Source organism: Sebastes fasciatus, chromosome 9 (genome assembly GCF_043250625.1).
Source record: "Sebastes fasciatus isolate fSebFas1 chromosome 9, fSebFas1.pri, whole genome shotgun sequence".
NCBI classification, from domain to species: Eukaryota; Metazoa; Chordata; class Actinopteri; order Perciformes; family Sebastidae; genus Sebastes; species Sebastes fasciatus.
Window position 1 is genome coordinate 32,119,633 of NC_133803.1, and position 1,075,052 is coordinate 33,194,684.

General features: G+C 41.0%; 14 protein-coding genes and 2 long non-coding RNA genes across 41 annotated transcripts in view; 10 read left to right on the forward strand and 6 right to left on the reverse strand.

The window, feature by feature from the left end:
• Positions 1-173,593: 173,593 nt before the first annotated feature.
• On the reverse strand, positions 173,594-758,625 carry cbr1 (carbonyl reductase 1). 2 transcript variants are annotated; one of them, XR_012595377.1, is made up of 8 exons: positions 758,491-758,625; positions 756,608-756,722; positions 756,077-756,246; positions 755,489-755,596; positions 754,424-754,632; positions 754,233-754,286; positions 753,475-753,706; positions 173,594-173,615 (listed from the first exon to the last, which is right to left on the reverse strand). XR_012595377.1 is itself a non-coding variant. In XM_074647330.1 (7 exons), exons 2-7 carry the CDS (start codon positions 756,718-756,720, stop codon positions 753,533-753,535), a joined length of 828 nt encoding a protein of 275 aa, XP_074503431.1. In that variant the 5' UTR covers positions 756,721-756,722; positions 758,491-758,625; the 3' UTR covers positions 752,964-753,532. The 2 variants fall into 2 exon arrangements, 1 of the variants encoding a protein (XP_074503431.1); XM_074647330.1 differs by lacking the exon at positions 173,594-173,615 and having other exon boundaries at positions 752,964-753,706.
• LOC141773600 (C-type isolectin Sp-CL4-like) lies at positions 215,155-216,975 on the forward strand. The gene is made up of 5 exons (XM_074645443.1): positions 215,155-215,229; positions 215,548-215,666; positions 215,752-215,876; positions 215,957-216,094; positions 216,886-216,975. Exons 2-5 carry the CDS (start codon positions 215,594-215,596, stop codon positions 216,973-216,975), a joined length of 426 nt encoding a protein of 141 aa, XP_074501544.1. The 5' UTR covers positions 215,155-215,229; positions 215,548-215,593.
• nrg3a (neuregulin 3a) lies at positions 276,717-685,986 on the forward strand. The gene is made up of 9 exons (XM_074647325.1): positions 276,717-279,153; positions 524,087-524,216; positions 606,279-606,352; positions 642,639-642,662; positions 655,646-655,748; positions 661,338-661,464; positions 673,879-673,994; positions 677,663-677,848; positions 684,031-685,986. Exons 1-9 carry the CDS (start codon positions 278,427-278,429, stop codon positions 684,704-684,706), a joined length of 2,163 nt encoding a protein of 720 aa, XP_074503426.1. The 5' UTR covers positions 276,717-278,426; the 3' UTR covers positions 684,707-685,986.
• On the forward strand, positions 758,603-766,571 carry setd4 (SET domain containing 4). Its single transcript, XM_074647326.1, has 13 exons — positions 758,603-758,739; positions 760,275-760,364; positions 760,466-760,561; positions 761,215-761,252; positions 761,380-761,468; positions 761,672-761,908; positions 762,666-762,725; positions 762,997-763,126; positions 763,224-763,398; positions 763,560-763,638; positions 764,625-764,705; positions 764,904-765,027; positions 765,124-766,571. The coding sequence occupies exons 2-13, from the start codon at positions 760,289-760,291 to the stop codon at positions 765,301-765,303; spliced, it is 1,365 nt and encodes a 454-aa protein (XP_074503427.1). The 5' UTR covers positions 758,603-758,739; positions 760,275-760,288; the 3' UTR covers positions 765,304-766,571.
• Positions 766,114-771,275, reverse strand: cryzl1 (crystallin, zeta (quinone reductase)-like 1). Of its 2 annotated transcripts, XM_074647327.1 has the most exons (13): positions 771,037-771,275; positions 770,522-770,599; positions 770,092-770,164; positions 769,942-769,986; positions 769,485-769,553; positions 768,555-768,688; positions 768,304-768,415; positions 768,058-768,078; positions 767,820-767,918; positions 767,602-767,714; positions 767,324-767,429; positions 767,178-767,223; positions 766,114-766,569 (listed from the first exon to the last, which is right to left on the reverse strand). In XM_074647327.1, exons 1-13 carry the CDS (start codon positions 771,100-771,102, stop codon positions 766,473-766,475), a joined length of 1,059 nt encoding a protein of 352 aa, XP_074503428.1. In that variant the 5' UTR covers positions 771,103-771,275; the 3' UTR covers positions 766,114-766,472. The 2 variants fall into 2 exon arrangements, with proteins under 2 accessions (XP_074503428.1, XP_074503430.1); XM_074647329.1 differs by lacking the exon at positions 768,058-768,078 and having other exon boundaries at positions 771,037-771,274.
• A 1,031-nt stretch (positions 771,276-772,306) lies between these two features.
• On the forward strand, positions 772,307-823,904 carry itsn1 (intersectin 1 (SH3 domain protein)). 9 transcript variants are annotated; one of them, XM_074647332.1, is made up of 47 exons: positions 772,329-772,513; positions 782,564-782,622; positions 784,453-784,545; positions 785,978-786,041; positions 786,172-786,332; positions 786,671-786,856; positions 787,771-787,849; positions 787,997-788,097; positions 788,360-788,423; positions 788,506-788,643; positions 789,330-789,415; positions 790,253-790,392; positions 790,640-790,762; positions 791,051-791,200; positions 792,439-792,579; positions 792,760-792,847; positions 793,259-793,398; positions 796,661-796,744; positions 800,961-801,097; positions 801,185-801,498; positions 802,470-802,630; positions 802,891-802,905; positions 804,719-804,960; positions 805,135-805,309; positions 805,512-805,598; positions 806,691-806,839; positions 807,113-807,192; positions 807,280-807,464; positions 807,574-807,619; positions 807,826-807,947; positions 808,240-808,363; positions 808,635-808,829; positions 817,193-817,314; positions 817,631-817,737; positions 817,969-818,070; positions 818,535-818,616; positions 818,809-818,907; positions 818,998-819,081; positions 819,238-819,321; positions 819,565-819,696; positions 819,884-819,964; positions 820,420-820,541; positions 820,757-820,839; positions 821,677-821,760; positions 822,289-822,353; positions 822,832-822,940; positions 823,052-823,904. In XM_074647332.1, the coding sequence occupies exons 2-47, from the start codon at positions 782,595-782,597 to the stop codon at positions 823,198-823,200; spliced, it is 5,403 nt and encodes a 1,800-aa protein (XP_074503433.1). In that variant the 5' UTR covers positions 772,329-772,513; positions 782,564-782,594; the 3' UTR covers positions 823,201-823,904. The 9 variants fall into 9 exon arrangements, with proteins under 9 accessions (XP_074503440.1, XP_074503436.1, XP_074503441.1 ...); XM_074647331.1 differs by having other exon boundaries at positions 807,574-807,618; positions 807,813-807,947; positions 823,052-823,348; XM_074647339.1 differs by lacking the exon at positions 796,661-796,744 and having other exon boundaries at positions 772,307-772,513.
• A 4,601-nt stretch (positions 823,905-828,505) lies between these two features.
• Positions 828,506-837,995, forward strand: LOC141774574 (uncharacterized). 2 transcript variants are annotated; one of them, XM_074647341.1, is made up of 8 exons: positions 828,506-828,948; positions 829,348-829,447; positions 829,734-829,829; positions 830,558-832,936; positions 835,548-835,706; positions 835,810-835,870; positions 836,244-836,368; positions 837,722-837,995. In XM_074647341.1, the coding sequence occupies exons 1-8, from the start codon at positions 828,907-828,909 to the stop codon at positions 837,748-837,750; spliced, it is 2,991 nt and encodes a 996-aa protein (XP_074503442.1). In that variant the 5' UTR covers positions 828,506-828,906; the 3' UTR covers positions 837,751-837,995. The 2 variants fall into 2 exon arrangements, with proteins under 2 accessions (XP_074503442.1, XP_074503443.1); XM_074647342.1 differs by having other exon boundaries at positions 830,558-832,903.
• A 1,867-nt stretch (positions 837,996-839,862) lies between these two features.
• Positions 839,863-870,990, forward strand: LOC141774580 (pyridoxal kinase-like). Of its 2 annotated transcripts, none has more exons than XM_074647357.1 (11): positions 839,863-840,140; positions 850,019-850,073; positions 856,126-856,230; positions 857,469-857,552; positions 859,702-859,736; positions 860,143-860,228; positions 860,964-861,009; positions 861,277-861,388; positions 861,491-861,627; positions 861,758-861,824; positions 862,316-862,794. In XM_074647357.1, the coding sequence occupies exons 1-11, from the start codon at positions 840,060-840,062 to the stop codon at positions 862,381-862,383; spliced, it is 876 nt and encodes a 291-aa protein (XP_074503458.1). In that variant the 5' UTR covers positions 839,863-840,059; the 3' UTR covers positions 862,384-862,794. The 2 variants fall into 2 exon arrangements, with proteins under 2 accessions (XP_074503458.1, XP_074503457.1); XM_074647356.1 differs by lacking the exon at positions 862,316-862,794 and adding an exon at positions 862,804-870,990 and having other exon boundaries at positions 839,864-840,140.
• A 147-nt stretch (positions 870,991-871,137) lies between these two features.
• Positions 871,138-874,198, reverse strand: LOC141774579 (kelch-like protein 10). Its single transcript, XM_074647355.1, has 5 exons — positions 874,064-874,198; positions 872,829-873,321; positions 872,031-872,624; positions 871,676-871,825; positions 871,138-871,503 (listed from the first exon to the last, which is right to left on the reverse strand). Exons 1-5 carry the CDS (start codon positions 874,195-874,197, stop codon positions 871,204-871,206), a joined length of 1,671 nt encoding a protein of 556 aa, XP_074503456.1. The 5' UTR covers position 874,198; the 3' UTR covers positions 871,138-871,203.
• On the forward strand, positions 874,080-883,720 carry plekha3 (pleckstrin homology domain containing, family A (phosphoinositide binding specific) member 3). 2 transcript variants are annotated; one of them, XM_074647358.1, is made up of 9 exons: positions 874,080-874,218; positions 875,863-875,981; positions 878,378-878,494; positions 878,619-878,768; positions 879,322-879,443; positions 880,477-880,581; positions 881,082-881,125; positions 882,342-882,436; positions 883,022-883,720. In XM_074647358.1, exons 2-9 carry the CDS (start codon positions 875,942-875,944, stop codon positions 883,129-883,131), a joined length of 783 nt encoding a protein of 260 aa, XP_074503459.1. In that variant the 5' UTR covers positions 874,080-874,218; positions 875,863-875,941; the 3' UTR covers positions 883,132-883,720. The 2 variants fall into 2 exon arrangements, with proteins under 2 accessions (XP_074503459.1, XP_074503460.1); XM_074647359.1 differs by lacking the exon at positions 874,080-874,218 and having other exon boundaries at positions 875,646-875,981.
• On the reverse strand, positions 882,963-918,189 carry LOC141774583 (uncharacterized). 2 transcript variants are annotated; one of them, XR_012595380.1, is made up of 6 exons: positions 918,112-918,189; positions 897,369-897,626; positions 895,573-895,675; positions 893,002-893,072; positions 885,940-886,225; positions 882,963-883,841 (listed from the first exon to the last, which is right to left on the reverse strand). It is a non-coding gene; the product is annotated as an uncharacterized LOC141774583 (long non-coding RNA). The 2 variants fall into 2 exon arrangements; XR_012595381.1 differs by lacking the exon at positions 893,002-893,072.
• LOC141774582 (protein phosphatase 1 regulatory subunit 1C-like) lies at positions 901,949-920,705 on the forward strand. Of its 4 annotated transcripts, none has more exons than XM_074647362.1 (6): positions 901,950-902,241; positions 905,292-905,349; positions 908,072-908,109; positions 909,137-909,191; positions 914,615-914,821; positions 915,382-915,703. In XM_074647362.1, exons 1-6 carry the CDS (start codon positions 901,957-901,959, stop codon positions 915,435-915,437), a joined length of 699 nt encoding a protein of 232 aa, XP_074503463.1. In that variant the 5' UTR covers positions 901,950-901,956; the 3' UTR covers positions 915,438-915,703. The 4 variants fall into 4 exon arrangements, 3 of the variants coding, with proteins under 3 accessions (XP_074503462.1, XP_074503463.1, XP_074503464.1); XR_012595379.1 differs by lacking the exons at positions 914,615-914,821; positions 915,382-915,703 and adding exons at positions 918,260-919,718; positions 919,863-920,705 and having other exon boundaries at positions 902,035-902,241; XM_074647361.1 differs by having other exon boundaries at positions 901,949-902,241; positions 914,615-915,703.
• Positions 920,706-923,555: 2,850 nt separating this feature from the next.
• nckap1 (NCK-associated protein 1) lies at positions 923,556-960,188 on the reverse strand. 8 transcript variants are annotated; one of them, XM_074647347.1, is made up of 33 exons: positions 959,898-960,188; positions 954,107-954,124; positions 947,891-947,938; positions 946,257-946,367; positions 941,861-941,947; positions 941,717-941,773; positions 941,488-941,630; positions 941,268-941,358; positions 940,219-940,356; positions 939,379-939,427; positions 939,123-939,279; positions 938,856-938,912; positions 938,307-938,403; positions 937,163-937,269; positions 936,914-937,046; positions 936,498-936,579; positions 936,328-936,386; positions 936,029-936,174; positions 935,806-935,938; positions 934,887-935,006; positions 934,201-934,340; positions 932,791-932,922; positions 932,224-932,442; positions 930,764-930,894; positions 930,539-930,636; positions 929,689-929,782; positions 928,830-928,912; positions 927,422-927,502; positions 927,236-927,329; positions 926,998-927,114; positions 925,972-926,081; positions 925,316-925,405; positions 923,556-924,748 (listed from the first exon to the last, which is right to left on the reverse strand). In XM_074647347.1, exons 1-33 carry the CDS (start codon positions 960,003-960,005, stop codon positions 924,632-924,634), a joined length of 3,447 nt encoding a protein of 1,148 aa, XP_074503448.1. In that variant the 5' UTR covers positions 960,006-960,188; the 3' UTR covers positions 923,556-924,631. The 8 variants fall into 8 exon arrangements, with proteins under 8 accessions (XP_074503448.1, XP_074503447.1, XP_074503450.1 ...); XM_074647346.1 differs by having other exon boundaries at positions 941,861-941,953; XM_074647349.1 differs by lacking the exon at positions 954,107-954,124.
• A 1,650-nt stretch (positions 960,189-961,838) lies between these two features.
• Positions 961,839-974,897, forward strand: LOC141774575 (dual specificity protein phosphatase 19-like). 2 transcript variants are annotated; one of them, XM_074647344.1, is made up of 5 exons: positions 961,839-962,169; positions 962,391-962,645; positions 968,181-968,227; positions 970,345-970,497; positions 974,319-974,897. In XM_074647344.1, the coding sequence occupies exons 2-5, from the start codon at positions 962,417-962,419 to the stop codon at positions 974,499-974,501; spliced, it is 612 nt and encodes a 203-aa protein (XP_074503445.1). In that variant the 5' UTR covers positions 961,839-962,169; positions 962,391-962,416; the 3' UTR covers positions 974,502-974,897. The 2 variants fall into 2 exon arrangements, with proteins under 2 accessions (XP_074503445.1, XP_074503444.1); XM_074647343.1 differs by having other exon boundaries at positions 961,847-962,132.
• Positions 974,898-983,979: 9,082 nt separating this feature from the next.
• Positions 983,980-1,054,091, forward strand: LOC141774576 (uncharacterized). Its single transcript, XM_074647345.1, has 5 exons — positions 983,980-984,796; positions 1,037,188-1,037,292; positions 1,042,019-1,042,155; positions 1,045,425-1,045,549; positions 1,049,251-1,054,091. Exons 1-5 carry the CDS (start codon positions 984,686-984,688, stop codon positions 1,053,057-1,053,059), a joined length of 4,287 nt encoding a protein of 1,428 aa, XP_074503446.1. The 5' UTR covers positions 983,980-984,685; the 3' UTR covers positions 1,053,060-1,054,091.
• LOC141774584 (uncharacterized) overlaps positions 984,721-1,075,052 on the reverse strand; it is a 142,665-nt gene continuing 52,333 nt past the window's right edge. Inside the window, exons 2-3 of the long non-coding RNA XR_012595382.1 lie at positions 1,058,738-1,058,862; positions 984,721-984,828 (exon numbers count right to left, since the gene is read on the reverse strand). This is a non-coding gene — a long non-coding RNA (uncharacterized LOC141774584). The remainder of the gene's footprint in view (positions 984,829-1,058,737; positions 1,058,863-1,075,052) is intronic.

Sequence of the window (1,075,052 nt, forward strand, 5' to 3'; positions counted from 1 at the left end):
ACACGCTCTCACTCCTCAACTTGTCAAATACCGATGCACGGGGCTCCTAAAGGGCTTAGCGTAGATGTTGCATTGGCATCAGTTCTATCAGAACGGGAGAGAATTTCTTCATTGAAAGAAGAGCAGAGAACGGCACTGAAGGCTTTTCTATATGTGGTAAAGATGTGTTCCGCTCTTCTCCCGACTGACTTCTGCAAGAGTTTGATTGACAGATGGTTCATCCAGTCATTTACAAAGTATTTTTTGAAGGTGCCTGCCCTTTTCCAGTTTCCAATGCCGGCTTCTCGGATGGTTCTCAGTAACAAACCATCTGACAGGTCAGGTTAACCACCAACCCTCCATCCAGTTAGGTTCAACTTTACTATCAACAGTCTCTTGTGCATGTTCTATGTTTCTCCTTTGGAGTAGTAGTAGGTAAATGTTCATGTTACTAATGGTGAGTAAAAGTTAATTCAGAATTTAGTCCCACCGTATTACAGAATGAATCTCCACCGTCCTCCTAATACATGCGATATGATATCAAATTTCACACCTAATTATTTCTTAGGCAGGATGAAATGTAATTTCATGAATAAGACACTTTAGAAACAAAATACTGCAAATGAGCCAATTTAAAGGTGCACGTTGGATGAAATCCTGTGAAATATCCCAGAGATCCCTCTGAGATCGGGCCGTACGCTCAGGTACAGTAAATGGGATTTGTGTTGTCTGGGAGTTGCTGTGTCTCGATGGTGAACTCTTTACTCTGTTACATTTCCCCCAAGCTTCTTCGTTACTCGTTACTATTGCAAGCCAGCAGGTTGGGTGAATAGGTGGTTCCAGCTTGCACGTTACATCATTCACATGATGGTAAACTAAGTGCTCTCAAAGCCGTCGTTAAGTTTCGATGTCCGCTCCAGTTCAAGTCCAGGCAGGCTGCATGTCAGATCATGCTACATGCGACTACAAGGGAAGGAAAAACTGGACCTCAACTCAACAACGCTATCTCATGACAAGTAACCGCGGCAGTGCTACTGCAGGGCTGAGTTTTCTCTTCCATTCTCCAGGAAACGTGCGGCAGCGACGCGCTTTGAGTTCAGGCTGGTGCACGGCGAGGGTAGAGTACGAGCAGGGAGGCAGGGAGGCATCTGATTGGTTCTTTCCAAGCGGACCTTGAGGCAGCGATTGGTAGACGTTTTTACAGGATTACAGCAGCTACAGATGACGGCTCTCTTCCGGTCCTTTTTCAGAGCTCATCAGTAACGGATCGCTGTTGGGGTGTAAAGACCATTTCAACCAATATAACAGATAGTGTAGACTGGAGAACATTGTCAACCCTGCCTTTAGTTACATTTAATATCAGATACTTTAAGACTTTTACTTAAGTAATATTTTAATAGGTGACTTTAACTTCCACTAAAGGCATTTTCTGGTTAGATATCTGTAAAGTGTGGCTTTCAGGTACTTCATCCACCACTGTCCAGACGGCAAAATGTCTTCGTCTGCTCAGGTTGGTGCATCACATTATCTCGTCTGGCTGTTTTTTTACTTTTTTCTTAGAAGTAGGCTGGGTCCAGTTAGAAAAAGGTGATTTCACACAAAGTACCTGATCAGGATTTAACAATATTTAAATCACAATCTGATGACATTTGTGGGGTTGTTTGCATATATTATCTGCCATATAGGACACTGTCCCCCTCACAGTCCTTAGTTTTTGATCTTTAAACTCAAAGTCTGCTTTGTCCTCACGTTTCTTGAAGGGTATACAGCATTAATTTATTTCACTGTCTCTCTTCCATCTTGTGTTTTTATCTCTTTTCGGTACGGTACCGACCATTTATCTTTATTTGAGCTGCTAAATTCTGCTGTTAAACATAACTCAAGCCTCTGTAATGGCGAGGACGACCCAGTTCCCCGCTGATTGGCAGACTACCAGTAACTTCAGCTCATCACATCTTCCCACCAACTGGCTTCGCTGTCCCTCGCCTGTCTCCCGGCTAATTTTATTGATGGCGCCATCTTATACAAGTCAGGGGAAGTGAGTCAGTCCTATTTTCTGCAGCAATCTTGTGTAATTTGTACACCTTTTCTCTCCTCTCAGGGGCAGTCAAAGTTAGCAGTTAGTATATCATAATTAAAGGAGAATTGGCGATAGAAAGAAAAAGGAAATTAAAATCTGTTGTCAGAGCCTGAACCTGGCTCAATCAAAGAGACTTTATTGTGAGGAGAAGCTCTGGATGAACAGTGCTATCAAAAGAGGACAATACTTTCATAACAGGCTCTCCTTTCTGAATGTAGGTGGTGGCCTGGATGAGTAATATCTGCTAAAAGATACAAGGGCACAAGGAAAGAAATGCACTGGTGGAGGTGAGAGGGAGCTGGAAGACAGTTTCTGTAAAATGAAGGTACTTAAAGACTATTTTTATAGTCCAACTTTCCATCCTACCTGCACTTACAGGTGTCTTGGTCGCCTCTGCTTAGCTTCACATTCACAGCAATAACAGGCCAATCAAAACCCACGTTTTAGTTTAAGTAGGAGTCCAATGTGGTTATTCTCAAACTCCTGCCTGTCACTCCCTCGTCTGGAGGCGTTTTAGAGTTATCTTAACCTAACTTGGTGTGTTCCCTGACAAAAAAGTAGTATACTTCACTTATATTCCCAAGTATACTTTATATAATAAGTATACTAATATCAATGTACTAGTAATATACTTGTAAGTGTACTACTTCAATACTTGAAGGACCTTTTGATTTATAAAAGTAATTTTAAATATACTTTAAATGTAAGATGTTGAGTACACAACTAGTTTACATCCAAGTTGTATTTTGTACTGCAATTATAATATGAACTATACAACAATACAAATGAACTTATAGGTATACTGTTAGTTTACTAGTTATATACTTGTAGCCCACTTTTTAGTTTATGAAAGTACACTTTAAAGTATACTCTGAGTAAACTAAAGTTTAATAGTTTTTAATGCAAGTGTAAAGTTTTCTTTAAATAAACTAAATTGGTGATCCTCTGACTTTCTTGTCCAGTACTTTCGTTTATGACGTTCTCATCAACTTCAGTTGTACTTTGTGTTTTGTGCTAATCAGCAAATGTTAGCATGATAACGCGGTATACTAAAGGCCGTTAAACTCCAGCAGTTTTTTGTTTTTGCGATTAATTTTCACGTCTTTTTTTCCCCACAAGGTTGATTTTTTTAGAGCTTTCGCACCGCAAATAACGGCATCAACCGACCACGTTGTGTGGAACAGGTTCAGTTGCGCCTCTATTTATGAAACAACAACACAGAGGCTCCCAGATGGAAAACTTTATTACTCCTTTCAACCTTGACAAAAGCAGCGCAGACCAGATCCACTCCTTCTGTTCTTTCCTTTCACAATAAAAGACTTAGACATATAATACTCACAGGAATGTATTTTTCCCATTGTTTCGACAACCCAATAGTCCGAAGAATGCACCACTGGACCTAAAGCTCATTAGATGACAGCCCGTTATTCCAAAAAACAAACACCTATTGTCCCAAATATACACACTGTCCCTGCTCCGCCGTCTTAATGCACAGGCTTACCTCACTCCCCCGAGCCCGACCACGTAAAAAGGCCCACGATGCTCCGGGGGGAAAAAGATGATTGTGTGATGGTGAACATGGTGAACATTATACCTGCTGAACATCAGCAGGTCATTGTGAGCATGTTAGCATGCTGACGCAAGCTTTTAGCTCAAAGCACCACTATGTACAGCCTCACAGAGCTGCTAGCTGTGGACTCGTCTAAAGTCTTATTAGAAGGCTGTAAAAGTAAAAGATTCAGGGTTTGGTTTTAATGACGGGGTTGGAAAGCATGAGTGTTTCAAACGTGATATTGTTGAATGTGAAATTGTAGCAACATCTTAACTGTAATCCATTCATTAAAAACCTGAGAAAAAAGTTCTGACCTTCTCCCACAAAGGCCGATTATATATTTTGGCCATTCCATTCATTAAAACAGTATATAAAGTTTTGTGAATAAATACGGTTGTTTAGTTTGTCTAACTAAGCTTCTAGGCTGTGATATTTATTGTCATTATACAGCACATATTTAAAGTAACATCTCAATCACTTTGAATTTAAATGTACAGCTACAAGCAGTAGGTAATTTGTTAATCTTTAACAGAGGGGATGGACCCGGTTCAGTCCGTCTGCTACTTCAGCACCATGGACATCACCGTGGATTCATCAACACGTCTGCTGTCTGCTGGAATCACAAGCATCGTCTAGAGAGGTCGCGATCGGCTCCAGCGGCCGGTGTAGGCTAACTAACCTCGGTCAGATAAAGGATCAGTGAGTCAGGCAGACTAGATCAACATATTCTGTTCCTGCACTCTCTCTGCTACTAGGGGATGGAGAGTGGGTGGCAGGTTAACAAGGGGGAATGTGTTCTGGTCATTTTGCTAACAAGGGGGATGGCATCAAATCGCCTACGAGCTATTTTTTCTTTTAGTTGGCAGTGTACTGTAGGCTCTATTGACTGAAACACACAGCCCATAATACCTCTTCCTCTCTTCTTGCAGCCTCTCTTCAGCTGTCTCTTGTCCTGCCAATCCAATCCAGATTTTTCCTTCAAACAAACCATGATTGTGAATGCACAACAGGTCTGGCAAATCATGAGACAACATGCAGCATTAATTCACTTCATAATATATAATTATAAGCAATCACAGACGCACCACAGATTGGGTTCCTTAGCTGCCTTGATTGAAAAACTACATCACTAGAAAAATCTAAATGATGGCTCAAACTTCAGGCCACATACTGGGATCTCAAATGACCCACGACACCTTTTCAGTCACTTTTTTTGCGTGAATGAGGAAACATACCACATCTGTGAACTGCTGAACTATTACCTGTGGACTGATGTCCCCAGAAGGTCAAGACTCTAACAAGTTGAACTTGCTAAAAAGCCCTGAAATCTACAATATGGTACGCTCATGATGGCTCAAACACATGAAATATGAATGTAATTTTGTTTATGTGCATGTACTGTCATTCTGAACAGAAGTGAGAAGCTTTATTCATTTATTCAAATGATATTCCCGCTTTTGGAATAACTTGAGGTTTGATATAAACACGGTTTAAAAGTCATTGTCCAGTGTGTGTGTGTGTGTGTGTCCTGGATGTGGAGCAGACGCAGGACGTCACTCACTGAGGTGTAGTGTGTCTTTGTGGACATGTTTTACACCAGAACAGAATAGTGTTATTTCAGAGGAAACATGCTGGCAGCATTAGATGTGAACTGTCGGGTCACAGCAGGTATTCATTTGTGTCAGCGTGTCCTTGAGTACAGAGCTGAACTTTGACCTCATGTATGTCGTGGAGGGATATTCAAAAGGCATAAATCCTACACAATATATATAAAAAAGAGGTTTGTTGTTGTTGTTATATCTTGAATAGATTTGACCTATGTTTTACCTGATAAGCAGCCATGCAAATAATGACTGTTGTGTCCAGAAAAATGACAACAGTAGTTTAAACAAAACCAAAAGTCCACAGCCGCGCTAGCAGCTCTGTGAGTACTTAGGCTCAGTGGTGCTTTGAGCTAAATGCTAACATCAGCATGATAACATGCTCACTAAGACAGTGCAAACACGCCAATGTTTAGCAGGTAGCAGGTATAGAGTTCTCCAGGGATGACATATTTTTGTAGGTTAACCTGGAAGTTAGCATCTCCCTGAATATAAATCAATTTAAAAAGCTATACAAGAAAGATATTTTTGGGAGGTATATGGTTGAAGAAGAGTTGTGTTAAAGGTTGGTTATATACTTTTTAACTCCGGATGTATTTGTGGGTTGTAAATAAACTTGGGATGCTGTTCATATATTCAACTTGGGATGTAAATAAATCTGAGATAGTTTTTATATTATATTATATTATCATTCTATGATATATGAGTTAATAGAGGAGAAGTGAGAAAGGGGTAGGGTAATATAAGTTTTTCTTCTACCTACTCCTTTTCGGACACTATAACTCTTGTTTTGTTTGTTATTATTTTGTATCTGTTTTTATTTATTATATGTTCGAAATAAAGTCTTTCATTCATTCATTCATTCCCTCCACTAAAACCCAAAGGGATTGATCCATTGGGTTTGGGATTATTGCAGAAAATAAGCTAACGTTTATGATACTTACACGTTTTGTTCAGCAAGATAATCTCCACATATGAACACCACTTTATGATTTTTGAAGTGTGAATGCAATCGCCAGAAGTAAAAAGCTAATGTTAGGCTATAAAGGAACTACATCACGGTCACATGAGCGCACGTATACACAACGAGGCTGTTAAGGTGGACGAGTCGGCATGAAGACGTTTAGTAGTCTCATTTAGACACCTAAATCCCGAGTGGAATATTTACTGACGTATTTTATACCGTAGAACAAAATCTCGTCAGCTTGTGTTCACCACCGACCTTATTCCAGACATGAAACTAAAAACCCGTTGACTTCTAGATGAGGGAACAGGAAGTGGAAGTGATAAAATGCTAACTGATTTTCTGGGTTTTAGGACTCATTCCTTCAGCACTCTATAATATTTACCATGTTCACCATCTTTGTTTAGCGTGTTAGCATGATAGCATCTGCTAATTAGTAGCCTACTAAAGACAAACTACAGCTGGGGCTGATGGGAATGTAATTAGTTTTGCAGGTATTTAAACCAAAGTGTTGCACAAATTGAGATTTTGACCGGATGAAGGTGCTGAGGAGATCACCAAAGTGATTACAATTCATCCCGAGGGAGACATGAATGTCTGGTCCAAATTACAAGGAAATTAGTGTTGAGATACTTCACTCAAGTTGACAGACCGTCATTGCCCTCCCTTAAGCTAGTGTGGCTAAAAAGGAAGTAGCATGATGTTCTAAAGGGGAAGGTAAGGACAGATGATTAGGTCAGTTCAGACGATCAATGTTGGTTTCTAGTCCTCATATTGAAATCATTTCTTTCAAAATGACCCATAAAATTGCACCAAAAAATGACTCATATTTCTGATGAGGTTACTGTATAGTTAAGTTTAGGAGACAAAGACTAGATGGTTACGGTTGGACAAAGATGGAAAGATGAAACAAACACAAGACTTTCAACCAGGAGATCAGTGTTTGTGTCCCGTGTGAAACTAAAAAGTAATGTTGACTTATTTTGTCACGTCAGTTTTGAGTCACGTGAATTCGTGACGAGTTGGGAGTGAAATGTGTTGAAACTTACGACGCAGTATTTCCAATACTGCTGACGACTATCCCTGTTGGTGTCAGGAACTTATTGCAGTTGGTCTATAGGCTACAACCTGACAGACTGGATTAGATGCAGGACATTGAGATGGCTTTTCGGACTGCAAGCATACACATTAAACATTTTAATCAAGTTTTCAATTACCGTTCCTTTGGCTGCAGCACCTCCCGCAGCATTCCTTCCTCCTGAGCCTCGCTGTCAGCCAAATGATTGTGTGGCGAGCTGGACAGCAGAGCAAGAAGCTGCAGGATATGAGGCTAAATCCCCATTCTCTCCCTCCCTCTCTCTCTCTCTCGCTCTTTATTCACAGTAATCCCCGAGAGCCCCGGATGATAATGGGTAATGGATACCCAGCCCCTTCCCTTCGGGAAACACACACACACACTGAGCGGTGATGCTGAGGGTGCAGGTTCCTGTGTCTAACATCCTGCGTCCCTGGACCTTGTATCCACGGCGATTAGCTGGCTAACAGGATTACCCCGTCCCCCATTTCTCCATCCATACGTTCCATCATTTGTTATCCTTTCCTCTTGTGGTGCAGGGTTTTACCTCCCTTGCCACAGGTAGCTATCGGGGGGAAATGAGACCGTATATACTGAGGTGTTTCAAAAGGAAAAAAGTTCATGAACAACTTTCATTGCAAAAAAAAGTCAAGAGTGACTTGGTGAGTCAGTTATATTTGACTCTGGCTGCGGTGTTATCAACACTTCTGTTCCTGCTCCAGTGGAGAGAGAAGTGTGGCAGCGTTACTGTGCCCCAAGTTCTACAGTATGTCTATATATATTTTATAGTAAACTATTTTCTTTTCAGTTAGTTGTACAAGAAGTGTTTGGGTGTTCTCCAAACTCTGACCGGAGCAGAGCTGGTTTGGTTTCCACTGCATTTCGGCTCGGCACACCATGAGGGCATAATGATGCCGACTTGACGGCTTGTGTGGCAAGTTGACAAAACAACACTCGTACCAACAGCGTTGTGAACAATATGGACTAATAAACACTTATTTCACGTGACCTTGTTTTGGCTAAATCCAACTGGAATACTGTACTGACTCTCCCAACACTTCAAAGCTGTGAAAAGATAAAATTAAACTTTACCAAAACGTTCCTGTAATGTGCTGATCTGAAGAGACGGTAGGAGATTATTGGCTGTCAAACTATTTGAGAAATCACACAGTTGTCGAGCGTTACTGCTACTTGATCAAACTGGTTCAGTTTAGGAACAGGAAATTATGTGACATCACAGCAGAAAAGAAAGCCTCTAATTTGATAATTTGGGGATGATTATTCGCCTTTTTAGAGCTGAGTAGCATCAGCAGGAGAGGAAATTAATTCCATTGATTTGGCCAAGACGTGAAATATGAACAGAGAAAAGCAGAGGGCTAAGAACAGAGCCCTGTGGTACTCCATGTACAACCAGATCTCATGGGAAGTTGTATAAATAGCACAACATTACAAGGACATTTTGCATGTCACGAGGACACATTTTAGCCTTTTTGTGTGTAATCTTTACGCCACACAACAAAACCACAGTAACAGACACAGTTAGGTTTAGGCAACAAAACCACTATAGTTAGGTTTAGGAAAAACATCATGGTTGGGCTTAAAATAAGTATGTGAATGTAGCAGGACCGCTGCCACTGTGGGTTCTCTCAGCACAATCAAAAAACAGGACAAGTTTTTATTTACAACTGGTCACACTCGTTTAACACAAATTTACAACTTGGATGATCCCCGCCGCCCGAAGTCCAGCTGCTTCCAACTTGCACCTCAAACAAAACTCTTTTTCTACTCTGCACGCTACTGCATTTAAAGGAAGAGTATGTTCAGACAATGCTCACCAGCTGTGTCAATCACCTCACCTGGCACTGCTCTCATGTGCCTCCCCCACACCTCTCTCTCTACTGCAGATGAATACCAACCACGCCCACCTCCACAGTAAACTAAGTAAAATACTTACTTAAACAGGTCACAAATGTCACTAGCCTTATTTCAAAATAACTCAACACTTTGGGACACGAAGGCCGATCTCCTGGTTAAAGTCCTGTGTTTGTTGGACCCATCCACCTCCCACCATCAGCAGTCGCTCTCACTTTTTATTCTACGTCACTAGCTCTGAGCATAGCAGATTCACGCGGATGCGTTTACATTGAGGTCAGTACAGACTAGGTATTTGACGAGTTGGGAGTGAGACCGGGTTGCAACAAACACAAGGCTTTCATCCAGGAGACCGTTGTTCGTGTCCCATGCGTTAAGTTTCACTTTCACTTCAGCTGATCATTCGTGTCCCGTGTTTAAAACATTAATTTTCACTGTACAAATGTAGTAATTTTGAACCCAACCATTTCGTTTTTTCCTAAACAAAACTAAGTGGTTTTGTTGCCTGAACCTAAGCAAATGTTTCTGTTAAATTCATGACATTAAGTGTGTTTACTATGACCGAAAAGTGATGCCGAGGGGTCTGATGAAGCGTCGGTACGTGAGGAGTTGGGATGGACAGAACAGATGAGTGAAGAGAAAGATTAAACAGTGAATCGAGGAGCGAGTAAAGTAGACTGTAGTTGTCAACCTCACGTAAATCACCGCGTGCTGCCAGCTGTAATCAGCTGCTAGTGGAACAGTGTTGCTCTCCACACAAACAGATTTATTCATTTTTTTTTCTTCTTGTTACATTTGTGCGGCGGAGGAGTGGGGGGGGGCCAGAGGAATGTCGGGTGATGGATGAAAGGCAGCACTGTGTTGCTGCGTTGACCCAACCCGGTGGTCGATATCCTAACCGAGACAAATCAAACGCCCCCCGATGTCCAGTAGCCCGGGGCCGTTCGACGCATTTCAAAGGGCTTGGATCTCGAACCTTTGCAGAGGCTCGAGCAGCTCCTTTTAACCGATGCCCGGCAGCAACAACCCGCAGAGCCGCGGAATATTTCTCCTCGTCCACAGTGGGTGCCCGTACTCAAATTGCTTTCCATCAGGTAGCACGTTCACGGGTTCATAACCTGTTGAAATGCACATTTCCCAGGTCTCTGCTGCCTTTGTTCTTCTCTTCAGAGACAGCTGGCAGAATCCTACCAGCTGTGGAGAGTGGAGAATGGCCTACCTTTCACACTGTTGGATCAGCACACCCATTGGGCTCTAGCCTGCCATCACAGCTGACTACACCTGGCAGCTAATTTATTTTTGAATGTCAGTGTGATTAAACACAATTGTATGACTAAAAATATTAAAGGCTTAAAACTAGGTTATAACACAAAGCCTCTCTACCAGGGTACGTGCTCTTTATTTATTTATTTTTTTAATTGATTGCCCGGGAAATCAGTGCTGAAGAGCAGAATTATTAATGGAAGAAGCCACCAAATTCACAACTTCCATGTTTCCCAGCCCAGTCGTCAGGAAAACATGGTGGCATCGGCACACAAACACGGAATATGTTGAATGTCAACGTTTTTGCATTCGGTCAGAGCAAGTGAAGAAGAGAGAGAAGAGTGAAAAAAGACACACCGGGCAGGCGGAAGTGGATGTGTATGGGTCCAACAAACACAGGACTTTTAACCAGGAGACCAGCGTTAGAGACTGTTGTGACCAGTATTTTGTTTTGTAAGTTACGTTAGTGACGTCTGTCACATGATGATTGTCATGTGTTTTTTTACTGACGTTTGTGTCGTTTGTTCTGTAGCTGTTTATTGTTATTTTTTTAATATTCTGGGTGTTCCATATTTTCTTCTGAATGCTGTTTGACAGCCTACACTTACATTTTGGATGTTGGAGCGGGATCACATGAACAAACCTTACACAGTACGCCATATAAACGAACAAATGTTAACAAGTTGTGTCCTCCAGTTACTCTGAAGACGTTAACCCTTAGCTCGGATGTTTCTACTCTGTGGTCACTGTTTCGTTCATAAATGCAAGTGTGAGATAATGTTGAGATAAACCTGGACTCTCTCAGGGCAAGGCTTAGTTCAAGGCTAAGATAATGAAGTGTAAACGTCTTTAATGGAGACAAATTAACTTGAGACACATGCTGCACTTAGACTCCACTCTGAGGACTAAAAGCATCCTCTGGATAGTGATTCTGTGCACAGACGCCACTTAGAGCTGAGAAGGACTGAGAGAGAAGTGATGGACACGCGGTTGTTCAGAGACAGAAAAATCACTGAGCCTAAAGGTGTCATTCATAACTGCCCCGTACCTCCCACATGGCTGCGTAGGAGAGAACAGCTCAGATATATCTATGGATCATACGATGACAAATCCACCAGCAGCCCACGCTGCTGTAGCAGTATCGACACCGTCGGCAGCGCGTTCGCTCTGAGATTGATGAGTTCAAGATAAAGTGATCTATAGGACTGACATAACGCGGAGAGTTCTTTCACACCAACCGGCTCACTTAGTGTGAAATAACAGCACGCCGTCTGATCTTTACTGGGACAAATCATGTAGAGACAATCTCTGCTCCGCAGATAACCAGCGTCGTAGATAATAAGCATGGCATTTTCCTGACAGCAATTAGCGCTTCCCTCATGTCATGTTGTAGAGCAGAGATTAAGCTCACCATTGTTTCTGCTATCAACAAATACATGTCTATTATAATCCAAATAATCACATTTTTACTGGAAATATTTTAATTTCACAGGTGTTCTGCTGACTGTAAAGGCTGATATTTCTGTAAAATAACACAGTCTCGCCAAGACTGCTGTGACCAGCCCTGCAAAAATGATGTTCCCATACAACTGAAATGCATTCTCAATTACATTTCGAGGGAAACATATTTTCTTCTGGATTAGAGTCGCAGCTTTTAACAATTTGAAACAGTTTTAAACACGTGGTTACAGTTGTAAATTGAAACAAAACAAAAGCAATAAAACTACTTGGCTAGGTTTAGTTAAAACCATCATGTTTTGGCTTAAAATTACTACGTTTGTTACGTTATTAAGCAACGGACGTAAATTAAAATAAGCGAACATTAACTTTTAGTTTCACATGGGACATGAAGAGCGGTCTTCCGGGTGAAAGTCCTGTGTTTGTTTGACCCATCCACCACCTCAACCTTGACCCAATGCGGCGGACTATCATTACAGACCTATTTGTGATAGGTCAAAAACGAACGTAATCCACAACAAAATATGTTTCCCTCGAAAGAGAGAGGACTGGAGACAAACATGTCTTTTTGAGTCCAAATAATCACATTTCTGCTCTAAATATTTCAATTTCACAGGTGTTTGTTCTGCTGAATGTAAAGGCTCATATTTCTACCGATGTTTCTGACCAACTTGGTGCCCGAGGCAAGATTTTAGCTGGTTCTGAGCAGGAGGAGATTTCAGAAATGAACCCTTAGAATAATCAAAGCAAAAGATGAGAGGAAAAGACGGACAGTTAATAGGATTATGTCCTGGGTGCGAAGACAGTAACGTCCCGTACTTTTTAGAAGGAAGTAGATCTGTAGGTAAGATGGAAGCAGACCAAGAATAGCCTTATAAATAAGAATACGCCAGTGGTTCATTCTGTGGGTGGACCAGGCAGACCATCCTACCCGAGCAAACAAAGAGCAATGGTGTGTAAGGCAAGCCCCCAGGAAGTGTGCCGGTTGTCGATCCCAACTTTCGTAGTGGCCAAACGGCGGTACTACAACATCCGTGTCCGTCACGTGATGCCGTTGGGCCCAAAAAGACTTTTCCCCATAGACTTACATTGGGAAAGAGACGTCTATAACTCAGTGGATAATTGTGGGAAAAGGTGAATCACCTTCCCAGTACGAACACTCTAATAGCCCTTATTTAAATCGTTAAGTTTTTAAAGTTGTAAAATGAACTAATAGCTGAATCCAGAGTTATTTCCCTTCCTCCGTACATGTGAATGAGACCCAGACCGAGGCTGGAGCGCCAAGCCGTGATGACGGCGTGACGTTGGGACCTCGTGTCCGAGTCATGTGACCAAGTGGTCGCTACTGCGCATGTTCATGTGCCCAAGATCCAAAGATCTTTTCCAGACGGAAGTCGAGCCATTTTGTCTTCATGCGCCACTCAGCAACTTTCATAGGAATGAACGGGGCACCGCCTCCAACGCTGTATCCAGTTCTCTTTATACATCCATGGTGAAAGGGCTTTAAAACTTAAAAACTGACCAAATGATGAAGCAGAGTGTATACTGTACTTCCTTTATAAAGCAGCTGCTGGTTGTTGTGCACAGCGTGTACTGGTCAGCATGTGTCCGTGGTCTGAACGTGCTGAGTGCACACTAACACTGTTTCACAGCACACTACTCTGCCATCTCTGGGGGCTGTATTGTCTCAGTCAAGCTCACTTTAAACCATTCTTTCTTAAACATATGTTCAAATCTAGTTCCTACTTTTAATTCAGACTTAATGATCCCTTAACTTCTGCACATTTAAAAGGTTGTAACTGTAACCAGAGGAGCCGTGCTCAGTGGAGTGGCTGGTTAAGGCACATTTACTCTGTATGTTTAAGAGTTGAAGTCCAGATCTAGATGTGTGTCTCACAGTCCAGAGTGCATCTCTACAGCTACATCAGAGTAAAAATGTAGAACGAGGACAAAGACAGTCAGATTTTCAGAGTTTTCTCCTGATCCACAGCCGTCTAATTTATCACAGTAGCAGAAATAACAAGCAAACAAAAAGCCTCTAAATCCTTCGGTGGAAAAACACTCTCTCTGCAATTAGGACTGATTTCTAAGACAGACACACTTGGTTGTCCTGCACTTAACCTGTATCATCCTCATTAATGCTCCGACACATACTGTAACATGTCGAAGTTAAACAAAGCACAAGGCATGAAATCAAGTCAAAAGTCTGTATTCTTTGCTAATTTTTAGTTGTTAATTTCTATTAAACTACTGCTTCAGTGGAACAGGAATCCCTTTTGGCCATAATTTTCTTTAAAAGGGTGGGCCCATTAATATTATTATTATTTTTTAAGTTTTAATATCATGCTGTAGCTTCTCAGTGGTTTTCCTTATGTATTAAAATCCCAACATTCGCATTTTGGTCAAAGTATGTTTTATGCTATTTTCCTGGTCTCAGTGGAAGGTGTATAAATACCACGACATTGGTCATTTGTACGCAGTGTAAACATCTGCAGTTCGGTTTAGGCAAAAAAAACACTTAGTTAGGGAACACGTCATGGTTGGGCTTAAAAAAAGTAAACTAAGTAAAACACGTACGGAAACAATGTAACACAGACAATCGTCTCGTGACAAACGTCACCAATGTAATTTGATTTAATTTACAAAACAAAACAAAAGTCTCGAACATGTGTCTTCTGGTTAAAAGTTCAGTGTTTGTTGGACCCATCCACCTCAACATCCGCCCAACGCAAGGATGAGTTTACATTGCAGTCAGTGCAGGATACATGGCGTACAAATTACGTGAAGAAATCAAGAAAGCCATACTTATTGCATGTGAAACGACTTGCGCATTATCGTGGCATTTATACGCCTTTTCGTGCGAAAAGGCTGGATATAGCAGCTTCAGTTCCCCATCAGAAAGAGCTGTCTGATGGGTAGGTAAAGCGGTGGAAATATTGTAAATATAGCGTACACTTAAACTGATATGGATTTTTTAGGTGTCTAAAATCTGTTTGTCTGCTGCTCCTGTCCACAGCTGCTTTACCTCGCCGTCAGACAGCCCTTTCTGACGGGGAACTGAAGCCGTTATATTGCTCTCGTCAAAGCCACCAGACTCCATTCACAAAAACAGTAATTTTACCTCTCAGAACACGGGAGTATACATACAACCCCACTTCAAAATATCTGAACTAACCCTTTCAGTTATTTCAAAATGTTGACTCAGCTAATGCTAGCGTTCACATTATTCATAACCTTATTGATTAGCTTACTGTGGTAACCTACTTCACTGCTTTCTACTAGCTGCTGAGTGGACGTTTCCATTTATAAATAACGCAGATGGACCCTCAAGGTACATCTGCCATCATCTTAATGTAAAACATTCAAGAGCTAATGTTTGTGATCCTTGAATATGAAGTTAAAACACTGCAGCTTCCCTCCAACATGCATTCATTTTTGATCGTGGCGCTGATACAGCTGACATCACTGATGCAGCCAAAGGTGTGTGTGTGTGTGTGTGTGTGTGTGTGTGTGTGTGTGGGAGAGATTAAAGAGAGTGGTTAATGATTTAAGAAGGCTGCGGAGTCGAAGCCAGACGTCTTTGATGTGCTGAAGGTTGCTTTCAGAGTGGATCCGCAGGTGTTGCTAGACCTCTATTTGTCTTTCAGTCAAGCAAACATCAACTCAGGGTAGAAAAACAAAGTCTGGACAGTTACGCAGACGGTAACTGAAAAATTCAAGTACCACACATGCTTGCACATAAACTCCTGCACACACACACACACACACACTTTTGTGTGCGACCTGTGTGACTCATTGGAATGAGACGACTGCTTCGGTTTGACCCTGGATTCAGCAGAGTAGCTACTGTTGTGGCTACCGCAGTGTGTGTGTGTGCGTGCGGTGTCAAGGCTAATGTGGCGTACGGTGACATTCTGATAAATCTCCAGGCGGCCGGCGCTCTGCCCTTTCACAGCTGCTGACTATGTTAATGGAGAGTGCAGATCCAGGGTCTGCTGGCTCTCTCTCCTGTCCCTCCCCCACTCTGCAGTTACTTACAGTAGAGATGGATTCGATATGGGAGTTGATAACAGCGTGCATCAGCGCTACCGGTAGGACGCAGCCTTGAAAACAAAACCCCAAGACCTAGTAAAAAATGATCCATCTGGTCACGGATGCAAAACCAAATTCATAAGTCAGCTTCAAGGTTGGCCCACACGGAAATATTTTTCAAATCTTACCAGATGTGTAAAATGTGAGAGAGCCCACACATAACGACATGTCTTGTTGAATTTAACAGTTTTGATCCTATAATGTCTGGAGAGCAACGATTTGGCCAAAACAGCCACCACACACTAACAGATTCATTCATGAACAACAAGAGTCACCACTAACAAGAACTGGAAATCTCGCAAAATATCTCGCAATCAAACGTGACTTTAGTGTAAACAAACATGGCGGACGACAGGCAGGAAGAAGTCACGCCAAATAACGTGTATTGCCAAGAAGTGAAAGTCAATTGTTCGTTCCATTGCGACATCAGTGCCCAGCAGCAGAGCGACGCTTCCGCAAATTAGGACTGGAAGCGACTATCGGACGCCAATAAAATGTCCGCCTACAAAGTGACGAACAAAAGTAAAACTAAATTAATCATATTCTATTGTCTATTCTGCCAAAATGGCCTAAGTTGAAAAAAATAATAATTCAAATATAATAAGCGTTTTCAGTCCAAAATGGCGACAGCGGCTGTTGTCAAAAATACACTGGAGCTTCGTTTCTTTGCTTCTATACTGTTTATTAGTGATGTTATTTTTTGCTCTATTTTATACTGAAAACTCACGAAGGATGGATGAAGTCATGGAGACACGTTAAATAAACACTAATCAACAAGTTGGTCCTTCATTTCTGAGCTCCATCTCACTACTACTTTATGTTTCGAGTTTAGCATTAGCTCATGCATTAGCCGGCGGTGGTTCTTCCGTCAGCTTGGTTACTAATTGGCCATAGTTATTACCAACACAGCTGTTCGTGAAATAGTTATAAAACTTAATCTATTTGATTCGTGAACACAGACACAAATTTCCCTTTTTTTTTGTGACGCTCAGCACGACTTTCAACAACATATTTGTTTTAAATAACTCCGGATAGTGGTGTAACTTAAGTGCGGAACTTACGTGACTTAGTTAGGTTCAGGAAAAGATAGTGGTTTGGGTTAAAATAACACCAGAAGTGCCATAACTTACGTGATGCACGTGTCAATTTCCACTCCAGTCTTTTCAAAATAAAACTACTTAGTTAGGTTTGGGAAAAGGTTGCGGTTTGCGTAAAATAACCACTTGGACTTGTGGGCGAATGTCCTGTGTTTTTTGCCCCACCCATTCAACCCAACCTCCTCCCTACGAGGCGTTTGTCGCTTTCTATACTTCCCAGTTCACTATCACATGGATTACATACAAATTGAATTCATCGGCTGTCTTCGGGGGTTCCCAACACACAACAGGATATCCCATCGTAAATATGGAACACGTTTAATATTTACATTTTTAAATTGGTGCAGCCAGGATGGGCTAAAAAAACACTCTTAACATACTTCACATGAACATCTGGAAAGATCATCTTTAGAACCATCAAACAATCAGGACTTTGCTGACGATCGTCCGGAGGAATCAGACCTAAAACCGGCTTGATTCTCGTGTAGTGTGTACCCGACATTAGCTCATTTAAAGAAGAGCTAAAAATATTGAAAATGAGAAAAGCCTCTTGTGAATGTGTCGAGTGGTTCACAGACATCAAAGCCAGCACTCCTTTCATCATCATTTACACCTCTCCAAATGTCAAACGTCTCTTCTGTTCTTCCATTCTCTTTATTGTTAGCCCTCTTTTTCTTCTTTGTTTTCTGCAAAGAGAAAATGTTTTCTTTTGATTCCACCGTGCTCACATAGGCTACTATATGTGTAGTTGATGAGATACCATAATAAGTTCCATCAGCCATTAACTGAATTATATTGTGAGAGTGAAAATCTGTTGTCAACTAACCGGCGGACGGGACGCGGCTGGTTGCAGCCGTCAGATGCCAGACAGTAATGTGGTATTAATAGCTACAAACTAACTTGGCATCCAGATGATTCTGTAGTCAATCAAACCACCGGAGCGAGAAATACTGCAGTTTAAATGAACAACAAACGCATCGCCCCAACACTCTCGTGTGTTATCATCGTTAGATTCAAGTCACATAGCTCAGCATCTGTTCTCCTGAAAGATAAACAACCTCTAAACTGCAGGACTTTCAACTTTTAACACCAGCGCAGGTTTGATGGTGTTCGGAGCATCAGAGACTCTCCTGTCCATCTGGATCCAGAATATTCTGTCCAATACATGAGAAAAAACATAAATCCACTTATCCATACAACAATTATTGTATATCTCCATACTCTATTTGTAATGTGAAAAAATAGTATCAATAATTGTATTTATTTATTATGTATTATTTATTTTAAAATAATCGTTTCAACATTTATTTTATTATTATTATTATTATTATTATTATTATTATTATTATTATTATTATTATTATTATTATTATTATTTATTGTTTGTCACGTACCACCTTTTATAACCAAGAAATAGAGGGACAACTTTGGATAATATATATTTTTTATAATTATATGATGAGAGTTGTTAAATTACCTTCTTGGTTCTTTAAATATTGTTTGGTTTTAAAATATATATATATTGATATTTATGTTCAACATTTTGCTATAACATGAAAGACGATTTCATATTACAAACACTCCCTCATCCACCCATCCTACCCAACCTATATCTCCATGACTAAATATACGATACAAACAATAAAGATACTAAGCAGCAGTACAGTACATAGAGGTAGGTTTGTCAGGAAAAAATAAATAAATAAATGAATGAATGAATGAATGAATAAATAAATAAATAAAAAAGACAATGGGCTGTTTCAGTTGACATTTGCTGTGCGTGATGTGAGATCAGTTCTTGGATATTGTCTGTTGTTGATGTGTCTTTAAAGATTTATCTTTCAGAAAAAACAGATACTTCTCTGTGACACGGATATAGTGATAAATGCTTGAGAGGCACAAACTGGTGCTACGATAACAACTGATGCAACAAAACCTGCAGCGAATGACTTTATTCATGACAAACAGTTGTTGAGACTCAGAGTCGTCACTATTTATTTTGAACAATGCCAACATTTTATTTCTGGCGACTCGGTTGAGCAAATGACCCCAAAACACACCAGAAAATGCATCGTGCATATAGGTTTAATGTATATATCTGACCCTTCCCAGCAAATGGAGGAGGAGAGGATTGTAGCCAGAGGCACCAAAAGGCTGATGCGTCAATAATGGAAAGTTATGTGTTGACAAGGGTGATTAGTCACCGCTGAGAGAAAAGGTAAAGGACAGAAGGAAAGAGGAGGTAAAGAAATGAAGCGGGTAGATGAGAGGAGAGAAAAGGTGAAAAGTAAGGCTGAGAACATGGCAGAGAGGTAGATGAGAGAGAGGGAGCATGATGGGAAAGACAAAGAAGGAGAGAAGATGAAGATGGAAAAGTGAGTGAAGAGGATGGAGAAGGGTGGAAGGAGAAGTATGAAATAGTTAAAGGTGCTGAGGAGAGGTGGAGTCTGAATCCTTGAGATTCATTCAACATGTTCCATCTTCTGACCCACACTCAGCCTTGAAATAGACTTCTTTTCATAAGTCATTGTACCCTGTGAAAAAACTGCTATTTCTTGCTCCTGTACGTGTCAGCATGTGTGCAGCAATACAAGAGCTCACATCACGCTGTGTGCAGACTATTCCTGGAATAATAAAGTAGATTATAAAGGATCAAAGTCACTTGTAATGTTCTTCATTTTAATGCATTGTGCACTTAAAAGTATTCAGCATTGCAGTTGCTATGTTAAGATATGTAGTGCACTCCGAGTGAAGTGCTGAGTAGATTATAAAAGGAACAAATTGCTTTGTAATTGTCATCATTTTAATGCGTTTAATGCTATTTCAACACGTTCTCATCCAAACTCTTCACTTACTTTTCTTTCTAAAGTGCGTCAAACGATGGCGCTCCACCACGCTCAAACACGTGGTTAACGTTGTAAATTCAAACCAAAACACTTGCTTAGGTTTCGGCAACAAAACCACTTAGCTAGGTTTAGGAAAAAGATATCATGATTTGGCCTAAAATTACTACGTTTGTAAAGTGAAGGCATCGTTTATAACCGTCGCGTACGTCACTTCCCACGCAAAAGTTGTGCTCTATAAAAACCCCAAACTTGGCGGGAGAATGTGCACACCAATACGGAAACTCTGACCCATACGTACGAACATTACGGCGACGCAGATGGTGAGGTGGTGAATTGAAGCCAGATTGTTTAACGGTGCCTCTCACACATTTAATTTAATTTAATATCAGACATTAATTTCAGATCCACGTTATCATAAACATGCAAAAGCAGCTTGTAGTGAGCCAACTATTCCATAAGCACCTTTCAATTGTAAAAGATAGGAGACAGACAACTCAAATCTCAAAGCAAAGTCCGCTCAATGTTTCATCAGTCTCACCATCACATTCTCACCCCACCCGGAGCGCAGATGAGAAACTGTACGGTAACCAACTGATGAAATCATTATAATCATCGGTTGTAGAAATCCAAGATTATATCAAATAGCATTAAACATTACTAAAAAAAACAAACGTAGAAGGGCCGATGCATGTACAGTAATGTCTGAACATTCAAAGAGAGAAAGGTAAAGAAGTATCGGACTTTATTCTCCTGCTATTTTCACACCTTTTATTTTGACACACAGGAAGTTGCAGAACAGCTGTCCTCCAGGAGGTGTGTTTATCTGTAAGATGTGTGAATCTGCATCTGCCTGATATCTATTCACTGTTGACTGTCAGCGTGGGTGTTTATCTGTTGCATACATACTGTACATGCATATCATAAACACCTTGCACACCTTATCGAATAAGGTGTGTCTGTTTATTCATGTGCTTGTTTGATGAAAATGTAAGACAGGAACTTCTCTTTACTTTTTGTTACTGGACTTAACGTTGTGATCCCTTACAACACGCGTTACTGAATACATTACTGTAACACGTTATAACTGCCCAACACTGGTGATTACATTTGATCCCATCTTCACTCTCTTTTTGGAAGGTTAGCCACACTTTGAACGCTGACTGTAGTCCACCACACAGCAGCACATGTACATTGATGCATGTGCATGTACAACCCAGTCACACAGCAGTTTGTGAAATGGTCACGAAATTGTATGTATTGATTTGTGTGCATAGTCACAAAGTTCCCTTTTTTTTCCATGCTGGTCTGCATGAAATCAATTATTATGTAATCCACGTAATCGTGAACCAGGAAGTATAAAGAGTGGTGAACGCCACGTAGGGAGGAGGTCGGGGTGGACTTTATTTTCCGTACTTAAATCACGCCACTTCCGGAGTTTTTTTAACCCAAAATGCGACCTTTTCCTAAACCTAACTGAGTAGTTTTATTTTGAAAAGACTGGAGTGGAAATTGAAATTGGTGACCAACACGTTTTCATTCCATCTCGCCACATACTGACGCTTTGTCCCGACCGGCAGCGTCACTTTTTTGGGTCGCAGTACACACATGCTTAATGTTGTGAATTACACAAAAACACTTGCTTAGGATTAGGTAACAAAACCACTTAGTTAGGTTTAGGAAAAAACAACATAGTTGGGCTAAAAACAGGTTTTTACTGTGAAAATGACACTGAATGTTGTGAACACGGGACACGAATCAACAGCTGTTTGTAACGTGACGCACGGGTCTCTTTCGCTCTTTAAACTACGTCACCACTTTCTCTGAGCGTTTACTGTTGCTGTGGATGGCTTGACATTGCAGTTAGTGTGTCTCATACTGACACTAAAGGATGCCTTGTGAGGGGGTATCGTAAGCCGTGACAAAGCCTCGGTATTTGACGCCCTGGGAATAGGAACAAGCTGATAGGCTAACTGGTAACGTAGACTGACGCGCAGCAGGTCATAAGTTTGTTTCGGGAATCGATAAGCGGCAATGAAAAGCATGTTTTCTAATCCAAGGTTCTTGTACTGAAAGCTTGGAACCCCTTGGTGAGATATGTATGCAAGGACAGATTAATAAAGATTGAATAGTTTTAACAGAGTTTTGTGGTTGTCGTGTCTTTAGCCTGCTAGAGGATCCATAAATTTAAGAAGGCACTCTTCTTCAAAGGTCTTTGCTTTAAGTGTTCAAAACACAAACAACGGAGTAAAATCCGTTGGATTTGAAGTGATTCCAACCTGCTGTAGATGTGAAACAGAGCCAGATGTGGGTGAGTCTTTTTGAAGTGGACAAGCTCAGTCTCATATCTCCAAGTGCTCAGATCCTGATAAAAAAAAAAAAGCTTAATAAAAATGTGAGAGATTTTGAAGTCTTCACAGAATTCAAGTTTGGCACAACTTTTTCAGAACTTTAGTACTTGTTCATGCTCAAAACTTGCCATCTAAACCAGATGTATGCAAACACTCCAGACAGTGGGAACCACGGCATTGTGAAACATTTATGGGGTGTGTTTCCACCTGTTCAGAGCTAAAGGTGTGAGTGTATCTGTGCCTCTTCATCTCTCACCTTGGTCTCACCTTCACATCCACTCAATAGATACTGTCGAATGTGTTTTCCGCATCTGTTTTTGTGAACACACTTTTGATTGTGTAACACATAGGAACACGTGTGCCTTTGTGAAGGAGTGTGGCTCCACTGTGAGTAGGCGGTTTAATTAACACTTTAACCAAGTTCAATCAACAACAGAAAATGACCAGTCTGACACTTCTTTGAGCTTCACCTTTTCCTCCTCTATAGGCTATGGGAAACAGGAGTACTTTAAGCTTTAGATAAAGGTTTAGAAAAGGGGCAGATATGTAGTTTTATTCAGTAAACACAACACTAACGTTTAAAGACTAAAATTGCCTATTTACACATCCAGCACATCTGGAGCAACATTTCTGGTCATCTGGCAGAAGTAATAAGTCCAATATCTCCTATTTTTGGTCTCTTACTAACTCCTGAGAGAAATATCTTGCTCATTAGCTGCTAAATGCTCCACTTTCTGTCTGCTGTTTGATGCTGGACATGTAGCGTGGTGGGTTCTCGGAGCTGCCTACTGCTGCTGGAAACACTGATAAGAACCGAAACAGAAAACCAAAACAGTGACCTGAAAGTGTAGCTGAAACCAGGAGGTTAGATTGAGGGGGGAGCCCTCGTCTAATGAGTTTGGGGGTTGGGTATAGGTGGGCTGGTATATACAGATTATAACACTGTCCACAGTTTTCATTTCTTCAGTAGAAGTCGTTCCAATGAAAACTACGGAGCGTTTGTTCTGTGGATTGTCCAGAGCAATATTGGCACTGTTTCTGGAAAGCACCTGACTTGATTGTTATCAGTCATTATAAGCCTCATAGATGTGGGTTAGTAGGGGCCTGCTACACCTACTACATTGTAAAAGTGAAAGTGAAACTTAAAAGCAACACGTTCTCACATGTGTTTTGAACACATACAAAAAGGCTTCTTTAGGTTTATGCAACAAAACAACTTAGTTAAGTTTAAGAAAAGTGAACGTGTTTTGGCTTAAAATAACTACGTTTTGTAAATTGAAAGTGAAGCTTAACGCTTGTGAACACAAAGACGACTACACGTTGTTGGTCTACTGGGTGAAACTCCTGTGGTCTCCCATCCATCGGCCCAACCTCCAACCCAGATGGAGTTTCACGCCGTCTATACTACAGCCAAAGAACTTACTATATATTGATAAGAAGTGAAAGTAAATTGTTCGTTCCAGCAGCAGAGCTATGCTTTTGCCATTTTGGACTGAAAGCGACTACTGGACGCCAGTAAAATGTCCGCCTACAAAGTATTTTAACCTACTTTTTCAACCCCTTTAAATTACAATTAATTAACACAACAGTATATTTTATTGTGATTCTTCGGAGGAAACTATATTTAGACTTGTGCTGTAAAGAAAAATTACAGTTTTGATGGTGCTGGACTCATCCTGAGCGCAGCGGCTAGAAAAGCAATCAGGTTAATAAGGCTACATACGGCTACATACTACAAACAGGAAGAATCTCATTTAGTCTGGCAAGATAGTCTTAAAACATATAGGAAGGCTCTCTGTGATGCCAGAGCAGCCCATTACTCATCATTAATAGAGAAAAATAACAACCCTAGGTTTCTATTCAGCACTGTAGCCAGGCTGACAGAAAGTCACAGCTCTATTGAGCCATGTATTCCTACAACCCTCAGTAGTAGTGACTTCATGAGTTTCTTTAATGATAAAATCATAACTATTAGAGACAAAATTAATCACCTCCTACCGTCAACTGGTACCAATTTATCCTCAAACTTAGGAACCTTAGAAACAGCTGTACAACCTGATATATATTTAGACTGCTTTTCTCCTATCGATCTCCACAAATTAACCTCACTGATCTCATCTAAATCATCTACCTGTCTCCTAGACCCCATCCCAACTAAACTGCTTAAAGAAGTTTTACCTCTAGTTAGCACCTCTTTACTGGATATGATCAATGTGTCTTTACTAACAGGCTATGTACCACAGTCCTTTAAAGTAGCTGTAATTAAACCTCTTCTTAAAAAGCCCACTCTTGATCCAGAGGTCCTAGCCAACTATAGACCTATATCTAACCTTCCCTTTACCTCCAAAATCCTCGAGAAAGTAGTTGCCAGTCAGCTGTGTGACTTTCTACAGAACAATCATTTATTCGAAGATTATCAGTCAGGATTTAGAGTGCACCATAGCACAGAGACAGCACTAGTGAAAATTACAAATGACCTTCTAATGGCATCGGACAAAGGACTTGTCTCTGTACTTGTCTTGCTAGATCTCAGTGCTGCTTTCGACACCATTGACCATGACATCCTATTACAAAGACTGGAACATTTAATTGGCATTAAAGGAACTGCACTAAGTTGGTTTAAGTCCTATTTATCAGATCGATCTCAGTTTGTACATGTCAACGATGAGTCCTCCATGTACGCCAAAGTTAGTCACGGAGTTCCACAGGGTTCTGTACTTGGACCAATTCTATTTACCTTATATATGCTTCCCTTAGGCAATGTTATTAGAAAACACTCCATAAACTTTCATTGTTATGCAGATGATACTCAATTATATCTATCAATCAAGCCAGACGAAACAAACCAGTTAACTAAACTTCAAGCATGCCTTAAGGACATAAAAACCTGGATGACCTGCAATTTCCTGATGTTAAACTCAGACAAAACTGAAGTTATTGTACTAGGCCCTGAGCACCTCCGAAACAAATTATCTAATGATATAGTTACTTTAGATGGCATTGCCCTGGCCTCCAGCACCACCGTAAGGAACCTGGGAGTTGTCTTCGACCAGGATATGTCCTTTAACTCTCACATAAAACAAACCTCACGGACTGCCTTCTTTCATCTACGTAACATTGCGAAGATCAGGCACATCCTGTGTCAAAATGATGCAGAAAAATTAGTCCATGCATTTGTTACCTCTAGACTCGATTACTGCAATTCCTTATTATCAGGCTGCTCCAATAAGTCTCTTAAGACTCTCCAGTTGATCCAGAATGCTGCAGCACGTGTACTGACTAGAACTAGAAAAAGAGATCATATTACGCCTGTATTAGCTTCTCTGCACTGGCTGCCTGTAAAATCTAGAATAGATTTTAAAATCGTCCTCCTCACCTACAAAGCGCTAAACGGTCAGGCCCCATCATATCTTAAAGAGCTCATAGTACCCTACTACCCCACAAGCTGCTATAGGCATAGACTGCCGGGGGACTTCCTATGACACACTGTCATAAGGAACTTCCTATGACACACTGAGCTCCCCTCTCCTTCTGTATATACTCATGTCCCATGTCCATGTTGTTACTAACTTCATTCCTTCCCGGGAGTCCTTGTGCCTCCTTGTCTCGCAGCTAACCGTGGAGCGGGGTCACACCTGGAGTGAGGTCATACCTGGAGCGGGATCACACCAGGGAGCGAGGTTATACCTGGAGCATGGGTACACTTGGAGCAGGGTTTCACCTGGATCTTGGTGGTCTCCGGTATTGTGGCTGCATCTGCTGCCGCGTCGGTGCCTGCTTGACACCAACTGCTACCATCCCTAATTAACTACGTCTGTACGAGGGTCTACCAATGCTAACGAGGGATTTCCAACACCTAATGACAATGTGGCAGCCTGGAGAATAACACTTCTCAATCACTGCCAAAGACATCAAGAGCTCCCAGCAAGCATGCTGATGCTGCAGGAACCAATGCACGGGCATCGATCGCAGGGACGTCCCACACCAATACACATGGACGTACTGAGGAGAGATGCTGGACAGTGCTGGCTTTCCGATAGTTGTATTATCACTCTTTCCATCCACCACTATTGGTTTTGTGTTATCAGCCCTACTTGTATTAGTTATTACAGCTGCTAGACTGCTATTGTGGCTGCTTCTCTATCTCTCTCTCTCTCTATCTCTCTCTCTCTCTCTCTCTCTCTCTCTCTCTATCTCTCTCTCTCTCTCTCTCTCTCCCTCACTCTCACTCTATCTATCTATCCCCCCAGCCGGTCTCGGCAGATGGCCGCCCGCCCTGCGCCCGGTTCTGCTCCAGGTTTCTTCCCAGTAATCGGGGAGTTTTTCCTGGCCACAGTGCGCTTGGTGGATCCTGTTGGGTCTCTAAACTATGGTGTACGGTCATAGACCTGCTCTACATATAAAGCGTCTTGAGATAACTTCTGTTGTGATTTGACGCTATACAAAAATAAATTGATTTGATTTGATTTGATTTGATACGTAAGATCACAATGCCACATCGGGAGATTAATAATGAAGTTACCGCCGCTTTAAGTTTTTGCTTGCTTCAGTTTGATTCAAACATACTGTTTGTGTTACATTTAGACGGTCTGGGGTATCTGTATTTGTTTAGTTTTGTTGACACCAAATAAAAGCAAACCAAGTTAATGTGTTTTACACACGATCAACTTATATTGTAATTGGATTCTAAACACTTAACTTGCATCACATGGATAACTAAAGAACACTACAACTATTTAGTATTGTACTTCCATAAAGTTGGAGATTTAAAACTAATTCTGTTAACTTCCCTCCCTGGTAACTCCAAGCTTCCAGTTTGTAGAGTTAAATGGTAAATGAGCTGCATTTATACAGCACTTTTAAAGATCTTAGTCTCTAATCAGCATTTATTTAGTTATTTTTGTGTATTAAACCCATATTTACCATGAGCACGCTGCAGTGAGAGCTGGAATGGATTCCAGTGGAAAAGAAAAAACTATAAAATTGGAGTGAAAGACTGAAGCAGTGGGAGATTGCTTGCTGTTTATTATGGAGCTAAATGAAAGTAGGTGGCAGACGGGTGAGAGGCTCCACTGCTCTGAGATCCAGCACCATTCATCTGCATTAGGACCACTTATTATAAAGGCAGCCATTTATTTTCTCTGGCACTTTTTTTCCTATTGAATAAGTGAAAGAGAAGTGAGAGGAAAAAGGGGGGAGAAAGGAGGGGAAGGAGAGAATTGATTTTGCAGGATGAATGGAGCTAATGCTGTATAATATTTATCGCCACTAGATTAACGAACCACCGGGAGCCCGCAAAAAAAAAAGAAGAAAAAGGGGGAAGCTTAATTGAACATCTCCAGCATCGCTCTCTTTCTGGCTGTCGCCGGCTCACTGCGTGCCCTTTCCTCTCTTTTCATCCCTCCCTCCTGCCAGGACTCCGACAGAACAGATGAAGCGGCTCGCAGTCATTCATCGATGGGAGAGAGAAATAAAGAGAAGATGAATAACGGCGGTTAAAAATGTTGGCGTTTTTATTACGATTGGCGCCGTTTCTACGCAGATTTGCATTTGGAGCGTTTTTCAACTCCAATGAAGATGCACAAGAACACACACACACACACCACGACAGACCCTCACACACACACTCTCAACATTCACACTGTGTGTTGCTCTAATGAGACAGGCAGCAGCCTGTCAGCAGTGTGTGAAGAGCTCCACTGCTGTTAATAAACTACACACACACACACACACACACCTGCTCTCACACTACCTACTATTATGCATTCAACAGGCTCGCTGAATACTAATTGTTCCTGGGTTATTTTAAGCACAAGTGCGACTTGACACACACAAACTCACATACACTTGGAGTTAAGCTTCAAGGTCTCTATGCAACCATGTACTGTACATGTTCATCATTACATGGAATGAAAAATATGAGTTTCAGTGACTTTGTTTCCTGCATTCTGGTGACTTTAAAAGAGTGAAAATAACAAAATAATAAGTACACTGAAACAGCATTTTTATGTTAAACTTTTGATTTTATCTTAAACTCCCAGGAAATAACACTGAATAATTCGTCCCTCTGGTGTGAAGTTGGCGTGTGAATCTCTGGTATAAACTAATATTCATCAGTTTTTATTTCCTCCGCCAAAGCCAAAGGCCTTGAGCCAAGGAGGTTATGTTTTCACTGCTGTTGGTTTGTCTGTTTGTCTGTCTGTTAGCAGGATTAGTCAAAAAGTTTGCGATGGATTTGAATGAAATCTTTTGGAGGGGTGGGGTCTGGCACAGTGAACAATTCATTCGATTTTGGTGGCAATCCGGATTCAGGAATTTTTTGAATGATTCCGATCAGTCTGAGCATTAAGACCACAGGGTATAATACATGCGCAGTGTAACTGATGACGCGTTGATGACACGTAGTTCTTATAATGGTTCGGACAACACGGGCAGCCTTCGCTCCCCACGTGCATCAATGAGCCACAGGTCTGACCCTGTCGCCGGTTCGTCGGTTTTCCTTCCTTGGACCACTTTTGGTAGGTCCTGACCACTGCAGACCGGGAACATCCCACAATAGCTGCAGTTCAGGAGATGCTCTGACCCGGTCGTCTAGCCAGCACTATCTGGCCCTTGTCAAAGTCGCTCACATCCTTACGCTGGCCCATTTTTTCTGCTTCCAACACAAAGTTCAAAGTTCAAAATGTTCACTTGCTGTCTAATATACCCCCCCTCCACTGCCAGGTGCCAACGAGATAATCCATGGTATTCACTTCACCTGTCAGTGGTCTTAATGTTATGGCTGATCAGTGTAGATCAATCATAGACAATGATTCCCCTAGAGCCCTTTTTCGACCGCAGGAACTTTCCCCCGTGACTAGGAACCTTTTGAGGAACTCGTGTTTTGACGACTGGGACCAGGTTCTAAATTAAGTTCTCGGGACATTTTACCCCCCAAAAAGGCCCTGGTCGGGGTAGTATTTAATGAAATGACAGGAAGTTTCGAGGTGGAGATTACAAGGATGATTGTCACTGATTGGTCAAACACACACAGGCCGGAAAATACCTTCAGACAATCAGTAAACAGATGCATGGACATGTTGACCTGCGTTACAAAGACTTCTTTGAAACACACACTAACACGCCTCCCGGCCACTGACTGATATAATTATTGTGGCGAGCCGCACTTCGCTGCAGCCTGGTGTGAATTTGGCGTAATGGAGTGAGAGAAGTAAATGGATGTCGAATATGTCAAGAGTTTTTGTGAATGTGTCTAGTTTGTGGGAAAGATTAATTATCGCTGTTATTGAAGTGTTTGATAAAAGGTTGCCAGATCTGTCTTCACTCTCTCTCAATGAGAGTTTTCCAAATGCAGGTTCTGCATGACGTCTTTCATGAGGGCAAAGAGCCTGTGCTTCCTTCTAGTCGTAGAAGTGTATTTCTTTTACAACCCCCCAAAAAAGACATGTAGAATTATGTATTTGCTAAGAACCAAAATAACCAATTACTGTTGGTGTTAAAAACACCTTTGAAAGTTCGGCTTCAGAGACCGAACTCGACTATAATGCCAGTGATGCTGCGGGCTGTCGGATTTATCTCACAGCAACACTCGTGTTTCTGCTCTATCTGACTTTGCCTTCTTCACAGATGACTCGGTGTAAACTGAATGCAAACTTTTTCCTGTGGTAGACTCTCTTTTCTTCCACTGTGTTTTCTCTCTGTCTCGCTCACACTGTGATGATGATGACATTAGGACAGGGCGTCGGGGCTGCGGGGTGCGTTTCTCTTTGCTGTTGTCCCTTAAGCAAATGAAAGGCAGCGCTTGCATCACTCTTTCGTCTCTCCTCCCACTCTCTGCCCCGCTGGATATACTTTGATCTGCCGTAATGAATGTTTCACTTACGAGCAAAATGTACACACTTGGCTACATTCCCTTTAAGAGCTCTTTGTTCTTACTCCTGTATAAACACAATTATGTTGTTGTAATTACTTCATTTCATGCTGCTCAGGACCTTTTGAAGTGGAAGGCCTTGTAGCCGGGTCCCAATAGGCTTAACACATAAAAGGTGGATTTCAGAGGCGGTGATCTTCGAACACATAAAGTTAATGTTGCATCTTTTAATAGGACAGTTTTAAGTTTTTGGACGCGGAGGACTCGAGGGTTGGGGATTAACTTGCAGAGTGCAGTCAGTGCTGGAGGGAGGAGATGATGGACTCACTGGCTGGTGGTCACATAGGGTACGACTTATGGCAAGCCGATTCAACATTTAATAGCTAGACAGGATATTCATTAGAGATATCTGCAACATCATTTTGACTAGTCAAAACTCTAATTCAAGATATCGGAACGGGAGGAGTGGGCGAGGCTTTTATCTATAGGAAATGCGGGAAGTGGCACGGGTTGAGGCGTGGTCCTGCTCCCGAAATTCTGCTGTTAGCTTCAATCAAGGCTCTGAGGAAGTTTTACTGCTATATTACATCTTCATGGTTTAAAAAGCAATAATTGACAGACATATTAAGTAAAATGGCGGCGTATGGGGAAAACGCTTTTTGGGCCACACAGAATGTTTTTGTTGCAGTATCGTAGTCGGTCACTTTTACACACCAACTTTTTTGCCAACAACTGCCACACTGCATCCAGTCCTATTAATAAATGCATTGATAATAGCCAGGAGCGTCCCCGAGGGACATCTGGGCACATACACCCAAAACTTACAAACATACATATGGTATATGTATTTCAGCTGACCTGAGAATTTGTTTCTAGACGATGTTCCAAGAGGAGTTGGAGGATGTTGCTGTGGAAAAGGACATGTTGGGGACTGTAAGTGGCCTCATATGGATGGATGGATGGATAAGAACTGAGAAGAGTGGATCCATGCATGCTCAACGTGATCTCATCCCTACTCGTCATATTGTATCTTGATTCTGAAGGTTCACGCGTGGTTAACGTAAAACGGTGGCGGTTACATTTAGGCAACAAAACCACTTGGTCAGGGTTAGAAAAAACATCATGAATTGGCTTAAAATAAGTCGCTTGTAATGCAACGTAAGCTACGGACGTAACGCAACCACCCCTCCCTCCCGCCCTTAGAGGACTTCTCGTTCTTAATACTACATCACTTGCTAGAGTATGCTTCACAGGCGCTAAAGTATGCTTTGTGCTTCGGTGTTGAACCTTGTGTCCTGCAAAATTACATTCCCATACGACTAAACTGCATTCTCAATTACTTGTCAAGGGAAGTGTATTTTCAGGGCTGCCACATCAAGACACCGCGAGCTGCTACCCAACCGCTGGTATTTGGCGCCCTGGAAGTGAGTCCAGGCCGGTGATGCTTTAACGCTTTTTCCTCGACTTCAATCACAGCTTCGGCTTCTCTCAACTCTGAGCTTTACCTTAAAGAAAAGAGCTTTTAACCTCAGAGTGATGTTGTCACCTTGCTTTCCTTCACAGGAGAGAAGGCAGAATCTATTTACTTTTTACTTTTCTTTCCTTTTGGAACTATAGATAAGTGAGAAGTGAAAACCAAAGTCACCATGAAATATGGAGTTGAGTTTAAAAGGGCGAGGAGGTCGGCATTAATATGTGTCTTCCTGAGCTTTGTTGTGAGGCTTAGCGGTACAGGTGGAAGAACTGCTGAGAGACTACCGTAATTTCCGGACTATAAGCCGCGACTTTTGTCACACGCTTTCAACCCTGCGGCTTATGCAATGATGCGGCCAATTTATACATTTTTCTAACGGCCGCCAGGGGCGCTCGAGCAGAAAAGGTAAGAGTGAGACAGGTGGAATATATGTGTCGAGGAAGACGCTAGTTTGGACTATTAATGTGGATCCTGTCAGCGTGGAGCAGTGTGAAAAAATCCACCATCACCAACGGGTTTCGAAAAGCCGGTCTGCTGCGTGACGGAGAGGACAGCACAAGCTCAGGAGTGAATTTGCCTCAGGATGAGAGTGACACTGAAAGCGACAACGAAAGAGAGACTGAGAAAGTGTGTGGCGAAGTATATCTGAGGCTATTCAAATCCGACACTGAGGAGGAAGACTTCCATGGTTTCAGTGCACAGGAGGAAGATGAAGACGGCTAACAGTGACTTTTATGTTTTTTTAACCAGCCCTGTTAGTGCTGTGTTACTGCCGTGTTGCTGCTGTGTTGCTGCTGTGTTACTGCCGCGTTACAGGCACTGTTTGGAAAGAAAAGTTAAGGTATGTTATTAAAACTTTGAAAACTCTTTCTGTGTACCGTCTTTCTTTGTAAATATCTCATGTTACAATGTGGGCACCTGCGGCTTATAGACAGGTGCGGCTTATGTATGTACAAAATGTTTTTTCCTTTAAAAATGTACTGGGTGAGGCTTATAATCAGGTGCGCTCTATAGTCCGGAAATAACGGTACTTCCCAAAAATAGAAGTGTAATGGAAGGTCCTAGAAGGCCACTCCAAAGCAAACAAGTTTTTCTGTCTTCGTGCAGTGTGAACATTTGTACACCGCTAATGCAACAATTTAGAATGAAGCACTTTTAATAAAACATGACGCAGTCTAAAATAATAAATGGAGGTTATGTCAAAATGAGCTCCACAGAGCACCGTGTTATTTAATTAGGACAATAATGATGTGTTCTCTTTACCACTGGTAGGAACTGAATTTATTTTGATGTTATGAACTTTTCTAACATCTAACTAACATCCATTATAGAGTTTATCACATCTCTTACCAATGACCACAAAAGTTTTTATTACTTTTTTCCCACGTGAAATCTTGTAAGATACCGCTCATCGTTCACACTTAAGTGCAGGTATATACAGAATAGACATTACAGTCATTATGACAAGACAAGCACAGGTATAAATAATCAACGTATCCTCATACAACGGTTCGTGTGAAATCTTACAAAAGTTATTCTTCATTTTTTTTTGCATTTTCTTACGAATGTCCAACAACACGTGTCAATTTCTGCTTGTTACATGCATACAGTATTTTCAAAATAAACTTCTGTCTTCACAGGAAACAAGTTTAAGCAACAAAAGTAATTAGTTAGGTTTAGGAAAATCGTGGTTTGGGTTAAAATAACTACAGAAGTGGCTTTACTTAAGTACGGAAGTTACGTTACGACAATGTAATTTTTGTGCTTTTTCCTACGAATGTCAATTTGTCAATTTCCACTCCAGTCTTTTTAAAATAAAACTACTTAGTTAGGTTTAGGAAAATATCGACTTGGTTAAGCTTAGGCAACAGTTTGGATAAAAACACCATGTAGATGGTGCGGCTTGGACACATCATCGGTGATTAAATAACACTGAAAGATAGCGTTGCTTAAGTACGGAAGTTACGACACAACTTAATCACCGTTGACATCTAGTTTCACACAGGACACGAAGCCGGCCTACTTGGCAAAAGTCTGGTGTTTTTTGACCCACCCATCAACCCCGACCCCGCGTTTGCCGCTCTTTTTACTTCCTGGTTCATGATTTCATTGATCTCCAACACAGTCTCACGGCAGTGTGTGAAAGAGTCACAAAACTGAATCTATTCGCTTCGTGTACATAGACACTAATTATTTTTAGTACGTCTTCCTATGAATATCCAGCAACATGTCAATTTCCGCTCCAGTCTTTTAAAAATAAAACTAGTCTGGTTTAGGAAAAGATCGCAGTTTGGGTTTACATAACACCAGAAGTGGCGTTACTTAAGTATTGAAGTTACGTAACAAATAAATCAACTCTGACTTGTGGTTTCACACAGGATATGAACACCGGTCTCCTGGGTGAAAGTCTGTTTTTTGACCCTAAAATTAAAGAGTAAATTTGACTGGTAGCATTATTTATTTAGTTTTCAGATTTTCTATAGATGTTGCGATATTATTGATCTATTTCGACCTCACTCTGACCGTCACCACGGTCTTCACCTTAAATGAAGCCATTCTTCTTCCTATCTGCGAGACCATAATATCAACAAAGTCATGTGACTGACCTTAAGAGGCTGGCCGTAGGTTATAAAGCATCCGGAAAACCATGCCTCTTCCTCTTTGCCTTTCTCGCCTCATCGGAGACCGGTTAGATAAGTGATATCACCTGCGGCTGATTGCCTGTTTGCGTTTTGCATAAATTGGCGTTTGGGTGAGTAGCTTTGCAGTATTATTCTCCTCTTGGAAGCAGTTGCATAGTTACTTCTTTCGGCTGTTCTGCAAGTTAAGTTTTCTGTTTCACCCTTCGTACACGAGTGGTGCTATTTATTTATATAGTGGGGCGCCAAAAAAGGCCCACTGAGTGTAATAGCTCACCCGGTAGAGCAGGCGCTCTTACCGCGTTAGGCCGGGGTTCGAATTTACATTTTGGCACTTTTTATTTAGCCAAGGTTTTTGCCTTGTATTCCCCCTTGTGTTTAAAAGGGCCTTTTCATTTTCTTTTTTCATAAATTACTGTTTTTCCCTTAAACCTCTGTGCGCAGTAGGTGGGATTGGTTATTTGTTCCCCCTTGTACGTCCGCGTACAGGAAAGGGGTGATTTTAGTTCTTATGAGCAGTATTTTTGTTTATACCTTTGAGCCAGTGAGTGCATATAGCCCCATTGACTACTGTTCGCAGCAGGAGGGGTTAATTTGTACCTTTAGTACAGCTGAGTTTACCACTGACAGCTGCCTGGTACTATTATGGCTCCCCAGACGTGTCGGTTCTGTAAGCCTCTTAAGGTCAGTCACATGACTTTATTGATATTATGGTTTCGCAGATAGGAAGAAGAATGGCTTCATTCAAGGTGAAGACCGTGGTGACGGTCATCCTTCGGTCTCATAGATCCATAGTTATGGACATAACTTACGTTGTCGTGAATTATTTTGGCCGTGATAAAATACAGAGATTGTTTGTGAACAAGTCTAGACACTTTTCTCACGAGAAGACATCAGAATATTTTAATATTCAAAGAAGGTATTTGGACAAAAACTCAAAGCTGTTATTTAGCATCGTGCTGAAGGGACTGTTAAGGTTGCCACTACTATTTCTGTGGGTTAATTGCTCTGCATGCACTTTATCTCTCCGGTTAAACCTCAGGATTTTCAGACTTGTCTGCAAACTTCTCCCCCAAACAGTGTGAATATCTAAACACAGCAGAACCTAAACATCTGAATGGCCCTCAGAGCTTTATATTGTTTTTCTAAGTGTCAAAGCCCTCTGGCTATGAAAGACAAAAGTTTGATGTTGGCAGAACAAAGCGTGCTGCTGACAAGAGGAGTAACTTTACTTCTCTTTGAATTCAATATTTCAGTATTCTTTGCAGCTCTAAAATGTGCTGAATGTTGAGCGTTTTCCTGTAGTAGAGTCAATACGAGTGCCTCCTCTCAGTACATGAAACCCTCAGTAAGTGTGAGTAAACAGGTTTGATACTGCGTTAGTGTTTTTCTCCGGGTGCGTTGGCTCAAAGACACCAGATCAACAGCTCCGTCAAAAGGAAAAGCAGCCTGGCAGAAAATCACAAGGAAGGCTTTATGAGGAATATGAAGTACAAATAAAGGATTCTTTTAATTTAACATGGAAAGAAAATCAAACAGCTAAAGGAGCACATCGGTGTGTTTTCAAGTATCTCCTTAATTACAAGTCATCTAAGCCTAACCTTTATTTACTATTTTGCAGATTAAGGTGTTTTAGTTTTTTTCTATGTATTTACGGTTCAATGTTTTTTGCAGCAATTAATGTCCTCATGGTATTAAATCAATGTAGACGCTTTAATCTTAATCTTTAATCTTGCTCATGTTGCATACTTCATCACTGTGTCGTCACCTGCAGTTTAATTGCAGTAGGTCTAGTGAAACACATATATCTCCAAATAAGGTATTTTTTTTGTGCTTCATACAAGTTGGATTCTACTCATGCTAATAAAATAGAAATACTTGTCACAGCTGGTGTGTGTGTGTGTGTTTGTGTGTGCGTGTGTGTGTAAAGCAACAGGGGAAGGACCCAAATGCAGATTCAAGTGGAAATGAACCAGTATATGTACAACTGGGCTGATTAGGGAGAATGGGAAGCAGGTGAGCAGGTGGGTGGGAAGGTCAGGTGACTGCAGGACTGATGAGGGGAAAGTGGGAACAGGTGAGGAGGGGGGAGGGGGGGAAGGAACAGGTGAGGAGGTGGGAGGGGAGGAAGGAACAGGTGAGGAGGTGGGAGGGGGGAAGGAACAGGTGAGGAGGTGGGAGGGGAGGAAGGAACAGGTGAGGAGGTGGGAGGGGGGAAGGAACAGGGGAGGAGATGGGAGGGTTAGGAGGGAGTAGCTGGAGTCAGAGGAGTCAGTGATATGAGTGGACCCAGTGGAAACGTTAGAGGGTATTTGATGGACAAAATGGCCATGAACAGGTTTGGAGAAGTGGGAATGTGGCTGTAGGGAGGGACAGAGAAGCAGATTGAGACAATGATAAATAAAACATAAAATAAAATCTTTTAAGAAGCAGTTGGATGCATTTGCACAAAGCCTAACCCCTTGTGATATCTCAGAAACACCTTAAGCTAATTTCTTCAAATTTGGCAATGAAAAGAAGAAGAAGAAGAAGAAGGTCTGCACACTCTAGCTCCCTTTCAGTGCAATTTTCAAATTTGGCACAAACATCCACTTTGACCTGAGGATGAACTGATTAGAATGTGATGGTCAAAGGTCACCGTGGCCATAACTCAAGAATTCATGTGCTAATTATGACAATTTCACATAAATGTCTAACAGGATGACATTTTGGACACGCTGGACGATGGATTTAAACTGCAGCTTGACTGGTTGGCGGAGGCATACAACCGAATTACCAACTAATTCTAGTTATGGCAGCATTATTTCTTCAAATGGAAGTATTCTCGATGCATTGTTTTACACACATTTCTCCCCCTGAGATATCATCTGATATGTCATCTTTGGAGATTTTGTGATCAGTGAGTTTAAGGGGTTAAATGGTTGTTTATTGCAGTACATACAACGTTAACAGTTTGCTTTTAGGACAGCAATGAACTGCAAAGTCTGCTCTGGATTATCTCAAAAATATGCAAACTTGACGAACTTCATATTGCACAGACAAAAAACAGAACCAGAAACGGATTTGGTTTGCAGAATGGTAAGTTGTGGTGCATAACGTATACAATAAGTGGTTTATAGTTAATGAAGTGAAGCATTTAAAGCCACTGGTATGGTCCCTTTAACCCATCGGACCAGTAGTTTCTCCTGTTTTTTAGTGTCTAGATAGTACAGATGGCTCAGGTGCAGACTTCTTCTCCTATTTGTTTGTGTATTTTGGGGCAATTTAGTATCTCCCCTCATGCTGTTCACACATGTGATACTGAAGCAACTGTATCTATCTGTTGTTGCCTTGAAGGCTGTTGACCTCGGCCTTTTCTCTCTCTCCATCTCCGTCCATCTCTACCCCCTCCTCCTTCCCTCCACCTGTTTGTATGCCCCCCCCCACCGCTGCCTCTTCGCTCCACCTCTCTCCATCTATTCATCACTCCGGGCTGCCGGAGGTATAAACATTTCATGCAGTGTGTGTCCGCGGGGCTACAACATCTCCCTTACCGGAGTCCCATCGCTGCTCCAGCCTTGACCTCCCACCTCTCAGCCCTGCAGCGGTCAATTTGCACCACCACCACCACAAAACTACCATCACCATCAGACCAGGCAGCAACTAGCCGGAAGGCAGTTAGCGGACGGGGCTAACCGGACTGCGATACCTTTGACAGAGCAACAGCTTTAGGAAAGAGAAGAGCTGTTGGATGACTCTACTCTCTGCTCTGACAGCTTTTTGTTAAACCTCTCGCTGTTTTTTTTTTTTTTATTCAATGCTGTTCTTAAAAAGTACAATAATACAGCTTAATAATACAGCTTAATAATACAGGACAATTTGAGTTTTAAAGCCTGAAAATGATAAAAACAACAACAGAGAACGTTTTCAACAGTAAAGACCAGACAAGACAAATAATCTCAAAAGCAAAATCCCATCACTATAATATTAGTTTCGATAAAATGCTGAAGAGATGCTCAGATCCTTTACTGAAAGGACCATTGTGTAGCATTTAGGGGGCTCTATTAGCAGATATGGAATATAATATTAATAAGTTTGCTTCCTTTGATGTATAATCACCTGAAAATACATCACAGTCTCACAGCAGTTCATGAAATAGTCATGAAATTTAATCTATTTGACACAAATGTCCCCTTTTTTTCGTGACGCTCAGCATGACTTTCAACAACATATTTTTTGTGCCTTTTCTTACGAATGTCCAGCAACATGTGACGCACATGTCAATTTCTGCTCCAGTCTTTTCACAATAAAACTACTTAGTTAGGTTTAGGAAAAGATGGTGGTTGTTTGAGTTAAAATAACTGGATGCGGCGTAACTTAAGTACGGAAGTTACATGACAAATAAATCAACTTTGACTTCTGGTTTCACACGGGACATGATCAGCACACGGGACATGATCACTGGTCTCCTGGGTGAAAGTCTGGTGTTTTTATGACCCACCCATCCACCCCGACGATTGAAAATCGTGTCTCTGTACATGAATCAATACTTTAAATTTAGTTAATCTCGTTGGAAAATAAGAATCGTTGTGTTTTCGTGAGCCGTTTATATCTACATAAGAAGCGGGTCCTCTTCACGGAGCCAGCCGTGTTTCTACCTAGAATGGACGAGCCAAACACTGTTCATTTGTCCTGCTTTGACTGGAGTCGATAACGTTACTCGCTGCTGTCGCCGCCTCTCCCTCTCTGCTCCAAATGAACTGGCTCTAGAGAGGAACATTCACGTTTTTGCATCGACCGCCGTAGTTCATCTACACGCTTTGGCACACAGGAGAAGTTTCAGTTAGTTACAATCTGCAACCCCACAGCTAGATCCTACAGACTGCAGCTTTAAGTAAATTCATCTATACTAGAATGGAAAAAAATCTCCATTTCAAGTACATGTCCTGCTTCCAAATTCCATTAAAGGACCAGTGTGAAGCAGTCAGTACTCAGTCAGTGACACAGTCAGCCCATTACACATCTAACGGCATAAAGAAGACGTCAAAACCAAAAAGCAGTTGAACTGACTGGATCAGCTGGAGATTTTCCTTCTTAATCAACCCATTTAAAATCAAACGTGACATTAAGCTAGTAACCATATCACTAGCTTGGAAATGCATTTGAAAACAAAACTACTCTTAATGGGTCCCACCAGCTTCACAGTCAATTTCAGTTTAGCTCCCTCCTTTAAATGAGGCTCGTGGCCTCGCTTCCTCCCTCCAGCTTTTTGGTTCGCTGCCACGACTGGTATCACACCATCACTCGCAGTGTGCTTAGTCTTTGTGTAGTAGATTAACTGGTGCATTTTTTAAACTCATGTGTTAAATGTCTTTTAGTAGGGCGCGGGCTAATTTAAACCACATCATTGAGCTGCATTTCCCACGAAGTGAGGAGCTCTCTGACAGCTGGAAGCTCAGCGTGAATGATTAACTGCTCTAATAAAACAAGTTGCAAAACCGTCTCTTTAAAATCAGGTTTCAATCATGAAACTGCACCACTGTCTGTAAGTGAGGACAAAAGCTTTGTGTTGATGTCCATGCTACTGGTATGTGAGGTTATCTGCAGGAATCTATCTACTGACAAACATTTGAAATAAAAAAATCACCTAAAAAAGGAATCTGAAAAGTCCTAAATTGTATAAATATCCGGTTGGAATAGTTTCAAATCAGAGGGCTACCTCCGGGTCTGAAAAGTGAAGCCGATGCTGAAGTGCCTAAAACCTGCATTCTTTCTAACAGCCAGCAGGGGGCGACTCCTCTGGTTGTTTAGAAGTCTATGAGAAAATGAGCCTACTTCTCACTTGATTTATTACCTCAGTCAACATTGTGAACATGAGTTTATGGTTTCAATCTCTAGTTTCAAGTCTTCTTCAATACAGCATGATGTTCATTTAGTAAATGATGGTCCCATTTAGAGTCAAATAGAACATAAAGCAGGGGATGCTTTAGGGCGGGGCTACCTTGTGATTGACAGGTCGCTACCACGGCGTTGTCCGGTCTGGGAGTTGTCCGTGTTTTCGTCTTAGAACTTTAACCCTTTCACAGTGTGTTTACACTTCATCAAAGTTACTTATAACAGTTCTGGTTGCCTGAAAATGTTTTATTCAGCGTTCAGCTCCAGTCATGAAAATTATTTGATTTGTGTACATAGATGAATTTCACTTTTCTTTTTACACGAGGTACAAACAGTCTCCTGGGCGAAAGTCTGGTGTTTTTTGACCCACCCAACTTCCTCCCTACGCAGCGTTTGCCACTCTTTATACTTCCCGGTTCACAATTACGTGGATTACATACAAATTGATTTTGTGCTGACAATCACGTGTCTATGTACACGAATCAATACATTCAATTTTGTGACTATTTCACGAACTGCTGTGAGACTGTGTTGTTAGTTTAGAAAGGACAGAGATGAACACAAATGTATCTGAGCTGCAACGATCGGTGGTGCAATTTTCTTTGCCGGCTGCAAATTACACATATAAGCAACCTGATTTCCACCTCAGCCGGCGGATGAATTGTAGACATGTTACAAAACTCTCTTTTTTAAATCCGTACTAAACTTTTTTTTCAGTCCGTGCAGCACTCACTTTGGGAAGATTAACTTCTATGGACGGACGTGTGAGAAGACAGATGGCTTTGCCTTGAGACTTTTAATGTCAATTAACTATGAACTAATATTAGCAGTCATGAGGAGTTCCCCAGACTAGCCCCATTAATAATACTCATTTTGCCGGACCAGTTCTTGTTACTGCCTTTGTCTTGTTTCCTGATTAGTTCTTTTTAATTATGAGGCTTTTTCCAATCTTGGTTTTGCTATGAAATAATTGACTTATTATGAATTAATCTTTTTAAAATGACATCTTAAATACCATTTTCCAGACAGACTTCTTAGAATTATACATCTTGTTTGGGTCAATGCTTACTTATATCTTGCAAGGCGTAGCCATGTAAAGACACCATATCCCTTAAATACAGCCGGATGACACTATCGGAGCATGTACGGTTCAGTAGCATCAGATGATCAGACATTCTGCTTCCCTGCTACATTTCCTCGGCGTAGTACCCACAAGCAGGAGACCGCTGGAGAAGAAGAGCCACGCCAAGCATGAAATTAGTTCATGACAGCTGTAAAGACAAAGTCAATATGGACTAAGGAGAATCCTGCAAGTCTATGGGGCTCAGCCAGTGAAACAGTCCACCATCACTTACTGCGCCTGTGATGGCGGGGGGGGGGGGGGGGGGGTGGTGAGCTGAACATTATCAGGGTGTAATGCAGACAAGGTAATATCAGGTGGAGGACATGAACCGCTGCTCTTCCACCCAATTACATTTCACAGGAGGAGGAGGAGACGTAACAGATTCTGGGCTGTTATCTCGTGTTTTAAGGTGACTGCATACTTGTGCTGCCATGGGCCCGTTCTGTGTTATCATGAACGCAGTGAGTGTACAGGTAGGCTGTCTGGGTTTCTATTAGACAGATCAAGAGACAGAGAGACAGTCGGGTAAAGAGGCAAAGAAAATTGCACCACCAGTCGTTGCAGCTCAGACACATTTGTGCTCATCTTTGTCCCTTCTAAACTATCAGCCCAGTCGCACAGCAATTTGTGAAATAGTCTCAAAATTTAATGTATTGATTCGTGTACATAGATTTTTTTTTTTGTGATGTCAGCATGGGAACCGGGATGTATAGAGTGGCGAACGCCGTGTAGGGAGGAGGTCGGGGTGGATGGGTGGGTCAAAAAACACCAGACTTTCACCAAGGAGACTGTTGGTGTCCCGCATGAAAAAACAACCTACGTTCACTTATTTAAATTAGCATCTTTAGCATAAATATCGTCAAACAAACAAAGTAATTTGAAGACAAACCATAATATTTTTTACTGAACGTAACCAAGTAGTTTTGTTGCATGTTTTGTTTTGGTCTGTTTCAATTTACAACGTTAACCACGTGTTTAACCTTCCCGTTGTCCTCGGGTTAAATCTGACCCATTTTTAAACTTCACTATGTCATAAATATGGATTTCTTTCATCTAATTGCCCTAAAATAACAATGGATGGTTGGTGTTTTATTCAAATTTATAGCATGTGGTCTTCCCGGGTCAATTTTATGCTGCAAACATCACATAACAACGTGTCATTTTCTAGAACAAAACAAGTGTTGACATGTTAATACCTTTTTTTCTTTCAGCTGCTGAAATGCAGTTACAAGAACATTTTCAGCATCAGAGAACAAATTCAACATGACGTTTTCTCACAAAGAAATGCCTCCTAATATTTTAGGCAATTTCACTCGGGGACAGTGATCTATGATGGAGAAGAACTGAACTCATCTTCTGTTTTGTTCACTGTCTGAAAAGTGAATTTGATGAAACTTTACTGATGCTACAAGAGCCGGAGAAACTTTGAATGTAGTTTTTCAAGATCATGCATTACAAGCTTTCGTTTAAAAGTTGATCTTAGCAAAAGATATCTTTGTTCTTAACAGCTACATGTTTTGGATCCTAAAATGTTAATTGGAAATATTGAGCCGTTGTCAGTCCTACAGAAGAAGAAATGAAGCATTTTAGGACACTGCAGCAATGTTCCCTCCATCATACAGACAGAAATCTATAGGCTCATTTAGAGCAAACCTGTGTCCATGTAAACGTGTTTAAAGTGGCTTTTTTTGTGGGATTGTCTTTAGAGTTGTCTTTCTGCTGTTACAGTTGTTATAATGAGGCTGCATGTTTTCTGTTGCTGGATGTAGGTTTTCATCATTTTGATAACATAGTCCTTCGGTTTGTTGCTGAATGTTGTGCAGTGACTCACTCTGTCATTGCACAGCAGGAAGATCACGCCTCCAGCTTTTCTCCCACAGTTCAAAGACGTGCAAGTCAGGTGGTGTGGATATTCAAAACGGTGCACACACTCCTTTCCTCTCTGTGATAGCCCTGATAGAGACGGGGGATTTGTCCATGCAGATTCTTTCGCTTAGTGCATGATGGGAAAGATGAAGAGAAATGAACGGACTCACAACAGATGAGTTGGGATGTCCACATGTATTCATGCTGCATGTTCAGTTGTGTTCTAAACTCCTGAACTTCCAGTCAGGCCTCAGTCTTTATACTTCTAAACACTTAAAATTAAGTTTCCTTTCCATCTTTCCAAATATAACTTGTGCTGGAAGAATTGAATTGAAAGAAAAATAACTTAATGGACAATGATTTTGATAAGTGATTGATCAATAGTTAAGGAAATATGCAAAATATTTGCTTGTTCCAGGTCCTAATAAAGCCCCGTCTCATTCAACTAAACTGCTTTCTCAACTACGTTTCGAAGTATTTTTTCCTGGATTACAGTCGCAGTTTTAAACACGTGGTAACGTTGTAAATTGAAACAAAGCTACTTGGTTGGGTTTAGTAAAAAACATGGTTTGGACGAACGGAAATTAAAATAAGGGAACGTTAACTTATGGTTTTACACAAACAGCAGTCTCCTGGGTGAAAGTCCTGTGTTTGTTTGACCCATCGACACATTCTCACTCCAACTTGTCACATACTGACACTTTTGCCAGACCCCTTGGAGTTACTTTCGGGCGCAGTAAACGCGTAATTAATGTTCTGAATTAAACAAAAACATTTGTTTAGGATTAGGCAACAAAACCACATAGTTGGGTTTAGGAAAAAACTACATGGTTGGTCTTAAAACTGCTACGTTTACTTTTAATAAGGAGACCCGTGTTTGAGACCATTGTTGACCAGTGTTTTGTTTTCTAAGTTATGTTAGTGACTTTGTCACGTGTTTTCCGTAGTTGGGTTATGTTGTTTCCATATGTGTTTTACTTAGTTTACTTACTTATGTTAAGCCCAACCAGGGCGATTTCCTTTACCCTAAGTAGCTGGTTTTCTTGCCTAAACCTAACAGCGGACGTTTGCGTCAAACATCAAATGACACGCGAAAAGGCTAAAATGCGTACTCATGACAATGTCCGAGTAATATTTTGGTATTTACACGCCTTGCCGTGAGAGCAGGATGGATTTGTAGTGTTTGCTAGACAAAAAAAAGAACCAGACGTCACCTTGGGCTCTTAGGAAACGTGATTGACAATTGTCATATTTTGGAACATTTATGTACTACACGATTTACAAACTCTTCACTAATTCTGTCCTTCGCCCACAGCCAATAATCTTGTGACTTGAACTGAAAATAAGAAAACAACATTTTCCCACTCCAGTTATATTTTTTCCTTTGTAGCATGTTGTCCAGAAGTGGAATTGAAAGGAGAGTTTTATCTGTATGATTGTGTCCATAATGTCTCTAAAGCAACACTGAATCTTTCATTACTGCACATCTCCCATTTCCACCACCAACATTGGTTTTGTTGCCTCATGTGTGAAGGCCCGCCGCAGGGTCACTCATTGATCTGAGACTTCATTCATATTCAAATTAGCAGCCTGATCCATACTACTTTGTCTTCCACTCAGTGATCAATGGTTCATTTTGTAAAGCCTCTGTGCGGTTATTGGGGAAATAAGCAATGTGTAAAAGCCGCGGGGAAATGTTTCCAGGCGGCTCGCTTGACGACGGCCGCGAGAGCACGCAGGTGGCAGAAAACAAAAGATATGAGATGAATAATTATCCCTTCATTTTTAATTGCTGTAATCCAAATGTGCACCGCATTCACCTACACAGCCCTTTCCAAGTGACATAAATATTTGATTTCCACTCGCGCTAATGCGCTAATGATAGATTTTCTTACTCTACAAGTGGTAATTCAAGTCACCAGACATAAAGGCGAGTGAATGTGCTCGTCAGCTCCGCAATGAAGTGTTCATCTGACTCCCAAGAATATTCAATTTCATACCAGCTATTGAATTTGGAGAGGATGCAATAAGCCGCTGCTTTGGTTGAGTGTTTTTCTGTTTGCCAAGAAAATTGCTGATATGGGTTACAAATGGCTGCAGAGTGATAGAGACAATTGTGCTGGTATCCCTGATCACATTTGCTGTGCCATCTGTGTGAGGAAATTAGTTGAAGGGCTTTTAAACGTAGAATAAATGACAAACAGAACTCCAGTGTTGTGTTATGTTCTATTGAACTGCATATTTAACGTTGACAAGGATGGAGGAACATGCAAATACTAAGTGGCACAGTGTTCATTCATTTAGACATTTAACAAGACAGCAGAAATAATTCCCATTTTGTCCTGCTAATTCCTTTTGGTTTCTGACTCCATGTCCATTGCTTATTTTAACTTGCCAATACCAGAGCATCACATTCCTCTTTAAAGGAATAGTTCACCCCAATTCTTTTGAGGGTTATGAAGTGATCCCCATGAATAGTGGCTCTAAAAGTTTGGATGTGGCTTCGTGGAGGTACAGCAGTTACAGTGGATTACAATTGAAGCACAGTCACAGTAAAAAAATTGTGTTGAAACATCAAGCGAATTTTCTCAAACCACTCCTGCAGCATAATCCTCCTTTCTGCTGTTGATCCAGATGTTTACTTGCACCTATGTTGTTAGCCATATCGTCGCTAAATGCACTCTTTGTAACTCTTTATGTCCACTAGAAGTAGTGGATATATGATTTATTAGCTTGTTGACTTTTGGTTGGAAACAGGAAATAAGTTGAAGTCCAATGTTTTCTGTTGGTCTATAATAACGTCTCTCAACCTCTTGCTTCCTCCCGTCATAATTCCTACAGTCGCTCCGGCTTTATCACTTGAACATCAACACGTCGTTTTGTGCCACCTGCTGAAACGGTCGCTCTTCTTCGGAGGAAAAGGCTTCAAAGATGAGGACTGAATGATCAGACAACATCAAGTAAACTTTCCCAACACTCAACAACACTTTCAAACGGGACGCACCTGGGACAAAAAACAAATGGCACCAATTTAGCATCCTTCACGTCGCCCTGCACCAATTTGCCCCTATTTGCCTCTTTGCATTGACTTTATATGTGATCACGTTGTGTGAAAAATTCGCTTCAAATTTGGTGTGAACGCAGCATAACTGCGCTACTTCTACAGCATCAGAGAGAGAAGGCCATGATGCAACTACTTTACATCACTGTTCATGTACAGTATATCACTATTATTTGGGAATGGAGTTGATGAGGTTGGCCAAAATAAGGCTAAAGTTCTGGTATTTTGGAGAATACTGAACACAGGTGGATTCTTTTCCAGTCGTGCTTTGAGAAGTTTCTTTGGAAGTTGACACACTTCTTTCACACTGTTGGAATCCACTGTAACTTGTACCTGCTGACTAGCTGCTGTCCTCCATGAAGGAGGATGCTACAAACTTTTCAGAGCCACCTGTCAAGCCTTCAGGGAATGATACTTCTTTAACCATCTGTGCTGAGCCTTTCATGTCTTTGTGTTTGGACATTAGCAGTGAAGAGTTATGTTTACTGCAGCACTTGTCTTGTCTAATCCTCAGAGGCCGTGTCAAAAAAACATCTGTGTTGCTGTACAATCTTGAACCCAGACACGTTTAGCTCAGGGTTGATACCTGCAGTCTGGTACAATGCTTCACAAGATAGGCTCTCAGGGCTATCTGTGTAAATAAGGGGGGTTCACCTGACAATCTATTCCACGCTTGATCCTTCTCGCTCTTCCTCTGATCCCTCCATAGCTCTCTCGTTGTCTGCCGTCCCTCAGGTGATCAGGCTGCCGACCGAACTCACTATTTCTCACCCATTCTCCACACTTTCCATCCATCCGGTAGCTTTTAAGGCTCACTGCGCATAATGGAGGTTGACATTAAAATACTCCCTTATCCATCCTGTCCTCTGCTTTAAAGACTTTTCTGCAGGAATATACACTACTGTATACCTTCTATTGCAGATGGACATTTTATTACCATTTGATTGATGGCTACATTTATGCTTGCTCACCAAAAATCCAATAATAATGTGATGCAAATAAGGTTGAACCTGTGTGCATGACATACTCTGAGTATGTTCATGTGATTATGCACAGACGAAGCAAAAAAAATATGCAGTACAGTATGTTTTTAGTCACGTTATTGATGAGCATTTCAGCCACTTTCATCGAGCTATGACACCCACACTGAAATATGTGTCTGAAAACTCGTCCCAAACATTTCTTTCATTGCTTTTCAAGCGTTTAAGGCTGCAAACAAACGCACTGTGCTTCATCAGTGTTGATGGATTTCTTTCTCTGTGAAAACATCTTTGCTCAAATATGTTGAAGCTACCTTACAAAGAGCAGCACAGAGAAGCTTTATTGCAATATTTGCCAAAATGGTATGACGTCTTCATTTCTCCTTGGGGTTTTTATTAATGCTCTTGCTTATTTTTACGTCATTTATTCATTCAAAGATCTTCTATTTTCGTAGGTATCCTCTCCTATTTTTTACTTCCTGTGAAGCTCTTGTTACCCAGGTTTTGAAAAGTGCTAAATTAACCCTCAGAGCGGGATCCCGACCGACCTTACAGTCTTTAAGAGGCTGTAGCGGGCTCAGTCTTAAAGCGAGAGGGAAAATACCGGTATCATATGAAAAACCTAGAGAATCCTTCAGTTTAGCTTGTTGGGAAGGAGGCTAAATAACGCTCAAAGTTTGGCAACATTTTGGCGAGGAAAAACTGGCATTGGCCATTTTCAAAGGGGTCCTTTGACCTCTGACCTCAAGATATGTGAATGAAAATGGGTTCTATGGGTACCCACGAGTCTCCCCTTTACAGACATGCCCACTTTATGATAATCACGTGCATTAGGGCAAAAACCATGCAGTTATTTGAATGCCCTGTAAATTTGTTATTTTTGCCTATTCTAAAATGGTGTGTTTGAATATTTCTGCATACTGGGGTCCCTAAACAGTCTTGAATTACATAAATTGGGTATCACTGTGAAGCTGAGACTCTTGTAGATCTAATGAGCTCAACTGTATTCATGTGTGATGATGTTAGTTCCCATAGGAGCCATTTCATTGTAGTGAGACCATTTTTTTTTTAAACGTGACCTCCCTGTATAAAATGACCTGTGGTGACCTCTAGGATAATCACAGCCTCATGAAACTTAACAGTCACAAACTAGAGACCTAGAGCATTCAGAGGATGGATTTCCTAGCTAGATTGACAATAATGGGGTTTCTGAGCAGTTTACACAACAAATGTGCTCGCCATCCAATCGCCGAAAAATGCAATTCTAGCAGAAATCTCCAAATGTCAAAAGTTTTTGAAACCAAATCACAACATGGCTTTTTCTATGGTGTTCCGCCGGGTCTTGGTGTCTTAATGTGGTATTTTGGAGGGATTATTGATCATTTTTATCAATTCTCCAGAGGTAAAAAATAGTTAAATTTAGCACCAAATCTGTGTAACAAATGGTATCAACCCAAAAATTACTTATGAGACATAATAGAGAATGGGAATGACTGAATTTATCAATTCATTTGTATTTCTTATTAACGACTAGAATAACTTGACACACAGTGCTGAGCTGCACCTCAAATTAATCTTCATATTCCCAGCTTTCAAATGATGTACACCACTTCCATTTGACATCTACTGTTGACCTGCTATCTCCCCCTAAACACCCCCTGTACCCCCCTAAAAAAAGACAAAAACTGGTCTAAGTGGGTCTCTTCGGGTTAATAACGTTTTACTTATTTTAATCACTACATTGTGGAAGTAATTGAAAATTTCCACATTATTGTCTGCCACAAGAGCTCAACGCCCTGTTTAATTGTTTGGGTTCATATAATTTGGTGTTTCATAAAACCTCTTCACACTGGAAAGCCATCAGCAGAAGATCAGTGTAATTGCTATGCTGAGGCGAGTTTTCATGTGAGACTATTTGCATATTGGAACAGCTAGATTTCCCTCTGGCATGATTAGTTGGTAGGCTGTCAGCGTGGCGCTTCAACAAAAATGGAAGATAAGCATTAGTCCTATCCAGGTACTGACACCTGCAACATGAGCCTGTCCCGCTCTCTGAAACTGAATCAAAGTAGTGTAGAGTTAAAGATTAATGTGGCAGGCGGCCTTAATTTGAATGCATCAGTAAAGTTATAGTTAATCTCATAAACCTCCTCAGTGTGTGCAGGAGAGAAGAGACAGCATTTGACAACATGACACTGCTTAACAATAGTGCAGTTTCCCGCTTCCACATGTGTGATTTCAGTTGAATAAATCATTAGACTTGTTGTCAGTGAGCCTGGGAAATCCCAAACTGGCTCATTAGTGGAGAAACAACATTAGTCAATCAATACAGGACAGACTTAAAGCAGACTGGAGTGGACCCTTAACAAGATACAGATTGTTCTCCAGTTTTAAACACGTGGTTAATGTTGTAAATTGAAACAAAACAACAAATTCAACTAAACTACTTGTTAAAAACGTCATGATTTGTCTTAAAATGACCACGTTGGTTAGGTTATTAAACTATGGACGTAAATTGATATCAGTGAACATTGACTTTTAGTTTCACACGGGACATGAGCAGCGGCCTCCTGGTGGTAGTCCTGTGTTTGTTTGACCCATCCACCCCCCGACCTCCTCCCTACGTGGACTTCCTCGAACTATCATAACGCTCAGGCCACACTGGGCACGTCAGCAGTGCGTGACGACTGCCTCGCTGAACTACTTCGTGTCTCACGTGTGTGGCGTCCACACCAGCAGCATTTCTTTCTTTCTACATAGAGTTAGCCTTTCATAATGGCCATTTCATTTTTATTATAAATGTCATTTATATTTATTTTAAACAGAAAAAGGTTAAGAAAGATGTGCTAATTTGTAAATAATAGTAATAATCCGCAATTAAAACGCTTGAGGGCTTTTATTTTGAAATGAAAGCAGGACGTGTTGATTTAAAAAAAAAAATAATCTTTACTTTTTTTCATGTCCGTTACATATTCTACAGATATAGACATTGAAAGTGTATTAATGTAGCTGGTATGATGTCAATATACTGTCAAAAGATCATTTTCACTGTCTGTTATTGCCGTGAACCGCTCGTGGTAAAAATAGGCGAGACCTCGAATCTCTAGAAGACACGCAGCTAACAAGCAGCTGAGCCGCGCTAACTAACCGCGCTGCTCATGCGGGCTGTGTGGCTGCTCTAACCTGTCAATATGGTCGCCAAAATAAAAAACAACAGGTTTCCGCAGCCGCCACGCGCTGCTGACGTTTCCTGTGTGACCCCGGGGCTTAGAAACGTGTTTGTGATATGTCAAAAACCAAAACCAAAGATATGTTTCCCTTGAACCATAAACTGCAATGCAGTTTAGTTGTATATGGGAACATAATTTTTAGGAGACAGGGCTGGTCATATCTGTCCACTGGAACCAGCAGCCAATGAAAAAAGTCTACTTTTATAAACTAAAAAGAGGGCCAATTCAGTCACAAGAAGTATTAAAGCAGTACACTTATAAGTATACTACAGTACTAGTACAGTATACTTACTACATAAAGTATACTTGGGAAATATATACTTGAACTTTGAAGTATACTGCTTTTTGTAAGGGCTGGTTAACAGCATCTTTATTTGGCTCTTTCTATTAACTTAAGCTTGATTTATTCATCGTCAATTGTGCCTCCAAAGGATGTTCAACAAAAACTCCTGATTGTTTCTACAGAGGTTTGGGGGAGTCTGCATTATGCAGTGGACCCAGACACATATTTAGTTTCTGCGGTCTTTGATGATATTTTAGTCCTGCCATTCATTTCTTCTTTTCAGTCCAGACACAAAAGGCTCAGTTAACGAATTTCAGAGTGTGTAATAGGTCCTTTGAAATGAACCGCTGCAAAGCTGGGATTTGGATAGTATTTCAAGTTGGGGTGCCATGATACACCAGGCTTTTTACATAACCCATGATTTGATCAAAGTAGCCATATGATGATGATGCCATTATGCATGAATTTGTAAATGCTAGCATAATTTGTGCCCCTTTATCTCGTTATGTTTTGAACACAAAATGTGAGCTTGGCCGCAGCTGCAAGAGCAGCAGAGCATGTGCGATCAGACATAGTGAGGCTGTCTCGTGTTATTACACGATGTTTCCTTCTGTCTCTGCCTGCTTTCATTTGTATGACACCAGTTTAACTTACATTTTGTAATCTTTGGAGCATGTAAATAGTTATTTGTGTAACCATTCAGACCAAGGTGATGGTGTGAGAGAGCAGCTTATTCCTGCTGCATCTCATCTCGCCTCCAAAAAAGCTCTGATTTACATGCAAATGAGGCTCAAAATGGCGTGTGTGTTGTTTTTTTGGCGAAGCTCAGTGTGTGTGTGTGTGCACTTCTGAGTGCCTCTGTCTGCCTGCAGCTCATTAAGGGCTGTGCGTCTATTGATTACAGTCATGTAGTGAAACGGCCCCTCTTTTCTTCCCCTTTGATTAAAGACGCTGCATGGAGAAAGTCTTGATTTTTCGTTTTATTGATGCTTGTCGGCATGGAGAAAAAATGGAAAGGGAAAAAAAGAAGAGAAACCTCCTCTTCATTGAGAAACCTCCTCTTCATCTAGTCTAAATCAGATCTACACAAACACACACACACTTGCAGCGTCTACATTTTCTCCACTGCTGTCTATCAGTTGGGATGTTCGATGGAAAGTCCGTGACGATGCATCTCTACAGCCTGGGAGATAATCAAATTCAATAATAGCCTTGACTCTGCACTCTTTGGTGCTCTAGGAGTTTATTTCTATACTATCTCTCTCTATGATGCCTCCGTCTCTCTCTCTCTCTCTATATGATGCCTCCATCTCTCTCTCTCTCCCTCTTGTTGTTGCCAACTTGGCAACTGCTAAGTGAACTGATGCACCCTATACTGTTTGTTTCAAAGTCTGTGATGAATAATTCAAAAGGCGAATGTGACCCATGAGGACCTCCTGACACACACACACACACTTAGGGGACCACAATGTGTTGAGCTATAGGCCTTCACTTTGTGCTTTTTTTGCAAGTCTATCAAACATGTTGTATATAATGCTGTCAAAGTTAACGTGATAATAACATGTTAATGCAAATTCATGTTAACGCCACTAATTTCTTTAATGCATTAACGCAACTTGTGATTTTTAGGTTGCAGCAGGCTCAGTTATGAAGTTAGAGTGAAGATACTGGTATCATGTGAAACTAGAAAACCTGATGAATCCATTGGTCCAACCATGTCATACTATTTTGTCATAAAGGAGGCTAAATAACGCTCCAAAATTACGCTAAATTTTGGCGAGGTAAAACGGTCACGGCCATTTCCAAAGGGGTCCACTTGACCTCTGACCTCAGATATGTGAATGAACTTTTATGTTCATCGCTGAGCAAAAAGTTCTTTTGATTTGCTGTGTGTGATTTTGATCGAATTTGCATTCATGTCATTTAGACTGTTTTATTCTCCAGTTTTCAGCTCTCTGTTAGGAACCAAACATGCAGACCGACAAAAAGGTGAGCCAGAAGCATCTAAAGCCCTTTTTCCATACGTGTGCTGGCTTGACTCGGTTTGACTCAGCACGGCAGGGATTTGCATTTCCATTACAACAGGGCTACCCACTTGAAGGTGTGTGTAACCACGGCTGTGAGTAGTGGTCAAATAGCGTCTGTAAAATGCTGGATAAACACATTTATTTTCCTATATTCTTCACAGTAAAAGTCCCTCGTTATTTTGCTGCTTGTTCTCTTCCTCCCTGCAGTATTAGTGAATTTGTTTTTATTGAAGAATGTCTGCTAACAAAGGTCCGCTAATTTGGTTATAAACACATTTCCTGTCCTATAAATTCTTCACAGTAAAAGTCCGTCATTATTTTGTTATTCACAAGCTTTTATTATGAAGCAGCAAATTCAGGAAATGTTGGGTTTTCATCTGCAGCAACTTAACAGATTCGGTTAGAAGCTACAAAAGTACTGAGAGCTGAACACACAGAGACTTTTAAAAATCTCTCTCTGGTCTCCTGCACAGACATGAGGGGAGTCTCGCAACACACGCTTGTTTGAGGGGGAGAAGAGGGGTCATCACAGGTTGGCTGCTGTCGGCGAGATGTCACCGCAACCCGCTTGGAGACGGGTCGGGCGCACACTCTGGGGATGGTACAACTCGATGCGCTAAAACTGGTAATGGAAACGCAAATCAGCGTGGCATGGTTTGACTCGGCGGGGCAAAAGTGCCAATGGAAAAGCTCTACAAGTGTTGATTCTCAGTGGGATGGGGGCCATGCTGATTTGGTTTTACTTGCCATGAATGTCTGTACCAAAAGTATACCTTCCGGTAGTTTTTGAGTTGCTATTAAATGTATTTTTTTTAAAGCTTCGAGCACCACAAACAAAACCCAATTCACCAGCAGCATTGGAGTGGTGGAAGAAATGATTTTTCTCCAACCTCAGCACATGAAAACAAAATGATCTGCATACCTAGATACCACAAGGTGTGACCTGATCCTTTACGTGACTCATTTGACTCAATGTTTATATAATATATACTGTTTATTGGGGCTTTAATCCTTGAGTGGTCCTGTTCGCCTCGGAGCACTCACAGTAAATCAGTCTCAGCTGCCAGTTTGAAGAGCAGTCAACCACCTGAATGATGGCTGCTTGCTTATATTCTCATTATCCACGTTATCACCAGGATCTACAGCGATGCATCAGGTTGACAGATGTCATCTCATGTAAATGCATCACCGCGGTAGATGAGGATGGACTCCTGGAAATTGCCTCGGGCACCGTACAAAGGTGTGGGAGCTGCTTCACTTACTTCTACATGCTTCTACTTCTCATGGCACACTAGAGCTGAAATGATGTGTCGAGCGCCGCAGCAGCATCCCATCAGCCAGGCAGTGCCAGGCTAACGCCGGCTCCCCTGCCGGCAACATCCACGATCATCCTGTTAAATAATGCAGAGCCGGGTCTGCTCCTTCTCTCTCGCTCTTGTCATTCCATCTGTGCACGCGCAGCAGCGGCGGCGGCACCGCGATGCCATCGACATGCTAATTGCATGCAGATAGGTCTTCCCGTGGCAGACGGCATGAAGATAGGCCATCCAGCAGCCACCGACTCATTCATCATAAGCGGGTTACGGAGCTTAAGGGATCAATATTAATGCCATGTGAGCGTTCCATCAACGTCGCCGTCGGCACGTTAATGGCAAAGAACATTTACAAAGGTCCCCTGACACACACACACACACACACACACACACACACACACACAAGTATGTATACACACATGAATGCTCACACACACCTTCCTTCCTGAAGCCTCGTTTGCACACACACACACACAAACACAAGTATGTATACACACATGAATGCTCACACACAACTTGCTTCCTGAAGCCTCGTTTGCACAGCTTGAGAGATGGTGGTGTCGGTAAATATCCCATCTAATGTAGAAAAACACACACATTGATTATTGATAATAAAGATCTGACGTGTGGATTAATTGGAGGAGAGGAAAAAATATTATTGATGTTGCTATTAGGGCCATATCTTAAAGGAATACACCAACTAGAACCTATAGATGGGTGACAAATTAGAGCTTTGGGAATTTTTTTTGGAAAGAGACACACAGGGCGGGTGGATGGTCCAACAACAACATTTTCACTGTAAAAATGTATTGATTTTAAGCCCAACCATGTTGTTTTTTCCTAAACCTAACTAAGTAGTTTTGTTGCTTGAACCAAAGCAAGTGTTTTTGTTTAATTCACAACATTAACTACATGTTAACAGCGAGTGAAAAGTGATGCTGAAGGGTCTGACAAAGCATCAGTATGTGAAGAGTTGGGATGAGAATGCTTTATTAGTCCTACTTCTATTATTATTATAGCCTTTGCGCTATTATTGTTGTCTCTCTCTCTCTCTCTCTCTCTCTCTCTCTCTCTCTCTCTCTCTCTCTCTCTCTCTCTCTCTCTCTCTCTCTCTCTCTCTCTCTCTCTCTCTCTCTCTCTCTCTCTCTCTCTCTCTCTCTCTCCTGTCACCTGGCAGACAGGAGGATGTTTTCTAAACCAAGCTTTTATGTAGCACTCCAGGGCCTGAGCCAGAAAAAAAAATCAAAAAAAAAAATCACCTTTCATGAAAGTGGAAATTTTACAGAGGGAATAAGCGTGACAAGCAAACAGAAATAGAATATTGAGCTTTTTTGCTGCATTACCTGACACACGAAGCTGCAGATGGAACAGCGTGAGCTCTTGTAAAATATAATACAAGCCATTGCAACAGGCAGGCAGTAAACACTACCTTTACAGAGATAGTAATGCTCGGTTTTCAAGGGGCCATTTTACAACACAGTATTTGTTGTTGTTGTAGGCTATTATTATATTGTGAGCAGTCTGACTCGCCATATGTAGACTGTGGGTATGTATAAGCCTGCCATTGGCCGCCTTTTTCAGCCGGCATTCTCCTCCCTTTCTGCTATCTGCACTATATATTGGAAGCATCCTGTGCTTAGCGCCGCCCAAGACGATTGTGATTGGTTTAAAGAAATTCAAACATGCCAGAGTGTTTTTTTCCCCTATAGCAGAATGATGATATGTGGAGCCAGACTTTTTTTTGGCAGTGGTCTGGCCATGTGAAACTGTATTGTAAGCAACAGTACATCTTCAGTATGTGTTAACAAGTACAGTTGATACAATATAATGTGGAAGGGATCACTTGTGACAAAGTGACAAAGAATGATCAGCCAGCTGTGCACGGCTTTTTAGCCTGTTTTATCCCATTGTTTTGGTGTTTACATTTACTGGATGTTTCAGTCTCAGCACACACATCAACCTCATTATCAGCAACAGGCAGCTGTTTTCAGCAAACAAGCTCCACTGAAAACTCACGGTATGATCACCAACTATTACGTGATATCCAAAGGGCCAATTAGCTGTATGTAAAACTATCCTGTCTCTGTTCAAGGAGTAAACATAGATTTCTGGTCCATTAAAAATGTACTCCACCAATTTAGCATTGCACTTCTTTAATATTGTCATGATGGACAGTAAAAAAAAACACTACACCACAGATGAACATTTAATATCCAGGAAATCACTTTATAGACACCGCCGCTGATTGTCTCTATAACAATTTGGCCACAATTAAGCACATTGACCAAACACAATCCAGCCATATATTCGTTTTTCACACAGTCATGTTGTTATTATATGCAATCTTCTTCCGTGTCAAAATGCGCCCACATTACCCACACAATTTATCAGACTTTTCACAGCTTCCTCTGAAGAAGGCTTTATTCAACTTTTTTTATTTCAAATATACAGAAGAAGATCTGTAAACAGACTTTGATGTGAAAAATAGGTGGAGTTCACCTTTAAGCATAAAGAAATCTCACCCTAATGTCAGGAACCTTATCGACATTATAGTAGAAAACCTTAAATCAAAGAAGGAAACAGCCTCAGGTACTCTAATGGATATCCACCGTATTATTTTGTGTTGTAATTTCCTTTTTGTTCTTCCCATTTTCCTCCAACCTGCCTTGTGTTCACTTTCCTTTCATGATAAAAGCATATATATAAAACAAGAGTTTTTTCTTTTATTAATTCATTTTAGATTGACTTCAAAAGACTCTTAGAGATGTGAATGTGTTTCTTTCAATTAACTATGGCAAACGTTGGCATGTGAATTTAATATATATATTTATATTAACCTGTGTAACTAGGCAACAAGTCCATGAAGACTTAGCCCCTAACCTAATGTGCCTGTGGCTGCTTTCATCACGTTCCATTGAAATGGCTGTTTTCTATTCCTCTTTTGTGATGACTTCCTCTTTGGATCATTGGTAAACACAGTGTTCCTGATTCTTGATAATGTTTATGCTGTCAAACTCCTTTGTTATTGTGACTGAAAACCAGCCCGTCACCATTTGGAAGTTATTTGCAGGAATAACAAAAACACTCCATCGGACAGCAAAACAGCTGCTTTTGTTGCTTGGATGTTTCAAACCCGATCTCATGGGAAGGTGTTTAAATAGTACAACATTACAAGGACATTCCGCGTGACATGAGATCACATTTTAGCCTTTTCGTGTGTCATTTGTACGCCACGCAACAAAACAGTAACAGTAACGTCCGCAGTTATGTTTAGGCAACCAAACCACCTATTTAGGTTTAGGAAAAACATCTTGGTTGGCCTTAAAATATGTACGTAAAAGAAGTCAAATACTTTAACACATCACTAACATCACTAACATAACTTCAAAATAACTCAACAACACTTTGGGACACGGACACTGGCCTCCTGGTGGATACTCCTGTGGTGTAGCATATTTACGAAGATTGGTTTACATTGCAGTCAGTACAGACTACATGGTGCACAAATGACACGCCAAATAAAAAAAGAATGGCATTCTTATTGCACGTGAAATGACATGTGAATTTCCGTGTCATTTATACACCATTTAGTAGCTAAATGCTAATGTTAGCATGCTTACATGCTCACAATGACAATAATAAGATCGTAGTTTAGCATGTAAGCATGTTAATATATGCAAGTTAGTTTAGCACAAAAAATATAGCTGAGGCTGGTGAGATTGTTGTTCATTTTGCAAGTATTTATGCTGAGTTCCATTTACCTCGGAAATCGGAGTTGGGAATGACGTCACACAGTACAACAAGTCGGAAAACTCGGCTCCAGCCAAGTTAGTCATTGTTAGCAATAATAACAACGCATAACGCTGGTATTTTGCGCCTACAAACACCATAGTAATATGCCCAAGATAGATGTTGGACAGTACTGTGTGTACAACTGTTTTAATGTCACACAAATAAGACAGAAGTGCTAATAAACAGTATTTACTACAGTTTTTTTTTGTACAATTAATGCTCAGGGTTGGTGAGGTTCGTCTGACTTTCTGAGTCAGAAATTCTGACTTCCCAGTTCATATAGAATACAGCATATACCAAAGTATTTGACAAATTGAAATGTTGACCTGATGATGGTGCTAGATTATAAAAAATATCACACAATAAGTGAAAACTTTGGCTTGCTGGTGTTGCTCGTGGGAAAGTCAGGGGATCACCAAAGACATTGGGATTCATCCTCTGGGAAGCACGAATGTCTGTACCAAGATACATGGCAATCCATCCAACAGTTGATGAGATATTTCAGTCTGGATCAATTTGGTGGACCAACCAGACAGGCTGACATCGCCACCCTTAGAGCAATGCTGCTAGCAAGGTGAAAAACTCCTAAATACAGTTTCTAGAGAGACATTTTAGAGACGATTTCATCCAGTCAGGCAGAAACCTTTTAATGCCTACAAAAAGAAAACAGAAAAAGGATGTTTAGAGTTAAAGTGTCGAGCTGGAAGGTTTCTGACGGCCACAGCTTGCCGGTCAAACCATGTATTATCCTTTAATTCACATCTTTGACAAAGAGTATATTGCTTTTCAGTGCAGCAGGCTGCCATCTTCCTCGACTCAGAGTACTCATTGATCATCCCGGTGAAACCCGCGGCTGCAGGATCTTCACCAGGCGGCCGGGGATCACGACACTACAAAGAGAGAGTGTTGGCTGATGTGTGCTCTGCAGGAGCTGATACTGTACATCAGCGGGGAGTTCTCTGGATGCTTCCTATCACACAGATTCATTTCTTTCTGTCATTGCAGATTAGACTAAATGCAACTTTTATTCTTCCTCATTTATTAATTGTTTGTTTGTTAAAGGGGAAGTTGAGCTACTGCTGAATATTTTAATCGAAATATTACCTCAATCTAATTATTGAGTGTTTGAGTTATTACCATGCACCTTTAGAAATACAATATAGGGACAAATACATTAATTTAGCAGCAGATTCGATTTTCCTTCCTACATCCATTTTACTTCACTTTTCTTTCCCCATCCTTCCTTACCTTTGGGATTTGTTGAAAAATGAACCAATATCACCAGCAGCTCTGTGATCAAGGTTGATGGATGGAAGGGAGGAAATTATCATCCACACCGTGAGGCAGAGGCTTCTGTATCATCAAACTCCTCCTCATTTCCCTGCTAATGCATAGTTACAGTGTGAAATTTGCTTTTTTAGGTTTTGTAACTTCTGGCAGTGATGTAGCATGCTGTCATCCAACATGAAGATTTGGGTAATTATCTGGCCAAAATTATATACTTGAGGTTATTTTCTCTGGGGCTGGATTACATTGTTGTTTGGGGCCTTTGAGTTTCAATTCAGGAACTTTTTAATTCTATAGTGTGCTTCCAACTTTGTGCCAATTACAGACTTTATATAAAAAATGGACATAGTCATTGTGTCGTCACCATTTGAGGACATGAGAGGGTGGAGCTAAGTACAACTAACCGCTGTTTAACGGTGTGTTCACAACAAGCGCGAAAAATGGAAAAATACTTTTTGTTCCGCACGTTGTCATACAAAATCAATGCAAAGAGACGAATAGGCGCAAATTCGCACCGGGCGACGCGAATGGCCGGACACAACTCTGTGTATAAATGTATGTGTATAAACCACAGACTGTCTATGGAATCAACCAGTGAATGGGAGCAACTTCCTAAAGCCAGAATTTCCAAAATGTTGTCAAGAGCCTTCCCATCAACCCTATCGCCAGACATCTTGAGTTTTCACTTCCTACAATACATGGCACCTGCATTATGGTCAACGTTCAGCAAAAATTGTTGTTATGGCAAATAAACTATTGTTAAGGTACTGTATGGTTAGGGTTTGGCAACTAATACTTAGGGTGAATTAAGATTATAGGCAACTGAAACCGAAAAGGGCACACCACTTCATGTATTGGATGTAAATCATGAGTTGTAGAATCATCCTATATCAATGAGTTAATCCTATATGGATGCATTTTCTACGTCAGCTGTTCAAAGGAGAATGGAGGTTGTTATAGCAGAGACATTTTAAACTACATTATTTTATAAGCATTAAAGATTTTAAAAACAGGAATAAGGATTATTTGAGCACTGAATGAAAATGTTCCAGCTGATGTAACTTGCTGTTTGTTTTAAGTCTGTTGTCTTTTTTTATATGAGCTGTTGTTTGATATTTGTGTTTTTATATGATGTGGTTTATGAAACTTTGAATCTGTCATCTCAACCAGGACCCCCCCTGTAAAAGAGATTCAAAATCTCAGAGGGATTATCCTGGTAAATTAAGGTTAAATAAAATAAAAAATTAAACAGCATATTAAAGCGTATGGTTTTGCAATAATCACATAGTTGTGATTTTGTCCACATACTTTGTTGTCCATGTAAATTTGTCCATTTCTAGCTCAAAACCAGTTGTTTTGAATCTGACCTTGTTTTCTCTTCTACCTGCAGAGAGGCCATGTAAATACAGACTGTCGCTGCACAGATTAATAAAATCTAATTATGAAAAACTTGTTGCTTTGAGGCAATTTGTTAGCTTGTCCTGCCACCTCCTGCACGTTTGGGCGAGCTCTCTCCCCATTACGCCGTCAGTCACGTTGATGAGCTCCCTCCTTCACCGCGGCGTCCAGCCTGAGGCTGATGGCGTAGAGAAAGCAGATGGCGAACGCGGACTGTGTGCAATAAACTAAAATCCACGCTCATGTCCTTGTGTGTTTCTTGTCCACTGCATATTTAGCGGCACTGCATTTCTTAAACCCTGCTCATGCATACAACACTCGCCTGCAGCCAAACATCGCAGACCTCACTGAAGAGCCCATTTCTGGCAAATGGGACAAAGATGAATAATGTAATAATGTGCAATGAATTCATATTCCTGTTCATTTAGCTATTTATCTCAAAGTTGGATATTGCTGGTTAAGATAAGGGATGCACGCAGTACGAATACATACAGCTGCTCTTTTGTCTTTCCAGTCATGTTGGTATTTTTAATGATCTTGAGGATACAAACGAAACAAATTGCTCATCATTTATGGAGTTTTTTCTGTATTGGCCAAAGGGCCGAGGTCTGTTGACAGAGTCCTGGGTGCTGTTGGAGCAGCTAAATTCTGTTTTGTTCTTGCAGGTTATGAACTTAAAGTCATTAAAAGTTAACTACCAGCAGGTGTAATGTTGCAACACTACCAGCAATTTGGAAGCCTCCTGATATTGAATAACAGCAATACTGACACATCATATTATAAGAATATTATTAACATATCCTGCAATCTAATCATAATGATTAGATAATGAAAACCTTATTAAGTTGGCAACCTGATTTCCACAAAGGAAGATGAGAGTAAATCTTAAATATTACTAACATCATAAGGAGCAAATTGTCACTGTTGCTTGTTTAAATACAGGACTTTTTTTTAAATTGAAGCATCGAAAAGCATTTCCTCCTTCTCGATGTAAACAACGACAACAAACACATTTTGATGTATGGATCAAAATAAATACTGTGTTGTAGTTCAATTGTATTAATCTGTTATTCAAGCCCACCTTGTAGAGTCTTTGCAAATATGGTTAGTAAGTAAATGCAAGTAAATGTTCAGTTATCATATGCCACAAGTGTGTAATAACTAGTTTAGGTAGATTAATATTGCAGGATAGTTTAAACTGATATAATCACACAATATCTCCCCTTATGCCCAGATGGTTATTCTGCCTCTATTTAAGGTGGCAACCCGATATCACGCCAGAGCGTGTAATAGACCCGCCTGTCCACCAGAGGATAGCGTGTCAGTGTCATGTTTTGCCTCGCAGAGACGTGAATATTACACACCTGTATGAACGTGCAGTACCTGCAGGGTGCGACGAAGCCACGGATTTAGGATCAGGCAAGAATGGTTGGGATTAAAATAAGTACGTAAACTAAGTTATACACGTATGGAAACAGCGTAACTTCAGTACGGAAAAAGCCCTGACCCATACACCGACTTTGAGGCGTGGTTCCGCAAAGTCCGTGAGGATTTAGGGCCGTCCTACTGTCAAATCATCAAGTCCTTGAGGGCTCTCTCGTAGACATTTAGAGCCCTTTATGAATACCTTCCTTAAGTCCGCATTATACTATATACTTTGTCTGAGGGAATTTGTCCACCATTCATCGCATTGTGATGTTAAACACATGGTTACCAGGGGAAGCCTGGAGGCGTAAAACGGTAAACTAAGGGGACGGAACATGGGTGTTCAGCCTGGCATATTTAAATTTACACAGAAGCATTAACATTAATGTTAATTAGGTGGTACATAAAAAAACACATGTAATCAGAGGAATGCAAGCGTTAGACTATATTTTGCACCTGGTTTATTCATCAACCAGTTCTTCTAATTATGCTAAATGAAGTTTGACAAAAACAAGTAAATAGATTTTTTCACAGTTACCTCTAGTCTCATAAGGCAAGAGCCTGGAACACGTTCAAATAGGCAGTAAAAAAAGTCAAATAAAAACCCACAATTGGCGTGTTAATGTGATATGTCGCTGCAAAGTCCTGCCCCATTCATATTTATATATTTATAGAGTCCAGGGCTTAAGGCCTTAGGGGTGATTTTGGGATTGGGCCATACGATGCAACTAGCTCTGAAGTTAGACTTCCATCACTACAAAACACTGCACCTTCATGCAGGCGTGTAATATTCACGTCTCGGCGACACAAAACGTGCCACTGACACGCTTTCTTCCGGTGGACTGGCGGGTTTATTTCACGCTTTGCTGTGAGAACTGGGCTGAAGGAGGACGTATTAGCTGTGGTGTACAGGAGCTGCTGGTTTCCTCTCTGAATCACAGGTGGGATGGGTGAGGGACTAATCTTCATCCACCGGGTTCCTCCTCGGGTCTGTGCTCAGCGAAAAGAAATGAACTTTGTGTGAATGTCTAATGAGTCTTTCGGTACCGCTGCCGATTCGCTTGAGGTGGTGGATGAGGAATGATGAGGTTCCTTTATGAGGGCAGTAGGGTTAAACAGGCTCATCATGACTGGTCGAGTACATACGAGCTGCTTTACCTGCTGGACTACGTATTCTTCAGTACCGGCCCTTTGCCAAATCAGCGTTGTGGAGTTTCGGTTCCTGCATAATTAATCCTACGTTAATTGCAATCATGGTTTTGCCTTTCGGAATCAATTAAGCTTGATCAAGTTAGAGACTGACATTTTTGCATTTGGCATGTCTATTCCAGAGCATCAAATGAAGCGCTCCCTGTGCACGGTGAACTGCCTCACCAATCACAGGTGATTAACTGGTCTCCTGCCTCCCAAACACGGCCGTGGCTTCAGGCAAGAACATTTTCACTACAAAGGGAACCTGCATGTGTAATGGAACTGCATTTGCTATGCTGGGTGAAATCCTTTTTTATTTGTTTGCATGCTGTGGCGGCACTGCATTTATTGGAATTTTGCAGTTTGTAATTGATTTCACACAATCAACATGTGAAGTATGTTCCCAAGCATCCTCCAAAAAGACCAAAACAGTGGCATCAAGCATGAATAAATACATAACAGACATGCAATAACTTCATTCAGATAGACACAAACGAAAAAATAAATGAAGTAATTCAATATTTTAATTAAAAATCAACAAAAAACAAACAACAAAAGAAGAAAAAAAAGGTTTTCACTCATCAAAATATTCAGTTTTTTGTCCTTATTCTGAAAAAGACAATATTCCTAATTCAGAATATCCAAATGGAATAAGCTGTTCACATGATTTATATCAAATTCACAATATTGTCATATTAGGAATAATAGTGGAATATTAGTGTGCATGTAAACTTAGTCAGTGTTGCTCCAAACCGAGAAGGAGTTAACTCTCCCAGTCTGTTATTTCAACCCGGTCTCACAGGAATACGTATAAATACCATGACATTACAAGGACATTCCTCGTGTCATGAGTTTTTAGCGTTTTCACGTGTCATTTGTACGCCACACAAACGTCCGCAGTTCAGGCAAGAAAACCACTTAGTTAGGGTAAGGGAAAACGTCATGGTTGGGCTTAAGATAAGTAAGTAAACTAAGTAAAACATGTACGGAAACAACGACGGAAAACACGTGGCAATCGTAACGTAACTTACAAAAAAAAACACCGATCTCACAACACCTTGTTAAAAAAACTGTTTTTTTATACTACGTCACTAACTTTTATTGTAGCATTTATACGCAGATGTGTTTACATTGCAGTCAGTACAGGATACATGGCGTATAAATGACACGCAGAAATCAAGGAAGGCGTACTTATTGCACGCTTAACGCCTTGCGCATTATCGTGGCATTTATATGCCTTTTTGTGCAGTTAGGTTGTCATAGCAAGCAAGAAAAGGCCTCCAGACTCTTTAAATTGTCAATCAAAATTGAGGAGGATGGTTCCGTCGAGCTAACAGAGTAGGAAAGGCAACCTCATTACACGTTTCGGCCGGCCATACTGCGTCCCCCTCGTCTCAATAAAATCAATATAAGGGGTATGAAGGGGTTCCATTGTCATATTATCCACGTCGCTAAGGGATTCAAAGACCTTCAAAAAGACTGAAGGCTTCAGGTCAGGGTTTTGAATCTATCCATGCCAGTTTCTACATAGTGACATGAAGACGGTGAACTATGTTGAGTTGTATTGGATCATGTATTAGATGTAGCACACGGAGAGGAGGAGAGTATTGAGTGAAGGATTAAAGCCCACTGGTCCTCCGCAAAAGACAGGCCTAGATCTTGTTGCCAAACTGTCCTTAGGAAGAATTTCAGATTTGCAAATCCTGAAACAGAGACTTTTTGCACAATATCGTTTTTTTATCCAAAACTTCTTTTTTTTTGTTCTTCCTGTTCTTAATGAACGTCTTTCTTTGTGAATAGAGTATAGCAAGACTTGACAACCAGCTTTCATGGACCACCAGAAAGCTTCAGTGAACCACGCTGACTGAAAAAAAGGCCAAATGTCTCACAGTCTCTGAGGCTTATATAGCAATACAGACAGTCCAACGTTTTGTGAATATACCCATTTACACTTTCAGTGACTTTTAAGAGGACTATAAGAACACAGCCTCAGGGAGGTTATAGATCAAGTGAATCCCAAAACTCTTACCAAGAAAATTGGTATTTTAAGTCGGTGCATGAGAAAACATTCACAGTGCAAAACTATTTATTTTTGTCAGCTTTAAAATGTAATCAAAGTACCTCTAAAATGTACATTTTATGATCGTATATGCACAGACGCAAGTGCGTGTATAATTGTATATGCTGTAAGATAGACATTCTTTGAAACCAAGGCTACTAGCTGCACAGATGCACTCTGGAGGACCATATTTCACAGCTAAAGCTCTGATACTCATGACTAGACTTAGATTTTAAACTGCTCAGCCCCAAAGCTTTTTTTTTTGAAGAGCTGTATTTCTTCATATGTGAGAGGACGTCGGGCTCACCTCACTATACACCATCCACTGCTCTCATCCCTTGGGTAGAGCAATGCATAACAAAGAGAGAGTGTGTGTGTGTGTGTGTGTGTGGTAAATTTATGAGGCAGCCAGCCTGGCTTGTGCCTGCGGGCCTGGTGCAGATGACTTTCCCGGGCTCCTCCTGGGATTTGCTCTGACAGGGGCAGCAGAGGGATGCTGAATGGTGCACAAACAACCGTCTGGATGAAGAGAAACTGCGAGGAGGAGCAGTACAGAAGAACTGCACTGTGGTGGCATTAAAATGACCTAATTTATGATTGACAGTTCACTTTCTCAGAGCCGAGAAAACTATCACTCATTTCAGCTGTTTCCTTCTTATTTTTTTTAGTGTTGTCACTCTCGGCAACATTTTATTATGGAATGAACCAGTTTTTATCAATTATTGAGGTTTTGGCTGCTTCTTTGTGAGATGTGCATTTTTGGTCTTTTCCAACATTTCTAGACTTTAAAGCTGCTTTTATGTATCACAAAAACCTTTGTAAGTCTAAGCATATCAAGCGACTGTGAATGAATGTACGTTGAATAACGTTATTAAACAATAAGGGATATAAAAAGTGAGGAAGTCCACTACTGGTGAGAGGGAGGGGAGGTGGATGGGTCCAACAAACACTGGCCTTCCCCCCAGGAGACCAGTGTTTGTGTCCCACGTGAAACAGTCATTTGTTGTCGTTTTGTTTTTAAGTGATTTTAAGCCAAACCATGATGTGTTATACTAAATCTAACCCAGAAGTTTTGTTGCGTTTTCATTTTGTTTCCATTTACAACGTTAACCACGTGTTTAAACTGTTTCAAACTGCGACTGTAATCCAGGATAAAATACGTTTCCCTCAAAATGTATTTTGGTTATGCAGTTTAGTTGTATGTGAACGTAATTTTGTGGGCGACAGGATTGTGAAATGCTACATAATGATGTTGTTGCGGTGCAGGAAGCAGCAAAGGCAGGAAGGACTCAAATGCAGACTCAGCGGAGGGCTGATACAAAGAAAATAATTGAATAAAAAAGCTAAGAAGGCGAGAGTCCAGAAAGCAGGCAGATACAGTGAAGAAGACAAAGACAAAGGGAGCACAGACTAAATACACAAGGAGAGGAGGGAGTTAATGAGGGACAGATGAGGAGACAGGTGAAACTCATCAGGGCGGCGCAGACAATTACACAGGCCGGAAACAAACAAAGACAGGAAGTAAAACAAAGACACAAGAGGAGAGGACTTTCAAACTAAAAGTGTACATCTTTTGTAGTCAGTAGCAACATCATGCAATGACTCTTTATTGCAGGTCCTTATATCACAATGCATCTGCAATTAAAAACACAAAACACATAAAGAACTAAAATAGCACTGTTACAATTTCACTGCAGATTCTCCAGCATCTTGCTTCACCTTCCTATGACCTGTCAAGGTGCTGAATTAGAGCGTGTTGACCTTTGTTCTGACACCAACTGGGAGAGAAGTGACAGGCGAGGCAGAGGAGGAAGAGGTGGAGAGCAAGAAATGCGTGTTCAGATGACACATTCGCACAAACACACACACACGCAGACTATAAGGTAAGGATGATGACAAATATCAGCTGTCAGATTTGACAGGGATTGCCTACATATCTACTCGTATAACCTTTTGGCTGATGAGTCAAGGTTACTGTCAGTTTACTGTCAGTTGAATGCTTATTGATGATGCATTTCTTATGTTACTCACTTTAGTTTTCTATTTCTTTTACTTATTTCTTCAGCACAGGTTACTCTTCTCTCATTACCACATGATTAGCAGTCTTAGAGTAGTATTAGATTATAAATTAATTTGTAAATCAGAATCATATATAGTTTAGATGTCAGAAAACACCGGACTCTCACCCAGTAGACTGGTGTTCATGTCCCGTGTGAAACCAGAAGTCAACGTTGATTTATTTACAACATAACGTCCGTAATTGTTTTAAACAAAACCACAATCTTTTCCTAAACCTAACCAAGTAGTTTCCTGTAAAGACGGGAGTTTATTTTGAAAAGACAGTATGCATGTAACGAGAGGAAATTGATTCGTGTTGCTGGACATTTGTAGGAGAACGCACAAAAAATTAGGGATAACTTTTTGTAAGATATCATAAGAACCGTTATATGAGAATACGTTAATCTAACAGATGACACCGAGTCTTGATGGTGACTCAGACTGTTTAAATCTACAACACCCATTTTGCAAGTACACTAAGTGGTGTTACATTTAGATGACTTTCCTTTAATAGTAGATAATAGAATAGAAGTCAGCATGTTCTGGTCTAGTAAGGTGTGAATGTGTCTATTTTCCATTTAAAACCTGCACAGCACATCATCTCTGAGAGGAACATTAGACAGCTGCTGCTTTAAACACATCCTATTGGAGCCTGTGGACTCATGCATCTGTTGAGCATAGTGTACTGTAGGTGTCGTGCTGACTTCAATCAAAATGTGATTTGCAATTTCTGAACAATTCAAAGAGATCCAGTTCAGAGACATGTGATCCTGACATTCAACCAGCGGGCAACTCCGGGGTCTGAAATGTGAAGCCAATGCTGAATTGCCTTAAACCTGCATTCTTTCTAACAGCCAGCAGGGGGCGACTCCTCTGGTTGCTAAAAGAAGTCTGGTTGTATAGAAGTCTATGAGAAAATGAGCCTACTTCTCACTTGATTTATTACCTCAGTAAACATTGTAAACATGAGTTTATGGTCTCAATCTCTAGTTTCAAGTCTTCTTCAATACAGCATGATGTTCATTTAGTAAATTATGGTCCCATTTAGAGTCAAATAGACCATAAAGCAGGGGATGCTTTAGGGCGGGGCTATCTTGTGATTGACAGGTCGCTACCACGGCGTTGTCCGGTCTGGGAGTTGTCCGTGTTTTCGTCGTAGAACTTTAACCCTTTCACAGTGTGTTTTCACTTCATCAAAGTTAATATTAACATTTTTGTTCTCCTGAAAACGTCTTATTCAGCGTTCGGTTGTACTTACAGTAGCTCCACCCTCTCATGTCACTTCTGGTTCCACAAAAAAAAGATGGTAACGACTAAAATGCTGAACTTGAGGCTTCAAAACCGTAGTCCAGAAACCAATGGGTGGCGGCGCTGTGGCTACGTTTGTTCCCATACAACTAAATTGGATTCTCAATTACGTTTCGAAGGAAATATATTTTTTTGCAAATGACGTTCATCTTTTACGTATAACAAATACTTTTGTGACGTAGTACATCGAGTGACATGCAGAGCAGGTGATGTAATATATCGAGCGACCGTGAATGAAAATACTTTGAATAGAAACGTTATGTAATAATAATGGGTATAAGCGAGAAAGTCTGCTACCGGCGGGAGGGAGGGGAGGTGGATGGGTCCAACAAACACAGGACTTTCCCCAAGAGACCGCTGTTCATGTCCCATGTGAAACATTTGTGGCTTTTTGTTTTTAAGTCATTTTAAATCAAACTGTGATGTTTTTTTGCTAAAACTAACCCAGTAGTTTTGTTGCATTTTCGTGTTTTCAGTTCATCAAAGTTAATATTAACATTTTTGGTCGCCTGGAAACGTCTTATTCAGCGTTCGGTTGTACTTAGCTCCACCCTCTTGTGTCACTTCTGGTTGCAAATAACCAAGATGGCGACGGCCAAAATGCCAAACTCGAGACTTCAAAACCGTAGTCCACAAACGTAACGTAAACGTTGCCTCATATACCTGTAATTCATATATATTTTGCATCGAAATCCTATGTGCCAGCCGTCATGCCATCGAAGCTTTAGCTAACGTTAGCTAATATTTGAACTTTATTCAGGTGTATGGGAGAAATCATCACAGTGACGTCTTTTGCTTTGGTCCCTCTCATTTATCTTCCCACCTTTGTTTGCTAACCAGTTAGCGTCAAATGGCTGTAACTTACAGTCACATGGGATACCATACAATGTTTTTGCGAACTGTTGCAAAAAAAGTTTTTAATTTAATGCAAGTAAGTTTTGCTCTACTTTAGTTAATGACAGGGTTGATAAAACCCTGTTACCAAACCACGCTGCACGAGGACGTTTCATGTGTCTCATTAGACTTTTTATTTTCGACTCAAAAGCCGACAGGACTGTTTACATCTAAAGTTCCTGCGGGAATCAGCATGCCTTTAGAAGCCAAAATAATTTAAATTAGCTTTCAGGTTTCAGATTTTTAACAAGGATTTGCTCTGAAACCATCAAACAAGCTCTCACTTCTTTGTTCATCATCCCTCCATCTGTCTCTCCGTTTGCAGGTTTGGGTCCGCAGTCACAGCTGGGTAAGCAGAACATCCCAGATGTCCGTTCCCCTGCTGCTTCCTCCAGATGCAGGACCAAGGAAGGTGCTCCCAGAACCAGCTGGGAGATGTACAGCAGTCCCCTCCAGCTCACCCAGACTTCTGGGTCTGCCTGAGGTTTTCTCCCTTTCGTTCATGTCTGGTATCCTGAAGGGAGGCTCCCTGGTGGGATCCTCACTGGCTGTCTCATCCACTATTTAACTATTTAGCGTACAGAGAAACATGCGGTTGAACGGTAGTGACACTCTAATTGTTTGCCTAAAAATATATACAAAAGTATTATAAACTTTTAATATAATTTTTTGTTTTACAGGCAGAATTTTTTTTAATTTCTTTTGACACCATTTCTCTCACGTAAGTGAAACCGTTTTTTTCACTAAACTATATTGGTTGTCAATCGATTAAAGTATTTATATTTGTTCAAATGTAACTTAAAGGGAGATTTGTCAAGTATTTAATACTCTTATCAACATGGGAGTGGGCAAATATGCTGCTTTATGCAAATGCATGTATATATTTATTATTGGAAATCAATTAACAACACAAAGCAATGACAGATATTGTCCAGAAACCCTCACAGGTACTGCATTTAGCATAAAACAATATGCTCAAATCATAACATGGCAAACTGCAGCCCAACAGGCAACAACAGCTGTTAGTGTGTCAGTGTGCTGACTTGACTATGACTTGCCCCAAACTGCATGTGATTATCATAAAGTGGGCATGTCTGTAAAGGGGAGACTCGTGGGTACCCATAGAACCCATTTACATTCACTGATCTGGAGGTCAGAGGTCAAGGGACCCCTTTGAAAATGTCCATGCCAGTTTTTCCTCGCTAAAATTTTGCGTAAGTTTGTAGTGTTATTTAACCTCCTTTATGAAAAGCTAGTATGACATGGTTGGTACCGATGGATTCATCAGATTTTTTTCTAGTTTCATATGATACCAGTATCTTCACTCTAGCTTTAAAAGCTGAGCCGCTACAACCTAAAAGTTTCAAGTTGCTTTATTGCGTTAAAGAAATTAGTGCCGTTAAAACAAATTTACTTTAACACGTTATTATCGTGTTAACTTTGACAGCCCTAGTGTGTGTGTATACATACAGTATATAGTATATATACTGTATGTAGACACAGTACAGAAGGGAGGGGGATGTTTTGCTCCTCCTCAGCATGGTGGGGAGTCCTGTGTAATCTCCAGCTGCCTTGTTTAACAAGGATGTGGTGAATCTCTTCCTAAAGACAGACATGACCCTTAGAGGGGCTGTTATCCATTCTGTGAGTCTGTGTACATTAATGCGTGTGAGTGTGTGTGTGTGTGTGTGTGTGTGTGTGTGTGTGTGTGTGTGTGTGTGTGCGTGCACGCTCACACACACACACACACACACCCCAGAGCACAGAGGTGTGTTTTTTCCAATCCCCTTCCATTGACTCTGTGCCAATGTTGCCGCTTGGCTGAACATTAAATCTAGTGAAGGGCTGACTTTATTTCCTTTTGCTTTGAAAGGCCATATTTATCGTTTTCAATTATCTCAGATCCATAAAAGCCGACCCCTGCTCTCTGCTGCGCCGTCTGAACCTCCGGAAAGGGGAAGGAGACCAAATGGAAGTCCAAACTGTGCTCTCCACGGTCAAAAATGTTCAGATCCGTGCTTTTATCCTCACTCATCCATGTGTACAAACATGCATTTGCACCCTTAAACGAACTGTTATCGAATGCCTCTTAAGACCTTGAAATCCAAACACACTCTCCTTTCATTTTTATTTATTCCGCTCATGGTAGTGCACATAAAAAAGAAAAGAAAAAGAGATTCACAATCAACACATGCAATGACCAAAAAGGAGCGAGGAGAAGAAAAATGTTTACTTTGCCTGCCCCTAACTCAAAACCGAAATAAACATTAGAAATAGCTGATCTGTCAATTACAGCTATTTAAAAGGGCTTTATGTAAGAATCAGAAATGTCTTGTTAACAGCGACACCTGAAGTCAACCAAAGTCAGCGTCCTTTTGCTCGCGCTTGTGCTCGCTCTACATAGACATGAACGAGCATCGCTCAAAACAGTGAGGCGACACACGTCAGCTAAAAGCACAATATCACTCTATATTTCAGCTGCTTGGCAGTAATGTTAACTGACCAGACGAAGGTCTCTCCATGAATCAATGCTGATCCTAGTGTTGGCTTTTCCTGCTTCAGCCCCCCGGCCGCGGTCGGAGGGAACAGGGGAGACACCGGAGTTTTGGTCGGAGACGATAACGTTTCTCGCTCCGGAGCCCCGTCACTTCACAAGACACGGGAAACCTCTGTTGGTCTGGAGGAGCTGCAGCAGTTATTTCTGCACAAACGTCCACTGAACATTCACTAGATATTCTCAGAGCTAAACTAACTCTTCTGCAGTGTGGAGTGTGCGCGCATGCACGTGAGAGGTGGAGCAAGAGAGCGAGTGAGAACGAGCGCGGTGTGTGAGTGAAGGCAAGCAGGCAGAGGAGCAGAGACTCTGGCCCTGGAGACCAAATATACGGTCTCCCCCGCGTCCTCCGACCGCGGCCAACACTGTTTTACAAGACGGGCTTCACAAGATATAACTTTGCGGTTTTGGTGCTTCCGTTTAGTTTGTGTTGGAGTCTGAGTCTGAACAGCGTAGCCACACGCGGGAGCGCATTGGACACTGACCCGCAATGATAAATAGGCCTACGTGTTGGGACTTACAAACAGTACCTTTAAGAATGAATACAGTAACATGAGAAGAAGAATCAAGCCTGTCACACTAATTAAAACAGCTAATGAGACAGATCAACTGACACTTCATATAGTCTAATTATTCTATACATTCTCTTGAACTGAAACATATTCATACAACCCTTTAATTCAGTCTGCACGGACGTAGTAGTGATAGTAGCAACACCACACTTGTGATGTTAATAGTAAATTAATAACAGCCTTGATGTTAAACTCTCATTATCCTGTCATGAGATGTGCTGCTGGCCCGGGGGGCACGCAGCCGACGCCGGCTCCCTTTGAACACAGACTGTCTCAGCCTACAACCCCCCCCAACCCTCCCCTCCTCTCTGTTAGCCATTTCAAAGCAACTGCTGCAATGGACAGAAAATGATGCCTATCTGCATGAGAGTGTGACTCCCACCCACTCTCAGCGCTCAACATAATCTCCTTTTTATGTTGATTGTCTACACTTGTGATTATGAAGTTGAACAGTGTGTGTGTGTGTGTGTGTGTGCACACCTGTGTCCATGTGGGTATGGTAGTGGGAGCATGTGGATAAAACTAGCAGCTTGTTTGGCGGAGCACGACAGAGTACACATTTGGAAAAATGCATCGTAGTCCATTTAACACAATCACAGGGTGGAAGGCCGGCCATTACACACCTAGCACTTATTGTGAGGTTGTTAGTGAAGCTAGCTGCGGCGGAGCTCAACGAGTACCTGGGTCATATTATCCCTCCTAATGGCTACGTGGTTTGGACACCCACTGAATCCACCGATAACACATATGGTCAAATTATCGCTAGCTTTAAGAGGTTTATTATAACTACAAATGACACCCACTACAGAAGTTAACCCTTTCACCTCAAGGCTTGTTTCTCCACTCTCTTTATTTACAGGCTTATAGCACAGTTACATAACTAGGAAGACCCAACACACTCTCACACATTCTCACTCCCAACTCATCAAATACCACCGCTTGGTCAGTGACCCTCGGCATCGGGGACCGACGCACGGGGAACCTCTCTTACGTTTCTTTTAGATGAACCAGGGACGTAATTTTCCGTTTTCACAGGAATTTAGGTTTAGGTTTAGGTTTAGGAAACACAACCACTTAGGTAGAGTTAGGAAACGGTCGTGGTTGACGTTAACTTCACTGACTGGTGACTCACGGGGCTGACGATACCGATGCGTCACACGACTGATGTGACTAAATAAGTCAATGTTACTTTTAGTTTTACACGGGACACAAACAGTTGTCTCCTGGTTGAAAGTCTTGTGTTTGTTTGACCCATCCACCACCCCTCCCTCCCTGAAAGGACTCTCATGCTATTAATACTACGTCACTTGCTCCAACTGTTGAAGGAAGCCGTGGGTGGGTTGACACTGAAGTTAATTGAAAACACGATACTTTTGCTGAAGGGTGCCTCTGTGCGTTGGTGTCGGATGCCGAGGGTCGCTGACCAAGCGGTGGTTTTTGATGAGTTGGGAGTGAGAACAGGTTGGACCATATATACATTATAGCAGCAGTGTGCAAAATACCCTGACAACCAGGGGGGCCCCGGTGCCGTGGGAGGTAAAATAGAATACGCATACATCAGCCACTAGATCCAAGCAGCCAAAACATCACACCATGGGGTGCCATGATGATCAAGGAGGGATGGATTAGGGTCTGGAAGGAGGATGAGGGATGAAGGGATGGGGGGAGGAATCAGGGTCGTGGACGGATGGATGAAGGAGAACGATGTTGGACCGGTGGAGTCCGGATTTTTTGCAGAGCCCCCAATGGTTCCTGTATTTAAACGAGAGACAGAGAAAAGAAAAAAGGGGTTTGGGAGGAGGGATGTGAAAACTGAGTCAAAGGTGAAGTGAATGGATCAGGTTTTAGACATGGTCTTTGTTCCTGAACCTAGTTATTGAGACTGAAGGTTAAATCAAGGACTTTATTTAGACATTGCACAAATTTGAACAATTAATGTTTGCTATATTTTTACCAGGCCTATTCATAACATAGTAAATTATATCATGCACCTTTGGCATGTTAATGTTTCTGCACAAATTATCATCCTGTCCCAACCTGCTGTCGCTGACGGTGTCTTCGACAGTGGAGAAACTCTGTTCACATTCAGCTGATGTTGGGAGATACAGTAAGCGTGCACTGCTATACAGAGTATTTCCATCATTCTGCCCGTCGAGGCACCTTGCCAGCACATGAACCGTTCTACAGCCTCACAGGTGGGCACACGTAGTCATTTGGCGAGGCTTCCTCCCCCCATACAGAATCAAGGCCCCTCTGTGTCCCGGCCAAAAGCGCCGGTCCAGCGGTTTTAGCATCTGGATTAAGCCACCCTCAGGCAAGCGTTGGGTGAAGTTGGCCATGGCTGAATCATAAAACTTTGCCGTGTCTATCTTCCCTCTGGCACCGGTGAGCAGTGCTACTTCAAAACAGCCGGGATGACAACTCATCAGCCAGTAGAAGCAGAGGATGGAGACAGAAACGGGACGTAAACATCAGCGTTTCATTTGTTTCCAGCTGAACCAGAGGAGCAGTTTACTTTTCCGCCTGGCACTGCCGTTATATTCCTGCTCATTACAGCAAAGTTGGCTCAATGTGAATGAGGGAGTTGAGTAAATGAATATACTATGGGATCATATACCATTTGGACAATGTTATTCAGGTTGTTTAGGGGTAAACAAGGGCTTTTTTGACTTAGAGTAGCAACATCGGGGATCAGAGCGCCAAAACTTGTTGGTATCGTGAGTCATGTGAGTCGCTAGTCAGTGAAGTTAACGTAGCATAAACCTAACTTTCAGGGAAAACGGAAGTTTATTTTGAAAGGACACTATGCATGTAACAAGCGTATATATATATTGACACGCCGTCCCTGGAAAAGAAACGCAAGAGGGGTACCCGGATGCCAAGCGGTGGTATTTGACGAGTTGCAAGTGAGAACGTGTTGGCCAAAAGCAAGAGTGGCGTTCTTATTCACATGCCTTTTCGTGCGACCGTGCTGCAGTGAGACTCCCCTCTTGTTAAAATGGATTTGTGCCGGGCAGTGACTCACTGCTTGTGTTACACTCCTGCTGTGCTGCTCTGTAGCTGATCCTGAATTAAACTGGGAGGCAGCGACCACAGGAGATCCTACTGGGATCAATAACATATCAAAATATCATTAGTCAGACGAGACCTGTTAAATGGACTCCAGAGTTAATACAGTATCAACCCAGGGATTATTCTGGCAAATCTCCATTCTTGATTCAAAGAGTGGGAGCATGTTATGAACTAAAAAGGCAGCAGATAGACGTGCATGTACGACTTTTTCTTTTTTTTTTTATCTCTGACCTACAGTGACACTCGTCCCCTTCCTGTAGAGGAGCTTTGGAAAGCAATCCTTCCTCCTCAGTCTGTCAGAGCGCAGCGTCTTCCCGTCCCCGTCGGGGTCTGTCCCCACAGCAATCTACTGTCCAGTTAAGCTATTATGGGAGAGAAGCTATTTTCTCCTCACAGTATTTAGCGCTATTTATTGTAGATGTCCCTCCCTTTGTTGTTGTTTTCACCCTGCAGCCAGAGGGGATTGTGTGCAGGGTATAATGAGTGTGTGCTGTGCTGTGATGGCAGTGCTGTGAACCTTCTGTAGGGCTACTGTAACCTCTGTCTTCTGATAATCTGCCAATTACCAAGTTGTGCTCCTCGGAGTCAGGAGGACCCCCTCCCTCCCTCTCTCCTCTCTCTGCTGTCTCCATGGTAACCTCTTCAGGGGCTGACAGAGTGACTGTGGAGGCAGAGTGAACTCAGGGATTACCATTTGACAATAACTGCAGGTCCTTCTTTTAACAGGATTTCTCTTCTCAATAAACTAACATGTTTAATGCAGCGATATTTTTTCTTTTGCCTAAAGATAACACAGCTGTTTTTAAAGTGTTGGGCATTCTTTTGGGAAAATGTAAATATAAAGAACATATTTAAAAGAGGATTATTCATAGCAGGGATGCTACTTAAATGCAGAACAGCTGTGACCTGTGGGGGATTCAGAGCGTGTTTGTGAATTGCTGGCAAGTCATGTCAAGTCACAACATAGTCTCACGGCAGTTTGTGAAATAGGCACGAAATTTCATGAATATCCACATCTGACGCATGTGTCAATTTCCGTCTTTTCAAAATAAAAGTTAGGATTAGGGAAAGATCAATTTGGTCTTTGACTTGTGTTTTCACGCGGGACACGAATACGGGTCTCCTGGGTAAAGTTTCCATTCACTGTGCACTGTAAGAACAGCACGAAAAGCAAAATCTCACCCCAGCAGACCTCTGGACTTTAAGGGAATAGGTTGTGGAACAAAATGCAAAATTGATTGAAAAACCAAAACAAAACATGAGGAGTTATTGACAAACCACAGCAGGGTTTGGTGTGACATTAACGTCTGACAGCCGGGGGCATCGACTCAGTAAACTAAACCTAAAGTCCTTCTGTTTAATTCCCCTTCAGGACTCCTAGACCTGTTTATCAACAGTATTTGTGATAACGAATCATCAAAAAGAACAGAAATGGTATCGTCCCTTCGATTGTTTTCATACCATCATATCTGGCCAGTTCTCCTTCACCTGGCCCGGCACATTACCTCGCCGTCCCCCAGAGACTCTGTCTGGGTAGTGTATCAAATGCCATCAGGACAGGAAGGTCACATGTTACCCGGAGTAAAACGGAGAGAGATGTCAGCTGGCAATCAAGCTCCACAAATCACCATTCGGCCCACAGCTCCATGTTCAAGGTCCCTTCTTGTCACTTTCCTCTTCACCATGGCAGCACTATCTTCTTTGTTGAACCCTAAAAAAATATTAAAATGACAGAACATAACCTGATAGTTCATACATGCAGAAGCATAACGATTGCCTGCAATTTGACGTATTTTGGAAAATCCTCTCATGCTGAGCCAATGGGAGCTCTGTCGTAGGTGACTGAGGGGAGGGAAAAATGTACTTAAAGACTTAAGCTACAGCCGAAGCCAGAGCTGTTACACCCACAAGGTGGATGCATCTTGATTTACATATTCATCACGTCATGTAAATCTCACAGGAAGCCACTTATGTGCCGCATGTGTCAGTGGCACATGCATGTTAAAGCTTGACTTTATCCTACAGCACTGTGGAGTTTATAATGATGTGTTGCTCAGTCAGTACAGGTTTAGGCAGCAGTAAGACACGTTGGTAGTAGCGTGAAATACATGCTTTAAACTTTGGTAAAAGATTTGGTTATATAGAGCTAGTTTGTGGAGACTTTAGGTCCATTCTGTCTGTGCTCTGTGTGGCTCATTTGCTGAGGGAAAACAAAGTCTGTTTTACATTCAAATTTACTGACCAACTCACAGGGATTATCTCCTGAAAATACTGGAAACACAACAAATGCAACCTGCACATCATTATCTCTCAAGCTTTAGCTAATGCAATGTCCCAGTGACACGATATTTAAGCATCCTCAGTGTTGGTTAATGTGATGTATTTAAGTGAAATGAAATGTGAGTAAATCATTTTGGGATTTGACCTGAACGCAAAAAAGGTGGGCATGGCTTAGCATACACCAGTCTCTGCCAAATCCCACTGATACAGAGCTTTAGATCCCCTCACCAAAGCTGTTAGATCAGGAGGCATAGGGCGAGGGAGAAGTGAATAAATAAGACCTTAATCACACCCTTGCAATGTTTTCTTCTGCCAAATAATGACAAACACACACCACCGCACCGTGCAGCCCAGTCTCACGGCAAAGCGTGTAATAGACGTGAATATTATACGCCTGCATGAAGGTGCAGTGTTTTGTAGTGACGGAAGTCTAACTTCAGAGCTAGTTACATAGTTTATAAAGTGAGACCACTCATGGTGGGTCCAACAAACACAGGACTTTCAAGCAGGAGACCGGAGTTCGAGACTGGTGTTTTGTTTTGCAAGTTACGTTAGTCATGCGTTTTCCGTTCTGAGGCTATTTTGTTTCCATATGTATTTTACTTTGTTTACGTAGTTTACAAACCCGGTACCGTAAAAACACTGCCTTTATAAACTTCATAAAATGCTGTGGTGGATCTAAAGACGAGGCCTTCACGCTACTAAAACAACACTCCAAGTGTATTTTGTTCAAACAATGTTTGTTTGGCAATGATTTCAATATTTTAGTTACAAAATCAACACATGGGAAATTCTATTTTTACTTTATAATATTTTTGACCGTTTTTTATTAGATGTACATACTTGACTTTGTTATTGATCTTATTTGTTATTATCTAAGTTTTACTTGATCATATTTCATTATTATAATAAAACTACTCCATTTGGAGTCAAAATTATACAATTTATTTGTTTTTATTGATTTTATACTGAGCACAATGGTAGAATGTGATGATGCACAGGGTAAATGTCATGACCAAAGGCTCCATTGTGTGCACATCGCCTCCTGTAGTGGATATCAGGAGTATTTCAGAGCCAGATTCCCTTTCAAGAGATGGAAAACTCATTTGGTACACTTTGGGTATCCAAGTGTGCCAAATGGAGAGTCCGCCTGGTCCTATCCTGACTAAAACCTTTGTAGAATCTACGTGCTTTGTGTTATTTATATCTGCTTTGACACAGTTGTAGTCGAGGAGATGCTGAATGAATTCAGTGGCATCTCTGTGCATGGCGTCATTGCTATAATGATGTTATCCACTGTTTAATCCAGACAACATTTTGCGCAAGGATAAAAAATGACAATTTACTCAGGAATAGTAACAGCCTTATGTTAACATTCTTTGTGATATCCGTGGTACCTTTGGTGAACTCCATACAGGGCCTATAAAGACTCAATCTGTAGATATTATACCACGGTCTCTTTCTTGTCTTTCTACCTAACTGGCCTTATCAATAATCATATGAACAATGCAAAAGTTTGTCTGACTATTGTGTGTGTTTGTGTTTCTGTGTGTGTGTGTGTGCGCGTGCTGCTGGCCTGGCAGTGGCAGCAGTCAAGCATGGGTGGTGAATAACACATCACTGTTACAAACAAGTTCATTAGCAAGGGCCATTACCCCCATCTCTCCCTCTGCTGTGAGCACACACACACACATCCATGCAGACACGGGAGATATAATGGACCGCGTTCTGCTGAGCTGTGATGGTAATAAATGTGAGTAGGAATGTGAGAATAGTGAAAACTTGGCAGCCAAGCTCAGCAGAGTGTGAGGAATAGGAGTACATTGTGCAGCTGTGAGCTGGTTGAAGGATGCCAATGAAGGCTAACGGCCCTCATCTGGTTCATTATGTCGTTTTGACCACGATGTTCAGCACTGCTTTTAGAACTGACACTCTAGCCTAATCGCAGGTTCCACTGCTCAACATCTGATTTTAATTTCTACATTGTATTGTGTTAAGTAGGCCTAAAACATTTCTATACGTCAATGAAGAAAAGGTCTTTCTTTGTGCCATAATTGGGGGATGTACAATTGCACAATTTTATGAATGATTAATTTCCATAATCTTGTAGCCAAGCAAGTTTTTATCATGTAATTATAACACTTTCTTTGGAGCGGCTTTACTGCAGGGTATTAATCTCTGAACTCTTTTGGATCCACCATCTTTTTTTTTTCACGCTGTGCAGTTAAGCATTGTTTGAAGTTTTGTTTTTTTTCTTGCATTATTGTGCAAACTCATCATGGCTCTGTTTTCAGGCTTTAAAAACAATCTAGCCCGTGACGGAAGATTTTGGCCAATCACAGGTCATTTCAGAGAGAGAGAGCGTTCCTATTGGCTGTTCTAGAAATACAGATAAGATAGAAAAGGCAGTGAGCACGTTCCTTCAGATGGCTTGTGGCTATTTCAGCATTGGCAACAGCAGCCTATACTGCAAAGCAACCAAAGAAAGGAAGTCAGACTTGTCACAAAGAGTCTAAAAGAAAGCCTGACATTAAGCACAGTAAAACATGCGTTTTAGAGATGGACAGAGTATGTTGGTAATAGTTTAGCCTCCTGCTAAACATAGCCTAAGGCTCACAGCTGTGTTTAGTTCAAGTTCATGGTTATGCATCTCGCTAGAACCTTGAATCAAATAGTAGGTCATCTCAAAGGGCTTTACAGGCCCAAAAGTCTGCAAAGAAAGCAGGACAGTAATTCTCATAGATATATAACGGTATCAGAATCACAATCAGGATCGGACAATGTTTGAAATGAATGTCTAGTACTCATACAGGTTACTGTATGAAGCATATGCATATGCCCATGCTCATCTTGTTCAAATTCTGGCGTTTTTTCCCTTTTTCAGAAAACTGCCCACCCCAGCTTTAAACATCTTTTTATATTAGATAAAATACCAGATTAAATCTGAGCTACAGGAAGATGATGCACACGATTTAAGCATCAAAAAGCTGCCTATTTTTTTGTCAGTTTTGCCTTTTTAGACAGATGACAGCATAAAGACAGACTTGAAATGGGGAGGATGAGGGGTATGACTTGCAACAAAGGTTCCAAAGCCGGGATATTACGGTTATCTGGCATGCGCTGTAACCATTCGGCTACCAAGGTGCTCCGAGAAGGTAATGTTAAACGTTTGAACTAATGATCCATATTGCCATGGTGAGGACTGTCACTTAAAGCTTTTCAGGGCATCTTAGCTTCAGTTTGGGCATTCACAGCTTGCAGCTGCTCTGTACATCTTGTATCTTGTAAGCACCGAGCAGCAGACAGCCTGATCGCACTAAATGGCGTATGATTGACGCGGTAATCGCAAGTCATTTTGCATGCAATAAGAACGCCGTTCTTGCTTCTGGTGTGTCATTTGTACACCAGGTAGTCTGTACTGACTGCAATGTAAACGCATCTGTGTGAATATGCTACGCTCAGAGCTGGTGACGTAGAATAAAAAGTGAGAGTGACTGCTGATGGAGGGAGGTGATGGGTCCAAAGTTTTGTTATTTTGAAGTTACATTAGTGACGTGTTTCTGTACTTAGTTTACTTATTTTAAGCGCAACCATGATGTTTTTTTCCCAACCTAACCAAGTGTTCTTTTTTGCCTAAACCTAACTCAGCTATTACCGTAGTTTTATTGGCCTAAAAATGACATGCGAAAAGGCAAAAATGCGTTCTCATGACACGTGGACCTTCCCATGAAATGGGGTTGGGACATTCACACCTTGCAGCTGCTCTGTACATCTTGTATCTTGTAAGCACTGAGCAGCTCCGTTGCAGCAGTTGATGTTAACACTTTTTCTTGGCGATAGCTTCTAAAAGCAGAGGAGATCATTACTCAGTCACTCTCACCCTGAGTTCTCCAGCAGCGGCTGAGGATTACAAGTGGTGACCTTTTTAGTTACAAGCCCGTTGGACCCTTAAATGAAAATGAAAGCCGCCCTCAGCCAATTGGCTACGAAATCAATTTTGACGGGAGATATTTTACCGGTCCTACCTGGCCTACCACTCCAGCCGAGTGGAAACGCTAATTGGACTTCATGATGAGAAATCTGGAGACTTTGCACAGTCCTCCAGTCTACTCTCCCCCCAGAGCGGCCCACACTTTAGAGTCACATCCAATCTCTCTGCCTGCTCACCGTCTGGGTGTATCATCGGCTCCGAAGCTTTCCACCTCACTTCTCTCAACTATTCTCCCATCAGTATGTCACCCCGCTCTCTTCTCTGTATTGTCATATCAAACGCAGCCCAGTGGGCGGATTTCTGCACAACCTTGAAGTGTAATCAAGGGCTGACTTTGGTCTGCTGCATCACAGCTAAAGACATTACATAAGCTTACCTCACGTCATGTTTTATTCAGCCTTGTAACTTCCAGCAGTTGAATAATAATTTCTAACTGGTTGAATAACGGTTTGTGTGTGTGTGCGTGTATACAGTCAGGAGACAGGTGCGTAAACCACACTGATACAAATGAGTTGTGTACTATCAAGGGTCATTAACCTCATCTCGCATTTGCCCACATATATGAACACACACTCACACACACACAGACAGACACACAGACACACACACAGGCCCAGGGTGTAATGGGCTCTGTGGTGTGCAGCCCTGATAGTGATGAATGAGAGTATTAACGGTGTCTAATTAGCGGCTAGCCACAATAATATGCCGTGTTCACGGGAGTGAAACAAAGATGGTGTGCTCATGGGGGCCAAACGCCGCGGCTGCCGTTTGTACTTACTTCTGCTTATTTATGTTGTTTATGTTTTCCACTCTGCTAATGGGGGCAACGTCTCTCATTAGGTCTTAATAAGGTTACTATAAATGGCTTTACGCCGGTTCCAAAACATCAATAGATTCTATTGGAGGTTTTAATATTAGACTTGATGTGCATTGGTGTTTAGACCTTCAGATGGAGTCAAAGTTACAGCTTTTGACAGACATTTATAATTTTTTTTCTTGTGGGATCACAGGAAATAACATAAAATAGTGGCTCCTTTTGGTGACTTTCGATTTCACATTAGACACGACCAGCGGTCTCCTGGGCAAAAGTCCTGTGTTCCTTCAACATATTGTCATACAACGGTTTGCATGATATCTTACAAAAAGTAGTTACCTCCGTCAAGGCCAAAGGCCAAGGAAGGAGGTAATGCTTTCACTGGCGTTGGTTTGTTTGTTAGCAGGATTACTCCAAAAGTCAAAAAGTGATGACGCGTTGATGACGCATGATCCCGCCTCTCTCTAGAGTTGAGTTTGACCAAAGCACACTTAGTGATTGTTGGAAAGAGTAACGACGACGGTTTAGGTGAGTTTTATTTTTATTTCTGTCCACGTGTCAATTTCCTCTCCTTACATGCATACAGTCTTTTCAAAATAAACTTCCGTCTTCAAAGGAAAAAAACTTCCTTATGTTAAGGCAACAAAACTACTTCGTTGGGTTTAGGAAAAGATCATGGTTTTGGGTTCAAATAACACAGGAATTGTCGTTACTTAAGTACAAATATTACATGACAAATAAATCAACGTTGACTTCTGGTTTCACGCGGGACACGAACAGCGGTCTCCTGGTGAAAGTCTGGTATCTTTAGTCCCACACATCCACCCCGACCTCCTCCCTACTTGGTGTTAACCACTCTTTATACTTCCTGGTTTCTCACAATCTTCATCCATCATCAGAATCAGAAATACTTTATTGATCCGCGGGGGGAAATTGGGATGTTATAGTTGCCCTTTTACATGTAGGCATAAAGAAATATAAGAAAAAACAGAAATAAAGGAGTATAATAAATGTAAAATGTAAATAATTCTACAATAAAAAACAAAAAACAGTGTCACATTGAGGCTCAATAATAGTCCTAAATAGCCCATGAGGAACGGATTTTCGATGTAGCTCCTACTTCTTTATTGGCCTTTCAATTTTACTCCAGTTCTTGATTTGTATTCACTTTCCAGCACTTGCAAGTAAAAGAGTTGCAAAGATACAGCTATGCTCCAGTGAACAGTGAAGATTTTAGGCACAAAATGGAATCCAGAGAGCTGTCAAAGGTGATCTAGAGGATCAAGACTGTTATTTTAATGGAAGACTGCAAGCACTCAGAAACACACCAACGCAGTACAACCCCTCTAGTTATATTTGAATGGAAATATACAATTTCCATTCAACTGAGTGCATCCGTGTGTCACTGTAACTATAGTCATAACCGCAGGCAACCATATCAGTGACACTAGACGACACCAAATTCAAAACAAGAGAGCAGAGATAACAACTAAAAAGAGAGAAAGAATGAAGGAGAGAGTCCCAGAGAGAGAGAGAGGAAGCCACAGGACGTCACCCACAAGGATTTTGGTGGTGCGATAAGACCTTGGCTTAATGGTGTCCAACAGCAAGCGTCTCACTGATCACACCTCGCCGTCTTATCTACAGCTCCAGAAGAGAGGAGACATTTATGACTGTCTGTGAGAGAGAGAGAGAGAGAGAGAGAGAGAGAGAGAGAGAGGAAAAGGTGAAGAGAGAACAGGCAGACAGAAAACATTTTAGTTTGTAAAGTCTATATGTGTACCGTCAGCAAAGCGGCTTTACCTCCAATACATTTTGTACATTTGCTCGAATATTAACAATATCAACACAATACGCTCATGTCGCAGGCAAAAAAGAAAAGCTCATTTTAGGCCATGAGTAAAAGCTTGGCCTGCAGAGCAGAGCAGAGAGAGATATCCACTCCTACAGCAGCAAAGAGGAGCGGTGGGATTGTGGAGCAGCTTGGCCCAAAGTGAACCAGACTCTTACCAATATAAAGCTTTTATATGGGAACAGGGAACCCAGAGAATGAGCCACTCAAACAGACCCATTTTTTTACCAGCCACGGCCACAAAAATCCAAAGAAATATCGGCAATAAAACAGCCTTCTACAAAATGAAACTGAAACAAACAACGAATGATGTCGCTGTCCTGAAGAAAGGTCCAAAATTGGTTGTGACACTGATGAACTCAGACATGATGCCACACACTGCACCTTTACTGGACCCCTGCTGATTGTTATTGTACTCATATCGCTTATATTTCTGTGGTTATATTGCTCAGATTCTGCACTTTTGATGATATTTATCACTAATTCGTCTTATTTATTCCTTGTATATGTGTGGAGTCTTTTAATATAATGCACCTATGAGGTTGAAACAGCTACAGTTTTGTTACGCTTGCATAATGACAATACAGTTCTTGAAACTTGGAAAAAATGGCTCTTACAGCACCTCAATGACACTGATCACTTTAACAAAAGGAAACCCTGACTTGCTGCACTGAGAACAGACGGTCTGACTGAGAACATTACTGCTGGTAATCGATTAAATGTTCATGGGAGCATTATCTACGTTGCAGACATTTTTCCGTCTTTTGCATGTTTTTCTGTCCAGCACCTAGGATTTATCATCTGGATTTCTGTGCGTTTGTAAATACTTTTCTGCACTGAGAACAGAGACAATGGGGGAGAAAATGGTAGGTCACACAAAAGCACTTAAGTTAGAGAGAGATTATGGTTTCAGTTCAATTTTGATAAACACGACCAACATGACCGCTATCTTTCCCGAACCATAAAGTGCTGCCAGTGCCTATAAACATAATCGTAAAAATGTTGAATACGAGCAGTGCTTGTAATGCGAGATCAGATATTTTGGAGAAAAACCAATGAAATTTGATGTCAGTGAACATTTTTACAGATATGTTCAGTAGCAACATTTTTGGCACTTGCCGTTATGTTTCCTTCAAAACGTATTTGCCGTTAGCAAATGACAAAATATAAACCTTCCTTTTAGGCCGCTATTTATATTGCCACGATTACGTGAATTACACACAAATTGATTCGGTGGGTAAAACATGAATTACGGTGCTACTTTTGTAGTTATAGCTACGAACAGTGTATGAGACCAGCCTGAATAATGATGCGGATGTGTGTATACTGGAGTTAGTAGAAAGTGGTGCGTCTCGTACAGACACTAAAGGGTGCATTGTGTGTTGGTGTCATAACGCCGAGGGGCAATAACCAAGCGTTGGTATTTTGACGCCCTGGGGTTGTAAATAAGGCAGTGAAGAGCATGCTGTGTCAAAGGCTGCCATCAGCTCAGGGAGAAAACTGCTGTTGACAGCACATAAAATATAGATAATGGACTAAATGTTTAAACTCTCATACTGTATGCAGTTCATGCATTTATGTTGTTCCACATTTTATTCAGGAAACGGGGACACAAATACTTTGAATATGGAGTTGTAATGTCCTTGGGTCCATGTAGCCCCGAGCATCACTTATCACAGAGCTGTTCAGCTTCACAGGAGGTCACCATCACACACAAGGTGATTCTTCTTAAAAGTATTTAAAAGACTACATCATGCTCCTGACCGCAAACTGATTCAGAAATGAACTCCTTTTTGACAGATTGAGGGTTTGGGTCAGGATGGTGTGATGACCAACATAATACATGCATATGCAAGCAGGACAGTGATTCAGGAGACAGAATGTGCCACCAACCAGCCCGAGTTAGTCTCCGTATAACACCATTTGTTTGTGTGCTGTGACATTTAAGGCCCCTGACAACACACACATTGTTTATCCCAGTCTACTGCTTGCTCCATCATAGACAGAAAAACAGACATCTCAAGGTTGCTCTTGCCAAGAAGATTATGACAATAGCTGTTACCTTGGGATAAACTGTTGTATCCTAAAAATCTAAATTTAAGCTCGGTGAAGGCTGCAGACCGCTCCGTTTCTGTGAGTCATTTTATGTGGACATTTATCTTATGTCTAGGAATAATCACAGATGGATTAACAGCACTTGGCAACGGCAACGGCAATCTGCAGAAATGTACCAGTGGAGGAGAGGGCAGGAATGTTGTGTTATACAGGCGGTACAGTAATACTATTGTTCAAATGGAAGATTGGCTCTCTTTTAACAACAAATAAAACAGTAACATGTTGGAGAGACTTGCTGAAATCTGCATTATTTGAATGTCACTTTGCATAAAATGACCATAATTTATGAGCAGGGGTATAATACAAATATTACATGACAAATAAATCAACGTTGACTTCTGGTTTCACACAGGACAAGAACAGCAGTCTCCTGGACGAAAGTCTGGTGTTTTTTGACGCACCTATCCACCCCGACCTCCTCCCTATGTGGCGTTTGTCGTGCATTACATATTGTTTTTGTGGGATATATATGAATTGCAGTACATTACTTTTCGTCTGTCTTTTACGTATAATGAATACTTTTGTGACGTAGTACAACGAGTGACATGCAGAACAGGTGGTGTAATATATCGAGCGACCGTGAATGAAAATACTTTTAATAAAAAAGTTCTTTAATAATAATGGGTATAAGCGAGAAAGTCCACTACTGGCGGGAGGGAGGGGAGGTAGATGGGTCCAACAAACACAGGACTTCCCCCAAAAGACCACTGTTCGTGTTCCATGTGTAACATAGTAATTTGTGGCATTTTGATTTTGTTTGCAAGTCATGTTAAACCAAACTGATGTTTTTTTACTAAAACTAACCCAGTAGTTTTGTTGCATTTTCGTTTTTGTTTTATTACAATGTTAATCACGTGTTTAAAACAGTTTAAAACTGCGACCGTTATCTTGGAGATAATACGCATAAGCATATAGTAGCATCGCCCGGCAAGTGTTTTTTTAAGGAATGAAATTCATAGATGAAAATTTAAGAAGTAAAGCATGAATCCCCCCCAAAACCTTAACAGAAACACAGAAGAATCCCTGGCAGGCAATGTGAAATTGGTTCATGGGTACCAGACTACATTAAAATATATAATTTTTTTTGTCATGTAACTTCAGCTGAAGGACAGCCTTGTTAGAAATGCTGTCACCCTCAGGCTTTGGCCAACCTTTCAAAACCCACTGGATAAAACACAAAAAAAATACATTCAGTTCAACACAAGCCTTTCTGTCGGTGTTTACATATTGCAGGCAAGTTTGCAATGATAAGCAGAGTCATCCTCAATGAGTAAATGCAGACTGCAGGCTGTTGCTTGCTGGACAGAAGCAAATACAGCAGGCAGGGCAGGTGAGGTCAAAACAGTCTTTACTCATGAGTCCTTCAGGGCTTCATAAAGCAACAGAATCTGGCAGAAAATCAGCAGGCAGACTGGATGTCAGTAAAAGCACGGAGGCAAGAAACAGAGCCTGCAGAGAAGCATCACCTGTATGTACTAGAACACTAATGAGCTGATGAACAGACACACAAGTGCTCAGGCAGGTAGTGATCACTGCAGCAGCAGCCAGGGGACCTGCAGTGCCGGGAAACAGTTAAATATGAGGCTCCTATTTGATATAATACAAAGTTTTTGTTTCTATATCATATTTAGGGCCCGAGCCTTGACAACGTCGGGCAGTGAAGGCCCTATTTAAAATAGGAATTCTACTTTTTCTTAAAATGAATCCGCATTTTTGAGGGTATTAACATTCTCGAAAAGCTGTTAAACTTTGCACACTTCAGAAAATTGTTATTTTAAGGGTCTAGAGCTTTGGTTGCAAAATGGCTCGCTAGCGTCCCCTACAAAATTGGAAAAATTGAGCCCCTCGTTCAGGTTTCACTTATACGTATGAAAATTGGTAGACAGATGTAACATATGGAGATGCACAAAAAAAGCCTCTTGGAGGTATACCCAAAACCCAACAGGAAGTCAGCCATTTTGAATTCAATGTGCCATTTTCGCCCATTTTTAGTGTTTTATAGGCCGTGTACTTTAACCAACGCCTCCTACAGATTTAATCAGATTGACTTTAAATTTGGTCAGGACCATCTAATGATGAAAAGCTATTCAAATCCTGAGTTTTCATAAAACAACCTTCCCGTGGCGTGGCAGGCCATTCGCCATGAAACAGGAAGTTGTTGTAACTCCAATGTACATAGTCCAATCTGCCCCAAATTTCTCAGCCATGATGACGGTACAGGCCTGAGGTCATTTGCATGCAACTATAGACTAATGACCCCGCCCCCTTTATAAGTCATGAACTGTTTTTCTTAGACTCTTGTGGGAGGTGTCATTGTACTCAGCAGAAAGTTGCTGTTTCATTGGTATGGGTTGTCCCCACCCCCTACACATTAGCCACGCCCCTTTTGTAACTCAAACCGTCTTTCGTAGACTCCTGTGGGAGGTGTCTTTGCATTCAAAAGAGATTTCTGGTTTCATTGGTGAAGGTTATCCCCGCCCTATAGCCACACCCCCTATCATAACTCATGAACCGTTTGCTGTAGACTCTTGTGGGAGGCATCATTGGACTCATCACAGGTAGCCTGTTTCATTGGTGAAGGTTATCCTCGTCCTATAGCCACACCCCCTTTCATAACGCATGAACTGATTGTTGTAGACTCTTGTGGGAGGCATCATTTTTGTTCTTTTTTTTCAGAGTTCTATTTTTCCTTGACTACAATTGACTGACATTGTTTTAACATACGGACCCCTCAGTAATTCCCATAACAGACTTTATGCAAGAGGGGCACAAAGTCTGCTTATCCTCAAGCATGTGCAAGATTTCGCAGCGGGACAGCTCGCAGCCCTCACGGACATGTTGGGAATCTGTGCCAAAGTCTGTGAAACATTATGGGCGGACACCGGAACTGGGCCAGCGACAGCCAGAAAAAAGATTGAGGCAAGAGGGGCGAAGGAAAGATGGAGATGTCACACTGTGAAGCTGCTGGTGCTCAACTTCTGCAGGCTGCTGATTGTGGAGCTGTGGGTTGTCTTTAAGTCTTGTAAAGGACAGCAACAGTAAAAGCAGGCTGGTGGTGGGAAGTAAAAGAGGGGCAGGTAGAAGAACCACACGCTCATTTAGCTTCGCTGCTCTTAGAGTTCAGGGTTTTTGGGCTCCACTGTGGTGACCCGCTGTCTTTCTTATCAACAGCACCTGTTCACTGACTGCATACGCTGTTGTGTTTGATTTGAACCCTGTCTGTTGAACGAATGCCACTGAATTGAACATTCTTATTATTTTTTTCTCTATTTAGTGAATCAAGGGAACCGTGAGGTGCTGTTGAGTATAACAACAAACTCTTCAATAAACAAGAGTACAAGCACGTTTAGTTAGAGCAAAGATGAAAAGTATTTTCCTTTTTCTTTTTTAAATCCATCTCTCCAAGTCTTATACGCAATCTTCACTCCTCCCAGACAGAACTATGTCAATCAGTAAGTGTTTCACACACAAATAAAACATTAAACAATGACAGAAACCACAGAATAATTACAATAGGAAACAGAAACAATGAGAGGCAGACCAACATAAAACAAACTAAAACATACGTGGATGAGGCCTATAAAAAGGCTTGCTATAATAGACATTACATCACTAACTGCGTCCGTAGCATTCATGCGCGGATACGTTAAAATTGCAGTCAGTACAGGATACCTGGCATACAAATGATACGCGGAAATCAAGAAAGTCATACTTATTGCACGCTAAACGCCTCGCGCATTATCGTGACTTTTGTGCAAACGGGCTGTATAATCTAGATTTTTTTGTTCTGATGCCGTATTTTGGTCAAATCTGTCATTCAGATGTTTTTTTGAGCGTACAACATTCACAAGGACTCTTTAGACATTTAATTTGAAGTTCTTCCTGACCCCTGGTGTTGTTAGTCTTTTAGTCTGACTGCATGTCAATAAGCAGCATGCAGTCGTCGGTGTGGTGTTGAGCCACATCTCCACTGCCATCTCTTGTGTTTGCCGGTAGGACACCAGCGGTCAATATAACGTGTCCCAGCGATCAATGGACTACCAGGGCCATAGCAGTGAGCAATTATGCCAGCAGTTTATTTATAGAAGTGTGATATTAGCCTGTCAGACGCCTCTTAGCCTTGACAGTTGTCTCGGGTCTGTTCTCTGCTTTCACAGTTCATCAACCAGACTCTGACAGTTATTTAAAAACACTCGGAGGTTTAAACAAATACATGCAGTCTGTGGAACAAATTTGTGCAACACCTTTTTCTCCTCCCTCTCTCACATTTCACTTAATTGGATTTCCTTCTTCTTCTCCTTCTTTGCTCCTTAAGCAATTTGTCAGCGTGAAGGCTTTCAACAGTATTGTGGAGACGAAAAGCAGCTCGGGCTCCGCAGCTCATAGAGGAGGATTGATATCCGTGTGAGTCATTTTTCTATTTACTGTCAGGTTGTGGGCTGAGAAGTCGAGGGAGTTAGTGTGGATGTCTACGGTATGTGTGCGGTGACAGGCGGGAGGGAAAGAAGAAGAAGAGGAAAAACTTGGGAGTCAAGATGGTGGTGGGATGACAAAGGGGAGTGAAAGCAGTGGAGATAAAAATAAAGAACAGAGGAGTGGAAAAAGATCAACTAGAATCAGAAAATCAGATGCAGGCGACAGAATAGGGAGGACAGATGAGACGGACACTGTGTCCCAATTCAGGGGCTCCGAAGTCTGTATTTCTTGGCTGAGTGCACCATAACAAGCTGATGGGGCTTGTCCCATTTCAAATGCAGCTCAGAATTGCAGCCTGAAGTTTAAGATGAGACCGGTCTGTTCTTTGCAGCCCTCGGTATCCCTCAACGCTCAGTGCACTAATCAACTGTTAGATGGAGCGTTCAGGTGATCCTTGTCAACTCAGAGTTGGTTAATATCGTCATGGCCTTAAATAAGGTGGACCAAATGCTCTACGGATGATTAACCACTTTTATTAAAGTAATTAAACATTACCCAAACCTTTAAATTGAGTATGACCCATCAGTAAGATTAGTGCATAAGGGAGCAAAGAGAAAATTCATAAAGTAATCAAAATTAGCCACAGCAAAACCACAGAAAGGGACAATGCTGAGAGATGCAAGAGGGCCATGTGTGCAGGAGGTCTGTCAGCCAGTTAGAGAGAGAAAACCTGGAGGTGTTTTTATGCTCTTACAGACATTTTGGCTACATTCACACTGCAAGCTGACCAGCATGCACCAAAGAACAATAACATGCAATGACTATTAGTTTAAAAGATGAAAAAGCTTCTCAAGTGTTAATATTTATTGGTTTCCTTCTATGGTTTGGAGTGTTGATCAGAAAAAAAGACAATTGTATTTGTCATAAGCAGTTTTTTACTATTTTATGATATCTTATCGACCAAACATTTAATAATAATAAATAAATAATGTATAATAGATAATAATAATACATCACATTTACATAGCACTTTTCAAAGTTCTCAAAGCTGCTTTACATACTGTAGAATAAAATAAAGAATAAAAAAACAAGCAGTAAACTCTTTGATACAGACAGAAAAAGATAATAATAATACAATTAAAGAAAATATTAGAATAAAATGGTGTCGACTATAGGAAATAAAAACAAATCGATCATATGGGAAAATAAATCAATCATGAAAATAATCAGTAGTTGCAGCCTTAAAGCTTGTTATATTTATGTATCTCACTCTGGAAATGGATGAAATCCACTTGAATACATCATTAATTATGTTAAGTGTGTGTTTAGGACGCTATAGACCAACATGTGAGGTGGAGGAGGAACCAGATCTGTGAAGGACCGACCTTTGTGGGTTTGCATCCACTGGGACACACCCAAGAATTTGTCATCTCTGCCTAAATGCCTGTTGGGTCCCAGGTGTACTGTACCTCAACGGTCCAGTCTGGCTTTGGCTGATATTTACTTAGTTAATGAGGCTTGATTGGATCAGGCTCCTGTTCTGTGATTCATCTGGACGAATAAACGGCTCAGCCAGCGGAGGTGAGAAACTGCCTACTCGCAGGCTGCTGATGCTGTCAGTTACAGAAAGCAGCTTAAGGTTTATTAAACTGGATGCAATTAAAACATGCCTTTATATCTTCAAATTAGCAGCTATTTTGTTTGCGTTTTTATTTCAGTTCAGACTTACAGGACATCTCATAGCTTCAGTTCATCACTGATACTTGGCTTTTAAATGATACTCAGGCTGGACCAGTACGGGGTCTCAGACTGGTTGTTGAATTCTGGGACCTGATCAAATCTCTGTGATGGAGAAAGTGAGTAGAAGTGTGTGTGTGTGTTTTTAGCACTGAGATTGAGCTACACATGTTATGAGTGATACAAAGCCAAAACTGTAGGTACTTTCTCACTTCTGTGGCATCATGTTTCATTACTTTCTCTGTAGGTTGTTGGAAGACATCTGCTGCTCTGCATCTCTGCCTTCTCTCCTACTCAACCTACTAAAGACACACCCACACAGACGAGGACTGAGCTGCAGAGAGAAAGGAGGAGAGCGAGAGTGACTGGAGGAAGATCTTAATTAAGATTAGGCCAGAGTCACTGCTGTGTGTCACCAGCTGGCTCTGTGTATCCTCTACATGACTTCATCTCATCCCCTCTTCCTCCTCCTTCTGCTTCTTCTATCACTCCTTCCTTCCTTCAGTCCATCCTCCCTCCCACTTCCTGAAGGTTGCATAGACATGACATTGTTATTGCACGCAAAAATCCATCCATTTAAAGGTGCAGTGTGTAGGATTTGGCGGCATCTAGCAGTGAGGTTGCAGATTGCAACCAACTGAAACTTTTCCTGTGTGCCCAAAGTAACACAAATGGAGAACTACGGTGGCCAACGTGGAAATGTTAATGTCTCTCTCTAGAGAGTTTGGTTTGTCCGTTCTGGGCTTCTGTAGTAAACAACAAGAGGTCCTGCTCCCTGTGTAGATATAAACTGCTCATTCTAAGGTAACAAAAACACAACAAATCTTATTTTCAGGTGATTATACACTAAAGAAAAGACAAGTATTAACATCTTAAGCCCTAGGGGTGCTGGAAGATCTGGTTCCCTAGACAGACGTTCCCAAAATAAATCAAGAATAACTCCACAACTACCAGGTCTATATGCATGATCTTGGTCTCTATGGATAGATAAGACCTCAAAGAATTCATCCCCAGTATCAGTAACATTATGGCTGTTGCTATGTCTGAGTAAATTGTGATGAACCAAAGGCAAAATTTACATTTGTATCCTCGCTTAAAATGTAAATTAGACATAGACTAAATTAGACAGTGGATAACACCATTATAGCAATGATGCCATGCACAGAGATGCCACTGAATTCATTCAGCAACACCTCAAGTACAACTATGCCAAAGCAGATTTAAATAACACAAAGCACATAGATTCTACAAAGGTTTTAGTCAGGATAGGACCAGGCGGACTCTCCATTTGGCCACTTGGATACGTGTGCCAAATGGGTTTTCTACCTCTTGAAAGGGAATCTGGCTCTAAACTACTACTGATATCCACTACAGGAGGCTATGTGCACACAATGGAGCCTTTGGTCATGACATGTACCCTGTACATCATCACGTTCTACCATTGTGCACATTATAAAATCAATAAAAAATAACTAAATTGTATAATTTTGACTCCAAATGGAGTAATTTTATTAAAAAAATTAAATATGATAGAGTAAAACTTAGATAATAACAAATAAGATCAATAGAAATCTTGTAAAAATACAATTTCTTGTGCGCTGATTTTGTAACTAAAATATTGAAATCATTGCCAAACAAATACTGTTTCAACAAAATACACTTGGAGTGTTGTTTTAGTAGCGTTAAGGCCTCGTCTTTTAGAAACTATTTGGGAAAAAAGACCACCACATAATTTTATGACGTTTTTAAAGGCAGTGTTTTAACACACAGCTCAGCCGAACCACTTAGTACCAGGTTTGGCAGGTAAAAGAGGTTAATATTATATTCCATTTCTGCCAATACACCCCCCTAAATGTTACACACTGGTCCTTTAGATCATCAGAGACTGACCAGAGAGTGTTTATTTATTCATCAAATATCTTAACTGTCACCTTAATAATAGACCTGACCCTTATCTTTAAGTCTAGCCCTAAACCAAACCCCAAACTCAAAGATAAGTCGGTCAAAGTAAAGAGCATCCAAACATCCTCACTCTGGAAGTTTTCCCCTCATGTTAGTATTGTTCTAAAGTACAACCGTATAGACACACAGAGTGAGTAATGTGTTCACATCCCTCTGATGCACCTGAGAGAACATCACACTGGCTTCACGCTGGTAAAAACCAGCCCCCCCACCACCTTCACTGTTTTGACATGTAACGAGGGACACTGTGTAGGAGGAACACACACACACACACACACACATGCACGACGCACACATCCAGTACACATTGTGTTATTGCTTTCTGCAGGGCAACAAAGACAGAATGAGCGAGAGGGTGAGTGACAGACAAAGTGAGAACAAACGAAGGATCGGGTCATTTCTTCTTTTGTTCTGTCTCTTTGTAAAATAACATTTAAAAGAAGTGTTCATGGTTTATTGGAAGAGGGCTGCTGGTAAATCATGACACGCTGACAGGCTTGTTTTTATATTAATTCCACTGAAGTAAAAAAATCTGGGTGTTACTGGTGACTTTTTATTATTTGTTTTGAACTAAAGAGAAGCCACAACAGGAGCAAAATAACACAAATGATGGTTCTCAGGTAAGAGTCCAAACTCAAGAGCCAAAAATGCAAAGGAATTAATACCAATACTTAAAGCTGGGGTTGGTAATGTTGAAAAACCAGAAACCAAAGATGATCAAACTGAAAAACCCAGCCCAGTGTTGCCAACTCTTTTCCACTGAACGCAGCTGGCAGCTCCAAAAGTAACAAGAAAGATAAAGAAATCTCAGTCAGTCGACCATATTTACAGGCCTTCTTCATGGAAGAAATGTCATATTTTATAATCATAAATGCAGTCATGTATACGGGCCACTGCCAGTGCCTTGGTATTCTGCATACTCGCTCATTAGCGCAGCTTATTGGCTTCATTAACGTCATTAGTCACACCTGTGCTTTTACTGCTACCTCAAGTCAAAATGTCCGCTGGATAAAAGGTCTATTTAGTTTGGAAAGAGATTTCATTTTGCCGGTCATAGAACATTAGTTTTACTAAAGATTCGCTAAAAGCAAGTAGCCAGCCGTGTGTCTCTATGAAACCAGTCCCCATGCAGGTTCATCTTTTAATAATCTGCAAGGTGTATCAGTAATGTTTGTTTTTCCAGTCTTTTGTAGATGTGTTTCCTGACAGGTTGAACTCCCACAGATCTACCATATGTCCCCAAATCCCCAGTATGTTGTTGAATTTGTTAAATTAAAGCAGTAGAAATGTACATTATGCATAGCTGGCATGCACATTACAAGTTTATCAACACTTGTTTTTTCCCAGGTCTTAGTTGTGGGGCTGGCCTTTATGTTTCTGTGTTGACCTCGTATTTGAGGAATTACAGAGATAAACACTATTGAGATCTACTTATCTCTTGAACTGTATAGTCCAACCAAACCAGCGGTGCTTTATTTTTTTATTAACAATTTAACAACAACTTCTCCAACACCAGCTTTTTAAAAGCAGCACATGCAGAGTAGACTTGTTTTGAATAACTTCTATGTAACATCAGTGCTTGATAATGCAAAAACCTACTGATTCATTGAAATGAAAATGACAGGGATTATTGCTTACATGAAACCAATTATATATGTCTGTACTCTTACCACAGTAGTGGTTTAAGTGCTGTTTTATTGTCCTTGAAACAATTTTCTGCTGCTGTGATCAAACATCCGACACGGAAAACCTCCGTTTCCTGCAACAGTACGCTCTCGTTTCTCATTACCGTCTCTCTTTCTCTGCGTGTCACTTCAATTGAATCCCTCCTCACTGGTTCCTTTTTTGAAATATTCGACACAGTAAAAATACGCACTTCCCGTTCCTTCTCTCGACCCGCTACCAATCCTCATTACCACACCACCGTACATATATTTTACAGGTGCTGAGTGACAATTATAAACACTTTATATCTGCAAAAAGAAAATGGAGAAGAAAAGCAGTTTTCTTTGAATGTCAACCCATTCCTTCGTCCTCACACTTCCCCTGTCTGCCCCTCTTCCACACATCTCTCTGTACTCGATCTTTGACTTTTGCCGCCCCTAATCTCCTTCTGGGCCGGCCTGTTCTTACTCAACACCTTCACGCCGGTCTCACACAATGTGCTCTGACTGAACAAGCCCCTGGTTTCCTACCGTATGAGAAAATGTCTGCTTATATAGAAAGAGTCTGGATAATGACCTTGCTCTCTTCCCCTCTCCTCAAAGCTGCTAGAACAGCCTCTTAGAAAGCCAATCTGCTGTTTCTCACCCAAGAACATTACAGGACATTACTTTTTCTCTACTGTCCTTGGTTCCGGAAACTTCTATAAAGTAGAAAACTTGTCTCTATACTGTAAATGAAGTGTTCATAGATGTCAAGACGCAGAAAAGATCTGAGATTCATTTTTGACATGTCAGTTCTTCTTCTTCTTCTTTTGATTTTCCTTATGTATTGCATATTAATACACACACAATACACAAAAGTTTAGATATGAGAGAGGTGTGATAGGCTCCTCAGAGAACTTTTGAGTCATCGGAGGTGTCAGCAGATGGCAAGTCAAAGGTCACATATGCACTAAGTCAAGCAGAGGTGCTTCCCCTCCTGGATTTTCTGGCCAAACGTTTTAGCAGCTAAAAATTCACTTTAGTCTTTCCCCTCTTTTCGATTTTTTTTTGCAAGTGTCAAGTCAAGCAAGGACAGCAGCACACCTCCGGGGTTTAAAATGTCCCTGTCAGGGTGGCTGTATACGTAAAAGATGAATCCAAAAACACTTGAACGCTCTCTCGGGGCCCGTATCCTCATTCGCCCTGCGTTGTTTGTGTATTTCTTTTCCCACCGGTCAATGAGACAATGTAGAGATTTCACGGTTGATAAATGGGTGTCATAGTCCATTTTCAATTTCATACTTTGGACTAGACAAAAACGCCTCTTAACTGACTTCCTCTCACTGTTTCCCATCATTCAGGACCTCAGACGGAGATGTGAGCGCCTCAGTGTTTATCCCCCCCAAAAAAATCCATACAAAACTCGCTGAAGGAGGATGGTGATGCAATTTGCGTTCTCATGCAAAGGCTTCATACTGTTCGAGCACCAAATATGAGGGTATGAAATAAATGGACCTCATTAAGGAGTTTTGAAACATTTCAGCTCACCACCCCTCATTGATTCTTTACAAATCTGCACATCAGGGGAGTCGTTTCCCAAAATTTGTTCTGTCATACGAGCAACATTCCTCAACTCAATAGCCTCCAGTGTTCCATCTATTTTACTAGATAATATACTGTAGGAAAGGACAAGTCTAATATACTGTATTAGGATTTTAAATGTTACCTGAAACTCTTCCAATCAGGCCAGTTTTAGATTTGAACTGGAAATTAAACCAACTACTGTTCAAGAGGTTTAAAATTAATAACGTGAGCCTTTGATCATTATATCGTAGAACAGTGTCGTCGGGATACAAACACATGTAATTAATGGATGAATTCAGTATTTGTTGACACATCAATGTGGAAACAAAGCTGCTAAGCTACCTTTAAGAGCAGCTAACAACCTCGTTCCTCAGAGACGTCCGGCGGAGGGAGATTGTAACGGCCTCCCACCTGCCAGGTGACAAAACTAGCTTAAAGGTTTGGAACAGTCTAGAACTCTGTTTCCACTGAGGACACAAGTTTGAAGTGTAAATGTACCCAGAGGAGGAGTAGCGTGAACTACATGGCCGGTGTGAGTCCCGTATCCATGGCGACTGGGCGGCGATAATTGTTGCTCAATCTGTAGGCGCTTTTGGGAGCTTAGTGAGCACCTCTGACAGCTCAGTGTGGTGGGTCAAATGAACCGATTTAGAGTAACTTCACCCTCCAATTCTGCTAGAACCGTCCATCCCAGCATATCATTTATAAAAAAAAATGTTACAGCGACACCACTCACCCCCCTGTTGTGGGGGTGTCAACATACGTTATAGACCTCAGAGTCTTGCCAGAGAATTCAGCTGAACCAAACGTTCACTTCAAATCCAAGCAGACACATACAGGCTAATACGGAGCAGCAAAAGCTGTTTCTTTTTTACACATAATATGAATATTTTTGGAAAAAATCAATTGTCAACAAGAATCAGTGATTATGTATACAGTGAAAACAAAATTATCATGTAGTTCCTCTTTTCCTCTTTTATATAGTCATAGATGTCCTGAAGTCAAATACATCATCATTGTCAGGAATTATTTATTAAATTTGTTCCCTCACAAATTAGAGGTATTTTCTTTTTAATTTATAAGGGACATGTAATGTTTTACACTTCTGGTGAATATAATCCAATCAATCTTATTTCCGTATATGTATTTTGTATATACAGTTCCCTTTGTTAACGCCTTATTTTGAAAACCGGACGTAGTCCCACGTGTCTACTTCCTCTAACTTCTCCAAGGTGGTCTCTAGCTCTGCCGTCAGCTCCGTTCTCTTTATCCATCCATGGTCAGCTCCATCGGGGCCGTTTGAATGTGTTTAACATAAATGTCAGTATGTGGAGATGAGAGCGACGGCCGGCTCGACCGCCACGTTACCGCGATACGATAACGTTTCCTCTCTGTGACAGAGTTAGCATGCAGCTTTAGCTCTGCTCTTGCTAGCTCTGCTTTTCCTGCAATGAGTGAAACCCAAAGTGTTTCCATCCTTTACTGGATGTGTAGTGTTTACCACGCTGGATTTAACATGTGAGGGTGCAGGTCGTATCCACGCAGAACCTCCGACGTTTAATACTTTCACGTCTCAGCTCGCTGCGGTTTGTTTTGGTTGACAGATACGGAACAGATGTCACGTTACTGAGACTACAACAATAAAAGTGGTGACTTCCTTCTACCTCCACAGACTCAAATGAAGCAAATATATCGATTCTGACCAAATTCCAAATTGTAAAAAAAAAAGAATAGCAATACATAATTGAATTGATTTTTTCTTCCACCCCTAACATCCACCTGTTTCATTCCTCAGCTGGTCTACCATCACCTGCCCTCTGTGTAACTGCTTCTCTCATTCTATCACTGAAGTTATGGTCTATTTTTCTCCACCTCTGATGTCTGCACGTATTCATAAAAAGTTTCAACTGTCACAAAAGCTGCGCCGCACCGCCTCCATCGTGTAAGACTTCACTCAAGTTACATCAGGCACGCAACAGCAACTTTACAAGTGTTATCCGTCCCGGGGTTCCTCAAGGACGCATTATGAAATCTTCATGCAAGTCTAATGAATTGTTACTCAAAAGAAACCAAAAAATTAAACCGAGAGGTGGACTTTGTTTTTACTGATTGACACCAGAATACTGTGTAGAGAAGGGAAGAAGCAGAGACGGAGGAGAGGACATAAAGGAAGAAAGGGGACAGGAAAGGTAAGGATACATTTACAAAAGATACATAAATTTGCCAGTTTCTTTTTTCCGCTGGTGGTCAGCGGGGAATGAATGAATAAATCCATCCACAGAATAGATAATGAAGCGTTAATATTATTTATTTTCATTATAATGATATTAAAAGACACAGCTCCAGCAAAAACCTGTGACTGTAAATATTGGATATAAATGAATGCTAATGCTGCTTCCATTTGCCATAACAACTTTTCAAGTTCATAACATGTCAGTATTGTGTTTTCAGCATGTTCCGCTCTCCACAGGTGGCCAAAGATAAAATAAAATAGTGGATACAACTTTAGAGGTTGGTGTATTTTTAAAGGCCAATATAATAACAATAGTTTGTAGCAGGAAAAAGCCGATGGACGATTAATCAGCCGATATCTTATTTACTTCTGCAGCAGCCTAGTCGGCTACTTTTACATACGCTGTTTTTAACCTCTTAAGCCCTAGGGTGCTGGAAGGTGGGGTTCGCCATAGACAGACATACCCAAAATAAATCAAGAATAGCTCCACAACTACCAGGTCTGTATGCATGATCTTGGTCTCTATGGATAGGTAGGACCTCAGAGAATTCATCCGGAACATTATGACTGTTACTATGTCTGAGTAAACTGTGACGAACCAAAGGAAAGATTTACATTGTTATCCTCGCCTAAAATGTTTTCTAGGTTAGACAGTGGATAACACCATTAAAGCAATAATGCACAGAGATGCCACTGAATTCATTCAGCAACTCCTCGACTACAACTGTGCCAAAGCAGATATAAATAACACAAAGCACATAGATTCTGTAAAGGTTTTAGTGAGGATAGGACCAGGCGGACTCTCCATTTGGCACACTTGGATACCCAAAGTGTGCCAAATGGGTTTTCTACCTCTTGAAAGGGAATCTGGCTCTAAAATACTCCTGATATCCACTACAGGAGGCGATGTACACACAATGGAGCCTTTGGTCATGACATTTACCCTGTGCATCATCACATTCTACCATAGTGCTCAGTATAAAATCAATAAAAAACAACTAAATTGTATAATTTTGAAAAGTCAATTATGTACATTCAATAAAAAAAATGGTTAAAAAATATTGGAACGTAAAAATACAATTTGTCATGTGTTTATTTTGTAACTAGAATATTGAAATCATTGCCAAACAAACATCGTTTGGACAAAATACACTTTGAGTGTCGTTTTAGTAGCAGTAAGGCCTTGTCTTTTAGAAACTATTTGATAAAAAGACCACCAAAGCATTTTATGAAGTCTTTAAAGGCACCGGTACCGGGTTCGTCGGGTAAAAGAAGTTAATAAATCAGTTTTTTTGTCTAATTAGTAAGAGAATATCTTGAAGTGTGATTTGGTGGATTACATTGTTGGAATATGTTCTATATATTTACATTGGGCGATGAACTGGTCTGTGGTTTACAGTATGACTAGCCAGGATTACTTCTGTTGTGCGTTTCATACTGTACATTGTTAAATGCCACTCTTACTTCTAGAAGATACCTTACTTACTCATTTGATACCTGAACAAATAAACTGTCTACTGTGTTCAGTAATTCAGTTCAGTTATAAATCCATTCCACGTGAGCTAGCTGAGTAAAATGTACAAATGTCAATATTAGTTTGTCTGTATTGACTGATGTGCCAAGCAAGAAGAGAGGCAGAACAAAGGAATAAAGGAGTGGATAGTGAAAGAGAATACTGTTTTTCTCCTTCGTGTCAGTCGACTGCCTCGCCGAGTCGATTCATAATGTGATCAATCAAATGTTGTTTAGCTCGGTGGAGGTGTTTAAAAAACTGCAGAGGATGATTATCAGTGCGAGGAGCGTCTTAAACCAATTGTTTATTCATTTACTGAGGGTGAAAAAAAGGAGAGAAAAACAACAGAGGACAGATGAGCATCTCTTGTGCACACACAGATTGGAAAGCAAAGCACAGCAGATGCAGTAAACAGTCACAGACAATGAAGAGGCTGCACTCGAAGCAACATTTAGCTCTTATTATTCGGGATATTATGTCAATCCTCAACGACTCCTTCAGTAAAAAGTATTTTCCTCTCAAGTTGTGACAAGTTTCAACCAATCAAATCATCCACTTTTCTAAAAGCAGAATGGCTGTTTCATGCCCAGAATATAAAGTTTCATGGTCAAATGAACATGATCAAAAAACACTTTACAAATACAAGTTGAAGGAGCTGTATGCTGCTCACAAAGTGAGAAATGGCACAGTGGGTTTAACACTTTGACCTCAGCTTATAAGGTCAACAATTTGTGTCTCCACTATTTATCTGCACATAGTCTTATGGTTTTGATTTGTCCAGAACTGCCACTTGTGTCACAGCGAGGCAGTTATAAAAGCTATAAAGCATAAAAAATGTCCTCTATTCGTTCAGAGGAAGCTGTCGGCGGCTGATGTTTAAATGCTGTATACACAAAAAAAGCATGTGGCACTTAAAAAGAAAGAAAAGAAAGAACAAAAAAAAAGGAATTTATAACGAAAAAAGTGCTTTGACTGAGAATGTGAATATATTTTGGATGATTTATATCATGCAAACACAAGATTAAAATGTGTTTAATAAAGCAGCGGGGCATCTAGAACAAAAATGCTAAAGAGGGAGTTTGGGCAACTTTTTATTAAAACTAGAGCTTAATGGATTATAGCCAGTGATTAGCTTCGTGTTAAAAGGTGCCTGGTGTGAAATAAGAAACATTTGCCACCTTTGAAGGACCAATGTGTAACATTTTGGGGGAATCTATTAGCAGAAATGAAATATAATATTCATAACTATGTTTTCATTAGTGTATAATCACCTGAAAGAATTGTTGTGTTGCAGCGTCTATGTATAGATGTCTATGTTTGGAAGGAGCACTTTGTTGGCAATGTGTCTGCCATTTTCATAGCTTACCCTTGGATGCGTGCTTGTGATCTGGCGCCTGGTCCATACATTTTATAGAAGATGACGCCCAGAAAGGACAGCATCTCTGCAGATACAGACACACCATACACTTCTAGTGGGTCAGAAGTGATGATTGAGAGGGATTATTTTTGTATCAGTCTATACATAGTGTAGAATACTACAGATGAGGCATCAGTCTGGTGAAACGTATGGACAGTTGCTAAATATAGGGGGGGGGGTTGCTTAAGCATCCAATCTGCACGAGCCACCAACGAAGCCTGGTGTCAGCAGAATGTTCTCTGAGAGAGAAACGCCTGCAGTGAGGCTGTCAGTGTTAATCTCAGCACCCGAAGGTGGGAGTTCTTTGCCTTTAAACTGTCAAGGTGCTCAGAGTAAGAGGGGCTGCCGCTGACGCGGAAAAGGTTTGAGACAGAGAAGGTGGGCATTTCTGATTTGAATGTCAAAACAAAAACTTCATAGTCATCTTTTCTGGTTTCTCCGTTTGGTAACATTTTATTTCAAAGTACTTTTTGTCTGTGTATTCATTATGACAGAATACATTTGGAAACACACAACTCTCTCTGGTCTTAAACTGGAAAAGGAAACAATAAATAGTTCAGGTTTATATAAGTCCTCCGGGTTTGTCTCACTGTGCAGTGTCCCGCATCACACCCACATGTGGTGTAATGTCGCCTTTTTTGGTCTCCAGCTGGTACATGCCCATGCACCATAAACAGGCCACAGCTGTGAGACACATTCATCTGGTACAAAGAGAAAACAAGTTAGACGTTCCTTCATTTTAAGGGTTCAGAAGCCTAAATCATTCGGCACCTACTGGCTCAGTGTTGGCTTGTTTACAACCCGTCTAATTGTCAGACTCCTCATGTCGCTGTGCTCTTAGGGCGCTTTCACAAACCAACATTTAGTCAAACTCTGGTGCTGTTCGTTTGGACAGTTGTGAACGCAGTAATCGTACTCCGGTGCAGAGCAAACCGGTCTGAGAGCTTGCGAGAGGTGGTGTCGGACATCTCCAAGCGAGCCAAAAATACAGGCTGCGTGCGTGGGCATTTGTTGAGATGGGCCAACACAGTCATGAGATGATGCCACCAAATCCTTCACACTGGACCTTTAAATTTAGCATCAATTACTACTGGATCTATCTGTACTAGATTCTGTGAAAAAGTTTAAGTTTTAAATTTTTCATTTGATATTTGTAACCAGAAACTCTTCAACGGATATTGCATGAAATTGATTTGTTAATGGCGTGCAAGAAAGGGTTGGTTCTTCCAGTGTAACTGGACATTAAACTGCTGTTTTTCTCAACAATTATTACAAAGTTATTATTTTCACGGTGTCCTTTCAAGAGGCTGTGTCTAACTATATGCTATCTCATACTTTTTTTCTTGCAAAGTAATTACATTTGAGTTTGTTTTTTTATTTTCCAGCCTTGCATAATTTCTGCTGACCAAAAACAAGCAATTACAAACTCTTAAGTACTAATGCAACAAATATAATAAAGAAGATGTATATTTTGCCTAATGAGAAACACTTCCTCAAGCTTCAATTAACAAAAACAAATTATAGTAAATGTACAAAACAAACTGGAGAAAAATGTTGCCAAAATGCTGCGTTATTTAGCAAAAAGTAGGTTACAACAGAGTAGAATAATGTCAGATTCACGGGAACATTTCAGGAACCCCCCGGGATAAAAACAGATGATTATGAAAGATTATTACATCAGTTTGCCATAATCCACCATCACATTCATTACCCGCTAAAGAGTCATGCATATTGGTACTTGGCCAATCCTCCTTGGATTTCATCTTCAGCGTGATCATAAGGTTTTTTTTTTTTTCCTCTGTTATGCATAATTCAAAGAATGAACTGTGGCTGATGTAAGTTCCACACCTCTGTCATGAATTAAAAACCATCCTCAATATGAGCGTGCATAAACAGCTTCAAGACTCGCACAGAAGAGTTTTGATTCATCATTCATGTTGTCGCTCAGTAAATACATTATGGTCAGAGAAGAGCGCAATCAGAAATGAGAAACGCTGCTCATCTGTGAACTTCAGCTGATCAGTTTTACATGTTCAAATTACTGTAATAATAATTAAAGTAGCTTCCACGGCGAGGCAGGAAGGATTCTCTAAAATCTGAGCTATTGAGTTGATTTAAAGGGACCGCATGTACGTTTTTGACACCTTCCGTGACTTTCTGGGGGGCTTCTATCAGCCTCTAGACTGCTTTTAATGTGAAGAATGCGGGACGTTTTTATCTGGGAAAATCCAACGGATGTGACGTCATGCGCACTGGCGAGTGCCTTTACTATCTTCAGGACTAACAGTGTGTAACCATAGCTAGCGTTTGGTTAGAAATGGAGTCCGCTAACGCCAACAAGGCGACCAGCCGCCACCACAACTCAGACTCCAACACAAACTCCACGGAAGCACAAAAATAAAACAAATTCATATCTAGTGAAGTCCGTCTTGCAAAACCAGAATGTGACCCATGTCGGGGAGAAAACTAGGATCAACATTGGCCGGGTCTTCGATTCATGGAGAGACTTGTGTTTGGTTTTGAGTATCAAAACAGACCCCGAACTGGCAAACTTCCTATTAGACAGGTAAGCCAACTTTACTGCCAAGCATGTGAAATATTTAGTGATAATGTGGTTTTAAGCTGCCAATAACATTCAGTCTCGTGTGTGTCGCCTCACTGTTTTGACCGATGCTTGCTCGCGTCTACGTAGCGCGAGCACCAGCAACGGGAAGGTGACTTTCGTTGACTTAACGGCCACATGTGTAACTGTTAACAAGCTATTTCTGATTCTTACATAGAGCCCCTTTAACATTTATGTTGATGATCTACTGATCTAATGTTTTTTTTAATAATTTATATGACTTGAACCTGTTTTTAGTCTACTCACTTAACTTTTATCAACCCTTTCACCAACAAAATTACATTCTTGTACAACTAAACTGCATTCTTCATTACGTTTCAAAGGAAACACAACACATTCAAACAGTTTTAAACACGTGGGTTAATGTTGTAAATTGAAACAAAACAAAACAAATGTAACAAAGCTACTTGGTTAGGTTTAGTAAAATACATCATGGTTTGGCTTTAAATGACTGTGCTTTTTATGTTGTTAAGTTACAGACGTAAATTAAAATCCGTGAATATTAACTTTTAATTTCTCATTGGACACGAAGTGCGGTCTCCCGGGTGAAAGCCCTGTGTTTGTTTGACCCCTCCTTCTCCGTACAAGGACTTCCGTTGATCATTACAAACGTATTTGTGATACGTTAAAGACAAACGTAATCTGCAACAAAATACATTTCCCTGGAAATGTTATTCACATGCAGTTTCGTTGTATGGGACCGTCATTTTTTTCTATTCCCTTCTGTCATATCAAAAATATGAATCTCTCGAATACCATCGGAGTCAATATTTCAGCTCCCTCCTTGCATCATCGTATGGCTTCTCTAACCTACTCAGTTTGTTTCTCCAGCCAACGGACCACAGTGAATTTGCCTCTGTTCTGGTTCAGAATTAATTTTCGACTAACGCATTAATGCCCAAAAGCATACTGCAACTACAAAGCTACACAACTCAGCAGGAGCTCGCTGCCCTTTTCAACTCGTCTGTGATGGTGAACGTTGAGTTATAAGCGCTGCTTGATTTAAACTCAGCATTTGACACAACAGATCATGTGCTGTTTGGTTTCTGGCAGAACGCTCCACTGACTGGACGCTCAGGTTTCTCCTGCTGAACTCCTACAACACAGAAATATGCCTTCGACGTCAACATATCCAGTGTCTTGCTCAGTCAACACTTTGATTTTTCAGCTCTCAAAGTGGCTTGTAAGCTCTCATTTCAGCTAAAGAATATCAAGAAAATTCCCCCACTGTTTGACATGAAAACACTTATTCTTGTTTATCATCACCGTGCTGTATTTAAAATGACACAGCTCACATACAGAGCTGGAAATTGGACCTACGACAGTTTTCACTAAAACAGCTCGCTGGTTAACAGCGTCTCTGCACCAGGAGCCCATTAAACACAGGCTGATTTTAAGATTTCTCTTTTAACTCATAAGGCTCTGCATGCCGAGACGATTACACCATGAGAGAGACGTCTTAAATCCTCTGATGAATAGTTTCTCGCAGTCCCAAGGACCAAATTATAGTCGAGGTGGGTCTGTGACTTTGTCTCCCCTGACCCTTAAAATCTGGAAACTTCATATTCTTATTAGAGCTGCACCAACTTTTGTCTGTATTCTGTGAATGGGGCTTCAAATAAGGATAGTTTTTTTATCATTTCATTATATTATGTATTCATATTTTAAATAATCAATTAATGATTCATTCTACAAACAACAAAGAAAGCCTCTCTCAAGTTGTCGTAGGCCAAGATAGAACATTTTAGAAGCTGCAAGTGGCAAATGTTTTGTGTTTTGCTTTCCTGAAACAATTTTCAAAAATGTTGTCAACTAATTTTCTCTCAAAAAACTTCTTCCAGTCAACTTTTCAACTCAGCACTTGATCTGCATTTTATTTATTTTTGTCCCATATATTTTTTTTTTATTGAATTTTAACATAATACAAATAAATATGCAGTCTTTAACCAAGTACTAATAACTCATACTTAAATAAATGTAAAAAATAATACTAATAAGACAAACATAATAATAATAATAATAATAATAATAATATTAATAATAATATAAATAAATAATAATAATAATAATAATGAAAATAAATATATAAAAAAATATTGGCTCACAAACCTTGTTAGAAGTAGGAACCAGACGTCAGATATCTTCCACAGATATGAACAAAACATTAATTTTGGACCCACCAAAATGTTTCAAATGATTTTATTACAATCATAATATTTTTTTTTTTCAGGAAAAGACATACTTTTATTCGTCGCCTTTCAAAAGGGTTCCGTGGATGTATTATTATTTTTTTATATTCGTCTACATAAAAATGTTTTTAAATTTTTAATTTAAATGCATTTCACAATGTATTTGACACTGAATAAGGTGCACCGTTGCACGTGTTTTGCTCTTATCATGTTTTAACCGTTTCATAGACATGTACGTATATGTATTATTTTGAATAACTTGGCACACTTTGTAGGCGTGCTATGCAAAACACAGCCGTGCAGTTAATACATGCGGCGATTGACAGATAATAATCTTGTTAGATGGACTAAAACCAACCCACTCAAGGCAGCGCATTAACATCTGGAACATCTGGTATGTGTTTTCACTCTTTTCACCACATCCACGTTGTGATGACAGTGTGCCCCGTTTCCACATATAGCTTGTATTAATAGGTATTATTTTATTAGATTAAATAATCATATTTCAAACCAGGTGTAAATCTGTATTATTATTATTATACGGTACATCTGTTGGGAACCTTTTATGACTTCAGACCCGAAAGGGAGACATTGCTTCCCAATTTACTAAAAGACACCAATGTGTTTTAACAAGCCCAAGGTGAGAATAAATTGAGTGGAAGAGAGTCTTGGAGAGAACAGATTTAACAACCTCTCTGAAGCCACCTGCTATTTCAACTTGTGCTTATTAAAAACAGTCATAAAAACAATATCTTATGTCTAAAAGATTTATCCCAACACAGAGGAGAAAACCTTTGCTGCTGTGCATTCTGTGGAAGAGTCAACAGTGTCTGCAGGCTCGGGGAGATGGCACACACATGGCGGAGGTGACATCTTAAGATCTCAGGTGATTTGTGGGGAGCCGAGTCAGGTCGGTGTGATGGTGTTTGCTTACAGTATTCCTCCAAGACTTTGTGAGGCTCATACACACCTGCACTCTTTGTTTGAGGCTTCGAAATGCGGGTTTGTAGGCAGGTAGTGTGTTCTGCAGTACTGTAAAAGAGAGCCTGAGTAACAACAAAACACACCTTTCCATTTCTTTAAGAAACTAAGTAATGCAACACCCGTATCACCCAAATCAAAATGCACCTATAGCATCTGCACCCAAGCACTTCCTGTGATGTCACCAGTCTTTCCATCTGTTTTTGATGAAAAATAGATAAAATGGAGCAGGAGATGGACAGGCGGTTCGGTGAGGCGTCTTCAGTTATGCGAGCGCGTAGGGAGGATGTCGGGGTGGATGGGCCAGTCAAAAAACACCGGATTTTTCCCTGCTTTTCTGAGTGTTCTCCTTTTGCAGACATTGGAGACCCAAAACCATAGAAACGGCTTCACAGGCTTTTACAGACATATTTCAATACTGATATTCATCTGTTCTGTATTTTATCATTATTTTTAGATCATGGTAATGATGGTGGTCACTCTTTCATTAAAGTTTAATATGAATGAGGTTTAAATTCATCAGGTCTGGCTGCAATCAGACCTGCCTGAGTTCAACCAGCTGAGTCTAATTATCACATTTGGCTGAAACTAATGGGGTAAATACTTTTGACATGGGTGATTTAATAACTTTCCATCTAAAATAAATAAAAAAAAGCAAAAAAAAAATACATTTATTGCGACACGTGAAGAAAGAAGACCTGAAGAAAGTTACGTCTAGATCTGACGTGACTTGCTGTGATGTCTGCATGACAAGACATTCTATAAAATATATTAATGATCCTCAAGATGGATGGTTCGTCAGCGGAAAGCAAGCAGTCGAAATACTCACACAACTAACATCTCCGAGTGCTTCAGCTCATTATCCATATTTGTCACTCGGTCGCACACAAACACACTCAGAGGCAAGTCTTCTCTCTGTCAGCCGTTTGACACGTTCTCCACCACCAGCGGGACCGGCGCTCTTTATTCCCATGGTGACAATGAACCTAACAACATGTTCTCTGTCTTTCCCTGTGTATGAAAAGAGCTGATATACACACACCATCACTCTAACAACACACGCATCCGTGTGCTCGCACAGTTTGTGGTTGCATGAGGTTGTCTCTCTTACCCCCACACACAAGCTCCAACCCACACACATGCACAACAACACACGGTTGTAATTGCCTCCGATAGCCAGCGTGTACATGCTTCCCTTGTTAGCTGCTGCCTGCGTGGTGAGGGAGCTGCTTAATGATCATTACAAATGGAGGAGGAACACTGAGGTGAACAGGGAGCCAAGCAGAGAGAGCTGAGACTTGCTCACACTGCATTATGGGAGTATGTTGCCTCTGAGTGTATGTGTGTGTGTGTGTGTGTGTGTGTGTGTGTGTGTGTGTGTGTGTGTGGCAGGAGGTAGGCGTTAGACAAAAAATAAAGAATGCACATGTTTTAGTATTTCTTTGTTTGAGCATTCACATTAAAACAGCAGTGTGTGTAATGAAGCAACAGGAACATGCGAGCGTGTAGGAAGAAAACAAATGCGTGACCTTGTACTCTGTCTTGTTAGCCTCTCAACATCCCAATCCCACTATAAGCCCCGCTAATGATGTACAACTGTGCAACAATTTGTCTGTTTTGAATAAATCTCCCTGAATAAACATGGAATGATAATGTTTAACCTCGACGGGAGCTTCACACACACCATGCACCACCCAGTGAGCTGCTTCCTGTCTGTGACTCACAAAGGCCCGTTGCTTCTGGAAACGGTGCAGTGAGACAAAACATTCTAGTTTATAAGTGAAATGACAGACAATGAAAGCTGTTTATTTATTTATTATAAGCAATTACTCAAGAGTTCATTGACAGGCTAGTTGGTAACTCATCAAGAGCAATTATTCCTTAAGGTGCCCAAACACAATAACTATGTTTACATGAACAACATATTCCAGTTTTTACCGGCAAACTTATTTGACTACCCATCTGCATTTCTTTAGATTGTTTTCCTTTTTAGAAAAATGACTGCTTGTTCTTGATGGTTGTTTTGTATTGTACTCTGTATCATTACTTGTACAATTTTGCGTGTCTACTTGTTTTTGTGAAATATGAAGGTTACAAAGTTGAGCAAATCTCTATTGGTACTGTACGTTAGCCTTGAATAACTACAATTTGATTGATCCAGTGGTGACACTCCTGAACTGCTTTCATTTTGTGGAATCATTTGAGACCCAAAGCAGAAACTAAACTCCAAAAAAAGACAGTATTCTTACTAAGTTGTTGACATGGCTAATGAAAATAAATATATCACTAATATTCACATTTACATGCAGCCATGCTGCCCTCTGTGGTAGTCTGTATTCTGTACTGACTGCAATGTAATGACGTAAGGGGACAGAGACTGTTTATGATGGAAGGGGAGGTGGATGGGTCCAACAAACACAGGCCTTTCAACCAGGAGACCGCTGTTCGTGTCCCAAAGTGTTGTTGAGTTACTTAGAAGTTATGTTAGTGACGTTTTGTGACGTGTTTTCCGTACTTCTGTTCTGTTGTTTCCGTACATATTTTATTTAGTTTACGTATTTATTTGAAGCCCAACCATGATGGTTTTCCTAAACATAAGTAACCAGTTGTGTTGTCTAAACCGAACTGTGGCCGTCACCGTAGTTTTGTTGCATGGTGTAAAAATGACACGCGAAAAGGCTAAAATGCGTTCTCATGAAACACAAAATGTCCTTGTAATGTACTATTTATATTTCTTCCTGAGATGGGGTTGTTGGACACGATTCCTGTGAATGACCTCGTTGACACCATAGACTGTATTTAACAAGTGGAAGTAGTCACTGTGACGTCACCCATTGGTTTGTGGACTGCCGTTTTGAAGCCTTGAGTTTGGCATTTTGGCCGAGAGGGTGGAGCTAAGTACAACCGAACACTGAATAAGACATTTTTAGGCGACCGAAATAATAGTTAACTATGATGAAGTGAAAACACACTGTGACGACAAAAACATGAACAACGCTGTGGTAGCGATCACAAGGTAGCCCCGCCCTAAAGCATCCCCTGCTTTATGGTCCATCTGACTCTAAATGGGACCATAATTTACTAAATGAACATCATGCTGTATTGAAGAAGACTTGAAACTAGAGATTGAGACCATAAACTCATGTTTACAATTTTTACCGAGGTAATAAATCAAGTGAGAAGTAGGATCATTTTCTCATAGACTTCTATACAATCAGACTTCTTTTAGCAACCAGAGAAGTCGCCCCCTTCTGGCTGTTAGAGAGAATGCAGGTTTAAGACACTTCAGCATTGGCTTCACATCTCAAACCCCAGAGTCGCCCACTGGTTGACACTAAAAAAGACGACTGCCGTGTTTGCAGGTATGAATAACCTGTATTTGTCGATGTGTAAGCCCTGCTATGTGGTCCATCTGTTTATAGATAACCCAAAAATGTTGAATCCAAACATTTACTTAATTGAGAAAGATTGCCTTCAGTTTCATACTCAATAAGACCAACTAAAAAATGAAGTTGAAATATAACAATATCCCTCTAAACATAGATATGCAGCAGTTCTCTTCTTTTGCCTAATGCATTCTGGGACGGGCTCCAGCTCCGGTCCAGTCCAGTGACCCTGGCTCAATCACAATGTCCACCCTTTGTCCTAAGCACTGAACCCTCACAAATATTCATTGACAACACCTGCAAGCTTAATGTGAATGCAAGAGGGGAGTTCATTCGGGTGAAATGGCTCAAAGTGCTGCATGAGGAATGGGACAGCAGGTTACATCACATCAGGTGTTGGCACAGAGGCATTCCTTTAGCCAGTAAAGTAATGAGGCTTAGATTGTATACATAATTAAAACGAGTGTTTGTTATTCAGTCCAAGTTTACGGGATGATTTGTGGATACACAGCTACACACAATGCTGCTTACTGAGCTTTTTACAAGTACATTTCCTATGTCATCTTTATTTTTTAGCATATTAAGCTAGTGCAGTTATGGGCCTCATTTAAAGGCTGCAGGATTGCAACACTTCAGGAAGTGAGAATAAGTGATTTCAGGATAGCCCTCAAACTCCTGCAGGATTTCCAGGATGGCCCTAATTCCTCTCAGACCTGTTGGAAATGGGCTGCAAAGTCTGGGAGTCAGGGTCGACATGGATGGATGTTTGAGTAAAAAGAATTCAATATGATGCCCCAGAGGCTCATTTGTCTACAATGCCCACACTAAACACTCGATTTCAAGTGTATTTTGGTGTGTCTGACCTGCTTTTACATGCTCTCCATATGCTCTATCCTCACCGTGTCTACATTTATTTGACCTCTTTAAGAAAAATGTGTTTTTCATTTTCATTTGATCCCATTTTTATCCCGTGCCATGAACTGACGCACGGTTCAGACAAAAACAGGAGGAAGAGCACACAAATAGCTGGATGTCAAATTAAACAATTTGTTAAGTTATTTACAAAATGAATCAGTAACATCAGAGATGCATGAGAGTGCCACATTGAGTGGAACATAATGTGAGAAGATGTCGCCTGCTAGAAGAAGAGGCAAAGCAAACAAACCAGGAGAGCATGGAGGAGCTGAGAGAGAGAGTGAACTAACTTGCCGGCTTTATAGACTTCCCTGCAGCTCATCAGCCAGGTGAGCCGGATCACTAACGACCTGAACTCATCCAGCCCTCTTCCTGCAAAAGGAGGAGAAAACACAAGCAGGCTACAGTAGGCAGAGCAGAGACACAGCAGGGACACAGCAGGGACCGTCACTCCCATTCCAATCAACATTATAATGTTGTGGTTTGTAGTCAGAGTTCAGGCGTTACTCTTTTCATCAGTCCTTTTTCTAAAAACCTAACACTGTGATGTGCGTATAACTACGTTCTTTGAAACAGCCTCATCACATTAGACTGTTGAATGTATTACTGTGGTCGGGCAGAAAGGAACTTGGCTTTAAATACAGGTGTTTTCACAGATCATGTATAGTTTGTATTTTCAACAGCTACTATAAAATAAATTTTTTGGCTGGACCACTGAAAAGTCTGTCACTAACTGAGTGATGAAGTTACATGATTGGACAGCCGATTGGAGTTTCCTCATTGGCCGTTGTTCTTTCAAAATGAAAAGGTGGGGAACAGTCTGTTATGCAAATGAGCCCGGTGTGATTGGTGATCTAGTTCTTAAGCGAAACAAGATTTAGCAGTGGCATCGCCTATTTCTCGCTTAAAATGTTTACAGAAGTATACTTCGGTGGATTGTTAAGACAGAAAGTTTACGAGCAGGCCACAATGTTTTTTCCCTTTTTGAAAAGGTGTGCAGAAAACCAGGAACCAATCAGGTGGATTCAACGATATGGTAAGTGAGCAGCGCGTCCCCTAGTGTCCTCGCCGGACCTGGTGGACATGTACCGCTGGATTTAACATTATAGACCTGACCACTGATTATTAGTGGAACAATTTAGCCACAAATTCACAGACTGACCGAACACGATCCAGACATACTCGGTTTCCTTCCCTTCCAAGAAGCAATGAAAAAGGCAGACTTGATGTTCACCGTGATGGATTACACAAAGCATTCAAGTTTTAACAACATGGGTTGCAGTTATTCAAAACCATGTATGGCATATTAAAAGGTTTCAATCAATACTTATACATTTGTTTTACCGTTCAGTTAATCTAAAATTAAATCATGATCTTCACCAAATGTAAAGCTATCACGTCTCCAGTATAATATTTTATTACATATTTAGGGTTTCATATATCTTAGTCAGACAACCTCAAAGCTATACCCTTCGACTGCATTTGTAATGAAAATCAAAACACAAATCTCAACTAATCCATTTTTAAGTCTTCCCCAGGTGATAGATGCGTACATTCAGCTCAGTTAGGTATATTAGAGGGAGAACTAAAGGCATCAAGTTGTTTTTCTTTCTAGATTAGCCTCCGCAGCAACTTCACGCCAAAGTGATGTATAACGGGAGCTTTGAGCACTTGGAAAAGCGAGAATATAATCCATTATGGTCACCAGTGACATCTCATTATCAGCTGTTCAGCTCATTGGATGTAGCATAACGCCAACACCTTCAGCTGCCACACTACTCAAGTCCATTTCCGCCGGGCCGACCCCCCCGACTCCAAGATCTATTGCTTTCTCGGTGCTGTGATTCACTCTGGTTAATAGCGTGTGCCAGATAGCTTTAGGTTAATGTAAGTAAACAGCTTTAAATAAGAGAACAAAAACAAGTTTACTGCTCCTCTAAATGACCACGACTCTCTCCTCTCAGAGCAGAGGAGGAAATCACGTTGAGGCAGTCGACCGGTCAGACATCGATTCATTAATTGTTTCTGACTGTAGAGAGCAAAGATGAGGAGTTAGACAGAAATGTACTCCCCCAAAAAACGCTTGAATCTCTGTCTGGGAGATCTCAGCCAGACTCATCTGCCCACCCTGAAATCCCATAAACACTGCAAAACCCAGAAGAGCTCACACTAGGCCAGACAACAAGCTCGCATGTGCAGTATCTGTGTTTGTGTGTTATGTTATGTGCATGTATAGGAACCTCTACGACAACACTTGCTTTTGTGTGCACACCCAAAAGTCTGAAGAGGATAAATGGAACCAATTAATAGTGCTTCATCGTAGCTCTCTCTGCAGCCATATGGCACTTTGACAACAGTTACAAACTGACACTTCACACTTCCACAGATCTGGAATTAGCTCCCTGAGAACCATCTTACAGTGAGGATCATCTTCCTCCATTGGCTAACAAAGATGCTTGAAGCTATTCTGTGCTAATTGAAAACTTGTGTTTTTATTCTACATGTAGAGAGAAATTTTTTTTTATCACACTTCATGTTGGTTACATCAACCGGATCTCATGGGAAGGCGTATAAATAGCAAGACATTTGTGTCATGATAAAGCCCGTTTTCATTCCCAGGGCGTCAAATACACTTTGTCACGGCAGTTGGCGTTCCAAAACACTGCACAAGGCACCCTTTCGCGGCGGTATGAGACGCACCAGGCTTTCCTTTAACTACAATGTAAACCCATCTGCGGCAACAGTAAACGCTCACGCTTTGGCCGGACTGCCCACATGAGCATCGCGTGGAAGGGGCCTCACTGAACTCCACACTGGCAGCGTTTCTGCTGCAGCATGGTAGAAGTTTTTTGGAAGTTTTTTACAGACTACCGCCGCCTGCTGGTGTGGAGAGTTATTTCCTCTCACGTAGGCGCAGAACGTACGTACTAACTGGCCGTCGGCTGTAGTCTTTGCGGTGTGTTTCAAGTGCAACTTTTTGGCCAAGACAAAGGCGGCGTGAGGCAACACAATGGGTGGCCTTCGTTGCCACTAGTTTTGTGAAAAGCAGAAGAATTAAAAGAAGCACATACAAGTAGAAAATAACTAACCCAGACAATAAGAGTCTAATGAGTGGCAGTAGAGCAAATGTGTCTGATGAGATATGAGTTGATCATATTTGTGAATAACTCAGAATAAATGCAGCATTGCAGGATTTGTAGAGGTTATAAAAAGATTCACAAGGAGATTTGTGAATGGCTTTTTTTGACTAAGAATGAGTGGAAAACTTTTCTCCTCTCAATGAGCACACAGAAAGGAGTACGAGAGTGAGATAGAGAGCATATAAAAGAGAGATTGCCAGTCAATTACAGACCTGCCCTGCCCCGCAGCCGCTTCCGATTATCAGCCGCCCATCTCCGCTCTATCTAAATGATTTCACAAGCTGAGTAAATAAAGACATGTCTCACCAAGAGGAGAGTCCTGGGCCTGCAGTGCTGGCTGTGACCACCGGGGGTTGCTGTGTCAGTGAGATATACATAGAAAGGCTCCTCAGACCCTGATAACACAGTGGATCTACATTTCTCTGGATTATCTGCATGGCTTTCCTCTTTGGGTGTGACATCTAGAGCATCTCTTAGCTTTCATGGTAACATTAACATAAATACTCTGTGTTTCAGGGGGATTTAAATGCACCACATATTTGACCACGGCACAAAGAATAAAGAGTGCATTCTGCAAGACTATTTGCAAACAAAGAAGCATTTGATGTGAATTTTCAATGGATAATACATATTTATACAATTGCAAAATGCCTTCATTAGAATCATGAGTGTCACATATGACAGCTCATTACAAAATAGCTATCTAAATAATCAGAGCGATATGTGAGGATGTTACTAACAACAAATAGAAGTGCAACAACAAACCCTCAGTGAAAGGAAGGGACTGTCCACATAGAAAGCAGGTCAGGGTGGACGGATGGGTCAACGAAACATCGGCCTTAAACACAGGAGACTGCTGTTTCCCATTTCAATCAACGTTTAAAGTATGACCATGATCGTTTCCTAACCTCAAACACCTGTTTATTACTGCAACCATGAGATGGCGAAGCTCCCCTAACCTTAAAGTAGTAATTTAACCCAAGCCACGATGTTTCCCTAAACCTCACATAGTGAGTTGCCATAATGTGAGACACCTGAGCTCCAGTGGGAGTAGGTCTTCCTCAAACAAATAAAAGTCAATAAAACTACTGATTAACATAAGCTGTGGTGTCAAGTGATCGAAACCACATGACATCTTCGAATGTCCAATCACAGATTAGGGTGTAGCAATCGTCAAACAGGAAGCACCCTGTGTGAAGAGCACACAAAGGTCAGTGACTTATGGTGCCTTTCAATGAAACTCATGAGCTCGTGTTTACAACACGGGAAGTCATGTACACGATATGCTTGGCGTTCAAGTGGTTGAGATCACCTCATCGCAAATATTGCAACGGCAATATTAACGTTACTGTTGGTGTCTAGAAGCCACAGTGGCTAATAATTTAGCAAGCTAGCAAGTGGGTAACATAATGTAGTAAATGCAGAGGTATAAATAATGACAGAAGAGAAAGATGAGGCCGTTGGAAATATCAACATTTTCCTCAGACCTATTCTAAAATTATGAAGAAAAACGATATACGACTAAAATTACAATATATTAACTTACCGAAAAATTAACTCCCGCCATGTCTGTCAACATGAAAAAACACGTCACAAGTCGTGAACTAGAAATTCGAGAAACTTTCCACTTCCGAGGTCGTGAATACGACATGAGGGGGCGTTCATATGGGCCCAACTCGTAAACACGGTAAACACGACCCCATTTGAAGGCACCAATAGTGTTTGGACAAACTTAATTTTAAGGTTAGAAATTTCTTATAAATAAAACAATGTTATGAATGTTTATGAAATGTTTGTGAATCAAAAAATAGTATTATATGGTGTAAATATCATTTTTCATTGTCCCACTTTAGGCAAATCATCATGTCCCACTTTTCAAAACGATATTTCCTAACGTGGGACAGCATGGATTGTGCAATAACAATGATTATATATATAGGGTTTTAGTCCTCTAATACATTGAGTACATACATATGAGTTTGTTTTGTAATTTCTGCAGGTTGTTGTTTGTATGCCTATGCATTACACGTTATTCAAACATTATCCATAATGCAGTCATATCGCAATATATTCCGAAAATCTGAAATGCAAAAAAATGTCCCATATTAGGCTAATTCACACCAATTGTTTTTGTGCCTAAACCTAACCCCAAATTAAAGCTAGGGGTCAGTAATAGAATAGAAAAGAAAATATTTTATTTTCTGTTTTTTCACCTACAAAAGACAGACATTTGTCTTTGGTTCGCATGTGCAAAAACTGCTATTAAAAGGGTTAATTAAAACAACATATTACATCCAGACAGGACACATTAAAACACAGTAAAACACATTCACACCAATAGAAGCTACATTAAAAAGGAGCAGCAGGTACCAGGACTGAGTCAAGGTTAAATAAATAGATATGAAGTGCTGTGTGCTGAGGAGGCAGGCTGGCTTCAGAGAGTGGCTGTCCTTACGTAAGATACTTTATGGTGACAGGGACAAACACTTTTTTTATAGATGTTTTTCTTCGCACAGGGGACTCTGTACCTTTTGCCCTGAGGGCAGTAGCTGAAAGTGGTGATTTAAGGGATGGCCGTGGTTACCTAAGATTTTGGCACTTAAGCGTTGGACTGCTTTGCCATGGTGATAGGACAGTGGGGTCTGTTTGCAGCCTGTAATGGTGCTGCCCAGTTTGACAACTCTGGAAAGCTTTGTCTTGTTTTAGACACTCTAGCTCTCACTCGGTCCCTCTTGTACACTGCACGACAAACGACACCCGGCGAAGCTGAATTTCGGTCCGAGTCGTGGGGCTCAAAATGCGGGCCAGAAACGGGCTGAAATTGTGCAGTGTATGCCCAACCCCCATAAAAGGTTGAACCACAGTTCTAAAGGGAGCAATTCTGCATAACTTGCTGACAACCAATTTGCCTGAGTGCCGTGTTGAATGCAGGATGTGTAATATAATGCATTTCTACATCGTCGTGTTGTTATTGTTACTTAAGTAGAGGACGTACTTCTTCCACCGCCGACAGTATGCATTTAATATGAGTAAAACAAGAGGAAGCATCTCTCTGAATGACTGCACCTGTCTATGAATAAATGCGATGCTGTTAGGGAGCATTTCTTTGGTGTCTGCTATATACTGTATACCTCAAAAGCAAAACAAAATGTCGTGGAATGGAGAGTGAATTACAAAGTAAAGAGTGACAGGGAGAAAGGGAAGAGAGTGAGAGAGGCAGATGGGGATGGAAAAAACGGTAATGGAACAGGGAAGAGAGCAGAAAGCACGACTGACAACAGAGCTTTGGTGAGCTGGAGGAAATTGAAATGCAGATGGCTAGGTATCCTGTTAAGCCTTCATACCTCTCTCCCTTTTCTCAAAGACGCATCTCTAATTTTGCTCTCTTCATACTTCTCTTTAACGTTTCTTTTCCAGCCATTCCTCTCTCTTTATCTTTCACTTCAATTCCCTTTTATACTCTATATCTCGTACAACATTCTGTGCACCCCCATCTTTATCAGCACCACTCTCTCTCGCCCCTGTTGTTGTCTATCTCTCCGATCCAAACTACATGTGGCAATGAATTCTCTCCCTGAGCTGTGTACCCTCAGGTGCAGCAGCAATCCTTGGCCAGAGGAAGGCAGATCTCTTTACTTAGATCTTATTACATCTCCTGCCTCTGGTTATGACACTCTGGAGCGAGATTCTCACGACTGTACACTTGTGAAAAAAAATTCATAATGTAACATGTCAAACACACACTGCCCTATAAATAAATAAAAAACTTCCTGACACAGCTCCAGTGTATTCCACCGCAGGCATTTTTGTACATAAATATTCACTCTTTATGTGCCACATTATGAAAAGTAAATGCTACTGTTTTAAGATAGAAATGTAAGTGTAGTGCTGACGTAAACCACTCAGCTTTCCCCAACAGGTTTAAAGCTGGGTGAGGTGACAGACTGGAGCACTCTGCCCTTCAGTTTGGGCTTAAAACCACCCTTTTTCACTGTTATCAGCTGAATGAATGGGCGCTATCAGCGGTTATCACTGTGCTTCAGACAGACCAAACTGATCCTAACACGTTGTGAATTGAAACAAAACAACTTAAGGTAACAAAATGTCTTGCTTAGGTTTAGGGAAAGATCATGGATCGGATTAAAATAAGTAGATTTGTTACGTACCGTACACAATCATTGGGAAAACACTTTTATTCGAAATGCAAGACATACCTGAAATTAGCAAAATCCACCCAAACACAAATGAAAACACTTAGACACTAATTGAATACCAATCAGTCTGAGCCTTAGCACTGGGATAATGTTGGTTTCCACCGGGCTGATTTGATTAGGGAATCACAATAACTTCACAGTTGTATACTTGCCCCCTTACTCCCCATTTCTCAATCCAATTGAGGATTTCTTGGCATGACCGCCAACCACATGTCCTCCTGACTCCTCTGCAAGCAATGGAAGAGGCATGCGGAGACATTGAGGCGGGGTCAGTCCAGGGTCGGATACGACATGTGAAGTGATATTTTCCCCCGCTGACTAGCCAGGGATGAAATTGCTTGTGATGTGGATGAGGTAATGCGGCCAGACGGGGCACCTGGTGCCGGGATGCCAGTGCCCCCTCGCCACCCACCTCCAGCAAGCACAGCAATTGACGTTGGTCGAGGCCTGGGATGTCAGCGCCCCCTGCTGCCGACTTCCAGCAAGCACAGCAGCTTGCTCTAGTCGGGGATCCCGGCACCGAGATGCCAGGTTGTTCCATCTCCGAGCTCCACCGGTCCCTGCGTCTCATGTCAGCCGGAGCCATCAGCACTGGGATGCCAGCACCAAGCTTTCCAGAACAGCCCTTGCAGCAGCGAGTCCCTCCCATACTTAGCTCATCAACTTCACCCCTGTCTACAGATCATCCTCCCATTCGTCATCCTAACTCTTTCATCTCCCGTCCTTATCCGGTTCCCACCAGTCTACGCAAACATCACGATCATCGACGGTAATTACATAGATCTTGCACTCTTTATCACGCCAGCCCTTCATCAACCACCTGCCGACAGATTGCTAGAAGGACAGTAGAGATGAATGAGCCACTTATGGCGGGGTGGACGTGGGTCAATGGCTCTGCGGATGGAACAGTTTTTACTTTTGAATTTGACAGTAGATTCAATGGTAATATAATTTAAACAGTGTCTATTTAAATTTGTTTGTGATGTTAATTGTTTCTTCATTCTTAAACTTCAGACCAATTAGACTTCTTCTAGTTATTGAATTAATAATAAATTGGCACCAGTATTTGACTCATGTAATGTTGGCATTGGATGTAGGAAGCTTTCTGTTGTAGTCATTAGTCAGCCCACTTTTAATGACACCTAACAATGTCAATTGTAATAGCAGCCCCCCCAAAACAATAACTCTGCTGCAGTATACGGTCACAACGACCTGCTGCAGTCAATTTCTCCTCGACGTTTCAGTGGAATACAACTCGATTCATTGTCCTCCCGCTATTTCATGAACAACGCAGCCATTATCCTGCAGGTGAAGAGACCATCTGATTAGCTAGTCCTTTGAGGACTTGACCGAGCGCTGCACTCGGTGATGTTGATAATCCTGTACAATATAAAGCCGTGTTTCTCTCTGCAAAAAGGTCCAGTGGCTCATAATACAACACAATGTATTTTTCTCAGTTGGATAATTAGGTTCACAATAGAACCAGTAAAAATCAGCCTCTTTATCCGAATCATGGGAGACTACTAGGGAATCAGCTAGAGACTAAGCTCAAGAGACAAAGTTACATTAATCTTGCAGTATTTATTATGACACTGCAAATTGGCCCTTGTGGTGTTTTCTAATGGTGACTCGTCTCTGGCAACTTCATTTGCATTTCAGAGTATCACCGTCTTGCCGTTTCACTACTTGTCAATAATCCTGACTATGATTCGGAGTGCCTGTAGTTCCTCTGATTATTTCTCCATTTGTGCACTGCTTCTTTGTCTTCACAGAGACAGACAGAGAGGAATCCCCTATTCCCTCCTCATGCATGAAGGCCAGCTCTTTATCAGTCACCCCTGTAGAGAGAGGAAGAGAAAGACAGAGAGGAGGATGGAAAGTTTCATAGTGTGTAATGGTAAACAGGCGAAAAGAAGGAGGGTTACAAATCTGTAAGCGATACACGATTGTAACATCTGAAAAGATAATGAGATGGAAGACATGCATGGCAGCATCTTTTATCGGGCTCAAAACAAACTTCCTTTTATTGTGATATTGCATTTCAGTGGAATCGGGAGATAAACGTTTGGATCTGGACAGTAGATTTAAGCCAAACAAAGACTTTTAATCCTGTGAGAACGTGCAACGCGAAACACAGACTCTGGCAGGGTGAGTTCCTAAATCGGCTGAGGTCTCCAGGTAGTTCTTGTCCCCTGGGAATGGAGCTTTAGAAGATCCTTTCGCTAAGTAAGCGTTACACTCCAAGTAATCACAAGTAGTCGCAGATTGCAACACTTCAGCTTCTCGAGATACTCTTTCATCACTTCCCTCCCACACTCCTGCCAGTCTGTCTGCCCGCTGCAGCTCGGTTTGACTTTATTAATCGTGGTACCGGTGGAGCAGCGACCTCATACCTCCAGGTCAGGATTCAGCTCTGCAGCCGGTGATCTGCATCCTGACAGCAGTGGGGGTTTTAAGCTGTCTTTGCCTTGTGATGACTTGGTCCCCACGCTACACAACTTGACACTCGCTGCTCCCAAATGCTTGAACCTTAAGTTGCTCATATCTACTGTAAAGTAAAATGAAAAGCTGCCCCTGGGTATGAAATGTGCCACAGAAATAAAACTTGTGTTGCTTTCCTTTCAACAGATCCTGAGAACAACCAGTATTTAAGAAACACTGAAGTCATTGGTCCAAATACCCTTTAAGGAACCCCATTCCACAAACTTTTAAACATTGATTTTATTTTGTAGACTTTAAACAGACCTCTTGACATCTTTTGACAAATTGCCAAAACCACTCTTATTGGGACACCTTTAGTGCTAAATCGTATCAGAATTACAAAGAATGAAGGAATGAGTGAAGTTTTTGACAGATAAGAAGTGACTGACTGGCTCGTACTGTACTGCTGTCTGTGTGGGAGGTGCTGCATGTTCCCAGCCAACACCACATGGAAACAGAATAGTTAAAATAATCCTCTTGTGTTCATGAATCTTAATCAAATTATTTTTCCTGATCAAGTAAGAGCAATGATTTGATCATTTTGCACATTCATTGTCTGGAAAGACTGAGCCACTTGGATGGTTTTTAAATGATGCAGTTTTGTTCATGTTCCAAAATGAATTAGCTGCTGGGAGCTGTCTGTCCTTCACACAATTCTCCCCCTCTCTTTGTCTCACAGGAGCTTTTAGTGCGCTTTTTTAGAGTTTGTGAATATTCAAAACACAGCTCCTGGTTGGCTGGCTAAGTGTGTGTGATTTTTGTTGAAGAGCATGTATTGGGAACACTTGAGAGAAACACAGAGAGACTGTGAGAGAGAGAGAGAGAGAGAGAGAAAAAAATGGTTGATGGAGGGAATGAGAACGGAGGGGCGAGCTGGCGTTTGGCTGAGCAGTGAAGAGATATTCTCTGCAGTGTGTTCCCTTTCCATCCATAGAGGCCAGCTCTTTATCTGCTGCCTCTGTGGGCAGCCACAGACAGAGACAGAGATGGTGCTATGAGGGAGAAGGAAGGCAGGCAGAGTCGCCTGGAACGACCGGGAAACGGAGGCGAAACGTAGAGAGAGAGAGAGAGAGAGAGAGTGGGAGAATAACATCAAAACTTCTACAAACTTTTCTGACAACAAAAGAGCATAGGTTTATTGATATGTGTGCAGTATATTATGAGGAGAAGTCACTGCCTTAAAGCACGTCTGAAAGAAAAAATAGCACATTCTTCCTTTTTACAAAAGGAAAAGTTGAATTTATAAGCAATAAAACGTGTTTGATTTACTCCAGGGTTTTTAAAGAGTTTGGATTCCAGACTTCACGGTTCCAAGTTGGACTTCCTGAGGACACCAGTTTAAACACGCCTGACCATTTTACTCACTCTTGGTCATGATAATGTCTTTAAAGTATCTGACACAAGAGCAAAATTTGAGGGAAATCTAATCCAGTAATCCCAGTAAACCATGTCATTGTTGTGGCCACGGGCTTTTCAGAGAACGTTGAATACAAGTTTTTCTCTTGTTTTGCTCTTTGAACTTTATGTAACATATGATGAATGCCATATTTTGCTGTTTATATGGTGTCTGAATTACGACAGAGTCGGGAGTGAGAATGGCTGTATCCGAAACCGCAAACTAGCATTAAGTACTGATTGGCCGAAATGTAGTATGCGAACAAAAGCAAAATCTACAGTTTGCCAAAAATACCCGGATGTCGTGCTGATTTGGAAAAAAATCTCCAGCATGCATCGGATCAGTCTACCTCGCCTACTGTATCCCACAATGCAAAGCGCTGGAACGGTACAGGTCTATGGTTACAACAACAACAGCAGCCAAAAATGGCTCATTTTTTTCCATTTTTTTCGTAGCTATTTCATCACTAAATTCACTTCTGAACATTTTTGAGGCGAGAAATCAACCGTGTAGATTTTGAATATTGACAGTTTTACGATATTAGATGGCGAATCGAACATTTGCTCCAACATTTTTGGAGTTTAGAAACTCCACAAACTGCGGTGACAGCTAGCTAGCGCCTGGAGCTGGAGCTCTCTAGAGACCGGTCTGTAGACTACAGGCTTTTATTTCCCTCTTTAAATATCACAACACAAATGTCCATTATAAATTAACGGGACCTTGTGTTTATCTGCCTTTTTGGAGTTGAAAAGTAGCTCGCTCGCCAGCCGGCCAGTGACGCTCACAGACCGGCTACAGAGTAGCAGAGTGGCGAGGGAAAGAGAGATGCCTGCTGAGACAACACGACCCTTTTTAACATGACTCTAACATCTGGAGGGAGATCAGTCCACTGTTTGGTTGCTGTAACTGAAAAAGCAGTTTGAGTGAATGTTGTGGAGCAATGTGTTATACTTACCGTCTTACTTCGCCATGAGCAGTTAGAATAAATAGTTTAAGTGCTGATGCATCTAAACCTGCAGTATCTTATAAAGGAAACAAACATTGGTCACATTAAAATAAGTTCTATTGTTCGATAATACGTCAAACGTTTTTTTGTCCAGTGCTTTAAGAGCTGGTTTAAAGGCTAAATCCTGGTCTAGCATGCTAGTGAATACATCGCTTTAACCGTTTCATACTGCATACTACTGAGGACAAAGTAGTATGTAGTAGGTGGTTTCCAGTACAGCCAATTTGTTGGTAAAGTACCTCAAATTTGTACTTACGTACCATACTTCAGTAACTGTACTTAATTACTTTCTACCACTGTTCTTCGCCCCCTCTCTCTCTCATCCTCACTCACTCACTCACTCACTCACTCACTCACTCACACACTCACTCAGACTGTGTGACGGGAACTATTTTGTACTTGGGACTCTGTTTGGGAGATAATTACCTCGGCATCTGTAGTCTGCTCCCTGAGCCTGTCTGAAGACGATATAGTCACACACACACACACACACACACACACACACACACACACACACACACACACACACACACAGAGAGGTAGTGATGTCATAACGATGGCTGATCTGTCGGCGTGCTGCGGTTGTGTGTGTGTGTGTGTGTGATGTGAATGTGGCAGTGTCCTGGCGTCTTGTAGACTGTGACAGAATCTATTCGCCCACCTGCTCCTCTTCATTATCCGGGATGCAGAGCTGTAGATGTAAGGCAGAATATCTGGCTGCTTAGGTTCCTCTCCTGTCTCTCTCTCTCTCTCTCTCTCCTCTTTTTCTTCTGCTTCTCTTTGTTCCATCTCTCCCTTTTGTTTTATGTCTCCATCTGTTTCCCCTCCTGTTCCTCCTCTCACTTCCACACTCGCAACCACGTTTATTCCTTCTCCTTTATACAAGGCCTTTTCATTTCCTTGTTTCCTCACTTCTCTCTCCTCTCCTCTTGTCTCGTTTCCTCTCCTCTCTTATCTCGTTTCAACGCCTCTCCTTGTTTTATCTCCTTTTCTCTTGTCTCCTCTCCTTGTTTCCTTGCCTCTCGTCTTTTCTCTCTTCCTCTCGTCTCCTCTCCTTTGTTTTCCTCTCCTTGTTTCTCATTTTCTCTCATCTCTTCTTTTCTCCAGTCTCCTTTGCTCCTTTGTTTCCTCTTCTTCTCTTTATTTTCATTCCTCTCCTTTCGTCCTAGTTATTTTCTACTTGTCTCCTCACCTCTCCTTGTTTCCTCTCCTCCTCTTCTCTCCTTGTTTCCTTTCATCTCCTCATCCCCCTGTCTCTCCTCCTCATTTCTTCCATTCTCCTCTGCTTGTTTCCTCTTCTCTCTTTTCCTCCTCTCTTCATCTTATTTCCTTTCTCCTTTTCTCATCTACTTGTCTCCTCTCCTTTCCTTGTTTCATTTCCTCTCCTCTCTCTCATTTTCTCTCATCTCTCCTTTCTTCCAGTCTCCTCTGCTTGTTTCCTCTTATCTCCTCTCCTGTTTATTTTCTCCTCTCTCCATCTTATTTCCTTTCTCCTTTTCTCATCTAGTCGTCTCCTCTCCTTTCCTTGTTTCCTTTCCTCTCCTCTCTCTCATTTTCTCTCATCTCTCCTTTCTTCCAGTCTCCTCTGCTTGTTTCCTCTTCTCCTCCTTTTCCCTTCCTCTCTTTTTCTCCTAGTTATCTACTTGTCCCCTCTTCTCTCCTCTCCTCCTTTCTCCCAGTCTCCTCTGCTTGTTTCCTCTTATTTCCTCTCCTGTTTATTTTCTCCTCTCTCCATCTTATTTCCTTACTCTTTTCTAATCTATTTGTCTCCTCTCTTCTCCTCATTCCCTCTATCTCTCCTTTCTTCCAGCCTCATCTGCTTGTTTCCTCTTATCTCCACTCTTGTTTCTTCTGTCCTCTCCATCTCATTTCCTTTCTCCTTTTCTACTCATCTCCTCTCCTCTCCTTCACACCTCGGCATGCTCGCCACGTATTCAATTACTCCGGACTTGATTACATGCTTAAAATGCGACATTGAAGGGCGAGCGGCGACTCACTCTCCAAAGGAAATCTATCGGCGTCCTGCTTGCGATGCTGCGAGGTTTCTCCTGGCGTCGGTTTTGTTTATTTGCTTTCAAAAGCTGCCGTCCTGCTTTGGTGTGTGTCGTGAGGAGCAGGAGGGGAAGGAGATGAATTTCTCTGATGCGGTAGTCTCTGTGACTTTCCCTCTCTCTCTCTCTACACACACAAAGGTCTCTTAATACCTGCTCATTACAGATAACACCTTAGTCCTCAGTCGGTTAAACTGCGCTATTCAAGTTGAATAATACAAATCACTGAACATGTTATCAGCTGATTGATGCTGAACCTCCCAAGTGACCTCTTCTGATTGTTGTCACTTGCCCTTTTTCTCACATGTGCACACACAGAATCACAGAAAATATTCTCTCTATATTTGGATTATTGTTTAACAAATAAAGATGAATTGGAGCGTGCAGAGTGCAAACTTTCAAACCATTTATCAGGCATGGCTGGAGACCTTAAATGGAACCGATAAAGCAGAATTAGAGCTGGATTTCTGCACATAAAAATAAACCTCCGGGTGTGAGTTAAGTTCCAAAAAAAAGGTGCAAAAGGAGAGTCGGGGTACGTCAATCAAGCACAGTCTTACACGCTCACACAGTCCTAGAGAGCAGACGTCTAATCAGCCGGTTAAGTGAAAACACCTGTGTGGGTGTACCATATTTACGTAAAACCTTTAATCTTCTATATAAGAGCACACTAGCGATAGTCAGGGTTTCACTTTGGTCTTTTAAGAATGAAATGAGATTATTTCACCACGGAAAGTCTTTATTCCTTAATTCTGTAAATAGTTTAAAGAGGCAGTTCGACAAAACTACAGATATGTACGTTTTCCATGTATGCGTTGTAGCTAGACATGTAGATAGTAATGGTTATATTTGCCCAGGTTCTGACTATTCCTTTACTTTGCACGGCAGCTGGATACCTGCGATGTCACAAGATCTCAATGAATCGTAGGATCACGTATCACACGAAAATCTATCTTGTCAGGCTTCAAGTAATGCCTAGTTCACATACACGATTTTAGCCCTGATTTTCCACTCCCAAACAGGTTTTGGAGCATGCTAGATATCTGGACCTGTCGGAGACTCCGGCCACAAGCTACGGCCAATGAGAGCGAGAGGCACGGGTTGAGGGAGGAGACATCGCCTGTAACAACAGGAACTAACTGTATGTGCTGCATTTGCAACACGGACCATTGTTGCACCTAAAGGAATAAATAGCAAAAGAAAGAGTGTGGAAACCGGTGGAACACCAACATCAGCAATGTGTCTCACATATGGTATCACGTCATTTACCGTGTATCGCATGTGTTTTGCAGACAAAAAACCTAGTTTGGAGACCTCATCTGGGATTCTTCCTGGTGAAAGATCTTGTAGTGTGTGACCTCCTGTCTCTGGTCAGTCATGTAGTGTGAAAACCACAATGACTAAAGACTCCCAATTACAAGACAGCAAGTCGTGTAGTGTGAACAGTACAGAGATCTGATTATTTTGAAGGTCATGTAGTGTGAACTTCGATTAATGCGTTTGTGGCTGGCAAGCTGGACCAAGGGCCAGTCAGTGACACAATGGAGGCATCTGTTCGTTCTTAACAACAATGGCTTCTCCTGAGGCCTGTACTACGAAGCGAGTTCAACATACCCAGGGTATCTTCTCGTTATCTGGCTTCACTTACCCTAACAACCGAGATCTCGCTAAACTGTACTACGAAGCTGGTTATCAACTCGGTAAGTCAACCCAGGGTTTCTCAGTCTGGATATGAGCGCGTTCACATGAACGAGGAGGTGTTTGCAGCATCTGACCAATCACAGACATGGACAAGTCCACTGACAGACAGACAGAGCGGCAGACAGGCAGAGAGACACATTTAACAAAGGAAGAGTAAACTATATTAGACAAATACAGCTGGAAAAAGAAAAAACTCCAGATGTGTGAATGCGTAAATTAACAGGCTTATTAATTTTACGGAATACTCAAAAGTCAGATATAGTCGTCTAAATATAAATAGCTTTAAAGAGTGTAATAGAAGACTGGATTACACCTATTTAAACCCTGCGTGTAAAATGTTGCGTCTATGAGAATTTAAACATCCTTTCACCTGCTTCCTCCTCTCTGACAGTGTGAAACGGACTCAAGAGGAAGTAAAAATAAATAAATATAAAAATATAATTCAAAGCGGTAAACACCCACAACATAAATCCAACTGTCCTTCCTGCATTTGTCAGTTTAAACTGTGTTGTTTTTAGTCTGGATTATGACTAACTTCTTCATATGTGTGTAATATTATCATACGATCTGCTCACTGAGCTCTGATTGGTCAGTAGGAGGTGCTTTCATAGGAGTTGATCTCTTATCTGGAACATAACCTGCTCTGGAGCAGGTTAGCCGTTCAGCATCAGTTACCATGGTGATCTACCTCGATAAGAAGTGAACCAGTTTCGTAGTACGGAAAACCCAGAGTTAACCCTGAAGTTACCTCGATAACCGCAAATCCTGATTCGTAGTACAGGCGTCTGAAGAGGTTAGCATAGCTGCTGCAATAGCATCAGTTTGATCAGAACCGGAGATCATTTCTTCATTGAAAGAAGAGCAAAGAACGACACTGAAGGCTTTTCTAGATGGAAAAAAGATTTTCCTGACTGGCTTCAGCAATAGTTTGATTGACAGATGGTTCCTCCAATTACCTGCCAAGTATTTTTTTGAAAGTTCCTGCCCTTTTCCAAACAGTTTACAATGACGGCTTCTCAGATGGTTCTGTGTAACAATGAACTGACAGGGTCAGGTTAAGAATTCCTCCCACATGTTTTCCCTGTAATTTTTCAACATTTTGAGCACCTATACGAAATGTGACCAGTTGAATTGTATAGTGTTCTGTATTTACCCATTTGAGTGACCAAATTATTTGTGTGAAGTGTATTCACTCTCGAGTGCTCTCAAAAATTCACCACAATAGAGCAAAAAATGTAGCGTCCATGAGATGCACATGACTTGCTGCTAACACTCCCACAAACAATTTGCCAAATTTTTTCGATGCAAAAGTTACTGTAATTCCACACGACTGACTGAATGGATCTCGACTTACTGCTCACTATACAACACCACAGTCTCATAGCAGTTGATGAAAAAGTCACAAAATTTAATTGATTTGATTTGTGTACATACACAAATTTTCCTTTTTTTGTGTTGCTCAGGATGACTATCAACAACGAATTTTTCGTGCATTTTGCTACGAATGTCCAGCAACACAATTGTCAATTTTCGCTTCAGTCTTTTCAAAATAAAACTACTTAGTTAGGATTAGGAATAAATTGACTTGGTTAGGCTTAGGCAACAAAACTACTTAGGTTTAGGAAAAGATCGTGGTTTGGGTTAATAAAACTCTGGAAGTGCTGTAACTTAACTAAGTACGGAAGTTATGTGACAAATCAACTTTGACTTCTGGTTTCTCACGGGACATGAACACCGGTCTCCTGGGCGAAAGTCCTGTATTTTATGTTTTGTGTTCGCCGTTCTTTATACATCCAGGTTCACAATTACATGGATACATTGATTTCGTGCTGACCATCATGAAAAAAAAATTAAATCAATACATTAAATTTTGTGACTACATCACAAACTGATGTGCAATTGGGCTGCACTATAGAGTGTCTGCTATGTAGTGAGTGAACCAGGGAGTGATTTTGGACACAGCCTATCTGCATGACAAGACACTATGGTTGAGTGATAAAATTAGTTTTGTAATTTGGGTGAATGCCTGTTTACTGGAAACATTCACGTAGTCTATGTGTGTGCAAACCATTACTCAGTATTTGGGGTGCAGGTCAGACACGAAATGTTCTAATGTGTCATGTGTTAGTGATAATGTACTCACATGTAATGGCTATGAGACACAGAGGGACAGATGGGGGAGGGAGTGACTGTGTAACCCTGTTAAAGTTATTAGTTATCAGCTTAAAACAGGACGAGACACCGTCAGCGGCTCAAACAGTCTGAGGACTCGTCCTTGGCTGTAGGTGAGTTAAGCTCAGTGTGCTGGTTTATTCATCCCTCCCCACTGGTGTGATGGAGAGCCTTGGCATGAATTATTCTCATTTTCATTTCTTGACATTGAGACCGTCCCTCGTGGACCTTCAGCTGGGACTTTCAGTGAAGCTGCTGTAGCGACGGAAATGACACCGTATCATCAATAATGTTGGCAATTATTCAAAGTCAAAGTCAAGTACATCCTGAATGAAACTTACAAATTTGTCTGAAAATGTCTCCATGTCGCTTCTTCAGGATTTGGTAAAGTTTTCTTGAAATAGATCCTGCGATGCTGTGTGGAGGCAGGTGTTGCTGGAAATAAACACTCATGATAATGAGTTTGTTATAAAACGTGTGTGTTGTCTTTTTCTCTTAATTACTTGTCCTCAACGAGCCAGTTATTTTTAGCCCAACTAATTATCCATCTTGTTTACAAAGTAAATCTCCCATTTGAATGCTAATTGAAAAATGCTTGATAGTGTCACTAAATGCTATTTTCAACAGGATAAAATAAAAGCTTTTGGGAACATTTTAGCATATACTGTATGAACAGGACTTTACATCCTTCTATAAGTAAGCCCACTGTGCCAATTATGAAACGTATGTATTGCCAACATGTCAGTGAGTCCAATGATATAATACCCACAAAGGGATCAGTGTAATATAAAGCTAAAGCGGGTTTTCAACAACATAAGGGAATGCTTACATATGTATTGCTATTGCTATGTGAATGTTCGTTGGATAAAAGAAGAAATAGAAGCATTTTGTAAAGTATTATTGCTGAAAACAAACAAGAATCAGAAGTTGAAGTCAACTAGAATTCACGGGGCGAATAAAATGGTTTAGAGTTGATAATAAAGGATTCCAGATCCGGAGAACATGTCCGCAGAAGCACTGTCACGTCCTTGCACCAGCCGTCGTTAATGTAGAAACATATTCCCCCTCCCTTTGACTTGTGTGATAGCTCCGGGTCGCGGTCGGCTCGGAACAGCTGGAAGCCGGGCAGCTGCAGCGCAGAGTCCGGTATAGTTCCACACAACCACGACTCAGTAAAACACAAGACTGAAGAGAGGGAAAAGTCTCTGTTGGTACTGACCATCAGCAGCAACTCGTCCACTTTGTTGCACAGTGAGCGCACGTTGGAGAGGAATATCGCGGGCAGCGGAGTTTTCAGTCCTCTCTGTCTGAAGCAATTCAGCGCTCCGGAGCGCTTTCCTCTCCGGCGCTTAATGGCTCGGCCGAGGGCCACAGCTCCCAGTAAAATGTGCATTAAATCCGCTGAAGGAGCCAGAAATGTGGGAAAAAGATCTGATGGGGTGGATTCCCTGAGGTTCAGGATGTCTTCTCTAGAGAAAACAATCCGTAAACTTTCACAAAAAACTAAAGAAACACAAAAAAACAAGAAAAACAGAGCGCACCAACTCGCCGAGGCAGCCGTAGTTAGCGCCATCTTGTACCTCATGCATACTACATGTTGTACATGTAGCATAGTGAGCTATTTGCTTCCACAGCTGGCCTACACACTTCACAGCTGCCAGCAGGCTCACTTGCCTGAGCCTGAGTCACTGTGCAATGAGCCTCAGGCCCACTCAAACATACAGCTCATCATCACACCTCAGCGCACACACACACACTTGTACAAGAGAGGCCCAGGTAAAGGCGGTGCAGCCCATCTGACCTGGCTTGGAATGCACTAGACTTGCCGTGGTAGTCAGTAGCAGGAGTCAGATTTCACACCCTTATCACAAGACGAGAAAGAGTTGCCAGACAAGATGATGGCGGATGATTTGGTGTCAAAGCAAAAAGCAAATTGGCAATATTTGGGATTCAAACCAATGCTAATAGGAAACCATAATGTTAATGAGGCAATCTGTAAACGTTTGGTATGAAGCCATGCGGAGGACGGAGCGGTCACAGTCGGTGTGCACGGCGCAGCAAAGAATCCTGCGGCCCCACAGCGACAGCTTTACCAGAAAGGCTAGCCCAGCCTGTCATTTTTTAGGGCTTCAAATACCAAGGCTTTGTCACGGCCGTGGGTTGCGTGATACTGCGTGATACTGCGTGATACTGCTGCACTTTAGCACCAGCATGAACGCACCGAACTTTCCATCGACTACAATGTAAACCCATCTGTTGCAACAGTAAATGCTCAGAGAAAGTGCGCCGGGGGTGTGGTGACGTAGTTTAAAGAGCGAAAGAGACACACTGGGTGCGGGAGGGGAGGGGAGATGAATGGGTCCAACAAACACAGGGCTTTCATCCAGGAGACAGCTGTTGGTGTCCCGTGTGTTACGTTTCACTTTCACGTTACAATCAGCTGATCGTTCGTTTCCCGTGTTCACAACTTTCAATTTCATTTTCACTGGACAAAAGTAGTAGCTTTAAGCCCAACCTTGTAGTTCTTTCCTAAACCTAACTATAGTGGTTTTGATGCCAAGTGACACCAAGGTGAGTGACAAAGCGCCCGTATGTGACAAGTTGGGATGAGAATGTGTTGGCCAGACTAACAGCCATCCAACGTTAATGATCAGTAAGCTTTACATATATTGAGCAGCATCTTTTCTTCCTAAATGGTCATGTTTCCATATTTGATTGCATCTCCGTATTTGGTCGTGCTTCCATATTTGGTCATGTTTCTGTAATTCATTGTGTTTTATTATATTTGGTTACGTTTCTGAATTTGGTAGCGTTTCTGTATTCGGTCACATCTTCATATTTGGTTGTGTTTCTGTATTTGGTTGTACTTCCATATTTGGTCGCGTCTACAAATGGCAAATTGTTATGTTCTGGATTAGACAACAGCGTGGACTCAAATGCAGCACACAACGAGAGTTTTAAAGTATGAACAAAAAGAATATTTATTTTAAACTACAGGGTTCCAGGTTGAGGGAGAGCCGAGTGCAGGAGTGAGCAGGCAGGTTTGGAAGCTGCCACAGCTGGCAGGAGAACAGACCTGCACATAGAGCAACAAAAACGAGGTTTAGTCCAAACAATCAAAAAAACATAAGAGCAACCGCAAAGACTAGCAAAATTCCAGGGAGCCTGATTTAGTATCTACCACTGTGGGTGACGGAACGATCTGGCGATGAGTGGCAGGAAGACCGGGGTAGATATACTGCAGGTTTGAGTGATGATTGGTTACAGCTGCTTCCAGCAATGCCCGCCCAGAGGAGGAGGAAGGCCACACCTCCCAACACACTTACAGACTAGACAAACAGGGAAAACCACACAGGAGACAAAAGGGCAGGGAAACAGAGGAAACACAAGGTTGCCAAGATGATAACATGACACAAATAAAAAAACTTTAAATATTCTAACATGTTGTTGTAAATTGGTAGAATATAAATATGATTTCTGAGAGACAGAGATGAGTCTTGTCTTGTCTTGTCAACCAAAAGATGGCGAAATAACCTGATAATATAAGGTACACAAAACACCAATGTTACTGTAATTATTAAGAGTAAGTGAAGCTCTTAATGTTCTCAGAGCTCTTAGAGTCTGTTAGAGTTGGGATCCGTGCTTTTTAAATGGTTGTTAATCTCACGTGTGAGTATTTAAAAGAGTTGTTCATATAATCTGATTCCTCCAATATATAACCAACTTTAACTGAATAAATTGTGTGTTTTCTGCAGGAGGTGTTGTCTGCATGGCGAGAGGTGAACACAGCTCAAAATCAGGAGCTGGATACAAGGAGGATCTGGAGAGAGAGCTGCAGCTGGTGGAGGAGGAGGGTCTGTGGAGTCCAGTAGGACTCAAACAGACAGACAGATACATGGAAGACCCACAACTGAGCGCTGATAGAGCCAATGAACTTCAGAAGGAGGAGCGATACATCGCCAGGAGAGTTTATCTGTACAAGAAATCCATCCATTGAAATCAATTATTAATCATACTTCCATTACAGACGTGATGGCAACATTCAACAGAAAATGTAGGAAATTTAGTTACAAAAAATGTGGGTTATACATAATGCAATGCAATCCAATGTAACTTAGGTCAATATTAAACATGTCTCAACAGGCCAGAGAAATGACTCGTATAAAGCCACATCAATGCCATCTTGTCCATCCTTTGTGTACTGACCAAACCCCTGGTCACTATTCCTTTTCCGTAATTTCTCTCGCTGCAGATCAGTTCGCTGAAGCCCATCAAAGAAATGCCATCACAACCTCTATTTCTTCTGCTGCTGAGATTCTTTCAAGCCAAGATAAATTAATTTCCTGATTCCATTCCTCCAGCTCAGCTATCCTGGACTCTGAAACCCCCCCTCAAATTTAGACATCACAAACTTAAATCCCATCAGTGGCTGAAAGATTCAACTTGTTCTCCTTGGCCGGCCTGTTGGAAAGCTGGGAAAAAAGATCACCTCTCAGTTTCATTTGAAATATTTAAAAACTGTCTGGCTAATTTCCAAACAGCAGCCAAAAAAGGCCATGGCTCACTAAACATGTTCACAGAAATGTTTTACTTTACATTTTAATGTTCTGTATTTTTTTGTACAGTACTTTGGTCAGCTCAAGCTGTGTTTAAATGTGCTCTAGAAATAAACTTTACACACAGCAGATGTCTCTCAGAAGTGTTATGATGGCTCAGCAGGCTAAAGCAGATAGCAGGTACTCACAATATCAGCGGATGATGGGATGAATCTGGCTCACGACCCTTCTTGCGTGTCATCCCTGCACTCTCTCTCTCATGCGCTTTCTGTCACTCCTCACTGTATGCTATCCAACAAATCTGAAATAGCATTAAAAAGATAATTCAAAAATCCTTCATTCTCACACATGAGGAGGCTTAGATTAGAAAATATTCACCGCTCTGAGGTGAGATTTTTTTTCTCCTTTTGTGGAGGAATATGACACAAAACCAAATTGAGTGGCTGGTATCTCTGTGTTTGCACTGATAGTTTGTATATCTACCTTAGTATTTTACGTTACAGTTTGAATAAGTATTGGAGCCATGTTCTGTTCTGCTTGAGGGGATGCATCCCCGGATAAAGACACTTAGTCAAAGAGGGCACCACTTGTTCTCATGCATCCTCTCATCCTTACACTTATTTTTTTAAGAGCTATTTGTCTTATCACAGGCTTGCAAACAGTGTATATGTTGTGCATGTGTGTGTGTGTGCCTGTATGCTTAATGGGGCAATAACTGCCTGCTGACTGGCTTTAACCAAGGCTTCCTCACAGCATGGTGAACATCTGCAGACCCTCACACCTCCAGCAGAGTGATTGATTGGGTGTCAAGGGTGTGAGTGAATTCACATCTTTATACTCTGTACAATGTGTGTGTGTGTGTGTGTGTGTGTGTGTGTGTGTGTGCGCGTAACAGAGTCGTAATGGTTTATAGTCATTCATTACTTTTTTTTTTTCACTTTATATCCTCTACACCCCTCATGCCCCTCCAAAAAAATGAGGTTGTTTCTTTTGAAAATCAGTGAAATAAGCTAAATGTTATATATGCATATATAAGGACTGCATTGTGGGAACGTTGCACTGTTGAATCCTATAGCTTGTCATGAAGTAGTGTCATGTGTGTGCTGCCAATATACCATCACATACAAAGGAAGCCATTTGACAAAGAACTGAAATAAACACCAACCCGTTCTCATTCCCAGGGTGTCAAATACCAAGGTTTTGTCACAGCCGTCGGCGTTCGCCGGTATGAAACGCACTGGGCGTTCCTTTAACTATATTGTTAACCTAACCACGACAAAAAATGTTTGAGAAAGTGCGCCGGGAGTGTGGTAAGTTTAAACCTAACCATGTAGTTCTCTCCTAAACCTAACTATAGTGGTTTTGTTGCCTTGTTACATTATTATGTGAACACAAACCATTTTCCTTTTGCTAACCTTAACCGAGTAGTTTTGTTGCCTAAACCTAACCAATCGTTTCATAACGTAAACCACGTGGCATTGTGCGTCTCTGCAAGCATGATACAAGGCTGAAACACATTTTTGGTTCAGAAACGTCACCTTTCAACGCCATTCCGTGGTTTGCAGAAACGTCCAATGCCAACATTTTTTCTGGTGACTGGGTTGGATGTCTGTGTGTGTGTGTGTGTGTGTGTGTGTGTGTTGCAAGTGCATGTATGGACACACATGCAGAGGGCTGTTCACATGCTGTATCCTTGGCTATGCTGTATAAGACATTTTCGTCATGAAAGCAGAGGGAAAACGCCCCAGGGAGGAGATAAACACTGATGACCACACTACTGAGGGAATGTGTGAATATACAGTACGATAGAGGCTCTCGGGAAATGACATGTTTATACGGAGGCATTTATTGAAGGGCACCATAAGATGATACCTTTAAGTTTCAGGGATACTTATCTTAATGGTTTGTGTGTGTGTGAACACACACAAAGACACACTGCGACAGTCCTGTTGCAGCGTCAGTTACTAGCCATTATACTGAAAATACACACACAAGAACACACAGTTTACACAAGATGTTGGCCGTCTTTGCAAACACAGAAACATGAAAGGTAAGTAGAAGGGAACCGCAGCTCCTGAAGGAAACCCACAGGGAATACATGTAACCACCACACAGAAACAACATCACATATTTAAATACCATATACCCTGCTAGAAAACACAACCAGCATAGTGTTGTGAGAATGTTGAAACTAGAGCTCCAGGAGGAAACCCACAGAGAATACATGCAACCACCACACAGAAACAACTTTAAATACTGTATGCCCTGTAAGAAAACATAATGAGAAATGAGCATATTGTGGTGTGTTGTTGTTTCATTAGACATATAAAAAAGCATAAAAAAGAAAAGCACCGCTCAGTTTCAATTAATCAAAACGCACATTTGAAACAAATTTCAAACAGCCACTCTACTTTTTATAATCCATATGCATTATTTACAGTTGCACATATTCACAAGCTGCCTTTTTAAGGGAAAAGTCGCAGATTTTCAACCATATCTCTATCTGAGTTAGGGATATAGTGTGAAAAAAGCCTGCAGATGTTCGCTGTGTTTCTGCAGGTGCAGCTGCAAAGTCTGTTGTTCCTCCTGCATCCAGTGACGTCGTTGGAGTCAAGGAATAACTAACTAAGAAGTGCTACTTCAGCTTTGGCATCCCAAAATATGAGTGCAGAGGATGTTATGGACGAGGATTTTTGCAGTGTAAATTTTGTGTTTTGGTTGACTGATATTCGGCCGGAGAGAGGCTGCCTCGAGGCTGCTGCTGCTGCAGCAGCGGGGAGGATAGGGCCAGCGGGGAGCCTCCAGAACCGTAGCTAACCAGAGCAAACGCAAACTGGTGGAGCCTTCACTCAAATTTCCTCGGATGATGACAGAAACAGAATCATTCTGCTGTAATAAATGTCAGCAATGTCAGTTTTTGTTGGATGCTGTCGCCGACGACAACCCAGAGAGAGAGAGCCGTGTGTGTGTTACTATGCATGAAAGTTTTCCTCCTCACTGGGACAGATACCAGTGAGGCGATTTCGGGGTGATTTCTGTCAGTGGATTTGACTAATTTAATGGTCTTCCTGCGAAGGAGGAGAAATAGCTGCCATACAACATACATTAGGGATTTATTTACACTAAACCAAAGTTGGTGATTCAGTGGAATCAGCAGTGGAACGACTAACCAAGATGGGTTTTTGTTTCTGTCCAGTTTAAATGAGTGTTTTACAATGACCCCATAGTTCGGTGTGAGAGAGAAACTTGAATTCAGACGGTGTATTTTTCTGTTTAGATGTAAGAATATTTCCTACATTGACATTTTGTGAGTTTATTTTGTTAATTTTTCAGACGTAGCAAAATGCTCGCACGCAATTCACCCTGGTACATATAGGCACAGCCGGCACGGCCCCACAGCAGGAGAAATCAGCTTTATCGGTCAATATAGCAGCACTGGGGAATTTATTTCTCCAGTGGACTACATTTACCATCAGTACTGATTGGACATCCACATAAAACATGGCTAATTTTCCCTTTAACAGCTACCGTGTGCTCTCAGTCCTATACTTGTCTTAACTAAGCAGCCCCTTTGGCGGCTTGCATTTCATATACCACTACTTTATAAACCATCATGTTTCTGTTGTCCCCGAATGGCCGTTTTGACATCAAACCTATGTAAGCGCAGTATCTTGCTTGTGTTGGACCAGAAGCAGTCATTTCAATTAAACCGGTGAGCTGCAAGTTTGTTCCTGATCTCTGAGTTTGTGAAGGGCCGGAGCGATGACAGACACTGAGAGGTGTGAGTGTGTTAGTATATCTATCAGAGGGCGAGAGTGATGGTGTGAGAAGACAACTCAGAACAGAGACTAGTGTTCTGTCACTCTTACAGTACACGACTCCGACAGAAACCACGGGGCCGCTGTCATTTTGCCAAATGATATGTCTATGTGTGAGTAAGAGAGAGAGAGAGAGTTCTGGTGTGTGTCAGTCAGCAGGATAGCCAGAGCAGTAAAACAGGATTTCTAACTCAACTGCTTAGAATGTCCCTGAAATAAAGGGTTAAACCTTAAAGGTTTGGACGAAGCCAGCATGATCAAGTAAAACATAGATAATAACAAATAAGATCAATAACAATGTAAATGAGAAAATGAAAAAGAATCCAAAGTCAAGTATGTAAAAAAATATTTTAATGTAAAAATACACGTTGATTTTGTAACTAAAATATTGAAATCATTGCCAAACAAACATTGTTTGGACAAAATAGACTTGGAGTGTTGTTTTAGTTGCGTTAAGGCCTCGTCTTTTAGAAACTATTCAGAAAAATGACCACCACAGCATTTTATGAAGTTTTTAAAGGCAGTGTTTTAACTCACAGCTCAGTCGAACCCGGAACCGGGTCCGTCGGGTAAAAGAAGTTAAGAAACAGAAGAAGAAAAAGAGAGATAAACTCATCACATCTGTCTATCTTTTGTTGGTCAGGTCAGCCGGCTCCTTCCATCGAAACCTCAGCTAATATCTGATTTCCAACATTTACTCTGTTTTAATTTATTCTTTTTAGATTCAGCTTGCAAAAAGATACGAGATCAAAGACGGTCATGAATCAGATGTTTTCTTTCATATTTTTTTTTAAATATGTCTCTGTCCTTCATGGTGTTATATCTGCTTCAGACAATCTTATCATCATTGTCCCATTATTACCTCCTCACCTCTTCCTCCACACAGTGACCCGGTGTCGCGTCTTCTGTAACCTCAAGCAACTTTTCTTCTACAACCTTTCACACGTCTTTGTACATCACTCAAAGTCGGGTCCCCGATTGGTTCGTTGTGCTACTTTCCTTTGCGGGCACACATCCAAGTGCAAATCCTTCCTTTTGACGCCGACCATAACGTTCAGCCCTTTAACCTTACGACTTTGCCAAGTGGCGTGATTTCAGCTCTGAGACAAGAGGACATTTATCCTGTCTGTTTGGTGTGAAGGTCAAACATTTCCTATCTTTCTAGTGTCACGGCGGTTTGGAGCCTTTTTCACTGAGAAAGACTCTTAAAACACTTAAAGTAATTGAAGAGTTGCCAAAGGTCCCTTTTCAGTGAAATAGATGGCAATCATTTGCAGAAGATGAGAGTGACAGTAAATATACTTTTAGCACGGCTCGGGGACAGGAAGTTCAGTTTCTTTGTGGCTCTTGTCAATAGATCTCTCTGAATGAGATATATCATACTGTACCATATGGAATAAATAGAGCTTATATTTTCTTCTTCATGGAATTATAAGCTCTGAACAGCTTATTGCAGATAATTAAATTGCCGGGGAATATTTCACAGTGACACTGTAATTAGACACCACCAGTGTAATTAGACAGTGATTTCATACAACTACTTAAGCTGCCATTTGAACTCACCTGAACCATATTGGTCTTGTATAATTGTAGTCATTTGGTGATATGGAGGTCATTAATGTCTTGCTTAAAGCTGGACTAGATTTAGATGAAATGGCTAGATTACATATAATATAACTGTCATTTCATCTGCATTTCAGTGACTACATTTCAACACTATTATCATCATTAGCAGATTCTTCTAATAGAAACAGTCATTTCAAATCTGTCGAAAATACGGTTTGAAAACGTTTCACTTTTCAGTCAAAGATTACATGAATTTAGAGCGACTTCGCCTATTTCTATATCAATTAATCACCATGTGGCCTCCATGGTGAACAGAGAATCCGAAAACTCACGCTTTTTGATCCATAAAAGCGGTTGATCACTGTAGCAGTGATCACTATAAGCGGTTTACACTGTATATCAAACAGCAACATTTACAATATCTCACAAAACTACTGTCTCATGCTCGCTGAGGCGCACTGCGAGTCCGTCCGAATGAGTAGTACGCATGAGGAGTGAGAACAGGTTGTCACAATAAGGATTAAAGTGAAATATGGAGCAGAAATTTGACAGAAAGTCTTGCTGGTTCACATCTCTGGCTCCCTCAGGGCTCCAGCTATAGCATTAATACGTGTGTAAAAATGTCAAACTGACCAGTGGTATGTGCAGAAAGGCCAGTTCACTGTTGAGGAACGATATAGAAAACATGGGAGCAGTTACATAAAGACATTACTGAAAAAGCTAGTTGTGTGAAAGTCCCAATTGTTATTTTATTGTAAATCCCAATGAGCCACAAAAAGTTTGTTTTTGGGACCATTTGAAAATGAGATCAGTAATCTGTATTTTAGAACTGCAGGTATGTTTAGTTAAAGCTTAGTCCCTGTTGTCTCAGTACAAATATGAAATAAATGGCAATAGCAAACTAGAACAAATCTGTAATACAACAAATGGGCAATACAATGTTGTTTTTAATTGTTCATTTTCAGCAATAAAGTAGCAGTGAGTAAGAAATTGAAAAGCTATTCTTCAGCAAATTAGCAATTAGCTAAGACTGTACATATATATATGCAGTGTGTGTATATCATCCTGTAAACTCACTGAATCAGTGTTTAAGTGCATCATTTAAAGCAATAAGAAGATGAAGAACAATGCCTGAAACTGCAGCCGTAACAATAACACAAACCACCAAAAAGAGAGGAGGAGGAAGCGATGCACATCTCCATCGTTCATTGAGCAGCCAGATCTGCTTTATGCCTGTTCATTTTGTTTATTGTTTCAACATTAGCCCAAGTAGTGACACACACATAAGGTATTCTGTTTTTCTCTCCAGCACTGCGGCCTTGTGAGGTTCACCGGTCCACTCCATCAAGGTAATGTGATTAGTTTACTAGGCCCGGGACCTGGACAGGCTTCCTCTGCCTGCAAGCAGTGTGTGTGTGTGTGTGTGTGCGCGCGCGCATGCAAGTGTGTGTTTTTAAGTGTGTGTTTGAGCCCTGTGTGGACACCGTGATGGATGATGAAGATGAACAAATCAATACAAACGGCCTGTCATTGCGGCTACATCCCAATTTACCTCGGCATGTCTGCGCTGTCAGTCAGCAGGCGGAGACAGAGGAAGGCAAGAGAAAGAGGGGAAGTAATGATAATGGGGGAGGTTGAGAGGAGTGGATGGGGAATAGGGAAGTGAGGGAGCAAATGAAGAGAAGAAGAGGAGGAGAGAGACTGATGGGCAGCAGGAGATCGATAGGGAGAGGATACGCTCGCTGGGATTAGGGGGAAAAAGTAAAATGGATGATAAAGATACAGTGACTGACTTGGGTATTTTTTCAGCTGTGATATCAATCAGATTTGGACCTATGCGTGAAAAGGTCACACACTACAGTTGGATACCTCGAGTAATTCAGTCATGCACATGCACGCGGAAACAAGGCATGTATAAAAATGTGTGCACAACACACTGCGGCAACAGGGGACACTCGTGCATCCGTCCAATCCCAGGAGGGTTGCTCTCGTCTCTCGTAGGAGATAAGAAAGCTAACCCTCGACGGTTCAAAATGGATTAGGAGCGTCTTGATTGTGAGTCAATTTTCTCTGAGCTGTAAGCCTTAATGTCTGTTTTCAGCACCAGTGCTTTGCTTTTAATGGTCCCTGCCTGCTTTTTGAATTTAAGGATGGAATTAAGCTATCTAAAGGGAAATAACTCAATGGAAACATCGCCGCGCGGTTGGCTGTTGCAGAACTGTGTGTATACATGTGCATGTATGCGTGTCTATGTGTCCACTAAGCCTCGGTGCAGAGTGAACAAAAACACATTAAAAGCATCAGTAATGTAGGTATTTTCCACAATCCAGGCACTTCACAGCTCTCGCTTCTGTCTATTCAACTGTCACGGCTGACAAGCCGACAAATGACTTTTTTATATTTCTCTCCAGTTCAAACTTTACGTAAATGTCTCAAGGCTGTGGTTATGAAAGATTATGACTGTCTGGCAGCAACGCTTTGTCAGATTTGATTAGTGAAGGCTTGTATTTAAGTCAGTTTCTTTTCTAACAATGTCTGCACTTCAGACTTTTTAATGTGGTACAGCGGGATACAGGTATCACCAAGATCACCTTCTTTCACCTACGTAACATAGCTAGATTCAGGTCTTTTTTTATCTGAGGCAGAGATGCTAATTCACACCTTTGTATCATCCAGACTGGATAATTGTTCTGTTCTGCTGTCAGGCCTGCTGCGTGCTATTACTAGAAGTCTTCAAATGGTTCAGAACGCTAGAATATTAACTAAAACTAGAAAATTTGACTATATGATTATTTGGCCAGTTCGATGTAGAAATCACGCTTTGAACAGACTGGATATAAAAAGTTATAAAAAGTTAACAGTGAACAGCAGCTTCCTTTAAAATGTATTTGGCAAAACCATTTAGTAGCATATAACCATCATTTCTGAGCATTTTGTCGATGTGAAAAAAATGTTGCAAGAAATACGCCTTTCTTGATTTCGACGTGTCATTTGTATGCCATGTATCCTGTACTTACTGCGATGTAAATGCATCGGTGTATGAATGCTACGTAAGAGTTAGTGATGAAGAATACAAATTAGGGCTGTCAAGTTATTAAAATATTTAATCGTGAGAAATCACAAATTAATCTTAAATTTTTTATCTGTTTAAAATGTAAGATTTGTCAAGTATTTAATACTCTTATCAACATGGGATTAGACAAATATGCTGCCTTATGCAAATGTATATATTTATTGTTGGAAATCAATTAACAACACAAAACAATGACAGATATTGTCCAGAAACCCTCACAGGTACTGCATTTACCATAAAAATATGCTCAAATCATAACATGGCAAACTGCAGCCCAACAGGCAACAACAGCTGTCAGTGTGTCAGTGTGCTGACTTGACTATGACTTGCCCCAAACTGCATGTGATTATCATAAAGTGGGCATGTCTGTAAAGGGGAGACTCGTGGGTACCCATAGAACCCATTATCATTCACATATCTGGAGGTCAGAGGTCAAGGGACCCCTTTCAAAATGGCCATGACAGTTTTTCCTCGCCAGAATTTAGCGCAAGTTTGGAGCGTTATTTAGCCTCCTTCACTACAAGCTAGTATGACATGATTGAGCCCGCTACAACCTAAAAATCGTAAGTTGCGTTAATGTGTTAAAGATATGAGTGGTGTTAAAATGAATTGAACTTTGACAGTCCTAATAAAGAGCGAGAAAGAACACATACGGTGGGCGGGTAGGGAGGTGGATGGGCCCAACAAACACCGGACTTGTAATCAGGAGACAGTTGTTGACCGGTGTTTTATTTTGTTAGCTCCATTAGTGCCGTTTGTCACATGTTTTTGTTGACATTTCTGAAGTTTTTTTCCGTTGTTTCTGTACGTGTTTTACTTCGTTTACGTACTTATTTTAAGCCCAACCATGACGCTTTCCCTTACCCGAACTAAGTGTTTTTCTTCCCCAAACCTAACTGCGGATGTTTGTGTGGCATACAAATGACACGTGACACGCAGAATGTCTGTGTAATGTCGTGGTATTTATACGACTTCCCGTGAGACCGGGTTGTTGCACCAAAACGTATTTGGCAAAACCAGGCGTACATAAACGGTGGACATTTTTAGGGGACAGGGTTGCTCCTTAATCACAAATTGAAGTCTTGTATAATCACTCAACTGCTTCAGTATTAATCAGCAGACTGCTTTGTATTTGCTCTGTTATTCTCTTCATTGTCTTTTACTAAATAATGGTAAAATGAGACAGTAAGACTGTAACCTGCTAATGATGATGAAGTTTAAAGGACTTTCTCCAAAAGCAGTAAAAAGTGAACCTTGATTCTTCCATATGCAGTATATGCTTCTAGGGAGGCTCTATCTTTATAATCAGCCACCAAAGGAGGCTGGAGGAGCCCAAGGCCACAGTGGAATAATGCAGACTCATTCTCACATCTATTGTGTTATACCCAATGCTAAATCTAACAGAACCTATAAATATCCTCTCGTGTGTTGTTGGGCCTCATGCAGGACATGCAGGTTTGCTTTGTTTAAGTTTATTTAACGGTACCTCGATTTCACTACAGCTGTTCTAGAATTTCCCAATTTGGGATCAATCAATCAATAAATCAGTCAAGTTCATCTTCTGACAGCCTTTCTTTGATGGCATCTCTCACATCCGTTTGCCGTTACCTATGCTAACGCCTTCCCTCATATAGTATTTAGGGGGCGTTACCTACACCGACATCTGCCCTCATTGTGTTTAAGGGTGTTACCTACACCGACATCCGACCTCATAGTGTTCAAGGGTGTTACCTACACCGACATCTGCCCTCATAGTGTTCAAGGGTGTTACCTACACCGACATCTGCCCTCATTGTGTTTAAGGGTGTTACCTACACCGACATCCGACCTCATAGTGTTTAAGGGAGTTACCTACACCGATATCTGACCTCATTGTGTTTAAGGGAGTTACCTACACCGACATCTGCCCTCATAGTGTTTAGGGGTGTTAGTTACACCGACATCTGCCCTCATTGTGTTTAGGGGGCGCTATCTATGCTAACACCTGCCCTCATAGTATTTATGGGGTTTTACCTATGCAACACCTGCCCTTATAGTATTTATGGGGTGTTACCTGCCCTTATAGTATTTACCTTGCCTGTGCTAACAATAAATAATCAGCCACACGCCTCCAATTTCTGATCAAGTGATTCATCATTCAGCACAATGGGGTAAGAGCAGATATGGATGGTTAAGAACATCTAGAGTTGGCATCTATTATGTGTTTCTCTTAACAGAAAATTAAGAGATAATACAAGAGATATTTAAGAGTATGAGTCAGTGTTGCTGCATGAGGCCCATTACGTTATACACCACACTCTTTCTTACAGTGACCGATTTAGCAGCTGCCGCTCCACGCCGTCCTACCTGCACGTATAATGAACATCATTATTGGCTTATTTTCCACGTGAAGCACGGTTCAAACTGCAGTCAGACAAGCTGTTCACAGGCTGCCATGATTGCAAATCACCCAAGTAGAAGTCCATTTAATGAGAGATTACACACCACCTATATATAAGAGCAGCATTACTCATGCGCGACACATTCCACCTGGCAGGTTGTGTGTCGGTTGTGATGGCACATTATAGCACATATTAGTCATATAAGTTTCAGAGCATATTGCTTAGAGGACATGCCAAAGCTATGTTGAACAATGGTGGTGCGTTTACCTCGTTTTGCACCACACTCCAGCTGTTGGATCTAATTAAGAGGCCATTTGGAGCCTGTTATAAACCTTATTCAAACTTACATACAGCCACAAATCTCAAATCTCAAACAACATGCACGTCCTTGTCTGTCCCGCCATGCATCACAACTCTCGTCTTTTGTTTTTGTTTTGAGGACAAACTCATTTTTCCTTCATGCTGCTCTGCTCCCCCTGCCTCCCTCCAACCCACCGTCACTGCCGCTTAATTGCAGGACATTCACCTTTAATTGGTGTTATGGCTTTCACTCCATGTTGCCACAGTAATGAGACCATTTCTCACTCTCCCATTAGTATGTGATGTCACTTCTCCACTCGTCGGCCAGAAGTGAAAAATCTGGGCAAACTAGGACAAAATGTGTCGGAGCAGAGAGGACTAAAAGACGTATGTCCTACACAGATGGGTGATGCGTGGGCATGTATACATTCCACTGGTGTTTCCACTGTGTGCCCATATATGTAAATGTGTGCTCGTGACTGTGAGCGGGACACTCTGGGGATCCGGCTGCCCTGTCTGTGTGAGGGAATTATTACTCCTGTATTTCTCAGGCCAGTCAAAGACAGCACTAATAACTCTGCCAGCTGTCCCAGCTGAGGGTATTTTAAGACATTCAACTTCTCATCCATTATTGACGAGACAGATTTGGATGTCGCAGAAATCTTCACCTCACTGTACCAGTTCTTTACCTGAATCGCTCAACATGACACATGCACAGATGCGCACATGCATGGTCAAGTAGTCTCCTCTCAGATATATTCATATGCTGCTACTATACATTATTACAGTAAGCTGTCTCCAGATCAGAGGGTTGTATGTTCTTTTGTTTACCAGCCCTGCCTCCTAAAAATGACGTTCCCATACAATGAAACTGTATTGTGTATTACGTTTTGAGGGAATCGTATTGTTGCCTACATGCTGACCCCCACCCTCGTAGCGTTTAGGGGGCGTTGCCTCTATGCCGACCCCCCCCCCTCGTAGCATTTACTTTATTAAATTACTTTTGCATTCTTATTTTTTGCCAGGTTTGAGCTAGATGGTAACATTGCTTAAAGCTAAATCAACCTTTTCAACATGCAGCTTCTGGAGGAATAGGTGACTTCAAGGACTGGCCTATATACTGTAAAGTTCTCACATGCTCACAAGCTGCTGATGTGAAGTACCACTGTAGCTGAGTAAATGATCTGGCACAGAGGGAGTGGAGAACCCAGGTTGATATACTGCAGCGTTGATGAGTAGATGGGTTGCAGGTGTGCAGCTTGGAACAGGTGAATCAGTTTAGCAGCAATCAGAGAGCCAGGAGAGAGAGTGGAGGAGCCACGCCCACAGCAACACACAGACAGAGGCTGTATTCTAAACCACCTACTACATACTACTGACAAACGCAGTATACAGTATACAGTATAGAGTACATACTGCATTTGGTAGTAGTATGCAGTATGAAACGGTTAAAGCAATGTATTTATCAGTATTCTAGACGAGGCTTTAACCTTTAAATCAGCTCTTAAAGCACTGGACAAAAAAAAATAACTTGTACCACTATTGCAATATTATCAAAAAATACAACTTTGATTTTGTTGTTTATGTGTTGTTTGTTTACTTTATAAGATACTACAGGTTTAAACTATTTATTCTAACAGCTCATAGTGAAGTTAGACAAACAGGATCATCAACGAGGGGAGACAGAGGCTGCTCTTTCCCTCGCTTCCTCCCTCGCCACTCTGCTGCTCTGTAGCCGCTCTGTGAGCGTCACTGGTCGGCTCTCCAACAATTTTCATGAGACCTCATTTACAAAATAGCCTTTAACAATATATACAGTATGGATACAGTCTGGCATGTGACACAGACAGGTACGGACACATGTGCATGTATTTCTGTTTTAACGTGATTATAATTATAGCTGTCCAGTGCTCTGAGTTTGATTACATTAACAGCCAACAGTTAAGGACGTGTACACAGGTAAAAGGTTAATGGTGTCATCCTTATCAAGACCTGACATTCACAGCTGCTCGTAGAATATATTTAAGGCTTTACCTAAAGCCCTGTATCCATCTGCAGACAGGAGGACCAGGCATAAACGGTACACCAGTATGAGCACTCCCTTTGCTGCATTTAATTTGATGTATGTAGAGGGTTGTCTAAGAGCAACTATGCACACCTCATACAAAGTGGGAAGCTTGATTAAATCTTGTGAAAGCAGCACCAAGCCTCTCGCTAGATAAGTATAGAAACCTGTGTGCTTTACGAGCACAGCAAACTCAGCTTCTATGTACAAAATGTTGCTCCTAAAGCCTTGGATTTTGTCCCTGGTCTACGACATGTCCTTAATAACTTTTGCCCAATTTCTAAACTTCCCACTCTGGCAAAAGGAAATCGGTAGCAGACAAGATAATTGCTTTCATAACTGGTAATGGTTTCTGTGATCATTTCCAGTCTGGATTTAGAGCAGGTCATAGTACAGAGACCGTTCTTCTCCAAGTCGATTCTATGTACAGCAACTTTGAGGTCCGATTCCATGCTGGGTGAAGTCCCAGTGAGTGATGAATGCATTCACCTGTTAAAGGTATGGTATGTTACATTTGTTGGTTGCTGTTTTTAAACACACAGTATTCAACGATGGCCCCTTCCCAGAGAGAGAGCGAGAGCGAGAGCGAGAGCGAGAGCGAGAGAGAGAGAGAGAGAGAGAGCATCAGCATCAGCATCAGCATCATAGTTGACCGAGCTATAGAGTGAATGAAGAGAGGGAGCAGCGTTCGTGAGAACAAAGCAGTGAATCAAAGAAATTAAACGTTTGTTTTTGATTGTTTCACGGCGGCTTTTTTGTTCTAAAGCACAAATAAACACGACCACTACTCCACACAACCCTGCAGAAAGGTGCCGAGTTTTGAATGAATGCAGCCGAAGGCCACGCTTCTGTCTGCTGTGTGTGTGGCTCAGTACTGCTCTCAGACGTTTCTGAACCAAAACTACGTTTCATAAATACGTTTCATATCAGCCTTGTATCAGGTTTGTGGAAACACCCAGTGTCACATGGTTAATGTGAAATGATTGGTTATGTTTGAAAAACTACTTTGTTAAGGTTAGAAAAACATCATGGTTTGTGTTCAAATAATAATCTAACAACATAACAACGCAACAAAACCACTATAGTTACGTTTAGGGAAGAACAACATGGTTGGGCTTCAAACTACTACGTTTGTACAGAGAAAATTAAACTGGACGTTGTGAACACGGGACATGAATGAACAGCTGATTGTAACCTGACGCATGGGACACGAACAGCGGTCTACTGGATGAAAGCCTTGTGTTTGTTAGACCCACCCGCTCTGTGTGTCTCTTTTCGCTATTTAAACTACATCACTTGCTCTGACCGAATGCAAAAACGTAGACATTCAACGTATCCCTGGTTTGAAGAAACGTCAATGCCAGCATTTTTTCCTGGTGACTGGCGTGCAGCAGCACTCTGCACACAGCAGAGGAGAGACGAAGGTGCGGGGGGACACTGGAGCACATGCACATACAAACACACAACCCGTTCTCATCCGTCAAATATGGCCGCTTTGTATATGACAGAGCTAGAGGGGGACTTGTGCCTCGGTATCAGACGTTAAGGGGCGTGACAAAGCAGCGGTAATTGATGACCTGAACGAGCTGCACAGCCTGCGCCGTTGGGGTTACACCTCCACGTGGGGCCAGAAGCTGTTTGCAGACGCCAAGAAACGTCCAGAACACCGCCAAGTAAGAAGAAAAGAGAACATCCAGGCAGAAGGCTGCAGAGACTCTGCAGATACAGACACCACCACACACTTCTAGTGAGTCAGAAGTGATGATTGAGAGGGATTATTTTTCTTTTTTATCAATCTATACATTGTTTTCTAGAAAATTCCTACACATAATACCTTTAACTTACCTTACAGTCGTACACACTGATGTATGCCGGACGGCCGAAAATGTTCTGTGTATATTTTTGAGCGTGACCCTGTCTTCTTTTTATGGACTTGTCAATTCATGTAATCATGCAAGTGCTTTAATGAGACTGTCAACTTAATCACAGTATTGGCAACCTGTCCTCAGTCAGAGGCTTCATTAACAGACCAAAACATACTCAAAAGTCGGGAAATTAAGACAATAAATTATGCAAAGCACCAACACTCACTGAAACACACACATGCAGATGAATATGACCACCTGCATGGACACTCACACACTGACAGTCTCTATAGTTGGAATAAATGTGTTTGATAGAATGATCACAATCACAGCTGCAGGGAGAAGGCAACAGATGAACTGAGAACTAATTAATTTCTCGTTTTTCTCCCTGGCTGTGTCCCCGTCCCCCCTCCTTCCTCTCTATCTCCTATCTCTCTTCAGGAAGCCCTCCTCATTCCTTTCATTACTTTCAGCTGCTCATATTCTCTCATTCTGCCACCTCTCTTGCCCAAAGGCCTTTCCTACACTACTCAACTCCAAGCTCATAACGGCCTTAATTGAAACCGTCATTGCCTTAATTGCTTTAATTAATCACCTTTCCTGTGGTAAAGCCTTTGTGGGGATTTGTAATAGGTGCTGACATTGGCTGTTCGTGGAGGGCGGCAGCAGAGTGAGGGAATAAATATCTTTAGCGAGGAAATGAAAGATTGGAAGGACGGGTTAAAGGACACGGAGCAATATTGAGTTTGATGGAGGAAATATCTAGACACAAGGATCTGATTGACTCCTGAAACACAGCTGTGACTCCTCTGAGCAGAGTATGTTGTAAAGTTAAGCAATAAGCCACGAGAGGCTGTGATTAACAGAGATTTTACAACAGCCGCAGAGTGCCTAAACCCCCTCAGCTGTTGTAAAATCACTGTAAATCACAGCCTCAATTACTTAGTTACGTATACCTGGCTACATATACCGGCTTCTTTTCTCGACTTTTCCAACTTTTCAATTTCTCTCTTCTCTCTTCCCGTCCATTTCTTCCAACCACTAATCCACAAATCACAACAAAATCTGACATTTAGAAACAACAGGTGACTACTATTTTAATGCGATCACAGCTGTGTGTTAATAGAGTATTTTACAGCAGGTTTGAACGCGGCTCAGCCAATCATAATCAAGGACCGGAACTATCTGTTTTATAAACATTCTCTTTGCACATATTAATCTCTGTGTTAGGAGAATTGATTGGATGCTGTAATTTAATTTTGCAATGTCACGTTTGCAGTTTCTCCAGCTTTTGATGGTTGTTTTGCTTAACTTTGACTAAAACACAGTGACTGGATTTAATTTTAATTAAAGTGGCATATGGGAAGAGATAACAGTTAAAGGGAAACTTTCCCGATTTTCAACCAGCTTTGTATCATTACAGTGTGGGTACAATATGCAAATGAACAATGTTTAACTTCCCTTCCATGTTGCCAGCACCGAGATCCAGCAAAATTAAGACCGATGACGCGTTGGACTTTGCTGGCTCCAGGGTTGTTGTTCGAACTGCAGATTGTACTTCCACATTTTTGCCCGCCTCCACGGAGAGAGGTGCGACTTCTCACCGCTCCATGTTGTCTACTCACTCACACTAAAACCACCACTGAAAGACGATGGCAGAAGGCAATGTTCCTGCAGACTGAAGAAAACAATTAGTGTAATGCTAGAATCAGACTTTAGACACGAGGCTACTTATATGAACCAGAATACAGTGCGGAGGAATTACGGCCTACGGAGGAGGAAGAGGCCGCCACAGCCGAGAGTCAAGCACCGTCAGCCGGTGAGGATAGCAGCACAGAGCTGCCAAAGCAGGTACTTAGTTGATTTTAGGTACAAATGTGAATTGAACTGAAAGTGCTGTAAATCATTTGAAGTATCAGGTAAAGTGTAAGAGGTAAACCCCGAAAGGAGTTGAAGTGTATAAGTGCTGAAAGATGTGCATCAGTTGTAAAACACTGACTGATGTGTGGGAAACAAATGTGAAATCTGACCAGGACCAAATATTGGTTAACAAAAACAAAAGAATAAGGCAAGAGACAAAGACAAACTGTAAAGACAGGTGGTATTTATAAATTAACTATAGCCCCAGTCTATTTAGTGTGTCGCAGACATGCCATAGAGCCAACATGCACAATACCAGGACCCTGACACACCTAAATGGACCAGGACCATAATTAATATTATTAATTACACCTGTATTTACCCTGCAATGACGAGCACTGTCAACATGTCTGCTGTGAAACAAGGCCTTTGAGAAATTACTGCCACTTGGCTTGGAACCATAGACTGAATATAAGAAGTGGACGTAGTCACCATGCCATCGACTACGGTTTTGAAGTCTCAGTTCAGCATTTCAGCCGTCGCTATCTTGATTTTTTTGGAACCAGAAGTGACACGAGAGGGTTGGGATAAGTACAACCGAACGTTGAATAATCATTTTTAGGCAACTAAAAAACAACTGGACCGGAAAATGCTGTGGTAGCGACCTGTCAATCACAAGGTAGCCCTGCCCTAAAGCATCCCCTGCTTTATGGTCTATCTGACTCTAAATGGGACCATCATTTACTAAATGAACATCATGTTGTATTGAAGAAGACTTGAAACTAGCGATTGAGACCATAAACTCATGTTCACAATGTTGACTGAGGTAGTAAATCAAGAGAGAAGTAGACTCATTTCTCATAGACTTCTATACAACCAGACTTCTTTTAGCACCCAGAGGAGTCGCCCCCTGCTGGCTGTTAGAAATAATGCAAGTTTAAGGCACTTCAGCATTGGCTTCACTTTTCAGATCCGGAGGTAGCCGCCTGATTGAGATTTAGTTGTTTTCCTCTTCTTTCATTAATCATTTGTTGTTTTGTCTCCTCTCTGTAGGTGATATGCCTCCTGTATGTGATGTGTACGACTTCCTACCCCCGGAGTATTGATCTCTCTCTGAGAAACAACAGAAAAAAACACATTGAGCAGCTTGTTTTCAAACTCCTTTGTACTGTTGACAGAAAGATCTGTGGATTGAGCAACCAGGATGTTTTCTCCAGAAAGTAAAGTGCAACTTTTCATTGTCCAGCTCTCTGCGACAGAGTAGCTATGCAGGAATGTAGACATGCTATAGAAGGATCAGATTAGAGCTACATTCACCTTGACATCCCAGGGAGCCTTGCACTTGATTGCATTACTCCTTTCACACATTTGTGGCGACACCTTTGGATCGATTCCTCTGTTTTTATGTCCCCTTCTATTTAGTTTGCTGCTGTTCTTCTACATCTAGGAGGCTTATAGATCTCCATGAAGCTGAAAAAGCCCTTATTTAGAGCAAAGCTCAAAGTTGTAAAAGAGGAAATAGCTCAGCTAGGCAGAAAGAAAGACAAAACAAGCATGAAATTGCACTCTATCACAACCCATTTATGTAGGATGTAGTGATCTGGCAGAAGTTCAGCATTGTTTAAACTTCTTTAGCCGCCTGGCACCTCTAGATATAATCTTTATCACAGATTTTCCCCTGTTTTTTAATGACTCGCTTGTGATCATAATGTTGATTCATTTGTGGTGAACTGTCTCGAGCATGGCTCCTTCGAAATGAGCTTTTGGTGTGAACACCGAGGAGATTAATGGTCATTAAGAGATTCAGCTAACGGGTATCCAAAAAAGAAATGAAGGCAGAAATGCCAGCGAGTGGGCTGCAAATACATAATGGAGATGTTATCAAGTGAAGATGAAATGCATGACTGGCCATAACTGTAACTCTAAACTTAATACAGGTGTGATGATGTGTGTGTAAGGGTCTTCTAATTAACATGTGGGTTATAACTATGATGTGTTAAATGTGCTAATTTGACATAAATTTAGGGCCAGCGGCATCATCCAGTGGGTGCCAGACAGACAGAATAGCAGATATTAGCCCTGGTATTAGACCTGGTATTAGAGGAGGCCTCGGGCAGAAAGGTCTGGACTACAGGAATGAAGTCGGTCCTGCAGGAGCAAAGCTAATATGGCGGGGGCAGGATATATTTACTGTAATGCAGGAGGGAGTAAGTGGTCTGCATCAGTGTAGGATGAAATTTCATGTATGGAAATATGAGAGGCTGTTATTATTAGTGGGCTTAACCATGCATGTAAAGTTTATTTTTTTGCTCATGGCGTATAAATACCACAACATTACACATTCTGCGTGACATGAGTACACATTTTAGCCTTTCCGTGTGTCATTTGAAATATCTGGAGTTAGGTTTAGACAAGTTAAGGTCAGGGAAAACGTTGTGGTTGGTCTAATAAATAAGTACACAAACTTCACACAAAGTCACTAACGTAACTTACAAAACAAAACACCGGTCAACAACGGTCTCCTGGATAAAAGTCCAGTGTTTGTTGAACCCCAAGTTGCTCCCCGGGTGCTTCACAGCAGCCAACTGCTCCTAAATGCTTAGGATAGGTTAAATGCAGAGGTCATGCACATGATGCATAATAAAGTTTAAGTTTTAAAGTATTATTTATATGACCGGGGAGGTGATCTAAAAGGGTTTAAAAAGGTATTTTTTTAATCTCTTCTCGACTTTAACGCTGCTGAACTGCAGAAACAAGATGTTATTGTCTCTTCCTCTTGAAGAGAGTGACTGTCAGTCATTATGACAGTCATTATCTGGGAGATTATTAGACTGTCTGCTCTGATCAGTCCGTTTACAAAGAGCACTGTGTTGATGAAACAGGATAAGGGATCTTTTTACCGTGTGGCTCACTTTTGAATTTCGTTCTTCAAAGCCAGTCAGCAGTACAAACACTCAGTATCAGAACTGTTCCAAACTTTTAGGCTTTGTCTGTATTTTAATTACATTCTGAAAAAAAAAAAAAAAAGTTACATAACAGTGTTATTTAAGCACCATTTAAACTGGCAGGTCACCTTGGAACTGAAGCTAATAGACACACAATGCAGCAAAACAATGGAGGACACAAAGACAACTTTGAACCATAAATATTGGGCACATACTAAACACTAAAGAGTAACGTATAATAAGACGGAGTTCTATACGCTCAAATGGAAATAGATGGCATAATGGAATAGTACATTTGGCCCTAATTAATGACCAAAACAACAAAGCAGCTTTGCAACTGAGGTGACTGTAAATGAAGCAGGTAAATGCTGCAGTCAGACGTGATTTAGTTCTGCTAATGAAACCTAATTTAAACAAAAATGGGGACTTTTCAAACAAGTTTGCTCATGATTTAGACAAACCTGTTTTTGTGAAGGCTCAGAGAATGACAGAACCCAGAAGCTATTAACGGATAGTGACCCTCCTAAGACATGTTGGTTAGGTAAAAGTTTGCGTAAACTTACTCGTAGTCAAAAACAGGCAAAGGTCAAAACTTGTCCAGGGGAATCATGGAGGTAAAGTCAGGCAGGAGAACAAAAGGCTGGAAAGCTATGGAGACAATTTGGCAGTGAATTAGTGGAAATAGGCCGGTATGTAGTGACTTTTAACAACAAAATAATCTATATTAATAATAATCTATTAGCCACTGAGGGGCGAACGGGAGAACTTGTTCGGACGCGTATAACGTATAACGTTGGATCAGTTCTATTAATTCACAGTTTCACATCTCACCATACTCATGCAGATATCTGCGTATTGTTATTCCCCTCTTTTCATTCAGCAGAATCCAAGCCAATAAGTTATGCACGGTTACACACAGCACCGCATGGCACAGCACGGCACAGTACGGCATGGTCAAAAACTCTTTGGCTTCCCGTCTCACACACACCTGATCCTCATCACCTGAAGGCTTACCTATACCTTTCATATCAATGCTCCACCCCGTGGTCAACGCAATAACTCACTCTGTGTTATCCAGAGATAAAAAAATAAAACAAACAAAAACTCCAACACACCGGCCCCTAATTGTTAATGGCATAAACAATTCAATACATATTTATTGAATGGAGCTAAATGTGAAAATGAATCAACAAAACAAAACAAACAGCCACAAAACCCTCTATATACATAGTTCTCTAAAAGGTGCGATACTCATACATTTCTATTTTTGTCTGGCAAACACCATTTCCAAACAGTTATGATTTTGTCAAAATATCAAATTGTCAATGAAAGTCTTCCCGCACATATGCAAACAAAATTCTCTTCCTGATTTGCTTTCGTCATCACAAACAAAAACACTGTAGATTATTTGTCTCTTGGGCTGAATACACAGCTTCTAGCAGAGCTTTATGGAAGATAGAGCAACATAATAGGATGGACAGTGACACAGTGCATTTTAATAATTTAGGAGTGGTTGCATAGATTATTATTTGATGCTTTTTTCACTGTGTTAGTCCCTATTAAACGGATGAAACTCTGATATTCTGTACTCATCTTTCATGTCTACATGGGCGAGTGTCTGATACTCAAAAGAGACATTTCTGGAGTATCCTCTTAAGAATGCCAGAAGTGATTATTATTTATCACAGATCACAGACAGCCTAAATGACCCAAGGAGATTTTGGCAAACCGTAAAATCTCTCTCTGCCAACTCCCGCTCTTCAGAGCTGCCTCCTAATATTCTTGTTGACTCCATCCAGGTGTCAAATAAATCTCAGATGCTTAATTGTTTCAACAAACATTTTATAGCCTCCAGTTCTTTGTTTGGCACATTATCTGCCGGCAAATCACCCGAGAACTTTTGCACTGCCCTTTTTATTGATTTGTCCGAGGCATTTTTATACTGTTGATGATGGCATCTTATGCCAGAGATTTTCATATATAGGCCTGTTAGACCAATGTGTAGGTTGTCCCTCAAATTACCTCTCCAACTGTTAGCAGTGTGTGCAGTTCAGTGGCCTCTCTTCTAGCCTTCACAATCCAGTCGCACCTGTTCCACCTCAGACTGGTGTTAAATGCAGACAAAAACCAAGGTCATGTTGTTTTCTAACAGAAAGAAGGTGCCAGCTGTTCCTCCTCTGCATCGTGTCTTCACACGGCTCCCCTATTGAGATTGTGACCACCTACAAATATTTAGGCGTCACAATCGATGAAAGCATTTCTTTCAAAAGTCATATTGATCATCTTCTAAGGAGATTTAAATCAAAATTGGGCTTCTTTTTTGGCTGTTTCTCGTTTAATGCCAGGAAACGGTTTTGTTGCTGCCACATTCTTGCCTCTTCTTGACTATAGGTTGTTCTGTACATGAACGCTTCAGCTCACGCTCTTCATCTGTTGGATGCTGTCCATCACAAAGCTCTGAGATTCATAACCGGTTGTAAAACCCTCACAAAGTGCAGTACTGGCACTTCTACATTTTACTCCTTGGCATACCGTGACTTTTTCTTGTGTGCTTGTACTCTGCTCTGCCTCTCCATATCAGGTTCTCTGGGAGATTCATAACGGAGATTCATAACGGCGATTCATAACGGCGATTCATAACGGCGCTGCGCCAGCGTATTTGCGCCACGCCTTGTAAGCCGTACAAACATAAAAACTATGTGGAGAACATCTGGACAAGCCGACGAACGGCACTGGTACAATACACAAGTATGTAAGTTCAATAGATGAGTTCATGTCCTTTTTGTAAACTAATTAGTGAACTGCTCATCGTAACTTTTTTTAAACTAATTATTTAAAAGTTTTCTGAATCTGGTCTTTTAGGCAAAACATTTCCATAAGGATTAAATGTTCAGACGAAGGCTGTGATATGTGATAAATAATAAAATAACCATTAAACTATTAACAATAATGGTCCAAAATTATGTCAAATTGCAGTTTTAAGTCAAAAACCTTAAAATTGTCTTGGGGGAGGAACCCCAAACCCAATATCTCCTAGAGTCTTTTATTCACTGTATAAATTCACTATATAAATTCAGAATGTTTCTCTGTATAATATGTAAGAGCATCCTGAATGATACTATACTATACTATAGGCTACAAATAACACAGGAAAGCACTTTACTATTAACACTGAACACACCACCTTAACCCTATAATGTTACAGAGTGAATATTATTGTAGTATTTAAGGCCTACTATAGAAGATGCATAGCCCAAGTATAATAATATAGCAATAAAACCACAGCTGGTTATGACTGACACAGTATAACGTGCTTAAAGAAACACATAGGAATAAGTCACAAGAGATTGCTGATTGGGGCCGATACACACACACCAACATGTGAATAAGAGGAGTTCTGGCACTTATATTTTTCCACTTCAAGCACTGATTGTATTCTGTATTCTTTAGTCAACCGGCCATTATTATCCATGTGCAGAACATTGCACTGGTATAACTTTATTCATAAATTCAACCTTGGAGTGCTGCCCACTTACGTATCAGGTAAACAGTGTTGCTGTAGCCTTCACTCCCAGAGCTTCATCACTTTCTCCATCACCTCAGTCCGTACAGACTCTGTCTGGTAAAAAGCCGCCTTCTCCTACTCAACCTGGAACACACTACAGCAGGAACTGAAGCAGTCCAGAAGGATTCCCCCTCAGGATTTTAAACTACATTTAAGAAATCTGGAGAGAGTGTCTGTGAATGAGACCCCTGTGTCTCAATGAGATTACCCCTCTAAATAAAGGTTCACCCTCTGAGACCCACAATAGACCCGTTTTGTCTTTTTTAGGAGGGTACAGGGGGTCTTTAGAGGGAGATAGCAGGTCAACAGTAGATGTCACATAGAAGTGGTGTACATCATCTGAAAGCTGGAACCTGAAGATTAATTTGAGATGCAGCTCAGTGTGTCTAGTTGTTCTAGTCATAAATCAGAAATAAACAAACATTATGATTGAAGTATATGATGTCCATTCCCATGCTCTATTATGTCTCATAAGTTGTTGAAGCAACTTTTGAGTTGATACCATTTGTTACACGGATGTAGTTCTAAATTTAACCATTTTTTTAGCACTGGAGAATTGATAAAACTGATCAATAATCCCTCCAAAATACCACATTAAGACACCAAGACCTTGAGGAACACCATAGAAAAAGCCAAGTTGTGATTTGGTTTCAAAAACTTTTGACATTTGGAGATTTCTGCTAGAATTGATTTTTCTGCGATTGGATGGCGAGCACTTTTGTTGTGTAAACTGCTCAGAAATCCCCTTATTGTCAATCTAGCTAGGAAATCCATCCTCTGAATGCTCTAGGTCTCTAGTTTGTGGCTTTGAAGTTTCATGAGGCTGTGATTATCCTAGAGGTCACCACAGGTCATTTTATACAGTGAGGTCAAGTTTCAAAAAATGGTCTCACTACAATGAAATGTCTCCTATGGGGACTAACATCATCACACATGAATACAGTTGGGCTCATTGGATCCACAAGAGTCTCAGCTTTACAGTGAAACCCAAGTTATGTAATTCAAGACTGTTTAGGGACCCCAGTATGCAGAAATATTCAACTACACCATTTCAGAATAGGAGAAAATAACACATTTATACTGCATAAAACGGTAAGCTTTGGAGCGTTCTTTAGCCTCTTTCCCGACAAACTGGTATCAATGGATTCCTAGGTTCTTTTCCTGCTAGAGCCTCTGAAAGACAGTAAAGTCAGTCGGGATCGCGGGTCTCAGACGGTTTTTAAATAAAAACAAAATGAACAAGAATGCCTTCCCAATGTCTGTTGACTTTAATGTGGAGGTAGAATACCTGAATCCTAAACCTCATTAAATGTAACCTCAGTTAAACAAAACATAACATATCTCAAGCAATCACCAGATTCAGTCAAACATGCTGCAGTTATCTGACCAGAGTCTCTTTGACACACGACATCTTCACCTTTGCTCAGCTGGTCTGATCTGGGGGAGTTTCCTCTGGCTTTTCAGGGCAGGGCGGTGAGATAAACGACACGCGTATTTCACCGTTTTCACCCGCCACGTCAAGACGGGCGCCGTCCATCACTTCACCACAATGACACTTTAAATTGGTTACGTCAAATTAACCTGATGTATCATGGCACCATGCTGGGGGCTCCAAATTGGTTTTGTGGCCTGCTATGAGCGATGGGTAGGCATTCATCAAGAGTGGCTTTTACTTGTCCCCTGGCAGGTTCTGGTGCACTATCTTCTTCTCCCCCAGACCAGTAAGGAGTCACAGCTAAACCATCATGACTATGTCCTGTGAACTAAGATGCATGCACACAGGTTGACTGGTTGTGACGTCACAAGAATGTCCACTTGAGAAGATTTATTGACAGGTTTCAGTCAAGCATTTAAAGGCTTTAAAATAGCCTGAATAGTCAGACATTTGGCAACCAAGTAGGTTGAAGTGAACAGTTTATTTGGCCTTCAGTACTGTAAATGCATTGCAAGTACTATGGCTATGGGCCTTTTCTACAACGCTGACAAATTCCTAAAGCCTATCTTCCAAATGAAAAGACATTAATGGCAACAACACTACACAAATATTTTATTTGTTAAGTTCTGGTTTTGGGGGAAAAAATTAACAAAACTACCTTTGCCTGCCTATGTGAAGCCATCATAGGAACATACTATTATGGAAATGGGACGCAGTTGCAAGTCGTTTCAATGGCGACTTGCCAACAATGTAGCTGGCCACGCTGGCCGTTTTGATGCTTTTGTCGCTTGTATTGTGAGCAAAGTTTCACACCAAGTTAAGGGGAGACACTACGGGAAAAAACATTGTTTTTCATGCACTGATCAATTTTGAGATTTTGGGCTATTTTGCTTCTTATTATATAGTCTTATTTCAGCCTAGTAGAATGAAAACATCCAAAATACACATGTAGGTGTTTATTTTACTACTTTGTCTATTTGCATTTGTAGATTTCTCCTAAATTCACCCACAAGTTAGAATTAGATAATGCCTCATTTGCATATTTAAACATAACATTTCAGAAAACTTGTAATACACAAAAAATTATTGTCATAATGTAAGTATTCAACTGGGGACGTTTCATGGTGATATCTATTAGTGATTTTCTTTTTTTACCCTATTCACCTGTAGTGTCTCGTTTGTGTCTTTGAATTTTACAATCCATATCTGTAAAGGCCGTTTATTCAAAATCATATTTTTTCTCCTAATCTGAGCCAGAAAGTAGCACTCATTTTATCCTTACTATATTATGAAGGTTTTTACAGAGGGGTTTGTTCATATTTCATTCATAAGCTGATTTATGCAATATTTGTATTCCTAAAAACATGACGAAAATAGATTTTTACAGTATTTACTGATTTGTGAAGTGATTAAAAGAGCTATCAAAAATTCCCTCTGTTAAAAAAATTAGACTCTAATATGACAACAAAATGAAACAATAATTTTGAACCTGGCTTCATCCAATCTTCACATTTCTGTTCTGGAGATTTACAGTTGTAGATCATATAGTCAATAAACACAAATCCATGAATCCTAATAGACAGCATGTAGAGTTTACATAGCATCAATGCGTCATTGTATATGTTATGAATATATTGGTGCATCTATTCATTAAGCAGAGTGTTGACTTTCCCCACATCCCCAACACGCCGTACTGAGCCAACACCTGTTGCACACACACACACACACACACACTGTAACATGAGCTAATACTAGAAGCATGCACGCTCAGGCTGTATGAATGCTGATCAGAAGTGACACAGCTCAGTGATCCCCATCCACACCTCTGCTCGTGTGGAAACTGCAGCCACGGGCTGTATGGCACTTTTCTTGGCACTCGGTGCAGATGTTTTTTTTCTGTGACAGTAGAACTCAGGAATAGCGAGAGGAACATGGCGACAGGACTGCTCAGCTGGAGAAAGTTGTCAGACTCTATTAAACAGCAGTCCAGTTATTCCGACCAATCAACACCATGTCAGCATCTAGTTTCTTTCTTCACAGAGCTCCACGTTTTTTGACTGAAAGGCATCGGTGCTTCTAATGCAAAGGATCAGTGTGAAACATTTAGGGGGATCTATTGGCAGAAATGGAATATAATATTAATAAGTATGTTTTCTTTAGTGTATAATCACCTGAAACTAAGATTTGTTGTATTTTCGTTATCTTAGAATGAGCCGTTTATATCTACATAGGGAGCGGGTACTCTCCCCCGAGTCCTCCTCTTTCTACAGTAGCCCAGAACAGACAAACCAAACTCTGTTAACTTTTCCTGCTTGTGGGCCGGAGTCGATAACGTTACTCCCTCCTGTCGCCGCTGCTCTCTCTCTCTTGCTTCACCACTTACTTCCCTCGTACACACACGCTCTACACTCTGGCTCTAGAGAGGGACATTCACATTTTCACGTTGGTCACCGTAGTTCTACTACACGCTTGGCACACGGGAGAGGCTTCAGTTGGTTGCAATCTGCAACCTCACTGCTAGATGCCGCCAGATCCTACACACTGTTCCTTTAAAGTGGAATACACCGGTGTATCCTTTGCGGAAGTCTTTTTGGCACCCGTGACATATAAAAGAGGCGTGAAGATGGACAGCTTATGCCTGTTGCCTCGACTCCTCCCTCCTTGCGTCTCTTCCTCGTCTCCTCCGCTTGCATCTCCCGTGGGAGGTACTAGGACGTGAGGAAAGGAATCGAGGATGTACAAAATGGAAAATGAGAAAGACCCCGAGGCAGGCTGAGGCCCTGTCTACACGTATACAGATATTTTTAAAATGGATATGTTCCCTTCCGTTTAAAAAATAAATAAATCTGTCGACACGACCTTCGTTTTACAAAATATCTCCAAACCCCAAAACAACTCCAAAAGCTTTCCCTTCGCCTCCTCTGACTAGAACATTTTTCAAAGGTAAAGTAGTAATTAGTCCAAGCAGTGCTAACAAAACGTAAAGAAAGCCAGTAGTCCGCCATCTTTGTTATTGTTTCTGGTGCACGCTCATTTCACAAAGCAACAATGGGCATGAGCGAAATGAGGAGAGGATGTCATCGTTTCCCAAGGCGTATATTGTTTGACACATTTTTCTAGCTACAGAAAGCACCCAGCTTCGTTCAGTGCAATTACAGAGTGGACTGGTTTGATGTGTTTTTGATTAACATAATGTCACATTCTCTGCTGCGGAGCGTGTTTATTTCTCCTCTCATTCTTTTAGTCAGAGCTTAAAACTGTGAATAGCCACTGCTGCATGGCTGGTGATGCCCCTCTGGGTAAAAAGAGCCTGTTGACAGCAAGGTGACTCCAACCATTCGGTCCCAGTGTGTATGAGTTGATAATGACATGATAATATCTGCAAATGTTACTATTGCAAATGTATTCATGCTTACAGCTATTGTGTCCAAAGTCTGCAAGTCCTGGTGACAAACAAGCCCAGTGGTGGAAAAAAAAACACATAAAGCTGTCAACTTCCATCAGTGTTTAAGAGCTGTGGAAAACACCATCATCATCATTATGGCAACGATTGTGTCGATTGCCTTGCACAGTTTCCTTTCCCAATGCTCTTAAAGATGCAGCATACTTGTCGGAAAATTTAGTTTCAAGGTTGGTCCATATTACGTCCCTCACTTTTTTTTTTATTAGTCCAATTGTAAAGAAATTACTCAGAAAAAAAAAAATTGTCTGCTACTAATAATGTTATCCAAGTTAGACACCATGTTCTCTCTTTCAGGCTACAATGCAATTAAGTTAAACCAGAAAAGGCACATGACTCACCAATATGGATTCATTAAGGTCAAAAGATATTTTTACAGTCAGACTCGTCTAAAATGTGATACCTTGGAAGCACTCAGCTAAAGTGTCCTTCATTTTTGAAGATGGTTCCTTATTCTCAGCCTGCTCGTTATACTAATGGTCTTAAAGTCACCAGTGACTGCATCTTCTTTTAGAGGCAAAAACACAAGGGCCTGTTAACCTTCTTGAGTTTTCAGGGATCACTTCAGTCAGAGCGCTTTGCCCCCAGGAGAAATTAACTAGAGGAAAGGTATTAGTAGCAAACTCCATGTCGAAGAAATAATTGCTTTTTTTTGTTGAGCCGTTTTAATTTTGCAATGTGAATCATTTATTACTCCTATCATGTCCGTAAAGCAAAGGGAGATGGTCTTTTGCTCACTGTCAAATCAGATGTTTTAAATATTTGTATTGTCCAGGGTCTACCATGCAGCCTTTTGCCCCAACTCATGCTGAGATAAACTCCCCTGATTGTGATCAAGATATTACGAAACCTTGCTGATCTAATTATATCCCTAAAAATGTCCCTCCATGTGTGTTTGCACCCTGGACACCCACCACAGGCAAGAAGAAATTACCATCCATTTTTATAAACGGACATTTCACCAGTGAGAGCCAACTGGTAACATCAACATAAGTCCTGTTGCTATGGTTACCTTCAATTTAATATACCCTGTACTCATGTAGAACAGTGGTTTAACTGTTGACCAGGAGCATATCGGTGACCTGTAATACAATTTTAATAGATATTTGCTTGACATTATACTCATTCAAGACTTCATATTCGACAACTGACTCAAAAATGAAAAAACAAATTCCGGACTCATTGTTCTCTGTATCAGACGGTTGGATGGACCTCCTTTCAGTGACGAAGAAATCTCATGTTATTCGTTTATAAAGTTCTGCTGTTGAAGCTTCCAAACTGCATCTCTTCTCTCATTTAAATCCAGTAAATACAGCACATGATCCAGTGACTACTTAATCTTAGATAGCTATATACACACTAATGTTGGTAGAACTGGTTTCAGATACTATACACCTTTTAAATAGAATGAACTGCAAACTCTCCTAGAACTTGTTGTAATGGTCCTTTAATGGAATTTCAGCAGGTAAAAAGGACTGGGCTATAATCTGTCAGATATAATCCTCATGAATGATATCAAACCATTCTGAGACAGAAAAAACCTTCCAGTTACCAAGTAGGAGCTGTAATCCGTCCTTTTTACCTGCTGAAATTCCTTTAAAAGGACCATTACAACCGATAAAATACAGTTTTCACCTGCCAAAAACTGATTGGTCTATAATCGGTTAGATATAATCCTCATGAACGAAATCAAACCATTCTGAGACAGAAAAAACCTTCCAGTCACAATGTAGGAGCTGAAATCAGTTTTTGGCAGGTGAGAACTGTATTATATGGGTTGTAATGGTCCTTTAAAGGAATTTCAGCAGGTAAAAAGGACTGAGTGGGCTATAAACTGTCAGATATAATCCTCATGAATGAAATCAAACCTTTCTGAGACAGAAAAAACCTTCCAGTCACCAGGTAGGAGCTGCAATCAGTTTTTGGCAGGTGAAAACTGTATTTAGGGTTCAAGCCCCGACAGGGCCATAATTCATTGACGATTAATCCAATCATCATAAATCTTGGTAGATATCTTCAGTACGTATTTGGGAATAGGTGTACGAAAGCATTTTACACACGACCCGTAGGGGCGCCAAAAATATCAAAAACTTGTACCTCAATATCTTGTGGACAGAATTTCATCAAATTTGGTGCACATGCTCCGGAGGCAAGTATTAAGCAAGATCGGAAATGTCATATTACTCATGTGGGCGTGGCCTATGTAGCATTTAATGCTATATAATGCCTTTGCTCAATTTGCTTTGAGCTGTAACAACCCGGCCCCTCAATCCTAAAGTCTGATTGACTTAAAATTTGACACACTTGTCCAGCTGAATGTGCTCTACAAAAAAGCCTCTTGGACCGCTAATGTCTGCCAACTACATTTTCCACCATTTAGAATTTTTTGAATAAAACATTTTTGACATCTCCTCCTAAATCACGAATCCGATTTCTACCAAATTTTCTGTGGATCATTATTGGACCAAGCTTTTTTAAAATTTGCAGAAAGGTTGTTGCAAGCTTGAATCCGTGAACTGCTGCTGGCGGCTGTAATTTTATTATTATTTTTATTTATTTTTTAGATTATTGCATTTCGCCGTTTTCTAAAGTTGCTTTCATGCCACAGCACTTAATGGATATCAACTGTGTGGATGTTTAGAACAATGTAAAAAAAACTACATATCTCTGACACTTTACTTAATACTATTTATAATATAATACATTTATATACATTTACAAGGTTATACATGCTTTTAGTTGCTTTGGCCTGTAATACTGTAATGCACTTCATCAGCCAAAGCTCCCTTCACTGATTCCAACTAGTGCAGAGCGCTGCTGCCTGAATTTTAACAGGCACTAAGAGATATGAACACATTAGACCCGTACTGGCCAACTCACACTGGCTGCCAGTTATTTACCGTATTGATTTAAAAATTTTACTGATCACTTTTAAAGCATTAAATGGCCTCGCTCCAAAGTATATCAATGATTTATTGACTCCTTATGTCCCCTTAGATCGGTGGATGCAGCTCTGCTGGTTGTTCCTAGACTGTGGACCGCTCTGCCTGTTGAAACCAGACACACCACATTATTAACATCTTTTAAATCCCTTCTTAAAACTTTCTTTTATAGGAAAACATTTATGAATATTTAATACGTTGCTGGGCTTTATCATCCCTCCCTGGCCGTTCTATATATTTTTTTAACTTTATTTTATCCTTTGGTATTTTTTGTTTTTATGATTCCTCTGTTGTTTGTATTTTATTGTATTGTTGTTGTTGCTGTTTCTGGTTTTTATCTGATGTTTTTGTTTCTGTAAAGCACTTTGTAACCTTGTTAAGAAAAGTCTTTTAAAAGTTGATTACAATTATACATAATTTAATGTTATGTAAAAACAGAACTTTCAAGATTTAGCCGACATTTGATGCACTTTTTTTCCTTCGGCTACGACTGCACCAGGCAGATTCAATATGCTCCATGTTGTTGGTAGTGCTGGTTGCCAAATTGCAGCTTGTCATGCCTGATTTGCACCATAAAGATAATTCATGGTCTAAATCAGGCATTACAAGCTTTGACAAGGTGCGGTAAAAAGGAAAATCAATGCTAAAAGATTTCATGCCGAAATATCAAGTTTAAAAGGATGTGAAAGGTCACCATGTAAAAGCTGCTGTGTGTTGTGAGGAGTAAAGCATTACATCCTGGAAGAGTTTTATTTTGGAAACTGTGGATTCTCGATTGAAAATAGTATTTAAGTTTTATTTTAAATATCTGTATGTTATGTTATACCTATTTGACAGTGGGTGTTCTCTTCTATTTCAGGATTATATCCTTGTAATGAATAATATCATAACAATGAAACACCCCCCAATCCAATCTCATGACTTCAGTTTTGCAAACAGCTATATCGATGTCTTTTCAACAGAGACTGCTGCTTTTATTATTATACAGATAGAGACATCACACGTCAAATCCAAAAATGCACACCTATTCTTATATTAATAAGATCTGTCAAGAGCAATAGCACTATACTCCAGTGGTGTGAAGGAAGTCAATATGGAAATAAATGTGTCATCAGGAAGTTATGTGTTCAATAGAGGGAGGTGAAAGAGCATAATGCAGACAATGAAGAGGGAGGGAGAGATTTGATAGTATATAGCTGCCGTTTATTGGTGTGTGACAAATGCATTTTCACATCTTCTTCTTGCATCTTTTCACATCTTCTTCTTGCCGTCAAACAGCCGTTTCCTTCTCCTCTCCGAAGGGAAACTGAAATGAAAGTAAAACTTGTTTATGCTCTCTCGAAAGCCAGCAGGCTCAGATGACAAAAACAGTGTAGATACATTTCATTCATAAAATGTTCTATATATTTAGAATAATCTTCCTACGGACATGAGACAGTCTGATTCTGTGGAGGCCTTTAAATCTAAACTCACCTTCTTGCCTTAACTTTCAATTATTTGCCTATTGTTTCATTATCCAGCTGGCGGGTCTCAGTCTCGAGCCTTGTAGTCCTGCCGAGGAGAATAATATTAACTTTCTGAGATACTGCTTCTCAATAACCCTCTGTTGTTTGTGTCCCACTGTTGTGTGCCTCTCTGTCTCATATCCAAAGGGGCTTTATTGGCATGAAAGTTTCAAGAACAATATCGCCAAAATATCAAAATACAATTTGCTTGACATCCTCCTGGATCCATCTTTTTTCATATACTGTATGTTCACATTCTATGTAGCATTTTGTCATATGGATTGTCAATATTGTAAATGTATTATGTTGGTCTATTCTGTACAAATTATATTTATTGCATGTCTGTCCGTCCTGGAAGAGGGATCCCTCCTTGGTTGCTATTCCTGAGATTTCTTCCATTTTTTCCCGTTAAACTAGTTTTTTGGGGGGAGTTTTTCCTCGAGGAGCAATAAGGACAGAGGGTGCTGTGTGTCGTACACATCGTAAAGCCCCGCGAAGCAAATTTGTGATTTGTGATAATGGGTTATTTAAATAAAACTGATATAATCTGACAAATAGAAAGGAGGCAGAGTTCTAGCCACCAACCCGTTCAATAAATGACCACCTAAATAAACACATCTCCTGCAACTGTAGGGCCAGATCGTTTCCTTTTATTTCTATAAAAGTTTGTTCAAGTTACCCATGGTAATTTAAATGCTATCACCAAATGATCAATGATATATGAAAGTTAGGAGAGAATGATTTTGTCCAAAACAGAGAACAAAAAAAACTAATAACGTCCTTGTTTTCTTTCTTAGCATTGTGTTCTACACAAAGACAACATCTTTTCTTAAGGTCTTTATTGGAGGCATTTTTTTTGTTTTTTTCTCAATATATTTTTTTAAACTGAAAACTGAAACTCATGAATGACACAGAACGCAAATATTACGCAGAGAAAAAGCGACAATTTTTTTTCGGAACGGGGTTAATTTAACTGAGCTTTCTCATCGCAACTAAAGGCAACAACCAATCATGTTGTGCAGAACAGGTTGAGACGTGCCTATATCAATAAAACAACAACAGCAAAAACATTATTACTCTTTTCAACCTTGACAAAGGCCATCCATTCTTACCTTTCACAATAAAAGCCCTAGATATATACACTTATATTCGCAGGTAAGTATTTAACATTTTTGTGTCGTTTATTCATCACGCCCTCGGTGTGAAAAGGCCTTTAAAGTCTCCCTCAAGGCGTTGAGGCAAATTGGATGCACAATAATTTAAAATGTAGTGAACATTTTAAATTATTGTTATTAGAACATTTGGTTATTTGCAGGTCAAATGATATCTCGATAAAACGAGGCTAGTGTGGCCAAAAAGACATCTATGGTACATTGTTTAAACATTTCATTTACACTTTCTGAAAATGTGATTTGGACCTGTATCACATTTAAATATATATTCAGTGGAATGCTTTTGAAGGAATGAATATATTAAACTAGAAATTTCACTTTTTAACCAAGAAGTCTTTTGACCTACAAATCACCAAATCAGTGCTCGCTGCAGAATGCATAAAAAGGGTCTCCCTCTATTGTAAACGGTTTAAACCTTTTCTGTTGCATTGATGTTTAAAATCTTTTTTGTTAGCTTGACCCAGTTACTGTTAGCTTTCCAATTATGTGACCATGTATCAAAACCACCACCAGTGGGTCTTTGTCCCACATTACCATACCGTCATCTAAAGATATTCTAACACCATATCTACTGTATCCTTTAAGGAATTAAAAGTCTGGCTGCAGGCCGCTGACAAGCCCCGGGAAGCGTGAAGCGGCGAAGAAATTCCAACAAAAACTCTCAGAGAAACTTTCCAGGCAGAGTCTCATTAACGGAGGCTTAAAGAAGGAAGATAAACTTTGACTGCTTCAACTGTCAATCTGTGTTTTGCATGTAAAAGAGGAAGGGAGAGGGACAAAGAAACGCAAAGACAGAGACGGAATGAGGTTCAAAAACACCAGCCCCCTATCCATCACACGCGAGGGAACTACGGGGGAATAGTCTTGAGTTATCAAAATGCTAATGCATTATAATGGACAACACTGGCTGTGTTTTTTAATACACACGCTACCTCAGTTAGGGTGCGTCTCTTTGTCCAAGGCTGGAGGCATTGAGGTTGAGAGGGAGGAGAGGACGGGGGAATTGAGTGATAATGCACTCCATGTCAGCTGACCTTTCTCTCTCTCTATGGCTGACGATCAGCAGCAGTCTGTCAGGAGGAATCTCAGCCCATTCGAGTCAAAAGACTCGGTGTTATGAAGACATTACTCCGTTGAAAAGTCGAGCAGAGAAGAAGAGCGTGTGCTGAGGACCGTGCACGTCGACAGATTGGGAAATTGTGATGGAACGCGCTGATCTGTGAGTTTGACGCAATCGCCTGTGCATGGTGCACACGTTATCATCCGCCTCCAGCCCAGACCGGTCTTCCTCCATCATGTGAAGCACCGGCTGGAGCCCTTTAAGGTGGCACATGGCGTCTGTCATGCTTTGTATCTCGGCCACAAGAGAAAAGCCCCCTAGCTGACGCTGCCTTCATGTCTGTTCATCGGTGTGTTTATCAGTATTTGAATGCAGAATCTTCAATTCCTCTGACAACAAAGAAAGAAATAAACAATGCAACAAACCATCTTCTTTCCTCTCAAACTGTCAGTTAATGGAAAAATTATGTTTTGTGGGATTTTTCCTGTAATTTGTTATTTGATTTGCGGTGGTTGTCTCCAAACCTGTTTAAAATGTTACAGCTGTATTGACTTTTTTTTTTATTTCCTTTGTCTGCTTTGTGTTTGAGAAAAATAATGACACCTCAAACTCACAGGTTTGTTTGCCTCTTTGGGTAAATGTAAGAGCCATGTATTAATATTTAACGTGTTTTTTCGTATTAAATCCTCATTGCAAAGGTGCATTGTGTCTATTGGACTATTTGGGTGTGTCCCTTTAAGTGTGTTTAGTGCGAGATAAGCTTCAATGGAGCAGGATGGGGAGCAACAATTTTTCGGCGGAATTGGTCAGTTTTTGAAAGTCCGTCATTGCATATGGATTTATTTTTGTTTATTTTTATTTTCGTGGAATAAACTACTTTTCACTCACAATACGAGCCTCATCATAGAAGCTGACCACGGAGAGAGAGTGTCTGCAGAAGTGGAAGTTGGACTTGCAGTCTACATGAGTCAGAACCCTTTACATCCTGCAAGAAGTGGCGAATAAGGTTCAAAACAAGCTGCCATTACAGTAAATGTTTTTTTAAAGAGTCACACTCATGGCGTTAAATCAAAGATGTTCCTTTTTCTCAGGCTATGAGAAGTTGCCATGGCAGCCATGTGTGGTGTTTTTTGTTTTTTTTCTATCAGAGCACGAGGTGATGACAAATCTGATAAATCCTTCGCTCCAAAAATACTGGCACAAACAACGCCCACCGACACATAAAGCACATATAGGCATGTACATGCACAGTGTGAATGTATCGTGTAAGGTTCACTCCGAGAACAAGCTACGTGTTAATAATCCATCTGTGGCTGAAATGCAATGAAATTAAAAAAAAGTATGAGTGCGATATATGTATTGTTTGGCCCTCTGGCTGATTTGGTTGTGCCTTGTTTTCTCTTCTCTTGCAGGAATGACTGGGACCACCTGGGTCACCTTAGTCCTCTTTCTCAGAGAGACTCTCTGCTTTGTTTGGGTTTGTTATCATTTATCCCACCAACACCTACAAACCATATTCACCACACACCCACTAGCAAAAACTGTGGATAGTCAACGTATCCTGATACAACGGTTTGCATGATACCTAAGTTATTCCTCATTTTGTGTACGTTTTCCTACGAATGTGCAACAAAACACATGTCATTACATGCATACAGCTTTTTGAAAACAAGCTTTCGTCTTCACAAACAACTTGGTTAGGTTTAGGCAACTAAACTACTTAGTTAGCTTTTTATCTTATGAAAAAGTTGATATGTGTCAATTGCTGCTAGTTACATGCATACAGTCTTTTCAAAATAAACTTCCATCTTGACACGAAACAACTTCCTTTGGATTAGGCAAGAAAACTACTTAGTTAGGTCTGCTTAAAATAACTACAGAAGTATTGTAACTTAAATACAGAAGTTACGTGATGAATAAATCAACGATGACTTCTGGTTTCAGATTGGGACATGAACAGCGGCCTCCTGGGTGAAAGTCCAGTATCTTTTGACCCACCCATATGAATTTTGTGGGATATATACAAATTACAGTGCATTACTTTCCGTAGGTATAGCTACGAACGGTTTACGAGACCAGACTGGGATAGTACCTGGTACTGTTTTTGGTACCAGCTCGGTCGAAGTTTCAAGCGAGCTGAGCCGACACTAGAAGGTGGAGTTCAAACACTGCAGACCACTGATTGGTCAGAGATCATTGTCTCTAGAATCGTCACTTGCACGACACGGGACATCCTGCCAAGCTACTGTCAGTAGCGTCCGCAATTTTGTTATCCACCTGACCCAGATTTTTTTTTAAATGGCAGCAAAACTACAACTAGTATACACTACATATACTACATCCTACAATTGAGGAAATGCAGACATTTCAGCGAGTGCTTTGAAGACGATGTCACGGCAGTTTCACGTGGCGTCGCTATGGCGATCAGCTGTGAATCCCGCAGACACTGAGGGGGTACTATCCACAGTGGACAGTCATGTGGAAAGTGTATTCTTGTATTCTTTAAGCTGTAGGAGAGATATTTTTCGTCTCACTCCTTCAATCAGCTTTCATGCTCCAATGGATTGGATTTCTCAAGTGAGTACTCCTGAACATCTAAAAAGGTATGCAATACACACACACACACACACACACACACACACACACACAGTAGGACTACCATTCAAACAACATGCTCCCTAACATACACATAAATATGCAAAGGTGCTTTCTTGTTCAGACATCCACATTGCTGCTGAATGCAAAGACCAGTGACTCTCATTTCCCAGCCCACAAGCCACATTTGACCCTTCATTGACAGTTGAGCTGCCTGCAGCCATTCAACTCATTCTTCAGTTCACTTGTCTTATTAACATAAAAGTGCATTCAGCGTTATCGCTCCACTGGTGCGGAAAGAGAAAATTAAAAAGGGCTACATGCAAAATTTTCAGCGATTTTCACCCACGCTTCGAGCCATTCAGGAAGACAGAGAAGAACTTCTAGATAAAACGGGTCCTGTTTTAATTGAAATTGTGCAAGTTGATAAATATTTTTTTTTGTTTATTCTAAAATCTATTTATTTTTCGAACCTTGAAGGCACAGCATGGTGTATACAAAGCATTCAATCAACAGCTTGTGCTTCAGTAGTGAAGCGTTGGCTCTGATCATTGGCAGCCGCCCACTGCTGACATTGAACACTTGCCAGATAATATTTAGAATATAATGTTGTGTGGTTAATGTATTAAATGCGCATATTGGCCTGCAGTTAGCTTACAGTTTGTCTCCCTTAGTAGCAGCTTCACTCAGACATAAAGTGGCTGGTCATGACCTGAGCTTTACGTTCTGTCTACAGTTTCAATGGAGCTTAAAAGCAGCTTGGAGGACTTTGTTTTGGCAAAGTTGCTCCTTGCTTTCCGGCCCCCCTATTGCCTACAAATCAATTAATGCAGCTTTAAGGCTTTACAAACAAGTGTTTTACTGTCATAAAAAATGAATGTCCCGAAACCTTAGCTTCCTCTCAGCGGCATTCATGGCACCAACTGGTAAGGCAAATGGACAGTGCCAGTTTGGATGTATTGGGCACCCTCATGCTGTGCCAGCTGTATTGTAACAGATGAGACTATAACGGTAACCCGCTTATCTAAATATTGCTCAAAACTACTAAAAACAGAAACTGTGCATTACAAAGGACTGTACAGGTGGCAGTGGTCGCAGTTAACGTTGTAAATTGAAACAAAAACAAAAACGCAACAAAACTACTTGGTTAGGTTTAGTAAAAAACATCATGGTTTGGCTTAAAATGACTTAGTTTTTTACGTTATTAAACTATGGACATTAATATAAGTGAACGTTGACTTTCAGTTTCACACGGGTCACGAACAGCGGCCTCCTGGGTGAAAGTCCTGTGTTTGTTTGACCCATCCACCACCCCGATGTGTTTCGATGTATGCCACTTCACATCCTGGATGACCAGCACACCAATGACATTCAAAAATGGAGCCGCCAAAGACTATCAGTCATCCGCAGACTTAACATGTTATCTGTCACTAACCGGACAAAACTCACGCATAACCAACACTGCTGCCGGGATAATTGGTCTCCCCAACCTCACAGAACTAAACAACAAAGCCATTGCACGCATTGCAATCTCAATAGCACAGGACATCACACACCCACTCAATCACCACCTCACCATAATGCCCCGCTCCGGGCACTGGTACAGAACACTGAGGTGCAATAGAGCTCGCTTTGGGAAAAGCTTGATACCTGCAGTCATAGTTAAACAACAGGCGTCGCTAAATAGGCCTGAGTGTGCACTGCTGTCCGTCATGTTCTGTTGTTAATGCTGTTGTATTGCTGTTACTGTGTGCTGTTGTATGCATCGGTGTCTGACAAGTACAGTGCTGTGGAAAATAATTTACACTTGTGGGATAATAAAGTCTAAAATCTAAGTCTGATTATACAACCCGATCTCATGGGAAGGCGTATAAATAGTACGATATTACAAGGACATTCCACGTGTGATGGCGATGTATTTTAGCCTTTTCACCTGTCATTTGACGCCTTTTTTTGCGTGTCATTTTTACGCCACAGAACAAAACTAAGGTAACAGCTGCAGTTATGTTTTGGCAACAAAACAAGTTTGTTAAGTTTAGTAAAAACGTCATGTTTTCGTTTTATATAAGTAAACTAAGTAAAATACATAAACAATGTAACAGAAGTACAGAAAACACACTAACGTAGCTTCAAAATAACTCAACAACACTTTGGGACACGAACAGCAGTCTCCTGGTCTAAAGTCCTGTGTTTGTTGGACTCATCCACCTCTCCTCCCATCATCAGTAGTCTCCTGTTATTCGACGTCAGTACCGCTGAGTTTAGCATATTCACACAGATGCGTTTACATTACAGTCAGTACAGACTACATGATGTATAAATGACACACCGATAGAAAGAACGGCGTTCTTATAGCGAGCAAAATTACTTGTGAATTACCGTGTCATTCATACTCCATTTAGTGTGACCGAGATTATATGAGACAAAATGTCATAACTTTCATGATGTCTATATAAGCAATTTCTTACAAAGAAATATAGTCTGTGAGAGAAAGACACAGATTACATGTGAAGGTGTGATAAATGTTGCTCAAGTGGGAAAAGTGTATATGTGGTTCAGTCTTCACCTAAACCCATAAGATGTACATCTGTGTGTATGCATTAGCATTATCAAATCAGAAGCACACACAGACCCACAGAAAGATACCATAGAGGCACGTATCCTGTTGGCCCTACAGGTCTCATTCACGCCGACGCATGCTCAAATTTGTGCAGAGGTGTGAAATGTTATCACACTGCAGGATACACACTTCGATGCATTCAATGAGCAGAGATCGCATGGGCCCCTGAGAGGTTTCTTGTTGATTGAACCAATTTCCTGAAAGGATGGTCAATCAGTCAGAGTTAAGTTGCTTACCAGCACTTGTGTTGTCCTAGCAACTGCACATAAAGTGTCTCGAGAAAACATTCAAAGCCAGCTGGAATTTTCCATATCATTCGCTGTTACGACCTACAGAGCGCCCAATTTGACTGTTATCAGGCCATTAAAAATGCATTATCAGTCGCTATAAGCACCATAGATTGGGGTCATTAGGGGGCTACTACACCTACTACATTGTAAAAGTGAAAGTGAAACTTAAAAGCAACACGTTTTAACATGTAAAACTGAATGAAACGTCACATTTTTAACAGAAACAAAAATACTTAGGCAACAAAACTACAACTTATTTAGGTTAAGGCAAAAACATACAGTTAGATTTAGGCAATAAAACTACAACTTCTTTAGGTTTAGGAAACAAAACTACAACTTCCTTAGGTTTAGGCAAAAAAAAGAAAATACTTGGTTAAGTTTAGGGAAAAACATTGTGTTTTGGGTTAAAATAACTACGAATACAAGTTTCATACTGTCTATACTACAGCGTCTGACTTCCGCTTCTGCTCCTGTCATTATTACAACGGTTGCTAGAGGTCGCTTTCATGTTCTTTTACACCTTCTATCTGTGATCTACCATGTGAATAGATGATAAAACATACTAGTGGGTGTAGTGGGCCCCTATTGACCCACATCTATGGGGCTTATAGAGACTGATAACGCCTATTTAATAGCCTGACAGCAGTCTAATCGGCTGTACAGAGGATTCAGATTGGATCCTGATACCACTGGGCTCACCTTGACTGTCAAAGTTCAGGAGTTATCCACATTTGAATTTTTAATGTCTTTGATAAGTGGCATGTGCCTCGACTTGTGGCCAATGCAATTAGCATGATTTATAACTACATAGTGTAAAGCCCACGCAAAGGATATTTCATGTCAGAGTGGAAACTGCTCGAAGAAATTTATTAAACTGCCACAGGAGTCAGAAAGCACAGAGGGAGAGTGAAGTAGTTCTGAGTGTTTGGGCAATGGGGAAACAAATCCCTCATCCAACAACCACCCCCGCTGTTACACATGGTGATGGCAGCATTATACCGTTTTCAGCAGCAGGAGGGAATGGGACATTTATAAAAGGTAGAGGCAAGTTATTGCCGCTGAGGAGAACCTGCTTCTGTGTGCCACAAGAACAAGTCAAGTGATTTGAGTTGGACAGTAGCCTGAAGCTCACAGCCAAATCAACAGATGGCTTCAACAGGAATCTGAAAGTCAACTGACAAATCTGTGCAATTGCTGTTGAGACACTCCTAGAACAATCTGAGCAACACTGAACAAAGTCAGTAAGTACTCTGAAGTGTAATGTTTAGACTATTGCACCAACATATGGATGCTGGTGCATTTATAAAGATGCATTTTTAAACAACAACAAAAACATATTCCTTGAGCAGGGTTCAATCATTGGCTTCATCCGAAATCGCATACTATGCACAACATACTCAACAAGTGTACTATCCTTCAACATACTGTACTAGTGTGTGAATAAAAGGTACGTCGTCACTTCCTGAGAGCCTCCTTGGAGACGTGTAACCATGGTAACCCGTGCCAATCTCATGTGACCAAAACGACGGTTGGTTAGAATCAAAGTCTGAACTTATTTAAGATATATATAACGGCCAGCAAAGTGACATCTCTCTACAGTTAAATTGCATTATTAATGTTACAGAGCTGTCCGTCAACGTTCGTTATAAAAGTTCACCACCACCGTGTTGCATTGTGGGTTATTTATGCTGCCATAGTGTCCAGCGTTGCATACGGCAATATTTCACCGGAAATAGTATGCAATTCGCATACTATTGGTTTCAGACATACTAAAAAATCTCACATACTCTTTTAGCGTACTAAATAGCATGTTAGTATAGAATTTCAGATGCAACCAGTGTGTTCTGTACATTAGGCATATGGCCACGAGCATGAGGTGTCACACTTGGCGTTGCGCCTTACTCGTACTCATACGTATTGAATTGACGGTCGTGCAAAAGCATCGGTATTTGACGCCCTGGGAGTGAGAATGGGCTGGCATGTTGGGGGTACTGGCGGGATGCCGGTTGACGCAGCTGTGCATTTCCGTGTCCATCAGACAGTGCATTCATGAGTTAGATGTGGCTTTTAGTTCATTTCATTCTAACTGTGTTTTGAAAGGTGCTATATAAATAAAGTTTAGTATTATTATATTTTTGTCTCTTGTTTTACATCATTGTAAATGTAATGTTTTAGAGTTGCGGACTGTTCTGGAAAAACAACAAAAACAACAAGCAGTTTGAAGATTGTTTAATAGTTATATAATAATACATCTGAGCTGCTCTTGCGATTTGGTCACGTGGATGAGTGAACTACCATCATGATGCAATTCGCTTCACATCACTGGAAGAAAAAAAGCTTAAACATTAAGTAAATTTAAAATGACTATTGAAGTACTAGATATAGTGATAGCACAATAAGGTACCAGACTGCATAATTTGTCAGTCCAACTAATCACTGATTAGTTTCTCCTCCCCGGAAAAATGTGTGCTAATCAATAAACTCATCTTATTCGAGAATTTGGTTGGTAAAAGAACTCTTGAGTCTTGACGGCACACGTTTGAGAATATGGCTCAGAGAAAGTGCTCATCGCTGCCTGCAGCTTTAATTGAAATTATATTTTTGAAGAAATTATATTTTGAAGGAAGCAAAGATCATCATTTATGTGCATTTTATACAGCGACTGACAGTGAGAGTCGTCCTTACTGATATACCACACTGAAATGAAGCAGAATAGACAGTCTGAATAGAAAGGTTATGTTTCATGCCGAGTATGAATAGGGCACCCAACAGGAAAATGTTGAATCAAGAGAATCACCTTGTTTCTGAATAGCAGGGGGAATCTTATTAAGGAGGGTTACATGAAGGTGAGGCGACTGTAGGGAGGGAAGCAGAGAAGAGGGAGGACAAAAGAGCAGGTTTAGGAGAGATGGATGGAGAGAGAGTCAGCAGCCTAATACCCTATCGCTCTTTTAACATCTGTCTGCTTGCTCCTAAAACCAGGGAAGCAGCTGTGACTCATCTGCTGATTAGAGCTGTAATCAATCACTCATCACATTGTGTGTGTGTGTGTGTGTGTGTGTGGAAGCAGTGGATGCATGTGAGCAGTTTAGAGCAGTGATAGGGTTTTTCCACAGTGGGGGGGTTAGTTGCTCCACGCTAGTATGGTCAATCCGTTCTCACTCCCAACTCGTCAAATACCACCGTTTGGTCAGCGTCCCTCTGCATTGGAAACCTAATTTTGTCACGTCAGTCATTAGTAATGTGATTCGTCGGTATCGTTAGTCACATGAATTGCTAGTCAGCAACATTACGTCAACCACGAGAGTTTCCTAACCCTACGTAAATTGTTGTGTTGCCTAAACCTAACTTTCTGTAAAGAACAGAGGTTTATTTTAAAAAGACACTATGCATGTAACGAGCGTATATTGACCAAGCGGCGGTATTTGATGAGTTGAGAGAGAGAATGTTTTGGTATGGTGCGAGTGTTTTTCCACTGAACCACACAGCAAGGTAAAGTTGGTACCTGGTCTGCTGCCCTTTTGGATTAGATTCAACTTCGTTGTCATGGCACATTGTACAAGTACAAATACAAGGAAATGCAGTTTTGCATCTAACCAGAGTGCAAGAGTGATGATTGAGACAATATATACAAATGACTATGTATGTGGTGTATATACATATACAGTATACAGATTGCAGTTAAGGTGCAAAGGATAGACGTATGTTAGGTATAAGTTCCATACTGATGAAATATTGTTTAAAAAATAATGTGTAAGAGTATTATAAAGGATAAATTACATATACAGGTGGAGTTATATTTATATCTATACGCAGAGAGTTAATGTACATAGAACTATATGCATATGAGAATATTTGAGTGAGAGTGTGAGATTTTCAGCTCACTGTGGATGTTTCTGTTTGTACTAGTCCTCCCTGCAATATTTAAAACTGATCTGCTGACCAAATATCCCAGAATATGCCCCTATTTAATTTGTAACACCTGTTGTATTGAGGAATGGCACAGCTACTGTAATGAAGCTCTGCTAATTTGGTGACAAACGCATTGCATTTCCCATAACTTCTTCACAATAAAAGCATCCCGTCGGTTTCACCAGTGGAAAGCTTTTATTGTGAAGCAGCAGCAGCAGGAAAGGTTCAGTTTGCATCAGCAGTAAGGAAGGATCGTCCCACAAGTATGGAAACATTGTGAAACCATGCTAGGGTAGCTCCTCTACTCAGAAATGAAAAAAATGCAGGCAACTAGTAGAATTCTTCCCCTTTCACTGTCAGTCTCAATGTCACTTTTCTTCACTGAAGAAAAAAATAAAATGCTGCAAGCATGTTCACAGCACCACTCCCATCTGCTCTCACGGCAGTGCATACATCTCATTATGAGCAAGAAGCTGCTCCACAACATGACTGACAGTTTGTTCTCCTCACATTGCACAGCTTCAGTTGATGGAAAACTGCATCCGTCATTATTTATTCTTTAATGACACCACACCTTTTCTCTTATTTCATTAGGAATGCACAACTGCTTGGAGTCTAATCTTACATTCACTCTGCGATGTCTTCCTCATTTCATTCTCATCACAGTAATGTGGGGGTACTCGCTTCCCTGCCATGGTTAGAAAAATATCAAAACAACATGCTATTACAACCAATGGTGCTGTTTCAAGAGCTACTTCTTCATGCATTAAATCATATGTTTTAAGATTAAGCGGCGCAGTCACATCCCTGCACTTGACATTGCATTATCTCCCCTTCAAATAAACTGAAATGGAAATCAGGTGTGTCCTGCTCTGAATGCATGAACAGTTTTTATATTGGTATTTAATGCTTGGTTTACATTGATTCAAAACATGCACAGCTTAATGTGTTTACAGTCCCGGTAATGCTAATGCATGCATGATAGGTTTGTGTGTTTTTTGTTATTTAATTTGAGACTGATGTTTAAAGGTTAATATGTAGCAGTTGTTGGTTGTAAATATTCAAAGTTGGCTGCTCCTTCTCTGCTCAACGAGCTAGCGAGCGAGGGAGAGAGAGAGAGCAGCGATGGTGGAGCGAGCTATAGAGTGAATGAAAAGAGGGAGCTGCGTTAGTGATAACAAAGCAGTGGATCAGAGAAATAAAACATTATTGTTGAAGCTCAGAAACGTCCCGAACACAGCAAAATCAGATGAAAAGAGAACATCATAAATTACGGCTTATTATACCTTTAATGAATTTGCCCTTCATCAGTCATCTCTAAACACAAAGAATACAAATAAACAACCCATGTTGGGTCATGTTGGAAAATATTGAAATAAGTGATTTGAGTGTTAATTTATAATCAAATATTAAGTAGAATTTGCTTTGAGGATAAATTACAACGAGTTTGATGACAGGTCAGATGTGTGGGAAGTAAAAACACTCCTTTGAAATCACCTTGTGAATCCTTCCACAGACTCGCTCATACATGGTGCCTACATCGGGCACAAACAAATCTACACAACACGACCTGAGCACTTCATAACATTTTACACAAGATTTCAACATAACCTTGCTTCCTTGTGTCACCAAAACAACAACTCACCTTGGGTTTCCACTTGTTTGCAAAGCATTTTTGAATATATCCTGTTGCTTTTGAAAATGGTTTCATAAGAGAAAGATCAGAAAATCTTCTCAACCAGCAGCTGCGAGGTATGGAAGAGAATAACAAATTCAAGTCGTATCAATTCAGTAAATTCTTGAAATATATGTTCTGCATTTCGGAACAGATAACAGCAGGTTTGATGGGTGTTGCATTGTCAGCTTAAATGCCCCATTTAACTGCTCGTTCACACTATGGAGTCAGGCATTTAAGTATGTTTTCTGAAAGTGTAGTTAGTGTTTCGTTGCACAGTGTACATGCTGAGCTTCGTATCTCAAAGTAAACCTGCGTATTCTCCACAGCAGAACATAAACATGATGAACAAGTTCACACTTACTGTATTTATCAAAGTTAGGCCATTAGCTGTGCAACGGTATGTAAACCTTTTTGCATTTGCACACACGTGTAATTGTACCTGGATATCTACTGAGGTTGGTACAACAGACAGCTGTGTGTGTGTGCACATTGTGTGTAAGGCTGCCAGCAGTTTTTCTCACTTTCTATTCTCTTCTAAACCTGAGATTTTCATATCAATCATCTCTCTAGGCGTCTTTAACACCAACACACTTTCATCACCGTATGCGTGCGCCCAAATATGTGTTTATGCACATGTGCTCGCGGACGTGTGCGCGAGCGTATGCACGCTGCTTTGCAAGCGCCTGCCGAAGGAGACAAACAAACACATCTCACACTGTGCCCACATGGTAACCAGGGAACAGAATAAAATTTAAAAAAAGATAGGAGAGACAGGAAGCCTGGGAGAGAGGGGATGCAAACAGATGCTCAGGGATGAAGAGAGAAAGGGAGTGAGGAAACAAGGCCACAATACGCTTGTCTAGTTGGATTTCAACACATCCAGTGAATGGCTGCGAGCTCTCTTGTTCAACCCTATAATGTCCTCTCACACATCTGCAACACAAACCGCAACCATGTGATGTGGCTTAAGATTTTACTTAGTATGAACCTAGTGGAAAAAGAAAAAAATAGGGATACCTATATCCTGTATTTTCATGAAATAAAAACACAAAGGGAAATGTTTTTCAAAACAAATTGCTTCAAGATCTGCTATGTGAAAATCTATACTGACCTAAATGTGAAGATATAAGCTCCATTTACAGATGCTATAATCCACAGAAAATAATCACCCAACACTGCAGCTGAATGGAGCGTGGTGCTTTCAAATGGAGTCTGAATGACCCACTCATAACATGTTTTATTCACAAGTGGAAATTCTCTGAAAGTTCTGACTTCTATAGCTGTAACAGATTCTCATGTTTTTATTTTCTAAACATTAGAACCCATGGAAGTTACTTTATTTCGTTATTTACCATATCTTTGTTATTGGCATGACATTGAAAAAAAATCATTGACCATTTTAGTAAAATGTGACAGTAATCTTTAATGTCTTAACGTATTATCATACAATTGCATCTCATGAAAAAGTTATTCCTCCTTTTTTGTTCATTTTCCTACGAATGTCCAGCAACACGTGTCAATTTCTGCTCGTTACCTACATACAGTCTTTTCAAGATAATCTTCCGTCTTGACAGGAAACAACGTCCTTTTAGGTTTAGGCAAGAAAGCTACTTAGTTAGGTTTAGGAAAAGATCATGGTTTACTTGCGCGACAAATACATCAACGTTGACTTCTGTTTTCACAGAGGACATAAACATCGGTCTACTGGGCGAAAGACAGGTATTTTTTTGACCCATCGATCCAACCCGACCTCTGCTCTATGTGGCGTTCGCTGCTCTTTATGCTTCACACATATTGGTTTTGTGGGATATAAACGAAGTACAGTGCATTACTTTTCGTAGGTATAGCTATGAACAGTGTATGAGACCAGCCTGGTGATGTTAACACTAGAAGCATATCTTGTACGTCCCTTGACTTATATAACCTCACAAGTTCCCTTTGAAAGCAGCATATATGGCCTTTCTTAAGTTCATAGTTTCTTTCGTTTTTGGGGGGGCTGGAAAATTCACTGTAAGTTACAGTCTAGCTGGTCTAGTTTTCAGCAAACAAGCTCTGATAAACCCATTGGTGCACGCCACTGTTAAATGTGGTAGGCCATACACACACATGTACTGGCTGGTGAAGATAGTTGAAGATCTAGCAGCTAAAAAAAATGGACATTTTTCTCAGGAGTGGGTGGAGAAGGGGATGTTGCTCTGTGTATTTAAGGTGTGTGTGTCTTAAAGGTGTGTGTGTGTGTGTGTCTTTAAGGTGTGTGCGTCCGCTCCCCGGTGGCCAAAAATGGATTAATGCTGCTTAAGTCAAAGGTGCCATTAATACTAGACAAGGAGATTAACACTCGCCAGGTTCAATATGCATGTGTACTATACAGTAGTAGAGCCTGAGGAGTGAGTTCCGTCTCCCTGTTAGTGAGATGAATTAATATTACATCATTGATTTTGGGGGAGTGTGTACTCCTGACAGCCATCTGTCCTCTGTTTCTCTGACTCTGAACTGCAGCTGTGCGGTTCACTCCTGAGGCCTTGCATGTGTCTCTGTGTCTGTCTGTCTGTGTGTGTGTGTGTGTGTGTGTGTGTGTGTGTGTGTGTGTGTGTGTTTGTGAGTGTGTGTGTGTGTATTTGGAAAGTTGTGTTCCAACATCCATGCATGATGTTTAATTTGTTGTCATAAAAGGCCTTTAATCCCTTTCACACTACAGTTTAATCCTTTTGATTCTGGTGCCTAAGTGGCACCATTTGGAAGAAAAATCGGCTTTGTCTCCTACAAACACTCTTAACCGAACCATTGGTTTGTGTCCACTTCTCTGTGAAAGCCACCATTATTGACTATCTAGCACACACACGGTGTCTTTCTGTTCTTGTGAGGACTGTCCATTGAGTTAATACAACCCAATAACAAAGAACCACAATGCCATGCTCAGACCAACTTCAGCACTGCAAGAAATAAATCATCTTGCATCCCCCGCAGCCATTTCAACAACATCACTGTGTTGGCCAACAGGGATGCTGATGCAGAGGGTGATGGCTAAAAAGGAAAACCTGACTCAACTTTTGTTGCAACGAAACGTGATATCATGCAGCAGCCCGCTGTGGTGCACATGAACATCATACTTCTTCTGTTTACATTACAATTGTCAAGGCGGTGAAATTATTGTCACTGTGATAACGTTCCCAAGATGTAAAATCCTTTCTCCTAACATGAGGAACTATTTTGACATCAGCACCTGGAACAACACCAGTGCAGCTCCTTTTGCTGTTTTTAGTCTAAGAGCAGGCATTTACAGGAATGCAATGAAAAAGAAAGTAGAAGCATCAACCACCGTTGACTAACCTTGGAAATAATAACAAAAAAAAAACCTCAGCTGCTTTGACTTCCATTTCTTATTGCTGCTGAAAAAATAGAGAGGTGCATTGAATGTTGCCTTGCTGTGATGTAGATCCTAAAACCAAACTGGGTGACATTGAAAGTCAAGTACAATTTCTTTGACAGTTGAATGCCTTAACTTGCATCTCATGGTGCGGTTCAGCCACAAAATGTCTGCAAACACCTTATTACTGCAGGGTAGCAGACATTATCCTTACATGGAAGCACATTACATTCACTAAAGGGAATTATTAGTGTTACTATAGCATCTCGTAATAATGAGCTATGGCTCATATCAAAATTTATGAGTGGTGACAAGGTCCAAGTTTGTGTAGTGCGTAAGAGGTTGGTTTGGACCCAAGAATGCCCTTCCAGCAGGATGTTCTCATCCACCGCTCGTGGCTATACCTACGAGAAGTGATGCATTGCAATTCCTATACATCCCACAAAATCAATTTGTATGTAATCCACGTAATTGTGAACCAGGAAGTATAAACACCACGTAGGGAGGAGGTCAGGGTGGATAGGTGGGACCAAAAACACTAGACTTTCACCCACGAGGCTGTTCATGTCCTGTGTGAAACCAGAAGTCAACGTTGATTTATTTGTCACGTAACTTCCGTAGTTATTTTAACCCAAACCACAGTCTTTTCCTAAACCTAACCAAGAAGTTCCCTCTGGAGACTGAAGTTTATTTCCTGTGAAGTTCATTTTTAAAAGACAGTATGCATGTAACGATCGGAAATAGACACGTGTTGCTGGCTATTCGTAAGAGATGGCATGAAAAAATGAGGGATAACTTTTCATAAGATGTCAAACAAACTGTTGTATGAGAATATGTTGATTAATGTTGTTTCCAGAGGTTAAAACTGGATTTACATATCTAACAATAGTGTTGAAATGAACTGCAAAGGTGACTCAACTAAAATTAAAATATAATGACATTATATTTTTGTGCTGTGAATATCCACTCACTCTCTCATCCAATACCAGCAGGACAAACAGATAGGAGCATGTGTTTCCTGTTTGTTTTGTCTCCAGCTTGCTCCGCTGGACTCGCAGGTCATCCTGGTGACGTGCCATCTTTGTACAATATGATACCAGCAGACTGCAAAGTGCTCCGTCTCTCTTTTGCGTAGTTATTTTAACCCAAACAACCATCTTTTCCTAAACCTAAGCAAATTGTTTCCTGTGAAGATGGAAGTTTATTTTGAAAATACTGTATGTATGTAGCAAGCAGAAACTGTCACGAGAAAAAGAGGAATCACTTAAAGTTAACAATCAGAAAAATATCCCATTATAATTATGAGATTTAAAGTGTAATTTGACATATAGAAGAAAAACATTTCTAAACGTTATTAATGCCACAAGCGTCTGTAACAAAACTATACCTTAGCTGATGCATAATGCATTGAAACCAAACTCGACATATCAATTACGTGCACAAGTAGCCTCGCTGTCCCTCTCCAGCTGGTTTGAATCCAAAACCTGTCCCCAAATGTACCGAAGTTCAGACACACACACACACTCTCTCTCTCTCTCACACACACACACACACACACACACACACACACACACACACACACACACACACACACACAACCACACAGACAATCAGCAGGGACATGGGCACTGGCAGCCCTATCAAAAACCGTGGCACTGCTCCGGTTAGCACAGAGGTGGCTGCTTCAGAATGCCAATAAAGAAGTAAAGAATAGGTCCAGGGTGACTCAGACTTTGGTATACCCCTATACACACACACACAAAAACGCCCAATCCAGGCTCCAGCTCACGTCTGCGGCTGACAAAATGTCCCACTCAATCATGTTCTCTTTTTCTCCCCTTCATTGTCACTCTGCTCTGCTACACCGTTACTGCAGACACAAAACACACACCCACCTTTCACTCTCTCCTCCCCCTCCACTCTAATTCCCCTCTTATCAAAACGCAAACAATCCATAAATCCAAAAATGACCATTTTGTCCATACACCACATCTCATAACTCATGTCTTCGACGGAGCTGTAAGAAACTGCGGAAAATGCTTTTTAAGTGTGTGTGTGTGTGTGCCTTTAGGGAAATTGCAGGAGTTGTAATTGTTTGCCTCTTATCACCACTGTAGTTGTGCAAAGTGTCAACAGTGTTTAGAAATAGAGGTGGAATGTACGTCGCAAATCAGTCGCTAACGCACAAAAAGCTCTTTCTTTTGATGTTATTTGACGATAAGAGCGAGTCTGTTGTTTTCCTTCTTCATTTAGGTGAAAAATGCCTTTTGATTTAATGAAATTCTCCTCTCATTACCTCCCGCTATCTCGCTTTTATCAAGTCACTCACACATTTTTGTATTCACTCTTTTGGCATACTTGCACTCACACACAGAGTCAGACCTGGAGGGGAGGCTGGCTTTACATGCGTATTAAAGAGCCAGCATATAAAAAAAGACCATTTATTACTGCTGTCATTGGACTGCAGATTGTTAAAAAATAGATTATAGAAGCTGACAGGAAATTTTAGAATCTTTTTGGTTCATTCGGAGGTAGACGCCGCAGTTGCTTTTATTCATAATGGGATTCAATTGTATGAGGTGAAAGCTTAAAATGTCTCGCAGATGTTCTCAGAGTTGTTTGTTGTGTGGGAGGAAGGGCGCCGTGCGGCCCCATGCTGTGCTAAGCCTCGGATTGGAAGTTATGTGTATTTGCTGTAATCATGGAGAAAGTAGGTTCAGCCTTGAACTCGCATTCTCATATTTTATCATTGCTTAAATACCTCGTATGTGAGCAAGCAACTATTACAATATGTAAAAGAGCAAACGATGAGACACTAGAGCAGCATGCTAAGTCCTCTGACAGCTAGTGACATGTAAGCCTCAAGCTATTAGTACATCTGGGAAGGTTCAGTTTTCTATTCCACTAATAGCAAGCTAATTGACCCTTTTGCAGTTTCTAAACAATGATGCCATATGTAAGTTTGAGCACGCAGTTTGGCAACGGAAGAACAGCAAAGTGCATTAGCTTGTCAAGCTATGTAAGGACACTAACCACCAAAGATCGCGAATGCAACCCAAACAAATTGGCTTTGATGAATGGTGACCAACATCCGGATCTGTGCGCTATCATCGAGTGGGTAGAATGCATTAGCAAGTGGAACAATATTCAGTGGCCAGATATAGACATGTATTTGATGGAGAAACCTAGTGTGTAACGTTACAGCAGTGAGAAATCACGAGCATACATGTCACTAGATGCTTACAACTATGTTATCTGTGGTCATTGTTAGGGCCTGGGGGCAGGGCAGAGGCGGAGCAGGGAAACTCCGGAACGGGCTTGAAGTCGGCCGGGATCCCTAACTCAGGAATTCCGCCTTCACTGCCAGCCACCGATGCAATGCTGCCGACCACCACTGAGATCCTGCATTCGCCGCCTACAACCGCTGAGGTCATGCCTTTGCCAATGCCTTCGCCAATGCCGTCCTGACCAGTTTCTCCTGCCTGTCCTGCCCCAGGGAGTCTGTCTCCCGGGTCCTGCTCATCGGCTCTGCCCTGTCCCCCGGGATGTCCACCTGAGATTCCCTGCTACGCCTCTGCTGAACTGAAACTGAAACACTGGTTGCCGGTTGGTTGTCCTAAAATGTCCAAGTTTTCCTTTAAATTTGGGTGAAATGTAATTGAAGAGTTTATTGTAAGACTGACTTGGAGGAATAGTGCATTGATATTATCATACTAATTTACTCATTTCACTAAATCCATTTCTTGGAATTATTTTGTTAGGCGTTTTATATTCATTGAACTGCATTATTTCAGACCTATTATAATGTTTTTGTTGAATTGTTGAACTACAATCCCATCTTTGTGCTTTGTTTTTCTGCAAAACCAAATCTACTGTTAGATCTAACTGCCATTTTCCCAAATACGGAGCCCCAGCAGAGAGAGAGAACACTCTTTGAATTTTGTCTCCTGAGCTTTCTTCCATTTTATCCCGAGTACTAAGGTTTTGGGGAGAGTTCACCTTGTTTTCTCAGAGATTGGAAACCACTGCTGTTGAGGGCCACTGAGACATCGCATGTGATCCTGATCCTGTTTACAGTAAAACTGATTCCTCTAGAATTGTTTGAGGTCAAGGATCAACACTTCTCCTGCTCACAAGTTAGAATCCAGAGGGATTTTCTGTCTCTGGCCGTGACTGCTGTGGGACCATAAAAAATGTGATTTCTTACTGTTCTGATTTCAGAGTTTTCAGCCCTCCCTCGGAGGCAAGACCGCAAAGATTATGGGAATACGGGCCGTAGTTAATGTCAGATCCCTGCTGCTTGTGAAATGATGCATTTAATGTCATCTGGTGGATGTCAAAAAAGGGAACAAGCTCTTGAGTCACAGAACAGCGTGAATAGGTCACATTTTCTTAACATTCCTGATGTAACAATACAACTTTGACAACTGACAAAAGTATCTGACAAAACCACCAGCAAATACATCTTGTAACATACTCCGATTTAATTCATCTTGAGTCCTAAGGTTACATCAGAGGTGCTTGTGTTTTTTTGTCAGGTTGGTTCAGCTATAAATAATTCACATCCTGCTGCATTGTTGTTATCGTGTCCAGATTGTAAATTGAATCAGTACTGTGAGGAATGTAAAGACACGTCTAGTATTAGATGTTACATTGAGCAAATGGCATTACAGTGCTGACATTTAGTGGACTCGGCTGTAAATTAAACAACAGAAATAACGGGTGTGGCTGTCTGTTATTGCTGTAACTCTAATTCTTTAATACGTCTTCTTTTGTCCTCTCGGGGAGTCTGAATGCTTTGTTCCTGGACTTGAATAGCCCCATTCTTCACTTTGATTAGTTTCCAATGGTCCAATAAGTGCACTCCTAAAGCTGATTAGTTAGTTTCCATTCAACAAACACATCAAGTCTCATCTTCTTAGCTGCCACTCGCAATTCTGTTTTGGTTGCATGCCGCCCAACATGATGTGTCAGATGCACATGCTCACTGAGGTGTGCAGCACGCATCGAATATGCAAAGACCTAGGTGTAGTCACAAAATTAAATTAATTTGATTTGTGTTCATAGACACGAATTTCCTTTTTTTTGTCGTGACACTCAGCACGACTTTCAACAACGTATTTTTTGTGCGTGTCCAGCAACGCGTGATGCACGCCTCAAATTCAGCTCCTGCCTTTAAAAAAAAATAAAAATAGTTAGGTTGAGGAAAAGATCGACTTGGTTAGAATTAGGCAACAAAACTACTTAGTTAGGTTTAGGAAAATATGGTGGTTTGGCTTAAAATAACTCCAGAAGTGGCGTAACTTAGGTACATAAGTTACGTGATGAATAAATCAACGTTGACTTCTGGTTTCACACGGGACATTAATAGTGATCTCCTGGCGAAAGTCCTGTATTTTTTAACCCACCCATCCACCCCGACCTCCTCCCTACGCGGCGTTCGCCGGTATTTACATTTCCTCGTTCACGATTACGTGGATTACACACAAATTTATTTTGTGGGAAAAACGAATACTTCCTGCCCGTCGTCTGCCATCTTTGTTTTCACTAAAGTCGCGTTTGATCGCAAGAGATTTGTGAGATTTCTGTTTTTGTTTTGTTTTAGCGGGGACTCTTGTTGTTCCTGAATGAATCTGTTAGTGTGTGGTGTGCTGTTTTGACCAAATCGTTGCTCTCCACACACACTATAAGAACAAAACTGTTAAATTGACTATAACGTCATTATATGTGGGCTCTCTCACATTTTACACATCTGGTAAGATCTACAAAATGTTTGTTTGGGCCAACAAATGCATCCTCATGACACGCGGAAACGCCTTCCCATGAAATGAGGTTGCAATTAAAATTTAGGTTTATTTTTATTCTTAATTGATTTACACTGTACTTTATTCTTGATGTACAGTGTAATCATTCTTTGTTTTAAATTTTTTTTCCTTATGCCATGACAGAACTCAGGCAACCAGCGGGGAAATGACCCACAAACAAGACTTTACTTGGCAAAAACCACAGTAGATGACAGGAAACTGTCCGGGACAGACAGGCAAGAGCATAAAAAAACACTAGGCTGAGATGTAGTCAAGAAACACAGAAGTGAGGTGCTTAAAACAAGGAATCAACTGTGAGGAAATATTACTGGAACGCTCACTGAAACTCTAAAGACAATTGGGTACAGACAAAGAGGAGCACACAGACCTAAATACACAAGGGAGGAAGTGTGATTGGGGACAGGTGGATCTCATCAGGGCGGGGCAGGTAATCACACAGGCGGGAAACACACCAGGGCAGGAAGTGAAGTATTTGAAACCAGAGACAAGGGTGAGTATACCAAAATAAAACAGGAAATAACAACTGAAACAAAGAAAACACAATTTAGACACACGGACCGGGATGTAGCATGTGCCTGCCTGGTTATTCAAACATTATCGTGTTTTTATTGTGTTTTATGTGTTTGTTGTTAAGGACTTTGTAATGCTGGCTTTGATAAGTGCTATACTTACATGCAATACACAGCTGCAAGTGTGTGCATTGTGGGTCTAGGCTAGGGAGGGCAGTCGAGAGGCTAATCTGTCCAGTTAACAGCATATCTGGACGTCATGACAACTGAGAGGTAGTCCCCTGATCTTGATCTTGGTCTGGACTGATGGCCTGCACAGATTATCTAGTAATGTCAAGTGTTTCTTAATGCAATCTAACCACAGTGATGGACTCTCTGAAAGATAAAAGCCACTCTGATCATATCAAACGTCGTGGTGTTTACGACTCCATGTCTGGCTGCTTCCTGTGGTGCGTGAGGATCACAGATGTAGTCAAAGAGCGAGGACCACCGACAGGCAGAGATGTTTACGGAGAAGTGAAGCAGAATTTATAAGTAATGTTGTCTTACTTGTAGGGGAATACTGTGTCATACAAGTACAATCACCTCAGCTTCAGTTCTTCAGCGTGCACTGCGTTGACCAACAAATGATGCTGTTCTGGAGTGTTTTTTCTTATTGCTGTGACTGTAGGTGGAAATTTAAGGGAAAGGATGGGGAGGGGAGTCCTTTTCTCTCTTTCCTCCCTCTTAGGCCAATATATTCGGCCTCTCCAGTCTATTAAATGACTCAACTTTAATGGAAGCTATCTCGGTACCTGATGGTCGATTTCACAGTTCCTTTGCGGACTCTGGTTGTTCATTCACGCTGGCGATCAGGCGTTTTTCTTCTCAAGAGTTTCCTGCGGGCCTGCAGGTGACTGATGGCCTTCTCCGTCTGCTTTGTATCAGCCTCTCTGCTCCACATCTCTGGCTGCCTCTGCTGGGTTTGAATATGTTGTATATGTTCCGACTTTCACCCTTGCGGGTGCGAGGATGTGTGTCTGGATTTTTTTACAATTAAAATAAAAACGTCCATCCTTATACAGCGCTTCTGTCTCATCACATGCTGCTTTGAGTGCTCATTTCTTTGTGTCCATATTCAAGTAAGCCACAATATTACAGTAGGTCATCTGGAGTTTGTTTTTTTCCTCGTGTGTGCAATGTTCTCGTGTTATATTGAGCTCACCTGGCACTTACAGAGTTTCGTCAATTAGCTTCTGGAGGAAGGCTGTCATGTTACTGCCTTCACCTTTTTCCTCAACGTTATGAATACAGAGATTATTCTGCCTGAGTTTTTTTGCTGTATGTTCTCAGCGTCATCAAGCTGACTCACATACCTCTCCAGGTGATCCACGAGCTTCGCTGTTTTCCCCATGTTCTTCTGTAAGTCCGCTGTTTGTTGCATGATTGTCTTTAGGTCCTGTTACGCATCTTGTCGAAAGTTCTCTGAGTTCTTTGATTTCTTTAGTAAATCCTTTACATCCGCAAACAATTGTTGCATCTCACTTTTCTCTACCGCGATGGACTCCACCTTTACACTTTGTTCTTTCTGTTTTGATTTTAGTATATCAGACTTTGTTGTTGTTGCTCCTGAACGTAGATTCCTTTTTTTTTTCCTTCTTCTTCTTATTATTATTAAGTTTTAACCTTTATTTTCGGGGATGGTTGAGAGAGCCAACATGTTGCGGCCGTCATCCTCCCCCCGTGTCAGCCATTTTTCCATTCAGTAAATTTAAATTTAAGATGTTTATTGGTCAACCCTGTTTCCTAAAAAATTACATTCCAGTACAACTAAACTGCATCCTCAATAACATTTCGAGGGAAATTTATTTTTCTCCCGGACTACGGTTGCAGTTTTAAACACATGATTAATGTTGTAAATTGAAACAAAACAAAACGAAAATGCAATAAATCTACTTGGTTAAGTTTAGTATAAAAATCATAGTTTGGCTTAAAATGACTGCGTTTGTTACGTTATTAAGTTACGGACGTAAATTAAGTGAATGTTAACTTTTGGTTTCTCACGGGACACAAACAGCGTTCTCAATCGGCGACAAAATCCCTCAAAATGTATTTCACAATGCAGTTTTGTTGTATGTGAACGTAATTTTTAGGAGGCAGGGCTGTTATACAGTATGTGCTCCTGCATGACTGTCTAATAGTAAAAGTAACAAGGACAAGGTGATGATCTCACGTCTGTTATATAATATCCTCTTCAGTTTTAAAGTTAGAGCTATATGATCACACAAAATGGGCATTAATATGCATCAACAGCCACATGCATTCATGCACACACACAACAAACAACTTTAAAGCTTGTGTCCTATAATCCACCAAATCTATTTTATGTCCCCCTTTATCTCTCCGTGTACTTTTTGACGACCACTCATCTGTCCGTTTTATGTGATTCTGTCTTATCAATAACTCACCCTCATTACATCCCAAACGCTCCGGGCTCGCTTCTCACCTGTGAGATTTAAAGTCATCAGTGAGCGACGTATGAAAGACTCGTAGGATGATTCAACAACATCACAGGCCCGTCAATGAGAATGGGGAGGGGGGTGGGGGGGACATCTCTGAAAAATAACGAGCCTCATTCAGATGGAAAATGCTGCCAGGAAAGGAGCCGGCAGGATCCTTGATTCTGGACACATCTTGGGTTTTATAGGCGGTGTGAAGATGAGGGAGAGGGACTCAGCGCAGAGATAGTGTCATTACTAGCTGGTTCACCTTGAGGTTATGCGCATTCCACTATAAATCCAGAGCCCGCTCTCACCTTGGCCAGGTGCTACAAACTGCTCCTCTAAAGCGGTGCAAGGGAATCGTTCATCTAATGAAATGTTTGGGGGAGCGGAGTTGGAAGAGCTGGACGGGCCGTTCGGCGGCTCGCCTTGAGTTATTCTGCAACACAACAGCTGTATTTGTCAGTTGTATTTGTTCAAGTGTTACTTATGTATCCGGTGTCTCAGTGGTTGTTTAGAAAAGACAAACAGGATTACACAGAGGCACCAGGAAAATAAAACCTGGTACTGAGGAGAGCAGTACTCTAAATACTGCCTTGGTGAAACTTAAGATTCTTATTTCTTATTGACAGAAAGTTAAAGAGGTGTTCATTCCATTTCCACATATCAGGTTTGAGGCTATAGATTGACGTCTTGTATCAGATTGCATTTGATTGCATGCAATGTATTAGCTGCTGTTATATTAATTTAACAGTTTTTCAGCACTAGTAGCTCTATTGAGTTGATATTTTTACCAGTAGGTGTCCGTTATGTTTGTATCTCATGCACAAACACAAATATGTGCATGCTCACATGCATACACATTACTGCTGAAGGTTTTACACTATTCTACTAATTTGACAACTAGCAGAAACAAAACAACTCGCCAGCAAAAGTGGAGGAATTAGGAGGAATTAAAAAAACAAAATCAGCTTTCCAAAGGTTTTATAAGGAAGAAAATGCATCGAAGACATTTGTTAGGCATCAAGGACAAACACAAAGCATTTGGGTTGAAACCCCAAATAGAAGGAAACTCCACAGGCCACATTTCTTACAGTAAAATATTAACTTTTAATGTTAAGCCGTGTTGTAGTTGACTGCTACACGATGTGACAAAGTATTTAGTTCAACTTGACCCCGATGCTTCCTTATTGTCTGACGTCATAAAAAGTGCACAGGCTGCAGTTGTAGTTATGACCTTCAACATTGGATAGTCTTCAACATTGACGTGACATGATCCCCACAGTCTCTGATGTTAAGATCACATCCATCCATCCATCCCAAACTGCAGACGTTACACTATTTCCTACTGCTTTGGCACTGAAGACAAACCTGTTGTTTTTAGCTGTTTCGAACAAACAACCAACGCTGTTGAGAGGAGCATGTGTTAACAGCAGGACGTAAAGCAACACAGGGAAGTGTCATTCTCAAAAAAGTTCCCAAAATAAGTGTTTTGTTTTAGAAGCATTGCAGATTCACGGTCATGTCAGGTAGAGTCAGAAGTGTATCAGGTATCAAGGTGTTAATTAGACTCTCAGGAACACATGCACTGCTCTGCTGCACAGAGGTGTAATATGTTCAAATAGAGGCGTGCACACACATGGGATACCATCCACAGACAGCAGGTTGCGATGAGGAAAGCCACCAGCTCTCAGTTTTTTTGGCAGCGGTCTGTTGGTGATTATCCTGCTGCCAGGTATTGATTTTTGAATAGCGGGCAAAGCACTGCTACTCTGGACTGAGAGGTCCCGTCAATACAAATCTCATCGCTACATTGACAAAGTGAAATAATTTCATCAGTTCCACTGTGAAAAAGTAGGAGAAGGGAAGTGTTATGTGGTCTGGCCCCACTTTGTGCAGTCATAATGGGATCTGCTTGTACTCAGGACATTGTGTGAAGAAAAATAAGAGAAACAGAAACACGATAAAGCTGAGGTTAGTTAAAGCTTCAGTAGGCAGACATTTTTTGGTATCATAGGGCAAAACTCCCATAATAACCTTTCAGCATATTGTAATTCAAGTGTTCTGAGAGAAAACTAGACTTCTGCTCCTCCTCATGGCTCTGTTTTCAGGCTCTAGAAAAATCGAACCCGTGATGGGAGACTTTGACCAATCACAGGTCATTTCAGAGAGAGAGCGTTCCTATTGGCTGAGCTCCGGCTGGTGGGCGGTGTTTAGTATTTCCTCAACTGATCTCAACATGCCTGCCGGGTCACAAACTTTCTCATTTTACAGCTAAACTGAACTAAACAAGATGTTTTTGAAAACATTTGAGGAGAGAAATAGGCATTAACGTAACAGAATATTGATTCATATTTGATCAGCGCTGCCTAGTTTGACCGTTTAATCAGAGCTTTAAGTGATTGACAGCCGACTCTCATAAACGGCAGCTGGACGGCAGATCAGCGCTGACTGCTTGTTTTCCTCCGGTCTGTGAAATCCTGCAGATGCCGTTAGGAGCACCAGAGGACACAGGTGAACATGATTTCTTTCAGATTACCTGTATCATGCACTACTGTCAGGATAAAGTGACCGTTTCATAAAAATAACTTTTTTTTAATTATATTTGCTCCAATCTCGCCCACTGCTGCTTTAATGTAAATGGTTTTTTTTAAAGAACAAAGAAGAGACAAGCAATAAATATGAAAATCACCATATTAAAGATTCTGGTTGTCATAGTAACACAACACACTTTCCAGCTCTGGAGTTTCTCAGGAGCTCAGCAGTCAGAAAATAATGACCATCAGAGCGAGCGATGGGAAGATATGACACAGTACACAGCTCAAAGAAATGCTGATACAACAACAATACTAAAGTGACACTGAACACTACTCGGCTAACAGCCTAACAGACTGGATTTGGCCACTTGTGGAAGATGGATATCCATCATTGTCCGATTGCACATTCACTGTGGTATTGCATGTTCCCAATATCACATGTGACTTGTTCACAAAAATGTACATTGCCTTGTTTACATTTAAAAAATGATTCCAAACTCATTAGGAGTTTAGGAACAAGAAGGAAACTGACAAACGTGGGGCTGAGGGGACGAAAGTTAGCATCAGACATGACAACCAACACTGCACCTATAGGACGCTGGCATAGAAATAGCCTAAAATCAAGATTAGCCCAACACTCACTCTTTTAATTGGTATGGTTGTGTGGTCTTGCTTTAACAAGTCTGCTTTAATTAAAGTGTTCTGGGACTGAAGAGATGACATTGAATGGAATTTCCACAACATCCTTGAAGAACTATCAAGTTAGCGTGGGCCAAGACCCCGAAGGAACAACCCAAGTATGCTGTTTACTTAAAGCTTTGAAGAAATTAAAGGTTTCTAACCGGTCGAGGCAGATGGCCGCCCACCCAGAGCCCGGTTCTGCTTGAGGTTTCTACCCGCTAAAGGGGAGTTTTTCCTGGCCACAGGGGATTTCCATAACAATGCAATGCTCATGGGGGATCTCTTGTTGGGTCTCTGAACTATAAAGTACGGTCTAGACCTGTTTTATATGAAAAGCGTCTCGAGATAACTTCTGTTATGATTTGATGCTGTATAAAACTATATTGAATTGAATTGAATATGATATTTTGAACATTAATATAGCAACAAACACCTATTTGCTATGTAAAGATATAGTGGAGTGATGGTGTCCTGAGCAGAGAGTGAAGTCACACTGCCTGTGTGTGTGTGTGTTGTAATCAGAGCTTCTCTATTCTTTGTTTTGGTAGTCGGGCCGGCCGTGCGTGCAGTTTAGTGCATGTGAGTCCCTCCTCTTTGGAACAGTTGGCCCTCCTTGAGTTTATAAAAGGATTATGACCCGTGTGAAGTGGACGTAGTCACAGAAACGACGAGTGCTGTTTTGAAGCCTCAAGTTCGGCATTTTTGTTGCTATCTTGGTTTTTTTAAACCAGAAGTGACACGAGAGGGTGGAGCTGAGTACAACCGAACACTGAATAAGACATTTTTAGGCGACCACAATTAACTTTCATCAACTGAAAACACACTGTGAAAGGGTTAAAGTTCACATCACAACGTAGCCATGCCCTAAAGCATCCCCTGCTTTATGGTCTTTCTGACTCTAAATGGGACCATAATTTACTAAATGAACATCATGCTGTATTGAAGAAGACTTGAAACTAGCGATTGAGACCATAAACTCATATTTACAATGTTTACTGAGGTAATAAATCAAGTGAGAAGTAGGCTCAGTTTCTCATAGACTTCTATACAACCAGAGGAGTCGCCCCCTGCTGGATATTAGAAAGAATGCAAGTTTAAGGTACTTCAGTTTTGGCTTCACTTCACAGACCCGGCGGTAGCCGCCTGACTTTACTTGATGGTTAAGTTAGCAGGATAGCTAGCTAACTAATAGTGACATTACATGGGTTTAGGTCACTTGGCAGATCGAAGAAATAGCTCCTTGCCAAGCTGAATGTTACTAATGTTATTAATAACTCTACACTGTAAAAATCTATATCACTGTGTTCTTTGATTTCCACTTGACATTGTCTACAAATATTATTCCATTATTTATCTCGCTGTTTGTTCAGGGGCCGCTGTGTAATTGCAAACAATTATGTGTAAGCAGCAGCTAAAACATCTGTTAATATTCATGTGTGCAAAACGGCAGAGATCAACTTCTGTAGTTTGTTAAATTATGCATGTTCCGATTCAATCCCTGGCTCGGACAAAGCAGTGTGATTATTGCCAGACAGAATAATCTTATGAAGTATATAATAATCAGGCAAAATAAATAAATAAGCTCTACTATACCGACGTCACACTGTTGCACCCGGCAGCTCTCCGGGTGGTAAAACTGGGTTATTTGGTCTCATCACTGGAGTAATGGGCATGATGCATCGCAGAGACATCTGTCTTGGCATGCTCTTCAAAAAGCTGTGAGGTCAGAACTGTCCGTCGTCGTGACAACCCACACACTCTGATACACTTATAGTAGCTGCCCCCCCCCTCCTTTCGCCGCCTTCCTCTGCATCTCTGTGTCACTCACCTATTCACCAGCCCGCCTGGGCGAAGAGCCGCATCGGCTGCTGAGTGAAATGATAATGAAGACGGGCTAAGAGTCCCCTCTCGCTTCCCTCTATACACTCCTCTTACACTCATTCACTCTGTCTCCTACTAACCCCCCCCCCCCCAGCACTCCCACCTTGTCTCAGTAAATCTGTCCAAATGCTCCAGCTGTAACCTTCGGACGCTCAAGAACACTGACTCAATCTGTATACATGAATCCCTTATTGTTACCAAAAAATCAAATCATTCTACTGGCTGCTGACAGGAAAATTGCCCCCCCTTGAATGCCACACACACACACACACACACACACACACACACACACACACACACACACACACACACACACACACATTTGTGCAAACACACACACGGTGCATTTCCATCTGCACCTCCTCCGCAATCCTTTCACTCCCTCGATTCTTCTTCTTTGCCTCTCACCAGCTATTTAGGTAAGACTTTTTAATAAAGGCGTATCAAGGAGCAGCCAGCGTCTACTGTAATGCAGCCCACTCGCCTGCTTGTGTCTCACATTAATATCTTTGAATTCTTTCCAAGGTCAAATGACTCAAACTGACAAACACACCGGCATACTGAAAGGCAACCATGACAACCAAATACCTATCATTATGTCTCATGATACTAAATGGAATCTTGTTTATTTTCCACAAAGAAAATGATCCCAGTCCGGCTAACAGATGTAAAACCATCAAGCTTTTTCTACCTGATTGCATTTAGAATAAAACAGCTGTAGAGTTCGGCATTCGGCTAGATGAGAAGCTTTCATTTAAAACACACATGTACTTGAGCTCGCAAAGAAGGTGAGAATTAAACTGGAAGCATTGTGCAGGATTCAATCACGTCTCTCTTTAGAAAACAGATTATTGTTCAATCAACCATAATGTCAGTCAATGACAGACAGGAAAGACACTGCCTCCTTTTTGTTTATAAGCCGTTGTTAGACAAGTTACCCTTCTACCTCACTTCTCTTTTAAAATTCAAATCTATTTGTCATCACACACGTTCACAGGAATTTTCCATCCATCCATTTTCTTCCGCTTACCTGGGGCCGGGTCGCGGGGGCAGCATGCTAAGCAGGGAATTCCAGCATAATTCCCTCTCCTCAGCAACATCTTCCAGCTCTTCCTGGGGGATCCCAAGGCGTTCCCAGGCCAGACGAGATATGTAATCTCTCCAGCGTGTTCTGGGTCTACCCCGGGGCCTCTTACTACACGAAGGAGCAGCGGCTCTACTCCGAGCTCCCTCCAGATATCTGAGCTCCTCACCCTATCTCTAAGGCTGAGCCCAGCCACCATGCTAAGGAAACTCATTTTGGCAGCTTGTATCCGCAATCTCATTCTTTCGGTCACTACCCAAACCTCATGACCATAGGTAAGGGTTGGAACATAGATGGACCGGTAAATTGAGAGTTTTTTGCCTTCCGGCTCAGCTCCCTCTTCACCACAACGGTCTGGTACAGCGCCTGCATAACTGCTGACGCCGCACAGCCTGTCCATCTCCCGCTCCATTTTTTCCCTCACACGCGAACGAGACCCCGAGATACTTAAGCTCCGTCGCTTGGGGCAAAGACTCACTCCCCATCCACAGGGTACAATCCACTGGTTTCCGGAATAGCACCACGGCCTCAGACTTGGAGGTGCTGACTCTCATCCCGACCGCTTCACACTCCGTCCCAGTGCACGCTGAAGGTCACGTTCCGATGAAGCCAACAGAACCACATCATCTGCAAAGAGCAGAGACGCAATTCTGAGGTCCCCAAACCGGACACTCTCCTCCCCCCGGATCCTGTCCATGAAAATCACAAACAGGATCCGTGACAAGGGACAACTCTGGCGGAGGCAAACGCCCGCTGGAAACGTGTTTCACTTTGTGCCGAGTATACGGACAGGAATTTTTATCCCTTGAAATTCCTCGGATCAATACTGAGCTTGGCAAATTGGCTTTTAGTTTTTTTTTGCACCAAATAACTGGAACAAATCACAAAAGGTTTTTAAATTAGAAATGTACAGGTATGTACCAGTACATCAATGTAAATGTTTGCTAGATGATTTGGTTGTTTCTGCTCCTGTTTCTTTGGTTAACTCGCAGACATGGTTGCTATTTCTGTTGTTGTTGTATATCTTCTTATATATTGTATATCCTTGTAGCCCATATGAATGTGGTTTCAGGGCATTGCTGTAAAAGAGCTTAATGCTCAGTCAAATTTCCCTGAATAAACAATGGTTGATGATGATGAGAGTTGGGCGATACACCAAAACACAGTAGAAGTTTAGTATTCTTTTGAATGAGGATAAATACAAAGGGATTTAGGGGAAGATATGGGCAGCTCAACATACAGCAAATATGCTGGTCATTTTACACGTTGGTCTCATATCCAATAAGCGTCTGACTCGGGCTAGTGACATTTGAGTAGACCTTTATAGATGGTAAATGGACGACACTATATAGAGCCTTTCTACCTTAACAGACAAAGCACTTTACAATTGGCCTTTCATTCACCCCTTCACACACACACTCTAACACACTAATGGCCAGAGCTGCCATGCAAGACGCCGGTCTGCCCGTCGGGAGCCAACCCTGTGATAAGTGGACGACCCGCTCTACCTCCTGAGCCACAACCGTCCCAGATGAATACCAGTAGATGCTTATCCCATCAACCCAGCCCTTTCTCCTAAAAAGTACGTTCCCATACAGCAAAAACTGCATTGTGAAATATGTTTCAAGGGTTTAAGGGTGTCTTTTGTCGAGTTTGTTTTTTGATGGATCACAAATACGTTGTAATGATAGTCCACGGACGTCCACATAAGGAGTAGGTCAGGGTGATGGATGGGTCAAACAAACACTTTCAGACTTACAGATCAAACGCCAATGGTCATGACAAAGCGTCCGTAGTTGATGCCCTGGGAATGAGAACAGGCTGGCGATACCCTCATATGACCCTATCTCTGCATTGGTGTTTGCAGTAGTGGCTTGACTCCTTCAAAAAGCATTTTTCATGTCATGTTTATGTCGCAAGCCAGAGTTTATAGTTCCTGAGGCATTGTCGTGCCCTGTACAGTTCACAGAAAAATGGTCTCAGCTGAGACATCATCCTCCTTACATCTTACCCAGCATGTCACGCCCTGCACGACATAAGGAAGATCAAATGTCACATGTAAAAGTCACAACAAATGCCTGAGCTGCTGATTGTGCTTCTCTGCTGCCATCGCGGTCGCAGCTGCGGCGTTCCTCCGGGGCCGAGCCGGGGTCAGGCGCAGACGGCTCCGTGTCACGTCATGTGATCTGTGTTCGTGTAGAGCTGCTCTGACAGATGATCGCCGTCCGTGGTCCTGAAGGGGTGTCCGCGCTGTCGCCTCGCAAAGTTCAGGAGCAGCACACATACAGATGCTTCAATTACACTTCTAATAGAAGAAGATTTTGTGTTACTGTAGAATAATGAGTGCACAAGCAAGTTGAATCGCTAAATGGTTTATAAAAATAATGTGTTGAGGTTGTTTTGTTTTTCAAATAAAAGATTTAACGAGCTGCATATATTTCCTCAGGCATGTTGTTCAGGGTTCTGATTGCAAAAGCTGAATTTGTCTTTTGTCTATACTTAGATCTGTAAAAATAGATTTGTGTGTAGATCTGAAAATAGTTTTGATGTTGGAGGTTCAAAAATATTAGAACTTTAAAATCCAACTTGGATCAACACAGATTGCAATCACATGAATAACCAGTAAATTTCAAGTAAAGTAAGACAATACAGTACGGGTTAATGGTAGAAAGACAGTGTAGGTAAAGAGGAATAATTACAGAGCCGGTGTAATATTCTGAGAAAAATCGCAGAATTTCTGAGATTAATGTCGTAAATTTACAAGAAACAAACGTGAATATGCTGTGAGATTTAAGAGGCAAATTTACAAGGAAAAAATTGTGAGATTATAAATTTACGAGACAAAAAACAAAAAAAAATAGTGGAGTGCAAAACTGTGGTAATGAAAACGTTTTTTATTTTCGTTAAGGAGTCACATCGCTTTACTTTACAATGTTGGATCAACCTCATCACCACATACAGTATGCCACCGCGTTTAATCTGGGAAGAGTTTTTTTATTTATTTATTTTTTACCAACAGTGGCTGTAATATGCCGTCGTAAATGCCTGGATATATGAATGTGAATTCCTACCTTTAACTGAGTAGCAGAGCTCGATAGTGCTGCAGTCAGTGGGCTACCTCCGGGTGTGGAAAGTGAGGCCAAGTGATTACTTGTATTTATATACAGTGTAATTAGCTCAGCCATCATACTGATGCAACATTATTAGTGCATACATGTTCCTAAGCACCTTGCTGTCTCCTGAGTAATTAGGTGGCTTTTGCACACAGCCTCAAGGCCAGTTTTACTGTTGCTATAGCTTCAATTATTCATTTTTGGTGGTCAAACGACGAGCATTAGGCCCATTAGCAGACGGAGCGTGTTTTAGCAGCCAGCCTGAGGTGGATTTTTTAACTGTTTTCAATGAGAGTGAAACGTTTTGCGTACTGCTTTTGCGTTGCTGAGTGCTTCGCGTTTTGCCGCTCTATGCTCCTCGCGTTTTTTCCTGACGTCATTAGCATTTTTTTTCATTGTGGTGACTTTTGCTGGTTAACATGATCTGAACCAGTAGGCAACCTCCGGATCTGAAAAGTGAAGCCGATGCTGAAGTGCCTTAAACCTGCATTCTTTCTAACAGCCAGCAGGGGGCGACTCCTCTGGTTGCTAAAAGAAGTCTGATTGTATAGAAGTCTATGAGAAAATGAGCCTACTTCTCTCTTGATTTATTACCTCAGTAAACATTGTAAACATGAATTTATGGTCTCAATCGATAGTTTCAAGTCTTCTTCAATACAGCATGATGTTCATTTAGTAAATTATGGTCCCATTTAGAGTCAAATAGACCATAAAGCAGGGGATGCTTTAGGGCGGGGCTACCTTGTGATTGACAGGTCGCTACCACGGCGTTGTCAGGTCTGGGAGTTGTCCGTGTGTTCTTCTTAGAGCTTTAACCCTTTCACAGTGTGTTTTCACTTCATCAGAGTTAATTATAACATATTGGTCTCTGAACAATGTCTTATTCAGCATTTGATTGTACTAAGCGCCACCCTCTCGTTTCACTTCTGGTTGCGACAGCCCAAATACTGATGTTGAGGCTTCAAATCGGAGTCCACAAACTAAGGGGTGACGTCACGGTGACAGTAGGAGACAAAATAATGTATGAAAAATAAAATATAAAAAAAGGATCACAGAGAGTTTAAGGAAGGGATTTAATAAAAAAATTAAAAAAAAGATTGGAGGGATGGTTTGCGCAGTTGTGAAGTGACTTGCAGTGTACAGGTGGCACATCTGTCTAATGGCTGGAACTGTGACTCTGTGTAAATGGCTGGATGTGTCTGTCAGTTGATTTAGAGGCCGGGCCGTAGCAAATGAAGCGCGGCACTAATGGTCCTTCCTGCCAGCTTTAATGGACATACCTGCAGAGCAGCAGGCGCAGAGCACGAGCCTGCCAATATGCTGGGGGTAGGAGGTAGTGAGGTAGAAGGGGATAGAGGACAAAATCAAATAGTATAGAGGAAGAGGTGATTGAGAAGAGGCGATGTGGAGAAGAGAGAAGTGGTGGTGAGTCAGCGGTGGCCATCGTCTCTTTGTGCTGAGACGATGGCCACCGCCAGATGCCAGCACATGGAGGGAAGTCCATCTCCTCAGGAGAATAATGTCAAAGATTAGTTTTACTCAACTCAGCATTTATCTAGTTACTCTCCTCCTCTCCCCCTGATCACCAGTGACCTCTAGGAAAACATTTTCAGCACCCAGGAGGATTTTCCTTTGACAGAAACCATTAATCCTCACTCAGAATTTAATTCAAGTCAACTCTCCGAATCTTACCTTCAGCGGTAGGTGGCTTTCCCACATGGATTTAATTAATGATTACTAATTAAGGTTTGATTGCTGCTGATTGCACAATGTGCTCTAGTTTCTCTTGCAAACACTGAAGGCTTCTCTTGTGGTAGTTTAGTTTGAAAATATCTACTTATATAATATTATCTGCATACATAACATCTACAAAAATGTGAGAGGAAAATCATCTTTTGTAATTCAGCAGTGCTTGCTCATGGAAAGTCAAGGTTTATTATGGACCTTGGCCATACCAGTTAGAAAATAATACTGTTTTATGATTATTTGATATTGTTATCAAACATTTTATTTATTATATTTTTTGTCTTTGATCTAATTTTCTACCAGACTTCTTTTTAAACCTGTTTTGTGGAGCTCTTGCAGTCTGAGAGGGCAAAGAAAAACAAGAAATATTCACTCGGAAAGTGATAATTCCCATCACGTTGTGACAGGTCTGAGCTGCAGGCTAGCTGGCTACAGCTCCATTTCCATCCTTTGTAACACATGTGTAGAAGTTGCTAATGATGCCCAGTGTTTGTTTTGTCTCTGGCTTTGTTTTGTAGCCCAAAGTCCAACATTCAAAGGATTCTGTGGACGTTCTGCTTCTGCTTTAATGCCTCGGAGGCCTGTTGGACTGTTTAGACGGTTTGTGCTAATTACAATTCAAATGCTGTCTCCCTGCCTGTCGGCTTGGGTTGGGCTCAGCCGCGTTCACATATGAGTTTGTTTGTGTGCATGTGGGTGTGTGTGTGTATGTGTGTGCATGTCATCGTGTCCTCAGAGGACCCTGACCCAGCTCAGACCCTGACCCCATAATTCATGTTCACTGTGCAGGCAGCAGCCGGTGAATTCACGAGATGTGTGACATGGAGCGCCGTCACTGCACTCTTCCTACAATGAAATAACTTTCAATGAAGTCCCCCTGAAGGTAATTTACTCCAACGATGTCAAGCTCACAGTTATTAAAATGAACACAAAAGGGCAACAATATCCCCATATTCCATCTGTGCCGCCAAACTAGTTTGGAAAATACTACAGAAAGGGGATGACCGTCATATCAATTCAACTTTACAGAGATTCAAGTCTCCAGGTAGACACAACAGAGTTCCTTAGTTTGACAGTTAACTTCAACAACCATTGGACAGATCACCATGACATTTGGTGCATATATGATGTCAGCGTGATGAACCTGAATTAATTTGGTTTAGGATAAAAACCTACAATTAATGGGATTCCTATCAGCTTCAGCTGTACTTTGCAAATGCTTGCATGCTAACACCCTGCGATTAGATGTTGAACATGATCAAAATTATACCTACTTAACATTAGCCTCACAGAGAATCTAGTGTTACATGTTTAAAACGATGTATTCCAACAATATCTCCACATGGTGACTGAAGTGACTCCACATGGTGACTGAAGTGACTCCACATGTTGAAGTGACTCCACATGTTGGTGAAGGTTTGGTAATTGGAGACACTTGAATAAGGGGATCGAGCTTTTGCTGTTGGGGCACCTCAACTCTGGAATGCGCTGCCTGGCAAACTGAGACTTGGAAAATCAGTATGTATGTATTGTTATTAAAAGTATTTTAATAACATTTTCCAAATTGGGTCTGCATGCGTGCATATTTCTGTGTGTATGCAGGTGGGTTTATATATGTATAACATACATATGTGACATGTTACTTTTTCGCCTTTGCTCCTTGCAAATTCTTTTGCAATCTTTGATTTTCTATGAATAAACTTCATGGAAAAGATAATGATTATAAAAAAAAAAGCTACACATCGATCCACCAGCCCACCATTACTTTTCACCCCATTAAAAGTAAACAAACTTAAAACAGCAGTACTGAATGTTGACACTGGATTTAAATCATGTGCTGCAGACCGGTCCAACATGTGTGTTGTGTTTACTTACTTGAGTCAGATGAATTTGTTTTCAGCAGAGCAAAGTAACAAGGCTCAGTTAAGTGTCAGCAACAGGACATATGGATGCACATCGATATAAAAGGATTCAAGAAAGGCACACACACACACACACACTCATTTATATTTCTAATACCCACAGACAAATGTTATTACTAAACTCTCATTTTTACTTTTTCCCATCTTCTACAGAGCGAAACGATTAAAGGAGCAGGAACTTATTTAAACTAGCAATATTAATTTTCAAATTTAGATTAATGAGAAAGGAGAATCTAAATCTGCAGTGTTATTTAAATATCCATTTTACCTCGCCGAGACGTATTAAAGTCTTTGAAAAGCTTTGCTCCGCGTGGTGTCAGACTGCTCGCTCATGTGTGAACACATGGGTGTGTGCAATGTGTAGTTTCTTTCTGTGACAGTATGGTTGCTTATATTTAGCATCCATCAATTATGCATTCAGCCATCTTGACTAATTAATGTGTAAAATGCTCCTCTCCTTGCTTGTATGTTAACACAGTAGAGATTCTGCTGAGAAGTTATGGTTTTATCTCTAAAAGCCTTTTTTAACCACGGACTCAAGGTAAAAAAAACATCAGCATGTCAAGATGACGGCTGCTGGCAGCTCAGCAGGCAAGAAAAGAAAGAAGTATTATTTCTGTAGGGTACTCAGAGCACATCGTTGGCCTTGTTATGTTCAGTTAAGAAGAGGATCTGGCTCATGTATTCTACCATACACAAGTGGTGACCTGCACTTGTTGAATCTATTTATTCAGTTACTCTTTTATATTTATTTTCACCTTCACAACACTTAATCCCCTCATTCAGCCAGAGGATAAATTTACAGAGGAGGGGGGGAAGACTTTCAAAATGTCAGAATTACTGAACTGCTCACACCTTAATATATGTTTGTCATGTGCACATGCAGCCCATTTCTCCTACGAAATTAGGTTTATATAATACTAGATTGTTTTACCCATTATGCTCTGGTTATGGTCATATTATCAAGAAACTCAATATTTGATAAAAATCTTTATGCCGATGATACACAAGTATATCTTTCCTTTAACACCAATGATGCCATCAATTAAACAACATCCACATGTGCATATTAATATCTGTATGGCATCAAATTTTCTAAAGATAAACTCGATAAAATCCAAGATTATTATCACTGGTACAGACTCATCATATTTCTTCTCACCCTCATCTAACATTACTAACTTCTGCAGAAACCTCTGTATTATATTTGATAACCACCTCAACTTCAACCAGCATATTAACTCTCTTGTCCAATCATGCTTTTTCCAATTAAGAATATTTTCATTTCTATCTTCCAAGAAACAGTAATTCATGTATTAATTTCTTCCCAATTAGATTACTGCAATGCACTCTTCTCTTCTCACGTCTCACACAACAAAGCCTCAATAAACTTGAGCTGATTCAAAAGACTGCAGCCAGACTCACAACCAGTTTCAACAGGAGAGAACACATCACACTGGTTTTAACATGGTAATGACCACTTTTAGGGCTATTAGGGCGTTAGCTGCAAAATATATAGCTGACCTCCTGACCTCCTACGAGCCTGAATGCTACCTGAGTTGTTCTGGTAGGTCATTCCTGACCTTCCTCGATCAAACCTTAAAACTAATGGTTTACTGTTCGGGCCCCTCAGTTGTTGAATGATCTGCCGGAGAAGATCAGAGAAGCTGAACACATTGTCTTCTTTTAAAAACTCACTATTTCAGATTTGCTTTACTTTTATTGATTTATTATTATTATAACAATGTTTCATAATGCTGTTATGTTGTATTGCAAGAGCGTATATTTTGGTACACATAGACATTCCATTTGTACGACGGTGTATTAGGGTCATTGTAGCTAAAAAAACATATTTGAAAAGGGGATTGTGAGTCGCTGTTGGAAGTCAGGAGAAAAAAGGAAAATGGATGTTATAAAAATAGACAGATGTTGGTTGGATTCAACCAACAGCTGCTGCTTAGAAAATAACTGTCAGGTGATTGTTGAGAGGCCATGGCAACTGAAAATAGCCTTTCTTACCTTTTAACACTTTACAAGCCTGTCCTTTTCTACCCTTAACGCCACTGTTATTTTGCAGGTGGATATTGAGGTGCATATAGTGGACCCTTGTGATGCTGACAGAGCTGTACTCGTGGCCTCATAGCTGAGATCAGTACGGTTCACACTGATCCTGAGAAAGAATGACATAAGAAAAGACTACAGAAAATTATATAATTCTTTATGTTTTACACATAATAATACAAAACGTTAATGCTACGACATGTAAACTTTGATTAAAAGGGTTATTGCATACAACATTACCGTGAAATTAGCCAGCCAACTCATGTGGAATAGATTAATATATGAATATACAGTAGATTATACACTGACCTCATCACTCCCCACAAGGAAACACGGAGCGCAGCGCAGCAGCGACTGGGAAGTGATGATAATAACTCCTCCCCAGAGTCCTGACCTCCGCCCCGTCCAACGCCTACTGTAAGCTGAACTGGACTGGAGCGCCAACAGCGAGCCAGGACTTATTGCCTATCGGTGTCCAACCTCACTAATGATGATGGTTTGAAAAAAAGCTGTGTATCGTTGTTGCAGAAACAAACAAACAAAAAATGGCAATGACCTCAACGTATAATAATGTTATTACCTTTTCCACCACTCAGAGAGTTCTTCTTTGCGCTCTCTTCCAGTGGATATCTGCATCGTCTGCTGTCAAGGCCACGTACTTGATAACCTGCGACTGCCTCTCTCCAGAGTGAAGGCATATGTTCAAGCTTGACAGCTATCATTAGGCCTTTGTGTGTGTTTTTTTTCTAAATAACAACAGAAGAGTGAGAACTGTGAGGATAGTCCGTTCTCAAACAAACTGCCATTCATGATGGAAGAATTGAAGGTTAGAGGAACATAAATGTTCTGAAATGACTGTAATAGGGATTCAGAATGCAGAGAGCACTTGGAGCAGTTTATCCCCGGCCAAACAGATCGTTAGTCCACCCGGGGGGACGCCAGAAAATTCAGAGCAGCGATGGACCATATTTATCGATGCCAGTTGGAGCGTCCCATTAAAATATGAAGCCAGGGGAACTTGGAACACTCAACAGTTGTCTTTAATATAATGCTGAAAACCTTCATGTGTTCCAGTTAAAATAGTGTTGCGGAAATATATTATATATGCTTTAATCACTGTTATTGGGAGAACACTTTTACAATTGTTACACAAGATAACAAAAGGAAAAATTTGGAGTAATTAAATCAGACTTTTTAATGTGCTTCACTGGAAAAAAAAAAGGCCACTTCAAAAATAAGTAAAACTAGAATGGCACTCGGAGAGCGCAGACCTCCGCCTCATGATCCGGATCGCCACCAAAATCTAATGGATTGTTAATTGTGCCACACCCCACCCCTCCAAAAATGTTATTCAAATCCATCGCAAATTTTGGGAGTGATCCTGCTAACAGAAGGACAGACAGGCATACAGACAGGGCTTTGGAAGGAGGTGACAATGAATACATGGTGTATTTGCTTGTAATACGTAAAACAAATCTGTCAATGGAACAAGTGAAAATTTCACTTGATGAGATTTCTTGCAATAAGATGTTATATGTAAAGATACAAATAGATCTTTAAATTAGCTGACAAAACTCATTTTGAGCTATATTTCACTAGTAATAGGAAGTGCTGTGTGTCATAATGAGCCTGTCATGCTCTAAAGTCATATTTTTGCACTTAAGATATTCAAGATGCAAGTCCCTACACACCGTATATCTCACAGAAATGTTACTTGTTAGGTGATTTTTTCTTATATTAAGTGTTATGAGATATAATGACTAGTATTTAGACTAATATACTTGGTAAGATGTTGTAGTTTTCCAGTGATTTAAAAAAATTAAGGAAGAAAGTGTATCAATTTACAATAAAATGTAACTTCAAAAAATGAATAAATAAATAAAGACCACTTAAGTAACACTTAAATAAATTAAGCATAGCATATTTAATTGTATAATTGTATTCACTGTTTATTCTCTTTAATGTTTCTTCAAAATTAGCTCATATTTTAGGTGCACAAACAAACAAAACAGAACTAATAAAGGTTGCAGGTATTTTAATGGGACATGTGAGCCTGCTGTTGTTCATCCTCTGATCTGATCCTTGCAGGCAGGTCCTTGTCTTTTTTTATGTATACCAGAAATGAACGAGCACACCACTTGCATGCTATCCATATCAAAAATACAACCTCATGAGTTCCATTTAAAGGCAGCATGTCAATAAAAACATACAACAATATTTCTTTGTTGATACAGAAAAGACTGAAAACCATTAAATTACAGTTCTAACTAAGTGTAAGTACTTGACTGTTTGTAACTCAGCACAGACAACACTGTTGTGTGAATGCTGGAGCAACAATGCATCATTATAGTTTTCTAGTTGTCCGGCATTGTTCTGGATGTGAATAGGCCTTTAGAGCCTGATCCATTTAACCATGCAGGGTCCTATTATTAGCCCATCAGAACAACATTTTCTACTACACCGTCCAGGGTGATAAATGTCTGGTCAGAGTAAAGCCAGCAAAAGATGAAGAATGGCCATTCATTGACGGTAGAGTTACAGCAGTTTGAAAAGGTTTTCCTGTCTCCTCTCCCCCAGGTCTTTTCAGGTCCTCTTTTGTGGATTGCATAGGTCGCCTTTATTATAAATTTGAATATCAATGGTCTCTATTGTTGGCACCTCTTATAAAATCCCTTTAGCCTCTCAGAGCTGGCAACCGTTTTCTCATTTCATTATCCCTCCCCCCCCCCTCCATTTGTGGCTGGGGATGATAATTGGGTGTTAAAAACACACAACACACCAGCCCACACTTATCAAAGGACATCATCAACCATTTTAGCAATGTTGAAATTGTTCTATTTTGTTGTCTGTTTAATTACTTGCCTTTTCACTCCTACAACAACAGTTTGAAATTAAATGCACCGATGTCGATGGCAGCGGCGAGGAGATGGAGGGCAATCTGCCACTCTCGTGAACGCACACAGCAATTTGCCACTGCAAGTTTTAGGGACACTTGCCAAACGGCGGTATTTGACGAGTTGGGAGTGAGAACAGGTTGAAATATTGATAAAGAGAAATTATATTGAACCAGAACCAACTTTGTAGTCAAGTTGCCGTACCATGCTGTTATGTTAAATGATAAGATGCTCTCAACCGGGCTTCTGTATGCCATTTCAAGTATGTGTTGGCTAACACCAAAGCTCCTCAGCTTCCTGATTAAAAACAAGCGCTGATTGGCTCTCTTAAAAATGCCCTGTGTCTCATTACAAGTTTGGGTCTGATCAATAATTGTGCCCAAGTACTTCAACTTTCTCTACAGGCTGGTTATTGAGTATGACAGGGAGGATGCTACTGGTTCCACTTGCTTTTGTTTGTGTTATAAGTTCTTTTGTTTTGGCCACATTTATTTCCAGTTGACTTGCCTGACACCAGTCCCGAAGTACAGTGACATGGCTAAAGTTAGCCTCCTCATGTATGGCATTGTCATTCAGGAGAAGACCAACAAGGGTCATATCATCAGCATTATATCCTTAAGTAAAACTATTATATAAATATTATCAACAAAATGTACAGAAAGAACTTAAAGTAAAAATATGTATTGTGCAGTAAAATGTTCCCGGCCAGTGTTTTACTATTATTTATGATGTTAACACTGTATCAACATTTAGGTCAATATAAGTAAGTATTCCACAACCCTGACACTTAAGAATGATATGTGCAACTCTTCTGCATGCATCGGTGAGCTGGGTTCACTTCTATTTCATACAAGTTGAATTTATTTCTATTTAAAAACCAAGAGTCTCTACTTGTGACCAAAGATGACACAACTTTTCAGCCAAATGGCCTACGTAGAATATGTCTTCATATCTGTGCTCAAGTAAAACCAGAGACTACATGAACCAAAGGGCCATTTAAAAGTGTATTAAGGGATTTGCATGGAATCCGTTGAATACTATTTGCCAACCCCACCCTTCAACTTTAAATATTCAGTGTTGTCAAAACAAACTATCTTTGTTGGTTCTCATCAACATGAGCTGCTTCCTAGCTCTGAATGTCCTCCTTACATATCAAATGAGGGATTAAAATGCTCAATAAACATTAACAGTTAAACAACAGTTTCTAGGCCAGAGGCGATGAAACTCACCCGACCTGACCTCGGTACAGTTTATCACTTTATCGTCTTACACAGAGAGAGAGAGATAATCTGTTTAGGACAATCGTAAAGGAAACGAGGGTCACTTCTGCTGTCTTTGTGGAGCCACACCTGGGTCAGGGAGCTGGAAAAGACCCAAACTGGGCTGAACTGAGTTTAGGCTGAATCATGTCTCACATACATATAAACAAACAAGTTTGAAGTTATTGTACTTGGCCCTGAACGCCTCCGAAATAAATTATCTAATGATATAGTTACTCTAGTTGGCATTGCCCTGGCCTCCAGCACCACCGTAAGGAATCTGGGAGTTATCTTCGATCAGGATATGTCCTTTAATTCCCACATAAAACAAACCTCAAGGACTGCCTTCTTTCAATTACGTAACGTTGCGAAGATCAGACACATCCTGTCTCAAAATGATACAGAAAAATTAGTCCATGCATTTGTTACCTCTAGACTCGATTACTGTAACTCCTTATTATCAGGCTGCTCCAATAAGTCTCTTAAGACTCTCCAGTTGATCCAGAATGCTGCAGCACGTGTTCTGACAAGAACTAGAAAAAGAGATCATATTACGCCTGTATTAGCTTCTCTGCACTGGCTCCCTGTAAAATCAAGAATATAATTTAAAATCATCCTCCTCGCCTACAAAGCGCTAAACGGTCAGGCCCCATTATATCTTAAAGAGCTCATAGTACCCTATTACCCCACTAGAGCACTGCGCTCCCAGAATGCAGCAGGGTTACTTGAGGTTCCTAGAGTCTCCAAAAGTAGAATGGGAGACAGAGCCTTCAGCTATCAAGCTCCTCTTCTGTGGAACCAGCTCCCAGTTTTGCTCCAGGTTTCTTCCCACTAATCGGGGAGTTTTTCCTGGCCACAGCGCGCTTGGTGGATCCTGTTGGGTCTCTAAACTATGGTGTACGGTCTAAGACCTGCTCTATATATAAAGCATCTTGAGATAACTTCTGTTGTGATTTGACGCTATACAAAAATAAATTGAATTGAATTGAAGTTTGTACCACTCTAAAGGGAGGCGTCCAATCCTGATCAGATACCAGAACCACTTCAGCTGGCCCCCTTAGACGCGAAGGAGACGCAAGAGGAGGGCTCTACTCTGAACTCCCTCCAGATGTCTGAGCTCCTCATCCTATTCCTAAGGCTGAGCCCAGACCCCCTATATGGAGGAAGCTCATTCTGGCCCGCTTGTATCTCATTCTTTCGGTCACTAGGCCTACCCAAAGCTCTGGATATCTTGTAGAAATACATTTTGTCACACATCCAAGAGGTTTCATCAATTTGGAGCTGATTGTCTGTTTGATGAAAATGTCCTCTCGACCAAAGTCCAGTTGCTTTAAATTAAGAACTCCATGTGTGTCATGTAAAACTAGAAGGACTCCCATGCTTTAAGAGGACAAGGAGTGCTCTTTTCTTAAATTATTACATGAGCTGAATTTATTATATAATGTAATAACGTATTATGCACAAAACCATTATTACATTATGAGTTGCTATAAAGTTTGTTGCTGCAAACACAGTTAAAGTGACAGTTTGACATCAGTCACTGGGGGATAAAACTGGACGCTAACTCAGCTGAAGTTGGCTGATTTCTTTCTCTCACACATCTTAAACAAGATTCTGTCTCTCAGTTGCAGGGCAGTACTTCCTTCCTGTGTTTGTTCTGTATAAGTAATCATAATTAAATAATAATAAATTCATTTGGTGACGTTGGCAGAACATTGACATGTCCATGGGGCATGAGTGGCGGGTTTAAAAGTGAGAGCAAGAGCCACCAGACAATCAGACGGAGGAGCAGCAAGAAACCAGAACACATCTGTGGTGGAGCTTCCTTTTCTCTCTCTCTGTGTTTCAGGATATCAGATCGGGGCAACAATCCGATGTCTTTTGGGGTAGATAAGTGAATTACAGAAGGACGCTGGAGCTGATGTAGAAATCTGTCCTGTATTTTCACCTCATTTCACAGGTGGTTCACATGTTAATTAACTTGTAGGCAGAACTTTCTTCACCTTTAAACGGAGCCAGACCAGCTGTTAACCAGCTGCTGGCCGTAGCTTCATGTTCCCAGTACCGTATGATGGAGTGATTATGTTATCTTGACCACCTTCATACATGCATCCTCAACTGTCACCTGTCCAGGTCTTATTCTATCTGTGTAGCAGTACGAGTTATTGAGGCCTGAGCCATGCGTCTAACTGTGGTAACCGCTGTCCTGCTGTTGGTGGGCGCCCTGAACACCGTGACTGCCGACATTGACTGTAAGTACCAAAACCATCATCAGCAACACATTATTGAACTAAAACCCGAGAAACTTTGTTTTTTAAAGCACTTGTGTTCCCACAGGTCCTTCCATTTGGGACGTGTGTCAAGAAGTTCCACACATGCCATGTGGTGACGGATGGACCCGCTTTGATGAGAATCGCTGTGTCAAATACGTCAAGACTGCAAAAACTTTCCAGGATGCACAGGTGAAAAAAAAACATTAAATCCATCCTCATTTATTATATGTTATGATAAAGTGCTGCTAACACTTTTCTGTTGATTTCAGGACGAGTGCCGCAGCTCCGACGGTGATCTGATATCCATACACAGCCTTCAACAGGTGGTGCACCTGCTTTGTTTGACAAGTTATAACACCGCTCGTTCTGAACCCCAAGCTGCTTGGATTGGAGCCAAAAGATCAGGGGTTAGCCGTGAATGTCTCAGAGACCCTGAGTCCCGCCTCTTCTGGTGGACCGCCACAGGGCCTTATTTCTGAAAAAAATATGAACGGTAGTCAAAGGAGAGAGATAAATATTATGAATCACACATGTGATGTTTGTCAATTTAAAAAATGATTTTGCAAGTCCAGAAATTCTCAGTTTGTCGTGGTATTATTTAGTTTTGTGTGAAATCGCTCAGTGAACTACATCTCTCGTCTCGCACAACATACGTCACCAACACTAGCTAGCTAGCTAATTTATACGTTCCACGCACAGATGAAAAGTTATCTGACCAGATGTGTTTTATCCAGCGACTCCTGGTCTTTTTATCAGCCGGGAAAAGAAAGAAGGATCAGACCGGTTGCTGGTGGGAGTTCATCCCAGTGGGAAACACACAGGAATCATAGTTTCAGAGAGAGAGATAGATGTTACTTATGCCACTTGTGGGTGTGTCGTATTCCTAATAACGAATTTTCAGTCTGATAGTTTTACAACAAACCTTCTTGACTTGCAAAATTATCTTTTAAATTGACAAACATCATATGTGTGATTCATGGCGCAATCCAAACAGGATCAAAAAAATATTTATCTCTCTCCGTTGACTGCTGTACATATTTTTTTCTGAAATAAGGTCCCATGGTGGTCCACCTGAAGGGGCGGGATTTAGGCTCTCTTATTGTGATCAGAGAGCAGACTGATTGGCTGGTTATTAAACTCATAAAGACCCTGATGGAGGAGTATGTGTGTCACATGTCATCAACTTTGTGTTTTTCAGGAAAACTTTGCATTCACTGATGGATCTGAATTCAACTACAAAGGATTGCATTTTGGTGAGCCGGACAACGTTGGTGGAGAAGATAATTAAAAAAGGTAATTAAAAAAATAAGAGTAGAAAGAAAGGTTAAAGTTTTAAGAACGGGTGGAAGCGAACAATTAGCTTTTGAATAATTCAAAAGTGCACATGAAGAACACGAGGCTTCATGAACCAGTCACACAAACAGATTCTTTCTTAAATAGCACGTACGATAGATCCAGGAGAACTTGTCATATTGATTCACAGAAGTAAAAACACATTATGACTTAATGGGCATTGATTACACTAATGATCAAGAACGTGCACCCGCTCCTGAACAGGTGACCATCATCTGTACGTAGTGTAGACAAAAATCCATGCAAAAATGTTCCTGCATGATTCCTCCATTATCCGGCTGCTCAAAGCAGGAAATGTGACCACCTCTGTGAAGTAACGAGATTATTCCGTTTGAACGCTGATGTTGTGTTTTATGAACCAGTGAAAGGATGTTTTCCTCTGTAACTCCTGACGCCACTGAATGGTATGTTTTCTGTTGTGTGTTTTCCAGTGATGGGAAGGTGGAATGATGTACCCTGCTCCAAGAAGAACTACTTTGTGTGCTCAAAGAAAAGCAAAGGAGCATTTTCTGACATGGAAACACAAACTACACAAACCAAAGCTTTCTTCCACACTATGATGCAATTTCACCATCATGAAGCTCAACATTAAGTTGCTCAAAAAGTTGCTAAAGTTCAATAACTTCAACAACTACTCTTCTAAGATCATCACCAGCTGATGTTTGCTTTCACAATTTCAATCAGTGTCAACGTCGACGGCTGATCAGCTGTGCTGCAGGTGGACCAGTCTGTTTCATGATAACCACTGTAAACACAAGCTTTTAAATTTACTGCAATAAACGCTTCAGCATTCACGTTCCAGCGTCTTGTTTCATTTCTGTTCAGCAATATGACTGTAGAAATCTTGTTCAAGTTCTTCCAGATGCATTTCTTTTAAACAGAACTGTGGAAAAACAACTGTTCTGCACCAGATTGCATGAGGACAGCATTATGTATGCACTAACCTCTTTAAAGGATGAGTCTAATCATATTATGAAAACTCTAATCTATAAGAATGGGGGAGGAGTTCTTTCTCAGAGCTTGTTCATATACATTTGGGTATCTTGAGTGTCTACCAACCCAGTCAATTTTATGTGGGCTGTCTACATCAGAAAACATGGGATTCAACAAGCCATTCAGATTTGGCTCATTAGAATATATACCAGCCACAGCTTGAGAACTACCTTTGCAAACGTGCACCATTTTCAAGAATTGTTGAAAGAGGCTCGGAGCTATGGGGTATGACACATGCACAGTGGAACTGGAGCTGCGGTTGGCGTTGCTATTTGCTAAATTTTGGCAAGAGCAGACCAGATTTTACTGCGCATGTGTTGCACCCCAAAGATATGACGCGATGATGACGCTTCTCTTTTCATCCTTCTTGCCATATTTTTCTAAAAGGTATATTCAGAAGGACAGTATATAAGAAAAATAATGTGTTTTTTGAACATTAAAGGGGCTCTTTGTAAGAATCAGAAATTGCTTTTCAACAGTGACACCAGTTGCCGTTAAGTCAAAGACTGTCAGTGTCCTGTTGCTCGAGCTAGAGCTCGCACCACCGACACACACGAGACTGACAGGCATCATGTTGATTAACGTTAGCGACTTTAGCCAGCTAAAAGTACACTGTCACTATATATTTCACCTGCTTGGCAGTAAAGTTAGCTTACCAAACGAAGATCCCTCCATGAATCAATGTTGATCCTATTGTTAACTTTTCCTGCTTCAGCCTCCGTGGTCAGAAGGAACAGTGGAGACGCTGTAGTTTTGGTCTCCTGGGACGGAGTCGATAAGTTAACGGAGTCCAGACTCCTATCCGACCGGGACTGAAATTCAGCCTGGGACTTTGAGATGGAGAGGCTCTTTATGCGAGCACCCGGATGGTACGAGCAGAATTTGCTTCGGTAGTTTTAACACTAATACAGCCACCCCAGCTGCCACCGCTTTCTACCGGCCTCAGGAGCTTTCTGTGCAGCCTGTCCTCCTCATTACTTTTTTTCCTACTAAATGTGTGTGTAGGGTTGCCAACTTATACTAGTAGAAATGTCGAACGGCTGCAGATGGATAGTGGCGGGTTATTTTGTTTCCTAATAGTTAGTAAGGCTGTAATTTAAAATGCATTCTGCTACTGATGTTTGGGTGTGCCAGCTGCCTCTTTGGGTGGCACAGCTCATCCTGGAGAGCAACGACAAGCAACATATTTAGTTGAGATGCCATTGTTTATGAATGTAAGAATTCAGATTTTTGTCTTTTTAAATATGTTTTGAAGCAGGAAGGTTGACGTCCCCGGTGTTCACAGGATAATTAGTAATTAAGATGGAGGATGATGATGGATTTAACCTCACAAACTTTTTCCAACTCCCTGCAGAGTTTATAGGTCTTGTTGCCAAATTCTCTCCATTCACCGTTCCACCTTAATTAAACTTTTTTTTGCCTTTTTTTGTGCAGCAAAAAATGAACAATGGTTGTTTACTGTTGGAAGTCCATTTCTGTTTGGGTACAGGCAGAAGAGACTTTGTGTTCTCACAGGGTCTGAACTCAGTACTGGCAGGACGCCGGCCATTGTTGTACCTTGACTATAAAGGATTTAATTAGCACCAACTTGTTTTAACACAGCATGCGGCGGTGGGACTGGATGCAGTAGCAGTAGGCCAAGATGGGACTCATCTGGGAGATTTACATTGAGAGAGATCACATTTGCACATTTGACAGGAGCACAAATTACAATGATTACAACAGACACAGGTTAAGCACACTTCAGGGCACAGACAATCCCTTAACACCCATATCTGACCGGGGCAGGATCTGTCTGTTGTCAGACTAAACACAAACACTGGAGCAAAGCCACATAAACTACACATACCAAACATGTCGCGTTAAAACCAAAACAGAGTGGGAGAGAATGAGAAATGGGCTTATGAAAAATGTCAGGATGAGTTTAAAGCCACCGCCTCTGGTTTCTGCAAGACCTGAATACACATGAAAACAACGTGTTTTTTATTTATGACAAGTTTTTGTTAAGTTTGACTGCATTAGAGGTTTTTCTTTTGGTTGCTCCACATCAGTAGTAAAACATTGTCCGATAAACCATGAATAAATAATAACTTAAGTTACTTTGAAGATGCAGATTATGAATATAAAATATAATAAACTAATAAATAATGATGTATTATTATAGATTAAACTACCCAGCAGTATATAAAGTAATTCAAATGAGCTCCACCTTTACCAGCTGCAACATTAAAGTGATGAACTATGGGGGACGAAACCTAAAGCCAAAATAAAGGGACAGGTGTTGCAAATTAGCATTCGCTATAAGTACTATGATACTTGCATCAGATAGCTGTTTTTGAGTTGTCTATGTACATTGTATTGGTCCCTATTAAATAAACCATGAAAAAAAAAATAAAAAAAAAAATAAATGCATAAATACATCAATAAAAACATACATTTAAAAATAAATATAAAATACATACAAATGCAAAAAGAAATGAATACATACAATTAAATAAACAGAAGAGTAAATACATAAAGGAATAAATAAAGACACAAATTAAAGTGGAAATATCAATTTATGTCACATTTATCAATTATTTAATGGCTACATTTATTTTTGCTATATTTAATTACATATTTATGTATTTATTTATTTATTTATCAAGACATTTATTCATTTATTTTTAATTTTGACAGGTTCCGTCCTCCATAATGAACACATTAATGCATCAATAACACTGTTCACCTCCCACCAAGAGGTTTGTAAAACAAAAAAAAAGTATTTTAGAGTATTGATCGGATCAGCGCATCACTAGTTTGTAAACTGCTGGAGCAACTGCAGTCCATAAAGTTGTAGATCAAACTGTGTTTTATCGAACATTTTACTGTCATTAACCTCTGTCACCATCCTTTATCTCACTGCAGCCAAACTTCATCCTTCCCTGCGGCTTGTATTAATCCACTGAGCAGGTACAAAACAAGAATATTGGATTGGAGTCTCGCAATTTTGCGTGTCAACGTTCAGATTGAAGTCTTCGTGAAGCGAAGGACGCGGGTCGAGTCGCAACTGGAAGTGAATGTGTCTCGCTCCAAGACATGGATGGGAAGCAAAGTCAGGTCTGACCAGGTGTAGGAAATATTAAAAGATATAAAGAGATAAAGCATTCAACATGTGTGCACAGTGGACCCTGGGAAAAACTCAAATCAGCTTTTTAACCGGCTCATAACAGCATCTATAGAACCTAATTAAGTGGGTAGTTTTAAAGTATTATAATTCCTCTATTATTAATAAGAAACTGTGTTCAACGGTAATAATTGGGCAGCCTACTTCTCTCCCTGACGTAAGACTTCCTGGATTTGTTCGCATAGTGGAGTGTTAAAGTCACGTAGAGGCTCAGCGGGAGTTGCAGGTAGCAGATTACCCGTTGAGTCATCCCTCAGATGCACCGCCAACGGAGACACAGAAACTCTCTGAACGTTGTCTTATTTCGGAGTCAAATATGCAGAGCAGGGCCAGATATGGATATGAGAAGCATTTTGCACGTCAGTCAAAAAATGATCAGATGATCATAGGTGTCAGACAGATGGATAAAAGGTGCAATTTAGATGTTTTTAGTAAAGATATAAATCTTATGGTTGCACTCTGATGGATTCCTGTGATGCCCGTTTGGCTAGTTCACACAACAGGGACAAAAGTTTCACAATTTCACCAGAAAGATATGTAAATAATGTCTTAATACATAATTTTTCCCTAGATTTGAACTGAAAACGCAAGGGGCTTCGATGGAGCGGGTATGTTGCTGCATGAGTTTGAAGGTTTAGTAAACACCTAAACATTACACCACGTTTAAAATACTTTGAGACAAGATTGTAAATGATCACGAGGGCAATCCTTTTATCTTTCCTTGCAATGATTGCGAGGTCAACAGTGCAGATATGACATTCATGTTACAGATTAATCTAATAATAGGGATGTCTTTATTATTGAGACTGGTTCAATATTTTTGCTGGACAACCCTGCAACTTTTTCTGCCGGAGCCCTAAAACAGGGCTGAAGTCCATCTGAATATGGACTTATACATGATGGGATAAATTGTTAAACCTTTATCACAGCAGACATTTTGACTTGAAACCACAGCTGTAATGATTCATTCATTTAGGTGTTTTCCTTCCATGGCTCTGGTGTCCCTTTGTCATGGTTTACTGTGACACACTATTACACTACTGTGCTTTGCCTGTGATGTCAAAGTCAAATTTTGCTCTGAAAAATGTCTGTTGTTAATGGTCCTATACTTGGAAGTGTTGATGACAAAGTATCACCTGCTCTGAAACACCCTTCATTTGGGTATAGTGTTGAGAGTGGCGGATGCCGAAATGTGTCAACTAATTATTAATGAAATTAAATTATTTTGTCTCGGTTTTCTCAAGTGTACTTATTTCACCAATTCATTTTTTGCATTATGAGTTTCCTATCAAAATGCATTTATCTAATGCAAAATACTAGGGCTGTCAATGGATTACAATATTGAATCGCAATTAATCGCATGATTGTCCATGACTGATATTTTTAATGCCTCCTCACACATTTTTTATCTGTTCAAAATGTACCTTAAAAGGGAGATTTGTCAAGTATTTAATACTCTTATCAATATGGGAGTGGGCAAATATGCTTGCTTCATGCAAATGTATGTATATATTTATCATTCTAAATCAATTTACTTCACAAAACAATGACACATATTGTCCAGAAACCCTCACAAGTACTGCATTTAAAACAAATTTGCGTTAACGCGTTTACGTCATGTTAACTTTGACAGCCCTACAAAATGTTAAATGTAATTCTAGGAAAAAGTGCTGGCTGAATTATATATAGGCTAAATAAGTAAATGCTTATATAGAAGGCAATAGAAAACAGACCAATGATTAGCCAAACAATTAAAAACATACTGTGTGGTCCTTTGTTGTAATAGCAGATGAAGATATGAAGCCACCACTGTAACAGTATGAGCCCCTTACAGAGAAACACAGTAATAAGTCCTATTAAGATTCCTGCAGCCTCTTTTCCTCCAATCGATTCACAGTCATTATGCAGAGTAATGGCGTTTAGGGGAGCATGTGCGTATGCAGAGCCACATTTAAAAAATGTGTTTGTGCATGTGCAAGTGCCCCCATGTGCACATTTTATATTGCTTGTAATGGTAGAGATATTTTTAATGCCTCCTCTCCGCGGGGCCGGCTGGATGTTTCAGAGTCAGCGGGATTGGAGGAGGCGGAAATATTAGCATGTGCGGAGGGAGGACTGAGCAGACCTTTGCTGAGCGCCGTCTGTACAATCCTTATCTTCTCGTTGCAGGGTCTGCTCCGTGGAACCGAGCCCTCCCAACTATGCTAATGCTAATGCCACCGAGCCGGGTGGGGACGCTAATGATCTCATCCCAGACAGGCCGAGCTTAATGTATATTATTACCGCCTGTGTGTTCTGGGACTCAGCACAGACTTAATTGATGATAAGTCAGTTCAACTGTTGGTAGGTCTCTGTGTAAATGAGGCCACTATGCTGTACAGTACAGAAAACACATCTTTATCTCTCTCCATCCCTCACTCAAATTCAAAACTGCTTCATTAGCAAGAGTGTAACATGCTGAAGCAGGTTGTGCAAAGTTTACAAAGTATAATAATACAGCATGTTTGGAAAAAAAAATCTTTTTAAAAAATAGAAAAAACATCTCTTTCTCTAGTCCCATAGTATGACTGTCACCGGATTTGTGTCAGCAGGTCTGTACATATATATCATCTTTGAGGTGAGATGGGTTCGTCCGACAAACACTCGGCTTTCATCCCAGCCCGTTCGCACAGAAAGGCCCATAAATGCCACAATAATGTGCAAGGAGTTTAGCGTGCAATAAGAACGCCATTCATGATTTCCGCGTCTTTTGTACGCCATGTATCCTGTACTGACTGCAATGTTAACGCATCTGCGTATAAATACTACGGTAAGAGTTAGTGACGTAGTATAAAAAGTGAGAAAGACCCCTCATGGTGGGAAGGTGGACCGCCAGACTTTTAATCAGGAGACCCGTGTTCCAGACTGTTGTTGACCTGTGTTTTGTTTTGTAAGTTACGTTAGTGACGATTGTCAGGTGTTTTTTATTGACGTTTGTGACATATTGTCTGTAGTTGGGTTACTTTGTTTCTGTACGTATTTTACCGACCATCCCTTACACTAACTAAGTGGTTTTCAAGCGAGCACAAGTGCGAGCGCCAGCAACAGGACGCTGACTTTCGTTGACTTCAACGGCCACAGGTGTCGCTGTTAACAAGCAATTTCTGATTCTTACATAGAGTCCCTTTAATTAAAATTTGGGTAAGAAGCACAATAGCAAAGGCTACCGAGGCAATCGCTGACCTTTCAACCATCACACTTGTCAAATGTTTGGAAAAAGTTGGATGGTTTGAGAGACTTGACGTCACTCTGAACAGAGAGAAGTTGTATTGCTGCAAATCTACCTAGCCAAAGGCAGCTTCGCAAAGTCTTTTGAAGGTGTATACCACATAATGAATAATTAGGAAATCAACGGTTGCACCTGCAACATCCAACATCACACTGCTTCCATCACACCTGTCGGCCCCACCTGTGCCGTGTCCTCTGCCATCCATTAATGGCGTTACATACTGTTCGGGGTCACGTCTAATCCCATTATATCCTGTGTATCGTGCCGTCAGAGAGGGGTGGTGGTACATGGGATCTGGCAAACTCACTTAAACATGGGACATGTGCAAAGGCAGATTACGGCACTGACTCAAACGTTCCCGCTGATCAAGTGGCAATTAGTGATTCACAAGCTGTTTCTCTGATTTGTCATGAAGCACTTTGTTGTGGGAGAGCATAGCTCGGAGATAGCCTCGTGTAGCTGCTGTGTTTCAACAAACCAAAGCACTCTCTAGATAGTGTGACTTGCTTTTTGCATTTTTTATGTGTGTTTATACAAGTTAATATGTGGTTTTGAATCAGAATCACCTTTGTTGGCCAAGTACGTGTGCACATACAAGGATTTTGCATTTCTCTATGTACTTAAGCAGAAATAGAAAGAACTGCTAGGAACAAGGAGAACAAAGCTGGACAAATAAAGATAAAGATTAGACAGGACTGTACAGCAAGTAGTGAAAAGTAGAAAAGACACACGAAAATCCTACAATGCGTCCTCATGACACACAGTATATATGTGTAATGTCGTGGTATTTATACGCCTCCCCGTGAGACTGGGTTGGGAAAAAACACTAGTCCGATTTTCATTTTTTGGTCGGCGGTTGTAGCAACCCATTACATTTTGGAGTGTATCTGAATCACGGGACAAATTATGTTCCACTTTCATTAACACTGTGAGAGAGGGCATGGCCTTCCCCTTCTCGTTTTCTGTAGGACTTTGAAGCAGTGCTGCACAATATGAGACAGACATGGATGTGTGAAGTGATTCGGGCAGTGATGACAGCAGGTGAGAAGAGTAAAGAGAGACTCTTCACCCTGCAGGATAGATGCTTTCTTTGTCTTTGGCTAATGACAACAGGGACTGGGAGCTGCCGGGGGAGTTTAGGCTGTCTATAGTGTATATAATGCAGGTGAACAGCATCTATGAAGACTTTCAGAAAGTAAGCATGTTACATCCATAGAAGCTGCCAAATACATTTCTCTCATTTTGATTTGCACATCTGCTGGTTTTTGTTAAATTGATTTGTGTTTCACCCAACACTAGCTTGCTGCTGATTTAAACTCGTCCTGACATTTAGAACCAGAGTTTGAATGTTTTGCAGCACTGAGAGAGAGAGCCCTTCTCCTCCAAGCTAATCATGTAAACTGCTGTAATGGAGCAGATTTGACAGTGGCCATGAGGGGGAGAAAGCTATAGGACCCACATAGAATCAACTCTGATATGTTAAACATGAGATGGTTATGAGATGAAGGCAGTTACAATGACTTTCACCCAGGAGACGTCGTCGAGTCCCGTGTCAACCGTTGACTTATTTATGTTGACTACTTAACTTATAAGAAAAATCCTTATTTTCACCCAATCATAATCTTTTCCTAAACCTAAACATAACCAAGTAATTTTGTTTGAATTCACAACATTAACCACATATTCAACTGCGACAGTGTATCCCGGCAAGGGGGTCAAATACCAACGCTTTGACACGGCCGTTGGCCTTAGATACCAATGCTTAATGCACCTTTTAGGGTCGGTAAGAGATGCACCGAGCTTTCCATTAACTACAATGTAAACTCATCTGCGTCAATAAAAATGCTCAGGGAAAGTGCCCCGTAACTATCGTGGTTTTGTTGCCTGAACTTAAGCAACTATTTTTGTTTACTTCACAACACTAAGCATGTGTTTACTGCGACTGAAAAAAGGGAGCCGAAGTCCAGACTCTTCCGTGGGATCTTATTTCGGAAAAACGGACACGGGAAAAGCTTAAAATGTGTGACATGACACGCAACGTGTCCTTCAAAGTGGCGTGCTGCATGTTGAGCACCTCAACACATCATGCACCGATATCACTCGAAGACTTGAAAAGTGATGAAAGTGTGAAACCAGTGGAAACATTGTGGAGAACAATGTTGAACTAAATGACACCAGTAACAATGCAGGAACACACATACAATGAGATTAGGAATTAATCTATTGCCCTAGTGGATGCTTGGATGGATCTCAACACCTCACGCAACCACAATCACATGATCAGCATTCTGCTCATGGTTCAAACTCTCCACTAATTTTGCCTTTATTTCAAAAAAAGAGTGCACTTCTGCCCAAGATAACTTCATCCAAGATCTACAAATCAATCCTCAAACTGTTTTCAGAACCTAAGAACCAAACTAGCTGGATGAGGATGAATGAAGCTACATTTGAAGAACAGGGAGCAGGAATTGGGCTGGTTTATTAAACACTGAGGCTTGATGTGGAACAGGTGTGGCTAGTTGAGGGGATCAGTAACAGGTGTGCATGTAGGAAGGGCCAGGTGAGGCAAGGTGGGAAACTGGCTGAGGACAACTGGTGGAAAGGTGGAGAATGACAGTGCTCTTCTACAAAGATTACATGTCTGTTGGAGGAGGAACATCTGAGGCTGAAGAGACAGGGCAGTGACACAAAACATCCATATGAGTCATTTTTTTGGAACATTTTTGTTGTTAATGTTCTTGTTGGCAGCTGCAATAACTCCTTCCAAAAACAATACAAATGCTTAAATTATACCGCCATTTAAAAAACACTGCAACACGTCCAGATTAATGTGTAAATAATTAAAGTAACACGGATAGCAGGCATGAAAGTGAAAGAGTGTACACATATACTAATAAGGCAGGAAAATATGAAAGTGAAATGAGTAAACTCATATTTTCAAAGTCTCGCTGTGAAAATGTGCTTTAAGAAGTGATTTAAAAGATTAAAGTGATTTTACTGTCCTATGCTCTTCAGGCAGGGGATTGCAAAAAACTCTGGGCTAAGGCTGCAAATGAGAAAATTGGATTTTCAAAATACACTTCAAGAGCAATGTGGAGATTTAAAAAATAAAAAGCCTTGTTGCATCAGCCAGACTGTCCCCAATAAAGGACAGAAACATTAAAAAAATAATAACCAAACTATGAGGCATTGTGTCATCACCCATATGAGTAAGAGTATATTCAAATACTGTATTTCAATAAGTATATACAGAAAGAAATGTGTCTGCAGACAGAAATAGAGAAAGGGAGTGAGATAAAGAGCAAACAGACAAAAGATGTGCCAAAAAGAATTTGAGAGTATTAATCTTCTCCTGCTCCGGAGCTCTATTTCACATAAGCTCCTGTTTTATTCCACTACACAAACATAATGAAGTACACAAGTCACTGGTGACAGAGTACTGACAAAATGTATCCAAGCACAAAGTACAAATGTTCCAGAAACATAAAGCACCCTCGTGCACACATGCCACTGCACAATGATGAAGCTCTTCTTTCCAACCTATGAAGTGTGAACTGCTTTAAAATGCAGCAGCTCGTTTCCACGGTAGCACCGGTAGCACGGCACTGCATTGTCTGAACACCTGAATAACCAGACTGCATAACGAGTTCATGCATTATGGATACTTCATGGACAATAAGTAAGCCGGCTCAATAGGTTGAGTACATCTGTAAGTGAGTGGTAGAAAATGTGTTTTTTTCTTAAGTATCCTTCTAGAACTACTGTATGTCATGTCAATGAAACTGTGGCGATGTGTCTGTGTCAACCATAAATTAACATTTATAGTTATAAAGGTTGATTAATGGTTGTGTGAAGGGGTAGGTATGTGCGTCGGCTCTCTAGCTTTACACCATAACTGATGTGCCCCTCCTCAAAAATTTAACTACACGTTGGGACAATGGAGACACCCAACACGCTCTCATCCCAACTCATCACATACCGACGCTTTGTCACGCATCACTTTATTTTTTGTGTCAAAAAACTAACGTTAGGTCTAGGAAATAACTAAATGGTCGGGGTTAAAACTACTACATTTGTACAGTGAAGATGAAACTAAACGTTGTGATCTAGGGACACGAACAGCGGTCTCCTAAATGAAAGCCTGGTGTGTCTCTTTTCGCTCTTTAAACTAAGTCACGACAGTCACTCATGGGACAACGAGCTTTGATTGATCAGCGCTGTGTTTTCTCCTACAAGTTTCTGGTGGAGTTTGATGAAAGTGAAGATAAAGACATACTTGGTAGTCTTCTCCTTTTCAGTAGCATCGACTAACAAAGACATCTCCATTGCAAACTTAATGCTTGCTGCGATCACCACAAATTAAATTGTCAATTGTTGTGGCTCCTATTCAGTAAGATAGGTGGACGACGATAGCTCACTGTCGCTCTGTATCACAAAGTGGAAGACAGAATTAATGTGGGAAATAAAGCCTATAAGCAAAGCACCATAAAGCCAACATCAGCCTATAACGCTGCAGTGGTGTTTTTAACAGGTGAAATCTGGCACTGAACTATAAATCAAAATATGCCAAAGTTATCTGTGGCTGGATCGCTGTTATCCCCTCGCATCAAATATAATTCAAGCTCAAGTCTTGTTAATGATACTATGTGAAGCAATTTCCATATAGTAATCACTTTGTCCTTCCCCGACTTTCTTGGTTGCCTATAACAGGCTGTGGACGGATTTATGTAAAGTACTCGGGATGGTTTTGCCAAGAAAATCCAAAGGAAGGGATGTTTGTGCGCGCTCCCGAGTGCCTTGCACAGTGTTTCCGTGGGTTGAATTGTGTGTCCGCTGGTTGGGTAGACCTATTTACATGCAAATGACATGAATAATACCCCCCCCCCAAAAAAAAACAAAAAACAAAAAACAAATCCTACCAAACTGACTCCAGATCAGCACATAGCCTATATGGACATATATGGGAAGAAATATACAAAAAAGACAGGAAAAGCGAAAATGGAATTAAAGACTACAGTAAATCCATATGAAGTAAAAGCAGGAAGGAGGAAGAGGGAAAAGAGAAGAGGAAGAGAAAGCACCAGGTTAGTTTGTGTGTCAGAGAATTGGTCTACTCGTTCACAGAGCTATGTGTTATTTATGATGATATACTGCATCTAATTACACAAGGCCATTTTAGGAGCTTGGTTAAAGAGCTGTTTAGGGAAAACTGTGTTTAATACTGGCAGAGTTAACATTTATGGTGTTACTTTAAAGATATAACAATACATTTGGCAATGATAGCAATGATGTTGGACTTTATGCTTCGTTACAGTCAACTCAGAAGTAACTTGAATGGTAAATCATCAACTAAAAAGAATAGTAGATTTGTATATTTGCCTTTCTTAATTAAAATAATACAGAAAACCTGTTCTGCAAACAATCTCTGAAAGATATCTATCTTATCCAACAAACACAAGGCTTTCATCAAGGATACCGCTGTTTGTGTCCTATGTGTTAAGTTTCATTTCCATGTCACAATCAGCTGTTTGTTCGTGTCCCGCGTTCACAACGTCCAGTGTCATTTTCACTTTACAAACGTAGTAGTTTTGTTTCATTAACAACGTTGCCTCTTGACCTTGCCTCTCTTCAGCTCCCCTACACTGCCAACAGTGTGTGGAAGTGCAAGATTACACCGTGTACGGATGCCGTGTCTCAAGCTCCTCCTCACTTACTTTTGTTCATATTTATTTTAACTGCACTATTTTATGCCTCAGATTATCATTTTACTTTTACTTGTGTGATTTCACCTTTGATATATTTTATGAGCATAGTTGAAGGAACCTGACACCAAAGACTTTCATTGCCAAAGACTGCTATGCTGACAAATAGAGCACCTTGAATCTTGTAGCTAACAAAGCAAAATGCCAAGCATACAGATATTACTCAGAAAGATTTAAAAACAAGCATTTCATTTCAAGCAAGAATCAAAATCAAAGAACATGACCGTGACTTTTGCACCATCAGACACAGATGAGTTCTTCCACTTGGAAAAAAAAAAAAATCTTGTTTCCATCTCGCCAACTTTTCCTAGTCGTACCAGAAGTGCACACACCTAGTCATCCTTTCTACATGCATTTCCATTTCAAACGCTTCATAACTTGCTTTTCATTACCATAAAGCAGGATTTGCTCACTCATAATTGCTCAGAGAAAAAGAGAAAAGCACAAAAACAGCAACAAAAAAAGACCAAACTTTCCAAGTTTCCTCCGAGTACAGACGGCTTTTACTTTTTCCTTTTAGTGTTTGACAAGACGATTGAGGTCATCACTGATTCATGGGTTAAGAACAGGTGATATATCCATCTATCTACACAGTGCTGCACTCTGTGGGCGGTCATTTTGGATGCCGCAATAGTAGTGTCAATCTTTTACTGCTGTGTGGCTTAGGTAGAAATGTCTGCTCAAGTGCACTGACACAAGTCGTGTGCGTAGTAAAGCTAGTGCAGCAGAAGCTGCTGGGACGGACCTGTCCTGAAAGGTCCTGAGGGAGGTGTGGGGTTTTTAGTGTGTGTCTTTCTTTTGTGTCTGTCTCTCTTTAATGATGATGGCTGTATGGTTTTTTTTGTGGTGTGTCTCATTGAATGTGTCGCTGAATATGCTGCTGCTGCTGTGTGTGTGTGTGTGTGTGTGTGAGAGAGAGAGAGAGAGAGAGAGTGTGTAGTGTAGTGTAGTGTAGTGTAGTGTAGTGTGTTCCACCAGTGTGCTTGATCAGCAGTCCTGCTGCTATCCCATTAACTCTGCTGCCGCAGGGCATGCCGGTGCGACCCAGAGGACCCTCGGTAACAGCAGGGCCCAGTGAGGTCATTTTTTCCATTCAATCGCCTCACTCCAACTGGCCTGCTGCTACTGCTACACCTTTCTGTGTGTGTGAGTAAGTGCAGGAGAGAGAGAGACAGAGAGAGAGAGAGAGAGAGAGAGAGAGAGAGAGAGATTGGATGGACATAATAAAACTGTTTAATGACAGGCACTGGCTGAAGAAAAATAAATAAATTGCAGTGTAACAGCAATCTGAATAAAAATACAGAATCAGGCCGTATACCTCATTGATTGATTGATTTAGGAAAAGAAAAGCATAAACCTATACAGAACACAAACAGAGCCTGCCTCAGGAAGCAACCCGGTCTCACAGGAAGGCGTATGAATACCAAGACATAACACGGATATTCCGCGTGTCATGAGTATGCATTTTATCCTTTTCATATGTCATTTGTACGCCATTCAAACGTCCACAGTTTTTTCTTAGGTTTAGGCAAGAAAACCACTTAGTTAAATTAAGGAAAAACATCACGATTGGGCTTAAAATAAGTATGTAAACTAAGTAAAACACATACGGAAATCAACGTGTCACAACTACGGAAAACACGTCATAAACGTCACTAATGTAACTTACAAAACAAAACAGCGGTCTCGAACTCTGTTCTCCTGGTTAAAGGTCTGGTGTTTGTTGGGCCCATCCACCTCCTGCCTACCATAAGTGTTCTTTCTGGCTTTTTATATTACATCACTAACTCTTACTGTAGCATTTATACGCCAATGCGTTTACATTGCAGTCAGTACAGAATACAAGGCATACAAATGACATGCGGAAATCAAGAAAGGTGTACTTACTGCGCGCTAAATGCATTGTGCATTATCGTGTCCCATCTCCCCTCGTTGATGATCTTTAAAGGAATGATATTCCAGGTAGAAATGGTGAACACAACTGAGTTTTGGTCATGCCTTAGCCAATACAAACCACAGCTGTGATGCATTTGGGAAATAAGGTGCAATCAGGAGGAACATACCAACTGAAGTCCTCATTGGGGGTCACACAGTTTTTAACACTATTGCTATTCCTACACTATTTTTTATACATATCTCAGTACTCAGAATAATTACTCTAAAATAAGCAGATATAAGTATTATGTTTTCAAGATTACTAATGCAGTATTGATCTAATCTTAATTACTGATACATTAGTCTAATAGGCCTCAGCTGTCCCGTTTTCATTTCGCATTTCTTGCATTTGAACTCTTAGTTTTCTGAGCTGCTACATCTCACAAGAGTTTACTGATTCATTCAATGTACTTCTGAAGAGGAATATTCTTTCAGTTTTTTGTTTTTTTACTTATTGAACATTGATGTGTGATGCCGTCAGCGTCTGTTCCACAAGACAGACAGTATAGGTCTGATAGACCTTTCTTTCAGTCCCAATGCATCCCAGTATCCAGATTGCCTTCTGATAGTGTAAGCCACAGCGCTCAGAGGTAATTTAAGTTTTGTTGGCAACATCTCTGAAACAGTCTTTCATGCCTCAAAGTAATATCAGCTCGCCTTTTGTCTGTCATGAGCTGACATTTCACATTTTGTACACTGATATCAAGTTCCGCATCTAACTATGAAGCAAGCAATCTCTGTCTGTCTCTGTCTGTCTGTGTGTCTTTCGCATATCTCGAGAACCGTTCATCCGATCTACTTAACACTTCGCAGGTGTATTGCTGCGGACCTATGTTGGACATACTAAAGTTACAACCAAACTATTCTTCACTTTGCTGGAGGAGCGGTGAGTGGTTCTCAACAATGGTCGTGTATCGAAGGTAACCCACAAATTATGAAAACTTGCAAAAAATCGTGCGAGACTCGTTGCCGGACAACCTATCCTAACCTTAACCATCTTGCAAGAGTTTGTGGGTTACCTTCTAGATACGACCCTCGACAATGCTGTCAATCTCCATCCTGCAGTCTGACTGAAACGTAGACAGACAGCAGACTTGAACATTCACACAAACAAGAGCACATGCCGTTCTGCAACACCCGTCCAAGCATGTGAGGAGCAGGTAGCCTCACACTCACTGGTTTTTAAAAGCATGTTGCAGATATTAACATTGTGAAAACGCTTTTGTATGTCATTTAGCACTACGTTGGTTATGTCTAGGCAACAAAACCACTTAGTTAGGTTTAGGAAAAACATCAGGGTTGGGCTTAAAATAAGTACGTAAACTTAGTAAAATATGTAAGTAAGTAAACAACATAACATAAGTGCGGAAAACACGACACTAACAGAACTTCAAAATAACTCAATAACACTTCGGGACATGACCACCGGTCTCCTGCTTCAATGTTTGTTGGACCATCCACCTCCCTCCCCTCACACCATAAACTGCCTTTCCCACTTTTTATTCTACGTCACTAGCTCTAAGCATAGCATATTTACACGGATGCATTTACATTGCAGTCAATACTGACTACATGGCGTGAAATTACAAGAACGGAGTCGTTATTGCACGCAAAATGACTTACAAATTGGCGTGTCATTCATATACCGGGCTGTATTATACCTTACCAACATATTGTAGCCAAAGGTTTTATTTTCATGACATGAAAACAAATTAAACATTACATTTTGAAATAAAAAAGGTATGTAACTGCTTCCTAAATGAAATGAGATGTGGTCTTTACTAATAATACTTTTGAAGATGACTTAATTTAATTTCCTAATGTGATATGAAGCTAATGGTCTAACTGATAATATAATAATAATATGATTCACTCATCACCGTGGTACAGTAAGTAATAATTTACTGATGGCGCAGGTTGTCCAGCAGCAGGTCGAGCTTTATATCATCTTAATCTCTTATTACAGCTCCATCATTTATCTCTCTTATTCACAACAGTTTGGTGTAATTGGGTCAGACCTAATTGCTCTACTGTCCTTTGGCTCAGGTTGATATGGATGTAATTAGCCCTAGGTCACTTTCAGAATGGCTCTTTTATTAGTTTATGTACATCAGATGTGGGTAGCGGCGGCACGGATCCAGTTCAGAGCGGTCCGAGACCTTTATTTAGAGACGGCGAATATATTACAACCTTGCGACATAATCATGGCATCAAATTAGAGGACAGTTCTCTCAAGCACTACATACAGTATGTGTAGACATGGGGGTCAGATGACGTGGATGATTATAGGACAGCCTGTGATTTGGCTGCACACGGCTTTGACACACTGATCATTTTGATTCCAGAGAGTAAACATGTTCGATTGTATGTTAGAGATGTGATGTTTGTGTGACAGGAAAGGCCTTGCCAGTTCCTGGAATGATGCCTCTCAGACACCAGTTTGACATATTGCCGGCTAGAGAGCTAGTCTCCTTCCTCAGAAAACCACAATTCACATAAACTCCTGTTACAATGAGCCCCTTTTCTTAAGTGACAAATTGAGATGTCAGTGATTTCCAAAACAACTGAAAAAATGACTGGTGAGAAAATGACGCATTAGCGTAGTATTCGTTTTCATGCATTCTCCTACGAACGTCCAGCAACACGTGACAATTTCCGCTCATTACATGCATACGTCTTTTCAAAATACACTTCCATCTTCAGAGGAAACAACTTGGTTAGGTTTAGGCTACAAAACGTATTGGTTAAGTTTAGGAAAAGATAGTGGTTTGGGTCAAAATAACTACGGAAGTGGCTTAAAAGGTCTTATTGATAACATTTTTATGTAGACGAATATAAAAAAAATTGTAAAAATAATAAATCCATAAAGCTTTTAGAAAGGCGCCGAAAAATATTCTGACTGGGAATTAATAATTTAAAAAATGTTGGCGGGTCCAAAATTAATGTTTTGTTTATATCTGTGGAAGATATCGGACGTCTAGTTCCCATTTCTAACAAGGCTTGTGAGACAATCTTGGTATCACGTGATATTTCTGTGTCGTCAGTTGGTGTGAAAAAATGTATGAATTGTTGAGATTGATGTTAAGTACCTGGCACCGACTTGTTGTGAAGTGAATGCAACATAATGGGGGAGGGAGAATGTGACATCTAGTGGCTTAATGTTATCAATAGCACCTTTAAGTACAGAAGTTATGTAAATAAATCAACTTTGACTTCTTTTTTCACACAGAACAAGAACACCGGTCTCCTGAGCGAAAGTCCGGTATTTTTTTCACCCATCCAGGCCGACCTCCTCCCTCTGCTGCGTTTGTCGAGCGCCATAACATCACAGTACTTACACCTATGCTATTCACAGAGGACTGTTAACACCATGATATTTAATCTACATTTGAACTGAATTGTATTTTTAAGATTGAGCACCCACTTGCGATAAACATTTTTTATTTCATTTATACATTACCTGTCTGGGGGGAAACCAGAGGAGTGTTTCAAAAGGCCTGCTCTCTCTCTCTGCCTCTCTAGCGCTCACACTGACGTCAACAGTTCTTTTGGGTCAGGGCCACGCTTTGAATCCATTCTCACATAAGCTTGTGATTGAAAAAAAATGAAATGTGTGAGGCGTGTGAGTGTAGCTGCAGGCCAGATAAAGCATGTCCCCATTTCTTCAACGGCGGTATCAGTGCATGTGGAAGTCTTCGGGGTAAAGGTTATCAGCAAATCCTCCCACAGCACAGGAAGATGACAGTCTACCTGTCCTTTAAGAACCGCTAATACCTGATAATATCCCCCCCCTTTTAAAAGAGGGCTAGCAGTGGATGTACTTCAGGACTTTATATTGAAACACAAAGGAGGATGAGAAGAATGCTCAGTGGAGGAGGCAAAGCAAACGCAAAATACTGATGACATTTTAACATATTCTAAAGTGGAGTTGAGTTGAGTTGAGTTGTGTAAATACACACACATATATATATATATATATATAATATATATATAATATATATATATATATATATATTATATATATATTAGGGCTGTCAAAGTTAACAAAATATGAATGCAATAACGCAGATATGTTTTAACGCCACTAATTTCTTTAATGCATTAATACAACTTGCGATTTTTAAATGGCAAGTTGTAAAGCTAGAATGAAGATAATGGCATCATATGAAACTAGAAAAATCAATGAATCTATTGGTACCAACCGTGTCATACAAGCTTATCAAGAAGGAGGTTAAATAACGTTCCAAACTTACCCTAAATTTTGGCGAGGAAAAACTTTCATGGCCATTTTCAAAGGGGTCCCTTGACCTCTGACCTCCAGATGTGTGAATGTAAATGGGTTCTATGGGTACCCACGAGTCTCCTCTTTACAGACATGCCCACTTTATGATAATCACATGCAGTTTGGGGGCAAGTCATAGTCAAGTCAGCACACTGACACACTGACAGCTGTTGTTGCCTGTTGGGCTGCAGTTTGCCATGTTGCTAAATGCAGTGCCTGTGAGGGTTTCTGGACAATATCTGTCATTGATTTGTGTTGTTAATTGATTTCCAATAATAAATATATAAATACATTTGCATAAAGCAAGCATATCTGTCTTTATTATCTTTTTTTTTTTTTAAATTTAAGAGGTTGTGTGTAGGTCCAGATGACGAATGACCTCTTGAAAAGACCAAATGATGGGGATTGACTGTAAAATTATTCTCTGGTCTACAATGTTGTTCCTCAAAGTGTTTTCACTTTTCCTCTGACAGCAGGGGAGGAAAAAGGTCAGGGAGAAGCAAAAGCAGATCGGAAACAAACCCTTTCAGGGAAGACAGGAAACATTTATGACAGGATGACAAAAGAAACTCATAAATGCTTTGAAGGCTTTGACAGCTATGTGTTTGCACTGAAATGATAATGGGAAAAAGATACCATACTTTACCCATAGTTTATTTGCCATAATCACATCAGTCAATCTTATTTATATAGCCCACAATTACAAATTTGCCTGAAGGGGCTTTACTATCTGTGTACAGTATAAAACACCATATGTCCTTAGACCCTTGATTCAGATAAGGAACCCAACCAAAAAAACGTTAACAGGGAAAAAAATGGTCAAACCCTTGATGTATATGACGCCTGTTAGCTGAGCAAGCTGGGAGATGATGACAATGTTACAGGGCCAAACCCTCTGAAACGGCAAAAACAGGGGTTAAAACACACACGTACACAAGCTCCCATTACTTATAGGGCTTTTCGACATGTCAGCTCCAAAGACCAGAGGCCAATCTCATCCCTGAAGAATTAAGTCATGTTGGATGGCAGAGCAGTCAAAGGTCACAAGTTTACAGGCAGCTGGTGCCATAAAATGACACAAGGCACCATGACTGATTTTAAAAAAGGTCAATCCATTGTTACAGCCTGTTTGTAACATCTCTGTTCTGTCAAACCGTCAATGTGTATTTCAATTCAGTGACCGCTGCAGCAAGTGAACTGAGAGACAAGTCAAATTAACCTTAAGTATATTCTTTGCATATGGTTCAAGCAGCCCTGTTTCCTAAAAATTATGTTCCCATGCAAAAAACACTGGATAGTGAATTAGGTTTATTTTGTCTTTGTTTTCCGGTGTGATTTTAACCAAGGCCGCGATCTTATCCTCAACCTAACTAAGTCGTTTTCTTGCATAAACCTAACAAAGTTGTTTTCCGTGAAGACGGATGTTTATTTTGAAAGACTGGAGCGGAAATTGGTGCTGGTCATTGGTAGGAAAATGTACGAAAAATTAGGAATAACTTTTCGTAAGATATCATACGAACCATTGTGTGAGGATAAATTGCACAAATACGTTTGTAATGATAGTCCACGGACGTCCACACAGGGGGGAGGTCGTGGTGATGGATGGGTTCAAACAAACACAGGACTTTCACCCAGGAGACCGCTGTTTGTGTACCGTGTGAAACCAGAAGTCAACGTCCCCCCGTTTCAATGTCCGTAGATTAATAACATAATGTAAAGTTGAAACTCCACCAAATCCTGATAAATATATTGTAAACAATTGTTTGGTTATGGTTGATGAGTATTTTGTAGCCTGTTCCAACTGAAGTGTGAATACCTGTACGGTCACTTTAAGAAGTCGCAGTTTTGTGACGTCAATGCAGCGCTACTTTCAGTCTGCGCTAGGCTTTCTGAGAGGAGGTGTGTATTATTTTCCCGGTCAGAGTTTAACATGTATTTTGTCTTGTAGGCAATGCGAATGTAGTAGTATGCAGTCATAAATGTTAGACCTAAAATTGCGAACATGCAGCCATGAGTCATTTGAATATAAACTTTGTAAATCACATTTTTGCAAGCTTTATAGTAGACACATTTTTACATGCGCTACGGGGTTTCCTGTGTGTTTATCTGCTGACAGGGGAGTGATAACGCGTGCATGTGGAAGAGACTGCATGTTACAGAGCTTTCTATGTGGTTTTGTTGACTTGTACAGGCACAACTATCACCCAGACTTCATTAAAGGAGAACAACCAGTAGCTGGTGTGGTCTGGGTCCTTCCTTCAGACAGCGCAGTCATATAGAACACAATGCAGATAACACCCGTTAACACAATAACAAACGTTGTCATTTTAAGACTGAGTAAGATTAAGTAATTGAGAATGCAGTTTAGTTGTCTGGTAATGTTATTTTGTAGGAGACAGAGTTGGATGAAAGTATAAACATGGAAGAAGGTGTGCAAGGACTGAGGCCAATGACAGTTTAAATGCTTTCTCTTTGCTTCTTTGGATATTTGGTTCTCAGCACTGACACCAGACCGGTCTGGTAGCCGAGTACGTGACAGCGGAAGATATTGCCCAATGATGCTCTGATATTACAAAATCACCTCTCATATCAGTTGATGTTCTGAAACTTTAAAACCTGTGTGTATAACGCATATCATATTACACACACATATTGAAAAATGAAAGACAGCGTAGTAGTTTAAATAGGAAGTCAGCATGTGCCAAGAAGTGACGTCTCTGGACACATCTATAAAATGATACGATATTAAAAAGGGGGTGTTTTGTTTATCCTGCTGACTCATATCTGCAGATGAAGCCTCCTCTGTTATTACATTCATCTCTCTGTATACCTCTCCACTGACAGTAATGGATAATATATTGGCTTGTCTGTGTGGTGACATTGTTTCATGCATTTGTATGTGTATTTTCATCTGCTTGTTTTGTGTTAAAATCTCAAGTGTGGATTTAGATTTCAACTGTGTCTTTGCATCTGTGTATCTGGGTGTGAACGTGCATGCATGAGTGTGTGTTTGCGTGTGGGGTTGTTGCATCTCCATGTGTTACAGCATGTTGGCTAAATTGGTAACTCCAGGAAGAGGTTGTGGACTGTCAGTCAGCCGTCAGTCACAGGTAGAACATGAGCTGAATGCTGAGCGGAGCAACACGCTGCAGAACAAGACAAGTACTGTGGAGATAGAGCTGGAAATGGAGGGTGGTGGAGAGAACTAGACCTGACTACAGGGTCAGGTTGGTAAGAAAAGATGAATAGAAAGAAATGATTTGATTGTATCTGTCCTCTATCAGGAGAGTAAAGCATCTAAAACACAAAGTCATATATTTAATTAATATAAAGCATATATTTTTTTTATTATCTGCACAATAAATGTATGGGTGAATAGCCAGGAAAGGGAAGGAAGACAGACAGGAGGATCGGTCATAGGGGTCTGAATAAATAATTCAAGTTTTACACCATTATGTGAAGGTGGATCTAGGAGGATGTCAAGCAGCTTCCCGGCGTCACCAAACAGATAGAGCCAGAGCAACACTACCTCCTCTCTAAGCCAGATAGATAGAGCCAGAGCAACACAACCAACTCTCCACGCCGAATAGATAGAGCCAGAGCAACACAACCAACTCTCCACGCCGAATAGATAGAGCCAGAGCAACACAACCTCCTCTACATGCCAGATAGATAGAGCCAGAGCAACACAATCTCCTCTCCACGCCGAATAGATAGAGCCAGAGCAACACAACCTCCTCTCCACCGTGGAACCTAGAGAGAGGACCATAAGTAAGAGGCTAAGAGACCATAACCTTTGTCAAGGTTGAAAGGATTGATAAAGTTTGCCATCTTGGTTCGGACGATGGAGCCTCTGTGTTGTTTTGAATATGTCCATAACAGCACAATGTGATTGGTTGATGCCTTTATATACGTAGCTTTTTTGCCGTGTAATATTAGCGTTCTGTGTGAAACTATTCATGACAAAAACAACAGTTCGAAAAAATGCATTACTTCCGGCGCCCTTGCCTCACTATATTGGTAGAAACACAACTATTCTTGTTCTAACTTGAAAAGTTCAGTTTTGTTTATGTCTCAGTGTGCTTGCTAATCTGCAATGGGAGAGTGAGTGGGTAGAAGAAGGCTTGTGTAGTTGTTTGTGTCAGTGTGTGCGTGCGTACTGTATGTGGCGGATGATGTGTGCGACTTCTCTGGCTGTGACTACGTGCCTCTCTGCTGTTTTCCAGTGTCCTCAACAAATTGGTGCGCCTGGCTGTTTGTGGTGCTGAACGTCCTCTTTCTCCCCCGAGGAGAGCAGCAGTGTTCACTGACTGATTCGCTCATTCTCCGTCTCCATCACTCGTACTCCTGCCGTCAGGTCTCCCAGAGGACAAACACAAAGAGAGATAAAATTGTGGATATGCACGAGTCAATATTGGCATCGTGACTTTTTCTCCTCCATTGCACCCATCATATGAACTGAATATAGACAAGGATGACTCAGAATGAACTCATACAATCAGCAGATTACATGGAAACCTCCTCCACCTCCATCAGTTCCACCTTCTTTTATGTTAACCTTGAACACGACTGTCTCTTAAGTCACCCCTGATAAAATGTTCTATTATTCCTAGATGGATGAAACTGAGCTTTTTGAAAACTTTAAACCACTTTGTTGTTGTGTACTGAACAAATGAGATATAATGTGTTGGGGAATTAGCTTTAGGGGTGCTGCAAGGCAGATTTTTTTTTTTTATCCTTGGACAGAGCCATGCTAGCTGTTTCCAGTCATTATGCTAAGCACCGTCAGTTAATTGCCTGCTGGCTCTAGCTTCAAATTTAGTAATCTTATCCTCTAAGTCTTAGCACAAAAAGCAAAAAGTGTATTTCCCAAAATGCTGAATAACTCCTTTAAGCCCCGACACGGAACACTTTAAAATCTTTGCTCACATTTACTGCTGTCATGGTTGACTTGTTGTCTCAAACCTATTACCCCGTTCTCCCACGTTGGTTGTCATTAACAACTGTAAACCAGGTCATTCAGTCATACTCAACAACACATTCTCACTCCCAACACGTCAAATACCGCTGCTTGGTCAGTGCCCATCAGCATCGGAGACCGATGCATGGACCAGGGAGGGCGTGTCAATATTTGCTTGCTAAATGCAAAGTGTCGGGGAGGATGGGTGGGCCAAAAAACACCAGACTTTCATGTTCATGTCCCGTGTGAAACCAGAAGTCAACATTGATTTATTTCTTACGTACTTATATAACGCCACTTCCAGTGTTATTTTAAGCCAAATCACAATCTTTCCTAAACCTGACTAAGGAGTTTTGTTGCCTATTCCTAAGGAAGTTGTTTCCTGTGCACAACACATGTTGTTGGACACAAAAAGGAGATATTATATGAACCGTTGTATGAGAATACGTTGTTGTGTTTTATGCAAAAATAAAAAATAGTTTAAGCACAATACAGCAAAGCTGGCAGTCATGCATCTATTCTGGCTTTCCACCCCAGTCCCCTCTGCCAATCTACTGCATTAGTTTCATTAGAATGGGTCCTCACATCCTCCGTGTCGGTTGTTCTGAATGGCTCATGAAAGAAAAAACACCTTTTTTTTTCCTGATGTCTCTGGCACTGTTTAGATTTAATGACGCCACCCTTAAAGGTCACCTATTATGCAAAATGCACTTTTCCATGTCTTTTAAACATCAATATCTGTCCCCAGTGTGTCTACAGGCCACCATAGTATCATAAAAGACCATCCTCTCTCTTTTTCTCCTCCTCCGTTTGTCCGGAAATGGGTGCAGAAAAAAAAATCGCTTTTTTTCCTTCTCTTCTGACGTCATTAGAGAAATGCAAGCCATGTAAGGGTTTCCTGGTCGAACCAGAGAGAACCTTCAGTAGCTGACCCCGCCCCACAGCGCGTCACTGTCTCTCCTCCTCAACCGAACTTGAGCAAAGTCTGCAAGAACCAGCAGAACCGGCTTCATGTACTCCCATCATCTAAATATAACATGTTCTTTCACAAAGGCTTTATGTAATTACACTGTTTAAACAGATGATATTTATATATTATATATATTTGATGTCATGCATGTAGCAGAGTACAGGTAGTAAATAGTGACTTGTAAGCAACACAACACATTTCTGTTTCACAGTCAAACTTTATTTGAGTTGACAGATGACAATATTAATTATTCACAGCATTTGTAATCATCTCACCTGTTAGTTAGTTATGTTAACATGGTACAGGAGAAAGTCTTCAGCTCTGGTAAACTATGGTAAGCTAAGCTCCGGTGGTCTGTAGTCATGGTAACACAGAGACAGCTACTACTGTAACTAATATACCATTACTCTGATCTTCCATACATTTATCTTTTAGCAGAAATAATGAACTGACTACTGTTTCACATCTTCTATTTTCCACCCTGATGGTCGCTGTGTTTACACACCGTGTCATAGCGGTAGCATGTAGCTAATCCGTTAGCATGTAGCTACATGCTAACGGATTAGCTCTGTATCTCCCATCTGCTTTCAGCTGTCTGCTCTCCTCTGGGATGATTCTGTCGGTCATTTCTCACAGATGGATCTGTAAAGACAGACGTAAAACAGAGTGTATGTTTACGGTTTACAGAGTTGATGCATGAGGTAAACACTGAGTTAACTAACAGAGCTATAAACAGTATTATTTACCTGAGAGAAACCGTCAGGAAAACCTGGAATCTGGACCGCAGATGTTCATCATGTGTCGCCGATTTCTGATCAGATTCCTCCGGTAACGTGCGCTGGGTGAAGTTTCTGGTTTATAAACTTTAAAGTGGTTTATAAGCTCTATTCTAGCTGCTATCTCTCCACTCGTCTCTCTCTCCAGAGCTTCTCCGGGAGGGAGGGGGAGGGTGACGCTGTTGTTGTTGAGGAAGTTTGATTGACAGAAAACGCTGACCAATCAGAGCAGAGTGGGAGGAGACAGGCTGTGAATCAGTGGTTTTCAGACAGAGGCTGAATTAGGCTCTGAGGCAGGCAGACTCAGGCTGCAGTATGAGAAGAATAAAGGGTTTTTTGAACATTGCAGCATGTAAACATGTTCTAGTGCAACATTAAAATACATCTATGAACCTGGAAATGAGCATAATATGTGACCTTTAAATCACTTATTAAAATGTAAAATGACTAAAACAAGTCTGCCTTATCTCGTGACAGCCTCGGAGATAGTGATGACATTTCCATGCAAGCTGCTTTTTGTATTATCCACCCCGTTACAGTGGAAAAGCAGAGAGACTGTACTGGATTGGATTAACCATTGTTATGTGTGCAAGTAAATTGCTCTTACTTTGAAGTTTCGCTGAGATTGTGTGCAGCGTTCTCGTCAGGGTGAAATATTGATGTGGGGGTCACTCAAGTGATAGTAAATTATTCTTGTTAAGATATTATTTAACTCCATGTTAACACAGACTTGTGTTTGATCAAAATCTGAATTTTGACATTAAGAAATTGGTTTAGTGTTGATTTTTGCAACTCAGAGATTTATCACCAGAATCAGTTCAGCTTTGCCTGAGAGCATCGGAGAGCAAATCATCAAGCTTTTATCTCTTCCCACCTGGTTTACTGTAACTCCTTATTTTCTTGTTTAAGCGAGTCGGCGTTTGCTTGACACCAACGAAGACAGCATATTACCCCCATTGTGGCCCACTGGCTTCCTGTACGCTTCAGAATTCAATTCAAGATCCTCCTGATCATATTCAAAGTCCTCCGTGGCACGACACCCCAATACGACAACCCCAATACAACAACCCCATTACTCTGCACCGAGATTACTAAGACCTTCTGACCAATTGCTTTTAATGTCCCATGGTTCAGGCTCTAAACAGAGGGGGGATGTGCTTTTGTTATCTCCAACACAATGGATCCCTCCTCACTGTCAGGTCAGCGGAGTCTTTACCTCATTTTAAAAACCCACTTCCGTTTTTATAAGTCTTTTGGTTTCATTTGTCTTTTACATCTCTGTTGTTGGTTATATTGCTTTTATTGTTGAGTATCTATATATATGCGTTGTCATGCTGTGCACTATTATGTATTTATATTATTAACTGTGTGTGAAGCAGTGGAACTGCTGTTTTTGCTACACAGATAAAGTTTACTTACTTCCACTTCCTCTGGAGGAGATTTATTCTTTCAGTCAGTGCTTTTACCTGACCCCATCTGACTGCTTGTCCCGCTCACTGTACAATAGGAAGAGGGATTTCACTGTGTCTCTTGTCATGTCTAGTGTTGAATAACTCATTGTGAAATGTCCTTTTAACTGTTGCACAAACAGAGGATCCTCCTGCACCTGCTCCAGTTTTCACCAACGCTGACTCAGCCTTTGCTATACAGTAGATTTCTGTCTCTTTCGATATCTGACTCCTGCCTTCTCATCAATAGCACAATCACATCAAAAACACATACATGTCCCCTCTGTGTCTGTTGCCGTACATTGACCGCTGTTTTACTCAGTTGTCTCCACTTCCTACTGTGAAGACATCCATTAATCCATCAATCCATTTTCTTCCTCTTATCCAGGGCCGGGTCGTGGGGGCAGCATGCTAAGCAGATAATTCCAGACACCCCTCTCCCCAGCAAGGTTTTCCAGCTCTTCCTGGGGGACCCTGAGCAGTCCCAGGCCAGACAAGATATATAATCTCTCCAGCATGTTCTGGGTCTACCCCGGGGCCTCTTACCACTTGGACGTGGCACCAAAGGGAGGCGTCCAGTAGGCATCCTGATCAGATACCCGAACCACCTCAGCTGGCCCCTTTCGACACGAAGGAGCAGCGGCTCTACTCCTCCGAGCTCCCTCCGGATGTCTGAGCTCCTCGTCCTATATCTAAGGCTTAGCCCAGCCACCCTACAAAGGAAACTCATTTTGGCCACTTGCATCCGTGATCTCATTCTTTCCATCACTACCCAAAGCTCATGACCATAGGTGAGGGTTGGAACGTAGATGGACCGGTAAATCGAGAGCTTTGCCTTCCGGCTCAGCTCCCTCTTCACCACAACGGTCCGGTACAGTGCCCGCAAAACTGCTGACGCTCTCTCGCTCCATTTTACCCTCACTAGTGAACAAAACCAAGAGATACTTGAACTCCCTGGCTTGGGGTGGTGACTCTTTCCCAAGCCGGAGGGCACAGTCCACCGGTTTCCAGCAGAGCACCATGGCCTCAGACTTGGAGGTACCGACTCTCATCCCGACCGCTTCACACTCGGCTGCAACCCGGCCCAGTGCGTGCTGAAGGTCGCTCTCTGATGAAGCCAACAGGACCACATCATCTGCAAGAGGAGAGACGCAATTCTGAGGTCCCCAAACCGGACACTCTCCTCCTGTAAAGACATCATGGTATCAATTATAGTCCTCTCTTTCATATCTGAATTTCTGAACCAGATTCAGTGCAATCTATTGTGAAAATAAAACCGACAGCATGCTTCCTTGCTGTATCACTAAGCTCAAGTTGTATCAAAGTTGGTTGTGGCGTGGCAGTTCATCAGCCTCAAATCTTTTAGAAATAGGGCAGCAGTAGAAATAACAAGTTTCCCATTGGGAACCACTGAGAGGAAGTGCTGGTGCTTCAATCCCTTTACTAGTAGAAACTCATTATTGAGTCAGGTGCAGAAAAAGCACTTGCCTTCAGGGCTTTCTGCCAGAAAAGGTTTATTTCAACCCAAAACACGATATTTTCCGAGACTTAGCCATGTAGTTATGTTGCTTAAACCTAAGGAGATTTGTTATAGAAAGCCCTGAAGCCAAACTTCTCCCATGTGAAGAAAAAGGCCATCAGCAACAGCAGCAGCAGCAGTATTGACCTCAGAAACCACTTTGACGCTCTCATGGCATTTGACATTGTCAACTAGCTAAGCCACATCCCTCCAGTGAGCAATCTACAGCATCTTTAATCCCACGGCACTGTGTGAACTGTTCAAAATCCTGCACTCCCTCTCTGTCTCATTTGTGCCAGCTGGCTACTAACCAGATTACAACATGACATGTGGGATAAGAAAAAGTAACGAGAGAAAGAAAGAAAGTAAGAATAAGATCAGTTTTTATGTGGGCAAAAAAAAGCCAAGAAGCTTGTTGGAGTCAGTAGCGATGAGCAACTGGTGCAGGCAGGTTTAGTTTATAAGAAAGAGAGTTAGAAAGAACTACGTTTAGTCATGAAAACACATGCGAGAAATACACGGTAAATGACGTGATACCATATGAGACACATTGCTGATGTTGTTGTTGGCACAAAATAGCCCGTTTCCACACATCTATTTTACTATTTATTCCTCTTGGTGCAACAACAACTTTGGTTTGTTTGGCAAATGCAACACATCCAGTCAGTTCCTCTTGTTACAGGCGACCCCCAGATCTCCCCTCAACCTGTGTCTCGCACTCTCATTGGCTGTAGCTTGTCCCCGACAGATCCAGATATTTAGCATGCTAGATATCTGGAATGTGTCTGCTCGCATTTTTTAGCGGTTCACACAAGACGCTCGAGCGGTTTTGTCAGGAAGCTGAAAATCAGGGCTGAAGTCGTGTAGTGAGAACTAGCTATGACATGCTTCTTGTGACCTCTAACCCCAGGTTTTCCCTGGAAGAGACTTTTACTTGTTGTCAAATTGTTTGATGGTTGCTAGTATGACAACCTACTGTATTATTAACCTACTGTACTATCTGTTATTCAATGTACTTCCAGTGTGCAGCCATCGGCTGTATTATATAACATCAACACAGGTAATGCCAAAGCAGTCCTTCCTTTTTTCTCTCTTTTGTGCCTGTCAGAAAACACACAGAACATCTCTCGTGTTCGACTGCAAGCAGGTGTGGGAATTACAGCTGAATTTCAAATGAAGTTTGGAACAGTTAATTCTTGAACTATAAAGATACCACACAGCCATATAATGTTAGTCAAGTGCGTCATTATATTAATCCACTTGACATATGTTTAGTTTGAACTGTGCATACATAAAAATCCACTTGGGGAAGAATGAGCATGCTAGGGCTTCCTCCCACTGGGTGACAGCCAAGTGAATTATCTTCCTACAAAGAAAATCCTCAACACAACCTTCCCTCACGTACACCTAGGCTGGCTTCTTCCGGAAATGACTGTAATGCTTTAAACTCGCCAAAGTCAAGGTAGGTGGAGTGAAAAATGTCAAGTTTTCTTTTAAGGTTGTGTTTACTCTTGAGCTGTTTTTCCTCCAGATCTGAAGGTGTTGGCCCTTTAAGTTCATGTGAATGCTGGTGTCGTTTCCCTTCAAACTGCGGTGCACTCCGCTGGAGTCCACACCGAGTGCAAAAGCCATCTCCACTTGTTACGTTAACGTGTGTCATTACAGATATGAATCATGGAAGTTGGAGAGGAGATGTGGTCCGGAAGCATCTGACAGAAGACTCAGGATAGGGACAGCTGCACACTTGAGATGAATCGGTATATGTCCTGCAGGACTAATAAGGGAAATGGGGAGCAGGTGAGTAAGTGGGTGTTGAAGTTCACGTGAGGTGAATGGAGGGAAAGAGGTTACTGCAGGAGGGAGTGGCTGGATCTGTAACGAATGAATGAATGTTGATGCCCTTATTCGCGGTGCTAAAGCTCAGACTACCGACCTCGCTCCGAAAAAAAAGTGCACCGCTTTTTTGACGTGTAATATTCATGTTTTGTGTGAAAGTATTCATGACAAAAACAACACTTCAAAAAATATATATAGACATGCGAATGGCATGAAACAAACGCTGCCGGTGTGTAAAGGCCTTACCTTCATGCAACAATGTGTCACACACTTTACGGCCCCACTGACATGTGTTATCACCATGACATGAACATTCTTTTGACCCTCTCAAATGACCACGGCAAATAGTTCAATCTATTTCTATGGTCCAACACTTTTAGCATGTTCGCATTGTCATTGCGAACATGCTAGCACTCTGGCATTAGCATTTAGCTCAAACATCGAAAGTACAGCCTGACAGAGCTGATATTGTTGTCACTTGTTGTCATAACTAAAAGCGTTGGTGCAAAGTCAAAGGCATTTGATACTTTTGTTTTTTACTCTTTCAATTTATCTTGATTAGGAGGATATTAGGTCATTCGGACTACTTTAGATTGATGCAAACAATGTCGGTAAATCCTGTTTGCTCCCGACGCTAAGTAAGCTTGTACATTCATTTTCATATATTGAACTGACATTAACAAAATAGCCCTGGGGAAACCTTTTCCATTCATCGCTCCCACTAAATAGGCTGCAGATTAGATCACTTCAATGTAGGTGTCAAAAAACAACAGTTATTTTCTTGTTATCTCAAAGTTACATACACAACCTCCATGAAGCGGTGACACGTCAACCGATTCCTGGGGAATGGATCCATCTGTCTGCCATCTGCCACTGATCAGGTAATCTGTCCACTCACACTGGTTGGCAATGCTAATGTAAAAATGTGCTGCAGTGGAAATTAATGTCAAATAATGCCTCAGAAACATGCTGTAATACAGAGAATGAGTTGGAGATGAAGACAGAATGACAGTGGGAGACTTCTGAATCGGAGCGATCTGTATCTGGAGAGTCAAACATGACTATACTACTGGAAATGTGTTATCCAAGTTTATACAATGGCCACAGAAAAATGGTGACTGTTATCCGTTAAAATCATCATGCACACATGCACCTACATTTGAACACAGCATATCTTTTTTTTGTCCATTTGGAGCACTAAAGTGAGTGGAAAGGAGCAGAGATACAGTGGGCTGTTGGTTTCGCTTCATACTAACAGAATTATGCTGTGGAGAAATACTTTGTTCCAACCCAGACCTAATCAGAGATGCTATTTCTGATCTCAGAGCCAGCCCATTGAATGGTTGTTGCAGGATTTTTTTCTTGCACCTTTGAACTCTTTATTTTCGATGCATCAGATGCTCTCAAATTAGGATGATTTGCATTCCATCCACACCGACAGTTACGTACAATCCAGCTGATAATGTGACATTGTTGTGATGCCACGAGTTTAACAGGGTTCAAACCTCTTTCATTAACATGAAACAAAAGATATGAATATGTTAATTTCTAACGTCCTCACACAACAACCAACGCTTAACACAAAACACACATTTGAGAGGAGCCAAATGAAAAATCCACTGTGAAAAGAGAGCTCACAGAACGTAAACTGGTGTGATCATAAAGGGTGCTTTTGGTCATTTTAGCAGCTGGTAAAAGGACGTTGTGATGATGCTGGTTTGAAGAAGAAAATTATGAGAAATCATCAGGGATCCACTTATGCAAAACGGAGCACAGTAGAAAATACCAAAGCCATTTGTAAGACTCGGCATGCAAATCAACACAGATGTGCATAATCCGTTAGAATTGCTAACCCAAAAACGTTATGAGGGAGAAAATCATATAGCGCTTAGCTGCATATAGAGTTTAATTGTTTCAGCCCTCCAGAGAGCCTTTCTGGCAAAACAAGAGCAAAGTTGAGAGCTGGAGGTGTTGCACAAAAAAAACAAATGAGGTACAAGTCGTGTAGATAATGTTTGGAAAACACACTGTTTCTTTCTCCTCAATAATAGTCAAATAGTTCAAGGCTATTTGTGATTTTGTTTAACACAGACAAAAGTACCATTTCTAGTCCGGATTGTTGTTTGTTTGTCTGTTAATTTATTTCTCTCCCTAAAATAAAATACTGTCTGTTGTCTTTCTTTGCAATGCATCATCTAAGTGACTTCTGAAGCGATGCTTTCCCCAAGTGCAACCATACTCGGCATTGAAATTCTGGAGAAATACTGTGTAGAATTTATATGGCCATACTCATAACCAATTCAGCTGTACAAAGCTTTTAAGAGCTTCCAATGAACATCTAATGGGCTTCGAGGAAAACACTGCTACACTGCAATTTACAAGAAAGCTAAACAGAAGTAGTCATATATCACGGTACTGTGGGACAGCTTAGAGAAACAGTTCTTCCCAAATGACACATTTTGAGTTTTAATTATGGTGAGTGAAGGAGAAATACAGCAATAACTCAAAAATGTGCCTGTATCCTCTTTCATAAAGGAAGTAAGATATCCCACAAAGTTTAAAGTCCACTGAATACACCGGTGCATCTCCTAGAAATGAGAAACTACTTATAGATAAAATAACCACGTGGGATTGTCTGTTTATTGTGGAAGTGCACAAGAGGAAAATAAATTGATTTTTTTTTTAATTATGACTCAGTCTCATATAATAATTTTAACACTGAACACTGAGACATAGCTATTAGCTTTTGGCTAAAACCCTTCTTCTTCTTAACCAAGCTGACTACCACTCAACCTCAGTTCCTGCGGCTACTTTAATAATTACAAATCCGTATTCTATAATTATGAGATAAAGATCTTGTACTTATGAGATACTAAGTCATAATTATGACATACAGATAGAGATAAGGTCTTTTTTTTGGTCTTCTTCTTCTTTGGTGAATTCAATGTGCTTCTGGGGTTGTTGGCTTATCCGGTGAATTAAATATTTGAAGGTTATTTATCACATTACAACAATCCTATAAATCTAATAAAGCCACAAAACAGTTCCACTTCTTGTTTTTTTTTAGGTGAAATATGGGGGAGGGGGGCAGTGGTGGACTACAGGTTACAGACGGGACTGTCTCCAGTTGGATCCCTGGACCTGCAGAATAAATCTGGGTGCATAAAGGTAAAGAGTGATGTTTGAGTTTGAGCAAGGACCGTTCCATCACCCGATTCGACTGTTATCAGGCCATTAAAAAGGCGTTATGAGTCACTACAAGCACCATAGATGTGGTTCATTAGTGGCCTACTACACCTACTACGTTGTAAAAGTGAAACTTAAAAGCAAAACGTTCTAACATGTTGTAAAAATGAATGAAACGCCACGTTTTGAACACACAAGTCTTCTTTATGTTTAGGCAACAAAACTACATCTTTACATATAGGCAAAACAAAACTAGAACTTCTTTAGGTTTAAGCAATAAAACTACAACTTCTTTAGGTTTAAGCAACAAAACTACATATTTAGATGTAGGCAACAAAACTACAACTTCTTTAGTTTTAGGCAACGAAACTACAACTTCTGTATGTTTAGGCAATCAAAACACTTGGTTAAGTTTAGGGAAAAACATTGTGTTTTGGGTTAAAATAGCTACGAACACAAAGACAACTACACTTTGGTTGGTTTCACACGGGGTGTGAACTCCAGTCTCCTGAGTGAAAACCCTGTGTTATACTACAGCACCTGACTTCTGTTTTTGCAATAATTACTACGGTTGCTAGAGATCACTGTTGTGTTCTTTTATACCTTCTTTCTGTGATCAACCACATGAATAGATGATAAAACCTACTAGTGGGTGTAATAGGCCCCTATTGACCCACATCTATGGTGCCTTTTAGCAACTGATAACGCCTATTTAATAGCCTGACAACAGTCTAATCAGCTGGTTTAGAAATTTCTGTGATCTTAGGTTATTGTCATATTGTACAGCTTATAGTAAAGATGAATAATGGCGAGACATCCTGTATGTCTATATGGAGAACACTAGCAGTAAATAGACATACATCAAATCTCCCAATAATGTGTTTGTGGATCTGCAGTGTGAACTTGCATGCTGTGCACGATCTCTTGTGCAGTGTGTCGTGTGTTTGCTGCAAAAAAACTGCTGTTGTTTTCATGTTTTTGTATTGAAAGGGAGGATTGGCAGAACGGATGAAAAGCATCTGAGCTTTTCAAACACTCTGAAGATAAATGGGCTGAAGGTGGGGGCACTTAGCCACACATTAATATATGAAAGAACTCTGAACTCAAGCATCTTCATTTTACAGCAAACAACCAGAAAGGGAAGGCAGGCAGGAGACACATACAGGCTTTATTGTCCAGTAAAGCACAGACAGCGTCGAGCTAAAATAACATGCGCTTGTAATGCACTGCTAATTTGAATTGGAAGTATCTTTTACAAAGCAGTAAGCGGGGGTGCATTCTCAGTTCTGTTGTGCTTCAAAAGAGATTTTCGGTGTGGCTGTCCTGAACAGCTCTCAGACTAAGCTTCACCTGAGCAGGAAGTAAACAAAACACAAGATCAGTGCAGGTAAGAGGGAGAACGGATTGAAAAGAAATGACAACAGAGTCACCGAATAGAAGCTATTCAGTTATTAGTTCAAAAACACAAAGCAGTGAGATAAATGTGACTGCAGGGCAGAGAAAAGAGGAGGCAGCAAGTGGGAATAATAATGACCTTCAAACATCCACTTAACCAGCCTGAGTGGCCACTTGGTGTAAGGGAGATATTTCTGACAGAGGCCAAGGATTGTCAGCACAGAAACAGCCTTTTAAGTGTACACAGATTACCGGTAAGGTAACTGGTAAACAATATAAAGAGGCTTTTGTCCCTGTGCTAGAGCTACCTTGTTGCTGTGCCAACTTGCTTTTATATTGCTCTAATTTGTCTTTGGGGTATTTGATCTTGGCCTGCTTTAATTAAGCAATGTGGGGTACATTTTTAGATCAATACATCATTAGCATATTAAAGATTTTAATGAGCACGGTGATGAAATGTGCTCAAATGTTAAAACATTGAAAAGGTTTGTTCTGATTTGCAGCACAAAGTGAGATTGACACAGCCTCACAGCAGTTCATGACTTAGTCATGCAATTTAATCTATTTGATTCATGCACATAGACATGAATTTCCATTTTTTTGTGACACGACTTTCAACCACGTATTTTTCTTGCATTTTCCTACAAATGTGCAGCAACACGTGACGCACGTGTCAATTTCCGCTCCAGTCTTTTCAAACTAAAACTACTTAGTTAGGTTAAGGAGGTTAAGGACTACTTATAGAGCATTAGGAAAAGATCGCTTTTTTGGGTTAAAAAATAACTGCGGAAGTAGCGTAAGTTCCCGACCTCCTCCCTACACGGCATTTGCCGCTCTTTATACCTCCCGGTTCACAATTATATTGATTACATATTACATTTCCGTGCTAACCATCATGAAAAAAATGTGAAATTCATGTCTATGTACAGAAATCAATGAATTTCGTGACTATTTCATGAATTGCTGTGCGACTGGGCTGATATATACACTCCTCATTATGCATATACATTTACTAAATTCCTCTTTACATTCAGCACATTCATTGGCAATTACTGTCCACAAATTTATGTTACTTTATATTTATTTATGTTTTGTGTTATCTCTTTATTTTAACTTGTACTATTTATTTCTGGGATTCTCATTTTGTTTTTGTTTGTTTACTTGTGTGATTTTCTTTTATTGATATTTAATTAACATTGTTGGAGGAAGCCTGGCTGACCCCAGATTTTCATTGACAACGACTGCTTCCGTAATTGTTTTGCATTTGATAATAAATAACTTGAAACTTGAAAACAGGACAATGGAGGAACGCAGCAACATTTTTTTTTTGCAGAAGCCTGATTATTTGGCCGTGTTTATGTCAAACTCGATTTCAAATGGTCCTTACCGTGTGCCTTGTAAACAAACAGTGGCAGGCGCGTGTCTGTGTGTTGTTATATTCAAAATTATTTAATACACACTTAACCCCAACGGAGCTGTATTGACCTGAAAAGTTTGATTTGATTTGAACACACGCACACTAAAACTGTATGAAACACTAAATGTCATCTTTCGGTACAGAGATCATATCCCATTTGAATTCCTACTGTATAATAGTTGTTATAGGTATATATATATATATATACACACTGTTTATATACACCATGGATTCCCATGGATATAATGTCTTTAGCCAAACAAAAATCCTACCTGCGGCTTTCAAACTTTGCACCTTAGGAGCGACAAGCCTGGTGGCTTTATCCCACATTACCACAGACTGTGCAGGTGTATGTGGCCTTTCAGTTCTGTGGCTGCCTTAAACATAATGTTCCCACTGTGTCCCCTGAAGGGCCCGAGGTGAGGACAGGCTATTTTCAGCACCCATATTGCAGTGCTGCCCTGTTCCCATTTGACTGACAGCTCAGTTTGAGGGTGGAAGAAAGGCTTTATGTCGCCTCTGGATGATCTGCCAATCACAAGTGGACCAACTGCCGTTGTTAAGCATTGTGTGAGTGTGTGTGAGGGTGTGTGTGTTTGTGTTACATGTGTGCAGACTTCTGAAGCTACATGTGGTATGAGTCAGGATTGTGGTGGGTAGTGAAGTTTAGAGGACGGTTGGGAAGCTTGTCTGTATTGTGTTGTTTTCAATAAGCTGCCCGTCAGTTTGTGAAGTGCAGTTGTTCAGCCCTGTCTCCTAAAAATTACGTTCCCATACAATGAAACTGCACAGTTACGTTTGTTCTTGACATATCACGAATACATTTCTAGTGATAGTCTGCAGAACTTTTCATAGGGGAGGAGGTTGGGGTGGTCAGCCCATTTGCACAAAAAGGCGGATAAATGCCACGATAATGCGCAAGGCGTTTAGCGTGCAGTAAGAACGCCTTTCTTGATTTCCACGTCTTTTCCATGCCGTTTATCCTGTAATGACTGCAATGTAAACGCATCAGCATATAAATGCTACGGTAAGAGTTAGTGACGTAGAATAAAAGCGAGAAAGAGCACCTATGGCGGGCAGGCGGTGAGGTGGATGGGCCCAACAAACACTGGTTTCACATACTGTTATTTCGCTTTGCCAAAACAGTTTGGGAAGAAACATAATTGCCTCAACTAGATTAACTAGCAATGTTTTTTGTTCTTTTTTCAGTGTAATGAGTCCGATGCCCTTATAGTGTATAGAAGGCGTAGGGAGGTTGGGCAGAAGTGCTTGTGCCCTTAGCCCGTACCTGATGTTGGGATTAGACTACTAAAACACTTGGTTAAGGTCAGAGACGTCTGTGGGCTTCTCGGTGATAACACAAGTAATTAGACTTTTCGTTTTTTGACTTTTAAAAAGCTAGTAAGTTGATCTTGACTTTTATTTTGTCCTGTTATTGTGTCCATGGTGTATTGTATCATCATTTTTGTTCCTTAGGCAACTGAACAAGTAACTCATTTTTTTTCTCTGCTGGCTGTCGCCCTGGTGCGTGCTCAGGGGGGATCTCATGCTGGGTCTCTGTAAATTATAGACTACGGTCTGGACCTGCTCTGAAAATGTGTCTTGAGATAACTTCTGTTATGATTTGACGCTATAAATACATTGAATTGATTTTACAGTCTGTCAAAGAGTTTCAATCTGTTACATGTACAGTCATGTACAGTACATTGAGAAAACACCAGCTGGCTCCCATGTGCACTGACTATATTTCCTTCTTTACAGAGTCTTGCATAAAACCCACAGAGAAGATCCAAGAAAAGAAAAACGTTGCTGGTTTGGTTATATTACTATGATTTTTAAACATGGCAAGTATTTAAAGCCTTTACTGTTTATCAGACCACTAATGAGACAAGAATTAGTGCAACACACCGACTCTCTTTCACTCGCTCTCTTCTTCACTGTCTCCTCCTGACGAGGCGGCCGTCTGGCTGAGGACGAATAGACATGTCACCATGGTCCGCCGTTTGAAATGCAGTTTTGGGCCGTTTTTGGAGGTGCACCGTCCACCAGCACCGGCCGCTCTCCCCTCAGCTCCAGCACCGACACCACACTGTACTGAGATTCCTTTATTTCTTCAATGGGACTTTTCTCTTGTTTTCTTTCGGGCTGAAAGTTGTGTGCTCCCCGTCGTTCGGACCAGTTCGAGGCCCGCAAACCTCCAAAACGACATTGGTTGCTTTCCGTTGTTGAAGAATGAGTTCTCACAACCTCATATAACAATGTCAAGGTGACCCAGGCACGACTGATTTTATAATACGTAAGGGTTCTGATCTTTTTGGTCAAGACATTTCCAAGGGATGTGTCTGGGGGAAGCTTAACGGTTCCCATGGAAATGGCGATGGGAAATGTATAATGAAACCATGCCAGGAAAATTAAGCAAGATATGAAACCACGTCCCAAAGATACAAGCGTGAAAAGATAAGCATTGTGACAAGTATTGTGACAGAGTGGCTGTGGAAACAATTAACTAAAACCATGCTAGGAACATTAGGAGTAAGAATACAAAAACATTTCTTGGAAATACCAAATGACCTGCCAAAAATGTCAACCTGACCCAGACAGCAGGAAAGGGCATGGGATAATGAAAAGAGAAGTGACTAATGTCATGACCAGAAAGTGTCCTGTTTTCGGTTCGATTTGCTCGACGTGATTGGTGGAGAAGTGACGTGAGAGAGGTATAAAAGTCAGACGTAGGGGCTCTGACTGTTTTGGATCTTTTGTGAACTTGTCATTTTGAGTGCAAGAATAAACGGTTCCCCGCTGGTTGCCAAAAATCCATACTGCTCTCTCCTCTTCATTTTGCTACAACACCGTTAATTTATCTCCAGCAGGAGGAGACGGTAAAGAAGAGAGGGAGTGAGAGAGATAGTCAGTGTTAGTTTTATATCAAACAGGGTTGATTTGAAACCTCCAGACTTTTGGAGTATTGACAGAAAATTGTCTTTCCAATGCATACTGGTGTAAGTGGGCACATTAATGCATGCTCTCTGAGAAGGATATCCCTGATCTCTCTGTCTATATTACAGATATATCTCCAGTTGACAGAAGTGATTTCGTTGAGACGTGAGGGATGAGTCATCGACGTACACACTGCTGACTATGTAAGCTTACTGACACTGTTCCAATATTCTCATTTTTTCTCTATATCAAAAATTAAATCCAGTATGTTATTTTGGGAAAACAGTAAAATATGTTGAGATAATGTATTCATGAATAGATAGAAAATGATGTTGAGTCATTCTGTGAGATTTCCATCACTCCCTGGGGCTGTGGGAGACTAACGGGACCTTCTAACGTCCACTATTTATGTCTGAGATTCTCATTTTGTTTTTGTTTACTTGTGTGATTTTCTTTTATACATATTTAATTAACATTGTTGGAGGAAGCTTGAGACTCCAGATTTTCATAGACAACCATTGCTTCTATAATTGTTTTGCATTTGATAATAACTTAACACTTAAAAACAGGACAACCGAGGAACGCAGCAACTTGTTTTGCAAGAAAAAGATTATTTTAATTTTATTTTTTTAAAAGGTTCCTTTAACTAACATTATACATCATAATACATCTGTTAAACAGCACATGCATGGCAGTATTTCTTCTAACATGAGTGTATTATGAAGCTCATTTTGACTGATCTGAGTCCTCAGATTCAGTTCTGTTTATTTGAACTACTCTGGATACAAATGCAGATTGAATAACTGTAATGTTATGAAGTAATGATGTTTAAAATGATGGATTACACTCATCAATTAAGCCCCAATGCATTATGATTTCTGGCAGACTTAGTTTTGAAAACAATAGGAGATTATGACTCTATAAGTGAACCATAAGTAGCTGATTGTTCTATACAGGATTTAGAGAAACTCATTAATGCATTTGTCTCGAGTATTGTGAGCAGATGGGAAGAAAACTGCAGAATATTAGAGATGCTGCTGAAGTACGATTGATATGGCAAAGATCACCACTTTACATTATCGCTGATTGATTTTTTTTTTTAATGAATAGACGAAAAATATTCTTTGGAGATATGTCAGAAATAGTACGGGGCGGTTGGCTGAACATAAGACACCTAAGACTCTTTGAACCGTGTTGAGTTGGTAACTGCAGCTCACAAGCGACGTTTGTCAGCAGTGATGTTGAAGAAAAGGTTCTCACCATTTGTTGTATACTCAAACTGCTGCAGCTGACAAGCTAACTAGTTATGCAAAATTATGTAAGCAAGTTTGCTTTTACCGGGTGGATTCTTGGTGACTATAGCTGCACTAGTTCAGCAGGCCAAGATGCAACACCAGCTATGACTGTGTCCATGCTTGTAGATGAGGAGACACACACAGCTAATGTTAATGATTGCTCTGTTTGATTAATCCACGTCCTTATTGTCCATGTGGCTGGAAGGAGTATCTGTTACTGCTTATGCAAATACAGCTACTGCATACACAAAGAGCTTCTCCATCTTAGTGCACAGATAATTAAAGGAATGTTATCATGGAAACTCCAGAAGGTAAAGACCCAAAAGCACGACACTCAGGAACAAAGACAAGCAACAGTCTTTACTTTACAAAAAACAGTATAGACTGAGACGTAGTCAAAAAACAAACACTAGGAATCAACTGGGAATAATATCACTGGGCTGAACTGGCACAGACAAAGAGGAGCACAGAATAAATAACACAAGGGAGGAAGGATGACTAGGGACAGGTGAAACTCATCAGGGCGGGGCAGGTAATCACACAGGCGGGAAACACACCAGGGCAGGAAGTGAAGTAGACAAAGGTGAGTATAGTAAAATAAAATACAAGGAAATAACAAATGAAATACTGGGAACAAAAATTAAAAAAAAAACACAACTTCAACTACTACTTTAATATTCTTACACTTAAAGTACACTTAAAAGTATACTTTTTTAAACTAAAAAGCGGGCCAATTTAGTCCCAAGAAGTATTGAAGTAGTACACTTACAAGTACACTACTAGTACACTGATATTAGTACACTTAATACATAAAGTATACTTGGGAAATATACTTGAACCTCACAAGATCGAGGCTCCCGAGATCGAGACTTACTTCTGTGGTTCCTTGTAGATAACATATTTGAATTCCTAATTCAGGCGGTGTTCCCCTTTAAATAAATATGTTTTTTTCCTCTAAAGCAGGCACACTGCATTTAATTTATAGACCACATCTGTATGCTGTAGCAGGAAAAACATGGAATTTAATTTGGATGGACTTTAAATCTTCTCGCTGGCTCCCAGGTATAAAAGAGATGTTAAAGCGCTGCCACTGCTTTATAAATCACTTAGTGGCAGAGGGCCAAAATACATTTTTGATATGCTTGAAGAATATAAACCCAGAAGGCCCGTTAGATCTTCACCACCAGCGGCTAGCTGTTACCTGCAGACTAAAAAACAAACACAGCTGCATTCAGATGCTCTGCTGCACACAGATGGAACCGACGTCCTCATGATACTAAATATTTCTTAACCTATGCAAAATTAAAACTTCTTGGTGCTGAACTTTTTTATTACTTCATCATTACTTCACAGATGAGAACATCTGTACTTTCATCTTGTTTTAGTTAAATTGTCTCTGTTGTTACTCTCATTTACTTTGTGTTGTTCTATTGTCATGCCCTACAGTACATTAGACTCTTTGAGTTACCTTTGTGTGTAAACAATGTCACATTAGCCTTGGTTTGGTGCTGTATGCTTTACGTCTGCTAATGCATGGTAGTGTGTGCTTGCCATGCCACTTTGGCAACAGAACAAAAAGTGTATCCAGAACACACAAAGACACTTAAAGTTTATGTAATGCTGCATAGTTGCTAGAGTATATTGACAGTTGTATGTGACCATCACAGTGATGAAAGCACAAGGACAGATTCATAAAGACATGAAAAGTCAACGTTATGTGACCGTCTAATTGGTATATGCATACACAAATGGGCATACTGTATGAGTTTAGTAATTCAAATAAAAGGGGTCAGGGTTTATTGTGGATAATTCAGTGAGGACTGTAGTCACTGACACGTCTACTCACTTCCAGCTGATACTCACATTGTACAAGTCCGCCAAAATACCACTCAATACTTTTTTCAGTTTCGTAGATCAAAGTTTTCCATGGATTTATGGCCAAAAATGCACTAGCCTGTTAGTATATTGTAATGTAGGCAAACTGCGTTGCAGTTCCTCCTCAAAAAAACTCTTAAAATAAGAGAATTATTTATGATGTATTATTTCAACCACCCACATTAGTGTGCTCTGAGGCACAGAGGCATGTATGGGCACAGCCCAAAATTGCCTCAGCTTTTTGGTGCCCGTTGGGTCCCAATGGGCTTCTGGCTCAGGACGACTCTCACCCCCCACAACCGACCCATCGTCCTCGAGTGCATTTATATGTTACCACATGGATAATTGCAATCAGATGCAAAAAAAGGGGCAAATTGCACTCAGCTGCAACAATTTATGGGCAGGTAGTGGTTGAAAATGATCAGTGGCCGCAATCTATTCTTTGTGAATTCACCCCTGAATTGTCCAAATTGTTTAAGAAGAGCTCAAATGTGCAGATTTCAATCTGCACAAGAGCTGCATCATTTTACACAATCTGAACATGGGGCCAAAAATTATAGGTTAGAGAAAAACAGGACCATAAGAAGAGTCTAAAAATAGGAATGTTGCAAACAAAACGAGCACAGATTATTGTCTATCAACTTAATATTATATGATCCAAACTCAGGAACGTCTCACATCGTCTTCTTTCAGTTAGTCCCTCCTTAAAGGAGTATCACTGGAGAGGTTTATTCTACTGCTGTCAGATTGTAATATACAGTTCCAGTTGTGTGGAAATTGCTCCATTATACAGACAAGAGTTGGTCCATCGTAGCTTGTCCATAAAATGAGCACAATCCCTGTCTGGGCAGGATGGTGAAATTGTTGAATCACTTCATTTTTGAATTGTGTCTGAAAGCCAATTATCTATTGAAGCCACGCTCCCTCAAATGGAGGCATAATGTGGACCAATACAACTCCTGTCACCTCTGAATGCAGTTCATGTGACACAGAAAAAAAGCTGGCTCCGGTAGCTGCAGATCATTCACTGACATGCTAGTGTTCAAATTAGTCGTATCTTTGCATTAATCGTGCTCTGTTACCTTGTGTCTGATACAATTCAAGTTTTATGAAGGTGTTTAGCCTCACTGCTTCAGCTCTTACCGCAAGAGCCTTGATATGCATTGGTTGGTGTAAACGGAGCCCCCCTAGACTACCAGGAGAAAATGTTATTAACTTGTTCCCTCAAGTTAGTAAGTTGTTCCCTAAGGTTAGTAAGTCGTTCCCTCAAGTTAGTAATTTGTTTCCTCGAGATAGTAAGTCATTCTATCAAGTAAATAAGTTGTTCCCTCAAGTTAGTAAGTCGTTTCCTCGAGTTAGTAAGTCGTTTCCTCGAGTTAGTAAGTCGTTCCCTCAAGTTAGCAAGTCGTTCCCTCAAGTTAGTAAGTCTTTCCCTCAAGGTAACAAGTCGTTCCTCAAGTTTGTAAGTCGTTCCCTCAAGTTAGCAAGTCGTTCCCTCAAGTTAGTAACTCAAGGGCACGAGTTACTTCATAGTTTACTTCCCAAATCATTCCCGATTTACTAACTTGAGGGAACAAGTTACTAACTTGAGGGAACGACTTAGGGGTCTAGGAGGGCTCCGTAAATGTAAACTTTGGTAGTTGGGGCATTTATTGTCAGACAACCAATATGCACAGTTTTGTATGTGTGCATATAGAAGAGAAAAAGAGATAAAGAGCAAGTGCACACAAGCAAATAGTCTTAACAAAACGTCTACTTCCTTCAATAGATATTATCTTATATAACTTACCTAAAACATCATCAAGAACATTAATCTTTGAATCATCTCAAACATTTCACCTTGTATTTATTTTTCAATCAACTCATGAACTTGCAGCTAGACAGCTCACCTGTCTGTGTGTCTCAAGCAGCTGCTGCTGGGATTTTCCTGATAAAATGATGCATGACAAACTAATCAGGTGGACATTCTGTGGCTAATGTGTCCAATATACTGTATAATGTCCATGAAGTTATTAAACACCTTTTGCAAAATATCACATCTGTTAATCTGTCATTAGGAGGCAGGCTGGATTAGTGTGACAGATAAACGCAGAAATAAAAAAAAGTTCAACTTTAATTTAAAAGTAAGTCATACACTGTAATTTCCATTTGCAGAGTATTTGATCTTCATCACTGTCTGTTTTTCTGAGACTCTTGCAGTAAAGTGGGATATCTCATCTAAAATCCAGGTCAAGTGCCTAATCAGTCCTCTTCTAAATCAAACACAAATCTCATCACAGACCTTTACACTAGCAGTTGTTTTTTTTACATTGAGGCATTGACTTTAAGATAAAAAAACTTTCTTTTTGGGTTATCTTGTCTTGTCTAACGTCAAGCTCAATCTATTGACCTCTGTCTACAGGTGAAACAGACAAGACGCTCTCAACCAGAGAGGGCAGTGACGCTCTGCTTCTCAGCCTCCTGTGGTGTTTCTCACTAAGCTCGCCTTTTTCCCACTAGGATGAAATGCGTGGTATCAGTTACTGACCTCAAATTGGCCTCAATGAAAAAGTCATGCGTAGATGTTTTACCAAGTAGTCATTGGTAAATATATGTAGGTTGACAGAATGGATGGTATATGCACATACATAAGTAAACACCTGTATGTGCTTCCTCCCAGGACAGGAGTCAGTATCATTCTCTATGAGCTCTGCAGCCTGCACACCTCACATTTTTGGCCCATCTCGACTGTCCCTTCCTGTTACTGCCAACACTTTCTACAGAGGGCGCCTCATTAAAGATTTACACCGCTCACCGCTTAATGAACCAGAGGGAGACAGGAGGGAGAGGAAGATGAAGGAGGGACAGAGATGCATGAGAGAGAAGAGGATGAAGGAAGGCCAGCTGGAGGGGAGACAGTGAGATGTGGACAAGTGTCCAGATGCCTGTACTACGAAGCAGGATTTGGGATAACTTCGAGGTAACTTCTGGATTTAACCCGTTAGGGTTTTCAGTCCTACTGGGGTAGATCGCCATGGTAACTGATGCTGAAAACCTAACCTGCTCCGTAACAGGTTATGTTCCAGATAAGAGATCAACTCGTATAAAATCACCGCCTACTGACCAATCAGAGCCTGGTGGTGATCGTATGATAATATTACACAAAGACGAAGAAGTTACAGTCATAATCCAGGCGGTGCTAATCACTTGGCATTATGTTTATGTATTTATTTTTTTACTTGTTTGTAAGTCTGTTTCACACCGCCAGGACGCTGCTGAAAGAAGGCTGAAATAGTCATACACGCCACATTCTTACTAAAGTGCAAAGTGAAATGTAATTTATTCATCTAATTTATTTTTGAAAGCTATTCATAGATCACTACCCGATCTACGACTATATCTGACTTTTGAGTATTCCGTTAAATTAATACATCTGTTAATTTCCGCATTCACACATCAGAGTTTTTTTCTTTTGTTAGCTGTTCTTCCTGCATTTGGAAGCTTCAATTGTGTTGCTGTTAGTCTGGATTATGTGTTTAACTTCTTTGTATTCGTCTAATATTATAGTCCGCTCTTGGTTTATAAAATGTGCCGCTCTGCTGACAGTAGACTTGACCATGTCTATGATTGGTAATATGCTGCCAACAACGCCCCTTTCATGTGAACGTGCTCATCGCCAGACTGAAAAACCCTAGGTTGATTTACTGAGTTGATAAGCAGCTTCGCAGGACCGTTTAGCGTGATGTTGTTTGTTAGTGTTAGTTAAACCAGATAACGAGAAGATACCCTGGGTATGTTGAGCTTCGTAGGACAGGCCTCTGTAAAAAGTAAAAAAATGCATATACATCAATATCTATATCTATTTTTAAATGTAATTTTCGACGAAGTTGCACAGGGAACGGCTCCGTTGTTGATCATCTCTGAACACTACCCGCCATCTTGGTTTTTCACAGACGAGACACCCACACACACACACACACACACACACACGCACACACACACACACGCACACACACACACTCCAGACACACAGTCCCACTATCTCTTACTCTGCTGCCAAAAGCTGTCAGGAAGATCAAAGTGGGTAAATGTGTTTGATGGAATACTCCACTTTCTTCATTTACCACATAGACTGGCTTTGACTTGAAAGAGTTTTCATTGAAATGAACTTGATTCTGGAGTGCGTTTGGAAACAGGAGTGGATATTGGTGGGGGGGGTAGCAGATAGCTGTGTGGGTGTTCTGAGCTTGTGTGCTAGGCCTCCTCCTCATGACGGTCCTTCTATTATAATTTGTGGAATGAGCTTTCAGTAGAAAGCAGGGCTCAGAATGAGGCTGAAAGGTAACGTAAGCTTTATATCGTTAAAAAAAAATGCCTATTCATCTCAAATATGAAGAGGCAACACACTCATATTCATGTGATATGAATCAGGGCTAGTGAAAAATGTCAGCATCAGGTTGCTTTTTCTTAAGTTGCCTTTTTTTCTCTGATGAATCAGGGCTGGAGAGGAGATTGTGTTGCTCGGGCTCTATCTGGTTGGCGTGGAGAGGAGGTTATATTGCTCTGGCTCTACCTATCTGGCGTGGAGAGGAGGTCATGCTGCTCTGGCTCTACCTATCTTGCGTAGAGAGGAGGTCGTGTTGCTCTGGCTCTACCTATCTTGCGTAGAGAGGAGGTCGTGTTGCTCTGGCTCTACCTATCTGGCTTGGAGAGGAGGTTGTGTTGCTCTGGCTCTACCTATCTGGCTTGGAGAGGAGGTCGTGTTGCTCTGGCTCTACCTATCTTGCGTGGAGAGGAGGTTGTGTTGCTCTGGCTCTACCTATCTTGCGTGGAGAAGAGGTCGTGTTGCTCTGGCTCTACCTGTTTGGCGACACCGGGAAGCTGCTTGACATCCTCCTGGATCCACCTTCTCACATATGTTTACATTATATGTGTTAATTTTTGTCATATAAGCTATATGACATAAAGGTGTACGTATTGCATGCTTAACGCCTTGCGCATTATCGTGGCATTTATACGCCTCTTAGTGCGAACGGGCTGCTCATTCTGTCTCCCTTTCATTCACTCCTCTTCAAGCCTTGCCATTTATCTTCTTCACCACCTCCACTAACATCCCATCCTCTCCTTTTTTCCCCTTCATGCCTCAGACGCATCTCCACCTCCTTCCCCCATTCAATAACCAGGATCTCCTTGTGTAACCTTTTAAGAAAGCCCTTTTGGTCATCCCTGCGGGTAATTAAGTAGGCGGGCTACCCATGTCAATGAACAGACCCCAACTGTTTTCTTCCCTTCATTAGTAAAACAGTGACATGAGAAGAAACCATGGCAACCACCGCAGAACAGCCGCAGCGGCTGTGTGACATGAGCATGAAGAGAGAAGGATCCCCAGTGTATACATCTGTATGTGTTGTATGTGTGTGAGTGGGCGGTTATCTCCTGTTAATTAGCCCACACTTCTTCTTTTGTCCTATTGATCACCAGCTTTGATGGCTGTTAACGGGGAGTCGGGAGTATCAGTGCTTTACTTTGAGTTAACTAAGAAAAGAGGACACATTGTAGACGTGTATCTAATTTCAGGGTGATAGGCTGCAGCGCTGGTTTTAAGAGTACCATCTCAAACTCTGACACATTGCAAGTTGTTCTCAAACAACATTCGTAGCTATACTTACGAAAAGTTAATGCACTGTAATTCGTATAATATCCACAAAATGAATTTGTATGTAATCCACATAATTGTGAACCAGGAAGTATAAAGAGCAACAAACATGGCGTAGGCAGGAGGTCGGGGAGATGAAGGGTTGCCTTGGAGAATCAACTCTGGGCAAACAAACAAAGAACTATCTCCTGGGCCTCCTCCCCACGGCGGTGAACCTCGTTAGCAGGGCGAGAGCTGTCAGCAGTCACAGACATATTAAAGTTTTGTATCACATTTTCCTGCAGAATCCATTCACAGGGATCTGATACCATGCATGGATCAATGAACACATGAATGATGAGGTGCACCCTTTGGTCAATTACTGTAATTGTGAGAATACACATCGACTGTGTGAAATTACACATTGATACACTTGTAAAATGTTAAGTACATTTCCTCTGTTCCTAATGTGGAGCTTCATTACACAGTTTCGGCTGAGGTCAGGGGATCTCTAGCTCACAAATTGGCTGATTTGGTTGATGGTGGGTCTTCAGGATGCGAACGTTAGCAGGGTCATGATTGACTCGTCTCCCCTGTGTTGTGCTAAAGTCGGCACACCCTGCTTTAATTGCCATCCAGTGGTCCCAGCCTCGTCTGTGAGTTCCTGATCATTATCAAACATGTTCGATAGTTTCCCTGGCAGTCTTATAGTGTGAGCGATCGATGGAGCCAAACTGTCACTGTGGCCAACCCAAAAGACAAATGTCTCAGGACATCTCACCTAACTGACAAGTCAACAAAGTCGTCAGATGAAGCAAAATGTGGGCTGGTTTAAATGAATCTGATCTGCATGTCATGTTGTTTTCAGGATAGAAGGGCTTACCAAACGTCTTAAGCACATGATCACACTGCTAGGATTTATTCCAGAGACAAACAGCTTAATTCACTAAACAAATAAAATAACTAATTTGTAATTCTCTTCTTCACTTGGCTTCTTTACAGATTTCTAACAGCTTGCAGTCAGGACAGTCTGACTGTGTGAGGAAAGTTGAGTGGATTGAGAGGGGTTGAAACATGATCACATCTTCTCTGAAACATCTCCAACAACTCTAACTCCCTACTAGAGAAACAGGTTTTTATCCCCCAGTTGTCATTAACCATCATTTAGAGCTGAAAACATCTTCCTGCTAATTATTGACAGCAGTGAAACTGAACCTAATAGTGTGGTTGGGGGTTCCAAAACCAACTAATGAGCTAAACGACGCTCCAAATAGGCTGGGACCACATGCAATATTAGAAGTACCATATATCGAGCACAACTGTTACATACCACCAACACCACCCTTAGGTTTGGTTTTCCAAAAGACTAAAGATACACAAGAAAACTCATTCAGTGTTAACGTATATTTTATTTATCGCATGCACATGAATAATTACAATTCCCCCATCTCTGGGTAAAAATCAGCCTGGTCACTCTAAATGATGTATGAATTAATTCATAAGTCATTTTTCATGCAATAAGAATGACCCTAATGCTTTTGGTGTCCCTTGTAGTCTGTATTGACTGAATTGTAAATGCATCTGTGTGAATATGCTACGCTCAGAGCTAGTGACGTAGAATAAAAAGAGAGAGGGACTGCTGATGGTGAGTGGGAGGGAGGGGAGGTGGATGGGTCCAACAAACACAGGACTTTCAACCAGAAGACCAGTTTTCGTGACCCAAAGTGTTGTTGAGTTATTTTGAAGTGACGTTAATGCCGTGTTTTCCGTACTTCTGTCACGTTGTTTCCGAACATATTTTACTCAGCGTACTTATTTTAGGGCCCACTATGATGTTTTTTCCTAAACCCAAGTGAGTGGTTTTGTTCCCTAAACATAACTGCGGCCGTTACCGTAGTTTTGTTGCGTGGCGTACAAATGACACAGGGGCACTGACCCCCAGATGCCCTTCTTTGTAACGGGTGTGGTATGGACCCAAATGCAGCACAATCACTGGCAGGTAACGTTGATAATGTCTTTTATTCACAGCGTACACAGTAACCAGGACAATCAGGTAATTAAACTCATGGTACTGTTTAAGATGAAGGCTGGAAGCCTCAAGAGTCTTTCGGGGGATACGGGAGCTCGACCCGGTTGTGCCGAACTGGAGTACCAGTGAGTCCGGAGCTAGCGTGAGCCAAGTGTTTCCACCAAACAATTCAGCAAGCGTCAGCAGGGAATCGACACACACAATGGCGAGTGCGGCAGCACAAACAAAGTCAATAGTCCACCGGGTAACAGGCAGGGAAACTCACACTGCGATACAGTCGTCGGAAAAGCATCAAACAGCCCGGAGGAGCAGAAAGAAACCAGGAATGCTGAGGCAGAAGTCGTGGTAGGGGGATGAGGTTATTTCCAGGATTATGACGAGGCAGGTATGTCAGAGACAAGCGAGGTCGGCAACGGGAGATCAGACCAAGAATGAGTGCTGGAGAGTCTTGAATGGGGGCGAAGAACAATCTGGCAAAGAGTGAGTGGAACAGGGATGCTTAAATACTGGCTTGATTACTGATGAACTGCAGCTGTGAGCTTAGGTGACCTGATGAGGGGGGACTGGCTGACCCGTGGGGTGAGGTGAGGGCGGTGTCATAGAAAAACACTGTTTGGTAACACATGAAGAGGAGCAAACTGTGACATCCTTAGAACCGCCATTGTCGTTGATGATGAGAATTGGTCATTCTTATGGTGTTTTGCATGCAATGAAGGTGGTGAAAACATTTAATGAGACTGTGGCTAGCACATTTTGGAGAAACAATTTTTTACTGGTGATGAAACACATCTGCTTTGCTCCTTTAGATGTTTTTTTTTATTTTTGAAAGTGTTCAGTCTACCTGCAACTCAAAGACTGTCTGTTCACGTGAGATGGTTTAGTCTGGCATCTATTCTGCATATGTGACTCTGAATTCTAAACGGGGCGACGCACATCCTGAAACCTGGCTTATTGTTGATTATGCAAACAAATCAACCTCAGAATGAATTTCCCTTGCCCTCATTTTATTTGTTTGTTTTCGCCCTCCATCTCTAGTCACTTCCTCTCCACTGAAAATTGGTGTTGTTTGTGCATAGATTCTCTGTTATCTCATTAAGCCCTCCAAACACTCAAGCTGCCTGAAGCCTCCATTATTCTTTTTATCTCTGATTAGGGATTCTATTAAAAAAGTAAATGAGGTCTGTGGGGTCCTTGTTTTAGCTGTCCTTTTTTTTCCCCAAACAAAATTTGTCGTAACCACATGTTTAGACTTTGTAAATGTACATTGATTTAGCGTGCTTCACTTAACTGAATGAAACCATTTGCATCTAAAGGGCTATTCATATCAGTTGTCTTCTCAGGGTTGGGCTGGTGAGTCATCACAGGCGATGATGGCATCAAACAATTTGGGGCTGATTTTCCATAGCCCTTTATCATGCAGTGAGCAGCTATATCCAAAGCTGCAATACAGAACTGGACTATGAATGGGAATATATTGTGTGAATCCAGTATATTATTTGAAACCAATCTCACCTATGTCATGTCTAAAAAAAAAGCATCAAAAGAGCATATGGTTGCATGGAGGCAAAGACAAAGAGCTGCAGTGTGTGAGTGATGCGGGGGCTAAAATAAAAGGAAAAAGGGACATGTAGAGTTTGCAGCAGATGTAGCACTTGCAGGGAAATGACAGGCATTAAAACAGTCATTGAGCTATAGTATGGCTGATTAAACCCACAATACGCTACAGGGAGTGTATGGAAGTGTATTGAATATCATCACAATGCAGCCCACGCTGGCTTGACTATGAATTGCTAGTTTCTTTAATGATGGGAAGGAGGATATCAACAACGCTGTAATTTCTATGACTTACTACATTTGACTCTTAAATAAAATACACATTCATCGGCATAAAAGTGAATATATGCGAAGCTAAGGAAATGAGGGCTGGTGTTGGTTTCCTCCAATTCAACGGACATCAACTGAGGCATTATTTACATTTTCGTGGTTATGTTTAGACAACCCGTTCTCACTCTCAGCTCGTCAAATACCGCCGTTTGATCAGTGCCACTCGGCATCAGAAACCGACGAACGGAGGCACCCTTTAGCAACAGCATGTGACAAGCCGGGCTTTCAACTAATGCCAATGTAAACCCACCCACGGTGTTATTCAGCAGTCGGAGCAAGTGATGTAGTAAGTCACTTGTCAGTGAAACTAACATCAACCTAGACCATTTATTGTCCCTAGCTAAGTGGTTTGTTGCCACCTAACAGCCTGTGAAGACAGACGATTATTTTGAAAAGACATTACGCATGTAACGAGCATATATTAACACGCCATCCCTGACATGTCCAAAACTGACTCTAGAGGGGTATGTAGGGTGCCTAGTCCGAAGCTTATGGGCCAAGACCGAGCGTCAGTATTTGATGAGTTGGAAGTGAGAATATATTTTCTTTTCATATTCCACCATCATTTATTGTATTGACAGTGACACACCCTAACACCATCCATGGCCCTAATAGCTTGGAAGTTAATTCTACTATAGACAACAAATACAGGACAAAGACACAAAGAAGATTAAACCTTTTTAATTCATTTAGACGGAGCACAAAACACAAAGACGCCTCTTAACGGCTGAGTGAGATATGCACTGACCTCTGACCCTATTGTTTTCCATCATGGAGTTAATATGTGTAAGCTGCCCTCAGGAGCTTATCATTAGGTCTCTAGGGTGTGAGCTCAGACGAAACCGCTGGGCCGCATTTGCATCGATTCAGCAGAAATTCCCATTCAACACCAGAGTGGTAATGGAGGAAACTGCTGTCTCCAGTAGTATAAGCAGAAATGGCAAAGAAAAAGTGAGTTTTAAGCCATTGCTTTTGTAATTATAAAACTGTCATAGCACCAGTGACCATTTACAGTTGCTTGCAGACATTATTTACAAGATACGCCACATTGGTTTGGTGGAGGAAGATGTGTCAATCATAGCTGATTGTTCTAATTGGAAAGAAGTTACCTGGCTCTTTGATTTTGTGGAAAAATAAGAGTGAGAAGACTTGTTTCAGCACACCAACCGTAAACAGTGGGCTTCTGCATAATGGGACAGAGACAGTCTGCTCTAGGGGGGAGCACTGACAGTCATTTTTTTCTTTCTGCCTCCATAAATCTTGCGCGTAAATCCTATGCACTGCTGTCAGCAGCCATGCAGGACCTCAACAGTGAGAAATCTCTGTGTACATGTTCAGGTGTGTGTATGTGACCAATAGGTCTTGACCCTGCCTGACCCAGCAGACACCACGCCATTTTAATGGAAAATGGATGACGTTCAGGCCAAGATAAAACACTGCTGCTTGATCCTCAGGCCTCCACGCCTAAAACACGTTAGGCACTATTTATACTAGTCGGTGTCCTCTGTCACCGAGGTCTCTTATAGACCTTTAGCCTAGAGGCACACATTGCACATAACATCTCGAAATGGAGATAATCGTGAACACATACAGACAGTAAAGCCATTTGCAGAGGCTTAACTCCCCATAATGTCATAACCACAGAATGTTATTGTTCATAGGATCGCGTTAGCTTCAATAGTGGTAGAATAATATGTGCAATAATTCATCCGTGCAATACTCTGGCATTAATAGCCCACTAGATTTATACTATACATTTCAAGAAATGTTCTTTTTTATATTTATACTAGTCTTGCATTTATATCTAACACATTGAATAGATCCCACCTCTAAGTATTTTTTATTTATTTATACTTAATATATATTCATGTGTCAAAATATTTCTTATATTCCTCATTTCTTATTTTTATTATCTATTTATATTGTTCTACATATGTTGTGTTATATATTGTAGCTTTATGTACATAATACATTTTTTACATACTCCTTTATTTCTATTTTTCTTCTATTTCTTTATGCTTATATATATGAGCAACTGTAACATCCAAATATCCCCCCGGGATCAATAAAGTATTTCTGATTCTGATTCTGACAGTTGCTAGTCTTTCTGCAGCCAATGAATAAATACAAATAACACGATCTGAACATTAATTGTTACAAAGGAAACATAAAATAAACATATGGAATATAAAATGCAGTTTTGTTTGGTTTATTAAAATGCAGAACAATACAGTGAAAAAGGATTCTACCAATTTAACCAGTTTTGACAGGGCTTGATTGAATTTTTCATTTTTTGTTTTTGCAATTGAAAATTCCTGGCGGGACTGATTAAGCCCAGATCTCACTCTCATGCACACATCATTGCTCTAGACAAATGACTACAACTTTAACCTTTGGGAATACGGCTGATTTGCTGTTTGCTGTCTTCTTGTGATTGTAAGGAAAACACATTTGTTTGCCCTTTAATTAAAAAAAGCAGGTTGCAGTCTGGGAGGCCTGATAATGGGGACAAGCAATATTGTCAAAACAAAGATCAGCAAAAGCCATGCAGACATCAGCAGACTTTGTCTCGCTCTTTGCATATGCACGGACATTTTTTGTGCAGGTTAATGGACAAAAACGCATCCTTCCCCAAAATAAGTCTGTGAGTGAATTACTGCTGAGTAGCATCTTAAATCTGACGCATACAAATATGCATGCTTCTCTAAAAAAATAATAATAAGTGACATTAGTCCTCATCCCATGGCTGCTGAACCAGCAGATGATGACAGGGCTTCCCAAAACTGTTAATGGAACAGGAAGTGGACTGTAATAACAAATATGCTTTCTTAGTGATGGCTGGATAGCAGTGCTCACATGTAATGGGATTTCTCTGTGCCACTTAACGTGATGACAGTATTCTGATGTGTATGTCTGAGCCAGGTTTGAATCTGTGATGCTCATGCAATACGCTAAACAAACACATCACTATAATCTAACACTCCGCCTGTATTTTATGGTATATAATAGGATTATATTGCTTGATGGTAAACAACAGATGGTATGGGGATGTAGAGAACAGCAGAAGTGACAGTGAATATTTACAACTATAGATGAGTGACAGGCACAAGTTTAAAAATAAAACAAAGGAGAAATATATATAAATATGAGCCTCGCATTGTGACAGACAGTTCGAGCTGACAGCAGGATTGTCAAAGTAACAGAAACATAATACTTAACATAATCATACATGCTTACAATGTAACAAAGGACACAAAAGCTTTACTGGTGAATGTTCTCTGGTTCCATCTTCAGATTTTCTCTCTGTTATATTCTGAAGGCGATTTGAAGGGAAGTGTTAGCAAAATGACCAAATTGCATTCCCCTTGTTAACCTGCCATCCCCCCTCTCCATCCCCTAGTAGCAGAGAGAGTGCAGCGGCAGTTAGTCTAGTTTGCCTGATCCATTGACCCTTTATCTGACGAAGGTTTGTGGCAGTTAGAATCTATGGCCCCGACCACGGCTCTGAAATATCATTAAAATAGAATCTATGGCCCCGACCACGGCTCTGAAATATCATTAAAATAGAATCTATGGCCCCGACCATGGCTCTGAAATATCAGTAAGTTAGAATCTATGGCCCCGACCATGGCTCTGAAATATCAGTAAGTTAGAATCTATGGCCCCGACCATGGCTCTGAAATATCAGTAAGTTAGAATCTATGGCCCCGACCACGGCTCTGAAATATCAGTATCCTAACTGTGCTGTGTATTATTAAATCCATGGAGCTGTCCATGGTGCTGAAGTAGCAGACTGATTTGTAAAATTAAAATTAAATTAAAAATGAACAAATTGCCTTCTGGTTATATTATTGTTAATGGAATATCTTTGGATTTTTGATTGTCGTTTGTACAACAGAAGCCATTGATAGTGTCACTTTGGTGTTTTTGATTTTTATTGGCATAATTCACAATTTTGAGGAGTTTTCTAGATTAAAAACATTAAAGGGACTGTTTGTAACTTCTTACACGTATAAATCAATCCAGGTCGGTGTCCCATGCGTGCTCGCATATGCGCGCTCGCGTGTGGCTACGCTGTTCAGACAAGACTCCAACACAAACTACACGGAAGCACCAAAACCGCAAAGTTATATGTAGTGAAGCCCGTCTGTTAAACAGTGTTGGCCGCAGTCGGAGGACGCGGGGGAGACCGTAGCTTTGGTCTCCAGGGCCGGAGTCTCTGCTGTACTCTGCTCCTCTGCTTGCCTTCACTCACACACCGCGCTCGTTCTCGCTCTTTCGCTCCACTATCACATGCAGAAGAGTTAGTTTAGCTCTGAGAATATCTAGTGAATGTTCAGTGGACGTTTGTGCAGAAATAACTGCTGCAGCTCCTCCAGACCAACAGAGGTTTCCCGTGTCTTGTGAAGTGACGGGGCTCCGCAGAAAGAAATGTTATCGTCTCCGACCGGGTGCCGGTGTCTCCCCTGTTCTCTCCGGCCGCGGTCGGGAGGCTGAGGCAGGAAAAGCCAACACTAGGATCAGCATTGATTCATGGAGAGACCTTTGTCTGGTCAGCTAACATTACTGCCAAGCAGCTGAAATATAGAGTGTTATTATGGTTTTAGCTGACGTGTGTAGCCTCAGTTTTGATCGATGCTCATTCATGTCTATGTAGAGCGAGCACAAGCGCTGACTTTCGTTGACTTAACGGCCACAGGTTTTGCTGTTAACAAGCATTTCTGATTCTTACAAACAGTCCCTTTAAATGTAATTAATTAGAAATTAGATGCAGTCATTTGTGTGCAACAATTCCTCAGATTTGAGTTCAAACATACTAACATCAGTTTCTTCTATGCATCAATTGGAGTTCAAAACTGCCCCACACTGAAAGACGTACTGCTCTTGCTCACCACTGGACTCCACTGTGCAGACACTTCTCTCACTGTAGGTAAGAACAAGTAATTAATCCATAATCCAGCACAGGCCATGATATACTCTAATTAAGCACAGTTAAGGTTTGTCTTGTCAGCAGATTTTTTCCTGCAGTCAATTACAACCTGTTCTACTTCCCAGATAAAGCAGTTTATTTTGCAACTGTGGGTTTCTGAGAAAGCGTTTTTGCATACATTGGTCCACTACTTATTCATGTATACATAATAATACACACAATCCATATTTGAGTTTTGGATATGTGATTTAAAAGATGTAGAGAGGGTTCTGTAACAGTGGCTACCATTGGTTTTACAGTTACCGATGCGTTTTCATGTTATCAGAAGTGATCTTCTTCATTAAGCGGAGGTGCAGATAGGTTGGCATTTAATTTGTGTCGCTGCGGCTGTTTGCCAGAGCGATTATTGACGATTCTTTCAAACCACCACAGTGTCACGACGGGCTGCTTAAACAGACTTGTGCTGCCATATATTTGAATGTCAGAGGACAGAAAGAGGCGTGAAAACACACAACGACATGACTCAAATTTCCCCCACGGGACCAGTTGAAGGATTCTCCGGCACGCCGATGGCTATCTGCATGACTTTATGATGCTATCACGTCCTCGTAGACACACTTTCAAACGTGAAGATAGAGTCACAGTTACAAGAGAGGAAACCGTGCACGGTTTTACAACAACCATCTTAAAGGTTGTTTTACACACTCCTGTTCACTGTTAAAATTGATTTGAGCTGAGGTTCAACCAATCAAACTGGCTGTTTGACATAATAGTCAAAGTAAGCAGCGATGCGTATCCTCAAAATATTATTAGTCTTTCGTCTTCTGTCTGTTTTACCTCCACACTATTTCCTCTTGACTTATGGGTCTATTAATTATTTAATATTTGTTCCAACTTTCTCTCACTTCTCTTCTGTCCTTTATTCCATAAATCTGTCTTTTTTTAAAAGATAAATATACAATAAAGATGGAATAGAAAAAAAATATTTATCAGATAGCCAGCGTAGAGTTTAAAAAGAAAAGGATATTGAAAAAATGCACCTGTTCATATACATACAAGTATGCATACATATACACAGATACAAATTTAGTTTCAGGGTATCCAGGCAAATTACTAAACATCACACTGAATAAATTAACAAGTGGAATTGTCGCACACCAAGAACTTAGCTCTTGACCAACTTTAAACCTCCTGATATTTATTTAAATTAATTTTGTGCGAACAACGTGTTTCACTCTCTTGTCAGTTTGGAAAACAAATCACAGGTGTGATAAAAAAAAGAATAAAACCATGTGATTACACATCAACAACAACATGTTGCAGTGCAAATGAATTAGAATCACGTTATACATACATAGTCTGGCATGTTAAAAATGGAAATATAAAGAACAGACAAAAAATAGATGGAATTCAGATGATATAAAATAATATAAAAAATATTATTTCAAATCTGCAATTTCACAAAAAAAGATTTATGTAATACAAAATAGACCTCAAGACAGAAAGGATGCAGGAGTTATCCCAAAAATCCAACATGTATCTCATAAAAGACAGTAGAACCAAAAGCCACAGATTGCAGCTATTCCATACAACGAGGGCCTCAAGGAACAGAATCAATGAGGAGGCTATAATTAGAAAACGAAACGTATTCATAAATTAGAGCCATCTTTTTTAAAGACTACAGGATTGCACTTAACTAAAAGACAGTTTTTCACATATATATACAGTTTTATTCAATTCTGAACCAATTCCAGTATATCCACATGCATACTAAACATGGCTTTAAATACACTGAAGTCTGCTCTGATAATCCATCTCTCTCCTTCCTTAGTTTTTTTTCAGTCCCCTCTGTGATGCCGTGCCGTGGGCGGGGCCCAGTGAGTGACGGTTCCTGCATTGTGCCTCAGCTTTGATCCGTCTGGGACTTCTCGCTGGTAACTGCCTCATCTGCCGCTGCAGAGCTTTCTCTCCATCCCCCCCACCCCCCCTCCTCCTACTCTCATTATCTTTATCTGTACACACACCTCCACTCCCCTTTTTCCTAGTTTTCTGTATGCATTCTGCATCTTTACTCACTCCCCTCCCTGCTAACGGAGGTGGGCAAGCTTCCCAGTGCTGGTGCATCTAGCAGGTGCAGCCTCTTTCTCTTCTCCCTCCCACCCTCCCTCCCTCCATCTCTCTGTCTCTCTCTTCCCTAGCTCTACCAGTGTGCACACTCCACTCTGCCTGCGTTTTTTCCCCCCATCTCATTCGTTCTCTGTCTCTCAGCGGCGGCAGCTCAGGGAGGCAGCTGTATGTGCGTCTGCAAGACAATTGCCACAGGTAAAGACAGCTGCATCGTCGGATGTTGCCAACCCCACAGGGGGTGAGGGAGCCTTTGCCGCTGCGGTAGCAAGTTCCCATCCCTGCGCGGGGCGCACATTTCTAATCATCTCCAAGAAAGCATCCTGGAGGGAAGGACGATCAGAGGATCCCAGCAACCCGACCAACAAATCACAAGCTGACTTGAAAGAGCACAGGCTTTCAGGGACTGAGGGGAAAAAAACAGCACTCCGAGAGCGAGAAGAGAGAATCTGTGGGATATTTTTAAACGTTGTAGCCTCCTGTTTGTGTTTTTGCTCTTATCTCTTGATTCAGCTCTTTCTGTTTCAATCATTCGCATCCGTTCCCTGCCTCTCGTCCTCTTTCATTCTATCCCTCTGTGGTGGAATGTTCCCTGCAAATAGATGAGAAGAGGCTTTCTGAGTGCTTGCTGCAGTATTAACGGACGGTATACTGAGACAGCAGGGTGCTGAGCGGACAGCTTGGGGAAATCTGATCCACAGCCGGCTGGAGAAGGAGCTGGATCACGCGTCGCTGTTGCAGATTTATCCGCCCTGTGATACCACTGCGCGACAACACCCCTAATTCTTTTTTTTTCCCCCTCTCCCTCTCTCATTCCTCATCTCTGAAGTGTTGTTGTTTGACTGGATCGGGAACATTAATTGGATTCTACTGCTTTATTTTCAGCCTCACCGGAATTTAGAGCAAAAGGAAGCAAAGTGGGTTTGGATCCAAACTATCCGCAAATAAGGAGAGGCTGATTGAAAAGCAACGGGCGACGACAAAAGACCTGATAATCCAAGGAGAGTGTTCGACAGACGCATGAACGACAGATCTCTCGCTCTCTTTCAGTTACGAAAGAGACGGATTTTGGGAGCTGAGGGACGCTGACTCGGCTAAAGCCGTTGGAACAGGCTGCATTGGAAAACATCTTTCATTTTTTCTGTCCTGCACAGGGTGGGGAGGCAACAAGACCCACCCTGCAAGTTTCCCTCCCCTCATTAGACAATACTGTCCCATCGTGGATCGTGCTTGGAGGGGACATAAATGCATGTTAAGTAGAATTAGTCGTGGATGTTTTTGCTGCAGTGACATCTGAACACTGATGCCATAGATTCCTCACATGCACAGATGTAAAGCTGTTCCTACGCACCCATCTCTCCCTCCTGTCCTTCCTTCTCCCTGCTAGAAGCATCACTTCGTATTCTTCTCCTCTGGCTTATCCTGCTGTGAACGTTCTTGAAGTTCACCGTCACTTCACTTGGACATCGGGAGTTGGGCCGGACTAAACGCGGACTAATCGGGCGATTATCCGTCTGCGCCAGCTCTCCCATTTCTCACTGGTGTCTCTGAGTGCTTGTGTGTGTGCTTGTGTGTTTGTGATAGCGTGTCTGCATGTATCTCCTGCACCCCTCCCCTCCTCGTTATCCTTGGATTACATATATTTGTACGTGTTATTGAGCGTCCGATACCCGTGAGGTTCTTTTTTGTATCCATTTGTTCACCTTTTGTCTCTCCTCATTGTCCGGCATTGTTGGGAACCTTTCTGCCATGTGCTACCGATGCTTAGCACAGGGTTAACCCTCAATGAGCCTTAAAGGACGGCAGGGAAGGATGAGCGAGTGTTCTGGGGCAGCTGTTTCCGGGGCGGTGATCCTGGAGGAACCTGAGGCTTCAGGCGCTTCAGGGGGCCGTGGTGAGGGCCAGGCCCAGGATCAGGGTCCCATTCGCTGTGCGGTTTGGCCTCGCCAGCAGACATGGCTGTGTGTGGTCCCCTTACTTATCGGTTTCATTGGCCTTGGATTGAGCCTGATGCTGCTGAAGTGGATTGTTGTCGGTACGGTGCGGGATTACGTGCCGACAGACCTGGTGGATGCTAACCGAATAGGCCAGGATCCTATCTTCCTCTCCAAGCCAAGCGGGATCCCCAAAAGTCCTGACACTACCACTACGACAACTACTCCTACAGTTGAAGGTGGGAACCCCACACCTAGGACTGTAACTATTGGGAAAGGTAGAAGTCGTTCCACTGCTACTACCACGACTATAAACCCTAGAGGGGGTGGAGCCTCGGGTAGCCAAGTAACCCCACGGAATCCTGTACATCGTAACGGACGCGGACCTTCGGGTTTTACTACGACCACCGCGGCGCCACGGACCACCTTCATAATTGGATCAGCAACGTCTAGCCCCTCGCCGTCCAATCCAACCGTGCTCCACGACTCTACGCAGATGTGGACCCTGGAGCATACTACTACTACTGAGACGGTCTCCACCACGCTGGTCACGCGTACGCACGGCCACCGCAAAACACGTAAGTCGCTTGCATCGGTAAAGGCTTGCTACATGTTTCTCGCACATTCAGAATGTAAAGAGCGATCTTGTTTTCTGGATCGAGGCATCAACGGAGAACATCTTTGTTCTTTGAGAACTTTGAATTGAGTTGTCGTGAGTTAGTTTGGTTGAACAGATCAATGGGCGTTCCAGGCTGAAGTGTGTCACATGATTGTCCATTGGGTTCTTTATCTTGAAAAATTATGCTTCATCTTTAATTTATTTCTGACAACGTTGAGTTTTTTTCTTCGAGACCATTTGGCTTGCAATTAGCATGCACATGGAAATTGTATATTTGACACTCCAGAGTGATCAATACCATTGATGTGTACGGTAAGGCTGTCGGAACTATTGCAGGATTCAATAATCAATCTTTCTGCTGTGGATGTGTTCAGCTGTTTCTTCCATGCATCACATGCTGACGTCCTCTTCAGCAACACAGTTTAAAATGGTGGCACATACAGTACAGGCCACAACTTTGGCTCCAAACAGAAGATGTTTGCATGGTATTTGGTGATATATTGAGTAAGTCATGTTAGCATCACATGAAGCATCAGTCATGATATTGTTTTACAGATGTATTGATCAGTGCAATGTGATTACCGAGGGGATATTTCTGTGATGAAGGAAGTTAAAACAACAACATGAGAGTGTGGAGATGCACTCGTATGTACACTAAGTGGTTTGGTGTACCTGCTGTAACCTCTGAGCTTCAAAGTTGGACTATCGATGTGTTGTTTCATTTGTCTTGTGACACTAAAAAGCTAACCGAGGCCCAGATGAATGGATTATTTGTTGCATCTGGAACAACTTGAAAAGAAAAGCGTTCTAACCCATCTGTTAATGGATGCCGACTCTTCTCCTTCTGTTTTCACCGTCTTCGTCCTTGACTCTCAAGTCATGCTATGCACACATGCTATTGATTGGTGCTCTAGGGATTTTTTCCCGTAGCAATCAATGACACACAGACACACACATCACACACACACGTACTGTATACACACAGCTTCCTCCATGATAAATCTCTCTGCTCTCAAAATGGTGTCACATTATGTGCTGGACTTCCCTCTGCTTGTGATGTCGGTGTCTCTGATCCTGGCCATGCAGACGGTTGCAGAATGACAGGAGAGGGTTATATTTTTAACTACGTGACCTCATGCTCTTTCCCATGTCTGGGGGAAAAAAAGCAAAGTCAGCAAGCGTTTGGTGAAAACAGGTGGTACATGCATCCCACATGCTGTCAATCTTTTCTTTAACTTTAATTATATGCACATTGCCATGATATTACACCACTTAATGTCAAGGTCTGGACTAATTATATATAATATATTCATTTGCTGAATGTTATGAATTCATTGCGCTGACCTAAATGGCTCTGTAATGGCATTTAAACCTGAGTATTGATGCTATTTCTTTCATCATATAGCCTGTTGCAATGTGTGATATACATGATGGTGGCCATTTATCAAATTATGTGTAATTACATGTTGGCAGCCATATATTAAATCACTGATAGACTAAATCACTCCATTCCAGCTGCTGTGGCTCGTCTGCTTGACTGCAAAGGTGCGGCTGCTTCCTTTTGTGTCCATGATAATGAAAACGTCCCCCGATTACACCAGAGACCGGGGAATGTTCCCGCTGATAATTAGAAACATAGAGGGAAAATTGTGTATCATTTCATTACTGGGAGGAAAAATGGGGCCCATTCATCATCATCCTTTCATTTATTAATTAACCATTAAAAAGAAGAATGTAATATCTCCAGCAAATGCTCATGAAAACCATTAAGCTGATAAATATCCAAGGGAAAAATGTCACTCCTTCTACAGCTCGCATGAGAAAGTTCTGCCGTCGCAGAATAGCCGAGTCGCTCGATAAGCCTAAACACCCTTCACCCTCCCACCCCTCTATTCTACCTCCCACATGCTGCTTTGATTCGAGAAGGCCATCATTTTCACAATAACTATCCATTATGAGTGAATGTGTTATGCAGTATTACTGAATTGCCTGCGTTGGCTTGTGCTCAGCAACGGAGAAAATTCTATTAATTTAAGTGTAGTGGGCCATCTGTGTGCTCTTATTGATGCCGTCCCTGTCTTTGTGGATCACAAAATAGAAATGGACATAGATTTTATCCCACACTGGTGTTCTCAGCGGTCTATAGAGCTGACAAGTGGTTCCATTACTATTGTAAAAAAATTATAAATATTTCTAGGGGTGAGAAATTCTTAGTCGATTAACACTCATACGATTCCATCGACTACTTGATTAGTTGGTTTAATTGACAGATGTGTAAAACTCAGTTTCTCCGCAAAGAATCACAGAAAAGCACCACTTTAAATCTGGTGTTTACCCAACATGTTCTCATCCCAACTCTTCACATACCGTTTCTTGGCGTCACTTTAGGTTTAGGCAACAAAACCACTTAGTTAGGTTTAGGAAAGAGCTACATGGTCGGGCTTAAACCTACTACGTTTGCACGGTGGACAGCTGATTGTAACGTGATGCACGGGACACGAACGGCGGTCTCCTGGATGAAAGCCTTGTGTTTGTTGGACCCATCAGCCTGCCCTCCCACCTGCCCATCGTGTGTCTTTTCGGTCTTTAAACTACCTCACCACACTCAAAGCGCACTTTCTCGGAGCATTTGCTGTTACCGTGGATGGGTTTACATTGTAGTTAATGGAACGCCTGGTGCGGTTCATACCAGTGCTTAAGGGTTCCTTGTGTGGCGGTTTCAAACGCAGATGGACATGACAAAGCCTCGGTGTTGGACGCGCTGGGAACAAGAACGTGCTGGATCACCAGAGAAGTGCTCATAAGTTTCTTGGAAATAAGTTGTTCAACATAAAAACAGATCATCCACTAAAGAAATGGTAGTCGACTTAGACCGAATCGACCGATTCGTCGACTAATCGACGAAGAGGGCACGAGCCTCTTCCAAGCCATCCAAACCTTGCTCTACTGCAAGTCCGCTCTAATTTCTATGCAGAAAACGAATGTCACTGTTACCTCCAGAACTCCCGGTGTAGTGTGGTGACATTCTAACTCTGTCAAAAAGTCAAGATCTGACAACTACGGGAAGATATCAAAGTAGAGACGTCTCACTCCTCGCAAATGCCACTTTGAAAACATGATTGACGTATCTAAATCTGTTGGACCTTACAAAATCTGAAGCTATCCCCCAACGCTATTGTATAAGCTGCAGAATGAAGCAGAGATCTGGGAGAGATGATACCATTACAGGGAGCCAAGTGACCTCTGCACTGCAGGGCGAAATGTCAGACGATGACTCAGCGATAATGTCAGTTGGATCAAACAAGGAACAGGAAATCGGATCTGAACCCTTATTCGTCACCCCTCTTAAGATTACAAGTTATGGGCAGTAATGCATGGAATTAAAAAAATAAATGAGAAATTGGGTAAGAGGACCGGCAATATTTCTGTCTCAAGGTTCATAAGTGTTTATAGCATTCATGACTCCTTTGTAAAATGCTGCATAGGATTGGTTACACACCAGAGATGACGCATTATATGGATGACATGCCATTTTTATGTTCCTAGAAATTAAGACCAGATGAGTAAATCCCTACAAAGGTTCGATGAGAAGGCACTGGGACTGTATTTGTTGTTTATGTCCCCAATAAAAAACGATAGGAGCTGAGATTGTCAACTGATTCTGGGTAGTAATTGTAGATTATTATCATGATTTTCGGGGCCGTGCTCCGGAAGATGTTCTGGTGCAGTCCGAGGTCTTTGTCTCTGCGCTGAGCCACTCAGCGGGATTAGGTTTCAGTCAGACAGTGGCCCTGAAACCTAAATCCAGATTAACAGCCCATCACCATGACGGTGGAAGCAACAGAATTACATTAGCCCACCTATCAGTCACACACGCTCTACATGGGCTTACAAGCAGCCCGACTGCTGAAGGGTTGTTCTGATAGATGGTCTGTGGCGGGATGTTTTTCATTAAATGATGCTAAGGTGACATGTTTAAGGGAACGTTTTCTCTTAGGATCCCCCGAGGGTGTTGAAGAGGAAAGGCTTCACACATACTGTGTATTAACACAATAAAGTGGTGCTTCCAGTGGTTTCTGTGACAACAGTAGAGTTTAGAGAAGGCATATCTTTTCTTAGTATTTATGGTGCATTAGTCACATGAGTCATGCACTTTCACCAGACTTCACCGTGAATCACTTGTGGCTTTAAAAATACCAAGTAAGAAACGCACCAGATGATGCATACAGTATATTATTACACTGACTGCGTATTGTCTAAACACGTAGTTTTGAGCAAAACAAGTTTTGGATGATATGAATAAATGTTTCTCAACTCTTTGGGCAAAAATGTGTTCTTTGCTTCAGCCAAAACTCTTTATGAGGACATTATTCTTTATGATCAGCCGGGGTGATTTGGGGCTGATATCAGCAAAATGCCCTGATCCAACAGAAGCAAAAAAAAGTGTTGGGTACAGCAATTCATGAGCCTTATGAATCCCTTATATACATTGTGAAACTGGCCTTCTCTCTCTCATGGTTTGATAACATGTATGATCCGCTCTGTGACACTTTGGATGCCGTAATCGGTGACATTCCCGATACCCTCGGCCCCCTTCCCTGCAATCAGGAAGAATCCAAGCTATGTTTGGATGGGTTTCAACGCGTTGTTGGACATGTCTCTCAGCTATAAATTATGGCCATGATCTCTGTTAGGCAACAAGGAAACAGGAGTTGTGAAAAAGAGGTTAAAGCAACATAACTATACTTATTACCACAACTAAACAAGGTGTTGACTGAACAAAACTGACCTCCACAGTGACACATGAGGGTACAAATAGCACAAGCTACATTCACATTTCAGTTCATCTACCGCACCACAGGAAATACCCCCAAATTAACCAAAGTTCATTTTGGCTTCCATCAGCGCTGGCCGACGCTGAGAGCATCAGTGTGCATGATGCACTAATCATCTCACAGGGACAGATTTTAGGTTTTAAACCAGGTTTTAGGTTGTAAACCAGATTGTAGAGTTCGCAATCTTTGCACTTGGATTAGTTCTCTGTGAGCTGCTTAGTAACAAGTTCCCTATGGGGGTTTGCTATGTATGTGTGTGTGACAGTGCACGCTGCTCATGCACATTCGTACACAAAAGTACACACTGGTGTGTCCACTGCAGCGTGTGTCTAAGGGTGTCAATACGTATCCAATGTGTGTGACCCAGCTGTGACCTCTTGAGTAAATGAGAAGTGAAATCAGCTCCATCCTTGAAGGCTGATTGCTTCCTTGCAGCTGATGGAGCTTTTTAGGACAAAATTACAGCTTTTGAGGGAAAAGCAATATGTCAAAGGAATCCATAAGATAGCCATAGTGCGAATATAGTGTTGTGCTGCATAAAAATGTGTCATATTCTACATACACCTGGGATTGTATCTCTCTAAAGTGGCTGTTAGAGAGGGGTGAGTCTGTATATATATATATATGATTCCATGATTATTTAATTCACATTAATGCAGGATCTTTAAAATTTAATGAATGAGTGATTGATCACAGTCTCTTAAAAAGGACCACCTTACAAGTCATTTAGTCCTAAATGTAGCCTTTAAATCACATAAAACATGTTGAAGAATTGTGGAAATGGAAAAAAAATGTGACAGGTTGTTAGTTTGTGTAATCAGCGGAGGGGCCCCAGATCCCCAGGGGCCCCAAAAAGTCACAGCCATCTGTTGTGGTGTATCATGTATTATTATCCAATTTTAAAGCCCTGTTTTATAGGATTGTGTTAAAATCGAGTTTATCTTTAATTGGACTTTATTCTGTGCTTGCATGGAGTGCTTTCCTAAATAAATTATGTTAAATAGGGACTAGGGATGTGGCAATGAGGACATTTCCCCACCAGTTAATAAACTTGTGACAACAACGGTGTTACATTCATTTTACAAGAAAAGATGACAGTCAATATGTGTAGCACACTTACCACCGTTGGATGGCTGTGTGTCTGGCCTCTACGGTTCAGCTGTCGCTGCAGAGCCGCGGGTTACCACCCGCCGCCGCTCCGCCACGCACACCGGCTGTGACTGCTCCGTCCTCCGCACGGCGATTGCCTCATTAACGTTAAGGTTCCCTTATAGCATTGGGTTTAGATTCGCGTAATGTAATCGGTGTGTGCCCGACCACCGTGTAACACGGAAACACAGACTACCGGGGCGAGCCTAATAGGGACCCCCTAACAGGTTAATCACTCCATGATTTTAGAGCTAAATGTTAAATGACTAATTGCAATTGACTTTTTTTTTTCTTCTCTTCCAATTCCCAACCAGTTCTGACATCCTGTGCTATAACGAGTATATAATAATAATATGATATATAAATAATCAGAACGATCCTAGTGTTTACTTTCCCATTCATCTAAATGATAAATGCCCATGTTTCCACATGTTCCACTCCATTTGACTGCCAGGATAACTCATAACCAACCGCATGAGTTGTTCCTCAAAGATCAAGGCGTTTTCTCTTATTTGCAATACACTTGAGTCAGTTTATTTCTCCTGCAGTTGTTGAGACCGCTGTGCCTGACCACTAACCGAACAAGTCAAACCCCGTCACGCCGTCCTGATTAGAGTTTTAATTCGGCGAAGACGCTGTGAGTCTAAAAGCTCCACGTCACTTTGATTCATTCTGATGAAATGTGTTGCAGAGGGGAAGAGTGGTGAAATATTAATGATGCGAAAGAGAAACATGTTCAATATGTAGCGGAGAGTGTAAATAATTGAAGATGGCCCTTTGACGAATTATCCCACGCTGAGCAATTCCCCCGTACATGCATACTGTACTTGTTCAGTGAGTGAAGGTGTTCGGGGTGACTTCATTCCCCCACGCTGGAGAAGATTGTTTTTGGTGGTGGAAAAGAATATTTTGAGATTTTTCAGAAAACTGCTTCATGACTGCCAAGGTAGAAATTCTCCCATCTGCCTCTCTTCTCTCATTTACTGTGCTGTTCTCCCTCCCCCTCCAGAGCACATCTATCATCCCGGTCCAGATGATGATGAAGTACAAAGTGGTTAAATGCTGCTGCTAACTTCAGAGGGGCTTTTAATAATGAATTCAGGTTTCAGCTGCCTTGATTAGATGAGGCTTGCTCTGTTTCATTGGAGCCAGTGGCGGTGGAAGGATGTAAGCCGAGTTAATTCCTTTTGCTGGGATTCACCTGCCCTGCGTCGGCTCTCCGGAGGAGGCTGCCACCTGCTAGCTAACTGCTCCCCATGTCCCCGTCCTCTGAGGTGTTTGTTTCTGACTGCTCAAGGGAAACGAGGTTATCGTTGCTTTGGCTTATAGAAACAGCATGGGACAAAACAGTTAATACAACAGCAGTAGTTACCTAGAACTACCCCCCCCCCACCCCCCCCTGCCCAACTCATGATGTAATCGACAGGTTATATACCAAACCCTTTATGTCTGCTCTGTCTTAAGGTCCATAGGGGGCATTTTTGGACACAAGAAGTCACGTTGCTTATCAGCATTGGATGCTTGATGGAATGCCACCAGACACTAGACACCTGTTTGGACGAACGTTTGAATGGACGAGCTCTGGACGAAGCCAACATGCCAACTTTCTCTTACATTACAATGATTATTATATTATTAGATTACTAATGAGTAGATGACGGTCCGTCTCCCGAAACACAACGCTGCGCTACCACAATGCATTTGGATGGCTGCTTACATAGACAGCTGTGGACACGCACCATTAACCCTTGGTTATACTCCCAAACAGTTGCGTACGAGGACAGTTGAAGACACCACGGACGTGTGTTTATACCGTCTACTTGGAGGACGCGTTCCACACATGCGCAGTAGATCACTACCGCTTGTAGCATAGTGGCTGCGTGGAAACACAGGTCTGGACAGGTTTGCATGGGCACAACAAATTGCTGGTATGCGGACGTCCGTGAAAGAGCCTATGCACACACCCTCTGATGACGAAATGTACGTCACTTGGAGTATAACTTCGGCTTTTACCTTTTCGAAGATTCATTTCTTAACCGACTTGGCATTTAACAGACAGATGTCAGGCATACTTTTTATTATGAATAAAAAGACATTGCTATCGCTCGGTTAATTTGCTATGAAGGTTTTCTTTAAACACCTGTTTTTAGAGGCAACTAATCCATAAATGTCTCATCTTCACTCAGAAAGATTCCATAACACAGCATGTAAATTGAGCCTTAAACCTAATATTTTGTTTTCCAAATTACATGATACATCAGGGAGCATATAAGAAACACATATTGATTTATTTTGTTGTGGGTTATTAAATAAGAGAGGCTTCCAAAGAGGCAATAATCTACAGCCCTTTTCTCCCACAGCTCACCTTTGGTTCAGTCTCTTATTGAATCTGTCAGCTGGCCTACAGCAGCAAACCGTTTAACACAAGTAAGCAAATAAATATCAGCCTGTTATGAGTTCAACCGTAGCCAACAGCTAGTGCTGCATGCTTGTTTCTCTCTAGTTATTTCAGAGGAGGAAGCGTGGGCCATAACAAACAACCCCGCTGACCTGTGGATGCACCAGGAAAAAGAAAAAAAGGTCATTTGTTCAAGTGCTTGAATTGATATTTGTTTAAATTTTCCTGACAAGCAACTTGTTTGATGTCGTGCAATTTACGACACTGTCGGAAGAAAAGGACAGAAGTAGTGTAACGTTGTTATAGCATCATAAAAAACATCTCAGGGGAGGGAGGTCAAGCTGGTTTACAAAGTGTTTGACTTTGACACCGGAGGTTCACGTCTCCTTGAAACAGTTAACACAGGTTAATTGTAACATTATCCTCTCCTACCTGAACCAAGAGAGGTGGCAGATCAGAAAACAGTCATATGGAATAGTTCGGGTCAACTCTTGTAGGATAGCCTGCATCTTTAGAGGCAATACCTAGACATATTTCAAATGCCCAATAGTAATACTACTGTAAAGGACGAAGACAAGATGTAAAAAAAAAACTGCATTGCCAAAGCAGAAAAAGGTGCGCCTTGTAACACTCCATGACCATGCATTAGTAGTCTATGTAGGAACAACGTACGTGTGCAAAATGTTTAAATGCACAATTGACCATACTCTGTTGTGTGATTGTTTGAATCTCATTTATTTGTCAATTCAATTTGATCCTCTAGAAATCCTTTAGAAAGTCATTATAATCGACCACGCAGGGTTTGTTGACTGACATATGTAGACATCAGCTGTAGGTTACATGAGCCAAGTGACACAGTTTGACCTCTCCTGGTTTTACGCTTCAAGCTCAACATATTCAGCGGTGATGCATCGGTGTGAAGAAAAGCCTCTCCCCCCTGCCTCCTGCTTATTATGCTGCTGGCACCTGGCAGTAAACAATGCTATTAGCCAAGATAAAATGCTTAGACAGTGATTATTTAACCTCAGTGTACACAGAGCTAGCAGGGAGCCCAGCGATTCAGGCCCAAACCAGTTCTAGTCCGGTATGATTTCTTTCAATGGCTGAGCCGCATGATTGAATTTTTTTCATCCTCTATCCTGTCACCTCTCTCTCTCTCTCTCTCTCTCCATCCTCTCTCTCTCTCTTTCTCTTCTCATGTCTCTCACTGCCTGTCTCTCAAGGTCAGCTTGTCTGATTCATATTACCGGTCCTCCTGCTGCTGATGTTGACTGGACTCGATGGAGTAGGGCTGTCCTCCACCAAAGACATTCTTAGTCGACTAACCGATTAGTTGATTTAATTAACAGATCTGTAAAACTGAGTTTCTCCACAAAGGATCACCACTTTAAATCTGGTCATAAGTTTCTTGGAAATAAGTCATCAAGTTATTCAAAATGACCTTTGTGTCGACCACCGGGGGCGGCATACACAACTTGAATGGCGACTTTGAGAATTACAACAGAAGAAGAGCAACTTAAAAAGGACTAAAGAACGCCAACGATGCCGTCTTTATGCAGAATGCACACATGCACTGGCTTCTTCCTCAACACTATGAATCCAAACCGATCTCATGGGAAGGCGTAAAATAGCACGACATTACAAGGACACTCTGCGTGTCATGAGAACGTCATTTGTACGCCACACTACAAAACTACAGTAACGGCCACAGTTAAGTTTAGGCATCAAAACAACTTAGTTAGGTTTAGGAAAAACATCATGGTTGGGGCTTAAAAGAAGTACGGAAACAACGTAACAGAAGTACGGAAAACATGTCACAAACATCACTAACGAATGTGTAATGTCTGGCAATTAAATAAATTCACTGTATTTTTCATGCACATTCTATGAGCCACCTCATCCGTCCTCTGCCCCGTTCGAGATGTAAGAGATCCCGATGTGATTGTATCCTGGTCTTTCACCACTCAGCAGTTTACAGCAGGCGGCCCCTGCTAGCGAGCCGGCCTGCATTTGGGGCGTGGGTTCTGATTATCCCGAGCTCGCTGCATTTTGCTGCGGTTATTTTTAGCTTCAAAGATTGTTGCCAGCTTCTCTCTGGGAGGCTGCGTGGAGCTGGCTTTTTTTTTCTGGTGGAGGCCTTTGAGCTGACAGAGCTGGAGGAAACAAAGAAGCACTGAGGAGACAGTCGAGACGCAGACTTTAGTGTCAGTGGAAGACGGTTTTATTTTTGGAAATATTACAGTTAGGGAGGATTTAGGATGTTAAGCTCAGTGAAGAAATGACTTCCTGTGTTGTGTTTGTTTTGGGGATGCTGCCATTGTACGGTATCTTATTATGCTAAGTAGCAGCAATTGGAGGCCTCGATAATGCGAGTCTAAAGATGTAGGAGGCTATTTCTTTCCAGGAAATCAGAGCTGTTAAACCGCACATTGCTTATTATGTTACCACACGGGAGGTTTCCAGAGGAAACAGGATGCTTTCCAGAAGGTCACTTTAACCTTGATGGAAACACACCTCAATCACACACACACAAACATGCTGGTCCTCTCAGCTCTGTCCTTGGGGCAGATGGTTACATCATTTCTCTTTCAGAGGCTGACATGGAGCATGTGTTTGTCTAGACAGTATCAGTAGAGAGCTCAGAATTCATTATTCTGTCAACATGTTTCACCATATATCCCTGTCTTTACCACTATCCTCCATGTCTTCTTTGGGCTGTAAATAAAAACTACCAACTATCTGTCAGTATGGATTAAGCCATTCATCTTTTGATCTAGAAAATGATGGACGCCCATCACAAGTTCCAGAGCCCGTGATGACAAATTGTTTGTTTTGTCCAACAAATAATTCACAATTGACAAATATATTCACCATACAAGGACATAAAACAAAGACAAGCAGCAACAAGCTGGAACCGAAACATTTGGCGTCTTCCTGTGAGAAATGACTTCAACATTTATCAAAACCGTCGTCGATTAGTTTTCTGTCAATCACGTAGTTGTTTTAGCTCCTAATGTTCCTCATCTCTTTTTACCTGATCTCTCTTGCTTTCTTCTCTCTGACCCTGGGACTCTCCTGACAGCCGTCTCAGAGAGACTTTCTGTGACAAGCCTGGTGAACTGGTGGGTTGTCTGTCTGTATATCTGAGAGAGACACAGATCTACTGATGACAGGTGGACTCCCTTTGCTTTCTCTCTCCGGGCTATGTGACTCAGGATTTGAAGGGACGAAGGCAGAAAGAGGAAAAAATAATAAAAAATATATCTAGTACGAACCTTCCTATGAGCACAAGAAGCAGACAGAACAACACGTTCTCACTCCCATCTCGTCAAATAGCGATGCTTGGTCAGACGCTCTAGGTTCCCCTCTAGCGTCAGTTTTGGACGCGTCAGGGACGGCGTGTCAGTTTCTGCTCGTTACATTCATAGTGTCTTTTCAAAAATAAACTCACATGCTCATATGAAATGTACAGTTTTGGCTCGTTACACGCACTCTCTTTTCAAAATAAACTTCAAATGCGACAAGATTACTTGGTTAGGTTTAGGGAACGATTGTGGTTTAGGTTAAAATAAGTATGTTTGTCACGCAACTGGCATTAGTAAAGTATGCAAGTTGCGTAACAAAACTAAGGTAAAATAAGTCAACGTTGACTTGGTTTCACATGGGACTCTAACGGCAGTGACAGTCCTGTGTTTGCTTGACCTATCCTCCCCTCCACATCTGTCCTATGTGGACTTTCTCGCTCTTTATACTACGTCAGTTGCTCTGACCATCTAATAATGACGCCGATGGGTTTACATTTGAGTTTGTTGAAAGCCTGGTGTGTCTCATACAGATGCTAAAGGGTGCCTCGGTGCGTCGGTATCAGACGCCGAGGGGCACCGACCAAGCGAAGATATTTGAGGAGTTGGGAGTGAGAATGTGTCGGACAGAGAGAGGGAGATGGAACTGTGAGGTTTTAGTAAAGTGCAAAAGGCGAGGAAGGAATGAGCGGAGCCAAAAATAGAGGAGAGGCGAAGTAAAAATGGAATAATGGAGAGGAAGACATGCATTAGAGGGAACAAGAGGAGAAGTGGCTGGAGGAAACCTTTCCATCGGGCAAGATGAAGGCAAAAAGGAAACGCAGCCTCTCTCATCCATCTAGCGACGCTGAGCTCTCCCTCCATCTTCTCCTCTCTGCCCACTCAGTTCATTTACATTTACATTACACCCAGCTGGAGTTGATTTGGTGGCGAGTGATGGATGGCGAGGTTCTAATGCTGTTTATAGAATTGGGCTCAGGGGGTTAGCAGTGTCAGCTGTTTGCGCAGTCTGATACAATATGCTCTGCTTGTTAGCAACTAAACTGCTAGCTGCAGCGGTGGCACATCCATGTAAAGGATAGTTTAATGTCTGCTGCTTGTCATAGTAACTAGCTGGTTAGCACATCCAACATAAGTCTGACAATGGAACAGAAGGAACGCTTTCAAAACGCTATTTGACCTGTGTTAGTTTTACAGAGAGGAGTCACTATTACTTTATTCAGACAGGATTAGTTCCTTAAACAATATCTGATTCTCCACATCTCATATTCATACGATAAACTACATTAACATATATTTGTATATATATATAATAATTAAAATATATTATCTACTATCAACCATGAATTCCATTAAAGTCATTAAATTCACATATTATTATTATAAACAGTACTCATTCTGTAATTCACTCAGAGGCGGTGTGTGAGAGCCAGACACGGCTGATCCAGGCAGGATTAAAATCACCGGGTGCATCTGTGACACACAAACATGACCCAACCTAGCCTGTCGAAAGCAATGCTGTCAGAACAGGGCTTTTTGTGTGTCATACCAGATGGCCGTTCATGCTAAAAAAAAAAAAAAATCTCTGTGATCTCCCTCAGATCACTGCTCAGACCCCGGACAACCCACCAGCCGCCAAAATGCAACACGTTGGGCCTCATGCAACATCCACTCGTACTGACTGATTTACTTTTACGTGCCGTGTACGAGTGATTTAGCAGAAATTGATGCAGTTTTCTCATATTTTTTAAATTGAAAGTGGTCCAGACCTGTCGTAGGATTCATGTTCAGTTAGTCTGCTGTTATCCAAAGTTTTTCACTCATGGATTGACGTGTATGAAGCAATTTTAAGTTTGAAATCCGTATATAAATTACACTTCATAATTATGTTGAAATTATCCTGTTTGCTTCTGCATTCAAATTATAATATAATTCTAAAAGTATTCATATACTGATGGCATCATTACCTTAAACTGGCCATGGATGCTATTGTAGAACACTACAATATCAATATGAACATCTCAAACTGCTTAACAACTTGAATTATGTACTAATCAAAGGTTCATTTGTCTCTGTATATAATAAGGTCAACAGGGAGTGTATCCAGGTGCATCATGGCTGACTCACTTCTTTAGGATGTGCGTCAGGCTCTTTGAAGAGAGCGTGTCTTTAGACAGTGTGCTGATACATGCAGAGGCAGATGAATGGGGCAGGATGCGGAGCCTTATATGGTATAACCGGGGAGTTAATTATGCTAATTTACAATTCTCAATGACCTGTTCATCATGTTTATGCAGGTCATATACACGGTTATCTGAAGTTAGGAGCATTTGCTGAATCTGACATGGCACACTCACACGACACGAAAATAGTGAGAGAAAGTAAAGACTAGAATACGACAATGTTCTTGCATGAGGCCAAATGTTACTGGACGGTATGGTTCACTTTTTATTATGACTAAATCACAGTTTTTTATCCCTTATAATTTTTTTTTGTGGTTTCCCACTCACAGATACAGTTGTGGTCGGTCTCATTGTCAAGTCAATTTGTATAGCCTCAAATCACAAATCACAAATTTGCCTCTCCACGCCAACCAGATAGAGCCCCGAGCAACACAACTTCCTCTCCACGGCAGATAGATAGAGCCAGAGCAACACGACCTCCTCTCCGCGCCAGATAGATAAAGCTAGAGCAACACGACCTCCTCTCCGCGCCAGATAGATAGAGTCAGAGCACCACGACCTCCTCTCTACGCCAGACAGATAGAGCCAGAGCAACGCGACCACCTCTCCACGCCAGATAGATAGAGCCAGAGCAACACGACCTCCTCTCCACGCCAGATAGGTATAGCCAGAGCAACACAACCTCCTCTCCACGTCGAATAGATAAAACCAGAGCAACACGACCTCCTCTCCACCATGGAACCTAGAGGGAGGACCAGATTTTCGTTTTTAATTCAGCCTTTATTGAGCAGTCAGCTTGTAAAGTGGTTAGATATTGCTGTCCAAGTGAAACTCCTCCCAGCCTGTGTGCAGCATACACTCTGTGCACAAGCATCAAAAACACACACACCTGCACAAGGTGTTGCTGAAACAAGTTCTGTATGCGTCAAGTAAATGAAGACGGAGGACTGTGGAAGATGCGTTGTGACGGCGCTGTGGAGAGAGTCCAAGAATGTGTTAATAAAAGGAAACAGCAGGAACAGGGAGGACCTAAAAAGTCCATCAATCCATCCTTTTTCTAACATCAACTTTTCTAGCAGTGGGTTGCAGGGGGTTGATGCGTATCCCAGCATGCACTCAGTGAGAGGCAGGGCTGCTCACCAGGCAGCTCACCAGGCTATCACATGGGGAACAACACAGTCAGACTTTTCAGCAAATTATAACTTCCAGTTCAGCTAATGTGCATCTTTGGACTGGGAGGAAAGTAGAGCACCCGTAACAGGAAAACTCACGAATATGCAAAATCCACACAGACAGGACCTACAGTAGACAGGCTGGGTTGATTCATGTAAAGCAGCAGAAAATGGACTTCAGTCAGACACAATAATATCAATACCAACTCTATCACCAAACAGAATGGAGACAGTGCCAAAAAAACAACTGTTCACTGTCACTGGATTGCGTTCAGTGACATTTCTTATGTTAAATGCTCATGTTTTTGCCACACAAGTTGCACGACTCCACCATCTTCACCCAGACTGACGTATCTCAACAACTGTTGGATGAATTGCTGTGGCATGTGACATTTCATCGAGCACCACCAGCAGGTCAAAGTTTTCACTCATCCACTGAAATAACTCAACATCTATGATATGAAATGACACTTAACTTTGTACAGACATTGTTTCCAGACAATGAATCTTAGTGACTCTGGTAGTCCCCTGACTTTTCCTCTACCATCACCATTTAGTTGACATTTATGGTTTTGGGTAAAATGTCTGAGTAACTATTGGATGGACACCATACAAATGCAGTACTGACATTCATGTTCCCCCCTCAGGATGATCAGTAATAACTGTGGCGATCCCTTAACTTTTCATCAGGTTGGTTAACGACCAAATACGTGCAAAACTAACGACATTCCCACCAGCCTCAGCTGTACTGATAAGCATATCTTAGCATGCTAACATGCTTATCTAAGATGGTGACTAGTAGCCTTTAGTCTTGTTTTAACTGTTTCATTTTGACATCATGTGTGCCTGACAACTATAGTACTGATCTGGGGTCTCATTTATAACCGTTGCGTACGTCACTTCACACGCAAAAGTTGTGATCTATAGAAACAAACTTGACGGGAGAACGTGCGCAGCTGTACGGAAACTCTGACCCAAGAGGTAGCAGTAGATAGCGATCAGTCTGATTGCTTGTAGACATATAAACACTACGGTGACACTCGTAACATGCTGCAAGGTGGATGCTCCGGCACAGCGAGGACTACGTGAATGGTAGAATGAGGAGGGAACGAGTGTTCAGGGACCACCTCACCCACAAGCTCCTCCATTTCTGTGTCAGAAATTAACCTTTTCTTGGTCTTCCTCCTCTCGGTAGTCGCCGTGATTCACCTTAAAGAACCACTGATCTGCAGGCTCATTTCTACGCAAAAACATTCATGAGGTGCTTTGCATCGACCAATTATGGTTGAATGTGGGCTTGTCGAGGGCGGAATATGAGGCCGATCTACGTGCGGAAAATTACAAGTGGATTTGTGATTTATTAAAAGGAAATTGCGCTCTGACAGGCACGGTTTTATAAATCAATATATTTTTTGGCGTACGAACATTTCCTCGTTTCCACGTACGCCAACATTTAGTGTGAATCCTATACACTGTTTTATAAATGAGACCCCTGGGATGGTAAAGTGCAGGGAGGGATTGTGGTTATGGTATAAAAACATCATTAGTTATCTGTGGCAGGAAAGGAACTCCGGTTTAATGTATACACCACCCTGACCCCCACAACCTCCCATCCTGCCTCCTGCTTCTATTGGCACTTAACATTGTGCAGTTATAAATCTGCTCTGTACACCTGTATGAATATGATGGGATGTTACTAGTCTGGTATGTATGAGCCACCGATAGCCACGCATGAACGACAGAGGTAATGACTTCAGCGCTCCAGTGGTTAGATGCAAAATTGTGTCATTGTTTTCATCATCATCATCATCATCATTATTATTATCATTGATGTTTTGTTATACAAAAATATTACTGCTTTTATAAAGCCAATTGAGGCATCTGGTTCAGATGTGCTTCATTCCTGCGGAGATGAACACGTCAGAGTCATGAGCTGTCAACACTCCATCCGCCACTTGTCAGCAATGACTGATGTCCAACGCCCGCTCTCGCTCTCTCTCTCTTCTCTCTGTTTCACACATCACAAACACACACTCGCTGCAACACATGCAAACCGCTAGTATGCACACGCACACACACGCACACGTACACACCCCTCCCACACACAGACAGCTGGGGCGTCACTCTCCTGGCTCGGCGCCCTCAGAGGAACACTGAGGAAGATGGACAGGCAGGAGCTGTCAGCGAGGACGCAGGGACACGGAGTCGGCTTCCCACTTCAAATAATGAACCGCATGTGAAGCGTCAACTCGGCTGCAATTAGATCGGATGATAATTATCTCAGCACAAGTCACTCATCCTAATCAGGCTGTGATTTGCTGGTTGGGCTGGAGGGGATGTTGAGTAAAAGTAAAAGGCAGAGATTGATTGTTTGAAGCCACTGGAGTTTAGTTAATGTCTACTTTCCTACTTCTTTTTCCACATAAAGAAATCTTGTATTGACGTGACTGGATGAAACTGGTTGATCTTTTCTTGGTAAACCATGAAGAGCTACAACGGTCATACTGTAATATCTGTAATAGAACATCCACAATCTGGGATATTTCTATTTTAATATCTTTGTGTTTTGTTATTGTATTTCCACTTGATGTTACTAACCATGAAAGCTTCCACTGAAAAACTTCTAAATATTCGTGGAATCAGCAAAAGAAGTTGTCGTTATCTTGAGCAGTGGCCTGGAAAAGACGAATAAAAGAATTTTCCAGCTGATTTTCCAAAAGTGAGATAAGAGAACTGGGTTCAATAACAATATTGTATGTATAACACAGTAGTGCATTTTCTTATGTGTCACTCCTCTGTGCTACTTTGTGGAAAGCTACTGTCACTTTTTTAGCATACATTTTTAATCTGACTCTAATATGTACAAGGAAACAAAACTGTTATGTCAGCTTCAAAGGAAACAGTTTTTGGTGAGTGGAATAGATTTAGACTTGCTCAAAAATGCAGTTGCAAACTTATTTTTTTCTAAAAAAATAAGACGAGTACAACTAGTCATTTTGTTTTAAGCACTTGTTTAAAGCTAGCTGTCCACTTAAAGAACTGTCTTCATGTCTTCATGTCACAAAACCAGAACCTAAACCTACATGACATCACTTACACCCTGTTCAGACCTGGTTGCGTTCTGGGTGATCAGATCTCAAGTGGACAGCTCTAAGTACAGGTGTGAACGCACTCAAGACACATTGAGATCCGATCCTAAGACCACATTCAGAGCTGGTCTGGGTCACGTATGACCACCTTCTTTTAACAGTGTGTAGTGAATGTGTCCTGGGCCACACTAAGGACCGCCTACTCAACTGACGTCCCGCTGGGATCCGCGTGGTCTCACTGCACTCTTCATGTGAATAGACAGACGTGAGCACTTGTCTGCCTCGCGGCATGGAAACGGCTTCTGTGCTCTACTATATTATGTTGGTATTGTATTAAAGTATATCTTATCTATAGGTTACATATCTATAGACTATCAGACTAGGCCTGGCAAAGTCGGCGGCAACAATAACCTTATATTTTTATGTACCCGAATCCATGAATATGTAGGATATTAATACTGACATTCATGTAATTTTACGTTGCAATATCTGCTGTGTTTACTACGTGTTTATTTGCACACAGAGCAGGGAAGTGAGATCGGATCACAAGTGGTCACTCATGCCGCATGTGGAGATGCATAGTAATGCAAGGTGAGAACTGACGTACTTAGAGCTGTCCAGGTTTGTACAGATGACTCAAGACGCATGTTAAAGCCAGTTCTGAACCTTTTATGTGTATTAGACGAGGCCAGTGTACCTAATAGTGCTGTGGACTACAACTGGAGAGATTATTTATGATGCTCGAGTTTAGCATCTCTCATATTGACCATCTACAAATTACAAACAGTATTACTATGACTATAAAAATGTCACTGGCTGATTCCCCAAACAACATTAAATGGAAAGAAACTAAATACACTAAATGGGATATTCAGGAAATACTTCCCAATACTCTTTGTAGAAGTCAGACTCTGTTAGTTTTTACTACGCCAACCATACAGGATGGTAGAATATGCAAGGCCTCGATTATATAACAATGAAATGATAACAAAATCAGCATGAATAACCTCATTGCTTCAGATTGCATCCATCACTTTATCAGCCTTTTTCTAAATTATCATCGTGTGTGTGCGTTTCCACCGCCGTGTGTCTCTGTCAGTCTCTGAAACGTGTAAGCGAGGGCGCGTCAACTGAACCGTGAATGACCTACATGAACGACGGCTCTGTCTTGTGTCTGTCTCGGTCCCATTAGCGCTCCCTTTGACATTTGGCAGCTCTATATACTGTTGTACTACCACACGTGTATGTTCTCCTATATATTATATATTATCTATTTGAGAATAAACCTACTCATAGGCCTTTTATATTCTACATCGACACCACAACATTAATAATAGATGTCCTGTAACATGTGACACAATAGGCCTGTTAGTGGATGTCAAGGCCCTGTAAGAGGAGCTACACATGAGCATGTTACATGTGGTTGTATTTGAGTAGAGGACATACGGTGCATGATAACCATTTTGTCAAGACGTTCATTCTGTATGCAGAATTTTGAATTCAGAGTTTTGACCTGTGGTCTAGATTGTTAGAATACTACTCTCTCCCTCACGAAAAAGCAGTATACTATAATTTTATGAAGTATACTTAAGTAAAGTTCAAGTATATTTTCCCGAAGTATGCTTTATGTAGTGAATAGTATATTAATATCAATGTAGTTACTCTGATGTTCTGTCAAAGTTAAACGTAATAATAACACGTTAACGCAAATTTGTTTTAACGCCACTCATTTATTTAACGCATTAAAGCAACTTGTGATTATTAGGTTGTAGCGGGATCAGTTTTAAAGCGAGAGAAGATACTGGTATCATATGGAACAAAAATAAATCTAAGGAGTCCATTGGTACCAATCATGTCATACTAGCTTGTCGTGAAGGAGGTTAAATAACACTCCAAACTTGCGCTAAATTTTGGTGAGGAAAAACTGGAATGGACATTTGACCTATGACCTCCACATATGTGAATGTAGATGGGTTCTATGGGTACCCACGAGTCTCCCCTTTACAGACATGCCCACTTTATGATAATCACATGCAGTTTGGGGCAAGTCATAGTCAAGTCAGCACACTGACACACTGACAGCTGTTGTTGCCTGTTGGGCTGCAGTTTGCCATGTTATGATTTAAGCATATTGTTTTATGCTAAATGCAGTACCTGTGAGGGTTTCTGGACAATATCTGTTATTGATTTGTGTTGTTAATTGATTTCCAATAATAAATATATACATACATTTGCATAAAGCAGCATGTTTTCCCACTCACATGTTGATAAGAGTATTAAATACTTGACAAATCTCCCTTTAAGGTACATTTTGGACAGATAAAAAAATGTGTGATTAATCACGATTAAATATTTTAATCGATTGACAGCCCTAATTTAAATCACTCGTTTTTCAACTGTAATATATCATTAAAAGGTGTTTATGCTTGGTGGAAAAGTTGGCATGTTGAAAAAGAGAAGATGGCTGATGGACAGATGTTTCTGATTCACCTTGACGTTGTGGTCTCTGTGTCTCTGTGTCCTTGGGTCAGACTGAACCCTAAAATGGCTTCTAATGGTTTCGGTAGGTTGCTGCCATCGATATGTGTGCGTGTGCGTGTGTGTGTGTGTGAACGGGAGACTGAGAGGTAAATTGTACATGCAGCCATTTGCCATTTACCTCCCTCTGTATCACCATAGTAGCTGATAAAACACCACACGCTGCATCAGAGGAGGCAAATCCTTTCATTAAAGAGAAACACACACACACACACACCTTTTATATCTTAGATGAGAAGCATCAGTGAAATGTCAGCTCACTTAATCATGTAATCTAGTCACATCCTCTTGAGATGTAAAATTGCACATTTGAATAGAAACATATAATTGCTGCGTGTTCTCTGTGTCCCCGTCTTCGTATCTCATACAGTAATCAGAATTCAACGGCACCAGTTGATGTCATGATGCTTTGGATAGTACGTGCGTGTTTGAGGGATTGCATGTATGGCTATCTGAGCCAGCAATATTACATCTCATCCCAAATAAGCTGTAGTATGTAAAGCAAACCAAACGTCATCCGGGTTGAGCGTGAGAGCGCTCAGGTTTGGTCCGGTAGTATTATGATCTTAAAACGCCTACCGGCTCACTTATGCAGACGTCACGCTGCACAGAGAGACCATTAACCTCCTGAACAGGGCTTCAATGGGATTAATGTGACTTCACTACTGACCCTGTTCTCTCTCTCTCTCTCTCTCTCTCTCTCTCTCTCTCTCTCTCTCTCTCTCTCTCTCTCTCTCTCTCTCTCTCTCTCTCTCTCTCTCTCTCTCTCTCTCTCTCTCTCTCTCTCTGCTCCTAAAACCTGAATAATAATATCAGCATATCACACATGTCTTAATCTGGAAACGTTCCCTTCAGAATATATTATTATTGTCATATTCTGAATAATGGTGGAATATTAGTGTGCATGTAATCGTAATCAGTGAAATGTCAAAGGTACAGTGTAATTGTTGTCCTTGTTACCCCGCACAGATGGATTGGTGTCATTTCATCACAGCTTTGTATGTGTGCAATGTGAAACAGCAGGATTATTGGTGTGGCTGTGAGACTCAGAGTCACATAAACCGGATTGTTACTGTTTGTGGTAACGACCTTAATTTGCCACCATCCTGACACAAACGGGCAAACTGAATGCAGCAGTGCTGCGATTAGAAAAATGTGGAGGAACATTCACATCTCATGATGTGTTGTCTTTATAATCCCTAAACAGCCATTTAAGATCGAAGCATGAAACCTAATTTGTAAATGTTCAGAACCATAAGACTAAACGTCAATAGGTCTGAGCTTTAATGTAACTGTTTGCTACAAATGGTCAATATTGATGTCTCTGATTTAAAGAACAGTGCCCAAGTGTATTACCTGTATTGCATTCAGTATTCCAACATAGCGCTCCATAAATTCAACTGAATGTGAATATGACAAACCTAGTGAAGGAAGACTAACTTCGACTGCGAAAATGAAATTCATATTTATACTTATGCTAGAACTTTCACAACATAATATGTCTGCAGCAGAGAAAAAGAGATGGATGGGCAAACAACAAAGCCAGTGTCTGTGTCCACTGTTACGGATATAATATGTCAACACGTTCTCAAAGCAACTCGTCACATACTGACGCTTTGTCAGACCCCTCCGTGTCACTTTTCGCTCGCAGTAAACACATTCTTAATGTTGTGAATTAAACAAAAACACTTTCTTAGGCTTAGGCAACAAAAACAACTTCATTAGGTTTAGGAAAAAACAACATGTTTGGGTTTAAAATTACTACGTTTATACAGTGAAAATGTGACACACCGCTCTTTAAACTACATCACCACAGTACTTTCTCTGAGTGTTAACTATTGACGCAGATGGGTTTACATTGTAGTTAATGGAAAACCTGGTGTGGTGGCGCTAAAGGATGCCTTGTGCGGCGGTATCGGACGCCGACGGCTGTGACAAAGCCTCGGTATTCGACGCCCTGGGAATGGGGATGGGCTGGGTATCTTGTGCACAGACAGTTCAGGCAAACCTCTCGTCTGTAATGACAGCTGTGTGAAAATCTATCCTTTCATTCCTTTGTTCTGTCCAGCCATCAGTCATTCCTTCACTTCCAGCCTGCCTCCTTCTCTCCTCTGGCATTAGAAATAAGGGCAAATGCCATCTTGCTTCTGGAACTTTCTCTCACTCTCATTAGTGCCAGATACCCTCCGGCAACCAACATCCAAACACACATTAACCTTTACAGAAATGCTTCTTTTTTTTTCTCCTCCTGCTCTCTTCTCGCTTTCTCTCTCTCTTGCTGAGACTTTAATTTGCTGGATCGCACCTCCCTCCTCTACCGACCCCCCCTCCCAATCAATCCTCCACATCCTATTTGGCACCAGATAGGATCATTTGGGGGATTTTGGGCAGCAGCTGTGTTGATGTATGGCCTGCAAGCGAGGCCTAGTCCCGCTGCGGCAGTCGCTGCTCCTTTGTGACAAAGCAGGAAAGAGAAGTGCATCGTATTGAGACCTTTGTGGCTCTGCATTAATAAACAATGAGGTCACTGTGATTGATGGAGATATGCAGGTCTGTGTGAGAGACAGTTTTGAAGAAAGTAAGAAATTAAAGAGAAAGGTGTCGATCTGTGCAGTGCATCCCACTTCAGGGCATGTTCTAACTGAGCTAATATTTGCACTCCTTCCTCCAGTTTTTGGGCCACAGATTGTGGAGCCTGTGGAGAGGCCTTCTCTGAGCGAGCTAATATTTGTCTTTCATCCCTGCCGGATGTGTTGGCACCTTATTGGTTGTATGTTTTAGCTCTGACCAAAACCACTTCAGCTCAGTCCAACTTCATAGACTGCATTTACTGCACAGCATTAAAAGACACGCCTCTCATTTACGGATGTCCAATGCATAAAAAATACTAAAAACAAGACATCCCTGTTCATTTATTGTTTTGAAAGCCTTAGATTCACATGCAAAAAGAGACAATCCTCAGTTAGATATCTACTGTTTTTAAGCCCCACCCTTACGAAGAAGTTTATTTTATGAAGTAAACTTAAGTAAGTATATTTCCCAAGTATACTTTATGTAGTAAGTATACTAATATCGATGCACTACTTGTAAGTGTACTACTTCAATACTTCTTCGGACTAAATTGCCCCACTTTTTAGTTTATAAACGTATACTTTTAGGTGTACTTTAAGAGTAAGAATATTAATCTTTGAATACACAACTAGTTTACATCTAAGTTTCATTTTGTAAAGAGAGTGAACTATACTAAAAGTTAACTTAGAAGTATACTCTTAGTTTACTAGTTAGATACTTGTAGCCTACTTTTTAGTTAATGAAAGTACATTTTAAAGTATAAACTACTAGTGCAATAGTTCTCACTGCCACTATACAGTACTTGTAATTTTTCTTTAACTTATAGTACTTAGCCAATGATTTATGCATTACATAAGGAGACTTGCTTCTTTTGCTATTTGACTTGATGTTTTTATTTTGTTGTGGGGAGGAGGTCGGGGTGGATGGGTGGGTAAGAAAACACCAGACTTTCCTCATTTGTGTGAAGTCAACGTCGATTTATTTGTCACGTAATTTTCCGTATTTAAGTAACGCCACATCCGGAGTTATTTGAAGCCAAAACATGATCTTTTCCTAAACCTAACCAAGTAGTTTTGTGGCCTAATACTAACCAAGTCGCCTAACTAAGCAGTTGTGCTGCCTAAACCTAAGGCAGTTGTTGGAAGTTTATTTTGAAAAGACTGTATGCATGAACGAGCAGAAATTGACACATATCGCTGAACGAACGAAAAAGAAGGAATACTTTTTTTGTTAGATATCATACGAACCGAACGTATGAGAATACTTTGACACGGGACATGAACAGCGGTCTCCTGGGTGACAGTCCTGTTTTTGTTTGACCTGTCCGGCAGACTTTCTCATTTGAATTACATCAGTTGCTCTAACCTTCTAATGATGACATGGATGGGTTTACATTGAAGTTAGTTGAAAGGCCGGTGTGTCGGTATCAAACGCAGAGAGGCACTTGACTCATGCACAAGCATGAGAGTCATTCTTTGCCTTTGCACCGTTAAAGGTCCGTTATAATATCTTGTGCCAGTCATAATGAGAGCCCAGCTCCACCCCCGGAGGAGATGAATGCTCCACATCTCCGAATTCATTGTTGAATCGTGTCGTGTTTCACGGAGGCTATGATTGAGCGAGGCCAATTAACAACCTGCCTCGACAAACCCCTTCAAGATATGTCGGAAGCAATTTAGTAAAGGACTCACGCTGTCTAAAATACTACAGTATATGTACAACCTATTTACAAGAGTAAATTGTCAACTTGCCTGAAGGAAGTGGGATTTAATTACAACAACAGGTTGCGTGCATGCTAGCTGACTTTAAATCTGAGAGTGAAGAATGTGAAGGGTGTTTGTGGAGTACTTTGGAGGTGATTTTCCTGCAGCATAACTCACTAATGCACCGCTGTGTGTTCCTGTCACCATCAACAGCTCCGCGTCTTCAGGTGCTGTCACTGCTGGCTGTTTGGCAAATATCATACTCAGTCTTTGTAGCTTATTTAACCTCAGTCTCACTGTCTGTCTCTCACCTTATTTAATCCTTTTGAATCCCATTTGCTTGTTTTTCACTCCCTTTACTTCCAGGTTTCTGTCTTACCTGAGCACATAACTACATTTATTTTGAGGTAAAGATCTTTTTTCCCTGTTGGCTTAAAGGTTGAGTTTATTCTTCTTCTCAGAAACAGCAGTTAACAAAATGAATGTGGTCTGTAGCTGTTGATCATTGGGGAAGTGGGAGCAGGTGAGCAGGAGGTCTGGTGGGTGCACGGCTAACGAGGGACCGGTGATACTAATCATGACGGGGAAGACAAATCAACACTGGTGGGAAAACACACAAAGGCAGGAAGTAAAGTGATCTGAAATGAGAGGAGAGGCGAGTAACAAAATAAAATAGGAAACATGAATGAATACCTGTACCGCCACACAAGTATTTACGACTTTGAATCTAAATGCATCCCAGTGCATCTGCTCGGAAAACATGAACGCCTGCAACAAACTGATGTTTGTATGTGTGTAAGTATGTATGTATGTATGTATGTATGTATGTATGTATGTATTTATGTATGTATTTATGTATGTATGTATGTATGTATGTATGTATGTATGTAAGTGTCTGAGCTTCACAAGCATCTACAGAGGAGAATTACCACATTTTTTTTACAGTAGACTGGTACCGCATGCTCGCAAAAACCAACTGAATGGAAATGGAAATAGCAGCTACAACGTTGTTACAGCACATTACATGACATAAACACTGTATAAAACACTACATAGAGTGAAAAAAAGATAATGAAAAGTGATGTGTGGGCCGCAATGTTGTACAATGGATTGCAGCAAAACTTCCTTGAACATTGTCACTCTACATTTTTTTTCTTATTTCTTATTTGAGATATAATTTTTTTAAAGTTTTGCCACTACAGTTCCCATCATGCTTTGAGAGATGTAAACAAGAATGTCGCCCTGGGCTCGCTGAATGAGCTGCAGACTTTGATTTAATGGCTAACATTACATTTTAGCAAATTATGTCATCACTACGTCATGCTGCATTAGCTTGTTACAGTTCCTGATTGTGTTGTAACCATGCATGTACAACAATCATGGCTGATGTTACGTTAAGGGTTATTTAATAAGGGCATTTTGGATTTGAGTTTGTGACACTGGGAACACCAGGCACTAGGGCTCATGCTCTCGTTGTCTAGTTATCTGTTTGTCTTGTCCTTTATTCTTTTATTTGACATTCTGGCATCGCTCTCTCCTCCTCTTTTGTCTGCCTCCTCCACCAACACCATCCCACATCCCAAATTCATTTTTCTCTCTGCCTGTTGCTGGGGGAGATGGAGCTGTCACACCAGGCTCTAATGACATGAAATCCACTACTCTCTCCCTCTCTTCCTCTTCTCATCTCTCCATTCCTGTTTTTTTTTTTTTCCTCTCCTCTGTCTGGCTGCTCTGGACCCCCACCTGGGCGTGGCAGCCTTCTGTCTCCATCCCAGCCTCATTGGTGAGTGTTTCAGTGGAGTGGCAGTGAGAGGACCAGGGGGCCAGAGAGTGATGGATGGCCGATCCGCTGGCCCTCTCCTTTCCATTCCGTGACCGCTCTCCTCTCATTGCCTTCCCGGGGCTCGGCTTTGCTGGTAATGGCTTGAAACATGATATGAGTCTAACCCGGTGTTTGCCGAGGGAGAGGGAAGGAGTCCCCTAGCCAGCCAGAGTAAAGCCTCAATCTGACAGGCTCAAGCAGAGAGGGCTTCTGCAGCAAGCTGATTTACAATGTGGAGGGCCGGGACGGGCGGGGAGGGGGAGACAGTGCACCAAGAATCAGTCTGAAGAAGAAGAAAGGGACGATACTAGGGAGGAAAGATGAATAAAACATACATGAAATATGTGCAGTCACTGTCTCCCCCATCTTTATTTATTTATATTAGGTTATTACATCCTACAATAAATGGGGACAAAATATTTATACACTATAATCCTACAAGTACATGCTGTTTTGTACTTCTACATCCATAAAAAAATAGCATTTGAAATCATCCCAGTTGATTACAACATCCATAATATCTGGCTATGAACTGTGAGTTAATCTGTTGGGACCTTTATTTGTTTAGTTGTCAAACCATTGTCCATTATATTTGTATTACAAGCATTGACTACATTTACAAGCACAACATATTCATTTTTGTGCCCTTTTTCTGAAAAAGACAATATTCCTACTAAGCTGTTTACATTGCTAATGAGAATGAATATTCCACTAATATTCCCGTTTACATGCAGCCGTTCATACTCGATTACGATTAACGTCACCGGTGATGAACACAGTCTCCCTCTTTCACTCATTCAACCACCTTCTTGAAAAGGTCGGCGTTGTGATATTTGTTCATATCCAAAAACCTGTTGATATCCAAGTCTTTCATAATGTTTTAACAGTAGGTGAGTTTCTCCTTCTTTTCTTTTGGGCATTTCTGCATCTTTCTTGCATCTCTGCAAACTGTCCAAAGAATGCTCCTAAAATCGGAAAAAATATCAGCATATCACACGTCTTGATTGGAAAACGCCCTATCCGGAATATCCAAACAGAATATGCTGCTTACATGACCCGTATCAAATTTACAACATTTTCATATTGGGAATAATAGTGTTTATGTAAACATAGTCACTGACTACATAGTGCAAGCCATAGTTTAGAGGTAAGATGCAACAATGATCCTCATAGTATATAATCCTATGTCTCTGGGAGGTTAAAATAAGACAAACTTGTGTGGAAAATAAAACATCTCAGTGAGTTACCAGCCTGTAGAGGCAGTAGACCACAGCCAAGTAAAACTGGTTTCTTTGTAACACTCGTGTATTAATTAAAAGCAGCTACATGCCCTCAGGAAGCCAGACTGCATGTCTCAATCTAGGATTTTGCCAGGTGGAGCAAATAAGCATCTATACTGTGAACATCGATGGCACACTGACACAGGTGTTTCCACTTGTGTCGGCTGTTTGGACCTCTTCTAGGGGTTGTTTGGGGGGCGTATCTTCCTCACTCTCCTGTTAGCTGCACTGCACCTGTTCGAGTTGGACACCTTGATATTAATCTTATTTGTACACTGTGCATTAAGATAAAGAATGCCTTATTTAAATGTGTAACTGTCCTGAACAATTATTTATATCAGGTGTTGTAGATACATTATAGAACACAAGTTTGCAATTGCCTGGCCTATTATTTATTTATTTATGTAATGTATTCAGAAACTGATTTTGCTGGTGCAGTTAGCAGCAATTAATTTTCAGATCAACTGTCATTGTCTACTTTGCAAAATCAGAAGAGAAACCCAAACCACTGGCAGCCCAGTGTGTGTTTGTCCAGTCAGGTGTACGAAGGATTCATGAGGATGTTTTAGTGAAGGAGACAACTGTCTATTTTCTGCATGTATAATGTCTCCTACTTCAAATGCTTCTTTCAAGCACTCGCCAAACAGAATGAGCGCTGCCAGTTTACAATAACAGCAGCCAAAATTGTAGTCTCACTATTTTTTGATGTGTTTATTTGGAAGGAGAGAGCGCCGCGTGAGGCTGTAGAATCCAGACATGAGATGAATTCACACTGAACAATGTTATTTTTGTTGTTTCTGAAATAGTGAACAGTTTCACTGCTTTTCCTGACTTGCCCAGTGTTATTAAATAAGTTTGACAATCAATTGTTTGAGTCCATTCTCACTGAATCCAGCTTTGGAGTGTTGGTCGACCAAAACAAACAATTGGGAGACATTCACTTGGGCTTTTTGAAATGTGATTGACACTATTTTCTTTGTGTATTCATAGACTATTCATAGAATTCATTGAAATAATCAAACTGAATTGATAATAATCAATAATTTCTGTCTTTGATCGGCATGTTGTAGGTGGCGTTACACTGGCATACCTGTGAGATCCTTCAAACATCTCTTATAATGAAAATGTGTCGTCCCTGTTTCCTTCGCCGTGACACATGTTGCTTGTTATCCGTCCCCTCGCTCCGTCAGGTTAGAGGGGGCTCAACAGCGGCTTGCTGCCGACGACCACAAGCAGCAGAAGACAGGAATAAATAAATGAGTGAACGGTTTGTTAAGAAGGGCGAGACGAGCGGGCAGACGAGTGGAGCTGAAGGGGGCTCAGCTGGAGTGTCTGTCTGAACAATAGAAAGCTGACAAAGAGAAGTAAATTGGCGACTGAACAGCCTCAAATAAATACACCAACGCCTCTCTCTCACACAGATAGTCATGCTGTAGCTGTGTGTTTGCTCGCCTGAGTGTGAGCGCAGTCACGTGTGCGCCGATGATATTGTGTAATTGACTTGAGTGTATGTTGGCGTCGGAGGTCTATAATTCTGAGTAGGTATTCCCAACTTCCTCCCGGTGCATCCGCTCGGGTAAACGTGGACGCCTGCAGCAAACTGATGTTTAGTCTCTGAGCTTCACGAGCATCTACAGAGGACCTACACATTTACCACAGCGCCATTAGCAAAGAGAATTAAACATATGACTTTTTAAGAAGTTTTTATATGACCTTAAATTCTGACTATCTAATCTAAGACATTTTAAGGATCCGTGGGAACCCTGTTAAAAGAGACAGGAGGAGTAGACTAGTACTGCATGCTCGCAAAGACTTCTATCAAGCACAAATTGCAGTATTAATATATGAGTGTTTTACATCACAGGTGTTGCTATGATGTGTGAGTTGTTTACGATAAAGAAATAAAAGAATACAGAGATGTGGAATTTAAAGAATTAAAGTTGTGGCAGGTGATTTTTTAGAACAACTTGGAATCGGGGACGGTTGCAAAACAAAGGATAAAGGAAAGATTAGACAGTAGTGATTGAGCTCTAAGCAGCTAAACAATAGCTTCTTGCAAATGTCATTCATTTATTAGCCTTGTTTGGGACTAGCACTATCCATTGCACCCCCCATAATTAATTCAGTATTGTCATGTATTGCGAATTTTCGCAACGAAAAGAATAATAAAACACATCGGTTTCTGTGTTTAAATGAATTTCATCTGATGACGGATTAAAAAAATTTAATATGAAAAATGATTGGTCAATAAATATGTATGTTTTATATATATTTCTCCATTCTATGGGGAGCTAATACACAGACCATTCATGCTGCTTCCATATTGATTCCTAAAGCAGTTTGAATGGCCTTGCACTCACATCACTTGAATTATACATGACTTATATAACTATCTCATCGCTTCCCATCTCTGTCTAAATCCACATACTGAAAGCTGCATCTCCAGTACCTCTCCGGCTACTAATCCATAGCAAACCATAGCAAACCATCAATGGCTGATCCATCTTACCTGATCACAAACATCTGTCTCCAGCATATTAGGCTGATATAGCAGGATGTACAGTCATGCCTGGTAATGCTCTCTGCCGTACTTCTGCTAATGCCTGTGTATGGCTAGGAATGCACAAATATAAAGATGACTAAAAATGTGCTTGCACTTTACATGAACCTGTGCTCATGCATTTTTAGTCTTTCCTTTTTTTAGCATTTCATTGCTTTGCATTTGCAGGCATGCATGTACAGCTAAGCAGATGCTGCACACACACACACACACACACACACACACACACAAGCACATCTTTGTGTGACACGGGGCAGAGGCTCTTGCCCAGTGTCATTTGAATCGGCACTAAGAGGCTTAACATGAGCGGCCACTTGCCTCAGCAGAGCCGGTCCGATCGGACTGAACGGAGGCCTTCACTGCAGCACATCTGTTCCTCCCCTCCCCCCCGCACATCTGCACAGTGCTCCTTCGGGGGCACACACACACACACACATACATTCGTGTCCCGTTGGCAAACCGTATGCACTGGGAAGAAAAAAAAACTTAGAGCAGAGCAAATCTCGTTGGGCCAGATATTGATTTTGTGTTCTGAAATTGTCGGTAGTGGATGGCTGTTAAATCTACTGCTGGTAAAGCTCCACCCAAAGGCCTTTTGCACCACAACTTGTCCACAAATAGCTTGAGTCTGTACACTTGTACAACATGTGGAACAAAACAAACATAAATGAAGCATCACCTTGCCTACAGCCACTATGAGTTCTGACTGGATATATTTTCTCAGTGAAAACTGGGTCGGATCTTTGAGGTGTAGGAGTGTCCCAGTGACATTGTGTTGATATCAATAGCAGTCGCCAAAATCAGAAATTTTTAATTTTTTTTTTTTTTTTAAACACGTACGTAATGTTGTGAATTAAACAAAAACACTTGCTTAGGATTAGGTAACAAAACCTCTATAGTTAGGTTTAGGAAAAAACTACATGGTTGGGATTAAAATGTTTGCACAGTGAAAACGTGACTTAACGAAGTGAACACGGGACACCAGCAATCAGCTGATTATAAAGTGAAAGTGAAACTTAACGCACCGTGAGCTAACCCTAACTGCTGGATAAAAGCCCTGTGTTTGTTGGACCCAGGTAGCTCCCCTCCTCCCCGCCCGATGTGTCTCTTTCGCTCTTTAAACTGCGTCACCACAGAACTTTCCCTGAGCGTTGACTGTTACTGCGGATGAGCTTAAATTGTAATTAATGGAAAGCCCGGTGCGTTGCATACCGATGCTTAAGTGCCTCGTGCGGCGATATTGAACGCAGACAGCCGTGACAAAGCGTCGGTATTTGACGCCCTGGGAATGAGAATGGGCTTCTCTAGGAGGATGGTGTAGTCCAGATTAATAAGTGACTTTCAGGTTTCAATTTCTTGTTTTGATCATCGTCTCAACTTTAAGCAGCATCTTCCAGAGACGTTCTATTGATTTCACACTTTACAGGTTAAAGTTACATCGTGCTGGTCCACATTAACTACTGATCCTGGTTCTCCCTAGAGGTGTCGACCTCTTCACAGCTGGCAACATGACGCTACACACACACACACAGCGTATAGCTACCGATAAGATGTAGTGATTGCATGGGCCGGAGAGCAGCAATTTTGTGAATGTACAATATATAGACATCAGAGAGGTGTGGGATGGAACGATGAACAATCCCACATGACACACTTTGACGGACAGATGTACAGCTCAACCACTGGATGATTCCTCTTATCTTCTCTCGCCTCCTCTGCTAACCTTCTCTCCTATATTATTATTTATTATTCTGTGTCTCTCAATGTAGCTCATAGAACGACAAAATGATCAATGAGCTTCTCCATAAAAGCACTGAAATAGTCATGAACATTACGATTATGTTTCCTTTTTAAACAATCTATTTCTCCTCCCCATCACCCCCTTTCTTTTTTCCTTCATTTATTTCCTGAGTTAACTGGTCACGGATTGTCTTTGCCACTCTGTGGATCTTCAGCCACTTCAGCCAAATGTAAATGATCTGAAAGGGTCAGGGAGGAGGTTAATGGAACTCTTTCAGCTAAGATACAAATCAAAATGATTCTACATTTTTTTAGCAACCATGTGTCCAACAAAATGATGTTCCCATACAACTAAACTGTATTCTCAATTACGCTTTGATGGAAACGTATTTTCTTACGGTCGGTCGGTTGTTTTGCTGTTTGATTTGCAGATGCAGACAATCAAATGAATTAAAGTTTGAATTAGAAGTAACATTACTGTCATGAAATAGAGTGGACCTGGGATGAGAGATGAAATGAAAGGGAATATGAGAGTGTGTTTATTTATATGTATATGGAGCCCAAAGGGCAACAAACTCTGCAGAAAATGCTAATTATTTGGTGTCTCATTTATAACGAGTGAAATCAGCTGATGGAAAAGTAAACTTTGCATGGCAACGGAAATGTATGTGAATATACGGTTGATGTATTCATCAGGATCATCAATTGATCATCATAATGCATTTTAAAGCTGCACCAGAAGTCACTGACATCACTATCAGTAAAATGCACATGTGTATCAGCCCGGCTGCTCTGTGATTAAGAAGACCTGAGAGATGAGATTGCTTGCTGCTTGGGACACAGTTTGTATTTTTCCCTGAAGTGTTAGTTTGTCACTTGCAAATAGGACAGATCTCAATGAGCGGGGACAGAATGTACAGTATTTAAAGTCCCATACTGCGTTTCTGGATGAGAAAACGGGTGTATTTTTAGCTTCTTAACAACAGGGTGCTGTATATTCATTAATTAGTTAATGCTCACCATCTTTTCCCATCACAGCAGGGGAAGTGTGGTATATATATATATTCTTTTTCAATTAAATAATGATGACAACTTCGGGGCTTTTAAGCCTCTTTACAACACACAAAACCACAAGAGCCTTGTGTATGAAAGAATAGCAGAAAGAAGACACACTGTGTTTCAACGTAAACACACAGGCAGCATAGAGGAAACATCTGCAGACTGCTGTGCTAGACTACCGGTGTTTCCTAACTGAAAGTCAGTAACAGTGAATTACAGATTTTACTTTTGGGATTATTTTAACCAGTTATTTATCAGGTTGCGATTACATTACATTTCCGTTACCTTTGCCAATACCTGCCTTTATAGTGTTTAGGGGGCGTTACCTGTGCTATATACTTTTTAAGGGGTGTTACCTGTGCTAACACTTACCCTTAGTGTTTAGGGGGTGTTACCTTTACTCAAAACTTCCCTTATTTTGTGTTTCGGGGGCGTTACCTATTGCTATATACTTTTTAGGGGGCGTTACCTATGCTAACGCCTGCCTTAATCTAGTGTTTAAGGGGAGTTACCTTTTCGAATACCTGCCTTTATAGTGTTTAGGGGGCGTTACCTTTCCTCATACCTTCTCTTATATTGTTTAGGGGTGTAACCTGTGCAGTACAGTATAGTGTTTTGGGGGTGTTTCCTATGCTAACACCTTCCCTTATAGTGTTTAGGGGGCGTTACCTGTGCCACCACCTGCCCTAATATAGTGTATAGGGGGCGTTGCCTATGATAATACCTGCCCTAATAGTGTGAAGGGGGCGTTACCTGTGCTATATACTTTTTAGGGGGCGTTACCTATGCTAACACCTTCCCTTATAGTGTTTAGGGGGCGTTACCTGTGCAATACAGTATGGTGTTTTGGGGGCATTTCCTATGCTAACACCTGCCCTAATCTAGTGTTTAAGGGGCGGCACCTTTTCGAATACCTGCCTTTATAGTGTTTAGGGGGCGTTACCTTTACTCATACATTCCCTTATAGTGTTAAGGGGGCATTACCTATGCTACCACCTGCCGTCATATAGTTTTGAGGGCGTTACAAGTGGGATTCATCATTCAGCACACCTTGGTGAGAGCAGATCTGGATGGTTAAGAAAGTTTGGTGCATCTTCTTTTATTTTTTCTCTTAACAGAAAAGAGAAAATTAAGAGAATGCTGCAGCATGAGGCCCAATATCACCAAAAAGTTTGCATTTTTCGATTTTGTTCAGTGATTCTCCACTGTATAACAGCACTGTGGTACTACGACACTGCGGTGTTAACAGATGGCACATTCAAAGTCGGCATCACTCCGGTCGTGCAAACAACCCACGCCGATCCCTCTGCATGTGAGCACCTATCAGTTCTACATGAATCCTTTCCTCGTTAACAAGTGCAGAAGCTTGTCATTTGCATACATGCATGTGAATGTTTATACCGTTTAAACACGAACACAGTATACAGAATGTGTCTTGTAATTTGGGTGTACTGACCCTTTAACATGAACTAAATGTTTTCTTCAGTTAATTTCCAGTGAAGCCACAGTCCAGCAGCTGACATCTTAACAATTGTCTGCTATTGAGATTGATCGTAATCCGGATGAGTGAGCAGCAGTGAAGCGTGCCAGGTGTGGCTTCATCAATCAAATCAAAGAGTGTTCAGAGACATGTCTCATGAACCAAATGGCTGGTTTTGTTGATGATGCCAGAAGAGCGTTTTAAAGTTTCATCAGTCACACCAGAGCATGTCAATCATATCATCAGCTCTTCTATTCACAGCCAGAGGGCGTGACTGCATGCCTGCTTGTTTCTCTGGTGTGTATAGAATCCTACAAACTGTAGCTGACTGTGTTTTGAGTCTGCGTGCACATGATAGTGAGTCTTTTGATGTATTTGGACTCAGTTTGTTCTTGCGGGACAATTTATCACATCTTCGTGGCTCCCAGGGTGAGGAAACACAACACACAAATCTCCCCACCTCCCTGCAGGATGCAGCAGTGGGCTAACTGTCCAAATATATAGGATTTATGGGATGTAGAAAACATCTCGCGGGCTCCACAGCACATCACTTCTGCCACATTTGGCTCGAGAAGTCAGAGGAACTGCAATGGTGTCATTTTCTTGTGTGTTTTCTGCGGTGCTGGAAGGATTTGAACCTGAGAAACTATTCATTAAGTGTGACTACATGGAGACTGCTAGAGCATCAATACTCTTATGTATACAATGCAGGTTTCAAAAAATGGGTGCACTCCAAAACTCGACTGGCACAGTGTCAATCGGGTTTCTGCTCACGCCAAGATGAATTTCGGTCTTTGTGCAGCACATAACCAAAATGCGCCAGCAGCATCAGCATTGTAAACAACACAGACTAATAAACACATATTCCATATATCTTGTCATGGCTGAATCCAAATGGGAAAAAAAAGTCCTGTATAATCTCAACCAACACTTAAAAGCTGTGAAACAAGGAAATGAAAATGTCCCATAGGATCTCCACTACCTGCTGCTGATTGATTATCAGCTGATATAGATTCAACCTTGTCGCTGCTTACAAACAGTTTTCCGTTTGTCGTTGCTGTGAAGTAACAAGCATCATCTCAACATGGCCGAATGGAGACACTTTTGAGATACACTGAATGTAAACATAACTGTGTTAAAGTATACCAGTCGAGTTGTATTTATTTATTTGGTGAGTGGGGTTTGATGAAAAAACTGAAAGTGTCAGTTGTCCCACTTTAACAACAGAAGCAGGTCAGAAGGCTAATCAGCCAAAAGTGGAAACACCTGTGTAGGTTTACCACAGGTGTGTGTCGGGTCTTTAATCAAGCACTGCATGGTGAATATCAGGGAAACTCTGTTTTGTGTAAACTGCTGATATGACCACAAAACATCTGGATATAACCGGGTCTAGTCTTTCATCATATTGCACCGTTGACTAAGTTTCATTCACCTTCCTTTTTTAATATACTGCACACACATCCTTGCAGGTGTGAGCACACACACTTAACACACCTCCTCAATGACAATAACACCTTGTAATGACCATAATTATCTTTCTTGTGCTTTCACAGAAGGGGAAAGCACGCTCTGCCACCGCAAAAAAGCCAAATGATACGGTTCAGTCTTTCTGAAAGCACTCTGATTGGGCTCCTTTTCGACAGGTTTTTCCTTTCCTTGTGGTTAGTTGTCAAACAACAGGCTAACCCCATAGAATTACCAACATCTCCAAAGAGCACCTATTGAGTTTTAAATGCTTTATAAAATTCAATTTTCAAGAGCTGAATCAATATTTTGTGCCCGTGTTTCGTCCATAAAATAACATTATGTTATGGTCAAAATATTGCTGTTATATTTCCAAAGCCTATAAAGGATCATACATAATACAGACACACTTCACAGACCACTTGTGTCTGAAGTGGTGGAAACAAATTCCAGGTATCTCTTTACCTTGACTACGGACTTCATAAAAATCTAGAAAATGTGAAAAATACGAAGAGATGAATTCAAGGATATAGAAAAACTGAAACCTTATTGAACCTCCCAGTCAGCCCACTGTGGGGAGTGGAGTGACAGTGTTAACCACAGAGACACTCAATTAGCCGAAGCAGGCGTGACAACAGAACACGGCATCCTTTAACGTCGAGCTGCAGTCCTCCTCGGTGCTGCAGGACACGTCAACACTCATCACTGCTCAGAGAGGTCGGAGAAGGCGACGGAGACAGAAAGACGGGCCGGAAGTGAAAAGCTGGATCACCGGAATACCTGAATGGGCCGGTATTGGTAGTGAACCGGCCGAGATCGGAAATCAATATGCACTCAGTCTGTTACAGGATGGGCTGCGTGATGCACAGAAGCTTTTCCAAAAAGGTCTTCTCTGCTGGATTCTCATCCACTGTCTGTCTTTCCTGCTTCTCCTCCCTCTGATTGTTGGACTGGACATACAGTAAATTATAATATTTCTATCTCTACCCAACCCGGACCCACAGGAAGGTGTATAAATTACACAGAGATTCCCCATGTCATGAGTACGCATTTTAGCCTTTTCATGTCATTTGTACGTCACACAAACGTCCATATTAGGTTCAGGCAAGAAAACCATTTAGTTATGGTAAGGGAAAATGTCATCGTTGGGCTTAAAATACGTAAGTAAACTAAGTAAAACACGTACGGAAAATACGTCACAAACATCACTAACAAAACAAAACACCGGTCAACAACGGTCTTGATCGCTCCTTTCATCCATTCATCCATCTATCAATGTTTTACATCCTCTATCACCTCAAAGATAGCAGCATTAACCGTGTCATGTTCAGCATAAGCAAAAGAACACAAGCTTTTAAAACAAACAAAAAAAAATGAAATAAAATACTACCCTCGTTCGCTTCCACTCAATATTTTGAGAGCTATTCTTTTGCTCACGGGCGTCAATTCCAAAGTGTGTGAGTGCAACATGTGTGTGACTAATACATCCTCATCGTTGTGCAAGGCCTCGCCAAGAGCACAGCAACCCACAGAGATTTTAGAGAAAGACATAAAAAGAACTCTCCACACTCCCAACTGGTGGAGCTCCTTCTGAGGGTGTGAGACGCCGCCAGGAGGTACCGAGCACAGTCAATAGTCGGAGTGTTTACCCGGAGCGCTAAGCAGGCAGGAAGAAGGCTTCTGTTTGCCGCCGGTGTGTGAGCGCTGACGAACAGCGAGGGCACTTTTTTTGTTGTTTTCTGGTTGTTGCTTTTTATTTAAGAAGATTTTTACAGAAACATTTTGCAGTTATGATGCAATGCAACGACACCACAGACTAAAGTTTGAGTCAAACTGTGTCAGTATAAACACATACTGTATACTATCACACCTGTAATCTACTAATTGATGAGTGAGCCTGATGAGGCACACATGAGACAAGTTGTTCACTCTTCTAGTTCTTGAAATTAAGACTGTTTAATAAGTGTTTGCACATTACATTATGGCTCAAGACATTTCATTTGACAGAGACATAGGCAACCTTTGACCCCACCAGGTATTCTTCTTATTATTTTCTGACGTGTTTGCCTTTATTGGACAGTTGATGGTAAAGGAGAGGAGAGAGAGAGAGAGAGGGGGGGTGTGATATGCAAAAGAAGTTCCTCAGCTGTCTCCGCATGAGAACCACTTAAAAGTTAACTTTGTTTTTTGGTAGTTTTAACTTTTAATAAGCTCTACAGAGTTATTTCTTTAGATTATTATGCTATTTAATAAGGTTTCATGCTGCCTCCAAACGGCGTTATGTTTACCATGAAGAGTCCATATGAACCTCTTGTGGTATTCACAAACTCGTAAGTGGAAATTTTCTGAAATGTTCACAAGTTGTGACGTGTTTGTTGACGTTGTCAGAAATCGCGGAGGCCACGGAAGTAAATTTTTGGTGGATGAAGTTAATATATTGTCATTTTGGATTGGGTTTTGTTTTTTACGGAAAACATTTTTCCTCTGTTATCATTATAACTTTGCATTTCCTGCATTACGTGCCACTAAATTCTATGAAATATTGCCGTCGCCAAGCAGCGGTCTTCTCATGACTTGCATTTCCACTTGAGCGCCAAGCATATTGTGTATACGACTTACCATACCGTAATCATGAGCACAGCTGTTCAAATTAATTCGTCCAACTCCCCTGCACGCGAGCCAGTAGCCGAGTGTAACTGAGGTGACGTGTGGAAATGATGATGCGCCGCATGCTTTCACGGCTGAGCATGTTTTGACAGCGTATTACCGTCCAAACCCTGTTCTCATCTCCTAGTCTCGGCAGGCTGAAGCAAACCTTCAAAGGAGTTGGAAGACTTCACTGACTAACTGGCCTCGAGGTGGAAAACAGCAGAGAAGAACTGAACAGACGTACTCAGACATGCCAGCAGAATATTTTCCTCTCAGTCTGAGACATTTTGAGTTATCTGTAGGATTCGCTTGTTGCTTTACAATATACAGCATAACGTACTGAAAGCTTGTGCCAGAGTAGCACTAGTTTGTGAGTACTGCCTGCCATTGATTTCATTAAGTCACATTAGTGGCTCAGCTCTGCATTGAAACCTTTAAAACACCAGAGATGAATTGAAATGTTTGGCTGGCTCCACATCAGTTCCTGTCTGACAGTCTGTAACTCTGTCTTGGCTTCATCGCTGTGCAAACACAAGTGTGTCGGATTTGTACAGAAGCTTGTGCTTAATCTACACGAGGGAGGCTCAGCCAATAAGAAGTGGTTTATTTACGTATAGCTTCCATTGAGAATATCTGCTTTTATACATTATTAATTGCTGCAGAAACACAGATTTGATGGATAAGAGATGAAGATATTCTCTTTTCCCCCCATGCTCTACTTTATTGTGTTTATTGTAGACCCACAATTGTGATTTACTTTGTTCACATTGTTTTCAGAGTATATCTCAGCTCTGTCATGCGGCTATATTGCTGTGTTGAATTATTTACATTTATTCATTTACACTAATGCAGCCGTCTCCGAAAAAATATGTTTTCAAGGGGAAAATATATTATGAGCCAAACCATGATGTTTTTTAATAAACCTAACCAAGTAGTTTTGTTGCCTTTTTTGTTCTGTTTTGTTTCAATTCACAACATTAACCCAAGTTTAAAACTGTTTAAAATTACGACCATCATCTGGGAGAAAATCAGTTTCCTGGAAACATAATTGAGAATGCAGTTTAGTTGTGTAGGAACATAATTTTGTAGGAGACGGAGTAAGATTTCTGATATTTCACTAGAAAGTATCTGGATACTTGATAGGCGTTTCATCGACTTGTTCATTTGGAATATATCTAACAATAGAAATAGGAAGTTGTGGGTCAGGTGGTATAGTAATGATTAATAAAACCTAGACTGAGTTCCCATCTCCCAACTGTTGCATGAAATCTAAATCACTTCATTCATTTATTATTTATGAAAGCGAAAAAAAAACACATTCAGGTAAGCAACCAAATATATCATAGTAGAAAATAGCAGCAAAACACTAAGAAAGAGCCTTTATCTGTGAGTGGTGGTGATTTGTTTCTTAAAACCAATGTATCATACCAGTAACCCTGTATGTGTTCAAGTTGCTTTATTTAGTTTGAACTTACGTACGTGGAGCACTATGACAACAGAGATATTTTGTTCAGGAACTTTATCTGTGGAAGGGCTGCCGGGGGAATCTGAGAATAAGAGAGAAAACCAGAGTAAAACAGAGAGACTGAGTGGTTGTCTTAGTGATGGATGAAATGAACGACCGATGCAGAGAGACGGACAGAGTGCGATAGTCTGACAAAAACGCAGGAAGAAACAGTCTGTTTCAGAACAAACACAAACCATTTGGGGAAAAGGCTGAAAGCTTGGAAATTAAACTCAAAGGTCGGAGGAAAGCAATTTGAGGGCATGTTGATGGATACCATGTCAGAGGAACTTTTCCAGGATTGATAGGTAGCTAGTTCTTCATTCTTTCCAAATGTCCATTCCTGACCATTCACTAAAGACAATAAGATCCCTTTTCCCATCAGAATTAGTGCGTATTTATAGACTCCTTTCTCATCGCGAGTATGCCGTGACGTTGCACTGGCCTTTCTGGAAGCACGGTTAGTAAACAGTGTAAATGTTACGGTGGTTAGATCTTTATCTTCTACTTGTTCAGTCTCTCTTTCAAACTCGCAAACCAGAGTTGGTGATTGTTGGAACAAAGGAAACACTAACAAAAACGTTTTTTATGAGTTTTATTTTGTTTCTGCCGAGTTTAGATAAAGTGTGTTTTGATGATCAGCGAGGTAAAATGACTGTTTCTGTCAATGGAGTTTGGTGGCTTTGAGGAGAGCAGTATGTTTTGTACGTTGAGAAATTATAGTAGTTCTATTTATCATATATTCACTTCAATGTGCGTCACATAGCGTCACACTGGAAAAATTGGTGAAAATTAGTGTGTCCACCTGGCTGTCATGTTTCCATCTCTGCTGATCGGAGCTGGAGCCGATAAATACCCGTGACTACTGCAGTTATTTTTCCCGAGAGTGAATGCTGATTGTAAACTTTCCCACTGAAGGTAAAAAACAGATGTTAGTGAGTGTGTTGTCCAGTGGGAAAGGCACATAAAAGAAAGCACTGTACACTGAAAATTAAGAGTCAAAACAAGATAAAATCCTCATTCAGACCAAAGTAAATGACCAGCATGTTTCATCCATTAACAATCTCAAACCTCATGTATCTGAGTGTGTTCGTAGGCGTCCACACGAGCACGCATCCATTTCACTGTATGTTCCAACGAGAGAGAGTGTTTTCCCCACTTTCTAATTGAAAGAAAAGTGTTAATGGAAGCACTTAGGAGGACTGAGAGTGGAGCAGGTCAGTCTACAAAGAATGACTGCAGTGTGAGCGCGGTGGCACGGAGTGGTAAATGTCATGTTGTCTGCAGCAGAGAGAAGTGGAGGAGAGGGAGGGTGGTGTCTCATTCTCTGCTTATCTCACACTGAACTCGGGGGTGAAATCTTTCAAAGTTTCTTACCTTGTTACGGTGTTGGAACACGGCATGTTCTGACAGCCACAGTTTAACTCTGCATATATTTAAAAATTTACACCCGGGTTTAGAGAAGTCCTGCAGGCTATGTGAACAAAATCGTTGCTGGTATGACAGTTTCTTTAAGCTTCTCTTGAGGATCTTATTAAATTAACTTCAGAGAATACTGAAATTAAAACTCACGAATATACCATGAACTACACAGTTACAAGCATAATGTTTATGGCTTCACGCAGTTGAACACTACAGAGCCAAGTGTGGCAGGGGGAGGTTAATCCAGTGCTTATATAATTTCTCATATCGTTTACTCAGTGGGGTATAATTATACAATGCTGCTGTGCGTGTGTGTCTTATCAGTGTATACTCTTTACATGAGTGATACCGTTCAGTAGGAAGGCTCACGTTCTGGTGGAATGACAAAATGATGACCACCTGTGCTTTCTTAACCTTCATCAATCTGAGCAGTTCAAAACAAATATTATATATTCTAGGGGTGCAAAGATTAAATGATGCATGATCGTGGATAACCTCTGAAAGAATCAGAAATTGGTGCATCAACTGTATGTACTGTATGTCACTGTGCAAACCCAGCCTTCTCATTCTAGCATGTTCTAAGCTACATATTAACCATCCACTTCTCTACAATGTATGTTGCCTAAAATCGTTCGTATTTGTCCACCAAATACTCACCACGAAATACGCCAGCAGCACCACAAACATCGTCATTTCAGAATAAAGTTACAATCAATGAACACAGCAAACACACACAACAATTAATCAACAGTCAGCCCAAAACAATAGCAGCTAGTGCTGTTTCCAAATTTCAGTGCACAAGTACGCTTACTCCTCCCGGTTGGAAGCAATAACCAAAAGCTTTTTTAATTACAACAACACATAATGTTGCATTTCAGAGATATATTCCTCCTCCTCGGGGAGAAGGCCACATATCGTTGGTGTTTCATTTCTAGCTCAGTACTTGAAACAAAATTGGAAAAAATATTGATGTTTCTTTTTGCAAATTGGTTATATCTAATTCATTGTCTGCTGTGAATAGTCAGTTATATCCAGTCTGTGTTGCATACTGTTACGAATGTATCTGTAGAGTTTTTGCATCAAATGTAGATCATTTATCTAAATAAGCACTGGAAGAAGCACATCCCCAGTTAATAATATGTCAAATTATATGTACATGTTGCTAATATCCGACCCAAATAGAGGAGTAAGATTCTCATATTGCTTTAGAGTCCCTACAAGTGTGAATTGTTTCACTCTCAGGGATTTATACTCACCTATTACTTGTGAGAGTGCATGCTTAACATGTGGTCAATTATAATGTTATAATGTCTTTGACTAGTTTCGCTCACCCTCACAAAACAAAAACTAAGAAAAAGTGCGTATGTTCTTTTATAGCTGCAGTATGTGCTCAGGCTATCACTTTATTCCTGTTCCCAGAACTAAGAGTACTGGAACTGTAAGTGGTGCTGGAACACGTCCAACCTTACTCAGGCCAGATAAAGAGAGATGAGGAGGGAGATATAAACGTCTAAATACTCAGAGTGAGATTGCCCGGAGCTGCTGGGTGTTTGGATAAGCTGTCCCGCAGGTGCTTAGCGAGCCGGGGGAGGCCCGGGGCAGCGTTGTCAAGAGGGTGAAGCGGGCCTTCTTTCAATGGACGATTAAACAGCTCTCCCGGCTCGTCCTCTGCCCCCTCTCCAGCCTTCCGCACCACCTGACAGTTCCTCAAGGTCAAGTCCTTTCCCCACACACACGCCTCTCCACCGCCGCCCAAGTCTCCTCTGACTTCCCACCTTCCTCTGATGGTAAAGCTCTTCATTGCTCTCCACCCATTCTGCCATTTTTGTTCTTCTTCAGTTGTAAAATTTGGTCTTTTATCGCTCCCTGCACATTTCTTTAGCTTTTTCTCCACAGTTTTCTCAGTTACGATGTCAGCACACCCATCCCATACAGTGTTTTTTGACATCCAAGCCAAGTGTTAACGTATATGACCTGCAAGTGTCAAGATCAGAGGATGGTGGATATTAGTTGTCTGGTCTTTCTCTCAGTTTGCTGTGCAATTTGGCTGGCTGGCAGTGTTGCCCAACTGTAAGATCAACATTTTTCCAATTACAAACAAGAGAGATGCGATTGTGATTGAGCAGATTGCCATGAAAATGACTGAGCACACTGGTGCTCCCCGGAGAACGAATACCTCATTTCAGATAATCCACGACCATTTCTCTTGCACCACCTCTAAGGTAAATTCAAATATAATTTAATCCATGGCATATTGCCGTGAAGTTTGCTCAGGCTAGCCTCTCGCTCCCAAGAGGATAAACCCTTTTGATTTAAGGTAATGAACCTATCGTTTTTTGTTTTTTTTCCTTCCTGATCCCCCATTGGCACGGCTCTAATAATAGGTAGTGTTTGCTCCATCATTTATGACCTCCTAAGGGCGCTGGGGGGCTTCAGACTTTTACTCCTGTTTAAAACTGACTGAGATTCTATACTTTAGCGTGCTTTTGTGTTGCTTGTTGTTACTGTTTGCATGTCTCATGGTTGGTTCTTTAAGGGCAAACTCTAGTTAAGTGTCTTGCCTGTGCTTTTGCTTTGTTGCGTCAGCAAAATATTGCTGTTTCAGTCCCCTGTAATTAGTGACGGGACAGCTGTGGTGTTCTGCAACATTTAGGGAGCTGTCCGCTCTGCGTGGTGCTGAAGTGATGATTCCAAACCGAGGCAGCGCTCCTTGTTGGCTGTTCTCCGTCTCCCTCTGTGTTTCAGCTGAAATAAAGAGTTGTGATGTGAGGGAGCTGTCCACCCGATGTGGTGCTGAACTCTAGCTCTTCCACATAACAGTGGGTCAGAACAGGGCAGTACGAAAGCACCAAATAAGGGAACAAAAAAATGTCTTTGAAGCAATTAAACCAAATCTTATCATCTAATAGAGGCATCAAATATGATAGAAATCTGTTCAGTTGCATACTTTTTTATAATAGCCTTCTTGTATGGGTATGTTGATATTGATTTTGCTGTTGTTCTTTTTAACATAGCTGTCTGGCTTCCAAGCCTGTCTTTTGAAGTGATATCATACTTGGAACATGATTTTTGCTGTCGGGGATGTGGAGTGAAGTCTGGTTCTTCTCGTGAATTATACAGTGTTTCTCTGTTTTCATCAATATCTCTAAAAAAAATCCATCCTTGGGTTATTTTTCGTATCTTATTCTTATGAGGAATGTGTTAAAACTACATGCATAATCAGACAGATGAGATACCAGACAGACCTAAAAAGGCTGAGACACATGGATGTGGTTAAGGGTGTTTTTTTATCTATTTGGGCTTGATAAATAACTAATAATTGCAACAGACCACCTGATGCTTCCTTTTAAATTGCAGTACTTACCTGTTCCTATACTAATCATGACCCCATGACTCTGCTGACATGAGTTTGTATAGTTAAATAGTATTGCCCTTTACATGCAGGTCATGAAACTCTTGAAATGTAATCAGCTACAAGATTAATGACCTTTTATTTATAACACAGTGTTTAAAATCAATATTTTGTATTGTAACACTAGTTTAGCTAAATTAATTTGTGAATGAACGGAAATTAAGGATATTATTATTATTATTATTATTATTATAATGCATTGGCTTCTTTCTGTCATGACATAATACAGTGTTTCCTATTAATTGCCCCAACAAATGTACAATGTGTGATTTTTAATTTCATAACAGAGCACATATATTTAGTTGCATGGTGTCCACTCCCTTGCAAACTACTCTTTTAAATTATTTCCAGAATACAGTGAAAAAAAGAAAAACAGAAATACCATATAAGTAAAATACAAGTCCCTCCATGATTGGTTGAAAACCATTAAGAGTCCAATCCTACCATTAACCTCTACCCATAATGCCTGCTGGTCTTAATTAGTAACAAATCTGACAGGTCAAAAAGGTAGATATTTTAAGTCTTAGTTGTATTAGTTGCTAGATTGTGATGTCTTGCGCAGGCTTGCATCTAATTTAATTTCTTTTTACATCCCAAATGTTCGTAATCTTAACATTTTGATTATGAATATTCTATTATATTTCCCCTCAGCGTTTTTGGGGATTTAACAGCGTAATCCATATCAAAATCTACAAGGAGCCAAAATGGTAATTTGTGATTAATTAAAGTGGTTAGACTGCCCGCTGACTATCTACTACTCTTTTAAACCTACGTATGTGTTTAATCATCCATCATGTGAGATTTCATGAATATTTTATCTTCTTTGTTTTATGTCTAACCGTACAACGTTTGACTATTGTACAGTTAATTATTTAACTAGTGGAAGTCAATTATTTAATTTCAATAAGACAATTTCATTTTGACATCGGTGTTGCGTCACTCGCTTTTTTTTTATAATCGCTGTTCAAACATTTAAGACAAATGGACTAGCTGAATAAGCACACAGTCTTCAGTCTTTGATGCACTTGACTGGCTGGTGGATGTACTTCTAATATAATGTGTTTCCTATATGTTTGTACAGCTGTGTAAGTAAGAGGATGTGTACTGTGTGTGTGCAAGCTCACACACATTTGATTGAGTGCATGTGCGTTCATTTCCTCCCCATCAAAAGCCACAATCCCCCCCACCCCCCCTCCCCTCACTGACACTCTGATTGAGCTCAGTCCATTCAATAATTTGACTTGATGAAAGGCCTCTTGCCTATTCAATAAGACCTGCCACGTCCCTCTCAGCAAAGGTGTGACCAATTAGAGAGGATTGACGCTTTTATCCCCAATCCCTACGAGACAAGCCATCGTAAATACGGCTAAGGCCTACCAATGGAGGGTGCTTATCTGTCCTCTGAGGGGGAGAGAGAGACAGAGATGGGGAGGGGAGGCTTGTATCCTGGGCTAACCAGAAAATTTGGATTTGCTGCTTGGTTGCTGTACTGAGCCTGGCTTCAGCTCAGAGCAAATGACTGTTTAATTTGTTCAGTGTTGCAGGTAATTTCTCTCATTCACTCGGGGCAGCCCCCGTCCCAAAGAGGGCTGCAGGAAAATCGATGAGGATTAAAGAATATAAGAGACCCCTTAAAACAAGTAAGGCTGAGATTGTGCAGCGTAGAGCCAGGGCACTTCAACAAAGTCTGAAGATTTGGGTGAGTGGCAGTGAAAGAGATTACAGTAAGAGGAGTGAGGAACAGAGAGGATTCAGTTTTGTTTACAACATGAAGGTGCACAGTTTGGGAGAGGGCACATGGAGCACAGCGGACCGGTCAGGGGTGAATCATGGGTGGTTGTCCTGAGGCAAAACAATGCTAAGGGAGTGCTCAGCAAAGGGGATTTCTTGTGTGTTTATGTGTGCAGAGAAAGCCTCGCATACACGTTAGAAATACAGATTGAACCAAGCGTCCGACTCTTGACAGCGTTCGGCTGTTAACCCTCATGGTTAGATCTTACTCTTCGTACCCCCTCCGGTGAAAGCGAAGGCGGGAGGAAGAAGAGTTGTTCGAGAGAGGGAGAGAGGGAGGGAGGTTGATGCTGAGTCTTTGACATGCTGCTGAAATATTGATGAAGTTGCAAAGTGCTATTTCCCTAATAGCCATCCTTTAGCATTCACTGTCAGGCCATTATAAGGCATTTTTCTCTCTTTCTCATTGGCTGTTTTTTTCTTTTTTTCTCCCCTCCCTCATTCATTTTCCTTCTGTTTCACTCTCCACAACAGTACAGTAATTATCAACAACAGCTGCTACGCTCATTTCTGAAGACGGGGCAGTTTTAGGTCAGAAACAAGTCAGCATTATTGTGATTAGTAAAGTGAAGGAAAGGGGAAGTGGAAGGACATGAAATGAAGATATGAAAAAACATGTATACGCTGTTAATGTAATTTGCCAAATAGATTTTGGATGAAACATGATGGCTGCCTGGAGAATGTTTAGGGGCAACACTTTTCCCAGTCCAGGAAGTGGGAGTCCTTATACTGCACAGCAGGGTAGTGTCTAGAAGGGAGCCCAAGGGAAACTTTCGCAAGATGAGATGGTTAAGGTAAGGCATTGATCTCGAAAGGTTAAAGTCTCGAATAGTTAAGGTTAGGCATTGAGGGCGTCAGGCAGCGAGTCTCGCAATAGTTTTTGCTTTGTTTGAGGTGCTCAGATTAGATTTCGTAGTTTGCGGGTTACCTTCTAGACACAGCCGCACAGAAGTCATATCACTTGCTGCGTCCCACACAGTGTTAGCTTTAGCTCAACCATTGAAAACACTAATGTCCATGGTACTTTTTAGCAACCTAGAGTTCACATTTTACAGTGAAAAAGTATGGGTGGTTAATTTATTGAGTTATTGAACATTTATTACTTTTAGGTCAACCAACCAACCAACCAAACAAACAACCAACCAAACAAACAACCAACCAACCAACCAAACAACCAACCAAACAACTAACCAACCAACCAACCAAACAACCAAACAACCAACCAACCAAACAACCAAACAACCAACCAACCGATAAATCAATAATTCAATCAGGGCTTCAGTATTTCATAGTTTTTACTCATGGCAGTTTGGACAAGGCGTTGAAAGAGCATTCAGACTAAATCCAAATTTGCATATTGATTAGATTAATTATGAAGAATCCAAACAATTAAGACATCTTTCAGACTTTCTGCCTGGTCACAATTAGGGCTGACTTGGACAAGATCAATTATGACCTCAGAAATCCTGGCTACAGTCCTGGTTTAGGCTACTAAAACACTTGGTTGTCAGGGGATGATCCATTTGTTTTGGTTTAATATTGAAAAAGTCAGTGCTAATAACTAATAACCAAGACAACAATCTCCCCCGCCCCCCAACCTTAGCCAGAAAAAGGTCAACTAAAACTAAATACATATATAGGCAGTGAACTGTTATCAGATATGTTTGTTATAACTCCTTTCTGATTATGTTGCTGTTATGTGTGCTACTGCAAATTAGTTTTCTTTTTAGGAGGCAGGGTTGCTGCATATTGTAGTGCCAGGCAGTTGGATATCCCCTAATATAATGGAAATCAATACAGCATATCATGATTTCATTCAACACAACACCACACAGTGCAGCACACAAAATATAACATCATAACAATAATTCAAAACAGAGGACCAGGCTCAATGTGCTACCGCTGTATAGCCGGTACGGTCAGCCCTAGTTTGAACAGAAACAATTACTTTATAGGGGAATGAGTGTGATTACAAGCTGCCCTGTGAGACTCAACAAGCAATTACAAATCAGTAAATAATAATTACTATGGCGGCTCGGCCGAGAAGCTGTCTGCAGTAGAGACAAGGAGCTCACAGGAAACGGATACCGGCGGCGTTAAACTACACACTAACAATGCCAAAACATTTTCATTAACGGTGTGAAGAACTGTGCTTTTATTATTCTCTCCCTCTCCGCCTCTCTGAGACATGCACACACAAATATACAGGAATGCATGCACACTTAAAAACTGCTAGTAGTTTTGTGTATATAAGTATTATTATTCAGTGACTTCCAAGCCTGCCTGAACCAACACAAGGGTCCAGTAGTGTTATAAAGTTTGCATACGGATACAACAGGCATTTCATATCAATTTATGTGTTTCTGGGCAGCATATGTTTTCAGTTAGATCCCATTACATGTATACTGTTGTGGGATCATCATGCCCACTTTATACTTATCAGCGCACTAATTTCCTGGAGTACCTCTTCCAGACTGTCAAACATTACTCGGCTGTGGATGATGATGATGGATGAGGTGTTATGTTTCATTCTGTAACCATGTTAGTCATAGAAATCAAATCTTTGTCTCAGGTTAAATGTGCTCACTTTTTAGACTTAAACTTTATTAGAAATGGCATATACAGTACATACAGGTACATACATGACATTTGACCTCTGCATTAAGCCCATCCTAAGCATTTAGGAGCAGTGAGCTGCACCTTGCACCTTGTATTGCATTTGTTTTGTACCGTATTGTTGTTCTAATATCTTCCCAGGGACAAAGATGTAAATTAGCTGTATAGCTAACTCTGGCTCAACGGATGTGTTGTGCATGGCGCCTCTTAAACAAACTAATAAACTAAACCCACAACATTGACAATTACAAAAACAAGTCAAACTAATAGGATTTAGGTCAGAGGTTTGCACTCAATCCAAGGGACAGGCTATAGATTACATGGGCCACAATCTGTTAGCAAATGAACTGGAAAAACCCAGTAAATCACACACATTGTAATCATTAATGTCAAAGATCAGAGCCTGCAACCCTCCAGGGGTTAATTTAAGACACCGATGCAGATAGTGTCAGAGCTGTTTGATCTGCTATCCACAAACTGAAGATTCTTATTTTCATGCTTGTTGCATTCCTTATTCAACTGAAAATAAGCAGAGCATGCTTTCCCCCTATGCGTCACTCTATGTCACAGTTGGTTAACAACAATCGCACATGAGAAAGCAAGATGTTTAATTCATCTTTGTTCTACTTCTGTTCTGATGTGGTAGTAACCAAGACCACAACTGGCCATTTGGCAATAACACTGAGACCCATTCTAGTGGTATGCTTTTTCTCAAAGCCAAACTGTAGTTTGTTGTTGATGAAGGGTTTAGGATTTAGATCAGTGCGACCTTATTGTGAACCAGATCTTGATCCGCGGGGCATCTGAGGGATTTATAATGAGAAAAGGTCAGGAAACTATCCGGCTCACTTTACACTGTCAGTTCTTGAATCTTTCCTGATGAAGGTTTATCAAAGATTCAGTTCTTGAATCGTACACGTTGAAGGTCTACTAAAGATTCAGTTTGGGAATCTTATCAGTCGAAGATTTATAAAAGATTTAGTTGCTGAATCTTTCCTGATGAAGGTCTACCATAGATTCAGTTCTTGATTTATACCCATTGAAGGTCTACCATAGATTCAGTTCTTGGTTTATACCCATTGAAGGTCTATAAAGATTCAGTCCTTGAATCGTACCTGATAAAAGGTCTACCTTAAGACTCAGTACATAAAACATACCTGAAGAAGGGCAATCAATCATCCAGTTCTTGAATATGGTAACATTTCAGCATTTAGTGGTTAGGAAGCAACCATCATTTCATCTTCATCACCGTACAGTCCGTATTAACATGTGTGTAAATATGTATGATCTACTCCACATCCCTAGAATAGTGAAGCATCAAGGAAAATATTGCTCACACCAATGCATCCATCTATGCCTACATAAAAAAATGCATTTCAGGACATTAGTTGTGGTTAGTCATGGTGGTAAAAGGGCAAGCAGAGTAGCCTACATGTCCTATTCCTATGCAACGTTCTCCAGCTCTTCCTGAGGGATCCCCAAACACCCCCAGATCAGCTCAGAGATATCACTCCTACAGCAGACTCCTCCAATTTATTCATGCAACCTTAAAAGAGAGATGACCAGAAGCCACTTGTTCAAGGTGCCCAAATTGGCCCAATTGGCTTACTGATTCTTGTCAGTGGGAAAAGACTATCATGTAAAGCTGAGTGACATTGCTTTGATCCACTGCTCATAAACCTTCACTACCGTAGCTTTATAGGTTCCAATAAATGACCGTAGGATGATACAGTATATCGAGCTTATGGATGAGGTAATGACCTGCCGCCACCACCATGAGGAAACATGGTGACATGCTAGCAGATGGCTCACATATTGTCATATGTGTTGAGCTGAAAGGAAAAAGCTTAAGCCTAAGCTACAGTAAGTCACATATGTGCTGATTGCTATCATAGGAGGCTATGGCCTTTTGACCTTCACGGTGGTACTTTCTGAGTATTCAACATACATCTGAGCAGATTAAAAAAAAAAGTATCAGAGAAAGAAAGTGGTTGCTATACAACCTTTCATTAGAAAAGGGCAACATTTTGAATGGAACTGAATAGTAGAAGCGAAAAGGTCAATTTAAAGGGAATATCATTGTAAATTGATGGGCTGTAAAAAAGCGTATGTCAGAAAAAGCCCAAAAGAAGCAGAAGGTTGGAGGGTAAAAAAGCTAAACTGAGCTTAGATTTAAAATTCTGACACAATCCATTATTATTACATGAAGAAAGAAGTAGGAAGAGGAAGTAGAAACTTTGGATAGGCCCGTAATGATAATTCAGCTTAACGTGTGGGGTGTATGTGTGTGTGTGTGTGTCCATGTGCATATCTTTATAAGTAATGACAGGGAGAGTCCTAATACTGCATCGGTATTAAGTCAGGCTGAAATTGCGTGTGAGTCGAGGTGCGCACTGCCTAAAGTAGGCACAATGCAAAGCCACAATAAAGCACACACATATACACACACCTCCTATACTGCACTGTAATCGTACACACACACACCTTTCACCGTGAATCACAAGTTATTCTATCCAGATGATCTTAACATCTAGCTCCTACCTCCATCCCTCTCACTCCATCCCTCCACTTTTTCTTTTTTCCTTGCCATTGTTCCAGCCTGTAGCACAAGCAGGCAGGTACAGCAAAGCTGATATTCTATTCTATTCTGTGAGACCACGCGGTGTTCACTCTTTACTCATCCAGAGGAGGAGGAGGAGGAGGAGGTGGAGGAAGTGGGAAAGGTAGCAGAGGAGTATAGCAATGATGACAATGAGGAGGAGGAGGTGAGGCAACATGACGAAAATCACGAGGATGTACAGAAAGAGGAGGCGGAGGAGGAGAGAAAATGTCGTGCAAGACGCGTTTATCTAGGTCATCTATATCTTCATCCTCGCCGGCCTCCTCCTCCTCCTCTTGCTTGCCTCTCCCTTGCTGCCTCTCTCTCAATCCCCCATCTCCCCATATTGTTCATCCACTAGCCAGTGCAGCATGCTGCCTTTTCCAGTCTACTTCTGCTGGCTTGAATGCTAATGGCTGGCCATGAAACTTTAAATACCCTGAATGGCTCAATAATTTAATAATTACCTCTTAGCAGATGGACAGCAAGAGCCTCCTCTGCCCAACCTCTTGGGTTTCTCTTATCGGTAGCAAAACGAATTTGGAAAGATGGTGGGAGTTTATTAAAAATCTAAATTTGAGCAAAGCAAATACACATGTGAAATGCCAGCCTATGCGTATTAGAGTCTATTTACAGTGTCTTGACTGTGCACCATCTGCATGACGCCATCCAGGCCCAACTGTCCTTTGGGAGAAGAATTAGGAAGTGCATGAATTTGTGTGCACTTCTTGTTTTCACACAGATTACAGTTTATGAGTGCTCTCTCTCCACTCTTTCCTGCTTTTAAATGCAATTTGCTTTTCTACAATCCCTGTTCACATTTAAGAACGATGTACTTAAGCAGCTATATATAACAAAAAAATAAGTGCATATTATAACTGTAATGCAGTCCCCACAGCAGGTGTGAGCTTTAGGAGAATCATACGCTATGGGAACGCTCTGCGCTATACAGCAGCAACCTGGTGTGAATTGTGCACATCACGTCCTCGCTCTGCTTCCCTCCGCTAGCTCTATTTTTCATCATGTACACTTATGTTTCACTTGGGGACCGAAATAACAAAGCAAGCAGAACTGGGCAGGCAGGAGGAAGGAAGAAAAAGCAAGAAAAGCACGGTTTTATACAACATCTGCTCCGGAGAAGAGTGTTTCGAGTGAAAAGCTTGCATGTGTGTTGCCTAAGAATACACCTCAAACACCGAAGCAGCTTCCAGCGTTGACGCACACTTGTGTCATTCTCAAAGACAGCCATGAAAATCACATTAAATGCCACAACTAATGGTTTTAAAAGTCCAGTTGTTCCACCAGCATTTAAAAGAAATCCGTGGTAATGGAGCAGTGACAATTGAGTCTCTACGTGCGAGTAAATAGGTGATAGAATATAGCCCAAACTGAATCTGACTTTCAGGAACGTCACTGTTATGCATTCCAGGTTGTGGGGGAGAGCTCCAGAGAGCAGCGAGTGACTATGCATTTCAGAGATAAGTATAAATGGGACAAGGGGATCGTGTGAGTCACGCTTCACAAATCTCTGAGCTGAGCAAGAGCAGACCCAGGTCTGCACTCCCTCTCTCTCCCTCTCCATCTTTTCCTCTATGGGGTGCGAAGAGCCCGAGGGTTCCAGTCTTAATTACTGATGAGAGATGCAGAGCCTGAACACCTGGCCTTACCTCTCAGCGTGATTCACTCTGGGATCATTTCTCACCCCGATGGTATTGCATGACTAGCACTCAGCCCTCAGATAAATCTGGTGCGTGTAGTGTAGTGTGCGTGTGTGTGTGTGTGCGTGTGTGTGCGTGTGCGCGCTGTAAGCCCCATGGTTGTCAGGTGTTGATGGGCCTTGTGATGTAAGTCCTGTCCCTGCTTCAGCAACAACATTCCCACAGCCTGGCTAGAGGGCCACGTCAGCAACACAAACACAAACAGCAACAACTAGATGTCACATGGCAGAGGCACATTAACCCCCTGCAACTGTGACGGTACTGCATGTACACTCTGCCTCGTGTCTGCCACAATCATGTCACCACATATCCAGACAATAACACGTCACAGCGTGTAGGATTGCAACCAGCTGAAACGTCTCTTCTGTGCCAAGCCTGTAGAGATACGGTGGCCGGCTCAAAAACTTGTAAACGTGAATGTCCCTCTCTAGAGCCAGTGTTTGGTTTGTCCGTTCTGGGCTACTGTAGAAACATGGCGGACTCCGTGAAGACAACTCGCTCCATATGTAGATATAAACGGCTCACTCTAAGGTAACAAAAACACAACTATTCTTATTTTCCTAAATCCCATGTCATTTGATTGGGACCAATAATCAAGTGTTTGTCTCACAGGGGGCTGGCTGTTCTAATGCACAGTTTGTACCTATATACCTACGGAAAGTAATGCACTGTAATTTGTACATATCCCACAAAATGAATGTGTATTTAATCCACGTACCAGGACGTATAAAGAGGGTCAAACATCGGAACACGCCCAGGAGACCGCTGTTTGTGTCCCACGTGAAAAAAGAAGTCCACGTTGATTTATTTGTCACGTAAATTCCGTACTTAAGTAACGTTGTTTTAACCCAAACTACGATGTTTTCTGAAACCTAACCAAGGGGTTTTGTTGCCTAAAGCTAACCAAGTTATTTCCTGTGAAGATGGAAGTTTATTTTGAAGAGACTGCATGCATGTAGCGTGCAGAAAGTGACATTCGTGGGAGAATGCACAAACAAAGAGTAATAACTTTTAGTAAGATGTCATACGAACCGTTGTAGGAGGATATGTTGCTGGGGGTGACAATGCACAAGCATCCGTCGCCTATTAAAAGAAGAGTTACAGTAAGCAACTCTCGCACAGCGTACACATATAAAAGATAGGAAAGGTTTGGTAGCCAGGACACGGCAATTGGGAAGCTGATTGTATAAGATTGTTGTTCAGACGCACGTTACTGTGAGTAAATAGGACAGTGGTGAATCATGCCATGATGATGCCTGTCGACCACCGAAGACGTGTGTCTAGTCCTGATTTATGTGTCCAGAAATGGCTGTTGATTTAGCTAATTTCATGTCAATAAGCAGCAACATCAACAACCGCCTCACGTTGCGTGTATAAAACCCTGTCTTTGAATCTGATGGCGATAGTGTTTGGCTGAGAGAAATCAAAGCTAAACTTTGAAATGTGCTCCAGTTACGCTGCTGAAGAGTTTGCTAATAAGATCCCAGAAGGAGCCAGTCAAAGAACGTTGATTTTGTCTGGACACATTTTCGCTCCTGTGATGTCTGCTTAGCTTGCACTTTCATGTCTGAACCCCCCTCCCTCCTCCTACCCATCTTCCCTCTCCATCTTCCTCTCTCCCTCTCAACACAATGCCAAACTGCAGATGCACAACATTTTAAACGTCTGCCTCGTGTCGAACTCCTCTCCAATTAGTGTTGTTTTTTTGACAACTTCAGCTCTATCCATCTCAACGTGTTTAGCTCTCTCCCCCAGCCTCCTGCCTTGTTCTCTCAGTCTATCTTTCCTCTATTCCGTTTTGCTCCTCTGCCGGAATTTTTCCTCTCCCTCCGTCGCCTCGTCTCTCTCATCTTTCTCCTTTCATCTTGCTCTTCCCTACTGTACCTTCTCCTCTTTCTCTTATCTCTCTTCTTCCGATAACCCTCTTCTCCTTTCCTCCCTGCTCTCACTTCTAATTCTCCCTCTCGATCTGTGTATCGAGTTCCATCTCAGATCATGCTAGTCTGGCTTATGGTGCGGCGTGGCGCCTATTGAATAGTTATCAGAGTGTGTCTCCTCAGCAGCCGGTGTGAATGCTGAACACAGAGTTATGCAGGCGGTGAGGGCTCGGAAAGAGTGGGGAGTTGGAGGGGGGACAGCGCTGCCAACTCTGGGAGATGGATGGAGGGGATCAGGGGCTTGACTGACATGGCAAATGGTAATAAATGACTCCCATGCCAGCTGACGAATGAACGCACAGGGCTAGGAATAGAACCAATCACAGCTGATAAACACTGACATGACGCAGTTTGTGTGTTCTCCTCTAATGTGACCCACTTTTGTTCTTCTAGTGCGGAAATACCCAAAACTCGCTCTTTTATGCATTATGCAGTTGCCTTCTGGCGAGGTCACGATTGCATATATAGCTTACATGCATGGGTGTGAGATGTGTGTGAATCTGTGTGTGCATGTAGCTGTTTGTGTAACGTTCACAGCTGCATAGCTGTGATGGATGGACCCGTGTGCTGCTCCACTGGGGGCCATTAGTCAGCCAGAGAGCAGGGGCTGGCCACCTGGGTATGGTGCTCCACGCTGGAGGTTGAAGGCCAGGACAGGCACTTACCACCGTATGTGTCGGTGTGTTTACCGTGCTTTATGGGTTCCTGCATATGCTGGTGTCCTAATATGTAACCTTGTGTTGGTTTAAAGGATCTTAAGCATGCGGCAATGCATGTGTATGATGTGGCCTGACACTCGTCCTCCCTCTGTGACCATGCACATCCATCATCCATGCTTCAGTTGGGATGAAAGGTGCATCACACACAACAGGACAGTGATCAGAGGTGCACATGTTTGGATGTTTCTAAATGTACTAATCCTAAAAGTTAAATACTGGCCAGTGCAAAATGACACAAAAAAATGGTGGCAGAAACAAGAGAGAGCTGCAGAGTCGTGCCTCCGCTCGCCTCGGTTCCACTAGCTTCTGTAACTCATTCATTGGGTTTTCTGATACAGAGCTGCTTTCATCAGCGTTTCTGAAAACATGATTATGGGGTTTCGTGTCTGTATCTAAGCTAAATGGATATCTACCACTGTGCTGGATGTGATTATTTTGTCAGCATCTAACAACCGCAGCTTCCATTAGGCTTTGACAGAACGCCGATGGCTACGACTCGTGTGAAATGTTGTTAAACAGCAGCAAAAATATTAGTTGTTTTATCTTGATTTGAAGCTTGTACACAGATTGCCGAAGGCCACAGAGAAGACAAACATAAAGTGATACTCTCCGAGGGGATGTGTCATGTTACATGGAATAAAATAAGATGTTCTTATTTTATAAGCAACAGATGTTCATACAGGACAATAGTATCTTTATAAGGCCTTGTGATTTTAATCTGGCTGACAAATCCTAAAAGAGGACAAGCCATCTATATGCCTTCAGGCTTTGTTTAGAGAACTACCTTTTGCAGAGGTGCACCATATGTTCCTCACAAGCAAGTATGAGATAACAAAGTGTTTTTTGAACATTAAAGCATGTAAACATGTTCTAATAGAAACCCTAAATACAAGTATGAACCTGGAAATGTGTCACTTCCCTGATGTAGAACTACAAACACAGTATGTGTCAAGACAACTCAATTAAACAGGTCTGTTTTGCAGTGATGGATAGGGCAGATGGGGAACAGCAAAGTAAAGCGAGCATTTTAAATAGTTTCAAACATTGCATCTTCTTGTCCAGGCTGATTTAATGCGCTATGGCCACAGCTGCTGTAGAAGCACCGCCGTTATCAGCAAAGCAAACATCCCACCCTTTAACCTGACTGCATGCATGTCTTCATCCCTCAAATCCAAGCTCACTTCTCACACCGAGGCCTGTTAGCTGAACCAGCCAGCAGCCTTTACCTCAGAACCCCACTAGCTGCACACGCAGCCATGCCGAGACCAGTCGCACCCGCTCAACATCAGCCGGCCAGAGTTTTCTGCACGGCTCTGCTCACATTCTCACACACATGTGCACTACGTGGATGGAAATATAAACATACGACCACAAACAGCCAATCACATGGACAAACGCAGCTTTTCTGGCGGGAAAACACACCCTACAAAGACATGCACTGTCGGTTCGGTTGTCCTGCTTGAGCGATCGCCCTCCGTTGATGGCGGACATCGCACTAACAAGCTTCTGGACTGAAACAGCATCTCTACTGTGTCACTCCAGGCACTGCACTAGGGCTCTTTCACTCCATCAAAGCACCAGACCCACAGCTGCTGACATGTGGACGGACTGGCAGAGACGAGAAACTCAAAGAAGTTTGTCTTTAGTTGAGAAAATGTGAGAATGTAATTGGACCATTTAGAAGTTTGGATCACTGTTGTGGCAACCTTGATATAAAAAACAATACACATTTAGTTTAATCTAACAGTATTAACACTTTCCAAAGGGCATTGATAGCAGCTGCTGTCTACTTGTCATTACATAATTACACAAACAGTACAATTAACCTTTATGTGTGTAATTGTACTGTCATATATTAATATATTAAATTGCCATGTTTATATCCAGAAGACTCAGTAAAACATATTTTTGTCATCTCTCTGGTTGTATAATCATTATACTAATGTTCCATTTTAAATAAGACTTAAATAGGACACTAGTTGCGGCATTAATCTGGACTGTTAGACATCCACCGCTTCAAATACTGATCGATTTTTTTCCTCCGAACAAAGTCACACAGGGGCCGAGTGATAATGATGTGTTCTTTATATGATAATAGCAGTTCTTTCAAGTCTCTGTACATAGTTCTCCCAGGCTATCGTCCCCCCCCCATCCACACAAATAAATCATTCATAATAAATGGTGTCTCACAATCTGTATCCTTCAACTGCTTTCACTCATTTTAATCAGAAACATGGTTGTAGTCAGATGCTTTTACTGATTACAGATAACATATATCAAACCAGCCTTCCACTTCTCAGCATTTTGTATTTACTTATTCGCACTGTGGTTATATACTCTGTCTTAATGCAAATATTTCTATATATTTCCTATATTCTCATTTCTTATTCTTATTTTTATTATTTACTTATATTTCTCTACATATGTTGTGTTATATAGTGTAGCATTATGTTCATAATTTACATGTTACATAGCCCTTTATTTCTATTTACTTACATTTCTTTAAGAGCAACTGTAATGTCCTCCGAGGATCAATAAAGTATTGTGATGTCATGAGAGGTTGTGTAGCAGAGGGGAGATACATTCCCTCCTGGTGGCTGCAGCAAGGACTACAACCCATCATGGCGTCCGCTCAAAGACTACAGAACCCACAGTCAGCAGGGCAGTCAGGACAAAGGTTGCTGCCCAGCGGAACTGTGTGAGCTGATTGCCCCAGTGGGAGACGGGAACAGTGTAGATGAAGGAGAGAAGGTTTGAGGTGCACAAAGAGAGAAGCCGCTCTTTTGTTGTGTTGCAAAGAAGACCGTAAATGAGAGTTTAGTTTTGAATACGCGTTTTATTGACATTTACCGGCTGACTCTAAGAATTAAGTTGACCTGTTATGAGAGGACTGAATATACTGAATCTAAGTTGGAAAGCAAAGCCTGTCTATCTTCATTTCCTGCACCCACACCTCTAAAGCTCCAAGAGAAAAACTCCCGACCTCTCAAGACATCACAGTATTTATGAAGCAGTTGTGTTTGAAAAGCAACCTTACAAAAACAAATGTTAATTTAGCCTTTAAGATCCATGTGCTGGAGTATCAGCCGGGCATTTTTTATATAGTTTTGCTGTTTTTTTAAGAAATAATTTAAGTCACCCTTGAGCTTATGTTAGCTACCTTACCCGCCTATAGCTTGTGGTTTGCCCAGCTTTATGAGTTTGCATCCCTACTAAGCTGCAAATCAGATTACTGCATGTCCCAAATCTTAAAGCCTTAAATATGTATGACCCGTCTTAATGAGGTAGTATAGCTCGGAGCGATTTTCTTCTAAAACCAATATCTCTCCTCTTACACGTCCTTACAAATTGTAAAACATAAATTACCTCTCACACACACACAGATGCATGAACACAAGTCTGTAGAATGGATAGACTGACATGCAAACTGTTTCTCCAAACACACACACACATATACAGCCTTCAACTCCTCAGGATGTAGGATCTCTCCCAACTCTCTCCGGGCCGCGCTGGTGAGAAACGGTCATGCAACAATGAGCCAGTGAAAGACACCGACAGAAGCAGAGGAAGAGACGGGGAGAGAGAGTGAGAAATAGAAAAACAGGGCGATCCGGTGCTAAGCAGCTTTAAGACAATGTGGAGGGGGCTGCTGCTGCTGCTGCCCCGTATCGCTGCTCCACTTACTGTAAACACACCCCCGCATACACAGATTACACACACAAACATATGCATGTAAAAAAACACACACTTGACACCCATCCGCCTACACGTACGCTCCTATCGCCGCCACACATGAGTAACCAAGATGTGCTTCCCACGTATATATCTCCTCTCTACACCCCTCCATCAGTGGAACAAAGCTGGACGAGGAAGCAGAGCAGAGCACACTGCAGGAAACAGGAGGGAGGAAGTGAAGAGAGGGGTTGCACTTTACTGAGAAAGCAGGAGAGAGAGAGAGTGGTAGGAGCCAGCAGTGATGTCCCAATCAGTGCAAAGGAGGGAGAAAACAGAAGAGGAAGAATGACTCAGACTATCAGATGAGAGAGGGCACAGGCAGAGGAGCTCAATAATACATGTTTGGGAATCCCCTTAATGCTTAGTGGGGCTGACTCCACCACGTCTGAGCCTCAGAGGTGGATACATAAAAGCAAAGTAATTGTGACGAGGGACCAGAATGTGAAGAATTCTTGTGTGTTTTGCAAAATGTTGGGCATTTAGTAAGGTGTTACAGTGAGGTGAATCTTTAAATATTGAAAAGTGTGGATTGTAATTTAAAACATGTTAATAGGTTATGTCAGTATGGCAGTTTAAGCCCACGAGCCACTGAGCATTCATGAGGTTATATTGTACAGTTTGTAAGCATATATTTAATTTACTAAAGTCTTCCCTCAATATAAAATGTAGATCATTAATGTGTTATGGTTGAGTGTGTCTCCATTCATCAATTTTTATGATGTGGCTCTTGTCATATTTTTCCAGTCTTGGGCTTTCTAGATATTTTGTATTGTATTGCTAGTTGTTTCTGACCGTTGTGGTCACGCCTCCTTTGTTTTGAGAGGCTGCGTCCTGGCAGTGCGTTTACAGATGAATCCTATTATGTAATCATGTAGTCTCTTTCCTGATTGGTGTCTGTGCCTCACCTGAATGTATAAATCTGGCATTACTGCTTGAGTGATCACGCTGATGATGGCTTATAGTTGAACATTTTTTGTCCTTTTACCCAGAATAAACTAAGAAAGACCCTTTATAATGAATATAAAGACAATAGATCTATTGGAGTAGAGGGAGAGCAGAGACATTGGAACATCATTTCCCCCATTTTTGGTTCCTATACTTTGCCCTTATTGGTGGATAATATCAACGTCATACTTTTGTTCAGTGGAAAGACAACCCAGTCGCCAGAAAAAAATTGTATTGGCATTGTTAGTTTCTATAAACTACGGGACATTGAATGTCAACGTTTCTGAACAAAAACAACTTTGAGTTTACATTTCATATCAGCCTCGTATCAGGTTAACATTGCAAAGAATTATTAGGTTTAGGTTACAAAACTACTTGGTTAAGGTTAGAAAAAAGATCATGGTTTGTGTTCAAATAACAACATAACGTAACAACCTTAACTACCGTAAAGAAACAACAACCACACTTAGCCGACTGTCTTACGTAGCGTTACAAGCAATGTTACGTCAAGAAACCTTACGTAAAGCAACATTACATAAAGAGCGTAAAGTCAACGTTTACTATTAGTTTCACACGGGACACGATCAGCGGTCTCCTGGGTGAACGTCCTGTGTTTGTTTGATCCGTCCAGAAACAGAAACATACAATAACAACATGTTTTTGTGGCGACAGGGCTGGGTGAAGAACATGTTACCTTGGCACTGGTGTTTGAGATGGGGAAGGTAGCTATCCTCTGTCTAAAGAGGATGAGTATGCTTTGAGGAACCGCCAAACTATGCTTATTCTTAGCTCGCAACCTGGCCATCTGCATATGGGAATCACATGGGCTTTGTTCAGAGTTGGCAGGTTGTCTAAAGCCTTCACTATTTGACTAATACTACTAATACTAATGTGAGATGTCAAATCGTTTTGGAATACCTTTATCTTTTAGTTATAAGAAGCATGCTCACTGTTTTTCAGCAACACCCCACCAGAATCAATGTAACATCAATAAAATACAAAGAGACAAAGAATCAATTAGAAAACTCTGAGAAATGCACTATGACAGTCGAGCATAACAGCATATTCTGATTCAAAGAAAAGGGTGAAAAAGCCCATCTTTGTTATCCACATTCACCACTTAATTGCCAATTACTGCTGTGTGACATCACATAATTGTGTCACAGGTTTTATGCTCGTGTTGAGATACATTACTGCATGTTCTGTACCAGTGTTTTAATTGCAGTGTCAGGAAACACAAAGGGTTTTCATGTAAGGTGGCTCATGAAATGACATTGTTATGAAGAAACCAGGTTTCGTTCAAAAAACTATAATTAAGTCAGAAGAAAACTGATGAAATATGATTTTGATGAAAATGTATCAGATAGTATGCCAACTTTACTGCTTCCATGAGAAATAAATAGAAGCAGAGCACAAGTCACAATCTAGCCGTGGGCGTTGTATGCTTGCTTGCGTATTGTGCAGCAGGTGTTGGGTATCTGAGCCTCTGGTTCTGTTCTGAGTTCTGCAGCTCCGTGTTCAGGGAACTCCTCAGCTGTGGAGGCGCTGATGGACAGCCCGAGGCAGGCAGCCAGATGCTCCCCCTGCAGGTGATTCTTCAGCTCAGTTTTCATCTCCAATTAAGGAGATCATTCTCAACTGCAACTGATGGGAGAACTGAGGTGAATTTGAGGAGACGATGTTGAAGCACATTCTCTGTGGTGTGCAACAGCGGCTTGTGTGCACTGTTGGGACGTGTCTGCCTTGTTTTCCTACGAGGCCATTTAGTCAGCGGTTGAAGACGTATCGAGATCTTTTACTTAAGTGATGTATCAACACCTTGATGAAAACCTACTCGTCCATTTGAGGCAGGAGAACATGACAACATGCTGCCAAACCCACAACACTGACATTTCATCACACAAGCATTTGTTTTGGTTATCATTAGCAAACAGTTTCCTATTTTCTCATCCAGCAAACGTGGAGAAACATCATAGTTCATTTGGGGTTGTGTTTCTGTCCAATTAGTTCACTTTGTTTAACTCTGTTTTAGTCTCTAACTACTGAGAAAAGCTGTAGAATACCTGCTACATGTTCAACTTCCTTCACCAGTTCGTTTCTAATCGTGTCTGTTTGCTGCTTGATGCTGGGCAGGTAGTACAGCAGATTTATGGGATCTTGTTTGCTGTAAACAGCTGCCTGCTGGTGCTGGAAATGGCACTGATCATGCTGTTCTCATACACAGTTTGTAGCTATACCTATGAAAAGTAATGCACTGTAATTCGTGTATATCCCACAAAATCAATGTGTGTAATTCCCGTAATCACGAGCCAGGAAATATAAAGACCGACAAACACTGTGTAGGGAGGAGGTCTGGGTAGATGAGTGAGCCAACAAATACCAGACTTTTGCATAGCAGACCAGCGTTTGTGTCCCGTGTGAAACCAGAAGTCAACGTTTATTTATTTGTCATGTAACTTACTTAACACCATTTCCGGAGTTATCTTAAGCCAAACCACAATATTTTCCTAAACCTAACTAAGTATTGTATTGCTTAAACCTTAGTATGTTGTTTCCTTTGAAGACGGAAGTTTATTTTGAAAAATAATTGATGTGTTAGTGGATATTCGTAGAAAAATAAATGAAAAAGGAGTAATAACTTTTCCGTAAAATATCATACAAACTGTTGTATGAGGATACATTGCACTGATGAGAGCCATGGGACTGAACCATGCAGTAAATGTACTGTAAAACCAAAAGAGTAAAGCACAGTAAGGTGATGTTCAATTTGTCATTTGATTAATAATATAACAGCAACAAATAGATCAGTGGAACTTTGAATGAAAGCATATTGTTATCAACAAAATAAACCTTAAGTTAGGGTTGGTAATCTGGAGAAACCAGCAGAGTACGCTACATTTTAAAGATGATCAAACCTAAAAACACAGCCCAGTGTTGCCAATACTTCCAATAAAAGTAGCTCCAAAAGTCCATAAATCTAGGGAGAAATTCACCAAGTCGGCAACACTGACAGTTCGTCCCTTCAGGCCTCCCTCCAAAGCCACTCCCCCCAAATGATCATTACAAACATAAATAACAAACATGGCTGTTGTTAGTGCTCGCAGTTGTCAAGCTAGCAGCTGATAGAAGATTTCAACAAATATAACAAAAAATATTTCTCAAGAAATAACCAACCTTAGTTTTAATGTATCTACAGATAACCATCCATCATATTTTATAAAGTGATATCATGATTTGTGTGTACATTTGCACATTAATAAGTAACTATAGCTTTCATTACTTACCTCTAAGATGTAGAAGTATAAAGTAGCATAAAATGCTACTGGAATACTCAGATATACTCAGATTACTGTAACATTTTAGCTTTATATTATAATTGGTAGCATCACGGTAGCTATCATTTAAAACACTTTATAAAACCCTAAAGTCCCCTGTCATATCGCTGCTAACTTTGACACCATCTTTCAGCGTTATCTGCTGGGGAGTTTTGCATCTGTGGCTCTGCTTCACGCTCGGCTGACACATCTGTGCTGCGCTCGGCTGTGTGGCTGCAAAAAAACACCACACAGTGGGCAGCTAACGCGACTCACTGAATCGTGTTCATCTCCAGTACACAGAGCGTACTGTGTACACAGTGTGTGTGTGTTGTCTGTATACAGTATTTGCGTGTGTTTAGGTGCATGTGTCTGTGCTGTGTACCACATTAATATTGCATACGTATCCTGCTCCAAAAGAAAAATGAAAAAATAAGAAACTCTAGTGTGCGTGGAGGCTTCGCTTGAGAGCGCCACTCTCAAAACAGATTCACTTTTAATTCATTTAATTTAGGCCCGCGCCATGTGTTATGCAGAGACCGCCATTTGATATGCAGCCTGTGCTTGGATGGGTTTAATTACTTAGACGTCAAACAAAGTTATGCAGCATATGCATTTTCTGAAATATTGGTTTGGTTCTTACATGGGATGCTTATCAATGTGGAAAAGGGTTTGTGTGTGTGTGTGTGTGTGTGTGTGTGTGTGTGTGTGAGTCTGCCTGCGTATAACTGATGATCATGCTGGATTTGATTCAGACATGTCTGCAATGCAAATTCAGCATGATATCATAGATAAGCTGCCAGAGCCTGATTGAAAAATATTCTTAATGGAGCGTACCAGTGGTTTTGCAGGTCCTATGTTTTGGTACAGCCACTCTGATGTCTATCTTTCTTTTTTTATTTCATGTATCAGAAAGCAGTATTTTCATATTTTCAAACAGCGGCTGCCTTGATGGAAAAATTCCATCCAAAACTGAATGCACGCATTTGAAAATGGTCGGCTATAAATATGCCTGTTTTTTTTTTTTATCTAAATAGCAAAAGTTTGCCAAGCGAGGAAGCAAAGGTAAATAAAGCATAAATGTAATGCATGGAAACAGTTGGATTATGATAAATAGAGAAAAATAAACCGCACCCACACACTTGCACAGACACACACACACACACACTGACAAACCTATTTCGATAAGAGATATGTGCGACTGCAGGCCATTACTCCCGCAGAGGCAAGAGGCAGCTTGACTGGGAGCTAATGGATAGAACCATTACAGCCGAGAAGAGCCAATGTTTCACCATTAGATAAGGAATCAATTATATGTTGATATGTTGCGTTTCTGCCTCGGCCTCCCTTATCCTTGGCCTCTAGCTCTCACCTCCAGCTCTTATTGGAAATACTGCTGAAAGGTGAAGTCCAGCCGTCATGCTTGAATAGACCAGAAACGTCCCTCCTATTCAAATACACACCTCCTGTGCTTTGAGATTTAATACATCAATAACGTTGGAATATTGGAGTATGAAGTAGGTTAACAAATCCAACATGACATCCTGTGCTGTGGTGATTCGTGAGACTGTTTTGTTTTTGAATAAATTTAACAGGGCCTCAAAATCCAGAGTGCCAGATGGTGAATTCCCTCTGAGACAGGATGCACCTATGACATGAATGGAAATGAAGAGTAAAGAGAGAGAGGGGGAGAGAGAAAGAGAGAAAGAGACACTCATCTGTGTCTCTTCTCTCTGCTGCTCCCAGAGATCCCCCTCCACGGGGAACAAAGCAACAACAAAGCGACAACTGAGGACATAAATAAATATATCAATTTTAAAAAGGAGTGTGTGTATGACTCATGATGGTCTGATATTTTAAAGGTCCAGTGTGCAAAATGTAGTGGCATCAAGTGATGAGTTGGCAGATTGCAACCAACTGAATGCCCCTCCTTTCACCCCTCCCTTTCCAAGTGTGTCGGAGACCTTCAGGTAATGCAATAAAACGTTAGCCTGCGTTTGGTTTGTCCGTTCTGGGCTACTGTAGAAACATAGTGGAGTAACATGTTGGACTGAATCTCTATGTAGATATGAAGGACTCATTCTAAGGTAACGAAAACACAACAATGCTTTTTTTTCCAACCTGTTCTCACTCCCAACTCGTCAGATACCGTTGTTGGCTAAGTGCCCCTCCGCATCAGAAACCGACGCACGGAGGCAGTTTAGCAATAGTATGTGACAAACCGGGCTTTCAACTAACTCCAATGTAAACCCCCCCGCGGCGTTATTCAACGGTCAGAGCAAGTGACGTAGTATTAATAGTGTAAAAGTCTGATCAGGGTGGGTGGGAGGCGGGGTTGTAATCGTCAACCACGACCGTTTCCAAACCCTACCGAAGTGGTTGTGTTGCCTAAACCTGACTTCCTGTGAAAACAGAAGTTTATTTTGAAAGGACACTATGCATGTAACGAGCGTATATTGACATGCCATCCCTGGTCCGTCCAAAAGTAATGCAAGAGGGGTACCCCGTGCGTCGGCCTCCGATGCCGAGAGGCACTGACCTAGCGGCGGTATTTGATTAGTTAGGAGTGAGAATATGTTGTTATTATCAGGTGATTATACACTAATGAAAAGATAGTTATGAATATTATATTCCATTTCTGCCAATAAATCGCTCTAAATCCTACACACTGGACCTTTAACTGCAGACATATCAACCTCTTTTCCGACTGCAGAGGAGATGCTTGCAAATGGCAATGATGCTTTAGCCAACGAGAGCAAATGCCCCAAAAAGTGTTGCCCCGTTGGTCAATGTGAGGACTTTTGTTGAGGAAATTAGGATGGAGGGGGATTTATGCTTTGCCACAGCACTAGCACTGGCTTGGTTGTTATTGACATTGCCGACATGTTAAAAGTTTTGTTTTTCAATCAAAGAAAGCAGAAATTATAAGTAAAGCTGTAAAGTCTCAAATAAAAGTTGGCTTTTGAACAATGGCCAAATCTCCAATAACAGCCATTCTACTTTGCCCTTCTTTCTCTTTCAAAGCTTCCTGCAGCTGTTTCACTCTTAAACTTACAGGACATGGAGGCATAATGCCCTTTCAGCCACTGGAAGGCTTTTAATGTGAAATATCTATGCAGTTTCATTGACGGTAGATTAACACTGAACAAAAGAACAGCAGCTGACTGCAGTTAATTAGTGGCTGAGAACAGTGTTTCTATTTTAAAGGTAAAGACAGCGAGTAAATATGGTTATTTAGTTTGCATTAATAGCAAACAGACTAAACAGTAAATTAAAATGTGAGCGGATAACAAACAAGAAAGCCTCTGTCTAAAATATGATAAAATATACTGTCTCTGCTCTAAGCCTGTTTCTAAATAAAGCATTTGAGAATGTATGGTATGTTAATATATGTTGTGTAATGTAGTTAATATTAATATTTATGCCTTAATGTTTCGGCATTATATCTTTGTGCACGCTCACGAACATGCTGACGATATTTCATGAGCTGTAACGGCACAAGGTCGCTTCAAGCTAGTGCAAGGAAGTGGAATTGATTGCCACAGGGTCATGGAGTGTATGGGGTTACCTGGACACGTGCAAACATTTGCATGCATGCACACACACACACACACAGAAACATAAAACCCTTTGTGCGGTTCACTCGGCTCGCCGTATTTTCTCATGTAGCTGTTCCCTGCACACAGATGCAATAAAAGCTGAATGTTATTAAAGTTTGCAGGTTGCTGAAAGGACACAGGCAACAGTGTTTTCTCTGATAAATGTCTTATTTAACAATCTCCCCGGACATCCTAATTGTGGTGTTGGCTCGTGTTTCAGTGCACTGAACTGGAAAAACTTGGCATCTGTGCTGCTCCCTTTTCTCTTCTTCTCTCTCCTCCACTCCCTTTTTTCTCTTGTTTCCAAATTCCCTCCATCCATATCCCACCACAATATCCTTTTTTTTCCTACCACTTAGCGTACAAATAATTATCCCAATTATGACTTAGTAAAAATATCCTTTTAACTGGAACCCTGAGCATTAAACAGTTCGGAAAAGCTGAGCATCTGCTGCGTGAATCAATTGCGGCGCTGGTTTGACGCCAGGTTTATTCATAAAATATAGCTGATTTCAAATGGAGATATAAATCTACGGAATACAGCATTTTTGGGAGAAAAATCACTGTCGGAGCAGTTTCTTGACGTCAGCAGTTATATTTAATTATTTACACGTTTTAGGAAGCACTTACATTCGTCTATTTTCGGTCCCGCCAAGCAAAGGAGCCCAGACTTGTGCCAGCAGCCAAAAGCCATTTTTATGAGCACTAAATGGCGTCCAGTGCATTCACCCCTGTGAATAAAAGAGGCACTAGTCTTGTCTCTGTGAAACACACCATTACTCCTCCATTGTTTGCCAAAGCACTTTGTCGAGAAATAATTTACACTGAGTCTTTCCGCTGCTTCCAGCCTGCTCAACACAAGGTCATGTCCAACAGAAAATGGCCCTGTAGTGTCACTATATATACCAACCAGCATGCATGTTCCTCCTCCACTACTAACCTATGAAATGTGTTTGTGGGGGGCAATATCGGATTGATTAATCTGCCTTATTATAGTAGGACACATTGTTTTTTGCTATGCCAGTGGACCAAGAAATTAGAAGAAGCCTAATTAGCTTTTTCTTGTTGCAACCACGGGATACTTTTCATTCTGTAACTAATAATAGTAGGACAACACCATGCAGTGAACAGAGTAGATATAGTTTTATGAGCATGTTGTGTAAATTATTACACGTTCTTTTCTGCATACTCAAGTGCCTTAAATGCAAAGTGTAAGTATGCTCTGCACTAAAATGTGCAGAACGCTAATGTTCATAAATGCACATTGTGGAATGCTTTGCATCATTTAATTTTATGTTTAGGTTCAAGCAACAAACGTACATTTAGATATGACCAAGGTTTGTTTTGCAGTTGTTCACCAATTTCAAAAAATCCCATTCAAATATACGTCTTTTACAATATAGTAAAATGAGATTCCGAGTGGGAATCTCTTGGAGGCCTGGTTGTGGAGAGGACTTGACCTGTCCCTTATCCTGAAGAGCGGCTCTGCAGAAAGAGGCTACTCTCAGGGCAATTATTTCCTGACCAGCACAATGTTTTGGTGATACACATAACAAGGGCTCTCCAAAATGTAGCTATTTTTTGCCCAATAATGTTGATTGTGTTGTTGCTGCTGCTGCCTCTGACACCAGATGCTGATTCTGACACAAAAACAGGATGCTAATTTGGGGATTTTTGTGGTGCAGCCTGTCTCAGAAAATAAGACAGAAACCAGATCCATGTTCCACACTCATGGGTCTCAAATCTAGGGTCTTTCTGCTCTACATTTTAACTGATGGTCTGAGGTTTATACCCACAGACACACACATGCAAACACGTGCCCACACGCAGAGTTCTGGCTGCAGCAGTGAGAATAAAGGTTATATTTGATTGCCCTCAGCATGGCGCTCTCTGCAGACACATGCCACCTCCTTTGCAGAGCCACTCGAATGACACACTGTGGAGAAATTAAACTGTATATTGGAAAATATATATATATATATATATATATGAAACATGTGGCTTATTTGCAATGCAAATTCCAGAAGCCAGTGGTCTCCAGGGGTCCATCATACACAGCAGGCACAACCACATGAACATGCGAGTGAGTGTTCGTGCTTTCATTATGGTATGCTCGGTCTCTCTCTTTCTCTCTCTCTCTCGCTCTCTCTCATTAAAGGGGCTCTATTTCTAAAGACGTTTATGCATCTCATGTATACTGATTCAGTGTGGAGTCACCGAGTTGGGAGGTAAACAGACCCTTCAGGACTGTTGGCTGCGTCCTGTTCTCCACCAACCAGTAAAAACAGTCGAAACGACCAACTAAGAAGCTCATTATGGAGCATAGGATCACTTTAAATGGGCCTTTGTAACACTCCAGCGATCACTTAGGCCTTTGTAAAAACTCTGTGGTGGAACTTGAGAGGTTGATAGAGTTTTACAATAGTGCATACAATATGCATAAGCGGACACAAATGTGCACTACACAGATGGTCAGATAAGGATGAGGGGAGATAAGTGCTTGTGGTTGGATATCATGTCAGTAAAGGATGAATTGATAACATAGTGCTTGATATATCAATGGAATATGAGACCAGAACAGCTCCCATACACAGTGCACTGCTAGTAAATGTTTACCCTTTAATACTAACAGCCACATGCAATATGTAAAATAAATATATGTAAATGATGTGTATATGGAAATATGTCCTGATTTCTGTGTACATTTATATGATTTCCATCCAGTGAACAAACTCAGTAATATATATATATATATACTGCCATCAGCATGTGGTCCTGCCGCTATAGGGTTAAGGCACCCTTTAGCATCGGTATGAGATGCACCGGGCTTGCCATGAACTACAATCTTTAAACCATCCGCGTCAATATTAAATGCTCAGGGAAAGTGCACCGGGAGTGTGGTGACGTAGCTCTAAGAACAAAAAGACACACCCCCCGTGGGCGGGAGGGGAGCTGGATGGGTCCAACAAACACAGGGCTTTCATCCAGGAGACCGCTGTTCATTTGTGTCCCCTTTTCACATTGTACAGTGTCATTTTCACTGTACAAATGTCAAAGCCTTAAGCCCAAAAATGTAATTTCTTTCTTAAAAAACTAGGTGTTTTCTTCCTTAATTTAACTATCTGTGCTTGTTGCGACCGAAAAGAGTGATGCCGAGGGGTCTGACAAAGCGTCAGTATACGATGAGTTGGGATGAGATTGCGTTGTGTGTGTGTAAATATATATATATACTGTATATACACTTCTGTCTAACAGAGAACGTTCAGCTTTATACAACCACACTCCATTCTGGTTTTGTCCTGTAATAATCTTGCGCATGTGGAATTTGCACATTTGTTTACTACCTCATTTATGTTTATTTTAAAGAAAATTGTAACTTGCACACTTTTAATATTTAGCATGTCATTGCACACTTTGCTATTGTAGATAGTATGTTATTGTTATTATATGTTCATATTTTTGTATGTTCTACGCTGGTTGTAGTAGTCTGGTATATTTATAGTGTACTTTATATTCTTTATATTGTGTATACTATAGATATAGCTATAGATATAGCTGTAACAAGAATTTTCCAATTAAGGATCAATAAAGTACATCTATATATCTATCTATCTATCTATTTATCTATCTATTTATCTATATATCTATTTATCTATCTATCTATCTATTAAACGGAAAACATGAAATGAAGAAGTAATATGCTTTTGCCGCTCATGTCAGTTTCCATCTTAAACCCTTTTAGTGTTTGCTGCTGACTGACTTCGATATGCTGGTGCTCCGCCTGTTGCATTTATCTTCACTGAGCGACTAAAAATGTGAGCAGGTGTTATGTTCACGTTCCAGTTGGCAGCAGGAAGTTTTGTTGACCGTTAAGAGAATTCCAGCCAAACAGCGAGCTTTGAAATCCAGACATCTCAACACCTGGTAAAGAATTTATTTTAGACTCGACTATAGATGTCAGCAGCTCTTTGCAGATGTATGGTCAGTTTGTTTTTTATCAGATACGGTACAATCTCCGTTGTTTTCCACCTCTTCAGTGCAAATGTAGATTTATTTTGGGAACATGAATTCCCCCGTGCGGCCCCTCCTTGACCCCTCCGTCTGCTAAAATCACCCCTCACCTGTGTTTCTGTTGGTTTACGGAGAACTGTAAACAGCCGGGTGAACTTCTCACTTTCAAATACAAGTCAGGCTGCAGCTAAGCAGTGGTATTCAACCCAAATTACCATCAGACAAAGACACGTTTACGAGAGCCAAGTGGACATGTTCAGCCAGGAGCCCCCTGTCAAAGCTGCTCTGCATCGTATCGATATCGATTCTAAAGTCCGCTGGAGGTGTTACTGAGCATATCAATGAAATACAAGCTATTGATTTCCATCAGCTTCAGTGACCTGTTTTAATACGACAAAATAGATATGACAAAAAACGACGACCTTCTGAAATTGTATATTTTGTTCTCTGCCCATCTACTATTCCAAATCTTGTTATAATAACGTATCACACGCTTTGTCTTTGCCATAGGCACACAACATTCATCTTGCACACTCATATCAGATCAAGCTTTTCATTCAGTGCAATTTACTGTGATTTCAGAAAGGACCAATCCCAGAGGTGAACGGCTGTGCAAAGATGCCATTTTCTCTGCATAAATCAATTATATTTTCATTTCCTTGGATTTCAGTCTGTGGCAACTCCAGATAATGTCTAACTCATCTCGGCCACAGGCAATCACATGGATCATGTCAAGCAGAATATAAAAACCTCTGTGCATTTGCTACAGTGCCAATTATGTTTCGCTATTTTTCCCAGGGAGGACTGATCAAGTGTAGTCACTCTTTTTCATAAGCCCTCCAATTCATAATCAATTAGTTACACACACATTTGGGACTAAAGATCGTCACTGGAGAGATGGCAATTATGCACCATGTTAATATCACGTAGTGTAATTGTTAAGAGAGTATGCCTTGTTTATTTGTCTGGGTTGGATTCACTACGCACAAGGTATTAAGTCTGTTTCTGTGATCTTGCCTGACTTTGACTGCAGCGTATAAATCCAATGTTCTAAAGCGAAGCAAATAATGTGCATTAATTTTGCATTAGCCAGAGTAGCTGTTGGTGAGGCGTGAGCTGGGCTTTCATTGAGTAGCTGTCCAAAGAGCTGCTGCTGCTGCTGTGTGTGATCCCTGTGTCCGCTCTCTGCACAGCTCCACGCTGAGATCTGGATGGTTCAAAGGGATGCCAAAAACGTATGTTTTAAGCATCAAACACTCACCGCCTGATGACTCTGACACCGATGGTGGCAGGCCAGTCGCACGGAGAGCAAGAGACATAGTTTAAATAGTGAGATGAGACACACCGGGCAAGCTGGAGGGAAGGTGGTTAGGTCCAACAAACACTAGAAGTTCATTCAGAAGACTGCTGTTCATTTTTTGTGTCATTAAAATCAGCTGTCCTAAACCTAAGTATAGTGGTTTTATTGCGTTGTTACCGTTGTCACGGTTGTTATGTAACGTTGTTATGTTACGTTGTTATATTACGTAGTTATGTAATGTTGTTATGTTACGTTGTTATATTACGTTGTTATGTAACATTGTTGTGTTACGTTGTTATGTTACGTTGTTACGTTACGTTGTTACGTTATGTTGTTACGTTATGTTGTTACGTTACGTTGTTATGTTATGTTGTTATGTTATGTTGTTATGTTATGTTGTTATGTTATGTTGTTATGTTACCTTGTTATATAACGTTGTTACATTACGTTGCTACATTACGTTGTTACGTTACATTGTTCCATTACGTTGTTTCATTCGGTTGTTATGTTAAGTTGTTACGTTATGTTGATACCTTATGTTGTTACGTTATATTGTTTTGGTATGTAGTTACGGAACATTGTTACATTACATTGTTACCTTACGTTGTTGTGCCATTGCGTTGTTATGTTATGTTGATACTTTATGTTGTTCGGTTACATTATTTGGTTATGTTATTTGGTTACATTGTTCTGTTACATTGTTCTGTTACGCTGTCACGCTACGCTGTCACGCTACGCTGTCACGTTACGCTGTCACGTTACGTTGTTACGTTACATTGTTGGCCGGTATTGGAGACCAGTCTTTTGTTTTGTAAGTTAAGTTAATTAGGTTTTTCACGTGTTTTGCAGTGACATTTTTTTTCCACACTGACGTTAAGTTGAATTTGTACGTGCTTTACTTAGTTACGTACTTATTTTAAGCCCAAACATGACGTTTTTCCTTAACCTAACTAAGTGGTTTTCTTTCTTGATCCTAAGTCCCTGGCTTTGCTGGTACTGCACGTCAATGCAGTCGTGTAATATTCACGACCCTGCGAGGCAATACGTGATGCTGACACGCTATCCTCTGTTGGACAGACAGTTCTGTTACATGCTTTGGTGTGATATCGGGTTGATAAGTCTGTTGTTGTGGTCATTGGCTGCTGTTTTCCCCTGTTAGAGAAACATTCGACCAATCCTACAGCTAGTGGCAGTATTAACTTTGTGTCAGTCTGATTATCAGGCTAAGTCATAATCAACATCTATTGTTACTGTTACTGCAGATGTTCTGTTTTCCTTTAAAATAGCATATGAAATGCATGCACACACTCACAAATACACACAGCCCCTGAGCCCAGTACATAGTACATACAGTATAGCATTCAGATACTAATACAAGCTTAACTGAATTAAAGACCCGGCCGTGGAGCTCCATAGGTTTCCTTTACTTCCTGGATGAGATTAACCATGACATAAACAGAAACCGCCGTTATGTAATCCCAAAGGAACTGTACAGCAATTTAATGCACTTTTCCAACTGGTAGCAGCTTCTGTTCACTGTGTTTAAGAAATCCCAAACTCCCATATTCATTCTGTGAACATAGATTACGATTCAAACTGAAAAGTAGATAAAAAGGCCGTCTTATGGGCGCCTGGGTTAGCTCAGTTGGTAGAGCGGGCGTCCATGTATTAAGGCTTGGTCCTGACCGCGGCGGCCCGGGTTCGAATCCGGCCTGTGGCCCTTTCCGCATCCACTCTCTCTCTCCCCCCTTTCAAGACTCTATCCACTGTCCTGTCATAAAAATGGAAAAATGCCCCCAAAAAAATAACTTAAAAAAAAAAAAAAAAAGGCCGTCTTATTCATGTATGCTTCAGACTTCTGGGGGTTGAGCCTCTTGATAGCGGCTGAAGGTAAAGTCCTAAGCATCGCTAAAATGTTGGTTTTACAGCCACTCATGCAAATATATTTCTCACCACTCTTGTCCCTCTTCTCTCCTGAGACAAGCCCACAGAATAATGAAATGCAATTATCACAAGGAAATTGTTTTTCTTTACTTTCTTTTTTTTTTTTTTTTTGCCCGCCAATATTGGTGTTCACGGCTCCGCCGCGCCGACTAAAATGAACATCTCTGTGAATAAATCAAAAGTGAACAATGTTGGCGATGTTTGCTCGCTCTCGTGGAAGTAAGTGAGCATTTGGTGAAAAGTGCCGGGCTGTCAGTTCAATTATTCAAATGCAACGGCAAAGTCAAACCCGTTTCCCAGAGGATGGGAATGCTTATTTGTGATTTCTATTTTTATTTTCTATGAAGGCAAACTGATGAAAATGATAGATTATCCTGGTGCTGGCTCAGTAATTACTGCCTGATGGAGAGCTGGATTTGTTGACTCTTACCAGATCACAACTCTCGGTTTTGTTTCCTGAATCACTTTTTAAAATTTTTCTCCCTCCTCAGTTCTGCTTCTTTTCCCCTCTCTCCATCTTTCCTTCATCATTCCCCCTTACATAAGGCCTGGCAGTGCAGTTACTGAGTACAGATGTAGATGCCAGATGGATAGGTGGGGGTTGCCTTGATTTTCAGCCAAAATCCAAATTCTAGCTTTTTTCTTTTTCTCTTCTCAAACAGGCCGTCACCCAGACACACATAATAAAACAAACACATATTACAACTGGGATTGTATATCTCAAATTACTTTAAATGACGTTGAAGTAACTCATTTAAAGGTTATTTTGCTGCACGACATCTCTGCATGCGTTACCATCTGCAAGAATCCAACTGCAGCAAAAGCTCATGTGCACATTATGTTGTTAGATTTGCTGGGATGTACTGTACCGCAACACTAATGCCTCCACTCTATGAGGTGAGCCAGAGTTGAGAGCAGCCGTATCAGTGTCAGGGTCAGCATAAAGAGTGTAATCCTGAACCCGTGTGTAGAGAGAAAAAGCTGATTATGAGTCATAGCCACCTCGATGTCGCCCCGCTTCTCTGAATACCAGCTCAACACACATTCATAGCTTGTGCATTATGTTAAGACAATATAACTCCCATACCATGCACAAAAGTCTAAATATTGTTGTACCCTTTTTTAAGATGACATTTAAAACAAAGTGGTTATTATTTCATAATTTACTTCCCTATTATTATTTTATATTTAATCATCATTTTATGTGGTCAGATTTGAAGTTCCTTATCTCACCTAACTCCTTGATGGAAAGCAGCACAGCTTCACAGTAGTTTATTTCGTGTAGCAGCTCACTTTTGGACCACAAAACATTTTTCCAGCACTTTTTTTCAAGAGAGAAATCCACAGGTGGGATTTGGAAGTCAACTCATCTGCTTTCTTTTTACGTGATACTCTGAAGAACAACATCATATACTTCTACATCCCCAAAATGTCCATAATCGTGCAACAAAATGGAACATTTTTAAGATGCTTTTGTTCCCATCCCTCAGCGCTGAGTTATGCATCTCTCAGAGGATCCGCAACTATAAAGACAGAAGATAACAGGGAAAATACTGAGCAAATAGTTTGCACAAGAGAGTTGGGATCTTTCGAGTGCTATATTGCTGTTCTTACAATTCATCTAAACATGACTAGTTTTGGACACAGAAATAAACAAGTAACATAACTGAAATTACAATATACACTTTACATAAGTAGCTATAGTAGTAGAAAGTCTTTGTTTCCAATCACTTTTTTCTTTGTGATGAATTGTCATGTATTTTGGTCACTATACCTATTTAGCTTTTTTTCTCGCCAGCTCTATTTTGTGCAGTATAACTTCACTTCTCATTAAGATTTGTGTTTGATGATTGTACATTGAGTTGAGTGACTAACAATAAACAAACATTTTTTGTTTCTACAGGGATAAAAACAAGAGTATAAAAACCCATATAAATATGAAAGCATTAACTCATAGGTGCTTTTAATAGAAATGTCTGCTTTGCATAATTACACATCAGTTTCACATTGGGGCATTGCCAATTTATTGGACAGTACAGAAAGCAGAGCAACAGGAAACTGAGGAGAAAGACGGTGTACGTGCTTCGAACGCCCCGTGAATGAAATATTGGACTAGTGACATTTTTCACAGTGATACAATATAGCATGCTACAGTGTGCTTGTTGTAATGGATTGCTGTTGTGTGTGTGTGTGTGTGCAGTCGGTGGGGTGGTAGTATTACCGAGAGAGAGAGCCTTGCCGCTGCGCTGCTCGACTGACTGTTGCTGTCACAGAGGCTTGTCCCTGTCAGCGAGATAAATGACATTCTAGCTACCCCGCTATCTACTTGATACCTGGGAGACAGAGACACTGGTGATGCCCTTCAAACGCTATACACCATCAACCTGGTGTGTGTCTGTCTATTGTCAGGAGAACAGTGGGTGGGTGGGTGGTGCAGGTATGTGTGTCTGCACATGTCAGGGCTATTGTAGAATGCAGATTTGCTAGCAGGGGTATGTGTACTCTTGCACGTATGCATTCAGTTCATAAATATTACCTCCCTTTTTAATTTACAGAATAGAAGGAAATTATTCGTGACATTTAATCATGGCAGAGCAGCTATTGCTGTTCTAGATGAGTATGTAAACACACTACATGCACATCTTCATTGTTAAATAAGAATGTACCATGTGGAGCATGTAAGTAAAAGATGGTATTTTAGCCTAAATGCCCACAGCATAAACAGATTTATACCGATCCTTAATACCCACCACTTTCCTGAATTAATACTCATTAGGTGAAAGCCTGCTGCTAGTTTACCACTTTTGCTAGCAACACGTTCTCATCCTAACTCATCATATACTGACCCTTTGTCAGACCCCTCGGCGTCACTCTTTCCGGTCGCAGTAATTATGTGCTTAATGTTGTGAAATGAACAATAACACTTGCTTAGGTCCAGGCAATAAACCTACTATAGTTAGGTTTAGGAAAAAACAACATGGTTGGACTTAAAACTACTACGTTTGTACAGAGAAAATGACGCTGAACGTTGTGAACATGGCACACAAACAAACCGCTGATTGTAACGTGACACGAACAGCGCTCTCCTATAAATGCGCTTTTCTAGTCTTCCGATCCGGGATCGAACCACCGACCTTCCGATTGGTGGACGACCTGCTCTACCTCTGAGCCACAGCCGCTCCCCACGTCCTGTGTTCGTTCAATCAGTGTGCCGTGTGTCTAGTGGCAGCCCATCAAGCGTCCAATGGGACGGAAACAAGGTGATCCCTCTCAATAAAAAAAAACCCTGTGGACAAGTACAATGAGTCCTGGTGAGTCGGTTTACTACATTCTTTACAAGGCCAACAGTACACATAAAAAATGACGGCACTCTGACCAATCCTGCTACGTAAATGGAAATGTCCGTTCTACTCCTATTCTATTCTGTGGTTTTATCATGTGTTGATGGCTAAGCGTGTCTGCAATTTATAATCTGACGGATGAAAAATAACATATTGAATTTCATATTGATTTAAAGCAATAGAGTTACCTCAAACTTTAAACATTGTTTTGTGAAAGATTGTATTTCGGATGTTTTTTTCCTTCTTCTTCTACATGTCAAAAATCATTGTGAGCTTTAATGGGGATACAAAACGTTTGAGGTCCTTGCTCCGGCGCCACACAGTCCATCAAATCCTGGTTAAAAGCAGCAGCAGCAGCAATTACAAGACAAACATTTGCTTCAATGTCAATCTGGATGCCAAACACCACCTTTTCTCTTTTGGCACTCAGTGAGCGCAGAGCTGCCAACGGCCTCACTTTGAGACCATAACACGGCTTCCTGAGCACCCAACGCTCAGAGTTCATAATGCACTGGTAGATGACTGTTGAGGCTGCCAAATCTCAGTGGTGACCACAGCTACTCTACCATCTCCCTCTGCTTTTTGCCTTCAGGTGGGGGAGCCTGACCTTTTGTGAGCGGCCAGCTGGAAAATGTCAGTGCGGCGTAAACTGTTAGCGATCTCAATTTGCGATGGCATTTTCTGAAGCCAAATCCTCAGGCGGTCACTGAGGGTCGTGCCATTGTAGCTTGTGCATGTGTGTGTGTGTTCATAAGTATTTATTTACACGTGTATGTGTTAGTATGTGGTTGTCAATTCCGACTTAAATACAGCTTGACTGATTTGATGCCAACCCTCTAATTCTCTCCCTTAAATCTGTCCTTGTTGTCATTTACCCTTCTGATACATTTTCTTCTTCTACTCTTATTACTCTCCAGTGTACATTTGTAACATATCTCACCATCAGTGGCTGCTATTACATAAACTCTATCTGGGTGCAGTTTATGTCTCACAGATTAAAAGTCCAAACACAGGCCCAGTCTATCTTACAAATAGACAAAATAAACAGCAGATAAAAAGATTACCAGTCGTCTCAATTAGAATATGTATGAATCCTTTGAAAGACTTAAGTATGAATCAGACAGTCTCAGCCACACAGCCTAAAAATTGAAGGTTTTCTGGGTACAGTACGATCAGCTAAATCCCCCCGGCTGTTTGGTCCTATTACTGAAAGAATGTCTGGCTTTGACTGCAGAATAATGAAGGCAGACTTCAGGGAGCCGGGCGAGGCGGCCGATACAATCTTAATGTTGTCAAATCCACCAAACAAAAGGAGGGATATCAGCGGTGAGGATGAATGTGGCCGTTATAGGAAGGGACGGCCTTAAAGATAGCACCGCTGCAGATGGACTACACTGTTAGGGATTGAAGTGAACAGGTTTTCCTTCGACGGGTTGGGCTCAAGCGAGCTAGCGGTGCGTGGTGAAGATGTTCCCGCACTCAGGGGCAAACTCAGACGACTGGAAACCAGCCAGCCCAGAAGAATCACTCTTGTGAGGTTGCGGACAAGCATTGGAGCTGCTTCGATGTCTATTTTTACACTTCACTCACATCTTTGAACATGGTATGGTTCAGACGCAGTGATGTAAAAGGCTTTGCATCTTCCACTACAAAACCAAATTTCCCAGCTCTACGTCCCTGCTTTACTTCTTAAACTCTCTCACCTACTAACTAAGCACTCATTTTGCTCTTTAGCCATTTTCCTCCAGGGTTCACCTTGTCCAACTTCTTGCCAGTACATGCCCTGGCACCGGCTTCCTGAATAAAGATTTAATTAAGAAGAAAGCACAGAGGGCGATCTTACTGTCGACCACAAAGTGCTGCTGTCTCCATTTCAGGGCTTTCCTCTTGGAGTTGGTGTGTCGAAAATCTTGGGACTAGAGAGACGGCACGAGGCAGAGATGGAGGGGGACTTCAATTAAAACTTCCACCTGAATAAGTTATGTCTTTCTAATAGCCTTCAGGAAATAGTCATGAATATATAAAGAGGAAATATGCATTCATCAAATCGTCCTTTCTTCCCGGTCCCACAGTGAAGGCGAAGAAGTGACAAGGAGAATGAGAGAAATAGGCGGGGGGGGGGTCGCAGAGGCTTTCAGGCTCGCTCGTGTATACTGTAGGGATGTGGCATACAAACACAGAGAGAACAACATGCAATTGAATTGCAAATGTCTTCCACAGAGCAAATGAGTAACCATTCAAACATTGCAGATAATGTCCAAATGAGAATGGTGCAAGGGAGCCTCTTTCAAGCAAAGAGATATAATGGCAAGAATTCATCATGACTGTGCACAACATACTCTAGACTGCATATAAGCCATGAAACACTCAAAGAGACACAACTTTACACTCTTGCTGGTAAACCCATCACCAGAGAGCAAGAGAGATGGGAGGACAAGACAGAGATGGGGTCAGAAATGTGACTGTGAAAGAGATGGTTGTGTGCAGGAATGAAGGGCAGCGGGCTGAAAGCTTTTAGGGATGTGACCTTTAACTGACAAGTGTTGGAGGTAGTGTGGCTAAATGCCATACTTTAAGGAAATCTATTTGCAGGGCCGATGCGGGTTGGACAGGGAACACCATTTGGAAAAAGTAAAAAAAATAAAAGTAGCAGCTTGCTCTCGTATTGATTGAAGCATTGACTGTTTTTACCTCATGCGCGTGCGGATATTGTGGAAATGGACTATTATTATTACTACTATTTTCTGATACAAATTTGGAGATTGAGACCAAAACATAACAGGGGACTAATAATATATATTATATTAGATTATTGAGGTTGTTTTTTTTTAAGTCTGTCAAACTTAAATGTGTGTGTGTGACTGAAGATAATCAACACCTCCATTTTCCATCGCACATTTTAATAGTACTTTATTGGCAAGCCCATAATTGAGAACAGCATTACCAAAGCTGGGTTAACAATGTAAGTATGATCATTTTGAATGAAAGAAAGAGAGATTTTGTTTTAAAGATTTGGAAGGACCTAAGTGTGTGTTGCTGGTCAAATAAATAGTGTTTTGCAAGCATATCAAACTGGAGTTTTATTTTGGTAAGGACTGTATTCTTCTATCTTTATATAGGCTACAGTGTAGCAGGATGTGTGGTTCTGTCTCTTGTTTTTGGCAATCTCACTGCTGTTCTGTTCGACTGGCTGATTGAGTGATTTGTTAGAGTCTGGTGCTGGCTTGTCCGGGTCTGCATGAATATTCCTGGCGTGAAGCAGGTCCCTTGGAGCCTGGATGCTGTCACGGGGTCACTGTGACAACTGATGGGATTTACTGCTGACAGATGACTTTGTGAGAGAGAGAGAGAGAGACAGAGAGAGGGGAAGGGATGGACAGAGAGAACGAGGGCCACCAGTGTAATTTGACATCTACAGTATATCTTCATTTTCATCCTCAAACTGTCGTGTACCAGTGGAGCAGCTCACACAATCCCACAGTACAGACACTCTTATATGCACACATACACTGATAGTGTTCTGTGTGTGACATTAGGTGAAGTATGTGGAAATATTCAACGCGTTTGCATCCCAACTCGTCAAATACTGACGCTTTGTCAGCATGGATGTATGAAGAGAACTGGATACAGCGTTGGAGGCGGGGCCCCGTGCATTCCTATGAAAGTTGCTCAGTGGCGCATGAAGCCAAAATGGCTCGACTTCCGATTGGAAAAGTACCCAGATTTTCCGCGGATCTTCCGCATCCATTGGGCCCATGGAGCAGGCGCAGTAGCGTCCGCTCGGTCACATGGAATCATCATGCTGTCGTCACAGCTTGCTAACTCCGCCTCCCAGCCGTCGCTCAAGCCTCGATCTGAGTCTCATTCACATGAATATAGGAAAGAAAATAACTCTGGATTCAGCTGTTAGTTGTGACGGCCCCAGGGCCTCTTCCAGGGCTAGTATGCTGTTTGGTGCTGTAGGTGAAGGTGCTGATCAAGTGATTGGAGACAGCTGGCCACTGTTTCTCTGGTCTATAAGACCCGCCCCATCCTCATAGACTTCATTCCCCTGGCACCACTAGGTGCTATGTCAGCCTTTGCTTTGTTGTACATTTCATTTACCATTTCTTAAGTTAGTCTGACAGCATGTTTTCTGTCGGCTTAATTTGTCACGATTCATATTTTGTGTTGTCTTTGTTAACTTAATTCAACTTTTGTTAAATAAATCTCTTTATGTAGTTACTCCCTCGCGGTTTGCTTCCTTATTTGTCATGGTCCCAGAGCCAGGACATAACAAAGTCTATGGGGAAAAGTCTTTTTGGGGCCCAATGGCATCACGTGACGGACACAGAAGCTGCAGTAACGCCGTTTGGCCACTACGAAAATTGGCATCAACGACCGGTGCTCTTCCTCTGGGCTTGTTCTTCATGTTGTGAATTAAATAAAAACACTTGTTTAGGTTTAGGCAACAAAACCACGATAGTTAGGTTTAGGAAAAAAAAAAAGTTTTTTGGCTGTAAAATTACTACTCTTTTACAGCGCAAATGTGACTGGACGTTGTGAACACGGGACACAAACAATTAGTTGATTGTAACGTTAAAGTGAAACTCGAACAGCGGTCTCCTGGATGAAAGCCTTGTGTTTGTAGTAACAAACAGGTAACACAGACGTGACTAAGCGTGTCTGTAATTGACGCCCTGATAATGAGATATTAGGCTCCCCCCATATTGGGATGTTGCAAAAAGATCCTACAAAGAGATACTGAGCGCAAAAAAAAACTGAAACACCTCTTTGTCTGGTTTCTGTGTGCACTTTATTCAGATGGCGGTTTCGGAGGGAGGGCTGCCCTCTGTGATAGATTACTTTTTACCATCATGGAAGACAAGATGGAGTGCACCAATTAAACATGGCTTTTGACAAATGAACTTCAAGATGAGTTCACTAAGGAACCAAACTACTGGGATTTATAATATGCGATGTTTATCATGATAGATGATGGTCTCAAAATCTTGCAGAGAAAGGAATGAACCAATAGTTAATTATGGGATTTAGTCACGGTTCAGTCTGTTAGAGGATTTAGCCTCTTCTCTTTAATGTTTAATGCAACGGTGACTAAAGGGAAAGAACTGAGTGAGCAAGTCATGTAGTGTCTACATGTGCTAATTCTAGTCTAAAACACTTGGGCACCCATTCAGTTTCTGTAAAATAAAACCAAGCTTAGCCAGCCAGCCAGCCAGCCAGGAAAATATTACTTGGATGGTGGTTTATATGCTCGTCTCTGACTCACATCATCCATGGATGAAAACATTGTTTATTGGCAGTGAAAGCTAAATGTATTCGAGGAGAATTCTAGTTGAACAAATCAGAATTCAGCCCGGTTCACTGAATCCAAGAGCAACTGACAAAAAAGGAAAGACAAAAAGGGAGAAAAATACCCATTTTTTTCCCCTCTTTGAAGGATGACAAAGACAGTGCAGCAACACTCACAACAAGCTCCGCTGCTCTTTCCCTAGAGCGGTAGCTTGGCTGCTTGGACAGAGCCGAAATGGGCAGGACCAAAGAGACTGAAAAAGTACAGCCAACAACATCCTCTATGGGCTGCCTCTCCGTGACATTTCAGCTGTGGCTCGAGGCTGTGTGCTGGAGACATTTAACGTGTGTGTGTGTGCATGTGCGTGTCTGTTTATGTGTACTTGTTCTGGCACTTTCAGAATTTTAAATCTGACAGTGTGATAAGACTTAAATTTATACTTTGCTATCAGGACAGAGAGTCTTTAGGGACGGAGGCGTGAGCTGGACTGGCACAACACATTTACGACATCATGATGAAAAGACACAACATACCTTAGCACAAAGTAGACAGCCGACGGCCAGACTTTGTCCTGAAATGACACAGGCCATCGTGCAGTGAATGGGAAGTTGACATAGAGGTGGGAAACTCAGGAGCTGTGGTTACAGCTATAGGTGCCGGACACCAGCACAAAACTCAGCATCAAGATGCTACGGATATCATTTAACACCACATTTCACTTTGAGTTCCATTCATGATGAATCTGTTCTGCTACCTCTGTTTGATTTGCAGCTGGACATCAGGTTGATGGTACTAAATTAAGACTTAAGCATCATGTGGAAAAAAATAAAATTAGGATGAAGTTACCTCAAGCCTATTCTGTTAAACTTATTTGTGCCTGCAGCTGAAATTCTTAATTTCCTTTGGTGGAAGTGTTCTCTGAACTGGCCTGAGCACAAATATGAAGACATTTTCAAAATTGGTTTGGCTTAAAAGTGAGTTTGTCTTATCAGACTATAACTAGTTATTGGGCACATGATGGGACTACTGTTTTTGCAAGAAACTCCATTATATTTTTGGAAAAAGGAGTCGTCCCGTGTGCCCAGATACTAGTATGATAAGTAAATGGCTGTATCCTCGAAACTACAAGGAGTACAATCAAGTAGTTGGCATCTATGAACTTATTCAACAAGTTGAATATCAAAGATATGCACGCAATGTAAAATATATATATATATATATTTAATACGGAAAACATTTAATAAACATTATGTTAGCATTGTATGTTTTCTCATTTTTCAAAAATCATGACTTTGACTAATAGAGTAAATTTTCATGTGATCTAAACATTTCAAAGTTGTACTGTTAGATACTCGTGCAAAGTATGTCAGCACCAAATGTCAAGACTTCTGACCAATTAGAACAGATGTTGTGGCATTATTTCCTTATCATACTAAATATAGGCTTTGGGCACAAATGGGTTAATCACAAGGTGGCATGTTCTTTTAAATAACATGACTTTGCTGCATAATAGATAACACTTGAATAAATGTGGGGTGAAAAATGTACATGGTGAATATTTCGGTTGCAATGCCCTCCTTAGAACCCCCCTCATGTATTTTAGTCATTCGTTTTGCAAATATTAGGTTGTAAATTAAAGTATTGGGCAGTCTGAAAAGGTTTCCGTTCTCCTTTTTCATTACGCCCTATTCTGCAAAATCAAGTGTTTTTGTGTCTTCTTAATTATTAATTTCAGATTAATTTAAAATGGTTTTATGGGTTCGTAGGATTTTTACTCAGCCTGGCTCAGCAGCTCAATCAAGGAAAGTGCAAACAGGTTTTCCTCGTTATGTCCTCTTAACAGGGAGCGGCTGGCCACCGTTAAGATGTAAGAACAGAGGTAAGACATTCTCTAATATTTGGTTTGCTTTTTGGTATAGATAGGTGCTCATAGCTAGATTGAGATGTTTGAGCAGTAACTTAGAGGTCTTGTATCAATAGTCTGTTCAATATTCTGTGTTACTTTGAATGCCTTTTTCACATACAGTACATACCTGGGCAGGTGGTAGGTTCCAATTAGGTGAAGCTGAGAAGTAAAATCCCATTCACTGGAGTAAGAGGAGGGGTTGGCAGCTTGCTGTGAGGCTGAAGTTTTCTTTTATTTGGTGTTCTTTTGATTCAGTTTAAATGTAGTTTTACTGAATGTCCAGGAATTATTTTTTTTGCCCCTCGTTTCAGTAAACGTTTTGTTAATAAATTATACTTTTCCTTCCTTCCTTTTTTAACAATTTCCAATGCCGCTACCACCTCATCTGCCCTTTATATGTGATGGGTGCTACAGTGAAATGAGTCGCTGCTGGTGGCACTAGAGTCGCGGGATCACCAAAGTTGGTAGACTTTGTCCTCTGGGCACCACGAGTGTCTGCATAACATGTATGGGAATCTATCCAATAACTTTTGAGATATTTCAGTCTAGACCACCGACCGACAGACGTTGTCAGCCTGCTGAAAAGTCAACGTTTGCAAAAACTGTCCTCAGTCTCGTTTTGTGATTCTTAAATCGTCATTGCTGTGTACAAATACCTGACATCACCTATTGTTAACAATTCCAAACCACCAAGAAGGGCACGGACAAAACGCAAATACCAAAATATCTCATGTGAAATAACCAGTATTTTTTTACCTTGGCAAATAATAGTAGCGATAATTGATATTCTTTGTGTAGGAAAGTAAAAGGAACTGTATCCTTAACTTCAGTGCCTTTTAATGTAGCTGTGCAACTAACTTGCTGGAGGCTTTTGCGCATGTGCACTCAAACATAAAAGCATGCATATGTTCACACGCATTAACACACAGCTTTGATGGCACCAGAACGTTTCCAGTTTAATGGTCAATTCTTGAGATGCAATTAGACAACATGTCAGTGAAGCCTGAAGTCACCGTGTGTGCGTGTGTGTGTGTGTGTGTGTGTGTGTGTGTCCCTCTCCTGAGGTGTAATTACCAGTGGTGCTGCCACAGAAGCCTCCGGCTGTATGGCTGAAGCCAGAGACAGGCCAGCCAGGACAGGAGCAGTGGCAGTAATTGGCCAGAGTGGACCAGCAGAGAAACATACTGTATGTAATCAGAGAAGAGACAAAAAAAAAACACAGAGCACGAGAGACAGAGGGAACATGTCCTCCCTGCACAAAACAGAGAGAGAAGACAGAAACATAGACAACCGTCTACATGGAGGAAGTTAACTCTTTAAAAGTTGTATATGTCTGTATGGTCTATCTGCAGGACTTGTCGGAATAAATCCAGTGTTATAATGGGTGTAAGGTGTGTGTGTGTGCATGTCGCAGTAAGCCTGTTTGTGTGTTGTTAAAGCATGCTCAAACATCTCTTCATGTTCATGTATTTATCAGCAAGCTGTTGGGCTCGATTCCCTACCTCAGCACTTCTGGGCAGCCAGGGCCACCCCTTAATCCATACTGTCCCTGTCAGCCAAATGCTAATGTTGCCGGAGCCCAGTCCGTCATAAAGTCCCCCCCCCCACCCAACCACCCTCCGCTTGCATCCCCTCCATTTGTCACCGATCCACCCCGCCATTTACATTACCAATAATCTGGAATTTTTCACAACAAGCTATCAAAACGAATAAATGGTTTACGAGGCAAAACATGGAGGGATCCCTCCAAGAGAAACCGGCCCCAGCTGGACCTCCACGCGACGCACCTGCACTTCATTTCACTTGATTATGTACCATTTCCAGAAAATCACAGACTCGTGTGTGGAGGTTGGGGATGTCTTCAGTGGAAGGGTGACACTGGGGTAGTGTAGAGAAAGGGTCACACTCCCCTACTAGTCAGAAATAATAATAGTTATTTTATACTAGCATTTCAAGAAGGTCTGTTAGAATCCCTCAATTTACAACAGGTAAAGTTGTTGGATCTCTGTTTTCCCTAATCAGACTAATCAATGATTGGCCTTAACTGTGCTAAGCTCACTGAGACTCTTGTGTAAGTGTATTGCCAGGGGCAACTATTTTATAAATATTTTACATAAGTAATTACCTGCCATATTAACAATTCAGTTTCTGCTGTTTTCCAGCATTAACATTTAACTTGTTAGCAAGATTGTTTGTTGTCAGTGAATCAGATTGGCCATTAGAAATAAACGTATTTCTTTTTTATTATTTTATTTTGATTTGACTGATTGAGCTCAGTCAGGTTTATGAGGTTTGAAGCTGCTACATACAGTTCCTTCTGTAGCTCAGTCTGTGGCATCAGCATCTGTAGCACATCCAGATCATGAACCCACAAGTGAAAGGATATCCAATTATTGTCATGGTGAGAACGAAAATATGCGAAAGGCCAACCATTGAGTTATTCATTTCAATTTCATACACAGAACATATTTCAACCCCCGCATATTACATGCAATTAAAGCTTTACCATCACCAAACTGCACCTTACGCAATCAAAATGCATTAGTTAATTTTTTTCATATGGTTTGGGGGTGTCCAAGGGTTACAGAGTTCTGGAAGAGGTTTGCAGAGATGCGATTAAACATATTGTCTAAAACAATTCCTTATTTAGCAGAAGTCCTGTTACTTAATGACAGCTCCAACCTGGAACTCTGTGTTAAGCAGAGACGTCTCTGGTTAGCTGGTCTTACAGCTGCAAAGCGACTAATAGCTTACAGATGGAAAGCTCCACATTCTGTCAATACACAAATATGGCTTCTTGACTTCATAGATATAGCAGGTATGGAACACTGGGCTGCCAACATGCACTGGGCAAAGAGAGAAAATATATCACATTGGAAACAAGCAATCACTATAATTAAATCCTTCACATAATTGTTCCCCGTGTCTCCAAGGTCTAGGGTGGGTGGGATGGGAGGGACCCAAAGGGAGGGATTTGGGGGTGTTGTTTGTTTTTTCTTCTTCCTGTTTTTTTTTTTTTTTCTTTTTCTGTAGCTGCTTGCCAATTTTGTATTGATTAATACATGGACATTTGTGATTATATTTGTTTACTCTATTGCTGATCTATCAAATTGTAACCCCACCCTATATAATTATGCTTCAATACCAATAAAAAATTTATTTCGCAAAAAACAAATATGCAAAATGAATCTCAAACACAAACATATACAGTATTCCCAGAACAGGCAGCGAGAGAGAAGCACAAATGGAGAAAGAGGAGACTGATGCTCATAAGTTTGACAAATGGAGGGATTCTGGGGAGAAGCGCTCAAGGCGAGATAGACACCGATATAAACAGATGGATGAGTACAGTGAGAGAAGAAGAAATATTTTCAAATGAGGACACGAAGCACACACACGCATGCATTTATATGAAAAAAATGAAAAACCTTCCCTGACTTGTCAGTGTTTGGAGAAGAGACACTTATCATTGTTATCATTCTGTATTTTAATATATCCACAGGTAGCTGGCAGGCAGAGGTAAATACAATATATGCTGCTGACAGAGAGCTGCACAGAGGAAATGATACCTGCCTTTTACAGGTGGTTGTTAACATATATAGTACTTTGATATTTACATGCTGGTGTGTCCAGTTGTATCAGTCACTATTTGAGCTTATACATCTTCTTCAGCAGCTATTGGAATGTTTTCAGGGATCTGACGGTTAAAGAATGACTTATTGACGTATTTTAGTCAATATAATTGTATTTCAATCAGAAGAAAATAATGGAAAGCACGCATGTAAACTGCTCAACTGAGTCACAGGAGAAATTAGAATTCCCCGTTTGTGATATAGACCACATCATGTAAGTTTGTTACTGTTTTAAAAGGGTGATGACCTGCATGCAGGATGATGATTAATTCCTTGTGTCAATGCTTTGCTTGACCCTCCATTGAATGCACATGTTGTGGGAAGCCAATGAGGGATCTTGTCTGGTTGGGGGCTCTTGTGGAAAGATATGTCATGCTCTCCTGGTAAAGCTCCTTGCAAGCAGGTCACAAGAAGCACCAACGGTAGCCAACCCGGTCTCACAGGAAGGCGTATAAATACCACGGCATTACACGGACATTCTGCGTGTCTAGAGTACGCATTTTAGCCTTTTCACGTGTCAATTGTACACAACGCAAATGTCTGCAGTTTAGGCAAGAAAACCATTTAGTTAGGTTAAAAACAAATGTCACGGTTGGGCTTAAAATAAGTGTGTAAACTAAGTAATACATAAAACGCATGACTGTCAGAAATGTAACTTACAAAACAAAACATTGGTCAACAACTGTCTCGAACACGGTCAGTCCTGTGTTTGTTGGACCCATCGACCTCTCCACCCGCCCACCATAAGCGGTCTTTCTTGCTTTTTATTCTACATCACTAACTCTTACCGTAGATTTTATGTGCGGATGCGTTTACATTGCAGTCAGTACGGGATACATGGTGTACAAGTGACGTGCGGAAATCATTAGAGGTGTATTTATTGCAACGCCTTATGCATTATCGTGGCATTTATATGCTTTTTGGTGCAAACGGGCTGGATCATGTCTGTTTGGGGGCTCTTGGGTCATCCTTTCCTGGTAAAGCTCCTTGCGAGCAGGACAAAAGAAGCACTAACAGTAGCACATGGCTCGTCCAAAACTGACGCTAGAGGGCTACCTAGAGCATCATAGTTTGAAGCGTACAGTAGGGCCACTGACCAAGTGTCGGTATTTGACGACTTGGGAGTGAGAATGTGTTGACAGTTGATTAAGCATTGAAAATATCTGAGGTACAAACCAAACATTCCTAACTGGAAGAAAAGGGGGGAGAAGACAGTCAGAAGCTCGATAAACATATTCATAGGATATTCACAGGACGAGTTCTAAATCTGGCATCACTGTGATAACTGGTTCCCAAGAACATGTGGAGCGATCTGACAAGTTAAATTTAGTGTAATCCAAAAGAAAGCAGGAAATAACACAGTGAGACAAAAAGAAAATACAGTGAAAAGAGTGACAGCGTGGGATAATCCATGTCTCTAAAACTAAAGAGACAGTTTACATAAGAAAAGTGCAGCCTGATTGAACTTTTGTCAAACCTTCATTGTGTTACAGTTCTGCACGATTGAATACCTGCTGCATGGGCAAATATCACCTGCTGCTTTTAATGGAAGGAGAGAGATTATGTGATCAGGGGATAATTAAAATCACTGTTTTAACCACAATGTCTATAGGAGCAATCGCCCAAGGACCAAAATCTCTCAGCAGGCTGTTCTTATACACTGTTCGTAGCTATAGCAACGAAAAGCAATGCAGTGTATGTTGTATATGTCTTAAAAATCAATCTGTTTGTAATCCACTTAATTATCAACCAGGAAGTATGAAGAGCGAAAAACGCAGCATAGGGAGAAGGTCGGGGTGGATCCAAAAACACCATACTTTCACCCAGGAGATGTTCGTGTCCCATGTGATACCAGAAGTCAAATATTTATTTGTCACATAACTTCCGTACTTAAATAACGCCATTTCCGTATTTATTTTAACCCAAACCACAATCTTTTCCTAACCCTAACCAAGTTATTTCCTGTGAAGATGGAAGTTTATTTTGAAAAGACTGTATGCATATAAGGAGCGGAAATTGACACGTGATGCTGAACATTCGTAGGAGAAAGCACAAAAAATTAGGAATAACTTACCAAAAATAAGTTTATTCAAGTGTGCTACTAAATTAAAGGGGATCACCTGAGCCGTTGTGTAGGACAGTTGCTCTCAGCAGAGAGGCAGATGGAGCACAAGAAGAAGAGGTCGGTCTGTCTGTTTGTCTGTTAGCTTCACACAGTTTTGGATGTGATCAGCCGGTTCTTGCATAATTAAACTTTCTAACAGACACCTGGTCAAAATGAAAGCCTGAGATGTTGCAGCTTTTAAGCCGTGCCCTGGAATGCAAGCAAGGTCACTTTTACAAACGCACACGCACGCACACTCACACACATGCACACTGTGCATAAAGAGACCAGATGGACGCTCCACACCAGCTCGACTGCATACGGCACTCATGTGACCCTGGCCACCTGGGCTCCGGAAGGTGACAGCGTGTCTCTGTAGTAATATACACACACACACACATACACACACCTGGACACATAATATGCAGAAACCCAGCAGTGGCTTAGTACCAGCCACCTGGTGGCCAGTGGACCAGTAATTGGAGTTTCAGGTAAATGTAGGAGTGTTATGCTTTCCTTAAACAGGCCACAGGATGAATAGCGGGCCAACAAAGGCGCTGGTGCATGCAAAGCATATATATATAACGTGCACTCTAATCACAGTTTGAGGGAAACAGAAGCAAGCAAGCGAGCCGGTGTGTTACTAGAACAAACTATTTTTGATTATGCAAAACGTTATTTGATTTTAGGAAAATATTTGTTTAAACTATCACGGCGTAATGAAGCAGTCGGTGCGACAGTATATTCTCGTCAATATACTGCTGTGAAATTAAATGTGAGGACACATTTTAATGATAGAAAATGAGTGCGAGCGCCACTGTTGCCGCACAGCAGCCGCAGTGGTTTCAACGGGTCCAATTTGCTATAGTTGGTGAAAAGATGCCTGATGGTAGCCTCCAGGAAACACACTGCAGCAGATGTGTTGGCTTATTAAAAAGATACAGACACTAACAGGAAATGATTCAAGTGCCAAAGAATATAGCATATATACATATTGATAATTAATGACTTAATATTGATTTATTTATAAAGAAAGCAGAATAATTATATAAGATTTCACTCCATTTACTAAGTAAACTCTCTCCCATGACACACACTTCACTGAAATTCATTTTACACATATTGTGCTACATTGCATTAATGTCACACTTAAATAAAACTCATATATAATTCAAATCATTATGTATAATGAATACATATTCCAAAGCGTGTGATCCATTGTTGATGAGGTACAGTATAAGTTGTGCATGAGCTTATAGAACCCACGGAGGACCCACGGTTACTGCTGCAATATGAATATTCATGCTGTTGTACTAATCAGATCTGCGCTGTGTTAGAAAACATTAGTGACACTTTTTTGTTGTATTTCTGGTTTAATTACAGCGTGCGGTTGCTTCATTGACTGCAGTCTCATCATTACAGGGTTTTTTACCTGTTTCGTTAACATCACCAGTGGCGGTAAAAAAAAAAGCTTATAAACTCCAATTAAAACAAAGATAAGGTCACGCTTTACTCATTAACCTCAGATTAAATCTCTTAACTTCCTCTCAAGGTGCCACCAGAAACAACAATCCATAAAGTCACTAATAAATAAGGTGAGCACTCACTAATTTTCTTCCTGGATTTTTTCTTTTAAACGCTCATTAGTAAACCCTGACATTAATTATAATGCGCTAAAAGACCATTTCATAGACGTACAAAATGTCAATGCACTTGTATGAGGAGACGTGAGGTTGTAAAATAACTAGTACTAGAAATTAAAATTTTGCATTTACTTAAGTACAGTAGGTAAACACAATTCTGGGTACAAGTATTCACATTTTATACTACTTTAGAGGAAAATGGTGTACTTTTTTACTCCACTGCATTTATTGCAGTTATATTGCAGATTAGGATTTCACATCTTGCAAAACATGACAAAATGTTGGAAATGAAATGACGCAAAAGAATATATGACTAAATTACTGCTTAAGTGTTAATGTAGAAGTAAAATAATTGCACATATTTTACTGAAAATACACTGGTACATTTACCTGCAAATGTTTTATGACATTTTCAACTTTTGTAATGAAGAACTTTCACATTGTGGTATTACTACTTCAAGGAAAGTAAACTCAATAAGTCAACAAGAGTTGCTTTAATGCACCCTATAGCACATTTTGTTTTTCATCCGAACAGATTGCAGCAGACATTTGCAGCGGTCTCGTTACAGCTTCACATCCCATCACTCTGACTAAATTTGACAGTTTTGTATTCTCTTTTTTTGTCGTACCAGGCAGCAAACACCTTCAGTGTGAATGTGTCTATACAGTATGTCACCCACAGTCTCATTCTCTAAACTTACAGTCAAAAAAGGCCATCTGTGTCTGTGTGTGCATCCACAGGGATGATGAGTGGAAGCAGAGAGAGGGAGGCAGAGAGAGGTAGGGAGGGAGGGAGGGAACTCTAGTGAGCAGCAGGCGTCACTGAGAGCTTCTGTCCTAGCTTTCAGGGAGGATAATGATGGCGCGGAGAGCACGAGTCTTTCAGCGTTGTCTATTTCGCAGACACTGCAGGAAAATAAAGACAAATTGGTCCCTTCCTCGTATGTCCAATCTGGCGTATACTTTCATCTTGAAGCTTCCTGAGATGCTCTACCTCAGCATCTCTGTATATTTCTATATGCAGCTAGTGAAGGTGTCACTTGATCTGAGTGTTAAAACACAGAACAATAATGCCAAGGAACAGCTACTGTTATAGATGTGCTGGCAACTTTATCTCAGGTATTTATGCTGGAATCACATTCAACTTCTGAGCCAAAAGATAGCCATTGCAACATTGTGGCACTAAACTTACCAATATGACCATTGACTTTAAACCCTTACTAATTAAATCACCTCAGTCCCAAATGATTTTCGGCTTTAACAAGTCATTATGTACTACCACCTCCAAGGAAAGAATACTCAAGCACGATATGTTAATGTTAAGTGGCCTCTTAGCAGTAACACTGGATATTTGGGGTTCAATGGTACATACTTGCCAACCTTGAGACCTTAAAATAAAGGAGGTCTTCAAATTTATTTCTCTTAGCTCTCTCCATTTCTCTCTCCTTCTTTCACTCACTGAAGGTCCTTTCAGACACGCGACAACGCCACCAATGAGCTCTGAAACCCGTTATTTCCAACGGCTTGCGCCACGCCATGACAGCTTTTTGCTGCAGCACCCAAAGCCCAACTTAAGCGCAGCTTAAATATGAGCTCAAACTGCACTGTGTTGCGAGAATAGACTGCTCTCTTCCGCCGGGAAACGACAGTCGGTGAAGCTCTATCGTCGTCCGGGTGGAAACAGTAGAGATCATACACACTCTTCAGTTCCAGAAACAGGCTAAGATAACAAAAAGGAAAAATAAAAAGTGTCAAAATTTGCCATAAATCGGGAGAAATACGGGAGAATTGTGACCCCGGGAGGAAACCGGGAGAGGGCGATGAAAAATCTCCCGGGAAAATTGGGAGGGTTGGCAAGTATGCAAAGGTATCTCAAAAGAAATTAGGTATTCATGCTGGCTGCATTTGGACTGAAATTGATTAAATCTTGGCGCTAAAATGCTTTTTTTGGAAATGCAAGTCTGTATAGATTTACAGTAAAATGAAGGATGGTAACAGCAACCTTAATGTCATGCCATAAATTAAATGTAGTGGCATGTAAACAGCACAGAAGCTTTTATCAATGGCCAGTTTATCTGCTATCGATGGTTGACTTATATCAATAATACAGCAAAACAATCTGTCAGAAAATGGACAAAAATATTTTTTTCAAGTAGGCAATGTGAGAAAAATACAAGAGGATTTGTTTCCTCTGTCAATATGCCCGATGACACAACTGAAAAACCTACACAAATTCATATGTAAGTGATTTGAATGTCTGCCGATGGGGGATTACGCTTCAGTTAGCTTACAGAAGATAAGACTGATACATTTGTAGAAACAGGAGCAAATTCAGAGACGTCAAATGCTGATCGAAAATGCTGCCAGTGTGGATTGCGATTTGCTCCATGCCACTAAAGACTAACAGTGAAGGGAGCATTCCCGATAATGTATTTCCTGTATCTTTACTTTTCTTACTCTAAGCAGAATTTAGAGAATCTCTTAGGCTGAACACTGAATATCTGATGAGAGGGAGGATAACAAACTGCACATGCAGCAGGGAAGTGAATGCAAATAGATAAACAGGTCTACTTTGAACTCATTTATCGGAAATGCGTGGAGTCCTTTGGGTTCCACCTGCTGTTCGCTGCAAATGTCGGGAGACTGCCTTCCAAAGAAGGGAGGAGGGAGGAGGCCGTCCGTAAGAGGAGACTGGAAGTCCTTTTCTTACGTGATAACCATTTCTGCCTTTTTGCTTGTCACGTTGAACATTTGGCATCCCTTTTTTTCTGACAGAGAAAATGGCATAAACAAATCAAGAAGAACGGACAAAATCATGATCCAAGGATGGTACATTTTTGCATACAAACTAACTGCACTCCTGCTGGCACTCAGTGCTATTTAATCAGGGCTTTGCATTGTTTACATCCATGGTTAATTGGGGATTGTTGATTGGTTGGTACATTTGTTGCAGCCTTGCTGTGGCTGGCGAGGAAGTTTTGATGTTAGCAAACAAAATGACCCCTACTGAGCTGAAAGTACAGGAACAGTCTGTGTGTTTGCCTTTGTTTGTTTGTGTGTGTTTGTAAGAGGTACATTTGAGATTGAAAGCAAAGCACAAATAGGAGGGTTTGGTTCCAGAACAAAGACAAGTTGTGTATTAGTCTGTGTGGGAAAACAAGGACAGGGCCACAATGACTGCATCCCAGACCACTTTATTCTCCTAAATGGGGGCCCATCGATGCTGGAAGCATTGGATTGTCTCCGTTGCTGCTGTCCACAGGAGAATCTGGTCCAGATTCACCAAGATTGAACTGTAAGACCACACTTCTGCTTCTTTATTGGGCCTGCTGGGAAATCTGGCTGCATTTGTGGCGTAAAACATAAAGGCAGACATTTCATAATAGACAATCAAAATCTGTGTATTGTTTTGCCAAGTTGGTACTCATTTTTGTCTTATTCAAAAATTCATGTGCATGTTTATAATAATGCAGTTTACACAGAGTTTACATATGCTTGACCATGAACAGCCCTTTATCGTTTGACTGGCACTATTAGGTGTTTGGTTTTCTTTCATTTTGACGACATGGCACATTGCTGTAGTGAATCTTTGTTTTTTAGGAACGTATATAATGAACATACACACATTTCTGTGTGTGTGTGTGTGTGTGTGTGTGTGTGTGTGTGTGTGTGTGGTTGATGCTTTGCTGGGAGGCTATACGACCACTGAGTCGTATTCAATTACCATTACAGTGATTGTACGTTAACGTTCCAAGCCGCAGCTTTCAAGGGCAGACAGTGTGTCGACATTAGATGCCTTTATGCCATCAGCTGAGGTAAACCGCATGAACTTACAGAATAATGTATAAGATAATAACCCGCACAATCACATGGCAGCTCAGTCATGCTGAGTCATGAATATATAGGAGATGAGCTCGGACAACGAAAACACTTTATTTCCTTTGACGATTCCTCGTGATTTTTAAAAACGGTGTATTTTTTTGGTTGATAATTTACAAATGACTCACACATCTGGGCTTTTCATTTAGCATCCAGCTCTTGTGTTAAAGTTAAGTTCAGATGAATGTAAGACGGTCATTTTTCAATGACAAAGCAAAGCAATGGCTTTAATTATTAAGGACGTACAGCTCATGAATGTGTCACAATGAGTGTGCAAGTGCTGTCTCTCCTCACCCACCTTTACTTTCTTCTAAGACGTGTTGTGACAAATCTGGAACGTATCCAGGGAAGGAAGAGCCAAAGGGATGTCAGGCTCTCAATGACGATGACATTAATGTAAGGCAAAAGTCTCAGGACAAGTCAGTCGAATGTTTCCTTTACATTTTTATGATAAATAAAAAAAAAAAAGTGCAAGTAGAGGTGGATGAAATTGTAGATGGGACATTAAAGGACCAGTGTGTAACATTTAGGGGATCTACTGGCAGAAATGGAATATATTATTAATAAGAATGTTTTCTTTAGTGTTCTTCAGTGAGAGGCTTCTGTCTACATAGGGAGTGGTTTCTCTTCATGGAGTCTGCCATGTTTCTGTCCAGAACGAAACAAACCAAACACTGACTCTAGATTCACTTTTTCACAGTTTTGCGTCGACCACCATGGTTCTCCAACATGCTTGGCACACGGGAGAAGTTTCCGTTGATAATCGATGCCGCCAGATCCTAGACATTGCACCTTTTAAGGTTGCAACAAATTATTATTTCCATTAATAATTAAATTGACTAATTTATTTTTCTCATTTATGGATTAATCCTGTGGTCCGTAAAATAACATAAAGTAGTGAGCAATGTCCGTCAAAAGTTTCCAGAGCCTCATCCCAACTCGTCACATACTGACGCTTTGTCACTTTTTGGTACCAATTAACACGTCCATAATGTTGCGAATTAAACAGAAACACTTGTTTAGGATTAGGCAACAAAAACACTTAGTCAGGTTTAGGAACATTTTTGAAATTCAAGGTTGTGCCTTTTTTGTGTGCTTTTTTTAAAAACACTGAATTTTCATCCATAAAGTCTCTTTCATTTTAACGAAATACTCCTTCATAGAACTCCTCGTGCTTTCAGCACTGCTGCTCTTAACTGCAGCATATAGAAGTGTCCTGGACAAACGTAGTGTGGGATTAGCCTGTGATCATGAGCATCACCGCACCCACGGCTGTCACAGTGTGACTAGCCTACCCCGGCAGCCAGATTTGCGCAGGATTTAAAGCACTGACAACTTCAACAACCCTTACAAATTACTGAACGTTGCCAGGTACTTGTCCTGACAAGGCTTTGACGCCGAATGGCTGCCATGTGATTTACTTTTTAGCAGTTTAGCCTCTATTTTTGTCTTCTCATAGCTGGAGTCTAACTCAGCAGCCGGCGGTGAGACTGATGCTGTAAAATAGCAACTTTGAGGCAGCACAAAGCAAACTGTGATTTGACCTGGATGTTATTAAACCCTGATGAAAATGTGACACAGTTGCAAAAGGGCTCTCAGATTTGACGCTGGGAAGGAAATTAGACAAGAGAGTCTCGCATTGTAACTGTGTGGATGATGTGTGTGTGTTATTTATCTTGCCTACTGGCAAGTGGTATGACTTATATTTTGAATATTTGTGGTGTTATTCATAGAGGTGTCACTATTAATACATCTTAAGATCATTTTTAAGATGCCAAACACGTTGAAAACTACAACAAATATATCAGTGAGAGCTTTGAAAAGAGAGACATGTTTGGGCTTTCTTCAGAGAGGGACGGGTCAGGAGTTTAAGAGGTGTCTTATTTTGATCAAATGTTCTTATCACTTGAGTATTGTGTGTTTTTGGAATCAGAACCAACTAACAGCTGGCTATAGATGCTCATTCAAGGCAGACTGTAAAACCAATGATAAGGGAGGAATAACTTTTAGATAAGATATCATACGAACTGTTACGAGATTGTCGTCAGGCTATTAAAAAGGCTTTATCAATCGCTATAAGCCCCATAGATGTGGGTCAATAGGGGCCTTCTACACCCACTAGCAGATTTTATCATCTATTCACATGATAGATCACTGAAAGAAGGTATAAAAGAACACAACAGCGACCTCTAGCGACCGTAGTATTTATTTATCAGGCACTTTAGTATAGACAGTGTGAAACTCCACATGGGCCTTGCATCCAGGAGACCGGAGTCTGCATCCCGTGTGAAACCAACAATGAGTAGTCTTTGTGTTTGTAGATATTTTAACCCAAAATATGATGCTTTTCCCTAAACCTAAAGAGGTTGTAGTTTTGTTGCCTAAACCTAAAGAAGTTGTAGTTTTGTTGCCTAAACCTAAATAAGTTGTAGTTTTGTTGCCTACCTGAAAAACCCTTTTTGTTTGTGTTCAAAACGTAACGTTTCATTCAGTTTTACAACATGTTAGAACGTGTTGCTTTTAAGTTTCACTTTCACTTTTACAACATAGTAGGTGTAGTAGACTGATAACAGTTGAATTGTGTGCCAGAAGACAAGACTGTTTCTCAATATCCTGTCAATCAGTTCTATTTTCATTGTATTAATAGTAAAAATAAGTGACAGCCTTATAGCCATCTGAGAGTTTCTTCACAGGTTCTAACGCTGCTAACATGTTTATTCTGACAGTCATGAGTTGGATTTCAGAAAGTTTCATTTTTGTTTCCTGTTGTTTAGCAATGTTTCCTATGATAAGCATATCATGGTGGTTTCTACTTGTCAATGAAACAGGTTAGTACTATGATGTTTTACTTGTTTCTGTCCTCATCACTTTTCAGTGGGCACTTCAGTGGGTCTGTTCAGCCATGGTGGTTATCACTGCCAATGTAAAGCACCCAGCCCTTCCTTTCATTTAAAAGCTTCCATTGATTTTTTTTCAGCTTGATTGTCATTTTACAATCAGCAGAAAATGCATTTATATAGGGTGTGTGTGTGTGCATTTGCAGTCCCCCTGGGTTCAAAGTGCATTACATAAAATAAGGTCTGCTGCTAACAGCACGTGGACATATGCACGGACCCGTAGGGGCCAGACCTCAGGACTCGAACCTGCAGCCAGCTGTCTGCCGCTGGGCCGCTGGCCGCGCTCCACCTCTGAGCTCATCGCTCACCTCATCCACGCGCACATCTACACAGACAGAAACTAAAGTACACGAGCACGTGAACACACACACTCGCAGCGTCAGCCCGCTGTCTTCGGTGCCTGTGGTGCTGTATTTGGATTGGACCATCTGTTCGAGAGTCACCTGACAGGTGTAGGTGCAGCTCTCTCCGTCTCTCCTCTTTGTCCTCTACTCTTTCTGGGGTTGTGGCGAGGTGTCACATGCATCAACATTTACATATATAGTCACCTGTTTAGGCTTAATCACTGGCATGTCCTTATTTATAAAGCAATTTCTTAACTTTCTTCCCTCATATGTAAATTTATCCTTCTGAAAAATGCTGGAAGCTGCCGTCTCCGCTCTGTAACATATTCTGTCCCCAATATCCATCTTGAAATGGGAAAAAAGGGCTTTAAGGAGACTGCTCCTGCAGCCTGGACTTTGTTGCAGATTGATTTGGGTCTAGGGGAGCCGGTCTCTTTACGTGTTTTCAAAATTAGACTGAAGTAGTCGGAGAAAGGTCCAGATGCCTCTATGTGATCCAGGAGTCTTATTTTGTCTGTGATCTGACATGGTGTTGTGCTTAGCTGTAGTAAGTTTTGTCTTGGCCGATCAAGTAAAGGAGATTTATTTTATTTTTTTCTCTGTCAGCCCTGGAAGCCCAACGCTGCTCCAGTGAAGTGAACTGAGGCAGTCACAGTAGTATTCCAGTGTATGGTAATGCAGGATGTGTGAATACACAATTTAACAAACCAGTGAAGTCTACGGCTCACCGAACCAGCTGGCCCGCTAAACTATGGCTGCTGAAACATCAATACATGTGCACTATACAACCGAGGCTTGTTTTCAGATTTCATCATTTATTAACAAAAAATGGCAATTATTTATGAATTACACTAGTTTTCAACCTGTATTTTATGGACCCATGCATCCAAAAGTCATCATATTTCTTGCTGCAAGAGAGCATTTTTTTCAGTTTACAGTATGTAATGTCCTTGACTGATGCAGACCTTGAACCACGGTTCCGGTAATAAAAAAAAAAATGAGGACAGGAATGGGGAAATGCAAAGTGTGCTGACTGTCCCTCCAATTTAAACATGTAGTTAAATATTTTAATATTTAAATTTAAACAAAAAAGCAAAGAATAATAAATAAATAAATAAATAAATAAATAATGATGATCCCAGAGTATCAAATTTGGGGTGGTACAGGACACAGTCCCTCCGTTAGCTCTCTTGAGCACTGACTCCTTATCAGATCTAAATCTACGTTCCTCTGTAGTTGCAACCCTGTCTCCAACATACAACTAAACTGCATTCTCAATTACTTGCTTTGAACTTCCTGTGGCAATAATCAAGCAATCTCGGATTATAAGGTTGTCCAAAAATATCTTTTTTTTCTTTCTTGTCCATGTTGTATTTCTGTCCCTACTAAAAGAAAAAGACAGGAATAGTTGTAAAGCAAGAGAATGAATTCATGAGGGAAACAAAGAGGACAGGAAGGAGGGTAAATGCTAGGAAGGATGCTAAAGTCAACAGATGGAGGGAAAAAAGAGAGGGAGATGGGAGAGGATTTCATCTATTATCCCTGAAAGCCCAAATTCTGTTGAGCTGCATTCATGCAAAGAAGATTAGAAATGTGTAAGATGAAAAAACAAAAGCAGAGCATTGTGAAACACTCATGCACATAAATGAATATGAAAGTGTGATTTCTTCTGACTAAATTAAGACACACTAATTGCATGAGCTCTACAGTAATTCAACTTTAAAGGTCACCTATTATGCAAAATGCACTTTTCCATGTCTTTTAAACATCAATATCTGTCCCCAGTGTGTCTACAGGCCACCATAGTATCATAAAAGACCATCCTCTCTCTTTTTCTCCTCCTCCGTTTGTCCGGAAATGGGTGCAGAAAAAAAAATCGCTTTTTTTCCTTCTCTTCTGACGTCATTAGAGAAATGCAAGCCATGTAAGGGTTTCCTGGTCGAACCAGAGAGAACCTTCAGTAGCTGACCCCGCCCCACAGCGCGTCACTGTCTCTCCTCCTCAACCGAACTTGAGCAAAGTCTGCAAGAACCAGCAGAACAGGCTTCATGTACTCCCATCATCTAAATATAACATGTTCTTTCACAAAGGCTTTATGTAATTACACTGTTTAAACAGATGATATTTATATATTATATATATTTCATGTCATGCATGTAGCAGATTACAGGTAGTAAATAGTGACTTGTAAGCAACACAACACATTTCTGTTTCACAGTCAAACTTTATTTGAGTTGACAGATGACAATATTAATTATTCACAGCATTTGTAATCATCTCACCTGTTAGTTAGTTATGTTAACATGGTACAGGAGAAAGTCTTCAGCTCTGGTAAACTATGGTAAGCTAAGCTCCGGTGGTCTGTAGTCATGGTAACACAGAGACAGCTACTACTGTAAATAATATACCATTACTCTGATCTTCCATACATTTATCTTTTAGCAGAAATAATGAACTGACTACTGTTTCACATCTTCTATTTTCCACCCTGATGGTCGCTGTGTTTACACACCGTGTCATAGCGGTAGCATGTAGCTAACCCGTTAGCATTTAGCTACATGCTAACGGGTTAGCTTTGTATCTCCATGTAAACAGAGCCATCTGCCCACAGCTGTCTGCTCTCCTCTGGGATGATTCTGTCGGTCATTTCTCACAGATGGATCTGTAAAGACAGACGTAAAACAGAGTGTATGTTTACGGTTTACAGAGTTGATGCATGAGGTAAACACTGAGTTAACTAACAGAGCTATAAATAGTATTATTTACCTGAGAGAAACCGTCAGGAAAACCTGGAATCTGGACCGCAGATGTTCATCATGTGTCGCCGATTTCTGATCAGATTCCTCCGGTAACGTGCGCTGGGTGAAGTTTCTGGTTTATAAACTTTAAAGTGGTTTATAAGCTCTATTCTAGCTGCTATCTCTCCAGAGCTTCTCCGGGAGGGAGGGGGAGGGTGACGCTGTTGTTGTTGAGGAAGTTTGATTGACAGAAAACGCTGACCAATCAGAGCAGAGTGGGAGGAGACAGGCTGTGAATCAGTGGTTTTCAGACAGAGGCTGAATTAGTCTCTGAGGCAGGCAGACTCAGGCTGCAGTATGAGAAGAATAAAGGGTTTTTTGAACATTGCAGCATGTAAACATGTTCTAGTGCAACATTAAAATACATCTATGAACCTGGAAATGAGCATAATATGTGACCTTTAAGTGTTGTGTGTGCCTCCTCCGTCTTCTCCTTCAAGCAGAGAGAAAGCCACGGATGCTGTTGATTGGTGTCATCACTTGATTTTGAAGACAACAGAGCAGATAAAAGGTGCTTTGAAGACCTTTAGAAAGGCGCCTGAGATAGTAAACAGAGTATAGAGGATGGAGGAGATAAGGTAGCGTGGGCTCAAGTTATACACTGCTGAGCTCTCTGCACATTTGGACGAGTCACCTGTGCTATGGATTGGGGAAGAGATGCATGGGCAGCTTTGCATTCATTTAGTAATCCCTGCTGCTGGCACATGACTATTATCACACGCTGATTCTTCACAGACTGGTTCAAAGAGAGATAGAGAGAGAAGGAGATGTGTTTGTAATGCTTGATTTCCTGTTTGCATCTATTCAAGAGTTATCTTGATGATGTCCACATACTGTACACCGTTCATGGGCTAAAACATACCAAGCAAGAATTTGAGTTTTTGTGTGATATGAATAAGTTTTGTATCCTTTTGGTCTTCCAACAGAACGTAAAAAAAATAACTTGACGAGCACAAAGCCCTGTAGAAAGTAGCAGCAAGCACGGCTCCAAATCTCGAACAGAATGAATGGGAGCAACTCTCTCCAGTGCAAAGCCTTCCCAGAGTGGTCAAGGCTGTCATGGCAGCATTTTAGGTGTACCTTGTGTCACTTTGTGTGGGCTCAGTTAAGGCCATTATGTTAGTTGACACGTACATTTGTATATAAAATTCTTCTCTCAAGGTGGGAACATTACTAGTTACAAATATATGACTTGCACTTGTCCATCTTGGGAGCTTGAGCAAGATTCTGAATGCATCATTAAACGCCACCTGAAGCTTTTTCACTTTTGCTTTGCTGTAACTGCACCACAAGTGGGCTGTGTAGAGTGGAGTACAGTAGGGCTCTAAAAAGGGCTGCTTTAACATCATCTGTACACATGAGAAATTTGCGTGCCAGCATATTTGCTTGTGCGTCCAGTTTGCAAAACTGGCGCTGCACATCATCGTCATCACGTAGATCATTCCTGATGATGTGAAAATATCATGTCAAATATTTTACCTTGTTCACCACATTTAGCGCCATAAAGAATGAAGGAAAATCTGGCTTTTGATCCTCCTTGGTTTTAGCAATCATGACAAAGCTCTTTTAGAGTTAAATTTAATGTCATACTGCACACCATAACTTGAGCAGACTGTTCATATGACCACATACTTTTGACCATGCAAAGTATGCTGAACGTACACATAAAGGTCCCAATGTGCTCTGTTTGATTTTTGCCGTATAGTGTGATGTATGAAGATGGAAGTAGCCTGATTTCATTTCAATACCTTGTGTTTTGTCATTTCTCAAAGGTGTATGTGTGTGTTGAACGGATTGTTTTCACTCGGGGCAGATGGTGTTGATCCATTATTTCCTGTTGATGAGGTCATGTGACAGCACACCTGTGGCTACTTAAGCAGGTCTTTGTGTGAAGTTAATCAGTCAGATGAAGAGCAGTGTGCTCATGCAGTCATTTGTGGTGGTAGGAAGTTGTTTTTGCTGAGGCTGCCTTCGAACCAAAGAAATTCTTAGTTGATAAACGCTGGATTTTGTCGATAGATCTGTGAAACTGAGTTCCTCCACAAAGAATCACACAAAAGCACCGCTTTAAATCTGGTGTTTACCAGTGTCTCTCTGTTGTGCCCCACTGGCTAGCTAAAGGCTGCTGCTCCGCAATGCCGTTCCGACCCACAGTGTTGTCGCAGAAGCGTAGCGCCCACCTTCCAGTTCCCCTGTTGCCATGTTTGCATTGTCCGCACGGTTAGCACCGTTAGCACCGTTAGCACCGTTAGTACTGTTAGCACCGTTAGCTGCTAGCTGATGGCTGAGCCGTCGCCATGTTGAGAGCCATGTGGAGGCAATAGATATGCTCTGAATTCTGTATTGTGCTCCTTTAAAAAGCAACAAAGGAATAAATGTTATAAATAGGATTTAACAGTTTGCCTCCGGGAAAATGAAAGTGAGCGGATGACATCATCAGAGACAGCAAACATAGTGTCAGAATACATTTCAACTTCTGCATCATGCATTTAAAAATACTGCAAGTTGCAACACATTCTCACTCCCAGCTCATCATATACCGGCCTTTGGTCAGTGACGCTTTACGGAGAAAAAAAGTAGTGCCGGTGTCTGGGCACAAAAAAAGAAAAACCACTTAAGGAGAGAATCTGTAAGAGAAAGAGACTTAAAGAAGAGAGAAGGAAGAAAGCAGCAGTCTGAGTCACCCTGCCTTCCCCCAGCAGACGCACACTCGCACACTCATAAACTCTATCGATCCTTCAAAGAACGAACAATACATCTTATGAAATACAACTCAGTCAAATAAACCAGGAGAGAAAGTGGAGCAGAATGAAGGAGAGAATTGATGTATAAAAAGGACGAAGGGGAGCGGAGGGAGATAAAAAAGTGCACTGATGACATAACCAGCTTAATATTTAAATGGACAGAAGTCCGTCTGGCTGTTCCTGCAACCATTTCACATGAAACATTTACAAGTTTGACTGTGTTATTTTGACAGCGTTGGAACTGACATTTTTCAAAATTTCATACTCAGTACCTCCTTCACTGGTTACTTGAGGTGAGTGCATCTGGTCAATCAGAGAGAACATGTTTAATTCAACAGCCGATAAAAGAATATGGAGCACGTCTGAAGGCACCGAGGCACGCGTGTGTGCACTCTACTTCATATTCATAGACACGCTCTCAAGCACACTTGGCCACAAAACAGCTGCCACCAGACACACACACACACACACACTAGCACGGGATCAGGCTGACTCAGCAAAACAGAAGACTGTCAGTAATTTAGGGCAGCGCTGTTTTCTGCTTTCAGCTCCTCTGGAGAGCAAAGTTTTAAGGCTAAACTTACGTTTTTTTTAATAGAAGTGACAGCTGCTAAAGAGACAGCTGTGATTAACACCTTATAAAAACCGACATAATGACTGAATCAGTTGTTCGCCATGAAGCTGCCACGTACAGTAGCTGCAGTCCAAGCTGGATGGATGTAAACAAGAGTAAATGCTTCACTGGCAGAAAAACACAGGAAACAAAAAAGAAAAAAGTTCAAAGACATTATGTGAAAAACGAGGACGGAAGTTTGGTGAATAAAAGCGAGGCAGAAAATGGCAAGGGACGGAGAAAAGAGCACCGGACTGGTGATATAATCAAGTTAATATTCAAAGGGCAAATGTCAATCAAGCTGTTTGTGCAGCAAAGTAGAAATTTCTTGCCGTGTCTTATTAAGGCTACAGTGCACGGAGCTGAACTGTCTAGTCTGAGCTGAAGTGCACTCAGTAACACAACTGCTTGCTGCCATTTTTCTTCATGATCAGATCTTCCTGTCTGGACACAGATGGACGACCAAAGGATGACACAGAGTGCTGGTGAGGACACTCTGAGGCATCATAAAAAAAAAGGTTAAGACTTTGGTTATTCCTACGTGTTGACTTTGAATGGATCGCTGGACTCCGGCAGATTAACACACAGACACATTGAAGGCCCGCTTTCATCAAATTGTGTCTGGTGACCGCTGAATGAACAGAGGACCTTGATTTCAACTTCAAAGCCTGAATGAGAGAGAAACAGTCAAAGAGAGTTGAGAGGATTGCACCGGCTTTCGTGAGCATTTTAGCTAATCTTCACTCTATAACTGCCTCTTTACATTATGGAGTCTTTTTTTTATCAGACACATCACCCAGTTTCCCTCTCTGGAACTTCTTTTATCCATTTTTAGTCTGTTGAGTTATCGGCCGCTCTTGATTCAGGTGCAGTGAATCTAAAACCATCATCAGACGCTTCAGGTTTCAGTTAGTCAACATGTTTAATCCATCTTATCCTAATATCAATTTAGTTGTCTGTGGTGCTACACAACTACAGTAGGTATCTAGAGACTAATCTTATATTTGCTCTCAAAACATTTGGTTAGGATAGATTTAATCCTAAATTCCTCAACATTTTATTTCTTGTATGTAAGTTGAATCTTAATGTTTAATTGTTGACTCAAGTTCAGTGTGTTAAAGTATTTTCTATTAATCCAATTTCTATAAATAAATAGTATTTTTTTTATTTCCTCACTTGTGGTGCACCAATCTAATAAAATGTCCTTTATTTTAAGACAAATCTTGAAACAAGCTGACCTCTGTTGGAACAACGTGATCTCATCCCTACTCTTCAAACCGGATCTCATGAGAAGGCGTATAAATAGCACGACATTACAAAAATGTGTAATCACGTATCGTTTTTAAGACACACAACAAAACTACAGTAACCATTTAGTTAGGTTTAGGAAAAAAGCGTCATGGTTGGGCTTAACATGAGTACGTAAGGTACAACATAAGTATGGAAAACACGTCACAAAAGTCACTAACGTAATTTCAAAGTAACTCAACAACACTCTGAGGCACGAACACTGGTCTCCTGATTGGGAAATCCTGTGTTTGTTTGACCCATCCATCCTCCCTTCCCTACCGACAATTTCTCACGATCAATACTACATCCATTGCTCTGAGCATCTCATAATGATGCAGATGGGTTTACAATGGAGTTAGTTGAAAGCCCGGTGCGTGTCATTAATCCGGTTTCATGGAAAGGCAAATAAATACCACCATGTTGTGTGTCATGAGTATGCATTTTAGCCTTTTTAAGTGTCATTTGCACACCATGCAAACGTTTGATTTTCTGAAGAAAGCCACTCAGTTAGAGTAAGGGAAATTGTCATGGTTAAAATAAGTATTTACACTAAGTAAAACATGTATGGAAACAACTACAGAAAATATGTCACAAATGTCAGTAAAAATAAATGACAAACATCACTAACAAAACAAAACAACGGTCACGAACACGGGTCTCCTGGTTAAAAGTCCTGTGTTTGTTGAACCCATCCACCTGAACACCCGCCCACCATAAGAACTCTTTCTCGCTTTTTATTTTACATCACTAGCTCTTACCGTAGCATTCATACGCGGATGCATATACATTGCAGTCAGTACAGGATACATGGCGTACAAATGACACGCCGAAATCAAGAAAGTCGTACTTATTGCAGGCTAAACGCCTTGCGCATTACCGTAGCATTTATATGCCTTTTCTTGTAGACAGAAATTACTAATAAGATGTAATTTTTTGCAGTGTAGTCGCCAAGGAAGATGGCAAAAAGATTCAGTGACTCTCCATTCCATATCCAAATAGTCGGCGATAACGAGCCTTTCACTCTGAGCGGCAATCAGTGACATAATCAGGGTGTGACTGGCTAATTAGCTACTGTGCTGGGACTACATAATGTAATATACAAGCACATAAACGCTGCTGCTGCAGTTTCCTTTGAAAGGACTATCTTAGGGATTTTTGCACAATAGGGTGGCCTAAAAAAGACAAGAAGCCAGCTGAGAAATTAAAAGGAAGGAACATTTGTTTCTTTTATCATTCATGGTTTAGTGGAATCAGGTTATGTTGCTTTTTTTTTCCTAAAAGGAAACAAACAGATTCACACATCCAAACCCTGAAAAGAGTATGTCAAGGTAAAAAGTGATGTTTTCCAACTCTAAAGACTTTTGAGGATAAGAGAGGATTAGTTTTGGAGTAAGAAAGTTTCGGTGCTGTCAGACCTTTGGAAGACGAAGGAGAAGGGAGAGAGGAGAGGAGAGACAAAGTGTGTGTTAGAGTCTTTAAATGTTTAAATATACCACCTCTTTCTCTCTCCATCTCTCTCCTTCACATTCTCTGTCTTTTCCTCAGAGGAATTAGGCGACTCAGAAAGCAATTAAAACTGAATTGCTGCTGCTAGACAGAGAGGAAGAGGAGGGGAGCGGGGAGGTAAGAAGAAAGGGGTTTAGAAGGAGAGAGGGAGGTAGAGAGGGAGGTGAGGAATTGGAGATTGGTACAGACGAGAAGCGGAATTTCAAAAAAACAGCCGCCTACATTATCCTGCTCATTAAAGCCTCAGATGCCTTCGTATTAGAGAGCTGTTTCTGGAGCGTTTGTGTGCATAATATGTGGTTGCATTCATGCCTATTTGTGTGAGTGTATGTGCTCAGAATTCGGTAGCCTTAATGTGCATGTGCATGTACAGTATGTCTTTGTCCATGCCTGTTTGTTGATATTCAGGAGAGTGTTTGCTTATGCAAATCAGATATGAATAAAATCCTTTGAATATGTGCATGTTGTAGTTACAGCGAGTTCCTCTCCTCAAAGCTGTGTGTGGGAGAGCTCGGCAGCTGCGGCATGAGCTCGCCGCCATAAGCCTCTGATGGAAAATAAGCTGAATGCCTCCATGGCATATATAGGGTTCATCCTTTTCATAATGTATTGATTTTCACTGAAAAATCTTTTGAAAAGGAAGAGATTTTGTATTAAAAACAAACAAAATGCACCTCATCTTATAGACAAAACGCTACAGATGTCACTCACATAGGTGGCATTTACTCTCCCCAGTGAGAGCAGTTTGTCTGATATGTGAATATGAACATCCATAAATCTGTTTAGAAATCATAATAAAGCATTCCTTATAGCTTGAGTCGTAATCAAGTTAGAATCTAGTTCATTGGTGTTTGTTTGTCATTGGGAACGGTGCCCAGAGGAACTGCTAATTGCTAATGAATTATGGTTTTTCATGGTCAAATCACCAAGATATATACAATTTTAGGCAGTGGTGAAAGTAGGCCGGTACGGTACCACTAACGGATTAAGTGCCGGTATGCCGTACCGGGAAGAGGGAACAGCAGCTACCTGCCAAAACCCACGTATAACTCACGATCACATTTACAAAAGGAAAACACATCTGCAAACATCTGGTCAACATCCAGTTAGTTACCTCCACCAAGGAGGTTCTGTTCTTTGTTCGGTTTGTCTGTTTGTTTGTACACACATTAAGGTCTTTTCAGACAGGGAGCAACCATGGAAACAGCATCTGTGCACTACTGTAGACTATGTATCCCTGCTACTACAACTGTATGTTATATCAAATATCCCTAATCACAGCTCCATTTGTTGACACATGCTGTTTCTCTTTCATTAACATTGCCAGATAGGGCATTTGTGCTGCATTCATGTGGTGTTGGAATAATCGGGAAATACGAGACCCCGACTGGTAAAATTCACGTGAACGCCCCCGTTATTCTGCAGCATTTTCACGATTTAAATAATATAATTTGCTATACATGATGTCAAGTGTTTCTTATTTCTTTCTAAATCATTCAGGCATTGAATGGTGTGTTCAGTGATGATGAAGATGGGGGTGGGAGCGATGAAGGTTGGGGTAGCCTAGTAGTACGGGCAAGAACTCCAATCTATTTTCACCCCTCATTTTAGGCTAAATAAACTGGAAACTATCTTGGTCCTAAGATAACTCACTCTGTGGCATCACTCAAACTATAAAGGGAACTGTAGGTTTGCGAATTTCCATTTCACATTCTTTCAAAAAGGAAAAAGAAAAACCTGTAACCACACCCAACAGTGATGTCATGCTGGGTACACTTCTGCATCACCGCAGCAGGTAAAGCTCTGCAAGAACAGAATTTCCAGTCAGTGTTCAAAGTCACGCTTTAAACCCATTCTTTATTTTTTTTTTAAATAATAAACATAAACTCAGATAGTAAAATAGAATAAAACTGGAGAAATATCCAAAGCCGTAAACGACGAGCAGCATGTCCCCAGTGTGACTGGAGGACTCGTTCTTCACTCCGAGCCAAATTGCAGTGTCTTTCTCTCCCTCTCTCCCTCCTCGCATGTTCTCAATCCATCTGTTCTCCCATCTCTCGTTGACACTCATCTGCTCTTTACTCCTCTCTCACTCGTTCCCAGGGACGACCTGTTCTGCACAAGAATCCTCACACTCACGCTGCCGTGCCTGAGTGTTTCTGTACATGTACGTCTGTGTGTGCGCGTGAGTTCATGCATGTGTGTCGTATCCCAGGTTGTTATCTGTTTGATGTGTGATCAAAGGCCCTCTCAATTGGGATGAGCAGCCAAATAGACCAATCTGGTCCTGTGTGTGCGTGTGTGCGTGTGTGTGTAAGTGTGTGTGTGTGTGTGTGTGTGTGTGTGTGTATTTCGTCAGAGCGCATGTCTGTTTTCTGCACAGTTTGTATGTTTTTATAGTTTGCATAAATGTGAGCTCCCCATGCCGTGACAAGGTCTTGTCAGAGCACTTAGGATCCCTATCTGTATCTGTGTACGGTTCACTGGCTGCAATACACAGTCACACAAATACGCACACAGAAAAACACAACAAATCAATAATGGATGCACTTAGTGTATCAGTCTCACAGATTCTGGGGACATTTATTTGTACATAAGCAACCGGATAGACGAGCATGTGTGTGTTCAAAATGTGTTCTTGCAACTCCCAGTCACGCAAACCATCTAGCAACATACTGAATTAACTCGTGTGCTGTGTGGATACTGAGGTTTATGAAGCAATATACCATCAAGTATCATCATCATCATAATTTTTCAATGACAGAAATCCTTGTTTCATATCATCTTTGATTATTGAACTGATAACTGAACGTTTCTCTTATGTGGAAAAAAAATGTCTTATAGTTTTAGACACATTAATGATTTGCAGTGATCTCCAGAAAATGTTTAGACCCTTTAGTATGTATGTATGTATGTATGTGTGTAGTTCATGCTAAAACTGGTATGAATTTCCACTTTTTTATGAATCCGAAGTACCTTGATAAAATAGATATTTTCACACTCCAGAATTGCAATGATTACTACATGACAATGCAGATTATCAGTCATTTATTTTTTCTGATGTGTGGCCATTGTTGGTCTGATCACGGCCTTAGTCTTGAATGCCTTTTCCGGACCACTTGGTGTCACTTTCTAAATCACTGGTTAGCCCAGCGTGTCAAACTATGATGCTTAGGATTAGGCAACAAAACCACTTACTTAGGTTTAGGAAAGCCGATCATGGTTGGGCTTAAAATTACTACGTTTGTAAAGTGAAAGTGAAACTTAACATTGTGAACACAAAGACAACATGTTGAACAGCGGTCTCCTGGATGAAAGCCCTGTGTTTGTTGGACCCATCCACCTCCCCTCCCATACACTCTGTGTTATTTTAGCTCCTTAAACTACGTCACCACACTCCCAGACCACTTTCTCTGAGATTTTGATATTGATGTGGATGGATTTACATTGTAGTCACTTGAAAGCCCGGCACAGGGTGCCTTGTGCTGCCTCGGTATCACACGCTGAGGGCCGTGACAAAGCGTCTGTATTTGACACCGTTGGTATGGGAACGGGCTGGTATGCTTGAATACTTTTCTTCTCAGTTTTGATCTGGCATCTCAACAGGAGTTGAATGAAACGATCATCTTGATTGGCGTGCAGGTCTACATTACGTGTTGAGATATGGGAGGTGGGTGCGAAAGCTTGTCTGTGAGCTTCTGTAACCTATCATTACCCATGACACCCTTCTCTAGGGTCTGCTGTGATATGTATGTGTATCTTTGCAGAGGCATAATTCCAGCCTTTGTCCTACTGTACGTGATACGATTACTACCTTTGTGCCGCTTCACCAGCATGCGAGCAAAGTGGTGCTGAGTAAATGTGGGCGCGTATATGTTTTGTATTTACATAAACATACCTGGCGTAAATTATGTATGCATCATGAAACTGCAACAGAGTCAAATTTACAACAGAGTGGCGCACGCTGTGACATGAATCACCGTCCCCCGCCCCCCTGCTGTTTGTATTGAGGTGCAGATCCGGATAGATTTGTTGTTGTGCTTTCTGAGGCAGACTGATCTAAATGTGGCCGAGACACTGGAATTATTACCCTGAATACCGCCGAGCAGATATGAGAGTAGTAAAAAATAATAATGCGTTGTGTTGAACCGTGACTGTGGGGTAGAAATAAGTGTTGCAGTGTGTGTAGTTTTATGTGAACAACCACCTTGATTTTGTAGCTGAAAGCGGTGCAGTGGCTATTAACGCTGTCCTTTAGGAAAGCTTAGGTACACACACACACACATCCCTGTACTTCTACCTTTGTGAGGACCCTCATTGACATAATGCATTCCTTAGCCCCTTACTGTAACATTAACCGTCACAACTAAACCCTAAACCTTACTCTAACCTGAACCTTAAAACAAAGTCTTAACCCTCAAACAGACCGGCCAAAATGTCCTCACTTTCCATAAATGTCCTCACTCTGTTGGTTAAAAACTTGTTTCGGTCCTCACTACGTACCAAATACAAGAACACACACAGACAAACAAACATGTAAATCCCGAACCACAGCTGGGTCAGTGCACACGTCTACAACAGGAGAGTAAATAAAGTTGTGCTCATTTTTTCCCCAGTGTCTCAGGTGTGTGTGTTTACATGTGTGTATACAGCTGAAAGAACATTGTAATTTGTGTATGTATATTTATCTGCATGCGTGCACATGTTAGTGTGCGTGTGTGTGTGTGTGTGTGTGTGTAGCGTCTGAGGAATAAACCTGCTTACGTCTGCATTCCCTCCCTTGTTCCCACCACTGCTGATCTCTGCACATGATTAAAGATGAAGACGGAGGCTCAGAGAGAGAGAGAGAGAGAGAGAGAGAGAGAGAGAGAGAGAGAGAGAGAGAGAGAGAGAGAGAGAGAGAGAGAGAGAGAGAGAGAGAGAGAGAGAGAGAGAGAGAGAGAGAGAGAGAGAGAGAGAGAGAGAGAGAGAGAGAGAGAGAGAGAGAGAGAGAGAGAGAGAGAGAGAGAGAGAGAGAGAGAGAGAGAGAGAGAGAGAGAGAGAGAGAGAGAGAGAGAGAGGAACATTAGAAAGGTTGAATCATACACAGAAGGGACCACACAGTTCAGTAACCTTCACACTCCCCCCATGTGGGACGGGTGTGCTGTGTAAACACACGTCACACATTGAAATAACCATTATGACCAGTTGGAGTGACATATGAGGCAAAATCAAATACTGGGAAATTCAATCTCAATGACACCGGTGTATGAAATTATACCTGAATTTACGAGTGCATGCCTACTTTTGTCTGTGTTCTCATACTTATGTGAACCGGTTGTCTGGTTGCCAGAGACGGTGTTATGCCCCTCATAAATCTGGCCACGGCATAAAATGCTCCCATCTTTGCTCAAGGACCACTTAGCTATCGGGGACAATAGTAGCTCAGCAGTCTATTGTTTATTTTCATTCTGTTGGAACAATAAATCACATCCAGTGAGTTCGGTCAAAAATAATAAAACAGAAATAAGTAGTTCCCCAAACAAAACTAACTTACCTACAGGGAAAACAAAGGAGATACAGAACAAGAAAAAGAAAACGGAACTTCCTGACCCCAAAAAACTGGATAAAAGGGAAATGGCTCCTCCACAATGCAAACTGGAAAAGTTAACAAAAACTATTCAGAATAGAACAACAAACAAATATTGGTATTCATGGCTGGTGCATTGGGAGCTGGAAAAGGAAAGTCTCTGGCCCAGTCAGCATTGGGCTTTAAATAGTCAAGGCAATCTGCTCTGGACCAATTAGCTACCCGGATACACCCACTCAATCGGCCAATCATATTATACCACACACCACCGCACGGGTAGAACAGGAAACAGGCCTCACAGGATTATTGGATTTCAATGAGCAATGCATTTTTGGACTATATCTAGTATTATTAAAATATTAGATGGAAGATTGATATTAGGGTAGCGTTTGAGATTGGGCATTGAGTTTGAGTTGAGTTGAGCTTGAAAACAAGGTGGAGACTCTTTAGAAAACACTGATAATGAAGGTTCTAACAGTATAGTAAATTGTACATGTAACATGTATGTGTGTCTGGACTGTATGTCTTTGTTTGGGAGAAAGAGACCTTCCAAAAGAGGAAAGTTTGAACATTGCCTCTTCGAGAGTTTGATGAGGGCTTCAGCTGTGTTTTGGGATAGACTTAAGTTTGAGGTTAAGTTTCGGTATGCAGTTGCAGTGGTTAAGGTCATGGTCACTATAAGTGGATGATTATTATAACAACAGTTTTGTTGTTGTGAATCATTTCTAATGCAGATTACCATCTGATTGACATTTGTATGTTAATTACATGAATACAACATAATGAAACGGACAATTCGCTATTTACTGGCTCGCTGTCAATTCTTCTGCCTCTTCCCACACCGAGGGTGAAACGTTGCCGTTTTTGGCCGGCTCTACAGCGCGAGCGTGCATTATCGAACGCCTCCCCCTTTGCCGGGGCTCCTCGCTCTCTCATCGTGGAGGGAGACGGGCGTAGGTGTGCATGCGTGGGCAGAGCTGGTTGAAGAAACGGCAAAGTTTCACTTTGAGGGCGTTACGTGACGAGGCATTATCAATCCACCTGACGGGGGTGCCTTCCACATACGCATTTGTTTTTTTTATTCAGAGAAAATTACTTTCTTTTTCCCGTTATTATATCAACGTGCACGCAGCATCAGCCTCAGGTATCCAGCCGGAGAGCAGACGGTCCACGAGGTCGAAGTATAACGTAGTTTTAAAATGTTGTTCCATATGTTGTCATGCATGAAAAGACCCAAAATGAACAGTGTAAGCCGACTACTTGATTACTATAAGCAAATTATTTAAGCATCATTTGTAAAGGAATGATTCTGTCCCAAGCTTTTTGATCCATATAAGTGGTTGATCAATGTAACCACGATCATTATAAGCAGTTTCCGCTGTAATACAAACACGCGTGTTGCTATGTTCGAGCACTCGTGATCGTGGTGTCTGTCAGATAACCGGGCAGAGCAGTGTGTCGCCCTCTGAACGGAAACTAGGATACGCTCCCTGCACACCAACGAGCCAATGATATCACTCCATTCCCCCCTTTTTTCGGTTGATTTCAAAGGATTGCAGCATCCGCTCTGCCTCGGGGCCCTTTGGGCTGCAGAACAAGACATCCGAATTATAGAGCAGCGAGCGAGCTGAACTCCAGAAACAAGGCCAGGACTTAATCTGCATCACAAGCTATCTGTTAAACACTGCAACAGCTCAAGTTAATTTCAAATATCACTCAATTTGCCTCTCCTCCTTTCACTCAGTCCATCTGAAGTCAATCACAATTAATGAGCCTTCCACTTAGCGACAAATTAGTGACACAGTGTGCACGCATTAATTGTCCTTGTCCATCATGTTCCGTCCAGTTATTTCTGTCTTTGGACTCCCTCTCGGTGACTGGTGGGTTGATCCCAGATGGTCAGCGGTGCTCTGCGGTAAAAATCCATCAAACGTTGAATTTCTCCCTTCATGTTTATCCCGGCTCATACTGATGGGCAGATAAGAGCTCTTGTACTGACAGCAGCCGTTTGAAGATGGTAAAATGATTTTTGATCCTTGCATCTGACCGCAAAAAAAATACTTTGGCCGAATCTTTTAAAAAGTTATCATGATTCCTTTATGCCGGCTTCCCAATAAATTTATAATCCAGTTCAAGATCCGCGTGATTTTAAGATCTCTGCAGGCACCCACCTGATGCAGTACAGCTGTTTTCACCAGCAAGTCACTGAGGCCCTCTGATGAGGGCTTGTTGGTGGAACCATCAAATAAAACTAAAGGAGCCGATCCCGTTGCCTTTAAGTATCCATCTGGTAGACATAGAAGCCTTACAATATTTTGCCCAAAGCCCCAAAAACCAAACTATATGTAGGAATGTGCACCATGTTAGTATCACTTCTCACAATGAGGTAAAATGCAAACATGTGCTTCAGCGCTTTACCAAACAAATTTGCACCATTTTATTTCACCTGCCGGCAATGAATACATTTATTTAATTGAATTGAAATTAATTGACTTACCACAACTAGACGGGAAACCTGGTGCCTTCAGGGGCCCCTGGGGGAAGCTGCACATGTTGGTTAATCCAGCCTTGTTTGAACAAAAGTTTATGCCCTACACAAAATGATTTCACCAAAAGCCCACCTCCCATCATTTTGTGACAACTGATGGCTGTCAATTAATATATGCACAGCAGCGTTTCCTCTGTCGATATCTCTCGTCCCCAAAGGAAACATCAGTGTGATTGATGGCAATTTTAGACCCACACATATAGCACATGAGGTCGGTTTAGCAGGTAGATTCAAGGGCGAGTGAAAGAAGAGCTTCCTGTTCGATAAATCTAAATTACAGTGGCTGGGAGATAAGAGTAGATGATATTCAGGGCAGGGGTAAAATTGTCAGTCTGCTATTTTTCTTTCATTTACATCTGTGAGTAAATCAAATGCAGGACGTTTGACGCCCACACGAGTTGAATAAGATCGAGCGTGCAGCTGAGCGAAGCAGCACCGAGAGCCACGGTATCGCTCGCATTTACACATATAGGGGTTTGGCTCAACACTGTGTTGGTAGATGATAGCTTTTCTCTATCTTATTATTCCACCGCTAGACTCTTTGCAAAGAAGAGATTATGCAAATACACACTTTCTAAAGTTTCTCACTCCCTGATTCTCTCTCTCTTTGTTTTCTTCTTGCTATATCTGGGTCTGTGTAACTGGGCCTCTCTTTCTGTCTGTCTGTGTGTGTGCAGTGCATGTTTGCCATGGTATCCCGATAGATATACGCCTGCTACAGTGTTTAAATCGGTAATGATGAAAGTTGTATTCATGGATTTGTGCAGAAACAGGCAAATATACAATCCTTGTTTAATCCTACCATCATCCTAATTCCTGATGTTTTCCTGCCTTGCTGTGAGGCTGTACAGTATGTGAACATACGATACGATACGATACGATACGATACAACTTTATTGTCAGTTTGCACTGAAATTCATTTTGCATCCATAGGCAGCTCAGTTTGAGAAAAAGTACATATACAATAGACATACTGTTAGCATAGACAAACAGACAAGTAGGACATGCACAAGTCTTATCCAATTAAATGAACAACATGATTAGAAAACACCAACCCGTCTTTGTGTGCATCAATTAAGTTCAAATCCACCTCAGTATTTGATAATGACAACATTACTCTGACATTTTCCTCGTTTGGTATCACACACTGCTCCTTTCTTCTCAAGCAACAGGGTTGTGTGCTGCAAACAATTTTTAGGCATTTCCTCCTTCAATGCAGCTTCACAAGCTTCCTTAAATCAGTGGAGACGTGCTGTCACGTCCCTGTTGTGGAAGGTCTATTAAATCTCATGAGGTAGGAGGACAGGATTGTAGCCAAGCTTTTCCCTCACACAGTGAAGTCAGCCAAAAGGAGCTCATCCCTGACAGAGTTGTTTGAAAGGTTATGTCCCATGATTCAACGCTTTAAATCACTCCTCGGTGTCCCTACGGCACAATATTTCAGAAACCTACTTGATCATGTATTTTAGTTTTGGAAACTCTTGAATAATCTAAACCCGTTTTTGACCAACAATATGAGGAACTAAATGGAACCACCCTACATTTGCCATATATATATATATATATATATATATATAGTATGATGCTGAAGGAACTTGGTACATTCTGATTTGCCACTTAATAAGAATCAGGTGTGTGGCAGCAGGTGTGGCATTGCAGCTCAGCCTTACTTATGATAGAACTGTTATTTAATGTTTTTCTAATGTTGTCTTTTCTTTTTTTTCTTTTGCTTTCCGGTCCTGCATCCATCTCATTGTCAACCAAGCAGGTAAGTGATGATTTATCTTTGCTATGTATGTGTGATATCTATCTATCTCTCCATTTCTCTATTGCAACTTTACATGGTCATTGCCCATGGACACACTTCCCTCCTCTGACTGAGCATAAATCTGTGCTCAGTCTTGCAGCGCTGTGTTCAGCCAGTGTAATAATCCATGGATGGTGTTTCTACTCTAGCGTGCGGGGACCCAGCGATATGCCAAGGCCTGTGTGTTTTATGCCCCACGCTGTCTAAATGGCCGGCAGCCGCCGCCTCAGAGGAAGAGGCCTCGCCTTGCCCTTGCTCCACTTTACCCTGAATACAATCACAACTTCTCAAGCGAGAGGCGGAGAGGGGAATTGATGGAAAGAGGCGGTGAGGGAAGATGAAGGGAAAGTGATTTTTTTTGTTTTTTGTCTTTGGAGAGACAGAGCAAGCAGCAGGCCATCAGACGCTGCACCGGAAATTAATTATTTTACATATCCGCTCAGAGACGTTCACAAACATCCCTACTCTCAAAAATGTCACCGCAGAGGCTCGAGCATGCGACCGGCAGAGCCGAGGCTGCGCGGCAAAAGGTTATACGAGTCACCCTCAAGGAGAATGTCAGTAGTCGGTAATTTAGTATTTCTAACCTTGGTGACTTGACAGCGAATGAGTGCAAAGAGGGAAGGAGAGAGCGACAGGCAGAGCCAGACAGGAGGGGCAGATGTGTGAAAATGGAGGGGGAAGAAAGACAGAGAACGGGAACAGTGGAGGGCATGTGAGGAGAGAAAGAGAAGTGAGAAACAGAGACAGAAGGAGAGAGAACGGACCAAAAATAGTTCTGCAGAGGAGGAACAGATGCAAAAATGGAGAGAGTAAAAGAGAGAAGATCCTGGGCCTTAAAGGAATACTTTAACACTTTTGTGGAGGTATGCTTCTTCACTTATGCGATGAAAATGTGAGCACAGTACGATGTTTAACCTGCACACACAAACAGGGACTTGCAGGAACTATATCTCTGTGAACAAGTCTTGTTGTCACAGTGGGATATCCTGGTTTAGAACATCGTGCCCAACACGTTGTTCTCATCCCAACTTACAACATACCGCTGCTTTGTCACGCCCCTTGTGTCACTTTACCGAACACCTGGGAATGAGAACGGGCTGTCATTTTCTCTACACAGACCAGAACCTCTCAGCGACCGTATCTGAGATGCTGCACAGATGAACCGGGCAAACGACCAACTAATTGTTGTTTTTTGATACATATTTCCAACACGTAAACCGCTGAGGAATAACTGGCTAACCCCGCCTCGTACCCTTCACATTCCTCTTTTTTTCTCCTTCTCTTCCTCATCTTGTCTTTGTGTTCTTCTGGCAGGCTGTGGGCTTTGACACATGAAAGGGCCTCTGTGCATCGTTGCAGGGTTTTTTTTTCATCCATAATTGATTTGTGTCACATAATGAGGGAGTTATAAGTCAGAAATGAGTCAGTGGCCGAGCCAGCTGGTCCGATACGGTTTCAAAATAGCTACGGGGGCAAATTTCTAGAGGATCTTGCCCCGGAGGATCCCTCACTGGAACCATAGAGGGAGCCAGGGGGAGAGCAGAGAGAGAGAGAGAGAGAGAGAGAGAGAGAGAGAAATAGGCATAGCAGACTTTATGTTCGTAACTAGCCTTGAAAGAGATCTGTCCTTTTCGGGGACAGAGGGCCCGTGTTGGGTCGCGTTGTCCTTCGGGGGACAGCCTTGCAGGGGTCGCACAGCGAGGGGGCCGATCTCATTTTCCGGAGAAAGTTTCAGCTGTGCAAACTGGGCCACTGAGCCGCTTGATTGACGTCATACTCGCTTTTGGGCTGTTATGACACACAGTGTCAATAATGTCACTGTAACCCAACCTCTTAAAATCCCACGCATGAATGAAAAAAGGGATCAACTCCTTCACTTAGCATATTATCAATTTGTCAAATGAAGCGAGCAGTTAGACGAAAACAACCTCACAAAAAAATACCAACACTATAAAATAGTACAGTACCATCCTGCTACGGACCAAAATATCATGCCACTGTGTTTCCGTGATATTGTATCACAATAAAATACCATTTTACATTAAGAGTTATCTCATTTTAACAGAGAAATATTATTTTTTAATCTCTTACAAGAATACCTCAGCACTTCAAATCAGATTTTGGACTGTAACTGATTTGGTCCTCATTGCTGTCAGCGTGCACACAAACACATTTTTAATTTGTTTAGCTTGGAAACAAAAGAAGTATAAAGTTCTAATAGCGATAGAGTTTAAACATAAGATAAGCTACTGCACCAAATATGCAACTAGAAACTATACAAGAATGAGCTATACAAGAGTAATTAAAGGCAAAATTAGACTACCATGCATGTGAACTGTATGCTCAAGACTCATTACTAGTGGCATAACATCATTATATAGCATATAGCTTCTTCCCTGGTAGGATTGAAATAGACATGAAGTACAGCAGAAGCTCGGCTGATTAAAGAAGCAGTGGTTGCTGCTTCCTTGTGTCTTGAGGAATGAATATATGATGTCTTCTAGTCAGATCACAATAGAAATGCAGCCTTGACTCAGCAGAGACAAAACAAATCAGCAGCATCTTCAATCTGCACAATCCCCATCAGATAATTCGAAGCAGAGACGGGAGGCAGACAGATAGAGAACATGCATGAAAATTCAGTGAGATTGCGTCACAGACAGGGATTTGTCTTGCTGACACATATAGCAGTGCTGTTGCTGCTGCTGCTCTCTGACTGCATTGTTCATTTGTTTGTTTATCCTTATGAAAGGCAAATGTGTCGAGAGCAGCGGCTTCCCCCTGCAGCCTTGAGATGCTTAATTTGGTTCGTTACCGTCTTTACCTCTTCCTGACCCCTTCTTCTTCATCTTTTTCTCTCCGTGTGTGTACGGTAACACAAAGTGTTCTGTATTTAGGAGTGGCACTCACAGGTCAACTTGATTCCTGGTAACCAAGACCTGATCTGGGACCCAAGTTGCACCAAATTATATTCAGTTTAATCATGTCCGGTTAGGCATCAGGACTCTGTTTCACAAAAGCACCTCATCCCATAGATTTACAAAGTGACTAAGATCATTTCAAGCCACGGTTATTGTCCTTTATAAACGCGTTCACAGACACCTGAGGACACCACGGACGCATAGTAGTTCTGTTTATACTGTCCGCACAGGAACTAAGGTTTAGGCAAAACAATCGCTTAGGTAGGGTTAGGAAATGGGACCGACGATACTATACTACTACTATACTACCGTGACAAAATGAGTCAACGTTACTTTTAGTTTCACACGGGACACGAACAGCGGTCTCCTGGTTAAAAGTCTCGTGTTTGTTTGACCCGTCCACCACCCATCCTCTACCGACTCTCACGCTGTTAATAATACGTCACTTGCTCCAACCGTTGAATAACACCGTGGATGGGTTTACATCGGAGTTAGTCGAAAGCCCGGTTCATCACATACTGTTGCAAAAAGGGTGCGTCGGTTTGCGATGCCGAGGGGCGCTGACCAAACGGCGGTATGTGACGAGTTGGGAGTGAGAACGGGTTGCCTAAAACGCGGCATACACCCTCTCACACCAAGCTCACATACACACCTAAAAACAGACGCACACAAAAACACTCCCTGCCTGTCTCTGCCCTCTCCCCATGTGGTACATAGGTCTCGCGCTTTCCCACCCAGCATCCCTTATCGCTGCAGGCGCTGCAATCTTACCCTGCTTTATTTATGAGCCCTCTCAGCAGAGGGGTGAGAGAGAGAGAGAGAGAGAGAGAGAGAGAGAGAGAGATTACTATTTCTGTGTGTATATATTCAATTTTGTTTTGTTTGTTGTTGTGCATAGTGGAGAGGTTAATGAGCTCTGGTTGGTTACAGTACACATCTCTCTGTCTCACACACACACACACACACTTACACACACACACACTTTTACATCCCACAGCTGCCAGTCTGCTATTCTGCCTTTGCTTGTTTTATGAAAAATTCACGATCAGCTGCAGATAAAGCGCTGGACGAGTCCACGTTGAATTCTGTATTTCCGATGTTGTTTTGTGCCCGTGGCCACGTTTTCTATTATGTGCAGCTCTCCTGCATCTGCAGCAGCGCTACGGGGCACTTAGGAGACGCAACGTCGCCTACATGCGTTACATAACAAACGGCATTAACATCACCCACCTCGCAGGAAATAAACTCTGGATGTTGTGACCTCGATTTTCTTTATTTTTTTTGTTAGTGCAAGGCTGTGCGGGAAATTTGAAGATCAAGGCTAGCTTTCTCTTCTGAGAGTGTACTTCAGCACGGCGCTCTTACATCCTGTCTTCATTTGCTTCCCTTAGTTTGCAGCAGAGGCAGACCATAATATCCAGAGCATGTTTACCCTGGAGATGTAGCAACGCAGAGCCGTAGAGCTGTGGAATTGTCTTGACAGCACTTGTGGGGCGGCTTTATGTTTGTCTTCCTGTGTCACTGGGAACACAAATGCTTGCATCTAGTTTCCGCCAGTGAGAGCCAATCCCTTTTACATAAGTGTGAACGGTGCACTTTGGGGGGAACAGATTGTTATTCTCATATTGATTCGTGGAGCTTTTAATCCGTTTTTTGACAGTTTTGCGACATCTAAATATGAATAGTTTTTAAATGCTGCGCCGCACTCTGTCTGAAATCCTCCTGACGTTCCTCATTTCTTATGTATTTTATTCATCTGATTTCACATGCTGGCTTCAACACTTGCATGAATTCAGCGCTGATCTGTTCTATCCGGTATCAGTGGGAGACAATAGTGAGAACCTACAGTACACCGCTATGCTTTTCACGTGTGACCTAACGCTGATTCAGAATCCATTGATTAAGCCAGCGGCTTCTGTTGCAGATAGTAAAATGTTTGCGTCACTCAGCGGTCCATCTTGGACTGAAAATACAAGCAGGAAGTAGTAGAGATTTTAGACTTTTTTTAAGGGTGCCCAAGCACTCCTAAATTTCATTTCAGCACCCCTAGAAAACCTAAGGAATGTGTTGGTACCAACCATGTTATGCTAGCTTGTCGGGAAGCTCAGATTAATTTTCAGGTTCCAGCTTTCAGATGATGTACACCACTTCTATGTGACATCTACTGTTGACCTGCTATCTCCCCCTACAGACCCCCTGTATCCCCCTAAAAAAGATTTTGCGAACTTGTCTGTTAGTGACAGAGGACAAACAATTACAGGTTCAAAGGGCTTTATTTAAACAGGTTAAATATCCATTTTTCTCTATAAAGTCATGATGTTACCTCCTCACTACTACTACTTACAGTAGGTGGCGGCATGCAGCTTTAACGTTGGTCCGCTAGTAAAACCAATCGATGGCGCAGATTAAGACAGATATGGGTGCATAGAAATTCACCAGAATGCAGGAAATGAAGTGTTTGACGCTCAAAAGACGACCCCAGGAACCCTCACTTTGGTTTTGAAATCCTCCCTATTTTTAAGGTCTCGATGTTGGCAAGTATGGACTGAACCCCCCTAAAGGTCTGATCCTAGAATCGCCCCTGGTAGGAAGTAGGTTGTTCTGGCACATGCAGTTTGTTGTGAAAAATGCTCTGTACCTGCTCGCATATGGGAGAAGTTTGCCTTCAGGGCTTTCTGCCAGAAAGGGTTTATTTTAACCGGCACCACAATCTTTTCCTAAACCTACCAGGTTTGTTGCCTAAACCTAAGGAGACACTGATAAAACAATGCATTCGTGTCTTAGGTAGAATGACTCGTTGGGCTCTTAAACAGCGACTCAAAGCCAGTCTTGCCAGTGTCAGCATTTTAATATGAATGAACACAAACGACAATACAGACAAATCCAGTCAGAAAAAATCAGACAGTTTCTTCTTTCACCTCACATTCACCCTCTTGACACCGAATCCATTTTACATGCAAACACAACAAAGGCTGTCTCGATACTTTTATCTGCGCTGACTGAGCCGACGCAGAGAGAGAGAGCCATGTGACTCGGAGAGGAGACTTGAAAAAGGCGTGTCTGTGTGTGAGAGAGAGCGATAGTGTGCGTCTGAAAGTTGCCTACACTGTGATTAATTTAGCTCTTCTCTCTTTCTCCTCCTCCCAGATGTCACTCACGCTACCACCCACACACAAACATTCATGTATACAATAGTGTTGTCGCCCTCTCCCTTGGTAGTATTGATAAAAAAAAACATAAGTTGCCTAAGTATAAACATAAAGAAAAGTAAATAATTAATCATAACACAAGTGGATTTTTGCTGAATTAATGCATGTTTGTATGAGTTAACCATCAGCTCGTCTGCTGATGAACTCACTTTAACTGTTTAGCATGTTCATAGCATCACGCCTCTCCACACGGACACATCTACACGGTGCAAATTCAGCGCTAACGAGGCCGCCGTGCATCAGTAACTCTTACACGTTCCTTCTCGTGCTTCACTTTTTCTTTCTTTTCCCAGTTTGTCTCCTCTTTATCTTCTCACCTTTCCCCATCTCACCTCGCAAAAAAAAAAAAAAATGTGATGACACAGTGTTGATGCTTTACAGGCACACTGAACTGTGGAAGAGATTAACAGACACACACATCATATCAGTTCTGTCGCACTAAAAGCTCACCCCCCTCGGTATCACAGAGCTTCCTGTTAGTGTGTTTCTGCCTCCCTCTTATACGTCTACTGTATGTTGTGGCATGCATAATGTTATAATGAAAACACCAAGCTAAGACCAAGATGGCAGTATACAACGCCTGCGTCGTCAGTGCACTGCTGTACGACAGCGAGACACGAGACAGAGATGACTCAACTCCTTCTATCTGAGAAGCCTCCGCCACATCCTGGGCATATCCTTGGGAGACAAAGCAAGCAACACAAAGGTTCTGACCCGCGCTGGGCTCACTGGCATGTACACTCAGCTCAGGCTGCGCTGGCTGGGCCACGTCTGTCGCATCCCTAAAGACCTCCTCTATGGAGAACTGGCAACTGGGAGTAGAACAACAGGCCGCGAGACATGAAGGCCCAGACATAGACACCAAGTCCTGGGAGGCTCTTGCGGTTGACCGCACAAGGTGGAGATGCACCTTGTAGCACCAACACCTCAGGGGAGCAAAAACTGAAGGACGCAGCGGCAGACTAGAGGGAAGAACGCAGCAACGCAGGCAGACCAGAAAGCACACACAGATGCAACCTCTGTGATCGAGACCGCCACCCTCTAGCGTACGGCTTTTCAGTCACAAGAGATGCTATACCAGACAGCCCAGACCCGTAGGATGCGCCAACCATGGTCAAACCCTGACTGACGGAGGCCTATTAGCATAATGTAAAGCTCGGCTTGCTGTTTGATGTAATTAAACATCAGCGGCAGGATGTGCCGCATTTCTGCTGAGAAGTAAACAAATGATAATAAGGATTCATTTCTTCATTAGCATAGTTTGTAATTGTGTCGACTCCTCCCCTCTGCTTTACAAATGCAAAGTGCTTCACTCACAAATGGGAACATCACTCCTCTCCTCCAGAGCTGATTGCATATATATGATGTGTGTGTAGCTTTTTATGTGTGCCTGCCTGTATTAGTGAGAAAACACACCGATTCCTTTCATAAAAAACACGTTATAATCAAAGACAGGTGTTCAAAAAGAACAAAGAATGGGAATGCTGGTGGTCTGCGGAGTTAAATTAAGCCTTTATTTCAAATATGAGCCCCCCCTCCCTCACCACACCTCCCTCATTATCGCTCCCTTGGGACAGCCCGCTCTCGGTGCATGCATAAATCTGCCACTTAATTGCTGTTATTGTGATTTCAAAATGGCTTTCTGGTGAAAAAGAGCCCTAATTTCAAAACAGAATGATGTTGCAGTAAATTGACATTCTCAAAATAAGTCACTGCGATAGACTTCTACTGAATTAGATAGTCCATTACAACCACCTTGCTTATAGCTGCTATTTGGAAACAAAAAGAAAATACGGGTGTTGAATAGTGAATACAGCAACATTTATATATCTGTGCCTTGCAATATTAACAAAACACATATTTTGTTTGTTGCCGCTGGGGAGCTCTGGACTAACGTGCATTTTATGATCCTCAAGTGTATTCATGAATATTTGATAGTTTCATTTCACACTGTGAATGTGAACGTGCAGCCGGGCGACGGGCCGGCGACCTGTCTGGGCCGTCTCCGTACCTCTTGCCCGCGGCGTGCGGGGATGAGCTCCATCCCCTGTGACCCCCCTAAATATGAATAAGTGGTTACTGAAAATAGATACAAGGGTTTCATTCTAGTCAGTTTTGGTAAAAATCTACAAAACTTAAAAAATATACAGTTGTACAACACAATTATACCATTATATTATTGAAGATAGAGTGGAACAGCCTGCATCAAATATTGATGGATAATGTTTTGCATTTACAAAAAAGGGACAAGAGGTAAAAGCCTGATTATAGCAGTTGCTGTAGTACAGGCTGCTGTCATACGCTTGGTCAGCGCCCCTCATCATCTTATACCGACGCACTGAAGCGCTCTTTAGCATCTGTAAGAGACACACCGGGCTTTCAACTAACTCCAAATCAAACCATTGCGTCATTATTTGCCGGTCAGATCAACTGGCGTAACGAGCGAAAAGTCTGTGTAGTGAGGAGGTTGGGGTTGATGGACGGGAGACCGCTGTTCGTGTCCCAGGTGAAACCAAGTCAACATTCACTCATTTTACCGTAGTTTTGTTACATAACTTCTGGAGTTTACTAACACCAGTTACATAACTGTTCGTTTTCTGTGAACACGGAAGTTTATTTTGAAAAGACACAATACATGTAACAAGCAGAAATTGACACACCGTCCCTGACACGTCCAAAACTGACACTAGAGGTGTACCTAGAGCGTCGTAGTTTGAAGCGTAGGGCCACTGAGCAAGTGTCAATATAGAATATTGTTGATACTGTTTGAGGCTATACCTACGAAAAGTAATGCACTGTAATTCCTGCAGTTCATATGTAATCCCCGTAATCGTGAAACAGGAAGGATAAAGAGCAAGAAAGTCAGTGAAGGGAGGAGGTTTCGCCCCCGTGTGAAACCAGAAGTCAACGTTTAGTCATCACATAACTTCTGTACTTAAGTTACAGCACATCTGTAGTTATTTTAACCCAAACCACAATCTTAACCTAAACCTAACCAAGTAGTTTCCTGTGAAGACAGAAGTTTATCTTGAAAAGACTGTATGCATGTAATAAATGGAAATTGACACGTGTTGCTTGATATTTGTAGGAGAACACACGAAAAATGAGGAATAACTTTTCGAAAGACATCATATGTTGTATGAGGATACGTTGGGTAGTGACTAAAACCAGTGATTACAGTGAGGATGGAGTCTGCTAATTGATCAGTAAATGTCTGTCTAGAAGTGTGTTTGAGTTTGTCACAGCAATAGTCACAGTTGATACACAATACTTCAATGAAACAATATAAACTTAATCAGTAAGAATATTTGTTCTTATAGATTTTTGCAGATCCTAATCTCCATAAACCTAAACAAAAGACATAAAAATGCAGGAGTAAGAATGTTCTCAAAAGCTAATTTGGTGAGACGATAATGAGTTCCTTAGTTCCTAATATCAAGTTTGTCAGTTCTATTTCATAATGCAAAGTGATATTTAGAGGCGGCATTAAAATCCAGACAAAGTCAATAGGAAGATGTGAACAAAGACGGATCCATATTGGCTCTAGGTGCAACACATTCAGTGGAATTCCAGTTCTATTGAGTGTTTATGCACAGACACTGGAGAAGAAAGGACAGAGTCTGTAGAAAAAAAGAGAATTGGACTTTGTGAAGTCTGTCTTCACAGCGTTCTGCTGCTGCTCTGCAGCGCTCAAAGCCAACTGATAACATTTAGTTGATATTGCAATCCATTTTTCAGCTCCAGATGCATATCATCACATTTTTGAATCACAAAAAAATATATTTTACAGCCTAAGTCACAAAACATCATTTAAAAAAAAAAAACACCCCTGGAGTAGATCGCACTGTTCATACGCTGTGAATCATCCCTTTCATGCCGCATCATGCCTGTCAGGACAAGGACCCCGTGCCATCACACTAACCCCTTCAACCGGCTCTGGTGACTGGTTGTCCTGGAGCTGATGAGGGCGTCGTGACAACAGAGCGAGAACGACGAAGACAGAGAGGAAGAGCTAGAGGCTCACAGGAGAGCCCATCAGCAACGAGAGGTCAGCGTCAGAAATGTTCTATCGATCTGACCACGTCCACAAAAGACTTGCTTTTCGCGTCAGCTGCACATGCTCACACTGAAGCACACCAACACAGTCTGGAGGGTGACATGAGAGAGTGATATGACATGAGGAGAATAAAGCCAGAGGCAAACAGAGGCACAGACTTGTGTAAGTGATACGAGAAGACTGACGAGCAGAAAACAAGATGGTGTTTTATCAATCAGCAGAATGTCCTGCGACCCCCCCAGAAAGCCGTAAAAGAAGTAGCCACAAAGCTTTCCAGCAATTCCACAGTTTCTCAGTAGTTCTCCTTTTATTGCTCTGTCTATTTGTTGTAGTTTAAGAGAAAAGCCATGAGGTTTTAACAGCCCTATTTATTATTTTTTTCATGAACCCTGGGTCTGGGCTGGCTGATAAAAATGGATTGTGTCTCTGGAGTACTGCCTGTGTGCTCTGTCTCAGGGGCTGCAGCTCCTCTGGGAGGATTTGGCTCTCTCAGGTTATATGAATGCATCGGAGAATCAGCCGGAACCTTGGTTAGGTTCAGGAAAAGATCGTGGTTTGTTACACATCTTACTTAGGTGGCGTTACTTAAGTATGTAAGTTAGGTAACAAAAGTAAGGTAAAATTAGTCAATGCTGACTTCCCATAGGACACTAATAGCGGTGTCCATCCACCCCGACCTCCTCCCTACACTGACTTTGTCACTCTTCATACTACGTCACCTGACTTCCTGCATGTCCTGGGTCACGATGGGTTACATACGAGTTACAGTGCACTACTTTTCGTAGGTATATGTACAACCTATGGATGAGAAAAAGCCTGTCCTGTGCTGTGGTGAAGAAAAGTCACAAAGTAAAAATGTTGAAATGTTCCTTCCAGGCGGACACTTCAGGGGGCTGACCTGCTACTGTCGCTCTAATTCCATGACCAGAAACTCCTTGGAAAGTCTGCTTCACTGCAATGGCTGCTTTCTCTGCTGATTTGTGGATTTCACGCCAGACCTACACTGTGGTGCCGAGTGCCGACACAATAGCTCCTCCAGCATAGGCTGTCAATCTTATTTCCTGATATGCTCTACCTGAGTATTAAATCGTATTTAACTGAAGCCAAGCTCAGCCTTGCTTGCTCTTTTCTTAACCACCACCAAGTACGCACATTGCACTTTAGTGTTAATCAAAGCACCGGCTTGTCTTGTGGAGATAACAGGGCTTTAAATGATCTAATTTCAGCAGCGACTTAGAAACCGCTCAAGTGTTGAAATCTTTTAAGAAGTAATAATGAAATACCTATGCATTTGTGCGGCAAAGATTTTCTGCACACTGATTGCAGCAGCACACAGACCGAACTTCATTAAGAGTGTATTGTAGATTGGTAGTTGGTGTTTTTCAAGCAATTCTGTCTGTTCTCCCGACCTGGTCTCATGGGAAGCCGTGGTTCGGAGAGGCGGTAAGAAAGAAACACTTTTCAGATAAACGTCATTTTAAAAGATAACGTAACAACTCGTGTGTGTTCTATCAATACCAGGTGTTATTTTGTACACATATGGAACAACTTTGGTATAATTTGACTTTGCACATTTTTATTTTTGACCCTCCTGAATGGTATAAACTTGAATTATTCTTGTTTTTATTAAAGATGTCTGACAGTATCTCATGTTAATATGTGATTGCAAACACATTGTGTCCTTTATCGTAAAGTAAAAATATAAAAATTAATTTTCAACTTAAATTTTTCAATTTCATCAAACGTTTTACAAGAACAGTATAACTTAGTTGGGCTTAATATAAGTAAACTAAGTGAAAACTAACGTAACTTCAAAATAACTCAACAACACTTTGGGACAGGAACACGGCCTCCTTGTTAAAGTCCTGTGTTTGTTGGACCCATCTCCCTCCCTCCCATCATCAGCAGTCTTTATTCTATGTCACTTCTGAGTGTGGCATATTCACAGGGATGCGTTTGCATTACAGTAAGTACAGACTATATGGCTGTGGCTCAGAGGATAGAGCAGGTTGTCCACCAATCGGAAGGTCGGTGGTTCGCTGCTCCGGGTCACAGGTCGATGTGTCCTTGAGCAAGACACTTAACCCCAAATTGCTCCCGAAGGCATAGCCATCGGTGTGTGAATGAGTATTTAGATTAAATCCTGATGGGCAAAGTTGGCACCTTAGTAGCATCTGCCATCAGTGTATGAATGTGTGTGTGAATGGGTGAATACTGACATGTAGTGTAAAGCGCTTTGAGTGGTCGGAAGACTAGAAAAGCGCTATATAAGTCCAAGTCCAAGTCCATATATGGCGTACACATGACACACCTAAAGCAACTAAGGTGTTGTTATTGCACATAAAATGAAGTATGAATTACCGTGTCATACCGGGCTGGCATTTTTTCTGTATTACAGTAAAGACTTTTCACCACGTGTCCTTGAGGCCTTGTCAGTGCTCCTAACTGGTGAGGAGTTTGAAGGAAAGCATCCAGACATTGACTTAGTAGAATTAAAGCCTTTTGGATAATTGTGCGAAACATCTTAAAAGAATGCCTTTCACAAAGTGTTTCTAGATTTCTCTTCAAAAAAGCGCCGTACAGTTAAAGATCATATGACAACATAAAGCAAAGAGACGGAGCCTTAAGACATCTTAGGCGACGTGTTCCCTGCTAAGACAAAAAAGCTAATCTGCACTTGAACCTGAAGTGATCACCACATAAAAAAGAATGCACAAAATATGCTTCTTAAAGGATTACACTGGTATTTTGGCGAATACCATTGTACAAAAAGAAGATTAGCAGCACTCTCCGTCCTGTAGGAACACCAATACCTTTGTTTCCTTGTATCTCAAGAATTATATAATCTGTACTGTGGGGGTATCCAGCGTTTAATACACAACGCTGGCAGAGGACTGAGTCTTTTGTAATTATATTTTACAGGATTTCTACAAGACAGAGCCAGTAGACGATGTAGTGCAGAGACTTAAAGGAGTGGAATTAATTAACGTGATTAAAAAAATCACTTCATTTTTATGAAAAAAAGTCGTCTTTTGTGCATATCGGAATTTTGGTTATGATGTAGAAAGACAGATCAAGCTATAGCTTTAATTAATTTGACGCATTAAAACTTGAAATGTCACTCTTGTCCTTCTCGCTGAAGGTCTTTGGAAGCACGCAGCCTGTGACAAAGCTGCTGTATCTCTCAGCCCTCACAACCCGGATTTAGACGAGATCCACACACACCATCAGTGACTGGCTGCATCATGGAGTACTTGGTGATGAAATCAGCTCCTATCCAGCCTGATGGTGTGAATCCAGTTGACTCCTCCGGCTTCTTCTGGGTGATTGGACTCAGTAGCAAACTAACGGAACCAATTTACCCGGTGACTCTGCCCGGGTCCTGGGCCTCGATGGGTGTGTGCATGTCTGACAGACATAAAGAGCGTGAAAGTACTTTCGACAACGGTTGCAACAGGACTACACACACACACACACACACATATTCACACACACACACACACACTGATGCAGGGCAGGGTGAAGTGCCTGGCCTGCTCCCCCTGTCCAGCAGTAATGGGCCTTCTCAGCCCAGCCGAAACACTCAGTCACACTCTCAGCTGGGAAATTGATTCTCCCGAGGTTCCCATTCCGGTGTGTGAGAGAGAGAGAGAGAGAGAGAGAGAGAGAGACACAGTGAGACAGTCTGTCTCTCTGTCTGTCCATCTACCATGAAAATGTTTTTTCGATTGGCTGGCAGGCACACTGTTTAAACAGCACTCCAGTTGGTCAGTTTGACAGTTGAATCATCTTAAAGACAGGAGAGTGCTGTTTGCTTCCCGTTTCCTACCGACAGTCAACAATGCTTTCTTTTGACATTGACCACCAAGAAGCAATTTGATGCCATCCCCCCTGTTAGCAAAATGACCAAATTGCATGCCCCCTTGTTAACCTGCCATCACCCTCTTCTCCATCCACTAGTAGCAGAGAGAGTGCAGAACATGTTAGTCTAGTCTGCCTGACTCATTGAAGCTTTATCTGACTGAGGTTTGTGCAAGTTAGAATCTATGGCCCCGACCATGGCTCTGAAATATCAGTGAGTTTGAATCTATGGCCCCGACCATGACTCTGAAATATCAGTAAGTTAGAATCTATGGCCCCGACCACGGCTCTGAGATATCAGTTGCCTAGCTGTGCCGTGTATTGATGAATCCATGGCGCTGTCCATGGTGCTGAAGTAGCAGACTGATTTGTTATTGCAACTTTTTCTCCGTGTCAAAGCGTCCGTGACTCGCACGTCTCACAGAAGAGATGAAAACTAAAGCCGCCATGAAAACTATTTCGATGGCGTCAGTGTGGATTAGATGACAAAACGCTTACGTGCCACTCCAGTGGGGATTCCCAGTTAGTTTGCTTTCACTCCTATGCGACACGTGGATTCACCAAACAGCAGAACTGCCAAAAGCATCGAGGATAAACTCCTCTTCAACTCCACACAGAACGTACGTACACGTCCTCTCGTCTTACAACTGCAGGGGATAAGTTGCCGCCGCCCTCTGTGATTTTGAATTCCTCTATACACGTAACACATTGACTGTAATGTGCTCGAGGCGGCGTAATACCACTTTGGCGAAACATTGTTCACCACACTAGCCGATGTGGAGCACCTGGTGATGGAGAGAGTGGGTCGCCACTATAAATACAGAGCTGTCTGATTCACGTAGCCTACGTGGCTCCTCTCATTCATCATCTATTGTTCTTCAACACCCACAAGAGAGGCAACTGAAAGAGGAGAGGAGGAGTATGTGAATAAAGGGAGAAAGGCAGGCTCAGAGAGAATGAAACCAGTGAACATGAGTGGTTTAGTTTGTGTGTGTGTGTGTGTGTGTGTGTGTGTGTGTGTGTGTGTGTGTGTGTGCGTGTAATGTGGCCAGATGAGTGTGTGTAGTAGCAGGACGGCTGTCAGTGGTGTTTGAGGTTGTAGAATACACACATATACTCATTTTCTCTCAATTGTGATTCTCAGCTTTCCTTTGATTAACAGCAAGGTTTTTTATCTTAAGCGTTTCAAAATGGAAATGGTTATGGTGATGTGGACCGTGAATGTGTGGGCGTCAAGTGTGCTATTAGTATACTCCTATTAAATTTAAAATAAGAGAGCATTCTTTGAGTTGACTTTTTATGTACTTATCAGAGATATACTTAACAAAAGTATACTTAAGTTTAGCTAAAGTATACAGACAAGTCTAACTTGGCTTATACTTGTACTTAATCTTTTGATCGAGATATATTTTATAAAAATAATTTAGTATCCTTGCCTTATAGGCCGACAGAAAAGAACACTTGGCTTGTAGTTGTGCTTACTTTTTGATAGAGTAGCCTGTTAGAGTGTGTGCGAGTTTGTAAAGGGATGTTTTGATATGAATTTACTTCAATTCATCAAGAACGTTTTTTAATTCTCCGTTCACCATGGAGGCATGCAAGATTTTTTTTTTATCATCACAAAACGTCCAGTCAAATAGCAAAAGGAGCAAGTCTCTTTATGTAATACGTAAATCATTGGCTAAGTACTATCAGTATACCTGTAGTATAGTTTAGTACAAAATAAAACTTAGATGTAATCTAGGAGTGTACTCAAAGTTTAATATTTTTATACTTAAAGTACACGTAAAAGTATACTTTTATAAACTAAAAAGTGGGCCAATTTAGTCCCATGAAGTATTGACAATTATACTGATAGTACATTGATATCAGTGTGCTTACTACATAAAGTATACTTGGGGGAAATATTCTTGAACTTAACTTAAGTATACTTCATAAAATAATCTTGAAGTGTGCTACTGTTTTGAACGGCTGTGTGTGTGTTTGGAAGACCAGAACACTGTGAGAAAACTGTATGGGTGTTCCTGATGCACGAAACACAATGAGGCTTTCCTCCCAGAATGCACCACGTATAGGTCACACTTCTCTCATTCTGTCACAGTGACGGTTTATTTCTGTCCCTCGCTCACACATATCTTCTTCTTCTTTTTTTTTGCAAGTGCATGTGTCTTCCTGAGCTGTGCGTGTTGTGTGAAAGAGAGGGAGTACACAGGATAAGTCAATGAGAAACAGACCACAGAACTAGCGAGGCACGTTCCACCCCATGCTGAGGTGACAGACGGTAACCATGGCAACCTCGCCCCACTCGAAATATCTGCCTAATGAATTGAACGCTTCTAGGTCTGTCTTTGTGTAGGATTATCAACACATCTCACTGGCTGCTGACGTGTCCGTTTCCTGGACTCGTGCTGAGCTTTGAGGAGATCATCATACTGTAACTCTGAAAAACAAAGATTCAGTTCAGCAGGATGATCTCATCCAAACGGGGAAAGTGCACCAGTAGACAAGGCTACGAAGGTTTGCTCTGTGTTCAGGAAAAAAAACAATAAAGCACACCATTAGGGACCAGGGGGACGGGTGTTGGAAAGCTACTACATTTGTTTTCTGAGCTGTACTGCATCGAGTGGTGCACCAGCTCTGGCCGGAGGCCACACACACACAAACACACACACACACACCTCCAAGGTGCTTCACACTTCTAGCTGTTACTGCTCTCTTTAGTCCGTCTGGATGTTGTTCAGGTGAAACCTTGGAAATACAGAATTATCTGGCTGTGATCTGCTTAGCGCTCCAGTGAGCACATACCCCTTGTGTGTGTGTGTGGGTCGATATAATGTCTAAGATACTCCACTGGGTCAACCCAAGAACAGAGGCAGACATGATGTTAGCTAAACCTGAGGTTTGGCAAAAAAGGGAAACATTTTATTTACTTTGCCCCGGTGCAAATGTAATATTTTTTTTAAAAAGTAAAGTTCCCAGGCCTGAACTACGAATTCTCGTGGTAGCAGTAGTAGCAGTCTGATTGTATAGAAGTCTATGAGAAAATGAGCCTACTTCTCACATGGTTTATTACCTCAGTAAACATTGTAAACATGAGTTTATGGTCTCAATCTCTAGTTTCAAGTCTTCTTCAATACAGCATGATGTTCATTTAGTAAATTATGGTCCCATTTAGAGTCAGATAGACCATAAAGCAGGGGATGCTTTAGGGCGGGGCTACCTTGTGATTGACAGGTCGCTACCACGGCGTTGTCCGCTCTGGGAGTTGTTTGTATTTTTGTTTTAGAACTTTAACCCTTTCACAGTGTGTTTTCACTTCATCAAAGTTAATATTAACATTTTGGTCACCTACAGTGTATTATTCAGCATGTACTGAGCGCCACCCTCTCAGTTTTCTAGTGTCAAACCATCTCATCAGATCTTTATATGATGTGGCAGCGCTACAGGGTTATCAGAACCATAGTGCACAAACCAGCTGGTGACGTCACGGTGACTACACCCACCTCTTATATACAGTCTGTGGTCAGGGCACATGCACAGTGGAGGTTGGATCTATGGGGTGAAGCTGCTTGCTATGCCTCTCTGCAGACCTCCACAAGACAACACTAAATCCCCCTAAAAATAAAAAATAAATCCATAAAGAAATCACTTCCCTACTAATCTCCAATGGTGAATTATCATTGCTTCAAGGGAGGTCAGAGTGCAGCACAGGCTACAGAATCACCCCTCAGGAGCTTATTGAGGTTCAGTGCCAATGTCATGACCCGTCTCCCAACCCTGTCAGCAGGGTTACTGCATCCATCCCGGGGCCGTGAACCCTGGCCTCCCTCTGCACACTGCGGCCCAGAGATACAGTACATGTCATACAGCATCCAAATTCCAATGCCTTATAGACTTCATATGGCAGTGTAGCCCAAACATATTTTTTCAAGTTTGATTCCATCCCAACAATATTGCTCCTTTAAACCTATAAATATAAAATGTGTAGAGCAGAGGTCTTCAAAGTGTGATGCGGGCCTCCTCGGAGGGGCTCCAAACAGTTTCCGGGGAGGCTCAGTGAATAGAAGTGAAAAATATTACATTAGTTATCAAAAGAAGATCACATAGAATAGGCTAAACGTGTGTGATATGGTTAAAGAGATAGTTCAGAGTAGCAGTAGGTTTGGGGAATTGTCTCGCTTTCCCAGAGTCAGAAACTAAAAAATGCCCCAGGACAGACATCTTTTATTTATTTGGTGTAATCTGAAGTTATGTCAAACAGCAATATTAAGCTATCTTTGCTCAATTGTTAAGTGTCTATGGGATCCAATAACATAATCATGATCCCATAAACATCCAGGAATTTTATTTTTGTACTTATAAGTTAATATTTACATAAAAAAGCATTTGATTGTTTGTAATTAGAAGGGTTTTATTTACATGTATGTTGGAAAACTCATGCTGCCAACGGAATGGTGATTGTTTATTCTGTTTTCGTTACAGTGTTCACTCTGTCTGTGTAAGATGGTGTAAAGAGCCACCGTAAAGAGCAAGTAAAGCTTACTACGACTCAAGTCATCATTTTACAAGCAAGAGTTTAGCTAGTTGGATAGCTGCAGCTTCTACACTGTAGTCAGGACAACATAACTATTAATAACTAACCATTTTTAGACCGTTTCGGGCACAAATGTTTTGAGTCAGACTGGATTTCAGCTTCGAAGGGCGTCGTTTGCCGTGCAGTGTACAGGGGGGGACCGAGGACCGATCAACTCCTCCCGACCGGCCGCCGGACAGTTGGATGAATTTCCAGAACGTCCATGGCACGCTTTAGGTCTCCATATATGCCTGAGTGTGTATGTGTGTGCAGTGTCACTCATGCCTGTACTGTAGGTGAGAGTTACATGTCCTGTATTTGTCCTAAGTGTTGTGTTTTGCCCAGGATAAACACTTGAGTACACCTCACAGTGAAACAGACAGTTCCATCATTAGCACGATTATTAATGTGCCCTTTTCATTCTAGTGAGGTTTGTATCAATCATGTTAATTGAACATCTCTGCGTGATTTGCATCAAAACAATGTACCCCTTTTTATTAAACAAAAGAAACCTAAAGAAATAAAAACAAGGAATATACTAACAATCCCTACACTAATTAATCCATAGCTAAATTAAAGTAAAAGGCAATATGTGTGAGGCTTTAGTAAGTAACGTGAGTGCAACCACTGATCCAGAAAGGATAGAACTGAATATTATAGCCTTAAATGTCTCAATCTGGAGGTCCTAAATATGGTATGAAACACTTTCCTTGTCACAATGGAAACATCTCATAACTCATGAAAAAGTTTGTTGAAACATTAATGAAGCATAAAGCCCCGCAGCGAGCCATTAAGCCTCTCCGTCTCACACTGTAATTGATCCGGTGGTGCCTCCGTGACCTCGGTAATAGCAGGTGTTCTGGACACCGTCTCCCAAAGTGAATGCCTGTGGAATGGGTGGAATGGTGCTTGCTCCTTAATTCCTTCTTGGTCCCCAGTTAGAGCAAGACATAAAACAAGGATCAGTCTGCTCTCCTGACTGTCTTTTCAAGAAACTGAAAAAGGAAAAAAAAAAGATTTTCATAGACGTAAATGCTAATTTAAAACATTTTAAAAAGACACCCATTTAACACTGTTTGTTTATTTGGTGTGTTACTACTTTAGTTTTGTAGTTTGGGGCTATCCAGTTCATGTTTAGAAGAAACGACCTCTGCTCTTTCTAAAGGAGTATTTGAATAGGAGCATTTAAGAAGCTCAAGGCTATATTTTCATGTGTACTTGCCCAAACATAATGTGTGTATGTTGAGGGGGCGTCTAAGTGCTCTATAGCTTCTGGGCTCACAAGCATAAGAGGCTATCGCTCGAGTACAGCTGTGCACACATATCGCCTCTCCTCAAAGTGATGGGCGACACTTGTTCAGCAGAGTCAAACAGTTGTGCGCCGAGTGCACGTACATGCTCAATCAACATTACACAAGCCTCTCTATATGGCTCATTATCGGTGTGTTGACTCCTTACGCGTGTTCAACAGGACAACCTGCCTTCTGTTGAACGTCTGTATTTACATATTTCATTAGTTAAATCTCTCTTTTTTAATTATTATTTTTGGTTGTAGTTTGTTTCCTGTTTTATAATTATCTCACCTCTTGTGTCATGTCTGGTTTTACTTCCTGTCTTTGTGTTTTCCCCGTCTTAGTGATTGTCCGCCCCGCCCTGATTTGTTCCACCTGTTCCCTCTGATCTCCAGGTGGATTTAGTGCATGTGCTTCACTCATTCAGTGTCAGGTCGTCTGTGTTGTTACATCCTGCCTGTGTTCCCCGTTTCTTACCGGTTTGTTCTCACTTTAGCTTTTGGTGTTTTTCCTTTGTGCTTTGTTGTATCTCGTCCTGCGTCCTCTGTTTCTGGTTTCCTGTCAGCTTTGTTTTTTAGACACCAGCTTTGCATTAAAGCTCGCCTTTTGTTGAATTTGTGCATTCAGACGGTTCAGAAAAGATTGGGGTTTTGGTAAAAAGAAACAAAACAGTGGAGGTCCCCAGTGTCAAAATACCACACATTGTAGACACAAGCTGTTTCAAGTGTTTGTTTGAATACCAACCCGGTCTCACAGGAAGGCGTTTAAATACCACGACATTACATGAACATTCCAACTTCCTCAGTCAGGTTCAGGCAAGATAACTACTCATTTAAAGATAGGATCGACGATGTTGGAAAGCTAGCATAATTTGAAAGTAGCATGGCCTCAGGAGCTCCGTCTAAATCCCCCTCCCCTCTCCTCTCGGGGCTCCTTCCAAGGCAACGCCCCCCCACACACATGCACGAGCACCGCCGCATCGTAACTACTTCACAGACGCAGAGCGGAGAGAGAACCTCAACTCAACAACGCTACCTCATGTCAAGTAACCGCTGCAGTGCTACTGCAGGGCTGAGTTTTCTCTTCCATTCTGCAGGAAACGTGCGGCGACACGCTTTGAGTTCAGGCTGGTGCACGCCAAGGGTAGAGTACGAGCAGGGAGGCAGGGAGGCATCTGATTGGTTCTTTCCAAGCAGACCGCGAGGCAGTGATTGGTAGACGTTTTTACAGGATTACAGCAGCTACAGATGACGGCTCTTTTCCGGTCCTTTTTCAGAGCTCATCAGTAATGGATCGCTGTCGGGGTGTAAAGACCATTTCAACCAATAGAACAGATAGTGAATACTGGAGAACATCGTCAACCCTGCCTTTAACTTAAGGGAAAACAAGTGGGTTTAAAATAAGTAAATAAACTAAGTAAAACACGTACTGAAACAATGTAACACAACTACAGAAAACACGTCACAGACATCACTAAAGTAACTTACAAATCAACACCGGTCAATAACGGTCTCGAACACGGGTCTCCTGGTTAAAAGTCTGGTGTTTGTTGGACCAACCCACCACTAGTGATCTCACTTTTTATTCTAAATCACTAACTCTTACCGTAGCATTTATACCCCCGATACGTTGACATTGCAGTCAGCACAGGATACATGGCGTAAAAAAGAAAGAAATCAAGAATGGCGTACTTATTGCACATTATTGTGGCATTTATTCAACTTTTCGTGCGAACAGGGCGGTCAATACGATTGCTTTCTTTTCCTAGCGAGGGCAGTCTCAGCGTTAGCAATGAGGATCGCTGTATTTCGTGTACGTTCATACGCTGTATGTGTGTATATGTGCAAGTGAGAGTGTGTAATAAAAAGATTGTGTAAGGAGCTGTGTAATAGGATTGTGGGCCATCTGTGCTGCCCACAGACTGTCTACTGTCCCTAAAGGCTCCCAGCAGCATTGGCAGAGAGCGAGCCACAGAGCCAACTTTGTTTCCTTGGAAAAAGTTGGGAGAAAGTAGGGTGGCATTTAGTTAATTTATTCAAATGTAACTGTATTTTGCTGCATAATGCCTTTCTATGTCTCGAGACTGAGCACAGATTCTAATCTAACTGTTTGAGTCATACAAGTCAATCTGAGGGCACACGCCTGGAAATGAAGCTCTCAGAATGAGGCCTGAAAGTGACCCACTGACCTCATTGATCTACACGCACTTTGTGTAAAAGGGTTCCCAGTGGACTCCAATGGCTGTGAGCTGTACGGGAGAATCGTGATGCACATCCTTATGAAACCCCGTCTTTATGCTGATATTTCTTACAGAAGAAAGACTCCCCGCTGCCAAGCAGCGCGGCAATTAAGTCTATCTCATCTTAATCCGATGGTAAAGTCCACCTGAGAAAAGATAATTTCACTCCAGGTTTCCAAGACTAAAGAAGTGTATCATCCTCATTAGCAAGCTCTCCCGACAGTGGGTTATACATTTACCAGACATTTTATTTTATAAAAAGTCTCAGCTGGGGTCATCTTCAGTGCTGCCTGGAGCTGAGTGATTCCTCTTTTGCACACTGGAGGGAGTGGGCTTAGAAATACTGCCTGTCTACTTCACGTCCTACAAGGTGATAAGAACCAAGAGTCCAGATGTTACTGATTGTTTGTGTAAGTGCATCTGTTTGCCTGCAGAACAAAGCCCCATGGGAGCTGGTAGAGATTCAGTGTTATGCTTAAGGGCACATCGGATACACCGTTATAAAGGCTCCCTTACTTTCACTTTGAATAAAACCTACATCTGGAGACTTGTTTAAGGCAGCTCTGAATACATAAACAAACTAATATACTCTGATTTGCACCATAGGAGATATTACATGGACTTTTCTTAAACTATTGGTGTTTCGCAACGAGCATGTTTCCTTATTAATGTTGAAGGCATCTCTAATTGTCCTTTCCCCGGCACTGAGCTTTGCAACGGGGAGTCTGCCAGTACTGGATAATTTAATAACACCGCAGGACCAAATGGGAACTGAATTGTAGAGTTGTATGATTGCATTTAAGAAAAACTTGCGGGTCAGCACAAATTTAAGCAATACGTGACTTGAAAATTTAGCACAAATTTGTGCAAAGACTTTATGACACTTCCTCATAAGTGTGCAAAGTAAAAAAAAAAAAAAAAAGGAGATAGACTGAATGAAAGAACTGGAGTTCCTGGTTCCTTCTGAGAGCAGTTGGAGGCTAAGCTATTAAACAAACACACACAGGCATTCTCCGCTTACACTCAGTGGTGGTGAGTATTTTGCAAGCGGGCGACAGCTGTCTGTACAGTCAGTATGTTGACTGTTTGTGGTATAATACAAAGGCCTGCAAAAATAGTCCAGCAGTCAAAATCATATAAATGGCACAAGACAAAAAAATAGCTTGACGTTCTGTAGGTCACATCTAGAGGTCACTTTTTTTTGCCGGTCAGTTTGCAACAGTGAATAGAGAACATTTCTATGGAGAAAAAGCTGAAGCAATGTTGGCTTCAACAAATTCATATTGCTTTGTCTTTGCAATTGACAACAAAACACAGCACAATACTGAATTCATACACTAACACAGAACACAGAACAGGCGGAGCTCCTGAGGCAATGCTACTTTCAGATTGTGCTAACTTCCCAACATCGTCGACCTTATCTTATAGTGACGCCACTTCTGGAATTATTTCAAGCCAAACCACAATCTTTTCCGAAACCTAACTAAGTAGTTCTGTTGCCTAAACCTAAGGAAGTTGTTTGCTGTGAAGACGGAAGTTTATTTTGAAAAGACTCTATGCATGTAACGTGTGGATATTGACACGTGTTTCTGGACATTTGTAGGAAAACAAACAAAAAAAGGAGGAATAACTTTTTCGTAAGATCTCATACGAACCGTTGCATGAGACGGAATCATGTAATTGTTAACTTCAGCTCGCCATTAGCAGCTCTTGGAAGTCATATTGTACTTCTGAGTTTGAATGTACACTTGGCTTGGACCTTTGTCTTTGCATCAAAGAACCAGATACAGTATGTGTTAATGGTCCACTTCTTGCCATGCACCTACCACTGTTTTTATGAAGAAAACAAACGGGACTCCGACTCCTGGAACCCGAGGTGCCTGATAGAACTTCTCCTCCCACTTAGTCGCTCTATAGTCAGCATTCAGAGACCTTGAAGACTTTTCTTTTATGAAGACTTGTAACTTGACTTAGACTTGCCCTCAAGCAGTCTCGACCTGAATTTAACCGCATACAACAACAACAAGGGAGAGAAGGAAGAAAATAATGTAAAGAAATCATTAAGAGTTCAGTGAGTCCATTTGAAGCTGTGATGCATTTGCATTCGAAGTGGGAGCGTTGCATTTGAACTAAACTGGAACTGGATTGATATATAACATTTAGGCTCTTTTTTAGCTGTACAGAATCATAACTTCTCAAACTGAGCAGAGCTATTCGGCACCCCGAAATAGTCCTGCAGTGCCGTGAATGCATAATGAGGACCTCACAGAAAGGCGGCTGGGTGAGCGGGCGGGTCGGTGGGTGGCCACTGAACTAAAATCATCACAACACCATTTCCCTCCGGATCCATAATAGATGACAGTCACAACGGAGCCATCTCTCATCACCAGTTCATAGAGGGTCAAAACCCTCGCTCTCATACTACCAGGCTGAGCTAAGTGGAGCTGAATGGATATAATCTGTCACATCCAATCAATTGGAGCACTCCAGAATGAAAGGAGAGCGGGGTGGGGTTAAAGAACAGAGTGAAGGTAATAGGGAGGACAGAGATCAGACCTGCTGAAAAAAGAAGAGATCAGACCCACTGAAAAAAAGATAGAAAAAAGGGGGAGGAGTATTTGGAAAATGAAAGATGGAAAGTCAACCGCCGAGACAGCGCGAACTTCAATCAAAACCCCCACTTGAATAAGTCATGTCTTTCTAATAGACTCCAGGAAATAGTCATGAATATATAAAGAGGGAATGTGCATTAATCAGATCCTCTTACCTCCTCCTCTTTGTGGGCACACTGCAAATTGTACCTTTTCAGGCACTAATCTGGCACAGCGACGGAGTCAAAGAGAAATAGAGAGAGATGAAGAGATATGGGAGCAGAGACGGGAGAGGAGTGGGTACTCCCAAAAAATCTCTGCAGGCGGCTGGGGATGTGGAATAAAAATATATTGTATTAATAATCCAAGCACACAATCCCTTTTATTTTTTTCCCCTTTACTTCAACGCATTACCCAAAGGGCATCAGGGCATGTCATAAATCCATATAGGCAAACAACACTGAGCAGTGAATAAGATAAGTCTGAAAGGAAATGAAGCGTGATGGCTGCTCTTGAGTCCTATAGGCACCTGTGACCTTTTTTTCAGAGTAGAGGAGAGAGAAAAAAAGTGAGATGGCCGGCAGGGTGGGGTAGAGTGGCAGATTAAAGTGCCTTTTCATTTTGCTCCAGAAACAGCTGGGATGCTTTCTTTTCACTCGACTGGTGGCTAGACTGTTTGAGGGAGTGAGTGAGTGAGTTGCTGCTGGCTACGGGTTGTCACCTGCATTGCAGCGGGAGCTAAATTTAGAGTTGACTGTTACAGAAGTATGAGTGCTTCACTTTCATTGTGCCACATAGATAGATAGATAGATAGATAGATAGATAAACGGTGAATGAAAGTCTAAAAGTGCGGGGGCATTGGAGGGTGGAAATTAGGCTGTGCAAAGGCCAAGATAAAGCGAGAAGAGAGAAAGAAATCAGACAGCAGGAGGTTGGTGGGAAGCACCAGCTGCCGTCCCCACTTCTCTTTTCATTTTTTCATTCGCCTCTTTCCTCTCTCTCTCTATCTTTCTTTTTGCTCCTTCCATCTCTCTGCATCTCAGTCACGATCAAGACACTGTGCTTTGTGGCTCTGCTGCTACTATAGCATGTGTGTGAGTCCGTGCACACACGTGTGTGTGCGTGTGGGCATGTGTGGCCGTGCGTGGGATGGTAATCAGTTTACTAATGCATCGCGCTGCCTGTTGGGCGAGCGTCTGCCCTTTTGTTCCAGCTCTGCCCAGATGTAAAGCGAACTAGAGTCAGGCAGCAAAGGCTGAGCCGTGTACATCCAGCCAACTCACGCACATAAAAAAAAGAGTTTCACAAACAAACACACTGACTTCATTTACTATTGGCGTCTAACTGATTCCTCTCCATCACAGCTGCAGGAGGATGTGCATTTGTTTTAGCCTAATCAGCTCTGTAGCGTTCTCCAGGATGTCACCAGAGGCTCGAGTCGGGCAAAGCCGCGGCGCAGCTACTGTATATTTTATGTAGCATTATTTCCTTAATGTACATCCCAGATGGCAGTACTGTGACACAGATGAGTGCATCCAATTGCCACGATGTAATAAATGCCAGGAATTTAGGATAAAAAATACTTGTTCAGCAAACCCCACCCATATGGTCAGAATTACCTCTAGCAGTACACCAAATGCAGTAATACACCAAATGCTACAAATCATCGTACTCTACTGCTGCATTCATGTCATGTTGGGTTTACTGTAAAGTGCTGCTAGGTGGTAATTACATGTAGGACATATGGGAGTTTTTGTAGACTCCCATTAGGTGTCATGAATACAAGCAGTAACCATGTGAATCCAGTCAAAGGCAATATTTATCAGAAATATTAGATCCTTTTCCATTCTAATAGCCAACCCAACTTACAAATTCATTCATGATTAATTCATAAGTTCATACTGCACATTTTGGATGTGGATTGAAATAATTTCCGAAACATCATCTTGTTTCGCTGCCGCTTCTCGTGTCACATGAGCGTGGAATAACAAGTAGGGCTGGAATTAGAAGTTGTACGAGCACTCTCTGCAAATTCATCACGGTTTATTAATAAAGCTCGGCGGCGGCAGCAGCAGCGGCACAAGACGAATCTCAGCCATCACCGGCGTCGTCGGTTTATCACTCCTCTAATTGTGAAGTTTATTGAACCCTATACGCTTCACCTGAGAGACTTGTGCTCCTTTCAAGGTCGGGTTCAGTTCCGATGCCGGAAGCCCTTTTTATTATACATGTATTATTGATTAGATGTATTATATATTACTCTAAACCAACCTTCATGTAGTATTATCAATCAATATACTGATTGCATTTCCAATTCCACTGATCAAATGTAGAAAGAAACAGGGAGAGGTCGGTAAACCAACACTTTGTCAAGGCCGTTGGTATGAGAGGAGAGGTGGATGTGTCCAACAAACACAAGGCTTTCATCCAGGAGACCGGAGTTTAGTTTCATTTTCACTGTACAGTACACACGTAGTAGTTTTAAGCCAAACCATGTTGTTCTTTCCTAAACCTAACTATAGTGGATTTATTGCATGAACCTAAGCAAGTGTTTTGGTAACTTCATAACATTAAGCAGGTGCTTACTGTGACCGAAAAGTGACGCCGTGGGGTCTGACAAAGCGTCAGTTTAGATGAGAATACGTTGATAGTATATAGATAGATGGATAGATAGATAGATAGATAGATAGATAGATAGATAGATAGATAGATAGATAGATAGATAGATAGATAGATATTGAAACAAAAGTGTCGACGTACTTTTCAACCATACGGTGCAGACAATACAAATAGGAGCTCAAACTATCTCAGAGGACAAACAGCCACCATCAAATGTGGTTTTGAATTCACCTGAAGCGTCAGCAGCGCTGGTGCAGAGGTCTCCGATTCACAATTGATATCAGATTGTATTAGATTTCTCTGTTTCTCTATTTCTTGTTTTATCTCTGTGTGTGTCTTTGTGCTCTGTAATTGCTAAGGGAGGAGAAGGATTATATTACATTGGCAATAGGGGCCTCACTCGTGCCCTGAGGGGCTGCAGGCAAGGCGAGAGGAGAGAGATGCATTTTCAAACTATTTTGAATTGCACAACAGAATGGTGTGCAGTCATGTCGGTGTCCTTGAGCTGGACTCTGAACCTCTACCTGCCCCCTCAAAGAGCGCCTGGGCCCGTTGACCTCTGTGGCGAAAAGCAAAAATGCATATATGCGTCTCAGGAGGGTAGATGAAGAGAAACATACTCCTAATGAAGCTGGAGGTAATGTGGAGGAGGTGCAGGAGGAGAAGGGAAAACATGCATAGGTAGGTTGACCATGAGGTCAGCACGGCTCATTAAGATTGTCGAAAATACAGGTGAATTGTTCATGAGAACACATTTCACTGGATTCATAACAGAGTCAGAGCAGACCCACACCTGTGAGTGAGTGTGGCTGGTAGAGAGAAAAAGAGGAAGAGTGCCGAATGTGTCACAGATTGCTATTCGTCTAATTATCATTTTCTCTGTCGCCTCCATCAGAGTGTTTCTCCAGGAACCCTACTGGAAAAAATAATTATAAATTGCTCTCTCAGAGCAACACATCTCTCATATCTTTGCTATCACAAAGACAAACTGCCAAATGATGCAGGCATAAATTCTCTCCTCAGATAGTGCACGCTCATCGGGTGAATAGGTAGCAGAGATCGACACACCGGGGAGGTGGGGGGGCGGAAACAATTTCAAATCATTGGAATGCAAAATTGAAGTAAAAAAAAGACATCTTCACTGTTGTGGTGTTTCATTACCCCCTCCTCTTTTTTTACATTGCTTCATCCATCAAATGCCAGAGAAGAGCCTAACTGAAGCTGCGTCCCAATGCACCAATGCAAGCTTTGCATGGAAGCTAAATCTGCTCAACATGACGGAATGAGATTATTTGGCACAAGTTTGGTGTTGGTGATTTGGTGATGGGTCTTTATATACAGTTTGAAGTTCATTTTAAATGCTGTTGTGGTGAAGAGTATTGTGCATTAATCACGGCAGCACAAGAACAGGCCCTAAGCACAAGGGCCATAGAGGCCAGGATCTACCATAGTAGATCAGACCCAACGTGCAGGCTGTGCAAAGATGCCCCTGAAATGGTCCAGCACATAGTAGCAGGGTGGAAGATGCAAGCTGGAACAGCGTACATGGAGAGGCACAACCAAGTGGGTGGGATAGTGTACAGGAGTGTACCCAGTATGGACTAGAAGTACCCAAATCCCAATGGGACATACCACCGGAGGTGGTTGAGAAACAACAGGGCTATGGTCCTGTGGGACTTCAGATTCCAGACTGACAAGCTGCTGCTGGCTAACCAACCGGACATAGCGGTGGTTGACAGACAGCAGAAGAGGGCAGTGGTGATAGATGTGGTGATACCAGCTGACAGCAACATCAGGGAGAAGGAACATGAAAAGGTTGAGCAGTATCAAGGGTTGAAAGAACAGCTGGAACAAATGTGGAAGGTCAAAGCCGACGTGGTCCCCGTGGTAGTAGGAGCTCTCGGGGGCTGTGACCCCCAAACTGGGAGAGTGGCTCCAGCAGATTCCAGGAACAAACATCTGAAGCCTCAGTCAAGAAAAGTGCAGTCCTAGCAACAGCTAAGATATTGCGCAGAACCCTCAAACTCCCAGGCCTCTGGTAGAGGACCCAAGCTTGAGGAAGACACAGATACCACCCCACGAGGGAGATCGTGATACACTTTAAAATGAGTTGTATCAAATTTTTCAGCCTCAATTCTGACAGCCTTCAGGATGGAGAAACATGCATGAACATAGTAGACATAAGTAGTAACGGTAGACAATGTACATTTGTGCTTAAATGAACATTCCTGGCTAGTTTTTGCCAACATTTCCACATCACCTCATATTATCTTGAATAGGTAAACCAGCCATTTTGAAAAGATATATGTTTGATAAATCACAACTTGGTTTTATGCACGTTATTGAAAACATATAAACATGTTAAATATGTTACAAATGAGACCAAATAAACACATTTAGGTGGAGAACATGATGAAGTGCTCTCTAGGGTGGCCTTACAATGGAGAAAATTTGATGCAGTTACATATATGCTGCCTTACATGCTACTTGACCACTTTTCATTGAACATGAACACGTTTCTTTTTGTTTCCACTTCCTTTGTGGTTTCATCATCAGATTTTCTCTTGCATGTTGTCTGCTTTCTGGCTTTTGTTACACCTGTTATCAGAGCCTATGCTTCTCCACATGCTTCATATTGAGGTTGTCGGTCACTGGCGCGCAAGGTGGTAAACCTAACATGAATGGACCAATAGAATAAATGAGCAAATAGTGTTTGCAGCAAGTGCTCATGGGAGTTGTAGGATCGTAGTGTCACATTGCAATTAGTTTATTTCAGATGCATTTTGAGGGCGTTAATAATCTAGATCAATAAAGAAGTCATCAGGCACCTTCCGGGTGTTTTCACGAGCTGTTACAGCCTTGAGATCACGGAACCAGCATCGTACATGGAGAGAAGATAAAACTCCACAGATGCATCTACACAGAGGCAAACTGCAGCCCGCCATTCACACAGAGAAAAGACAAAGACCAAAGTTGAGAGAGTGGGATCTGTGGTTAGTCATAGAAAACACATTGTGCTAAAGCAGTTATGAACAAAGACTCAGCAAACCGATAACAGTAGACAGGATGAGACACATGTACAGGAACCATGGACCAAAGCCGGCAGACAGTCCTGCAAAAAAAAAAAAAAATAGGAGATTTGTAAATGACTAAATTTGCTTTTTTACACAAATGTTGATAAACCCTCTGCACCTGTCCTGGCTGACGATACCCACAAAGTCTGTTTAAAACAGCTGCTCTTCTAGAAACAACAAGTTACTCGCCATATTTGTACTTTCACACATAAAAGAAATCGACAGCACAAGTCCTGTAGAATCACACTTTGTTAGCTGGTTCGAGTTTTGCAATATTGGATTCAAATAAACAGCAGACGTCCGTAACAACTCTGCCATGTTTGCTGTAGTTTAAAAAAAACATGTCAACCTGTCTCTACTGTAAACGGTAAAAACATGCTATGAAGACTTTGTCAGAGGTAGCTCAACAAAAGGCTGTTTTCTGATGTTATAAACTATTTATTTACCAGTTATCAGTAATGCATGCAACAGGCACTTAAGAAATGTAAATGCAAATTGCTTAATTTGTTCCTCCATTTCTTAAGCTCTTTATTTATAATGATAATAACCAATTATTTTATTAAGATTAAGGCATTTGTATCATAACAATATTGATTTAGTCTTACTCACTTACTTTAAGACAAAATAATAATATTCATAAATTCCCCTCGCTGTGACTTTATCCTTGTTTTGGTGGCTCAGTATAAGTAGACATAAGCTGAGAAGAAAAGCATTACCCATACAATGAAATAGCTTACACTATAAGCTTAATCATACATGACATGGATTACAACGTAAAAAATGTTTAAGAATAAGAATTTACGTTTAAGAGTTCTCACAGAAGCTTTTCAAAGTCACAACCCCTGAGATCACAACACGGGTGCAGGTTTATACTTGCGTATTTAAGTTCCTTCATGTGCACTTATGCATGAGAAAGTCCTCTTGGAAAGTTTCACTGTCTTAGCAGAAGCTACAGCTGAATGAAAGAAAAGATCATTAGAACTGAAACTGAAATAAATAAATAAGTCTTAATAATTTGAGTTCCACAGCTGAACCGTTTGCTGTTCATACAGTCTTACACATAAACACACAGTGTGGAACAGCTGTGCTCATCTGCAGTGTCCATGTGATCTCATTACACCCCAGATGCATGTAAACACAAGTTGTTGCAATGAAGGTAAACATGTTCCACTTCCTGCCTTAACTTGATTTTCCCAATAGAGCTTGGTTTCTCGTGTGCATGACTTCATCCATCAAAAGCCAACAGCTCTTATAGCAGGAGTTCTCAACCTTCTGTAAGGTTGTATAAGGCTCATACGACCTCAGCTCGGGGGACAAGGAAATCAAGAAAAATGATGTGTGGCTTCAAATGAGATGAGATGCCATTAACGGATCAGCAGGAGCACCTCTCACAACCCCAGCATAAAGAGGACGAAAATATTTATCATTTAAGTCTAATGGGTCGAGTATTTTATCGTTCTTCTACATCCACATAAACAATGTAAGGTTAACTTGGTTAACTTCCTGCGCCCAGGCCTATTCCTTGGTAAAAACGCCAAAAATAACTACCAAAATGAATCAGGACTAGCTCCTCAACCATAAGGCTTATATTCATATATATGGTCTCTTTTGAAAGGTAAGAAACTAAGGAATTAGAATTATTTGTAAGTAAACTAAACAATTTTACCATGGTGATTACAATGGAGATGCAAAAAAAGGAAAAATATTTTCATCTTCGCCTAGTATAAAATGTTAATTTCAAAGGCAATATCACCATTAAAACCAAGATCCCACAGACAATGATGCAACTGAATGTAATCTATTACTCTTTGACTACAATTGTAATTATAAATTTGATGAAAATACACTAAAATATAAAATTTATGATACAATTTATAAAGAATATACTCAGGCGCTCTCCGTGTTTTGGTCATGTTTATTGTTTATATATTAAATGTTTACTGGGAGTTTTACATCAAAAGAACTATTTATTTCCATATAGCCATGTTACAATTAACATATATATCCCCAAAAATAGTAATTAACACAGTGAATACTGATCAATATTCATATATGACCAAAGATATCCATGTAATACAGGATACCATTGCACATGACAATTTAAAGATGAATGTTAAATTTGAGTTTTATAGGATGATGTACATTTAGTACACAAAGGTCAAGATCAAATACCTATGCTCAAATAAAAAACAAATTGACAGTTTAAAGATTGAAAAAATGAAAAAGATAAATGCAACTTAATTTGTATAGCATGTTTAAGCAGTTCCACGGAGTATTTCAAAGTGTTTTACACAAGATAGTCAAGAAATATAAAAGTAAAAAGTGAAAAATCCAATGTATTGTGCAGATGTTAAAATTGCCTAAGGATTATCTAACAGCAAAGGAAACAGATTTGTTTAAATTGTTGCCTTGCTTTGATTCAATAACCAACACAGCTACATCTTAAGCTAATATGACAGTACTCTCTGGTGTAGTACCACTAATGGACACTAGATGGTGGCTCCAGGAATACTGTTTGTATTGAAGTAAATAGCAAAACCCCAAATAGCTCTCCTAAAATACAAAGTCAGAAGTTATTTTTTGCAATAACATACGGTCTCAACAGCAGATTAGTTTGCTTATTATTAAAGTTCACTTTATGTATTTTTGTGTGTGTTTAAAGTCCACTCTAGTAAGAAACAGGGATTCGAGTATATTCAGAAACTGTGTGTTGCATCAGTCGGGTTGCTCTCCACATCAGTGTCCACAGTCGCTGCCCCAGGTGGCCGTTGGTGGGTGTGTTTCTCTTGCTGTGGTCTGAGCTCAGCAGTGGGTCTCTGTGGTGGGCTGAAGCAAGCAGATAATTCCCCGCGGGTCGCCACTGAAGGCTCCCTCATCTCGCCGAGCCCGTCGCAGATTAATGGCCTGGTGGCTGAATTCAGACACTCTGTCTTCTCTGATAATCAAAGGCAGAGCACACTACCATTGGGAGAGAGTTTCTTTAAACACAAAGAGAAAAAACACAATAGCAGAAAGAGTAAGTGGAGAGAAGTGATGTTTGCAGAGGGACTAAAAGTATACCCACTAATCAAATTCATGTTTTAAATCAGGCTGTTCTCATTCACTGTTCGTGCTTTTACCCACGAAAATAAATGCACTATAATTCGTATATAAAATTTTTTAGGTTAGGTTACAACCTGTTCACACCTTGGCGAGAAAAAATGATTATACCTGTAAAAACTCACATACAGTACAGTCCCTTTAAGCACGTAAGTTACAAATATACCTATTTTAACCCAAACCACAATCTTTGCTAGCCCGTTCTCATTCCCAAGACGTCAAACACCAAGGCCGTCACGGCTGTCGGCGTTCGGTACCGGCGTACAAGGCACTCTTTAGCACTGGTATGAAATGCACCTGGCGTTCCATTAACTACGATGTAAACCCACGGCAACAGTTGTCAGCGGTATGTGACGAGTTGGGATGACGATGTCTTTTTCTACAGCTAACCAAGAGGTTTTGTTGCCAAAACAGGTTCTGCACGGCGGGGGCTTGCACACATTACATTTAGATTCACAGTTGTGTGAATTCAAAGTAGGTGAGCAGATCGGTCTCGGCAGTAAAAAAATATGAATGGCCAGCATACTCTTGGAACATGTACATGTGTGTATGAAAGCATACACACACTCTCTGGTAATAATGAGCATTTATTTATAATTAGCTATTGATTTCAGCAGAAATATGTGAGCAAAAGTTGCTTAGCAACTGCCAACAATGTCATCTTTATTGTCAGCTGTCTCTCTGTGTCTACTAGTTGGATGTCTCCGTTTGTTACATTAACATAAAAAAATCCTTTCCTTTCATCTGTGTTAAGACACGATGAGTTGAAAGTACGAGGTTGACATTTACTTTAATGGCCAAGGACTGTCAATTTTAAGCCAAGAGTGAAGTTATCAGCCATTAGAATATATTTATGTCTCAGTACTGGCATAAATAACTGACAGCCAACTGGTCGGTGCACTTCTGATTTCATCCAGTCTACTTTTACTGTTTACTTGCTCCTTTATAGGCTGGAAAACTCTCCGCTATGTTCACAGAGAACAACTGAAACAACTGAAATCTTTATCATGTCTTGACATCCTTCAGGTGTCCGTGAACAACGCCGGCACACGTTGGACTAATCAGCAACGAGATGCTCCATCTGTCCGAGCTTAATTAATGCTGGACCAGCGCTGCAGACATCATGGTCTTTGAGATTTTTCTTTTTTCACTTTTGACCTTTAATTAAAGTTTCCCCATTCGGCAATCCCAATCAGTGTATTCTTTAAATGTCAGAACACTGTCACAAGAACAGCTTCATCAAAATTGGACCAGTGCTGTTTGGGGACATACATTTTGAAGACCAATCCTTTGTATCTTTTTAATTATTGCGACCTTATAGGTCAATATTTGTAGGGTGTTTTTACACTCAAACAGTCAGACTACAGTCAAACAATGCATCTTACACAATGTCTGAATAAAGAATCAGTCTTTATCTGTTTAAGTCAGGGGAAACCCCCCCACATTTAGAGATTTATGAGACCCGTTTGTACTTCAGTAGAGACTGATTGATGGGTTTGGCACACTAAGTAGTACTCTACATCATTGATGTGAAATAGTACAGTGTGTGTCTTCCTGTGCAGATAAACACACATGTATATAACCCTCAGACCTGCTCCCATGCTGAGAGCACATCCCACTTTCGATGGCTTTATCTCATCACACACTGATTTCAACCTCTCCATCCGTAGTTTCCGGGCTTCCATAAATTTCCCTTCCTTCCTCAGTAACGAGCCAGCCCCTTTACTGTTCATTCAGCTTCTTCATTTAGATCAAAAAGTGGTCTTTTCCTTCAGCCTGGAATCAAAAAACGCAGCAGGGAGCTGAGGCCCCGGAGACAGCGAGCGACTGATGAGGGGAGAGAGGCTGAGCTGACACCCTTTGAGTTTCCCCCCATGGTGACTAATTAACCTTCCAGGTTCTTCAAGTCCCCCATCATCGCTGCAGTACCCAGAGTGTGGGAATCTGTGCATGTGTGTAGGATCGTACTGAGACCATACGTATGCCTCCACGGGGGCTGGTGACATTTCCTCTGGACTTCTATCTTCCATTAGAACATTTCTCTGCCCTTTCCCACCACCTGGAAGCGACTGGGATCATTCCTTCAGGTGTAAGGCCACATCAGAGTTGACTTAAACATTACTTTCCTAACTTTGTAAAACAAAATGTACAAAGACATTTAATTTAAGACCAATAATAATGAAATAGCCGAAGAAGTTGTGGGTGTCGCAAGCGTGAAATACCTCCAAACATGTTTGATGTGAGCTCCCTCAGCTTTGCGGTCTACTGGTGTGCTGCTGACGCATGACCTAGTACATGCACGTGTAATCAGATGTAAAAATAGAATTGATTTGAATAGATTGGCCCCATTGTCACGATACCCAGATAATCCAGCTATCTGAGTCAGCATTGGCCCGATATCCGACATAAGGGTCAGATTGTTGCATCCCTACATTATGCCCAATACCAATATAAATCCAGCAAACATACAGTGCCACCAGCCATTTCTCTTCTGCAGGGCATCACATACCGACGCTTTGTCATAGCTGTTGGCGTTCGACACCGCTGCACCCTTTAGCAGAGACGCACCGGGTTTTCCATTAACTAAAATATAAACCCATTCACGGCAACAATAAATGCTCAGAGAAAGTGCGCCGAGAGTGTGGTGGTGTAGTTTAAAGATCGAAAGAGACACACCGGACGGGTGGCAGAGGAGGTGGATGGGTCCAACAAACACAGGGCTTTCATCCAGGAGGCCGCTGTTAATGTAAAGTTTCACTTTCACTTTACAATCAGCAGAGTACTTACAACAAAGAGCAAGGGTGTGGAGACTACTATGGTGGATGTGCATTTAACACATTCAGCCTTGATGCTGGAGAGACTACAGTCCCATCTCAGCTAATGTTGGCTTTTTCCATTTCAATATTTATCCATGGCAATTATCTTCTCCACTTTAAACCAGCGTTTTATTTTGATTTCACTGTCAATGTTCTATAGAATTTGTTACCTCTAAATCAGCCTGCTCATATAGCATGTCATACTGTATGCCCTGCATCCACTCCAAGTTTAAGTTCCCCCATGAAGGAAGTTTATTATTGTCACTCCCGTATCTCTGTACTCTTTGTCTTTGACGAGGTCAGAGCCCGAAAGGAAGATATCAATCTTCATATCCTGTGTTCATATTATAATTTGTTCCATGAGATGGATCAATGTGATGTGATGGTGTTCAATTAGTTGCCTGTACTGTTGACTTGCTTACTAACTAACACTTCACTGCAAAAAGTCTTGAAAAGAAGTGTTGCCCGGAGACTCCATGCATAACTCCCTTTCAAACTGTATGCTGCTACCAACAAGCTCCTCCAATGTTTTTAGTAAAGACCGCTATGGTCGGGGTTGTGGCCGTGGTTCGGGATCCGGTCCGCCAGCTCACAGGAGAAGCCTGGGAGACAGAAATAATGTAGTTTGATCCAAGCAAAACAAACATGGACTGTGCAGCCATAAAATTTAATTAAGTATTAATAAATATATTTTTTAAATATATATTTATAATTTCTTTGGTCAAACAAATCATTTAATGATGTCCTGTGGGGTGTAATCAAAACATTTAACCCAATGATTCACCATAAAACAAACACTGTCTAGTGGGCTTAGTACTGGCACCACTGAATGTGTGGTCCTTTGTTGCAAAGCCTCAAATGTTTTCTGTGAACACAGTTGGACACTTTACATTCTCTGGCCCGAAACAAAGAATCTGAAGCAAAGATATGATCAGTGGGCGGCAGTGTACCTGCGTAGTGTCTGTCTGTCCTCCCTCGCTGGCTTTCAATTCATCAAGTCATCCCTCCAGACATATTCGTCTCTCCGCCGTAGTCTGTCTCTTCACACCCTCTGCGTTTCCTCCAGCCACTCTGATGATTTTTATCTCATGTCCCTCGCAGAAATATAAAGAGAGGGAGGGAGCGAGGGACAAAGGGAGCATTAAGAGGAGGAGAAGAAATAGTGTTTTTGTGAGAGAGAGAGAGAGAGAGAGAGAGAGAGAGAGAGAGAGAGAGAGAGAGAGAGAGAGAGAGAGAGAGAGAGAGAGAGAGAGAGAGAGAGAGAGAGCACTCCAGAGACAGATATACCCGGTAGAGATCTCCTCGAGTGTCTTAGATCTGGTGGTAAAAATGAATTGCTGGTGCAGCAGCGGTGCCTCACTGGAAGATCAGTGCCTTCTCTTCCGAGTGTTCGAAACTCTGAGAGAATAAGAATCACCTGTGTCGGTCAAACATGTGATCATCAAGGGGTTTACACCGGGGACACTTGAGGTCAGTTCTTGGTAAGTAGGAGTTTACACCTAGTATAGTGTAGTCACAGAATATCAGTTAATTGGTTATAAGTATCACACTTGATGTGAGAAGTTGCCCTTGCAGAGCTGTGTGATGTAGACCTGTGAGTTTTTACAGGCATTAGGCTCTTCATGGGCCTTCTGGGGAGACATTACTGCTCTCAAGGTTTACTTCCTCCTCAGTAATGTAAGGAATGTAAAACTTTTAATGACCTCTAAATGGATCGTAAAGTCGTCTTTTCCACTTGCTAGAAAAATGCTGTACACACACTACATAATCAAAGCAGATTACATTTTTTTTAAAAAACATGTTTTTTTAAGTTGAAATTACAATAACAAAGCTTAAAATTATGAGTTAACTGAACTAGCATTGAATAGTTTGTTCCTTAGCTGGACTGATGTTAATTTTACAGTATTGAAGGACCAGTGTGTAACATTTAGGGTGGTCTTTTTGCAGAAATGGAATATAATATAATAACTATGTTTTCTTTAGTGTATAATCAACCTGAAAATAAGAATTGTTGTGTTCGTTAGTTTAGGGAGCGGGTCCTCTTCATGGAGACCGCCATGTTTCTACAGTAGCCCAGAACGGACAAACCAAACTCTGGCTCTAGAGAGAGCCTCTCACATTTTTACGTTACCTGTAGGCCAACGTAGTTTTCTGACACGCTTCTGAAACTTCGGTAACGTGAGCCGCAAAGTGCAAAACCGTGGTACCGCCGGCCGCCGTCTGACTTCCGTTGCTCCATCCCGTTCTCATTCCCTGTTATATCCATACCAGGATTTTCAAAAATGTATGCCTCAGAATAGCTTGAAAGGTGCTTTAATCACAAATAGATGAATTTTCTTAGCATTTATATTTGCTCTTTCAGTTAGCGAAGAGCTTCAGATCCGGTGTTAGGGATTGATGGTCTATATTTCATCAGGAAAAAGACTGTGTGACTCATCTGAAATACAGTACATGACTAAAAGATACATAACAAGCCTCCATCAGATAACTTCTTCATTTAACTAGAAGACAGAGGAGTTTCTAGAGCTTTAACCTGGATACTGTACAGTCTGAAATTGTTCCTCTGAATGATGTTCATTTGATGAGTTTAGTGAATGCTCAGTAGGACAGTTGGTTCATTCAACTCTTCATCTTAAACTTGAACTCATGAAGATTTTGTGAATCTACAGAATCCATGCCAGATATCCATATCCAATATCCATACCAAAATGACAAAATACAACAATAGAGGAGTGAAATCGTTGTGAATGTGGTCGGGAGAAACATTGACTTCCCATGAAACTGACATATTGTTTTTTTAAGTTAAGGATAGGAGGGGTTGATTTCACAAAGCTGAATTCTCAATATGTCGAGGAATAAGAACATAACAACACACACCTGGCTGACTTCACTGCTTTGTTGTTATTGTCTGTTTCAGCCTTCAATCCAAATATCATCCAACTCACAAACACAGACGGGCGCACAAAGGCGCTTAGACACACACAAACACACACACAAACACACACACACAAACACAGCGACACACAATCTCATATGTGCACAGCGGGTGCTTTACAAGAGAGAGTGGGAAAGCTCTATTACTCTTCCTCCTTTCACAATTTCTCAGGGGGTCTTAAAAAGTAATGTGTTTTCAAATGCAGGGCTCTGGCTTGTCGCAGGACCTGGCTGGCTGGCTGGCTGTGATATACGAGCTGAGAAACAAGCGAAAGGGCAGCCGCAGCCATATAGAGCACCGACTGAACATAGTCTAGTCCGGGCTTTACAAGGGGTGTGTTATTGGAATGTGCTGTACACAGGTTACACAAGAGAAAGAGAGAAAAGAAACTATAACAGGCTAAATTAACACCGAGAGAGAGAGAGAGAGAGGTGGGAAACGGTGGTGGAAAAAGCTACTGAAGTAGAAAGGCTCTACATTTTTGCCGGGAGTATGTGTTTTAGAGAGAGGCAGGACAGCAGAAGCACATATACAGGTTGGATATAACCTGCTATGTTCTTATCTAGACTCCTCTTCTGTTATTGCACTTTATTTTCTTGCCCAGTGTAATCTACTTTATTCCCCATCACTCTTCCCCCTCTTTTATATAACCGAGGTAGGTCAACCCGGCTGCCTGTTTGACCCAGTGGTTCACCGTGGTGTTGCAGATAATAAAAATCTACTGCGATACAAAACATTTTCCCCATAAATCACCATCATAAAAGAGACTTCCGTAATTCTATCTCATGTGTGATATCATTTCTGTGTAAAGTCTATGATACCGGGGCTCAGGGGTCAGGGAAAGAGACACTTTAGGTAGTGAAGTGAATGCAACTCAATACATCAGCTCACAAATTTGACATTTAAAGCCCCCCTCCAGTGTATTTTGGCATTTCTATGATACTTCATTGTTGTTTGTGAGAATCAAACTATGAATTAATTTAAAATATATAGTACACCTAGCAAAGTGAAATCTTATACTGACTGTTAAATTGAAGCGTTATTGACGTTACAGAGCTGTCCGACAACGTCTGTTGTGAACGTTATTGTTTCTACCTCATTGCATTGTGGGATATTTATGCCGCCGTATTGTCCAACGTTGCATACTGTAATATTTCATACTAAGGTTTCGGACATAATAAAACATCTCACATACTGTTTAAGCGTACTAAATAGCTGGAATTTAGGATGCAACCTAAGTCTTGTATTGGACTCAATAGGTGCTGTCTTGAGTCGGGTCCAGCAGCCACTTCTCAAAGCGTACTTCAGCAGTCACCACATTTCACAGCCACACCTCCTGCTACCATCACACTCTCTAGTACACAATATACACATAATCACTCTTTCCTCCTAACTCCACAGAGATAGACATGCATTATATTGTACTTATATTACAATAAAATAAATAGACATTAATACATGTTTGCTAAACATACTTCAGCATATAGAACATGTGAAGGTGAATGTACACATGAAGACACTTGAAGTACTCAAGCAGTGTAATAAAGTAAGACTCAAAGTCAGGTAAACATGTAAATCTACTTCTTAAGAAGTGCAGAGATTACTTGCAGTCGGTCTAAAACTGTACTTTGACTCATGAAAAAATATACAAACCCATTCATTGCCATTCTCCTCCAGTCCACCAGATGTCCTCTGACTTTTTCTTCTGTCTCAGTCACGTCACTCATCCATCCACTTCCTCCTGCCCGGCAATATCCCCTCTACCTCCCCCGCCGACCTGCTCACCTGCTCACCTGTTCCCACTCCCCTTATCAGCCCTGCAGACATTTAACCAGCTCATTTCCACACACTCCTTGCTGGTATACATAGTTGCTCATGCCTTGTTTTAAAAGCTTTTCAAGTCAGCTGTTAACCTGTATCCTGTGACCTGGAATCAGGGCTGTAGCTCGGGTTTAGAAATTAGTGACGTCCAGGATCTTCTCTTTTAATGGATACTATTTAGCAGAAGGTCTGGGGGACAATTCTGGTGAATTTTTATGCACCAATTCATGGTGGAAATGTCACCAAATTCAAGAGACAAATGAGAAAATATAAAAATATAACAGGCTACAGTAAGGCTCTTAGTCATTCTGTATTCTCAAATATTTCCTCTGCTGTGTCAACACAAATGCAGGCATGATTTACTATTCCCTCCTTCTCTGTGTTTACTGTTTGGAGAAGTAACATCTTACAATATGCATGTGGCACCTAGCCTACAATAATTCATTTTAATTTAATTATAAACTCCAGGATTTTATTATCAGTGTTCTCTGAGAAGGAGACAATAAAGTCGTAATATTAAGAGAATAAAGCCTGAAATCAGTCGCTTGTGTGTGGACTTGCTACCGTAGCCAGTAAGCCTACATATAGTTCAATGTTTGCAGTAAAGTGAACTGTTGCTGTCGGTCTGCATTGTCTGCATCCCTCGCTGCCTCGCACTCAGCCCTGTGACACCTCGGGCTGTCCAGCCTGAGACTCCCATTTTATCAGTTATCTGCAGCCAGACAGACTCCTTCTGCAGTAATCAACTCTGCATCCTGAGGGCTATATCAATATCCTTCAAAAATAGTTTTCATTTATTTATTTATTTAGCCTCTCTCGTGTCAACCCCATCTTGTGGGAAGGCAAATAAATAGCACGACATTTTAAGGACATTCCGCGTGTCATGCTACGGCGTTTCGGGCTTTACACATGTCATTTAACGTCACGTTGTTACCGTGAAGCGCAAACATTAAAACAGCGTCGTTATTGCACGCAAAATGATTTACAAATTGCTGTGTCATTCATGGGCTGCACGTTGGTGCAGTGGTTAGCACTGCCGACTCACCAGAGGGTCTCAGGTCCAAACCCGGCTTGGGGCCCTTCTGTGTGGAGTTTGCATGTTCTCCCTGTGTTAGCGTGGGTTTTCTCCGGGTTCTCCGGCTTCCTTCGGAAGACATGCAGGTTAGGTTCATTGTTGACTCTAAATTTCCCGTAGGTGTGAATGTGAGTGGCAGTGGCCAGGAGGGGAACTAGCACCTCTCCAGCTACCACTGCACACTTCATACTTGGTCCATACGGGGACTTGATCCGGCCTCCCTCTGGTTCCCAAGTCCCCAACGGACTGAACTACTGCCGCCCCATTTGACCCATCCACCTCCACTCCCACCCGCCCTTAGGTGACTCTCATGCTGTTAATACTGTCACTTGCTCTGACCGACGACTTTTGCAGCGGGTGGGTTTCACACTGGAGTTAGTTCTAAGCGTGGTTCATCACATTCATCGCTGAAGGATGCCTCCGTGTGTCGTATCCGATGCCGAGGTCATTTAACAAGTGGTGGTACCTGACAAGCTGGGAGTGAGACCAGGTTGCTTACGTGTGTGACCATGAAAGCCTTCATCCATGTGTTTGATTCCGTGTTAGCACCACTGATTTGGCGCATGTTGTGTTGATGTGTACCGTCGGCTACTTGTTTTGCATCTGTCGGAGGATGACACGCTAATTCATCGATGCTGCAGCACAAGGAGTAAATGTTTTATTTTGGCATTTAAGGTGTTTAAGTTTAGTCTATAGAGAGAGCAAAGAAAACCCAATTCAAAATCCAATTACACCGATAATCACTGAGAATCTTGAACTTGTGTAGTGAGCTCATGGTGGAGGAACAAATGGCTTGGTTATGTCAGTTATTATCACATGGGTGTTCTTCATCAGAGAGGTCTGAATTTAGCTCCACTTCTCACATCTAATTATTGTGTTTGCAACAAAAGTGCACGAGACAGCCACACTATAGCTCCAAAAATAAAAAGGACACACGAGAATGAGAACCATCTACAGTATAAATCCATAAATAACTGGAATTAGTTTTGCAGTGTTTGCATTCCTCACTGTAAAGTGTGTGCGTGTGTGTGTGTGGCGCTCTACAGTAAGGGGAGCTCTAATTAGCTCTCCCTGTTTGTGCTCTACATGTGAGAAACCTTTCTCTCCCTCTTCTTCTCTCTGAAGGCATGAGCCGAAGTGCTTTCAGCCCTGCTCTTCACTAAACATTAAGCTTTGAAGTCTAGTTTCAGAGCGAAGCCTAACAATCCAAAATCCCTGCAGCGGCGCTATCTTCCGTCTCGCATCAACAGCAACTCAGGTGTCCTGATCGACCCTTTAACGTGAGCCATGTTGCTCCTCGTCAAACAGGCTGAAAGGAAACATCACAATAAGAATGACATTAAATGTTGCTTTGATTGCACTTTTCCATTAAGCCTTCAGAAGCACGTGTCTCAGTGGGATTACTATTCTTTTGTTTTTCAAGCGTTAAGACAGTTATTTGAATAAATTACATTTGATTTGAGAATAGCAACAACCTATGCATAGCAAGATCTCGTCTTAGTTTTGATGAGAGGAATCCATCGTTTGGAAAGTCTGAGGACGCACACGTCTCGTCGGCCTGTTTGATTTTACTGTCCAACTAATCTGTTACCCCCTCCCTCCCTCCCTCCTCAGTGTCTAGCTAACAGCCATATTGCTGGAATAATGAAATTAATGTTTTATGGGCCATTACTGGGCTATGATAAGATGACTGAGAAAGAAGAGAGGAGAGGAAAAGAGGAGAAGGAAGTCTAGCCAGATGGAGGCTAAAAAAAAAAACAGCAAACCATCTAATTTTCAGTGTTCTTTCTTGTTTTTCCTCAGAAAACTCAACTCAATCCATTATTAGAGCGGCGGTTGGGAGCCGGGATGTAGCGAGGATTTAACAAATATTGAGGTCATGAGTCCTGATTGTGTGCAATACATGCTATTGCTTGGTTTGTTGAGCCGTTATGATGATTTCCATACTCAAAACCTGTGTGTCAAAGTTACAAATAACATGTGCTTAGAAGGAAGAAAGCAGCTGCCTCCTTTAACCATACACGAACACACAAATACCACTGGGTAATGGTGGTTATATAGGCCACTTAGACCACAAGATGTGACACACGGTACTGAAAATAAACATCAAACTTTAAAGCTGCATTAAATGCATTATGTTTCAGAATTGAAGGGGAAGCAAAGCAAACAGAAAACACAATAACTTTCATATTTGCACCTATAAAGATGTTAAGTTGCCTGTTTACACATCCAGCAGACACATCAATCTTTATTTGGAGTCGTGTTTGTTTAAACCTGATGATTATTATTGATTAGCTTTGGTCTCGTTCCCACCCACTCTTGAGAACAATATATGGCTCTGTAGAGAGCTGCCAGATTTTCCACATCCATCACCAGTTAATCTTACTTTGTGTGTGCAGTTCGGTGCTGGGCGTGTAGCATACAGTCAGGTACATCAAGGCTTTTTGCTCTGCTGGAAATGGGGTTGAGTGTGTTGCCAAAACAACTGACTAAAATAGGCTAAAAAGCCCTGCAGAGTGTTGAGGTGGTGATAAATTTCTTAGGGTTTGTCACTATGACCAGCACACAATATAATAAAATATGAAATAAAAAGTATTGATCAGCTAAAGCTTCAGTAGGCAACACATTTTTGGCATCAAAGGGCAAAAATCTCATAATAACCTTTCAGCATATTGTAATTCAAGTGTTCTGAGAGAAAACTAGACTTCTGCTCCTCCTCATGGCTCTGTTTTCAGGCTTTAAAGCCCCTGACGGGAGACTTTGACCAATCACAGGTCATTTCAGAGAGAGAGCGTTCCTATTGGCTGTTCATTCAACAGAGGCAGCTGTCAATCACTCACCAACTCCATCAAACAGTTAAACTACACACAGAAAATAATGGTTCTTAACCGGTTCTTTAAATGGCTGTGTGGTTCCATCACCTACGAAAGAACCATTTTATGTAGAGGATGGTTCTATTTGTTTGTCATAGGTTCTTGATTCTGGAGTTATTGGATGTTGGGGAATGATATGAATATGCAAAGTAACCATGCCTCTCCATGGTCTGGGGGTGGTTAGTTAGCTGCTAGCTGATATACAGTATATACAGTATATTGTACAATTGCAAATGAGCCTATATAATTAGAAATTAATAATTTCCTCCCTATAGGGAGCGCTGATCAAATATAGATAAATATTATGTTACTGCAATAACTATTTATTGCGTAAAATGTAGCTGTAAAACGAGAAAGTTTGCTCCGGCTGGTGGGCAGTGCTTGGTATTTCCTCAACTGATCTCAACATGACTGCAGAGTCACAAACTTTCTCATTCTACAGCTAAACAGTACACTACAAGATGTTTCTGAAAACATGTGAGGCTTGAAATAAGCATTACAGTAACAGAATATTGATTCATATTTGATCAGCGCTGCCTAGTTTGACCGTTTGGTCGGAGTTCGTGAGTGATTGACAGCTGCTCAGAGACGGCAAGGCTCCAGCTCGGCTCTGATTGGTTGTTTTCCTCCGGTCTGTGAAATCTTGCAGATGCCGTCATGAACACCAGAGGACACAGAGGAATAGGATTTTTTCAGGTTACCTGTCTCATGCACTACTTTTTACGTTTTATAAAGATAACTTTTTTGAATCATATTTGCTCCATTTCTACCCACTGCAGCTTTAAGTTGATGCAGTCACTGATCATTATTACCAAAATTGAAAGTTACACATTGCAGGTTGCTATAAAAAAACAACATCCACTAAGATATTGAGTGCATGACCTCGGGATCCTCCATGCTAAGAATGAGCTTCTCTATCTTCCCCCTCTGTTATTCCGTTTCATCCACCACTGTTTAGGATTCAGCTACATTGCGACAGCCATTAGGGACACAGCTTGAAGTTTGTACATCTCACCGGGCAAGAATAAACAAGACAGATTGAGTGTATGACTGGCAGAAATAGCATGTAGCTGACAGACTGACTCATTGACTGATTTGCAGGGACAGCGTCTAACTGGCTGGCTGGTCGATTGAATGGTTGATTGACAGGCCGGTTGACTGAGTGGCTGACTAAAAAGCCCGACAGGCTAAAAAGATGGGACGTCGTGGTGGCAAAAAATGTTCTGTTTGTTGTATTTACTTGGGGTGTGATGTGTATTCACCCGCATGAGTATCGTGATTGGATATTCTCCGTGCCAATTGACCCCATCTGTACGCGACGGTCTCACAAAGTCTGCTCCAAATGCTGGCAAACGAGCTGGGAGCGCAGATGAGGGGAAACGATTTTAAAGAGGCAATCAGTGTGGGAGGGACAGAAGTGATGAAATGGAGTAAACAAGTCCCCTTCTCTTTTTTTTTTACACACTGGCACATAGACACACGCTCACAGAACCAGCCGCCATCACTCTCAAGAGCAGCAAAGCAGCGAGTGACACGAGAAAATCCATTCTCCAACAGTTCATGAATTTATGAATTTTTTCAAAGCTCACTTTTGACGGGCTGCTGAGAATAGGATTTGACTTTTTTTATTATTCTTTTTCTCCAAACACTTGGCTTTAAAGTAGAGCTGCCATATTACAGTTTAATTTGTTCAGAATGAATGCATTGGTCATCCTTGTTGTTGTCACTCCTAATTCATTCAGGGTTATAGATAGGCAGCCTGGTCAATAAAACGGCATTGTCAATTTAGTTTGAGGGAAACATATTTTCTCCCGCTTTACGTTTATTTTTTAAGCATCACAAATACATTTCTAATAGTCCGCAGAAATCTGTGTAGGAAGTCAGCGTGGATGGGTCAAACAAACACAGGACTTCCACCAAGGAGTGTGAAACTAAAAGTCAACGTGCACTTATTTGAATTTACGTCTGTATCTTAAAGAATATAACAAACATAAGCCAAACCATGAAGTTGTAATAAACCTAACCAAGTAATTTTGTTTCAATTTACAACATTAGCCACGTGTTTAAAACTGTTTAAAACTGTGACCATAATCCGGGAGAAAATACATTTGGCCTTGGAACGTAATTGTCAATGGAGTTTAGTTGTCTCGGAACTAGCCCTGTCAATCGATTACAATATTTTATTGTCCATAGTTAATTGTGATTAATCCCACATTTTTTATCTGTTCTAAATGAAACTTAAAGGGAGATTTGTCAAGTATTTAACTCTTATCAACATGGGAGTGGACAAATATGCTGCTTTATGTAAATGTATGTATATATTTATTATTGTAAATCAATTAACAACACAAAACAATGACAGATATTGTCCAGAAACCCTCACAGGTACTGCATTTAGCATAAAACAATATGCTCCAATCATAACATGGCAAACTGCAGCCCAACAGGCAACAACAGCTGTCAGTGTGTCAGTGTGCTGACTTGACTATGACTTGCCCCAAACTGCATGTGATTATCATAAAGTGGGCATGTCTGTAAAGGGGAGACTCGTGGGTACCCATAGAACCCATTTACATTCACTGATCTGGAGGTCAGAGGTCAAGGGACCCCTTTGAAAATGGCCATGCCAGTTTTTCCTCTCCAAAATTTACTTCGGAGCGTTATTTAGCCTCCTTCACTACAAGCTAGTATGACATGGTTGGTACCAATGGATTTTTATAGTTTCATATGATATCAGTATCTTCACTCTAAAAAAAAACTGAGCCCACTACAACCTACAAATCACAAGTTGTGTTAAATAAATTAGTGGCGTTAAAAGGAATCTGAGTTGTCGCAGCCCTACTGGGAACGTCATTTAGTTGGAAACCAGAGTTGTGGATAGGAGTAGTAAATGAACACGGGAACAAATGAAACTGTGCAAATATATAACAGGAGACTGCTAATGGAGTGCAAACAAAAGTGCAAAATAAAAACCGAATGTCTTGAATCTTCTTATTTCCTGTGTAGTTACAATCTCACTTTCTTTCCAGGATGGCAGGACAGTGGTATGAGGTATTAAAAGGCAACAGCTTCAAGTCATGCCATGATACTGAGACAGTCAAGACAAAACAAGTAGTAGCAGTCCATTTAGTGATGATGTCCATTTTGAGAAAACATATATTCAGTATATTTAGCCCTCCAGATGCACCAGATGTTTTTTAATCTTTTTAAAAAAAATATTGTGACTACCAAGGTTGATGAGTCCAGGACAGACGAGACTTCATTGCCTTTCAGGGATGCAAACCAAACTCATCGCCCTCTGTGCCTTGTGGGCAGATCTGACACGTAGAGATTTTGCAAATGTGATGTGTATTTCTAACTGATTTCTAGCAATTCAATAAAAGAGCAGATGCACAGATTACTTGTTTTAATTAAGCACAGCTAACTAATGCCTGGGACTTCATGCTGAGTGAATGACAATAATTAAAACGTCAATGTGTTGGCTTTTTAATTTGCAGTTGAAAGTAATCAACTGAGCTGACGGAACATACATTATCTCGCATTATTATCGATTCCCCTGCATGTAGCGGGTGTAGTTTCAATAATAGGCTGGATTCATTTTTCAATTTGGAAATATTTATATGACACCCAACAGAGTCGTTTCACCAAATGAGAAGTATTCATAATGTTGTTTTTATTGTAGTAAGAATAAACAACAGATCATTTTGCATCTTAAAGTGAAAGAGCTCCATAAAGAGTCTGCTCCATGGCCCTCTATCAAATGTTATTTTTGTCCTTCCAACTAAAAAACTTTGGCCACCTTGATACAGACATAACATCAGATAAGTTACAGAGACGTACGCTGTGTTCTGATTATCTGGCTGGCCATGTGCCGCCGGGCTTTTATAAATTATAGTTGCTGAGAGAGTAAGGCGCTGATATCTATCACCAGCGCTGATTTAACTCTCCTAAAAAGCATCCCTGGACATACTTTCATTGATCAGTGTGCCTGGAGCGCTGCCGAGCGAGGCGCCCGCGCAGAAGCGGGATGTGTTTTTGTTTTTTTTCAGCTGAGGTCGTGCTGGGTGGATGTAATGTTGTATAGTCTGTCTTTGCACGGACAGACTGTACCGAGGCTGTTCTGTATAGATGTATTGTGTGTCTTGTCTTGTATTGGGAGCTGGTCAGATGGAGAGGCCTGGCTCCACTTCACTTTGAACAAGTTAGACTTTGTTTTTGCTGTATTTCTTTGGGGCCTCTAAAATATGAGATAAATGTTCTATAATAGCAAAGTCAGATGTTGGATTTCAATTCAAACACCGAATGAACTGCTTAGAAGTTTAACTGACTCACTCCATGTGATCATAAACCATATTATTACACGGCTGTGTTGAATACTCGATTCTGATTGGTAAATCACGGCGTTCTGCGGTCTGTTATTTGACACCCTGGAAAAGACAACGGGCTGTTACAAATCACAGCAAGGATTTTGCAAAATTTGCTACCATTTTGTTATTTTTACATATATTGTTCCTGCCAGTCCAGCAGCCATCGGTTTCCTTTCATTTCTGTAGATGTTTGAGTTGTTTCATCAATCAGTGAATAGTATAGCGGCATTAAATTTTGTCAAAATCTTATGATCACTGTGTGGTGAAACACTTTGAGTGCTGTAACACTGTACACAAACATATAGAAACCATTAGAGTCTTGGAAAAAGCTTAATTTAAAAACTTTAAATATCTAATATAGAAGCCACAACTTGCAAAAAAACACTTGAATGGCCCTTTAATTTAAATGTTTAGTTTCTGTAAAGAATATACAGTAGATTAGTACACAGTACAATAACATTGTTAGGTGCTTCTAGAGGGTGCTGCCAGCATCCACCACATGGGGTCCAACATAAAAAAAAGACTACCTGGAAACAAGAAAGCTCATTTGTGCTTACTTACCAGTAACTGCAGAGCATGTATTAATATGTGTGTGTATTGCTAACATGCAGCTTGTGACCGGATGTGGTCCAGTTTAGTTGCTGTATCTCATCTGACAGTCCAACACTTCGCCCAATGTTCACTGTCAGCAAAGTTGGGCGTCGGGGGGTCCATACGGGATAAAAAGGAGCACCGTGGGATCGGTAAAATGAAATATGATTAAGTTTAGTTAATGGAAGAGTAAATGGCATCAAACCAAGCCACCACTTTTTATGCAACTGGCCTGATCCCTGTTTCTCCTTTGCGCAGTCTGAGAGCCCAGAATATAAAGGTAATCCCAGCTCTCCAGGAAGCAGCATACATAATGAATGGCTGGTTAACTTGATGTATGCCACTGTAGCGAGCTGCTTTGCATGCAGCCCGTTCCTACCTACCGGTCTTGCGCGGGGGGTCATAATGAAGCGATATTTTTCGACATATTTTGCATGTGTTTGAGCATTGAAGCATCTGAACTCCTCACTGCTTCTAACGCCGTGACAGCCAATCCCTGCTTGGCAATTCTGCCTGGGTGAGGAAGGATAGCCCCGGCTCGCCTCTTGCCCTCACCGCCGCCGAGACAATCACACACTCCTTCAATAATTCATACCGGGAGGTGTTTCTTTCATTTCAATATTCCCGGTATTTTAAGAGCCATCTTTGTTGAGCCCAAACGTAAAAAAGAATGTCTTCAATTATTTATTTGCAAAGGTTTTAGCTCTGCCTGACTGTGTTTTCCTCTTTTCTCTCTCCTCCCTCTGCTCCACTGGGCCTTTGGTTGGACGGTGTGTGTCTCTGTCTAAACACTGTATTTCTCCTGGCTACCCAACAGGTAAGTTTGTTTGATCACATCATATTTATAGACTCATGCGATGGGCTCGCCTCGCACAGTGTTATTTAGTGCTGAGCTGCCTGGCGTTACCCGACTGAAGGGATAGGTTATGGATCTCTTGTACGTCCTGCTGAACAGGAGCTGTGGTCACTGATGTGGAGCAGAAAATCTTTGGTTTCACAGTGTTTATTTTCACAGCTTTTGCTAAAGTGGCTTTAGGGACGCCGAGTTGTCGCGACCTTATTTTGGCTGACGCGCCTCTCATCCGTAAGGAGAGACGCATCTGGAGTATTTTAGCATGGTTATAGTTACAGACTTAAACACTTAATCCTTTACTCTAAGCTTTAAAGTGAGCAAAGCTTTTCCATACAAATCTGAGTTGTTTTGCAAAGAACCAAGTTGGGAGAAAAAGATTGTGGATGTTGCAAGTGAGGCTGAGAGCGTTACCTTAAACGAGGAGGGGTGATGTCTGTCGTAATCTGAAGAGTAGAAAAAAAGGTATGACTAATGAGAAATCAAAGAGAGATGTGACACAGCAGGCTGATGTGAGGCCTTCAGGGGAGTACAACAACATCACATCTGAGGTATTAGGAAAAAGAGATGAAGCAGGTGAGAGATAAAGTTTGAATCAGTCATATTCTTTTCATATTTTCCCATAGATCATTAGAATGCGGGACGCGTGCGAGATGTATTATCATCACTGGATTCCTGGGATGATGACAGAAATAGTGATTCAGTGATCTTCGAATCTGTGCACATGAATCACAGCCTACTGATGCATCTTATGAATTTCAATCTGCTCATATTTTCTCATGCCTTTGAGTTAGGAAACAAGCAACAAAAATCTTGTGTGATTTAGCAGGGAGGAAATATGAGCTGAGTGCAAATCAATGTAGTGTGTGGAGAGGAGAGTTGCAATTTTAAGTTCTATAACAACCAACAAAATTAATATAATATGATAGATAATTATGATGCAGGGTCACGACGGCATGCAGAGCAGAAAACTGCCGATTTCAGGGCAGTGAAAAGGTGAAGGTAGAAGGTGAAGATGAAAATCAATCTGTAATTGTATCATGGGATCTCTTGTTTAAACTGCTGCTAACTCAAGACAACCTTCAAACTTACTGTCTTTTTCTACTCCACTGAACTTTTTTAAAGGAACCCTGTGCAACATTTAGGGGGATTGATTGTCAGAAATGGGATATCATATTAATAGCTATGTTTTCTTTAGTGTATAATCATCTAGAGCGGTTCCTCTTCACAGAGTCTGCTAGCCAGAACGGACAAACCAAACACTTGCTCTAGAGAGGGACATCCACGTTTCCGCGTCGGCCACTGTAGCTCTCCTACACGCTTGGCACACGGGAGAAGTTTCAGTTGGTTGCAATCTGCAACCTTTAAGAACTCACAAACTTGTTCTTTGTGTCTACCAAAGGAACCAGGGTTTAAACTTTAGTTTCTTGCCTCTCTCAAACTCTTCCTGCTCCGAGGCGTGTACTGCCTGATGCCCCAGGACATCAGGATAAAGTTTGCTGAAGTGTCAATGATTGGTCGAGCACAAGCCTCAAGGTTGCTTCAACTTGTGTACAGCGTTCAATAAGCTAGCACTGGTCTCTTGAAATGTTTATTGACGTCAAAACAAGAATATGTAGAAGACATGGTACACAAGAAAAGTTACTTTTATTTCGGTGTTTCAATGCAGATATATTGTTAGTAAAGAACACATCTATTCAGCAAAGAACCACATGATATCTGTGTTGTTGTTTCATTGTGAGCAAACATTGCTTGGTAATTGCTTCTTGGTCTAATCTACCGTAATCCTCATGGTTCATTCCATGCGGAGGAAAATTAATGTGCAAAAGGGACTTTAAGGTTATTTCATGGGGCCCCTTAGTTCCTGGGAATCTATTTGATTGAAAACGGCCATTTGAAAGCAGAACCAGCCATGTGTGAAAGCTGAGCAGGCAGCCAGGGAAAGTTTGAGGGGAATCAGACTTTAGTCTAGAGTGATGTTCTGTGACACTCCCGAGTGTTTATTTTCCATGTACAAGCCAGGATCTTAGTTGTAAATATACCTAAAACATGTTGTCATGCATACCCCTAGACTGGGGATTTAAGACGGTCTCTGACATTTTAGCAGAAAGGGAAACAGATCAAACAGTTGGAAAAGAGAGAGAGAGTATCTGTGCTTTTGTCTGGATGAAGGATGACAATGTCAGAGAACGCAGAAGTGACAGAGCGCAAAAAGAAGTTTTGGGGGTATACAGATGTATCAAGGGAAGATTTCTGAACATTGTAAGATTTCTGTGACAACAGTGTAGCATCATATTTTTAAAGGGATGAAGCAACAGAAGTTACAAGTTTATTATACAGGATGACGTTGTTATTTTGTTGAAGGCAAAACAAATGTAGGACAGTTAACACTCGGCTACAATTTGGATTGATATGAAGTGCAACTTGACTTTTTGTGGAGTCTCTCTCTACATTATATGAGCGTGTGTCACTGGAGTTATATCAAACTGCATTATTTGAGGAAAACAGTACCTCACATTGAAAGCATAGGAACGGTGCAAAATATTTTATATTTTATGCATACTGTCAGTTTGCAGTAGAGTAGTTGTTTATTCAGAGACCGAGCAACGAATATGAATGAGAGTTTGAGGGCTGCAAGGTATGGATATAAAACGCACTCTAGAATGAAGTTAATGATGAAGACACAAACAACAATTAGGAGACATTTTCACTTTGGGAGAAAAACAGCCATTTATGATTGTTATTTCTCCCATTTGAATGTTTACTTGGTTGCACAGCGGCCCACCCAAACAGAATTTTCTAACACATCAACATCCTTTCAATCTCTGGCTGAGATGTAGCTCAGAGAGATGCTGCATCATTTAAGAGCTGCTGTGACTGTATTCTGATACGTTGCTTTCAGGAGTTGAAGATATTTTCTGACAATGGAAAGCCAGAAGGACTAGCAGCCAAAAACACAAGCCGACTCGTTGGGCATCACTGTTGAAAGGTGTTGAGAAAGCAGCCAGGTAAACACAGAGACGAGCTAGCGGAATAGCAGCGAAAGGTTTCACTCTGTTGTTCCCCGAGAAAAAGGCATCATTGAGCTCCGATGAGCTGGAAATTGCACCCTTCTACGGTAATGCATCTGTTTTTGTGCTGTGTTTTTGTCAACATCTCAACCGATTCGAATGACTGAATCAGATACGAGCATGACACAAAGTGCCAGCGTGCACATGTGCACACACACCACAAACACACAGACTTAACATTCACACAATGTTTCAAGTATTTGAAGATATAAAGGTTGCATACCAAATCCAAACTCGCTTCCACTGTCACACTGTCAGATTATACTTTTAGAGAATAAACTCAGTCCCACCCGAAGATTTTCTTTGATTTTTCTTTACATTTCTTAATCCCCCAGGGGACTCTTGAATCTCAAGCACTAAGTTGCCTCTCATATTCAACTTAAACTGACTCCGGAGATGCTTCAAACAGTGCGAGCACGACTCCACGTATCCGTGGAAGCTGCTGTGTGTTGCCCTGAGAGCATGTGTTGCGTGCAGCCCAAGCCAACTGCCCGCAGAGCCGCAGCTTTGCAAGTCCACCGCGTTGGGAGGACTGAAAGCAGCCTAATGGCATTTTTCATTCCCTCGCTGTGGGAGACATCTTTATGGATGGGGTGTGCGTCGACTTCTACTCCTCCTCGCTCGCCGAGGAGGAGTAGAAGAGTGATGGCCGTGAAGGGAGGATGGAGGGGGAGGAAGAAGATGGGCAAGAAGAAGAGGATTTAAAGAGCACGGATACAAAAAACAAGCGAGAGTGTGAGTCCAGGTCAACTAAGGAGATAAAAGAGTTAGGTAGATACTAACTGAAAAAAAGAGTGTGAATGATTAAGAATCAGAGCTGGATAAAAATCAAGAGAAATTGATCACAAGGGATGCTTAGATTCTCTCCTATTATCCAGCCCTCTTTAGTTCTTCCTTCGTAGATAAACACTCCTCCCTGTCTGTCATTTCACCCTCTTTCCTCTTCAGCCACCAGACCTCTCTCTCCGTGCCGGTGATGTTCGCACCACCAGAGGATTCTTTTCTGTCCACTGGGGGAAGTGATGAAAATCTCATTAATTAAATAGGGACAATGGCATGCCAGCATGACGGGCAAACGGGAGGCTTCTCTGCTGACTTAAAGCTATACATTATATGCAGCTTTGATAAATAGACAGCATTTTAATCAGCCTATGTGTGTCTTCAACAGAGAAAAGCATCATTATATTGCATGGAAAGTAGGAAAAAGGGTAAAGGGCCTTTATGGCCACCGAGGTGTGTCAGTTATTCTGGCTAATTAGAACTCAGGTTGAGGTTGGGTGGAGCTGCGCATGTAATTACATGAAGATGTTGAAAATTAACTAGTGAAAATAATACAAGTTGTCCCACCTTTGGTAGTTATGTAAGTGTCTTTGTTAAATTACCAACACAAATAATTAGAAAACTATAATGAGAACATCTGGATAGCATTTTCTATATAGTAACAGGCAACGCGTACTACAGTACAATGGAACTCAATCATAGACTGTATATAAGGAGTGGACGTAGTCAACGTTCAACCCGGTCTCACAGGAAGGCGTATAAATACCTCGACATTACACAGACTTTCTGAGTGTCATGAGTACACCACGCATGTCTGAAGTTAGGTTTGGGCAAGAAAACCACATAAAAAAACAGTCAGGGTTAGAAAAAACGTCATGGTTGTACTTAAACTAAGTATGTAAACTAAGTAAAATAGACAACAAAACTACAGAAAAAACATGAACAACAGTCACAAACACGGGTTTCCTGGTTAAAAATCCGGTGTTTGTTGGACCTGTCCACCTCAACCCCGCCCACCTTAAGTGGTCTTTCTCGCTTGTACTACATGGATGTATTTATATTGCAGTCAATACAGGATACATGGCATAAAAATGACAAGCAGAAATCAAGAAATGTGTACTTATTGCACGCTAAACGCATTACACTGGCAATGCATTTTGGCCATCGCCATCTTGTTTTTTGGCCTTCGCTAAACCAGAAGTGACTCAAGAGGGTGGAGCTAAGTACAACCAAAGTAGTCAAGTACGCCTGCACTCAACCCCAAAGTTCAGTTATCCTGGAAAGTCCTGGGATTCTGTGTTGGTTGGTGGGAACTCTGTGTGGAGGAAGTGAAGAAGAAATAGTGAAATACAAAATCTTCTGAACATTAGCAACAACCAAATAAAAACTGACTGCAGATTGCTGGCCTTACCAACAATAGCTGAAACTTGACAACAAGTGTACAGTATGTCCATCTTCTACTAAACTACTGATCAGTTTAGCAACATTTCATTACGTCTGGCTACTGAAATCCACTAAATTGAAATATTTCCTGTTCCTGTCATGTTAAATTGTCAAATAAAGTTTGATGTGATAACGACAGGCTTTGACATGGCCCCTTTACCAAGATTGAATGACTACTTTTCAACTCGCAGAGGACTCATTAACCAGTAAAAACTGAAATCAATCAAATACAAATAACTCACACGGAGGGAGCGGAGTGGCCTTTGATTGCCTGGATGTAAACAAGGATTCCTTTTTATGATTTCATTTGACAAGATGCACTTGAAAATACTTTGAACATCAGACGGATTGAGAGACCTTGTGCGTGCGTGTGTGTGTGTGTCTGCAGGCGCAAATACACTTTTATGAAATCACACAGGAAGCAAATGTTGAAAGGAGGATGTGGCATGTGGCCATTTTTCCTGACTTCATTGGTGGAAAAAAAGTGTTTGCAATAAAGATCTTTTTTTTTGCCTGGATGTTAAGAGCATTAAACATTGCAGCACTGACATACCGTATCTCACAGTGCTTTCAGTGAAGTCCTTAAAATACTACATGATGTGCTTGTGTTTGTGTGTCATTAGATCTTTGACTTACAGGAATGTAGAACATTTGTTTGGCCAACTAAATCCATGTTATTCAACCTACACGACTCCCACACGCCAGACTGGCACTCTGCAGACGGCCTTATGCTTCTCATCTTTTGCACAGAATTTCTTTAAACGTTTAAATGTTGAATGCGTTGGCAGCGACAGAAAGCAACGACGGTTGAATTATTATACAAGTGATGTGAACCTCAGGCTCGTGCCATGGCCATAGGAAGTACTTGCTTCTCAATGGTTGGCAGGTGTCTGTGTACATTCTGTGACACGACATCAGTGAACAGTTTCAACACCGTTTAAAAAAAGTATAAACTGCAGCTCGATACACTCGTACCTTCAGATAAATTTTTTAGTGACAATGCACCTTAACAAGAGCACAAGAAGGAGGAGCCACTTGTGCTGCAACAACAACGTGATATATTATTTATAGTATGCATTTTTGGTCACTATAGTAACTGTGCTAAGCTCATTGTGCTCTCAGATAAAAGGTAGAAAAAATGTCCCCTTTTGGAAAACAATCACTCACCCCAGGGGCCATCTGTGTGTCATTGTTTGTCTGCATCTCTTAACATTAGATTCATTCTCTCTCTCTCTCTCTCTCTCTCTCTCTATCTCTCTATGAGTATGCAAAAACAAATCACCATTCAGATTGACACGTTAACAAGGCTGTCAGGGGATTTCTTGGTGACCACACACCAAATCCTATGAATATTAAATGAGAGGAGAGAAAGAGAGAGAGAGAGAGAGAGAGAGAGAGACGGAGGACAAGAAAGCAAGAAAATGATTATGAGCTGGAAAAGGTTGGATAGGCTGAAAATGGAAGGAGAGTAAAAAGGATGGGAGGAAGAGTGTCCGGACTCACAGAGTGAACGAAAGATGTCGTTTCATTCCAACACAGTCTCACGGCAGTTTGTGAAATAGTCACGAAATGTAATCTATTTGATTTGTGTACATAGACACGAATTTCAATATTTTTTCGTGACGCTCTGCACGACTTTGAACTAGGTATTTTTCGTGCATTTTCCTACGAACGTCCAGCAACATGTGACGCACGTGTCAATTTCCGCTGCAGTCTTTTCGGAAAAGTTCATGGTTTGGGTTTAAATAACACCGGAAGTGCTGTAACTTAAGTAGGGAAGTTACGTGACAAAAACTACTTAGTTAGCTTTATGAAGAGATTGTGGTTTGGCTTAAAATAACTCCAGAGGTGCCATAATTTAAAGGCAGGGTTGACAATGTTCTCCAGTCTACACTATCTGTTCTATTGGTTGAAATGGTCTTTACACCCCGACAGCGATCCATTACCGATGAGCTCTGAAAAAGGTCCGGAAAAGAGCCGTCATCTGTAGCTGCTGTAATCCTGGAAAAACGCTACCAATCACTGCCTCGAGGTCCGCTTGGAAAGAACCAATCAGATGCCTCCCTGCCTCCCTGTTCGTACTCTACCCTTGGAGTGCACCAGCCTGAACTCAAAGCGCGTCACCGCCGCACATTTCCTGGAGAATGGAAGAGAAAACTCAGCACTGCAGTAGCACTGCCGCGGTTACTTGTCATGAGGTAGCGTTGTTGAGTTGAGGTCCTCTCTCCGCTCTGTGTCTGTGAAGTAGTTACGATGCGGCGGTGCTCGTGCATGTGTGTGTGTGTGTGGGGGGGGCGTTGTTTTAGAAGAAACAAACAGCGGTCTCCTGGGTGAAAGTCCTGTGTTTTTTGACCCACCCATCCACCCCGACCTCTTCTGTACGTGGCGTTCGCCGCTCTCTATACTTCCTGGTTCACAATTACATGGATAACATACAAATTGATTTTGTGTTGACCATCACGAAAAGTGTCTATGTACACGAATCAATACATTAAATGTCGTGACTATTTCACAAACTGCTGTGCGACTGGGCTGTTCATTCTCAAGGACGGCTATAGAAGTGGTGTGGCCCACTGGATCCATAATTTAGGTGCACATCAGATATCACACTACGCATCTCACAGCATCCCTCTTTTATCTCTGCTGTTTTTTCTGTTTACCTCCACCGCTGAAACACTGTTGCTCTGTCCAGATGAAATTCTGTGAGTGGGGGGATCACAGGCAGGAAATCTACCTGGAAGCTTTCTATTTCCGTTTCAGCGTGTCTCCCTCAGTGGGGAGGGCATCAGGGCCAAACAGAGCAGTCGCAGCGGAGATGGATGGAAGCGCATTGCCACCCATCCCTGACAACAAGATTAATCTTCACTTTTCAACCCTGATGAAAGTCCCTCGTCTCTACCACCTCTTCCTTCTCTTTCATCTCTCTCTCTCGCTCTCTCTCTCTCCCCACCCACCCTCTCTTTCTGTGGAGGATACCCAAAATGAAAATTAAAAGAGATTGTGAATACTTTACTGAGCTTTAAAGGGGCATTCCACCAATTTCACACATGAAGATGAGTTTACTCCCCATGAGGGAAGCTGTGAAATCAGTTGAATAATGTCCTCTGTGGTTCTGAACAGAGCTTTCTAAAGTCTGAGCTATCTCATATTGGACTTGGACTAGATTTCACATAATTTACTGTCTTTTCACAGTAAGATTTTGGTCATAAAACACCTACTGTGAGTTAGTTTAGCTCCGGAGCCTGAAGCCCGATCATTGAACAGACTGCAGGGACTCATTTAGACGAGTCTCTGCATTTTGAACAAAACCACTTCAGCTAAACTCCGCAGATGTAAAATAAAGTATTAGAAGGTGACTGCGTGGCCTATTTCCCACCTCAAATCTAATCAGGAACTCATTTACTGAACACCTGTCATATTTTTTTCCAGTTTTTAAAATCCGCCGACAGCTCGCAGGATATTACATTTGTTCAGAAGTGGGACGGGTTCATGTGAGGAGAGCACTTGTCAGAGCCCACTTAAAATAATACCCGCTCTAAGTGAATCCATATTGTTCCTTGTCAGACCACAGAGAGTAAAGTGACAACTGTGGGCTGCCGTTGAAAGACTACATTGACCCGACGATTTCTACTGCTGTTACTGCAGACGGGGAGACTCCAGCCTTAACCTGAAAAAGTTTTAAATCTGAGCTTTAACAAATTCTGACAGTGATGTTATTTTTCAGATATCTCTCTCGTGTTATCTTCCATCTCCACCTCTGAATTATACAGCAGCTCTGCAGCTCATTGACAGGATGTGTACAACAGTCTGTGTTTGTTTGCAGCGTGATGGTTTAAGCATGCATGGTTTGCACATATTCTTAGAGGACAGGGTCTGTGCTCTGAGGGTGTGGTGATGATGAGAGACCCTGAAAGCGTTACTCAAGAGGCAAACACACAAATTCCTCTTTGGGACTGCCGGCATTAAGAGAGTGGCAGATGAAATAGAAGCACACATCCCAGAGCTGGTGGAGGATTGAGAAGTGAATAAGTCTCCTGAAATCTCAGGCTCAGTTACTTGTTTGCTTAACATTTTAAAAAGTACCAGTGCACTCGGCTGTTTTTGCCCCTTTGGCTTAAATCAGTCCCTGCTCTCGTATTGTCTCAAATCGGAGCCCCTTCAGGGACAGCTCATGTCTAAACCCATATCTGAATGTCATGCTTGACATCACATCGAGGGGCAGTCAAGGCGTCGCCGGGATGCAGCAAATCAAAATCAATCCTGACATGTACTCTCGCACGCAACAGATGTGTTTCCAATCCAGGAAAATATAAAAATACTTAAACACAGAGGGGTTAGGGTGTTAATTAAAGAACTAAAACCTTTACAAGTTTATATCCAAAGTGTATTTATTAATACAGATATTCTGCACTTGTAAAGTGCTGGACGAGGGGTTTGTCAACAAATGGTAAACGGTGAAATACTGGATGAAGATGTACACATGGCATGACTAATGATATGTGATGTGACCCACTGAGAGTTTGATAGTTGGATTAATGGGCAACTTGAGGATGCAAAAAGGCAGCACTCCCTCCATCAAACAAACAACTCTCAAATCTTTGCTTTTATGAGCTTTATTTGGTTTTGTTAGATTCAATGAAGTAGTCGCAGCCATGCTTATGACTTCTCAGCTGTCAAATAGAAGGCATCATTTGACTTGTCATTTGTGCTCTGCAATACACTGTTCACTTTTTATTCTCTCAGTCAATGTAGTACAATCCCCACACAGCATGAGGCTGCTGGGGGGTCTTTATGATGTTAACCTGGTAAGAAACACTGAGCTTTCCTGCACACACAGGAAATTTGAGTCCCTCGACTATCTCTCTGAATCCTGTTGGACAACATGTTTCCTCTGTAACTTTCGATTTCATTATCTTTGTGATTTAATATTGTCCTCACCCATTTCTTCTTGTTCTTTGTTCAAGAAGTAAGTAGATTTTAATTCCTTTCCTCCAGTGTGTTGACTTCTTCTTCCTCTTTGCGGCGGTAAAAGACTCAGAGATCGATCGGTTCATAAAAGAGTTCCCCTCCCGCCATGTTGTTATTGATGCTCTTCTGTTTGGTTGGCTAGGGCTTTGGGATGCTCTCGTATCACCTTTGTTATGAGCTGTTTGTGCAGAAGTGTGTGCAGCAGTCAGACTGTATCAATAAACACCGTATTCATCTTGAAAATCCACTTCATTTCAGAAAACTGCTGCCTCTGCAGTTCAATACATCCAAAGGAAATCCAAACTTTTCATTTGCAATTCAAAATGCAATTCACCGCGGCCGTATCAACTAATCGTTTTCATGAGTCAAAGATCGAACCGCTTACAAGTAAAACATGACTGTACTTCTTCTCTAATATGCATTGTTTGTTTTATGGTTCTGTCTTCCTACACAATGAAAAGCATTAAGCTGTGTATGCTGACCACAACTTCCACCTCAATTACTGAGTAGTTTCCTGTCTACTTAATGGATTGTGAAGAGTGCTTCCTTGTCTCTGGTTGATTTAAGACATAAAAAGGCTAAAACAGACTCAGGTATTCAGCAACTTAAGTGTTTTGTTGTTTGGCTGTATTTAATATTTTTCATATTGTGAACAACTCCAGTGAAATAAGTTATAACTAAAACCACGTTAGCTCAACTCTCGATACTTTCCAACTTCCCTACGCTGTTTATAACTCTCAGACCCATCCTCCTTGGTTCCTATAAGTCTTTTAAAAATGTTCATTGGCACTGTAGTTTCTACCGAACGTTACTCAAACAGGAAGGTATAGTGAATTTGTTGTAGATTATTACATATTTTCAGTGCCCTTGTTCCTGGTAATGAAGAAAACATGCCATCCAGCGCAACAGTGCAGCACATTGATATGTTTTTAACAGTTTCTGGACAACAGTGGAGCTCTATGGTTCAGAGGAATAAGATACGTGAGGCCAACCCGATCGCACTAAATGGCATATGAATGACACAATAATTCACATGTCATTTTGCGTACAATAACAAAGCCGTTCTTGTTTTTTGGCGTGTCATGTGTACACAGTGTTTTCTGTGTTGACTGCAATGTAAATGCATAAATATGCTACGTGCAGAGCGAGTGACGTAGAATAAAAAGTGCGAGAGACTGCTGATGGCAGCCGGGAAGGGGAGGTGGACGGGTCCAACAAACACAGGACTTTTAACCAGGAGACCGCAGTTCATGTCCCAAAGTGTTTATAAGTTATTTTCAAGTTACCTTAGTGATGTGATGTGACGTGTTTTCCGTGTTTTGTGACTTCTGTTGTTGATTCCATTTGCATTTTACTTAGTTTATGTACTTATTTTAAGCATGATGTTTTTCCTAAACCTAGCTAAATGGTTTTGTTGCCTGTTGTTGTTCGTTACCGTAGTGTTGTTGTGCGGCATAAAAATTTACAACCCGGTCTCAAGGAAAGGTGTAAATACCACGACGTTACACGGACATTCTGTGTGTCATGAGTACACATTTAAGCCTTTTTTGCGTGTCATTGTAGACCAGGCAAACGTCCGCAGTTAGATTTATGCAGGAAAACCACTGACTTAGGTTCAGGCAACAAAAACACTTAGTTAGGGTAAGGAAAAACATCATGGTTGGGCTTAAAATAAGTATGTAAACTAAGTACGGAAACAACTTAATAAAACTACGGAAAAGACGTCACAAACGTCACTAAAAAACACGTGAGAATCGTCACGTAACACATGTCACTTATGTAACATACAAAACAAAACACCAACATCAACAACGGTCTCCAACACCTGGTGGTCTCCTGGTAAGAAGTTCGGTGTTTGGTGCCTTTATTTACATTTGGGAAAGAACACGAACAAGAACACTTTGTAACTAGTCGGTTCAACATCGTGCAACAGCTCGATAAAGGCAAGCATGAAGAATAAAAACAGTAACTGAGCTCATATTGATCCGAAGCATCAATGTATTAATCAAGAACAGCACCGTACAACATGTACAAGTTAGATTAGTCATGACCTTAATGAGTTCTGAAAGTACTAAGAGACACAAGATGAAGATGTGCTGAAGGTGATTCCATGCAGCGGAGCTGAAAGCACACTTCCAGAGCTTTAATGCTATCGGCTGTGGGCTGGGCCCGGCCTACAAGCTTGTGTAAACATGTTGACTCGTACTTGACTTCTAGAGTCTTTAATTTGCTCTATTGCTTCTAGTCATTCTTGTTGCTGCTATTATCTTGATTGATGTAAGGAAGTGGTTAATTATTGCCTTTCACTCTGTAGCTGAGTCAGTTTTTCAGAGAACTGTGCCCAGATTTAGGAGACTTCTTGTGCAGAAGGTGGTATTTAAATGTGAGCTCAAAGTCGTCCTTCAAATGACCTCATCACGGTTGAATATGAATTCAATTTGACATTTCCACAGCTTTGGAAGTTAACTTTCAATCATGGCCTCTGCTAGCAGCTGATTCTGTACGTATTGCTGTGTAAATACAGGTTTCCAAATATTGGTTTGTCTGAAAATAATACAATCACTTTAAACTAAAACTTACTAATGTAAAGACTCAGTTGGGTATAGAGTTGGGTCTGATTTGCCCTTCCAAAGACTGAACCCAACTGGAAGTAACACAGCCGTATTTTCTGCTTTAAATGGACTGCTTAGTGCCGTTTTAGCTCAGATTACACTTCAAAGAAATGGATAAGCAGATAATATGCTCCATTTACAGAAGAAGAAGAAGCTGTCTGATTACAGTCTACCACTCAGATGCTCTTATCCTTCTCTAGTTGAGGATGGTGGCATAAAATTACCACCTTCAACTGTTTTTACTCCTTCCCTTCATTTCTCTAACCTGATGCGCCAGATGGTTTGTTACACAGAACCGTCTGAGAAGAGGTCATTGGAAGCTGCTTGGAAAAGGGCAGGCACTTTCAAAAAATACTTTACAGACAATACAGATGATTGGATGAACCATCTGTCAATCAAAGTCTTGCCAAAGCCAGTCAGGAGAAAAGCAAAAACATTTTTTCCATCGAGAAAAGCCTTCAGTGCCGTTCTTTGCTCTTCTTTCAATGAAGAAATACTCTCCAGTTCTGATAGAACTGATGCTAATGCAGCATCTACGCTAACCTCTTCAGGAGCCACCATTGTTGTTAAGAACGAACAGTCGCCTCTCCATGTCGTCACACACCTGTAGCTGCCAGTAGCTCCTCACAGGACGCGGATTGGTCCTAAACCGCTGACGCATTACTTAAAGCCTGACAAGATGGACTTGTGATGTGATCTTGTGATACCTGCGAGAATCCAGCTCCTGTGCAATCAGAGAGCGAGACAGAGAGCAATCGATCATGACTGAAGCACATTTCTCTTTTGTTCCTGACATCCTCTGCTGCAGCAAAACATCCTCAGCGACTGGAAATATCATGATAATATCATATAATCCCAACACGTTCCTGTATTCTGTGACGGACCTGAATAATATTTGGTTTAACAAGAAATACCTCAAAAACAAAAATAAGAGAAGAATAGAAGATTTGATCATGACAATTAGCTTAGTTCACATCCGACAGCTGGTGCATAACATTTAAAGCTGCACCTTAAAACTCACGTGAAAGCACCATTAGGAAGTGGACAGTGGTTTAGAAACCAGCGTTGATGCGTAGGCCGCAGCCTAAACCTGCTGCAGCAAATTTAACTGTGCACTCAAGGAGAACTGATGGAAAAACTGTGACTGCATCCAGAGTGAATGAATTTTCTGGAGATAAGGCTGCATTTTCTGGTTCACATCTAATGGCACTTGCGGGGCCAATAATAGTCTGGTCCCGAGCATGTGAATGCTGGAGTGTCGGTATTTTCTCTTCAAAGCGCTGAGGGATTTACTTACAGGCAGTGTCAGTATTTACATATCTCTCCCTATCTCTGTGTCTTCCTCTCATAGCAGGTTACTGCAGTTTAAAATGGTTTAAAGGGTACTGAAAAAGACTGTTAAGACTGTTAAGACAAAACAATGGCGGACTAATACACAACAAAGTTAAAAACAAAAAGACAAAACCAGCCCTATCTCTGTGAAACATTCAAGCAAAAGGGTGACAGTAGGTTTATGTTTAAAGCTTCAGGTACTCTCAGATCTGTTGTAGCATATCTGATATTCTCTCATTCAAAGCACGCGGCACCATTACACACATTGAAGCATCAGCTTTAATGTGGCATTTAGGCCCCGTGTTAATACAATGTGTCTCGAGGACAATGCTTCACAGACAGACAAGCAGAATATCCACGCATGGACACACACCTGTCTACTACTGTGCAAGATACCGTCTCATCTAAACCTCACCCTGTCATACCTTCCACATTCATCTTCTCTCTGAATGAATTGACGGTGTTCTTAAATAGTAAATAGGTGACATTTGCTCCATTCTCTTTGGAGAGTTTCTTCACACGTCAGCCAACACTTCCCTGGAAGCGTTCCATATATTTTTTCCAGTGTGCAGGAAAAACAAAATGGTATTTAAAACATATAAATTTGTACTTGAGCGACGCCGCACTGTATCATTCAGACGTGACAGGAAGCAGAACGACGTGACAGGGATGAGAAGGTCACGCTGACGTTTAGAAAATGAAGTCAGAAATTATGGCTCTCCAAATGTGCGGTGAATATGTTAGCCGTGCCCGTTGGGTATAAACCTGCAGCTCTGCCTGCATTTTTGCTCATACCCAGAATTTGAATTTAAAAAATGAAAACTCAAAAATCTAAATGAATGATAGAAGACGAGTAGTAACGCGATATTTAGCTAACTTATAACATTGGGGAAATCATTTTACTGGAAAGCACATAAACACTTTGAGTGAATTAAACCAATATGTGGTTTGTCACAGTCATCAGTTTGAAGTGAATCTAGCTGCACTGAGTGAACTCTCGTTGCTTCGCAGTACCAGCCCTGCTGAAATGTGTCATGATGCCGGCTGACGGTAGATAACTGCTCAGTTCGTCTGTCCTCCATTCAACCCTCACAGCGGAACGTCAGCCAGTAGTTGGCTCCGGACCCCATCAGGTGGTGTGACTCATCCATTTCATCATCAAATTAGATGTCTGCATGGCTGTGAGCTGGTGCCTCTCATCATGACGGGGCATGGTTTAATGGCTGGTAGTAGATAGCCTTGCTTTTTTTTTTTTTCTTCTCACCGTCTTTCACTCCTACTCTCCCTCTCTGACAGCAATTAGTTCTCTCTCTGTGGAATGGCTTTGCTAAGAATCAAAGTTTGGTCCTGGCAAAGTTGTATATTACTTTACATTGTTACAGCACTAAGAATACTACTGGAACTACTACTAATACTACTAGTCAGGTCAAGTCAAGTTTATCTGTGTAGCCCAAAATCACAAATTTGCCTCGGGGGGGGGGGGCTTTACAATCTGTATAGGATACGACACCCTCTGTCCTTTACAGTACGACTCTCTCATCAGATAAGGAAAAACTTAACCAAAAAAAACCTTTTAACAGGGAATTTTTTTTTTATAAACCTTAGGAAGAGCAACAGAGGAGGGATCTCCCTTCCAGGATGGACAGACATTCAATAGATGTTGTGTGTACAGAGTAACAGCATAATGAAAATACAACATAGACAATCCATATGACAAAAAATAATAATGTGAACATATGTGAGAAGGTGGATCCAGGAGGATGTCAAGCAGCTTCCAGGCGTCGTGAAACAGATAGAGCCAGAACAACACGACCTCCTCTCCACGCCAAACAGATAGAGCCAGAGCAGCACAACCTCCTCTCCACGCCAAACAGATAGAGCCAGAGTAACACAGCCTCCTCTCCACGCCAGATAGGTATAGCCAGAGCAACACAACCTCCTCTCCACACCAAACAGGTAGAGCCAGAGCAACACAACCTCCTCTCCACGCCAAACAAATAGAGCCAGAGCAACACAACCTCCTCTCCACACCAAACAGGTAGAGCCAGAGCAACACAACCTCCTCTCCACGCCAAACAAATAGAGCCAGAGCAACACAACCTCCTCTCAACGCCAAACAGATAGAGTCAGAGCAACACAACCTCTTCGCCATGCCAGATAGGTAGAGCCAGAACAACACAACCTCCTCTCCACGCCAGATAGGTAGAGCCAGAGCAACACAACCTCCTCTCCACGCCAGATAGGTAGAGCCAGGGCAACACAACCTCCTCTCCACGCCAGATAGGTAGAGACAGAGCAACATGACCTCTTCTCCATGCCAGATAGGTAGAGCCAGAGCAACATGACCTCTTCTCCATGCCAGATAGGTAGAGCCAGGGCAACACAACCTCCTCTCCACGCCAAACAGATAGAGCCAGAGCAACACGACCTCGACATAATGTACAGTGATATTCTTTTTTTTTTTTTTTAGCTCACAAGGACTACTGTACTGTACATGTCCCTTTTACATGTTTTCTTGGCAAATCATCCATTCAGCTTTTGGGAATCTGCAGCAATTGAGGCTGAAACATATGTGGAAGGAAAAGAAAATTGCTCAGTGTACCAGAAAACTGGTGGAAGCAGGACTGTCGAACCGTTAAGAAAACAGGCTGTGATTGTTTAGTGAACCTGAAAATGGGCCTGGATGGAATTCATCCAAAACGGAACAAGGGACTGGAAGTGAAATTTTGTAAACAGCCGCAGGACGTCACCGTTCAGCCCATATCTATAGCCTTCTGGCAGTATATACAGTATAACAGGAAGGGGCTGAAGGAATCAGTAATTCATAACATCAGCCTTACATACTGTAATATGATATTGGTCATTTTAGTTAAATTACCACCTATGTGTGATTTGAAAACATATGCAATTCATTTGCTGTGTTATTTCAACGTTCACTTTATGGTTTATATACCACATACTTTCTCATAGCTTCTTTTTTTAAACAGAAATGAAGACATTGGGACTGATTCCATTTGCTATTTTGTTTAACACAGATATTAACAGCTCATGAGTTGAGTATTTCTTATGGGAAATAACTAGTGTACTGTGTGACTGTCTGTAAAACTGGGCAGATGGTATGAATATTAATAATATATATGAAAATATTAAATGTGAAAAACACTGAAAAAGTCATAGCATAAACATCTGTCCATACATACTGTCAGGTGATGAATATAAAAATGGATAAAATTGAATTAAAGGAGCATTCTGATGGATTCAGTGTTTGAATTGCTGAACATTATATTAACATTTATTTACTAATATTTACTATTCAACTGGATGTATGAAATAATCTTTGTAAGTAAACCGATCAACTGGATCTCATGGGAAGGTGCATGAATATCGTAACATTTTAATAACAATCGGCGTGTCATTGTAACACATTTTAGGCTTTTCGCCATCATTTAATGCCACGTTGTTACCGTGAAATGGTCGTGGTTGTGTTTAAGAAACAAAACCACTAAGTTAAGTTTAAGAAAAACATCATGGTTGGGCTTGAATTAAGTAAGTAAATGAAGTAAAATACGTACAGAAACATCGAACATAAGAACGGAAAACACGCCATAAACGTCACTATGACACTTTAAAATGACTCAACAAGACTTTGGGACACAAACAGCGTACTCCGGGTTGAAAGTCCTGTGTTTGTTGGACCCATCCACCTCCCCTCCCTCCATCAGAGTCTCTTTCACTTTGTATTCGATGTCTGAGCTTTATTCTAGCTTTGAGCGTGGCTTTATATTGCAGTCAGTACAGACTACATGGCGTACAAATGACACGCCAAAAGTAAGAACGGTGTTCTTATTGCATGCAAAATGGCTTACAAATTGCCCTATCATTCATAAAACATATACAGAGAACACACTGAATATGTCAGTTACACGTTATACATATAAACAGCACAGTGTAATATAACGATGACGTCCATGTTTCCAGATTTAATTCAGAATTAATAGTGATGTATGAGCATTTTGAATGAGAGCCACTGATTGTCTATGTCAGGATATTAGAGGAGATACCATTAGGCATGGAAGCATTTCTGACATTAAACAGACATGATATTAGCAGTGTCATTATCCGCAGTCACATTGGATCAGCTATCATTGGATTTAGCATTGTTAGCATGCCCATTTAGATTAGCTGATAACGGTCCATTAGCATTTCCCCCAACCGCTTCCGATGGATGTGCAATCAGAGTATTGGCATCCTCTCACTCAGTGTATATGGTCTCTAATCTCAGCTCGCGATGCCACACTTTCCTATGCATGCACACACTCAACCCATTCCACTGATGACTGTTCTCAGTTGCCTTTTATTTGTTTTTGTTTTTTTTAAATCCAGCAATTATAAAAATGCAAAAGCCAGCCAGAGATTTTTATATGCAACGCACCACCTACACACCGAGAGAGAGCAAGGACATTTGGATTCGAACAAACTTTGCAGTCTCAAATGTCAACTGCCAGGCAACAAAGATAACTTAACTTTAAGTACTCCGACTGTATTAATTAATAAACAAACGGTTCCGAATGATAGACTCATGGCTAAATTTGTTCTACCCAAGAGGCTAAGACATTTTTAATGAGAATAAACATCTGTCTCCTCTGTCTCCCACTGGGAAGCACATGACAAGTGTGAAAATAAAAATAGTTTATTCGTGAATCCCACACCAAGCAGTCGGTAACATAACACCATGTACGGTACCGTATATTTCTATAAAGACACACCAAAGTTACCATTTATTTACAATGTATTATGCAGCATGAATACTGCAGGCAGGTTTTTATCATTTATTTATGTATGATTTAAAGTAATAAGAAACCATATAACAGCATGAATATATGTGCTCGCCTGTGTTTGTACAGCACCGAGGCGACTGCTGATTTATGGCTGCATTCCTAGGAGTTGACCGTAACTAAAGAGATTGACAGAGTCTCTGGGGAGCTGCATAGGGTGCAGTGGTTGTTGTGGTCAAAGAGCATGCAGTAATTACAGCCAGAGAGAAAGGCAACCAAAGCCCGGGGATGTACAGTATATGGCACTGTGAAATTCCTTCTCCGAGTTAGCGCTTAACATGAAGGCCCTCTTTGTCTTCGAAAAGAAGCAGCAAACATTCAAGTCATTGAAAGAGATCACAGCTCCTGTTTGAAATTCCATCCCACCAAGAGGGAGGGATAAGGGGAGGAGGAGGAGGAGGGGGGTGAAGAAAAACAGAGACAGGGTAAGAGGGAGATGGAGGGAGAAGGAAGAGTGGCTTTAAAATGGAGAAGCGAGGTCAGAGCTACCTTTACGGTCTTCCAGCTGGATGTGAAGGATGTGTTTTGACGTGTTCGCATTGAGCCACCTATTTTTAAACTCCCCATCACATGTGTGTTTGCTTATGTGCCCCTGTAACTAATTCATGGACAGGTGTGTGTTCATGGATGATGTATGAAGTAACCGAAAGCCTAACTTGAGTAAAAGTACATAATATCCAAACAGAAAATGACTTTAGTAAAAGTTAAAGTCACCTATTAGAATATGCTGTAAGGGGAAGGAAGGCATCTCCGTACCCACTCCCATTTGAGAGTTTTGGGAGCAGGTGTGAGGGGAAGCCACACACCTGGAGCTGATCTCCTCTTCAGGGACAATCAGCAGAGCTCATTTGGTGTGGCACATGCTGTGAGTGAGGAGCTCTCAGTCTCTTCTACACTAGATCTCCAGGGTGAATCTTAGTTATATGTTGAGCGGGTGAGCCGGCTAGCGGCCCGGCTAAGATAGCTTTTGGTTTGCCGGTTACGGGGTTAGGGCTCCTGAGGAAGCTAGATTTTCTGTTGTGTTTGTGAGATTATGAGTTTGGGTAAATAAAAACCCTGTTGACCGTTAAGCTGACTCCGTCATTGATTGCTGTTCTTCCACTACTATCCACTGTACTTCTACTACTTTTCCCTGTCCTCCGTCCATTCCTGTTACAATTACTTCAGTAAAAGTATCTGGTGTTTTCTGTACTGAAATATCAAGTCATTTTCTGATATTAAATGTACTTAAGTATTGAAAGTAAAAGTGAAAGCAAAAATAAAAGTCCATCCTCTTAACACGTACACCACCTTAAAAATGGAGGCTACATTACACTTGAAGAAAAACAAAGTCTTCACAACTTAAAGGATTTAAAGAACAAAATCCAGTTTTTCCTTCCCTTGTAGCATGTAGCATGATCTGACTTGCAGCCTGCCTGGACTTGAGCAGGAATTGAAACTTAACTACGGCTTTGAGAGCTCTTTGTTTACCATCATGCGAATGATGTAACGTGCAAGCTGGAACCACTGAATCACCAAACCTGCTTGCTTGCAATAGTGACGAGTAACGAAGATGCTTAGAAGAAATGTATCAGAGTAAAAGTACACATTTTATTTAGGAGATGTAGTGGCGTAAAAGTGAAAGTTGACAGAAAAAAATTAAAGTACAGATACTCCCAAAAAGTACTGTAAAAAAGTACTATTACTTTGTTACATTGCACTACTGTGAATGTATGTGCGTCCACATGTGGACTGCATGTTACGTCTCTGTTCGACTCGACTCACTTTCTGGTACCAGGTCCTTTTCTCTATCTCGTTTTCTACTGCTTCCCCTGATAGTACCGCCTCATTGTAGGCGAAATTCTCAGCTGATCACCGTAGCAACGGCACATGAAACTATCGTGATATAATTTTCAACGAGACACTCGCTGAACCATTTCATCGGCAACCACACAGAGGAAGTCTGCACTTTTTTTGCGAGCTGCCATTTCGTTTCTCTTTTTTTTTAAATCTGGGTCAAGTGAATTAAAAAAAATGCAGTCGCTATTGAAGGTTGGCTATTTAAAAAACGGCGTGTTGGTGGCAGGATGTCCCGTGTCCTCGCTTTAGTGAAGATTCTCTCTGATCAATCAGTCGTCTGCACTGTTTTAATTCCACCTTCTAGAATCGGATCCTTGACTGAGGTGGTACTAAAAAAAGTACTAGCTACCTTTTCTAATGTTTAACGAACTGAACTGAATTTAACTGGACTGCTTGGAGATAGTTCACATGCAGATTTGTTAAATCGTTAGTTCACCCCAAATTGCTGCATTCTCTCACCCACCCTGAACAGTATCAAGCCCATTAATAAGGCAGAAGTGTCAAAGACAAATGTCTTAAAACCAAAACGATCCGGATGGCTAGATACCACTAGAGTTAAGCGAGAAAAGGCTTTTTAAATCAGGTGAACTGATCCTTTAGGCGCCGCATTCATGAGGTAGGGGCCTCCGTGATGAGAACTGTAGACAAAAGAGAAGCTGGCAACTTCAAAATAGTTTCTATTCAACCAGTACCTCTTTATTCCAGAAGCTGACCTCTGTATTCTCACACTTTTCAAACTATTTCTCTTCTACAGCCACATTACAGCTTATATCTATTTATTTTTTTTAAATTAAATAAATACATCCACAAAGAGATGTACCACCTGATTTCAGTTGACCAATGCCGCTGTAATTCCTCCCTAATCTCTACAGTAAAACCTGAATGCGTTTTAATGACTCACTGCGAGCGCTGTCCTTGGTGCTGAAATGTTTCGGCGCCTCGGTGAGCTCGTCGTCTCCGGTGCTGAATAGAAGCTTTTGCTGTTTTCGTTTTTGATGTGCCATGTTGCTTTCATTGCCTTGAATACATGTGTGTCCTTCTTTACCCCTTTTTTTCTGAACTAAGCAGCTTGCAATGGAGCTCAAGTGCACTTTTGGGTGTGAATGTGAAAAGCAATGACAGAGTATCTGTGCAGAAGGTTGCACACTGAAAAGAGCTTACAAAATATGGTAGGCTGGGCTGGATGAACACACAAATATGGGAAGGCTCTACAGAAATGTGAATAGACAAGAGTGTGTACGTGACAGAGAGAGCAAGAGGAAGCGTTTGTTTGTGTTGGGTGGGGGTTAGGGATGGGGTGGGGGGGCATTCGGACCATTAGTGGTAGACACCGGTGCCTTATGGAGCTCAATCATTGGGGAAATATGTTGTGGAGCCATACTGGAACTCCCAGTGGACTCAATTAAACACAAAAACATACAGTATACAGTGAACACATAGTTGCCCACTAAGGTTATCACAACACTAAGATTGTTAATCTATCACTAATTAGCTGTATCGGCATCTTTATTGAGCTTCAGCAGCTTTGCATAATTACACACTTCTCAATCTATATGAGATCAAATGAAGAATAAAGGAGACCTGTAATTATGGCAGACATATGTGAGATGTTTCACCGTGTGGACCAATAATAATAACAGAGGCTCTGTTGTTGCTTTATTTGCCCGCACAAGAGCTGGTTTTTAAAAATGTCCATGACCATTTTACAGCTATTTTTGGCCTCTGGCTACATCTGGAGTCTATTAACCCCGTCCTGACCTTTCCCGGCCGTTACGTGGATTAAAGGTTGCACGTGTCCAATATGTCAGCAAGAAAAATTACATTTCATCGTCGATTCAGATGAAAAAAAATCGATTCAGATTCTGATTCATGTTCAGACTTTAACCTTTGGATCGTTTCTGTAGGTTATTAGAATTACTGAACTCACTGCTGAGCTTCATGCATACGTGTGTGTGTGTGTGTGTGTGTACAGTACGATACGTGCGTTAGGAGTGTGTACGACAAGGTGCTGCTCCACCATGCTGTCAGACCTGCTCGTACCCTTCTAGTCAAAGTGTGCTGATGTACCATTAAGGCTTTTATTTGGACAGCAGCATGGTGTGTAATAGACTCACAGCTCAGCGTGTCTCTGCTGCCTCACTGTGTCTTTTCCACTTTCTTCCCCTTTTAACTCTCATCCACACTCACTCAGTATGTGCTGAGGTTTGTGTCTGTGTTCAGTTGTGCCGCCGTCGCGTCTGTCTCAACCATAACTAAAATGTTCAGAGATAACAAGAAGGAGATGAGGAGGCAGAGGGACAGAGGGGATGTTCTTGACAAGCTGCTAACTAGTGGCCCTTTTTCACCGCAGGAACTTTTTTCCAGGAACCTCTGAGGGCGCTTTTTTGGTTCGTCGGAATCTGTGTTAAATTTATATTTTTGGTTAGTTTTCTATTTAGTCTGGTTCGGTTTCACAGTGCACAAATCAAAACAGAACACATCAAATAATTAATTAGCTGAGGGGGGTGTACAAAGGAGCAAATTCATCTTTTTTCACTTCGATTTAGTACTGATCGACTGCACGCAACTCCCTTCTCCAGTTTGTGACTTTATAAATGTTTGCCGACGTTATTAATCATATTCTGTGTGTTCTCTTCGGCCCAAACATCAAGCAAACATCGGACCTCTGCAGAAGTCCAGGTCCGTCCTCTCCCACTCATGTTAACCTGTCGTCTGCCATCTCAACAAATGCTGCGCAGGCAGCCTGCGTTTTGGTTCACCTCTCACAAGCAGTCTTGGTTCGGTTGTTTTACTGTGTTCACAACTGCCCAAACAAACCGTACCGGAGTTTGCTCAAAGAGGACTTAATGTTGGCTTGTTAAAGCGGCGTCGAAGGACTCAGGAATGTTATCTGAACGTCAAACGCAAGTCTAGTTTTAGTTTTCATTCCATAATTACCAAAAATCATGCAACATGTCTTCGTGATATGTTACGAAAAGTTATTCCTCATTTATCAATCGTTCTCCTACGAATGCCCAGCAACATGTGTCGATTTCAGTCCGTTACATCCATGCAGTCTTTTCAAAATAAACTTCCTGACGTCTTCCGTCAGGAAACAACTTGGTTAGGTTTAGGAGAAGATGATGGTTTTGGGTTAAAATAACTCCAGAAGTGTCATAACTTAAGTACAGAAGTTACGTGACAAATAAATCAACGTTGAGACTTTTGGTTTCACACGGGACACAGACAGCGGTCTCCTGGGTGAAAATCCAGTGTTTTCTTGGTTCACTGATACGTAGATTAAATACAGATTGATTTCGTGAGATGTATACGAATTACAGTGCATTACTTTCCACAGGTATAGCTACAAACGGTGGGATAGCCTGAATCATGACATATATAGTGTTCTTGAGGAAAACACTCAACGGATCATCGGTACGCTGGTCGAAAATCCCCCTTTCCACCTCTGCATGTCGTCTTTTCAACACCCATTCACACAACACGGTGCAACAGTAAATTACAAAGAACAGTTGCATTGCTTCTCATAGCTTTTTATAATCATTTATCCTTCTAATCTCCACAAATCTTCAGATGTGGTCAAAAGAAATACGCGTAAAACATCCCTTTATCTCTGATTTAGTCCCACTGTTCAGTTCCTGGGACTATTTGTTCATAACAAGCCGTGTTCCGACAGTTTGGAAAGCCCGGGAGCAGGAGTTTCTACTACAAACCCTCGGCGATCAATAACGACTTAGAAACGTATACGTGGCCCAGATGTGCTGTTGCATTATAGCACAGAGATAACACCCAGATCAATCGACAGCTGTTTGGAATTAGGCCAGTCGCACAACTAATGGGAAAAGCAGTTGGGGTAAAGAGACTGCATTGACCAGCAGCACCTTGTTTAACAGCAGACCTGTGAGCAGCAAAGACAAAAGAGAGAAGCCGATCTATCAATAGCATTAATAAATGAAACCGGGCTTCATAGCAAACTACAAATCTTGCCCCCCCTCCCCTCCTCACGCATTGATTTTTTTTCCCTTCTCACTGTAGAATTGCCAGCTAAGCTTTTTAAACGCTCAGGTGTAATTGTTGCATTTAGGACAGAGCGATATCGATCAGCGTTACCGAGGCAAAAGAGCCACTTCGTATGGAACATAATGTCAGAAAGCAAGCACAATGTAATGAGGGGCCATTTGGACGGCGTCTCGTCTTTCCTAATGGTCCTAGTCATTTCTGTTTCCAAAGGAAGCCCACCTCTCTCTCTCTCTCTCTCTCTCTTTTGCTCTTTGATCCGTCGAGCAGCTGCATTTAATCCGTGCTTATTTCTATTTGGGTCAGAATGATTAGGACTGATGACACGCAGAAGAGCGTGCGTGTTAGATGGTACAGTACGTGTCTGAGTATACACCTGAGTGTGTGAGTGCCAGAGGTAGAACAAGTGGCACTACAGTGGCAGAAGAAGAGAGATTGCCATCAGCGGATGTGTAGGGCGCAGCTCGCTCGCTTCACTCATGTCAATAATTTTAGCCCGGATGTGCTGGTTGGAATATCTTCACCCGGCGAGGTGATTGAAAGCAGATTGGTTTTAGGAGTGTTAGGCGGAAATACGGTCGAAAGAAGGGACACGGAACAAATGGAGGAAGCAGGTAACGCTCAAGTGGAAATTAATTGGAAAGAGGAGGGGATGAGGAAGGGTGGGTGGAGGGCACGAGGTTGTGAAGAAAGAGAAACTTGTTGAGGAGACAAAGAACAGAGAGACATTAAATGTGATGTTTAGAAATCAATATAACCAAATTAATACAAATGGTTTTAGTGATACTGATACACAGATGGGTGACACATTATGTAAAATGAAAAAAAGTGTTTCATGAAGGTGTTGGGCCGGCGTGAGCCTCCAGGACAGATTCAGCTCTCGTCAGAGATAATCCAATCTTTCCTTTTTTTCAATCAGTATTTTGGACAACAGAAAAAAAAAGATTGCACTGAAATGTGATAAATGATTATATCCCAGTCCTGTTAGGTAAACTGTGGATGCTTTGATGAGTGGGTCCCCATTCTGTTTGTATCTTGTGATGCAATCCACATCTCCCTGACTGCAGAGGCATCATGCTAATGTGGCTTTTAGATTGTAGCAGTAGATTAAAGTTTGATCATGGAACCAGTTAGCTCTATTCCTCTATGCTGATGTTATTCTATTACATGTTTCATCCTAAAACATTTAGCTAATTGTATTTATATTTAATTATGAACTAATATCTAATTTAGCTCTTACATTTAAAGCCACTATGTTTGGAATTTTAAAAGTTCATATCAAAACCACTGTGACAGACAGCGATGTATGCTGAAGTGTGTCTACACAAAATGTCCCCTGGCAAAATCTTAACAATTCAGAGTTTCAAAACATTCACAAAGTTAGCTTTGCAAATATTTGATGAGGTACAGTAGCATTCAATGTGTCTGTTGTGCATTAAATTATACACACGATATACGCTTGGGTGAGGAACATTCAGGGGCCAATTCACAAAAGGATTGTGCTGCTTTTGCATCCACTAAACCGGCACAAATAAGACAAAAATAAATTCTCAAAGCACCCGTAAAGGGTGGGTGCTAACAGCGCTAACAGCGCTAACAGCCACTTGCAGTTACAGTGAAATTATTAGTGTCTTCAAAAAGTTGTTGGGAACTGAAGAACGTTTATAAAGGGTGTCTGCTCAACCTCTTATTTTGGGATGACAGGATGCAATGACCATAGTGTCATGAAAAATAAATGAATAAATGAATTTACGCTGCTGAGCCTCCTGCATAAATGTGCGTTATTGTTCCTACTGCGGTGGGATCGCTGTAGGTATTTAACAAACTCAAGAAATGTCTCAAATGTTATGATGTGTTCTCTGAGGTGCAGATGAGCACAATGAAAGGAAAGAAGCTAAATGGGCCCAAGTCCGACCTGAGCCCGGTCTATGAGGCCCCAATCGACTCAGTGATGAGTCTCCTCGAGCGCATGTATACGTTGCCACATGGATAATTGCAATCAGCTGCAAAACATTCAGGGCGTGGTTGCGCTGTAATATCGTTAGCACAATACCTTTTGTGAATCAGGCTTTGAGACGCGGTTGAAAATGATGCACGATTCATGGTTTCATCAGCGACCCAAATCCATTCTTTATGAACTCAACCCTGACTGTAGACAAAAGCATGTCTGTTTAAAAGACTACTCCACAGTGTACCTTTCATGAATACCATTTTTAGATTCACAGTTTATCACGCACAGTTTATATGCAAACTCCTATTCATCAGGAACCAGCTCATTGTTCAGTGCATCTGCTGACGGTTGCTGAGCAGCTCGCCGGGAGGGTCGGGGGGGCGTCAGCAATAATTATTGAGAAAGAGAAGAAGCGTATGGTATGATGGAGAGACGGAGGCAGATAAACTGATAAATACAGTAGAATTGCTTTCATTGCTCGCCATGAAACGCTCTAAGTCTCTTGCCAACTATTTTGGTCTCTGTGTGTGATTCCCTCGTCTCCTCTCCTCTCACTCCCCGCTTCCACTGATGTCAGACTCATTTATTAAGCAGCAGCAGCAGACGAGATGCACCCCTGGCTGCCAAGGCCTGGCTCCCCACCTCTCAGACTGTGTTTGAGGGTGTGTGTCGTACCCCCTGCAGAGGACCACACTCAATAATGCATAGCTGCAGGCCCTAACTAGAGCAAGCCGAGGCTCCCACTGCTCTGCAGGCGCAGCCTCCATTTTGTCCCAAAAACAAAAGTGCGTAGCTTGCATCACATTCTTTTCCTTTGCACACGCTCAGACTATATTACAAAGAGACATGACATCTATAAAACATGGATCCTAATTACGGAGAGACACAAGGAAACACGAGGGGCCACAACTTCACAATGAATTACTTACAGTTGCAAAGCAGAGCACATGCACCTCTATTTCTCCTTCTCCAAATGCAACGGTGCATTATGGGAGCCGTTTTACCCTGTCAGCTCAACTTTTAGATGACAAATTAGCTGCAGTATCACACCGAGAATGACCTAACCCACGCAGACAGTGCCGCCTCTGCAGGAGTCACTTCAGGTAGAGTAAAGCTAAAAGTAAAGTGGAAAGAATGAGCATAATATTCAGATTAAGTTGGGATGCTACTTTGTTTAGAAGACAGGCTAGAAAGCACCTTCAACAATGCAGTTTTTTTTCACACTGATCTGTAGTTGGTCCATTCTCCATCAATCCACTTCCCACTCTTTATCTGGGTCGCGGTCGCAGCAGGTTGAACAAAGTGGTCCTGATGTTTTTCTCTTCCTGGGGGATCCTGAGGCATTAACAGGCCAGTTTGTTCTGAGTCCGCCTCTCCTCTCAGTTGGACATGTCCAAAATACATAGGGGGTTGAGGGGTTGGGGGTATTTTCACCCGGGGTTCAGTTTCCTGTTGGATGTTGCATGTTGCTTACATGTCCCCAAATCTGGTGTACGTGCACACTTATTACAGTTAATCAAGCAAGCAAGAAATCAGTTTGTTATAAGTTTGTTTTTTCCCGGATCACAAATGATGCAGTTGCAAATGTCAGCAAGTATAACGTAAAAAATAGATTTCTCTTTTTCTATAGAAAACATAGAAATGGAACGAAGATATTCTGACATGGAAAAAAAAGTAATGCCAGCGTGAGCTATAGGATGAAGTTGAAAATAACTGCATTTGTCCTGTGGGTGGAAATAAATAACACATGGATGCTTGTCCTGCCAGCACAGTTTTACTTGTGCAAGATCTGTACAATATAAAAAGTAATGTAAAAAAACACTTTGCACATATGATAAGTTTTATATATGGATTCCAAGCCCCAAACTATAAGCTGTAAATTGTGTTGTAGGTTGTCAGTGGTCACCGGTCGGCACTCAATCATCACTTGTCCTTGTCCGGTCTATTCAAACTCTCTACTCCGCAACACCAGGTGACCATGAAAGCTAAACACACACATCTCATCTAAACAGCCCCTTGAGGACGACCTCAGATGCCGTCTCAGGACAATGTCCCTCTCTACACACCGGCCCCCCTCAGGGCCACAGGGCAGTAAATATCTAATCCTTCTGCACAACTTTTGCTGTATGTTTGCTTCTTTAAAGGGGAACTCTGGTGACTTTACGTGTTACAGTCAATGTACGAGTCATGTGAGCCGGTGTTTTTGACGCTTGACCCATGCTAGGGACTACAAGTCAGGATATCGCAGCTTCTTTATTTAAAGTCTCTTGTAAGTCCCCAATATTTTGGAAGCGTAACCCTAAAAAGCTGTCAGAAATGTAGCATGTTATCAGTGCTTGTAATCTTATTTTCTGTATTTCAAAAAGGCTTAAACAACTGAAAAGTAGCATATTTCCAACAGTAAGTCCACTAGCAGACTGGTGGCAAGAGCAACACACTCTCACTCCCAAGTCATCAAATACCAATTGAAAGCCCAGTTCGTCCAATACTGTTGCTAAAAGGTGACTCTGTGCGACGGTCTCCGATGCCGAGAGGCGCTTACCAACAGCGGTATTTGACGAGTTGGGAGGGAGAGAAAAAAGTAGTCCTGAGGGTTAAATATAAGACTACATGTTTAGGTAACACGTGTTTGTTTGTTTTTTACATTCTAAATTTCAGATGCAACAGGTTGGTTGAACGGACATCTACACACTTAAGCCTCTGCCATGTTCACAACAGGCATTATGTCATCAGTTTGTCACTGACATCACTGCTTACACGGGCCAATCATTGCATGTTTGCAGTCTAAGAGAAGCAAAGAAAAACAACTGCCGTAATGCATTCTGATCACATACGAATAGCAGCTCCACACTAACTGGGATTGTGGAGAAGTCAGATATAGGGAAAAGGAAACAGCCCTTCATTCATCCTGCTGAGAGAGTTTTCCTCCTAAAAGATAATCTTGCACGTTACAATAAGAACAAATGGAACAATGTCGTAAAGAAAAGCATTTGGCCTGCTGAGGTATCTGGATGAGAGGACACACATTGCTTGCAGCTGTGAATCTGCATGTTCGGCCGTTTATCTGTGTGTTTTTTTTTTTACTGAAATCTGAACACAAAAACTGAAATCAAAAAGCTGTTATGCAGCACTTGATGATGCTGCTGCCGCTGCTGGTTATCGCTATGGGAACAGCGCTAGCTGGTCAACACCAGACGAGAGGGGATGAATATGCTTCAGCAGCCGGGGTCAAAGACTAAATTCTTCACTTTGCTTCCACACTGAAAAAAGAAAGCAAAATGGCCGTAAGTTGAATGCTCCCTGCTGGCCGACCCGAGCATGAAGAACGCAATTAATGGTCTTGGTAGGAAGTGTCTGTTCCCTGACCTCTCATCTCACCTTCTCTCATCTGTATTCTGCAGCTCTCAGCTGGCCTACTGTCCTCTGCAGACGGAGGCAGCATTAGAGTCTGAATAGAAGTGAATAAAACATAGTGGGGGAAAAAGAAAGAAACATGTATGTCCTTTATACTGTAGAAAAGAAGAGAATAGAAACATTACACTTAATGCAGTTAAAGCTGAAGTAGGCGAGATTGGAGCAAATATGATTAAAAAAAGTTATTTTTATAAAACGGTCACTATATCGTGACAGTAGTACATGGAACAGGTAACATGAAAAAAATCATTTTCATCTGTATCCTCCGGTGCTCCTAACGTGGCATATGAAGGATTTCACAGACCTGAGGAAAACAAGCAGTCAGAGCTGATCTGAGGTCTGCTGTCCATCTGCCGTCTATGACAGCCGGCTGTCAATCACTCGCCAACTCCGACCAAACGGTCAAACTAGGCAGCGCTGATCAAACATGAATCAATATTCTGTTACGTTAATGCCTATTTCTCTCCTTATATGTTTTCAGAATCATCTTGTAGTGCACGGTTTAGCTTTCAAAAGAGAAAATTTGTGACGCCGCCACCTTTGTGAAATCTGGTGAAGGAACATCAAGTTCCGGTCACATGACCGGAGCACAGCCAATAAGAACGCTCTCTCAATGAAATGACCTGTGATTGGTCAAAGTCTCCCGTCACGGGCTAGATGTTCTAAAGCCTGAAAACAGATTCATGATGAGGAGCAGAAGTCTAGTTTTCTCTCAGAACACTTGAATCACAACATGCTGAAAGGTTATTATGGAATTTTTGCCCAATGATGCCAAAAAATATACTGACTACTTTAGCTTCAATCTGTGCCTTTTAGTCGGTTAGAAAATGGGAGAAGAAAAAGGTGTCACAGGAAAAAAAAAGGTCTGCAAGAAAGGGAGAAGAAATTGTGAAGTTGTTGGAGGAAAACAAAGAAGAGAGATGAGATGAGACAAGGATGGAAATGGGGATAAAAGAGGAGGAAATGAGAGGAAATGAGGAAAGTGGAGTGGATTCAAGGAAAGAAGAGAAGGAGAGGAGAGGGGAGGAAACTAAACATGAAGAGATCAAGGGAAATAATTGAGAAACAAGAGGATAGAAAACCAAGAGAGGCCAAAAGAAGTGAACTTGAGGCGGGATTGGAAGATTGGGTGGGGGGATGATCACGCCAAGGTGGCATGCCTGGGAGGAAGGGGAGACGGCGGTGCCATCAGGTTTCTGGTTTTGCTGAGGGTGGACTTGGAGTCGATGAGGAGGAGTTTAGTTTTGTCTTGTCTTGTTGCATCAAGACTTTTATTGCAGACAAGCAGGAGTCAGGCAGTTCTTCTTCTTTTGCTTCTTCTTCTTCATCTAAGATACCCGTCGTAACCGATTAAAACGCTTGCCTCTTGAAGAATGTAGTGTACAGTTAACATAGATCAGACTCAGTATTCCTACAGTTTAAATTCACAATGACAGCAGTCATTATGCTCCTCCAGGTCGCTGTGCACGGGTGTGTTTGAGTTCAGGCTGGTCTCATACACCGTTAGTAGCTTTACCTACAAAAAGAAATGCCCTGTAATTCGTATATATATATCCCACAAAATCAATTCATGTGTAATCCACATAACTGTGAAAGTATAAAGAGGGTCAAACGCCGTGTAGGGAGGAGGTCGGGTTGGAGAGGTTGGTCAATGTTGATTTATTTGTCATGTCAGTAACGTCACTTCTGTAGTTATTTTAACCCACACAACGATCTTTTCCAACACCTAACCAAAGTACTTTTGTTGCCTAAACCTAAGGAAGTTGTTTCCTGTGAAGACGGAAGTTTATTTTGAAAAGACTGTATGCATGTAACGAGCGGAAATGTACACGTGTTGCTGGATATTCGTAGGAAGATTTCATATAGCAACCGTTTTATGCAAATACGTTCATTTGAATGTATTCTGCAGCTCTAGAAGAGTCGTCTAATCTTTTCCTGTCAGAGATATTTGAGAAGTAGTGGGTCTGTCTGGTGTTGTGGGTCTAAGCAGCTGCAGCAGACATTCACCTCCCGCCTTCTGTGTCTAAATTAATGCTTTTGACAAGCTATTAATTTGGCAGAAATATGCAAACATGCTCACACACATTCATGCACCGCACATACAGATACACTCACACATCTCAACCATGGCTGCTATCAAAAACTATCACATGCTACACTCCACCAGTTGTCCTCAACTGAATTCAAGTCCATTTTCTTCCAGCGCTGTGCTGTCAGACACCAGAATACATATTCTGCTGTTTAAACATCGAGTAATTGTGGAGAAACCAAAGGGATGCAATTTAAAGTAGATCGATTACAAAGTAAATTGGACCGCAAATCTTGTGTGGGTAAAAAAATAATGAAAAAGATAAATGTGAAGAAGAGTAAAATGGAGGGAAAAAAAGGCAGCAATGAGGGAGAGACAGTGAAGTAGAGGGGAGGGGTCGAGAGCACAGCCACGATGGAGATGTGGATAGAATTACAAAGATAGGAAGGAAGTGCCATATACATGAAAAAGACAGACAAAGACAACGTTATGGGGAGAGAAGGGAGGATGACACACTCAGACGCTGAATGGGAAGAGGAGCTGAATGGCAGTGAAGTGTGTCAGAATTACTCATGAGCATTTAGACTGCAGGATTATAGCACATAAATAGACTCAAACAGTGGAGGGAAAAAAAGCTGGCCTTCATTCAGTACAGGGTGTAGTCAGCGGGGGAGAGAGAGAGAATAAAGGAGTGACGAGGCCGGGGGAGTGCGTAAAAGCTACTACGTGAACTTTCATTTCATGTTGATGTCGACGGTCCCTGTGGACAAAAGCAGTAGTGTTCCCGAGCACCGGAGTCCCTTTAGAAAACCCTTCATTTGAATGCTGCCGGGGCGCGGAGCTCTCCGCCTCCCGCCGGAGCTCGGACTGCAGGTCGAAGGCGACCACGAATCCGGATATGGGTCTGACACTGAGGCCCCGCTAGAGTCCGAGCTAAAGGAGTTTCTGGTGAACTTGCACAATGTCGTCTGATTTTGTGTGGAATCTGATCCTGTGGCATCGATGACTTTATAGAAATAGCCAATCTTCTCTCTGATGGTCTCGTTTGCTTATGTAGGTCATATAGAGGCAGCAGGATTACAGAGAGACTCATAACTTGGGTGAGGAAAAAGTGACGTAGCAAGTGAGTGACTAAGGGCATGAGTGAAGGTGGTAGTGAGCATACTTGCTTAGTCCTTGTGTCCTACTTACTTAGTCCTAGTGCAAGGACTAAGATCTCCACTCATGTCTGTTGTTTGCTTTCTTCTCAATGCTGTTCCAGCTGTATCCTCTCGTCTTCATTTCTCCATCGATGGTTCGCCTCCAGATTGTTTTGGGCCTCCCTCTTTTGCGTTTTCCCCTCTGGTGTCCAACGCAATGCCACTTTTGTCATGTTATCAGATGGTTACTTTAATACATGTCCTAGCTATCTCCATATTCTTCTTCTTCTCAATATAGTTTTCCAACGTCCAAGCACTCTGTCGTTTTGTGTAGTTCATGGTTTGTAATCTTCCTATAGGCCAGAATATCCTCATGATCTTCCTGAGGTGGGTATTGTGAAAGCTGAAAAGCTCTCCTATGTCTCTTTCAGTCATTCTCCAGCACTCAGCACCATATAGAAGGACAGATAGTACACAGCTGTTGTATAACTTTACCTTGGTGTTTCTAGTTATATGTGTGTCGACTTCCAGATGTTTCCAAGTCTTAGAAATGCTGTCCTTGCTTTTCCTAATCTGGCCATAATGTCTCGGTCAGCTCCACCATCTGACGTTACCCGGCTTCCGAGGTATACGAAGGATGACGTCAGTTGTTGCCCATTTAGCTCTGTGACAGCTGGTTCTTTTATGCTGAGGGGCATGACTTCTGTTTTCTCGATGTTAATCTTAACTCCCAGCATGTTTGCATTCTTCTGTAGTCCAGATGTTTTGTCTTGCATGTGACTTGGTAGATGTGATAGGAGAGCGAGGTCGTCAGCATAGTCTAAGTCCTCTTAAATTGGAAAAGAGGGTCCATCTGATGTCAGTGTTTGAATTGTTTAGGGTTGTTCGCATTATGTGTGTAAGGGAGTGAATGAAGGAGCAAGTGAGTAAGGTAGGGAGGGACGTAGTGAATGAGTGAATACGGGTGTGAGTGAGGAAGTGAGGAAGGGCAATAGTGATCTATTGAAAAAGGACATAAGGGAGGGAGCGAAGGAGGGAGGATGGTAGTGAATATGAGTGAATGAGGCAATGAGTGGGTGGGGTACTGTACTTCTTCATATCACATGCTGTCTTCTGACTGATACATGAATCTCTAAATAAATAAAAACAATAACCAACATTGTACTTCTCCAAATATGTCAAGCTGAGTCATTTTCATGAGTGAGCAATAAAATAGAAGAACTAAATATAACTACACTTGTTATGGACCTCTTGATATGAAATGAAAGCTGAATTGAAAGCTAATTTTGCACAGATTTGTTTTCTTCCTGAGGCTTTAACTGTTTCAGAGTGAAAAACCAAACAGGTAGAAAGATTTCCTTGACCTTTTTTTCTTTTCAAAATCACTTCAACAAGTATTTGGGTGATTTGTATATTGATATGTGGATGCTAGTCCAAATTCAAATTGACTATTTGCAGGTAGCAGCTGAGGATTAGCATCCGTTTTTGGAGTCAAAAGAATACTTAACAACACTAGATGTATTGTCGTCCCAGCTAAAGGTTAGCTTTCACATGCCGACACTGTGATGAAGCATAAATTCATTCATGCTTTCATGTGTAACACGGGAGATTGGAGTGAGGCAGCAAAAAGTTGCAATGCTGCAGAACACCTACACGTACACATAATACACAAATCCATCAATGCAGCCATCCATCCTGCAACCTGACATGACATTCCTCTCACCTCCAGTGGATCGGGTATGCATGGCAGCAGAAGCCCCAGTGGCACCTCAGCATATTAAACCCAAACAACCTGAACCACCAGATACCTCTAGCTGTAACAGCTTTACTTTTTTGGGGGGTGAAACTACACTTTATGCATGAGTTTACAGCTACCACATGGAGAGTTATGGGCATCGAATATGCGTTTTTCACTGTGGAAAAGATGCTTTGACAACACTTCATATTGCTGGCTGAAAAAAAAAAAGACAAAACTGTACAATTTGACATCCATAATGCCAAAATCATATAATTGTCAACACAGTTTAAACTCCAGCTCTTTGTAAATTGAAACACAGTTTGTTTTTTCAAGCCGTGATTTGAGATTTTGAAATAAAATAATCACCAGAATTTTATTTGGGGAAAAGCGATACGTGTTAGCGGAGGGGTGGATGCTGCTCACTGTTGCAGCACGCTGTAATTAAGGATGATAAGTTTGTTTTTAGTACATAGAAATCACTTCAGAGCCGTTTGGGAGGGGAAACATGAACTAAAATGACGCTGCATGAACTGAAATTGACAGATATGTATGTCTTTTTAACAGACGGAAGGGAAAGCAGAAAGTTTGAATGGATGGATGAGTGGAAAGGAGAAAAAAGTTGGAAGGCAGTTTCAAGAGATGAAGAAGAAAATGAGGACACCGTAGGGATATAGTGACTAATAAAAGCAGACAGCATAAGGAGAGGGGAGATAGATAAGAAGAGAGAATAGCCTGTTCTGAACAAGTTGGGAGAAAAGAAGGGAAGAAGATGGATGAGAGCGCCGACGGTTTGATGGTTGCCGGAGAAAAGAATGATGTCTATTTTAAGCGTAAATAAGAATTAATGGAGACAAGGATAGATGAAGAAAACATGGTGGACAAATAAATTGTCATTTGCACAGAGCCGGAGACAAGCGGGAGACGAGGAGCTTGTAGACATGAAATATGAACACAGAACAAAAGGAATGAAGAAATAGACGAAGACAACACGACTGATAACAGATTGATGTCACACCAAAAAAAAAAAAGCTTAGGTGTTGTTCTCTGACTTTTCTTGTCTGTTGCTTTCACAACATTTAGTCTCTTCCATTGCATAAAGATGTGCTGTTTGTATAACTCCTTTATAATCTGTTGGAATAGATAATGTTTTATCAGTCTGTGTGATGCAGCGCGGGTCAAGGCAGCACATTACAGTCATTGCTCTCATTGATTCACGGCTTCTCGCATACTTCCAAGACTAAATTAATAGACATTACCCAGGTAATAACATTAATTTAGTCTCGAGAAGACTTTCATTAAGACTCAAACAAACTGAAGGAAAGGAAAGAAGAGAAATTCTGCAGATACCAACCTTTCCTTTTGATATCTTCAAGACGGGAGCAGAGCTGGAGACGGAATTACCCAAATAAATGAAAAGGTCCGACTCACAACTGTGGCACGCCCATAAACATCATCTACAGCAGTGAAATAGTTCAAGTTTTAAGGATACAATAAGACAACCCACTGATGAAATTGAAAATTAAAGCCGTTTTGACCAAAAATAACAGCATAAAAAAACAGACATGCAGATGTTGCCGGGGAATTTCATGCACTTTATTTAGTAAAGACAATTGAGAATTCATAATTACAAACCAAAAAGACTGCTGTGTGTGTCATGTGGAGGAGTGTTGCTACAGCAGCAGAGTTGCTGCTGAGAGCTCCTGTGAAGCAGTAAATATTTAATTGGGAGTTCAATTTAGATCGGGGGTTCACGAATGACTAAATAGTTTGCTTCGCTGCAGAAGACGCAGGGTGACATTGTGAGTGTGTTCGTGTTTTGGGAGGCGGTGCATGCATTTGTCTGTTTGTATGTTTGTTGTCATGAGTTCATCTGTTTGGGCCAATCATCACCTCCATTACTAGCTGTAAAATGCTGCTGGAATCCACATGAATGAGGTGCTGAGGGTGCTGAGGGTGCTGCAGACCCACCCTGTTTTCACTGAAATGGAAATTAAAAGTATATATTATTAAAAACATCGTTTATACTGTCTCATATGAACCTCAGCGGGGTGAGTGCACATCGGTAGGTCCTCGGTCGTCTTCTCAATCTCCTACATTATTAGAAACTATAGTAACCTGGTACAGTAAGGGTTCATCTATACATTGCCTCACTCCTCTTCCTCTCCTCAGTTCTCATGCATTAGCTCCATGTTGTTGACTGTGTTGCTGTGGCTGCATTTGACCCGTTTCAAGTTCAAATATTTCACAAATATTATCCTTTTTTTATCGGAACAAGGCTTCAAAACAGCTTTATAAACACCACGAAACCAATGTTTATCATTTTATTAGATTTTTAATGTCTCTAAAAACAAGAGAATATGACTGGACCATGTATGGTTAGCGTGTGAATTTGTGGCTAAATCGTTACACAAATGTCTATAATGTTAAATCCAGGAAATGGTACGAGTCCGCAACCTCCGTCCTTTCCACGCTTCCCATTCATTGTCAATGTAATTAGCCATGCAATGCATTCTGGTAGCGTGGCACCGCGTTTCGAGAAACGGAGCGTCACATCGGCCACTGCTCATTTGCATAAAGTTGAGGTCTAGGCTGCTTTATGCAAATCATGGGCGTCCGACGCAACTCACCACCTCTGGAATCTCCCTAGAAACTTTGAAACTAACCGTCGTCGATCCAAAATAAAGACAGATTCAGCAACAGCATGGTATATTTCGCAAATAAAATGTTTTCAGAAACTATTTTCATAATATAAGAAAAGTTTCTAAACGAGCCGCCATGTTGGTTTGAAAGCTGGGAGCAGCAGCCCATGAGCCAAGAACATATATTGATATTCCTTGCCATGAGTGAAAGCGTTGGTCCAATCAGGTACCTAGTGCTTTGTTTCTAGTGGCAGAAGTAGAGTGAAACCCCCCAAAAAAACATAAACAAAGGACTGTTACCGCCTTTTTATTTTGAAAGAGCGACGGCCAGTGAGGAAACTCCAACACTCGGCCGACCAATCATGAAACTTCATCACTTTGTCAGTCACTTGGCCGGCCCTCTGCAGCCCAAAGTTGCTTCCACTGAAATGATCAGAAGTCTCTCTCTACATCCCATCATCCAGTTCTCCAGCCAACTCTCTTTACCTCTTCACCACCACCACCACCAGTGTTTAGACTCCATCTGGGGGACTCTTCCTGTACTAACCATGACATCACTACTTCCCTAAATATGACTACGTCATGTTTCTGCATTTGTTCACTCTAATAAGTCTCTCCTGATTAAACTGTAGCCAACAATCCACAATCCCAGACTGTCAACTCCTTATCCAACATATGTTTGGGTGACAGTAAGAATGTGAAAACATTTCCTTCTGTTTCTGAAAGCTGAAATGAGGTAATTGAGGAACAGTGGCTGTCTTGTTTATGGCTCCCTCAGCAGCAGTATTATAGGAACACAATAAATAAACTCTTTCTCTCCCTGGGAGTGTTGTTCCTTTTTCTGGGTTAAACTTAATCTAAATGCCCACATTACAAATTAAACTTTTAGTTATTTTTCATATGTTTGGGGGATTTCAGGAATCAAAGCTTTATACTCTCAAACCAAACATCACTCGTATCTGCAGATGCTTTCATGGTCTTCCCCTGTGGGCTCAGCTGTCATTTGATGCTGCGCTGGAAGCAGAGCATCCTCGTCGTTTGCAGGGGGTTCATATCCTGCCTCACGCTGTGATGTGTGGTTTTCCCCGCTCGGTTCCTGTCTCGCTTTTAGAGTACAGCGTACTGTCGAATATCCTTACGGCTGTTCGATGGCCTGCTCTCCTTTTCAAAAAGAAGTGCTTTCATGAAGTGCATTTTCTCATTCTGAAAATTCAAAGTTTTCATATTTAAACATCTGAAAAGGAGTTTCATTTCCATGCCAACTGAAGCACACGTCATGCTGAATCAACATGACACCAGATGATGAATGGCAGGAACTTGCAAATGGAAATCCAAAATCCAGTTGGACGTAAAGCTGCTTATTGACTGTTGTCCATCGACTGCAGGTTCATTTGTCAATTACTTTGATTTTCTTGGCAGTTAATTGCATTTTCCAGTACTACCTTGGGTTGATATTATATGATAAAATAGATCAGCCCTGTCTCCTAAAAAATAAGTTCCCATAAAACGAAACTGCATTGTGAATTACGTTTCGAAGGAAACATATTTTGTTGCAGATTATGTTTTTGACATTTCAGAAATACGTTTCCAATGATTGTCGACGGAAGTTCCCGTAAAGAGGAGACCGATGTTCATGTCCCGTGTGGAAATAAAATTCAACGTTCGCTTATTTTAATTTACATTCGTAGCTTAAATAACGTAACAAACGTTATTTACTAAACCTAAAAAAGTAGTTTTGTTGAATTTTTTGTTTTGTTTTGTTTCAATTTACAAAGTTAACCATGTGTTTAAAACTGTTTAAAACCGTGACCGTAATCCGGGAGAAAATATGTTTCCCTCGAAACGTAATTGAGAATGCCGTTTAGTTGTATGGGAACGTCATTTTGTCGGAGACATGGGTTGAAACAAGATAAAAGCCCACAAGGAGCCACCACAGAGTGCCTACCCAGCATGGAAACTGTAAACATTTAATACAACAGAAGAATGTGGATCACTACATCAAACACAGCATATTAAATTGTATCCTATATAGAATATTCTTGTGTTGGTTTTCTTGTGCTGGAGCAACATGCTTTGTGCTCTTGAGATCCCTCCGTTGTATGAGGACGACATGGATGAATAATGTATCGGTGCTTTCTCTCTATCTCCGGAGGCTTTGGAGCTTTAAAGATCGACTTTTTCAATATACAGAACAAGAGTCGACTGCAAACACCCAAAGCCTCTACCCCTATGTGTGCGGCTTATGAGTACGCCCAACATCTTTTATTACATGCTGTATGTTACCCTGGAGTCATGTGGTTGGACATGTTGCTTTTTTTTTTTGTGGACATTTTTTTAGGAAACAGTAGGTCCTGTAGTAACATGTCTCAAGTATGTCCCAACGGACACTCACACAGGCCAGCCCGGTTGCATGAAAAGGCGTATGAATGACACGGTGATCGCAAGTCATTTCACGTGCAATGAGAACTCCATTCTTGCTTTTGGCGTGTCATTTGTACGCCATGTAGTCTGTGTTGAATGCAATGTAAACACATCCATGTGATTATGCTACGCACGGACACAGGACTTTCACCCAGGAGACCAGTGTTGTTGAGTTATTTTGACGTAACGTTAGTGACGTGTTTTTTTATTGAAATTTGTGACGTGTTTTTCATACTTCTGTTATGTTGATTTCCATACATATTTTACTAAGTTTACATACTTATTTCAAGCCCAACCATGATGTTTTTCCTTAACTCAACTAAGTGGTTTTGTTAAACCAAACTGCGTCCGTTTCCGTAGTTTTGTTGCAAAAAGAGGTGCACGATGACACACAAAAAAAAGGCTAAAATTCTCATGACATGCAGAATGACCTGTAATGTCGTGCTATTTATACGCCTTCCAATGAGATCAGGTCAGACAAGCCATGCATCTTTAATATTTGTCATGCATATACTCTTAATATAGCTTTGATATGAAAATTAACATTTTCATTTCCAGCATTCAGGGACCTGAAAGACTTGCAACTGACTTATCATTTGCTCACTAAGTCGTGTTACAGACTTGAACTTGCTGTCAAGGACTTTCCACAGAAGACTCAACAAATTAATATTCAGGATGACGAGATATCCTGAATTTTAGTCTCTAATATGGGTCAAATTCCATAATGCAACCTGATAGCCTCTAACGTTGCTCTCATACTCCCTGTCTGGTAAAAGCCATGTCTCAAATTCCACACACCCAGTATGTAACACTGTGTCCATGCTGACGATATTACCAGGATGACTCTCTTCATTACGAGTAAACTGAGTTTGTGTCGGAGTGTCCCTTTAAAAACAGCTGTGAGAGCCGTGATTGACATGCGTGTCTCTGAAAGAGGACTCATGTTCACCTGGAGGCTTACAGCTAATCATGAGCTGCAGAAGCTGCGGGTCACTTGTAACGGATATTTAGGAATCCCATGTTTGTCACGTCATCATCAGAAGGAATCCAGCGAAGGTGGTTGAAAGGAGGGACTTGATGGTGATGAGACACTGCAGGAGTTCCTCAAGCTTTGCTGGATGTTTTGTTCTAGTTCCTTTGGCTTTGTTCTAATTTCTTTTTGTTGCACTCTTCTCTTCTCTTCTTCAGCAAAATACTGAGGAACCTGCTTTTGCTTCAGGCTCACTTGGGGAGAAATGAAGGCCGTTATCGGCTGAGAGGGAAATCATTCAGAGTGGAATGGTGCTGACTCCAGCAAGCTAAAAATCTTGCACCTGTCAACTCAGTCGCAACCTAGAAGGTTTTCCCTGAAACATCCATAAACCCCCCCTCCCATTACAATTAGGCTAATGGTGGGTCACAAATGCAAGATTTACTGCTCCTACGCAGGCATGTGAAATGGACTTTCAATGATTGACTGGTTTATCAAATCAGAGGCTGAGTTGAAACGGCAAAATACGTCGCAGCGCATTGATCACTGATCTTGACAACTGACACACTTTCATGTGCAGCTTTCCAGAGTCGGAGCAGATATTTCGAGAAAGCCTCAGACAGAGATAATTAATTTTAGATCCATTTCCCTACGCTGCCAAAGACCATTGACTGCCTCTTCCAGCCTGCTCAGGGGCCTTTGACTTCTGAGAATAGCACAACATGATTCACTCCCACGCCTCCGTCAACCCCCCTCGATCCTTTTTTCTTTCTTCCGCTCTCCTGCACATGTCAGCTTCATCAGACACGTATGTGGCTTTCAGGGTCTGTCGGAGAGAGGCCACTTTTATTTCACATGTCGGCCATGGGTGAACGCTTCCTCTATCTCTTTATTGTGTTGCTGTTGCTCTCTTGTGCTCTTCCTCTATCGTTCCAAGTCAAATTAATGTCTGTCACAGCCAGGAGGAGAGCAGATAGAGGAAATCAATCATGGCCGTTTAGGAAAAAAAAAAAACAGCACTCTGTACTGTGTTGAATCAGCTGGTAACCTTTGATTAGGATAAGTGAAACTGAATAAATAAAAACATCAAATGAGCTCTTCTGCTCTAAATACAACGGGGGCACTTGTCCAAATGTGGCAGGCTTTTGAATAGCTTTGGAGATGAATGGTGGGGATCATTTTTCTGTGTGTGTGTGTGTGTGTGTGTGTGTGTGTGTGTGTGTGTGTGTGTGTGTGTGTGTTTTATTCATAGACCGTATATAAAAAGTGCACACAGTCACTGTGACCTTTCACATCTGTGATAGGTCACACTGTGAAAGGACATATCTATCAGTAAGTTAGAATCTATGGCCCCGACCACGGATCTGAAATATCCTAAGTGTGCTGTGTATTGATAAATCCACAGCGCTGTCCGTGGTCCTGAAGTTGCAGACGGATTTGTAATTGAGTGTCGCCCTTCTGTCAGTTTCGTCTTGGATCTATAATACTCTCTGAACATTATACAGCTGAATACAGAACCAAAAGAGTTGTTCATGGGGCGGTTCGCTAGTCGCGGGTCCGTCCACAAACTGGTATCAAGATTAGTCATAATTAGTTCCGAAACAATGACTTAATCAATTAGTCGATTGACTGGAAATACTTGTAGTTTTGATAAACAACATTCACTTTTTCTAGCTTCTCAAAACGTAAAGATTTAAAAAGTGTCTCTGTATAACCACAGGCCATTTTAAATGTCTATTTCTTCTGTCACTACTTTTTGACATTTGATTGACTAAGCTAGGTTAAGGATTCGGTTTGAGGCTAGGGAATGACTTCTATCAATCAATGAGGGTCCTCACAAGAACAGAGGAACACAGCTACATGTGTGTGTTGTGGCACCACTAGAGAGGAAGATGAGAACTGTGAGATACCAGACACAGAGCTTCTCGTGTTCTGCACAAGACAGCATCGTGGAGAATATTCAATTACATCTTATCAGATTACTTTCCTGTGTGTGTGTGTGTGTGTGTGTGTGTGTGTGTGTGTGTGTGTGTGTGTGTGTGTGTGTGTGTGTGTGTGCATAGCATTGTGTCTCCCTGCATGTGTGTGTACGGTATGTGTTAGGGTTTGCAAATGTGAATATCTGACCCGAGCCTTTGTTCCATAAGAGACACTTATTGATAATGTCTCATCATAATGTGCCTTTCAGACGGCTCATTAAAAAGCTATTATTATTATCAGCTTGTGATGTAGCAGCTCCGGTAGATGGCACCACCTGGAACAGTGTGTGTGTGTGTGTGTGTGCACGCTGCACAGTAATGCACGGGGACAGTCACTTCTGTTAGCTAAAGCTGTGCTACTGTGTCATTCCTCAGTTCCTCAGTGAATGAATCCAAATTTCTTTTCTTCTTTCCTTTCAATCATAGATAGCATAATAATACAACTCAGTTAATATCGTCTGTACGCTGTTTGGCCTATTTGGTCTGCTTCCAAGCAAATTCAGTGCAGCGAGATTGTGATTTACTCTGCAAATCACGGGAGCTGTCAAGGAATACATCTGTAAATATGCAAGATAATTTGGTAACCATGGCAGCATGCGTGTCAGCATGCGAGTGCAGATTCCTGTTACATCAGCAAGCGAAAGGCGGGTTGAAACAGGTGTGTTGTGCTTTTCGCCGCGCCGTTACTGACAGTTCCTTATTAAAAAGTTGGTGAGATGTAATTTTATGGTACGAGACACCTCAGTTTCGTCCTGTTTCTGTCATCATTAGTGACACCCGAGGTCCAGCTGGAGTCTTGAATAATAATGATCATAACATCATGTATTTCTTCATGATTAGGGTGTAGAGAGAGTGCAGGATGACTTGCTGTCAGTTGCCAGAATAAACTTTTAATTCCCCCACATGGGTCCGTGATGTAGCGCTGGTGATGCAGGATGACAGTCAACAAAATAAGAGTGTCCAAGAATAGAATTAAAGGAGCAGTGTCTATAATATTAATAAGTATGTTTTCCTTAGTGTATAATCACCTGATAATAAGAATGGTTGTGTTTTCATTAGCTTACAATGAGCCGTTTATATCTACATAGGGAGCGGGTCCTCTTCACGGAGCCGGCCACTATGTTTCTACAGTAGCCCAGAACGGACGAACCAAACACTGACTCTAGAGAGGGACATTTACGTTTTAATGTCGGCCACCGTAGTTCTTGATCTGGATCAGTTGAATAATGGCTTGAGAGTGACCTAAACCTCTCTATGATAACATGGCATAATAGCACCACCCTTTAGAGAAGGTCAGACCTTGCATTTCTGATGACGTTACACAATAAACAAGCGTGTTCTGCCTGCAGATCACGATGGATTGACAAACACAGAATGTAAACATCATTATTTCTCTTATCACAACACAGTGTTTGCTTTTTAGAAAATATGAAAGTCTTTTTCATTCATCTCCTAAAGAAGTGCATCTTTGTGTGAGAGACGGAAACAGACATGAAATCCGGAGGACGCGACCTCGGTCTCCTCAATATCATTTTTCTAAACCTTGTTGAATCTTTTAATCAGTGTTTGAAGGATTTGTCCTCAGAAAACACCCACACACCAAACAGAATACTTTGTACTTGGATACTTTTTTGTCTGCCTTTATCAAGTTAGTGCTTCATTCATCTATATCCCCCCCCCCCCCCCCCCCTCTACAAATAATAGCAATCATGGTTTCCATCTTTTATTCATTTGGGAAGATAGAAGACGGAGATCCCGAGAGACGCAGACAGACAGTGAAATCCTCTCCAGAAATCGAATATGTTCCAAAGGCATGATATGCTGGAAAAAAAAATATGAGGCGTTCGCTCATGAAAAATGATACCTCCATTTCACCACTGAGAGAGAGAGAGAGGGAGAGAGAGAGAGAGAGAGAGAGAGAGAGAGAGAGAGAGAGAGAGAGAGAGAGAGAGAGAGAGAGAGAGAGAGAGAGAGAGAGAGAGAGAGAGAGAGGGGAAAAAATCCACCAAAGGAAAAGTAATGGATTGATGCCTGCGTGTTTGTTTTGCCTCTCGATGCGGAATTTCTAATAGTGATTTTCCACACCGGCAAGCAGTGGCCTGCGAAATGATCCCCTCCTCGCCGTCAGCAAATACATAATCTTCAGACAGAGAAGTTGCTTCCATGGCATGCAAATTAAACACACCTGAATAGATTTCATTATGGATGTCTCCTGCAGAACCAATCATCAGGGATGCACATATGTACAGTTTAAATAGAGACATTTGACATCGGCGTGGGATCATTTGTTTTCTTGAACAGTCCAGAGACCCCATGTGTCCTTTTAAATCCTCATCCACCCACCTGGTGTTCATTCCTCTGTGAGAGACTCTTGTCACGACGGGTGTAAGCTTTTGCTCTTATGCACTTGCATGACTCTGGTTTCTGTTATCTGTTCTCGTGTCACTCAAGAAAGAAATCCCTCTGCATATTTACAGGATAAAAGTGAAGTTATCAATGAGGTTTGGAGATTATTTATCCAGATAATGCCTCACAGCTCACAACTTCAAAATTCATGAATAAAGTATAGAGTCGCTGGACTTCAAACAGGGTAGAGAAAAAGGACTCATTGGTCCTCTTCCCTTCATCTGTCCCTCTTCTCTGCTTCGTGGCCTGGCTGTCTCCATCCTCGTGTGGACAGATTCATTCCCTGGGCTCTACCGGGTTTTCCAGAGGAGGCTCCTTGAGGAGGCTTCCACTGATTGTGTGTGATTTTAGTGTGTTTGTGACGGTGGGAGAGAGAGAGAGAGAGGTCGAGGTCACCTCAGCTGATGACAGGGGGGAAAGGAACAGATAGGAAAAGAGGTGGAATCGGTCAATAGCTGGGTGGAGGCCCAGTGGATGGGCTGAAATGTTCTGTGGCAAAAATCAAATGCAGCATGAATCTAATCGGTCCTCTACGTTCCCGTCACCGAGCAGATAAGTGTATTCTTCACGCCATCTGTGAGAATGACAAATCTGTCGGACATCCATCGCCTCAGGTCGGGATAAGGGAAGTCTCTCAGCCCGCTCGGTGGTGTTGATGTGCCCCGGCGCCGAAGCTGCTGACGTGCCTGTCTGCATGTTGAATTACCTCATTAACCTTTTCAGAGCCGGAGCAGGTCAATTATTTACAGGTAATCTAATCTAAAACACTCCACTGGCTGAAGGGAGAACAGTGTCTTACCATCCAAGATAACATTTCTAAGAAGATGTTGAAGCAATAACTAATATCTTTTAAAGCTACTATATGTAACAATTTAAGCGTTTTCATTGCTTTATATTGCCAACGTGTGTACGGATTGTTACGTATCTTAAAAACGGAGACCTTCCCCGACTTTCTCGGTTGCCTTTAACAGCCTGTGGACTGATTTCTAAGTAAAGGACTCGGGGCTGTTTTGCCAGGAAAATCCAAAGAATATGACGTTTATGGGCGCTCCCGAGTGCCTTGCCTCTCTTCAGCTCCCCTAAAGCACCAACAGTGTGCAGCTAATACAGCAAAATACTGTCTTCAGTGCTTAAACTATGGCTGGACAGCTTGCTACAGTATAACTTACAGTATCTATGCAGCATGGATCTGCTTGGTTCCATCTGGTTGCTTCATAACAGTAGCTGATAAAGTCATTTGCGAGTTAGTATCATGGAGCCAATGTTTCAAATAAAATATAAAAACATTACAGAACAGTATGTAAGGGATAATGCCCGATGAGCTGTCCATTATCAGGAATTAATGGACGACGTGGAGGGATGTCAGGATGCTGACTGCAGTTCACTAAGCGGCCACAGGTGTCATTGATAACAAGGATCTTCTGAAAGTTACATAGAGTACCTGTTGAAATCTTAATCTGAGCTTGAACCCAATATATTTATGATTCAAACAAATAGTAAAAAATCAGTGAATGATATCTGATGCAGTGCCTATTTCAGGACAGACAACTTAATTCTAATTTACTTCTTCATGTTTTTATTTAGCAAAGTCTTGTTTGTTTTTTTTTCTCATAAAGATTCAATCAGTGGCCATATTATGCAAGCACAGCATACTGTAGCATGCACCTCGCATGCAATACATGCACTGTGGTCTCACAGCAGGGGATAACCAAGCCAGGCCTCACCGTTGTGGGACCAACCTGGGCTGGTCTTCTCCCTCAAACCAAGTGTCTGGCGCTAAACTGACTGGCTGAACACTTGTGGAAGACAACTACAGAGAGTGTCAGCTCTTAGTCATTTTGTAGTTTATAACCATAGGCTATAAGAAGTGGACATAGTCACCGTGACATCACCCACTGGTATGTGGACTAGGATTTCAAAGCCTTGAGTTTGGCATTTTGGCCGTTGTCATCTTATTTTTTCGCAACCAGAAGTGACACGAGAGGGTGAAGCTGAGTACAACTGGACGCTGAAAAAAGGCGACCAAATCAACTCTCATGAACTGAATAAAAACTCACTGTGAAAGGGTTAAAGTTCTAAGTGATAGCGACCTGTCAATCTCAAGGTAGCCCCGCCCTAAAGCATCCCCTGCTTTATGGTCTATCTGACTCTAAATGGGACCATAATTTACTAAATGAACATCATGCTGTATTGAAGAAGACTTGAAACTAGCGACTGAGACCATAAACTCATGTTTACAATGTTTACTGAGGTAATAAATCAAGAGAGGAGTAGGCTCATTTTCTCATAGACTTCTATACAATCAGACTTCTTTATGCAACCAGAGGAGTTGCCCCCTGCTGGCTGGTAGAACGTTGTGGTTTGGAGTTGAGTTGCACACCTAACAGTTCCTTGTGTAACAACAGCAAAATGCACTTTACCTTCCTCTTTTCTGCGGCGGATTAATAATCAATGTGCTCTGTGTGATCACCATATGTTAATAGTGTCAGTATAAAATGACTGACTGACTGACAAGGTCGTCTCCAAAGGCAGAGATAGACGCACACGTGGCTGTTCTGCTGGCTGCAGCACTCCGCCTCTGTCACTGTGATGGATCTCCTCCACCTGGCACCTCCCTTTGCTGGCGAGGAGCAAAGGCAAAGTGTGTGTGTGTGTGTAGTATGTGTTTGTGTACTTGGTGCAGGAGTATAAAGAAAAAGGGACTAGGGAGGTGGAGGTGGAGGTGGAGGGGGGAGTATAGGGTGGATATTTTTGTAGTTCTGCATAGATCATTAATTTAATCATGTTGTGTGTATGTGTGTTGTGTGCATGCGTGACAGCAGTTGGGGCGATAAAGAGGAAGTTATGGCTTCTGGAGAGGTCCATGTGGATTCTCTGACATTTATTGCGTTTGCAGGCATGACTGGAAAAAGGGTGGAGGCAGGGAAGGAAAAGAGAGACATCGAATGCAGAGCTTTTGCCAAGAACAACTGGTGAAAGAGAAGACATATTGATAAACTGACAAAGAGAGTGAGACAGAGGCATCAGGAGACTGACGGAGAAACTGAGAGGTACAAAGAGAGACAGGGAGCCGTTTGATAGCTTCTCACATGACACAAGATGTCATCAAGACTTTAATGCCTCGTCAGCCGCCGCTAGCTTAGAAGAGAATGTGACTCAGCATCTCCCCAAACTCCCAAACCTCATTAGTAACTATCTGAAATCGCTGTAGACATAAAACCAACCTGTACTTCCTGTACGGCGTACTTAAAATGACATCTGTCAGTCGTCTGACCGCAGTGAGTGATCGTGAGTTATAGCTTCATTGAATTTTATAGAGCATATAAGATAATGCATCTGTGCCCCATTCGGAGCGATGCTAGTGCATTTAGAAAATGGAAACACATCCTGGAAGTGAAATAGGTTTCCCCGAGTTGATGTATTTAAATCTACTCTGAGCTGCAGCTGAGTCATTCTCCGATCCTTCAGCTGCCTGTTACACCACAGCATACTTTATTTATTATACATCAAACTGACATTATGTTCACTTTATGGTCACTGCCTGCATCTTGTTTCAACATATATATATATATATATATATATATATATATATATATATATATATATATATATATATATATATATATATATATATATATATATATATATATATATATATATATATATATATATATATATATATATATATATATATATATATATATATATATATATATATATATATATATATATATATATATATATATATATATTTACCTGAAATATTATAAGGGGCTGCACGGTGGTGCAGTGGTTAGCACTGGCGCCTCACAGCTAGAGGGTTGCAGGTTCGAATCCGGCTTGGGACCCTTCTGTGTGGAGTTTGCATGTTCTCCCCGTGTTAGCGTGGGTTTTCTCCGGGTACTCCGGTTTCCTCCCACAGTCCAAAGACATGCAGGTTAGGTTAATTGTGGACTCTAAAATTGCCCGTAGGTGTGAATGTGAGCGTGAATGGTTGTCTGTCTCTATGTGTCAGCCCTGCGATGGACTGGCGACCTGTCCAGGGTGTACCCTGCCTTCACCCAATGTCGGCTGGGATCGGCTCCAGCCCCCCCGCGACCCATAACGGGATAAGCGGTTGCAGATGGATGGATGGATGGATGAAATATTATAAGTTCAATAAAACTATAGAGTACGAATCGGAATAAAAAGATGGATTTAAATATGCAGTAATTAAAATGAGTTCATTAGTTGCTGCAGGTTGATTTGTTCTACTGTCTGGGCAAAACAAAGACATTAAATCACTTCTCCACCTGGAAACAAAAACAACTAAACCGTTTGTCTGCAGCCGGTTTAACTATGATCTTTTTTTGACAATGGCCACTGTTGCAGCATAATGGGAAATGCTAAACTGTAGTTAGTTAGTTTATTTATTTGACGGGGACAATACATAGGCATTGTTACACTTAAAGTGCAACCGTATATAGGACTTCTAGCCATAGCTAATTTGCAGACCTTGTTCCTGGTTAGGCTTTTAAGAAAAAGAAAATAAATAAAAGATACAGAATAGCACATCATATGTAAAATCACATAATACAACATTGTACATTACAATCAATTTACATATGTATGTTCCCAATCAATAATCAGTGATCACAGGTTTGGTTTGGTTTCAGCCAGTGTTTCACCTTTTCATTAAACATTTTCAGGTCAGGTTGTATTTTTATTTCCGTTGGTAGGGCGTTCCAGAAATGTGTTCCTTTTACTGAAAAAGAGGACTGAAGGTTGTTTCGCACTGTGCCATTCATTTTTGTGACAAATGGACAAAGTACAGCTGGGGCAAGATTGTTCACACATTTAAAAATCAATTTGATCAAAGAGAATTTGATCAAAACTGAGCAGCTTATACTTTTTCAGAAGTATACAGTGTAACAGCAGTGTAAGGTTTAGAAGTTAATTCATATCATTGAAAGTAAAGTTAATTCATATATTTGAAAGTAAAGTTGATTTATATATTTGAGTTAAGTTACTAAAAATATATGTGCAATGTTTACACAGTTAATTATTTACATATTTATGTTTACAAGATTATTGTATACATATTTACATGTTCAAATATTTACGGCAGTATCTTTGAAATAGTTGTAATGATATGGTGAATCTACCTGTAAGTATCTTCCTGAGATTTATCTTAGTCTAGGTTCGTCCGGCCTCTGATTGGTTAGTTCTATGATATGTGAGTAAGGAACCCTTACCCCAAGACCCAGCCCGCCCGTGACCCAACCTTCTTCCATAGGCCTTGTTATGAACAAGGAAGTGTTGTTGTTGTTGTGAGACAGATGAAGTGAAAACAGTAAAATGGCTGCTTAGAAAGTTATCCGTCTCCATCCTGCTGTTTATTCTATAAGACTGATCCACTACCACACAACGAACCCTCACATTACAGTAGCACAAGTAGCGACAAGTCATAAAGTCAGCATGGTATGAGTGGTAAGAGATGAAAATTCAGAGTTAAGATGATTTTTTTTATTAATGATACAACTTTTTCACAACAGTTTAAAATGAATCGCATGTAGCCCAATACTAAACAGTTTGTCAGTTGCTATTATCACTATTATCACTGCACTGGGAGACTTTTTGCACCCAATTACAAGTGAAATGTTTTCTCAGCTCTTATTTAAGAAGCAAATTCTTGAGAGTGAGAAAAGAGATTTGATGTGTTAACTTATAAATAATATTTTCATAATGTACTTACTTGTTAGCTAGCTATGCTTCACACTTGCAGTCTGCACAGATGCTCGTTGCAGCTCTCTTAATGCTGGATTTGAAACATTTGATAATCTCTCTCTCTCTCTCTCTCCCAAAGGAAGCAAATATTTCCCCTTCATTATCTCCTCCTCAGACAAAGAGACACGTCTGGGCTTGCTAAAGATAACGGTTGTTCAAATTTAAAGTGCATTTGGTTTTGTCGCTGCTCTCTGTCTTTCTCACTTCCTCTCAACTGTGCTGCTTCTGTCCTGATCTGTAAACAGCTCAAACAAAAGCAGCCAAACCTTCCTAACATAGAAGGCCACAAAGACCCAACCCAGATGTTTGGTCCAGTTGTTCTCTTATCATGAGCTGAGCGTCAACGCAGCTACAGAAAGACGACAAAATATGTGTCTGTTTCTTTTGGATGTACAACTTTGTGCTTGTGTATCACACTGCTCCTTCACTGGCAATGAAGTTGTTTGTATTGATTGTGAGAGTGTGTGAGAGTGTGTGAGAGTGTGTGCTCTGGGCACCTCTCCTTTTTGATTTATAATTCTGTTCTTTGAGAGACAGAAACACAGGATGAAGAGGAACTATAACGAGCAAATGAATGATAGATGGACAGAGAGAGAGAGAGAGAGAGAAAGAGTTAGATAAAGAAACAAGACGAGGACAAGCAACAAGAAGAAAGAAAAGCAAAGGAATATGAGATCAAGGTTGTTTCTTTTTTTCTGAGATATGATGCAGCTCCTGCAGGTGGAGGCTGTGAGAGAGGAGATAATGGCGGGCTGTAGATGTTTATTTCACTGTACTTGACTATCTTTTTATTTGGCCCTCAGGCTGCAGCATTATGCCGCTATGTTTGAGACTTGATGTGATGCGTTTTATAGAATTTGGACTCCACGGTTAACAGATTTACTCGCTGTCATGTTTGTTTTTACACTTGCCTCGCGTTGTGCTGAGGCCACCCCGAGAGGAAACTATTAACAGATGTTACAAATATTGTTTATTTACTGTCAATTGACTCCAAGTCAAAGCGTTAATATCCAAACAATCCAGCCTTGTGTGTCTCCACGGGATGCTGAATAAACGGGGTTGTAGCTTGTTATCAGCCACAATCACAGTGTAAAAGTACAATGTTGCAGTCCGCTGATAACTTCCCCTTTCCTCTAACACTTTATAATCCTTTGTAACTCATAGTGGCCTCTCCGTGACCCCAGCCTGCACCGAGCGTAACACAACCGACTGAGCCGCTGTGTCCTATGGGAGCCTCAGTGTCGGAGGCTACTAAACAGCTGTGCAGGGGAGAGTGCTGGTCATATTTCTAGTTGTTGCTAAGTGACAATTGAAAAACCTGTTTGACGTGTAAAGCCTTTTTGATGAAAGCGGAGCTGTTTTGATCTTAGCGTTGGCCACTCTGACTGCTGAGAGCAATCAAAGGTGTGACGTGCAAACTTTAGAACCAAACCAATTACATTAGACGTGTGCCTTACCATGTTCTGAGTCACAGTTATTATTATTGCCTTGGCTAGTATTTTGAGTTTCATGGCTCAATGCTCAAGTGACGTTTGTTTCCCATATTCAAAATATATTTTTGATAGATTAAAATATGTCTGTGAGAGTAAATTAATGCAAGATATATCCTTTACTTTAAGGAACTTTGATTTTGTGTTGATTTTGGCGGTCCATATAGACAAAAGCGGTAGTGTTTCTGAGCACCAGAGTCCCTTTAGAAAACCTCTCATTTTACTGCAGCAGGGTCTGACAGTCTGCCCTGCTCAGTCCTGGTTCTGGTTCTCCCGTGCCACCCTTTCTCTCCAGCGGGCCCAACAATGTGGCCCGGGCCTCCAGCAGCCTGGTGTCGGTGTTGGCTCCCAAATGGGACCGGCTCAGCAGCAAAGTGAAGCTCTGCTACTGGCCGGAGGAGGAGCCGCTGCAGGGTCTGGGTCTGTACACGGCGGGCTGGTTGCTGGAGGAGTCTCTGGTGAACCTGCATGATGTCGTCTGATTTTATCGGACCCGGTGGCACCGATGGCATCATTAAGATTAACTATATAGAAATAGCCAATCTTCTCACTGATGGTATCATTTACTTATGTAGGTCATATAGAGGCATCAGTATTACACTGAGACTGTTTCTCAAGTCTCTCACAGTAGTGAAAGTAGTAATGCCACAGTGCAAAAGTACTGCCTTCCTTATGTTAATGAAGTAAAACTAGTAAAATGCACGTAGAACCATGTATCATAGCAGTATTCTCAAACTGATCATATGTTTTTTATGTGAAATTTTAATCAAAAAAGTGTAAAGTAATGGTGATCGTCAAATAAATGTAAAACAACAAAAGGTTCCGTTTGAAATATTCTGGAGTAACAGGATACTGTAGCATAAAATGGAAGTTGAGTGCATGTACATAAAGAGGGTACTTGAGTTAATGTATTTCATTACTTTCCAGCTCTGTCCACACCTGGAAATGTCAAGTGTGTTTGCAGCTCTGGCTAAAGTTCAGTCAGTGATAGTAAAGCAAATGTTTGCCATCAGGTCAGCGCTACCCAGAAACTTTCTATCCAAAGCTGGACTGGATCAATGCACACTCACTCAGGTGTTTTCACTTACTCTGATTACTGCTCAGGTTAAAGCGGGGAATAACACGACTCCATGTGGCAGCAGCAGGCAGCTGTTTTTCACCAACAGTAAACAGACAAAGTTAGAGACTAGCTGGTAAAGGAAGACATCTTACTGCCTTATATAGAGACATATATCCCTCTCAGGAGACCAGAACAGAGCTAAAAAGGAGAATTAACACTGGACCTACATTCATGAGATGAATAGAAACACGGCTTCAAATGAATGGTGCTGCTCGATGTGTAAGTAACGATGTTTGTTAGCTTGTTGTGGAGTTTTTCCGCCCAAAAAGTGGTAAAAGAAACTTGCTGTTACATAATTAAGGAGCTAAAAGTACTGCACACTCTGTAATGGTTTAAACCCATGAAGAAAAATATCCTTAAAAAATGTAAACAAAACTTCTGTTAGTAATAGTTTTACAGGGTGGGGTGAATAAAGTGATTATCACAAAGCCCCGCCTACGACTAGTGTTGTGCATATGTGCCCTTCATACTGTATGTGCTCTGCAGTGCAACTCGAACCACTAATGTAATTGCATGAGCCAATTACAGGACATATTAAAGACTCTCCACACACTGAAATTAAGTGAGAAACCCCCCCTCCTCAAAGACCACGCTCACTGTAGGAAGTCTTAGAGAGAGCTGGGTTAATTGTTGTCAGGCAGCCAGTCAAGCTTCCTCTCTCTCTTTTGTATGATGTGATTAGAAGCCCAGAGCCATCGGTGCCACAGAGCGAGGACGATCGAGTCTGTCCCAAAAGTAATAGCTTCTCGACTTAATTAAGGAACTCACTCTGCATTCCATGTAAGCGCGGCGGCGGCGGTGGTGGAGGGGCGCTGACAAACTGATCACGCTGTGTGTGTGTGTGTGTGTGTGGGGTGGAGGGGGTACAGTACACATGTGGCAGAGCGCCCACAGATCTGTGTCTTGCTGTTTTGTGGATTTAAAACATCTGAAGGATAAATATGCTTTTTGTACTCTTTGAATATCCTGGCATGTTGAGCTGCAATATGAATTGCAGATGTGTGATGGTGTGGGAATAGTTAAAGGTGCAGTGTGTTGGATTTGGCGGCATCTAGTGGTGAGGTTTCAGACTGCAACCGATTGAAACCTCTCATGTGTGCCAAGTGTGTAGGAGAACTACGGTGGCCGACATGAAAGTGCGAATGGACCTATATGGAGCCAGTGTTTGGTTCAACGTATACTCACAACGGTTTGTATGATATCTTACAAAAATGATTCCTCATTTTGCTGTTTGGAAACCATTTGAATCGGGAAGGTCCGGAGATGAACTGGTGGCTGTGTTTACCCCTTGATCTTCAATACTTGACTCTGTGTAAACTACTACCTTGCTGGTATTAGTGATTAGAACATAGAAGCATTTGTAACCTGTTTGGGACGGGGCTAGGGATTAGTTTATTTGTTAGAACACATATTGCTATGCATTTTTGGTTAGTTATTTTCTGTTTAACAACACTAGGTAATTGGGCGGCTGCCATTAGTGTATCTTGTTTTATTTTTCTGAGAGTAGTTAGAATAGGGTTTTATTTTCTTGTTCATGTCAAATTGTTTGCGACTTTAGCTGTGATTTGAAGTTCTAGTTTGTAGCCCTTTTGTTTTATTTGTTTATTGATTCCGGCGCCATCTAGAGCCCGTTCCTAAGTTGTTTTTCATATCAACACACTTTGAGCTCGCTTTTGTTTGCTTCCCCTTGTTTGTTGATTGCCTGCAGCCTGTTTTGCTTTAATTGATTGTTCACTTAACAATAAACGGCTTCGTTACGCCCGACTACATCGGCTTATGTTGCTTCCCTTACCCCTAGACTTCAACTGGGGACGTAACAACTTATCTCACGAATGTCCGGCATCATTTTCCAATTCAGTCTTTTCAAAATAAGCTTCCGTCTTCACAGGAAACAACTTCATTAGATTTAAGAAAACTACTTAGTTACTAAGTTGCGTCACACCAGTAGTGGCATAAGTTAAGTACAGAAGTTCCGTGACAAAAATTACTTAGTTAGGTTTAGGAAAAGATGGTGGTTTTGGTTAAAATAACACCGTAAGTTATGTGACAAATAAATGACTTAAATTTACTTCTGGTTCCACACAGGACACAAACAGCGGTCTACTGGGTGAAACTGTGGTGTTTTTTGACCCGCCCATCCACCCCGACCTCGTCGCTCTTTACACTTCCTGGTTCACAATTACGTGGCTTATATACAACTTGATTTCATGGGATATATATGAACTACAGTGCATTACTTTGTGTCGGTATAGCTACGAACGGTGTATGAGAACAGCCAGTTTGGTTTGTCCGTTCTTGACTACTGTAGAAACATGGCAGCCGGCTCTGTGAAGAGGACCCGCGCCCTATGTAGATATATACAGCTCGTTCTAAGCTAACAAAAACACAATGATTCTTATTTCCAGGTGATTATACACTATAGAAAACGTACATGTCGACGTTATATTCCATTTCTGCCAATAGATCCCCCTAAATGCTCCACACTGTGCCTTTTAAGAGCCGCATTTGGTAATTTGACATGCCGCTGACATAACTTTGTCTGGAGGTCTGCGTAATGAGCTCGAGAAAAACTTGATAAATAGAATGATTATCAGAAGAAAAATGGGATTCTCAAAATGATGCTTACTCTTGCACTAAACAGAGAAAGTGAAAGCCTTGTTTGGAGAGCGGAAACACCCATGTCTGCATCCCCGAAGACACGACTATCTGAAGTTAAACACAAGGAAGCTGTGCATCCTAGAAAGAAACCGGGGTGTGAAGGGCAGATAAGAAGTTTGTATAAACAGTAAAAAGCTAGTTGTTTGAAAGAGGAGAATCGTGACGACTTTTAATAGAAAATGTTTGCTGAGCAAAGCTGCTCCTTTTCAGCATCAGCAGACTCTCACCATCCAGCTGCCCGGTGTCACCTCGGCTCTCAGTTGTTGGCTCGACTGCAGCTCCACTGCAACAATTACAGGTTAAGTGGTTTACTCACAGGGATCATAGTTGCTGATGCAGTGGTAAACATTAACTTACAGTATTCTTTCTCCTTTCTTTACACCCGTAGCCCACGAGCTGCACATATGCACAGGCTTCATCAGAAGATCAATTATTGGATTTTCTGTAAATCCTCACAGAGACTCCTTCGGGAGCAATAACCTATTCATTTTTGCCAACTTGGTTAGAATGTCCCATGAAATCAAATAAGAAGTTCCAATACTGTTGGTTCTAAAATACAACTTGATTGAGGATCCTATTAAATCCCCCTGCAAGAGTCAAGTAAAAAACCCAACCAGGTTTCAGACTGTAAGAATATTGAAGGTCTCTGTAGGATTTTCCTAAAACTCCAACTATCTTATTGGCTTTTACAGTACAGTATATAGTATGGTAATTCTTGATCCTAAATAATCCTCTAGGAGTTTGATTAATGAAGGAATTTAAAAGTGGGACAGAAAATATATCTTGCAGTGGAAGCAAAGTGAGGTCACATTTATGTAGAGGGCACTTTTAACATTAGGAGGATTCTAAGTCCCCCAATACCGCCGTTCAGTCAGCGCCCCTCAGCATCGGAAACCGACGCACGGAGGCACCCTTTAGCGACAGTATGGGACAAACTGGGATTTCAGCTAACTCCGATATGAACCCACCCACGCCGTTAGTCGGCTGTCGGAGCAAGTGACATAGTATTAATAGCGGGAGAGTCCATTGAAGGCGAGCAGGAGGGGTGGTGGATGGGTCAAACAACACAGGACTTTCAACCAGGAGACCGCTATTTGTGTCCCCTGTGAACGTCAGTCCAGTGAGTCAAGTGAGTCACCAGTTAGTGAAGTTAGGTTCAGGCAACACAACCACTAACTTCCTGTGAAAACAGAAGTTTATTTTGAAAGGACTCTATGCATGTAACAAGCGTACATTGACACGCCGTCCCTGGTCCGTCCAAAAGTAACACTCAAGGGTTACCCGGTGTGTCGGTCTTCGATGCCGAGGGGCACTGACCAAGCGGTGGTATTTGACGAGTTGGGCGTGGGAATGTGATGGATTCTGAGCTGTGCGGCAGCTCTGATCTCAAACGCACCGTGCAATAGAGAGCTACAGGGATGACGTATTTTTGTTGTCCAACAGGAACTTTGCGTCCCCCGGTTCCCTCCACTAACAGCCAATGGGATTGTTCCATTGGGTTTTGGATTATTGCAGAAAATAAACTCTGTGGCAAACACACCTTTATGATACTGACACGTTTTGTTCAGCAAGATAATCTCTACAAATGAACTCCACTTTATGATGTTTGAACTGTGAATGCATTCGCCAGAAGTCAGAAGCTAACGTTAGGCTATAAACGGACTACCTCACGGTCACGAGCGTGAGTATAAACAACGAGGCTGTAAAGGCGGACGAGTCGGTGTGACGAAGTTTAGTAGTCTGATTTAGCTACTTGTTAGAAACCGCCTTTTTTAAGACACATTAAGGCTTCAAAATTCACAAGTTGGATATTTACTGACGTATTTTATATCGTAGAACAAAACGTTAAAATCTCTTCAGCTTGTGTTAACCACCGACCTTATTTCAGGCATCAAAAAACATTGACCATTGACTTCCAGACGAGGGAACAGGAAGTGCTAAAATGCTAACTCCTTTCTGGGTTTTAGGACTCATTCCTCTAGCGCTCTATAGAATATCATGAGATTAAAAAATGACCAACGGTTTTATTTCAGCTTCTTGGCTTCAGACAACATCAAAAACACATTTAGGAGAAGTCATGGGCTGAAAGGTTTGTAGTTGTTATTCAAACCGAGTTATTTACATTATAAAAACCCAGACAGACCGTCTCGGGGTCCTTGTGTTAATAAACAGAAAATCCCTTTCTGATCAGTTACCTGTAGACCTAGAAAAATACTGTTTGATCTGTACATTATTCATACTGTAGGTCTATTGAGAGACATTTATACGGTTATATGTGCAGGAAGAGACATCAAATATATGAATATAATTTTAACTATCACGGCATTTAAACTGACAAATAGAGAAAACAACAGATGCATAAGTGACATCGGTGGTTGTTTCCGACGTCGGCAAGTGAACGAAGTATTTTACCACCTGGCGCCGTGGCCACAGACTGTGAAATGTGACTATGTTGCTGTAAAGAGTTCACTAAATAAATGTAAACATTATTGAGATTAAGCTGCCAGATACACAGAGGTGGGGACCGTGCCAGCATATATATAGTCTTATTATAGGTACATGCACAACATCTCATGCTGCTGCCGGGTGACATGATGGAGAGATATTGCTATAATGTGACTGAGCCGGTAGAAAGTATAGTGATTGAGTGCTGGAATTATACATCGCTACTGGTTTTTGGGATTAAATTCTGTCATAGTTTTAGCTTTGCATCCCAAGAGAATGTTGTGTGTGGCTTGTACTTGGCTTTGCCAGGTCAAGTAGGTACTGTAAGAGATCCGTGACAGACTGGAACAATTAAGAGCTTTGTTGACATGGGAGGAGATGACCACGGGAGAGAAGCAAGAACAAACAGGGATAATTACAGCGCCAGCCATTAAGTCCCCACATTATTACTGCAGGTGATTATATCTTGAATGTTATATGGACGAGCCAAATTAGCAAAATGCACGACACATAGCTCAGCGTCACGCAGACAGTCACAGACCTTTTGGTGTAGAGAGATGCCAACCTTTCCACGTTGGTTTCTGGGGATGGAGCCTGTAAAATTCTACATCTAAGAAATAAACTAGAGAGTCTGAGGATGGTAGGTAGACATGCACAGGAGAGCAAGAGTGGAAAAAAGCAATCCAGAGTGATGCACAACACCAGGCTGTGTGATTTTAGAAGTGGCTTCATCCGCGGAATCAAGTAACGGTGAGAGCCACTTGACCTGAATACAATCCCAATGATCCAATCCTGTGTGCAGCTTCTCTGTCTCCCATACTGACTAGACCATCACAGTGTATCATTACAGTGAGCAAATAATCCTTATTTATATACAGGAACACAAAGAGCAGTAGTTATTAGGTCAGAAATGAATAACAATAGGCGGACAAGACAATCTACAAAAATCCAAAGAAAACCATTTTTTCTTTTGTTATTGGATGCTTTGCTTTGTTGAATACTTGATTCTGATTGGTCAATCACGGCGTTCAACGGTCCGTTATTTCTTTATAACAGACTGTTGCTATGGGCGCAGTTCTGATGTCTGACTCTCAGTCCTTTTTTGTGTCAAATGATTGATTTCTTAAGTAAGTAGCCGTGTAATAAGCGGGATAATGTACAGCTAGCGGGTCATTGTCGTGGTTTATTTAACAACAATGACCGGCTCGCTGCACATTATCCCTTACCTGTCAACAACTTCAGACTGTTGAAAGATAGAACTAAAAAAAGATTTGAGAGGCGATTCAGATCTGATAAGCCAACACATTCTCAACTCATCAAATACCGCCGTTTGGTCAGTGCCCCTCGGCATCGGAGACCGACACACGGAGAACCCCTCTTGCATTCTTTTGGATGGACAAGTGACGGCGTGTCAATATACGCTTGTTACATGCATAGTGTCCTTTCAAAATAAACTTCCGTTTTCACAGGAAGTTAGGTTTAGGCAACACAACTATTTAGTTAGGGTTCAGGAAATGGTCGTTGGTTGATGTTAACTTCACTGAATAAAGACTCAAGGGACTGACAATACCAACGAGTCACGTGACTACTGACTGACGGGACAAGTTTTTCTAGCTAACTTTTCTTTTACTTTTAGTTTCACATGGGACACAAACAGCGGCCTCCTGGTTATTGTTTGGCCTGTCCTCCACCCCTCCCGCCTACCTTGAACAGACTTTCACGCTATTAATACCACATCCAACTGTTGAATAACGCCACGGTTGGTTTACATTGGAGTTAGTTGAAAGCCCGGTTCGTAACAAGCTGTCGCTAAAGGGTGCTGCCGTGCGTCGGTTTCCGATGCGAAGGGGAGCTGCCCAATCGCTGGTGTTTGACGAGTTGGGAGTGAGACCGACGTAATCCTATCAAAACAGTTGGTATTTGTACAGTAGTAGCAGTAGAACGTTGTTGCATTAGTTGTAGTGCTAATACCAGCAGGACATATTAGTATGAGCAGCAGCAGCGTTAGCAGCATTCACATTCACATTAGCAGCCGGTTTGTGATTCTAATCTCCAGTGTCAGAATGGAGCCTGCAGGGATGCAAAGCCAATCCAGAGAGAGCGTGCTGGAGCTATCACCTGGAGAGTAATGAATTTCTCCACTACAGAGCCAGATGGCCAGGGGACGGGACGAGGCCTGATACTTAGCGCTATTTATTTGGCGAACCCTGGAGGTGCCCCGCCAATACGATCTGAGCAGAGAACAGGAAGGAGCGGGTGGACTTTATGGGCCAGGCCGGGCTGACTGACACACAGACAGATTAGTCCATGGTAGCGGGCCTATCTGCACCGAGCAGGTGTGCTTAAAACGAGCCACTGGAGTGTGTTTCGGTGTGTTCACGTCTGTGTTTGCGAGGAGAGAGAGAGGAGGAGAAAACGGGTAGTATCAGATTTCCATGATTAGCCCGTTGTTGACAGCGGAGCTATCTCGACACACTGACATTTAGTTTTTGTTTGGCTGTACAGTCGGAGCACGGAGGCCTGTTCACACACATCTATCTGTGCCACGCCACGACGGGCCAAGTATCTGCAATGCAGTGGCTGCCATTGCTTAACTCTGCTGCCTCTGTGCAACACCCCTGAGTCCACACAGACAGAATGAAATGCACACACATACAGATGTCCACAGGCACACACACATACAAATGCCAGCCCTGTCTCCTGAAAATGAATTAATGGTAATTGAATTTAAATTAATTTAATTGTAATTGTGAATTACAAGGAAAGCATATTTTGATGCAGATTATGTTTGTTATTTGATGTATCAGAAATATGTTTGTAATGATAGTCGGTAGGAGGAGGATGGGTCAAACAAACACAGGACTTTCACCCAGCCATGTAGTCTTTACTGACTGCAATGTAAACGCGTCCTCATAAATATGCTACGCACAGAGCTAGTGACGTAGAATAAAAAGCGGTGAGGTGGAAAACTCCAACAAACACAGGCCTTTCAACCTGGAAACCGGTGTTTTGTAAGTTCCGTTAGTGGCATTTGTTATGTGTTTATCATACGTATTTTACTTAGTTTACTTACTTGTGTTTTTCATAAACCTAACTAAGTGGTTTTGTTGCCTAAACAAAACCGCGGCCGTTACTATACTTAGTAGTTTTGTTGCGTGGTGTACAAATGACACGCGAAAAGGCTAAAATGCGTTCTCATCACACATGAAATGTCCTTGTAATGTCGGGCTATTCAAACACCTTCCGATGGGATCAGGTTGTTTAATTTACGCCCGTAGCTTAAATAACGTAACAAAGTAGTCATTTTACCAGTAGGTGTGTGTTGGCTCGCTGGTCTCTTTTCTGATTCTTGCAGGCTCTGGTCGAGGCGGGGTCATCATCAGATGATGAGCTACACCTGTGCCCGGTGTAGCACTCATTATAAACCCTCTTCTCCATTCAGATCTCTCTTTCCATCCTCTCAACCCATCCACTCACACACTCCATCTGTGCGGACACCGCGGCACGGCTGTTCCTTTTGTTTTGTTCCATGCACTCACACACATGCCTCCATGCACGCCTACACCACCGATTACTGATACTGATCTTTGCATTTATTTGTTACTGGTGCGTTTTCGTAAATAAAGTTAATGTTATTTTGCATCGACCCCGTCTCCACTCCCATTTTTGTTGCAGCCTAAGAGCCGGGTTGTATTGCATTGCATTGGATTGGATTGGACAGCTGCTGCACCTTTATTCAACAGAGGGGATCATTCTTGATCGCTCTCATCTTCTTCCCCTAACCCTCCCAACCCCACCGCCCTCTTTGCTTTTCTTTTCTCGCCTTTATCATCCCTCATTCTATTGACCAGCGCTGTCTGTCTCCCATTGATCTGAATATGGAGTTAGATGAGAGAGACACATCTGCCGGGCAAGGCGTAAGAACCAAGACTTGTTTCTAAAAGTGGACAGACAACAGCGTAAAAACACAAAGTATATTTGTCTAATTACTAGTTAAAACATTTCATAATACTTAACATAAGACAATATCACCTAACAAGTGACAGTCATGCATCTTGAATATCTTATGTTAAAAAAACATGAGCATTACAGGCTCATTATGACACACAACACTTCCTAATACTAGAGAAATATAGCTCAAAATGAGTTTTCCCAGCTAATTAAAATAGCTCTTTTTATCTTGAAAGGCTTAAATATTAAATCTTATTTTAAGAAATCTCACCAAGCAAATGTTCACCGGTTCCATTGGCAGGTTTTTTACTTATCACAAGCAAGCTTTTTACTTTGAAGTGGCCTTTACTTTGTGACAGAACATTTTTGATAAAATGTTCACGGCCAAAACCTTTCACTTACAGCCAACAGACAATTCCCCGAATTCCTAAATGCTTGAGCTTTTTAATCGGTTTTATGTTTGGCCGCCACGCAAAAACATCTTAAATTCAATCAAAACCCTCTGCAGTAGAGGTATTCAAAGTGATTTTAAAAAAAAGATAGCACACCACAGACTGGTGCTCTTATCTCAAAAGAGCCTTATAGTATCTATGAAGGTGATTTGGTGGATATTTATTGGACAGCTGTATATAAGAGTGGAGATGAGGGAGAGAGAGAGAGAGAGAGAGAGAGAGAGGTGCTGTTATCTTTATTGGATCGTGCTGTGAAATAATGATACCCCTCACCGTAGCCACCATGTGTCTGACGTTGCAGCTACAACACTGCTTCAAAAAAACTGCAATAGCTTCTCTGAGGGAGGGAACAGTAACGAGACATTTAATTTGTGAAATAGCATGAATTCACAGTCAGTCCTAGGCGTGTGTGTGTGTGTGTGTGTGTGTGTGTGTGTGTGTGTGTGTGTGTTGTTGAGATATTTTCAAGTGACGTTTGTGACGTGTTTTCCGTAATTATCTTACATTGTTTCCCTACGTATTTGACTTGGTTAACGTACTTATTTCAAGCCCCACTATGATGTTTTTCCTAAACCTAACTGCGGCCGTTACCATAGTTTTGTTACGTGGTGTCCTCATGACATAATACCAGTACAGGGATCTGAGGCAGACTACTTTATGTGACTTTTATTGACTGTTAGAGAACAATGGTCAATGTTAAAACATAAAACAGGAGCACAGACAGACAGGGGAGTCATAGAGTTCATGAACTGGATGCAGTTTATTCAGCAATCTCTCTCTAATGTTGCCACAATACACTACTGCCAAAAGCAGACAAAGTAAGACTAAAGGAACCGAAATTAAAGTGTTAATGTGAGCAAAGGTGGGTTTTATTGCTTATGAATTCAACCTTTAATTTGTAAGAGGAAGAATGTGTTATTTCTTCCTTCAAATGTCACATACTTATGGCACATAAGTACCAGATATTATTTCCAGTGAAAGGAGTCTAACATTTCAAATTTGACTAAATTAAAAGAAACATATTTACGGTGTAAAACAAGTTAATAATCGTGCAAATGGTCCTTGACAAGATTCCATTTTGGATAACAAAATATAAGACCTAATCACCCTGTAATAAAACGTTACGACTGTGCAGTGATAAGCCTGTCAACCTGTTTTATAGACACTGAGCAAAACAGCACTTAACATACAGTATGTTGTGCTCCTGGGAGGATTTGATGATTCATTGTCTCAGCTGCAGTAGTATTCTGTGCAGTCTTGTGCTTTTTTTTCCCTACTCACGCACACAGATGTTATTTCCTTTAGATGTATACGATAGATGCCGAAGCTATAGCGGGGTATGCATGTGTTGCACCTATAGATATTTGTGTGTTCTTTGTTCTGTTGAGAATGAATGAAGAGGCGCCCTTGCTTTCAAAAAAAGGAAATTGCTTGTGACCCTGCTGTTGCAATGGTGGGCTGCAGACGAGGCGGAGACATAAAAAGATAGTGGAGCAGTAAGTGTGTGGGGGGCGGAGGGGGGGACGTGCAGAATGGGATGGAAAACAGATGGACCAGCACAGAAGGAATGTGTGTTTTTGACCTTTTATTTACTGAGGGATTGTTTGCTGAGCATGCCTGGGGTGCGTTCGAAAAAGTCTTTTTTGATTAGGGAGGCTCCAAACTGAGTGAACTGACCCAGAAGTATCTAACTGGCAGCCATGATGAAAGCTCGTAGGATTCTTTAAATGCTATGAAAAGGCGCTCCAGGGTTTGCTTTTTCCTATCTGTGTTCGCTGTGGAAACACAGCATCATCCTTCATCAAAGGACAGGAGATAGAACTGTACTAGAATTGTTTGGCAACTCGGATGTTCCCCAACCAAGTGCTTCCCTCCCATGAGTTTTATGTTTGATTACAGTACAAGTGGGGTTTATTCATAGTCAACAGAAAATCATGAGTCTGCATTCTTTCATAACTTGTTAGACAACTGGATGCTGAGACAGGTGTGAGATAATGCCCTTTTTTATGTCACGAGATTTACTTTAAACGGTAACATACACCGGCCACTTTACATAGCATTACGTCATATGATGCTCTTAACGCAGGAATAAGCCTTACAGACAGCAGAAGTACTCAAGTCGCAGTAGCCAGGGTACAGTCTGTGCACGGTACCAATCCAAGCAGTAAATGTGATAAAAGTTCTGCCTCTCTGGAGAGTTGAAGAAGGTAAATAGGTCAGTAGCATTGTAAAGCGGTAATGAGCATCTTGAGTATAGAAAACAATCGGCGCTGATGTTTTTGACGTGTCCTACACTTCAGGAATGAAGCAGCTTCTCTTGCATCGTACCTATTGCTTATTTTCAAGTCTAAAACATGCTATAAATGTGCAAATTGTCATCTCGTCACTTGGTCCAGTCTGTTTTCTCATACACCGTTCGTAACTATACCTACAAAAAGTAATGCACTGTAATTTGTACATATATATCCCACAAAATCAATTTGTGAGTAATTCATGTTAACTGTGATCCAGGAAGTATAAAGAGCGACAAACGTCGTGTAGGGAGACAGTCGGGGTGGGTCAGAAAATACCAGACTTTCACCAGTAGACTGGTGTCTGTGCCCCGTGTGAAACCAGATGTCAACGTTGATTTATTTGTCACATAACTTCTGTGCTGAAGTAATGCCAAATCATGATCTTTTCTAAGCGTAACTACTGTAAGTAGTTTTGTTGCCTAAATCTAAGGAAGTTGTTGCCTGTGAAGAAGGAATTTTATTTTGAAAAGAATGAACATAAATTGACACCATTCGTCGGAAAACATACGCAAAAGGAGGAATAACTTTTTCGTAAGATATCATACAAACCGTTGTATGAGAACACGTTGCTTCGTCATAACCCGGGGCAGGTGTACTGGATTCCAACCACGAACAGGAATAAGCAGATGTATAATTCTTGAGCATGACCAGCAGCACTCTTTTGATGCCACAGCAGCAGTCAAGTCAACGTCGAGCTTCCAAATTCAGATTGCTTCCCCCTGCAGTGCTGTACAGAAACAGCACTGCAGGGAGAAGATCCCCTAAGAGGTCAACTTCAGGTCAGTTGATCTGTCTATGAGAGATGTTTCCATGTGCTGTACCTGTGCACCAAATTGCATTACAATTTAAGCAATTGTGTTTGTCTATCATAGAGGAAGTTAATGAAGAGGAAATGTTGAACTTAGACATTCCTGTTTGTTCTCAGAAAGAGCTAAAGTAGGAGCTGTATTAGCGATATAGTATATAGTATATAGTCCTGCACAGTGCAAGCTATGTCTAGTAAAATATTTATGATGTCTGGAGAGAAAGATTCGAAGGGTTCCTTGGGTAAAACCATCTGAAGCTTCATGCATATGTTTTCTATTTGTTTCTGACACATCTCGGATGGTTTGTTCATAAATGGCTCCAGTATGCACCATCAGACGGCTTACGCTGTGTGCTACCAATTAAACCACAGCCCATGCATTAAATTAATAAATTATCTCATAGGTTTTTTAAATGTGAAGCACGAGCATAATCTAAATATCAGCTTCACAGTTTTCAATTATCACACCACAGGCGCAGACTGCAACCACTGCTAGAACCAGCTCCATAAAAAGGATTTTGTTTCACATTTTCATAAATACACTTGAAAATTCTGTATTGTGAAATGCTAATATAATATATCATATAATGGGCAATTTAAATCAGTACAGTACTCAAAGACCCAGGCCACTGGGTTCCACGTTTTGGTCCATTAAAGGCCCATCCAGTAGCAGTGCAGGTGACACAGGGAGACACATGTCACCTCCAGTAATTTCATATAAATCATTGGTCTCCCTCAATTAACTCCGTCAAGTGTCCATGACAGTCTGAGAGAGAGAGAGAGAGAGAGCAGCCACACAGCAGACCAGTGAGTTAATCAGGGAGAACATTTGACTCCATTCAGCCTCCAGTTGATTGCTAGCTAACGTTCTTTAACTACATTTGCTGTCAGGTGAGGTCAGCTGTTACCTGAGACTAAGATGGATAATGTTAGCAATGTAGGAACTTTAAATGGACAAACACACAACAAAGTCTGGAGAAGGCCCCACACGACAAAGTGAGGTCAATAAAGGAATATGTTGTACAGATTGTAAAGCCCCCTGAAACAAATATCTGATTTGTACGGAGCCCTCCTAGCACCCTAGGAGAAAATTGTATTTACTCGTTCCCCCAAGTTAGTAAGTCGTTCCCTCGAGTTAGTAAGTCGTTCCCTCAAGTTACTTCATAGTGCACTTCCTCCAAACATTCCCGATTTACTAACTTGAGGGAACGACTGCGACCCAGCCCGGTCGCTCTTAATGCCGTACGAATGACACGGTAATCGTAAGTCATTTAAAATACAACAAGAACACCGTTCTTGCTTTTGGCGTGTCATTTGTACACCATGTAGTCTTACATCAGTGGTGGAGATTTTAATTTTTGGGATGAAAACTCAAAGTATTGTGTAGGTCTCTGAGGTTATAAATAAACACAACAGAACCTGCTTTTCCTGAGGTACACCCTCCAATATGTTCTCGCGTATCATATGCATTTACTGTACATGTGTTACATGTATGTATTACAGCACAGTTGTCCCAGTTTAGCTTAATCTTCCTCGGGTGGTTCCTCCACTAGAAATGGGAAATCACCAACAGAACTCTTGACTGTTGACTGATCAATGTTGGCTGTTCGAGTCAGTTCTGCCACCTCCATCCGGGTTAAATGGCTCTGTTCTCTGTTTGTGAACTGCTGCCTCTCTGCACCACTACTTACATCTCAAACACCTGCCACCTGATACAGCTAATACAACTCCTCTCTGCACCAGAAAACACCTTGTACCCTTTCTTCTCTTAGTCCCTGTGCCTCTGGTGTTTAGTCCTGCTCTCAAGGCCAATCGATAAGAGGACAGGCCAGGACTAGCCTGCCTGAGACCTTCGCTATCAGTTAGCATGGCTGCCTGGCTGGCTAGCAGACCGGCTGTGCTGTCGATCTGCCACTCCGGGGAATGTCATCCGTGAAGGACGCCATAACAGACCTGTCCACGGGACTGTCACGCTTTAACCCCTTCGAACACATCTGTGTATTGGTACACATGCATGTAGGGAGGAAGGAGAGGAGGGAGGAAAGTAAGCAAAGATGAAGGAGTGAATGACAGACAGAGGACATGAATATCTAATAATCATAATACAAATATTACCATTTAGGCAATACAACTTCTGTCTTCCGTATCAACGCCACATGTTCACCACATTACCGATTATTGCCTAATCATTTTTTTGCTCTTAATTGTTAGCTCTTGATAAAATATGACTTGAATTGTGCTTCCTGAAGGTTATTAATTTAGAAAAGATTGCAATGCCATCAAAGAGAAGCTGCATTTTTTCATGCAGAACAATTTGCAGATGTTCTGTTCCAGCTACGACTGGAAAATGCTTAACATTTTAGAAGACCAGCTGCACTAGTTTCTACACTAAGCATATTTAAACATTCATTTATTAAAATTCTCTGAGACAAAGGGATGGAGAGAGGTTAGTTTTAGAAAGCCGTTTACTCTGGTTTGTAGCTCAAAGCAATGGAAATAATACAAAGAAAGTTAGAACCACACTAGAGCACTGTCCAAAATGACAACAATAATGGGAAATGGAGCTGGAAATAGAAATCGGCAAAGAAATTTGTGAAATATATTTTCTCAGAAGCCCATTAAGTTACTTATGCAAACCTCAGTAATGCAAAAAGTTTTGAAAACTGAAAATAATTTGACATTCACATGGTTTCCAAAAATGGATCTGAAGCAAACGACTGCATGTTGAAGGAGTTGTGGAGGCCTAAACTGCAAATCACACACTAAATATTCCAGAAGTGTCTTCTCCGACTCCTAGATCATTTTGAAGGGAAATATTTGACTTGCTTGATAAAGTATTTGCATGACCAGATGTTTAATTGTTTGCCAAACTCAGAGCTCTCTGTAAAAAGACAGGAGAAAGATGTATTTATGTCTATCAACCTCTCAGTGAGGTGTCTTCAGAAGGAGTCTCCCACCTATGACACGCCGCAATCATATAGATAAATAATTAATATGTTTGAAAGTAGCAGAGAGAGATTGGTACTTTTATTTTATCAAATATTTGTGGTGGACTTTTTTCTCCTTTTACAGTTTACTGTAATGGGTATTTTAGTCGTCTTTATTGTATAGCGTGTGGGCTTTTAATTCCCAGAGAGAAGCTTCAGAGCTACTGTCATCAAAACCCTCCAATATAAAAGAAACCGCTTGCTCTGCAGTAAACCCGACACCCCGGCACTGCGCCTTTAACTGCTATCACTTGATCTAGCATGCTGCAATACTCTAACTGTACATGTGCCTCGGGTCTCCAAACGTTTTAGAGAAAAACAATGCTTTTCTTGTTTTTGACACCAGAGCATTGCTTAAACACAAATGGTTTGAGAAATATCGAGGAGTTGAGTGCCTAAGTGAATTACATGAAGGCATCCAAGGTATGCATTTAGAGGATTAGATACAGGAAAACGTCTATGTGTCATAGTAGCACACATTTCCCGTGTTTTTTAAACCTAACAAACATTGGATGCAAAACCCCGGTCTTTAGTATCACTGTCCTAGTTTCCTCCGAAACATATTTGTTAACAAAATACTGTAGTAGTATGAAAACATATTGGTTTCCACTGGGGCTGTCAGTTGATTAAAATATTTAATCACGATTAATCGCAAATTAATCACACATATTTTATCTGTTCAAAATGTACCTTAAAGAGAGATTTGTCAAGTATTTAATACTCTTATCAACATGGGAGTGGACAAATATGCTGCTTTATGCAAATGTATGTATATATTTAATATTAGAAATCAATTAACAACACAAAACAATGACAAATAATGGCCAGAAACCCTCACAGGTACTGCATTTAGTATAAAACAATATGCTCAAATCGTAACAGCAGGCAACAACAGCTGTCAGTGTGTCAGTGTGCTGACTTGACTATGACTTGCCCCTAAAACTGCATGTGATTATCATAAAGAGGGCATGTCTGTAAAGGGGAGACTCATGGGTACCCATAGAACCCATTTACATTCACATATCTGGAGGTCAGAGGTCAAGGGACCCTTTTGAAAATGGCCATGCCAGTTTTTCCACTCCAAAATTTTGCGTAAGTTTGGAGCGTTATTTAACTTCATTAGGTTTTTTGTTTCATATGATACCAGTATCTTCACTCTAGCTTAATAAGTTAGAGTGCTACGTCATCGAGGGTGGATCACATAGCAGCCATGGGACCGAGCAGGGACCCCACGGTGATCAGCCGCGGGTCAGTCTGGGACCTGTCACGGCCCAGCCGGTCATTTTCGATGGCTATACTGTAGGAGACACCGTTACACTGTCAGATCCCCAGATTTGAATTTGTAAATGCTCAAATTCCTCCTGTATATTCCCCCTGCTGATCTGGATTTACAGAATGGAAGAACAATAATTAAATCATGAATACTGCATCACCTGCCCCCACTAGTGATTGGATTCATCTCAGTGTTGATCTCCTTAGCATATTCAGCACATTGAAAGTCTTCTAGTGTTACTGTTAGAAGTTCAGAAAGGGATCTCTGATTGATCTTTTTTTTTTATCATTAAATTATTAAGTATTACATAAATGGCCGTTTCCTTTTCTCCACTATAGCCAAGCAGGCGCCTCGATGCAAAGGTGAAAATCAGCAGATTCCTTATTCCTTCCTCATTTTCTCTGTGTAAGCAGAGATGAAAGAAAGAAAAGAGAGATTGAAGTGGAGGGTTGTGTTAACCAGCGCCCGATGGTTTATTGATCCTCGCTGTGCCTCTCCCTCTTTCTCTCCTCACAGTAGGGCGGAGTAAATTGGACTGTTTTCTTCTTCCAGTGATTGACGTCTGCCTTCTGTGAGCAATGTTTTCAAACCTCGCAGTGATATTTTCAGCCACACTGAAAAGATTTTTCTCCGGCCTTCCCTTTTTTAAAATGACACAATTCTTTGAGTGCGAACCGCGTCTGAGCTGACAGGTGACGAGTGTTAAGCTAAACAACCTACAGTGCATTGTGACAACTCCGTCAACAAAAAACAAAGGGAGAGGACGACAAACGGCGCTTCTGTCACTTATTACCAGGACTAACAAAACAGCACAGCCCTGTCCAAGCATGAAATCATGTCTGGAGGGAAATCCTTTATGTTTGAAAAAATAAATAAAAAACTAGTAGTGTTGCAGAGCAAGTGCTAAGAAAGACACAGCAGTGCTTTGTAATTCTGGCCTTTTGTTTGAGTGTCTCTGTGTGCAGAATGTGTGGCACTGCAAGCCAAATGTATCATGTCAGGCCATACCACATGGCATTGTTACATTATGAGTTCCTCTTACTCTATTATAAGTTTTCTCTCTTTCTCTTTGGAGTTGGCAGCTGTTCTTAGGAAGACAATGCGTTCTTCAAATTGACTCTAATCTCATTATGTCCTTGTGAATCCATGTTAACAGCAAGTAAAGCTTTAAAAGAGGTCGAGTTGAGGTGCCAGTTGATGGTTTCATTGTTACGTGAATCGATGTTCATGCTTTAGTTTTTTTCATGTTAAGCTGATGTCACAAATCTGGTTTTATGCCATTAAAGATATGTGAATATTAACTACTGACAACTGAGGGCGGCGAACATTATTGAAGTTGAAACTACTGTAAATCTGAGAAATATACAGTGCAAACTAAAGAAACCTAAACACAGAAACATGATTCTTCAGTGTACTTCAGTTTATGTGTTTTTGTGAAGGAAGAGTTACCTCACGGTGACACCCTGATTGAATGAATGGGCGTGTTTACAGTGGATCTAGACACACTCAAAGAGGAGGATGATGGGAAACTCCCAGCAGATGGAAGTTGGCTGGCAAACGGCTGGGAGGGGAGATTTTTTGGTGGCTGCATCTGTGTGTACTTCTCAAGCCTGTTCTCATTCCCAGGGCGTCACATCACAGCCGTTGTCGGCAGTCAGCTGTTTGTTCGCGTCACATGTTCACAACGTGAAGCCCAACCATGTTTTTTTTTCCTAAACCTAACTAAATGGTTTTGTTGCCTAAATTCACAACCTTAAAGGCAGGGTTGACGATGTTCTCCAGTAGATGGAGACGGTTTAGATGGAGCTCCTGAGGCCATTCTACTTTCAAATTATGCTAGCTTTCCAACATCGTCGACCCTACCTTTAAGTATGTGTTTACTGTGAGTGAAAAGTGACGCCGAGGGGTCTGACAAAGTGTCAGTAGAGTTAGGATGAGAACGTGTTGATTTATCGTAGTCAAATTTAATCAAATAACATTTGGTGAGTCGTCAAATTCCAACCCTATACAGCTAGAAAATTGTTGATGTCGGATCGCAGTTATGGTTAAAAATAACAACATTAACTGTTGGTCTGTGACAGGAGGCGAACACACAGTTCTCCGATTCTGATACCAGAATGAATGTGGGAATGTCTGGTGCGAGCACATGACGCACAGACCACACAGCCTGCCCCGTCACTCACCCGCTCCGCTGCACAGAAAAACATGGTGAAAGCAAAAGATGGATAGTAACCGTTAACTTATTTCATTTTGTATCAAACCTGCAATTTATCCTGCACCTCCATCAAGCTTCTCTAAGATTTACATTGTTGTCTTTTCAGAGCAGGTTCGGGCTTCGCCGTCAAGCTCAAGGTCACCTTAATTAAGGCCCTCTTGTCATCATGTTGACACCCTCATCTAAGAACACCATCCTGACCTAACTCTCCCTCTCACATGGAAACTAGTCCCCCAACAGCCAATTACCAAGGGTTGTTTAAGATCCCCGGAGCCCTATCACCACCTAGCCTCTTATGATCCAACCCACCACCCTACACACACACACACACACACTCATACTGATGATTAAGGGATCTGAGGACATACTCGAATAACTCGCCTCTCTTCACCCATCCATCCCCCTCCCCCCAAAAACACTGCTCATTATTAATCTCTCATTATCTCTTGATTGAGATATCTTCAGTTCATTTGGATGTTTCGTCCACACACCATTAAAGGACGACCTAATACAGTAATCAGTATACTAGTGGTACTACCAGCATCCTTGTGAGCACAACTGATTTTTAATCACTGAAGCGTAAAGTTCTAGATCATCACTGTTCATCCCGCTACTTTAAAAAAAAACATAGCCGAGGATGGGCTAATGAGAGCTCTTAGCACACTCATTTTTCATTTGTAAGCACAAAGGGAGCCGTCAGCGGTCTGCCGTGGTATTAATAAGAACATCATCAGTGGCGCACATCTGATTTCTCCACACGTCTGAAAGCCATGCCCCGACCAACTGCATCTCAGGCTTTCAAAACATCGCTGATGGATGACTGCCCATGAACTCTCTGTAATCTCTACATTTTCATTCCTCTTTCTTGTTTTATAAATTATCCTCGACAAGCGCGAAAAAATGCCCAGAACGCCATTGATCGCTCCGTGATTTTACTGCTTTTTAACATCAGATCACTTTATCATTTCCATATTTTCTCTTAAGCAACTGGCGCTTCACTTATTAATTTCAATAATAAGATCATCCATTAAGGTACGCGGAGCAGATTCCGTCAGAAGTATGTACTGTCCAAGAGCAGTCATGCATGTTGTGATAAATCGCTGGGTGAAGTCGAGCTCTCCAACAGCACCACTGTGACCAACAGAGTATTAATCACAGCAGAACAGATTATTACCCGTCCTCCATCCATCTTTTGCTGGTGACATCGCTGGTCTAAACAAACAATAGTGTGTTGGTATTATCCACAATGTGCAGTATGTTACAGTATGAGGCAGCGGATCCTTGGGAGGAGAGTAAGTAGCCTCTGCTGGGAAACTGACTTGCTGTTTTTTGGGGCTGGACCACAGAGGGCAAAAGGTCTTGTCACTGAGGGACTGACTGAGTGATGAAGTTAAACGACTAAGCTTGATTGTTGGGAGAGGGGGGGGGGGGACCAATGCATTCATGAATAAAAATATAAATATTCACTTTATGTGTTTGATTATGACTAACAAGAGTTTCTTTGTCTGTCCCGCAGCGTCTCCAACTGTCCCTCCGCTGCACTCGGAGCATTTCAAGCCCTGTCATGAGAAGGACCTGGCCTACTGCCTGAACGGCGGCGAATGCTTCGTCATCGAGACGCTCAGCGGGCCTCACAAGCACTGCAAGTAAGTGACTGACCTGCTGTCTTTGAGCGTATCATGTAAATGCCTCCTTCCTACATTTCATGTTTTAATGTTTCTTGCTGCTCTTGATCGTCTTCTTTGTAAGAAGATCCAACAGTAACATTGAGGGTTTGTGATGTGGCTGCTTTGTGTGTTGTTGAGATGAGACTTTGGATGGGATGCATGTTTAAATACGATTATTCGGTTTGAGAAAATGTTTAAAGATAAGCTGGACGATATGAACTTTATTATTTATCTGATGCTGTTGTGTGTGTTTGTGCTGTGTGCTCACAGTAGGTTGTTGTTTTTTATGTAGTCTTCTTATTTTTTGGTCTTGGGATATGTTTGTTAAGTTATGTATATTCAATGAGACAACTTGTGTTGAAAGTACGTGCTAAAGTTAGTGAAATAAGTGGTGAATGGATCAAGGAGTAACTCTTAAGTTTAAAGGGGTTTTCCACCTGTCTTTGAGTATCAATCACTCATTTCATGTATTGTGGGTTTGAAAGGCTTTTTCCATCTTTTGCTATTGCCAGGCTATGCTGAAGCTGTGCTGGAAGTAGAGTATTTAGCGACGTATCAGTAAATGAATGTTTGTTTGGAACATACGGATCAACAGCTGAGAGGTGGATTAAACTGAAACATAGAAATGTTTTGTTTTTATGGCACGATTTAGCATCATTGTTCGAGTAACTGCTGTGAATCCAAGCTGACTGCAGCTGACAAACGTATCAGAGCCATGTCTGAGTCTGCATTCAGACTTTTGAGTGTTTGATATGTGAAGTATTCCTTTAATTCTCTATTAGCTGTTGGTTGATATCTATAGGACATGTCCCCTTCTGAAAATACCCCATGGTATACTGCATGGAAAGATTGTCTGCAGCTCAGTGTGTGTGTGTGTGTGATTATTGCCATCTTAAATGCATGTGTGCCGTAGTTGTCCCAGATTTGAGAGAAGAGCTCATGGGCACTTGGCCTGTTCAAATGTGGGGCCTTTTTACTAATTAAGTCCCTGAACAACTTCTTCCCAAAATCTAACCGCAGGACTTCCACCCGACCTGTTTTTCAAAGAGCCTGTTTTTGCCTCCCCCGATGGGGTACGAGTATACATCCGTACGCATGCACAAGCGTGGACAGTGTGTGTATGTGTGTGTGTGTGTGTGGATGATGATGATGATGCTGAGGGGGGGTGTTTTGGCTCTGCAGTGTGAGTGAGACTCTAAAACTGAAGTTGAACACAAGTAAACACACATTAAATTATAATGTATACACATGCACACAAACAATGTGTTTACGTGAACACAACCACTTGCAGAGGAAATGTGTTTATGCGTTTACCTGAACAGTAAACTCGTTGATAAGAATGTGCACGCTGCAGGGCCAGTAATCAGATTTCTCTCCGATCCACAACTTTTTATTGGACCTGTACTTGTTTTGGATGTATCACGTCCCTGAAATGCTCTCAAACAGACACAGGTTTGGTATCTGCATACAAGTTGGAGCAGTTGTAGGTGTAGTCCACCCAGTCAAACAGTTTGGATAGCACGCCCTCGTCGACATTACCAAATGCCAACACGGATGCAAAAAGTGTAAATAGGACTTTAGTGAGACAAGATGCTGCTGCCAGAGGAGTATTATGTTTTGTTATGTTGGAGAACGAGGACTACTGTCTGGTCAAATAATTAGGTTCCTGCAGCAGAGATCTACCTGTGCTAAACAGAGTTTCTCTAATCCCCTCTTATGAAAACTATGCCTTTTGTTTACATGACATTTAAGGAGTCATATTTCTGTTGAAAAAACTGGCTGGTTTCTTAAGCGAATGCACTGAAAGACACTTCAGTTTGTCTTCTTCAGGTGTCTGTATATTGTTTTGTGTGTAATCCAGTCAAAAGTCAACCAAAGCCCACGACACAGACTTCTGTTTCTTGGAGCTTTTTATTTCAGAAAGCGACGGCAGTTGAAAGAGAGGAGGGGAGGAAGGATAAGAGAGAGCAGGAGACAAAGACCGACAAGACGTAGGCACTCGAGGAGCCGGAGCTTTCTTCCGTTGCTATGACAACGTAATATGTGGACAAGCATAGAGCTGTTGAAGTGCGAAGGGGTTTGCGATGTACACCGGAACGGCCTTGAACACACTGTCTGTGCATGTTAATGTGTGCGTCGAAGTGCAGAGGAGAGAGAAATGTGACGATGATCTCGACTTGCTTAATCGTGTGGCAGTGAGCTCTCAAAAGGAAAGATATGGACCATCAAACAATATGGCATACGCTCTTAATTTCAATAACAGCTGGTGTGACCATGCAGTAAAACTATAAAGTGTGTTTGCTTTAAAAATAACATAGAAGGGTTTATAGTTTGGGAATTAAACGATGACTCAGTCATTTTGGAATCAAACCATTTACATAAATATTTAATGAATGGATGAACTCTCTGTGTAAAGCTCTAAAGACTTTCTATAGAAAGTAAATGCTGTATTACTAAAAATCCACCCTAAAAGGAAAAAGGCGGATACATTGTGCTTCAGTTGACATGCTGTTAGACATCAATTTATCCTCATTAACAAAAGAATGACAAATTTCACCCCGAGCACAGGATCAATGCATAATCTGATTCAATTTGTGTTTACACTAAATTGAGACAAATCAGGTAGTGAAAGTGTGATCAATCCAGACGTTTAATGGGGACGAATTGAGCCGGTTTGTGGCATTATCTGTCACTGCATTAATCATTTTTTATTTGCGAGATGAAACTTGATCCTTTTTTTTTTTTTGCTGCGATTTGCTCCAGAGAGTCATGACAAGTGCCATTCCCGTCCAGTTGTAAAACAAGCGGCGATTGTCCCCCAGAGCGCTGTTTAGCGCTGTCGGTGTGCGCCGGTCGTGTTTGTCAACCCACGGGGACGGGATGCAGAGATGGAAGGGACTCGACGTGAGTCATAAGGCCTGCTCGCTCGCTCTCTCTCACACACACACCAGTGCTCACTGCTTTGGGCAACATAGTCAGGCATTCAATCATTAGTGCTCAGCTAACCAGTAAATTAGTCAGCGTGCTAAGATAATATTTTCAGAAAATGGCAAGGGGCCCAGGCTTTCACTTATAAAAGTATGTGATGCTGAATTTGATTAATTACTTTCTCAGTTTAGCAGGATTTCCCCCCCAAAAAAGAACAAAAACTCTAATCACTGTTTTAGTGTAATTACTGGTTCAAATAATGTCTATTTAAATATATTCCCTTCACTATTTGCCTCCCGTTTCTCTCTTTACTTTCATATTCTCGGTCTCTGAGTAACAAATCCACACTTTCATAATTGTCTCAGTCCCTCTGTTGAAGGACCCGGGGATTTAGCTCCAAGTCTTGGCCACTCTTCATTTATTCTGTCTTCAGATGGATTTGATTTCTGGCCCCGTTTATTATGTATTCCCTCCTGCTGGTGTGACTGGGCAGAGAGGGTCTCTCCTCAGTCTAGTTAGTGACAGGCTAGCTTAGCTAAGCCCGTCTCATCACCCTCATGTCGAGAGGCTATTCCAGAGCGATACAAAGGCAATCTCACCTGGCAGGTTGGGGTAGCGGGGGGTTTGGAGGAGATCCCCGCAAAGCCCTGGCCGATGAGACCTGGTCTGATACGGACACTCTCTAGAGGGCAGAGAGACAGATATATGACACACACCTGGTACAGTTTGTGTGTTGGAAGCTAAGATGTTGGCCCAGACTATGTTGCAGGTCGTAGAGCTGACCCCCTCACCAGCTGAGGGGCTTTTTCAGGAAGAAAATCCTCCCGCAGGTCCAGGGCTAACGCTTTTTAAAGCCTGTGAAGGAACGACGGCTGCTGTGAAGCTTCATGTGAGTAATGTGGGTAAAATACACAACCTCTCATTGCACACAGATCTAGAACTGGATTAGCAGCATCTGACTCGAGGATATTTGCGATAGACGTGCTAAATGGCAACATCAGAAAAATGCATTATTTCCCTCTTTCTTTTTGCCTAACAATTTTGCTTCATGATTGACAGCACATCATCCATTCCACTGGAGTTATAGGAACGTCTGCCTACGAGCATCACAATTTAAGAAGGGGGGTTAAGGTTGTGCAGCAGACAAAGCACTTCTTTCTAAAGTGTAATCCTCCTCATCCTCCCTCCTGTCTCTCTGGACGCCAGCCTCTTCTTTCCTGAGTGACCGCAGGCTTCTCCAAAGCGTTCATCCACGGACCAGCGCCACCAGATTGACTCGGGCCTCACAGGCGCAAACAGTGGAACACATAACATTACCTTCCTCGCTCGTACACACGTACACACAACTGGCAAGCCAATTAACAAGAAGCATGCATGAAATTGAAAACATCGCAGCAATAACACACATCTAAGCTGCCAGTAAACAAGGAGATTAAAACGCATATGCAAAAAGAGCAGGCACCTGAAGGGATCTGTGAATGAATGGCTGCATCCCACTACCATGCTAAATATTCCATAGTATGTCAGTTTTACAACTGACACAAAATGAAAAAGGAAATGATACTACATGTGCATCATACATAACATAAGTACGGAAAGCTCGTCACACACAATAGCAGTCTCCTGTGTTCCCTCCCACCATAAGACACAACCACTCATTTTTCACTTACCAGCTCTGAGCGTAGCATATTCACACAGATGCGTTTACATTTCAGTAAATACAGACTACACGGTGTACAAATGACACACCAAAAGCAAGAACAGTGTTCTTATTGCACGTGAAATGACTTGTGATTACTGTGTCATTCATACACCGTTTAGTGCCACCGGGCTGTCTTCCCAGAGCTTCTACTTTTCAACCAAATTTCACCCAGCTTTAACTTAGAAATTAGACATCTTTTGACAGGCAAATCAGAGCATAGAGGGTTGAGAACAAACTACATACTAGGGCTGGGACGATTCAACTATCTCCCGATTCGATACTGTCACGATACTTGGGTGCCGATTCCATAAGTATTGCGATTCCATATTGCTATTTTTAACTGTTTTAACACTAGACCATGGGAAAAAGTTGAATCATACACTTCTAGGGACTTTTACTTTGGAAAACCTCTAAATTAATACAGTAAAAAATGTTTGTTTTTCAGTATGTATGTAGTCAGAGATATCCTGAAGTCAAATAGATCAGTCATTGTCAGGAATTATTTATAAAAAATGTTTCGAGCATCCCAAAAATCAAAGAATAAAAACATTTCCCTCATGAATTAGTGGTATTTTCTTTTTAATTTATAAGGGACATGTAATGTTTAATACTTCTGGTGAATATAATCCAATCAATCTTATTTCCATATATGTATTTTGTATATACAGTTCCCTTTCTTAAAGCCTTATTTTGAAAACCGGACGTAGTCCCACGTGTCTACTTCCTCTAACTTCTCCAAGGTGGTCTCTAGCTCTCCCGTCAGCTCCGTTCTCTTTATCCGTCCATGGTCAGCTCCATCGGGGCCGTTTGAATGCAGACAACATAAATGTCAGTATCTGGGTGCTCTACAGTTGTAGCGTCGGCCCATTTGACCACGGAGATGAGAGCGACGGCCGGCTCGACCGCCACGTTACCGCGATACGATATCGTTTCCTGTCCGTGACAGAGTTAGCATGCAGCTTTAGCCGTGATGTCTAGCTCTGCTTTTCCTGTCAATGTGTGAAACCCAAAGTGTTTCCATCCTTTACTGGATGTGTAGTGTTTACCACGCTGGATTTAACATGTGAGGGTGCAGGTCGTATCCACGCAGACCCTCCACCGTTTTGTACTTACTGAGGTTTGTTTTGGTTGACGGATACAGAACGGATATGACGTCATGTTACTCAGACTACAACAATAAAAGCGGTAACTTCCTTCAACCTCCACATAGACTCAAATGAAGCAAATATATTGATTATGGCATTCAAATAATCTATTTCAAAATCGTAAAAAAAAAAATTGTGATACATAGGTAAATACATTTTCTTTCCCCACCCCTACTACATACTGAAAAGTTATACCTCTCCAAGGTCCTGAAGTCCTCTGGGCTTTTTGAAGGACATACAGTATGCATCCACTCACAGGAAAACACCCACATGTTGTTGACATGTCTGTCATCCCAAGAGACCCACGACATCCCAACAGAGAGCAGACCAAGAGTCAAGGAATACACGGAGGGGTCATTGCATTCTGTGCATTATTGTTTCTGACAGCAGGACTGTACCTTGACAGGTAAAAAGCCTCTGAGATGGGTGTGTCCAATGCTCACTGTATAGAGTGCACATTTGTGTTTCTGTCTTCCTGTAAACAGCAGTGTGCCTACATTCACAAAACCATCTGGTTGCGGTTAAAATGGAAAACACCTATTTTTTTCAGCCGTTCTGTCGCTTTCTTCCTGTTTTTCTTCCCCCGCTCACCCTGCCCTCCCTCTCTCGGTTTCCTCTCTCTCTCTATCTCGGCTGCTTCGTCTATCTCTCTCAACCCTCGTCGCCATCTGTGCGATAATAATGGCACACCAGTGGGAGTTCGACTGGTGTCTCTCTGACAGTAATAAACAAGGCTGATGCCGTGGCATGTTTTCGAGGTGGGAGAAAATTAAACAGATAAGAGACCGCATATTGTGGCTAGAAAGGCGTCGCTTTTCAGCAAGTGAATCCTCCAAGACGCCGAGAGGAGCACTCAGCGTGCCTGGGATTGGAAAAAAAAAAGCAGAAGAGCTGGGAGGGAGCCAAGGAGGGAGGAAGACGAATATAAACCAGGAAACAGGCGATGAGAAGGCTTGACACGGTGACTGAGAGGAGCTGAGAGCGTGAGCGATGGCGGCCAAACGTCAGTATGTCACTGCGTGCCGATTTAATTAGTACACAATGAAGGCTTAATGATCTCTTAGCAGTTCAGTCAGGGTGTTTATATAAAGGGAAGTCAATGCAGTACAGAGGAATCAGCCATCATCTTTCTGTTTTTTTATTCTTAGTTATCTCAGATACATCCTGTGGCTTGTTTTCTTGCTTTAAAGCTTCAGATATTGACATACATTTTTGCATTAATAATAAAGTGAATGAACCTACAAAGAATTATCATGCAGCTCAGCAGAGCTCTCTTTTAGCCCATTGTTTTGGTTTTACAGCACCCTTAAAGGTCCCATATGTAACAAGTGAGATTTTCATGTCTTTTATATCATAAAGCAGGTTTAAGTGATAAATAAATACTGTGAAAGTATCGAGACGCTCAATCCACGGAGAAACACACACAGCCCGTATTCAGAAACTGTGCTTTTGAAACAAGCTGTCAGGATTTCTGTCATTTTGTGATGTCACAAATATACAATATATATATATAGACTATTTCACAGTTTTAAACATTTTGAATGTATGTGTCCCAGTTTATTTCAGGTTGCAGTGTTTGTGAATGACATCAGCTGACAGGAAGTAGACATGGACCCCAAGCTGTTGCCTAGCAACGCAATTCCATTGCAGTTCCGTTGAAATGCGCTAAAAACGGAGCGTTTTAGACAGAGGGTGAATACAGGCATATTCAGGCAGACATTATGAGGAAAATAAAACAAAAATAATTAACATTACAGCATGTAAACATCTTCTAGTAAAACAGTATGAACCTGAAAATGAGCACGATATGGGACCTTTAATGTTGCGGTTCATCACTAAATGACAGAGACCAAGTTAGCGACTAGCAGGTGAAGTAGGCCAAAGACAGACCCGGATATATTTAATTCAAGTGTTGATGGAAACCTAAACCAGAGCTGAAGGGGAGAAACACAACTCTCCAACGCTGATCTTTTCTAAACTTGTGTTAATATCTAATTAGTGAGTGATTTCCTGTAATTGTGAGTTTTCTCAAGCCGGCCTCTCAATGCCACTTCCTAAGCCTCTCCAACTTCTCCACTCACGCAATTGATTCGTATTGATGTCTTTGTTAGTTTTAATTAGCAAGATTTAACAAGTTTAATTGTGCGATTGCATTAGCTCACTCAGTTTGGTAAACAGCAGAGTATCCAATTAAAGCTCTTTGGCAAACATGCACATATACAGTGTGTGTGTGTGTGTGTGTGTGTGGAAGAATGCTCATCTCCTCATGACAAACATAACCATCTAAATATGCTCATTTGGTGTCTGAATCTGTCAAAGCCGTCATGAGATTATATAGTAAACGACTAGAAGCTGTTGTTGGGAGTGTGTGGTGTGTTAATGTACTGCAGGCGTAACCACACACATGGCGTGATTCTGACAGAAAGTGACAGGAAGTAGAGAACTGAGATGAGCACTGCAGGTGATAATCCTTGAAAGCTTTAAATAATTGTTAAATTCACCGTTATGAATAATAGTACTTAGACTAATTACCGTCATTAATCACAGTGACGTTCTGCTGTGAATAACCCTCTCAGCCTGTGTGGCAACTGGACCCCGACGATGACGTCTGCAGGTTTTTAAAGACTGTTTGATGAAGAATATCCTAAAGCAATCAGATAGAAATACTGAATTTAACTATTTTTTAAATTCTTGGTCTTATTACTTTTTCAATTTTCATGATGCCACAGCAGAAATTTCATTAACGCTCAGCAGTAAAATTATCTTTTGCACCTCATCAATAGTGGCCATCAGAGAATAAAAACACACTTTTTGCATTAAAATGATAAAGTAGGATGCAGCTACAGAACAAACAGTGTTATGCAAGCCAATGTTTGTTGTATTGAGAGAAGCTTTACTAAAACTATGAGGAAAAGGCCAGCCGTGCTGCTTTATTCTTTTTATCCAAGGTGCTTGGGAGGGTTTGTGCTCCTGTCACACTTGCCGTTACTAAGCAACCAAAATGATGCAATGATGATGATGATGATGATGAATTTAGCAGTAAGCCTCACTGACTAAACTAAACAACGTCAACGTCAAACTCTCTCTGTGAGAAACGTGCTCTCCAGAAGGACAGAAGTATTTTTAATCAGGACCACATCCTGTCCAGTGAGTTTACACTAATGCCTTCAGGACGGCGCTATCTGCCGCCTCCCAGAAAGACAAACCGCTTCTCCAAGTCGTTCATTCCTGCTGCCATTGATCTGCTGAGCGAAGAGTAGCTATCTTGAATGAACGAAAGTTTTTATTTATTTGAATGTAAAGTTATTTTGCACGAACCATATGATGGTTGTCCGTGTTTGCAATTAGGTACATTTGTGTAATTTGTCATGTGCAATACTTCATTCGATTTATTCTATTGTTTTTATTTCAAATATTTTTATTCTGATACTTTTATTGATCTTTCACCTCCCAATATGCCATATGCAGTATGAATGTGTATATGCCTCGGTGGACTGTAGAAACCGAATTGCCCTTCGGGGATAAATAAAGCTATCTGTATCTGTCTCTGTATCAAAACAAAGAAAGGAATTTCCAGCAGTGTACATCCAAAAAGTAGCTTTACTGCTTGGTTTGTCTGTGGAACAAGTCTTCAGTTTGGCGGACCTTTCAACCGGATGTTGTGACGTCATTGGACGGAAAGGGCGATGCAAGTCCTGTGGAGCTGATTCTTATCACATGACCTGGGGTACACTTGCTGCGTTTGAAAAAGTGAGATTTTTCTATCTCAAGGGAAATTCAAAATGAAACATTTTACATTTACATTTTTCATAACATGTTGCATTTCAAAATAAAGTTGTCTTATTAATTTTTCACTAGATACAGTTCGCTGTACCGCCATTTTTCATCTGTTGTGGTTTAAACTGGCGCATGAGTACGTCTAAAACTGTGGGTCTCCAGGTCGATGAATGTCGCCGATGTGCCCAGAAAAACATGCACGTCGCACCGAATGCATGTTGCGACGGCTTCACTCGCACTTTTGAGCGCGCCTTCCACACATCTACATCAACAATAATGGATTTGAGAACGTAAAAAAACGCGGCATGTGTCCCGGACCTGAAAGTTTTTTTTCTTTTTCGATGTTAACTCTTCCTGTACATGTGAGTACATGTTGTAAAGGAAACATCGTTGCTGTAAATTTCCTGATGAAGGCCCTGTGATTAAATACCGATGTAGCGACAGCACCAAAGTGGACCCATTATACTCATGAGCACTTTATAATTACCTTAGGAATATATTAATTAACACCTTTAACATACACTTTCGCCCACACAGTCTGCCGTATTACTTCTACTGTCAAAAAAAAGCTGAAAAATTAGTCAGAGTGAAATATTTAAACCCAAGACTGTATGTTTTCATGGTTGCACCATTCCATCAAATGGCAATATTCTAGATGTCTGTTATGTTGGTTTGCAAAATGCTTAGCTGCTCAGCATGAACTGTCAGTGGGGGTTTCTTATGGTGCCAAGAGAAAAGAACAAATCCAAATATTTATCTTAAAATGTTTTTTTTAAGATTTCCATGATGCTCTTTTCCAAAATGTGGAATGAATTGTAGCCTGTCCTCGATGGTTTCCCCCACCCAGCTGGCAGAGTTCACCACACACTGTCAGTAAACGTTTATTTCACTTCCTGCTCTGCTTTAGAAGTGACTGACAGCCGGGATGTCGCCTATTTCATTACATAAATCAGCGATATTGCAAATCAGTGAACTGCGATTATGGGAGCACATTTATATTCCAACACCCACACGGTCAGCTCATCTTTAGGAGGCTCATAATACATTTGGTCATGTGTGTCTGTAGGTGTGCTTGGAGACGTAATACACATGCGCACATCGATTTTAAAATGTTTGACAGCGCTTCACAAACCTGTCAGTGAAGCCCCGAGGAAACAGAGAGGGAGAGTCATGACGAGGACGGGGTTATGGAGGACGTTTTTGGCACATCAACGGTTGAAGGATATCCCAGCATATTCTCTATAATGATGCACAAACACACACACAGGAGGTGACCTGTGCAGTAAAAATAGTTCAGTTCACAATCAGTGAAGCTGAGGAGAGTAAGCTAAGGAGATAGTGAGGGAACAAGGAGAAGAGAGGAGCGAGGAAGCAGACATACAGTAATTTGGTGGTGTTCCTAATCAAGGCATCCCTTTCAAGTCAGCAGGTTTGATGTGTTAATAGGATGCAAATATATGCAAATGAACCCTCCTTTTTCCCTCCAAAACTCTGACTGAGTTTGCTTTGCCCCTTCCTGCAGGATGGAGGAGTTCTGAATAAATACTAAAAGAGAGCACAGAGAAAGTACTATTGATTTTTTTATAAGAACAAAATCGAGGGAAAGTTTTTAAGCTGGCCACAAAGAAATTTTCCACGCCTACCTTGGGGAATCTTTCCCCAGCGACCGCACTCTGGCACAGCGGCGGAATTTCAGCATGCATGAGGAGGGAAAAGGAATGTGACAGTAAAAAAGAGGAAGAGTAAAATATATATTTACATAAAGGATTGCTGAGAAAAGAAGAAGGTGAGAGAGAGAGGGACAGAGATTGAAGGAGACAGAGAGGGGGGATAGAAAAGAGAATAACTGAAGACGAGCTGCGTCTGCAATATTAAGCAGGTGTGGAGTTGCAGTGCTACCTGGGAGCTATAGCAGCCCACTGATGTATGTTTTCACTGTAGTGCACTTCACTGTGACTAACAAGAAGCAGCTACCTGTCAGTGTGTTTGATTACACACACATAACACGTGTATCCCATAGCGACGCACCCACTCACGGATGTTTCACAGACGTAACGAGAGCTCGCACACACAATCTCTCTCTCTCACGCACCATCTCCTCCCTTAAATGGTCATGAATATTTCATGCTTTTCCTGATTCAAAATGTAGTCAAGGTCACTGTCACACTGCGCTAATGGCCATTTTGACATCTTCAACTAGAGGCTCTGTAATTGTTCTATTAAGCTGCTTTTTTCCAATTACTGACAATTAAATCTCACCTGAAAGCCAGAAATTGCCAGTTTGAAATGCTTTTGTTCCGTGAGTGTGTTTCCATTTATGGCGGCAGCATAGTTGTCTCTAAATAAGCCTTTCAATCCCATTTGTTGTGACTGCAATTTAGTCTTTTTTTTTATACGTAAAGCTCTAAAAATAGTTGTTATGAGCAACCTCTATTCACTGTTGGGGATGCTGACGTATGGTCGAAAGCACCAGGAAAAACCCCACTATTCCAAATGTCAATAGTGAACATCCAAGCACAAAGTAAATCAAATTACAAGCTGTCCATTTCAGTTTAAAGGTCCATCTTTGTTTTGTTATGTTTTTTTCAAATGTTAACGCCCACTCAGCCGTTAGCAAAAAAGCAGTGACATAGGTTACCACAATAAGCTAATCAATAAGGTTAGGAATAATGTGAACGTCAGCACTAGTTGAGTCAACATTAGCTGGGTTAGTTTGGATTTTTTGGAGTAGGGTTGTATGTATACTCCTGTGTTCTGAAAGGTAAAATTACTGTTTTTGTGGATGGAGTCTGGTGGCTGTGAAGAGAGCGCTATAACGGCTTCAGCATCTGTGGACGGGAGCAGCAGAAAAACGGATTTTAAACACCTAAAAAATCAATATCAGTTTAATTGTACGCTTTATTTAGAATCACCTCTTTACCTAACCATCAGACAGCCCTTTCTGATGGGGAACTGAATCTGTTATATCCCTCTCTTCAAAGCCACCAGACACCATTCACAAAAACAGTCATTTAACCTTGCAGAACACAGGAGTTGCTGGTCTACCGCTTCTGATCTGAACTAACGTGGCGTCCACAGCAGTACATTAGCTACATTAGCTTCCTGCCGGTACTCCTGTCTGCTTCTCCAAACTGGGAGCACGGCGGTCGCCATCTAAGTTACTGTATCAATACACTGACTATAAGGATGTATATATACTGTACATGATGATGATCTTTTCCTGAACCTGACCAAGTAGTTTTGTTTGAATTCACAAAGGTAACAACGTGTTGAAGTCTATCGGACTACCCTGCACGTTGAAAAGTGACGCTAAAGGGGTCCTGACCAAGCGTCCATACGTGTCGAGTTGGGAGTGAGAACATGTTGACTTGCCATTGTATACAGTATAGCATCATAATTTCAAAAGCATAATTTGTTTTTATTAAAACAGTTTTAACTCTTCTGGTCACAGTTGCAACCAAGAAATAAACACACATGTTCACAAAGTACTCCAAAAATAATCTCAGTAAATGCATGCGATGTGGGCGACGTGATGACTCAAGGAGTAAAATCCCTGCAGCCTACTCCCAATGCAACGTTCCAACACGTATTAATAGCAGCAATACTTTTAGAAAATCAATCATACAACATTTTATTATTTCTTTTGTAGAATCAGCAGGAACAAATAGAAATTAAATGAATCATGCCGCTTCGTCATTATTACTTGTTTTGTGCTGCGTTTGAGTCACTCAAAGTGACTCAGAAGTGAAACCATCATATATTAATATTACCAGCTGAAAATGATGAAAAACGCCAAAGGAATCTGTTTCAATTTAATCGATTAATTAAACAGACATTCCATATGACTTCCAATCAGGGCTCCCTAATCTGCATATAATGGTTTATTAGAACGTGTGTGTGTCTGGGTGAGAGTGTAAGTGTGAGCGTGGGTGGTTGTGTTTATGTGTGTACATAAACACTGCTGGCTATAAAAAGATAATCATGTGCTGTAGAAACATAGCCAATAATGGAGCCATTATTTTCCTTTTTTTTGGTTTACTGCGAGGCTGTTTGAGCCTCTGGCCAAGAGAGGAGAAAGTATGTCAAGGGTTGCAGCCCCACAATGCTTTGCTTCGGGCTGAGCATATAAGAGTCCTTCCATCTTCCGGCTACGGTCATGTGGGTCGTACTGGTTGAATCCAGCATCTGTCAGGAGATGTCAGGATGTAGTGTAGGTCTGCCTGACATCCATTTGTCTGTTGTCAGCTTGTTACTGGGAGAAAAGAGGAGCACGTGGATGAGTGATGGAGTGAGTGAAGGAGGACGGGAGGGAGGGAGAGAGGGAGGGAGGGAAGTGTGTGTGTTTGCACACCTTTGCACATCTCTCAAATCTGAGTGGAAGAGACGGTATCTCCAGAGTTCAACTGCCATATCGAGAGGAGAGGAGAGGAGAGGAGAGGAGAGGAGAGGAGAGGAGAGGAGAGGAGAGGAGAGGAGAGGAGAGGAGAGGAGAGGAGATGGAGGGGTGGTGGAGAGGAGATGGAGGGGTGGTGGTGGGGAGGGGGCTGTGAGCAGATGATGGCAGTGATCCTGATTGATGCCGACAAGCTCCCGTGTCAAAGTCTAGTCACTGGAGCTCAACCTGCCACACGCACAAACACACACATATGAAGGCACAAACATACCAGCACACGTACTGTCAACATTCACCTTTAGGAAAGTAGGAACAAGCGTGCACAGAGGCGCCGAAGTACACATGAAGGAATGGACACATACACTCTGTCTTTTTTTAATACTGTTTACTGTTGCAGTGATTTACGAAGGGCGTATTCACACCTGCCTTATTTAGTTTGTTTGTAGATTTATTTCGTTTTTAGGTTTACTTACGCAACAAAACTACTTGGTTAGGTTTAGGAAAGGATCATGCTTTGGGTTCAAATAAGTATGTTTGTTATGTAAAATAACTCTGCTTGGTTTTACACGTCAGTAGTACTACCGTCTAATAATGACGCTGATGGGTTTACATTGGAGTTAGCTGAAAGCATCGGTATTCGACGAGATGGGAGTGCAAACAGGTTGGTATATTATCTCTCAGTTGGTGGTGTTTACCCACAATGACATCACTGTACTAACTCTTAATGCCACACTACTACTAATCACCAATCTTCATTCTAGCCATCAAAATACAGTAAATGAAAGTTCAGTCGACCGACTCTGGAACACGCTTCCGGTGAAAAATCTGCAAAAATGTTTTTTTCATCTATTATTCTTTTGTCACCCATCATCCATAATTGCTTTTAATTTTAGCTCCCCCATTTCTGTTGCTCATTGAATTATGAGACAATAGTCTCATAACTCTTTTCAAAAATCAAGCAAATGTAGTCTGCATGCTGACGTCTTTGAGTTTCTTACTTTTTGTCAGTTTCCCAGTGTGAATGCACCGAGAACTGGAAACCCAGATAAAATTAATATGTAGTGTGGAATGGGGACACAGCTGCTGAAAACACCCTGCTGGGACCATTTAACAAGTCTGTGTTCCTTTCTGTGTCACTCTGTGTGCCGTTCGCAGCCAAAAACCAGAGGACTATTAGGTTTTGCTGCACCCTGGGTTTTCTTCACATGTACAGTGTTTCTCTTGTGCTGCAGTGACTTCATTGACTATCACACCGGTCCGCATTCAAAAGTACTCTCCTGTTGATGCTTTAAATCATTCATTGCCTCACAGACTGTACCTTTATCGCTCACTCCGTGAGACGCTTCAAACATTTGGAAATATTTTCCGCTGGTTTCCCTGTGATGGTTCCTACTTGACCAACTACTGTATAGCTATAGTGTGAAGTGTATAGCTACGTTGACAACCCATATTTGTGACCACAGGATCCGTCCTTTCCACGCTTCCCATTCATTGTCTAAGTAAGCGGACGTGCAATGCATTTTAGTAGCGTGGCGGCGCAATTCGAGAGACGGGGCGTCACATTGGCCGGTCCTGATTTGCATAAAATTGAGGTCTACGCTACTTTATGCAAATCAGGGGCGTCCAGCACAACTTGCCCCCTCTGGACACTCCCTAGAAACTTTTAAACAAACTGTGATCGATCTAAAAAAAAAAGACAGAATCAGCAAATGCATGGCTTAATCATTATAAAATGTTTACAAAATGTAATTACCTGCTGTCCGTCCGCGTTGAGAAAGAAAAAAGCGGTAGATGACGGGATGAGAGACAACGTAGTGTAACATTATACAGACATAACAAGGCTGCTGAATGAGAGAGGCATCCGCCGATACGTTACACGGAAACACACCGTGTTAATAATAAGCCGACCACCTCACGGTACCGCCAGCTGTGAGCTGTGATCTGTTTTTAAAGTCGCGCACCTAGGCGGAGGTCTGCGCTCTCCGAGTGCCGTTCTAGTTTTATTTATAGAATGTTTTCAAAAACACATTTCGGTGAACTACTTTTGAGAAAAAAGTTTCCTCTTTGAAAGGTGGGAACAGCAGCAGACCCACGAGTGAGAGTGTTCGTCCAATCAGGTGCCTTGTGTCTAGCGTCCAATGCCGGGAAGCGAGGCGATCCCTCCACATCCAAAAACGCTTCCATGGACACGTTCCATTAGTCCTTTTAGCTGCAGCTGACAGGACCTTTTGCACTACCGATTAACATTAAAACTTCTCTCAAACTAGAGACCTCTGTCCATCTCCCTGCCCTTAACTGAACCGTGGGAGAGAGTAGAATAGGAGAACATGTGATGTTGAAGCAACATGAGGTGGTCGAATCCAACAAAAGGGCTGTTAATATGGTGTTTTTTTCGCTTTTATCTCCGGCGCTGCACTCACAAATAGATTCATGTAAAAACCAATTCTGAGCTCAAAATCCCAAATTGACTGATTAGTTTTTCTACAGTCCAGGTCCCAGAACTATTAATATATATACATATATTTTTAAATATATTACAAATGGAAAAGCAAACACATGCTTCAATGTTTCCCATGTTAACCTGGCAGAAATGTGTTTGCATGAAAGTCCTCACTTTCGGCGTTATCGTGTTGCTAAACAAACGTCCAGCTTGTTCCCACCGAGCACACACGGGATCCACGCCGCCGCCGCCGCTGTGACTCTATTAGCTGCGCTGACATGCCCCATCCTGATTGTGTGTATTACTGTATTTCTGCATTGGGACTGCACTGAATAATTTGTCAAACTTTAATTCTCAAGTGGAGCAGCAGCAGTGCTGGCTTTGCATTGTGAAACAGCGAGAACAAAGCCCCCCCCCCTATTGAAAAGTCAGCTGTGAATACAACCTAAACGCTTTGTTGTGCTTTGGGAATGAACGAAGTACCAAAGAAATAAGTTTTGCTATTAATGCTTTGTTGAGGGGGACCCAGTGGTGGGACTTGCTAATTACAAAAATGTTCAAAAAGTGTTAATATTAAGACTTTGCAACATTTCAGTGAGTTTTTTTTCAAGACTAGACGGTTCCCTGCGGTGCGTCGTGCTGAAAAACTCTATTGTTGAAACAACATGACCTTTGGCTTCGGCCCTTTTTTGGCAACCTTTTCAGCACGGTAAATGAAAAAAAAAATGCTCAAACTGAATCCTTTATTGTAGTTCCAGTGTGACCTCTCAACCTTACCTCACTTTTTTATTTTTACATATTAATAATTCTCCATCACTTGTGTAGTTTCTCCCTGTCACACTCCTAGAGATGGAGGAGGGAAGTCTGGCATTTTTTTATGTGACAACTTGTGTCGCAGCATCATGCAGAGAGCAAACAGCAGGAAGGATAGAAGGAGAGGATCTGGGTAGTTGAGCAGATTTACAGTGTCTAGGTTGGGATGTTTGAGCCGCTGAGCCGCTTGATTCAGGAGGCGGCGGCGAGCTAAAGAACAAAGTGAAGGTTTTATTAAGGTCACAAAGTAACTTTACACCTCCTCTATTAGTGCTCGGCAGGCTGGCTTATGGAGATACAAAGGGCAGATCGATCAGCATTGCAGATGGTGAAGCGCGGGGCGGAAGTCGGTGGAATTAGCTTTGATTCGTGTTATAAATCAGCTGATGGCGACTGGCGAGCTCACAGGGGTGGCTGCTAACGTCTGCCAGGGTGATCATATAAAATAATGTTATAATGGCACACATGCTCACACACTTCTAAGATGTTGTTTAGCGTAGAAGAAATACTGAGCTCATTATATTTTTACTACATGCCTTAAATTTGATAATTATGCACACATATATATATATATATGCATACATAGTATGCATAGTATGCATAGTATAGCACATTTTCAAGCTTTCTAACTTACTGAGATATAATTACACAACATCAAAGCTTGGGAAGTTGTGCTGTGGCCAGCCACTTATAGGGATGGAAACAGAACCAAATGATATGCAGAGTGGTGGTTTCTTTACTGTACCTTGATAAATCCACAGAGGAATGTGTTCCTACATTTTAATTGTACTGCTGGAGGTAGCTCTTTGTTTTTAATTATGTTGTACTGAAAGAACAATGGAAGAGCTGCATAGTGCGATGGCACTATCCGTCTTTTTTTTCTACTTTTGTGGTATGGTTTGTAGGTAAAGGCCGTGTGTAATATGGGTGGATTTACGATCTGGCCAGGGACAAGAGATTTGAAGCCCTACAGTACGTTAACTCTATCAGTGAGCAGGCCATCCCACAAAATGTATCATAGGATTTGGTTCACTTGGTCCGGACCAAATAAACATCTATTGTTCTCAGTAGTCATTTGATGGTGTTGCAAATACACACATGCACACGTGTCCAGCAACTAGTCCAGGCCTGGGAATCATAAATATGTATTTGTATGGGTAAATATGTGAGGCGAAAGGTGTGAGGTGAGTCTGACATTGAGGTCATGTTAGTTTTCAATACAGCGGAGAGCAGCCGAGACCGTGAGTCCGAATTTGTATCCGTGGGAGAAATGGAGGGTATAAAACCTACATGAGGTCGGCCGGTCACTCCTAGAGAGCTAATTAAAGAATAAAGAGCTCGGCCAAGTTCGGCGCTCGGGGGAGGAACAGGACGATTGTTGAAGGATACTGTGTTGTATCACTGCATATAGGGGAGGATATTTAACGGTACACAGGGGTTGCCATGTTTTTTTTTACACACGGGGGATGAAACAAACTGTTCCAGCTGGTCTCAACCAGTGTGTAGTCTATTAGTGTATACAGAGCAGATGTATTTTAAGACATCGTACTGTATATTTCCATGAGAGCATGTTGTGATTTTGCCACCATCTGAGGTTCACATCAAACATGAGATACAGGGATAGCTATTTGCAACCATTGCAGATAACTAGATCTATCTGTGGTTAGTCTGTAAAGGGCACTTTGGTTGTAGCACCATCAATTATTAGTGTGCTTAGTAACTGCTAGTTGAAGGAGCCGTTTGCAAAATTTGGCAAAACATGCAGGAAAGCAAGTTTACACGACTTGAAGCAAAACGCCTGAAGCGAGATCAGAGGCACAGCTGACTCCTCAGCATGCAGATAAAATAAATAAAAAATAAATAACCACCGGCAGTGTAATTGATTAAGTCTAAAGAAAAAAACAGTTTGAACAGTCACATTGTGGGTACCCATTATCTATTTATTTTATGTTCTATTTGGTTAAAGTTCGTATATAAGGTTTGGGTTTATTTGGCATGTTGGAGTTTTAGTGTTGTAGTGTACGGCCACACACACACCCGTTGTTTTACCCAAACACCTGTGGTGCAACGTGATGCATGTCATTACTGGTGGCTTTCCCAGCATCGATGAGCATCAACCCGCACCGTTTTCATGTTTACTCCCCAGATCAGCCCGTTCTTGAGTATTTCTCACGTCTAAAGGCACATCATGTGAGAGCTACAGGTGTCAACTGACGAGCATAAATTGACACGATGCTACATGATGCAGCTGGTGTGTGTTGAAAGGCAATGCAATGTCCTCACAAGTGACAGTAGAGTGCATGTATATTCTGTATAGATGTACTGAACCATGTTTGGCTGTGCAGTGATATTGACATGCAGCACATTGGTCGATGACGAGGTCAGAATAACGCACCTCTTTGCTGCCATGCCTACATGCATTAAAATGTCTGTGAGAATGTGACTAATGAGGAAAAACTCTTTTTTTCAGATGTTTAATGTGTTGTATCCAGTTAAACTTTGAAGACAATTAGTGACAAGTGGGAGAAATGTTTAAGCATTAGGGGTCATTTACCACTATTTCCAATAATTATAGAGAGATAAAAAGTCATCCGATGTCCAAGAGATTGTATTATATAAGCATTACAGTTGAAAAGAGAAAACTATATATTTCCTTGAAACATTTCCTCCATGCTTTGTTGTAGCTGTTTACTGTGTGTTTTACTAATTTAGTAAAACACTCCAATTTATTCCCCTTTCATGACGATCATTAAAGCCAAACACCAAGAAGAAAAGGTGTCTTCTTTTCTACAACTAATCACCCATTTGCCAAGCTCTCTACTCTACATTTAATTTGACATGGAAAAGAAGATTAAGGGGAGCAGGAGGCATGACTGCAGTGACAGCGCTGTTTGAATTCTATCACACATTATCCTCCATCACGTTCGGAACAGAGAAGCTGGAGACGTACAGCAACAGAATGAAGTGCCTGGTCTCCTTTAAAAAAGAAAAAACGATGAGCCTCTTATACAGCCTGAGACCATGAAAGACTTGAATTACTATAAGAGCATCTATATCTGTGGTATGAAATTGAAGGAAATTAAGTTAAAGCCTATATGGTGAAGCTGGGTGAGCAGAGATAGCTTTACTAGACCCGTGGAATGAAATCAGTTCATGCCTTTGTGCGTCCTTTTTTTGTGCAATTGTGCGGGCAAAAGGTGTAAACATGTTCTCACAATGTCCACGCTTCACACGTCTGAGCAGGTGTTTGTATGTTGTGGAATAGAGGAGAGAGAGAGAGCGAGACTGGCTGTTCAGGAGGAATGAGAGAGAGAGAGAGAGAGAGAGAGAGAGACTGGAAATGAGAGAGAGAGAGAGAGAGAGTCAAGGTCAAAGAGTAATTAGGCTTTTTTTCTGTCAGACCAGGGAAACTGTCAAGCCTTGGGGATGAAAAGTGATTATATGGGAGTATGAGAGTAATTGAATTCTGTTGCAAGAGCCAAGAGAAAGGATGAGAAAGAAGAAAAAAAAAGCATGGACATGATATCAGCAGTAGCTTCCAGTTGTCTTTCCGTTATTTCAAATCGAGTGGTGAAGGAATGAGTCCTAAAACCCGGAAATGAGTTAGCATTTTAGCACTTCCTGTTCCCTCGTCTGGAGGTCAACGGGGTTTTAGTTAGATGCCTGAAATAAGGTCGCTGGTTAACACAAGCTGAAGAGATACTAACGTTTTGTTCTACGACATAAAATACATCAGTAAATATCCCACTGGTGAATTTTGAAGCCTTTATGTGTCTTAAAAAAGGCGGTTGCTAACAAGTGGCTAAATGAAACGACTAAACGTCATCACACCTCTGACTCGTCCTCCTTTACAGCCTCGTTGTGTATACTCGCGCTCATGTGACCGTTGTGTCAACGAGTATCTGTCTGGACCGTGTACGGTCAGTCAGTGAATTTGTGGTTAAATTGTTACACAAATAGTCAATGGTCATGTCTATAATGTTAAATCCAGTAATGGTACATGTCCACCAGGTCCGGTTAGGACACTAGGGGACACGCTGCTCCACTCAACTGGTCCTTCAAGCGGTGACGTACCCTATCGTGGATCGCATCTGATTGGTCCCTGGTTTTCTGCTCGCCATTTCAAACAGGAAACAACATGGCAGCCTGCTCGTAAAGGCGGCCTGCTCGTTTCTATTATTCCGTCGAAACAAAAGTGGTGTTCAATTGTGAAGATTATCTTACTGAACAAAATGTGTAAGTATCATAAATGTTTGTTTGCCACAGAGCTTATTTTCTACAATAATCCAAAACCCAGTGGAAGAATCCCGTTGGCTTTCTGTGGAGGGAACCAGGGCGATGCTGACTTCCTGGTTGGCCTACAAAAATACGTCACCCTGCAGCTCTTCAAACTGACTCTTGCTCAGTTGTCTGCAGAAATGATGCTTTCATCTTCTTCTGTTATATGAGCTGCATACAGACAGTTGGATGGATGTTTATGCCAGAACATGTGCAGTTTAACTTATGTCATATGTTTTTCGTATGACTCAATTAATGGATGTAAAAAACGGTATAATGTAAAAGTGACACCGAATCACAGCGTATTAACACTAATCAGTCACGGCAGAGAGAAGCTGCAAGAGCTGCTCACATAAATCGAGGGTGTCTCCAGGTAAAATGTCCTGCGAGGTCTGAGTTGTGAGTAACTGCACTCTGGAAATTGCATTTTTAAACAAGATTAAATTTTTAAACAGATTATTGTATAAACCCTTTATTAATGAATTGTATAAATGCAAACAGCTTATTAGAAATTGAGTAAGCCGTGACCAAATACAAAGGATAAACCAGCCAAAGGGAATTGCACAACTTGGCAACCCCAAATTAACTCTTAACAATGAACTGATCTAGAAAAGCATGTATTAACCACTAATAAAGCCATTAGTTATAATGTATAAATCATTGATATGCAGAGTGTTACTCCACCTTCTTGTCCTTCAAACATCATGACACACTTGAAGGTTATTCTCTTGACTTTGCACTAAGAATTTATATTACATGGCAAAAAATGATTTAAAATGAGCCCTACTCAGCCACATATTTCCTTATATAAATCCAATATTCGTCCTAACGTTGCCAGTTCTAAATAGAAAATGTTACAATGCTGGATAAGTGCCTCATAAAATGCACCCTCGTTGCATATATTGGACCCACAATTCAGTTTTGTCTTTGTTTGTTTTCATTGAGATGCACATTATCAGGAAGCAAATGTCCCCGGTGGCAGATTTAAGGCGGTATTGGTAGAGGTTTAATAGGCCAGTTAATCGCAGCTCAGTCCATAGACTGTCTAAATGTGTAAATAAGACATTGATCCCCCCCCTCCCCCCCAACCCTCAGAGTGAGCCCCTTCAATAAATATGACTAATGAATTAGTAATGAGAGGAAATAGGCTTAGAAAGGAGGAATACGGGGAGGGGAAGTGAAGGGATGAATGCTGAGCACAGCGGGAAGGGATGGAGAGCAAGCGGGGGGGAGGATGGTAAAGGAAAGGACACGAATAGGAGGAAGAAACAGAGAATCATGAGGATGGGAGCTTCTATTGTTTCGTAATTCTCTTTGAAACCGATAAATATTTTTCATTTTCATGATTTATAAGTAGCAATATTGCATACAGTCTATGCAAATAATTCCCTCCCTTCTTCTTCTTCTACACCTCCCCTCCCCTCCTCTCCCCTCGCCCTTTCCTCGCGTCCGACTCGCGCTCCGTTAGGAATTGAAGCTGATTATATGAGTATAATTGAATCTCTCTGATATGCACCGCATCCATTCGTGCTGCAGTGCAGCGATCGATAGAGCTAAGGCTAATTTAATATGCACTTTATCACCCTGCTCATGAAACACTTTGTCTTTGTCTGCAATTATGCACTCACTCTCACTGTCACTCTCTTCTTGTTTAGTCATATAATCTGTGCACGTGTGTCTTTGTATCACATGTGCAATGATTCCTTGCTTTGTGTACTTTGTTTCCTCCTCTGTGGTATTTATTCCTGCAGAGCTTCCTGGAATGCAAAAAATTGTTTATGTCATAATAGCTCGCAAAAGAAAAGGTAGCGTTCTCAGTATGCGACACCACTCTCCTCCCCTCCTTCCTCTCCTGCTTTGAAATTCAAATAATCTTTATTGGCAAGATGGGAGCAAGACATTTACTGCATCTTATCAGTGCAGTATTTCCTCTCTCTCTCTCTCTCTCTCTCTGTGTCTCGCTCAACCTACTCAAACCCACTATATTAGTTTCATCTCCACGTCGCGAGCAAATCTGACAAATGTTTTCATAATATTTTTATTTCCCATTCTGTTTCAGATATTCTCCCTCTTCCACTTCACTGTGTGCATACTTATCTTTGGCCATTTAAATTCTCATTATCCTGCCTGTGAAAGATATTTTTTGGGCAGCGTGGTGTGCTCTGAAAACAGAAACCGTTTAATATTCGTAAAATGTCGGGTTCTTGGGCGAGGATTTGTCTCTTTTGAGGAGCAACCCCTCATTTCCATTCCTATCTTGCTTTGTATTAAGTGAAATTATTTCTCCACAAAACCTTGAAATGAATGAATTCCCTTCAGAACGGGGAGTTTGTGGGGTATGATTCCTCTTTCCTGCGTCTTATCTTAGTATTGCATGTCACAGCTGAGCCGCTACCACGGGGTACTGGGCCTGATGTGTGTGTGTCACCAGCCACGAGATGTTATTTTAATCATCACAAGTGGCGGCTGTTTTGCATTCACAGCTCCAACTGGAGTGTAAAGATCAGGCACTGGAGGGATTCGTTTTTTACATACAGTATTTCTGCCTTTTATTGGCTATTATACAACGGAGAGTAACATGAAAGAGAAAGCTGGCAGCGGACAAAGCTCATAAGGATTATTCAGAACAAAATGTACCTATGAGATTCCCTGATAGGAGAAGTCTGGGCCTTATTCAACGCAGGCTGTTTTATGTAAAGTATCTGGCGGGCTTGTGATAGTTTCAGACACTCATTGATTAAATCCCTGTTTACCAACAGTTGTTGCCGAGTATTCCCCCAGCTGCTCCGTTACAACCTGCAACCTAACAGGCGACACACCGGAGAGCAGGAACAACTGCACCAACCAACTCCCCTCTGACTAAACATGACAAGGCTCTGAAAGGGAGCATTTAGCCGTGCTGGCACTTGTTGTATGACAAAGAAAGTCCACGCAAAAGCATGTGTGGAAAAATAAGCACTGTACAAGGAAATGTAGGGTGGTGGCTTTAGAGAAGAAAATTAAGAATTTCATCTTTTAAACCCACATCATGCATTAAAAGCTCTCTATAGAGAGGCGAAGTCCCGCCCGCAGGTTAACACTGTTAGCTCTGTCAGCACTGTTGCACTGTTAGCACTATTAGCTACGAGCCGCTGGCTCAGCCGTCGCCATGTTGAGAGCCGTTTGGAGGCAACTTTGACTTCTGGTTTCACACGGGACATGAACACCGGGTACGAAACCTCCTGGGTGAAACTCCTGTGTTTTTTGACCATACGACCATACGAATTGATTTTGTGCTGACCATCACGAAAAATATGTGAAATTTGTGTCTATGTACACAAAAAAATGTATTTCCGATGTGCTTGAGAGGTTTGCGCGGTTGTCGTGCCTACCGTTACTAAGCAACCAAAACCTACGAGCTGCGACGACGATGATGACAAAGTTACGTTAACTTAGCGGGAAACCTTACTGACTAAACTAAACACAATCAAAACAAAGATAAATGAATCTCCATTACCGTAAATCCCTCACAGTAACATTACTGCTCCATTTCTCCGTGTCAGTCTGTCTGACCTTTCAACAGGGTGTTGGGACGTCTTCAGTCAGAAAGGCTGAAGCCAGTAAAACCGTCCGTGGGACGGATGGTAAAGCTCTGGGTAGCCCTGCACTAAAATGAATACCTTCTCCTCCGTATATTTACCGTAGGATGATGTTTACGGAAGAAAGAAAAGATCTCTGCCAGCTGTGATTGGTTGTTCCCCGTCATATGACATGTGATGCGCGCTGCAGAGTTCCAAGAGTTGAACTATTTTTATCTCGGGACGCAGCCGTCGCAAACAGAAAAATAGGTGCTTTGTGAACGCTTGTGCGTCACAACGGCGTTTGAGCATGCCTGCCATGCGTCTACTTTGACAACGATCAATTTGAGCGTGCAAAAGACGTGGCATGTGTACGGCCCCATATACGTTAACAGGCTGCTTGATCAAAGACTTCTAAAGCAGAGCTTAATTTAAAAAAAAAAAAAGAAACATGGTTATTCTTTGAAGCAGACATTGTCCTCCAGATTCCCTCTTAAAGCTATTAAAAGCGGTGGAGGCCCCGAGGACCGCAGTAAAAGCCCAGAGAGCAGCACACAGCCCAGAGAGGGGAAAAATGGAGCTCGTGCTAACCATTTTTATGAGATTGAGAGCTGTAGGCAGTGCAGCTTTTTACAAAACCACAGGCTTTCATACCAGTTGTAGGAATCCAAGGTGATCAGCATAGCCCTGATTGTCCACCGCCATGCACGACCCACAGATGGATTTACTATTTCAATCAGAGCATCCAAGGTTGTTTGCAAAATAATGCCCCCCAATAAATTCCTCAGAAATCAATCCAAGCAGTTGTGCATCACTCTTATCTGTCCCAACATTTGGCCGTCATTGAGCTGTTTTATTTGACTGGTACTTGCGTGCATGTTCTTCATGCTAAGAGCAATCAAGTTGGTCATATTGCAGTGATGGCCTGTAGCAATTCATATGAGCTATATTTTCTATCTCAAACCCCTCGATAGCAGATAGCCTCGCAGCATCATCATCTGTGTGAGTCGCCCAGTGTGACCCCATCGTAACCGTTAGCCTCTCCGATAAGCCCAATCTCCCCAGCCGGCCGATTGAGTTGACCCCGAGCTCCAACGCCGATACAGAAAACATTTGACAGCTTCTGAGAGGTCAATGAATCAAATCTCAGCTGACTGACCCACTGACTCCTGAGGGCCCTCATGGGGAGGATGGAGGGGGTCATGGTTCACGGACAACCCTTTAGCCACAGGCAGCAAAGAGAAATATAGAGGGCATGAGAAAAAGGTTGTGCATGTGTGTGTAAGGGGGGGGCATGTGCGTCACACCAGTACAGCCAATTATTGGTATGTAATTGCCGTCATAATCTGTCAGCCCACTTGTGAAGGTCCGAGCTGTCTCTGCTGAGAAATACCATGATGCGTCATACCTGATGAGTATTGACTTTCATGGCCAATGATCTCAGGCCAATCTCTGACAGATCAGCTTGAGCAGCCGTAGGGCGGCTGTGTTTGACAGGTTTAAGATCAAGGTCATATTTCTTACTGCAAAACTTGACTCGACTACCTGCTCTCATAGTGTGCCTTTCATGTTTGAGGTGTCCATAATACAGGAAAAACAGTCCGTGGAGGCAATCATCTTTGTTTTCAGGACACCTCAACATATTTTCTTTTTTTTAATATGCATATCATTCAGTCGGTTCGACTGTTATCAGGTCATTATATGGGCGTTATCGGTGGTTAGAAGCCTCATAGATTCACATGGGCAATCAACAAAAGAAGGAATAAAAGAAGATGACAGCGACCTCTAGGGACCTTAGTTTTTACAACAATGTAGTACAGTAGGTGTAGCAGGCTCCTACCATCCCACAGCTATGAGGCTTATAAGTAAGTTATAATGTACAGCTAGCGGGTCATTGTTGTGAAAGAATCCCCGACAGAAGGGGATTCTTTCACAACAATGACCCGCTAGCTGTACATTATCCCGCTTATTACACGACTGCTTACTGAAGAAATCAATATTTTGACACAAAAACAGTCTGCCAGAGTCCGACATCAGAGCCGGCCCATAGAAAGGGTCTGTTATACATAGCAACGGTATGTTATACATAGCAATGGTCTGTTATACATAGCAACGGTCTGTTATACATAGCAACGGTCTGCTATACATAGCAGCGGTCTGTTATACATAGCAACTGTCTGTTATACATAGTAACGGTCTGTTATACATAGCAACGGTCTGTTATACATAGCAACGGTCTGTTATACATAGCAACTATCTGTTGTATATAGCAGCAGTCTGTTATACATAGCAACAGTCTATTATACATAGTAACTTTCTGTTATACATAGCTACGGTCTGTTATACTTAGCAACGGTCTGTTATACACAGCAACGGTCTGTTATACATATTTTTGAAGTCTCTAGAAAAACATCTTTAGCAGCTAAATGTTCAACTCTTTTCACCGGCTACTTTGCCTGCCATTTTGGTTCTGATCAGGTGGCGTTCAGCGGATTCATCAGAGCTGTTTTTAACTAGAAACCTGGTTGATGAGAGATTAAGATTGAACCAAATCAATAAGCTAAAACACAGTAAAAAGAATTGAACAGTTATATTGATTGTTAATGCAAAAGAAGTATTGATTGGTCTGCTAACTGTAGTCTGACTAACACAGCCTCAGCGTTGACTAATATTTGTCAAAGCAGCCTATCAATCAGAAGCGTCAGGTTCGAGGCAAAATCAAATCGTCCCCCCCCCACAGAAAATAGCAACCAAGAAGGCGATGTCAGGCTGAGTGATGGCTGCAGTCTGAGTATCTCACTGCAAGACAAGAGATGCACAACAGATCTATAGAATTATCTCTACGTTTGGCTCATATGCTGTCTGAAATAAACAAGTTGTTAGAGCCGTTGCCGCAGGCCAACGGTTTGATCTATCTGTGTGAAAATATAAACACTGACAAAAACCATGACTCAGACATAATAGTCTCGTCTATATGATGGCATTTACTAGCTTTGATTTTAAATTCTACTCCTTTTTTCTCTTCTCCCTGCAAGCCGTGCAGTCATTTATAATTCACTATGTGAAGTGAGCTCGGACTGATTTATGCAAAAGTGAATGGGGGGATAGGTTGTGATTGAGTTTTTATGCAACTGTGTAAAAGCTATTAGATAGACGCATATAAACACATAAAGAGAATGAAGCGAAAGGCCATGTAATAGGACTCCTGCTGCGGAGGAGATTGGTCTAGCTCAGCTCTACTCGGCTGCCTCTCGTCCAAACCTCCCCGAGGCTTTCGCCCCAGCGTGAGCACACTGCACCACCTCGCTGATTGACATGCGGTGGTATTTTTTTTCCAAGCATAATGAATGCAACAATCACAAATCAATTTTATTCGGATTGACATCAAGCCATGGATGAGGGTTGCTGTCTCCTGGGGAGCAAACCGTTTGATGGCATCAGTGAGATAGATGTTTAGGGTGGAAACACTTCATAACTGGTTACAGAGTCCAAGGAGTGTTTTAAAGAGGCTCTGGGAGGAGAGCTGCTGAGATGGATTTATGCAAAGAGATGCAAAGTGCCGCTGAATATTCATATCAGATAATTGATTATGACTGCAGCTGATGTCTGCAAAATTTCATCTCAGTAATGTTTGAGCTCTGACCGCGTCTGCCCCGACAGCCCGATGAAACAGAAACAAGGAGATGGTGGAGTGCCTCTCAAGAGTGTTGCTGGGAATTCTGGGGCATCTGATGTAGACTAATCTCCTAAAAATAATGTTCCCATACAACTAAATTGCATTCTCAATTAGGTTTGAAAGGAACGTTTGACATTTATGTATCACAAAAACCTTTGTGAGTCTACGGATGGCCGCAGCGAGTAACGTAGGACAACGAGCGACGCGAAAGTCAAAAAGTTGGTAGAAGGAAATAAATGTCTCAACAGTCAAGAGTTGTCTAAGAATTTCTAAATTCTGATGTCTGAAATTATTATTATTTTTTCAAAAAGGCAAGTCTACTCCATTGTGCTACATATCGGTTATAGAAAAAGATTCATGAGCATAGCAGACAGGTTGAAGAAAAAGATCTTCAATGTTTTGAGACCTTGAGAATCCAGTGTGCATATGAAGAAGAATTCCTTTATGAGAAGACTGTTTTCAATACAGGTCCCTTCTCCGAATGGTTTGAACTCAGTTTCACTGTCAGAGGGACGTCTAGTAACGCCGCGATGAATTATGTCCAAATGCTGCTGTTTTACATGGCCGATACGATACAATACCAGTACCTTACAATTTGGGGGAAACATATCAGGCTGCCTACATTTCATTTTTCTTCAATGCACTGAACAAAACATTCTTATTGTAAATATCTGCAAACTGGCCAATATTTGTCACACCAGTTCACACAACGGTGGTTATTTTCTACAAAATCCGTGTGCAAATATGAGTTTAACCCATGAACACATACCACGTGATTTCCCATTGGATTGAATTTAAAAATGTGTCTCAGTGATGCAGAATAGTTGCATATAGAAATAACATGTAGAGGACTGGAAAAGAAATGCTGTAAATGCATCGCCACGTTGCTTCTGTATCCACCGTATCCTGTTCTGAAATAACAGATTTAGTATGAAAGGCTGGTGAGGGAGCAGCTCGCCTGTTTAAACCAGTTATATGCACTTTCCTGTAATAATCTTGCACATTTGTCATTTTCACTGTAGTAGTTTAAATCCCAACCATGTAGTTCTTCCCTAAACCGAACTGTAGTGGTTTCGTTGACAAGGGACGTGAGAAAGCGGCAGTATTTTTCTTCTCTTTTTTTAAGGTAGTTGTAGTAGTCGGGTATATTTATTGTGGATTCCAATCTTCTTTATATTTTGTATTCTATGGATATATTTCTCTAGTGTTGATATGTACATTTTATTTACTGTTCCATGCATTGCCTAGATAACTTGCTGATGTAACACAATAATTTCCCAATTTGGGATCAATAAAGTACATCTATTTATCTTTCTATGTTTCTATCCATCCATCCATCCATCCATCCATCCATCCATCCATCCATCTATCTATCAGTGGCGGCTGGTGACTCAGAACATTGGGGAGGACAGGAGGAAAACCAACCCACGACATCATGTTATATTACACTAGTTGGCTACTTATCTCTTCTTTCTTTATGAAACTAAAGAATATAATTCACATTCAGTATAACAATAACAAGAACCGGGGGTATTTCACACAACCTGCATACATTGAGTGTCTGAATAGCCTTTTTTTCTTAGTCAAATTAGAAAGTGGTTATCACATATTGCTCAACATCCTTCAAGATAACAACAAAATAAGATATTTATTGTTAAATTTATATTTATGAATAAAAGATTAGAAGAAAACCCATCAAATTTATTTTAAGAAAAATATTGTTTGAGGGTTTTTTGAAGAAACCAAACACCACATTATCCCATAATAATGTCTTTAAAGATATGATCAATGACAAATCTGCAAACATTTTTTTTTTATTATTATTTCTGCAAGTAGTGATTGACAGGGTGATATTTATGAATAATTTCTAAGGTATTTATGAGGAAGAATCCAGACCTTCTTTCATTCTCTTGCCTCTCAAAAATAGAGGAGGAGGCTTCTGCCTCTAAGGACCAGCCTCCACTGCTATCTATCTATCTATCTATCTATCTATCTATCTATCTATCTATCTATCTATCTATCTATCTATCTATCTATCCATCTATCTATCAATCTATCCATCTATCCATCTATCCATCTATCCATCAATCCTATCTATCTATCTATCTATTTATCTATCCATCTATCTATCAATCTATCAATCTATCAATCTATCCATCTATCCATCAATCTATCTATCCATCTATCCATCTATCCATCTATCCATCTATCCATCTATCCATCCATCTATCCATCTATCCATCTATCCATCAATCTATCTATCCATCTATCTATCTATCCATCTATCCATCTATCCATCTATCCATCTATCCATCTATCCATCTATCAATCTATCAATCTATCCATCTATCCATCTATCCATCTATCCATCTATCCATCTATCCATCTATCCATCCATCTATCCATCTATCCATCTATCCATCAATCTATCTATCCATCTATCTATCTATCCATCTATCCATCTATCCATCTATCCATCTATCCATCTATCAATCTATCCATCTATCCATCTATCCATCTATCCATCTATCCATCTATCCATCAATCTATCAATCTATCTATCTAAAGGTTCAAAGGAACATGCTGACATTGTGAATTTGGGTGTGCTACTTTTAATCCCAGATTAAAAAACATCAGTTCCGCCTAAATATGGCGGTACATTTTTTTAATGATGTAGTGAACTTATGGACTTATGGGTTTCGCCTTTGTTGCCATGAAAACAGGATTTGAGTTGGACTTTGTTAGAGTTTGCTCAGTAGATCACAGCCTTCAAAGGCCTCTGCTTGGTGTTTTGAATGTGTCAAGCTAATGGGACAGACCGTGTTAACAATGCATTTGTTTAAAAAAAATAAAATAAAAATACTGCTGCTCTTATTTCCGTCATGATACGACTCACTTTGGCAAAAATTGACAAAAACAATTCAAGGCACACAGTTTAAGAAATGTCCCTTTCCCCTGCTTTAAGTATTCATTACCTCCTCAAAAAACAATCTTTTTTTTTTTGCTTCTTTCCTTTTGTCTGATCAGAGCTTGCTCTCTGTCTTGAATTATGCAGCCGGGCATGTCTGAAAGGAGAGAAGCATAGTTGAGGGGGGAAAAAAAGCTGGTGAGAGGAAGCGAGAGACAGAGACGAGGCAGATAGAGGTTAGAGACAGAAGTCAGCCAGGGAAACGTGACAAGCATGACCTCAGCGCTCACATCTCCCATCCGCTCTCTGGAACCTTGAAACACTGGAAGACTGCAGGACTACAGGAAGCACCTGGGCCTGCTGTCGCCGCCTCGGCAGGCCAACGGGCCCGGTGGAGGGGGGGGAGGATGACCAGCTATGCATGACAATTATCCTCACAGGAACCTGCTGTCATCCTGCAGCTCGTCCTGACAAACAGAAACAGGCTTAAGAAGTGTGTTTACTGTACCTGTGATGTTGGTGATTTAAGAGTTTAACCTCATTCTGCTGTTATGAGTCAGCCGGGATAATAAGAGCACTGGCTGTGTGACTGTGATGCGGTGACATTCACGAGGCGGGAAACACAGCTTTGAGGGACAAAATGCTAATGTCTCCAACGGACGGAGAGGACAGATGGTTTGAGACGGGTGTAAAAGTGTGTTAAGAATGAACGTGAAGCAAATTAGAAGGCAGCGTGATGCATACAAAGTCAATGGAAAGATGAGGCTACATGCAAACAGACAATAATTCCCTTAATTGAGATAAAGTCTGCATCATTTTAAAATATCTTAACTTGTGCTGATCTCAAAGCTAGATGATTCCACTTCATGAACGCACAGAGATAAATGCATAACGGACGCTTCTGGGCTCAGAATGGATGTGACTTTGTCACCGTAAATCTCAGCTCACGTCGTATCGCCCATAAACTCATTTTTATGAGCATTTTCATGGCATTAAAAAAAGCTGTGAGCTGCACGGTGGTGCAGTGGTTAGCACTGGCGCCTCACAGCTAGAGGGTTGCAGGTTCGAATCCGGCTTGGGACCCTTCTGTGTGGAGTTTGCATGTTCTCCCCGTGTTGGCGTGGGTTTTCTCCGGGTACTCCGGTTTCCTCCCACAGTCCAAAGACATGCAGGTTAATTGTGGACTCTAAATTGCCCGTAGGTGTGAGTGTGAGCGTGAATGGTTGTCTGTCTCTATGTCAGCCCTGCGATGGACTGGCGACCTGTCCAGGGTGTACCCTGCCTTCGCCCAATGTCGGCTGGGATCGGCTCCAGCCCCCCCGCGACCCCTAACGGGATAAGCGGTTGCAGATGGATGGATGGATGGATAAAAAAAGCTGTATGGAAACGGCAAAATTCGATAAAACTTTCTCAATTGAGGAAAAAAGTTGTTATGCTCACTTGGTGGTTTTTTTTTTATCTTTGTTGTAAAAGAGTTGATGCACTAGATGGATTTATGGAAACACCTTTGCCGATTAAATTCTGATGAAGCGAACGTTAAACTCACATGACTGATCAGCTGTTTCTGCTGCCTGTCTTTGTCTCCGGACGCCATGAAACTTAATGCACATACAGAACCTTGATTGTGCCCTAGATGCCCTGTTATTAAGAACATTTTGGATTTTCTTACAGTTAGCACTTCAAGATTTGTAATTTTAGTCTGTTATGGTGCCCTCTGCTGGTCAGAGACTTTGAAACTGCAGAAAATTCCTGCTTCCACCACGGAGAGAAAACCTTCTTTAAGCCCACCCAAAGACCTCAGACCCCACACATGCAGAGCCACACTCCCACAAATCCACAAAGTCAAATACACATACGCACACAGTTAAGCCTGTGTGTTTCCCCTCAGTATTAAATGGGACTTAGTACACAGAATAATGGCGTCCTGGCTTCTTAGACAAGACTAATCCACTTTCATGCCGTGGCACTCTGACGTGTCAAGCCTTGTTCGTCGTCCCCGCCTCATTAATGAATGGAAACATCAATTAATCTTCTTATTAATGATTCATGGACTCTATATGCTAATTCCTCTCTCTCTTGTGTCAGAATATCCTCGCGGCCAACGTTAACACGTTGAGATTACAAACTGTACGAAGGTATGTACTCTTAAGCGGCGCATTTTATCATCAAGCACCTTTCACCTCCAGTATAAGTGCTCCACTGTACTAATGTATGCAGTTTGCTGTATGATTTGTCACCACCTTGTCATGTGAACATGTTCCTACCGCATATAGTTTTGTAGGGATTTCATGGGATGTTTTATAGATTCACTCGTGTAGTCAGCGTGGCTCTCAAGCGTATAATATGGAGATCATGTTCACTGCGTGAGCATCCCGTGATGTACTCATGTACTCATGTCCTCAATGATGGGTTTCCATAACAGGTTCCAAAGATAATAGATTCAGAAATGCACATCTCCCATGAGATAACCCCCAGCATTCACCAGGAAACGGCAGGTTGACTTGCAACATACGTTATATTTATCTTTAATAATACAGCTAAAAATGTGCAAGAAAAAGTTTGTTTGTTTACTGTAGCCCATAAAGGCATATTTTATTAACATACCACAAACCTAGCTTAGAGAGCATGTACGTTCATGCATTGGTTAATTAAAATTAAAAAAAACATTAATATTATAGTAATAAATACAGGACCAACATCATCAATTCTTTCTATGTATGAGAAAAATAAATATTGAATATATTAATATACATAAATAAGAAATACAATTTTCAGTATCTCACCTAACTATCTGTGTTTCAGATGATAATGTATTTAATATATGGCTGTCAGTCGATTAAAATATTTAATCTTGATTAATTGCAAATTTTATATCTGTTCAAAATTTACCTGAAAAGCAGATTTGTCAAGTATTTAATCCTCTTATCAACATGGGAGTGGGCAAATATGCTGCTTTATGCAGATGTATGTATATATTTATTATTGTAAATCAATTAACAACACAAATCAATGACAGATATTGTCCAGAAACCCTCACAGGTACTGCATTTAGCATAAAACAATATGCTCCAATCATAACATGGCAAACTGCAGCCCAACAGGCAACAACAGCTGTCAGTCTGTCAGTGTGCTGACTTGACTATGACTTGCCCCAAACTGCATGTGATTATCATAAAGTGGGCATGTCTGTAAAGGGGAGACTCGTGGGTACCCATAGAACCCATTTACATTCACACATCTGGAGGTCAGAGGTCAAGGGGAACCCTTTGAAAATGGCCATGACAGTTTTTCCTCGCCAAAATTTAGTGCAAGTTTGGAGCGTTATATAATGTCCTTCACGACAAGCTAGTATGACATGGTTGGTACCAATAGATTCCTTTGATTTTTTAGTTTCATATGATACCAGTATCTTCACTCTAGCTTTACAATTGAGCCCACTACATCCTCCAAAAGATCTATTGCATTAATGTGTTAGAGAATTTGCGTTCACACATTATTATCGCGTGCATTCCAGTCGTACTTTTACAATCACTCTGATTCCTTTCAGTATTTTACTCTACACATTAAACAGCAGCATCGTGGTCGAAAAATGAAGTTGAAATACATGAAAGAAGATTCATCAATGCAATAAAACCAAAGTCCCTCCACTTCCCCTCTCTCTTATTTTGTTATGCTAATCAGATTCCTGCAGGCTACCTCCCATCTTTCTGCACACTAACTAGATTATCACACACATCATGTAAAATTTGGGAAATCAGGTTAGTGGGAACCATGTAAACACTTTAATCAAACAATTACCTAATCTCGTTATTCACAGTAATCGCTGGTGTATACAGTGTGTACAGTATGTAAATGTGCTGCTTATCTTCTAAAAAGAAAAAGCGTTCATCACACATGTGTGCATCACACACATATTGACAGATTAGAATGATTCTTTTGTCTCTTTAACATGAATGTATGCACACTGCCAGAGCAGGCCATGATATCATGATATAACTGGGATTATCCTGCTGACTCCTGATGTGTTGGATTAGTGTGAGACTGCAGGTCCTGGCATCACTTACTTGAGCCAATACAGTGTGTATTAATTTACACATTAATGAGATATCCGTTGATATGCACTGCACATGTATTAGAGGGGACATATCATGCTCATTTTCAGGTGTATTTTAGGTTTCTACTAGAACATATTTACATGCTTTAATGTTCAAAAAGACAGTATTGTTTCTCATCCTGTCTGTCTGAATATACCTGAATTCACCCTCTGTCAGAAACGCTACATTTTAGTACCTACAGCATTGGAGGCGGGGCCACGTTCATTCCTATGAAAGTTGCTGAGTGGCGCATGAAGCCTAAATGGCTCGACTTCCATCTGGAAAAGTACCCGTATCTTGGGCACATGGAACATGCGCAGTAGCGTCCGCTCAGTCACATGACTCGGTCACGGGGTCCTAACGTCACGCAGTCGGCACGGCTTGGCGTCCCAGCCTCGGTCTGGGTCTCATTCACATGAAGGGAGGAAGGGAAATAACTCTGGATTCAGCTATTAGTGCGTTTTACAACTTTAAAAACGTAATTTTTTAAATAAGAACTATTAGAGTTGATTCACCTCAAAATAAATTATCCGCTGAGTTACAGACGTCTCTTTCCCAATGTAAGTCTATGGGAAAAAGTATTTTTGGGCCCAATGGCATCACGTGACGGACACAGAAGTTGCAGTACCGCCATTTGGCCACTACGAAAGTTGGTATCAACGACCGGCGCTCTTCCTGAGGGCTTGTTGCCAAGGTGGTTCTCAAGCTGTGGGCGATATGTTCTGCATGTGACATAGGAAGGGGAGACAAATCTGAACGGCTTGTTGAATCACATGTTTTCTGATCCAAACAGCCCACAAATAACCAAATGGGTTGTCTTATTACCCAGTGTGTGGGTTGGTAGGCACTCCAGATACCCAAATGTATGTGCACAAGCACTGAAAAAGTGTCATGATATGTCCTCTTTAAAGCTTTTATTCATTATAGAGTCTTCATAAAGTCCAACTGCTGCATGTCAATCAGTCATGCCAATATCAAATGTGATTCATACATCAGATCAGTGTGCAACAGCGTAGTTGTGACGACACTGTACTTGAAGCCATCAGAAACCAGTGTGGTATGTGGTCGGTACAACAAACGGGTGTCAGATGGTGTTATAATCATCACACGTCCCTCAGACCTCAGACATGTTCTGGGATTGAATGTGTGGAGCGACGGATCAGGTTTGTATGGGCTTGATCTGTGAGTCGCTGTCCGTGGTGATGAATTCAGCAGAACAGAGTTGGCTGCTGTTGATGTTACGCTGAGCTACAAGCACAAAGAAATTAAGCACTAGCAGGGTCATGTGTCTTTTGTCCCCAACGTCACCGCATTTTAAACTCAAATATCAATGACTAGTTTGGCAGTGTGAGCTAACCAAATTGCATTTAGTCAGACTGTCTTCACCAGAACAGAAAAGCATTTTTTTCCAAACATTTCAAATCTCATATGTTACTTTGTTCCCAACAAGCCTCTATGTATAAATAATAACTGTCCTCTCATTGTTTAACCAGCACAAAACCTCCTTGGGAGTCCAGGATGGACTGTTGAGTGTACACAGCATGAAACTTTGGCATCAGAGACTATGACTCTCACCCTGTTTCCTCCCAGCAGTCGACACTGGTTTATGAATTATTCCTTCACATCACTCTATCTTAAAGGAACAGTGTGTAACATTTCTGGGGATCTATTAGCAGAAATGGAATATAATATTCGTAACTATAACTTTTTCATTGGTGTATAATCAACTGAAACTAAGAACCGTTGTGTTTTTGTTAGCTTAGAATGAGCCCTTCATATCTACATAGGGAGCAGCTCCTCTTCACCGAGTCCGCCATGTTTCTACAGTAGCCATTCACATGTCTACGTTACCTGAAGGCCACCGTACTTTTCTGACACGCTTGTGAAACTGCAGTACCGTGAGCCGGAGAGTGCAAAACCGTCGTATAGCCGCTGTCTGACTGAGCATTATCACGGTTTTGCACTCAGTGGCTCACGTTATCGCAGTCTTGGAAAGGGAGCCGTGAGCGGAGGGGTACTCAGTTGGTTGCAATCTGCAACCACACCACTGACTGAGTGTCCTGTGCCATCGGTGTGTGAGTGTGCATGTGAGTGTTTATCGCTCCTGTTGAGTAGGTGTCACCTTGTACGGCAGCCTCTGCCACCAGTGTGTGAATATGTGTGTGAATGGGTGAATGCTGGCTTGTGTTGTAAAGCACGTTGAGTGGTCACTACATCTAGAAAAGTGCAATATAAATGCAGTCCATTTACCATGAGCCATTTTTGGAACAGTCATAAGGGTCATAAATGGAAGCCACTGACATACAATGTGTTTTGTCATGATGGTGAACCAAACAGCTTGAATCATTTCCAACATAGATTATTATTTATGTATGTTATTATTCCAACCCGTCCTACGCTGTAGATTAATTATGAATCAAACTTTCAAAGACTTGGCCAGCCTTGTAGGTCGCATCATTTAAAAGACATTTCAAAGAAACTATGAAAGTATAGCATGCATGCGTCCTCATCAGCAGACACATTGTTGTTTCGGTGCAGCAGAGAAACGCGTTGGATTTGAGCTCTGAGCGGGAGGAATGGGAGCCCCCTTTCATTTGCCAAGTAGGATACAGCAGATGCACAAGGAATTTGACCTGGTTAATTGGGGCTGGCACATTCGAGATAGTTACATAATACAGGATTGACACACTAACTGAGGGGGGAGAAAAAATAGGAGCTGTGTACAGTGCAGATGAATCATAATCATATCATATTACTGAAGCCTGTAAGTAAACACAAGACTCAGGTACAAATGTGTCGAATCTCCGAGAGATGCAACCCTGCACGTTTTTAGGAGATTATCAAGCACACACGCAAACATCCGTGCATTCAAACAGTCTTTCTTGCCTCGTGGTTGTGGCAGTTCACGATCAGAGGACACAGTTTGCAGCTCCATGGCCTGTCTCTCTCTCTCTCTTCTATTCTCTCTCTCTGCCATTTGCATGCAAATAACCACCTGACACTTGTGCATAACCCCTCTGGTTGTTGTATCGTATAATCCCCTTCTACCGAGAGGATTTAAAAACACACACATCATGCACACACATGAACACTTACACACAGAGAAAAAGGATTGTCATGATCTACAACATGATCTCTCTTCGCGGGGGTCACGTGACGCCTCCACGACGATCCCATTGGCTGGCCGTGTTTGGCCTCCCGAGGCCCAGGCAGGGAAGTCCTTTAATGTTCCTCATCTGGGTGACAGGATAAGGGGGATGAAGCTACTGGCAAACATGCCCCTCTGTGTCAGTGATGTGGGTTTGATCCAATAACATGTGCATGTGTGATTTATGCTTGTGGTATGAACCCATGTGCGATATGATAATGGCATAAAGCGGATGATATTTAGCTTAGGCGATATAGGCATTGCTGCTTGATATGATAAGGCATATGATAGTACACTGATGCTTACACAGTATGCATTGCGCAATTTGGGTGTCTGTAAATAAGTGCATGTGTGGCTTGCATATAATATAATAAATATTATACTACAAATTACAAAAAAAAGCATGAATAACTTAAACTTAGAATAACCAAATGCAGTTAGTATTAGTAAGTTATTTATTTGGAAACTATTGTCCACAGTGTGAGGAAAAAAAACATTTCTTTAGCTTCATCGCAGTGCATAAATTAACAACCAAACAACAAAGCAAAACAGTAGAATTAATTCAGGACAAACATCAAGAGCAGAACATCAACAAACAACCTTTAAAAGACACACCGTTTAAAAGATGGGTGCAAAAACGTAGGAATATTCTAATAAAATTCCACTTGAATTATATACTCTACACATTTTTGATGCCTTTTTACTTTGTTATAGCGACTTCATTTGGGTGAAAGGTTGGGTGCAAAGGTGGAATAGAGCCCTTACAATCAGCTATCTCTGGTCTGTCTCAGTCTGTATCCTGCAAGCTAATTCAGCACCACATGGACCACAATCTAGCTGTGTGAGATCCAGAAAGAGAAAGAGATGCCAAATTAAGCTCAAGGCACTATTGGGGAGATCTACAAAAAAATATCTAGAACAAGGAGGTCGTTTGCTTCATAAATGGGTCTTTCACCTGCAGGGCAAAAGGCCTTAAATCCTCTCTTAGATTTGCAGCCCTAAACTCAATCTGCTAGGCAGCCCTAAGCCCGATAGCTAAAGAGCACAATTTCAGCATAATACCCAGAGAGCTTCTCCTTGAACATTTGTCCATATAAATAATATAGTATGTCTCCTTTCTGCCCAAAAGCATTTAGCTTTAGGGATCAGCACAGTTCATCAATGGAGATGGGAAGATTTAAGGAATATGGGGCTTGTGGGAAAACAAGCTTTGAGCCCCTTAGAACATTTTCTTGGTGAATATAATGCGGTGCCATATGCCCACTGTTTCTCACTCCTAATGTATTCTCAACCCTTCAAAGAAAATTCATCTTAACAGAATCAGAATGAGAAATACTTTATTAATCCCCGGGGTGTTACAGTTGCTTGTGTATAAAGAAATAAAGGAGTATGTAAATCATAAAAATAATGCTACAATATATATAAATATATATGTTAAGAAATAAAAGTACTACAATTTAAAGACAATGAGAATATAAGAAATATGAAATGTGTACAAATATTTGCATTAACATGTGTAATATATAACAAATAACCACAGTGCAAATAAGTAAATACAAAATGCTGAGAATTGGCATCTATTAAGTGTGTTAAAGGTCTCATATCGTGCTCATTCTCAGGTTCATACGTGTATTTTATGTTTCTACTAGAACATGTTTACATGCTGTAACGTTAATGTTAACTTTATTTTCCTCATACAGTCTGCCTGGATATACCTGTATTCACCCTCTGTCTGAAACGCTCTGTTCAATTGCGTTGCTAGGCAACAGTTTGGGTCCATGTTTACTTCCTGTCAGCTGATTTCGTTCACATTCACTGCAACAGGAAATAAACTGGGACACATTTAGTATGTTTAGGTTTTAAATCTGTGTAATGGTCTAACTATTGTAGATTTGTGACATCACAAATGGACAGAAATCCTAACGGCTTGTTTCAAACGCACAATTTTTGAATACGGGCTGTGTGTGTTTCTCCGTATACTGAGCGTTTTGATAGTTTAACAGTATTTATAAGGCACTTAAAACCTGCTTTATAATATAAAAGACATCCAAAATCTCACTTTTTACAATATGGGACCTTTAATATTATAAATAAGAAATGAATATGAATATTTCTTGAATGAACAGTATAAATGCAGTATTAATGACAGTATTGTACAGTTGAATTATTGCACAAATTATTTTAGGGTTAAGTAAAGTCAGCGTTGTGTATATACTGTAGCAGCTGACGGGTGAAAAACTAGCAAAATGTTCTTCATTCTAGCTCCAACCTTGAGGCCATAAACACCTTTCTTTCATCTATTGTCGTCCAGAAACAATTAGCCAATGAATGGATTAGTAAATCAACAAGAAATTAATCAACAACAATTTTGAAATGATTAGATCAGATAATAAATTCACTTTCATTCGGCCAGGTGTTGCTTGCAGGGGAGCGTACATATTACATGTTTAAAGCATCAGCAGCTGATAAAAAGCAAGAAGATGTGTTTCTTTTAATTTGCTAAATTACGTCATTTGTTCCTCCCTTGTTGCACAAACAATTACAATCAAATTACACGTTTTCTTCTTGTTCTACACTCTCTCTCTCTCTCTCTGGTAGATTTCCCTTTTACGATGTGCCTTTTTACATTACAGACACGGTGCTGTGATCAGACTTTAGGCTACATCTGAATTAAATGTCAGTGCATTTATGGTTCCTGCTTTTTTTATGCAAAACACACCGCACAGATCAGAAAAGACGTGTGACGGTCTCTCAGTGCCGAGGTGGATATCTCTGAATGTAAATAGTATATGGGTTTGAATAATTCATGACTTGCCTTTGTGTCGTTACTTCTAAAACCTTCCAATTTCAATATATTATTTCAAGTGGCATCACATACAATACACATATTACAGTTCTGTATGTGTGTTTCAGTGATGGTAATGATGCCAGTGAGTAGTCTGACAGTAGTGATAAAGACATAAGGGAGTTGCTGCTTGGTGACATTTAAAATGATACTGCAGACAAACCACACCCATCACCAGTCTGTGGTTTACTGGCAACCAGTGTTTGAAATGCATTCAAATAGCAGAGGTGAAAGTCAGCCTCGGGAGCATTGAACGCCTCACCTGTGCAGGATTGAATCCCAGCAGAACGTCGTCTCCTGTGTATCCCCGAGTCAAGGTTTTGTTTTTCATGTGTCTTATGAAAAGGTAGAAGTGGATTTTCCTTTTTGCCCTGCAAGAAGAAATATGCAGATTTTACATAAAGAAAGCATTTTACTGTAATAGGAAAATATACACAAGAGGCCGTGCTTGACAAATATTTTCTCCGTCGTGTCCAAAGCCATTTACACAGAGAGGAGGAAGAACCATTTTTCAATGTCAAACCTATTCAGTATTAGACAAAAAACATTTCTGGGACTTATTTGTCAAATTATCCAAACATATTTTTGCATAAAATGTTTGCTTGACATTTCCATTTAGGTCTACTAAATGCTTCATTTGCATGAACATAGAATTTGAGGCTTTAACAAAATGGATAAAGATACATTTGACGTCAAAAATCAATAATCAAACCCAGCTGACTCGATTACATATAGAGCCTTGTTCTTTACTGTTGTGGTGCAGCTCCCTGGCGTCGTCTCTTTTACTTCTAAAACCAAAGAAAACTCAGCAGTACGCAGTATGAAACCGTTAAAGCGATGTATTTAGCAGTATGTTAGACCAGGCTGGACAAAAAAACAAACTCGTACCACTATTACAATATTATCGAACAATACAACTTAGATTTTTTGTTTATGACCAATGTTTGTTTACTTTATAAGATACTGCAGGTTTAGCTCCACCAGCCCTTAAACTATTTATTCTAACAGCTCATAGTGAAGTGAGACAAACAGGATCATCAACGAGGGGAGACGGGAAATATAGAACATCGATCCACAACATTTACTCAAACTGCTTTTTCAGTTACAACAATAAAAGGTGGACTGATCTCCCTCCAGATATTAGAGTAATGTTAAAAAGGTTGATGTTGTCTCAGCAGGGATCTGTCTTTCCCTCGCCTCTTCCCTCGCCACTCTGTAGCCGGTTTGTGAGCGTCACTGGCCGGCTCTCCAGCGAGCTACGCCCGCGGGTGATTGTGGAGCTTTTCAACTCCAAAAAGGCAGATAAACAGGTTCCTGTTAATTTATAATGGACATCTGTGTTGTGATATTTAAACAAACTATCCGTCAACAAGGGACTAAAAGCCCCTCGTCTACAGACCGGTCTCTAGAGAGCTCCAGCCAGCTCATAGCGGTCTGTGAGCGTGACCGCCCGGCTGGCGAGGTAGCGACCTCGGCAGGTGCTAGCTAGCTGTCACAGCAATTTGTGGAGCTACTAAACTATGAAAATATCGGAGCAAATGTTCAAATCGCCATCTAATATTGTAAAACTGCCGATATTCTAAATCTACACAGTTAATTTCTCACCTCAAAAGTGAATTTTGTGATGAAATAGCTACGAAAAATGTAAAAAAACAAGCCATTTTTTGGCTGCTGTTGTTAGCCTGTACGTTCCAGCGCTTTGCATTCAGTACGTAATGTTTGTATAGTATGAGTTTTTGGACTCCCACAGTCTTAAGAACATAGGAAGTCTCTTGAGTGTGTCCGTGTGTGTGCACATGTGTGTGTTGTGTAGCACAGACAGCCTCTGATGAGGGAAAGGCCTCGAGGTGGTAAGACAGGCGACCAGCAGACATGTTTTCACGTCTCTAAACACACACACACACTATTACTCTCACACACACACCCATGCACACACGGACACATCCACACACGTACACACACAAACACACGTTCAAAGTGAGGGTGGGTAGGCGGTTACCGTGGCAACCGTGTGAAGGTGGCTGGGGAGTTTTACTGCGCTGTGGAGACAGGCAGAGACAGAGAGGGGGAAGAATATGAGAGAATATGAAAGAAGAAATATATATATAGTTCCCCAAAGACCTTGTATTTCTCAACTCACTGTAGGTTCCAAACAGCCACATAGAAACCGAGAAAGCAAAACAAAAGATAAAGCGGAAGGCAAGAATGAAGCACAAAAGCACCAATAAATCAGACCAATCTACATTGCTGATGTGGGAGAAAAACCACTGTATTATAAGGGAAGTGATTTATTTTAAGGCCCACTGCCTGATGGTGGAAATGGGTGAATTGAAAAGCCATTAGAGATGAAAACACCAAGGAGAGGTTGAATGGACCAATTACTGTGGGGGTTTACTGCTGGCTGCTGTCGAACATAACCTTGATGGATGATTAGTTTGAATCCAGTTCAATGAAAATGTACATAGTGTCCGGCTTTTGGTGCTGTGTCAGGTGTTTGTGCGTACGGGACGGCCGAGGACTGATGTCGCCTTTAGAGTGAGGACTGAAAATGAGCCACCATGAGACACGCGTGCATTCACACCTGTGTTGAAGTGAGTAGTGTTTGTACTACACTACTCTAGGATCCAATCATTTTATTGTGTCACCAATGTTTGGACCACTCCAATACTGTGAGGAACTATTAAAACAACGAAATCATGCAGGTTCACCGGAAACTCCAGTTGAGACTCAAGTGGGCCCTCCGGCAGCGACCAGTCCACCGCGTACAGACCCAGATCCGGCTTTGCTGCCGCCTTTCTACCTGCGGTCGGAGCTCCGGCGGGAGGTGGAGAGCTTCGCACCCGGCAGCAGCAGCAGCTCCTCCTCCTCCTCCTCCGGCCGTGAGCAGAGCTTCGCCACGCTGCTCTGCCGGTGCCCGCTGGGAGCCAACACCAACACCAGAACCAGGACTGAGTGAGGAAGACTGTAAAACCCTGCTGCCGTAAAATGAGAGGTTTTCTAAAGGGATTTTGGTGCTTGGAAAAAGTAGCGCTTTTGTCCACTGGAACCGCCAAAATCAACAGAAAATTAAAGTTCCTCGTAGTAACTTTGAGTAACAAAATGTTTTAGATTTCAAAATACGTTTTTCCTACATTTCATACAACTAGTACTTTAGTTTAAACACATTGTCATCCCAACTTATTAAATACCACCGCTTTGTCACGCCCCTTGGCTTGGCTTGGCATCACGCCCCTTGGCATGTTGTCACTTTAGGATTAGGCAACAAAACCACTTAGTTAGGTTTAAGGAAAAAACTACATGGTTGGGCTTAAAACTCCTACGTTTGTACAGTGAAAATGACACTGAACGATCAGTTGATTGTAACGTGACACACGGCACACAAACAACGGTCTCCTGGATGAAAGCCTTGTGTTTGTTGGACCCATCCACCTCCCCTCCTTCCCGCCTGCCCAGTGTGTCTTTTCGCTCTTTAAACTACGTCACCACACTCCCAGCGCACTTTTTATAAGCGTTATCTGGTGTGTTTCACACCGGCGCTAAAGGCCGTCTAGCGTGGCGGAAACACACGCCGACGGCCGTGACAAAGCCTCGGTGTTTTGACGCCCTGGGAATGAGAACAGGCTGGTGGTTTTCACTGCACTTCATATAAAAAATGACTGTTTAAACCTGGTAACGCACACGGCTTGTTTTTATTGTCATCAGAGTTATTAGTTCCTGTTGGCTTTATTTTTAAACGAAATATGATAAAATAAATAGTCAACAGTGTGTTCAAATTTTAGTGAGAAGCTTTAACGACCATGATTCACTAGCTCGGGGAAAACATGACAACCAACAATATCCTTGTCATGTTTGATTATTGTTTTCTCCCTAACTTGTAAACACTGTGGAAGCTTTGGATAACGGTCAGCAGTAATAATAACTTATGAAGAGTAAAGACGAGCCTCATATCCTCCTAATGCCTCAACGCCTCAAATTATAATTTAGTTTTTGTATTAAGAAGCTTCATTGTAATTAGCCACTTCTCTAAGTAGCTTTATTGTTGTCTAAGTTGTAGCTTTGCTAGCTTATAGTGTTCACAAGTGCCCCTCTGTGTGTGTGTGTGTGTGTGTTAATGTCTGTGTCTGTATGGGGACTCAGTGTCGATGCTGTCACACCCCATGGCAAGCCTCGCTCTGTCATATCAACGCCAAACCTCCCAGCAGCTGGCGGCTCGTCCTCACCGTCCAAATCACACGGCCACACACACACACACTCACACTCCTCCTCTCTGTCTCTGTTTCATGATCTCTCTCCTCTCTCTCTTTCTCTCTATCGAACCTCTCCTCTCTCTCATTCTGTGTGCCTGGACGCCTGTGATATCTTTGGTTTCCCAGTTGCTTAATTCAGTTATAGGGCGTACTGTGTGTGTCCGTGCATGCATGTGTGATCATGCATGTGTGGAAGTGTGCAGGAGGATGGCGGAGGGCCTAAAAGCCCCAGTCTGCCCATTAAGTTGATCAGGGAGTGGAAGCATGGTTATGGGGCTGTAATGTGAGGAGCTCTGAACAGCTCTGATAAAACAGCTTCCTCCCCACAAGTCCCTGCGTCCAAGTGCTGCTCTGGCCTCACTCATTCTCTCTCTCTCTCTCTCTCTCATACTAATCTCCATATTCAAAAAACCTCCACACCATCTCCGGTGTTGCTCCGACCTTGATGCTAAGCCAGATTGCTCTTTGTGGGAATTCTTTGCTCCTCGGTTGCCAAAGTTAATAACACAGCTTCCATCTTACTTACTGAGAAATGTATGTAAATGAAGTTGCGGCGCTAACACGCCCACCGAGGACCACCGTGCACCCAAATAGCCCTTCTCAATCACCCGTCTTTATTTGCACTCTTCAGACTCTTCAGACTATTTCACGACGGGGTTGGCCAGCTTTTGTTTTCACGCATCAATCCTATGATTTATTTAAATAACAATATTTCCTGTATCATCATCAAGTGATTCCAGTTGGAGGATATTATTTGGGAGTGAGTAACGTCTCCATTCTTGCCTGACATTCAAAGAGGGCTGCTTTTGGCAGTTGATGATATTATCATCTCTTTGCCAACTGGATCGCACTCCACAGACATTTCACTTATTACGACTTGTTACCAGGGGTTTGGCATTTTAGAAAATTGTGGAAGGAAGCGATGGATTATTAATACTGCTTTTGTTTGGTGCATGTTACTGAAGCATAAAGGCAGCAATATGATAATGGAGAAGAAGCACTTTAAACCTCCATTAACTTTTTTTGACCACCAGGGGAGGCAGAAGAAGAACTCCTCAACAAGCTGACAGACCCATGAGAGGTCTTCATTGGTAGTTCTAAGTATCTGAGAGGGTCGGGAAGAGTTTGTGTCAATATATGTCACACCCGAGGGGATGCAAGCAGACTCTAGCAGCCATCAGCTCTGATCATGTAGTGGGTCATAATTATCAGGAGATAAGAGTTTTTTGACACAAAATGGAGAGTTACTGCTCATTAGTTGGTGAAGCATCACACAACCGCCAGTATTGGGGTTATATCTCTATTAGGGTCTTTTTGGACCGACCACATTTTGGTTTGGGTCTATTATCCTTGTATGTATTTGGGTCTAGTGTTTTTGAGTTATTTTTGTTTGTTAGTAACGTGTTTTTCGTACCTCTGTTACATTGTTTACGCACGTATTAACTTAAGTTTACGTATTTATTTTAAGCCCAATGATGATGTTTTTTTTGTAAAACTAACTAAGTGGTTTTGTTACCTAAATCAAACTGAGGCCGTTACCGTGGTTTTGTTGCTTGGTGTAAAAATGACAAGCAAAAAGGTTAAAATAACATTCTCATGACGTGCAGAATGTCCTTGTAATGTCGTGCTATTTATACACCTTCCCACGAGATCAGGTTGACACAATCCGTTCTCACTCCCAACTCATCGAATACCACTTTTTGCTCAGCGCCCCTCAGCATCGGAAACCAACACACGGAGGGATGTAGCGACAGTACGTGACGAACCGGGTTTCAATTAACTCCAATGTGAACCCACCCGCGGTGTGACTCGACGGTCGCAGCAAGTGACGTAGTATTAATAGCGTGAGAGTCCGCTAAGGGCAGGCAGACGGGGATGTTGATTGGTCAAACAAACAAAAGGCTTTCAACCAGGAGACCGCTGTTCGTGTCCCGCGTGGAACTAAAAGTAACGTTGATTATCACGTCAGTCGTAAGTCACGTGACTCATTAGTATCATCAACACCGTGGACACCGTGTATGTAACAAGCATATATTGACACACCGTCCCTGGTCTGTCCAAAAGTAACATAAGAGGGACACTGACCAAGCGGCAGTGTTTGACGAGTTGGGAGTGAGAATGTGTTGGTTGAAGACATACATACCTTATATATTATTGCCTTATGAAGTTGTTATAGCTAACATGTTATCACTCACCTGTTTACACAGCTAGCAGCACCATTAGCATTCTTTTAGAGTTGTGTTTTTGTCCACCTGATGATTGTAAGATCTGGTTTGGTCTACATCAACTCTTGAGAACAATATCTTGCTCTTCAGCTGCTGGATGTCCCACTTCCTTCCCCAACTAGTTGCTACCTAACTGTACCAAACCGTTTGTTGCTATAGGCAGGTAGCATACATCAGAGCTTGTATATTTGGAAATGGGGATAATTAGTGCAGAATTTCTGATCATACAACTAAAACACAGAGCTAAATTAGCCAGTAAAAGCTCCATTGAGTTGCAGAGTTCAGCGATAATTCTCTGTAGCCCCGTTATTGTGAACAGCCTCTTCCACATTAAACATAACCTTTTGATTTATTAGAAATATTGATTGGTGGAGCTTTAAAGTCATTACAGTTTAGGAGCAACATATTTTGTTAGTCCACATATATACGTGAAGCACATATGCAGTATGTAAATCGAATTCTACACCGAGTCAGTATTTTGTTCTTAATGTTTGACCTTGGGAGTTTGTATTGTGTGTGTTTGTGTGAGTGTCTGCGTTCTTCAGTCTGCTGGAGATGAGCCCGGGATAAGATCTGCTCATTTATTATTCAATTAAAGATCGCTGAGGTCACAGCAGATCATTAGCCATGGAGGTTATTTCAAAGGAGGGAGACACACAAACACAAGCAGGGAGACAGACAGACGGACGGAGGGAGGTAAACACAAGAAAAGACATAAAAAAGGATGAAAAAGACAGAGAAAAAATGTATCGATTGAGTGATTGATTTCTTGTTTCATCATTTTGTCTGCTCTTATTTTGAAAGCACGTTCTTCCCTAATTACAGTATCATGTTGTTCTCCTACGGCTGAAACATCCTGACTGGCTTTGTTGATGGCTTTTTACTCATTAAAGTGAAGACGCTGCACTTCTATTGGGAACGTATCAGAGGGTTTGCAGAGCAATTTCTGAGTCGGGCTCAAGTGATCTGTGCTCTGTGAACAGATTGGGGAGACAGAAATAACCTCAGCTCAGCAATAACAACAGCTCAAGCACAAATATTTCTTGTTGCACATCCAGCACAATAAAATCAAAAAGCCTTTGGGTGGCGGCAACAATAGAAACTTTAATAGACCTCGTGTGCTATTGATTTTCTCAAATGTTGAGATAAATAATGAACGCACGTAAGCAGAGCCGTCGACACCTGAAGTCACTGTAGACGTGCTTTTATGAAGACGAACAGGGTGAGAGCTCACTTTAGTTTCCATGGAAACGATTATGAAATTGTACATTAAAGTGAATGGTTTGTCGTTTCATGTAAGATCTTTAGGGGGCACAAACCATAAGAGGAACTTATACAAAAATGATCTTATAATGTTCTTTCCAATAAAAATGGCATTGCTGTAAATTGTAAAAGTGTTTTTTACTTCTTTCTCTACCATTGGAATTCAATCAAAATAAATTAAACATAAATTTAAACAAACAGTTAAAGCATGACATGTATATTCCTTTGGATATATGGTGGGAGGGCATGCCATAGTATAAATAGTATTTTAGTAAGTTAATCTGGGGGATCCAGTTTGAATGGACCTGATGCAGCTGATAAAATGAATAATAGCATTGTTATCTATAATTTGCAGGTGCTATGCAGCCGTAGCCTATATAGCATTATGTTTACATTGTATAGCCAAAGCTAATTGTATAATATTGTGCGGACTGGACTAATTAAAAGCCAGCAGAGCCACAGCTCAGTGTTATATTTTATTATTTACTGATCTTAAGATCGAATGGAAAATATTCTATTCATTAAAAAAATAAAAACGTGGGCAGCTGGCCACCTGACCTGTAATAATGTTGGACTTAATTGTACGTAGCCTCCATCACTGAGTAAGTCTCTCTCAGTATACAGTAGGAGAAAGAGAGGCCCACTCACTGGAACTACTCCGGGGCCCAGCCATCTCTGTGGGCGGTCCGGTACATACATACTGTTCATAGAGCAGAATTAAAACTGTGAAAGTAGCTCACATTTATTGCATCATAAGGCTCTGATCAGACAGAGAGTGTTCTGCAGTTGTTGTTTTTTTAATTGTTGCTTGGCAACCACTGGATGAGTACTAATGTTAGCTTAAAATAAACCATGAAGTGTACGCTACCTAATACTTAATAATACAGTTTAAATTGATGAAAAAAACCTTGCATGAAATTTTGATTACCGCACTAATTTGCCTCCAGGCCTGCTGTCTTCTGTTCAGTTCCTAGGCTGTATATAAGAAGTGGACTTATGGTGCCTTCAAATAAAACTTGTGAACTTGTGTTTACGACATGGGAAGTCGTGTACACGATATGTTTGGTGTTCAAGTGGTTAAGTCGTGAGAACACCGCTGCTAAGCAATATTAACCTTACTGTCGGCGTCTAGAAGCCACAGAGGTTAACAGTTTAGCAAGCTAGCCAGTGGGTAACATAATGCCGTAAATGCAAAGGCATGAGGCATGAGGCAGTGGGAATGTCAACATTCTCCTCAGACATATTATAAAATTAGGAAGTAAAAACAATATACGACTAAAATTACAATATATTCCTTTATTATGCACCGGAAAATGGCATTTCTCACATTTTTGTAACCAGAAGAGACACGAGAGGGTGGAGCTAAGTACAACCAAATACAAATAAGACATTTTTTAGGCGACCAAAAAGGTTATAATTAACTTTGATGAACTGAAAGGGTTAAAGTTGTAAGACCAAAACATGGACAACTCCCAGACCGGACAACGTCAATCACAAAAGCATCCCTGCTTTATGGTCTATCTGACTCTAAATGGGACCATAATTTACTAAATGAACATCTTGCTGTATTGAAGAAGACTTGAAACTAGCGATTGAGACCATAAACTATAAAACAAAACTCCACCTCTGGCTCGCTGCTAAAATACTCTCTGTCTGATCGGGGCCTAATGTCATTTAACCACCAAAATGAATAATGAAAGCGAAGACAGTAAACAGTAAAAGTGGCCTTGAGGCTGTGTGCAAATGCCACCTAATTACTCTGGAGACAACAAGGTGCTTAGGAACATGTACATACTGTATGCACTAATAATGTTGCATCAGTATGATGGCTGAGCTAATTATACTGTATGTTAGTACAGTAATCCCATGTTGTATCAGCAACCGGAGCAGAGAGGGCACAATTTGAACATGAGGTTTGATTCATTGAAAGCTTTTTAGAAACTGATTTAGGCAGAATATGCAGAGAAAAACAATACATGTTAGATTGCATAAACGTGTGAATTAGGATATTTGTTTCATAAGATAGGACAGACTTTGGCAACCCTGCCCAGGTGGTACATATATAAAAGCTGTGTCGGCGGTGGCCTTGGTGTGTGGCTGCAAAGACGGCGATGAATCAAAAACAACACCCATGTTTTGAGCGGAGGAGTCTTGTGTGTAATTGTGCGTCCATTGAGGTTAGGAGTCAAGAAAGAAGCAACAGAAAGAGAAAGTGGCTGTGTTTGAGAAAGTGGGAGGTGTACGTGGATCGGTTGTTATCTGGGTAACTAACTGTCACGCCGCTCTCACCTTCAAGAGCAGGGCGGCAGGGAAAGATTGGTGTGAACGTTTTTAATGAAGCTTTTGATTGCGGTCAACGTGCCACTTATCACTGCGATGTGTCTCCGTCGGCTCCCCTGAATGCTAATCACCACTTTCTATTTGGCATGATGATGATACTGTTATACTTTGTGTAGGAAACTCATTTCATTATACTGTATATTAGGGATGTGACGGTGAGGACATTGTGAGTGAGGAACACCGGTGTTACCGATTACACCGGACATTTTACAAAAAAAGATGAGTCAATATGAGTAGCACGCTTACTTACTCTCCGGTAGACCTCATACCTCATTAACGTTATGGTTCCCTTATACAGGGTATCTCCAGGTTTCAACAAGTCAAATTTAAGACTTTTTAAGACCATTATGAATGCAATTTGACAGCGCCTTTCCTTGTGCACTGTGCTGGTTATGATACAGCGCCAACACAACGGCGTATTGCCGCAATTGCAGTTACAAATGACAGAAATCCATCAAGTGCAATGGATATTTAGAAAATTGTGTTTTCCTTGAAGACACCCATCAGTTTTATCAAAAGCTGGAAGCGGGGAGAAATTTGATGAAGGCAGCCTCGTAATTCTCTATGCAAGAAAAACCTGCACTCCCCTTGACTGCAATGTGAAATGGGTGTGCTCCGATAAATTCTATCCGGGGAGCGCAGTGTGGTGGCAGTTTCTGTTAAAACAAGACACAAACCAAGGTAACAACTTGTCTTTCAAGTAGAATTAATAAAAAAGCATATATTAATGAACTTTTGGTTCCGTGTTACTGTTTTGTTGTGGCGTGCTCAAAAAACGAAACATTCAAAAGCAAGATAATGCATTTATTTTATTAAAGGAAAGTAATGTTAATGAAATGTTAAGACTTGCCTAAATTGTATTTAAGACATTTCATGGGATTTTAAGGGCTTAAATTCAGATTATTGGATTTTAGACTTTTTAAGACCCCGCGGGAACCCTGCTTAAAGCATTGGGTTTATATCTGAAATATTGCCAAATAGGCATTTTTGCTTTCCGCTCCAACACCAAATCCTTTGCCATCATCACCAAAAATCCTCACCAAAGTTAACTACAGGGGTTTTATTTAGCAGAACGAGTACGTCACGTAATCGCTATGTGCCCGACCACCGTGTAACACCGGTAACACCAATTACCATGACAAGCCTACTGTGTTCAGTATATTGTTCATAATATAGGAAAAAGCAGATTTTCCAGTAGAACTCAGAGTATCAAGTCCTCCGCAGCCTCAGAACGAACTTTGTCAGCCTTGAACTCTATTTCACTTTACAGCACAGAGGCATTAGTTCAAATCATCCACAATTCAAGTCACATTTGTTTTAATACTTCAAAATGACTGACTGCTAATTACCACATTTCTCTCCCTCTCCACCCTGTTTGCAATTAAAAATGATTATTTTCACAGTTAGAAACCTTTTTGAGCTTTGGAAGCACCTTGACATGACATCGGCTTTGATAAGCAGCCCAATTACCAGCAGACTAGGTCACAAGTTGATTCGAGCGTCAAGAATTTTAGAAGAGAAAATCCTCCCTAAGTCTGTGTTGGCATCCACAACAATAATGACTGCCGTGTTCCTGCCAAAGGGATAATTAAACCTGAAGACAATGCGAAACCAAAACTCTCTCTCTCACTCTCTTTTCTGTTGGAGTTGAAACTGTGACACTGAGGGACAAGACACTCAGCCTGGGAATGGGTTATCGACACGGAGTACACTGTGTCACGCAGGTCCCGAGGCCTGGATGGAGGCTGATGAGGACCGGTCTTATTGGCACCACTAGGGAACGCCACTTAGTGCCAATCACTCAGGAAAAGCCGGGCCCGCCAATATTGGTCTTGTTCCATCTTTCTCTCTTTCATTTCTTCCTCTCATTCATCTGTCTTTGTCCAATTCACACACACATGTAGACACACCAATCCATCTAGCTGCTCCAGTGCAATGTGTGTGTCTGTGTGTGTGTTCATAACAACAACAACAACAAACAGGCCTTTTCAAACACAACCTGCCCGGCTGCTGTGTGACAGAGAAGCTAATTTGCTCCGCTAGAATACTTTACACAGCCGTCATGCAACTCTGGCAGCCTTCCACCAACCAACCTATTATATTAGAATATCTCTCCGTGCGTGCCACAATAACACATTTACAACCAATGAGTGGGGGGCGTTCTGCCCTAAATTAGCCGTGACTTGCTTTTCAAAAGGGTCATAAATGGCTGTGAATGTTTCATAAACAGCAACACAGAAAGCTGCATAACAATAGGAGGATGGTGTTTAACTGGATGTGTTGTCATGGCACCACAGCCATGTGCACTTTCAGAAACTATCAGATTGAATTAGCGATGCATGCATGTGTATTGTGCACATGCATGTGTGTGGTCATGCGTGCATATTGTGTTGGCGCGTGGGCGGGACGCTCCGTGTGATGACAGATGTGTCATTCCTCTCCACTTTGTACTCGCTGTCACTGAAATGAGTGAAAACGACGAGCAGGAATCACACATCACACTGTCACTCTGACAGTCTGTTTCCCCAGCAGCTCAGAGAAAATTGTCATTGAATAACTGAAACTAAAGACTAGGTAGGAATTTTCATGTGTCCCAGTTGTCATTTTACTGCGCAATATAAGTCAGACACACAGTGTTTAGAGAGTAGTTATTAGCTGCTAAGGGGAACATGGCAGTAAGGCGGAGGACTGAGGTGAGAGAACGTAGCGCTGCTGCCTGCCGCCTCAGTTCTAAAAAAAAAAGAATTATGCAAAACAAGTTTTTTTAAAGATCAGATTATTCAAGGAGACATCAGAGTTGTTTTTTGCACACATTCTCCTAATAATTTGTCTACCCTTCATATCAGTTTCAGAATGATAGTATCATCGCTGCCCTAGGAGAACCATGTACTTCCAAAACTTTTTTTCTTTTGTTCATTCCTGGCTTTGTGACGACGCATTTTTCAAGCAGTCCACTGGGGTTTAAATAGTTTATTCAGCTTAAGAAGAAGAAGATGTTCTCATCCCAGAAAGGAACATTTAGTCCTTCAGATCCCAAATATGGAGATGCTGTACGTGGTTGTCATCGGACAGCAATGTTATGCAGTCCATGTGGATTATGGGCTTAATGAAATGAAAATTTCAAACAAATTGACATTTTTGTCAAATACATGTTGAATCAAACACAAGCACCCAAAATTTGAAACACATTCTCACCCAAACTCGTCACAGACTGTACTGACGCTTTGTCAGACCCCTCAGCATCACTTTTCGGTTGCAGTATACACGTTTCTAAAGTGAAAATGTGACTTGACGTTGTGAACACAGGACGCGGACGAACAGCTGACTAAAGCACGGGACACGAACTGCGGTCTCCTGGATGAAAGCCTGGTGTTTGTTGGACCCATCCACCAGGCAGTATCAAACGCTGATGGCCGTGACAAAGCATCAATATTTGACGCCCCTGGGATTGAGAAAGTATTTGGTACAGTAAAGTGACAAAATGGAAAGTTTATGTGTCGTCTTCATATGCAATGGGTCAAGGGGAGGAAAAAGATACTAGGGTCCCAAATATTGTGCAAGTATATGGTCGGGTGATATGTCTTTCACCACGTCCAAAAAGAAAAGTTGACATAGTTTTGTGGAGCGACTTTGACGGGAAGCTTGTCCGTATCGTCAGAGAGAAAACTGTCAAGTGGAAGTAGCAGTTGGTACAAGATATCAATAAAAAGGCTACAGGAACTAAACTATTGCACTACAGGTAGCCGCTTGTCTTGAATAGCAGCTGGCTCCACTCTGATTGAGAAACTTGAAGTCAGGGGTAGAGAGAATCTGTCTACTGGTGTAGATTTGTTTGACGGTGATCCAGAGTCTGGTCCAGCTCCTCCTATGTGTTCGAGTGCAGCCCGCCTCCATCGCTGCCAACACAACGGTGACTGGTGCAGTCCAGCCGTGAAGACGGATGCTGCCAGAAATAAGACTGTGAGAAATGTAGAGGGTGGAATTTTTACATCTTTGAATACCTGCTATTTGCTGCAGAAAGAGGAACGTGGCTGTCAGTTGTCTTTTCAGAAACATATCTAAAGCTATGCTCTTTCTGACCATTAGACAGGAGCTTTATACCACTGTCAGACTTCTCAAACAGCACTTGAAAGAGTATATATTGGCCTTTACTACACATGGACTACATGCAGGGGCGGACTGGCCATCGGGAAGTTCAGGAAGACTCACAAACGACCGATCCGTTAAAGGCCGAACCAGAGTTTTTATTTTTCAATTTCTGAGCAGTTACTGTTGGCTGTGCCACGGGGCCAGCCTGCATGGCCCTCGCAGCTGCAGACAGCACTAAGCAGAATGCTGCCTTTCAGACTGGCCCAATGGAAGGGTGCCTTCACACCTGACCCATTTGGTTCAGTTAAAATAAACTTTAAAGTGAGTGACAGCGATCCCACAGTAATACACCTCATGTGCATGTCCGTGCGTTCCCCAACGTTCACACTATGTGCTGCATCAACTTCTGTCAGTTCCTCACATGGGTCCTGATGATGCCGGATAAAAGTCGCCAAAACTGTCCAATCAGTGAGTTACCTGCAGTCTGTATAACTTCATGTTTACTCCCCTGGTTTGTTTGTAAAAAGTCAATGTGATCAGGAACTGGATCAGACCTAAAATGCAATAATATATCATTGCATTGGACCCCTGTACCACTACAGGTGTGAAAGCACCTTATTACTACTCAATAAATAGGTGTCACGTCTGGCACTGTACAAAAGGTTATTGGACTTTTTCCCTTTTGATTAAGATCTTGTGTTCATCCTTTTAGTCTATTAGTAGTTGTGTAATAGTGGTTTTGGTTCCTTGGATTTGGGTTTTCTGTTATATTGTCTGCATTCTAGTGTTTCCTGTTTTATTTTGAAATTCACCTGTTGTTTTTACTTCCTGCCTTTTGTTTGTTTTCCCGCCTTATTGTGATTGTCTGCCCCGCCCTGATTTGTTCCACCTGTGTCCAATCACCCTGATCCACCGGTGTATTTAGTCTCTGTGTTTTTTTGCCAGTTTGTCGTTGCTTCTCATGTGATGTGTTCCCTCCTGTGATGAGTTTTTCCGGTATTTTGTTCCTTTTGACTTTACTATTGTGGATTGTATTTTGTGAACCTGCCTGCAGGACCAACTGCTTATTTAGTTTCCCAGTAAGTTTGCTTTGCTCGTTGCATTAAATCATTGAACTTTGACTGCTGCCTCCTCATCGTTATCTGCATTTGGGTCCAACCTGTTATCCCTGAGAGAACTCTGACAATAGGTGGGTTATAATTTGTACTGATCCTTATTTTTGTTGAAATCTGATTGGCTCATTGACTCCTAATCTCATTTTCATGGTGAACGTGACGAACTGTGACTCGTGTTCCGGCTCACCTCAGCTCGCCTGGCCGGTCTTGTTTTGATTCAGCGGTGACGTGCTGATCCAAACTGACTGTCTTGGGGGTCTTCAGTACATCAGATTCTCTTTATACCACAAAAACTGTATTAGCGTTAAAATTACTGCCAAAAACCTTCAGCTTGTGCCCTCTTGGCGCCGAACATAAAAGGCCTCTCCGTCTCAAAGTGCCGGGGCTGAATTTCAGTCCCAGTACGCGGTTCTACCATGTTTGAATTCCTACTGGCCCTACAGCGCTTTCTGCCCTGCCTGCCCGTATATCTGTCTATCTTTATGTCTTTCCAGGGGTGGAGAAATATTTCTGTTGTGGACAGGAGCTTTAGCAAAAGGTCAGTTGTATGTGGCGTCAGACTTTTGCCTTATCTGTCTGAGACAAAAGGAAGCAGCCAGCAGAGGACACGTCTGGTTATGGATTCCACTCACAGCCAGGCGCTAGTAGTCCTCTGTGGGCAGAGGCTCACATCTGGCAGGTGCTTGTTTATGAGAGCAGTTAACACTGGATCAGGGAGGCTTTATAGCAAAACACATACGCACGCGCACATGCACGGGCTCAGGCAAACAAAACACACACACACACACACACACACACACACACTTCAGCAAGCTCCCTGTTTGAAGTTATCTGTCCCTTTTTAGGTTTTTATAGACCTGCCATCTGCAGGCAGCTAATACAGTCTCTCCAGGATCTTGTGATTATCAGCCCAAAAAAAAGTTTGTTATTCTGGGATACACTTCAGTCAGCAGTAAAACATTGCGATTATTTATGAATTGACGAATAATCATAATATATAATATGTTCCAGTGGGAATAAAATGAGTTGAGAAACCTCACAGGATCATAAGAATGAACTGTTAGCAGCTGTCTGCCTGTGCAGTTAGAGCCAGGAAGTTACTTATTTTTCTCCTGACTTGATTCAGTTTGGAGTTGAAAATGGTCAGTTGGACTGGTTTGTTGGGCGCGATCATAATTTAACATTTTGCGGAAACAGAACATTTGTCAGTCAGCTCGTTCTCATTCCCAAGGAGTCAAATACCCACACTTTGTCATGGCCGCACCATTTAGTGCCAGTATGAGATGCACCAGGTTTTCCATTAACTCAGAGAAAGTGCACCAGGAGTGTGGGGACGTAGTTTAAAGAGCAAAAAGACACACTAAGGGCGGGTGGGTCCAACAAACACAGGGCTTTCATCCAGGAGACCTATCGGTGCCCAGTGTGTTACGTTTAGCTTTCACTTTACAATCAGCTGTTCGTTCGTGTGCCCTGTTCACAACGTTCAGTTTCATTTTCACTTTACAAACGTAGTAGATTTAAGCTCAACCATGTAGTTTCTTTTCCTAAACCTAACTATAGTGATTTCGATGCCTAAACCTAAAGTGATGCCAAGCGGCCATATGTGACGAATTGTGATGAGAATGTGCTGCTTAAATTCCTAAGAGTGTTTTTTGTATGTATAAAAATACAGTAAGTCTGTTTCCATTCAATTGTCAAGCAAATTTTTTAAATGCTGCAAAAACAAAAATGTGAATTAGGCGCGTTTACATCAACTGGTTTGAAGCGAATTAACGAGGCTGCATAGTTTGGTAAGAAGTTGGCGGTACAGGCGTCACTTTGAGCTATTTTTTTTGCACAATTGAGGAAGTTATATTGAATTTTGCCATTTCAATACAGCATTTCTAATGAAATTAGATTATATTAGATGAGATGAGATTAGACTCAACTTTATTGTCATTGCACATACTGTAGTACAAGTACAGAGGAATGCAGTTTTGCCTCTAACCAGAGCACAAACTAGTAGAGTGCTGATTAAGACAATATATACAAATGAGGATATACAGGTGGAGTTATATTTATATCTATACGCAGAGAGGTTATGTACATAGAGCTATATGCATATGGTGAATATATATATATAAGATGAATATTAGAGAATAGATTTTATATATACAGGTTGAGTCATAAGTTATATAAATACTTCAAAATGTGCATAAAAGTATGTCAATATAAACACAACTACTGGTAAAATTGGGATGATTTCTTCCAGTGGCCATTTGTTTTGTTGCTGTTGTTAGACAAAGAGCACTTATAGCAGTAATGTGCATCTGTATAGATCACGAGGTCAAAATCATAATTAAGATCTGCACAGCTGAGTGTTTGTATGAAAGGATTTGGATCCTGATAAAAGTCACTTGAGCAGCCCGTTGCTGAGATAAAAAAGCACTTCAGTCCACTCTTCACCAGCAGACATGACAACAGGTTTGCTGGGGATGCTAACAAAAAAAATCTGACCATAAACAATTCACACACACACACACACACACACACACACACACACACACACAAAGAGAGAGAGAAAGAGCTACTCATCCTTGACTGTGAAACTAGGTTGATGTGGGGCAGCCTATCTCCTATGGCTCACACCGTGCTGACAGGCTCATTATAGTGGAGTTAGAGTGGAGACCTTGGTGTGACAGAGCCAAAGTCATCCCGGCCAGCTTCCCTCCAGCTCTTTGTCCCACTCACTGTACTGCCTGGCCATCTCAGACACCACAGCACAACCTTGTTCATCCCACACCACGGATCCGCCCCCCCCCAGGGGACCGGAGCTCGTCCAAAACCCGGCAACACATTTTAGAGTGACTCGGATACGTCTGAATGCTTGACAAAAAGCTCATTCTGTGTCCACCGTTTGGTTTTCCCACTGGTATGTCCACTGTGGCTGAGTTTTCTGCTCCCTTTAAATTATTTGACACAAAAATTGGATTTCAAAACAAAAATACCACGAGGTCTAAGACGAGGTCTGTTTCAGGAACGCATCAGGCGGTTCGTTGAGTTGTACACATCAACGGGCGTTATCCTCCGTATACCATGACCACTAGTCTAAATAACTTCCATATATCACATCACATTTTAAATAACAGTCATTCCTTTGATCATGTTGATCATAGTTAGTCGGCCATTTGCCAATTTGGGACCGTTGGTGATCGTCTGTTGGCCCAGTTTTTTCGGTGTGTCCCTCACCATCGGCTCTAGTCTGCCCGTGTTGGAGCTTTTTTTGGCAGATTCAACATGTTGAATCGGTGACGGATCCCGTCGCTGAGAGAAATCACTCTGATTGGCTGTTCAGCTTAAACGAACCAGTGCACGAGAAGAGAAACTGAGGTGAGGAAAGCAAGCAAACGAGTAAAGTCGAGACGGCAAACACATCCGTCTTCATCTTCATCTGATCATTCCAACACACAGATGTTTTCACAACGACATGAACATCTGGAATGAAGCTAAGTGGTGATTGAGGTAGTGTGAAAATAGATAGACCAGAAACCAATTATGAACCATTGACAAAGCGTTAACTATCTATCTAAATAATGTTTTACAAACCAATTATATTTATATAATATATAAAATATGATAATGCGTGCAACAATAAACTGTGAACATCCATTATAGCATTACTAATATTTAGTAAAACATTATCAAATATAATTTAATTGTTTTGGTAACAGTCAAACTACAACTACTACAAGATAGCGCCGGTAGGGGTGGCTGCCGTCGTACCTGCTCCGGTCATTTGTCTTCTGTTAATTGTTATATTTAATCTATTAGCACAGCCTGCACTTTGTTTTATCACATATGACAAACAGACACTTACAGGTATCGGAAAAAGTGCTGCCTATCCATAGGGGACGCCAGTACCAACTGGCCCAGCGTGATACTGCAGAGAGCCGACGACAACGGGGGACACGCTAACCCCGGGCCGCAGAGGAGGCCCAGAGGGAAACGAGCCGGGGTGAGGAATAGGCTGAGGAATCTGGCACACTGTCCACTTTTACCTAACATCCTACTAGCCAACGTCCAATCCCTGGAGAACAAGCTGGACGACCTCAGAGCCTGGATCAAATACCAGCGGGACATTCGGGACTGTAACATCATATTTCTCACCGTGACATGGCTGACTCCCGCTCAACCAGCGGAGTTCTTTTCTGTTCATCGAATGGATAGAACAAAAGAGTCTGGCAAGTCGAGGCCGGATAGGTACATAAGCATTTCACTGCACATTATACTTGTATAATTGTGTATGTGATGAATAAACTTGAAATACTATTAACTAAGTTGAATTAACTATCGATTCACCATTTCTAAATGATGATTGGGTCCATGATCTATTGTGTATCTATTTAAAGGTGCTCGACATGAAACAAAGTTGAGAACCGCTGGTTTAAATCATGTTTAAAACATTGAAATCTACCATGTTATTATATTTATATAGTTGTTCTTGTTCTTCTTATAGATTAATGCTGAGCACACATTTATCATGCAGTTTGTGTTGGACGAGCTGAAGAGAGTTGCCCTACTTTCTGGAGCGTTCTTGGTCTTATTTCTTCCTCCTCAAAGCTGAAGTTTGAGGGAATTCTCAGTCTTGTGTCTTTCATAGAGTTTCATAGTGTTTGTGTGTGTTTGTGCACACCGGAGGGACAAAGAGTGAGATGTGGTGTTGCATTCGAAGGCATCTGCTCATTTCTATAAGTCATCCATCACACCGACTGTAAGACGACATCAATGCTGCACCGAAACGAGAGAAACATCCAGGAAATGTGTGACATCGGCTGCATTCTATTAACATATCACATTGTTGTGTGATTGACCGGCACGGCGCTGGAGATCATGGAAGCTGACTATCACCGGAGGGATTAGCGATAAATCCTTTTCACGACTCGTGACTGTACACCTCATCTCTCTCTCTCTCCCTCTGTTTCCCAACTATCCCTCTCTCTGTCAGAGCCAGGGGCATGATAGGCAAATAGACTGCACTCTAATTGCCAATGTAATGATGCTGCAGTCCACTCATCTCACCTGGCTAATTAATACTACAGCTGCCACCCCTGCTCTCTTCTATCTCATACACATCCACAACATGCGCGCACACATACACACACACATACACACATGCATGCAATCACAGGAGGCGACACAAGCTTGTGAGTTCATCTCACGTACGCTCTCCCTGCCTCTTCCTTCCTCTCCACTGTAAAACATGGCCCTGTCAAGTTGACACGATACACCAAGCTGCACTCCCAGAGCAGTGAGACAACTGGTTCAGACTCTATATGGTAGAGAAATATGTCCTCAAAACTCTGTGTTTCATGATTAAACTAATACAAATATGATTTAAAAAATGTATGCAATAAATTGTCAAAGAATTTTACGAATACATACAACCTAACTTGAAAAATTGTTATTAATTATTATCGTAGTTCCTTCATTAATCAAATACGATTTGCATTTGAAATGCTTTCTGTGAATGTAAAGGGGGAATGGAGCCAGTTAGTTTTGTTCACCCGCAACTAGCGAACCGCCTCATGAAGGACTAGTTTAACGAATTTCAATAGATCCAAGATGAAAGTGACAGAAGGGCGGGACTCAGAGAAAAAGTTACAATTATAAATCCGTCTGCTACTTCAGCACCACGGACAGCGCCGTGGATTTATCAATACACAGCACAGTTAGACTGATATTTCAGGTTTGCGTTGTATAACTAAACTAGAATGGCACTCGGAGAGCGCAGACCTCCGCCAAGGTGCCCGAGTACGATACCCCCCCCCCCTCTCCATTGAGCTTGTGCCAGCATCCACGTGTATTCTTGTTTATGTTGAGATCAACTGTACGTAGCGGAGCATCGTAAAACACTTCATTCAAACTGGACAGAAACAAAATAAAACTCACCTTAACCGTCGTCGTTACTCTTTCCAACAATCACAAAGTGTGCTTTGTTCCAACTCAACTGTAATTTCACCGAGTTTAATGTGAAAAAACACTGAATCACACACACACACACACACAGCCCGCTCTCTCTCTGTCTCTCTCTCTCTGAAGGAAAGAGGCGGGGTCATGTGTCATCAACTCCTCATCAGTTCACTGCGCATGTGTTATACCCAGAGGTCTTCATTTTTTGGCTGATCGGAATCCTTGAAAAAATTCTTGAATCCGGATCATGATCTGGATCGCCGCCAAAATGTAATGGATTGTTCATTGTTCATTGGAAAAACATCATGGTTGTGCTTAAAATAAGTACGTAAACTAAGTGAAATATGTACGGAAACAACGTAATAGAAGAACGGAAAATACAAACGTCACTAAAAAATTAATCACCAACATTTTGGCGGTCTCCTGGGTGAAAGTCCTGTCTTTTTATTCTACTCAGAGCGTAGCATATTCATACAGATGCGTTTACAGTGCAGTCAGTACAGACTACATGACGTAAAAATGACACGCCAAAAGCAAGAACGATGTTCTTATTGCACGTGAAACAACTTGTGAATTATTCATACACCATTTGGTGCAACCGGGCTGTGGTTTCAGACGACCAGATGACTGTTTACCAACCAGTGAGTGCTGATCAGGGAGGTATTGAAATCCTTTTCCCCTGAAAGCTGGAATGTCATCATTTATTTACAATCCATCACATACGTTTTACATTTTTGTATCACATTTGTCACTTGTTTTTTGCTTCATTTCTCTACTCGATCTCGCTCTAAAGTTTGTCTGAAAGAAAGCAGACTCTTTGTTAACTCCGGGGCGAGGTTGAACAAAACAGATTTGGTGGCAGCCTCGCTCTCATTTCTTTCCTCTTCCCAAAAATGATGAATCTGTAGGCAGGGTGCGTTTCTCGGGTCTTTTTTGGTCACATAAGCCGCTCCATGTTGCCAGTCCTGCGGCACGACGGAAGTCTTGTGTAAACGGCTTCTCCTGTAGTGTAGTAATTATTTACTCCTGCCTCTTTCTTGTCCTCATAACAAAGCTTCTTTCCTCTTTTTTTTTTATCCCTCCCCTCCTCTAAAAAACGCTGTTGACAACTGGTTCACTTTTGTTTTCGTCGTTGCAGCTATTTTCTTCCACTTACTGTCCTCTTTACTGTCTGCAATCCTTTGTGAAGCATAATGTATTGTTGCTCAAGTCATTATTTCTTTATTCATTGTAAGAGCGGAGGTTGATTGCTTCAAATAAAAAGCTTACACAATGCCGACCTCATTGAAGACCTGAACCGACCTGGCGTTCCCCTCCGTTCACCGTTCTCTTGTTCTTTGACACTAGTTGACATTAGTCACCGTATTAGCATAATTGAAAATCAGTCTGTAACGCAGATAGTGTCTGAAGGGCAGAATTAGTCCAGATGGAAGTTCTCATGTCGTGTGCTCAAGAGTCTCGCCTGCATGAGAGCTTTTGTGTAGAGCATGGATTTCAATTATTCTCTATTCAAAACCATTAATATGATGGACTGAAGGACTGTGAGACATCTTCCAATTGCTTCTTAAGATTTCTCCAATAAGCACGTTTGTGAGCTTCTAATGCCCCGTATGAATTCACTGTTTAAGCTGTGGAAAACGTGGCAAAGTAAAAGTAGAGTCTATGGCCAGCCTGATCTCATGGGAAGGCGTATAAATAGCACGCCATTTTTAATGACATTTCAGTGTTTAAGTGTGTCACGATAACACATTTTAAATGTCATTTAACGCGACACGGTTACCATGAAACGGTAGCAGTTATGTTTAGGCAACAAAGCCACTTAGTTAGGTTTAGGAAACACATTATGGTTGGGCTTCAAATAAATACGTAAACTAAGAAAACAACGTAACAGAAGTACGGAAAACACGTGATAAACATCAGTGACGTCACTTCAAAATAACTCTTTGGGACACTAACAGCGGCCTCCTGGTTGAAATTCCTGTGTGGTTTTGTTCGTATGACATCTAAAAGTAATTCCTAATTTTTTCGTTCCGTTTTCCTACGAATGTCCAGCAACGCGTGTCAATTTCCGCTCGTTACGTGCATACAGTCTTTTCAAAATAAACTCACAGGACACTACTTGGTTAGGTTTAGGAAAAGATTGTGGCTTGGGTTAATTTAACTACAGAAGTTACGAGACAAATAAATCAACGGTGACTACTGGTTTCACACGGGACACGGACGCCGCTCTCCGGGGTGAAAAATCTGAGGGTTTTTTTCATCCACCCTGACCTCCTCCCTACGTGGCGTTCGTCGCTCTTTGTACTTCCTGGTTCACAATTACGTGGATTAAATACGCATTGATTTTGTGGGATATATATGAATTATAATGCATTACTTTCCGTAGGTATAGCTACGAAACTGTGTATGAGAACAGCCTGGTTTGTTGGTCACTGGCTCTGAGTGTAGCATTTATATGTCGATGCATTTACACTGCAGTCAATACAGACTACATGGCGTTAAATGACACGCCCAAAGGCAAACGCGATGTATGATTGCACGCAAAATGATTTGTCAAATTGTTGATTCATTCATACGACATTTGGTGAGACCGGGCTGTCGTGGCATGCACCGCTTTTTTGCTGAAAATCCCAGAATGCAATGCTTTTCCTTTAGTAGTCACATCAATGCATGACATCACAGTTATGCAACACAGCACCTGTCAGTGATTTTTTTAAAAAGACGACGATTCATTTTATCCCAAACCTCATTTCACTTCTCCAAATAGAGTAAACTGTTACGTAAGAGACGTGGACGCCGTCATTGTCTAAATTGAACACAAAATGCAAAAATGTGAGGAGAATCTACTCTCTGCCTTTTATCAGTACCTGATCCAACAGTATGTTTTAGCTCCATAAAGCAAAGCCTGCCTTTGAAAAGGGGGACATGGAGCACAGCAACTCAACTGAAGAATGACAGATGGTATTCTTTGAAGAGAAACGACGGTCCTTTCACTACAGGAGACCGTTTCAGTGCTTCAGTGATATGTAGACTCATTCATTAAATACATTGGATTCTATTTCCATGTATTTCTTTCTCTCCCAGCATCAGTCTCAGTATGTCAGGTCAAAGACTGGGTCATGTGTTAAACTTTACAAAAAATGTTAGAACTGCTCAAAATTGAATTTTTCTTCAGTTGTCTGCAGCACAATGGAGCCATCAGGCTTCATTTCAGACAGGATCCCTCACTCCAACTCAGTCGGTCTTTTCTGTTAAATACCTTTTGATTCTCTTCTTCCTGCTGAGGATATACTTTGACACTTTTATCAGACACGTGAAGGTAATCCTGCTTCGTCTCCGAGTTCACTCGGAGGGCGGCAACAGAGAACACCAAAGGTCATCACTTTAGGTGTGAATGGATGCAAATCTCATTCTCCCTCTCTCCTGTCGTGCCTGGCAAGTTTCCCTTTGTGATCATCTGTTATCTAATAGAGAGCTAAAGGAAGGAGTCCCTAAAACCCTGAAATGAGTTTTAGCACTTCCTGTTCCCTCGTCTGGAAGTCAATGGGTTTTTAGTTAGATGCCTGAAATAAGGTCTGTTGTTAAAGGGACTGTTTGTAACTTCTTACACGTATAAATCATTGCAGGTCGGTGTCCCACGCGCGCTCGCGTGTGGCTACGCTGTTCAGACTCAGACTCCAACACAAACTACACGGAAGCACCAAAACCACAAAGTTCTATCTAGTGAAGCCCGTCTGTTAAACAGTTTTAACTCTTCCTGCTTCAGCCCCCCGACCGCGGTCAGAGGACGCGGTGGAGACCGTAGCTTTGGTCTCCAGGGCCGGAGTCTCTGCTGTACTCTGCTCCTCTGCCTGCCTGCCTTCACTCACACACCGCGCTCGTTCTCGCTCTCTCGCTCCACCTCTCATGTGCATGCTGCTCACTCCACACTGCAGAAGAGTTAGTTTATCTCTGAGAATATCTAGTGAATGTACAGTGGACGTTTGTGCAGAAATAACTGCTGCAGCTCCTCCAGACCAACAGAGGTTTCCCGTGTCTTGTGAAGTGACGGGGCTCCGCAGAGAGAAACGTTATCGTCTCCGACCAAAACTCTCGTGTCTCCCCTGTTCCCTCTGACCGCGGCTGGTAGGCTGAAATTGGAAAACACAGAATCAGCATCGATTCATGGAGAGACCTTCGTCTGGTCAGCTAACATTACCTCCAAGCAGGTGAAATATAGAGTGATATTGTGGTTTTAGCTGACGTGTGTCGCCTCACTGTTTTGACCGATGCTCGTTCATGTCTATGTAGAGCGAGCACGAGCAACAGGATGCTGACTAACAAGGTGTCGCTGTTAACAAGCAATTTCTGATTCTTATATAGAGTCCCTTTAACACAAGCTGAAGAGATTTTAAAGTTTTGTTCTACGATATAAAATACATCAATAAATACCCCACTTGTGAATTGTTGAGCTTTATGTGTCTTTAAACAGGCGGTTGCATACAGGTGGCTCAATGAGACTACTAAACGTCGTCACGCCGACTCGTCCTCCTTTACAGCCTCGCTGTGTTTATACTCACGCTCATGTGACCGTGGTGTAGTGAACGTTAGCTCTTTACCTCTTGTGACTGCATTCACGCTTCAAAAATCAGAAAAGTTGTGTTAATTTCTGAAGATTATTTTACTGAACAAAACGTGTCAGTATCATAAATGTGTGTTTTCCACAGATCTTATTTTCAGCAATAATCTAAAACCCGATGGAACAATCCCATTGGCCTCTGAATTGACATGTTTGCTTTCACATTGTGAGAGTGATTTTTTTTCTTAAGTGGCTATAATTGATATTTTCATAATTACAATGTATTAAAGGACAAAAGTTTTAGCTCTCTGAGAGAGATTTTTGCATTCCTGTATTTCAGCTGTGGAGTTTAACTAAAGCCAACAGCTGAAATGAGCACCTGTTAAGTGTGATATCTCAGGAACTGGGTGGACTTTTTTTTCTGGGATAATAATTGTTTTTATCATGATTTTGACATCTATCTCTCAGGCTTAGGGAACAGTTGTATGCCAGAGTCCTTAATCATCACTGTGGGGTAATAATCCTCAGAAAATTGGTAATACCCTGTCATATAATCCCTCTCCGTAGCCTCAGGTTGTGTTTTGATTAAACTGATTTTTTTTCCATATAACCTGGAGGTAATGGTGCTTCATATGGGCAAATCATATATGGATAAAACATTTTCAGATATTTTTATGATTGATTATATGCATCACAACAATCTTTCCTAAGGCTATAGGCTGCATAATACAATAGTTAAAAGAAATAACACAAACCATCAGGATAGGCATTTCAGGAGATAAACAGATATTGAGCCGTTTCCAGAAGACAGATTACGGCTCCATTGTTAACATGAGGTCTGATATTATCCACAAGGTAGAGTGCAGTTTTACTGGATATTCATCAACGTGTTTAACAGCGCACATCAAAAACATTTCTATTATCCATTTTATTTAAGTTGTCTTACACCATGGATGTCTGACGAGAACTGGATACAGCGTTGGAGGCGGGGCCCCGTTCATTCCTATGAGAGTTGCTCAGTGATGAAGAAGAAATGGCTCGACTTCCGCCTGGAAAAGTACCCGGATCCTGGGCTACATGGAACATGCGCAATAGCGTCAGCTCAGTCACATGACTCGGTCATGGGGTCCCGACGTCACGGCTTGCGCTCCAGCCTCGGTCTGGGTCTCACTCACATGAAGGGAGGAAGTGAAATAACTCTGGATTCGGCTATTAGTGAGTTTTACAACTTTAAAACCTAATGATTTAAATAAGAGTTATTAGAGTGTTCGTACTGGGAAGTTGATTCACCTCAAAAAAAATTATCCACTGAGTTACAGACGTCTCTTTCCCAATGTATGTCTATGGGAAAAAGTATTTTTGGGCCCAATGGCGTCACGTGACGAACACGGAAGTTGTCGTACCGCCGTTTGGCCACTATGAAAGTTGGGATCAATGACATGTGCTCGTCCTGGAGGCTTGTCCTACACCTCTTAAAATCAAGAAGGCCTAGCGACCCCCCTGTTAAGCTTTAGCGACCCCTAGTGGGGGTCGGGACCCCCAGGTTAGGAACCACTAGTTTAGAGGTTTGGAATTTCACCGCAATGAAAATTTCACTGTAAATTCCAAATAGCTTCATAACTTGCTACAAAGGGAATTTATTAATTTTCTACATATAAAATACCTCTCAAGTTGAGAGTTGGTCTCGTCAGTGTCGTTCTATATGTTCAGTTTAAAATGATCAGCCACCTTCAGACACAAACTCCTCAGACTATCTGCTGGATTTATTTCTAATCTAATATCAACTGTCTTTGCAGCAGTTCCCAGTAACATTGCTGATGTTTCCTGTGGTAGTAGTAATATTGTTCCAGCGGTGAAATTACATTTTACATGCATAAGAATTTAAATCCCAGCATCAACATTTGGGGGAGATGAAGTGGCTGCCAGTTTCCAGAAGGTTTATAACTTAAAATTCCTTTGTGAAGTATTATCCTTGCCAAATGCCTTCTTAGCGGTGCCCTCTAACGGGATCAGCAGCATGCAAGTGACACTTTCACAGTGAGAAAAATATTTCCGAAGGGACACCGCATAATCCGAAACAGAAGCCAAATGGGGCGAGTTTAATTATCTGATTACCCTGACGGACTTTCCTGCGGCTTAATTTCATCCAAAGGTCAAAGCTTTCATGAGAATATTGTTTTTAAACATAAACTGCACGCTCTCCTGCGTAAATCCTCCTCTGGCATTTGGCAGATTTTGGTATATTTTCTGAAATTATGATGCGATAAAGCTGCCACCCCTGTGGTTTTTTATGCACCAATTTATGGTGGAAATGTTTTTTTTGTGTGTTAAAGGGCCAATGTGTAACAATTAGGGGGATCTATTGGCAGAAATGGAATAAAATATTAATAAGTATGTTTTCTTTAGTCTTTAGTCACCTGGAAATAAGAATTGTTGTGTTTCCGTTAGCTTAGAAAGAGCCGTTTATATCTACATAGAGTCCTCTTTCATTCTTGGGCCGGAGTCGATAACGTTACTCGCTCCCGTCGCCGCCGCTCTCTCGCTCTCTCTCTCTCTCTCTCTCTCTCTCTCTTCACCACTCACTTTCCTTGCACGCACACACTCTGCTCCAAATAACCTACGCTACAACAAATGGTCTAGAGAGGGCATTCACGTTTTCACGTCGGCCACCATAATTCTTCCAACATGCTTGGCGCACGGGAGAGGCATCAGTTGGTTGCAACATCAACCTCGCCGCTGTGATGGAATCTTCTATCTATTCCTCTCTCCTTGGTCGGGAGGTCAGAGTGTCTCTCAGAGTGTCTCTCAGAGTGTCTCTCAGAGTGTCCCTCATGTTGACATCATTGGGTTGGATTCCTGCCACCGTGATCTGTACAGCTGTGTCTGTAATAGGGGCCATAGAGCCAGTCGCTGGGGCAACCAGGGTCAGAGATGCCAGTAAGTGAAAACATGATGTAGATAAAACACTGAGCACCACGAGGGAGGAAGGGCAGAGTTGTGAGGCCTTCACGCAGAGAGCACACCAATGTGGAGGCCTGACAATTGCTACTTGATCAAGCTTCAATAAACTCTCTGTGTAAGACATCAACAGCTCCGGGGCCTCTTCCTTTCTGTTGACTGAGTTAACCTGAGTGTCAGACATTTCACAACAACCGCTAGATGCCGCCAGATCTTACACACTGCTCCTTTAAGGAAAACACAAAATCTTCTGTCACACACTCGGAGACTTCCCCCCGCACATTTTTTTTTCAAACTAAATATGTCATGATGAGTCCACCGGGTGTTCAAAGTTTGCGAGCCATCTCCCCCTAAATGGCGTCATTTTGAGGCTGATGTCTCCGCGTATTACCTCTCTGGCAGGGCGTGGCTGCAAGCCTGTGCGTAATACAAACTCCAGATTCAGCACCCCCCGTCAATGGACAGTGACAAATAGTAAACAGATTTCCCTCCTTATCAGTAAACAGAATATGAAACTCATCAATAAAAGACATTTCTAGAGCTGTACTGAATAGCTGAACGCTTAAAAGCTTCATTCATAACGTTGACATTATGTGTAGATATATAGATATAGATTTTCATGTCGGTATTTTGGCACAGTTGCAGATAGAAGTCAGGCTACAATAACATTATTAGTATTATACTATTTTTAGAATTAGATTCCAGTGGTGGCTGCGTGGGATTGTTTCCGACTCGAACGCTGGGCATTAATCTGCTGCCATAACAGCCTCCACTCATCTGGTTTCAGGCCTTCCACCAGATTTTGTATCCCGGCTGCAGGATTTGGTCCCTTTCAGCCACAAAATCATTAGTGAGGTCGGTCATTGATGTTTGGCAACAACACCTGGCTTGTAAACGGTGTTCCAATTCATCCCGAAGGTGTGGGACGAGGTTGTGGGTCAGAGCTCTGTGCAGGCCGGTCAAGTTCTTCCACAACGGACTTTTTGATTATGGACCAGGCTCTGTGTTCATGGACAAGTTTTGAAACAACATTGATTACAGCATTATTTAGTGTTTGACTGAAACCGTCCAGAAGAAGGAGCCGTAATCACTCAGATTGCACTGAACATTTTCCCTCGGTGTATTTTTTAAGGAACATTCTGGCTCTGAACAATTAACTTTGGAAAGACATGAAAACACCCCCATTATCCTCCTCCTGGATGGGAGAGGGAAAACTTGTTGCTCGTCTCCGGCAACAGCTAATTTAATCGATCTAAGTACCTCGGTGCCTCTTTTAACATTCAGATGCAATGAAGATATGTTTCCTGGATCCCACTGTTGATGGAATGAACAAAAGGGAATTATCAAGCACAGCACGGAGATAAGTGGTCCAAGTGATAAAGTGTTAATATTCATAAGGAGAGAAAGTCAAAGACGGGGACAAACACGGAGAGAGAGAGGTGGGGTGGGGGGGGCAGAGTGAAGAAGAGATAAGGGTTTGGATTTAAGTGTTATCTCACCGTTAATGGTATTTCCAGTCCTTATCAAGATGGCTGCATAAGACAGAGGAATGTATTTATGGAGTGTGACATGATCGTCTTCTACAGTATAAAAGGCACTTAGGTGACTTCTACTGAGCTGAGAGAAGAGCTGCAGTTTGCAGGCAGGACTTCACTAATCTACAATCTTCTCTTTTGTTTTCTGTTTGCTGTGGTCTCTCTCTCTCTCTCTCTCTGTCTCTCTGTGTCACTGCTACGGTCACGGTCATGGTTAGATAAAGGACGGGTCCATCTGCGTTCTTTCAGCGCACTTTCTTTCTCTCAGTTTCAGCTCTAATTAGATCAATCTTTGAGTCCTTCAGGTTCCTTGTAAAACCCACTGTGATACAAGACAAATGTTGTTTTATTGACTGTAGGTAAACAAACCACCGAAATGTGAGCCAAAGTATTAAACATTGAATATCATCATAGAAAACCAGGATGCAGCTTTACAATAAAAAATAAACTTAAAGGGACTCTATGTAAGAATCAGAAATGCTTGTTAACAGAGACACCTGTGGCCGGTAAGTCAACGAAAGTCAGCGTCCTGTTGCTCGCGCAGATGCAGATGGATGGATTTCAGCTGCTTGGCAGTAATGTTAGCTGACCAGACGAAGGTCTCTCCATGAATCAATGCTGATCCTAGTGTTGGCTTTTCCTGCCTCAGCCTCCCGACCGCGGCCGGAGGGAACAGGGGAGACACCGGAGTTTTGGTCGGAGACGATAACGTTTCTCGCTGCGGAGCCCCGTCACTTCACAAGACACGGGAAACCTCTGTTGGTCTGGAGGAGCTGCAGCAGTTATTTCTGCACAAACATTGCACAAAATATTTTCAGAACTACTAACTCTTCTGCAGGGTGTAGTGTGCGCGAATGCACGTGAGAGTGGAGCGAAAGAGCGAGTGAGAACGAGTTCGGTGTGTGAGTGAAGGCAGGCAGAATAATAATCCTCCCCCTTGGAGAAGATATGGATATAATAATTATGTACATTATTTTTATTGATTTGCTTATACTTTTTTTATTTCTATTTCTTTTATTTTTTCCTATTTCTTATTTCTATTTTCTTTATTGTCTTGCCAGCAAGACATACTGTACATGTTTTTTGCATACGTCTCTTCATTTCTGCTGCAGCTGACTTCATGAGAGATGCTGGGTGAAGTAACGTAGTATTTTTTCCTGTATTCCCCAGAGGGATTGCTTGCACAAAATCCAGTTTCATTTTCTTTTTGGCTGTCAAATATGTAACAATGAGTTGGGTGGAAGACAGTTACGTCTCCTCTGCTGGCTTCCTCTAATGGTTGTCTTCTATCCCAGTCGTGCCTTTGTTAAAACAGTGTAGGGCGTAAGTTAAGGACGTGTGGAGGAGCAGAGGGAAGAGAAGGGAACTGAGGTAAAAGACAAGTGAGCAACACTTGGTATGATACATCGGGGGAAGCAGCAGGTTTTTGTTTTAATTGTGGGATCAGCGGCCAGGCAGAGCTGTGAATTATTGAGTGACTTCCTGCCTCTGTTTGAAAGGGTTGAAGGACGGAGGTGAGATGGAGGAAAGGGCACAACATTCAAACACCCTGGCATGTATGCAACACTCAGTGGGAGGGATGTTTTATTTAAGAAGCTCAGCCGTCAGTCGCGCCTGACAACTGGAAACATCCAGAGAGCAAAGAGCAGGAGATGATAGAGATGGTAGGAAATGATAGAGTTTGCTGAATCTTTCACCGACTCGCTCAGAATTTGATTTAAAAAATTAAAGTTGTGATCTAAACTTGAAGACGGAGGTTGGTGTGAGTTTTCTCTCACGTGCCATTCTGAAGGGGGTCATGCCTACACTTTTACCCGAACAGAGACCCGGAGAACTTCACATCCAGTTTGACCAATTTTTAAATTGCTGCAAAGGGAACATGTTCTTCTTCACTTAAAAAGCTACTTTAGTAATTATTGCTCCGTAGAGGCCATTTGCAGAAATTAAACTGGAATTGGATAATTAGACCACAACACGAGAGCATCCTCCGCTGCAAATATGTTCCTGTTGTTTGTTAGACAGAGCGCTCCGAGAAGTCATTCGCTCCTAAATTAATTTTCTGGGTTCACAGTGACCTATTAAGTTGTGTAAGATTAGAAAGTTTTCATCTCAGTCATTGTTTACTGTTGTGTAATGAATGTTGTGGGGCTGGTATCACTATAGCTCATGTACTTATATCCAAAAAATACTCTCTTCCGATAAAACACCTAAATTCACCGGTTGCATACACCAAGTATCAATAATCTTCTACACATTATGGCTACAAAACATGGACAACGACGCGACCCATTTAAGCTGCTGCTGCCACCGCCAAGTACCTTGTCTTGTCGGGGCACTGTGTCCTACAGCAGCCATGTCTCCTAAAAACTACGTTCCCATACAACTAAATTGCATTCTCAATTACATTTGGAAGGAAACATATTTTGTTGCGTTTGTCTTTTACGTATCAGAAATACTTTTTTAAGTCTGTGGGCGTCGCACGGTGGCGTAGTATATTGAGCGACCATGAATGAAAACGTTATTGAATATTAACGGGTTTAACAAACGAGAAAGTCCACTACATCGAGGTAAATGGGTCCAACAAACACAGAACCTTCCCCCAGGAAACCAGTGTTTGTGTCCCATGCAAAACATATTAATTTATTGCGTTTTCATTTTGTTTTTAATAAATTTTAAGCCAAACCATGATGTTTTTTACTAAACATAACCAAATAGATTTGTTGCCTTTTGTTTAAATTTACAGAAACTAAAGCTGTTAAAAACTGCAACCATAATCCGGGAGAAAATATGCATTTCCCTCAAAACATTTTGTGTTTAAGCAGTTTAGTTGTCATATAATTTTATGGAAATCAGGGTTGCCTTGGCACAGATCATGAACCGCAACATCCATGGTTTGTGCAACAGCCAGGGAGCTTTGTTGCATGTCATTTCCTATCATGTCTCTGCTCGGCTATATAATAAAATAAAATGCCCAAAAAGATAAGAATTAAAACATGTTTTTTTAATACCAGAAATATCCAGTCATGACAAAATAGCAGGCGTATCATTTCATAGGTCCACATGAGGCCTCCAAATATTCTTTACCTTTTCATCTTATGCTCCGGAGCACTGTTAACAAATCATGTTTCATCCCTTGACATTTATTACAATAAAAAAACAGAGCTCTTAGTTTGGGCATAGGTTGAGGGTAATCCAACTTGCTTTAGACTGAAACTAAGACCCTAAAGGCCTTTACACACCGGATATCATACCAACTACTTGTGTGTTTCACCCATGTGAATGTAGGTAGAGCTGAACTGGAATGAGCGTTTGGCTTTGACAGATCCTGTTGGATTGTGTTTCTTATAAATCACTCACACACACACACACACACACACACACACATGGTTATGCATATTCAAGAGAGCTTGCTTTGCCTGCTTTTGTCTATGTGTGACATTCAATCATACATAAGACATATGCTCATACATGTATATCAACACAACAACACATGCAATGCACACACAGTTTCACACTCACATATCGCCTCAGATGTAAACGTTATATTTCAATCACCCCCGTCTGGGAGAAATGAGAGCAAAGACTTCACTTGATACCCAGAAAAGATAGATTTTCATTTAGCTTTTCTGTCCTATCAGAGGAATGAATGGGAACACATAACGCGTGAGAGATATGTAATGTCATTAAAGTAGAAAAGTAATCATCTCAGGCCTCCTTTGAAGTCCGGCCTGTCAGTCGTATTCGGTTGTCTGCAGGTCTGATTAAATAAAACCTCCGAGCAGCAAGTCGCTGTTAAAGCCGAACAGACGTATTGGATTACGTTAGGATCTGATACATGAAACGGTATGACTTCATCGAGTATCCACAGCAACAAACCTTCATTAAGGTATCTTATCTTAAAACCTAATCACAATAAAACAATGAAATAATATCTGTTACACGTGTTCCTGTCTAGTCCTGTCATGTTTTTCATCATTGCATCCAAGACTTGGTGAAGAAGTTACTATCTAGTTGGTTAATTGACTCGCTCGGTGTCTTGCTGTGAACGTTTCCCTTCAGTAGAACCATGTCTGCCTCTCTCTTCTGCTGTATCAGTATAGGACATTTCACCTAATTTATCACATTTTATATTCAAGAAAATAAATAAGTGAATCTCCACATGCAGAGTGAGTGATGTGGCGTCAATTTAAAAAATGTGTCCATGCTTAATAGAATGAATTATTCTTCAGGGCAAACTGTGATTGATTAACTTGATAAGTATAAACAAGCATTATGCAAAAAGTTTTTAATATATTCCAGATGCAGATTGGGATGCTTGAACCATTTTAATTGAACAGTGGCTGTCTTGGTTGATTTCTACCTCCTGAAGTCCTGACCGAGCAGATAGTCGTCAGGTCGAGCTCCAGCCGTGACACAAACAACACTTTTCCTCGGCTATTTCCTGTTATTTGTCGGCCGGTTTACTGGATGTGTATCGGAAATGAATTTCATGCTGGGAAAATGGCCCGCGATGTGAAGATCATTGAACCGACCTGTCACAGCCTGACCAATGCACTGTGGCATATTTTCTTTTAATAGACCATTGAGCCTTGCGCCGCTGTGCGGCTGCACTGTATTAAATTGGTCCAAATGGCCGCCGCCTGCCAAGGAGAGAGACGCAGTTGTTTGGATCTCTGATATTTCTTTTGGATGTTTGACACCGTAAATTGCCTCATTATTTTATCTGTATCACATCTTTAGTATCTGAGGGGGAATCAGCGGACGTGATGAATGTTTGTCTGTCGTGTTCAAACCTAGGAAGAGGAGTATAACAATTCAGTTACAGAGGAGAACATTTCACAAATCTATCTTCATTTTCCAGCTTTCAGTCTCTGGATTGGACAAATTCAGTAAATAAATGGGCTACAGCGCTGCAGAGCCGGCCGATGGACTGTCGTGACATTTAACATGAGGGACGGTGTCCGCCGATAATCAGCCTGACTTGATGTTTCTTCTAATTTCATCCTTTTTAAGCATCAAGATCAAGATATGTTACAGATCTCCATGTTACAGATGCAGTAAAGAGGATTAAGCAGCCCTGTCTCCTACAAAATAATGTTCCCAAACAATTAAACTGCATTCTCAATATTTTCTCCTGCATTACGGTCGCAGTTTTAAATACGTGGTTAACGTTGCAAATTGAAATAAAACAAAACAAAAAACACTACAAAAATACTTGGTTAGGTTTACTAAAAGACATCATGGTTTGGCTTAAAATGACCACGTTTGTTACGTTATTTAAGCTACAGCTAAAATGACAGAAACCATCTTTGGGAAAAGTTTATTTGACGTTTATTTTGAGTTTTCAGTTTGACCCATGTCCCATCTGCTAACATGGAGGAGACGGGATTTATGACCTCTACTGCAGCCAGCCACCAGGGGGGCGATCCAGATGTTTTGGCTTCACTTCTGGGGAGCTGTCATATCGTCCATCTTTTATATATTTTGTCATTGTGATACGTCAAAACAAACATAATCCAAGGCAAAGTAATTCACAGTTTCGTTGTATGGGAATGTCATTTCCAGGAGACAGGGCTGGATTTAAGTGTTGAAGCTTTAACCAGGCATTTGACCAAACTCCCAAACAGTGCTTTTAAAGTTCGAGCATGCAGCGTGTATAATTGGCTGCCTAAAGATAGTTCAAATCCTGCATTTGCAGGATCAATCCCCGATGCCCCTTTTGAGCCAAGCAGTTTTAACCCCGAACAGGAGTGATGCTGAGCAGCTTCAAAGTGTGAATGTTACCGTGTAAGTCTTCTGAAAAAGAGAGCGAGGCTAAATAAAACCAAACATCTTACCTCCTGTTTTCTAAAAACTGGAGCATGTTTGCTTCATATTATCTTTAAAAACTTCAACTGGAATATTCGGTTTTGCATCACAGTAAATAATAAATGCCATGTTTCCCCCCCACACACAGCACACAGAGAACTTTTGAACTGCTTAAATGGGATGTGATCTTCGTTCCCTTCTGTTATGCATATGTATGTGTGTCTTTGTGCTCCAGCGCATGTGTTTTCACACTTCCCTTTGCAGAAATTCATCATCCTCCAGGCGCTATGTTTATATTTATCCCCTGCTCTGCTGCTGCTCTGTACATTTGTGAGAGATTCACACGTACAGTATGCGTCCTCAAACACACACACACTCATGCATGCACATGCAATCTCGCCCTGTTTTCTTTTAATTAATGACATCGGTGCTAATTAGAAGGCATGCAACTCTTCAGTACCCTCCGACTGTCTCTCTTCCATTCTTAGATTTTACTCCTCCGAGCTTCATGAAGCAACACTGACGTGTTCTGATCTCAGCTGGGAACAGCATATAGGCAAAAGAAAGGCAGTTTGAAGGATACAATAACACCATATATACTTCACAGGGCCAGACATGATGAAGTAGGATATTACAGCAGTGTTTGTGGAGCTCACGGCCACACGAGAAGAAGGCTATGTCTATGCATAGTTGCTCTCTGTCGCCTCACACACATTCAGTTTGATCACTGCTCTATGCTCATTCTCACTTCCTCAGTCTCCCCCGTAATGAGCACGACACACAGACCGTGTCACCATGTTAAGCCTCTATTCTTTTAATTATCTTCTTCCCCGTCGACTTGGTGTGACAAAGGTCGCCTCTTGTCAAAGTTGAGTCGGTTTAGGTCTCAGCAGCGTGGAGGGGATGTTAACCACAGATTTAGCGCAGAGAAAAGCCCACCTGTGTTGTCAGCAACCTGCTGACATGTTAAGACTTCGATCCTGAATTGAAGCATCTGATTAGGAAGCTGAAGTCTGGACACCAAATAGCAACATCTATACCACTTTCACTGGAGATTTTTAATTTAGAAATGAAGTCTTTAAAACAAGGCGACTGTGTTTGTTTGTGTTTGTTTTGTTCTCTTGCGCCCACACAAACACACATTTGGCATCACATGCTGCAACAGTAAAAGCTGAGAACAACAAACTTGGAGGACAGGCGGCAATATGGACACTTTGACAAATGATGAGACTGTTGAGCCTCCTTAAAGGAACAGTGTGTAGCGTTTAGGGGGTTCTTGTGGCAGATATGGAATATAATATTATTTATTTTTAATGCAGTTTCTGATGTCATCACCCTTACAAATCCTCAGATTCTCTTTAATGAATAGAACTCATCAATGGCTCCATTCGTGTGCGACAAACGGGAGAGCAAAGATTTTTTACCTCAGTGAAAATGTTGTTTTTGAAAGGCTAAACGCCAACAAAGATGGACTGAAGCAGAATATTTCATTAGATGAAAACATGTTGTGAATTTTGAAAATTATGACATTTTTCTGTTTTCAATAAATTTAGACTTTTGGACTTTACAACGCTCTGGAGTTATTGTAAATGTTTGGATCCCACGAGTCAGAAACAATCCTACGCAGCCACCATTGGAATCTACAAATAGTATAATACTAATGATATTAGTGTAGCCTGATCTTTATCTGAAACCCTGTCAAGTAGCAAAGAAATACATCCTTTTAAATAGTTTTATATACAGACTTTTGTACAAATTATCCAGCAAGTGTGTTGGTATGATTTTAGTTAAACATGTGCAAATCTAATTTTGGCGCCCCCTTAAGGTTGGGAACCACTGCTATAGTGTATAATCACCTGATAATAAGAATAGATGTTTTCGTTACCTTAGAATGAGCCGTTTATATCTACATATGAGCGGTTCCTCTTCAAGTAGTCAGCCGCCATGTTTCTACAGTAGCCCAGAACGGACAAACCAAACACTGGCTCTAGAGAGAGACATTCACGTTTTTGCGTTAGCCACCGTAGTTCTCCTACACGCTTGACACACGGGAGAAGTTTCAGTTGGTTGCAATCTGCAACCTCACCGCTAGATGTCGTCAGATCCTACACACTGCTCCCTTAACAGCCTGGTTGACATGGTTACCGTCCGTCATCCAGGTGATGTGGTGTGATTAATGTGACTATAAGAAGTCCCCCCATACACGCAGTTGTTTGTTAAAACACACACTTGACAAATAGAAAATACTGTATGCCCTTGAGTTACTATGACAACCAGTGATTCTTCTGCATACTAATTGCGTACTGTATGTACTAAACACTCATCGTGACAGTCTTGTATACAAGAAAGCAATGCACTTTACCCTTTTTTACTACAGGTATTGATGTAGTGTGCACGGTAAATGTGAAATGCCAATTAAACTTCACATAAAATCTTTTTTTTCCAAAGATGTAATACGTATTGTTTGCATCTTTCTGGATGAGTCTGACCAACCCCAATTTATTTTAATGAGCTGCAGCTGTGAGTAGATCCATCATCTCCGTTGTGCATTGGGACAGTAGTGTACAGTGTACTACAGCACACTCAATTCAAGCATATGCACACCAACTTTTTTGATTAATATCAAAATTCCAGTGTGAACGCTCTGCCCCTCCTACCCTGATCAAAATTTGTACGCAATATGTAATTGGGACACAGGTCATTTTGAAGCAAAATGAAGTTTGATACACTTAACCATTAAATATCAGAGAGATTCAATTCAATGTCACAACAAAATTATTGTTGTAATGTTCTGTTTAGACTCAGCATCAATGTCACAGACTCCCACCGTACGTCTCCCCATATTCGCCCCCTTCCCTTCCCCATCCAACAGCGACGACGCTATTTAAGCAAACCGCTGGCATGCACAGTCGAGTGCATCTTTCCCGCCTCCTGCAGCTCATTTAATAATTGAAAATCACTCACCGTAGATGAAAGACAAAAAGAGGGTACGCTCTGCACAGAGCAAAATCTTTGATATGTCCCACTGCATTCTATGTGTGCTTGATCTCTATGCACGGTATGCTCCGCTGTTTCGCCTGGGTGGACGTACATGTAGACGTTCTCTCACTTGGGGGGCTTCTAAAGGCAGGGACCGCTGGGATATATGTATTTGCTCTGCTGTCAGCTTGTCACAGCAGATGCATGTTAATTCCAGGAGTGTCAATGAAACAAATCCACAGGAGTTAACGGGAGGAATTGGGATGTAGAGAAAATGTAGTGATACAGAACAGTTGAGAAAGTGACTGATTGATACATTGGGATATACAGTAGAATCAAATTTAGAGAAGTAGCACAAACTACTTCTGTTGCTAAAGTTTCTGTTTCATTTTCATGTATGAGACTTCCCCAGGAGGGACAGAGAGAAAGACAGAACAGCAAGCGAGGTACAAATAGCCGGAGGCGAAGATTGATATCCAAACCAACTGAGGCACCCAATTAGGCTTTACGCCGCATACTGGCATTTTTAGTCTCCGTGCTATCTCTGTGCACTGTAAGACACAGTTAACACTTCTATACGATTGATAAGGATGTAGTTATTGAGCTGAAATTAATTAAAAACACACGCTCGCAATGCACAGCCTCTTCCTGGGACGCTTTCTGAAGAGCACATTTCAGAATTCATTAGCTGCTTAATGATCATCGCCTCGACTCATGAATGTGCCAATCAAATTCAAAAAGTTGAGATTTCTTGAAAGTTTGAGGACTATCCAGAGAGCGTGGAGTGTGTCTTCAGTTTAATTGAGCGCTCTTCATCAGAACGTCTTCCTCTCGGTGGCTTGTATGGGGTTAAGAACACAAAGGATTTTTTGATTAGTCGTTTCGAAGATTTGCTACGACCGAGCGAGGAGCCTGGAACTCATTGAGCGCCACACAGAGAAAGGTTATACCGTAGGGTCTCTCTTAATGGGGATCGGATGCTGCTTTTTCTGCTGCAGCCTCAATTTGGGGTTTTTTTTGCTGAAAGGACAGATTTCTTCTTCAAGAAAATTCTTTCCTATTGCAGGTTTCAACCCTTAAAAATCACCTCTCTTTTAATTTCTTCCTCTCAGCTTGCCTTGCACTTTCTTCACTTCCACACGGAGTCGTACCTACATCTGTGTGCTTTTCGTGCTGCTCTCGCATTCACATCCGTTGTTGTGGCGTTCGTTGGCAAATCTACCTGATTACTTGACTCATTGTTTGTTCCTCTTGTGTTTTTTCTCCACCAGGTGTCGAGAAGGCTACCAGGGAATCCGCTGTGACCAGTTTCTGCCCAAGACGGACTCCATCCTGTCTGACCCAAGTAAGTTTCCACATTCGTTACTTCAATGTACTCCAGTATACCAACATGTATCATCAGACCATGACATCAAATTTGACCGTACAAAAGTAAACATGAGGGAAACAGAGGGGGTCGTATTTCTTAGATCATTCTGGTGAGGTTTAACTGGAGTTCTTAAGAATATTGATCCACATTAATAAAGCAGGAATCTACAATCTTGGCTGTGACCCTTATTGCACAGACGGGTTTCCTGTATACAAACATTACTGAGTGTGTGTGCATTCAGGGGGCAAAACTGCTTTGGCAGCCGGTCACAAGATTGTAGTCAACCGTTGTAATCAACGTAGATTTCTCATTATTTGTAAATTCTTGTTGACTATACTAGACCCCTGCAGAGCCCGACCACAAGATACCATCATCATATGACACATTGGTATCAGATCTGATTATTGCTATCACCTGTAATGAAATTAGCAAGACATAAGTGTTAAGTAACATAAGTTCAAGTGAGTCCCTCTTGATGGACGCCGCCGCCAGACACTTTTTCCTCATAGATTCCTCAACAGGTAGAACGTTACTATAAAACTGGAGACTTGGATGTTGGTCTTGTTATTAGTTCAACCCGTCACACAGCAGCTCTTTGTATGTCGGGCAGGTGAATATTAACATTAAACCCCTGACGGCTCTCTATTAAATAGTGTGTTGCTGGTTGAAAATGTAACGCCAACAGTCAATACAAGATTACTGATATGTCTGATTCAAATTTAAACTAACGTTAGCTGACGTTAGCTTCCAGGGCCGCTTGTTGTGACATCTTCTTTTAAATTGTAATGTTACGGCGTACAAGAATGAGCTTTCCCCGCCGTAATCACGTAAAGTTACAACAATTTAAAGCCGTAATGAAGTCCTGCAACACTTTTAAGTTTGAAGGCATAGTCGCTAGGTAAGAGATAATGTACAGCGAGCCGATCATTGTTGTGCTTCGTGTCAGGGTGCAGCATTGCCCTGAAGGGGATTCTTTCACAACAATGACCGCTTATTACACGGCTACTTACTTAAGAAATCAATATTTTGACGCAAATACGGTCCGCCAGAGTCCGACATCAGAACTGTGCCGATAGCAACGGTCTGTAATAGAGAAATTACAGACCGCAGAACGCCGTGATTGACCAATCAGAATCGGGTATTCAACACAGTCGTGTAATAAATCGATCTAAGTATTTCCTCAGAGTGTGGGTCGATCACCTTGTTATTGATCAGGCCATTTTTATCGATCTGTGGAGCGTGACAGCTCGCCATGACCACCCGCTGCTTTGCTAGTGCTGTGTGACTAGAATGCTTTTACTCATCAGACCTGGATCCATAATCTCCTTCTGTTTTTAGCAAAGTCATGTGATCCCCTCTGAATATCAAACATTTTACATCCATCTTTTCTGCGGTTGGTGCCGTAACAACTCCTCGTCATTTCTGCTTTTGAGATTGGCTCCGCTAGACATGCCGTTCTTTCTTCCCCCTAGCTGTTTCTCTGTGATGACGTTGCACAGAAACCCGGCTATATTTCCTTTGAAATATATAGTCATTGCAGCAGCAATGTAGTCTCGTGGATTGATTTCTTCTCGTAGTGCGAGTCATACTACACGTTAAATTGTGGTCAAAAACTATAAACTTCCTCTGTGCATTTACACGATATGTAGATCTTATGTCAGTGGGTTTTAATGCAGATCTTCAGAAGCCACATGCACAGCTGGGTTTTGATCTTACAGCCCGGATCACTGCAGTTACACTAATTGCCTTCACCTGGCATCCCAGATCCTCAGTCCCTGATTAGAAAACCAGCAGGACTGTGGGTGAAAACCAGTTGCTATTACATGCATTGATACACACAGTGAACCACCGTAAAGTAGAAGAGCAACAAGTATTCCTTAACAAATTCTGACTTTACCTGCATTTCTTCTTATTTATACAGCTGAAAACACTGAATACAATGTAAGAAAGCGAGATTTAGTGTATAATACCATCCATGAACCTTAAAAAATAACATTTCTGACGTTTCAGTAACAATAATATATTTTATTTACAGCTTTTTCTGTCTTCTCTTATATTCAGCTCTGTTTTATAATTTACTTTTTCATTTTCTCTTCTGTTCCCTGCTTTCTCAAACACCCTCTCCTACTCAGACTGTCACTTCTCTCATTTCTTTATCTCCCAAAGACGTGGTCCTCTCAATGTCATACAGCTGAGGGAAGTTAACTTCTGTCTTCACCGCTCGCTATCTCCGCCATACAGTACTCATTTCCCCGTTCCTCTCAGCTCATTCCAGAATAATATGCAACCTTGTCACCGGGGCATTAACGTTGAGCCCATTCAATATTATCTCTGATTTTTCTACCAACAAGGTAATGGCACCATTTACCGTAAAAAAGGACAGTGCCGTGCCTTTAGGGATTTTTACCTCATAATTGTCTAATTTCCAAAAAAAGAAAACTCTCTGTGGTAATATTATGAACTTTTAATTTCTCATTATGAATATGTCCTACTTGATTGCAAAGGAGAATGTGCCATAAATGAGACATGTTAGATGAAATGTGGCAAATGCAACAACACTGTTATCACTTGCTCTTTGTTAATATCCTTTACTTTCCAGATCATTAATTAAGTCTCCGTAATGAGGTTTTTAATTCCGAGCAAGTATTAGGGTAATTGTCCTTGTTGGAACAACATTGGTGTTCAGTGAAGTGACGCCCATCGCCGTGTTTCTACACCGAACCTGCTGACCTGAACACACTGGTGGCTAAGAACTGTTACCGTCATAATCACTTAAACCATTTGTCAAATGTCAGACGGAAACGGTTTGTGATTGTGTTGCTTCGTTATCTGTTGAGCGTTGTGAAGAAGCCTTAAGGCCGGCCCCCCACACTTAACAGATGTGTAAAATGTGACACTCATAATGACATGTTCTGTTAAATTTAACAGTTTAGTTCCTATAGTGTGTGGAGAGCAACGATTAGGCCAAAACAGTCACCACACACTAACAGATTCATTCATCAACAACAAGAGTCCAAAATAAAAAAAACATGACTTTAGTGTAAACAAACATGGCGGACGACGAGCAGGAAGATTTAGTGACGTTCATTCATGAAGGATGAAGTCATGGAGACACATTAAATAAACACTTGTGTTGTTGCCACAATGGTCCTCCATTTCTGAGCTCCATCTTAGTACTATTTTATGCTCCATGTTTAGCATTAGCTCATGCATTAGCCGCTGTGGTTGTCCTTCCTTCTTCAGTCAGCTTGGTTCTCTATTGGCTATCGTTCTTTCCCACGTGACGGCGTCATCGGCTGTCCTCGGGGTTCCCCACACATGGTCACTGGATTGGTGGATGTAAAAAATACTCTTAACATACCTCACACCACAGGAACATCTGGAAAGATCATCTTTTGAACCATCAAAAAAATCGGGGCTTTGTTGACGATTGTCGGTGAATCAGGCTCAAAATCGGCTTGATATTCCTGTAGTGTGACCACCAAAAGAAGGATAAAAATAAGACGACAGCGACCTCTAGCAACCATAGTAACCATGACAGGAGCAAAAGACAGCGTGGAACTCCATATGGTGGAGTTTGGAGGTGATGGATGAGACACAAAACGCAGGACTTTCACCCAGGAGAGCCAGGGTTTTGCATCTCGTGTGAAACCGACAACGTCTACAATAAGTTTCACTTTCACTTTTCAAACTTAGTTGTTGTTTTGTTGCCTAAAACCCCAAAAAAAGCTGTTTTGTTTGAAGTTGTTTTTGTGCATGTAGCTCCTTTGAGGCTCCACAACTTCACTCCAGGAGTGAAGAGAGTTGAGTTTCCACATCAACAAAGTTGTGCTCTAACAAATGTTAACCATTACCTCTAATTGGTTTTCTGGCCTAAGTCAGTGACTGATTATAAATCGTTTAATCGGCGACTCTTTTAGGTGAGTTTCCATATTATTTGGCTCGGAGTTACCGAGTCATTACTGAGGAATTTGGGACTAAAAAAAAGTCTTTTCACTTTGTGGCCTCCCAGCTGAACCCCGGACACACATCCTCTACTCCTTTCTGTTTGTATCAGCTCACACCACTTTCCCTCATTCCTTTCTGATCTCATTCATCTATTCTACCTCTCTGCCAAATCTCTATCCTCAATTAATTTTTCTGATATTAAGAATTGATCGGCCTACTTTCAGGTCATCCTTCTCTCGACTGACTTCTTTATTTCTGACTTTAAGTCTCATGTTTTCTCTATTTTCTGTTCACAATGTTGTGTAGCCTATGAATTTCTTTTTTCAGTAACACCGCCTTTTCCTTTCTTCCTTTTTTTCCCATTTTATTCGACTACTTGCTGCTTCAAAAAGTTGGTAAGTGACAAAGTTTGAAAAGAAGAGAGGCAGATTGTGGCCTCCCTCTTCTTTCCTCACCCCCTCACATAATCTTGTCACAGCATCACTCTCCTTGACTCCTGTGCTCGCAGCTCATCAAATCCTAATTTCCCGGGTTACCTTTGTGTCTCGTGCTCGAGCTTGCCTCAGTGTTGACATCCTTGTTCCCTCTTCCAAATTTCCCTCCAGACGGCCCCCCTCTTGCCCCCATCTGTCTTTTGCTAACCTCCTCCGTGCCATCCTTTCCTCAACACGCATCTTGTCCAAGCGTCAGACCTCATCCCTTCTCCCCTAGCCCACAGTTCTCTGTCCAACTCATCTCCTAAGACAAAGTGGCACGGGCCTCGGATGGACCGAGGCTTGAATTGCGCCAGCTAAAAAAGGTTCACCAGCAGGGCAGACAAATACTGCCAAGGACCTCTGGCACGCCGCGGCCTCGACGGAAGGGAAGGAAGGGAGCGAGGCTGGATGAAAGTGGATACATCTTCTGAGTTGGGCTATCACACTGTCTCAGGGTCCCAGAGGACGGAGAGAGAGTCATGGCTCCAGTGGCTATACAAACAGAATGAGATACGAGGCGAGGCAGAGAGAGAGACAAATGTTTGTCTTCTGGACTATTTAAACAAGTCAGAACACAGTCATTAAAAACCGGCTTTAAAAACTGCATAACGATATTAAATAAAAGGCTCAAAAGTCAATAATGGAATGCAAGACATGAATAAAAGCCAGACGAGGTGTACATAAAGCATTTATGTTATGCATTTATTATGAGGAAAGAAAAATAGGGCAGCAGCTAATGAATTAATGGATTAATCATTCAGACAGTAGAATACCAAAAAAGAGTAGAAAATGCCCGGCACAAGGTCTGAGAGCAAAACCTTTCAGCTTTCTTGTTAACGGTCCAAAGATGTTCAATTTACAACGACGTAAAACAGAGCAAAGCAGCAAATTATCTTTTCATTCAGTTTATCAATTTAGACCTTGAGAAGAAATGGTCCACAGGTAGTTCACTTAGAAACTCGCGCTGTGCAGCCAAACATTGTTCAAACTAGTAGATCTTTATTTAAATTCTAGTGGAGTTCCCAAAGTTTCCAAAGATACCAAATATGTCGGCGTAAATGTGTGTGAAATGATGCACAAAACATCTAGAACATTGTCATTTGATGGAATCCATGAATAATATGAAGTCTTTGGTTTGAATATTTCCTTCAGTTTAAACATCGTACGGACTCAATGTAGATCCAGAGTATATGTGATACAGTCAGCGTGGGATACGATGATTTTAACAACCGGAAGTTATTTTCATATTAGGTACGATTGATTTGTCCCGCCTCCTTTCTCCGCTCCCCCGCCGCTCAGCTTTCACATTAGTCTGTAGTCCTGTACCCGAGTACACTTGCGTCCTCATCTACGTTTTTTTATGTGTGGAAGAGCGCTACCCAATCACAAGATCCAAAGCCCATACGAGTCGACCGAGTCCAAGAGGCAAGAACGAACCTCTCGCCTGCCTTCCTGCTTTATCACCTATAGAGGATGAGATCGGCTCGTGTTGCACGCATATGCAGATTTCAGAGGAGACCAGTGGCGTTAAAAAAAAGCCTGCATGCCCTCAACAATACTCGCTGACTGCTACTTGTGTTAAATCAACCTGATCTCATGGGAAGGCGTATAAATAGCACGACATTTTAAGGGCATTCTGCATGTTGTGATAATACATTTCACAGTTTTTGTGGTTACAATGAGGTAACAAAACTACAGTAACGGCAGCAGTTAACGTAACTTCAAAATAACTCAACAGCACTTTGGGAGATACGTTACGTTAGATACGTTTCAGTTCAGTTCAGTTCACCATCAGAAAATATTCTAAAGAAGGTGTACACTTTAATGGATAGCGATTTTCAAAGGTGATCCTTTGTTTTAGGTGGCTAACATACGTTTTTCTGTCACCCCCACTCACAGCACTCCTAGTACTCCTGTCTGTTTCTCGATGCTGGGGAAACGACTGGAAGTAATAAACCTACTGTGGATAACAACTATTCCTTTAAAGATGCAGTGATGTAGGATTTGGTGGCATCTAGTGGTGAGGCTGCAGATTGCAAACCAACTGAAACTTCACCCGTGTGCCAAGCGTGTCGGACAGTGGCCAACGCAAAATCGTGAATGGCCCTATCTAGAGCCAGTGTTTGGGTTGGACTGTAGAAACATGGCGGCCGGCTCCGTGAGGAGGACCCGCTCCCTATGTACTGTAGATATAAACGGCTCATTCTAAGCTAACGAAAACACAACGATTGTTATTATCAGGTGAATATACACTAAAGAAAAGATGCTTATTAATATTCTATTCCATATCTGCCAATAGATAAATGCTACACGCTGTTCCTTTGAACAAAATCATAAAGATGTTAAGATCTTCCTTCCAACCAGAACAGAGGATCTCAGGAGTTACACATGACTCACTGATGGTGCGTTTAGTTCTCAAAAATGCTGAAAAGGCTTCCGTCACCTGACTGGCTTGATGGGATGTGTTAGAGATCAAAGATTTGTTTAGGTTTCCCCTCAATCTGTCAAAGAGGAACAAAGGCTTCTTTGTTGTCATCCCCCTACATACAGTATGTCAACTCGTTTCATTGCAGAAGAAACTAGAGTTCGAAGCCGCTTTTGTTGTCGAGACATCTTTTGTTGTTCAATCTGGGAGGTTGTTGATTGGCACTACCCATTCTGAGGAACTATCACAGGATGATGCAGTATTCAGGATCCAACGTAGACTAGACTCTAAATGTATTCTCTTTGAGTAGCGCTCCCTCTCTTCTCTGCCCTGCCTCCACCTCTTCCTTTACGACTTTCATCATCTGTTTTACGCAATCATTGTCTTACTCATAAGTTAAAAAAACACTTCTGAATCAACGGAGCCGAGACGGTCTAGTTTTACGACGCTGCGAGGCAGATTCAGAATCCGCATGCTTTCACTTACAGTACAGAACGTGCATCATATTACACCCCATAGGCACACAGCGAGAGAGAGAGATTTAGAGATTTAAATCTGAAGACAAATTTAATTCACACTATCTTTATGAGATCTGATTTCATGCTCGTCAGGTTTGCGTGCATCGCTGATGATAACGCTGCAGTAATCATGCAAGTCCAATTTCCCCCTCGAACACAACCCCTGTGTTTCACGTTGTGTTGCATGTTTCAATCCACAAGATGTAAAGGAATCATTAAATGTGCAACTGCTTTAAGCTTAATGCTTTTTATCATGGGACACCTGTTGAGGCAAGGGCGACGCCGGTCACCTTGGATCGTTCCACTAACGCTCCGCTGAGGAAGTGTTGTACTTGTTGTTTATTCACATCTGTGCTAATACCTCCATTTCTGCTTGAGCCTCGCAGTGATGCTCCACAATAAATGATTCAGTCGAGTACAAGGATGGTGGTGATGTGGTGTGAATGAACACGGTGTGATTTAAGGTGTCCTTGGGCAGAACAGTGAAGACCTTTGAGCTCCAGGGGTGATGCTCCGTAGCTGACCCTGACCTTTAGACACTTAATATCAGACACACATCTACTCATATACTACTATCTAACTATCATTTAGCAAAGTCACAGACTCGGACACATTATGTGTTTGGGAACTAGTTGAACAAAGTGCAAAGACGTCAATAAAAGGTCAAAATGTTGTATCAAGCATAGATATAGTATACTGTACATGCAGGGAGTGGACATGAACATGAACACTGGTGCAATGTAAAGCTTGTGCCACACAGGGGACGTTAGTAGCGTGTGGCGGCTGCGGAGCCTGACGTTTTTTTTATTTCGGCATCCATGTTAACAGCTTAAAGTAGTCACACAGCCCCGTGAGCAGCGCGGCTCGGCTGCGTGTCTTCTAGAGATTCGCTTTTTTTCTTAAATAGTTGCAGGACAGTGTTGTAGAACATGCAGTGACATGGAGAGCTCCATGAATGAATTAAGTACAGGGTTTTATCTCTGGATTAATACTATTATTTACAAATGAGCACACGCTTCTTCACCTTTTTCTGTCTGAAATAAATATAAATGATATTTATAATGAAATGAAATGGCCATTATGAAAGGCAAACTGCAGAAGAGAGGAAGCCGTCACGCACTGCTGACGTGGGCAGTCTGTCCCAAGCGTTAACCCTAAAGAAGCCTTTTTGTTTGCGTTCAAAACGTGACATTTCATTTAGTTTTACAACGTGTTAGAACGTGTTGCTTTTAAGTTTCACTTTTACAACGTAGTAGGCATAGTAGGCCCCTAATGACCCACATCTATGGTGCTTATAGCGACTGATAATGCCTATTTAATGGCCTGATAACAGGTGAATCTGGTGCATAAACACAGCAGTTTGAGCGAGGAGAGTGCTGTCCGTGTCCCATGAGAAAATAAAAGTCAATATCCCCTTCATTTAATCATGATGTTTTTTTTACTAAACCTAACGAAGTAGTTTTGTTTTCATTTTTTGTTTTGTTTCAATTTACAACGTTAACCATGTTTAAAACTGCAACTGTAGTCTGGGAGAAAATGTGTTTTCCTCAAAATACAATTAAGGATGCAGTTTAGTTGTATGGGAACTAGTTCTGTAGGAGACAGTGGTCAAACACACATATATTGTTTAACTATTTAACAACACAACACATAGCATCACAGTAGGCTGTACAGATCAGTAGCTGCAGATGAAGAAGTCCTCTAGGTCGAATATAACCTTTCTGAATTTGACATAAACTAGTTAGAAAGCTGTGCTGCAGAGCTCTGTCCTTGGTTTGGTTTCCTCAAGTCATGCTGGCACATTTCTTTAAGTGCATGTTTGTGTGTATGCGAGGGCGTGAGTTGTTTCTGTGCTCTCTACATTTTTAGGGCCCGAGCACGAAAGTGCCAGGACCCAACGGTGTCCTGGCACGAAGTGCAAGGAACCTATTGTTTTTCTGCAGATTATTATTCTTTTTCCGCTGCAAGAACGCGTTTTTGACGACCTTAGCCATCCCCAAAACTCACGAAAAGTGGAGTATGCGTCAGAACTGGTGGGAAATTCAATGTTCTGGAGTGACTGGGCTCGGGTGTCTCCAGGGGGCTCCATAGCGCCCCCTAACGTACGCAGTTTTTCCGAGAAAGTTTCTTCGATCTTCACGAAATTCAAGTATGTCGTTGCTCACGCCCTCATACCTGGATTAAATGATTTTGAGATTTCTCCGGCAAACAGGACATGTTGGACTTCCTGCGTGATTTTAGAATTTACGAACGCATATTTGAAGACTTTAGGATGCACAAAAATGTATGAAACTTTACACACACATCCAAACTAGTAATTACTTAATTTTAGTGGTGAAATTTTGCTTGGGCGTGGCATGTTGGCTCTCTAGCGCCCCCTTATGTCTTTCAGATTTTGAACATACCTTTAGGTACTCGGAATCTCATAAAATTTGGCAAAATGATAGACACCTGTGAACTTTATGTAACTGCATAGCCATTAGGCTCCGTGTGTTTTTATTCGGCTCTATAGCGCCCCCTAACGCGTTGAAATTTTAACTTTGTCAAAGTTGATCCGATATTCACGAAATTTGGTATGCATATCCCACTGATCATTTGAAACATATTCCTCATTGGGTTTCATTAGCCCCGCCCACCCAGAAGTCGGCCATATTGGATTTTTATGTCATTTTTGCGTTTTATTGGCCGCGTACTTTAACGAACTCCTCCTACAGATTTGATCAGATCGAGTTGATATTTGGTCAGGACCATCTCAAGACCTCGAGGATGAAAAGTTATTAAAATGGTGAGCGTTCACTTAACGAGCGGACCGTGGCGTGGCGGCCATTTTGAGCCATTCGCCAGTTATTGTAACTCAACTGTACATAGTCCGATCTGCCCCAAATCTCTCAGGTATGATGTTGCTCCAGTACTGATGACATGTATATGAAAAAATATACTCATAGCCCCGCCCCAAGACGTTAGCCCCGCCCCCTTTCATATCTCATGAACCGTTTATAGTAGAGTCTTGTGGGATGTGTCATATCACTCAGCAGAGAGTGGGTTAACCCTAACTCAACTGTACAGAGTTCGATCTGCCCCAAATTATCATTTGAAACATATTCCTCATTGGGTTTCATTAGCCCCGCCCACCCAGAAGTCGGCCATATTGGATTTTATGTACGATTTTCCCAATTTTTGCGTTTTATTGGCCGCGTACTTTAACGAACTCCTCCTACAGATTTGATCATATCGAGTTGATATTTGGTCAGGACCATCTCAAGACCTTGAGGATGAAAAGTTATTAAAATGGTGAGTGTTCACTTAACGAGCGGACCGTGGCGTGGCGGCCATTTTGAGCCATTCGCCATGAAACAGGCAGTTAATGTAACTCAACTGTACATAGTCCGATCTGCCCCAAATCTCTCAGGTATGATGTTGCTCCAGTACTGATGACATGTATATGAAAAAATATACTCATAGCCCCGCCCCCTTTCATATCTCATGAACCGTTTGTCGTACAGGCTTATGGGAGGTGTCATATCACTCAGCAGAGAGTTCCTGTTTTATTCGTTAAGGGTAGCCCCGCCCCCTACACATTAGCCCCGCCCCCTTTCATAACTCATGAACCGTTTGTCGTAGAGTCTTGCGGGAGGTGTCATATCACTCAGCAGAGAGTGCCTGTTTCATTGGTAAATGTTATGCCCGCCCCCTACACATTAGCCCCGCCCCCTTTCATAACTCATGATCCGTTTGTAGTAGAGTCTTGTGGGAAGTGTCATATAACTCAGCAGAGAGTTCATGTTTCATTGGTAAATGTTATGCCCGCCCCCTACACATTAGCCCCGCCCCCTTTCATATCTCATGAACCGTTTGTAGTAGAGTCTTGTGGGAAGTGTCATATCACTCAGCAGAGAGTTCCTGTTTTATTCGTTAAGGGTAGCCCCGCCCCCTACACATTAGCCCCGCCCCCTTTCATAACTCATGAACCGTTTTTTGTAGAGTCTTGCGGGAGGTGTCATATCACTCAGCAGAGAGTGCCTGTTTCATTGGTGAATGTTATGCCCGCCCCCTACACATTAGCCACGGCCCCCTTCATAACTCGTGAACCGCTTGTCGTAGAGCCTTGCGGCAGGCGTCGTGGCGCTCGTCAGAGTTTCGGTTTCGCGTCGGTCGGCGTCCCGCCAGCAACCCCGACCCGCGAGCAGGGGCGAGGGCCCTTTCATAGCTGCGTGCAGCTCTCGTTACATTTGTGTTTCTGCGTGGTTGCGTCTCCATCCTGACATTCCCACACTGCGTTGGGAGGTGAAAAGCAGCGTCTCGGGAGACATCCTGTTGCATTCACACCATCTGAAAGACGAGGAGGAAAAAGAGCTGGCTTAACGCTCAGAAGTACTTGACGTCTCTGGCATCAGCTGTGGTATCAGCTCTCCTTCTTATATACCGACTTATTGTGGCGTGGCAAATCCATCCTACCAGGATGTGGATAAAGAACTGTCAAGTCTGCGCCTCGCAAGAGCAAAGCCAGAGGGGGTCTAAGATGTGAGAGATGTGAGTTTCTTTAGCGCCTAACAATCACTAGGAGCAGATTGGAACCTTCAAATCCGGGATCAAGGTTTTGTTTTTTTGTGCTTTATAATATTAGAAATAACATAGCTTGCTTTGTGTGAAGCTGTAGCTGCAGAGGCACAGGCTACTTTCAGTTTAATTGGCGTGTGTGCAGGGTGAAGGAAATGGCAATGTTCACTTCTAGACTGCCCATTAAAAACAACAAAAGACGACTCTGTCTGACAGCAGGTTTCTTTGAAACCACATGAAAAGAATCCATCTCACACATTAAAAGTGTTCACCATTTCCTCTCCCGCTAGACGTCGTGTGTTTGTTTGTGCAAGACGCTGCATTGGATTACAATTAGTCACATAATCCGCAAGCTGCTGTTAAACTGTTGTAAATCAGAAGCTAATTACACAGAGACTCAAGTGTAAATCTAAATAAATGCACAGAGAGAATTCGCCCTGCGCTGTCAAGTATGAAAGAGTCGATATAGGAGCCTCTAAGTTCCTTGATTACTGTACATTAGGGTAATGTCCCTCAGTTCACGTCACGACGGAATTAGTTATAGTTCATGAACTTTGTTTCAAGAATGAAACCTGATGTGTAGAATAATTAACACAGAAATGAATCTACTAGTAAGTCTAACTTCACATTAGCATGGCACCAATAATTTTAGGACTCCCCAATTGCTAGAGGAGTCGTATCTGATCAAGTGGACATACCGCTATATGGACGTTCATATGGACTCATCTTGTGAACACGGTAAACACGACCCCAATCTCCGGCTCTCTCTCGGCTCTTTTCCCCGAAGCCTCTTCCTTACCAATAATACCCCCCCGTACATCCCCACGTCAACCCTGCCTTTTAACATTTAGAAATCTGTCTGTCGCAAGACTTTAGGGTCTGCAGTGACCAAAGAATGGTCGTAAAGCGTCCAAGTTTGTGGTTCCAAATCGCCAAAAATATGTCAACATGCATGGGTTGCCTCACAAAATTTTAAATGATTTGTCTCCTGCAAGTGTCACCGATGTGTTCCCCTGCTGAGACCGAGCAACTACAAGATGGCAATCTTCATGTTTTGGTTGCTCTTGTTTGCCAGCGAGAGCTAGTGAAGTGTTCGGGTAAAATATTGCTCCTGTGGATGGCGGCGGTAGATTCTCAGGAAAGCTCCGTCGTCAGCCTGAGCTTCTCAGGTTTCACTCGCTGCCTGATGGTGTTGCTTGCTGCATGACAAACTGCTTCTCTGCAGGCTGACAAGGTGATGTGGGACTGTTGCCAATGAAGGCTGCATATTCTCAGTATGTGTAGTTCTAACTTTAACCTATGAAGAAAGGTGTTTGTTGCATTCATAGCTGCTGGGCGACCGCTAGAATCAGTGTTTTTGGAACAGTTTACCTGTTTGGCAGGCTGATTAAAGTTTTTCTCTCTCAGGCCAGAAAGCGGTGGTGTCATTTATATACCCAGCTGTTCCAGGTGCACAGCAGGGATACCCCACTCTCCCTGTTAGCTTCCACTGAAACACACATGTATAGGCAGAGGTTAATTAGCTGCAGGTGTGTCTCATTGACCAGCTGGGTCGCTCCTGGCTCGCTTACATCTCGACCAATGCTCAGTCTCCACCTGGCTCTCTGCGGCGACACAGAACATTAGAGCGCACGGCTTGTTTAACCGCCTTCAAGAATCACGGTCGTATCGCTGAGCGGCGTCACCGTTGAGCTGCTATTCCTGTGAGCTGCAGCTGGTGAAAGTGAAAACTAGATTACACGCTAACACACAGTATGCCGCTGGGTGCACATATGTCTCTGCAACCATATCATTAGACACAATGCATTGAATTTAGAATACTAAAAAAATCACAGCCCTGAAAATAATGGATTTGTGCTTGAGTCTATAGCTCGATCAAAGTTAATCAGGTGCATTCCCACTGAGCAAAGACACGTCCAAAGGACATCAATTTAACATCTCTGTCAACCGTCCAAAAGACGTCCACTGAGGAGCCAGAATTGGGACACGGGATTGGTTTCCCCCCCAAAAGGGGGCGTGGTCATGAGAGCCTACTCTGGGTAATGTATTGCCGGTCTGATGTATAACGACTGCATCCATTCTGCATTCATCTCTTTTTAGATGGACAAAAACACATATTGTCCTCTAAAATGACATCCCTCCCTCTGCGGGTGAAATCAGAGGCAAACGCAAAATTGACTATTGTGAGCGACGCAGCTTAGTGGAGTCTGATTGCTGAGGCCAATTTACCTTCCCCGTCTATCGCAGTGGACGGGGATGGCAAGCAATCAGGAAAGAGAGAGAGAGAGAGGGAGAGAAAAGAACGGAAACTCATATTGATTGCAGCAATTCATCCGGCGTGCGCCCCTGTGTGACTTGGCCTTCTGATCATATGTACACAAGTGAATTGCAAATGTTTTGGATTGAATATCAAAACAATAACTTTGTTGTTTATTCCACACAACGTGGCTTTGTTTTTTCTTCTCTCATATTTATTGCCCCATTTTTTCCGTCGAGCATTTGATCAAGACTTTTGGCTGTGAAGCACATATACAGACCCTAATGGATCTGGAAGGCCCAATTTCTAGTGAAGTATGGGTCTTGTCAGCTGGTGCTTAGTGGAGAATATGGCAGTGGGATGCAGATGATCCCAGAGAAGTGCAGCCTGGTCTGCTCGCTGCCTCCAGTCACAGGTCATTAATAACTGGGCCTGGGTGGCAGACGGGTCAAGGCAATTCTCTCAGTAGCACACCGCCTGCTTCCTCTCTTTGTCTCTGTCTGTTCGACATGATTATCTCAACTTTTACTTCATTTTCTTCTCTATCTGCTGCTTAAAGCTTGTGATCATTTTACCTTTTGGGTTTGTAAATATACCTCACTGATCAGCAGTCTGTTCGAAAGCAAAGGCACAAGGCGTTTAGCATACGTCCTTTCTTGATTTCTGTGTCATTTGTACACCACAGTGCTTGAATTGGAAAAAAACAAGAGCCAGTTCTCCTCTTATTCACATGTTGGTGTGTGTGTATATCAGCAATTTCTTGTGACTTATTCCCATTTATTCATTATTTCTTTAAGCATGTTATACTGTGTCAGACATAATCAGCTGTAGTTTTATTGTTATATTATAATACTTGAGCTATGCATCTTCTATAGTTGCCCTATAATACTCCACTAATATATATTAACTGGAACATTATAGGGTTAAGGTTGGTGTGTTTAGTGTTAATAGTTAAAGTGCTTTCCTGTGTTATTTGTAGCCTATAGTATAGTCGGGTATCAGTCAGGATGCTCCTGCATGTTATGAAGAGACACACTGTGAATAAATGTAAATATAAATGTCACGTATTTAGTGACGTTTGTGGCGTTACGATTGTCACGTATTTAGTAACGTTTGTGGCGTTACGATTGTCACGTATTTAGTGACGTTAGTGAAGTTACGATTGTCACGCATTTAGTGACGTTGGTGAAGTTACGATTGTCACGTATTTAGTAACGTTTGTGACGTTACGATTGTCACGTATTTAGTGACGTTTGGGACGTTAAGATTGTCACGTATTCAGTGACATTTGTGAAGTTACGATTGACACGTATTTAGTGACGTTTGTGAAGTTACGATTGTCACGTATTTAGTGACGTTTGTGACGTTACAATTGTCACGTATTTAGTGACGTTAGTGGAGTTACGATTGTCACGTATTTAGTGACGTTTGTGACGTTACAATTGTCACGTATTTAGTGATGTTTGTGATATTACGATTGTCACGTATTTAGTGACGTTGGTGAAGTTACGATTGTCACGTATTTAGTGATGTTTGTGAAGTTACGATTGTCACATATTTAGTGACGTTTGGGACGTTAAGATTGTCACGTATTCAGTGGCATTTGTGAAGTTACGATTGTCACGTATTTAGTGACGTTAGTGGAGTTACGATTGTCACGTATTTAGTGACGTTTGTGACGTTACGATTGTCATTTATTTAGTTTTCCATACTGATGTTACGTGGTTTCCGTACGTATTTGACCTAGTTTACTATTCTTACACTTAAAAGTATTCTTTAATAAACTAAAAAGTGGGACAATTTAGTCCCAAGAAGCTTACATGTATACTACTAGTACATTGATATTAGTATATTTACTACATAAAGTATACTTGGGAAAAACATACTTGAACTTTACTTATGTATACTTCATAAACTTGAAGTATACTACTTTTTCATGAGGGAAGTTTGGGGATTTAAATTGTTTTCAGATTCCTCATCTAGTTAAAAATATATATTGACAAAAGAACAATAAATATGTTTCTTTATTCATTAGAATGTTTTTTTTCTCTCTTCATGAACTGTTATTTCCCCTTTGAATCTGTGTTATGAATAATATAGAGTAATATAATCAGGGAGTGGAGGAGAGGTTTTCAGCAATAAACACATTTTAATTGTTTGTCATCGTTTCCATTCAGTCATATGTGAGGATGAAAACCCCCGTGCACCGGGTAGAAATATAATTTTGATGTGAGATATATTTACATAATTTCCACTTTGTCTAGAACATTTGGGGAAATAAACAGAAAATATTCTAATCATAAACTGGATTATTGAATAATGCATGTGCAATATGATTTACAATAAATGCAGATGCAAATAATTATTAAAATAAAAATAAAACAAACACTTGCTGCCGTTAGAAATGGTTCATGTGCATTCAGAGTCTGAGCACAACCCGGTCTCATGGGAAGGTCCTCAGTTAGGTTCAGACAAGAAAACCACTTAGTTAGGGTAGGAGAAAATGGGCTTTAAATAAGTATGCAAACTAGGTCAAACTTTAAAAGCAGTATACTAATAGCACACTTGAATAAACTTAGTTTTGGTAAGGGTTGGGAGTTTTGTCTGTCAACTTGGGTATAAAACTTTAGTGATGTTGTGATGCGGTTTCAGCTGCTGCGTCCGATCACTAATAGATGTTCAATAACGGGCGCGTCAGACCGGTAAAAGGCTTCCGTGAAGGTCGGTTCCTCAGAGATCAAATAAGTGAATTGGCCCATCAAACCTTACCACATATGGACAGAACCACTTAAAGATACCATCACCCAAATTGCCACTCAGCCCCATAGAAAAGGATGTGATGCCACGTTCCAATGTAGGTGATAAGTAAATATTTAGCAGAGCAATCACACACTGTAAACAATGTACGGGAGAGACGGAGCACTTTACAGTCTGCTGGTGTCATACTGTTCAAAGATGGCACGTCACCAGGATGACCTGCGAGTCCAGCGGAGCCAGCTGGAGACACAACAAACAGGAAACACATGCTCCTATCTGTTTGTCCTGCTGGTTTTTGGATGAGAGAGTGAGTGGATATTCACAGGACAAAAATACAATGTCACTATACTTAAAGACAGAGGACCTCAAAATTAATTTGGGTAGAGTCAACTTTGCAGTAGCGGTTCATTTTAATGCTAGAAGACGGAGTCTAACTCCAGTTTTAACCTCTGAAAACAACATTAATCAGCGTATCCTTATACAACGAATCGTATGATATCTTATGAAAAATTATTCCTCATTTAACGTTGGTTCTCCTACGTGTCAATTTCCACTCGTTACATGCAGTCTTTCAAAATAAACTTCTGTCTTCAGAGGAAACTTCTCAGTTAAAATTTCTAGAGTGAAGATACTGGAATCATATGAAACTAGAAAACCTAATGAATCCATCGGTACCAACGATGTCATACTAGCTTATCGCGAAGGACGTTAAATACAGTACCTGTGAGGGTTTCTGGACAATATCTGTCATTGTTTTGTGTTGTTAATGATTTACAATAATAAATATATACATACATTTGCATAAAGCAGCATATTTGTCCACTCCCATGTTGATAAGAGTATTAAATACTTGACAAATTGACAAATCTCCCTTTAAGGTACATTTTGAACAGATAAAAAATTTGATTAATTTGCAATTAATGGTGATTAATTGCAAATTAATCACCATTAATTGCAAATTAATGGTGATTAATTTGCAATTAATGGTGATTAATTGCAAATTAATCACCATTAATTGTGGACACTCATGCAATTAACATTTTAATCGATTGACAGCCCTAGTATATTTAATGTGTACTTACTGTTCCTGTGCAATGCCTGGATAATATGCTGCTTTAACACAATCATTTACCAATTTGGGTCAATAAAGTACATCCATCCATCCATCCATCCATCCCTGCAACCTCATAGTGGTGCACGAGGTGAAGTCAGGAGATCAACAGTCATTAGGATTCATCCTGTGGAGACCATTAATATATCTACACATTTTCATGTTGGTTTAACCGGACTATTTGCAAGGACATGTAGAAATACGTGGGCTAACCTCTTTTGTAAATCAACAAGTACAATAAATAATGTGTGATTAATTTGCGATTAATTACGATTAACTATTTTAATCGATTGACAGCCCTAATGTGTTTGTATATTTTTATCTGTTGCCATTTCTTCAATGTTACTACATGGTTTTTGAGATTCAGATAAAAGTGTGTGCGTGCGTGCGTGCGTGCGTGCGTGCGTGCGTGCGTGCGTGCGTGCGTGCGTGCGTGCGTGCGTGCGTGCGTTCGTGCGTGCGTGTGTTTAAGCACACAGCTTTTGCAATTTAAACAACTGTCTCATCTAATGACAGCCCTCCCAGTAGCGGCCCCAGTGAGTTAAACGATTATGACAACTAGCCATGAACGCAGGTGGAGAACCGGACGGCTAATGGCCAGCAGACCTCCGTGATGGAGCAGTTGGATGAGAGAGCTGTAGTACAGTGGAAAGCAAAATGACTTGAAATTGCTCCGTCCAAATGGCTTTTTAATGCTCCTTTTTTAAAGCTTTACCAGTTGACTACTGAGGGGTAGTGTCATTGTCCGTCAATGGGGGGGCAATTGATGGTAGTTTCAGTAAGTAGCCTATCATCTCTGAACAAATCTTCTCTGTACAGACAGAAACATCCAGAGTGTCTCTCTTTATATCCATTACACACACACACACTATCTTTTAATGCTTCTCACTGCCTATTGATTCATATTTTTCTCTAAATTGAATCATTCATCAATAGCATGAATTATTACGAAGTGAACTTCACACAGAAGTATCTATATGTCGGCCCAGAGAGGTTTGAATTATGTACTAGATAGAACAATAATGCCCATTGCATTTTCTCTGTGATTTTAAAGAGAGAATAAATGAACGTTAAACCTCAAGACAATAATAAAATATATTACATATGTTTATGCATGCAGTCTTTTATTGATTCTAATATAAATATAAAGTAAAAAATCTGATTTAGATGTTTAAGTGAAAATATAATGGCAATAATTAAACTAAGGTGGTACGTGAGGGCAGTATATACATACTTTACACGTTTACAATCCAGCTGTCACTTGTAGTTTTATGCGTCTTATTTATTTTTATTTATATTGTTTGCAGTATAAACTGGTAAGGAGCTTTCATTTTCTTTATAGATGTAAAACAGAAACATGTTGCGGACGACGGTATTTACACTTCAAAACAAGGGTTGTAAAATAAATTTAAATAAATATGTAGTATTTAATCTATTAAGTCATACGCATTGGCCTTTCTTTAAATGCTCACTATTCCATATTATTACATATATTGTAGTTATTTATGTGCATTTTCTTGTCACCTCAAAAAAACTCACTGACTTTCAGCAGCATTAAAATACCAATAAACATGAATTAAATGAATACATACTGAAAACAAAACCCAAAACGTTTCAGCGTATTAGAGTTGATGATCCTCCCCTCAGTACAAAGAGCTCATCTAAACTGACCCGTTCTTCTTCACAGCCCTCGTTCCTCTCTGACTCCAGTCAACCATCCTGCCCTTGTTTCTCTTCCTGTCTCTTTATAAGCCTGAACTCACGGCACCATGGATCCTTCCACCCCCTCAGAGCTCAGCCCGGGATGGAGACCGGAGAGTGTCTGGGTACATTAAGACACGCCGCTCTGCCTTTTGCTCCACCTAGCTGTGGCTCTCCTCCAGGGCCTGTAGTCATTAAACCTCCGAGAACAAGAGAGCTGATCAAGGATCACTGCTCGGGTAGCGTGGCCGTATTAAACTAGAGGAACACGAGTCCTTTATGGCTGGTGGGATAGAAATAACTGCAGCTGTCCTCACGTTACCTTTTTAGCACCATCTTCATACTGGATGTGTGATCTGACTGGTTGCTTTGAGCCTTTTATACACACAAAGTAAATATGTACATTGATCTCATCTACACTTTTTAAATTCCACCGACCAATCTTAGATCGTCTTTGTCATTTACAAGCAGTAGTCGTCCATGAGAACAACACCAGACTGATTTAAATCACTGACAAAATCAGAGATAGGGGAGCAATTTATCGGTCTGGAACCCGGCTACTTTCTAAGTTGAGGAACATTGAAGACAACATCAAAATTAAACTTTCTAATGGGAACTTACACAGTAAGAAATACTAAGAAAGGTGGTCTCTTTAAAAGCTCTTTAAAAACCGAATCAAGTTGTTTCCTGTGAAGACGGAAGTTTATTTTGAAAAGACTGAATGCATTTAACGAGCGGAAATTGACACATGTTGCTGGACATTCGTAAAAAATGAGGAATAACCTTTAGTAAGATATCATATGAACCGTACGTTGGATGAATCAGCTTACATTAAAATGTCCGAGTCAGGAGTTGTGGAATTGGTTATTAATCAGTCTTTAATGTAGGTAATGAAATAGATAAGGAAAGGAAGGATGGACAGAATGAGAGGAGGGGAAGTCTCAGACTCTACGTGACTGAAGTACATGACATGTGTCGTGCCCTGTTGAATCGTGGGTCGCCGTCTGTCAGCCCTCCAGGCGCTGCTTACTAAAACTCATCACTTCCCAGAAGTACCCAAACTCTCTTCTGACATGTCCTGCCTCTCTCTCTCTCTCTCTCTCTCTCTCTCTCTCTCTCTCTCTCTCTCTCTCTCTCTCTCTCTCTCTCTCTCTCTCTCTCTCTCTCTCTCTCTCTCTCTCTCTCTCTCTCTCTCTCTAATCCTCACTCCTAGCCTCCTTCTTCATTTCGTTGCTTTTGGGAACAGTTTACTCTTCCCTACCTCCTCCTCTCTTACTCATTCATCCTTGCAAAGCCTGCTGGCGAGCCACCCTCCTCTCTCCGTCTCTCTCTCCATCCTTCCTTCCTCCTGCTCTCCAGAAGCCCCAGAGGCATCAGTGATTCACTGGCTGACCTTCCTCTGCTACAGCTCAAGTCTGGCTGGCTCCATTTCTCCTTTACATTATTGTCATCTAGCCAGTCCTATACGTACCTTTTTAAAATGTAAACTTTAACCTCCTGACTTTAGGATGCTGATTATACTCAACAAGCTATTATCAGCGTTGTTTTGTTGTTGAGATCATCATGAAGCTCATTGAAAGGTTAGTTTATTTAAACCAACATTATCAGCTTGTAAATTAAGTTTCAGTTTAAAAATTGTAACATTTTGTGACGTGCTATCCTGATGAATTACTGAGTAATTAGGGAGCTGCGATTTTCACGGTGACTAATGGGCATAAAATATCATATCAACATTAAATGAATCTCTTTGACGGATCATTTTCATTACCCTGGAAGCTGATGGAATGAGAGCTAAATTTGAATTTCCCCACAAATGCTTTTTGATAAAAGAACATATACAGCTCAGAGGTATCCTCACCACCTTTGAGTTTTGTTTTTCTTATGACAAACCTGAACACCTGCTCAGCAAGAAGACGTCCGTTACAGGATGTATTTATAATAATTAGGTTGACCTTAACGCCACAGAGAATAAGAGCATTTGGCTGTTTGTAACTTCTTAAACATATAAATCATTGCGGGTCGGTGTCCCATGCGCGCTTACATGTGTCTACGCTGTTCAGACAAGACTCCAACACAAACTACACGGAAGCACCAAAACCACAAAGTTCTATCTAGTGAAGCCCGTCTGTTAAACAGTGTTAACTCTTCCTGCTTCGGCCTCCTGGCCGTGGTCAGAGTACGCTGGGGAGACCGTAGCTTTGGTCTCCAGGGGGCGATGCTGTACTCTGCTCCTCTGCCTGCATGCCTTCACTCACACACCGCGCTCGTTCTCACTCTCTCGCTCCGCCTCTCACGTGCATGCGCGCACACTACACACTGCAGAAGAGTTAGTTTAGCTCTGAGAATATCTAGTGAATGTACAGTGGACGTTTGTGCAGAAATAACTGCTGCAGCTCCTCCAGACCAACAGAGGTTTCCCGTGTCTTGTGAAGTGGCGGGGCTCCGCAGAGAGAAACATTATCGTCTCCGACCAAAACTCCGGTGTCTCCCCTGTTCCCTCTGACCGCGGTCGGGAGGCTGAGGCAGGAAAAGACAACACTAGGATCAGCATTGATTCATGGAGAGACCTTCGTCTGGTCAGCTAACATTACTGCCAAGCAGCTGAAATATAGAGTGATATTGTGCTTTTAGCTGACGTGTGTCTCCTCACTGTTTTGAGTGATGCTCGTTCATGTCTATGTAGAGCGAGCACAAGCACGAGCAACAGGACGCTGACTTTCGTTGACTTAACAGCCACAAGCGGCGCTGTTAACAAGCATTTCTGATTCTTACAAACAGTCCCTTTAAATTGTTCTGGTGCCAACTTTAAAATATGAGATGGCAGATGACACGTAGTCATTGTTTGCCCCGTCTGAGCCAGCAGACAGATACTCCAGCCTCAATAAAGTTTGGTAGCAGTATTGTGTTTGGCCGTGTGAACAGTAAATGGTAGATGTTGAGTCAGAGTTCAGTCATACAGACAGAAATCCATTCTTCTTCTCTTTGTACCAACAGGAGCTTCAACAGAGCAGAATACATTCCTTCCATATACGCTTTTTTGAATAACAGACCCAAGTCGTGCTCTTTCCTAAAGCTAAAAAAACTCTTTTATTCTATCGCCGGTTCAACTTCACGCCTTCCACCTACACGTTTCGCCTGCAGCTGCTGAACGCAACAAGCTCACACCTGTTTTATTGATATGTTTCAGAGCCACTCTGGGAAGACATTATGGAAAAAAGGCACAAGCTAAAGTAGAAGTAGATGAGGCATGTTGAGGAGAAAGCGGGAACAATAAATCACATCAACTCACACAATAACACCAGAAACACGCTGAACATTACAAGTTGATTATGCATAACAGTGAAAGATAAAAATATAAAAAAGGGTGCAAAGTGTTACGGAATGAAAAAAGGTGAATAGAAAGCCTTTACAAATATGTGTGTGTGTGTGTGTGTGTGTGTGTGTGTGTGTGTGTGTGTGTGTGTGTGTGTGTGTGTGTGTGTGCGTGAGTGCGTGCGTGCGTGCGTGCGTGCGTGCGTGCGTGCGTGCGTGTGTGTAGGTTTTAGCCTGCGGGCCAGAGAGGAAGTTCTCAGTGATGTGACCCTGATGATGATTGACAGCTCCCTGTAGGCGTTCCCACGGTGACTCAGACTCCCTGTTAAACAGCACCGATTATAAACAGCAGCTAAATAATACTGGATCCCATCTCAATCCAAATGCGTCCTGTACTGTAGATTGTACATAACTTTTTCTTCCAGCTTTTCATAAACACTCATATTTCTGAATACACTTCAGGCCCATTTAACTTCAAGGCTCCCCGAAAAACATCATTAATGAAAGATTCGTCCTTGTGCAGCACCGAAAAGCCTCAGACAATTCATCTGAGAGTGAAAATGATTTCAACCCAATAACTCAAAGTCAGTTAAAAGTAGTCTCGTACGGTTAGACCACTCTGTCTCATTTTGTGTCACTTTGCTTTAATGCTGTGCAGCGAGCGGGGAAATAATGTGAGGGAGGTTACTGTCAAATGGAGGTGAGGACTGCATTTTCTTTAGCTAAACACAGTAGAAGAAACCGAAGCACTCGCTGCTGTCTAATGGACCGAACACCCACCTGGATCACAGAGAGTGAACGGTCAGAATGTAAAGATATGGGCAGCATTTTGCATTAGGGCTGCATGATGTTAAATAAATATCTAATTGTGATTATTTTGACTGATATTGCTAATGTGATTATCAATATTAGAGCGATCAATATTTTTAGAGCTGTCAGAGTTAAGTTGATAATAACACGTCATTTGTTTTAACTCCACTAATTTCTTTAACGCAACTTGCGATTTGTAGGTTGTAGCGGGCTCAGTTTTAAAGCTAGAGTGAAGATACTGGTATCATTTGAGTCTAGAAAAACCTAAAGAATCCATCGGTACCAACCATGTCATACTAACTTGTCATGAAGGAGGTTAAATAACGCTCCAAACTTACGCTAAATTTTGGTGAGGAAAAACTGCCATGGCCATTTTCGAAGGTGTCACTTGACCTCTGACCTCCAGATATGTCAATGTAAATGGGTTCTATGGGTACCCACGAGTCTCCCCTTGGGCTGCAGTTTGCCATGTTATGTTTTGAGCATATTGTTTTACGCTAAATGCAGTACCTGTGAGGGTTTCTGAACAATATCTGTCCTTGTTTTTTGTTGTTAATTGATTTACAATAATAAATATATACATACATTTACATAAAGCAGCATATTTGTCCACTCCCATGTTGATAAGAGTATTAAATACTTGACAAATCTCCCTTTAAGGTACATTTTGAACAGATAAAAGATGAGGAGTCATGTTTCTGCCCACCTGATTAATGCTAAGTCCAAAATGTACTCCCGTTTTAGCTCCTCCTTTTAGAAAAAGATCTCTCTTTTAGCAGCTACAGTATGTTCCACTTTCTTCACCTGCTAGTCGCTAACTTTGTCCGTCTGCTGTTTGGCTGCTCACAGTGGGTTCATCACAATTTGTTTGCTGAAAACAGCTGGAAACGAGGATGATGAGAGCACTGAGACTAAACTGTACAGTAAATGTGTCACAAAAAGCAAACAACTGAAAGAAGCTATAAAAAAAAAAGCTTTGAGGAACTGAGTCGGTGATAATTATCTCCTCCAATCACACGTTTAATATGAAAAATCTCTCTCTGCAAGTCCCACCGCCCGGCATAATTAAAATGACTCCAGTCTGTTGGTAGTTTATCTTATTTATTCCTGTAGTGTTTTTCTTGGAGTGGGTTTCAGGTAGTAAAGTAAGCCATAAGTAGATCCTCCTCATCCTCCTCCTCCTCCTCGGGGCCTGTTGTTTTGGACCACTCTGATTTATGGATGCAGAGCAGACAGCTCAGATGAAAGACTTTCTGTCAGGTCAGAAGATACAGATACCTTGTTGCCATAGCAACCGCTGCGGGCAAAAACAAAACAAAAAAAAGAAGAGAGGGATACAAGGGGAGAGATAACAAATGATGAAATGATGAAACGGGTCAGTGAAAGATGACATTCAAATTGGAGAATGACAGAGACCGGCGTTCAGCAGATAGATTGTTTGGGGGTTTTTTTTAAACACATATTTCTGCTCTGCACACGCACACACACACACATACACACACACACATTAATCTGTCAGACTGTAGCGTGCTACAGGATGCTCCTTTCAGCTCAGGACAGACGTGACCTGAAAAAAATGTAGCAGAACAATTTGAAACGACAACTAAACCACTTTTGGGCTGAATGCTATTATTATTTCCTTAGCTGCTGACAATGTTGAAAAATGTTTTGAAATGAGGGTAAATTTAAGTATATTATTATGATCCGCAGGGTGCGAACCTCGAGGCGGCGGTTACCGCAGCGTTGTCAGTAGGATGAGATAAATGCTTCAACTATGTTATTGTGCTTCTTTAACACATAAAAAGCAGCTTTTTGGGGAATGTTAAGTTCCATTAATATGACTACTAAATACAAATACTGTTAGTTCTGACAACAGCAGCAACAATAAGTGATCGCTGTTACATTTCCTTCTTTGCACAAAGAGCTCAATGGATGCACCTGCAGAACTTAGTAAACAAACTATTGTGTAACTCGGAGCAACAGCGAGCACAAAGGGAGAAACCCAGACTCTCTGTTGCATCACCTGATTGCGTGACTTATCCACGTTGAATTTCATCAGTGGACAATGCAGGCCGATCATTTAGTGTCCCCTCCCGCTCCTTCAGATCCGCCATCTGTCAAAATATCAATTTATTTCTCCCGCTCTCTCCAACGAGTGCTGAGCACTAATTGGAAATAGCACGCAGCGTATTCTCTGTTCTGCACACACACACACACACGGGGAGAGAGAGCGAAGCCATCCGTCAGGCTGAGATGTGAACATGATGCAATCACTCCCTCATGCTCCATCTGTAGAATAATTCCTGTTTTTTTATCTGACGGAGGGATGTAAAAGAGATGGTTGTGTTTGTGTGCGTTGCAGAGACACACAAACATTATCTGAATTAAACAAGGCGACCGGAGAATTTGCAAAGCGGAAACATCTTAATAAGTGCAGCACGCAAAGAGTGAAATGAGGCGGAAATGTTTAGATGCTGAGTCTTTAAAGTAAAGCAGAGTGAAACCTTCCAGACTGAAGGCAGCTGAGATGTTACATGACAGTTAACAATAATAATAGTATTTTAGTATGAGTATTTTATACTGGTATAACAGAGGACAACAATGAATCAACCCACTATACACAGACAATATCAGAAACTACTAATTCTAATTTTATAATATTTAGCATTTATAAGTTTGAAAAAGGTACCAATCAATGTTGTAGACATCATATGTAATCTTGAAATCATGGGATGGACAAATATACAGATGAGCAATTTCCATCATATTTTAACTAGGGCTGTCAACATTAATGCGTTAACGCAAATTGGTTTTAACACCACTAATTTCTTTAAAGGGACTGTGTGTAAGATTTTACACACAGTCCCACGTAACTTAAAAAAAAATGAGACCTTCCGCGACTTTCTGGGTTTCCTCTATCAGCCTGTAAACTGCTTTTAATGTGAAAAATTCGAGGGACGTTTTTTTCTGGGAAAAATCCAACAGATATGACATCATGCACGCTCACGAGCGCCTTCATTTTCAGGACTAACAGTGTGCAACCGTAGTTAACGTTCGACTAGAAATGGAGTCCGCTAACGGCAACAAACAACCAGCCACCACCACAACTCAGACTCCAACACAAACTCCACGGAAGCACAAAAAACAAAGTTATATCTAGTGAAGTCCGTCTGTAAAAGGAATGTGACCGATGTCAGGGAAAAACTAGGATCAACATTGGCCGGTTCTTCGATTCATAGAGGGTCCTTCGTTTGGTTTTGGGAATCAAAACGGACCCTGAGCTGGTAAAATTCCTATTGGACGGGTGAGCTAACATTACTGCCAAGCATGTGAAATACAATGTTTTGACCGATGCCTGCTACCGTCTACATAGTGCGAGCAACAGGACGCTGACTGTCGTTGACTCTACGGCGTCACCGTTAACAAGCTATTTATGATTCTTACAAACTAACCCAGTGGTTTCGTTGGCTTGGCGCCCTGCTCGCTGGTGTTGTTGGACATTTGTAGGAAAATGCATGAAAATAACAAAACAACTTTTCATAAGATATCACACAAACCGTTGTACATGAATGAATTATGTGCTTTGCATTGTTTCATCAGTGCAGTGGTTTATTTGATGTTTAACTGGCACTAGTATGTGTTACACAAAATATCATGAGACGAGCACTAAGCGCGGCATTAACCACATGTAATCAATCACGCTAAAGAAACACAATCAGTAATTGGAGGCTGACATCTTCCTGATTGATGGATAAGACATTAATTAGCAGTATTGGTAGTCCCAAAGATACCATCGTCAATCTGCCAATTAAAATGACATAATCAATCGAGGTTGATGACTGCGGTTCAGTCGGTGTTCAGTCTGCATTCATCACAAGATGATTAGCGACCCTGAAAGACTTCATTTTGAGTTATCTCTTTTTATTCACAAGCCGTCACCTCTTTCTTTCTTTCTCTCACTTTCGTGTCTTTCACTGCTGTCATACAATACGGCTAGATTTGAAATATTTTTTTGAACACGGCAGCAAGGCCGCAACCATGGCCACAGCCTTTTACAAGAGAAGAATAGACGCCCAGCTGTGATAACCACATCCATGTTTCAGTCAGGAATAAAAGATCAGTTCTGCATGCACTCCTTTTTGTGTGAAGGTCTATTTCATGTCCTTTCCTCGTGGCTAGGAATGAAAGAACTTAAAGGGATAGTTGTGGTGTTTTGAAGTGAGGATGTATTAGGCACTTATCCACAGTCAGGGTATTACTTATACAGTAGATGACGGTCAGCACACAAACAGACGGGAGTACCGGCACTGAAGTGGACAGGGTCAACAGCAAAATGGCTTTTAGACATATCCGTTAAAGCGTACGCTATATTTAGAATATGTTCCAACGGAGATCTGAACTCAAAGTGAAACTTATCTACGCTGCTTTTGAAGAGAGCATAGATAAGTTTCACCTTCAGTTTAGTTCCCTGTCAGAAAGGGCTGTCTGACGGTAAGATAAAGGGATGACAACGTCCACAGTAGAGCTGGGACGATACACCGATCTCACGATTCGATTCTATCACGATACTTTGGTGCCGATTCGATATTTATTGCGATTTTTAAATATTGCGATTCGATACTACGATTTATTGCGATTTTTGTTAACTTTTTTAACACTAGACCATGAGAACAAGTTGAATCATACACTTCTAGGGACTTTTACTTTGGAAAATATCTAAATTAATCCAGTAAGAATGTTTGATTTTCAGCATGTATGTAGTCAGAGATGTCCTGAAGTCAAATATATCAGTCAATGTCAGGAATTATTTCCAGCAACCCAAAAATCAAAGAATAAAGACATTATCCTCACAAATTAGTGGTATTTTCTTTTTAATTTATAAGGGACATCTGGTGAATATAATCCTATTTATATATATGTATTTTGTGTATACAGTTCTCTTTGTTAACATCTTATTTTGAAAAGGTGTCTACTCTAACTTCTCCAAGGTGGTCTCTAGCTCTCCCGTCAGCTCCGTTCTCTTTATCCATCCATGGTCAGCCCCATTTGGGCCGTTTGAATGTATTTAACATAAATGTCAGTATATAGGTGCTCTACAGTCGTAGCGTCGGCCCATTTGACCACGGAGATGAGTGCGACGGCCGGCTCGACCGCCACGTTACCGCGATACGATAACGTTTCCTGTCCGTGACAGAGTTAGCATGCAGCTTTAGCCGTGATGTCTAGCTCTGCTTTTCCTGTCAATGTGTGAAAAACAAAGTGTTTCCATCCTTTACTGGATGTGTAGTGTTTACCACGCTGGATTTAACATGTGAGGGTGCAGGTCGTATCCACGCAGATCCTCCAACGTTTTCTACTTTCTGAGGTTTGTTTTGGTTGAAGGATACGGAACGGATATGACGTCACGTTACTCAGACTACAACAATAAAAGCGGTAACTTCCTTCTACCTCCGCATAGACTTAAATGAAGCAAATATATTGATTCACAGCACTATATTGCTTTGCTCCTGTGTCAGTACTCCTGTCTGCTTCTCCAAACTGGGGGCGTGCCGACCGTCATCCACTGTAGTAATACACTGACTATGGATAAGGACTTCATACAACCCCACTTCAAAACACACAAACTATCCCTTTAATTGACGAGAGGATTTTATTAGATTATCAAACCTTGATAAATTGACAAACTTTGCTAAATCCAGAATTGAACTAAATGAAAGAACGAAGCACATGAGGACTACTATTATGTTTTATGATGCATTATGGTACGCCGCCGCCACCACTAGTTTCATAATCATATATTCATGGAAAATGAATGTCGTCTGTAAATCAGCGGGTTGTGTGTCCCAGTGGAGGTCAGCTCATCTGTCTTCCGCTGTGAGGTGGCCTGATATCACATAAGACTGTCAACGCGTTGCACTACGTCTCCGTCTTCTCGACCCGGCGGAGTGGGCGGATCCAAAGGTCTGGATCCAAACTGTGAGGCTCAGCCCAGAGGTGGAAGTAGTCAGGAAACACACACACACATACACATATATATATCCAGCATATCCTCATAACCATGTGTGAGTCCACAGGGAGGGGAAGTATACGGCGACACGCCACAGACTCCCTGCCACCCACACCTGCCTCCTTCAGGCGGCACACACACACACAGTTGGGAGTATCTACTTTCATATAAAATGCCACATTGGTTTGCTTCGTTTCTCCATCTGAGTTCCTGTATGGCGTGGGGTTTATTTGCCAAGAAGATTGCAAATGAGAAGAAGTTTCAAGGACATTTCAATGAGCTTTACGGTCCATTTATGTCACGTTCAACGACCACAAACAGCAGATATATAGAGCAGCTTTAACAACACTGAACTGAAGTACATCCTATGCATGATTATACTCTCCATTTCATCCACACATTCAGCCATTACGAATCTTTAAAGGAGCAGTGTGTAGCATTTAAGGAGGTCTATTGGCAGAAATGGTATATAACATTAATAAGTATGTTTTCTTCAGTGTATAATCCAGCCCAGTCTCACGGCAAAGCGTGTCATAGACCCGCCTGTCCACCAGAAGAAAGCATGTCAGTGTCACGTTTTGTGTCGCCGAGACGTGAATATTACACGGCTGCATGAAGTCGCAGTGTTTTGTAGTGTCGTTTGTCGTGTGTTGTGTTGTGATGGAAGTAATATGGTACGTGTCCACCGGGGCGTTTTTTTATCGTGAGGCGACGCACCGCTTCCCAGCATTGGACGCTTGGTGGGCTGCCGCAAGACGCAACACACTCGGCACCTGATTGGACGAACGCTTTCCCTCCGTGGGCTGCTGCTCCCAGTTTCCAAACGGGAAACAATATGGAGGCTCGTTTGGAGACTTTCTTCTCTTCTTTCACGAAAATAGTTCACTGAAATGTGTTTCTGAAAACATTTGAGGCGAGAAATAAGCCACGCATTTGATGAATCTGTCTTTATTTTGGATCGACAACGTTTATTTTAAAACATTCTCGGGAGTTTCGAGAGGCGGTGAGTTGAGTCGGATGGCCGTAATTTGCATGAAATAGACGAGACCTCAACTTTATGCAAATAAGGAACGGCTGTCGTGAAGCTCTGTCTCTCGAATCGCGCCGCCACGCTACCAGAATGTATTGCACAGCTGCTTTCATAGACAGTTACGTAGTATATAAAGTAAGAAAGACCACTTATGGTGGACGGACGGGAAGGTGGATGGGTCCAACAAACCCAGGACTTTAAAGCGGGATACCGGTGTTTTGTTTTGCAGGTTACGTTAGTGGTGTTTGTCACGTGTTTCCATACTGATGTTACGTTGTTTAAGTACGTGTTTTACTTAGTTTACGTATTTATTTTAAGACCATGATGTTTTCCCTGATCCTAAGTGAGCGACAATGAGGTTTTACCTTAACTTCACCAAGTGGTTTTCTTGCCTGAACCTAAGTCCATGGCTTTGTTGCCCCCTGCTGGTACTGCACGGTAATACAGGAGGCAAAACGTGACACTGACGCGCTGTCCTCTGGTGGACAGGCAGGTCTATTGTTGGTTGGTATAATTACCTGAAAATAAGAATCGTTGTGTATTGTTAGCTTGGAATGAGCCGTTTAAATCTACGTAGGGTGCGGGTCCTCTTCACGGAGCCGGTCACCATTATTTTTCGTTACTGCAGTAGCCCAGAACAGATAAACCAAATACTGGCTCTAGAGATAGACATTCATGTATTCACTTTGGTCACCGTAGTTCTCCGACACGCTCGGCACACGGGAGAAGATTCAGTTGGTTGCAATCTGCAACGTCACCGCTGGATGACGGATTCCAACAAACACAGGGCTTTCCTTGCCTGAAACTAAGCAACACAACATTAAGCACGTGTTTAAAGTTTGTGTTTTAAAGTTCTGTGGGTTCGGCTTTTCAACGCGGGACTTGTATTTGGGTATTTTTACACAGTACTTGTACATAAGTAAAGGGTCTGAATACTTCTTCCACCACTGCTCAGTGGAACCGTTTTTCGATAAGAAAACAATATCTTTTTTTTTGTGAAAATGTATGTCCCTATTTTGGAAAGTTTCCAGCCTTATTTGGATTCAGATGTGGCGTCTCCCTCGGTCGGCCCAATGATTCAAAGGCCATCAGTTTCCACCGAGCACATATTTAACATATGACACTTGGTGGGCCCCTTCCATCTAAAGTGGTTTACAGTAGCAGGAGTGCATACATCTTCAGTATGGGTGGCCCCGATGGGAACTGAAGCTCATATCCTGACAGTGCTGCTGCTGATATATGCTCTACCCACCGAGCTACACAGAAAATGAAATCCCTAACCTTGGCAGCTTTAGTGCTGGGCTCTACTCATTGAGCTCCATGGGAAATTGAGTTTCTAACCCTGGCAGTATAGCAGCACTTATAGCTCTACCCAAAGGGCTGCAAAACTGCAGAATTTCAAAGGACAGATCACACTGTCATTTTCCTTTGGCTCTGTAGAAGTCAATGGGGTCACCAAGGCTAAAAATATATATATATATACACTTGTGTTATTGTTAAGCATTATAAATAAAACTATACAGCAAATGAAGATTCACATTTCTGACAAATTCCATAACAATGACAAATAGAGCTAATATTTTAAGTTTTGCTTTCGTACTTGAGGTTTAAATGTGCCATGTGTAAGATGTAACCAGAATTTTAGTTTAAAACATTCAAAAAATTAACTAACAGTTTCCAGTCGCTCTTTCATACCGACATTCTGCAACACTGCCGTAAAAGGAGGTCGGCCTTACGCCGGTTTAACTGAACCAAACAACAGCGGCATAATGTGTGATTTTAAGATAGCACGTCGGCATCACAGAAGCAAAAGAGACATGACGTTTAACACAACAGCGCCGGCGTCTAGTGTGTGTGTGTGTGTGCATGTAGTCCCGCCGTGCTGGCTGTCCCTTTTACACAGATGTCGGCTCGCCCTGAAACTACCTCCGATGCCGGCTCAGTGGCGAAACAACTCCTTCCCCCTTTCCATCTCGTTTCATACAGAAGAGCGAGACAGAATAACAGTCTGGCCATGAACAGGCAGTGTGAGAAGCAGCTGCGACGTTATGTCAAAGACGTCTATGTATTGTGTTGCAGAGATATCTGCGAGTCCTGTCTTGTAACACCATGAGAGGTGATAGTGAGTCACTGTAGCGTCCAGTCTGCCCTCAATCCAACATGAGAGGACCAAGAAGTAGAGATGCCCCGAGGACTTGTCAATCACGTTGATGGTACAGGGTTTGTGTTCTTTTCAATAGCTTGTTTATTTGATTAAATCCAAAGTTGAAGGAAATAAAGACTTGTATTTCCGTCTCATCCTCCCCTAGACTAGTTCGCAGGCGACGGCTCTCAAAGACGGACAAAGCTTCAGATAGCAGTTAGCTCGAATTCAGCAAGCATAAACCCCAGACTGCCCCAACTCCCCCCGCTGGATCAACAATCTTCACAGTTTCTACAGCTGCTAGCTGAAGCTTCAGAGCAACCCACTCTCCTCCCGGCAAAGTAGTCTCAAGGTGGTGGGGGAGGACGAAACAAAAATACTAGTTATTAAACGTACACAGAGCGGTTAGTGTCACAGTAAACACACAGAGGGCTAAACTATAGGCCGACGCCACACGTGAAGATTATAAGATAGCCGTGTTGTTAATTTGACCGGCAGTTTGGTTGAATTTGGGTCTTCTTGTCCTGCTGTTGACTTTTTTTGATGACTGTACATTTAGATTGTATGGACCCAGTAGTAGAGGTAAAATGCTGCCCCCTATCTGTTTGGAGTATGTGGCTAGATCTTACACATTGCACCTTTTTAAATTTTAAACAATAAAAACTCACCCAATTACAAGCTTCTTCCTAAGGAATCCTTTCAATTGCATTTTATCAGGTCCCATATTGTAAAAAGTGAGATTATCATGTCTTTTATATTATAAAGCAGGTTTAAGTGCGATATAAAAACTGTTAAACTATCAAAACGCTCAATATACGGAGAAATACACACAGTCTGTATTCAGAAATTGTGCGTTTGAAACAAGCTGTTAGGATTTCTGTCCATTTGTGATGTCACAAATATACAATATTTAGACCATTTCAAAGTTTTAAACATAAACATTCTAAATGTGTCCCAGTTTATTTCCTGTTGCAGTGGATGTGAATGTCATCAGCTGACAGGAAGTAAACATGGACCCAAGCTGTTGCCTAGCAACGCTATTCCATTGCATGTCTGTTGAAATGCACTAAAACGGAGCGTTTCAGACAGAGGGTGAATACAGGTATATTCATACGGACAGTATCAGGAAAATAAATTTTTTTTTGGAACATTTCAGCATGTAAACATGTTCTACTAGAAACACAAAATACAAGTATGAACCTGAAAATGAGCACAATATGGGACCTTTAATATAAAGCTGTCCTGGTTTAGTCATCACTGTAGTCTGCTATTATGTACATATCAAATAAAAGGCATTTATCATACAAATAAGTACAACTTTCTTGTGAGATCAGACAGTTTTCCCTATTTCTTATTAAATGTGGTAGTTTTGAGTCTTACTAAAGTCTTTCCTGAAGTCCTTCTCTTTTGTTGGTTTGCTTTGAGAAATGTTGGATTACTTATTTTAATATTAGGATTTGCAACCTTTGCATTTAACCCGACTAAAGCTGTTCCTTCATTCTCTATTCTACGTAAATGTACAGCATTGTGGACTTTCTTTGACAGTTATAATCAACCTGTCAGTGGTTGAAAACCTGAATTTAGATTTTTTCCAGAAGCTTTCATGTGAGAGTGTCGTTATCTTGTTCATCTTCTCCCTGTCCCACATCGCAGGCGTGTTTGAAGGGAGAAATCAAGAAAGGCAGTGGAGAGAGGTCTCTGGGTCATTGGTAAAGTGAAAAATGATCCGCTTACATCCAGGCTAACATTGGCCGATAAGATTGGGGGCAGATTGGACGCAGCTTTTCGCATTAGAAAAGACCAGCTCACCCACTCTAAGATGTAGGGCACGGCCACTCAGGAGATAAAGTCACTGTCGGTGTGGTTAAAAAGCCAGCGGTGACACCGCAGACATCAGCACTTCCTCTAGATTATTTTCTTACAGTCAGTGAGAGTTATACTTCCAGTCGTACAGAGCCCAGGGAAGCGCCTGTGATCCGAGTCACTATAGAAATGATTATGTTTGGAAACTGCAGCTCCTCATAGCTGCACTGTAATTAACTTGTTTCTTTCTTTTGTCAGTAAAGCCAGGTACAGATTTTGAGGGATGACGCAATGATAACACATTTCTCTCAGTCAGTACTTTAAAAGCAAAATTAATAGTAAACTCAATGGTTAATTTAGCATGTTAGACGTCTCTTTTAACAGCAGGAACCTGCAGCTACACTCCACCCCTTTAAATGCTTGCTGGAATTACAAGTAATTGTTGTTTTAGTGTAAAAATGTGAGACGTTTACAGGACTAAAATGACCTCCGACCTCTTGTTTCCCTGATATGTTTTACACAGCAGAATCCACACGAGCTCTCTTATTTATGCTGTTCAGGCATCGAGGAAACACACACACAAACACACACCAGTGTGTTGTTTGTTACTCTTATACTTCTATCTTTGTGAGAACCAACTTTAGTTTTAGGTTTTTAGACCACTATTGGCATGGCATGCAGTCATGTTGCATTGTGGGTAATGTAGGCACCAAGAAAAAGGTGAAATTTGACTATTAGTTCTTTTTTTTTTCTTCATATTAATGATCTGACTCAACGGGTCAAGGCGAGGGAGCCATGGTGCGCTGTGACTGTCTCTATTTCACTCCACAACCATGTGGTTTCCTTGTTGACACCATTGCGAATTACATGTTTTTGTAAACAAGCTGACGTTATCTATTTAGCCGAAATAACGGAAAACGCCTTGCTGCCAATATTTAGACACACCGGAAGCTCTGGTCAAGCCTATCCAATAGGAGAGGACCGGAGGTGCATTCTGAAGGAACGAGAGTACCACAACCCTGTTTCTCTGTTTTCTCTGGTCATGTTGCACCAATTTCAAAAATATTTGTGCCTGTCTCCAGCAGACAGCGTGATTGCAGCGGTGAAATACTTCTTTAAGGTCAGGTTTAGGTCTGAGGGGTCCTCACAAATACAGTAAAGCAAGCGTGTGTTCATGTGTGTGTGTGTGTGTGAGTGTCATTCCTTGTAACATTACTAGCATGTGCCTTCTGACTCCATGTGACAGCGGATAAAACACCGATACAGCAGCTTACATGAAAGAACAACAAGTCAGTGATGATCTGGCTATACGCTGTGACACAGTGCTAACGCACACTGTTCTTAATAATAACTTTATTCTCTCTCTCTCTCTCTCTTCCCTTCCACCTCCCCCCTCCCTCCCAACAGATCACTTGGGCATCGAGTTTATGGGTAAGGAAGCTTTTCTTGTCTCACATCTGCATGAATCACGACTGTAAATAAACATCACAGTGTGTGTTTGCTCGCATACAGTACATGCATCGTTCACGTCATCCAGCAACTGGCACACGTGGACGTGCCTAATCACACATGACATTGTTACATCATTTGACATGTTCACAACAACAAAGCTGCGGTGGATATGTATAAGGCATCTCACATATTCATGCTCTACAGTCTTTGGAATATCAGCCACTGTTTATCGCTCTCTTCTCTCTATGTAATTATATACCATGGACTGGGTGAATACTCGATTCTGATTGGCTGCAGGGTGTCCATTAATTCCTGACGTCTTCCTGACGTCACATGTTTGCTGGGATGAGCTGAGCAGACAAGAAATATCTTCCGTTGCCAAGTCATAGCTAAGGTTCAACCTATTTACTGGAGCAGTGAACAGCGTTTCCATTGCATGAGAACCTTATGGGATGGTAATGATTATTCCAGGTAGCAGTAATCCCTCAGGTGTTTCCAGGGAAACTTGAGAAATCTTTAGATTTTGCAAAATGCATGTTTTTTTGAGTGACCATGGTATAAGCGGGGTAATGCCCTTCGAGGTGTCCATTATCATGAATTAATGGAAGACCAGAACTGCCCGACGCGCATCGTCGGGCATTACCCCGCTCTTATTTTTTGCACTGTCGCTATCTTAACACTTCCTCCCTCTCTTCCTTTCTCTCACTACTGCTTATGAAGTGTCCCTTCAGAATTCCAATGTGCTGCAGTCTCCTTGGAAACAGTGAGAACAGAGAGGCGGGCGGGGTACAGTGAGGGCTTTTTTTATGATGTTGGCTCTGTTACCAAACGCTCTCCTCATTAGCGCGCGTGTGTGTGTATGTGTGCACATGCATGGCACATGGTCAAAAAGTGTGTTTCTGAAGTCCCCTAGTTTTTACTTATGTGAGTTAGATGAGATTCTTCCAGTGATTGTGTGTTTCACATGCCTGCGAGGCTGCGCAGGGTGGATGCCAGCGGCTCCTCCTCGCCGTTGCCAAGCTCCCCTACTCCTGTTCTTGGCTCTCCTCTTCAGGCTCTGTGTCGGGTATCACAGCTGAGGAGCGCTAGTTAACGACATGCAGGCTTGTTGTTAACTAGAGCCCCTCTCTCTCTCTCTCCCTCTCTCTCTCTCAGTTGGTATAATTTGGGCCCTTTCCACACGAACAGGTTGGAAAAGCAATGGATCATGTATGAAAATGGCCTCCCCCCTGGTTTCGACAGAACTGCTTCTACATTCTCAAAGTAAAAATTTCACAGGAACAAGCAGTGCCGGGCTTCTTTTTTCTGCGGCACGACCGCTGCATTTTGCAGTGAAACGAACAAAAGCTTCTTTTTTCTTTTTTCAGGAAACTTGCTGAGACTATGCAAACCTGGCAGTGACAGATGATCTTTTTCCACAGAGCTATCTTGCAGGTTTTTTCCCATTTATATTCAGCGAGAGCTTTTATGCCTCTGCAACATTGTTCAGGCTGCCACATTTTCTTTGCCTGGCTAACATCTCTAGTCCTGCCAACGTCTTCCCCGGCATTGTGTTAAAGCAGTGCACAGATAGATAAGCACCTCCCACACTCAACCCCGGCTTGTCTGTGTCTGTGGCTTTGTAAGAAAAAAGAGGATAGGCTTACATACCAATCCACTGAAACAATATAAGTACAATACAATTAAGTAAATGCATACTGTACGAAGTGGGCCACTTGTGAGGATGAAGGAAGGTGCAGGTTTTAAAACATCTTGCAACATCCTATTTCTGTTTATAGCATCTGATAACTTTGTCCCTTGTCGTCCACAGACATTATTTCAGTCAGAGACACTTATGTCAAGGATCTGACCGTTTATGTGCGAATGGTTATACAGTTAGGCTCTGATAAGATAAGGCTCCGCTCTCAGAGAATCAAAGCTGCAACAAGGGCTCTCTGCTGGGAGAACAAATCCCCCTTTAATAAACACATCAGTAGTCAGAAGTAAAGTCCGCTGTCCACGCCCGTATGAATACCAGTCAGCTGGTAGCCAACTGATAAATGAGCCACTGATGGTGAAGCATGAATAAAGCCGTGACTGCTAATGCAAGCACAACATCAGTATTCTGCCTAAACCAATGCAGCGCTCCATTTGTTCTGTGAGCTGAGCTTTTAAAGGAGAATTCTGCTTTATGAAAGTTGATTTGTTTTTTTAATTCATTCCTAATGGTAATAATAATGTTCATTGCTTAGATCTGGGAACGAGGCAATATTGCTAAAAAAAGAAGTCAGATGGGGCACGCTAATCAAGACAGACCACCAATTTAGTCAAACTTATTTTGAAGAGAAAAAATATAGCAAATGGAAAAATGATTAGCAAAACCTGCTGTAAGCAGCAGACTCTGACCCGTCATACTCGCTCTAGTTGTGCACTCACAGTTTACTTTGTAATGGGCTCTTATTACTGAGATTACATGTGGCAGATTTTCTCTTTTACCGGCAAATAAAGTGCTTCAGATAATCTGGCTAAGCTTCTGTCTGATCATCTGACTGCTCGTGTTTCTCAGCCAGTCAGACTCAGCCCATTGGACGTTTCTTCACACCAGGGATACGTCGACGAATGCCGACGTTTTTGCATTCGGTCAGAGCAAGTGACGTAGTTTAAAGAGTGAAAAGAGACACACAGGCCAGGCGGGAGGAGAGGAACTTACTTCAGTCCAAGTTCCATGGTGGAGAGGAGGTCGTGTTTCTCTGGCTCTACCTATCTGGCGTGGAGTGGAGGTCGTGTTGCTCTGGCTCTACATATCTGGCATGGAGAGGAGGTTGTGTTGCTCTGGTTCTACCTATCTGGCGTGGAGAGGAGGTCGTGTTGCTCTGGCTCTATCCATCTGGCGTGGAGAGGAGGTTGTGTTGCTCTGGCTTTGGCTCTATTTATTTGGCGTGGAGAAGAGGTTGTGTTGCTCTGGCTCTACCTATCTGGCGTGGAGAGGAGGTCGTGTTGCTCTGGCTTTGGCTCTATTTATTTGGCGTGGAGAAGAGGTTGTGTTGCTCTGGCTCTACCTATCTGACGTGGAGAGGAGGTCGTGTTGCTCTGGCTTTGGCTCTATTTATTTGGCGTGGAGAAGAGGTTGTGTTGCTCTGGCTCTACCTATCTGGCGTGGAGAGGAGGTCGTGTTGCTCTGGCTTTGGCTCTATTTATTTGGCGTGGAGAAGAGGTTGTGTTGCTCTGGCTCTACCTATCTGGCGTGGAGAGGAGGTCGTGTTGCTCTGCCTTTGGCTCTATTTATTTGGCGTGGAGAAGAGGTTGTGTTGCTCTGTGCACAAACTATTTTGATATCAGGTTTACAAAATAGTCTGTCAAATGCTATGATAGTTATTTTCCACAGACAACCCATAGCTCTATGCATGATTTATGGAGAATGAACCCACCCCCCAACCTTCCCTCCGACAGAGTCAGTTTCTGAGGTTAAAATTAGAAAGGAAGTGTCTGGAGGTTGAGATCTCTCCACCCAGGCCATCAGCCACACAAGGCTTTAATAAAACAGAGAATGTACTCAAGGATTCTTCAATCCTGAGCTTCCTCTTCATACATCTTTTATATTGCTTGGCAAAAAAAGGAGGGAGAACATTTTACTGTATGTAGTCAGTCATGTGGGCATCAATATTTCCTTTCCATCAGAGATCACTGAGCTCTGACTGCTAGATGTTCCATCTGGTTGTAAATCAATGTCGGAGCAAAGTGTTACAGGCAGATACTTTTTTTTGGGGGGGGTGGAATGGATTTTAAGTCGTGTTGATTTTCAATTTCCACCCAGGGGGTTTCAGGTGTGTTTGTGCTGGAAGACACTAGAGTAGAGATGACCGGAGCTACAGGAGGAGGACACATTTGTGTGTTTTATATAAGACACATATATACATTATATATATCTTGACAGCATGATAAGAGTTAGTGACATTTATGTCAATCAGTTGTCTTTCACATGTGGAGGCGAGGTAGGACGTTTTTATTTCACTCTGCTCGACTTTGACAGCACATTTTGACTCCCAACACGTCACATACCGACCGAGCGGCGCTGAGAAACGAAGCCAACGAGGAAGTGCCAAAAACTTCTCCGAGTGGCCTCTTGAGGCTCCAGGAGCAGGTTAATCCCCATAGACCCTCCATGTTAAAGTGCCCAACTTTACAGCAGAAATAAATACGTTAACAGCCTGGTACGAAACACGGTTTTGGTCTCTGTAGCTAATTTCCCTGGTTCATGACGACTGTACGGGGGTGAATTTTTTATATAACTCACCTGTTTAAATTATATTAAGGCTTAAAGTTAGGCATAATTTAGGGCGTGGATGTCATCTCAGGTCACTGGCAAGCTGACAGGAAGAGCGCCGGTTGTTGAGGCCAACTTTTGTAGTGGCCAAACGGCGATACTACAACTTCTGTGTCCGTCACGTGATGTCATTTGGCCCAAAAATACTTTTTCCCATAGACTTAGATTGGGAAAGAGACGTCTGTAATCAGCGTATAATTTCTTTTTTTGAGGTGAATCAACGTCCCAGTACGAACACTTGAATAGCCCTTATTTAAATCATGATCATAAAATGTACTAATTGCATCCAGAGTTATTTCCCTTTCTCCGTTCATGTGAATGAGAACCAGACCGAGGCTGGAGCGAGGGCTGGGAGGCGGAGTTAGCAAGCCGCGACGACAGCGTGACGGCTGTGACCCCGTGACCGAGCCATGTGACCTGGGGAAAGTCAGTGTTTGTTAAACCCAACAATCCACCCGACCTCCTTCCTAAGCAGACTTTCTCGCTCTTTATATGTCAGTTGCTCTGACCATCTAATACTGACGCCGATGGGTTTACATCGGAGTTACCTCATCCAGATGCTAAAGGGTGCCTCTGTATTTGACGAGTTAGATGTGAGAACAGTTTGACTTTGACAACTTCGGGACTGAAACACATCCTGACTGCAAAATATAAGGCCTGTTCTTCTCAATGTCAAAGAAGAGAAAGGAGACGAGTAACAGGAGGGGAGGAAGAAATCACTCTGGTGTCTTCCAACAGATCACTTTTTAATCAAACACAATTTCTATTCAGTTTTTTGGGGGGTTTTTCTGAGATTTTCTGTGAATGAGTTTTGAATTCCTGGAGGTGCAGCTTTGTTCTTTTCAAATAAACTAGTGCTGCTGCTGCCAGAAACATAAAATGCAGTCCTTCTGGGGAGAATCGCTTGTCCTGGTCTTGAGAATTTAAATTTTAAATTAATATTTCGAGAAAAAAGACAAATTTGCAAGATTGTAAAGTCAGAGATCTACGTGAAAAAAACACTGAAAAATAGTGTAAAAATGGTGGTGACGCCTGTCTGAATTATGTTTCAGGACCTTTGCCTCGCTCAGAGGTCATCCTTACCATGATAATACTACTTTAGGGGCAAAGAAATTCAGACGGTGGATGGCGTTAACACAGTTTTGCACTTTTTCAAGGCTTTTTTTTTGTAAATTCATGACTTTATAATCTTGTAAATCTGTGATTGTTTTTTCATGTAAATTTTCCATTTTAATCTCAAACCATGTTTTTTTTCTCGTAAATTTATGACTTTATAATCTCGTAATTTTTTTTTTCTTGTATATTGGTGACTTTATCATCTCGTAATTTTTTGAGCTTTTTCTTGTAAAAATTTGCCACTTTATTTTCAGAAAATATAATTTTTTTCTTGTAAATTTTTGACTTCATAATCTCGTAATTTTCTTAGTTATTTCTTGTAAATTTGCCACTTTATTCTCAGAAAAGTTTTTTTTTTCTCGTAAATATATGGCTTTAATCTCACGTTAATTATTTTCTCAGAATATTACCATCTTCTCCGGCTCCGTAATTCTTTTAATTTTTTTTTTAATCTAAAATGGCCCTGATATGTCACCGTAAATTAATCTAAAAATAAATAATTCCTAATATTACAGTAAGAAGTAGGTGGTTGCACAGCCAGTGGCCATGACAGCAAAGGTTAGATACCCGTAGTGCTTCAGCCTCGACCACAGAACAGTTGAGATAACCTCAGATGACCCGAGACCACGGGGAGGCTGAGCGGCAGGTTTGTGAACACACTACAGCTGGAAGAGACGATTTATCAGAAGAAGAAAAGAAAGCCCAGTCACTTAAACATATTCAGTGTGTAAATGGTCCAATAAAGCCATCCGGGTAATAGAGGAAAGGACCGAGAGCAGCCCAGAGAGCATGCTTACTGTAGCACGGCAGACCTGCATAAATACAAGCTTTATCCACCATCAGCAGTCCGCGCTCCGCCAACATGAAAAGGCTAATGCTCCGGCTAACGAATCCTGTTCCTCTCTGTCTGCGTCCTCTGATCTCTCCTCTCCTGTTATGTCATCCATCCTGCCAATCTCAGCAGCACAGATATAATATACAGACGGTTCAATAAATAATACAAAATAAGAAAGTGGTTCTGCATCATGTGACTGTAAATCTGTAAATCTTAACAGAACTTGAAACCTTATTGATCACATTTGTCATCATTAACTATCAATAGTTTATATGTCTCTGTGAGAGTTTGTTTGTGTGAGCAGTCAGTTGAAAACTGACCTTTTTGACCATCATTCATCCAACTTCTGCCACTACTGTCAACCTTGAACCGATTCCAATGTGCTGCCACTAAACATTAAATTTCACTGCCCTCAAACTACAGGCCACAGTTTAATTGTATAATTGTACAAATGCAACACAATTTAATAATCCTTAACCTAATATCTGCAACAGACCTTGACAGTGTTAGTGCCTGCCAGCAGTCTGACTCGCCCATATGTCCAAAACATTAGATAGAAATCCCTGAATGACTCACAAACCTGGCGCCGCTAAATAAGGGTCAGGAATAACAGATCCTCATATTTCCTGGGTGGAGAATGAAAAATAGTTTTTTTTAGATTTGTTGATGCACAAGAGATTTTCAATGGAGTCTAAAAGCCTTAATGGAACAATGTGAGCCTAACTTTGAGGGTCGAGGTCACAAACTCTGCTGATAATGATGGAAAAAGATGTGCTGAAGCACAGCAGAGTGCATGTTGGTGTCCTTTGTTTCTGTTCATATGTCATGAACCATGAACTCAGAGTGAAAATGCCACCTCAAGCTGTCGCCAAACTTCCGTCCCATCTGTTTATGTCTATGTGTGAGTATCTATGTCTGTGTTGTCACCAGCTATTTGACTGTAAAGCTTCTTTCCCACTGGACAAAAGAACCCTTAACACCCGCTAACATCTGGCTTTTGTCTTCAGTGTGAAAGTTTACAATCTGCATTCACTCCCGGGACAAATGACTCTGCAGTAGTCACGGCTATTTATTAGCTCCAGACATGACACGTTAATTTTCACCCCTTTTCCGGTACGATGTTAAGTGACGCGTGTTGAAGTGAATATAAATAAATAAAATCAACAGGGATTTTGGCGATTACCGTGCACAAACCGTTCAGGAGATATGACATTTTTTGTAATATAAGCCATCAGCATTTGAATTAAAGGGCCAGTGATAGCAAAACTGTGTAGAACAGCAACAATCAGAACAAGTAACTATTTCCGTCTTGGTTCAGAGATGTTCTGTACCATATTTTGTGACGATTGTTCAATATGTGCAGGAGGAGTAGCACAAATGGGCGTGGCTAATATGGATAGATTCATCTTTACACACAAAATCCAAGTAAAAAATGTTGTTTCTGAGATTAATGGTTCAAAAGTTACAGGCCAAAACGTAAAGTTAATTGTTATAGTGCCACTGTCTGGCCAAATAACACCACACTCCCTTGGGTTCTGAGCAATACACTCGCCAAGTGTGAAGACGATCGGATGAGCAGTTCTTGAGGTATGCGAAGGACACACAGAAAGACAGACAGAGATTCCCTGCTTTATAGTTAGATTTATTAACATATAAAACATACAATTAATATGCTCTCCTCAAAGCCACCAGACTCTATTGACAAAAACAGTCATTTTACAGAAACAAAATTAAATTCATCAAAACTGTCTTTGTTAGTCTTTTCTACTGTTCCAACAATCACCAACTCTGGTTTGAGAGTTTGAAAGAGAGACTGAATAAGTAACAGAAATTAAAAAAGAAGTAACCACCGTAACATTTTCAGTGTTTACTAACCCCGTTTTCTGTGATGTACAACGTGACACACCAGAAAAAAAACAGAAAGGCAGACTGGTCTACCGGCAATGGGAAAGGAGGCTATCGCCTATTTTAGTTGTTTTTTCTCGTGTTTAAAGAAACCTCCAGATATGTGCTAATTTTGGTGGAAAAGGGTCTTATTGTTTGTAAGTTTTTGTGTGTATGTTTGGTGATGATACAAGTGATTCCTGTATTTATAGAAATACATTCCTATACAACTTCCTCTGGGAAAACTGTATAGTAGTTTAAAGTTTAAAGTTTCACCCAAAATTACATTTTTCTTATCTAGCCATGCAGAAAGTTTAGGTTTTATTTGTCCAGGTTTTGTAGATATTGTTCTCAGAGATCGATCCCAATTCGATCACATCTTCAGTAGAAAGAAGTTCCTAAAAGAAAACAGCAAACCAGCGAGGTCCGTATTATTCTGAGTAATATTGTTTTTCAGTTCTTTGAGCAAACAATATTTCCACTCCACTTCCTCAAACTTGCTGCGGCGGGAAAAAAAATCCAGTAGACAGATATCTTAAAATCTGAGCAAATAAAACCAAAAACATCAGCAAGCTGCTTCTTTTCCTGAAGCTCGGCTGGACTGAAACACGCTCTGACAGATGGATGAAAGCAGCTCTTCTTGTCAGAAAGAGAGCTTCCTTTGCTTTTCGGTGATATATATGGATTAGACATATTCAAGGATAGACCCCTGTGTTGTATCAGCACCTCAGCAAGTACTATTTATATATGTCTGCTTATTATACATCAAGCAATACGAGTCATAAATGGCACACTAAAGGCAGTGAAGGCTTTAATCTTTATTGGCAAGACAAGGCTATTTCACCACGTACTCCATCACTTATTGATTTCTCTCTTTCCAGCCAGCTCACCTGTACGGAAACATGGCCGCTGTAAACACATTGAATCACATATACATACAAAAAGGTCAACACCTCTATAACGCCAGCCGCGACCACCTTTAGCATGAAATATGAATCACATTGTTCTATAATGTTGCAGTAAATAAGCGGCCAGCGGGGGGGCAGAGCTGGAGGTTTGAAGTGGAAATAAATAGAAGATGTGACCTTACGGCCCCGCAGATGGAACATGAACACGGTTTCCCTCTCGAGCCGTATGATTTATTCACATCATGAGTGTGTTTGTGCATACAGGAGGCATGTCCAAACAAGGACGAGGGAGAGAGGCTGAAGTACTGCTTGACCTTGGCAACACATTTATGATTGGCCTCACACTGAGCATGCTGCATGCATATATAACATGACAAGTCTGACTGTACAGGACGAACTCAACTTTTCACCTCTAAACTTCTTTGTGTATGTATGTTTGTGAGTTTACATACAGTATATATTTGTGTGCCTACACATTGCAATCTCATTCAGATGAGCGTTGCAGACGGGCAGGATGAAATCATCCCATGTTAGAATTTCAATTTCCATCTTTTCCATCCATTTAAATCCCCGGCATCATCTTTTCTTTTGAAACATCTGTTTCCATCACCTTCTGTTCACAGTGTCACTTCAGCCAACCATGAAAACACTTTGGGGAAGTTTTCTTTTTTTCCTTTACGAGCACAAATGAAAATTGCAGTTAAAAACTTTTGGTAAAACTTTCTATGATACGACGGAGTATCAGGGCCATGTTGAGGGGAAAAAAAATAATCTGAGATTTCGAGATTAAAGTCATAATATTATGAGAATAAAGTCAGAAGTTTACAAGAAAAAAGTCGTAATATTACGAGAATAAAGTCAGAAGTTTACGAGAAAAAAAGTAATAATATTATGAGAATAAAGTCAGAAGTTTACGCGAATAAAGTCGTAATATTATAAAGTAGTAATTTTACGTGTTATTTTAGAGCAATGTGCCGCCTGTGTGAAAATGAGGAACGTGGAGCATCTTGTGAAGTTATACTTAACGAAATACTTCATCTTTTGGCTCATCAGCACCACATTATCATCAGTATCAGGACCTTGAAAAGATTGTGCAAGAAACTGCGTTTATTCAGAAGAAAGAACCACACAGACCTGATGGGGAAACTGACTCTTTGGTGGAGGAGGAAATCACTTTTTTTCTCGTAAAGTTATGACTTTATTCTGGTAATATTATGGGAGGGGAGGTGGACACCAAGGTGGACACCGAGGGGCGTGACAAAGCGGTGGTGTGTGATGAGTTGGGCTGAGAATGTGTTGGTTTCTCAGTGAGGGATACAGATGTTAACTTAAAGGGAAAATTTGCCACGTTTTATGTGGATGTCGGATCAGTGCTGATGGTAAATGTCGTCCACTGGAGATATAAATTCCCCAGTGTGTGCTATATTGACTGAGAAAGCTGATTCCTCCTGCTGCGGAGCCTACATCTACCAGGATTCTCCCCGCACCCCCCTGCTGTTTCTCTCTGCCGTGCGGCTGCCCACTGAGCAGCTGCCCGCTGCAGCGGCTCGTTGACGGCTATCACTCCTTCTTCTTTGAAAACTTTCGTGCATAGTAACACACACACACACAGATCACTCCCTCTCTCTGGGTTGTCATCGGCGACAGCATCCAACAAGCTGTCCACGCTGTAATTCATTACAGCAGAATGATTGTGTTTCATCAGTCGCTGTTTGCTCTCGACAGCTCCGGCTCTGGAGGGACCCCCGCCGGCCAAAACACTGGAAAAACGTACACTGGAAAAAAATAACATCCTCTGCACTCATGTTTTGGGATAAATAACTAACTACAAAGTACGTAGTGTTGCATGCAGTATGAATACAGTTGAGACATACTACTGTACATCGTCAGAACATTGTGCCTTGAACTTTGACCTTCTTGCTCTTATATCCGCTGCACAGAGGCTTGTGGGTCAGAAAAGCATGCTGCAAAATACGACTGGATGCAGTACTTCCTGGTATATACTGCGTTGACATGCTATGAATTGGGGTCATACTAGATCTTTTTCTGGCATACTAAATAGTACGGTAGTATACAGTAGGTATTGGAACGCTCAGAAGGACGTTTTTGAGCGCTGTTGCTGTCCCCACAGTTACCGAAGCGGAAGTAGCACTCTGTAGTTCTTCCTCGCCTCCAACGACGTCACTGGATGCAGGAAGAACAACATATTTTTTCAGCTGAGACACAGAAAGCATCAGCGTTTTTCACACTATATCCTTTGATAGATTTAAGGTTTTAAAATCAGCAAATGTTCCCTTTAATAAAGAAAGATGCAACATGCAGTAAACAGTGAATGTCAGCACAAAATACATAGAGAGGTGGAGTTATGTTTCAGTCAACACCTTCAGTATCAGCCAATAAATTTACACCAAAAACAAATTTGTATCGGGAGAGAAAACATCCTCCAACATCCTGCATCTCATTCCTCCTCGTGTCTGTTGTTTATTTATCCCATCCCTCTCTCTCTCTCTCTCTCTGCCCGTCTGTCTCTCTGCCTTCCCTGCAGCCGACCTCGTTGTGCTCCCGTAGGACGGCCCCCAGCTCCCCTCTAATGATATAATTATAGCCAATAAGCCAATGTGATGACTCAGGCTGATTAGCGGCATCAAAACAACGCTGGCCCCAAACATAACTTAGACATGGAGGGAGAGAAACGGGGGCACGGAGAAGAGGAGAGGAAACGATGCACCGACAACACGCTAATGGACTCCCTGACATCAGTTATTTTCAGGGATTATGTGTGTGACACACTGCATGTATGATCGGTTATGTAATATCTGAGTGGGCATCAGGAAGCGGTGAGCTTGTTGCTGAGAGTTTGAATTCCCAGACAGGCTTGAAGATCTCGATGCGGTTGTGAATTAGTAACACTCTCCCTGCATGGCCGACGGCTGTCAGGACGCCCTTGAGCAAAGCGCAGAGGCTGCAGTTGTGTTGAGGAGACTGTGTGGTTGTATTCTGCAGTGGTGATTTCCTGAGTGTATACGCAGCTGTAAAGAACTTTATCTTTTCTCTACTGAAGTGGCCGTTCAAACCCGTCCGCAGTAAAAATTTGTCTCAATCACCTCGATGTAAAACCCCAACACCTTGTGTCATCTCGCTGCTTCTCCAAGGCCCTGAGCCTCGCTAAATAAAACTTGATTGATCGCCTATTAACGCATCTGAAGGCAACTATGATTTACTTGTTCGTAGCAAACAAGACAGCTTCCATTTTTCTCCACTAATGGCGGTCCGTCCGCGCCCATAACTCTTCTTGTCTCCATGTATTCAAGCTCCATTACATGTGGCATCCATTTCAAAAGAGCGCTCGGCGTCTATTGGACTATTACTCGACGTTGTAGAGCCGATAAAACGAGCTGACTGAGGCTGTGTGGTAACTAAGAATAGCAGGTGTTTGCTGGAGGAATTGGAAATAAGGTGTTTGTGTATTGTAAACTGGGCTGTGAGTTGTTATATTTATTTCAATTTTGGTTTATTTCTCACAAAAGTAATTACACTTATACAGGAGAGAATCTGCAAGGCAGATAGAAAAAGCCCCAGAGAGCCGTTGCAGCACCGCCGACTGTTTGATGATTTGAAATGGCTGTTTGGGTGCTGTAAACAACCATGTTAGAAATTAAAAGTAGCTAAGTACAAATCTCAAAACCGTGTTTAATTCCGTGATACGTTGGGATTTCTGTATAGAATTAATTCGGTATTAACTGTGAATATTGACTGAGGGATCTCAGCAGATATTCACAGTTACACACACACTTCCTCTTCCTCTATTTCTTTCCCACATGCTGACAGATATGTGTGTGATCTATGACTGTATCATCCAAACTGTGTGTTGTTCAAACATTAATGTGACATCTTCCTCTGTTTTGTGTCCCCACAGAGAGCAAAGAGGTGTACAAGAGACAGGTGCTGTCAATCACATCCATCGCCATGGCGATCAGCCTCCTGGGAACCCTGTGCATGGCCCTCTACTGCCGCAACAAGTGAGAGGAAAACACACACAAACAAATACATATAGATATACTCCTTTTTTTTTTACTGTTTATTTGTACATTTTGTAGTTTTAACTGCAGGTTGTAGTAATCTTCAGGACATTTCATACAATCTACAGTTGTTGGCCATACTGATGACACTGTTAATAGTGAAGGGGAATGTGGTGACGTTATTTTTGTTTGCCCTTATTCTGAAAAAGACAATATTACTAAGCTGTTTACATGGCAAATGAAGATGAATATTCCACTAATATTCCTGTTTACATACAGCAGTCGGTGTTGTGATATCTATTCATATCCAAAAATCCTCTTAATAACCAAGTCTTTCATAATGTTTAAGAGTAGAAGTGTTTCTCCTTCTTTTCTTTTGGGCGAACATCTCTGCAAACTGTCGGCTAGTTGGTTTGCCGTGCTCGTTCGCACAAACGGGTGTATAAATGCCACGATAATGCGCAAGGCGTTTAGCGTGCAACAAGTACGCGTTTCTTGATTTACGCGTGTCACTTGTACACGATGTATCCTGTCCTGACCGCAATGTAAACACATGCGTATAAATGCTACGGTAAGAGTTAGTGACGTAGTATAAAAAGCAAGGAAGCAAGCAAGCAAGACACCTTTGGTAGGCGGATCCAACAAACACCAGACTTTTAATCAGTAGACCCGTGTTCGAGACCGTTGTTTTATTTTGTAAGTTACATTTGTTTATCACATGGTTTTTAGTGACGTGTTTTCCGTAGTTGTGTTTCCATACCAGTTTTACTTACTTATTTTAAGCCCAACCATGACGTTTTCCCTTACCCGAAGTGTTTTTCTTGCCTGAACCTAAGTTATTTTTTCCTTAACCTAACTAAGTGTTTTTCTTGCCTAAACTTAACTGCGGACGTTTGTGTGGCATAGAAATTAAAACGCGTACTCATACAGAATGTCGTGGTATTTATCTGCCTTCCCATGAGACCGGGTTGGTGTTGTAAACTACTGTAAAAACCCTAATGGAGACGCATATTCCAAATGCACTGTATACATGACCAAAGAATGCTCTTAAAACCTGAATATAATATCATTATATCACACATGTCTTAATCTGAAAACGCTCATGATTGTCCGTAGTTAGTCGGGATTAGTCGCAAATTAATCACACATTTTTTATCTGTTCAAAATGCACCTTAAAGGGAGATTTGTCAAGTATTTAATCCTCTTATCAACATGGGAGAGGGCAAATATGCTGCTTTATGCAAATGTATGTATATATTTATTATTGTAAATCAATTATCAGCACAAAACAATGACAGATATTGTCCAGAAACCCTCACAGGTACTGCATTTAGCATAAAATGATATGCAAACAGGCTTTGACACAGCAACGGCGAGGCACACACACAGTTCACGGACGGCAATTTTTTCCACCCAACTCTTCGATAGAATCCATTTTTTTCCAGCCATGCACAAACGTGACATGTGGAGGTTTTTCTCTTGAAGATGTTGGCAGGTAAATTAGCTCCAGTGACATGTAATTTCATCCCAACCATCAGTTTCCTCGCTTTCACTTGAACTGAAAGTTGCTCCAAACTTTCAAACTTTACTTTGACGATAATATTTATGGTCAAATGTGCCCAAAGTCCTAAAGTAAGCAGAATGTTACGGTGTTTGGTAATAAGCCCGGTTGGGTGTGGGCAGACGAAATGCCCAAGGAGACATTTTGTTAATTTCGTGAAGGCCGGTGGAACATGTTGAGGCATCAAACATCTTGAACCGAATCCCAGACCGGGTATTTGCAACAATTTGTAAATCTCATTATGTGCACACACATATTCATAGCCCATTATAACCCAAAGGTCAGCTCGTGTGGCTCCTGCTCTCTCTCTCTCCATTCTGTCCTTCTCTCCATCTGCATATTTCTGCAGTGCATGCCCTTGTGTGTGCACATTAATTGGCATATGAATGGACTCCATCCATTCCTGGCTGCAAGGACTTTTTCATAGCTTGCCTGGAGAGATTCTCGTGGGTCAAACATCCGGTATGTACAGTATACCGGCAGTCTGTCCTTCAGGTTGTTTGGACCACGGCTGTGATAGATGGCACTGCAATTCCATAGGCTTCCCTCTGTAGTATAATGATGTGAGTGAGTGAGCAGCCTGACAACAAGATAATCGGATAACGGCGTGATGGACAGGCACTTTCAATGAATCCGTAATTGAGTCAGGAAACGGGCTTGTTCGATGGAGAAGATGCATACAGATATGGGAGGAAGTGTTCATGCAGATCGGAGTGACCTGAATAAAGATAAAGTTTTCTCACACTGAGCCAGACAGAAATACAGCTAAATGAAAGACAAATGATTCTTCGACTCACGCTGTCGTCGTTGCTCTTTAAAGGGCAACATGCAGAGCTGTTACTCCTTTATGTCTCTCCTCCGACACGTTCACACTGAGGTTAATGTGCCGCTTTAAGCTTTAAGTGTGTTTTAGGTGGATCACATCCATGTTTGGTGACTGTTTTTATACAATAGTCCCTCAATTTTAGGACACAGCAGCAAGACAAAGATCCTCAACATGCAGACGAGGCAGCCAAAGAGTTTTAGGGCCAAACAGTTAAATGTTCTTGGTCATCCCAGTCTGTCACTTTACCTCAAGCCAACTAACTGATCATGTGTTTTACTTTGTGAAGACCAGGCTGAAGGCAAAAAGCTGCAATAAAGACCTGGCCGAGCATCACCAGAGAAGATACCGAGTGGAGGATGAAGTACCTGAAAGCCACACTTGATTAAACTACAGATATCTAAACAGAAAATGCCTTTACTAGAAGTTAAAGTCACCAATTAGAATATTACTGGAGTAAAAGTCTTAAAGTGTCGGTATTTATTGTACTTAAAGATAGGGTCGACGATGTTGGAAAGCTAGCATAATTTGAAAGTAACATCGCCTCAGGAGCTCCGTCTAAACCCCCGCCAAGGGTAGAGTATGAGCAGGGAGGCAGGGAGGCATCTGATTGGTTCTTTCCAAGCGGCCCACGAGGCAGTGATTGGTAGACGTTTTTACAGGATTACAGCAGCTACAGATGACGGCTCTTTTCAGGTCCTTTTTCAGAGCTCATCAGTAATGGATCACTGTCGAGGTGTAAAGACCATTTCAACCAATAGAACAAATAGTGTATACTGGAGAACATCGTCAACCCGTCAACAATCCGTTCGTAGACGTCGTCTCTCAATCGGACTGTAAACAACGAGCAGCGCACAGAAAAGAAAGTCTTAGCCCGGATATCCTCTGGTTACACCGGAACTCCAGAAATATAAACCCCTTGCCCTCCAGAGGATTATGAGATTGTCTTTTTTCTAACAATAACTAAGTAGTTTTGTTTTCTAAACCTAACCAATCGTTTCACAACGTTAACCACGTGGGATTGTGCGTTTCTTGCGGGAACGTGACTGATATGAGGTATTCATGAAACATATTTTTGGTTCAGAAACGTACAATACCAAAAAAAATTCTGCCAACTGGGTTGGTCTGTTAGACCCATTCATAATAATACACAAGATCCTCTAATTAGACGTAACCTGAACTGCAGCTACAGCAGATCAGGATGTCGGAGGCTGCTGACGTCATTCAAACAGGTCCGATTTTAGCATATGCTCCGTTGTTATAAAGAGCGAGCAGACCCGTTTGCATGCTGCAGCATCAAATAAACAGCAGATTGTGCTCAGGCTTTAGAAGAGATAATGGACCTTTTTATATTAAGTGAACGCCATTCCAAAACTAGTGTGTGCCAAATGTCACAGCCTTCTTCTGAGAAAATATAATTAAAGTGCCATGGAGGAGCGGCGAGCAGCTCGCCATGAGGCTGTTTGTAAACACGGCGTTGCGGCGCTGTCAAGGCTTCATCGGCTCTATCTGATAATGAGCGTACCTCCGGCTCGCCGCTATGAAGGCCCGATAAAAGGGGTTCGGTGCAGTCAGAGTGATTACACAAGCTTGGTAACTAGTGTCGTAGTAATTAAGGGCCTGTAACATACACAGGTAGAAACACAGCCCAGAATCTTTAAGATTAATGCAATCACATTACAACCCTCTGCATCTCTAAACCTCTCAGTCTGCTTCTAGGAAAGATTAGGGTCAAACTAATGAGTTGTCCATTCAATGAGTCCTTCAGTAACTTTGCAATAAATATTACAAGGCATTTTAATAAAAACACATCTGAGGAATGAAGACTCAAAACATCTTCACAGAATTTATTAAATGGAGTCAATAAAAAATGGATTTTATATTACTGCTTAGGGAGGGAAGAAGGACAGGTATCCTTTGGTCAATAGCTCACTTTCTTCTTCTTCTTCTCTCTCTCCTCAAGAGCAGAGAGAGAGACTGGTAGAATGTAATTCTCCTTGGCCTCTGACTCCTTTTTATAAAGTACTGTATGTTGGTGGATGAATCTGCAGTGTCCTTTATAAGAATGACACAGGATATTATGGATGTTTACTAAACTAAAGTAGGATAAAGGACCATACATGTAGTCTTTGGACTGTATAATGTAGAACTTTATTCTGTAATTTATCCTTTATGCTTGTGATTTTACTCAGAATCACTGTTGGAGCTAACTGACCTGGGCAAAGGGACCTTAAATCGGTGACATCTATGGCTGCAATTAAGAACCAAGTTTGTTAAATTAAATTTGAACACATCAGGATAACGTTGTAATTTACCTTCGCCCAATAGTCATTTTTCCTGAGCCGACTTTAAACGCGTCATAATAATAACTCAATGGCACCTCCGTTAACGTTCGTATCTCCGGTATTTAGCCAGTCAGAAATTGTGGTACGTGTACCATAGTTTGAGAACCACTGCTGTAGCATTTATACACTGCAGTCAGCACAGGATACATGGTGTACAAATGACACGCAGAAATCAAGAAAAGTGTACTTATTGCACGCTAAAGGCCTTTTCGTGCGAACGGGCTGAGACTACAAGAGTGATATGCCATCATGACCTACTGTATAGTTAAGAAACAGGGTGACAGTTAAAAGATGCTTTAAGTAGCTATTGAGTTATAGAGTAGAAAGACTGATTACTGTAGGACTACTGCCTATATGTTCTATACTGTAATGAACAGTCAAGGTGAGACCAAACTGATTACTGGACCCTAAACAGTACATCTGTAATATTGTACATTTGTGTCATTCCTTTCTGAAACAAAGGCCCCAATGCTCCTGTTTTGAATTAAGAGCAAACTTACTGTATATATTAGTTGCAGGTGGGTTTTGGTGGGAATGTTGATTGCAGAACATAATTATGACACTAAGAAACTCAAAACATGTTTTAGAAGTAATCTGGAAAGCCTAATGTAATGCAAAAGAAGGACGAGGAGGGAACTTGGACCAGCAGGATGCTTTATCCTCATACATGTGTACGGTTTAGCAACTCAAAGCCTGTGTTACCACAGCACTGCTTGATGATTCAATAATCATTGATATTATATTTACAGAGGGATGAAAATCTGCAGACCTGATTCACAGTAATTGAGCTGAGTGGTCAAAGCTCTCCTGAAATAAATTCCACTTGTGCATCATCATCCTTTTATTTTCTTTCTCTTCAGGAGGCGCCGAGAGAAGCTCCAGGCCCACTTGAAGGAGAGTCGCAGTTTGAAAAACTACACAGCTAATTCCCATAATGCCGTGGAAGCCAAGATGAGGGCCCCTAACGCCAACCTGCAAATGCATGAGGTGACTACTGCTGTTTTTCCTTTTTCCATCAAGTGTTGATGTCTTCGAGTGAAGGACGCCCGTACACGTACACACACCTGGAAAACATATTACTATGTGTAAGTCAGGTAAAGACTGGCTGTATGAACTGATGTTTAGAAGATGACATTAACTTGAACCTGATGTGGTTAAAGGTTTAATATGCAGCATTTTTTCAGTTGGTGCTTGTAAACCCACAGCATTCAAAGTTGGCCCCTTCTGCCCGGCTCAAAAAGAGAGATTAGCGATAGTCGAGCGAACTATAGAGTGAATGAAGAGAGGGAGCGTCGTTAGTGAGAACAAAGCAGTGAATCACAGAAATAAAATGTTATTTTCTGATTGTTTCACAGCGGTTAGTTTCTAAAGCACAAATAAACACACCCAACTCTCCACACAACCCTGTGGGAAGGTGCCACATTGCCGGATTTTGATTGAATGCAGTCGAAAAGGCATATAGAGGCCACGATAATGCGCAAGGCGTTTGGCGTGCAATAAGTACGCCTTTATGGATTTTTGCATGTCATTTGTGTTTTGTAAGTTACATTAGTTACGACGATGGTAATGTGTTTTTTATTGCCGTTTGTGACGTTTTTTCCATAGTTGGGTTATGTTGTTTCTTTGTGTATTTTTACTTAGTTTACATACTTATTTTAAGCCCAAAGAGGACATTTTCCCTTTCCTGGCGTACAAATGATGCACGAAATCGGCGTAAAAATTACACGCAACAAGGCTAAATTGCCTACTCATGACATGCGGAAAGTTCATGTGATGACGTGGTATGAAGAATCAGCAAGACCAAAGAGTGGAACTTAGTATTTGTCATTTCAAAGAGCATCTTCAGTTGCCTCTAGCAGCATAAAGATGCAGCACCACCAAGAGAACGAACCTCTAAAGTAATCTTTGACGTTCAATATACTGTATGTGCCATTAGTTGCCATTAACACAAATTTTGAATGTTCTGTTGCTTTAAGCAGCAAACCGAAGAAAAGATCACAAATCAGACATACACAGTACACATATTACACCTCAGAGTATTAGCATCTATCATTGAGTTTATCACCCCGCTGCAGTTTTAGCTGCTTCTGAATCAGCTCGTCTCCACCTGGCCACTCGCATCAGGCTCACAGGTCTTTGAGTGAGCAATCGTTCAGTGGTTTGGGAGCACAGCGCCAGCTAGCCACGTCGTTCATCATCTTCTCAGCGCTCGCTCTCTCTCCCAGATGTGCGTTTCGGAGTAGCTGGCATGGAAAACATTGCATTAATTTGAGTGTCAGTCAAATCCACATCTTACATTGCCTTGTGGGGGTGTATGTACGTATGCATTTGTGCAACATTGGTCATGTATTATCTGTTTGTACATGTTTATTATATACAGTAATTTACCTATGTAATATACACAGGTTTGACGTAAAGCTTTCCTCCAAAGGGCATGATTTGAATTTACAATGAAGCGAATCACATGTACTGTACACACCAGGGAGTCTCAATCTATCATAAACACATTAACATACACAAGGTGGATAAATCACTGTGTGGGAGAAGCACAGTCATTTTACATGAAGTAAAGATAATTACAATTCACACTGGCAATTCATGTTACAGCTGACAAGTCAGGCCTCATTGGGCCAAATTAGTATAAGAACAAAAACTAGACTGTCCTCTGGTCATTTGACAAAACAGCTTCAAAATAAATACAGGTGACATTCTTAAGGTGTGGTGGAAAGTCAGAGAGAGGGAGGTCAAGGCCAAGGACCACGGTTCCCTTTCCATCTCCTACCAACAGCCAACACTAGTTCCTTAAACCCATGAAGGCAATCTCTTCTCTTATCTAGACTTTAACCAAGTAGTTTTGGTGCTTCCACTTAACCACACCTTAAAGCAATAGTTTGACTTTTTAGGAAAAGATGCTATGCTAAGCTAACTGGCGATAGCCTCATATTTACCGTACCAGCCTGGTCTACTACTCATACAATGAAACTGCTTTGTTAATTACATTTCAAAGGAACGTATTTACTCCTGGATTTGTTTTTGACGGATGACAAATATGTTTAATCAAAGTCTGCATAGGGAGGAGGAGGTCGGGGTGGATGGATGAGTCAAACACGGGACTTTCACCCAGGTGTTCGTGAGGCCGTTCATCTTGGTTTGTGGTCGTCGTCATCTTGGTTATTTGCAACCAGAAGTGGCACAAGAGGGTGGAGCTAAGAATAACCGAACGTTGGACAAGATATTTTTAGACCAAAATGTAACTTTCATGAACTGAGGACAGACTGTAAAAGAGTTAAAGATGAAAACACAGAAAACGTTCACCCAGGAGACCGGTGTTTGTGTCCAGTGTGAAGTAGATCAGATGAACGGTTCTCGAGATATGCGAAGGACACACAGACTGACAGAGATTGCTTGCTTTATAGTTAGACTATTAAAAGAACTATATGTATAAAGTATCACCCCTTAAAATCTCCCATAGTCCTGTGTGTGTTATTTAAGTGACCCAGCGTCGAGGTCTAGATCATGTTTTATTTCTTTTATTATAATTATAAATCATCACACAGACTGATGTCTCAGGCTGGTCACCAGATGCTTATGAAGTGCAGAGTAGAAGGTGACAGTCTACTCTAACTTGAATCAACAGGTCAAAGAAGTAAAAGTGTCTGAACGGAGCAGGACTGCACAGACCCTGTCGACTTTAATCTGGAGCTTAAAGACGTTAAAACATGAGGCCGTTCTTGCCTGAGGATCCCGAGTTTCAGTTCACAAAGAGTTCAGATAAGGTATAGCTGGGAGACGGAGCTAACCGAAGCTTGAAAGTAATCTGTAAAATCTGGAGTTTGTGAAGACGGTGTGTCAGGTGTGCCACCTCGTATTAGCCTCAAGCTGAGTGCTCTGCCAAGGACAAACAAACTGGCTCCCCGCACTTACATGGAGATCAAGGGAATGGCAGCGATCCAACCGTCTACATGGATTTAGATCTTGTGTTGTGCAGACGTTTGAAGTGCATCATATTACCATTCAGTTTCAACCTGAATGTCACAGTAATTGAGAATAAATAAGAGATCTTCTTTACGTGCATGCAAATGGATTAATGTATATTTACGGCCCGTTCCCATTCCCAGGGCGTCAAATACTGAGGCTTTGTCACGGCCGTCGGCATGTGTTACCGCTGCACAATGCACCCTTTAGCGCCGGTATGGAACCCGTCCGCGGCACCAGTATACGCTCCCATACAGTGCTCCGGGAGTGTGGTGACGCAGCTCCGTCGCACAGCGGTTTAATGTATTGATTCGTGTTGGACATAGACAGAGTCAAGTCAAGTCAAACTTTAATTATAACACGTTTAAAAACAAAGTGCTGAACATGTACATAATAAAAATGAATACAAAGCAAACAACACTAAACATAATGTGCCCATAACAGCAGTGAAAGAGTCACAGCACAACAGAAGACCAACTTAATCAAATGCCAACGAGAAGAGGCCACCACAAAGAATCGGTCGCCTCTGTTTTCGAGTTCTGGGTACGTCCAGGAGCATCAGATTGACCTCAATGCTCCAACTGGAGTATGAATGTGCATTAGTTCTGCGAGATAAGGTGGTGCCGGCCCGTAACTTCTGTACTTAAGTTACGGCACTTCCGGTGTTATTTAAACCCAAACCGCGATCTTTTCCTAAACCTAACTAAGGCTCACAAGGCTTTCATCCAGGAGAGCGCTGTTAGTGTCCCGCGTGGTAAGTTGAAACTCTGAGTGTGGTGGATGTGAGGTATCTGCAGGACTATCACCCAGGAGACCGCTGTTGGCTGTTTGTGTCCCGTGTGAAACCAAAAGTGAACGTTGAAACCTGTAATTTAAATAATGTAACAAATGTACTTATTTTTAGCCAAACCGTGTTTTTACCAACCCAAATCAAGTAGTTTTGTTGCGTTTTTGTTGTGTTTGTTTCAATTTACAACGTGAACCATGTGTTTAAAACTGCAACCATTATCCAGGAGAAAATACTTTTACCTCAAAATGTAACTGAGAATGCAGTTTAGTTGCAGGAGACAGAGTTGGGCTATAATGCTGATGTCAATTATGATGTAGTCTCAACTGCTAGATGAGTAAACAGGTGACAAAGAATTGTCTGCCGCTCTTTGTATTTGGTAATTTAGCCAACAATGACTTTTCACACAGATCTGGAAAAGTGTATTTTCTCAAAATGACTGATTTGGTGAAAGTTGCCATGTCAGATGGCGGTCGGTGTACTGTAGGTAGTAAAGGTTGAGCCTCCTCTCTGTTGCCCATGCAGGTAAATGAAGCTCTAGAATCACAGTCTGAGGAGACGTCTAATCAGCCAAACTCAACACACCTGAGTAGGTCTGCAGCTCAGGATGTGAGCACTTGTGCAATCAGTTCGGTTGTGAAAAGATAATGACACGTCACGTTTTAGCACTGTGAGTTGCAGTTTAAATATATAATGTTTAAATAAAGGGAACTGAATTAATAACAAATATATATATTCAAGGATTTCAGACTCACAGTTAACTTTAATCTGGTATATGTTACTTTCTGAGTTAAAGGAGGGTTGAATGAACATTGTTTAACTTGACCCACTCCAGCCGGCCACATTCACATCCATTATAAAGTCTCTAAAAGAAGCACCGAACCTAAACTGTGATTCCTCAGAAAGTAGGAAAAAGATATCACAAAGCATAAGTGATAAAGTGCACTGACCCATTTACAGTTTGAATGGAGCTGCTCGCTCAAAGAAGCAGTTTAAAGAGCAGCAGGTTGGAACATTCCTCCCGTTGACGTCCACAATGAGAAAAGTAGAAAAAAAAATTACGAAAAAATATTAAAGAAATCAAAGTGGCAGCAACAATGTCCGTAAAAGGGATTTCAAGTGAAGGTAAAATAATAATGAGTAAGAAGAACATTGGTGGGATTAGTCTAAGTACATGAAATAAACATCATCCTTATCAATAAATGATTAGTTTTCCTGTGTGTCATTTGCCAGCAATAATCACATTATACAAAACATAACAGAAAACTATTTAAAAGTAAGAGTGCTAATTTCTCTATTAAAACTGACTCACTCATGAATGACTGATTATTGTTTACCGACTCTACAGCATGTATTGTTGAGAGAAACAAAGAAGATCTTTAGTGTATAAATGTTGCTTTTGAATCTTGATTTATTTATTTAATTTCTACAAGAGCCTTTGAGGAATTTACATGCAAATGAATTGTTTCTGTTTTTTGTTTTTATTAAATGTCACATTGACTTCTGTCTGCAGGCGATCAATTACCCAAATTTCTGAACACGGAGCAACAAGCACAGGGTTAATGTTGCTTTAGGAGCATGCACTCACACCAAGCTGTTACTGTATACTGAATTTATTTTACATTTCTTCAACACAAATAAATCCTAATTTAATTTTTTCTAATCTGAGTTTAACGTTGCACTTTGTTGTAGATAAACATCCCGATGTAATCGGGTAGGTCGTGCCAAAGGCGGCAGAACTATCCAGCAGTGGCCTGTTATAGAAAATGAGCTCTTCTGATTAGCACCGCAGGGCCCTTTGTTGGAAGTATTTGATTAAGCAGTGAAGTGAAGAAGCAGCTCGCAGTGAGCCGATCTCGCTCTATCCATCAGGTTTTACCAGCCTATCATGTATTCCACAGGTATTCCACCGAGTCCGTCTGTCATTGCCGCATAATTGAAACTGCTCTGTCTCTATCATGAAACAAGACTATCCTGAGCCTGCTCTGCTAATCTGAGACTATTGTGTGTGTGTGTGTGTGTGTGTGTGTGTGTGTGTGTGTGTGTGTGTGTGTGTGTATGTGAGTGTATTTGTAATGCTGTAACACTTTTATTGATGGCAGCATCTCTGCACAAATCATAGAAATCCTCTCCTGGTTCCCTCCGGATGGTCTGTCAGTGTTAAAAAACCTCAGAGCCGGAGGCATACGGTGCGCGCCATCCCTTATCTAAGAGATTAAAACATCCATTACAGCACACACACACACACACACACATACATTAATATACGACATTACATGCTCCCTCTGCACCACAGATGTCCAAACTCGGCATGAAGTCACTGTCAAAGTAATGATTTGTTGTATATCTGTGTGTGTTTATGGAGCTGGAGAGCAGAGTTTCTTTGCCTGCAGCTATGCAAGAAAACATCACATTTCTATTGATGACCTCTATAAAACAGTCAGTGTTGCTGTGTGACACATGAACACACACAGCTTCCGTTTTTTTCCTTGTGCGGTCTTTCTAAAGCCCTGGATCTATTTTCAGACTGAAACAAAAGACGCCGAAGCTTCAACAGTGTCAGCGTTAACAGATTGGAGGCTCTTCTCCCTCTCTGAGCTGCTGGCTGTGTTGCCAGATCTCGCGAGAGAAACGAGCAACCAGGTCTATAGAGACAAGCCCAAAAGAATCAACTCCCCCCTCTCAATTTATTTTGGATTGCATGCATTTCATTTCATTTTTGCATCCATTTTTAGCTTCTTCTAGCTATCTTTAGCTTAGCTTTTAGCTTGCAACTTCACATTTTTCTTGTTATAAAGTTAAAGAAGATGAATGTTTTGTCATTTTTGCACCATTTTTAGCTTGTAACTTTACATTTTTCTTAACTTAACTTAAAGACGTTGGACATTTTATTTCATTTTTGCATTGCATTTTTAGCCTGTAACTTTCGATTTTTCTTGTTATAAAGTTAAAGAACTTGAACATTTTATGTCCTTTTTTGCACCATTTTTAGCTTGTAACTTTACATTTTTTTGTTAACTAAACTTAAAGAAGTTGAACATTTAATTTCACTTTTGCATTTAGTTTAATTTTATCAAGTCGGCATTGGCATGATGTGCTTGTATTTCCCACTTGCAAAAACGGCAAACTGCCGTTGAATTAACCCCCACTTGAGGGAGAATCCAATCTTTAAGTCCACTCTCTTTTTCCCAATCTTTGTTGTACTTATTGTCATATTTCATCCACTTTGTACCTGGCATTGTTAGCTGAACGTTGTCTCACACTTTAGAAACAAGCCCAAAAAAAACGCAACCCGCGACTAACGATATTTGTAAGCGACTCTTCAGGAAAACAAGCCCAAAGTCACTCATAAAAAGCGGACTTGGCCACTCTGGCTGGTATCCAGAGCTCTTTATTAGTCTAGAACGGATCAATAAGTTAAACACAAGACGTTTTCTGCCTGTAACTGTAAAAGCAAAGCATTGTCATATCAGTGAACTCAGTCAGAACTAGCAGGCGTAATTATATTGCCATCCATTTCTTCTTTAACATGAATAAATTAACATGCAAGCATCAACAGATCCTTCTCTGTTTGAATAATTGTCGCCCAGTTTCTGAAGTGGCTATAGTGTAGTGTAAATGTTTTCTGTTTTATCACAGGATGAGAAGATGAACAACTGTTCGCTGGAAGCTTCAGTATCAATTAGCAGCTTGCAGCATGGTGTCAGAACATCGGCCTTTATGTGTAAAATTATCTGAGTGTCCCTTTAATGTGACATTATCTCTGTAGTTCCTTTCATTTGAAGAAAAAACTTTCCTCACACTAAACTGTTGCATCTGGTGCAATACGTTCTCACTCCCAACTCGTCAAATACCACAGCATGGTGAGCTTCAAACTATGACGCTCTAGGTACCTCTCTAGCGTCAGTTTTGGACGTGTCAGGGACGGCATTTCAGTCTCTGCTCGTATGCATAGTGTCTTTTCATAATAAACTTCAAACGTATGGTTTACTTAGTTTTTAGGTTCACTTACGCAACAAAACTATTTGGTTAGGTGAAGTAGAAGATTATGGTTTGGGTTAAAATAAGTATGTTTGTTACATAAAATGAGTCTGTCACTTAAGTACGGAAGTTACATAACAAAAGTAAGGTAAAATAAGTCAACGGGACACAAACAGCGGTTTTCAGGCTGAAAGTCCTGTGTTGTTTGACCAACCCGGTCTCACAGGAAAGCGTATAAATACTACAACATTACATGGACATTCATGTGTCCTGAGTACGCATTTTAGCCTTTTCACATGTCATTTGTACACCATGCAAAAGTCCACAGTTAGGTTTAGGCAAGAAAACTACTAACTTAGGTTCAGGTAAGGAAAACACTTAGTTAGGGTAAGGAAAAATGTCATGGTTGGGCTTAAAATAAGTACATAAACAACTACAGAAAACACATCACAAACGACATGTGACCAATGTCACTAATAAAACAAAACATAGGTCAACAACAGTCACAAACACGGGTCTCCTGGTTAAAAGTCCAGTGTTTATTCTACGTCACTAACTCTTACCGTAGCATTTGTACGTGGATAGATTTACATTGCAGTCACTACAGGATACATGGCGTACAAATGACACGCAGAAATCAAGAAAGGCGTACTTATTGCACGCTAAACGCCTTGAGCATTCTCGTGGCATTTATACACCTTTTCCTTTCCATTTATAAGTCTCTTTTTCGCTTTGTCACAGCTATCGCCGTTCGATGTCCCGTGTGTCAAGTTTCACTTTCACTTTACAATCAGCTGTTCGTTTAAAAACATCGTAGTTTCAAGCCCAACTATGTTGTTTTTTTCCTAAACCTAACTATAGTGGTTTTGTTGCCTAATCCTAAGCATGTGTTTTCGTTTAATTCACAACGATAAGCACATTTACTGCAACTGAAAAGTGACGCCAAGGGGTCTGACAAAGCTTGTAAGCACCTTGGTAGTGTACACTTCTGTTGAAGCTCTAACTACTAGTCCACCCAAAGATCCAAATAACCACTAAATAACTATCAAATTATTCAGACTTGTGATGTTTGTTAATAATCAGAGCCAGTCCCTTCTGTTTTAGGAAAGTATGATAAGTACCGTCAGAAGGACAATCAAACATTGCAGCACCTCCATGAGCTCAACAAGAATCGTTTTAAAACTGCCTTAAGCAGCTACCTGACTCATTCCCCAAAGACATTTGGTCAATCTTAAATTTGTGAAGAAGCTGCTACACCCCTGAAATATCAATGTAGCCTCACTCTTTCAGAGTAAAAGTCAAAGTCGGCCTCGCCAGCACAACATGGACTGACTCCACCTTAAGACAGGATGAGCACTATTTGAACACATGAGATACTCTGCAGGTTGAGCTCTTCCTACTGAACCTGCTAATCATCTACATGTACATTTCTGCTTCAGTAGAGGTGGTAGTCTAGTGTAAATCCAAGTTAAAAGAAAGAAAGTATGTCATAGTTGTCAAGTACAAATCAGCCTTCAAACGTCTAAATGGTCACAGAGCCGAGGCAGAAACTGTGACGCTAATGAGGCTGGCGTCCTGCGGAGGGGACTGTGTGAGTGACAACCTTGTTAGTCACAAATCAAAACTTTGTCTAAAGACATAAAAGTACTCTGTGCACAAAAATAAGTCTAACTCTTACCTCGTGTTACCGACGTCCAGATGATGCTGAGATAATGCTGAGGAGAGAAAAAACTGTCAGTGATGCAAACCACAGATAGGTTTGTGTAGTAGATAAGAAATCAAACCGGCGCCACTCTCCTTACATCTTTTAAGGCTTTTTAAAGTTTAAAAACCTGAAACACTTTGTGGCGTTGCCCCGTGTTCAGCAGATCTCTGCCGCTGCCGCTGTGTAACGGAGCGAGGCCGCCTTGTCAACCATATTGTTGAAGTGCAGAACAAAAGAAGTGTTTGGTTTCATTGCATATTTGTCTCTCCAGAGACGTAGGCGAACATGAAGAGAGTTAAAAGGGAGGACCTGCGACTTACAAAGTACCGCGGTAGTGCTGATTTAGATATGCTGTCAGGACGGAAAGAGGGACATAGAGGGTACAAAGGAAGGATCATTGTGGATGAGAGAGAGATTCAAAGGAAGGAAGATATACAGCAGTATTATAGAAAGAACTCAAGAAAGACAAGACTAGCCATGACTTTTGTTTCAGAGTACAGAAGAATGTGAACCAACACAACTTTAAAGATATAAAGATATAAAGATATTATAAGCCAGATTATAATATTTATTGCAGGCAGGAGGCACTCGTGTTTACTGTAAACACTTAATCCTCCATCTCTGCACATATTTAAATTCAATTCAAATCTCCTTTTATCCCGTCTGTACAAAGTGAGAACTTAATTGCATAGATTTACTGATCGACGATCCCACTGTGATGAATCCGGGCTTTGAAAGGGCTTATTGTTAATGATTAATTTCATGGCATTTCTGCTTTATTTGATGATTAGACTCATAGAAGTCATAGAGAGATGGGTTGATATGCAAATGATGTGCATGTATACATTGCAATAAAGGCTCTTATCACAAAGCCATTCTCAAATGTATAATTTAATCTAGAGCTCTGAAAATGAATAATATCTCAGCTCTTGGGTACATTGTTCTTGGCGAGAAGATTGAGTGTTTTTTCAACTGTCTGAATTGTACTCAAGACAGAGCGATGGTTCCCAAACGGTTTTGGCTTGTGTTCCCTTAAAACGAAGCAAAGTCTAAATGTGATCCCTCAACACGGGTTTGTTGTAAGACATAAGCAGTTCAACCACAGCGATTTTCTCCTCTCAAATTGTTCCATTTTAATAATTTTTGAGAAACCTGGAAGTTTACAACGATCCTCAATTGATTAAATTATTAGAGAAGAAATATGTTTTTGATTCCGTTGTATTCCTTTAAAATAGAGCTGTCAAAGTCAATGCGATAATAACGCATTAACGCAGATTTGTTTTAACGCTACTAATTTCGTTAAGGTAACATGTGATGTGAAGATAGTGGTATCATATGAAACTATAAAACCTAAGGAATCCATCAGTACCAACCATGTCATACTAGCTCATCGTGAAGGAGGCTAAATAACACTCCGAACTTTTGGCGAGGAAAAACTGGCATGGCCATTTTCAAAGCGGTCTCTTGACCTTTGAAAAAGTCTGAAAAAAAGTCTTAAATATGTCCAAAAATATGTTGAAATGTGTCCGAAAAAAGCTGAAAAAATATCCCCAAAAACTCTGAAAAATGTGCGAAAAAATATCCATATCATACTAGCTTGTCGTGAAGGAGGTTAAATAACGCTCCCAACTTACGCTAAATTTTGTTGAGGAAAAACTGTCATGGCCATTTTCAAAGGGGTCCCTTGACCTCTGACCTCCAGATGTGTGAATGTAAATGGGTTCTATGGGTACCCACGAGTCTCCCCTTTACAGACATGCCCACTTTATGATAATCACATGCAGTTTGGGGGCAAGTCATTGTCAAGTCAGCACACTGACACACTGACAGCTGTTGTTGCCTGTTGGGCTGCAGTTTGCCATGTTATTTCAGCATATTGTTTTATGCTAAATGCAGTACCTGTGAGGGTTTCTGGACAATATCTGTCATTGTTTTGTGTTGTTAATTAATTTCCAATAATACATTTATACATACATTTGCATAAAGCAGCATATTTGTCCACTCCCATGTTGATTAGAGTATTAAATACCTGACAAATCTCCCTTTAAGGTACATTTTGAACAGATATAAATGTCCGATTAATTTGCGATTAATCGCGTCTAATTATTTTAATCGATTGACAGCTCTACTTTAAACATCTCACCACAGGTTGGGAAGCATTGAGCTAGAGGACTGAAGTTAACATTAATAATTGATGCTTTGGAGCGTCTTGGTCGCCAAGTGGTTGCAGCGCATGCCATATAACCACAATGTCCCGGGTTCGATTCCGGCCTTGGGGCCTTTGTTGCGTGTCATACCTCCCGCTCCTCTCTCTATCTCCCCCATTTCTAAACTGTGCCAACGGAAGTGTTTTTGTTTAATCCACAACATTAATAACGTGTTTACTGCGACCGAAAAGTGACGTAAACGGGTCTGACAAAGCGTCAGTATGTGACGAGATGGCATGAGAACATGTTGGACCTACATAAGTAAACAAGACCATCAGCGATATTCAGCCATCAGTGGCACATCTGGACGCTCGAAGTTTTGCTACAGAACCTGAAGCCTTAATGCTCGTGATGTTATCAAACTATCAGCAGCCTCTTTCTCGTTCTCTCCACACGGTACCATTTACCTCAATCCCCGAAAAATCGAGAATAATGTGGAGGAAAGTGGTGAGGGGAAATAGATGCAACTGGGCTCCATTTAGTCTCCGACAATCAGCTCTGAGAATCGAGGCGGTACACTCCCCACCCGAGGCTCTCAGTGTGAGAAAGAGCCGGGGGAGTTAATGGAAGAGATCTAAGAAATCTCTATATACCCTGCTTAAGAAGGAGGACAAGTTCTATCCTGAGTGGGAACACTTTGTATATAGCACGATGTAAAAATATATTTAACATCAGTTTATCTGAAGGATTCCTCGTGACATGTTAACGCCACAAAACTTTATTGTTGTTCTTGTTTGTTTCCGCAGTACTGTAAACGGTCCTCCCAGCCTCGCCAGGGAAACGTCTGTGAGTCCAGCTTTCCACACTGCAACATCTCCACCACGCCGTCCAACGCGTCCAGAGGCACGGCCAAACATCACAGGTATGACATTTGATTGCACATACGGGTATAACGTCACACCAGAGATGCAGCTTCCACCTCCGTTCACTGCAGGAAATAGTAATAATGCAAATTACACCAACAATAGGCAACTTCAGTGTCCCTCTAATCAGCAGGGACGCAGTGAAGAGAGAAATTGAATTATCCACATTACAGTGCAGCCAAAGCTAATTGCTGATTCACGGAAGAATGATGGTAATTATAATTAAAGCTATAAACATGTTAATAAGCATATCTATAACAGTCATGAACGCTGAGGAGATGAGACAGAGATAAAATGGGAAGCACATGTGCAGGGATTTATGAGGCAGCACCGACATGTGAATCCCTGTAAGCTTTTTCTCACACTGCTCAGCGGTGTGTCGGAGCGTCGGCATGTTCATCAGCAGCAGTAGCAACACCCTCGTGTGTTGCCCACTTCTGACGGAGTTAGAACTCAAATCTCTGCCAAGGCTGAATCCTCCGCTACAATACACACAAACAAGCACATTCACACAGAGCTGAGCCAAAGAGACGGGAGCTCCCGCAGAGCCGGTTTGTACGTCATTGGTATTCTGTTTTTAGAGTTTTAGCCTCTGCTCCAGGTTTTATGGTTTTTATGTGTGAAAAAGAAACCTTGTCTCCTCCAACGTTACGTTCCCACACAACTAAACTGCATTCTCGAATAGGTTTCGAGGGAAACATATTTCTCAATCAGAATCAGATTTATCAATTAATCCATTTATCAATTTATGAATCAGTACATGTGCACATACAAGGAATTTTTGCATTTCTCTCAATGTACTTAAACAGAAATAGAAATAACTTCTAGGGACAAGGACAACTAAGCTGGACAAATAAAGACTGTTATGTACACAAATATATGTCAATAGGTGTGTATATATAAATATGATATAAATATATATTAGAAGCACCAATGACCAACAATAAAAAAAAATGAAATAAAACATCTATATACAAGCCAAGTGTTTCTCCTGGATTACAGTCGCAGTTTAAAACACGTGGTTAATGTTGTAAATGGAAATAAAACAAAACTCAACAAAACTATTTCGTTAGGTTTAGTAACAAAAACTAAAAATGACTGTTTGTTACTTTATGAATCTACAGATGTAAATTAAAAGAAGTGAAGGTTTACTTACATAACAAAACTTGGTATAGGTTTAGGAAAAAAGATCATGGTTTGGGTTAAAATTACTACGTTTGTCACGTAAAATAAGTCAGTTTGTTACTCAACTGCCGTTAGTTAAGTACGTACGCTTAGAATAAGTCAACAGTGACTTTTAGTTTCACACAGGAAAATAACAGTTGTCTCCTGGGCGAAGGTCCTGTGTTTGTTTGACCCATCCACCTCCCCGACGTCCTTCCTACGCGGACATCCGCAGACCTCCACAGACTGGCATTACAAACATATTTGTGATTGTCAAAAACAAACGTAATCCGCGTTGTATCGGAACGTCATTTTTAGGAGAAAGGGCTGGAAAAAGAGTGAAAAAATTTTGTTTTCAACATTGATGATGCAGAGGGAATTGACTAAAATACGTACTTAACGCTTTTTTGACTTCACTTTCCTTTAACAGAAACAGATGTTCACGCCTGAGAGCCTCTCGGTAAACTGGGTTTCTACCTCTAACTGCTGAGCAACTCCACCGGAGCAGCTGGGGGGGTTAATCAGCTTTTTGTTAGGGGATCCAAGCAGAGATTTTCCCAGCCAAACCAGAAATACGATCAGACAACCTTCAAACCACAAAGTCCACTTCTCTAACCTTTTGGCTGAGACTTTTCTTTCTCCTTTTCTTTCCATTTCTCGGTGAAGAGCTGAGGTGATCACAAGATTAATTATCTGGCAGTCTGTTCCTCTTACCGCAAATTACATTCTTAGTGGGCGATCAGGGTTTATTTGTTTGCAATCGCATCGGCTTAGGCAGAGACTTGGACTCTATTGTCGGGATAGCGGAGGGTGTTGGGATACCACGGTCCAAAATAGCCAGAAAGAAACTGGCCAAGGCTAATTCTGTGGTTCGGAAATATCTCGTTTTAAATGCCTTTATACAAAACTCTGCCAACACTATTAAGTGGCTGACTGTAAGTAGGGCTTCCAGTTGTTATGGCTAAGAAGCACATTTTTAGAGGCAAATCTCTCCTTCAAAACAGCACAGTTAAATATGAATGAGGGCCTGGAGAGCTACTTCAGTAAAGCAAGTCAAAATGTACTTAACACATTTTCTGGCTCCAAAATCTCTTTTAAGAGATTATATGTAAGCAAAGAGGACATGAACATAACACCATGCTTTCAAATGACTGTATTACTAAAACTGATTCATCTAAGAGAAACAAATCATCTTAAAGGATGTGAGGTCATTTTAATAACTTCAATCCTTCTTGGGAACTAGGAACATTTGTCTACTTCCCATTCTCCCTTTCCACTAAAGTAAATTAAAAAAACGAACATAATGACTTGTTTTCTCATTGCGTGCAAAAAATAGTGTCTCAAGCAAAGCCAGAAATGTACCAAGATTACAGGTTGTGCAACGACTTAATCTGCTGGTCAATTTTCATATAAATTCAGTTTGATAAAAATTTTGAACAGTGGTCATATGTTGATGCCCACTCAACTTATTTTAGCTGTTTGCCAGAGGTCTCCAATCCAAAACGGACCAATGGAAAACCTACCGAAATGCACAAATAAATAAAAAAAAAAGAGAGACTGATCCAGAAATGGCTAGAGGACAGTCAGATCCAAATAGACCAATGGATAATTAGACCAGATCCAAATTGCGGTTGACCCAAACAGAGAGAGAATACCAACATTGGCAGCGGTGTGATGCACCACCAATTAAAAAAGCAGAAAGAGCAGCAATAACAATCAAAAAACTCATCTTCTTCCTGAGATGGTGATGAAGAAATGTGATCAGAGTTGCTTGTGAGTCCACAAAAGTATTACACATATTTAAACCATAGATTGTGTAAGTGGACGTAGACACCGTGACGTCACCCATTGGTTTGTGGACTGCGGTTTTGAAGCCTCGAGTTCTGCATCTTGGTATTTTGCAACCAGAAGTTCTACCGAATGCTGACCAAGACATTTTTTAGGCAACCATAAATGTCACAATTAACTTTGATGAAATGAAAGCACACGGACAACGCCGTGGTAACGGCCTGTCAATCACAAGGTAGCTCCACCCTAAAGCATCCCCTGCTTTATGGTCTATTTGACTCTAAATGGGACCATAATTTATTAAATGTACATCATGCTGAATTGAAGAAGACTTCAAACTAGCGATGGAGACCATAAAGGTAATAAATCAAGTGAGAAGTAGGCTCATTTTCTCATAGACTTCTATACAATCAGAGTTCTTTTAGCAACCAGAGGAGTCGCCCCCTGCTGGCTGTTAGAAAGAATGCAGGTTTAAGGAACTTCAGCATTGGCCTCACTGGAGGTTGCCGCCTAATTTAAACATAGACCAGAGACCCCCAGCAATACAACAAGACTTTATCCATCACAATATCAGTATAATTTGGCCCCGGCCCGACTCGGGTCCTGGGTTGAGAGATCTCATACATTTGATCTTATATCATATCTGACAGCATGTCTAATTCTATGTTAAACAATAACGCTTGATTCTTTTCTGACTTCTTTTTTTTCTTCTTAGAAGTGGTTCCTTGTCTCACAGCCCGGATCCGAGAACCCGGGCAGCCTATTGGTCAGCTCCACGCAGGACCCCGCCCATACCCAGGGGAAGGTTAAATCCGATTGGAGGATCCAAGTATTCAGGCCCCGCCTACCAACACCTTCAGGAAGTGGACTCATCTGAGAGGGAGGCTGAAGCACAAAGAGGGTGAGGAGAAGATGCTGAAGGCCCAGATTACAGATAGTGACTTCAAATGATTAAAACAGCTTAATCATAAAATATGTCACTGTGAGACATTTTTGTCTTTTTATTTTGTTTTAATAAACCAAATCTGCCCTAAAGGTTTATCTGGAAAATATGATATGATAATATTCTGTTTGGGTCTTTGCATCTGTATGGGATGCACCGGGCTTTCAACTAACTCCAATGTAAACCCATCAGAGTCATTATTAGACGGTCAGAGCAACTGATGAGAAAGTTCACCCTCCACGGGTGACAGAGGGGTGGAAGGGTCCAACAAACACAGGACTTTCACTGAGACTACTGTTTGTGTCACAGGTGAAACCAAGTCAACGTTGACATATTTTACCTTAGTTTTGTTACATAACTTCCGTACTTAACGAATGCCAGTTACATAACAAACATAGTTATTTTGCGTTAAGAAAAACCTCAATATTTTCCTAACCAAGTGTTTTTGTTGCGTGAGTAAATCTAACTAAGTAAACCTACGTTGGAAGTTTATTTTGAAAAGACACTATGCACGTAAGGAGCGTAAATTGACACGCCGTCCTTGACACGTCCAAAACTTACCAAGCTGCAATATTTGAAGAGCTGGGCAACCCGATTTCATGAGAAGGCATATAAATAGCACGACATTTCCGCATGTCATGATAGCAAATTTTAGGCTTTTTGCGTGTCATTTAACGCTATGTCGTCACCATGAAATGGTCGCGGTTATGTTTAGGCAACTAAACCACTTAAATTTAGGAAAAACATCACGGTTGGGCTTAAAATAAGTACGTAAAAGATGTAACATAAGTACAGAAAACATGTCGCGAACCTCACTTGAAATAACTCAACAACACTTGGGGACAGTAACACCCGTCTCCTGTGTTTGTTGGACCCATCCACCTCCCCTTCGTCTCACCATAAGCAGTCTTTCTCTCTTTTTATTCTACGTCACTAGCTCTGAGCGTAGCATATTTAAACAGATGTGTTTACATTGCAGTCAGTACAGACAAGAACAGCGTTCTTATTACATGCAAAATGACTTACAAATTATTAGTCATTCATACTCCATTTGGTGGGACTGAGTTGGGAATGAGAATGTGTTGAGCTTAAAGATCTAGAGTATTTTAAGGTTTAATCCTCAATGTCTTTTCTGTCTCCGCTTTACTTCTTTGCTGTATCCTCCGTGTGCTGAGTCATTTCAATGAAAGCCACTAACTGAAAAATACATTCCTGCCGCGGACAAAGCTTTGGATTTCATTTCAAGAGTGGATGTTTCAAAGCCAATTCTGTGATATTTTATAAGACTGCATTTCTTTTTTTTCTTAAACCTCCTTTTACTCCCCCCATCCCTTTGTTTTCCAATCTGCTGAGCAAAGATAAAAACAAGGTCACGTTATGTTGTGGTCTGCAGTACAAGTGACACGAGTTCAAAGGAAATGCTTCGCCTGGTGCTTCTGCTTTTAAGGACACGACGCAGGCTGCACATCCAGATTCTTCGCTCTCTTTCTCTCTCTCCGTCTCTGACATCTTGTCAAGCCTGCGCTTAATTCTCATTCTCAGCGTTTTAATGCGACGGCTTAGCAGGTAGACAACAATTAAATCCTAGCATTTAAATGTAACACAGTAATGTGCAAACAGCATGTGCACAGCAGCCAGGGGGAAATGCAAATGATCAGTGCGAATGAATAGCGAGAAATGTATTGAGTGTGAAAGGCGCTGTGCTTTGACCCATTTTTGGTGGGTCATGAGTCAGTGCTTTACCCACCTGGGCTGGCGAGCCTCACTTCAGGCGTTCAGGTCCCAGCGGTCCTGGCTCAGGATAAAGCTCCACATGACCTACATGCATACTAATAGAAAGAGGGGGGAGCAGATAGACATGGCTGGGCAAAAAAACACACACTCCCACATACAGTGAGCACACGAATAGCATGCATACAGTAAAGTCAGTGATGTGAACACAGTGGGGGGGGGGGGGACGTTTCCTTTAGTTTTAATCTTTACTTAAGCAGCATATTTCATGCCTGAATGTATGGAGGGACACTTGAGCTGCTTAAGTGAGCATCTCCTCAACACAAGAGCTCTTCTTGTCTGCCCAAGTTCCACTCAAGTTCCCCTCTGGTCAGCCCAAGTGTCCTCTGGTCACCCAAAGTCCATCCCCAAGTGACGGTTGGGTCAGCACAAGTGCTCTTGGGTCGGCCCAAGTGTCCTTAGGTTGGGCCAAATGCCCCTCAATGCTTACTGGTCAGCTCCGATGTCCTCTGGTTGTCTCCTCCGGTCTGCCCAGATGTTCTTAGTTTAATCCAACGGTTTTCTGGTCAGCTAAAGGGTCCTTTGGTCAGTCTAAGTGCATCTTGGTTGGGCGTAATAGTTCCGGTTGGCCCAAGCATCTTCTAGGTTGTCCATATGTCTTCAGGGCAATCAGTGTGTCCTCTGGTCACCCAAAGTCCATCCTCAACTGACGGTCGGGTCAGCATAAGCGCTCTCGAGTCGACCCAAGTGTCCTTAGGCAGGCCCAAGTGCCCCTGAGATTGAGTGCTCACTGGTCAGCTCCGATGTCTCCTGGTTGTCTCGTCCGGTCTGTCCAGATGTTCTTGGTTTAATCCAACTGTTTTCTGGTCAACTAAAGGTTCCTCTGGTCAGTCTAAGTGCCCCCTGGTTGGGCATCTCTTCTGGGTTGTCCATATGTCTTCATGTCAATCATTGTGTCCCAAAGTGCCCCTCTGGTCAGCTGAAGTAACCTATGGTGATCCCCCATTTGTCATATGGTCACCCTAAGCGTCCCCATGTCAGTCAGAATGTCACTTGAGTGTCCTCCAGTTGGTCTAAATGTCCTCTGATCACTACATTAGCTGCTCTGCTTAGACCCCTCTTTTTTTATTTTTGCCCCTGCCCCTAGAGCATCTGTGCACGCCACTGCACAGAATGAACTCCCCTTTTACGTAGTATGGTAGTCTGGGTTGCCATGGAGACATTTGACCATGACCGCACAGAGACTGGAGGGAGAGATGCAGAGACAGAAATAGAGAGACAACCTGTTTGAATCCATTCTGACACGGACAAAAAGCGTTCAAAAATCTAGTAAAAAGAAGAAAGAGGCAGTAAAAGGATGTGATAGAGGAGTGTGCAGATAGCACATGACAGTTAGAAAAGGCTTTAAAGAAAAGGTTGCCCGTTCTATTCCATGCCTGTTAGAGAAGCCTTGTGTTATCTCAACAAAATGGCTGACAGGGAGACAGAATGTCCTGTGTTGTTACTTCTATTTTAAGATAAAGCTGTCTCCAAAATGGCTGATGGAGACACAGCATGCAGTTTTGTATTTCCTTCCACTGTTTGCAGCATTTCTTTAGAAACATCCCTCCCTCTCTGAGCTTGTTTTGCGATATATCCCGCCTTCAGTAAGACAGCTTGTGTGTCTGTGTGTAGGCGTACACATCTACATGCATGCATAAACACTCACGTGTTGCTTCTCTGGAACATTTCCCAGTGTTACAAGGTCGCCGCATCACATTGCATAAAGATTTTTTACTTTGACTTCAGCAGCAAACAGATGAGATATATTAAGAAATTATCTGTAGGGGCATGGATTAATGAAAAATGACTGTTAACACTTGTGCATGTAATGAGCTCCTGTACAAGATAAAAGCCCCAGTCACTTATCTCACCTCACTTGCACACAATCTCTCTGTAATACCCCTCTAGCTGCTCCCTCGTCGCTCCAGGGTCTATATTTGAACTCTGCTTCATAGATTTTTGCAATCTGATTGTGTTTCAACACATCAAAAGGGAGATTTGTCTGTGAATGTTATCTTGGGAATTAGCACCCTCGCATCATCCTCTCTTATCGCTCGCGGAGATCCTCTCTGTGGGCCCCGCTAAATCTCCACTGTGGTTTTTTGGTGAGGTTTTCATGTTTGCGGCGATAAAAGGACGATGTGATTTCCTTTTGAGTCTGAAAAAAGCACATTCTCCTCCCACCACTATTTTTCTTTTTTGCGCGCCATGATGGGAGAGCACAAGTGTGTGTGTGTGTGTGTGTGATGTAGTACTATGAGGGAGAGGGGGACTCCACGTTGGACTTTAACATGACAGGAAAGGCTAGCCTCTGCAGAGGATTATGAATTATTACATAAAGATAATGAGGCTTTAGAATGCCGCTGGATTTAGACGGCGATAACACTGAAGGGCATGGTCAGTCTTAGAAAGAGGGGGAAGAGATTAAGTCTGGGCTCAGTGAAGTTAGGTCAAGACCCACATACAGAACAGAGAGGTCTATAGTCTGAATGGGCAGAGAAGCTCGCTGTTACAGCCCCGTCTCCTAAAAATTATGTTCCCATATAACGAAAGAGACCAGCCTGCCATTTTAAGCCAAACCATAATGTTTTAACTAAACCTAACCAAGTAAGTTTTTTAAGTTTTTTGTTTTGTTCTGTTACAATTTACAACGTCAATCACATGTTTAAAACTGTTTACAACTGCAACCGTAATCTGGGATAAAATATGTTTCTCTTGAAACAGGGTTGGCCGTTGCAACATATTATCATACAACCGATTCGTTTGATATCTTCCGAAAAGTTGTTCCTCTTTTTTCATGCGTTTTCTGACAAACATCACTTCTTCATTTCTGTTTCAGTCTTTTCGAAATAAACTTACGTCTTCACAGGAAACAACTTGGTTAGGTTTAGGAAAAGATGGTGGTTTGGCTTAAAATAACTCTATTGTTACTCAAGTACGCAACTTACATGACAAATAAATCAACGTTGACTTTCCGTTTCCCTCAAAACGTAGTTGAGAATGCAGTTTAGTTGTATGGGAATATGATTTTGTAGGAGACGGGGTTGGCCGTTAAATGACACGCGGAAAGCCCAAAATGCGTCATCATGACACGTGGAATGTCCTTAAAATGGCGTGCCTTTTAAGCGCCTTCCCATGAGATCCGGTTGGGAGACCAGAGTTTGTTTTCTGTCACAGACGTTACCTTTTTATTAGCTGTAACCATAATCATTCCCTAACACGGAGTGCATCTTTGCATCCAGAATTATTCAATCTAAAGTCCAACTAAACTGGAACTGATACTAAAATAAAGAATAGTAGTTTCTATAAGTCTAAATATGTCAGTTTCTGCAGGTATATTCCCAATATTAGGAAGAACTGTGGACTTCACTTCTGGCCGTGGTTAGCGGAGAAATCAGATTACTGTGCAGCTGCATGTAAACACATGTAAATTCAGATTTCTCCCTGTAACCCGGTTTCCTGTGTCATGTAAATGTATTCATTAATGGTGAACAAGCAAGATGTCAAAGATGCACAGTTTAATTTAAGAGGTTGAGCACAAGGACGGCTAACAAACAGGCTGAGGCTAACAGGGACGGACAGACTAAATAGGCAGGACGCACAAATGGGGATCGGTTGATGACGTGATCTGAGAAGCAACCAAAACAACACATGAACATGTGGCAGGTCAGGTATACACAAGATGTCAAGTTAAGAAAACGTACCATGCTGTTTGGGGGGAAACAGCAGAGGAGTGAGGGAATAGAGGAGGTATGACTGACGGCAGAGAAGAACAACTTTACAAATATAGAAAAGATTTACGAATGAGTGCAGTTATACAATCTCTGACTCAAAAAGGATTTTCAAACAAAGCAAATGGTCTTGAACTAAAACTGGAACTACTAAAAAGGAAAATAAAATCGATAGAAATTAGCTGTCGTGATGCCTGATTACCTCCGTTGTCCTTGACCAAAGCTGACCGCTTTATACTTTTAAAACAACACTTCTCATTTTCTACATTCTTAAAGTCATTAAATCAATAAAATAAAAAGTGAACTCTCCGTTACCTCTTGGCTTATATAAGGGAGTTGAGGTTTTTTGGATTTATTTGTGTGTGTGTGCGCAGCCTCAGATATAAAGAGATGAAAGAAAGATGTCATGGCCCATCTTCTTCCTCTCGGCATCCTCGGTTAGCCTGCGAGATGGCAAAGGGCGGAGAGCTGTCCCTCTGTGTATTCTGCCAGCGTTTCGGCGTGGGAGTTTGAAAAGGCGATCTAGTTGAAATCGCACTCAAAGACACGATGACTTCTTCTTCTGAGTGAAGTGAGGACGTTTTTCTCCTTTTAATAATCTTTGCTCCTTTTTTCTCTGTTTCCCGTTGTCTCTAGTTGCCAAATGCAGGTAGAGAACCAGTGTGACGACCCCAGACGTGATGCCTTCCTACATATGCAAACTCCTGTTTCCATGGAGACGTCGTTGCCATCGCCTTGGAGTGGCCGCACGGAGGCGCGTCCGGGCCTGTCCGAGCACAGCGATCCGAACCCCGCCACCCGCAGCCTGCGCCGGCCCGGACGCCGTCACAGCCACTCCCCGCCTCCCCCGTTTCGCTCCTGCTCCATCCCCATCATCCCTTCCGTCCAGTGTCACCATGACAATGAGGTGTCTTGTATGCAAACCAGCGTCACGCCGTCGACCGCGGCGATGTCAGTCTGCGGAGCCGCCGCGCCCTGCAAGGAAGCGAGGAGAGGAGAGAGGTCGGCACACGTGGCCACGTTGTCCTCTTCTTCCTGCTCGTCCGCCATCGGTCAGCAGCGGGACGAGGTGGCGCTGCTGCTGGAGGAGGCGCAGGAGCAGCTCAGGGCGTTGGCGTTGGCTCACAGGAAGCAGGATGAAGGCGGGATCAGCAGCGGGTCGACGGCTGCGCTGGTGGAGGCCAGAGAAACTGTTTGCTTCCTGAACCTTAACGGAGGAAGTGCCGGGGCGCTGAGCTGTAACGGACCCACGCAGACCCAGTTACTCAGCCCCAGCCTATCACACAGAGACCTGGGCCAAAGCAGCCAATGAAAGGACGCCATTTAGGACTTTCACTTTCGGTTTGACAGTGTTTGACAGACTACGGTGTTCTGCATCTGTGGAACACGAATGGAAATGCCGGATTTAAAAAAAAAAAAAAAAAAATGTAATATCACGGAAATGATGTGCTGATGATATGCATATACCGTATGGATACAAACACTTCTCGAGTGGCCGCCTTTACACCGACTGACAGTATGGAAGAAAAAAAATATTTACATGCATTTATTTACAAAACAAGAGAAACACTTCTACTTAGGCAAAAAGAAACCAAATAGTCTGTCAACTCCATGGTGTTTTTAATTGTAAAAAGAATATATAAATATATATATAAATATATATGGATATAAATATATGGAATTCAAAAAGTGACCAAGTGCAAAGTTGAAGAACACAGGAATGATGTAACTATTTTTCTTTTGTTTTTTCTCTCCCTGTTTTGTATTAACTCACATTTTGGTTTTGGCTCAATTCTAACAAAAGAACGTCGTTAACGTCGCGGTCGCACGTTAACCGCCGTGCGACCGCGAGTGGGATTCTGTGAACCTGCAACAAGGAAGGAGCCTCCACACCAATTTAACCCCCTCTGGCCTTTTGAAAACCAGTCTACCCAGCCAAGAATTACAGTACAGCCCTCTGTGGTTACCAACAACACTTTGAGGATTTACGGCAAAAGACGTCCGTGTGTGTGTGCAGCGAGGGAAGAGAAGAAACAACAACTTCCTCTAGTTGGTCAGATTGTTAAAAGACAGCACAGACGCTGACTCCCCGTTGACCAGTGTTTCAAAACCAATCTAGATTATTTTACTTTTTGTTACAAATGATATTTTCACACACACGTATGTGTACACACACTCACCTGTGCATTATTTTTTTTGGGTTGATTGGACGGTCGGATGAATGGACAGAAAGGACAACGGAAGGACAAGGAGGGCTAAGGGGACATCTTTTTAGTTTCTTTTGTTTTCCATTTTTCAGTTATTAATGAACAATGCTGCTTTCTGGGGCTGACGGGAGGGACAACCATGTGGTTTTGGGGTATTGAAACAAATAAATGTCTCTATGTTGTATCCTATGAATCGGAAGCTTTTGAATCTCTGTATGAACTTACAGCCAAATGTTTCTGGTGACAAAAAGTAAAAAAAAAAAAAAAATGGTTGCAATTCTGGTAAAGATTTTTCAAAATAACAGTTGTTTTGGTTGATTGCTTGGAAGACTCCTTAAAAGCACCCTGTCCAAACACGCATGCTGGGTAACATCAGTCTGGTTTACATCCATATACTGTACTTATCTGTCAGCCTTTTAACACCCAAACTGGTCTAAACCAGCTTGAGAACAGTATTCAAGCCCAGTCGCACAGCAGTTCATGAAATAGTCACGACATTTGAAGTATTGATTCGTGTACATAGACACGAATTTCACTCTTTTTTCGTGATGGTCAGCACAAAATCAATTCGTATGTAATCCACGTAATTGTGAACCAGGGAAGTATAAAGAGCGGCAAACGCCGCAAAGGGAAGAGGTCAGGGTGGATGGGTGGGTCAAAAACACTTTCGCCCAGGAGACCGGTGTTCATGTCCCATGTGAAACCAGAAGTCAAAGTTAATCTGTCACGTAACTTACAGCACTTCCGGTGTTATTCTAACCAAAACCGCTCCTTTCCTAAAGCTAACTAAGTAGTTTTGTTGCCTAAACCTAACAAAGTCGATCTTTCCTAAACTTAACTAAGTAGTTTCGTTACCTAAACCTAACCAAGTTGATCTTTTCCTAAACCTAACCAAGTAATTTTTTTTACATAAACCTAACTAAGTTTTGTTGCTTAAAGCTAACTGAGTAGTTTTGTTACCTAAACCTAACTAGTCGATCTTTTCCTAAGCCAAACTGAGTAATTTGTTGCCTAAATCTAACCATGTCGATTTTTCCAAAATTTAACTAAGTAGTTTTTGTCACGTAACTTCCGTACTTAAGTTACACCAGTTCCGGTGTTATTTTAACCCAAACCACGATCTTTTGCTAAAGCTAACTAAGTAGTTTTGTTGCATGAGCCTAACTAGTCAACTTTTTCCTGAACCTAACTGAGTAGTTTTATTTTGAAAAGACTGGAGCATAAATTGACACGTGCGTATCGTGTTGCTGGACATTCGTAGAAAAACGAGGGAAATTCATGTCTATGTATACGAATCAAGTAGATAAAAGTTTGTGACAATTTCATGAACTGCCGTGAGACTGTTGAGTATTACACACCATAAAAGTAGCTGGTAGTTCCCTCTTTTCACCGTGCTGCCTAGAATACACAAATGAATAATGTTTTAAAACATGGTTTCCGTTCAAAATGCCATACTATACATCCACTTATGAAAACATATTGTTTCTATCCATATAACTTTGTCTTTTGATGTCACGAGCCAGGTTTTAATTTCATTAGTAAAAAGCATCTCTAACTTTTATTCCAGCATCGTTTTTATAAGAGCAGCTGTCTCTTTCCAGATGTTTGATGTCATTTTTGAATGAAATGAAAGGGGAGAGCTGGCCTTGCTACTTAGGAATTCTATCAATATTATTGGTTAATGTTTTTTTTATTAAAAATGGGCACCAACGGGAGGAATAAAATGGTCAAGGACTTTGTTTTTCAGGCAGAAAAATACGTACAAAAATACGTTTTGGTATCCATTCAAGCAACTAAACTGAAACATTTCAATTAATTTGATTTGGAAAAAAAGACAACTTAATTAAAATAGTAAAGTTAAAAGAACAGTGTGTGACATTTCAGGGGATCTATGAGCGGAAATGGAATATAATATTCATAACTATGTTTTCATTAGGGTATAATCAGCTGAAAATAAGAATCATTGTGTTTCCGTTAGCTTAGAATGAGCCGTTTATATCTACATAGGGAGCGGGTCCTCTTCACGGAGTCCGCCATGTTTCTACAGTAGCCCAGAACGGACAAACCAAACACTGGCTCTAGAGAGAGACTTTCACGTTTTGATGTTACCTGAAGGCCACCGTAGTTCTCCGACACGCTGGTGAAACTCCGGTAAAGTGAGCCGCAGAGTGCTAAACCGTGGTACCTGCAGCCGCCGTCTGACTTATGGCGGCTCACGTTACCACAGTCTTGGAAAGAGAGGAGTGAGCGGATGGGTACTCAGTTGGTTGCATTCTGCAACCACAACACTTGAGGCCACTAAATCCTACACACTGTCCCCTTTAAAGCGTGAAACAATAAGCACAAGTAGCAACAATCTTCTGGTTAGCGTCTGTCTCCATAGAAATCACAGAAACAGTGTTAGTGGCTTGCTTTTCAAAGGTTTACATCACTTTAAAGAAATAAGAGTGACATGTGGATACTTTTGTATGAAATAAGTCTTGAACACCGAACAAAGCAGCCGTCCTTCAAGCTTTGTGAATGTGTCAAACTGCTTTCAACCATCTTCTGTACTCAACGTGGTCCTTTTACCACGTATGTGACCGACTGACGCCCCGCGGTTCAGAGAGGTCTGATTCAATAATACAACACAGTAGCTGAGAATTCACACTCTAAAAACCTGTACGTTTAAATCCCTCAATCACTTCTCAACTCTGTTTTATAAACGCCTGAATGGCGAGGCGAAATATAACTCAACACACACAGAAATCAGCCCAGAGCTTTCTTTCTCTTTCTTTTCTTCTTGAAGATTTAGTTTGCCATCCTGCCATTCAACTCCCAAAAGCCGCTTTATCTCAAATTGGTTATTTAATACTGATGTCCATGAAATCCATTATATCCTCACCAGAAGAAACACTGGTGACTGATGGAGGTCGATGTGCTTCTGTGCACGAACAGACGCAGTGCTTAAAAATAATGTGAATTTGTTTGTTTGACCAACTGTAATCAGTGTATGAGCTTTTAACAGATAAAAATCTGCAAGCATTGTCTGGATTTGTTTTCTTAAGATGAGCCCAGCGACTACAATATTCATCGACCGCATGTTTTCACAACATTTACATCATTTTATAAAAGCTCAATATACCAAACACTTTCCTCTTTAATTGACAGTCCTGTAAGAGTTATTACGCCACCTCCAGAAAACGGCAATTACTTTTGACATGCATGCACTTCAGCACAATGTACATCTGAGCATCGGTAAATTACACAACAGTCGAGAGGAAAAAAAGTAATTTAATTCAGGCGTCTCTGCTCTCCACTCTGAGCGTCTTTAAATGGTTTTACATGTGCCCGTGATTGAACATAACTTCACATCCTGCTGGTTTAACAGGAGCAGGAACGAGGATGTGCATTTGATTAGGAAAACCTCATCGGCTTCTCTTTTTATAGTCAGAGATTTAGAGAGCATATCTGCCTTATTTGATTTAAACTATTATGTGTGTGGGATGAATGCTGTTAATTATTTTTGGGTTTTTATTCTTAAATAAATTGGGAATTCATCAACATTTATTTTGATCAAATGCATCATTAAAAAAATACAGACAACACAGACCTCCAGGTGAAAATAGCACTTAAAACTCAGATCGGTGCCGCCTTGCAGTAGGAAGTATGACAATCTGGCTGAGATGCTGTTTACATTTATCTGCTCACTATTTTCAGTTTGTGTTTTGCCCCAAAAAAAAGGGGATTTATCAGTGTTTATTTTTATTTTAGAGAAGTCAAACTCAAATTTAAAGGCGACATATGAAAAACTCACTTTGTCAGTGCTTGTGCTCATATATTTGGGTATCTGGAGTTGCTACCAACCACAAACTGTGAAATAAGACAACCCAGTCCGATTTTTGTGGGCTGCCTAGATCAGAAACAACACAGTCTCACGGCAGTCCGTGAAATAGTCACGTCATCTATTTGATTTCCCTTTTCTTTCGTGAGGCTCAGCACGATATTCAACAACCTATTTTTCATGCGTTTTCCTACAAATGTCCAGCAACACGTGACGCACGTGTCAATTTCTGCTCCAGTCTTTTCAAAATAAAACTACTTAGTTAAGTTGAGGAAAATATTGACTTGGTTAGGTTTTGGCAACAAAACTACTTAGTTAGGTTTAGGAAAAGATTGCGGTTTGGGTTCAAATAACTCCGGAAGTTACATGACAAATAAATCAACTTTGACTTGTAGTCTCCCGGGCAAAAGTCCTGTGTTTTTTGACCCACCCATCCACCCCGACCTCCTCCCTACGTGGCACGAAATTCACTAAAATTAAAGTGATGATTCGTGTACACAGACATGTATTTCCCCTTTTTTTGTGCGTTTTCCTACACGTGAAACGTGACGCACATTTTTGCTGGTCTTTTAAAAATAAAAATACTTACTTAGGTCTGGGAAAAGATAGACTAGTTAGGCTTAAATGCAACAAAACTACTCAGTTAGGTTTAGGAAAAGATCGTGGTTTGGGTTAAAATAACACCGGAAGTGGTGTAACAATTTCACAACCTGCTGTGCGACTGGGCTCGTAAACAACATTTGACGGTTGGGAAAAATCTGGGTGAAAAAAAACGAAAGCGATGCATCTTAAGTATGTACCCAGATCCATTCATGCACATGTCAGGTATGTCTGTGTGTGTGTTCAGGCATGCAGTTGCACAGTTTCTAACACTCTTCCAACATCTGACTGCCTGCACTCCCACTCACTCCTCTCTTCCCCAAACCAAAACACAGATTTATGGCCGGCGCTGCAGTTTAGCTGCTTCAGCTGTAGTCAGTCAGATGGCAAAAAGAAAGGTAGTTAAGGCCATCAGTCCAGTGTGTGTGTGTGTGTGTGTGTGTGTGTGTGTGTGTGTGTGTGTGTGTGTGTGTGTGTGTGTGTGTGTGTGTGAGACTGATGGCAGGGAATAGAGGTTAGACAATCAGGCCAGAGAGATAAGAGCGACAGCTTGATCCTCCAAAAGCGCTGAACTGCCAGGCCGGGCAACCCCATCAGACCTTATCTGAACTGCACGCCAGTTCAGTGTCGGTGAGCCCAGATGCTATGAACATTTGTTCGTGTTGCTGTTGAATGCATTCTCTACGCATGCGTGTATGCATGCTTTGTAGTCAACATATCTTTCTTTCGCTGTATGCTCTCCTGTCTTCGTACAAAAGCCTGCAGCTTGGGCGGCAACACATCTTGATAACAAACAGATAAAAAAGCGACGATGCTTTGCTTTCAAACGTGGTTTGAACTGGATTAAGTTTGACATAGAGATAAAGAAGACCTGCGAGCATGGCGGTAAGTCAGGCTAATTATATTTGAAAAAGCAGTTAGTCTGAAGTGTGAAAGAAAAGCTAATCCATGTTAGAGATACTGGGCCTTTGGATGGGTAAGTCAAGCACCACCTCACACCCAACTCATCAAATACCGCCTTGGTCAGCGCCCCTCGGCATCGGGGAACCCCTCTAGCGTTACTTCTGGACGGACCAGGGCGTGTCGATATACGCTCATTACATGTGTCCTTTCAAAATAAAGGTTTGTTTTCACAAGAAGTGAGGTTTAGGCAACACAACCACTTGGTGAGCGTTGGGCACGGGGCTGACAATACTAAAGACTGACGTGACAAAATAAGTCAATGTTACCTTTAGTTTCTCATGGGACACGTACACCTGGTGTCTGGTTTCTGATGCCGAGGGGCGCTGAACTAATGGTGGTTTGATGAGTTGGAGTGAGAACGGGTTGGTGTGTTTGTGTGTTATATGTTCACCCACTCCAGCGGTAGAGTTCGTCCTCTTTAAAAAACGTTCCACTTCCCAGCCTCCCCATGCAGACATATTCTTTTTCCATTCATCAGTAATGAATAAACTCTCAAATGAGTCGTCCCCGTGAACATGTTGTTGCAGTACATCAACAAAACATCAAAACATGAGGAGAAAAAAAAGAGAAAAAAACATAACCAGATTCCAACACCCACAAACATGCACAGAGCGCTAAGATTAGCCTGTCACTCAAGACGGACTATTCTCCATTTTTGCTTTAATTTGCAGCCTAAATCTGCTGGTGTCAGGATCAGCCAGGAGCAAATCCATTTGCATCTGCAGAGCTACTAATCTTCACACGGTTTCAGGAACACAGCAGCCCATAATGAGTGGTTTCAGGGCAGATACAACACACTTGCATAATGTTTAAATGTGTGTGTGTGTGTGTGTGTGTGTGGCACTATAATTATGACATCTCAGTATGCAGGGTGTCAAGTGGGTCAGTGTGTTCAGCTTCACGTGAATTACTGTAACGTGTGCAGTGGATTTTTTTTCCCCCTTATCTCGTATTTGTTTGACCCAAATGCATTTTTTAAAATTTGTCATCTAAAAAACTTGTTAAGCACTAAAACCTTGCCTTGCACAAAAAGTGGTTTTGAAATGTAGCACTAAAAAATAAAATGCAGCCCTCGAGCAGTGCTGATTCTGTTCGTCCTAGTGAGGAAGGGAAGTTTCTCAAGATTTACTTTATTACGCCACAAACCCAGTTTCATATGTTCTTAAAAATATGCTGGAAGCTCACATCGAAAGAACCAGTCCAGACATGTTGTTCTTGAACAGCAGCTGACGGTGTGAAGGATACAAATGAATATTTTTTTTTCTCCATTTCATCTTTCAACCTCATTTTTCAAAACACGGTACGCCCAAATATCTTTCATCTCTTAACATAGTTGATCTCACTGTATCTCTACTTCTAGTGTAATTCAGAAATTCAGATTATTCTCAAACATGTTTTGTTTTTTGAGAACAAATATAATCCACTGCGCTCTTCAAAAATAGTAAAAAAGAAATCCCCATTTAACCCTGGGAAGCTTAAAGTGTCCATTTATAAATGTAGAAAGAGAAGGGCTCTTTAATGAAGATATATATTTAAGGGTAGAGACTGAATGGTTCGTTTCCATAAAGAGCTACACTGCACGTTGCCTCGGGAAAACATTATCTTGCATGCATTCCTACAAGTAAAGTTCATTTTAATTTTGTACATTTTTGGATGAACGCTAAGTCTTCTGGAGGGCCAGATGGAATATATCTATATAACCTTGATTTAATAATGTAATCTCAATGAGATCAACATCTCTTTTCCAAGGCAGACCCAAAAACAGCAGATAAAAAGAAAAAAAACATAGCCAGACATAACAAACGGCACCAGATACAACAAAGTTTAATTTCAGGTTCTGCTCCTGGTCTTTCCTAGTTGGAGGTGCCTGGAAAACCTTCAGAGGGAACCATCCAGGTGGCATCATGACCAGATGTCCAAACCACTTCAACCGACTCCGTTCAATGCAAAGGACTTCTGGATGTCTTGGCTGCTACCCGACAGACAGGGCGCATGAGCAGCCTTTCTGCAGCCTTTCTGCTGCTGCCAGCTCTTTCTTTCTACATAGAGTTTGCCTTTCATAATGACCATTTTATCCATCCATCCATCCATCCATCTTCAACTGCTTATCCGGGTTCAGGTCGCGGGGGCAACAGCTCCAGAAGGGGACCCAAAACTTCCCTTTCCCGGGCCACATTAACCAGCTCTGACTGGGGGATCCCGAGGCGTTCCCAGGCCAGTGTGAAGATATAAACTCTCCACCTACTCCTGGGTCTTCCCCGTGGTCTCCTCCCAAGGGAGGCGTCCAGGGGGCATCCGTACTAGATGCCCGAACCACCTCAACTGGCTCCTTTCGACGCAAAGAAGCAGCGGCTCTACTCCGAGTCCCTCACGGATGACTGAGCTTCTCACCATATCTCTAAGGGAGACGCCAGCCATCCTCCTGAGGAAACCCATTTCTCTTCATTATAAATATAATTTACAGATTGTTAGGCATTCTATTATCAAATGGTTTGAAAAACGTTGCATATAGCTGCTGTAAATCAGAAGAAACTCTCCCCAGACCCCCGTACGTTTGGGCTGAGCCCTGATTGTTTACAACGTGTGGCTCCGCCCCTGTCCTCTACAATAGTAAATGGACTGCACCATAGTTTATAGCCAACGCTGCACCAATCACTCCCTCACTTTGTGAAAACTCTTTCACTTTGTAAATGATTGACAATTACGTTGTAGAATTATTAACTCTTTTTAGGGCACTATGTATAATTTAACATACGGTCTGCTGTCGCTTAGTCGTTGGTTTGAAACTGACGGGAAAATTGGTTTTGGTTCATAAGAAATCAAATCAAAGAGTTACCCTTGTCTAAGCAAAACTAAATTAAAGTGGGATAACTTTCTTAAGGTCAGCACAATCTAAAACAAAGTGTTTCTTTATTAGTATTTATTGACTGAATTAATCAGGTCTATTTACATATAAAGAGATTCACATCATTACATTTCACAAGGCTTAAACCTACGTTGTGCTGAACTAGGCTAAATGTGTTTTGTGAGCCGAATAAGAAAAAAGTCTGATTCCTCTTCATCTATCTTATTGTGAATTTAAAGCATTAATTTAATTCAGCTGCCAGCGCTGCTGTTTTTACGCTCATATATCCTCCACAACGTAACTAAAGAAATGGAGCTTAGCAAAAATTTAATCAGGAGAACCATTTTATTAATGCTCCTGTATTTCTTCATTCAGCGCGGCCTTGATGCCACACCCCTTCTGGCTTCTGTCCACTCATTTGTTCTCCTGCTTCCCTCTATTAACCTTTAGATTTAAAATCTAAGAGGCAACCCCCTTCTGGTTCAAAACATCCAGTCATGTAGCCCTACGAGTCCTTCCCTCTCTGAACCAAAGGAGAGCAAATTACTAATCAGCCGGTCTAGTTAGCTGCAGCTGCAGCACCCGGCCTGCTGTCTAAACCTCCAGTTACCACCACCAGCATCAACACTTCGATGCACATTGATTTCTTAGCTGTCTGAAGGCAAGTGAGGTTAGATTAGGTTAGGTTAGCTTTAAAAGGTGCATGTTTATTAACTACTGAATTAAAAGTATTCATAAAATGATTAGAGGCATCTTTTATTTCAAATGTGTAAGAGAGGTTAGTGTGTTGAAGGTCAAGTAAAAAAGAATCACGATTAAAATTTATAGGCAATGATCACTCACATCTAGCAGGAGAACACCACTATCAGTATTTCTGTGGTTTATTTGTTAAGATAATAATTAATGTTGACCTAGATGGATCCTTTATATGTGTGGATTCAGAAATAAAATCTCCGTTGATAGCCAGTTTAGGTTTAGATCACCCAGAACAACTACTTCTGAGAACATAAATCATTAAACATATTGGTGGGAGCAGAAGGGAGGGTGATAAATTCAGCAATCAGCTGATGTAGCTCAACTGGATCATCAGGATATAAAAGCTGCTCTGCTCTGCTCGCTCTCTTTCTTCAGCCCGTTCTTTACATGTTGCACCGTTCAACATTTGCTCAGTTTAGTGTGGTTCAATAAATTGCTGTGTTTAGTATATTTAACTTGACCTTTTGGTTACACTGTCTGAGCCAGGTTGAGAGTGAGATCACTTTGATATCCGAAAACTGTGGAAAGTCTACTCCACAAGCTTGTTGGTTTTTATTTAATTTCATTTAACCTGTATTTCACCAGGATAATCCAGTTGAGATTTTTAATCTCTTTTACAAGAGGGTCCTGGCCAAGATGGCAGCTTCAAAGTTTCATTAAAAACACAAATGAAAGACTTAAAAACTCAACAGCATAAAGTTAAAAACAAAAAATATTGTGCTGACCATGTGAAATTATTATTGTATGCACACAAATCAGTGCATTAAATATCGTGACTATTTCACAAACTGCTCTGTGGCTGGGCTGTCTGCTCATGTCCCGTTTGAAACCAGAAGTCAATGTTGATGTTTTTGTCACGTAACTTCCGAACTAAAGTAACGCCACTTCCGGTGTTATTTTAAGCCAAGCTACAAACCTTTCCTAAACCTAGCCAAGTTGTTTAATGTGAAGACGGAAGTTTATTTTGAAAAGACTGGAGCAGAAATTAACACGTGTTGCTGGATATTCATAGGAAAACACACGAAAAATGAGGACTAACTTTTAAGATTTGTAGACTTGTAAGATATCATACAAACCGTTGTATGAGGATACGTTGCAGCAGTACGTTAGCTTGATGTTTAGATGGTGACACATTTCAAGAGCTCTGATGCTAACTCATCAGTATAATGATACAGGTAATTGTTATTAAAAATGTACATTCTTCACAAGAGTCCAGTAAACCAGCTGTTTTTTTCTTTGTGGGTCTGGAGAGTAAAAAAAGTTTTGTTCTGTTTTGTTCCCAACACTATGAGAGTAAATCAGCCCACAGGGAAACCCCACACTGCCTGCAGAGGATGATGGAGACCCTGAAACAACACAAAGTGACCTAACAGCAAGGTGTGATCGGAGCCATTTGAGACCGGTGTCTGTGGTAACAAATCACCGTTTGGGACATCGAGTTGAATTCCATTGTCTACGGTGTAAAATGGTGCCCTGAGACTAAAGTTATTAAGAGCAGCAGGAGGAGAAAAGTGTCTCAGCTCTAAGGAGGGCAGCCCCTGTTCACTGCAGTGCTCCAAAGTTGTGCTTATTATTAATAAAATATACCCACTGACAGGCAAAAACTTGAGATAAATAAGGGAGTTTGGAGCTGCTGTAGGTCTGTGATTGCTGTAGGCAAATTCTTTTCATTTCCTTTTCTTTTTTTTCAGGGAGATTCGAGAACATCACGTTCAAAATAACATGAACCAGAAGCCAAATGACAATTAATGATTGATCACATATTTTGACCATCTGTTCCAGTAATCTGTTTTTTGGTGTTTAATTGGAATAACATCCAGAGGGCAGGATGGGATTTTCACGGGAGATATAGTTTTCCTTCAGAAGAGTCGAAGCTTCAAAACAGCGACGCAATGTTTCAGTTGGCAAGGGGAAGGATACGGTATATTCTCCACCTTTTGGGTTTAATAATTCAAAGGTTCTTCATTTTTATAGACAAGCCGAATGAATAAACGGGGGCTGACAGGATCTATATTTCTACTGTAAGTAGAGCTGAAGAGCTGCAGTAATTCTTAGTCCAGATCCACCCAAAACATTGAAACGTGTGATTGAAGCCAATTAAAGTCTGCAGTGACTGTAAACAACCACAAGCCCAGCATCACTCAAAAGTTCTACTTTCCACTTAACTAAATATAGAAGAAATCGATTCTTGGAGAATCCTGTTGCCACACACAGATGGTCTCTGTGCAATGGCATCACAGAGAAGCAACTAGGAGGCAGAAAGCAGAGCTAAACTCCAAAGCTGAAATCACAAGGAGTTGTTGTGCAGTAAACTGCACCAACCGCAGAAAAGACGGATTGAAAATATTTAATATTACGAGGGGATCACATGCCTTTGCTAAAAAACAGGAGATTATGGATTTACACTTGAGCCAGACTGCCGGCATGAGCAGTGCGTTGCGGCTGCCTCGCTGAACTGCTTCGCGTGGGGCGTCCACACCAGCAGTGTGTCAGCCCTTTCTTTCTACATAGAGTTTGCCTTTCATAATGGCCATTTCATTTCATAATAAATGTCATTTATATTTATTTTAGACAGAAAAAGGTTAAGAAGCGTGGGGTAATTTGTAAATAATAGTAATAATCCACAATTAAAACACTGCTCTTTATTCATTCATGGAGCCGTGCAAGTCACTGCATGTTCTACAACACTGTCCTGCAAATATTTCAGAATAAAAGCCTACTCTGTTAATAAATGAAGGAATTCTGTCCACAGAAAAAACACTAGAGCGCTTTTATTTTGTGTTGATTTAAAAATAAATTGAAATTGTAGTAATTTAGCTGTTATGATGTCAATATACTATCAAATGATCACTTTCACTGTCTGTTGTTGCTGTGTACCGCTCGCGGTTAAAATAGGCGAGACCTCGAATCTCTAGAAGAGACGCAGCCGAGCCGCATGTCTGCTCGAACGTGTTTACATGGATGCCGAAATAAAAAAAATCAACAGGTTCCGCAGCCGCCACGCGCTGCTGACGTTCCCTGTGTGGCCCGGGGCTTAATTCACAGAGTCATGCACTAGGAAATATAAAGAGTGGCGAACGCAGCGTAGGGAGGAGGTCGGGGTGGATGGGTGAGTCAAAGAATACAACACTTTCACCCAGGAGACGCCATGTCCCATGTGAAATCAGAAGTCAACGTTGATTTATTTCTCACGTAGTTTACGTACTTAAGTTACGCCACTTTTGGAGTAATTTTAAACCAAACCACCATCTTTTCCTAAACCTAAGTAGTTTTGTTTTCTAATCCTAAGAAAGTCAAACTTTTCCCAATCCTAAGTAGCATTCTTGCGTAAACCTAAGGAAGTTGTTTCCTGTGAAGACGAAAGTTTATTTTGAAAAGACGCATGTAACGAGCAGGAATTGACACGTGTTGCTGGACATTCGTAGGAAATTGACCAAAAAAATAACTTTTTCGTCAGATATCTATCGAACCGTTGTCTGGGAATACGTTGATCAGAGATGAGTCTAAAGTAAAAGTTGTTGAATATTGTTGTTGACTAAGAAGTCATTTTTAAAGGCTAGATTGAGTTAAAAGGTATAACATCAGTGAACAGGAAGGATCCAACTGGCTATAACTCTTTCATGATATACTGACTTTTTGATTGTGGTTGTAAAGTCCACTTTTCTTTTCAATTCACAATGTGTTGATGTCTAGTGTCTATGCATCTTTGATATTGTGAATATTGTTTTTTATTATTGGGTACAAGTAAGCCTTTCTTTCCTCTCCCCGCACAATATGTTGTTATTCTGATGTTTGTGTGTTTTGAACTTTTGCACAATAAAATGCAAATTCAATCTCAAACACCTTGAAAAATAGAGAGTGCAAAGAGAAAATTACATTTATCCATCAACAGCTTTGGCCAAAAGTAAAAGACCTTGGATTGTACTGTTCCGCTCCCAGGTGTGTGTAAATAGATTGAGCAGAGCGGCGTTGAGCGTTATGGAAAAACAAAACCTTCTTTAGATAAGACGTGTAAAAAAAAAACCTAAAGAAGCAGAATCAGAGTTAAGACATATTGTTTCTATATTTAGTTGCAGCTGTGATGCCTCACAGCTCTGAGGCGGAGGCCTTGTTAGTAGACCGGGATTAGAAAAATAGAATAATGCCTCAGCTTCAAGGCTATAAGAGCTGTTGAAAAGGTCCTCTCTGTACAGCTGATCCATCCCTGTTGTATGAAATTTGTTTAGTGGTGCTGCTGCCGCATTGACGACCTCTCTGCCCTAATTGTTCTGTCGATTTCTTAATGAATCTATTTATAGATGACATTTAGTGACATTCACAGCGTGTTTGCTGAGATCATTCCAGCCCTCCTACAACATCACGTTTCCATACAACTGGACTGCATTCTCAACATGATCTCATGGGAAGGCGGATATATAGCACGACATTTTAAGGACATCCCACGTGTCATGATAACGTATCGAGTGTTATTTACATGCCACAAGCTTAACATTGTGAAACGTTTTTTGGCGTGTCATTTGTTGCCGTGAAATGGTCACGGTTATTTTAAGCATATTTAAGCAAAAAAACTGCGGTGATGAACACAATGCGGAAATGCGGAAGATTTGCATAGGGACAAATTATCCGTGTTGCCATGTTCCATTTTCGCAATGAGTTTCCTCCTAAATAAAGCTGTGTCCACTCAACACAACAAAAACCTATCCAGACAGAGAATGTCTAAGGGCTAAAAGAGTGTGGTGATGAAGTTTATAGTGCAAAAGGGACACACAGGTGGCGGGTGGAAGGGGAGGTGGATGGGTTCAACAAACACAGGGCTTTCATCTAGGAGACCGCTGCTCATGTCCCGTACATTAAGTTTTAATTTCACTTTATAATCATCTCATCGTTCGTGTCGCGTGTTCACGTAACAACGTAGTAGCTTTAAGCCCAACTATGTTTTTTTTCCGAAACATAACTACATTGGTTTTGTTGCCTGAACCTAAGCAAGTGCTTTTGTTTAATTCATAACATTAAGCATGTGTTTACTACGAATGAAAAGTGACTCCGGATGAGAACATGTTGCTCAATTACGTTCCGAGGTAAACATATTTTCTTCCGGATTACAGTTGCGGTTTTAAAACCGTTGTAAACATGGTTATTGTTGTATATTGAAACAAAACAAAAATGCAACAAAACTACTCCGTTTAGTAAAAAAACATCATGGTTTGGCTTAAAATAACCATGTTTGTTACGTTATTAAATTATGGATGTAGATCACGTTGACTTTTGGTTTCACACGGGATACAAATAGCGGCCTCCTCGGTGGAAGTCCTGTGTTTGATTGACCCATCCACCACCCGGGCATCCTCCCTACACGGACTTCTACGGGCTGCCATTAGAAACGTATTGTCAAAAATAAATGTAATCTGCAACAAAATACATTTCCCTCTTAACGTAATTTACAAGGCAGTTTCGTTGTATGGGAACATAAGTCTTAGGCTGGATCAATCACACGCAGTCAAATTAAAGCTGAGTTTAAAATAGGTATATATACTGTAGATGAGGAATGCTCATGTATGCTCAGGATCACAGTATACCGGTGTGTTGGAGTTGAAAACAACCAAGATATCTGGAGGGATTTTAGAAAGATAAATTAGCACCTCGAGTTCATATCATCTCTTATTAATAGAATGTGTAGACCTACAAAAGGACAACGGTAATAGAGCCGACACAAACACGCCTCTGTGCTCTGGGGTGCACTCAAATGTACACGATTTCACAGAATTCTGCATTAACACCTTCTGCACGACAATAAAATACACCCATGGTTCCCCCGGAGCACCAAACAGTCTCATTTAACAAATTTAGCTCAGTCACTTGGGCAGGGCTGGGCTGTAAAACATTAGCTGTGTAATTGGGCTGATAGTGTCTTGCAAATGTGCAGTAAAGAAGAGAAAGTGGGCAGATACAGCGTCTTCTTATACGCGTGTTGTGATGGAAACGTCAGTGTTGGCATTAATCTTTACATTCCACCTGCACGGTGCTAAATTGTGGCTTTTTTTAGTCCGTGTTGACTCCCAGGCTTTGTGGAGTGACGCTAGTATCCAATTATCCACATGCTGTAGTGGGAGGTGGAGGTGAAAACATGCAGAGGAGGGGGGAGTGTTCATGTAGCAGGTGCGCAGTATTGACTTCACTTAACATAAATCCAAACCTACTGATGGTTAAAGCAAAGGCTGAGAATGTGGATCTGTTTTCCTCAAAGTCTCGAGTGCAAACACAGGACCAGGATGTCAAAGTGGGTTTGACTGAAGACCCACTGGCAGCATACAAATCACTTCCACCACTTCTCGCTAAACTTTTTAGTTTGGAGTGAGATAGTTAAATTACTTCAGATTTGACGAGGTCATAATCAGGCTCATCCTGAACAGGATTACATTGAAAATTTCAGCAAACCTATTAAGGATTTTTTTTTTTCAATTAGTACGGAAACAACGTAACATAAGTCACAAACCGGGACCCTTAAGTTTACCGCACGCGGACACGTATGTGCTTATGCACTCACCATAGGTGTTTTCATCAGGAATGGGAACATTTAAGGATTGCTTTGGCGTAATATAAAATATTTATTGATTATCAGATACCTTATAAAACTAAACACAAGGTATTTGTCAGTGTGAACAATCTGCAGGCTAAATGGACGGCTGACACACTCTGTGCCAGCTGTTGTATATTGCTATCTGGTCTTAATATATTTTATGTCGGTATTTACGGTTTGTTATTTCTTCATAGCCGACCGCGGCTGTGAATAACAGACTGTTATGTTCTGATCTACGTACGCAGCGAGAGGAATATGTTTAAGCAGAAGCAATAAATTAATTTTTAAATAAAAATAATATTTTATGTTAAATTATAGATCTCTTTAAATAAGAGTGCTCACCATATCAGGGTTCATTTAGCAATAATGACCGGCTCGCTGTACATTATCCCATACATGTAAGCATTGAAAACAAGTATATATTCATTATTATTATTTTAATTTGGTGAAAACTGGGACATTTTAGTGTTTTATAGATATTTGTTAGGACTCAGGACACCCGCCTTGAAACCGGGACAATCCCGGACAAACCGAAATGTCTGGTCTCCGTATTCTAATTGTGCGACAATAGTTTTGGTTAATTGCACACAACTACCTGACACAATGAGGCGGTTGACCTCCATATATGTTTTCTTCTGTCCATGACGTCCATACAATATGAATGGTCTGTCTGGCACTTTGCAGGATAATGTTAATTGGAGTGGATGTTTAACCCCAAATGGATTTTTGCTAATGCGAGACACATGCACATGCACATGAACCTGAATCATAGCGGAGATAAAACATTTGGGTAACTGAGACGAGATCACACGGTAATCATAGCAGACTCGCTGCTGCACAGCCACCATGGAGCAAAGCAGCTGGAGTAACTCATTTATTAGTAGCTTCCCTCTCATGGGGGGGGGAACTAACTGCAGGCCTGATGCAGGGTTGTGGTCCATCACTTCTGGTTGTCTGAGCTAACTGCAGCCTCTCGGCTCACTTAATATAAATGCCACTAATGTGGCGGGAACACAACACAGAGGAAATGGTTGTAAGAACATGGGAGTACTGATGGAAATTAGCTTCAGACTCTGCTGCAGGAACAAACGCATTTTAGCCTTTTCGTGTGTCATTTGTACGCCTCTTTTGCGAGCCACGCCACACAACATAACTACAGTAATGGCCGCAGTTAGGTTTAAGCAACAAAACCACTGAGTTAGGTTTAGGAAAAACATCATTGTTGGGCTAAAAATAAGTTGGGAAACTAAGTAAAACCCGTACAGAAACAACGTTACAGAAGTACGGAAAACACGCAACGTCACTAACGTAACTTCAAAATAACTCAACACTTTGGGACACGAACACCGGTCTCCTGGTTGAAAGTCCTGTGTTTGTTGGACCCACCCAGCCCCTTCTCATTCCCAGGGTGTCAAATATCGAGGCTTACTCGTTCCATTAACAGTAAACGCTCCGAGAAAGTGCACCAGGAGTGTGGTGACGTAGTTTAAAGAGCGAAAATACACCGATCGGGTGGGAGGGGAGGTGCATGGATCCAACAAACACAAGGCTTTCATCCAGGAGACCGCTGTTCGTGTCCCGTGCGTTATGTTTCACTTTCACGTTACAATCAGCTGATTGTTCGTGTCCCGTGTTCACAACGTTCAGTGTCATTTTCACTGTACAAACGTATTAGGTTTAAGCCCAACCATGTAGTTCTTTCTTAAAACCTAAATATAGTGGTTTTGATGTCAAAATTAAGAGATGCCAAGGGGCGTTATGTGAAGATTTGGGATGAGAACATGTTGTTTGCACTTGTGTATTTTGGTGAAATGTGTAAGATAGACAGACCCATTCCCCGAAATACATGACGGATCTCAACGCTGAGAGACAAATGACAATCCTGTGTCCTAAAAATGACGTTCCTGCACAACTAAACTGCATAGTCAATTACGTTTCGAGGGAAACTTATTTTGTCGCGGATTACTTTTGCCTTTGACGTATCACAAATACGTCTCTAACGTGATGTAGTGCAACAAGCGACGTGCAGAGCAGGTGACGTCGTATATCAAACGAACGTTAATGAAAGTTACGTGGAATAATAACGAGTCTAACAAGCGAGAAAGTCCACATAGGGTGGGCGGGAGGGGTTGATGGATGGGTCCAACAAACACAAGACTTTGACCCAAGAGACCGCTGTTTCGTGTGAAACTAACAGTCAATGTTCACTTTCATAGTAATTAAGCCAAACCATGATGTTTTTTACTAAACCTAACCAAGTACTTTTGTTGCGTTTTTGTCTGGAAACAACACGTTTCCCTCAAAACGTCTTTGAGAATGCAGTTTAGTTGTATGGGAACTTTATTTTGTAGGAAACAGGGTTGCAGATGGAACTATGTATTTATACTCAAATACAATTCACACATGACTCACATATTTTCTTCTCTTCATATGCATGAGTCATATTCATATATTTTTCATGGGCAATGAGTGTGAACAAGACATTACTGTCAATAATACATGAAGGATAAGTCTATTAAGCCTACTTATTTCTTTTAATCTTCCCTGTGTTTAGAAATTCAGATATTTTAGTTCCCCCTCAACCTCCTCCGCCTCCAAAAAAAACCTATTTGAAGTTGCAAGTTGCAAAGAAGCGATTCATTTTAGTCATTAAATCAAATGCGCATTATCTCGCGGTGCCCAAACAAGCATTAATCATTGGGCATAATCTCGACAGGTAATCTCCTCTTCCCCCCTCGAACTTGTCTGTGAAAGAGATAAATAAATATATTTACAACGCCCGTTCAGGAGAGGGAAGGCATCCTTGCAAAATGATGTCATTAGTGCTGAACGATAGCTCCCACTACTGCTGTTTTGCTGTTGAAAAAACAAGTCGGTGCATTCAATAGGCCGTAGCTCAAGATCAGAATCAATAATAATATTCTTGGGCGAGTGAGTCTAATGGTTGGAGAATCCCATCACCTACCAGACGCCTTCAGGCAGACGGTGCTCTGGTGTGCTACCGCCAAGAAAATCACTTAATCAACTTTCCTGAGGGGTTTTCTGACACACACATATATGCACACAAACATACGGGTTGTAATATTATGATATCATTCATGGGAAAGGATTAAGACTGGATCCATATCAGCGACTCTTTCTGGTTTCCAATGAGATTGAAATAATCCCAGATGAAGACATTTTTTACACTTTCCAGCTCGAGCTCAAGTCGAGACAGAAGCGCCTCACCTGGATTTGCTCTTCCCGTGATGCCGGCTGATGAGACTTCTTTGAAACACCAGAAATTTCAGCCCAGTATTTTAGAAAAGTGACACCAAGATACCACTGCTTATTTTAAAGCTGCATGAGAATCCTTGGCAGCCTGACATCATCACAAAAACATGAACTTTAGAACCCAGGAATAAGTTTAACAGCCTCATTTTATTAAAATCATCCACCCGAAATTAATGTTATAAATTCTCAAGGGCTTTTTTCTTGTGTTTTCTTAATGCACACAGAGCCGAGTCATAAATATTAAACATTCATAATGAAATTAGTGGTTTTTTTACCATTATTCTCACCTCTTTCATTAACAGCTTGGTTACTGAAAACCTTTTACTGGGTATATTTGGTCGATTACATTCCCCAAGGACCCTCGAATATCAGTGTTGCAGAAGTCACTCAGAGAAATTAATACACTCCCTAAAAGCCTAGCGTAGCATCAATGCTACGCTAGACATGTTCCTACAAATAATGAAATACCTTTGGAACCGTTTATGATAGAGACAAGCTTTAAATTGTGTCTGAACCGTGAGATTCTCAGTTTGTGAGTCTGTGAGTGTGTGTGTGTCATCATGGCAAAATGAGGTCCTGGAGACACCCACTAGCAGGAACTGCCACAGAGGTGGTTTTGAGTACTTTGCCAGGTGTTTATATATGTGTGGACAGATGTTGTCTTTACAGGTGTGAAGTTGAGATCAAAATGAAGGCCAAGTTCAAAGATGGATGGGGTCCGAGTAAGGTCGTCGGAGACCAGGACAATATCCAATAATTGGCTGTAACTCACTGAGGAAAAGGTGTATACACCTAAATACAACTTTTCACATTAAAAAAACAAAAATGCCCTCGTTGACTCTGGAGTTATTCAACCGAACTAGGGCTGTCGGTGTTAACACAATAATAACACATTTTGTTCTAACGCCACTAATGTCTTTAACGCATTAATACATCTTGCGTTTTTTAGGTTGTAGCGGGCTCAGTTTTAAAGCTATAGAGTGAAGATAGAGGTATCATATGAAACTAGAAAACCTAATGAATCCATTGGTACCAACCATGTCATACTCCAAAAGGGTCCATTGACATCTGACCTCCAGATCAGTGAATGTAAATGGGTTCTATGGGTACCCACGAGTCTCCCCTTTACAGACATGCCCACTTTATGATAATCACATGCTGTTTGGGGCAAGTCATAGTCAAGTTGGGTTTGAGTTTGCCATTTTATGCTAAATGCAGTACCTGTGAGGGTTTCTGGACAATATTTGTCATTGTCTTGTGTTGTTAATTGATTTCTAATATTAAATATATACATACATTTGCATAAAGCAGCATATTTGTCCACTCCCATGTTGATAAGAGTATTAAATACTTGACAAATCTCCCTTTAAGGTACATTTTGAACAGATAAAAAATGTCACTGGGCGTTTTTGTTTTTATCAAATATGGTATGCTCACACAAAGATAATACATGATGGTGACTTTACACTGCACCAGAAAGAAAAGGTACATTCTCCTGAATCATATGACGTATAACACTCAATACTGACTGAAAGAATAAACTCAGAATTGACAAAAAAATAAAAACATGTCCAGGCATTTCTTTGTCTATGTAGCTTTAGAGGGTTAAAAGATCATTTTTGTAATCAGACACTGTCGCTGTAGCTTCCACCAACCAGGTGTTTGACATGTAACATCCTGTCTGATTTCTTTTATCCAGCAGTTGTTGATCCCGTTCTCCAGTTGATCTGGTCCAACAGCGCCCCCAGTTGTCATAGCAACCTTCTATGCACTGGAATCACCCGGGCGAGACGTGGTTGTCCTAAACCACGTCCACAGTTTGGATCTGTCTAAGGACCATTGTTGCATCTCTCTTTCTTCGTTTCCTGTGAGTCTGAATCTATACAACAGTGTCAGCGAGGCAGATTGTTCTGAGCTGCTACGACAGAAGGGATAAAAAACTCCTGCCAAAGAGAGCTTTTCTCCATTTTTAAAGTCCTGTATCCACAACCAGACGGCAGAGATGCGAAGTGTGGATTGAGGGGGTGATCGGTGTCATTTGCTATTTTAAGTGTGAGGCTCTGTGGTTCATGTCTGAGAGAGACTGGGTGTAGGAAGGCAGATGATTTTGGAGACACGATGTGGAGAGCTGGAAGGTTTGTTTTTGTTGTAGCAGGTTAACGTGAGATTACAGACAGACAGCGCTCTGAGTTTACATATGACGAGTCTTTGTTGGTATCGCCTGTGGACGTGGATTATATACAAATTGATTTTGTGCTGACCATCACCGTCGTGTCACCTCTGGTTGCAAAAAAAAGAAGATGGCGTTGGCCAAAATGCTGAACTCTGGGTTTCAAAACGCAGTCCACAAACCAATGAGTGACATCACATTGACTACGTCCAATTCTTATATACGGTCTATGGTCATGTCCTGCCTCTTGAACGCCAGGCGCCACCCCTCACCTAAACCGAACAGAGTATTTCCAGTAGGCAAGAATGCGTCTGTTGCAGACAATCTCCTGTTGTGTGGTACATGAGTGAAAGGGAAACTCCGGACAATGTCAGGTCCGGGCATTTCAATTAAGAGAAAAACGCCTCAAGATATTTGAAGTTGTTGATCTGTTCCACTGTCTTGCTGTGGGTGGAGGCAGTGTTGCCAACGTGGCGACTTTTTCAGACCTTCTTAGCGGCATTATTTCTAAAAAGTGACAAATTTAGCGACTTATCCACAGCAGGGAAAAAGCAAGAAATATATTGTTATTCATTCCCATGCTGTTCAGAGGAATCGCAGTCCACGGCTCTTCTGCAAACAGCATGGGGTCTCTCCGTCCCTTCTTGGCCGTGCACACCCACTATGTTTATGCAAATTATGTGCGACAGCGTCACCAATATGCAAATGAGCGTTTGACGTCATCTGGCAACTTTTCCGCTGGGTGGAGGTGGGTGCAGTACGGTGTGTGTTTGATGTGCTAATGAACGGTTCTTTTGTTTTGTCCACGTTCAGCTGGAGGTAGCAGTCCATGCATCGTTGTGTGAATTGTGTGAAGTGAGAAATAGAGTGTTGGCTTTACCAGAGTTATTGTCATTGAGGTGTCCAAGTACGGCAATGCCAGTATTTCAAGTATGTGGTGATGGGTGAACAGCTGGTACGGTCTTTTTGTATAGAAGGTGTGAAGGAGATCTGACCGATCACCCTTCACCAGAGCGGTTTAATATGAATAGTCTTTATTTCAGTAAGGAAAAGAGACGTTCTTCTCTAATGTAGCTCTGCAGTTTAGGCTGATAGAAGAGATTGATTCTGATGTGAAAGGGTGTGCAGATTTAAGTGAAACACTCAGTGTTCCTAAAAGCTGAAAGACTTTAAGCACAGTAGAGTCATGGTGAAATTAAAGCTGGTCCCCAGACACACATGAACTATAACTAAATTCATTCACACACATTATATTCCATCCCTCCCTCTAAGAGCAGCCGTCTCCGTCGGAGCATCTCTCCTCCATTTTAAACCCCAGTGGAGACTCATGTCCTGCCCTCAAATCATGGAGTCTGCTGGGCTTTAAGACCGGAGCTGAGCGTTCCTCCTCTTCCCTCTTATACTCCTCTTTGTCCTTGTCTTCATAGCCGTGCTCAGACCATCACAGCCTCCTCATTCACTTCAATGAGAGCTCTGCGTTCTCCCACAGCTAAGTCCCTCGATGCACCACTTTGACGAATTATAAAACATGTAAGTGCACATTCCACGTGGATTACCTTGTAGTGGTTTCCATGTGGCGTTGGGCGACACTCGCTTTCTTTCCCTTACAAACGAAGGAAGACAGAGGAGCACAAAAATAAACCATCAACTTGGCCTTGCTGCTTCCAATTCCATCTTCTCAGAAGCACCTGAGCCAACACACTACTGTACAGCGGTGCTATTTTCAGTCTGAATAGTGTTTTTTTGCCCCTCATATCTATCATTCTACGGTCTACAGCCCTCTGAAATAGATTCCTCCTTCAATTTCTTGACATTTTTTGGTTGTTTTCTCTCTCCGACATTGTTCTTCCGTCTTACCATGTCATTCTTATTTTGTCAGTTTCACACAGTCGTCTCAATGTGTCTTTCAGAGTGGTTTCTCTCCAGGAAATGGTGTAGTGAAAATGCTTTGCTAAAACTTGAGGCTGTATGGTTTTATTGTTGAACAGCAAGAGATTAAGTTCCTTTTCTATAATGTGCCTTCAATGTTTCAGTCAAGTAAAGTTTATTTATGTACATCTATACAGCATACGCAGCCCTGTCTCCTAAAAATGATGTTACCATATAACGAAACTGCATTTTGAATTATGTTTTGTCACGGATTACGGCTTGTTAGTATCGTCATTATGAGCATGATGCTATACTAACATGAGCATTTAGCTCAAAGCACTGCCCTGCCGAAGTACAGCCTCACCGAGCCGCTGGCGTGGCTGTTGTCTTCTTTAATATGATGCCATCAAAGTAAACCCTTTCGCGGTATCTGGTCTGTTATGTAGTTTGTGAGAGCCGTTACTGTTGGACGTTAGAAATATTCACAAACTTTGTGTCCTTGAGGTTACTCCACTCTCTCTCTCTAAAGGACTGTGTGTTTTTTAACAGATTAATCCAATTAAAATAAGTCTGTTATGTGGTTCATTTGAAGCAAAATCTGCAGGGAATTTTGTAGTCATGTCACATACACTACACCTGAAGAAAGACCCAACATATGCAGCACGTTACAGTACAAATGTGAATGCTAAGCAGTTAGAGGATGACAGAAATGTACTGAAGTTAAAGCTAGAAGGATGTTTGAGTCACTTTAACAGCAGTCTGTCTGCCTCGTTTGTGTCCATCTGTCAGGACTGATGGATCGTTACGATCACTAAATCTATTCCTCGGGACTTTTAACGAAGTTTCTCAGCTTAACTCAGTTTGTTTACATTTTGGGACAAACTTTATTATAGACATCCAAAGTGATTTTAGTGCTAAGAAACGACATCCTGATTTACTGTGATTTGTTTATTTTTTTTATAAGCTGAGTGATTCAGACTTTCTTTTCTTTATATAGAGTATATAGAGTGTCCGCTCCACTTCATGCCTTTATATTTTCCTTTAAATAACAAACTCAAGGTTGCACAGAGCTTATAATTCCTCATTTTAAGTGGACTGACTTCGACATGGCCTCCATTGTGTTTCCTCTTTTGCGGCTCCACACGAAGCCTCTCCTCTCCCCGAGTGCTCTGACAGTGACATTGGCAGCAGCCTCCAGGGATCTTTGGTGGATTAGCATCATGACCTCTTGAGCGTCTTTGATTCCTCCTTTCCTCCGCTCGCCTTTTCTTCCTCCTCGCAGCTCATCGATCTCTTTCCTTGTGTTCTTCCTTCCCCTCCCCATCGCCTGTTCTCCACATCCTCTCCGTCTCTCTCCTGTGTGCTCCTCCTTTTCCCTCACGTCCTCCGTTCACCTCTCTTGCAAATCGTCTTCTCCTCCTTCTCGTATGGCACGGGGCTCAGGGACTGGCGGTGCTTCTCGGCAGTTTATAAAATCACATGAAACATCCTTTCTCATAAAAAAAAAAGAAGACACGGTTTTTGCATCGCTGAAGCAGCCACGGGGAGGATTTGAAAACGCAGGAACAGCAGGCTAATAACAGTCAGAAGACATTTTGTTACGGGCCGCGATGTTCAAAAGAAAGCTGGGAAATCCTAAATCATTGCAAAAAAAAAAAAACTTGAGGTTGATGGGCCATAGGGGGAAAAAATCAATGTTATTACAGGGCTGGTTGAAGAGATGCAATTTGCACTAAGAGGCAAAACATGCCGCTGTGATAAAACCTCTCTGTGTTTGTCCGCGGTGCTGGTACTGTAGTTACACTCTGTTAAAGGAGAAGGAGAAACTCTGCTGCAGGCCAAGTCCACAAAGTTTCAATGAAAGAAACAACCACTACTGAACTGAGTCAATATCACTTCCAGTGCTATTCTCTAATCTTTATTTGATGCTCTCACTTTCTTCATTTTTAGTTTCTCTTTTTATTTGTTTTTTCTCTATCACACGCAACAAAAAGCACATTTCTCTCAGCAGCTTTTCTACCCAGCTGAAGTTGTTTCACTTTATCCTTAAAGATGTTCTGCAAGGAGTGTAAAGGCCTTTGCACACCAAGTCCATATTTTTCGTAAAAAAGTTACCCACACAAACCTTCCACACTGAGTCTGATGCGTTATATTATTCTCTTAGTTGTGAATATTCGCAATACAAGACAAAACTGAATTAACTACGTGGGAGCAATGGATAGCGCTAGTCCCAAACGGGGCTAATGGATGATTGATATTAGCAAGAAGCTATCGTTTAGCTGCCTAGAGCTCAATCACTACTGTCTAATCTTTACTACATCCTTTGTAGTGCTGGCTTTCCGATAGTTGTATTATCACTCTTTCCATCCACCACTATTGGTTTTGTGTTATCAGCCCTACTTGTATTAGCTATTACAGCTGTTAGACTGCTATTGTGGCTGCTTCTATATCTCTCTCTCTCTATCTCTCTCTCTCTCTCTCTCACTCTATCTATCTATCCCCCCAGCCGGTCTCGGCAGATGGCCGCCCGCCCTGCGCCCGGTTCTGCTCCAGGTTTCTTCCCAGTAATCGGGGAGTTGTTCCTGGCCACAGTGCGCTTGGTGGATCCTGTTGGGTCTCTAAACTATGGTGTACGGTCATAGACCTGCTCTACATATAAAGCGTCTTGAGATAACTTCTGTTGTGATTTGACGCTATACAAAAATAAATTGATTTGATTTGATTTGATTTGATTTTGCAACCATCCCGATTCCAAGCTGTTCTGCAATCAATGCGAAAATCTATCTTTAAGTTCTGCATCTCTGTATTCTTATATATCTTTATCATGAAGTGCTTTATGCTGGGAGACGAAGTGAGTGTTTTTCATGCCATTTTGGATGATGATGTTTGCACGGATGGTGGCTCTGAGTGGTCAAACAAAACTCTTTTGCCTTTTAATGTATGCGGAAAAAAACGCAGAAAATCAAACCTGTTTAACTTTAATAATGGATGAAAGTGTCAGAGTCGGTGTGTAAACGTGATTGACACAACGTGAGGTCGTATTTATTTTTTATATATATAATTTTTTTACTTAGCGTGCAAAGGCCCTATGCCTGACATAACGACAAAACAAACAACTGTTATGCTCAGAGGTCAAACAAAATCATGCTATGACCAATATGGTGGCACAAATCAAGTAGTAACGTATTGGTTTGTGGACTACGGTTTTGAAGTCTTGAGTTTGGCATTTTGGCCATCGCCATCTTGGTTTTTGGCTTTCTCCATCTTGTTTTTTTGCATCCAGATGACACGAGAGGGTGGAGCTAAGCACAACCAAACGCTGAATAAGACATTTTTAGGCCACCAAAAAGGTTATAATTAACTTTGATGAATTGAAAACTCACTGTAAAAGGGTTAAAGTTGTAAGTCGAAAAAACAACTCCCAGACCGGACAACTCCGTGGTAGCGACCTGTCAATCACAAGGAAGCCCCGCCCTAAAGCATCCCCTGCTTTATGGTCTATCTGACTCTAAATGGGACCATAACTTACTAAATGAACATCATGCTGTATTGAAGAAGACTTGAAACTAGAGATTGAGACCATAAACTCATGTTTACAATGTTTACTGAGGTAATAAATCAAGAGAGAAGTAGGCACATTTTCTCATAGACTTCTATACAGTCAGACTTCTTTGCATTTTATTTTACCTTGTGATTATAAAAGGTTCGTCAGCTGCAACAATAACTCTCTAATATTCATGATTTGTAGGTTCCAGTGAGTCAAATTATGTTTGGATCTCATGGATGACGTTTATTGTAATGGGCAGTTAGCCGGCCATTTAACATGCCTCTTTATTCACTGTATTATTTAATGTATTAGGGAAAATGGACATTTAATGAACTGGATATAGCCACAAGCAAAGCTTCATTTGTGATCCCTGTGCTTCAGTGATTGGCAGATTGATGCTTTAACAGTAACAGACAGTTGCAGAGAAAAATTGGGCCTTGAAGCAAACATAATAAGACATTATTTCAGCCAAAATAAAAACAGACGCTACTTTCCACTACTCGCCACGATAACATCTGTAATTCTATAATGGTTTCAGGTGTTGGATTAGAAACGTTTCAATTTGATAACCTTGAAAACGGTCATTCTGAGAAGCTGGATTGGAGCGATACTGTACATAGATGATGAGATTGAACTGTCACTGTAGTTACAAACAAGGTTGTTTTTAGACATACAAGAAAGGAAATAGGTTTATCGTGTTGTATCATGACCTCATGAGGGAAATATGGGCAAAAAAATACTAATATATGGCGATCTCATCCACAGAGCCCACAGGCAGCATCATTGTATTATTATTGTTGTCAGTACCCTGAAGAAACAGAGGAGACCAGTGGAGTGAAACATGTCTCTTTACTCACTTCACTGTTTTCCAAACAGTCTTGTTGCTTTCAACATTAAGACAAATGACAGTGACCACATGTGCAGACACGACGGCTCGGATCAGCTCGCAGGACGCGTGCTAAGCATAGCGTGACGGCTCTGCGCTGTGAAGACTTTGTTGTTCTGTCTGCCTTTGCATATTTTTGTTTCTCGCCGCGTCGTTAAGATGTCCAAACAGAGGCAGGAGACGGTGGGAGACGCGGAGATGTCAGTGACAGCTTTGCGACGCCAACAACTCCTGTGGCGTAAACATGCCGGAGAGCCGCTGTGTCGACATGCCGGACGGGCAACAGGAGACGTCTACTTTAAAGTAAGACGGCTCTCGCTGCCCGGGAGGCCTCCTCAGACGGCGTGGTAAAGATCCTCTGAGTCAGCAGTGTGACATCACAGCGTGGCAGCTTTAAACTGAGCTTCATGAGATCACACAAACACTTGAACTCTCAGCAGGATTAATCAAATGAGCTTTTCAGCTATTGTGCACCTCAGAATAAGTACATATTTAATAATAAATGCCTCAAAAGATACAAAGAATGCACGTGTGCAGTAAGTGCACGGTGGACAACGGATCAACAAAACTCCAAAAAAAGTTTAGAAGCACATTTTAATAAACAAGTGCAGTGTCCGTTCAGAACGGGCTGATTGTTGGTCTGTGGTGTTGCTGCTTGCAGCTTTCTCATCCACACAACTTCACAGTTGAGACTGCGCTTCCTTTGGTCTAACATCGTTGCATCCCGTAGCAATGCTGGAGTATGCGCATCATTTAGGTGCAAAAGGACGGAGAGCAAGCTGTAGCGAGCTATACCCAGCATGCCGTTTGGCGATGTAACAGTCAATATTGTAGCGCGCGACGGAGAGCAAGCTGTTCCCAGCATGCATGGATGTAGCCTATAATAAGATCTGTATACGGTGCTGCCACTCAGCCTTACTTGCATTATTTTTCCAGTGGCCACTCACGGTGTTGCAACAAAAAATCCCCCTGCGGCCCAAAAAGCATTTTCCCCATAGACCACCATTATAAAAGAGATGTCTGTAAAACATCTGGACACCTCCAACTGCAAACAATGTTGACTATGACTCTTTCTATTATGACATTTTTGATGCACCGAGGTTTAATGTTTGTAAAACTTTCCTCGAGCCGAGAAAAGCGATTGAAACATCTGTGACGTCATCACAATGTAAAGTCTTTGGGCCCGGCGGAAAATCATGGGCGTGGCCAATGGGAGAAACACTACTGCGCTTATTCAGTGAGCCGTATACCCTGGAAGTAAACCTGGAAGCTAGAAAAAGTTTTTGAGCGTATGTCCCGTAGATCTCAACAGCTCACACTTGACGATACACTTCCTTGGGTCCTCACAGCGCAGTCGCACATCCGTTTGCGAAATAGTCAAGGAATTTAAATTTCGTGTACATAAACATGAATTTCACATTTTTTGTTGTGACGTGTCAGCATGAAATCAATTCGTATGTAATCCACGTAATTGTGAACCAGGAAGTATAAAGAGCGACGAACGCCGCGTAAGGAGGAGGCCGGGTTGGATGGGTGGGAGACCGGTGTTATTTGTCACTTAACTTCCGTACTTAAGTTACGCCACTTCCAGAGTTATTTTAACGATCTTTCCTAAACATAAACAAGTAGTTTTGTTGCCTAAAACTAAGCTAAGTTTTATCTTGAAAAGACTGGAGCGGAAATTGACACGTACATCACGTGTTGCTGGACATTCATAGGAAAACGCATAAAATTTTTTGTTGAAAGTCGTGCCGAGCGTCACGAAAAAAAAGGGGGAAATTCGTGTCTATGTACAGGAATCAAATGGAATCAATTTTGTGACTATATCACGAACTGCAGTGAGACTGTGTTGGGTCCTCAGCAGTACACCCAACGAATGTGAAGTAAATTGGACGCTTGTTGAGAAAATCGAAGGACAGACAGACAGACAGAGATTCCTTCCATTTGAATTAGATTATTTGCAGGGTGGTGATGTATGTTTCACAATCTCAGTCCAGCATCCTTGAACCAGACTGCATTCACCATTTCTCCTTTTATTTGTGGCAATAAAATATGTAATGATATCATGTATTGATATTGTTATTGAATTTTCTTTCTCCACAACACCCAAAAAGTAGAAAAACTGAAGCTCTGGTTTATAATGTTACTGAATGAACAGACTCACCAGACAGTCAAATAGCCACTATGAAGCTAGGTACGACTTTTGTAAAATATAGCAATATTTCCATCTTTATTAGCATAAACCATGACGCATGGTTGCAGCAGCATCTTGTTTGTCCTAACTAAATGAGCCCATAAATACAAGTAAGAACAAAACAAGCAGACAGACTCTCTCCGGTGAAGGAGCGCTTCTAACAATGAAAGCTGGACTCACCAAATAATGGTTGGTGATGAAATGAAACATAAAACTTGTATTTTCACTCTCCTCAGACGACTGGATGCTTTTATCAGGTAGCGGCTTGTTTTGGACCAGATCCTGTTGCTTTTGAAGCGTTAATGAACTGATAGATAAAAGACAGAAGCAGCCAGTAGCTCAGATGTTTGAAGACGACAGCCCCCCTGTGAGTGTTTGCACACACATTAGTTATCCGGCAACAGTTGCAGCGAGAGCTGGAAGAAGCACAAAATGGAAAACTCAAAGCAGAATCTTACGATTTAATGATTTGCAGCTCTTTAGGTGTTTCTATTACATAGAACTGTTGTTCCAAAAACTTTTAAGGTAATATATCTCAGTGTAAAGTATGTTCCAACTATATGTATATTAACTGAAATGCTGTGAAACCTGGGAAATATGTAGTCGTCTATCTAATGCGGTCATTCCCAAAGAATTTCTTCCATAATCTTTTATTTAACATTTATATCTGCAGTACATCTTTGAGCCACATGAGGGAGCCTGAACGTTTGCATTGTTTTTGATAATTGTAGGAACGTTTATTTACATTTTCAAATTTGCTCTTTTTGCAATTTATAGATATAAAGCCTATTGTGAATTGGGTCGCAACATACCGAACCATGTCTCCTTGAAATTACTTTTCTGTACATATTTTACTTACTTATTTTAAGGCCAACCATGATATTTTTCTTATTTTAACTAAGTGACTTTTTTGCCTAAACATAACCGCGACAGTTTCATGGTAACAATGTGGCGTTAAATGACACGCAAATGCCTAAAACGCGTTATCATGATGCGAAAATGTCGTGTTTGAGAGGATATTTAGATGGAAAACAAATTAAAAGCATAGTCAGAGAACATTTCGCTCGTGTGTTCAGTATCTCCAGTATATTCAGTATACTTTGTAAGTTTTCGACGGCATAACGCAAACAGAGTTTCTTGGAGGCAGTTATGCCATACCACACACAATTTCTGCAAATCACTTGTTGTTCTTCACTGCTAAACTCCACAAATGAACGCCATCGGGGACAATTTGCACATGCTCTGTGAAGCATTACATCACAACATTAAGGAGTCATTTGTCATGCACCCATTTCATGCAGCTGTGAAGCGGCAGGTGGACCAACCACACGGTTCTCCTGCACATACTAATGATGTCTGCATTCAGTCAACCGCATCTAAGGCACCTTCTTATCTACAATAGGATCCGTTTTTAAATCCAAATCAAATCCTTTTTTTAATCCAGTCTTTAATTCTGATGCTTGCAAACAATGTTCAGTACAACTGCAAATTGAAATAAAAGTGCTTATGCATTACAAAAAAAAAATTTAGAAAAAAAGAAAGATGTGAGAACAATATGGTTTTATTTTTTTCTTTCCCCCAAGGTACGACAGTTAGCTCCAGAAGACAGCACATTAAACAGAATACCGTACACAAAGGCCTTAGAAATGATTGAGCGTCAAGCAATCAATATTTTAAAGCAATAAACATTTTCACTTTTCAGAATGCACCTCTGTAGAGGTTCAGCAGCCGTTAATCTTCAACTCAAGCTGCCTTGGGGATCAACTGTCGGAGCAGCGTTCAGGCTCTTTTCCACAGCTTTCTATATCGATAACTGCAAACAGGTGAAATTGCATTTTGAGAAATATTATAGTAACGCAACACACATCCGCTGGCAAAAGAGAGAAAGAGAGGAGACTTTTACAGTAATGAATACCTTGAGCTCTGAATGGAGCCACCTCTTGAGGAGGAAACACTCAGGAATCAAACGATTCTTTATAATTATACATACCGTAATTTCCGGACTATAGAGCGCACCTGATTATAAGCCTCACCCAGTACATTTTTAAAGGAAAAAACATTTTGTACATACATAAGCCGCACCTGTCTATAAGCCGCAGGTGCCCACATTGTAACATGAGATATTTACAAAGAAAGACGGTACACAGAAAGAGTTTTCAAAGTTTTAATAACATACCTTAACTTTTCTTTCCAAACAGTGCCTGTAACGCGGCAGTAACACAGCAGCAACACGGCAGTAACACAGCACTAACAGGGCTGGTTAAAAAAACATAAAAGTCACTGTTAGCCGTCTTCATCTTCCTCCTGTGCACTGAAACCATGGAAGTCTTCCTCCTCAGTGTCGGATTTGAATAGCCTCAGATATACTTCGCCACACACTTTCTCAGTCTCTCTTTCGTTGTCGCTTTCAGTGTCACTCTCATCCTGAGGCAAATTCACTCCTGAGCTTGTGCTGTCCTCTCCGTCACGCAGCAGACCGGCTTTTCGAAACCCGTTGGTGATGGTGGATTTTTTCACACTGCTCCACGCTGACAGGATCCACATTAATAGTCCAAACTAGCGTCTTCCTCGACACATATATTCCACCTGTCTCACTCTTACCTTTTCTGCTCGAGCGCCCCTGGCGGCCGTTAGAAAAATGTATAAATTGGCCGCATCATTGCATAAGCCGCAGGGTTGAAAGCGTGTGACAAAAGTCGCGGCTTATAGTCCGGAAATTACGGTAAATTATATTATTAACCCTCTGGAGGGACCCCTGCTGACCACCTCACACAGCCTGTTCTCATTCCCATGGCGTTAAAAACCGAGGCTTTGTGACGGCTGTCGGCGCTCGGTACCGCCACAAAAGGCACCCTTTAGCGCCGGTATGAAACCCATTACAACGTAAACCCACCCGCGGCGACAGTAAACGGTCCAAGAAAGTGCGGTGGGGTAGTGTAAAAAGAGAAAAGAGACAAACACAAGGCTTTCATCCAGGAGACCGTTTGTGTCCCGTGTTCACAATGTTCAGTGTCATTTTCGCTCTACAAACGTCGTAGTTTTTAGGCCCAACCATGTAGTTCTTTCCTAAACCTAACTATAGTGGTTTTGTTGCCTAATCCTAAAGCCCGGGCCACACAGGGAACGTCAGCAGTGCGTGGCAGCTGCCTCGCTGAACTATTGCGTGTGGCGTCCACACCCATTTATATTTATTTTAGACAGGAAAAGGTTGAAAAGCGTGTGCTCATTGTAAATAATAGTAAGAATCCACAATTTAAACCCAGTACGTTATTCATTCATGGAACTCTGCAAGTCACTGCATGTTCTACAACACTGTCCTGCAAATATTTCAGAATAAAAGCCTTTTGTTAACAAATGAAGGAATTCTGTCCACAGAAAAAAACGCTAGAACATTTTTATTTTGAAACGGAAGCAGGAAGTGTTGATTTAAAAATAAATCTTTGCTTTATTTGATGTCTGTGACATATTCTACAGATACAGACATGTAAACTGTAGTAATGTTGCTGTTATCATGTCAATATACTGTCAAAAAATCACCTTCACTGTCTGTTTTTGCTGTGAACCGCGTGGCTCATGGTAAAAACAGGCAAGACCTTGAATCTCTAGAAGAGACGCAGCCGAGCCGCGCTGCTCTAACCTGTTAACATGGACGCCGAAATAAAAAGCAACAGGTTGTGCAGCCCGCCACGCGCTGCTGACGTTCCCTGTGTGGCCGCTGTTCATGTCCCGTGCGTCACATTACAATCAGCTGTTCATTCGTGTTCACAACATTCAGTGTCATTTCTACTGTACAAACGTAGTAGTTTTAAGCCCAACTATGTCGTTCTTTACTGAACCTAACTATAGTGGTTTTGCAGCTGAAAATAAAATGTACGCGGCGGTATGTGACGAGTTGGGATGAGAACGTGTCGTCCATTCGTTATGCATTGTGTCAAGAACTCATCAAGCGCAGGAACACAGCAGACTACATTTAGCAGTTTAATTATACAGTATTTTTCTTAGAGCCACAGAAACCAAACAGTTTGCTGTGATACACAAATTAATTTAGGAATATTCACCATTTTAGAAGCAACATCAACTATATTATTTTATCTGAAGTTCAGGAGCAGGACCAGACATCAAGACACTCCTCTGCATGTCTTCCTGCCTGTTTGTTCATTTTCCCGTGCTGCCTCACTTCAATCACTTCCTGCTGTTTCTTTAAGTGGTCATTTGGTTATTCTTTCCTCACCTCAGTACCTTCCTGCCACTTTCATTAGCAGCACTCATTCAGCTATTCTGACCTCACTTAAGAAACCTCACGCTGTTCCCATGCAGCCTCTCAGTACCTCTACTAACTCCACACCATGTATTCGCATCTGTGTATAAATGCTACGGTAAGAGTTAATGACGTAGTATAAAAGGAGAGAAAGACCACTTACGGTGGGCGGGTCCAACAAACACAGGACTTCTAACCAGGAGACCCGTGTTCGAGACCGTTGTTGTAAGTTATGTTTGTCACGTTTGTGACGTGTTTTTCGTAGTTGTTTCCGTACTTATTTGACTTATTTTAAGCCCAACCATGACGTTTTCCCTTACCCTAACTAAGTGGTTTTCTTGCCTGAGCCTAACTGCGGACTGTGGAGTACAAATGACACATGAAAATGCTAAAATGCGTACTCATGACACGCCGAATGACCGTGTAACAACATAGTTATTATACGCCTTCCTGTGAGACCGGGTTGGGAAGCGTAGCGGCCATCCTCTGTTTCCCCCCCAGGTTAACCATGTTAGCTCTGTCAGCACGATTGCTGTATTTGCAATATACTGTTCACGCTATTAGCACCGTCAGCTGCGAGCCGCCATGTTGAGAGCCATGTGGAGGCTCGCTTTGAATTTAGCACCTTTAATGATGCTTCTCCAAGCAGTTATTCTGCAGTACATTGCAGTTTATTTGGCTTTACTTTCACGTTACATTTCCTCCCTGGTCATCTGCACAATGCCTCTGTAACACGGTCTGGGAACCTCCGCTTTAACCGACTATATTGTCTTTTAGTGACGCATATTCCCAAACAAAAATGACCACAAACCAACACTGAGAGCTGGAGGCTTCCGGGGATCTGGAGCACCTGGGTGGTTGGTAATCCAGCTTTGCAAAAGACAAATGCAAAAGTCTCAAAACATTTCTCAAACAGAGTGTATTATCTTGTAACATCTATAGATACAGGCAGTGTTGAAACAACAACCATTAGATGTAATGCTCACCGTTGGTTCAAAATTCTTCAAAGCAACTTTATGATAATATTTCTAAAGCTTTTACTTTCTTCTACTTTTTTCTGTTTTCTTTTGAAACAACTTGTCTAAACTGAGTTGTCTCTGGGGTCATTATCTTCCTTCAGGCTTTACTTTTCTTTAAAGTGACTGAGTGAACAGGTGCTGCTGTTTTTTTAGTATAAGAGTTCATAAAGAAAAACAGAGCACCTTCCCAGACAGGTGACATTTGCTTTGTTGAGTTGAACCGTATGTCTGATGAGGAAGAGGTTAATACCAGCCAGAGATTCAGCGAACAAGGCAGAGAAATGAGAGCGTTCGTCTTCCCCCAAAAGGCCCAAAGGCTCATAAGTCAGTCTGGTGTGTCAGGAGGTTCCCCGCTCTCACTGCCGCCACAACTGTCGATGTTGACAAATGGTTTTGATTTCTCAGTCCCCTAAAATCCATTACAGAGACTGAAAGAACCCTCAGCTCTAGTCTCTAACAGTGAGTACACAACATCACTACAGCTGCACCGACTCCAACATACTGGAGGATAATCAGCATCTCCATCATCTTTGTGTCGACAGTTCTCTACTGCTGATCGCATACGAACTCTGCTTTGCAAACAAAACACTACTACATAGATGTAACCACGGAAACAATCTAAAGGTTACTAAAAAGGTGGTGCTCTAATAAAGACTTAGTCAATTAAAACTTCAGTAAAGATTTGAGTCAAAATAGAGTTTTGAGAGGCTTTCATCCAGCTGTTTGTGTCTCATGAGTTAAGTTTCACGTTCACGTTACAATCAGCTGTTTGTTCGTGTCCCGTTCTCACAACGTTCAGTGTCATTTTCACTGTATAAACGTAGTAATTTTTAGCCCAACCATGTTTTTTCCTAAACCTCGCTATAGTGGTTTTGTTGCCTAAATCTAAGCATGTGTTTTCTGCGACCGAAAAGTGACGTGAGGAGTCTGACAAAGCGTCAGTATGTGATGAGTTGGGATGAGAACGCGTTGCTATGACGGTAGTTTCATTAATTTAGACTTCTGCCTGTACCCCAAAATGCACAAAGCATCAAAAAATTCAGAAAAAAAAATATTTTTCTAACTTCATTTGAAAATGATTCATAAGAACTTGCTTCAATTTTGCATGTTGTATGTAGTGCACCTTATTATCAAGTATCTATGCTCAACCTGTTCACATGAAAAGGCGTATGAATGACATGATAATGCGCAAGTCATTTAGCGTGCAATAAGATCATCGTTCTTGCTTTTGGCGTGTTGTGTGCACGCCTTGTAGTCTGTAATGGCTGCAATGTAAACGCGTCCGCAGAAATATGCTACGCTCAGAGCTAGTGATGTGAAACAAACCAGACTTTCAACCGGGAGGCCGGTGTTCGAGACCAATGTTACATTTTGTAAGCTATGTTAGTGACATGTTTTCCGTAGTTCTGTTGTTTCCGTACGTATTTAACTTAGTTTATGTAGTTAAAGTTAATTTCAGACCCTGATTACGTGGATTATATACAAATTGAGTAGTAATACAAATTGTGTCTAAGTACATGAATCAATGCATTCAATTTTGTCACTATTTCACAAACTACTGTGTGACTGTGCTGAGCATACGGTACAATGTCCAGGCCTTCATCTCGACTTCCTTTGGTTCCTACACATGCTTTAATGTGCCTGCTTTACGTACGCTTATATCGTTATCACCTCACAGCTCTGATGACGTGATGTGTCACAGATCATCACAGCAGAAAAATGTCTCTTTTGAAGCAAACGCAGAGTATAAACTGTGTGCGGGCAAAACAACGACATGAAGGACGACTGCCGCTCTGTTGAAACTGTGCTCATTAACTGGTGGAGCACCACGCTGCTGCTGCTGCAGCCAGGCTGACCGTGTTGGAGATCTCTGTCTGTATTTGGGTCTGTTAGGATCAACTACACCATCGGATCAGGTCTGACTGTCTATGTCAAACTGGGTCTGCATTTTTTCTTGTTGTATATTGTATATATGTTTTGTTTTTAATGAAGTTGCTTTCCACAGGTCCATTTTGGATTGCGTCCCAAATCCAAAGAAAAACTTTACATGAAAGTGATACAGACTTCTCTTGAGAATTGCAGATATATACGTAAACAGCCAAACAGTTTTTGTGCGTCATGGTGCAAAGAACTAAGCTGTGCACAAACTGAGTAACAGTGTTTTGACTAAAAAACATCAGTTTCATTAGAGCTATCTGAATTTTCTGTGCATTAACAACAAAGAGGTGCAGAACTTTTTGTGCCTTACACCCTAATTGGGAGGTTCGGTACATCGGTACGAGCGAGTAATAAAAGAGAGGAGGGGATTGAAAAAAGCAACTCCTACTGTGATTAACAAAGCCTCAAGGCACTATTCTGTGTGTGAATGTATTCCCCCAGTGTTCCCATCAGTGTGAAATAACTGGAGCCACGATTCATTACGCCAGCGTTTCCAATCGTAAAAGGATTCACACTTCACCGTTTTTTGTTTGATCACAGAAATTGACCTCGGGATCAATGCCACCGTGGATCCTTTTCTCCTTCTTTATGAAGCAGAACTCTGATGGCCTTTTTGTCTTCACTGAACCATTTTCTGCTTTTATTCTGTTTTTCTATCTGTCCTCTGAGTGTTGCTCCATTATTACACATGCACTTCAGTCCTCTGTTTTGTTTACAGCAAAGCAGCTGTATTCATTCAAAAATACTTCATTTGAAACACTGAGACAACAATAACAGATGGAAAGGGGCCAGATATCAGACTAAACAGAAAAAAACAGAGAAAAAGTGTTGACAATAAAACGGCCTGAGCAGTGTAAGAATGATATTAAAAGTGCAGATCTGAAACACAGCCTGAAGTTTATTATCAGGAAGACTATGCTTTCAACGATATACGGAAAAAATCCCAAATCTATGAGGGCACAATCAAATGAAATACCAACACATTCTAACGGAAATTTCGTGAAATACTCACAAAATTTAATCTATTTTATTCGTGTACATAGACACGAATTTCCCCTTTTTTGTTGTGACGATCAGCACGACTTTCAACATATTTTTTGTGCGTTTTCCTACGAATGTCCAGCAACATGTGATGCACGTGTCAATTTCCCCAAGTCTTATCAAAATAAAACTACTTAATTAAGTTTAGGAAAAGATTGACTTGGTTATTGGTCAGGCTTAGGCAACAAAACTACTTAGTTAGGTTTAGTATAAGATCGCGGTTTGGGTTTAAATAACACCGAAAGTGGCGTAACTTAAGTCCGGAAGTTACATGACAAAAACTGCCTACTTAGCTTTAAGGAAAAGATCGTGGTTTGGCTTAGTAAGTAATTCTGGAAGTGCCGTAACTTAACATTACGTGACAAAGAAATCAACGGAAGTGGTTTCACACAGTGCACGAATTTCTGTCTCATTGGTGAAAGTCTGTATTTTGATCCACCCCGGCCTCCTCCCTACGTGGCGTCCGCGTTACTGACCATCACGTCTATGTACACAAATCAAAAATCAATCAATAAAACAACATTTTGTGACTATTTCACGAACTGCTGTGCGACTACGCTGGAAATACAAACAGCAAAAGTCTCCTACAAAGATCCCAAACTGGTGTCACTTTGGGCAGGAAATGTATAATGGGGAAAAAAGTTTTAATTTGCCATTTGAAAAGGGCACTTTTGCACCCATGACAAAAGAAAATACTGTCCCACTGTCGGTACGAAACAGCAAGGGACCTTGTGCACCGGTGCTGCCAAAGGCTTTTAAATCTTTTGTTTCCACCTTAAATGGCAAACATAGATAATCCATATCTGAGTAGACTCAAAAATCCTTCTTTAAACTTCTGTTTCACCTTTGGCCTCTAAAAATGCCACGAAGGCAGACAGTCTTGCAATTATAGTGTCTATTCCAACAAGAGAAGATGTTTTATAGAAGAATTAATCATTTGCTTTCTATTCATCCACTAGGACAAACCTTTTAAAAAAATTTTTTTGCCAAATTGATGAACTGAAAACTGTGTTTGAGGTTGTTTCTCTGCCTTTGCTGCACCTGTAAAATCACCTCCGCACGTGTAAAGTCGACACTGACCAACCACACACACACACACATACACGTGACCCTTTTCTTCACTAACAGGTTGAATGGAATAGAGTAACAAATCAAAGGTAGTCTTTCGAAGTTTGGCATATTGACAGCTTCCCAGCAGGTTGAAAACTCCACTCAATAAACCATCTCAGCCCAGAACAGAAATCCATTTGGCTCAGGCCTCACCAACCTTTCAATCCGTCAGCCAAAGGCGAGAACAAAAACAGGAGGGAAGATGCCGAGGAGGCGTGAAAATACAGCTTACATCTGACAGACACTTAAACCTGCAAATGAAGGAACATGTAATTTGGGTACAGAGAAACTGACTTTAGTTCACTACTCAAATTATCATTCAGGTATTCTTCTTATTCTTTCTGCAGGAAGGCGTATAAATCTTCACATCACACGTGTCAGGAGTACGCATTTTAGCCTTTCCATGTGTCATTCATACGCAAACATCCACAGTTAGGTTTAGACAAGAAAACCACTTAGTCAGATTTAGGAAAAATGTCATCGTCCAGCTTAAAATAAGTATGTAAACTAAGTAAAATACGTATGTAAACAACATAACACAACTACAGAAAACATGTCACAATTGTCAATAAAAATTGTGACGAAACATCACTAACTTACAAACCAAAACAACGGTCTCAAACACAGATCTCCTGGTTCAAAGGCCTGTGTATGTTGGACCAATCCACCTCCCCTCACGCCCACCATAAGCGGTCTTTCGTGCTTTTAAGTCTACGTCACTCACCGTAGCATTTATACGCCGATGCGTTTACATTGCAGTCAGCACAGGATACATGGCGTACAAATGACACGCGGAAATCAAGAAAGGCGTATTTATTGCACGCTAAATGCCTTGTGCATTATCGTGGCGAACGGGCTGCAAACAAAAAACAGTAATAAAGAGCGACAAACGCCACATAGGGAGGAGGTCGGGGTGGATGAGAAACACCAGACTTTCACCCAGGAGACCGGCGTTCGTGTTCCTTGTGAAACCAGAAGTCAAAGTTGATTTATTTGTCACGTAACTTCCGTACTTAAGTAACTTCACTTCCGTAGTTATTTTAACTTAGACCACGATTTTTTCCTAAACTTAACCAAGTCCTTTCCTGTGAAGACTTGAGCAACATTCGTAGGAGACCGCACTAAAAATGAATGAATGAAACATTCAGCATGTCATGAGGACGCAAGCTTTTCGCATGTCATTTATACGCCACGCAACAAAACTATGGTAACAGCCGCAGTTAGGTTTAGGCAACAAAATCACTCGCTTAGGCTTTAAATAAGTTCGTAAACTAAGTAAAATATGTACGGAAACAACGTAATATAAGTATGGAAAACACATCACCAACGTAACAAAACACGGGTCTCCTGGTTGAAAGTCCTGTGTTTGTTGGATCATCATTTTTAATGTTTGAATTAAAATAAGCCTCCAGAGCCTTTCTCTGTACATATAAATTAATTAAAAAGTATAAAATTATGAAATCAAAAGTCTTAAACTACAAATAAATATAGTTACAAATAAATAAATATTTTTCAAACCTTCCACTAAGCCAGCAAATATTCCACACGGACATATTTCTGTCTCCTGAATGTGCTTAAATAAACAAAAAAAAATGTCCACATATGACATATGTCCTTAAAATAGCCGCTTCCTCTGCTGGGTGTGCGCGTCCCGTATGGAGTACACTAGAGTGTCCAGGTTCGAGGGGGGGTTATGGAGCACAAAGGTGACAGAGAGGAGGACACCTGCCAGAGGAACAGATGGGACAACGAGGTTGTGATGAGATGGGATGTGACAGACAGAGAGATCCCTGGAGATCCACCTGATCTGGGGTCAAGCTATAGCTGTGGAGGCATCTGTGGGCCGGAGCAGGAAAAGTCCTCAGAGTCAGCTGATGCTGCGTACATATTTACACATAGTCTGGGTTTTGATTTAAACCAAGCCTCACCGAGAACAAAGCAATATGCTACCTGTAAAAGAGATGGATGTTGATGATGTCTGTGGGATTATTTCAATAAAGCAACAAGAGGAATAACTTTAAATGAGTATATCTTTCACTGTGAAAGTCGTGTTAAACCTTCAGTGGAACAAAATACAAAGAAAAACATAGTACTTTATGTCAAATTAAACTGAACAAGCCGTTCATTCAGTACAACCACCTGGAAAAGAATTTTTTTTTCTGTCCTTCAAAAGGCAACAAAATTCCATCAAAATTAAAAGCTGATCTTCAATCTCACATTTTACAAAGTGCAGTGTTGTGCATGAACCCTTTCACGGTGAGTTTTCAGTCAGCCCGTTCGCACAAAAAAGGCATATGAATGCAACAATAATGTGCAAGGCGTTTAGTGTGCAATAAGTACGCCTTTCTTGATTTCCACGTCATTTGTACACCATGTAGTCTGTACTGACTGCAGTGTAAATGCATCCTCTTAAAATGCTACGGTAAGAGTCAGGCCCTGTCTACACGTATATAGATATTTTTTAAAGCATTTTTTTTCTTCTACGTTTTGGCCTCTCGTCCATACACAAACACACAAACAGAGGTTTGGGTCACAAAAACAAAAACGCTTTCTAAAGTGCAGATTTGTAAAAATGTCTGGTTACTTGCGTGGGCATGTAAAACGGAGCGTTTGGGAAACAACGACGTCCTCTCCTCATTTCACGCCCATTGTTTCTTTATTTAAATTAAACTATTTTTTAATGCAGCTTTTTAATGTTTTGTTAGCACTGCTCAAACTAATTACTACTTTACATTGGAAAAATGTTCCAGTCACAGGAGGCCAAAGCAGAAACACATTAAACATGTGGAGGCCGAATGGTGATTGAATGTGCTTTGGGGCGATTGAAGGCGAGGTTTGGAGCACTCAGGAGGGCGATGGACATAAACCTGAATGACCTCCCTTTTGTCATTTATCATGTAAAGTGACAGATGATGACAGCAGAGTGATGACAGGAATCCCAGCTCCCCCCACCAACAATAACTGGTATCAAACTGACTGTAATGAAGCCGAAGGAAATGCAGTGATTCCTTGACCCTTAACTTTGGATCTCACTTGATATGTAAATATTACGGCGAGCGTTTGGAGTCGTTTTTGCGTTTGTGTGTGGACGGAGATATTTTGCTTATTTTAAGCCCATCCATGACGTTTTTCCTAAACCTAACTAAGTGATTTTCTTGCCTAAACTGCGGGCGTTTGCCGGGCATACAAATGACGTGAAAACTCTAAAATGTGTACTCATGATACCCGAAATATCGTGGAATTTCAGCACGGTCTCACTGCAGTTTGTGAAATCGTGAAATAGTCACAAAATTGTATTTATTTGATTCGTGTATATACAGGAATATCCCTTTTTCAGCACGACTTTCAACCAAATATTTTTCATGCGTTTTCCTACGAATGTCCAGCAACACGTGACGCACGTGTCAATTTCCGCTCCAGTCTTTTCAAAATAAAACTACTTAGTTAAGGTTAGGAAAAGATCAACTTGGTTAGGCTTCAGAAAAGATTTCAGTTTGGGTTAAAATAATTTCAGAAGTGGTGTAACTTAAGTAAAGAAGTTATGTGACAAATTCTGGTTTCTGGTTTCACACGGGACATAAACAGCGGTCTCCTGGATGAAAGTCCTGTGTTTTTTGACCCACATGTCCACCCCGACCTCCTCCCTATGCCGCGTTCGCTGCTCTATATACTTTCCTGTACACTAATACATGGATACAAATTGATTTTTCTGCGGACCATCAAGAAAAAAATGTGAAATTCGTGTCTATGTACACGAATCAATACATTACATTTCGCGACTATTTTACAAACTCTTGTGCGACTGGGCTGGGTAGTTATAAAACCAGGTTGTTTCAGTTCATCTAAGTTAATTGTAACATTTTGGTCGCTTAAAAAAATTATTTTTCAGCATTTGGTTGCACTTCTGGTTACAAAAAAATAAGATAGTGACGGCCAAAAACCAAGATGGCGAACTCGAGGCTTCAAAACCGTAGTCCACAGATCAATGGTTGACGTCACGTTGACTACGTCCACTTCTTATAGTATACAGTCTATGGAGGAGCTACAGGCACTGAGGGCTTGTCCTTACACACTAACACTGTTGTCGTTAGCTTGGTGCACTAGCTTTGACTCCAGACTGCTTCAGTTACTCAACAATTAAATCAGAAAAGCAAACACTACATCCAACAGCTGAGCTTCTTAATTTGTCTCATCAAGCAGAAGGATCCTCTCCGGGAAACTAAACAAATCTTTGACTTCTATTCATTCTCTCCTGTTTCTCATAAACAGGAAGGAATCTTTTCCTATCACAGGCCTACTGCTACTGGACGAATAACCACTCCGTTTAATAACCTGTAGTTAGTATGCTAACTCAGCAGCTTATCTGTATGTCTCCTAGCAGCCCACGCAGCAGTTCAAAACCTGCTCTGCACCGAGGTTAAGAGACGACTGACCCTGCTGGCTGGAAGAGTTGAACTTTACCCCCTCGGTCTCCTCCGGCACAGGATTAATCAGATAGCACTGAAAGACTTCTGGTGAACTTCGCCGCGCTGCGTTTCCACGGCATAATGTGACCCTGTAGTAACCCTCCCAACGTGGCGGAGGAAGTGAGTGCATGTTCACATGGCATTACAAGAGCACTGATCTTAAAGAGCAGGCAGATCTGCACTCACGCTCTGTTTGATATGCAATGAAGAGGCCCGTTACCCCCATACACTATATATCTCAGGTCATTAGTCGTCACTTTTGTCTATTTCTTATTCATTCAGGCTCCTCGGTGTCTGTGGAAGGCGAGCGTGAAGACCGTGGGAAGACTATCGGTGCAGAAGGATTTTCTTTTCTGTTTTTTTACAAGGCCGACAGTTATAGTGTGGGCATGTGGGTGCTCCGAGAACTGAAAGAGATCACTGTGATCGTGACTTTCAATAAATGAGTCCTGAGTTGCTGCGTGACGCCTGTATGTCACCGGTTATATAAGTGATTAAATAACTGCAGTCCTTTTTGTTTTTCATTAAAGGAGTGGGTCAAGGTGGAGGCTTGTCATTTATGTATTTATCCTTTATACCTCCCAAAGCACTATTACACTGTACTAAATGATTTCAAGCTCACGAATCAGATGTTTATTACATATAGAAATGTTTACTGATTATTTGTTCACTACATTATGTTATCATAGTGATCCTGTACTCCACCTGGAGGTCTTCAATCACATACAACTATTAACTTTTGCAGAAAGTGATTCTTAAACCGGATTTTTTTGGACACTCTTCACTTAGGCCCTGTTCAGACCTATTAACATGCGTACTCAGTGATTGGATCACAAGTGGACAGCTTAAAGTACGTCTGTTCACACCTGGCATTAAACTGCGTCTCCACATGCGTCTTCAGTGGCCACTTGTGATCCGATCTCACTTCCTCTGCCCCATATGCAAATAAACACGTAGTAAACACACGGCTGATACAGCAGCTGTTGTGACGTAATATTACATGAATGTCAGTAGTAATATCCTACATATTCGTGAATTCTGGTACATTGTATTAACATCAAAATCAAAGGTTATTGTACTGACGGTACCGGGGACCTCCACACAGCGGCAAGACAACAGCGGGGTACAGCGCTCCAGAGAGCCGGGGAGGAGAGAGAACAGGCGGGCGACAGCTCTGTGCAAAGCAGCGGAACAAAAACGCAGACACATCTCCGACAGTATGATAATAATGCACTTTGCGTGCCTAGTCTGACAGTCTGCAGATATGTATTCTATAAACAAGATATGTTTTAATAAAATACAGTTGTACCAACAGGATACAGTAGTACACAGAGGCTGTTTCCATGCTGACAGGCGCCCGTGTCTGCCTGTTTATTCACCTGAGGGGTGCGGTGATCCCGCAGATCCCAGCTGGACATCAGAGGAGTAGGCGGTCCTTAATGTGGCCCAGAACGCATTCACATACACACTGCTAAAAGAATGTGGTCACATGTGGCCCAGACCACCTCTGAATGTGGTCTGAACGATCCGATCTCAATGCGTCTTCAATGCGTCTTGAGTTTGTTCACACCTGTATTTAGAGCTGTCCACTTGTGATCACTGAGGATGCATGTTAATACCAGGTCTGAACAGGGCCTTAGACACAACTTTATACAGTAATAACATACAATAAATATCAGTTTTAATCATAGACTGTATATGAGAAGTGGACGTAGTCACCGTGACGTCACCCATTGGTTTGTTGACTGCCGTTTTGAAGCCTCGAGTTCGGCATTTTGCCCGTCGCCATCTCGTTTTTTTGCAACCAGAAGTGACACGAGTGCGTGAAGACATGTTTAGGGGACCAAAAAGGTTATAATTAATCTTTGCTGAAGTGAAAACACACTGTGAAAGGGTTAAAGTTCTACGACGAAAACACGGACAACTCCCAGACCGGACAACGCCGTGGTAGCGACCTGTCAATCACAAGGTAGCCCCGCCCTAAAGCATCCCCTGCTTTATGGTCTATTTGACTCTAAATGGGACCATAACTTACTAAATGAACATCATGCTGTATTGAAGAAGACTTGAAATTAGCGATTGAGACCATAAACTCATGTTTACAATGTTTACTGAGGTAATAAATCAAGGCACTTCAGCATTGGCTTCACTACTCAGAACCGGGTTGCCGCCTGGTTTTATTTGAGAAAATCAAGCATCAGATATGTAGATAATTAAACACAGAGTTTAGGTAAAGTATTATTAATACCTCCACAGTATAATAATATAAATCCTGCAACAAAGCCCGGGGGTGTGAGGTCGTAACTGTTCATTTTTGCTGTGAAACTTTCTGAGAGATGTGTAAAAGATCTCAACTCAGAGGTCTGATAACCGGCTTTATCTGAACTCGGCTCAGCTCGTGGCTTCAGGTGTCGTCAAGTGTGTCAACTTGGTGTCGTTCGTGAATGGGCTCCTTCATCCTTCTCCAGCTTGATGAAACTTTGACCGCTTCACCGTCGGCGCTGTGACTGGATTTGGTCCAGTGTAAGGACAGCTGATGTTGTCTGTGTCAGTTGTACGATCACTATCTTCTCCAGGGACTTTTTCCTTTCACCTGAGTAGCGTCCCAAAGCTCTGAAGAAAAGTTAGTAATATCACCTTTTTCCACCAAAATTAGCACGTATGCAGGTTTAAATAGAATATGTCACAAACCTGCCGGAAAACAGGGTTAGTAAACAGTGAAAATGTTCCGGAGGTTACTTCTTTATTATATCTGTTACTTATTCAGTCTCTCTTTCAAACTCTCAAACCAGAGTTGGTGATTGTTGGAACAGTGGAAAGACTAACAAAGACGGTTTTGATAAGTTTTATTTTGTTCCTGTCAAGTTTGAATGAAGACAATCGGCGAAGTAAAATAAAAATTTTTGTCAATGGAGTCTGGTGGCTTTGAGAAGAGCATATTAATTGTAAATTTTGTATGTTAATAAGTTATAATAATTGTCCAAATCCCTGTTGATTTTATTTCAGTTCAACGTGCGTCACACAGCATCACACACTTGAAGATGTAACGGCTGCGTTAGTAAGCTGCAACTCAAACACAAATTGATTTTTATCCTGCACTGACATGAATGGAAATGTATGAATGGAAACGATATGTTGTTTACAGTTAACGGGCTAAAAGCACCTGGTCAGTCCTTTTAAAGTTTTATTAGGATTACATGGTAGAGCTTGAGGTGATGCATTGAGTGGTGAGGGTGAAGAGCGAGTTAGCAGCTCAAGGGGATTAATGTAATCAATGAGGGTCCAAACCAGTAGACACGTGTGTGCACGCAGGTATGAATATAAATCAGTGGTTATTGATCCTGGTCGTCAGGATTCAGAGCCCTGCTGGTTTTCCTTCCAGTGATCTAATCAGGGGTTATTTTACACCTGGGATGTCAGGTGAAACTGAGGATCGTTAGAGAAATGTGCTGGTATAAGAGCTCGAGACGCCGTGGAAGCAGATACAGTATCTCCTGACAGCATCTCTATAGTCCTTCAATAGTCCCTGTGTTACAGCTTTTTGACTGTCACCCAGATAATGAACGAAATGAGGAAAAGGCTATTATTGATCTTTACATGTTAGCTGCAATTCTGATTCACACAGCATCTTTAAAAAATGAAAAAATATTTTTTGTTTTGAAGCAGAAACACAAAACTCTTATCGACACCATAGACCGTATATTAGAAGTGGACATAGTCACCGTGACGTCACCCATTGGTTTGTGGACTACTGTTTTGAAGCCTCGAGTTCAGTATAATGTCCGTCCCAATCTTGGTTTTTGGCTGTCAACCTTCTGTTTTTTTGCAACCAGAAGGGAAGTGAAGTTTTTTAGGCGACCAAAATGGTACAATTATCTTTGATGAACTGAAAACACACTGTTGAAAACACACAAGTTCTAAGACAAAGACACGGACAACTCCCAGACCGGACAACGCCGCGGTAACGACCTGTCAATCACAAGGTAGCTCTGCCCTAAAGCATCCCCTGCTTTATGGTCTATTTGACTCTACATGGGACCATAATTTACTAAATGAACATAATGCTGTATTGAAGAAGCATATTTGTTGCAAATTAGTTGTTTGTCAACATATTTTCCTACAACAGTTTGTATGAAAAAGTTATTTCTTCTTTTTCGTTCGTTTTCCTATGAATGTCCAGCAACACCTGTCAATTCCTGCTCGTTACACGCATACAGTCTTTTCAAAATAAACTTCCGTCTTCACAGGAAACAACTTCCTTAGATTTAGGCAACAAAACAACTTAGGTAGTTTTGAGTAAAAAAATTGTGGTTTGGCTTAAAATATCTTTGAAAGTGGCGTTACTTAAAGGTCCAGTGTTTAGGATCTGGCACCATCTAGCGGTGAGGTGAGGAGATTGCAACCAACTGAAGCCTCTCCCGTGTGCCAAGCATGTTGGAGAGCTACGGTGGCCGACGTGAAAACGCGAATGACCCTCTCTAGAGCCATCTGGAGTAGAGCCAGTGCGTACGTGCGAAGTGAGTGGTGAAGCAAGAGAGAGAGAGAGCGGCGGCGATGAGAGCAAGTAATATTATCGTCTCCGGCCCACAAGCAGGAAAAGTTAAGAGTTTGGTTTGTCGGTTCTGAGCTACTGTAGAAACATGACGAACTCCGTGGAGAGGACCTGCTCCCTTTGTAGATATAAACGACTCATTATAAGCGAAAACACAATAATTCTTATTATCAGGTGATTTACACTAAAAACAACATACTAATTAATATTATATTACATTTCTGCCAATAGACCCCCCTAAATGTTATGTCTTTTTCACTGTAATGCCTCGACGCCCCTTCACCCACAGTCCCACAGTTTGGAAACTGTACCAGAGATTCTTTGCACATGACTGTAGAGTTTAAGTTTCTGTTATTAACATTTCATGAAGGGACCAAATCCATTAGGGAAATACTATTGGACGCCATAAGACACCGTTCTATAAATATAAACAAGATCATGAGGCCCATAGGAGAGGTCATCAGCAGTCAGAAGTATCTCTCACTAATGCTCCTTGATTGTCATTGACCTACTTCCACTGTAATGAGAGCCGACAGTCTCTCCCGAGTCGGCGGAGCGGCGTCTTTCTCCACAGAGGATTCTGGATCTGACAATGATCTGAAGACTTCAAGACGAGTGACCTAATTCCTACAAGAGCTTTGCATCAAGTCCTCCGTTGGTCATTTCTTTACATTTCAATAGAGATGCAATCGCGGAGAGATACTGAGGTTAAATCATATATTTTATTTTATTTCTAATACCTGTCAGAAAGTTTTCATAAGACTTTTAAAGCAAAAAAAAACTTGCCTTGCATTGCATTATTTTTTTGCCAAAAAATAATGCAATGAACCCGTTTTTAAAACTGAACGTGCTCAGAGAGGTGAGGCGGTTGCTTGTGTGTGTCAGAGTTGCAGGCTAATGGGAGCTTCACATAAAAGCAGCTCTACTATGTGCATGACAGACACTCACTCATCTTCCTCTTCTATCATTTGGCTCTTCAGAGTGGAAATAGCAGCCTAAATAAATAGTGGATAACCGGTTATTTTCTGCCCATCATCATCCTGCAAATGAGACGCTGCCTGACTAACCTACAATAGACTTCAGCCGCACTGCAAAGTGCTGTAAGCTGAGCATCAGATGACAGGAAATAACATCACTTAAAGCCCTCCTCTAGTGTATTTTGGCTTTTTTATGATATTTCATATTTATTTGAGTCATTCCCTGACTAAGTGGAATAACTTCAGTGTTTGCCAATTTTTTAAAAAAGGCTGTTGGTAAAATGGGAATATGACGTCTGACTATAGTAGAAGCTGCAGGTCAAAGGTCATCCTCCAAGCTGCATGTACACTCATGCTTGTTTGTGTCTTTCTAGTTAGTTAACTAGTTAGCTGTAGTTAACTAGCACAACTTGCTGCATCAGCTAACTGAGGGTTTTCATTTTATTTTTTAGTTTCCTCCACCTTAGTTTAGTGTGTTTATTTTCACAATTGCCTTTGTGTGTGCCGGTACCAGAGGTTTGCGGGCCTCTAACAAGTCCGAACGACGGGGAGCACAACTTTCAGCCCGAAAGACAACAAGAGAAAAAGTCCCGTTAGAGAAATAAAGGAATCACAGTGCAGCCCTGTACGCTGTCGGTGCTGGAGCTGAGGAGAGAGCGGCCGGAGTTAGCACCTCCAAAACGTCCCAAAAAACTGCATTTCAACCGGCGGACCTCGGCAACATGTCTATCCGGCGTCCGGCGTGCGGCGGTGGGGCTCCTCGGTGCAGCAGCAGCCAGACGGCCGCCTCACCAGGAGTAGACGGTGTAGAAGAGAGCGAGTGAGAGAGAGTCGGTGTGTTGAGATAATTCTTGTCTCATTAGTGGTTTGATTAACAGTAAATTCATTGACGACGCAATCTGGTTGCCATGATAATGAATTACATCTGACTATTAACGTTAACCAACAAACAGGAAGTAAAACTGTCTGGAGGGATGGCTTTAAAAGGAGCAGTAGATTGTAACCAACTAAATACGCCTCCGCTCACTCCTCCCTTTCTAAATGTGTCGGAGAACTACGGCGGCCTTCCGGTAACATAAAAACGTGAAAGTCTCTCTCTAGAGCCAGAGTTTGTTCCGTTCTGGACTACTGTAGAAACATGGCGGACTCCGTGAATGTAGACAAAGAACGTATATCTCCAAGTGAAAGTCAGTTGTTCGTTCCTTTGCAACACCAGCGCCTAGCAGCAGAGCTACGCTTCTGCCATTTTGGACTGAAGGCGACGACCGAATGCCAGTAAAACGTCTCTGAAATAAAAGGAATCAGCCTATATTCCCATAAATGTCGGCCTGCTCCTTTAACAGATGCACAAACGGCTACAGATGATCTGTGGCTGTATGTGCATCTGCTAAAGGAGCACGTTTTTTACACTCCTAGTTTTCACTGAGGAAACAGATAGAGTCTCTTTCATACAATGTTGCCTCTGCCTTGTTACCCAGGATGCATTGCCCCTCTGGGACCGATGAAAAATAAATCCCAGAAGCCCTTAATGTGTGTTTCAGCATATTATTCAGCTCTTTAATGAGATGTGCACAGTCTTGCTACTTTAACCAGTATTATTATTATTTTAGTGCTGCCTCATATTTTGTTTTGAGGAGTGCGTGGAGCATCGAGAGGCTAAATGGACACTGAGAGCTGTCTGATTATACGTCTGATTAGTGAGCTGGTGAGAAAGTTCTCCAGAACTTTTTGTTTTTTTATCCATATCCATGCTGCATTCAAATGTACAAACACCGTAGACGTGGACTCAACATAATGGTACAGAGAAACAAGGATAGGAATTTAAGGAATTGGGATAATAAACTTAAATAATATAACATTATAAGAAAGCATACATTATTCTTCTTTAAAGAGTTCACCATACATATTGACAGTTTTATCACTTTCTTTCTATTTCCTTTAAACTCACATACAAATCCAGTGAAATTGGGGGTAGCTTTTGTTACTTTACATTTGCCGTAAATTCAATGTTTATCATGTTCAAAATGTGTAATGACACTTTTACAATTAATTTTGAAATTCTGATTTGTTTTATACTATAGGGGTGAGAACCAGAGGGGTGTCAAAAAAATAAAATGATATATATATCTATCATTTTATTTTTAAATATTTCTTCATTATTTTATTAGTATTATTATTGTTCCATACATATATTATATATGTATATCATTTTATTTAAAATTATAAATAATAAATAATAAAGAAATAAAATTGTATATATATATATATATATATATATATACACACACATATATATCATTTTATTTTTTGTGCCTAAAATGTCACTGACATTTTATACATTATATATATATATATATATATATATATATATATATATATATATTTCTACTGCCAGAAGGGAACATGTGGAGTTTGAACCAATCCAGAGTTATTAATCAAAAAACAAAATACCTACCACTGAACACTATTTGGGACCAAAAGTGCGTACGTGCACTTAAAAAACAAATCATAATTTTTAATAAATGTTCATTAAGTATATTGTCATTCACATGTTTATGAAGTCAGGACAAAGTGTGGTCATTTCTTTCTTTTGGCTCTCCTGCAAAGTTGGTCAAATGTCTCTTACGCCGCTCTGGTTCCCGCCCCTCCAATATAATCTGTCATTCGAGTAGAAAAAAGTGAACAGTGAATGTATAAAATATATGTGCAACGGTTCTGGTTCATCATCGCAGAAAATAAATTTGTTTTAAATATCTAAGAATCTGGAGATTGGTTGGATATATATTGTGTAAAATGTTGATGTACCAGTCGAGGTGCTGCTGTGGTTTGTTTATTTGTTTGTGTGCTTCATCTTTAGTTCTTTATTTATGCTTATAATAAAATAAAACTAAAGAGAAGAGATATACAATAACATAAACAAATGCACAGGTGGCTTGTAAAAGGAACCCACCTAACACTGAAATTAAAGCTGTATTACAATTTACAGACATAAATATTCCAAACAAATAATGCTGGAGAGAAAAAGATAGGAAGGAAAAATAATAAATAAAAAAACAGGACAATAACAAATGTTCTGCTTTCACAGACTGTATCCAGCTCATTTACATAATACTGTCAAGACAAGTTGTTTTAAAAAAAACAGAAAACAGGAGTGACTGCAAAGTGAAGCAGGAAAGCTGTTTCATACAACCTGATTGATCTCATCTCCCTGCTCATCAATCAGCTGATCGATCCCACCTGTGAGGTCCAGCTGCAACCTGATTTGAAATCTGGTGCTCCAATCACAAACAGGCATGCACCATAAAAGAAGACTTTCCTTGGTTCACATCTGTTTTGTCACATGTTCTCGTGGTCCGTTCTGTAGCTCATCTCCTTTCTTGTGTTCTGTCTTTGTTGCACTGCTGTTTTAAGGTTTTAATGTCGTATAAATCTCTCATGCATAGAGAGGGGCAGTGCTGCAGAGATCCCAGCAGGAGGTCAAAAACTTTCTGATGCTCTGAAAACATAACACCACGCAACACACGCTGATGTTTTCCATTAGGACATCGTGGCTCCGAGGATGTTTCCTGACAGTGTGAGATGTCAGCTACATGTCGCGGCGGCTGAGACGACGCTCCGCGGCCCGGCCGACTCAGCGTTAATCCTCCTCAAACCGCAGGATTTCACCAGGCGCGACTGTCGCCGCTCTGCCGCAGTGATTTCCAATGGGGGGTGAAATCATCAGTGTTCACTGAAGTGTAAAAAATTAAAAAAAACATCACAGTGTTTATAAGTTCACCCCATCAGAGTTAATTTAGCCGCCTCAGAGGCACATCAGCTATTTGAGGGAACAAACAACCGTCTAATCAGCACTTGTCAACACCAAAATAATCAGTCGCTGTAGAATCAAAAGTTATTATCCCTGGAGAATTGGCTGTGTAGTTTTTTTGACTTGATGACCTCAGCAGTAGCAGCAGCAGCGGCAGCACTTCCCTATCTCCAAACAAGACTTTCTTCAAACGAGTAATTACACTCTGGTGCAATTTGTCTGCTTAAAGCAAATATATTTAATCGTGCAACTACAGCAGCGAACATCAAGGATGTCCTGACATCACAAAGCATATTCACAAAATGTTGTAATGGAGGTTGTTCAGTCTGTAGCGACCTTTTATCTCAAATTACCGTTCACAGAAATGAGCCTTGGGCGTATATACTGTATAGAGGAGGGCATCGTTCCTGAGGATCTCTGAGCTGATAACGTACAGTAGGACTGAAAAGATTCTTCTTAATTTAGATATTTCTAATGCGTCATGAGTAGAAGGTTTTTTAGGAAAAACAACTATTCAGTTCGGTTATTGTTTGATTTCTTTGTCTTGTGCACATTCATCTCAGCGCCCCCAGGTTAATCCAGGAGGGGGTTGGAAAAGAAAGAAGTCTTTATTCTTCTATTGCTAATAATTTTTCATGCGTTTTGACACATATGATTATTCTTTTGTTGCACTCGTTCTTGAATAATGCCTCTGATCTCTGTTAGATTTCTCCTCCAGGCGTCTTATCACCTCTTTCAAAGCACGAGCTGCTTTTTTAAAGAACATCCACTAAAAAAAAAGTGATATAACTGATTGCCTCCGCGCGCCAGTCAACGTCGAGAGACGAAGTTCAGGTGGAAAAACAGCAGAATCGGGGCGGATCACAGCTGCTCTGTGACAATAGATGGGAGTTAATAACACGCACAGATGTTTCATTTTACAGTATATGATATGCAGGAAAAAAAGGATGAAGAGTGTTCTGTAGCAATTAAATATCTGAGTATCTTTACACAACACAGTTGCACGGCAGTTCGTGAAATAGTCACAAAATTTAAAGGGACTATTTGTAACTTTCAGAAATGCTTGTTAACGGCGACACCTGTGGCCGTGAAATCAACGAAAGTCAGCGTCGGGCTCGCGCTTGCTCGCTCTAAATATACCTGAACGAGCGTCGCTCAAAACAGTGAGGCGACACAAGTCAGCTAAAACCACAATATTACTCTATATTTCAGCTGCTTGGCAGTAATGTTAGCTGACCAGACAAAGGTCTCTCCATGAACATGATTTAGATCTGATCCTAATGTTGGCTTTTCCTGCCTAAGTGCAGGCTGAGGCAGCGGGGATCTGCAGCGTGTCTCCCTGCTCTCTCCGCCCGCAGCCGGAGAGAGCAGAGGAGACACCGGCACCCGGTAGGTAACGAGAAGACAACGTAAATCTCTGCAGAGCTCCGTCACGTCACAAGACACGGGAAACCTCTGTTGGTCTGGAGGAGCTGCAGCAGTTATTTCTGCACAAACGTCCACTGTGCATTCACTAGATATTCTCAGAGCTAAACTAACTCTGCTGCAGTGTGGAGTGAGCGCCCATTCACGTCTACAGGTGGAGCGAGCTGAGCGAGAACGCGCGCGCTGTCTGAGTGAAGGCGAGCAGGCAGAGGAGGAGGGTACAGCGGCTACACGCGAACGCGCATATGCAAGCGCGCATGTGTGCCGACCCGCTACATTTATACACTTACAAAGTTACAAACAGTCCCTTTAATCTATTTGATTCATGTACATAGACACAAATTTACTTTTTTTTCCTTGACGCTCAGCACGACTTTCAACAACATATTTTTTACGCTTTTCCTACGAATGTCCAGCAACACGTGACGCATGTGTGGATTTCCGCTCCAGTCTTTTCAAAATAAAACTACTTAGGTTTAGGAAAAGATCGACTTGGTTAGGATAAGGCAACAAAACTACTTAGTTAGCTTTAGGAAAAGATCGCGGTTTGGGTTAAAATAACACCGGAAGTAGCATAACTTAAGTACGGAAGTTGCGTGACAAAACTACTTAGTGTTACGTTCCCCTCCGTTTAAGGTCCAGGGGATGGAGGGAGTAACAAAATAAATTTGTAAACCCAGGAATGAGAGAACTGGCAACAGGATTGTGTGAAAAATAATTATACAATTTATTAATATTATTATTATTACAAATACCAACTGAAAACTACTTTCTAACAGAAAGCGTGAGGTAATTACACAGCTAAATAAATATGGCAGTAACCAATGTTAAATCACTCAAATCAAAGCTGCTGCTCAACAGGAACGGGTAAACAGTCTTCTCCCTCAGTGGCTGTCATGGCAACGTCATTATAGATAATTTAACCAACAAACGACGCTCTCGCTTTGTCATTATCACACTCACACACACAGACGCACTCATTAGTGATATGATACATTTTCTAAAACTTGAAACCAGACCCCCGATACAGTACGATACACTGACACATCAAAAATGTACAACCCGGAGGTACTCAACTTAAAACTACTGCTCCACAGAGACAGCGAACAAAACAATATTAAACACCACAAAGTTCGTCGGCTTCGACACCCGTCGGAGATACTGCAGATTGAACTTCTCCTCCGTTTTCCTGCTGTTATTTGCTCCGCCCTGATTGATGATCAGCTGCAGTCCCGCACACTCATCCCTTATGGTTACACATCTGGGCCAAGAAGACAAGTGGGTTGTGGTCTGTGTACACCGTCACCAGAGATGAACCGGAGCCGACGTACACCTCAAAGTGCTGCAGGGCGAGAAGCATGGCGAGGGTCTCCTTCTCAATAGCGGAGTAGTTCAGCTGATGTTTCTTGAACTTGGCTGAGAAGTAACACACCGGTTGACATACATCTCCATCGCCTTCTTGCATCAGCACCGCCCCAGCTCGAGTGGCACTAGCATCGACTTCTAGCATAAAAAGGAAGAGAGAAGTTTGGAGCAGACAACACAGGAGCACTGCAGAGGAGAGACTTGGCCGCATTCAATGCATGGCCACATTCTTCAGACCACGCAAATGGAAGGGTGGGACTACACAGCTTGGTAAGTGGCGCAACCACAACAGAAAAGTTTCTACAAAAGCACCGGTAATATCCAGCCATGCTCAAAAAACGCCGGAGTTCACGCCTGGTGGTGGGAGTTGGATATGACAACACTGCCATGAACTATTTCACAAACTGCTTTACACCTAAAAAATAAAAACGTATTTGTATTAGTGAGTAATCACTTCACCTGAAATAATCATCTTTGGTGAGAACGAGGTTCTCAGCAGGAGACGCGCTTCAAAACGTTTCCCAGAAATAGACTCGTCACAGATGAAAGTGTCTGCCCTGAATTCCTTCTTCAATAAGTTCGACAGCCCCAGGAGGAAGTTTTTCAGGGTAATAATCTTTGATGTGTTTGATGTGTGTGTGTGTGTGTGTGTGCATTCAAATGGCATAACGGTGTTTAAATATAAATTATGCATATTTATTAACAACGTGAAGTCACATCTGTCATAATGCATTACATTAATGCACATCTTTCACATACAACATATTCTCTAGTCTGAACTATACTTCATACTCTCCTGCACAGAACTGCACAGCTCTTTCATGCAGATATGTTGTACATATTTATATTTTTATTATCAGTTTTATTTATGTTTGACAGTTGCAGTACTTGCTTTATTTTTTATTTCCCCATACTATGTTTACTGTTAGGCACCGAAACGCTTTAACTTTAAAATCAGCTGTTTGTTCGTGTCCCGTGTTCACAACATCAAGGCCCGAAATCAATTCATATGTAATCCACGTAATTGTGAACCGGGAAGTATAAAGAGCGGCGAACGCCTCATAGGGAGGTCGAGGTGGATGGGTGGGTCAAAAAAATACCAGATTTTCACCCAGGAGACTGTTGTTCGTCTCCCATGTGAAACCAGAAGTCAAAGTTGATTTATTTGTCACGTAACTTCCGGTGTTGTTTTAACGCATACGGCGATCTTTTCCTTCCTAGTAGTTTTGTTGCCTAAGCCTAACCAAGTCGATCTATTCCTAAACCAAAGTAGTTTTATTTTGAAAATACTGGAGCGTAAATTGCCGTTAAAGTTGTTAGGTCCAGGCAAGAAATCCACTTAGTTAGGTTTAGGAAAAACATCATGGTCGGGCTTAAAATAAGTACGTGAACTAAGTAAAACACGTCACACAAACGTCAATAAAAAAAACATGTGACTAACGCAACTTACAAAACAAAACACAGGTCAACAACGGTCTCTAAAACGGGTCTCCTGGTTAAAAGTCCGATGTTTGTTGGACCCATCCACCTCCCCACCTGCCCGCTATAAGTGGTCTTTCTCACTTTGTATTCTACGTCAGATTGCACTGTAAAAAATAATTTTAAGCATTATGCATTTAAGCACCATGTTGTTTTTTTCCTAAACCCAACTTAAGTGGTTTTGTTGCCTAAACCTAGGCATGGGTTTTTGTTTTAGTCACAACATTAAGCATGCGTTTATTGCAACAGGAAAAAGTGACTACGAGGGGTCTGACAAAGCGTCAGTATGTGACATACCTGTAAAGTTTCGTGATTGTATCTTGCACAGTTGCGAGGCTATACCGGTCACAAAATCTGTCCCACGGACAGACAGAAATATAAACACCTGGCAAAGTACTCAAAACTGCTCCTGTAGTAGTTCCGAGGACACCTACAGTAGCTGTTTGGTGCTGGACAGGTAGCATAAAGTGGGTTTATTGGAGCTTTTTTCCTCTGAAAACAGCTGCCTGTTGTGCGACCTCTTTCAAATACATATTAATACAAAAATATTGATTAAAGCAGCTTTAAAACAACGCCCCTGCGTCTCGGTGCGTCTGTTATTCCACCCCTCTGTGTTTTTACCCAAACACCTAACTGTCAAGAGGTGTTAAAAATGAATGTCATCTTGGAAAGTGTATGTCACATAAGAAGCCACATGGCCAGAGGGAAACTGTCACCTTTAAACCTCAGTGGGTGCATCAAATTATCAGTCACCTTTTAGATTAACAATGAAAATGTAACCATTAAAAAACAAAAAATGCAATGATTGCAATTATGTCCTCTGACTTGTCTGTTTTATAATAACCTCAAGTACGCGTGTGGAGGTATTTGCTTTACATTATTTACTGATGCTGGTGATGATGATGAAGATAACAGTATTATTAGGAGAGTATTAAGATAATCGCATTATGTTGCATCATATACATGCATCACTTTGCACGCCACTGAAGCAAAATAGACCAGTGCATGTTGTATATTATGCAAAATAATACAATGTATAAAGAGTCGTTGAAGTACTAGTATTCATCCACTAATATTTAAGCACTGTAGTGTTCAGAGATACTGTGTGTAATTCCCTCCTTTGTCCAGTAGCTGGTGGTGTTTCCCTCCAACATCAGTGGTGTGTAAACCAGCTCAGTTCTGACATCCTCCTCCCTGCTGAGTGTTTCACACTGAAGTGCCTCCCCTGCTGATGTTGTAATTTTGTTTCTCCCCATTTTCGTGGCTCAAAAGATGCTCGGCTGTATCTGATGTCAGCACGGTGTCCTCTCCATTACAAAGCAGCAGAATAAGGAGCTGGTCCTGTAAGGACAGGTCTCTGGAGCGGACACGCAGCCTTCCTGTTTGAGCTGACAGATCATTTCGCTTCAACATCCCCCCCTCCACCCTACCACCCTCCACCCTACCACCCCCACCCGCGTAGCAGCGACTGACTTTGATGTTGTGTTTATGTCCCTGTAAGAGAGTAGGAGAAAAATATAAAATAAAAAAATGTCTGTGTGTGCACATTTGTTGCAGAGGAGCAGGAACAAAGTGGCACAAAGGCAGGATTTTAACTTTGTTGTCTTGCATTTCATGGACTTGAATTTCTTCCTCTGACATATTCACATGACATTTAATCTGACATTTAATCACGAACCCTCAGCCTCAACCTAACATGATCCACATTCAAACCAGAGCCGGCAACCTGTAAATGGAGACTGACCTCAAACGACTCTTAAAGGGTAACGTTGCTACTTTTCAACCTGGACCCTATTCTCCCATGTCTCTGTGTCTAAGTGACTAATGGGGACAACAATATTTGAAACTGGTCCAGTATTGAGGGAGAGCTGCAAAAAGTAGAGACTTTTTTTTAAATCAACACTTCCTGCTTTCATTTAAAAATAAAAAAAAGCCCTCAAGCGTTTTTTTCTATGAACAGAATTCCTTCATTTGTTAACACACGGCTTTTATTCTGAAATATTTGGTGGACAGTGTTGTAGAACATGCAGTGACTTGGAGGTAACTTCCGGTGTTATTTGAACCCAAACCGTGATCTTTTCCTTCCTAGTAGTTTGTTTCCTAAGCCTAACCAAGTCGATCTATTCCTAAACCTAAGTAGTTTTATTTTGAAAAAACTGGAGCGGAAATTGGCGTGTTGCTGGACATTCGTAGCACCAAAAAAAAAAAAGGTAAATGCGGGTCTATATAGACAAATCAAATAGATTCAATTTCATGACTATTTCACGTGAGACTGTGTTGGTCAGGCAAACGATCGCAGTTAGCTTCAAGCAAGAAATCCACTTAGTTAGGTTTAGGAAAAACGTCATGGTTGGGCTTAAAATAAGTACGTATACTAAGTAAAACCCGTACAGAAAAAAATACGAAAAACACGTCACACAAACGTCAATAAAAAAACATGTGACAAACTTCACTAACGTAACTTACAAAACAAAACACAGGTCAACAACGGTCTCTAACACGAGTCTCCTGGTTAAAAGTCCGATGTTGTTAGGCCCATCCACCGCCCCACCTGCCCGCTATAAGTGGTCTTTCTTGCTTTTTATACTACATCACTAACTCTTACCGTAGCATTTATACGCGGATGCTTTCACATTGCAGTCAGTACAGGATACATGGCGTACAAATGACACGCAGAAATCAAGAAGAGCGTACTTAAATCAAGAAGAGCGTGGTAAACGTCTTGCACATTATCGTGGCATATTCATGCAAACATCCTGTATTATAAGTGTCTGACAGTATTATGGAAAGGACCCTACAGAGAACGTCCTTGGCATTTGTCGCTCTTTATACTTCCTTTTCATAGGTATAGCTATAAACAGTGTATGAGAACAGCCTGCTTAGTGTTATCTAAAAGATTTTCAATGTCACGGCTCAATACTTAGCAGATTTCGACAATGTGGGTGTGAAGCGAGATTTCAGAAGGAGACTTCTCCTTGAGGGAGACACACAATAACAGGTAAAGGTAAAGAAAAAGGTTTTATTTCTCTGTAGAGTCCTTTCCATGATGTTGTCAGTCGGCTATGTTCACACTACAAGCGACAAAATGGCCAGCGTGGCCTGGTCTGCGAGTCACCGTTGACATGTTGCTCAATCACTTGTTGTCGTAGTTTGGCCGTTAAGTACAACTGAGAACTGGTTAACAGCTTTCTTTTTTTTTTGATGGAACGGAACAGAGTGAAACAAAAACATTTGATTGGTTGACGCTTCACTGCTTCATTGTAGTGTCGGTGGCAAAAACAAGCACTTTTAGTGGATGTACACTCACAGTGAGCGATTATTATCATTACAGCCCGTTTAGCAGCGTGCAGCTGCAGCGTTCTCCCTTAATAGTGGACCAATTTCAAAAATTGTTGCCCTATTAGTCAGTTAGACACAAAAACATGAGAAAATAGGTTAAAAAATACCAAATTTACCCTTTTAATCCTTACATTTCCCTCCTTGCGAGGTCATCACATTCCTGTAAAGATTATTCAGCACACACCAGTCATTGCTTCTTGTATATATAAGATGTGTATCACGTGTATTAATCTTATTTATCAAAACGTGACTAACCGAGAGACGGAGTGGAGGAAACAGGAAGCTCATGTGGAGACACCAGATGCAGCAGGCAGACGGATTCCTTCTCTGAAGAGCTGTAACGTCATGTGCTGCTTTACTGACATCTAGTGGTGACCAGTATGAGTTGTAACAGTACTGGCAGGCAGAGCAGTAAACCAGTTAACATACCTCCACATGTTTAAAGTGATGCAGGCTCAGTACACAGCTGTTTGTTCGTGTCCTCTGTTCACAACGTCAAGGCCCGAAATCAATTCATATGTAATCCACGTAATTGTGAACCGGGAAGTATAAAGAGCGGCGAACGCCTCATAGGGAGGTCGAGGTGGATGGGCGACTCAAAAAAATACCAGATTTTCACCCAGGAGACTGTTGTTCGTCTCCCATGTGAAACCAGAAGTCAAAGTTGATTTATTTGTCACGTAACTTCCGGTGTTGTTTTAACCCAAACGGCGATCTTTTCCTTTGCCTAAGCCTAACCAAGTCGATCTATTCCTAAACCAAAGTAGTCTTATTTTGAAAATACTGGAGCGGAAATTGCCGTGTTGCTGGACATTCATAGCACCCAAAAAAAAAGGGGTTTATATACATAAATCAAATAGATTACATTTTGTGACTATTTCACGAACTGCCATGAGACTGAGTTGGTCAGGCAAACGCTCTGTTAGGTCCACAAACAACAGCGTTTCACTGGTAATGAACAGAAGAAGACAGTAACTGGGCTGACTAACCAACTACAACCACTGAACAAAAGGGAGCATATTTTCCTCACACATATATTTTACCAATTATAAGTTTTGCAATTTTTTTTCATGGGCAGAGAGAACAGTATCCTCAGAGCACTCCAGTTATTGATCAAACATCTTATCAACTCATCCAGCAGACGCATCGTACTTATCGCTCCTTTAAAATCTCATAACAGTCCGACAGTACCTCATGTGTTTTGGAAATGAAATCAATGCTTCTGCAATAGCAAGGAAGAACTGCAACCCAAATGATGGTACAAATCACAAACACACATTTCCAATTACAAACTTTTGCCAACAAAAGAATCAGATGGAGGTCAGTCGAAAAAGAAACTTTAGAACAAACTCAAATTTATTCTTCATCTATTAATCTTTATTGGATTACAGCGTCTCCCGTTGCACCACCTGATGCCAATTAAAAACACGTTCATTGACAAGGGTAATAATTTATTTTACTTTTACATTTGTTTTATTCAGTATCACTCTTTATCATTTATTATTATAAATAAATAAATATATATATTTTTTTTCTTTTGGTAAGGCAATACACTCTTTTGAGAACTGCACATTTATATTATATGACTGATTATTTAAGTTCAAATTCAAGACCTTTATTTGTCCCCGCAGTTATTATCGCAGTAGAAATACCAACATCTCATCACAATAAGACAATATACACATACATCTCCAGATAATAAAACACAAAAAAAAAAAGTGAAACCTTTAAGTACAAAGATGTTAAAAGAGGTACAATATTACCATATAAGTTAGTGAAAAGAATAAAGAACAGGCATGGGTGGAAATGCTGATACTACCTATGCTTACAGTTTTTTTATTATTATTTTTATTTATTACAAATGTATAATAATAATTTGTATACTTTGTATGACTTCTCATATGGAGAGTTGTGGTTTACAATTTTCAGTTGTTAAAAGCACAATAAATGTGTATCCAACATAATAAAGACACATGAAAGATGACGGTACAAACAGTCGTGTTCTGGAAAATTAAGCCTTCAGTCATCACAAACAATAATTTGTACATTGTAAAAAAAAAAGTGTAAAATAATGGAAATTTTCCAGCAGCAGGGGCGCCAGAAAATGTCTGTTAAAAAATGGAAAAATACTGTCTGTTAATTAACATAAATAAACTGTAAAAAAAAAACAGTAATTATCTTTATATAATTAGCCTTTATTACTGTAATTTTCAAGAAATATTTTACTTTTAACGTATATTTATTCCTAGAATGGTCATACACCGTAAATCTAAGACCATTTACATATAAATCACAAATGAAACATGTAATTTTACGTTGCAAAAGCCCAAATTTACATTAACTCTCAGAAGTTTTGCAAAAAAAATCTGTATTTTTACAAGAAATATTTTTAGAATTCCATGAAATCCTTTTCTTCTAACATAAATTAATTGTTAAAATAGAGTCATAAACATCTAAAAAACAGAATAATTATCTTTTAAAATTATCAAGAAAAGCTTAAATACAGATAATTACGATTGCGATTACAAAAAAATACTGTAAATCTAAGACCATATACATATAAATCACAAATGACACATGTAATTTTAAAAAAAAATTTTGCCATTTTGAAATAAAGACAAAAAATTTAAAATTTCTTGAGAAAAACTGTAAAAAAAAAAGATTTTTTTACAGTGTACTTAAGGACCTCATATAATCCTCACATAACATCCATCTCTTTGACACCACGTACCGGGATGTAAGACAACATTTATGTCTGAGTAACTGTTGATAGTTTTAAGAAGGTTTGCAAACTCTGTTGACTAAATATAAACCGAGTTTTGGAGGGTTTCCTCTGTGCTCGATCTGCAGGCTGCGAGGAACAATCGTATCAATGAAAAGAAAAAATTGTAGAAAATGTTAAGAAGCTTAAATCTTAATATTTGACGAGATTCTTGGGATTTTTTGGGGGGGATTAGTGTTCGTGGCGGCGTCCTGCAGAACTGATCTAAAGAGAACAACAGAGAGGATTATCAGAGAAGTCAGATGTGATATGTAGTCGCTGAGTGAGAGTCATGATGCCTTCATGGGGGACCACACTCTGATTAACCATTTATTAGAGATTTATAGGAATTAATTAAACTGAGAAACCCGTGACCTGTTATTAATGACTAACTGCTTTGGAGTCATTAGTACATTTCTCAATTTCTATCAGCAAAAGTTTGTAACCTGCAATTAATAAATATAGTAATCCATTAATTTAGCAGTTGTAAATGTTAATGAGTTGTTGATGAATGGATTTATGGTCCAGAAGAGGTCAAACAGTCCTCATAATGAATTTAAGAGCTAAAACAAGAAGGATTCTCCACAACCTGGCAACCCAAAAGTGACGTTGTAATGAAATATTAATGCAACGCAGGAGGTTTAGTACTTTGAGCTGCAGCAGGTGAACAGAATCAGTTTGTTTGAGAAGAGTAAGCAGATGTTTTATATGTGACGTGTGTGTAGGGGCAATCCAACAACAACAACAAAAAGCCACTTGAAGGAATTGGAAGAAATTTCTAACGCAGCACGTTGGTGCAAAAAAGGAGATCTTCCATTCAATTCAAACTTTAACTCTCCACACCAGCAGGCGGTAGTAGGTTCAAATCCCGGACGAGCCCCCTATTTATGTTACAACCCAGAGGTGGTGTAGGGGTAAGAGAAGTAACATACAGCCGGTGTTATCAGGCAATCACTTTTTTTTATTGCTGTGGATGAAATGATGAGTGATTGGATAACGAGCGGTGACGTCTCGGAGGCGGGACCACAAATGGCGGGAACTTGAGATCATCCACCTGAGGGCAGTCCGGAGGCGTCGCCCTGAAGGGAATCCCCGGATGTATTGGAATGAGAAGATGAAAATTGAGAAGAGTCTTCTGTGTTTTTCCTCGTTTACTCGTCGGCTTGCTTTCTTCACTTCCGTTTCTGCACTGATTCGCTTAAGCTGAACAGCCAATCAGAGTGATTTCTGCCACCGATTCAACATGCTGAATTGACCGAAAAACCTCTGTTGGTCTAGTTTTTGCGGTGTGTTCCGCCTCGTCGTGGTTTTTCGGCCTTAAAACATAAAAAACATACAAAAAACAAACTAAAACTGGGTGAATTTCAGTTAATTGTATGTCAAAATGTGTCAATGAATATTCATATTTCTCTGTTTTAAAACAGTCAGGATGTCACTTTAAAGCCTTTTTTCATGCTAATTTGATTACAATAAATCCATGAGCAAGTCACCATTATGTCAGATATCGATGTGTTCAGGTAAATAATCAGTCAGTTATTATCTCCTGCATGTGACCAGTATTGGTTGGTATTGATCACTGTGTGTATATATATGGTATCACTTGTTGTGCTTCAGGTCTGAGGGAATTCCCCTCCGCTGGATCAATACAGTAATTATAATACTCATTACATGCAGTGGTGATCGTGGTCACTGTGATTATCAGAGTGTGTGTGTGTGTGTGATGGGGTTTCCTCTGGCAGAGAGCAGGGATTACAGGATTATCATCCATCTCTGTGGCTCCGTGGATTAGTTTTATCTACAAGGTAATCAGGGTCTTACTGTCGTCGTCCGACAGGACTACAACTCCCACAGTCACACACAGCATTATGTCCATTATATCAACACCACACAGACTCACACGGGCTGCTGGTATCGACTCAAAGACTTACAACATGAGAGATAAAGCAGGAAAATATAAACATTTTAATGAAACAATATGAAACCACCTGAATGAGATTTCCTGCTCTGACCTTCTTTGTGCTCGGGGGTGTTTGGATTTCATTCAGGTAATGGAGAAAGATAAGGAAATCCAGGTGCACTAACACGTGTAAACACATTTAGGAGATACATCACGATACAGAACACCTCGAGGGGGAAAAGTCAAAGTTACATCTGGCTGCAGCAAAATAAGTGATCTTTATAGAAAATAACAATAATGAAAGCAGCGCCTTGGCTGCAGAGGACACCAAGGTTATGGTAATATTTATATATTAATAAAATGCATATATAGGGATTCAGAGGTCTGCAGGAGTTTACTTCTAAGATCACACACATATTACACATGTTAGATATTCTCAGGTAGGATGGCATGTTTTTTTAGACTACAAATTATTAAAATTTGACATGTTTTAAGCCCAAAAAAACTAAATAAATAAAAATGAAAGCTTTGAAGCAACATTTGGACCATGTAGGGAGATAATTTCCACCATCATTATTTTTTATTTCCTTAACTATAATGTGAAAATGTGGGATTATTTTTTAAATATAAACATTTTACAGACTTTGATGGGTGGCTATTCTCTGCTGTGGGACTTTGACCTCATAATGTCAGTAACCTACCTTTAATATCACAGGGTGAATTATAAATACAACAGAGGTCTATGAGAATTAATGCTGTGGAAAGTTTTAAATAAATATATATATTTATTTTATTATTTATTATTTTTGTATATACATAAATAAATAAATATATATATAAATAATATATATTTATTTCTATATTTTTTTATTATATATATAAATATTTTATATATATATATATAATTTAACAGTTAAATTAATCAATATTATGTGAAATTTTGTGATTATTTTTTTTAAATACTCTAAGATCACAGGGTGAATTATAAATACAACAGAGCTCTATGAGAATTAATGCAGTAGAAAGTTTTAAATATTCACCAACATTTCAAATTTACAGATAAAACCCTGAAATAAATCACAAATGACTGAGACGTAGGAGGAAAAGAAAACACGCTGACCACAGATGAATCCTGGTTTATTGTGTGTGCAGCCTCACCAAACCACACACACAGACACACGTGTTGCTCATAAAAAAGCCATATTTGTGTCATAAACCAGCTCTATTAATATCTCTTCAATCATTTATAGTTGGCTGTTTTATATCGATGGTTATAGCTCTCCATAAATGTGTCTATAAATAGATTACTACTGTAGATGCATTAAACTGCAAATCAAATTTAACCTTTATATATATAATGTATTGTACTTTGAACACATGATGATTACTAGTGCACATATAACTCATCACATGTTGTGTTTTTCTCTTTCAATATAAAAATGTTTAGTACAGTAATAAATCTATTTTGTTATGAAATACCCTCCTTCACCACCAGGTGTCACTACATCTCCATTAATATGTCCTTAATGGCCAAGTTTCACTCAGATATCTCCAACATTCTTCATTGATTAATAACACAACTACCACAGGAAAATAATATATTAAAATGTGACTAGAACATTTGACTTCTAACTTTCTGCTTTCACACATTTAACCAGACATCTGAGTGTGTTGTTAAATTTTTGATCCCTCTGCAGTTTAACACTCGGAGGGCCACAACAGTCTTCATCCAGGAGAAAAGGTTGGAGACGGATAGAGAAGAATCAAAGTGAGGAAATTGCTTTGTCTTTGTTATTGATTGTTTGTCCGTCTCATTTCCCAGAACAATGCCACCCCAGAGACCTCAAACCCCCGTCAGATAGATGGATAGATATAGTCCAATATCTCTGGGATTTTATATAGATTTTATCAGAATTTTACGACGGCGTATTAGGGCCAAAAAATACTAGTTACGGAGCCGGGGAGGGGGGGTAATATTCCCAGAAAAAACTCAGAATTTCTGAGATTAAAGTGGTAGAGAGACCGACCGGGAATGTTTGATTTGCTTGATCTCTCAAACTTTGGTACCAATATTTGTCTACTACAAACAAAAAATCACGTGGACGTCTACTACACCCGGGCTTCTCAACCTTTGGTAACTTGAGGCCTCCGCGGCCCACTAGGTGGCTCTCTGAGGCCCCGGCCCAGTGGTTGAGAACAGCTGGCATGCAATATATATATAATTGTTTCCAGGGTGACGGATCACAAGGCGTATTTTTTATATTATGGAGGCAGGCTACGCTCCAGTACATAAATCCAGTAAAACATAAACTAATAAATGAATAAATCCAGAAGGAAAACAAAAACAAAACACCCACAATGAGAAAACATGTCAAACATATACTGTAGGACAGGAAAAGGACTACAGGAAAGTGGAAATTTACATATTTTTGATTTTGAAGTTGATTTATTTTTGACATATAAGCAACGTAACATCTTATGAAAAAGCATTGCATTGTAGAAAAGCTTTTTTATCATTTGATTTTATTTTATTTTCAACATTTAAGCTTCATCCAGTTAAGGCAAATTTTCCCTTTTCCCGGTAAAAAATATAAAAATGTTTTACTGAAGGCAAAGAGATGAAATGGAGTTTTATCAAAAACAGATTCATGCAGGATTATTGTTATATAACCCAGCAGACACACACACACACACACACACACACACACACACACACACACACACACACACACACACAGTACATATCAGTGTTCCCTGGAATAAGTTTGGTTTTATGTCCATCAACGTTTAGTTTAACTGCTAAACTCTAATACATTAAATGTTCTGATACGTTTCCAGATTGTGTCACGTTTTTCATATGGTGGACATGTTTCTCTTATTGCTAAATAAATCTATTTTGTACAGAAGCTTTGACAAGTTTTTGGTAATTTACCACTGACTCTCTTTCATTTATTCACTCACACACACACAGACCCAGGTCTCTTTATCCCTTTTCACCACGGCTGAACTTCTTTATCGGAGACAAACTTTCCATGAGGATCGGTGGCGCCGGGCGGCAGCAGCGCCAGGTAGACCGGAGTGATGGCTCCCTCGTCTGGTGATTTGGGGGCTTTATCACCGGCCATGTCGGTGCGCACCCAGCCGGGACAGCAGGCGTTCACCAAGATCTGCAAAAAACATAATAATAATATATGTTATTAGTGAGGCTTTCACTGGAAACAAAACCACAAAACTGATAAAATCCTTAAGACACACATACATGGGATTTTAAATGATAAAAACAGAAGATTAAAACAGAATAAAACAGATTAAACAGTTACAAAGTGAATAAAAATGAAATATTTGTCAAACAGAAAAGTCTTAAACTGATCTAAAAGAGCTGAGAGATGTTCCAGATGTGTAATATAACTAAAACCTGAATGTTTTGTGGGTCAAAGTCGATTATCACACACCAGAGTTGTCATAAATTATCCTCCTAGTGATTTAGTTGTTAAAGGAAACCTCCTTAAATGTTTGGTAGTTTGAGACAAGTTGGGAAAAGTCGTAAAAATAACTGTGCAGTGAGAAGAGAGGATATGAAGTGCATTTAACATTATTTCTCCATCTTTTAATAACAAGCAACTGTGTTGAACAAAGTGGTTAAAAAGAAGCTCAGAGATGGTTCTTGTTGTTTGATTAATATGTAATAATTACCCCGTCCTTCGGTCTCTCCTTGGACAGACGGCGAGCGTGGATCATGGACAGCGTCTAAAGACACAAACACGTTTAATTAATGTCTCCATGAAAAGAAATGTGGCATCAGAGGAGCATTTCAGTCAGACTTTCTCTAATCTTTGGTCCCTGATTTTAAGATCTGCAAACTTGGATCGAGTGCCGGGTCGTACCGTCAGTCCGGTCTTGGACATCCCGTACGACGTGTCGGGCCAGCCGCCCTTCTGGTGCTGACCCTTCTTAGCCTCGTCCACAAACTTCTCCATCAGTCCCACCAGCTCCTCCTCGGTGATGTCCTCGCTGCGGAAACGCTCCTGGAGGGCCGCGCTGCACTTGGTCAGAGCGCGGTAGCCGACGAAGCTGGAGACGTTCACCACGCGACCTAAAACACACACAGAGGATGTTTGACGCTGCTTATCAAACCTCTTTGTGTCTCACAGCATGTCAAACTAAATTTGTCACCTTAAACAAATGTCACAAAAGATTAAAATGTGAGTTACCAGGAAAAGAAAAAGAAAAAGATGAGTTATAATGGGCCAACGTTGGTGGGATCAGCAGCTACTGAAACATGACAGACTGCTGTCGGTGTTTCCATTTGCCACAGCCTAATTTGTCCTGCCATAGTTTGATAATGAACCGAAAATAGTCTGTGCGACCGGTCTACCAAGTCGGCTTGGAAAGGCCCGGGAGTGAAGGTGGCTTGCAGCTCCGGGCCGTGAGCTTTACAGCTGCTTCCCGGTCCAAGGGACGGCGTGACTGCCAACCGGGTGGACTGCCCTCAGTGCGAGGGTTCTGGTACCATGGACCCCGTTTCATTTACCACGCTTTGTGTTGGGTGTGACTTTTTTTTGCCGTGTCATCACCATTAACATCTATACAACCAATGTGTTTATGATTAAATTGTTTACAAGAGCACAACGTTCTTCGTGGATCTAGCCTCTTAATTTTGCTCTCAAAGTTCACCAGATTGATGCATTTAAATTTAAAATGTACAACATTATTTTCCGGTGGAGCTTTCCGGACTCACCGGTCTCACAAAATCCTGTGGGAGACACTGCTGTTGTGATCAGATATTCAGATATTTTACCCACAGCATTTTAGAATATTCAAAGACACGGTTGAACCATTGGCGATTAAAAATAACCAACTTTCCCTTTTCTGTTACATTATCTGAATCAAGACTAAAACAAACTCTGAAGTAGACAGATAGTAGACTTGGTCCACTTCTGTGTCCTTACCTCCGGCTTTGATGAGCGGCAGGAAGTCAGTCAACATGTCTCTGGTGGCGAAGAAGTTGGTCTTGAGGGTGACCTCCGCCTGGACGGCAAATGGAGCCGTGTCGGCCACTGAAGGGAATTTTAAAAAAAATGGTTTTAAGGGTAAAAGGGATATTTTGATTTAAATATAGGAAATAATTAGTGAGGATAATATGGAAGTACAGGCAGCTTTCTATCTGATTACTTGTTAAAAAAAATAAAAATTAATAAAATTTAAAACAAATAATAACTTCTATAAAATGGAATTATTTTATGAATATTTGTAATAAATAAAAATTATCGTATTTTTCAGCAAAAAAATATTATTTTTATTTAATATAATTATTGTGATTTTTTAAAATTTTGGCCATAATTGTTCAACCATACAGCTAACGCTACTAATACTCCTAATAATAATAATAATAATACATATGTGTAAAATTGTACTAGGTACAATCATACCAGTATTATTCAGTATGTCTGAGTAGTAGTAATATTTTAACATTACTGTGTGCATGACTCCAGTGTTGTATAATAATAATATATATTAATATATCCTTGTAATTGTACTTTTAAATGCAATCCCAGCGTTGTTGATGAGGACGTCCACGCCTCCGTACTTCTCCTTAAAGTAAGCGGCGGCGGCGGTGATGCTGTTCACGTCGTTGATGTCCAGCTGGTGAAACATTGGCTTCAGTCCGTCTGAGGCCAGTGACGCCACGGCCTCCTCACCACGACCGCTGCAGCACAAAGAAAGAATCCATTTTCACTTCTTTATTCTCATGAGAAACGTTGAGCCAATGGGTTTATAGTGGTTAATGGTTGTTACATAAATGTTCTGCTAAAGTTAGAACAGCTTTGCATTGTCTTTGTAAAAACATTGCATGTTTTCTCTGTATATGTCCAGTTGATATGCATTTTATTTTGAAATTGCAGGTTGAGCTGTCATTTTGTGTCTGTATAACCTGTTTTTGTTCACATGGATGTTGAAAACTCATCACAATACTTAATGTAATGTAATTAATGTCCCTGACAGTCAGTCAATGATGCTGTAATATGTTCCAATAGATCAGCCCGGGTGTCACCAGGTGAGCTACCTACACGTCTCTGGAGGTGAGGTAGACGTCTCCTTGGTACTGCTTGCAGAGCGCTCGGACGATGGCCAGTCCGATGCCCTTGTTGCTTCCCGTTACTACGGCGACCTTGGTAGACATGTCTGTTCACAGAGAGAGACATCAGAGCATGAGATCACACATTCAATACCTGATCGTTAATTGTTAACGGTAGAAAAATAAACTCTTATCAGCACATTAAACACAACACAGTGTTCTTCAGTCCTGAGAAGAGTCAATGATGTTATCAGACATGTAGGAGGAGATAAAAAAGGGTTGAGATTTGCTGAGTCATGGTGACAGTGTCAGAGTGAGAGAGAATTGTTCTTTAAATCGTTTATAATCTATTATACTTGGAATAAAAAAAAGAATGATTGGTGAACTTGTTTTGATCATAAAAACAAACACTTTTTACTTAAATTGTGTCTTATAATAATGCAAAAACTCTTAACAGCACCAGACATGTGGGAGGAGATTGAGAAGACATCAAATCTGCTGAGTCATGGTGACACTTTCAGAAAGAAACAGAGACAATTGTTCTTTAAATTGTCTATAATCTATTACAGCTGGATATATAATAATATATATATTAAGAAACAAACATTTTTTCATAAATTTAAAAGTTTATCTTTATCTTTATTTAAAAGTGGGAACTTTATAGTAATTTTTTATGTATATAATTTTCCTATTCTATATGTATGATCTTGACTTTTGCAGTATTTTTATTTTCTCTTATGTTATATTCCTTATACAGTATGTGGAAAAACTACTTGGCAATAAACCTGATTCTGAATAATGTATGATAATGTAAAAAAATAGCTTTAATTGTGTTTTTTACTCTGATATACGACATTAAAAATGGGAACTTACACGGGGAAATTTTGCACATTTTTAATAGTATTTATTAATATTTGTATTGTATTTTTTCTCCCCCATCTATGATTCTTGACTTTTGCAGTACTTTTATTTTTATTTTCTCTTACTATGTTTACTATATTATTTTGCACATTCCTGCACAAAACTGTACAACTCCATTCCATTTAAAACAGATTTATACATATTTTTATAGTATTTTTTCATATTTTTATTGTAATTTCTTTCTATTCTATATTTGTGTTTCTTATAATAAATAATAATAATATAATAATAAATAATAATAATATTTATATAGTGTTTTTCATGAAACTCAAGACACTTAAGCGTCTTTGAGTTCTTTAAAAGCGCTATATAAGTTGAATTTATTATTATTATTATTACTTTACACAGTTAAAATGATCATATATAAGAACATTGTAATAAATAAAACACAGCTTTAATCATACATACAAAGCAGATTAGTTATTTTCTCTAACTATGTTTATTGTTATGCACCAAACTAAGGAGAAAAAAGATTATGATTAATGTATGATAATATAAATAAAACAGGGTCTAACAACAACAACATACCCACTGTTTCACCTTTAAAAAATAATATTTAATCAAAGATCCTGTAAAGGATTAAAGGATAAAGTGCTGAGTCACACCATGAGCACAAACTGTTGTGACCTTTAGCCTCAATACAAACCTCTAATATATAAACTGGTTTTACTGGTATTTATCCAGTATGAGTAACAGTAGTAGTAGTACTTGCAGTTAGGGTGTGAAACTAACCTTATATAAAACATATCATTTATACATTTTAGCTTTAAGAGAGGAACTTTTTCTCCTGATTTCAGATGATTGTTTGTTACATAACTCTGACTGATAATGATCATATTCGTGTTTCAGGTAGTAAACCAGCACAATTACAGACTAATACAGATACATAATACACATATTAACGTTTGCATATTGCTAACTGTATACATAGGAGGAGAAAAGGAGGTTTCTTACTTGTAGTAGCTGTTGTAGTGTTGTAGTGAACCTGCGGTGGTGCATCAGCTGCAGACAGACAGACAGACCAGAGAGTGACGCGTTGAGCTCAGTGTGCAGAGAACTGGGACAATGAAAAGGATGTGGAGGTTTTACTGCGCAGCCTCAGTGCGCAGATCCGGAAAAACAAGTTAACCACGTGGTATTTGAGGCATGGAGCCACCATACTGTACAGAATGAAGATTTTACACAGATGAGGATACTATCTAGGTATTGTATTTGGTGTTTAACTCTGTATGTATGTCATGTATGTACCCAGAGTTTAACTTCGTTGATAACTACACAAAATGTCTTTGGTGAGCGGTGCATGATGGGAATGTTTTAGTGTTTAACACTGTAAGGGAGACAGTTTTGTTATTAACTTACACTATTAAAGGTAAAATCTCAAAACCCAGTGTTTGTGTGTGGTTTGGTACGTTTTAACTCATTACCTCCCACAAATCACATGTAAACTTTAGTTATTTAGTAGATTTTAAGCTCCATGTTTATGTTTGTGTGGTCATTTTTTGTATTTAAAGCAGCAGTTCACTATATATTTTTGGCATCATTGTGCAAAAATCCCATAATAACCTTTCAGCATATTGAAATTCAAGTGTTCTGAGAGAAAACTAGACTTCTGCTCCTCCTCATGGTTCTGTTTACAGGCTTTATAACATTTAGCCCGTGACGGGAAACTTTGACCAATCACAGGTCATTTCATTGAGAGAGCGTTCCTATTGGCTGTGCTCCGGTCATGTGACCAGAACTTGGCGTTCTCTCACCAGATTCCAAAATAGCGGCGGCGTCACAAACCTTCTCATTTTACAGCTAAACCGTGCACTACAAGATGATTCTGAAAACAGATAAGCAGAGAAATAGGCATTAAAGTAACAGAATATTGATTCATATTTGATCAGCGCTGCCTAGTTTGACCGTTTGGTCGGAGTTCGCGAGTGATTGACAAGTGATCTCATAGACAGCAGCTGGACAGCAGACCTCAGCTCTGACTGCTTGTTTTCCTCCGGTCTGTGAAATCTTGATTTTTTTCCCGGTTACTTGTTTCATGAACTACTGTCAGGATATAGCGACCGTTTTATACAAATAACTTTTTTTAATCATATTTGCTCCAATCTCACCTACTTCAGCTTTAACTGGTTAGCAAAAGTAAACTGACAGCATACAATGTAAATATAGGAAGATACACTCTGTCGCCAGTTTATTAGGTACAGATATTTAAAACTAATGCAGTCTACTTCAACAGCTATGAAATATATTCCACCTTCACGAGGGTTATAATGTTCATTTGTTGTTCAAAACTGTTTTAGAGAGATGTTGATTTTTGGCTGCCATAGTTTGTATTTGTTTACCCTCAGTGATATTCATGGGTTGGACATAATATTAGAAACACCTGTCAATATGATATACAGGCTGTAAAATAACCATACAGTTGAATTGTCACCTCTCTAAATGCGAGCAAACCAAAGGATCAGGTGTACCTAATAAACAGCCAACTGAGTGTAAATGAAAAATGCACAAAGTAGGATACAAGAGAGGGTTTTTGCTTTGGTGATATTTATTATGTTAATTAGTTATCCATCTTGTAAAAGCAAGTGAGGGAGTTAATGTTTGATCCACAGCTTCAGGAAGTCACCACATGTCGTAGAGAAGTTGTGAATACTGTGTGGTTGGTTTGCAAACTGGAGGTCTGATGACCTTAAGCTTTCTTATAGTTATAGTTTGTGTGAATGTGTGTGTTTGTGGTCCAGGTCCAGGTGGGATCATGAGGGGTCGCGGCCATCGGGCTGGACGAGTTGCAAGGAAGAGGAGGCAGAAACAAGAAAGCGTCGTCGCGGCGGGTATAAACCAGTTTACTGTTGCTTTCTAAAAATGTCTCTCTGCTGTAAGCTGTTTCAGCTCAGACGGGTCTCTCTGATTCCGTCTCTCTGTGTTTCCTCAGTGTCTTTGTGTCACCAGCTGCAGTATGTGAGGCTGATGAAGTTTCTTCACCAACGAGGATTCACTTCGACGCTGCTGCAGCCGGCCCTCTTCACTGGTACTGTTCTTTACTGTATCAGTCCACATTCTGCTCCATGAGAGCAGCTATTGTGATGTAGAAAAGAGTCACTCAACCAATGTATAATAATATAATCCAACACGTTTTCATCCCAACTCGTCACATACCGACTCTTTGTCAGACCCCTCGGCGTCACTTTTCGGTCGCAGTAAACACGTATTTAATGTTGTGGATTAAACAAAAACACTTGCTTTGGTTTAGGCAACAAAACCACTATAGTTAGGTTGAGGAAAAAACAACATCGTTGGGCTTGAGGTCAGTACGTTTGTACAGTGAAAATGTGACTTGACGTTGTGAAGACGGCACACAAACGAACAGCTGATTGTAAAGTGAAATGTGATGCACCCATCCACCTCTCCTTCCACCCGTCCTGTGTGTCTCTTTCGCTCTTTAAGCTACATCACCACATAACTTTCCCTGAGCGGAGTGGATGGGTTTACATTGTAGTTAATGGAAAGTCCGGTGTGTTTCATACCGGCGTGAAAGGGTGCGTCTGCGTCGGTATCAAACACCGACGGCTGTGACAAAGAGTTGGTATTTGACGCCCTGGGAATGAGAACAAGCTGGTTAATCTGACGGATGGACTGAAGTACAGACTATAACGATTGTGTTTACTGCTTCTTGTAATCCAGACACAGGCAGAGGACTGCAAGCTCTCAGGAGCATAAAGGTGAGTCTGCATCTGATTAAATGAACAACACATGTGTATATATAGTTTATAAAGCTAGTAATGACTTCAATGTCTGAAGTTAACAATCAATATATTTTCTCTTTGATCGTCTCTGTTCTCGTCTCAGCCAGGTCAGCTGCTCATCTCTCTGCCAGAGTCCTGCCTCCTCACAACCTCGACTGTTCTGGACAGCTACCTGGGACCGTATATCAAATGGTGAACTCTCACACGTTCATACACAAAGTGAAACTATTTAAAATGTCAGAATATGTCCGGATACAGTAGTGGACAGAATAACAAACTGGGAAACTTTCTAATGCAATCCATCCCAACAGCAATAGCCACTACCTCTTTAAAGCTTCAATGTGTCATATGGGTGTCAGGATTGACCCAAACTGTCATTATTCTTGCCTCCCCAGCTGGAAGCCCCGCCTCTCCCCCCTGCTGGCGCTCTGTGTCTTCCTGGTGTGTGAGCAGCACCGAGGAGAGGCCTCCGATTGGTTCCCCTACATCGATGTGCTGCCCACTGCCTACACCTGCCCCGCCTATTTCACCGACGACGTCGTGGCTGTTCTGCCAGCCGGCGTGCAGAGACGGGCTTTAGAGCAGAGGGAGGCGGTGAGAGAGATCCACTCCTCTAATCAGAACTTTTTCAGGTGAGTCGACACTGAAGCCAGTTATTCAGGTCGTGTGTGAGGAGGGTGTAGCAGGGCGGAGGTTACTCACACATTGCGTAACATTACTTGCAGAATGCAAGATTTAGTGGCAGATTAAATATTTGCATTTAGATAAAAGTCCTCTATACAAAGTATAAACCTGGAGCCAGCTGCATAAAAACACACCCAAATCTAACTTTAAATCAGATGTGCTATAGAGATTTAAATTTGCCTGTTGCATAAAGAGTGACTAATGTAGGACTTACTTAGATAGCCTGTTGTGCAGTGCATTATGGGTGAAATAAGACACTTCACAGAAGAGAAAAAATGTAAAAAGTCTGGGAGAAAATAACAGAAAAGGTAAACGGCATGAACCGTTAGAGATGTTCAGAAACAATTCAAGAATATGGTCCAAGAATCCAAAAGAAGTTCTGGATAAACAGTTGAAATAATTAGCTAACTGACCTTCCAGCAGATTGTTGCCATAGCAACAAGGCTCTCACCTAAAGCTAAGCCAGGGGGAGAGGTGGCTAATGTCTTTATATTTATGTAACAGACAGGCTTACTGTGGTTAGACTAGTCTAACCTGACGATCTAAGACCAGTCTAAGGCCAAGACTAGTCTTAACCTGAGTTTATGCAACTGTCCCCTGGTGCTTTAAATACATACATACCAATGCATATAATTCTTCAAAACACAAGTGACCCTTCAGTTTACATGTGAACAATGTCCGTATCGTGATTTATTCTTGATCCAGATCTCTGCAGCCGATCCTGAGTCGGCCCGTGGATGAGGTGTTGACTTATGAAGCACTGAGGTACGCACCCTTACACTTTTCTCAGTGGTTCTTTATTTATTTTAGTATATATTTATAACTTCTTTAATGATTAAATCACTGAATCACTACATGGTTTATGGCATGAAGATGTTTCCAGACTAAAGTTTGTCAGGTTATTAAGCTGTGACCCTCCTCTCTCCTTCTCCTCCTCCTCCTCCTCCTCCTCCTCCTCCTCCTCCTCCTCCTCCTCCTCCTCCTCCTCCTCCTACTCCTCGTCCTTCTCCTCCTCCTCCTCCTCCTCCTCCTCCAGGTGGGCGTGGTGTAGCGTTAACACGCGCACCGTCTTCATGTCCCACCCGTCCAACAACTTCCTGTCTGGACAGGATGATTATGCTTTAGCTCCCTTTCTGGACCTGCTCAATCACCGCCCCGACGTGCAGGTAAACACATAAACACTGAACTATGTGTAAAAGCTCAATCTGATTGGTCACTTGGAAAGATGGAGAGCCAATAATGAGTTGTTGTTTTTTTTTCCAGGTAAAAGCGAGTTTCAATGACGTGACCAGATGTTATGAAATCAGGAGCGTTTCCGGGACGCTCCGCTACCAGCAGGCCTTCATCAACTACGATTCCCATGACAACCAGCGCCTGATGCTGGAGTACGGATTCGTGGCCTCCTGCAACCCCAACAGTGTGGTCTATGTGGAAACAGGTGAACTACAAACACTCTGAAGCTGCTCCAGATTTACTGTTTTTGTAATTTTTATGGACGTTGCAGTTTGTTGTTGTCGTCGTCTCGATACAGTTCAGGTTGTATGATAAGTTCATGTTAACGAGATGTTTGTACTCTCGTGTTTCACTGTATTTCTTCAGATCTCCTCGGTGACGTTTTAAGAGGTGACAGGAGTTTGGATCAGAAGATCAAGTTTCTCAGAGAGAATAATTTCCTCCAGTAAGTCATTTGTCGTTGTTCCTTTTATGTTTTATATAGTTTGTCTGTAAACTATGGTAATAGTTCCACTAGATATTATTATTATTATTATTATTATTATTATTATTATTATTATTGTTATAGTGTTATAGAGGAACCAGGAGGGATGTTAAAGGAACAGTCATCAATTTCTGGAGCTACATGTTGCTTCTCTTGTCCAGAGTAGCAGCAGCTTCCCCGTGCGTTCAGTCTTTATTAGGGGTGTAAATCACAAGTTTCATCACAATATGATATTATATTGATTCTTTGTAAAACAATATGATATTTGCTGATATCACAAAGTCTGCAGAAGCAGAAATGCTTTAGGTTTATGAACCAGGAAGGCCCCTCAGATCCTCCGGTTCTTCTCTTTTAGTTGTTCCCACAAAGCAGAACAGAAACATTTGGTGACGCTGTTTGCAGCCGCTGGAACAACCTTCCAGAGGAACTAAAACCCATCTATTTAGTCTGGCTTTTATGTAGTGTTTATAATTTTATGGTTTTATTGTTTATACTATTTTATTCATCATCATTATATTGTTTATTTTAACATTTTAACATTTTATTGCTGATCATTATTCTTTTATTTTATTAATATTTTATTATCTTAGTACAATCTGCTTATTTTGTGTAGTTTCATAATTTTTATTTATTTATTTTTATTGTTATTTTTATTTCCTTGTGTTTTATTTATCTTTTATTATCTTAGATACCCATCTTTTATTGCTTTCTTATTCAATGAACTTTTATATTGGTTGTTTTGGTGTGTATTGGTCTCTAAATCTATTTTTATTTTGACACATTTTTGTCGGTCGTCTGTCCAGCACTTTGAATTGCATTTGACTTGTTTGAAAGGTGCTATATAAATAAAGTTTGATTGATTGTATATTGCACACAGAGATTAATTAAAATAAAAATAATTCTGATAAATATGACGCATAAAATCCCTCTCTGTTTCTCCCCCTCAGTAATCTCACTGTGTCCGGTGACGGTCCCAGCTGGAGGCTGATGACGGCTCTCAGACTGATGTCGCTGCCACAAACACTGTAGTAAGGCCACACACACACACACACACACACACACACATATACACATATACACACATACACACACACAGTTATATCTGTATAAAAGGGAAGCTCCACTTGCTCTAAAATCTACTTTAGTGTCATTGGTCAGTTAGTCAGTAACGTCAGTGTGTGTGTGGATACAACTGATTTATTAGATGTGTGTGTTTATTCTCGTAGCCACCACTGGAGGGCGGTGCTGCTCGGCCAGGCGGTGAGTGAGGAGAGAGAGGAGTGGAGCTTCCAGACGGCCAAGACTCTCTGTCAGCGACTACTACAGGACACACACTCTGCTCTGGATAAGGTATGTGTGTATGCTCCACCAAGTATCAAACTGTTGACCAGCAACACACGACCTGATTTATGTATTTATTTATTTAAATGCTGTATGTGTGTTTAGATCTGCCAGCTCCTCCAGCTGTGTGGGCAGCCAATCAGGGAGCAGCTACATGTGGTCGAGTCACTGCGACAGGAGGAGAGGTGCATCCTGGGAAGCTGTCTCGAGGCACTGGGAGGCACACCGGATGAACAACCGGACGAACTGTTGTCATGGCAACCTGATGTTGACGCTGTGAGCTGACATCTGTGGGCTCCTTCTCATTTCTCGTCTCCTCCGGCTTGTGACTCGGAAATCGATCTCAGCGCTCCATCATGAAGGATTCCTAAAATGCATCTCGAGGAGCGAGGAGGCTTGCCGGAGGAGCTATAAGCGAGGACACACCGGTGTGTTTTTTCTGGCACCCGTGACATATAAAATAGCCGTTGATGATGGACAGATAATCCAGGTGTGCCACACGTCATATTTAATGGACGTTGCTTTAAAATGACGACTCCGTGACCTTGACTCCTCTCTCCTCGCCTACTCCGCTCACATTGGAGTCGTGAGGAGAGGAGGAGGCAAGGAAAGGAACGGAGGATGTACAAACTGGGACATGAGAAAGGCCGCCGGTGATGCTGGACAGTCTCCATGTTGCCGTTCTGCTTGTCGACCAGTACGTGAAGCGGCAGGATGGCCTGACGACCCGTTAACCAAGAGGGTCACAGGTTTGATTCCAGGTGTGCTGACGGAGCGTCACCACCATCAACTGAGCCAAGTAAAGGTCAAAGATACAGTGCTCTGAAATGACTGTACTATTCTTGGAACCTTCTGGACTCATGTCAGACAGAATGGCGAGGAAAAACTACACGTTGTCTTATTTATTTTCTGATTTAAAGTTTCAGTTCCCGAACATTTTCCATTCAGGAGTTTTGTTTGAGATTGAAGTAATTTCAGACAACAGGTTTTATGACGACCACTTAAATTAGTTTGTTTATATTGTAATTTGGAATATTTATAAGAAAAACATAAAACGTTGCTGTTTTTACACCGAAAGCAAGAATCTCAGTCATCTTTTTGTTGATAAAGTGTATTTATTGAGTCAAATGAAGCGTTGTGGATTCTCAAAAAAACATGAAGTAAGGAACAACGCTCAGCTTTAATGTGGGTTTTAGTCTCGTAGCATGAAATCAGACCTATTCAGAAGTTGATGAGTGGCTCGTTGGTTAGAACCAAAGAAAATGACTCTTAACAGGTGTTAATATGAGGGTTTTTCCTCAGACAGGAAGCAGGTTCATGATGTCTGACTGTGTTCCACGTGATGCATGATGTGACGGGTTTCAGTGTTTCTAATTGTTCACTTGTTATATTAAACAGCTGAACAGCAGAAGAAAGAGTGTTTCCTGTGACTCGTAGGTTACAGTATGTTGTGGTCAGAGTTGAACAACAGCCTTTTTCTTCTGGTGACGCTGGACAGTCTCCATGGCAACCGTGGCTTCATAGAGAGGGACCGCCTCCTCGGGTTGAGGTCTGGAGAGGGAGACAGATTGAAACCAGACACACCAACAGATTACATTTGACTTAAATCATAGTTTATAAGTGTATGCATCTTGAAAACAGCCGCTCAGTCTGGTTCTCATTCACATGAACGGGCTATTCAAGTGTTCGTACTGGGAAGTACCTAAAAAAAGTTATAGATGTCTCTTTCCTAATGTAAGTCTACGGCCCAGCGGCATCACATGACGTTACCATGCACGGTAGCCGGATTCTCACGATGTCGTGAGATCACGCGATAATAGCAGGATCACACAAAAAATCCATCTTGTCAGGCTTCAAGTGATGTGTTTGTGTCCAGCAAGCCAGATCACGGACCAATCAGCGTCTTGTGAGGAGCTACTGCAGCTACGGATGTGGCTGTTGGTTCTAAACAACGATGTCGTCTCCTGAAGAGGTTTGTGTAGCTGCTGCAGTAGCATCAGTTCTATCAGAACTGGAGAGCATCTTCATTGAAAGAAGAGCAAAGAACGACACTGAAGACTTTTCTTTTCTGTCTCTTCTCCAGATTTTTGGTGACTTTTTTGTGATTTAATGTGACTGACCCAACAGTCCTACTGAGTGGTTGTTGTTTGATGAGTTACCTGAGAACTCCAGTTGACATCTTCTCCACGATGTCCTTCAGAATATCTGAAAGGAGTCTGTTAAGGAGGGAGTTTTATTTATGTATGTTAATGTGCATATTTTTATGTTTTAGGTTACTATGACACTGTGAACCCAGACAGGATACGCAGGTATCTTCCCTGTTGAGCTGTTGAAGCCGTCCACACTTCATGGTTGAGGAAAGACATGGAGGCTGATTTTAAGTACAGCAGTCTGCAGTCTGGAGGGTCCAACTGTAAAAATATAAAAACACAGAATGATTATAATAGTAATACTTATTTGTTTTATAAAATAGTTATTTTATCGTCTATTAGGAATAGATTCAAGCTATAATATCTATTTCTGTTTATCTTCTAACTGGAGATTTCTGAGGCAGAATCGCAGTCTGATGCAGCTCTGACTCACCTGCAGGTCTTTGTGGGATGTGACCCAGTGCCCCCCCACTCCCAGCACGCTGATGATGTCATGTTTGTGTGGGAGGAGCTTCGCCTCCTCTGACGCTGCCTCTTGCAGACGCACTACGTACAAGCCAAATGTTGTGGAGTTATGATGTTGCATTGAAGGCAGTCGATCTACATACACATGTTCATCATCAGTGTTGTTAACAGTGTGAATGTGTTTACCTCCAGAGTCTATGACGATATCCACTCCCAGTCCTCCCGTCTCCTCCAGAACCACCGGCAGCAGGTCTGATGAGTCCTTATACACCGGAATCACCTTCACTTTACACACAAACACACAGCAACATGACATCACCAGTCAAAAACAGCTGATTCAACTGCTATTTAGTGCAAGAATGAGAAGATCAACAAGGAAGCAAGCATGTAAGTCAGTTAGGAAGACAGAAAGAAAAGATCTCACCTACTAAAGGATCCTGAACACCTGAGGAAAATATGAAGGAAAGGAGGAACAGAAGAAGAAGAAGAAGAAGAAGAAGATAGGAAAAAGAAGCAAATATTTAAAAATAGGAGCAAAAGAGCATGAAATAATCAGAAAAGAAAAGAATTGCTGTGATTTTGTAGAAAATTAAATCATTGTGCAGACACTCTTATGCAGACTGGGTTTGACATTACTGTAAAGGACATCAGAGTGTTGGCCTGTACTCACCTACGCTGGGCCGAAGCTGCTCCAGGAACGTCTGTTCTTGTGGCGAATGTGACGTCGTTAAAACCTTCACGCCGTGGTAACAAGCCAACTGGATGCACATGAGGCCAAAAGACTGAGGAGGGAGAGGAGCCGGGAACATTACACTTTTAAATACTGTCTTTATTAGATCATTTATAAAGTAGAGAACGACAGGAAACATGCTCCTCTGATGGGCTAAAACTGACGTCCAATTCTTTGCTAATATTACGTACGCTGGCTCCGTCCAGGACCAGGAGTGTGTGTCCGGCTGCCATGCGAGCGTGTGTGTGCAGAGCGGTGTACGCACGGAGGCCGTCACGCAGCGATCCCGCCACGCACGTCGAGCTGAGCTTCTCCGGCTTCTGAACTGGAGGACAGAAACAGAAACACACGTACAGTATACTGTATGTACTGGATCAGTTTTACAGATTTCTTTATGCCTTGATGACCTTCAGATGAAAGGCTGACGGAGAACAGTCACTATACCTGCTGTGTTTTAGGGCAAAGAGGAGCAGCTGAGAACAGTTTGACCTTTTAGATGAGGGGATGTTACCTGGACTGACTCTACTTTATTGAGCTGACTTGTCACACGAACAATATAGTACGATTATGTAGTCACGGAAGATGAACATAGAAAAAATTATAACTTTTATTATAAGGAAAAAAACACGTTGGTTGACTGTGTTGTAAGAATTTGTGTTTGGTAAGACAACTAAAAAAGAATAAAAAAATTAAAGAAAAAAAATGAAAAAGAAAATATATAACAATACATAAATAAATAAAATACTAAAATATATATATACACATTACAAATTAAATCAAAGAATGGAAAAGAAAGAAATACATAAATAAATAAAAACTATTTTAATGAATCAAAAAAAATTAATAAATATATAACAATACATAAATAACTAATTAATTAATTAATTAAATACTAAATAAATAAATACAAATAAAAATGATCCACGTCCAGTATTACAGATGAATATCAATGCCGATGATTCGCTAACGTGCTCAATCTAATCTCCAGTAAAGAAAAATTTTAATCTGATCACAAAAAAAAAAAACTTTGTTTTTGGTGATAATGGAAGCTGCTCGTTGCAGGAACAAAGTGCATGTTATGTGACCTGCAGTGGTTTGTGTGTGTGTGTACAGTATGCTACCTAAATAGTGTTCATCTATGTCGATGACATCACAGAGTCCAGAGCAGGTAGAGTCCAGAGGCAGGATACCTGGAGAGAGAGGAGGAAGGTTGATGAGAGACAGAAGGACATACAGTGTAATATATATTTAACGTAGTAAGGGTAATATGGACACCATTAATACTGTGATTACACATACAGTACGTCACAATATTGAACATTATATTGAAAATCGCATTGTAAAAAGTTTTATTGAGTCAAGAGGTTTTTTATTTTGTTTTACTAGAATAAGATCTAACAATGTTACTGATTTTCTTCAAATTTGACGTATCTAATGAATTATCACCCAACTCTAGTTATTGTAAATTATTAGTTATCAGGTATTACAAATATACAGCATCCACACAGTTAACATCACATCCTGCTCTATCTTCAGTCAGAAGGCAGCTCCTAGATCAGATAAATCAAAATGTCCTACCTACAACCTCGTCCTCCGGCTGGAAGAAAGACACGTTGGTGCCCACTGCAGGAAAAAACACAAACAAGTTTAACCGATGAAAAGGTCTGTAAAGACACTTAATATTACTAATAATAACATGTATTTCAGTGAAGTATGTGTGTTAACAACCTTGCAGGACGATGCCGGCCACCTCTCTGCCAACAGGAATCAAGTCTCTCTGGATACCGACGTCATCCAGCAGCTGGAGGATGAGACAGAAGAGGAGTCGTCACTACGGTCATACACGGGGTGATGTAGGTAACCAACTGATTTCACTGATTTCAATTTAATTCCCTGATCTTTACTGGCATCAAAGTTAAGAAACAATAGATTTAGTGCTAGCTTCCTTATCTTTTTTGTACTGTACTCATAATTGCAAAATATAATATATTCTTTATACTGTGCACACATCTAATAGAAGTTTAACAACTTTCATTGCACCATCCTGTATATAAAGTGATTAATAGGTCACTCTTCTATTTTCTGTTCTACTGTCTTGTTGTTTTCTAATCAGGTTAAACAGTCTCATCCATGTTGGCATCATCTTTTATTTCAGTACCTTGAGGTCCAGTGAGCTCAGTCCACATGCCTTCACCTGAACTCTGACCAGGTGGCTGCCTAAAACATCTGGAAGAGTCTGGAGGGAAACAGACAGACACAGATGAACAGTGCTTTAAACTATTATACTGTATATGGTTGCACAACAACAAGTCAGACATCAATCATTCAGTATTGTCTTCCTCTAAACACTGTAATACACCATGACTACCAAAACTGTGCTCTATAAATTAGAAATAAAGCCAATAATAAGGTTATTTTGTCCTATTAATGTGGTAGAATAGTGCTAGTGCTGCTGCACATAGCGATGTCTGCAGGTGGAGCCACAGTTCCACACATGCATTTGCTTTTCTTAACCTGATGCTTTAATGTGTAATGCATAGATATAATACAGTTTTATATTCACGGTGTAATGCAGTGATATGTGGTTTATAGTGTGCACACTTCAGTCAGCCAGATAACAGCATCAACCTGCACATTCAGACTCAGAAACACAGAAAACAAACACAAACTCACCGTTTCCTGAATCAGGAACTTGGGCTCAGCATCAGAGACAGCAGCTCTGCAGTATAAACCTTTCATTCTCTGATTATTCCTTTAATTTATGCAGCTACAAGGTCGATAAATACTTAAACCTGCTTCACAATAATCCCTTTCATATGTTAGTTATCTATTTTGTCCTGTAGAAGAGAAGCTGCTCTCTAGTTCCTGTAATAACTGACTAGCTGCAGTCAGCTGATCTCCTCTTCTTCTTCTTCTTTGTTTACATTTTTTGTTGTAGTATTAAACATCATTACATCACCGCCCCCTACCGGATGTTATGATTAATACATCTAAAAACAGCCTCAAAGTGCCAGACAACTACTTATTTCTCCTAGACTTTATTTAGAAAGTTCAATACAGTAGTTACATAAAATGTTCAGATTTTTCATTATAAAAAAATATGTAAATATGTAAAAAAAAAAAAAAAATCTAATAAATTATACAACAAATAAAATGCAAGGAAAGGAAAAAATGAATTAAAAGAAAATAATGGAGTCTGTTAAACAATTGGAATAAATTTGAGCTATACAACAACTAGCGGCAATAAAAAACTAACATTTCACAACATAATTTAAAATAAAACTGCCCTGTGAAGTGAGGGGATTTTATCCACTATCTCCCAGAATTTCTATTTATTAACATTTCTTTCATCCACACTAAGAAATCATCAGGTCAGCTTTATATTTGCAATCATGTGTCATTCATACAGTTTTTGCAAAACACCAGAAATAAAGTCTACAAAAGTCTTATTTAAATATATCTTAATATAATTTTGTTTTGATCTGTATATTTTTATTATATTCTGTGTAAACCAGCATCTATGGCACTGCCTTGTAAGTACGGTCTAGATTTATATTTCAAAGCTTTCCTTCTGTTTGTCTTATTATTATTACAAGGGCATCTTCCGAACTCTAGATACATTTTTCTATCTGTGAATTAATATATAATATATATATATATATATATATTATATATATAAAATATATATATACATTATATATATACATTATATATATAATGTATATATATATTTTATGTACATATATATTTTATATATATATATACATTATGTATATACATATATATATATATATATGTATGTGTAATAAACATCAGCCTGCAGGAGTGCAACTAATCCTTTCACCTCACAGCGTCCCTGAGATTCATAGGGCAAGCCAACTATAACTATCGCGAGAGTACATCTATATAACTATACGGTTACCATGAGATCTCGCGATACTTCAGGAAGCTTTACCCCATTTTCCAGCTGTCGGTCGGGATTTCGGAACCAACAGAACCGGAGGGAGAACCACCGGAGAGACTCACCGGAGAGAGGAGGCTTCTGGGGATAAAACACCACATTCTGGGAGGATATACCACATTATACTGTCACTTAAAGACGCTACGAGCTGCTTTATCCTGTATTTCACCATGGAAACTCAACTATGAGGTCAGAACAGAGAGTAGTAATGTGTGTGTGGAAGAATGTTAGCTTCTGTTAGCTGCTAGCCGTTAGCTGCTAGCCGTTAGCCGTTAGCTGCTAGCTGTTAGCTAGCTAGTCTGTGGAACAAGCTGCCTCTCCTCTACAGTCTCTACAGAGTCTTTCAAAGCACAGCTCAGGATCCAGCTCTTTTCTTTGGCTTTTGAATGTACTTGAATTGTGATGACTAATTGGCCTTTTTTCATTATAATTCATTATAACTCATTATAACTGAGTGGATTATATCTCTGTATCTGTCTGTGGGTGTGTGAGATGCTGTCTGTCTGCTCTGTTGACCTGTTTCTATTCTGCCTGTATGTCTGTAAAGCACTTTGGTCAGCTCATGTTGTTTTAAACGTTGCTATAGAAATAAATTTGACTTGTCTTGTCTAGCTGCTTGCTGCACAAACCAACATTAGAGACCTCATAGACAGATCAATCAATATCACAGTGGCTGACAATAGCAGGATATAAATGACTGTAAAAGCACTGCATTCAGATGAAAAATAACCTTATTTGAAGTCTAATTTTGATGCACAGATTTGTTAATTGGCAGGAATGTAGCACAACTTGGAAGCTCTGTTGATTTAATTTTGGGTAAAAAATGTACAATTTTATTTTGCTTCTAGGAGATGCTCTGTGAATAAGAGCCAGTCTGATTGAGATGCAATGATTTGTACATTAAGCAAGAATGGGTAGCACAACATGGAAATTAAAAAGCAGTGCTCTATTTATTTAAATGTGCATTACAAAAAATCCCTAAAATCAATCAATGGATAATCCTGATAAATAAGTCATTTTGGCCATAATCGTGCAGCCCTCATCTGAGGGAAGAGAGGATTCATGAGCTCCAGGAGGCTGCTGTGCTAGCTGCTTGTTAGCTGCTGTGCTAGCTGCAGTCATATATACCTTTCAAAGTCCCCTCTACAGGTTTAAACATTGATTATCAGACCAGATCGACTCCTAGTCCTGTTGTTGAGCTTCTTGTTTCCACTCCCATAGTTGTGATGTATCCCAGGTTGCAGCAGCATGTAGTCAGTCATCAGGCCATCCATCCCTCCCTCCTGGAGCTCATGAATCCTCTCCCTCTCCTTCAGCTGAGGGCTGCACGATTATGGCCAAAATTAGTTATTTATCAGGATTATCCATTGATTGATTTTAGGGATTTTTTTATCGCACATTTAAATAAGATAAGATATTCTTTTATTAGTCCCGCAGTGGGGAAATTTGCAGTGTGCAGCAGCAAAGGGGATAGTGCAAAAAAACAAGATGCATCAGCTAACACAGTAAAAAAAAAGACCTAAACAAAATATGAACCATTTAAATAGAAGGAAGTATAAAAATAGGACCAGTATTGACAATAAACAGACTATTAACAAAATTGCACAAGTGGAAAATGATATTGCACAGTGAGAATGAAATGAAATTCCACCTGAAAATATCAGGTTATTGTCAGTTTTTTGGTGTGTAAGTGGTCTACTGGGAGCAGTGCTTGTTGTAGAGTATGACAGCTGCAGGAAGGAAGTATATATATATATATATAGAGAGAGAGAGAGAGCACTGCTTTTAATTATTTCCATGTTGTGCTACATTCTTGCTTAATATACAAATCATTGCATCAAAATAAGACTGGTTCTTATTCACAGAGCATCTCCTAGAAGCAAAATTAAATTGTACCAACATTTTTACACAAAATTAAATCAACAGAGCTTCCAAGTTGTGTTACATTCCTGCCAATTAACAAATCTTTGCATCAAAATGAGACTTAAAATAAGGTTCTTCTTCAACTGGATACAGTGCATTTTCATTTATTTTAACCCCGCCTCCCATCGTCATTTATATCCTGCTATTGTCAGCCTTTAACTGTGATATTGATCTGTCTATGAGGTGTCTAATGTTGGTTTGTGTACATATAATGGAGGGCGATGCCATCCAGCTGCTACTAACAGTTAGCCAGTGTGCTAATGTTAAATCACTGCATCTGCACTGCCAGCCTGTAACTGACCTAACATTCACATTGACTGGTGTTAACTTGTGGTTAACCTTCGTGTTTGTTAGTAGCCAGGTCGGTTGAGAGGAAAATGATGAGTCGACAAGGTTGCAGACAGATCAGTGACTGTCATGGTTGGAGGTTTTCCAGCTAATGTTATTCCCAGCTGTAGTATCCTGTGATCTGCTTTAAACCTGAACATGCTTCAGGGCTGTTGAGTGAAAACACCTCATCATAGACGAGAAACAATGCAGGAAGTTAAGATGGATTGACAAACAGACCTTTCCTGTCACAGTAAACTGCTGTTCCTACAGAAGTGAGTCATTAGTTTCATGTGCAACTTCAGCGTTTTTTATTGACCTTGATTGGCTTTACTGAGCTCGATCAGTTAGGACTAGTTGCCATGGTAACGCGGATGCTGACAGGTCTTAAAGGTGGGAGACTTTGCAAGATGAAACCACTGTCTCCAGTGAGTTAAAGTGCAAATTTACTACAATCTTGATTCAAATATTCAATAATGCTTTCATCCAGCACCAATCTTGATTCCTATCTGTGTTGTTTTGAATACTTTGAAAACTTCCAAATAACTGGTTTTCCCACCCTTGCTAGCAATAGCAGATGTTTTTTGCATGAGACATGTGTGGCATGAGACCCGCCCTCCGTTCTGCAAAGGGTTTAGCTAGATTAGAGCTGAAACAATTCTCTGATTTAATAATAATAATTAGTTAATGGACGGAAAATGAATTGGCAGCAATTTTCAAACACAAAATCTTTGCATTTGCACACATTTTTTCACTATTGTTTCTCACAATTTATCAAGACGGTCAAAGGTCTTGCAGAGTAAAGTTTCCGGGAGATCTGTAGTTCTGAGGTCTCATTATCATGCAGTAATCTGTGACAATAGTTTATATCCTCTCTGCTGAATAAATGGCGTGTGTGTGTGTGTGTGTGTGTGTGTGTGTGTGTGTGTGTGTGTGTGTGTGTGTGTGTGTGTGTGTGTGTGTGTGTGTGTGTGTGTGTGTGTGTGTGTGTGTGTGTGTGTGTGTGTGTGTGTGTGTGCAGTGTGCATTACCGTTATTTCAAACAGGAGTTGGGCAGTGTGTCTCACCTGTGATGTGTACATGGTAGGGCTGTTCAAAATGTACCTTAAAGGGAGATTTGTCAAGTATTTAATACTCTTATCAACATGTGAGTGGGCAAACATGCTGCTTTATGCAAATGTATTTATATATTTATTATTGGAAATCAATTAACAACACAAAACAATGACAGATATTGTCCAGAAACCCTCACAGGTACTGCATTTAGCATAAAACAATATGCTCCAATCATAACATGGCAAACTGCAGCCCAATAGGCAACAACAGCTGTCAGTGTGCTGACTTGACTATGACTTGCCCCAAACTGCATGTGATTATCATAAAAGTGGGCATGTCTGTAAAGGGGAGACTCGTGGGTACCCATAGAACCCATTTACATTCACATATCTGGAGGTCAGAGGTCAAGGGACCCCTTTGAAAATGGCAATGACAGCTTTTCCTCTCCAAAATTTAGCTTGAATTTGGAGCGTTATTTAACCTCCCTCATGACAAGCTAGTATGACATGTTTGGTACCGATGGATTCTTTAGGTTTTTTAGTTTCATATGATGCCAGTATCTTCACTCTAGCTTTAAAACTGAGCCCGCTACAACCTAAAAATTGCAGGTTGCGTTAATGTGTTAAAGAGAATAGTGGCGTTATTATCGTGTTAACTTTGACAGCCCTAGTACCTGGTCTCCTCTATGTGCCTGGCAGCCTCATCAGATTGTGTTGCTTTACAAACCCAATAAAGAGTAGTGTAGGTGGATCATTCTCCATCTGAATGTTACTGCTGAACTTTGCAACTTAGCTGTGTGCATGTGTGACAAATCCTATTAAATCCAATTTCATTCATACAGTTCAGCTAGAGGTGCACATTTGGCAGTGTTTGTACATTTCACGCTAACAGGAAAGCTCACCAATATTAGGGGCTTTTAATTTCTGTTATCAGCGATGTTTTATGTCTCTGAGTTCCTGGTTTGCTGGGAAGTCTACATTATTACCAACATAATCATCCACAGTTCATTTAGGAAGTTCAAAAGTTCATGTGGGTTCAGGAGGGCGACTCTGTGTTCTTGCTTCAAACAACCTATAAATCAGAGCCACATAATACGATTTGTTCCGACATATTCCAGGACTGCATTCAACAGTGTGTTCCTTTCATTCAAGTCCTACAGCTTCAAAACCATCAGCAATGAAAAAAAAACATTTTAAACAGGCGTAAATAGCCAGATGGATCAGGCAACTAATAATATATATCTTTAAATCTATATTACACACTAACATCACTCTTAATATAAAGCCAGTCATGCCATTTGACAAGGAATACCATTTGGTAAGTAAAGAGTCACATAGCTTATATGACCTTAAAGCACCCCCACAGCTGTGCTCACTGCTGGTGTTTTCACTTATTTTGCAATAAGTGCAACTCCCAAAAATGCGGTGCAGTATTCCTCCATTATGTAATATAATTAACCATTTTATTTTGCATTGTGTTGGCTGTTAAGCTTGTTACCATCCAAGGCATTTTGGTCCTGCTATCAGTTGTTACATAGTGATAGGGCTAACGTTAGCCAGATGTGGAGGCCTGTTGGTTTGAAGGGATGGGGGGAGGGAGCCTGAGGGACGGATGGAGTGATGCGGGGGGAGCTGGGTGAGTGTCCTGTCACCTCTCATGCCTCACCACTTGACATCAGTGTGATAAGAATGTGTTTCCAGAGAGAGACGCAGAGCTCAGAGTCTGTGTCAGAGGGTGTGTTCAGAGTCAGAGTTTCTCTAGTGTGTAAAACAGGGAGTGTGTGTGGAGTGTGTGTGTGTTAGATGCAAATGCTTGTGTCATGTGTGTGTGTAGAGTGGGAGAAGGCTGATGCAAAGAGGCTGCAGTTATTTAAATCAACATCATATCTGTAACCGTCCACACAAGATAAAGTCAACCAGGCCTGTCACAATAACGACTATTTTTTGGATGACATATTGTCTCAGAAATAATTGCGATAAATTATATTATTGTTTCTTTAAGACCATTTTATGCTGCTAATATAGTGATAATATAATAGCATTATAATGCAAGTACACCCTTTTAAAAGGGCAATGAACTTTTAATTCTTAATACACAACCAAAACAATAAATAAAATGGACTCACCCGGCTCTGTTAACTAAAATGTGCAATGTGTGCGCAATGCCTGAGTCTTTTCATGGTAGGGAAGCCCTGGTGTTTATTCTGGCATCATGTTGGCTAAAATGTTGGTGACATTATGTAAACACAACAGGCAATATCAAGGTCCATATATTGTACAATAAGTCGATTACGTTAAAATGCTTGAGGTCATGTTCACTTATCGTACGAAAATTCAATATAGTAGTAAATATTGTGACAGGCCTACAGTCAACAAATTCTTAATTTATTTATCAGTTTTTATTTATTATTTTTCTCCAATTAATCCTTTGATGATTTAGTCTAAAAAAATATAATAATGAAGAGATTTTTTTTTTTATATATATATATATATATATTTTAACATTATAAAAGTTTAATTTACATTGATATTAAATGGTGGAAACCTCCAAGCAAATATTCACATTTTACTTTCTAAACGAGACAGTAATTAATTGTCTGTCAATCAACTAATTGATTAAGTGACTCATCATATCCGCTCTATTTCAGACTAAAACAATGGGACCGGAGGATTGAGGCTTTTAGTCAGCACAGTCAACTAAATGTTATTTTATGATGAATTTCTGGGCCCATTTTGATGTTTGATGTTGCCTTTTTCTTATTCCTGTTGACAACTTGCCCAACACAGTTGACATGATGTCATGTTGATATTCACAGTAAGGTCACAGTAGACATGACGGATGGCAGAAGAGGCAGAAATATGTTTCTCATCTGTCGTGTCAAAGCAGCAAATGGATGAAGACATTTAAACATCCAAGGTGCTGTGGATTTATAAGAATAGTCTCTCTATTTACTTCAGCTTTTAAATTTGTAATCTTATGCCCTTTGAGAAATTGTGCCTGATAAATCTCTGTGATTGGATTCAGTTTTGACCCATGATACGTGATATTAATTGATCACAGGATGAATCTTTGATGCATCTCAATTTTAGATTCCCCTGCTTTTTTTCTATATTTAAACCTTTTGAAAAGGTGAGGCAAATTTACTGTTTATTATCGTTCAGTATGTTTTCTGTTCGGCTTCAACAAGTTGTTTGTCCTTCATTCCTTGCATTACACAGCCTGTATACTGTATAATCAGCTCCCTTTTCCACTCTCCGTCAATAGAAAGTGTTACGTAAAAGCACTCTAGAAGATTAAGTTTTTTTTTTGTGTATTGATGCTGAATCTTTCAAAAGAGACTCACAAGGGATCTAAGAATCAATCGTTCCCGCCATTTCCTTTCTAGGAATTTCCGATGTTGACTGCAGTTGTTTTGGCTCCACTTGTTTTCAACATGGTGGCCGGGTCACAACTTTCTTATTCTACAGCTAAACGGTACACTAAAATATGTTTTTGAAAACATTTGAGGTGAGAAATTTGGCATTACAGTAACAGAATATTGATTCATATTTGATCAGCTCTGCCTAGTTTGACGGGTTGATCTGACTTTTGCGAGCCTGATGCGTTGTGATTAGAACCTCTGGGTCTGAAAAGTGAAGTCAAAAACCAAGATGTCAACGGCCAAAAACCACGATGGCTACGACCAAAATGCCGAACCCGAGGCTTCAAAATCGTAGTCCACAAACCAATGAGTGACGTCACTGTGACTATGTCCACTCTTTGTCTAAGACTATTTGTCTTTAAGTATCCAGCATTGAGACATCAAATGGGGGGAGCGTCTTTTGGTGTGCATTTGTTTGTCCCAAATTCATTCATGGAAGCAGGGAAAGGGGGGATGTTTGAGGGGGTCAGCAGGAAACTGAGGGGGAGGGACGACGGGAGTCTGAACCCTAATCTGTATCACGTTCTGAAGCCGGCATAGTGTGTGTGTGTGTGTGTGTGTGTGTGTGAGGGGCTTAAACTGGCATCTGCCACGAGCCTTGATAACAGAGCAACACTCCAGTTACATCAACGCTGTAATTATACAGACTAATCCCACAAAGACAATACATGTACACAGACAGAACAGAGCATCAAATCCTCTAATACACACTCATGACAAAGGAAATAGATGCACGACGTCTGCAACAAACAAATTCATTGAAGTTTAAATTAAGTTTGCAGCTGGATTTATAATTCGTGCCAACTTTTCTGTCTGATCAAAGACGGATATTTGCATGATTAAAACAGAACACTTGATTATGATCAGCAAATTACAGGAATTAAAGTAATGATTAATTGATTTTTAAACAGATTTTTTATTCCCAGTTTCGATATATTTGCTTCATTTGAGTCTATGCAGAGGTAGAAGGAAGTTACCGCTTTTATTGTTGTAGTCTGAGTAACGTGACGTCATATCCGTTCCGTATCCGTCAACCAAAACAAACCAGAGAAAGTAGAAAAGGGCCGAGGGTCTGCGTGGATACGACCTGCACCCTCACATGTTAAATCCAGCGTGGTAAACACTACACATCCAGTAAAGGATGGAAACACTTTGGGTTTCACACATTGACAGGAAAAGCAGAGCTATACATCACGGCTAAAGCTGCATGCTAACTCTGTCACGGACAGGAAATGTTATCGTATCGCGGTGACGTTGCTGTCAAGCTGGCCGTCACTCTCGTCTCCCTGGTCAAACGGAATATATATTTGATTTCAGGACATCTCAGACTACATACATGCTGAAAATCGAACATTTTTACTGTATTAATTTAGATATTTCCAAAGTAAAAGTCCCTAGAAGTGTATGATTCAACTTTTTCCCATAATCTAGTGTTAAAAAAGTTAACAGAAATCGCAATAAATTGTAATATCGAATCGCAATACTTAAAAAAATCGCAATACATATCGAATCGGCAACCAAGTATCGTGATCGTATCGAATCAGGAGATAGGTGAATCGTCCCAGCTCTACTTCTACATTGTTGCTGGTGTCACAAAGGGCATAATCATTCTTTTTGTTAGTTAGTTTTCTTTGGTCTGAGGTGTTGTGGTTTAACTGGCGCTTGTAAACAAAAGTCACTTTGATTCATAAGCTGCTTCTTTTCTGGTCAGAGTTTTGGCTACCTGGCATCTCACTAGATTTTGGCTGTGAGAAATAAAAGTACTTCTTGTTCCAACTTCACCTAAAGATAACACTGTGAATCTCTGCTGCAATTTAATGAAGAAATAGCTGAATATTAGCCTTATAATGCCCTTGTGTTTTGGGGTAAATTTTCAGTTGTCAGTTCAGATCATATTCTCACTAAACTAAATGGTCATGGTCTGGTTGGTTGGTGTAACGGTGCCTCTGGACTTTGCATATCGCATCTGAGAAAATGAGAGAAACAAAAGGAGGAAATGCTTGGTGAAAATAAAAGTTTATAATGGTAGTTGACCAGCAGTTTGCTCACTCCCGTCTCTACTTTAGAGCAGCAGAAAAATCGACTGTAGTTGCTCAACTGCTTCAATATTTTCTCAGTGGCGTGTGTGTGTGTGTGTGTGTGTGTGTGTGTGTGTGTGTGTGTGTGTGTGTGTGTGTTTGTGTAGGGTGGGCTTTGTTCGTCTGACCTAGTTAAGCTGGTTACTTTGTCCTCCCACTCTAATGATAATGGGACACACACACACACACAGCCTCAATAGTCCGAGGACAGTTTTCTACTGAAGAAATAGTCTCAGTAAAAATGTCCACAGCAGTCTGAGTGACTGTTTTTTGAGCAATTTTTATTTACATCACACTGGGGAAAAACATCATCAACCCACACATACACTCACACACCCTCACTAAGACCTTGTCTGTTGCAATGTGTGTCAGATTGTTGTTATGGAGGGATACAGGGGAGGGAGGCAGGTCTGGATCTGATTAACATACCTCTACTAGGGCAGAGGTACGTGGTATTCAGGGTGTTGTGTTATTCCATATCGTTTTTTAAACAGATTAAAAAATATAAACCTTGAATCACATGTCTTGAGCTTTGAAAAGACTCACAATTATCACAAGTAAATTATATTAAATTTAACTGAAGATCAGGACCTCAGAGTTTGGTTTTATTATTGCAGCTCAATTGCTGAGTTTGCAGTAACTTCAAGCTACATTGTGCTCAGTAGACCAATTCTTTGGCCCTACTTAAGTAGGGGTCAAGCGGTGATTTCTAGGTTTGCAGTAACTTTTTTAAAATAATTTATTTAGGTGTGGGCATCTTAAAAACACGAATTCCCTGTTTTTTTTTGGTGTCAGCAGCTTTCTAGTTTGTATCGCCGCTGACTTTAAAAATAATCCAGTGGAGCTTTTTTACAGGCCAACTGTGTAAAAGTGGTGTTGACTGTGGTCAGCTCCCCGGTGAGAATGTGTGTAAATGAGTGTGAAGCAGAGCGGTTTTACAAACAAGCGAGTATCAGGCCGGCAGCCTGCCCTGCATACATAAAGGGTTGCTGCCCTGTTGACACATTGGATTTATAATATGCTATATACTCCTTATCGAGGACTACTGTGTTTATTTATTTAGTGTTTGCATACATCGTTGCATCAAAACTATAACGGCTCACTGGGCAACTAGAAATTCACAACTTCAGCATCAGAACACAGCAGAGTGGAAAATTAACTCCACACTCGTGCGATAATAGTTTCCTCTGACTGAGTTTGTCTACTGTCTCAGCACCTTCGGCAGGTGACCGGACTTTATTCAGACTTTTTAATAATGCTTTTAAGCATCTAGTTGGATTACTGAACTTGATGACTTAGAAAACGCATCTTTGTTGCTCACCAGTGAAACGTTCTTAATGTGAGGTTGTTTGTTGTATCGCTGCATTACTGAGCAGTTTAATATTGAATGAGATCGATCTGATAAAAACTGTTTTTCTAAATGTGTTGTTTCAGGTGTTGTGTGGTGCAGAAGACTGAGTGAACCATGGCACAGTTCCCCACCACATTCGCAGGTCAGTATGTGTTTATAACTGCTATGAAAGATGGGTGTAATGAAAGCTGTTTATATTTTCCTCTCAGAGTTAACAGCTAAGAGTAAAGGCGGTACATTGCTCCATTAATCAACCATAATATTCATCAGTGCATTAGAAGACGATCCATAGCTTCTCATAAATCCACTTTAATTTTCCATAAACAGTTTTACATCCACATCTTAAAATCCCCCCCAAAGATTATCTATCAAACTAATTGTCAAGCACAGCGGAGTTACTTCAGGAATTGAATAAAGTCACAACAACGGCATAGCTGCAGCTTTTCATCATAAAAAGTATAATGCGTCCAAACTACCGGGGTTTCTGCCAGAAAAGTGTTTAGGACCGGCGGCGGCATTGGCATTTTTTTCAAATCTAAATTTAGGAATACTGTCGCAGTATAAAGGCACACCAGCATATGTAGGCTATAAAATCTGAGTAAAACAAGTCACTGTGAAATGTCTCCTATGGGGACTAACATCATCACACATGAATACAGTCGGACTCATTGGATGCACAAGAGTCTCAGCTTTACAATAATACCCAATTTATGTAATTCATAGACTGTTTAGGGACCCCAGTATGCAGAAATATTCAAATACATCATTTTAGAATAGGAGGAAATAACACATTTATACTGCATTCAAAAAACTACTTGCCCAAAACTGCATGGGATTACCATTTATTTTATTTTTTTTATTTAAAAGGATCCCCATTTGAAAAAAAGTTTAAAAAAAAAAAAAAAAGTCAGAAAATTGTCAGCAAAAGTCTGAAAAATAATGAAAAAATAAATGTCAGAAAAAAACCTGAAAAAATGTCAGAAAAAAAGTCATAAAGATGTCGGAAAAAAAGTCGGAAAAATGTCCAAAAAATGTCAGAAAAAAATCAGAAAAAAGAAAAAAGTCTGAAAAATGTTCAAAAACAAGTCCCAAAAAGTTTGAAAAAAAAGTCTGTTCGAAAAAATGAAATGTCATAAAAGTGTCCGAAAGCTATTTAACTTAGGAACTTCAAATTTGGTATGATGGGTGACAGTGTGGTCTAGTTGTGCATTTTGGGGGTTAGAAGTCCAAGATGCACAAAATGTTTTTGAAATTTTGGCAAAAAAATGTTAATCTTTTTTTCGACTTCAATTTTGTTTCCGGAGTACAACTCGTTCCATTAGTTCCAAAAGGGCAAAAACCTTTGGGCCTACTTTAGTAGGGGTCAAACAGTGAGTGGGGGGGGGGATGTGAGCCATGCCTTGTGGTAGTAGCATCTAGGCTGCATACGTAAATAATAAGAATTATTTTCAACAACAAAGGGAGTTGCAACAGTTCTTGCATGTAAAAGTGAGTCATCATGAGTCACTAAACATGTAAACTGCCAGTAAATGAGTACAGGATGGAGTTAAAGGGAACCACTGCTCCGATTGGTTCCTAATTTAATTTGTTGAAGAAAAATTGCAACAGAATGGAAACTGGGTTATTAGTAGAGCAGATAGACTAGCTAATTAAAGGCTGAATCATCCCCGTCAGAGAGTGATGAGTATTAAATTCACATGTTAATGACTGAATTTCTAAGGAAAGACGAAGGTCTCTGACTCTCATCCGTTCATCCGTTATTTTCTTTTCTCATCAGTCTCTGAGTTGACACTCTTTCTTAAGTATCATTTATTAGGACTCCTCCAACAGGAAGTGAAACTCATGACTAACACATTCTTCTCAAGCCTCCCTTTTCTCCCTCCGTCTGCGTCTGGCTCTGTCTCGGCCTTCCTTGTGTTTGTTGTCTGATGTGTAACTGTGTGTGTGTTTGTTTCTATTGTGTGTGTGTTAGGTCCAGATGTGTTTCTGATCTCAGCGGATGAGAGAGCCAAACATGATCAGCAGTTTCTCAGCCTCTCTCCGACTGCCGGGGGTTACATCACAGGTTACCCTCTCTCTCTTTATCTCTCTCTCTCTCTTTATCTCACCTATACACCATTAAAGTAAGGTGAGATGAGGACATGAACAAAGGCAGTGTCATTCAAGGTCCTCAGGGCTCAGATGTGTGGTGCAGAAAACACAATCTGAATCAAGAAAACACTTACAATTACATTTAATGTTACAGATCAACTTCAGATCAAATGCGTTGCTGATTAATATTTTGTAGTTGTGTAATGTCACATGATGGCATAGTTTATTGTATTGACTTGGGATGTCATGAGAACCGATACTTTGGTACCAAGTTGATGCCAAAAATTCTGAAAATGCGACGGTACTCGTTTTTCTACAGTACCGTAGGTACCGTCAGGGCTCGAGACTAATGGTGCCTTCATATGGGGTCGTGTTTACCGTGTTTATGAGATGGGAGGTCGTGTACACGATATGTGTGGCGTTCAAGTGGTTAAGTCGTGAAGAACACCGCTGCTAAGCAATATTAACGTTACTGTTGGCGTCTAGAAGCCACAGAGGCTAACAATTTAGCAAGCCAGCAAGCGGGTAACATAATGCAGGAAATGCAAAGGTATAATGACAGAGGGAAAGGATGAGGCTGACGTATTATAGAATTACCAAGAAAACAATATACGACTAAAATTACAATATATTAACTCATTATGCCCCGAAAAATTAACTTCTATGAGGTCCGCCATTTCTGAAAACGTCAACAAACGTCACGTCACAACTCGTGAACTCGGAGCTTTCAGAAACTTTCCACTTACGAGGTTGTTAATACCGGAAGGGGGTGGGGGGGGGGGGGGAGGGGGGCGTTCATATGGACACGATAAACACGACCCCATTTGAAGGCACCATAACGGCGACCCATTGTCCAGGGCACACACCCTATTTTTTTCCCCTGATGACGCTACATTACGAACAACAGATTTGTGTTGCAAGACGAGAGCTAGTTAACGTTAACAGTTGTGCTGCCTACCGGCTGCTAACAGCTAACGATAATTAGCTCTTGTCCTGCTGACTTCAAAACGGGAGGTGCCATTGATTTACATTATGATGCATTCAGGCTTTGAATTCTAACGTTATATTCAAATTTAATCTTGTAAAATGTAGTTTTTGGTGAGTAAATCCAATATAATATAATAATAGAGATAGAATTATGACCTGTTTAACTTCCTAACAAAAAACAGTATGCTAACGGTAATAAAGGAGTGGATGTTGAAGAACGTGAGATTTATTCTTTTACTTTGTTTTTTTACCATGGTAGTAGTAGAGTAGTATTGACACGGAGAAAGTGCAATATTTCTGCCAGTGTCCTAAAGATCTTAATATTTATGTATTTTTAAATGGGCTTTGGCTTTCTCCATGTGGTCTAAAGTGGCCTTCATGATCCTGATCTCACATCCTGTTTCTGTTTGTCCGTCAAGGCGACCAAGCCAGGAACTTCTTCCTTCAATCAGGTCTGCCTCCTCCCATCCTGGCCCAAATCTGGTGAGTCACATAGACGGGAAGTTTCTACGAGCTCACAGAAGGACAGATATCAATCATTTCTCAACTTTTTTTTTTTTTAATGTAACAATGCAACATTCCTTTAACTGTTTCTCTGTGTGCCTTTTTTAAGGGCTCTGGCTGATATGAACAGCGATGGTCGTATGGACATCCACGAGTTCTCCATCGCCATGAAGCTCATCAAATTGAAACTCCAGGGTCACCCGCTGCCCCCCGCGCTCCCTCCCAGTATGAATCCGCCCCCACTGACTTTCCCCCCACAGAGCGGCTTTGGTAAGACAAGATCGCACGCTGTGTATGTGAAATAATTGATGTTTATCAGCTGGCCTTGAACTCTTAGGTTGTGATTGATTGTTAGACTAACAGTGATCATTTTAATTTAATTCTTCCTCCGCAATGGTTGTAATTTTCTCTGTGATGGTGCACAGTTGAACAGAAGAACCACTGCACACAGTTTAATGTAATAACAGAGATATTATCTTTTATTGTCGTTTTCTTGTGACTGCTTTGCCTCAAGGTTTCTTGATGTCTCGTTGGGCGGGGGTAAAACCCAGCAGATGTATTTGATCAGGAGGATGTCACTCTGATAATCACGTCTGTTTTTTCTACAGGCATGCCCCCCATGCCTCCCCTCTCAGCCCCTCTATCAGGCGTGCCTCCTCTCCCCCTGCCACCTCTCCCCGTCGGAGTGTCCCCCCCACTCGTTTCGTCCGCCCCTCCTCCCCTCCCCCCGCCCATCGCCAACGGAGCCCCTCCCGCAGGCTTGATGCAGCCCATCTCAGGCTTCTCCCACCCAGGTAACACACTGCAACGACACGGTTGCAAAACGACTTTTACTCTACCACGAAAGATTCATCACTTGACGTGACCGTCTGTCTGAGTCTCACTCCACTCGACCATAAAATATGCAGGTTGTGCAACGAACTGGCAACCATTTGTTGTGAAGTGAATGCAATGGAACGGTGGAAGAGAGTGTCACATGAAGTGGCTGAATGTTATCAATAGCACCGCTTAGTGACTTAAGGCTGGCCCAAACTAAAAGATTTTTTCAAATCTTACCAGATGTGTAAAATGTGAGAGAGCCCACACATAACGACATGTTGTGTTGAATTTAACCGTTTTGTTCTAATAGTGTGTGGAGAGCAACGATTTGGCCAAAACAGCATAACACCAACTAACAGATTCATTCAGGAACCTGAGCCTGAACTCAGAATCGCGTCGCCGCCGCAAGTTTCCTAGAGAAAGGAAGAGAAAACTCAGCCCTGCAGTAGCACTGCGCTCCATCTCAATACTACTTTGTGCTTCACGTTTAGCATTAGCTCATGCATTAGCCGCGGCCACCATGACGGCAGTGGTTGTCCTTCCTTCTTCAGTCAGCTTGGTTCTCTATCGGCTAATGTTCTTTCCCACGTGGATGCGTCATCGGCTGTCCTCGGGGTTCCCCACACACATATTGCACGTGTTTAATATTTACCATTTGAAATCCGCGCGGCCAGGTTGGGCTTCAGAGACGATCGGGGGATGTAAAAAAAACACTCTTAACATATCTCACACCACAGGTACATCTGGAAAGATCATCTTTAGGACCATCAAACAATCGGGGCTTTGCTGACGATTGACGGACAAAATCAGCCTGATTCTCGTGTAGCATGTGAGCTGAGTATCTGACCACAGCCTCAGACTTAAATGTCCTCTTCTCTGTGTCTCTCAGCTCCCTCTGTCAACAAGTCTTCTTCGTTCAATCGTTCCAGTACCAAGTTGCAGAAGGGGACGTCCATAGACACTACCAGGTAGGCAACGTAATCAGAAATCTGATAACGATGTGCTAAAATGAGAAACAGCTCACGGTTAACCTGACGTTGTCTGCATCCTACATTATATGTGCTTATTGTTCCTTATGACCCGCTCTAAGGTAAAGTCTCTTTATTTTCTGTTAGTGTTCAGCCCCCCTGTGATTGGGCGGTCCCTCAGGGCTCCAGGCTCAAGTACAGACAGCTGTTTAACTCCCACGACAAGATGATGAGTGGACACCTCACAGGTACTAGAACACACACATTAACGTGTCATTATTTGTGATAATATTTCTGTCCTGTCTGCCATAGCATTAAATGTGATTTCTTTCTCTCTCTCTCTCTCTCTCTCTCTCTCTCTCTCTCTCTCTCTCTCTCTCTCTCTCTCTCTCTCTCTCTCTCTCTCTCTCTCTCTCTCTCTCTCTCTCTCTCTCTCTCTCTCTCTCTCTCTCTCTCTCTCTCTCTCTCTCTCTCTCTCTCTCTCTCTCTCTCTCTCTCTCTCTCTCTCAGGTCCTCAGGCTCGCACCATCCTGATGCAGTCCAGTCTTCCTCAGGGCCAGCTGGCCACGATATGGTCAGTACATCTTCATCAAAATGGGAGTCGAAGACGTTAGTCCTTAAAATACTTAATTTGTTCCATCTTTCTTTCCCTGTAGGAGTCTATCGGATATCGACCAGGATGGAAAGCTAACAGCTGAGGAGTTTATCTTGGCCATGCACCTCATAGATATGGCGATGTCAGGGTTACCGCTGCCACCTGTGTTACCACCAGATTACCTCCCACCCACATTCAGGTAAATACTCAATACTCTAAATACCTCATTAACTGACAGCGGTATGCATAATAATACACATGTATATTGATTTTAACAGCAGTCGATGTTTGTGACTGATGTTTCAGGTTAAAGTGAACTACATTAACCAGTTTTTTCAAACATTATAAACTCATTGAATACAAAAATAGTTTGTATTTGTTAGTGTTTAGTTTGAATTATGAACATTAGGGCTGCAGCTAACAATTATTTTCATTGCCGATTATTCTGTTGATTATTTTCTCGATTAATTGATTAGTTGTTTGATCTATAAAATGGTGAAAACTGTCGGTCAGTGTTTCCCAAAGCCCGAGACGACATCCTCAAATGTCTTGTTTTTGTCCACAACTCAAAGATGTTCACTTTACTGTCATAGAGGAGTAAAGAAAACAGAAAATATTCACATTTAAGAAGCAGGACTCAGAGAATTTAGACTTTCTTTTCTTAAAACAAATACTCAAACCAGTTAATCGATTATCAAAATAGTTGTCGATTAATTTAATAGTTGACAACTAATCGAGTAATTGTTGCAGCTCCTGTAAACAAACATAAATAGAAGTAATACGAATTTGTGTTTGTTTACTAGATCTGCAACAATTAATTTATTAATTAATTGTATTAATAATTTGTATTGTTTTGACGGTGTGTGTGTTTGTGTTGTTTTGAAGGCGTGTGCGAAGTGACAGTGTTCAGTCGGAGTTCAGCGTCCCGGAGGAGGTGGAGGAAGAGGCGGAGTGCAGCAAGAACCTACCAGGTGATTGGTCCTCCACATTACATCATATTACTGGTCAAACTGGGACTGGCCCTGCCAACACTCACCTACGTTGGCTTCAAAACTCTACTGGGATCTTTTGATAAACAACAAAAAGAATGATTAATGATAAAAGCTGCCTCGACCCTTGAAACTTCTTCTGCTTCTTCTTTACTGTTTCTTTCAATCAGTTTCTCGCCACTTTCCATCGAGGTTCATGTGAAAAGTTCTGGCAGTTTGAAATAAAGCAGAATATTTGTTGTCACTGAGCTCCTGCCCTTTTCTTGAAATCAGTATTTGCAACACTCAAGTTGTATTGTTGCACGCCCGTCTGAGCCGTCTCCTTCAGCTGTTTTATTTGGTGTCGGTCTCCCAGTAGATACTTCACTGTCAGCGTGACTTTTTATGCCACGAGATTTTTAGAGTTGTCCGTCCATCCGTTGATTCTCGTGAACGTGTTATCTGAGGAACGCGGGGAATTTCTTTAAATTTGGCACAAACATCCACTTGGACTCAAGGATGAACCGATTAGATTTTGGTGGTCAGAGGTCACTGTGACCTCACAAAAACACAGTTTTGGCCATAACTCAAGAATTCATGAGTTATGTGAAAGACACACAGACACACAGACAGAGATTCCTTACTTCATAGTTGGATGCATATATTATGTAATCTTTGTATCATATCTCACTGCCCAGTGTTATGTTGTGTATAAATCACAAATAATAAAAATTAGAATAATGAATGTGCACTTCTTAGTGCTTAAGCACGGTAAAAAATGTGAAATCATAGCTGCTGTACTGTACGTTGTTTATATTGACTTGGTTTGTCTCGCCGCAGTGACGTTTGAAGACAAGAAGAGGGAGAACTTTGAGCGAGGAAACCTGGAGCTGGAGAAGAGACGTCAGGCTCTGCAGGAGCTGCAGAGGAAAGAGCAGGAGAGGCTGGCGACGCTGGAGAGGGAGGAACTGGAGAGAAAGGTAGACTCCATTGATTCCTCATTTCCACTCTGTGGGCCTTCGTAATGTGAACTGGTCACGGCTGATGGCTTGTGTATAAGTCTGTGAAATATTTGCATCATATAATAGCCACAGTGCCGTCACTGTAAGAGCCACAACGTCCCATCAGTGAGTTATTTACCTTTACGACATGTAGCAGGTTAATAAAATGCGTAACAGATAATAAAGTTGTTTGTTCTTCCAGCTAATTTTTTTGTTTGTTTTTCAGGAGCGTGAGCGTATGGAGCAGGAGAGGAGACGACAGCACGAACTAGAGAGACAGCTGGAGAGACAGAGAGAGATTGAGAGGCAGAGAGAGGATGAGAGACGTAAAGAGATAGAGAGGAGAGAGGTAGGAAGGAGGAGGAACATGATTACCAGTTATCTGCTTTTAATTGAAGAGTTATGGTTGAGTTGACGTTGAACCGCTGTAGACTTGTAATTAAATCTGATGCAGACAACTCGGAGACCTTTCACTGCCCTCTTTAGATCTCTTAGAGCCTAAATTACACTCCTACAGTGGATGGCTTGTTGTGTATAATGAAGTGTGTAATATATGAATATAATCTAATTTCCTATCTTTTGCCATCTTGTTCTTTGAGCTGTAATATTTCGCTGTGTGTGTGTTTGGTCCGTCCAGTCTGCGAAGCGTGAATTAGAGCGCCAGCGTCAGCTGGAGTGGGAGCGTCAACGTCGCCAGGAGCTTCTGACTCAGAGAAACCGAGAGCAGGAGAGTATAGTGCTGCTCAAAGCCAGGAAGAAGACGCTGGAGTTTGAACTGGAGGCTCTGGTAATCACACATACTTAAGCACCCACACCTCGTCACATAAAAGAGTAGACAAGAGAATATACTGTAGGGCTTGTCAATCAAAGGGAGGAAATCTGACAACATGTCATACTTAGGACTTTATTCTCGTAATATTACGACTTTATTCTCTAAATCTCAGATTTTTTCCCCCTCAATGTGGCCCTAATACTCCAGGAGGTCGTAGGATCCTATTTTCTCATGTTTTTCTGTCTTAAGTGACTAATGGGGACAACAATTTCTGAAGTTGGTCCAGTATTGAGGGAGAACGCTGGGACCGGCAGCCACTAAACGAGCAATGTAACGTTACGTCCACTAAAAGTGCTTGTTTTTGCCACTGACAGGCTCAGATTGTTATTATAAGTGTCTGACAACATCATGGAACGGACCCTACAGAGAAATAAAACCCTTTTTCTTACCTTTCTCTTGATCCGGTCTGTTTGTTATTTTGCTCAAGGAGAAGTCTTGTTGTGAAATCTGAATATCAGCTATATCAGTTATTCAGCCATGACATTGAAAATCTTTTAGATGACACTAAGCTACGCTTTCTGTACTCTTAACACAACAATCACTTGCGTTTCCACCATAGAGGTATTCCACTATTCCACCGCTGTCTTCCGGCAACACCTCACCTCGCCAGATTTCAGAATGAGACTTCTCCTTGAGCGAGACTTTTTCCATAATGTTATCAGACTCTTATAATAACAGTCCGAGCCTATCAGGGCAAAAACAAGCACTTTTAGTGGACGGAAATGACGGTGCCAGCTTGCCCCGATAGCACCATATTGCAGCCCGTGAGCAACTGCCGGCTGCAGCGCTCTCCCTCAATACTGGACCAGTTTCAAAGATTGTTGACACAAAACATGGAAAAATACGGTCCAGGTTAAAAAATACCTAAGTTACCCTTTAATGGCAATTATTTAGAGTCAAAGTTGTACTGTTTTAAGCAGCAGCACTGCTAGTTTGTCACCAAGCTGACTGTTAGCACCAGAGTTATCCTCTGGACTGACAGACAGAGAGAGTTGGTCTGTGTGACAATGGGGAGCTTGAAAGGTTTCTTCAAAGATAAACCAAAAAACAATCAGCTAACACCAAACAGGAAGAACAGAGCCGCTATCAACACATTCTTTCTGCAACCTCATACTTCATACACATCAGCAGAAACTTAATAGTATAGTATAACGAAATAGTATTCCTCTCCATCCTTCTGTGCCGTCCTCCAGAACGATAAGAAGTCCCAGCTGGAGGGCAAACTGAAGGATGTTCGGTTTCGTCTGTCAGCTCAGCGGCGAGAGGTGGAGCAGACCAATCAGACCAGAGAGACACGCATCGCTGAAATCACCCTGCTGCAGCAGCAGCTGCAGGTACGCAGAACAAATCAGCAAAATACAACACAGCAGGGTCACATTCATTTCTGCTACGTCATCGGACACATTCTTAGAAACTGTAGGATTTATCAATGTAGTACAGATTTTTTTAATAAACTAGTAAAGTGACTGACTTGATAATTATTTTTCTTGATTTGACTTTGTGTTTGTCTGCAGGACTCCCAGCAGTGGTTGGGGAGGCTAATTCCTGATAAACAGAGTCTCAACGACCAGCTGAAACAGGTTCAACAGAACAGTCTGCATCGTGAGTACTACCCTACATAAACTAAACACACACTGCCTTTACACACCAGCTGCGTTAGGAATAAACAACACTAAAATGTGAAATACGCCTGTGAAAATTTTGCATCAAAACCATTCGGACTGGCAAATTTGTGGCAGTTGCATCACTTTTCAATAAAAGATTTGAATAGATTTGTGCAGGCAGAGGATTAGTATAATTAAAAACATGCGGTTGTCAAGTTGAAAGTAACCATGTTTTTCTCAGTTCTTGATCAGTTCATACGTACATCTGTGATGTCTAATAAAATCCTGAGCAAGCAGGAGCACTCGTTGACTCACTCATTGGTTACCACAATGTACTTAAACAAAATAATAATATTTGTCTGTGACTAATGAAGCTAACCTGATCTCCCTCTTGCCTGTGTGTCTTTAGGTGACAGCCTGTCGTCGCTGCAGAAGGCTGTGGAGCAGAAGGAGACTAGCAGACAGCAGCTCAGAGAACAGCTGGACGCCGTGGAGAGAGAGACGAGGGCTAAACTGCTGGAGATAGACGCTTTCAACACCCAGCTGAAGGTAACCAGCTTGTCTGCTAACACATTAATACAGCACACGGAGGGGAAAGGTCAGGACTAGGGATGTCACGAGGAACCGATCCGTCGATATACCAAGTAGGGATGCACCAATACCAGTTTATTTCAGACCGAGTATAAGTACTTACATTTGGGTACTCGCCGCTACCGAGTACCGATACGAGTACCGATACGAGTACTTCTCTGTGCCAAAAGACCCTCGTTAACAGCCAGCTGGAGGGTGTGAGCGACACACGACATGCTGGGGAGTCCCGCATACGAGGCATTGCACTACGACCAGCTCTAGGTCGGCTTGGAAAGGCTCGGGGCGAAGGTGGCTCGCGGCCGCAGCTTTACAGCGCCCCACCGTCGGGGAGGTGCAGCGTGAGCACGTGCGATAGGACCCAAAAGATGCCGATGAGAGGTTAACGTCACGCTGCCGTAAAGAGGTATTGGTGCCGTTGTATCGGAGCCGTTTTGCGAGTACGAGTACATGAGCACAGTATCGGACCCGATACTGGTATCGGTATCGGTGCATCCCTAGTACCAAGCCGATGCCAAAATTATGAAGACGTCAGAGCTTGAGATTCCCAAATTGTGGGTTACCTTCTAGACACTAACACAAATCCGTGTTGAAATTGGCAGGACAAGAGCTAATTAGCGTTAGCTGTTAGCTCCGTGCAGGACTGTGCTGCTCACCGGCTGCTAACAGCTAACGCTAACTAGCTATCATTTGGGGTGAAGGTAAATTCTGACGTTATCATGATGTGTTAAAATGTAATCTTGTAAAATGTAGTTTTTGGCGAGATGTTGAAGTATGTGTATGTTAAAGAACATGGTATTTATTCTTTCACTTTTGTTTTTTTTACCGTGGTATCACATCGGTATCGAGAATCATGGGATTTACTGTTATTAGTATCGACTACTAAAGTTCTGGTATCGTGACATCCCTAGTCATGTCTATACTATTATAATATAAAGATAAAAATCTCAGTCAACTAACGACATTATTGCCATAATGAACTAAAATAGTCAACAAACTAACTGTACTAGAGTACAGCTGGATTCATTTAGAGCAGATCAAGTGTTTAAAGTAAGGAAAAACTTGAATTTAATTCAAACTTAGAAACTAACCCAACAATAATTAATCATGAAAATTATAAGAGAAAGCTTCAAAAATGTGCTTACTCTTGTGTTTTTTTGCTTTCATATTGTTTTTGTTTTTAATCTGTAGGAAAACTCAAAGTAAAACTTAATCTTATCGCAAGTGCACTCTTGGTATTTTCACAAAAGTGGGAGGACAGTAACTTGTTTTCTTCCAAGTCCTGTGAAAAATAGACAAAATCTACTTTGAACACACTAAAAGTTCACTTCATCCAGCACGCCACAGCTTTGCCTCTATTTGATGCACGGTTGCAGTTTTTTATCTTCATGTAACATAAAAATGAAGTAGTGCCGTGTACCTACCAGTCTAATAATACTGATTTACTGTTAAGTTTGATGCATTGCTGGAGCGCTTTATTGATTCAACTAAACTAAACTAGCTAACAAGCTAATAAACTAGCTTATTAACCCGGTATTTGTATTACTGAATGAAACATTATCCATGTTGAAAACATTGGATTGGTGTTGTAGCTGTAAATCATGTCCTGTCCCTCATAACCCCTGACATGTTTTATCATTTATATCTGACTACAGTATCTGTGTTTGTGTTCATGTCGGTGTGTTATTATGTGTGTTAATGTGGGTTGCTGTGTTTTTGGAGAGAGCTAGCTGTGCACAGGAACACTGAGCGGTTTGCTTCATGTAGCTTTCACTGACATTTCACTACCGAGTGAGGAAGATGGAGGGAATTATTTCCTTTTTTAAAGGTGCAATGTGTCAGATCTGGCCCGAATTCTAGTTTAAAACATGAAAAAAAATGAAGTAACATTATCACCAGAATGTGAAGAGGTCACAGTGTTGACGTCAGAGATGTCTATGTGTTGTGTTGCAGAGATACTGCATCTAGTGAAATGAGCATGCTAACCAGCTAGCACCGGGCCGTCCTGTCTTGTAATTGTTCCTCGAGAGGCGATAGTGAGTCCACTGTAGCGTCCTGTCTGTCCTCAATCCAACATGAGAGGACCAAGAAGTAGAGCTGCAACAAGGTCTTGTCAATCACGTTGAAGGTCCAGGGTCCGTGTACGTTTTGAGAGTTTGTTTAGCGTTATTGGATAAATATAAAGTTTTGCTGGGGTTTACGGTGGCTGAATGTGAGTTGCTACAGCTCCGCCATCAGCAAAACTAAAAAGTCAAAGTACACGTCAAATAACTTAATCACGCTGACGTATGTTCAAATCTTAATTTTTCTTATCAGTTTAGTTTTAATTAGTTATTTTAATGCAGTAAAAAGGGGGGTGAGACGTCATGATTGACAGCTGTGAGTCTCTCTCGCTGGCAAGCTGCGGCCGTGCTCGGCTCGCGATTGGTTGGCTCGATACCACGGCTCCACCCCCCGATAACCCAAAATCTCAAGAAGGCAGCTCCCCTATCTTGGATATTTTGGCTTCACTTTTGTACAGTGGGAGGAAGTGGAGACACGTCGTCCATCTTTACATACAGTCTATGATATGAACCCAGCAGTTGAGGTGAAATTCTGCCTCCTATTTGTTTTGTGCAGATCTTACACATTGCACCTTTTAAGGGTTGGAGCTCAGCGGTATGTTTATGTTTCTTAGACCAACCTTCTTCTTCTTTAGCCCAGAGCTCTGAGTCAGGTCAGAGAGAGGAGAATTAGTTCTGTGGTCTGTTTCAATGAGGAAGAGAGGAGAATGAGAAGGAAGGGAGGAAAGCAGAGACAACACAGACCACAATAAATAGATTTTCTGACAGATAATCTAATCAAGTTGGTTCTCAATGAGAAAGAGAAAGTTGGGAAACAAACACATCCAGCAGTGTTTCCTCCAGAGTGAAGTGCAGTCACGTCTCAGCGGTGATTCTTTGCCGAACCGAGCCACTGAGATGTGAACGATGTTTGACTATTACTGCCGTCCACCTTCCTTTCTACACCACTTCCTCTCCCCAAAATCTTCTCTCGTCCTCTGTCCTCTCTTCCCACTGGGACTCTTTCTTCTACTCGCTGTCCTCCTCCTCTGTGTTTCCTTTCTTGACCTCTTTCCTCTCATATTCTTTGTTTTAATCTACATAATAAAACCCTTCCTTCTATATTTTCTACTCCTTTATTTACCTCCTACACTGGCCTTTTGCTCCCTTGCCCATGCCAGTCTCTGTGTGAGTTCTATGCCAACCACTGTGCCAGGATAGAAGCCCTGCGACGCCAGCTTCAGGAGGAACAGACAGGGAGACAGGTAGAGCACACTGCCACTGCTGGACTGGGGTGGTACTGCAGCTGGGATATACTCTGTAATGTGAAATAATATCAATATCATGTGATGAACACACCTGGAGCATAGAGCAGCTGTTGCATTGGGATTGGACCTGCACTTTCTGCTCTTTTAGACTATTTCAGAAACAAGTAAAACATAGTTCACCCTCTTATCAGACTACTAACTGGCAAGCTTCAAGTCAGTTCAGAAGGCTTTGCCATCTTTAACACCTAAAAATAAGAGTTTTAAAATGCCTGGTTTGTGCAGATGTTTCCTGTTTAACACGTGTTGTGCACTGTGATGCTCCCGCCCGGCAGCCAGATGTTTTTCAGCCAGTTGAAGCTTGACTGTAATATTCAAGTGGTTTGACTACTGCAATATAGAGGACGGAACCTGCCAAAATAAAAAAAAAGAATAAGTAAATAAATAACTCGATAAATAAATTAATATGTCCTTAAATGTAGCAAAAATAATATTAAAAATAAATATAGCCATTAATGAATTGATAAAATGTGACATAAATTGATATTTCTATTTTAATTTGCTTCTTTATTTATTTAATTTTGTTTTAATTCCCTTATTTATTTATTCTTCTGTTTTTTATTTACAAAATTAAATAAATGCAAAAATAAATAAATAAATGACTGGATAAATAAATTAATATGTCATTAAATGTAGCAAAAATAATATTAAAAATAAATGTAGCCATTAATTAATTGATAAAAAAATGTGACATAAATTGATAATTCTGTTTTAATTTGCTTCTTTATTTATTTATCTTTGTATTAATTCCCTTATTTATTCACCCTTTGGTTTTTATTTACAAAAATAAATAAAAAATAAAGGCAAAAATAAATCGACACATTTAAAAACTAATAAAAATAAAAACATAAATAAATAAAAGAGGAAATTAAACAGAAGTGTAAATGGATAAGGGAATTTATACAAAGATAAATAAATAAAGAAGCAAATTTAAATATAATATATATATATATATATATATAATATCAATTTACGTGACATTTTATCAATTCATTAATGGCTATATTTATTTTTAAAATATTTTTTAAAAATATATTCAATGACATATTTATTTATTTATTTATCGAATAATTGATTTATTTTTAACTTGGCAGGTTCCGTCCTCCTTACTGAGAAGCACTGACACTCACATACTCATGTATTGTCTCTGGTGTGCTGTTTTGTCTAATCTCACAAGTCAGAGTCAGTAACACCTCAAGGAGGCACTCAGTACACACAGCAAATAATAATGTAATGTAAATAAATAATGTATATCGTTAGCAAAACTTTGTGACTCATTAAAAACAGGAAGGAAGAACATATAAATGGTAATAAACTACAGGTTATGAACTAGTTATTTCATATTGTGCATCCCTAGTAAACACCTAAAAAAACTAACTGAACTAATGTCTACTGTCCCGTACAGACAGGTCAGTGAAATAGTCTGTTCAGGCTTCTTGCACAATACAATAAATAATATGACAACTCAGCTGCTGCCAACTTCAGCCTGTTTTTGTTACTCCGGCTACACTTAACAGTTGTAACAGCACATTACTCATCACAGTGAGTCACAGGAGCCTCTCCTTGCATGAGTCAAGGCCTTATTGTGCTCTCACTTATTTGTTTAATCTCTACTGAGAGACCCAGATTTATATTTGTTCAAGTAATTGGAAAGCAGTTTGAAATGAATTGGTATATGGATTTGGATATTTTATTTTAAAAATTGAATGCATAAGACCAACATTCAACAAGTAAACTTACCCACATAACCTGCTAACTGCTGTTGTGTCTGTGCTCAGTGTGCTGTGTCTGATATTACAATCCCAACATCATATATGAAGTTATTTTACGCTGTATACATGCATATATATAAGATGATGTTGACAAAGGTCCCTACCAAGAGGACTTTAAGTGTCTAATGTTGTTCCAAATTACTTTCAACACGCAGAGAAACTGCTGATAAATAACTTCTTTAATACCTTAATTGGACAAAGTGCGTGAATATGGACTGAAACGTTAACTGTCTGAGTGTGTGTCTGTGTGTCTACAGGATGATTGATCCTCTCTCTGTGTGTGTGTATGTATGTATATATATATATATGTGTGTTTCAGGGACAGCTACAGGAGTGTGTGTCAGCCGTCAGGGTGTGTCTGGCTCGGCTAGACTACGTTATAAAGGTCCACACAACAACCAACCGACCCAGCCTCCCTTTCCCTCCCAACCGTCTCTCTCTCTCTCTCTCTCTCTCTCTCTCTCTCTCTCTCGCTCTCTCTCTCTCGCTCTCTCTCTCTCGCTCTCTCTCTCTCTCTCTCTCTCTCTCTCTCTCTCTCCCCCTCTCCCTCTCCCTCTCGCTCTCGCTCTCTCTCTCTCTCTCTTCTTTATCTGTCTTTCTTCTTGTCTCTTCATCTTTTGTTTTCTTTTACCCTCTTCTCTTTATTATCTCTCCTCCTCTTGTCCCCTAAAGTAGAAATGCTCCCAATCTTGCATTTAGCACCTTTAACGCTGAACACAGTTGTCATGCTAAACTAGCAGTCTTGCTACACTCTAAGAAAAAAATCTGTTTTAAAAACAGATAATGTCCTGGCAGAAGATTACCAGTACATTTTCCATTAAGTTTATGGACATGTTCTTCAACCCTAAAATGGAAATTTCTGTTGATTTTTCAGGATGTCCTCCGTTCCATTCACGGACACTTCTGTTAATCCTAAAACGTAAATTTCTGTTGATTTACAGTATATCCTCCGGACCTAGCCAAATAGCAGGCCCAACCTCTACATTCTGGAGGGAAAACCGTCTCTGCGGACCACCTGAGGCTAAAACTGGGACTAACTCTACCTGACGTCCACTGAAGTCTAAAATATAAACATTGGTAAAACGTAAAATACGATACCAAACTTGCGCTAGTTTCAAAATTAGTCATCAAAATATTCCTGGTTTCTCCAAATCCGAAATTTGAACTAAACTTTGCCGTGTGTGATGGTCTCTGCCTCTTCCAACTTTCGAGCTAGCGGAGGTTCTTGTTCCCACAATGCAATGCGGTTTTAAAAATATGGGTAAAACAGAAAATTCCTTCATATTAACACGGTACATTAGCCCGTATTTTTTACGGACTTTTCTTAGAGTGTAGGTTAGCAGGTGCTAACTAGATTAATGACTTTATGCTGTTGCTATGCTCGGCTACTTCACTAGATTACTACTGTACTGTAACGCTACTGCCTGTTTGCTACCAGATGATGTTTCAGCCAGACAAGTAGAAGCTAGTAGACATTTATGAGGCTGATAAACTAGAATCTGAGTATGGTGGTAAGCTTGTCTTTATGTGGGTGAATGTGTGTCTGTGTCTAGTCTGTGCTCTGTTGTCTGTTGTTTCAGATTGACTTGGCGTTCTCTCTCTCTCTCTCTCTCCAGTAGTTTTACTCTTTACTCCGTCAGTCTCTTCTCTCTGATTGGTTTGCTTGTTTCTGAAGGTTTCCTCACGTTGGTTGTTTGGCTGAAACACGACAGCTGCCTTGTTGTTGTTGTTGTTATAGTAACAGAGTGTGTTCTAATGGCACAGCTGGTTGTCATGACTACACAGAACTGCCCCCGCTGCATCCCCTGACTCCCCCATCCTTCTCCCCTTTTTCTGTTTATACCTAACGCCTCCCACAAACATACTGTGCCTCGTGCAAGCTCCGCCCCGCCGCCAGTAACATCCCCTCCCACTTTAAAGGGATAGTTCAGGTGTTTTGAAGTATTAAGGTACTTCTCCATAGTCGGTGTATTACCTACAGTACATGGAGTTTAGAGAAACAGACAGGAGTAGCAGCACGGGAGCAAAACGCATTTTAGACACCTCAGTCTACTGTTGATTTCCTGCACTCCAGGACAGATGGAGGATTTTAAGCAGCAGCTAGAAGTCCTCGTTCAACTTCAAAATCAGCGAGCTGCTCGTCAGCCTCGTCTTAAAATAATTAACATTCAATTAATCGCCGTGGTTACCAGCAGGGACAGTTTCAGGGGCTGAGCTTGCCTTGATCACCTGACTAATACGTACTGCTGCTGCTGCTGTTGTTTGTTGTTGTTGTTGTTTGTTGTAGTTGTTTGTTGTCGATGGTAACCCGTAGCAACCAGCCCTCTCTGACCCCACCTCCTCCTCACTTGCTGTTCCTTCCTGTATCCCATGGTGCCTTGCAGGAGCTGAGGGAGATCCACAGCCGGCAGCAGAGGCAGAAACAGAGGGAGCTGGATGGAGACACACACTCACTGACATACATACACCCTCACATACACACCCCGGTGGAGAGGAGGTCCGTCGAGCTGTCGGACAGCAGGTGAGATGAGGTCGCATTAAACCATGACACGTTCTGTACGTACTTTACGGTATGAAAGATCAACCGTCTCCCTCTCATCATCATCAGGTTGTCATCGGACGAGGCCGTGTCCTGGAGGGATGAAGCAGCGAGCTCCGCCCCCAGCGCTCCGAGCCCGCCCTCCATCTCTGCACCCCACGCCTGGCTGAACAGAGTGACTCAGGAAGAGGAGGAGAGGAAGAGGAGAGGGATGGAGGTGGAGGTGGAGGAGGATGAGGAGGATGAGGAGGGACAGAAGGGAGGAGCAGGAGGATCAGTAGGATCAGTAGAAGAGAAGGAGGACGAGGGGAGAGGCAAGAAGGACATGCAGGAGAAACTGACCAAGCTGTTCAGCCAGCCGGGTGACCCCTGGGCCTCAACAGGTGTGTTATGGCTGTTAGACTGAATGAAACAGAGCAACATGAGATCCCTAAAGCAGGGACTGGTGTGTGTGGTGGTAACCTGTGTTTAAAGTGGCATCTTCACTTAATTCCAGAGTTTCTAGCAGCAAAGGAAGAAACAAACTCCAGCACACTTTCCTCGAGATTTACTGAACTAAATTCAGAATTTCTGAATAAAAACGTGGTAACCTCTCAGGAACAAGCAGCATTTTATCTATGAGGTTTTGGACACAACTCCAAAGCCTGTCAGATCCTTCAGGCCCAGACACACCAAGCCGACATCAAAGAACTAGCGGCGATGAAGGCCGACTGTTGCGTCGCCTCACGTCGCCTTTGTCTTGGCCGACAAGTTGCACTCGAACACACCGCAAAGACTACAGCCGACGGCCAGTTAGCACGACGGCCAGTGAGCTGCGTGAGAGGAAATTACATTTATTGTCAATGTTGGTGCGCGGCAGGCGTGCTCAAATGCAGGAGAGATGCCATCGCGATTCGCAAGCGTTCCCAAGCGCCTATTTTCCAGGCTGCAATGGCTGTGCTCCGAGATAAAAATACTTCAGCTTTTGGAACGCCACAACGCATTTCATGTGACGACAACATCCGGTTGAAAGGTGACTTACTAATGGAGCAGTAAAGCTACTGTGAGGGATTTACAGTGCTGGAAATGAAATTTGTTTAGTTTAGTCAGTGCGGCTTTTACTGCTAAATTACCGCAACTTCATCACCGTCATCGCAGCACGCAGGTTTTGGGTGCTTAGTAACAGCAGGCGCGACAGTAGTGCAACCTCACAAGCACCTTGGATAAAAGGATGAAAGCAGCACGGCTGGCGTTTTTAGATGCAACATGTGAACGGCCCCTTATAGTTTGACCAGCAACAGACAGTAATGGTGGATTCTAGTCTGTGTTTATTATATTCATACATTATCCCTTATGTATCTCTGTGTATTTACAGGGGAGAAGGGTCCAGTTCCCAGTCTGTTTGACCAGAAGACTCCGGTCTGCAGCTTCGACCAGACTCAGCACCCAGTGAAGGTGGTCTACTACAGGGCTCTATATCCATTTGATGCTCGCAGCCACGATGAGATCAGCATCGCTCCGGGGGATGTGATCATGGTACGTAGTCTGCACACAAACTCAGTGTCTTAGTGCATCCGTCAGCCGTCACCTTGCTACAAAAACACGGGAGCACACGAGGGTTTAGACTAGTGAGTCAAGTGAGAGTCTGCAGTTAAAATGAGTTGGGACATAAAGCACATAAACACAAGGACTTAAATATACGTGTTGAGTGACTCTACGCTCTCTGACGTGTGTCTGTGAGGTCTGTGTGTGTGAGTATTAACTGTTTCCTCTCTCCTCATCTGTGCAAACTGAAGGTGAAGGGGGAATGGGTAAGTTGTTAGCCCCCGCGCAGTGTTGTCGTGCCTCCACCAATCACAAGCTGGCTTTCATTTGCTGTCATTTGGTTCATCTCATGTCATCACCGTGTTCATTCATTTGGCAGTTGATGAATGTCTTTGGCTTTTATTTATTTATGTTTTTTAACCAAATAATTCTAATCAGATCTGTAAATGTTGTTATGCTTGATTTGTTTTCACATGTGAATGTGAAAAGTTGTGAATGTGCTTCACTGTGAGTGTAAAGCTTTACAGTCGGACCTCTCTGAATAAATAAATGCTGCTTCACTTTAGGCTACTTTGTGAAAAAATACGTCACATCAATACATACATAACAATACAATACATAAATACTTTACATCAATAAACTTCCACATGAATTAGATAACACATTGGATGTAAACCTGCTGAAAAAAAACATTCACAACATGTTTTTATCTAACAAAATATTCTGCTTCAATCCATATTTGTTGGCGTTTAGCCTTTCAAAAACAACATTTTCACTGAGGTAAAGAAAAAAGAAACAAAGGTAGGCATGCACCTGTATTAACACGGCGGTCTAGCAGCAATCTAAAGCCCCTTTCCCACCAGTTTTACAACAAAACACTATGGACAACAACATGGTGGACTTAAAGAACTGAAAATAACGTTAATATATTGTTGAGTTGTAGTGAAGGAGACTGTATAGTATAAGAAGTGGACATAGTCACCGTGAAATCACCTATTGGTTTGTGGACTGCCGTTTTGAAGCCTTGAGTTCAGCATTTTTGCCATTGTTATCTTGGTTTTTGGCTGTCACCATCTTTGTTTTTGTCCGTCATCATCTTGGTTTTTCGGCCGTCGCCATCTTGGGTTTTGGAACCAGAAGTGACACAAGAGGGTGGAGCTAAGTACAACCGAACGCTGAATAAGACATTTTTAGGCAACCAAAATTAACTTTGATGAAGTGAAAACACACTGAAAGGGTTAAAGTTGTAAGACGAAAACACGGACAACTCCCAGACCGGACAACGCCGTGGTAGCGACCTGTCAATCACAGGGTAGCCCCGCCCTAAAGCATCCCCTGCTTTATGGTCTATCTGACTCTAAATGGGACCATCATTTACTAAATGAACATCATGCTGTATTGAAGAAGACTTGAAACTAGAGATTGAGACCATAAACTCATGTTTACAATGTTTACTGAGGTAATAAATCAAGAGAGGAGTAGGCTCATTTTCTCATAGACTTCTATACAACCAGACAATTTCAAGGTACATCAGTATTGGCTTCACTTTTCAGATCCAGAGGTTGCCCACTGGGACAGCGGCACGTTATTTATAGAAGTAGAATGATTGAGTTAGACAGGTGAATAGAAAAGGTCATTATAAGAGTCTGGTTGTTGTGATAAAAACAAGAACCAGAACACAACATTAAGAAGTTGATATGTTATTTGTCTCGCTCGATTATCTACTAATTTGGTAAATCGGATTCCTGGAATTCAACTCAGAACAGCTGCTGCTGACGATGGTTACACCACCGATCTGTTCTACCATGAATCTGAACACTAGGGCTGTCCCCGTCCCAAGACATTCTAAGTCGACTCACACTCATGATTTTGTCGACTCATCATTGATTTAATTGACGACCAATCGAAAATCTTAGTCGACTAAGACTGAAACGACTGATTAGTCGACTAATCGACTAAGAGGGGGCAGTCCTACTGAACACACACAAACACACACACACACATCTCTATTGATTAGCGTCCCCGTGTGCGCTAGCATGCTTCTACTTTTATCCAAATCCCGCCTCTCTGCTCTCATAGGTGGATGAATCCCAGACGGGTGAACCCGGTTGGCTGGGAGGAGAGCTCAGGGGCCGCACCGGTTGGTTTCCAGCCAATTATGCTGAACGGATACCCGACAGCGAAGCACCAATCAACCTGCGTGCAACAGCCTCGGCCACGCCCCCCACAGCCCAGCAGCCGATGTCCACGCCTCCCCCAGCGCCCGCACACGCCTCCTCCACGTCCTCCGCCAACAGTAACTGGGCCGACTTTAGCACCACGTAAGTCCTGCCTGTGTCAATGCTATCAGAGACGGGCTCAGACTGGCTTCACTGGTCCATCTAAGGACAGAATATTAGACACTACTTGATATTTAAAGGGATAGTTCGGGTGTTTTGAAGTGGGGTAGTATGAGGTACTTCTCTATGTACTAATATGTGGGTGTATATGTCCAGTTGGCCCTCCAACACAGCCAATCAATCAGACAGCGAGGGATGGGACGCATGGCCGACCTCTACGACCAGTCAGAATCCTTCGCTCAGTGTTCCCTCGGCGCAGCTACGACAACGCTCCGCCTTCACACCTGCTACCATGACGACGGGCTCCTCGCCTTCTCCTGTGCTGGGGCAGGTAGGAACAGAACCAAACTTTGTGTCCTGGACCTAAATTGGATAAATGTTTTTTCAAACTGGGCCCCCAAATTGGATTCAAAATAAAATCCTCTTCCTCGCTGACAACCTTGTTCTTCATAGGATGAATCAGTTGCTGCTCTGTTTGTACGTGAACATCTGAGCTGATTGGTGCCATTGACTGTTATTCTCTTGTTTGTCAGGGGGAGAAGGTGGAGGGTCTTCAGGCTCAGGCTCTGTATCCCTGGAGAGCGAAGAAGGACAACCACCTCAACTTCAACAAAAATGAGGTCTGCATCTCCCTCCTGTTTTAATTTGTGTTTTTGTTTTTATTCTGTTGCATGTGTGTGTTTTCATTGTAATCTCATGTGCTACCTGGGATCATTTATCTAACTGAATAGAACTAAACTAATAGAAAAGCTGTACCGAATAGTTGGAGGGTTCATTCATAACGTTGACATTCAAATTCTAAATCAACATTCAAATGTTGCGCTTCTTTCTTTTTTTTGCACGTCTATTCATTGTGTTTAAATACAGTATTTCTGCACAGTTGCAGATAAAGATTAGGCTACAATTATATTATTAGTATTATACTATTTGTATAATTAGATTCCGGTATTGGCTGTGTAGGATTGTTTCAGACTCGTGTGATCCAAATATTTCCAATAACTCTAGAGCGATGTAAAGTCCAAAAGTAAAAATGTATTGAAATAAAGATATATGTAATCATTTCCAAAATTCACAACATGTTTTTATCTAATGAAACATTCTGATTTAATCCGTTTTTGTCGGAGTTTAGCCTTTCAAAAACAACATTTTCAATGAGGGAGTCACACACCGGTATTAACATGGCAGCAATCTAACAACACCGTAAATTATTATGTATATAACCACAATAACACATCTATTTAATTTAACTAATATTTTTTTAATATGCTATGCTCCAAAATTATGGAATACCCTATTAAAAGGTATAAGAGCTGCGGTCTCTGTGAACATTTTGAAACGACAGCTGAAAACCTATTTATTTTATTTGGCTTATAATTAAATTCATTCTATTTATTTATTTACTAATTCTCTCATTTTTATTATTCTTAATGGTCTCTGTTTTTAATTTCACTTATATATTTTAGCGTCTTCTATCCTCATATCGTGTCATTTTATTGTCTGTCTGCTCTTGTTTGAATGTGTTGCATTTTAATTTTAATTATTAAAACACTTTGAGCTATAAATAAAGTTATTATTATTTTATTTTCTCCGGGTGATGATGTCTTAGAATATGACGACAGACATTCAAAGCTTCATCGAAAACTTCAATAGAATGTAAAAGAAAAAAGACATTCGGTCCAGCCTTAATACTAATAGTGTTGTTGTTGATGCAGATAATAACGGTGTTGGAGCAGCAGGACATGTGGTGGTTAGGTGAACTGCAGACCGGACAGAGAGGCTGGTTCCCCAAAAGTTACGTCAAGCTCATCTCCGCCACCATGACGCCGCCGCCGGGTGCCGCACCACGCAACAAAATCCCCAGGTGGGTTGAAAGGTTGCATCAAGCCAGAGCGACTGCTGACAAAACTTAACAACACTGGATCATGTTACTCCTACTTTAGCCTCGCTAAACAGTTAGAGCTTCACCTCCTGCTACATCTCACATCATTTAATCCTTTTAGTGGGAGAGATTTAGAGATTCTTATATTAGTGGAACAGTGGTTGATAAATACGTTCGACTCTTTTTTTTAAAAAAAAAAGCTGCAAAAAATATATTTTATCTACAGTTTAAAGACTTCTTCTTCATCTCCTCTAGTGAGTCTGGAGTATCAGAAAGCCCGCCCAATGGAAAACGACCGTCCCCTTCCCCAACAAAACCCTCAGAGACCGGAGAAGGTATCACACACAAACATGTAGATATATATTTTTTTGGAAAAGTCAGGTGAAAGCTGTATTTATCATTGAATCCACGTGTGTCTACAGGCATGTGTACAGAGTACGTGGCCATGTACACCTACGAGAGCAGCGAGCAGGGGGACCTGAGTTTCCAGCAAGGAGATATCGTCATGGTGACCAGGAAAGAAGGGGATTGGTGGACGGGCATGGTCGGAGGCAAGACGGGAGTCTTTCCTTCAAATTACGTCAAACCACGAGACTCGGCGTCAGAGGTGAGATCTCCCTCAGAACATAAGAGGCAAACCAGAACTGAGGGTTTATCTTTATGTTACACAACAAGGGGAATATTTGTAATGATTGTTATTTCAACTTTGTCTCTAGTGTTTGGGACCAGCAGGGAAGACGGGCAGTCTGGGAAAGAAACCAGGTGAGCTTCACTTACTCTGTAAAGTTGCTGCTGTAGCCTTCTCTGCACTTTCTATCTTTTTTCGTAGATAATACCGACTTGATTCTAAGCAAAGCTAAGGTTAGCCAGCAAGCTCTAAATTAGCTAAGCAGCAAAATACTGTTTTGAGTGGATATGCGTAGACTAACTATGTCTTCTTCTTCTTCTTCTTGCTGTCTGTCGATCAGAGATCGCTCAGGTGATCGCCCCCTACAACGCTACAGGAGCAGAGCAGCTGACGTTGGCTCCAGGACAGCTCATCCTCATCAGAAAAAAGAACCCGGGGGGCTGGTGGGAGGGTGAGCTCCAGGTACATGAACACACACTCTAATATACGCAGAGAAATGTTCAACATGTTGAGCTTGCATGAAAAGAGATCTACCTAAAGTCCATGAGGCCAGTAACCTTGTGCCTGTCACCTAATCCAGTTTAATTACACTAAACATCAGTTCTAAACATTATTTAAATTAATCGTTAGTAGCATTTCTTTGTCGCTATATTTACCTCTATATTGTCTGTCATATTTATTTTGTGAATTATGAGGCTGTTTGCGTAGTGTGAGTACTCTGAGTCTCACGAGTTCTGTGTTCTGATCGGTCCAGGCCCGGGGGAAGAAGCGCCAGATCGGCTGGTTTCCGGCCAACTATGTGAAGCTGCTCAGTCCGAGCACCAGCAAGACGACGCCCACAGATCCCAACCCTCCGAAACTAACTCCGGCCAGCACAGGTACACAAATAGATTCACGTACAATACCTTTTAAAATCCTGTAGCGACCTCCACAATACGCTTTAAATGAATTACAGGGTTCCTACGCAGTATTGTGGAATATGATTTTAGTCATTTCCAGGTCTGGATACGTGTTTCCAGACTATTGCCCCCATCCTGTTCTCTAAAATATAAAAGAAAAAGGAAATAATTTCATAATAAAACAGGAAATAGTCTCTGTAACTGTCACGTGACGCCTTAAAGACCTCTCCGTCTGTCTGTGGTCCTGAAGCGGTGTGTCAGGTGATCGGCATGTACGACTACGTGGCGCAGAACGACGACGAGCTGGCCTTCCTGAAGGGTCAGGTGATCATGGTGCTCAACAAGGACGACTGTGATTGGTGGAAGGGAGAGCTCAACGGGAGGGAGGGGCTGTTTCCTAGCAACTACGTCAAACTCACCACGGATACGGACCCGAGCACGCAGTGTGAGTACACGCAAACACACACACACGCACACATAACCTCACATGAACCACACACACAACATACTAAAATACTCAACAGGAATACAAAGTAACACACACACACACACCCCAGAGCCAGGTGTGGAGATGCTGTCCCTCTCTCAGTGTTTTTTACCCTGGATTGGTTTGACCTTTTGACCTTTCACCTTGACACTCCTTTGGGCCTCTTTGATTACCTCCCGAGTCATGCAACACCTCTGGGTGGTGTTTGTGTGTGTTTGTATGGTGTGTATGTGCATGTGTGTGTGTGTGTTTCCCCCCCTCCTGCATGTGTCCCTTCAGCATGATCCACCATAGACCTAGAGTTTCTAGAGCTCAGCGCTTTCACTAGTGGAATTGTGGGTATTTTCACCACTTCTGAGGCGAAATGTGTCTTTTGTACAATAATAAAAAATGTAAAAAATATTCTTATAAGATTCTAATGCAGACATATTAGGACACATGAGCACCTGATGAACATTTCAGGGTTCAAATCAACACAGACCGTTAGAAGTTGAAAGCTGCGAGGGGTCTTAGACCTTTGACACTTTCCAACACCTGCATTAAAGATGACTAGCAGATTTTATGATGATCGGAAAGCCGCTCATTAATTTATGACCAACTCTGTTGCATTTGTAGCGCCCTCTAGAGGTCGATTTGAAGGAGACTTTCAGGGTATGTTTCAGGTACTCTTGAGGACATATCCTGCAAGTTTTGTGATGATTGTTGAGCCACGTCCTTTTAAAGTTCATCAAAATGCAATGAAATATCAACAAGCTTTTTGATGAGCTGAGTCCAATAATGATCCACAGAGAATTTGGTATAAATCGGAGTCACGGTTTAGGAGATGTCTAAAATGTGTTTTTCAAAAAAATTGAAAAAGGCTGACTGTGGTAGTCCAAGAGGCTTTTTGTAGAGTGAACAGAGAAGGATTTCTGTAGCAAGTTTTGTCTAAATCGGACTCACAGCGTAGGAGTTATGACTTTTCGAAGTTCAAAATTTTGACCTTTAATTGTAGCGCTCCGTCAGCAGCATTTGCGGAAAACTTCCAATCATTGGTGAAAATGTCGTGTTTCTACGATGCATCATCTCATGGAAACTAAAAAATCTACCCCCAAAATCGTTATCACGTATGCGACGTTTACAGTTTGCCCATTAAACATTCTTTAGTTAGTAAACACTCGTGCTGTCCTCGAACAAAGAAATTTGTACTCGTAACTAATTCGTAACTTTGAAACTGAGTTTCTCCACAAAGAATCACAGAAAAGCTTCCCTTTAAATCTGGTGTTTATCAGAGATGAGCTCATAAGTTTCTTAGAAATAAGTCATTCAGCATGAAAGGACACCGGTTAATAAACTTGTGACGACACCGGTGTTACAGACCTGCTACTCTGAGCTGAGACTCCGTACGGAGCAGACACTTTCACTTTCAGTTTGTATAGCATTCGTAGTCCGACTGTATTGATAACACGGCGCTGATGATGGGTTTATTTCTGTAAAAAAAAAGCAAAACGACGGGTGGGTACGTAATGTAATCGGTGTGTGCCCGACCACCGTGTAACACCCACCGCCGTGGCAAGCCTAAATCTTATTTGACTAAGACCGAAACGACTGATTAGTCGACTAAGAGGGAGCAACCCTAGCGAACGAAACACCTGTCTGCAGATAGAAGCTCTGTCACGCTGCTCGCTGCTCTAGATCCTCTATTTCTATGCTAGCTTAGCGCACACCTCCACACTCTCTGTCTTGCTGCACGCTCCACCCACCTAGCGCCCGATTGGTCGTTGTTGTTGTTGTTGTTTTGTTTAGTTGTTTTTGTTGATGTTGTTGTTGTCGTCCTCTCTCTAGGATCATATCATTACCCAGAACCCCCCTCTCCTCAAAGCCCTCAAAGAGACCCACTAGGCCACGCCCACTAGGCCACTCAACCAATGGGACAGCAGCAAGAGGTCACATGACCCGGAAATGGCGACTCTCCACCAATAGAAGCCAGAGACAGACAGACAGACTGTAACGTTAAAAAAAAAACGCCCAGTGGTGGCGAGAAACTCTGTCTAAGCATGGCTCTGACTGGACCTGGCCAAACTCTGTTTATCTAAACCGCCCTGGAGATCAATAGTCAGGACTCCTCTCTTTCTTCTTCTCTCCTTCCTCTTCTTCCTCTCCTTCTTCTTCTCTTCCTGTTTGAGCAGTCAGGAGGTGTTTAGATAAGGAGAGAGGAGAGGAGATGAGACTATTGAGCTCCTTCCTCCCAGATTGGACTGATGAACACGTTTCTGACTGGATCTCAACACACTCACATTAACATTAACATATATATCTATCTATATAACTATCTCCATCACACAGCCCTGTGGTAGCGTGGTTCAGTGGATAGTGGGTCATTTTGTGGCTTTATGGGAGATTCTGTCATTTAGAATCAGCTCATCCCGCTCCCTCCTGTTTTCTATTTTTATTTTAACCCCTCGCTCCGAACGGTTCAGCAGCTTCATTCACCCGTCAGTCACAAAGCGCTGGCTCCACCCCCCGACCCCTCACTAACCCCCCTCCCTTCCCACAGCTTCACAGAAAGACCCACTATCTGCTGGAGGACCAGTCTCAGTCATAGGCCCTGTTCACACCTGGTCTTAACATGCGTCCTGGGAAATCGGATCACAAGTAAACAGCTCTAAATACGTCTGTTCACATCTGGTATTAGAATACGTCTCCACATGAGTGACCACGTGTGATCCGATCTCACTTCCCCGCTCGATATGCAAATAAACACGTAGTAAACACACGGCTAATACAGCAGACGTCGTGTCCCCGGGGACTTCTGTTCTTTGCCAGGTAACAGCGAGGTTCAGAGCTTCAGAGCTTCAGAGAGTCGGGAATGAGAGCGAGCGGGTTGATGTCAGCTAGACTTGCCGCGGTGGTCGAACACACACTGATTACATTACGTATCCACCGCCCTCACCGTCGTTTAACTTTTTTTACAGAAATAAAGCCCATTAAGTCCATTTTGGCGTGTCAGCGCTGTGTTATCAATACACATAGTCGGATGACGGAAACTACAAACGGAAAGTGAAAGTGACGGCTTCGTATGGAGTGGCGCAGAGTAGCAGGAGTCAGAGTTGACAGACAAGACGATGGCGAAGGATTTGGTGTCGAAGCGGAAACCAAAAGCGCCTATTTGCAAAATATTTGAGATTCAAACCCAATGCTGTAAAGGAACCATAACGTTAATGAGGTAATGACGGAGCGGTCACAGCCGGTGTGCGCGGTCGAGTGGAAACCTGCAGCCCAGCAACGAAAGCTGGACCAGAGAGGCCAGACACACCGCCTCCCGACGGTAAAGATCAAAGTAAGCGCTCTACGGATATTGAGCATCATCTTTTCTTGTAAAATGTCCGGTGTAATCGGTAACACCGGTGTTAAACTTCCTCACTGTCACATCCCTAGTAAACACACGGCTAAAGCAGCAGACGTTGTAGCATAATATTACATGAATGTCAGTAGTAATATCCGTCATATTCATGAATTTGGATACATTTTACTAACATAAAAATAAAAGGTTATTGTCTACCGCGTGCTGCCGACACCGACGCGTTTGCCAGGCAACAGCGGGATATAGAACCGGAACAAAAACAGCGACACATCTCCGACAATAATATAATAATGCACTTTGCGTGCGTAGTCTGATGGTCTGTAGATTATGTAGCCTGTAGATGAGATATATTTTAATAAAATACAGTTGTACCATCAGGATGCAGTAGAGCACAGAAGCCGTTTCCATGCTGCGAGGCGTCTGCTGGTCTGTTCACACGAGGAGCGCAGTGAGGCCAACGGGATGTCAGTAGAGTAGGCGGTCCTTAATGTGGCCCAGGACACATTCACTGCTAAAAGAATGAGGTCATATGTGACCCAGACCACCTCTGACTGTGGTCTGAAAGATCGGATCTCAATGCGTCTTGAGTGCGTTCACCCCTGTACTCAGAGCTGTCTACTTGTGATACGATCACCCAGGACGCCTGCTAACACCCGGTCTGAACAGGACCTTAAAGTCTCCTCTCCTCTCCTCAATGCCAAAGACTCCTCTTCCCTCCTTCTTCTTCTTGTTCCCACTCTAAAAGGAGATGGAGAGGAAATGAGGCAGTATTGAGACGTGTCCCAAAGCAGCTGAGTTTCAGCTCCCTCCTCCTCCTCTTCCTCTCTTCCTCTGCTAGTGAAGGAGGCATAGAAGGGAGCGAGCAGCTGGAATGGGACTCAGCCCGTGTTAGCAGCTCAGGGCTGTAAATGGAACGCCATGCTATAACTGCTTAGCATACTAGCTAACCAAATGACACACAATATGGTACAGAGAGTTTTTGCACTCACACACACAGTGATAACGTTTTTATCTGTTGTAGTTTAACATTCTGAATATGTATTAACTTTAACTGATCCGTTCAATGTTCTGTTGTTGTTGTTATTGTTTACATGTTTGTTGTTTTGTCTGTTGCTATGGTGATGAGATGCTGTCACACTGTCGAGGGCGAGCAGACCAGGATCACACAGATTTGTTACTAGACATGTAGGGGTGGAACGATCTGTGATTTAACAAATGAATCATTCCAGTTAAAGGAATCTTTTTGTCATTTTGGGGAAATACTCTTAGTGTGTTTTTATGATGAGAGAAACTCAATACCACTCTCATGTCTGTCTGTTAAGTATGACGCTACAGCCAGGCGGTGATTAGCTTAGCTTAGCATACAAGAGGAGGCACTAGCGTGGCTCAAAATACGCCTAACGCTGAATTCACACCAGAGCAGCAGCCAAGTGCAGTCTGCGACCAGCTGCCATGTAATGTCAAAAACTACATCTTAAATGACATTTGAACACATCATGATAACGTTAGAATTTAACTTCCTCCAATACTCATTTTTACTGAACAGAGCCTGAAAGCACCATAATGTGTGTTAGCTGTTAGCAGCCGGAAAGCAGAAACTCAGTCCTGCACGGAGCTAACGGCCAACGTTAACTAGCTGTCGTCCTGCCGATTTCAACACGGATTTGTTGTTTACAATGCAGCATCTATGAAACGCTGCGGCGGCCGTTTCCGAGCTCAGCGACATGCGGCTCTTTGATTCTGCGGCAAAGTGCAGCCAAATAAAAGTTGAACGTTTAGCAGCAAAGTGCAGCCAGAGAGGACCTGCATCCAATCAGTAAACACATTCTGTGACTCGGGTGACATGTTGACCTGTTACAAAGAACTTCTTCCTGCCTGATAGACATGAACACGCCTCCCGCCTCCCGGCTGCAGAAAAATGTATTTATTGCGGCGAGGCGCAGTTCGCCGCTGCTGCCTGGTGTGAATTCGGCGTAAAATACCTTTTAAAGCATTTAACTCCCGTAATAATACAGCTTTTTACATTTCTGTTTGTGAACAAATGGAACAAAAATCCAACGTGTTAATTAACTTGTGAGCTTTAGAGGTGTTTCTTTGTGTATTTTTAATCAGAATGATATTTATTGTCATTATACTATACAGATGTGGATGTTAACGACAGATGTTTAAAGACAAATCTTTGTTTCTTACAATGTGGAGCTCTGGAAAGAGACTGTTTTTAAGCTAAGCTAATGGACTTTATCGAGAGCGATCGTCTCATCTCACACAAGAAAGCAAATATTTCCTTAAAATGACAAACTAGTCCTTTATTAAATAAGTAGCTCAGCTGTTTTTAGTTGTGGCTCAACTTCACAAACTAGTGATATTTTTCTTTTGTTTTAAAGTAATTTGAGCTTTACCTCCGTGAATTCTCCACACTGTGATGCACCTTTTCAGCTCGTTGTCACCAGACTCCATGCAAAAAAAGGCTGATTTTAAGTAAGCTTCCTCCCCCCGCACTGCAAAACCTACTGTATAAAAACAATCATTTCACCCCTACGAGGTATTAAGGAAGGGACAAACCTGTGAGATGTTACACTAAAAAAAAATATGACTTTTCATCATAACTCTGTTTTTATAGCCTCCAACCAAGTAGATCTTTACAGCGCTGCTCTGAGCCCTTAAAACATCACGTCATCATATCACTGATTAACCGGTCTGTGTTGAGCGACAGTAACGACCTCACTCTCAAATAATATATAAACTGTACATTACCTGTTGCCATGGCGACGCACCCCCGCCCGCCGGTGCATCGTCTGCATTTCCCCACAGCAACAGACCGGTGTTATAGTGGTTGCCATATCACATTATGTATTGTTTGTTGTTTTATTGTTTATCCAGATGACAGTATTGTGATTTTAATGTTTACCCTCAGAATGATTATCAAACAACTTTTTATACAACGAGCAATAGAGGAGTTGTTATTGTTATTATTATTATTATTATTAACCTGCTTGGATCCCGTCGGCTCCTCGGTGTGTGTCAGTATTGGAGGTGAAGGTTTCTGATTGGAGTCGAAGACCGTCGGTTTTGTTAAACCAAAACTGAGGCTGGAGGCCCAGATTTGGGACGAGCAGGTTTTGGTAACCGACGGTCGAGACTTCTTTAATGTCAGAGAGTATTTTAGTTTAGAACAAAGAGCCACGTAGACCAGAGCCACGCTGCCTGATAATAACCTCTGATGATAACACCTGTTACTACACGCTAACGCTCCCGCCTGCAGCCGTTTACGTCCCTATTTAATCACTTTGGGGTCTCGGGGCGCTGCAGGTGGAAGCTTAGAAACCTGGATTTTTGAACAGTCTTTTACCATTTTTACCAGAACACACTCTCCGCTCTGAAGCACGGCTCTGGTCTAGTCTGGTCTGTTTTAAAAGAATAAATAAATAAATAAAAGTATGATCTATAGTTAATCTAATGAATGGTAACGGTTGATGCTTCATTATACATAGTGATGAATGGACGAATGGATTAACAGCCAAATGTAACCCGACTGCACTCGGTGTCAGTGAAAGAATGAGTGAGTGCGAGTGAGTAAAGCATGAATGATCAGATGGTTAAACAGGGAGAGGAGTGAACAGGATACTTGAATGAGTGAATGAATGAGTGAAATGTACAGAATGTTAGCGTAGCGTTGATAGTAAAAAAATGTCCTGAGGTTTTATTGGTGGAGATTTTGATGAAGCGGTGAATCTGACTGGTCCTGATGATTAAATGCTCTGAGACAGACTGCAGTCGACTGGCCTCGTTACTCACACACACGCACACACACACACACACACGCACATACAAGGTATCTGTGTTAAACCTACATTGTGGATGCTTCCTGTTAAAGTAGCATTTGTAAATAAAGCATTGAATTTTACCATTATGGCAAAGAACATATTATCGCCAAGAAGTGAAAGTCAATCCTTCGTTCCGTTGCAACGTCAGCGCCCAGCAGCAGTGTTACGCTTCCGCCATTTTGGACTGAAAGACCTGCACAATATGAGGAGAATCTGCGATGTGCAATATCATTGTTCAACATTGCGATGATGATATGACTTGCGATAAATAAACAAATAATGAAGTGTGCATATTAGCTATACATATATTTATATTATAAATATAACTAGGCTAAATGTTGTTCCTAGAGCAGCAACGGTAATGTTTACAAAAGCAATGTCACTATATGAACTCATCAGTATCTCACTGGAAACAATCTAACATGTTAATAAAATAAATCATTTTCCTGACATGAAAATACTGAGTGAAGCTTAGAAAGACTGAAGAACACAGACATCAGTCAGTATCAGTCCTACTGCAGTCTGTAGCCCCGGAGCCCGTTCAATACCGGGTTTCAGTAACCATCCCTAAATATAATGATTTTCTTATTCATCGCGTTTCAGACGGCCTTTTGCGATGTTGTTTATCGTGCATGTTCATATCGCGATGACGATGAAAATACAATTTATCAGCCCTACCGGACGCCAGTAAAACGTCCGCCTACAAAGAGCCGTACAAAAGTAAAACTAAATTATTTCTATTCTATTGTCATATTCTACTGAAATGACCTGTGTTGAATAATAATCTATTATAAATATAATAAGTGTTTTCAGTCCAAAATGGCGGCAGTGGCTGTTGTCAAAAAAACACCAGAGTTTCAACTCTTTGCTTACGGGCCTTTACAAATACTTTTTATAATCTCCTAACATATATTTGTACATCTTCATTGTACATTAAAGAAAGAGTGTGTCACATTTTCACAGAAATACACATTTAATCACATTTTCACTGATCAAACACTCCTCCAGAGCGTTCCACTGTTAGTCCCTCTGCCTGTTTGTTGATCTCAGGTATGTATTTTGTTGGTAATGTATTAATACAGGTATAATAATAATAGGTGTCTTTCCATGTGTCAGGATGTTTGATTGACAGCTGTATGTTTGTATTATTTCAGGGTGCGCTGACCTCCACCTGCTGGACATGCTGAGTCCAATAGAGAGGAAGAGGCAGGGATACATCCACGAGCTCATCGTCACCGAGGAGAACTACGTCAACGACCTGCAGCTCGTCACAGAGGTAAACACTCACGTACACTGTGGATAACTTATATACCTTGAATATCTGTGGCCACACGTCATAAAGGTTTTTATTAGTATAGATGTCAGCTGAGAGGATGCTTAAGTGTTTCCTAAATGGTCAAAGTGAAGATTATTGGAGTGTCTCTCTATTGCCATCTAGTGTTTGGTCTTAATAGTGAACCAGGAACAGTGTTTTGTGGAGCTCAACATTGTATATAATGGGGTTTGGATCAGAGTTAACTATAGGCTACGCCTGTGATTGGATTAATGATGGTGGAATTTGTAGTAACTTCTCTGCATGTGTGTGTGTTCAGATCTTCCACAAACCTCTGCTGGAGTGCGAGCTGCTGACGGAGAAGGAGGTGGCCATGATCTTCGTCAACTGGAAGGAGCTCATCATGTGCAACATCAAGCTGCTCAAGTAAAGAGAAATACACCAAACACATAATACATACCAGTATTACACTCTCATGCTCAACACAGGCAAACAGTAGATGTGGTTTTCCATGAAGACATTTGCATCTGATAAAACAGCGTAAACCGTCGTTTAAATTTATATAAAAGTCATTGAGGTTTGGCTCTGGCGTGTATCTGGTGTCTTTAGAAACCTTTTCTGTTTCTCATCATCCCCCCTCCCTCTCTCTCCCTGCAGGGCTCTGAGAGTGAGGAAGAAGATGTCGGGCGATCGGATGCCGGTGAAGATGATTGGCGACATCCTGACCAATCAGCTGCCTCACATGCAGCCGTACATCAGGTTCTGACTGCCGTCTGTTAATCACATCTTCAGGGACTCAGTTGTCTTTAAACAGCCCAAGTTTTAAAGGGGACAAATCAAGAAAAACTCACTTCTTCAGTGCTTGTCCATGTACATTTGTGAAATCAGAAAACATGTGACTCAACAATCCAATCAGATCTGGCTCCCCTTCCTATGTCACATGAAGGCTCATTAGAATATACCGCTAGCCAATCAGAGCAGACTTGGCTTCTTAAAGAGACAGGCACTAAAATGGAGCATTTCAGACGGAGGATGAAGACAGGGATATTCAGACAGATAGGATGAGGAAAATAGTGTGTTTTTTGAACATTAAAGCATGTAAACATGTTCTAGTAGAAACCCAAAATACAAGTACGCACCTGGAAATGAGCACAATGTTTCCCCTTTAATGTAAGTGTGTAAATATTGTTTTCTAATTCTGTGATCATTGTTTTTGTGTTCAGGTTTTGTTCGTGTCAGCTGAACGGAGCCACGCTGATTCAACAGAAAACGGACGACAACCCCGAGATCAAGGACTTCCTGAAGGTACTAAACCCCCCCCCCCCCTATAATCTGATTATAACACATCCAATAATCAAACATTCAGCATTATTAACCTTCTAGACATTAAGAACAGGGTCAGCCCCAGTCCAGCATTTTGTAGATATCATTTATCTCTAACACTGTCTCTCTGTCTCTGTTTCTTTCTCTGTCTCTGTCTCCGTCTCTGTCTGTCAGAGGTTGGCGATGGATCCCAGGTGTAAGGGGATGCCTCTGTCCAGCTTCCTGCTCAAACCCATGCAGAGAGTCACCCGCTACCCGCTCATCATCAAGAACGTACGTATGAATGCATGATGAACACGCCTCACCTGGATCACATCCAGAGGGACGAGTTAACACTTTATAATCTGATGTTATTGATTATAGATCTTAGAAAACACTCCAGAGACTCATCCAGACAACAGCCACCTGAAAGCTGCTCTGGAGAAAGCTGAGGAGCTGTGCTCACAGGTGAACACACACACACACACACACACACACACACACACACACACACACACACACACACAATCTTTAAAAAGATAAATTAGAATTTTATTTATCTCATAGGAAATGTGTATTCTTATTTGTATTGGTTTTAAAGATACTGTGTTTTTGTGTGTTCAGGTGAATGAGGGCGTCCGGGAGAAGGAGAACTCAGATCGTCTTGAGTGGATTCAGGCTCACGTCCAGTGTGAAGGCCTGTCTGAGGTAAAACACACACAAACACACACACGCACACACACAACCAGTAAGCAGCTACACACTGACAACGTAGATGTCAACTCCATGTCTCTGGTTGTCGGTGCAGCTCAATGATAAACAAACAAATAAAAAAAGACAAAAAAATCAACTTGAAGATGTCACTTTGGACTCATTATTTATCATCATGTTTGACATTTTATGGGCTAAACTATGATTAAAATAACCACCTTGTCCGTCTCCGTCCTTCAGCAACTGGTGTTTAACTCGGTCACCAACTGTCTGGGTCCCAGGAAGTTCCTCCACAGCGGGAAGCTGTTTAAAGCCAAGAGCAGCAAGGAGCTCTACGGCTTCCTGTTCAACGACTTCCTGCTGCTGACTCAGGTGATTTATACTCCTACCGCGCCTCATCTCACTTTACTCCACAACATTTATGTGACAGCCTGTTACTTTTCAGTATACCGTATACTTTACTTTACTGAAGTAAAGAATCAGAATACTTCTTCCACCTCTGGTGACTGAATGTGTTTCACTGAGTTCCTGTTTCCGTCCTCTTCGTCCCGTCTCTCAGGTGACCAAACCTCTGGGCTTCTCAGGCTGCGACAAAGTCTTCTCCTCCAAAACACACCTGCAGTACCGCATGTACAAGACGGTACGACTACACACATCATACACACACACACACACACACACACACACACACTGCTGTTTACACAGCAGGTCTTTAACTCCTGAAGTAAATGTGTTCATTTTAGGAACATAAACAGGGGTGAGATGTATTTAACTGTTAATATCCCGTTTAAAACAGTGTTATTACATAATAAAAAACATAATTTGTATCATCCTTTATGTTTTAGTAAACATATTAAATGCTGCTGGACAGTAAAATGATCTTTTATTTGTCATAATTTGCATGTATTGTTTCAAAATACTCAGTCTGTTGTGTTAAAATGCTGAAACTTTGTAAACCTGCAGATATTTTTACTGTATTTGAAGTGAATTAGAGTTTATTTAGAAAAGATGTACCGACAGTGAACGTATCTACAGTTCATGACTCCCACTAACATCACTAATAACTAATAACAGAGCTGTTCTGGTCTCTTTCAGCCGATCTTTCTAAATGAAGTGTTAGTGAAGCTGCCAACAGACCCGTCAGGAGACGAACCGCTGTTCCACATCTCTCACATAGACAGAGTCTACACGCTCAGAGCGGAGAGCATCAATGAAAGGTAATATATATATATATATAAACACATGGATAGACACGTACGTCTTATTTCTTAGTTTTGGCCCATCATTCCTAATATTTGTGATGATATTTTACTGCTGAGGTCTTTAAATGAGCTGATCAACTACTTTAAAAAGCATGTTTTTGTGTGTTTATGTGTGTTTGTGTTTGTGTGTTTCTGTTTGTGTGTTAATGTGTGTTTGTGTGTTTGTGCAGGACGGCGTGGGTTCAGAAAATTAAAGCAGCTTCAGAACTCTTCATTGAGACGGAGAAGAAGAAGAGAGAGAAGGCGTATCTAGGTATCTCTCTTTTGCTTTCCTCCATCCTGAATGTTTAGTTAAAAAACATTTTTACTCGTTTAGCAGCTGGCTAGTTAGCTTTCTAATTCCACCATGCTTTCATGCTCCAGTTACAGAACATAAGAGCACCACGAGACCTGCTGGGTTTGGTCTAAGTTACTTTAACTTTTAGCTGGACTTTACTGTTTTAAAATTATGATTCATGATAGTTGTTACCATAGACGTATATACATATAGTTGTCAAACTTTTTGCAGAAATTTTTCAAACTTTTATTCTGACATCTTTCTTCCACTTTTTTTTCTGACTTTTTTTGGGACATTTTTCAGACTTTTCTTCTGCCTTTCTTACTATTAAATTAATCACCAACTATTTTGATAATCAATTAACTGGTTTGAGTAATTTTTTTACAAAAAAAAGAAAGTCTAAATACTTTGATTCCAGCTTCTTAAATGTGAATATTGACACTGATCGACATTTTTCACCATTTCCTGACATTTAATAGATCAAACAACTAATCGATAAATCAACAATGAAAATAATCGTTAGTTGCAGCCCTAGCTGGGATATGTGTGAGCTAGTGATTAGTATAAGCGATTCCCTGGCTAATTGAAAGGGTAACGGTTTCTCTTCACTAAAACTCCTCTCTCCTGTGGAGGCCGACACCGAAACAGAAATAGGCCTTAAGGGCAATGAGTGTCACCTGTCATGACCTTAGGAATGTGCACATGTTTGTATTTTTCCAACACACTCCACAGTCTGAACTCTGTAGTCAAACATATTTTCCATGATGACTCTTTAATGTCTGTGTGTCTCTTTGTGTCTCTTTGTGTCCTCAGTGCGTTCTCAGAGAGCTACAGGTATCGGTAGACTGATGGTCAACATCGTGGAGGGAATAGAGCTCAAACCCTGTCGCTCCCACGGTACGTAACGTTACACATTTTGAAAAATAGAAAAGGTTTTATTATGTATGGTCACTATCTTTACAAAAAGAAAAACAGTTTTAAAGAATAAAATTATTTCCTGCTAAACCATTTTTTATATGCGCTGTTAGCGTCTCTCTTTAAAACCCTTTACCTTAACTGTTTTTGGCCAGCGAGGCCCAGTCATTATAATGTTGAATGCTAAGAATGCTACATTTATCATCAATATAAATACAGTATGTTTTCACCCATAGTGTCAAATAGATTCTGTTGAGGAAATAAAAAGAGTCTGACTGCTAAAGTCCAAGGTGTTAAATCCTCATTCTATTACTGTAAATTTGGTCCAAGCTGAAATAATAATCAGACATGACCAACCAACAGTTCTTTAAAATGGTTTAGTGTCATAAGTGGTAACTGTTTGTGGTCTACTGGTAATAGAAAAAGAGACGTTATTAATATATTCAAATATTGTTATAAAAAACAATGTAATTATATATAATATAAATTCCTGTTTGCTTGTCTTTTCAGGAAAAAGTAACCCATACTGTGAGGTAACCATGGGTTCACAGTGCCATATCACAAAAACATTACAGGTAGGACTATGTCTACAACATACTTCTGTTTTTGTTTTTTTAAATAATTATTATTGATTAGAGATTAAGAGAAGTTTGCACAGGGTTATTATTATTTCTCTTCCATCAGTTACTCTGTGATCGTCCTTTAGAGACTAATAAGCCAGCATTCTTTGACATTTTTATTATTAAAGTTTTAAGTTACGAAGAGATGGTCTATAGAGAAGAACCTGTTTTGTAATTATAAAGTTAGTTACAAGTTTAAAAAAAGTTAAAAAAATATATACTGATTGACTGTTATATTCTTTAACTAACTTTAAGTTCTGTATTGGTCCAAGTCTGCGTGACAATAATCCATCTATTGGCTGAAAATGTTTTATTATTTAGTAAGAATAAAGATGTACAGTATAAGCTGACTCTCACTAAAGTAGATAAGCCTATTAAATAACTTCACTTTGTGTATCAGATGGTTCATTTTGCTTTATTTCTCTCCCTGTAGGACACATTGAATCCCAAGTGGAACTCCAATTGTCAGTTTTTTATAAAGGACCTGGAGCAGGACGTCCTCTGTGTCACTGTGTTTGAACGAGACCAGTTCTCACCTGACGGTCAGTCATGATATCAAATAATAACAGGTTTTACTTCTATGGTAGAGATTGATGTCTTTATTTTATATTTCCATCACATCCTCTCTCTCTTTAAACTTCCTCCCCCTCCAGACTTCCTGGGCAGGACGGAGATCCGGTTGGCTGAGATAAAGAAGGACCAGGGCTCTAAAGGACCAATCACGAAGCGGTTGCTGCTCCACGAGGTTCCCACAGGAGAGATCGTCGTCAGGCTGGACCTCCAGCTGTTTGAAGAACCGTAAAAAACACCTGGACAGCATCAAACCGGACTGGACCGGACCGAAGAGGGACTAAGAGATGTGGACCAGACAGCTGGGCTGGATTAGACTGGACTGGTCTGGATTCTGTTAGTTTGGTCTGGTTCAGTTACAGCTGTTCATGTTTAAAGAGGGAGGTACATTCAGCCGAGGGAAAATCTGAATATTTAGTAATTTAGGAACATTGCCAATTGGGAAAAGCAGGTAACTTTGGTAATTTGCACCACTATTAAACTACACAATGTAAACTGGGCTCTGCAGTGTTACACCATAGACTGTATATGAAGATGGACGACCTTGATGCACTCCCCGATACTACTGCTCAGACTCCAAATGATGTTAAACTCTCCAGATGGCAGCTCCCATATCCAGATATTTAAACGCGTCGTCCGTCTATATATATACAGTCTATGTGTTACACCAGCTTGTAGCCCCGTTTTGTGTCATAATTGAGTTGTAACACTTGATTATTTTAGTGTATATTGTGCTCAGTTGGTGCATTTTTCTAAAAAAAATCATCAAATGAACTGACATACAGATAATCTAGGCTAGTTGTGTCAATATATAACCATAACAATATACAAATACATTTGTAAAGACATCACAACTAGCCTGTGGAGGATGGGACCTGCCAAAATAAAAATAAATATTAAAAAAATGACTCGCTAAATAAATAAATTATTAGATGTACCAAAAACAATATTAAAAATAAATGTGGGCATTAATTAATTGATAAAATGTGACATAAGTTGATATATCTGTTTTAATTTGCCTCTTTATTTATTTACCTTAGTATTAATTCCCTTATTTATCTACTCTTGTATTTCATTTTCCTTTTTTATATTTATTTTTATTAACTTTTAAATTTATTTATTTGTATTTATTTTAATACATACAACTTAATAATGAATAAATACATTTAAAATAATTAAGAAATAAATGCAAATATAAATAAATAAATTTAAAATTGATAAAAAATAAATAAATAATAGGGGAAATTAAATAGAAGAGTAGGAAAGTAATACAAAGGTAAACAAAATAAAGAAGCAAATTAAAACAAAAATATCAATTTATGTCACATTTTATCAATTAATTGATGCCCACATTTATTTTTAATATTATCTTTCCTACATTTAATGACATATTTGTTTATTTAACGAGTCATTTATTTATATATTTTTTATTTTGGCAGGTTTCGTCCTCCATAAAGAGTTTCGTTGCTACGTTAGATTATTTAAATGGACTGGCATTGGGAAAATCTCAGTCGTCTGATATGCAAAGTATTAGGAGCAATTTTCCCAAACACGGTTTTAACCAGTCAGCACAAAGTAAGAAGTTTTGGGACTGCATAGTACTTTTCTGAGATAAATATTCAACCTCGATCAAATCTCTGAATCCCTTCAAATGTCTTACACACATCTTAACGTCTTACATTTTATTTTACTGGTCTTAAAAATGCAGCTGTTTCTTGAACTGCTGCTTTTCTGGTTGAATGACGGCGTCCTCTCGAGGCCTGTTTCTATTCCAGTCCAGTCCAGTCCACGCCTGTCCTCCTTCAGTCTGGTCCAGTTCAGTTTTTAGTCCAGTCTGGTCCGGTTCAGTCTTCTTGGAGATCAGCCGGGTCTTTCCTGTTCTCTCTTCCTCTGCTTCATCAGACAGTCTCACAGACACTCCAGCGACAATCCCAAACCTCCTTCTTCTTCTTCTTCTTCTTCTTCTTCTTCTTCTTCTTCTTCTTCTTCTTCTTCTTCTTCTTAGTCCCAACAAACCCAAACCCCTGTGTGTGTGTGTGTGTGTGTGTGCGTGTGAGAGAGTGTAAGATATGTATGAGTGTGTCAAGATGGACAGGCTAATTAAAGGTACATTTTTATTATTTTATTTTTTACGTCAAGTCTTACAACTCTCTCAGAGTCTTAAGTTAAACTCCTCAGGCGTTCAGCTGTGTGAGGTACTGTAAATACATCTGAAGGGACATTCACATTTCACTGAACACTTTGCCACGTTATCTCAGAAAAGGCTAAATGTGTACAGGTTTTAATGAGAAATGTTAACGATGCTAATCAGCTGAAAATATAGGAGAGATTTTACCCCGATGTATGACAAGTGTTCAGCGTAAATAAATATCACGATGTCCCTTTCACATGTATAATAATGCTGATAATAATGGAACAGGGAACCGGTGTGACAGCTGCTGTAAGTTGAGGTACTGTAAAGAAGAATGTCTTCATGTTTTGTTATTTGTGTGATGTTGGTTGGACGCACACAGGGGTCGTAGTTTTAGGTGATTTATGTCGCTAACCTCTGTTGTTATGTTGCTGCTGTGTGGAGCTGTCACAGTGGCGTCGCTATGCAGGGGAGGATCAAAACCCTGAAGGAACCAGAGGGCCCAGAGCTGGATAGATAGATAGGGGCCCTCGGACACGCTGTAGGTACGACGGACATGCATTTTATAGGAGCAGCCTTTTAGACCGTTTCCACACATTAACCCTGACTAAAAAAGATAATGTTACTGTGCGTCAGCACTCCCAGCACTTTTAAAACACACTGTCGCTGATGTTAGAGCAGAGCAGGACTCGACTGTTACACAGCGGCCATATTGAATAGTCCAAGAAGGAAAATTGATCATATTTAACATGTAAAATGTCTTTTTTTTTTTAATGGCTCGGTCATTTTCTTTTAAAAAAACTGTAATTATAAGCAAATATTACTGAAGTAGGAGGAAATAGTGCATTAGTTGGGGACTACTTTCAGCGGTTGATTAATCCACATTTGAAGAAGATATGTACACAAACAATACTTGTTAGGAGGATCAATACAATATAGAATATCATCAGCCTAGTTTTTCCTTCAGCACATAAAACGTCAGATTATCTACTCATTTGAGAATAAAAGCTGTAATGGGTGCTTAAAATGATCCTGCTCCAGGCTGGACTGCGTCGGCTTACTGTAGGTCCAAATCATGGAAATGGAATAGGAGTAGAAGGTCATTGAACTGTTTCCGTGGTCATTTGACTAATGCAAAAGAAAAAAAGGCGAATGTTGTTAGTTGTTATGGTGACAACACACGGCGTCAGCGGGGCCGTAAAGTGTGGACGCAGCTCTACGCAGCTTGACAATAATACTAAATGTTCATAGCTGCCGTGTACTTGCGGTTGTGTTAGCTTGATCATGAGAAGGTGCCAAATCAAAGGCTGTAAGTTGTGATGAATCCTGTCGTTAAAAAAAGGAATTCACTGTTTTTAAAGGACAACAAAAATAATGTATCAACATGTATATAACCAATTTAATATCATTCACCTGATTTCCTTATTTAAAATCACACAGACTCAGGAGTTACTTTGACGGCAGCGTTAATTAATCTTTCCCATCACGAGTGTTCAAAATGGCCGCTGCATTAGCCCGTTGGACAGATACGATATAGCGGTAGATATGTTAGTTAGCTCGCTACTTGTCCAGTTAGTAGCTTTAGTTAGTGATTTTAATTCAACGCCACGGTTACTGAATTACTGAAATACCACTGAGACAACCGATAGTTACCTTAGTGACCAGCCACTGTCCAATCAGAAGCCGGTCGCAGCAGCTCGACGGTGGAGGAAGGCGTGAACGAATGTTTGTGTTTCCCCAGACTGAAGCTGATGATGATGAATGATGATCCCTGTCGACCCTCTCCTCCTCTTCCTCCTCTCCACACTGAATCTAATCCAGTTTGAACCCGTTCTTACTGTTCCAGGTTGTGTATAATACTACTGCTATCTGAGAGTTAATATATGAGCGCTGCGGGGCCGATAGAGACAGCCTGCTGTTAATTATCACTGTAGAAGATGATGTACGTTGTTGTCTTTCAATGTTCAGATTAAACTTCAGTTGGACCAAGACTGCAGCCGTCTGTGTTGTTGCTTTCTTTGGTTTGGTTTGATGCTCACACAATACATCAGTGGTGCTGTACCAGAGGGATAATAAAGGATTAAGAGATAAAACAAAACATTTCTTTATCACAAAATTATATTTATTTTGTCTGACTTTTCTCTAATCGTTATTTTCTTGGGAAAATTCTGGACACTTACCCTTGGTCGTGGCTAGAAGGTAAAACGCAAATTGCGAAACTCTTTGCAATTTGCAGATTTCCAATCTAGACACGACCCTTACCCTTTTGGAAGTCTTAAAATTCATCAAATTAAACAATTTGAGAAGGAAAAAACATTCTCTGGTTGAACCCAAAACAAAATATTCAACTTGTCTTATGCTTTTCATTGTTTTGCTTTGCTTGGTAGAGAATTCATGCAGTGATTGAGTTTGCATTTATTTTTTTGCAAGTTAAAATCAAAGGACATCCAAATAAAAAAATGATTTAGGCAGGGAGAGGAAAAAAGGCCACAGAGCCTTTTTTTCCGTATATAACCTCGACCTAAATAATGCAAAACAATTTCAAGATTCAAGATGTTTATTGTCACACCGGTTATACAAGTGCAATCGTGTGAAATTCTTTTTGCTGGGAAGCTCCATTAAGAAAACAGTAAGTTAAGTAGCAAAAAATAATAATAGAGTATTTACAAATAATATACAGTATAATAACAAAGGAAGTACTTGGTATATGGTAACTATAGAAGCAATATATATATATACATATATATATATATATATATATAAATATATGGGAGCAGTAGAGGTTGCATACTATCAAAATATTGCACATTTTTTATATTGCACATATTGCATTGATTGAAGTATTGCACTTGTTAATTGCACTTTTTGTGAGGCAGAGTGTTGTATGATTATATAATATAATATTCTCCTCAGTATCACAGAAGTATGTAAACAGACATTTGTAAATTATTATTAATTATAAGAGAAAAACAATCAACAGAAATAACATGTCTGATACACAGAACACCAAGTGTAAAGTGTTACTGCTGCTCCAGCTCATGGATGTATTAAAAGCTTGTGTTGTGGTGTGGTGTGGCTCCATGTTGGCACATGCAGTGAGAGGGGGGCGTTTCCTTCATCTCTCAACCAATCAGCGTCAAGATAAACACATTTATCCATAAAACACCGGAACTTCCTTCAAAATAAAAGCGGTTTGACTGGAGTCAGTTTATTTACACTATTTTCTACTGATCTACTGTGGTGAAAGTAACTTAGTACATACAATATTTCTCTCTGAAACGTATGGTACCCTTCAGTGAAGTGTTTGCTATGAACCAATGCATTTTCAAAAGAGAGATTGTCTGTGAGGCTTTTATTTTGATGACCACAGCCGGAAACGAGTTTGTTTTCTTCTGTGATTGTTGACACGTGTTTAGAGGCTTTATGTAACTTTAAGGCTCTATAAACAGAGGACAGCTCCTCTAAACTACAATATACCAGCTAGATAGCAACTAAACTAACAAACTAAAGGTTATTAGATGATTTAATCAGTTCAGGTTGAAACAGGAAGAGTTTATTAACCGTCGTGTTTAGATTAGATTAACTAAATGAGTTCACTGAGATGTGTTATTGTGTGTTTTGTGTGTTTAAATCACCAGTTAAAGTCTTATTCTGTGTGTGTTTAAAGAGAGAAACAGAATAGTAAGGTTAACTGTAGGTGTCCTGGTGGAGGACAGAGAGCTGCAGGACATTTAGTTCTCTACTGACACATTCCTCCTCCTCAGGCTGAATAAGTACTATTATACAGATATCTTTATTATTTAATCAATGATGGCTGCTGCTTTGATCAGAAGAGGAACAGGACTATGTGTAAGTACATTTACTGTTTTACTGTTTTTATATTTGACCACATGACTTACACATGTCTTTTTAATACCTTCACATACAAACATGAATAAAGTACTTCTTATTTCACAGTTCAATGTCAGAGTAGAGCATGTCACAATGTTATTGTTGCATTTATTGCATATTTACTCACTAAGACTGTGGATTCTCTGCTGTAAAATCAATGTAAATTTACATTTATCTCAAAGTAAACACTGAAAATAACAATAAACCTAAGATAATTATTAAGAGTCTGGAATAAAACTTTACAGTGTACTGAATTCCTGAAAGTTTTTAATTTTTAATTAAATTTTAATTTTAGAAACATGCCATCTGACACTAGCATTACCTTGTGCATCCCATAACTTGTGTGTGTGTGTCCAGTGTATTCACAGGGAGTTGTGCAGAGTGGTCTGGAGGTCTCAAACTGCACTGTTCAGCTCCAAACCATCAGACAAAAATCAGCCACGCAAGACCCACATCAGTAAGACAAACTCTTGATTTTCTGTCAGGTTTTTACTTTTTATTAGGGCTGGGACGATTCACCTTTCTCCCGATTCAATGCTATCGCGATACTTGGGTGCCGATTCGATATGTATTGCAATTTTTAAGTATTGCAATTTGATATTGTGATTTTTGTAAACTTTTTTAACACTAGCCCATCGGAAAAAGTTGAATCATACACTTCTAGGGACTTTTACTTTGGAAAATATCTAAATTAATACATTAAAAAAAATTTAATCTCGGTCTGCATTTTGTTTCTTTGACAGAGAAAGCGAAGCCGCAGCCAGCGGTGGACGTCGCTAAACTCCTGGAGGAGATCTTCTCCCAGCAGAGGCCGGGCACAGCGCCTCCTGCTGGTAAAGGTCAGAATAAAGCCTCGATCAAAGACGGCGACCAACAGATTTACAGATTTTTTTCTTTCCTGTCAACACAGCAGGTGACGGTAATTTACCGCTGCAGAAAGAGCTGGTTTTGGAGTTTGACAGAATATTTTTTTTCTGAAAGATTAAGAGGATTTAATTCTGGTGATTTGTGAGCCCCTTCGTCATCATTTGTGGCTTCCTGTTTTCAGACTATGTTAGATCAGATGATGTAAATGGCTGTACCGAATAGGTCAAAGTTTCATTCATAACTTTGGCATTTAAATTATTATTATTACAGAAACATTACGTGCAATAGTCCACCTTCTCTCTCTCCTACACACGCAGCGAGCAACGCGGCTATCTGTCCTCGTCCGCTGTAATTGTCTCAGTCCAAAAGCCGAAATGTATTGAAAAAAGATAGAAGTAGTCATTTCCAACATTCACAACACAAATATTCTGCTTCAATCCATATTTGTTGGTGTTTAGCCTTTCAAAAACAACCTTTTCACTGAGGTAAAAAAAAACTGTTTGCAAATGAGTGTAGATGAGAGAACATGCTGATGAGCTGTCTGAAGGACAGCCGAGTTAATTAATTGAATCCCTCAAACACTGATTAGTTCTGCTTCTTTCTGTCTGTGCTGAGTGGTTTTACTTCTCCCTCCTCCCTCCTATCAATATCCCTTACATCCTCTTTTTCTCCTCCTTTTCCTCTCTCCTCCCTTCTTCAGCTCGACCTGCCAAAGCCTCCTCCATCCCCACCAAACCTCCCACCACCTCCTCAGTGAACGTCTCCACCTCAAATATTCCTCCTTTGTCAAAGACAAATGCTCGTAGTCTTTCCAATGTGACCGTTGCTACGACCTCAGGTTCCTCTCCAACCAGCTCAACACCAGCTGCAATAGAACACCAACCCTCGGCTGAAACAATAGAAACCAAAGTAGAAACTGCCACCGTACTGCCTTTATCAGCCCACGAGGTGGAGAAGAACGCAGAGGCATCATCTTTCCCAGCTGCTACAGTAGAACCCTTAATAGAAACTACAATAGAATCACCAGTAGATCATACCCTGTCCTCTGTGGAAACAGTAGAAACTAGAGCTGCTGTTGTTGAAGGTCCAGTAGAGCCTACAGTAGATGCTCCAGCTGAAGCAATACAAACCAAAGACACAGACTCAGGAGTGGCCAAAGAAGATCCCTTAATAGAAACTACAATAGAATCACCAGTAGAAGCTGTGGAAACACTAGAAACTAGAGCTGCAGTTGTTGGGGGTCCAGTAGAGCCGACGATAGACGTCACAGTAGATGCAGCAGCTCAAGAAGTAGAAACCAACAGCACAGACTCAGGAGTGGTTGACATTTCACACACTGCAGCAGTAGAACCCGTACTAGAATCTACAGTAGAACCACCAGTGGAGGCCTCTCCTCTGGAAACACTAGAGAGTGGAGCTGCTGTTGTTGAATGTCCAGTAGAGCCTTCAGTAGATGCAGCAGCTCAAGCAGTAGAAACCAAAAGCACAGGTCCTATTAACCTTTCGCACACTGCCAAAGAAGAAACTACAATAGAAACTCCAGTAGAAGCCGTGGAAGCACTAGAAACTAGAGCTGCTGTTGTTGAGGGTCCAGTAGAGCCTACGATAGACGTCACAGTAGATGCAGCAGCTCACAAAGTAGAAACCAACAGCACAGACTCGGGTCCTGTTTACCTCTCGCATACTGCCAAAGAAGAACCTTTAATAGAAATTACAATAGAATCACCAGTAGAAGCCAGCCATTTTCCTGTGGAAACACTCGAAACTAAAGCTGCTGTTGTTGAGGGTCCAGTAGAGCCGACGATAGACGTCACAGTAGATGCAGCAGCTCAGGAAGTAGACTCAGGAGTGGTTAACATCTCATACAGTGCCAAAGAAGAACCTTTAATAGAAACTACAATAGAAACATCAGTAGACGCCAGCACCTCGCCTGTTTCTGAAGGTACAATAGAGCCTACAATAGAAACTGAAGCAGTTGACAACCTCTCACACACTCCCGTAATACAAAATGCACACGAATCAGCACCATTGCCTTCGAAAATAGACTCTACAGTAGAATCATGCTCAGTAAATGAGGAAGTGAGTCGGTCTGAAGAGATGACGTTAGAGTCCGTAACGCTCCACGTAGACCAGGTCCTGGTAGCGTCTTTAAAAACCGACGAGCTCCTCAGAACTAAATCAATCCTCGACGAGAAAGCGGAGAAGCAGCTCCAGGAGTCGTCGGTCCGGACGGAGATCGGAGCTGAATCTGAATCTGAGGATTCAAGCGACGACGAGGGCGAGAATTTAAATAAAGTTTTGTCAAAATGGGACTCTCTGTCTGAAGATCTTCAGGAGTTGGAAGGAGAAAGCGGCGCGTTGGTGAAAGAGCTTCTCTTTCACGTTCCTGCAACGCTTTCTAAAACAAGATCAAACGCCGAGCAGACGGAGGAGAAAGCAACTGAAGCCATGACGCTGGAATCAGTAACTTTATCAGAAGTGACGGCGGACGTTGGAGGTCTTGACACCGAAGCTCTGCTAGAAGCGATGAACGCTCTCGAGAAAGAAGCTGATGTTCTAGCGAAAGAGGAGAAGATGGAAGTTACGACCACGATGGAGGATGTTGCTGAGTTTGAGGATGAAATGTTAACGCTAGATTCCATCTCTGAAGCCACCGATGCGATAGAAGCTGTGATGCTGGAGGTCATGTTGGGTTCTGAGCAAGGACCGAGGCAGCCGCTCGAAGGTCAGGAGGCAGAAGAAGAGTCCGGAGAGAGCGAGCGAGGGAGCGTCGTGGAGGCCATGAGTCTGGAGTCTGTGACTCTGGCTGAAGTCGAGGCCTCTTTGGGAACTCTGGAGGATGAATCTCTGAGTGAAACTGCAGATTATCTGGAGAAAGAAGCTGAAATCGTTGCTGGAGAGAAGAAGGTGGAGGTAGAGGAGGACGTGGTGGCGTCTGAAGAGACGACTCTGGAGATCGAGTCTCTGCCTGAAGATCTGCAGATAGACGCTCTGATGGAGGAGCTGCTCTTCTCTGTTCCTGGACACGTAACCGGGGTAACAGAAGGTCAGGAGGTTGTAGGAGCGGATGTTTTGGATGGTAAGTTTCAAGGAGGACGTGGTAGTAGATGCAGCTCTAACTTCAGAGTCATGCTGATTTAAAGGTACTACAAAGGAACTTTCATTTTGTTCAGATTTTTGTGTGGACTAAAGCGGGGAGCACCACCGCTTTGTGTTGTAAAGATCTGCAGCTGCCAGACTCCCTTAATAAAACCTCATTTTACCGCAGAAGGGTCTGACTTTCTGTTCCGCCTAGTCCTGCTTCGTTTATTAAATTTATAATATTTTTATTGTTCAACACGGGCCAATTCGGTAGAGACATTAAATATGACAATAGAATAGAAATAATTCAGTTTTACTTTTGTACCTTGGACGTTTTACCGGCATCCGGTAGTCGCTTTCAGTCCAAAATGGTGGAAGCGTAGCTCTGCTGCTGGGCGCTGATGTTGCAATGGAACAAACAACTGACTTTCACTGCTTAGCAATATACGTTCTTTGATATAAGATCACACATTGCTGTTTTTACGTGTGTTTGTGTAAGGATTAAACAAACTAGGTACTGCGTGTTAACTTGTGAGATTTAGAGCTGTTTGTAGATTGATATTCAAACAAGCAGTGGTGAAGTGTGGCCCAGCGCAATAAATACACTTTTCTGCGGCCGGTAAAAAACAAAGTATAAGAATGCTGGAAAAAAAGACTGAAAAATGTCTGAAAAAAAAATTTGAAAAACGTTGGAAAACAAAAGTCTAAACAATGTCTGAAAAAGGTAAAAAAAAAAAAAAAAAAGTCTGAAAGATGTCCCAAAGAAAAGGCTGAAAAAAGTTGGAAAAATTTGGAAAACAAAATTCTGAAAAAATGTCCGTAAAAAAAATTCTGGAAAAAAAGTCTGAAATTTTTTTTTAAAAATTGTTGGAAAAGAAAAGTCTAAACAATAACTGAAAAAGGTAAAAAAAAAAAAAAAAGTCTGAAAATGTCCCGAAAAAAGTTTGAAAATCTTAGAAAACAAAAGTCTGAAAAGATGTCCGTAAAAAAAAAGTCTGAAAAATATTTGAAAAACAAAAGTCTGAAAAAAGAAGTTTGAAACATGTTGGAAAACAAAAGTCTGAAAAAATGTCCGGAAAAGAATAGTGTGAAAAATGTCCCGAAAAAGTCTGAAAAATAAAGTTTGAAAGATGTTGGAAAACAAAAGTCTAAATAACTGAAAAAGGTAAAAAAAAAAAAAAAAAGTCTGAAAAATGTCCCAAAAAAAGTCTGAAATAAAAGTCTGAAAAATAAAGTTTAAAAAATGTTGAAAAACAAAAGTCTGGAAAAATGTCCGTAAAAAAAAAGTCTGAAATTTTTTTTTTGAAAAATGTTGGAAAACAAAAGTCTAAACAATGTCTGAAAAAGGTAAAAAAAAAAAAAAAAAAAAGTCTGAAAAGTATCCCAAATCAAAATGCTGAAAAAATGTCCGGAAAAAAAGTCTGAAAAAAAGTCTGAAAAATAAAGTTTGAAAAATGTTGAAAAACAAAAGTCTGAAAAAATGTCCGGAAAAAAAAAGTCTGAAAAAAAAATTTGAAAAACGTTGGAAAACAAAAGTCTAAACAATGTTTGAAAAGGTAAAAAAGAAAAAGAAAAAAAAAGTCTGAAAAAATGTCTGGAAAAAAATAGTCTGAAAAATGTCCGGAAAAAGTCTGAAAAATAAAGTTTGAAAAATGTTGGAAAACAAAAGTCTAAACAATGTCTGAAAAAGGTAAAAAAAAAAAAAAAAAAGTCTGAAAAATATCCTAAATCAAAATGCTTAAAAAAATGTCCGTAAAAAAATAGTCTGAAAAATGTCTGAAAAAAAAGTCTGAAAAATAAAGTTGGAAAAATGTTGAAAAACAAAAGTCTGAAAATATGTCCGTTAAAAAAAAAGTCTGAAAAAAAAAGTTTGAAAAATGTTGGAAAACAAAAGTCTAAACAATGTTTGAAAAGGTAAAAAAAAAAAAAAAAAAAAGTCTGAAAAAATGTCCGGAAAAAAATAGTCTGAAAAATGTCCGGAAAAAGTCTGAAAAATAAAGTTTGAAAAATGTTGGAAAACAAAAGTCTAAACAATGTCTGAAAAAGGTAAAAAAAAAAAAAAAAAAGTCTGAAAAATATCCTAAATCAAAATGCTTAAAAAATTGTCCGTAAAAAAATAGTCTGAAAAATGTCCCAAAAAAAGTCTGAAAAAAATGTCCCAAAACAAAATGCTGAAAAAATGTCCGTAAAAAAATAGTCTGAAAAATGTTGGAAAACAAATGTCTAAACAATGTCTGAAAAAGGTAAAAAAAAAAGTCTGAAAAATATTCCAAATCAAAATGCTGAAAAATGTCTGGAAAAAAAGTCTGAAAAAAAAAGTTTGAAAAATGTTGAAAAACAAAAGTCTGAAAAATAAAGTTAAAGTTTTTTTTTTAGAAATATTCCTTTAAAATAAAAATAATTAAACTCTTTGATGGAGACTTTAGACATAGATGTGTTGATTAAAACTGAGATAACTGAAGAACAGAGGAGATGCGAACAGAGCAGAAAGTATTTTATTAAGTTGTCGAAGAGTTTTGAACTAAAACTGAAGGTGATGCTTTAGAAAGTGGAATCAGCTCTTGTCCTGCTGACCCTCACCTGTCCTGTTTCTGGGGTTGTTACCACAGAAATGGTGGTCGTTGGGTCAGTCGACGTTGATACTGCGGCTGAAGTGACAGATGATGTTCCAGCTCAGAAGGAGGTGCTGCTGAAGGAGGAGTTCGAGGAGGAGGAGGGAGCTCAGGCTGAGGCCTCGGGGAGTGAAGATGTTAAAGGGACTCACGCAGGTAAATACAGTTGCAGATAGACAGTCATTATATCGGAGAAGTGAACAAGTTGTCTGGTGAAAGCGTTGATTTTTAATCATATTGTTGTTTTTGTGTTTTACAGATTTAGATCCGGTGCAGAGACTCTTCCTGGAGAAGATCAGAGAATACAACAACATGCACAGGTAGAGACGCACAGGTTTTATTTTACTGTGATAAATGTGTTAAAATTTGACTGTGTCTTCTCATGTGACTTCTCATGTTAATTATTTATGCTGCAATTTTAGCCATTTAGCTTGTCTTGTAAAGCAGACAATGGATTTCAAGAGACTTCCTGGTTATACAAAGGTGAAATAAATAATTCTATAACATGGTCTGACCACTTATGTATACAGTAGCTTTAAAAAGGCACAGTTTGCACAGAGGATGCACTATGATAACAACACAAGAGTTTAAGATGGAATACTGGAGGGAAACTGTGATGTTGAGATGCAATGTGGAGGAGACATTGAATTTAATTTCCCTCGTTTCCTATATCGTTTCCTGTTCCTCTCTAAGGTTGAATGGAGGACTGTTGGAGGCGGAGCCAGGTTACGAAAAACTCCTGTCAGAGGAGACAGCGAAGCTCCAGAGACTTTATGGAGGAGGAGACCTCAGCAGCTTCCCTCAGTTCACCTTCACCGGTGAGACATTCAGTCACAGAGAACGACATTGTATGTAGAGCTGTACAGCTAGTATTTATGATTCAATTAATAGAAAAGAAGTATTTTAAATGCAGAATTTTTTTTTTTAGAGATACAGTATCTATGCTGACGAGATGAACTTCTCATCAGTCATCCTAAATAACAAGTAGTGCCCGAGGGATAATTATCTTATCACAGATTTATCTTCATTGGCATATGTCGGCCGATAAGTAACAAGACATTGCAATGAAATAATGCCAAAGATATGTTTTAGAAAATTATAAATGTCGACAGAGATCACTAACAAGTTTATTTTTCTTTGTCAGATAACCAAATTTAGGGAATCCTTACCACAAAATGTTTGTCAATTAATTGTGCATCTGTTCAAAATGTACCTTAAAGGCAGATTTGTCAAGTATTTAATACTCTTATCAACATGGGAGTGGGCAAATATGCTGCTTTATGCAAATGTATGTATATATTTATTATTGGAAATCAATTAACGACACAAAACAATGACAGATATTGTCCAGAAACCCTCACAGGTACTGCATTTAGCATAAAACAATATGCTCCAATCATAACATGGCAAACTGCAGCCCAACAGGCAACAACAGCTGTCAGTGTGTCAGTGTGCTGACTTGACTATGACTTGCCCCAAACTGCATGTGATTATCATAAAGTGGGCATGTCTGTAAAGGGGAGACTCGTGGGTACCCATAGAACCCATTTACATTCACACATCTAGAGGTCAGAGGTCAAGGGACCCCTTTGAAAATGGCCATGCCAGTTTTTCCTCGCTAAAATTTAGCGTAAGTTTGGAGCGTTATCTAACCTCCTTCGCAACAAGCTAGTATGACATGGTTGATATCAATGGATTCTTTAGGTTTTATAGTTTCATATGATACCAGTATCTTCACTCTAGCTTTAAAACTGAGCCCGGTACAACCTAAAAATCGCAAGTTGCGTTAATGCCAATCCAGTCTGTCCCCAAGAAGAACATCATATCTGATGTAGCAGATTACAGTCACACAACTTTGGGGCAATTAAGATCTCCATGGCAACACAACGATCTGATTGATTAACTTGCTTTTGGATTAGTGCGTAGTGTAGTTTTTCAGTACGGATGTGAGAAAAAAACATAAAGACATCACAATGACGTACAACATGGCTGATAATCCAATTCCTTATGGAGATTATAAATATATTTTTATCTCTGGAACATGATGTTTCAGCTCTACAGCAGCTGATTGATTGGCATTTTGTCACTGCACAGACTCATTAAAATATCTACAGTGATGAAATGAAACTAAATGTATTCCCAAATAAATTTCTTCTGCTTTTCTCTTTTAGAGCCCGAAACGGACCAGGACTCCAAATGATCCATGACGCCTACCTCCTACTCTTTACACTCTTCCTTAACCTCTTCCCTCTCCGTGTTCCTCCTCCATTACCTCCTCATTTCAGTTTTACTACATGGGAGAACAGAACGAGGGAGAGAAGAGGAAGCATATCATGTTTGTTCTGCCATTAAAATAAAGGGAAATGTATTCCTGTTTGTTTGTACTGTGCAATAATGATGGTATATATTAATATTATATTTTATTAAAGCAGCACTTTGAAAAGAGGAGTCTGGTGTTCTCTGATGTTCAAGATGTTTGTGTGAAATGCAATTAAAGCGTCACATAGAGCAGTTAAGACCTGGATGAACAGCAGGTGGAGCTGTCATCTCAACATCTCTCCATTTGTCTCTCCCTCTTTCTGTTATTTCTTGCTCTTATACCTACATTTGGCTATATTTATCTGTACATGCACTCTGTGTTTCTCAGCATCACCGCCGACTGTGTCGTGTGGTGAACAGAGGCGGTGTTTGCCAAGTCAAATCCCCCCCTCAGTCACGACTCTGTGATAGAGATGGTGTGAGTCACAACCACAAAAACACACATACACACACCAAAAAAAGAAAAAGTGAGCGCAGCACCAAACTACACCCAAAAATATGCATATTTTAAAATTGTTTGTCCTTTATTTTGCCAGGGAAAACACCAAAAGACACATTGGAGTGATACTTAATTGTAAAATATGTTCTAGAATAATTCGGCTGTGTAAAAGGGAGTGATATAGTTGAATAAAATAGAACAAAATAGAAGAGAGTCATTCACATCTATTTTAATTCCAACTGTGTTGGATCAGATTTAGTGATGGGTCGTCACGAACGAGCCGGTTCAAAGAGCCGGCTCTTTTAAGTGAACGATAAGAGCCGACTCCCGTCCGAGAGCCGTTTTTTTTTGTTTTTTTTTATTATTAATTCAAGGCGGTATGATAGGACGATCTTCTCTGCGCCACGTGCACTCCATGCACTGACTGTGACTGAATGTTGCGTTAATGAGGTCCGTGCGACCAATCAGGTGATGACAGACAAGGATCATACCATCAAGCAGGGAGGTGCGGGGGTGCGCGGCGCGCGGATGGTCTACAGCAGGGGTCAGCAACCTGCGGCTCCGGAGCCACATGCGACTCTTTAGCTCCTCTCCAGTGGCTCCCTGTGGATTTTTCAAATTGGAAATGAATAACTGTTTTTGTTTACATTTTCATTTTTATTTATCATTGTTGTAGGTCTATGGTACGACGGTACGACGGAGTATTAGGGCCATATTGAGGAAAAAAATTTATCTGAGATTTAGAGAATAAAGTCATAAATTTACGAGAAAAAAGTCGTAATATTACGAGAATAAAGTCATAATATTCTAAAGCAGTAATTTTACATGTTATTGTCTTTTATTATCTTAATATTATGACATTTTTCTCGCAAAGTTATGACTTTATTCTCGTAATATTACAACTTTTTTCTCGTAAATTTATGACTTTATTCTCTAAATCTCAGATTAATTTTTTTCCTCAATATGGCCCTAATACTCCGTAGTACACTTGCAGTTTGGCCCTCACTACATTAGACTTATATTCTATATTCTATATTCCTAGACTATAAACTGTGTCATCACAATGATCAAATGTTTTGCGGCTCCAGACAGATTTTTTTTTTTTTTTTTTTGCCTTAAATGGCTATTTTGATAGTAAAGGTTGCTAACCTCTGCTCTACAGGTACGGAGCAGGAGGGAGAGGAGGTTGCGCTGAGGTGCGGTGCGTTGCGGTGCGGTGTGATGCGGTGCGGTGCGCTGCGGTGTGATGCGGTGCTTTGCTATGCGCTGAGGTGCGGTGCGATGCGATGCGTTGCGGTGCGCTGAGGTGCGGTGCGTTGCGGTGCGGTGTGATGCGGTGCTTTGCTATGCGCTGAGGTGCGTTGAGGTGCGGTGTGTTGCGGTGCGATGCGATGCGATGCGTTGCGGTGCGCTGAGGTGCGGTGCGTTGCAGTGGGATGCGATGCCGGCTCTTCTCTTCCTGACGAGCTCAGCCAAATGATCCGGCTCACTAAAAAGAGCCTTAATTCCCATCACTAGCGTTTAGGGGGTCCTGTGCTGACGTCACCATAGTTATGTGGTCGCTCAGATTGCCTGAGTAGAAAACACTAACGGTCGGTGCCCACCACCCGCTACAAACCACCAACACGCGCTCACACCAACAGACACACAGCTGGTTAGCTTAGCTTAGCTTCTCTCCGGTTCACGGTTATTATGTGTTGACGTGATTTAACGTTGAAGTAACGGATTATCATCTAGCCCCCCTCCTCGGCATGGAGTGCCGTGTTCTGTCCATCCAGAGCCATGTAGTCCGGGGGTATGTGGGCAACAAGAGCGCCTCTTTCCCATTACAGGTAAGCACTAACTGGCTGCACCCATTATCGGACAACATGCATTGCTTCTATTATCGGACAACAGGGCGATGCTGCTCGACCTGTCTGACACACAATTATCTAAATGTGACTTTCTATTAACAGTAAACCCACTCACGTAAATACCGATTTTTGTAACGATACACGTTAAATACGTCGTATAAAGTTGGTATAATCTTTGCAAACAGAAATCGATCAACCGCCTAAAAACCGTCGTTGGATGAGTTAACGGACGTTAGCCGTTAGTTAGCCGTTAGTTGTATTTCCACCTCTATTTTATAACATTAAATGCTTTTATATGGTGCTATGTTGTTGTGAACCCCCCAAAATAACAGTCACCTGATGTCAAGCAATAAACGTGACGACAGGTGTCGTGAGAATATGTGTTTCCCAGACAAAATGTGTCCCCCCCATTGACCTGGCTAGTCCTCACACCATGGCAATGAAAGATGGATCTTCGTCTTATTATTTAAATGAATGAATGTCTGTAGAGCCATTTAGACGTTGTTAATGTCAGAGGTGGTGGCAGAGTTGTGTCTGATAATGGACCTCCTGGTGTAAATCAAATGACCCCTATCTGGATGAATAAATGTTAAATAGGGAAACATGCTTTTCAGTCCTCAGTTAGTCTGTCAGTGAAACTTATACTCTGGCTGTGAAAACCCCCAAAATAACAGTCACCTGATGTCAAGCAATAAACGTGACGACAGGTGTCGTGAGAATATGTGTTTCCCAGACAAAATGTGTCCCCTCCATTGACCTGGCTAGTCCTCACACCATGTCATTGAAAGATGGATAATATGGCAGCGGTTTTCTTATTATTGTTTGTCTTATTTGTCTTATTGTCTTATTATTTATTTATTTATTTGATGGAGAAACTGTGGCACGACACCTGTCATTGGTTTGGGAGGATGTCCTATAATGTGTGTTATGTCTATTATCTTAAACTAATGATAAATTATTTATTTTACTGTCCTTTATTTAACCATGTTAGTCCAATTGAGATCAAAGATCTCTTTTACAAAGCAGACCTGGCCAAGACAGCAGCAAGACAGTTATAGTGAAAGTAACAGACAACACATAAATTAACATTAAAACTTGCTCATGCAGAACACTTGACACACACAGACAACCTGGACTGCAGCGATTCCACCACAGCTTTAAACTCATTCATTAGTTGTATTTACACCTCTATTTTATAATATTAAATGCTATTATATGGTGCTATGTTGTTGCTAAACGTGCTGTGAAAACCCCCCAAAATAACAGTCACCTGATGTCAAGCAATAAACATGACGACAGGTGTTGTGCAAATATGTGTTTCCCAGACAAAATGTGTCCCCTCCATTGACCTAGCTTATCCTCACACCATGTCAATGAAATTAATGTGAAATATGGATAATATGGCTGTTTTCTTCGTCTTATTATTTATTTATTTGACGGAGAAACTGTGGCACGACACCTGTCATTGGTTTGAGAGGATGTCCTATAATGTGTGTTAGGTCTATTAAAGCTTAAACTAATGATACATGTCTGTCTATTGAGCCATTTAGACGTTGTTAATGTCAGAGGTGGTGGCAGAGTTGTGTCTGATAATGGACCTCCTGGTGTAAATCAAATGACCCCTATCTGGATGAGTGGTTTGAATAACTGTTATATGGGGAAAACATGCTTTTCAGACCTCAGTTAGTCTGTCAGTGAAAGTTATACTCCGGTTGCAAAACAGCTAGCTAATGATAATCTTAAAGGTTAGAGAGAGTCCAGTCAGGTTTCCATCACCTGCTCTCAGACAGACAGGCAGACAGGCAGTCAGACAGCTGTAATGGTCATGATGTGTATGGGAACATCTGCCTCCTGCAGTGATAACCTGTACTACAGGATGGACAAATAATCAATACAGCTATTTGTTAGTTTCCTGATAAACTTGCACAAACTGGAGGTAGGAAATGTTTATCATGGATGTTTTCTTCCTTTACAGACGTAGCAGCTGTTCTGGTTTCTGAAAGATGAGCCAGATTGCGACTTTTATTAGAATAATTGAACACATGTACATTTTGTTGTGTGTGTGCATAGATATAAAACAGTAGATGTAACATTACATCATAACCAATGGGATAACCGTCAGCCAATCGCCACCTATTGGCAGCAACTGTTCAGCAACTAACTGCTTCTAAAGAGACCAGGGAGGCTGGCTCCACTTTCCACATGTCAGTATAGAGTAGATAAGAGATTTATTTTTAACTTATAGGTCAACTAAAACTACAAAAAGTTAGCTAACTTTACTGTTAAGTACCAAGCAACGGACCAGCTGACTTCTTAGTTAAAGTTATTGTTAATTGCTAGTTCTCAACAGCATTGATCTGTTAGCTAAACAGATGTTGTTTAAATGTAAGCTCACTTAGCTCAAAGACAATGTTTAGTAACGTTATAACAAAGTTATTAATATTACCCTCACATTTGACTGTTAAGCTGAATCCAAATCGATTGTAAAGTAAACAACATGTTAACGACAAGGAGAAGCGCTCCTCCTAAATAACATTTCATAATATCTCAATTCAAATCCAGTAAGCTACATCTAACCCAAATGAGCCGTCGTGAATCCTGCAGTCAATCATCATATATCAACATCACCTGTTAACTGAAAACGGAATCTATTCAGGACATAAAAGATATTGCTTAATGCAGTATATTAGCCATTCACAATACCAAATACAGTTCTTACATATTAAGCAAAATTAAATAATTATGAGATTATCGTCATGATTTAAAGTATGATTTGTTCTCTTGGAGCTATAACAATCAAAACTCTACTAAAATCTTTTTGGTTGATTCTAGACAGACACAGTTGTCTTACACTCATTACTTTGAATAAAACACAGTATTGGTGTATTGGACCACAACAGTTGTTAATAAAATTCAGTGACACTGAAAGCAGTTGGTATTGCAGTGAATAAAGTAGTGTATTGATTACTACTAAAGGTTTTCCTCTTTGTTTACACAGATTAATTGTGGCCAATAGCTGTCTTGCAATTTGCAGAATCACAAAATCGCCTGTAATTGCGATACCATCCATCTTGTGAACATTAGAGCCGGACAATAAACATCGTTTTTTATAAATTTTAATAAATGTCTATAAACAGTTATAAATGACCACCAGTGACATCTTACCTAAAGGTCAGCCAACCAATTAGCTAACAGTCCAGTATGTTTAACTGGTAATTAATCAGACATATTGAGCCAACATGAGAAAGGAAATACATGCCCTGATGAATATAAAATCGTTACTGGTGTAAACCTGCTAATTTATCTTAATGTAGATTTCAGGTCATACTGGGAAGTGTATTGTAATGTTATACTATGCTCATTGGCTGGCGAGTGTCTGTGTATTAATTAGGACTTATCATTAATGTGACCTCCACCTCTGATCAGAGGCGGTGACGTCAGGACGTAGACATTGCAAAGCACTTACAGATGAAGAACTGTAGCTTTTGAGTAGCTCAACATGCGTCTCGTTCTTTAGCTTAATTATAGGGACTTTCCTGTTGAGTTATTACCTACATTAACAGTAGTAATAAAGGCCTTACCTAAAGGCAAAGTTTACTGAGTGCTTTACACGAAGGCCTAACTACCAGAGTGAGGAGCAAATGCATTCAAAACAAGCCATCTATTTGATATTATGTGAAAGGACACAGAGGTTATTAGCTCCTTCTGGCTATGAGAGTGAATTCATTTCCCTTTATGATGCCTGATGTTGACAGTAGGATGATAACAGTGATTGCTTTGCGTCTGTAATTGCCGCGATGATGCTGATGATTGTTATAGATTCATATTTTCCACCACCACCAGCAGCAGCAGCAGCGTAGTGATGGCGAGGCAGTCAGTAGTGATGGCGAGGCTAGTGTATAGGCCCACAGTGATGTCCCATCATCCTGAAAGACAGTCACTTGTTGTGAGAAGTGCTGAGTCTATTTTTAGCGTGCTGCGCCCCAGGATGTATTTTGTGGTTATCCTAATGGCTGCTGGGCTTTCATGCATGTCACCGGGTTCAGTGCAGCCACTAATGTTCAACTACTACGGCTGATTAAGGCCTCTTTGTACCAGGATACCGTTAAAAATAGTATATACCAGCTTATTAAAGCTTACACTGGACACTGGTATTAACCAGTACATTGTACCAAGTGTGCTGCTCAACCAAAGTAGGTCATAGTGTCAACATTATTAAGTAAGACCAACTGATGCATGTGGCTTTTTAAAGACACTAGTATCTAATATTTTTCCCCCCAAATGTGTTGTCATTTTGGTGGTTTGTTGCAATTATTTTATCCAAAAGAAATTGGCTTTCAGTGTATTTTTAGGAAACTTAGATTCAGATTAGTTCTTGATTCAGAGCATCTTTAAACATTTCTACATACAGTAAAATTACATTTCCGTTTAATTATGCAGACGGTGTCAGTAATAAAGCCCTCACAAGTCTTTTTAGTCTTTTTACAGGGTGCCTGCCAGTAAATTCAAGACCTTAAATAGTCTTGCAAAAGCAATTTACAGTTTGAATTAACTATTATGAGTCTCACAGTTGTTGGTGAGAAATTAAACTAGTCACGCAGAATATCTTTCAGCTGCTTTCAAATTATTCCAGTGATGAAACTGGCCTTATTATTCATCTTATTTTGCATTGAAAGATCTTATAAATTCTTAAATCTAAGGAGACAAACCCTTGAGGCACCATGTTTCACATGAATTAAATATTAAGAGCAATAATCAGTATAATTTTACAGTGTTGTACTTTAAGTGTATTTAGTTGGCAATTGTTGCAGTCAGTTTGTGAATGAATCACCACTGATTCTCGTGGACATAAGACTGTATTTTAAATTTAAACTAATAAACAGAACACCAGCAGGCCGGTGACAGAGCTGCTCTCACTGATCAGAGTCACAACCATGATTCAGTTGGTGTTTAAGATAAGATGATGATGATGACGTCAGTGAGCGTGCAGGGCATCCCTCTCTCTGTGCTGACAGCACGGAGAATCTCAGGCCTGTCAGTAAGCAGGAGACGGCGCCGGTATGAGGAAGCAGGGCTCTGATTGGCTGCCACAGGATTCCTCCTGGTGACGTCACTGAAGATGGAGACAGGCTGCCTTAGACCTGGATAGATTCAGCTCCCTCATAGAAACTAAATCCAACACCAGTGCTGTCTTCATGCGCAGGGATTAATTCAGTTTTATGTATATTGTGAGTTAAATTTGTATTATTTAAAATTAGTTAAGTATTCAAACAGTTGCTTTTTCAAAAACAGGGACTTTTTATCAAGGTTTTTATCAAGACTATAAAAGCTGAATACCTGAATTATTAGTGTGACAGGTTATTTATTCTCAAAGGGACAGTTTCTGATTGCTTCTCACCATGACAGCACATACAGAACAGCATCCCAGGAACCAACAGGGATGTGTGTGTTGGGACACTTCAGCCAGTTGAATATTTGCTGACTTGGGGTTCTGCAGTTGTTCTTGTCGCTACCCTGCTGTCCTCAGAGTGAATCTTTATGCTTTTATATGTAAGATAAAGCTGTTGTGATCCACACTTGGGGGGTAAAAAACACCAAGTATCTTGCAACCTATTTAAGTAATGCCCAAAACATCCTTCAGAGGAAACCCTGTGAGAAAATACTTCATTGTTAGTAGCCAGACAAGCCTGTATTCAGTGCTTATTTCTACTTAATGTAATTAAACTTGTTCCGTTGGCTAGAGCTGAGATGATTAGTGAATTAATCAATAGCTTAATGAACAGGTAACTACCTTATTCAAGTCGTTAAGCAAGAATGCTGTTTTTTTAGGGGTGGGAATCACCAGAAGCTCCATGATACGATATCATGATACGATATCATGATACGATATCACGATACGATATCACGATACGATATCATGATACGATATCATGATACGATATCACGATACGATATCACGATACTTAAGTCACGATTAGGGCGGTCCCCAATACCATTTTTTGGGGCTTCGAAGCTTCGGTGAGAAATACTCAAAGGTATTCAAAGCTTCTTGGCGCGACGCAGCAGGCTAACATGTTCATTTTAATAAGTTTGATGATTCCCTTGACTTTTCTCCTTGTGCCATTGTCTGGTCAAAAATTCTGTTTGTCCAAATATTTTTGGTTTATGACCAAATGCCAAGAAAACAAATGACATTCCCATCAGCCTCAGCTGCGCTTTGTGTGTAGTGCTATTTAGCAAACGTTTGTATACTAACAGGCTAAACTAAGCATGGTAAACATTATACCTGCTAAACACGTGGATGTAAACATCATCATTGTGAGCATGTAAGCATGCTAACATTAGCATTTAGCTTGAAGCTCTGCCGTGCCTGTGTACAGCCTCAGAGAGCTGCTAGCATGGCTGTTTGGACTCTTATTTGTGTTAGTCCAACAAAACAAGTAAGCTCAGGAACATGCTGAAAGTTAACATCGTTTAACAAAAGATGGTACATGCACACATGGAAACAAACACTAGTATCATTAGTTTATTAATGTGCAAATGAACAGTGAACATATAGAGGAGCTAACCCAGAGCTGAGGGACTCTGCCAGCTAAGTCACGACGGTGCAGTAAATACAGCGTTTGTGTTGACTCAGATGTGATCAGTCTGTACTGTGACACATGCTAATTAAAGAAACTCTTCATCCGTCAGTTGCGGGAAGCCTTCCTCATCTGGGAATTACCTTAAGTGTTGAAGTGTTTCCTCAAAAAAGGCAAAATGTTTATAATTTAGTTAATATCCTCTCTGTCTCTGACGATGCTTTTCCATCAGCAGCATTGTAAACAGTCGATCTGTGTCGCTGACTTGAAGCTTATGAATAGAGCGAGAAAGGATGTGACCTAAATAACATATTCTTAGCCCCATCTACATCAGTAGGCCATAAATATACAGTTTAAATCAACAAACCAAAGGAACATTTTGTGATAGACAGGTTGCTTCTGTGTGAAAGAGTCGTATTTCTAAAGCAGTCAAACACATTTTTATTCACGACTCTGGAGCAGCAAACAGAAACAGATCTTTGAGAATACAAGTAATAGGCTATATAGGCAAGCATCAAAACCTCAAAATCTATTCCAAATTCAACTGCAAGTCAATGTAAGGTAGCTGAAAGACTGACTTGGTGACACTGGATACCCTCTAATACAAAAGTCCTGCAATAAATCCTACCTTCATAAAGGTTATAAAGTTCTGTAGAAACAGGTTTAAAGATGTTGGTTTAGTTTAATTTGGAGGCTGGATTTTGTGTTGTTGAATTGTATCATACCGAACATGTTTCTAATATTTTGTCATTTATATCAATGTATAATATAATTTAACAGCACCACAAAATACATTCGTTAGATTGACTTTAAAGGAACTTACATTTTTAGTTGATTTTGGCGGTCCCTATAGACTAAAGCGGTATTGTCTCCGAGCACCAGAGTCCCTTTAGAAAACCTCCCATTTTAATGCAGCAGGGTCTGACATTTATCCTTTCCATCTTCTTTGCTAAATCATTCTTGAGTCAGACTTTGACAAAAATGGGCTTTTCCCTTTGGATATTAATAGAAAATCACAAAGATTAGAGTAAGAAGGATCTTTCATCATTCATACTACTGTATGTCCACCCGGAGTGTATTCTGTACACTCCTTTAAAAATAGTATTTTCAATAAAAAAGGTGTCATGCTCTACATTCCTGACACACCACTAAGAGCTTGACCTTTTTCCTGAATGCCGTGTGTTGATGATGCAAATACACCTTTCAGAAAACATATTGAGAAAGTGTTCATCAGTCAGACAGAGATAGCTGGAGGAGCATCGTCAAGCTCAAGGTCAAAGAGGGTGAATCGCTGCCTCTCCCCTCTGTAAGCAGATTCTTGTATCTCAAAGTTAGAGTCAATTGAAAAGAACAAAGAACTCATTCACTCTGGCTTCTTCCTGCTTCAGCCCAATTAAATAAAGTCATTCAGATAACAATTGGCTGTGCACGTGGATGGGTCATGTGTCTTTCTCTCTCTCTGGTAATTAAAAAAAGATCTGTTAAGAAAGACAGGAGGACACAAAGAGTTGTAAACTAAGAGGATGTTTTTATCTCCACTTAAATGAAGCCAAATAGAGTTTTTTGTTTTTTCCAGATTCATGTTTACATGCTGCCGTTATGACCGAGATTATATGGAAAAAATGTCACAATATACAATACTTGACCAAATGTATTTATTCCAACACATAGTCATGTAATGTGATAATATTTTAAGGATCCGCTTTGGTGCTTTCAGAAGGGAAAAGTCAATTCTAATTGTGTTCACACCAAAAGCGAAGCAAACTTTGTGTGCAAAAGTCAATGCAAAGAGGCGAATAGATGCGGAAATTAGACGCTAAGATAGATTGCAATTGCATGACACTGTGTTGCGAAAGCCTCTCAGCGTTGAGATTCTCCTCCTGTCGTCACTGACGTCCTGACGTTGTTTAATCAGAAATGGAGGAAATAAATCTTGTGTCTGTCTGTGTTCACCCAGAGCTTCGATAGTCCATCATATCTGTACAGAGACCGGACCGAACTCTGTGTATAAACCACAGACTGTCTATGGTAGAAACGACAACGTTGCTGCCGTTTTTATGCCTGGATGACTTCAGTTTGAGTGTTGATGGAGCAGCTGCATAGCCTGGCACTGATCCATCCAAACTTCATTCAGAAAACAAGCATTTTAAAAGATGTTTGACTGTCGTCTTGCACACAGACCTGACAAAGCATGAATTCAGACTTTTTACAAATCAGCATCATTATGTAGTTATTTCGGCATTTTTTTGATTCGTTTACAACAATGGTGCTGCCGTATTTATGCCTAGATGACGTTATGTTGAGTGTTGATGGAGCAGCTGGATAGTCTGGCACTGATCCATCCAAATTCCATTCAGAAAACAAGCATTTTAAAAGTTGTTTGCTTGTCGTCTTGCGGACAGACTTGACAAAGCATGAATTCATACTTGTTACAAATTGGCATCATTATGTAGTAATTTCGGCATCATTTTGATCTGTTTATTGCAATTAAATCACAGCACAGTCTGTTTATTTTGGGTTCATACCGCAGTAGCGACGTGGCTTGCTAGATACAGTCAGTGCGATGGCGCTCTATGTGAACACAGCTCCCCGCTGGGTGATGTTATGAACCCAGACATGACGGCGTTTGGTTTTCTGACATATCTGGGACTTCAACAACATGTACAAAGCAGCAACAGTGGTTATTTCTTCCATGGTTGATGGAGGAAATGGAGGAAAGAAAAGTTGTTGGTATCTATGGAGACAAGCTCCTTCTCCTCTCCGGCGGTCAAACTCGCCCGAGTAAAGCGAGGCGAAAATTTGCTTCGCTCTTGGTGTCTGAACACAGCATAAGGGGCTTTATAGTGTGTTTCAGCTCATTGATTTGGTTTTCCTTCCTGCAGCTTTACTGTTTTGGTTCACTCTGATAGCGTTGTAGACAGACAAAAACAAAATTAGCAACTAGCTGGTGAACATAGTGGAGCATTTAACAGCTAAAGAGGCAGATATTTCCCCTCAGGAGCTAAAAGGAGAGTGAATATCGGACTTACATTCATCAGGTGGACAGAAACACGACTCCAAATTAATGCTGAAGATGCTCCATATCTGCTGGATGTGTTTTCCGTAACGTGTTCACAGCTTGTTTCTGCTGCCTTGCAGGTTTAATGACCATATTAACTTCCTTAAACCAGTTTTCTATTGTCCAGCTTTGCGTACTAAGTGTGCAGTAGTGTGGTATATTTGTACTGTTACTCCTAATCCCTCCTGACACCTGATCTGTTTCCTCTCCATCTCCAGGTTTTAGGGTTTGAGGTGGACTCCATCAACTCTGTCCAGTTCTCCAACCACACAGGTAAGACGGATGAAATAGCATATTTCTTTGTGAGTGTGTGCTGTGTTTTAGTTTAATTTAGTGTGTGTGTGTGTGTGTGGGTGTGTATGAGTCAGTCAGAGCCGCTGGTGTCGTGACGAGGTGTTAGCGAGTGTTAGAGCGGCGTCTGTCGTGGTCGTGTTGAGGCTGACGAGTCGACAGCCGAGTGAGTCAAGTTTTCGGGAGGTCATTGACTTCACTGGCTGACACCAGAAGTAGCTGCAGGGGAAAAACTCCATTCACATTTCATACAGGCTTTCTCTCTCCGTCCTCTTGGGACGTCACAGATGCTGCTGGACTTATTTAGATGAGGATGCCAAGATCAGTTAGCTCATCACGAGGAGTACTACTCAGCCTAGTTGTAGAGTGGAACTCTCTAAAGTCTTGAGCCTGAAGACTACAAATTCATAACATAGGGGGAAGGATGTGGGTATTTATAGTACCAGGCAGAAAGGGTCTATTTAAAGGTGAAAGATTGAGCTGCATTATGGCTAGAAAAAGTTCAAATATATCTATTTCTGCTCCATTGATTTTTATCCATCCATTATCTGCCGGGTCACGGGGGCAGCAGGCTAAAGGCTGGCCCACACTAAAAGATTTTTCAGATCTTAACAGATGTGTAAAACTTGAGAGAGCCCACACATAACGACATGTTCTGTTAAATTGAACAGTTTGGATCCTATAGTGTGTGGAGAGCAACGATTTGGCCAAAACAGCCACCACACACTAACAGATTAAAAAAAAAAGAAATCCCGCAAAATCTCTGGCGATCAAACGTGACTTTAATGTAAACAAACATGGCGGACGACGGGCAGGAAGAATTAGTCATGGAGGGAAGGGTGGATGGATGAAGTTACGGAGACACGTTAAATAAACACTAATCAACAAGCTGGTCCTCCATTTCTGAGCTCCATCTCACTACTACTTTATGCTTCACGTTTAGCATTAGCTCATGCATTAGCCGCGACTGCCATGACGGCGGTGGTTGTCCTTCCATCTTCAGTCATCTTGGTTCTCTATTGGCTGTCATTCTTTCCCACATGACTGCGTCATCGGCTGTCCACGGGGTTCCCCACACACAACAGGAGATCCCATCGTAAATATTGTACATGTTTAATATTTATGATTTGAAATCGGTGCGGCCAGGATGGACTTCAGAGCCGATCAGGGGATGTAAAAAACACTCTTAACATTCCTCACACCACAGGAACATCTGGAAAGATCATCTTTAGAAGCATCAAACAATCAGCGCTTTGCTGATGATCGTCGGGAGGAATCAGGCCCAACATCAACTTGATTCTCAGATAGTGTGGACCCAGCATTATCATTATTTCAGATGTACCGGTTAAAAATAAAGGGTACTGATGATGCATCTTGTTGCTGATTGGCCCAGAGGGAATGTCTGCATCATCCCTCCCTAATATTTTGATGTAATTTCCACTCCCATGAATGAATAATCTGCATTGTGTCTCTCTCCTGTCTTACACTGATGGATGGTCTCTCAGCTCATGTTATTCATGCAAACTCAACTTCAAGAATGAATCAGCTGTGAAAACAAACACATCTGCCCAGCTGTTGCTTGTTGCTTCACAGTGGATACGATATTCAGACTCAGAAATCCTCTCAGGAACAGTTCATTATGACAGAGTTGAGAATTAGGGATGTCAAAGTTAACATGATAAATTAGTTTTAGCGCCACTAATTTCTTTAAATCTTTAACGGAACTTGCGGTTTTTAGGTTTTAGTGGGCTCAGTTTTAAAGCTAGAGTGAAGATACTGGTATCATTATGAAACCTAAAGAAGTCATAGTCAAGTCAGCACACTGACACACTGACAGCTGTTGTTGCCTGTTGGGCTGCAGTTTGCCATGTTATGATTTGAGCATATTTTTTATGCTAAATGCAGTACCTGTGAGGGTTTCTGGACAATATTTGCCATTGTTTTGTGTTGTTAATGGATTTCCAATAATAAATATATACATACATTTGCATAAAGCAGCATATTTGTCCACTACCATGTTGATAAGCATGCCTCCCCCCATCTTCTAAACACAGTATTTGGTTAATAATGCCGCTGTCTGCTCTATTCTTTGTATTTTTTACAGTGTTTTGTGTAGTACAGAGTGGATGACCTTGACCCCTTCATGTCATGGTTGTCTAGTTTTTCATCTGGTCTAGTTTGAGAATACAAGTCATCATGACTCTATATAATTACTCCTGAAGCTGGAAAAGGTCAGCGAGCTGTCTAACATCTCGGTGATGGTTGTGAGCCAGCTGTTTGAAAGCAGCCAGGTTAGACGACGTTGGTTTTCATTATTATTGAGATGGATGTAGTTGAGTTTAAAGCAATCTGCTGCCCTTAATTGTAGGTGTAGTGTAGGATAAGTGTTGTTATGTGGGCGAGCGTGGGACTCGTCTGTAGCGGCATCAGACGGATAAAATGCTGTAATTTACATTTGAGCTGTTTGGAAGTGTTGTAGCCTGAAGTTTCTCCACACATATCACTGATCAACTGAACAACTCAACAATGTCTTCTTTTGTTAAAGAAAATCATTTATTCAGGATAATCCACAGACTTGCTGTGAACAACGTTCTTTGGAAACTATTTTCTATCGAAAATGGAAGACAGGTTTTTTCCATAATAATTTATTGGAAGTAACATCAGGTGTGCAGAAACATACAAATAAAGCACAAATGTAAATGATTGTCCCTCCATATTTTGGTATTCCCCCTCAAGTCCTCTCCTACCCAAACCTCAACCATTGCCGATGCAAAAAAAGATAAGGAACAAAAAACAAAATTAAATAAAAAAAAGAAAAAGATAGAAAAGAACTTAAGATAAAAAAATCTATCTAAATAAAAAAAAGTAAAAAGAAAAGAAAATAAGATAAAAAAATTAATTTATATAAAAAAGAAAGAAAAGAAGATTTTAAAAATGAATTTAAATAAAAAAAGAAAGAAAAGAAAATAAGAAAAAAAAAGAATTTTATAATAAAAAAGAAAGAAAAGGAAATAAGATAAAAATAAATTTAAATAAAAAAAAAGAAAATAAAATAAGATAACAAATTAATTAAAGAAATAAAAGAAAATAAAAGCAAAATAGAAATTAAAAGAAAAGAAGATAAAAAATAATTTAAGTAAAAAAAAAAGAAGGAAAATAAGATTATTAAATATACAAATTAAAATAAAATAAATAAAGTACACTGCCAATAATAATAATTATAGGATAAAACCCAAACTACAGATAATATAGGCTGATATACTTTACATCAAATACTCAATGCTTCCAGTCGTCTCATAAGTACCAAGCTCAGTGACATCAAGTACAAATCACCATGTACAAATGGACAAATTAACTGTTAGTTGGGTGGTTGGTATTGGTGACAAAAGGACTGATCTATTCATTCAATTCTATGTTTATATACTACATACATTGTATACTAGAATTTTGATTCCTGTTTAAGTTTTGATTTATCTGTTGCTGCATTAAAAAGGTTTACACTTAAATTGTAAATACTGCTAATTTTTAAGATCTTTTACCAAATTGTTGGTGTACGATTTATTACTCTAATAATAAATAATTCAGTAAATTTATATCTATGTATTTATCTGTCACATTTTGTTTTAAAAAGTTAGGAAAGCAGTGTTTAAGTCAAGCCTGATGTTTCCTTACACATAACAGTGATCCCAGTCACGTCCACACAGTGAGGCATACAGCTTAGTAATCAAACACTGGTATCGGATCAGAACTCGGTATCGGCCGATACCCAAAGCCCAGGTGTTGGTATCAGGACTGAAACAATTGGAATGGTGCATCCCTAGTCTTTAGTGGGCTGTATATTTTATTGCAGCGCTCTTGTCTGTCCGAAGGCGGCCTAGACGGGATTCCTGTGAGCGCCCAGCTACATCTAGGTTCAATTTAAACCTATAGGAAGCAATTAGACTAAGATAAGAATGACTATTATAATCCCCACGTACAGAGCAGACAGAGATACAGCGGAGGACGATGTCAGGATTCCTCAGTGAGAAAGAATCCTCACATCTACGGTGTAAATTGGGTTTGTTTCAGTGACCTTAACGTAGAAACGCCTGAGACTCTGGTGCTTGTTTAATCAGATCTTGTGGATTGGATACGAACATTTTCAATTTCTTCAAGGGGAGTATGTAATTTGGGGTGACATATTGAAGACGACGTGTTCATCTGAGAGGGAGAGAGGGACAGAGAAGGTGAATAGAGAGACAGGAAGATGGAGGCAGGAGGAGGGAGAGCCAGCGACAGGACGCAGCAGTAAACAGCAGCAGGCGTTGTGAATTGCGACAGCAGCGAATGATGACGACAGAAGCAGCTCTTATCTGTAGGCCTGCCTCTCTCACACACGGCGCTCTGACTGCTCATCTCTCTTTCTTAGCCCCTTTGGCTTTCTCCCGGCTTGTTGCTTAGCAACCAGAACCCCCCCCCATCACGTGACTCGGCTGTGACTCACCTGGAGCTGCGACATCATCGGCCTGCAGCAAGCATGTCATACGCAGACAGACGCATGCTTACATTAGCATTCTCGTCACATTCATGTACATCCAAATCGGTACATGCAGCACTGAACACACTCATATACTCCGATATACAAATGCACACACTGTCAATAAAGACACCCGTCCACACACAATGTAGGTGTGTTTGTTAGAAGAGGGTCTTTGTCCTCGTCCTCCACCAGCCTCTCCTCTGTCCTACCACCAAAACATTTCCTTTTTTGTGCTTAGTTCATCGAAGTTCACACACTACACAGTTACAGGGAAAAGTCACATGCATGCAGTGTTGCCAACTGGACGACTTTCTCGCTAGATTTAGCGATTATTCAGACCCTCTTCGCGTCTTTATTTCCAAAAAGCAACTAGTGATAAATTAAGTGGCTTATCTACATCAGGGAAAAAGTGAGAAATATATTTAGGGCTGTCAATATATAAAGTATTTAATCGCACATTTTTTATCTGTTCAAAATGTACCTCAAAGGGAGATTTGTCAAGTATTTAATCTTCTTTATTAACATGGGAGTGGGCAAATATGCTTGCTTTATGGAAATATATATGTATATATTTATTATTGTAAATCAATTAACAACACAAAACAATGACAGATATTGTCCAGAAACCCTCACAGGTACTGCATTTAGCATAAAAACAATATGCTCAAATCATAACATGGCAAACTGCAGCCCAACAGGCAACAACAGCTGTCAGTGTGTCAGTGTGCTGACTTGACTATGACTTGCCCCAAACTGCATGTGATTATCATAAAGTGGGCATGTCTGTAAAGGGGAGACTCGTGGGTATCCATAGAACCCATTTACATTCACTGATCTGGAGGTCAGAGGTCAAGGGACCCCTTTGAAAATGGCCACAACAGTTTTTCCTCGCTAAAATATGGCTTAACTTAGGAGCGTTATTTAACCTCCTTCTTGACATGCTAGTATGACATGGTTGGTACCGATGGATTTCTTAGGTTTTCTAGCTTCCTTTGATGCCAGTAACTTCACTCTAGCTTTAAAACTGAGTTGATGCATTAAAGAAATTAGTGGCGTTAAAACGAAGTTGCCTTCCTCATAAAGCTGATCTTTAAAAGTATTTTAAATCCTGCATTGTTTCATCTATTGTTTACTAGCTTGCAGGCTTCTTCTTCTTCCTTGTCTTTGTTGACGCATTGCCGCATATCTTGGTGTGTTACCGCCACCTGTAGATCATTAAGTAACTTCTCCCCTCAGAAGAAAACCAGCCTGTCCAGACATTTCTGTTATTTAATGCACAAACTGAAACGTCCTAACCTTCAGAGAATTTTAATATTAGGTATAAAATTGAAAATGTTATCAGGTAAGTGGGAGTACTAGGTTTTTGATGTGTGTGTCAGCAGCTATAGGGGTTGTTAACGTGCACATATACAGTGCGTGTACGCGTGTGTGTGTGTGTGTGTCTATTTGTGTTCATGTGCCACTAGAGTCAGCAACTCAGCAAACACAATACCTCCTCTGCTCTCCTCTCTGCAGGTTATTCTCATTGGAAAGGCCAGGTGTTGACAGCAGATGAGCTCCACGTCCTTTATGAAGGAATCAAGCTGAACAACGTACACCAGTATGACTATGTTTTAACAGGTGAATGAAACATCACTTTTATACTTCATTTCTACACGGCTGTAATTGGAGTACTCCCCCCAGTTCTGCACTTTAGATTCAGCTTCATGTTAAGGTGATGTCATTATGTTGAGATATTTTAAATCATTCTGGGGTTGTATTCAAAAGTACTTGTGTGCAAATTGTAGCTGGATTTTATTCCACCAAAACTATTTTTTTTGTGTAACTAAAGTTGTCATTAAACAAAACTCAGCCTTGAGTTTCACTACACTGAAATGTATAAACACTGCATTTGAAAAAGCCGCTGTAGTTTAATGAATCTGAGTATGCCTGAGTGGCTATTTTTTTGCTAAACGGACAGTTTAATGGTAAAATAAAGACAAATAATTAAAGGGCAAGTCTATCTGCGTGCCACTCAGCCGTCAGCAAAAAGCAATGATGTAGGTTACCGCAGTAAGCTAATCAATAAGGTTATGAATAATGTGAATGCTAGCACTAGCTGAGTCAACGTTAGCTGTGCTAAGTTTGGAAATAACTGAAAGGGTTAGTTTTGATTTTTAAGGGTGGGGTTGTATGTATACTCCTGTGTTACTGTTTTTGTGAATGGAGTCTGGTGGCTTTGAAAAGAGCGATACAACTGCTTCAGTTCCCCGTCGGAAAGGGCTGTCTGACGCAGCAGAAAAATGTATTTTAGACACCTAAAAGTGTACGCTATATTTAGAACATTTTCCTCGCCTTACCTCGCCAACTTTCTGACGGGGAACTGAAGCCGTTATATCGCCGTCTTCAAAGCCACCAGACTCCATTCATAAAAACAGTAATTTTACCTCCCAGAACACGGGAGTTGCTGGTCTACCGCTGCATCGATTGTGTGACTTTCTGATCTGAACTAATGTGGCGTCCACAGCAGTACATTGCTTAGCTTCCTGCCGGTACTCCTGTCTGCTTCTCTAAACTGGGAGTACTATAAGGATGTATATATACTGTACATGTAGCAGCGTCATCATGCAGAAACCTATGTCAGGTCACCATGTGGGGGAAAGTTTTTAGAAGGTTTTGAAGGGAAAGTAGCATTTTGACGCTAAAACATACTTTGACCAAAATATGAATATTGCAATACATAAGGAACACCACTGGGAAGCTACAGGGTGATATAAAAACCTAAAAAGAATAATGGGCCTACCCTTTAAACTAAGTATTTACACAGAGTGGCTGTTAAAGTTGTGAACATAATGACTCTATTATGATGTTGTATTCAGGGTATACCAGAGACACATCCTTCTTGGAGATGGTAGTGGACATTGTTCAGGAGCTAAAGAGAGCCAACCCCAACCTGGTGTATGGTGAGTAACCACACGGTTTTATTTATTCTAGACATCTAGAACATTTTATTGGTTTCACTCACATGCATTTGGTTTTTGGAGAGCTGCACGTTACTGCATTGTAAGTATACACAAGAAATAAATGCATCTTCTGATGTTTATTCTTTAGGGTAATATTCCCTAAAGGTTAATTGATGCAGTTTGGATAATGTTGCATCAGTGGAGATATAACACAGAGGGGATCCTGCTGGGTCTAAACGCTTTTATAACAAGATTTAACTGTGCTATAAAGCATTAGCAGCAAGGGTTTTTAGCAAATGCTGAATTTCTGTGGTCACTGCTATGAATGCTATTAGGGCTACTCGGTACTCTTGAGCGTTACACGACCTGAGGCTTCAAAATTCAAACTTTTGACCACCAACCCGTCATCTTCAGCTTCTGAGCTCCATTCATTCATCTGGCTCTTTAGCTGCTAGACGCTCGCTAACGTTGTCTGTCTGCTGTTTGGTGTTTGGTGGTGCCTGCTGGATACAGGGTTGACGAGAGCAGATTTTGCAATGAACTAAAAGAAGCTAAGAAACATTCTCTCTCTCTCTCTGTCTCTGTCTCTGTCTCTGTCTCTGTCTCTCTCTCTCTGTCTCTCTCTCTGTATCTCTGTCTCTCTCTCTCTTTCTCTCTCTCTCTCGCCAGGAGGATTTTCCTCTCTCGTTGTACGAATCAGTTTCACTCAGATCAAAGTCGTTGTATCTTGGCCTGTAGACACTGTGTTAGTGGATCCAGTGAAGACCTCCTGCCACTGTTCAAAATAATAAGCAGCCAGAGGGTGACACGCATAATGTGTTTACCTTCAGTACTTTTTGTTGTGGACAGAACAGAAAGTGCTGTGTTACAATTTACTGTTGTGTGTCTGTAAGTCATTGTTTCTGTGATGTTACATAAATTGCATGCTGTGATGAAAGGATATAAATTACCTCTCTGTTGGTCCTGCTTGCCATAATCTGGTTTTACATTCATAACCCTTAGGGCTGCACATCAGACCTTAATATTATCGCTGAACTGTGTCCACAACAACTAGCATACTGTACCTGTCAAGTATTAAAAGATGGCACCTCTTCCTTCTTCTCTATTGAGAAGATTGTTATTGTAGGTAGATTGTGGTGTTGTTGAAAAGTATAGAACAAAAATCCTGTAATATATTTAGTTTTTTTGGACCGGATCTCAGGTATTATGTTGGCACTGATGTTAAAATATTTTTAAATATATTGATGGAGAAGTTTGTCTAGATAGAGGATCAGATCGGTACCGATGCCGCAAGGAATTGGTATCGGACAGGAAAAATTGGTATTTGAACATCTCAATAATTGTCGTGTTTAATATTTATTTAAGTAAATTCATCTGGAGTTTCGCCTACATCCTCCAAGGCATACAACCACAAGGTGGTAATACTAGTTATTGTGAGGTTTAATGAAGAGGCACTAGCATATGGAGGATCGAACCTGCCAAATTCATCTGTCACTGAGAAAGAAATGTTAAAAGAAATGTGTAAAGAAAAGAATACAGAAATAAATAAGTTTGGGGATTAGGGGAGAAATGCAGAAAATAAAATCATGCAGAAATACATAAATAAATCCATACATTTAAAAATAAATGTTAAACAAATAAAAAATAAATGCAAAAATAAATAAATAGATAAAAAACAAATGCAAAAATAAATACATTTAAAAATTAAAAATACATACATACATAAATAAATAAATAAATAAATAAAAGGGAAAATTAGAGTAAATAAATAAGGGAATTAATACAAAGAGAAATGAAGAAGCAAATTAAAACAGAAATATCAATTTATCACACATTTTATTAATTAATTATTGGCTACATTTATTTTTAATATTATTTTTTCTACATTTAATGACATATTTATTGATTTATTGATTTTAGATTTTGTCAGGTGCTGTCCTCCATACTAGCCGGGCCTTTTAGTCGTCTTTTTTAAGTGAATGTAGACATTAAAAATTACTGTTTTTTTCTGTCGTGTCTCTCTACATGCTGGCTGGGATGTGTTTACAATTCCAAATCCAGTTTCATGCCTCCCATCACTGCAGCATTCATGTGATAGTTGGAGCTTTACGTGTCTGACCATGAACGTGTTTGTTTTTTGTCATTTCAGTATGTGACCCCGTCCTCGGTGATCATGGATCTATGGTGAGTTTATGCTGATCTATGTCCTGTATGTGCAGCTGTGTGTGTTAATGTCTGTTGTTAGTAGATATATTCTTGTCTATTGTGCCTGTAATGTGTGTGGGAGGGTTTTAGTGCTCATCCTGGTGTTACAAAGCTCATTTCTCAGTGACAGATGGATTATTGTGATCTGACAGAACTACGTACACACAGTGACTCACTCTGCATGTGTATGTTGTGTATATATTACATTGTGCAGACGTGCATTTTCAGGGATTAAGATCATGTTCTGTCCGTTAGAGCTCATCATGTAAAACCATGAAAACGAAGATCAGAGAAGAACAGAGCCCACTCATTTCTGTGTGTAGACGAACACTATTTGTGTGTTTTCATGTGTTGTGTGATTCTAACCTGTGTGTTTGTTCCTCAGTACGTTCCTCAGAATCTTTACCCGGTCTATAAGAACAAGGTGGTTCCTGTTGCTGACATTATAACTCCTAACCAGTTTGAGGCTGAGTGAGTACAAGTGTCTTTTTTTATTTCATATTTGCAGTTTTGTTATCCGATAAATCTAGCATGACATTTCTCTAGTTGGCTTTTTTTTCAAGATACTTAGTTTAAATGACCTGCAGCTCAGTGAGTGACTGTGTGAAGAGCAGAGAAACATCATCTTTATGTAACGCCACTCATGCATTGTTATCTAATACCTGCATTTTGTGGATTTTGGGAAAGAATTAGCAAAAAAAGACCTGCTAGCTCACCTCTAATCTTTCTTGTTTTACCCTTTTTAAAGGGAGTCAACGTAAGAATCAGAAATTGCTTGTTAACTGTGACACCTGTGGCCGTTAAGTCAACGACAGCCACGTTTTTGTTAGCTCCTTTTTCAACTTAATTGCTGCATTTATGAAAAACGGTAACATTAAGCCACAGTTTAAAAGACACCTGCTCATTTATCTCTTTACAGTAGCTTCACTGTGAAGTTACTCCACCTAGTGGTGTTACTTTATGTCTGCAGGATCACATTGAAGGTTTTTCTGTTCACTAAAGACTCACTTGACTTTGTGGATTCTTACCCTTTTTGTTGCACTCGTGTGTTCCAGTATGAGAATAATTATATGTTTCAAGCTTTGAATAATGAGTCTTCTTTTGGACTTTCTCTTAAATGTGAATGTTTGTTTTTTCTATTTAATAACTTCCTTTTCAGTGTTTCTGTGACGGTGCTACTGACACATTTGTTTGCTCGTGTTGTAGATTATTGACGGGGAAAAACATCAGCACAGAGAAAGACGCTGTAGAGGTAATCATTCATAGCCTGATTTATACAACAGCTTATTTCTAAAAACGTTTCAAAATGTATTTTTTTAATGGCTGTTAACATTAAAATACATATTCCCTCTTTAAAAACCTTTGACTTTAATATGTCAACCAAATTAAACAATAATTTTGAACCTGGCTTTATCCAATTATTTTTATATATGTTTTTTTTTACCCTGGGGTGTCTCCTGTTAAACGCTTACTACTGACTAAATACAGCCCTAGTATCTCACTCACTGACTGTCTGTAGGTTATGGACCTTCTCCACGCTATGGGCCCAGACACAGTGGTCATCACCTCCTCTGATCTGCCCTCCAGACTGGGAGACCGCTTCCTTGTGTCGCTGGGCAGCCAGCGCAAGGGTACGTAACATGTGTATGTGAAGTCTGTATGTATATATTATTGCCAAGCCAACCAAAGTTAACCCTTCAACATGCTGTCATGTCTTTGCTGTGTTCTTTCAGTTCGTCCCGACGGCAGCAAGACAACACAGAGAGTTCGAATAGAAGTCCCCAAAGTGGACGCCGTCTTCGTAGGAACTGGAGATTTGTTTGCTGCTATGCTTCTAGCGTGGACACACCACTACCCCAATGACCTAAAGGTACGAAAACAGCCACACTGAGCAGACCACACACATTTAAAATTATCAACGACAGGACATAATAATAATAATAATGACTTTATTTTCACTCTTCTCTCTGTCGCTCTCTCGCTCTCGCTCTCTTTCTCAGATGGCCTGTGAGAAGACGTTTTCAGTGATGCACCATGTTATCCAGAGGACCATTTCGTATGCTCACGGTAAGAAAAGTAGGGCTCATTATCAGCGCCTAAAGCTTTGATCAACAATCGAGATAAAATCAATATTCTGTTACATTTTAGTGCATTTGATGCCAAATGTTTAGTTTAATTGGTTGCAATATTGGTTAAAACAGATACGCTTCCATTCTATTACATCTAACACTCCACACAGACTTTGTGACACAGGCATGTCTTTTTTACGCTCTTAATATACATATTTATATATATATTTCCCCTCTGGTGCGTTTAGTGAAGCGTAATCTTCACGGACAACCATTCAAATCACACAAATGTCCTGCTGTCTATATGTTGTAAACTTGTTAAGTATATCAACCTTGATTGATCAGTTTCTCTCTGAGCTTTTCCAGTTTCTCTATCACACTTTTATTTCCAGGCAGGGAATTAAAAATCAAAGAATCACTATGTAAAAACTCAGTTTTCATCCTGTATACTCGTCATGGAGCCTCCTTGAAATCTATTTTTGTCCAAAGCACCTCATAGAAGAAGTCTCGTAACTCATCAGACCAGCTCTTCACATGTCAACCTGCGCTACCTGTAGGAAATGAGCAGCAGATACAGATGTAGGGTGCTTCTCAAAGTCAACGATGCTTCTTGGTAGGACGGGTCCTTCCGAGACAGGTCATACAGAGCCTGAAAAAAAACATTAAAACTTAGTAACAGCTATTTTAATGCTTAAAAACAGCTTTTTAGCCAGTAAAGGATGATAACCATGGATGTATTAACATTGGCGACAGGCGTCTCTAAGCGGCACTCCCGCTGTAAACGGAAGTGAGAACACAAAATGACGCAATGCGTAAGCACCCTAGTTCAGGCAAAGAATAAGCTGAATTGGTTTTGCACAGCATGTCCAAACTATTTTTACATTTAAACCTTCCGTAATGTTAATCTTCATTCGTGTCTGCATTCCCGTCTGCCCACCCCCCCTACCCACCCATCCATCCACCCCTGTGTCTCTCAGAGTTAGCAGGTCCTGGTCGGAGGCCCAGTCCGCCCCAGCTGGAGCTGAGGATGGTTCAAAGTAAAGCTGACATAGAAGACCCTGCTATAGTTACGGAGGCCAAGGTCATATCCTAACATTACCCACCCCATAAGACTCATACTAACCTCGTCCTCTCCACCCATAAATCTCTCAAATCCAGTATCTCGGTGAAATCTCTCATCACTGTAAACCTTGACCGTCATTTACAAACTTCAACACCTCATTATCCAGATTCCTTAAAAAAAACCTTAGTATTGTAACCCCTGTAGTCCTTAAACCCTTTACCCCTTTAAGTCCTCAGTGTCCTGAACCCTTAACCCTGTTTGGAACTAGAGCCATGGATAGACAGAGAGTTCTGTCAGGTTGGACTGTTCTCTATAACGGGGTATGTGAGTGGACTGCTCAGCTGCTTTTTAGAAAGCTGTAGGTTTGAGTGTCCACAAGCATAACTCATAACATGCCGTATATAAAATACATACTAAGACAAAATATGGGGGTGATAAACCCTGAATACCCGTTCAAGGTTCAGTCCTCAGCACGATATAGAGGAATTGTTTTGGAGTTGTTAAAAGTCAGATTTGGATTTGGTGATGTCATATTTGTTATAGCATTTGTTATATGCTCTATTACCCGTCTGTAACCACTCAACAGTGATGTCAACGTGTCCTCACGCTTCCTGGAGTACACATTTACGTTAACTCAGTGAGGTGAGAAATTAAACCACTGATGCTGCGTTAACACCAAACGCGAAGCAAACTTCACGTGGCGTGATTACATACCGAGAAGTCAATGCAAAGAGACGAATAGATGCAATTTTGCAGGGGACGACACAAATAGAAATATTTCAACGAGAAATTTGCATGACGCTGTGTCGTGCAAGCCTATCAGCGTTGAGATTATCCTTCTGTCGTCACTGACGACCTGACGCCCTGATGTTGTTGAATCAGAAATGATTAAACGTTGTTGGTGTCAACATGGAGGTAAACCCCCATTCCTCTCCGGCGTGTCTAGCACGAGTAATGCAAGGCAAAAAATGTGCTTTGCATTTGGTGTGAACGCAGCGATAGAGGTTCTAATGTATCAGGAACAGTTTGTTGTTCAATTCAGAAACAAAACATTAACCCAAAACTCGAAACTTGATCCGAAATGATTCCAGCTGCTGAACGTTCTCCAAAACTCTACCTCTAAATTATCAAATATAAACTTGCCTACTTTATTGCTCTATTACTGCCACTCCAACTACAACTCAACGTATATTTCTGACAGACTTGCACTCTAGCTGATGTCCTCCACACCAGTTGCCAAGTAGCAGGATTGCAGCGCTAACATTGGTAGCACTGTAAAGGCCTTTTACACACCGGGGGGGGGCATGACGATACACGATAAGAGTTCTCGCCTGCAAATATTGAATGTTGAAAGGAGTAATGAAATTTGCCGTCTTGGTTTGGACTACGGAGTTGTTTCATAAATAGAGACGCAACTCAACCCGTTCAGCACGACGTGATATGTTGACGCCTTTATTTGTTGTGTGAAAGCTCAGAAAAATTAACCTCAAGAAAAAAAAGTTACGTAGCTTTTTTGCTGCGTATTATTCCTGTTCTGTGTGAAAGTATTCAGTTCCAAAATTATATATTGACGTGTGAAATAAACGCCCTCGGTGTGTAACGTCCTTTTAGACTATACTGATGAAACCCTGTTTATCTATGGCTCTGCCCACCACTATCTCGACCCCCTCCCCCGTCTTACAGCAGTGATGTAATGGTGACCAAGTCTAACCCCATGAGACCCCTTGAAAATATAACAAAGGAAAAAAAAAACGCACAATGTATAGTTGATGTATAGATGTTGTACTATAACTGTATTGGACCATCTGTATGATATCTTCTATCTGATCTGTCTATTGGACCATTGTGTTGATGCTACTGTACTATAGACCACACACGCACTACAATATCACCCAAACCAGAGACATGTGGGCTGGTTCTGGCACTCCCGGAGGCTCCAGCGGCTCCGCTCGTTGTCTCTCGTTAGTAATAGGTTACTGTCTAATAGTATATAGTATATATAGTCTTTAATCTCAACACAACATAAAGGAAAAAAAAGGACAACCTGAGCTGTCTGAGCCGTCCCCCGGCCGGTTTTACTTGTGCCAACCAGACCAATCAGAAACCGGCTACCTCGGTGCCAGAACCAACCCACATCATCGCCGGGCGGTTCCCGGCCCAGCTCTGGCCCAGAACCCTATATCTGAGAGTTGTGCCACTGAATTAACTGGAGGCCTCGACAAGTTGTAAAAGGAGACCCTCCTCGCCTCAGCAGGAGACTCGTCCAGTAGCAGCTCTGTAGATGTCTGTTGTAGAAATTGTCTTTTTTAGTCCACGTCACACTCCACTGTGGTCTCAACAACAGGAATAATGCCAGTAGGTCTGATTTTAATATGATGCACAGGGTGCAACGTTAATGTTTTTTCTTGCCCAAAATCAATTTTTGACTTGCCCCTATACAAATTGTTTTATTTATTAATTAGAGGTTATCAAATAACAACAGACACCAAAGTTAATTGTCATGTTTAATCTAGATTTAAGTAAATTAATCTGGAGTTTAGCTCACATCCTCTAACGCAACCCAACTAAACTCCTGTTTCCAGGATTATTGAAGTGACTCTGCGGTATCGTCAGTCCTGTGAGTCATTTGAGTCGCTAGTCAGTGAAGTTAACGTCAACCACGACTGTTTCCTAACCCTACCTAAGTGGTTGTGTTTCCTAAAGCTAACTTCCTGTGAAAACGGAAGTTTATTTTGAAAGGACACTATGCATGTAAAAAGCGTATATAGATACTCTGTCCCTGACATGTCCAAAACTAATGCTAGTGTGGAACCTAAAGCGCCGAGGGGCACTGACCAAGTGGCGGTAGAGTGAGAATATGTTGCCCCAGTTTGTGATATACCCTACCCCAGAAAACCTTTTTATTACTACTATAACTAAAGTTTTGATTTCCGAAAATCAAATCTTTGCTGGCTCACTCAGCTATTAAACAAGCTAACGTAACTTGCTACCATGAAACAATAACTCTGTCAGGGTTGCTGGCTGATTTTCTGATATAACAGTCAATCTAAATTCTTCAATTATGATCTTAATGATGCTGCTTGTGGTTTAATTAATAATTAATTCTAAATGGCCACCATGGCATCGAGTCTATTTGTCGAGCATTACAGTATCCTGTTTTCCACAGTGGAGTGTGAATGAAAGAGGTGACATGCGACAGTGGTCATGAGCCGGTTTCAAACCAGTGATGTCGCACGAACTTGGCATGTGCCTTAAGCCCGCTGAGCTACCAGGGCGCCACAGGAGATTTTAATGAGATTTTAACTCTTTTAAGTTACCTCAGAATCTGTTATTTCCCCCTCGTTGCTTCCTGATTTTAATGTTCAGTAAACAGCTCAAATGTCGGCTAACTTTGCTTTACAGTTTTGGAAAGTGTAAACCAAATAACCGGAGGCTTTAAAAAAAAAAAAAAAAAAAAAAATCCAGATGTGGTCAGTGTCCCACCTGAGCTGGATGTAAGGTTCTGGGCAGACCAGTGTAATTCTGTACTGCTGTTGTTTCTCTATGGACTGTACTGTGATACTGCCTTAGGAACCTAACATCATAACACCACATTACTGCTCACTGAGGGAGAGGAGGGGGGAGGAAGGAAACATGAGATGTCTTAAAGGGGACATATCATGCTCATTTCAAGCTTTTAGGTTTCTACTAGAACATGTTTACATGCTTTAATGTTCAAAAACCACATTCTTTTTCTCCTCCTGTCTGTCTGAATATAGCTGTATTCACCCTCTGTCTGAAACGCTCCGTTTTAGCGCCTGTCTCTTTAAGAAGCCCAGTCTGCTCTGATTGGCTAGCGGTTTATTTAAATGAGCCTGCATGTGACATAGGAAGGGGAGCCAGATCTGGTTGACTTGTTGAATCACATGTTTTCTGATGTAGGCAGCCTACAAAAAACTGACTGGGTTGTCTTATTTCACGGTTCGTCGGTTGGCAGGCACTCCAGATACCCAAATGTAACAAAAGATTTCATGATATGTCCCCTTTAAATGTTTTGACCGCAAATTTCTGTTCTACAGTGCGCCTGAAATGAGGAAGAATTGAGATTGCATCATTGAATCTATAAAAAAAAATGTGAAAAAATAGGGCTACAAATAATGATGGTTTTCATTATTAATTTAATTCAATTAACCAAGTAATCATTTGGTTTATTTCCCTCAAATTGTTTTTTCCCAATCCCAAAGATATTCAATTTGCAATGATATAAAACAGAGAAAAGCAGCAAAGCCTGATTAATGATTTAAAGGGCCAGTGTGTAGGATTTCTATTTGCCGAAATGGAATATAATATTAATAACTATATTTTCATTAGTGTATAATCACCTGAAACTAAGAATCGTTGTGTTTTTGTTACCTTAGAATGAGCCGTTTATATCGACATAGGGAGCGGGTCCTCTTCATTAGCCGGGTTTCAACCCAAAGTTCCTGGGACTTTTTAGTTTCTAGAACTACTTTTCAAGGAACTAAAAGAGTCCTTCAGCCCATCATTGTCTGCGTTTCCACTGCTCTCTAAAGACCTGCGAAGATTAGGCAAATTAGTCTGCTGACGTATGATAAAGCAACATGACATGAGATGTGGGCTGCTGGAAAAAAATAAACATTAGGTTTCGTCTCACTCCGACGACGACAATTACTGCTGCATATATTTTTACTGATGCGCGTTGGTTGTAATGAATGAAATGAAACTAAGAGCGTTTGTCTCCACAGTAAATCATCTGGTGAGTGTTGGATGGTTATTTATTTGTGCTTTAGAAAGTAACCGCTGTGAAACAATCAGTGGTATTCCGTTGGTTGCAGTCTGCAACCTCACCACTAGATGGCACTAAATCCTACACACTGGTCCTTTGAACAATAAGTAAGTAATTTTCTAAATGATTTATCATTTGAGCTCTGAAATTTGTTCTTTTGTTTTCTAGACTTTATCGACTCAAAGTTAATCTAAAAACACTTCTTGGACTAATAGTGGAGGGAAAAAACGCACTCATTTTTAAAATTGCAAATGTTCATATGGATTTTTGTACTAGTGCAGTTCTATTGTGCCACTGTAGCGCTGATTGTCATATCAATAACAGACTGCTGTGTCAACCAGCTTCAAGCTCTGCTATAATCAACATGTGCACTATCCAACCCTCTGCTTCCTGCTAACAGACCAGTCAGCCGTACTATTGGGTCACAGTGTCTACCTGTTGTGTGTGAGAGTGTGTGTATATAAATGTCTTTTATGGTCACAGGGTTTTGTGTGTGTATGTGTGTGAAATGAAAGATGAAATCCCTGAAACTAACAAAGATGGGAGGGTTTAAAAAAAGAAGAAGAAGAAGACAGGTGCATGAGGAGGGGAGGTGAGGTATGTTCAAGAGGACAATCATTCTGTGATGTTACGCAGTGTTGCACGACTCCCTGTTCTCTCCTATCTGATAACAAATAGAGGTTTTTGTTCTGGACTTGTTTAAAAAAGGGATCCAATCTTCAGCGTTTCCTTGATGCCTCACATCCCCTCTTCCTCCCCCTCCACCCATCCACATCCAGATATATCTGTCCTCCGCCTCCCTGCAGTGCCAGTCGTCGTGTCTATAGCGCTAGATTTGAAACCGTTTGTGTGTTAGATGGTGATACTGTACCCCGACTTCCCCCCTATCTCTCTGATGGATTGTCCCTGCTTTCCATGCTGCTCTCAAGCCGCCTCTATCTTGCTTGCCGTGTCTTTTGTGACTTAACTTCTCTGCTCTGCTGTTACCGACCCTGCTCCATCCTGCCCTCAGTAACCTCCATCCTCCATTCTAACTGCTGCTGTTGGCTTGTTTAACTTCACCGCATCTGATTTCCTCCACTAAACGTCTGGATTGAGTTGCACCAGCTCTTCGTAAATCTTTAAAGTTTGTGCAGAAAGCGAGTTTCAAACTTGCGATTTGCTAAATCGAGTTGCACCATAAGAGCTTCAGAAATGTCTTGGCTAGTTAAGACTTTAGTGTGTACGCTACAGTTAGAATTTTTTCACCTCTTTATCTCACCGTCAGACAGCCCTTTCTCATAGGGAACGGAAGCCGTTATCTATGCTCTCGTCAAAGCCACCAGACTCCATTGGAAAAAAACAGTAATTTTACCTCACAGAACATGGAGGTTGCTGGTCTACCGCTGCCTCAATCGGTTAGTTTGTTTGTGTTATTGTGTGACTTTGGTGAATCCAAACTAACCAAAGTTATACAATAATACAAAGAAACTAACCGACCTGTAAAATTGCACGTTTTTCCAATGGAGTCTGGTTGCGTAGATGGATATCCCTGTTGCAAAGGGCTTCCGATCCTTTATAAGTGTAGGTATGAGTGCTTTATTCATATATGAATACACAGAGAAATATGTTAGTTTTAATTTTCATTAGATATTTCTGAATTGTTTTTATCTGATCCAATCACACATACAAAGTCTTGATGAAGCAGATTAGTTTTATTGTTAAACTAAAAGAATCACTGTTTTAAACTACAAATATTTAACATTAACACTCAAGCTAACATAACCAACATTATTTGGTTATCATTTAGTCTAATGTTACTGGCATAACATTTTGTGAAATCTAATTTAATGTAGTAGCTTACATCATAAACAGCATTTTGAGCTCACTCTGTCCGTTAGCTAGTTCAGTTAGCTAACAGCTGGCAGCTACTGGGTGTAAATGTTTAGTGACAACAAATCTCTACGTAGCTTGTGTCCTCCAAACTGTTTTAATTCATTAAACACATGATAAGTAGGATATAAGTCTGAACTTACAAACAGCTGGTGCAACCATTAATGGTTGCTTTTGGGCCCGATCAAGCAGGCTGATACGCTGCTCTGTCTCTTTAAGGCACGGTCACACATGCGCCAAATTAACATTTCGCCACTTCCATTCTATGCGAGCGAAAGGCTGAAAAAACATTTGCTTCTGGTTGTGAAGCAAATTTGCATCTTCACATTTATGTGGAGTTCAATTTTGGTGAAATTTAGGCGGATATCGCCTCGGCAGGTGATGGTCTACAAAAAAAAGAGCAATCCAAAATATTGGTTATTTTATGTTTGCTTCAGTAATCGTTGGTGTGATGTGATGACTCATTTATACCTAACCATTGCAATCGACTAGATTGCACTGCCTGAAAGTATCTGGATCATGGAGTTTGCATCACTTTCTGAGCTAGGTGTGGTGGAAATGAAGTGTGTATATCAGCGTATATAGCAAACAGTTAGCCAACATCCATATCCAGCAGAAACAGAACAGCGTGGGCCAGTAGTTCCTCTCATTTTATAACCGGTTTGCTTCACCAACTCCTGAGAAAATGATGATGCTAAATATACAACTTCATTCTTCATCAGACACGTTTTAGGCTGAGCAGGAAACATTTAATCAGCTTGTGGGCTGACAGCAGCTTCCTACGATTTCATGTAAACTGGCTTTTATGTTCTTCAAACAATGAGCTCAGAGCGGCGGAGTTAGTTTTCAGCGTGATTGGCAGCTCTAGCCAACCTTTCACATTAAAGACATTTAATGTAATGTTGATGTAGAGTCTAAATTACGCTTTAAAGGCGTGTGATTGGCTAAATGTGTGATTGCTGCAACGAAAAGGTGAAACAAACCAGACTCTCCTCTCTGTTTGTCTGTAATTTAAATGGTTACCAGTGACCCAGCCCTCCCATGTGCTTGATGCTCACCAGTGTTCACGCTTTGCCCCCCCCCATCACATCTCCCCTCATCCCCGTCCGTTTGGTTACTAAATGGCTGCCACTAAAAAACCCACAATGGTCCAACCGTCTTGTCTTCGACCGTGGTCCTCTCCTCTCCTCCTGACTGACAGTTTCGTCTCCGCCATCTTGTTTTTTCTGTTCTTGGTGGCCAAAAACAAAAACGAGGAAATGTAATAATCATTGTTTGGTAACTGTTTTTAGTGCTATGTTTTTGGAGCGTTACGAGTATTTTATAACATGTTACAATAAAAGATTGTAGTGTACAAATTCACATTTATAAAATATATATATATATAGATATATATGAGAAATGTATGTTCTAATGCAATAAAGAGAGATTAAGAATTATGAACATTGGACTTATTATTATCATTATTTATATTTTATATTATTTTACTTGTTTGTGTAAAGTCTTGGCTCCTTCCTGCTCAACATGAACTTTACGTGAGTATTTCCATTTTACGCAACTTTATACTTCTACTCCAATAAATCACAGAGGCAAATTTATCAGTTTACTTTACAGATTCAGATTAATACAAAATATAAATAAACTAATAAATGATAGTTATGACAGACATAAAGCAGCGTAGATGTCTCGCTCCACCACGCAGCAGCCGAGGCCGCCGCGAGGCGTCACCATGTCCCGGACGGCGTGCCACGTGTTGGTCTCTTCATCGTAGCGCTCCATGTCACAGATGGTGCTCCGATTGTTGAACCCTCCGACCACGTACAGCTGGTCCTCCAGCACCGCGATGCCAAAGCTGAACCGCGGGTTAATCATGGGATTCACCGCGCTCCACTGGTTCGATGGAGGGTCGTAGGCGAGGACTCTGCATGTATGGGAGCCGTCTCTGTAGCCACCGACCTAAGACGGGAACATTTAAATATTTTACTTGAGAAATTATATATTTATTAATCATTATTATATGTTAGACCAATAATGCAAACCCAACCAAAACTAGAGAAAAAGAAAAATCCATCCAGTCTGCTCCAGAGTTTGTGAGTGTGTTGACGTCAATGTTCTGTGCTCCTCTTACTACATAGATTCGGTCTTTGTAGGCGACGGCCCGCGCCGAATTACACCCACTTTCCATCGGAGCGATCAGCGTCCACTGGTTGGTTGGAGGGTCGTAGCATTCAGCAGTCGACAGAGGTTCTTCAAGGTTGAAACCACCGCAAAGGTACACCTGGGAAAGATATATCATAACATCAGTTATTGTTAGCCATACTACCAACATGAGGCGTTATCGGACCAGAAAGTCTTTGTGCTACTATGTTAGCTCTTGTGCTACTGGGTTAGCGTTTGTGCTACTGGGTTAGCCTGTGTGCTAACGTTACTGGGTTAGCCTGTCTGCTGTTAAATTGCTGTTTACGGTCCTCAGTTCCACCTACCTTGCCGTGTAGTGTTGCGATGCCAGCATTGCTCCTGCGTTCATGCATCGGTGCGATCGGAGTCCACTCTCTGGTGTCAGGCTGGTATCGCTCTGCAGTTTTGAGTTTCTCGTGTTTATTATCACAGCCTCCCATGGCATATATGCAGCCGTTCAACGTGACCACGTTGACGTAACATCGGACTGCGTTCATTGGCGCCACCTCTTGCCATGTTTGGGTGATGAGGTCGAGCTTTTGTACACTGCTCAGATATTTAACACCATCAAAGCCTCCAATACTGTAAAGGAATCCGTTGAGGAAGACGCAACCGTGGAACGCTCGAGGAGCGTTACCGATGTCTGCCCTCACCCAGCTGTCAGCTCGAACATCGTATAAATCGATCCTGTTGGTTGGAGATTTATCTTCCCAACCGCCGACAGCCAATATCACGGCCGAGGGCAGGCGTGTGCGGGTCAGCGGTCTCTCCAAATTGGAGTCTTGCAGGGTCTTCATGGCGTTGGTCACCATGGCAATGCACGGCGCACTACTCCTCACCAGAGCGTTCGTGCACACGGTGTCAACCAAGTACTGACTGGACATTAACAGCAGACGAACCTGGACAGAGACAACAGAGAGATTGTTAGAGATTCAAGGAGGATACTGACCATATCGAACTGGTCACCAGTTACTGATTGTTTAGGGCAAAACGAGACAACATACCTCCCTTCCAAATTCCCTGACTAGGCGCCAAAGTACCTGTACCTAAAGTCGGTACAGTCTCCCAAAATTGGATTACCAGTACCTGAAAACTGCTGTTACCTTGCTCAGCAGCGTGGCCAGGTGACCCCGGCGTTCCTCAGGATCGTAGCAGATCCAGCTGAGGACGGCCTCAAACACGGTGCTCTCCCGCTTCACATTGAGCTCGTCCTTCTCGATTATATCCGTCAGCTGCTGCAAAGAGAGCTGCAGGAACTTCAGGGAGAATCCCACGGCCTCCTCAAAGTAATGCAGGATGTAGAGGTAGGCTTTACGCCTCAGCTCGCGACATCTGTGTAACTGCGCCTGCATACAGATGTGGAAGCAGTTCCTGAAGCTAAGACGCTGCTCCAGGAAGTCGCAGCAAGGTTTAACGATGCCCTTCACGGCGAAGCAGTCGGCTCCCGCCAACAGCTCCAGCACGTTCTCCTCCGTCACGGCGACAGAGCCGGTGTAGGCGTATTCCACGATGAGGGTCATTATGTTGGATGACACCTGGGAGAAGTAGTAGACCTGCTGCTGCTCTGGTGTTGATGATTTACCGCAGAACAGATCACTGTGGGATCAGGAGTCAGAGGAACCAGTATTAGAACAAGAACTTCCTGTCATACTTCTACAACTTCTACTCAATTCATTTAATAGACTTTATTGGCATGACGTGTTGCGATATGGAGGATGGAACCTGCCAAAATAAATACAAAATAAATAAATGACTCGATAAATGAGTAAATGTCATTAAATGTAGCAAAAATAATATTAAAAATAAATGTAGTCATTATTAATAGATAAAATGTGACATACATTTCTAATTTATTTGCTTCTTTATTTATTTATCTTTTTAATGAATTCCCTTATACAGTTACTCTTCTGTTTAATTTTTCCTTTTATTTATTTGTACATTTTTATTTTGTATTTATTCATTTTATTTATTGATTTAATAAAAAAATATATCCAAAAATAAATACATTTAAAAATGAATAAAATAAATATGTAAATAAATAAAAGGGAAAATTAAACTGAAGAGTAAATAAATAAGGGAATTCACTCAAAGATAAATAAATAAAGAAGCAAATTAAAACAGAAATATCAATTTCTGTCACATGTTATGTAAGCTACCAAACTTCTTCAAAAACCATTTGCATATCTGATTTTCTTGCCCCTAAAACAATTGCTCCATAGCTCTAATAGTGCTCAAAACCTCCACAGGTAACTTCAAAACCTCTTAAAACCTTCTGCATTAGGTTAGATTAAATCACAATATCATGAATTTGAAACAAATACAGAATCCACCAGCTCACCTGAAGTATGAGCTGCAGTTGCATAGGATGATCTTGTGGACTTTAAACTCGACGCCATCGACTCTGATCAGGGCGTCGCACAGCTTTCCCTCCAGACGGATCTCGTTAATCACATCACCGAAGATGGCGCTCATCGTTCAAATGTTACTCCAGAGGTTTGAGTTGCTGACAATGTCTTCTTTTTTTATGATCTAAAGTTAGTAAGCTACAATGACTTTCACCTGCCAGATTGTTTTTATTTGAAAATCATGAAGCTCTCAGAAACACATTCTCGTTTACGTCGCTGTTGCTTTGTTCCCTTTTAAAAAAAAATGCTTCTGTGTTTTCTGCATTTTAACATCATGTTGATTTAAAAAATGTCAGCACACATTACAACTTGTGGATTTGGAGAAATATCAGGAATTTCCACTAATTAGTTAGATTCAATTGTGTTCTGAGAGAAAACTAGACTTCTGCACCTCCTCATGGCTCTGACAGGAGACTTTGGCCAATCACAGGTCATTTCAGAGAGAGAGCGTTCCTATTGGCTGTCCATCCTACGGAGGCAGCCGTCAATCACTCCCGAACTCCGATCAAACTAACGGTCAAACTAGGCAGCGCTGATCAGATATGAATTCATATTCTGTGACTGTAATGACTACTCAAATGTTTTCAGAAACACCTTGTAGTGCACGGTTTAGCTGTAAAATGAGAACGTTTGTGACCCGGCAGCCATGTTGAGATCTGTTGAGGAAATACCAAGCACCGCCCACCAGCCGGAGCACACAGAACACTACAAGATGTTTCTGAAAACATTTGAGGAGAGAAATAGGCATTACAGTACTATATATCTATATTTATATATCTATATATCTGATATATTTATATATTTATTTATATTAATTTATATATATGTTTATATTTATTTATATATGTATATATTAGTTATATATATGTATATATATTTATTTATTTATATTTATATATTTATTTGTATTTATTTATATATCTATAAAGATATATATCTATATATATTTAAATATTTATTTATATGTATATTTATATGTATATATATATATATATATATGTTTATATTAATTTATATATATGTATATATTTATTAATATATATGTATACATTTATATATATGTATACATTTATTTATATATATGTATATATTTATTTATATATATGTGTATATATATATATATATATATATATATATGTGTATATATATATATATATATATATATGTGTATATATATATATATATATATATATATATATGTGTATATATATATATATATATATATATATATATATATATATGTGTATATATATATATGTGTATATATATATATATATATATATATATGTGTATATATATATATATATATATGTGTATATTTATATATATATATATATATATATATATATATATATATATATATATATATATATATATATATATATATATATATATATATATATATATATATATATATATATATATATATATGTGTATATATAACATTATAATAGTAGTAGCAGTAGCAGTAGTAGAAGTAGTATAACTGTATAGTGAAATGTCTCCTCCAGGTTTCCGTAGAAAGTCGCTGTTTTGTTTTGTTGACATTTTTTCCTCTCATCAGCTGACAGCCTGTTAGCTGCTCAGCTAGCTTAGCTTAGCTTAGCACAAACAAACCGTCAGCATGACATTATCCTGCCAACACTCTCTGTCAGCTCTCACAGCCTGCAGACACTTCACACACTGCTAGACAACCAGCAGCAGCATCCTCTAACCTGCTGTCTCTCCACAGGAACACAACGGGAGCTAGTTAGCTTCAGCTAGCCAGCCTGCAGAGCTAACAGGCTACATTAGCAGATGTAAAGAGCACCATGGAGGGGATTCTGTACAAATGGACCAACTACATGACAGGTGAGTCCTCTAGCTGTCTGTCTGTCTGTCTGACTGTCTGTCTAACAGCTGCTGTAGCTACCTGTCTGTCTGACCAGCTGTGATGAATGATGCTGTTTGTGTTTGCTAACATCCTCCTGTAACAGTAACCTCGCAGCCTAATATTAGTATTATAAGACTTAACATGCCAGCTGCACCACTGCTGTCATTTAATAGTAGTTTGTTGTTATTTAGTCAGTTATTTATACTGAACACTGATAGCTCTTTATCAGCATCAAACAGACACACATCACTCAACATGTATTTAACCTGCAGCTGATGCTAATGCCAGAATTCATTATGCATTAAGATAAGATAAGATGAACCTTTTATTAATCCCCGAAGGGAAATCCAGGTGTCAAAGCAGCAACATCAGCAAACGGAGTGAATCACAGGAGAGGTAAAGGTATACAAAAATGATAAAGACAATAATAGAGATATAAAAGATACAGAGTGAATGGGTTACAGACATAAACAACCCACTGTAGCAGGGACTGTTTGACCTTAATGATGGCAGCACAGCAGGTCTATAAATAATAGTGGTAGAGGACAAATTATACACTGCTTGTGACTGTAATGACAGCAACAGTCTGATCTGTATTGCACTTGTCTCTTTGATTCAACTGTGTTATATGATGAGTTGTAAACAATTGATATTTGTCTTTTAATTTGCATTTGTATTAATTCCCTTATTTATCTATTTACTCTTCTGTGTAATTTTCCCTTTTATTTATTTATGTATTTATTTTGATTATTTTCAAAATGTATTTTTGCATTTATTTATTTTTAAATGTAATCATTTATGCATTCATTTATTTATGCATAATTTTCCCTTTGCATTTCACCCCTTATTTATTTACTATTTGACCTTAATGATGGCAGCACAGCATGTCTATAAATAATAGGTGTAGAGGACAAAATATACACTGCTTTTGACTGTAATATCAGCAACAGTCTGATCTGTATGAAGTGAAAACTCCCCAACCTTTATTGCACTTGTCTCTTTGACTCAACTGTTATATGATCAGTTGTAAACATGCACTAAAATTGTAAAAAATAATATTAAAAATAAATGTAGCCACTGATTAATTGTGACTTAAATTGTCTTTTGTCTTTTAATTTGCATTTGTATTAATTCCCTTATTTATTTATTTATTTACTCTTCTGTTTAATTTTCCCTTTTATTTATTTTGCATTTATTTATTTTTTAAATGTAATCAATTATGCATTTATTTATTTATGCATAATTTTCCATTTTGCATTTCACCGTTTATTTATTTCCCCAAACTTATTTATTTCTGTTTTCTTTTCTTTATACATTTCTTCACACATTTTTTTTAATATTTCTTCATGCATTTCTGCCTCATTATGCAAATGCCGCTGGGAAACGCACCCATCGGAGACTCTGCTCAAGCCCGGATCGGTGGCACATGCCACCGATCCGGGCGGTCCATCGACCGCTGGGCGAAGAAGAAATGCATAAAGAAATGTATAAAGAAAAGAATACAGTAATAAAATAAGTTTGGGGAAATAAATAAGGGGTGAAATGCAAAGGGAAAATATTGCAGAAATAAATGCATAAATATATATAAAAAAATACACACATATAAAAATAAATGCAAAAATGAATGAATAAATAAATACAAAATAAATAAATACATTTAAAAAATATAAAAAAATAAATGCAAAAATGAATGAATAAATAAATACAAAATAAATAAATACATTTAAAAAATATAAAAAAATAAATGAAAGGGAAATCTAAACAGAACAGTAAATAAATAAGGGAGTTAATACAAAGATAAATAAATAAAGAAGCAAATAAAACAAATATCAATTTATATCACATTTTTATCAATTAATTAAGGGATACATTTATTTTTTATATTATTTTTGCTGCATTTAATGACATTATTTTTTTATTTATTGGGACACATATTTATTTATCCATTTATTTTTTATTTGTGTTAGGTTTGTGTTGCTGGCTTCAGGTAATACAGACCACATGCCAGTTAACACAGGTGCTACTGATTGGAAGGAGCAAACAGTTTTTGAATGAGCTCTAAAGACAGCATGGGCTGTTTATGTCTTAAATTAAAGATTCAATTTAGTAGAAGAGATGGACACGTATGGACATTATTGGTAAATAAACATAATATATAAAATTCCAATACCTTATATCATGGTTTGTCTAAACAATATCTAAAAGTATAGGACCCTAGTTACTACACTTGTCAGTCTCCCAGTTTTATAGAAGTGCAATACTGTACTACATCAGTGGAATACCTCTTAAAATTCTTATTAAAACGTACATGTTTATTGCTGTTACCTCCACACAGAGACACAGGTTAAGTTTTGAGTTTGTTTTGTGTCCCCAGGCTGGCAGCCACGCTGGTTCGTCTTAGAGAATGGAGTCATCTCTTATTATGACAGCGAGGACGACGTTGGTAAAGGAAGCAAAGGATCCATCAAGATGTCCGTGTGTGACATTAAAGGTTAGACCGCTGTTTAAAATGATTTAATTAGTTGACCCTGCATACCTCACCTGTCCTTACTCATGCTACTAAACAAATCTAAACATATCAATCAAGCTCTTTGTGTGTGTGTGTTCTATTTCAGTTCATCCGACAGATATTACGCGTCTGGAGTTGATCATCCCCGGCGAGCAGCATTTCTACGTCCGAGCTGTAAATGCTGCAGAGAGACAGCGGTGGCTGGTGGCGTTAGGCTCGTCCAAAGCTGGAACGCTGGACAGTCACAAACACAAAGGTACAAAGTCTTAGTTTGTAGGAAAATTACTTTTAAAACATTTGAAAAAATACCTTTTTGTGAGACAGTTTTAGCTCATGAATTTTCTTTGAATTCGTCCTCATGATAGTGTTTATATTGTGTGAAGATGTTTTGCATTTCATCAAAAACCAAAAGGGAAACTAGTGTTTCAAATAACACTTTGTGGTGCCTCATCTGGAGTACTGCACTCATTCTCAAATACAGTGTTGTAAAACAAAAGCATGTTTTCGTTTCTCACTTGGTAGTTTTAGCACAAGCAGCTAATTATAACAATTAGAAAAAAATAGGTAAGATTAATCAAATGTGGCATACTGTACATTGTGTGTTAAAGTGGGGTTTTTTTCTCCATAAATTCTCATAAAAACTGACATTTAAATGTGGAGGCCAGTAGTTAATAAAGGCCTGTTAGAAATAAAACAAAACACTGAGGGAAGGAAATTTCCAGCAGCCTGTTAAACTTTTATTCATCCCACTATTATTATAGCAGTGTACCTCATTATTATGTATCTTAACTGTGTGTCTGTGTTGCCAGGTCCAGACTGCCTGAAGACAAAGATGTCTGAACTTCGTCTGTACTGCGACCTCCTCGTCCAGCAGGTCCAAACCATCCAGTCACAGCACACTGCCGACACCGAGGAAACGCCCACTTCTGAGGTAACGCGTCTTCTGTTGACCCCAAACTAATTTAGTGTCTTTTGATTGTCATATCTTTAGTTCCACAAAGTTCCACTTTTTGTGGGGCGCGATTACATACAAAGTCAATGCAAAGAGTTGAATAGACACATAGTTTAAATTTTTCAACCGGAGCAAGAAATTTGCGTGACGCTGTGTCGCGAAAGCCCATCAGCGTTGAGATTCTCCTCCTGTTGTTACTGAAGTCCTGACGTTGTTGAATGAGAGAAATGGAGGAAATAAATCTTGTATGTGTCTGTGATCACCCAGAGCTACGATAATACATCATATCTGTACAGAGACCGAACCAAACTTTGTATATAAACCACAGACTGTCTTTGGTAGAAACAACAACATCGCTGCCGTAATTATGCCTGGATGACGTTATGTTGAGTGTTGATGGAGCAGCTGCATAGCTAGGCACTGATCGAACCAAACTCCATTCAGAAAAAAAGCATTTTAAAAGTTGTTTGCTTGTCGTCTTGCACACAGACCTGACAAAGCATGAATTCAGACTTTTTATAAATCTGCATCATTATGTAGTTATCTCGGCATCATTTTGATTCGTTTATTGATATTAAATCACAGCACAATCTGTTTATTTTGGGTTCATACCGCAGTAGCGACGTGTGGCTTGCTAGATACAGTCAGTGCGATGGCGCTGTATGTGAATACAGCTCGCCGCTGGTTGATGTAATGAACCCAGACACGACAGCGTTTGGTTTTCAGACATATCTGGGACTTCCACAACATGTACATGGAGGAAATGGAGGAAAGAAAAGTTGTTGGTATCTATGGAGACAAGCTCCTCCTCCTCTCTGGCGCGTCTAGAGCGAATGAACACAAATGATACCGGCGGTCCATATTTTTTTAGATGGTGTATCATGAAAGACACCAAAACAAACCTCAGTACAAACAGACGGGTTGCATCTACTAAACACGTGTTATGTGTCTTGAAGAGCAAAGTGTGAGTGATGCTGTAACTACAGATACTTCTTATTGTCTCCGTCTCCAGGCGTCTCTCCTCAGTGCAACCTGTGCAACTTTCATCAGGACGTTGGAAGAGTGTATGACTCTCGCCAACCAGAGTTTGACCCCTGACCTCCGACCTCCTGAAAGGGTAATTACACTTTCTCTAGCTGATTCAAGTACAACTAGACGGGCACTCGGAGAGGGCAGACCTCCACCAAGGCCTGTCCCACAATAGTTTGTGTATCCGCCCTGTGATTCGGATCGTCTTCGTATTTGTTTTTCATAGTACTGCAGTGAACACATTATGTTACGCTCTGCTTACCATCAATCACCTGATGCCCGCAGGCTGAAATGAAGCAAGAAAACAATCCTAATAATGGCAAAAAGAAATCAAATTAAATAGATTTTAAAATGATTTGAGAAAATAAATAAGGAGTTGGCTGTAGGTGTAAAAGACACGTTATTCTCTGTCAGCAACACCAAAGTATTTAGAAGACACAAAAGTTAAAGAGTTGTGGTAGCTGAAGCACACATCGTTAGTTTTTCACTTCTTTTCTATTACATGCAGATATTTTGTCATTTACATCCTACATTAATAAATACCATTTTAATAACAAAAATTGTCTTCTCTTCTGTCCTCCTGCCCAGATGAAGAGGTCAATCAGTCACCCTGGAACATACAGCTTTGACAGGTGAGTTAAATCACACAGTACATATCCTCCTTCCTCCTTGTTATAACTTTATTTGTATCCCATTTTTCATGCAAAGATGCAGTTCAAAGTGCCTTTCATAGCCGGATCAAATGTTATGTTATACACTTTGACATAATGCATGGCTAACTACTAATAACTATGGCCTCTAGGAGGCAGCATTGAACATGACATGACAAGCCTGTCTTAAAACGATCTTCATGAAACAGGTTTTTCTTGCTGTGATCATTCCTCCTGTTAACACCGGCCATAAAGAGATATTTTACTGAATCAATTTAAATGTAAGTGATGGGGGATAAAATCCACAATCTGGAGTTAATCAGAGGCTTCAGCAGTCGAATCAAGTGAAATACGATTACAGACAGAAAAACCTGTTACTATATTCATCATGACACTTGACTAATCGTTAAAAAGCAGATTTGAAAAATTGTGAAGCTTTCCTTTAAACAAGACTAATGTACAGGATTTATTATAATGGTGAGTTTTAATGTCACAAGAACTAAATGTATTTTTAATCACTAGTGTCACATGATGTTTGAGATAATTTAAAATACAGTTTTGGTATGACGTGGTCTTACAGATAACCTTTCCACTCTGACAGAAGACATGTACACAAACACTGGTTTATTATACTTCATTGCTTCTTGACCTTTTGTGGTTACATGTTGTGGTAAAATTAGACCCATGACGTTATAGTGTAGTTGGAAAATTAACAGAGAACAAGTCTGGATAGTAACATTTTTATTGACATTTACAACCAAACTGTGGAAGCTGCTCTTGTTTGGGCTGTTCTTCATCAGCTGCAGCAGATGAAGGCGAGCATGTCGAGGTCAGGTGAATGAGACACACTGTGGTTTCTTTGACTTTGAGGGACAGTGACGATCCAAAGCTCTTCATCTTTTTCTTTTTTTTTTACCTGAGAGTAGATTTAACAAAACTTTTAGAGGACTTTTAACAGGCACAGTGTATAGAGACATCGCAACTCTTTCCTTTCATCACTGATAACTTTAATCTCTTGGACGGAGGACAAATGATGTCTTTTATCTCCTCACAGGGAGCAAACATCTCCTCCTTCAACTGACCTTGCAAGATAAATTGTTTTCTTTTCATATATAAATGTTAAATTAAGAATGTCAACCGAGGCGAGAAAGTTTCCTATTTGAGCTTTAATCATTCTTTTCTTTGTTTTTTTCCTCAGGTCAGGTGTGCTTAAGGAGTACGTGACTGGAAGTCAAAGATCAACTCAGCGCAGGAACCGGACGTGCTCCGACAGCTCGCTTTATGATACTGAACGTAAGACACACTTCCTTTTCTTGATAGTGCCAGTGGTGGAAGACGTACTCGGATCTTTTTTTTTTAGTATGACTTTTTTTCGACATACTTTACTATTACTTTTTTTGAGAAATTTTTCGACATACCAGACTATGACCTTTTATCGATATACTCTACTTTGAACTTTTTTTAAAAAACTTTTCGACAAACTATATATGACTTTTTTTCGCGAATTTTTCAACATACTACCATGACTTTTTTTGACATACTATATGACTTTTTTTCAAAATACTATACTGTGACTTTTTTGGGAAATTTTTCAACATGGTAAATCATGTATTTTTTTCGAGAAATTTTTAATAGTTAAGTATGTCAAGAACAAAAACAAGTCATAGTATACTATGTCGGAAAAAAAGTCATAGTAAAGTATGTCGAAAAATTTTACGGAAAAAAGTCATAGAATAGTATGTTGAAAAATTTCTCAACAAAAAGTCAAAGTATAGTCAGATCTACCTTAACTACTACTTCTGCTAAACGAAGACAACTCACCTGTCACAGTTGATGTGTTTATTCACTCCCTGCACGTACTCTATGTTTGCGTTCCAGGTGTGCTGCTCAGCGTCAACGGCGACTCGTCCTCCATTCCTGAAGAGAGAGGAGGCAGCGTGAGCACAAAGACCACACCCACTGACACAGACACTGACCTGTCCATCTGAACACATGACATCCATCACAACACTGCTGGACTCAGAGAGGTCAAGAACCCCGACAAACCTCATTAAACAGAGGACGAGTTCACAGACATTTGGTCTCCTCTAGGATTGTCCTTCTTCTCTGAAGTCAGCTGATTGCCAAACACGTGCACTTTGGATTTATAATGATTTTGTTTTCCCTGAAGGCTGTCTTTAAGTGTTTGAGTTGCACAGTACACACTGGACGGACAGAAAAGATATCGTGAGTATAAAGTATACGATGCTTTCACCTGCTGAGGTAGCCACTATGGACACACTCTTGGAGATGATGGCGTTCGGAAGGATTGTGACCTGAAGCTCAAATCCTGGAGAAATCTGTGAACAAAGTGAATGAAAATAGCAGTTACTGTGACTTTGTGAGTGGCGACCAGATGAGGACTGTTGATTGTAGTAGGCAGCTCCCTGACCCAGTATAAATACTGATAACTGGATCGATTGTTGCTTCAAACTGACCTGAGAATGTTGCAGGAAATGTTGAATTATGGAGGTCATGTCGTCTTCTGATTGTTTTTGTGCAGCGTTAATGATGATGATGATGTTGAAATCAAAAGCATCTTCTCATACAGTGTTTTCTGCCTTTTTACACATACTTGCCAAGCATCTTCTACATCTCTCTCTCTTCCTGCTTCCAGCTTCTCGTCTTTGAGGTTGTCGGTAGCGAGGTCGGCGTGTAGCTGAGGATGAAACCAGAGTGATAAACGGCGTCTTTCTGTTACAGTACAGAGTCTGTTACAGTTTGTTAACAATGATGATGTACGCACGCAGTTTGGCAACGAAAGTACGGCGGAGTGCATTAAGGGCCTTAACTTCCAAAGATGGTCAATGCAACCTAAAGAAATTGACGTTGGCAAATGGTGACAGACTTCCAGATCTGTGTGCTAATAATGAGTCGGTAGAACACAGTAAGTGGCTCGATATTCAGATACATCGTGACATCCCGAGAACCGAAAATTCGGTATCAAGTCGATGCTAAAATTCTGAAAACATGACGGCATTTGTTTTCCTACAGTAACGCAGGTACTGTAGAAGGTTAGCGTCAGGGCTCAAGACTAACAGAGTTTACAATCTGAACGGACACAGTAAACTCACTATCGATGCATCCAGACGATAATGCTTCATTACGAACAACAAATCTGTGTTGAAATTAGCAGGACGAGAGCTAGTCAGCGTTAGCTGTTAGCTCCGTGCAGGACTGTGCTACTAACAGCTAACGCTAGCTAGATGTCCTGCCGATTTCAACACGGGAGGTTCCATTGATTTACATTATGGTGCGTTTAGACTCCATTCAGTAAAAAAAGTAATTTCTTTAATGCATTAATGCAGTCGATATTTTGGAAGTTGTAGCGGCTCAGTTTTAAAGCTAGAGTGACGATACTGGTATCATATGAAACTAGAAAACCTAAAGAAGCCATCAGTACCAACCTTGTCATACTAGCTCGTCACAAAGGCGTTGCATAAAGCAGAATATTTGTCCACTCCCATGTTGATAAGAGTATTAAATACTTGACAAATCTCCCTTTAAGGTACATTTTGAACAGATACAAAATGTGCGATCAACAATCATGCAATTAGTTGTGATTAAATATTTTAATCGATTGTCAGCCCGAGTTCAAATGTCCATCCATCCATCTGCAACCGCTTATCCCGTTAGGGGTCGCGGGGGGGGCTGGAGCCGATCCCAGCCGACATTGGGCGAAGGCAGGGTATACCCTGGACAGGTCGCCAGTCCATCGCAGGGCTGACACATAGAGACAGACAACCAACCATTCACGCTCACATTCACACCTACGGGCAATTTTAGAGTCCACAATTAACCTAACCTGCATGTCTTTGGACTGTGGGAGGAAACCGGAGTACCCGGAGAAAACCCACGCTCACACGGGGAGAACATGCAAACTCCACACAGAAGGGTCCCAAGCCGGATTCGAACCTGCAACCCTCTAGCTGTGAGGCGCCAGTGCTAACCACTGCACCACCGTGCAGCCCCCGAGTTCAAATGTAATCTTGTAAAATGTAGTTTTTGGTGAGAAACATGAATACATCCAGATGTTTAAAGGAGATGATTTCACATCAATATAAAATAGAGAGGGAATTATGAGCTGATTAACTTCATAACAAAAACCAGTATGACAACAGTAATAAAGGAGTGGATGTTGAAGTACATGAGATTTATAGTTTTTACTTAGTATCGAGAATCGTGGAATTTCACTGGTATTGTTATCGACTACTAAATTTCTGGTATGACATCCCTACTGACCAGATATATGCACGTATTTTGGCGGAGAAATCTAGCGTGTAACGTTACACTAGCGAGAAATTATCTGTGGTCGTGTACAGAGCGTCAAATACTATGACAGACTGGAGAGTTTTGAGTTTTAAAATGTGCGCTACAAACACGAACATGTTTGATCGTCAACACATTTAATAGCTCGCAGGCAGAGAGGTGTTTCGGTTTAACGAGCGACCGTGTCAACTGGTGACGGCAGCTGTTGAAACACAAACAAAACATGTAGGTGTCTTCGTAAAAGCCTTCAATCAATTTAAATACGTGATTATTATCTACGCCAACTATTTGTATAAGTTACTACAAGCAACCGCGGACGCATTCGGCTGAAAGTCATTTGTTGAAACGGTCGTGATCCAGACATTCTGATGCTGGTAAACGTCTTAATTTAATGTTTGAAGCTCGTCTGGATGGTTGGGACAAAACGCCACTTCCGTTGCCAACGTGTGCGAACACATTTATTCTGCTGACTGTAAACGGGTCGGTACTCGCAGAGAGCCGAGGAGCTTCAGATGCCAAAGTTTGCACGAATGTAAAAACGTGCCATCATTCTTCTCCTCCGTAGTTCAGCCGATTCCAGTTTGATCTGCAGCTTGTTAGTTTTTGTCGCCTGCAGTCCGAAGACGAGTCAGATCAGATGAACAGAGTCTTTAAATTAATCAAGTTTCTGCCTTTTTAGTGTTCGTATTTCTTGAGTGTTTTCTTGCCTTTTTTTTTGTTTTTGGTGATGAGTTCCAGCTGAACGGCGGCTCCGAGAGCTCGACGCACAGCGACCTGAGAAAACACAAAATAGACAAACAAAGTGAAGAAACGTTCACAGATTTGTTCTGTTATGCTGCATATGTGTTGTTGTTGGTTTGTTGTTTCCTCTATTCAATGCTGTTTAGTCTGTTTGCTTTCTTTAGCTGCGGCGTGTTGAGCTCTCAGCGCCGCCGTTAATAAGTGCTTTAAGTGAATGAGCATAAATTATTGAGGATTGTAGTTCAACAGTGAGTTCAGATGATTAGTCTTTTTTTCTGTTTCAAAGCTTAGCATTGTTGTGCTATTTCTCAAACTGCCTCTGCTGTTGCATTAGTGGAGCGCAGAACCTTTTCTAAAGTGGATTAATCAACATTAAATTAAAATAAAAGCCTGTAGGAAAATCTAATTTTCTTGGGTAAGGCAAATCAAAAGGTAACCGCAAACTAAGCTACGATTACAATCTAGTTTCCTGTCTTGATAAATCATCTCTTTAAAGGGATAGTTCAGATGTTTCTTAGTGGGGTTGTATGAGGTGCTTCTCCATAGTCAGTGTATTACTACAGGAGATGGAGAGTTTGGAGTAAGAGACACCTAAATAATCAATATCAGTTTAAGTGTACGCTATATTTAGAATATTTTCATAGCTTTACCTCGCCGTCAGACAGCCCTTTCTGACAGAGAACTGGAGACGCTGTATCTATCTACAGTATGCTCTCGCCAAAGCCACCAGACTCCATTGAAAAAAACAGTAATTTTATCTCAGAACACCGGAGTTGCTGCCTCGATCGATTAGTTTGTTTGTGTTATTGTGTGACTTTGTTGAATGCGAACTAACTAAAGTCACACAATAATTAGGGCTGTCAAAGTTAACGCGATAAGTTTTATAGCTAGAGTGAAGATACTGGTATCATATGAAACTAGAAAACCTGATGAATCCATCGGTACCAACCATGTTATACTTGCTTGTCACAGGTACATGCTAAACCTGTGAGGGTTTCTGGACAATATCTGTCATTGTTTTGTGTTGTTAATTGATTTACAATAATAAATATATACATATATTTTGCATAAAGCAGCATATTTGTCCACTTCCCATGTTGATAAGAGGATTAATTACTTAATTACTTAATTACAAATCTCCCTTTAAAAGGTACATTTTGAACAGATAAAAAATCGATTGACAGCCCTAATAATAACACAAACAAACTAACCGATCGAGGCAGCGGTAGACCAGCAACTCCTGTGTTCTGCGAAGTAAAATGTTTTTCCAATGGAGTCTGGTTGCTTTGTGGAGAGCATAGATAACGGCTTCAGTTCCCCGTCTGTCTTTCTGACGGCGAGGTAAAGCAGTGACAATATTCTAAATATAGAGTACACTTAAACTGATATTGATTATTTTAGGTGACTCCAAACTCCACCTACTGTAGTAATACACTGACTGTGGAGAAGTACCTCATACAACCCCACTGAGAAACACCTGAACTATCTGTAAATAGGAGTCTGACAACACTAATCCAGCTAATTAGCTGCAAGGTAAAGCAGTCGGAGCCTGAGGCACGGAAACTAGGTGTTTAGTCTATCTCCAGACTGGCTCCACTTTTAAGACTTGTGCCCTAGTTTGCTGTTTAAACACGTACAGAAGACGTGATCTGAACTCACTCAAAGTAAACAAATTATGACGATCCACTGTTACGAGAAACTACACTGATCCTGATCCTGTTCCTGTTTCTGACGGACATAGATGTACTGTGGTAGGATTTCAGTGGAAAAACCTCCACTGAAATCGGAGACAGTTCACTCCTTTACAAACAGCCCAAAAAACACATTTGATGCTACAGCGCGTCTGTATTTACATTTTATGACACTTTACTATTATTAATCTGTGAATTAAAAACATATTTCTTTGATGAATTACGTCCAGACAGCTGTCGAAACTTCCTAAAAGTCAGTTTTAAAATATTAAATCTCTCCACCAATCAGGTATTTTCACATTCAAACAGTTATTAGAGAGCAGGAAATGTATTAAATTACACCAAACAGTAACTTTTCAGTGTGTAGCTGTGGTTGTTTTGCACTTTAAACTTAAAAAAAGTCCTTTTTTTCAAACGTTATTTCTCTGAAATAAAGTGTCGAAGGTACTGTGGTGGATAATGATGATTGTGAAACTGATATTAATGTTTATTTCTAGTCTTATTGTTTGAAGAGGTGTGTTGGAGTTGCAGCAGCAGCCTTATAATGTGTGTAACGGTATTTAAAACGTATTACTTTCACCTGAATGTGTGCTCAGTATTTTGTTATGAACACAACATTTTCTTGAATTTCTTTAAACGCTGTGAAGAAAAGTTTCTCCAGTAAAACAAGAGTTCAGCCACTGCAGTTTTAATTATTATTTTTTGCGCATGTTGGCTTCTGATGTCGAATAACTTGTGATTTTATAATTATTTATAACAGCATGGTAGTTTTTTATTTTATCTTTAAATGATTGTTTATATTTTTTTTCTTTTTTTTTTCTTGCCTATCAGATTATTTTATTTATGATTTAAATATGAGATGGATTTTTATAGTTGAAGCACTTAAGAACATTTAAATTGATTAATGAAAATTAAACAAGACATATTTTAAAACTACAAAACGAAGAATAGATCAAAATACAATTATTTAGAGGATACCCCGAAAAAGGAACGTGGCACCCCCCTCCTCTCCATCCTGTGGGCTCACCACCTGCAGGAAGAACCGCTTGGGTCGGGTGCGCTGCCACACGGGTGGCAGTGAAGGCCAGGGACCTCGACGGACTGGACCCGGGCGGCAGAGGACTGGCTCTGGGGACGTGGAACGTCACCTCTCTGTGGGGGAAGGAGCCGGAGCTTGTGCGGGAGGTGGAGCGCTACCAGTTGGATCTGGTAGGGCTTACCTCTACGCACAGCCTCGGTTCTGGAACCGTACTCTTGGATAGGGGTTGGACTCTATTCTTCTCTGGAGTTGCCCATGGTGTGAGGCGCCGGGCGGGTGTGGGGATACTCACAAATCCCCGGCTGAGTGCCGCTACGTTGGAGTTTACCCCGGTGGACGAGAGGGTCGCCTCCCTACGCCTTCGGGTTATGGGGGGGAAAACTCTGACTGTTGTTTGTGCGTATGCACCAAACAGCAGTTCGGAGTATTCGGCCTTCTTGGAGACCCTGAATGGAGTCCTGTATGGGGCTCCAGTAGGGGACTCCATAGTTCTCCTGGGAGACTTCAACGCGCACGTGGGCAACGATGGAGACACCTGGAGTGGCGTGATTGGGAGGAACGGCCTCCCTGATCTAAACCCGAGTGGTCGTTTGTTGTTGGACTTCTGTGCTAGTCATGGATTGTCCATAACGAACACCATGTTCGAACATAAGGATGCTCATAAGTGTACGTGGTACCAGAGCACCCTAGGCCGAAGGTCGATGATCGATTTTGTAATCGTATCATCTGATCTGAGGCCGCATGTTTTGGACACTCGGGTGAAGAGAGGGGCGGAGCTGTCAACTGATCACCATCTGGTGGTGAGTTGGGTCAGAGGGTGGGGGAAGACTCTGGACAGACCTGGTAAGCCCAAACGCGTAGTGAGGGTGAACTGGGAACGTCTGGAGGAGGCCCCTGTCCGAGAGATCTTCAACTCACACCTCCGGCGGAGCTTTTCTGGCATCCCTGTGGAGGTTGGGGGCATTGAACCCGAGTGGACGATGTTCAAAGCTTCCATTGCTGAAGCTGCGGCGGTGAGCTGTGGTTTTAAGGTCTTAGGTGCCTCAAGGGGCGGCAATCCTCGAACACCGTGGTGGACACCGGTGGTCAGGGAAGCCGTCCGACTGAAGAAGGAGGCCTTCCGGGATATGTTATCTCGGAGGACTCCGGAGGCAGTTGCAGGGTACCGACGGGCCCGAAGAGCAGCAGCCACTGCCGTGACGGAGGCAAAGCAGCGGGTGTGGGAGGAGTTCGGAGCAGCCATGGAGAAGGACTTTCGGTCAGCACCAAAGTGCTTCTGGAAAACCATCCGGCACCTTAGGAGGGGGAAACGGGGAACCATCCAAGCTGTGTACAGTAAGGATGGGACACTGTTGACCTCAACTGAGGAGGTAATCGGGCGGTGGAAGGAGCACTTTGAGGAACTTCTGAATCCGACCAATACGCCCTCTATGGTAGAGGCAGAGCTGGAAGCTGAGGGGGGACCATCATCAATTACCCTGGTGGAAGTCACTGAGGTAGTCAAACAACTCCACAGTGGCAAAGCCCCGGGGGTTGATGAGATCCGCCCAGAAATGCTGAAGGCTCTGGGTGGGGAGGGGCTGTCTTGGATGACACGTCTCTTCAACACCGCGTGGAAGTCGGTGACAGTGCCTAAGGAGTGGCAGACCGGGGTGGTGGTTCCCCTTTTCAAAAAGGGGGACCAGAGAGTGTGTGCCAATTACAGGGGTATCACACTGCTCAGCCTCCCTGGTAAAGTCTACTCCAAGGTGCTGGAAAGGAGGGTTCGGCCGATAGTCGAACCTCAGATCGAAGAGGAACAATGCGGATTCCGTCCTGGCCGTGGAACAACGGACCAGCTTTTCACTCTCGCAAGGATCCTGGAGGGGGCCTGGGAGTATGCCCATCCAGTCTACATGTGTTTTGTGGACTTGGAGAAGGCATATGACCGGGTCCCCCGGGAGATACTGTGGGGGGTGCTGCGGGAGTATGGGGTGAGGGGGGCACTTCTCAGGGCCATCCAATCCCTGTACGCCCAAAGCGAGAGCTGTGTTCGGATCCTCGGCAATAAGTCGGACTCGTTTCCGGTGGGGGTTGGCCTCCGCCAGGGCTGCGCTTTGTCACCAATCCTGTTCGTGATATTCATGGACAGGATATCGAGGCGTAGTCGGGTGGAGGAGGGTTTGCAGATCGGTGTGCTGAGGATCTCATCGCTGCTTTTTGCAGATGATGTGGTCCTGTTGGCATCATCGGTCTGCGACCTCCAGCACTCACTGGATCGGTTCGCAGCCGAGTGTGACGCAGTCGGGATGAGAATCAGCACCTCTAAATCTGAGGCCATGGTTCTCAGCAGGAAACCGGTGGTTTGCCTACTCCGGGTAGGGAATGAGTCCTTACCCCAAGTGAAGGAGTTTAAGTATCTCGGGGTCTTGTTCGCGAGTGAGGGGACGATGGAACGTGAGATTGGTCGGAGAATCGGAGCAGCAGGGGCGGTATTGCATTCGCTTTACCGCACCGTTGTGACGAAAAGAGAGCTGAGCCGGAAGGCAAAGCTCTCGATCTACCGTTCAATCTTCGTTCCTACTCTCACCTATGGTCATGAGGGTTGGGTCATGACCGAAAGAACGAGGTCGCGGGTGCAAGCGGCCGAAATGGGTTTCCTCAGGAGGGTGGCTGGCGTCTCCCTTAGAGATAGGGTAAGAAGCTCAGTCATCCGTGAGGGACTCGGAGTAGAGTCCTTGCTCCTTTGCGTCGAAAGGAGCCAGTTGAGGTGGTTCGGGCATCTAGCACGGATGCCTCCTGGGCGCCTCCCTTGGGAGGTGTTCCAGGCACGACCAGCTGGGAGGAGACCACGGGGAAGACCCAGGACTAGATGGAGAGATTATATCTCTACTCTGGCCTGGGAACGCCTCGGGATCCCCCAGTCAGAGCTGGTTAATGTGGCCCGGGAAAGGGAAGTTTGGGGTCCCCTGCTGGAGCTGTTGCCCCCGCGACCCGATCCCGGATAAGCGGTTGAAGATGGATGGATGGATGGACAATTATTTAGAATTAGCATTTGTAATAAAAAAATTATCCCCAAATAAGATTTTTCTGCAAATTTTTAAGATGTGAACGCTCAAGTTTGTGAATTTGATTGATTTGGAAGTTCATAATGATTTAATGTTGGACAAACGGCGTCTTTAAAAGGAATATTTTAACATTTTGCAGAGTTAGAAGATCGAATTTGCATCTATTTGCCTCTTTGCATCAACTTTGTATGAAATCCCGCCATGCGAAAAGTTCGCTTCCCGCTTGGTGTGAACGCACCGTTAGACGTGCTGGTAGCAGAGTTGTGTTACCTTTGTTCAGAGCCAGGCTAGCAGTTTCCCTCTGTTTCCAGTCTTTATGCTAAGCTAAGCTAACACACATGAGAGTGGTTCCAATCTGCTCAAATAAGAAATTTAAAATGTCAAACCATTCCTTTAAGTCAACACTCTGCTTCTTGTTTAGAGGACAAATAACTGAATTAAGCTGCTGATTATTAAAACTGAATCATATTTTCTTTACTATAGTTTTGTTTTTTTAATGACAGCCTGTTTAGTTTTTGGACGAACCAGCGGAGAGATTTTCATGCCTTAAGTGTCTCTGCACGAAGTACCGTGTGTGGTTTTCATTGTCTAAATAAATTAAAAAATAATATTTTAAACTGAAGTGAGTTTTCATTGTTTATTTAAACATGTTTTTTTGTGTGTAAGGTTTTTTTTATTATTAAGGCTGTAATTCAGGTCTTTTGACGTGGTGTTGTATGAGGCATTTATTAGGACTGTCAACGTTAACGCAAATTAATTTTAACGCCACTAATTTCTTTAATGCATTAACGCAACTTGTGATTTTTAGGTATCATATGAAACTAGAAAATATATATATATATAACTCTAATTATGACTGTAATGTGGGAGCTCTTGTTTGTGTAGCGGCCTGGAGGATGATCCCGCGGTGTGTTGACTGAAGGGGTGTGTGTGTGTCTATCTGTGGACGCCCCGCCGCCTGTTTTCTTTCCGTCTGACAGCGATGAATTCATAGTGAAACTACTGTGTCATCTCACAACCGCACGCACTGACCTGGGTGGGAATCCTCATCTACATTAACAAAAGCAGGTCAACACAACGTGACAGTCGGCTGCATCCTGGACCTGATGAGGAGATGACAGAAGAGTGAGTAATGCACCTTTTGTTTCCCATAAATTCATAATTTTACTGTGTTCATATTATAAAGTATTAAACATTAGAAAGAGTTGTGATTATAAAAAAGGTGATGTTACAATTGTTCAGGGATGAAACTAATAATTTTGTATTATTGATTAATCTTTTAGTCCATGAAAGGTCAATAACTGTTTTTTTCTTTAAAAAATGACTCAGACCGATTAATCGATTATCAAAATAGTTAGTGATTAATTTAATAGTTGACAAATATTGATTAATCGTTGCAGCTCTGCATTTTTGCTTGAAAAATGACAAACTTGATTCCGTCAGTCGACTAATTAGTTGTTAGAACTCCGTGAACATCCACCCCTCTGCAGCACATGCAAATAACACTACATTATTAAAATACTACACTTTTAAAAACACATTTAAGAAATGATAAGTCACATATTCTTGCGTTTTTCCTGTTTTTTTATTATAATATGGAAATTAAACTTAACTGAGTCAGATAATGGTAAACATAACAGCTGTAAATGCAGATTAATCTGAAAAGCATCAACACGATTTATAATAAAACATACAAAACAACTGGTGTGATCTTTTAAAGGTTAAATAATGTGTTTTTAAACAACAACCACATAAGTTAATTTAAATAATAGTGATACAGTCTGCTGTCTAGATTTGTTTTTGTGAGGTAAAGAAAAAAAACTGCACAGCTCTTTCATTTTAATTCAGATTTTGTACACATTTTACATCGTTTTTTTCACATTTTCATTTTCCTCTATACAACTTATTTTAATTCAGATATATTTTACATTTTTATAGTATTTTTATTGTAATTTTCTTTGATATTTATGTTTTTTAATTTGTTTACTTACTTTTGTTTTTAATAAATTAAATATAATAATACATAATTTATTATATATTATTATAATAATATTTTTATAATAAAATAAATTAATTTTCACTTATAATGTTTATGTTTTGCACCAAAGCAAATTTCTTGTACATGAAAACCTACTTGGAAATAAACCCGATTCTGATTCTTTGAAATTCAGTGTTGAGAAATTGTTCCTAATTTTAAAAGATAAATAAACCGCTTAAAAAACACACTGCATTATCTCATAAGCACATCCTCGTTGTTTTTCTTCCATGAAGCTCATTAAAAGTTGACATTTAACAGCTGCTGGTGTCTTCACTAAATAAAATAATGATTTACTGTATAACCTGTAGAAAACTGAGGGCCTGATTCAGACGACACGTAGGGATATATGAAAGAGGTAACATCTCCTTCTTTTCTTATCTTCAGCCTGTCTTTGCAGTGTTTGAATTTTTAGAGTTGGTCATAAAACGTATATGTTTGTCTTGCCTACAGGTAATTTCACAGACGGGAGGGATGAACGCAGTGAAAGAGGAAGAACAGGACGAGTCTGGTGGACTTCAGTCTGCAGGATGCACTGAGGACCACAATGAAGACAGTCCAAAACAACCAAAGGTGACTGATATAATACGTTATACACGCTGAGTATTCTTCAAAGTTAGTCTTTTCAGTAAAAAACAAAACAAAAAAAACATTTGGGATTTTCCCTTTTTTTAATGTATGTATTTATTTATTTATATTATTTTTAAAATGTATTTATTTTTGCATTTATTTATTTATTTTTATTTATTAATTTATTTTTGCATTTATTTGTAATTAATGTATTCATTTTATTTTTGCACTTTCGAATTTATTTTATATTTATTTTTAATTGATTTTATTAATCTTTAAATGTATTTATTTATTTTTAAATGTATGTATTTATTTATGTATTTATGCATTTATGTATTTATGCACGATTTTCCCTTTGCATTTCACGCCTTATTTATTTCCCCAAACTTATTTATTTCTGTTTTCTTTTCTTTTACATTTCTTTATGCATTTCTGCCTCATTATGCAAATGAGGGGGCTGTCACTATATTTCTGTTATTCCCTTATTTATTTACTCTTCTGTTTAATTTTCTCTTATATTTATTTTTTAATTTTTAAATGTAACAATTTATTTTTGCATTTATTTTTAATTAATTTATTTTTTACTTATTTTTTAATTTATCGTATATTTATTTTAAAATGTATTTATGCATTTATTTATTTACGTCACTCAATGTAATAATAATTAATATTATTTTTGCTACATTTAATTATTATTATTATTATTACTATTATTTATTTATTAATTTATTTTTGATTTTGGCAGGTTCTGTCCTCCAAAGAAGGTTCAAGGCGACTCAGTTTTTTTCTTTTTCTGTCTAATTGGGTCAATAAAACAGATGAAGAGAAAAGTCTTCTGTAAACAGTAAAATAATGAGATTTATCCACAGACTGATGTGTAAGAAATATAACTAATAGAACACTAATGAACCCATGATACAGACAACATCCTGACCTTCGCTCTGTGGTTAACTTCTGTAAGTTAGAGCTTTATTGTCACCTTAAAAGGTGATTCTTACCTTGAGGACGTGTGAGGACGTCGTTGCTTTACACAAACAGACGTAGGCGTCGCCTGCAGCTCCTCATCTGACCAGAAGTAACTTTAACACAGCAGACGTGAAGCTGTAGGAGATTAAATCAGAATATAATGCGTTAGATAAACTGTAAAAACAGTCTCCTCTCAGTGATGTTACTCAGGAGCTTCCTGGAGTCACTGAATGACCTGACAGGTGACGTTAATCAGCTTGTTTGAAACCGATTTAACCACCAGAGGTCAGTCTGGTTTCAGGTTGTCCTCACACTGATTTGGGTTCAAATGCTGAAAACAAACTATATTTTCTTTTTCCTAACCGTTGACCTCTTGTGACTTTGTGAATAATGACCTCTCCACTCAGATAACCACAATTAATTGGTTGCTCTCTGCAATTACATTGTTTCTAGTAATAATTCTACTTGCAGTTATCTGAAATAGCATTTTAGTCACAATGTATTTTGGATATTCAAAAATTACATTACGTAAATCAGGAATGCATTGATTGTAGTAGTAAGAATTAAATTGCAGATATCAAAAATGTTCAAACTACATATAAAAAATGCAATCTAGATATCTCAAACTGAAAGCCCAACACACATGCATGGAAACAGTGACGTCATTTTTCCTGGTTAGAACGTCATTGTGGATATCTTTTTATTATTTTTTTTATTTAACCAGGTAGTACTCATTGAGATTAAGAATCTCTTACCTGGCCAAGACAGCAGCATTTAAACATACATTAAAGTGTCAGACACCACAACATAAAACAAATGCAAAATAGAACTTTGCATACTATCATTAAATGTTAAAACGGCTTGCGATAGGCATTTAGTGGTTGTGGTTGCAGATTGCAACCGATTGAGTACCTCTCGCTACTCCCTTTCCAAGACTGCAACCTCACCGCTAGATGCCGCCAAATCCTAAACACTTCACCTTTAAAAACATCTTTCGTTTTTTAAGGTGCTGGCAAACAACTTGAAGTATTCAGTTGTTTTAGTTTGAGGACCTGATGCAGCTCGACACGCCGCGGTGACGCTAAAACCAGATAGAACAACACAGTCTCATGGTAATAGTCACGGAATTTAATCTATTTGATTCGTGTACATAGACAAGAATTTCCCTTTTTTTTCGTGACGCTCAGCACGACTTTCAACAACGTATTTTTTGTGCGTTTTCCTACAATTGCCAGCAACACGTGACGCACGTGTCTTTCTGTGTTTCCGCTCCAGTCTTTTCAAAATAAAACTACTTAGTTAGGTTTAGGAAAAGATGGCGGTTTGGGTTAAAATAACTCCAGAAGTGCTGTAAGTAGTACGTAAGTTACGCGACAAATAAATCAGCGTTGACTTCTGGTTTCATACGGGACATGAACAGCGGCATTCGCCACTCTTTATATATCCCGGTTCACAATTACGTAGATTACATACGAATTGATTTGGTGCCGACCGTCACGAAAAAATATGTGAAATTCATGTCTGTACACGAATCAATACATAAAGTTTCGTGATTATTTCGTGAACTGCTGTGCGACTGCGCTGGAGAAGAAGAGAGATAAATAATGAACCAGGTGACCGTCTGTCTGATTAACCCGTCTCCCTCTCTCTCTCCAGTCTAAACTGACTCGCTGCGCCGCCTGCTACAACCACAAGGCGAGCATGCTGGCTCGCTAGGGGGGCGAAGGCGAGTCCAGCTCAGAGGCCTTAGACTCGGGACCAGAGATGGACTCGGGGTCCGGGCCGGAGTCCAGCTCCAGCAGCAGCAGCTGCTCTGAGGAGGATTTACCAGAAACACTTGAGGATCCTGAACCTGAACCTGGAGACGCCGGATCTGGAGGAAAAGATGGCGGCGGACGATGAGCGGAGGAGGAGGCGCCTCGAAGAGCTCCAGTTGTCACGTCTTCCTCCCCCGTTCCTCACCTCACCCCTCTGGCCCTGCTGCCCCGCCCTCACACAGTCGTCTCCACGCTCCACCTACAGGTGTTGTCCAAGAACCACCACGACGACGCAGACGACAGCGTCCACATCGTCCAACAGCAGCTGTCTGGGAGAGAGGAGGAGACGACAGGAGGAGGTTACGGAGGAGGAGGAGGAGGAGAAGGAGTCAACGGTGTGACGCCTCCACAACTGCTGCAGTGGCAGCAGGCGGAGTTACAATGGCAACAGCAGATGTCGTACCAACAACAATATCAGCAACAACAAGCTCAACACTGTTGTCCTCTCTCCGCTCAGGGTCAAATGTTACCACCACCCATGCACACACTTCCTGTTCCTCACACACTTCCTGTTCCTCACCCCCCGACGCTCTACACCCCCCTACAGGCCAACAGTGCACCCCACACACATCTGCATGCACCCACGTCACCACCATACTGGTACTGGTACAGTCGGTACCCGTACCAGACCCATTAAATATGTACAAGAAAAGGTTTAAAGAGTTTAATGAAATGTTTGTGATTGAACACGAGCCTCCAACGTACACTTAAGTTCTGCAGTTTGAAGTGAATCTCATCTTTGTTCCTAAACTCTTGTTCATCTTTTACATTTGTTTTGCTATACTGAAATTAAAGGGCGGGTCCATCTGTGTTCTTTTCCAAATAGAAACGTCCACTCAGCTGTTGGCAGAAAGCCGTGACGTAGGTTACTAAAGTAAGCTAATCAATAATGAATAATGTGAACGCTAGCACTAGCTGAGTCAACGTTAGCTGTGCTAAGTTTGAACATAACTGAAAGGTTTAGTCCAGATGTTTTGAAGCAGGGTTGTACGTATACTCCCACGCTGAGAGGTAAAATTACTGTTTTTGTGAATGGAGTCTGGTGGCTTTGAAGAGAGCGATAAAACGGCTTTGCTTCCCCGTCGAAAGCGGCTATGGACGGGAGCAGCAGAAAAACATATTTTAGACAACCTAAAAAATAAATCAATATCAGTATTAGTACTTAGTTACATTCTACCTTCGTCATGACAACAACTGCTTAAATTTACAGCTTTAGCAGCCACATTGAATGTTGTTTTAGTTCTGTTACACAAGAACCTCGAAAGTATGAGCATTCAACCCGATCTTGAGAACGCATTCTAGCCTTTTTGCGCGTCATTTGTACGCCTTTGTACGCAACAAAACTACGGTAACGGCTGCAGTTAGGTTTAGGCAACAAAACCACTTTGTTAAGTTTAGAAAAAAACATCTCGGTTGGGCTTAAAATAAGTACGTAAACTAAGTAAAATACGTACGTAAACAACATCAAGTACGGAAAACACATCACAAATGTAACTCAACAACACAACAAACACCTCGCCTCCCCTCCCTCCATCAGCAGTCTTTCTCTCTTTATATTCTACGTCACCAGCTCTGATTCAGCTCTGAGCGGAGCGTATTCATGCAGATGTGTTCGTGTTGCAGTCAGTACAGACTACTTGGTGTACACATGACACGCCAAAAGCAACCGAAGCGTTGCTGCACGCAAAATGACTTTGCCATTTAGTGAGACCGGGCTGGCAAAAACACTCAGGTTTTTAACTTAAAAAACCTAACCTAACTTGACTCTGTAGTAACCCCACTGCAACAAGCCGTCACTTCATCATGTTATCAAGGATTTATGACAATCTGAGAGGAAATATTTAAAAAATGTCACTTGTGTATCCAACAGAAACATTGCAGCCACTGATAAGAGTATAAAAAACAGGTGCTTGTTTGCCTCCAACATCAGAGTTTTCAGTCTCACCTTCTCCGAGCAGAGATGGACCGCTTCCAGCTACATGAATAAAAAACAAAGAGGCTCTTTGTGTGATGTGTGTGTGGTTTGTTCCACCTACAGTAGCCTCTAAGTCTCTCCAGATGTCTCCACTGGGACAAACTGTTTCCACTACGACTGCCAACACACACATATATAGACACACACACATACACGTATGGATGTCACTGGTGGCAAAAGATGCAGGTTTGTGAGTTAGAAAATACAAAATGAACATGACAGATTCAAACAGAGGAGAAGTCTCTTTCCATAACTTTCTGTCTGTCTTAGCCTCTAATGTCTGTTTGCATGTCATTTATAGTCAAATGGAAAATCTCTTTGATTAATCTCACATAATGCAGATCTCTTTAAGAACATATGCTGCAAAAACTGACAATATGTTTTTATTTCCTCTGAAAATGAACTTGCAGAGATTTAAAGTTTGAAATTAGAAACTGCTTTATTGATAGTGATATTATGGTATTGATGTGCAGTTAAGCACAAAGGACTATTTTAAAAACTCTTTATAGTTGCGTTCAGGTAAACTCTGACATCTGATACCTGCCGGTATTATCATAGATAGAATTTATTATTTGTAAATGTGTGTGAACTTTTTTATCTCAGTCTGTTTTCTGAATGCACGAACACACATTTACAAATATGCATTGATGTACAGTTTCACAGTTGCGGCCGTCACAGCTAAAGAAAATGGGCAGAAGGGATGAAAAGTGAATGTATAAAATGTGGTGCTGCTGAAGATTGTTGATTTGGTATATCATAAAAAAGCGATGATCCACACTAAGATAAGCAGTTTCTATGCTGCACATGATAAAGTTTAATCTGTGGTTTTACTTTTATAAAAGATTAAATAATAAATCATGTTTTGTTGAAATGATCTTTTCTATTAGGTCCGTAGTAAAAGTTTCATCTCCGTTATGAACACTGAGCGCTCTTCCAAATGTTTTCTTCACCTTATAGTTTATTAATTATTGTAGATTGTTAAAACTATACACAGTTTATTCTTGATCTCAATTTATTAATCTGTGCGCATGAATCTCCACGTCAGGATATATATATTTTTCTATGACGCCCAAGAGGCTCACAAATCTGAGAACTTACGGTAAAATGGTTTGGAAATAACGTTAAATATACGTGAGTTCAGGGCGGTAGCTTCTATTATGAACACTGACATCATCTCCTCTGTTATTGTTCTGGGAATTCAGCGGTTTTATTAATCTCAGGGGAGTTTACGTTGAACTGAACATGTTGAGGGTATTTTATAGATTCAGTTCATTTATTGGGCCGCTCTCAGGCCAATAAAAATATATATAGAAATAAAGGCTTTGAAACAGCATCATGTTGGGAAATACAATGTACAGGAAACTGAGCTAACACACTAAACTAAGACGGTGAACATGATAACAATATACCTGCTAAACATCAGCAAGATAGCATAGTTGCAATGCTAGCACTAGCATTTATTTCAAATAAGAGCAAAATAAATTAATTAATTAATTCAAAATAAATGTAAAAATTAATTAATTAATTAATTAATTCAAAATAAATGTAAAAATAAATAAATAAATGTAAAAAATAATAATAAATAAATACAAAAACAAATTAAATGGAAAATTAAACAGAAGAGTAAATAAATAAGAGAATTAATACAAAGATTAAATAAAGAAGCAACTTAAAACAGAAATATAGTGACAGCCCCCTCATTTGCATAATGAGGCAGAATTACATAAAGAAAAGAATACAGAAATAAATAAGTTTGGGGGATAAATAAGGGGTGAAATGCAAGGGGAAAATTAAGCATAAATAAATAAATACATAAATAAATTCATACACTTAAAAATAAATATGAAATACATAAAAAATAACTGCAAAAATTTAAAAATTTAAAAATAAATTAAAAATAAATTAAAAAAATAATAAAATAAATGAACACATAAATAAATAAAAGGGAAAATTAAACAGAAGAGTAAATAAATAAGGGAATTAATACAAAGATAAATTAATAAATAAAGAAGCAAATTAAAACAGAAATATTGATTTATGTCACAATTTATCAATTAATTATTTGCTACACTTATTTTTTATATTATTTTGCTACATTTATTTATTGATTTATTTATCGAGTCATTTATTTATTTATTAATTTATTTTTTATTTTGGCAGGCTCCGACCTTTATAGTAGTTAATACACTGACTATAAGGATGTATATATATTGTACATGTAGCAGCGTCCTCATGCAGAAACCTTCGTCAGGTCAATCGGGAAAAGTTTTTTAATAATAAAATAAATAAAATAAATAAAATAAATAAAATAAATAAAATAAATAAAATAAATAAAATAAATAAAATAAATAAAATAATAATGGATCTGCCCTTTAAGTAATCAGCCGATAATACTCACATACTTTAACTTTAAGTAAGGTTTTAATGCAGAACCTTTACTTGTAGAGTATTTTCAGTGAGGTATTAGTACTTTAACATCAGTTAAGGATCTAAATACTTCTTCCACCGCTGCTTTTTTGGTTGTTAAAGTGCAGAATAACATCAAAACATTTAAAAAAGACACATTTCTGACGTTATTAAACTGATTCATTCTGCATCAGAGCATGTTTTTGCAAAATGATGCAATGACTCTGCTGCTCTCTCTTCTCTCTCCAAGTCTGTCAATTAGTGATAATGGACCCCATCGGCTGAGAGGAGACCACTCCTTCCCTCTCTACTCCCTCCCTCCATCACACACACACAACACACACACAACACACACACACTCTCTCTCTCTCTCTCTCTCTTTCTGTCTGTCTTTCTTTCTTTCTACCTCTCAGTCAGTAATAATGGAGCCCAGCAGTCCGAAGAAGATCCAGTTTGCTGTACCTCCGCTGCAGGGACAGCTGGACCCACAGGCCGCCGAACATGTGAGTCTATCTGGATGTACTGTATGTGAGTGTGCGTGTGAATATATGTGAGTGTGTGTGTGTGAATATATATGAGTGTGTGTGTGTGAATATATGTGTGTGTGTGTGTGTGTGTGTGTGAGTGAGTGTGTGTGTGTGTGTGTGTGTGAATATATGTGAGTGAGTGAGTGTGTGTGTGAATATATATGAGTGTGTGTGTGTGAATATATGTGAGTGAGTGTGTGTGTGTGTGTGTGTGTGTGTGTGTGTGTGTGTGTGTGTGTGTGGGTTCATGCATGTGAGGGCTGAATGGATCTCCTCTGTGTTATCTGGAATGTTCTGTGTGTGGGTGCAGACCAGCATGTGTGCAGAAGTCGGTCTATTGAGAACTGCTGTTTGTGTATCTGAGTGACAGCATGTGTGTTTAACGGGTCTGTCGTATTTGAGCCGATATGCATGTGACAGAGTTTACATTTGTGTGTTTATAGAGACTTAAAAAGGGAAAAACGCCCTAAACTCATCTCGTATTCCTGGAATATCTGTTAGTTTCAGTCTTTTAATCAAATATTATAAAAACTTTACTCTTAATATTAATAATCATAAATAAAGTTCCTTGTTTACTTCATAATTAGCTGATGATGTAAATGTGACCAACCAGAAAAGGTCATGTGACATGATGGGAGTTAAATTTATATATGCTGTCTCGGATGATCTGCAGATGATTGCAACGAGTACAGGGAGTGTTGAAAGACATTCTGGGAAAAACAGGATCTCTAACAAACTGATCTTTGCTCAAGGGCAGATTCATTATTTATATATTTTGAGGTTTTTATATCGTTCTGTAGCTTCCCAGTGATGTTTCTGATGAATTCAAATCCAAACATTCACAAAGAAAAGTGTTTCTGCATGATGACGCTGCTACATGTACAGTATATATACATCCTCATAGTCAGTGTATTAACGTCACATACAGTAACTTAGATGGCGGTCGGCGTGCGCCCAGTTTGCAGAAGCAGACAGGAGTACGAAAGTCACACAATAACACAAACAAACTAACCGATCGATGCAGTGGTAGACCAACAACTCCCGTGTTCTGAGAGGGAGAAATTACTGTTTTTGTGAATGGAGTCTGGTGGCTTTGAAGAGAGCGATGTAACGGCTCCAGTTCCCTGCTGGAAAGGGCTGTCTGACGGGGAGGAAAAGCTGTGAAAATATTAAAAATATAGCATATACTTAAACCGATATTGATTTTTTTTAGGTGGCTAAAATACGTTTTTCTGCTGCTCCCGTCCACAGCTGATTTATCGCTCTCTTCAAAGCCACCAGACTCCATTCACAAAAACAGCAATTCAACCTCTCAGAACACGGGAGTAAACATACAACCCCACTTCTTTCAGTTATTCCCAAACTGATCACAGCTACTGTGACTCAGCTAGTGCTAGCGTTCACATTATCCATAACCTTATTGATTAGCTTATGTGGTAACCTACGTTCTACTTTCTGCTAACGGCTGAGTTGGAGGAGCGAGGTGACAGAGAGCCCAATTTAACTCCTTAAATGTACAAAACACCACAGATGACTAAGAGTATTTAACGTGTAATTGTCCTTTGACTGATCTGGTAATGAACAGAGACAGATCCGAGCCCCTCTGTGTTGGAAACCGTCAGCATTAAGATAAAGTTTAGCGACGGTTTTATGAGAGAATACCATCTTGTAAACCGAGTCTCGCGTCCAGGATGGTGATGAACGTTTACATTCCTGCAGTGCGACGGTGTCGTTCCCTTCGTCTGAGAGCTGTTAAATCACAGTTAACTCTTTCTTGTGGTGCGATCACTGCGACTACAGGTCCTGTTTCTCATGTTAACCCTCACAAAAAGTAATATACTTTATTTAATAAGTATACTGATATCAATGTACTGGTAGTATACTTGTAATTGTACTACTTCAATACTTCTTGGGACTAAATTGGCCCACTTTCTGATTTATAACAGTATACTTTAAATAGACTTTAAATGTAAGAGTTAAACGTTGAGTACACAACTAGTTTACATCCTAGTTGTATTTTGTATTGCAACTATAATATGAACTATACTACAAGTGAACATTCAGGTATACTGTTAGTTTACTAGTTATATACTTGTACCCCAGTTTGTAGATAGTTTATGAAAGTACACTTTAAAGTATACTCTCTGTAAACTACTAGTTTAATCGTTTTTACTACAAGTATACTTGTAAGTTTTCTTTAAGCGAACTTATAGTACTTAGCCAAATGTACCAAATGTACTTAGACTTTTCAGTATAAGCCAAGTACACTTAGACTTTTCTGTATACTTGTCGGTATAAGCCAAGGACACTTAGGTATACTTTTGTTAAGTATATCTCTGATAAGTACATAAAAAGTAAACTGACAGTATACTCTCTTATTTTAAGTTTAAAAGAAGTACACTAATAGTACACTTGAATAAACTTCTTTTATGTAAGGGAATGTCAGGAAAATTAATTTAAAATGTTCTTTTAAATGTGCATTTTAAAAGAACGAGGCAGAAAATAAAAGTGAATTGAGTGGTTGATGTTGGTTTAGTAAATATACCATAAAGTACATGTTGTCCGTGCTATTCTCTCTATGTGTTACGGTGCAGTTTGTGGGAAAGTTATGCTTTAAAAAACATAAAAAGTTAAATAGGCTCTCAAACTTTAAGTGGGTAGTTATATTTTTAAGAGGCACTTTTAATGAATTAAGTTTCCACAAATTTACGGCGGGACAATTAGCTCCAGTTGGTAATTTTAATTAACTTTTATTTGGAAAATGAGCTGAATTTTGTATTTTTTTAAAGACTAACTGGGACATTTGTCAAATAGTCAAGACTGTCTCATCACGAGGGCTGTCAATCGATTAAAATATGTTAATCATGATTACAGTAAATTAAACATTGAGGGACAAAAAAGTCTTAAAAGGTTTTTGTTTTAATATATTAAGTAAAAATGTGAAACCTGTGTTGGATCAGAGCGCTGAAGGAAGTCTGACCAAGAACAAGAGATTTATTGATAATATGTTTGTGTGTTTATCTCAGATCCGTCGCAGAAGACCGACTCCGGCTACTCTGCAGATCTACAGACAACCTGGAGCAGGTGAGAGAGAAGAGAGGAGAGAGGGAGAGGAGGAGAGGAGGAGAGAGAGAGAGAGAGAGAGAGAGAGGAGGAGAGAGGGAGAGGAGGAGAGAGGGAGAGTTAGAGCTGAAAGGCAGCAGATATAATGGAACCTTTATTAGATTTGTGCTGCAGCTTTTGTAAAGTGATCTCAGTGTTCAGAGCGGACTGATGGATGCCTAAAGTGTGTGTGTGTGTGTGTGTGTGTGTGCGTGCGTGTGTGTGTGTGTGTGCGTGCGTGTCGGCTCTCAGCTCTTATAAATCTCTCCACAGGAACTGACTGATTGAATAATCGGCCTGATGCCACTTTGTGAGCTCAGCTCTTTTGATGCAGGTTCCAATATAGTTGTAAAGACGCTTTCTTACAGCATGACGTCACGATTACGTCACAGTAATAACTAAAGGCTGAACAAAGGAAAGACTGGAGGCAAACACCAATCAGTATTATAAACAAGTGTTTGCCATAGAGCTTATTTTTTTCTCGGCCCAATGATTTGGGTCAAGAAACACTTTTTTTTTTAGATTTTCATTATTTACATTTTTCAGTAATATACCCACTGACAATCAGTCAGTAGAGTGGAAACCAGCTGGCAGCTGTACAAACAAGAAGTGACCCTTCATAGCCTTAAAACAAAGAAGATCAACATGAACAAGAAGTGCAGATGTTTTCAGTATTTTACTGAAATAACTATTGCTGTCAATCGATTAAAGTAAACGTGATGAATCACAAATTAATCGCACATTTTTATCTGTTCAAAATGAACCTTAAAGGGGAGATTTGTCAAGTATTTAATACTCTTGCAAATGTATGTATATATCACAAAACAATGACAGATATTGTCCAGAAACCCTCACAGGTACTGCATTTAGCATAAAACAATATGCTCCAATCATAACATGGCAAACTGCAGCCCAACAGGCAACAACAGCTGTCAGTGTGTCAGTGTGCTGACTTGACTATGACTTGCCCCAAACTGCATGTGATTATCATAAAGTGGGCATGTCTGTAAAGGGGAGACTCGTGGGTACCCATAGAACCCATTTACATTCACTGATCTGGAGGTCAGAGGTCAAGGGACCCCTTTGAAAATAGCCATGACAGTTTTTCCTCGCTAAAATGTAGCATTAAGTTTGGAGCGTTATTTAACCTCCATCACGACAAGCTAGTATGACATGGTTGGTAACGATGGATTAATCAGGTTTTGTAGTTTCATATGATACCAGGATCTTCACTCTAGCTTTAAAACTGAGCCCACGACAACCTCAAAATCACAAGCGTTACCAAACTTTGACAGCCCTAGAAATAACGTTTGACATTTTCTGTAAGTATTCCACTTTAAGGGACATTTAAAGGAAACCTCTGGGAATCATGTTTGGTTTTCCTTAAAGATACTTCCTCTGATTTAGTTTTATTTATCTCAGAAACAGGTGGACAGTGGATGCTTTGAAGCAGCTGAGATTGAAAACATCAACATTGAGCTTGAGAGGAATTTGGGAGCCTCACTGAAGTTTATTTTCACTCAATCCCTCAAACACTCACTAGAGCACCACATGTGGATTAATACGCCGCTGAAAATAATCCCCAACAAATGCACTATTTATTCCTGTTTGTAAAATACGATATATATTAAAACTACAGTGACCAGCGGCTTTAGGAGATTATTTACCTTTTTTATTTTTTAATTAAACTATACATTTTTAAAAGATTTACATCTTCAGTAGGAACCAATGGGCTTGAGGCTGAGAGCCACAAACAAGCTGAGGAAGTTTATTTATTTTTAATTCCTTCCTTATTATTACCACCTAATTATTTATATTCAAACATATGTATTATAATCTTACTTATTTTTATTATTATTAATTTATTTAAGAAGTTATTAATATTATTATGACTATTTCTATTATGATTATTTCATCCTTTTTGTTTTTTTTTGTTATGTTTGTTTTGTTTGTTATGCATCATGTGAAGCTCTGTATCACCTTTTCTTAGTAATTTCTTAGGTATTACTCCAACTGTTCTTATCATTGTTGTACCACCTGTAAAGTCACTGCTGTTTTGGTTTTTGCAATTAAAAAAATAAATAAAATAAATAAAATAAATAAAATAAATAAAATAAATAAAATAAAATAAATAAAATAAATAAAATAAATAAAATAAATAAAATAAATAAAATAAATAAAATAAATAAAATAAATAAAATAAATAAAATAAAATAACCAGCAAAATAAAGTCACTGCTGTTTTGTATTTGCAAATAAAAATAAATAAAATTAAATAAACTTACCAGCAAAAAAAATAAAAAAGAAGTTACTAAGTATTGACAGTTGTTTTTTCCTCTCTTAGTGGGATTTGTTGACAATAAAAAAAGTAGAATATTAAGAATATAAAGAGTGAGTTAATACACTTTTGTTCCAGAATAAAATTCTGAAAGCCAGAAATCGTAGCCAAGTTTCCTCAATGAGAAAGAGGAAAAATAATATTAAAGCCCACTCCTCCCTACTACGACCCGACGTGACTGATGTGATATCATCTATAAGACTGAGAAACAGACTCACTCACACTGTTCATGATCTGTGAGCTCAAAAAAACATCTGTTGTGCAGATTTGGAAGCGGCGATGTGCCAACAAGTTATAAAAAATGATCTACTGATAAATCAATAAAAACAGAGAGAGCTCAAAGCTGCTGTCTCATCTCTCTCTGCAGATGTTGGAGATCAAAACAACGCCAGCGGAGACTCACAGGTTCGTAGAAACGTTTCACAATCTGCTGCTTTAGAGGAGCGTAGGGGAATAGACTTCTAATTTAAGGTTTCATATTCACACTGTTACGACCTCATCATTTATTATTATTCACATGTGCAATACTGATTTAACTGTAAAATAATGTGTGCAATAATTCCACTGTGCAATACTGTCATTAATACTGCATTATGTAATACTGTACAGTCAAGTTATACTCTTATTTATACCGTTCTGGCTTTTATATTAACACACTTCTCAGCATTTTGTATTTACTTATTTTCACTGTGGTCATTTGTTATATATTGCATGCCTTAATGCAAATATTATTTCATATACTTATATTATTTTTTTAATTTTAGTATTTATATTTCTTTACATATATTGGGTTTATATTGTAGCATTATATACATAATTTACATGTAACATACTGTTTATTTCTATTTTCTTACATTTCTTTATGTTAATAATTAGAGCAACTGTAACGCCTCAGTTTCCTGCCGGGTATCAATAAAATATATCTGATATAAAATCAACAAATAACAAAATGTATATAATTATCTCTTTTAAAATGTGGACTATGTTATCTAAACTCTGACATTTGACTTTTAACTGTTTAATATCAGACTGATTTCTCAGAGGAGGTGAAATACATTTGCCTTGTGCTGATTAAACTCTGATTATAAACAGTTAAAGATGTTTTAAAATAATGTATTAGTCTCTTGCACTCTCATTTCTTGAGATCTCTTGCGATTAAAAGGTCAAAGCAGACAGACGGACAATCTGCCAGATAAATGAAGGTTTGTCTGGAGAGTCGATATAATGAGATCAGGAAGGACGACGTCTCCTGTTGGATATTTGTTTTTATTTATAAGTAACTGAACAGATCCATTGTTTTTACATTATATATTATAAGTACGTTACTTGGCTTATAATATCTTTAAATCATTCTTGTTACACTGATGTGTGAGTGGTTTGCTGTACTGTGTTAAATCAGATTATAACGTTATTCATCTCTTCTGTTCTGCAGGCTTCAGACTCCTCTCAGAGGAAGCAGAGCACCTTCGCCCCGCCCACCATGAAAGGTAAACAAAACCGTTTTCAGCCGGGTCGCCTGTGATTTTTGCAAAATGTGCACAAAGTCTGAACATGAATAAAAGATGCTCCGTGCACGGCAGAGCGGAAGAAATCTATTTCCCCCCGAGGAGATGATTATGAGGAGCATTTACGAGGTGCATCTCAGGTCAGCCCCGTCTCCTAAAAAACTACGTTCCCATACAACAAAATCCAGGCCTCTTTATCCTTGAAAATCCAAGAGATGTGATGTCATGCGTGCTCGCGAGTGCTTTTATTTTCAGCTTCGCTACAGGGCTAACAGTGTGCAACCATAGCGAACGTTTGGTTAGAAATGGAGTCCGCTTACACCAACAATGCTCGTTCACATCTACGTAGTGCGAGCACAAGCACGAGCGCAAGCGACCAGACTCTGATTCTGATTCTTCCACAGAGTCTCTTTAACATAACTATAGTTTTACAACATTGTTCCCAATGTTTTCATGCATGAAAAGACCCAAAATGAACACTGTAAGCGGACTACTTGATTACTATAAGCCATCCATCTTCAACCGCTTATCCGGGGTCGGGTCGCGGGGGCAACAGCTCCAGCAGGGGACCCCAAACTTCCCTTTCCCGGGCCACATTAACCAGCTCTGACTGGGGGATCCCGAGGCGTTCCCAGGCCAGAGTAGAGATATAATCTCTCCACCTAGTCCTGGGTCTTCCCCGTGGTCTCCTCCCAGCTGGTCGTGCCTGGAACACCTCCCAAGGGAGGCGCCCAGGAGGCATCCGTGCTAGATGCCCGAACCACCTCAACTGGCTCCTTTCGACGCAAAGGAGCAAGGACTCTACTCCGAGTCCCTCACGGATGACTGAGCTTCTTACCCTATCTCTAAGGGAGACGCCAGCCACCCTCCTGAGGAAACCCATTACTATAAGCGAATTATTTAAACAGCGTTTCTAAAGGAATGATTCTGTCCCAAGCTTCACTGGACATCCCGACAGCAATCAATAAATCAAATGCTCTAACAAAAATAAAGAAGAAATCCGGTATCTGTGGCTGTCGGAGGACTGAAATAAACCGGTCCAATCATTTCACTCGGCCCAAATGTAATGAGTGGACAGTAGTCATGTTCGTTGTTCACGTTCATAATGATAATTCTAGGGGAGTGTCTTTGAACGGAGGCCTGAAGGGACGGATTGTCAGTGTTGATGACTAGCTGACTTTCTCTCTAGATGTTGGAGCTACTTTCATTGGAAAAGAGTTGGCAACACACTGGATCATTTTTAAATATTTAGTTTACTCTTGCTAGTTTCTCCAGATCGCCCATCCTGCCTTTAAGCCAAACCATGATGTTTTATTATTTTACTAAACCTAACCAAGTAGTTTCGTTACGTTTTTTTGTTTCGTTTCAATTTACAACGTAAACCACGTGTTTAAATCGGTTTAAAACTGTGACCGTAATCCGGGAGAAAATACGTTTCCCTCAAAACTTAACTGAGGATACAGTTTAGTTGTACGGGAACGTAATCTTGTAGAAGACAGAGTTGAGAAGTCCGTCTGCAATTTGCTGTTTTAACAGTAAAATGGATAAAACGGTGCAGAGATGAGAATATTTGCAGCAAATGACGCCAGTTTTTACCGTACCGAGAATCAGTTGCATAAGTGTCTGTAAAGTAAATATCTGTGAAGAGGTCTCAGAGCAAGGAGACGGGAATAATCTGTCCACTGATGGTGCGTTATATAAAAACATTGCATGTCTTTCACGCTAAATATCTTTTAATTCTGGCTCATTAACTACAGACGCGTCTTCTGTCCTTCAGAAGTTACATGCAGTTAGAGCCGATTTAAGATGTGACCGGAACAACAATCAGCGTCTTGTTGGAAAACATCTTTCAATAATCAGTAAATGTATGTGAATATATGATATTTGCTCAGAGCCATTAATCCTCTGACATTACATCACACTTCAGTAAGATACTTTATGTACTTTAAGCTCTGTAAAGTCGTGCTCTGCTGGGTTTCTTGCAGCTGTGAACACACCCATCTGCTGCTTCCTCTTCTCAGTTTCAGCTCCTCTATATGTTGAAGTTCTGTTTGTTTGGTTTCATTGAACGTTTTACCCCCACTTCTGTTTTTCTTTTAGTCTTCAGTGTTTGTCAGTCTCAGATCTGTAGGTTCAGCTGCAGGGTGACGGGGGATGGGGATAGTGGCGTTGGGACGGCAGTGGGACGGCGGGTACTTCTGATGGTTTACATATCTAGTTTTAGTTTGTCTCAGAAGTATGTAGCTACATCTACATACAAAATACATGGTTGGAAAACTGTGTAGGAATGGCCATAATGTTTAATCTTCATGTTAATTTGGTGTTTGATGTGAAGCAATTACAGCGTAGCGCCGTCTCCTGGAACATCTGATACATTTCTGTGGTTTAATGTCACGAGAGTTGATGGAAATTCACGGCGTCTGCTTTTTTTCTTGATATATTATAGATAAAAAAAAACTTGTGTAATGTAATCGCCAGAAGTAAAAAGCTAACGTTAGGCTATTAATGAACTACACCACCGAGGTCACATGAGCACGAGTATAAACAACGAGGCTGTAAAGGAGAACGAGTCGGCGCGATGGCGTTTAGTTGTCTCATTTAGACGCTTGTTAGCAACCGCCTTTTTATGTAAGGGATAATGTACAGCGAGCCGGTCATTGTTGTGAAAGAAGCAAAGCTGAGGGGTCTCTTATCATCACCCTGAAGGGGATTCTTCCACAACAATGACCGGCTCGCTGTACATTATCCCGCTTATTACACGGCTACTTACTGAAGAAATCAATATTTTGACACAAAAACGGTCCGCCAGAGTCCGACATCTGAACTGCGCCCATAGCAACGGTCTGTTATACATAGCAACGGTCTGTTATACATAGCAATGGTCTGTTATACATAGCAACGGTCTGTTATACATACACGGTCTGTTATACATAGCAATGGTCTGTTATAGAAAAATACCAGACTGCAGAACGCCATGATTGACCAATCAGAATCGAGTATTCAACACAGCTGTGTACTAAAGACACATAAAAGCTTCAAAATTCACCAGTAGGATATTTATTGATGGATTTTATGTAGGACAAAACGCTAAAATCTAACTAAAAACCCATTGACCTCCAGATGAGGGAACAGGAAATGCGTAGTCATTTCTGTGTTTTAGGACTCATTCCTGTAAGACTCTATTATTATTTTATTAGTGGTAGTAGACTTTTGGGTGTGCAGGATATGTAAGATAAGCGTATGGTCTCAGTTGTGATCTTCTTTATTTGCTCAGCTTTCATCTTCAGTGTGTCAACAGAGCACCTGTCTGGTGGTTTTTATCTCTAAAAGACTTTTGTTGTTGTCATTTTGTTATCATCTCCTGAACTGAATCAATTATTAAACGGTTACGGGGTCCAGAGGAAGCCGCGCTGCTACAACAACAGTTTAGAGAGGCCTTCATATTCACTACAGAGTGTGTATTAGACTTCATATACGTGTGTACGTGAGACAGAGGACTCTACTTCAGTCTGCAGGAAACCGTGCAGGTTTTGAGGGCAAAGCAAACAGGAAGACAAACATAGTGTATAATATACGTGTGTGTTTGCAGAGCCCTCTAGCAGTGAACGCAACGCCGAGTTCCAGGAAGTACAGACAGTAAAAGCTTTTCTTTTATTGATCCCGTCTGAGTGTGTGTGTGTGTGTGTGTGTGTGTGTGTGTGTGTGTGTGTGTGTGTAGACCAGTTAGCTAATAGCCTCGTGAGTAACTGCCGACGCACCAGGTGCTTACATTTACATACCGTAGGATCAGAAAATAAAGTCTTTGGTTTATTAATCTGATTAGAACTGCAACTAACGAGTATTTTCTAGATTAATCGATTAACTGCTTGGTCTATAAAACGTCAGAAAATAATGAAGAAATGTCCATCCCAGTTTCTCAAAGTCCAAGGTCATGTCTTTAAATGTTTTGTCCATCCAAAACCAAACGATATTCACTTTAATATGATATAAAACAGATGGAAGCAGGAAAAGGAGAAGTTGAAAACAGCATTCTCTGCCATTTTTGCATGAAAAAATACTTTATCCAATAATTGATTATCACTCATCGATTAGTTTGTTGCGGCTCTAAATCTGATTATGTTTTATTATTCTCACACATTGAAGACGAAAAGCTGTTTTTATTTAAACTTATAAGGCCTTTCAAGTTAATTTTAAGCAGACCTTGGTAGCATTAACGTAAATATTAATTCTCTGTAGGCTCATGATGCAGAGTTTGGACAGACATCTACGAATCAAACTGAATAAAAAACTGGTTCGAGAGGAACTAGGAACTAACAAGAAAAGTACTACCTTAAAAACTTGCATTGTTAATAGATCTATGGCTCTTTTTGGTTGGATCCATTTTACGGTTTAGTGAGAAGTACGGATAGTTACCACGGAAAGAACATTGGAGTTTGGTAGCATACAATTTTTTTTTATAGTACATCAACCTTCTTCCCTGAACAAACTGCTAAACACCTACAGGTGAGACAGACTTCTCAGACGTCGTCCCCTCGAGGCTCCTGGGAGATTTATGTTGAATACAAGATGTCAGTGAAAGCTACTGAACTGTTTTGTTACCCTTCAGTTTTGTCTTCTAGTTTTCTCGTTCAGTTATAATTTTTGACTTACAAATTAATTTTAGTTTTGTTAATTTAAGCTTTTCCTGCTTATCAGGTCATTAAATGGGCGTTATCAGTGGTTATCAGCCTCATAGATATGGGTCAGAAGGGGCCTGCTATACCTACTAGTAGGTTTTTAATCATCAAAGAAGGAATAACAGAAGACGACAGCGACCTCTAGCGACCGCCATGTTGCTCCGTCATGTTTCTACAGTAGCCCAGAATGGACAAACACGGGCTCAAGAGAGTCTTTTGCATTTTTACGTTACCTGAAGGCCACCGTAGTTCTTCGACATGTGAAACCGTGGTACCGCCAGCCGACGTCTTCCGTTACTAATATGGTAAGGATGGCCTCTGAGTGAGGCAAACAGCGTTACAACTGTTTTGCACTCGGCGGCTCACGTTACCGCAGTCTTGGAGAGGGAGGAGTGAGCGGAGGGGTTGGTTGCAATCTGCAACCACACCACCAGACGCCGCCAAATCCTACACGATGAACCTTTACTAAGTGGTTTTGTTGCCTAAACAAGTTGTTTGTGTTCAAAACTTAATGTTTCAGTCAGTTTGACGTGTTAGAAAGTGTTGCTTTTAAGTTTCACTTTTACAACATAGTAGGTATAGTAGGTCCCTACTGACCCACATCTATGAGGCTGATAACGACTGATAACGCACATTTAATGAGCTGATAACAGTCGAATCGGGCGTCTACCATTGCGACGTGTGTGTAGTTCTCTCGTCTCTCCGCTAGAGGTGCTCTTCTCTCCTCAGAGCTTCAGCTGGGGGTGGAGCAGCACCTTCTGGGGGCGGGGCTCTGTGACACAGACGGCCAGATGAGCCCAATCACAGCGCAGCTCTATGCCCACGCCTCCCTGTGGGCCAATCACAATGGGCCAGAGGAAGCCAATGGGAATGAGGCGAGTCTGCTGTTAGCAGCCAATCAGGAGAGAGGAGTGGCAGAGAGCAACAGTTCAGGGGGTAAACTGCTTTTTAAGACGGATAAACGTACACACTTCTTTAAACGGCAGTATACTACAAAATAAATCAGATTTTGTCACATTTACAGTAGTACTACAACTGCAACTAAAGACCATACTTAACTAAATTTAGAGTTATTGCATGGAAGTAGGGAATATTATCATATTAGGAATAAAGGTGGAATATTAGTGTGCATGTAAACGTAGTCATTGAATCAAATGATTGTCAAATTCTGCAGCTTTAAGGAGCTTTTTAGTCTCTTTGTTACGCCTGAGCTGCTTTTATCATCCGCTGCAGGCCGCTGCTAAACCCTCCGTACACTACAACTACCATAGATACAAAATACATGGCATTAACATTTACAATTTCTTAAAAAATAAACACTGCCGCACACATACACACCCAGTCTTACTAATATGTTCCATAATAACAGTCTATATGCTGTAAATCTAACTACTAACAGCACTAACTCCTCTTTCTTCTCCCTCTCTTGTGGCTTTGCATGATCTTTCCATCCTCTTCTACCCCCCCCCCTTCCTCGCTCTCCCCCTCTTTCTCAGATTTGTCACGTGACAACACAAAGGAAGCGTCCAGTCCCGACTCCGTCTCCCGATAGCCACCTTCACCCTCTTCCATCTCTTTGTCTCTCAGTAACCAACTTTCCCTCCTCTTACTCACTGCTGTTCATCTGATCCCACTAACTAACACGAACACACTGCTTCACATAAATACTGTATGTTTCCTCGCTCTCTTCCACGCACACAGAGGTTTTAGTTAAATGTACTAAATCAGTCTAAATTTAAATTCCGCTAGGCGGCGTCGGTGAGGTTTTGCTTGTGTAGAAATGGCTGTGAATAAAGATGCATTATATTGAAACATTTACTGAATGTTTGAGTCTTCTTCATCCTTTAGGGAAAGTCTTTCTAGATCGTTTAAAATCGTCTATTTTTAAGCTAAATCTTGTTGCAGTCATTTCCGTTATCAACCATGGAAGAAATAACCACTGTTGCTGCTTTGTACATGTTGTGGAAGTCCCAGATGTGTCAGAAAACCGAATGCCGTCGTGTCTGGGTTCATAACGTCACCCGGCGGCGAGCTATATTCACATACAGTGCCATCGCACTGACTGTATCTAGCAAGCCACGTCGCTACTGCGGTATGAACCCAACATAAACAGACTGTGCTGTGATTTAATTAAAACAAATGGATCAAAATGATGCTGAAATAACTACATAATGATGTTGATTTGTAAAATATTCATGCTTTGTCAAGTCTGTCTGCAAGACGACAAGCAAACAACTTTTAAAATGCTTGTTTTCTGAATGGAGTTTGGTTCGATCAGTGCCAGGCTATGCTAACATTGTCCTGGTTCGGACTCCTGGTTCGTGTTGTTGTTTCATAAATATAGGCGCAGCTCATGAGCATGCTTGAGCATATTTTTTTTATGCTAAATGCAGTACCTGTGAGGGTTTCTGGACAATATCTGTCATTGTTTTGTGTTGTTGATTGATTTCCAATGACAAATATATACATACATTTTGCATAGAGCAGCATATTTGTCCACTCCCATGTTGATAAGAGGATTAAATACTTGACAAATCTCCCTTTAAGGTACATTTTGAACAGATAAAAAAAATTGATTAATTTGCGATTAATATCAATTAACTATGGACAATCATGCGATTAATCTTAACACTAAAACTAATAGTAACGATGTCCTAATTTTGTTGACGATTTTGATGTTTGAATAAAGTTACTACGTTGAAGAATGTGGAACTAGTGAAAGCGGTGGAGGAATAATAAACAAGAAGAACATGTAGGAGTTGAATGAATTGTAGTAAAACTCTGATTGTTACCTTAAAAAAATGTGCCATATAAACCAACCGGGGTTAGAGTTTGAGATTGGGACAACCATTAAGAGATTAAAACATTTAGAGTATAAGATTAAAGTAAGAGGACATGTTTTGTCTGTGTGCACCATTTACGCAGCAATAAATAGCTTTAAATTCCTGCCTTCATCACATCTGGGTGACCCGACTGTTTGGAGATCAACATCCTGTTACTGCGTTTCACAGCTGATGTGTATCTGTGTGTTTGTGAATGAGTCGACTTGTCCTGCAGTGTTTTTATCACGTGGATCTGAGAGGAAAGAAACGAATGGGATTCACCATGATAGCTGGTAATCTTCTGTTTTTTTCCATCAGACCTATGATCACAGTACGCATGTGTTTTCAATACTTTGGATTAAATTGTTTTATTCATGTCGTGCTTTCCATCATAGAGAAATATAATTCTTTTTTCCCAGCCTGTTTCCAGCTCTTCTTCAAGGATTTAGCAGGTATTTCCTGTTGATGCTGCGACCAACGTGCAGCTGGAAAGAGGATTTATTAGAGGGACTTTGTGCTGCCTACAGGGCCTTAGTTTTATTTTGTAAACGTCCTGAACCATTTCAGTTAATGACAGTGTTTAAGTATGGAGGACGAAACCTGCCCAAAACAAAAACAAATGAATAAATAAATGACTCGATAAATAAATAAATATGTCATTAAATGTAGCAAAAATAATATTAATTGATCAAATCATCGAGGATGAAGACTGGAGTTGATAAGCAGAAGCAGTAATGCACCCTGACCCCTTGATGACACACAGCTCCCTCATTTGCATAATGAGGCAGAAATGCATAAAGAAATGTAAAAAGAAAAGAATACAGAAATAAATAATTAAGTTTGGGGGAATAAATAAGGGGTGAAATGCAAAGGGAAAATTGTGCAGAAATAAATAAATAAATGCATAAATACATTTAAAAATAAAAAAATAAAAATTCCAAAATAAATAAAAACTAAATACAAAAATCTAAAAATGTACATAAATAAATGGGAAAATTAAACAGAAGACTAAAACAAATAAGGGAATTAATAAGATAAATAAATAAGCAAATTAAAACAAATATTAATTTACGTCCCATTTTATCAATTAACTACATTTATTTTTAATATTATTTTTGCTATATTTAATGACATATTTATTCATTCATGGAGTCATTTATTTATTTATTTTAGATTTTGGCAGGTTCTGTCTTCCATATTTGAGTACATACTGTGACTCAGGATAAGTTTATCATGTTTTATAAGGTTTGTTTTGTTTGAAAAGTAATTAAATTGATATTAACATTTTGAATGGTTATTGGCAGGTATTACAGCAAAATAGCAAGTTAAAACTGGCTTTGTTATTTTAGATTTACAATATTGCTTTCACTTTATTTTTAGTTTCTTTCATTGTCATCACTTTACCTGTCAATTTCTAAATCTGGTGGTGGTGGTGTACAGGTGGGGTAGCGTGACACTGGCGTCCATCTCAAGTGTAGTACCTACAACAATACATGATAATAACATTTGTTTTGTGTGTAATCCATTCATTGGTGTTAATTTGTGTGTGTAGGTAAGCTGAAAAGTGCCGTACCCGAGGAGGAGGAGGAAGCCAACCTTCAGGACGGCTGATCCAGGAGAGGAAACCTCAGCACATATTCTGGACAAACCCAACAGACTCTGGCGTCCATCATGAGTGTCGCACCTGCAAGACAAGACATCGATCAGTGGGAGAGTTTATTGAGACAGCAGTTAACGTTTAATTAGAGTAAAAGGTAAAGAAACGAGTCAAACCAGCAGCTTCACTCTTCATGAACTGGAAACAGCTCACTTTAACTCATTCAGCTCAACATGACTCCACACAAACCGTCACTAATATATATAACAGTTATCTTTGTTTGTCCTGTAGTAGTTTATAAATAAGGTGGAGGTATGATTTCAGGCCTTTAACCAAAGCAGCAGACTGATAACTCACTGCCATCACAACAGTTAACATCAATAGGGAATGTGATGTCACCGACAGCAAGACGGATATTTTTGTAGGATAAAGGTTAATTGTGCCGTCCGCTGGCTGTTTACTACAAATGTCAAAAGATAACACAAAACACTGCACAGTAAATAAGATTCAAAATTGTAGTATATAGCCTATAGTTTACAGTCAGACACAAAGGTAGGCTAACGTTACGGATTTCATTTTACGAGATACCGGTAGATTAAATATGCAGTGTTAGCTGACGTTTTGTTGGTATTCCGTTAGAGTAACATTAGCGAGCTTATCTTTGTCTGGATGATCGTGTAGTTGGCATTTGGCTTGTAGATCTTAAAGGTCCCATATTGTAAAAAGTAAGATTTTCATGTCTTTTATAGTATAAAGCAGGTTTAAGTGCTATATAAATAATGTGAAAGTATCAAAGCGTTCAATATACAGAGAAACACACAGCAGCCTGTATTCAGAAACTGTGCGTTTTAAACAAGCCGTTAGTATTTCTGTCCATTTGTGATGTCACAAAAATACAATATTTAGACCCTTGACACAGATTTAAATGTAAAGATTTTAAATGTGTCCCAGTTTATTCCTGGTTGCAGTGCATGTTAATGCCATCAGCTGAGAGGAGGTACAAATGGACCCAAACTGTTGCTTAGCAACACAATTCTGTTACAATTCCATCAAAGACAGAGAGTAAATACAGGTATATACAGGTATATTCAGGCAGACAGGATGAGGACAATAACGTTTTTTTTTAACATTACAGCATGTAAACATGCTCTATTAGAAACACAAAATACAAGTATGAACCAGAAAATGAGCACGATATGGGACCTTTAATGCTTAATCCACTCGCTCTTATCACAGCGTAGGGAAGCACATTGCTATCCCCAGATAAGTGACGACTTTGTGTGGCTCATTTTCTGTAACCAGTGTAGCATGAAAGCATGGTGGAAGTTATCTAGTTAGCTGGTTACAGAAAATGAGCCAAACAGCGGGCTGGTGGCTTGGGTCAGTTCCTCGACCTAAATCCCCGCCACGACAAGTTTCCGGCGAGCCGTGTCCACACTTTACGATCTCCCTGACGTGTGTTGTCACCATAACAATTAACAACAATCGCCATTCTCTTTTGTACTGATCAAATAACAGTGAAAAAACAGATCAAAGTCTACTCTATTGTTTCTATAAGCTAACTGCCAGCTTGCTTTCTAATGACTGTAACCGTCACATCTCACTGTTATAACGCAGGTTTTTGTGTACTGGTCCTGATCCAGGACCAACACATTACCTATGAGGTGATACGTTACAACTTCACTATAACCAAAGAACGTTTTATTGCCAAGAAGTGAAAGTCAATTGTTGGTTTTATTGCAACGTCAGCGCCCAGCAGCAGAGCTACGCTTCCGCCATTTTGGACTGAAAGCGACTAGCAGACGCCAGTAAAATGTCCACATAAAAAGTAAAACAAAATTATTTCTATTTTATTGTCATATTATACTGACATGGCCTGTGTTGAACAATAAAATATTATAAATATAATAAGACATTTCAGTCCAAAATGGCGGCTGCGACTGTTGCTAAACGTCTGCGTTGTTTCCCTCATCACCAAGTTTTCAGAATATCTACTGAGTGATCAGGAATTCACAGGTGATTGACACGACAGTAACACCTGTAAAATATACTGTAGGTATTGGAATACCTACTATTACCTATTATTGAAATAAATGTAATGCAATAAATACCACAATAGTAGACATTTTTTTACTGCAGATGTTTTAACATTGATGGGGTTATCATTAATGTTATGAGTCTGTAAGATCGTATTTGATTATAAAGGTGAACACCTTTATAATAGGTTCTTGTTTTTCTAACATTTTGAGTTTCACAATATGGAATTTGCCATTTAATTGTCTTCGCAGGCTGTTTTACTACTTTTACAGATGTTATATGCAAAGTGAAATATCTGTTTACAGTTGATCAGCACAGCTTTTGACTAATTTTTTAAATAAACTGAATTTGGGTTATAAATCAATTAGTTCAATCTATTTTTATTGAATCAACTGATTCATGTTTTATCTTTTTTTCTATTCTGTATATGTAATCTTGTTTGTCACATTAACAGCAATAAAATGTCAGCATTGATTTTTAAACAGATTATAGAATATATAATGTCGATTATATTGTAATGTTTAAGTTTAACACAACTTATCCGTCCTTCTAGTATTGTTATTAGTTTTCTTGGGGTGCCCTCTGGTGGCTTCTGTAGGACACTGTAGTCATAGGTTAGTGTTTTTGTAATTCTCTGACATAATGGGACAAATACTAATAATTGTTTAATTAAAGCCTAAAGTAAAATACATATTTGACAATTAAGTAACACAGTGTATATATACACTTTAAGTTGAAGTAATGCACCAGGGAAAAACAGATTTTTACAAGCAAACGGTGTTCGACGTTGGAAGCCGGAAGGTATTTGTACTGTAATAAGTTAAGTATTGACAAATTATTTAATTACAAAACCAACAAGATCTAATATTTGTAGTATATAATTATTATGTTTGTTTTGGAATAGTTGTTTAAGTTTAAGTGACTAAGCGGTCTGTTGTTATACAGGAACAAACAGGGATAGACTTATTTAAAGGTCACCTGATGGTTCTTATTACAATAATTATATTCTGAAGTGTTGTCACTTACCTGTTTTCACTTCGCCGAGGCCTCGTGCACGAAGCAGCGCCACACACTCACAGCTCAGCTCTCACACAGCCCTAAAGTTTATTTTATTCATGTCATTTTTAAGTTACACGGTGGAATCAGGAACAGAAAAAAAGAAGAGGTTAGAAAGAAAACAGCAATCATTCCACATCAAAATGCATCCACAGATCTGTCCTGCTCATAATGCACACCACTGACAGTAGAAAGACGACATGTAATCTACTGTAATGTCCTGTACGGATGCTACATGCTTCCAGATGTTAAGTGCTAGGTAAACAGTGTGCAGTATGAGCTCCCAGACAGCGTCCTGGTTGTTAGTGATACATTAGCAGAGGGCCGGCATAAAGGGAGTTTGTGTCTCGATATGAAGCCCTTCGCCTTGATTTGACAAAAAAAATCTAAATAAATCACTGTAAAAGTCGTCCACCTGTCCTAAAAGGTCCCGTGAAAAGTTCATTGAAGGAACCGCAGTTTACAAATCCAGTGAAAACATCACCAAGAGTGTAGATATATACATTTATTTTTTGTCTTATTGCAGCTTCAGGTTTTTGTGGAAGTTCTACGGTCAATCACTTGTTTCTCTGTGGAGGAATCGGTTGCTTTAATTGCTCCTGTTAAAGTTAATACTAAGTAGAGATGTTCCGATACCATTTATTCCTTACCGATACCTGAACCGATTTCCGGTTAAACAAGTTCTGGGTTAATAAATAATGTTATTGTGTCGGTGCGTAGACTGGCGTACTTGCCAATACCAGATACCGAATATTAGGCAGTATTGGACGCATTTCTAATACTGGTATCGGAACAACTCTAATACTAAGAAGAAATGTTCCGATACCATTTTTTCCTTCCAGATCGGTCAATACCGAGTACCGATCCGATGTCAACTTAGCTTGGCAACACTAGTGCCACTCCTCCCAACGGAAGCGTTAGGGTTATGTCCGAGTTAATTTCCTCTGTGAAATTCTCCTCGCTCTGACTACCGTTACTCTCTCCACTAGCACCGCACTGTTGTTGTTTGCAATTGTCACGTGACAAACTACCTGTAATCAATTCTTCTTCGCTGCTTTAAAACAGTAGTTGCCAGTGGCAGCCATGATGGACCCAGGCCGGCAGCACAGTGAAGACTGCTGTTTTGGAGCGGCGAAGTAGAATTGGTACTCGCCGATACCCGAAACCAAATGTTGGGCAGTATCTGACACATTTCTGATACTGGTATCGGTATGCTAACAACTCTATTACTAAGTAGAGATGTTCCGATATCATTTTTTTCCTTCCCGATATCGATTCCGATACCTGAACTTGTGGCATCGGTCGTTACCGAGTACCGATCCGATGGCCACTTAGGTTGGCAACACTAGTGCCACCCCTCCAAACGGAAGCCTTACATACTGGACATATTGCCGTTTTACACCGCACTGTTGTTGTTTGCTATCGTCATGTGACAAACTACCTGCAGTCAGTTCTCCTTCGCTGCTCTAAAACAGTAGTAGTAGTGGCAGCTGTGATACCTCCAGGGCAACAGCAAAGTGAAGGCTACTGTTCTGGAGCGAAGAAGAAGAATTGAGTTTCTGGGTTAATAAATTACGGTATCGTATCGGTGCATAGACTGACGTACTCGCCGATACTGAATTTTAGTCAGTATTGGACGCATTTCCGATATTGGTATCGGAACAACTCTAACACTAAGACATTTATCTAAGGTGGTGGACCCTCAACAGCTGCTGTAAAGGTGCCTTTGAGCAAGGCACTGTTCCTGCTTCAGTAGGGCCTGTTGGTGAACAGCACTACAAGGCTGCAACTGTAAAAAATTTGACGGAGAAAAGCAAAAACATTTCCCTCGACGATGGAAGATGAATCCTCTTTTCAGAAGCCATTCTGCAAGAGATCATATAAATTATATTTTGCATTACCGGCTTGTTCATTTATACTTTACACACCACTGGAGAAAAAAATAAACAAAGAGTAGCACCTACTGGACATTAATAGAGAGGCAAAGTCCCGCCTCTTCTGGTGGACCACCATGGGACCATAGCCGTTGACTACCGTTCATATTTTATCTGAAATAATGTCCCGTGGCGGTCCACCAGGAGGGACGGGACTTCCCCTCTCCATCAGAGAGAGTTGACTAACAACAGCTGTGAGGAATATTTGCTCCACGCCTCTACCGTAGTATTACTGCAGTACTTTATTTAAAGTTTGTTCCCGCTGTAAAAGGTTGTGTGTAAACCCCCCGTTCTGTTAACCGAGCTGCCGGAAGAGTCAGGCGCCTTGTTTTCCCCATCGTCCAAACATTATTAACACCCCAAACACTCCAACCACTTCCAAGCCCTGATACACAACTTTTAGTGTCAACACATTTGGCAAATCGTCATAAAAATAACAAAAACATAAACATTAAAAACAGACGAGTTCAGTTTCACATCAAAGTAGAATACAGATATTATATCTTTACCCACAAAAAAGTTCAAGTTACGACTAGCTTGAAAAAAGAAAGAAAACATCACCATGTTATACAAGAGAGAGAGTGTTTGTGTTCACTATGAAATGTTGAGATTAGTGTGTATGTCGTATATATATCTGCTCAGGATGTCTGTCAGTGTGTGTATACAAGTGTAAACTTACATTAACAAGCAACAAGTCTTTCATTATCAACAGGAATCCTCCTCCGGAAAAGAAAAAAAAACTAATCACATCATTTTTCATTGCATTCCCAAAATAAGCATCCAAATCCACCACATAGAAGTTGTCACTAAAAATCTCAAATCTTTCATCGAAAAAAAAAGAAAAAGAAAAAAGAAAATAATATTTTAGTGTCAACTATATATATACTATATATTTATATTTTTGTTCTTTTATACCAACCAAACATCTGGTATATTACGAGTTGCTATGGTAATGGTCCCTGGCAACATCATGAAAAAGTACAATGATTAAAATAAAGACACTGATCCCCCAACTTCATCCAGCTAGTGTGTGTTTCTGTTCATATTCAATTTAGGGTTTTTGTGCACTGAATTGTGGGTGTGTTTTTTTGTACGTTCTTTTGGCGTTTAGTGCGTTTGTTCTGTAGTTAGAGTGATTTTATTTTGTCTGAATAGTACGTTGAGGCATTGTAGGCATAGTTTAGTGTGTTTAGTTTGTATTTAGTTTATGCCGTTAGTGTGTGTTTATTGTTGCTGTGTGTGTGTGTCTATATATACGAGCATCGGCGCTCTGATGGTAGACGAAGTGTCTATTGTGTGTCTATGCGTTAGCACTGATGCTCTGTTTATAGACGGCGTGGTAGGCGTTTCGCAGCAGGACGTAGGGGAAACAGGACTCCAGCAGGTCCATGGTCAGGAAGGGAGACTCCTGCACAATCTGAAACACAACAGACACACCGATAGATAATCAATCAATGTTCGTATAGCACCTTTCAAACAGTGCAGTTCAAAGTGCTTCACACTGACAAGCCGAAAATAAGACGTAAGTGTGGGACGGGAAAACAACAGAAAAGACAAAACAATTCAACAATTTGATACCAATAAAATTATAAAGAAATATATAAATAAAAAAGAATTAAAAGCTATAATAACAGTAATAGGAGAAAAACAGTGAAGTAAAAACTAGATTAATAAAATAGAATAAAATTATACAAATAAATAAATACAATAAAATAAGAGATTAATAAAATAACATAATACAATTTTACAACTCAAATACTATAAAATAAGTGAATAAAATAATGAACGATTCTTAATCAAAGACCTGGCTGAATTGGTTAGTTTTAAGTTTACATTTAAATATTTCATAATAAATATATTAATACTGTCATTCTCGTACTCCTGTGTACGCTATATTTATAATATTCTCAGCGGCTTACCGTCAGACAGCTACACAGTCTATGTTTCTGTGTGATCACTCTTATTCTCATTAACAGTTTCTCACCATGTCCAGCAGCAGGTAGACCGACTCTCTGTTGCGCGTCGTCATCTTGTCCGTCTCCTGTCCGATCTTCAACAGGCTGGACGAGGCCAGCTACACACACACACAAGTTTTAAGTGAATTTCTACAATTTCAGCAAAATGTTGTCAATCTAGCTAGAGAAGTCATCCATCCTCTGAATGCTCTAGGTCTCTAGTTTGATCCATCCATCCTCTGAATGCTCTACGTCTCTAGTTTGATCCATCCATCCTCTGAATGCTCTAGGTCTGTAGTTTGATCCATCCATCCTCTGAATGCTCTAGGTCTCTAGTCTGATCCATCCATCCTCTGAATGCTCTAGGTCTGTAGTTTGATCCATCCATCCTCTGAATGCTCTAGGTCTCTAGTTTGATCCATCCATCCTCTGAATGCTCTAGGTCTTTAGTTTGATCCATCCATCCTCTGAATGCTCTACGTCTCTAGTTTGATCCATCCATCCTCTGAATGCTCTAGGTCTCTAGTCTGATCCATCCATCCTCTGAATGCTCTAGGTCTGTAGTTTGTGGCTGTAAAGTTTCATGAGGCCTCCAGACAAGGCGGCAGCTCAACATGACAGCATTACGTTCTGTAAAAATAATCATATGTTGGTGATAAAAAGTAAAAAACTGAAATTGTCTTACAGCCAGGAACTCTTTGAGGCGGTCCTCTATGCTCCCCTTGTGGATGGTGAAGAGAGCAGCAGCGATCTGGTTGATGGCTTTGGCCAGGCAGTGGATGTTGTTGCAGTGGCCTGTAGGGGGCAGCAAACACACGCCGTTAGTAACAGAACAGGAAGACATCATCTGTCTCTGAAAATCAATTAACTCCGTTTAATTTCTGGCTCTTTAAGAAGATTCTCCAGAATACAAAACCTGGAAGTCCAGCGGGGAAAATATGGATTTATCTTTTTCTTTGTATTTCATACAGATGAACGCCGTTAAGTGTGAGTGTAGGAAGCATAATGTGAATATAAAACGTGTGATGGTTGGTGTGGCTGCACCGGCGCCACGTTTCGAGATGTGCTGTCGGAAAACCAATCGCTGGCCAACACGCAGTCTGCATACTAACAATGGTGGAGCCCATTACAGCTCATTATCCCTCTCAAATGTCCCTTATTAACAATGGCGCCTCTCATTTCAAGGCTGTTAAAGAGGCAACGTCTTGATAATTCATCCTTGAGTGATACCTCATCAAAAGCCTCATTTAACTACGTCTCTACGGAGGTTTATTTAACTGAACACATCTCTTTTACTGAAATACGTGCAACAAATAAGGTTAAACACGTCGCAACTGACCTTTAAAGATTATTTTGAATTTAAAAATAATAAAAAAATGCACATAATGATGATGATATCGCTCTTGTGCACACAACTGAATCAATCTGAGGGCACAAGGTCGATCTCATTTACATGCAGAACAGTCTCATATCATTGATGCAGTAAATTATGTTTCCTACATCGTGTGCGCTGCTCTCAGGCTCTGATCACAGAGCTCCTTATTTTCATTATTTATTATAAAACGGAAGAAAAACAATAATGCAAAATTACATTATACCATTTGTAGTGCAAACGTACTGTAGTTTGAGCTGTGAATATCAGAAACTAGGGATGCACCGATTCCACTTTTTTTCAGACCGAGTACAAGTACAAGTACAATGCATGCTTTACCTTCTATGGCGGGGCTGTACTGTGACATCACGTTGCTGGCTAGCGTCGGCAAGGAAACCGCCACAAACACCATCAGCAGACAGGCGATCTTATACTCCTCCTCTGGGCTGATGTTCTCTGCACAAACACAAACATGAGATCTTTTCAGACGTGGAATACGTTTAACATCGTTGGCTTCATAACTGTTTAACTGGTGTATCTATTACTGTGGAAAATGACTATTGTGTTTGTGTCTCACCACTTTTCTGTGAGGACAGAGCGACCACCAGAGCCGGGTCGATCTCGCAGGGTAAACCTGCTGCTGACGACAGCTCGTAGACATTCATGGCCACCTGGAAACATTCATACATACGCATGAGGAGAGGGACGTTGATACTGACAGCAGGTTAAGAGGTTATTTAATGAGTCTAGAAGTGTGTTTCACCTTCATGTCCGTCTCTCTGGGAATGTGGTCCTTGAAATCCTCCACTGAGCTGACCAGGAAGGGAATATGACAGGATAACACCTGGAGAGAGAGAAAGAGACAAGAGGCGGTCCGGTGAGACGGCGGTGCAGCGTCAGCAACAAATATTAAAAAATGTGACATTTATGGTGCTTTTATGGTGAAGAATTGGAACAGATGTGTTTCTTCAACACGTTACTTTCCAACTGTACCCATCTACATTACATTATATTAATTTAGCTGACGATTTTATCCAGAGCGACTTACAATATTCAACCACGTGGGTACAAACCAAAAATTACAAGAATCATGCAAGCAGGGTAGAAAATAATAATAATAAAAAATGACGGGGCAATTTTTGGCCGATGATTTGCCCCCGATGTTTGAAATTTGGTGTCACTTAAATACACTATCATCAGGGTTATTATTGTTAAATAAAACAAATAAGTAGTGAAAAATACTTTTAGTAAACTAAATAAAAACGATATCTTTCTAAAACTAAAACCAAACTGAAATATTGCCTGTGTAAAAAACTAATATAAATAAAATAAAAATAAATATTTTTTTTTAGCTCTAATATATCACAACTGAAAAAAGAAGACAGCATGAATTTCTGTCAACTTTCGTGACATTGAACCACAAAAACTATATAACTATAGGTCTGATGACATCATTCTGCATAATAAGTAGCCATGTTCTTCTGTTTACAGCTGTGTGCTGTAAAAAAATCAAACATGCTAGACTTTCTGTCGGGACGTCGTGAGGCGCCCCAGATGCGACCTCAGTTGTCGTGTACTATGACACACTACACGAGATAAAACGATCGATTGTCGCACACGACACTCATTTATCGTTCCCGATCCGAGTCGACACCCTACGACGGCCGTGTCGGGCTATAATCGGGCTGATATTGTGTAGTCTGCACCGGGCACAAAGGAGCGCAAAGATTAAACATTTAACATGGCCATCCCTACACAGTTCTCCAAACATGTATTCTGTATGTAGCTGCATACTTCTGAGAAATTATAGCTGGCCCTAACAACAACAAACTAAACCAAAACTAAATATATACATATAAAGATAAACCTTTCTGAAAAACTGAAACTAAACTAAAACTAACATTCTGAAAACTAACTGAACTAAAATGAAATTGAAAATTCAAAACCATTATAACCTTGACTATCACACAATGTTTATTTGCCCTCCTGATTGTTTTATGGGACAAATACTCCCGATTATTTCTGACACTGCATGCAAGTACATTGACTTCATCAAATATGCTGATCTCCAAGGTGGAGTCAGATCAGATGTGTAGAGCCAGGACGACAAACTTAGTAGAGCGGTAGCAGTAGTGTGTGTGTGTGTGTGTGTGTGTGTGTGTGTGTCTTACATCTCTGAGAGCCTCCTGAGCCAGCGAGCGGAATGACAAGATGACTCCAATGATGGTCATTCTCTTCAACACACTGTCCACGGCTAACAAACACAAACAACAGAGACATATATGTGTTAATTAAGCTTCAATTGACAGCCTGACAAACTGGTTGGCAAATCAGTAAACAGCAGCATTATATATCACACCACAATCAATAGTAATTCAGTAGTTTGGAAAGTTAATTTGCAAGTAAATGAAGTTTTATTGTATCAGGTTTTTGTTGTTGTGCTCTGCTGAGTGTCTGTACTGACTTCTAATTACCTTTCAGTCCAATCTGCTAAAGTCGAGTTCACATTACACGACTTTCAAAGTCATCAGATCTCTGTACTGTTCACATTATACAACTTGGTGTCTTGTAATAAGGAGTCTTTAAGTCGTCCTGGTTTTCACACTACATGACTGACCGGCGACAGGAGGTCACACACTACAAGATCTTCACCAGGAGGAATCACGCTTTGTCACGAAAACACACGCGTGAAATACACGATAAATGACATGAGACCATACGAGACACATTGCTGATGTTGTTGTCGGCATGTGTTCCACACTCTTTTTACTATTTATTCCTCTCGGTGCAACAACAACTTTGCTCCGTGTTGTAAAGGCAGCACATCCAGTAAGTTCCTGTTGTTACAGGTGAATGTAGTTAAACACTAGCTGTCAAACACACAGTATACCTGGCATCAAGTTTAGAGCTGCCATAATATCAGAATGTAGCAGTCGTGTGAAATGGTGCTGAGCAGGTCTGTGTGTACAGGTGTGTGTGTGTGTGTGTGTGTGTGTGTGTGTGTGTACAGGTGTGTGTGTGTGCGCTTACAGGTGAGTTTCTTGAAGAGGGCTGCCATGTGTTCTGGTTTGTCGAAGCTCGTCCTCATCTGGGTCAACACCTCCATGTTCTCCACCACCAGTTTCTACAAGGAGACAAACAGTTTGCATTCAATTAAAAGATCATTTTTGACTTCCTGTTATACTTTAGGATTACTCCTTTCTATTTCTATTCTTCACCACCTCTCCGGCAGTTCAGCTGCTAGCCTGTGCGTACTGCAGCCTCCGGAGGCTTCTGCTCAGTCCTTTCTGGCTCGTCTCCACGACACGACTCACCAGACAGACATTTTTCTGTTCTCGGCTGAGATGACAGCACAACGCTGTAACAACGTGTCTTTCGGTTTAATTAAGTGCTTTCCTCTTTCTGTTATTCTACAGTGTTGTTGTTTGTTATTGAATAAAAAGCATTTTCGAAAAGGTTTGGTGTTTTATGCATGTTTGGAATCCCGAAGGAGTTAAAAACAAACAACAACAAAATGAATATCCGAATCCCAAAATTGAGAACCGAACACCTACCCAACAAATGAATATGTGAATAGTCGAATATTCAGGTCCAGTCCTAATGTCAAGACCATTAGTCGCCATTTTAGAGTTCTCTTTTGTTGTATATTTATTCAGTTACAATGTTTTATATATTTGCATTGCTTTGTAGCTCATCAATGAAAACACATATTGATGATTAGCTCAGCAGTTATCGGCATTTCAAAAGCAGTAGAGAAAGAGACTTTATTAGGCATTATTTCAACTGTCATAACCAACATAACCAAAGTCTAGACAGTAGTTCCTGTGATAAATTATATTTGTATGTATGAGTAAATCTCTGTGATTGTGTGTTTAAATACCTTCAGCTCAGCGACCTGTGATGAGATGTGCCACATCAGACTCTCACTGAGGAACTTCATCCCGTACGGTCCCAACAGCTCAGACAGAGAACGCATCTCTGTGAACACACACACAGAATTACAATAATTACTACAACAGATTTAGATTTGTTTTAGCAGAGAATCTAAAATGTGTCGCAGTCAAACCGAGACAACATTAAGTTGAACACATGAGACAGTTTGTACCGGAGATGTCGGAGTATTCCTCAGCGTTGAAAGTCAGCTCGTTCTCTGTAGGCAGGTTGACGAAGGCCTTCATGGCGGGGAAGTAGGCGATGTGTCCGTTGCTGACCTGACGGAGCAACGTCTCCAGATACCTACACACACACAGCATGTTTTAGTCCTCCATTTGATTGGGAACATTTCCCAAATTTTAAAACCACAAATAAATTGACTAAATAAATCATTATGTTGCTAAATGAGATTTTAATATCTGTAGGAGTTTCTGTGCTAAGAGCAAATCCCATCATCACAACACTAAGTTCAGTGAACGGCTGCTTAAAGGAATAGTTCACCCAGAAACAGCATTAATTGTATATAATACTTGCCTCCCTAACAGGCCCTCTATGGTCCCAGAAAACATTTTCCATTGAATGACGTTTAGGAGAGCATATCAGGGCAAACAGACTTCAATGGAGGTCGAACAAAAGACAACAAAAAAGTTATAAAACGTCCAGAAACCTTTCTGAAAATCCCTGAGCAGCATTATCCAAGTGTCTTGTATCCATCCAAACACCTCCCATGAAGGAATTTGTTGTGTGCAATCCAGAAAGTGCATTGTTTGGCAACAGTTTAGCGAAAGTAGTTGGATTTCCATGAGAATATGAATGGATACAAGACACCTGGATAATGCTGCACATTCATTTCCTGTCTTTTGTTCGGCTTCCATCAAAGTCTGTTTGCACTGATATGCTTTCATTTTTTTGGCGTCTCCGCTCTCCTAAACGCCATTCGATAGAAAGCTTTTTCGCAGACTATATACCCCTTTTCCACCAAAATTAGCGTGTGTACAGTATGTGGGGTTTTTCCACTATAATAACAATCTGAGCCTGTTAGTGGCAAAACAAACACTTTTAGTGAACGTAACGTCACATTGAGCTGCTCGCTTGCCCTCACAGCTCGTTTAGCGGCTGCCGGTTACAGCGTTATCCCTCAATACTGGACCTATTTCAGAAATTGTTTCCCCATTAGTCACTTCGACTCAAGAATGAGAAAATAGAGTTCAGGTTGAGAAATACTGAACTTATCCTTTAACAAGAAACACAAGAAGAACAATCCTCATGTTTCTGTGCCCAAATAATCAAAGTCTGGTATTTAGTTGTTTTAAGCTGCAACAATAAAAATGATCTTTCTTCTGTAGAGTACTAAAAATGAGAGGAATTTGTTTTATTGGCGTTTGTGATTAAAGAGCTTCTAACAACCGGCAATCTGCGAACACAAACCCCCAGAAGGAAGAACTGTCTGACAGAGTCGACCGTTTTAGATTACTAATGTCGTACTGGCAGAGCCTGTGCAAAATACAAATACAATACAAAATTCCATGTTTGTTTTTATGAAACTTACTTTATCCATTCCTCTTTACTGTCTGATATTTCATCATTCCAATCATTTCTATTACTGTATCATATATTGTTACGGTAACGTACCAGTTAGTGTAGAGACTGGTGATGGTGGGCTCCCCGTGGCTGTCCAGGTGCTGCGTCTGCTGCAGCAGGACGTTGTTGAAGACCCGGGTGATATCGATGGTGACGTAGTTCTCTATGGACTGAAGCACCGTCATGTAGGCCCGCACGCTGGTCAGCAGCTCACTGGGCTTGGCTATCTCCTGGGTAGCCTGGTTGTACATGGTCATCCCCACTATGGACCTGGACACAGACGTTAACATGGAGGTCAGTTCAGTAAATACACCTCACAACAACCTGCAGAGGATAAACGGTCTCCGTCTCGTCTTATTTGTTGTTGTGAATCTCTTACAGATGTCCTCACATTTCCTTTCCAATCACTTTGATCCAATGTGCTCCATTAATCTGCTTTTAAAGATGTTTAAAGCACCGACTCTGACCGTCGCACTGCTCACTGACGGCTGTGTGTAACGATGATGATGCTCTTTCTCTTCATCGAAGGCTTAAATGTCTACTAGTTCATTAGGTACCTGTCTGTTTTGTATTTTAATTGGACAATAATTTAATCAGTGTGTGTGTTTGTGTATTTACTTGGTGAACCGGATCTCCAGGTGCGAGGTGAGATACTCTCTCGGTGTGAACGTGTGCTCCCAGACCGCCAGGTTGGGAACGTAGTTGATGGAGAAGCAGAGTTCAGATAACGCCGTGTGGAGTTTATCCAGACTGGAGGAGGAAAACAGAAGAAGAAGAAGGTCAATAAGATATGATGAGACTTTTAATAATCTGTGTCTTTACAGCAACAGGAGGATACAGTAGAGACAGTAGAGACAAACAGAAAGTAGAACATGAGAATATTAAAAACGGAGGAGGTGTAGATATATGTAATAGTTTATATAATATGTTATACGAGGATAAAGAGCTGCTGTCATCACTACTGCATGAACAAAGATGGATGTTTAATGGTGTTAATGGGAATGCAGTCAAACCAACAATAAAAACAAGACTATTCATAAATTATTAATAATTATGACAGAACTAGAGATGCTCCGATTTTCTTTCTTTCTAAAATACTATAATTGACAACATACACAAACATCGTTGAAGCATTTCTTTCATGCAAAATTGAAATTCAATTGTGTGTTAATAAAAAAAAAAACACTGACTATTAAAGAACATTTTCTTCAAAACTGCACCAAAGTTACAGGACCTTCTCTCACTCAAAATAAAAGTAAGGCTGCCCCCTCTTAGTTAATTAGTCGACTAATCGGTTGTTTTAGTCTTAGTCGACTAAGATTTCTTTAGTCAATTAGTAGTTTTTTATGCTTTTTTCATGCTGAATGACTTTCTCAGAAACTTGTGAGCACATCTCTGGTAAACACCAGATTTAAAGTGGTGCTTCTGTGTGATTCTTTGTGGAGAAACTCAGTTAACTAAAAGTGTTAGTCGACTAAGAATTTCTTTAGTCGAGGAGAACCCTAACCGGCACCCACCCGACCCGTTATGAGAGCCAATCCACAAACATATGCGTTAATTAGAGGTGCAACAACTAATCGATCAGATCAACTGAGTCAACTATTAAATTAATAAGGGTGTTAATTTTTTCAGCAGGCTACAGCACAACAAAGCAGGAAATAGACAAGTTACAAATATTGGAAAGTTGAGAATACCAATAAATTATTGTGTGAAATAAACAGATTTTTTATTTATGAATTTAACTGAGTTAAATTATGAATTAAAAATAAAATCATCCTTAACCCTGAAGTTAAATTCATTATTTCTGTGGACTTAAAATCATTGTTTTATTTGCTGCCCTGACATTTGGCCTTTGTGCCCTCAAAAAATTGACAACACCAAAGGCCAAGTGGCCCCTAAAGGGATGAAATACCAGGCCTGGGTGCATCTCTAGACAGAATCAATAGAAATGAGTTATTAGCAGAAAGAAAGAGTTACAAAGAACAGAAGGAGATAAAGAGAGAAAGAGGAGATTATTATTGAACTAACTTGGTGACCAGTAGTCTGTTCTTCCTCATGCTCTCCACTCCCGGTTTCTCTCTCTCCGGCTCGCCCTTCTTCCCCGTCGCCTTCTTGCTCTTCTTGTTCACCGCCTGGCTGATGGTCTTCGCACAGTGCTTCGGAAGCAGCTGGAAATAGAAGAGTAGAAGAAGAAGATCAGACAGACGTACGGCGGAGAGAGAAAGAAGAAGACAGGAAGGGATGAACAAGAGAGAGAGGAGAGGAAGGAACGATTCTTCACGGCCGGGCTGATGTTCTCAGTGAAACTAGATAGAGATCAATTTAAGAAGATTTGAACTACACGCATCAACTAAAGACTCACAACATTAACGTGACAGCGTGTCGTATTATGCAAATGACCAGTTTCTGCAGAATCTTGTAACATTAGAAAGTTTGTTAGCATAAGAAAACTTTTAAGGACTTTATCAGAACATTGGTACTATTATAAAAAAATCTGTCAGCACCTTTAAGTTTCTTCTTCTTTGTGATAATTAGTTCAACGGCGGAGATTTAGATGAGAAGATCGATGCCTCTCTAAACATAAGAGAGGTATCGATCTTCTCATTAAACTCTCGGCAAGAAAGAGATTACATGTGGGAGTAATCTCCCAAAATGTCAAACTATTCCTTTAAATTGTCTGCCTGTGTGTGTGTGTGTGTGTGTGTGTGTGTTACCTGGTCGCTGAGTGTACATTGTTCAGTGCAGATGTCAGTGATGAGGTTTCTGGCCTGTTTGGCCATCTCATCCAGAAACATGTTACACAACGACAGGCTGCGATCTCCTATGTGGTGACGCTGAGGAGGAAGAAAAGAAAAACACACACAAGGTCACAAAGGAAAGTCATCATTGTAACATTATTTAACAGCAATGAACAACTGTTGTTGTTTTACATGTTTCTAATCTGTATGAATGTGAGTATAATCCCGTCAGTGTCTTCAGTGTCGTGTGACGACTGCCTTCACGCGACACTGCAGCGACTGTCTGTCCGTCTAGTCTGAGCATTTCAAAGCGACTGCAGCAAAGCAGGCAGAAGCAGCCAGACTTTCTGTGCAGTTTTCCTGTGATATTCCTCATCTATTTTTCCATCAACACTGATGTATAGAGACAGAGCACATGTAAGTCCTGCTCACACTGGAGGGGAAAACAATTCATCGCCCTCCATTAACTTTGTATTACATGAAGGTGCCTCCTCGTCCCTTTCGTCTGCTAGCAAACTACAGAAAAATGCCTAAAAGCTGCTGTATGGTGGAGTGAACTACCAACAGGGTAAAGAACATATAACTAAGTTTTTATAAGCTGCCGAACTGAGGATACAAGAAATAAAGGCTATGCACTTAACTAGCTAAGGCTAACTACAGTAGCTTGCTAACAGCTAACTTATCGACCTCATGTGTACGTACATGTTGTTGAAAAAAATAGACTTGAAGTGTAAATAAATGCTTCAGGACGCGGTTACACCCGTGAGAAGCAGCTGAGACACGAGTCGGAGCAGACAGCTGCATAGATTAACATGAGTGTATCTGTTGCATGAGACATGCGAGTAAAAAACCCACTAGACAGTGTATCTATCTATATATACATGTGTGTGTTTACCTCCTCAGGACAGAGCTCATGTGTGCAGGACATGAAGTGTGTGCAGAGCAGAGGGAAGCAGATGGAGTGTCGGCTCTGCGAGGGAAGCTCCAAACACTGCTGGAACATCTTCTCAAACGCACGGCTGTAGAAGCTGCAACCACAAAAACACAGATGAAATAAGGGATATACACAAAATTCATAAAGGTCAAATATATTAAAATGTCTGAAGAGTGCGTCTCACCAGAAAATGGACAGGTCGGACGTCTCCACCAGCATCTCCACCAGAGAGTCCACCATCTTTGTGTGGAAGATGATGGTGTTCATCATCTTACCGAGCTCCTTGTGATCGGCGATACCGAGACTGGCTTTAGAGACGCTGGTGTAGGCCTGCAGAGAGGAACACAGCGCTTTATCAGATGTGCCGTTCTTTCCTTTTACACTTCATTCCACAAAGAAGCAACATTTAAAACATTTAGTAGAAATTACAGACTGTAGATAAATGTCTTTTAAGTTATTAAAGCACTAGATGTTTGAGCCCACCTGCAGTCTGAACCAGTCCAGTCTCATTCCTCTGAAGTCAAACACCTCTCCATCCTCCACTGGAACACAAAATAATCACACATATCACCATTAAAACGTTCCTGACTGAAGATCTGTTATCATCATGTCATCATCCTCCTCCGCTATGTTTTGAAGCAGTAACGGTTTACCTTGTTTGACGCTGAGAGAGGTCATAGTGTTGACGAATGAAGACATGATTATAGACTCGTCCTCTGGACAGACAGACAGGTTCTATCAGATAAACACGGGATAGAAAACTGGTTAGAAAGACAAGGGCAGTGTGGAAAAACATGTGTTCAACCAGCAATGCAAAATAAGACACATTCTCTGTACCTATAGGAAGATAGACAGCTGCCAGTTATAATTATCATTGTCTCTACTTTTAATGTTTCAATGTGTTATATCACATAGATTATCATAGAATTCAACATGGTGGGCAATAACGTTGTCTAGTAGAAACCCTGCATCCTGTTCTGTGTTTAGATTTTATGCAGAGTATACAGTATATGTGTGTATATTTTCAGAGCTCAGTGTGTGCATTCAGAATGTGTTCATGTGTTCATACCTGCACCAGTTCATTCAGCACGACAGCATCAAACCCAGACAGGTACTGGACGTAGTACCGCTGCATCACCGGACCGTACTTCCTGACGTGAGCTCTGAGCTCCTCCATGTAGAAGATCAACTCTGCTATGTGCCTGTAACACACAAATACATCAACAGATGTGAGACTAAAGCAGCCAAAGAGAAAACAAGCCAAAGGATGCAATGATCATGTTACTGTAGGTGTGAACAGGTGTGCACGTTGGCGTACTTGTCTATGAAGTCGTCTGTGCTTTTCTTCTGGATGTTGTCGGCGTGTCGAAGCAGCCAGATGATCTCGTCACGGGCAAACGACAACGCCATGAACACGAACAACGCCTAGCGGGAATGAAAGAGGCGGAAACGGAGAAATATGGAGGGAAAGTAGAGAAGAAAAAAAAAAGGGGAAATGGAAATGTCAAAAACTCCCCAAGATACATAATTCCAAGATAAATGACCAGCAGCAGTTGGCAGCGAACGCTTCCTCACAGCCTCTGAACCAAATATGCAATATGTTCAGTCTGGCTCAGCAAATATATTCTGTTACACATTTATGAGGGTCTCCATCTGGTTAGAGGAACTTCTAATGTGTTATGCATATTGTGTATACTCTTGTGCAGTTAGTTGAGGTGTTTTGAGGTGGGTTTGTATGAGGTAGTTATCCATAGTCAGTGTATTACCTACATTAGATGGAGTTTGGAGAAACAGACAGGATTTTAAACACCTAAAAAAATCAATATTAGTTTTTAAGTGGACGCTTTACCTTGCCATCAGACAGCCCTTTCCAAAGGGGAACGGAGGCTGTTGTGTCCTTCTATGCTCTCCCCAAAGCCACCAGACTCCATTGAAAAAAACTGTAATTTTACCTCTCAGAACCCGGGAGCTGCTCGTCTACCGCTGCCTTGATCGGTTAGTTAGTTAGTGTTATTGTGGGACTTTGGTGAATCCGAAGTAACTAAAGTCACACAATAACACTAACAAACTAACCGATCAATGCAGGTAAAACTGTTTTTTGTGAATGGAGTCTGGTGGCTTTGAAGCGAGCATGGATAACGGCTTCAGTTCCCCGTCAGAAAGGGCTGTCTGACAACGAGGTAAAGCGGTGAAAATATTCTAAATATATCGTACACTTAATCTGATATTGATTTTTTTAGGTGTCTAAAATTCGTTTTGCTGCTGCCCCCATCCACAGCAGTACATTGCTTTGCTCCCGTGCTGGTACTCCTGTCTGTTTCCACAAACAGAATACACACAAAATACCCAAACCATCCCTTTAATCTGTTTATGTTGTTTATATTTACTGTTGTAAAAATGTTTTTTATGCTGGTCTCTCAAATAGATTTATAAAGACAGTTTAAGGTGGTATTGTGTAATACCTTAGGACCCAGTAGTCCGGGCTGATCGGCTAAAACGGTGGCGAGCTCCTTCAGAGCCGATCGGAGGAACTTGCGTCTCTCTCGGTGCATCGAGCCTCTGCAGAGAGACGGAAGAGAGGAAGTCAGAACATCAAAACACACAAAAGCATCACGATTAAACGGTATTCTGACACTTTCAGGACAATCTGGCAAGAGGATGAAAGTGAGGAGATGACAGTGATGGCAGAAGAAAGAAGATGAAAGAGGAAGACGGGGTAAGTAAGTGAGGATAAAAGCAGAGATGAGACAAAGAGGGGAGGTTAAAAGAGGAAAAGAAGAAGGTGATGCTTCTGTGTGAGACTCCCTGAGAGAGAGAGAGAGGATCTAAAGGGCGGAGGAAGAGCTGCAATTATGGTTGAAGACGGGAAGCAGGAACATAAATCAAAACAGAATGTGGGAAGTGAAATAAATCATAAAAATGTGAAATATGTTTTGTGTTTGTGAGGAACAAAGAGGAAAGATTGGATGAAAATCCCACTGAGGGGATTAGTAAAAAGATGATGTACATACGCGTGAGACAGGGCCTGTTCTTTGCACTCTCTGATGTCATTGATGCGTTTGTTGTACCTGGAAAACACAGAAGCAGAGAGGACGCATTAAAAGAGCAAAATCATACCGAACAATTGAATTATACTGAATGCACGACTGTGATGTGGTTTTCTGAGAATATGATTTAATGTACGGCTGTCGGAAAACGTCTTCAAATCGTCTTCATAATGTCCAAAAATCAAAGATATTCTACTGAAAACGATATGTAAGTGACAACATCGCTCTCACCCTCTGATGTTGACGAACAGATCCTCTGCAGCCTTGTGGATGTGGAAGACTTCGTCCCTGAACAGACAGAGGCAGGTGGAGCTCTGCAGCGCCAGTTTCCACAGAGACAACGCCGCCGCGTCGCTGTTCAGCACCGCGTGACACAAGATGAAACCAACTGGAGAGACAACGGAGAGATCAATACTAAGTACCGATCAATACCGAGTGAAACTCATGAGCCAGAATAAACATTTAACAGGGAAACAATTTTACTTACAAACGATCCACTTCTCCATAGCGTCCAGTGACAGGTATTCACACGGCATCTAGAGAGACGAGCAGACAGAACAGATCAGGTGAATGGATTAAATGTCTCAGTAAAGCTGAAGCTCAAACTATAGTTATAGAGTTTTAATTATTCATCACTAAATACTGAAACAAGCTTTTTCTGGACATTAGATTTATAATATTTCCCTTGTAGAGATACCCTGACGATCCGATACAACTCACGATATGATTTCCTCACAATTTGTTTAACAAAATGAGATTGAAGACAAATTATGACCGAAAAAGATTCCTTTATTTCTCAGACAAAAATCTATATTCTTATCATCTCTTATCTTTTCTTTATTAAATTAAAGAATTCATTGCTGAGGTCTAAACTCTGCAAAACAATGCAGATTTCCTTTTCTTTGTAAAATTGAAACTGCAAATGTCTTTTCTCTTAAATAACAAAAAAACTAAATTGAATATTTTGTATTTTGCAATAATTGCAGTGTTTGTCTCGTCTGTTATCTTATTTCATTAAAGAGTTAGGGGGTTAGGGAACCCAAAATGCTGCCACACCTCCGATTTGAAACAGATGGCGCATCCTTGATTTCTAAATCTTCACCTGCTGCCACTATTGTCTTTGCATCTTGATACGGCTAGTGATGTAGGACGTCGAACAAGCAACGTCAAAAGCAGAAAACGCCCTCTATTGATTAAAAAGACCATTTTTCATCTCATCGATTTGAATCGTCACATATTTCGATCATGAATTTACTCTCTCGTTTAGTATCGTTACATTCCCGTCCCCCTCCGATCGCAGATGTAAGTTAACAGGTTTCATACTGACCGTGTCTGACTGAGCAGGATTGAGCATGGTGGAGGGAGCAGAGATGAGAGAGAGCAGCTGGGCGTTCCTCCACTGATCAGCAGACAGATTCCTCCGGGGATAAACCATCTGAAGACTGATCAACGCATCTGACAGGGACTGGGGGAGAGACAGGAAGGAAGACAGCAGGGAAAGAGAGGAGAGGAATACATTTACAGATGACATATACAGTAAGCCAAATGATTATATAACTATCTGGCACTCTAGTTGATCACCATGTATTTCATCAGTCTTTCACCACATTACTTTATTTTCTATTTAATTAGGTTGATACTTCAGCTCAGTTACAGAGCAGGAAAGCAGTTTGGAATCCAGGAGTAGAACGTATGAGCACGAACCCTCACTAGCTGTTCACGGGCGCGGTACACATTTCCAATTGAACAGCGAGCTCCACTAAAATCAGAGACCTCGCTGTTACACTTTAGGATTGTGGGTAGTGTAGTTCTTCTCTGTGACTTCGCAAATAAAACATGTTTTTCTTATAACAAGTTTGATATCATACGGACTTGTGGTCTACTGTGGATGATTACGACTTTATGGTTCAGGAGGTTTTTACTACAGAAGTCTCCTCTTCAAAACATACCGACCCTCTGATTAAAACCGGTAAAAGCATTGAACAGCTCTACGTTAAAAATCAGCCTCTAACATTTGCTCAGCTTGTTTCTCTGATAACTTTAGATCCAGATGTCTGATGACTAAAAACCATCATCCAGTGTGTCGTAAGAATGTGACTTAAAACTGGATAAAAAGTAAATTTATGAGAGACAATCAAAACACTGACACATGAGCAAAGGGGATAAGGGTTACCTTGATTAAAATTATGGATTTCTCAGGTTAGAAAATTGTTGGAAACATTTGGGATAATGTTAGAACACAACTCAACAACATTTATAACACAGGTCTAGTAGTTTTTAGATATTTTAAAGCACATATCAAACCTTTAATAAGAGAGTCAGTGTTTACAGAAGAATAGACCACACCACTAATGCATATTAAGTCAGTTCTCCTACCTTTCCATGAGGAACAAACTCCTCCATCAGCTTCTTCAGCGGGTTCTCGTAATCCACGATCATCTGGCCCAACCTGGGGTACTCCCGGTCACTACGACACACACACACACAGTGCCACAGTTACCATAGAGACCACGGCCATCGCCTGACGTTTGAACTGTTAACATGTTTGTAGTGATTAAAGTGCTTTAAAGTCCTGCCGTGGCCGTGTTTCAGTCACCTGGCTCCGTGCGTCATCTCGTGGGCGTAGTTGTACAGACCGATGATGGCTTTCCTCTCCTCGATGCGAGACAGTATCGTCATCAGAGTAGTGTAGGTCACCACCAGGTCCAGGTAGTTCTTGGTCAGGTCAAAGTTCACCGTCTGACAGAAAAAAAAAAAAAATTTTTAGTGGAGAAAATAATAAAGTGGCGTTTTTGTCAACGTCTCATTTGGGGTTTTGTACTTACGATGTCAAAGAAGACCTGGCAGGCGTCGATGGTGTTCAGCAGCTCACACACATGATCCTGTTGATGAATATAAATACCATCATTAGATTCATCACCACCATATAATCCTTCACAGTATAATAATGTTAGTGTGTGTTTTCTTACCTTGAACTCCATGACATCTACGAAGGTGAAATAGTAGAGAGCCAGGTTCTTCAGGATCTCTGACTTCTCCTTCTGCAGCTGAGCCAGCTGTTGCTGTAAACACGGCGGCGTACAAAAAAAGTTATATAAATAAGACTTATATACGTCAGTAAACCGTGTTTACTGAGACCGAGCTAATAAAGAGTATCTGTTATCATTTACTGCATCTCTCTTTAGGGCTTTTTGTATTTTATGTACCTTAAAAGTTGCATCTCTGTGTTTTAACGCTGAGCTGACAAATCACAATTTTACTCTCATAAAAGCTCTGGCTGAGTTTAACCCAAGTCTGTAAATACATTTCTCTTATATATATATATATAAATATATTTATAAAAACTAGAGTGAAAAACATCTGCATATCTGTTATTCTGTCTTAAAAAAATCCAATTACTGAGATTCCCTTCAGGGATCAATACAGTTTACCGTATCTTGTTCTAATTAATTACAGTTTCTCTTCATTTTGACTAAATGAACAGCTAACTGATATAAATGAGACGCTGTTGCTGAATAACTCAGTGATACTGAAGCTTTTCTTTCATTAACAGAAACAGAGACACACAGATAACCAGATACAGAGAGAGATTAAAAAACGCAAATCTATATGAAGTCATTTTATTTTGGTAGAACATTTCCTTCATTTAAATGTTTGTTGGGACACACTGATGCAGTGACATTATTCAGTTATGTTTAATTAAGATTTACTCTTTTCATTTGCTTAATTTGATTTTTTGGTTTGGTATGAATGAATGAAGTAGCCTGTGTTTGAAGATCAACGTCAAATAACGTACGAGAGAATAAAAATGTTTGACCAAAGTAAAATCTGACTATCAAAGCAAAGCCAGACGGTCGATATGTTGATTTCATTTAAAGACAGAAGTGAGACAGGAAATTCAATCAGTGAACGAAGCACCAGAAGATAAAAAACCTTCTTCTGTGCTTCTCGAGATCTGGAGAAGTTCAGCTGTGTGTTTTCAAAACTTGAAAATAAGCTCAGCTTGTTAAAAGATCGTCACATCAATCTTTTAACAAGCGGGAATAAAAACACGTGTATAAAGCAGTATCTTTAACTGGTGAAGGCCTTTACACATCGGAGGGGGGCGTTTTAATCGTGTCATTAATTCACACCTCAATATCTTTGTTCGACCCATCGAAAAAAAAAAAGCATCAACAAATCACATCATTATTTGTTTTTATTTGTATCATTATTATTATTAGTAAAATGTTATTTTATTTATTTAACTTTTATTTATATATATATATATATATATATATATATATTTCATATATATATATATTATATATATATTAATATATTTCAATTAATGTTTTATTTTGAATTATGTAATTTTATGTTTATAATTTCCAATGCATAACTTTAAAACCAATACATATCATTATTGTAATAATTTCATTATTTTTTATTTTATTTATTTATCTTTTATTTTTTATATATATATATATATATATATATATATATATATCTTTTCAATGAATGTTTTGTTTTGAATTATGTAATTTTCTTTGTTTATAATTTCCAATGCATCTTTAAAACAAATATTATTTCATTTATTTACTTATTTAGTTTTTATTATATATTTTTTTCAATTAATGTAATTTTCTTAAAATTTAATCACAAAAAAAGAAAAGAAAAATCGCATTTGAATTCTGTAATTTTCTTTGTTTATAATTTCCAATGTATATCTTTAAAATCAATAAAATTTGATCACAAAAAAAACAAAAACATGTTGTGCAGAACAGGTTGAGTTGCTGAGTATATTTATGAAACAACAACAGAGAGGCTCTGTAGTCCGAACCAAGACGGCTAACTTTCCTTACTCCTTCCGTTCTTACCTTTCACAATAAAAGCCCTAGACATATAACATTCGCAGGCGAGTATTTCGCATTTTCGTGTTGTTTATTCATCACGCCCCCCGTGTGTAAAGGCCTTAAGAAGCAGTTTATATTTACATGACAGAGAGCATCCTGTATGTAAATTCAACCCAGGTCAGAACTATAACTTTAACCCAGTGCAACGGCACGAGATTAAGTGGGAAAAAGTGTAAGAAATGTGTGACGAGTGTGTGACACTGCTGCTGCACCAAGGAGCTACGACCTTTGTTACTCGACCCAAAAGTCAAGATATTGGGAAAATATTTTCTTAAATCTTGAGGTTTTTATGTCTTTTCTTCATAACTTGGCCGGTTCAAATACAGCAAACTGGCGGACGTTACAGATTGGTTTATGTAACACTCCTTAGTGCAGTCAACCAGTCACTTTAACAGCTAGTCAGTCATCAAGCCCTCTAACCAAACTAACAATCAACCAGCCAGCAAACCAGGCAGTTAACCAGCCACACAGTGGATGTTAACCAGGTAGTTAACCAGCCACACAGTGGATGTTAACCAGGTAGTTAACCAGCCACACAGTGGATGTTAACCAGGTAGTTAACCAGCCACACAGTGGATGTTAACCAGGTAGTTAACCAGCCACACAGTGGATGTTAACCAGGTAGTTAACCAGCCACACAGTCACTCAGTGGATATTAACCAGGTAGTTAACCAGCCACACAGTGGATGTTAACCTGGTAGTTAACCAGTCACACAGTCACTCAGTGGATGTTAACCAGGTAGTTAACCAGTCACACAGTCACTCAGTGGATGTTAACCTGGTAGTTAACCAGTCACACAGTCACTCAGTGGATGTTAACCTGGTAGTTAACCAGCCACACAGTCACTCAGTGGATGTTAACCTGGTAGTTAACCAGCCACACAGTCACTCAGTGGATGTTAACCTGGTAGTTAACCAGCCACACAGTCACTCAGTGGATGTTAACCAGCCACACAGTCACTCAGTGGATGTTAACCAGCCACACAGTCACTCAGTGGATGTTAACCAGCCACACAGTGGATGTTAACCAGGTGGATGAAGGATAGAAAGTAAAAACGCTGCCAGCAGAGAGAAAGTAGAGCAACGCAAAAGCACACTCCAAAATAGCTTTAAAAACAAAAATTTACAAAACTTAAACTAAAATACAAAAGTTACAGAAACTTAGATACAAAAACTTACCAAAAAGCACAAGTCCGGAATAAGCCAAGTTTAGCATGCAGAACACAAACAAACACAGAAACAAAGCAGAAAAACAACGTAAGAGACAATTTTTGCACAGTTATACTGAATAAAGCAGTTAGCTACACACTCACACACACTCATACAATACACACACACTCATACAACACGCACGCACGAACAATCACAATCACACACACAGCAGTTTGCTTGAATGACAGTTTGACATAAACACATAAGCCAGAAGCTACGAGCTAAGCTAACGAGTAAAGCTGAAAGAAACATCTGATGGGGAATGACTCCGTTTAGTTCACTGACACACACACACACACACACACACACACACACACACACACACGCATACATACATACATACATACAGTCACTTAAAATTATACTAAAGTGAATTTAGTTAAAATATAACTCTTGCTATGTAATACTACTTCTTCAGTCTTGGAGATATTTTGTATGTATAAACTGAAAGTGAACTGACAACACAAATCAGCCAAAACAGGATTATTTTAACACTAAAACCATCATTCAATTAATCCGGAAACCAAGACCAGAACATTTTGCAGACTGTCAATTTTTTTATTTTATCGGGGAGATTTCACATCCATAAAATTCTCGAGGTCTCGTCCATCATTTCAACCTTTCAGAAATAAATTTAGAAGGAGTTATGTATTATTTATCCAAATTATAAACAATAAGAAATGTGCTACTATACTTAATTTACTACAGGTGTGAATGTGATTTAATGCCCATCTTCTCTGTTGCGTTGTTATTTATATAATTTATATTATTGTATTTTTTTACATTTTATTTAATTATCTTTTAGATAGGGCTGTCAATCGATTAAAGTATGTATGCGCCCCACGTGCCGAGGCTCAGTCCTTACTGCAGCGGCCCTTTGCTGCATGTCATCCTCTCTCCCTTTCATAACTATCACTGTCAAATAAGGCAAAAAGCCCTACAAAATAATATTAAAAAAATACATATTTAAACGCAATTAAATAGCAAATTAATCACGATTATTAGAAATCAATTAACAACACAAAACAATGACAAATATTGTCCAGAAACCCTAAATAATCAAAAATAGCTGCTGTTGTTTTTACATTTTCCACTCAAATGTGATAACTTTCTAAGTACTAGGTGCAGAAAAATAAACCTACAGTCAACATTTGAAGTGTGTGCATTTAGAAGTTAAATCAATCACACCGGTGAACGCACTTTCATTCCTCGTTATAACATAAAAACACATTGCAGACACACATGCAGGCGAACTTACGTTATTATTCCGCGTCTCCACAGCAGGGAACTTCCTGACAATAAATTTAACCGCAGACTCCAAGTTCTTATCAACGAGATAGGAGGGCTTAGCCTTGGGATCGCCACACGCCTGGAAAGGTGAGAGGAGAAGAAGAGGTGAGGAGAAACAAAACAAGAACTATGGTGAGTATACACTGCTGCTACTGAAACACTCTACATTTCAACATTTATTTCTACTAATCTAACATTTTCTTTCCTCATGGTCAGGCATGTTAGATGTGTGGTCATCACCAGGGAAACAGAGGAAGCTGGTTTATCCCGGTCCAGGATGTGAGGGGGGGTTCAGGTGGATGAAATATTGACATCACTGACATTTAGGGGAAGTTTCTGGACCAGAGGAATATTTAAATAGGGATGTCACGATACCAGGAATTTAGTAGTCGATACCAGTACCAGTGATATAGCACGATTCTCGATACCAATTCGATAAAAACAAAACAATAAATCACATCTACTTCAACATACACTTCTTTATTACCGTCCGCAGACTGGTTTATGCAAATGTATTATTAGTCCTGATGATCCGACTCAAGTTTCTTGCAAAAAACTACATTTTACAAGATTACATTTAAACACATCATATTGACAATTTACCTTCGTCCACTCATTTTTACAGTCTGAACTTATCATAATATAACTCAATGCAACCTCCGTACGTTAGCTGTTAGCTCCGTTATTGAGCCAAGCAGGACTGTGCTGCTAACAGCTAACGTTAACTAGCTCTCCTCCTGACGATTTCAACTGGGATTTATTGTTCACATTAGCCGTGTTTCCATTCAATTGTCAAGTAAATTTTAAGAGAACTTTTGAAAAGTCGAAAAACTAAATTGCAAATTAAACGCGTTTCCATCGACGAGTTTGGTGCGAATAAACAGTGTAGTTTGGTCAGAAGTTGGCGCTATAGGCTATGCAATCCGTCAGTAAACAGAGTAGAAGAATAAGTAGAGGTTGAGAACCGTAAACAAAACAAATCGGCTTTTAATTGTTCTTTCATGTTAGCTAGTATTGGTCATGTTCGATGTTGTCCGAAGAAAGCATTTACACGTTATGGGAATATCCAAGAAGACGCCGACAGCAGAAACAGCTGATCAGTCTTGAGTTAAATGTAGGTATGCACCGATCCGACTTTTTCAGTCCCGATACCGATACCTGGGCTTTGGGTATCGGCCGATACCGAGTACCGATTTGATACCAGTGTTTAATCAATAAGCTGTATGCCTCACTGTGTGGAAGTGACTGGATCATTCTGTTATATGTAAGGAAACATCAGGCTTGACTTAAACATCGCTCTCCTAACTTTGCAAAACAAAATGTAACAAATTAATACATAGATATAAATTTACTGAATTGTTATTTATTATTAAAATAATAAATTGTACACCAACAACTTGGCAAAAAGAATCTTCAAAATTAACAGAATTTGTATTAACATTAAAATAATAATAAAATAATTTTCAAAATGCGAATAAAAATGCGTGAATGGGAACACGGCTATTGGAGCATTACCAGGGAACGTTTCTATCGTCCCGGGACGCCGTTAAGTCTCGAGCCCTGACGGTACCTGCGCTACTGTAGAAAAACGAGCACCATTACCTTTTCCGAATTTTGGCTTCGACTTGGTACCGAAGTATCGTGACATCCCTATATTCAAAACATGAAAACAAACACACACAAACTTGATTGCAAGTGACCTGTGCAGTCTAATTTACCATTTAGATACACCAAAACAAGGAGACTTCAAAGTGTTTTAATAACAATCAACAGGACAGATTTCCACTTTGCTGAATGAAGTTTGGAGGTCTGTGGTTTTCATGTTTGTGTAAACCAGCTTCATCTGAATTCATCAGTGGTTCTCACCTGCTGAGCTGTGGAGAGACATCAGAGAGCCGAGCACAGATACTGAAATGTTCATCTCAAATACTAGTTTTTCTACATGTTGTATTTGCTGGCCCTCATTACCATCAGCTCAAGTCTGGTGGAAAGATTTTTTAAGTATCTACTAATTTAGCCTCATTTTCATCATCCAGGAATTTCATCCACAGCAGAGAGGATGAGAACCACTGAGAGAGTCCCGGGTAATGAGAGGGTTTCAGTTTAAACTGAAGTGTCTCTGGGCCATCGCTGGTTAGTACCACTGCATGACGGGCAGAGTGATGGACGGGTAAAATGAAGAAGGGGTTAAATGAAACAAGAGAAAACAAAAGGAAGAGAAAGAGGGAGAACTTAAGTACAGAGAGTCAAGAGAAAGAGAGAAAGTCCTATTTTAGGCAGCAATATTTTAATTATTTCACTCCACCTGCACCTTTTTCCTTCTCATTATTAATAATTCTCATCTCCTCATCAGTATCTGCCTGACAGCCCTGACTCTGGCAGGAAGCAACAGCGCTCATGCATTATGGGTAGTGTAGTAGTGAATGGTGAGGAAGATGTGGTCCATGCATGTGCCATAAACGGAGTGGATGTATAAAGTCTGTTGGCTGCCAACACAGAGGAGCGATCCTAGAAGAGGTCAGCGACCGTTCTGAGGATTCAGTTCCTCTTGGGTTTAAAGGTTTAGAAAAGTGGAAGCACACATTTAGAGAGGCCATAATAATTACAATGAAGTTACCAAAAATGAAACACAAAACACTACGCTATATATGTAATGTTTCTACCCGCAGGAACATAATCACCACAACCATAAAACTGGACTTCAGTTTGCATGGCGCTGAAACATTTCCAGCATCAGCCAGTACAAAATGAAACCACAAAACAGCAGCACATGCTAGTTCACACAAGCACAGAAGGTTAACGGATAACCGGGCTATCAAAACGTGATGAAACGCCGGCTGAAAACGCTGCTCTTTGTTGACATGTAGCAGCTGAGATTTTCACTTTACTGTCAAATGTTTCGTGAGTTTTTAGTCGTCACGTTTAGCGTTGTGGTTCCCAAATGCAAGACACTGAATCACATCAGAGCCACTACTGTGGATGTTGCTGGTTTAACTGCACGTTTAAGAGGATCAACATCTGCTGCTACTTTGCATCTGCTATAATTCAACATGGGACGCAAAATGGTGGAGGTGTAAATTAGGTTTAATTCACTAGAAACATTATCCTAAAAACCCCACACAAAAAAACGATAGCCTACCCCACGAGCAAAATCAACCAGCATCTGATGCCACCTTGCATCTGCAATAATTCAACAAGGGATGCAAAATGGTGCAGGTGTAAAATAGGTCTAATTCACTAGAAAAAGTATCCTTAAAAAAAAAGCATTGCAGGTGTAAAATAGGTTTCATTCACTAAAAAAATCGTCACGACAGGTAAAAAATTTTTTTTTTCAAAAAATCCTACTCCACGAGCAAAATCAACTAGCATCTGCTGCTGCTGCAAAAAAGCTAGCCTACGCCACGAACAAAATCAACTAGTAACTGATGCCACTTTGCATCTTTTATAATTCAATATGGGATGCAAAATGGTGCAGGTGTAAAACAGGTTTGATTCACTAGAAAAATTATCCTGACAGGTCAAAAAAAAGAGAATAGCCTTCCCAACGAGCAAAATTAACTAGCATCTGTTGCTGCAAAAAAAGCTAGCCTTCTCCATGAGTAAAATCAACTAGCATCTGCTGTAATTCAACATGGGATGCAAAATGGTGCAGGTGTAAAATAGGTTTAATTCACTAGAAAAATTAGCCTAAAAAAAGAAAGAAAATGGATAGCCTACCCTACGATAAAAATCTACTTAACACTATGTATCATGCTAGCTACCTAGCCAAAACCCAGTTCAGTTTGTCTGTTTATTCTGTTAGCTGACGCTAGCTCACGCACAACAACACCAGAAACAGGCATGCTGAGCTCTTGTAGAGCTGGGTCTTAAACACACCCACTACTGCAGGGTCTCGCACACAAAACACTTGGGACACTTTGGGGGGGTTTGACACATAAAAACATACAACACCAACATGATTTCAATACCCATCAATGACACAGACTGGACCTCGAGTCTCAGCTTGATTCCTTGCGCCTACTTCTCTCACACCTGACCAGATTTTCAATTTCAACAGCTGACAATGCTCATAAGTCGCCGCCATTGTGCGTTTAATCAACAGCTACGGGCCAAAGAAAATCCGTTGAGGTGTGTGAGAGGCAGACTGGATTTTAACTATGTAAAATGAGAAGCAAGGAATCAAGATGTGACTGTTAAATCCATGCAGTTGCAGAAGCACAAGCCTTGTTGTTTTTCTAACACAGTGGTTCTTCTGATGACAACACACCACTAGCCTCGCCCTACAACAACAGACTAGTCTCTACAGTGGCCGCTATAATGTAGTTACCCTTTGACTCACGCCGGGGAACTGCAGAGTAAAAAACACTGTCTGGTTATTTCATAACATTGGTATGCTGACTAAAAGGACTGCACAAGTGTTTCCATGTTTTAGCCCAAACTCAAAAACAGTTTTTGCTCTCTTTTAGACATTAAGATGGTCAACAAGTTTTTAAATTGGAGTCTGAAAACTTTCTTTTACAGACAGAACTGAACTGATAAAATATACATTTGTTGATCTTATGCTGTCTTCATTAATTTGTGATGCTTGCTCTAGAACAGACCTGTCTCCTAATAATTACGTATCCATTCAACTAAACTGAATTCTCAATTACATTTGAAAGGAAACGTATTTTGTCGCAGATTACGTTTGTCTTTTACGTATCAGAAATATCTTTGTAAGTCAGCGAGCGACGTAGTACAATGAGCGACACACAGAGCAGGTGATGTAGTATATCGAGTGACTGTGAATGAATTACTGAATAATAACGGGTATAACAAGTGAGAAAGTCCGCTACTAGCGGGCATGCGGGAGGGGAGGTGGATGGGTCCAACAAACACGGGACTTTCCCTCAGGAGTGAGGTGTTCGCGTCCCGCATGAAACATTTTGTTTTTAAGTCATTTTAAACGAAACCGTGATGTTTTTTTTATTAAGCCCAACCCAGTAGTTTTGTTGCTTTTTCGTATTGTTGTTTTCATTTACATCATTAATCACATGTTTAAAACTGAGACCTTAACCAAAACGTATTTTGGTTATGCAGTTTAGTTGCATGGGAACGTAATTTTGTGAGAGACCGGGTTGTCTTGAAATGCCCTTCATAAAATATCTTAACTGGTTTATTTACTTACTTGTTGGTGCGTTCAAATGACAGTAGGAACTTCCAACATCCAGGACTTGTGGGTAAGTTACCAACATCGACTTTTAATTATTTTCTAATATTTTTCACACAGAAGTGGAACAGGAGTAGAACAGACATTGAACTCTTTTCCGTAGTCATTTGTCTAGTACAAAAGAAAATGGAGATTTTTGTCATAGTGACAACACAAGTCAGAGGGGCCGTGGAGTGTCGTCGCAGCTCGCCGGGAAGAGAACGACCGCAACTTCGTAAATGGATGGCTGGCTAGTTAGCTAGTCGTAGGGACCGTTGGATCCAATGGCGGAATTAGCAAGCTAGCCAACTAGCCAGCTGTCCGCTAGTTAACTAGATAGCTTTCTAATTCCACCATGCTTTGGCCATGCCACCAACTAGTGTAGCATTAAAGCATAGCGGAATTAGCAAGCTAGCTAACTAGCCAGCCGTCTTCTAGCTATCATGCTAATTCCACCATGCTTTAATGCTACACAGGTTACAGAAAATGAGCCGAACAAAGTTGTCACTCATCTGGCGATAGCAATGTGCTTTCCTACGCTAGGAAATGTGTGTAGATGAAGCATTAAGTTGTTCAATTTTACTCATTAGCGCGCTACAACGGTCGCAATGGCATCGGTACACATAAAAATGGCCGCCGCTCTGACCATCCTGCTACATTGTCCGTTCTATTCATTTTCATCACTGTCTGATGTCAGAACTGCATTACAGGTGACAGTGACATGACTTACAGGCAATTAACAACACATTGACAAGCATTCAATGTAAACACCTGTGCTTTAGGATAATGGTTGGTCGATAGTTATAGTTATACATGAGTTGTAATTAATGGGCTAAAACATGCAGAAACCTTGTTTCTACACTAGTATCAACTATCTTATTTTTTGTAGATACCGCCACATCACTGCAGCTTCAACTCATCTACTATTAATTAATGAACTTTCAGCAGTAAAGAACAGAGCTGGCTAGTAGTTGCTTGGCATCACATTTACATGGCGTGGCATTGTCCATTAGTGCTGGTGGTTTGCTAGTGCAATAAGCTGGCTGGCTGGGTTTCGGGTGGGGTTGGGGGGGCTGATGGAAGGATGGATGGAAGGAGAGGGCGCAGTGAATGGAGGGACAGGGCATGGGAATAAGCTGAGCATCAGTGGTGGTCAGGGAGGAGTCGGGGAGCTGTTGCCTGGATACCAGAACAGACCTCAGTCTTGCCTCCACCATCGTTCCTCCACTCCGAGTAGCAATTAGCCGCTGAGCTTCTCAAAGGGCTGCAACATATGGCGGGGGACTCTGGACTAGATGGCACTGGGCCGGGGGAAACCTACATCTGAAAACTAATTACGGCTACTAATTACTGGATGAAATATTCCAACACCCCGTGGCACCTTTATAGTGATCCTTCAGAGTCCCCGTAAACCACGCTAAAACATACCAGTCCTCTCTGAGATGAATTACTTTTTTGTCTGTCATTCCTCTCTCGTTTTCACAAGGAGGGATTAACTGCTGAAAAAAGAAAGAAAAAGAGCTCCAAAGAAAGGATGGTTTGACGTGATTAGCAACAGAACCATTAGAGAACCACTACAGCGTGTGAAGAGCTGGCTGACTGCCTGGACTGCCTGCTGGCAGCGGGTAATCTTCACTCATCCTCTTGCATTTGTCTGCATTACTGTACTTGTTTTGTACCAGAATACTTTAAAATAAACTTTTAAGGATTAAACCGGCATCTAAAAAAGAGGTTGTTGGCATGTAAGTGCTAAATTGGCTGCCAATTAAACAATGGTGGAATGTAACCAAGTACATTTACTCTTAGTGCTAAAAAACTTTTGACGTACTTGTACTTTACTTGAGTATTTCCGTTTTCTACTACTTCTACTACTATACTACTCCTGTACATTTATTTGAGCGATTAAGTTACTTTTAGGGCTGGGCGATAATTCAATATGATAATTTATTATCTTTCAATGGAATCGTATCTTAATTAAATCATATATTGAGATATCGTGATACACAATTACTTTGTGTAAATTGATAATATAACAACCGCGTACTAACTCCAATTTCTCAGAAAATGTGATGTGAAATTTTGTGGGAATACCATTTGAAGATTGCAGTTTTGTTTTTACATCATACTTTACTAGGCCTGTCAAAGTTAACGCGATAATAGCGCATTAACGCAAATTCATTTTAACACCACTAATTTCTTTAACGCATAAACGCAACTTGTGATTTTTTAGGTTATAGTATATTTGTCCACTCCCATGTTGATAAGAGTAAAATGTGCAAATAGATAAAAAATGTGCAATTAATTTGCGATTAAATATCTAAATCGATTGATTTTTCTCAAATAAAGCACGGAAAAACAATGTGCATGTGAAAATGAATTTGTATTGAGGGTTGGTAAAACTGACAGTGAATGGAGCCCAGCCTTACTCTCAGCGTTACAGATTCAAACATGAAGAGGAGTGAGGCACAAAGGAGAGGACCAACAGATCAGTACAGGTAGCCAGGAGCAGGAGGAGCAGGAGCAGGAGGAGCAGGAGGAGGAGGAGCAGGAGGAGGAGGAGGAGGAAGAGGAAGGGAGGAAGGGTGAAGGGGGTGGGGTTTCATCAGTGGAAGGTGATAAACTTTGCAAACCTTCCAAACTTGTCCTTGCTGCATAGGAGAGGGGGGAAGCATTGGAACGGAGAGAAGAAGAGAAGAAATCAAAACAAAGAGCCCACCCAGACAAACTGCTGGATCACTGGTCTACACACTCACTCGCTCACACACTAACACACTAACACACACACACACACACACACATATGCACGTCTTTAAACAGCTGCTCTCATACAGGTGTTTTCTGCACATCTGGGAGTTCAGTTAAGGAGAGCCAACACATCAAAAAACAACACATGCTGCGCCGACATGTGATCATATCAACACACGCCGTCTTCAGAGTGACACAAAGTGTAGCATCCCCACCTACACATCCAATTTAAGAGTGTGTGGGAGGGCTGACATCATAATAATAATAATAATAATATTAATAATAATATGGCCGACACTCTGGCTGTCAGCGTCTCAAATACACAAGACAAAGTTTGGCCTCTGTAGTTTTCACCGGCTGCAATATTTGCTCCACATTTCGTCTCCGTGGCGGTTGCTTAGTAACTGACAATGCAGCACTCCCAAGTGATGGTGATGCTCTGATGTTTGAATTTATCATGTCATAGTTATATGGACACATAGCAGCAACATGAGTCATGTATTTCTACTGTATTGTACTGTACTGTACTGTGATGGCACTTTTAGTGGGATTTGGTTTGGTTTAGTCACCTGGAGTCAAGAAAAAGTTTGATCTTGAGCTGCTCAAGTCTTGGATGGTTAATAATGTAAATCTATGTGGAGCCAGACCCATAAATCTGCCAGGTCGTCGGTATCGGTGTATAACATGTCGAGAAATTGCTGTAGAGAAATGTCAAAATAGGTTTGATGTCATTTAGAAACAGTGCTACATAGCTTTGAAAAAAAGAAGAGCAGATTTTGTTGATCAGAAAACAGCTGCTGTTAGTGTGCAGCATGAAGCAGTAGGAAATGTTGGCACCACGCAGCCAGTAGAAGAAGAAAATCCTGATCTCACACAAACCACTGCATCAGCAAAAAAATAAACAATTAGTATTGTAAACTTAACAGGACAGTGGAGATAGTACTGGTTGGACATAGAGGTGGAATAAGTCCTGCTGAGTGTTCAGCAAATGGAAATAAATCTCTGTTAAATACCCTTTACAACACCTCACCTCTGTCTAACAGATAACTTAAAATAGCTCTATAGTTTCTGTCTCAACGTACTCTATTGTTTTGCTCCTGCACATGTTGAATTTGTACATCGGTTTACTACTTCATTTAATGTTTTATTTTAAAACAAAAATTATAACTTGCACACTTTGCTATTGTATGTCGTATATAATTCTGTTTATATTTTTTTTATGTCAGCTGTAATAGTTCGGTATATCTAAAGTGTATTCTAATATATTCTTTATATTGTGTATTCTATAGATATTTATCTCTACTGTTGATATGAACATTTTATTTACTGTTCCTGTGCATTGCCTGGATTACCTGCTGCTGTAATAAAATAAATTCCCAATTTGGGATCAATAAATTACATCTATATATCTATCCATTTATCTAGTCTGTTTATTTCACTTAATGGTACTTTTGAAATCATTGTAAACTGACATAACAAAGCAGAATAAGCTCTAGCCTAACATTAACATCTCTCTCAGTTTCAATAATAATAATTTAAAAAAAACATTTTTAAAAGCTTAAGGGTGATTTCTGTTGCTTTTACTCCAAACTGCATTAGAATTTACAGGTGTTAATGTTGTTGCATCCATCCTGTGGATACATCTGAAGTAAAGCTGCAACGACTAAACGATTAGTTGTAAAACCATTTTCTAACATTTCATAGACCAAACAACTAATCGATTAATCAAGAAAATAATCGTTAGTTGCAGCCCTAATCCAACGCTACAGTAGATGGTACTGCTGGTGGTTAGAGAACATCTAGTCTAGTTGCTAAAAATATTTCACTGTGTGTAACTACTCCTTTCACAGAGACTTTGCATTTTTTATTTTTTTTAAATAATTGTAGTCATGATAAATTTTATATTTTTTAACTAACTGCACACTATCTTAGGAGACTCTGGGTTTTACCTGAGTGTGAGCAAAGTTAAGGAACATAAATACCCTGTAAGCGCTGTGTGCAAGACAAAATATGATGTTAGAAGGTCCACTGGCTGGAAGATAAGCACAGCAAACAAAAACTTTAATGCCACTCAGCCAAGATTAATTGAGGTGACTGTTACGGAAAAAATTTAGGGAACAGATTTTAAGGTTTTCTGCAGCTAGCCAATGATGTGTAATGGGTGCTTAAAATGGAAAAGAACACTGCTGTGATCTCAGATGATAATATTACCGTTAGTGAGCATGAATTCTCCCAAAAGGTAGAAACAAGACAACCAAGTCTGTCACCTGTGTTTTCATTAATTACTCTGCTGATGATAAATTACACTTCAGCAGGCAATTTTCAGAAATAAAAAGATTAAACTGGTACCAGATTGATTGTATCAGATTAGTGTCCCAGTTCTTTAATTTCTAGCTTTGGGATGAAGTTATTATTGGATGCTGGAGATGCTTTTCTAATATCACAAGGTGAAAGAAAGCATAAAAAAAACACATGAACAGCAGTTCAGGGTGGATATACTCAGAAGCCTTATTATTATGGTGAGGCAGATCAGGATAGATATGAAGATGATGGGACAGACCGAAAGAAAAAGGAAGGAAGGAGGGAGGAAAGGAAGGAAGGGCGTACTAAGAAGAGTAATCAGCAGCAAAATCTCAGTGTCTGACTGCTCATACTGTTTTATAACTTACACAGAGGACAAAAATACAGATGTGTTCGCCATGTAAAGTAAAAAAAAATGTTGTTAATTATCTGTTGAGAATCAAATTATCTGATGATAACAGACCATCAATATGATTCCTGGTACTTTAGAAATAACTGCTGAACGGTATAAGACAACTCAAACGTAAACAAATAGGAAACAGTATGAACTTTCAGACACTTCTACTCTGAACTAAAACTGTGTTAGGACATGACTGACCTCTCTGTCTTTTTTTATTCATCATACATACCCAGGCACAAAGGCTCGTCCCACACAAACAGACCCACTACTCTTTTCCTCCCACACACAAACCATTGGTGTAACACTTGAGCAACACAGTTAAGACTCTGTAACATGTATTATATTTAACATGAATATGTCTATTGCACCCAGATGTCATGTTAATGTCACTGAGAAGGGCTTAGATTAAAATGCTATATATATATATTTGTGCTTAAACAACTAATTAATCGAGCAATTAACCTCTTTTAACCGACGAACCCGGTACCAGGTTCGGCTGAGTTGTGTGTTAAAACGCTGCCTTTAAAAACTTCATAAAATGCTGTGGTGGTCTTTTTTCTGTATTGTTTCTAAAAAGACGAGGCCTTAACGCTACTAAAACAACACTCCAAGTGTATTTGTCCAAACAATGTTTGTTTGGCAATGATTTCAATATTTTAGTTACAAAAAAACAAACGAGAAATTGTATTTTTAACTTTTATTATAATATTTTTTACCATTTTTATATTGAATGTAAATACTTGACTTTGGATTCTTATTTTGTTATCTTATTTACATTGTTATTGATCTTATGTTGTTATTATCTAAGTTAATAATCTAATCATTATTATAATACAACTACTCCATTTAGAGTCAAAATTATACAATTTAGTTTTTTTTTTTTATTGACTTTATACCGTGCACAATGATAGAATGTGATGATGCACAGGGTAAATGTCATGGCCAAAGGCTCCATTGTGTGCACATAGCCTCCTGTAGTGGATATCAGTAGTATTTTAGAGACAGATTCCCTTTCAAGAGGTAGAAAACCCATTTGGCACACTTTGGGTACCAAGTGGCCAAATGGAGTCCTCCTGGTCCTATCCTCACTAAAACCTTTGTATAATCCATGTGCTTTGTGTTATTTATATCTGCTTTGGCACAGTTGTAGTTGAGGAGTTGCTGAATGAATTCAGTGGCATCTCTGTGCATGGCATCATTGCTATAATGGTGTTATCCATTGTCTAATCTAGAAAACATTTTAGGCGAGGATAAAAATGGAAATCTTTCCTTTGGTTTATGACAATTTACTCAGGAATAGTAACAGTCACAACGTTACTGAAACTGGGGATGAATTCTCTGAGGTCTTACCTATCCATAGAGACCAAGATCATGCATATAGACCTGGTAGTTGTGGAGTTAGTCCTGATTTATTTTGGGAATGTCTGTCTAGGTGAACCACACCTTCCAGCACCCCTAGGGCTTAAGAGGTTAGGTGAGAAGTTCGTCATGGAGTCCACATAAAGTGACCTGCTAGATAAAGCTAGGGCACACAAATGGATTTTATTTTTAAATAATATACTGAATTATTTGTGTTCGGCGTTTTTTAGTCATCATACTGGACTCTGGTGTTGTGCCGAGTATTTGTTGATATTTTTGACCAGCTTCTTTAATGATTAATCAAATAAGAGACACACAATAAAGCAGTAGATGTCATGTTAATGTCACTGAGAGAGGCATACATTAAAATGCTAAATATATTTGTGCTGAAACTAATAATTGATCATTTAAGTGATCAGTTCATCACTGATTCCACATAAAGTGGCCTGCTAGATAAAGCTATGGCACACACATGGGTTTGTTATATTTGTATATTATACACTGAATGATTTGTGTTTTTGAGTGCTGGTCAGTAAAGTGGGCAGTTTATAGACCTCATGCTGGACTCTGCTGTTGTGCTGAGTATTTGTTGATATTTTTGTCCAGCTTCATTAAAGATTAATCTACAAATTAACATACAATAAAGCATTTAACTGCTCGCTTCATGTTCTTACTATTTAGCAAACTAAATGCAGCTATCAGCCAGCTGGGGTGTAAAGACACTAGGAACCTGTATACATACAGCTGGCTTGGTTTGAGCTGATCGCTGTTAGCATCAGACTGCAGCTGTGTTTTGGTTTCTGGAGAGACGACGCCCGAACGCTGCCATTACCTCCGCTAGCTCCGTTAGCTCCTAGCGCTGCTGCAGGCCTTTAGGTTCAGCTCAGGGAGATCAGTGTAACGGGTTACGGTTTAGTTAAACTGATATGCATTTACTAAACTGTCCACATTAAGTCTACATGTGTATTTAGTCCAACTGAAAACATCCAACATCGTAAAACAGATGCTCCACTTTACCGCAAGCTAACGCCACAGCTAGTGGCTAGCAGTGCTAGCTTCCAGGGATGTTAGCTTTCAAGTTAGCTTCCAAGTTAGCATCCAGGGATGTTAGCATCCTTGGAAGCTAACAGCTAGCATCCAGAGATGTTAGCATCCCTGGATGCTAGCTGTTAGTTTCCAAGCTAGCATCCCTGGAAGCTAACAGCTAACATCCCTGGATGCTAGCTGTTAGCTTCCAGGGATGTTAGCATCCAAGCTAGCTTCCAAGGATGCTAACATCTCTGGAAGCTAACAGCTAGCATTCAGTGATGTTAGCAGTGTTAGCATCCTTGGAAGCTAGCTGTTAGCTTCCAGGGATGCTAAGGGGACCCACTTTGGATAATTGATGCGTATTTAACAGATTTAAATCACAGTATTATCGGTGGTTAATCTGCATAATATCAGTAGCTAACGGTGGAGCAGCAGTCAGTGCTAGCTTCACACCGTCTCCATGTTGACTCTGGTTTGGTGGTCTGGGGGTCTGGTGGTTTGGGGTTCTGGGGGCTGCAGGTGCAGATTAACGTCCATATATTAATTTCATAATGTGGTTATATATAACTGAGTGTGTGTGGTCGGACCTTCTTGATGTTGTAGACTCTGGTTAACATCCCGACTCCTCGGTCGTTGAGGATGGTGAGCTTCTCTGCCAGCTTCTGCTGGCTGGGCTGGATCACTCCCCGAGACATCTTCGCTCCTCTGGTTCAGTTCCTCCAGTAGATGATGATGATACAGGTATAGCAGCAGGTTGGTTAACAGTAGAGAGAGAAGCTGTGGTTGATGGTGTTATTAGATCTCGCCCATGTTCAGATGTTCGGTGACAGCAGCTTCCTGTACTCCTCCCTCCGTCTCTCTCCGTCTGGCCCTGCACAGGGATGAAGAGGAGGATGAGGAGGATGAAGAGGAAGAGGAGGAGGAGTTGTCCTGGTTTTCTACTGCTGCGTTCAGGGAACACGCGTTAAAGCCTGATGTGATCAAATTCACAACAAAAAAAAACGTGGGCAACGATGGAGACACCTGGAGTGGCGTGATTGGGAGGAACGGCCTCCCTGATCTAAACCCGAGTGGTCGTTTGTTATTGGACTTCTGTGCTAGTCATGGATTGTCCATAACGAACACCATGTTCGAACATAAGGATGCTCATAAGTGTACTGGTACCAGAGCACCCTAGGCCGAAGGTCGATGATCGATTTTGTAATCGTATCGTCTGATCTGAGGCCTCATGTTTTGGACACTCGGGTGAAGAGAGGGGCGGAGCTGTCAACTGATCACCATCTGGTGGTGAGTTGGGTCAGAGGGTGGGGGAAGACTCTGGACAGACCTGGTATGCCCAAACGGGTAGTGCGGGTGAACTGGGAACGTCTGGAGGAGGCCCCTGTCCGAGAGATCTTCAACTCACACCTCCGGCGGAGCTTTTCTGGCATCCCTGTGGAGGTTGGGGGCATTGAACCCGAGTGGGCGATGTTCAAAGCTTCCATTGCTGAAGCTGCGGCGGTGAGCTGTGGTCTTAAGGTCTTAGGTGCCTCAAGGGGCGGCAACCCTCGAACACCGTGGTGGACACCGGTGGTCAGGGAAGCCGTCCGACTGAAGAAGGAGGCCTTCCGGGATATGTTATCTCGGAGGACTACGGAGGCAGTTGCAAGGTACCGACAGGCCCGAAGAGCAGCAGCCACTGCCGTGACGGAGGCAAAGCAGCGGGTGTGGAAGGAGTTCGGAGCAGCCATGGAGAAGGACTTTCGGTCAGCGCCAAAGTGCTTCTGGAAAACCGTCCGGCACCTCAGGAGGGGGAAACGGGGAACCATCCAAGCTGTGTACAGTAAGGATGGGACACTGTTGACCTCAGCTGAGGAGGTAATCAGGCGGTGGAAGGAGCACTTTGAGGAACTTCTGAATCCGACCAATACGCCCTCTATTGTAGAGGCAGAGCTGGAAGCTGATGGGGGACCATCATCAATTACCCTGGTGGAAGTCACTGAGGTAGTCAAACAACTCCACAGTGGCAAAGCCCCGGGGATTGATGAGATCCGTCCAGAAATGCTGAAGGCTCTGGGTGGGGAGGGGCTGTCTTGGATGACACGTCTCTTCAACACTGCGTGGAAGTCGGTGACAGTGCCTAAGGAGTGGCAGACCGGGGTGGTGGTTCCCCTGTTTAAAAAGGGGGACCAGAGAGTGTGTGCCAATTACAGGGGTATCACACTGCTCAGCCTCCCTGGTAAAGTCTACTCCAAGGTGCTGGAAAGGAGGGTTCGGCCGATAGTAGAACCTCGGATCGAAGAGGAACAATGCAGATTCCGTCCTGGCCTTGGTACAACAGACCAGCTCTTCACTCTCGCAAGGATCCTGGAGGGATTTCTTCTTCTTGTTATTATTATTAATTTTAATTTATTATATGTTTTTGTTTTATTTCTGCTTTTTCTTCTCCTTGTTATTATTATTATCATTTGAGAAAATGAGTAAAATTAGCTCTACAGATTTTTTAAAATTATTATTTTTTTTCTTTCTGCAAACTAGCACAAAACTTAACAGCATTATGAGCCACACCCTGAGCACAGTTCCTAGTGAACTCGTATCATTAACTATTTTACTATGAGCACATGAACGCATCACACGGATGACGCAGCTTCCGGCTGTCAGTTGTGTGTTGAAGCTTCACTACTGCTGCTGCAGCCTGCTGCTACAGTAGCTGTGTTTGTCACACTGTTTTTTTGTTTTTTTAATCTTATATTAAATACTGTAGCTGTTATAATGTTGCATGTGAAGCAACGATGATCTGAGTCTTCGCAGGATCTTGGTAGGAGTCAATACATTTAGACCAGGTGGGTGCACGAAGCAGGGCAACTAAACATGATGAAGGTCTGTGATTTTGTTCAGAATCAGACATTATCTACAGATGTTATACACCTGAATGCACACTTTAAAATTCAATATTTCACATTTTGTGCATGTGTTAGCTGTTGAGAGTAAAAATGCACCCAAAATGTTTAGTTTATACACTTTTGGTGAGCTTATTTACCTCTACATTAATGTGTAAACACACAGCTGATCTTCCTCTAACAGTCTCTGGTCTGTTCCAGCTGTGCACCCTGTTGCTGCTGCTGTGATGCATTCACTGTCTAAGGAGATCCAGGGATTCTCCAGAACCAATCTGAGGAAACAGTGCACGCTGGTTACCACGGTGACGGGCCGGAAGCTGCTGGAGAGGAGGAATGATGGAGGAGAGGAAGAGGAGCAGGTTGAGGAGCTGGAGAAGGGAGGAGGAAGATGTGGATTTATAGAAGATAAAAGTCTGGACCTGCAAGTTGGTGTCGTTAGACCCTTCCTACTGCTAGGTAATACTTCTACTACTACTACTACTACTACTACTACTTCTATCCCACTACTACTACTACTACTACTACTACTACTTCTATCCCACTACTACTACTACTACTACTACTTCTATCCCACTACTACTACTACTACTACTACTACTACTACTTCTAGCCCACTACTACTACTACTACTACTACTTCTATCCCACTACTACTACTACTACTACTACTACTACTACTAATACTAATACTAATACTAATACTACTACTACTACTTCTACTATTTTGGTTTACTACATCTGGTGCCCAGCCCACATGGGCTTACATGACTGGACAAAAACGACAACCAATACTACTGCTACAACTACTACTATTACTACTAGCAGTACTACTACTATGAGTACTAGTCTACTATTGTTTTAACCTTTATTTACCAAGGGTAGACTCCCTGCTCGACACTTAACCCGTATACTTTTACCATTATTGTTACTATCTGCTACTGCCACCTACTGCACTTACAGTACTTACTGCAAGTATTACTACTACTGCTACTGCATCTACTCTTACTAGTATCCTACTGCTATTACTACTATTTTTACTACGATCATATTACCACTGTTACAACCATTACCATTATTACAACAACTGCTACTACTACCTCAAATCAACCTGCTCTTACTACTACTGCTGTTACCTCTACAACTGCTGTTTCAACTAAAACTACTACTACTGCTACTATTAGTAGTACTACTACAAATATTATTACTAGTTCCTCTGTTGCTACCACTATACCCCTATACCACAAATACCACAAGGGTCACTATCACAACTACTAACTGTTCAGACTACCACCATTTGTACTACTACTAGAGGTAGAGACAGAGTACTTGAATAATGTACTCCTGAATATTATGGAAGAGGAAATACAAGTCCAAAAGTGCTTTTTGAAAAAACTACACAAGTACACAAAAAACTTCAACTAAAATCTTTTTTTATCTCATTATTATTATTATTATTATTATTATTATTATTATTAATATTATTAATATTAATAAAATATATTTATTTTATTTTATTTTTATTTTATTTTTAATTTATTCTTATTTTATTATTCTTATTTTATTTACTTTGGTTTAGGTTGTTGTAGTCATTTTTCTTAAGGAAACAATAAAACGCATGATTAAAAAACCCCCAAAAAACCCCACTCGTTACCACCAGTACTACTACTACTACTACTACTACTACTACTACTACTACTACTACTACTACCACCACTACTACTGCTATTATTAACACCCACCACCACATAAGTAGGTGTTGTGAATCTGGTGTGTGAATATATTTTATTAATTAATTAATTTTTATTAATTTACATTTCTTTATTATTATTACAACAATTATTTACTCATTTTATTTAAAAATAGTAGTTTAGTTTAGTAGTTTATTATAATTTTATTTTATTTATTATTAATAAATTATTGATAATAATAATAATAATAATAATAATAATAATAATTGTATTATTATTATTAAAAAAGTATCTGCTGCCTCCTCCACTACTACTACTACTACTACTTCTACTACTACTACTACTACTACTACTTCTACTACTACAACAGCTGTTACTAGTCCTGCCACTAGTTTAATAGTGTTCAGTATTCGAGTCCACTAATAATAAATAGATAAAATCCTAATAACAGATAAATCAATGATATTCATTTTGACGTTAGGGAGCCCGGTGACCTCCACTTCAGCTGGAGGACGCAGGTCGACACCTCCACATGTCAGCGTGTGTCCGTCCTGCTGAGGTGTCCTTGAGCCTGACATTGAATCCCCTCACAGCTCCGAGGTGCTGTTCACTTCTGTAGCTACACGCCTTTAGCTTTGACCTCACGACAGGAGAAACTCAACGAGTCAGCAGGGATCAATAAGATATTACATCTGTTAGGTTCAATAGCGGTGACTCTTCTCTGTACAGCGGGTCACTGCTAACAGCATTAAAATGGTCATTTCCCTGTTATGACACCTCCCAGGATCAGGTCTGTGAAAGGTTCAGCAGTAAAGCACCTTGTTAAACGTTTGACAGGTTTTCTCCGATATTAAAACGTCTCTTTGTCATTGTGATTCTCCGACAGTGAGACAATGGAGATTTCATTCCACTTGGCAGGCGGCCCTTTTGTTTTTTTTGTCTGCGATGCTCTTGTCACAGTTGTCACATTATGTAGGCTATATACGTATGACCGCTGAGACTGGAGGTGATTTCCTCTCTGGGTACTTTGTGCACCCTCAGCTCTCTTTAGCACTACGAGTTCAGTGTCTCTAATATTTATAATTATACTGACATCCGTTGGTAAATACCAATGATGATTACTACCTCGCCGTGCCTATAAATACGACCCGTCCGGATGGACTTGCAGTACAAGTTTACATCATCATTCATGATTACTAATAAAGCATATAGAGTTAGATGAGAATATTGATACCCCTCTCAAACATGTATCATCTAACTCTCGCTAAGAAAGCTTTGTGACAACTTAACTTTTACTTTAAAGGTGCAGTATGTAGGATTTGGCGGCATCTAGCGATGTGGTTGCAAATTGCAACCAATTTAAATTTTATAATATGTCTGAGGAAAATGTTGATATTTCCAACAGCCTCGTCTTTCTCCTCTGTCATTATGCCTTTGCATCTCCTGCATTATGTTACCCATTTGCTAGCTTGCTAAATTGTTAGACTTTGGTTAGTTTTGTTAGGTTGCAGATTGCAACCAGTGGGCAACCGCCGGGTCTGAAAAGTGAAGCCAATGCTGAAGTGTCTTAAACCTGCATTCTTTCTAACAGTCAGCAGGGGGCGACTCCTCTGGTTGCTAAAAGAAGTCTGATTGTATAGAAGTCTATGAGAAAATGAGCCTACTTCTCTCTTGATTTATTACCTCAGTAAACATTGTAAACATGAGTTTATGGTCTCAATCTCTAGTTTCTTCTGTCATTATGTCTTTGCATTTCCTGCATTATGATACCCGCTTGCTAGCTTAATAAACTGTTAGCCTCTGTGGCTTCCAGACGCCGACAGTAACTTTGATATTGCTGTTGCTTAGCAGCGGTGTTCTCACGACTTCACCGCTTGAATGCCAAGCATATCGTCTACACGACTTCCCATGTTGTAAACACAAGCTCACGAGTTTCATTTGAAAGCAGCATAAGCTCCACCCTCTCGTGTCACTCTCGTGTCGGCTTCAAAACCGCAGTCCACAAACCAACGGGTGACGCCACGATGACTACGTCCGCTTCGTATATACAATCTATCATTACAACCAACTGAAACTTCAGTGTTTGAGCCAGTGTTTGGTTTGTCCGTTCTGAGCTACTGTAGGAACATAGCGGCCGGCTCTGTGGAGAGGACCCGCTCCCTGTGTAGATATAAACGGCTCATTCTAAGATAACGGAAACACAACAATGCTTATTTTCAGGTGATTATACACTAAAGAAAATATACTTATTTTTATCATATTCCATTTATGCCAATAGATCCCCTTACATGCTACACACTGGTCCTTTATAAGTAAATATAAGTAAAGGATCCGAGTTTCCTCCACTGCCAGGAAACAACGAGTACAAAGAAAGCAACACATAAATACAGAGCTGTCATATTCAGCGGTGTAAAACTCAGCAGAAAGCAAAGGCTGCAAAGATATCAGCCCCTATATCACTTAGTAGGAAAACATTCAGACAGAAAACACAGAGGGAAGATATCAGTCAGCGGAAACAAACAGTGAAATGGCTTACAGCGACAGAAATACAAAGACAGGCATATGATTTGTATAGTAGTGCTTATAGGCTTAAAAGCTGCTGAAATAATATTATCTACAGCTGCAGAAAAGGAAGTTTATGATTTTCATGAAAAGAGTGAGCAAAGGCGTTTTTTTTTTATGATAACAGCGGCAGAGGAAGCAGGTCAAAGACTAATGGAGGATATAAAACGAGAGCAAACCACTGAGAAACGGCAGATAATCATTGAAGGAGACAGTTAAAACAGAATGAGCGACGGCCTCTTTCACTCTTCATGAGTAGCAGGAGCGGGATAATTATGTGAAAGAGACATATGGGCAGGAAACATGATGGCAGGACTTCCTCCAGATTTACTGAGTGGCGACTCTGCAGCAGCTCACTCGCCTTCAAAGCAGCAATATTTGCTCTCTTTGCAGTCGCCAATCCACTTTCACACAATGCCAAATGCATGGTGTTGAGACGTAAATCTAAATCCAGAGGATGGAGTGTCTTTGGAAATAAGCCAGCTCCGGCCCATATGCCTCATCAGCGTAGATTTAAACTGACACATCTGGGAAGAGATGCAGGACTTTTAGTGTGACACGGGACCAAATTTAATTTGCTGAACCACAGAGCACAGATCTCTGTCATATTGAGCAGCAAATGTTATTAAAGTTTCTTTAAATTCTATATTTAGAAATAAATCTATACTTTTATTTGCTCGACAAAACCCTGAAAATCGTCTTCTGCCTCTACATTGATTTCTCTTCTATGTTAGAATTATATATCTTCACGATTTTGGCCATAACTCAAGAATTTAAAATGAAATTAAAATGATTAAAAAAAAAGAAAGAAATTGCAAATCCTCACATTTTTGGAGATTGAACCAGCGGATGTTTGACGCTTTTGTTTGATAAATGACTTAAAAGATTAATAAATGTAGTGGAGTAAAAAGTACAATATTTCCCTCTGAGATGTAGTAGAGTAGAAGTATAAAGTAGCATAAACTGGAAATACTCAAGTACCAGTATGACGAAAGTGTACTTAAGTACGGTACTTGAGTAAATGTATTTAGTTACATCCCACCACAGTTGCCTGGTTTATATTAACAGGAGTAAGGAATATTTTCATTATCAGCTAAGCCTTTTATTGTATTTGTGATTAAGCGATTAGTTGAGGGCTGTCCTTGACCAGTCAAGTAACCATTTTGTTGATTAATTGATTAGTTGATTTAATCAACAGAGAGATGTGCTCATAAGTTTCTTGGAAATTAGTCATTCAGCATGAAAAAGCATTGAAAATGACGAATCGACTCAAAAAGATCTTAGTCATCAAAGTCCGAAACAGCCGATTAGTCGACTAATCGACTAAGAGGGGCCAGCCCTGGATTAATTGTGTATAAAACACAAATATATTGAACTTAAAATGATAAAAGAAAATAAAGAATGATAGCAACTGCTCACATTTTAGAAGCTGGAACCAGCGGATGTTTGGCACTTCTGTTTAATAAATGACTCAAAGATGAATCAATGTTTACTGTTTTAACATCATCATCATCATTATAACACTGTAAAACTGTACAGCTGAATTAAGTGGTACATTTAGTCTCTCGTGTAAAAATAAATATTCATGTGAACGAGGAGGGAAAAGCAGCATTTGATCATTTTCTAACAGAGCAATTATAGCGAGCCTGCAGGAAGCGTTTTATTTATTAAATAGATATGTTTTGGTAAGCAGAGGCATGCCCTCCGGTCTGTATCCTCATCCAGTTGTTTGCCTGTTTCAGCCTCTCAGGATGCAGCCCACGACATTGACACCCTGCAGAGATATAAGGTCAGTACTGGGGGGGGGATCAATACAGCGAAGGCATGCCCTTGCCTGGCTGTGATTGTAGTGACATGAGATTAGAGGACGCCGTGTAGGTGTGCAGGCGTCCTGCGGCTCCTTCGGCAAGCAACCAGCCGATAGCCGGAGGAGCTCGTGACTCGCCGTGCAGTGACAGTTGTGCTCAGCAGAGGGAGTAAATGATTACAGTAAGTCTCAGAGATGTGACTATACTCCTCTCTGCAGTGGCTGCTCCCGGCCACCAGCATATTGCTGCCTGTGCAGTCTCAGGATGATGAATTGGAGAGATTACAGATGCCTTCACTTCCTGTTTCTGGGATGAAACATTGACTGCCTAATAACCAAACCAACCAGGGCTTCCCACACAGCTAATAAAGCTCAGACATGACAGTGGGCTCCAAGGATCATTTTATATAAAAGGAGCTGTTCTTTACCAGAAGAACATTTAATAAACATTCTCTGGTATCTCAATAAAAAGATCTTAACATTGTGTAGTTTGTGAGGAAATCTATTTAAGTCAGGGAGAATAAGTCTTCTTGGTTTGATCTTATCCGGCTGACTTGGCTGGATTTAACTTCTCGATCAAACCTTTAGTTTCGAGTGAAAAGAGCAACAAAAAAAGTGTCTGTACCATCTGCATTACAGAAGTTTATTTCAGCAGGTGGACCCCAAAAGTACATCATCAATCATGGTATTTTTGTTGCTTCGCTGACTAATTGCGACATAACTCGATTTGAGAACGCACCTGCGAACATGGCCGAGGCCGAGGATGATCAGAAACACGGTGAAGGTGTCCAGGTTTCACAAAACATGCATATATTTAAGTATTTATTATGTTGTTTCTATGATTTGTTTTCCCGTTTTATTCCGTTTTATGTATGTATATATTTATTATCGGAAATCAATTAACAACACAAAACAATGACAAATATTGTTCTTTGACAGCCCTATGTATGTATATATATATATATATATATATATATATATATAGTATTTTTATTTTCTATTTATTTTAGCAAATGTTACTCAAACATTAATATATAGTGCATTTTTTGGGGTCTATTTTCTGCTTTGAAAACAAATATTGAATATATATATTACAATTACAAATTGTTTTTAAAAAAATATGATTTTATTTAATATAACTTGTTTTAATCGTTACTCAAACATAGGAAATAGGAAAAATAGTGCATTCGTTGGGGACTATTTTCTGCTATAATATATATATATAACATGTTTTTCAAATATATAATTTTATTTATTTGTACATATTTTAATTTATTAATAATAATAATATATATATATATTTAATATTACTCAAACATTATATTAAATATATATATACAAAAAAAATATATAGATATATTTTAAAGGGCTCTGTAATTATTAAGCAAATATTACTCAAACATTAGTAAATAGTGCATTCGTTGGGGACTATTTTCTGCTGCAGATTAATACACATTTGATGCAGCAGGACAGTGTATGTGTGATTGAGTCAGAATAAACCACAGTGAGTGCTTGTTCATGGTGATGAAGGAACATGTCACCCAGTTCATGTGTTTTTAACAGTTTTTGAACAACAATGGAGCTCTATGGCACAGAGGAAGAAGATATCTCAGGCTTTAGATTCACACACAGTGATACGTGTGACTAGAAAACATTCTTTATGGGACTTTTTGACAATTAGAAACATATAGTTTAGTATCACCACATCCCTCCTTTAACTTGTGTAAAAGCATGTTGGATGCTGGGAGCAGATGTAGAGGAGGAGAGAGTTTAGCCCTCAGAGGTAAGCTAAATTTAAGTGAGAGTAGACAGATACTGCAAAATGAATTGGAGCCATCTGTCTTCCCTCCCGCCTCCCACCTCTTCCTCTTCCATCAGCCGTCCTCCAGCTCCGTCTCTCTGCCCTCTCACTCAGTCACATTCAGGTTGTGTCATGTCATCAATATGGCTGACAGAATATCTCTCTTCCTCTCTTGCCAAAGCCAAAACAGCCTTTAAAACAAGTCAATGCTCGGGGGGGTCATTTGCTGAAGGAGTGTCCTGTCTCTCTCTCTCTCTCTCTCTGTCTCTCTCTCTCTCTCTCTCTCTCTTCCTGTCAGGTGTCTCATGTGCTGAACGTGGCCTACGGAGTCACTAACCTGTTCCCAGATCAGCTGCTTTATAAGACTCTGCAGATCCTGGACCTCCCAGACACTGACATCACCTCGTATCTCGGGGAATGCAGCTCCTTCATAGATCAGACACGAGAACAGGTAATACAGCATGTAATCATCCAATTGAGCATTTAAACTTAAATGAAGTAGCAACATTTTGATGTAAAATACACCTTTACAGTCTTGTACAGTCTTGGATTTTAAATTTTTACCTGAAATATTTCGACTATGAATTGTCATTTTTACACGTTTTAAAGGGGCAGATTTTAGGCTAGCAGTTTCCCCCTATCTGACTGTCTCTACAAGAAAGAAAATAATCGTATTTCCCAGAATGTCGAACAATTTATTTCAGTCGAGGTGAAGCGGCTGTGGACGGGAGCAGCAGAAAAACGTATTTTAACCATCTTAAAAAACAAACAATATCAGTTGAAGTGTACGCTATATTTAGAATATTTTCACCGCTTTATCCCGCCGTCAGACAGCCCTTTCTGACGGGGAACTAACGCCGTTATATCGCTGTCTTCAAAGCCACCAGACTCCATTCACAGAAACAGTAATTTTACCTCTCTTTCTCTCTCACTTCAAAAATCAAAACTAACCCTTTCAGTTATTTCCAAACTTAGCTAACGTTGACTCAGCTAGTGCTAGTGTTCACATTATTCATAACCTTAATGATTAGCTTACTGTGATAACCTACGTCACTGCTTTTTGGGCGTTTCTATTTAAAACAATTTTAAAAAAAGCAGATGGACCTGCCTTCTAATCTGCCAAGTATCTAATAAATACAGCCAACCGATAAATATAGTGGAGTAAAAAGTACATCTCCTCCTGACATCTAGTGGAGTAGAAATACTGTATAAAGGAACGTGAAATTGAAATAACCGAGTAAAGTAAACATACTGAGTCATCTTTTAGCACTGACAGATGCAGACACAGAGTTTTCGTGGTTTTACCAGATAAAAAATAAATTAAATCTCTTTAAACATTTCTGTATCTACCTTCTCACAGGACGGGGAACTGAAGCCGTTATATAACGCTCTCTTCAAAGCCACCAGACTCCATTCACAGAAACAGTAATTTTACCTCTCAGAAGACAGGAGTATACATACAACTCCACTTTGAAAAATCCAAACTACTCTTTCAGTTATTTCCAAACTTAGCACAGCTAACGTTGACTCACATTATTCATAACCTTATTGATCTGCTTACTGTGGAAACCTACGTCACTGCTTTTCGGGCGTTTCCATTTGAAAATGGAAACAAAGTATCTACAAGTATCTCGTAAATACAGCCAACAGATAAATGTAGTGGAGTAAAATCTCCTGAAATCTAGTGGAGTAGAAGTATAAAGTAACATGAAATTGAAATAGCTGAGTAAACCCTAACCCTTTTATCACTGACACACGCAGACACACCGAGTTTTCGTGGTTTTACCAGATAAAAAATGCATTAAATCTCTTTAAACATTTCTGTATCTACCTTCTCACAGGAGGCTCACGTAGCCTAACAACGTCCTCTTTTATATCCGCCGGCTAATTTAACATGTCAGTGTGCACACACAGCTATTCCGCTTCCTCACTGCGACGCATTTACATACATCTGCAGCAGTCGGTTTATCTGTAACTCAGCACAAAGAGAGAGGCGGGTGGTCAGAATACCTATTAAAAGACCACGCTGGGGTCATTTCATGTAGAAAGTTTACACTCAAATCATTTCTGTGTGCTGTGTGTCAGACTTTTTAAGGGATTATTTCCAGGCAGAGCATTATTTCCTGTGTGTCAGGAGATTGACCGTAAGCAGAACATAATGTGATGTGAGCGCTGATATGAAAACACTCAACTCGAGCGCAATGAAATAACAGCAAAACAAGAAACTCTGACAAAACCAAATTAAGTCTCCGTGTTTGCTGTGATGGATTATCTCGCTCAGGCAATTTTCAGTTTGCAGAAAAGTTTTCTTTTTTACACAAAAGGAGGAAAAAAACGAGAGCTGAAATGTGGCTATAGTGACTGCAGACAACGGCACAAATAATATAAAGGAGCAGAGAAAAGCGTCGTGATTGATGGAAACTTATTAAAGACTGATGTCATTCTCTCTGTATGTGCTTCATTTGATTGTATTCCACCCAGAGGAGCGGCCTGATTGGCTCATACTTTGAAATGAAAGCACAGATAACAGTGATAACATGTCAATTACAGCAACCGCGTGAGTGCAGCCGAAGCTAATTTAAATCCCTCGGTGGGTATTAATTGATATGTAAAATCAAAAACGTGCCTACAGTTTCTGTTCTGAAAGGAGACTTTATTATTATTATTATTATTATTATGATATGGGAGGTTGAATAAAAGAGACGAATGTGTCAATATGCTGAGCCTCAGTTGGGAGCTGTGGGCCTGCACCCATTGTCTACAGATGTGGCTGGAATTTAAAAAAAATAATCATTTCCAGTCAGGCACTCTAGGCAGTAAAATAATTACATCTACATTAATATTAATCATATCGCAAATGTTTGGCACTCAAACCACAGACGCAGATTTATTCCGTCTCTGTCTAACGCTGCTTTCAGAGGTGTTGGAAAGTCAGAAATTACAGTTTCACGAGGACAGATGCAGTGAAATGACTCTTCAAGCTGAGATTTTCTCGATCTATCTGATGTCAGGTCAACATGGTGATCAGTGCACGCATTCATTAGAACACGTTTAGCATTTTAAATTACAAAAACAAGATCATTTTGTGCTGATGTTCTGAAACAACCCCAATCAAACAGAGGTGGATGTTGTTTATTTTTTAAAGGTGCTCTATACGACATCCAGAGTGGATATTAAATATATAAAAAAGTGGACCTTAGTCACTGTGGACTGCCGTTTTGAAGCCTTGAGTTCTGCATTTTGGCAGTCTCCATCTTGGTTTTTGGCCGTCACCATCTTGGTTTTTGGCAGTCTCCATCTTGGTTTTTGGCCGTCACCATCTTGGTTTTTGGCCGTCCCCATCTTGGTTTCTGTCCATCCCCATCTTGGTTTCTGTCCATCCCCATCTTGGTTTTTGGCCGTCAACATCTTGGTTTTGTCCATCGCCATCTTGGTTTTGTCCATCGCCACATTGGTTTTTGGCCGTCAACATCTTGGTTTTGTCCATCGCCATCTTGGTTTTTGTCCATCGCCATCTTGGTTTTGTCCATCGCCATCTTGGTTTTTGTCCATCGCCATCTTGGTTTTGTCCATCGCCATCTTGGTTTTGTCCATCGCCATCTTGGTTTTGTCCATCGCCATCTTGGTTTTTGTCCATCGCCATCTTGGTTTTGTCCATCGCCATCTTGGTTTTGTCCATCGCCATCTTGGTTTTGTCCATCGCCATCTTGGTTTTTGTCCATCGCCATCTTGGTTTTGTCCATCGCCATCTTGGTTTTTGGCCATCGCCATCTTGGTTTTTGGCCATCGCCATCTTGGTTTTGTCCATCGCCATCTTGGTTTTTGTCCATCGCCATCTTGGTTTTGTCCATCGCCATCTTGGTTTTGTCCATCGCCATCTTGGTTTTGTCCATCGCCATCTTGGTTTTTGTCCATCGCCATCTTGGTTTTGTCCATCGCCATCTTGGTTTTTGTCCATCGCCATCTTGGTTTTGTCCATCGCCATCTTGGTTTTCGCCATCTTGGTTTTGTCCATCGCCATCTTGGTTTTTGTCCATCGCCATCTTGGTTTTGTCCATCGCCATCTTGGTTTTGTCCATCGCCATCTTGGTTTTTGTCCATCGCCATCTTGTTTTTTGTCCATCGCCGTCTTGGTTTTTGGTCGTCGCCATCTAGGTTTTTGCACTAATGTAGAGATATGTATTTTTCCTAATGTGACCACTTGAACATGTGGAGGTTGTAATTTTATATCTTTTATATTAACCCTCCTCCCTCTCTGTTCTCTGTCTATAGGACGGCGTGGTGCTGGTCCACTGTAACGCGGGCGTATCTCGCTCTTCCTCCATCGTCATTGGCTACCTGATGTTGAGGGAGGGGCTGTCGTTTGATGATGCGTACAGCCAGGTGAAGCTGGCGAGGCCCTCAACTCGCCCCAATGCCGGCTTCTACCAGCAACTACAGACCTACAAACCTTAAAACTGCATTCACTGTTGTTTTTCTGTTTTTGTAAAGATTATAATGTCACATCAAATTTCACCAGTAAGATATATTTTTGTTAATGTCTAGCTAAACAATGTTTTGTTTTTTGAAAGACATACAACACAGAAATAATGTGATAATGTATTTTGCTAAAAAAAAAGAAATTCAACATAAGGTCAAACTTGGTTATGTGCCACATGTATGTTCATGCCCAGTATGTATACATGTGTTGAGTGTCTAAAAATACAGCTAGTAAGTGAAGAACTGTGTCTGCCTTTCATTCTACAGTAAGAAAATAACCTGATTTCTATTAGATGTGTTCATTTTAGAGGCTGCTGTTTTCTTTGCAGTATAGATTGTGTTCTAATTAAAGACGTACCACTCGTTCCTGAGGTTCAACGTGATTTCTTTCTCAGCTACACGAGCTGATATCAATTATAATGATTACCCTCACTGCTGCATTGTCTCTATCAATTTCACAACTTTGCAAAGTTGATGCGCTAACCTCGCTCCCTTGAAATAATTAGCTTGTAATTAGCTTGTTAGATAATGAGGGAGAATCCAGTTGGCTCACATGCTAATCAACAAATACCGCTGGGACGAGCTCCTAACGCTGCAGACTCTCAGCACACAGAGGTATCATAGCCTCATCTTCACTGAATGGATATAAAGTCTATAGGGCAGACGTGTGTTTGTTGTTCACACAGCGGAGAGCATTTACTGATCATTATTGTACTCGTTAATGTCCTGGATGTCGGAGTTAACAGAACGATCCGAAGCAGACGTTCTGCACACTTAGCTGCATCGAAAACTTGACCTAAATACATTCGTCCACGTTTTTGATTCGTAAGACAGAAAATCTGAAAATACATGCTCTTGGTTACACACACTGTGTAAAATGAGCATCAAGTTTACTGCCCCAAAGCACAAAATGACCATAATTTAACTGCAGTTATGAATATTAATAGTGACGGTGTGATTACTTCACCAGCTGCTTAGATCTGTCTGTCTTTGAGAAGTCCGTTTTCAGGATGAACTTTTGAATTTATACTAACTGCTGACGATCAGTTTGGGATCAAACAAATGTGATGAGCCTCGCTTGTCGCCCTAACATATCATTACATTAGCAACAACAAGTACCAACGACGACGATCAATCAATTCAGCAAACTATACATGAGTTTGGGGGGCCCTAAGCAGCCACTACATCGCTGGTTGGCTTTTTTTTGGTGATTGTTTGGGGCGATGTTTGTCATTTTATTTTGCTAATTTAATGGTCAGCTTCCGAAGCTCAGCCGCGAGAGAAGGAGTGGGATACAGCGGGGGAGAACAACGTGCAGAGTCGGCATATTTTCACATCTACCTCTGTGAAATAAAGGTTTATTTCAACCAAACCAGAGTTGGTGATTGTTGGAAAGACTAACCAAGATGGTTTCATTTAGTTTCTCTCAAGTGTGTTTTACCCCCCCCCCCCCCCCCCCTCCAGCCAGTTTTACTTCCTGTTTTTTGGTTAACGTTCTTTCTCAAACAGAGAATGGGGGTGTGGTTAATAGTCAGATGTAATTTATTACCATGACAACCAGACTTCATCGTTTTTCAACCCAGTTTAGATGAAACCAGTTTAGATGAATTTACTGTTTATCAGACCACAAATGAGACAAGAATTAGCGCAACACACGGACTGTCTCACTCGCTTTCTTCTTCACCGTCTCCTCCTGGCGAGGCGGCCGTCTGGCTGCTGCTGCACTGAGGAGCCGCACCGTCATGAGTGCTCCTGCAGCTTCTACTATAGTCATATGTCATATTCCCATTTTAGCAACAACCTTTTTTTTAACTTTGAGCACAAAATTAAGTTATTTTTAAAAAAAAGAATTGTCAAACAGTGGCTAATCAACTTAGTCAGGAAATTACTGAAATAAATATGAAATATCATAGAAATGCCAAAATACGCTGGAGGGGGGCTTTAAGTTACGTGACAAATACATCAACGTTGACTTCTGGTTTCATTCAAGACAAGAACAGCATTTTCCTGGGTGAAAGTCCGGTGTTTTTTCACCCACCCATCCACCTCAACCTCCTCCTCTTTAAACTTCCTGGTTCACGATTATATATGTATTAAATACACATTGATTCGTGGGATATATACAAATTACAGTGCATTACTTTTCGCATGAATACCTACGAACGGTGTATGACAACAGCCTGCAACTGTACAATACGATCATTATCGTTCAAGTATTTTCCATCCTGATGTATTAACTCTTCAAAAGAGACATTTGTGCTGGATTCTTGCTCTCATTAGAGAGCGTATTTGTCCCCTTTTTGAAAATGCAGTTGTGTCAGTTGCCGTCGCTCAGGGGAAGTGGAGGGGTGGAGGTTGGTTCTGTGCCAGAGACTCGGAGGAGGAGATAAGTTCTGCCAAATCTGTTGCAATTCCTACAAGTCCCATAAAGGTCATAGATTATTTAAGACGCCTTTAAAGCCGTGGACTGATTGCACGGAGCGGGCCTCTGTCTGTCACTGCTAATCACTAAATATTTGGGGCCTACGGCTTTGTTTTTCCCAATAAATGTCCACTGCTGTCCAATAAATACACAACTCAGCTTGTTATAGTCTTAAACAGGCAAATAAAATATGGAACCAGTGTGTGACTAATGGCGACAGTGCCAGTATGCAGCCTGACAGCACTTGAGTGTTGGCCTTTTCTTTGGTGTTGTTCAATGGTGTATCACTGAAGAGTATCTGCTACGAAGCCAACTGGGTTTCCCCTGACATTTTTGTGACATTTCACCGTCTGGATGTGACGGCCCACAGTATGGCACAAGCTGTCCCATCTGCAGGGTCTCATGGGGTCCAACCACCATCTCAGTCTGTGCAGGCCTCAGTATGAGAATATTAACAGACAGAGAGAGGTGGGCTACATACAGGATGGTGAATAATTCCCCCTAAAGCAACGCAGCGTTATCCGGCCTGTTGGCTTTCATTAGATTTGATGAACTGCAGAAGCGAACAATGGAACATTTTTTTTTCTTTTTTTAAAAACATCCCACACATTAATCACATGCACACACACAAAAACAAAACTGGGCAAAGTATCAACATAAATAAAATGTTTTTATGTGCATTTCTTTACATTATGAGAACATATGCATATGAGCACAGCTGCATGAATGCCATCTGCATTTAGAAAAGTGCACATTATCACATGTAAATGAATGTGAGTGTTGTGTATGAATGTATTTCATTAGGTGTGTTGATTTCACAGTGTACGTTTCTGCATGTCAGTTTGCTGATAATGGGTCTATCTCTCTATCTGTCTGTCTGTCTGTCTCTCTATCTGTCTCTCTATCTGTCTGTCTATCTATCTATCTATCTATCTATCTATCTATCTATCTATCTATCTATCTATCTATCTATCTATCTATCTATCTATCTATCTATCTATTGAAGGAACTGGCCTTCTACCTCCAAGAGGTCAAGGCCCAGTTACGTGTTGGTTAATCTTGTATGACAAAGAGATTTTCCAAACAGACGGGTTAAAGCAGGGATCCCTTTCTCTCTCTCGCCGGTCTGTCCGTCCTTTGGACACGCTTCTCAATGCCGAAGATCACGTCGGGGTCACCAATTGAAGGAACTGGCCTTCTACCTCCGAGAGGTCAAGGCCCAGTTACGTGCTGGTTAATCTTGTATGACAAAGAGATTTTCCAAACAGACGGGTTAAAGCATAATAATACAATTTATTCCGAACAATTAATGTTGCATAAGTAAAATAAAAGAGTATACAGATATCTGGATCCAGTCTACGTGTCCCTGACAACATACAGTGCATGGGTCAGTTCGTGAAGTCTGAACCCCGAGCTATCCCTGATCCAGCGTATTTAAGCTTTACACAAATCAATATTCATGAGCTTATGGCACGTGATGTTTTTGCTGCATATCTTCTTTTTTGTTTCTTCTTCTGACTCCATTCTCTCCTTGACCTTGCAAAAGAACAGAATGTGCATCCTCCCTGTCCTCGCAAACACTTCATGCACAACAAATCCAACAATCAGGTTATTGCAGGTCATTGTAAGCACTTTTGTACATAATAAATCCAACACTATCTATCTATCTATCTATCTATCTATCTATCTATCTATCTATCTATGTATCTATCTATCTATCTATCTATGTATCTATCCATCCATCCATCCATCCATCATCCCAAAAATTTGAAATTGCTCCATTTTTATAAAAAATCAACATGGTCTTCACCATCTTGATTTTGGTCGTCAACATCTTGGTTTGTGGTTGTGAACATCTTGGTTTTTGGTCGCCATCATCTTGGTTGGTGGTCTTCACCATCTTGGTTTTTGGTCTTCAGCATCTTGGTTTTTGGTCTTCACCATCTTGGTTTTTGGTCGTCACACCAGAGTACAATTACTGCGTTCACAACCGCCCAGACGAACCGCACTAAGTTTGATTATAACGGACTAAATGTTGGCTTGGGAACGTGCTCTTAGACAATCTCGTGGTGGAACGTCATCTTACTAAGACACTTTATGTTGGTTTTCCCTTTAATTTGTCACCCATCTGTACTTTACTTCTTCCAAAATCATTGCTCTTAAACTTGGAACACATCTGCTCACCAAAACATTTTCACTCTGTTTCTTGTTTGTCTTCTTCCACATAAATGTGTGGATAGTGAACATTATTTCTGCTATTGTTTTCCCGTTGGTGTGATATGTTATTAAATGAACCAGCCATTTATTTAACACACAATATAATTATACTATATATATCACTGATGTCCTTCTTATCTTCCCAAACAGGAATTAAAATCCACCATTATCTTGCTATTGTACTGAAACATTAAACAGAAATGATGTACAATAATACACAATGCATAGCGAATGGGATACAAGGGGAAAATATACTGTGAGTGTACATGTATATGTTCCCCTGGTATCCCATCCTGTATGTTTTATTTATACAAATAAAAGCAAACTGATGCACATATACGGTCTAAACTAATGCATAAAGCACCAGAAGAATTGACCGGGGAGTACAGAGTTAGATTTGTATTCGTGTAAAATTAATCTAGTGGAGCCGATGGGAGGGTTTTAAGCTTATTGCAGTATTGGATCATGGGACCCAAAGTAGAGGGAAATTTATCAGATAAGCCTCTTACTGTGTACTTTATTTTCTCAGAGCTCAACAACAATATTCGGTCACTAAACCAGAGCGAGGATCTGGGGGGTCTCGACAATTTCCTGTCGAGGAAAATCCTCACGACGAGCCAACGCCGATGCAAATGTAGTAATTCAGAGTCATTCAGTGAGAAACACAAGAAAGGATTTGTTTTGTTTCTTACTGAATGAAATCTAAGTGGAACGCCAAGAAAGGAAATAAGCAGCCTCAGCACCGGGCTGTAGTTCTACAGGCAGTAAGTGTTTGAGATGGAGATTTAAGATTTCAGAAGGACCAGGATTCTGTTAACTAGGATCAAAATAATATATGTATGTGTAGTTCTACTTAAAAAAAAAGTGTGGTAAACCTACAATTAGTGGTCGTGCACTTTAACAGAGAGTGTGTTTGTGCAGTGAAGCGTTCTCGCAAAAGGTCGTTAGGTGCACTTTGACTTAACGAGGTCCAGCGGGGACGTGCAATCATCAGGAGGCATGTATACATTTTATTTAGCTGGAAACAATCTGCACAAAGAGACTAAAGAAATACACAGTACACACTGTTAGATTCATATATATATATATATATATATATTTTTTTTTAATTGATTATATATATATATGTGTGTGTTTTTGTATGTGTATGTACTGTGTGTGTATATATCTGTGTGTATATGTATATATGTATACAGTATATGCAGTATATATATATACATATATATATATATATATATATATATATATATATATATATATATATATATATATATGTATATTGTATAAAATAGATTTTATTTTATTTTATTCTTTTTAATTTCTTTTTCTTTTTTTACTTGTGTATATTCTTTTTATTTATTTATTTATTTGTATATGTATGTTTTTCCTGTATCTATATTGGCTTATTTTATATTAATATTATGTTGTAATTGGGGACATTTGCAAATGTTTGTTCTGTTGTTTCAAAATGAACAAAAAAACAATAAATATAGTATTGAAAAAAAAAAAGATATATTTATTTACTTACTTATTTATTTATTAAACTTTTTTGCATGGCGGCGATCAATCTTCATTTATTAAGGTATCGGCAACGCTCAGGTTCAGGCAAGGTCAAAAAATAATTATTAGACGTGTATAAAACAATCGTTTGTTTAATAAGAGATTAATGCATATGAATTGTCAAAATTACAATCCAAACATACGTGAGATTGCAATAATATATCTTTGATATCTTCTGATTTCTTTCCCCCAAAAGGGTGTGTGGCTTTGACTTTAAGTGAAGTACCCGTAATGAGCCGGTCTGATGTATACCTTGTTCTCATTGTGCCTTTAAGGTGTGAATACTTGTTTTATTTCATGTACAATAAAGATCAAAATGTTTTGTTTTTCTTGTTTTTATCATCTGAATTTTAAGTAGTCAATAAAATATGTATTTGTTAAACTGAATCAATCACATGAGGTGCTTTAATGAATGAAATCCATAATTCATCTGTTTTTCTCTTCATGAGTTGTTTTTTCCCAGTTGGCTAAAATTTTTAGTTTTAGGAAAACAATAATAATAATATCCATAATGTGGAGCAAGAAGCTCTTTTTTTAGGAAAAGTTAAAGTGAGTGAAGTGGAGAATTTTGAAAAAAATAAATGCCTGAAAACAAACCATTAAGATACGCTGCAAGTCTTTTAAATTTGAGACAACCAAACTTTACTATAAAGGAAAGTTTAATCCAGTTTTGCTGGAATAAATGTATGATTGTTCTGATTAATACAGAAGGCTCGGAAGAGAAATATACAGACTAAACAGGATTACATGCAGAGGCAGAGAAAGATAAGAGAATATTTGATGTGGACGGAGCTAAAAAAGGATGATAAAACAAAAGACCAATATCTTTAATTCTTGTGTTTTTCTCTCGTTAAAGGACGACAAACGTACCTACATGTCGGCACTGAAAGGATTAATTGGAGGGCAGTGAAATAAATACAAGGTGAAGTTATTATGCCCGTCATAGACACGTGGATAGTCAGAGATTACTCTGCTGCAGATTCTCTCAACTGAACTGTAATTTCGTACGGATTAAAAGAGAGATCCGTTTTATCTTTTGAGCTGAAAAGTAAACTGTCTGGATTGTCCTCTCTGGTCTACGGGTCTGGAGCCTTTATTTCTTACCATCTTGTGGTCTCTGTGTGAGTCGTTATCTGATCTGACGATCAGCAGGACATCATCATCATTTGGTTTCCAAACTCGTAACAAAAATGATTGATATGATTTTGATCCGTCACTTACATGGTTAAAGATTAAGATCATAGTCGGAAGAAATCAACATTGACTGGTAGGAGACAGGAAAGTCAAAGTCACACGCTTTACGCAACGTATCCTCGTTCAACAGTTTGCATGATATCTTACGAAAAGTTATTCCTCATTTTTCGTGCGTTCTCCTACGAATGTCCAGCAACACGTGTCAATTACTGCTCGTTACATGCACACAGTCTTTTCAGAATAAACTTAGTTAGGTTTAGGAAAAGATGGCGGTTTGGGTTAAAATAACTACGGAAGTGGCGTTACTTAAGTACGGAAGATATATGACCAATAAATCAACGTTGACTTCTGGTTTCACACGGGACACGAACGCTGATCTCCTGGGTGAAAGAGACTCGTCCATCCACCCCGACCTCCTCCCTACACAGCGTTTCTTGCTCTTTATACTTCCTGGTTCACGATTTTGTGTGATGTATACGAATTACAGTGCATTACTTTTCAGAAGTATAACTACGAACTGTGTATGAGAACAGCCTGAGATAGCCATAAGTCATTTTGTGCTCTTGTTCTTCCCGTTGTTTTAATCTGTAACTGTGGTTAAAGGAGACTCCATAACATGGAAGCCCATTTCCACCAATATAAGAAAAGAAAAAACAGTCAACGTTGGGCATAATAAAAATAAAAATTGTCATGGTATATTTTGACTTATTAAATCTACTGTGACTTACTGTGAGTATTTCTATTTTTTATCATGTCTAACTCTTCTTTTCCTGGCATTAATGGGCCTCCATATCATCTATTTGTCTTTTCTATTTCACCCCTCTGGCGGAAACTAATATTCATCAGTTTTTATTCATTTTTTGACATCCTCCTGGATCCATCTTCTCACATATGTCCACATTATATGTATTATTTTTTTGTCATATGGATTGTCTATGTTGTATTTTCATTATGTTGTTTCTCTGACATCTATTGCACGTCTGTCCATCCTGGAAGAGAGTTAAGGTTTGTCCTTATCAGATGAGAGGGTCGCACCGTAAAGGACAGAGGGTGTCGTATCCTGTATAAAGCCCTCTAAAGGCAAATATGTGATTTTGGGACGTACAAATAAAACTGACTTGACTTGACAAAGCTGAAGACACTGAATCACCTCCAGCTCCGCGGTTATCTAATAACATGTTTCCATGTAAAGACTGATAAAAGATTATGGGGGTCAAAAACCACCCTAACCCTCCAGATGCTTTATGAGCAGTCTGTCATCAGACCCAACTCACATCTTACACCAGGAGTACCAACTTTTACCTTCCAGCAGGAGATATAGAGTCCCACGGCACGGATTGAACCGTTACAAAATTCATTCTTGCCGATGTCTATTAAACTCCTCAACAACTCGTAACATAAAGCTATCACAATGACAGTGCACTATGGTTAGACAGTGCAATGTGTTAAATTAGGACAGTGCAGTGTGTTGCATCTGTGTGGTATTGGGCTGTTGTCTGTGCAATATGGGCAAGACGGTGGACGGTGCGGTGCACTGCCTGGGTGCAATACCTGCTATGGTGTGTGTGATGGTGTGTGCCATTGTGTACGTGGACTGTGTATGTGTTGAAACATCTGTTTTGTGGAACTGTTTCCCTGTCTTGTGTGGAATCGTTTGTTATTGTTGTTGTTCGGTTTGGTGTTTGTAACTGCAGTTGAACGGAGTCCAGGACAAATGTCCCCACGGGGACAATAAAAGTATATCTTATCTTATGTTATGTTATCTTATCTTATCTTAAAATACAGTTTTGGGTGGAATCACAGAACGTTGTTTCAGTCTCTTTCCTCTCTGCTCACCAGTAGGTGGAGCTTGTCTCCTTCGGCTGGAGAGAAAGCGAGAAGGAGGGAGAGAGGGAGATGATTAAAGAGAGAAGAAAGACAGCAAGAGGAGAGGCAGAGAGATGGAGGGAGAGGGAGGGATGGAGAGGGAGAGGGAGGGATGGAGAGGGAGGGAGGGAGGAGAGAGCAAGCGTCAGCACTCCATGCGTTAAAAGGGCAGATGGTAACCGCGGGTAACTGAGGAGCAAACCACTCTGCTGGCCACGGAGCAAGAGATCAGCGGAGAGGAGGAGGAGGAGGAGGAGGAGGAGAGCGAACACATGCAGCGCAGCAGAGGAAGCATCTGAGAGGAGGCTGATCGAAGACTTCTTCTCTTCTCTTCTCATCACTAACAAGAGACGAGGACAGAAAACAAAGACACTGAGAGGAGATGGGCAGAACAAAAGTATCCCTCCCATCCACTTAGAGACAAAGAGGGAGGGGGAAACCGGAGAGATTGTGAAGTGAGGAAGAGAGCGAGGCAGCGGACGGCAGATAGTTAGAGCAACTGATCAATGAGACGCTGAGATTTCGGGAAGACTCAGCAAGAAAAAGAGCGAGGGGAGTCAATGACAAGGAAAGATTGATGAATGAAAGATGGGAGCAAAACATCTGGAGATGTAAAAAGAGAGAGAAATATTTAAAAAGGCAGAGCTAGAGGGAGGAGGAAGAAGAAGAATAAAAAAGACATTTAGACAACGACAAGGAGATGAGAGTGGAAGCAGAGGAGGAGCAGAGGGTGAAATATTTAAAGAGCTGAGCAGAAACTTAGAGATTTCTTTATTTCTCTTCTACTTTATAAAACAAGGAGGAGGAGGGACGCCATGAGGAGAGCGGGACAGAGTTGAGGAAGACTTTTTTCTTCAAAGTGCAGATAGGTATCTGAGTGTATGAAACCCACTCGAACCTGATGGCGTGCTACTACATTGTGATCAGTTCCACCCACCTGCGTGACGGACAGCTGAGGAGCATCAAGGGGGTGTTCAGAGGACCAATAGGAGCCAGCGGACAGAGAAACACGGTAAGGCCTCGTTGTCTTTCTGTCTGAGTTTGCTGTGAGACAGAAAAAAAAGACACATTGAAGAGGTGCTTTTATTTTGAAAAGTTTCAGTGTGTTTTTGGGGAGTCAGATCTTTGACTTTGTTTGGACCAATTTCAGCTTTGAATCATGCCTTTAATCAACATAAACGAAGAAATAAGTGTAACAACAGTGCGAATAATAATGCTGAAAAACAGGATTTATCATTAAATGTGTAAAAAATGCAAGAATAGTACAGCACAGTGCAGTTATATTAGCTGATCTGACTCATTTCAGCTCTGAATAATGCGTTTAATTAACATTATTCCAGTTTAATGCAGAGTGCATGTGTGTTTTAGTGATTACTTTTCATTTTCTGCATCTAAGAGAAGCCAGAAAGTACAGCTGCAACCTCTTAAGTCAAGTTCACATTACACAACATCTCAGTACTGTTCTCACTACACAACTTGCTCTCTTGTGATCGGGAGTTTTTAAGTGGTTTTCACATTACATGACGTCCTCGATGAGGTCTCCAAACTATGTTTTGTCACGAAAAATCAAACGAGAAATACACAGTAAATGATGTGATATGTGTGAGACACATTGATGATGTTATTGTTGGCACATGTGTTCATAAAAATAGCCTGTTTCAACCGGTCATCTCCAATCTGGTCCCTACGCCCTCCCACTCCTTGAACTCCGTTGGTTGTCACACTCACAGCTGAATGAAGCCAGCCTTCTTTAAAGTGGAGGATTTAGATACAGCAGCATGCTTTTGGGACGAACTTCCCTCTCTCCAGCAAGGAATATATATATATATATATATATATATATATATTAGGGCTGTCAAAGTTATAACGCGTTAATATAAATTCATTTTAATGCCACTAATTTCTTTAACGCATTAACGCAATAGATCTTCCGGAGGTTATAGGGGGCTCTGTTTTAAAGCTCGAGTGAAGATACTGATAAAATATGAAACTAGAAAACCTAAAGAATCCATCGGTACTAACCATGTCATACTAGCTTGTCATGAAGGAGGTTAAATAACGCTCCAAACTTGGTGACAAAAAACTGGAATGGCCATTTTCAAAGGGGTCCCTTGACCTCTGACCTCCAGATATATATAAAAAAAAATCAGGGCTAAAGTCGTGTAGTGTGTACTAGGCATTAGTCAGATAGCGGTCGTTTTGGTCTAAAGCTGGGGACACACCAAGCCGACATCAAAGAACCAGCGGCGACGAAAGCCGCCAGTTTAGTCGCCACACGTCGCCTTTGTCTTGGCCGACAAGTCACACTCGAACACGCCGCAAAGACGACAGCCGACGGCCAGTTAGCACGTACGTTCTGCTCCTGCATGAGAGGAAATAACTCTCCACACCAGCAGGCGGCGGTAGTCTGTATTCAACACTTAAAAAGGGAAACAGGAAGACCGAGATACGTTCATGAAACAAAGCTGCGACCCTTTCCCATCACTCTCACTCACCACTTAGCTTCATTCCAGATGTTCATGTGTTTGTGAAAATATCCGTGTTTCCTCAAAACTTCCGTTTCTCTACTCGTGCACTGATTCGTTTAAGCTGAACAGCCAATCAGAGGGATTTCTCTCACCGACGAGCTCCGCAGCCGATTCAACACGCTGAATCGGCCGAAAAACCTCCGACACGGTCAGACTAGAGCTGACGGTGCTGGACACACCGAAAAAACAAGACTGACGCTCACTGACGGCCACAAACTGTCTGACGGCCGACTGTCGGCTTGGTGTGTCAGGACCTTAAGATTTCTTTATTCGATTAGTCATTTTTTATGCTTTTTCATGCAACTTGTTTCCAAGAAACTTGTGAGCACGTCTCTGGTGAACACCAGATTTAAAGTGGAGAAAGAAATACTGAAAGCTGATGAATATTAGTTTATACCAGAGATTCACACACGTTCACGCCAGACGGACGAATTATTCCGTTTTCTTTCCTGAGAATCAAAAATAAAATTAAAAGTAGGCCTAATTAACATACAAATGCTGTTGCAGCGTACTTATTATTTTGTTATTTTCATTAAAAGTCACCAGAATGCAGAAAACAAAGTCTCTGAAAGTCAAATTTTCTGGGCTCAAGGTTGGTGAGTGTGAGCCAACGCCGGTTTGCTTGTTATCTGGAGCGTTTGTTGGGGAGCGGAAAAAATCAGGACTAAAGTCGTGTAGTGTGAACTAGTCAATTAGCGGTTGTTTTGGGCTAAGATTTCTTTAGTTAATTAGTAATTTATTTCTGCTTTTTTCATGCAACTTGTTTCCAAGAAACTTGTGAGCACGTCTCTGGTGAACACCAGATATAAAGTGGAGAAACTCAGTCGATTAAATAAACAAACGTCGAGTGTTAGTCGAATAAGAATTCCTTCTGCCCAACCAGAGACTCATTACCTCTAAATCAGCCTCTCTGAAACCCCTCCCCCTCGGTTGATTGTCAGGTCCTTAATCACTGTGTTTGCTCAGTTAATTAATTGCCACTTCCATTAGGTTAATTGAGTTGGTATTGGAGGCAGACAGATGCAGATGGGGGGTTGTGGAGGCCCCCCTCTCTCAGACTACACTAAGAGCTCCTCCGGCTCCTGTTTTCTACCTTTTTAAGTGTTCGATGTTGGAGGTCAAGAAGTCTCTTCACATATACATTTATCCTTTAGTTTGACACGATCGCTCTTCTGTAACAGGACGTTCACACACGCTTCACGCTCATATTTGTTGGTAGATTTCAACCTAATCTTGTTTCACTGTCCTTCTAGTCAACACATTGTAATGAGCTGTCACACATTTTATATCTGTTCAAAATGTACCTTAAAAGGAGATTTGTCAAGTATTTAATCCTCTTATCAACATGGAAGTTGACAAATATGCTGCTTTATGCAAATGTATGTATATATTTATTATTGTAAATCAGTTAACAACACAAAACAATGACAGATATGTTCCAGAAACCCTCACAGGTACTGCATTTAGCATAAAACAATATGCTCCAATCATAACATGGCAAACTGCAGCCCAACAGACAACAACAGCTGTCAGTGTGTCAGTGTGCTGACTTGACTATGACTTGCCCCAAACTGCATGTGATTATCATAAAGTGGGCATGTCTGTATATTTTCCTCGTCTAAATTTAGCGCAAGTTTGGAGCGTTATTTATCCTTCTTTGCGACAAGCTAGTATGACATGGTTGGTAGCAATGGATTCATCAGGTTTTTCTAGTTTCATATGATGCCAGTATCTTCACTCTAGCTTTAAAACTACATGTTTAATGCCTTAAAGAAATTAGTGGCGTTAAAAATAATTTAACTTTCACAGCCCTAAATAAAGCACATTGGATTAGGTACTTCTTGAAGTGAAATCTAATTTTATTGTGTTAAAAATACACCTTGGTGACAAGTTAAAAGCTTTAAGTTCATTAAATGTGAATGAAGATGAGTGGAGAGGAATGACTTCAGTCCCGAAGCTGTGTGGGAAGATTGGAGCCGGCCAGATGAGTTAGAGGCTTCTTTACTTTTTTCCCTCATAATCTAAACTCCAACTAAACCTTGTACTTCATTCTGCCTCGTTCTCCCTGAACGTTACAGGCAAACATAATTACAGCGAGTCCTTGTAGAGGCGCGCCAAATATTCCTACAGGCTTCAAAGAGAGACATCAGATGAGACGTCAAGTAGGTTGTGTAAGGGCAGCGCTATAAGCTCATTACACATAAAACACCAGCTACTCCCCTTTTTAAGATGAAATCACATTTACTCATTTGCATCGTAGTCTTCATCAAACTTTAAACCAAAACAATCATAATTACAGTCATGTATTGATCATTAGGAATAAATTAAAAGCATCATTTTATCACATTGTCTCTCTCTTTTGCCTCGTGCAATATCACCGTCAGATCATATTTCACTTCTACTCGTGTCAATACTTTTAATAAGGGCCATACATCATGAATTATGGCGGCATGTCACGGTGAAATGTTGTGGCTATAGGTCTGTGTGAGTGACTGCCTCGCGGTAAAAATCAACAATGCATCTGATTTAAACTGCAGAAGGAACACAGTGAAGCCTGCAGCAGCTCTGAAGGGCTCTGCAGGCGTAACCGTTTGTGTTTTTATTAAAAGAGCAACCAAGAAAAAGCATGAATGCATAAAATAATACTGGTATAATACTGGTATTTATGGCTTAAAATGAAAACTAATGGGGCTAATCATAAATCTGGATTACAACAGAACTGAGAAAAGGTGACCGAATCTCCCGCTGTAATCTGGTAACGCAGAGCAGCAGGAAGCGTTTTTAAGCCTTTTGGCAGCGTTTCATTCTCCTGAGGAAATGCTGAGTGAAACGCGTGGCTCTAATCAGAGTTCATAAAAAGATCCTGGATCATATTCTTATGGACTGTGAGTGTGCGGTTACTTTCACAAACATTTGTGGTTTACTTTCCCCCAATTTAAAAGTCAAACTACACTAGAATGACGCATAAAAGCTTAAAAATCAGCACTAGGGCTGCAACTAATGATTATTTTATTGGTTAATCCATTAGTTGTTTGATCTATAAAATGTCATAAAATGTCCATCAGTGTTTCCCAAAGCCATCAGAAGGTCACACAATAACACAAACTAACTAACCGATCGATGCAGCGGTAGACCAGCGACTCCCCTGTTCTGAGAGGGAAAATTACTGTTTTTATGAATGGAGTCTGGTGGCGTTGAAGAGAGCGATATAACGGCTTCAGTTCCCCGTCAGAATCGGCTGTCTGATAGCGAGGTCAAGCGGCTTTGGACGGGAGCAGCAGAACAATGTATTTTAGCCAGCTAAAAAAATCAATATCTAAAAACAGAAAAATGTGTGATTAATTTGCTATTAATCAGAAAGCCCTAAAACTAATGAAAGTACTTTTCTAAATGAGTGATATCGAATGTTGTTGCCGGCAGACTTTCTATAACGACGTCACAACTGATGCTGTTTCTTTTCTAACCAACACTATAGTTGAATTTCTCATTAAAGTCTGTCAAAGGAAAGTTGAAAATAGACTTCTCTAATTGTGTAAATGACAAACTGATGAAGTCATTATAGCACCTTAACATGTTTCAAACTTCTTAACTGATCTCAGGAAACATACGGTAAAGTTTCCTCTGCTAACACGATACCATAAATACATGTTCTTTAATTACCCGCTGAAGAAAACGCAGGCGTTCTCCTCAGAGGCACGTATTCAACTCCGTTCGTCACCTCATCCAAGAATAGAAATTTACATCAAGAGATTTAATTTGCCAACAACCACACATGACTACATATCTCCATGCAGTCACCTTGGATCCCTCACACACCACAGCTAATTTTATCTCCCAAGTTCTTTAGCGGCAGGCAGGTCTGATGAAATTGCATGAAACGATCGCGTCTTAAAAATTCAAATAACATGCTCTGTGCATGGGAAATGAGAGAGATATGTTTGCACCAGCACAAAAGGATTGCACAAGAGAGACATGAGCGGGAAACGGGCAGCAGCAGCCGAGTCTGGAGCCAGAACAGTGTAAAAGTGTAAGAAAGTGTGGAGATCTGTGGGACGGATGAGCGTCTGCAGCTTCCTTTTATCTGCAGTGACTCAACTTCAGACATGTTTATGCAAAGATGTTTTCATTTTTAACATCTTTTTTTCTCACTCATGTTCAAAATTTCACCTTAAATACAGCTAAAGGAACTTTACGTCTTTACGTTAAAGCATATAAATACAAGAGCTTTTACTTATTTCTGTTCCAGGCAGCCGATACTCTCTGTTCATTACTGTAAGGAATTCAAATTCAACATCAAGTCTGTATTTTGTTTTTCAGCGTTACATTAAATGGAGATTGATATGAGAAGCGTTTCCTCCCACTTACTGAACACACTGTTAATTGTGTGTGTGGGAGGGATACTCTTCCAGTTTTTGAAGACATTTAGCTCGTTTTTTAAGGGTTGAATTAACTTATTTTAAATCATTTTGCACAAAAGAAGGTGCCAAATAAATTAATGATCCTCACCACAATGATGTAACTTCTGCAAAAATGGATAACTGAAAGGGATAGTTCAGTGGGGTTGTATGTATACTCCCGTGTTCTGAGAGGTAAAATTACTGTTTTTGTGAATGGAGTCTGGTGGCTTTGAAGAGAGCGATATACCGGCTTCAGTTCCCCATCAGAAAGGGCTTTCTGACGGCGAGATAAAGTGGTGAAAATAATCTAAATATAGCGTACACTTCAACTGATATAGATTTTTTTTTAGGTGGTTAAAATACGTTTTTATGCTGCTCCCGTCCACAGCAGCCGCTTTACCGTGCCGTCAGACAGCCCTTTAAATTAACTGTTTTTGTGAATGGAGTCTGGTGGCTTTGAAGAGAGAAACGGCTTCAGTTCTCCGTCAGAAAGGGCTGTGTGATGGCGAGATAAAGCGGCCGTGGACGGGAGCAGCAGAACAACGTATTTTAGACACCCTAAAAAAAATCAATATCAGTTTAAGCGTACGCTATATTTAGAATATGTTCACTTAGAACTGTCTAACATGACGTCATATCCGTTCCGTATCCTTCAACCAAAACAAACCGCAGCGAGCTGAAACGAGAAAGTAGAAAACAGCGCAGGGTCTGCCTGGATACGACCTGCAACCTCACATTTTAAAGTGGTAAACACTACACATCCAGTACAGTACGGCTAGGATTCATTGCCAGGAAAAGCAGAGCTAGGATTGCGAGTAGCAACACAGTTTCTTTCCTAATAATCTTTATTTTCTGTGATTTGAGTGAACTGACACTTTTTAACCGCCTACATCTTTAATGTGAGGAACACCTGGACATTATAACGTCCAGTTCAACCCACCGCAACGTGATCTTTTTCTGTTTCGTAACTGCGTCTCAGGCTTAACTCTCACATCCTGAAACGTTTGGCACGTTGTTGTTCGACAGGTGAGCGTTTAGCTGCTGCAGAGAGCAAACACATCTCACGCTGCATGCTGATATCACCCTCTTCTCTCCTCCTTAATGGAAAATGAATCATTCTAACACCCTGAATCAAATGTTGTTTTTTTCTCTCTCTACCTTAATTGCTTGAATGTGCCAGAGATATTTGGGCACGTTGCCTGTGTTCTCTCTGTGTTACTATTCCTGCTGTCGGCGCCGCTCGTCTCACTGGGTGGTCCAAAAGTCTCCAATTTATTAAAAACAACATTTTAAAATCATTCAGCGACGTCGTGCATCCTCTTGCTCTTCATCTTATATATGTGTGTTTTTGTAAATCAGGTAGTTCCGCGGTGACATTAATTCATGACAGCCCACCAGCTGTCAGGGAATTTTTCACACCTTTCCCAACATCAGCGAGGCCAGAGTAGTGTTGCTGTAGAAACACTGATTCCAGTAAATAACGATGATTTTCGACACCCTACTTGGCACAAAAACGTTGACATCAAATTCCTTCTGAGCATGTCGTTTTTCTCTCAGTAATATTATTTGTTTTTGGAGGCTTCCTGTGCCGGATGTGTGAAGTGTCGCTCTCGAGGAAGTGATTTGTTTTAGAGAAAAAAATCCTCCATCTCCAGCAGTAAAAGAAGTTAACCCTTTACCATTCCAACCTCTTTTTTAGAGGGGTAGAGGAAGTTCAAGGGGAGATAGATAGTCCGCAGTAGATGTCACATAGAAGTGGTGTGCATCATCTGAAAGATGGAACCTAAAGATCAATTTGAGATGCAGCTCAGCACTGGGAAGTTGTTGCAGCAATTTTTTGGGTTGATACCATTTGTTACACAGATTTGATGCTAAATTTAACAATTTTTTTCACTTAAGAATTGATAAAAATGATCAATAATCCCTCCAAAATACCACATTAAGACACCAAGACCTTGAGGAACACCATAGAAAAAGCCATGCTGTGATTTGGGATCAAAAACATTTTGACATTTGGAGATTTCTGCAAGAATTGCATTTTTCAGGCGATTGGAAGGGGATGCTCTAGGTCTCTAGTTTGATCCATCTATCCTCTGAATGCTCTAGGTCTCTAGTTTGATCCATCCATCCTCTGAATGCTCTAGGTCTCTAGTTTGATCCATCCATCCTCTGAATGCTCTAGGTCTCTAGTCTGATCCATCCATCCTCTGAATGCTCTAGGTCTCTAGTCTGATCCATCCATCCTCTGAATGCTCTAGGTCTCTAGTTTGATCCATCTATCCTCTGAATGCTCTAGGTCTCTAGTTTGATCCATCCATCCTCTGAATGCTCTAGGTCTCTAGTTTGATCCATCCATCCTCTGAATGCTTTAGGTCTCTAGTCTGATCCATCCATCCTCTGAATGCTCTAGGTCTCTAGTTTGATCCATCCATCCTCTGAATGCTCTAGGTCTCTAGTCTGATCCATCCATCCTCTGAATGCTCTAGGTCTCTAGTCTGATCCATCCATCCTCTGAATGCTCTAGGTCTCTAGTTTGATCCATCCATCCTCTGCATGCTCTAGGTCTCTAGTTTGATCCATCCATCCTCTAAATGCTTTAGGTCTCTAATCTGTGGCTGTAAAGTTTCATGATGCTGTGATTATCCTAGAGGTCACCACAGGTCATTTTATACAGTGAGGTCAAATTACAAAAAAAATGGTCTCACTACAATGAAATGTCTCCTGTGGGGACTAACATCATCACACATGAATACAGTTGGGCTCATTGGGTCCACAAGAGTCTCAGCTTTACAGTGAGACCGAATGTATGTAATTCATAGACTGTTTAGGGACCCCAGTATGCAGAAATATTCATATACACCATTTTAGAATAGGCGACACATTTATACTGCATTCAAAAAACGTGATTATCATAAAATTTAGCACAATTTTGGAGCATTATTTAACCTCCTTCACAACAAGCTAATACAACATTGTTGGTATAGATGGATCCTTTAGATTTTTTAGTTTCATATGATACCCGTATCTTCACTCTAGCTTTAAAACTGAGCCCACTACAACCTCTGAAATATAGAATAGTGTCCAGGCCTGCCACCGGGCCCGCCGTCGGAGCATTAAGGGGTTAACTGGGTTTTATTTTCTTTATTTTCTGTATTTAGTGTCGAGTGCTTTCAATTAAAACCACAGGTGCTGCTGACGGCCGCGCAAAAGCAATAATGTCCTTGATGCCGCAGGGTTACGGCGCAATATTCTCACTAGGAACTATCGGCTATTTGACATCAGGCCTAACAACACCCTCGACAATACTGCACTATAACCTGCTGCCTGTTAGCCGCTAATGCTTTAAACCTGAGCGTGTGTGTGTGTGTAGAGAGAGAGTGTGTGTGTGTGTGTGTGAGGTTGGAGCTAGTCGGCAACAACATGGCTCCTCGCTCCATAAATTAGCGCCGATGAGGACACTCGGTGCATGTGTGTGTGTGTGTGTGTGTGTGTGTGTGTGCATTCGATGACTGTACATGCACGTGTGTGTGTGTGTGTGTGTTTGACAGTAGCGGTCCGTCTGGGTTCAAGCATGTTTCTCCGAGTGAGTGTGTTCAGTGGTTGTGACTTACATGGCGAGTGTGTGTGTGTGTGTGTGTGTGTGTGTGTGTGTTCAGTAGTTGTGAGGACATGGTGTGCTTCATTGATGTGTGAAACATCAGCTATGACTGTGGAGCCATCTGCTCCAAAGGGACAGATAGAGTGCAAGTGTGTGTGTGTGTGTGCGCATGGATTTTCTTCTCTACGCATGAGAGTGTTTTAGTGACATAGCAGCGTGTGTGTGTGTGTGTGTGTGTGTTTCTGACACTTGACTGAACCAACACGTTTTTTTGGTGCATGTGGGACATCGAGAAGTTTCAAAGCTAAAATATCTCCTGAATTCTTTCAAACACTTTTTCTGTCTGTTAACATTTATTCATGTTTATATGTGTTGGTCTCTTTTTATTCATGAATCGCTCAGTTTTAAAGCTAGAGTGAAGATAGTGGCATCATATGAAACTATAAAACCTAAAGAATCCATCGGTACCAACCATGTCATACTAGCTTGTTGTGAAGGAGGTTAAATAACGCTACGAAGTGAAGCTAAATGTTGGCGAGGAAAAACTGTCAAGTCCATTTTCAAAGGGGTCCCTTGACCTCTGACCTCCAGATGTGTGAATGTTAATGGGTTCTATGGGTACCCACGAGTCTCCCCTTTACAGACATGCCCACTTTATGATAATCACATGCAGTTTGGGGCAAGTCATAGTCAAGTCAGCACACTGACACACTGACAGCTGTTGTTGCCTGTTGGGCTGCAGTTTGCCATGTTATGATTGGAGCATATTGTTTTATGCTAAATGCAGTACCTGTGAGGGTTTCTGGATCAATATCTGTCATTGTTTTGTGTTGTTAATTGATTTACAATAATAAATATATACATACATTTGCGTAAAGCAGCATATTTGCCCACTCCCATGTTGATAAGAGGATTAAATACTTGAGAAATTTCCCTTTAAGTTACATTTTGAACGGATAAAAAATGTGCGATTAATTTGTGGTTAAATATTTTTATTATTATCATATTGATTGACAGCCTTAATAATATATACATGTATATATATATATATATATATATATATATGTAATTATATTTCTTATTTATTTATTTATTTTATTTTATTTTTTTCTTTCTTTTATTTTCTTTGGTTGTTGATCCATGTGTCATCTGGGGTGGGGGAAGAGAGGAGGGGATATTTTTACGACTGGAGGGGCAGAAAAAAGCCTTTTGTCGGGCAGATATACGTACATAGTATACAGCGATTTAAAAAAATAATAATAATACTATGTTTGTATGTTAAAATGATCCCAAAATGTCCACTATTACTGATGTAAATGCTGACGATTTGCTGTTTTTATCAAACTAACATTCAGTGTTGAAAGATTTGATCACAAAAAACAAACAATGAATATAATAACAATAGTATAAGATGATATGATAAGAGTATTAAATACCAGACAAATCTCCCTTTAAGGTACATTATAAACAGATAAAAAATGTCCGATTCGTTTGCGATTAATTGCGATTAACTATTTGAATCGATTGACAGTCCTACATAGTTATGAATATTATATTCCATTTCTGCTAATAGAGCCCCGAAATGCTTCACACTGTTTCTTTAAACGACAAAAATACGTAATTTTGTAACCGCCATCATACATTTGTTTTCTGATCTGTCGCCTCGATCAGCCGGGTGTCAGCGTAACGCTGTCGTTAAAGTTTGGTCAGATTTAGGCTCAAAAACACGACCTAGTTTAGGGAAACATGGTGGTTTTCGGGTTAAAAGGTGAAGCTTAGGGGATCTTCGTCGTCATGGTGACAATAATAAACAAGCGGTTAAGATTCGGGAGCGATCGCGGTCATGCTTAAAACACAACAACACTGACAGTTGGCTGGAAACAGGAAACAAACAGCACTTAAAAAAGCCACTGAGGGACTGATTCTCTCCGCTCATACAGCTCAATAATTACACTATTGCAGAGTAAATTGTTTCCTTCCCACTAAAAATAAAACCAATAATGTCCACAGAAAGTGGAAAGCACATAAAACAGGACACGGGGCCACGACACAGGCATGATAAAACACCTGAATACATTAACATCTCTTTACGGTTATCTTTTATGTAAAGGAATAAACATTAACAACATGGCTCCCACATGTTTTTTTATAAGCTAGAAATCTAAAACAAACTTTATTTTTTTAATAGACACCTCGACGTGTTTTAGCTTGAAATGAGCCGAACCTTAAAGGCTTAATGAGCTGCTCCGCGGTCGCTCCACTTTGGGAAAAAAAAAACATGTTTTGCAAAATCCACAAGCTTCTGCTTCATGGATTTAATTTCATCTCCATAAAATCCAGCTCCCATTAGGCTTCGACAACAAGCAAACTGCTGCTGAGACTCATGACACATGTTGTTGTCACTGAATAATTACACTGTTTCATCTAAAACAATGTGCAGCATTCAGTAGTTGAGTCAAGTTCATTTTATTTGTATAACTCAATATTAGTAATTTGCCTCAGGGGGCTTTAGTTGTCTAGTTTATCTCTCTCTCTCTGAAAGGCCGCCCACCCAGAGCTCGGTTCTGCTCGAGGTTTGTACCCGCTAAACGGGGAGTTTTTCCTGGCCACAGCGCGCTCCAATGCAATGCTTTTGTTGGGTCTCTAAACTATAGAGTACGGTCTAAGACCTGCTCTATATAAAAAGCATCTCGAGATAACTTCTGTTATGATTTGACGCTATATATATATAAATAAATTGAATTGAATTGAATAGTGTTTGTGTTGTGAAACGTGCTGGAACAACGTCAAAGCCACCATTTCTATTTCCATTCAGTTGATTTGTGCTCGTCTTTGCGAGCTACTAGCCTCCCGTCCCTTTAACAATGTTACCGCGGATCCTTTAAATGTCTTAAATTAGATTTTCAGAATTTCAGGTCATAAAATGTTGTATTTTTAACTATGGTGAGTCTCAATTTTTTTCTGTGGACAGAATTCCTTCATTTGTAGGACAGTGTTGTAGAACATGCAGTGACTTGGAGAACTCTATGAATGAATAAAGTGCGGGGCTTTAATGCTGGATTATTACTATTATTTACAAATTACCACACGTTTCTTAACCTTTCTCTGTCTAAAATAAATAAAAAATTACATTTATAATGAAATGAAATGGCCATTATGAAACTCTATGTGGAAAGAAAGGGCTGGCAGCAGCAGCAGAAACGCTGTCAGTGTGGACAATCGACGCGTGGGATACGCAGCAATTCAGCGAGGCAGCCGTCATGCACTGCTCACGTGGGCAGTTTGGACAGGCCGTAAGCATTTAGTTAGCAGTGAGCTGCTGTAAAGCAACCGGGGAGCAACTTGGGGTTCAGTGTCTCACTCTACGACATGCAGACAGTAGGAGCTGGTGATCGAACCGCCAACCTTGTGGTCAAAGGACGACCCGCTCTACAGATACAGACACAGCCGCCCAAATTTATTCTGCGTCACTAGCTCTAGGCGTAGCACATTCACGCAGATGTGTTGACATTGCAGTCAGTACAGACTACATGGAGGTAGGAAGCAGTGATAAAAGAAGCTAAATAGTAAAATAAAATAGTCAAGAAAATAGTAATAAGAGTAAAAACTCAAAGAGCATCAGAGTGATTATTATTCCACGAGGACGGAGCCGTACATCTGATAAGTTCCAGATCTCCAGCTGTGAAATGAGGATAAGAAAAAAGATAAAGAAATAATAAAGAAGAAAAAATCAAGAAAAAATCAAAAACCTTTAATTGGAACGTCATTGAGCTACAGGAGCTAGAGGAGCAGATGTACGCTACGAGAGGAGGCCGGACTCCGTCTGTCTGCTGGCGTCGGTCAGCCATGATGTCAGCCACAACATGTTGACCACGACTACCTATCTGCTGTCTAGAAGAGACAACTTCCAGACCTCTGAAAGGGTTAATATCACACACAGACGGCTGATTCTGTGAACACACATCGTCTGAGCTTTTATACCCAAATAAGCTTTGTTCTGACTCTCTCATGAGTCGTGAACTAGAAAATGTTCTCTTGTACTCATGAAATCCCCCTGGGTTACATTTACCATCACGCCACGCTCCACGGAGCAGCTCCGGCTCTTTTACATGCCGACGACCTCACAGGTTCACGAGCTCTCTCAGCGCTTCTCTGGCGTCACGCTCGCAAAAACACGTCCCTAAAAATCCACTGCGGTGGCCTTTTAAGAAGAACAACAACACCCTGAGAGATGAATGTTCTCATCCGGAGATGTTCTTAATGAGTTGTGGAGTGCTGAATGTTAAAGTATATATTTATGTAGCTACTCGATTACCATGGAAACTGAGGTAGCATGTTGGAGGTGAGTGGGCGTCAACGCGACTTGGATGAACCCTGCGAATGTGGTGGGAGGGACGGAGAGAGAGAGAGGGAGAGATAGAGATAAAGAGTCAGAGAGAAAGTGACAGAGGAAACAGAAGCAGATGGAGAAAAAGTAACACTGAGATAAAGTTTAGCTGCTGAGAAGTTTCCTCACGTTTTCTCCTTTTCATCTGCTAACCTCTTCTCTCTGAAAAACACATTTACAACTTTACTCATGCTTTCCTCCTTCCATTATAGCATCTCTCCTCCTCTCAACATCTTGTCTTTCACTCCTTTTTTTCCTTGTTTGTTGTCCTCTTCTTTTCTCTCGTTTTGAAGGAGACATATCGTGCTCATTTCCAGGTTCATACTTGTATTTTAGGTTTCTACTAGAACATGTTTACATGATTTAATGTTCAGAAAACACATTATTTTTCGCATCCTGTGTGTCTGAATAGACCTGTATTCACCTTCTGTCTGCTCTGATTGGTCGGCGTTCACAACGTGACCAAAGAGTATAGAAGCAAAGACACGAAACTCTGCTGTTATTTTGACAACAGCCACTGCCGCCATTTTGGACTGAAAACGCTTATTGTTCAACGCAGGCCATTTCAGTAGAATATGACAATAAGTAAAGAGTAATGTTCAACGAGCCGGTCATTGTTGTGAAAGAATCCCCGTAGAAGTCCTCTCATATTCTCCATCACTTCTCTCCAGTTTCTTCTTCTCCTCTTGTTTCTCCCCTTCAACAAGATATTGGCAACCTACTTATCTTTTCATCCCTCCATCACTCCTCTCTTCTCCTCCTCCACCTTTTTCCCTATTTGTTCTCTCCCGTTCCCCCTCTTCTCCTCGTTTGCAACCTTCCTCGTCTTTTCCTCTTTTCATTTATCTCCTCTTTGTTTTGTACTTCTTCTCCTCTCTTTTCCTCATTTCAACCAGACACTATGTTTTCTACTCATCTTTTCCTCCTCCATCACTCTCCTCCTCTCCTTTTATCAATATTTGTTGCTCCTCTTATCTGCTCCTCTTGTTTGTCACCTTTGTCTCCTCTCCTTGTCTTAAAAACACCTTTTGCTTTCTCCTTCCTTTCTTTTCTATCATGCTCTGTCTTCTTTTGTTCTTCCTCTTCTCATCCTTTTCTTCTTTTCTGTCCTCTTCTCCCCCCTCTTCATTAATAACGTTGCGTCTCCTCCTTCCATCCCTCCGCTCCTCTCCTCCTCTCCTTTCATCAATATTTGTTGCTCGTCTTATCTGCTCCTCTTTCACCTGTTTTCTCTCTTTGTTGCTCCTGTCATAGTTTTTCCTCTCGTTTATCATCCTCCTCTCTCTGTATTTATCTCTCTCTCCTCTCTTTGTTTCAACGAGACCTTTGCAATATTACTTTCTATTAGTCTCTCCTCCCGTCCTCTTCCTCCTGCTTCCTCCCCTTCCTCCCCTCCTCTCCTCTTCTCTCCGCTCTTCATTCTCAGTTTAGTGAGCAGTAAAAACAACGATAAAATAATAATAAAAACAACAACTGTCCCGTGATTATAAAACCATCTCCATCTGGATCTCTCACACCCTCTGACACACACAGTGAGCTGAATAGGAAGTCAAACAGAAGGCCAATAAGACACGCTCGACTGGAGGCGACTCGGCGCCGTGTGAAGGAGATAGATAGAGAGATACAGCGACACAGTGAGCGTCAACAGGAAGAGGATTCACTCCTGACATTGTGTGATCCTCGCGTCCTCGCAGTCACAGGAAAATTAGACAAATCCTTAAACAATGGTGTCGATACTCAAGGCGGTGTTGTAGTCAAGACCACCGGAACCGAGACCGAGTCATGACCGAGATTAGAGGGGTTGAAACCGCAGATATATCTACGAAGACGCCGCATTGGCCTTTGGATTGTAGGTCAGCGTCGCCGCCATATTGGACAGGGCAAGACTGACCTGTAAACACGTACTAGTGAACGGGGGAGCTGCTGTTTTTCTGGATGTAACGTCTACATTTCTCAACTGATTTCAATGAGTCGTTATTACGCTCTCTTCAAACCCACCAGACACCGTCTCTCAGAACACGGGAGTATTGATTTGGCCAAAATGTAGCATGTAGTATGCAAACAAAAGCAAAATCTACAGTATGCAAAAATACCCGGATGTCGTACTGATTGGAAAATCTCCAGTATGCATCGGACCAGTCTACCTCGCCTACTGTATCCCACAATGCAAAGCACTGGAACGGAACAGCAACAACAGCAACAACAACAGCAACAACAGCAGCAAAAAACGGCTCGTTTTGTACTTTTTTCGTAGCTATTTCATCACTAAATTCACTTTTATACAGTTTTGAGGCGAGAAATCAACTGTGTAGATTTTGAATATTGACGGTTTTACAATATTAGATGGTGAATCAAACATTTGCTCCAGTTTAGAACCTCCACAAACTTATTGATTATCTGCCTTTTTGGAACTGAAAAGCTCCACAATCGCCAGCGGGCGTAGCTCGCTTTAGAGCCAGTAATTTAACCTCTCAGAACGGGGGAGTTGCTGATCTACCGCTGCATCGATTGTGTGACTTTCCGATCTGAACTAACACGGCGTCCACAGCAGTATATTAGCTTAGTCTTTAAATTGTTTTTAGAGGCCTGAAAACGTAAAAACAATCCAGTATTTCACAATGAACAGAAAAGATTAGAGAAAAGTCAGAATAGAAGATATTTTATGTACAGAAAATGTGTTTTTGTGAATAGAGTCTGGTGGCTTTGAAGAGAGCGATATAACGGCTTCAGTTCCACGTCACACAGCCCTTTCTGACGGGGAACTAAAGCCGTTATATCGCTCTCTTCAAAGCCACCAGACTCTATTCACAAAAACAGTCATTTTACCTCTCAGAACACAAAAGTTTGAATTCAATGTGCGATTTTCGCCCATTTTTTGCATTTTACAGGGCGTGTACTTTAACGAACTCCTCCTACAGATTTAATCAGATCGACCATCTAAAGACCTTAAGGATGAAAAGTTATTAAAGGAAAAATAAGTAGCGGCAACACAGCAGCATCGCTTTAAAGACCTCAGACGTGTTTGTAGTTCTGCAGCTCCGCTGACCTGATTTCAGACTCGATCATAATCGGGGCAGAAATTAGATAAAAACACATTAATACCAGGTGTTAAAAAGGTAACTTATGCAGGTACAGAATCGTCCTCACTGCTTCAGAGGGCTGTTGACGGTTTAGACTTGGTGTTTGAGTTAAAGTTAAAGAATCAGTTAAAGGGTGAGGACTTGGTTTTGCCATTACAGCGTGACAGTTGGAGTCTTTACAAGTAAAGATGTACTGATGTGTGTGTGTGTCCCTGGGGCTGTTATGACCAGATGTGTCCCTTTTGCCCATCACTTTTTACATCGCTGCTCCTTAAACTTCATCAAGCACACACTCGTTCACACACACACACACACACAAACACACACGCAGATTGGTATTAATAAATTCATAAAGGCGATGATTAAAACCTAAATGTAAAAGACTGTTGTTTAGGAAGGTGACAGCCAGAGACATCTAATGACTCAGACAGGATGTTGTCAACAAGCTCATGAAAGTCTGTCACTTAAATATAAATGTATTCATTCACTCAGTTACAGTTATATAATAATCAGACTTCACTGCAGTCGTTTCAGCTCGATCACTTGTTTCTACTCATTTTATTTTACTATGATGGGACGAAGGATGATGTAGTTGATTAAACGTTGCTACCCTCGCTAGTCGGCACCAGAGATACTGGTCTTATTATTTTATCAATGTACACATTTAAATTACAGATTGACATATGCTTTCTCAGCTGTTGTTGTGGAAAGCTGCTGCTGGGGATGTCACCGACCGACTTTACTGTTTTTCAGAGGCTGTTGCAGGTTCAGTTTTAAAGTTAGAGTGAAGGTACAGATATTACATGAAACTAGAAAAACCGAAGGAATCCATTGGTAGCAACCATCTCATTAGCTCGTTGGGAAGGAGGCTAAATAACTCTCCAAAGAGGAAAAACTGGCACGGGCATTTTTCAAAGGAGTCCCTTGACCTCTAGGATAATCACAGCCTCATGAAACCTTACAGCCACAAACTAGAGACCTAGAGCATTCAGAGGATGGATGGATCAGACTAGAGACCTAGAGCATTCAGAGGATGGATGGATCAGACTAGAGACCTAGAGCATTCAGAGGATAGATGGATCAGACTAGAGATGTAGAGCATTCAGAGGATGGATGGATCAGACTAGAGACCTAGAGCATTCAGAGGATGGATGGATCAGACTAGAGACCTGGAGCATTCAGAGGATGGATGGATCAGACTAGAGACCTAGAGCATTCAGAGGATGGATGGATCAGACTAGAGACCTGGAGCATTCAGAGGATGGATGGATCAGACTAGAGACCTAGAGCATTCAGAGGATGGATGGATCAGACTAGAGACCTAGAGCATTCAGAGGATGGATGGATCAGACTAGAGACCTAGAGCATTCAGAAGATGGATGGATCAGACTAGAGACCTAGAGCATTCAGAGGATGGATGGATCAGACTAGAGACCTGGAGCATTCAGAGGATGGATGGATCAGACTAGAGACCTAGAGCATTCAGAGGATGGATGGATCAGACTAGAGACCTAGAGCATTCAGAGGATGGATGGATCAGACTAGAGACGTAGAGCATTCAGAGGATGGATGGATCAGACTAGAGACCTAGAGCATTCAGAGGATGGATGGATCAGACTAGAGACCTAGAGCATTCAGAAGATGGATGGATCAGACTAGAGACCTAGAGCATTCAGAGGATGGATGGATCAGACTAGAGACCTAGAGCATTCAGAGGATGGATGGATCAAACTAGAGACCTAGAGCATTCAGAGGATGGATGGATCAGACTAGAGACCTAGAGCATTCAGAAGATGGATGGATCAGACTAGAGACGTAGAGCATTCAGAGGATGGATGGATCAGACTAGAGACCTAGAGCATTCAGAGGATGGATGGATCAAACTAGAGACCTAGAGCATTCAGAGGATGGATGGATCAGACTAGAGACCTAGAGCATTCAGAGGATGGATGGCTCAAACTAGAGACCTAGAGCATTCAGAGGATGGATGGCTCAAACTAGAGACCTAGAGCATTCAGAGGATGGCTGGATCAAACTAGAGACCTAGAGCATTCAGAGGATGGATGACTTTCTTAGGTAGATTGACAATAATGTGGTTTCTGAGCAGTTTACACAACAGAAGTGCTCGCCATCTAATCGCCGAAAAATGCAATTCTTGCAGAAAAATCTCCAAATGTCAAAAAGTTTTAGATCCCAAATCACAGCATGACTTTTTTTCTAAAAGAAATGGTTAAATTTAGCACCAAATCTATGGAGCAAATGGTATCAACCATTTGATTTAAATAATTGTTTTAAGTTTCTATTCAATACGACGCCAAACCAGGAGCAAAAAGGAAAATGAATAGAACTGAGTGTACGACAACGTTAAACCATAAAAGGACACGAACCGTCTGAGAACTACTTCCTGTCTTATCTCTGTTGTTAGCTAACGTCCCGTACAAGTCCCGGACGACGTTAACAACAGATGACATGAGAGATGCCCTTGCTCCGGGGCACGTCGGCAGTGTCGTAGGCCTGCTGTTGATACCTGAGATCAAACCGGTAATTCCTCCTCCCGCTGCCGTGGCCTTTCTCTAAAGAGGAAGGAAAGATAAGTCGGATATTTTGGCACTCAGTCGGCTCTAATGACACAGCAGACGAGCTGATAGCATTGATCGGAGTGACCCCTCTGTCTCAATCAATAGAAATGATCCCATCTAGATAACGTTACACACAATCAATAGCGCTCTGTGTGTGGCTGATGACCTGACCTGTGTCTCCACGACGCTACCTGTGTGTGTGTGCATGTGTGTGTGTGTGTGTGTCGGGGGTGGTGGGGGGGCTTAAGGTCAGCCAAGGTGAGGCGTAATGGGACTCTGACCAGATCCAATCTGGGACCACTTGTGGCAAAATGAATTGGCCTCACACATCGGAAGTCAATCCCTGAGTGTGTGTGTGTGTGTGTGTGTGTGTGCGTGTACACCCAGCTGTCTATGTGTTTCTCAGAGTGTATTTGTATTATGTGTAAAGGCCATGCTTGCTGTGGAAAACTAATCTAATTTTGACAGGTTCGCACAGACAAAAGGCCACATTTATTAAAAAAAAAAAGAAGAAAATCACGCCGCAGCACATTCACGCTCGCAGGCCGAACTCATCGAATGTTTCACACACCAGCCGCCACTTTGTGGCCGTCTGTGAGAAGTGTAAAATGTCACATGATTGTGTTGTGTTGCTTCATGGAAAAAAAGCGTCTCCGTTTTCCTGCCGTCTGGTTCGTCGTCGTCGGCTTCGCGGTCGAACTCTGCGGATCAGATGACGTCTCATAACCTCAGACTCTCTCTCGGCTGCCTTTGTTGCTCCTGTTGAGCGTCTCGTCACTGATATTCCCAGCGTCCCCTGACCCGATATATACGTGGTGGGCAGGTCAAAAGATGTCTAGACAGCAAGGTTAAAACAAAGCTAAATGTAGTGAGAAGGGTTGAGGTTTTTTTAGATGTTAGGTTACTTCTAACCACAATTTCAACAGCGTTTACATGACTATAATGCATCATAAACAATAAGAATAAAGTATAGTCAGTAACCTAAAACCTCTCTGCAAAGTTAAAGTCATGTCTTTAATCAGCAGCTGCCTCCTGGCAGTAGAGAGTACAAACAAGTGAATAATTAGAGTTGAGAGTTTACACACATTTGTATGCAACGAGGAGTCGGACTGTCTTTGTTTTCAGGTCAGTTTGACTTCTTGGTCCGCGCTCCTCGGTTCTGTCGCAGCGCAGAAACAAACAAACGCACTTAATGAACAATTTAGAGTTTTCCTCCTCACCTGACCTGATGTTTTTAGACTCTAGTGTTTGAGCAGAGCTGCACACAGAGAAGGCTGCAGGTCTGAACCCAACCAGGACCTTCCTGTTGTGTGAGATGATGATATTCAAGCAGACTCAGTACTCCTTTCTTTTCTTTCTTTTGAGTATTAAATATTCACCACATGTTTCAGACATTTTTTGAATGTTTTTCGAATACTCTTCAGATATTTTTTCACACAATTTTCAAATATGTTTTAGACATTTCTTACAATTTTTTTGGAAATTTTTAGGAAAGTTTTCATACATTTTTGGGACGTTTTTTTTCGCAAATTTTCCTGACATTCCTTTGACATATTTCGGATTTTTTTCACACAATTTTCATATATTCTCATTTATTTTTCAGACATTTCCCACAAATTTTTCAAATATTTTTCTGACAATTTTCAGATATTTTTCACAAATTTTTCGTAAGTTTTTCACACATTTTACGGAAATTTTTTGGACATTCTTCAGATATTTTTGGATATTTCTTCACAAAATGTTCTTATATTTTTCATAATTTTTTCGGACATTAATCATGTATTTTTCACACAATTTTCGGACAATTCCCGGACATTTTTTGGACATTCTACAGACATTTCTTCTAATATTTTCCACAAAATTTTCATATATTTTTTACAAATTTGTTATACATTTTCCACATATTTTTCAAATAATTGATTAGTTATAAACTATTAAATCAATTGCCAACTATTTTGATGATTGATTAATAGTTTTGAGTAATTTTTTAAGGAAAAAAAAAATTTAAATTCTCTGATTGCAGCTTCTTAAATGTGAATATTTTCTGGTTTCTTTCCTCCTCTTATAACAGTAAACTGAATATCTTTGAGTTGTGGACAAAACAAGACATTTGAAGACGTCATCTTGGGCTTTGAGAAACACCGATCAACAATTTTCTGACATTTTATAGACCAAACAACTAATCAATTAATTTGACAGATCAATCGAAGATGAAAATAATCGTTAGTTGCAGCTCTCGGTGCAAACTTTAGTTATTTATGATATATTGGAAAAGCTTCAGTGGATTATTCCTTTAACCACCGAGCCGACCGTAGCTCCACCAATCATACATGATGACTTATCATCAATACTTCCTCAGCCGTCACTCTCTCACCGCAGCTTCGGCATCACCTGTCTCGCATTTTTACTGTCAGCGCTATTTCCGGCTTCCCTCGGTTTACACACACACACACGTATTCCTCGCCACACGCCCCCATGCAGCGAGGAATGTAAATAAACCGAGACGCCACAGCACACACACACACACACACACGCAGACACACAGATTTGTATGCGGTTGGACCGTGTTTCTATTTCTGGCCCGGTTCGACTTCTTTGTAAGTCGACTGCGCCCGCCGCCGCCTTTGGAGCGTCTCTTGGTTGTAAAATAAAGGCTGCGGATACATGTACTTCTCCACAAAGATTTGTTAGCTCCCTCTATTACAAGATGAGTGTTGGTGTGTGTGTGGAGAGGGAGACAGAGATAACATTGTTCTCCCAGAAATCTATCAGCGCCAACAGGATTGCTTCCCCCCCCCCCGCCGCCGCCACCGCCTCGCTTTTCCCTGTGTTTCATTCCTGTTTCCATCTCCCCCGCCTCGCCTCTCTATTCACTGTTCCCCCTCTTCCTCCTCCTCCTCCTCCTCCTCCTCTCTTTCCATTACTCTCCCCAAACACAGCACCAGTTGCACTTCATAACATCTAGTTTAGCAGCTGCCCACCAAACGCTGCGACGCACTGGGAGACAACGGATCGCCGGGCTAACTTGTGTGTGTGTGTGTGTGTGTGTGTGCGTGCGTCGGCATGTCTGCGAAAGCTATCTCCTCTAAATGATACTCCTCTCTACCCCTGACAGAGAGAGAGATAGATATGAAGACGGCAGAGAAATGGGAGTCGAGAGGGAGGTGGGAGGAAGGGAGAGAGAGAGAGGAAGAGGAAGAGGAAGCTGTATAGATTAGGGGAAATGAGTGATAGAGGGCGAGAGAATAAAAGGAGATGTATAGGGATTAGGTGAGAGGGGGGAAATTAGTTATGGCCGGAGCAGACGGGAGACAAGAGGGATCGAGGTCGGGCGCATCAAGGTTGAACTCTGCATTTGTCAGTTCACGTCTGTTATACTGTATAATTTCCTCATGCTGGAGGCAACTACATGTAGAGTACGACATATTATAGGATGAGTAAGCAGCCTGGGAGGTTTGATGTATAACATACAAGATACTTTTATAAATAAATCAGGGCCGTCGAAGTTAACGCGATAATAAATCAAATTAGTTTTAAAGCCACTAATTTCTTTAACGCATAAACACATCTTGTGATTTTTAGGTTGTATCGTGGACATTTTTCTGACATTCTCCAAATAAAAATACATTTTTCATATATTTTTCGGACATTTCTCTTACATTGTTTCACACAGTTTGCTTATATGTTTCATATATTTCTTTCAGACATTTCTTACACATTTCTGGACATTCTTCGGATATTTTTTTCCATATTTTTCAAAAATGTTTTCCTATATTTTTAAGACATTTCTCACAATTTTGGGGGCATTTTCCAATTTTTTTCCACATACTTTTCAGCAAATTTTCCGATATATTTCACAAATTTTCCAAGCATTTTTCAGGCATTTTCTGGATTTTTTTTTGATATTTTTCACATATCTTTCACAAATTTTCACTAGGGCTGTCGAGGTTAAGGCGATAAGGTGTTTACACAAATTTGTGCATTAATGCAATCGATCTTCCGGAGGTTGTACCGGTTTTAAAATTAGAGTGAAGATACTGATACTATATTAAGCTAGAAACCCTAATGAATCCATCAGTAACAACCATGTCTAGTAGCTTTTCATAAAGGAGGTTAAATAACGCTCCAAACTTACACTAAATTTTGGTGAGGAAAAACTGTCATGGCCATTTTCAAAGGGGTCCCTTGACCTCTGACCTCCAGATATGTGAATGTAAATGGGTTCTATGGGTACCCACGAGTCTCCCCTTTACAGACATGCCCACTTTATGATAATCACATGCAGTTTGGGGCAAGTCATAGTCAAGTCAGCACACTGACACACTGACAGCTGTTGTTGAAGTCAGTACAGACACCATGACATAAAAATGACACTCCAAAAGCAAGAATGGTGTTCTATTTACAGGCTTTCGTCTTGAGCATTATTGTGTAATTCTCATACCTTTTCGTGTGACCAGGCTGGTTATTCTATATGTTAGATACCATGAAATGATTAAAACCAACAATGTGTTAGTCGGTCTATCATCACTGATACTTCCTACCCGGTCTCTGTTGAGCTCCACTGGATTTAAAGCCCCGCTCCACTCAGGACCTTCACTGTTCAGAATGATGTATGTGCAGAGTTTGACAATAAAAGGCTGAAAGGTCTTATATCTCAGGCATGATGTTGTGACATCACAACTAGTTTTGACACAAATCATAGTCCAATATGCAACAAAACGTAAGACGGGGCTGAAACCTACAAAGACGAGACAAACCACACATACAGATTGTTTCCACCAACTTGCACAGATTTGTTTTTTAGTCTTTGACAGTCAGAAAGGAGCAGAAACCTTCTGGAGGTAGACGACCGTGCAAATCCAGCGAGAATGCCAATTTTCTGGTGTTCTTGTACCAAAACAATCCTGGACGGAAACCAGCAGCTTGCATTATATAGCTTAGACAGTGATGTCACCCATTGGTCTGTGGACTGCCATTTTGAAGCCTCAAGTTTGGCATTTTGTCTTTCGCCATCTTGGTTTTTGACCTTTGCCATCTTGGTTTTTGTCCGTCGTCATCTTGATTTTTGTCCGTCGTCATCTTGGTTTTTGGCTTTTGCCATCTTGGTTTTTGGTCTTTGCCATCTTGGTTTTTGGACATTGCCATCTTGGTTTTTGGACATTGCCATCTTGGTTTTTGACCTTCGCAATCTTGGTGAGAGAGGGTGGAGCTAATTTCAACCAAACGCTAAGACATTTTTAACTGACCAGAATGTTCTAATTAACTCTCATGCAGTGAAAACACAAAATGTTACAATTAACTTTGATGAAGTGAAAACACGCTGTGAAAGGGTTAAAGTTCTAAGACGAAAACACGGACAACTCCCCTGCTTTATGGTCTATCTGACTCTAAATGGGACCATAATTTACTAAATGAACATCATGCTGTATTGAAGAAGACTTTAAACTAGAGATTGAGACCATAAACTCATGTTTACAATGTTTACTGAGGTAATAAATCAAGAGAGAAGTAGGCTCATTTTCTCATAGACTTCTATACAATCAGAGTTCTTTATGCAACCAGAGGAGTCGCCCCCTGCTGGCTGTTAGAAAGAATGCAGGTTTAAGGCACTTCAGCATTGGCTTCACTTCTCAGACCCAGAGGTAGCCCACTGGCCGTGAAGGCTTGGTGAAAGTGGCGCTTTAAAGCATCCCTCGCCTCGTTCTCGCCGCTTAATGCTCGCTGTGTCTTCTCTTCCTGCTTCCTGTTTATGATTAAGTTGTTTACAAGAGCATTAAGTTCTTCCTAGATCTAGCCTCTTAATTTTGCTCTCAAAGTGCACCAGATTTATGCATTTAGCTTTAAAATGTATGTTCTTTCTAAATGCGTGATGTTTCCAAGGTTTAGCCAACAGAAAATACCAGCCAGAAAACGTTGGTAGTTGGCCAACACGAACAATATTGATGCTCTTTCTGAAGGGAATTAATCCTTTCCCCTAAAACATATACTATACTGGTAATGCAGAATAGTTGCATATGTAAATTAAAGGTGATAGAGTTAAAGTAAAGACAGTCCTGTACACATTCAACACCTTAATGTTCCTCCATACGGCAGCCAGACGTCTCTAATGCGAGGGAATAAGCTGCTGATGAACTGCCCGACATGTCAGGATCCAGCCGTGGGTTTTTATGGATTTCTCGGATCCTGCTGCATGACCAGGAATAACGATTTCGGATCGCGACTTCCAAGCGCTGGATCTGGACAGGTTAGCGCTGCTTGTAGCTGCACCGCCCTGTCTTTAACCTCCACCTCGCCGCCGCCACCGCTGCCTCCACCTCCTCTCTCTTCCCTCTTCCCCCTCCTCCTGCTTCTATTTCCTCCGAGCAAAGATAGCGTGACCAGGAAGAGGCTTAGTTTCACTTACTACCTCTGCCCTTTTCCTGGCACTTTTAATAAAGTGACTTTTTGTTGAACCTGAACTCTCCGTCAACGGCAAACACACACACTCATATATAGACGTGCACACACATATTGTCGGGGCAGATACACCAATCAGCCTATGACTCTGTATCAGAGGCGGACACACATCCACAGGCTTAGTTAGGATTAGACCACACACACACACACACACACACACACACACACACACACATAAACACACACTCTGCAGATATCCACACAAACAGATGCTCGTTGTACACACACACACACACACACACATCCTCTGTCATGCTACCTCACACACACACACATGCAGAGGCACAGTGTTTCTCATTATCATGCATAGTGGTAGTGGTTGCATTGATTTCCACTCTGTCTTAAACTTAGCCCGCCCGCCCGTGTGTGTGTGTGTGTGTGTGTGTGTGTGTGTGTGTGTGTGTGTGTGTGGTCAGCTTGGCAGAGCTTCTCCAGGCTGAGTGAAGATTATGGCTCAGAGATTTTTCACTTCTCCTCTTTTTTTCCTCCCTCCCTCCCTCCCTGCTCTTTCACTCTTTCACTCTTACTCTCCGCTCGCCTCTTGTCTCTTTATTGCTGTTCACTCAATCAATCTCCGTTTTTGCTCCCCGTAAAAAAAAAAAAAGTGCCGTTAAGGAATTTTTTAAGATAGAAACAAAGAGATAGAAAAAGGGGATGGAGATGAATAGATAGAGAGGCCAGGGATGGAGGAAGAAGTAAATAATGAACAGAGAGAGACTGAAACATCGGAAATAATTTTTCTGAAAATGGTGAAGCGGTGACTGAAGGATCTGATGAATGACGCTCGATCTCCTCCAGTCAGAGCCGAGATCTCTCAAGCATTATAGTTATATTATGGGGTGTCTTAACCGCGGGCATTGCTCCATTCTAATTAACTACCTCACAGCGTATATATCTGGCTCCTAGAGACATTTACTTAATGGTTTGCAGCAAGGCATGAGCAATCCAATACTGCAATTAGAAAGGTTTACTAACTTCTTGCAGGAGATACCTGCGACATAATTACTTAAAGCTTAAAACCCATAATGGAAAGAGACATTTTTTAAATGACAGATTTAGGTAATGAATTTCAGAGTAGAATAAATGCGGTTAATCCAATAAATCAGTGTCAGCTGAGTCGGCTCGGGTGGAGAAATTGAAGGCATAAATTCAAGTATTGGAATAGTGATTTATAAATGAAATAGAGACAATTTGGGACAGATTTGCATTTTACACATCGGGCTGGACAGTCGATCAATACTGTTTCCTTAAGAGAATCAATACACACTTCTGTTGTCTGAATTAAAGAGAAACAGAAACTATTTATTTTTTGCACTTCACTGTGTGACGCTTCATGTTGACGGTTTAATCAGCCCGTTCACACGAAAAGGCGTATAAATGCCACGTTTAGCGTTGAATAAGTACGCCTTTCTTGATTTCCTGGTGTCTTTTGTACGCCTTGTATCCTGTACTGACTGTAACGGAAACACACCCACGTATAAATGCTACGGTAAGAGTTATTGACGTAGTATAAAAAGCAAGAAAAAACGCCGGTCTTTTAACCAGGAGACCCGTGTTGGAGACCGTTGTTGTTTTTGTTAGTGACGTTTGTCACGTGTTTTTTAGTGACGTGTTATGTTGTTTCCGTGCGTACTTATTTTAAGCCAAACAATGATGTTTTCCCTAACCCTAACTAAGTGGTTCTCTTGCATAAACCTAATTGCAGATGTTTGCGTGGCGTACAAATGACACACAAAAAGCTGCGTAAGAATGACACGTGTAATGTCCGTGTAATGTCGGGGTATTTATACGTACCAATGCGTACGAGTGGTCCTTGCATTAAGTACAATGTGTTTACCAAAAAATGAGGCGTTGCGTGTACATGTATCTCCATTTATTACACGGCTGTGTTGAATACTCGATTCTGATTGGTCAATCACAGCGTCTGTTATTTCTTTATAGCAGACCGTTGCTATGTATAACAGACCGTTGCTATGGGCGCTGTTCTAATGTCGGACTCTGGCGGGCCGTTTTTGTGTCAAAATATTGATTTCTTCAGTAAGTAGCCGTGTAATAAGCGGGATAATGTAAAGCGATCCGGTCATTGTTGTGAAATAAACCCCTTCCGCGGTATCGCCCTGTCAGGGATTCTTTCATTACAATGACCGGCTCGCTGTACATTATCCCTTACATTATGTACTGTACTGCGTCTTGAGATACCTTCTGTTATAAAAATATATTGAACTTAATACGGTAAGTGTGTGTGTGTGTATGGCTGGTGTAGTATGAGTAGTGTGTGTTTGTTTCGCATGAGTGTGTGTGGATTTGGGGTGTGTGAGTGTGATTTGTGAGAGTGTCTGTGTGTTAGTTGGAGGGCTGTTGTCTTGAAAGATCATCCATTTGTCTCCATCTGGCCCTCTGGCTGCAGATAGCTCCCTGCCACACACACACACACACACACACACACACACACACACACACACACACACACACACACACACACACACTCACTAACACGCCAATGGTGCATCCACTCGGCACCGGTGTTCCCACGGCGTGCCAAGGTCCTCACCCGCCACCGCTTGACATTTTTTTTGAAGACAACAGCACTGACAGCGTTTTATCAAAGCCGACACTCAAATGCATTTTAATCTGCGTCTTCAATCAATGAGCTTCTCTGTGATTTCCACTTTCTGTAGTCTGCAGGATAAAAGCCTTTAATATCGACTGTAAAGTGGAGGTGGAGGGCTGCAGAGCGCCCACCGGCTCATTTTGGAGCAGCCTGGCCTCTCATTTATTTAGAGATGGAAAGGTGATACTCAGCCTCTCTGCATTAAGAACACAACACAATTACCTCCTTCTTTCATCAAGCAATAAAGTCTCACATGAAACAACTGCCATAACTGAGAGAGATGAGTCCTGCGTCGAAGCCTCAGTGATGAAGGCTTTGCTGTAAACACTCAGGACACCGTACACCGTGTGTGTGTGCGTGTGTGTGTGTGTGTTTCTAATTTGAACAATGTTTATTCATAGGATTAGACTGTTTGGCTAGAATGTGGGTCGTGTTCTCGAAACAGCATGGCAAACACTCTTGAAAGTGATGCAATATTAATGTCAATATGCCCGTCTCATTTTCCTGTCGTCGTCTCACATTTGGTGCCAGATTCAAGTCGGCCGTTTATTAGAGAAGAACTCGCATGCAAGAGTGCATCAAAGTCTTTTTAAAGTGTTTGGGGACGTGGCGCCGCCAAGCCGCCACGAAGAGCGGCGGGATTTGAAGCAAATTGTGGAATTACAACGTCACAAATTTTCCTTCTTCTGTTCATGTGAATGAGCCACAGACCGAGGCTGGAGCGAGGGCCGGGAGGCGGAGTTAAAGGTTTGGAATAACTCTTTTGGCAGTGTTTATACAGCATTAAAACACAAAATCTTATGAAGTATATCTGTCTAATTACTTGTCAAAATCTCTAATTTTTAAACAATGTATCCTGAATACCTTTTTAAGTGGAAAAATACTACTTATTATGACACACAACACTTCTCAAAACTAGTTAATTTCAACATCTCTTTTTATCCTGAAAGGCCTAAATATTACGTTTATTTCCAAAAATATTACTTAGTAAATTTTCACTTGTTCCATTGGCATATTTTTTTACTTATTACAAGCAAAAAACACCTGGTATTCATTGGCCTTTGTTTCCAGTGATGTGGGAAGCCAGTGAGGGATCATGCCATTCTTCTCTACCAACTCGTACAAAGCACAGAGTGACAACGACTGTAGTAAAACGGAAAAAGGACAGGATGAATGAACGAGCATGTCTTCCATATAAGAAGTAAACAAGTAGCTTCCTGGCATTAAACACAACTTGGCAGTCTGGTCAGTGTGGGAGCATGCTGAGGCACAACAACAACACATACACAATGGAGTTTAACCCATATGGTGTCACAACGGCTCATATAAATATTTACAGACCAAAGTCACCCGCAGCAGATATACTGTTTTTATCAGGATTATTTTCATTAACTAATCTGACTGCTCAATGAAGCAGATAATTGTGGTCAATAAAACTGTGAAAATTGCAGTTCAAATTCTTCGTTACCTTCCTCCAAGAAAAATCCCGGAAAAGCAGAAAATCTGAGAAGTGAAGCCGATGCTGAAGTGTCTTAAACCTGCATTCTCTCTAACAGCCAGCAGGGGGCGACTCCACTGGTTATATGGAAGTCTGATAGAAAATGAGTCTACTTCTCTCTTGATTTATTCCCTCAGTAAACATTGTAAACATGAGTTTATGGTCTCAATCACTAGTTTCAAGTCTTCTTCAATACAGCATGATGTTCATTTAGTAAATTATGGTCCCATTTAGAGTCAGATAGACCATAAAGCAGGGGATGCTTTAGGGCGGGGCTACCTTGTGATTGGCAGGTCGCTACCACGGCGTTGTCCGGTCTGGAAGTTGCCGTGTTTTCGTCTTACAACTTTAACCCTTTCACAGTGTGTTTTCACTTCATCAAAGTTTATTATAATGTTTTCGGTCGCCTACAAATGTCTTATTTAGCGTTTGGGTGTACTCAGCTACACCCTCTCGTATCCCTTCTGGTTGCAAAATACCAAAACGGTGACCGCCAAAAACCAAGATCGCGACGGCCAAAAACTAAGATGGCGACGGACAAAAACCAAGATGGCGACGGCCAAAAAACTAAGATGGCGACGGACAAAATACTGAGATGATGACGGACAAAATACTGAGATGGCAACTGCCAAAAACTAAGATAGTGACGGCCAAAAAACCAAGATGATGACGGCCAAAAACCTAAGATAGTGACGGCCATTTTACTACATCAACTATAATAATAACTACATTTTAATAACAATCAATTTACCATTTATAAATGATGGTTATTATGAAGTGGTATTTGTAATCTATATAATATTAAACTTCACGGTTTACTGACATGAATAATGTAATTAATACAAAGTCAAAATATGGCAAACTAAGCAAAATAGGTAGAAATGTAAACACCCCTCCATCTATATTTATTTTTCATACATAAATTTATTCATACATATTTTTCTTTCACAAAATTAGTTAAAACTTGAAGGATAAGAAGTGAAGTGGGAGGGAAAGTCTGAGTAATTAACCCACAAAGTGTCAACTTCAAAAAACCCTCTTTACTTCTTCCTTTATCTTCCCGTCTCTATCTCTCTATCTTCCTCTCTGAAGTCCAGTTGCCGTATCAGACGGGCTAATTAAAGCAGCACATAATGAGAGAGCAGAGGAAGAGGAGGAAGAGGAGGAGGAGGAGGAGGAGGAGGAAAGGGGAGGGTCAGATAGAGAAGAAAGGAGTCATGATTCGGGGATGTCACATTCCTATCAAAGGAACTTGTTCTTCAGACTAATCTCCTCTTCATGCTGTAACACCTTCATTCTCTCCTTCGTTTGTGTGTTTTGCTTATTTATTCAAACTAACAGAATTATGAAACACAGACCTTTTGGTCGCCGTTTCAATGAGAGCGTAGTGATGAAGGCAAGCAGTTGATGCCTGTGGGGTGTTAATTAAGGCTACTTTCAAAAGTTAAAGAAATGTAACGCGCAGCCTAAGGACCTCCCCGGAGAGGGCGGCGTTTCAAGCACACCGATCCAGTCATTTTAAATTAGCGGAGAGAGAGAAAGGTGCCTGGCGGAGGGCGGGGGGGACACCTGTGCATCTCACTGTGATATATCTGAGATTCATTATTAAATGGGAGCTGTAACAGAGACGTGGCGGTGATTCCTGCCTGGGAATCTACCTGGAAATGAGCTGCATGTTAATAGAAGGTGGAAAAGAAAGACCTGCTCTTAAGACTCTCATTATGCATCTCTTTGTGGTTGTTTTGTGTCTCTTTGTAGTTGTTTGCTGCACCGTGTGGTCATCTTGTGTCTCTTTGTAGTTGTTTTGCATATTTATTTGGTCATTTTGCCTCCCTATGTGACCATTTTGCATCTCTTTTGCAGCCGTTTTGAGTATCTATGTGGCCATTATGGGTTTCTTAACAATTGTTTTGCATCTCTTTGTAGTCACTTTGAGTGTCTATGTGGCCATTTTTCATCCCTTTGTAGTTGTTTGGCATCTCTTTTTAATCATTTTGCATCTCTTTGTAGTCATTCTCTGTCTATGTGGCCATTATGTGTTTATTAACAGTTGTTTTGCATCTCTCTGTAGTCGTTTTGTTTCTCTTTGTGGCCATTTTACGCTTTTTTTCTGTCATTTAGCATCTCTTTGCAAGCATTTTGTGTATCTTTGTAGTCGTTTTGCATCTTTTTCTGGTCATTTTACGCCCTCTTCTGTAGTTTTGCATCTCTTTGCGCAAGCATTTTGCATATCTTTGTAGTCGTTTTGCATCTCTTTGTGGTCATTTTTCATCTCTTTGTAGTAATTTTAGATCTCTTTGAGGCCGTTTTGCATCTCTTTGAAACCATTTTGCGTCTCTGTCTCCATTTTGTATCTCTTTGCGGCTGCTTTGAGTTTCCTAGAGGTCTTTTTGTGTGTCTTTGTGGCCATTTTGCATCTCTTTACAGGCTTTTTGCATCTCTTTGTGGCCATTTTGCATCACTTTGCCGCCGTTTGGCATCTCTTTGTGGCCATTTTGCGTATCTTTGTCGTTGTCTTGCGTCTCCTTGTGTCCATTTTGGATCTCTTTGTAGTAATTTTGGTTTTCTTTGTGGCCATTTTGCATCTCTTTGAAACCATTTTGCATCTTTTTGAAGTCGTTTTGTGTCTCTTTGTGGCCAATTGGTGTCTCTTTGTGGTCGTTTTGCATCCTTCTGAAGTCGTTTTGTGTCTCTTTGTGGCCAATTGGTGTCTCTTTGTGGTCGTTTTATATCTCTTTGCGGCTGCTTTGCATCTCTCTGAAGTCGTTTTGTGTCTCTTTGAGGCCGTTTGGCATCTCTTCCAGTGACATCTTGGGTAGGCCTGTTCAGTAATATCTTCCATGGCTGTGAACCATCAAGAGATCCTTTGCGGTTTCGGCTCAAGTGAAAAAAAAGAAAAGGTCTTGGAGTGATTTTTGACTTGGCCTTGTCTCTGCTGTGTGGCTGATGATGAAATGACTTGAAAGATGAGAGATAAACGGAGAAAGACGGAGATGTGGAGAGGCAAAGAGAGGAGACAGAAGGAGAACAAGACAAAGACAGGAGACACACGGAAGGATGCAGAGACAATAAGAAGGATGTTATTCCTGCATCATTACTTCAACACCCATTCTCCCTCCACTGTCTCATCTTCTCTTTTTTATTATTCGTGCTCCCTCTCATCTTTTCTTTCTATTATTCATCCTCTCTCCATCATTAGTTTTTATCTCTCTGTGTCTCTCGCTTTCTGTTGTTCAGACACTCAGACAAATGAGCCATGAAATATTCGCCATCAAGACACAGAGAGACTTCACTGAGTGTGTGTGTGAGTGTGTGTGGGTGGCAGGCTGTGCACATGCATGTGTGTGTGTGTCCATGCACGCTCATTTTGACTTTGGCTTTGAAGTCTGTCGGGTCTACTAGCCGCTCTGGAAGGTAGCCCACCTGTGTTCGATCCGGCTTTTGCGATCCAAAAAAATTATTTGGCAGGCGCGAAATCAAATTGGCTGCTAGAAATCGTGAATTCACTGGCTGCTGCACAGCTGACCAGCCGAGGAGGAGGAAGGATGTTTGATGGAGATCTCAGCCAGAAATCTCACAGAAAAAAAAATATTCATCAAATGAAAGCACAACGCTGAAAAATGGGCACGACTGTTTGTATCAATCTGATGGAGAAGATTGAGAACATATCTGCAGAGATCTCTGCTTTACAAAAGTCTTACTGTCTGTTATTTGGCTTACACATTACTGTTGCTTTTTATTACCCATAACCAAGATATTTCACAACGTACCCAAGTGTTTTAGGATCTCTAACCATACTCCACCATTACCATAGTTTGTTTTGCCATGACCACAACTTTCCCCTAAAGTTAATCATACCACAGTTACAACCCAGTCTCACGACAGTTCGTGAAATAGTAATGACATTTAATCTATTTGATTTGTATACATAACACTAATTTACCTTTTTTTTCCCGTGACGCTCAGCAAGACTTTCAACGACGTATTTTTCGTGCGTTTTCCTACGAATGTTTAGCAACATATGACGCACGTGTCAATATCTGCTCCAAATTTTCAAAATAAAACTACTTAGTTAGGCTTCGGACTAGATCAACTTGGATAGGTTTAGGTATCAAAACTGTTTAGTTAGGTTTAGGAAAAGATCAACTTGGTTAGGTTTAAGCAACAAACTAGTTAGGTTTAGGAAAAGATCAACTTGGTTAGGTTTAAGCAACAAACTAGTCAGGTTTAGGAAAAGATCGACTTGGTTAGGTTTAGGCAACAAACTAGTTAGGTTTAGGAAAAGATCGACTTGGTTAGGTTTAGGCAACAAACTAGTTAGGTTTAGGAAAAGATTGACTTGGTTAGGTTTAGGCAACAAACTAGTCAGGTTTAGGAAAAGATCGACTTGGTTAGGTTTAGGCAACAAACTAGTTAGGTTTAGGAAAAGATCGACTTGGTTAGGTTTAGGCAACAAACTAGTTAGTTAAGTTTAGAAAAGATTGCGGTTTGGTTTAAAATAACTACATAAGTGCCGTAACTTAAGTACAGAAGTTACGTGACAAAAACTGCTTAGTTAGATTTACACGTTTACATACAGGGTGTACATGTGTAGGTGGATTAACAGTATTATCTACGGCTTCATTTGCATGTACCTGTGGCCGACACGATAAATTGGCCCCATTGAAATAGATGTTTTCCAAAAAAACGCATGTGTGAATTTATAACATGAGTTGTTGTTTTTTTATATGTAAAATTTAACATTTCACATATAAAATATATGAAAAACAGATATGCAAGTATTATCTGATTAATTGAAGTAAAAAACATGTTTTTTTTGTGAGGGAATGTCATTTATAGCAACATATCCTCATACAACGGTTCGTATGATATGTTACGAAAAGTTGTGCAGTAATAAATATTAAGTATTGTCATTGATCATATCAAGATTTTGCATAAACGTCCAATATCGACATTCTTGTTGTATAAAAGAGTTAAAGTATTGCTTTACTTTACCGGTCCATAATTTACTTAAAGTGTCTTAATAATATCTTCAAAAGGGAGAAGAAAGTTCCTTGACAGAACGAGCTCATTTAAAATCATGTAAATATTCAGTCATGGCTCATTTATTATTGGAAACTTTTTCCTCGTCATAAATGTTGAATTGAACGCTGTCCTGTGGAATCATTTCTGATTTCTCTCATCTCAGCTGACCTGATGTGCACCGACTAAATGACTCCAGTCTGGGTTATACCACCAATAAACTGGGATTAACTTATTGGACTGTACCAATTCAATACCGTCTATGTTTTAACTTGTCAGTATTTATATATTATCTGTTATATATTTAAATAGAATTTGTACCAAATATATATAGATCTTTTCAGGAAACAAAAGCTAGAAAAACGAAGTCAGCTGAGAACAATTTTGACATTGTACGTTACTGCAAACTAAAGGATGCGCTGAATGTCGATGTTTCATATCAGCCTCATATCACGCTTGCAGAACTGCAAAATGCCGCGTGGTTAACATTGTGAAACGATTGATTAGGTTTAGGCAATAAGACTACTTGGTTAAAGTTAGAAAAAATATCAAGGTTTGTGTTCCGATAATAACGTGACAACTAGGGCTGTCAAAGTTAATGTGATAATAACGCGTTAATGCAAATTCGTTTTAACGCCACTAATTTCTGTAACACAATTTTTTTAGGTTGTAGCGGCTCAGTTTTAAAGCTAGAGTGAAGATACTGAACCTAAAGAATCCATTGGTACCAACCATGTCATACTAACATGTCGTGAAGGAGGTTAAATAACGCTCCAAACTTGCGCTAAATTTTGTCAAGGAAAAACTGTCATGTCCATTTTCAAAGGGGTCCCTTGACCTCTGACCTCCAGATATGTGGATGTAAATGGGTTCTATGGGTACCCACGAGTCTCCCCTTTACAGACATGCCCACTTTATGATAATCACATGCAGTTTGGGGCAAGTCATAGTCAAGTCAGCACACTGACACACTGACAGCTGTTGTTGTCTGTTGGGCTGCAGTTTGACATGTTATGATATGAGCATATTGTTTTATGCTAAATGCAGTACCTGTGAGGGTTTCTGGACAATATCTGTCATTGTTTTATGTTGTTAACTGATTTCCAATATTAAATATACACATACATTTGCAAAAGCAGCATATTTGTCCACTCCCATGTTGATAAGAGTATTAAATACTTGACAAATCTCCCTTTAAGGTTCATTTTGAACAGATAAAAAACTACTTTAATCAACTGTACTTTAAGTACCTGTGAGGGTTTCTGGACAATATCTGTCATTGTTTTGTGTTGTTAATTGATTTCCAATAATAAATAATCTACATATATTTGCAGAAAGCAGCAGAAACATTGATTTGATGACCTGCTGGTGAAAAGATAGCTCAGTTTTAAGCTTCTTTCTGACCTGCTAACCATCCAATTATTGGTTAGTGGCATAATGCTGTCCATTACTGGAAGCTACAGATCGAACCACAGATCTGTTGATGTTGAAGCAATTACCTGGTTCCTGACAGAGGTCAGTCAAAGTTCAAAATGACGTGATGTCCCATCAAGATAATTAGGTTAACTTGTTCTAATTAACCAGGCACAGAAGGGCCGAAACACCGGGCTGAACCAGAGGACAGCAGTCCGATAAACGTCCAGAACATCGTAGGAAAACAGCCTGAAAAGTTTGACTCACCCAGGAGAAAAAAGACATATATGTCTGTTTATCTTCAGTGTTTGGGATGTTCAAGACTGATGGCAAAGAGTCGGACTTATAAACTCATCATCTGCATCACATAAACCGTTCTGTGGATGTGCTATTGTCAGCAGTAGTCAGGAGCATCAGTTTAAATGTGTTTTGCAGCACAGCGCCGTTCGCCCTCTTTACACAACTTTGTCAAATATGCATAAAATTCTGCATTACAGATATTAAGCCAGACGCGCGGCCATATGTTTGATCCCTCACGTCTTTAGGCTCCAGCTCACATTCATCTTCACTAGTTGTGTTTGAGGCTCTGCATCCAGCAGCGTTAGTCTGAAGAAGTTACCGTCCTTTTAAAGTCATGAGAAAGAAGCACGGTTCTTGTTCTTCACCCTTTTTTTAAGTAAAACATTCTGTTTTTTGCACCTTTTGATGCTGGACTTCAGTTCACCGTGGGACAAATTATGCCGGATCAGAACATCTTCCCAGTTTCCATGGAAGCTTTTTGTAAAGGTTCATTAAACCACAAATAAATACACTATGTAGGTGATACTGTATATATCTGTTCTAATTAGTTGAATCAATTGTAGTCTAACAAATTGAACCGCTTTGCAGCCAATTTGACACCGATTTGTCGGCACTTGTGCTTTTTTTTTCGTCAACTGGGAGATGTAGTAGCCGTCTGAAATCTGCTGTATTCACTAGTCAACCTGACGTCACAGGAAGGTGTATAAATAGCACATTACAAGGACATTATGCTTGTCATGAGGATGCATTTAAACCTTTTTGCACGTCATTTGCCACGCAAAAAACAAAACTACGGTAACGTTCGCAGTTAGTACAAAACCACTTGAGAACATCATGGTTGTGCTTAAAATAAGTACGAAAACGTAACATCACTACGGAAAACACGCAAGAAACGTCACTAACGTAAGTTACTAAATAAAACAGCGATCTCCTGGTTAAAGTCCTGTGTTTGTTGGACCCCTCCACCATCAGCAGTCTGTCTCCCTGGTTATTCTTTGTCACTAGCTGTGAGCGTAGCATATTTACGTGGTTGATTTTACATTGCAGTCAGTACAGACAACATGGCGTACAGATGACACGCTAAAAGCAAGAACAGGGTTCTTATTGCACGCAGAATGACTTACGAATTATCTTGTGATTCATACCCCCTTTTCGTGCGACCGGGCGCCACTAGCTGTTATTATGACGATGAAGCTGACGTGAATGTTTTCCCACTCCGGGTCTGTACAATAAGACGAGAGTGTGATACTTGGCTGTATCGTAACCCTGCATAAAGCATGCTGCTCCACCTGACTGACAAGGCTCAGCTCTATGTAGAACACCAATGCTCATTGGGTAGTTGATAAGTTGGTTATTTGACGCTAATAAAAGCTCTTTAGCTTCTATCTGCGTTGGTTGTTTCGTTCAGTTTGCCTTTGAGAACATGTTCAGCTCTCCAGCTGTCACACACACTCCTTCAGAGCTGGTGAATTCAACACCAACAATAAAAGAAAGTCCAGAGATAAACATGAGTGCAGCGCGGTGGGCAGCAGCAGCTCAGATCCATGCAGTGGGCTCAGGGCGGCTCAGCCTTTCTAGTCCCAGATCCAGCTGCCGCTGCCGGGCAGCAGCCTCGGCCTCAGCCTCGGCCTCTCTTTGTTGCCGTCCCTCGGCGCGCAGCTCGCCTCCACCAGCACGCTTTGACTCTGACAACATTTTATGAAATGTGAAGTGATCCGGGAGGTCTCCGGCGACCTACAAACTGGAAAAGTTGTTTTGGCTAACTGAAATGCAGCAACTCCAACAGCTGAGTGAGCAGGAGAGCGCTCCCCGGAGGCCGAGAGCTGAAACGCAGCCAAACTCTCCACGAAGATCTCTCAGCTTATTAAAAATAACCCATAATGATAAACACAACACTATTATATCAGCTTATTAAACTAACGTATAGTGATAAACACGTTATTATATCAGCTTATTAAACTAACCTATAGTGATAAACACGTTATTATATCAGCTTATTAAACTAACCTATAGTGATAAACACAACGTTATTATCATGATAAATGATGACTGGTGCATAAAATAAGGTTAAAAGCTGCTAAATGTGCATTACTCTGCCCTTTCCCATTGATTTGCTGTCTGTTAACATGCATATTTTAATTATTCACCAGGTTTCTTAGTGGTAACTGTAATTAAAATGTTCGACTATCACAGGAATCTTTACATATTTTCAGCGATTATTATTGTATCTCTAATAAATGAGTATTTTTTTTGCTTTCAAATTACAAACTGTTGCTTTAAATTTATAATCTGTGCACTGTGTTTATCTGATCCCTTAAATTCAATACTTTAAAATACTAAATTGTGTCTCCATACTTAATTTTCCCATTTTTAACTTCTGTTTCCTGATGAATTTTCTTAATTTTTTCTCTCATTTGTTACATTAGATTTAATTTATTAATAAAAAGAAATGATAAATTGGGACGCTACAGTTGCTCTAAATATATAAGTAAAATAGAGGAGTTTTTTAAAATGTAAATTATGTAAATAATGCTACAATATATGACACAATAAATGTAGAGAAATATAAATAAATAATATAAATAATAATAAGATAACACATACAATACATAAACACAGTGTAAATAAGTCAAATGTTGAGTGGGATTCTATTAAGTGTGTAAATATAAATGCAAGAAAGGTATAAATAAGAATTAAATAAGAATATTTCTTAAAAATAGACGGGTGACTGATACATAAAATAACTGTCTGTTCATATGCAGATTTTAATTATTCACCAGGTTTCTAATTAAAATGTTCAACCATCATAAGAATCTTTGTTATTAGAGCATTTTGTATCTAGAATGAATCGCAGATCTGAAATAATGAATGTGGATTTCTGTTTGCCTGTTTGGTCGTTATGGTAACTGTAGATACCAACGGGTTGCCAGGTTGGGAGGGGAATTATTTGATGAATCATTTTCTCAAATGAGTATTTTTTTGCTGTCAAATTACAAACTGTTGCTTTAATAATTAATTCAAAATTAATATTCTGTGCACTCTGTTTACTTGATACATTAATTTTACTTATTTTATGATATTATTTTCTTAATTAATTCCTTCAAAATACAAAATTGTGTCTCTAGTTACGTAATTTGCCCCCTTTTCTTTATTGAAGAAGTAGCTTCTGTCCCACGATGCATTTTATTATTCTTTTTCTTTCTTCTGTTACATTAGATTTAATTTATTAATCAGAATCACAAACAGAATAAGACATACTTTATTGATCCCTAGGGGGAAATAAGGATGTTACAGTTGCTCTAAATATAAGAAAAATAGAATTAAAGGAGAATGCAAAATGTAATTATGTACATAATAGTACAATATATAACACAATATATGTTGAGAAATATAAATAAATAATAAGAATAAGAAATTAGAAATATAAGAACACAGGACCGGGTTGCCAGGTTGGGAGGGGAGTATATTTTTGCTGTCAAATAACAAACCGTTTTCTTAATTAATTCCTTCAAAATACTAACATGTGTCTCTAGTTATTTAATTGTCTTTCTTGAATAGGGAAACTGTACAAATGTACATAAACAAAGCTAACCATTACATAACGCAATAAATGTAGAGAAATATAAATAAATAATGCAAATAAGTGATGCGATTTTAATTTAATATTAATGCAAGTATAGTATAAATAATAATTAAATAAGAATATTTGTTGAAATGTAAATGCAATATTAATGCCAGAGTATTGCACAGTTGAATAATTGCACAAATTATTGTGCAGTTAAATTAACATTAAGCAGAGACTTTGATCCAAAGTAATTTATAATAAGTGCATTCATAGTGGATAAACTCAAGATGTGATTGTGTTTGTGTAAAGGTAAATCCTGGGATGTTCTGTCCATATTCTCAGATGGATTATAAACATGTTCCTGTACATTAATAGGGGGTATTCTCCGCTACTTTCTTTGTAATCTGCTAGCCTCGTTTTAACAAACATCCCTTAGTTTCTTATCCTCTCTCCAGTTATATCTATGAAAGTCTGTCTGCTGAGCTGAGAGGAGGAAAGGGTCATCCTGCTCCTGACCTACATCTAATTTCCATTAACTGAACAAGAGACAAACTAACAGACCTTGGAAAGTCCTCATCGTTTAACCCACACAGAGAAAACTAAATGAAACTTGTTCTTTGCCTTCGAACTGAAGAGTTTTTACATCTGCTTCAGGCGAAGAGAGCTGCTGGAAGTTACACATTCAGGGCTCCATCTATCTTATACAAAGCGGCGCACGGCGCAGCGTAACTGTCATTGCTGGTTTGTCAGTTTTAAAGCTAGAGTGAAAATACTGGTATCATAGGAAACTAAAAAACGGATGAATCCATCAGTACCAGCCATGTCATACTAGCTTGTAGTGAAGGAGGTTAAATAACGCTCCAAACTTACGCTGAATTTTGACAAGGAAAAACTTTCATGGCCATTTTCAAAGGGTTCCCTTGACCTCTGACCTCCAGATATGTGGATGTAAATGGGTTCTATGGGTACCCACGAGTCTCCCCTTTACAGACATGCCCACTTTATGATCATCACATGCAGTTTGGGGCAAGTCATAGTCAAGTCAGCACACTGACACACTGACAGCTGTTGTTGCCTGTTGGGCTGCAGTTTGACATGTTATGATTTGAGCATATTGTTTCATGCTAAATGCAGTACCTGTGAGGGTTTCTGGATCAATATCTGTCATTGTTTTGTGTTGTTAATTGATTTCCAATAATAAATATATACATACATTTGCATAAAGCAGCATATTTGTCCACTCCCATGTTGATAAGAGGATTAAATACTTGACAAATCTCCCTTTAAGGTTCATTTTGAACAGATAAAAAACTATTTTAATCAACTGACAGCCCTAATATCAATACATGTTTATCATATTTAGCCTAATGCTTACTATCATATATTGAATTTTGCAATTAAATGCACTGTAGACCATGATCTATAGATGGTTTAAATCAGTCCCATAGAGTCTAAACTAAACTAGATGAGAGTCGGTTTGCTGCTCTGCTATAATGTGGAAGTCTGGATGTCTTCACAACAAATTAACAAACTCTTATTTCCCCCTAGAAGACCAGAACAGTCCACTAATATAATATAATATAATGTAATATAATATAATATATTATAATACAATATAATATAATATAATATAATAGTTCCTTCAATTAGAGTTGAGTGGTGCATTTGGTAAAATGAGGGCGGTGGAGGTCAATCACTTGTTTTCTTTTCCTTTCAATTAGAAGAAAGCATTTATTCTGATTGTATTGAGGACGTCATACCACTAAACATACACACACACACACACACACACACACACACAAACACACACGCACACACACTCATTTCATTTCATTTCACTTCATTCCCCTCTTAATTTAAACCTTTATCGTCCCAGAAGGGATTTGTTTTGGTTTGTTTCTAGATGGGATTTATGATGAAAAACATACAATAATAAAACCAATTAAACAAAACAATAAAACACAGAATGTAATATACAGACAAAACACAACAACAGCTCCATGTAGTCCTATAAAAAGTTGATTATCGGAGGAAAATGTGACGTTCTCACACGGATAAAAAGCGACATTGTCTCTAAACTACACTACAATTTGGATAAAGTGATGCTGTATCGTTTTGCTCTACATTCTGGCACCCAGAGAGCTCACACCACCCTAAAAGACCGGGGCAGCATCAGCCTTCCCTCGCTGTGTGATTCTGCTGCTGCACGCCAGTAACCTTCCCGGCTCACTGATGTAGTTTTGATTGCTGAAGGCTGTTGAGCCAAACTGCAATTCAAAAAATGTTCCAAAGTATGCAATTAAAGTCCCCATGAAACAGAAGTTGGAGCGTCTCTAACTGCTGCACTGTGACGTATCTCACAGGGAAACAGAATATTTGAGCGGTGAGGGGATTTAAAACAAATCATTCACATTTGATTGGGCCGCTAAAAAGTGGGCGGGCTTAGAGTTTATCTCAATACAGAGTTCTACAGACACACCTCACTCACCTGTTGGCAGATCAGGAGGAGGACGAGATGAAAACGTTGCAGATTTTCAACCTGCTGTGTGGTAACGCTACCACAGGGCGGCAGTACACGCAGATGAACGCCGCGCGTAGCCCCCCCACTCACCTACCCACAAAACTCCACTGGTCGTTTTGCGTCGTCATGCAGTGGACGTTCACTACATGTACCGCCGTACCGCCGCGCTGCAGTGACACAGAGCCAGCTGAAAATCAGTCAAATTTCTTTTTAAAGGGACTATTTGTAACTTTCAGAAATGTCTCGTTAACAGCGACACCTGTGGTCGTTAAGTCAACGAAAGTCAGCGTCCTGTTGCTCGCGCTTGTGCTCGCTCTAAATATACATGAACAAGCATCGCTCAAAACAGTGAGGCGACACACGTCAGCTAAAACCACAATATCACTCTATAGTTCAGCTGCTTGGCAGTAATGTTAGCTGACCAGACGAAGGTCTCTCCATGAATCAATGCTGATCCTAGTGTTGGCTTTTCCTGCTTCAGCCTCCAGGGCTGAAGCAGGAAGAGAAACGTTATTGTCTTCCGACTGCGCCCGCAGGGAGACACCGGCACCCGGTCGGAGATGATAACGTTACTCGTTGCGGAGTCCCGTTACTTCCCAAGACACAGAAACCTCTGTTGGTATGGAGGAGCTGCAGCAGTTATTTCTGCACAAACGTCCACTGTACATTCACTAGATATTCTCAGAGCTAAACTAACTCTTCTGCAGTGTGGAGTGAGCGCGCATGAACGTGTAGCGGTGGAGCGAGAACGCGCACGGTGTGTGAGTGAAGGCAAGCAGGCAGCGGAGCAGAGACTCCAGCCACATGCGAGCGTGCATGGGATCCCGACCCGGTAGATTTATACGTGTAAAAAGTTACAAACAGTCCCTTTAATGAGTTCAACCTCGGCCACATTGTTTTGGAAATGAAAACAGCGTTTAGCTAACGTTAACGTCCGCTTGTGTGACCGTGGAGGAGTAAAAAAAATGTAACGTTACGGCATACCGGAGTGAGCTTTCCCCGCCGTAGTCGCGTAACGTTACAGCAATTTAGAGCCGTAACTTTCGTCACTTTTAAGTTCTAAAGCATAGTCGCTGATATATATAAATGAATATTCCTCAGAGTGGGTCGATCACCCTGTTATTGATCATTTTTATCGATCTGTGGAACGTGACAGCTCGCCATGACCACCCGCTGCTTTGCTAGCGCTGTGTGATTAGAATGCTTTTACTCATCAGGCCTGGATCCATAATCTCCTTCTGTTTTTAGCAAAGTCATGTGATCCCCTCTGAATATTAAACATTTTACATCCATCTTTTCTGCTGTCGGTGCAGTTTACTGCTCAACAACTTCTCGTCATCTCTGCTTTGGAGCTTGGCTCCGCTAGACATGCCATACTTTCTACCCCCCTAGCTGTATCTCTGTGATGACGTTGCACAGAAACCCGTCTGTTGCTTTGTTAGCTACTTCGATCAAAGAACGTATATTGATTCGATTCACAGACGATTGGCTAGCTAGTCGCCCAAAGTCTCATTTGATCGGATGAGTCATCAAACATTTGAAACCATTTACAGGAAGAGAAAAGACCGGGATTCTGATCAGATTTTGATGTAAAAATACTCTGATACTGCATTTTTTTAGATATATTTTGGCTTATAACAAGAGGTAAATGAACAATTAACACATCATTTTTCATTTCATGGAGGCTTTAAACTCATGAAACAACAATTAAAGACTGGAACAAAATGCCTTCCTACCGATTGTTTGTAATCAATAACAGATATTTGCAGCTCCACCCGTTCACTTCTCTTTCCTTTTATCACAGCAGGGTTCAGAAAAGGTCGTTGTGATGGAATAATTGATACACAAGTTATCTTTGGAAGGAAGAGGTCCGGAGCTGATGATGTCTTACAAAAGAAGGTTTATTGAAGCTTGATCAAGGAGAATTGTCAGGTCTCCACAATAGATGCTCTCTGCGTGAAGGCCTCACAACTCTGTCCCTCCTCCCCGGTGCTCAGTGTCTTACCCCTTATCATGTTTTGACTTACTCCGTTCCTCTGGCATTTCTGACCCTGGTTGCCCTAGCGACTGGCTCTACGGTCTCCACTACAGGCACAGCTGTACAGATAACGGTGGCTCCTCTAGACAGGACTCCAACCCAATAATGTCAACAGAGAGACACTCTGACAAACACTCTGACCTTTCTACCAATAAGAGAGGAATTGATGGAAAATTCCATCACAGTCGTGACCTCGTCGTTAATTTGTAAAGCAATATGGAGATGAATCCGCCACACCAGACGGTGATCAACATAAAGTCTATTCTCTGTCTTTTATAAAAGATTAAATATGACCTAACTTGACCCCCAAAAACTAGATAAGAACCCGTCTCTATCTACATACCGGCTGCGGTTAGTCATTAGAGTTAAGAAAGTGCGAGCTCGGAGAAAGAACATAACCCCGAGGGAGACGGAGAAAGAGAGATCTGTCAGTAAGAAAGTCATTTACAGGAGCTGCTCGGCGAGCTGCAGAGGAGCTTCACTTCACAAGTCTTCACACTTCAGACTTATCAAGCCATTTATAAGACATCCAAAATCAAATTAGTTACAGCCGACAGCTTTGTTTCAGCTAAAGTAACACATTTCACAACGCCGAGCTGAGCGAGACGTCCTCACATGTACATTGTTTGATGCTTTCTTTCCCCTTTTTTATTCTTCAGTCTCAAGTAAAAGTCAGAATGAAACAACCCAGATCAGCTAATTGTGTGTTAATAAACAACATATCTGTGCAGCTCCGCATCTCTGCAGCTCGTCGTAGCCTCCTTCAGATCTCTGTCTTGTTCTTCCAGCTGAACATGAGCTGCAGTCTCCAATAAACAAAATCAGACAAGTGTTCGCTAACTGCCGGCTTCAAACGACAGACCGAAATAAACAAGTGGCTGTTGAGGAAAAGAGGAACATCTTCCCGCCACAGAGACAGATGTTTTTCTCAGGAGTTGGTGTAAACCGGAGCTCAAAGGAGAGTGAATAAGAAGCTGTGATTAGATCACGAACACGACTTCAATGGCTGATGAAATGTCAGGGTTTTGTTTTGAAGTTGTTCCGCCCCAACGGCATAACCCCAACTGTGAGTGATGATGCCATTTAATAAGGTTTAGATTACTGCTTTCAGGTGTGATTATTAAAATGTCCCACAAAACACAACTGTTTCAGTGTACAATAGGGATGTCCATAATTAACCGTTTAACCGTTGACCCACATTAAGCATTTTAACCGATTAACACTATCGGTTAAAACGGTTAAAAGAAATATGAATAATTGCCGGAGTTGCAGGATACAGGAAGTCGGCTCCGGTCTCTCCGGCTCGCTTGAGCGGAGCGGAGGAGTTGTAGTTTCGTAGCATTTATTCACCGACAAATAAACTGTACACACACTGCTACTGAAAACTGAAACTGAAACTCACTAAAGTTACGCAGACTACCCGTGTGTTCCAATCCACGTACTTCCAGAAGTACACTTCAATGTAGTGCACTGTGTGCACACTGTACTCACTTGAGTAGTGCGTAAATTTCAGCGGGGTAGGGTCGTCTCAAATCGAATACTCTGCGGCGCACTGACCGGAAATGACGATCGCAACATTTGACCGCGGCTCGCTACCCGCCAAAATATCTTCTGAAAAAATATTAAAGCAGAGTGGAAATCACGTTTCCAACGTCGTCGCCTACGCCGACGATGTGTCCTCCTGTTGGCTGAAAATGCACCGGTATGTTTACGTATTGTATTGTTTTATTCTGTTATCTACGTATGTTTGAATAGTGGTCGTGGCTCCGCCCCTTCCGCTACGTAGCCAAGATGGCGACAATTGAGTGTGGAAAGTGTCCAGCGTTCCACACTCAACCATCTGACTGTTTTGAGTACAACATCCGGGTACTTTGAGTGCACTGCATTTTGCAGTACTTCCCAGTGTGAACGCACTTATGCACTCAAAGTAGTAAGTGTAAGTACAGAAGTACGCGGATTGGAACACACTGTACGTGCGCGGCAGCGAGCACGAAGCCTCCGGCAATGCTAGAGCTGCTAGCGTAGCACAAACACACACACTGTTGGACACTTGCCGGCCAGACACACAGCTGACAACCTGCTAAACTAAACTAAACTAAATGTGTGGTGGAGACTTTTACTGGGAAAGTGGCTGCATGTCCGTGACACTACACGCAGCATCGTAGCAATTCTCCCGTATTTCTCACGATTTATGGAAAATGTTCACTTTTTTTTTTCCTTTTTGTAACCTGTGTCTGGCGCTGTATAAGCCCTACCGTTTCCACCCGGACGACTATTGAGCTGCACTAAATGTCGTTTCCCAGAGGAGGAGAGCTGTCTATGCTCGTGATACAGCGCACTTTAAGTTCATGTTTGAGCTGCGCTCGCCGGTTCAGCGCACATCAGCACCGCCCGAAGTTGGGCTTTGCTCAACGTAGCGAAAAGCCATCGTGGAGCGACGCAAGCTGTTGGAAATAAACCTTCAGTGAGTGAGAGACAGAGAGAGAAATGGAGAGAGCTAGCGAACTGAAAGAAAGACTGAAGCAGCGGCAAAAAATGAATAAAAACTGATGAATATTAGTTTATACCAGAGATTCACGCCAAGTTTACGCCAGAGGGGTGAATTATTCTTCTTTAGTTTAGTTTACTTTCCTGAGAGTTAAAGGTAAAATTAAAAGTTTAACATAAAAATGCTGTTACAGTGTACTTTAACTGTTCTTTAAAGGTCACCATAATGCAGAAAACAAAGTCTCTGAGACTCCCATTTTTCTGGAGGACACCCAAACCCCCCCGCTTTGGTTTTGAAATCCTCCCTATTTTTAAGGTCTCAAGGTTGGCGAGTATGCGGCTCGTGAAGTTCAAACTCCGACCAAACGGTCAAACAAGGCAGCGCTGATCAAATATGAATCAATATTCTGTTACTGTAATGACTATTTCTCTCCTCAGATGTTTTCAGAAACATCTTGTAGTGTACCGTTTAGCTGTAAAATGAGAACGTTTGCTCCGGCTGGTGGGCGGTGCTTGGTTTTGGCTCGACTGTTTTCAACATGGCGGCCGGGTCACAAACTTTCTCATTCTTCACACTTCACACTTAACTAGTCAATTAATAGAATCTGTAGTTTAAATAGTTGATCACAAGGTTTGGCAGATTGAAGTGGAGGCGAGACACATCATCATAATCTAAAATATATCAGTGTTTAAGTTTTTCAACACGTATCTGATCCGGCTGAGTCGCTTCTCTACTTTGTTTTCCACTTAAATCGGAGTTAAAAGATGTATTCTGGCTTTAGGGAGGTTCGTTTTCCTGCCTCACAACCAAACACCAGAGAGTTTGTCCTGTGGGGGCTTTAGAAACATTCATTCTCGCTACGGGTCAGGATGTTTCCTAAACTCTTTCCCTCAGCTTAAGTTAAAAAGAGAGATTTTCTCATGGCAACAAGACAACACATCCTCTGTTTTGTTGCCATGCTGAGCACCAAAAAGCTTCTCCACTGTAATGTGTTTTAATTTGACTTTGCTGAGCAGCAATTTCCAAAGCTATCCAGCAAGCCATGTTTAATGGACATCAAAACCCATCTTCAGCGGGCTAATGCAACCCAACGACATCTTTAATGACATAATGCAAACCAATGCCGTCTTTGATTAAATAATGCAAATGTAATGTTTCGTTGTGTAATAGAATAATGCAGCATAAATTCGTTACTTAATGGGATTACGGTAGCTGCAGTAATCACTTGTCTGACGGGCTAATGCTGACTGAAGCAGGAGGTCCCCGCGGTAATGGCCTGCAGGATGGCGGCTGTTCTGGGACCGCGAGGGATTAAACGAGGTCGTCTGTGTTTCCCCTCTGCTTCTGTCACTGTCTCTCTGTTTGTCTCCATCTGTCCTCCGTCACATTCTCAGTCTAACTCGCTCGTTTGTCCGTCTGTCTGTCTCTCTCTGCCCCTCCGTCTGTCTTCTAATGGAGCTCACAAAGACATTTTCTAGTAGAGCTGTGCTTCTCAAACTTTTTCTGTCATTCCCTCCGACGGAGGAAGAAATGTTTTCACGCCCCCACGCCTATGATGATTGTTTCTTAGAGTTTATAGTACTAGTATGTTAAATAGGTCGGTAGGATGAGGGTTGAACTTTATCAAACCACTTTTTTATTGGCGTGACTGGGATGTAATCAGGGTCTGAAATTAGCACCCGCCAAATGCGGGTAAATTGTTGGCAGTGGTGGATAAAATCGTCAGATCATCCGTCACTTTGGCAGACAACCGGTTCCTAGTTGTCTGATTCTTTGGCATGTCATACCTCCGTGACTACAGATTCCTTTTATTGATGCTTTCCAACAGTAACGCATGCACAATAACGTAACAGCATACGCACGCTGTATCATGTTTCAGTTTGGGACCGGAGCCATGGTGGCGGAGAGAAAAAGAAACACTCAAAAGCGTGGCGCTACTAAACCTGAAGGGACGCACCATATATTTTCCTGATAACGCGACACTGTGAACAACAAACCTGTGTTTAAATCAGCAGGATGAGAGTTAGTAACGTTAGCTGTTAGCAGCCGGTGGGCAGCTCAGTCCTGACTGGTTAAATAACGGAGCTACTAACGAGTTGCCATTGAGTTACATTGTGGTGCGTTCAAGCTCTGTTCTGTAAAAATTAGTAATGGGTGAAGGAAAATTCGATCGTCATCGTGATGTGTTCAAATGTAATCTAGTAAATCCAGTTGTTTCAAGGAGATGTTTTCACAGCAAAATAAAATAGATCACAGAGAGAGAATTATGACCTGTTTAACTTCCTAACACTAACATTATCGCTTAGCAGCTTATAACACATCATTCAAACTACTAATGCCAAGATTTTTTTTTTAATCAAAGCAAATATTTAAATATTTAACACTGTAATTTACAATGCAAATAGTGTTTTTATGTAAAATATATTGATCGTTGAATGACATCAGATCTAAAATGTTATTCCTTCATTTAGTGCAGAGATTTTAAAAGTGGCAGAAAAATTTTTCTGAGTGGCAGGAAGTGAAAAGAATGTTTCTAGAGGTCTTCTTTATTTGTTGGGTCTGGTCTCTCCTCATCTGCCACCGCCTTCTTTATTATTTATATTTAATGTATTTTATGGTGTTGTTGAATTGCTGCTAGACCGCCCCGTTAATAAAGGTGTGCACAGGAGAGAAAACAGTTGTTTTTTTTGCAGTGAAAATTTTGTTTTTGAACGGTTGATCGACAAAAAATATGGACTGAAGCAGAATATGTTGTTAGATAAAAACATGTAGTGAATTTTGGAAATAATTACGATCTCTCATTTTGATTTGCCCCCTTTTCTTTCTTGAAGAGGGAAGCAGTAGAAAGCCTACTAGAGAAGCTTCTGTTCCATGATGCATTTTCTTATTTGTTTTTCTCTCTTTTATTACATTAGATTTAATTTATTAAAGGTACTATATGTAACTTTCAGAAAATCCTTGTTATAAGTGAACTGCAGTCAGCGTCCTGTTGTTTCCTCTGTAGGCTCAAGCGATCATCCTGGGCATCGGCCAAAACAGTGACGTGACATTACATTATCATATATCACCATTTCTGTCATGTCCAGTCTCCATGTAAACTAACTAGCTTGACATTTGCAAATTACTTCATCAGCTAACGTTACAAAGCAAAACCATCCCGAGTCCTTCACGTAGAAATCAGTCCACAGGCTGTTATAGGCAACCGTGGAAGTCGTGGAGGGTCTCAGTTTTTTAAGTTGCATTACAATCTGTTCACACAATGGCAATACAAAGCAATTAATACATGTAAATTCTTACATGTAGTCCCTTTAAATAAAAAATTGAGAAATTGGGACATTACAGTTGCTCTTAATATATAAGAAAAATAGAAATAAAGGAGTATTTTAAATGTAAATTATGTACATAATGCTACAATATATAACGAAATATTTATATAGAATAATACGAAAAACATTATAATTTATGGTGCTGTTGGATTGCTGTTAATAAAGGTGCGTGCGGGAGATAAAACAGTTTTTAACTGCAGTGAAATTGTTGTTTTTGAAAGGCTGAACAACGACAAATATGGACTGAAGTAGAATACGTCGCTAGATAAAAACATGTAGTCATATTTGTCAACCCTCCCGATTTTCCCGGGAGATTTCCGTTTTTCATCGCCCTTTTCCCGGGTCTTCCCAAATTTCTCCCGATTTACGGCAAATTTTCACACTTTTTTTTTCTCCTTTTTGTTATCTCAACCTGTTTCTGGCGCTGTACGGAGGGGGCGCGCCCCACAGTTTGAGAACCACTGGTTTAGAGACCAAACAAAAGTTGGAAATTTCCAACTTATGCAAACAGTGACGCACGAACACACACGCACACCAGATCTCCAGTGAAGGTCGTGTCACAGATTGAATGTTCCCTACTTTTAAAGATAAATCAATCTTCCATTAATGGGGATGTTGTGTGTTTGTGTGTGTGTGTGTGTGTGTGTGTGTGTGTGTGTGTGTGTGTGTGGGCTGAAGATACGCTGCTGTACTGAATGTGTTAAAAGCTTGTGGACGCACGTGGGTTCACAGAAATGTGTGTGATTGTTTGTGTGTGTATTTGTGTGGCTCAGACAGTCAGATTGCTGATCAATAGTTGTGATTGAAGGGCCCATTAGCCATCGGAAGCAATAGAGACAGCATCACTCTATATGACAAGCTCTATGGGAACACACTAACACACACTAACACACACACTCTCTCTGTACGACAGGTAACAAATTAAAAGCTCCAGTATGATGAATATGCATTCACCATAAATACATTTAACAGCCGACTGTATACCGGCTCTGACTGTAACTCAACACTCACTCATACACACACACACACACCAGGGGTTATAAACACACTTTTGTTTTCATTTTGTTTTTACGACCAACTTTAAAGAGTCTGAAGTCATGATTTACATTTACACAAGAAGAGCAAAGGAAGCGAGGAATGGATTAAACAGTTTATTCATCTGCTCTGCTGTATGGATGTATAGTAGGAGCGTTACGTCATTAGAAAACTACAGAAGTTTGTGGGCTTCTAGTGACAGAAAGTCTTCAGACGGTTATCGGGTCATTAAAGGGCGTTATTAGTGGTTATCAGCCTCATAGATGTGGATCAGTGGGGGCATTCTGTGTTAAAGTATTCATGAGAAAAACAACAGTTTGAAAAAATATATTGATGGAAACTTTGCACCTTAAACCATCTGAGCAAAATGGTTTAAGTTTTATAAAATAGAAAATTGGATAAATGGCAAAGCAACCTCTCCGTAGAAAACATTTGGATTCTGTTTATTTAAAAGATTCAGGTTGAAAATGAAGAGCCATATATCTTGTTAATGGTACAACAATTCTCAAGATCACCACAAAGACTCAATAACATAAGAGATGTCTCTGTCTGTGTCTGTAGGAGGAAGGGGACTCCAGTTTCTACTGCGAGCTCTGCGATAAGCAGTACGTGAGACACCAACAGTACGACAACCACATCAACTCCCACGACCACCACCACAAGCAGGTGAGTCACACCACCTTTAACAAGGCACCCGGCGGTCTGGTTGATCCCGCCACGCTACACCTTAAGCCCTCCTGACCAAGGTCACGGATTCATTACATCTCAGGGCCGTGACGGCGAGCACTCTGCTCCGGTTTTCTGTTACACTCACTGTGGTCCACGGAAATCACACAAACACAAAAACAATATCAGCTGCAAACTTCTACTCATTGATTTTATGTCACGTGAAGTTTTTAGATTCAGTGTGTGAGTTACACGTTCAGAGGATATCGTTCACATCAATAAAGACGCTCCGTAGAGCTGCAGAACTTGCCTGAGAATCATCACGTTTTTCAGTTGTCTTCTGTATCACAGTAATCCACTGATAGTTGTGTATACATTTATGGGGACATTGCAATCAGGAGCTGCGAATAACTAATTCCGCATACTAATTAACGGTGCCAGTTTGCAAACAGGGATCAAGTTGTAGCCAAAAGCTGACTCACTTCCTGTTTACATCCCCCAAAACTATGATTATCTACCAAATAGAAGTCAAAAAGAAAAGATAATATAGCAGAGGAAATGTTGCAAATCAATGAGCAGAGCCGCTTCTTGGTAATATTAGATTTCTTAATGATTTTTGCATCAATGTGATGTAGAGTTGTGATTTGCCAGTGATTTAAGCAGACAAGAGTACCGTCAGGAAGCTAAGTAATGTACTGCTGTGGATGCCACATTAGTTCAGATCAGAAAGTCACACAATGGATGCAGTGATAGAGCAGCAACTCCCGTGTTCTGAAAGGTACAATTACTGTTTTGTTAATGGAGTCTGGTGGCTTTGACGGCAGCGATCGGACAGGGCTGTCTGACGGCGAGGTAAGGCGGTGAAAATATTCTAAGTATAGCGTACACTTAAACTGATATTGATTTTTTTTAGGTGTCTAAAATCTGTTTTTCTGCTGCTCCCGTCCACAGCTGCTTTACCTCGCCGCCAGACAGACAGCCCTTTCTGACGGAGAACTGAAGCCCTTATATCGCTCTCTTCAAAGCCACCAGACTCCATTCACAAAAACAGCCTTATACAACCTTTCAGTTATTTCCAAACTTTGACGCAGCTACTGCTAGCATTCACATTATTCATTATTGATTAGCTTTCTTTGGTAACCTACGTCACTGCTTTTTGCTGACGGCTGAGTGGACATTTCCATTTGAAAAGAACACAGATGGACCGGCCCTTTAAAGAACAACAAGGTTATTTAGTAACAGCATAGTCACATTCTGGTGACAATAAAATAGTTATATCAGTGCATATTTTTTTTTTTAATATGGTGGCATTAATGTGGTAATAATAAACCTGATAATAATGAGATAATATAAGTTGATGTTTGCACAATATTATAGGCTACTCTCAGCAATACCTTCAAAATCAATCAATTCTTGATTGATTTTGATTTTGAAAATTGGTAATTGCCGTATTATAATGCTAAAATTCCTCCTCCTTTTGTTTCAACGTAATACTACTGTATAATGATGTGTTCAATGCTGTGACCTGTTAAACACTTTTCTGTGTAATAACCACGAATCAGGGCTGTGAAATGCGACCAAAAGCCTTTGAATGCTCATCATGAAGATTGTTCTGTCTCTTTCTTTGTTCTTGAGGGAACTCTTTATAGACCTAGATTTAATGCTAAATAAGTAAATCTAAAAAACTCATTCATCTCTTCAGAAAAAAATTGTTATTACACTTCTATCAATACTAAAAATATTAATGACAGTTATCTAGGGCATCCTTCTAGGTTAAAATCAATAGCACATATTCACTGATTACATAATAAACACACAAGTCATCAATAATGCACCGTGTTTATCTAAAGAAATAGGCTTTGTGATGTTTCTCTCATCACTTATTTTACTTTTTTTTTCAGCGTAACGTAAAAACCGTTTGTTCCTCCATATATAGTGGGATGTGGAGGAAGAACGACTTCGCAGATCTTGCAGCTGTTTGGGTGTTTACAAAATTATAGGTGCTGGGAGGAATGTATTCGCCGCAATTATCATTTTGTTCGAGCGATGAACGAGGCGTAATATTCCTCACAGTTAGCTGTGTTTTCAGAGTTATTAGGTTTACTTGAGGATGCAGAGCATTTAGGGCATATTGTTCGAGACTGCAACACTTGCAGGAAATGGATTTTCTGGCAGTAATATTCTCCATCCAGCATGCACGCGCACGCACACACACACACACACACACACACACACACACACACACACACACACACACACACACAGGGAGAGTTAAGCCGCCCGTCTTTTGGTCCGCGGTCAGTCACGGTCCCATCTTCTTTTGGAAATGAAGTGGTTTTGCAGACGTCACAAGCACTTGATGTGCTGCTGTGACGGATGCAGACTTCAGGAAGAAACAGGCAGTTTATCCGATGTTATTCTGCTTAAAGAGGCCGTGTGTGTCTTTCTAATTGAATTGATAATTTATTCAGTGAGATCTGTTAAGTAGCAGGAAGGTGACACGTTATTTGTTGTGTTAGTTCTGTGTTCAACGCTCTGGATCGGAAAGGATCCCAGTCGTTGGCTCTTTAAACACAAAGCCGTTGTTCATTACAGATTCAATGTGTGAAAGCATCAAGTATCGCTATCGTTATATACTAAAAGGACGGTCCTATGTGTCAGTCTTCTACTGGGGGAGGTAGAGTATATGTTTGCACATGTCCAGAGCCAATAAACTTCATCAAATCAACAATTAATATACAACATCAACAGTACTTTATGCTCATTTCACCTGGTGCCATATTAATAAACGTGAAAAAATGTGCATACAGTTTCCCACTCATAAACTGGTATTTATAAAAGAAGAATGTGTGGTTAGAACTCGTACATCAGGTGGACATGAAATATAACCTAAAAGTAAAAACATTACTAATATCACATTATTTTTGCACGGCATTCTGTAAAAAATTCAATCAAAGGCACATTTCTAAACTTTCTTTTAAATAATTGTATCTTTTTAAAATGTAAAGCTACTACGAGGAACTTTAATTTACTGATTCACATCATAATTATGTACATTTTAGGCCGCTTTTATTGTTGTAGTCTGAGTAACATGACGTCATATCCGTTCCGTATCCGTCAACCAAAACAAACCTCAGAAAGTAGAAAACGGTGGAGGGTCAGCGTGGATACGACCTGCACCCTCACATGTTAAATCCAGCGTGGTAAACACTACACATCCAGTAAAGGATGGAAACACTTTGGGTTTCACACATTGACAGGAAAAGCAGAGCTATACATCACGGCTAAAAGCTGCATTCTAACTCTGTCACGGACAGGAAACGTTATCGTATCACGGTCAAATGGGCCGACGCTACGAGTGTAGAGCACCCATATACTGACATTTATGTTAAATGCATTCAAACGGCCCCGATGGAGCTGATCATGGACATATGAAGAGAACGGAGCTGACGGGAGAGCTAGAGACCACAGTTAGTATAAAACATTACATGTCCCTTCTAAATTAAAAAGAAAATACCACTAATCTGTGAGGGAAATGTCTTTATTCTTTGATTTTTGGGTTGCTGGAAATAATAAATAATTCCTGTCAATGACTGATATATTTGACTTCAGGACATCTCTGACTTCATACATGCTGAAAATTAAACATTCTTACTTTATTAATTTAGATATTTTCCAAAGTAAAAGTCCCTAGAAGTGCATGATTCAACTTTTTCTCATGGTCTAGTGTTAAAAAAGTTAACAAATCGGCACCCAAGAATGAATCAGGAGATGGGTGAATCATCCCAGCTCTACAGATCAGGCAGAATAATTTGGGTTTTACGTTCCGTGTTTTTATGACATGTGTCTCTTAGATTTTCATGTAATTGTCTGCAACATTAAAATATTATTTGTAATGAAGAACTTTATTTTATACGTCCTGTAAACAAAAACACTCTAAGAAGTTTCCTCGTGTCTCTGACTGAGTCACACAGCGGTTGATTTACCTCTGTGGTTATTTTTAAGGTTTGTGTTGTGTTGGTTTTCTATTGTGAGGTTTTCTTGTCATTCCCCTGTCCACCCCTCACATTGTATGTTCACCTTCTAAGAAACGCTGGAGCTTCACTGCAAGCTTTATAAAAAAAGACTCTTCATGTGTCTTCCTGCCTCCTGTCTCTCTTTGTCCCTCCGTGTTTTATCTCTCCGTCTATTTCGGTCTGTTTATCTATTTGTCGGTTTCTCTGCTCGCCGCGCTGTCTGTCTGTCTGTCTGTCTACCTGTCTGTCTGTTGTCATCTGTCTGTCTGTCCTGTGATATGAACCCACCGCTATATTATTATTATTATTATTATTGTCACACACACACACACACACACACACACACACACACACACACACACACACACACACAGTATCAGTATCTCCGGCTTGCAGACAGCTTGCAGACGGAGCTCAGTAAGTGAATTAAGCTGGTCTGGACTTTACTAAAGCTGACACTGGCTGACTTAGTGAGCACACATAAACACACACAAACACACACACACTGATAAAGAATTGCAGAGCGGACGACAAACACACACACACACACACACACACACACACACACACACACAAACACAGAAGCTAAATGCTGCATGATAAACGTTTATAGACAAACTGACCTCTTAATCCTACCTGTTAAAGTAAAACTACTACTATTTCTACTATTACTACTATTAATCTGAATAATGCATGTGCTTGTCGTGCAGCGCCTCAAGGAGCTGAAGCAGAGGGAGTTTTACAGAGCGCTGGCCTGCAGGAGGCAGAGGAGGCGCAGGGAGGAGGTGAGAGAGGAGCGAGCGCTGAGGAGGCTCCACAAGCATGAAGAGAGGAGGACGGGGGATTGGTGAGTAACATGCACCGCCACAGCATCACACCGTCACCTAAAGGCAGGGTTTCCACCGACTTTTAGTCCCGGGAACTCCTGTTCAAGGAAATAAAAAGGTGCCTTCAGCCCATTTGTGTCTGTGTTTCCACCGCGGTCTAAAGACCTGCGAAGATTAAGCAAATTAAGTCTGGCCCACACTAAAAGATGTTTCAAACCTTAACAGATGTGTAAAATGTGAGAGAGCCCACACATAACGACAAGTTCTGTTAAACTGAACCGTTTTGTTCCTATAGTGTGTGGAGAGCAACACCACACACTAACAGATTCATTCATCAACAACAAGAGTCCTCACTAAAAAAAACACGGAAATCTTGTGAAATCTCTGTCGATTTGACGACGGGCAGGAAGAATTAGAAATGTTAGTTTTTGCACTACATAGTACATACTTCATACTTCACGGTTGGGCTTAAAATAAGTAGGTAAACTAAGTTAAATACGTACATAAGGGGCGCCGCGGTCGCTCACCTGGGAGAGCGGGCCCCATGAACCAAGGCTAAGTCCTTACCGCAGCGGCCTGAGGTTTGAATCCGACCTGCGGCCCTTTGCTGAATGTCATCCCCTCTCTTTCCCTCCTTTCAAAAACTATCTCTGTCTCTGTCAATAAAGGAAAAAGCCCAAAAAATAATCTTTGAAAAATAAGTACGGAAACAGCTAAACTGTTACTAACGTAACTTACAAAACAAAACACGGGTCTCCTGGTTAAAAGTCCGGTGTTTGTTGGGTTCTGCCTATCATGAGTACGCCTTTCGTGTGTGATTTGTACGCCATGCAATGCAAACGTCCGCAGTTAGGTTTAGATAAGAAAACCGCTCAGTTAGGGTAAGGGAAAACGTCATGGTTGGGCTTAAAATAAGTACGTAAACTAAGTAAAATACGTACGGAAACAACTACAGAAAACACGTCAATAAAAAACAAACGTCACTAACGTAACTTACAAAACAAAACACGGGTCTTGAACACCGGTCTCCTGGTTGAAAATCTGGTGTTTGTTGGACCTATCCTCCTAAACTGCCCACCATAAGTGATCTTTCTCGCTCTTTATTCTACGTCGCTAACCCTTATCGTAGTCGGTACAGGTACCCGGAAATCAAGAAAGGCGTTCTTGTTGCGCATTATCTTGGCATTTATACGCCTTTTTGTCCAAACAGGCCGTAGAAAGTGTTGCTTTTAAGTTTCACTTTAACTTTAACAACGTAGTAGGTGTAGCAGGCCCCTACTGACCCACATCTATGAGGCTTATAATGACTGGTAATTAACATTTAATGAGCTGATAACAGTGGAATCGGGTGGACAAACACTGTCGCCCTCACATGCTGTTTGTCTTTAAAAAAAACAAGCTTTAAGGCGAATGATAAACAAACACGGAGGTCTGGGAACAGACGATGTGGATCTGGCTGCTGAAAACATGATGAGAGTTCATCTGGCGAGATACCAAACAGAGAATTTGGTCTCTCAAAATATATATACGATAGCACATGAATACAAAATTTGAAACTCTGAGCTGTGAGGCACAACCTGAAGACGCCCACGCAAAAAAACAAAACGTGAGTCTCCGCCAGAAAGTAGTCCCCGAAGACACGATGAAACATCCACGACTTCTAAAACCACGCAGGGAACGTTTGGATTTGAATACTCGCTGACCGTCGAAGGCCTCCATATATTTAATAACATGTTCTGACATGTTTGTTTCACACTGTGAGTAAAAATAAAACAGCAGAAGAAGAAGAAGAAGAGACATCACTAACTAGCTCCCTGGTTACAACCAGCGTTGGCACAGCAACCGATGAAATGCATCTCGCTGTGCTTGATGGGGATAATCAGCGCGGCTATCACGTTGAGCGGCTCAAGCCGTGTCTCGGTATCGGCTGTCGCTGCCGTCTCCACATCTGCAACAAAGCAGCTTCAGGCACAAAGAGAGAGAGAGGAAGAGGAGGAGAGGAAGAGCATTCAGATTGATTTTCAGCTGGATTTCAGCTCCGCTCTCCTCTCAGCCTCCTCAACACTCGTCTCCTCCCCTTCTCTTCCTCTCCTCTCACCCTCCTCAACACTCGTCTCCTCCTTTCTCTTCCTCTCAACACTCGTCTCCTCATCTCCTCTCCTTCTCTTCCTCTCCTCTCACCCTCCTCTCCTCTCGCCCTTCTCCTTGTCTCCTCTGCTCTCCTCTCAGCCTCCTCAACACTTGTCTCCTCTCCTTTCTCTTCCTCTCCTCAACACTCGTCTCCTCATCTCCTCTCCTTCTCTTCCTCTCCTCTCACCCTCCTCTCCTCTCGCCCTTCTCCTTGTCTCCTCTGCTCTCCTCTCACCCTCCTCAACACTCGTCTCCTCTCCTTCTCTTCCTCTCCTCTCACCCTCCTCAACACTCGTCTCCTCTCCTTCTCTTCCTCTCCTCTCGCCCTCCTCAACACTCGTCTCCTCTCCTTCTCTTCCTCTCCTCTCGCCCTCCTCAACACTCGTCTCCTCTCCTTCTCTTCCTCTCCTCTCGCCCTCCTCAACACTCGTCTCCTCTCCTTCTCTTCCTCTCCTCTCGCCCTCCTCAACACTCATCTCCTCGTCTCCTCTCCTTCTCTTCCTCTCCTCTCGCCCTCCTCAACACTCGTCTCCTCGTCTCCTCTCCTTCTCATCCTCTCCTCTCACCCTCCTCAACACTCGTCTCCTCGTCTCCTCCCCTTCTCTTCCTCTCCTCTCAACCTCCTCTTCATTTGCTCCCTTTCATCTTCTCATCTTCTCTCCTCTTTCACTCCTTTCCACTCCTCCTTTTATCTTTTCCTCTCGTCCCATTCTCCTCATTTGTCTCCTTGTTTCCGCCTCTCCTCGTCATCCTTTTCCTCATCCTCCTCTCCTCTTTATTCCTTTACTTTTAATCCTCTTCTCTACTCCCCTTTCCTTTTGTTGTTTCCTATTCTCTTCACGCCTGCATCTTTCCTCCTCTCCTCTCTACTCCTTTTCATTTAATTCCTTTCTCCTTTCTTCCTTTCCTTTATTCTTTTTGTCTTCTTCTTTATTGTCTTTTCCTCCCCTCTTCCCCTTTTTCATTTGTTCCTTTTCATCCCCCTCCTCATTTCTTTCCACTCATCCTTTTTTCCTTTCCTTTCCTCATCATCCCTGTTCTCCTCCTTTCCTTTTTATTTGTTTCTGTTCATCCTCACTTTCCTCTTTCCCTCCTCTCCTTTTTTCTTACATCCTTTCCTCATTTTAACTTCTTTCTTGTCCTCCTCTCCTGTCCTCAGTGCTCCAGGTTCTGGTCCCATGTTCCGGTCCACCACGGTGGCGGTCGACCCGTCAAACCAGACCAGACCCGACTTCGTGCAGAACTGGGGCGACGTCCATCCGAGCGGCGCCGCGCTGGGACCAAGTAAGAGCTTCTGTTATCTGCATTAAAGGCGTGTAGTCGTCTGCTTAAATAGTTAATGAGTGTGTGTTTGGTTTGGGTGATGGAGGCACCGCTCTTCATACTGAGGAATTAAACCGAGTGCGGTCGGCTGCAGCGATGCTGACATAACTTTATCGACAGCAGAGCAAAGAAACAAACAGCTCTGAAATCTTTGCAATGCTCACAGAGGAGCGTTTAGGGGAGAAGCGGTCCACAACATAACAAGTGGAACAATTATAAACTCAATGAAACATTGCTGCGGGGCCTCGGTCACACAAGCAGAACGTCACACTGAAATCAATGGAGTTCAACGTTGGTGAACTTTGTTACACGGATTCCTGCCGTTGACCAAAAGCAACCCGTCTCGACAGAGCTGACCTTTAAAATACAGAGTCGGAGAATAAAGGACGCTATCGTATTGAGTCACACCACCGAACATGATATAACCCGGCTCTGCTGGAGTGTAAACTGCTCCACAAAAGAGATGCATGAGACAGGAGTGGATATAATATTAACCCTCTGAGACCCACTATAGAGCCGCTTTACTCTTTTTTAGGGGGGTACAGGGGATCTTTAGGGGGCGATAGCAGGTCAACAGTAGATGTCACATAGAAGTGGTGTACATCATCTGAAAGCTGGGAACCTGGAGATTAATTTGAGATGCTGCTTTATTATGTTTCATAAGTTGTTGCCGCAATTTTGGGGGTTGATACCATTTGTTACACAGATTTGGTGCTAAATTTAACCATTTTTCTCTAGTCTGATCATCCATCCTCTGAATGCTCGAGGTCTCTAGTCTGATCCATCCATCCTCTGAATGCTCTAGGTCTCTAGTCTGATCCATCCATCCTCTGAATGCTCTAGGTCTCTAGTTTGATCCATCCATCCTCTGAATGCTCTAGGTCTCTAGTTTGATCCATCCATCCTCTGAATGCTCTAGGTCTCTAGTTTGATCCATCCATCCTCTGAATGCTCTAGGTCTCTAGTTTGATCCATCCATCCTCTGAATGCTCTAGGTCTCTAGTTTGATCCATCCATCCTCTGAATGCTCTAGGTCTCTAGTTTGATCCATCCATCCTCTGAATGCTCTAGGTCTCTAGTCTGATCCATCCATCCTCTGAATGCTCTAGGTCTCTAGTCTGATCCATCCATCCTCTGAATGCTCTAGGTCTCTAGTCTGATCCATCCATCCTCTGAATGCTCTAGGTCTCTAGTTTGATCCATCCATCCTCTGAATGCTCTAGGTCTCTAGTCTGATCCATCCATCCTCTGAATGCTCTAGGTCTCTAGTTTGATCCATCCATCCTCTGAATGCTCTAGGTCTCTAGTTTGATCCATCCATCCTCTGAATGCTCTAGGTCTCTAGTCTGATCCATCCATCCTCTGAATGCTCTAGGTCTCTAGTCTGATCCATCTATCCTCTGAATGCTCTAGGTCTCTATAGTTTGATCCATCCATCCTCTGCATGCTCTAGGTCTCTAGTCTGATCCATCCATCCATCCTCTGAATGCTCTAGGTCTCTAGTCTGATCCATCCATCCATCCTCTGAATGCTCGAGGTCTCTAGTTTGATCCATCCATCCTCTGAATGCTCTAGGTCTCTAGTCTGATCCATCCATCCTCTGAATGCTCTAGGTCTCTAGGCTGATCCATCCATCCTCTGAATGCTCTAGGTCTCTAGTTTGATCCATCCATCCTCTGCATGCTCTAGGTCTCTAGTCTGATCCATCCATCCTCTGAATGCTCGAGGTCTCTAGTTTGATCCATCCATCCTCTGAATGCTATAGGTCTCTAGTTTGATCCATCCATCCTCTGAATGCTCTAGGTCTCTAGTCTGATCCATCCATCCTCTGAATGCTATAGGTCTCTAGTCTGATCCATCCATCCTCTGAATGCTATAGGTCTCTAGTCTGATCCATCCATCCTCTGAATGCTCTACGTCTCTAGTCTGATCCATCCATCCTCTGAATGCTCTAGGTCTCTAGTTTGATCCATCCATCCTCTGAATGCTCTAGGTCTCTAGGCTGATCCATCCATCCTCTGAATGCTCTAGGTCTCTAGTTTGTGACTGTAAAGTTTTATGATGCTGTGATTATCCTAGAGGTCACCACAGGTCATTTTATACAGGGAGGTCATGTTTAAAAAAAAATGGTGTCACTACAATGAAATGTCTCCTATGGGGACTAACATCATCACACATGAATACAGTTGGGCTCATTGGATCCACAAGAGTCTCAGCTTTACAGTGATACCCAATTTATGTAATTCATAGACTGTTTAAGGACCCGAGGATGCAGAAATATTCAAACACACCATTTTAGAATCGGCGAAAATATAACATATTTATACTGCATTCAAAAAGCTGCATGTGATTATCATAAAGTGGGCATGTCTGTAAAGGGGAGATTCGTGGGTACCCATAGAACCCATTTACATTCACATATCTGGAGGTCAGAGGTCAAGGGACCCCTTTGAAAATAGCCATGACAGTTTTTCCTCCCAAAATAGTAGCGTTATTTAGTGATCTTCCCGACAAGCCTCTGATGTGCAAAAGATTTCGTTGCCCCGTTCTTCACATTTTCTGCTGCAGAGCTCAAATGGTGATTTATTACTTTTCAAACGAAGAAATGCAAAAGAAAACGGCACCGAGGTACGCCTTTCCTCAACTAATGCAGTCAATATTTTGTCCTCCCCATTCATCAACTTATTAGAAAACACCTCTTAGCACGAATCTATTCAACAGCGCCACAAACCTTCAAAATGACCATGAAGTTTGAATCAACACCGCCTCTCCAAAACACCTTCAACCAAAATCTGAACATTAAGAAAAGTGTCTGGAGTAATATTTTCCAGTTAAACGTGTCGTTCAGTGTGAATTGGTTCTGATTCAGGAGGTGATATCGGCTCCCGTCAGACCATCTCAGGTGGATTTTAGGGTGCAAGATTCATTTTTTTTTAAATACAGAAAGCATGAACATGAAATTTAGCAGCAGCGTTCTTGTGGTTTCAAAGAAACAATCAATTGTCACCACAGTCTTTTCCCTGAAAATAAATCATATTCAGAAAAGTTTTTCTCATTTTAAAAGTTGATGGAAAAGTTCAACGACTGCACTTAAAGTCGAACCTCTCCGAGTGTTAAATGTGAAAGTATTGGAGGAGTAATAATTCATTTCCCTCCTAAAAACGTCTCGAATGTTTAACAAAAGAGGTTTCTGGTGTGAGTGGAAGGCACATTATGGATTACTTTTAAAGTTATGAATCATCTTAAAACCTTCACTCAAGAAATAATTTGCCTGAATCATCACCTGCCACTCTGATGTATAGACGGATGAATGTCGGGCAGTATGTTGAGCTCCGAAGTGGAAGTTACATGTTGGAATAAAAACCCTTAATCTTGTTTTTTTTCCTCCACACACACACATTCATCTGTGTGCTTATGTTTTTTTTTCTTAAGTCCATCCTACACCCATTAATCACATTCAGATGTGTTAGAAGCAACAAAAGAGGAGCCAGGACGCTGAATAAATGCATAAGGAGCTTACTGTATGGGAAGTCTTAGAAAATGAATGTTATTCTTCTACGTTGATCTTCTTCTTCCTACCGCTTTCTTTATAGTCACATAATCCTGTTATGTTTTTTAAATGTAAGCGGTGTCTAATCCTTTCTTCTCTCCCCTCCACCCAGAGCCTCAAACCCCGCTGATCCAGCCCTTCCTCCCACTGGACCCCGCACTGGAAACCAATCTCCTGGGCAACGCGCAGTGGCCGTACGACCGGACGGACGCCAACAGCACCACCACGACGACGACCACTGAATCCTGCATCCTCAACAACGACCTGACCACCAAAACCAGGCACTTTAACAAGATCCCCTGGGCTCATAATTACTCAAGCAACCCCATTATGACCAATAACATCCCCACCACCACTAATGGCTCCATTTTCAACAAAAACTTCAGCAAGGAAATCACCACCGGTAACGCAGCAGACATCAACACTAGCAGAGCAGACGTCCAGTCCGTACGCGGCAGACTCCGCCCCGTGTCCTTCTCGCTGCCCAAAAGGAGCTGCGTCCTCCTCCACCAATCAGCCGCCGTCTTCATCCAAGCCTCGGGGAAGCAAGAAGGCGTGACGGCGCAAGAGAGAGTCAAAGACGTGGGGGAGAAAGTCGCAGATCAGCAGCTCAAATCTCCAGTATCTGTGGACGCTGTAGGTGTGGATCACTGGGGGGACACTGGAAACCAGTGCAGTGGGGACATTAAAAGTGCAATCCAGCACTCTGAGGCTGGAGCCAATATGTCTATTGTCTCTGGGACCGAAGCCCAGGTTTCTTTATGTAATCGCAATGTGATCAGAGTCGAGGACTCTGTTATCAGCGGGAATGGAGCCCAGCTCTCCTTATGTAATGACAATGGGACTGGAGCCCGAGTCGGCGGTGAGACCGGGACTGGAGCTCATCTTTATTCAAACGGTGTTAGCACAGTTGTGGCTAAAGATTCAGTGCATAGAGACAGCGAGGCTGAAACCCATGACGATGACGAGGTGAAAGATTTGCTTTGTCCTGCAACAAATCAGCCTCAAAAATCAGTTTTACATGAGACCAAAGAGTCTTCAATCCAGCCCAAAGAATCAAACGGCACTAAAGAAGCAACTTCTTCGCCTCCAAATCGTCCCAAAGAGCCGTTTTGTCGAGTCCTGAGCCGAGACGGCAGCCGGGTTCTTCTATGGCCGTCGGAGATGGTCAGCTACACCAAGACGTCGCCCTCCATCTCCTTCAGCATCAACCCTCTACTGTACGACTTCAGAGCACACAACAGGGCCAAAGAAGGGGGCGAGGAGAAGAAAGGAGGGCGGAAGGGAATAAAGCCGCCTGTGATCAAACAACCCGACTGCCAACGGAGGCAGGAAGTTATGGAGGGAGGAAGGGAGCTGAAGATAGATGAAAGGGAAGAAGAGGATGAGGCAGGAAATCCTATAGCCCATTGTAGCGGCGGTGGTGACGGTGCTCCGGACCGCTGCGGCTGCCGTGATGAAAGCGCTTTAAAATTCGTTCCCGCAGAATGCCACCTTGCACCGACGCCGGGCCTTCAGAAAACAGGCAGGAGGAGGAGGAGGAGGAAGAGGAGGGGAGGGGTGAGGAGAGGAATGAGGAAGAGGGGGAGGAGGAAAAGAGGAAAGGAGACGGATAGAAAAGACTCAGAAAGGGGAAGGAGGATAATAAGCGGCGTTTCTGTGAAACAGATGTTTGAAGGCGAGAGGTTGAAAAGAGAGGGCGCCGAGAAAGAGGAGCGCAGAGAAAAGGGGCTATTAAGTAATCTGGCGGTGCATCGGCTGGTGGGAGGGAGAGAGAGGAAGATGAGGGGAGAAGAGAGGAGGATAAGAGGAGATCAGCCGGAGCGCGAGAGGGCAGGTAGAAATGACGAGAAGCGAGGAGAGCTATTAAGTAATCTTCCGGTGAATCGGTGTAATCGGTGTAACCAGCTGTGTGTGCAGGTGAAGAGGGAGGCCAGCCAGCATCAATCCCAGCAATCAGCCTCCGGGTGGGGCCACGGGCTCAGAAAGCTCCTCTGTAGGGGTGCAGCATGTAACTCACTGATTAGCCCCGTCCCCGGGTCTGTAACAGAGACGCCACGCTGCCCTGCAATTACGCCCGACCCCGCTCAGAACGACAGAGAGATACACAAAAATACAGGGAGGCAGGAAGGGCAGAGAGATGAGGAGCGGAGGAATCCGAGGAGGACGGAGATAATAGGAGAAGACGCGTGTAACCTCGTGGTTTCTTCTCCCTGTCGAGGAACATCACGCGAGCTGCAAATTTGTCTTGTTCCTGCGCCTCGCAGGGAAACAGCGTGCGATCCGGCGATTAGCCTCGTCCCCGCTCCCTTTAGAGAAACAGCGTGCAGTCAAAGACAAACAATACCGGCAGGACACAGCCGCCCTGCGTCGGGCCCGGCGCCACGCTGCTCCGCACAACAGACGGGAATCAGATCAGCCGGCGCAGACGTGACCCTCCCCGGCGATGCCATTTCAAAGGAAGCGATGTCGAAGAGAGCAGCCGCCAAGAGGAAGACCGCACCGCCCGAGGCCGGGGAAACGCCGAGGAAGAAACGGAAAAGGGGAAGGAGGCAACCGAGGCGACCTGTGTGCGATCCGAGACAGGAAGGTGCTTGTGTCGGGTCGGCCGCTGACCTTGGCGTGGAGACTGGGACAATCCTGTGCGGTCCAGACGGCAATGGGACGGAGAAAAACTGCCACATAATTTGCAGGACAAAACACAGCGTGTGTCATAAAACGAATAACAGTGAGCCGGACAACTACTGCCGCTGCAATGACAGTAACGGCGGCAACGGCGACGCCTCTGCAGGCGAGGGAAAGAGGAAGTGCCGGACTGACTGTAACACAACAAGCGACCACAGTCAGTGCGATAAAAAACACGATGACGCTACTCGTGACAATCCTGACGACAATCCAAGCTGTGGCGAGACGGACAAAGACGAGGGTCGCTCTCCTGATCACGTAGACAAACCTACCTGCAACACTGCGGACGCACCTGTGGACTTCTGTACCTGTAGCGTGGACGCTGACCGCTGTCAGTGTGAAAACAAGAGTGAAAAGGTGTCCTCTGATACTGATAAAACCACTGATGTTTGTGAGGAAGCTGCAGCTCAGAGATCAGAGTGTAACGACGGCTGTAACTGTAAAACCAATGACGCATGTTATCACAATTGTGATTACAACAACACACATAACAAAAGTGGGCTGAATGAGGAGGTTGAAACCAAACCGCCGAGTCACATCCAACACAACCTCTCTGATCCAACTGATCAGAAAACCTGCAGCCGTATCGATCAGGGAAACGGAGATGATATTGACGCTGCTCAGTGTGATTATCTTAGTGATTGTAATCGCTGCCCTAATGTCGTTGGCATCAGAAATGCGACAGACGCTGACGTACAGAGAGAGGCGGAAAGAGATGCGGAGAAGGAGAGGAAGAAGGTGAAGGAGAAGCAGGAGGAGTGGGAGAAGGAGTGGGTGAGGAGGAAGGAGAGAGAGGACAGGGAGAGGAGGAAGGAGATAGATTTCTACGCAGAGAAGAGGCCTCGTTTCCCCCACGCCCTCCCTCCGCAGTGTGTCCCCCTCCACGCTCCCCTCCTCCTCCCGCCTTCCTCCTCTTCCTCCTTCTCCTTCCGTCACACCATCATCCAGCATCACCTCTCCCTCCTCCCGCCGCCGTCGCACCTCCCCGTCCACTCGTACCCTCACCTTCTCACCTCCTTCTCCCAACCTCTAACTCTTAATCCTCCACCGCCTCCTCCTCCTCTTCATCCCTCTTTCTACTCCTCATCCCCCCACATCCCGTACCTGGAAGCCCCCGGTCCGTATCCCTTAGCGACGGCGTTTCATCCCATGCATAGTCACCACCACCACCACCACCACCCGTCTCTGTATCCGTCGCATCATCCTGCAGTCCTGCCCTTACAGGTGTTGTTCTAACAAATGCATTAGATACACTCATTAAAGGTGCATTCTCACATGTTTCTAAGTTGTCTGGGTGAAAGCAGCTTGCACGTGTCATTACCTGCATACTCGACAAGCGAGTGAAAACAACTTCAAGTAGAAAAACAATGCCGATCTTTGTTGAAGCCAACCCCCCGGCAACCTCATCACCTCGTCCAAAACACTCAAAGCACTGATTCACACGTCTGAAAAAAAAAAATGATGGCTAATTATCTTCATCAGTCGCAATCCTGCTCCAAATGAGCCTCAGGTGTGCAGCCAGTGGAGTCGCAGCGCGGGGAAACACAGCTGGGCTCGTTTCCCCTCGGCAGAAATCAAGCGACGCTCCTGTTTTGCATTTTAAACCGATGATTTGCTCGGTTTTAACGCGTGTTGGAAACTATGGTTTGTGACTTGTAAAGGACAAATCCATCAGATATCTTTCTGTCCTCCTGAGAGCTTCTACTTCAGTTGGTGATTTCCTACTTTTCCCTGAATGGCGTTGGAGACAGATGTGAAGTCGCTGCTCTCAGCTGGAGGTGATTAAGAGCTGATGACCCGCTTGACTTTTTAAGCTAGCCATATCCTCGGTTAGGAAGTCTGTTTTTTTCCCAGTAACCAAAATTAATGTTAAAAATGAATATATCTATTCTTTACTGAGTGGTAAAATGATGATTTTAACAAAGAAAAAACTGTAATTTTGTCACAAAAGTCTCTGAACAGCACTCGTACATTCAACCTTAAAAAAGGCTCAAACTAGATAATAGCCGTGTCCTAATTCCTTTCAACACACTAATTATGTGATTAAATTAAGTTCACTCAAAGATGCCAGTATGTAGGGATGTCATGAGAACCAAGACTTCGGTACCAAGCAATGTCAAAATTGCTTGGGTTCGAGATTAACGGTGTCCCGGCGTCCCAGGTTTGGGACCATAAACTGTATATAAAAGTGGACGTAGTCACCGTGACGTCACCCATTAGTTTGTGGACTACGGTTTTGAAGCCTCCAGTTTGGCATTTTGGCCGTCACGAGGTAACACGAGGCGACCAAAATATTACAGTTAACTTTCATGAAGTGAAAACACACTGTGAAAGGGTTAAAGTTCTAAGACAAAAACGAGACAACTTCCAGACCGGACAACGCTGTGATAGCGACCTGTCAATCACAAGGGAGCCCCGCCCTAAAGCATCCCCTGCTTTATGGTCTATTCGACTCTAAATGGGACCATCATTTACTAAATGAACATCATGCTGTATTGAAGAAGACTTGAAACTAGCGCTTGAGACCATAAACTCATGTTTACAATGTTTACTGAGGTAATAAATCAAGAGAGAAGTAGGCTCATTTTCTCATAGACTTCTATACAACCAGAGGAGTCGCCCCCTGCTGGCTGTTAGAAAGAATGCAGGTTTAAGGCTTCACTTTCAGACCCGGAGTTGTCCACAGATTGGGACGCAGTAAACTCATTATTGACGCGTCCAGCGGATGCGCCCTATTGTGAACAACAAGTCTGCAGGACGAGAGCTAGTTAACGTTAGCTGTTAGCTCCGTGCAGGACTGTGCTGCTTACCGGTTGCTAACAGCTAACGTTTACTAGCTCTCGTCCTGATGATTTCAACTCGGGGTTGCCATTGATTTACATTATGATGCGACTCTATTCAGTAAAAATGAGTATTGGCTAAGGTAAATTCTCACGTTCTGATGTGTTCAATGTAATCTTGTAAAGCGTAGTTTTTGGCGAGAAACCTGAATAAATCCAGATGTTTGAAGGTTTCACTGCAATATAAAATAGATAATAGAGATGAACTGTTTAACTGCATAACAAAAAACAGTAATAAAAGAGGGGATGTTGAAGTACATGGTATTTATTGTTTTACTTTTGGTTTTTACCGTGATATCGAACTGGTATCAAGAATCGTGGAGTTTCACTGGTTTTGGTATCGACTACTGAATTTCTGGTATCTTGACATCCCTCCCTGTCTGTGGGCTAAATCACGAAGGTTTTTGGTAAATAGTTGATGGATATTGAACTGCATGAAGGAAACTGAGAAGCTGCTCACAGCTGGAAAAGATTAAATCATGATGATGGTAAAAATAGCCTCAGGAACGTCTCAGAAAAGTAAGAAACTCTTTAGGAAAGCATTTTGTTTTCTCTTTGGGAAGTTTAATTGGCGTTTTAAAGTAGTCTGATTGACGTCAGATTGGAGAAAGTCAAAATATAAAATGAAAAGTAGAACATGCTGTATGGAAATGGGGTGTTGCTGCTGCATACAGGCCTGCCGGTGCTGTCATTAGTGTATAAATTGTGTGTTTCAGCCTCTTCTGAAGTGTATTTTTCTCTCTGCGTGAGAGTTGAACGTCAGAGCAAAATGTTAAGTTTGAAATAAAGCTCTTTGCTCTTTGATTTTGAGGGACTGACTCCAGCGTCTGACCTTTCCTCTCTTGACGTTTTAGACTGTTGACTCTCTTCCATCTCGCTCCATTGCAGCCGCACTAAAAATACCCCGAGAGTGTGGTGGATATAACTTTACATTTAGTGACTCATGCGAGGAAACAAAGGCCAAAACACACACTGAGAGAGAGCGAGAGCGACTCAGTGCGTCATATGACACACCTTCAACAGGACGGCGTCCTACAGAGAGAGATTTGATTGTCAGGTAATAACGAAATAAACATCCCCCCTCAGTTGTCACTCATTGGTTGCTTGTTGCAGCTTGACAGGTGATTTTCAACACACGTGTCTGAAGCATCTCGGGCACTTTCATTCTTTCATTCATATGCAGGAAGTTCAAAGCGTTTCCGTCTGAGCCCCTCAGGGTGGATTCTTCCTTTAAAGCTACAGACTTAGGACAAAAGCCACATGTGAATACCAGTGGATCCTTCTTCTTTCTTCAAATTCTCCTCTTTCGAGACCCACTTGTGCTATTAAAGGGAGAGTTCAGGTGTTTTGAAGTGTGGTTGTATGAAGTACTTAGTATCTATAGTCAGTGTATTACCTACAGTAGATGGAGCAGCACGGGAGCAAAGCGATGTACTGCTGTGGACGTATTTTAAACACCTGAAATAATCAATATCAGTTTAAGTGTACGCTATATTTAGAATATTTTCACTGCTTTACCTCGCTGTCTGACAGCTATACAGTCCAGCGGGGCCATCTTTGGATGATGTAGGCTAATACAGTGTTTCCCACAGGATGTTGAGAGACTGTGGCGGGTGACCTCAGACCTGAGAAAGGTTTGAACATATTAAAGTTGAATGCATCAATCTGGAGCACTTAGAGAGCAAAATTACGAGGCTAGATCTCTGAAGAACTTTGTGCTCTAGTAAACAATTTAATCATAAAGGTTTTATGGTTATGAATGCTGAAAATCATACAGCATAAGCACGGTTAACAAGACGGGATGCCGACATCGCCGCAGACCCGTCGCACTGAGGACAGTCCGCCCGGTTGACAGTCCCTCCCCACAGCGAGAACTCAACGGCAACCCGGGCAGTGGCGAGGTCCGGGCGAGGGCTGATGTAAAACTCACGTTCGTGCTTCTCCAAGCAGATCTCGGTCGCGGTGCACCGGACGATGCGCCCGGCGAGGGGCGAGCCCACCAGTTGAGAAGCGTATAGATATTTTGGGTTCATTATGGAACTGTAACGGGCTGGATGTCAGATCACTTTGATTTCATTTGAATTAGGCTACATTATGATTGGATAAAGATCCACACTCTGCTCCACCGGTTTCAAAATGTGGATAAATATATTATTCATTGTTTTTTTTATCGGGCATCAACTTCGCGTTTACGCACGTATCGTCGGGAAAAAAAATAGATTTGGAAGCGTAAATTGCGGTTACGTGAGACTCAGCTGAGACGGAGCCATGCAGACAGCTGCTGACCAGATTAAAATGAGAGAACAGTGTGGACATGCACGGGGTGGACGGGAATGATTGAAACGTCTTTTTTACCGCGTTGCAATATCGGGGACTTTGCGGGAATACAGTGATTCCCAACCGTAAGAAGAAAGTGGGACAGGGCTGTAAAGTGTGAAGACAAAGTCACACAATAACACCAGCAATTCCCGTGTTTACTATTCAAAAAACACTGTTTTTACAATGGAGTCTGGTGGCTTTGGCGAGAGAATAAATAGATAGAACGGCTTCAGATCTCCGTCGGAAAGGGCTGTCTGATGGCGAGGTAAAGCAGTGAAAACATTCTAAATATAGCGTACACTTAAACTGATATTGATTATTTCAGGTGTCTAAAATGTGTTTAGCTGCTGCCAACGTCCACAGCAGTACATTATTTGCTCCCTTGCTGGCACTCCTGTAAACTCCATCTACTGTAGGTAATACACTGACTATGGACCTCATACAAACACACTTCAACACACCTGAACTATCCCTTCAAGTGCATCAGAAACACCTCACAGTTAACAAAACCTCCAGAGACATTCAGACTTTCAGAGATGTGAATGGTGGCAGTAACGATAAGGGAAGTGCAGAGTAACTCCCACACTTATAACACATTGTTTTTCCTCCTCTGAAGTTGAACATCTGGCTGCGATGGCTTTGGGGCACAACTGGCAGCGACGACTATAGATTATTCTGGTGCAAGCAGCAGCGACGACAAACAAACAAAAAACAAATACAAATATGCATGAAAATTAAAAACCCAAGAAGCAGGTTTTTGTGGGCGGATCACCATGTTTCACCATCCTCATTCTCAGAGAGATTTTCATGCACACTGTAAAAGTACTTTGGTCGTATTGATCCTTTACATACACAGTTTACAGCGTTGCAGCCCTGCGGTGTGTTTGAACAGGTAGCGAACATGAAACTCACCACTTACATCTCCGAGAAATAAAACCCTATTTATCTGGTGTGACGGCGCTCATACGTGTTCTCTTCCTGTAGCTCTGTACCACGAGGAGGTTTGAAACCATTATGTTCTCTACGAACGTATTTATTATTGTGATATAACTGTGTACATTAGAGAAGAAAAATACGCTGTTATTAGATGTATTTTTGTAGAGAAACCTCAGTTGAATGAGGCACAGTTTTTTGTATCATGTACTCTGATGCTATTTTAGCTCGTAAATGAACTCCCTCACCGTCTTGATTTGTCCTCCTGTTGAAGCTGTTGTACATAATGTTCTTTAAAGTTAATCAATGAACGGGTTAAAAAAGACCTTCAGAAAGCAGCTTGGTCTAAGAAATGTCTGATAAACTAATATTTGGCATTTGTTTTTGTGTAATCTGATTTGACTCCATATCCACTGATATTATCCCTGCTAATATAATAGAGAAAAACAAATGACCCTGAGAATGGAAATAAACGAGTAGACTTGATATCAGTGTCTCTTGTTGTCACTTTGTTTTCTTTCACAGAGAAACACCTGAAAATGACTCCAGACAAAACGTGTGAATCGATGCCTTTTAGCGCCACGTACCTGTGATTTCCCCTGTGTGTGTGTGTGAAATAATAAAGATATAAACGTATAAAGACAATAAGAGTACGGAGCTCATTCAGTATTCAGTATTTAAATAAAAAACTAGAATAACAGCCTCGTGGTTGTAGGTCTCCGCCAACCAGTCAAGTCTAATCCGTTCATTCTCGAGTCCAAGAGAACTCACATCACTTGTCCACTGGCTCCCAGTTAAACACATGACGAAGACTCTACTCACCACTTCGAAAGGCCTCAACAGCCCGGCTCCTCTCCGACCTCCTCCACAAGCACGCCTCCTCCTGATGCCGTCACGGTCTGCTGACGCCAACCTCCTGCACGTCTCTATAGGACCAAGTGCCGAACCTGGTGGTGACAGGACATTTTCAGTCGTCACCCCGTCTCTGTGGGACTCATTACCAAACCAAATCAACACTGTCATCATTCAAGAAGGCCCTCAAAACCAGCCGATTAGACTGTTGTCAGGCTATTAAATAGACATTATCAGTCGCTATAAGCCCCATAGATGTGGTGAAGGAACTGGCCTTCTACCTCCGAGAGGTCAAGGCCCAGTTACGTGCTGGTTAATCTTGTATGACAAAGAGATTTTCCAAACAGACGGGTTAAAGCATAATAATACAATTTATTCCGAACAATTAATGTTGCATAAGTAAAATAAAAGAGTATACAGATATCTGGATCCAGTCTACGTGTCCCTGACAACATACAGTGCATGGGTCAGTTCGTGAAGTCTGAACCCCGAGCTATCCCTGATCCAGCCTATTCATGGTTTACACAATATTAATATTCATGAGTTATGGCACGTGATGTTTCTGCTGCATGTCTTCTTCTTCGTTATCTCCTTCTGGCTCCGTCCTCTCCTTGACCTTGCAAAAGAAAACAGCACCTGACACCTCCCTTTCCTCACAATCACTCTATTCATAACAAATCCAACAGTCAGGTTATTGTAAGCATTCTTGTACATAATAAATCCAACAGTGGGTCAATAGGGGCCTACTAGACCCGCTAGTAGGTTTTATCATCTATTCACATGGTAGATCGCCGAAAGAAGGTATAAAAGAACACGACCTCTAGCAACAAAACACAGGTCTTTCACCCCGGAGACTGGAGTTTGCAAAAGTAACCAAGTGTTTTTTGTTGTATAAACCTAAAGAAGTGGTAGTTTTGTTGCCAAAAACCTAAAGTAGCCTTTTTGTTTGTATTCAAAACGTGACGTTTCATTCAGTTTTACATGTTAGAACGTGTTACTTTTGAGTTTCACTTTGACTTGGTGTGGCAGGCCCCTAATGAGCCACATCTATGGTGCTTCTTGCGACTGATAACAGTCGAATCGGGTGTCAAAACAACAACTCTTCAGACTTACCTCCCCCGTCCCAACATATTTTTATTTCCTGGTCGACACCGTTTTAGTGTTATCATTTCTTTCCTGAAATATCGTGTTCACGAGAACGGGAGGTCACTGTGACCTTGATCTTTGACGGACGGACGGACGGACAACCCAAACACATAACGCCTTCAGGCCATGGCTGTCACCGGCGCGGAGGCATAAACAACGGATTATAGACCAAGAAAAAAGACGCCAGTGAATTCACACACACTCCCTCAGTTGATCAGATGCTTTGGGACTGAGACCTGTGCATGTGTGTGTGTGTGTGTGTGTGTGTGTGTGTGTGTGTGTGTGTGTGTCTGACAGCTGGGACCATCATGTTCAATGACCAAAATAGCGTCAAAATTCAACATGTTCAACACCTGGGGCTGTGTGAGTGTGTGTGTTTTACATGTGTACAATATTTCCATCTGTCTGTGTGTGTGTGTGTGTGTGTGTGTGTGTGTGTCGGTGTGTGTGTGTGTGTGTGTGTGTATTCTGGATTCGAAAGAAACAAACGCAGTGAGTGTGACAAGTCAAGTTCACTTTATTACCGAATCAACGGTTCTCTGTAATTTGCTTCAGTGACCTTTAAAAACCAACAGAAAAACCTTCTGACATTAAAACTCGACTACATGGAATTAGTTTCCAAACGCCGCGTGTGTGTGTGTGTGTGTGTGTGTGTGTGTGTGTGTTAAAGTCTTTGTGATTCTTTTATTCTTTTCTCTGCACGGTTTCTTTGCAGAAAGGTTGATGTGTGCCTCGGCTCGGGCACTTTACGGCGAGCGAGTCAATAGACTCGTCGGCACATGATGGTTTTACTTCCTCTGGCTTCAACCACAGAAACTACTCAGCGGCGAGTTAAAGGAAACCTCAGTAGTGGCTTATTGTGTATACCGAACGTCATCGAGTGGGAGGGCAAAGAGACAAAGCTCTTCAGAAACACGTCCATTAATGAGCCGCTGTGGCTGCTGTCACTCTCTGTGGGCTTAACGAGAAACCAAATATGTTGAAAAATTCATGATATTGTCATAAAAAAATAACTTTTAAATGTTTTATGCAGCTGGAAGGTAGACAGAAGGAGAGGAGAATATTGCTGGTGGCCTATTTAAATACTTAACTAGGAGATGGCAGAAGTTATAATAAGTTATACAAATTGTATAAGAAAGAAACTGTATAGTTAAAAAAAAATAAAAACAAAACAGATCAAATTGAATGTTTCAGCATTAAAATCTGATTTATAAACAAACAGATCTATTTTTGTTGTGTGAGCAAGCACGAGACGTTTCAGGTTGAGAAGTGAGGCTACGACTTATAACACTAATACGTCTTAAAACGACGTTTTAAAACGGAAACAACGTCCGTCCAGATGAGCATTTTAGGGCCGTTTCCAAATGAATCTCATCGTTGTAATAACGGTGTAAACAGGAAGCAGCGCTGGACACAGGAATTGATGCAAAACACTCAAATAATAGCTTCTTTCCGCACATGTAGGCAGTGGTAGCGTTTTAAAATGCAGAATTTAACTGCACAACAGCTTCTAGCGGAGACAACGAGGTCGATGCTGCTACTGCCTCCATGTGCAGGAGGGAAGATATTATTAAAACGCTTTGTGACAGAAATTGTTTGCATACTGTCATCTGTTTATTTCTTAATCTTACTTGCAATACTTGCAAGTGATTGTTTATATTTGTATATTGTACAGTAAATTGGTTGATTTAAATTTATTTTATTCTAACGTTGTTCAGAATCTCCAGTCTAGAGAAGGGGAGGCTAAATAAAGAGCCTCTTCTGGTCAGATCCCTTTTGTTTGAGAACATGCTGCCAACCCAGTAGGTTGTTCACAATGATTTTGATAATTTGTTTTAGACAACATATGGTTTATATTCTTTGAGTTATTTCAACATATTCTCTATCTTAATTTAATGTGTGTATCCACCTCCTTAATAGATCCTGGTATTGTTGCGGAGCGGTGTAATATAGGACATTAACCTGTGAGCTACAGTCAGACCGAGTAAGTAAGGCAATCTGTACATTTTGAGAAGAAAGTGATTGTATATTTTGGTAAATTATATTAATTAATGTTTGTTATAATTAGGTTCCGGATGAAGCTGATGCATTAATAACGTAAGATGACTACGTACTTCTTATTTTTTATTTCTAATTGTGGTGAGCATGGCAATATATTTTATTTAATTTGTTCATTGTGCAGAAAACTCTTCAACATCCATATCGTCATCCATTATCCTTCATCCTCCACCCATTATCCTCCCTGAATAAATGGTTAACTGACTGTTGGATCCTGGTGTTTAATGTGCATCCCAGCTAGACGTTCAATGGTCCAGTACTAATACTCTAACAAGGCAACAATAATCCAATTTAGATTTAGATTATAAAGGCTTCTTTTCAAACATTTTGATTATTCTGATGTTCATTTGCACCAACGAATCAAATCAAGTTCCTAATGTATACCTGATACACCTGGCATTAAATACAGATTCTGATTCTGATTGAACACCAAACCTTTTGAAAGATGCTTCTTATTCAATAACAATTAATAATACAAAACAACAATACTGTAGAATAACAGAATCCTTAAAAAAGAGCGCCTTTAATTAAATCGAGAGAGACGAGTCGCAGCGCTACGGCGTCTCAGCCGAGAACGGAGAAATATCTGGCTGAGTCCTTCCAGAGTCATTTCATGGAGACAAGCCAAACCGGAGGCCTGTACTATGAAGCAGGATTTAGCGAGGTAGAGAGGTTAGCGAGGTAACTTCGAACCGTCCTACGAAGGTGGATCACTTCTTACTGGGGTAGATCGCCATGGTAACTGATGCTGAACAGCTAACCTGCTCCGGAGCAGGTTATGTTCCAGATAAGAGATTAACTCGTATGAAAGCACCGCCTATTGACCAATCAGAGCTCTGTGCGGGGATCATATGATAATATTACACAAATATTAATAAATTAGAGTCATAATCCAGACTAAAAACAACACAGTTTAAACTGATGGATGCCGGAAGGACAGGTGGATTTATGCTGTGGGTGTTTACCGCTTCGAATTATGTTTTTATATTTATTTTTTTACTTTACGGTTTCACACCGCCGAAGATGGGGACGCAGCTGAAAGAAGGTTGAAATCGTCATAAAATGATTAATGGGCATAATGAAGTGTAATACATTCATCCATAACACATTTAAAAGCTATTTGTATCTAGACGAGTATATCTGACTTTTGAGTGTTTCGTTAAATTAATAAGTCTGTTAATTTACGCATTCTCACATCTGGAGTTTTTTCTTTTTCCAGCTGTTCATCCTGCATTTGGCAGCTTCAACTGTGTTACTTTTAGTCTGGATTAAGTGTTTAACTTCTTCGTGTTTGTCTAGTATAGTTTACGCTTCCTTTGTTAAATGTGCCGCTCTGTCTGTCTGTCTGTCTGTCAGTAGACTTTTCCATGTCTGTGATTGGTCAGATGCTGCAAACACCTCCCCGTTCATGTGAACGCGCTCACAGCCAGACTGAGAAACCCTGAGTTGATTTACCGAGTTGATAACCACCATCGTAGGACTGTTTAGCGAGATCTCGTTTGTTAGGGTTAGTTCAGCCAGATAACGAGAAGAGACCCTGAGTATGTTGACCTCGCTTCGTAGTACAGGCCTCAGAAGTGGCATTATGGAAACAAACTGGCATTTAAAGGGTTAAAATTCTGGAAATTAATAAATATTTGGTAGTTAAGATCAGGATTGATGTTGGTTAAAGGATGTAAAGTAGAAAATAATATTAATATATCACTTTATGGCTTTATTTTTATCCTCCAAGGACGTTAGAGCAACTTTTCTAAAGGGATGCAAAAGGGTTAATTAGTGAGATTAAATACTAAATAGTCTCAAATCAAGTCTTTGAAATAACACCATCCAGTGCCTTGGAGGCTGATCTACTTGTAAAATATCTGCTATCTTATGAAGATCAAGAGATCAAGATCCAGAATGTTATAATAATAATAATAAATCTTCATTACAGTCGACCTTATACAAACTGTCCGTGTAAAGATAAACATCTTTAAATCACTATGAGCAGACTTCGGTTGTTACATCAACAGGAACATGTTATGCTGCTCTCTGTCTGTTCAACACGTTGCATAATGTAATCAGACACAACAGCTGAGAAATGAAAGAGCGGACAGTAAATCAGACATGTTAAATGATGTTTGAACATCATCACAGACTTGTTAAATCACAGAGAAGCAGCGTTTCGGAGGAACAGAGAGCCTGCTTTCCTTTGGTTTATACATATTTCCTTTAGAGAAAAAGGATTCAGGGCAGACGATGACGGCGAGATGCAACCCAGAGGATGAATGTAGGGATAAAAACTGAAGACAGAGAGGTAGCTTTAGGTAGCTTTAGTCGGCCTCCAGGGAGAGAGAGAGAGACTTCATAATCATTTTGTTTTGGACTTCAAGCTTTTCAGCGTCCTCAGATGGATATGTTTGTGTGTGTGTGAAGGCTTAAAAACACCACAAAGAGAGGCTGCTTGGTGGCAGGTACATTTACTCAAATACTACTTAAAGGACCAGTCCGTTATTTTAGTTTTTATATCATCCTCTATCTTCCCAGGGTTGTTCCTTATGTATTCAAATCCAAACATTCAAGTATGTTTCAGCGTTAAAATGCTGTTTTCCCTTCAAGCTCTTTTAAAAACTTTTCCCCGCATGGTGACCTGACGTAGGTTTCTGCATGATGACGCTGCTACATGTACAGTTTATATACATCCTTATAGTCAGTGTATTAATACAGTAACTTAGATGGCGGTCGGTGTGCTCCCAGTTTGGAGAAGCAGACAGGAGTTAGCTAAGCGACGTACTGCTGTGGACGCCACGTTAGTTCAGATCAGAAAGTCACAACTGATGCAGCGTTAGACCAGAAACTCCCGTGTTCTGAGAGGTAAAATCACTGTTGGCTTTGAAGCAAGCCTTTACCTCTCAGAACACAGGAGTAGACATACAACCCCACTTCAAAAAATCAAAACTAGCGTTTACATTATTCATAACCAGGGATGCACCGATTCATCGGCCGATATTCGGTAAATAACATCATATGACATCTGCCGATGGCAGTGATCGATGTTTATCTGTTGTATTGCATCAACTTTGCGCCGGCTAAATGTTGTGTTGGTTATTTGCGGTCGGTCTCTGACAACAGTAACCAGCTGCTGATTCAGAGAAGAAGCCGCTGACTGGAAGCGACTCTGGCGTGACAGCGAGCGCCTGTGCGGTTTGTTTACAAATAAAAGAGAAAGAAAAAGTCGTCCGTGTGGGAGTATTACACTTTCTCGGAGAAAGATCAGCATCAAGAATGTAATGATGAATGAACCTCGTGTGAGCTTCTAGTAATGTGTCATTAGAAGCCTGTCAGTCTAACGAGAGTACGTTACAGTGGGAACATCCTCCACGCCGTGCAGCCCGTGCAGCCCGTGCAGCAGTCCTTGCTGCTGCATTCTGCAGTCCTTGAGCAGAGTGCAGCAGCATTTCTTATAGTGAATATATCTTTGTTTCCCTCTAACAAAAGGGGAGTAAATAACAGCAAAAACAACCATCCTATTGCATCCCTATTCATAACCTTATTGATTAGCTTACCATGGTAACCTACGTCACTGCTTATTGCTAACGGCTGAGTCGAGTCGACCTTATTTGTTTGCGTGTTTATACTTTTCTTTCTCCACTATGAGAAGTAAACTTCAGATTTTACATTCAGCCTCAGCTAAAGTCCTGAATGTGACTGTTGTCAAGTAAAAACAATCAGCTTTATAATGCATAATGAGAAAACGTCCTTCCTTCAGCTCGATGACTTTTAGACGTTATCTAAAGAGCTTGAGAGAATTTCCTCAGCCAGTTAAGGAGCATGTAATCCCTCTTTTGTTGGCTCTTAAACATTTTATCTGCAGCTTTGGAGATTTTCACGCTTCATTATTTAATTTTCTCCAATTTTGAGGATTTAAAAACTGTGACTATTTTTCACTTTTAATTCTGATATTAAAGCACGTTTTACTGCTAATAATATTTGCACACTTTTCACCAAGTAAGAAATGTCAATGCAGGACTTTAATAATGTTATTCCATTGTGGCATCAGTGCATTGACTTCAGGGAAGTGGTGGATCCTCGAGGCATTACCCTGCCTGCGTGCGGTGCACCACCACACGCTGGTAATGGCGGTGTAGGACGGGCGAGCGCTTCCTCTCGCAGGAAGTCAAAACTCAGAAACCGCAGGGAAGCAGCAGAAAGCAATAGCATTTGTTCTAACATTTTTGATCACCCCTGCTACTGTGCAGAAATGGGTCACGGCTGCCAGAGACGCATCAAACACGTTGTAGTCGTCTGAGTCAGTGGAATCTCTGATCGGCCTTTTTTCCACCACGCTGTCAACACCGCTGCACCATTTCAAAGCCGACAGTGTTTTAGTGCTGAGGAACTAAAAAGTTTTTTAGCCTTTCCACTTTTCTGCTCATTTATGATGACTGATTGTGTCTCACTTCTCGCCCGGAGTCACTGTTTCTTTTCTGCTCCTGTTTAGGTGAAACAAAAAGGTTATTTTGCATCGAATATGCCTCTCCACTGCGTGATTCATCATCTGTAATCAGCCCGACACTGAGAGCTAAAACAACTTTACAGGCTCATCCTGGGATACGCAACCCAACGGATGGGGGGGGGGGGGCGAGGAAGCAGCTCCTGTGCTCAATAACCGACCACCTATTTTTCTTCTCCATAAGAAGCCTAAAACCCAATTACACAAAGTCTGGCTCCCGTTCACATTCAGAGTGTCTGGGGGTGCGATAGATTTGACATTGAGCTGCCGTCTAAAAAAAGAGAAATCGCTAGCAGGATCTTGATACGGCCGCCGCGATCGACCGATTACATCTGACTGAGGAAAAGTCTGAAACAAGCAGAGTGGGTTTCAGGAAGTTGATGTTTCTCCTTTTAGAGAATAAAAAGACAGAGAGGTAATTTGGGTTCAAACGACATTGGTCGTATTATATTTGAGGATTAGACGTTAATGTATTCACAACATCAGGTCTTCTTTATGAATGGAGAGAACCAGAGTAGCACTACTATCCTACAGTACAGAGAGTGTTGCATTATGGGTTGTTTGTAGCCCCAATGTTGCTAAGCTAATCTGCGTATGATGCGTCCTTTAGTCTTCCCTAAAAGTTTAAACTTCAGTAGTTTCCGACAGAGAAAATAAATTCCTGAGGAGTAAACACAATTTGAAAGCGTCTCTCATCAAACATTTTTACTACAGAAACAGACCAAATAAAAAAACAAGTCAAGTACGAGTATGTATGGAGGACTGACCCTGCCAAAATAAAAAGTAAATAAATAATTGACTCAATAAATAAATTAATTAATTAATTTAATGCACCAAAAATATCTAAAATAAATGTAGGCATTCATTAATTGATCAAATGTGACATAAATTGATATTTCTGTTTTAATTTGCTTCTTTATTTATTTACCTTTGTATTAATTCCCTATCCATCAACTCTACTATTTAATTTTCCCTTTTATTCATTTCTATATGTTTTTTTAATACATTTTAGATTTATTTTTGCATATATTTTAATGTATTTTAAATGCATTTATTCATTATTAAATGTATTTATTTAGTGTGTGATGCTAGTATCACATCGTTGGTACCAATGGATTCCTTAAGTTTTCTAGTTTCATATGATGCCCGCTACAACCCCTGAAAGATTGATTGCATTAATATGTTAAAGAAATTAGTGGCGTAAATAACGCGTTATTATCCCGTTAATTTTGACAGCCCTAACTTATATATATCTACATATTTATTTATATATCTGCATGATTTTAACCCCTTTTTATTTCCCCAAACTTATTTATTTCTGTATTCTTTTCTTTATTGTAAATGGACTTAGCCCGCCCTAAAGCATCCCCTGCTTTATGGTCTATTTGACTCTAAATGGGAGCATAATTTACTAAATGAACATCATGCTGTATTGAAGAAGACTTGAAACTAGCGATTGAGACCATAAACTCATGTTTACAATGTTTACTGAGGTAATAAATCAAGAGAGAAGTAGACTCATGTTCTCATAGACTTCTATACAATCAGACTTCTTTTAGCAACCAGAGGAGTCGCCCCCTGCTGGCTGTTAGGAAGAATGCAGGTTTAAGGCACTTCAGCTTCACTTCTCAGACCAGTGAACAGAAAGAGTACTAAAGATATTTGTGATTTTGGAGAAGTATTCCTGCATAAAAATACTGTCAATTGTATTTAATCATGTTTTACAGCTTTGAATACAGAAGTTATGCATGATTTTCTGTAACAGACAGTCCTGAAGTAAAACGCTGATAAAGACAGCTGTTAAAGACCATCCAGATGTCACTGCGACTCTTTAAGCTTCAACTATGTCAACAACAACTGTCAGGTCTGTCGTTTCACCTGTGAAACTGATGCTTCATTGTTTGAGCAGCCGTGAAATGAAGATCTCACAGATTGTGACAGCATGAAATAAACAAAAAAAAAAGTGTGTTTTTCAATCAAACTTCAGTGATGAAATGCTGATGCACTTCCTGGCTGCAGATTGCTGAGCCGCTGCCAGCGCCGTCAGCACAGGTGGCGATCACGTTGGCCAGCAGCGGCGGCGGTGGAGTGATTACGGTTCAGGAGCTGAGTGGATGAACCGGCCGGAGCTGAGAGAGCTGCATGTCGGTTCAGTGAAGCTGATCAGTCTGAAAGGTTTTCACCTGATGTGACGTTAATGTGCTGATTGTCAATCTCTTAAATGACTTCACTCAGGAGGACTTTATAATGTGGCTGTGAGGAAACATGGCCGCTGCTTTCATCCTGCAGTCAAAGTCTCTCCGTTAACTGCCGCGGCTCTTTAAGTGCTGGCAGCGATTTTCTTGTCACTGCATTCTGTCGCCATCAATTTGACTAAAAACTGTTTCTGCCACGTTGAGAACTTCAGACGGATGAAGCAGCTTTGAAACCTGGACATTTATATTTTAACAGCATCCTGTTTTTAAAAGGACGGTTATTTTCTGTAACAAGCTGAATGTTGGTTTGGTAGTTTGTAGTTAAGAGGACGTTTTCCTCAACACTTGTAGTTGCTGCATTTTAAGGAATGTAACACGACTGGTACAGATTTACAACGAGGGGCGCAACGGATCACAAAACTCACGATTCGAAACGTATCTTTTGAGTCACGGTTCACATCAGCAGATAAAAAAAGGAGCAAATGTAACTTTATAAACTCCCCGATCGCATTTTTTGCCGCAGATACAGATTGCCGATCATCGATGAGCCACATCGGCCGATACAGGTCGTTTTTGTTGTTGTTTTTAAATTTAAAGGTCCCATATCGTGCTCATCTTCAGGTTCATACTTGTATTGTGGGTTTCTACTACAACATGTTTACATACTTTAATGTTTAAAAAAAAACTTTATTTTCCTCGTACTGTCTGCTTGAACATACCTGTATTTACCCCTCTGTCTGAAAAGCTCTGTTTTAGCACATTTCAATGGAATTGCAACGGAATTGCGTTGCTAGGCAACAGCTTGGGTCCATGTTTACTTCCTGTCAGCTGATGTCATTCACATACACTGCAACCAGGAAATAAACTGGGACCCATTTAGAATGTTTACGTTTAAAACTGTGAAATGGTCTAAATATTGTATATATTGTAGATTTGTGACATCACAAATGGATAGAAATCCTGACGGCTTGTTTAAAAAGCTAAGTTTCTGAATACAAGCTGTGTGTATTTCTCTGCGGATTAAGCGTTTCGATGCTTTCACAACATTTATATTGAACTTAAACCTGCTTTATAATATAAAAGCATGAAAATGTCACTTTTTACAATATGGGACCTTTAAATATTCTATTAAAATTTAAATCATTTAACTTCGTTATTGTCATCTATCGTGCTTATTTGCATAAAAAACACACAATTCATATGATTAGGAAATAAATCATTTTATTGTTATTAGTAATTTAATCATATGTTATAAGGGTAACACTTCATTTTACATGTCCGCAAATTTCATGGTAATTAGGTGATTATTATTAAGTAACCTATTTGAAATTTCTTTGGAATTATTGACAATATTTACCTAAAAATTTATCGGAAATTACTTTATTATAATGCTGTACTATACTACTAATCCTCCCAGAAGTTTGACATTAAAATGCTGTTACGTGTATTTGTTATTATATAGTGATAAAAACAGAATAAAAGAAGAATGCATACTTTATTAATCCCTCTATAGGGAAAAATAATTTAATATTCTATAATAACAAAACACTTTGAAAGGAGCCGTTCTGCATAACAAGTACTTTTACTTTTGATACTTTAAGAATATCTTACTGATAATACTTCTCTACTTTTACATGAGAAACATTTGACTTTTTAGAATGTGTTATTTCTACTTTTATTTAACTAAAGGATCGGAGTACCTTTTCCACCGCTGACAGTAGTAGCACACTTTTAAATAGTTTCCTTAGTGAGTTAATCAGCTGTCATTCTTAGGTTTTACTGCATGGATTTATGATGATTGGATGACAGAAAAGAAAGTCTTCACATCTTTTAGTATCTGATATTTACTTGGCTGATTAAATACTCACTGAGATAATACTGCATCCATCCATACGACTGTTACATATAAACAAAGGTATAATAGTTAATGACACCTGGTTTTTCTGCTCCTGTTAATGGACTGTAATGATACTTATCACTGTGAATAATTCATGAAACTACTAATCTGGATGTTTAATAATGCTGTGTTCTGACCGACATTGGCCGTGCTTGAAAAACCGCATTCATTTCAAAGTGATACAGCTTTGGCAGCGCGGTGGCGGTGGCGATGGCGGCGGTGCTGATGCTGATGCTGATGCTGAGGACTCTGGCAAAAAGAAACTCACACTCGTCCAGGAAAATAAAAGAGTTGAAAATGGCTAAATTTTTGGCCACAAACACACAATGCGTCATCATCCAGCAAAACACTGTGTTGGCCAGTCAAATATGTGCAGGTGCTCATTCCTGATAAATGTGGAAACTCTACTGTTTACCAGACGATCGCTGAGACAGAGGATGGAATTATTATCACCATGATGACTTTCAAGAGTTGTAGAATACTTTCTCATAGTTTTATTAACTACTGTGCAGCGTTTTGGCCTCTGATGAGCCTTTAAAATCATGGATCTCTTACTCAACCTGGACTTCATGGAGCACATTTCTTCTCATCAGTAACCCGAACAAGATTAGTAATCAGTGAAAATGTTATGGTAGTTACTTCTTTTTTATATCTGTCACTTATTCAGTCTCTCTGTCAAACTCTCAGACCAGAGTTGATGATTGTTGGAACAGTAGAAAGACCAACAAAGACGGTTTGGATGAGTTTGAATGAAGTGTGTTTCGATGATCAGTGAGGTAAAATGACTGTTTCTGTCAAAGGAGTCTGTGGCTTTGAGGAGAGCATATTAATTGCAACTCTGTCTCCAACAAAATTACGTTACTATACAACTAAACTGTATCATCAATTACGTTTCAAGGGAAACATATTGTCTCCCAGATTACTGTCGCAGTTTTAAACAAAACTACTTGGTTAGGTTTAGTAAAAAAAAAATCATAGTTTGGCTTAAAATGAATACGAAACAAAACAAAACAAAAACACCTTTAGTTCCACGCGGGACACAAACGGGAACTCCTGGGTGAAAGTCCGGTATTTGTTTGACCCGTCCACCATCCCTCCCTCCTGCCTATAGTGGACTTTCTTGTTTGTTATACTCGTTATTATTCCACGTAACTTTCAATAACATTATTATTAGGACTGTGCAGCTGCTCCGCGGGGAGAGAGAGACACATTGGGGGAAAACGACATGTAGCGTCGGCACATCTTCTCATCCAATGCTATTGATTAAGAGTTTATTTCAACCATATTGTTGGAACAGTTGAAGAGGCCGGTGAAAAGACAAACCAAGACGGTTTTGGTGAGATTTATTTTGTTTCTGTCGAGTTTGTATGATCATATGTTCCGCTGCTCAAACAGCTGATCTACCTGCTGAAACTAGGAGGGGCGCGGCACCATGTGCTCTGGCACGCCTGCACTGACAGAAAGAGACGAACTGAATGTGCCACAAACGTTTTATCCATAATAACGTTACTACCGGGCAGCGCCTGTGGCGGTTAAAAAGGAAAATATAGGCTATAATAAGACGGGACGAATAGTTGCATAAACTATTTGATTTTTTATAATTTAACAACTAAAAATCTTGACCCATCCCTAGTTATTATTCCATGTAACTTTCATTAATGGTCACTCAATTTACTACGTCACTTGCTTTGCAGATTGTTCGTTGTACTACATCACTTGCTGCGGCCTTCCACGGACTATTATAACAAACGTATTTGTGATACATCAAAGAAAAAAAATAATCCGTGACTAAATACGTTTCCCTCAAAACATAATTGAGAATGCAGTTTATTTGTATGGGAACGTAATTTTTAGGAGACAGGGCTGATTAATTGTATGTTTTATACGTTAATAAATAAGAATAATTGTCCGAATCTCTGTTGATTTTATTTATCATACATTCACTTCAACGTGCGTCACTTGGCAACCCGTCGTAAACTTAGCGTGACCACCCGGGTGTCATGTTTCCATGTTTCACTGCCGATCGGAGCTGGAGCCGATAAATCCCTATTTCTGTGACAACTGCATTTGTCCCAGGAATGAATGCAGGTTGTAACCTTTCACACTGAAGACTAAAGCAAGATGTTAGTGGATGTTAAGGGTTTGTTGTCCAGTAGGAAAGGAGCTGAAGTAAAAATAATTACCCTTAGTTACCCTTTGGGACTTCTCTCTCTTACATGTAAACATGATCTTTCATACTTGACTCAGTGGCCAGCTAACACACAAGACGTCTTCGAACTCATCTTAATGGAAGTTAATGGTCTGTGAGTTTATCCATTAAAAGGGGCCACACTTAAGGAAAACAGCCAGAAAACCTTCTCTGTATATATGTAGAAAACGTATACGGGCTATTTTGTCAGACAGCCTCTCTTGAAGCAGTAATCCACAGTGATTGAACTGTGACATCCGACTTAAAGCCGTCCAGATGAGTCTGCTGAGCTCTTCTCTCTTCACACAACAAAAACAGATTCTTTCTGCTGAAACTGCGTTCGTCCTTTCAAAGAAAGTGTAAAAAAAAATAATTGAGATGACGTCTTGGATAGTCAGGAATAGATCTGAGCTCCCCAGAAAGTACCCAGAGAGTGTGACATCTGTGCCGCCGCTCGACGTTAATGATGACTTATAAAACTGATGCTCCTCGTCCTCGGCTCTGATTGGCCGCGCTGAATTCGTTGTTAAATACCCAATAAACGCACACCTGCGACCGCATTAATGTTAATTTAAATGTTAATGCGCCGAAAGGAAGATCTGATTGGAGCTAAACCGCTTGATGGGAAGGATTCACTTATTATTATTATTACAGCGGGAGAAGAAAAGAGTTTCATTTATTGAGCATTTCTGCTCTTTGTTTAAGAAATAAAAAGCCAGCATGGTGCGAGGCTTCACATCTTTCAGCTTTCATCGCTTCAAGCATCGTCACATTAACAGCCAGCAGAGGGACTGTGGATGTATGTATTTTTTACGGTTCCTGCCTTTTCTTTCTTTGCTGAAATGATCTGTGTGTCAGGAGCTGAAACAATTACACGAGTCCACCAAGTCGGTCTGTGGTGCAGCGCTGCGAAATGTCAGCGTGTTGACATCACTGATTAGAGGGTTTTGCTCTCTGGACTCTTGTCTTTGGGGGAGAACTGCGCACCACCTCCTCCTCAATTACATCAAAACACAGAGGCGAGGAGGAGATGTGAGAGGGGGAAGAGAAAAGAGGGGAGACTGGAGGAGCAGAAAATTAAAGAATAAGCCACGAGAGGCCACAGAGATTAAAGAAGAAAAGTCTGTTTTAAAGTCTGATTTAACATCGGCCGTCAAAGTGGCGTATAGCTTCTGCAATAAAAAAGGACTGCAGTAATTTAAATGATAAAGTTATTATCTGCCGTTGTTGACTAATAAGACAGCGGTGATAGACAGAGGTGAGGAGTCGCAGCGTGGTGTGAGAGCAGCGAGAGCATGGAGAATGAGAGGAATCTGCTTCCCCACATGAAAAGCGTACATGAAGCAGGCGGTGGCACATACAGTCAGAGGTCTGACAGTGTCAAATTGTCAAAGTGCGGAGGCTGAGCTGCCGGATCAAAGTGTGTATTTACCTTCAACTCCAGTGACCTGACTTAAATCCCAGCACACCACCAAGAAGGTTTCCACAGTCGGGGAAGTTTTCATTTGAAAATCAAAGGTGAAGCTCGTATGACTCCATCAAAACCAGACTCCTTCCTCCTCCTCCTCCTCAAACCGGGGAAACTAACTTTGACTGACTCGCTGTTGTATCGCTGCAAATATAGGAAAATAATAGTGAGTCCAGCTGCAGCCCGGACGCACTAAATGCTGTATGAATGACACGGTCATTGCAAGTCATTTAGCGTGCAATAAGAACGATGTTCTTGCTTTTGGCGTGTCATTTGTACGCCATGTAGTCTAAATATTAGGGATGCAAAACCGAACCGTGGTCTTGTTGAACCTGTTGCACCGCTATGAAATAAAAACAGACCTGCTAATTATTTGATGAGGTATCAGAGACGTAGAAGAGGCAATTATCTGAATATCGGCCTACTTGAATATTAAGTAACGGGCCTTATTTCATGTATAAAATCAGTGTTATGGCATCATATCATATAGAAATATCATTCATTACATCAATCAATCAATCCATCTATCTATTTATATTAGGGCTGTCAAATGTCAAAATAGTTAATCGCAAATTAATCGCACATTTTTTTATCTTCACATCCAAAAATGGAAATACAAATAAAAAATTAATTAATAAAAAATAAATGCAAAAATATATATATATTAATTAAAAAAAATTATAAAATAAATACATAAATAAATAAAAGGGAAATTTAAACAAAAGAGTATATAAATAAGGGAATAAATACAAAGTTAAATAAATAAAGAAGCAAATTAAAACAGAAATGTCAATTTATGTCACATTTTATCAGTTAATTAATACATTTATTTTTAATATTA

Bases quoted from the DNA above. Each gene is read 5' to 3' on its own strand.
- LOC141773600 (XM_074645443.1), top strand. From the start codon at position 215,594: ATGCGTCTAACTGTGGTAACCGCTGTCCTGCTGTTGGTGGGCGCCCTG. The intron at 215,877-215,956 runs GTGAAAAAAAAA...TGTTGATTTCAG, and splicing joins AAACTTTCCAGGATGCACAG to GACGAGTGCCGCAGCTCCGA. The intron at 216,095-216,885 runs GTTAGCCGTGAA...TGTGTTTTTCAG, and splicing joins TTGGAGCCAAAAGATCAGGG to GAAAACTTTGCATTCACTGA.
- nrg3a (XM_074647325.1), top strand. From the start codon at position 278,427: ATGAGCCTTAAAGGACGGCAGGGAAGGATGAGCGAGTGTTCTGGGGCA. The intron at 279,154-524,086 runs GTAAGTCGCTTG...TCTGTCCCGCAG, and splicing joins GCACGGCCACCGCAAAACAC to CGTCTCCAACTGTCCCTCCG. The intron at 606,353-642,638 runs GTAAGTTTCCAC...CCCTCCCAACAG, and splicing joins CTCCATCCTGTCTGACCCAA to ATCACTTGGGCATCGAGTTT.
- cbr1 (XM_074647330.1), bottom strand. From the start codon at position 756,720: ATGTCTACCAAGGTCGCCGTAGTAACGGGAAGCAACAAGGGCATCGGA. The intron at 756,247-756,607 runs GTAGGTAGCTCA...TTTGTGCTGCAG, and splicing joins TACCTCACCTCCAGAGACGT to CGGTCGTGGTGAGGAGGCCG. The intron at 754,633-755,488 runs GTAAGGACACAG...TGTGTGTTTTAG, and splicing joins GCCGCTCATCAAAGCCGGAG to GTCGCGTGGTGAACGTCTCC.
- setd4 (XM_074647326.1), top strand. From the start codon at position 760,289: ATGAGGGGTCGCGGCCATCGGGCTGGACGAGTTGCAAGGAAGAGGAGG. The intron at 760,562-761,214 runs GTACTGTTCTTT...CTTGTAATCCAG, and splicing joins GCAGCCGGCCCTCTTCACTG to ACACAGGCAGAGGACTGCAA. The intron at 765,028-765,123 runs GTATGTGTGTAT...ATGTGTGTTTAG, and splicing joins CACACTCTGCTCTGGATAAG to ATCTGCCAGCTCCTCCAGCT.
- cryzl1 (XM_074647327.1), bottom strand. From the start codon at position 771,102: ATGAAAGGTTTATACTGCAGAGCTGCTGTCTCTGATGCTGAGCCCAAG. The intron at 768,416-768,554 runs GTACGTAATATT...CTCCCTCCTCAG, and splicing joins TGGTCCTGGACGGAGCCAGC to TCTTTTGGCCTCATGTGCAT. The intron at 767,224-767,323 runs GTATCCTGTCTG...GACTCCTTTCAG, and splicing joins TCAACAGGGAAGATACCTGC to ATATTCTGAAGGACATCGTG.
- itsn1 (XM_074647331.1), top strand. From the start codon at position 782,595: ATGGCACAGTTCCCCACCACATTCGCAG. The intron at 805,310-805,511 runs GTAGGAACAGAA...CTTGTTTGTCAG, and splicing joins CTTCTCCTGTGCTGGGGCAG to GGGGAGAAGGTGGAGGGTCT. The intron at 819,082-819,237 runs GTGAACACACAC...TTGTGTGTTCAG, and splicing joins CTGAGGAGCTGTGCTCACAG to GTGAATGAGGGCGTCCGGGA.
- LOC141774574 (XM_074647341.1), top strand. From the start codon at position 828,907: ATGATGGCTGCTGCTTTGATCAGAAGAGGAACAGGACTATGT. The intron at 828,949-829,347 runs GTAAGTACATTT...GTGTGTGTCCAG, and splicing joins GAAGAGGAACAGGACTATGT to TGTATTCACAGGGAGTTGTG. The intron at 835,707-835,809 runs GTAAATACAGTT...TGTGTTTTACAG, and splicing joins TGTTAAAGGGACTCACGCAG to ATTTAGATCCGGTGCAGAGA.
- LOC141774580 (XM_074647356.1), top strand. From the start codon at position 840,060: ATGGAGTGCCGTGTTCTGTCCATCCAGAGCCATGTAGTCCGGGGGTAT. The intron at 860,229-860,963 runs GTGAGTACAAGT...CTCGTGTTGTAG, and splicing joins CCTAACCAGTTTGAGGCTGA to ATTATTGACGGGGAAAAACA. The intron at 861,010-861,276 runs GTAATCATTCAT...GACTGTCTGTAG, and splicing joins CAGAGAAAGACGCTGTAGAG to GTTATGGACCTTCTCCACGC.
- LOC141774579 (XM_074647355.1), bottom strand. From the start codon at position 874,197: ATGAGCGCCATCTTCGGTGATGTGATTAACGAGATCCGTCTGGAGGGA. The intron at 872,625-872,828 runs GTAACAGCAGTT...GTCTCTGTCCAG, and splicing joins TGGCCACGCTGCTGAGCAAG to GTTCGTCTGCTGTTAATGTC. The intron at 871,826-872,030 runs GTAGGTGGAACT...TATCTTTCCCAG, and splicing joins TCGCAACACTACACGGCAAG to GTGTACCTTTGCGGTGGTTT.
- plekha3 (XM_074647358.1), top strand. From the start codon at position 875,942: ATGGAGGGGATTCTGTACAAATGGACCAACTACATGACAG. The intron at 875,982-878,377 runs GTGAGTCCTCTA...TTGTGTCCCCAG, and splicing joins ATGGACCAACTACATGACAG to GCTGGCAGCCACGCTGGTTC. The intron at 878,495-878,618 runs GTTAGACCGCTG...GTTCTATTTCAG, and splicing joins GTCCGTGTGTGACATTAAAG to TTCATCCGACAGATATTACG.
- LOC141774582 (XM_074647361.1), top strand. From the start codon at position 901,957: ATGACTCTGCTGCTCTCTCTTCTCTCTCCAAGTCTGTCAATTAGTGAT. The intron at 902,242-905,291 runs GTGAGTCTATCT...TGTTTATCTCAG, and splicing joins ACCCACAGGCCGCCGAACAT to ATCCGTCGCAGAAGACCGAC. The intron at 905,350-908,071 runs GTGAGAGAGAAG...CTCTCTCTGCAG, and splicing joins CTACAGACAACCTGGAGCAG to ATGTTGGAGATCAAAACAAC.
- nckap1 (XM_074647346.1), bottom strand. From the start codon at position 960,005: ATGTCTCGGGGAGTGATCCAGCCCAGCCAGCAGAAGCTGGCAGAGAAG. The intron at 937,047-937,162 runs GTACGCCAACGT...TGTGTGTTACAG, and splicing joins ACAGACGACTTCATAGACAA to GCACATAGCAGAGTTGATCT. The intron at 935,939-936,028 runs GTGAGACGCACT...TTGTGGTTGCAG, and splicing joins TCCGACCTGTCCATTTTCTG to CTTCTACAGCCGTGCGTTTG.
- LOC141774575 (XM_074647344.1), top strand. From the start codon at position 962,417: ATGCATTCACTGTCTAAGGAGATCCAGGGATTCTCCAGAACCAATCTG. The intron at 968,228-970,344 runs GTCAGTACTGGG...TCTTCCTGTCAG, and splicing joins ACACCCTGCAGAGATATAAG to GTGTCTCATGTGCTGAACGT. The intron at 970,498-974,318 runs GTAATACAGCAT...CTCTGTCTATAG, and splicing joins TAGATCAGACACGAGAACAG to GACGGCGTGGTGCTGGTCCA.
- LOC141774576 (XM_074647345.1), top strand. From the start codon at position 984,686: ATGGCGTGCTACTACATTGTGATCAGTTCCACCCACCTGCGTGACGGA. The intron at 984,797-1,037,187 runs GTAAGGCCTCGT...CTGTGTCTGTAG, and splicing joins CCAGCGGACAGAGAAACACG to GAGGAAGGGGACTCCAGTTT. The intron at 1,045,550-1,049,250 runs GTAAGAGCTTCT...CCCTCCACCCAG, and splicing joins CGGCGCCGCGCTGGGACCAA to AGCCTCAAACCCCGCTGATC.